The sequence below is a fragment of the Schistocerca serialis genome, chromosome 4 (assembly GCF_023864345.2).
Source record: "Schistocerca serialis cubense isolate TAMUIC-IGC-003099 chromosome 4, iqSchSeri2.2, whole genome shotgun sequence".
Classification (NCBI taxonomy): Eukaryota; Metazoa; Arthropoda; class Insecta; order Orthoptera; family Acrididae; genus Schistocerca; species Schistocerca serialis.
Window position 1 is genome coordinate 955109015 of NC_064641.1, and position 1153433 is coordinate 956262447.

At 43.8% G+C, this 1153433-nt stretch overlaps 2 protein-coding genes and 2 non-coding genes across 4 annotated transcripts; 2 read left to right on the forward strand and 2 right to left on the reverse strand.

Annotated features, from left to right (window-relative positions):
• Positions 1–135884: 135884 nt before the first annotated feature.
• LOC126474854 (collagen alpha-1(XVIII) chain-like) lies at positions 135885–649038 on the reverse strand. The gene is made up of 20 exons (XM_050102334.1): positions 648951–649038; positions 609998–610047; positions 603888–603998; positions 520982–521050; positions 465146–465230; positions 441585–441673; positions 427786–427935; positions 420043–420160; positions 416188–416274; positions 379250–379380; positions 363633–363878; positions 357630–357716; positions 327638–327781; positions 323387–323492; positions 318292–318455; positions 248647–248739; positions 211115–211228; positions 149513–149707; positions 141515–141630; positions 135885–139361 (listed from the first exon to the last, which is right to left on the reverse strand). Exons 1-20 carry the CDS (start codon positions 649036–649038, stop codon positions 139052–139054), a joined length of 2553 nt encoding a protein of 850 aa, XP_049958291.1. The 3' UTR covers positions 135885–139051.
• Positions 648031–648105, reverse strand: Trnat-ugu (transfer RNA threonine (anticodon UGU)). The gene has a single exon. It is a non-coding gene; the product is annotated as a tRNA-Thr (tRNA).
• Positions 649039–680670: 31632 nt separating the features above from the next.
• Positions 680671–776738, forward strand: LOC126474855 (translation initiation factor IF-2-like). The gene is made up of 3 exons (XM_050102335.1): positions 680671–680851; positions 772369–772744; positions 776519–776738. The coding sequence occupies exons 1-3, from the start codon at positions 680671–680673 to the stop codon at positions 776736–776738; spliced, it is 777 nt and encodes a 258-aa protein (XP_049958292.1).
• A 258513-nt stretch (positions 776739–1035251) lies between these two features.
• Trnas-cga (transfer RNA serine (anticodon CGA)) lies at positions 1035252–1035326 on the forward strand. Its single transcript has one exon. It is a non-coding gene; the product is annotated as a tRNA-Ser (tRNA).
• The last annotated feature ends 118107 nt before the right edge of the window (positions 1035327–1153433 follow it).

The following is a 1153433-nucleotide window of genomic DNA, read 5'->3' on the forward strand; positions in this document are numbered from 1 at the left end:
GACGGGACGTTAAACACTAACTTCCTCCTCCTCCTCAAACGCCCCCATAAATGAAAGTCAAGAGGGTTGAGGTCAGGAGAGCGTGGAGGCCATGGAATTGGTCCGCCTCTACCAATTCATCGGTCACCGAATCTGTTGTTGAGAAGCGTACGAACACTTCGACTGAAATGTGCAGGAGCTCCATCGTGCATGAACCACATGTTGTGTCGTACTTGTAAAGGCACATGTTCTAGCAGCACAGGTAGAGTATCTTATATGAAATCATGATAACGTGCTCCATTGAGCGTAGGTGGAAGAACATGAGGCTCAATCAAGACATCACCAACAATGCCTGCCCAAACGTTCACAGAAAATCTGTGTTGACGTGATTGCACAATTGCGTGCGGATTCTCGACAGCCCACACATGTAGATTGTGAAAATTTAGAATTTGATTACGTTGGAATGAAGCATCATCCGTAAAGAGAACATTTGCACTGAAATGAGGATTGACACATTGTTGGATGAACCATTCGCAGAAGTGTACCCGTGGAGGCCAATCAGCTGCTGATAGTGCCTGCACACGCTGTACATGGTACGGAAACAACAGGTTCTCCCGTAGCACTCTCCATACAGTGACGTGGTCAACGTTACCTTGTACAGAAGCAACTTCTATGACGCGGACATTAGGGTTATCGTCAACTGCACGAAGAATTGCCTCGTCCATTGCAGGTGTCCTCGTCGTTCTAGGTCTTCCCCAGTCGCGAGTCATAGGCTGGAATGTTCTGTGCTCCCTAAGACGCCGATCAATTGCTTCGAACGTCTTCCTGTCGGGACACCTTCGTTCTGGAAATCTGTCTCGATACAAACGTACCGCGCCACGGCTATTGCTCCTGCTAATCCATACATCAAATGGGTATCTGCCAACTCCGCATTTGTAAACATTGCACTCACTGCAAAACCACGTTCGTGATGAACACTAACCTGTTGATGCTACGTACTGATGTGCTTGATACTAGTACTGTAGAGCAATGAGTCGCATGTCAACACAAGCACCGAAGTCAACATTACCTTCCTTCAATTGAGCCAACTGGCGGTGAATCGAGGAAGTACAGTACATACTGACGAAACTAAAATGTTCTCTAACATGGAAATTAAGCGTTTCCGGACACATGTCCACATAACGTCTTTTCTTTATTTGTGTGTGAGGAATGTTTCCTGAAAGTTTAGCCGTACCTTTTTCTAACACCCTGTATAGGCATGATGACATCATCAGCAGCCAATCAGATCGATCCAATGTGGCGCGCGCGCGAAAGTCGTCCCGGTCAGCTAGCGGAGCTATTGGCCGTGGCAACTTGCTTCTACGACACGTTGATGACACCTTCCTGATATGGCCTCATGGCGAAGATACACTACAGCAGTTCGGCGATCATATGAATGGTGTCCATCCCAACATTAAATTTACTGTCGAGATGGAGAAGCACGGTAAGCTACCATTCTTGGATGTTTTTGTTGAGCGGAAGGCAGGAGGCCACCAGCTTGGTCATCCAGTGTACCGGAAACCAACACATACTGATCGGTACTTGAACGCCAATATTTTCCACCACCCTGTACACAAGAAAGCTGTCATGAACACGTTGGTTCATAGAGCCAAGATTATCTCTGACGACGACCACCTACAGTCTGAATTGCAGAACTTAAAAATTGTTTTCGGTGAAAATGGATACAGCAAAAGAGACATCGCAAACGCTTTCAAGGGCCGCCGACGAAAGACACCTGGTGAATCAGAAGGAGGCCAAACGGACTGTATTCCTGCTATACTGTGGAGCAAGTAGCAGTAAGTTAGGACGTCTGCTGCAGAAACGTGGGCCGGAACGGCCCGCCCCCAAGATACGAGATACGTTGCGCCCTGTTAAGGACGACATTGCTCTTCGAGTGTCCCGTGTGTATGGTGTACCCTGTGAATGTGGTAGTATGTACATTGGACAGACGGTTGCGGAGCGTTGTACTGAGCACAAGCGCCATATAAAACAAAGGGAGCTTGACAAGTCGGCCATAGAGGAGCATTGCCTAGAAAACGGACATAAAATACAGTTCGAAAATACAAAAGTGTCGGCTCATCCGTCCACATATTGGGACTCCGTTATAAAGGAAGCGGCTGAGATTCACTTAAACAACAACAATGTCAACAGAGACCAGGGATACACACTCAACAGGGCATGGGGACAGGCGTTGGACATCGAAACAGATGCGCGACGCGGGAGCGGCAGTTTCAAAAGTGGCGCCTGCCTCTGGCGCCCCCTAACGTCACCGGTGTTGCCACGGGCAATAGCTCCGCTAGCTGCCCGTGTCGACTTATGCGCGCGCGCCACATTGGATCGATCTGATTGGCTGCTGATGATGTCATCATGCCTATATAACCGGGAGACCGTAGCAGCCCCGGTCCCCGACGATCCCCAGTCCGATTACTCCCTCTTCCCGGATGTCCGCGATCGAACTGACACCTCTGTCCCTCCTGGTTTCCAGTACTTGGACAACATTGCACACACGGAACTCAATGCCCCCATCACTACACAGGACCTCATTACTACACTCCGCACAAAACGCAACACCGCTCCTGGTCACGATCGTGTTTCCTACCGCCACCTTCGTGAAGCTCCTGTCTCTTTCCTCTCCACCCTGGCCAGGCTCTACAATGTAGTCCTGTCCACCGGCTACTACCCCGACCTGTGGAAAACCTCCCGTATCCTGAAGTTCCTTAAACCCGGTAAACCGGCGACCGCCGTCTCCTCCTATCGTCCCATCAGTCTTACCTCGGTCTTCAGCAAGGTCCTGGAATCCATCCTCACCCAACGCATCCACCAGCATCTCCATCAGCACCGCCTCCTTCCCATTACCCAGTGTGGCTTTCGACCGTCCTTCTCTTTGGATGACCTTCACCTCCACCTCACTCATCTCCTTTCCGAATAGCTAAATTCCCGTCACTCCGCAATCTTCCTCTCCCTGGACCTCGAACGTGCTTATGACCGCATATGGCATTCCGGTCTCCTCTTCAAGCTCCAAACCTTCGCCCTTCCCATTAACTACGTCCGTCTGATGGGCTCCTTTCTCTCCCACCGTCCTTCCTACGTCACCATCCATAACACGGATTCCTACACCTTATTTCCCTCCGCCAGTGTGCCCCAAGGCTCCGTCCTCTCCCCCCTTCTGTACCTTTTGTGTACGGCGGACATGCCGCCGCCGTCACCCCCCATCTCCAGTTTGGCGATGACACCGCCTTCCTTGCCCTCGTTCCCACCATGCAGCGTTCCCAACGCCTTCTCCAATCCCATCTTGACCGGTTCACCACTTGGTGCAACAAGTGGTTGCTCAAGGTCAATCCCTCCAAAACCCAGGGGATCATTGTAGGGAAAACCACCCCTTCCTTCCACCTCCTCGATTTCTATCTCACCATCTATGGCCATCCTATCGCCCTCACCCCCACCCTTAAGTACCTTGGCGTCGCTCTCGACCATCGCCTCTCCTGGACCCCCCATCTTCAGACAATCCAAGCCAAGGCACGCTCCCGACTCCGTCTCCTCAAGCTCCTTTCCGGCCGTACGTGGGGTCTGGACCCCTCCACCATACTCCACACCTATAAATCCCTCATCCGCCCTATCCTCTGTTACGCCCATCCTGCCTGGATCTCCGCCTCCCTACCTTTTACATATCACTTCAGATCCTTGAACGCCATGCTCTCCATCTCGCCTATCGCATCCGTCTCCCCTCCCCCACGCGGATCCTGTACGACCTCATTCCGTCCCCCCACCTCCTCCTTTTCCTTGTACGGATCCTGTACACCCCCCAAAACCTCGATCCTCCTCACCCACTTGTCTCCCCCATCCTCTCCCACCCCCACCCACTGCCGCGCCTGTATTCCCACGTCCCACCTGGTCTCCATGTCTTCACCCTCCTTACCCTCTCCCAAGGTGGCTTCCGCCAGCTCCCTTTCCCTGATGATGCCCTCCTCCCCTTCATCTACCCCGCCTAACAACTTTGATCCTCTCTCCCTCTTCCTGTGTTTGCTCCTTTGGGCACCCTCCCTCCCTTCTCTCCCTCTTCCCTCCCCACTCCTCCCCCGGGCTTCCCCTTCCCTGTCCCTCTACTCCTCCCCCCATCTCCATAGCCATTGGCATCTTTGTTCTCCCCTCTCCCCCCCTAACCCTTCTTCCCCTCTTGGCAGGTCCCCGGATTCGTACACGCTACATGGACACTCGTGCATCACAGATCATCGCCATCAGTGTCTCGTGTGTGCCGTCGTGTTTAGTGTTCAGTGTTCACCGTCGCACTCCATCGTTCACCTGTGCATCGCCATCTTCAGTGTTTGTGCGTCGTGTCAACAGTTTGTAGTGTGGATTATTGTCGAGTGTGAACGGCTCCTTGTTTGTCTATATGTGTCTACTGTTTTATTACCCACTGTTATGTCACTTATGTGTCTTCTTTCTGTTGTTTATTTATGTATTCTATGGCTGAAGAGCGGCGTAACATGCTGCTGACAGCCTGCCTGTTTGTACGGGTTTAAGAATAACAATAAAGAAAAAGAAAAAAAAAGCAGTCCCGGCACTCAGTGAACTCCTAACGACGATGGTGGAGATGGCCATCGAAAGCTCGAGCATTTTTTTCAAACTGATGCGGCTGGAAAACCGAGAACATATTACGTATCACAGCTATGTTTTGTAGGCTGCATGCCATCATGCGAAATCCCACACCAGACCGTCATACTTTAGCATCAGACTCTATTGTTCTAATCATCTTTACTTGCTCACTGTGCTCTCAGAGCGGAAAAGAGCGACGTGCCGCGATCAACGGGCATACTAGAGACACTGCCCAACACATCTGTACAAAGCTTCATCGTATTTTCACTGTGGTTTCCATTTCGCACCCCATCGGATCTTACTTTCCGAATAGCCCTCGTATTTATTGTTGTAATAAATCGCTAGTGAAAACTGTTTGTTAAATATTGTAACACAGAAGCAGGAAGAACTGTAGCAAGTTCCAATTCACAAACCGTTGTACCTGCCGCCGCTATATTCTCCATTAATGTGGCACACACTAAAGAGACGATACACAGCGAGGCGACAGCTGGCGACTTGGCAGACGGTGCTGCCTCGGCGAGGGGCGCAAGTCCCCGAACAGCGCGCAGGCCGCGGGCGCAATCAGCGGGCGGGACGCTCGCGCGCTCACCACGATGACGTCGACGCGTCCCGCGGGGGTGCGAGGGCGGCCGAGCGGCGCCGACGCGCTCCGGGATGAGCCCTTTTTAAGTAATTGAATTACAGATGGCGGCCGCTATCTCGGTGGCTAGACCGGCGTCCGCCTTCCTATCGCCAGCCTCTTTCTTCCTCCTCCGCTTCGCGCCACTTTTCTGCCGTCAGTCGCCACTTACCCTCCCCCCCCCCCTTTCTCTCTCTCTCTCTCGTTCCACCCCGTATTTCACGTGGAGGGGGTGGCGGGTGGTTCTCAGCGGCGACGCGCGCGCTATCTACCGGAACGCGCAAACAGGCGGGCGCAGCTAATCGCGTAATTTACGCCCCCCACTCGGTAAATGTCGCGGATTAACGCCGTAAAAAACGATTGCGTCTGGAGAGGAGAGGGGTGGGGTGGTTGGGACAGCGGGAGGGCGGGGGTACAGAAATGTGTGGAGGGAGAGGGGGATGAAGAACAGTCCTCACCTGAAGGGGTTTAGGGGAACTCAGTCCGTACGCTACCCCAGGATCCGCCACCACACCGGTGTGACTGCTAATCCGGCGTATTCTTGCCGTCATATTCTGCACAGTATTCGTCGCTTATGAGTCGGTCAAACTCTGCCTACCTGGTTTTGTTATAAAAAAAGGAGAAGGAAAAATACGAGTGTGGAAGAGCTGCGGCGGAAACCGGAGAACAGGAAATTAAGCGGAGCGTGCTGCATAAAAATTAGCTGTCCCGCTGCGAATGTCCCCAAGTCGACGCGACGCGCGAATGAACACTGGCTGGGCGTGTGTACACAGCGCACTTGGTATCGTCTGCAGTTTACGCTCTGCTGAACGTGAAGCTACCACAAAAATGCGTTAATGCTTTCTGTCTGCTCTATTTTCCTGCGCCAGGGCTGAGTACTTTTTGTTTTGCGTTCTCTATCCGTGCTGCAGTACCCTCAGTGTCCACGGTGCACCACAGTATAATAACGTTGTTCTGTGGATAGCAAAAGAGGGTGCATAGGAAACATAATGGACAATGACGTACCGATATCCACCAAAATTTCCTCCTAATCCAAGGCCGGCCGCGGTGGTCTCGCGGTTCTAGGCGCTCAGTCGGGAACCGCGCGACTGCTACGGTCGCAGGTTCGAATCCTGCCTCGGGCATGGATGTGTGTGATATTCTTAGGTTAGTTAGGTTTAAGTAGTTCTAAGTTCTAGGGGACTGATGACCTCAGCAGTTAAGTCCCATAGTGCTCAGAGCCATTTGAACCATTTCCTAATCCAAAACCCAAAAATAGGCAGTATACTGAAGTCGAACATTTTAGAAGAAACATGACGCGGCCTAATAACCCAGAAGATTTTAACTTCAGTGACAACGGCCACAAAAGCCTGCAGACTTACATAGGCAGTATACATCACCACATAGTGCACAAACTAGTATCTATATGCCATCGACAATGAAGCGCTAATTGATGCCATATTTCTAGATTTACAGAAGGCGTTTGACGCCGCTCTGTACAAGCGACAACTAATCAGATTATGCGCCTATGGTGTACCCCCTCAGCTGTATGACTGGGATTGTGGTTTCCTGTCAGAAATGTCACAGTACGTAGTAATCGATGGAACGTCATGGAGTAAGACAGAAACAATATACGGCGTAAGTCAAGATAGTGTTATAGTCTCTCTGTTCTTCTCAATTTTTATAAACGAATGGAGAGAAAATCTGAACAACCCTCTTAGATTCTTTGAGGAAATGCTATCATTTACCATCTACTGAAGTCATCAGAAGACCTAAAGCAGTTGCAAAATAGTTCACACACTGAATTTGTTTGGTGAGAAAAGTGGCGATTGACTCTAAATAAAGAAGAGACTAAGATCAACCACATGATTACTAAAAGAAATTAGTAACATTCCACTTACACGATACACACCACATATTTAAAGGCAGTCAATTCAACTAAATTTCCGGGCATTACAATCATGAAAAACTTAAACTGAATGGATCACATAATTAAGTTGTGGGGAAGGTTCAGGGAGACTTCTGGACCGAGAGTTGCTGGCATCAGCACCAGCATTCCTGGAATTGAGAACATTTGCTGACACTGGCATCCAGCTATCGGGCAGGAGCAGTTTTCCCAAACACCCCCTCCCCTTCCCCTTGTGGCCAACGGCGTTACGCCGACGGGCCCAGGGGCGCCAATGGACTGCAAGCTTGGTGACCCAACACATCGGGCGATTGCAATTTTTATAATTCAGTTGCGAACACATCGTCTTTTCTTTTCTACCTCTATGTGTCTTGTGATGCGTTTAACCGAGGAGACGCTTATATTGAACGAAGAATACTTTAACTAGTGTTTTAGTTGTAAACATATATCAGATAATGTGCTCACATCTTTCTTCATCAACAATGGAAAGGAATGGTAACAGAGGAGTCTGTGACTGTAGACAAGAGTAATATTGTCCAACAAATAATGGCAAAGTAACAGAATCATAAGAAGGTCTACCAAAACGACATGATGTTTTTGCTGTAATTACATACTCTTTTTAAAATATATATCCAGGTCCAACCATGGAAGAAGCGAAGAAGCGGCTGTGAACTTTGTGTCCATCTCTAAATTATTATTATCAATACTATTGTGTGTGTGTGTGTGTGTGTGTGTGTGTGTGTGTGTGTGTGTGTGTAGCCTTGTATACTTAGGATTTTGTTATTACTATTATTATTATTATTATTGTTATTATTACAGTTTTAGCTTAACTAGTATTACCTGAACAGTGACAATTGACCACAGAGCGAAGGGTAATATCAGAGTGTTCCTGGTATTGGCCCTCTACATTTTGTTCATTTGAATTGTCAAGCATGACAAAGATTGGCTATTACTGTAATTGCTAGTTCTGGAAGAATGTATTACACAAAAAGTGTTTTATTTTAAAATATGTGTGGTATATTATGAAGTGGAATTTTGTCAGCAGCAGCAGTCCCTCTCCACAACGTGCGTTCCTGGCTTACCAGAACTGTTGTCTTTCCCCTATGCTACAGACCACAGCCCCAGCAGCAACTGCCTGCAGCTGAAAAAGGACTTAATATAATGTTGGCAGAATTACTGTACCAGAACACAGAGGTGTTCCCTGAGGCACATCACCTATCTTCTACTTCGAGCCGGCCGAAGTGGCCGTGAGGTTAAAGGCGCTACGGTCGCAGGTTCGAAACCTGCCTCGGGCATGGATGTTTGTGATGTCCTTAGGTTAGTTAGGTTTAACAAGTTGTAAGTTGTAGGAGGCTAATGACCTCAGCAGTTGAGTCCCATAGTGCTCAGAGCCATTTGAACCATAGCCATTCTACTTCGAGTTTATTTCGACTGCCAAGTAATCATGTAGAATATTGCAGGATAATGAGTGGCTATTACTGAAATTGTCTGTTATAAACTGATGATATACAGGGTGTCCGACCTAACTCTGTGTACTCATATTTTTCTGAATCTAAATAAAGTGTGAAAGCTGCAGTTGTCCAGAGATGCACTTGTCTGAGGAACTCACGCATTGGACAGGAACGTACAGTTCATAAAAGTAAACCAACGTCACTTGCAATATGAACTTAGTTTTTTTTATGCCATTTGTACCAAAACGAAAACCAGAGTCACAGTTAGTGATGTCGTCCGATGCTGTCCCATATGTGCTCTATTGGAGCCAGATCTGGTGAGTGACAAGGCCAAGGCAACATGTCGACGCTCTGTAGAGCTAGTTGCGTTACTACAGCACTATGTCGAACAGTACTGCCTGATGGGAAACACACCTAGAATGTTGTTCATGGGTGGCAGGACAAGAAGTTGAATTAGCAGAATGACGTACAAATTTGTAGTCAGGGTGAGTGAAATAACCATGAGAGTCAGTCCTCTAACTGTCATACAAAATCGCGTCACAGACCGTAGCTCTAGGTATACGTCCTGTGTGTCTACCACACAGACAGTCTGGTTGCAGGCCCTCAACTGGCATCATAACCAACACATGACTGGCAAAGAGGCACAACCACCTTTCATCAGAAAACACAACAGTTCTCCACTCTGCCCTCCAGTGGGCTCTTGCTTGACAACAATGAAGTCGCAAATGGCGGTGTTTTGGGGTCAGTGGAATGCTCATTACACCTCATCTGTTCAGAGCTGTCCTTAAAGAAATAGATTTGTTACAATTCATTGTGTCACTGTAGTGCCAAATTCTACTCAAATTGCTGCTACAGACGCAGTTCATTGCACCAGAGCCATACACCGAACGTGGTGATCTTCCCTCTCCATAATTCCATGAGTGGCCCTGAACCTCATCTTCTTCTGAGCGTACATTCTCGTGACCACTGCTGTTAGCAGTCATGACAAATGTTACATTCCTGCCAAGTCATTCTGTGGTATCACAGAAGGTACATCCAGCTTCTAGTAGCTCTGTTACATGACTTCTTTAAAACTCAGAGAGGTCTTGTTAACAGCGTCTTTGTCGCCTTAAAGGCATTCTTGACTAACATAAACTCACCACGTCCAGCCTCAAGGGTAACCAACGCTCAAGAGCGCTATGGCATGTATTGAAAGGAAACCTAATTTGCAGCCGGCCGGGGTGGCCGAGCGGTTCTAAGGGCTACAGTCTGGAACCGCGCGACCGCTACGGCCGCTGGTTCGAATCCTACCTCGGTCATGGATGTGTGTGATGTCCTTAGGTTAGTTAGGTTTAAGTAGTTCTAAGTTCTGGGGGACTGATGACCTCAGAAGTTAAGTCCCATAGTGCTCAGAGCCATTTGAACCATTTAGAACCTAATTTGCATCTTCGTGCTGGAGCTACTAACGCCACTCAAATGCGACTGGCGCGAAATGGTTAGACATCATCTTCCAGATGTAGAAACACGCCTATCAACTTTCCTTTATGTCGCACAATTTCTTCTTGGTGTTAATACCAGTATTTTTTCCAGTCAGTGTATGTAAATAATATATGTCCTATATTTCTTTTTCATTTTTCAACTTTATCATTACATAACAGCATACAGTCACACACACTTGATGCATGTTGGATTTACACTAGCATAATATTTTGCACTGCTTTGTCGACACCATATACACAATACACTACACATACGCTGAAGCGCCAATGAAACTGGCATAGGCATGCATGTTCAAGTACAGAGATATGAAAACACCAGAATATGGTGCTGTGATCGGCACGCCTATATAAGACAAGTATCTGGCACAGATGTTGGTCGGTTACTGCTGCTACAACGGCGGGTTATCAAGATTTAACTGAGTTTGAACGTGGTGTTGTAGTCAGCCCACGAACGTTGGGATACAGCATCTCCGAGGTAGTGATAACGTGGGGATTTTCCTGTACGACCCTTTTACGAGGGTACAGTGAATATCCGGAATCCTGTAAAACATATCTCCGACATCGCTGCGGCCGGAAAAAGATCCTGCAAGAACGAGGCCAACGGCGACAGAAGAGGATCGTTCAACGTGACAGAAGTGCAACCCTTCCTGCAGAATTCAATGCTGGGCCATCAACAAGTGTCAGCCTGCGAACCATTCAACGAAACATCATCGATGAGGGCTGAACACTCTTCTGATTTTAAACAGGTCCGATATCCTACAAACTCCTCATTATTGAGCTTAGCTTTGACGCCCTGCAACGTGCTGTTGAGATGACATCTCCACCCCCTCGTACTCTTACGGATTTATGGACAGTCGTGCAGTGTTCATGGTGTCAGTTCCCTCCAGCACTACTTCTGACATTAGTCGAGTCCATGCCACGTCATGTTGCGGCACTTTTGCATGCTCACAGGGTCCCTACAAGATGTTGGGCAGCTGTACCAGTTTCTTTGGTCCTTCAGTATAATAAAAGCCATAAATAACGTAGTTTACAGAAAAAGTACATTTTTGTATTGGAGAAAAGACCTTTTCTGTACATATGAACTAACTGCCTGGAGAAAGAAATATATGATTGAGATGTAGATTTAAGTAATAAGTTAAAATTATCTTGAATGTTATTAAAATTACATCATTCATAGGTATATTATGGTTTGGTCTCTCTGTATAATTACAAATGGCAAAATTCAATCAATATTATATACCAAAATGTTTTCTTCCCTTTTTTCGCTACCACACCACATATCCTAGAATTTTACAACACGAATATCTGTAGTGTTTGTGCTGATCGGTGATTAGCAACCGCACATTGATTCTTCTGTATTATTACCACCAAGTAAAGTATCTCTTGAGGTATAGTTATTCTTGCAGTCCTCTACCGGATTATGTCGTTATTCTTAATGCTAGCAGAGAAAAACCCGCTTGGAAGGTGGTATTTTGTCAGCCACAGAAACACAAATAATAAACCTGTTCCTCCAGCTATATGGCATAAGAATTGGTAGCAGTCCACAGCAGCCTGCTGTCATATTCCAATGGGGAGCCTCTGTACATGCAGTAAAACGAAAGGCTACGTATGGGTGTTGTTATGTAGTTTGTCTACAGGAGTAATAAGCATGAGTAATGTGTTATGTATAAGAAAAGAAAGCTAAAAGTGTTGACTAGTTACTTTTACAAGCCCCAGTTTGTCAACACGAACATTTGATCTGTTGTTCAAATCGGATGTCATGTGTGAATCAGTGCCTATGTCACAGCACAAGTATTATATTAAAGTAGCAGGAGAAATATTTTTTTCACCACACCACTACCAAGCAATGTTATTTTGTAGATCTTAAGAAAACAGAAACAGTGTATCATATACAAATTATTATTTACCTGTCTATAGTTTTAATGATATTACTATGAAAAGTATAGACTGCCACTCACAATATAGCGCAGATTTTGAGTCACACAGATGCACAATAAAATGACTGCTAGATAAATAAGCTTTCTCCCAGATGGCCTTGTTCTGAAATAGACAACTTACACGCATACATTCACACAAACGCAGCTCACACAAACTTGACTGCTGTCTCTCGCTGTCGGGGCCACACAACTAGCAAATGTGCGTAATAGTAGAAGCAGTCTGAGTGGTATGGAGAAAGTGGTGGTGGGGATGTGATGACCTCAACCCACAGGAAAAATAATTATCAAAATCTGAACTGTGAAGTCATCCAAAATTCTAGTTGGAAAACCACACTCTCTGTTATACATCTCAATTGGTCACGATCCCACTTTCTTTATGAACCGAAAACTCTAATATTCACGAGAAACTGCTCTGAAATTAACCTGAACCGACAAAATTGTGTCTATACTCTCTGAAACTTCAAAGACATCTATGACAATATCTGAAAGGAATTAGAAAAAGTGACAAAATTTCGTGAATCACACACAATACTGTAAATAACTGCATGAACACTGAGGGGGGGGGGGGGGGAGGGGGTTCACCATCTACCCACTTTTGAGTATAACAAGTGTCTCTTAATACTACGACTCGTAGCAATACAATATCAAAAACTTTTACAACTGGGTAAAGAGTCCCTACGTGATTTGACAGCTGACATTTATAATTCACGCTCACGTCAGGAAATGCACCAATACGGGAATAGCACCTTTCACGTTATTGATCAGAACGCAAGCAATTATGGCGGTCGCCGTAATTTTCGAGCGACGCCATATTTCGCGACAAAATACTCTTATTAGTCACTGCCATATATATAGTCTCATAACAATACATAAAACTACATAAAATGACTACAATAATTTTGACATGCAAGGAGAATTAGTTCTAATGAGAGGAAGAAGTTTATATTTACTGGTGTTTCAACATAGACTACCAGACAACTTTTAATTCACTGATTGTAATTTTATTTTCGTTAGCAGAAAGCAATCATAAACTAAACAAAGAATTTATTTGAATAGTCTCTAATTCTTATACTTTTAATAGAGAAAGAAAGTTTCTAGGTCAGGGTATAGCGTTCGGCGAAATCTCTTAACTTTTTGTTGCATATGAAGCGTTGCGTTGGGCAGCACGATGTCGGCGGGTTACGATGATAAGAGCAGGATACAGGCAGTTCCGCCGGTTAATCTTCTCCGGCGAAATGCAAATAAAGTTCCGGCACAGCTGTATCATTAAACCCGTGGTGATTAACAAACCACAAGACGCCAGTATACGACCGTTGTTGACATGTCCTCTCTTTCAAAGTACATTACGTAGACATCCTTCGTTTTTACACTTTATGCACTGTCCGTGACGCTATCGTCCATAATTACACAGTTCGTCACATTCATGCAGTCTTAGCCACAAATACACAGTTCATAGAATTGTGCTTGTGTGTGAAGCACACCGTAAACAATGTCCACTCTGTTCTCGGATTTCAAACTTCGACAACGTCACTGAAGGTCATTTATATTGCACAGTAATTAAAGTCTTCTCTCCCACGGCTTGACAGAATGTGATAGACAACAGTTCCACCACCCTAAACCAATACCAGTGAAGTTCATTCGCATAAAAGCACTGTTCGTGTCGGCCACAACAAAGTATTGTTAGCGGCACTTTCACAGTCCGGTTTATTTGCTCTTAAAGTTCGCTGGCGATGGCATTACATACTGCAGTGGTAAAGAGAATTAACAATCTGATAGTTCGGTATCACTGTCCATACAATTACGTATGTTTTTCATAAAACACAGAACTCTTTTTCCGCGCACGCTTCACAGACACACTATACACCATCCCCTCTACTACACATCCTATCGACTATCGATACCACTATCGCTGTCCCCTGTCTATAGAAGTTACACCGTTATCGTAAATTACATAGATCTTTATAAATGTTATTGACTGCATTTCTCACAATAAACAGTATTCCAAAACAGAACTTTACAAACTTTACCACAGGTACAAAGCAAGAAACATATTTATCCATTGGCAAACGAAATAATAACAATTACATCCTTACATTTAACAACCACAGTAGAATGTTACATAATCACAATTAGAAATGGTCATATGAACAATAGAAAAAGAATAGAAATCTAAAGAAAACCACGAAAAAAAATTTTATATGCGCAATCAGCAATGCCTTCACAGGGAGTGGTTGGGAGAGTAGAGTACGGTGGGGCCCAGTATGGTGCTGTTTGTGGGAGTATACAGGGATGAGGTGGAGAGAGTGTAGGGTAGCTAGGAGTAGTCAGGTGGTTAAATAGCGGGTGTTAGGGGAGGAGGCAGAAATGGAGGTAAGTAATAGGCCGGTGAGAGCGTTTGTGAATAGAAGGCTGTGGAGCTGGAAGAGGGAAGGGGATAGGTGGGTAAAAGGCAATGGCTAATGAAGGTAGAAGCCAGGAAGGCCACGGAACATAGCCTATATTGTAAGGAGAGTTCTCACTTGTGCAGTTCAGGAAAGGTGATATTGGTAGGAAGGATGCACTGCCGCAGGTTGTGAAGCAGTCATTAAAATGAAGAACGTTGTTTTGGGCAGCATCCTTATCAACTGAGTGGTCCAGCTCTTTCTTGGCCATGGCAATTTTGCAAGAATATGTATTAGATGAGCTAATAGCGTACACCCAGGAGTATGTGGAGTGTTAACAGCGGCCTTATGCAGTAGATGCTCTGCATGGTGTGTTTAGTATGGACGCTGAGGAGTGACTGGGCCGCAGCCACTTGAGAGCACACTGTGAGAACTCAGTTCTGAGTGCTGTGTCACGATCGAGTTATCGAACTTGCGCATATGCATGTAGCTAGCAATACTGAATACTCCGCACTTTTAATGATACGAGCCGGCCGGTGTGGCCGTGCGGTTCTAGGCGCTTCAGTTTGGAACTGCGTGACCGCTACGGTCGCAGGTTCTTATCTTGCCTCGGGCATGGATGTGTGTGATGTCCTTAGGTTAGTTAGGTATAAGTAGTTCTAAGTTCTAGGGGACTGATGACCACAGATGTTAAGTCCCATAGTGCTCAGAGCCATTTGAACCAATCTTAATGATACGAAAGTGGCGTGATTTGAGTTCCTAAAGTTTTGTGTATGTGTGCTGACTACTGCTGATGCCAGATATAAATAAGTTTGTCTGAGAAGGGTTTCTTCAGTCAATTATCGTTGTTGATTATTGTAGCGCAAATATGAAGTCTGGGAGCGAGGATGACAATGGTGTGGATAAATATCATCTTTTATTAAGTGATGACAACGTATGATCACTGCTCTTAAATGAACGAAGTATGGCTTTCCTGTATATACACTGTAAGTTTATATACTCATGAATTTTTTTAAATGCTTTAAGCAATATATCCAAGATGCTTTTTCTCTCGGTTTTCTGAACTCTGTCATACAAATGTGTGAGTAGGACAGTAACATGTCATCTCTATTGCTTTCCTAATGCATAATTTGCAGGAGGGCACATACAAATATTCTCTTACCTATTCTATATACACTCCTGGAAATGGAAAAAAGAACACATTGACACCTGTGTGTCAGACCCACCATACTTGCTCCGGACACTGCGAGAGGGCTGTACAAGCAATGATCACACGCACGGCACAGCGGACACACCAGGAACCGCGGTGTTGGCCGCCGAATGGCGCTAGCTGCGCAGCATTTGTGCACCACCGCCGTCAGTGTCAGCCAGTTTGCCGTGGCATACGGAGCTCCATCGCAGTCTTTAACACTGGTAGCATGCCGCGACAGCGTGGACGTGAACCGTATGTGCAGTTGACGGACTTTGAGCGAGGGCGTATAGTGGGCATGCGGGAGGCCGGGTGGACGTACCGCCGAATTGCTCAACACGTGGGGCGTGAGGTCTCCACAGTACATCGATGTTGTCGCCAGTGGTCGGCGGAAGGTGCACGTGCCCGTCGACCTGGGACCGGACCGCAGCGACGCGCGGATGCACGCCAAGACCGTAGGATCCTACGCAGTGCCGTAGGGGACCGCACCGCCACTTCCCAGCAAATTAGGGACACTGTTGCTCCTGGGGTATCGGCGAGGACCATTCGCAACCGTCTCCATGAAGCTGGGCTACGGTCCCGCACACCGTTAGGCCGTCTTCCGCTCACGCCCCAACATCGTGCAGCCCGCCTCCAGTGGTGTCGCGACAGGCGTGAATGGAGGGACGAATGGAGACGTGTCGTCTTCAGCGATGAGAGTCGCTTCTGCCTTGGTGCCAATGATGGTCGTATGCGTGTTTGGCGCCGTGCAGGTGAGCGCCACAATCAGGACTGCATACGACCGAGGCACACAGGGCCAACACCCGGCATCATGGTGTGGGGAGCGATCTCCTACACTGGCCGTACACCACTGGTGATCGTCGAGGGGACACTGAATAGTGCACGGTACATCCAAACCGTCATCGAACCCATCGTTCTACCATTCCTAGACCGGCAAGGGAACTTGCTGTTCCAACAGGACAATGCACGTCCGCATGTATCCCGTGCCACCCAACGTACTCTAGAAGGTGTAAGTCAACTGCCCTGGCCAGCAAGATTTCCGGATCTGTCCCCCATTGAGCATGTTTGGGACTGGATGAAGCGTCGTCTCACGCGGTCTGCACGTCCAGCACGAACGCTGGTCCAACTGAGGCGCCAGGTGGAAATGGCATGGCAAGCCGTTCCACAGGACTACATCCAGCACCTCTACGATCGTCTCCATGGGAGAATAGCAGCCTGCATTGCTGCGAAAGGTGGATATACACTGTACTAGTGCCGACATTGTGCTTGCTCTGTTGCCTGTGTCTATGTGCCTGTGGTTCTGTCAGTGTGATCATGTGATGCCTCTGACCCCAGGAATGTGTCAATAAAGTTTCCCCTTCCTGGGACAATGAATTCACGGTGTTCTTATTTCAATTTCCAGGAGTGTGTTTGTTTCTTACTTGTTTCTCATGAGCTCCTATTTTCTTCTGTAGCTGCTATCGACATGAACTGCCACAGGCCAAGATGACTTTTTGTATCTTTGTATCGTGGGAAATGTTATCGACCACTTATGTCCAGATATATGAGTATTACTACTTATTCTGCCAATAATAATAGTAATAATAATAATAATAACAATAATTATTCACATTTGAATGAAGGGATTGTGTGCTTATTTTTCTTTTAGACACCCTTGGCAGTAACATAGCCACCAAGGTGGGTGTTTTACTGAATGAATGAACAATCTGTTTATATGCCCACTATCCCAAATGCCGGAAATAGAAAATGGTTAAATTCACTTACTAACAATGGAGAAGCACAGCAAATTTATAATGTATTATCATTTATGGATGTCTATTTCTTTTGAATGTCCGCATGCATAATACTTATCAGTCACAGCCGCGAGGGGTAGCCGCATGGTCTAAGGCATGTTGCCACAGTCCGCGCGGCTCCCCCCCCCCGTCGGAGGTTCGAGTCCTCCCTCGAGCATGGGTGTGTGTGTTGTCCTTAGCGTAGCTACTTCTTCTGTTGTTCCTTAGTGAGATATGGTGATAGTCTAACTAGGAGATCTTGTAGTGGTAGCGCTAATTTCTTGCACAGACTCGGCATGGGAGGTTTTTATGACACTCAGCTGTTCGACAATTAACGGCTGAGCGTTGCTACGCACTTACGTCTTGGAAGGATCTGCGGTTCTCGGCGACAGTTAACTATCCACAGTTCACCGAATCCATTCTTAAGTGAGAGGACGGAGGCTGGGATTCAGTGGTATGCTTCTCTTACATTCCCCTACAAGATCCATGGATTGACGCATGGCATGACATGTGACAGTTACCTTTCTCCACACACTCGGATGTGCATCTTCCTGTCCACAATACCTCATCTCGTCTAGCAGAATCTTCGAGCGACCACAATTTATAATTGCCTGAGAATCTTTCAGAAAGTCCCATCCGAGAATGAGGTCTTGTAAGACGCTGAAGTCCAAGGGCTTTGTATGGCCACTTATACCCACACGAGAGGTACATCTTCCTATAGGTTTTACATATTTCTCATTAGCCACCTTCAGCAGACATGTTTTGAGCGGTGCGCGACTCGTGTTCGCGCCGTTTATTACTTGACATCTTGTCTTTGCGGTACTGCCGTCCCGTTCCTTATTCGATTTACTGTCATCACTAAGTTGCTGGTCTGCCTGCCCGTGAGTGGCAGCAGCAGCGCTATCGATAGAGCACTGTCGTACTACCTTTGGAGCGACCGCTAGTATTTCCGGGTCGTGGACGGGTCGGGGACGGAGAGCCAGTGAGGCGCGGACAGTCAGAACTTGCCGACCGCTGGCGACACGCATGAACTGTCCGACGGAAGAAGACTGGAGCTTGAGCGACCGCCAGTTGGCCGTTCGTTCGGTCGTCTCATCGGGCGACGTGTATTTGGTCTTTTGACCGTTCCTGGGCCTCGTCAGTTGGTCATCTTGCCGGACATGGGTGGGTTCCTTCCTCGTGCAGAGATGTCGTCACCGATGGGCAAGAGTTACCTCTGACAGTGTGCCCGGGTCGCCGTGTCTCCGAGTTCCGAACTGACATCGAGTTGAGTCGGGTTGGAGCTGCAGTGAGCTCCGGACAGCCATGACTCGCCCGACTGTTACCGACACACATAATTTGAGTGGGAACGACCTTGATTGGTCTTTCAGTCGGTCGTCACATAGGACGACGTGTATTTGGTCGCCGACCGCTTATGTTAACTCTGTGTGTGTCGACTGGTCATTTCTCCCTGTTGTTACACGGTGATTGGTTTTAGGATTGTCGGAGTTTTTGGTGCAAGTGTTTTTATGGAACTGTGTGTAGCTTCTTTTCGGTTGTCGTGCCGTTGGTCGGGTGGAAGGGAATTGATTAGGTTGTTGTTTGGTTCGTCAGCCGTCCCTAGGTCGTGCTGCTACCCTTATTATTTAGTGTTACGCTTGGCTGCCTGTCTCACCTAAACTGTTGTTAGAGTTTCCTTCCCAGGACGACTCTTGGAACACTTCTGAGCACCAATGTTCTGTTGTTTGTGATTGTGATTTTCTTTTGTCGCAAGTACTGTGCCAGGCCTTCAGCCGTGTATTAATTTTGTCTGTTCTATGTTCAATATATGTCCTTCAGCCGAATCTTACGTGAGTTATTTTAAGATTAGGCCTTCAGCTGTGTTTTATTTAAAATTCTTGTTTGCTCAGTATTTAGCCTTCAGCGTCGTTTGTTTTAAAATTTGTGGCTTTCAGCCGTAATGTATAAATTCCTGTCTGCAAGGCTTCTCTTTAATTATCTTGGATTCTTAAAGTGGCCTTCATCTCTACTGTGTAAATGCTTATCTTAGGGTTTCTATTTGAATAATTGTTTGGGCCTTCAGCCGTCAAGATATTTCTAGTTTTCTTAAGATGGTTTTCTGTTGTACTGTGTAATTGCTTGTATATTATTGCGCTTTCAGCCGAGGAATTAATTTAAATTTTGCCAGCCGGAGTGGCCGAGAGGTGCTACGCGCAAAAGTCTGGAACCGCGCGACCGCTACGGGCATGGATGTGTGCGATGTCCTTAGTTAGGTTTAAGTAGTTCTAATTTCTAGGGGACTCATGATCTCAGAAATTAAGTCCCATAGTGTTTAGAGCCATTTTTTTTTAATTTAAATTTTCCTTAATATGGCTTTAAGCCGAAATTGGTAAATGCTTCCCTTTTAAGGAATTTCCTTTGCTGATATGAAATATTATTTGGGCCTTTAACCGAGAAGATATTTTAATTTTACTTAAGTAAGTCCTTCAGCCGTTTGTCTAAATTCTTGTGCCTTTAATGGAATTATTTAAGGATATTTTAATTTTACTTAAGTTAGGCCTTCAGCCGTTTCTCTAAATCTTTGTGTTTTAAAAGGAATTATTTAAACTTTATTATTGAGAAGTTACTTGGGCCCTCAGCCGTGAGTTGAAGTTGTTTCAAAGGGAAGACTATGCATTGGTTTTCGAGGAATAAAGTTGTGTGTTCCTATGTAACTAGCAGTAACTGATCTTGGCCCCTTTCCACAACCTTATCCGCTCTGTCACGCGCTACCAGATTTCTGTTTTGTTGTCCCCAAATACGGTTTTCTGCAACTGGCGACGGTACTTCTCCGAAATGACTCAATATGATGCTCCAGAGTCTGCAAGAGCTTGGGCTGGTCGGCCATCCATAAGGATATCGACGTGGTTTCCTATCATTTTTGTAGTTATCGACGGTGGAGGATTTTTCTCTTCGGCGACCTCATCTCCAAGGAAGGTCGAACCCTTTAGTTTTCCAGGTTGCGGGGGCTAGGTGATCGGCTGGAGCTTCTAAACGGCGATGGAGAACTTGATCGGCGTGTTGGGGAGCGTCCTCTCCAGCGGCTAGCCTGCGGCGATGGTGACCTACATCCTGCACCCACATCTTCTTGTTCACCTTCGTCGTCGCGGAGTTGGCGTCGGCTAAGATCGGTCTGCTGTTTTCTGGCGCGGGCGTCATCAAGTATCCGCCGCCTTTCTCGTCAATAGCGCACCAAATGTCCCGGTCGTCCACAGTTGAAACATACTGGTTGGGTATCCTGGGTCCTCCAGACGTCAGTCTTCCTTGGTGCCCAAACAGGTTCTTCATGCGCCATTATAGGAACGTAACTCCGATTGGGTCACGACTTTTTCACCGTTTTAAAGGGAAATGAAGGACGAGAGATTGGTTTTAATGTCTGTTCCACTTCCTCAATTATGACCTCTTGAAGCGTCTCGGTTTTTTGCTCGCCGTGCAATCCAAGTGCCTTCTCTCACTATCTGACGAAGTGAAATCAGTTGCTACCTCCATCACAGACATCGATACGACGTTTGGAAGCCGTAAAAACTTCTTGCGTGTAATTCTTTTTGTGCATTGTCTCGATATACTTGAACCATTTTATGAAGTCGTTCTGCTGTCTAAACCTCCTTCAGGAGTAGGGCTTGATACATGTCCTCAACAACGCCGTGAGATGTGCAACCTTATCTTCCTCCTTCTTCCTAGGATCCACTATTTTACACACCTCCAAGACGTTTTGAATGTAGGATGCTGTAGTTTCTCCTTGACGCTGTGCCCTGCACTTTAATTTATCTTCAGCCTTCCACTTCTGTCGTTGTGTGTCACCGAAATACACTCCTGGAAATTGAAATAAGAACACCGTGAATTCATTGTCCCAGGAAGGGGAAACTTTATTGACACATTCCTGGGGTCAGATACATCACATGATCACACTGACAGAACCACAGGCACATAGACACAGGCAACAGAGCATGCACAATGTCGGCACTAGTACAGTGTATATCCACCTTTCGCAGCAATGCAGGCTGCTATTCTCCCATGGAGACGATCGTAGAGATGCTGGATGTAGTCCTGTGGAACGGCTTGCCATGCCATTTCCACCTGGCGCCTCAGTTGGACCAGCGTTCGTGCTGGACGTGCAGACCGCGTGAGACGACGCTTCATCCAGTCCCAAACATGCTCAATGGGGGACAGATCCGGAGATCTTGCTGGCCAGGGTAGTAGACTTACACCTTCTAGAGCACGTTGGGTGGCACGGGATACATGCGGACGTGCATTGTCCTGTTGGAACAGCAAGTTCCCTTGCCGGTCTAGGAATGGTAGAACGATGGGTTCGATGACGGTTTGGATGTACCGTGCACTATTCAGTGTCCCCTCGACGATCACCAGTGGTGTACGGCCAGTGTAGGAGATCGCTCCCCACACCATGATGCCGGGTGTTGGCCCTGTGTGCCTCGGTCGTATGCAGTCCTGATTGTGGCGCTCACCTGCACGGCGCCAAACACGCATACGACCATCATTGGCACCAAGGCAGAAGCGGCTCTCATCGCTGAAGACGACACGTCTCCATTCGTCCCTCCATTCACGGCTGTCGCGACACCACTGGAGGCGGGCTGCACGATGTTGGGGCGTGAGCGGAAGACGGCCTAACGGTGTGCGGGACCGTAGCCCAGCTTCATGGAGACGGTTGCGAATGGTCCTCGCCGATACCCCAGGAGCAACAGTGTCCCTAATTTGCTGGGAAGTGGCGGTGCGGTCCCCTACGGCACTGCGTAGGATCCTACGGTCTTGGCGTGCATCCGTGCGTCGCTGCGGTCCGGTCCCAGGTCGACGTGCACGTGCACCTTCCGCCGACCACTGGCGACAACATCGATGTACTGTGGAGACCTCACGCCCCACGTGTTGAGCAATTCGGCGGTACGTCCACCCGGCCTCCCGCATGCCTACTATACGCCCTCGCTCAAAGTCCGTCAACTGCACATACGGTTCACGTCCACGCTGTCGCGGCATGCTACCAGTGTTAAAGACTGCGATGGAGCTCCGTATGCCACGGCAAACTGGCTGACACTGACGGCGGCGGTGCACAAATGCTGCGCAGCTAGCGCCATTCGACGGCCAACACCGCGGTTCCTGGTGTGTCCGCTGTGCCGTGCGTGTGGTCATTGCTTGTACAGCTCTCTCGCAGTGTCCGGAGCAAGTATGGTGGGTCTGACACACCGGTGTCAATGTGTTCTTTTTTCCATTTCCAGGAGTGTACTTGCGCAATTCCGCCTGGGAAACTTCCCAGCTTGTGAACTTCTCCTCGTTGTTCTCATACCATTGCTTGGCAGTGCCCTCCAAATAGAAAAATACGTTAGCCAAACACACGGTGTCATCCCATTTGTTAAATTTGGCTATACGCTCATACACCTTCAGCCATTTGTTTGTATCTTGGCCATCGTTACCAGAGAACCCGGAAGGATGTCTCATGTTGAGGCACACAGTTGCTGTCATCGTAACGTCCTGTTCTTCTTCTGTCACGTATAGATTGCGATCTGCTGAATATGGCTAGAACTCGGATTTCTCTGCACGTAAACGGCGGCTCTGCTGTGGCCGTCGATAACGTGCAGCACGATCACAAGTTCCAATACCCTTCGCCTCCACCAGAATAATGTATTATAGAAGAAGGTGTAATTAGGTGAATAACGAACACTAACTTCACTTAACGAAGGTTTATTCAGCACTTGCACACGCAAGAGCGCGGAGCTAACTGCCTTCGTCCAGAACACATACAGTATATATACAGCTACAGAACATTCTAATACAATGATTCTTGACATTTATGGTTATTCCTAGAATGTACTCGAACCGAATATAGAAATTGAAAGTGTACAGTCTAGGTGAGTTTTGAGCTCACAACTCTCCATGCAACAGTTTAGTATCATAACCACTACACCACAGTGCTACTCAGCTTCAAATGGCTCTGAGCACTATGGGACTTAACATCTGAGGTCATCATTCCCCTAGAACTTAGAACTACCTAAACCTAACTAACCTAAGGACATCACACACATCCATGCCCGAGGCAGGATTCGAACCTGCGACCGTAGTGATCGCGCGGTTCCAGACTGAAGCGCCTAGAACCGCTCGGCCACGCCGCGCCGGCTACTCAGCTTCTTCTGCGACAATATCATACCTGTGTAATGACACTTGCTGTAGTTTCCATGTCTTTGTTTTTGTTTTTATTGCAGTTGTTTTCCTTCACAGTTCGTCGTCTACGACACCATATAGAACTTAATGTAGAGCAGTTATTTACTTCGAAATTTCACGACTGGGAATGTTGTGGTTATGCCTCAGTAGTTAATTCTATGTGGACGAATATGTAAGTGTTTATGTGTATGTGTGTGTGTTTCAATATGTTTCAGTTTGTTTTCCTAGTTGGAAATCAGCTTTACACGAATTGTCAACTCAGAAATACATTTTGATTACACTCTTTTATGAACATGCTACAGAATCTCAGAAAGTAGTAGCAACCACAGATATTTTGCAACTGACGCAGTTACCGCCTGAAACAAGTTGAACAAACCTTACGAGACCAAGATCAGATTTCAGAGTGGTGCTGAGATTTACAACATGCGTTGCATATATATGATTACTCTGCAATTCACATTTAAGTGCTTGCTGGAGGGTTCAGAAGTGTAAAATCGTAGATTTTACAAAACGTGTTATCCTATGTTTAAGTGCTTGCTGGAGGGTTCAGAAGTGTAAAATCGTAGATTTTACAAAACGTGTTATCCTATGTTTACAGTAACAATGAGCCAGAAGTAAAATGCGTCAGTTTATAGAAATATAATAGTATGACAATCTGTAGAGAGATATAATGGAATAATAAGTCGTAAACAAAGTAGGAAACATATTTCGCTTCATTAGTAAAATACTACAAAACTGCAATGATTTCGAAAAGGAAATTGCTTACAAGCCACTCGTGCGACAAATTCTGGATTACTGCTAAAGTGTGCTGGACCTGTACCAGACAGGACTATCGATGGATACTGAACGTAAACAAAGTAAAGAAGAATTTTACGGGCGCAGATATGTTTTCCCCGTAAAAGATTTTAACGGAGACGCTGAGAAATGTCAACTGGTATAAATTTAATGTTAGATGCCAACAACTTCTACATCGATACCCCGCAATTCACTTTTGACGCATGGCGGAGGGTACCCCGTACCATTACTTTTCATTTGCTTTCCGGTTCGAGCGAAAATATACCGTAGAACTCTTGCATATGGGCCCTGATCCCTCTAATCTTCGTGGTCCTTAACGCTCTATGTATGTTTAAAGCAACAGAATCGTTCTGCAGTCAGCTTCAAATGCCAATTCTTTAAATTTTGCCAATGGTGTTCCTAGAAAAGAATGCCGCGTTCCCTCCGGGGATTCCAGTTTGAGTTCCCGAAGTGTATACGTAGCACTTACGGGTTGTTCGAAGCTACCAGTAACGAATGTAGCACCCACCTCTGAATTGCTTCGATACCGTCCTTTAGTCCAATCTGGTACGGACTACAAACACTCGAGCTGTACTCAAGAATAGGTCGAACTAGCGTCTTACAGATGAACCACACTTCCTTACAATTCTCCCAATAAACCCAAGTCTACCATTCGGCTTTCCTACTACACTCTTCACATACTCGTTCCATTTCATATCGCTTTGCAACGTTACGCCCAGGTATTTAAACAACGTGATTATTTCAAGCGGTTCACTACTAATGCTGTATGCGAATATTAAATATGTTTTTATTTTCTGTTCATGCGAATTATCTTAAATTTTTCTACATGTAGTGCTAGCTGCCATTGATCATACTAATAATAAATTCTGTATAAGTCATCTAGTACACGTCTACAGTCGCTCAACTTCGACACCTCATCGAAAGCACAAAATCATCAGCAAACAAACTCAGATTGCTGCTCACCGTGACCACCAAATCATTTACGAATGTAGAGAATCACAGCGGTCCTGTCACACTTCGATGGGGCACTCCTGATGATTGCCTTGTCTCTGATAAACACTCGCCGTCGAGAACAACATACTGAGTTCTATAACCCAAAGAGTCTCTGAGCCACCTATTCCATAAGCTTGTAGCTTGTTTAACAACCTGCTGTGGAGTTCTACGGAAATCTAGAAATATGGAATCTGCTCGCTGCGCTTGATCCATAGTTCACCGTATATAATGAGAGAAAAGGGCAAGCTGATTTTAGCAAGAACGATGTTTTTGGAAACCACGCTGATTCCTGGCCATAAGTTTCTCGATCTCAAGAAAATTTATTACATTTTAAGAAAGAATGTGATAGAGGATTCTGCAGGAAAACGACGTTAGGGATATTGGTCTCTAGTTTTGGTAGTCTGTTCTTTTACCCTTTTTGGGACTTCGTGCTGGGCATGAGGTTCGTTATGAGTGGAAGCTGAGGAAGGGGCCAGTGCTGTAGAGTACACTTTGAAAGACCAAATTGGGATTCCATTCGGACAGGGTGACTTATCGGTTTTCAACTCCTTTAGTTGTTCTCTACGCCAAGGATGCTTATTGCTTTTTCGTCCATATGGTAGAAAAACTCCACAACAAATTACAGACAAAAACCGCAGATCCACTTCACAGCAGTCACTTCAAGCCAAATCAGTGAGCCACAGAAGCCAAACCTAAATATGCTACTCTCCCATACATAGGCCCACTTTCATACCAAACAGCAAACTTATTTAAAAACAAAAACATCATAATCAGCTTCTCCACAAATAATAAATTAGAACAAAAAGTAATCCATGATGTAAATGCCTCCAAGAGCCCCTATCGTAAATCAGGAATATACAAACTCAAATGCGATACATGCCCAAAATTCTACACTGGACAGACCGGCAGACGTTTTGAAAGTAGATGTAAAGAACACATTGATGCGTTAAGGCTTGATAAATGGAACAAATCCGCATTTGCAGCCCATACTGCTGAAGAAAACCATTCAGTGGGAGACATTGAGGACAACTTAAAAATTTTACATCTAGCAAAAAAAGAAGCCACTATGAATATATTAGAAGAAATAGAAATACACACATACAAAACATCACCCCAGACTATATCCTTAATGAACAAACGGAGTTAGCTAAACCCCTTTCCTGAAAAGTTTCCAAAAATCGTTTTCCAACCTCTTTATATGTTACTATATTTCTCATGATGCTATATATATATATATATATATATATAAGAACTTTATAATTAATGAGTGGCCGAGCGGTTCAAGGCACTACAGTCTAGAACAGCGCGACCGCTACGGTCGCAGGTTCGAATCCTGCCTCGGGCATGGATGTGTGTGATGTCCTTAGCTTAGTTAGGTTTAGGTAGTTCTAAGTTCTAGGGGACTGATGACCTCAGAAGTTAAGTCCCATACTGCTGAGAGCCATATAATTATTGTAACAATATCAATTCAAACAATCAATGTCTCTGTACTAGTGTAACAGGCTTTACGGTTGCGTAAATGAATATATGATCCTTTCCAAACATAGTACATCATCGTCAAATGTTACGATATATCATAGCATCTTTGATATATGTTTGTAAGCTCTTTGTATGTATCATAACGTGTGGTGCGTGATAGAAATCTCCCCAGTAACATATCGAAAGTGTTCAGTGAGAAAAATTTACGTGTGCAACAATAAGAATGCAGTGGGAATGTTTTCACATTTGTTGGACGAATGTCATGAAAGTAAACACTCCAAACCGACATTTCACATAAGTAACATGCAACGAAAATCTGTAACGCAACCATCTGTGTGTGACATGTTTATAATTATGTATTATTTATATTTTAGGACAATTAATCTGTAAAAAAACACACCACATGTCATAAAGAAAGCGTGTAGTCCGTCTGAGGATGAATCACAAACCGGTAACGGTAACCTTTGAACAAAGGAACAGAAAGTAAATTTGTGGCTGGTTGCTGTCCCAACACCATCAACATTTGTCTTCAGACAACAGCCACGGTCTCCATCATGTCATCATATGACAAAATTGCATACGGTAGTCTGTTCGAAGTCGATGTCTGTACGGTTCTCCTGCGTGAACGATTTCTTGTAGTGAAATTTGAATCTTCGACCTTCGTTCTGCTATCTCAACTGCCGCACCAGACTGGTCAACAAGCGATTGCGAAGCCTTAGACCCACTTCGCGATTTCACACAGGACCAAAGTGAAAATGTGCAAAAATGTGCCAAGAAGTAGGAAAAAGTGATGAATCCGGGAGTACTGTACATCTTGACATGTGTCGCTCCCCTAGGGACGGCGAAGTCAAGATTAGAGTAATCGCAGCAAGGACAGAGACATCTAAGCTATCATTCTGTCTACGCTCGATACGGGAACGGAGCGCTGAAGAAACCCTAGTACACGGTACAGCGGTAAGATCCCTGTGCACCGAGAGTCAGTACCGCGGGTGGGGCCTGAGTGAGCCCGGCAGTGCGGCAGACGCTATTGGATTGTGGCTGCGGCGCAGCGAGCACTCTGCTCGCCCTTTCATCTTCGCGAGAACTCCTCTGCAGGGAGGCCGGACTGTCGCCGGCTCCGCCTCCTGGCGGTTACTCTGCCACGCCCGCAAACCGCGTCCGACAGCGGATACTTCACCTCGAAATCATTTGTAGAAGACACTACCAGAAACCTAGTAGAGCGGGCTACAAATTAGAAAAGACTCCGGCCAGATTCCGGTGTGGTGGAGGAGCATTCGTCGAGACACTAGATTCGTATTCTAAGGAAGCGAGTTGACGTAGAGGGATGAGGCAAAACATTGTGAGCACTTGTCACGTGTTGATGACTTACTGAGGGCAATCCGAGACGGGAAACCAGAGACACAAAGCAGGTAGCGTTTAGCTTCCAAGAGGTAAACAGTAACGGCAGAGGCCTACGAACTGCAGACGCTGTGCGTAGCTGTTTCACAAGGGTAGAAGGGTCACTTCAGACAAATATCTGGTAGCTCCAAATACCGCTTCGAGGTTGTTGTAAGCTGCGTAGTAGATGACGGATGCAAGTAGCCACGCCTTCCTATTTCCAGCAAGACTTGTCAGTACAGTCACACAGGTTAGAGTAAGATGGGAAATGAGTAAAACTGCTAGAACAGCTGTTCCCACTACCGAGAGAGAGAAGTCTCCACATGTGCTGCGTGTAAAGTGACATAAGACACTGTTGTTGCTGGTCGTGTAGGGAAGGGCGCCGGCCGGGGTGGCCGAGCGGTTCTAGGCATTACAGTCTGGCACCGCGCGACCGCTACGGCGCAGGTTCGAATCCTGCCTCAGGCGTCGATGTGTGTGATGTCCTTGGTTATTTAGGTTTAAGTAGTTCCATGTTCTAGGGGACTGATGACCTCAGACGTTAAGTCCCATACTGCTCAGTGCCATTTGAACCATTATGGAAGGGCTGGCCAGAGGCTCTAGGGAGATACGCCCCGTCAGACTGGCCTATGCCTGTAATTTTTTAGATATTTCTTCTAATTCGTTATGTGATTAATCCCAATAATGTGATGTGTGGCTGTAATCTGGTGGAAAAGCTGATATTAATTTTTGTCTGTAGTAACCGCTACTTTTTGCTGGAATAATATTCGTGGCATATGCGTACGTTTAACAATAATTTTTCAAGATGTAGTTTTTTATTAAATCGGAATTTATTGATGGAATGACTGCGGAAAAGCTTCTTGTCGAACTGCAGTAAACATTTTCCATCTGACACAATGACATGACTCAAGTTTCAAAAATTGCACAGGTCTTCGACCTGGACACGAGAGCCATATCGTTTGCATACTGCGAAACGGTGTTTGTTGTGTACACGCCCGCAAATGCTTTCAAAGTGCTCATGTAAATAACATGTACTGTATTTATCTACTTCCCTGACCGGGATTACATGTTAATTAACCAAGTAAATTTTCCTCAGTATGTATCAACTGTCATGGTTTCATGCCAACTAGAAACTACAGCATTTCCTGCCCACGTATGAACACAAAGTGAACTCATTGTCAGTGCCGTGGATGGTCCCAGGTTCGCAAGTGTCTGTTCGGCCGTCGTTACATGTGTTAGCGATTTTATTTATCACATCTTTGATTGAAAGAGTGTTGGTTACATGGCACAAAGTGACTGAAGCTTGACCGCAAGTGCTTCTTCATCTACATCTCCATAACGGTTCTGTAATTCACAGTTCAGTGTTTGGCAGAGGGTTCATCGAACTAGCTTCAAATTATTTCTTTAACGAAATCCCGAGCAGCTCGCGTTTCATCACTGTCTTCTCATTTCATTATCTGGTTCTCATTAACACGGAAAACATGACTGGCAGCATAATTCTATTTGGTTTTCGTAAACAAAACTATACTTAACAGCTAATAACTCGAAGTACCTGTTTGACAGACCAACGAATATCAAGTTCGGTATGATCCTTGTCTCTACTTTAACTGAAAAATTTCAGTTGGTGAAACCCGCAGTAGAGTCTGTTACCAGTGTGCCGTAGCTTCGTTGCAGCGTAAGATGCAGGTACTTTTTGGAAGATAATCCAACATGGAAATTCGTAAGTAGCAAGGTAATTGTTTTTTTTTTCTTTTTCTTGCGTCGCTCCATGAGATTGAACAAACCGCTCTTCTATAAGCTGCCATTATATTCTCACTTTTTTTATTTCGATAGAAACTTGGGGTGTCTAATGGACGATTTGGCGTGTTTTTCCGGCTGTTTCACAGTTTCTGTTATAGGCTTCCATAGGCTGTACAGAGGAGTTAGTAGAAAAGGTTTTGATGCGAAATCCATGTCCGAAAAAGTGCTGTGTGGATATAAAATTAGTTTGAAGACCGGATCACACTAAAATTTCCCACTGTACGATATGCCCATAAACTGAGAAGCGGGCACCGTCGTCAGTCTGTGACGTCACACGGGTGGCAACCCTTGTTCACTCAGGTACGAGCAACCCTTAGCGGCTCTCCATCTTATCTTATTTACAACTTTTCATGACGTCGCCTTTCCGGCTTAGATTTTTTTTTAGAATGTGACTTGTAAGTACTGCATCTCTCTGCAGTCAGTACAAACTTTAGTTTATTAATGTCTTATATACCTATTATGTTTTAGAACAGTTAGTTTAATTCTGAAGACAAGGCTCATAGTAGTGTCGAAACCTGGTCAATTTTGACTTAATATTTGTGGTTCAAATGGCTCTGAGCACTATGGGACACAACAGCTATTGTCATCAGTCCCCTAGAACGTACAACTACTTAAACCTAACTAACCTAAGGACATCACACAACAGCCAGTCATCACGAGGTAGAGAAAATCCCTGACCTCGCCGGGAATCGAACTCGGGAACCCGGGCGTGGGAAGCGAGAACGCTACCGCACCATCACGAGTTGCGGACTAATATTTGTGACCGACGGCTTATTTGTTCCAATATAATTCTGACACGATCACTGAACCTTAGCAGCTACGTTTAAAGTTTTATTTCTGAATTGCTGAAGTCTTTGCCACATATATCGTAAACTAAATTCTTTACGCTACTCTGTTTTAGGTTGAACAATGTGTTCGTTCTCTTGTTTCAATGGCTGTAATTAACAGCCTTTTCTCCTCATGCTGCTGTTTTAATTTAATCAGCGCTGCGAATTTCTGTGACAAAATAATAACAACTCTCTCTGTTATTCTTTTCGCTCAGCAACTCTTATCTGGTTGCATCATGGTCGATCACGCATTCACCTGTTCCAATAGAGAAAGAGAATAGAGGCACGCCTCCCTACCCCCCCCCCCCCCCCTCCCATGCCGATCACTTCGTCTACTAAGTAATTGTCAAGACTGCATTTCTTAAGCAACAGTAGCATTTAAGAACATTATTTGTTGGACAGTTAAACTTGCTCCATGTAAATGGTAACTGTAATACATCCAAAGATTTAAAGCGAGTGCTTTGCTTTGAGTATTCCAGGTCATATTCAGAGTTTTATACATATATGATAGAGCTAGACAGTGGTTTTGTCTCCCAGACCGTGCTGCATGTTTCCGAGTAAAGAGATTGTTTTACTTCTTTCCAGAGGAATTCCTCCTACTTTACTTAACTACAGTGTGACTATTGCACCTATGGGGTACGACAATAGGGATTAGCAGTTAAACACACTACTCGCCTTTAAAATTGCTACACCAAGAAGAAATGCAGATGATTAACGGGTATTCATTGGACAGACATATCGTAGTAGAACTGACATGTAATTACATTTTCACGTAATTTGGGTGCATGAATCCGGAGAAATCAGTACCCAGAAAACCACCTCTGATACGCCGGGGCATTGAGTCAAACAGAGCTTGGATGGCGTGTACAGATACAGCTGCCCATGCAGCTTCAACACGATACCGCAGCTCGTCAAGAGTAGTGACTGGCGTATTGTGACGAGCCAGTTGCTCGGTCGCCATTAACCAGTCGCTTTATATTGGTGAGAGATCTGGAGAATGTGCTGCCCAGGGCAGCAGTGGAACATTTTCTGTATCCAGAAAGGCCGTACAGGACCTGCAACATGCGGTCGTGCATTATCCTGCTGAAATGTAGGGTTTCGCAGGGATCGAATGAAGGGTAGAGCCACTGGTCGTAACACATCTGAAATGTAACGTCCACTGTTCAAAGTGCCGCGAATGCGAACAAGAGGTAACCGAGACGTGTAACCAATGGCATCCCATACCATTACACCGGGTGATACGCCAGTATGGCGATGACGAATACACGCTTCCAGTGTGCGTTCACCGCGATGTCGCCAAACACGGATGCGACCACCATGATGCTGTAAACAGAATCTGGATTCATCCGAAACAATGATGTTTTGCCATTTGTGCAACCAGATTCGTCGTTGAGTACACCATCGCAGGCGCTCCTGTCTGTGATGCAGCGTCAAGGATAACCGTAGTCATGGTCTCCGAGCTGATAGTCCATGCTGCTTCAAACGTCGTCGAACTGTTGTTGCAGATGGTTTTTGTCTTGTAAACGTCCCCATCTGTTTACTCAGGGATCGAGACGTGGCTGTACGATCCGTTACAGCAATGCGGATAAGATGCCTTTCATCTCGACTGCAAGTGATACAAGGCCATTGGGCTCCAGCACGGCGTTCCGTATTACCCTCCTGAACCCACTGATTCCATATTCTGCAAACAGTCATTGGATCTCGACCAACGTGAGCAGCAATGTCGCGATACGATAAACCGCAATCGCGATAGGTTACAATCCTTTATGCAAGTCCTAAACATGATGGTACTCATTTCTCCTCCTTACAAGAGGCATCAGAAAAACGTTTCACCAGGCAACACCGGTCAGCTGCTGTTTGTGTATGAGAAATCGGTTGGAAACTTTCCTCATGTCAGCACGTTGTAGGTGTCACCACCGAAGCCAATATTGTGTGAATGCTCTGACAAGCTAATCATTTGCATATCACAGCATCTTCTTCCTGTTGGATACATTTCGCGTTTGTAGCACGTCATCTTCGTGGTGTAGCAATTTTAATGGCCAGTAGTGTATATTCAAGTCCCATTTTTGCCTATTTTTGACTAGAAACGCAGATGATCACTATTTTACCAAGAGGTCACTCCATACTACCACACATAAAAACACAGCCGGCATCTTGTACTATGAGTCGTACAATGATATATTTGTGGAGGTACATTCAGCGACAAATATGGATATTCTGTGCGGAAAGTGTTGCGATTACATTTAGTGACAACCAAATTATAAGTTTAAACGTCTTCTGTGATGCGGTACTATATCACGCATTCACGGTTAATGGCGTTGTATCTCCTGAACTAAGTGTTGCACAATGTAATTGTTGAGGTACATTCAATGTTATATGTGAACACCTTCTGTAAAGTGTGTAAAAAAAAAAAATTCAGATGTGTGTGAATATCTAAGGGACCAAACTGCTGAGGTCATCAGTGCCTAGAGTTACACACTACGTAAACTAAATTAACCTAACTTACGCTAAGAACAACACATACACAAACACACACACCCATGCCCGAGGGAGGACTCGAACCTCTGGCAGGTGCGGCCGCTCCGTCCGTAACGGAACCTCAAACCGCACGGACACTCCGCGCGGGTAAGTGTGTCAGGAACACCGTTAGTACTAAGTAAGTAATAAGTAAAAATGTCACGCGTCACGTGGCAGTTTTACTGGATGAACAGCAAAAATATACTAAGAGACAATTGTTTTCCTTTCATTATTTTCTGGGGGTGATAAGTGAGAAAAAATTTCGTGGAGGTTTGAGAAAAAGGAGGGGGGAAAACAGGAAAGAAAAGGGAAGGGACTCGATATCAGCTGCATCAGAACTTTGTGCCACATCCTCTCCTTTGTCTACCCTCCTCCTTCAAATTACATAATATGTATCTCAGCTGTAGATTCCACGTGGTGTCTGTTCTTTTGGGCATGCCGAAGGAACAGACACGACACATTCGTGTAACTGATTCGCCTCGATGGGCAATGAATCCATCACATTGAGTAGGGATGCACAATTACGTCCGACCTCCTGAGGGAATCTCAAAGTAGCGAGCACGGAGCACATGGACAGGGACTGTGCACAGGTGGTGCCTGCCGAGACGGCCCGCGCAGCTACCACACACACCGTGCCTGGCTGGTATCCTGCTTTCGGCAGTGATGAGGCGCGCGCATTGTTTGCGTCTCACCAGTCCTGCTTGCGAGCGAGCTCCAGTTTGTTTACTTCCGCGTTGTGGCTTGTTCCGAAGTCCGAGTTCATCGACCTACAGAGCTTCTCCTTACCGGCAAAGCACAATTGAATTAACTTTTTCTTTAGATCACGAATGACTCATGGCGTATGCAGGAGAACGTTTTATACGGGAGGAAATGCGTCTCCCGCCACAAGATGTTCTCGGCATTCATTGGTTCAAATGGCTCTGAGCACTATAGGACTTAACTTCTGAGGTCATCAGTCCCCTAGGACTCAGAACTACTTAAACCCAATTGGCCTAAGGACATCACACACATCGATGCCCGAGGCAGGATACGAACCTGCGACCGTAGCAGTGGCGCAATTCCAGACTGTAGCGCCTAGAACCGCTCGGCCACCAGCATTCATTTTTCGATCCTTAGTACTACTGTGTGTATGAAGCTGGCGAATGACTAGCTGTGCGCCGACGTTGTGCGGTGCCACCGTAACGTCCTCAAGTTCTCGTACTCTGACGGACGTAAAGGGACTGTCGTGGACGATCACGCAGGTTTTGGCCTCCAAACGTTGCTAGCTTTCGAACTCCCATTTAAGGCAACGTCGTCAGTCACGTAACTGAAACGTGGAAGACTTTCGAAACACACCGTTTCCTCAATGGTGTCCGTCAGACAAAGACTGAACTACGGAACCACGTGCCTTTCTACCTGGTTATTGCCGACCAGAGGGATGGCGTCACCTACGAGTGCCAGCTGCGCACCTGCTCGGATTTTGGCCGGGAAGGATATGTCCGTTCTGATGAACGTTTCGCCCGTCTCTCCTACACCCCTGCCGGAGGCAATACAAATGAACGATGATCATCAGCAGGCAAAAGCTGTTACGACCCCACGGTTGTCGATCACGGTGCTGTACCGACCGGTGCTGTAGTGCTGTACCGACCTCCGCATTTCTGCCATCTGCCCACATGTCGGATGATAGCCGCCCGTCATACGACACAGAACAGCATATTGGAAGCAGCGGTCACTGAGGAAACGGAAGAGACAAAGCCGCACCCCTTTTGATGCGTCCATCGTCTGTGTACAAAGGATGACGAACCTGTTACTGCCGGCCGAAGTGGCCGAGCGGTTCTAGGTGCTACAGTCTGGAATCACGCGGCGCTACGGTTGCAGGTTCGAATCCTGCCTTGGGCATGGATGTGTGTGATGTCCTTAGGTTAGTTAGGTTTAAGTAGTTCTAAGTTCTAAGGGACTGATGACCTCAGAAGTTAAGTCCCATAGTGCTCAGAGCGATTTGAACCATTTTTTTGAACCTGTTACTGATGGTGTGCTGTCCTCTGACATCCTGGAGGTGAGGAGAGTGATGGACCCCTTGGTGGAGCCGACTCCATCCCCGCCACAGTGATGTGCTCTTCAACAGAGGCCTAACAGGGATTTCCCTGTGGTCACCGTACCTGAATCGCCCACCCTCATTGTGATTGCAGCTTTCCAGACTTATCGCATAGCCACGGTCAGTGTCAATACCATTCGCGTACGCCACAAACTGGCCTTGCTCCATGATATGCTCCATGCTGCCGACGTTGACATTGCTCTTCTTTAGGAGGTACACGTTGCAACTGCATGTGCTCTTCATGAATTTACAGCACATGTCTCGCATGCCTAATCTACTGGTAGTGGGGTGGCGATCCTCTTACGTGACGGTATACTCGCGGATGCTGTTGCCTGTCCCCCTGATGCCAGAGATACGGCTCTCACGTTTGGTAACATCAGGATCGACAGACGTTCGGATCTCAGCCGTGAGGGTTCCACCTTCTTCACAGAGACCATCAGGCCTCTTTTGCAGTCACCTCAATCGTATTTGCATTTCCCGCAATATTGTCAGTGAGTTGCTGCTGAAGTCTCGCTCGTTGAGTTCTCTGACCATGACGCATATGTCTGTGCCATCCATCTCTGCCGGCAGATGGTGTGAAGGGGCTGTGAACCACAGAAACTGAACACCATCCAACTTACTTGGCTCGACTGCAGGCAACTCATCGAGAACACCATTATGCTTATCGGTCTACCCTGTCTTGGTGGGTGATCTGTGCAAAGCCTGCCCTCCGCAAGGCCTTGACTGGTTACGGAAGCGAGTTTGCGGCGTGTCGGCGAGGGACTCAGGAATTCTATTTTGCCATTCTCTGGGAATGTATTTGCCAGAGCGCCAGGCGGTAGTGAATCGTGGCAAGGCACAGCTCACGTCCCTACCTCACCATCGCCTTGGAGGAACTACGGTCACGTCACACACACCATGGGTTAGTTCAGGAGCGTCCATCTATGTATCGTGTCATAGCGGGACGACGCCACCGTCTTTGATTGGTGTTCTTACGACCGATGATGCGTTGCGTTGTGATACACAACGGGATGTAAGGTCTGCTGTCCATGCACATTATATTAGGCTGTACTCTGAACAACGTCACAGCCCGGCTAACATTACGGCGGTTACCAGACTCTCCTTCGGCTCGGTTCCTGTGGACGCAGCGATGGATCTGCATGCCAGCGCCACAGAGGACGAAGTAGATGATGCTAACATGGTGGGTTCTACGAACAGGTCGCCTGGCCCTAACGGCCTCCCACTGGAGTTTTACCGGACGTTTCGTCCCCTTCTGTCACCTGTGTGGACGGAAATTTGCCAGGACCTTATATCACCATTCGTGCCTATTCCTCGATGGTTTCCTCATTCCCATCCACAAGACTCTTGACGCCTCACTGATATGTGGTTACCGCCCCTTGATTTTACTCATCAGCGACACAGCGGCTGTTGGCTGCGTGGCTTGGACTGCTCGGTACATGGTTTCCCTCAATCAAACTTCTTTCTGAGATGCCAATAACATTTCTACTGCCCTCTGTCGCTATCGGAACATAATCGCTCTTTCTCACGCCCTTCATATGCCTGGAATATTGGCAGCCCTTGAACTCAGCCAGGCGTTCCGTCAGGTCGATCACGACTGCCTGGAAGGGGTACTCCGGAATATGGGGTACCTGGTATTACTGTCGACGTCGTAATTCGTCTCCTTCTTGGAGCTACGTTTCGTGTACTCTACAATAGCGTCTCACTCCTCCCATCTCGATCCGTCGGTCAGTGCGTCAATGCTGCCCGCTGTCTGCGCTGATGTATGCTTTCGCCGTGGAACCGTTGCTATGCGGCCTCCAACAATGTCTCCCTGGGATGTCTCTCGGTGACGACGTATTCAGCTGCACTGCCTAATGCAGTCCATCTCGTTATTGTTCTCCCAAGCGGTGCTGCGGTCAGGAAGTCACTGGAATGGGCCACCACCGATGGCGAAGTTTCTGGTAGCTTCCTTTACGTCCGCAAATCTACCGTCACGGCTGTAGGTGTGGGGTTTCTTGCGGACAGCGCTGCTCCTTTGCTTGTAGCTGATACTATCAGATGTTTAGGACTCGATTTCGCAAGTGATCTGCGGCACGCGGTTGCCCTCAACTGCCGGTGCCTACTTTGCCAACTATTAGATCACCGTTTACGGGCACTCTGTCCTCTGCAGTGGACACAATATGTAAATGTATATTTGGCGTCACGTATCCGTCACTTCCTATTCCGCCATCCACGGCCCGCCGCGCCCTGCTAGCGGCATTGGCTCCATTTGTTTGCTGTGGATTGCTGTTGAAGGTAAGGTACGAGACCCTCACCCTCCCGCAGTACAGGGACGGATTAGATCTCTGTCATGTGCCTGACAGAGCGATAGCCATTTTCTTTAGCCCTCACAAGGCGCTGTAGCGCCGTTGTCTTACGCGCCTTACCAGCCTATTGCTGGAGGCCCTTCCACCACACTTTCTCTCAGCACCTGTCCCTCTTTCAGACGTCCCACCGCCTTTCTGTTACTTCCGTTACTTTTTCCTCGAACTGAGCTACGTCCTTACTGAGATAATGCCAGTGCACATGACATGAAGACAATTTATGACTTTCTTCAGCAGCACAGGTTACCAATTTGATTGAGGGTAAGGATCTCCACGTCGACCGGAGTGCCGTTTTGCGACCGGTGTGCGCTCCTTATCTTGCCACTGACGTCCGGTCTACATTGTACTTTACTGTCGATGGGAAGCAAGTAATCCGGTCACGCTTTCACGGGATTCACCTTGCAGTCACCCGATTGTGTGCCACCTGTGTTGTTTTGGACGCTGACGAGCATTGCCTGGTGTGCAGAACGTCAAGAGATGTCTAGTTATTCGTGCGACAGATTTTTTCCCTAATTACCCGTACGACGTCTACTCAACTGCTCCTCTTTTGGGACGTTTGATACTTCCTGCAGGCGAAGACGATCTCTGTGAAGTGGATTTGTGGACACGCAGTTCACTACTTGTTTTCTGATGGTGAGAAAATTATCCTTGATTTTTGGCAGTTCCTTAATGAATACCATCGTGCAGTTGTTCGCAATTTTTCTCCAATTTCCTTTGCACTGTCTTCCTTAACCCACCCCAGAGTTGGCGTATTACTGTCATGAAACGTTGATCCCTACCTCTTCCCCACTTACAAACAACACATTCTCTGGTCATCGGAATGTTCTTCTCGGAAAAACTATACGTCGATAGTCTCAAGGAGTCTGACGTCTTGCTGCGCCCTCCCCCTCGCGACGCCAGTTTCCTGCTACTCTCTACAGTATTAATGTAACAAAAAATGGGATAAAAATGCATAAACCATTTATGTCCATTGTATCTCTACTCCACGTTCCCTATGCTTTCCTTGGTTCTCCAAGGTGGGAACCGGTTTGCGAACCCTGCCCACTTTGCCCCTACCCCTCCCTATGGGTGTAAGGAAGTTTCCCATAAAACAAAAAAAAAATAGGTTGGTAAAGCATTTGCCCTGGAAACTCCCTAGTTCCAATTTCGGTCGGGCACACAGTCTAAGAAAAAGAAAGTGGCACAGTGGTTAAAGCTACGGCTTACTAAGCAAGAAATTCCGGGTTCGATACGCAGTCTGACACCCATCTTCGGTCGTCGCCGATGATGCCGCGCGTCGTCCTGCTGCAGCCGACAGCAATAGTCCTGTCCCTTTTCGTTTTTCCCCCCCATCCTCCTTTAGTTTACGTAATATGTATCACAGCTGCGGATTCCGCGTGGGTGGCTCTTCTTTGGGACATGATCAAAACAATATACATCAAGCATTCATACAAAGTATGGGTTTCCTCGCATCGTGGGCTGCAGTGCTTTTGCAGCACCAGTCGTATTCCTTTGATAGGTGGGTGGTTCTTACCCACATAGTAATTCTTTCCAGGCAGTAATGATACATGTACGAAGTCGAGTTGAAATCATTCCAGTGATTTCGGATGAGATGTGCAATATACATACATAATTTTTTGTAACTTGCATGGGCTCCTCTCTACAATAAACAAATTTTATTATTTTCACATTAAAGCATTAGGATTTGGCTAGGTAGGAGAGACTTTTGTGTGTTTCCCGAATTTCGGAGTCATATATTCTCGCGATCGTTTCTCTCACATGTCCGCCACTAGCTGTAGGATACTAGGTTTGCTCAGCGCCACTTCCAACTTACTTGTATGTGACTCGAGATTTTTAATCCCTCTTCACAGACGAATAGAGTTCAACCAGATGAATGGGTTTACACGCCAGAACGCAACTTAACACGTTAGTACCACTCTGATGTTTGAAACTTAGGGGAAAACTGCAAAAAATTCAGTGTCACACCATTTGCACATCAAATAGAAGAAAGGTAATGTGTGACTGGAACCGGCCCACGGAATACGTGACATTTGTCAGACGAGGTGTAAGATATCGACGGAACCCGACAGTCAGTAAGAGTATTACGCAGGCGCTGTATTGCGCTTATATGTTGCCTCTTGGACACGCAGTGACTTTCCTCCTAGTCGTCGTTTTACCGTCCTGCAATCGCTTTCCAGAGATGCCCACGTCAGTGGCAGGCGTACAGCCACTCAGCTTTGCCATTGTCGAGATTCTCGTTCGCATGCGTCGGGCTATAACTGTTGTATTCTCCAACAGTTTATCTACAATACAATAGCTGGCTGCACAACATTTGTAGACATCCGTCGATCTAGCCGGAGATGTGGTTCCTCTCGGTCGGCTGGTACTTCGACCGGCGGTGCAGTACAGCGGCTTCGGTGATATCTTCTGGGAGATTCTGCTATAGCGGTTGCCATTAGCAGCGGACGAAGACTGGTCTGCCTCCGACCGGACGGGCCTATACAGGGTATTACAAAAAGGTACGGCCAAACTTTCAGGAAACATTTCTCACACACAAAGAAAGAAAATATGTGATGTGGACATGGGTCCGGAAACGCTTACTTTCCATGTTAGAGCTCATTTTATTAATTCTCTTCAAATCACATTAATCATGGAATGGAAACACACAGCAACAGAACGTACCAGCGTGACAAACACTTTGTTACAGGAAATGTTCAAAATGTCCTTCGTTAGCGAGGATACATGCGTCCACCCTCCGTCGCATGGAATCCCTGATGCGCTGATGCAGCCCTGGAGAATGGCGTATTGCATCACAGCCGTCCACAATACGAGCACGAAAAGTCTCTACATTTGGTACCGGGGTTGCGTAGACAAGACCTTTCAAATGCCCCCATAAATGAAAGTCAAGAGGGTTGAGGTCAGGAGCGTGTGGAGGCCATGGAATTGGTCCGCCTCTACCAATCCATCGGTCACCGAATCTGTTGTTGAGAAGCGTACGAACACTTCGACTGAAATGTGTAGGAGCTCCATTGCGCATGAACCACACGTTGTGTCGTACTTGTAAAGACACATGTTCTAGCAGCACAGGTAGAGTATCCCGTTTGAAATCATGATTACGTGGCTCCATTGAGCGTAGGTGGACGAAACTAAAATGAGCTCTAACATGGAGATTAAGCGTTTTCGGACGCATGTCCACATAATATCTTTTCTTTATTTGTGTGTGAGGAATGTTTCCTGAAAGTTTGGCCGTACCTTTTTGTAACACCCTGTATAGTGAGCTGGAGCCAATAGAAATCCGGCGTAGGAATGCTTGGCCGAATAAGTTGCGGCGACCTCTGCAAGGAAAGGTTCCTATTAATCGACTGGAATCTTCGGCGTGTTTACCTGATGTCTTCGCCTGTTTGGCTGTTGGTTTGTTTGCCTCATAGCGTGGCTGTTATGCGGTGCTGCCTGCCATTTAGGGGAACCCGACGGCAGACAGTACAATAACCACCTGCTCTTTGTCAATTATGACCCTGGATCTCCGCATTTATCGTCCGTATAGTCGACAGAATGATCGCCGTCCACTTACACCGCCTCATGTGCCTGAAACCCATCACACGGCATATGCTCTGTGGTGGTGGACATTGGTCCTAATGTCTTGGCTCACCTTTGCGGGTGTGCTTCATCAGCGGCAAGAGTAAGTCGAATACGAATCCGTTCACTTTTCTTAAAGTTTGGTGATCATGTATTTTCAATAGCCAGCAAATTTCTAGCACGTGTACATACAAATAAATGAAACGTGTATATACTGATGAACCGAAACATTATGAAAACCTGCTTAAGAAGTTATTTTTCTATCTTTGGAACGAAACTCATACTCTATGTATCAGAGATTATGTAATTCGCTTAAACAAAGGGCCGATGATTTACTTACGTGATGATGACGCCCGATAATGGTTCAAATGGCTCTGAGCACTATGGGACTTAACTTCTGAGGTGATCAGTCCCCTAGAACAGAACTACTTAAACCTAACTAACCTAAGGACATCACACACATCCACGACCGAGGCAGGATTCGAACCTGCGACCGTAGCGATCGCGCGGATCCAGACTGTAGCGCCCGATAACTACCCAGATGCGTTTCATAGGATTTGTATCAGGCGAATTCGATCGCCGAGACATCAACGTGAGTTCACTAGAATGCTCCTTAAACCACTGTAGCCCGGTTCTGGCTATTAGACACGGACAGTTATACTGCTGAAACTGAAAGATGACTTCGCCATAGTGGAAGACATCAAGCATAAAGGAATACAGGTGGTTCCCAGCTGTCAGCGTATCTTCGGTTACTACGCCAGGTCTCATGAAACCGCAGAAGAATGTCTCCCATAGCATAATACTGCTCTCACCAGCTTGTGTCCTTCGCGCTGCACGCTTCGAGCCGCCTTTCACCTCGATTATGGCGTTTGTGGAGACGACCATTGACCTAGTATAGCAAAAATATGGTTTATCCTAAGACCCGACACTTCCCATTAATCGACGGTCGATTCCGATAGTCCCGTGCCCACTGCAATTGTAATTGACGATGTCTTTGGGTCAACACGTAAACACGTAGGGGTGATCTGCTGCGGAGCTCCGTGTTCAGCAATGGACGATAATTGGTGTGCTCTGAAACATTTACGCATGAACCAGCATTATTCTATTTTGGCAGAGATGCCACATGTCACCGTCTATCCTTCTTTAGAAAGCAGTCAAGTGTCCCCACGTTCTGTGAAGAGTTGTTGACGTCCGACCATCCAGCGCCTAGTGGTAGTTTGACTGTCCTTGTAGCTCTTCCCGTAGATGCTCACGCCGGTTTCGGAAATGCTTCCAACCTTTGCCCTAACGCCAATGATCATGCCAGTTTGGCCGTCAGATATATCCCTTCACTTCCGCATTACAACAACGACTGGACTGCTGGCTGCGTGCTCCTGGAGCGTGTATATATATGCACAAATGTCGCGTCCCGGCACAGGTCCCGGATACCAATATAGAGTTGGTGGAGCCTGCGTGGCGCAATCGGGGCGTTGACGAAAATTATGGGTTTGTGGTTCCCTTTAACTGGCCTTTATTACGGAGGTGAGAGGGAGTAGAATCTCCTGGACTGTCTAAGGGCGTGCAGGTGTAGATTCATTAGGCAATACTTTCAATAGGTAGCGGGTACAAGGGGGGAATTGGCAGCACTGAACTGTCAAAACAGTAAGGTGAGATTTCTCTTTTGACGCAATTAATTGAACTAATACCACAAAGGACATATGAGATGTCAGACCCTACCCCTTACGCTGTACACTTCTATAGATTCAGCCAGAATCTCCACTTCTCACTCTATGTCGGAAACGACTATTCACGAGAACTACCACCTTTGAATTCACTCTTCGTTTAAATAATGGACCCTTGTCCTATCTCACAGGAGACAAGCACCAGCCAGTGGCTTGTACCTTCTGTTGCCGAAACTAACTTTAGAGGCTACTTGAGACAGAGACAAACTGTCCCTGTTCAAAACTATTCCAATGCAAAACTACTACTTAACTGACAGTTGTAGTTGCGTCCACCAGAGCATCACCGTCTTCTCTTAGTTGCGGTTCCTACAGACTCATCAGTAGCGGCTGCTACCTTCTCGATGCTGCCGGGCCTCGTCTGCTTGTGTCCTCTTTAACTTCTGCGGCGATTCTGCTTCTTGCTGCTCGTGGATGCCCTTAAATACCCATTTTGAAGGTGTGCCCTGCTCGGATGCAGCCCTCGCATCCGCTTTCTCTAACTTATTTTTCGGTCTTCCCGGACATTTCGTCGCTGTGGACCTGTATTGGTTTCGATATGTCCGGCAGAGTCCCGGGGCAGTAAGTTCCTTCTCGCCCTTCAAGATCCGAGAGACGCACTGTCCGTATCCTCGACGTGCTTACTAGCTCAGGCTATTTGCACTGTGTGACACTTTCCCCTCCGAGTCTGCGGTACTGCGTGGCGTCCGCGTAAGAAATACTGGATGAACCTTTACATTATGAATAGCTATGTCATTTTGTTGATTAATCTGTAACCGATATAAGCTAAATCTTAGGAAGATCTGAGTTCAGTAACAGGAAAATTAACTAGCGGCTAATAATACATTATTTCACTTATCAAATATAACGTCTGTTGCACTGTTTCAGTGTGTGTGCCTGAGGGTGATAGCTGCGAACAGAGAGGCTGCGTTGTATAATAGGAACCTTACACATTTTTGTAGCATGGACAACCTTTTTGTTGGAGTTAATGATCACCGAGTGTTGCGCTTTCAAATCAAGGAGAAATTTTCAAATTTTCAGTATACAGGCACTATACAAGGTTAAAAGTTCTTGTATTGTATGTGCTCTAAACAAAATAAAATTATTTTCGCCCAGGAAAGTTTTCTAGTTGTTAGGGAAAAGAAAGAGCCTCGTTTGTGTAGGGTGGAGCAGTTTATTGTGGAAGTTCCTCTAATATCCGCACGCCGCCCGTTATAGCCGGCGGGTCACGGCGGACGGTCGCGTTGTTTTGTGCTCCCCTGAAAGGCCGCCCCTATCACAGACCTAGCTATTGTGTGGCGGCGGCCCGCGATAACGAACGAGAAACGGCGTTACGGCGTTTCGCATTCACCGGCGTCCGCCTACTGTCCCCGTATTCTCCTTCCTCTTCGAACAACTACAATATCCTCTCATACAGGATCCCCGACAAACCAACCCCTATCCCATCCTCGCTCTGCAGTCAGTTATATGCCTGGACGTGCGCCCGTACATGCGTCCGCGTAAGTGTGTGTCTGTGTCTGTGCCTGGATGAGAAAGAGAGAGTGTGTGTGTGTGAGAGAGAGAGAGAGAGTGAGAGAGAGAGAAAGAGAGACTCACCCGTGTCCAAGGCGAAGCACATCTGCTTCCAACAAGACCGGGCCTACTTCTCACCAGCTATTTCGTCCAAATTTATGGTATATTGGTGGCCTGACCAGAAGTGAAAGTGACAGATGTGGGACTTCAAATAGCCAGGCACTCAAATGTAATAAAAATAAAATAAAACAGGATGTTTGGCACGGGTCAGTGAGGTACGTTAGCGAGATTTCCAGGCTCGGTTGACGCAGAGGAAGTACACATACCAAAAAAAGGTTTGCATGACCCTGGTTCCCAGAACTCCTGAAGATAAATCTTGACTGAGGATACTGTATCACAGACACAGCCCTTGGATTGTTCGGAGATGTCACTAAACCCGCCCAAAGATGTAAACAACCATGCATGAGCAGCGCCTATTAGACGGTGGAGGTCCGACAGCCGATCAGTTCCAGTCATTCCACCAGGAAGGAGGTACACGACTCGTGTTGTCTGTAGTTTAACCATGCCATACGGTCAATGAGAACAGCGAGAAACTTAACATCAGGATTGATGGTCACGAAGTCAATGAAGTTAAGGAATTCTGCTACCTAGGCAGTAAGATAACCAATGACGGATGGAGCAAGGAGGACATCAAAAGCAGACTCGCTATGGCAAAAAAGGCATTTATGGCCAAGAGAAGTCTACTAATATCAAATACCGGCCTTAATTTGAGGAAGAAATTTCTGAGGATGTACGTCTGGAGTACAGCATTGTATGGCAGTGAAACATGGACTGTGGGAAAACCGGAACCGAAGAGTATCGAAACATTTGAGATGTGGTGCTATAGACGAATGTTGAAAATTATGTGGACTGATAAGGTAAGGAATGAGGAGGTTCTACGCAGAATTGGAGAGGAAAGGAATATGTGGAAAACACGAATAAGGAGAAGGGACAGGATGATAGGACATCTGCTGAGACATGAGAGAATGACTTCCATGGTACTAGAGGGAGCTGTAGAGGGCAAAAACTGTAGAGGAAGACAGAGATTGGAATATGTCAAGCAAATAATTGAGGACGTAGGTTGCAAGTGCTACTCTGAGATGAAGAGGTTAGCACAGGAAAGGAATTCGTGGCGGGCCGCATCAAACCAGTCAGTAGACTGATGATCAAAAAAATAACGGTCAATACCGCGGTGCTATCGCGTCCGCATTGTTAGTTTGTGCCAGGAAGGGCTCTCAACGAGGGAAGTGTCCAGGCTTCTTGGAGTGAACCAAAGCGATGCTGTTAGGACATGGAGGAGATACAGAGAGAGAGAGAGGAACCGTCGATGCCATGTCTCGCTCATGGCGCCAAAGAATTACAACTGCAGTGGATGGCCGCTACCTACGGATTATGACTCGGAAGAACCCTCACAGCAACGCCACCATGTTGAATGATACTTTTCGTGCAGTCACGGGACGTCGTGTTACGACTCAAACTGTGCGCAATAAGCTGCATGAAGCGCAACTTCACTCCTGACGTCCGTGGCGAGGTGTATCTTTGCAATCACGACACCATGCAGCGCGGTACAGATGGGCCCAACAACATGCCGAATGGACCGCTCAGGATTAGCATCACGTTCTCTTCACTGATGAGTGTCGCATATGCCTTCAACCAGACAATCGTCAGAGACGTGTTTGGAGGCAGTCCGGTCAGGCTGAACGCCTTAGACACACTGTCCAGCGAGTGCAGCAAGGTGGAGGTTCCGTACTGTTTTGAGGTGGCATTATGTGGGGCCGACGTATACCACTGGTGGTCATGGAAGGCGCCGTAACGGCTGTACCATAGGTGAGTGCCATCGTCCGACCGATAGTGCAATCATAGCGGTAGCATATTGGCGAGGCATTCGTCTTCATGGACGACAATTTGCGCCGCCATATTGCACATCTTGTGAATTATTTCCTTCGGGATAACGAGATGACTCGGCTAGAGTGGCCAGCATGTTCTCCTGACGTGAACCCTATCGACATGAATGGGATCGACTGAAAAGGGCTGTTTATGGACGACGTGACACACCAACCACTCTGAAGGATCTACGCCGAATCGCTATTGAGGAGTGGGACAACCTGCACCAACAGTGCCTTGATGAACTTGTGGATAGTATGCCACGACGATTAGATGCATGCATCAGTGCAAGAGGACGTGCTACTGGGTGTTAGAGGCACCGGTTTGTACAGCAATCTGGACTACGATCTCTGAAGTTCTCGCTGTATAGTGGTACAATGTGCAATTTGTGTTTTTCATAAGCAATAAAAAGGGCGGAAATGATGTTTATGTTGATCTCTATTCCAGTTTTTTTGTACAGGTTCCGGAATTCTCGGAAACGAGGTGATGCAAAACTTTTTTTGATGTGTGTAGTACAGAATAGTAATCTGAGGGTTGTAAAGTCGAATTCGTATTCAGAAACTTTTTTATTCTCAATTTTCGACAACAGTCGCTCTGTGAATAAGCCAAAATAATTCTCAATACATCGTTTTTGTTGTGTACGACTTCATACACAACGGGAAGAAGAGTTGTCTACAGAGCGTGTTAACGTTTTAAAAGTAAAACGAATTGCTCATTTGACTTAGTGTTAAGAAAACAGTCTCAATCGTGATTTGTTTTTATCTAGTGCCGACCAGTTTGAGCCCATCGCAGAGGCCATCTTCAGGGCGAGCATATGGTCCACTGTTGGTGGTGTCACGTCTACCGTGGTGTGGCAGGAAACTGGCAGGAGACTGAGTTAATTTATAGCAATCGCTGTTCCTCCACAACAATGTTGTCCAAATTGCTCATTTGCTTAAAGTAAATTCAGTTCAATCTTTCATTAATCAAAAGTAATTTTTTTGCCATTTCCTAAATTTTGCATTACGTTACACTGACGGTACTGATAGTACATAGACACAACAGAGTTTAAGTTAAGCCAGTCTTTCATTTAACGCTACCTGCAAAATTTAGTATTTCAGAATAAGTAACTGCAAACTCAGTGGTTTCTGATTCATTTATTTTCCCGTGAACTGTTGTGCTGTGGAAAAGCGTGTAAATCTTCTGTTGTTACGATCTTCTCATATTTTTTAAATGAGACCTTGCTTCTGTTTTTGTTTCTGGTGTTGAGAATTTATAAGTTTCAATTTTTTCCAGAGTTTTTACAACTTTATGAAAGTTGCTTTAATTTCTTTGCCATTATCTTTGCCAAGATTGTGGATAGTCATTGCCCTAGCGAGCTGGTGACCGTATAATTATCCTTTTTTTGCCTAATCAATGTTTTCTTTGTGTTATCAGTGATTTTTGTAGTAAATATTGCTTGGTACCATACCCCCCCCCCCCCCTCGCCCCCCCTCCCCCCTGTGCGGTTCTTGAGCGATTGTACAAAATTCCACCCATTTCAAAATTATCATCTGAATTTAGCTTAAGTGTAGAATACTTGGAAAGGCAGGGGAACCAGTTCTGTCACTGACTATATAATAACAGATCAGGAATTCAGGAAGGCTGTGAGGGACATAAGTGTATTCAGGAGATTCTTTGATGACACTGGTCACTATTTAATCTGCAGTGAAATTGGTATTGTGAGGCCGAAAGTGCAGGAGGTCAGGTCCATATGTAGGAGCATAAGAGTGGAGAAACTTCAGGATAAGGAAATCAGGCACAAGTACATAACAGCGATCTCAGAAAGGTACCAGTTAGTTGAATGTAGTCAATTACAGTCATTGGAAAAGGAATGGACAAGGTACAGGGACACAGTACTAGAAGTGGCTAAAGAATGTCTTGGAACAGTAGTGTGTAAAAGTAGGATGAAGCAAACAGCTTGGTGGAATGACACAGTCAAGGCAGCCTGTAAAAGGAAAAAGAAGGCGTATCAAAAATGGCTACATACTAGAAGTCAGGTAGACAGAGAAATTTATGTTGAAGAAAGAAACAAAGCCAAATAGATAATTGCAGCATCCAAGAAGAAATCTTGGGAAGACTTTGGAAACAGGTTGGAGACTTTGGGTCAAGCTGCTGGAAAACCATTTTGGAGTGTAATTAGCAGTCTTCGCAAGAGAGGTGAGAAGGAAATGACAAGTATTTTGGACAGGTCAGGAAAACAGCTGGTGAATCCTGTTGATGCCTTGGGCAGATAGAGGGAATATTTTGAAGAGTTGCTCAATGTAGGTGAAAATACGATCAGTAATGTTTGCAATAAAGCGACTGGGGTGGATGAAATTAAGTCAGAACTCATCAAATACAGTGCAATGTCAGGTCTTAAATGGCTACACAGGATAACTGAATTGGCGTGGGAGTCGGGATAGGTTCCATCAGACCGGACGAAAGCAGTAATCACACCAATCTTTAAACATGGAAACAGAAAAGATTGTAACAACTACCGAGGTATCTGTTTAATCAGCGTTGTGGGTAAAATCTTCTCAGTTATTGTTCAAAGGAAAGTGTGAGTATTAGTTGAGGACAAATTGGATGAAGATCAGTGTGGGTTTAGGCCTCTTAGAGGTTGTCAGGGTCAGATCTTTAGCTTACGGCAAATAATGGAGAAGTGTTACGAGTGGAACAGGGAATTGTATCTATGCTTTATAGATCTAGAGAAGGCATATGAACGGGTTCCTAGGAGGAAGTTACTATCTGCTCTACGAGATTATGGGATAGGAGGCAAACTTTTGCCACCAATTAAAGGTCTTTACACAGATAGTCAGGCAGCAGTTACAGTTGACGGTAAATTGACTTCATGGTTCAGAATAGTTTCAGGGGTAAGACAAGGCTGCAACCTGTCTCCACTGTTGTTCATATTATTTGTGGATCATATGTTGAAAACAATAGACAGGCTGGGTGAGATTAAGATATGTGAACACAAAATAAGCAGTCTCGCATATGCGGATGACTTAGTTGTGATGGCAGATTCGATTGAAAGTTTGCAAAGTAATATTTCAGAGCTAGATCAGAAATTAAAGGAATGTGGTATGAAGATTAGCATCTCCAAAACAGAGGTGATGTCAGATGGAAAGAGATATAAATGGATTGAGTGCCAAATAGGAGGAACAAAGTTAGAACATATGGACGGTTTCAAGTACTTAGGATAAGTATTCTCACAGGATGGCAACATAGTGAAAGAACTGAAAGCGAGGTGTAGCAAAGCTAATGCAGTGATCGCTCAGCTACGATCTACTCTCTTCTGCAAGAAGGAAGTCAGTACCAAGACTAAGTTATCTGTGCACCGTTCAATCTTTCGACCAACTTTGTTGTACGGGAGCGAAAGCTATGTGGATCCAGGCTACCTTATCAATAGGGTTGAGGTTACGGATACGAAAGCAGCTAGGATGATTGCAGGTACTAGTAGATGGCAGGAGGGTGTCCACAATGAGGAAATCAAAGAAAAACTGGGAATGAACTCTATAGATGTAGCAGTCAGGGCGAACAGGCTTAGATGGTGGGGTCATGTTACACGCATGGGAGAAGCAAGGTTACCCAAGAGACTCATGGGTTTAGCAGTAGAGGGTAGGAGGAGTCGGGATAGACCAAGGAAAAGGTACTTGGATTCGGTTAAGAATGATTTTGAAGTAATAGGCTTAACATCAGAAGAGGCACCAATGATAGCACTGAATAGGGGATCATGGAGGAATTTTATAAGGAGGACTATGCTCCAGACTGAACGCTGAAAGGCATAATCGGTAACGATAGCCTTACAAACTGTAAAATTTCAGCCGGCCGCGGTGGTCTAGCGGTTCTGGTGCACACATGTTAATGCAGTAAGGAGAAGGTTTATTTAAATTCTATTTCTCCAAGCATACGAAGACTCATTACAATTAACGTCGCAAAAATTGGAGTAGAGGTGATAGAATAGCAACTAGGATGAGGCTCGCTGTACTGAGCACGTGTTATGGTATTGTAATGATGCCCCAGGTGCCGACCGTCCTATGCTGCGCCAACAGATGGCGCTCGTGGTACCGAGCTGCTGCGAGCGTGTTTCCCCAGGTGTGCACCATTGGGTCTGCCACATACCGCGTGACTGTTGTCAGTGTCAGAAGGAAACTTGTTGCTATGAGACGTATGGGGTGGGATCGGTAAATGATACCACGTCCCTCTCTCCCCTATCTCCTCACCATTGTCGTGCAGTGTAGTTGAGGGAACGACGGTGAAGGCAGAGCTGAATTCGTGTGGCAGTGAGGAGATGGAAGCTGAGACCGCTGCCGAGTCCCCAGCCGCGCCACGACATACTCTCTGAGCCCCCCCTGAGCACCAGCAAAAATCCAGGAAGAGGCGCAGCAGAAAACGAAGACGGAGGCATCTCGATGACTTCAGAATGACCCGAAACAGCATGTAGGATAGCCGCCGTTAAGAGAGGCCCACCTCCAGACGACCTATGATGTCGAGGGGGCGATGAATGTGAAAGGGCGCCGACTTCCATAGGCTCTAGGACTCGCGTCGACGGCACGGGGCCCACGGCAACATATGCAGAGGGGGGAGCCGAGTCCAGGTAGGCACGGAATCTGAAAGCACAGAGTCTATGGCAACTAACAAAGACGAATCTAATTCTGATGGTGCCGCAGGAATCCTCTCAGTCCCATAGTGTGACGTGAAGCACGTCATAGAGTGCTGCCTCACTCCCAGCGTCTCCATCCACCATACAATCTGTAAAAGGACCAGATCGTTAGTTTGATACTTTGCCTGTATGGGCAGAGTGGTCGCGGCCCACCGTGGCGGGTACAGCAACTGAGCAAGATATGGTGACGCCGTCCGTTTAACAATTCCACTGGCGATGGTCCGTCAAGTGGCTAGGAGCGGTCGGAAAACAAGGATACCAACAGAGCTTGACACCGTGTGTTTGAACCACGAAGTTCGTCCATACAAAGAGCTCAGCTTCGCCATTGGATTGCGTATGATGCGAACTCGGCGGCAACAAATTGATGCCCATTGCCACTCATTATCACTTCAAATCTCTGAGGCAAAGTATCGACGACAAGGCATGAGTTGTGGAACGAGCTATAGTAGAGTGCGTAGGCATCAGAAGGGGAAATTTGCTGAAAGCTTACAACGACGATGTACAGTAAGGACCTAAGAAACCAAATGCAAATACTGCCAAGGTACCTGCTTTTTGGACCATGCAAAGAACTCCTGAGGTGGGGCTGACTGACGTTCAGGAGAGGCCTGGCACTGGGAAGACAACTGTTTTTTTTTTTTTATTGTGGTAAGGTCTTATGGGACCAAAATGGTCATCGGTCCCTAAGCCTACACACTACGTGGTGCATTCAAGTTCTAAGGCCTCCGATTTTTTTTCTCCAGACTGGAAAGAGATAGAAACATGAGCATTGTTTTAAAATGAGGCCGTGTTCATTGTCAAAACGTCCCAGAGGTGACAGCACCGTACGGCAGATGGAATTTTACCGCCAGCAGCGAGAATGAGAACTGTTTTAAATACTTAAAATGGCGGCGTTTTCCTTACTCGAACAGCGTGCAATCATTCGTTTTCTGAATTTGCGTGGTGTGAAACCAATTGAAATCGACAGTTGAAGGAGACATGTGGTGATGGAGTTATGGATGTGTCGAAAGTGCGTTCGTGGGTGCGACAGTTTAATGAAGGCAGAACATCGTGTGACAACAAACCGAAACAACCTCGGGCTCACACAAGCCGGTCTGACGACATGATCGAGAAAGTGGAGAGAATTGTTTTGGGGAATCACCGAATGACTGTCGAACAGATCGCCTCCAGAATTGGCATTTCTGTGGGTTCTGTGCACACAATCCTGCATGACGACCTGAAAATGCGAAAAGTGTCATCCAGGTGGGTGACACGAGTGCTGACGGACGACCACATGGCTGCCCGTGTGGCATGTTGCCAAGAAATGTCGACGTGCAACGACAGCACGAATGGGACTTTCTTGTCGTCGATTGTGACAATGGATGAGACGTGGATGCCATTTTTCAATCTAGAAACAAAGCACCAGTCAGCTCAATGGAAGCACACAGATTCACCGCCACCAAAAAAATTTCGGGTAACCGCCAGTGCTCAAAAAACGATGGTGTCCATGTTCTGGGACAGCGAGGGCGTAATCCTTACCCATTGCGTTCCAAAGGGCACTACGGTAACAGGGGCATCCTACGAAAATGTTTTGAAGAACAAATTCCTTCCTGCACTGCAACAAAAACGTCCGGGAAGGGCTGCGCGTGTGCTGTTTCACCAAGACAACGCATCCGCACATCGAGCTAACGTTACGCAACAGTTTCTTCGTGATAACAACTTTGAAGTGATTCCTCATGCTCCCTACTCACCTGACCTGGCTCCTAGTGACTTTTGGCTTTTTCCAACAATGAAAGACACTCTCCGTGGCCGCACATTCACCAGCCGTGCTGCTATTGCCTCAGCGATTTCCAGTGGTCAAAACAGACTCCTAAAGAAGCCTTCGCCGCTGCCATGGAATCATGGCGTCAGCGTTGTGAAAAATGTGTACGTCTGCAGGGTGATTACGTCGAAAAGTAACGCCAGTTTCATCGATTTCGGGTGAGTAGTTAATTAGAAAAAAAATCGGAGGCCTTAGAACTTGAATGCACCTCGTACTTATCGTAACTTCAACTAACTTACACTATGGGTAACACACACACACCCACGCACGAGGGAGGACTCGAACCTCCGACGGGGGGGAGCCGCAAGACAACGGTTCAGTTGGAACATCCAGGCTGTGGCAACCGCAATGACTATACACCAACTGCTAGTGCGAACGACGCCCCAGTGGCCTTGGTGTAGAAAATGAAACATGTCATGCTGGAGATCCTGTAGAACGACAACAGTTGACAGGTCATTATCGGTGTGAATCAAAATGGTCACTTGGTGAAAAGTAAGGGCATGCCGATAGGCAGTATACCAGCGAACCATAGAGCTACGAATGTGTCTGGCCGAATACAAACAACCAGTGGGCAAGTAGCGCAACAAAATCTGCGAATCGGAATCCGCTGCTGTAGCCAAGGAAAGTTTTCGCTGATTAAATGAAAAGTCATTGAGCCGTGGTAAAAAACTGCTGATCGAAGAGCGAGCAGCAGCGCGTTGTGTGAAGTAGTCGCCCTCCGTTTCTGGCGGTGGCGTCGCTGTGGTAATCGCAGCTTTGGTGTTTCCCTCTGGTGGGAAAGCAGAAAGGTTGCCTGTTTACGTGCATTTAAGGGGCGTTATCAGGTCATCCGGGGGGTCAGTCGGAGTGAGGCTAGGTCATTCTCGCGTCACCAGTTGCTGGCCTGTCTCTCGTTTGCACTTGTGCAGCAGTTAGTGTCTGTCTGTCGTTGGAGTGCTAGTATGTCTGTCGTTTGGATCAAACCTTAAAGCCAGAGAATGAGAGTCTTGCCACTCCACCAGTAACAGAACTCAGCTAGTGGCCGCCCGGTCGGGGCCGAGTTCCTGCGTCTGTCTGCGCGTTAGGCCACCAGTCTGCTCGAGTTGCTCGGGCAACGGTCATTGGCGGTTGGATTGATCGGTTGGTTGGTCGCGCACTGGGACACGAGATGTGAGGTCCAGTGGGCAGCGCCGTATAGAAAGGGGTAGTGGCTTCGCGGTCGACATGAGAGCAACAGGAGTGAAACCACGACATCGGGCTGGCCGGTGCGAGCTGCGATGCCGTAAGACGGGAGATCGGCGCGACATCCTGCGTCCGTTGAAGCGGCTGGCAGCGGACGGTTCAGGAGAGCATTGGGGGTGCTGCGCCAGGTCTTCGCCAGAAATGGCAGTTCATTAGAAGTTAAGTGATTGGAGTTTGTTTCGTTTACTTGTTACTTGTTTACTTGTTTACTTGTTAAATTCTACTTGTTTTCTTGGTTAGGTCACCGGCCGCTTTGTTGTGGGGTCGTCCCACCAGTCTTCTTCGTTTTCCCACCCACGGGAACGTGGTTATTGTGAATTGTGTGGTCCGTTTTTCCGTTGCCGAATTGGGGAGGTTCAAAGCAATCTGCGGTTCGGGTTGTTTAGTAAACCCCCCCACCGTCAATCTGCCGTACGTTAATAGCTGCCTCTGTCATGGTTGTCGTATTCTGTGTTGACTAAGTTATTGCTTAAAGGCCGAATTCTTGAAATATGTTTCTATGTTGCTTATCATTTTGGTTCAAATGGTGCAAATGGCTCTGAGCACTGTGGGACTTAACATCTATGGACATCAGTCCCCTAGAAGTTAGAACTACTTAAACCTAACTAACCTAAGGACAGCACACAACACCCAGCCATCACGAGGCAGAGAAAATCCCTGACCCCGCCGGGAATCGAACCCGGGAACCCGGGCGTGGCTTATAATTTTGCGAGGTGGTATATGTGTAATTTAGAACATGTTGTACATTTTATGTAAGTCTGCATTTTATGGTTTTTATTTAAATAGTTATCTAAGGTTATAAGCTAGACACCCTTCTACCGCAAGAGTCCTTAAAAAATGCGCTTTCGGTGGCAAATAATTTGAGGGTTGTAGCATTTCCATTCCTCTTACGGGGTGCATAGTTTACACGTTTGTGTGAGTTGTTGAAAATTTTTTGTTTAAAGTAATCTGGTGAGCTGCAGATTTGCAATAGTGTACTCTTTCAGAGGTTGTTGTGAGCGGTCATGACTACGGCCGTGTTGAAAGGGACCAGGCAAGCTTCTCAGCCCGAAGGCTCCTACTGTTAATATTGTTTTTTGCCTCTAAATAAAACTGTAACTTGATATTTCGAGGATGCTTTCTGCTTATAATTTTTAATCTTTTTTGAAAAGGCTTTTAGGAACAAAATTTACAATTGTGACTTGATATTTCGAGTGTGCTTCACATAAAATCATAAGCAAGTTGATAAATCATTAGCCAAAATCTCCCAAAAACATTGAGAAACGCCACTCTCTCATTGCATAAAATCATTAATAAACTAATAAACCATTAGCAACGATCTCATATAATAATTAACAGAAGCCACTAAGGCTGAATCTGACCATTACTTTAACAAAATAACTCTACTTAAGACACGTAGTTTAAGACCGTTTCAATTCCAATATTTTTACATTACATATAAAATAACAGTGGACGCACAGCCTCAATTTTAACACGAATACTTGGAACATATTTATTAAAATGTAACTTGACCAATCTTCCTAATTACTGAACCACGAAATTATTCAAATGCCCATTGGCTTGCAGGATGGGCCTTTAGGGCACAGAAAGTTAGACTTTGTACAATCACAAACGAGTAACAACAGAAGTAAGGCCCAAGCTTGTAAGGCCGAAGTTTAACTATGAACGGTGGAACCGACTGAGGGAAGCAATGCGTAACTTCGAAGCAAGACGTGGCTCAGTTTGCAACCCCACATCGAGTAGGCCACCGGAATGTGAACTCAGCAAACGCTACCGAAGAGGAACACACGAGCTCAGGCGAAGTCCATAGCCCGTAATCCAAACTTGTAATCTAAACGGAAGCTCTGCAATTCGGTTGCCCGCACCTTAGCTCACTGAAACATACCCGTCAACAGGAGGCCAAAAAACTTTCTTAACTTAAACATTCAAAACTGACCTGTAAATTACCATTATAAAATCAAGGCTAAACAACAACTAATTTTACTTGCAATTATTTCTTTATGTGAAACAGTACGTGATAAACAAACGCTAGTAGTGGGAAATGAACTCGCTCACGAGAACCGACACTCACTAGAACTTAATGACACACATGTTGGCCACCTTAAGTGGGCCTGCAAAGCTCAACACGGTAGCCTTTAAAAATAAAAAGTCAGACCGCCCGCAGAGGACATATTGACATGGATAAACAGATGTCGTAAGCAAATTAAACACTTGCAAATAATAGCTAATGAACTAACATTCTGCAAATACATCAATATTACGTGGAAGCAGAGCACACGCTCAGCAAGAGGCATCAAATGAAATCGAACACACATAACATCACGAGTCCAGCAACGTGTTACTGTCCCAAGAGCGATCACAATCACAGTTACTAAGCACTCTTATTAATTAGAGTACTTAAATGGGTGTCCTGATGCTGGGCGTTTTCACCAAGATGTTAGACCATCACTTCGCAAGACCTTAATAAAGTATCCCTCCAAGAAAGCGGGCACATCCACAGCTCATGGGGTGGCCGGAGAATACACAGCGCTGGGCAACTCCCGCCGCCTCCAGTATAACCACGTGATAACCGCCGCCCGGCCTCAGGCACGCCGTCAGTATTGTGGCAGTAGGGGTTCTGAGCCACTCTGCATTGTTGCAAGATGTATCCAAGATGGCCACAATGAAGTAATCATAGATGGCGGATTTTAGCAGGAAGATAGGTCAATTGAGCTACCCGCACTAACCTAACCCCCTCCCCCAGAAAATGGCGGGATGTTCAAATTCCAACTGGATAATGCATCGCACCACTGTTACCTCTACTAACCTAAGAAAATCATGGGAAGATAGGGAAATTGAGCTACCTCCACTAACCTAACCCCCCTCCCCTTCCCTACCCCAGAGAAATGGCCGGAAGTTCAAATTCCAACATTATAATGCATCACACCTCCACTAACCTAAGAAAACTGCAGGAAAAAAGATAACCTGGCCTACCTCCACTAACGCAAGTCACCCGAAAACCACCTTTTCCTAGGAACTCGTGTCAAATTTGATTTTTTTCGGGAAAGAAAGGCTACTAAGCTAAGAACATTGCGGGAAACAAAGCTCACCTCCACTAACCTAAGTCACCTGGCAGCCACCTCTTCCTAGGGATTGGTGGGAAAAGGACTTACACTTCACTGGGCTGGTGGAGAGGAAGGATTGTACTTTATCTAATTTGGAACAATTTAGTTAGGGATGGGGTTTATTTATCACAGTGATACGGAACACATGCTCTGACATGTCACATAGCATACAGACCTGCAAACTACTCCTAAATAACTCATGTGTAATGCTCTACACACGTTCCTGCTAACTTTAAACTGTCAAAATAATGCATTACACAGTCTACAGGCTTCAAACCACTCGTAAATAATGCAACACATTTACTTCCAGAGAGCCAAACAACTCGTAAATGGTCAAAATAATAATCCATCTAAAAGACTCTCCAACCATGCTTGCTAATTGTCAATTTAATTTAAACAATTAGAGACAGCACCACCATCCAGTGTGTTCTCCAGGAGGTCTGCACTCTAACTGACCTAGCACACAGTACCACCACCAGAGGGCGCTGTCATCCATTCTGTGACATAACCCAAGAAGGCAGCCATGACGTCAGCTGATAACGTAAGTACCGTTATCCAAGATGGCGGCAAACAGTGTGTTCACCGCGAGGTCTTGACCTAGTACACACTACCACCACCAGAGGGTGCTGTTGTACGTTTCGTGATGTAATCCAAGACGGTGGGGGGAAATGGTGGGAAAACGACTCTGCGTGTGCTGGACGTAAGTTTTTTATTTTGCAGACAATGTCTCCGCCACGAGATCTAGACTCCAACTTACCTTGTATACAATTCTGCCACCAAAGGGTGCTGTCTTCCCTCCTGTGATGTAATCCAAGATGGTGGTCCGGAGGGGGAAAATGGTGCAAAATGACTCAGCCTGCACTGTAATGCTTTATAGAGTAGGGAAGGATTGTACTTTATTTATTTTGGAACAATTTATTTAGGGTTGGAGTATATTTATCACACAGATACAAAACATATGCTTGGGGTCACGACACACAGCCAACAGACCTGTAAACTACTCCTAAATACTTTGCAAACAACTCATAATTTACCAAAATAATTTCAGTGCAGACATGCAGACTCTGTAGCATTACATGAGTATGTCCAATATAGTTGTATCTACTTTGCATCACATGAGAGTAGGGGAGTCGAAACAAGTAGTGGCTTATGACATCATTTGAACTTCAGATATTTTTTTTTTTTTTACATGTAATTCATTTCTAAATTTTATTGATTATTTGTAGAGTAAAGAAATTAATTATGTACAACATTTAATAGGTAATGAGTTTTAATGAGATAGATATAAATAAGTTTTGACATAGCAAATCACCTTGTTGCATTATGCATGATATGTTTTCTCTTTGTAAGGAAAAAAAAAAAAAAAAAAACACCTTCCGTGTTGCTTGAGTGCGCGTTCACGTAATCGTCAAGTGCGGATCTCCTGTAACTTTCATGAATGGGAATAGAATTGTTAATTTACAACCCGGAGTTGATTTAAAGATTATTCTAGGGAACCACGGCTCAACTTTGGTGCAAACAAATAGAGCGCGAATTCTCAAATATCGGCGCGGAATTTAAAATAGGCGGTTGGATAGCGGGCGTTATCGTCGTGTGTAGGATTCAGTAACATCAACCGCAATTTACGTACATTAGCTTGATAATAACAATCAAAGACTTATATGAGCGGCACAGTAATCGACTTGATGCTTAAAACAAGCGAGAAGCGATTTACTGTCGGGATACGACAAATATTAATCATTGCATAGTCGGCTTGTTGATACGTTGCTTAACAACTCATAAACGGACAGTGATAGAATTACTGAAACGATATTTTAAGTATCACTAACCACTACACACACATCAGAAATTAATTACTCTAGCTGTGATCGACTTCTGGATTGGATGAGTTTTTCTTTTATTTCAGCTAATTGGTATTATTAAACTTCTTTCGAGGTTGAACTTTATAAATGCTGTCGCGCTCATTCAGTTTAGTAGAACGATAGATAAGACTTCCTGCGCTACTATTTATAGTGTTAAAAGAGAAGAGAGCAAATACCTGTTTTTCTTTTGAGAAATGTTCGTACTTCAGTCCTCAGTCTTCTCAAACCAGAGGCATTAATGACGTTCCCTCACGGCACTACAATATCGTGAACAGCCACAAAAATGTTCCCCCTTCTCACTACATTCCTCCATTGAAAACCCTGAGATATAGCCGCGGTACGAAGAAGGAAGAAAGAAGAGGAAAGATCAGTGAAAGAAACGGAGCAAAGAGAGAAGGGGAGGTCACATTTGGAGCCCAACAACTCGGCCTGAGTACAACGCATCGCAGGAGACACCTGGCCGCAGCGCGTAACTTCGCACGGACCGACTGAATAAGTACTCGCTATTGAAATGCGAGACACGCAGGTATGAGTAGAGCAGCGAATTAAAACTTGTTGTTGTTTCCTTTTGTGTGTGTCGTAACGACGTCAGTAGCAGTAGTGTGTTGGGCGATTTAATACTCGAGGAAAAAGAGATTTTAATAAGAGTACGAAAAATATGGACGCAGGGAGTAGTGATAAGGAAAAAGAACCTGAGCCTCAGGGAGGGGCGTTTCAGGAATTAAATGTGGCACATACATTGAATAGGCTAAGGGAGGAGAGCCATGAAATGTCACATGTGAGAGAGATAGAATCACAAACACCAGGTTTGGGTGAAAGTGATGTACACGTTACTGAAACAGATAGGGAGATATGTGCCACAGCCCGTGGGCCAAGAGAGGTAGAGATGTCCACTAGCGTGATAACGAACAGAGACACCAAGATATTGGATTTGTTGGTGGCGTTGAAAACAGACATACATTCACTGAACACAGACATGGGTTCAATGGAAACGGAAATGAGTCCCCTAAATGAGAAATTACAACTTACTGGGAGGAACAATTAAATGCTAACAAGGGAACCTCCCCATCGCACCCCCCTCAGATTTAGTTATACGTTGGCACAGTGGGTAGGCCTTGATAAACTGAGCATAGATCAATCGAGAAAACAGGAAGAAGTTGTGTGGAACCGTGAAAAAAATTAGTAAAATATACAAACTGAGTAGTCCATGTCCAAGATAGGTAACATCAAGAACAATGTGACCTCAGGAGCGCCGTGGTCCCGTGGTTAGCGTGAGTAACTACACAACGAGAGGTCCTTGGTTCAAGTCTTCCGTCGACTGAAAACTTTACTTTCTTTATTTTCGCAAAGTTATGATCTGTCCGTTCGTTCATTGACGTCTCTGTTCACTGCAATAAGTTTAGTGCGTGTTTTGCGACCGCACCGCAAAACCGTGCGATTAGTAGACGAAAGGGGAACCGAAAACATTTGATCGCAAGGTCATAGGTCAACCGATTCCTCCACAGGAAAACACGTCTGATATATTCTATACGACACTGGTGACGGCATGTGCGTCACATGACAGGTATATGTTGTCGACCCACCCTTAGCGAATGGGTAAAAAAGTTCTTCTACCTTGCCCGATTTAGGTTTTCTTGTGGATGTGATAATCACTCCAAAAAAGTGATGAAAACATATGAGTTTGTGATATAAACTGAAAATAAAAAATTAAACCTTTCACTCAAGCGAAGACTTGAACCTAGGACCTCTCGTTCCGTAGCTGCTCTCGCAAACCACGGGACCACGGCGCGCCTTGACTCCCAGTGTCCTTGTGTTGCCTATCTTGGCATGGACTACTCAGTTTGTGTATTTTACTAATTTTTTTCATAGTTCCACACAACTTCTTCCTGTTTCCTCGATTGATCTGTGTTCAGTTTTTCAAGGCCTATCCACTGTGCCAACTTATAACTAAATCGGAGGGGAGTGCGATGGGGAGGTTCCCTTGTAAGTTCGAAGAATTTGAAACAAAAGTATATAAGGATATTAACATTTTACATTCTGAACTTACACGAAAAATAAATGAAGCATACAGTAAACGTGATATTATTTCACAAGGGCATACCGATTTATCAAACAGACTCAGTAGTTGCGAAAGTAGTTGTCTGAAAACCGGTGTGCAGATCTAGGATCTGTCCGCAAAACTGAAGGATTTCTAAAACACTTATATGACACCCAGGAGGAGTTCCATTCGGTTACCATAGCCACGTTTGTCGCTTGGAGTGAAACCAGCATGGAGCTTGTAGGATTCAATCACGTCGCAATTTCTATGTGTTATACCCACTGTGAGGGTGTTAGTTCTACAGTAAACAGGCAGTGGTGTGGATACGTGTAAGGGTACTGAGAAGTATTTAAAGGAACAAACTTCAAAATTGGAGGAAGATCTTAACGAATTGTTTAAGGTTAAGAAGAAGGAGGTTGAGGAGAAATTTAATAACGCTCTCGAAGTGAAACGATCCGAAAATATCGGAAGAAAACTGTCGGAACTCGACGAACTTGTCAAATTGTTTACTGACGAATTTCAGGCAATTAAAGAAACGATATTTGAAGAACTGTCGAAGGGGCAAAGCGACACGAATTTTAAAATGTCTGATTTAGGTCGGAGGTCATTGCAAAATGTTTTGACTGACGATAATCATTCAATGGACAAATCGGAAAACAGTAGACAATTTCCTAATGGTTCAAATGGCTCAAAGCACTATGGGACTTAACATCTGAGGTCATCAATCTCCTAGACTTAGAACTACTTAAACCTAAGTAACCTAAGGACATCACACACATCCATGCACGAGGCAGGATTCGAACCTGCGACCGTAGCAGCAGAACGGTTACGGACTGTAGCGCCTCGAGCCGCTCGGCCACCGTGGCCGGCGTAAACACTGTAGTGAGAGTAAATGTAACTACGGTACCACGTTACCTGATAAATCTTATGATCGTTCGGAGAATAAACATGATCCGTTTCTACTGAGAGGGTATCTATAGTCTCTAAAAGTTGAAACGAGCATATTTAAAAGAAGGCAACTTCCGACATTTTCGTCAGAGAAGTACAACATCCATCCCAAAATTTTCATAATAACTTCAAGCATATTTTTCCACATAGTTGGTCAGAACAAGGTAAGCTTCAGTTCATCGTATCCAAAATTACAGGTGAAGCAGCAGTGTGGGATGTAGAAGCAAGTGGGAATTGTAGTACTTCTGGAGAATTTGAGCAGCTTTCTCTGTCAAGATACTGGTCTAAGAGCAAACAGGAACAGTTGCGTAAGGAACTGTACCACCCCGAATAATATAACAGTAAGCGAAGTTTACTGCGACAGTATTTCGAAAAATTCATTAACGAAACGAGATACTGGAGCGAGCCCATTTCTCATCGGGAAGTAATGCGCATTCTAAAGGGAAGATTGCCAATTCATATTCGCGAAAAACTTATATATGTACCTGATTGTGATGTGGAACAGTTCTTGTCTGTAGTTGATTCTATTGATCTGATTATGTAAGACGCCAGAATTTGGAATAACAATCAATGGTCTATCACACAGCGTAATGATGCGGATATTAAAAATCGTGGTGGTGGTTCTAATGACGACAACAGAGATAGAAATATTAAGCCTACACTAACAGAAGGAAAGGAAACGACGTACTATGACTATCATAAAACTAACAATGAAAGAGATCAATATAAACAAGATGCTTATTATACTGAGAAAACCTAAGGGAATAATACTAATCGCGTAAATTATGTCAACACGGGAAAGCCTAATCGTGAACGCAGATATGATAGATATCCGGAAGAAGACCGTGATAGGATACAACCGTGGGTAGATTATCCCCAAGGTAGAGCCCCAGCATTACAGCTGCAAGGACGGATACCACTGAGTGACAAACCAATACCGAACTCTGAACACAATATTCGTATAGTGGAAGTTCATGAACCAACGATGAAGACATCCAACGAAAGGTTAAACTAAAAACCGTCTCCAACAGCGTTCCTAGGATGACCGGGGATGGAAAGGAGGGCAGGCGTCATTTTTCTGTAGATGTATTGAGACATAATAATGATTTGGACAAGGGAAGAGTTGAGTGAAGAAGTGCCGAATATTTCCGATAATGTGGACGAATTTTACAAGCTGTCGTGCAAGCAGTAGTAAATGGTATCGATACTGAGATCTAGATCGTCACAGGCACAAACATTAGCGTAATAACGCAAGATTGTTATAAACAGATCACGAACGGTGCACTGTATCCAACGCATTTGGTGTGAAAGTACAGAGGATCTCAAAACATGCACGAGTCGACATTACAATGCGAGGGACTACTATAGATAGTACCTTCCTGATTGTTTCGAAAATGGCCGTATCCTGTGTTTGGGGTCTTGATTTTTTGTGTAGAGCCGGAGCAGTAATTAATTTGAAAGAAGGGACGTGTACTTTCAACTCCGGAAGCGAGGTTGTGACAAATTCCTACGATGAAGGGCCAAGTAGCCCCAGAGCAATGTTGTGTAAAGCTAATGGTTAGCTATATTGGTGTTAAGTGCAGTTCAGGAAATGAAATTTATTTTATCGAATCTTCTGAAGAAGAGATAGATCAAGACACAATACGAGACAAAGTCTTTGAATCCGAATATATGACGTCACATCAAAGGGAAGACTTACTATGTTTGTTAACTAATTATGCACCAGTATTTAGTAAACGTCCAGGAATCATCAAAGAGTTCGAGTTTCATATTCAGACCTATACTCGTGAACCCTTTTGTAGCACTTCATACTCTAATCAGTGGTCTACGAGATAGGCAGTGAAAAAAGAAATCACTAAGATGTTAGAGTGGGGAATAATAGAACCCTATCTTGGCTGTCATAAAATCGAACGGTGATGTAAGACTAGTTTTTGACGCTAGGGAAATTAACAAAATTATTAATCCAGTACAAGCGAGACCCGAGAATTCAGAAGAACTTATTCAGAAGTTTAATGGTGCCCGCTTTTTGACATCCCTGGATATGAGAAGCACCTATTGGCCGACGAGGATCTCACCTGAATCACAGAAGTACGCTGCTTTCATCTTTCTTGGGAGAAGCTATCAATTCACGGTTATGCCACTCGGCTTCAACATCAGCGGAGGAGTGTTTACTTCCGCATTACATATCGTACTAGGACGAGATCTCCTTGACAAAGTCACTTTGTGTGTAGACGACCTTTTGATCGCGACTACGACGTGGGAGGAGCATCTCGATTTCTTAGAGAGAGTATTAATGAAATTCTCAGACCAGGGATTGACAGTGAATCTGACGAAGTCAGAATCCGACAAGAATCAAAGTTTCTTGGACACATAATTACGCCGAACGGAATTATGCCCAAGAAGATGAATGTCATCAAAACGTGCTCGTACCCTCGGAGTAAAAAAGAATTAAAGTCTTTATTGGGGCTTGCTTCATTCTTCCGTCGATTTCTACCTGACCAATTAATTAGCCAAGAGTGTTTACTCCAATTATTGCGAAAGAACATTACTTGTAATGGACCCAGGAATGCAGCCAAGCATTTGATAAAATCCGGCATTCTTTGATTAATGCACAACTTCTGCAGCATCCGAATCTTGAACAAGACTTTTGTATTGCAATGGATGCTTCAGAAACTGGTTTAGGTGTCACATTGGTTCAAATAGATGATCCGCGTGACCTGAATACCATCAAAATTATAGGGTTTGCAAGCAGAACATTGTCTAAATGCGAGAGAGCATATTGTACCACTGAATTAGAGCTTTTATCTGTTATTTGAGGACTCAAGAAGTTCAGATATTTTGTTTATAGCAAGAGAATTACGATATACTGTGATCCTAAGGTTTTATCATATATCTTCACAGGTCGAATGTTTCATTCACGGTTAGCCCAATGGGCCCTGCTGTTACAAGAATACAACGTTTCGATTCAATACATAAGGAGAAAAGACAACGTAATTCCTGATGAAGAGGATGAACACCTATCTTTAAATTTTAAAGTAAGACATATCAGTAAATTATTATGAAGAACAAGTTTCAGAGCTGTGTCAAAAGGTGCCACAGTTGCAAGAAGAAGCCCTACATTGGAAGCCTATGAGGGACGAGATTAAGCACAAAAATCCTACTAATACTAAATATCAATATACTGTACAATATGGTACATGGTTATATAGAGCTATTACTTTGGTATACTCATTTGAAATGGGGACATTTTGGGCCTTCTAAATGTAAAGCCAAGTTGGGTGAATATTGCTACCATCCGAACCTAGAACGACTAGCGAATAATATTCTGAAGAAATGCAAAATATGCCAACAGACTAAATCCATAAATTATGTTCGAAGAATCGAACTACATCCTAAAATTCCTCACCAACCTTTAACACTAACAGCTTGCGATGTGTGTGGTCCGTGTCCTACGGCATGAGGAAGATTGAGTATATGCTGCCTGTTACGACATTTTTTCAAAATATGTCAAATTATATCCATTACGGAGTTTACATGTCCGACCAATGTTAGAGAGATTTATCAAAAGTCACATTACTGATTATAGGAAACCGAAAATGATTCTGACAGACAATCCAGCATATTTTACTAGTGAATTGTGGAAAAGAACTATGATGGAACATAACATCAAACATATATACATACCCCGGTTTTATCCTTGTGGGAATCCGGTAGAGGGGCTATTTCGGGAATTAAAACGCTTCCTAAGGGCACATACGCCACAGCGACGATACCAAGGGCTTGACTGGTTGCCAGAATTCGAGAAGATCTACAATAACTTACCACATGGTTGTACTGGGTATTCACCGAATTAGATAATGCGTGGGAGAAACCAATTTCAAAACTGATTAGGGAATTGGCCCAGAATTCAAGAAGGTGATCGTACACAAGGGGATATTCCGTAAAAAGTTAACGAGAACGTACAACATCAGGCTAAACTACGGAAAGCAAAGTTTGCAAAAGTGTAAAGAAAGTCATCACATATACAGTTGGTGAGAAAATACTATTAAGAAATCATATAAACTATCTATCAAGAAGAAACTTAGCAAAAAGTGGCAGTGTTTGTATACTGGGCCTTACAACATAATTCAAATACCACATGAAGGAAGTTACATATTAGGTGATTGTGACTCACATATCATAAAGGTATTGTTTTGCCATACAGAAATTAAGAAATACTTTCAGTAAGAGGAGAAGGAGAATAATATGGAAATAAACTGCAAGAAAGGAAAACAAAGAAGAAATTTGATATTGAGACACCATTAATGGAATGAAGCCTTATGAATGATACAAAGGCATATCGTGAATGCTGTTGTGTGTTGGTAATATGCAGTTAAGAACAGTATTTTGTTTTGTTTTTGTTATGAAAACAGTAATATGCATAGTAGAAAGTATTGTGTGTGTGTGTGTGTGTGTGTGTGTGTGTGTGTGTGTGTGTGTGTGTGTGTGTGTTGAGAGGAGATGGATTGAAGAAAATCATAAGAAGCAAAAAGAGGTATTCGAATTGGAAAAATAATTGGATAACAGATTTTCTGTTAGAGAGGGAATGCTAACGGTTTCCAGAAGTGTTATTCAGGGAAATGAAGAATTCATTTAAGATTTGTAAATATTTTTCTTACATTTTTATATGTTATGAAGAATATATTATTAATAATAGTATTAAGATAAAAAATAATTTCATGTGTGCGTGTGTAGTGGGTATGAGAAAGGAAAGGACAGGACTTGATAAGAAGGAACATGTATATGGAAAAGGAAAAGGAGATCATCATCGCCGAGAAGATGGCCTGCAACAGATCACATCGGAGAATTCTTGTCAATTAGAGTGAATCTGAACACGAGATATATTAAAATAATTTTATGACTATTATAGCAAAATAATCATCAGTAAGGTACGAAATGACAGAACGAATATCGCGTGAACACGAAAATGATCGAAACACTGGAATGGTTCACCGAAGTAGTTGAGAAACAACGGCAGATAGGAAAGGATTTTAATATAAAATGGGAGAGTATTATGACACAAAGTAAAAACACAATAAATATACTCACTGTATATATGAAGGATAAACCAATTAAACATTGAAGAGAACTCACAACAGATTCGTAGAATGCATCTCACGACAGTGAAGTCTGTATTCAACAATAAACAAATGGAGTATAGTAAATACTCACAAGTGCTAAGATGTATTATTAATCTTCATACCTCTTATTAAAGTAAAGTTTGAAATCATTCGCCGTATAATTGTAGCTGAAAGCTGGAACAGATTACGTTACCACATGCAACGACGCGTTGATAAACATGAAATGTCAAGGATACGATGCTGACACCAAAGAAAATCGATAGACGCACTGTTGGGAAACAGAGATAACCCTATCAGCTGAACTATTAAATAATCCGGCAGTATGAGCGATCTGTTTAAAAGCTGCAATCGACAAGCAGCAGTACCGGGATCGTCGCACGACAAAGAGCCGAAGAAGATGACCGAGCTGTCTTTAGCAGCCTAAACAGTCGGTGGCAGCCAATGCCTGGTCATTTTTCCGTCGGATCTGGCTGCAATCCCTGCTTTGTGCAGTCAGTTAAAGAAGGGTGTCTCAGCTAATAGTGTTGTGAAAAAGTGCTTAAAATGTTTGGACAAATATTGTGGTCTATTTAATTAGCAGATCCTGTTAGGCCCCACATTTAATAAATGCTGTAAACATCGATGTACGATGTTCATTTTTTTTCGTTTTTCGGCCACGTCTTCGAGGCCTGTGTCAGGTTCTAAACTGACATTAAGAAGTGCTGATCCACGGCCTTTCGCAGGAAACCAGACACTGCACAGTGTAAATCATGTTCTTACGGCGGGTGCCATAACACATCGGCTGATTTTAAATAAAAGACAGATACAAAATAAGGCAACCGGAAGAGTTTGCTCGCATTGTGTAGAGTCTCCAAACTACAGTCCAAAGGTGATTCGCTAGCTCTACATTTAGACTCGTCTCTCACACTGACGGAATAGCTGATAGCTCTACGTTCCGTTTCGACGGATTCGTCATATTGCAGTCATGTTCGCCATCACTGTTTTGGTGCTATCCACCCCACCCCACCCCAGCTGCCAAAACTCTCTCTCCAACTCAAACAAGCGAAGTCAGTCAATCATTGTGTGGTAACCAATAGCGTATCAGTGGACGGATGGAATGGAAAAGACAACATAGATGTACTCTAATAATAAACATCACAGTTGATAGTGCGAACAATATTAGCAATTTTACACTAATTTCAACACCAACCTGTGATGTAACAGCATGTTTCCCAATTTCAGTATCGTAGCTAAAGCACCCTTTTTCCACTTTCCGAGTACCATTGCGAATGTAGATAAATGACTCCACAGTATGTCCATTTAATATTAATTCTTGAGCACAGACATTATCAAAGTATATCAGACAACGCTCTACATATTTCTAACACCCCGAGCATAGTGCATAATTTATGCTGATGAGAGTCACAGAGCATTCTCACTGTCTTAGGGTAAAATTAGATGGTGAAAGACCCTCTCGCACTGTCATTGACCAGCCCACCCTGCAGCACCGCTACCGATTTAATCAGCATCCAACCAGAAATAGGTCACTACATTCCACGTCTCGTGAATGAATGGAGCTGACCGAGTCCTCACCGATCCATGTGCACAAGACTTCTCGAGATGCGCCCATGTCGAGGAGCTTAGCACTCCTTATCGATGTATAGTAACAGATTTCAAAGTGTCGTGATGTTATGTCAGACGGTTAAGGAGAACAAGAAACGAATGACTTTTATGCGCGATGGAGCTCCAGATGGGTGGAGTTCGACTCATTTTTACGTTAATCAACCAAGCTATCAACTCTAAGGTATTGCTCTAGTGTGTAGGATCGGTACCTGGAAGGTATTGGCAAGAGAGAACATAAACACACACACTCCTGAGACTACAACGTTCTGCACTTAAAACGGGCTTTAATGTTAGATCGCCTGCGCTTCTAACCTGTGAGTCGTATGTAATGTAGCACTGTTAACATTCCAATGTGAGAAATATCTTTCAAGCGCATGACATACATCCTTCTTCCCAGTTTCTCTACGATAAACTACGGTATATACACGTAAAACGAGAAAACTACTTCCTTAAAACACTGGCTGTGCGTGGTACGTCCACAATATAACTTTCCAGAGATGTATAGCATCCAGTGTTCACATCCGATCACGGTGCAGAAATTATACGATGCCTGCATCAGGTCCATATAAAATGATCACTGGTAGCAGGGCATACATCCTACAAGGAAACAGATAAACGCATAGCAGCAGCGTCCGACATGTGAAAATTACAAGTCATGCCTCTGTAAACGGCACTTCTGCCAGGAAGATGTGTACACGGGGATTGCAGCGCCTCACAAGCACCTATCGCTAACTTTGTTATGACGCTGAAATCTCGATCTTACACCCAAGATGCGACAGGGAGGATGGAGTACATGGCGTAATTCAATGTTCGTTCACAGGAATGTGTCAAGTTTCATCACACATGAGATGGAAGTCCTCTGACGACCGACAAATTTACCGTTACCGATCGCAAGTAGACAGTGCCTTAAACCACATACAGAACACGTGGCTGTATACGAGTAAAACGTATGTCACGCGACTAATGCATCCGGACAGAACAGTGGAAAAATTGACCTGCAGCAACTTCTCCATCTCCAGTCAACCATTAAATCGTACCTCGTTACAGCTCCATCTCAATCGATCACTCCGTCCACTCTCTGTTACCCTTTAACGCAGATGCAAGTAAGTTTAGAGGTGAATTGTCCTCTGTCTTCCTGAAAAGCATCAAAACCAGTAATCAACTCGCGTGTATCACTCGTACCTCAATAGACGGACAGTATAATGCTGCCTCGTCGGAAAAAAATTGACTGCCTCCCTGATTCCCTTCGTTTCGATGTCGACGTTTTCTCGTATTCCTCTTGATGCTGCATACTTATTCCCATGTACAAATAGTTCGGCGCGAACCAGAAGGTACGCAAGTACTTCCTCAATTTCCCCCCATTTCGGTGTACATTCTGTCAATTTATACCTATTCCCACGTAATTTTTCGCAGTTTTATCGATTTTATGTCAGATCCATCCATGTTATCATGAGACAACCTCTCGTTCAGTGTTCTAAAATTGCTTGTAAATGTAGCACAGCTGCCAACACCTAGCCCAAATGCACTGATCGGGAGGCTTAATATAGCACTGTACTCGACTGTGTCCAGTCACATCCACATTTGGAGAGCTTTTTCTCCGTTTTCTTTATGTCTGTGTATATGCATGCCTCACAGACAGCCCCCAGGACCTAGTGCACTGCCCCCCCCCCCCCCCCACAGCTGATGGACCAAACTTCGAACACAAAATACATGTCCAGATGTAACGAACGGTTGGTCCACCCGCGAACCCTATCGCAGATGTGACGTGTGGTGGATCCGCTTCCGAACATAGGTCCAGGTATATAGTATATGGCAGATCCACACCCGAACGCTACATCAGATGTCGTATATTGTGGATCTGCACTCCAACACCGCTTTGAAAATTGCGAGTGGCGGATCCACCTTCAAACCCTGTCCCGTGCGTGGCATATTGTGGATCTTCATCTCAACATCGAACCGGATATAATGCGCAGTGGATCCACATTCGGATGCTAACTTGGGTCTACTGAGGCTTGCATCGTCAATGCGCAGTGGATCCACATTCGGATGCTAACTTGGGTCTACTGAGGCTTGCATCGTCAATGTGAGGTTGCGAGGGTTACATTAAACTGGCAGTGGTGCACGGGAAACAAGCTACTCGACTATGAGGAGAAGTTGCATATGCTGACCGTAGCTGCGTTAGTTGCCTGGAGAGAAATCCACATGGAGCCTGCAGCATTCAGTCAGGACGCAATGTCTGTATTGCATAGTCTTTGTAACGTTCCGAGGGTTACAGTAAACTCCCAGTGGTGCATCGGAAACAAGCAATTTGACCTCCTGGAGATATTAAATACGCTTACGGCAACCCCGTTTGTCAGTTGGTGAGCAGTCTGCATTCAGCCAGTAGTAGACAATCACGACGCAACTTCTATGTTGCATCTTAAATGTGAGAAAGCGAGCGTTCCAGTAAATTGGCAGTGGTTAGTCGGAAAACACCTACTTGACTACCAGGAGAAGTTCAATTCGGTGACCGCAGCCGCGTTAGTTGCCTGGAGTGAAGTGACATGGAGTCTACAGTATACAATCGCGATGCAACTTCTGTATTGCATCGTCAAATGTAAAGGTGCGAGGGTTACAAAGAACCAGAAGTGATGCATTGAAAACAAGCTATTTGACTCCAAGGAGAAGTTCGATACGGTGATCCTATCTGCGGTTGTCTCTTGGAGAGAAGTCGACATGGGAAGCATCCAATCGCGACGCAATTCTGTTATGCATTGTCAGTGTAAAGGTGCAAGAGTTACAAAAAACTGGAAGTTGTGCATCGGAATCAAGATATTTGACCCCGAGGAGAAGTTGCATAGAGTTACCGTATATTCGAAATGTTTCTAGGAGAGAAAAAAATGGTTCAAATGGCTCTGAACACTATGGGACTTAACTGCTGTGGTCATCAGTCGCCTAGAACTTACAACTACTTAAACTTAACTAACCTAAGGACATCACACACATCCATGCCCGAGGCAGGATTCGAACCTGCGACCTTAGCGGTCACGCGGTTCCAGACTGTAGCGCCTTTTCTAGGAGAGAAGTCGGCTTGGATCCAGTGATATTCAATAGCATAACAACTTGTGAGTCACATCGTCAATGTGACGGTGCGAGGGTTACAGTAAACTAGCAGTGGTGCTCGGAAACAAGCTACTTGACTCCGAGGCAAAGTTACTTACCTTGACTGTTGCCACGTTAGTCGCTTGGAGAGAAGTCGGCATGGAGCCTGTAGTATTCAATCGAAGGCAGTTTCGGAGATGCATCGTCAATGTGAGGGTACGAGGGTTACAGTAAACTAATAGTGCTAGTAGTGATGCATCGGAAACAAGCTACTTGACTCCGAGGAGAAGTTGCATAAGGTGACCGTAGCCATGTTTGTCGCTTAGAGAGAAGTCCACGTGGAGCCTGCAATATTCAATCGGGACGCAATGCCTGAGTTGTATAGTCAGTGTGAGGTTGCGAGGGTTACAGTTAAGTGCCAGTGGTGCATCGAAAACAAGCTATTTGACTTTTTGGAGATGTTCCATACGGTTATAGTAACCCCGTTGGTCGCAAGGAGAGAAACCAGCATGGAGCTTGTAGTTTTCAATCGTGTCAGAATTTCTGTGTGTTTTACCCAATGTGAGGGTGTGAGTTCTTCAATAAACTGGCAGTGGTGCATCGGAAAGAGGCTACTTGTCTCCGACGAGTAGTTCCACACAGTGTCCTTACCCGCGTTAATCGCTTCGAAATAATGCGGCATGGAGCCTGTAGTATTCAATTGCGACACAATTTTTGTGTTACATCGTCACTGTGAATGTGCGATGGTTGCAGTAAACTAGTAGTGGTGTACCGGAAACCAGCTACTCGACTCCTAGGAGATGTTCTTTTTGGTGACCATGACCTTGTTAGTCGCTTGGCGAGAGGTCTGCATTCAGCCTGTAGTATAACATCGTAACGCAATTTCTGTGTTTCGTCATCAATGTCAGGGTGTGGAGGTAACAGTAAACTAGCAGTGGTGCATCTGAAAGAAGCTATTGGACTCCGAGAAGAAGTTGCACACAGTGACCGTAGGCGTGTTTGTCTCTTCAAGAGAAGCCAGTTTGGAGCCGGTCGTAATCAATCGCGTAGCAATTTGTGTATCGCATTGTCAATTTGACGGTGCGAGGGTTACAGTAAGCTACCAATGGTGCTCCGAAAGAAGCTACTTTATTTTTTTATTTTTTTTATTTTTTTAAATAAAAGAAATCTTTATTAATCACATCTATAATATTTATACAAAATCAACCCACCACCTTAGTGATTAGTGGGTCGTAGTATTACTACAGAGTTATATATTTCAGCAGCTATTATTATTGTTATTACAATGATACAATGTTTATTATTATGAGCTACAAACAGCGTAACAGTACAGGTTAATAGGCAGAGTACAGTTATTAATCTACACTACTAGCTAATTGTTAGTTTTCCTACCTACTTGTTAAATGCTAACTGCCTGCAGCGTTACAGGTGTGTCAGCCTAGATATAAACCTACTACTTCAAGGCCTTGCTCATCAAGCTAATCCCGATGAGCGTGCCCCTGACACAGGGCAGGACAAAATTGCTTGTCGCTGCAGGTTCCTAACATTATATCTAATGCTACAACTACTGTACTAACCTACGTCAATTTCGGTGCTATTTTGGTCTGTAATGAGTGTAACCCGGTCCCCCCAAGTCCCGCACGTGGCGGATTGCAACTAAAAGTCGACCTGTCCACGCACAGGCGGTACCGGATCAGGGTAAAAGGACGCGTTCAGTGTTTGTCTCTAGTCATGAAAGTCCCTCAAGTATGCTGTCAGTACTTTCCGTGATACCTCGTTTGCCAAACTGTTTAGGGTTTCAAGTCTCTTCGTGTCTTAGTAGGTCATATGTATTGTTATGTGGAAGCTGTTGTCTTAATGTCACTGCTACATCATCGAAAAGGGGGCACTCATCAACCACATGGTCGGGAGTGCCCTCCAAAGCGCCACAGTCACACTCAGGTGTAGCCTTTTTCCCTAACCGACACAGGTATGTCGGGTAGGGCCCATGACCAATGAGAAAGTGTATTAGACCCCGTGTTGGCTCGAAATACCTCATGCCTAACCTTTCTTTAACATTTGGCAGAAACCCAAATGTTCTTCTGCCAGATTCATCTGTTTCCCAAGATTCCTGCCATAAGTCCGCACCCCTTCTTCGTATTTCTCCCTTGTCCCTTACCAGAGCTCCCAGGATATTCTCTATTTTCATGTTGTTCCCCTTCTTAACCCAATACCATGCTGCTTGTTCTCGTATTTTTATATCTAGAGGACAGAGCCCCATTATTATTAATAGGGCTCCTCCTGGGGATGTTCTGTACGCCCCTATAGATCTTAACAGCATGTTTCTTTGTACTCTTCTCACTGCCATGGCAGGCACCACCCTTGTAAGCCCGTGTGCCCAGACTCCCGATCTGTAACCCACTATTGAAGTTAGTATACTATTGTGATACAGCTTGATTAGGTATGGTGAAAGATGAAATCGTTTGTGCCCTATGTAAATAAGGTTGTTGAGTACTTGTAGTGTTCTTTGGGTTACAGACTCAATGTGCCTTCCGAAGTTCCACGTTTCATCGATGATGACGCCCAAGTAGTGAGTCTCTTGTCGTCTTATAACTGGTGAGCCTCAAATTCTAACTGTAGGGTTCCTTACTAGCTGTCCCTTCAGCAATAAGTACGTTGATTTTGTTGGTGAAATCGACATCTTAGTATTTGTACACCACAGTTGCAATTTGGTCATAGCTCTGTCTATTTTTGGCTCGATGTCTTCGCGGCTCCGGCCGCCGATCAGCAGAAGGAGGTCATCTGCGTAGGCTATCACCTCTAACACTTCTTCACTCTGCTGGAAACTATCTAAAAGTGGTTCCATATGGATGTCCCAGGACCGGGGAACTAAGACGGAACCCTGGGGACATCCCTTAGTTATAGTTTTTCCAACTCTGCCGCTATTATGACCAGTTTTCGTCCCCGCAACGCCGTGGCTACTCTTGTCAGGTGATCTAAGTGTTGTCTCCATATTGGAAGTACATATTTATGAAGGTTATAATTCCAACGGGAGACTGTATCTCCACGACGTTGCAGTGACTGGTGGAAAATTGTGTGAGTGTTGTTACTCGTAGAGACTGGTTCGTGATGACTATTGCCGCTTTGGGGGCATCCCAACTACTAGCTATTTGCCATGTAGCGGCTGCAAATGAAAGTTTCCCAGCTTGAGAGTACGGCTCCTGTAGGCAGAGTACGTCAAGCCTCCTCTCCTCCACCTCCCTTCGAAGCTCCTGCATCACAAGTCTGCTGATATGCGTCTTTAGCTGTCCGACAGTTAGTTTAGTCATTATGGGAAGTAAGTATGCATTCTATCGTCAGGCCAGGTCTTACTCCAATCAAAGGCGATTCGACCGTGAGCTAGGACTGACTGGGTGCAGATGTCGTCTAGGTCAAATTTCTCCCCACATCTTTCAAATACTGTCTTGAGTAAGTCTCGCAGGGCTCCGAAGTCAGTGGGAAGGTTCACTGACTTTAGTTGTATTCTCTCTACAGCCTCCATTACCGAGAAGGTGACCTTTCTTCCATTCTCATGTCCTACCCGGACCAAATGTCGTAAGGCAGTGGTCAGGATAGTCGACTGCTCCAGTCTTGCCAGTTGCATCGTATATTCAACGTTAGGATACACCCTAACCGGGCCTACAGGCGGTAGCCTGACTACTGGGCTATTTGCCACAGTTGGATGTGCACTGGTGCTAGTCACTATGCTTTCTTGGAGTGGCTGTCGTTCAGTTTGTTTAGGTTCTTGGGTCGGGGCCCGGGAGGCCGCCACCACCACAGGATGCTTTTGCCGCGGTTGATCTTTATTCGGCCTCATTCCCCGGTGTTGGGAGGGGGGAGCTGTGATCTTTCCCGGGAAATCAGTTTGTATGCATCTGTCCACCATAGGGGGATATGTTTGAATTTCTTTCTCTACTGTTGTAACTTTTACGGTGCCGAAAGCGACCTTAAAAATTCTTTGAATCTGTTGGCCCCCACAGCATCCCTCCTCCTTTTACTCGGGGACTTGCGTTTAAGCATCCTGTTAACTGAGCCCTGCTCAGCCATAGTCGATTCTAGAAATGATGCATTGTTCTAGCATCCGGTAAGAAACTACTTGCCTCCGATCAGATGTTCCATACGGGGACCGCACCCACGGCAGTCACCTGGAGAGAAGTCCTCATTGAGCCTGTAGTGTTCAATCGCGATTCCTGTGTGGCATCGTCAACGCGAGTGTGCGAGGGTTAAAGTAAAGCCGTGGATCGGAAACAAGCTACTTAACTCGTAGGAGAATTTACAAATGGTGGCTGCAGCCGCAACAGTCGTTTGGAGAGAAATCAGCATGGAGCTTGTAGTATTCAATCGCGACGAAATTTCTGTATGGTATGCAGAATGAGAGGGTAGGAGTTTTACGGTAAACTGGCAGCGGTGCATCGGAAAGCAGCTGCTTGACTCCCAGGAGAAGTTCCATTCGGTGACCATAGCCGCGTTACTCCCTTGGAGAGAAGTGGGCATGGAGCCTGTAGTATTCAATCGCGACACAATTTCTGTGTGTCATCCCCAGCGTGAGGGTGCGAGTTTTACAGTAAACTGACAGTGGTGCGTCGGAAACAAGTTATTTGAGATGCCCTATAGTGTGACCATAGCTGCCTTAGTCACTTGGTGAGAAGTCTGCCTTCAGCCTGTAGTATTCAATCGCGACGCAATTTCTATGTTGCATCGTAAATGTTAGGATGCGAGTGTTAAAGGAAACTGGCAGTGGTGCATTCGAAAATACCTAGTCCCTTTGGGGAAAATTCAGCAAGGAGCTTACAGTATTCAATCGCGGTGCTGTGTGGCATCTCCAGTCTGAGGGTGCGACTTTTACAGTAAACTGGCAGTGGTGCATCGGAAGCAAGCTACATGACTCCCAGGAGAAGTTCCATACTGTGAACAATAAAGATGGCAGAATAAATTAAGGTCAAATTCGCACCTTTATACATCGCAACGGGATAGTGAATACGACTCCTAACTTAATTCGACGGTAATGAGCAAATTTTTGTAGCAGTATCTAATGCAAAAAGGAATGACACTCAATCGACGGCAATTAACACACCATTCGTATAATGCGTGTATGAGTGGAAGGAAAAACAACCAGCGAGATTCATCTTAGATTGTACTTGACCAGGATGAGGGCGGAGGCAAGGCTGCGCTACAGGGGGTACCACGGACACTTCTTAAAGGGTTGTCCCAGGTGGAAAGTCGACAACCGACAAGGTGACTCAGACGTGGAGAGTGAGTATAAAGGCCCATCTGAAAGAGGACAGGACAGAAAGCTTTTAAAAAACTGCATTTCGTAATTCCAGTTGGATACGAAACAAGACCAAGGACACATTTTCATCACGTTTCCAGCGAGTGGTACACACGTGTGAGAGCCAATGTACGTATTTAGGCGTCTGGAACGGGCAGAAAACTTCCGGTTGGTGGAAAAGCGCTCGGAAGGAGAAAAGAGCCAAACTTTCGACGCAATTTAATGGTAGGGCCTAGCGATTGGTAATGAGAGTTTCCAGAAAATAAGAGGAACGCTCCTATTGGTCGAAAAAAGCCGTGTCATGAAGAACGAAAGAACTGAGGTGGGGTTCGACTATGAGGAATACAAGACAGAAAGTTGGTGGACTCTTCTCTGAAGTGGTGTATAGTGCAGAACAGTGCGCATAATGCTTTGTATGACTCAGAGGAGTAATTTGTGTGAACACTGCGTTCACAACGGCTGATATCCAGCTAAAAATAAGCTGTAGCATCGTTTAGCTCAAACTGTGGGGAAACGAACCAGCCAATTAGTCAACTGTTCTTGCGTGAACTGACAGGGCGTTGTAATATGCACGCTGCTCCAACAATGCACGTGTATATAGCCACATTCTAAAACTAGGGATGAGTACATGTTCTGTCTCCTAACGAGAAACATTGGGAAAGTTTCTGCTCTAAAATTCAGTAAAGGTGTAATTAGGTTGATAAGAAATTCAGTGGAAGAAAGTTACCTATCAGATGACAGCTCATCTCAGCTTAAGGTTAATACCGCGTGCAGAGGCGTAAACTTTTTTCTTCACCAGCTTCCATCCACTGTAAACTCGAGCAGCCTTAGGTAATCTTTTGCTCAATTTGTCACGTAACTAACCATCCACTGTACACTTCATTTTCACCTTAAAACTAGTACCGAACTTTGAACCATTATCGGACGATTTTCGTAGTGCTGACCCACATCTTAATTTAAGTGTAGGAACAATACTGTAAAGAATCTTCTAGTTAAACTTTAATATTGTTGTGTTTAGGAGAATTTAAACTTCTGACAGTTAATATTTAATATTGTTGTGTTTAGGATTATTTCAGTTTTCGATTTTGACGAGACACGTTATCCTGATAACAGTTTTTTTTTTTTTTTTTTTTTACATTTGAAACTGTGTGAAAACGTGTATTTTTGTGTTATTTCAACTTACACAGTTGTCTTCAGTCCTAGAATAAGTAAACAAAAAATATTGCACATTACAAATGGCGACCCTGCCAGGATGGCAGTTGGTGAAGTTAGTAAGAAAAAAATTTTGAATCTTGGAAAAAAAATTTTGTTGTTGCTTTGTGACGAGGTTAGCCAATGTATGTAAATGTATAGTGGGCAGAATGCAGGAAATGTGTGATCCAAAGTGTAGGAAAGTTGTATTAGCAAGTAAAAAAACATTTGTCATTGTGTAGAAATATCTTGTGCATGACCTCGCTGGCGTGCGCGAAGTTATTCACGGCGTTGTTGGGTTGGGTTTCAAAATACACATACAGCGAACTGTGCTGCTAATGATGTGTACATTATCTAACAAACTCTCTATGATATTTTGGAAACTTGTAAGATCATATAATTTGATGCTGACGAGAGTGCAAGCTCGCGCAGTTCGAGAAAGACAAAGGTTAGCGAGACGATTAGAGATGGCGGAAGAACGGAGAATGTCGCAGATAGGTCATACTGAAGATCTTGGCAAGACAGTGATAGACTTAGAACAAAGAGTATCGAGTGCGTGTCGCGGAAGGGAACGTAGTGATAGTGCAGATTGAATGGTGGAAGCTTAACGATTGGTATCACAGTATGAGAATGCAATAAAACAAACAAATGACGGATCTAGTGGGTCAGAAATAGAATCAGAGGACGAGCAACTTCGGTATGTTAAACCAAATACAGTAATTTTGAACCAAACGGTACAGTTTCCAACGGAAGGAATGTGTGTAAGTGCGTCCGCACTGTGCACAGAAGTCGGTGAAACGCCACGTGAAAGACGCGAACGGCAAAATTTACATCAAATAGTGACAGCTGACGACGGCGAAGAGTCAGATAGTGTGTTTGCATTATTGAAGCAACTCACTATGGTCGTAAAGCAAACGAGTGAAACAACAAATGCAAAGTTAGAAGACTTAAAAATGGAAATGAAAATGTGAAAACAGCAACACATGCAGGGTTATCTTCAACCAATGGTACCTTAAGTATTCTCCAATTTGAATCTTACGCGGGGTTCGAAAAAGATCGCGAAGATCAGCAAAAACTAGGAACGGAGTTTAATAAACAGTTTATTGAAATCTGGGGAGATGCGAGAGACTCGCGCTAGCTTATACAATCGTTAATGGCTGACCAGAAAGAGATGCGTTCTGACATTGACCAGGTGAAGGATGCAGTGTCTAACGTTAATCAAAGAATGGATAAGTTAGCACGTGAGACATGTGGTAAGGAGCAACAAATCGTGGAAGAACTCAATCTCAGATGACGTGTAACGTGAGCGGCATTAAAGCGATTCGACACACAGGCTGAAAACATAGTCTCGAAAATTCAGAAACAGTATGAAGACCTTCGTACAGATTTGATACAGTGTATCGAGAATCGTACGGAAAACAGTGGCGAGGTGATGGGATCGGTAGTATCATGCGACATAGTGATGGACAGAAATCCAGAAGTAAACAAGTCAGTTGTGCAATCTTCCGTACCAGTAGCGGAAACACAAAAACGTCATGAAAGTCCAGTCGTATATCCACAAGAGGTTGCGTCCATAATTACGGAAGCAAAAGAAAAGCAAATAGGAAAAGAATAGTTCACACAGGTGAGCGAAGCAGTTAATGTGCGGTCACAGCAGACAAGGTAGAGCGAGAAACGGCAAACGCGCGCATTCCAACAGAGCGGCAGCCGACCCTCCGAATGTACGCGAGTGACGCGAGAACAGAGCAAGTTGCGGCGACACATGTACCAATTGCGCAGTTTCCAAGTTACAGTACAACAGGTTATAGACCCAAGACAAAATGAATATAATGCAAAGGCAAAACACTGAACCATTAAAGGGAAATGTAAACGTATCTTTCTGTCCGATACACGAGGAATAGCACGGTGTGGATAACTGGACACCAATGCATATGTAAGATGCTAGATGGGACATAAATACGTCATATCAAGACCCAAATGTGGTAGAACTAGTACAAGCAAACATGACACAGTCGAAGGGGACGAGTAATGTTGTGAAAACACAAACGCCGTATGCTGAAGATAAAAATTTGACAATGATCACATTTCGACAGTCAGAAATTTCAAACATTACAAAGAAAGCGGGAACGGCTTACATCGACACACATTTATAAATCAGTTTAGATCGGTTCACCAGAGCATTGGCCACTTATCCATAAACTTGACATCATTTGTGGGAACATGGACAGCGCAATAGCGGAATCCATGCAAAGAGTAGCTGTAAACTGTCAATCGTATGAGCAATTTAAATCCTTATTCTTGGAGTGATACTGGTCCACAGTAACACAAAATAGAATAAAGTATAGCAATTACAGAAAGATTTGTTCGAAAATTCAAGTGAAAAAAACCTGTTAGATTTTTCGAGGAAATGACAAAAAAGGATCAGTGTTTAGGTAATCCATACAAAGATGGGGAACTGATACGGACGTGCACAATGAAGTTACCATTACGTTATCAGCAGTCACTGGTTGGTAGGGCAGGAGATAATATACAAGCATTTAAAGGAATGTAAAGAGAACTTGGATTCATTTTCAGTGAAGATTACGCAAAGAAACAACGTGCAATCAGAGAAAACAGTAATAGGGGGCATAACAGCAACCTGTCAGGTTTAAATAATAATTCCAATGGCAATAATAACGTAGAAAAAGGTTAATGGTTTTGGAAGGAGTGGTTGTCACCCATGGGATAACAATAATAATTATGGTTTTGAAACCGCATGGATTGCAAATAACAATTATGGTTTTGGTGGGCCGCGGAATTACGATGGTGGATTTGATCCTAGAAACTACGGTGGTAACTATGATCCGAGATACAGTCCCCGTGCAAGCGAAGATGGAAGGTTTAGAGGTTTTCAGCAGCAAAATCCAGGTTATTCAGGTGGTAATGGAATGGCCAGAACGGAGAAAGGCTGGGAAAATCAAGGTTAAGCGGGACAAAACACGTGAAATGAAACGGTAGAGGAGGTCGAGTTGAGGCCACCAAACCCAGGTAAAAGGCAGAATTGAAGAAATGAACAGTACAGACATCAATAGTAATACCCAAATTAGAAGTTAAGAACCTCCAGTCCCTAAAGTAAAACATCGACATTTTGTAAAATTAGCACCAAGCAATAGGACGGTTACAGCGTTGAAAAGAAATTCTTTTCTATTTACAAAGGCCCCGTGGAAGTAAATAAAGTAGTACATGATAATGCAGTCGAAATTATTAATCCAAAAACAGGGAAATCATTAGATTTGCACCATGAGTCATTTAAGAGTATATAAAGGTTAAGCAAAAGAAAAACGAGTAGCTCCAAACTATAATTTAGTTGTGTTAAATGTCCAGAAATCAAAGAGTATGAAAGATACCAAAATGCTCACAGATAAAATTTTTTACTTGTGCTTTTTTCAGTTAAATAAATAAAATAATTGTTGTTAGGAAGGTAAATGGAGAGTGATGAAGAAATGACAGGAAAATAGAACTAAAGTAACTCGGCTACAAATGAAATGATTCTGGGAAAGAGTTGAACGTTAGGAGAAAAATAGAGATCAGCATGTGGACAGTTTGACGAAATAGTAGTAGATTCTCTCTTAAAGACGTAGAAGGAGGAGGAAACTGATTTTTGTAGACGAAAGGAAGTGAAGAAGTAGGAAGGAAATAGATAATTATGTGGGAAGGAGATAGGCGTTTTTAATTTGTTCCATCGAGGACGCTCAACAAATAAATGAGGATATATTTGGGATGAATATGTGAAGCATGTATGATTTGTGGAAAGTACCACAATCTCATACTAAAGGAGAGATATGAGGGAATAAATATAAGAAGTCGTTAGGAGGTAATAATTAGGAAAGAGAATTGAAGCATTCAGTTAAGCAAGAAACATGTTACTTCATGGAAGGAGGTAAACAGTAGGAAGGAAAACTAACCCAGAAAAGATTTTAATAAGTAAGAGTATGATGAGGGAAGAAAGGAATATAAAAGTTTACTATCGAGGAGAAAGGAGAAAGAGATAAGTACAAATGAGAAAGATAAATTTTAAGCTTTAAAAAACAACGCAGTTGAACAATAGAGAAAATTTTTCAAAGGGAAAATATCAAAACACAGAGGTAAAGTGCACTTTGAAGTTCTGTTACAGCTACGGAAAAAAAGAAGAGATTGCTCAGAAAAGGACGCTGGAGTCGGAGTCATGGTGCGAAGTTTTCAAAATAACATGATATACATCTAGCTAGAAAACTAAAAAAGAACTAAAATTTGAAAGTCGCTAACTTACTAACAGTCATCACCATCAATTTCACCCTTACTAAACATCGTGATGAAGATGAGAAAACCATGACCTCTATGTCAAGGAAAGAAAATGGGGAAATAATTGAAAAAAGTATAGGGATAAGAAAAACTGTTTTTGGATAGAGTAATAATACTTTTTGTAAAGTCATGAAGAGAAGTTTAATGTTCGTAAAGTTTTGACGTAATTCAAGAGAGAAAGATTGTATTAGCTATGAAGTCAGCAGACAGTGTGCGGCATCATTGCGGCCAGATCGACGATAAGACTGAGGAGAGCGGTTAGGCGTGAGAGGACGGGACACTGATTGTGAGTGCCTGGGACGTCAGCTACTAGGCGACGAAAGAAGAGGTCTTCGTAGAAGCAACGTTCTCAGAGGATAACTCCTCTGTGGAAAAGTTTGGAGAGCTACAACGGTTCCTGGATACAATTAACATGTACCATGACATGAGCTTTATTCATATGCAAGCCACAAAAGCGTTATAACAATGGTTTTGCGAAAGTATTCGATAGGTGTCACTTTTATCGCAGACTATTCAAAGCAGCATATGAAGAGGAAATGGATGGCCACCGAACCGGAACGGAGGCGGTCATATTACGGTGAGGACGAGCGGAGGCTTAGATTCACCACAGGAAGAAGAAGAAACGCATTTCTGCAACTGAATAAGCACAATAGCGGAAACTGTTATCAGACCATACGAAATTCGACAACTGAGAAACACTCTGGGGAGGGGACAAGAAAACGATGGAAGGCTGTGCAACTTATCTAGATGAACAACCGATTACAATGAAGAATACACAACAATTGCAAAGAAGACGTCGTAAAAACGGATTAAACGAGAACGAGGTTAAACAGGCCTTCAATCCTAATTCCCGGTCCAGAGAAGAGCGAAGATACAAGTGAGAAGACAGCAAAATGCACCAAGAACCGAAGATGCAACGCAGCAGATTTGGAAGAAGAAAGAGCCTGGACCATAAGAGATCAGGAAACCTTTACAAACCCGTTCCCACACACGACCATTATTGCATTTAACTACCAAGAAGAATCCAATTTAACTGTTCTAGCGATATAAACGTCCGATACTCTTTATGGAAAATATCAACACCTTCAGCTGTCATGCCGATAAATGGGAGATAATAATTCGTATGGAAACCTAGAGACAAAGTGACCAATGATGAACCGGAAACGCGGCGAGACGCATACCAAGTGTCGTTCCATGCTCAACAGAGACACCAAGAGGCACACGACCGACAGTCATCCATGTTCGACGGAGATACGGAGAGATATCTAAGAAAAAGAAAAAGACAATTTTTAATAAACCATGTTAAAGATGCAGGAGAAAGAACTGTCTGTGACAGACTACTATCCGAAAAATGGGGGATTTTTCATTGTGTTTAAAAATACGTGAATCTGAAGATTTTAGGTGTTAGCAATAGATCTTTATTAACAATGTTATTTTTATTTTATCTTGACTGTCAATAATATTTTCCTATATTGCATGTTTTTTTCAACATGTTTAAGTTAAGAAAACGTAATATTAACATTTTTGAAGGGTTAAGATTCTAGTGTAATGTGTTCATTAAAAATATAGCATAGATAAATATGAAGGGGTTTAGCTATTCCATGATGCCAGTTTAAATTTTGTCAAGTAATTAGTAGTATTAAAAATTCTGTATGTTTGTAAAAGTCAAATCCGAAAATTTTTGTAAAGTCATAATGCATAGAATTAAGACTTTTGGGGAATATAACAATGTTAATGTATACAAGTATGCCTGTAAAGTCATTGATGTGGTTGAGTTATAGATCATAAAGCTTAACTGTAAGAAATCAATAGGTCTTCAGTTAGGATTAGTATGAAAGCTAGAGAACAGTAACACATATTATAAAAGGGGACGATAATATTAAATGAAGGTTTCCTCAACTTCAATACATGTCCATCATCATTTAACATAAGTAACATGAACAAAAAAAAACCATATCAGTCTCCGAAAGTGAAAAATTTTGAGATGATAGAAACTTTTAAATTTTACAAAATATTAAAATAGGAAGTTTTTCAGTAAATACAATTGCCATAGTGAGCAGTTGCAAGCAATTTTGTACTGGCTTCAATCAATTTCTCAACCACTGATTGATCCAACACAAAATTCAACACAGAAGGAGGTTGATATGTAAAGTGGCTGAATAAATGCTCAGATTCGCACCTTACATGACAGCTTTATACATCACAATGGGAAGGTAAATATGACATCTAACATAATTTGGCAGTAATGACGGATTTGCCTAGCAGTATGTAATGCAGAAAGGGATGATACTCAATCAACAGTAAATGACAAACCGTTCCTATATTGCATGTTTGAGCAGAAAGTGAAACAACCAGCGAGAGGTGTCTTAGTTTGAAACTCAGAGGGATGAGGGCAGAGGTAAGGCCGCACTACAGGGGATACCAGATGACTCAGACGAGGAGAGCGAGTATAATGGCCCATCTGAGGGAGGAAAGAAAGCTCTTAGAAAACTACTTTTAGGAGCTCCGAATCAATACGAAACAAGACCAAGGACGCATTTTCGATCACGTGTCCAGCGAGTGAAACACACTTGAGGCCCGAATGTCCGATTGGAGGAAAAGCGCTAGGAAGGAGGAAAGAGCCAAACTTATGACGTAGTTTAAAGGTAGTGACCTGGCGATTGGTAGAGAGACTTAACAGAAAAGAAGAGGAACGCCACTATTGGCGGAAAAAAGCCGTGACGGCAAGAACAAACCAACCCAAGTCGGGAGAGTGTTCGACTATGAGTAAGACAAGACGAAAATTTGGTGATAGAAGACATAAATTGCATCGCGATCAATACATTAGTCTCCTGCCGACTTCCCACTAAGGGACTAACCCATCCGTGGCCAATGGTTGGACGTGCTCCAGAGCGTCAAGTATCTTACTTCCGACGAAATTGTAACCATCGCACTCTCGTACTGACGATGAAACACACATATTGCGTCGAAGTCGAAATTCAATACATCAGTCTGCACCCGACTTCCTCCCAAGGATCTCATGCAGCCATTGTCACAGGACGGACGTTCTCCTGGGAGTCAAGTTTCTTCATTCCGACGCAGATTTGACAGATACTTGTAAGCCTCGCAGCGACGTAATGAGGATTAAACACACAAATTGCGTCGTTATAAATACGTCAGTCTCCAGCCCACTTCTCACCAAGGGTTTACGGAGCGCGGTCAATGGTAAGAAGTTCTGCAGAGAGTCAAGTATGTTATATCCGACGCAAAACTGACACCTAATTGTAACCCCCGCAATCTCGTATTGTTGATGAAACGCACAAATTACGTCGCGATTAAATACATCAGTCTCCAGCCGAATTCTCTCCAAGGGTCTAACGCAGCCATTGTCACCAGAATGACGTTTTCCTCGGAGTCAAGTTTCTTGATTCCGACGTAAAACTGACACTTAATTGTCTCTTTCGCACTGTCGTATTGGCGGTGAAACACACATACTGCGTCGCGATTCAATACATCAATCTGCACCCGACTTAACTCCAAGGATCTGAAGCAGCCATTGTCACAGCATGGACGTTCTCCTGGGAGTCAAGTTTCTTCATTCTGACGCAAAATTTACAGATATTTCTAAGCCCCCCAGCGTCGTAATGACAATGGAACACACAAATTGCGTCACGATCAATACATCAGTCTCCAGCCGACTTCTCACCAAATGTCTAAAACAGCCGCGGTCAACGGTTGGACGTTCTATAGGGATTCAATATCTTATTTACGACGCAAAACTGAAATTCGATTCTAAGCGTCGCAGTCTCGTATTGACGATGAAACCCACTAATTGCGTCGGGATTCAATACATCATTCTGCACCCGACTTCCCTCCAAGGATCTAATGCAGCCATTGTCACATGATGGACGGCGTCCTGGGAGCCAAGTTTCTTCATTCCGACGCAAAATTGACAGACGTTTGTAAGCCTCGCAGTGTCGTAATGAGGATGAAACACACAAATTGCGTCGCGATCAATGCATCAGCCTCCAGCCGACTTCTCACGAAAGGTTGACGATACCGCGGTCAATGGTTGCACGTTCTGCAGAGAGTCAAGATTGTTATATCCGACGCAAAGCCGGCCGCGGGTGTCTAGCGGTTCTAGGCGCTCAGTCCGGAGCCGCGCGACTGCTACGGTCGCAGGTTCTAATCCTGCCTCGGGCATGGATGTGTGTGATGTCCTTAGGTTAGTTAGGTTTAAGTAGTTCTAAGTTCTAGGTGACTGATGACCATAGATGTTAAGTCCCATAGTGCTCAGAGCCATTTGAACCATTTATCCGACGCAAAACTGACACCTAATTGTAATACGCGCACTCTCCTATTGACGATGAAACACACAAATTGCGTGACGATTAAATACATCAGTCTCCAGCAGACTTTTCTCCAAGGATCTAACGCAGCCATTGTCACCAGATTGACGATTTCCTGGGAGGCAAGTTTCTTGATTCCGACCCGAAACTTACAATTGTATCTCTCGCACTCTCGTATTGGCGATGAAACACACATATTGCAATTCTATAGATCAGTCGGCACACGACTTCCCTCCAAGGACCTCATGGAGCCATTGTCACAGTATGGACGTTCTCCTGGAAGTCAACTTTCTTCATTCCGACGCAAAATTGACAGATGGCTGTAAGCCTCTCAGAATCGTAATGAGGTTGTAACACACATATTGCGTCGCGATAAATTCATGTCTCCAGCCTACTTCTCACCTAGGGTCTAACACAGCCGCGGTCAACGGTTGGACGTTCTTTCGGGAGTCAATATCTTATTTCTGACGCAAATCTGATATTTAATTGTAACCGTCACAGTGTCGTATTGACCATGCAACCCACAAATTGCTACGGGATTCAATACATCAGTCTCCAGCCGACTTCTCTCCAAGGCTCTAACGCAGCCATGGTCACCGGATGGATGTTCTCCTGGGAGTTAAGTTTCTCATTCCGACGCAAAATTGAAAGATATTTGTAAGCCTTGAAGCGTCGTAATGAGGATGAAACATACAATTTGCGCCGCGATTAATACATTAGTCTCCAGCCAGCTTCTCACTAAGGGTCTGACGCAGCCACGGTCAACGTTTGGAAGTTCTATAGGGAGTCAGTATCTTATTTCCGACGCAAAACTGAAATTTAATTGTAAACGTCGCAGTGTCGTATTGACGATGTAACCCACAAATTGCGTCGGGATTCAATACATTAGTCTCCAGCCGACATCTCTCCAAGGGTCTAAAGCAGCCATTGTCACCGGATGGACGTTCTCCTGGGACTCACGTTTCTTCATTCCGACGAAAAAATGACACATATTATAATCCTCGCAGTGTCGTTATGAGGATGAAACACACAAATTGCGTCGCAATCAATACATCAGTCTCCAGCCGACTTCTCACTAAGGGTCTATCACAGCCGCGGTCAACTGTTGGACGTTCTATAGGAATTCAATAACTTATTTTCGACGCAAAACTGTCATTTAATTGTAACCGTCGCAGTCTCGTATTGACGACAAAACTAACTAATTGCGTCGGGATTCAATACATCAGTCTCCACCCGAATTCCCTCCTAGGACCTAATGCAGCCATAGTCGCATGAAAGATGTTGTACTTGGAAGTCAAGTTTCTTCATTCCGACCCAAAATAGACAGATTTGTAAGCCTCGCAGCGTCGTAATAAGGATGAAACACACAAGTTTCGATGCGATCAATACATCACGCTCCAGCCGACTTCTCACCAAGGGTTAACGGAGCCGCGGTCAATGGTTGGACGTTATGTAGAGAGACAAGTATGTTATATCCGGCGCAAAACTGACACCTAATTGTAATCCTCCTATTGACAATGAAACACAAAAATTGCGTCGCGGTTCAATACATCAGTCTCCAGCAGAATTTTCTCCAAGTGTCTAACGCAGCGATTGTCACCAGATGGACGTTTTCCTGGGAGGCAAGTTTCTTGATTCCGACCCAAAACTAACACTTAATTGTATCTTTCGCACTCTCGTATTGGCGATGAAACACACATATTGTGTCGCGATTCAATTCATCAGTCTGCACACGACTTCCATCGAAGGATCTCATGCAGCCATTGTCACAGGATGGACGTTCTCCTATTAGTTCGGTTTCTTCATACCGACGCAAAATTGACAGATACTTGTAAGCCTCGCAGAGTCGTAATGAGGATGTTAGACACAAATTGCGTCGTGATGAATACATCAGTCTCCAGCCGACTTCTCACCAAGAGTCTAACACAGACGCGGTCAACGGTTGGACGTTCTTTAGCGAGTCATCATCTCATTTCCGACGCAAAACTGAAATTTAATTGTAACCGTGGCAGTATCGTATTTACGATGAGACCCACAAATTGCGTAGGGATTCAATACATCAGTCTCCAGCCGACTTCTCTTCAAGGGTCCAACGCAGCCATGGTCTCCTCTCTTCTTCATTCCTACGGAAAATTGACATATATTTGTAAGCCTCGCGGCATCGTAATGAGGATGAAACACACAAATTGCATCGTGATTAATATATCAGTCTGCACCCGACTTCCCTCCAAGGATCAAATGCAGCCATTGTAACATGAGGGACGTTGTCCTGGGAGTCAAGTTTCTTCATTCCGATACAAAATTGACAGATATTCGTATGCCTCGCAGAGTCGTAATGAGGATGTAACACACAAATTGCGTTGCGATAAATACTGCAGCCTCCAGCCGACTTCTCACCAAGGGTCAAAAATAGCCGCGGTCAACGGTTAGAACTTCTATAGGGACAGTCCAGTGAAACTGTCAGAAAAAAAGCCTGTACCTTGCAAAAGGTGGGGTAGAAGATTTTATTTTTTTAACTCGTTCATATTATTGGAAACGTTAAAGAACCAAGTTTTGCCAAAAAATTTCTCTTGAGAAAACTTTCTGCAGTCAAAAAACTTCGAAAATTTCGGCCTTTTTTCAGTTTTTTCAAAATACCTCAGTTTCATTTGCTTCTATCGCTTTGACGTCTATTTTCTTTTTTAAAGAGCACAAAATTCTCTACAAATTTGAATGTTACCATTTCTTTCTACTCCCAGTATCTAAGGCGCTACAGCGCGTCAAAAAATGCCAATTTTTCAAATTTCGAACAAAGTGGCAAATTACCTAATTTTTGAACACTGTTATTTCAGTTTCTATTTGTTTAGTGTAAACATATTACTTATCATGTTATTCATTGGAATATACCATCTCACTCTACTGCAGGGCCAGGACAAACAGCGTCATATTCAGTAACTACGAACCCATTCACGTCGGATTGCGTGAAGTTTATTTATGTCACAATATGTAATACGATTGCATGCTGGTGCCGTACATTTTCTACAGTTGATTGACGTTAATGATCAGTTATAAGAAAAAGTACGTAGGAATTGTTCTCTAGCGGACAAAAGTGTATTTATTCTTTGGCTGGCGGAAGGCGATTATCTCTGGTGATGGTTCACAGCGCGCTGAGAGCTATTAGCACACAACAATAAGGGTCCTACAGTTTGGAGTCGCTTCCATTCAGTATATGTTGTGGTGCTGAAAATGAGTATGTCTGACATGAATTTGTGTTTCATTTGCAAAAAAACTGTGGTGAGTGGTGGACGCAATGTGAAAAAGAAAGTCCGCAGCTCGTGGTTGAGCGGTAGCGTTCTCGCTCCCCAAGCTCGGGTTTTCGGGTTCGATTCCCGGCGGGGGCAGGGATTTTCTCTGCCTCGTGATGACTGGGTGTTCTGTGATGTCCTTAGGTTAGTTAGGTTTAAATAGTTCTAAGTTCTAGGGGACTGATGACCATAGATTTTAAGTCCCATAGTGCTCAGAGCCATTTGATTTTTGAAAAAGAAAGGACTGAGCACACTTATCGATTGTAGTGCTAAACGCAGGGAGTCTTCTCACACCCGTTTTTTGAAAACGCTCAGTGAAGTGATGGTGCATGAAGCATGCTACAAGAAGTACATTAATCAGAGAATGATAGCAGCTAGCCTTCGACATCCTCAGGAACCAACAGGCGTGCTACGTCGGTCGCAGGAAAAAGGTCAGTTCAATTTCAAAGAGAAATTCTTCTTTTGTGCAAAAGGGAACTCTGATGGCTTTTTAACCAAGCAGTTAAGATATGCCAAACGAAATTTTGTTTACAAAATAATGAAATTGGAAGTGCAATCGACAGTATTAGAACAGGCTAAACGACGTGGTGATGAATTTGGTCAACAAGTGATAGAGCGGATTCAAAATGTAAATGATTTGGTTGCTGCAGATGAGTGGTACCACAGATTTTGCTACAGAAAGTTCTTACACCGTGTTTCAGCTACTGGACAGAAACGAGGTTACCGACCTGCAACACAAGTAGGTGAAGGCATGGGGGCTATATTTTTATTTATTTACATTTTATGTACGCTAAAAGTGGCCACCTCTACTTACAGGATATGTTGAGAGTCGAGGAAAAAATGGATTTGTCAGTATATGAGAAGTTCACAACGAATGGACATTTTACAATCCTGCGATCAGAAAAGTATTGGTCAGGGGTTCCTTCTGACGTGACTATAGAACAAACATTGATGAGAACCATGAAGAGCTCTGGAGGACTTACTTCTGGCCGAGGAATTACGGATAGTGTATTAACCAGATGGACATTGGGTATGATTCGCATGTAGAACATTTGTGAAGAAATTGAGTCGTATTGCGAAGTGAGCGCAGTAACATCAGAACAGCATGTAGATGCAAGAAGTTGTCGCATCGAACGAGACGGCATAGACTTGCGTAAGCTGCGTGATTGGATTTGAGTGCACCCTCCCTTCCCTGAAAGTGATTTTATAATGTCTATCAGCATTGGTGTTGTCGAAACGGAGGGTGTTAATTGTCATATGTGTCACGAAGAGGGGTAACAAGCCATGAAAAGAATAGTTGGTGACAATTTCCACGATGTAAAGTTCCGTAGAAAAGATAAAGTTGTGACTCTCCTTCCTGCGTTCAATTTTGTAAATGCTGGGAGCACTAAAATTACTCCTGTTGATCCTTTGATTCATTTCCAAAGGATTTGTTTAATGAAACAAAGTGAAGAAGAGTTAAAAGCCTTTCTGAAATATGAACTTGCTCCTTACCCTATGTCTCTATTCTCAGAAAAACGCATGCGAAAAGGAACAAAATGATCATTCTACAATGCCTTCGTTCCAGTGGAAAATGTGAAGTCAGGTGGGCCGAGTAAATTTTTTGTCATTGATAGGGGGTACCTTGTCCACAAGTTGACTTGGACTCGAAATGTTTGCTTCAAGTCAATAGCCCATTGGATCTCAATTTGCTATTGTATTTGATGGGTATCCATGTGAGGGAGACAAATGTAGCACAAAGAGTGCTGAGAGGATTCGTAGGTCCAAAAAATATTCTTCGGTTGACGTTGTGGTTGAATCAGAGACGGTGAACCAAGTCCCACAGGACAAGTTCTTGTACAATGAACGAAACAGATGCGTTTGATCACACTTCTTAAAAAGGAATTTCTGGAGTGTAGCATTGAAGTGCACCAGGCACAAGAAGATGCTGACGTTATGATTGTAACATCTGCCATTTCAAGAACCAAAGATTTTGGAAGTGTTGTCATTGTTGGAGAAGATGTCGACCTGCTTGTGCTCGTGACCGGTTTGGGGCAAGGCATTGAAAACTTATTTTTCTTAAAGCCAGGAAGAGGAAACGCAGAAGACAAGTGGTTTTCCACTGCATCTTACAAGTTTGACAGTAAATATATTCTGTCCACTCACGCCTTTAGCGGATGTAATGCAACATCAGCTTTTGTTGGTCAAGGAAAAATTAAGTGCTGCAGTATTGTTGCGAAAAATGAACGCCCAACCTCAGCGCTTTGCACGTTCAATAAACCACATGCTACCCGTGAAGAAATAATAACAGCAGGAGAACAGGTTACTATCGCATTGTATAGTGGAGGTGTCAGCAGTTTCCACACACTAGACCATTTGCGGTACCAGCTATTCGCCAAGTCTGCCACAAAAAGCAAATTGAATCTTGCACGGTTGCCACCTACACAAGATGCTGCACAACATCATTCGTTGCGGACTTACCAACAAGTCCAAAGTTGGATGGGAAACTGGAAACCTCCTGAGAAATGGGGCTGGAATCACAGTGACCACGGTCCAATACCCGTTATAATGAGCCAAGATCCAGCACCTGAAGCACTTCTTCACACTGTTTCATGCTCATGCAAGCTGAACTGTGGCGGAGCGTGCTCCTGCAGAAAAGCGGGTTTGAAATGTTCTTCAATTTGACAGAAATGTATTGGGGTCAACTGTGAAAACGTGCCAAAATTATTTATATGAAGACAGTGAAGAAGATGTTATGGAGGATGTTGAGGAAACCGCTGACGAAATCAACGAACTTGCTGAGGCTGACTCGCTGTTTAAAGAAGAGGTCAATCTGGGATCATGTACAGACCCTTAATCCGTAACTCAAGGTATTTCTGGTGACACTGAGGAACCTGGCACATCAAAACGTTGGAAGTGATGCTCATATCTGTCTCAAGTGCGCTAAAGTGCGATATTACAAGTATTACACAGCCAGAACTGTCAACATTTTTAGTAACTGACAATGCATTGTAATAATGCTACTTATTTTTAATGTCAACTGTGTGGCATTTATAAACAAGAATAATTACCTACCTAATTAGGTTGCCTATTGCAGCTAATAATAGTTCAGTTTCCTGAGACAATTTATTTTGTGTGTGTGTGCGCGAGCGCGCGCGTTTGTGTGTGTGTGTGTGTGTGTGTGTGTGTGTGTGTGTGTGTGTGTGTGTGTGTGTGTGCGTGCGTGTGTGTATGTCTCTTAATGAAGTTTTTTGATATTTATACTTTTACAAATACCAGGGCTGAGGTGGCCCATAGTGAACGTCAGGTAGTGATGTTAAAATCACAATAGTTGGGTGCCCAGCGATCCTCATGTTGCATAAAGAGAGACTGAATACCTGAAAGTGAGGTGGTAAATTCCAACATATAACATGATGTATAATGTATTTATACTACACAAACAGAAACTGAAAGAATAGTGTTCAAAAATAAGGTATCATGCCACTGTGCTCAAAATTAGAAAAATTGGTATTTTTTGAGGAGCTGTAGCGCCTTAGATATTGGGAGTAGAAAAAAATGGCAAGAATCAAATTTGTAGAGAATTTTGTGCTCTTTAAAAAAGAAAATAGATGTTAAAGCGATAGGAGCAAAAAAAGAACTGAGATATTTTGAAAAATTTGAAAAAAGGCCGAAATTTTCCACGTTTTTCGATTGCAGCAAGTTTTCCCAAGCGAAATTTTGTTGGCAAAACTCGGTTTTCTAATCTTTCCAAGCATTTGAACGAATTGAAAAAAATAAACTCTTCTACCCCACCTTTCGCAAGGTATATCTACTATTTGACTGGACTAGGAGTCAGTATCTTATTTCCGACGAATAACTGAAATTTAATTGTAACCGTCGCAGTGTCGTAATGAGGATGAAACACACAAATTGCGTCGCGATTCAATACATTAGTCTCCAGACGACTTCTATTCCAAGGGTCTAAGGCAGCCACAGTCATAGGATGGACGTTTTCCTGGGAGTCAAGTTTCTTTTCAAAATGGTTCAAATGGCTCTGAGCACTATGGGACTTAACATCTACGGTCATCAGTCCCCTAGAACTTAGAACTAATTAAACCTAACTAACCTAAGGACAGCACACAACACCCAGTCATCACGAGGCAGAGAAAATCCCTGACCCCGCCGGGAATCGAACCCGGGAACCCGGGCGTGGGAAGCGAGAACGCTACCGCACGACCACGAGCTGCGGACAAAGTTTCTTTTATTTATGATAATACTGACAGTTAACTGTAACACTCGCACCCTCGTAATGAGGATGAAACACACGAATTGCAAAGCGATTCAATACATCAGCCTCCAGCCGACTTCTCTCGAAGGGACTGACGACGACTCCGTCACCTAATGGACGTTCTCCCTTGAGTCCAGGTTTTTGTTTCCGTTGCAAAACTGACTGTTAGCTGTAACTCACCCACTCTCCTAATGAAATTCCAACACACAAATTGCGTCGCGATTCAATACATCAGCCTCCAGCCGACTCCTCTCCAAACGACTAACGCAACCACGGTCACCGGATGGACGAACTTCTGTGAATCAAGTCACTTGATTCCAACCCAAAACTGATAGTTAATTGTAACCCTACCAACCTCCTAATGACGAAGGAACATGCAAATTGTGTCGCGATTTAACACATCAGTCTCCAGCCGACTTCTCTCAAAGGGTCTAACGCAACTATGGTCGACGGATGGACGAACTCCTGAAATTCAATATTATTTGTTTTCGGTGCAAAACTGACAGTTAACTCTCACCCTGTAATGACAATGAAACACACAAATTGCGTCACCCATTCTGTGGCTATGAGCACTATGGGACTCAACTTCTGAGGTCATTAGTCCTCTACAACTTAGAACTAGTTAAACCTAACTAACCTAAGGACATCATCATACACATCCATCCCCGGTGCAGGATTCGAACCTGCGACCGTAGCTCCAGACTGCAGCGCCTAGAACCACAGAGCCACTTAGCCCGGCTACTGTGATTCAAGTCTCTTGTTTCCGACGCAAAACTGACAGTTAATTGAAACCCTCCCAGCATCCTAATGACGAGGGAACACTCAAATTGCGACGCGATTCAATAAATTAGTTCCAGCAGACTTCTCTCCAAGGGTGTAATACTGCCTCGGTCACCGGGTAGACGTTCACTTGGGAGCTAATATTTTTGTATAAAACACAAAACTGACAGATAATTGTTACCCTGCCATCCTCGTAAAGAGGACGAAACACACAAATTGCGTCGCGATTCAATAAATCAGTCTCCAGCCGACTATTCTCCAAGAGGCTAACGCTGCCACGGTCAGTGGACGCACGTTCTCCGTGGAGTCTAGTTACTTGTTTCCAGCGCAAAGTTGACAGTTAATTCTAATCGTCCCACCCTCGTAGTAACGATGGAACACACAAATTGCGTCGCAATTCTACACATCAACCTCCAGCCGACTTTTCTCCAAGAGACCAACACAGTAACTGTTACCGGCTGGTCGTTTTCCTGGGAGTAAAGTTTCTTGTTCCCGACGTAAAACTGATTTTTAATGGTAACCCTCCCACGCTCGTGTTAACGATAGATCGCACAAATTGCGTCGCTATTCAATACATCAGACCTCATCCCACTTCTCTCCATGCGACCAACGAAGTCACGGTCACCGGATGGACGAACTCGTGGGATTCAAGTTTCTTGCTTCCGACGCAAAACTGACAGTTAATTGTAGCCCTCCCTCCCTCCCAATGACAAGGGAACATATAAATTGCGTCACGATTCAATACATCAGTCTCCAACGTATTTTCTCCAAGGGTCTAACGCCGCCAAGGCCACCTAATGGACGTTCTCCTGGAAGTCAAGTTTATTTTATGCGATGCAATTCTGACAGATAATTGTAGCCCTCCCACCCTCGTAATGTGATTGGAGCACACACATTGCGTCGCGAATCAAGATATAACTCTCCAGCCGACTTTTCTCCAAGTGTCAAACGGGTGGACATTCCCCGGGAGTCAAGTTTCTGGTTTTCCACGCTAAACTGACAGTTATTTCTAACCGTGCCACCCTCGTATTGACGATGGAACACACAAATTGCGTCGAGAATCAATACATCAGTCTCCAGACGACTTCTCTCCAAGCGACTAACGTAGAAACGGGTACCTTATGGACGGACACCTGGGATTCTAGTTTATTGTATCCGACGCAAAACTGACAGTTAATTGTAACCCTCCCACCCTCCTAATGACGACGGAGCACACAAACTGTGCACCGACTTTTGTGGCCGAGCAGTTCTAGGCACTTCAGTCTGGAATCGCGCGACCGCTGCATTCGCAGGTTCGAATCCTGCCTCGGGCATGGATGTGTGTGATGTCCTTAGGTTAGTTAGGTTTAATTAGTTTTAAGTTCTAGGGGACCGATGACCTCAGATGTTAAGTCCAATAGTGCACAGAACCATTTGAACCACACGAATTGTGTCGCGATTCAATACATCAGTCTCCAGCCGAATTCTCTCCATGGAACTAACGCAGCCATTTTCACCTGATGGGCGTCCTGCTGGGAGTCAGGTTTCTGATTCCCGACGCAAAACTGACAGTTAGTTGTATCCCTCGCAGCTTAGTAATGAGGTTAGAACACACGAATTGCGTCGCGATCAATACATCAGTCTCCAGCCGACTTCCTTATAAGCGGCTAAAGCAGCATCGGTCTCCGGATGAACGTTCTCCTGTTGGTCAAGTTTCTTGTTTCCGACGCAAAACGAACAGTTAATTGTAACCCTCGCACCCTCGTAGTAGCAATGGGAAACACATCAGTTCCCAGCAGATTTCTCTCCAAGCGACTAACGCAGCAACGGTCACCGCATGGACGTGCTGCTGGGATCTAATTTCTTGTTTTCGATACAAAACTGACAGTTAATTGTAAACCTCATACCCTCGGAATGAGGACAGAAGACACAAACTGCGGAGCAATTCAATACATTAGTCTCTTACTGACTTGTCTACAAACGACTAACGCAGCGGCGGTTACCTTATAGAAGTGCTCCTGAGAGTCATGTTTCATGTTTCCAACAAAAAACCCAGATGTAATTGTTGCTCTCGCACCCAAGTATTGACGATTTAACACAGAAATAGCGTCGCGAATTAATACAACAGTCTCTAGCCGACTTCTTCCCACGAGACGGACGCGGCGACCGTCAACGTATGGATGTACTCGTGGAAGTTAATTTTCTTGTTTCCGACGCAAAACAGATATTTAATTGTAACCCTCGTAACTTCGTAATGAGGATGGAACACACAAATTACGTCGTGATTCTATACATCTGTCTCCAGCCGACTTTTCTCCAAGCGACTAACGCAGTCACTGTCACGGGATAGACTTCTGGGCGTCATGTTTCGAATGGCTCAGAGCGCTATGCGACTTAACTTCTGAGGTCATCAGTCCCCTAGAACTTAGAACTACTTAACCCTAACTAAACTAAGGACATGACACACATCCATGCCCGAGACAGGATACGAACCTGTGACTGTAGCGGTCGCACCGTTCCGGGCTGCAGCGCCTAGAACCGCTCGGCCACTCCGGCCGGCTCAAGTTTCTTTATTCCGACGCAGAACTGACAGCTATTTGTAACACTAACAGCGTCGTAATGAGGATTGAACACACAAATTGTGTCGCGATCAAGACATCAGTCTCCAGCCGACTTCTCTCCAAGCGACTAATGCAGCAACGGTCACCGGATGGAGTTTCTCCTGGGAGTCAAGTGTCTTGATTCCGACCAAAACTGACAGATATTTGTAACCCTCGTAATGGGGATGGAACACACAAATTACGTCGCATCAATCTCCAGCCGAACTCTCTGCGAGCGACTAATGCAGTCACGGACACCGTTTGGACGTTTTCCTGGGAGTCAAGTTTCTTGGTTCCAACGCAAACCTGACATTTAATTCTAACCCACGCACCCTCTTAATGACGATGGAACATACAAATTGCGTCGAGATCTATACATAAGTCTCAAGCCGACTTCTCACCATGGGTCTACCACAGCCGCGGTAATCGGTTTGACGTTTTCGAGGTAGTCAAGTATCTTATTTCCGACGCAAAACTGTAACCTTCGTACTCTTGTGTTGACGATGAATCACACAAACTGCATCGTGATTCTATACATCAGTCTCCAGCCGACTTTTATATGAGCAACTATAGCAGCCACGGTCACCGGATGGACGTTCTCCTGGGAGTGAAGTTTCTTGATTCCGACGCAAAACTGACAGTTTATTGTAAACCTCGTACCCTCGTAATGAGGATGGAAGACACAAATTGCGAAGTAGTTCAATACATAAGTCTCTAACAGACTTGTCTACAAACGACTAATGCAGCGGCGGTCACCGGATGGTCGTGCTCCTGAGAGTCATGTTTCTTGTTTCCAACAAAAAACCAGATGTAATGTATTGTCGATTTAACACAGAAATTGCGTCGCTAATTAATACAACAGTCTCCAGCCGACTTCTTTCCGAGAGGCGAACGCAGCCACCGTCAACGGATGGATGTATTCCTGGGAGTTAAGTTTCGTGTTGCCGACGCAAAACTGTTGATTATCTCCCTCCCACCCTCGTAATGACGAAGAAACACAAACTGCATCGCGACTCAATGAATAAGACTCCAGCCGACTTCTCTTCAAGCGACTAACGCAGCCACGGTAACCGTATGTACGTTCTTCTGAGAGTCAAGTTTCTTGATTCCGACGCAAAACTGACATTTAATTGTAACCCTCGTAACTTCTTAATGATGATGGAACACACACATTATGTCGTGATTCTATACATCTGTCTCCAGCCGAATTTTCTCCAAGCAAGTAATGCAGTCATGGTCACCGGATGGATGTTCTCCTGGGCGTCAAGTTTCTTTATTCCGACGAAAAATGGCAGTTATTTATAACACTCGCAGCGTCGTAATGAGGATTGAACACACAAATTTTGTCGAGATCAATACATCAGTCTCCAGCCGGCTGCTCTCCAAGGGTCTAACGCTGCCACGGTTATCTGATGTTCTCCTGGTTGTCAGTTGTCAAGTTATTACGACGAGGACGAAGCCCTCGCACTCTCGTAATAACGACGGAACACAAACTGCCTCGCGATTCAGTACACATACCTCCAGTCGAATTCTCTACAAACGACTAACGCAGCCACGCTGACCATATGGATGATTCAACAGGAGCCATGTTTCTTGATTCCGACACTAAACTGACATTTAATTGTATTCTGCGTACCCTCGTAATCAGGATGGAACACACAAATTACGTCGCGGTTCTATACATTAGTCCCCAGCCGACTTCTCTCCAAGAGAGTAACACAGCCACTGTCACGGAATGAACGTTCTTCTTGGACTCGTGTTTCTTGTTCCCGGCGCAAAACTGACATATAGTTGTCACCCTCACACCCTCGTAATGTGTATGAGACAAATTTCGTCACTATTCAATACATCAGTCTCCAGGAGACTTGTCTCCAAGCGTCTAACGCAGCCACAGTCACCGGATTGACGTTCTCTTGGAACTCAAGTTTCTTGTTTGCGATTTCTTGTTTCCGACGCAATACTGACAGTTAATTGTAACCCTCTATATTTTGGTCATCGGCCTACTGACTGGTTTGATGCGACCCGCCACGAATTCCTTTCCTGTACTAACCTCTTAATCTCAGAGTAGCACTTGCAACCTACGTCCTCAATTATTTGCTTGACGTATTCCAATCTCTGTCTTCCTCTACAGTTTTTGCCCTCTACAGCTCCCTCTAGTGCCATGGAAGTCATTCCCTCATGTCTTACCAGATGTCCTATCATCCTGTCCCTTCTCCTTATCAGTGTTTTCCACATATTCCTTTCCTCTCCGATTCTGCGTAGAACCTCCTCATTCCTTACCTCATCAGTCCACCTAATTTTCAACATTCGTCTATAGCACCACATCTCAAATGCTTCGATTCTCTTCTGTTCCGGTTTTCCCACAGTCCATGTTTCACTACCATACAATGCTGTACTCCAGACGAACATCCTCAGAAATTTCTTCCTCAAATTAAGGCCGGTATTTGATATTAGTAGACTTCTCTTGGTCAGAAATGCCTTTTTTGCCATAGCGAGTCTGCTTTTGATGTCCTCCTTGCTCCGTCCGTCATTGGTTATTTTACTGCCTAGGTAGTAGAATTCCTTAACTTCATTCACATCGTGACCATCAATCCTAATGTTAAGTTTCTCGCTGTTCTCATTTCTACTACTTCTCATTACCTTCGTCTTTCTCCGATTTACTCTCAAACAATACTGTGTACTCATTAGACTGTTCATTCCGTTCAGCAGTTCATTTAATTCTTCTTCACTTTCACTCAGGATAGCAATGTCATCAGCGAATCGTATCATTGATATCCTTTCACCTTGTATTTTAATTCCACTCCTGAACCTTTCTTTTATTTCCATCATTACTTCCACGATGTACAGAGTAGGGGCGAAAGGCTACAGCCTTGTCTTACACCCTTCTTAATACGAGCACTTCGTTCTTGATCGTCCACTCTTATTATTCCCTCTTGGTTGTTGTACATATTGTATATGACCCGTCTCTCCCTATAGCTTACCCCTACTTTTTTCAGAATCTCGAACAGCTTGCACCATTTTATATTGTCGAACGCTTTTTCCAGGTCGACAAATCCTATGAAAGTGTCTTGATTTTTCTTTAGCCTTGCTTCCATTATTAGCCGTAACGTCAGAATTGCCTCTCTCGTCCCTTTACTTTTCCTAAAGCCAAACTGATCGTTACCTAGCGCATTCTCAATTTTCTTTTCCATTCTTCTGTATATTATTCTTGTAAGCAGCTTCAATGCATGATCTGTTAAGCTGATTGTGCGATAGTTCTCGCACTTGTCAGCTCTTGCCGTCTTCGGAATTGTGTGGATGACGCTGTTCCGAAAGTCAGATGGTATGTCGCCAGACTCATATATTTTACACACCAACGTTAATAGTCGTTTTGTTGCCACTTCCGCCAATGATTTTAGAAATTCTGATGGAATGTTATCTATCCCTTCTGCCTTATTTGACCGTAAGTCCTCCAAAGCTCTTTTAAATTCCGATTCTAATACTGGATCCCCTATCTCTTCTAAATCGACTCCTGTTTCTTCTTCTATCACATCAGACAAATCTTCACCCTCATAGAGGCTTTCAATGTATTCTTTCCACCTATCTGCTCTCTCCTCTGCATTTAACAATGGAATTCCCGTTGCACTCTTAATGTTACCACCGTTGCTTTTAATGTCACCAAAGGTTGTTTTGACTTTCCTGTATGCTGGGTCTGTCCTTCCGACAAACATATCTTTTTCGATGTCTTCACATTTTTCCTGCAGCCATATCGTCTTAGCTTCCCTGCACTTCCTATTTATTTCATTCCTCAGCGACTTGTATTTCTGCATTCCTGATTTTCCCGGAACATGTTTGTACTTCCTCCTCTCATCAATCAACTGAAGTATTTCTTCTGTTACCCATGGTTTCTTCGCAGCTACCTTCTTTGCACCTATGTTTTCCTTCCCAACTTCTGTGATGGCCCTTTTTAGAGATGTCTATTCCTCTTCAACTGTACTGCCTACTGCGCTATTCCTTATTGCTGTATCTATAGCGTTAGAGAACTTCAAACGTATCTCGTCATTCCTTAGTACTTCCGTATCCCACTTCTTTGCGTATTGATTCTTCCTGACTAATGTCTTGAACTTCAGCCTACTCTTCATCACTACTATATTGTGATCTGAGTCTATATCTGTTCCTGGGTACGCTTTACAATGCAGAATCTGATTTCGGAATCTCTGTCTGACCATGATGTAATCTAATTGAAATCTTCCCGTATCTCCCGGCCTTTTCCAAGTATACCTCCTCCTCTTGTGATTCTTGATCAGGGTATTCGGTATTACTAGCTGAAACTTGTTACAGAACTCAATTACTCTTTCTCTTCTTTCATTCCTTGTCCCAAGCCCATATTCTCCTGTAACCTTTTCCTCTACTTCTTCCCCTACAACTGCATTCCAGTCGCCCATGACTATTAGATTTTCTTCCTCCTTCACATACTGCATTACTCTTTCAATATCCTCATACACTTCCTCTATCTGTTTATCTTCAGCTTGTGACGTCGGCATGTATACCTGAACTATCATTGTCGGTGTTGGTCTGCTGTCGATTCTGATTAGAACAACCCGGTCACTGAACTGTTCACAGTAACACACCCTCTGCCCTACCTTCCTATTCATAACGAATCCTACACCTGTTGTACCATTTTCTGCTGCTGTTGATGTTATCCGATACTCATCTGACCAGAAATCCTTGTCTTCGTTGCACTTCACTTCACTGACCCCTACTATATATAGATTGAGCCTTTGCATTTCCCTTTTCAGATTTTCTAGTTTCCCTATCACGTTCAAGCTTCTGACATTCCACGCCCCGACTCGTAGAACGTTATCCTTTCGTTGATTATTCAATCTTTTTCTCATGGTAACCTCCCCCTTGGCAGTCCTCTCCCGGAGATCCGAATGGGGGACTATTCCGGAATCTTTTGCCAATGGAGAGATCATCATGACACTTCTTCAATTACGGGCCACATGTCCTGTGGATACACGTTACGTGTCTTTAATGCAGTGGTTTCCATTGCCTTCTGCATCCTCATGTCGTTGATCATTGCTGATTCTTCCGCCCTTAGGGGCAATTTCCCACCCCTAGGTCAAGAGAGTGCACTGAACCTCTATCCGCTCCTCCGCCCTCTTTGACAAGGCCGTTGGCAGAATGAGGCTGACTTCTTATGCCGGAAGTCTTCGGCCGCCAATGCTGATTATTTATCAAAATTTAGGCATTGGCGGGGATCGAACCCGGGACCGAAGACGTTATGAATCAAAGACGCTACCTCTAGACCACGGGTACTTGTAACCCTCACACCCTCGTAATGCGGATGGCATACACAAATTGCGTCGCGATTCAGTAAATCAGTCTTCAGCCGACTTTTCTCCAAGCGACTAACGCAATCTCGGTCACCGTTTCGTCGTGCTCTTGGAAGTTAAGTTAACTTCATCCGACGCAAACCTGACATTTAATTGTAACCCTCGCACCATCGTAATGCGGTTGGAACACACAAATTGCGTCGCGATTCAATACATCTGTCTCGAGCTGCCGTGTCACCAAGGTTCTAACGCAGCCAAGGTCACCGGATTGTCGTGCTCCTGGGAGTTAAGTTTCTTAATTCCGTCGCAAGACTAATAGATAACTGTACCCCTCGCACCGTTGTATTGACGTTAGTTCACAAAATTTGCGACGCGATTCAATGCATCAGCCTCTAGCCGACTTTTCTAGAAGCTACTAAAGCAGCCACGGTCACCGACATCTCTCCATGTGTCTAACGCAGCCACCGTCACCTGATGGCCGTTCTCCTGGGAGTCAAGGTTGTAGTTTCCGGCGCAAAATTGATATTTAATTGTAACATTCGCACCCTCGTAATGAGGATGGAACACACAAATTAACTCGTGATTCAACCATCAATCTCCATCCGACTTCTTTCCAAAACTCTAACGCAGAAATGGTCACCGGATGGACGTCTCCCTGGGAGTCAAGTTTCTTGTTTCAGACGCAAAACTGACAGTTAATTGTACCCTAGCACCCTCGTCTTGACAATGGAATACACTAATTGCATTGTCATTCAATACATCACTCTCTAGCCGACTTCAATCCGAGCGATGAAAACAGCCGCGGTCACCGAATGGACGTTCTCCTGTAAGTGAAGTTACTTGTTTCCGACGCAAAACTGACAGTTATTTGTAACCTTCGCACCCTCATAATGATTATGGAACACACAAACTGTGTCGCAATTGAATACATCACTCTCCAGTAACATCTCTCCAAGCGACTAACGCAGCCACTCTCACCAGATGGACGTTCTCCTGGGAGTCAAGTTGTTCCGACGTAAAACTGACTGTTAATTGTAACTCTCGCAGCGACGTAATGAGAATGGAACACAGATATTGCGTCATGATTCAATGCATCGGGATCTACCCGACTTCTCTCCAGGCGACTGAAGAAGTCACGGTCACCGGATGGACGTTCTCCTTGAAGTCATGTTTCTTGGTTCCGACGCAAAAATGACATTTATTTGTAACCCTCGCACATGCGTAATGACGATGGAACACACAAATTGCATCGTGTTTCATTACATAAGATTCCAGACGACTTCTCTCCGACAGTGTAACGCAGCCACAGTCATCTGATGCGCGTCCTCCTGGTACAGAAGTGCCTTGTTTCCGGCACAGAACTGACATTTAATTGTTAACCTCGCACCTTCATAATTAGGATGAAACATACATATTGCGCCGCGACTCAATACATCATTCTCCAGCCAACTTCCTTCCTAGCTAATAACGCAGCCACTGTCACCGGATTGAAGTGCTCCTGGGAGTCAATTTTCTTGTTTCCGACCCCAAAACTGACAGATAATTGTAACGCTCGCACCCTCGTAATGCGGACGGAATACACAAATTGCGTCGCGATTCAATACATCGGTCTCCTGCCGACTTCTCTCTAAGCGACTAACACAGCCACGGTCACTACACAGAGTACGCGAAAGAACTTGCCCCCCTTCCTTCTAACAGCCGTGTACCGCAAGTCTCTAGAGGAACGGAGGGTTCCAAATGATTGGAAAAGAGCACAGGTAGTCCCAGTCTTCAAAAAGGGTCGTCGAGCAGTTGCGCAAAGCTATAGACCTATATCTCTGACGTCGATCTGTTGTAGAATTTTAGAACATGTTTTTTGCTCGAGTATCATGTCGTTTTTGGAAACCCAGAATCTACTATGTTGGAATCAACATGGATTCCGGAAACAGCGATCGTGTGAGACCCAACTCGCTTTATTTCTTCATGAGGCCCAGAAAATATTAGTTACAGGCTCCCAGGTAGATGCTATTTTTCTTGACTTCCGGAAGGCATTCGATACAGTTCCGCAATGTCGCCTGATAAACAAAGTAAGAGCCTACGGAATATCAGACCAGCTGTGTGGCTGGATTGAAGAGTTTTTAGCAAACAGAACACAGCATGTTGTTATCAATGGAGAGACGTCTACAGACGTTAAAGTAACCTCTGGCGTGCCACAGGGGAGTGTTATGGGACCATTGCTTTTCACAATATATATAAATGACCTAGTAGATAGTGTCGGAAGTTCCATGCGGCTTTTCGCGGATGATGCTGTAATATACAGAGAAGTTGCAGCATTAGAAAATTGTAGCGAAATGCAGGAAGATCTGCAGCGGATAGGCACTTGGTGCAGGGAGTGGCAACTGTCCCTTAACATAGACAAATGTAATGTATTGCGAATACATAGAAAGAAGGATCCTTTATTGTATGATTATATGATAGCGGAACAAACACTGGTAGCAGTTACTTCTGTAAAATATCTGGGAGTATGAGTGCGGAACGATTTGAAGTGGAATGATCATATAAAATTAATTGTTGGTAAGGCGGGTACCGGGTTGAGATTCATTGGGAGAGTGCTTAGAAAATGTAGTCCATCAACAAAGGAGGTGGCTTACAAAACTCTCGTTCGACCTATACTTGAGTATTGCTCATCAGTGTATGATCCGTACCAGATCGGTTTGACGGAGGAGATAGAGAAGATCCAAAGAAGAGCGGCGCGTTTCGTTACAGGGTTATTTGGTAACCGTGATAGCGTTACGGAGATGTTTAATAAACTCAAGTGGCAGACTCTGCAAGAGAGGCGCTCTGCATCGCGGTGTAGATTGCTCGCCAGGTTTCGAGAGGGTGCGTTTCTGGATGAGGTATCGAATATATTGCTTCCCCCTACTTATACCTCCTGAGGAGATCACGAATGTAAAATTAGAGAGATTAGAGCGCGCACGGAGGCTTTCAGACAGTCGTTCTTCCCGCGAACCATGCGCGACTGGAACAGGAAAGGGAGGTAATGACAGTGGCACGTAAAATGCCCTCCGCCACACACCTTTGGGTGGCTTGCGGAGTATAAATGTAGATGTAGATGTAGACGTTCTCCTGGGAGCCAAGTTTCTTGTTTCCGGCGCAAAACTGTGAGTTAATTGTAACCCTCGCAGCCTCGTATTGACTTTAGTTCACACAAAATGCGTCGTGATTCAGTACATCAGCCTCCAACAGAGTACTCTATAAGCGACTGAAGCAACTAAGGCCATAAAATGGACGTTCTCCTGGGGGTCAAGTTTCGTGTTTGCGACGCAAAACTATCAGTTAACTGTAACCCTCTTACCCTCGTAATGAGGTTGGTTTGAGGGTACGAGGTTTATAGTAAACAGGCAGGGATGCATCAGAAACAAGCCACTTGACTCCCAGGAGAACTTATAAACCTTGACGAGAGACGGGTTAGCCACATGCAGAGAATTCAGCCTGGAGTCTGTAATATTCAGTGTGTGTTGGATTGTCAGTGTGAAGGGTTACAGTAAACTGGCAGTGGTACATTAAAAACAAGCTACTTGACTTCCACGAGCAGTTCCATACAGCGATAATTAACTCTTTAGACGCTTCGAGAAAAGTCGTCATGGAGCCTGTACCATTCAGTCGCCACATTACCTCTGTGTTTTATCGTCAATGTGAGGGTACGACGTTTATAGTAAGCAGCAGAGGTGCATCGGAAACAAACTACTTCACTCCCACGTCGCATACACTGACCGTAGGCGCGATAGTCACTTGCAGAGAAGTCAGCCTGGAGACTTTAATAATCAATGATGACGAAATATGTGTGTTGGATTGTGAATATGATGCTGCTAGGGTTACATCAAACTGGCAGTGGAGCATCGGAATCAAGCTACCTGACTCCCAGCTGAAGTTCCATACGGTGACAGTAAACTCTTTAGACGCCTGAAAAAATTTGCCAAGCAGCTTGTGTCATTCAGTTACAACGGAACTTCTGTCATTCATCGTCAATGTGAGGGTACTAGGTATATAGTGAACTTTCAGGGGTGCATCGGAAACTAGCTACCTCACTCCCAGGAGAAGTTCTATATGGTGGCCGTTGCCGCGTTAGTCACTTGGAGAGAAATAACCCTGGTGTCTGTAATTTTCAATGACGACGCAATATATGTGTTGGATCGTCAATGTGAAGCTGCGAGGGTTACAGAGAACTGCTAGAGGTGCATTGAGATCAAGCTACTTGACTCCCAGGAGAATTTCTATATGGCGACAGTAAACTCTTTAGACCGTTGGAAAAAAATTCGGCATGGAGCCTGTAGCATGCAGTCGCGACCCAACTTCCGTATTTCATCGTCAGTGTGAGGGCACAAATTTTATAGTAAAGTGGCAGGGGTGCATGGGTTAGAACGTACTTGACATCCCCGGAGATGCTCCATTCTCTGACCGTAGATGCGTTAGACACTTGCAGAGAACTCATCCTGAAATCTGTAATATTCAGTGACGAAGGAATATATGTGTTGGAACATCATTGGGAAGCTGCGGGGGTTCCGCAAACTGGCAGTGGTGCATCACAAGCTTGCTACTTGACTCCAAGGACAAGTTCAATACGGTGAGAGTAAACTACGTAGTTCCTTGGTAGAAAGTAGGCATGGAGCCTATGTGTGTTTCATCGTAAATGTGAGTTTCTGAGATTTCTACTTAACTATCAGGGTCTCATCGGAAACAAGCTACTTGACTTCAAGGAGAAGATGCATACGGTGACCGTAGCCGCGTAAGTCACTTGCAGAGAAGTGAGAGTGGCGTCTGTAATATTCAGTGACGACGCAATATGTGTGATTGTGAAATGTGAAGCTGCGAGGTTACAGTTAACTGGCAGTGGTGCATCGGAAACAAGTTATTTTTCTCCTAAAAGAATTTCCGTGCGGTGACAGGAAAACTCTTTAGATGTTTGGAAAGAAAAGTCGGCATGGAGTCTGTAGCATTCAGTCGTGACGCTAATTCTGTGTGTCATTGTCGATGTGATTGTACGAGGTTTATAGTAAACTGGGAGTTGTGCATCGGAAACAAGCCACTTGACTCCAACGAGAAGTTCCATACGGTGACAGTTAACTCTTTAGACCCTTGGAAAGAAGACGGCATAGATCCTGCAGCATTCAGTCACGACGCAACTTCTGTGTTCCATCGTCAGTGTAATAGTACGAGGCTTATAGTAAACAATCAGACGTGCATCGGAGACAAGCTACTTGACTCATAGGAGAAGTTTCATTCGGTGACTGTAGACGCGTTAGTCGCTTTCAGGGAAGTCAGCCTGGAGCCTGTAATGTTCAATGACTACGGAATATATGTGCTGCATCGTCAATGAGAAGCTGTGAGGGTTACAGTAAACTGGCAGTGGTGCATCGAAAAGAAGCTACTTTACTCCCAAGAGAAGTTCCATACGGTGACAGTAAACTCTTTGGACGCTTGGAAGGATGTCGACATGGAGTCTGTATCATTCAGTCGCTACGCTAATTCTGTGTTTCGTCGTCAATGTACTGGTACGAAGTTAATAATAATATGGCAGTGGTGCATGGTATACAAGCTACTTGACTCCCAGGAGAAGTTCTTTTCGATGACCGTGGACCCGTTAGTCTCTTGGTGACAAGTCAGCCGGGAGTCATTAATATTCAATAACGAGGGAATGTATGTGTTGGATCGTTAATGACAAGTTGCGAGTGATACAGTAAACTGGCAGTGGTGCACCGCAAACAAGCTAATAGGCTAACAGGAGAAGTTCCATACGGTGACAGTAATCTCTTTAGACGCTGGGAAAAAGGGTCGACATGGAGCCTGCAGCATTTAGTGACGACGCAGCGTCTGTGTTTCATCGTCAATGTGATGGTACAATGTTTATAGTAATCTGTCAGGGATGCAGCGCAAGCAATATATTTGACTTCCAGGAGAAGTTCCATACGGCGACCGTAACTGCGTTAGTCATTTGCAGAGAAGTGACCCTGGAGTCTGTAATAATCAATGATGACGCAATACGTATTTTGGATTGACAATGTGGTGTGTCGAGGGTTACAGTCAACATGCTGCGGTGCATCGGAAGCAAGCTACATGACTCCCAGGAGATATTCTGTGCAGTGTCAGTAAACTCTTAAAGCCCTTGCAAAAAAAGGTCAGTGTGGATCCTGTAGTATTCAGTCGCGATGCAACTTCAATGTTTCATCGTCAGCGTGAGAGTACTTGGCTTACAGTAAACTTGGAGGGGAGCATCGGAAACAAGCCACCTGACTCGTAAGAAAAACTACATTCGTTGACCATAGACACGTTATTCAATTACAGAATTTTTGACATGGAGAGTGTAGTAATCAAACGTGACGCAATATCTGTGTCGGATCATCAATGTGAGGGTATTAAAGACACAGTAAACTGCCAGTAGTGTCTCATAAACAAGTCGGTTGACTCCCAGGAGAAGTTCAATACGTTGACCATAGCGACGTCAGTCGCTTGCAGAGACGTCCGTCTGGAGTCTGTAATGTTAAATTGTGACGCAGGATGTGTGTTTAATCGCGAATGTGGAGCTATGAGGTTTACAGTAAACAGACTGTTGAACATTGGAAACAAGTTACTTGACTCCCAGGAGGAGTTCCATACGGTGACAATTAACTATTTAGTCCTTGAAAAGAAGTCAGCGTGGATTCTGTAGGATTCAGACGCGACGCAAGTTCTGTGTTTCATTGTCAATGTTAGAGTACCAGGCTTATAGTAAACAATCAGGGTGCATCGGAAACAAGCCCCTCGACTCCCAGGAGAAGGTCCATTCGGTGACCGTAGACGCTTTAGTCCCTTGTAGTGAAGTCAGCCTGGAGTCTGTAATGTTCAATGACGATGGAATATATGTGTTGGATCGTCAATGAGAAGGTTACAGTAAACTGGCAGTGTTGCATCGGAAACAAGCTACTTGACTCCCAGGAGCCGTTCCATGCGGTGTTAGTAAACTCTTTAGAAGCTTTAAAAGAGTCGACATGGAGCCCGTAGCATTCAGCAGTGACGCAACGTCTGTGTTTTTATCGTTCGTGACAGGGTACGAGGTTTGAAGTAAAATGTCATGGGTGCATCGGAAACAAGCTACTTGACTCCCAGGGAAGTTCCAAACAGTTATTGTTTACGAGTTAGACGCGTGCAGAGAAGTCAGCCTTGAGTCTATGATATTCAATGACGACGCAATATGTGTGTTGAATCGCCAATGTGAAGCTTCACGTGTTACAGTAAACTGGCAGTGGTGCATCGGAAACATGCTACGTGACTCCCACCGAGGTTTCATACAGTGGCAGTAAGCTCTTTAGACGCTTGCAGAAAGGATGGAATGTAGCGTGTAGCATTCAGTCGCGACGCAACTTCTGTGTTTCATCATCAATGTGACGTTATGGTGATTGCAGGGGTGCACTGGAAACAAGTTACTTGAGTCCCAGGAAGGGTTGCATACACACACGGTAGCCGCGTTGGTCGTTTGAAGAGAGGTTTGCATGGGGTCTGAGCAGGCTCTTGAGCCGCTTGGAAAATGGTCGGCATGGACCCTTTATAATTCAGTCTCATCAAAGCTTTCTGTGATTCATTGTAAATGTGAGTGCGCGTGGTTTATAGTAAACTGTCATCTACTTGACTCCCCAAGGGAGGTCCCATAAGGTGACCGTAGCCGCGATAGTTCAAATATTCAGACTACGCAATACATGCATTAGGTCGTCAATGTGAAGCTGCGAGAGTTACAATAAACTGGCAGTAGTGAATCGGAAACAAGCTACTTGACTCCCAGGAGTAGTGTCATACGGTGGGAGTAAACTCTTTACATGCTTGGAAATGCGTATAGCATTCATTCACGAAGTAACTTCTGTGTTTCATCGTCAATGTGAGGGTACTACGTTTATAGTAAACTGGCAGGGATGCATCTGAAGCTAGCTACTTGACTCCCAGGAGAAGCTCCATACGGTGACAGTAAACTCTTTAGGCGCTGGAAAAGAAATCGACATGGAGCCTGTAGCATTCAGTGGCGACGCAGCTTCTGTGTTTCATCGCCAATGTGAGAGTCCGATGTTTATAGTAAACTGGCAGGGATGCATCGGAAACAGTGTACTTGACTCTCAGGAGAAGTTCCATACGTCGACCGCAGCCGCGTTAGTCATTTTCAGAGAAGTGATCCTGGAGTCTGTAATATTCAATGATGTCGCAATATGTGTGTGTGATCGTCAATGTGAAGTTGCGAGGGTTACAGTAAACGTGCAGTGGTGCATCAGAATCAAGCTACTTACCTCCAAGGAGATATTCTGTACAGTGTCAGTAAAGTCTTAAAACCTTTGGAAATAATTCGACATGGAGCCGGTAGCATTCAGTCGCGATGCAACTTCAGTGTTTCATCGTCTATGCTAGAGTACGAGGCTTATAGTAATCTTGCAGAGGTGCATTGGAAACAATCTACTTCACTCTCAGGAAAAATTACATTCAGTGACCTTAGCCCCATTATTCAGTTAGAGAGTATTTGACATCAAGAGTGTAGTATTCAAACGCGAAACAATGGCTGTGTTGGATCATCAGGAAACTGGCAGTGGTGCTTCATAACCAAGTTAATAGACACCCAGGACAAGTTCAATACGGGGACCATAGTCGCGTTACTCGCTTGCAGAGAAGTCCATCTGGAGTCTGTAATTTTCAATGACAACGCAATATGTGTGTTTAACTGCGAAAGAGAAGCTGTGAGTTTTACAGTAAACACGTAGTGGTGCATCGGAAGCAAGCTACTTGACTCCCAGGAGATATTCTGCGCAGTGTCAGTAAACTCTTAAAACCCTTGGAAAGAAGTCGGCAAGGAGCCTGTAGCATTCAGTCGCGACGCAACTTCTGTGCTTCATCGTCAATATGAGGGTACAATGTTTACAGTAAACTGGCAGTGATGCATTGGAAACAGGCTACTTGACTCGGAGGAGAAGTTCCATATGGTGACCGCAGCCGTGTTAGTTGCTTGCTGAGAAGTTAGCCTGGGCTCTGTAATATCCGAAGGCTACGCAGTGTAGGTGGTGGGTGGGCAACGTAAAGATGCCAGAGTCGCAGTAAACTGCCAGGAGTGCGTCGGAAGCATGGCACTTGATTCCCAGGAGTAATGCCATACGGTAAGAGTAAACTCATTACATGCTTGGAAATAATTCAGCATGGAGCCTCTAGCATTCTTTCACGACGCAACTTCTGTGTTTCATCGTCAATCTGGGAGTACGAGGCTTATAGCAAGCAAACAGGTGTGCATCACAAACAAGCTACTTGACTCCCAGGACAAGTTCAGTTCGGTGACCATAGACACGTTAGTCTCTTGCAGAAAAGTCAGCCTGGAGTCTGTAATATTCAACAAAGAAGCAATATATGTCTCGGATCGTCAGAGTGAAGCTGCGAGTGCTACAGTAAAGTGGTAGAGGTGCATCGGAAACAAACTACTTGAATCCCCGGATACATTCCTTTCGGTGACCATAGCCATATTTTTTAATTACAGAGAATTAATCATGGAGACTGTAGTATACAAACGCGATCCAATGGCTGTGTCGGATGTTCATGTGAGGCTGCGTGGGTTACAATAAAACTGGCAGTGGTACACTTGAAACAAGTTACTTGATTCCCAGGGTAAGTTCCATACCGTGACAGTAAACTCTTTGGGCGCTTGGAAAAACGTCGGCTCATGTAGTGAGACGCAAAATTGAAGCGTCACCCATCCACCAGTGTCAGCCCAGTTTGCAGTTAATTTAGTGTTTTCTGTTTATGTATTTTTGTAATATTTGTAATGGTTGAGAATTGTCTAAAGTTTTGTATTTATATTTTATGTTTCATGTACGGAGAGGGCGGCGCAACGAACGGAGACAGCATCTTCATTGCCGGGACCAGAGAGAAATTTGCTGGCCTCTACACGTGTCGGGTCGACAGCCAAAGAGCAACAGAAGATCCTGAAACCGATTTGTTGCGTCGTGCTTCTAAAAATTGAAAATTAAGAATTTGTAATGTTTCTACAACAATGACGTCATAGAAAGTTTGGATCATGTTGTAAATGTTCAGTTCTGTCTTGTCAAGGCTCAGGTTCACGTCTGTATGTAGAAAGATAATAAACTAGTGGATGCTACTAAAGTATAAATATGTGTTCCGAGAATTTATTTATGAAGAATTATGTTACGTAATTTATTTGACAAGATTATTAATTTTTGACAACGTTCATCGCGAGTGTGATTCTTGAAAGTTTATTCAATGTGGTTCTAATATTTATTAAAGCAGATCACTTGCATTAATATAATTTCTGAGGAGAAACAAACGACATCTAAATTGAAAAAGTTTGCGCAAACCAATTGGACTGAGTGACGTAATTCTGCGCACACGACTCAAATGATGTTTTACAGTTTCGTTCAAGAACCATTCAGAGACAATTTAAAAAAGAATTTAAACGATTTTGAAGTGTGTCGTAACTGACGTAGGTGACGAAGTCTGCACATGGTCATATGTCCAAAGAAGATCATTTATACAAAACTTACGTCGTTACACAACACCGTGGCGTCTGTGACAGGACTTGTGTGCAACTAAGACACATAGGTACGAAACAAAACATCAAGAGTCCTTCGGAAGTCAACGCGAGTTTCGTGGAGCCTTCACCAGCCACCGGCGACTTCGCGGGTGTGGGCATCTAACGGAGCGCAGCCAAGCAGTACGGTCACGCAGTTATTCCACGAGAAGGCGCATCTGTTGGGCAGCAGCTGAACGCTGCAAACCCCGACAACCTTTTTTCTCCCTAAACTAACAGGCCCAGTACGTCAGCTGGGGGACGTTCCTCCGGCTGGTATTAGAGGTGTTGCTGACGGCTTCGCCTGTCTACGGTAGGGCCGGGCGTGGTTGCAACCAGTGACGTCTCCGGTATTCGACTCAGCGTCCTGCCGGTTGCGGAAGCGGGGTCGCAGCATCTCAGCGGCTGCATCGACGGCTGTTACATCTGCAGCCCATAGCAGCACACTGATCACCGAGAACTACAAAGTAAAATATTAGTGTCCGGCGAGTCTGTTTTAAGTTGGAAGTGGAGTGTTGTACATAGGGAGTGTGCTTTAATAGGATTGTTGATTACAAGTCTGCGTGTGTCACTAGTTAATATCTTACAATAATGTCGGGAAGTGAAATGTCAGACGAAGAGCAATCTGTGTCCGATGGGAGCACGAGATCCCTTTTTAGAGCGATCGCCAAATTAAAAGAGTCTAACGAAGAATCCACTGCTAGATTAAAAGAGGAACTAAAACAGGAATTAAAACGGTCTAACGGAGAATCTACTGCTAGATTAAAACAGTCTAACGAAGAATCTACTGCTAGATTAAAACAGGAATTAAAACAATCTAACGAAGAATCTACTGTTAGATTAAAAGAGGAACTAAAACAGGAATTAAAACAGTCTAACGAAGAATCTACTGCTAGATTAAAACAGGAATTAAAACAGTCTAACGAAGAATCTACTGCTAGATTAAAACAGGAATTAAAACAGTCTAACGAAGAATCTACTGCTAGATTAAAACAGGAATTAAAACAGTCTAACGAGGAATCTACTGCTAGATTAAAAGGGAAGCTAACAAAATCTACAGACAGGTTACAGGAACATCTTAATGAAACCAGTCGAGAATTAAGTGATAAAATAGAGGCTTCTAAAGTTGAAATGCAGGAAAAACTAGTAGGACTTAGTAATAAGATTGCTGATAATTGTAAAAGGTTAGAAGAACATATCCAGGAATCGCGTGAGGAAAAAGCTCGCATGCGAAATGAAATTACTGACTTAACCGAGAGACTAGATAATGTCAATATCTTAGTTGTAAATGAAATAGAGAAAAATAACGATAAGTTACGAGATGAATTTTCTATGCAAACAGAAACTGTTCGTAGAGAATTATTAGAATCTATTAAAGAGGATTCTACCAAACCTGTAGAGATTCCTTCAATAGATAATGTAGAATTAGAGACATTAACTCATCGAGTAGAAAAAGATCATACCGAAATAAAAAACATGAAATTTTTAATTACTGAAATATGCAGTAACCTTGAGACTGCCAAAGATAATAACATTGACGAAGGTACAGAGCGTTCACATCGTGAACACAGTGAAGAATCGATGTTAGCTAATCGCTTATCCAATACAGAAATGCGAATACAGGAAATTACTAAACGGTTATCGGAATTAGATAATAATGAAAACATTTCAAGTAGTAGAAGTAATAACGTAATCAGAGACAACAGTCGCATCATGTTTGCTAGCTCGGACGACTACAATACGAATAAAGAAATCACGGCAAACCAATCCGATGTTACTCCGTCTCTGCAATCTAAACAAAATCCAACTATGTCTCTCGCAGAATGTTGGGATGATATAACGGCAAATTCAAATGTAGCAAGTCGATTTCCTGTATTCAAACCAGGAGGCGAACTTTATCTTATAATCTTTATAAAAGCTTTTGAAACTTCATTATCTCCTAAATGGAGTAATGAAAAACGGATTCAATTTGTAATAGGACATTTAAAAGCAGAAGCTGCGGAATGGGCAGTACTGCATAGAACTGAATTTAGGGACTGGGATGATTTCGTTAAGCAGTTTAAACAAAATTATTGGTTAAGAGGAAAACAACGACACTTAACTTTAGAGTTGTTAGACCCTCCTCCTTATTCTAAACGGTAGAGAGGTTATAGGAATTATTTCAAATGGCATTTAAACCGTGCTAAATTAGTTGAAGAACCAATTATTGAAAGTCAGCTAATACGAGTCCTAATTAGTAGGTTACCGTATTATGTAAAGGAAAGAGAAATGTTAGTCTACGAATTGTCCATCCGAACAGGAAAAGGAAGACATTGTACTAGTACGATCTCATCCTAAGAATTCGAAGATCAATAAGGAATGAAGAAAATTCTTCTTTATCTTTGAAGGTCCGTATGTTGTTCATAAGATTGTACATCCCAAAGCGTTACTTCTTATGGAACCTTCATCAGGTGTAATTAAAGGATTATATAGTGTTGATCAAATGAGACCCTTCATTCCTAAATAAGTTAATATTTAGTATATGTTACATACGGAAGAGCGTTCATAGTTTATTCATGCGAAGTTTTTCGTGATAGTTACTTGTTATTTTAAAGAAATAACAGAAAGTTTAAATAAGTGTTCTACAATAATCTACCGGTACTTCAAAAGGAGAAAGATAACTAAAAGGGGATTTATATGGAAGAAATTTTGTTATTAGGTCAGAAGGAATTCTGTATATTTTACATTTACTCGGATAGTAGGAACCAAAGGGGATGATTAATAATTTTAAGGGCCATGGGCGTCCAGAGCTGAATGGCTCACAAGAACATAGCAGAGTCCCTTTAATAGAGATTTGTAATAGTGTTAATATAGAACACACCAAACGCGGCTCTCTCGCTTGTTTCTCCTAAATAAATTGCCATTACCCAACAAAGTGTCCGAAGGTAAAGAAAGCCGTGCCGAGATTCTAAAGAAAGCTCTGCTTGATTTCTTCTTGACCTCAGGCATAAATAAAGCATTAGGGAAAGAAACGACGTAAAGTAAATAGTACTATTAGTTATTGTGAGAAACTTATTAGTAATATATATTTTGGAAAGAATGACTCTAGTAAATGAATAAAACGGAAACTAACCTATCACAATTTGAACGCTCTGTCCTAATGCAACAACGTTAATGAACGTACTAAATTATTATTTACTAGCAACTATTAAATGAAAAGGAGTAATCTCCATATATTCGGTTATGAATTACCGTAATAGCACAATTAAAAGTAAATGACAAATAGTCACAACAATATCGTCATAAAAGGATTGAATCTATCTAAGAGCAAGGACTTTAGATTACGGAAAATGTGAGAAACATGTATAATATTAACAGTTAAATATTGTATAAAGAAGAAGTTTTATTTTCGGTTAAAACCTGACAAACTGAGCTTGTGAGTGGGGTATGTAGTGGAACGCAAAATTGAAGCGTCACCCATCCACCAGTGTCAGCCCAGTTTGCAGGTGAATGTAAGTTCATTTAGTGTTTTATGTTTATGTATTTTTTGTAATATTTGTAATGGTTGGGAATTGTCTAAAGTTTTGTATTTATTTTGTATGTTTCATGTACGGAGAGGGCGGCGCAACGAACGGAGACAGCATCTTCACTGCCGGGACCAGAGAGAAATTTGCTGGCCTCTACACGTCGCGGGTCGACAGCCAAAGAGCAACAGAAGATCCTGAAACCGATTTGTTGCGTCGTGCTTCTAAAAATTGAAAATTAAGAATTTGTAATGTTTCTACAACAATGACGTCATAGAAAGTTTGGATCATGTTGTAAATGTTCAGTTCTGTCTTGTCAAGGCTCAGGTTCACGTCTGTATGTAGGAAGATAATAAACTAGCGGATGCTACTAAAGTTTAAATATGTGTTCCGAGAATTTATTTATGAAGAATTATGATACGTAATTTATTTGACAAGATTATTAATTTTTGACAACGTTTATCGCGAGTGTGAGTCTTGAAAGTTTATTCAATGTGGTTCTAATATTTTTTAAAGCAGATCACTTGCATTAATATAATTTCTGAGGAGAAACAAACGACATCTAAATTGAAAAAGTTTGCACAAAGCAATTGGACTGAGTGACGTAATTCTGCGCATACGACTCTGTAGTGGCGTAGCAAGACAGCCACGCCACTCGGAAGTAGCCGAAAGGCACGCGTTAAGCTCACGCAGATTGGCGTGAGGTCTGGAACAGGACAATGTCTTGAGAATTGCAATAAAGTACGAAAATCTTGTAATACTTAACTTTAATCCACATTTGTAGAACATCGCTCTAGATGATACATGCTTCACAATATTAATTATCAAAGCTATGGCGCCTTGCTGGGTCGTAGGCAATGACTTAGCTGAAGGCTATGCTAACTATCGTCTCAGCAAATGAGAGCGTATTGTCAGTGAACTGTAGCTAGCTACGTCGGCTGTACAATTGGGCACACCTCCGTTGCGTGCCGCAAATGTTAAGTTAAATAGTTATTCCGGTCAGAATATCCCTGTGTTAGGACAGTGCAGCCTTCTTGCCACATACAAGGGACAAAAACAAATCTTGTGTCATTTTACGTCCTTCGTTCTTCTTCTGCAGTGAACTTGTTTGGTTTAGATTTATTTCAGTTGTTTAACTTGTCTATAGTAAATCAGGTCCTATCAGTGAACCAGACTGTGCCTTCAGCCAGTGTTTCTCGTCTATGTGAAGAGTTTGCAGACATTTTTGCACCGGGCCTTGGTTGCGCTAAGAACTATAAAGCACATTTGGAACTGAAAGTAAACGCGCAACCGAAATTTTTCAGAGCGCGCAATGTTCCCCACGCATTGCGTGATGAGGTCGCAAGAACGTTACACGATTTGGAATCACAAGGTGTGATTGAACGTGTGCAGGCTTCTCTCTGATCATCGCCCTTAGCAATTTTGCCAAAACCTTCCGGAAAATTGAGACTTTGTGTGGACTTCAAGGCAACAGTGAATCCACAACTAGTGACTGCTGATGTGTTGGTAAATGTGCCAACACCTTGTAGATAGAGGAGGCCGAAATGGAAGCTATCTAACACAGACGGGCGTGAATTCTGGAACAGGATAAGTATTGAATTCTCATAAGAAATGTATGCAGCTCCTCGAATACTTAACTTGTATTTATCCTTGTGGTTTACAACATTCTGGATGAGACATTTCATACGATAACTATCAAACTATGTAAGGCTAATGGCGCCTTGCTAGGTCGTAGCCATGGACTTAGCTGAAGGCTATTCTAACTGTCTCTCGGCAAAATGAGAGGAAGGCTTCGTCAGTGTAGTCGCTAGCAAAGTCGTCGTACAACTGGGTCGAGTGCTCTTCCGTATCTCGAGACCTGCCTTGTGGTGGCGCTCGGTCTGCGATCTCACAGTGGCGACACGCGGGTCCGACATGTACTAAATGGACCGCGGCCGATTTAAGCTACCACCTAGCAAGTGTGGTGTCTGGCGGTGACACCACAACTGCAACTTTTCCTTTACCCCGCCCGGAAGATCTTTTTGACAAACTGTGCCCGAGTAAATATTTTTCGAAGTTGGACCTAGCAGATGCGTACTTGCAAATACCGGTGGACGAAGAATCCCAGCGAGATTTGGTGGTTAACACGCATCTTGGTTTGTATCGATTCAAAAGACTGCCATTCGGGTGTGCATCCGCCCCTGCACTGTTTCAGCAATATCTGCAAACTGTTTGTGCCTCGGTCCCTATTGCAGCAAACTATCTGGACGATATTGTGATCTCCGGAAAGACGGAAGAAGAACATTTAGCCAACCTCCGAACATTATTTCAGGTCTTGCGACAAAATGGTCTTCGCTTGCGGAAGGACAAATGTGTGTTTTTTGCTCGTGACTTACCATATTTAGGACATATAATCAATGCCCAAGGCATACATCCCAGTCCCGAGCACCTCCGTGCCATTCAAGACTTGCCTTCGCCGCAGAATTTGAAGCAGCTACAGAGTGTGCTGGGTAAAATTAATTATTACAACCGATATATTCCCCACGCCTCTTCCATTTCAGCTCCGCTTCATCGCTTACGCCGTAAAGGTGTTCCGTTCGTCTGGACGACGGAATGCGAACGCGCCTTTCGCCAGTTGAAATCGGCGTTGCTTTCAAATACTTGCCTTACGCCATTCGCTCCCCAGAAACCCCTTTTGTTGATGGTAGATGCATCGGATTTCGGGATCGGTGCTGTGCTTGCGCACAAAGCTGGATCGCATGATCGCCCTATTGCCTTTGCGTCAAAATTACTCTCGTCTGCGCAAAGAAATTATTCACAGATCGAGACAGAAGCTTTGGCTCTCGTGTTTGGTGTTACTAAGTTTCATGATTTCTTGCATGGTCGTCGCTTTACCATCATCACAGACCACAAACCTTTGACATCGCTTTTTCATCCGAACAAGCCTGTACCTCCACGTACAGCGCAGAAATTCATTCGCTGGTCTATTTTCCTCTCGCAGTACCGCTACGATATCTTGTATCGGTCCACTGCTAAGCACGGAAACGCCGATGCGTTGTCCCGTTTGCCTGTTGCTGAGGATAGAGAATTCGATTCCTCCGAACTTGCTTGCATGTCATTGATGGGGAAACCGATGACGTGGTCGAATCGTTTCCGATTGATTTTCGTCGTGTACCTACAGCCACAGCTGCTGACCCTGTCCTTGCTACCGTTTTGCATTTTGTTGCTACGCAACGGCCCTTGTCGAGAACACGGATCGAGGATCCGTTGGATCGCCGATTTTTTGCTCACAAGGAGAGACTTTTTGTTCAACGTGGTGTTTTGCTGTTGCGTTCTTATAATGATCAGTCCCGGGTCGTTAAAGTCCACTGTCTTACAGCTTCTTCACCAAGGACATTGGGGTATAATGCGAACGAAACAACTTGCTCGTCAGCACTGTACTTGGTTCGAATTCGATGCTGCTATTACGAATATGTGCTCTTCTTGCATGGCGTGTGCCGAACACCACTCCGCACCACCGCGGAAATTCTTTGCATGGCCAAAAGCCACTTCCCCTTGGCAACGCTTACACATCGATTTTGCTGGTCCATTCTGGAATGCTCGATGGTTGGTTGTTGTCGATTCCTTCAGTACTTTTCCTTTTTTTGTCTGGATGTCTTCCACGACGTCATCTGCCACCATCCAAGCGTTAACCGCTCTCATTTGTATTGAAGGTCTTCCACAGACTATTGTTTCAGACAATGGCCCACAATTCATGTCCGCTGAATTTCAGTCATTCTGCAAGGCCAATGGTATTCAACATCTAACATCCGCGCCGTTTTCGCCTCAGTCAAACGGTGCCGCTGAACGATTGGTCCGGACTTTCAAGTCACAGATGTTGAAGTTGAAAGAGTTGTATTCTCGGGAGGACGCGTTGTTGCTCTTCTTGTCTTCGTATCGCTCTCAGCCCCGAGATGGTCGCTCGCCGGCTGAGTTGCTCCACGGTCGTCCTCATCGAACCTTGATGTCTTTGCTGCATCCGCCGCATCAGATTCCTGTGCAGCGGCAGACACCTGCTTTTGTTCCAGGCGACGTTGTATACTATCGCAGCTATCGAGGTTCACGACATTGGCTGGCAGGGTGCATTCTTCGCTGCCTCGGCCGCGCTATGTATTTGGTTTTGGGGCCCACTGGCGAGGTGCGTCGGCATCTCAATCAGCTGCGCCTCTGTAGTCGCCCGGGTTCTGCCGCTCCCCGTCTGCTTTCAGCAAAGGTGCCTTCCGGTCAGCGCCCTGGGGACCCACCTACTGGCTCGCCTCATCCCCAGGTGTTACCGACGCTGCCTTCCATTTTGCCACATGGCGACGCGCCGCCGCCGCCGCCGCCGCTGCCTGTTCTCCCGCCAGCGACGCCCGCAGTGGACGCTTCGCTGCAGCCGCCGGGCGCCTTCCTGGGTCACGCCCCGCCGATCGCTTCCCGTGACCAGCTGTCCTCAGACATGGAACTCTTGCCCGCTCCGGACCAGATGTCGTCTTCGCCCGTCGGGCGCCCCGTTCTGATGGAGGTCGACCCTTCGGCCCCTCCTGTCTCTTTACGGACGCATACACAGCATGTTGGCGTGCACTCTGGACTAGGTTTTCAGGCGTTTCCTAGCTCCCCTCGGACCGAATGGCCGGGTGCGTGTGGCACAGCCTCGCCTGTTGTTAGGCTCCCCACCTCGTCGCATACGTCAACATGGGGTCCTCCCCACGGCAGGCGGAAGCCTTATAACACCACCGTTCGCCGATTTGCGGGGGAGGAATGTGGTGTCACCGCCAGACACCACACTTGCTAGGTGGTAGCCTTTAAATCGGCCGCGGTCCATTAGTATACGCCGGACCCTGGTATCGCCACTGTCAGTGATAGCAGACCGAGCGCCACCACACGGCAGGTCTAGAGAGACGTACTAGCACTCGCCCCAGTTGTACAGCCGACGTTCATAGCAATGGTTCACTGACAAATACGCTCTCATTTGCCGAGACGATAGTTAGCATAGCCTTCAGCTACATTTGCTACGACCTAGCAAGGCGCCGTATTCAATTGATAATTAACATTATGAAACATGTACCGTAACGAGAGATGTTCTACAATTGTGGATTAAAGTTAAGAATTACAAGAATTTCGTACTTTGTTGCAATTCTCAAGACATTGTCCAGTTCCAGACCTCACGCCGGTCTGCGTGTATTTAGACGCGTGCATTTCGGCCTCCTGTAGCGACATGGTGTTGGCTCTTGAGCCAACACTACAGACTCAAATGATGTTTTACAGTTTCGTTCGAGAACCATTCAGAGACAATTTAAAAAAGAATTTAAATAATTTTGAAGTGTGTTGTAACTGACGTAGGTGACGAAGTCTGCACATGGTCATATGTCCAAAGAAAATCATTTATACAAAACTTACGTCGTTACACAACACTTAGAGCCTGTAGCATTCAGTCGCGACGCAACTTCTGTGTTTCATCGTCAGTGTGACTTTACGAGGTTTATAGTAAACTGGCAAGAGTGCATTGGAAAAAATCAGGAGTGCATCGAAATCAAGCTGCTTGAGTATAACCAGAAGTTCCATTTATTGACCGTAGACGCGTTAGTCGCTTGCTGAGAAGTTTGCCTGCAGTCTGTAATATTCAATGACGATCAAATATTTGTGTTGGATCGTCATACCGAAGCTGCGAGGGTTACAGTAATGGGCAGTGGTACATCGGCAACAAGCTACTTGACACCCAGGAGAAGTTCCATACGGTGACAGTAATCTCTATAGACGCTTGGAACAAAGTCGTCATGGGGCCTGTTGCATTCAGTCGCGACCCAGCTTCTGTGTTTCATCTTCAATGTGAGGTTATGCTGTTTATAGTAAACTGGCAGGGGTGCATTGGAAACAAGTTACTTGACTCCCGGAAGAAGTTCCATACGGTGACCGCAGCCGTGTTAGTTGCTTGCTGAAATGTTAGTCGTCAGTGTGACGGTACGATTTTTATAGTAAGCTGGCAGGGGTGCATTGGATACAAGCTACTTGAGTCCCAGGGGAAGTTCCATACGGTGACCGTAGGTGCGTTAGTCACTTGCAGGGAAGTGAGCCCAAATGTGTAATATTCAATGACGAGGCAATATGTGTGTTGGATCGTCTATGTGAAGCTGTGGGGTTTCCGTAAACTGGAAGTGGGGCTTCGGAAGCAAGGTACTTGACTCATAGGAGAAGTTCTATACGGTGACAGTAAACCCTTTAGACGCTTCGAGAAACGTCGCCATGGAGCCTGTAGCATTCAGTCGCGGCGCAAAGTAAATGTTACGTCGTCAATGTGAGGGTACAAGGTTTATAGTAACGTTTCAGGATGCAGCAGAATCATGCTACTTGACTCCCAGGAGCAGTTGCATGCAGCTATGTTACACGCTTGGAGAGAAGACCGCCTGGAGTCTGTAATATTCAATGACGACGCAATATGTGTATTCCATCGTCAATGTGAAGCTGCGAAGTTCACAGTAATCTGGCATTGGTGCACCGGAAACAAGCTACCTTACTCATAAGAGAAGTTCCATACGGTAGCAATCAAAGAAACTCATATATCAGAAATGTATTAAGTTATTTAAGGAATAAAGCATTCAATTAGCAATGAACTATTTTCTGTTTCAACTACAAGTTTCAAACATAAGTGTATATCTCACGTTAAGCTAAAATACGTGTATTGCATGTATGAAGTGCTCAATTAGCACTTAATCTGTATAATACGTGTAAACATACATTAGCGCAAACCATTTGAGACGAGACCTTCTCATCTGAAATGGATAGAAAAACGCCATTACTAACCAACATGCTACTTAGACTGCATTACGCATCCTAATAAAGCACATCACTTCCCTTTATATATTACAAATTATCCTTAACCACAGTCATTGTGTAACATCGACTTTTTTCGTTGTTCATTGAATTATAAAATATAAATTAAATTATATTCTCATCAACTAGGTTGTAACAAATTATATGCAATCATTTTAACAATTGTTAAGCATTCAATTCGCTGTAACCTCAGAGAAATCTTTGTATATTACGTTCTTCATATTATTTTAAAAAATCATTAAGAACTGTATACCAGTAAGACAGTAACAATGAGAAGTCTTTGCTATTAGATTCTGAAGCGTCGACCCACCTCACATTTCAATGCAGTGAGTTACTCTGTACTGTTAATGACTTAATAAATAAATAAAATAAATAAATAAACTCATAGGAGAAGTTACATTCGGGAATGTAGACGCGTTAGTCGATTGTCGAGAGGTCAGAATGGAGACTGTATTATTCAGTGACAACGTAATAAGTGTGTTGAATCGTCAATGTGAAGCTGCGCGTGTTACAGTAAACCGGCAGCGGTGCATCGGAAGAAAAGGTACTTCACTCCCAAGAGAATTTCCATACAGTGTCAGTAAACTCTTTAGACGGCTGGAAGAAAGTCGTCATGGAGCCTGTACCATTCAGTCGCGACGAAACTTCTATGTTTCATCGTAAATGTGAGGGTCGAGATTGATAGTAAACTGGCAGAGGTGCATCGGAAACAAGCTACTTGAATACCAGTAGAAGTTCCATTCCGTGAGCGTAGACGGGTTAGTTACCTACAGAGAAGTCAGCCTGAAGTCTGTAATATTCAAATACGACGCAATATATGTGTTGCAACATCAGTATCGAGCGGCGAGGGTTACATTAAACCGGCAGTGGTGCATCAGAAACAAGGTACTTGTCTAACAGTAAAAAGTTCATTTGGTGACCATAGCCGCGTTACTCAATTACAGAGAATCGGAAACGGAGACTGTGGTATTCAAACGGTATGCAATGTCTGTGTCGGATCATCAATATGAGGGTGCGAGTGTTACAGTAAACTGGCCGTAGTACATCGGAATTAAGCTACTTGGCTCCCAGAAAAATTTCCATAAGGTGACTGATGTCGCATTGGACACTTGGAGATAGGTCGGCGTGGAGCCTGTAGTATACAATCGCGACCCAATTTCAGTGCTGCATCCCAAACGCTAAGGTGCAAGGATTACAGTAAACTTGGTTTGGTACATCGGAATCAAGCTACTTTAGTCCTAGGAAAAGATCCATATAGTTACAGTAGTCACTTTAGTCGTTCGGAGAGAAGTCGACATGGATCCTGTAGTATTCAAATGCGATTCAATGTCTGTGTTTCACCCACAATGCGAGGGTTACAGTAAACTGGCAGTGGTACATCGGAAACAAGCTACTTGACTCCCAGGAGAAGTTCCAAATGGCGACCGTTCGCATTAGTCGCATGGGTAGAAGTTGGCATGGAGCGTGTGGTATTCAACCACGATGCAATTTCTGCGTTGCATCTTCAATGTGAGGGTAAAAGGGTTACAGTAAAATGGTAATGTTAAATCGGAAACAAGCTACTTGACTCCCAGGAGAAGTTCCATTCAGTGACCGTAGACGCGATAGTCGCTTGCAGATAAGTCAGCCTGGAGTATGTAATGTTCAATGACGACACAATATGTGTGTTAAATCATCAATGTGAATCTGTGCGGCTCATAGTAAACTGCCAGTAATGCATCGGAAACAAGCTACTTGACTTATAGGAAAAATTCCCTTCAATTACCACAGCCGCATAATTCAAATACAGAGAATTTGGCATGGAGCCTATGGTACTCAAACGCAACGCAATGTCTGTAAGATCATCAATGTGAGGGTGCGAGGGTTGCAGTTAACTGAGATTGGTGCACTGGCATCAAGCTACTTGAGTACCAGCAGAAGTTCCATATGGTGACCAGAGCCGCGTTAGTCACTTGGGGTGAAGTTGGTATGCGGCCTATAGTGATTAATCGCAATGCAATATCTGTGTTGCATCGACAATGTGAGGGTGTGAAGGTTACAGTTAATTGGCAGTGGTGCATCGAAATAAAGCTTCTTGATACTCAGGAGAAGTTTCATATAGTCACAGTATCTGTCACTACGAGAGAACTCGGCGTGGATCCTATAGTGTTCAATCGCGACACAATTTGTTGTCGCATAGTTAATGTCAGAGAGCGATTCTTACAGTCTGAGGAGATATTCCATTCGGTGACCGTAGCAGTATGAGATGCCTGAAGAGAAGTTGGGATAGCCCCTGTAACATCCAATCGCCCCGCAGTTTAAGTGTTTTATCGTCAATGTGATAGTGTGAAGGTTACAGTAAACAGGCAGTGGTGCATCGGAAACAAGCTACTTGAATACCAGTAGAAGTTCCATACAATGACCGTAGCAGCCTTAGTCACTTGGTGATAAGACAGTACGTTAATTGTTGTATAGTTGTACTAAATCGCGGCGCAATTTCGGTGTTGCGTCATGGATGTGAGGGTGCGTGGATTACAGTGAACAGGCGGCGGTACAACGGAAACAAGTTACTGGTCTCCCAGGAGATATTCCATATGGTGACCATTGCGACGTTAGTAGCTTCTTAGAGAAATCCGCATGGAGCCTGTAATATTCAATCATGAAGCTATTTGTGATCCATTATCCATGTAAGGGTGCGTTGGTAACACGAAACGAGCAGTGGTGCATTGCAAACAAGCTATTTGACTTTCAGGAGAAAATCCATACTTTGACCATACCCGCAATATACGCTTGGACATCAGTCAGCATGGAGACTCTAGCCTTTAATAGAGACGCGATTTCTGTGTTGCATCGTCAATGTGAGGGTGCGAGAGTTACAATAAACTGTCAGGGACACTTCGGTAACAAGGTACTCGACTACAAGTATAAGTTCCATCCAATGACCGTAGCCGCGTTAGTCGCTTGCAGAGAAGTCAGCATGGAGTCTGTAGTATTGAATGGAGATGCAATTTGTGTGTTGGATCGTGAATGTGAAGGTGCGAGGGTTACAGTAAACTGGCAGTGGTGCATCAGAAACAAGCATCTTGACTCCCAGGAGATGTTCCATACTCTGACAGTAGCCGCGTTAGTCACTTTCATAGAAGTAAGTATGGACTCTGTAGCATTCAATGGCGACGCAATTTCAGCCTTGCATCGCCAATGTGAGGGCGCAAGTATTATAGTGGACAGGCTGTGGTGCATCGAAAACAAGCTACTTGTCTCGCAGGAGAAGTTCCATTCGGCGACCGTTGCCACATTAGTCGTTTGCAGATAAGTCAGCATGAAGTCTGTAGTGTTCAATGGTAACGCAATTTGATGGTGGATGGTCAATGTGAAGGTGCGAGGGTTACAGTAAACTGGCAGTATTGCATCGGTAACAAGATACTTGAATCTGAGGAGATATTCCATTCGGTGACAGTAGCGGTATTAGACGCTTGAAGAGAAGTTGGGACAGACCGTGTAACATTCAATCGCCACCCATTTTAAGTGTGGCATCGACAATGTGATAAAGTGATGGTTATGGTAAACTTGTAGTGTTGCATCAGAAACAAGTTACGTGACTACCAGTAGAAGTTCCATGCGATCACAGTAGCCGCATTAGTCACTTAGGTATAAGTCATTACCGTGATTTTTGCATTGAATCGCGACGCCACTTCTGTGTTGCATCGTCGATGTGAGGGTGCGACTGTTGCAGTGAACAGGAAGTAGAACATCGGACACAAGCTACTTCTCTCCCAGGAGAAGTTCCATATGATGACCGTACACACTTTAGACACTTGCAGACAAGTCATCATGGAGTCTGTAGCAGAAAATGGCAACGCAATTTAATGGTGGACCATCAATGTGGATGTGTGAGCGTTACAGAAGACTGGCCGTGATGCATTGGAAACAGGCTACAAGTCTCCCAGGAGAAGTTCCATACGGTGACAGTAGCTAAGTTAGTCACTTGGAGATAAGTCAGCATGGAGTCTGCAGCATTCAATGGCAACGCTATTTGATGGTGGATCGTCAATGTGAAGGTGTGAGGGTGACAGTAAACTGGAAGCGGTGCATCGGAAACAACCTACTTCACTCCCAGGAGAAATTCCATATGGTGACCGTATCTGCACTTGCTTTGAGAGAAGGCGGTATGCAGCCTGCAGTGTTTAATCGTGACGCATTTTCTGTGTTGCATTTTCAAAGTGAGGGTGTGAGCGTTATACACTCCTGGAAATTGAAATAAGAACACCGTGAATTCATTGTCCCAGGAAGGGGAAACTTTATTGACACATTCCTGGGGTCAGATACATCACATGATCACACTGACAGAACCACAGGCACATAGACACAGGCAACAGAGCATGCACAATGTCGGCACTAGTACAGTGTATATCCACCTTTCGCAGCAATGCAGGCTGCTATTCTCCCATGGAGACGATCGTAGAGATGCTGGATGTAGTCCTGTGGAACGGCTTGCCATGCCATTTCCACCTGGCGCCTCAGTTGGACCAGCGTTCGTGGTGGACGTGCAGACCGCGTGAGACGACGCTTCATCCAGTCCCAAACATGCTAAATGGGGGACAGATTCGGAGATCTTGCTGGCCAGGGTAGTTGACTTACACCTTCTAGAGCACGTTGGGTGGCACGGGATACATGCGGACGTGCATTGTCCTGTTGGAACAGCAAGTTCCCTTGCCGGTCTAGGAACGGTAGAACGATGGGTTCGATGACGGTTTGCATGTACCGTGCACTATTCAGTGTCCCCTCGACGATCACCAGTGGTGTACGGCCAGTGTAGGAGATCGCTCCCCACACCATGATGCCGGGTGTTGGCCCTGTGTGCCTCGGTCGTATGCAGTCCTGATTGTGGCGCCCACCTGCACGGCGCCAAACACGCATACGACCATCATTGGCACCAAGGCAGAAGCGATTCTCATCGCTGAAGACGACACGTCTCCATTCGTCCCTCCATTCACGCCTGTCGCGACACCACTGGAGGCGGGCTACACGATGTTGGGGCGTGAGCGGAAGACGGCCTAACGGTGTGCGGGACCGTAGCCCAGCTTCATGGAGACGGTTGCGAATGTTCCTCGCCGATACCCCAGGAGCAACAGTGTCCCAAATTTGCTGGGAAGTGGCGGTGCGGTCCCCTACGGCACTGCGTAGGATCCTACGGTCTTGGCGTGCATCCGTGCGTCGCTGTGGTCCGGTCCCAGGTCGACGGGCACGTGCACCTTCCGCCGACCACTGGCGACAACATCGATGTACTGTGGAGACCTCACGCCCCACGTGTTGAGCAATTCGGCGGTACGTCCACCCGGCCTCCCGCATGCCCACTATACGCCCTCGCTCAGTCCGTCAACTGCACATACGGTTCACGTCCACGCTGTCGCGGCATGCTACCAGTGTTAAAGACTGCGATGGAGCTCCGTATGCCACGGCAAACTGGCTGACACTGACGGCGGCGGTGCACAAATGCTGCGCAGCTAGCGCCATTCGACGGCCAACACCGCGGTTCCTGGTGTGTCCGCCGTGCCGTGTGTGTGATCATTGCTTGTACAGCCCTCTCGCAGTGTCCGGAGCAAGTATGGTGGGTCTGACACACCGGTGTCAATGTGTTCTTTTTTCCATTTCCAGGAGTGTAGTTAAATGTCTGTGGTGCATGAGAAACAAGATACTTGAGTCCGAGGAGAAGTTCCATATGGTGACCGTAGTCTCGTTATTCGATTACAGAGAAGTTTGGATGCAGCCTTTGATATTCAATTGCGACGCAATGTCTGTGTTGGATTGTTAACGTGAGGGTCCGATTGTGACACTAAACTGGCAGTGGTGCATCGGAAACAAGCTTCTTGATTGCCAGGAGTGGTTCCATACAGTGTCCGTAGTCAAGTTAGGCGCTTGGAGAGAAGTCAGTATCGAGCCTGTGGTATTCAAATGCGACACAATTTCAGCATTGCATCCCCAATGTTAGGATGCGAAGGTAAGATTAAACTGACAGTGGATCATCGGAAACAAGCTGCTTGTGACCAAGAGAAATTCCATACAGTAACTATATCTGCCCTTGTCGCTGCGAGGGAAGCCGACATGAAGCCTGTATTGTTTAGTCGTGACGCAATTAGAGTGTTGCATCGACAATGTGAGGGTCCGAGGGTTACGGTAAACTGGCAGCGGTGCGTCGGAACAAGCTACTTTACTATTTGGAGAAGTTCCATACAGTGACCATAGCTGCGTTCGTCGGAGTGAAGTCGGCAAGAAGCATGTAGCATTGAATCGCGATGCAATTTTAGTGTTGCATCGTCAATGTGAGGGTGTGAGGGTTACAGTAAATCTGCAGTGGAGCATCGGAAACAACTACTTGACACACCGTAGAAGTTCCATACGGTGACCGTATCTGTGCTTGCTTCGAGAGAAGTCGACATGGAGCCTATGGTATTCAATCGAGAAAAAATTCCTGTGTTGAATCGTAATTGTGAGGGTGCGAGGATTACAGCAACTGGGAATGGAGCGTCGGAAACAGGCTGCTTGCTCCGACGAGAAGTTCCATTCGATGACCAGTGACCCGTTAGTCGCTTGGAGAGAAGTCGTCATGGAGGCTGTAGTATTCAACTGCGACTCAATTTTTGCGTTGCATTATCAATGGGAGGGTGCGAAGGTTCCAGTAAACTGGCAGTGGTGCATTGGAAATAAGCTACTTGACTCCCAGCAGAAGTTCCAGGTGGACACCGTTGCCATATTAGACGCCTAGAGAGAAGATGGCGTGGAGCCTATTCCATTCAATCACGAAGCAATTTCTGTGTTGCATCGCCAAGCTGTTGGTGCAAGGATTGCAGTGAACCTGCAGTGGTGCATCTGAAATAAGGTACTTCTAGTGGATGTTCTATATGGTGACTGTAGTCGATTTAGTCGCTTGGAGAGAAGTCAGCGTGGATCCTGTAGTGTTCAATCGCGACGCAAATTGTGTGTTGCATCTTCAATGTGAGGGTGCGAGGGTTACAGAAAACTGGCCGTAGTACATCGGAAACAAACTACTTGGTTCCCCTAGAACTTAGAACTACTTAAACCTAACTAATCTAAGGACATCACACACATCCATGCCCGAGGCAGGATTCGAACCTGCGACCGTAGCGGTCGCGCGGTTCCAGACTGTAGCGCCTAGAACCGCTCGCCCCCCCCCCCCCCCCCACCCCACCCGACCGGCCTGTGTGTCAATAGTCAGTTTTCTTCGAGGTAATTCATAATGTTTGAACACAATATATGTTCCAAAATCCTGTTGCATATCGGCGTTAACGATGCGGGCCTGCAATTTAGTGGATTACTCCTACTACCTTTCTTTAATATTGGTATGACCAGTGCAACTTTCCAGTCGAGCGAACGGTTGTATACGACTGTTAAAAATGGAGATGATGCATCAGCATACTCCGAATGGAACCTAATTGGTACACATTCTGGACCAGAAGACTTGCTTTTATTAAGTGATTTAAGTTGGTTCACTACTCCGAGGATATTTACTTCTACGTTAAGCACGTTGGCAGCTGTTCTCGATTCGAATTATGGAATATTTATTTCGTCTTCTTTTGTGAAGGCATTTCGGATGGCTGTGTTTAGTAACTCTGCTTTGGCAGAACTGTCTTAGATAGTATCTCCATTGCTATCGTGCAAGGAAGACACTGATTGTTTCGACACAAAGATTCGTTGTGGAAACTGTTATAAGCATCTCGCATTGAAGTCCGTGCTAAATTTCGAGCTTCTGTAAAGGATAGCCAATCTTGGGGATTTTGCGTCTGTTTAAATTTGGCATATTCGTTCCTGCAACAGTGTTCTAACCCGTTTTATGTACCAAGGAGGATCAGCTCCGTCGTTTGTTAATTTATTTGGTAAAAGTCTCTTAATTGCTGGCGATACTATTTCTTTGAATTCAATCTGGTCTACACTCATATTATTAATTTGGAATGAGTGCAGATTGTCTCTCAGGAAGGCGTCAAGTCTGCTTTTTTGAATAGGTATATTTTTCGCTTATTTTTGGAGAATTTCGGGATTACAATATTCAGTCTCTATCCATGCGTCGGTTTTGATGCTTGTTATTAACTCAGGATTATTTGTTGCTTGGAAGTCAGGTGTGTTTTCACAACCGTTTACTATTCGCGTGGGCTCATGAACTAGTTGCTCGAAATAATTTTTAGAGAATGCTATTAGTACAATTTCGGATGATATTTTATGCATACCTCCGGAATTAAACATTTATTTTCGCCAACATATCTAGGGTAAATTAAAGTCACCACCAACTATTATCGTATGTGTTTGAAATCAAACTCAATCTTTCTTTGAACCTTTCAGCAACTGTATCACCTGAATTGGGAGGTCGGTAAAAGGATCGTTTTATTATTTTATTCCGGCTGCCATGAAGCACTCTATGAAGTACCGGGTGGTTATAATCAAAATTTCCCTACTTAACACTTTCTAATACGGAAACTAATCACTCTACGAGGACCAGGCTTGGTGGGAAGAGAAATAATGCAGGATCAATCCAACTGAATCACTTTTAATGTGCTGCTACGGTATATCATATCATTACATACTGGTACCATTTGTGCTACAAAAGTGGTTCAATATCGTGCCCCTCAGTGTCCAGAAGAGTCTGAAAGCTCAGGATTGCAACGAAGCATGTCCGTAAATATGCTGGCTACCTCTCTTGATATGCTGCGCTCTTGATATGTTTCGCTGGTAAACCCAATCCTTCAGGTAGCCCCACAACCAGAAATTACAGGCAGCGAGATCATATGATCGTGCCGGCCAAGCAATTGGAAACGATCGGTTGATAATTCGATTGTTTCCATATGTATTTCGGAGAAGCAGATGAACTTCACGAGCGATGTGCGGTGGGGTCCCATCTTGCATATGAACTGTTGAATTCAACGCGTCTCTTTCCTGTAGGGCGGGTATGACATGCAAGCGAAGCATTCCACTATGACTGGCAAGTCATCACTGCTCATCTTTGATCCTTCAGCACCAACCGGGGCCACACCATACGGTGACACCTTCACCATACAGACTAACTTCATGCATAGTGACGGGAGTTGAAGATCCCCACACTCAGCAGTTCTTTGTGTTCACCTCAACCGTGCCCGCAGCTCGTGGTCTAGTGGCTAGCATTGCTCCCTCTGGGTCATAAGCTCCAAAGTTCGATCCCCGACCATCATCATCATTCGTGACGGTGGTTAGACAGGACAGTGCACAAAAATTGGGTTGTGTAAAAATTGGTACTTCGTGCAGGCGCTGGTGACCCCGCAGTTGACCGTGCCACGAACCTAACATCATCATCACCTCAACCATCAGGGAAAATGAGCTTCGTTTGTCCATAGGATGGTCTAGGGCCGGCGTTTGGTAACTTCAATCCTTGCGAGAAAGTGGAGAGCGAAGTCAACACGTCGTTGTGCCTCCTGTGGTGCAAGCTGCTGTACGATATGGATCTTGTATGGACACCATTTGAGAATGGTTCAAAGCATCTTCTGCACAGAGGACCACGAGATGTTCAACTGTCGTGACGCAGCACGATCACTGCGTGGCCATCGGGAACTGCACACAGGCCTGTCAGCCATAGCAACAGCGATTGCACCTGTGGTGCAGCCTGTCATCGGATTCTTCCCGGAGCAACGCCCAGTTCTCCAGATGATCCGAATTTCTTTCATAACTGCACGCAGCAGGTGGAGAAAGAAAACCCTTCTGTAATCATTTCAGCCGGCGATATTTTCGAATTGCAGCTGCAGCATTTCAGTAGTTTTGGTAATAGAGCTTTGCCAACAATGCCCTGCTCCTCTCGCTGACACGTCAACAAGTGCACTACGACTGGTCAGGTGTGTGAGACTATGAATCACGCTGACTGATCACAGCAGCTGGAGGCCACTATTGGAACTGGACGGTGGCGCTGTGTCGCATGGAAACCATGCACCTCATACTCTGGACATTGATGTTACCAAGTATGGTACTTGTACGGTAGTTAGTTTCTGTATTACAACGTGTTAAATAGGGAAAATTTAATTATAACCCCGGTACAAAGCAGAGGTTATTTTCCGTTGTACCGAGTATTGGCATGTTCCTCATCGCATTGTGTACGGAATGTGGGAAGGTTGACGGCAGAAATGCCTTTTAATTAGGCTTAGCTTGCGTTCACAGCGCATATGTGAACGATAATTTGGGTTTTCCAGTATATTCTTATGTTACCATTTTAATACTGACGCCCTAGATTTTGAAAATAAACTCCTACTGAATTTTTGGTACCTATATTCAAGTACATGACATTAGCAAGGGTCAAGCCTAACTTTCTCCATACGTGTAGCCTTCTTTGTATACACGCCTTCAGTGTTTTCTGTTAATCCTGTTTAGGTCCCACACATTACAGCAATATTCTAGTATGAGCCCCACCAGTGTTTCGTAAATAACGTCCCTTCAGGGACATCGTTTTTTCGGAATATTGTACCAATAATCCCTAGTCTACATCCAGCTGATTCTTTGTGAGCATACCACTTCTTGTCACCACAAACTGCTACACCTAGGTGTTATCAAAAATCGACTGATTCTAATTATAACTCAGTGATACTGTAGCCTCATACGATACTACTTTTTAGATTATGTGAAGTGCACAGTTTTAAGTTTCTCAACATTATTAGGAATTTTTCAATCCCTGCACCAGTTTGACAACTTATCAAAATTTGATTGTGTAATGTGTGCTCTTTCTTTCAGACAGCACTTCTTTCTACATAAATGCATCATCTCCAAAATTGTCTTAGGTTACTGATAATATTGACTGGCAGGCAAGTGAAAGCAGACAAGAGATGGCGGAGTGAATAATCATAGGCATTTGGACAAGAGTAATGACTAAATAATCACTCTTAAAACCATTCTATATATCTCACTTTTAGAGTGGAAACTGCGCGTTTTCTTTGGTCTCTTGAGCATCGACACCGGAAACGTCTTGGAGATTGAAGTACACTCCTACAGGTGTTGGAAGAATTATTATTCCCGCTCTCCACTGTTGACTGGAACGAGAATAACCGTAATAAATCCAGTTTTTTAAATATTTCGATGGGAACGTTAAACACTTCACATTCGGTATGATCCCAGCGAGAAAAAAATTCCAGAGTATTGCGATCGGGTTGTCTTGGAGGCTCATTTCGACCTGTTCACCTTGAACCACATTCGTGAGTTGAATATCGTTCAAAATATGGTGCAGTGAATTTTACAGCCTTGTTCAGCGTTACGAGGTGTCTTGGGGCCGTTAAGCATATGTAACTCACCGCAGAGTTAGTGTTGTATCCAAGTGAGAGGACGACATGTGAAAAACCTCCTCCAGCGGGCAAGAGGGTGCAGCAAATTGTAACACCTAACGTGCTGAAGGTGTATTTCATCCCTTGTTAATGTTTGCCATAGGTGTAATTTGAGCCGCCAGATGGAACTTAATAGAAAATTTTACATTTTAAACGGTTTGTGCTAAGTGAGGCACTAATTCATAATGGATTCAGCGGCGTATCATGACCACACTTTAGCAGTTACCTCACAAGCAGCTAGTTCGCGGACCTGTGGTAACAGGGTGCTTATCCTGCTGTGTCGTGTATTTAGTTTCTGTGTTAACTGTGATACAGTCTGTATAGATGGCATGCTCACAGTCTAGAAAACTCACCTTATTTCTCAGAAAACATCTGGAAACACTGTATCTCGAAGAAAATTCACCACTCCATGAGTTACATCACTGCTGAATAATGAGTATCACACACTTTGGAAAATGGAATGACTTATGATGGGAAGTAACGGGACTACTTGTAGAAACAATAACACACGTAAACACTCGACATAGATTTATTTCTCATACCAGTGTAACTGAAATCATAATTGATCTACACAGCTTCTAAACATCAACAATGTTATTCTTAACTAGACAAAAATGTATACGTTACAGAAGGAAGGATGTTGTTTAACAGTTAGACAACATTTAAGAACTTCCATTCTTACATGAAGTTTCAGACATTTTAAGTTTCCTAGGTTTTATCCGTGGTTTTAACGCCCCTTTTGCAAAAATGAGAAAGTAAGGTAGGCAGCCGAATGACTGCACACGCCAGAACGTATAACGATTTCAGTTGCATGAAAATGTGAAGTAACACTTTAGCTTCATTGTTCATTGAACAGATACGCATCACATTTCCACGTATTTGAAACAATAATAAAATCTTTTTCAAGTCTTTGAAGTACGAAGAAGAAATGTTAAATAGTCGTGGATATGTAAAATTAATTAGAGAAAAAATGTTTAACAGTTCGACTGTAAGTACATCTTATACTACGGCAAATATCAAATAATACATGGCAGTGGAATTGTTCGCCTTGTCAAGGGATATTTTATATCTATTCTATAAGTAGAAAGAGATCCCTGAATAGAAACATTACTTGTCGACGCGAATAGTGTAAGAGAAGGAGCGGAATTAAACAGTATCAGTGAAGCCATGGTCAGACATTTCTTCATTCACAACTTTACAAATATTCATGTTATGCAGACGGTAGATAGTATATCTGCAGTTATGGTACGTTTATAAGTAAGGAACGCTCTCAAGTTTGTACAAAAATTAAAGCGGCCGGATTCTGAACAGGGCTCAGTATTGCATCGCCACGTATAAGCTGGCTGCCGCGCACAACGCAGTCGATCTTCTACCTTAAAAGTCACTCAACTCTTCCATTCCTACAGCTCTACATCTCTTACAGCGACTTTAAAATAGGTGTCTGGTGAAAGCACTAAACAACATTCTGTACACACATATCTTATGAACTTGCCAGTCTTTGGGAATATTTGTGCCAATATTGCCTCGTGTAGCACACTAAAGCGTTGAAAAATAAAGTCACTCTTATTATTCTCTGTAAATGTAACACGTTTGTTATATACACTCCCAACTAATGTACAATCTATCTTCAGTGTCACAAGTTAAAATTACACCTTTTTCTTCTTGAATCATTAAGTATTATAAACTCTTTTCAAGCTTAAGGTAGCTTTAATAGAGTCTGTCATAACAAATAGTAGGTTTAAATATACTCCAGGAAACTCAGAACCTGGTATTGTCCAATTAAGTAACATGTAGATGAGCATTCAGTGTAAGCTTATAAAATTAAGGACGGTAATTCGTGTTGTTGATAAATGCACTACATGTCTCAGAGTTGAAAAATGTGTTGTCTCTGTCAGTACATTTAAGTATGTTTCGAAAATTAAATCATTTCATCATCATCCCTGAAATAGTAATCAAATGCAGAATGAAAATATTATTTTGACATTGTTTGATTAAAACGCTATATAAGTATAAACAGTTAATATTTAAGTAAAAAAGAATTTTTATGGGAAGTTATGTTGAAATAAATTTACTGTACATGTTATTTCTATTCAAAGGATAAATCGAACCTACATATTATTTTTGTTATGATGGGAAGCCTACCAAAATTATCCCAAGTAACGTTTACTGTATTCTAAAACATTTAGGATGCGTTCCCATGGTGAGGAAGTATAGTTCAAGAAATTTATGTTCTAAACATCACGTAACATTTTGTCATCTGGGAAAGTGCATTATGTATCACTGCAGCATTCATACCATTGACAGTCATAGAAGAAAGTATAGGAAGTACCAGTTCTAAAAATTCAAATCGTATGTATATCAAACTCAATGGAAAGATATAGGTAAACATATAGAGAGCAATTCTTGTTTTCACCACATTGACATAAAGTAGTATATATTAATACTCTGCAAATTTTGTTGCAAGGAATGTCTATCAAAAACTGAATTCATTAGATAAAGAGATATTCATTAATATACAGTAGAATAGTAATAATAGAAAGATGAATCAAATATAATTCCTCTATCTGTGCAGACTTACAGCTGCTTGAGAAAAGGGGTAAGATATTTATGGTAGCAGATAGAGCCATACCTGTAGTATTTCTACAGGTTAACAGTTCCTCAATCTAACAGTTTCATATGAACTTAATTGATAAGGCCTTGGATGACTAGTGATCACATACATTGTCAAGAGATACATCTTATGACAGGTGAATTAGAAAAGTATCACACATACATCAACAAAGATAAAAAAATGTATTGAGTATCCATATGATACTTGAAGTACTGTTGTCCATATTATGCGTCATTAATTATCACTAGATATTACAAGGGTCATTAAGATGTATGGGCACAATTATTTGTCACTCTGTGAAGTGAGGGAATATTACACACCATTTTGCCACAATCATAGTGCATGGATCCTTGTGGGATACATAGATAGGTAGATAACAATGTATATTAACTGCCTAGATTATAAAATTAAAACTGCAGTAATCATATTTACTGGAAAGAGGCAAGTGGAGAACAACGTTGTTAGGAAGTTTTTCAGTGTTAAGAGGTGTCATGTTAACATTTTTACCTCGCTCAGGGCCCTTATGATAAAAATAGAAACCACAACAAATTAGACGGAAGAGGGGATCTATCTTTCAAAAAGGGGAAGTCGGAAACGGAAAAGTGAAGAACAGTTTTCAGTTTTTTTATGTAAGTTGTTAGTAGGTGTAATGTTCATAGTAATTTTTACCTCAGTCAGGGTACTTGTGAAAAAAATTGAAACATCAACTGATTAGATCGAAGGAGGGAATTACATGTAAGAAAGAAAATGAAGATTTCATACTTTTTTTTCTATTTGTAGAGCGGTATCATGTGAACCAGTAACAGAAACGATCTGTAACAGTTTGTAAGTGCAATGGGCGTTTTATGCAAGAGTGTACGAAAGATGTTAAAATTTACTATTTCCGTGATGAACACATACTATCTGATTTTCACGGGTGGAAGCCTACGCAAGTACACAAGAGTCAGACGATTATGGGGGGTTGAGTTTCATCCGCAGTTGTCCAAAACTCGCAGCACACACTCTTGTCTGCTCTGTATTGACCGTTCATCTGCAGGTGAGACTCGGTGGACCAGCTCGCCACCCGCTCTCACTGGTGCTCGTCGTCCAGCGGCCGGTACTCTCCCGCTTCGTCGCCGTCGTCGTCGTCGTCGTCGTCGCCGCCGCCGGCGCCGCCCCCGGCGCCGCGGCGCCGCCTCCTGGCCGGCAGCTGGCTGCTGGCCTCGATGCAGAGCACGGCGAGCCGCGCGCCGCACGCGAACCGCTCCTGCGCCAGCAGCCGTCCCGACGCTAAGGGCGACGCCAGGCCCTCGCCGCTCGTCGACTGCCACGCGTCGCAGTAGGCGTCCATCTTGCGCTCCCCCTCCGGTGTCGAGCCGTGCCACACCAGCTTCTTCGACCTGCAACAGCCGTCTCTGCTTCGGCTCGCTTCCTCGGTTCGTACCGCTCTCACAGTCACAGGATGTACGCTAATTGCAAATATTGTCACGCATTTTGATGAGGATGGAGTGTCTATGCAACATACCGGGACGTAATGAATCTACCCTTTGTAATGTCCCTCTCAATGTGAACGGACGGTTCTTTGGTCTATATTAATATTCTACATCTACATCTACATCTACATGACTACTCTGCAATTCACATTTAAGTGCTTGCCAGAGGGTTCATCGAACCACAATCATACTATCTCTCTACCATTCTACTCCCGAACAGTGCGCGGGAAAAACGACCACCTAAACCTTTCTGTTCAAGCTCTAATTTCTCTTATTTTATTTTGAAGATCATTCCTACCTATGTAGGTTCGGCTCAACAAAATATTTTCGCATTCGGAAGATAAGGTTGGTGACTGAAATTTCGTAAATAGATCTCGCCGTGACGAAAAACGTATTTGCTTTAATGACTTCCATCCCAACTCGCGTATCATATCTGCCACACTCTCTCCCCTATTATGTGATAATACAAAACGAGCTGCCCTTTTTTGCACCTTTTCGATGTCCTCCGTCAGTCCCACCAAGTAAGGATCCCACACCGCGCAGCAATATTCTAACAGAGGACGAACGAGTGTAGTGTAAGCTGTCTCTTTAGTGGACTTGATGCATCTTCTAAGTGTCCTGCCAATGAAACGCAACCTTTGGCTCGCCTTCCCCACAATTTTATCTATGTGGTCTTTCCAACTGAAGTTGTTCGTAATTTTAACAACCAGGTATTTAGTTGAATTGACAGCCTTGAGAATTGTACTATTTGTCGAGTAATCGAATTCCAACGGATTTCTTTTGGAACTCGTGTGGATCACCTCACACTTTTCGTTACTTAGCGTCAACTGCCACCAGCCACACCATACAGCAATCTTTTCTAAATCGCTTTGCAACTGATACTGGTCTTCGGGTGACCTTACTAGACGGTAAATTACAGCATCATCATTGCACCATGAGAGAGGTCATCAAACAGAATAACCCCTCCTGAGTCCCAGAAGACGGTCGCCACACCTTTACCGTCTGAGGGTGCAACTTCGAACTTTTTCTTCAGACGAGAGGTGGTGCGGCGCCACACCATGGTTCGCTGGTTTGCTTACGATCCGAAGTGATGGATCAACGTTCGACATAAAACTGTCACCATCAGTCTCGTAACGCGCAAGCAATTCCGCACAGATGGTCCTCCGTTGCATTTTATGTTCTTCTGCGAGGAACACAGCGGGCACTTTTGAGTATCCCAAGTAATGGACGAGAGTGCCTAGCGACAGAGACGTCCAGTTGTGCAGCGAGGTGTTTGATGGTGATAATCAGTAACCTCCAGTGAGAGTGTCCTCACGTTCCAACATCGCAGGTGTCACAGATGTGTGCGGTCGGCCGGCAGGCGCGAGATCGGATAGGTTTACGCGAACTTGTTGCGATGGTGACACCCTCGTCCAACGACTCACCGTGCTTTTGTTCACCGTCACGTCTCCGTAGTCACTCTGCAAGCGCCTGCAATGCTCTTCTTTTCAACTAAAAGACAGCTCTCTGCTTGGGACGCACCTCCGTCAAGATGCCATTTTAAAGTCTATGTATAGCGCCGCCACTTATACGAAATTCGTGAAACTATAGGGGTTGAAGCAGGAATGCTGCACGACGTCCCACAACAAATTCTTCGTTTATCAAACGAAATTAGTCAAGAAGAAACATTTGTTGCGTTACTTATCGAGCGCCCATCATATGTGCAGAAGGCAAATGCTGCTATATAAGAAAAGAAAGAAACAAAAAAAAACTTTCAAATGTGTGTGAAATCTTAAGGGACTTAACCGCTAAGGTCATCAGTCCCTAAGCTTACACACTACTTAGCCTAAATTATCCTAAGGACAAACACACACACACCCATGCCCGAGGGAGGACACGAACCTCCGCCGGGACCAGCCGCACAGTCCATGACTGCAGCGCCTTCTATCGCTTGGCTAATCCCGCTCGGCCAAAGAAAGAAACAGCTCATCTAGTTGCCCACAGGCACTTAACGTCTGTCGCTTTCATAAAGCACAGCGACAGAGCTGTGTTACTGATTAGACCTCAACAAATGGACTTACCAGCCGTAGTCGGTCATGATGTTCTTGCCGTTGAAGCTGAAAATTCTCGCTGCTCTCGGGAAGGGTGCTTCGTCGCCGTTGAACATATCTCTCCACGAAGTGAACAAGATTTCGCCCTGCAAACAGAGAAGCATATTGTAAGTACAATGAGATACACAGCACAGATCGCTCGTCTGGGGAAGATTTATGACCGCTTCATTAAGCTCTTTATAGTATTTTCTTGGAGTAGAGTAAATCGTAACTTACCGAGTGAAAAACATAAATTACAGTCAGCTTAGAGGACACAATTGTCGTCCTTCGTCGAGGTCGCTAACGCATTGTGTTGTGGTGGCGCTCGGAGGTAGTTGCTTCGAATCCCACCCCCGCATCTAGAGGTGACGGCCTACACTACTGGCCATTAAAGTTGCTACACCACGAAGATGACGCGTCAGGCGCGAAATTTAATCGACAGCAAGAAGATGCTGTGTTATGCAAATTATTAGCTTTTCACAGCATTCACACAAGGTTGGAGCAGGTGGCGACACCTACAACGTGCTGAAATGAGGAAAGTTTCCAACTGATGTCTCATACACAAACAGCAATTGACCGGCGTTGCCTGGTGAAACGATGTTGTGATGCCTCGTGTAACGAGGAGAAATGCGTACCATCAGGTTTCCGACTTTGTTAAAGCTCGGATTGTAGCCTATCGCGATTGCGGTTTATTGTATCGCGACACTGCTGCTAGAGTTGGTCGAAATCCAATGACTGTTAGCAGAATATGAAATCGGTGGGTTCAGGAGGGTAATACGGAACGCCATGCTGGATCCCAACGGCCTCGTATCACTAGCAGTCTAGATGACAGGCATCTTATCCACATGGCTGTAGCGGATCGTGCAGCCATGTCTCGATCCCTGAGTCAGCAGGTGGGGACGTTTGCAAGAAAACAACCATCTGCACGAACAGTACGACGACGTTCGCACCAGCATGGACTATCAGCTCGGAGACCATGTCTGCGATTACCCTTGACGCTGCATCACAGACAGGAGCGCCTACGATGGTGTACTCAACAACAAACCTGGGTGCACGAATGGCAAATCGTCATTTCTTCGGATGAATCCAGGTTCTGTTTACAGCATCATGATGGTCGCATCCGTGTTGGGCGACATCGCGGTGAACGCACATTGGAAGCGTGTATTCGTCATCGCCATACTGGCGCATCACCCGGCGTGGTGGTATGGGGTGCCATTGCTTACACGTCTCGGTCACCTCTTGTTCGCATTGACGGCACTTTGAACACGGAATTTACATTTCAGATGTGTTACGACCTGTGGCTCTACCCTTCATTCGATCCCTGCGAAACCCTACACTTCAGCAGGATAATGTACGACCGCATGTTGCAGGTCCTGTACGGGCCTTTCTAGATACAGAAAATGTTCGACTGCTGCCCTGGCCAGCACATTCTCCACATCTCTCACCAATTGGAAACGTCTGGTCAATTGTGGCCTAGCAACTGGCTCGTCACATTACGCCAGTCACTACTCGTGATGAACTGTGGTATCGTGTTGAAGCTGCATGGGCAGCTGTACCTGTACTCGCCATCCAAGCTCTGTTTGAGTCAATGCCCAGGCGTATCTAAGCCGTTACTACGGCCAGAGGTGGTTGTTCTGGGTACTGAATTATCGGGATCTATGCACGCAAATTGCGTGAAAATGTAATCATATCTCAGTTGTGGTATAGTATATTTGTCCAATGAATACCGTTGATCATCTGCATTTCTTCTTGGTGTAGCAATTTTAATGGCCAGCAGTGTAATTATCCGGCGGTGTGCCAGCGTCCTGGGTGAAATTCCAGGCGTCTAGACCCCCCCCCCCTCCCGTTTGTATTAGAGAGGAGTAGGCTCTGTGCCGGCACACCGAGTTACAACCCCTCTCTCCCCTCTCTTTCTGTCTGATCGCAATAAATAGGACAAACACAATGCAAAAGTTACTATTCACGCACAAATCACGCATCGCGAAGTAAAGATTTCATTATGCGCGAAGAGCAAAAACATTTCGAACTGCGTGGCCGAACCAACCGGTCGGGGCTTCTTAGTCAAGAATGCCATCCAACGCTCCCTTTAGGCGAGTTTTTCCTTCAGATGTTCGTTTGTCCGTTGTGCAGAAATCTTTCCCGGAAAACTGCGTTTATATGTTGACGGGATGGGCATCAGCTCTCAAACGTGAACACTGCTCTTTGATGGGTGCTATTTCCTCGTGAATTTGAGTTCACGCGGATCTAGTCGAGGGCTATGCGTAATTAAAGCAAAATTTTTCCTGCACCGGTAATTTTTCGCGCGAATATTGTAGGTGTATTTTCTCATGTTATAGTTACCGTTTTCTACTGAAAGAACCTTTCATATGTTCAGCATGGACAATCTGCATCCACGTTTTTCATCATCACGGACTGATCCAAAAAAACCTATGATTGCTTTTTTTATTGAGCCTGCAAAGCATCGTAGGCTGTCTAAAGATATAGCACCTTAAAAAGTACTAAAGTGACTGGTGCAGCTTTTAATTCATCCATTAAATAAGCGGAATGTGTCCAATGAACAGTGGGAGGGCCATATAATTAGCATCGCAATGAAGGTAGAAGCTGGACTCAGAGTTACTGGAAGAGTACTCAGGAATCCTCCGCATAAGGGAAAAATCTAATTCGAGCGATTCCTGTCTCAACCTGTGTCCGCTACTGGGTACTGTTTACGGTAAACACAGAAGACTCAAAGAAGAGCAGCATATTTCGTCACGGATTCATTTAGTAAGAACGAGAAACGAGTCAAGGATAGCAGCCCAAGTCAAGTGGCAAACGCTGCAAGATAGGTGCTCTATAACGCGATGTGGTCCACTGTCGACATTGCGAGAAGAACTACCTAACATATTTTTTCTCGTATATCTCACAAAGGACCGCGAAAGAAAATCATTTCGCGATTGGAACAAGGAAAGGAAGCGGGGTGGTTGAGGAGCCTGGTACAGGAAATGGGGGAGGTGAAGCGAAGACAGTACACAAAGTGGAAGCGAAGACAGTACACAAAGTTCCCTCCGCCACACAACTTAAAATGGATAGCGGAGATAAATCTAGATTTTGGCGTTTGCTACTACACAGTTATCGCAATGTTTAGCCCCTAATAGAGAATAAATAAAATAAGGCAATAACACGCGTCGCTCGTGTTAACCGGTTGTCCTAATATCACACAGTGCTACCAATTTTGGTTACATACTATAAGTGTTTTCGTACTGAGGACGGGCCACACTCCTCACGTACTCGAGGAACAACCTTTTACCCGTTTAGCAACGTCACAGAGGTCTGAATCTGCCGTTTACGCTCGATGCACGTGGTTTCGTTAAAGTCCGGCAGACGTCAAATTTTCGGTCGACTTGCATCACGCTCATTCAAGCGTTCCCTGCTCGAACGGTCCGGCTGTCCACTCTGGGAAAGGAGGAAAGCCGGCCGCGGTGGTCTCGCGGTTCTAGGCGCTCAGTCCGGAGCCGCGCGACTGCTACGGTCGCAGGTTCGAATCCTGCCTCGGGCATGGATGTGTGTGATGTCCTTAGGTTACTTAGGTTTAAGTAGTTCTAAGTTCTAGGGGACTGATGACCACAGATGTTAAGTCCCATCGTGCTCAGAGCCATTTGAACCATTTTTTTAAAGGAGGAAAACCCACTTTTCCGACTTTGACGCTGTGAAACTTGTCATAGCGTAAATACTCATTCCTAGATCGATATAAAAGTCGCACACTAATGCACGATGAGAAATAGTTCATCTGTATTGCAAGCATTGTTTTACCACTTCTGTCAAAAGCTCACGATACATTATCTATGTTTACTTAACGTAATAGTTCATGAAAACGTGTAAACTTTCAGTGCTATAATAAATTCACGACTACTCAGTGGGGTATGAATGGTTGAAATTACTACTAGGGCTAGAAGAGTACACAAAACGATAAAGAAACAGTATGAAGTGGGAGAGGGAATTAGGCTGGGAATGAAAAGAAAAGGAGAAGGGAGAGGCATGTAGTCATGCGAACGATTGTTATATCTACATCTACATCCATACTCCGCAAGCCACCTGACGGTGTGTGGCGGAGGGTACCCTGAGTACCTCTATCGGTTCTCCGTTCTATTCCAGTCTCGTATTGTTCGTGGAAAGAAGGATTATCGGTATGCCTCTGTGTGGGCTCTAATCTCTCTGATTTTATGCTCATGGTTCTCTTCGCGAGATATACGTAGGAGGGAGCAATATACTGCTTGACTCTACGGTGAAGGTATGTTTTCGAAACTTCAGCAAAAACCCGTACCGAGCTACTGAGCGTCTCTCCCGCAGTCTTCCACTGGAGTTTATCTATCATCTCCGTAACGCTTTCGCGATAACTAAATGATCCTGTAATGAAGCGCGCTGCTCTCCGTTGGATGTTCTCAATCTTTTCTATCAACCCTATCTGGTACGGATCCCACACTGCTGAGCAGTATTCAAGCAGTGGGCGAACAAGCTTACTGTAACCTATTTCCTTTGTTTTCGGATGGCATTTCCTTAGGATTCTTCCAATGAATCTCAGCCTGGCATCTGCTTTACCGACGATCAACTTTATATGATCATTCCATTTTAAATCACTCCTAATGCGTACTCCCAGATAATTTATTTAATTAACTGCTTCCAGTTGCTGACCTGATATATTGTAGCTAAATGATAAGGGATCTTTCTTTCTATGTATTCGCAGCACATTACACTTGTCTACATTGCGATTCAATTGTCATTCCCTGCTCTATGTGTCAATTCGCTGCGGGTCCTCCTGCATATCTGTACAATTTTCCATTGTTACAACCTCTCGATATACCACAGCATCATCCGCAAAAAGCCTCAGTGAACTTCCGATGTCATCCACAAGGTCATTTATGTATATTTTGAATAGCAACGGTCCTACGACACTCCCCTGCGGCACACCTGAAATCACTCTTACTTCGGAGGACTTCTCTCCATTGAGAATGACATGCTGCGTTCTGTTATCTAGGAACTCTTCAATCCAAACTCACAATTGGTCTGATAGTCCATATGCTCTTACTTTGTTCATCAAACGACTGTGGGGAACTGTATCGAACGCCTTGCGGAAGTCAAGAAACACGGCATCTACCTGGGAGTCCGTGTCTATGGCCCTCTGAGTCTCGTGGACGAATAGCGCGAGCTGGGTTTCACACGATCTTCTTTTTCGAAACCCATGCTGATTCCTACAGAGTAGATTTCTAGTCTCCAGAAAAGTCATTATACTCTAACATAATACGTGTTCCAAAATTCTACAACAGATCGACGTTACAGATATAGGTTTATAGTTCTGCACATCTGTTCGACGTCCCTTCTTGAAAACGGGAATGACCTGTGCCCTTTTCCAATCCTTTGGAACGCTACGCTCTTCTAGAGACCTACGGTACACCGCTGCAAGAAAGGGGGGCAAGTTCCTTCGCGTACTCTGTGTAAAATCGAACTGGTATCCCATCAGGTCCAGCGGCCTTTCCTCTTTTGAGCGATTTTAATTGTTTCTCTATCCCTCTGTCATCTATTTCGATATCTATCATTTTGTCATCTGTGCGACAATCTAGAGAAGGAACTACAATGCAGTCTTCCTCTGTGAAACAGCTTTGGAAAAATAGGAAAAATACATTTAGTATATCGGCCTTTAGTCTGTCATCCTCTGTTTCAGTATCATTTTGGTCACAGAGTGTCTGGACATTTTGTTTTGATCCACCTACCGCTTTGACATAAGACCAAAATTTCTTAGGATTTTCTGCCGAGTCAGTACATACAACTTTACCTTCGAATTCATTGAACGCCTCTCGCATAGCCCTCCTCACACTACATTTTGTAAGTAGGCTGTTTAGGTTTTTATGTTGGTAATGCCACGTAGCCCTCTTATGAAAATCACTGATTGTGGTGTGCGCAGTCTATGGCTGATTTGCATTGTTGGAACATTGTTATTGTAGTGTTGGGCAGTTAGATTTGAACAGCGTGTAGCGTTGCGCAGTTGGAGGTGAGCCGCCAGCAGTGGTGGATGTGGGGAGAGAGATGGCAGAATTTTGAGAGCGGACGATTTGGACGTGTGTCCATCAGAAAGAGTAAATTTGTAAGACTGGATGTCATGAACTGATATATATATTATGACTTTTGAACACTATTAAGGTAAATAAATTGTCCGTTCTCCATCAAAATCTTTCATTTGTTAACTATGCCTATGACTAGTTAGTGCCTTCAGCAGTTAGAATCTTTTATTCAGCTGGCAGTATTGGCGCACGCTGTATTGCATTAGTTTGAGTAACGAAGATTTTTGTGAGGTAAGTGATTCACGAAAGGTATAGGTTATTGTAAGCCAGGGCCATTCTTTTGTAGGGATTTTTGAAAGTCAGACAGCGTTGCGCTAAAAATATTGTGTGTCAGTTTAAGCACAGTCATTTATAATTTTTCTAAGGGGATGTTTCAATTTCGCTTCGCGTAATTTTTGTTTGTCTGCAAGGCTTTGGCTATGTTTATGTTTGCTGTGAATTTCCCTGTGATTCCGCAGCAGTTTTCTAACTCGGTTGTTGTACCACGGTGGCTCTTTTCCATCTCTTACGATCTTGCTTCATTGTTAGAAAAGAATAATGATAATTTTCATTTCGCTCGATTTGTGATTTATATAAAGTTTCTCGGTTGATTTTGATCTAAATACACAGTTCAAAAATCATGTTTTTTTAACACTGTAGTAGTGTGAAATCCTAGCTTCTCAATAAACCATTTACCTTCGCGTTTAAGTCGTAAAAGTCATAGTGAATAGACACTATTTGTCAGCAATGGACGGGGCAGGATTATTTCTCCGATTTTGTCGCTACAGTCATTTCGCGAAACGTGTGTGAACTGGTAGAATGTTGCTCCACAGTTCTTAGAGTATACGCTCCCACAAACTCAGTAGCAAACATTTCCCTAATGCACAACGCCTCTCTTTTAACGTCTGGCAGAAGAGTTTGTGAAGCATCTCTGTAACGAACTCGCGCTTACGATCAGGTGACGAACATGCCGCTCTTCTTTGGTTCTTGCCTATGTCCTTTATTAATACAAGCAAGAATCTTTTAAAGTAACACTTATTAAGCCGCTATTTTTTGCGCATGAGTTACATTACTTCGTTATTTTACCGATGAATCTGAACCTGGCGTCTGCACTTCGTACAATACGTTTTATGTGGCCATTCTAATTTATGGCTCTCTGAAGTATTATTCCCAGATCCTTTACGGTTGCTACTGTTTCCAGTGATTTATTGCGTACAGTAGACTCGAATGGTAATTGATCTCGTACATTGTTCATACGCAATATCTTGCGTTCTCTACGTTCGGTGTCAACTGCCTACCGCCGGTCCTCTACAAGACTTCCCAGACTTCGCTGTAGTTTTGTGGCATCTACCATTTTAGAAAAAACAGCATCGTTTGCTAACAGTCACACTGAGCTTCAGCTGTTACTCACTGGAACACGTCTACATATACTGTGAACAGAAACGGCCCCATGACACTCCGCTGGACTACCCCCAGGAGATATACATACTACACTTTAGTAATGCGGTCACACATTACGATTGTTTGTATTATTTTCACCAATCTCAGTTCTGAGCTTTCCATCGCCAGCACTCTGCTACAGACGCAATTAAGATAGTTAAATTAAACGTAAAAGGCTTTCCATTCTTGTTCACAGCGCTTATCTGATGTTTGGTATGTTTATCAGTCCATCCCTTGTGTTACAATGACTAACAACAATTCGAAGCTAAAAATAAAATATTTTCCATGCTCTGTAACAATAGTGACAATGGGTTAATCAGATGCTTGTTAAATGTTAACTGCCAGTTGCATGAAGTCGACAATTTGTTTATAGCCGCTATAGGAAACACAGCTTCCAACAGCAATGTCATTTGATGAATATTATTAGATATGCACGGCACGTTAGACCTGCTGTAACAGAGAGAGCAGAGCGCGGTACCTTGGTGTTGACGACGGGCAGCGAGCGGTCTGCGGGCCGCACTATGGAGTCTGCGTTCTGGACGCGCGACGCCAGCAGCGCCCGGAAGGTGCCCCGGAAGCCGGCCCTGCGCGCCTGCCGGTAGCACGCGTTGTCCGCGCCCCGGATGCCGTGCATGTCACCCGACAGCGGCTCGTTCAGCGCCGCCAGCCGGAGCTGCGGGCACAGGAGATCTCCGTTTTGGTGTCCCACAAGGTTCCATCTTAGGTCCATTATTTTTATCTATTTTTTCCATACGGTGTAAACTTCCAAACAAACGCTACTTTTCATTTTGGTATCCCACAAGGTTCAATCTTTGGTCCCTTGCTTTTATCTATTCTATCCGTACTGTGTCAACTACTACACAAACGTTACTCGGACCATAGAAACACATTTACTGATTCAGATAACAGCCAACTGTGTTAGGTCCTGTCAGAGCGGAACCTCTTTTTGCATTATAATCATCATTAGCGAAACCTGCTGTGCTATAAGTTAAAATAACGGATGAACCCCACAAATGCTTAAGAGTCCACAGGAAAGTATGGCGTACTAACTTCATCAGAATATTATAGCACTGATCAATTAAATAAAAAAGCTTTTTGTTCTCTGAAAAGGTAGATATTCTGTGCCTATTTCAACTCCACAAAACCACAGGTGATAGAGACATTAAATATGAAGGTTTTTACTCTAGCATCTTACTAATGTATAACTAATCTGGGAAAAGGAGGAATCGTTGTATTTATTAAGACCGAACACAATTTCAAAACATGGAGACAAACAGCCGGCCGGTGTGGCAGTGCGGTTCTAGGCGCTTCAGTCTCGAACCGCGTGACCGCTACGGCCGCAGGTTCGAATCCTGCCTCAGGCAAAATATGTTAAAGATGTCAATAACTTCTTGCCTCTCCTCAACAGACTGCGTTTTATGCGATTGATGATATAGCCAACCACTATATAATGTCATATCGAACAAAAGAATACAGAAGCTGTATTAAGTAGCTCAAGCAACATAATCAGCAGAGATTCTATTGACTGGGGAGAAATCAGTTATGGTATTCCCACGGCTCAATTTTAGTTATACTACTGTTCCTCATACATGTAAACAATCTTCCATCTAACATACAAGCGTATACAGCAACAGAAGGTATGGTAAGCAATGTTCTTAAAAGTGCTGCTAACTGATTTATTGTGAATGACCTCACTGTCAGTTTTAAAAATCATAAAATATTCAGTTATCCACATAGAGACGCACTACACAAATGATAAATGTAGCACATTATGAGAAAATAATGAATACTTAGGTGCCCTTATTGATGAGAATTTGAAATGGAAAAACCACATTTTGAAATTCCTGAAACTATTTAGTTCAGCCACATTTGCACTTAGGATCATTGAAAATCTTGGAAAGAGACACACAGTAAGTTGACATATTTTGCATCTATTCATTCAGTTATGTGGGGTAACTCAGCTTAAAGAAAGAAAGTCTTCATTGTTCAAACACGTGCTATGACAATAATATGTGGTGTTCACACACAATCACCTTCTAGACTTGTTTAAGTAGTTAAGCATTTTGAACATTGCTTCGCAGCGCATTTATCCCCCCCCCCCCCCCCCAATGAAGTATGTTGCAAATAATCCACTGCTGTTCAAGAGGAACAATGATGTACATAAATACAATACCACAAGAGAAGTGACGATCATTACTCCACAATGGGATTTGTCGTTAGCGCGAAACAGGGTGCACAAAGTTGCAACCAAAAATTTTGATCGCTTATGCGGTGCTTTAAAATGTTTGATACACAGCAAAGCAAAATTAGTCAAACTGAAAAGTTTCTTCATCACATTCCATTCTGTAGAGGAGTTTCTATTATTGGAACATGTAAAAGGTGGTGGGTTGCATTTATTATCTCACATCATCATATTAAAAAAATAAAATAAAAAAATTAAAATTTTGAATCATCAGCTTAGTCACATTTACAAATAAATTTGCGATGTGACTGTAAAATGACTCGCTCCACATCATTACCATTTATCGTGCAAATGAGCCATAGGACATTGAATTGATTACTTAATCAAACAATCCCGTCTCCGGCCATCCTGATTTAGGTTTTCCGTGATTTCCCTAAATCGCTTCAGACAAATGCCGGGATGGTTCCTTTGACAGGTCACGGCCGATTTCCTTCCCCATCCTTCCCTCACACGAGCTTGCGCGCTCCGTCTCTAATGACCTCGTTGTCGACGGGACGTTAAACACTAATCTCCTCCTCCTCCTTAATCAAAGGTTAGTTGTAACTTCAGCTTAAACCATACTGAAATTATGAGTGTGGAAAGACTTGAAAATGGGGCAGTGCTTCTGATGGGAGCGAAACAAAGTTGTATCCTATACTCAGTTTATAGGTTGAGTAAGCAGTAAAGGAAACCAAAGATAATTTTCTAAGCGTTATTGACGTTCAGGAAGAAGAAATAAAAACTTTAAGGTTTGTTGATGACATTGTAGTTCTGTCAAGGGAGAGAGAGCATGTGGAGTACCATTTGGGAGGAATGGACTGTATCTTAAAGACAGCATATAAGACGAACATCGACAAAAATAAAAGTAATAGAATGAAGTTGAATAAAACTATCGTTAAAAACCACTCAAAGCCAAGGTCGCACAAAAGGCAACCAGTTTCAAAGTCTTTACTGCCGTCTTCAGGTGTTAAATATTTTTTGTAGTAAAAAAGTTCATTTTACGCTGAACCTGATGCACAAGTTGTCAAGTGGAGAAAACTCAGCACATTATAAACTTCTGTCATCGCTGAAATGTTTAAAAACGCACAGCACCTAGTCCAAAAGGCCATGTACCGTATTTGTTTCACGTAACAAGCATCTGTGAACAATATGTAAATGGACAGTGCCTTTTGGACAAGATGAGAAACGTCTGTAAGTGCTGAGTTCTAGCCAGTCGACATCTTGTGCACGATGTTCAGCGTAAAACCAATATGTCACACAACAAAAAACATTTATGGCCTAAAAATGACAGCTAAGACTGAGAAAAAACGGTTGTCTCCAATAAAATATTTTTGTGCGATCTTGGCTTTTGAATGGTTTTTAACAATTAGAACAGATCGCCCTTCAGTACTCTCGTAATAAAAAAAATAGGTCGAATAAAAGGACATGATAAAGAAATGGAACATTGAACGCAGCAACTAATTTTGCTATTTGGGGATTTGAATAACATATGATAGCAGAAATGAAGAACATACAAAATGCAGAGTTGAAACAAGAAGAAAAAAACGTTTGCTGGAAAAGATATATATACACTGAACACAAATTTATATTGTAGGAAGATTTTCTGAAACTATTTGTGCGGAGCCTAGCCCTGTACCGAAACGAAACATGGAGGATAAACAGTACAATAGGAAGGGAACAGCATCTTTTTACAATTTATGCTACAGAAAACTGTTGAAAATAGGAGTGTAGATCTAAAGACATCCTCCTGAAACAAAGTGGAAATAAAAGAATTTTATGGAAGAAACTGGTTTAAAAAATCTATTATTAGGACACATCCCAAGACATGAAAATATAATTAATGTCGTCATGAATATAAGAATGAAGGCTCCACTACAATAAGCAGATTAAGTGTATGTAGGAAGCTACAGTTATGCAGAGATGGATAGATATGCACAGGCGGGACTAACGTGGAAAGCTGTATGTAACATGTCTGTGGACTAAAGACACCAGCAGCAAGATCTTTATTGTTATGTTTAAGTTATAAAGCTGCTCTAAAGGACGTAATTTTACAATTGTAGCCAGTACAACTATAGCAAAAGCAGAGCTGTGTCGAAGCATTCTACAAATCATAGAGGACACCTGTCACGCCAAATTTTCAGTGTACGTAACTTGTGGAATGGTCCAGAGAGTAACAGAAGCAATTCGTCAGTCAGAATGATGACGTAGTAATTCTCTATGTCTGACGGAGGGTTTCAGTTACTTAATGGTCGATACCACAACTAACGACGTGTTCGTAAGCATTGTCCGTGGAACCCAACATTCGACAACTTGGGTGCATGAAGGGTATTTGTGTTACAATGAACTCTATTACTGAAAATTTATGACTGAGTAAAATATTGTCAGTTGGAATACATAGATACATCGTTGCTCCATCTACATTATCTGATCAAAAGTATACGGCCATTATTACCTGGGCAGACTACACTGTTTCAGGAATGTTACTGTATTCAAAGCACTGCCTCACAGGCGCTGCTTTATGACAGGGTAAATTGTTATTCTGATACATCCATCGTCTCCGAATTGTTCAAATGGCTGGTTCAAATGGCTCTGAGCACTATGGGACTTAACATCTATGGTCATCAGTCCCCTAGAACTTAGAACTACTTAAACCTAACTAACCTAAGGACATCACACAACACCCAGCCATCACGAGGCAGAGAAAATCCCTGACCCCGCCGGGAATCGAACCCGGGAACCCGGGCGTGGGAAGCGAGAACGCTACCGCACGACCACGAGATGCGGGCTAATTGTTCCTCTTCTCTACATATTGTATAACGCTGTGAAATGTGAACATGTCCTTCCTTATTTAGCATTTTCTTAAGCACTCTGTGGGGACCGGATTCTAACTACGAACACCACCAACACACCATAACATCACCTCTTCCCAATTTCCCTGTCGACACAGTCGATTTGGGTAGCCTTAGAACTGCTGAAATGTCCGCGGTACATTTGTTACTCAGGGGACATCCAGTGCTTTGTTGACGTTCGAAGTCTCGAATCTCTCCTGACCGATACGCTGTGATTTGCTGCTACCCGTCGGACTGCCACAGGATACAGCGTGACTACCACTGCACTCACATCACTCTTTGCGCCATTTCAAGAGACTCATATCATTCACTGCAGGAATGTACGGTTTATGAGAACCTACTCGACCACTGCACGCCAGTCTTTTTAACTCCCTATGCACACTCATTGTGCTAGCTGTACTACTTACGGCACTGTGGAACTCATGAGTGATTCCTTCTGTTGATTTTTAGTGTTTTGTACTTCAATCCGTTAGAAGGGAATCATTGCATGTACCACTTTTTCTGAGTAACAGGTAGAGGAATCAAGTTGAAATTTATGTCACATACTAAGGTGTACATTTCCTTAGCAGTGTGAAATATTTAAACTCCTATGCCAATGCAATCAAAAGATACTACCCTTTATGTCCATATTTCGGTACCCGCAAATTCACTCATCAAAAACTGTTGATCGCATTGACAAGAAGCAAGGTTTCACGGTACAAATAAAGGAAAAAAATCTGAAGATTGTTAATTTGTAACTATATCTCATGAAAAAACATTTTCTTGCCATTTGTTGCCCAACTATCTGCCTGTCAGTCTGTTAATACCGCTTTCTCTCACGAACGAGTGTAGGCATCGAGTTGAAACTGATGTGAGATGCTAGGGTCAACGGTCCCCTGGCGGTGTAAGAAATTTTAAGCGTATTTTGATATGCGTTATCTACCTTCATAATGGGCCTGGCAGTCAGTTCTGCTTGGAGCGCCGAATGGGCCGGACATGTTTACTCTTCCACAGCGATTCGATTTGCACCAGTTCGTTATTTACGTGACGTGTTGTGACATTTGTGAGTGGTTATCCGTCATTGTATCATCTACTGTCTTAATTGTGTTTCTGGCAGCGATTCAGACCGCTTTGTTGATGTCATGTCGTCCACTTTGATCCTATGTAAAAGTACTGTTAGTTTTGCTTTTGACGAGTCTACTCGTAATGCGTAGCCAAGTTCCCTCCAAATTCATGATTGGTTAGTGGAAACGTTTGATGTTACTTCAGATCAGTACTGCGTATTTTGACACTAAGCTTTATGTTCTCTTTGTAAAATTCGTGAACTCTCTCCAAGTACAACGTCTGTAGTTGAAAACGGCAATCAGGTCTCTTTCCGTCATAGAGATGGGTGAGCTGGTGTTGTACTCCTTGCCGATGCTGCTGTTGAGTATACCAATGTGCCGGTTTTCAGCTTGCCGTCTAAAGTTGATGATCAGCATCTTAAAAACGTGATGCTTAAATCTGGCGATGAAAGGGCATTTGCTGGGTTCAAATGGCTCTGAGCACTGTGGGACTTAACATGTGATGTCATCAGTCCCTTAAAACTTAGAACTACTTAAACCGGTCTAACCTAAGTACATCACCCACATCCATGCCCTAGGCAGGATTCTAACCCGCGACCGTAGGGGTCGCGCGGTTCCAGACTGAAGCGCCTATAACCGCTTGGCCACACCGGCCGGCCATTTGCTGGGAGAGCTTGTCGAGTAAACATTGCCTTCAATGGTATAGCGGTACAAATGGTTCAAATGGCTCTGAGCACTATGGGACTCAACTGCTGAGGTCATTAGTCCCCTAGAACTTAGAACTAGTTAAACCTAACTAACCTAAGGACATCACAAACATCCATGCCCGAGGCAGGATTCGAACCTGCGACCGTAGCGGTCTTGCTGTTCCAGACTGCAGCGCCTTTAACCGCACAGCCACTTCGGCCGGCTATAGCGGTACATGTTGCGTCGACATACAAGGTGAAAAGTATTTAACCCCACAAACTCTGGGAGGTCGTAGGGGACATCAAAACAAATATTTTTCCCTAATGTCATTTTTTCCTATGAGGAGTATTTAAACTGGTAGAGGAACTGTGCTCTGGGTGGACAATCAACTGGTTCCAGATTGTGGACACACTGTAAGTGAAATGGACGTAACAATTGCTCTCGTAGGCCTGTTCTTACATTCGTCTGATTCGTCCGCATGTTACGTGCAATTGCACGAGTGCTGATTGAAGGATCCCGCTCCACATGCTGCAAGACAGCTTCCTCAAATTGCAGCGTTATTACCGTGCGACGGTGTCCCTGTCCAGGTAATCTGCTAAATGACCCAGTCTCAAGCAGACGTTAGTACACAGCAGCAAAGGTCGTATGAACCGGGATACGGCAATTAGGATATTGTTGTTGATAAACCCCCTATGCAGCTCGTCCGTTGTGGTGCGCTACGTAGTACGCACTAACCATATCAGTGTATTCACTCCAGGTGTATCGCTCCATTAGTAAAATACAATGCACTACTACATTGGTGGACAACAGTTGCCTACAGCTGAAGAGCGTAATACGCCCTCTAACAACTGAAGATCGTAATACGGCCTCTAAAAACTGAAGAGCGTAATACGCCCTCCACCGGTTTAAATAATCCTCATGGGAAAAAATGACATTAGGGAAAAATATTTGTTTTGATGTCCCGTGCAACCTCCCAGAGTATGTCGGTTTAAATACTTTTCACCCTGTATACATTAAACAGAACATCCCACCACATCTCGAGATTTGAGGTTATCAGATCCATGTTACATGATCAGGTGCGAGCAAGCTTCTTATGTAATGAGAGTGGTCACCAACGTCTCAATTCTCCGAAGCGAGCTTTTGTTCTCAAAAATTCTATTCAACCGTGACATGAATTGACGGTAGTAGATTTCTCTCCGCCTCGTGCTCTGATGCCGATTCTAGAGCAATCCATTGCCCGATTTGACTTTAGCCGCTGGCAGTTTTCCCCTGTTAAAATCTATGACGGAGTTTGCGCCCTCTGCTCCCAGTGCCGAAGCTCAGTTGCCGCAAGTGTTGCCCTGCTGCGTCGAGTGTCTGTCTCGGTGGTAGCAGTCTACCGTCCTGCTCTGGAGGGTGTGGGGGTCGGCGGATTTGGGCGTTCGTTCGGCCAGTGGCGTGGATCTTCCTCCTCACCGCCTGTCCAGATGTTGCAGTCTGATGAACACGGGAGCCTCCCCGTCCCGTGTCGACCGCCATCGACGCCGCTTCGGTTACGCAACGTTCGGAGCTCCGCCGTTGAGTCTTCCACTGCAAGAGTCACCCCAGGTTGTTTCAGTCCTGCCGCCTGCTGCGCCTGTTGTTCAGTCCCTGTCTGTCATGCCAGACAGTTTCTCTGCGAAGTGGGTTACTTTTCCTGGTCCGCCACGGGCAGATTCAGACCCAATGCTTCATCTCCATACTCCTCAGGCGATTTTGCCTCACTATCGGCGTGCACAGCGTGTCCAACGTTAGCGCGCTGTCTCGCGTCATAAGGGATCTGCCCGGCGTGTGACTAGTCGCCTTCCCTCGGAGTCGTCTATGCACTCGGCAGTGGACTGATGGTCGGAATCTGGCATAGACGGATTTTGCTTTTGTCCGTCTTTCGTAGATGACTCAGGCATACACCTTTGATACTTTGAATGTCAATCGTATTGAATCTCAGTTACGTCTCGCTGTTCGCAGTCAGTTTATTTACGATTGTAGTGCAGACAGCCGGCCGCCGTGGCCGAGCGGTTCCCTTAGTTAGGTTTAAGTAGTTCTAAGTTCTAGGGACTGATGACCTCAGATGTTGTCCCATAGTGCTCAAAGCCATTTGAAGCATTTGTAGTGCAGACATTACGTCATTGCAGGAACTATTGTTCACTGTCATTTCTCTTCCCGGGTTTCAGATCTTTCTTAATACAGCACCTAAAGATTCGACAAGTAGTGCTCTGTTTTATCGGAAAGGTATTTCCATCAATTCTCGGGTCTGGCCGCGGGACTAGTTCTCATCTCTTTGTTCTTATCCCGATTGTGCTTCATTCACCACCTGACACGTGTCAAACAGTGGCACGGTTGAAATTTTACAGAGAGGAGCTTCATTATGTTTTCCACAGGAATTCCCTAAAGCATTTGCTTGTTCGTCATTTCAGCTGCGTGTTGCATCCCGTTGATCAGTCCTCATATTTTTAGTCATGATCTCCATCAAGCGGTTCGTGCTAAGGGTTTCAGATGTAAATTTCCACCGTTGGTGGAATGTAAGTTTCTTACTGCACCGTCTAGCAGAATTCACAGTTTTTATTGCTTCGAAGTTCATCCCCGGTAGCTGAGTGGTCAGCGCGACAGAATGTCAATTCTAAGGTCCCGGGTTCGATTCCCGGCTGGGTCGGAGATTTTCTCTGCTGAGGGCTGGGTTTTGTGTTGTCCTAATCATCATCATTTCATCCCCATCGACGCGCAAGTCGCCGAAGTGGCGTCAAATCGAAAGTCTTGCACCAGGCGAACGGTCTACCCAACAGGAGGCCCTAGCCACACAACATTTTTTTTTATTGCTTTGATATTTTGCGTCATCATATTCTTGCAGTCGACATAATTCCTGAACGTTTCACTGATTACCACGCTGTTGCAGGGGCTATCAACCTCGCCCGACAACCCATGAAATACCGTCATGCTCAATGGGTTATTCGCATGGCGGTCTGAGTAGGCGAAGCCGCGAATTCGAAAAACGCTGATAAGCTATTGTGCTGCAAGGCTGCGAGACATTCGGAGCACGTATGACTCTTATTATTGCGTTCTTCGTGAATTACGTGCACGACCAGGTGACGCCTCTATCAGGATCGCTGAAGTTCGGTGGGTCAAGGCCAAGAGTAAGAAGCAACAGGTGGAAGGGTCGACGGTGAAGTCGAAGCCACGGCCTCTCGTTAACAAGAAGCAGACATCCTCGTATCACATGTTTCACCACTACACTCATCGCTGCCGTATTACCTGCCTCACCGCACATGATGGCCGTCAGCTGGCTGCTCAGGGCGAGGTACCTGAAGCTTTACATCAATGTTACGCACAGTTGTAAGCAGCACATGATGCTAGGTTTGCTACCGTCTGTGAGATGACTACGCCCGATCAGATTGTTGAGTTTCTTGCGGATTTTCAGCAGAATGATGTGTGTGGTTTTATTGCTGATTGCCCCTCTCATAAATCCCCTGTTCAGATCGGATTTCCGAAACAATTTTATTTACATTTTTGGCATCTCTTGGGTCCTACTTTAACTTACATTTTAAACAGGACGAATTTCCGATAGAATTTTATTTACATTTTTATCATCTCTTGCGTTCTACTTTTACTTCGATTTTAGACTATATTTTGGGCCGCACTGTTGTGCCTACGTGCTTCAAGGTGGGGAAAATTGCTCTCATTCCGAATTAATTGTGGCCGTTTAACAGTGGCTGATTACCGTTCCTGCATGCTACGCAGTTCTGAGTACAAAACTGTTGCAGGGGCTCTGAACAGCTAATTGTCCATATTGATTGAATGTGTGATTGGTTGCCTCCTTGGCCGTACAATTTTGACTCCGGGAGCCGAATATAGGGATGTGGTTTCGGTTGCGGGTGTTTCATCTATTCACTGAGCTTTTGCCTTCTTTTTCTAAGGTATCTCATCGCGTTAGTCAAGCTATCTCGATCGCATACTGGAGAATGTTTGCCTCACAGCTTTTGCAGGCGTCATTCTTTCTAACTTGTATGAAGAACATTGCAACGTCACTGCAGATCAATGGACAGCTAACGCCGCCGGTTGTTCTCTGTACGGGAGTGCCTCAGGGCAGTCCCCTCTCTAAGTATTTGATTGCCCTGTATCTTGAATCGTTGTTGTGACAAGTTCGTGATCGGCGTGATCGGCCGACAGGTCTAAAACCGCGAGGGGAATACCTCACAGTTAAGGCGTACGCCGATGACGTGTTGGTCCTCCTCCGTCGAAGAAAGCCAGTCCCTTTGTTAAAAGTAATAATTGATGGTTGTTGTCGTACTTCAGGTGCGCGCGTAAATGCAGATGAACGCCTACGCGGCATCGAGGATGCTGTCCCTTGCGCACGTTTTGTGAATCGCGACACGTATTTGGTGGTTGTCGGTGATCGACATTATCCACCGTTCGAATTTTTCCTTTCTTATACATAATCCGTTTTTCTTTTCTCAGCATGGTTGTGTTGTTTCGTGTGTATGGTACCTGTGGTGTAGTGAAGGGAAAAAAACTTAATAAGGCATCTGGGTAGAGACTTGAAGAACCGAATTCCGGCTGGGTCTCTTTTTCTTTTTTCGCACTCTGCCTCCAACCTAGCCAAAAAATGGTGATAAGTCGCGTGCCTGGAAACCGAGAGGATGGTGCATAGACTTTCAGTCGGCCAACGGATTTCTCAGTATTGATTTTAACCCAGCCTTCATCTCTGTGAGGAGTCAACGTTATACCGCAGGTCCCCTTTCCTCCATCGCGTAACTGAGGTTGGCGACAAAATGGCGTCCAATAGAAAGATCAACACCAGGTCATTCATCCACAGGAAATAATTTTCTGTATACCCAACTATGTTTGTACAGAACACTGAGAGTGTGAGTGCTACTCACACTTGGCCGATTCTTTTTTTTATATCCACGCCGTACAGTGCTCGATGGTCCCTTTTAGCGAACGTGTGGTAGCCGCTTGTAGTGAAATCTACGTAACAGTCGATTGGTAGTTCAAGTTGTATACAAGCTAATTCGGAAATTATTAGTCTCCTTTCTCCTTTATCATGCTATTTTGATTTTCGTTTTATTTTTGTTTCTTCTCATTTATTTACAAATTTTGAATGAATCATCCGTTTTAAGTGCTGTTGAGTAGCATTTGGGTACATGTCGGATTGAGAGCTTTATCGATTCACCGTTAGTGCACTGGACACTCACTGTACTTGCTGCTGTTTCTCAATAAACTGTTTCAAGCATGGTTCTCAGTGACTGATTAGTACAATGCAAGTACAACTGTTAACACTTCCCCGCAGACCATGAAGTCAAAATTATAGCCTGTGGAGCAGATTGTGTATGACCTACATTGAAAAACACATAAATGTGTTTCAGCTGTTAAGGTAGGTGCTGTCTGAAGACAGATCCACGAGTAGTAGAACTCGTGCACAGAGGCGTTCCGTTGCGCAGAACGGTATCGTTGGCAGATTAGTAGAGTCACCCATTTCAGGGAGAATTTTCATTAACATAGGTTGCCAAGACACTCTTCTTATGGGGTTCATCCGCTGGTAAAGGTTAGCACCTACTTTCAGTAACATGTGGTATGTTATCTAGGAAGTTTCTGCATGTATTTTGAACGCAAATAAGTATACGTACTTAAAGGTGCAGTCTCTCCCATGCAGCTGTGTGACTTCGATTCTAAAATTATGTCCAGTAAAACATCAGCACAAATAAAACTTAATACAATATTATGATGATACTTCACATGGCCAGCAGGGAGTTTAGTTTTTCTTTTGTGGAACACTGTGGCGGTGTGATATTATTGTTACGTGTCGCTGTGTGCCATGTACTCATATCACGCACAGTTTTCCGCCATAACGTTTGTGGACACTAGGACGATGTATCAGAAGAGTAAGGTGTGCATCCTGCTGGCGTTTTCAGATTGGGTTGGGTGTCCTTTCCTTGGTCTAGAGTCTGTAGGTAAATCTCACTGTGTCCACCACGCCTCCGAGCGGGCAGGCTAACTAGGGCACAAGTCACGTTGGCAAGCGGGCTGTGGCAGTATGGGTGGTGGACATAGTGCCTGAGTCGCCGATCACTTCAGTACCAACAGTGTGAGTACACAAAGAGGGGGAAGTTCTTCGTCTTTTCCTCGATTTTTCGAAAATTTTATGTCAGTTCTCAGCTGTCACATTGACAATGGTGCAGAGCCTGCTGTCCCCCCTCCCCCCCCCCCTTCCCCCCACACCACTTGGTATTTTTTAGAAGTAAGTTGTGCAGGAAGAAGGAACTTTTGAGGGATTCGAGGACAGCTTCGAGGGAAGTGGTCGGTGATCGAGGGAGGTGACAGCTGACGACCAGCTGGGGGGGGGGGGGGGGGGGCTGTTTCGCTGATCTGGAGCAGAGGTAAGTTTTGTAGTTCACAGAAGCGCGACCCCTTCTCTGAGCAGTTCGCTCCTCGTATGTTTTGGATGTGCAACCTGAGGTGCTGACCTAATTTCGAGTCTGATCTTGGGTTCATTAATGTTGCATGACTAGGCTGCACAGATAAGATAATCTTGGTGCTGCAGCCCCCATACGGTTCCTCACACAGATTACGTTTGATCAATCTTTGTTTTATTCAAAACAGAAGAGAAATTCTGTTAAAGGCAAATAACTTTTGATCTATATTTGTTCACATTTAGAATAAATAAAAAATTATGTTAAAATCAGACTTTACTTCCACTACAAGACCATTAACTTGTCCTATAGCTTTACTGGTTAGCGAGTATTAAGACAACCTGGTACACTATCAAGCTGTGCGTTGTTGAGTTCCTGTTGTCCTTCGAATACAGTGATCAGATTAGATGATACGACAGTATCATATCACACGCCGTGAAAGAAGCAGCTTGAGCTCTCACGCTCTATCACAGATACAGAACCAAATTTAAGACTACCCCCCTGCCCTTCATGTGGAGTTGTAGAAAGTATTTTAGCCCATTCTGAGTGAGAACTATGCTGCAGCAGCAAAGTATGCTTACATTCTGCATGTGAATGTTGTGTTTTGCAACAAATTATTGTATTCTCGGTTTTGTATAAAAAATTAATGTGTGAGTGAAGATTTCACTTTGTGTATTTCATGTGACGATTCATTGTATTGCGGCTGACGTTACTTTTCGTGTCTAGGGTCATTAATTTGAGCTGAATTTTGTGGGGTAGTTCTTTTAATTTCAGCTGTTGTATACATAGAGAGGCCCAGTCGGTCACAATCGAGACAAGTGAGAAAGGTTTTAGGGCTAGAGGATTCTATGGAAACAGAACAGTCCGCTTCGGAATTTTCAGTAGGAAAGCGCCACCAACAACTTCCTTGCCTGAAACCAAGGATATCGAAGAGAGCTGAATTCGCGAGAGAGAATCGACTGTGGCACATGACAGTACAAACTTTGAAAACGTGGGAGGCATTCTCTAGGGGAAAACAAATGCTAGATATATAGCGCAAGCAGACAGAAGAAAGGCAGAAGAAGACAGGAAAAGGGCAGAAGAGAGAGGGAGGATAACAGACGAAGGCAGGAGAAAGGCGGCAGCAGATACAAGAAAGGCGCAGGTGAGAGAGACAAAGGCCGAAGATGATGGGAGGTAAGCAGAAGCAGACAAAATACTGTTAGAGAAGAGATGCCAGCGCTGCACGGAGAAACTGATAAGAGAAGCAAGTCCTTTGACGAAAAGGTGGCAATAAGTAAGCAATGTGAGCAGTCTGGTCCAGGCTGAGACAGGTCTCAAGAAAGTGAAGGAGGCAAATGCTTGCTTATACAGATAATACAGATTCTACAAGAGGCTTGCACCACATTTTCTGCGAGAATGCAAGTTCTGGAGGAACGAACTGATTCTCAAGGTAGAGAACCAGTGTGATTCTCCAAAACTGAGAAGTCTGTGTCACTAAAACTAACTTTGGAGAATATATGAATAGAAATAGTGGTGCCACGAGCCATGGGCCATTAATGTTTCTAGCAGAGAGTAGTATATAGATTGTTAATGAACGGCATAGTTGTACGAATTCAGAATCTAGTGGTGTGCAGTCAGCGACCAGCCTGGGGTGATCACGAGAGAAGCGTTTCGGTCATAGAGAACCGTGTTCGTCAACAGACACGACTTTGATGAAAATCATTATTTCATTTATGCATAGGCAGAGACTTCCACGTGGAAATCTGGTTAGGCCAATTTAGAGGTAGTCTGTTGAATTCTTGGCCAATACACAGATAATTAGAGGACATGATTAATAATATCAGTGAAGAGGTTATAGCGAAAGGTAAATGTACCACACTCGCATGACTCGGATAAGAAATTTTTGAAAATGTATTGGTCGGCCACAAAGTATAATAAGTATAATAAAAGCAGCACGGTGCCAATCTTATTCTCAATACCTTGACGAAACCTGGAAGAGGAATCAGTATGTCGACCATCTATACCATACAGTCGTGGAGAAATGATCCCACATTTCGTTAGTCAGCTTTGCACTGAGAAGAGTGACCTGGAGGTGTTTAAGGTGGTCGTAAACGATTTAGATGATTTCGTACAAGAAGAAGTGAAAATCAGCTCTACTTCCAACAGGAATCAGTATGGAAAATCGCAGAAGAAGCACTGCACACTTGGGAACATTAGGGAGATCAAATACGGCAGCTGGCCCCAAGAACGGAATACTAATGGAATAATCAGAGACCACAGCAGTACAAGGAGAGTCTCCATCAGGGAGGTGACGAGGAAAGACCATCGGACCAGAGAAACAAGATGGTGGTACAAATTACTGAAATAAGGATGCATGTCACGGATCATTATCAATTAGTTTAATACTGTAACGAGCAGAAATGGGGTGCAGGTAAAAGCTATTCCTTCAGTCGAAGTTTAATTAAGTACTATTAGCAATTATCATTAAGCTTACTTTGTTTCTCTTTCTTGTTTATTAACCTGTCTTCTCGTAGTTACTATTTCTTATGCAGATGTGTGTAGCTTTCTTCGTGGCAAGTCATGAGTAGCTAGTTGCGTGGGGCATCGGAGACAGATGCACCTGCCTCAATTACCTCTCCTTATAAATTAAATGTAAAGATTGAAGGCTGCCCATCAAAACGGCATAGCACCACAATATACTGCGTAAGGATAACACCAGTTTTTTATGTGATCTAGAGGTGTAGTGTTGTCATCATCAGCGAGAATTATGAGCGGATCCTCACGAAATACAAAGTTTTTTTCTTTTTTTTAAGATGTTTATGCAATGTAACAACGTACTGTATCGTTCCTGCAAGGGTGTTTCTTTTTCGGGATGCTTCGACTCATTGTCTTGACATCTGGCCAACGTCTTGTGCTATTCTAACTTAAATGGCGAGATAGTACATTTTCTACAGGGAAAAACATCAGCTTCTGCCCTTGTCTTTGGGTTTAGGTGAGTGTAACGATCTGTTATGCGACATTGGAGGATTCTGAAGTGGGCAGGAGCAGCAAATGTAGTTTTCTTGTATTCGCGCATGGACAGTATGCACTGCACGTGTGATTAAGAGTTATTCGACTTACGAGAGCCCTGCAGTATTGCATGGGATGCCAATTTTCCAGTTCCAGCGCTGAGCGGTCCTAAGTGTGTTTCTGTTAGATGTTGTGTTCCCCTCAGCGTATCTTTTTTATGTGTTTGCTTGCCTAAGAGACATCATAAAAGTGATAATCTGAGGCGGGAAACCCACTCTACTCCAAACAAATGGATAGCGCAAATCTCTCGTTCAGCCAGCGTATGGACAGATGTATAGTAGTGCACCAATGTAATTGTTTGGGTTAAGACCTTTAGTGGGTAACTAGACCGTTTAGTATGGGGACTTGAAATTAATTTTTGCTGTGAGAAACATGTTTGTTTGAGATCATTCAAAACTAAAGAACTTAAGGAAAGCATACCATGGTCGTACAGTTCACTTCATGGGGCTATCTTGCTCCGTGTTGAGCACGTTACACGGACGCAAAACTCACCGAAGCTTTCACCTGTTATAGAAAGACGACTAAGGAGAAAATTACTTAATAATTTACAATGAACAGTTTTTCATCACAACTACGATTTCCCTCAATAATACGTCCATTCTAGTAATGATAATCTCAGAGTAGCTTCCCACAGCGTTCATTCTGAGTTTTACATTGAAGAGGACACGGGCTGGCGTCATTCTGCACATGGATCAGTGCGTCTCATAAGCAGGCAGTCTGTGATCGACGTGTTGGCAGGAAACGCTGGCACGCTTTTCGCGTGAGACTGGAGGGAGCAGCTGTTGTATGCATTGCTTCACCCTGGCGAAGCCTTACTATAGTTCTGACACCACTGCCAGTGACTGCCACAACTACACTCGTGAGCTTCCTTCCAACAGATTACAGAGCAACGTCTTGCAAATGAGATGTATTCTCTGCCTCTGATGGTCACACAGATTACTTGCTAACAGCTTTTGTAGCTTCATAGCAAAGAAACATACACTTTCCTAAAATGATCGATGTAAGAATATTTACGAGTAATGCTTCGCTTGTTCCCAGAATGTAGAAAACTCCATGTCCAAAAGCCCATAAAGTTTATAGCATCTAGTAAGTGATATGGTCCATCAAGTGAACTGCCGGGAACCTTACGTACCATGAGATATCAACATGCTGTTATTTCTCACTATTTCCAGTTATGAAATTATCAATTCTTTTGGCATCATACTTCGACACAACCCTCACAGGCGATTCAAAGTTGGCAACGGAAACGCATGTTTCCGCCAGCTGCGGGAGCAGTCGCGCAGGACCCGGCGGATCCAATGGCGAGTACCTGCTGAGCCACACCTCTAGTGAGACCGATTACGAACGCCCTCTGCCGCCGCAATATGCAGTAGGACGGCCGACGGCAGCTACACATCCAGACTCAGCCGCCATTGGATAGTCTGCTGTCAGTAACCTTCAACAATTCGCTCATGCATTATTAGCAGCAGCCTCACACTGCACAATACCCTTTTGCTTCTTGTAACAGCTGGACTTTATTGCTCTTTGTTCTTTTGTAACGTTTTTTGCAGCGCTTGGAGATACCTACAAGCTACGTAAAACTTCCGTTTATTATATTTACGTGTTCGCTGATCATTTCTGCTTCGGTGCAGCTTCCAAACGACAACAGCTGCTACACCACTCTATAGTCCAGCTCTCCTTACCATTACGTATGAAGGTGTACCCAACAATTCTTATCATTTCTGGAGCGATATGCAACGCACGCGCAGCTTTGTTCACCTTAGGTAACACGTGCTTTCCAACAGTTGGTCCTACGCTTAGTCTCGATTTCACCCAGGTAATCTTTAAAGCAAGATACTCTCCCCATTTTCGGATGAGAACTAATGTTCGAATTGCACACGCTCATCAACGTGTTGTCTCGGTTGTCTAGGGCCTGGTGTGTTGTTTCTATGCCTCTCTCCCCCTCCCCATGTATCAAAGCTTCTTTCCTGATTGTATTTGTCTGTCTGCAAAAATAAACGCTTGAACTGAAATTTTTTAGCAGCCCTAGTCTCTTTCATTTGCATCTTTCCATCCTCGTTGTGGAGTGCAATGAACATTGGCACGCACTGGTGGTTCATCAGAGTGTTCGGGTCGTGGAATGCATTACCATTACCCGTTGCGCACATCAGACAGTCCGCTTGTTTACTGAGCAAGAATAGGATTATTTCTGAATGGCAGTCAAAATTATACATTCGTGTTGTAACAGGACACACTTCTCTAGCATTACGTTTCCTCAACTGTACTCATCGATACCAGTATTTTTTTCCGAGTGTTTGACAGGTCAATATTGCCTTAGTTGCTTTTTGGGAAACTTTCATATAATTTTATACACAGTATGTTATTTTTCAAGCTAAAATTTATGAAGTACAAGTTCTGAATGTACAAAAAACTTTTTTTTAGAAACATTTGATATTACGAATTACTTGCGCACTTAAAACTTCTTTTATTAATTTACGCAATCCTATACCGTTTACTATATTTATTTCTGGATTCATTTATGAAATAATAATCGAAATTAATAACGCAACGAAAGCTAGTAGGAATTCGTTTGTTAAGAAAAATTGTAAACCCTTGGGAATATTGTTATTTCCGCAGGGTCATAAGCTTGCCTCCGATGTGATCGAACGTAGTTTTGTATAGTAAGTGCGAACAATGTCATTTGGTCTTTGTTAATGCAAAAAATCAAAATGTTATATGAGATTTTAAAATGTGGAAAAATCAGTAGAAAATAAATTTATGTAAAAAATTCTGCAACAACAATATTTCAGTTTATTTAGTTCAAACCAACCGTGAGGACCAGACGTTAGATTTTCATCTTCAAGAATCAGACCCCTAGACAAGCTAAGTAAACTCAAAGGAATATTGTAATATTCACGCTTCACTAATCTTCATGAAAGATTTTCTTTATTAATTACTTGGACTGGGCATTGTTTAATGTGGACAATAGATGGAAAAATTAAGGGAGAGGGAGATTACAGTGCGCAAAACGTAAGGACGGAAGCGACTTTTGCATGATGTGTCATTCCCAAGCAACATAGCTCGAAGAAACTTGGACCTTACATAGAAAGAACTGGCACAGTGTACTACACAAAATGGTACTCAGTGTGTTATGTGAGCACCAATGGCGGCAATGGATGCTCTGCAACCCGGTTCCACGCTCCCACGTGGGGAGTTATTCGGGTACGGTGTTCCACTCCTCCGCCAGCCAATTTGACAATCGATGAGAGGTTGTTCATGCATGTGGAACTCCTACAATACGTCTGTATTGGAACTACACCGCTACTATTCCAAAGTGCCGTTATCCAAGATGGTGGCGATGACGTCATCCAAGATGGCGGCTATGACGGCATTCAAGATGGTGGATTTTGGTGGGAAGTTTGAATTTCGGCCAGGAAAGTGCCACGCCATCCTAGCCCAGAAAAGTGGCGGCAAATTCAAATTCCAGTAGATAATGGCGGAAAAAAGGACTTTATTATTTAAGCAATTTGAAGCACATGTGTCCACCACTAGCTACAGAGCCCAACTAGCTTAGTTAATATCATCGTCACAAGGGAGCGTCACCGTGACGTCAGATCATGACGCAAGATGGCTGCACCCAGCATCCTACACAAGCTCCAGAGCCCAACTGGCTGAGTTCATATCGGTGCCACCAGAGGACGCCACTGCGACGTCGGGTGATGACACAAGTACCGGTATTGTAGATGTCTATATACAGTGTGTTCACCGTGAGCTCCAGAGACATACTGGCTTAGTTCGTATCGTGGCCACCAGACATTGCTACCGTGACGTCAGCTGATGACACAAGATCATCTGCACTCTCTCACGCCGTGGAACCGGCCTGCGGGAGCCCGACCACTTACATCAAACACCCACGGCCGCCACATCCATACACGCACCATACATAGCGTTCTGTAAATATGGTAACTAAAGTAACACCCACATCGCCCATCTAATCTATCAATTACCTAAGTACTTAATTCCATTTCAATTTTAATCATATTCAATAAATGAATTTAAAATTTCAATATATATTATTAAATGAGAAGTTCGACATTTTACCACTATCAGCGCGGTTTTCATTCATTACTTAGCACCCCCATCCCAACCCCTAGAATGCTGCAATCCTATTGGCTGCTGCATTAGTCACGTGATTCAACTTCATAGAACCTAGGACTTGTAATCAATTTTCACCAATGCCACACCCACCTGGACTTGGAATCAAATAGTTAAACTCTCCACCACGATCCTCAACCCAGTACCACACCCCCTTACCGACCCATGTTGGCGGGCTAACGTGTACTAACGTGTTCTAATGTGCACAGCGCATGACGTCATCCAAGATGGTGGGGCGAAATGCCCAGAAAACAGATCTTAACACAAGTCTTTATTCTGCAGGCCGTGTCTCCACAACGAGATTTACTGCCCAACTGACATAGTGCACATTACTGCCATCAAATCACACTGTTATCCCTCCTAATCCCAGATGGTGGTCTGTAGGGGCGAGAATTATGCCAAAATTACTCAGGCTGCGCTACGTTGCTGGGGAGAGTAAGGAAGGAGTCCACTCTATTTACTTTCGAACATTTTATTTACAGATCTAATACATTTATCACACTTCGGCAAAACACTCTCCATCTTATGCTTTCACCCATAATACACACTCTACAGACACGCAAACAACTCCTAATTTACGCAAATAATTTAGTTACAGACCTCAATACTCCTCGTAAATAATTCAGCACACTTATGTCTAGACACGCTCAGTACTCATAGACTGTCCTAATAACTCATAGCACAGCCTACACACCTGCTCGCAAAATAATTCAATCAACGCCTGCAAGCACCCTCAACCAACCCTGTCCACAGTCCCAACGAGGTAGCGCAGCTGTCAGCTGTCAAACCACGAACAGAACACTGCCTGGGTCCCGCAAGCGGCGACATCTCATTCGTACTGCATTTCTGAGAAATTCCTATCCAAATACGTGTTCACCCAGACACACACGCTGACGAGATCTGGCGGGAGCGCAACCGCGAGCTGCAGCCGAACGCAGGCGAAAGTTGTACGTAGGCGCCGTTGAGGGCTGGGGGCTTATTTACATAGTGTGCAGTCGAAGCAAGACCACGCTCGTGGAGCGTTCCTCGCTACCCTCACTCTAACTATCGTCCGGCGATAACGCTGCAGAATTCCATTCCACAATATCAGAACCTGCTTTCCCCTTAGCGATTCTAACAGACAGTAAGTGACGTTTGACTGACGCATCACCGCGCATAGCTACATACCACCCCAAATACGTCTAGCAATGTTATCAATCTTATAGTGAGTTCACATTGCTATCTAAAATAATAACCTAGTCTAACTCAAGTAAATTCCATAGCCCCCCAGAAATACTTAACTTGCGCTTTAATACTAGTTTTCGTCTTCTCTCAAGTTTTATGCTTGGAAATCATGCATTAACAGAAGCTCGTTATGAAAATAACGCAGAATAACGTCGAATGCAGTCTTCCTCACGGGCTAACCCCATCACGTTATACCACTGCTGCTCTCAACATACGCAAATGTTCGGACAACTACGTAGAGGCTCCCATATCCCAGCACAAAGCATGTTAATGAGTCCAACATTATCATTTGCTCTAATCCAATTTACTCGCCGAATGACTGATGCCGCCGGTATTGAAGCACCATCCACCGACTCTTTCTTGGACTTCCAGCGGTTATTTTACACAGATTGCTAAATAGCATTGACACTTAAACCCGCAAAATTCTCTCGACATTGTCAAATACATACCACACTCACAAGAATATTGGAAACCAGGAACATATTTACCAGTCTAACTACAATTATGTATTACGATTGCTGCTACACTCTGACACCAATCAATGCACAGGTAATCTCTCCTCTTGACAACTGCGCTTCAGTATCTATAGCGCATATAATTGTCCACTCTATCTCATGCCCTTTTCATTATCGATCTGCTCAGTCTGTACGTCCCTCATGATAGAACACGCAGTCATACTCTCTAGTCATCCCACAACATAAACCATACTATCTTTACAATGCAATAAATACACAGTTTACACACTGAAAGCCACATGAACTTTACAATACAATACATACACATACCAGACACGCAAGAATATTTGAGTGTCAAGCCGATCACCATCCCATCAACATATCACCGAGTACTGTGTCGATCTAGTAAACATACAGTTCACATCCCCCACCATACAAAATCACCCCTTTACATCAACGATCCGAATTCACTCTCGGAACTGTTCTACAAATTCGCGATCGTTTCCCCGTGACACAAACGCATTACTGTCTCTCCTTCCTTGCCTGCTTGCTTTTCTATGCACATCTCCAGACTCGGGGATTACAAGAACACACGTATTTTTGCCATAATATTATATCATTTCACTATACTTCGCAATAAGTACGCAGCAGTAGCCTCCCGATCGGTAACGCAACATAATTCCCGACATACAGACTCAAAATCATTTCTCTACAAACACGAAAGTTTAGCTACATGGAGCGTCCTCTAGACCACTGTCTAACTAGAAACAAACTCATGAAAAATGCTATTTCCGCCCGCGAATACCGATCTCGCTGATCTAATATACCCCAAATCATCCATATAATTTACAAGCCAACTAAGGTCTTTCCCATGTCTAGAGAACAGGCAAACGCATCTTGCACACACCACATGCGATCTTCTCTGAACTAAATAAAGACCCAAAACGTGCACAAACAGTCACCCGAACAATTTACATGGGACCGAATAACACTCCATCACAATCAGACCATCTTCTCAAAGTTCCACTTGATCACGAAAGCCGCCCAACACATACTAAGTATTAGTTCGCTACCTGGCCGTCTACACAAGGGCAAAGTTAACTCACATGCATTCCTACAATCCAACAGGCCTCTGCATTCGCACGTATGCTGCTGTTAACAGGATACGTCAGTTACTACCACCATGGACTTTGCAAACACGGAATCATACCGGAAAACCGGTCGTATGTGCGTTTATCATTATACTTACAATTAAACGTTATGATCGCGCTCTCAATTGAACAGCATTCGAGAATGAGCGAAGAATCGGAAATACACCCTCTTGTCGGCAGTGGCTCTGGAAATAGCTGCACCGTCCTTACAGCTGTACATACTCCCCTCCCCCCCCCCCCCCCCCCTCCCCATTGCTATCACAGTACTCCAAGTCAAATCCTTACCTCCCCTACAACAGGGCAACTCATCTCCTTCCCACAAGCACACATACTTTATAAACCTGATGCTCAATTGCGAAAATATCACGAACCCACTAAGTATATTACTTCGTCAATAACTGATTGCCTACCATACACATAATACTGATCGAAAATCAGCGATGGGCATGCATGTCTTAAGTTCTTCTTTCGAGTCCTTCCACTGTGTCCTACAAAGAGACACGTAATCGGTGAGATGTTAAAGAAAAAACCGATCCCAACAACTAGTGCATTTTACTTTCACAATCAGTCTTGGTTCTACAGGTGCACACAAGTATCAATGTTAAAAGCTATACTCTCATGACGAATCGATGTACGACATTACCTCTGAATGAGGTGGTTTCTTCTGGACAAACACCGTGATGGTGATCGTAAGAATACGTATTATCAGCCAACGGTGCAGCCTAGGGATAAAATCACTGACTTTGAAAGTGATTCGGCTAAGGAACGTGGTATGTAAGCGCTATTTGCGACTCCATCACACCGCACCCAACTAGTTAACTCATTAGTTTTTGCAACGTATCCTGTCTCGAGACCATATCAGAGGGTCCGCGCTTTATCTGCTGAGCTATAAGCAATGACAGACAACAGTAGTAGTAGATGATGTGGATTGATGTCGTAAGAAGAAAGGAAATATACACTAACTTCTCAGATCTCTAACGTTACGCTATATGTTAGAAATTAACTCCATTTAAGCACATACTTGCATAGGCTCACACCCACAAGTCAATCATATTTCACGCACTCTCGTACGTCTAAACGAGTCACCTTCCTCGAACCTGTCTGCTACAGTAAAATTACAACCTGGTTTCAATCACACCCTACACATCTTCCAGTCGAATGCATTTCTACAGCTTTCCACTAGTGGTTGTTCCAATTTAAGTCCGACCTGAGCAGAAGTCTGAGAAAGAAATATCCAACACCTTCTGCAACTTGTGTAGAACCAGATCGAGCTGAGTTGCTGCAACAGGACCGTGTTTTGAGCAGTCGGTTGAAATGGGCGCAATGTGGTACGTCCACATACTAGATACAAGTACTACAGATCCCAAACATGCTATCTTCGTTATTCTGTACCCACCCCAACATAGAAAAATTACGAACTATAAAAGCTCATTCTATTTACAAGTCACCTAGGCGTCGACGCGGGCGTAATGACGTATAGCTATAGTGGGCCTCAAGTGAGAAGAAAGAGATTTCACAATACTTCCCCAGAATAGAGTAGCGTGCAGCCATCCACACATTCCTAACGATTCACCAAGTCCGACACCTCAAACTGCAGCTGCCTATGTGGACACGATCATAATATACATACACCGCAGAGACCACTTTAAACTTTCATCACCTATACTCTAAGCGAATTATTGTATGAGACGCTCCCTCTGGTCCTGATTCAAAGACTGTTTTCTAAGAAGCTTTTGCACATTGCCAAACATTTCATTTTCTGCCACGATTTCGCGATCTGTGTCAGATTCTAAACTGATATTTGGACGCTCTGATCCACGACCTCTCACAGAAAACCAGACATCGCAGAGTGTAAATAATATTCTTACCGTTCATAGCATAACAATGGATTATTTTAAAATAAAACACACTTACAACATAAGGAAACTAGAAGAGTTTGGCAGCGTTGTGGAGAGTTTCCAAACTACCGTCCGAAAGTGATTGACGACCTCTACAACTCATACGTCACAGTGACGGAACAGATTATGGCTCCGCGTTCCATTTCGACTCATTCCTCATATTGCACTCATGTACGCGATCAGTGTTTCGCTGCTAGCAACCCCCGGAATTTGCCGTCCATCCACAAAAACTTTTTCCCATACTCAAACAAACCATATAAGTCAATCATTATCTGCTAACCAATTCGCGGATGGTACGGAAAAGACACCATCCATGTACTCTAATAATAAACAGTTCTACACTAACTTCAACACTGGCCAATCATGTGACAGCATGTTTTCTCAATTTTAGTATCATAGCTAAACCATCCGTTCTCTAGTCGGCGAGTATCATTGCGAATAACGGTACTTGCGTTATGATCTGACGTCACGGTGACGCTCTTTGGTGGCAATGATATGAACTAAGCCAGTTGGACTCTGGAGCTAGTGGTGGACACATGTGCTGCAAATTGGTTAAATAATAAAGTCCTTTATTCCCGCTATTATCATATTGGAATTTGAACTTGCCGCCACTTTTCTAGGCGAGGGGATCATGGCACTTTCCCACCAAAATTCAAACTGCCCGCCAAAATCCGCCATCTTGAATGACGTCATAGCCGCAATCTTGGATGACGTCAATGGCGCCATCTTGGATAACGGCACTTTGGAATGGTAGCGGTGTTGTTCAAATACTTACATCTCACAAACGATTCCCACAAGTGCTCGATGACATTTAAGCCAGGGGAACAGAGAGGCCATTCTGTTCGTCGAATAGCCAAGAGCTTCTCGATCTGCGCTGTTTGATGTGGTCGCTCATTATCATTAATAAAAATGAAGTAATAGCCGAATTCCACACTGAAAAGACGCAGTTGTTGAAGGAGTGCAGTGTTAAAATAACGTCCACCAATGTTCAAAGACTTGGAGGCCAGTGTGCCTATGCAACATTATGCCTCCCCACATCATAACAACTGGTCCCTCATATGGCGAGACGCAAATACGTAATGCACCCAGGAACACTACCGAACACAATCGTTTAGGTGGCGCAGGTGTTACGTTGTAGGAATATATAATGTGGCATGGGCGATCTGACTCACAAATCCTTGTAAACGATTTTGTGATACTGTATTCCCTGGTACTCGAGCTCTTGAACGAATGAACTGGCTTGCCGGTTCCCCCAGCTGAAACATGGTCGAAAACGTGTGGGATAAGTTGGAGATTCATACTGCAGACACGTCTGCATGCACCAACGGCCATCCACCAGTGGTGAACGACGCTGGTGGAGGAAGAACTCCATACCAGGCTTGTGGGCGGCGTGGGAGCGCGCTGCTGAGCATCCACTGCCGTCCCTGGTGATCACACGCCCTATTAAGGACCATGCCCCGCCTTCTGTACTGTGAAACGGGCCATAAGGAATAGCGGCGACTTCAGTATAGTTACCATCTTTGAACAGAAGTAAAATTTCTGTTCGTCTCACTGCGCATTTCTTTCAGTTATCTCTTGCACTATACTGTGGCAGCTCTTTCTATAGATGATCCAAGTTTCATCGACCTACGTTATTTGGGAGTGACATCTCATGCGAAAGTTACTTTCCCACTGAAGTTTTGCATAGCAGTGTATTTAACTCCCCAATCAATGGATTGCTCAGTGAGCAGGAGCAAGTTTAACAACGAACAGTAATACAGAAAGTAGTCACTGACTATCGTTATAATTAACTCAAACTGAAAGCAGGTTGTTGTAACTATACTGTTTGAAATTATACGAAATTCTTGGAGTTAGTGTGCCTTACACAGGACCTTACGGAAAGTCCAAAATAGACCAGGCTTAGTTTCCTTTCTCCTTATTATTTTTCATGAGTTTTTAATAAACACTTCTTTTCACTACAATAAAGGCCACATACGGTCTGCTTCTCCACTGACGCGCCACAGAAACTGGTATACGCATGCGTATTCAGATACAGGCTGAATATGCCGCTGCGGTCGGCAACGTCTATATAAGACTGCAAGTGTCTGGCGCAGTTTTTAGATCGGTTACTGCTGCGACAATGGAAGGTTATCACGATTTAAATGAGTTAGAACATCGTGTTATAGACAGCGCACTAGCGATGGGACACCGTATGTCCGAGGTAGCGATGAAGTGGGGATTTTCCCGTACGACCATTTCATGAGTGTGCCGTGAATATAAGGAATCCGGTAAAACATCAAATCTTGACATCACTGCCCCAGAAAAATTTCCTGCAAGAACGGGACAAACGACGACTGAAGAGAATTGTTCAACGTGACAGAAGTGCAACCCTTCCGCAAATTGCTGCAGATTTCAATTCTGAGCCATCAACAAGTGTCAGCGTGCGACCCATTCAACAAAACAGCGTCGATATGGGCTTTCAGAGCCGAAGGCCCACTCGTTTAGCCTTGATGACTGCCTTGGCTGGGCCCGTCAATACCGACATTGGACTGTAGATGACTGGAAACATGTTCCTTGGTCGGACGAGTCTCGTTTCGAATTGTATCGAGCGGATGGACATGTACGGCTTTGGGGACAACCTCATGGACCCTGCATGACAGCAGAGGACTGTTCAAACTGTTGGAGGGTCTGTAATTGTGTGGGGCGTGTGCAGTTGGAGTAATATGGGACCTCTAATACGTCTAGATACGAGTCTGATAGGTGACAGGTACGTAAGCATTGTGCATTCCGACGGACTTGGGCAGTCCCAGCAGAACAATGCAACATTACATACGCCCAGAATTGCTACAGAGTGGTTCCAGGAACACTTCTCAGTTTAAACTCGTCCGTTGTCCACCAAACACCCGAGACGTGATCATTGTTGAGCATATCTGGATCGCCTTGCGTTGGCCGCGGTGGCCGTGCGGTTCTAGGCGCGTCAGTCCGGAACCACGCGACTGCTACGGCCGCAGGTTCGAATCCTGCCTCGGGCATGGATGTGTGTGATGTCCGTAGGTTAGTTAGGTTTAAGTAGTTTTAAGTTCTAGGGGACTGATGACCATAGATGTTAAGTCCCATAGTGCTCAAGGCCATTTGAACCATTTGATTGCCTTGCCACGTGCTGTTCAGAAGCGATCTCCACCCCCTCTTAGTCTTATAGATTTATGGACAGCCCTACGGAATTCATGGTGTCAATTTTCTCCAGCCCTACTTCAGATATTAGTCGAGTCCATGCAAAGTCGTGTTGCGGCAGTTCTGCGTGCTCGCGGGGGTGCTACACGATATTACGTAGGTGCACCAGCTTCTTTGGCTCTTCAGTGCAGTTACTGTTAAAGGTGGCTTATTTAATAAGGTTTTCGTGGACGCATCGTTACTTCGAACCATCACAAATGATTTTTTTCGCCAGCAAGGAAACCAGCGGAATGTTAAACTGGGCCGGCCACGGTGGCCGAGCGGTTGTAGGCGCTTCAGTCCGGAACTGCGCGACTGCTACGGTCGTAGGTCCGAATCCTGCCTCGGGCATGGATGTATGTGATGTTCTTAGGTTAGTTTGGTTTAAGTAGTTCTAAGTTCTAGGGGTCTGATGACCTCTGCTGTTAAGTCCCATAGTGATCAGAGCCATTTGAACCATTTTGTTAAACTGTGACGTAACCTCCGGCACTAGTAGTCAATGCGGCCATTCTCAGAACTGACACAAAATGTCGTAAAGTGCCAGCCGTCTCATACCAGAGAGATATTCTACGTCTGTGGCACATGCATAATCGAATTTCGCTGTGAGCGGCTGTAGCATTCAATTGCTGTGGTAGGGCACTTGTTTTCTGTATTACCGACCACTAAAGATTACGATTACCTGTCAGCTGTGACCTAGCAGGATGATAAGTTCATTTCCTGACAGTTGACACAGTTTTGTGATAAATGGCAAATTAACAACGATTTCCCCAAGGCAATTAAATTTCCAATACGTTTGGGGGCTGCAGCTGGTCGTTGTTTACTTGGCGGCGCAGTGTTTGAACTGGACGTCTGTCACTCCGCGCCGTACATCAGTGATGGACATCGTTTACTGGAGTGCTCTGCGCGTTTTTCGTGCATGTGTAAAGAAGTAGAGTGACGCTTAAAACTTAAGGACCAAAGAAACTTTCGCATTCCATAAGTATTCGACGAGATTTAAGTCAGAGGGGACGGGCAGAGAGGTACATTCGCGGAACATCGAAAATCCTCTTATTGCAAGAGCTCTGATGGAAGACCTGCGCTGTTCAATGCGGTCGCACGTTATCATCCATTAAAATGAAGTCAGTAGCGAATGCGCCATTAGAAACAGTGGAAGGAGTACAGTTTCACAACAGTGTTGACGGTGATGATGATGATGATGATGTTTGGTTTGTGGGGCGCTCAACTGCGCGGTTATCAGCGCCTGTACAAATTCCCAACCTCTGCTCAGTCCAATTTCGCCACTTTCCTGGATGATGATGAAATGATGAGGACAACACAAACACCGAGTCATCTCGCGACAGGTGAAAATTCCTGACCCCGCCGGGAATCGTTGACGGTGAGTATATTCTTCAGGTTTGAAGGTCCGTACCGCAAACGGTCACGTTCGACATTGCTGGACGTACCGTCATAGGGCCAGAGGCTTGACGCGTAATACACTCTGTCAGACATGATTGGCCCGCTGAAGGAGGTGCTATGGTGTGGGGATCCATAATGTTGCTTAGGCGTACTGAGTGCCAAATCTTGAAACCCGCTACACTCAACGGCTAATTTTACTGTTGCTCCTTCCCCATGTACGGTTTCTCAGGAGTGCATTAGCCCCCGATTTCATTTTTATGGATGGCAGTGCGCGGCCGAATCGTACAACGTTGGCGAAGATGATTTGGGAATGAGAAACGAAAGAATATTCGACGACTATACCGGTTGCCCGTTCCCGCGATTTAAACCCCATAGAGAACGTGTCGGAAGAGCTGGGCAGACGTACTGGAGTCCGTCCACATGCACCTACAACCATCCAGCAGCTGTCAGCCACACTGGGGGAGGACTGGAGAACCCCGCCACAGGAAGTCCTCAGCAGAATTGTGGCCGGGATCGGAGCACGCAGGTATTGCCGTCTATTGTAATAACACTCCTATCGAAACTTCAAACGCCGACCGGGCATTTTCGTCCCACAGAAAAAGGTTTAAACACCCCCATGTTTCTAATTGTTTTAGAAGGTGGACGAGGGTTCATATTTTTAAATATTTATTAGTTTAGTTCATTATGAAATAGAAGTTCACGTTGTCAGTCCTATAATTTTCGAGAAAATGTAATAAATAATTAAAACCGTTCGATACAACACTTTTTTCCCAGTGAATAAACTAAGTGCTGTTGATTGTTATACACTGTTGGTTGCCTTTATTGTGTCTGCTGCTGCACTACAGATGTGAGACTGTAAGTGAGGTGTCTTTGAAAAACAAAAATTTATATGAGCAGAATAAACAATCACTGTGATGTAGTGGAGCATGCTTCGTCGTTGTGGTCTCACAATGGAGAACTTGAACCAGAGGGAGAATATGCAGATGGTATTTCAACTGATTCTGATTATGATGCAGAAACTGCCGCGAAATTCAGGTACAGAGATCCTGATAGGACGGAATGGAAAGTAGTTCCTGCCAGTAGTGGAACACGTGGTATGTTTCCACAGAATAATGCTCTGCGGGAGAACTATTATCCTCCTCCATACGTGAAAACTTGGGTGATGAGCGACTTTTCGTCCAGTTTTTGACGTTCCCTTATTGATGAATATATTCTCAATTACATTAAAAAATGCATTGAAGCACAGAGCTTGATACATTTCTCCCTACTCTCTGTGATGTCGCATGGCTGCTTCAGGAAAATCACGAGGTTCCTCGAATTTGATCAGAGGTCGATACGATCGGAGTGACCAAACAATGACAAGTTTGCTATTATGTCAAACTTATGGGAGAGAAAAACAGCAAAGTGTGAATCGTGTACATTCCACGTCCACACATTTGTGTTGATGAGCAGTTGTTCCAGTTGGTGCACACACTTGAAGGCCTCAGAACTGGACAGCTATAGACAGAAGTACTGGACGGTTGTCGATTATGTTTCCCGTAACTTGGCGACAATGTAGTGAAGCAACTTGTAGATGCATACCTAAATAATGGAAGAAATGTATGGAATATTCCGTCGGTTCTTGGAGGAACGTAGACATATTAATGAATACAACCTATTGATGTTCCACAATAATATTTATTAGTTGGTTACGAACCAGCTTTCGGCTTCTTAGGCAATCGTCGCATAACTTAATGATGAACAAATAGTCCAGACAACTTCAGCGAGAATTATAGCTGTACAAAGATATGTGTCATTTTATGACGATGTCGAATCAAAATACAAGCATGATGTAGTACCTAAACAGAGAAAGAAAAAAACAGGCTTATATTAGAGTATATTCAAGTATCGAAACTATGTGAGTGTATAAAACAGAAAAAATGAAATGAGCTTTTGGCGTCGTTGGCCGAGAGGGCCCTTACGGAACAGATGCGGCCGCCTTGGTGCAGATCTTATTACATTCGACGTCACACTGGGCGACCTGCGTGCCGGATGGGGATGAAGACAACACAACACCCAGTTCCTGAGAGGAGAAAATCCCCGACCCAGCCGGGAATCGAACCCGGGCCCGTAAGACGGCAATCCGTCACGCTGACCACATTTTTTTCTTTTCTTCACTTTGTTCGTTTCTGATCGTTGTCTTTGATCGTTTCGAACGTCACATGACAACCGTTAAGGTTCGTTTGTTGATCCTTCCACTCAGTTTTTTATTACAGATGCCAAACAGCTCTCTGACCGAACACGCTGAGCTACCGTGCCGGCGATCACTCAGCTATCGCGGCGTACTATAAAACGGAAACATTGTACAAGTGAGTAATGGGAGAGACTACTGCGTCATATGGACAAACTGGTGAATGTGATGAACAGACCGAATAAGGGGAGCGGAAGGAAGACGTCTATGGAAGGTGGGTAACGGTGAGACGAACAACGACTGGCTGCTGCTTTAATAAGGGTGAGTAGTGGAACTGTGGTTGGTCATTAAGGACCAGATCACCATTCTTTGATTGGTGTTCATTAGTCGAAAGAATTTCAAGTAACGTTAGTTTTCTCGCTTTACTTCGTTTGTGAAGAACATCACATTCACATCATTTGAATGACATTCATTCAGAGCATGTTCAGCTGAGGTCTAATCTTTGTCAGTCTGCAGCTCCTTTCACTCTCAATCAGTCTAGAAGTTATAGCCCTACCTGATTGACCTACATATAATTAGCCACATAAATTGCAAGAAATTCTGTAAATTCCACTCTGTTCTGAAGGTAGAATCTTATCTTAGCAGTAGGTGGGCAACAGTATTCCTAGTGTAAAACGTTGGGGTATATTTCTTGGATTTTAATTTACTGGCAAGTACCTGTGAAGTCCTACCCAGATATAGCTTGGGGGCCCACTTGCTATCGCTGTCTGAGGTGGATAACGTAGAGCTGTTATCCTCTGTCTCTTCCTTTTGCTATGTATAGTACTATAACGATTACTCTATGCTATTTGTTAAGTTATTTTCAATTCATTTTCAAAATCTAGTTTGATTTGCGGCACAGATAGTAGGCGGTGCACCATCGAGTGGAAGGCTGCTCGTTTACGTGTTATTGGGTGCAGGGTACAGGCTGTCGAGGCTAATTTTCTGTATATCTTAAATAAATGCTCTTAATTACAGTTGTCAATGGAGTGAGGCAAATTACACGTAGATCAATCAGGTAGGGCTGTAACTACTAGACTCACCAATTGACTAGACTGACTGAGAGTCTACCTGACCTATGAGGCATCAGTGGTTGGATTATTTACAAAGGAGTAACAAAACCAGCTTTCCTTCTCAAGCTCCCGGAGAAACTTGCCGACGACTATTCAGAAGGCAGGGTCAGAGCCCTAGGCATTCACAATGAATCATCAGACGTAGGTGGAAGTCATAGCCTCTACTGCGTGTGAAAATCTTGCAGGGAAGGGAAAGGTTCACATAAATGTGCATCGCGTGACAAGCCAGTTTGCAGAATGTGCTTTTCTAGCGTCTGTGAAGATTGCAAAACGTGTCTACAGACAACGACGATGTGAAGGTATCGAAAAATTTAGCTCTATAACAGACATATGTAATATATTTACTGTGCATTATCGGTTCTTGCTTATTTGTAGAAAATGTCACTGTGTACTAAAACTTGTTGGATTGAATTTTTTTTAAATACAAGGTGTCTTCATGAGATTACGAAGAGCTTTCAAGTATTTGCATATTTAAGTTGTTCTGGAAGAAAGATGAGGTGATATTCAATTTTTACTTCGTTACATGAAAATATTTTGTAAAAACTATGAATTTCTGGTATGACGGTACTTAATATTTAGAATTAAAGCAAAACAACGGATAATTAGTGTGATTATTTGTTACAGAAGAACTCAACCCATAAAATAAACAGATTTAGAACAAGCTATTAGCGCACTGACTAGAGATGGTACATTTCTCTTTCGACGTCCGCCTCCGTATCGTAGCGGTAGCGTTGCCGCCTACCACGCAGGGGGCCCGGGCTCGATTCCAGGCAGGGGACTGTGTGTTTTGTGTCCTTCATCATCGTTCACTCGCAAGTCGCTGAAGTGGTGTCAACTAAAAATACTTGCAATACGGCGGCCGAACTCCCCCGAATGGGGCCTCCCGGCCAACAACGCAATACGATCATTTCCATTTTTTCTGTTTCGACGGCGATTTTAGAGGGTTCGCAAGCCACAGCGGTTGTAGTGTCTACAACCACGTCCCATCTTCTCCGGTGTCCAAGGGACCATCATAAATCTTGTGATTAGAGCGTAATTATTGTTTTGCGTATTTGTTTAACATGGCTTCTGCACTATAGTGTAGCAGTAATTTCTACGTGTGGTCCAAGTTTCATGGAGCTATATTATTTGGCATTGACAGATCAGCCGTAAGTTAGTTTCGTCCTTAAGTTCCCGACACTGGTGTATTAGCAAGACTGTACGCACTACCGTGTAAAACGGACAGCGCCACTGATGATGAGAGTTCAGTGTGAGATGGAGACGCCTAGTGGCTTGCCGCTTGCGTTGCAGTAGGCGTACTCCGCTGTCTTCGCTGACAGTGGGAACAGCTATTCGAAACGACGTGACCCGTCCGCGCATTATCCATTGATACCTACTAGTACGTCCTCAGTTGCTGGGAGCATTACGTCAATCTTCGACACTTCACCTAGACGCTATCTCGTCGAAAACAGGCACTGTGAGCACCGCGAAGGTAGCGTAAATTTTAAATTCGTAGTTTGAAACAACAATAAATCAAAAATATGGTTCCAAAAAATTTATTTAAATCAAACCATTACTGGTTTCGGATTTCTTAATAATCTATCTTTATAAGCCATAATAGCAGGCCTAATTACGGTACAGAATTTAACTTATTGTTCAGTATCAATACACAATTTTTTACAAACAAAACGAATACAATATTGTGCTCAGGTATTGCACACAGTTTAGGACCGTATACAATTTAACTTTTTTAAAAAAACTTTCAATAAATTTCATAATTTTAGGGAACTCATATTTAACCGCGTCCGTGTATTCTACACAGCGTTTGCAATAACATATTTATTACTTTAGCACCACTGAAACTAACGCTTTTGTTACTTATGTGAAACACGGCCACGTTATGTAAACTTGGAGCGTGTTTACTGCCATAAAGAGTAGGATATTGTGCATTCAACCAGGTTTCCGATAGTATAACAGCACTCACGTTGTGCACGTGCCAAAATGTGCAATTTTCAAAATGTGTAACAGAAACACACGAAGAATGTGTCACACAAAAATGTACGGCACGATAGTTGTCCCCCCATCTCACATTTTATTAACCTTAGGAGCTTTTCGCATATATTTTTCTGCATAGCACAAAAAGAACCTAATGCCTGGTACATTTACCGATTTTTGAACGAAGAACTTTTTTTAATCTCTGTGTACAGAACCATAACGCCTAACCAGCAAAAGTTCAGTAGGAAAACAGAAAAAACTGAACCAAATCTGAAACCCAAAATGATTTCATTCACATGCACTTCTCCAAACCGTACTTCTGGGTGATATGAACATTATAGTTCCTTTAAAGGCGGCCAGCAGGTGTCCAGTAGAGACCCAATTCTGCGAAGTCAAGGACGGCCAGCTGTTCAATGAAATTTCCATTTAAATCAATACATGAGTAGTCGCCGATTGTTTGTTCTTAAATGTTGAAGAGATTCGTTACAGTCAGCCTATGGCAGCGAGATCGAACCATATTGAGGATAAAGGTACGAACAACGTATGACGGCTCGCTTATACACGGTGCGGAGCATAAATCCGGACAAATGAACCTTTTTTTTAAAGCAAATTTATTAAAACAAAATGAAAATAAAAACGAAAGTCAGCTGTTCAAATGTGTGTGAAGTCCTAAGGGACCAAACTGCTTAGGTCATCGGTCCCTAGACTTACACACTACTTTAACTTATGCTAAGAACAGCACACACACCCATGCCCGAAGGAGGACTCGAATCCCCGGCGGGAGCGGCCGCGCAATCCGTGACACTGCACCTCAAACCACGTGGCCACTCCGCGCGGCAAATTGAAAATCCTTTTACATATAACTAGTGGTTCCTTTCAAGAGTAACGTTACTCGATGTAACCCCCCGCCCCTCCCCTTCAGCCACAATGACCGCTTCCAATCTTGTCCTGAAGCGATCGCACGCACTCTTTAAAACGACGCTGTCCATAGCCGCCAATACTGCTTCGATAGCGGTGCGTAGATATGAGACATTACGGTGCCTCGTCTTACTGGTAACTCTTTCGACTACGCTCCAAACATAGTAGATAGTAGTCCTGTGGCCGAGCGGTTCTAGGCACCTCAGTCTGGAGCCACGCTGCTGCTGCGGTCGCAGGTTTGAATCCTGCCTCGGGCATGGATGTGTGTGATGTCCTTAGGTTAGTTAGGTTTAGGTAGAAGTCTAGGGCACTGATGACCTCAGCTGTTAAGTCTCATAGTGCTTAGAGCTATTTTAACTATTTGAGATAGTAGTCGAGCGGTTTGATATACGGGCTGTTCGTGGGGCAGAATTCCTTTGACCCGAACATGTCAATGATATCCGAGAGCCATAATCGTATGAGGTCCTAATCTGTCGTCCGAAGCATTGTTCGCTCTCCGGCATTCAATATTGACGCCAGTTTCCTCAGCGGTTCCCTGGGTCCTCCGAAAGCAACGACTGAGCCTTTTAGATTGCCGCGGTTCGTGACACGCGTTTCCTCGAATGAGGTTTCCTCGCCGGGTTAGCGGAACCTGCCCCAGACTTCTCCTACGCATTGTGCTTGGCCACAGTATCGTAAACAGTTTCTCGGGTACCCGAAGAATCAAACTATTTCAGTGGGAAAACGCCCAGCGCGAAGACTTTCGATAACCGCGGCTCTTCGGTTGTCTTGCACTATCTTGTCAAGAGAGATGTCCTGTATTCTTTTGTCAAGAGAGGTATCTTCTATTGCCTGTACGTGTCAGGTTAGGTTAACTGTCATTAAATTTGAACCGCAGTCGGGAAATAACGGCGCGACATATGTATAAGAATAAGACATACTGATTTAATGAGAGTCTTGACTTGGTGTTTAGCGTAAGAAGGAAAAATCGTTGCTGTGTGAAAATATTTACGTCGAGATAAGAGATTGTTTATTCCTTTAAACAGCAGTAGATTCCGCGGAAGTGGAAATTTTTAGCAGTCGTGACAGTTCTGATTTCCCCTCACATTCCATAAGATGTCAGAGAAGTGGAAAGGATATCCAAGGCTGGTTAGCTGGAATATTTAACAAATTACCGGGGGATGTCCCGTACTTATAGACCCCTTTGTTTAGCGTCCACATGGATCGATAAGTCTGACTAGGCGGATCCAAGTTCGTACGGGCCACGGAGGTACAGCAAGGGGATGTGGAGCTACACACTTAACGCTCTGCTTTGCTTTGAGCCCATGTTCGTAGGCTCTAAACATTAATGGACTACGGTTTACAGTTGCTTCTTGTTCTTAACTTCTGTCGCGTCCGCGCAACAGTTGTTTTAAATAGTAAATGCTACAGTGAATTCGTGAATAACAATGTCTCAGGAAGGCGTTTTTCAGACGCTTTTAAGATCGTAAAGGTATATTTGAACCGGCAATATGACGCTTTTGCCCTCTTTAAAATAAATTCCCTGTTGTTACACGCTTCGTACAATCTGGAAGCGAAGTATGTGATGTGAAAAGGCTGATTTCGTAATCCAACGATCTTCTTAATACGGAATGAGGAAAGTGTTGTTCTGTCTGTGTTCTCTTCCCGAAAATGCTGAGAACATATTTCACTATGTCTGGATGGTTTGTAACAGTTCCTCCTCGCAGCGTTCAACCAGAGCGCTCTTAGAATTGCGTTGATACGAAATCTAAAGTTAAATTACAGAAATCAAACTACTACAGCAAAAATAGGCAGGGCAACTACAATTCATGTATATACTGTGAAAGAAAATGTCGCTCGATCGAGTCCACTTTCGAATGAAATGCGATACCTCTTCGTTTTGCACAATAATCAAAACGACTAGCACGCCGGTTAATCATGCGAGCTGGCAAGTTTTTATCAAAAAACTTCCATCAAAAGCTAATGTTTGGGGTTACTAAGGTGGTGAACGTCAGGTTAAAGTATGTGGCGCCATTATAACTGCGCGTATTATACCTCCATTGCGCGGGGAGTTAGAAAGTTAAGGTTCAAATGGCCCTAAGCACTATGAGACTTATCATCTGTGGTCATCAGTCCCCTAGAACTTAGAACTACTTAAATCTAACTAACCTAAGGACATCACACACATCCATGCCCGAGGCAGGATTCGAACCTGCGACCGTAGCAGTCGCGCGGTTCCGGACTGAGCGCCTAGAACCGCTAGACCACCGCGGCCGGCTAGAAAGTTAAGTTCGAAGCGCTAAGTATAGCTCCCAGCCTAACGATAGCTGGTACGGCACTAACCGTAAGCTGCACTGAAGTAACTCTCGAGAGCTTCGAGGCGCGTGAGTTCGTTGAAATGGCTCTACGTGTCTTCTGTCCACCTTCGTCATAAGATGACAATAGTGACCGGAACATCGTTCCATTTCGACTAACTGACCCGCTTGGAAACGTGAGAAGCTTATATTAGTTCAACTCGCAGAGAAAGACAACCATCTCATATAAACCGTGCGGTTTCTGGTACGAACTTGTTTGTTTTCAAATTACTTGATCATGATTCTCGCTTGTTTTTTTCTTCCACAATTTCACAAGACCCGCAAGATAAACGTGTACATAAAAGCTGTAATTGCAAGCTATGCCAGGCGTTCTGTTTCCTCCGCATTTTTGATAGCACACCTTGAGAAAGTAAGAATGGAATGTCCTGGAATACATCGTTGGCTCTACATTTCCGTGCATAGCGGCGAGTTTCGATTGCACTCTGCCGTAATCAGGGAAATTTTATTCGTTTCATGTAGCATCACCTGACGGCTTGATGTCCGAGCACCCTCCCGCAAGTTGCATCAGACGGTGCTTGTATTAAACTTTTAATCTAAAGTTACAAACCGATAAGTACATTTTTATACAATTGAGAATTATTGTTTACGGTGAAAGAAAATCGTTTTGATTCTACTGTGCCGTCCGTGCCAGGGAAAATCTCTTTCCCAGAACTCTGGAACTGCTGAAACAACGCAGCTTGTTTCCATTAAGTTTTTTACACCAGCTGCTCTCTATTTGTTCTGCGCTGTCGCTCGCTTTTTGTGTCGTATGGGAAAGAAACAATGGTATTTATTGGGTATTCCCCATATTTTTGTTTTCTTCAAATAGAAAACATTTTGTTTTTCTCTTCTAACACGTGATCTGCCAGTAGCAGGAATGAAGTAATTGTAAGTATGTTTTCAAGTTCCTTACCAATTTCAATCTCTCTCATTCGAGGATAAAATTCTTGTCCTGTATGCAGTCACCTTTCTTGTCCTTTCCTCCTCTCATCTTCATCTTTCCCCAAAGCTGACATTTTGTTAAATTTAATAATATCGTAATCGGGTGGAACACTGCCTTATTTACTCTCACAGACTGAAAGTTGTAGACTGCGGCAATGGGTTTCTCCAAACGAAGAACATCCTGCAAAAATTTTGAAATATTAAGACAAGAATCTCTCATTCGAGGATAAAATTCTTGTCCTGTATACAGTCACCTTTCTTGTCCTTTGCTCCTCCCATCCTCATCTTTCCCCAAAGCTGACATATTCTGTTACGAAAAGTAGATTTCCATCATTTTAATCCTGTTGGAACGAAAGAGATAGCTGCGACTTTAGCCACTCCCTGTAACTTCTGCGTCATCAGAAAGCTTCTCTGCTTAACCACGTAACACACACACACACACACAAACACACACTCACATAAAAACGCAAACACACACACACACACACACACACACACACACACACACACACACACACGGGGGAAGACAAGGAGCGCGCGAGAATTAGGTGAACAATCTGTGCGTATGTAAACACGTTTAGGACCTGTAAAATTATCTTCCAAAACAGTTTTAAGTGTTGTCCACGATGCCGACAATATACGACAGAAACAGAGAAATTTTATTTAAATTAATGATACCTAATTAACACTAATCCAGTTTTTCAAAAAAAATTTCGAGGGCAACATTTTTTACTGAACTGGCGTGTTAACGAGGGTGAAGGCGTGAAGACCTTTCATAAGCCCAGTTAATGTGCGGTCCATTGCTGGCTGGCGTCTGGCGTGCAGACAGATACGCGGCCGAAATGCGGATCAGTGGCATCCCCCTCCCCCACCCAAAAAAGTAAAAAAAGTACTGGAAAAAGATGGAAATAATAAAAAAAAGCGACGAGCAAAATGGGCTCTGTCTGTTTCGCAGCCGCGACTGACAATGGAAATGGAACTGAATAGTCAATTTCTTTGTTATTTGTGCCATTATCTGAGCATCGGCGGCCTAGAAAGCGCTAATTAAAATTAACGGTTCATAAATATGCTAAAATCATAGCTAATTGTCGTTTTGTATGCGTCTCGCCCAACATATCTGCTGCGTGCAGTTTCATATTCATCGGACTCGACCACTGCTCCACCGTCGCTATAAAAGATCGCTTGCCCGCTGCAATTACTGCGCAGTTTTTGATCGCGCTGCCATTCACCACTTCGTCCAAATCACGTCAACATAGACTCCGAAATGTCTGTGTGAATAAACCCGAAACAACCGCCTGTTTTAACTCCGCTGCTCAGTGCAAACGTGCTGAATGACAATCAAGCAACGCGTAGATCAGTCCTCGAAATTTGCATCCACATCGCCCGAACGCCAGAAACATTCACAGATTGCTGAGCAAGATATTATCACTTTACTTAGATGTTTTAATCGAATAAGTGCGGTCCATAAACATTTTTACACCATGCTACAAAAGGAAAACATTGGAAAAACAATGGGAGAGAGTCTCTTACATCCAACATTTAAGGTTAGATGTTATATGGGCTGTTAAAAACACATCTACATGATTAATCTTCAGTACACATTCAAGTGTTTGGCATAGCGTTCACAAAACGACTTTCAGACTATTTCTCGGGAGTTCAACTCTCGAACCGCAAGTGGGAGAAATAGACACCTAAATGTGTGGGCTCTGATTTTTCTTATTTTATTCCTGTGACAATTTCTCCCCGTGTAAGAGGGAGTCAATAAAATATTTTTGTGTCCAGAGGAAAATGTTGGCGTGGAAATTTCGTGAAAAAATCGCACCACAAAAAAAAACCCTTTCTTCTAGGCAATACCCTTTCTTGGCCTTCATACAAAACAAGCTGCCCTTCTTTTGAATTTTTCGAATGTTCTCCATCAATCCTTTTGCCATGCAGTAAGAGGACGGACATGCATAGTGTAGGCAGTCTCTTTAAAGATTTGTTGCATCGTCTCAGTATGCTCCCAACAAAACGCAGTCTGTGGCTCGCTTGCTGCACATCCTCTTCTGTCTCATGGTGCCAATTTCAGTTCTTAGTAATTGCAATCCCTAGCTATTTAGTTAAATCGACAACCTTTAAATTTGTGTTACATATCGTGTAACCTAGTACTCATGTGAAGGCCTTCACACCTCTTACTGTATTCTTGAAGGACAACAGCTACTGTTATTTAAGGGCAACAGCTACATTTCTCACCATGCAAATATTTTGTCTAAATAACTCTGCAATTCGTTTTGATTTTTTGATGACAGATTCTCTCCTACATCTTTCATATAGAGTCTGAACAACATAGCGCCTATTACACTCCCATTCGGAACCGTGGACATCGATTTATGACTTCCCGTCAGCTATTATGAGCTCTCGACACTCTGGTAGAAAATAACAAATCGAGACTCGCACCTGACACAGTATTCCATAGCCAGCCGATATCATTGGACGCTACAATGTCAAGAACCTTCTGGAAATCTAGAAATATCAGATTAATATGAGACCCCTTGTCGGTAGCAATCGATACTTCGTGTGAATAAAGAACCATTTGTGTTTCATAAGGACCCTGTTTTCGAAATCCCTGCTGACAATGAGTCAACAAGTTGTTTCCGTCGAGTTATGTCATAATGTTTAACGCAGTATACATTCTAAAATCCTCCTGTAGATCAATGTTAAGGATTTCATTTTGTAATCCTGCGGTGGTAATTACATATCCTATCTCGCCTATAGGTTTCACACGTGAATATTTCCAGTCTCGAGGTGCTGAGGAACTGATTTTTCACCGAGCGAGTGATTGTATATGAGTGAGGATATAGAAACTGTTTCATCTGCATTTTCTGAAAGCAAACTAGTAAGTATAAAATGTGGCCCGGAAGATTTCCCTTTATTAAATGACTTTATTATGTAAACTGAATTTGGATAGTTGCGAGGGGGAAGGAAAGGAAAGGGAAGGAACTGGGGATATCATCTGCACCGCCGGGACTTTATGCGAAATCAGCCGCAACGACCGACACTGTGTGCCCGACCAATAGTAGAACCCGGGTTCTCCTGACCACTGTTTTTTTCCGCCACTGGAAAGAAAAGGGAACTACAAAACAGAGATCTACTTGCCGCCGCCACTTGTGTGATTAGAAAAGAAGAACTGCATCTCTTCACGCGTTGGTGCCTATCTACGCCTATCCCTAAACAACTGACCTGTTACTAAAAGGGGGGAGGGGTAGGAAAGGAACAAAGTAAGGGGAGAGAACACACAGGGCGCCGAGGAAAATAAAAGTAGTTGCGTAGGGACTTTCATGTCATTTATTTTATTTTTTACAATGATTTATTTTTTATTTATTTTATTATGTACGAAGGTTCCGGTAGTCCTCGCGCCTTCAGATGGTGGAGCATTCACACGTCTTCTCGAAATTGTAATGGATATTCCGTTCCCAGTTCGTGCAGGGCATCAGGTCGGCAAAATAAGCATCAGCATTTATTTCACGGCTAGGACGTTTTAGCTGGAACGCGGGTCGTGAAACGCGCTCGATAGAAAATTTGAAAAAATTGCTTGTATCTGAGGTTGCGAACAAGTGCACAGTGTCGGTCATTAAGGTACGTCCAATAACCCAGATCCGATTCCTGATCGGGGCCAATACGGTAGTGGACCACAGGATAATGAATCACGTCCAGGAATAAAAGGGTCTGGAAAGTGACCTGATCGGTTGTCTGTCGGATAAGGAAATCTGCGCGAGTTTCGAGATTTCAGACTACGGATCTCATGAGAATTATTGAGCGTCTGTGCTGACCACACCACAGTGAACACATATGGGTGCGTCAGCGAGGAGGATGCAGTGCAAACGAAACTGGTTGCTCAGTTTGCCATTGATGGTGATACACGAGGCGGATTGGACTCTGGAGTCGAGAAAGCCCGCATGCACCGCTTTCCATACACGACTCCATGTAATCTGGGGAAACTTGTGTTCGCTGGGATTGGGGGGCCGGTGCACTTGTAATGCGTTACGTACAGCCTTTGTCCGGAGTATTTGCGGAAGTGGTAAGGTGTTCGTCAGGATAGAGGTCAGGAGCGGTGGGCGTTGTAAAATGAAAAGTAATGAATTTGGTTGGAATGGACCCAATTTATTCCTGTAACGATGGTACATGGGTGCATACGTGGGGCTGAGAAGCCCCAAGAGGGGTTGCCGTCTGCTCATCAGGAGGTTTGAGGAGAGAGGCAGACGCTAGAGGAGCGACTACTCGGGGCCGAGGTCTGAAGCTAAGACGGCGCGGAGCTGTTTCCAAGCCACCCTCGCCGCTCCCGGCCGCGTCCCCACGTGATCACACGACTAGTCTCTGATTGGAGGGTCGATTCCGCCAACGCGCCTTGCTAGTAGCGTACCCTCGTCAGCGCAACCAACCCGTGGGACTAGAGTCTGACCGAGGAGCACGTGGCGGGAATGTGGCGAGCACGGTCTTCCGGCGAGCACCTTCCATCACAGTATACCCAAGCTGGCTACGGCCGTACATTATGAATGGAAAAATTATTTAATAAAATTTTATCGGCAATGATCCCTCTTGGGGGGGGGGGGGGGTCTCCTCCCTGCACAAAGGCTTGGAGGACGCAACTTAGTTCTGCAAAGAAATGCCGGAAGTGATAAACGTGGGTGGCATGTGTAATAACATGACTGGGGCTGACATGGAGTTCAGTGCACATTCATGTAAAGGCAGACCAGTGAGGCTCGTCGGACAACGGCGCAAGAGTTTCAGTTGTGAGCTAACGAAACTGTAATAACTCTGGCCGGCAGGTGGACAAAGCCAACCCAACCATGCCGCCGTGGGAGGATGAGGGAGGCACATTGAACTTTCAATAACATCCTGGTACAGACAAAGATCCCATCACCATAAACATACGACGGATTAGGGTAATCGGGACCAGGAACACTTCTGCTACTTGAGGGATGCGAGTGGCATAGTACAATATCGAGGGGTCTAAGCCAGCTATCGACAAAGCCAACCCTGACCGTTTGGAGGAGGCATCTGCTGTTTGTTGCCACAGAACTTTTTCTTCTTCTTCTTCTTTATCGTCGCCTTGTCCCACGTCACGTAGGGTCAGCGTTGCTCTTCGGGATCCTTCTCCTCCATAGTACTCTATCCGTTGCCTCTTCATTCTTCCATCCTTTCTCCCTTAGTCCCCGGATATCTTATCCTTCCACCTCATCTTCGGTCTTCCTCTCCTTCTCGCTCCTTCAGTCTTTATATCTTCAACTCTGTTTCCGATATACTCTTCCCCTTTTCTTTGTAAGTGTTCATACCACCTTAATCTGTTCTCTTGTATCTTTTTCCCCATGGGTCCCACTTTCACAGCTCCTCTAACAAATTCATTTCTAATCCTGTCCTTCCTTGTTACCCCACACATCCACCTCAGCATCCTCATTTCCGCCACTTCCATCTTCCTTTCCTGGGCTACCGTGATTGGCCATGTCTCTGCCCCGTATATCATAGCAGGCCTTACCACCGACTTGTACAATTTCCCTTTCAACCCAGTGCTCACCTTCTTGTCAAACAACACTCCACTCATTTTCCTCCAGTTGTTCCAACGGTAATTTATTCGGTGTTGTATCTCGCTTTCCAGTCCTCCGTCCATCTGTATGTACGACCCCAGGTATTTAAATTTGCAGACCGATTTCAGCTCGTCATCCTGGATCTTGCAAGACCTCATCTGTACATCCTTCAGTGCTAAATATTCTGACTTTGTCCTGCTAATTTTCATCCCTCTTTCTTCTAGTGCCTTCATCCAATCTTCCAGCTTTTCCTCAAGTCTGTCGATGCTCTGGTCACAAAGAACCACATCATCCGAAAACATCATATTCCACGGCGCTTCCTTCTTCACATCTTTCACCAGAACATCCATAATCAGGTCAAAGAGGTAGGGACTAAGCGTAGACCCTTGATGTAACCCTACTTTTACTGGGAACTCCTTTGTCATGCCCACACTACTTCTCACCTGTGTCATTGCTCCTCTTTACATTTCCTTTACTACCCTCACATACTTATTGGCCACGCACTGCTCTCTCATGCATCTCCATATTTCGTTCCTTGGGACTCTGTCATATGCTTTCTCCAAATCAATTAAAGCCACAGAACGACAGAGATAATTCATAAAAACAATGTCCAAGCAGAGGAAGGTGGCGATCACACTTACAGGAGCGGTACATCTCTCAGGTAGACCCTCACCAATAAGCAGAACCTGCACTTTGGAAACTTTACGAAAACTGCCCGGTGCCTCCCCCGTATGTGGCCACCCATGTCCTCTGAAGTTCGTAAGCCACGTCCTCCGGTATGGTGTTTACAGTCCCTCCTCTGTTAAAGTCACGTGATGAGGAACAGCAGCGAACATCCGCGCGAAATGGGAATGGAACGCTTTAGTAATGGCACATTGCGTACCACATCATCGTCCTTACGCATCAGTGAGGTTATGTATATGAGCTGGACGATGACGCCGGCGTCTTTGTGGAGATGGTACGTCAAAAGCGTTTCGAGAGGCATATGGTCATGGGTGCAGGACCTGACACATATCCCTTCCAAGTGTCGTCGTTTGAGTGAAGCAATCCACGCTTTAGCATGATACACTATCACTGATGGAAGGGAGACAATGCCATCGAATTGCAGTTATGTAGTGTAACAGAAGTCCATGGTGCTCACATGCAAACATTGGCGTGTCTGCCATACCCATCAACGTCCTTCCATAGAGCTGGTTTCATCCAGGATAGACACCAGAATGGTGGAATCTCTAGGTGGGGTGATGTCGACGACAGAGGACCCATTCAGCCTCAACAATCCATAGGCAGTAACAGACAGTCAGGTGGCCAACATTTAATTTCCACAGGCCACGACTGTGTCACACCTGTCGGCGAGCGAGGGCGACATTGCATATGTAGGCCTCATGGATGGAGAAAGTCAATAAGGTGAACTCGGTCAGTGATGACAGCCGCACTTTGGGAAAATTAGGGGAGTTGATCAATGGGTCCTTGTGACTTGAAGTCCCCACTGAGGACCAGATCATTCAGGGAACATCTAAAAATTGCGTTAACCCATCAGCAAAGGAGGTGTGTCGTTCGCGATGTTGACTGCAACTCGATGGTGCATTTACATTTAGGAAGTGGACGCCAAAGAGCATGGTGGCCATACCGCCAGCAAGGTACACAATTCCAGCGAGGAGCCCCACACAGAGATGAATGGCCACTGGGCTACCATTTCAGACGCATGAGAGATGTGGCCCATGTAGCTGGTTGAAGTATAGAAATCACTGATGATCACTACTTGGAGAAGGGCAGTGTCTGCATCAGCAGCATAAATGATATATCTGACGATTGGTAGCTCATATAGAGTCCGAATGGTAGCCAGATTCATTGTCACAAATGCCATAGTATTGTGGATGAGCTGCCCCTATTGGCATGGAGGGTCCTGTGGAGATGTCCGACTGGTATGAAACACCTCGTGCAAGCACTGTGGTTGCAATCACTGGGTGAAAGATGGGTTGAGCCAGCAACCTGATCTGTTCCATTGGCAGCCCTTGAGGCTGAAACAGGGTCAGGTGACTGTTGCACACATTGAGGGCTAGGGGCGGTGATCTACAGAAACTACTTCTACGCGATCCCTCATTGTTAGACAGGATCACAGCCAGAGGAAAGGCCAAGTCTGTCATCAGGGCGCTCGAACAGAGATCACTGTTCAGTACTCGATCCACTAACCGTGATGCTATTTGAACGCATGTCTCATTGGAGGACGTTCTTCCGTTTTCAGGGCGACCACAAATTCGGAGATGCTGTTCATGTCAGAATGTGGCAGTTCGGCGTCCAAAGTCATGCCCATCTGAAGAAAATCTGAGGTAGGCACCAGACTCGATATCTATCGCGGTAGGCGGGTCATTCATTAAGCTCTGTAGGGTTGTTTGTCTCGTCGCCATCACAGGGGATGGTGCCAGTGAGGTCTCGACCGCAACATAGTTCCTGAGGGGAGTATCAGCAGGAGAACAGGCGCTTCCTGAAGTGATGTGTCCAGGTTGCGAATGGTCGGGACATAGGTGTCTGGTAAAGAATCAACTTTCTCTTTGACAGCTGTGTCACCAATAGGAATCTGGAACAAACAGCGGCAGAGACAACCGACCCTAACATGACCCTCTTGTCCACAAGCTGCACATGTGCTTGCTTGTCCACCATGCATGATGATGGCTCTATCAGAAGATAGAATGGTACATTTCTGGACTGTTCGATTCTGATCTGCCAGATACCATTTAACACGTGGTGCATCGTGAATGTCTGCCATTTTTCAGCTATGTGTCCCACAACGTTGCCATAGAGTTGGAAGGGTTCAGAGCCACCTCTTGTAGCACCTGGAAAGGGAGCACAAACAGCCGAATTGTTCAAAGATCGAAACCAACGTGGTATACCGTTACCTCCCCAATAGGCACGTCAGAATGTTTAATCTTTAGTCCAACTAAGTCAGCACACGATTCCTCCAATACTGCCGGTGACAGAGAAGTAAAAACCTATCATTTGGTGTCCAGCCGTAGCTCTTTGCGAATGAGGTTTTCAATTTCATCAGCTCGTCTGCATGTCTGGCTTGGATTCTAACTTTAAGTGTTGTTCGGCGGTAAGACCGCGCCATGGGATTCAATACTGATAGACGCGATGCAACACAAATATCGCGACGCAGAAGTAAACATCTCCGTTAGCGGAGCGCTGCTCAGTGACTGGAGCTCGTACGCACGTGACCACGGCCGAAAGCCGATTGATCTCCAGGCAGCTGGGTTAACCACTGCGCCACTCTGACGCGATGTTAGTCGTGAACGCGCGGACCGTCTCGGCACACCCCTCTGCCGACCCATTACCTGCAGTCGCTGTCCGTGTCCTCCATGCTCGCTGAGTTTAGATTCCGGCATCTGACATGTCCAAAAGAACAGACAGGACGCATTCAAATAAATGACTTAAACTGCATCAGTACACCACGGTATCTAAGAGTCCTCGTGTTGGTGGTTCTCCTTTATTCGAATTCTGGAATATTTACGGCATCTTCTTTGGTGACGTGAAAGAAGTTCATAAAACCATTATAGAAACTCCCCTTAAGTGGCCGTGTTGTCGGTAACATTACCATTGCCATTCAGAGGACGAAATGGTTGATTGTGCCATGCCTCCAGGGTACTTTACACTCTACCAGAATCTGTTCAGATTGTGTGCCAAAGGATGAGACAGAGTTTCGATGTAGTAGCTATTAAAAGCATACCGCACTGAAGCTCACAATTAGCTTCGAGCATTCTTTTAAGCCACCATGCTCTTTTTCGGGGCTTCTGCAACAGCAGTTGTTTTGTTTATCATGGCGGCCAGTGCCGTCTCTTATCAATTCACTAGGTATGAAAGTCTCTATCGCTTTTTCTTCCAATTCAAGCTACATGTGGTCGACGCTTGCATAGTTAATAGTTATCTTAATGCTAATTATATTTATCAAGATATTCGAATAATTAACGACACTGAGAAGTATAGCCGAGTAATTTATATTAATATATGCCACAACTTTCGGCAGAATAATTTTGACACCCTGAGCCACTAACTAAATGGTTTATCCAATCAGTTTTTTTGTAGTTTCACAAGTAGAATGAAAATTTGTATCAGATGTTCTCGGTACACTTGTCACGTTAATTCTAAATGAAAATACGTGTTTTCGACAGTACCTTTCACTGTCTAGTCACCAAAGCAACAGATTGTCGAAAAATTAACAGCATCACAGAGATGTAAAATTATTTTGTTTGGTCTTCGCTATTACTGCAGTGTACAAGCAAAGTATATACAGTAGTGGTGTGTAGGACCCCGAGTAGACCCTCCACGGATTGCACTGTCCTTTTCTGTTTCTAGTTCCTTTTGATGCCTTCTCTTCTTCTCTCCCGCTCTGCTTCCGATATCTTCGGTAACCGTTTCTCTTGTCTGCGCGACTATGATTGCGTATCCTTTGTTACATCTTCCTCTGTCGTTGATCTCTGGCATATTAGTGGGTGTATACTTCCTTCCCTTGCTTCGCATGCATCTCTTTTAGGGCAAAGTATTTTCTCTCTTCTACCTCTTGTTGTTCTGCACCCTTCTTCCCAATGTAATCGTCTCAACCGCATACACAGGGCGAACTAGAACTATACCGACAAAATTGTTCGTGGATATTTTCTAATTTGGAATAAGGGTCGCGCTGTCAGCCAGAACATTATGACCAACGACCTACTATCCATCCAGACGATAGCAGCGTCAACTGGAGGGGAGTGAGTGCTAGTCAGACGCATGCACGGTGCATGTGGTATAAACGAGCGTGTTATCTATGTGTAGAATAGGAAAGGCGTGGGATCTATCTGAGTTTGACTGAGGGCAGGTTACGATGATTTGGGAAATTGCACGACTTGCCAGGTTCGAGAGCTAATGTGGTGAACATCCTCAACAAAGGGCGAAACTAAGATGAACCCACGACCAGACGTCGTGGGGATGGGCGGTCACACCTCATTACAGACGTCGAAGGTCGTAGGCTACGCAGACTGGTAAAAAAGAACAAGCAACGAACTTTGGCGGAACTAACATCAGACTTTAATGCTGGGCAGAATACAAGTGCGTCTGAACACAGTGCACCGAACGCCTCTAACGATAAGCTCCCGCAGCTTATGACCCATGCACGTATCAATGTTAACACCACGACAGCAGCAACTACGGCTGAAATGGGCACGTGACCACCGTCACTGGACATTGGCGCAGTGGCAGAGTGTTGTATAGTCTGATGAATCCCGATAAATTCTTCACAGTGCCGATGGAAGATCGCGAATCCGTAGTCTTCCAAGGGAACATCTCCTTGACACCTGTACTGCAGGAGGGAGACTAGTTGGTGGCGGCTCCATCATACTTTGGGGAACATTCACATGGGCATCCGTGAGCCCAGCGGACTCGTTTAGGGCACAATGACGGCCAAGGAGTACCGTGCACCAGTTGCAGACCGCATTCACTCCTTTATGATGATCACGTTACCCAACAGTAGCGGCATTTTTCAGCAAGATAATGCCGTATGTCGCAAGGCCAGGAGTGTGATGCAGTGCTTCGAGAAAAATAGTGTCGAGTTCCAATTTACCAGATATGAACCCCATCGAGTGTGATTGAACATGGTATCAGAGTTCATCGCCCTCTCCCCGGAATTTGTCGGAATTAGGTGAGTTGTGTAAGCAGATACGGTGCTAACACCCTCCGGCGACCTACCAAGCGCCGGCCGCGGTGGCCGAGCGGTTCTAGGCGCTCAGTCCGGGGCCGCGCGACTGCTACGGTCGCAGGTTCGAATCCTGCCTCGGGCATGGATGTGTGTGATGTCCTTAGGTTAGTTAGGTTTAAGTAGTTCTAAGTTCTAGGGGACTGATGACCATAGATGTTAAGTCCCATAGTGCTCAGAGCCATTTGAACCATTTCACCTACCAAGGCCTCAAAGCTTCCACGCCACGGCACCTCGCCTGTGCCAAAGGTGGGCATACCGGTTAGTAGTTAGGTGGTCGTAATGTTCTGGCTGATCAGTGTAACAAGGTACTGTTTGACTGAGAGCAGTCTGCACCGGCACAAGCACAAAACGACACACAGAGTCAGGAATGAACCAGAGATGAACAATCGTAACTGCGAAAACACCTGAGAGAGACTGCTGAAACGACACACAGATTCAGGAATGAACCAGAGATGAACAATCGTAACTGCGAAAACACCTGAGAGAGACTGCTGAATTATGAGAACCATGCTTTGCGTGAGCTGTCCTTCCACAAAGCTGTGACTGCTGGTAGCCATACGCTGCAAGTCGGTACCCGTCTTCTCTTCAAATGGCTCTAAGCACTACGGGACTTATCATCTGATGTCATCAGCCCCCTAGAACTTAGAACTACTTAAACCCACATCCATGCCCAAGGCAGGATTCTAACCGTAGCAGCAGCGCGGTTCCGGACTGAAGAGCCTAGAACCGCTCGGCCACAACGGCCTGCCACGTCTTCTCTATTCACGTCGTCGGGTCGCTTGGTTATTTCTATAGCCTCTCTAATATTCCGCCTCAAACTAAACGGCTGTTTCGTCAGTACGCCGGCCTCTGGAAATTCGATCTTCATCCTGCACTATTCCTGGTGTTCTGCCACCGCTGATTTGTTGTATTGTTTGAGACGGATATATCTCTCGTGTTGCTTATTGGACGTCTTGTGCTTATTGGACGCCCAGTCTCAGCTACATACACCAATCCACATTCGCACCCGATTTCATAAACTACAGCGGCATGAAACTTGTCAATTTTATCTTTCGTCTAGCCCAGAACGTCTTTTATTTTGTTGTTGCTTAATACCTACCCGGCAGAGAATTTCGCCCAGACATTCAGTAACCCCTTGTACCGTGTTCCGTGCTTCGTTCTGTATCTCCCTATTGGCTGAGGTTCTGTAGTTCATCTTTCAGATTGGGTTCGTCGCTGATCCTGTAGGCTCTCTTACTGAAAGTTTGCAGGGCCGATTTCTTTGCATAGTATGGTGGTGGGAGGATACATGCAGGTTCCTGTCCGTGTTGGTGACTTCCTGTAAACTCTGTGTCCATGCTTACCGTCAGGCTTTAAAAAAATACTGTGGTGGGTCCGGGCCAGGAGGGGCCGCAAACTTGTATTAACCTCACCGCACGGCTGGTGCTGTAGCTGTGTCGTGGTACAGCGAAATACTCGCGATCGGCAGAAGACCGAAACGGCGAATGTATTCGAGCAACATTGCTAAACTCTGTCCAAAGTAATGAAGAGTTAATGCCCATTACAGCATCGCGGTGAGTACCGAGCGGGGATAGCCACGCGGTCTGAGGCGTGTAGTCACGGTCCGCGCGGCTCCCCCAGGCGGAGGTTCGAGTCCTCCCTCGGGCATGGGTGTGTGTGTTGTCCGCAGAGTAAGTTAGTTTATGCTAGATTAAGTAGTGCGTAAGCTTATGGACCGATGACCTCAGCAGTTTGGTCACATAGGAACTTACCACAAGTTTCGAATTTCCAATTACTTATTACGAAGACGTGGTTGCAAGCGAGATGGCAACTGCTGGTCCTCCCAATGAATGAGCTGGAGCTGTAAGTAGTTCTCAGCTGTTGTTGTTTTGGGAGGTAATAATTCGTTCCAGACGACGGCGACCGCTATAAAGATTCAGGTTTGAACAGATGTGGTAGTGGGAGGCGCAGGGATACAGAAAACCCCTCCGTTCTGGAGGTTGTGTCGGTGCCATGGCAGGCAACCCCTGTGGAAGAAAGGAAGCCGCCAGTTCTACGGCCCAGCACGTGAGAACCAGCCGTCGGCGCTCCCTACAGGTTGCCACCAATCCCATTTTTTGAAGGTGCAGGCGTATACCATCCACCCAGCTGGTGAAAGCTCCGACCGCCGCCATAGCGGCAAATTCCTGCAGCTGCCAAAACCAGTCATCTTACTTTTATTGCTCGCAACTGCTACACTTATGGATATTGACTATAATTAAAAAAAATTATTCACATACATTGGCTTCTAAAGCTAGGTAACGCAATAAATCCACCATTACATAAGTATCTCCTTCAAGAGCAGTTAAAAAAATCAGTACCTACGACTCACACTTTGTCGAAAACCATCGCATTCTGTATGGCATCACAAGACTCGTACTCATGTCACGAAGTGAGTAAGCCGGCCGGAGTGGCCGTGCGGTTCTAGGCGCTACAGTCTGGAGCCGAGCGACCGCTACGGTCGCAGGTTCGAATCCTGCCTCCGCCATGGATGTGTGTAATGTCCTTAGGTTAGTTAGGTTTAATTAGTTCTAAGTTCTAGGCGACTGATGACCTCAGGAGTTAAGTCGCATAGTGCTCAGAGCCATTTGAACCATTTGAAGTGAGTAACTATTTTCTGTAAACAACATATGTTCTGCGGCGTTTGTAATCATGTGCATCCAACTCTTTAGCTGTCCCCATAGGAAATAGATGAAGGGCCCTATATCAGAGGAACGTGGCTGTACCACAAAAGGCCCTGTCCTACAGGTCATATCCAATTCCCCTTAAAGTGTAAAACTGCCTGTGATCACAAATCAACAATATGTCGGAGGTCTTGCCCGTATTGCTCTAGGCGGTGCTCAGCAGTTCCACGAGTGTAGTGTCGGGAAACGGGTGTTTAACTGCACCGCACGAGCCATATGACAACATCCTAGCTTGATGTTTGTATTGTGGGGCGCTCAACTGCGCGGACATCAGCGCCCGTACACATTCCCTATCTGTTCACAGACAAATCCAGTCACTTTTCATGAATGATGATGGAATGATAAGGGCAACACAAAAACCCAGTCACCAGACAGAGAAAAATCCCCAACTTGGCCGGGAATCGAAACCGGAACCTTGTGATCCAGAACTAGCAACACTAGAACCTAGAGGACTCCTAGCTTCGACATTATCGCTATGTTATTAAGTTGCATAAAATTATGACGCTGTCGTCTAAATATTGGCAGTCAGATGAAAACTGTTCCTTTCGTATTCTGCTACATAACATCAGTATCCTCGATTCTTTAAAAGCATCGGAATCTTGAGATCAAAACAGCTTCAAACGTCTTATTTCTTTAAAAATGTGTTACTGTGTTGAATGTAGGCGATAGGGATATAATACCTTTATGACTGAAGGCGGAAAACCCCATTTGTCTTGGATTTATTAGTTTCGGGTCATCCAATGGACGAATATGGTCTGGGTAATTTGTGCTCCGTTTTAAGAAAAGCTGGTTTTCCACGCATATCAATGTTTATGACATATCTCCTGATCTGTGTGCTGCACAATGATATAGTTTTTCAAGTACATTCGGTGCTGTATGTGGATACTGTCTGCAAAATGTGTTACGAATAGAGTTAGTGGTAACAAAGTAATAAATTAAAATGCCATGCCTGATGTTGAAGTTTTAGTAAATGACCAGAGAGAGTGTAGCAAGGGCGTTCATTGTTTTGTGCGGCGCAGGGGTGGTGACAGCGAGAAAAAGTTTTGAAACTATGTGTAAAGTTCTCTCATCGTCAAGTGCTGGTTACGTAACTTGCGTGCGGCGAGGTACGCTGCCTCAGAACATGGTTCCTAACTTTAATACTGGGTTTATTGTTTCAAACCTGCAACGTAAGATTATATTTCTTAATCATAAGACCATGGCAGATTTTAAAGTTTTATATTCTATAAGTATTATAAATAAAGAAAAACTAATAATCAAACTTTTGTGGGCCCCGGCAGCCGTTAGAAGGGCAACCTGCAAGCAAGATTGGATGATTGTTTAGCTGATTAGTAATATACGAGGGTTGCCCAGAATGTAATGTACCGCATTTTTTCCTCAGCCGAAAACAATGCTACGACTGCGAAACGTTACGTATGTTTCATTTGAAGTATTCTTACTGGACGCGCCAAGTTCCCGTCGGCTCCGACAGTTGGCGTAGCTGTAGGACAGTTTCAAATTGGCGTCTGTAGGTGATGTACGTTACAAGCAACGTGCCGTCGTTGAATTTCTCACTGCAGAGAAGAAAACTGTGGGGGATTTTCACATACACTTGTGTACGGTCTACGGAACATTTTCTGTCGACAGAAGTACAGTTAGTCGCTGGGCACGGAGGGTGATAGCATCATAAGGCGGTTAGGTGGAGTTCCACAATTTGCAGCGGTCGTGGAGACCATACACGGCTGTCACATCTGACATGTTGCTGCGAGCTGATATCACCCGCGAGGACACACGCATTACGACTCGGCTGTTTGTGCTGCATCTGTCAGTCAGCGAAGGAAGCGTGGATGCAAATATCCGCACTCTTGGATATTCAAAAGTGTTTGCAACATCGGTCCTGGAGTGTCTACCGGTCGATCACAAATCTCACAGAAAAAACATTTGTCTCGATTTGTTGCAACGTTATGAAACTGTGGGGGGAGGCCTTCTTGTCCTGGATTGTGACATGTGATGAAACATGGGTTCACCATTTTGAGCCCGAAACAAAACGACAGTCGATGGAATGGCGCTTTTCCCACTCCTCACAGAAGAAAAAATTCAGAGCAACTGCTTCCGCCGGTAAGGTCGAGATAACCGTGTTCTGGGACTGTGAAGGTGTGATTCTCATTGATGGGATGCCAAAAGACGGTATCATTAATTCAGAAGCATATGTCAACACATTAAGAAACTCTAGACGCGCTTCCGGCGACGTCGGCGTCACAGCAACCCAGAAGATGTTTTACTGCAACAAGATAATGCTCGGTCCCACGCAAGTGTGAGGTTGCTGAACACATCGAAAAACAGGGCGGGACGGTGTCATCCCATCCACCCTACAGCCCTGACCTAGCCCCTTCGGACTTCCTCTTGTTTGGGCGATTACAGGATGCCATTCGTGGAAAACGTTTTGAGGAGAATGAGGAGGTGATTCACACAGTGAAACACCAGCTCCGCCACCAGGAAAAGAATTGGTACCGACAGGTCACACACGCCGTTGTTTTGTGCACACCGTTCTTGTGTGCGTTATTTGCGGTGCGTTACTTTCTGGGGAACCCTCGTAGCCAAGTGGCATGTAGTAACCAGAGCTCAAGAATGAACTTCTTAGCCTGGTATCTCTTTTCAGACATCTTCTTCAATAATAATTAAATCATGAGCTTAAGCTGTCGACAGGCGTTGATATACATCAACGGGGCAGTTGAAAATGTGTGCCTCGACCGGAACTCGAACCCGGGATCTCCTGCTTACATGACGGACGCTCTATGCATCTCAGCCACCGAGGGCACGACATATCAGAAAGAACAGATACCATCTTCATATATGAGCCGTGGTAGAACTTGCTGTTTTGAAGAGCGCGCCGCCGTTTCTGGCGGTGGCGCCGCCGTGACAATCGGAGCTTTGGTGTCTCCCTAAGGTGGGAAAGGGGAAAAGTTGCCTGTTCTCTTGCATTTAAGGGGCGCTATAAGCTCGGCAAGTCAGCAGTCTTGAGTTTCGGCGAGTCTGGTCAGTTGGTCAGCCGCGTCAGTGTGGGCCAGTTAGTGTCTGTCTGTCGTCCGGAATGCTAGTGTGTGTCAGGCCGCCAATCTGCTCGAGTCTGTTCAGGCAGTGGCGATTGGCGGCTGGATCGATCGGTTGGTCGGTCGCGCACTGAGACACAAGATGACTTGTCCGCCTGGAGCGTCGGCGCATGTGAGGTCACCACGCGAGTCCAGTGGCCGCGCCGTATAGCGAGGCGTAGTGGCTTCGCGGCCGACACGAGAGCAACAGGAGTCAAACCACGACATCGGGCTGGCCGGTGCGAGCTGCGACGCCGTGAGACGGGAGAAGCGGCTGGCAGCGGACGGTTCGGAGAGCGTTTTGGGGATGCTGCGCCAGATCTTCGCCAGACATCGCAGTTTGTTAGAAGTTAAGTGATTCGAGATATGTTGTTTCATTTCACTTGTTACATTCCACTTGTTTTCTTGGTCAGTCTCTCGTCCCCAACTTGCTCGTCTGTCTCTCGTCAGCATGTGTTAGGTAGTTAGTGTCTGTCTGTCTGTCGGTCTGCCGTACGTTAATAGCTGCCTCTGTCATGTTTGTCGGATTCGGTGTTAACGAATTTACAGCGTAAAATGTAAAGGCCGAATCCCTGAAATATGTTTTTACCTTGCCTATCATCTTGAGAGGCGGTATACGTGTAATGTAGAGCATGTTTGTACATTTTATGTAAGTCTGCATTTCATGGGTTTTTATTTAAAAGGGTCATTTTAGTATATAAAGTTGCCACCCTTCCATCGTAAGAGTTTTCTTTTAAAAACAAGTTGCACTTTCGATGGCAAGTACCTTTTAATGTGAGTGTTTTGTAACATTTCCATCCCTCCTACCGGGTGCATAGTTTATGTGTTTTGTGAGTTGTTAAAAATTTTAGTTTAAAGTAGTCTGGTGTGTTGCAGATTTGCACCAGTGTAGTCTTTCAGAGATTGTTGTGAGCGGTCGTGACTACGGCCGTGTCAAAAGGGAGCGGCAAGCTTCCCAGCCCGAAGGCTCCTACTGTCATAATAAAAAAATTGTTATTTCTGCCTCTGAGTAATTGTAACTATTGTAACTTGATATTTAGAGGATGCATTCTGATTGTAATTTTAAACCTGTTTCATTTATTGTTTCAAAAAAAAGAAAAAAGGGGTTTTAGGAATAACATTTCAATTTTTTGTAAGAAATGTAATTTTTTCCATCAGTTACTCCCTGGCAACTACTTCCACGCTCACATAGTGTGATTAAATGTGTTAATGTTCTACATGAATCGCTAGTAAATAAAGTAAATTCTTAAGAAAATGTTTTGAAAGTAAGTTTACGTTTCAATATAGTTAAGGATAACCGACCATTGACCTTCTTCTTCTGTGTGGAGGCACACGCATTGCCCGAACCCTTACGGGAACCGGTAAGATTTTCTGCCACGAGTAATGAGTGTGATGGGCAGGGGAACTACGAATGTAGTGTGTGGACATTAAGATGGGAATGTGGGTCTCACGGGGAGCGTGTAAGGGATAAGTCCCTGCAGTCGCTCTGTGCCATCATTGGCTCAGATGCATAGAACATCTGCTATTTAAGCAGGAGATGCCGGGTTCGAGTCCCGGTCAGACCACACATTTTTAGCTGTTCCCGTTGATGTATATAAACGCCTATCGACAGCTTAAGGTCTTGATTTAATTATCATTTCATTTTAGAGAGCTGCACGGTCACCCATGGCATCTGTTCTTTCGGATATGAAAATGGTATCTGTCCTTTCGGACATGTCCGAAAGAACAGATACCATTTTCATATCTTTTAACAATGTCTAGATCCGTTTTCTGTTGACCTGACGCTAGTTCAGTGGCCTCTGGGGAGTAAAATCAAATTTCCGTTATGGCTTGCAAAATATTTGATTTTTTTTAAAAAAATTACCTGCAAGTAGCATGAACATAAAAAGGATATTAAAATTTCGAAAGAAAGCCCACAGCATACTGCACAAGAGCACTAAAAAATGGCTCTGAGCACTATGGGACTTAACATCTGTGGTCATCAGTCCCCTAGAACCTAGAACTACTTAAACCTACCTAACCTAAGGACATCACACACATCCATGCCCGAGGCAGGATTCGAACCTGCGACCGTAGCGGTCACGAGGTTCCAGACTGAAGCGCCTTTAACCGCACGGCCACACCGGCCGGCACAAGAGCACTAAAATTCTGGAAAACCATAACCATACATTTATCTTAAGACAACCACGAGTTCGTCGAGCTGAAAACTAGAAGTTACGTATTTTAAGCAGTCTCGTACCGATGAACACGACACTCCAGCTCTGCAGAAGGACCAAAAAAATTCTCACGAAAATTCAGTATTAGTCTGATAATTTCAGTGGTTCAAAAAAACAAGACTGCACAAAGTCAGCCCTCAAAAATCATACTACACTGGTAATTCTGGAAAAGTGCAAAACATCCCCAACAACGCGTGAGGTTTTCTGGGTCTCCTACCATGCCGGGCATAGTTCTGGCACGGACACCTGTCTCCGAACTGACAGTGCGCTCCATTGATTCGGGCTGAGACACGCTTCCTTGCTCTAGGACAGCTGGAAGACCCGCCATGGGCTGTACAGCGGCGAGGGTATACAGGCGGACGCCCACGCACGGAACAGTTTCTGTCATCCTGCAGGCTATAGAGCCCGTCATCATGCAGAATATTTCCAATCGACGTCTGGTGCTGGAAAATATTTGAAAACTCCTATATACCGGGTGATCAAAAAGGCAGTATAAATTTGAAAACTGAATAAATCACGGAATAATGTAGATATAGAGGTACAAATTGACACACATGCTAAGAATGACATGGGGTTTTATTAGAACCAAAAAGTACAAAAGTTCAAAAAATATCCTACAGATGGCGCTTCATCTGATCAGAATAGCAATAATTAGCATAACAAAATAAGGCAAAGCAAACATGACGTTCTCTACAGAAAATGCTCAATATGTCCACCATCATTCCTCAACAACAGCTATAGTCGAGGAATAATGTCGTTAACAGCACTGTAAGGCATGTCCGGAGGTATGGTGAGGCACTTGCGTCGGATGTTGTGTTTCAGCATCCCTAGAGATGTCGGTCGATCACGATACACTTGCGACTTCAGGTAACCCCAAAGCGAATAATCGCGGGCGGCCAAGCATGACGAAAGTGGCGGCTGAGCACACGATCATCACCAAACGACGCGCGCAAGAGATCTTTCATGCGTCTAGCAATACTATTTTTTTTGTTCTAATAAAACCCCATGTCATTCCAAGCATGTGTGTCAATTTTTACCTCTCTATCTACATTATTCTGTGGTTTATTAGGTTTTCAAGTTTACACTGACTTTTTGATCACCCTATATATTCAAAGCTATGGTCGAGAACATTTCTCATATTTCTTTCAGTTTTCTCTGTAAGCCAATGGAAATGTTAACAAACCTTCAGAAGTAACTTTCACACTAAACTGAATTGAATTCTGTGTGTTTTAAGAAAAGTGAGTTGGCACTATTTAGACCAGGCCTAGCCAAATAGCGTTCCGGCCGCGCTCCTGTCCAGCGCTCTGAGCGCTTTTTCCGCCGAGTGGTGCTGAGGGACGAGGAGGGACAGGAGAAGAAAAGCAAGGCTCCAGCCGGAACGCCGCTGGAGCGAGGCAGTCGGATGTTCACAGTTTGCTGACAATAACAACTGTGGTATATTAGAGTTCTGTTCTGAATTAGGAACACTGCTGTGTCACGCAATTGTTCAAAAACAAGAAAAAGGTGGAGAAAACACATCACTTAATGCTGAATGGGAATTGCTTTTCGAATACAATGCAAAGTGCTTAATACATCATCGCTTTATTACGACCTCTAGAAACATTCTCTGGAACATTGTCACAACATCAAGCACTGAGACGGCGTGATTAGGGAAGGAACTGAGCTGAGGGAAAACAGAGAAGTGACTTGAGCCGATAGACATGCAGTGTAACACCCGGCTCTATGACCTATTAGTCGATCCAAGAATTTACAAAAATCTTATAGAATGTTGCCCCAAAAAGCGTATCCACGACTGAACGGACAAGTTGGTAAAGTTAGTTCAGTGTTTGTTTCAACGTATGCGTGTGAACTTTTTTCTGTTATGAAACTGAAAAAGTCATCCCAACATTCGGGCTTAACAGATTTTAGCCTGCGTATTACTAACTATTTGTATCACGAACCGTAGTTCGACATATATTACATACTAGATTAGAACTGCTGTTTTGCTTGCTTAGTCTGTACGCTCTGGAATTTTTTTTTCTTTCATAACATTTTTACGTTGTTCAAAAATTGCAAGGCTTTATGAGGCAACAGAGACGTGGTCTTTCGGAATGTACTCCTCACCAAAAAGCAATGCTGGTAGCTGGAATCCAAGGTTTTTGTGATTCATACCTTTTGCGATTTTGTGGTGATACTTCCGTAGGAACATTCATGCCCTAAGACATATTTCTTTATATCTAACTAAGAAGTCAAATATCAGTTTTCGTAGATTTAGCTCTAAAAATGTTTTCACAATCAACTATTTTCATAAAACATTTCACCTCCTACGTTACCCCACTAGGACTGAATTTCAATAAACAGTGACATGTGGAATATTTTTTGTTTTTACCAAAGAAGCCAAATACAACTTTTCACGGACGTAGCGTCAGAAACGCTTGCATGACAAAAGATTTACAGAAAGTATTTCATTCCATATTTTACCCTCATAGTGGATGAATTCCGAAAAACAGTATTTCGCATTCTAACCGAGAGGCCAAATGCAAATGTTCGTAGATTTAGCTTTGAAAAAGGGGCTCGTAATATAATTCTTCATAAAACATTTCGTCTCCTATTTCATATCACTAGGAGCTTAATATCCAAGCACACTAAAACGTATTTTTTATTTGTAACTGATGAATTAAGTATAGCAGCTCGGGATTAGCCGAGTGGTCTTGGGCGCTGCAGTCATGGACTGTGCGGGTGGTTCCGGTGGAGGTTCGAGTCCTCCCTCGGGCATGGGTGTGTGTGTGTTTGTCCTTAGGATAATTTAGGTTAAGTAATGTATAACCTTAGGGACTGATGACCTTAGCAGTTTAGTCCCATAGGATTTCACACGCACACACACACACACACACACACACACACAAACAGTTCAGTGTAATTATCAGAGGTGTAGCTTCAAAAAAATTTAATAGCTCTTTAATAACGATTTATTTTCAAAAAAGTCTCACTATTTCACCCCCATAGGGGTTAAATTTCCAAACATGCTGAAACACGTATTTCTTTATTTTTGACCGAGATAACAAATACCAATTTCCGTAGCTCACTCTTAAAAATTGCCTTAATTGCGAAATATTTTCAAAAGATATTTCATCCCCTATTTCACCTCGTTAATGGTGGAATTGCGAAACCTCAAAAGACTTCCTAAAAGACACCTACAATATAAAATTAACATCCTACCCAAATTTCATGTTTCTGTCTTTAGCTGTTCAGCTTGGGCGATGATGAGTCATTGAGTTGCCTTTTGTATGCAGAATTGGTGAAAATCAAAATCACTGGGACCGTGTGAGGGGTTTTCGCGTTTACTAGTGTGGGGACACCTGGGTGGTCCAGACAGTTTCGGGTTGCGTGCTGGCATTTCAGTCACAAAATATGTTTAGTATCCTCTACTATGTTCTCTATCCTCCGAACACGATACTAAACACGTTATCGAGTTGTCTGTAGTGACGTAAATCTTTGTACAGGCTAAATTAACATAAACGATTACGGCGAGAATTTTTACTCACCATTCCGGGAAACCACTGTGGCAGCGTGAGGGGACAGAAAGGATTAATGCTGGTTAGTACGAGCAAGTAGGGCACGACACAGCAGAGGCAGTGCAGCAGGAGTGTGGTCGGAGTGTACTTACACTGGGCTCGTTGACGACGTTGAAGGCCTCGATGGGCAGGGCGCGTGTCGACGGGCGCTCCGTCGTCGTCGTGGTGGGCGGCGGCTGCGTCGACACCGCCATCAGCGACCCCAGCTGTGGGCACAGCAGCGCGGTGAGTGCGCGGCCGACACGGTTCTGAGACTAAAAGAACTTGCAACTCGCGATTCAACACAACACCAAACCCGATCGTGATCTACAGGGTGGTCAAAATAAAACCGGGAAGGAAAATATTTCATGCACCCTAAGGTAGGCAACCCAAGTTACATCGTCCATGCCTGGGGCAAATGGTGCAAAATGGGTTGCCGATTATGAGATGCGTGAAATATTTTTCTGGGCAGTTTTATGTTGCCCACGCTCTACGCCTAGATCTATATCCACACTCCTCAAACAACTGTGAAGTATATGGCAGAAGCTATTTCTCACTTATCTGTCATTAAGGCCTTTTCTGAGCCTGTTCACGAATGGAGCACGGGAATAATGATTGCTTAAATGCTTCTCTGCGAGTTGTGATTTGTCTAATCTTGTCCCCGCTGCCCCTACAGCAGCGATGAGCAAAAGAGTTGTAATATATTCCTAGATGAATCACTTAAAAGTTGGATCTTGAAACTGAATAATGGGGCTTTTCTCGGGAAAGTCGGCGATTGTCTTGAAGCGTCTTTCAATTCGCTTCTTTCAGTATCTTTATGACATACTCCTATTACTCAAACAAACCTCTGATCATTCGCCCTATATTTAGCTGTATATATTGAATGTCTTCTGTTAAGTCCTCACTGGTACAAGTCGCGCACACGTCAGTAATGTCCTAGGATGGTTACGCTAATGTTTTGTAACCAAATTCCTTTATAGAATTAATGCATTTCCCTTGTATACCATCAACCTCAATCTGGCACCTGCTTTATCTACTACCGAGCCGATGTGATGGTTCCATTTTATGCCCCTATGAATGCTTACACCCAGACATTTGCGTGACTTGAACAATTCTGGCTGTAACTCATTGATACTGTAGTCACAATATACTAGGTCTTATTTTCATTTTTTGCAATGCATAAATTTTTATTACTGAACATTTAAAGCAAGATTAATAGTTTGCACCCCTCTGAAATCTTCATTATCAAGACCGAATTGTGTGCCGTTTCAATTCCAATCCTGAACATTTGTGCAGTTTTTTTTCACATAGCATTTCATCATACGTAACTTTGGCATTCTCAAAGAGTCTAATGTTACTATTAATATTCTCTGCAAGGTCATTGACACGCAACATGAAAAACAAGAATCCCAACACCTCTTCTGAGCGACACCTCAAGCTATATCTACCTCTTTCGATGACTCGACATCTGAAATAACGTGCTGCGTCCTTCCTTGACAAGATATCTCCTATCAACTCACAAATTTCCCCTGCCGCTCATGTTTATAATAAGCGTACGTGTGGCTCTGAGTCAAATGCTTTACGGTAATTAAAAAAAAAAAATGTAGACGTAGGCTTCCGCAGGCCGATGTCACAGTTAGTAAAATTCTTCTGGGTTTCAGGCCGCATTGTCAACTATAAAATTTCGACGTTTCAGCGACTGTTGCAAGACGCCTTCATCGGGGCGTATGGATAGTGAGTAGTATTAACTCACCGACCTACAAACTAGCGAAAGAATTGATTCCGAGGCTTAGACGTGCAGAAAGCCACCCAGATTCAAACTTCAAGGGCTCCGTCGGCTTTGTAGCACTTTTGTAAGTCTCGGGTACGGATCTGATGGTCAGTTTTGACGTGAAGTCTTTATTTACGCATGTACCTGTGACGGACACCACGAACATCTTAGAGGAACTCCTGGCACTTGGTATATGCGAGCCAGTCCGCCCCTGTTTGACGACCATCTCTTTCAAGTGGAAAGGGGATTTCTATGAGCAGACGGATAGTGTAGTTATGGGTTCCTTTCTATCGCCTGTCGCAGCAGACATTTTTATGCAAGCGTTCGACGAAACACCACTCCAGTCCGCACCATTGCCAGAATGCTGGCTACGATACGCTGACGACACGTTTGTCATCTGGCCACACGGAGAAGAAGAGCTTCAGAACTTCCACAAACATCTCAATCAGCAGCACAGCAAAGTTCACTTTACCATGGAGATAGAAAAGATCGGGGTATTGCTTTTTCTCGACGTGGAAGTTTACTGTAGGCCTGACGGGAAGCTTAGAGTTTACAGGAATCCACCAACACGGACAGGAACCTGCATGCATCCTCCCACCACCATCCTATGCAAAAGAAATCGGCCCCGCAAACTTTCACTAAGAGAGCCTACAGGATCAGCGACGAACCCAATCTGAAAGTTGAACTACAGAACCTCAGCCTCATTTTTGGAGCTAAAGGCTACGACATGAAGATGATACATAAAACTATGGCGCGAAAGGAGGAGGGCAATAGGGAGATACAGAACGAAGCACGGAACACCGTCCTGTTATCGTACGTACAAGGAGTTACTGAATCTCTGGGCGAAATACTCTGTACAGTAAATCCGCGGTGCCAGAACACCAGGAACAGAGCAGGTTGAAGATCGAATTTCGAGAGGCCCGTGTACTGACGAAACAGCCGTTTAGTTTGAGGTGGAATATTGGAGAGGCTAAAGAAATAATCAAGCCACCCGACAACGTGAATAGAGAAGACGGGTCCGGCCGTTGATGCCGAGCGGTTCTAGGCACTTCAGTCCGGAACTGCGCTGCTGCTACGGTTCGAATCCTGCCTCGGGCATGGATGTGGGTGATGTCCCTAGGTTTAAGTAGTTCTAACTTCTAGGGGACTGGTGACCTCAGATGTTAAGTCCCTTAGTGCTTAGAGCCATTTGAACCATTTGAAGAGAAGACGAGCACCGACTTGCAGCGTATGGCTACCAGCAGCCACAGCTTTGTGGAAGGACAGCTCGCGCAAAGCAAGAGGCGCGCGGTAGGCCACAGCGGGAGAGTGTCTACACACACAGTGCTGACGTGCCCCAGGTGGTACTAGGCAGTTAGTATACCACGCTACGCGTCAGTCGCCGCCTAGTTTCCCATTCGCCGGTTTCTACCAATGGCAAGCAATAAAGGAAACTCCAATGGAAAATGCCTATTTCTGCCAATGATATCACGTAATGCAAAGACCAATAAATGAACACCTAATAGCCTTCCTCCTCACCCTCATATCCGATGACAGTACTCCTCCATAGTGTATAAGTAACCAAACAAGTGCTCATTCAGCAGTTAGCAGTATACCCTGAGAAAGGCGTCTTGCAATGGTCGCCGAAACGTCGGAATTTAATAGTTCACAATGCGGCCTTAAACCCAAAAGAATTTATCGAATAAAAAAGTGCTGCATGAAAAACGATTTCCTTGATCCACGACTTACAGGATGCCATGTGAGAACAATGAGTGTAGAGTTTCAAATGATTCAGGTTTCCCTCATCCGTGATGATTGCTATGGAGGAAATGACTCTCGTTCGAGACACCTTATTGGTACAATTTCGCTCAAAATATGTTCCTACCTTCTCCAACAATTGTTTTTAGGGGAATTGTGAACTGGTGTAACATACATTTTCATGCAACCACTGGGTGCGGTATTTTATTGAAGTAACGTACCGTATATTATGGTTATTAAGGAAGGGTCTAGTACAACAGCAAACTAGGAACAGAATCCGGTAGGGATACGACCGGACGTTGGAGCTTTGTTCAGTTTTAACGATATCAACACGACTGGCCCTGAAATGTGTTTCACTCATCTTTCGAGTAATATATGAACTGAACTGGGACAATATACAGAAACTTCCATTCAATGATTTCTGTGCCTTTCGGGGGAAGTCATTTTGTCTCATCCAGAAGTCGTTCGTCCCCATATCATCCATACACTGACACACATTCGGCATACACTGATAAGCCAAAATATTATGACCACTGCCGACCGCGACGGCGGATGCCGCCAGCTGGCGTTTCGGGCGCGGGACGCGCTATGAAAAGTATGTAAGCGCAACAGAGGTGGATGGGGATCACCTTAACGAAGATATGGGCTCCAGGTAGGGAAGTCCTCTGGGATAAGACTTTTTGTCAAAGGACGGATTATTACCAGAAACAGATTTTCACTATGAAGCGAAGTATGCGCTGATATGAAACTTCGTGGCAGATTAAAACTGTGTGCCGGACCGAGACTCGAACTCGGGACCTTTACCTTCCACGGGCAAGTGCTCTACCAACTGAGCTACCCAAGCACGACTCACACCCCGTCATCGCAGCTTTATTTCTGCCAGTGCCTCGTCTCCAACTTTCCAAATTTTACAGAAGCTCTGGCAAAGGTCACGAGTTCGAGTCTCGGTCCGGCACACAGTTTTAATGCACCAGGAAGTTTGATTGACAGATTATTAATACGATAATCTTCTGAACGAGTATCTAGAAAACGGCGAAGCTGGTCGAATGTTCACGTGCTACTGTCGTGTGCACCTATGCAAGAAGATAGGGCAGCGAAACTACCACTACGCGCTAAATGGTTCGACGTCCAAGTTCTTCAGAGGACGTGGTGTGCAGAGGCTTGTCTGCTCTGTAAAGTAGGATAGATGGCGACCTGTGGCATCTCTGCCGAAAGAGCGCAACGCTGGCGCGTGCACCAGTGTTTCGGAAAAAGCGTTAATCGGACCTCCGCAGCAGACATGTACACATGTTGACCCAACGAAATCGTGAGTAACGACTGAAGTGGGCACGGAACCCTCGGGATTCGGCCGTCGAGCAATGGGAACTTGGCTCTTTTGATGAATCACATGGTTGTTTCACTAGGTCGCTGATCGTCACCACAAACGCCGTCATAGGGTGAACGGTGGCTTGAAACGTGCAGCGTGCCACGGTTGCAGGCTGCTGGGAGCAGTATTGCGCTGTGGCAGACATTCTTCTGCGTTTGCATTGGACCTGTGGTAGTAATGAAAGACACATTGGCAGCTGTGAACCTCCTGCATCCCTTCTTGGGTGAAGTCTTCCCCGATGGCGACGTCATCTTTCATCAGTATAACTCTCCGTGTCGCGGAGCCGGAATCGAGCTGCAGCCGTTTTAGGTGCATTGTAGTGAACTCACGTCGATGTCTCTAAGACAAAATTTGCTTAATGCAAATGATAGGGGAGCCGTCTGGGTCACAATCTGTCGCAATATGCAAATCAACGGCGCTTTATTTACGGAAATTACGAGAGCTTTCCATAGACGTGTGACGCCCAGCACCTTCACAAACCTAACAACGATCTTTCGGATCCTTGATACACAGAATCAGTGGTGTACGTCTTTCCAAGGAAAGGCGAACAATTTGTTAAGCAGGTGGTCATAATGATTTGGTTCATCAGTGCATACTAGAAAGAGTTCGATAAAACTAGAGGTAAAGTGTAGCTTTATGTCGAATGCACCATTAATCGCAGGGATCGCGGAAACCAGGCATACTAACTGAAGCCGTCACTGTTTTGAAACGTCGCTTTCACTGCTTCACAGCGGTTACAGGATTTTCTCTACACCCGGACTCAGTCACACTACGTACATAAGGTGATCAGAACGTGTAGGCAGTCTCAAATATTTCAAAGTGAACGTTTTTTTTTTTTAAACTATAATGTTATAGAAGAATTACATAAGGAAATCGTAATGTATTCGTATATTTGATGTTATATGTTTCCGAACTGAGTTATTCTTGTCAGATCATACAGTGCTATGAAACAATTAAGTCTACGGCTCCTGTACGTTTTCCATAGCAAGCAGAGCTCTAAGAGTTCGAATACATAACTGGAGGCCGTAGCTGAGAACGAAGTGGAACTAGATTGTAGCCTGTGCCCCTGTTATTCAATATGAACATCGAGTGAGCACCAAGGAAAGCAAGGATACATTTTGCAGAAGGAGTAAAGTGAGCTATTGTGGAGGACATCTCCTCTACTCCTCCCAGAAAGAGACGAAACGTTGGCTTTCACCAATAAATTATTGTAATACTTTAATACGTGTGACTTCGCAGACGTTTACGTCTTACAACTTTCTGTTTCCGTCTGCGTGTCTAGATGAGTGTCTGTTTGGAGCTGTTTGGAACTGAAGGACAAGACGGCGTGGGTAACAAAGACAGATGACAGACTGAGAGCCGTAAGCAAATTAACTTCACCCAGGAAGGAGGCAGCTTACAAAACAGCGATTCGTCCTGTTAGTGAATGATATTCGCTATTCTGGGAGGCTTTCGAGGTGGAATTAACAGAGGATCCTAGCAAAATGAGCGCGCCGCGACGCTGTTTATTTTATTCTGAGGAAAGCAGAAAGAACCTCTCTCGAGCCCCTTCTGCTGCAGTTTCTGACTGAGTGTATATACCGAGAGTCACCACGCTGCAGTTACCGCCCTTTTTGTTGCAAGTCACTTTGAGAGGAACCTGGTGTTTACCGAGCTGCGATCTGTTCGCCACGGTTTGCTTTAGGAGGCGCGCCGCAGCTGCTGTGGATAGGACTGTGCTGCCACGAGGTATCGGCATTGCACGTCCACATGTCGCGACGCGGTAATCTTTACAGTCCACCACCTGTATTATGTGATAGTATCCGTTACCATTGGCTGCCTTCTTTCCTTACCGTGTTTCAGTTGGATTTACGTTTCGTATTTTCTTTCTAAGGACTTGGCTTTGTTCTGCTACTGTAAGTACTTACGGAACTACCTGTAACCCCTAACTTGTCCTACAGCAAGTCAGTTTCTCTCCGCGTGGCTATTACCTGCTTGAGTTAGCTTTTGACTGGGCTACCTCGTATTTGTGTTTCTTAATTTCTGAAAATATGATTCCATTACGAGAATCTACAAACTTGCAGTAGTCTGTAGCTTTCCTGCTGTCCCTCCTGTCTTTAATTAAGTCATTACTAGGTGATGGAACAATGTAGTAGGAGCGAACCATGCACGGTTCGGGACAGAACATTACCAAGTGGATGATCTGTTAGTCACCAATGACATTTAGTACATCTCTGAAAGCCATTTATTCCATATTTCCATAGTCTACGTAACAACAGACAGCTAGAAAACTTTGAAAGGCCGAGTGGAGATATAGACATGACTAAAACTTTTTACACTTTACAGAGCGTTTGGACCATGTGTCAGAATCCTAGAGATTTGCGACGGTTGTCTTCGGCCTTGGAATGATGTGTGCGACTTACCGTCGAGGCAGTATAATATTACGACAATACTACACTTGCAAATTAAGAAAATGAAAGAAAGGAGGGAGCGAATCATGGTACTGGCACCTAAGTCAGCATCAAGGAGGCTGTCGGACATCACATTCGTGGAAGAGGTCTCAGTATTGCGAAGTGTGGAAAGCAGCTGTGAAGGAGGGTAATCGATCAGCATTTAGGGGCATTTTCCATCAAACTCTACTGTCCGACCATGAGTCTCCGTCTTAACCTGCTAGGGCGACTCACAATATCAAAATTCCTGTTGCAGAATGAATGGTTAATTCCAGAATCAACACTTAGACTGTGGAAGTTTGTCCCCGATATCCATTTTCCTATCCCCCACTTCACTTTCTGGTGTTTAAGGTCCAACGTTGCAATGTTGTCATGACAAATACTGTATATAGGCAAGCGTAAAATCACCTTGAAGTCCATGCTTTCTACAAAAATCAAGTGAAAAATCTGAAATTTACGTATGGATCTATAGGATCTGTAAACATGTCGAAAATCTGTTCTCAACTAAAGGATTTGCATCAGAATGAAAGCGTCGTAAAAAAAACTGCGTCAAACGATTGATGTGGTTTGCTTAGGAGAACGATACGCAACAGTTTCATCAACAACAGACTGCTTTCCATTCGTGTCACGCGTTTTCGGTTCTGATAAAATTAAGAATGTGTATAAGTAGAGGACAGACAGATACCGCATACAGGAAAATTAAAGAAACGTTTGGAAGAAAGAAAAGCAGCTGTGTGATATTACGAGCTCAGATGAAAAACCAGTACTAAGCAAGGTTGAAGAAGTGTATATGTGGGCTATAGAAGGGAAATGGTATGTCATGGAAAGGGAAGAGGACGTAGTTGAAGTTGAGACAGGGGAATTTGTCAGACCACTGAAAGACCTAAGTCAAAACAAATTCCCTGGAGTAGACGACATCCCCTAAAAGCTATCCACATTTTTGGGACACCATGTCATGACGAAGCTATTCCGTCTGGTTTGCAAGATTTATGAGACAGGCAAAATACCCTGAGACTTCAAGAATAATGTAATAACTTCAACCCCAAGGAAAGCAGATGCTGACAGGTGCGAATGTTACCGAATAATCAGTTTGATAACTCGTAGTCGCAAAATGTTAATACGAATTATTTGCAGAAGAACGGAAACACTGGTAGAAGCCGATCTCGAGAAGAATCAATTTGGATTCCGAAGAAATCTAGGAGCACTCGAGGCAATACTGACCACGGGCTTGTTTCAGAAGACAGGTTAAGAGAAGGCAAATCTACGTTTGTAGCATTTGTAGACGTAGGAAAAAATATTTTGACTGGAAAACTCTCTTAAGTTAGCATGAGTAAAAAACAGGGATCGAAAGGTTATTTACAACTTGTACAGAAAACAAGACGGAAGTTATAAGACTCGAGGACCACGAAAGGGAACCAGGGGCTGAGAAGGGAGTGAGAGAGGATTGTAGCCTATCGTCGATGTTATCCAATCGGGACACTCAGCAAGTAGTACAAGAAATCAAACAAAATTATGACGCATGAATTAAAGTTCAGGTAGAAGAAATAAAAAGTTTAAAGTCTGCCGATGGCATTGTAATTATGTCAGAGACAGAAAACGACCCGACTGGATAGTTGAATGTAACGGTTAGCGTCTCGAAAGGAGGACATGAGGTGAACATCAACAGAAGCATAACAACTCTAATCAAATATAGTAGAATTAAATCAGGCGATGAGGAGGAAATTACATTACGAAACGAGTGGTGGATGAGTTTTTCTATTTCAGCGGTAAAACAGTTTGTGATGGCCGAAGTAGAGAGCATATAAAATGTGGACTGGCTATAGCAAGAATAGTGCTTCAGAAGAAGAGGAATTTATTAATATCGAATACGTTAAGCGTTAGGAAGTCGTTTCTGAATGTGTTTTCCGGAGCCTAGCCTTATGTGAATACTAACGTGGACGATAAACAATTCAAGCAAGAAGATATTAGAGGCTTTTGAAATGTGTTGCTGCAGAAAAATGCTGAAGATTGGATGCGTAGATCGCGTAACTAATGATAACATATTGGACAGAATTTGAGAGAAAAGAAATCTGTTATACAGTTTGACTAAAAGAAGGAATCGGCTGATAGGGCACATTGTGAGACATAAAGGTGCCATCAATGCAGTATTAGAGGAGAGTGCTGGTGGTAAAAATCGTAGAGGGAAATTGAGAGATGAATACGTAAATAGATTTACAAGAATGTAGGTTGCAGCAGTTATTCGGAGATGAAGTGGTTTGTACAGTATTGAATAGCATTGAAAGCTGCATCAAACCACTCTTTGGACTGTAGGCCACAACATCAACAACAAAAATAACACAATTAAAAGAATTATGGATCTACTGATGGGGAAGAAGTAACTCCTAGCTACGATGGTGCAAACAGCAATCGTATTCCTGTTCAAAAAAGCGGCACGTTTTGAAACGTGTGACGAGGTAGAATGTGCAAATAGACGACGAAAGGTTAAAAGCAAGGCGTACAAAACCGTAAGTGAAAAAGATGAACTGTGAATAGTTATTGTTTGCGCACGTTTAAGCAACAATGTTTCAGGTATGTGTGACTAATAGTGTTTCAGTAACATTACTGCTCATAAAACGTGCGCCTAATACATTCTTTAAATGAAGTGTGCGAAGAGAAGAATGAGTAATTTCAACGCAGGTCTTCCCGCATAGTATATTTTTTTGTGTCGTTGTAAAGAAGGACAAGTTTGGAAGACGTTTTTGAAAAATGTTGTTGAGCGCCTTGAGGTGCTGGTATGTTAGGCGAAACATAAAATTGTCAGATGATAAAATTATGAATACTCCACTGCCATCGTATCATAAAAACTGTGGTGTGGAGTGTACACATTCACGTTAAAACTATCATCGGCATTAACGATGTGAAAGATAAAGCGTTAACGTGAATGTGTACAGTCCATTACACAGTTTTTATAGACTGACGAGGTAAGTTGTATGAACACAGTTGAAAGAATTATGAATCCACTGATGGGGAAGAAATAACTGCTAGCTTAATGGTGCTAACAGCAATCGCATTTCTGTTCGAAAAAAGCGGCAAATGTATTTTTCGTGGTTTTATCATCTGACGATAACGATCTTGCATTGACACTGTAAATACTTTGATGAACCTGACGTTGATCAGACGACTGAAACTGGTCATAGGAATAAAGTATTTTGCCAGCAGCTCAGGGCGCTAATATGACGTTTTTAATGTATATAACTGTGGCGCACACCCCTTCCGAAAATATATTTAAAAAAGTAATTTGAATTAGTTTTTGGTATAAAATATTGTTACTAGATTATTTTATTTTATGAATTCTGTTCTATAAAAGTGGGCAGAAAAGCTGTTAAGGAGGAGAAAGACGTTCTGTCAAGAATGAGACTTGTGCCATAAAATCTGGAAGATACATCTTTGGGTAAAATTACTGAGCCTAATTTCTAACAACCATTACTGGAATCATTGGTATTTTTTTCATATAAATTAGAGTTCTGGCTCATAAAAGAAGTTGTTACCATTTTCTTCGCCACTGGAGCACCGTCTGCCGATACGGAACCTCATTCATTAATTGAGTATCGGATGCGAATATTAGTTCCACCAAGAATCTGGTTGAACTGGTACAGCACTGCCTAGCCTCACCAACCTCATATGTTATTAGCTTTTCCGTCCTGAATCTTCTACCTGATTCAATGCAGCCCATCACGATTTCCTATCCTGTGTGAACACCCACATCTCTGAGTAGCAACGAATTTTCTTAGTTACATTCTGGGTATATGTCTTTTTTTCACTTCTGAGGTTCCTTCCCGTAACATGGAATTTATTCCCTGATGGCTTAATACAGATAGGGGTCATTGTATCCATTCTTCTTTTCCATACATTCTTTCCCCTGGCGGTTCTCCAGACGATTCAATCGATTCTGATCGGACCAGCCCACTTCATTTTCAGATTTTCGGCGACCATCTCGGGCATTTGGTTTGTCTTCTTTTCCTGTTTTCAAAATGGTTCAAATGGCTCTGAGCACTATGGGACTTAACTTCTGAGGCCATCAGTCCCCTAGAACTTAGAACTACTTAATCCTAACTAACCTAAGGACATCACACACAGCCATGTCCGAGGCAGGATTCGAACCTGCGACTGTAGCGGTCGCGCGGTTCCAGACTGTAGCGCCTAGAACAGCTCGGCCACTCCAGCCGGCTTCCGGTTTTCTCTGAGTCCATTGTACATTTGGTCCCTAAGTTTTATGTTGAGTTTACGACTAATATCGTTTATAGAATGAAATTTTCACTCTGGAACCGAGTTTGTGATGATATGAAATTTCGTGGTGGATTAAAATTGTGTGCCGTCCTCACAGCTTCACTTCTGCCAGGCAAATGTCCTGAGCTCGAGTCTCGGTCAAGCACTCAGTTTCAATCCTCCAGGAAGTTTAATATTGTTTTTGATCTGATTACTTTCGCCTGTCTTTGGTCTACCGTCAATACACGTTCTGTGCACGTTAGTCTGTCCAATCTATTCAAAAGGTGATGTATTTCTTCCTCACTCTCTTAGAGGATAGCTGAGTCAACAACGAAACCTATCGCTCATCTACCTTACCCCTGAATTTTAGTCCCACTGCTGAACGTTTATTTTCTTCGTTGATCGATCGGTGCAGAGGTTGAACAGTAAGAGTGAACACTCGTCCGTGTTTTAAGTCCTTTGAATCGGATCATCCTTTCTTCTCTCTCGGTTTCTACGTATTCATCCCATTCACCCCGACTCATGAAGTGAGTTAAGGCGTAGTTGTGTACCAGTACACAGCGGATATTAGTACGTATGCAGTATTCGAAGGTTACGATAAGCATGATGACTTCCGACTACCGCTGCACTCTTTTGATTCCAGTAACAAACAGGAACAAAAGTACAGACGCGATATCAGATGTAAAAGGTGTAAATGGGAGGCATTTACTTTTATCTGAACATGTTATTTAAATCTGTAATTCATCGTACCATTGCATGGACCTGCTTTCTAAATGTAACACATTCACACATATGACCGCGTTATTGTGCAACGGCAGACTGAAGAAAATATGCGCTAAAAGAGAACAGGTGTGGACGCCCGTCAAGAAGATGCAAGAAGCGGCAATGAAGCATGAACTGAGGCTTGAGAAGCAACAGACTGACCTGAAAACAGAACGGGAAGACTAAACGTGGGTGCTTTACTTGAGCAACTAAGAAACGAGAAACGGGGAACCAGCAGGAAGGAAGAAACGCCAAAGTCATTGGAGGTATCGGATGTTTCCAGTGTTTGTGATGATGACAATGTCTACGATAACCGGTTTACTAAGACACTGAAATCACTGCCTACACGTACGTGTGATGCACCTGTGGAGAACTGACTGAAGACAAAGAACTGTGGAGTTGGGTGCTTTGTTAGGAATAATATTGCATGTACCAGAGAAAACTTCCGGAGGGAATTTCTGGGAGAATTTTTTAACCACGAAATGAACATTCTAAAACTATTTTCACTGCTGAATATTCAATATACGAGCACCCTCCCAATCGCAAGATTGCCCAACTGCAACGGGTAATTAGCGTATAGGGGGAGGAATCGCGTGCAGTGGCACCCTTGTGACTTTCCCAGTTTAGCTTCATTGAACCATTTCTTTACGTTTAAGCTCACTCAGTACAGTAAATGTAGAGAACCTACAGAAATCTTAAATACAGTTCATCTCAGGTTACTTATTACGGATGTGTTAAAAAAACGATTTTAGCCTCATCACTACCATTAGGATGAGCGTGTATCCGACGATAGGTTATCAAAGGAACAGTGAGAATGTGCTGCATATTGTCGTTATTGAAGAGAGCATTATAACGGTCTCTTGAATTCTCGTAATTACATCTGGCACTGTAGGCTGTGCTGCTTCAGGTCTCACTGTTGACCCTCTGCTGCTGACTTCTCAGTTTCGCATTGAATTCAAAATGGTTCAAATGGCTCTGAGCACTATGGGACTTAACATCTATGGTCACCAGTCCCCTAGAACTTAGAACTACTTAAACCTAACTAACATAAGGACGCCACTGAACACCCAGTCATCACGAGGCAGGGAAAATCCCTCGCATCGAATTACGCGCCTGCAGGTGGGCAACCAAATGAGCAGATTCCCAAAGCGAACCGCCGGCGCGCACTTCCGGGACAAAGCGTGTCGACCAACTGCACGCACATGCTGACGTTTGCCGAGCCGCAAATGGCGCGCTATTGAGCGCCTGTAGTGTGAGTCAAAAACCAGGAGAAAGACTCTGTCCACAGATGTGTATCTGTTTTCTGTGCGTTTTGTAGTTTCTGCAGAGTGCTCTTCCCAAACCGCGATGGTCCTTACAAATATCCTTTTATGTCCCACGTTGGAAAACGAAACTGTGTGAAACATTTTTTTCATATTGTTACTTCCGAGTAAGTCGTTTATTAAAATAGTAATACATTAACGTGTTTCACTCCAAAACTGTGTAAACTGCGCACTATTTCTGTACTTCGCTTTACACGTGGTCGAGTCACATTAGTGCGACAAGGGTCGATGTTCGACGTAAACGTGCATCAACCCCCCACAGATAGCATGGGGCAGCACTAGTAGTGGATGTGGGGGACAGGGAAAATAGTGCAGTCATTTATACAATGTAGGCTCTCACGGCCGGTGTTGTCTTCAGTTAAAACTTTCGGGCTGAGAGGCCGTGTTCGATGTATAAAATTTCCACCTAACGTTTCGTCTCCATCTGCGGGAGACACCTACTGAGGTCGTAGCCGGACGACCTCAGAAGATGTCTCCCGCAGATGGAGACGAAATGTTAGGTGGAAATTTTATACATCGAATACGGCCTCTGAGCACGAAAGTTTTAACTTAAGGAAAGCAGTCATTGCCGTTATACGGAAACGGATGTCTAAGAGGAAATGATCATTGGCTTTTGCGGCAAGGATTGAAACATTTCCGAAAGATGAAGTTCGTAAACTGCTCGCTTCCGAGCATGGTTGAAATATACTGTGTGTGGCAGAATGATGATATCGAAACCCAGCGCCGAGACAACTGAGGGGCACGATGGGCCGCTGATGACATGGACGAATGACGGCAACGGAGGTGTGTGCTGTCGAGCAACTTGCGACCTAGGTAAACCGAGGGACTACCAACAGTGCCGCGACAACAATCGTTCAACGAATGTTGCTGCGTACGGGCCTCCGCAGTAGGCTGTAATTTGCGCACCAGTACCCCAACTGGACGTCTGCTGAGTGCAAGCAGGTGACTTTCGCAGATGTATCACGTTTTATTCGGAATCAGACACATGTCCGTTGGCGTGTAAGGCGAGAAACGTCTGAAACCAATCACCCTGCAATTAGAAGGGTACGTTAAGCACCGAGGAATGTTTTCGTCGCGTTCCGTGGGTGATCTCGTCATTCTGGAAGGCACAATGGACCAACAAAAGTATGCATCTATCCCTGGGGACGATGTCCACCCTATACATGCAGTTTGTTTTTCCTCCGCGCAGTGGCGTCTACCAGCAGGACAATGAACCTTCCACACAGCTTGTAGTGTAGATGTGTAGTTTCAAGATCACCAGGATGAGTTCCTGTAATATCTTGGCGAGTAAGCCACCCGGATTTAAGCCCAAGGAAGAACCTGGTGGGACCACCTCCACCGAGCTGCTCGCATCATGGATTCACAAATGAGAAACGTAGTTCACCTGGCCAGAGCACTAGAGTCAGTACGGCTCCACATCCCTGTGGGTACGTTCCATAACCTCAAGGAATCTCTTTGCTTCATGTGTCTCGCACTGCAAAATGTGATAGGTTGCCATATAAATGTGACTGGACAGTTTGTCTGTACCGACACAAAAATTGAGATTTGCTGGATTCACTGACGATACATTAGACACTCATAGAGAAAGCGTTATAAGCGTCATTTAATACCATGTAATTCCGACCCTGGATTGGCTACCGGCCTGAATTCGACTAGGAACTCAGTCCACAGGGCTGCGGAGTTGATAGGGCAGTTCCACAAAACGGTGGGGCTGCTGATTACCCGCTGATTCAACGTGTCACACAGATTGTCTATGGGATTCAGGTCAGTTGACATTGCAGACCATTCGAGATATAATTAGATAACGATGATCAAGTTCCATACTCCTTGATAGAGCGTAGGGGACGATTCGGGACACCCGCACCACTGTACTAGGCAAGGTCCTGGTGGAGGTGGTTTGCCATTGCCTTCCTCCGACCGTAATGGTGATGAATGATGATGATGAAGACGACACAACAACACCCAGTCATCTTGACGCAGTAGAAATCTCTGACCCTGCCGGGAATCGAACACGAGACCCCGTGCGCGGGAAGCGAGAACGCTACCAAAGACCACGAGCTGCGGACTAATTAGACGAGGGAGTGTTCACAAAACCAGCGCACATATTGTTCCAGCCCGATCAATTTTGCTGTCGCGGTCTTTATGTGACTGCGTGATTAATGTCCACTTGGAGGTGACCGACCCCAAATGTTCATTTTTCGCCGTTCCCGTCGCAATGATCTGTCACTAACAGGAGGGACAGAGCTACATTCACTGCCTGCAGCTGCTGCTATCGTGTTTGGAAGCGATTTTGATTCACAAGGCGTGAAACGGGTCTCCGGTCCCTCTCAGTCAAGCTCTTTTTCCAAACACAATGTTGACGGAGTGGTTTGCGGTCAAGCTCTTCCAGACGTTTCGAACAGTCTGCCGTGGAATACCGACAAATCGATCAACTACACAACTCGTGTGGGTATGGGCACGGCCAAATACCATTGCCCCTATTCGCCATTCTGCCATGTAATTACGTTTCCCATGTTTACGTAGTTTGGCCGCTAAAGACCCAAAGAAACTGGTAACCTGCCTAATATACGATATGGCCCCCGCGAGCAGGCAGAAATGCCGCAACACGAAGTGGAATGGACTCTACTAATGTCTGAAGTCGTGCTGGAGGCAACTGACACTGTGAATCCTGCTGGGCTCTGCGTAAATCGATAAGGCGTCTCAGGTATGCTACATAATGTTCATGTCTGGGGAGTTTGGTGGCCATCAGAAGAGTGTTCCTGGAGCCGGTCCGTTGCAATTGCGTACGTGTGGGGTGTCGCACTGTTCTGCTGCAATTGCCCAAGTTTGTCGGAATATACAATGGACATGAATGGATGCAAGTAATCAGACAGGACGTTTACGTACGTGCCACCTGTCAGACTCGAATCTAGACGTATCAGAAGATCAATATCACTCCAACTGCACACGCCCCACTCCATTTCAGAGCCTCCACCAGCTTGAACAGTTCCCGGCTGACTTGCAGGGTCAATGGATTCATGAGGTTGTCTCCATACTCGTGCACGTCCATCCGCTCGATACAATTTGGAACGAGATTCGTCCGACCAGGAAGCGTGTTTACAGTCGTAAACAGCACAATGTTGATGCTGACGAGCCTAGAAGAGGATTGGTTGGTTGGTTGGTTGTTTCGGGGAAGGAGACCAGACAGCGAGGTCATCGGTCTCATCGGATTAGGGAAGGAAGGGGAAGGAAGTCGGCCGTGCCCTTTGAAAGGAACCATCCCGGCATTTGCCTGGAGCGATTTAGGGAAATCACGCAAAACCTAAATCAGGATGGCCGGACGCGGGATTGAACCATCGTCCTCCCGAATGCGAGTCCCGGCCTAGGCGAGGAGTAAGGTTTTGTGTCGTGCAATTATCAAAGATGTTTCGTTCAATGGTTCGCACGCTGACACTTGTTGATGGCCCAGCATTGAAATCTGCAGTTATTGGCGGAAGTGTTGCACTCCTGTTACGTTGACGATACTCTTCAGTCGATGTTAATCCCGTTCCTTTTCCGGCCACAGCGATGTGGGAGTTTCGATATTTTACCAGATTCCTGATATTCACTGAACACTTGTGAAATGGTCGTACGGGAAAATCCCCACTTCTGGCTGCCTCCCACATGCTGTGTCCTATCGCTCGTGCGCCGACTATAAACCACGTTCAAATTCAGTTAAATCTTGAAACCAGCTATTGTAGCAGCAGTAGCCGATCTAAAAACTGAACCAGACACTCGTTGTCTTACACAGGCGTCACCGATTGCTGTGGCGTATTGTGCCTGTTTCGATATCTCTGTATTTGAATACGCATGCCTACACCAGTTTCTTTGGCGCTTCAGTGTACATGTAGTGCGCGGGAGGCCGTTCGCTGGTCCATCTGTAACGACTTATCGATTCATCTGTCTGGGCGGACTGCGATGACAATTTTTTTGTCGCGTCAGCTTATTTATGAAGATGGCCTGTGAACATGACGTCGGGCTAGTTTATCGGAGGCAGCGATTTTTCCTGTCGAAAGCAAAGAGCAATAAACGTAAAACGCCAATCCTACCAACTGGGTCGCAGTGATACAGCTTGTGTTATACTCACATGCCGGCCCCGGGTCGCGTATTTCGCGACGTAACACTCGTAAAGAGTTATCGCGGGATCCGGTGCGTTCTGGAAGCCCCCGCGGCAGAGCGGCGGCGCCCCACTTGCCGCGGCGTAGCACAGTGGCCGGAGCGCCGGCACTCCATAACGCGGCGGTCGTAAAGCGGCCTGGAACGGGCCCGCGTCTGTCTGCGAGGGCCCGGCGGCGTTTATTCGCTCGCTGAGCGCTTTATTCCGGCCGGCAAGAGGTTGCCGCCTACTCGGCGGTCCGCCGGCGCTGGCAGCTGGACCGGGCCGGGCGAGGGCCGCTCGGCGGCAATCACAGTTTACGGCGGGCGGCCTGCGACCCGGGCCGGGGCCGCGACTGCGCCTCCAGTCCCGTCCAGCGGCGGCGCGGCGCGGCTCCACCAGGTGGCGCGCAAAGCCTTGTTTACGACTCGCCGCCGCGCTAAATCTCGCGAGATGGCACCGTGAACGTTATCCCCTCAGAACGCTCTTCACACAGCCTCCGCCGCGACCGCGACACTGTATCACTTTGCTGCGGCTACGACTCGCCCTCCGTTGTCCCGTGGTGGGATCTTCTCCAGGAGCAGGTCTTCCTGAGTGGTTGAACGATCTACGGTCCGATGTGTGAGGTTCCAGTGCTCCCATTCCGGCAATGATACGTTTCCATGAGTGCGTAATGTACAATGTAGAGATGGGCAAACTGAAACACGTAGCTGTTTCGAAACAAATGAAACAGTACAATGTAATGTTTCGATACGCTGTTTCGAAACAGTGAAACAGTTTGTGTTTTGTAATCTAATATCCCTACACATTTTATCATCTTGAATGTCTACTGTATAAGTATGTCCATATAAACACAAATGAGGTGCGAGAGCGCTAATCATATCGCAGAAAGTATGAAACTATCACTTAGGTGTCCTGGCAGTTTCGTATTTCCTGCAGCAAATGCGTTGCTTTCGTGTCGTGAGACATTCATACTTTTCAATTGGTTGAGGACAGCCATAGCTGAAGACAGAAGAATCACCACGAACGGGAGGTGGGAGCAAACTGCAGAAACAACGGATATGCAACTGGGATTCCCACATTCCGTTAGAATGGGTAATATACCCATCCCGCTAATTTCCATGCACACAAAGGTGTTTCGAACCGTTACTATAAATTCACCATGCTTCCCAGCCTTTCCCGTTCACCATTACACCATCAGTTATATATCAAACAGATTCCTTGCAATTATACGTACATCAAATTTATCTATATGTCTAATAACTGTCACTCTACGCCTTTTTTTATTCAAAATGTTGTAGGCTTACTTTCGTTTCTTAAGATGATTACTGCACATGAACAGAGAAGTGTATGTTATTAAAAAAGTGTAATTTAAGTAAATGGTTTTCACATACTTATTATTTTGAATGTGAATAGTATACGTTGTTTTATTGTTTGGTTAGTGTTTATTAAGCAGATGTTACGCCATTTCTGTATGGGACAGTCAGCTAGAAACGAAGCTTTATTTTCGGATATCTTAAGCCTCATGCTATTGCTTGTCAAAAAGATTTCGACACTCTTGAAAGTGTTTCATGAAGTGGTATGTTGTGCTTCAGTACCTGTGCCGAGCCCGAATCTCGTCCGACACAGAGCGGAATGAAACATCGCTGTTTCGATACAATTAGTCCGTTCCAAGCACAGGTGGACTGAAACAGCCTAATTTTGAAACAACGATACAGCTTCTGTGTCTGGCTCGAGATCGAATCTGGTCCAATTATCCGAGACAGGGGCGGAATGAAACACCACTGTTTCGAAACAGTGAACCATAGCCGTTCCGAAACACTTTAACAGTTCCGCGTATCGATACACTGTATCGAAACATAGAAACAATGGCCAAGTCTAGTACAATGTGTATGACAACGAGGAGCGAAAAACAAGAACGGAAGACCGAGAACGAATTGCTCAGATTGGAAAGAACATAACACAGGACTGCAGTCTCCCATTCCTCACTGTTCAATATACGGGGTGATTCAAAACTGACGTCTGCCTACATGCTCTCAAATGCAACCTTAAGATCTATGATTTCTTACTGAGTAGGAGAGTCTGTTTCTCCGTAGTGAAGATAAAGAAAGGTTCATAGCTTATGACGTATGCAATTTACAGTTTACAAATGAAAAAGATCGGTTTAGTAGTGGGATTAAAATACAGGTTGAAAAGATATCAAAGATTCATTGACGACATTGCTATTGTCACGGCGTAAAGTCAACCATCTTCCAGGATGACAACGTGACAGCGGCGGCCGCTATGTGAAAAGGACATAAGCGCCGTGCCCGACTGGTGGCGGTCCACTTCAATAGCGGCTTTAAGATGATCGACTTCGATAGCAGCATCAACGTTAGCGACTTCGTTAGGAATCTCTATGTAGCACAGACTTCAATTTGTCTATTCTGAAGAAGACGTTGTTTCCTATGTCGCCCTTTGCCTGTGACACTTCTTTCAAGGATAGGTACTGTAGTTTTCTTATTGTATGTAATAAAACTCATTAATACGAGTAATTTGATTGTTTGTCTAGAGAACCGAGTAGGCAGGATTCCAAGACACAACAGCTATCATCGGTGAAACTGAGCAAGATGATGAATGAAATGAACAGTCTAATCAGCACAGTAGTATCAGAGATCGTCTTTTATCTGTGGAAGAAATTTCAGGGAACGTATGTTTCGAGGGCAGATTTGTATGCACGTGAATCATGGACAGTCGATGCTGCTTCAGACGGATGTTTAAAATTTTATGCACTGATAACATAAGGAATGTGAAGGTTCTCCGCTGAAACGACGAGGGTGCAACATGGCGAAAACCCTGACAAAAAACAGCGGCAGGACCCTGGGACATGTGTCCCTGCATCAAGGAATAGTGACTGTGGCACTAGAGGGAGCTGTAGGTCACAAAAACTGCAGCCGGGGGTCGGAATGTGCGCGAAAGCAATTGATGACGTGCAAGTGCTACTCCGAGAAGAAAGGGTGGCAGAGGAGAGGAACTCGTGGCGAGCCGAAAATGGTTCAAATGGCTCTGAGCACTATGGGATTTAACTTCTGAGGTCATCAGTCCCCTAGAACTTAGAACTACTTAAACCTAACTAACCTAAGGACATCGCACACATCCATGCCCGAGGCAGGATTCGAACCTGCGACCGTAGCGGTCGCTCGGTTCCAGACTGTAGCGCCTAGAACCGCACGGCCACTACGGGCGCCGAGCCGAAAAAGAGGAGACAAAAGATTGATGATACGGACAGATCTACGCATAGTGTTAAACAATTGTAAATGAAGTTAAACGCATCGTTATAATCGTCGTCATAATAATGTAACCGAAAACCACAGCGCGTGTGCGATAGTCAGTTTGGCTTGGAGGGTCTAATTGTGAAGCGCATTCTCGCATTATGCACTACATGACCATACAAAGAGAAATATCGAAAAAGGTAAGATCAATGTACAGTTATGTCATATGAGTTTAGCTATATGAATGACTCGCGCGTCCCCCGTGTTTACCATGTTTTTGACAAATCGTCGTACTCATTGCTGACCTTCGTGGCGGTACGAACCAAGCGTCTCCATTCCCGACGGTTACCACCAGCTTCTCTCAAGCCCTGATGAGCAGGAAGAAGGGAAGTCTTCGTGCGCTCACCCCTCCACCTGCTAGGCTCTCTCCCCCTCGCTGTCTTCCGCTGGATCTACTCACCCGTGATTATATTTTCTAGATTTTCTCCATCTCTTCTCACGATGTGGCCAAGGAACTGAAGAGTTATTTGCTTGTCAAGAGAAGAAACGTAGCTGGTGACGATGAATTTCTCAAAGATACACTTACTACTTCTTCTTTCGACCTATTTTAGGTGCAGAATCCTGCGCAAGCACCAAAGCGCAAATATGCCAACAAACTCTGGCTTTCAGGATCCACGTTTCGCAACCGTAAAAGATGACAGGAAAGACCAGTGTTTCAACAAGACTGATCCCTGCACTGTTCGTTGTCGCTCTGTTCCGCCAGATGTCGTTGATCTTCTTCACGGCCTCCCGCCCTGGCGTGACTCGTCTTCGATCTTATCTTCACACTTCACGTGTTCAGATGGCTGACTCAAGGTAGATGAAAGAGTGCACGATTTCCCGTTCTTTTAATAGACCTGTGAGTTGGACCTGTGCTCCCGATCATTTGTCGTAAGTTTGGACTTGCCGAGACCCATGTTAACCTGTGCTTTACTCAACAACTACACAAGTTCATCTTCGCTACTGACTAAGAGCGCGATGTCATCTGTAATTCAGAGATTGTTAATAGTTCTTTCAGCATTTCTGACGCCTTTACTCCAGCCACTAAGAAATATGTTACATTCGAAACCAAGTAAACGGTATATACATGGACCGGTGATCCCAAAGTTAGTCACATTGCACCAGCCAACGAGGACTACCTTGGTTACATGGCGCGCAGTACCTGTAATTCTGTTTGTTTACGCAACCGACTAGGTGGAAATGTGCCTCATGCAACATCAGCGCCTTGTTTCGCACCTAGGGTAGGTTACTAAAATTTCCAGAAAGTGCAAGGCGAAGGTTTGTCGGGCAATTTTGTGTTGTTCGTTTGATTGCTGTTCGACCCGCAATTTGTAGTGGTGAAAGTGCAACTTATCACTGATGATGTGCCGCAGGGAACGATCTGAAACTGTTGGCGCCAGGACACGTCAGACAGCGGAATGGCGGGGCTTCCGACACAGCTTGACGCGCCTCCTGCGCTGGCTCCGCTGTCCACTGTGTTCTTCATCGCTCTGGACTTCTCTTTCGCACAAAATGCAGTAGTCCTAAATCATCACACCCACCGTACAACCGTTAGTTGTCAAACCGGGACTGTCACATACTTTCAGCTCGAAATGGTAACGAGAGAGTCGCTAAAGTGTGGTTGGGAGACCTTATTTCAGAAGTACGCTTCGACAGCGAATGTTCGATACGATGAACTCCACTATGCTGCAATTACAAATGGCAGTCCTGCCTCAATGCATCACGCGCATACTTATTTCGCGCAGTTAGAACAGCGGCGCTTCATTCTGCCGGACCCTGCACAGCGCTCCCGGTTTTCCGACATTCTCGTTGTATATACGTTTGATGCATTTATCGTGATGTTGACTGTTAGATGGTAAATTCAGCTCTTCACAATCAACACTCCCTCTAGAGTATCCATTATTATGCTGTCTCCTCTCATCCAGTCTTATAGCCCATTTCTTGTCCGCCATAACAGTTTCCAGTATTTGTCTTTTCTCGTTAATACAACCTCACTCATTACTTTATCTGTGCATTACACAACATCCGGTTTCTCTAGATTCACATATCAGAAGTCCCTTAGGATTTATCCTCTCTCAATGCTTCGGAACCATACGGGCCGACACTCCGTAGAAAACACTTCGCAAATCTTTCACTTAATTTTTAAGCTGACAGACCAGAGAAAATACTCCTCCTTTTGTAATAGACACCCCTTTTTTTCTTTCTTGATTACATGTTACTGGCAATTTTGCAACCTAGGTGTCTGGATTTATTAACCTGTTACATTAACTTATCTGTAAGTGAGTAACCGAGAAATACGTAAGGGGATAGCAGAAACTTTCGAGACTAGCTCTATTAACCCTCCAGCAGATCACAGTACAAGTCTGCCAGCAAAGGCACACGGAGCACCGACCTTGACAAGATGGTCACCTGACACGAGGCATCCAGTTGCAGCTGGTGCTATTTTGACAACGTTTGTTAACACTCCTGTGATCTCAGAGTCGGCGGCAAGTTGTAACAAGGAGCGAACGTGATATTCTGTACTAAACTGGGGAAATCCGCTACAGAGGTGCATGTCACGATTCGGCAAGTACACATCGATTTCGTAACGTGTAGTACGAGGTGTCTTGAGCGGCACGCCCTCTTCTCGAGCGGAAGAACATCTTCGGAAGATAACGAGACCTTGCACAAGCGAGATGCGAGGAAATGTCGAAAGTAGTCAGCATCTTGTTCACGAGGACCGTCGGTGAACGATCCGTAACATTGCCGCCCATGTGGGCGTCTCGTATGGAACAGTGCACGCAGTACATAAGCGGAATCTCAAGATGCGGCGTATTGCCACCAAGTACGTCGCCACGACTAGGGTGATGAGGCCCTGAGCGAAAGCAACAAACTGTACGGAGAAGGAGCCCATCTTCTTCACTACCGAAAGAGGCGAGGCATCTCTGCTGCGCGGCCAAAAATATGCTCATGATCTTTCTCGACAATGGGAGCCCTTCGCGTCACGAAATCATATCCGGAGGCCAGACTGTGAGTAGAGAGTTCTACCGGCAGGGTTTAAGACGTCCGAGGCCGGAGTTATGCCTCGCGAAAGAGTGGCTCCTCCACGACTACTACACGCCCTGTCACCGCGCACCCTTCACAGGCGAGGTTCTCGTCAGAAACAAGATTATCGCACTTCCGTTCCCACACTACTCGCCAGATTTGGCCCCTGCGGACTTCGCCACATTCGCGAAGCAAAGATACAGCACAAAGGTCGCCGTTTTGCTACCACTGTGGAAGTCCAGCTCGGCTTCCGGAGGGCGATTGGTATAATATTTTGGGGTAAATCTTCAAGTCAAACAAAAGTTTTCAGAGTCCAAAAGCGTGCAATATTATTTGTGGAGTAAATTCACGGACGTCCTGTGGAAACCTCTTCAAAGAACTGGGTATACTAACTACTGCCTCTCAGTATATTTACTCCTTAACGAAATTTGACCTAAATAATATATCTCTGTTTCCAACAAACAGCTCAGTTCATACATACAATACCAGGAACAAAAATGATCTGCACAAGGACTTAAAAGCACTTACTTTAGTTCAAAAAGGGGTCCACTACTCAGGAACACTGATCTTCAATCATTTGCCAGCAAACATAAAAAATTTAGTTACAAGTAAAGATCAGTTTAAAAGGGGCCTGAAAGACTTACTACTGGCCAAATCCTTCTACTCCATTGACGAATTTTTTAATAGAAACAAATTATATATTGTATATATTCATACTATTAGTATTGTTATTTCAGCTTTAAAAAAATTGACATGTTCCATATCCACGAGGATCTCCTCAGCATGGATCTATGGAACGAAAAAGTAATCTAATCTAATCTAATCTAAACGCTTCGCAAAGGAGATTTCGAGGACAAGTTTCAGCTGAGAACTCTGTATTGCAGCACAAGGTGACCATTTGGAAGGTGAGAGCGTGTTAACGTAGATATGTAATTAAGTACTTTGTTATAAACGGAGACAGCCTAGAAACTCCGTACGTACCACTCTCTTAACTGCCGCGAAAACGAGATTTAACTAAAGACAAATCGCACAGAAGCATCTGGGCAGTCAATTTTGACCGTGAAGAAACCCTAATATCCTGTACAGAGGCAAGTATATCCTGCTACGCACATCACAGCTGTTTGTGGCCGTAGTTGTTGAGAAACTATCTGTAGTCTGAAGGAGACGGGAGTTTAAATAATATGTGTAATTATGATACAGAAGTACGTACGCCGCTGGACAGAGCGGAAGTGACAGTAGTATGTGGGAAATCTCACAGCTGGTAACACGAAGTAAAAAGCGAGAGCGACTGCAACAGTGTGTACAGTGGCGGCATGCGCTGCAGCGGGTTAGGCTGCGAGAAACGGCGCCGACGGAATTTTTCCGCCGTCTCCCACCAGCTCAGTTATTAGTCGCAATTACGAGAGTATTAATTTCCCTCGCCGCCGAAAGCGGGCGAAATTCATTAGCGGCCGTTGGCACCCGGCTGAGCGCCTGCTAGCCCGAGTCGGCCGACAGTGGAACTCCGCGGGTAAACTGTAATGGTGAATTATGGCCCTCAAAAGGCAAAAATTCAGTCGTTAATTTAATGGCCGGCCCGGTCCCCAAGGAGGCGCCGCAGACGGAGCGATACATTTTTTAAAAAGCCGCGTGCGATCTTGTATAATTATGCGTACGTACGCAATGCACTTGTCCCCTCTTCCTGTCTCGCCTCCAGGCCGCTTCTTTCGCCATTTGTCTTCCTCATATTCTCTCTCTCTCTCTCTCTCTCTCTCTCTCTCTCTCCCTTAGCGTTGGTACTTTCGAGAGCATTCGACGTCATTTGCGCGACGGCCACATTAAGCAGATACGCTCTCCACTGAGGACAGTAATTATGAGACGAGGTCGTTGGCGTAACTTCGCACCTCGGTCAAAATTTTCTTTCCCTCTGTCGGCAATAATTTTGAGTGCTCAGCCACAGACCTACCTCGCAGAAAGAGTAAACCTTGTTCGTCGTCGATACACTTACAAACACTAACACACAGACACCCACATGCAGAAGACACGCATGTATACACACACACAACACACACTCCCACACACTCACACACACACACACACACGTATGTACTCTTGGAAATGGATGATCCGTCATCAGGTAACAGTCCTCATTTGCTGAAAGTGCTGGAGGATTTTTTTTTTTTTTTTCGTCTACGGTGGTATTCCTCGGAGACCAAGATTCGCCGACGAGGAACTAGGTCACTAGTGGTGTGGCTGACACATTACCGGCACGCGCAGTTTCTGACGTGCTGCACCGCTGGGACATCGACTCCCACGCGCGCCAGAACAGAAGTAACAGAACGTCTGCGCCCCGGCAGTGACTCTCTATTATGTAAGCCCAATCCTCAATGGAGATAATCTCGAAAAAATAATCCGGTACGTATTGAGATTGAGCAAAAATGAGTTTTTAGTGTAATTAAGGAGCTGCAGTGTAGCGCTGCTTCACAACTTCAGTGACCGACGAGATGGCACGCTTCCAACTGCTGCCCAGCGGTTAAAAGTGAGTACTTTGAACGTAGTCGGGAGGGAGTGCAGAAAGAGGTTCCTGCCAATTTCGGTACTGCTATGTTCCTGTTAGCAACGTGAGTGCAGCTTTGGATGAGTGTCTCAGCAGGGCACAAAACATCGTCGCTACTTGTGCTCGTCCCCATGCTCTCTTCATGCTTCCAAACATATTTACAGAAGATGTCAAGTCCAAATTTGTACAGTCGTTATCTCAGAATAATCTCTGCTCCTGCAATCGAACCCAACACGGAACGGGTAGTGAAAATTCTGGTCGGGTGGAACTGACTGTAAACGCTCGTGTGCGTTACACCTTTTGTTTGATATTCAGCGTACGTGACTGTCACACGGAACGCCTACTTCACCTCAGCGCGCGTGTGCCGCAGTACTTGTGACAGACAGCGCGTACCGTTCCACTGAGCGCACCATAATCGCAACACAAGATAACGCTCGCTGCTACCTTTCTTAAAACAAAAACTTACCGACTACCTGCTACTGCTGCTCGCTCTCGAACAAGGTAATCCTGTACGCAGAATTACATCTACATCTACATCATACTCCGCAAGCCACTTATTTGTGTGTGGAGGAGGGTACTTTCGGTACCACTGTCTGACCCCTCCAACCCTGTTCCACTCGCGAATAGTGCGTGGGAAGAATGATTGTCGGTAAGCCTCTGTATTGGCTCTAATTCTCGAGTTTTCTCCACATGATCAACACGCGAGATTGTCCGACGCCTCCTGAAAAGTGCTGTCCCGAAATTTCAGTAGTAATCTCTCCCCAATGCACAACGCCTCTCTTGTAACGTCTGCCAGTGCAGTTTGTTTAGCGTCTCCGTAACACTCTCTCGCCAGCTAAACGATCCCGTGACGAAACGCGCCGCTCTTCGTTGGATCTACTCTGTCTCCTAGATGAACAATACTCAATAATCTGGCGAACAAGCGCCTTATAAGCCACTTCTTTCGTGGATGAGTTCCTTAAGGTTCTTCGGATCTGCTTTTCCCACTATCTGTTTTATGTAGTCAATCCACTTAAGGTCGCTCTGGATAGTTACGCCTAGATATTTTGCGCCAGACGCCGTCTCTATTTCTACATCAACATCCATACTCCGCAAGCCACCTGACGGTGTGTGGCGGAGGGTACCCTGAGTACCTCTATCGGTTCTCCCTTCTGTTCCAGTCTCGTATTGTTCGTGGAAATAAGGATTGTCGGTATGCCTCTGTGTGGGCTCTAATATCACCGATTTTATCCTCACGGTCTGTTAGCGAGATATACGTAGGAGGGAGCAATATACTGCTTGACTCCTCGGTGAAGGTATGTTCTCGAAACTTCAACAAAAGCCCGTACCGAGCTACTGAGCGTCTCTCTTGCAGAGTCTTCCACTGGAGTTTCTCTATCATCTCCGTAACGCTTTCGCGATTACTAAATGATCCTGTAACGAAGCTGGCAGCTCTCCGTTGGATCTTCTCTTTCTATCAACCCTATCTGGTACGGATCCCACACCGGTGAGCAGTATTCAAGAAGTCTCCATTTGTTTAACATCAATACTGTAGCTGTACAGTAATGGATTTCTTTTCCTATGTATGCGCAATGCGTTACATTTATTTACGTTCAGGCTCAACTACCAGACCCTGCACCACTCATCGATTCTCTGCAGGTCGTTCTGTAAATTCTTACTAGCTTCTGGCGTTGCTGCTTTGGTATAGACAACTGCATCATCTACAACTAGCCTTATAGAGCGTCCTACGCATTCTACTAGAACCTTTTATTCATATATCGTAAACAGCAACGGTCCTATCACTTTTCCCTGTGGTACTCCAGGTATTACCTTTACATCGGTCGATGTTTGTTTCCGTAAAGAGCGGCGTGTCGAGTTCTGTCTGCAAGAAAGTCTTGAATCCAATCGCAAGTCTGCTCCGATACTCCGTAAGCTCGTATTTTTTTCCCATTAAACGGCAATGTGGGACAGTGTCAAATGCCTTACTGAAATCAAGGAACACAGCATCAACATCAGAGCAGTTGTTTATTGTGCTCTGGGTCTCAGGGAGGAACAGAGCGAGCTGTGTTTCGCAGGATCTCTGTTTGTGGAATCCATGTTGATTTTTATAGTGGAGATGTTCATTTTCCAAGAATTTCATAATTCTTCCGCATAAAACATGTTCCATAATTCTGCAACAGATTGACTTCAACGATAGAAGCTATAATTGTGTGGATATGTCTTACGGCCTTTCTTAAAAACGAGAATGACCTGCGCTTTTTTCCTATCGTTAGGTACCTTCTGTTGCTCAAGCGATCTACGATAAATTACTGCTAGAAGGGCTGCAACTTATTTCGTATTATCTTTATAGAATTTTATAGGCATCTCATCTGGTCTTGACTACTTTCCACTACTAAGCGATTGTAGTTGCTTTTCCTTTCCGCCATCGTTTATCTCAGTATCTACCATTTCGACGTTCGTACGACGGTTGAGTAGGGGCAGTGTTGCGATGTTCCGCGGTGAAACAACTTCGGAGGACCGAATTCAGTATTTCGGCCTTCTCTCTGTTTCTTTGCTGGTGTGGTCGCTGAGAGAATGAATAGCTGATTTTGACCCACTTACTGATTGTATGTACGAACAAAATCTCTTTAGGTTTTTATTCAGGTCGGTTGACAACGTCTTACTTTCAAAATCATTGAACGCTTCTCTCGCCGCTCTCCTTACGCTCATTTTCGCTTCGTTCAGCTTTAGTTTGGCAGCTAGGTTTTTACTTCTCTTGAATCTGAGATGAAGTGCTCTTTATTTACGTAGCGCTTTTCTAACACGGCTATTAAACCATGGTGGATATTTCCTATCCCTTAAAACCTTACCCGGAACATACTTGTCTAGGGCATATTGAACGATGTCTTTGTATTTTTTCCATTTGATCTCCACATCTTTGTCCACATCACCGAATATTTTATGCTGACTGGTGAGATATTCAGAAGTTGTATCCTATTATCCTTGCTTAGCAAATATATCTTTCCTGTCTTTCTTAACATTCCCTGTAATACCTGTCGTCATAGATACTGTCACAGCCTTACGATCACTGATACCTTCCTCTACGTCGACTGCTTCGTTAAGTTCAGGTGTGTTTGTTACCAGGATGTCTAAGACGTTACCGTCACGATTTGGTTGTCTAACTTACTGTTCAAGTCAATTTTCGAACAAGACATCCAGAACAATGCAATACGAATCGCTGTCTCTGTCACCAGTTTTGGTGGCATAACACTCCCAGTCTGTACCTGGCAAGTTGAAGTAATCCCCTATTACAACGGTATGATCTGGAAAATTACTAATGATATTCTGCAAGTTCGCTCTACAACTACAGGTCCTGACCCAGGTAGTCTATAAAAGCATCCGATCACCATTTATGACCGTTCTTTGATACTCAGTTTCACCCAGATTAATTCACATTCGAAGTCCGTGATAACGTCGCTAGATTTTATCGAATTTTTTACTGCAATAAATTAGGTGTTATGTTGATTAACACAAAGATGAAGTACTTTTGTCACCCTCGTAACTGTTTCCTTAAAACTTCTGTGAAAGAGTTAAGCATATTCCACCTTCTCCTAGGTGCAGTGATTTTTCTTTCCGTTTCTCGGTCACGGCCCTCTCTCTCCCCAACTCGTTATCATTACTGTTCTGCCACATAGCTCTTCTCCCACCCCCCTTTCCTATTATATGTACAGTGTAGTCAGAAAGAGTGTTGCAGGGTAGCTTCGGATGAGAAATAACTGTTAAGAAAAAATTCGAATCATTGCGCCATTTCCGAGTTAATTAGCATCCAGGTTGGCCGATCTGCCCGTTGCGCGCGCATATTCCAGCGGCCCGCCGGAAGTGGTGTTCGCCAAACGTGTTATTCCGTGGGTTCCCTACGACCAAACAATAGAGCGATACGAAAATTGGAATTGGGACGATAGTAAGGAACGAACCCGAGGCAAATACTGGGCAGTCTCGTGCACTATCACCTACGCTACGAGAACAACTGGCACTAATTGTATCTGGGAGGCGGTTTGAATTTGTGCGTGCATCGATCTGATTGGGTAACTTCGACGCTAACTAACTCGAGAACGGCTCAAAGTAACGAATTTTTTTCTTAACAATTTTTTCTCAGTACCCCCTACCCTGCAACGCACTTACCACAAGCTTTACATTCTGTTCACTCTGTTTCTGATCCCTTAATGGAAGGCTGTGGTAACGCTGCGCTGAAAAAGGACAGTTGCAAACCCCAGGGGGAAAAAGAAGCTGGAAGACGGTGAGAGTAAGAGGAAAGTAAGAAATGAAGAGAAACAACATTCTGAGCTGGAGAACAAGAACGGGGAAGCAGTACCGAGTGGCCGCAAAAGAAGATAAAGATGATCGGGAGAAAGGGAGAAACAGCAGAGTGATAGGAGATATTGGATGTTTCCCGAATTTGAGGAGGCGACGGCGACGGTAATTAAAATAATCAGTTTACTGGTACATTGAAATCAGTACAGACACGTGGTAAAGAAATTGATAAGTTATGCTTCATCCGCGAAGGAGCAGATGTACCAATGAACTGTGGTACAGGTTTGTTGGTTCTTGTGCTTGCAATCGTGCTGTGCTGCAAGTGCTGGTGAAAAAACCCCGAGATTATGTCTGGGATGACCGCTTTCCGGGGAACTAACGTTCTAAAAATTGTTCGGATGTGGCAATGAAATGTTTTGTACATTCCAAACTTCGATGAATGCGTCAAAATAAAATTTTTGCGTATGTGCGAAGTATTCCCCGACTTTCCTCCATGGAAAATTTTTCTGACTGTTTGGTATAAATTACCTGTTGTCTTCGGCAGCTCGTTAAAGAGTCATTATGTTTCGTTTTATTTCTTACACTCATTTATCTCTGTGTCTGTATTGCACTGGAAACATCTGTGCGGCAGTGAAAATGTTTGCCGCCTGCACTTCGAGTCAGTTCTGGAAACAAACCTGTTCCACTGACGCACGTCACTCGCGTTCGACTACACTAGTGCGCACTTCACCCTTCGACCTCGAACTTTCCCCCAGTACAGCTGGCTACATGGCTCAGAAGAATTACAAAATGAAGATGAGCGACAAACGGTAGCTAATTGTGCACGAGGAAACATCACTAATCGTTATCAACGCAATAGATCGTATGAAAATGTTTCTAATGTAGGAGTAATGTCGCACTGTTATATTTCAACATTATTCCTCCATTCAGGAACAGTTATCTTGTAACAGAATATTATAGAGCGTATGGTTGTAAGACGTGCGTTATTATTTGAGAATATTTTGTCTTATTTTGTACATAAAATGCTATATACGATGAGTTTGCTGTGAGTTCTATACTGTCCTGCACGCTAGGCCCCCTCATTCCGCACGATTATTGAGAACTGCATCCATTTGATCCTGCTTATTGTATTCGAGCCTTGGGCTCCCTCTACAATTCCTACCCTGTACATTTCCCTCCATTCACTGACGTCGCAGGAGGTGTCCTATCAACTGATCATTTCTCTTAGATAAGCTGTGTCACAAATTCCTCAACTCTTTTTTCCCCAGTTCAAACTAGTACCGCCTCCTCATTCTTCTGTAGCACAACTAACAAAAATTTATATTCTCTTCTTGTCTGAGCTGCCTATCGTCCACGTTTCTGTTCCAGTCAGGACTACACTCCATACAAGTACCTTCAGTAAAGATAACCTGACTTTTAAATTTATATTCATTGTTAAGAAATTTCTCTTTTTGCCGCCTCCAGTATGCATTTTACTCCTCACGTACTTCGGCTATTTTTAGCTATTTTGCTGTCCTAGTAGCAAAAGTTATCGACTGATTTTACTGTCTCACTTCATCTGATTTAAGCCGACTGTATTTCATTAGGTTTGTTTAACTTTTGTTGGTGTTAATCTCATAATCTCTTTTTCAAGCCGCTATAAGCTCCGTTCAACTGTTCTTGTAAGTCCTTCTCCGGCTCTGACAGAATGACAATGCCATCAGCAGACCTCCAAATTTTTATACCGTATCCGTGAACAGCAATTCTCCTTCCAAATTTCTCCGTAGTTTCCATGCTGCTTGCACAATGTGCAGACTCAACAACATTAGAGAGAAGCTATAGCCCAGTCTCAATCGTTTCTCAACTACTACTTCCCTTTCACGTTCTTCGATTCTTGTAACTGCAGTCTTTTCTGTTCAAGTTGTAGGTAACTTCTCGCTCCTTGTATTCTTCCTCTGCTACTTTCATAAATTTAAAAATTAAATTTTGGAAAAATACTCAAAGTTCCATGAAATGAATTTTTTGAAAGTAATAAATAAAAAGGATCATTGAAACATTTGACATACCTTTGAAATAGCTCGAGGTCATGGAACAATTGCCATATGCACCCTTCAAAATTTTGCGGTTCTAGGTTAAACATTGACTTTCATACTCTCAGCTGGCATCTCATTTGTTGTACATGTGCGCATGATTTCGAGCATCATTCAAAGGCGTGTCAGACATTTCTCAAATGTATTTCATTATTTACTTGCAGATAAATCGTTTCATTATTATTAAGAGTATACAGATCAAGAGAAAGCGGAGAAGTGTCAGTTTGTGCTGTAATTTGATATTCATTTCATTTTTTTTTCAATACGAAAGAAAGAATTCCGCGATTTCTACACCAATACAACTTTTTATGTGTAGTAAAGTTCTAGAAGAGATGAACTTCTTTAATATTTGATTTAAATAGCTAGTAGAATCTGTTAATGAGCTACTTCAATTTTCCCTTATACGCTGCTCAGTTTAGTTCTCCATTTGTCCATTTGCGACTCTTCGTTCGTCTATGAAAATTCCTGTGGTAATTTTCCTTCATATCACTAATTAAATTCTCCTCAGTTCCCTGACTGCTTCCAAGCAATTAAACGCACTTTGCGAAACTGGACCTCACGCTGGTCAATGTGGTACCAAATTTATCGATTGCTGGCTATGAGAATTCCAAAAAAGTCCATTGTGTAATTTGTAGTCTTCTTCTCGCTCCGTTCAAACATTCAAAGAGAAAAGACATTATAGTACTAAGTCGTGATATATTATTTTGAAAACACTGTCTTATTTTATTACTTAAGAAACTATATGCTGCAATTAAAATTTATTAAGGCAATGCACTTTTCATTTATTGAAAATTCATATGTTTGCCACATGTACAGGATGTGGAAAAACCACTTATACACAACTTATTGTTTAGGAGAGATAAAAGGGAACACTTTACAACGTGATGAAAATGGCTCCCCGCTAGCGGCCGAGGAAGATCTTGACAGTGACATTTACATTCGGTGTTCAAACTTCCGTGTGATGAACGTTACTTTGAAGGTGTTGTTACTCTTTTGTCGTTTTCCATTAATGGTCAAGTGGAATCTGCGTGGTAATGATTGTCTAACACGGTCAAAACACCTACATCTCTGTGAATACTCTTCACTTCACACTTAAGTGCCAGGCAGCGGGTTCATAGAATCGCTTTCGCGTGATTTGTTTCTGTTCCATTATCGAACACCACGCGGGGAAAACTATCACTCATATCTTTCTGAGCGAACTCTGATTTCTATGATCATTTCTCGCTATGTAGTTGGGCATTAACAAAATATTTTCGCATTCTGGGAAAAAGTTGGAGATTGAAATTTTGTGAAAAGATCTTTAGTGATTGCCGCCCCAACTCGCGTATCACATTCCTCAGATTCTCTCCCCTATTCCGCGATAATACAAACCGAGATTTACTTCTTTGAAGTTATTCGATGTACCGTGTTAATCCTAGCTGGCACGAAACCCATTCCGCACAGCAATACTATCGTAGAAAACGGATAAACGTAGAGTAGGCAGCGTCTTTAGCGGATTTGTTGCATTTTCTAAGTATTCTGCTAATGAAATGTAGTCTTCGTTTTCCCTTGTTCACAACGTTATCTATGTGATAGTTACAATCTAAGTCACTCGTAATTGCTGAATTGATAGTCTTTAGATTCGTGTGATTTATCATGCAACCGAAATTTAAGAGGTTCCTCTTAGCACTGATGCGAATGACCTGCTCTCTTCGTTATTTAGGGATAATTGTTAATTTATGTGAGCTATAACTTTTGTTTTGCTCTATTATTTTCCGTCAGTTACTATGAAGTGTAACATTTCTGCAGGAAAGCACGAATCTAGTTGCACGCAGTGACTTGTGACTTGTGACGAACGATATCAACAGACGTCTGAAAATCTAGAGAAATGTAATGAGTTTGAGATGCCCTGGCGATAGCACTCATTACTTCGTTGTGTTTCACAAGAGCGATATTTTACGAATCCGTGCTATGTGTCAATAGATTGTTACTTTCGAGCTAATTCACAATGTTTGACCACAGTGTATGTTCCAAAATCCTGCTGCAGGTCAAAGTGGATGATAATGATCTATAATTCAGCAACTCACTCATGTTTCATTTCTCGAGTATTGGTGTGACTTATGCCACTTTCCAGCCTTTAGGCACGGGTCTTCCGTCGAGCGAAGAATTGTCTATGATTCCTAAACAGGAGTCAAACATATGTTTCACGAATAACGGCTTCAGCTTCAGCCAAACGTGCGGGAATCTCTTCTGGAGCATATGTCAGTGACTAGTACACCAAGTGCTTCAGCTCACACAACACGAAGAAATCCTTACGATGTGAGCAACACATCTGAAACAATAATCATCGTCAGCCTTTGATGGCGACACACTGCACGTGTAACTACAGTGTTACAAACCGGAAATCTTCCTTGTTGTCTTCTCTAAAAACTTTCAACTTCCGTTGTTGTTATTGCTGTGGTCTTCAGTCCTGAGACTGGTTTGATGCAGCTCTCCATGCTACTCTATCCTGTGCAAGCTTCTTCATCTCCCAGTACCTACTGCAGCCTACATCCTTCTGAATGTGCTTAGTGTATTCTCTTGGTCTCCCTCTACGATTTTTACCCTCCACGCTGCCATCCAGTGCTAAATTGGTGATCCCTTGATGCCTCAGAACATGTCCTACCAACCGGTCCCTTCTTCTAGTCAAGTTGTGCCACAAAGTTCTCCCTAATCCTATTCAATACCTCCTCATTAGTTATATGATCTACCCATCTAATCTTCAGCATTCTCCTACAGTCCCACATTTCGAAAGCTTCTATTCTCTTCTTGTCCAAACTAGTTTTCGTCCATTTTTCCTTCCATACATGGCTACACTCCATACAAATACTTTCAGAAACGACTTCCTGACACTTAAATCTATACTCGATGTTGACAAATTTCTCTGCTTCAGAAACGCTTCCCTTGCCATTGCCAGTCTACATTTTATATCCTCTCTACTTCGACCATCATCAGTTAATTTGTGCCGGCCGGAGTGGCCGTGCAGATCTAGGCGCTACAGTCTGGAGCCGCGAGACCGCTACGGTCGCAGGTTCGAATCCTGCCTCGGGCATGGATGTGTGTGTTGTCCTTAGGTTAGTTAGGTTTAAGCAGTTCTAAGTTCTAGGGGACTGATGACCTCAGAAGTTGAGTCCCATAGTGCTCAGAGCCATTTGAACCATTTGTCAGTTAATTTGCTCCCCAAATAGCAAAACTCCTTTACTACTTTAAGTATCTCATTTCCTAATCTAATTCCCTCAGCATCACCCAACTTAATTCGATTACATTCCATTATCCTCGTTTTGCTTTTGTTGATGTTCATCTTATATCCTCCTTTCAAGACACCATCCATTCCGTTCAACTGCTCTTCTACGTCCTTTGCTGTCTCTGACAGAAATACAATGTCATCGGCGAACTTTAAAGTTTTTATTTCTTCTCCATGGATTTCAATACCTACTCCGAATTTTTCTTTTGTTTTTGTTGTGTCTAGACAAGACAGCCTAGACACAATGAGAGGAAGCCGAAAGGCACGCGCTAAGCTAAAGCAGGGTGCGTGAGGTCTGAAACAGGATATGTTATGAATGCTATAAAGAAAAGTACGTAGCTTCTGGAATACTTAACTTTAATCCATCCTTTTGGTACATCTGGAGATTGTGGCGATACAAGTGAGACTCTTTAGATACATGCAGTGTTACTAATGGCGCCTTGCTAGGTCGTAGCCATTGACTTAGCTGAAGGCTATTCTAACTATCTGCTCGGCAAAGGAGCGAGGCTTCGTCAGTGTAGTCGCTAGCTACGTCGTCCGTACAACTGGGGCGAGTGCTAGTCCGTATCTCGAGACCTGCCTTGTGGTGGCGCTCGGTCTGCGATCCCTGACAGTGGCGACACGCGGGTCCGACATGTACTAATGGACCGCGGCCGATTTAAAACTACCACCTAGCAAGTGTGGTGTCTGGCGGTGACACCACAGTTTTCTTTACTGTCCGCTCAATATACAGATTGAATAACATCGGGGAGAGGCTACAACCCTGTGTCACTCCATTCCCAATCACTGCTACCCTTTCATGCCCCTCGACTCTTATAACAGCCATCCGGTTTCTGTAAAATTGTAAATAGCCTTTCGCTCCGTGTATTTTATCCATGCCATCTTTAGAATTTGAAAGAGAGCATTCCAGTCAACATTGTCAAATGCTTTACCTAAGTCTACAAATGGTAGAAACGTAGGATTGCCTTTCCTTAATCCAGCTTCTAAGGCAAGTCGTAGGGTCAGTATTGCCTCATGTGTTCCAATATTTCTACGGAATCCAAACTGATCAACTTTTGTATAAGTAGCTTTTTTCCGCACTCTATATATGTGGTAGTAAAACATATAGTGCTGATGGTAATAGGGAAGCTACTGTGTGTGTGTGGGGGGGGGGGGGGGGGGGAGGCGGCTGAACTTGGCTTAAACTGCTCTAGTAGTTCCAGAGCTGTGCTGGAGCGTATACGCACACACTCATACTTACACACACACACACACACACACACACGCACACACACACACACAAATCGTTTTTTTGTGCATGGTATTGTAAACAAACATGAGGCAGAGTGAAGTGAAGTGTGTAGAGGGTAAGTGGTTGCGGGATGTAGGAGAGATTGGAGACAATTGGTAGGGCGCGCGGCAGCAGATGGACAGCCGCGCAGTGCGGCGGCGCGCCAGCTGGGTACCGACCGCGACGTACTGCCAGCCTGCGGCGACGCGCACCAGCAGCGCCTGCTCGTCCATGACGTACGCCAGCGTGCCCACGGGGCTGGCCGCCGTCATCTGCAACACGGACACGGACACGCGGTCACCACACTCTGCCCTTCTTTCGCGCCGCCACGATGTAAACACTGCACACTGCAGTCCGCCGACTGCGTGTACACACAGAGTACAGAGCTGCTCTGCTATACCCCAACGTCCCTACACTGTATTACAGCTCATCGTCCACTTTCCACGATTGCTACGGAAAGGAAGCTCTGCAATAAGGAAAGGCATAAAATCCCCGAATTTTTTAAAAAGTGACAACAACGGAAAAACGCTAAATGTGAACATTTATTGTTAGCCTTTACCCAGAATTATCGAATGAAACAACAAGCTTAGTACGATAATGATGCAAAATAAGGAAATGAATTAAAATTTGTATCACAGTCGAGACTCGAACCCCCATCCCCTCGTTTACCGAGCCAGAAATACTGACCACTACTCCACCACATTACTACAGTTAGCATCGCCACACGAACTATCCAAGTCTAGTGCCGTCCCCAACACAAACTTCAATTCATATCTTCAGTTTATTTTCTTCCTGAATCGTCACTATTACCAGGGCTCTCCGGTATTGCAATCGCAATCCAACGTTGGACTTAATGGCGTAATGGGGAAGTCCTGTACCTTGGGTGATATAATAGATATACAGCGTGAGTCGCGTAACACGTAACACCCTCTTTATTCCGGGGGCGATTGCACGTATCGGCATTCGGTTTTCGGCGAATCATAACGGACTATGGGGCACATACGTTGGCACATGCACAATAATCACAACGTTCATATTGACCGAGATAATGAGGCAAGTACATGTTTTTTTAATGGGACGCTATACTTTTTTACCGTCATTCGAACGCTCTGGAAAAGGCGCGTGTATTGATGTAATGCATGTTGCTATTGTGATTCAAACTTTCCTTAAAAGAGGGCGGATGAGGATGTACCTACGCAGCGTAGGCCGTGTGTGCTGCACAGAGCACGGAAACTCGGCCTGCGGGTCGCCCGAGGCGTGTTTACAGTCTGCAGCCGCTTTCGACCGCCTCGACCTTCAATCGTACAATATTTCCCAGCGTCTTTTAAGCGAAGTTTGAATCACAATTGCAAGATGGGTTACATCGCTATATGCGCCTTTTTTCCAGAGCGTTCGAATGATGGTAAAAAATGTATAGCGTCCCATTTAAAAAACATGTACTTGCCTCATTATCTCGGTCGATATAAACGTTGTGATTATTGTGCATGTACTAACGTATGTGCCCCATAGTCCGCTATGATTCGCCGAACACCGCTTGTCGATACGTGCAATCGCCCCCGGAATAATGGGGGGTGTTACGTCTTCCGCGAGTCACCCTGTATATAGATATATAGCGTCCTGTGCTGGGGTGCCATTCAAATGCCGGAGAGCCCTCGAAATAGTGACGATTTACGGGGAAAGTAAGCTGAAGATATGAAGCGAACTCTGAGTCAGAGTGGGAACCCCATAAGCAGGACTGTTACGCCTAGCGCTATGGTAGTGTAATGGCCAGCATTTCTGTCAAATAAGCAAAAGGACCCGGTTTTGAGTCCCGTCAGTCGCACAAATTTTAGTATATTTTTTCAGTTTCCATCAGTATCCTAGATAAAGATGAGACTTAAATGTTTCGGGAAAAATTAATTCTAACAAGTTTACTGCTGCCTCTCACTTATTTCTATGACACGTTTCAGGGATTTAAGCTTCCATCATTAGGAGGATTAATGTGGCTTGTATTTGTCGGTTTGTATCTTTCGCGTTATCTCCGACAATGGTCTCCGAAAAGTGTGATGGTACACGCGGTGTAGCACGACAGATAAATAATTCTGTGAGCACTGGAAACAGTGCCACATGTTACCTCAGGGTCATTTTATAACACAGACAAGGCACATTAATCCACAAGATGATGGAGGTTTAAACTTTCGAAATACATGACTAGTAACAGTAAATCTGTTTTATCATTCGATAAAATGTAATAACTAAATGTTTTGTCATATTATTGTATTGGCTAATACTAACTACAAAATAAAGTTGAAGCATTAATTTGAAGAGTTTCTGCACAGACACTCTTCAGTGGTATGGAGTAGAAGGTGGTGCATGAAAGAAGGTTCTTCATTTCCTTCTTGAACTGTAGTACATTACCTTCTAAATATTAATATATATATATATATATATATATATATATATATATATACAATTACTGAGCACATAATAAACACTTTAAATAATAGAATACCGTCAGTCAGGATCTTCAGTGGCCAAGCGAAGGCATTTGACTTCATCTGTTGTAATTTTGTTTTAGAAAATTTAAGCTTTTTGTCGATTACATACTTCAGCACACGCCACATATAGTTCTTATTTGAGAAACAGAAAGCAGAAATCTGCTGCAGACCCTACTAACATGCAGAATAACATGTAGCACAATTAGTTGCACCCTAATTGTTGGGAGTACCATACAAGCAACAGCCAGCATCAGCACGTGTACTGGGAGGAGGGCTCGGTCACGCAAGGTGGTGTGATTGTGTGCGTAATGCTGTCGATGCACGTTTAATGACGGCCACACACTATCGTGGGCAATACAAGTGTCACAGTTAAAATTTAAAAAACAATTTCCAAAAGTGCGTCTAATATTAAGAAAGAGTGATGACCCAAAAACAGACAAATGTTATAAAAAATATTGTGCTATATTAAGGAAAGTTATTAAAGGTCCAGAAGTATGTGTATTATGTCTGAGATTAGCTACTGTGATGATAAAATTAAAACAAACTGGAATATTATTGAAAGAGAAACAAGCCAATGAAGAACACAGAAAGACTGTATGAAAACTTTATCAGAGGTTGAAAATAGTTTAACAATCATTTTTTAAATGTTGTGTAGAGAATAGGATTATGACGGTTATTAGAAAAGGCAAAGCTACATATGCAAGAGGCAATACCCATGGAATTTGATAAAACTGAAATTCTATCCACCTTCTGAAGTTAGGAAAATAATAAACTAAGTCAAAATTAAAACTTGCATAGAATTATTGGCATCTCTGACAAAGTACTAAAAGCTTGTTCCCTACGGATAAGTAGGACTCCCAGCCACATGTGTAACAGTCCACTGAAGTACGTCATTTTTCCTGATAGATTGGAATATCCTATAGTTAAACCATTTTAGAAAACGTACGACAGGTCTGATGCCAACAGCTACTGCCCAATCTCACTTCTGACAGCTTTGTCCAAAACTCTAGAATAAGTGATGTATTCAGGAGTAGCTTGACATACCTGTAAAATATAGTATTAACAAAAAGCTAATTTGGTTTTCAGAAAGGCTTTTCAACAGAAAATGCTATATACGCCTTCACTGATCAAATACTAAATGCTCTGAATACTCGAACATCACCAGTCCGGATTTTCTGTGATCTTTCAAAGGGTATTGGTTGGGTACGTCATGGAACCGATATCGACAAGCTTAGGTGTTGCGGTATGACTGGGACAGTGGACAAATGGTTCAATTCAAATTTAAGTAGAAGGGTACAGAAGTTTGAAATAGACAACTCATATAATGCGCAAAATCAGCAGATTTCTGAAATTAGGGATATACCGAGAATCGGGCCCCATAAGCTTTAATCTTGGGTCTTAATATGTACACTATGAGATCAAAAGTGTCCGGACACAAGGCTGAAAGTGACTTACAATTTCGTGGCGCCCTCCATCGGTAATGCTGGAATTCAGTATGATGTTGGCCCACCCTTAGCCTTGATGACAGCTTCCACTCTCGTAGGCTTGCGTTTAATCAGGTGCTGGAAGGTTTCTTGGGGAATGGCAGCCCATTCTTCACGGACTGCTGCACTGGGTGGAGGTATCGATGTCGGTCGGTGAGGCCTGGCACGAAGTCGGCGTTCCAAAACATCCCAAAGGTGTTCTATAGGATGCAGGTCAGAACTCTGTGCAGGCCAGCCATTACACGGGTTCTATCGTCGTGCAACCACTCCGCCACAGGCCGTGCATTATGAAAAGGTGGTCGGTCGTGTTAGAAGATGCAATCGCCATCCCCGAACTTCTCTTCAACAATGGGAAGCAAGAACGTGCTTGAAACATCAATGTATGCCTGTGCCACTGTCATGCAAAGCAACAAGGGGTACAAAACACGACCACACCATAACACCAACGTCTCCGAACTTTACTGTTGACACTACATGCGCTGGCAGATGACGTTCACCTGGCATTCGCCATACCCACACACTACCATAAGATCGCCACGTCGTGTAACGCGAAACGTCACTCCACACAGCGTTTTCCACTGTTCAGTCGTCCAATAATTATGCTTCTTACACCAGGCGAGGCGTCGTTTGGCATTTACCGTCGTGATGAGTGGCTTATGAGCGGCCGCTCGACCATAAAATGCGTTTCCTCACATGTCGCCTAACTGTCATAGTACTTGCAATGGATCCTGATGGAGTTTGGAATTCCTGTGTCATGGTCTGGATGTACGTCTGCCTACTACACGTTAGGACCCTCTACAACTGTGGGCGGTCTCTCTCAGTCAACAGACGGGGTCGGCCTGTACGCTTTTGCGCTGTACGTGTCCCTTCACGTTTCCACATCGGAAACAGTGGACCTAGGAAGCTTTAGGAGTGTGGAAATCTCGCGTACAGGCGTATGACACAAGTGACACCCTATCACCTGACCACGTTCGAAGCTCGTGAGTTCCGCGGAGCGTTCCATTCTGCTCTCTCACGGTGTCTAATAAGTACCGAGGTCGCTGATGTGGAGTACTTACAGTACTCTTTTTTTACTAGTCCTGTAATCTGACACCTTATAATTTTACCTGTTGACTTTTATTCTTGCACATTTTCTAAGTAGTTTTGAAAATAACATGCGAGTGTATGTTGGCAAGATGTGCATTTCCCCCTTCCATTTTGCTATGCGTTTTTAATGTACAATTTTCACGTGTCACATGTCACATAGAGGGCGTTCCAAGCCCCAGTCACACCGAGGTCTGCTGTATAGGTGAATGTAAACAGCGGCTTCAGTTATTGTGATCGTTTCATAGCTTCTGTTACTGCTAATAACTAGACACCAGTGCCTACGAGCTTTAATTTGTTCGCTACAGGTGTGTTCTTACCAACAGTTGGTTTATACAAAGGTGTATTTGTGGTCTTTAGTTTCTTATTCACTGATCGCTGTGTGCAAATTTTTAACTTCCAGCACTGAAGATGATCATTATGTGATCGAAAATCGATTTTTCTGTTAGTAAATCATCAAAATTACGGCCAACACTGACTTTCCTTCTAATTTTATCTAACAAATATAGAGTTTGAACAGAAATTTGTAGCTAGGGCAGAATATTCCAAATTTTTGAGTGTGTGCTTTGATGAGAGACTGAATTGGAAGAAACACAGTGATGATCTACTGAAGCCTACATTATTACTGTTATCGCAAATTTTGTCAATAAATATGAAAGAAAATTAGCTTACTATGCCTATTTTCATTCACTTCTTTTGTATGTCATCATATTCTGGGGTAATTCATCATTAATTAAAAAGTATTCATTGCACAGAAGTGTGTAATAAGAACAATAGCTGGTGCCCAGCCAAGATCATCTTGCAGATACTTATTTCAGGATCTAGGGATATCAGTAGTAGCTTTGCAACATATATATTCGTTTATGAAATTTGTTATTAGTAACCCATCACAACTCAAATGCGATAGCAGTGTACATAGCTTCAAAACTAGGATAGAGGCTGATATTCACTAATCTCTCTAACTTTGGCACAGAAAATCTTTGTTCACTCAGCAAATAGCATAAAAAAATCTGACAGATAGCTAATCGATATTTAAACACAAATTACAAGAACTTCTTAATGACAATAAGTTCTACTCAACAGATGGATTCTTTGATATAAATGATTAATATTAGAACTAAAAAACCTTGAATTATGCCATGTAAAGAAACCGTTCGTTAAACTGAGATATTCAAAACGATTATGAAGCTCTGAGGATCCCTCCGAGCACATATGGTGGTGCTGGTCATTGCTTCTATGATACTTCAACAGTTAGGGGCTATCAGTGCTAATGATATTACCTGCTATTTCACATGTTAGTAATGACAGTATATTATATCTACATCAAAGTTTCATTTATTTCTATCTAAATTGGTATGTATTTGCGTCTAGATAACCATTTTGTTCTTGAATATTGGTGGTATAGAACCGACTTTTATAAGAAATTTGTGTTTCTATAAAACTTGCAATAAAATATTTGTTATCTTTGTGTGTTTGTAACAGGTCATCAGATGATGTATTAGACCCAAAGCATATTATGACACTTAATAAACAAGTTAAGAGAAAACTGTTTTTAAGCAACCACGCAGCCTTAGTGGTTATATGCCTCTAATAGGAATTTCAGTCTCATTTAGAATTTAAACTGCATTACCCTACAATGAAGAATACTTTGCCACAGAAAGGGGTGACATATCTATGGAAGCAAATAAAATATATGAAAAAACACAGAAACGTTTCCAAATACAGATTAAAGATGTTTGTCCTTAACAGCTACTATACCATAGAGGAATTCTTGAACAGAAATAATTAGTCATTTATACAAAAAGGAAAAACCTGTGAAACCTGTAAAACGCCAGCATGTAGCACATAAATTTTGTGGAAAATTTAGTACATCTACCAGAGACAGCAAAAACAAGAAGACATGATGTGTTGCTGATTCGAATAGTGTGTTGCAATTTCCATGTTATAAAATGGAATAAGATAAAACTCGTCAACATCTCACCTCTACTGTTCAACATTGTTTACGTTTTCCTTTTTCACCATGGTTTACACAGTCAGAAGTTTCAGTCAAGTCACATTTTATTTTCGCTAGCACTAATTCCTGATTTATTGACTACCATTTCCAGAGGTATCTATAGCACTTTTATCTGATACTTGTTTATCAAGGAAAATTGCCAAACACCAGTATCTTTTGAGAAGTTATTTTATTTAGATTATCAGCATCTCATTAACGCCTCTGCATGTTAAAAACGAGTGTATGCGCAGTGATTATCAAGGTATAGCACAGTTGACATTACAGAAAATGAAGCATAATAATAAAAGCCCTTAAAACCTACAAAACACCATTAGCTGCTTTAAGAAAAGTACCTGTACACACAGAGCACAACAAAGCACAATATGTGCACATACTGGTTAGCATCGAATCAATTTGGAATCACAAAGATAGAAAAGAGCATGCCAAACATTACAAAAACCCAAAAATACTTAATATACAAAATCAGAAGAAGAAACAAATAAAGCTTGCCTTGTTTCTTTTGTTTTTATTATTAGTTTTTACACTTTCTATTGTTTTATTTTTATTTTTTGCATACTTTTTTAATGTAAGAAACCTATGTTCTACCCTTAAATGATAAACACACTAGTTCTTAGGAAAACCTATACTTATTTATTTGACAGTTGCACTTAAAATTCAAGCTGATAATCACGAGGTTTTGAGGTATTACTTCCTTGTAAATTCTATTATCAATGAATTTATCGATGGTTTTTTAAATACTAGAAATAATGAGATGTTAAAGTAATTACTAATAACTTCTTACCTCTCTTTTTGTTAAGTAGTTGTCAATATCATATTATCAGGAAATACATCTATGAATTACATAAGCACCGGTACATTAAAATGTTCACCTGAACAACATTTATTTCTTTCATGAATGATTTTCTTGTAACTAATTCAATACTCATCTTAAGAGAGCTGATAACTTTGAAAGCTTTCGAAGATGTAGGATGTAGGTGGGTTTAATAAAACTTCTTTTGAAACATTTGTTAGATTCTATAGGCACTCTACTAAGGAAGTGTTCATATTAAATTATATGCTACTGGCAGAAAGACATCATTGAAAGTGTCAACGTTACTAAATTATATTTGACTAATAAAATTACATAAAAGGACCTATGACTGCATGATAAAATGCTGAAAATGGTAACTGGCATCACGGAAGGCGTGAAGTGCATAGTGACGTGGTGAGAAGACGTTTATGTTTTCCATCAGCCTGTAAACAGGAATATAATGGTTTAAGTCACTTATAAGGCTGTCTGGTTGCTTATCGTACCCGTAATGTCACATATGAAGCAAACTTACCAGCAGTGTAGATGTTCAAGTTCGAAACCCAGTCTAACACTAGAGCCAAACTATCCACAGTGTATTTGTTCCTTTTCAGTTTCTAAAAAGATATCACTCATGTCACTTCGTTCATTTAATTCACATGAATTCCCTTTATTTCAAAGAACTGAATTCAAATGTTTCCTATACATAATTCATTAGGCAGAGCAAGCAGAATTTTTCCACCGAATCCGTTTCCCCAGCGGCACTGTTCCAATGCGTTCTGTGACTCAGGAAACGACGAGACGAAACGTCAGTGACAAGATTTTAGTTGTACGCAGAGACGAGCCCAGCAAATCGCCGTTTCATTACCTCCTGGACACAAAGTTAACGCAGGGCTTTACAGTTTATAAAGGTTCATGCTCGTCAATAAAAGACGATTGTTATGTTACTGAACCCCGAGGAAATCGGTACGAACTAAAAGAGAAGAATTATGTAATTCCACCTGCATATCCAGAAGAAATCATTTGTTTTATTTTCCTCTCGTGGAATGAGTTCATACAATGAAGATGTGACAGGCAAGGCTAAATACGAAGAAGTGTCATGCAAACTCAAGGAATTTCAATTATATATTCCTAAATTTGTGATAACAGTATGCGATTTATAGTGGAAATTACTTTATTTACAATTTTACTAATTAAAAGTTAAAAAGTAATTTAATTTGTAGCTCCACTTTCAAGACACGAATCAGTAAACCGTAGCTGAACTCGTTCTTCACCAAGCAAACGTGCTATGTTGCGGGTTGAATACATCAGTCCAGACCCCACTCCACAGTACGTAACAGGCCGCTCATGTGACTCGTTGGTCCTGATTGAAACGCTGTTATTAAACATAATAGCATAAACTTACGGATTTAAAAATTACTTCACTTTTGTTCATTGCGATTACAGTTTCTAGAAAAACCCAGAAATTTCACACACAAATACGACTCTGGCACGGCCGATAGTCCAAACATCAAGCAAGTACGAAATGTCCAAGACATAGACTTCGCAGATAGACACAAAAACGGGGAAAGCCAATGACAGTAACATATTTCTTACGTTCGTATGGCTCCGTTTGGATAACATCTGCTCTTCGCTAACACTATAATTAGTAATGATGTTTTACTCACACACGGGGTGGATCAGGTACCATCTTTTTCATCTGATATTAAGGGGAAAAAAGATGATAGGGAGGTAATTTCATCGAAAAGAGAAGATGAATCAGAGACATGATGTGAAAGGAAACGGTTAAATATTAGTCAAGCATGGAAGGCTTACATGAAAATGATCCAGAGCGAAAGCCAAGTGAGAAGAAGAAAGTTTTTTCCTCCTTTCTTTTTTAGTTGAGAGGTGGAGGAATCAAGGAGGAAGAGAAAATCAAAGTGGACCTCGGACACTGTTGCAACTCTGGTGGAGCGAGGATACCGAGAGCGGGCGACAGCGAACGAAATATTCTCCATGAATCACAGACACCACGACCCGCTCGTGTGTCGTAAAGCGCATGCGGCTTGTTTGCAAGACTGCAAGTCTCAACCGGACCCGATCCGCGTGGCGGATTAACGACTCCCGACCGCAACTGATGCATAGGCCGGTCTGTGAGCAATATCTAGACGGTTTCGCGCGCTCTTTTAAAGAAATTCTGCACTGGTTGCCAATACCCACATCAGAAAGTGCAATACATGGACAGTTAAAACACGATCGCAGGCAGAACAGAGTTCGTACAATACAATGACAGGTCGTGCGCACGACTTCCCTGCCTTCGGAAACTGACAACTGCGGCTACAGGAAGGGCATTCGAAAAAAAACAGTTAAAGAAATCATTTTGCCAAATGTTGAATACTAGAAGGATTTGACGCTAAGAAGAAGCAGAATCACACACTCGAAACACTTCATTTATGACAGCTACAATTAAAATACTTTGCACAGAATAAACATGTCAGTTCTTTTAATCTGTTGTGTTTACTTGGAGCAGCAACCTCCAAGCTCCTTCCATTGCAACGCAGCAGATGGGTCTCCGGAGGTGAACATTCACATCGAGCCCATTATGGCATGGCGTCTGTGACACGACACTGATTACAGCTGCGCCGTGACAAGGCGCATCTGATACTGGATTTTTACACTGCTTCCCCGTCTCACAACCCTGCTGAGCATGAAATGAGATTCTGGAACAGCGGCGGAGAGATGACGAGAAGAGACAGTGAGGGAGATGCAGTTGTCTCAGGGGTGATGAACGAGGCGGTACGAAGTGACGGTAGAGAGAACTAACGGCTTGACGAAACCATAATATCTACTGGGATGTGACGTCTTGCAACACCTGACAAATGTTTGCACATTATTATTTTATTACGCGGCATCTGGTGGCATAACATTTCCACCCACACAGGTACTCTGCAGGCCACCGTACGGTGAGTAGCGGGCGGTAACCTGTACCACTACTTGTCATTTCCCCTCTCGTTGCACTCGCAAATAGAGCGAGGGGAAAACCACTGTCTACATGCCTCCGTATGAGACCTAATTTCTTGTATCGTGGTTTCTTTATGCGTAATGTATGTTGGCGACGGCAGAATCGTTCGCCAGTCAGCTTCAAATGCCGGTTCTCAGGTAATAGTGTACCTCGAAAATAACGTCGCCTTCCCTCCAGGGATTCCTATTTTAGTTCTCGAATCATCACTGTAACACTTACATGTTGTTCGAGCCTACCGGTAACAAATCTAGCAGCCCGCGTCTCAACTGCTTCTACATCCTGCTTCAATCCGACCCCATATGGGTCCTAAACACTCGAGCAGTACTCAAGAATAGGTCGCACTAGAGTCCTATATGTGACCTCTTTCACGAATGAACCAATCTTTCCTAAAATTCTCTCAATGAACAGAAGTCGATCATTTGCCTAACCTATCACAGTTTTCACGTGGTCGTTCCGTCTCGTATCGCTCTGGAACTTACGCCCATATATTTAAACAACTTGGCTATGTCAAGTAAGACACTAGTAATACTGTATTGGAACAGCAGTGGATGACGAAGGGCTGAACCTGAGGATGACGGGCGATCTGAACTTACCTACCGTTAAAACTGAATGAAAACGCGATCTGCATGGGAAACTGACAGATTTTGTGACAGATTTGGACTTGAAGAGTTGCAAAGGATACGTCAATAAATTATTCTGCCATTGAGGACTCAGTTCAAAAAGGTATAAAAATAGGCGCGGAGTGCCAAACACAAGAGGCAGAACGTAATCTTTAAACAATATTTTTAAGGTATATCTATTTCATTTATTTATTCATTCATTTATCAGGTTTCGTGAGACTGTGCAAACCTAAGTAACTTCGTGACGGAATGTATCGGTATATAGTACATAACAGTGATTTAAAAATATATAAACAAAGAAGTAGCTAATAAATAAATCTCGAAAATACAGCGACTATGGCAATATATAAAACATTACAGAAGAACTTTCTCAGGTACTGCAAGAAAATCTCCTACAGAAATGATGGGGTGTGCCACAAGACAACCCTTCAACTTGGATCTCAATAATTGGGATTTGTTGTGTACATAGTTCCGCGTAGTCAGCGCGTACACATCTTTCCCACAAGAGCGCGCCCCACTAAGCACAACAGCGCAGGCGCAGCGCTTGTCTGTCTTCGCACTACGAGATGGCGCTGCCTCAGAGACGGACCAAATTCTGCTTCCGCCGATCCGCATATTAATATGTAACGCAGCCAATGGGATCGCTGCTAACGTAGAACCTTTTCTGCTCGCGGATCACACTCGTGCAGTGATACCTGAATGCACGCGGTATTATAACGAGTGTACACACCTCCGATTAGCCAGTCTGCATCAGTCTGCATTTGTCTGCACCAGTCTGCATTAGTCTGTACCACTCTATAGTCATGTTTCAGTCTGCGCCTAGGTAGATTATCATATTCCTGTACATAGCCATGAAGATACATGTATAGACAGTTTTGTCAAGTATCAGAGATATATGTGAGAATAAGACTAACATGCCAATACCAAAGGAACTTCAGATTGTCAATTGTAAATAGCATCCTGAATCAAGTTAAGTAATGTTTATGCTTGTTATTATTTTAATAAATGTGTGTGAAAATTAATCAAGCTCTGTTTAAAGTTGGTCACCGTCAATCTGCTACTCTAAGTGTGCAAGTGGCATTTCTATCGTCTGACATAACGGCAGAAGATAAACATGCCACAATAAAACCACGAGACATATTGCTGACACTCACCCTACTTCGTTAGAGTGACAAGTCAAATAATGTGTGTGTACCGAAGGTCTTACAGTACGCACACCACAGGATTTATTCCTAATATTTTTCAGTTCTGCTAGAAACCTGCAGTTCTTTTGAAACCTGTTTAAAACAAAACCTGCTGAATAGTTCAGACCTTTCAGTACAATGCTCAACGAAGTGTTAGCCACGTCTATATCGATTCACCGTCCAGTGCTCCCTGAATAAGTGTCGAAGTTTCCTCTGAATGGACCAGTATCGTCAGTAACAAATCCGGCCTTGGGATGTATGTACAGGGACGTCAGGGTCAGAATTCCAAGACACCGAAACAGCGAAACAGTCTACACGAAATTCGCGAGCTAACGCCACAGTTCTGTGTCACCACACTTTTCTGAGACAAGAACATTCCTCGTGTGCGCACTCAATTTCCCCAATATACAACAGCATACGAGATAAAAGGATGCAGCAGAGTTAAAACTCCATTTAAAGGAGGCGCAAATTTACACACTGTGTGGTGGCATAAACCTACTAACACACTACGCCCAAGACAATAGTGGAATCGCTACGTGAGCAGCACGTTGTTTTACGACTCGCCAGTCCTTTTGATCACGTGACATACGTTGGTACAGCGGTCGGATGAAACATAGAAACAACGCGAGAAATATATGCTAGCAAAGTCTGCTGGTTGCGCTGTCGTATGTGACCACCTGTCCCATGTCCTGATTGGTGCTGGTATGGTGGTTGCTTGCGAAGTCTTTGGTGTTTCATAAGGCACCGTATCGAAAATTTTTGCAGCATACAGGGAGAGCAGAAAACATCAACCACTAAGTCACAACGAGAACGAAACAGTATGCTGAGTGATCGTGAAGGGCGGCCATTGAAGAGGATTGTGACGAAAGTTTAGAGGAAGTCGGTGCAAAAGTCTCTGAAGAACTGAATCTCGCATTGGCGAACTCTGTCAGCGCCAAAACTGCGGGAGTTCCATGAGCAGGGTATTGTAGTAAAAGCTAGAATTCCAAAACCACTCATCACTGATGCAAATGCCCATAACAGGAAAGTGTGGTGTCGAAACCGTAAAACACGCTCTATGGAGCAATGCAAGGAAGCCATTTAGTCGGATGTGTTTTCCTTCATATTGTTAACTTCCCAAGACTTCACCACGGCAGGGTTTTGATGAAGATCTGGGCAACTACATCGTGGTATACCAGGGGCGCCACGGTTACTCTGCAAGATCGCATTAATGCCAAGGTTTATGTGGCCATTTAGGCTGGTCAGGCCGATCCCGTGGTGTGACGTTTGCACCCCAGTGGTGATGCTGCGTTCCAAGACGACAAGGCCATTCCTCACACGACGCACACAGTCGATGACTGGTTTAGTTAGTTTTTATCGCAACTCCCCAGGCCACCACAGTCAATATTTTTAAACCTTTGTTGTCTGCTTTGGAGAGAAGGCTGTGAGATTCTGCCCCCCCATCCCATCCCTGTTACCTAAAAGTATAACTATTTTGCAAGAAGAATGGTATGAGATTCCCTTTAAAACCATACAGGATCTTTATTTATACATTTCGAGACGACTGGAAGATATTTTGGAAGGTCAAGGGTTGTTTCTACGACTTATAGCAATGCGTTTTAATTGTGGTGTTTCCATACTTTGGCCACCCTTTGTAGGTTTTACAGCTCGTTACATGAAAGTGCTGAGCATTCTATGTACACGTTCTGAGTTATTCGTGTAAAGCATGGTCAATGAAATGGTTTGTGTAGTTAAAGCTCGCATCTTCTTTCATTTGCGAAATTTTCCATGAGAAATTGCCAAAGTCCAGTGTTATAGCATAAAAGTAGTTCGGAATCTATTGCAAATATTTTGCACAAAACTGCTGCTACTCCGAAAAAAAATTTGTGTCTGACTTTCGTGACAGGCGGGTGTTCAATATTTGTCAATCTGAACTTAACTCTATAACTGAATCAACGTATTACTGACGATGGATGTCTAATCTTGGACATACTGAGTAAGAGCGTATTGTTATTGGACAGTAGAAGTGTCACTCAATGATTAGAACGAACACAGAAGAACTTACTTTGAACTTCGCAGTTTGCTATCGTGTCAATATTCTTACTATTGTATCAGAATTAGAATAACTGCGTATCTCAATTTCTTTTTTCATTACGTAAATACCTGTAGATTATGTTAGACAAGCGAGAGATTAATTCCATAGGGCATTAGCTGTAACGAGGAATGAAACAAATTATAGTAAAATCAATAGGCAGGTTGTGAAGCGAGGTCGTTATCATTCGGGAGTGGATCGCTCACGAAATTTGCTGCTCCGGTACTGCCAGCCAGGTACTAAGAGTAGAAGCAGGAAAGTGACACTCTAGTATAAACGTGGCAGTTACTTTAGCAACTGTTTTATTAGAGTAGCGTGTGACGAACCCCTGCTCATTACGATTTGGCTATGGAGAACCTATGTAGTCGTTTCTTATATTTTATTATATAATATTTTGTTGGTTACGCATTTGTTGTTATAATATTCATATGTGTCTTTAGGACCATGGAATTTCCATGTATGGGTAGCTAATATTTATTATGAGAGCTTGTGTGTAAGTGGAGAATCGCGAGTTCTCGACCCTATCGAGCGGAAGCTGGAGGCTATTTGTGTGCCACGGAATTGCTAAACAGTCGAAAATGCCATGTGGACTGTGTTAATAGGGAGAGGGAGAGGTCAGTAAGTGACACTAAATAACCAGTGCGGTGTTCAGCTGAATCCATCAACACAGTTACTCTAAAACCTGCGACTAACTTCATGTGTGGGGCGTGGGTGTGTATTGAGACTCTTTCTGTTCATGCTGTAAGTTAATTATCTTGCAGACACTATCAACAGGCACGTCAGACATTTCGTAAATAATGCGGTAATGTATAATGAAGTCTTACCTGAAAAATATTCTGCCGTATCTTGATAACATTTCAAAGTGTTGCAAAGATAAGCAATACGCTTAAAATGTCCATAAGACTAAAAGATAAATAGTCACAACAAACATTGTTCAAGTCACACAAGTACCCAGGTGTAACACTTTCTGGAATCTGAAATGGAACAATCACACAGATTCAAACGTAGGTAAAGCAGGTGACAGAGCTGTTCGTGGGTATGAAATTGGAAAAACGGAGTTGGTCTACAAAGAAGGCTTACAAAATTCTTGTTCGATCACAAATGGTGCTCAACGTACCGTACATGATTAATAAGGGATACTGCACGGATACAAACAAGAGCAGCAGCAATGCTCGCACGTTTGTTTGACCCATGGATTCGCGTAATGGAAATACTGAAGGCAATTGAAGTGGCAGACACCTGAAGATCCCATGAAGACGTCTTTAGTAATTTCAGGAACCATATTTTAAGTACTGAATTTAGGAGTATACTAGAATCCCCTGTGTGTTGATCCTGTATGGATCGTGAAGAGCAGTTTTAGGCTGATTACAGCGCACACACATGCGTTTCGGGAATCACTGTTACCGCCCTATATGCATGAATGGTACTGGAGGGAGTCCTAACAACTGGTACATTGGGAAGTACTCTCTTCTATATATATATATATATATATATATATATATATATATATATATATATATATATATATATATATATATATGTGTGTGTGTGTGTGTGCAAGCGCGCTCATCGACGTATGGTTGCAGTCGAAACTGTCTGACTGGCATTGATATCAAGAGTAGGAGAACGGTGAGAAAGTTTTCCCTCACACGCGAGAGTACGCAAAGGTTTAAGTTCCGTATCTGAGGATAAATTCTCATCTGTCTTACGTAAATGTACAGGCAAATTCGATTTAGTGAATAGTATGGAATAGGACAGTGTACGTGTAATTACACTTCATAATTCATTACTTGGTGCGTGCTCACGAGGAACACGTCTGATGGTTACAACGCTACGATGTTTCAGCTTCGACGGTAAAACCCGGAGGAAAGCAAGTGGAAAATTGTTCAAAACGTACTGAGCCATTACCCTCGAATACAAGATCTCCAAATGCCAGTACCGGCAACCATTGTCGTTCTGGAAGAATGGAATCCAGCCATGAAATCGTGTGAGACACAAACGCTGAGACTTATGTGACAGAATGTTATGGTAATTAGGTTCTCATATGCGCAAATTATGCATTAGCTGTTCTCTATTTGAAATTTAAAAAAGTGTATTTTTTAGCAGATCGAAAGTAATGTATGCAGACGTTGATGGGTTCGTAACATTCCTTTTATGTTCCCTTTTCTGTACTAAGTATTTGTTGCCACTGAAACTTACGTAATTTACCACTCAGCTATGTAGATAAATTTGGCTATAAAATTACTTTCTTTTTGTATAGTCAAACCGGCCAATATTAATTATGCGAATACGTCAACGTATTCCCATCAATAGTGAAAACAAATAAATGTTCAGAATTAACATGAGATTGTATCAAAACATTATTTAAAAATGATTCCATACCGCAAACACATGCCAAACATCAATTGATAAATTGCGGTCGCTGTCATTAAAGTGCATATTATTGCGCACTTCATCAACAGAGCCCAACACAAAGTTCACATTTTCGTCTCATTCGCATATTACAGTTATATCTGTAAATGATTATAGTACTGCACACACACACACACACACACACACACACACACACACACACACACACACACAGACACACACACACACACAAAATCATTTCATGTATGTTACAAAACCGTTGGGCTATAATTCACAACATAATTTCTTTTTTTTTCCAATTTCCAAGTGGCTATGGAAAATAAAACTGATTATATTATCAACAAGTAAAAAGGTATTAAACTTCATGTTGTTACTGTCTTCAGTCCGAAGACAGGTTTGATGCATCTCTCCATGATACTCTCCCCTTTGTAAGCCTCTTGATCTACGAAAAACATCTGCAAGCTACATCTTTTTGAATCTGCCTGCGGTGTTCATCTCTTGATCTCCCTCTGCGATTTTTACAACCCTTCCCCCCGCCCTCACGTACACACACTTCTGCTACATCTACATTTACGTCCATACCGCGCAAACCACCGTGAAGTGCGCGGCAGAGAGTACGTCACATTGTACCAGTTACTGGGGTGTCTTCGCGTTCTCTTCACGATCCCTGTGTGAGCGAGAGGTAGGGAGGTTGTAGTAAATTTCTAGAGTCATCATTTAAAGGCGGTTCTTAGAACGTTCTTAACAGACTTTCTCGGCATAATGTACGCCTATCTAAAAGTGTCTTCCTGTACAGTCCCTCCAGTATATCTGTGACACTCTCCCATGGATGAAACAAACCTGTGACCATTCGAGCTCCCCTCCTCAATATCCCCTGTTAGTCCTATGTGGTACGGGTACTACACACTTAAGAAATATTCTAGAACAGGTCCCACGAAAGATTTGCAAGCACTCTCCTTTGTAGAGTGATTGCGCTTCCCCAGTATTCAAGAAATAAATCAAAGTCTACCACCCGCCTTATCCACGACTCACGATCACTTCCATTTCTTATTCTCACAAAATGTGACACCCAGGTATTTGTATGCTTTAGCCGATTCCAACAGTGACTAACTGATATTATAGTCGAAGCATACTACATGTTTTCATTTTGCTAAGTGCACAATTTAACATTTCTGAGCATTTAAAACAGGTTTCCAGTATTTGCACCACTTCTAAATCTTATCAAGATCTGAAGGAATATTTATGCAGCAGATAGTACTTCGTTGTAGATAACTGCATCACCTGTAAAAAGACTGAGGTTGCTATTAATATTGTCTGAAAATCATTAACATACATCATGAATAACAAGGGTCCCAACGCACTTCCCTGGGCACACCCGAAGATACTTCTACATCTGACAATGACTCTCCATCGAAGATAACATGCTGCGCGCTCCCTACCAAAAAGTCGTCAATCCATTCACAAGTTTCACTTGAGAGCCCATGTGTTGGTACTTCTGGCAATAAGCGTAGGTGTGGCACTGAGACAAATACTTATCGGAAATCAAAAAAATATTGCGTCTACCTGATTACCTTGATCTAAAGCTTTCAGTATGTCATGTGAGAAAATTACAAGTTGACATGATCGATGTTTCCGGAATCCATACCGGTTGGCACTGAGCATATCATTCTGTTCGAGAGACATTATGTTTGAGCTCAGAATATGTTCCAAGATTCTACGTAACAAATCGGTGACAAGTATATTGGATGGTAGCATTGTGGATCAGTTCTACTACCCTCCATGTAGACGGGTGGGACTTGCGCTTTTTTCCGAGAACTGAGCACATTTTTTGGATCGAGAGATCCACGATTGATTTTAGAGGAGGGGCTAGCTCAGCTACAAATTCAGTACAGAATCCAACAGGATTCCATCGGGACCTGAAGCTTTGTTCAGTTTTAATTATTTCAGCTGTTTCTAAACATAACTGACGCTAATACTGATTTCTTTCATCTTTTCAGTGGTACGGGGATTAAATTGGGGCAATTCTCCTGGATTTTCCTCTGTACAGGAAAATTTTAAAACGTTCACCATTTCAACTTTTGCTTCGCTATCCTCAATATCAGTTCCTTTCTCATTCGCTAGGTGCTGAGCACTAACCTTGTTGCCACTAACAGCCTTTACATATGCCCATAATTTCTTCGGATTTTGTGTAATATCTTTTGACAGTATTCTGTTACGGTGGTTATTGAAGGTTTCAAGCATTGGTCCTTCGACAGCCAAACGTGTTTCACTCAGTATGTATCTACCTCTAGCCCTACGCTCTGTTTTACGTCTATTATGCAGTAATACCGGTTTCTTTACGCGTTTCTTTACAGTGACCGAATACCATGGAAGTTCCGTCCCCTTAGGAACTGTTCTACAGGGTACATATCTATTCACTGGATGATCAACAATTCTGTTAACCTTGACATAGTAAACTATTCTTTCAAACTTCAGCCGTAGTTCATCCACATGCTCCTCCCCTGTGCTAAAAGTTTCAAGTTCCTTGTGTCTCTTCGTCTAGTCTACTGAACATATGTATCTTTCTGCTTGGTTTAGTTGTCCTTTGTATTTTAGTTATAATCACCGTTGCCACAACCGTGTCATCGTCACTAAACAAGTATCGATATAGACGTCTTCCAAAATATCAGGTCTATTTTTTGTCATTGCATTCAATATATTTCCATCATGAGTGGGGTTGACAACTATCTCTTCTAGGTAGCTTACAGAGAAGGCGTTTACTCATGTTTTGCAGGATGTCTTAGCCACCACTAATAAAATTGTAATTCTCCCGATTAATTGTTGGATGTCTAAAGTCTCCAACGATGATTACAGTATGATTCTGGAATTTACATGCAAGTAAGCTAAGGATTTCACTTAAGTTTACGGTTTCATCAGGAGATGAGTTCCGTGGGTGATAGGATCCGGTTACTTTATAGTGGGGCGTGCACAGACAACTGTACATGCAGCTTCAATTTCTGCCTTGATGGATCTGAGTCCCTTGTCTAATGCGAGAAATGTACCATCTCCGTTTCTCATTTGCCTATCTTTTTGATATACACTTACATATTCCCCAAAAATCTCACTGCTATCAATTTCAACCAGCTCTGTGCACCAGGTGTTATGTGAGCTTCACTGCTTTTCAGAAGCTCTTTAAACTCGGGAACTTTCTTGCGAATGTTTCGGCAGTTAACCATTATAATTTTAATATTCTCCACTTTGGGAGGTCTTTGAATCATATACAGATACTTTTGGGTTTCCTACAACTATAGTTATCTGGATTCGATGGAGATTCACCCTATCTATAAAACCTTTGTGTGCACCCCGCACTCACGCCGCTACCTGATTAGCAGCCTCTGATATGTAGTGCACACCTGACCCATTTAGGGGCACTCTACAGTTCTCAAACCAGTGGCATACGCCCAGGAAGTCGCAGCCTCGTTTTTCACAGTACATTTGAAATCTCTTGTTCAGACCTCCCACTAGACTCAGAGCCAAAGGTCCAGGCTCAATTCTGGGGACAATGCTGCAAACTGTCAGCTTCGTTGAATCTCCGTGCACAAGGCTGGTCTTCTCAACCCTGTCTACCAGTCGCTGGAATGACCCAAGTGTGAACTCGGAGCCCAGACGACAGGCATCATTTGGTCCAATGTGCGCCCCAATCTGCAAATGGTTTCACCCTCAATGGCCGTTGGAATAGCCTCTTCAACATGTTGAATGCGGCCCACACGCATACACACTGAGTGCACCTGGTGTCCATTCCTGTCCCTTGCTGCCATTTCTCTAAAATCTACCATCATTCGCCATACGTTTCAACTACTGACGATTAACGGGTCACCAGTGTTTTGCGTTTGGCTTGACACCAGACCAAACAGGATTCCCAAAAACAGGTGAGGTGAGTCACACTGGCTGAGTTTCAGTTTCAGTGAAGGACAGCACCCCAAACTTTTTGTGTTGGGGGATGAGTACAACGCCCTGAGTCCTCTCTGGTCCCCACCCAGCCTGTACGGGACGCCTAGATCCACCATTGACAGGCCACTTGCAGTCAGTTGCACGAGTAATGACAGATGCTGTGCCTTTTGCAGAGGAGACCAGATCCACAGCAGAGCACAGTACTTGTGGTATCCCTGGTATCAGTATCACAGGTACTCTCGGGAGCTGCTCCAACACACCGACTCTTAGCAGCTGCCAACAGTTTGACAGTAGTCAGGTCGATTTCCAGTTGCTTACGAACATCAAAAACTTATCCCGTGTTCCAACACAGAATTCACAATGTATTACGAGTGAACAAATAACTTTAAATTAAACCTGCTGATTATCTTTTAACCTGTTGAGCTCATAATTCATTATAGGAATCGAAGCAAATATACAAAACGAGTTTTCTATTAAGGCAATACAAAAGACTGTGGCAAAAATTACTAGTTTCCTAAAACGTTTTGAGATTAATCAAGTTGTTAGAAATTTGAAAACAGTTATTTTACAATAAATTTAGATAATATATGGAACCAATCGCATTTAAGGGACACTGGATGTAACACAATACGTTAGTTAGAATATCTGCTACAATAAGATAATGACAAAACGCCGAACTACTCGTAGATTCTGCAAAGGACAATGGTTGTCTCCGTAAATTCTCATTATCGGAAGTTTACTTGCGTTTATATACAACGAAATTCAGGAGTAATGTATTCTTTGAGAGTAATTGTGAACCACAAACTCTGATTTGCTACGAAATCCGTTACGTATCTAAAACACTCGTACTGGGGTAATGTACGCACGCTACGGTCGCAGGTTCGAATCCTGCCTCGGGCATGGATGTGTGTGATGTCCTTAGGTTAGTTAGGTTTAACTAGTTCTAAGTTCTAGGGGCCTAATGACCTCAGAAGTTGAGTCCCATAGTGCTCAGAGCCATTTGAACCATTTAATCTACGCAAATATAGTTTTGTAAGCGTCCGAAAATTCTCAAAAATGACCTATTTCTCACATAATTTTACAGTGAAAGAAAGGACGATTCTTTCGAACGACGAAAGGCCTAATGTTCTCAAAACTTTTAAAGAGCACAATTAAATTTAAGCCTACAACTGAAGATAAAGTGCGAGTTTAACGCGGCACACGCGAATGCACTAAATTTCACGATATATCACAAAAGAAACGCGCATTGATACAATCAGTGAAATATTACGCAGTAGCGACGATAACAGTAAAATATGCGAATCTAGAACTTCATATCAGTATACTACTCTTGTATCCATGGTCTCACACAAAGGAAAATTCCGAGGTCGGCTTTTATATGTGAATAAACGTGCGTACTACACGGATTTTTCACTTAGCTGTTTCTGTGCACACTTCTACACTGGCGTGCCAAAGAAGAAGTCTGAAGTACTAAATTGGTGATCCCTTGATGTCACAGAATGTGTCCTACCAACCGATCCCTTCTTTTTTTCTATGTGGCTGTCTTTTAATGTAGTTTCGTCTGCTCCTCCAGCTTTAATGGAAGTAGAGAGGGAGAAAGATCTAGCTTGGTCATCAGAGTTCGTACAACAGCACACAAAAGGTTTAGGTTGGCAGGTAACACGTCTTTATCTTTAATGGATTCCCACCAGGGGGATAGCGGAAGATGCAGCCTGGGGGCTGGAGGGACTGTTCTGTTGGAGCATGGTGAGTACGGACTGATATGTGGGCAGCCCAAGAATGGAAGTGTTTGAATTAGGTAGTGCGTGAAATTCAATCACTTTTACTTCTGTTCCTTTGGTACTCATGAGATTTTCAGTAAGAATACCTTGGGTATAAGTGAGCAAGCCTCGTTATGTAAGACAGAATAAAAATGACTTTGGCTTCCCAGGCGGGAAGTGTAGCAGATTCGTTCTCAGTTTATAAAGTAAGTTCATTAATTGGAATTACGAGAGATGCGGGATTGCATTTTAGAATTTTTTTATTTATTTATTTGAAGGTCGGTGGTTTTGTACAAGCACACTGCCTTAGGATCCATGGCAGAGTCTAAGCCCATTCTTTGTTATCCTACAGTAAATGTGTGCACTTTCAGTGCGTGAGTATTGTATGAAATTCATTCCCAATTTCTACCGAATTTTTCTGTTGCAAATCTGTGCTTTGCAATGTGGTAATTTGAATTTATCAACCACGCATGAGCAACAGTTAAGCGATTACATGCTGTTGTGTGGAATATGTATTTGCTTAACCAAGTCTCTTTGTAATTCAAGTATTGAGCACTTCAGAGCACTTCCGCTGTTTGTGGAACTTGATCGCATTTGATTCGTCCTTTTATTATTTGTCTAACAACTGCTCACGGCTTCAGCATTCGTGTGTCGTTTGTACGATTTACTATATTTCTGTACATTTTTTCGAAGCTATAACCGGGGCTTTTCTATGTATTGTGCCACGTTCTACCTCACGACTCTAGTCAAGATACCCTCTGCTGAGTAGTCATTGTGTTTTGTGGTAGTTTTGGTAGTAATAATACGGTGTTTATTTCGATGTGTTGTTGCGTTGTGGTGTGAGTGAGTGCACGAGCGCATTATTCCTAATTCCTGTTCTGTTTGGTTTCCTAACCAATCTACATTATTGTTCGGTTTGGGGGCTGGTGTACTTCATTGAATCTTCACGTAAAGTAAGGAACTACACCAGCCCTTTCCTCTAAAGTACTTGTAGAAGAATGAATTGAGAACCTAATTATTTAATCAGAAGTTCTGCTCTGTCTCTTTGGATAACAGGTTAGATATAAAAGACATTTTTCCATTGTGCTTTCTTTGTAAATGATTATGAGAAGAAGGCTGTGAGTGGGCCTACAGTTAGATCTTAAAGGTAAAGAGATCTCTCGAAACTGAAATAACTATTTTTATCTATCCTCGACTTGCACGTTTTAATAGTACCAGATAAGTTTCAACTTGTAAAATGTCACAAAATTGGTTACTTCCCGACACAAAGGAAAACGCGAGAACTGTGTCTAGTAAGTATTGTATTACGAAGGAAAATTCAAAAACTAAACTATCAAAGCACACAGTAGCAGCGCTCGTGGTTTGAAACCGGCAAAATGTTAAAAAATCCGTTTTCTTACCTGTTGCCGCTGTTCTTGGCCGGCGGCTGCTGCCAGATTGGAATCAGGGGACATGTGCGAAAGTCAAATGCTAACCAGTTTAATTGAGGGCGACTGAACGACGATGGCACATAGCAGAGGGATGTCGCAGACTGCGTTAGCAGCGGCATTGAGGTGTCGGTCGGTGCTCCGGAAGTTAATGTAACTACGAGTCGCGATTGTACTTCCGAATCATCTTACTGTCATAGCCAGCGAGCAACAAGATTATTAACTGCATGAAATTTTTCACTCTGCAGCTGAGTGTGCGCTGATATGAAACTTCCTGACACACTAAAACTGGGTGCCGGACCGAGTCTCGAAGAGAGAGTTTCTGTGAAATTTGGAATGTAGGAGACGAGGTACTGCCAGAATTGAAGCTGTTAGGGCAAGTCGTGAGTCCTGCTTGGGTAACTCAGACGGTGGAGCACTTGCCCGCGAAAGGAAAAGATCCCGAGGTCGAATCTCGGCCCGGCACACAGTTTGCCAGGAAGCTTCAAGATTATTAAGCAGTTAGTCGGAGAAACAACTAACGGTCTTGTTGCCCGCTGGCTATGACAGCTAGCGAGGCAGAGCTCTTGCTGTGAGGGCTGTTCAATATCCTCGATTTCAGTGAGAAAGGGACACTGCGCAACCGGCTCTGTTTCTGATGTCAGACCTAACTGGACCAGCGTGCGGGATTCTTAGTTATGTTATGTCGGTCGAAAGTGACTTCTGGCAGCTAGCTCCTCTATACTCATTCGCCACCATAGAGCACAGAAGTAAACAGAGGTGCTTCCGTGCGACGAGAGGTATGTCAAACTCCCCCCCCCCCCCCCCCCCCCCCCCCCCCAGCTCACTCCAAGCAGGATGCACGAGGAGTTACTCCGATTTGCCTAGAAAACTTGTTTTATGCAGATGAAGCAAAATTCATAGGCGTACGTCTCTGTAGTTAGTTTCACAGTAAATCTTTCAATTTTTGTAAAAAAAAATAAAAATCATTATTTTGGGATTCGCGTCAGTTCTCCACTATGCAGTCGCTTTCATTCTATTTTGAGCAAACTCCTCGGTAAGAAAATACTATTTTTCGTCATTTTATAGCCACAAATTGCATCTTGGTAATAATTCTTTCCGTTATGGCCCATAGTTATTGTGATACAAAACCGCGTACATTTTCAAAAGTTTGGAGTAAAAAATGTAGTCGCTAACCTGTTTACGTCTGCTGTGTCTTAGGTCATAGGCTGCTGTATACGAAATGTAGTGTAGAAAAATATCGAAATTGTTTTTAATCGTGGGGGGAAAGTTACATCTCTTTTCGTTATCGAGAAAATACTTGAGATATATTAGAGATTATTCCCGATGAGGTTGGCAGTTGCCGCTTGCTATGACCTACTATACGAAGCGCGGAGCTGCCTTCTTCATGTACTATAGATACAAAACGATGCTGGAAAATGAAATAAAAACTTGGTTAAATAAAAAGACACAAGGGAATTATCAGCTCATGGCGATGGCTGTATGTTTTTTCAGTCCATGCTGCCTGATTTCAGGAAAAAACCTGTATTTCTTTTTCACGTTACCTATATCATTTTGTTCACAACGATACCTACATTATCGAATTTGTTCGTTCATTTATTTGTACAGGTTGTTCATATTACAACTGCCGTTTCAGGTAATCCCGCTGCGAACTGTTGACATTTAATGTATTGGTTGTTGCGGTTGACGCACGAGGGATATAACTGCGCTCACTCATAATGTAACACGGTTCCTGAATTGCACTTGCTAAACTGCAGAAAATAGATCAGTCATTCTGCTAACACAAGTTCACAGAAATATAATCGAAATTAACAATAGGAAAATAAAAAATTTTCGCAGTGGAAAATGCACCTGTGCGTGTAGGAGACAACTGTATTTTCGCTTTTAATATATTTCACAGGAAAGCGGGGAAATGAAAAAAAGAAAAAAACAAATAACATTAAGCTGGCGTTACAGTGTAATAAGTGAAGCGAATGTGGCATGCAACTGCTATCAATACGTTCTTCTAGAAACAAATGTACGAAACTAAAATAAAACTGTTGTTTTACGATCTAATAACTACAGTTGTCAAAAAAATGGCTCTGAGCACTATGGGACTTAACATCTACACAACACCCAGCCATCACGAGGCAGAGAAAATCCCTGACCCGGCCGGGAATCGAACCCGGGAACCCGGGCGTGAGAAGCGAGAACGCTACCGCACGACCACGAGATGCGGGCAACTACAGTTGTCGCTCAGCTCATAGTTTTAAGTTTCTTCGAACCTTTCTCGTTTTCTCTCATTGTTCTAAGAACGTGTGTAGGTCATGCTACAACGTCCTCCCTTTCAACCAGAAATATCCTACATTCACTTTTTTTTTATGCGAAGAAAACCTTTCGGTTTTTCTTCTCGATAGAATTGAGCAACGTTACTTATCAACACTTTTCCATCTGGGCATATTATTCGAAAACGTATATTTACGCTATAACTATCCATTTCAGCAGACGCTTACACAGATGTAGTAATGCACTGTGACTATAACAATAATATAACAGTAAGTACGACTGTACAATGCCGAGGCGCGTGCGTCAGCCTTGCACTGCCGAGTACTGCCGGACGACTTTGCTCCCGCCTATACGTAAGCAACGACTAGTTCCGCGTTCTGCCATCGGGCCGGCTAGAATGGCCGAGCGGTTCTAGGCGCTACAGTCTGGAACCGCGCAACCGCTACGGTCGCAGGTTCGAATCCTGCCTCAGGCATGGATGTGTGTGATGGCTTTAGGTTAGTTAGGTCTAAGTAGTCCGCAGTTGTAAAATGAATAAGCTATAGTTAACTTGAAAAACTAACAAATCAAAAGCAAATCCAACACGATTGCGACAGAGTAAACAGCAGTGCACTGTAGGTACCCAAGGGGTGGGGGCATTGGGCGCACGCCCTCAGATCCTTCGTCTCGGGGAAGACCCCTCTACTTACTTCTATCCCCCGTTTAGATTAGATTAGATTAGATTAATACTAGTTCCATGGATCATGAATACGATATTTCGTAATGATGTGGAACGAGTCAAATTTTCCAATACATGACATAAGTAAGTTAATTTAACAACATAATTAAGTTAATATAACAATTTTTTTATTTTTTGTTTTTTTAATTCTTTTATAATTTTTTTGTTTGGTTTTTTTCTTTTTTTCTTAATTTATATCTAAAAATTCCTCTATGGAGTAGAAGGAGTTGTCATTCAGAAATTATTTTAATTTCTTCTTAAATACTTGTTGTTATCTGTCAGACTTTTGATACTATTTGGTAAGTGACCAAAGACTTTAGTGGCAGTATAATTCACCCCTTTCTGTGCCAAAGTTAGATGTAATCTTGAATAGTGAAGATCATCCTTTCTCCTAGTATTGTAGTTATGCACACTGCTATTACTTTTGAATTGGGTTTGGTTGTTAATAACAAATTTCATAAGAGAGTATATATACTGAGAAGCTACTGTGAATATCCCTAGATCCTTAAAGAAATGTCTGCAGGATGATCTTGGGTGGACTCCAGCTATTATTCTGATTACACGCTTTTGTGCAATAAATACTTTATTCCTCAGTGATGAATTACCCCAAAATATGATGCCATATGCAAGCAATGAGTGAAAATAGGCGTAGTAAGCTAATTTACTAAGATGTTTATCACCAAAATTTGCAATGACCCTTATTGCATAAATAGCTGAACTCAAACGTTTCAGCAGATCAACAATGTGTTTCTTCCAATTTAATCTCTCATCAATGGACACACCTAACAATTTTGAATATTCCACCTTAGCTATATTCTTCTGATTAAGGTCTATATTTATTAATGGCGTCATACCATTTACTGTACGGAACTGTATGTACTGTGTCTTATCAAAATTCAGTGAGAGTCCGTTTACAAGGAACCACTTAGTAATTTTCTGAAAGACATTATGCGCGACTGCCGTATTGCTGTTCTTTGCCTAGAGTACGGATGTCCAAACCTCGGTCCGCGTGTCGCATGCTGCTCAAAGAAAGTATGAATGCTGCCCAAGAAGTGAGCATCAATCACACGATCATTAAAATCCATAATATACGTTTGTATAAAGTTATGTTAAACTGAATACTATCATTTAGAAAGTACCGGCACACGATGCCATTAGTCCGTCTCATTCCACCCCCTTCTCTCTCTCTCTCTCGTTTTTTTTCTCTCATTAGTTATTGTTAAGTATATTATGTGCGGCCAAAGACTGCTCGTCGTCTTCCAAGCTAAAAGCTTGGACACCCCTGGTCTAGAGAAAATTGGCCATGTTGATGTGACACAATTAATCATTCCCCTCCAAAATAATGAATAGGGTAGTCTTTAGCTAAGAAATTAGGCAGGAATCACAGTTAATCGAGTTTACTATATTGAAAGCGAGCGATAAAGAACAGCTGCAATGAGTGACAAATTAAACCTAATACCTTGGCAAGATTAACTAGAGCTGAGTCTAACAAACGCGCACCGGTACAAAACAATAATACTCGCGATGTTGTACCATGGTTGCGGAGATGTCTGTATTAAAATGGAGATATCCCGGAACATCCTAACTACACGTTCGCGGGGCAGTTAAGATCTGTCATAAAGGGTCTACAAATTCTGTTTCTTCAGCATCTCTGTGACAGTCTGCCATGAATCAAAACAGACATAAACATTTGCGCCGTCCATGTTTGTCAACATTCAGTACCTTTCGTTAGTCCTACATGGTATCGCTCCGACACAACGGAGCAATATTCTATGATGTGATGTGTCGGACGAGCGTTTTGAAATAAATCTCCCTTGTAGACTGATTGCATATTCTTAGTAACCTACCAGTGATCGCTCCATTTCCCACCTCTAAACGTCAATACATCTAGACCTCTGCACGAGTTGAAAGATTCGATTTGGGACTAATAGGTAGTGTAGGTAGCAACAGAATACTAGAATTATCGTTCTGCGAATTGCAGTGTGATACATTACTGAACATTTAAAGCAGAATCGCCGTCATTGCATCAATTAGAAATTTTATCAGTATCTGACTAAAAATTTGTCCTCCTTCCTCTTCACTTGATGTAGCAGGGGAACTGCATGTTACGAGAACTCACCTTTTTACGTCCTTTCTTCCACTACGTTTGTAACTGCGAACCCTTACCGGGGGTCTTTCCCAATCCATAAGGTTTACATGTTCCAACCACTTCCTCCTATTTTCCTTGATTTTTCAGCTCAGGCTGTATATTCCTAACGCTTTCCTTCTATCCTGGTACCTTTTACAATCTTCTCGTGCACATCCTTACAGTCTTTGTTCCGGCATAAAGTGAAGCGCCGGCACGCTAGTCAGGAAAGACAGAGCAGGGTGAGCTGTGAGAAGACGCCAGCCAATCGCACGCTGACCGACCCCTCTCCAGGACGACAACGCAACAGCAGCGGCCTCTAAGCGAAGAGACATAAGCGCACCTCCCGACTGGTCGCGGGGAGTTCTACAGAAGCGCCAAGACCAGCGACCTGGATAGAAGCATCCACTGTGTGACTTCATTTGTATTGGAAACGTTATACTGAAGGACATTGATTATATTGCATGTCACCCTTGCTTGCGACACATCTATGTATTTATCAAAGCTAAGAATTGTAATTGATTCATTTCGTAATAAAACTCTTCAAGACTATTTGCCTGAATTGTTGTCTAGCGGTCAGAGTAGCAGGATTCCTAGACACCCCATTTTTGACAGCTAGGCAGGGTACAACACTCTCCTTGGAAAAACCATTCCTTGAGCCTAATTCTACTGTCATGGATGTCTTCTTGTCACCCATGCCTAATTTACAAGTTAGGATTAGTACCGCTTTGGTTCTTGGTAACTTTCCTATCCTTAACCTGCAAATTTGATGCCATCGTTCCACATATCGAAGTTAATTTTTTAATTTTTTATGCTAGTCATGAGTAAATTGATATGTCTTATCCTAGTTATTCAAAATACTTAGCTCCCTCTAATCTTTTAGCATTGAAGATTTGATCTTACTGGTTGTATGCCCGGAAAGGCTGTAACCTTCGTTTTATCTACACACAATTTACGGTTGCAGCCTGAGGCTAGCAGCTGTAATTTGTGGGTCATCTTCGTTATCTGCAAACAGAGTTAAGTCATCCGCATATACACTACTGACCATTAAAATTGCTACACCACGAAGATGATGTGCTACAGACGCGAAATTTAACCGACAAGAAGAAGATGCTGTGATATGCAAATGATTCGCTTTTCAGAGCATTCACACAAGGTTGGCATCGGTGGCGACACCTACAACATGCTGACATGAGGAAAGTTGCCAACCGATTTCTCATACAGAAACAGCAGTTGACCGGCGTTGCCTGGTGGAACGCTGTTGTGATGCCTCGTGTAAGAGGGAGAAATGCGTACCATCACATTTCCGACTTTGATAAAGGTCGGATTGTTGCCTATCGCGATTGCGGTTTATCGCATCGCGACATTGCTGCTCGCGTTTTTCGAGGTCCAATGACTGTTAGCAGCTGCCCTTGCCAGCACATTCTCCAGATCTAGCACCAACTAAAAACGTGTGGTTAATGGTGGCCGAGGAACTGGCTCGTCACAATACGCCAGTCACTACTCGTGATGAACTATGGTATCGTGTTAAAGCTGCAAGAGCAGCTGTACCTGTACACACCATCCAAGCTCTTTTTGACTCAATGGCCAGGCGTATCAAGGCCGTTATTACGGCCAGAGGTGGTTGTTCTGGGTACTGATTTCTCAGGATCTATGGACCCAAATTGCGTGAAAAGGTAATCACATATCAGTTCTAGTATAATATATTTGTCCAATGAATACTTGTGTATCATCTGCATTTATTCTTGGTGTAGCAATTTTAATGGCCAGTAGTGTAAAATTGCATTAAGTCTAGTGACACGGTCGAAAAGTGCTCCTTTTTTATTCAACATTTTGCATTTACTGACCACTTCATCAACGGGTATACTGAAGAGCGTCGCAAAATACGGCATCTTTGTCTTCCCCTTTGTTTGCGTTGAATGGCTTTGTGATTGTATTTCCCTTATCTATAAAAAGTTTGGTGTTTGTGTAAAGCCTGTTAATAGCATAAATGAAACGACATAGATAACCTTGTTCAGCCATTATATTCCATAGCATTTCTCTGTCCAAATTGTCATATGCCTATTCAAAATCAATGAAGGCAAGATGGATTCCCCTATTGAATTCTCGTCTCTTTTGTACACTGACGGAAGAAAATCGCTACGACAAGCAGGATTTGTGTGACATATAGGAAAGTTTGTAGGTGTGTTTCTACATCTGCAAGATGATGTCTATTGAAATTTCCCGCCAGTCGCATGAGAGTCGCGCTAGTACAGAGACTATGAGGATGCAAATCATGTTCGCGGTCGTGGGCGTTAGTTACCTCGGTGACTGGACGTGGTAAGCTCATGTTAGTTACGAACGCCTTTAAGGCGACAAAGGCGCCATAATCATCCTCACCGATTTTGAACGAGGTCGTGTAATAGGGCTACGAGAGGCTGGATGTTCCTCCTGCGATATTGTAGAAACACTTGCAAAGAATGTAGCCACTGTACACGATTCTTGGCAGCGGAGACACGGAAATGTAAAGTAGCTGTGCTCTGGATGGCCACGTGGCTCCGCCGAGAGGGAGGGACGGTGCGTTCGGCGTACGGCTCTGGTCCATCGTACTGCATCTCCAGCAGCTATGTGAGTAGCGGTTAGCACCGCAGTGACACATCGAACTGTTACAAATCGGGTATTTCGAGGACAGCTCCGATCTACACTGCCTGTCTCAATGACTCCATCCACCGCCATTTGTGACTTGTGTCAAGCGTGAGAAAATTCGAGGGCCGGGTAGAGGTCTTTTGGGTTTTCTGATGAAATCTGTTTCTTCCTCGGTGACAGTGAAGGCCATGTGTCGGTTAGAAGAGGGCCAATTGAAGGCCTGCGAACAACCTGTCTACGTGCTACACACACTGCAGCTAAACCTGGAGTTACGGTCTGGGATGCGAGTTCCTACGACAGCAAAAACACTCTCGCGGCTATACGACGCACTGCAGCTGCCAATCTGTACGTCGGTCTGATAATTTGACTTGTTGCAATTCACGGATCGCGTTCCCGTTTTCCATCAGGATAACACTCGCCAAAGTACCGTTGTAATCCAACACGTTCTACCGATGCCTACCAGAAAGACAGGCCGCGGCGCGTACGTCAGGAAAGTAGGCCTGAGCCAATGCCTTCTAGATACAAGGCCTACGCACAGCGGCCATATTGGCACGTGACGTCACAAACTGTTAGCCATCTTATCTTCAGTCGTCAGTCCTGTTGGCGTGTATGTTGTGTTGAAAGTGTGTGACGCGTGAAAGTGATATATATTTCATACAGTATTCGCCTACAGTCCTGCGAAGTATGGGATACAAGTGCAGCGTTTCCTTTTGCCAGGGAAATTATAAATTCCAAAAAGGCATGAAAGTGCACATATTTCGATTTCCCAAATGTGTGAAGTTGAGAAATCACTGGATTGCAGCTATTCCCAGACAGGAATTTGTGTCTACGCATCATTCAAGGGTACGTAAATAACAAAAAAATTGTAGCGTGTTATTTGTTTCCATTGCACCACATTTGCCAATTGCTTTTAAAAGCAGTTATTTATCATGTATCGGTATCATTTGTTTCTTAATTCTGGACCATTGCTGCGAGGTTAATACGAAGCTGGCTGTGAAATGTCTCTCATATTTGCAACTATTGTCACACAGAATAGTTATATTAATTAATGTGACTCGAAAATGTTTAGTATTCCTATCATTCCTACCAGATCATTGAGTTTCCAGTGCTTTTATTTGGAAGAGCTACAGAATGATTTTGTTCAGTTTTACATATACAACTTCGGAAATAATTTCAATTTGAGTAAACTACCTTAGAAATTGCTTTAATGAATTCAGTGTTCGACAGATTAAGCAGTATAGAAAGCAGAATTTCGAGGTAAGTGCATTATGATTAAACTAACAGCACTCTGTGACACGAATTTCAATCAAGGATATAGGAGAAACAATCTTTTCATGTTTAAGGTTCTAAAGTCCTGGAGAAACAGGGAAATAAAATATTTTTTCGGTTTTTTTTTTATTTATTAAACATTATGTCAGGAGGAGCCCCATTTCGTCGAATGATTTGAGTTTCGTGTGAGGTCAGCAAATTTTGAAGTGGAGAGGAAAATTTACGAAAAAACCAAGGAAACAAATTCTGAAATTCTGTAGGAGCTCCAGCTGCTTTATTTAAAACCGAAAACGTCTGCTTGTTGTTGCATATTTCCGATTTTTTACTGCAAGAAAGCGTAGCTCCTGAGGTAAACGACAAAATTTAAAAGTACAGTTTGTATTCAAGCCTAGAAACACGTATTTAAGACAAATCGTCAAAATAATTTTACATCTTGAAATAACATAGTGCAGTGTTGTTCAGTTACTTTCATTACAAGGACATGTAGAAGAGGAAAGCACGAGGATCGCTATGCGGTCTCAGCTCTGAAACTTGTAAAGTTCGTATAACTGCAGATTGCTTATCAGGAGCGTTCCGATACAGACCCGGCCATCAGCATGTGACGTCACAAGTGTGCGCGCAGGCCTGCAGTCTAGGTGGTGTTGCCTGAGCTTGCTCGCTCGCTCAACTCAGCAGACAAAACGAGTTTTTACGCCTGTTAACTCGTAACTAAATGTTTACGTACAAACGAGAATTGCATCTACTACTGGAATCAGCCATTATGGAGTCTTACTCCTACAATGGAGTCTCAGGCCTACAATGATCGGAAGTCGATAGGCCTACTTATAATTTGTTACGGCTGTACTTCGGTTCAGAAAAATTAAAATCATGTCAAAATAATTCTCATTTGCATAAGCCACCACTTCTTGTATGAAATGAGGACTGCTAAGCAGAAGAGACGAAATGCTATAAACAAGCCTTTATACCATTTAGATCGAGTATTGATCTTAGATTAAATTTTGTTGTAGCACTATTAATCAGTAAGACCTCATAATAGCAGATTACCGTAGAAGATTCAACTCTCGTTAGAACGCACACGCCCAGCTGTGAGTTAACTGGTTAAAAACGAATTTTGTATGCCGAGCTGCGCGAGCGAGCAAGTCCATGCCTACCTTGGTGACGTACGCGCCTCGGCCTCTCGTTCTCGTAGGCTTCGTTCAAATGGTTCAGATGCCTCTGAGTACTATGGGACTTAACATCTGAGGTCATCAGTCCGCTAGACAGAACCACTTAAAACTAACTAACCTAAGGATATCACACACATCCATGCCCGAGGCAGGATTGGGACCTGCTACTGTAGCAGGCGCGCGGTTTCGGACTGAAGTGCCTAGAGCCGCTCGGCCACAGCGGCGGGCTGTAGGCTTCGTGCTCTACGGGGTGACGTCACGTCGCCTTGGCTTGACCGATCAAGAAATGGCTCTGAGCACTATGGGACTTAACATCGAAGGTCATCAGTCCCCTAGAACTTAGAATTACTTAAAGCTAACTAACCTAAAGACATCACACACATCCATGCCCGAGGCAGGATTCGAACCTGCGACCCTAGCGATCGCGCGGTTCCGGACTGAAGCGTCTAGGACCGCTCGGCCACACCGGCCGGCTCGACATCTCAGCATGCCTCCAATGTCCTCCTTCATTTACCAGCAGGATGGGGCACCGCGAGACTGGCATCTGCAAGTTTGCGAATTCCTAAATCCAGGGAGTACTGAACGATGGATCGGTCTCACTGTTCCAAATGATTCAGCCTTACATTACTGGCCTCCAAGCTCACCGAACTAGACTGCATGTGACTATTACTTGTGGGGGTCGATAAAAGACTACGTTTATTTGCGTCCGTTACAAACAACAGTGAATGAACTGAGACATCGCATAACAGCAGCTGTGGAAGCTGTCACTCAAGACATGCTCGCTGCAGTGTGGCAACAATCTGAATACCGCGTTTGCATATGCCGTGCATCTCAAGGGGGCGTATAGCACACCTAGGAAAAGGTATGAAAAAAAAAAACTTTTTGAGTTCCCCGCTCATCAGAAAACAAATTTCATTGCGTATATTTATTAGTTTCAGAAATACACGGTGTTACAAAAAGGTACGGCCAAAGTTTCAGGAAACATTCCTCACACACAATGAAAGAAAATATGTTATGTGGACACGTGTCCGGAAACGCTTGCTTTCCATGTTAGAGCTCATTTTATTACTTCTCTTCAAATCACATGAATCATGGAATGGGAACTCACAGCAACAGAACGTACCAACTTGACTTCAAACACTTTGTTACAGGAAATGTTCAAAATGTCCTCCGTTAGCGAGGATACATGCATCCACCCTCCGTCGCGTGGAATCCCTGATGCGCTGATGCAGCCCTGGAGATTGGCGTATTGTATCACAGCAGTCCACAATACGAGCACGAAGAGTCTCTACATTTGGTACCGTGGTTGCGTAGACAAGAGCTTACAAATGCCCCCATAAATGAAAGTCAAGAGTGTTGAGGTCAGGAGAGCGTGGAGGCCAAGGAATTGGTCCGCCTCTACCAATCCATCGGTCACCGAATCTGTTGTTGAGAAGCGTACGAACACTTCGACTGAAATGTGCAGGATCTCCAACGTGCATGAACCACATGTTGTGTCGTACTTGTAAAGGCACATGTTCTAGCAGCACAGGTAGAGTATCCCGTACGAAATCATGATAACGTGCTCCATTGAACGTAGGTGGAAGAACATGGGGCCCAATCGAGACATCACCAACAATGCCTGCCCAAACGTTCACAGAAAATCCGTGTTGATGACGTGATTGCACAATTGCGTGCGGATTCTTGTCAGCCCACACATGATGATTGTGAAAATTTACAATTTGATCACGTTGGAATGAAGCCTCATCCGTAAAGAGAAAATTTGCACTGAAATTAGGATTGACACATTGTTGGATGAACCATTCGCAGAAGTGTACCCGTAGAGGCCAATCAGCTGCTGATAGTGCCTGCACACGCTGTACATGGTACGGAAACAACTGGTTCTCCCGTAGCACACTCCATACAGTGACGTGGTCAACGTTACCTTGTACAGCAGCAACTTCTCTGACGCTGACATTAGGGTTATCGTCAACTGCCTCGTCCATTACAGGTGTCCTCGTCGTTCTAGGTCTTCCCCGGTCGCGAGTCATAGGCTGGAATGTTCCATGCTCCCTAAGACGCCGATCAATTGCTTCGATCGTCTTCCTGTCGGGACACCTTCGTTCTGGAAATCTCGATACAAAGGTACAGCGCCACGGCTATTGCCCCGTGCTAATCCATACATCAAATGGGCATCTGCCAACTCAGCATTTGTAAACATTTCACTGACTGAAAAACCACGTTCGTGATGAACACTCACCTGTTGATGCTGCGTACTGATGTGCTTGCTGCTAGTACTGTAGAGCAATGAGTCGCATGTCAACACAAGCACCGAAGTCAACATTACCTTCCTTCAATTGGGCCAACTGGCGGTGAATCGAGGAAGTACAGTACAAACTAACGAAACTAAAATGAGCTCTAACATGGAAAGTAAGCGTTTCCGGACACATGTCCACATAACATCTTTTCTTTATTTGTGTGTGAGGAATATTTCCTGAAAGTTTGGCGGTACCTTTTTGTAACACCCTGTATAGGTGTGCAAAATGGGATGATTCTTTTTGATGCGCCCTGAAAGTGACGAGTAACACCGGTGATGGCGACGCCTGCCTGCCACGGTCGCAGCGACGAGCGCGGCGCCTCCCCCGCCCCCGCCTCCCCCACCCGCACCGCTACTGCCGGGCCACTTTGCGCCGCGGGCCGTGTCGCAGCTCTTGGGAACGGCGCGGCGCCCGCATCGGCCGGAAGCTCGTAGCGGGGCCGGATTGGCTGTTAACAGCGCCAGCGCCGCTCTCCCGCGTCCACTGTGCCGCCGGCAGCCACTCGGCCGGCCGATCACCGCGCAAAAGCTGGCCGGCCCGTATCGCCGCGCGCGGGTCGAGTGCGGCGTGTTTTCAGACCCTCTGCTCTATCGCGCTCATAACACTGCTCTGTGCGCCCTTATCGTAGCAACGGCGCCCGTCTGACAGCTTGCGTCCTTACCGGCACCGACGCGATGGTAACGTCTGGGGGGGGGATGACGGGCTGCTCTAGCACCGCAGTCCCTGTAAACGGGAAAACGCGCCGCGGATACGGCGCCAGCAGATACCTGGCAACATGTTGGTCGCCCATTGGCGTTGTTGTTGTTGAGGTCTTCAGTCCTGAGACTGGTTTGATGCAGCTCTCCATGCTACTCTATCCTGTGTAAGCCTCTTCATCTCCCAGTACCTACTGCAGCCTACATCCGTCTGAATCTGCACAGTGTATTCATCTCTTCGTCTCTCTCTACGATTTTTACCCTCCACGCTGCCCTCCAATAATAAATTGGTGATCCGTCAATGGCTCAGAACATGTCCTACCAACCGATCCCTTCTTCTTGTCAAGTTGTGCCATAAACTTCTCTTCTCCCCAATTCTATTCAATACCTCCTCATTAGTTACGTGATCTACCCACCTTATCTTCAGCATTCTTCTGTAGCACCACATTTCGAAAGCTTCTATTCTCTTCTTGTCCAAACTAGTTATCGTCCATGTTTCACTTCCATACATGGCTACACTCCATACAAATACTTTCAGAAACGACTTCCTGGCACTAAAATCTATACTCGATGTTAACAAATTTCTCTTCTTCAGAAACGCTTTCCTTCTTATTGCCAGTCTACATTTTATATCCTCTCTACTTCGACCATCATCAGTTATTTTACTCCCTAAATAGCAAAACTCCTTTACTACTTTAAGTGTCTCATTTCCTAATCTAATTCCCTCAGCATCACCCGATTTAATTTGACTACATTACATTATCCTCGTTTTGCTTTTGTTGATGTTCATCTTATACCCTCCTTTCAAGATACTATCCTTTCCGTTCAACAGCTCTTCCAAGTCGTTTGCTGTCTCTGACAGAATTACAATGACATCGGCGAACCTCAAAGTTTTTTTTTTATATATATATCTTCTCCATGTATTGTAATCCATACTCCGAACTTTTCTCTTGTTTCCTTTACTGCTTGTTCAATATACAGATTGAATAACATCGGAGAGAGACTACAACCCTGTCTCGCTCCGTTCCCAACCACTGCTTCCCTTTCATACCCCTCGACACTTATAAATGCCATCTGGTTTCTGTACAAATTGTAAATAGCCTTTCGCTCCCTGTATTTTATTCCTGCCACCTGCAGAATTTGAAAGAGAGTATTCCAATCAATATTGTCAAAAGCTTTCTCTAAGTCTACAAATGCTAGAAACGTAGGTTTGCCTTTCCTGAATCTTTCTTCTAAGATAAGTCGTAGGGTCAGTATTGCCTCACGTGCTCCAACATTTCTACGGAATCCAAACTGATCTTCCCTGAGGTCGGCTTCTATCAGTTTTTCCATTCGTCTGTAAAGAATTCGTGTTAGTATTTTGCAGCTCTGACTTATTAAACTGATAGTTCGGTAATTTTCACATCGGTCAACACCTGCTTTCTTTGGGATTGGAATTATTATATTCTTCTTGAAGTCTGAGAGTGTTTCGCCTGTCTCATACATCTTGCTCACCAGACGGTAGAGTTTTGTCAGGACTGGCTCTCCCAAAGCTGTCAGTAGTTCTAATGGAATGTTGTCTACTCCCGGAGCCTTGTTTCGACTCAGGTCTTTCAGTTCCCTTTCAAACTCTTCACGCAGTATCATATCTCCCATCGGCGTAGGGTTCGCAATATATTGCACTAGAATAGTTTCCAACAGTTTAAGAGGGTTTCCCACAAAGTAATGCACCGCATTTTTTGTTTCTCTGCCAAAAGAAAAAAAAAAAAGCTACGAATGAGAAACGTAACGTACGTGTTATTTGAAATGTTTTGTGTGAACGCGGCAAGTTTCCGTCAGTATCGACAGATAGCGTACCTGCAGGACAGTTTCAAAATGGTGATGTATGTTACAAGCAACATGCCGTCACCGAATTTCTCACTGCAGCGGAAGAAATTGTGGGGAATATTCACAAACGCCCACTGCAGAGGAAGAAATTGTGGGTAATATTCACAAACGCTTGTGCAAAGTCCATGGAGCATCTGCTGTCGACAGTTAGTCGTTGGGCAAGGAGGGTGAGGTCATCAGAAGGCGGTTCGGTGGAGCTCCACGATTTGCAGCGGTCGGGCAGACCATCCGCGGCTGTCACACCTGACATATTGCAGCGAGCTGCTGTTGTCACTCGCGAGGAGAGACGCGTTACGACTCGGCAGTTGGCGCGGCCTCCGTCAGTCAACAAATGGAGTGTGGCTGCAACTATCCACAGTCTTGGATATTCGAAAGTGTGTGCAAGATGGGTCCCACGGTGTCTAACGGTCGCTCACAAAACGCGCAGAAGAAACATTTGTCTTGATTGGTTGCAACGTTTGGAACCTAATGGAGAGACCATCTTGAACCGGGCTGTTGACAGGTGATGAAAGCTGGGTTCACCACTTTGAACCTGAAACACGGCTGTCGATGGAATGGCGTCATTGTGATCACCGTGTTCTGGGACTCTGAAAGTGTGATTCTCATTCGTGTGATGTCGACAGACGGTACAAATAATTCAGAAGCATATGTCAACACATTAACAAGACGCGCTTCCGGCGACTTCTGCGCCACGACAACCCAGGAGACGTGTTGCTGCAACATAATAACCCTTGGCCCTACACAAGTCTGAGGACTGCTGAACACATCGAAAAACAGGGAAGAAGAGTGTCACACCATCCAGACCGATATGTCTGCGTAAGCAGAAGAAACTAACGATCAATGTCCGAAAACAATTTATTGGACTTTTCAATTATCCAAAACAAATTCTCCACGTATAACACCAACACAAAATAGTGATCCGTCTTCGAATCACAACTACCTACAAGAATAATATAGAAAACAACTGAAATAATTTCCTACTAGACTTCTCCGATATACTAAGCCTAATCCAGAGATCAGCGAGATGATCCAAGCCGGACTGCCGGGGCGGCAGCTATCCACGTCTGCTGGCGGTCGATGAACTGCCGATGTGCAGCCGAGCACCGGCCATTATAGCGCTTCGGCGGATGAATACCTCGGAACTATTCTTTATCACATGTTTTCACTTGTGACAATAGTTCCGGCATCTGCAGCGACTTCTTCCTTATGTTTATGTGGGCCGGTAGTGGCCGCTGGTGTCTTTGCTGTGTTGTTTTTGTTGTTGTTGTTGCTGTGGCCGTTCATCAATATTGCCTGTCGGTTGTGTAGTGCTTCGGTGTGCCTGCGAAGCGGCAACCCGCGGCTGCAGGCTGTCAGTTTGGTTGCTGATACTCTAGGCGCCGTGATGTCTGGTGGAGAAGGCCACAGCACAGACCACAGCCTTGACCTAGCCCCTTGGACATCTGCTGGTTCGGGCCATTAAATAATGACCTTCGTGGAACACATTTTGAGGAGGTGATTCACACAGTGAATCACTGGCTCCACCACCAGGACAAGGACTGGTACCGACAGGGCACACAAGCCGTTGTTTCGCGCTGGAGGAAGGCCGTAGAACGGGATGCAGATTACGTGGAAAAGTAGGGTGTGTAGATAAAACACCATTCTTTTGTGTGTATAATTCTCATTATGATCAATAAAGAATTGGAGAAAAAAAATGCGGTGCATTACATTCTGAGCAACACTCGTACATTAAACTGTAAAACGTGTGGCACTACAGGGACATAAGAAGCTTTCATTTAAGGCCTCAACTTGTAGCTCCTCACAGGGAGTGGACAAAAATACTAAAAACAAAATACCTTACCGTGCTTAAAAGTGTCTAGGAAAACCATTGGCATCCAAATCAGCTGCTAGTCGTTTCAGAATGGATAAGTATAGGTGCTGTATCGTTTAAACGGAATACTCTACCATTTTCCCTACAGAGACCTGACGAGAGAAAATGGTCATACAGTAATTGGAAGTAATGCTGTCTTGCTGAGTTCCAATGGGACCCATGGAAAAGCACGAGATCGCTGCCCAAATCATCACCGATGACCGCTACGTTTCACTCATGCGACGAAAAGTCGGCAAGAAATTGGAAAGAGTGCGAAACAAGACGCATTCGACTGAATGAAGTTCTTCCATTGCTCCCTGATCTAGGGTTTGTGACCTTGGCGTCCTCCTGTGACAGTCATTTACCTCACTGATGAGTCGTTTAGGAATTGTAGTTTGCGCTACATTTCCAACTCATTAAGGCAAATGTTTTGGTGCTGACGGGATTCGCGAGTGCCACACTGAGCTCTGCAGTGGCTTCTGCAGCTGATTTCCTCGTAATTTTCATCACAATCTTCTTCAATGACCATCCTTCACAATGACTCAACATACAGTTTCGCAGTCGTTGTGACTTGGCAGATGATGTTTCCACCTTTCCTTGTATGCAAAATCAAATGGCTCTGAGCACTATGCGATTAACAACTGAGGTCATCAGTCCCCTAGAACGTAGAACTACTTAAACTAACCTAAGGACGTCACACACATCCCTGCCCGAGGCCTTTTCAGACACGAAACACTTCTGGTCCCTTACTAACGGAAGCAACCACTATTTGAGTACCAACAGTTTGCCTGTTAGCTCCGACGTAACGGACGCGCAGTCACACAGCATACTGTTCTGACCACGGGAGACACTTCTAACTTAGTGAGGACCATGCGCACAGGATGTTCGTGGTCAACAACGGCTCCACTTGCCACTGGCCAGCATCTGCATTCATGTCCAAGCACGCGTTTTCCAGAAAAATCGCATTCCAGTGAAGAGTGTTGCAGCCCACGCTCTCGTCGATGGACCATGTGTGTTTCTTGGATGTACTCTTAATTTTAGTTTTAGTTTGGACATTAACGACACCTTCTCTCAAGGTGAATGGATGGTTGACAGTTACCATAGTAAGAGGTGGTAGCGGAGTTGCAATTGTACCTGGACTCGAACCTTTTAATGATAGAGACGTAATTTCTTTTCGCACTTATCATATATTGGTAAATCTGCTTATGACTCTACGTCTCCACTTGTATTGTATACACATCCTGAAGTAACCTACGCATATTGTCCCACGGTAAGACAACAGAACAACACGAGTAGCACATTGTCAGAAGAGAAGAAATATTCAGGCTCTCCTGCAGACACAGTTGTGCCGCAGTGCTGATATCAGGTGCAGGACACCGTGCGCGGCACTGCAAATATACTCGACACTTGAAGTTCGCAGGACAGTAAGATTTGTGAGCGAAACGTCTGAATTGTACACAGATCCGCCACAAAATTGTGGCGGTATATGGACCCAATGCAGTGTCTCGTCCAGCCGTAACGAAACGGCGCCATCAACTGGATCGCGGACGCACAGTCGTGGGCGATGCTAGTCGCGATAGAGGACATCGACATCGACCACAGGCGACAATGGGGGATGTGTTTCGCAGCACCCTATACGTCGTACACAGTACAAGCTTTGCTCCAATGTATTCGATGGAAGGTATGGAAGCATGCGTCATACATTCCAGATCTCGCACCACCACGCAATTTCCATCTTTTTGGCAAGCTGAATGGCTCTGTGAGCGAAGAGTGGATTCCTGTTGTTCAGGAACTGAACGACTGGCAGAACCTTCCGACAGCTGTGTACAGACGCTTGCTGGCTTTGTTGAGAAACGCACAGTCCGACGTGTCTGCGTCGCCTTGAAGCGTACCGCAGCATTCGGTGCAGTTTACTTGGCCTACAACACTGCGTAAGCATGGGCTGAAGCCGAGCGTGCAGCAGCGGTTGTCCATCACGCAGCATCCACGCAGATACCTGTCACTAGCACGCTTTCACACGGACGAGCCCTCGCAGAGTGCCAACGTAAGAGGCGCGTGGGCCTTTCCACACTGCTGTCAGTCAAAAACTGGCAGTTAGCTACGTCACAACGCAGCTCGCGAGGCCCGCTTGAAAGACAGGTCGTCGCGCGTGCGTCACAGCACGCCGTACTGCAGGTCTTACGGAGGGCAAGCAGCCGTCATCGGCGGGGAGCGAGTAACTGTTTCAGGAAAGTTTCATTATTCTCGGCTGCGTGTTTGGCTTCAGATGGTTCAAATGGCTCTGAGCACTATGGGACTCAACTGGTGAGGTCATTAGTCCCCTAGAACTTAGAACTAGTTAAACCTAACTAACCTAAGGACATCACACACATCCATGCCCGAGGCAGGATTCGAACCTGCGACCGTAGCGGTCTCGCGGTTCCAGACTGCAGCGCCAGAACCGCGCGGCCACTTCGGCCGGTGGCTGCGTGTTTAAATGCATGCAAGTTTTCAATAGCACACGAAAAAATTCAATTAATTACTTATTTGCCGCGGGCCGTGCACGGAGCCGAACGTGCGCTAAGTGTGGCGGACAATCCGATTAGTGTAGCCGGCGGGGTCTGTATACCTCTTTCGCCCCAGCAGCATGGGTCCTAGGGGATGGTTATACCCTGCACCCACTGCAATTCGCGGCCTACGTGCACGCTCGTGATCTCCGTGTGCATATGCGAACCGCGCAAGAGGGGGTATCATCACGTGAACTAGGGTCGGACGTCCGTGGCAACTTCCGCCGAACGATACTAAATTTACTATCCCTCTCTGTAGCAGACGGTAGCTGAGCGAATTCCTCGCGGATCGGTGCGTTATCCAACAGCGCCCGTCCTCCTCCACTCGTGACGGCAGCTTTGGAAAAACGACTGTCGATAAACCTCCGACCAACATCCGTTAGTCTGAGTAACGCATAACGGTAATTTCCTGAGGTCTATTACGGAGGAAGCAATACTTACCTCGATTCTTCTTAAAATGCACGCTTTCAAAATTTCAACAGCCAACGTTTCTGCGGTGCACAATGCCTCTGTATCTCTGTAACACCCTACTCCTACTAAACGATTGCATCCCGAAACGCTGCGTTCTTAATAAGATCCCCTCTACGTGTTCTACAGACTAGGGCTAATAAGAGTGGCCTGGAGAACGGAGTTACTGGGTACAAAGAAACACAGTAAACGAAATAAATAAGTACTATCCTGACCATAGAAGTTGTTGAAACTGAGCACCATTCGTCTCTTGGCACGTTTGGGCCCTGGTTTGGAACGTTTTTCGACACGTTCAAAACTCATCTTGTGTGACGCCGTTTTCCGACTAAGCGTTGCATGAGACTCTTTGCTGGCACTTTGACAGTTAAAGTTCTCAGCAAACAACTGGCATCACGTGTCCACGACTTTCTTGTCACGTAACTTTCCACAACGAACACCAGCTACTCCACCGTCTCCTCTGTACTGCTCCACTCACACGGACGCAGCCCGCACTACGGTCTGAACTAGTGTCGATCACGTGGCAGGCGCACACGTAGTGTGCGCGTCACGGTGTGTGGTTGTGTACAAACATTCACGTCCAATCGTATCTACTCGTCCGCGCCACTTTTATTTGCCCCATCCTGTATTAATATCACGTGCTAATACTCCCATAGTGATGAATAATATTCAGGATCTTAGAAGAGTTTTGCAAATAGCAGCAGAGAAATGACAGCACGTGAAAATCGACTGTTGTCACTTTAAAGTGGCTGCTCTAGTGGCGTATCACAGTACTATGGAGCGGCAGCTCCAGAGTGTACCACAAATAAGGACAAGTACCCGCAAAAACAGAGAAACAATTACTTCTTTTATTGCGAAAGTTACAACTTTATGCCTGCCCAGTGAACCTCTTCTCTGCTCACCGTAGCGTATACCACCTCCGTTTGAGTCTCAGTCTAACTACACTACGTGATCAAAAATATCCGGACACCTGGCTGAAAATGACTTACAAATTCGTAGCGCTCTCCATCGGTAATGCTGGAATTCAGTACGGCATTAGCGCACCCTTAGCCTTGATGACAGCTTCCACTATCGCATTCATACATTGAATAAGGTGCTGCAAGATATCTTTTGGGAATGCCGGCCTATTCCTAACGGAGTGCTCCACTGAGGAGAGGAATCGATGTCGTTCGGTGGGGCCCGTCACGAACTCGGCATTCCAAAACATCTCAAAGATGTTCTATAGGATTCAGGTCAGCACTCTGTGCAGACCATTTCATTACAGGGATGTTATTGTCGTGTAACCGCTCCGCCACAAGCCGTGCATTACCAACAGGTGATCGATCGTGTTGAAAGATGCAGTCGCCATCCCCGTATTCTCTTCAACAGTGGGAAGCAAGAAGGTGCTTAAAACATTAATGTAGGCCTGTGCTGTGATAGTGCCACACAAAACAACAAGCCCCCTCCATGAAAAACACAGGCACATTATAACACCATCGCCTCCGAATTTTACTGGCAGATGAAGTTCACCGGGCATTCGCCATACCCACATGCTGCCATCCGATCGCCACCTTGTGTGCCGTGATTCGTTACTCCACACAATGTTTTTCCACTGTTGAATCGTCCAATGTTTACGCTCTTTACACCAAGCGAGGTGTCGTTTGGCATTTACCGACGTGTTGTGTGGCTTATGAGCAGCCGATCAACCATGAAATCCAAGTTTTCTCACCTCCCACGTAACTGTCATAGTACTTGCAGCGGATCCTGATACAGTTTGGCATTCGTGCGTGATGGTCTGGACAGATGTCTGCCTACTACACATTACGACCCTCTTCAACTGTCGGCGGTCTCTCAGTCAACAGACGGGGTCGGCCTGTACGCTTTTGTGCTGTACGTGTCCCTTCACGTTTCCACTTCGCTATCACATGGGAAACAGTGGACCTAGGGATGTTTAGGAGTGTGGAAATCTCGCGTACAGACGTATGGCACAAGTGACGCCCAATCACCTGACCACGTTCGAATTCCTTGAGTTCCGCGGAGCGGCCCATTCTGCTATCTCGCGACGTCTAATAACTACTGAAGTCGCTGATATGAGGTACCTGGCAGTATGTTGTAGCACAATGCACATAATATGAAAAACGTATGTTTTTGGGGGTGTCCGGATACTTTTGATCACATAACATATGGGAGTGGGAGATGATTCCAGTACAAAGGGCGGGGGAGGGAACGGTTAATTTAGACTATAATAAGCGCTTGAGAACGAGGTGCAAACCCAGAATCGGGAGCGATTAAATAAAAAAAACATAAAATTAAAAACTGTAGGTGCTGAAATATTATTCCCAGGAAACTACCTTATGAGGTACAGACACACAGATAAAAATTCTTCTTGTAAATTATTGCAGAGGATTCACTGTGTTTTACTAAATCTGTGTGGCAAATGCTAGGATGCTACCTTTCAGTCAGGCAGCACCAGCCGGTCGAGACACAGGCAGCAACAAGGAAGTAACCGATTTTGTGATATTTTACAAACTCCTAACCAGGAGCGAATTGTATAGTTTCACCTGTGCGATTTTGTAGTTTAGTTTCTTCAGTTTCTGAGTGTTACTTTAATATTTAATAGACACAGTTCTCACGTTTTCGATTGCGTCGGAAAGTAAACCGATTTTGTGACTTATTACAAATTTCTAATCAGGAGCGAATTATTTAGTCTCTCCAGTGTGCTTTGGTAGTTCAGTTTCTGAATCTCTGCGTGTTATTGGACACAGATATAGCGTTTTCTTCAGTGTCCACAAAAGAGTTCCATAGTGCGTGTCGATGTTTGTCTGTATCATGAATATTTCCATTGGATAGGGACTGTGACGGTTGTGTGTCGGTGCGAGCCGAGTTGGTGAAGCTTTGTTCTCAGCTCCAGGCTGTGGTGGCTTCGGTTACCCAACTTGAAACTGCAGTGGATTAGCATCACTGTTGTAGCCAGCTGTGAGGATCCAACGGACGTTCAGGACGTCCGAGTACTCTGATCGGTCCCCACCGGTGGCCAGCCCAGTTACTGCTCGCACTGAGGTTGACCACTCACCTGTGGTCGACTATGAGGTCGCCTCAGGATGTGGCAGGTGGTGAAGGCTTCCTAGGGGACCCCACGTAAAGCCTCCACCTTTGGTCTGATAAACAACTTCCATGTGCTATCTGTGGCTGACACTGTCCCTCAGCCAGATATAGTCACTTGTCCTATGTCAGTCTGCAAGATCCGGGCAATCACAGAGGGTGGAATTATTGATTGTTCGGAGCTCCAACACTAGGTGCGTTATGCGGCCCCTTGGGGTCATGGCTGCCAAAAAGGGGAGAAAGACAATGTGCACTCTGTGTGCATACTGGGTGGAGTCGTCCCAGACGTGGAGCAGGTCCTTCGAGATATCATGTATAGCACTGGGTGCAGCCAGTTGCAGGTGGTGGCTCACGTTGGTATCAATGATGTGTGTCACTTTCGATCGGAAGCGACTCTCTCAGGTTTCAAGCGGCTAAGAGAAGTAGTGAAGGCTGCCAGTTTTGCTTGCGAGATGAAAGCTGGGCTCACCATTTGCAGCATAGTCGTCAGGACCGATTGAGCTGTGGAGGGTCTGAATTAGAGGCTCAGACGGTTCTGTGACCGTGCAGGCTGCAGATTCCTCCACTTGCGCAATAGAGTAGTTGGGTTTCGGGCCCCACTGAATAGGTCAGGAGTCCACTACACGCAGGACGTGGCTACACGGGTAGCAGTTGCTGTGCGGCTTGGACTGGGCGATTTTTCGGGTTATAAGGTCTCGGGAAAATACAAAAAGAGCTTCAGTCTCAAAGAGAACTGGTCGAACAGAAGAATAACGTAGACACAGGAACCATCGGTATAACAGTTGTAAATTGTCCTAGCTGTGTTGAGAAAGTACCAGAGATCACAGCACTAAGAGAAAGCACTGATGATCAAACTGTTATAGGCCTAAGGGCGGAGATAAGATCAGTAGAAATTTTTGCGAAGAACCTAACGGTGTTCCGAGAGGATGAATAAAACACAGATGGCTGTGGCGTGTATGTTGCTGTTAGCAGTAGTTCATCTTCCAGCGAAATTGAAGTAGTTAGTTCCTATAAGTTCGTATGGACAGAGGTCATTCTTGGCCATCGGAATATCATAATAATTTTGGGACCTCCCAACTCGGATGATACAATTGCTGAAAGTTTTAAAGATAATTTGGATTTAATTTGAAACACATACCCGACTCAAATAATTATAGTTGGTGGTGACTTTAATTTACCCTCGATATTTTGGCGAAAATACATGTTTAAACCCGGAGGTACGCATAAAACATAATCCTAAATTGGGCTAAATGCAATTTCGGAAAATTATTTCAAGCAGTTAGTTCATGAGCCCAAGCGAATAGTAGACGGTTCTGAAAACACACTTGAACTCGTAGCAAAAAAAGATCCAGAGCTAATAACGAGCATCAAAATGGACACAGGGATTAGTGAATACAGGATTGTCGTAGCGAGACTGAATATTGTAACCAACAAATCCTGCAAAAATAAAGAAGAAATATACCTACTAAAAAAGCAGAAAAAAATCAATTGACACCTTCCTGAGAGACACTTTCACTCCTTCCAAATTAACTGCGTAAGTGCACTATTCAAAGAAATAGCGTGGACAGCAGTTGAGAGATTTACACCAAAAAAATTACAAATGACGTAGCTGTTCCTCCATGATACACAAAATGGGTTGGAACACTGTTGCAGAAACAACGAAATCAGCATGTCAAATTCAAACGATCTCAAAATCCCCAAGATTGGCGATCTTTTACAGAAGCTCGAAATTTAGCGCTGACTTGAATGCGAGATACTTATAATAGTTTCCACAAATGAAACTTTGTCTCGAAACTTGGCAGAAAATCCAAAGAGATTGTGTCCTTATGTGAAGTAAGCTAGCGGCAACACACAATCAATGCCTTCTCTGCACGATAGGAATGGAAGTGCCATCGACAATAGTGCTTCCAAAGCGGAGTTAGTAAACACAGCCTTCCAAAATTCCTTCACCGGAGAAGACGAAGTAAATATTCAGAAACAGAATCAAGAACAGCTGGCACACGAGTAACATAGAAGTAGATATCCTCGGAGTGGTGATGCAACTTAAATCACTTAATAAAAGCAAGTCTTCCGGTCAAGACTGTATACCAATTAGGTTCCTTTCAGAGTATGCTCACGCAATAGCTCCATTACTTAACAATCATATACAACCGGTCGCGCAACGAAAGATCCGCACCCAAAGATTGGAAAGTTGTACAAGTCAAACGAATATTTTTGGAAGGTAGGAGAAGTATGTCTAAATTACGAGCTCATATCATTATCGTCGATATGCAGTAGGATTTGGAGCAGATATTGTATTCTAACAATATGAATTACCCCGAAGAGAACAGTCTACTGGCACACAGTCAACACGGATTGAGGAATTATCGGTCTTATGAAACACAAGTAGCCCTTTACACATGAAGTGTTAAGTGGTATTGACAAGGGATTTCAAACTGAATCCGCATTTCTAGATTCCTAGAAGGCTTCTGACACTGTAGTACAAAAATAGCTTGTAGTGAAATAGCGTGCTTATGAAATATCGTCTCAATTATGTAGCTGTATTCGTAATTTCCTGTCAGAGAGATCACAGTTCGCAGTAATTGACGGAAAGTCATCGTTAAAACAAAGTGAATCTAGCGTTCCTTAAGGTACTATTATAGCCACTCTGCTTTTCGTTATATATATAAATGATTTGGGAGACAATCTGGGCAGCCGTCTTACAACGTTTTGCAGATGATACTGTCATTTACCGTCTAGTAAAGTCATGAGAAGATCAAAACAAATTGCATAATGCGCTACAAAAGATATCTGTATAGTGAGAAAATTGGCGATTGACCCTATATAATGAAAAGTATGAAGTCATCCAGATCATTGTCTAAGAAATCCGCGAAACTTCGGTTACACGATAAATCAGTCACATCTTGGGGCGATGAATTCAGCTAAATACATAGGAAATACAATTACGGACAACTTAAATTGTCGTGGGGAAGGCTAACCAAGGACTGCGCTTTATTGGCAGAACACTTAGAAAATGTAACAGGTCTACTAAAGAGACAGCCTACACCACGCTTGTCCGTCCTCTTCTCGAGCACGGCTTCGCAGAGTGGGATCTTCACCAGATGGGATTAACGGAGTACATCGAGAAAGTTCAAAGAAGAGCAGCACGTTTTGAACTATCGCGAAATAGGGGAGACATATTTCAGGATTTGAGATGGACTTCAGTAAAACAACGGCGTTTTTCGTTGCGGCGGAATCCTCTCACGAAATCACAATCACCAACTTTCTCCTTCGAATACGAAAACATTTTGTTGACGCCGACCTAAATAGGGAGATACAATCATAACAAAATAAGGCAAATCAGAGCTCGTACGGAAAGACGAAGGTGTTCGTTTTTTCCTCGAGCAATTCGTGATTGGAATAATAGATAATTTTGTGAAGGTGGATCGATGAGTCATCTACCAGGCACTTATATGTGATTTGCGGAGTATGCATGAAGATGTAGATGCAAAAAAATTCCGTGCTTAATACCACAGCAAGCTTTCTTCCTGTTCGAATTCGTAATCGACAGGACATTAAATCCTAAAAATTCTTCCTTCCATAGCCTTGAAAAACATTAAACGGTGAAGCGATATAGACTGGATCATTTCCCACTATGTGTGTTTCCTTTGAATGTAACGTGTTTACTCTATGTCTAACTCACTGTGGAATGTTCTCATAAACGAAGAGTTGTGATCATGGGGTGAGACACTTAGTGTCAATCCGGTTGCACTGCACAGCCTACTCGATTTGATTATTACCAAAGCAGCGGTGCTCAGTTTCTGGATATCGTCGTACTGACGGCGTCTTGTTGTCAAGTCTTCGAAGGACTTGTTTTCTATCTGCATAAATGATCTTTTGGATAGGGTGGATAGCAATGAGCAGCTGTTCGCTGATGATGCTGTGGTGTACGAGAAGGTGTCGTCGTTGAGTGACTGTAGGAGGATACAAGATGACATGGACAGGATTTGTGACTGGTGTAAAGAATGGCAGCTAACTATAAATATAGATAAATTAATGTAGGAAAAAGAATCCTGTAATGTTTGAATACTCGATTAGTAGTATAGCGCTTGACACTGTCACGTCAAATTAATATTTGGGCGTAAATTGCAGAGCGATATGAAGTGGGACAAGCATGTAATGGCAGTTGTGGGGAAGGCGGATAGTCGTCTTTGGTTCATTGGTACAATTTTGGGAAGATGTGGTTCATCTGTAAAGGAGACCGCGTATAGAACGCTGGTGCGACCTATTCTTGAGTATTGCTCGAGCTTTTGAGATCCCTATAAGGTCGGATTGAGGGAGAACATAGAAGCAAGAGGCGGTCTGCTGGATTTGTTACTGGTAGGTTTTATCATCACGCGAGAATTACGGAAATGCTTCAGGAACTCGGGTGGGTCTCTCTAGAGGAAAGGAGGCGTTCGTTCCGTGAATCGCTTCTGAGGAAATTTAGAGAACCAGCATTTTAGGTTGACTGCAGTACAATTTTACTGAGGCCAACATACATTTCGCGGAAAGACCACAAATATAAGATAACAGAGATTAGGGCTCGTACATAGGCATGTAGGCAGTCATTTTTCCCTCGTTCTGTTTGGGAGTGGAACAGGGAGAGAAGATTCTAGTTGTGGTACGAGGTACCCTCCGCGACCCACCGTATGGTGGATTGCGGAGTATGTATGTAGATGTAGAAGAAGCACTCGAATAACGAGTTCACGGTATCCAGACACTGTGGCTCCAGTATGACAATATCGATACATCTGAATGCCTATACATGAAGTGCATATAGGGTCTGAAATGGCGTACTGAAATACCGAAAACGGTTGTCAAAATAAAATAAACTAACTTCTCAAAACGTACGTTGAATTTCCTTTGGGGAAAAAATATTGATCTCCTGTTGAAGTATTCGTCACCAGCAGCTACAATTTTCCGTTTGTTCGGGCTCGATGTCTTCAGAGGTATCTAAGATTTTTGAACGTTTGGGTCGAGCATTATTATTTGACTATCTGAGGACGCTTGCATTGTGTGCGGCAGGGCGCCGTTCGATTTCCCGTCACCCTCTGGGCCTTGTGAGATAGGGAAGTGCGTAGTGGGGCCACTTAGCCTCGTAACGCCAGCTGAGGAGCTGGTTGATTAAAGGAGGAGTCTCAGGGTTCAGCTACCGTCAATAGCAGCTGTAGGGCCCAGCCACACTCTGATCACATGTCCCAGGATTAAAGATCGCTCCTCGTACTGCCTTGTAGCCAGCAGTTGGCTTAATGGGTGAATGCAAGCATTAAGCATTCTTCATTGAGTATTGAGCTTAGAAAATTAGCTACAAACACTGTATCTCTTAGATAAGAAGTACTGAGGTTCGAAAAGCACCCCCTGTCTTTACTAACAACACAGCACAGTAGTAAATACGTTATGCCGACGCGATGTGCGCATTGGTAAAGCGAACTGGCCGTTCCTGCAGCCGCGTATTATCAAATGCACAGCAGAACCTATTTCGTACAGCTTCGTTGCTCTTTGCTGCAAGAGCATTGATTTTCCCTGGGCCCAAATTATGCCGACGAAAGCATTAATCCGGTTATTCGAAACCAGCGGAAATTGTGGCGGTGGGAACGGAGCGGCGAGACACGGCAGCGGCCGGTGCTGACAGCGAGGCAGTGGAGACTGGCGTAACGCGGGCGATATTTCGCTAATCGGATACGCGCGGCGGTCGGCCGCTCCCAAACAGCCGGATTAACGCTGAACGAGGACTTTCCCCCGCCAGAGGGAAATGGAAAGCGCGCCAGCGCCCGGCTTCCGCGGGGGATCAAACGGCAGGTCCCGTGATGGCGCGTGCGCACTAAGAGGCTGGCGGAAAGTGATACGAGCCCAGTGCAGGATCGGGTCCTTCAGGTCGCCACATGCAACTTCTACCGACCACTCAGAATCTGCGCTGATGAGCCAAAATATTATCACCACCTGCTTAATAGCTTCTTTGTCCGTCTTTATACCCAGATACATCACTGAGTCTGTGTATCAGGGATGCGACAGTTTGTTGGGAGGTATGTGGCGTTACATGTATACGCACAGGTCATGTGATTACAGTAGATAACAGGCCACTGACTTGCGTATGCGGTGGTGGTGTCCGATAGCGGCCCACGTGGGTTTCACAGGATTTACATCACAGTATTTGGTCGCCGAGCCATCAAACAACTGTATCCATTGAACTACAGACCTATATCATTGACGTCGGTTTGCAGTAGGGTTTTGGAGCACATACTGCATTCAAACATTATGAATCACCTCGAAGGGAACGATCTACTGATACGTAATCAACACGGTTTCAGAAAACATCGTTCTTGTGCAACGCAGCTAGCTCTTTACTCGCACGATGTAATGTCGCTATCGACAGGGGATCTCAAGTTGATTCCGTATTTCTAGATTTCTAGATTTCCGGAAAGCTTTTGACATCATTCATCACAAGCGACTTCTAATTAGGCTGCGGGCCTATGGGGTATCGTCTCAGTTGTGCGACTGGATTCGTGATTTCCTGTCAGGAAGGTCGCAGTTCGTAGTAATAGACGGCAAATCATCGAGTAAAACTGAATTGATATCAGGTGTTCCCCAGGGAAGCGTCTTGGGACCTCTGCTGTTCCTGATGTATATAAATGACCTGGGTGACAATCTGAGCAGTTCTCTTAGGTTGTTCGCAGATGATGCTGTAATTTACCGTCTAGTAAGGTCATCCGAAGACCGGTATCAGTTGCAAAGCGATTTAGAAAAGATTGCTGTATGGTGTGGCAGGTAGCAGTTGACTGTAAATAACGAAAAGTGTGAGGTGAACCACATGAGTTCCAAAAGAAATCCGTTGGAATTCGATTACTCGATAAATAGTACAATTCTCAAGGCTGCCAACTCAACTAAGGGTGTAAAAATTACGAACATCTTCAGTTGGAAAGACCACATAGATAATATTGTGGGGAAGGCGAGCCAAAGGTTGCGTTTCATTGGCAGGACACTTAGAAGATGCAACAAGTCCACTAAAGAGACAGCTTACACTACACTCGTTCGTCCTCTGTTAGAATATTGCTGCGCGGTGTGGGATCCTTACCAGGTGGGATTGACGGAGGACATCGAAAGGGTGCAAAAAAGGGCAGCTCGTTTTGTATTATCACGTAATAGGGGAGAGAGTGTGGCAGATATGATACGTGAGTTGGGATGGAAGTCATTAAAGCAAAGACGTTTTCCGTCGCGGCGAGATCTATTTACGAAATTTCAGTCGCCAACTTTCTCTTCCGAATGCGAAAATATTTTGTTGAGCACAACCCACATAGGTATGAATGATTTTCAAAATAAAATAAAGGAAATCAGAGCTCGAACAAAAAGGTTTAGGTGTTCGTTTTTCCCGCGCGCTGTTCGGGAGTGGAATGATAGAGAGATAGTATGATTGTGGTTCTATGAACCCTCTGCCAAGCACTTAAATGTGAATTGCAGAGTAATCATGTAGATGTAGATGTAGATGTATCACGGTTCTGGCTCAGAGAGACAGACAGATATACTACTGAAAGATGACATCAGGCATGAAGGATGTAGGCGGTGCACAGCTGTCAGCGTGTATTCGATCATTACCACAGTCCCATGGAATCGAAGGAGAATGTCTTCCACAGAATAATACCGCTCCCACCAGCCTGCGTCCGAGGCGCGCTGCACGTTTCGAGCCACCGTTCACCTCGGTGACGGAGTTTGTGAAGATGACCAGCAGCCTGGTGTAACAGACGTGATTCCCCCGAAGAGGTGACACGTTTCCACTGATAGATGGTCGAATGCCAATGGTCCTGTACCCACTGCTGTCGCAACTGACAGTGCTGCGTCAACTTGTGAACACGTAGGGGTGGTCTGCAGCGAAGCTCCGTGTTCAACAAAGTGCAGTGATCGGTGTGCTACCAAAAACTAGTGGGTGCACCAGCGTTGTGCACTTTGGCAAGGGTGCCACAGATCACCATCTATCCTACGTTACAGAGCAGACTAGCCTCCAACTCCACAATCTGCAAAGAGTCGTTGACGTCCAGCCATTTAGCGCCGAGTTGTAGTTTTGTAAGTAGGCTGTTTAGGTTTTTCATTGGTAACGCCACGTAGCGCTCTGTATGAAAATCACTGGCTGTGCTGTGTGCAGTCTGTGGCTAGTTTGCATTGTTGTCTGCCATTATAGTGTTGGGCAGCTCGATGTTAACAGCGCGTATCGTTGCACAGTTGGAGGTGAGCCGCCAGCAGTGGTGGATGTGGGGAGAGAGATGGCGGAGTTTTCACATTTGTAAGAACGGATGTCATGGACTGCTATATATATTATGACTATTAAGGTAAATGCATTGTTTTTTCTCTATTAAAATCTTTCATTTGCTAACTATGCCTGTCAGTAGTTAGTGCCTTCAGTAGTTTGAATCTTTTATTTAGCTGGCAGTAGTGGCGCTCGCTGTATTGCAGTAGTTCGAGTAACGAAGATTTTTGGTCAGGTAACTCATTTGTGAAAGGTATAGGTTAACGTTAGTCAGGGCCATTCTTTTGTAGGGCTTATTGAAAGTCAGATTGCGTTGCGCTAAAAAAATATTGTGTGTCAGTTTAAGCACAGTCATGTATAATTTTTCTAAGGGGACGTTTCATATGTCGACCCTTAGCCGAGGATACCTCACTGGAATCTTCTGATTTCTTCTTGTAGTTTGTGCAATTAGTGCAACCTTTGTTTATTGCTAGCGTGTAATTTTAGAGAGAATCTCCTTTGTAGTTGCAGTCTTTCATTGTTGTACAGTAAAACAGTTGTGGCATGCATGTAGATTTGCACCAAGTATTTCGCAGCTGCTCTTGCAATTAACTACATATTATTTTCAGTGCTATGTTAATGTGTTCTCTTATTTTTGCTCTTCAAATTGTGCTTTTCTGTGTTATCGAGTGAAATATTGTGACAACAATGGCGTGTGAGAAACATAACACTAGGCTCCAAACTAAACTGAGAAATAATAGAGACGACGAGCGTAGCTTATCAGCACCGCCGAGTAATGAATTAACTAATGTTCAAAGTAGTAATTTGGTAATTGTGCATAGGGAAATGGAGCGGGCTGCAAATAATGGTGTAGGCAGTGAAACAATTAGTGAACAGGGAAGCATTATAGATCGATCGGTCGGCAACAGCTCGCCTCAGGAATCCGAAATGACAGGACACAATCTTGCAAATACTGTAGATTCAGGTTTTGCGTCCTCACTGTTTTCTCAAATAACTCAAGACACACTTTCTGCCTGTCAAAATGTGAATGTAGCCGGTGAAAATGCACTGCCAAAAAGCATAGAGAAACAGATTCCAGACACTAATACATTATTATTGCAATTAATGCAACAAATGGAACAAAACAGAGACAAACAGAGAAAAAGCTTCAAAAGTTAGACACAATGGAACAAAATCCTCAAAAGTTAGACACAATGGAACAAAATCTTCAAAAATTAGACACAATGGAACAAAATCTTCAAAAGTTAGCCACAATGGAACAACACCAGAGACAAACACAGCAACAGTTGGACGCAATGGAACAAAATCTTCAAAAGTTAAACACCACACTTGAACAAACACGTGAAGATTTAACTACTGAGTTGCATAAAATCGAATCTAAATGTCAAAAAGTCTGTAATGACGTAAAAACACAAATTTGTGAGCATTTCCAACCTATTTTTTCGCGTCATGAAAATGCATTACAGAATCACGAAGCAGCCATAAAGGAACTGCAAACTATAGTTCATGAAAATCACGACACCTTGCAAGCTAAAACTGACTCAGTTGCATCTACCGATTCGGTTGCGCAACTTGCAAAAACTCAGGAAAACTTAAAGGACACAGTAGATACTCTGAAAATTGGTTCAGAAAGACACATGGAGGAAATTACTTCATTATCAGAGAAAGTAGTTGAACTTTCGGATCAGCTAAATAATTTATCTACGGAGGTAGATGATAATCTGAACGACACAAAATCGGTAGTATTCAATGATACAGAAGAGTGCGAGCAAACTAGGAAATTCAAACAAAATCAGAATCAAATTAATACGCAACACCAAAGAGAAATCCGGGAAGTACAAGATCAGTTGACACAGGTAATACAGGAATTACATCTTTTAGAGGACACTCGCGCTCCAATACGGGAAGAGGGACATAGAAATACGGAACAGCCACTAAATAATAACACAGGGCACTTCGGAAATTATGAAAGAAATTGGCAAGGTACACCGAATTTTGAGATGCCACCGCCGAAACGACGTAACAATGACCGACATATGAAACGTCCCCTTAGAAAAATTATACATGACTGTGCTTAAACTGACACACAATATTTTTTTAGCGTAACGCAATCTGACTTTCAATAAGCCCTACAAAAGAATGGCCCTGACTAACATTAACCTATACCTTTCACAAATGACTTACCTGACCAAAAATCTTCGTTACTCGAACTACTGCAATACAGCGAGCGCCACTACTGCCAGCTAAATAAAAGATTCAAACTACTTAAGGCACTAACTACTGACAGGCATAGTTAGCAAATGAAAGATTTTAATAGAGAACAAACAATGTATTTACCTTAATAGTCATAATATATATAGCAGTTCATGACATCCATTCTTACAAATTTCAAAACTCCGCCATTTCTCTCCCCACATCTATCAATGCTGGCGGCTCACCTCCAACTGTGCAACGCTACGCGCTGTTCACATCCAGCTGCCCAACACTACAATGGCAGACAACAATGCAACTAGCCACAGACTGCACACAGCACAGCCAGTGATTTTCTTACAGAGCGCTACGTGGCGTTACCAATAAAAAACCTAAACAGCCTACTTACAGTTTCACTGTCATTCTACTTCTTTCCGTAAACGCTCACGACAGTAGCACGTGAACATTCGATCAGCTCCGCCATTTTCGAGACATTCGTTCACAGGCTATGTGTAGTAATAACCTTCCCGCTGTCAAAGTCCCTTACCTCAATGGATTCCCCATTTGCAGCCCAAGTCTGCACTAGAGTGATACCTCGCCCGTGTCCGTCCCGCTTGCATGCCGTGTAGTTATAATTAAACCTTCTGTATTTAACATGTTATAACATGGACAGTAATTACGGTTCGAGGACCAAATCTGGTGGCATTAATTTCAAGGACATGAAGAAGAGAAATAATGCAGAATCAGTTCAGTAGAAGCACTTTTAATGTTCAGCTACGGTATATCGTACCATTACATATCTGTACCATTACTGCTACAAAAGGGGCTCAATACTGCGCTCACCAGTGTCCAGAACAGTCTGAAAGCGCAGGACTGCATGATGCACAGCAGAACTAAGCATGTTCGTAGGTATATTGGCTAGCTAATTTGATATGCTCGCTTCAGATCAGCACATGTGTGATTGTTCACCTAATAAACCCTGCCCTTCAGGTAGCCCCACAACCAGAAATCACAGGCAGTGAGATCAGATGATCGTGCTGGTCAAGCATTTGGAAGTGATCAGCTGATATTTCGATCGTTTTCAAGTGTGTTTCGGAGAAGCGGGTCAACTTAACTAGCGATGTGCTTAGGGACCCAACTTGCATGAAAACGTTTCGAGTTCAATACGTCTCTCTCCTGCAGGAAGGGAATGATAATCTGGTGAAGCATATCGCAGTAACGCTGGCCAGTCACACTGCACGTCTTTTCGTCCTTGAGCGCCAAATTGTTCAAAAAAGAATGGGCCAACGACGAACGTAGCCGTGACGTGTTCACCATACAAAGAAACTCATGCAGAGAGACTGAAAATGAAGATCCCCACACTCAGCAATTCTGTGTGTTCACGTTACCCGTCAGAAAACCATGAGCTTCATCTGTCCATAGGATGGTCCAGTCAACTTCAATCCTTGTGAGAAAATGGAGAGCGAAATCAACACGTCGTTGTGCGTCCTGTGGTGCAAGTGTCTTGTACGGGTACCATTTGAGATGGTTCTAAGTACCTTCTGTACCGTGGACCACTGGGTGTTTAACTGTCGTGACACAGAGCGCGCACTGCCTAACGATAGGGAATTGCGCGCAGCGTTGTCTGCCGTAGCAACAGCAATTTCATCAACCACCTGTGGTGCAACCTGTCGTCGTCCTGATCCCAGAGCGATGATTCTAAGTTCTTCATCATTTTCCGCACAGCAGGTGGAGAAAGAGGACCTATCAACAATTAATCCTTTCTGCCGGAGATATTCTCGAAGTGCAGCTGTTGTTTCGATAATAGAGGTTCACCAATAATGCTCTACACCTTTTTTCAAAGCTCGTGATGACATCTCAACAAGTGCACTACGACTGGTCAGGTGTGAGACTATGAATCACGATGACTGAACACAGCACCTGGAGGCCATTATTGGAACTGGACGGTGGCGCTGTGACGCATGGAAATGATGCATCCCACACTCTGGACGGTAATGTTACCACGTTTGGCACTCGTACGGTAATTAGTTTCCGTGTTATAACGTGTTAGATAGCTAAATTTTAATTAAAACCATCCAGTACTTCTGTTACAGCGTCACGTGGCCGCAACGCCACCAGGCGGCATCCAACTTCGCGGTGGCCAGTGATAATAACGTTTTAGCTGTTGAGTTTACAAATAAATAGTGTGTGTAGTGTACATGCGAATAGAAACAAGCATGATTTTCCAGACAAAAGGCATCGAAAAAGCCGTCTAAATATTTCTGGGATGGTAGACGAATTCTCTACGCGTAAAATAGCATTAAATGCCCTCAGGACAATATTAATCAGGCCTAGTGAATCTATCCATCCGGCTCCAGTAACTCGTGTATATGTGTCTGCCTTCAGGTTTCTAAGCGAAGTAATGTCGCTCATCTTCGGCAACTACTCCGAAGCTTCAGCAGACATAATCTCCCTCTCCGTAGCTATGTTTGTTTTCAGTTATTATTAACTAAAAATATCTCCACTGCCCATCCACATCTAACCCTAGAGGAAAATATTATCAACAGTCTCCCCAATCAGTCTACCGATCCCGTAAACTACGCATTCGATGCTAAAATTCGTCTGTTCCGATTATTTTTACAATTATACGTCGCTAGCACCTCGTCTCCACTGTAGGAAAGTCTCAAAACGACCGGATTTTGCTCCCTGTAACAAAGGCGGCTTCGAAGTTCAGCTCGTTGGGTGGACGAGGGGGTGGGGGGGGTGGGGGGTGGGCTCAGGAGTCATAGCTCGTCAAAGTCTGCCCCTTCCCACCCCTCAGTTCTGAAATATACTTTGCTGTCAGTCTCGCAGACGTATACAATAATAATTACAACCTTTTCAGGAAACATTTCAGTCATCAGTTGCAAATAAATTTTGCTGTGCTTTACAACTTTCGACAAATTGATTTGTCATGTTCAGAAGCTTAAGAAATTAGGGTTATTATAAATATTTAGGCTTTGGCTATACATTTATGTGAAGTACGAAAAGTATATCACAGAAACCTACCACAACTGATATGGTGATTCATGCCTCTTCTTGCACCTCTTTAAGCACAAACTGGCATTCTTTCACTCCATGATCGAACATACCACTGAGATGCCGCTAACCCCTTCTGCTATTGGCACAGAACTTAATAACCTAAAGCACACAGCGGTCAAAAACGGCAATGAAGCAAACCTTGTACAAAAACTTAACAATAATAAAAGAAAGAAGAATATAAATTCCTCTACACTTAAAAAGAATGGCCTTACTATTAGACATACACTACAATTCCATTTCTAGGTAACATTTGATATCATATACCCACTTCATTAAAAAAAGTGACATCATCAATGCCACTAACTTGCTCTTTTACATTATGAGAAACCTCCAACTGACAAATTTTTCAAATCTGGAATATATAAAATATAGTGTTATATATATCCGAGTTTTATATGGGACAGACAAGGGGGCATTTAAGACCCGCTTTCGTGAGCACTTGCTCGACAAAGATGCCGAGAATTCATGTAAGTCAACGTTTGCAGAACACCTCAAAACAGAGAAACAAGCACTTCCTCCCCGTCCTTGCTTAACATAGAAATTTTATGTCATTGACAAGGCTTGCGAACCTTTGAGAAGAATTTGAAATATACAAACATTATCACCCAAATTCAAAACACTTGTTGAATAACCAACTTGCATTAAAAAATAGACTCTATTTTGATTGCATATCATCTCTTATAAAATGTTGAAATTGGCCCTTCTCTTCCCTGTATTACAATTATGCGTTATGCTTTTTAGGCGTAATATATATAATTTCTTTATGTGCCTTAGTTATATTTTTTATATATGCTTTTATACATGTTCCTCTCTGTTAGCATAACACATACATAGATGTGATTCAGTTATTGTAAACTGTCAAACTATGTTTAAAATAATCACATACAGTATGTAAATTTCTGTGCATACCATGCCATTATCCTTCTAAGAAGAAGATACTGACCATCTGCTAAACTAATTGAGCTTCTGTAGTATACTTTTTATACTTCATATAAATATATAGCCCAGGTCTAAAGATATATATCCCTAGATTTGTAGGCTTCTGAAGATAGCTAGATAGATACATAGATTAATTTCTCGAAACTGACAAAAGATAATAAAATTTATTTGCAACTGATGACTGAAATTTATCCTGAAAAAGTAATACTACAGTTACTGGAAATTACAACCATGAATATAATAACAATAATACTCATAAAATCTACGCGAAATAGTGTAACTGAAAGATCTCGGCAATAAGCGAACATTTCAATGGCAAGAGAAATGGTAGCGGATTTTCAATTAACAAAAAACTTGTACAACAAAAATTCCTTATCCGTAATTGCAAAACTCTGGTACCACTACACTGTCATGAGACCACAATACCTTTACGCTGCAGAATGGCTTTCGTTAAAGGCAGCCAAACAATTCGGTGCAACAGAAAAGAAAAGAAGGAAAAGAGTCCAGAAGATACTGGGACCACAATCTGACAATAAGAAATGGAGGTTAAGAAATAATAAAGAACTTTACGAAGAAAGAGAATGAACAGAGCAACACACTGTGGAAGAGAATAATTGTATAAACATGTAAAATGGCTGCATGAGAAAACTGGAATAAAGGAATTTTTAACTTCTTGATGGAAACCCAGAGATACTAATGACGTGGATCAAATGAGTTAGAGCAGTCCCGAACCAAATGGAAATGACGGAAGAAGTAAAAGGAAAAAGACAAAAGTTCGCAGCAAAAGTGTGAAGAGAAAAAGATAAGCGGCATGTAGGATGAACAAAGAAAAGAACAGTAGTGTGAAAAAATGAAAAACTAATTACAGAAAGAAAGGAACATTGACAACGCATAAGCTCCTTCGCGTGGTTCTCAGTAGCACAAACCAATAAAAACTGTTGTAATGCCATAATAATAATCTGTTGAGACAGGTACATCGCATTAGTATAACATCCCAACAAATTGAAATATCGAGAAACGCACCATTTGAAATGCATTTGTCCGAAAATTTGAAGAGTGCCTAAATATGTGTCATTCACTTGATTTAAGAACTATAACTGCAACAAACTCTCACATTTGTAGTAAAATTTAAATTCAAACAGTGCACAAGGACTGTGCACTGACGACAATCGGTATTTCAGTTGACCCGCTCCGATTTTCAACACAGGCCTCCATGCTACAGGTACGCGATCCTCTAAATATGAGCATTGTTATTTCTCACAGTCGCTTAACCCTGCGTTCCGTAAGTCAGTGTTGCTGTTTCTTTTCTTTCACTCGGTGTACTGTGCTGTCCTTTCTGCCCTGGCTTACTCCTTGCCGTTAAGTGGTCCTGCATGAGGACTCTGAACAGTGATGGATTTGTCGTAGACAGCACGTACGTCAGGACACAAGTCCGTCCACCTGGGCTGTAAGCTAACAAGTGTCTCGTGTCAAAGATGATTTGCGCTTTACTCCAGTTCCTCAGCATTTTCGATATTCATAGCTTTCATACTACTTTGCCCACCCAAAATTATCTGAGAAAATTGGAAATTGACGTAAGTAAACATGAAAACACTTATACTAAAATGTTTTCTATTACGGGTGGCGGCCGGTCATGACCCCCTTCACCCTTCTCCATTGGATCCACTGTTGCCAAGTAGGAAATCACATGTGTGCTGAAAACCGTGCCATGGACTCCCAAACACCCCTTCTTACAGGTGTGTTAAGTGTCTCACACCAAAAATACTTTTCTAATTAGTAAGTCATTATGTTCCAAATTGAGGTAAAACTGCTGCAATCGCTCCGTAGCAGTATATGGGAGCAAGTGCCGATGACAATGCAGAGTATATGAAAATAATTATTATGTCTATTATGTACTTCATATTGCGAAGCTTCTGCCACGGACTTAATGTGTCTCGTTTGAGACTAGGTCAGCCAAAATACACATACCGTCATTCCTACAGAGGAAAATAAATGTGTTGAATTAAATTTATATTATAGTGAATTTAAAGTTTCCATTCTTCAATCTTCCGTCTGTTCTTATAGTTCTAACACTCGCTAATACAACTATTCTGAATTTATACAGTGGGTACTGTACAACAGAACACTGTGAAGTATAATCAACCTAAGAACACCGGGCATTCAGTTAGTGTCAGCAGTACGGTGTAAAGGCACGGCCCGTTTGTGCAACCAGCGACATTGCCTACTCTAGCAAACACCACGATCTGACAGAAGGGGGCGTGGTCGCCAGGCGCAGGCTCGGTCTGCAGCAGTCTGCTCCACCTGCAGTCGACACAACTCGTCACGCGTCACTCCAAACAGGTTTGCCGGTAGGGGTGTTTCAAATGGTTCAAATGGCTCTGAGCACTATGGGACTTAACAGCTGTGGTCATCAGTCCCCTAGAACTTAGAACTACTTAAACCTAACTAACCTAGGGACATCACACACATCCATGCCCGAGGCGGGATTCGAACCTGCGACCGTAGCAGTCGCGCGGTTCTGGACTGCGCGCCTAGAACTGCGAGACCACCGCGGCCGGCGTAGGGGTGTTTGCTGGCGAAGAAGGGTAGGAGGTGGCTGACCAAAAACAAGCGGTGCGTGGTCCCTTTTGGGTCCACTGTGAAAGCATGCGGCCGTCTAACGGATAATTTGAAACCACAGTCACAACAGAAAGTGCACTAAGCCACATAGCTATGTAAGCATACCGGATTGAAGGTCTCGGCGACACGAAACAGAACCCACGCAGAATCTTGTAATGCAATTTGCTTTAGGAGCTGCAGAGCCATAAAGTAATACAAATTATTCGAATATGTTATCTTTTGTTGTATTAACTGTACGTAACGATGGTTCAAAATATAGTCACAGTTTCGGTTTCACAAGGAATCACTTATCTATTCCGTTTCGCGATGATTTTTGAGTACACCTACTCGGCATTGACATTGAGTTTGGTCCTGAGCTTGATGAATGAATGCAGACGCTTGGGATCACGAAACAACCCGATCCTTAGATGGTTTGCAGATCTCTTCCACACAACAGCTTCCTCCAATCCTAGCGACTGGGAAGCTGCTGTACCAAAAGAGGGAAAATTGTATTTTTTTATTAGAACTTTCCCACATTTTGAACATAATTTTAGTACAAATATTGTTAATGTTGATTTACAAATAAGAAAACCAGTGCTACCTGACGAAGCAGAGCAAAAGGTGAGTCGACTGACATGTTGCGTCGTAAGGTGCACTCAATCTGACCCGAGAAACCGTCATTAAGCCGCGACTGCTATCGTCCAAAACAGCACCAAAAAGTAAAACTCCCCAAAAAAATGTTGTTCAAATGTGTGTGGAATCCTATGGGACTTAACTGCTAAGGTCACACTCCCTAAGCTTACGCACTACTTAAGCTAAATTATCCTAAGGACAAACACACACACCCATGCCCGAGGGAGGACTCGAACCTCCGTCCGAACCAGCCGCACAGTCCATGACTGCAGCGCCTAAGACCGCTCTGCTAGTCCCGCGCGGCAGTAGAACCCCGTTCCAAAAACAGCCACCACATGAAAGCTGGTGATTTACTGGTCCTCAGTATATCACACTGCAAAAATCACCTGTCTTTGTGTAACTTTTAAATTACGTAGCATTTTTTCGGTACTGTACAGATCGTATAGCAGAGATATTATTCACAGAGAATTTGTGAACATCACACTATATGCACGCCTTAAAGATGTGAAACCGGACGGGTATAAACGCTTTTGCAACTTGAGGAATTTCTATTTAGCGAAGTAACTTGTAATTTCAATGGCTACGATGAACGCTCCCTTCCATTGTAAATAGTCCAACACGGGCGCTTTTGCAGGCAGTCTACTGTTCGCCAACGTTGAAAACGGCCATGATAGCGAGCGACGGGGTGGAGGTGGGAGATGAAACGGCAACATTTGGCACTGGCTGATGTCCTGCAGATTTCCGGCTAGTATTAGACTTTTTCGCTGGACGAAGAAGTTCTGCTAACTGCTAGGTTGGACGACTTACTAAAATATTTCTACTGGACTTTGAATATTGTCGACTATCGTCGGAATTTGAAATATTTTCTGCAGTCATCGAACTTCGAGCCACTGAAAGTGGTGGGTATTTTCATTTTATCGAGGCATCTTTGGGTTCAGGAATATTTCGGACGACGTTCAGGCTTCAAATATTTCATGTGATGCGGGAACATGGCAGGAATCTAAACATTCAGGCAGTGATCAGAACCCATTCATATTACATATGACCCGCATTGTGTTCTCAACGACTACGCCGAGTGACGGAAATAAAGACGGAGTTGAGGATAAGGATTACAACTAAGGGTGAATACGTCTTTATTATAAGACTTGCTAATGACGTTGCTACACTCTGTGAAAGTGAGGAAGAATTACAGGACCCACAAAAATACTCTTGCCTTTCAAGAAAAATAACACATGACGGGCGACGTAAGGACGATATAGGGAGCATACTCACGTCCACATAGTGGTCCTATGAACTAATGTGTCTAATGCGTACAGCTGCCAAGACCTGATCGTGATTCAGCGCACTGAAATATCTAGTTAATCCAGTCATGATGACCTGATTGTGATCCAGTGAATTGATACATGTAATATGTCCAGCAACCATGACCAAATCATGATCCAGTAAGCAGATATGTCTAATACATTGAGCCAGATTGAGCAAATTGTGAACCAGTGCACTGACATATCTGATAACATAATTATGATCCAGGCCACTGATATGTCACGACCAGATCTTCATCCGGGACATTGGTATGGCTAACATATAGGACCGCCACGACTTGGATCTGATGCAGTGCACTGATATATGTAATGTCTCCCTCCACCACGACTTTATCTTGATCCGATACACTAAAACATCTAACATGTAGAGCCACAATGACCTGATAGTAATCCATTGCACTAATATGTACCTTCCACCTATGTGATCGTGACACAGTGTGCTGATAAATGTGATGCATTCAGCCACCATGACTTGATCATGATCCACTGCACTGATTTGTCTAATACGTCCAATCACACTCACACGATGGTGATCCAGTACGTTGACATATCTGATGCATATGGCCATCAGGACCTGAATGTAGTTTAATGTGATGATACGCCTAATGCATCTGGGCACCATGACTTGATTGTGATCCATTCTGCTGATATGTCTAATGCATCCAGCCACCACAAACTGTTCGTGTCCAACAAGCTGATATGTCAAATGCATCCAGCCAACACAACCAGGTGATGATCTGGTGCACTGATATGTCTAATGAATAGGCCCACAGCGACCAGATGGTGATCTGGTGCGCTACGTCTAATGCATCCAGCGACCATGACATTACTGTCGAGTACACTGATAGCATGGCTCGCACAACATGATCGTAACCCAATGTGCCGATATCTCTGATGTGTCTGGCGGCCAAGACCTGATAATGATTTGATGGTCTGATCCGTCAAATGTATCCAGCCACCATAACCTGATCGTGACCGAATGCAGTGACATGACTGATGCGTCTGGGTGCCAGCTTCTGGTCATCATGTAACGCATTGATTGACCTAACGCATTTACGCACTTGGCCAGCATGACATGATCATCTTGCAGTGCAGTTATATGTTTAACATGTCCACCGACCACAAGCTATCCATAATTGCGAAAGTGTTGCCAGTGCAGCATTTTGTGCACGAGTTGACCTCTAGAATATGTCCCATAATTGTTTCACGGGATTCAAGTCGGGGGACTGTGTGGCCAAATCATTCGCTCGAACTGTCCTAAACGTTCTTCAAACCAGTCGTGTACAGTTGTGGTACAGTGACATGGGCACTGTCATTCGTTCCACTGTCCATTACCGCCTACACTATTATCTGATAGTGAGACAATGTGCTTATGCTGTTGTCCTGTCAGTCCTGCTCTATATTGTCATGCTAGCGACTGACACCAAGTCTGCCGACAAGTGACACCCTGTCATTAGAGGTTTTGCTCAAACATATCTGCGCCGGCCGGTGTGGTCGAGCGGTTCTAGGCGCTTCAGTCTGGAACCGTGCGACCGCTACGGTCGCAGGTTCGAATCCTGCCTCGGGCATAGATGTGTGTGATGTCCTTAGGTTAGTTAGGATTAATTAGTTCTACGTTCTACGGGACTGATGACCTCAGATGTTAAGTCCCATAGTGTTCAGAGCCACTTGAATCATTTTTCAAAGATACCTGCTGTCTCTAATGTACAATGAGGTGACGAAACTCATGGAATATCTCAAAATATCGTGCCAGACCTCCTTTTTTCCGACGTAGTGCAGCAACTCGATGTGACTTGGACTCAACAAGTCGCTGGAAGCGCCCTACAGAAATATTAATCCATACTGAATCTATAGCTATCCATAATTCCGAAAGTGTTGCTAGTGCAGCATTTTGTGGACGAGTTGACCTCTCGACTATGTCCCATAATTGTTTCACGGGATTCACGTCGGGGACTGTGTGGCCAAATCATTCGCTCGAACTGTCCTGATTGTTTTTCAAACTAGTCGTGAACAGTTGTGGTACAATGACTTGGGCACTGTCATTCGTTCCATCTGTGAATGGCTGCAAATGGTCTCCAAGTAGCCCAACGTAACCATATCCAGCCAATAATAGGTTCAGTTGGACAGGGGACGCAGTCCATTAATGCCTACACTATTGTGGAGCCACCACCAAGTTGCACAGTGCCTTGTTGACAAGTACGGTCCATGGCTTCGTGGGGTCTGCGCCACACTCGAACACTACCATCTGCTCTTGCCAACTGCAATCGGGGCTCATCTGACAAAGCCAGGTTTTTCTAGTCGCGTATTGTCCAACCGATACGGTCGCGAGTCCAGTAAAGGAGCTGAAGGCGATGTCGTGCTGTTAGTAAAGGCACTCGCGTTGGTAGTCTGCTTTCGTAGCCCATTAGCGTCAGATTTCGCCGCACATCCGTCGTACGACCCACACTGATTTTTGAGTTTATTTCACGCAATGTTTCTTGACTGTTATCACTGACAACTTTACGCAAACGCCACTCCCCTAGGTCGTTATGTGAGGGTCGCTGGACACTGCGTTGTCCGTGGTGAAAAGCAATGCCTCAAATTTGTTCTCGGCACAATCTCGACACTATGGATCTCGGAATATCGATTTCTCTAACGATTTGCGAAATGGAATGTCCTTGATGCCTCGCCATATAGAATTGTTGGGTACAATTAAGTTCACAGAAAAACACGTTTAAACCCTCATGGGTTGGAAAATGAGGTGTGTACATAGTGATAATGAATCCCCCGTCAAGATGGCGAACAAATTTAAAGTGAGACCTTGGTGTTCAGAAGCTTGATGCAACACTCAAGACTGAAGATTCTTGCTATTCAAAACTTACGCGTATTTTTTAAATATCAAGTACATATCATACCTCTCTCTAGCTGTGGACATGCCTTGCATGTAATTGTTTGTTGAGGGTCTCTGAAACCTCATTAGCATTATGCTTTATTCGCATAAAAGTACAAATGGTAATTTCATCTAAAAATATATCTTCAGTTAAGTCCTCCACTAATCATATGGATTTTCCTTACCCAACTCGTTGAACAAAAGTACCTAAGATTCATCAACGGCAGTATGTAGCAAATGTATATATGATAATTTTCGATTCTTACTGTTTATTCGTAAATGGGCTACGCGTCCTGCTTCATTTTCAGTGCTGTAGGGAGACTATTCACACAAACGAGATCTGGGAGAGCCACCGTTGTCTGTTGTTCGTCGCCACTGCAGTTCCGTTTGGAATTAATTACATGCCCAGAGGCTTACCATACGTCATAGGTCTTCTTATACGAGAACACACCAACGAAATAAGCCATCTACTTGTCTGGGTGACGTTTGGCTGATCCAAGCCATTCAAACATACTTATACACACACACACACACACACACACAGACACACACACACACACACACACACACACACACACACACACACACTAGACAATATGAACAAGTAGTTCTCCCATTATACGTCTCGCAAAACACTGCCGCAACACACGAAACGTTACTTCGAAATGTAACGTAAATGAAAGTTTGTCCTGTGACCTTATGTTTAAAGTGTCAGCATGTAGTTGTGATGGTATGTATTATTATCATCCAGAATTTGCGTCAGTGAGCGGCTACTGACCCTCGTCATGGCGTCTGTGGTGTCGAAGGTGACGGCGCCCGGGACGATCTTCACGTTCCGGTCCTCCTCCTCCTCCTCGTACCCGGCCTTCTCACCCCTGAAGCGCTCTTCGAACGCCGTCCGGAGGGTGTGGCCGCTCCCATTGTACTCCTGGACTGCCGGACCTGCGAAAGTGCGATTATGTGTTACCCGCTGCAATCACCGACACGAACGCGAAGCTATGGCTAACTATGGACAACGAAACGAACTTATCGACTGATGCACCTCTCATTAAGCGAAAGGATACAGTAATATATTTCATTATGTTCAAATGTTTCTTTCCAGATTACTACTCTACATCCGCATGTATATATATATTCCGCAGACCACCGCGTGGTACGTGGCGGTGGGTACACTGTACAACTTTCCTGTTCCACTCGCAAACAGAGCCGAAATTTCAACAGTAAGAAATGGAGTGAAAATTGTTCGTAACATAAATAGAAAAAGGAAAGGAGAAATAGTGTGTATTGTTAACACACCTGCAGTAATTTTTTCAGTAACGCAATTTTTCTGAACTCGTGACTGTGCACTTTTTCCTTCATAAAAGTCTTACAGCGAGAAACAAATACCTCTCTGCACGCTTCCTGAAACGTGAACCACATGTCAAGTGCCAACAGTCAGAATACTGCTGCACCTTTTGTAACGACATTATTATGAAAGGTAAAGATACTGTGAGACGGAGGTAACACAAAGCGGCGCGGTTCTAATGTGTAGTGATTTTGTTTGTGAAAAAATTACGCAGTATTTGAGTTTCAGGTAGAAACTGTTTTTTCATTACAGTAAAATAAACATCAAATCGTAAATACCTTTTAACAAGAACTGAAACACGTCTCATCAAAAAATTCGGAACACAATACGTTAAGACCAGTAGACCAGTTTTTTAGTAGGCCACTGGTTTCCAAGGTAGGACGTACAAATACAAAATTATCTCAATGCTGATCAAAAACAGAAGTATTAGATTCAGGAAGCTACTCTCTCAGTACCAGATTTTGATCGACCACGGCCGTTATCGTCCTCGATTAACCGAGGAGTCTACAAAAAGCCTACATATAGAAACTGAGCTATAATTTTACAATATCGACAGTTGTCATCTTCCAAAAACTTCTTCCTGCTCTTATGCTTCTTCTACGTCTATATCATCCGCTGTTCATCCACTCACTTGCTTCCAGCGTAAAAAAAAGAAACCTTCCACGTTGTGGGATATGTCTATTTCAGAAACACTGGTCTGGGACTGTCACCTCAATGCATACATACACTCATAGAAAGAGATCCGTTTTTTCCTTGTTTCACAATTTTATTTTTAATGTTACTGCACAACCTAGGTTTCGGGTTATAAGGCCATTTTCGAGAACATTACTGATCCCCAAAGACTATAATGCACAGATAAACATGATGACAAGGCAACGATAATCATCTCAACTTCTTGACGTATCGAACCATAGCTTAATGTAAAATTACGGCAAAGACCATTTTTAACAAATTACTTGACCATTGACGTAATTTTACATTAAGCTATGGATCGATACCTTGTGATGATTATCTTTGCCTTATCATCATGTTTATCTGTGCATTATAATCTTTAGGAATCAGTAATGTTCTTAAAAATGGGCTTATAACACGAGAAACCTAGGATGTACAGTAACATTAATAATTAAATTGTGAAATAAGGCGAAAAATAGTCTTTTTTAGTTCATTTACAGTGTTTCACCAAAAACCCACAGTTGGTTCAATTAAAATGAGATCCATTTTTTACTTTATAAACTGCAAGACAATTCTGAAATGAAAACATTTTGCTTATACTGCGTTAACAATGTAATGACATTAAAAATGTTGCAAAGTTACTAACACTACTTTGATTTCGTTACAACTGAAAACAACCTTTTTCAGGATTAAAGAAAGTCACGTACCCGTATCCTCAAGAGAATGCCTGAGTTCCTCCAGGTATGCTAACTCTTCAAGTGCCCTAATCTCTTCCAAACGCCGTCGTCGTCCTTATGAGAATCCACAAGTGAGCAGCGTGTAACAAAACAAATTTTCTTTTTTTTTTACCATAAACATCTGTGTAGAGTAGTTTTTCAGTTACGGACTTCCACATCAGGCTGTACGATGATACATTGGCTTTCATTAACTACATATAATTGAGACAAATCACCGAATATTTTACTACATTAGTAGTGGGGCAAAATGTTAACACTTACTGGCTTCGCTTGGGTCATATTTGTATAAGAACAGTTGTGATTAAGAGGTGATGCAACTATCGCAGAAAGCTTTGTTGAAATAGTATCTCCGAAATTGTCTGAGGAAGATGGTAATCGTCGCATTAACCTCAAAATTACACTTATGGGTATAAGTAACGACAAGATAAGAAATCAGGTCAAATCAATCAAAGGGGGAAAGGCCATTGGACTTCATGGTATATCAACACGATTCTACATAGAGTACGCGAAAGAACAGGCGTCTTTTCTAGCGCCAGTCTACCGTAGATCGTTGGAGGTGGCAATCTTTCTTAGCGGCTGTAATAACGTGCAGGCAATTACCGTTTACAAGAACGGTAGTCGAACAGACGAACAAAACTATGGGTTTACATCGCTAACGTCGGAGAAAGAAAAATCTCCTCCGTAGGAATCAAGACGGGTTCCGCAAACAACAGTCGTGCGGTACACAGCTTCCTCTGTCTGTCCACGAGACCCAGCAGGAAGCCTTATGTATTTTAACTTCCAGAAAGCATTCGAAAGAGTTCCGCAGTGCTGCGTAATGAACAAAATAGTAATGTGCAGAATACCAGACCAAATGTGGGATTGGGCTGAGCAGTTCCTAACAAACACAACGCAGCGTGTCGCTCTTAACATCCTAATACATTAATGTAATTCCAGGCTACTGGACGACTATTGGATGGCTAGATCGCTTTATATTCCAGTTCGCTATATAATACTGGAATTTGATTCCTATTGCCCTGTTTTCAAACTACTGTGAGACATGGCAGATTTTCTATTTACAAATTGTTCCACTGCAAAATAGGTACGCATAAATAGAGGCATACATGTCAAGATAGAAAAGAATTGCCCGAGGTGTAATTGATGGTAAGACAAAAAAAGGCTTAAAACTGAGGAGCAACAAGAGGCATCGACACTGAACGTGATGCTTCGCCATTTGCGAAATATGAAATAATGGTACTCCGCACAGAGTGGAAGTTTCTCTTGTGTCATTGGACAGCAAACTTTTGTTTCAATTGCTATTGCTATATTGCTACAGGTCTACGATTTTCATTCAACTCAAAGTGCAAACAACTTTCTGTGGAGGGCAACCACAGCTCAGGGACATTATGAATAACAATAACAACACTCAGCCTCCAAAAACAATTTAAATATCACAAAAATTACAACAACTACAAAGTCAAGAATGAGGAGGTGTTTCCAAAAGCCGCATAGCTGTATGAAGGTGTCTTATTCGCAGTTGCCGTTTTCTCGTTATTGTAGACGCATCTCCATGTTTATAATGGAAATATAACCATTATAAAACCGAAATTGCGTCTATAATGGCGTGAAAGTGGTAGTTGCAAATAAAGCACTTTCATGCAGCTGTGCGGTTTCTGGAAACACCTAACCGTTCTTGACTTTTCAGTTGTGAAAACTTGAATGTTTATTGAGTGTCGTTATTGTTGTTCATAAATTCGAAGTTTCTGTACTGATGCAAACTTTTTCGCTGTAACGGACAGCCGCGAAATGGTTGCAAAAGTAGCTTATAAATTATTAGACAGACTTTATTCAAGAAGAAAAGGGTGTGGGCAGCGAGAGAGGCAATCATCAATTTTAAAAACGTCTTTCCTCACAGGGGAACCTGCCCATCGCACCCCCCTCAGATTTAGTTATAAGTTGTCACAGTGGATAGGCCTTGAAAAACTAAACACAGATCAATCGAGAAAACAGGAAGAAGTTGTGTGGAACAATGAGAAAAAAGCAAAATATACAAACTGAGTAGTCCATGCGAAAGATAGGCAACATCAAGGATACTGTGAGCTCAGGAGCGCCGTGGCCCCGTGGTTAGCGTGAGCAGCTGCGGAATGAAAGGTCCTTGGTTCAAGTCTTCCCTTGAACGAAAAGTTTTAATTTCGCTCTCCAAAATTCCAGGACATGTTCAGATTTGCTTGGACATAAGCAGGATTTGACGGTCTACAGACGTAAAAATTTGAAAACGTTGAAAACATATGTTTTAACAGAGCACAGGGAAAACTGTGCGGCTGTGAAACTGTTGCATTCATTTGTTGCAGTTTATGTGACAAACTCTTATGTTTTCATCACTTTTTTGGGAGTGATTATCACATCCACAAGGAAGCTTAAATCGGGCAAGGTAGAAGAATCTTTTTACCCATTCGCCAAGCGTACATGCTAGGTGGGTCGACAACATATTCCTGTCATGTGACGCAGATGCCGTCACCAGTGTTTTCCTGTGGAGGAATCGGTTGACCTATGACCTTGCGATCAAATGTTTTCGGTGCCCATTGGAGAGACACGTCCTTTCGTCTACTAATCGCACGGTTTTGCAGTGCGGTCGCAAAACACAGACACTAAACTTATTACAGTGAACAGAGACGTCAATGAACGAACGGACGGATCATAACTTTGCGAAAATAAACTTTTCACTCGAGGAAATACTTGAACCAAGGACCTCTCATTACGGAGCTGCTCACGCTAACCACAGGACCACGGTGCTCCTGACTCACCATATCCTTAATGTTGCTTATCTTGCGCATGGACTACTCAGTTCGTTTTTTTTGCTTTTTTTTTTCATAGCTCCACACAACGTCTTCCTGTTTTCTCGATTGATCTGTGTTCAGTTTCTCAAGGCCTATCCACTGTGCCAACATATAACTAAATCTGAGGGGGGTTGCGATGGGGAGGTTCCCTTGTCAGACGTAACTATGACGCTAGAAATTATAAACAGCTGAGTCATTACAAATTACGAAGGCAGCTTGTATAGACTATCATCGAAGACGTAAAGTAATAGAAGTTAACTGGCGACATGTTGGCACAGGTAGGTGCTTCTGCAGGTGACGTACCAGTCCTGCCGGCGTTCGGGTCGTCGTGCTGCAGGAAGCGGAAGCTGGGCGCCCCCGGCTCTCCGGGCTCGCCCTTCTGACCCATCACGGACACACCCGGAGGACCCTGGAAAAGCCACGGTGGATGACAGCTGGTTAGCAAAGGCGCCGCTCATGTCAGTTCTGTGTGAGGCACATCTTGTCGCCCATCAATACTTCACATTAAAATTAATCAATAGTAGCAAGCTATTTATACTGTTCACGTCATATTACCAATATTTTGCTAACAGCGCAAATAACGGAAGTGCTTTCCACAACAATTTGCTCCTTCTGTAGCTTTCTCTTGGACAGTAGCAAGCAAAACGTCTTGCTTCAGACACGACTACGAGACTAATAGGTTCACATGAATTCTTCAAAAATTTTTTCTACAAAATAAATTATGATTAGACTAATCTACTTGAAGGTCTACAGTTTTCCACAGTTTACAATTGACGTATATCTTTTACTCAACCCTTTACAATTGACGTATATGTTTCACTCAACTCTTTAACATCGTAGTTCCTTTAACCCAAGTGGCACGCGGCACATTTTCGCCTACAGTACACCATGGATGCCAGGTGCAAATAGCTCTTTAGAGGGAATTTTCATCAGCGGTGAGTGTTCTAGTTCCTGGCTTTTGGCAGCTGTTGTATGCGAGGAATCACTGGGAAAATTCCAATAGCTGTGTTCTCGTGGATTTGTGCTGGCCTAAGCTGTGATGCTAGACGACCCAAAAATAGGTCAAGATACGATACTGTAGTCCTGTGTTGGTGACGAGAACAATGGAGTGTTCCTTCGAATGTCAGAAGGAACAGGCACTGTGGCGACTACAACCGTTACGAATTACACGAGGTACATTTGCAGTTGCGAATACGAAGAAGGAATGAGGGAATGACGACAATGAAAATTTACGCTGTATGTGTTTCATGACGGCTGTAGTCGTCGTAGTGCCTGTTCCTACGGACATGCATGCGTGCTGCAAGGTTCAAATGGTTCAAATGGCTCTGAGCACTATGGGACTTAACATCTATGGTCATCAGTCCCCTAGAACTTTGAACTACTTAAACCTAACTAACCTAAGGACAGCACACAACACGGGCCGCAAGGAACATTGCACTGTTCTTCTCAAGAATACAGGCACTGAAATATCGTATTTATACAGCGATACCAGGCACCGACTCTCAATTAAAATATCCTCTCCTGTATGAGAATTACGTACATAATATGTGTAGGGAGTACAGGTTGTGACTCTGGAACGACGACGTACGGGAGTTTGGTTCTGGGCGTGCGTCGCGCAGGGACACCCAAAGCGGTTAACGCGATCGCTCGCTTTGAGCGGGAAATACACGTTCGAGTCCCAGCCAGGCACAAATTTTCACTGTCGTCATTTCCTCATACAGCGGATGGTTGATCGCATTCGCAACTGCGATTATATTTCATGTGTAGCTCAAAGTGTAGTATGGTTTATGATTGTTATCAATATAATCCATGCAGATTGTGTATTACGGAAAGGGACGACTGGGAGATTTGCGAAATAACTTGCAACTCAAATCTTAGTAATAATAACTACATAGGAAAGTGCTCTTAGGCATCTTTTTCGTAATCTGCTCACTGAAGGTATATAGAGGTCCCCAGATTTATAATCAGTAACACAAAATCCATGTTATTAACGAGCAGATAACATTCTCAGCAGGTTCTGTTCTATGGACTGTTTTTATACAAAAACAAAAAAGTTCCTATGTAATGACTGGAGAGGGACTCGCAGGCACTATCTGCAAATGTGCAGAGAATTCTCGGTCAATTAACAGCACTACTGACGTTCTTGGATGGTACTTGGAGTGGCCTGAACCATACCTAGCGCGGCTGAGCGGCTCAGTGATCGGTCATCCCCAGAGAGATTCAGCGATGGATTCGTTGTTAGCCACAAGCTGGGAAACTATTTTATATGACGACGGATTTATGATACTGTCCAGCATTATATTGACGGAATTTATAAACCATAGAAACTTCACCTGAGTGCAACATTCACAATATGTAATCAAATAGGGAGGTATGCCACGTGCCGTAATGTGCTTTACGTATACTATAATTGCTTTTGTTTCCAGAATGTCTATCGTATTCCGTATAAGAGCTAAAATGATTGCGGTTAACCACAGTCAGCAATGCTTTATCGCACTCTGTGATTAAAATCCAAACGCTAATGTGCCTATCGTATTGACGGAAATCTGAGGGTAGTTTGAGGCGAACTGCGGGAGCGCGTGGCTGATGTGTTGACGTGGTAAGACTCTTGTACACGCGAGGCAGCTACACATCCTGGCGCCGGACGATGCGGCAGTGGCCGACCTGGACTGTGCGAGGAGTCTACTGACAGTGACTCGACCAGTTGCTCGCACTGCTCACTCTCTGAGCCAAAGCCTTCAGCGACATCTCCAACTACGCCACTGAGAGTACTGGGTTCTTACGACTTGTCTAAGCAATTTCACAGTTATCTTCACACATTCTGTAAAAGAAAAATACTGCACTGAGAAATAAAGTGCAGAGAGTGGGCAAATATACTGGCCCAGAAAATGTTTCATGCACATTATGACAGACAAACCAATCACAAAGTCTACACGGATTGTGGAACATTGAAATTGGGTTGAATGTCTTAAGGTGCCAGTTCTGTTTTGTCTGCGGTGTACGATAACAAATCAACTGTTGTATTACAGATCGAAACTGTCGTCGGCAGGTGACTGGTGACCGACACAGAGCATAGAAGGATATGGAGCGGGATGTGCCAGGTCAGGTAACCCCGCCTCCCTGGGCACCTACCGTGCTGGGGCCCTACGCTGCCGTTCCCGCCTGGGTTCCGTTAATTCCTTCCTTTATGAGAACAGGTATGCAGTCTAGAGCTTTTCGTTGTTCAGTCCAGTGGTGGTTCTGTGTAGAGTCGGAGACGAGTTGTTATTCTGTGAGATTTTGCTGTTGTGCGCGAAAATTTTCCTGCTTTTGAATGGGTATGTGTGTGGCGAACGGTTGTAATAACCGTAGGAAAAAAAGGAATATATATATATATATATATATATATATATATATATATATATATATATATATATATATATCGAGAGGAGAATTTCTTTCACCGCTTTCCTAACAATCCAGAACTGAAGGAGAAATGGATTCGAGCGATCAGATGACACGAGTGGAAACCTTCAACTCACAGCCGTATCTGCAGCTGTCATTTCAGCGAGAAAGACTTCGAGAATTCTTCTCCTTTTCGAAGATATTTGAAAAAAGATGCACTTCCATCGATATTTAGTTCACATCCACCACATATACAGCCATCAACATCAGCTTCAAAGGTAAGAAGAGTTCTCAAACGTGTTGCTTCGCCTATTCCATCGTCAATGCCCGAAAAAGTACCAAAAACTGATTTAACGATAACTAAAGAAAAACTAGAAAAGACCCAACAAAAAGTAAATGAATCTAGAAAAAAACTGCGGAATATGACACTGAAACAAAAGAGACTGCAATTAAAAGTGACTAGTGTAATAAGACATTAATGCTGAATTATGCTAGGATTAAAAAAACAGCTTTTCCACCGTAACGATTTCTAGGAAGAGAATGGTGCAGAGAGACAATGAAACAGAATTGTGCACAACCTATTTGCTTTTTCCGTTATTTCTTTTGTGAATATATTAAACATAACAATAATCTACACGTAATTTTGGAAACTTATTGCCGTGCGAAAGTAATAAAATTAGCAAGCAATTATAGTATGTCTTAAAAAAAGTAAGTTTTTCAGTGAAAGTAATGCCATGCAATTTGATTTTTTTTTTAAAGTTTTTTAATCTCGCCACGTATATTATTTAGTTTATTTGTTCATCTCCATGAATACGTTAATAATCAACAACTAGAGACCAGAAAATCAGGTGAGATAAGGTAGTAAGCAAAACATTAGGAAGGAGACAGGGGCGTGGCGCGGGCTGTGCCCAGCCGGACAGGTAGGTGCCCAGAGGGGCGAGGCGGGCGAGCACATCCCAGCCGGGCCTCCGCCGTGGGGAAGGCCGCTCTGCATCCTTCTATGCTCTATGGTGACCAGCATCTGAGACAGCAGAGCGATTAGCAGGTATGACTCAGAGCGTGGTTTCGCTGGTTGTTGCTGTGACAGCCGTCCTGGCGGTTACTCTGTTATTCTGACCCAGGTACAGTGCGAGGGTTGAGTGGTGCTCTACTGTACTTTGGTGTACTCACCGGCGGCCCAGGTAGACCCGGAGGTCCCGGGACGGGTATGTAGCCGACGCGGCCCTGCGACGTGGGACCGGAGGGTCCCGGGGGGCCAGGGGCGCCGGGGGGGCCGGGGGGACCCACGCCAGGCTCGCCCTTCTCGCCCTTCAGCTGAAACACCAACATATACACACAACAGTCTTAAGAGTACACATGAACACAGTATATAAGTGAGTCAAGTACTAAATGTACAGCCATCAGTTGCAAATAATGTTAGCTGAATATCAAGATTTCTGTCACTGTGGGCGCATCTTCTACGCAGAGCCACTAAAATAAATCTTTTAATTTACATTTATTGCTCCGGAGATGGTCATACAGTGACTGAACTCTGGATGTGCAATAAACATTAACTGCGACTGATAGCTGTACGCTTCGCTGTCTGAAATAAATACAGCCGCTGGGCACAACTGCTTCCCAAATGAATCAAACCCGATAGTACATGCGTCTTTTCGACCTACACCAGTATCGTTATTCCGGTACCGCGCGCCGCGGAATATGAATTCCCGCCAGACGTCAGAGACGTCGAAGACCCATGGAGGTCTCTGCACCATCGCGCCGTAAGCTGTGGCGGCGCGCGCCTCCTGGCCCGCATTTAGAGTGAGGGCGCCACAATGGAACACGTGGTTGCAGCGGCCAATAGCGGCGTCCCCGATCGAGTACCTAAGCGCCTGCCTGTTGCTCAGCCTGCCAGTCTAGCCTCGCGTGTGTCTCAGGACATATCGCCTCAGACAGCGTATTGACTTTCGTGTTTCTACACGAGTGGACGTGGTGGTCTAGTTAGGTTTTCTCGACTCTGTTGTCTGTTCTCGCTGTGTCGTGAGGTCCTCCTCTGGTCGTGTCCCTCCTCTCCCGCTGTGTTGTTGTTCGCTGGCCGCTCCACGGGTCCAGCCGCGCTTTCCGTCACCTCAACCCCGCGACCGTTCCGGTCGCCGTCACAACAATTACCATTATTATGACTTTGAAAGCCACAGCTAGATAGGCTCCCCATGTCAATTTGCCACAAACAGGAATTTTCAGATACACACATCCATTTGCAGTGGTTCTCACATGTTTCGCTACAACTTCAATGCGTTATGGCACCCAAAATAATTAAGACATTCATACACATTTAGCTTATGTGACACACAAACTGACAACATTTTTTTGTGTGTGTTCCAGATTATCGAGAGTGGAGCATAATGACAACGATTCAAGAACAGGCTCCGTGTGTGGAATGGTTTGATCAGGCCGAGCAGGACATGTAGGTTCAAAGGAACTCCCAAAGATGGTATGGGAAGCATACGCGATCGAGGACGTCGATACGCCATTGGTAAAAAAATTTCATGCAGACAGGAAGCGTGGATGTGAAACCGACACATAAAGATTTCATGAAATCTACGAGTATTTGAACTTGCGAGTCTGGACAACCATTACCTGTATAAAGGAATGACGACAATGAAAATTAGTGTCGAACTGGGAATCGAACTCGGATTTTCGGCATGTCTGGAGAAGTCGCCTTACAATTTGGCAATCCGAGCAGGATTCACGGCCATACCCAAACTTCCACATTTCGTCAACGATGTTGTCTCCAACCTGTACTCGTCCATTATGTATACTTCCATATAGGGGAACAGATTTTCGCCGGCCGCTGTGGCCGAGCGGCTCTAGGCGCTTCAGTCCGGAACCGCGCTGCTGGTACAGTCGCAGGTTCGAATCCTGCCTAGGGCATGGATGTATTTGATGTCCTTAGGTTAGTTACGTTTCAGTAGTTCTAAGTCTAGGGGACTGATGACCTCAGATGCTAAGTCCCATAGTGCTCAGAGCCATTTGAACCATTTTCATCCATCTAGGGTACTGATGACCACAGATGTTAAGTCCCATAGTGCTTCGAGCCATTTGAACAATTTTGAATCGTTTTTCAAGTAAGGCACAGACGAGGGCTTCGGTTGGCACAAGATAGAGGAGAGCTAGGAGTGTGCTTTTGTGGCCTGTAGCCTTTTCTTGCCAACTGATCAAGGACAGATAAACCTGATGTAAACATTGCACTGTGTATTCTTCTGCGTTTGTTGGAGCCCCGTTACATTTCCGTTCCACTTGGGACTGCAGCCATGCTGTCTCGAGTACTGTCTCTGTCGACTTAGCGATAGTACGGGACAACAGCCGTACCGGCGCATTTAACTTGGACAGCAGTGGCCCGTCAGCTGGTACAGGTAGCCTGCAGTGACGTGGCTACCTGCAATTAACACGTAAAAGGAGAGCAGCAGAGGAGCAGTACAGCTTCGAATGTCATTTAATTTTTAAGCAGAATGAAATAATGCACTGCAAAAAAATGGCTCTGAGCACTATGCGACTCAACTTCTGAGGTCATCAGTCGCCTAGAACTTACAACTAATTAAACCTAACTAACCTAAGGACATCACACACATCCATGCCCGAGGCAGGATTCGAACCTGCGACCGTTGCGGTCACGCGGTTCCAGACTGAAGCGCCTTTAACCGCACGGCCACACCGGCCGGCAATGCACTGCAAATCTCCCACAATACGCTCCTTAGACGACTACACGAAAACCGAAACTCGTTATCGTTTTTAACTAACGTACTACTGTCATTAAAAACAAGAACCATGAAAATTCCTGACTTAACCATAGGGTAATTTTTCAGCATACGCTGTGTGTAACGTAAGAGAGATTGAAGGATTTCACGGTGTACTTAAATACTGAAGCCACTGAAGGTATTACTTACAATCAGTCGTCTGGTAATCTCTCAGTTCCTTCCTTATCCGAATCCGAGAAATACATTTCAGTTCTGGAAGTGTCACCTGCTAAGTTGATAACGAGCCTAACAACAACAGAATCCACGAAGCAACCAGACGCAGTAATTTCTCTTCTTCTTTTATGACGAGCCGTTCTATATCCCGCCAGCGTTCGGCAGTGACGTGTGAAAAAGCTGCATGCGTTAGTTCCAGTACGTCTGGCAGCGTTAACAGTCTTGTTACTCCACGCGCCAAATCCCACAGCTTGGCTTCAGATGAGTTCTGTTGGGTTTATATTGTAATGGTACTGTAGCAAATGTAAAAATGCAGCATTCGTATGATGTACTCGATGCTGTGAAATGATTGTTTTTCATATTTCTAAGATACTTACCTACCTCTGTGGTATAAATCGAGAGACACAGTCCAAATAAAGAGGATCTGGTTCCTCATTTTCGCCTTAAAAACTAAATTGTTGTGTTTTCTTAATTTAAACAACTTTTATGAAGTCTTTCATAAAACATCTATAATTAAGAATTTGTTTTTGAAATGAAAACAGGAAATTCGCCGACAAATATGTAATTAGAAACAAGAAGACATGCATTACTGATAGAAATTATGATGCGTTTCATAATTACGAGATGTAGGTATTTCATACTGACCGAGAAAAAAATGACAATGTAGAGATTTGAACAAGCGCACGAAAAACCTCCGTTTTGTTTACGTTCCATTAGGCTACCAACTGCGCTACTCGTTCAATCAAGTTCTGATAATCGTCTGCAGTATACAAAGGATGGGAAAACTTCATATAAACTTATCTGCGAATTTATGAAAAACATTAAGGACAGCCTATTTCTCGACACTTTTTACCGTGTTCCACGCGCGAGTTACACCACGGAACAGCAAGCAGCCTCAGCCATTTTCATAATGCTCATTAACAGCGCTACAATCAGAGCATATCGCTGAAAATGCTGTGACTGTACACGAGTTTTGAAATAAAAACTACGTAGCTAAAGCGTGATCAAGAAACACTTTGATGGCTTTACACGTCTTAAAGTTTCATTTATCGTAACTTAATAATGATATATCTAATACATAAGTAGGACCTACTTCTAAGAGTGTAACACCAGTGTACGTGTGCTGCAGATTCTGACCAATCATCGCGTTTGTGTTTGTTTACATGAGGTTTATTCTTAGGATGAACGGATTATAGTGATTGCACCTTGTAAGGGACGGTTCATGGCAGGGACAAGTCGGACAGCGTGGCTGTGAGTTCAGTATTGTGATTTTAACTATTACTCTTCTTACAAACTGTAAATGTGTGATTGAGCACCTCGACACGAGAGGTCTGTGAAACTTCGCATTGTGATTATTACGCTGTGAGCGTGGTTAAGATTGCACAAATATTTGCAAAGAGATTAGTGTGCTTTAATGTCGAGTCGGTACAATACTAGGATTTTGAGAATATTGTTTTTGCTGTGAGTTAAGTCTTATGTATGGTTGAAACTGCACCGTACATTACACAGTCTGCTTCACAGCACCTAGTTGAAGAAGTGCTATTGTTATTGCCAGTGAATTGGTTTTTCTCCAGTCAGTACGTACGTCGTAACTCGTACGTCGTAACTGTACCAAGTTGATATTCAGCGAGTAATAAAATGAAGCAGACCAGGTTCTAACAATTATAAAGGCCTCCCTGAGGAACAAATGGAGGACAGGTGCTATTGCCGGCCGGGGTGGTCGAACGGTTCTAGGCGCTACAGTCTGGAACCGCACGACTGCTACGGTCGCAGGTTCGAATCCCGCCTCGGGCATGGATGTGTGTGATGTCCTTAGGTTGGTTAGGTGTAAGTAGTTCTACATTCTAGGGGATTGATGACCGCAGATGTTAAGTCCCATAGTGCTCAGAGCCATTTGAAGCATTTTTTGAGAATGAGGAGGGGGAAGAGGGGAAAACGGCCAATGTGCAACATGTAAATGGCATTGAAGTCACACTACGTACGACACGGGTTTATATTTCACATTTCTCAACATCATAGGTCACAAGCAAAACAAAATTCGGTATTATCTGGTACAAACTTCCGGCATACGGAGAGAGGCAGAAAATTTCTCAGAGTTTCGCACTCCAATTGCCATGTAATCGTGACTTACCTAGTTTCATAATAGAAAAAATTTTTCACACAAATATGTAGCTCAAAGTTGTGTAACAGTTTTGCAACCTCATCATGGAACTTGGAAACTACTTGAGGAAAGCAATGTAGACGTCCTGGCCTGTTTTAACATATAAGGATTTGTCATTAAAACTTTAATTATCTTATAAGTCAGTCAGCTTCATCTGCACGTTCTCAGACGAACTTTCAACTGAAACGGCAAAAGATCTTAAAAATATCTTCGCAAAAGGTGTATAATTGACAGTGTCTTCAAAATATTTAGGGAACTGCCCTTGCAATTCTTTCAAGGCCAGTGAATTCCTTGTAAGTAGGCTGTTTATGTTTTCTTATTGGCAACGTTACGTAGCGCTCTGTATGAAAATCACTGGCTGTGCTGTGTGCAGCTGGATGTGAACAGCGCGTACCGTTGCGCAGTTGGAGGTGAGCCACCAGCAGTGGTGGATGTGGGGAGAGAAATGGCGGAGTTTTGAAATTTGTGAGACTGGATGTCATGAACTGCTATGTATATTATGATTTTTAAACACTATTAAGGTAAATACATTCTTTGTTTTCTATCAAAATCTTTCATTTGCTAACTATGCCTATTAGTAGTTAGTGTCTTCAGTAGTTTGAACCTTTTATTTAGCTGGCAGTAGTGGCGCACGCTGTATTGCAGTAGCTCGAGTAACGAAGATTTTGGTGAGGTAAGTGATTTGTGAAAGGTATAGGTTAATGGTAGTCAGGGCCATTCTTTTGTAGGGATTTTTGAAAGTCAGATTGCGTTGCGCTAAAAATATTGTGTGTCAGTTTAAGCACAGTCTTGTATAATATTTCAAAGGGGACGTTTCATCCTGAAACTTTGCATTTCCTTTAATGGCGGTGGACGTAGGGAACTGGGCTTTGTCAAATTGTGTCCCTTCTACAACGCGATTTACTTTTTAAATGCATGCCCATCAAACCAGAAAGAAGTTATCTAGGAATGTCTTACTGTAGGTAGTGTGCAGCCAACTCCAATTAAAATGTTAAGTCTCCACTCCATTTCGGATGTTTTAATTTTTGTTTGTGATCTCCTTTTTCGTTCAGGGATTCAACAGTAGCGAGTTTTAAATAGTAAAATCATTCCAGGCATGCCCTTTGAGTTAACCTACGGATTTTACAGTAACATATGAAATCTCCACGCTCGTCATTCAGCTCCACTACCAATGGAATAACGCGTTCGACTCCACAATTCTAGATCTACATCTACATCCATACTCCGCAAGCCACCTGACGGTATGTGGCGGAGGGTACCTTGAGTACCTCTATCGGTTCTCCCTTCTATTCCAGTCTCGTATTGTTCGTGGAAAGGATTGTCGGTATGCCTCTGTGTGGGCTCTAATCTCTCTGATTTTATCCTCATGGTCTCTTCGCGAGATATACGTAGGAGGGAGAAATACACTGCTTGACTCTTCGGTGAAGGTATGTTCTCGACACTTCAAGAAAAGCCCGTACCGAGCGTCTCTCCTGCAGAGTCTTCCAATGGAGTTTATCTGTCAACTCCGTAATGCTTTCATGATTACTAAATGATCCTGTAACGAAGCGCGCTGCTCTCCGTTGGATCTTCTCTATCTCATCTATCAACCCTATCTGGTACGGATCCCACACTGCTGAGCAGTATTCAAGCAGTGGGCGAACAAGCGTACTGTAACCTACTACCTTTGTTTTCTGATTGCATTTCCTTAGGATTCTGCCAATGAATCTCAGTCTGGCATCTGCCTTACCGACGATCAACTTTATATGATCATTCCATTTTAAATCACTCCTAATGCGTTCTCCCATATAATTTATGGCATTAACTGCTTCCAGTTGCTGACCTGCTATATTGTAGCTAAATGATAAGGGATCTTTCTTTCTATATATTCGCAGCACATTAAACTTGTCTACATTGAGATTCAATTGCCATTCCTTGCACCATGCGACAATTCGCTGCAGATCATCCTGCATTTCAGTACAATTTTCCATTGTTACAACCTCTCGATATATCACACCATCATCCGCAGAAAGCCTCAGTGAACTTCCGATGTCATCCACAAGGTCATTTATGTATATTGTGAATAGCAACGGTCCTACGACACTCCCCTGCGGCACACCTGAAATCACTCTTACTTCGGAAGGCTTCTCTCCATTGAGAATGACATGCTGCGTTCTGTTATCTAGGAACTCTTCAATCCAATCTCACAATTGGTCTGATAGTCCACATGCTCTTACTTTGTTCATTAAACGACTGTTGGGAACTGCATCGAACGCCTTGCGGAAGTCAAGAAACACGGCATCTACTTGTGAACACGTGTCTATGGCCCTCTGAGTATCGTGGACGAATAGCGCGAGCTGGGTTTTACACGACCGTGTTTTTCGAAACCCATGCTGATTCCTACAGAGTAGATTTCTAGTCTCCAGAAAAGTCATTATACTCGAACATAATACGTGTTCCAAAATTCTACAACTGATCGACGTTCGAGATGTAGGTCTATAGTTCTGCACATCTGTTCGACGTCCCTTCTTGAAAACGGGGATGACCTGTGCCCCTTTCCAATCCTTTGGAACGCTACGCTCTTCTAGAGACCTACGGTGCACCGCTGCAAGAAGGGGGGCTATTTGTCATATCAATTTCTTCACGTGCCCAGGCCTGCAAATTACGCACAAAAGGCACTTGTTCTTTCATTGTCAACTAAATCTTTAAATTCTTTCTGCACAGTATTGTAATATCGTTTCATAGGAACTACATAGATCGGCCAGAACATTATGACCACCGACTACCATCGATATAAACGAAGCTGTAGCAGCGCACATTGTGAGGAATGGCTGCTAGTCAGACACAGGCACAGTGAATGCAGTATCAAAAACTGGAAATGGTGTGCGGCTAGGGCCTCCTGTCGGGTAGACCGGTCGCCTCGTGCAAGTCTTTTGAGCTGACGCGACTTCGGCGACTTGCCCGTCGTTGTGGATGAGATGATGATGATGAAGACAACATAACACCCATTCCTTGAGCGGAGAAAATCTCCGACACCGCCAGGTATCGAAACCGGGCCCATTGGCATGACAATCTGTCACACTGATCATTCAGCTACCGGGACGGACATGCAGTATCAATAAGCGTGCTGTCCGTGTGTAGAATGGGAAAGGCGCGCCATCTATCTGAGTTTGAGCGAGGTCAGATCCTGATGGCCCGGACGCTCGACAAGAGCATTTAGGAAACTACACGATTTCTCAAGTGTTGGAGGAGTGCTGTGGTGAGTGTCTTGATCACGTGGAGAAACCGAGGTGAAACTACGTCCAAATATCGTGGTCTTGGGCGGCCACCCCTCATTACAAATGTCGGACGTCGTGGAGTGGGCACACTGGTAAAACAGGCTCAAGAGTGTGGTGTCACCGCCAGACACCACACTTGCTAGGTGGTAGCTTTAAATCGGCCGCGGTCCATTAGTACATGTCGGACCCGCGTTTCGCCACTGTGTGATCGCAGACCGAGCGCCACCACAAGGCAGGTCTCGAGATACGGACTAGCACTCGCCCCAGTTGTACGGACGACTTTACTTGCTACTACATGGACTATGCATTGCTCATTAGCCGAGCCGATAGTTAGAATAGCCTTCAGCTAAGTCAATGGCTACGACCTAGCAAGGCACCATTAGTAACATTGCATGTATCTAAAGAGTCTCACTTGTATCGCCACATTCTCCAGATGTACCAAAAGGATGGATTAAAGTTAAGTATTCCAGAAGCTACGTACTTTTCTTTATAGCAATTATTACGTATCCTGTTTCAGACCTCACGCACCCTGCTTTGGCTTAGCGCGTGCCTTTCGGCTTCCTCTCATTGTGTCTAGGCTGTCTTGTCTAGACACAACAATTTTTGGCGACGAGGATGGGATAAGGGTCTTGTTCTTTCTAATTGCTTACATTTACTTGCGTCATGGCTTCGCCAGATGTACTGTCCGAATTTTATCGCTTGCAGAGTCAGCAGACGCAGGCGTTATTGGATGCCCTTGGACAGCTCGTCCAGGGTCAACGTGCACTGCAAAACGATGCGGCCGCCGCCACTTTATCGCTACCGCAGCCACAACATGCAGTTGCACCCACGTTCAGGCAGTTTGACCCAGCTAAGGAAACATGGACGGGGTGGTCACGCCAGTTTTGATTTCATCTCGCCGCCTACAGAATTCAAGGTAACGAGCGGCAGCCTCATTTATTGGCGTGTGTAGGGGTGCAAACGTACCGTGTGATAGTGAAGTTGTTTCCCCAACGCGACGTCGCAACTCTGTCCTACGAAGAAATTTTGTCTGCTTTAGATGCCTATTTCAAGGAAACAGTTAATGTAGTTGCAAAAAGGTATACTTCCTTCCGTACAAAACGTACGGCCGGTCAAACTAATAGGGAGTGGGTTGCAACATTGCAAGGCCTAACTCGGGATTGTGCTTTTGAGTGTGAATGTGGACTCCCTTATTCAGATACAATGGTACGTGATGCAATAGCACAGAACGTTTCTGATGTTCGCATACGGGAACAGATTTTGAAACTAGTTAATCCCTCCCGTCAACAAGTGATAGACATATTAGATAGACAAGACATACTTGACTTTGCACAGGAATCATTTGCAACTTCGCCAGGCGTGTGTAACATTAACCGGCCCGCTGGGCGCGCTGCACGTCCCGGTAAACTGCCCTCGCACACGTCCGCGCAGCTGCCGCCACGCTCCAAACCAGGTGTGCCGCGACAGCATACAACTGCAGTGAAATCATGCCCGCGGTTTGCTACTAGACATTGGCGTGAAAATTGCCCGTCACGCCAAGCTCTTTGCTTTTTCTGTAATAAGAAAGGACATGTTCAAAGTGTTTGCCAGAAAAAGCTTAGATCCGACAATCACAACCATTCCAGGCCCTTTGCTTCGCGCCGCAATCGAACCAAGAATACTCAGGCTCGCGGACCTTCACCCATGGACATTCATGTAGTTAATTCCACTTCGTCCAGTGCCTCTTTCTCACACAGTGACAGTGTTCGTCCCACACAAAGTGTGCGTCGACGTCGCCGGAAATACCGTCAACTCGCAAGTGCTTCTGTACCAGTGTCCGTTCAAATTGCACGCGAAAGTCGCTCTTGTCGTCGGCAGGACAATAAACTTTTTGTAGATTTGGACTTTAATGGCAAGGTCATACCATTCCAGCTCGATACCGGAGCTGCAGTTTCATTGCTCAATCACGACACGTACAAACAACTGGGCAAACCCGACACGTACAAACAACTGGGCAAACCTCCGTTGCGTGCCGCAAATCTTAAGTTAAATAGTTATTCAGGTCAGAATATCCCTGTGTTAGGACAGTGGACTCTTCTTGCAACATACAAGGGACAAACAAAACTTGTGTCATTTTACGTTCTTCATTCTTCTTCTGCAGTGAACTTGTTTGGTTTAGATTTATTTCAATTGTTTAACATGTCTATTGTAAATCAGGTCCTATCAGTGAATCAGACTGTGTCTTCCGCCAGTGTTTCTCGGCTATGTGAAGAATTTGCAGACATTTTTTGCACCAGGCCTTGGTTGCGCTAAGAACTATGATGCACATTTGGAACTGAAAGGAAACGCGCAACCGAAATTTTTCCGAGCGCGCAATGTTCCTCACGCCTTGCGTGATCAGGTCGCAAGAACATTAAACGATTTAGAATCACGAGGTGTGAGTGAATGTGCGCAATGCCTCTTCCATTTCAGCTCTGCTTCATCGCTTACGCCATAAAGGTGTTCCGTTCGTCTGGACGACGGAATGCGAACGCGCCTTTCGCCAGTTGAAATCGGCGTTGCTTTCAAATACATGCCTTACGCCATTCGATCCCCAGAAACCCCTTTTGTTGATGGTAGATGCATCGGATTTTGGGACCGGTGCTGTGCTTGCGCACAAAGATGGATCGCATGATCGCCCCATTGCTTTTGCGTCAAAATTGCTCTCGTCTGCGCAAAGAAATTACTCTCAGATAGAGAAAGAAGCTTTGGCTCTCGTCTTTGGTGTTACATAGTTTCATGATTTCTTGTATGGTCATCACTTTACCGTCATCACAGACCACAAACCTTTGACATCGCTTTTTCATCCGAACAAGCCTGTACCTCCGCGTACATCCCAGAAATTCATTCGCTGGTCTATTTTCCTCTCGCAGTACCGCTACGATATCTTGTATCGGTCCACTGCTAAGCACGGAAACGCCGATGCGTTGTCCCGTTTGCCTGTTGCTGAGGGTAAAGCATTCGATTCTTCCGAACTTGCTTGCATGTTCATTGGTTCGGAAACCGATGAAGTGGTCGAATCGTTTCTGATTGATTTTCGTCGTGTAGCTACAGCCACAGCTGCTGACCCGGTCCTTGCTACCGTTTTGCGTTTTGTTGCTACGCAATGGCCCTTGTCAAAGTCCCGGATCGAGGATCCGTTGGTTCGCCGATTTTTTGCTCACAAGGAGAGACTTTTTGTTCGACGTGGTGTTTTGTTGTTGCGTTCTGATAATGATCAGTCCAGAGTCGTGGTCCCACGTTCGTTACAGTCCTCTGTTTTACGGCTTCTTCACCACGGACATTGGGGTATAGTGCGAACGAAACAACTTGCTCGTCAGCACTGTACTTGGTTCGAAATCGATGCTGCGATTACGAATATGTGTTCTTCTTGCATGGCATGTGCCGAACAACAATCCGCACCGCCGCGGAAAGTCTTTGCATGGCCAAAAGCCACTTCCCCTTGGCAACGCTTGCAGCTCGATTTTGCTGATCCATTCTGGAATGCTCGATGTTTGGTTCTGGTAGATGCCTTCAGTAATTTTCCTTTTGTTGTCCAGATGTCTTCCACGACGTCAACTGCCACCATCCAAGCGTTGTCTGCTATCTTTTGCATTGAAGGTCTTCCACACACTATTGTTTCCGACAATGGCCCACAATTCATGTCTGCAGAATTTCAGTCTTTCTGCAAGGCCAATGGTATTCAACAACTGACGTCCGCGCCGTTTTCGACTCAGTCAAACGGTGCCGCTGAACGATTGGTCCGGACTTTCAAGTCACAGATGTTGAAGTTGAAAGAGTCGCATTCTCGGGAGGACGCGTTGTTGCTCTTTTTGTCATCGTGTCGCTCTCAGCCCCGAGATGGTCGCTCGCCGGCTGAGTTGCTCCACGGTCGTCCTCATCGAACCTTGATGTCTTTGCTGCACCCACCGCATCAGGTTCCTGTGCAGCGGCAGACTTCTGCTTCTGCTTTTGCTCCAGGCGACGTTGTATTCTATCGCACCTATCGAGGTTCACGGCGTTGGCTCGCAGGGCGCATTCTTCGCTGCCTCGGCCGCGCGATGTATTTGATTTTGGAGGCCTCTGGTGAGGTGCGTCGGCATCTCAATCAGCTGCGCCTCTGTCGTCGCACGGGTTCTGCCGCTCCCCATCTGCTTTCAGCGACGGTGCCGTCCGGTCTGCGCTCTAGGGATCCATCTACTGGCTCGCCTCATCCCCAGGTGTTACCGACGATGCCTTCCATTTTGCCCCATGGCGACGCGCCGCTGCCGCCTCCGCCGCCGCCGCCTGTCCTCCAGCTGGCGCCGCCCGCAGTGGACGCTTCGCTGCAGCCGCCAAGCGCCTCCCTGGGTCACGCGCCGCCGATCGCTTCCCGTGACCAGCTGTCCTCCGCCATGGAACTTTTGCCCGCTCCGGACCACATGACGTCATCGCGCGTCGGGTACCCCGGCGCAATGGAGGTCGACCCTTCGGCCCCTCCTGTCCCTTTACGTGCGCATACACCGCATGTTGACGTGCACCCTGGACTAGGTTTTCAGGCGTTTCATAGATCCGCTCGGACCGAATGACCGGGTGCGGGTGGCACAGCCTTGCCTGCTGTTAGGCTTCCCACTCATCGCATACGTCAACATGGGGTCCTCCCCACGGCGGGCGGAAGCCTTATAACACGACCGTTCGCCGATTTGCGGGGCAGGAATGTGGTGTCACCGCCAGACACCACACTTGCTAGGTGGTAGCTTTAAATCGGCCGCGGTCCATTAGTACATGTCGGACCCGCGTGTCGCCACTGTGTGATCGCAGACCGAGCGCCACCACAAGGCAGGTCTCGAGATACGGACTAGCACTCGCCCCAGTTGTACGGACGACTTTGCTAGCGACTACATGGACTAAGCACTGCTCATTAGCCGAGCCGATAGTTAGAATAGCCTTCAGCTAAGTCAATGGCTACGACCTAGCAAGGCGCCATTAGTAACATTGCATGTATCTAAAGAGTCTCACTTGTATCGCCACCATCTCCAGATGTACCAAAAGGATGGATTAAAGTTAAGTATTCCAGAAGCTACGTACTTTTCTTTATAGCATTCATTACATATCCTGTTTCAGACCTCACGCACCCTGCTTTGGCTTAGCGCGTGCCTTTCGGCTTCCTCTCATTGTGTCTAGGCTGTCTTGTCTAGACACAACAAAGAGTCTGTGTCACCTGGCCACCAAGAACTGTTGCAGGACGATTTGATTCACGGATCCAGTTATATGGCTCCTTTATAGCGATTTTACGACTACGACGAGTGGGGCCTGAAGATGGCATCAATGTAATGCCGAAACTGGTAGCACATAGAAGTTCATAAAATAAAATAAATTTCTACAATACATACGGCTGTTGGTAAATTATTGCATCAAGAATTTCGTATGGTGGTCTTCAGTACAAAGGCTGGTTTGGTGCAGTTCTTACCACTTGTCTAACGTATCCAGGACTCTCGATGTCTGCGCAGTCTTTATTCATTAGAACCAGCTTAATGTAGTGAAGCCTTGAGCTCCTTCTGCAGGTTTCAATTCATACCCATCATACAGCCTTGCAGCGCCAAACTAACAATTTCTTGGTGCCCCAGGATGTGTCCCATCAAGCGACCCCTTCGTTTAGCGAGGTTCAAGCATAAAGTTCCTTTCGCCAATTACATTCAGTGACTCTTCATTAGTTCCTCTGTCTACCAATCTCATCTTCAGCATTACTCTGTAACACCACATTTCAAAAGTTTCTGTTCTTACCCACTCTGAACTGCTTATCCTTCACGTTTGACTTCCATACAAGAGTACACTATAGCCGGCCGGAGTGGCTGCGCGGTTCTAGGCGCTACAGTCTGAAAACGAGCGACCGCTACGGTCGCAGGTTCGAATCTTGCCTCAGGCATGGATATGTGTGATGTCCTTAGGTTAGTTAGGTTTAATTAGTTCTAAGTTCTAGGCGACTGGTGACCTCAGAAGTTAAGTCGCATAGTGCTCAGACCCATTTGAAATTTTGAACTACACTATAGACAAATAAGTTAAGAAAAGATTTCCTAACATTTAAATTTATATTAGATGTTAACAAATTCCTCCTTTCCATGAACGATTTTGATGCTGTTGCTAGTCTGCATTTTACATTCTCCATACATCTGACATCATTAGTTAGTTCGCTCTCCAAAAAGCAAAATTGATCGACTACTTTCAGACTCTCTTTCTAACAGGACTTAATTCGACTAGACTGCATAACCTTTGCTTTACTTTTATTGATATCAGTCTTATAGACCGTTTTCAAGCCGGTATCAATTCTATTCCACTTATGTTCCACATCATCGACGCCCCTGACAGAAAATCAAGTCATTAGGAAAGCTTAAAAATTTTATATTCTTCTCCCTGATCTTAACTTATATTTCCTTATTTCTCCTTGGTTCGCATTAGTGTTTGCTGAATGTACAAATTGAATAACGTAGCTTACCTCTCGTTTATATTTTCGCATTAATGTCCTGAGTATACGGAAAGCTCCCTTGATGGGGGGTGTTATTTCTCGAAACTTGTCGCGAAGTAAATAAGTAACGTTGAATCGCAACTGGTAGCAGCAATTGCTAGTGTACAACAAACGAAAACATTATGAACAAACTTGCACTTCAGAACAGAACAAGAAAGAAATTGTCACTTAATTCGTTTGGAGCGTTTTACGCTGTGACTGCGATTCGTGGACTTGGTAAACAGGGATGGAGAGAATCAGAAGTAGTAGTGATATGGGTGTGGAGAAGAGCAAAAAACTTTGAAGTGCCGAAAAAGAGTGCTTGGTCGGTGGCTATTCACGTCGGAAACGAGGGTTTTTTTTGTGTCTGTGTGTGTGTGTCGCTTACTGATTGCAGCTGCTTATACGTATTTCGTGAACGTTCATAGCCAGATAGGTTTCCTCCACCTGAACTAAATTTCCAACTCTAAACAATCCTCTTTCGATGGACAGTGGGCACTTATACAAAAATCATAATCGGAGTATAGAATACAAGTAGCAGCTGCGAGCTGTAATGATCCCTAATTCTGATTCATATATTTCAACCAATATGAAGGAGTGACTGGCCATAGATAGTTTTTCGAGTAGCAAGGTAATCAACAATGCTGAAATTGAAGAAAAAAACTGGATGAACGTCGTTTATGTAGCGCAACAATCTGCCGAAGTGAAAGACATCGAACAGTTCGTAAAAGCCAGTGTTTCGGGCGGCAATTAAGGTCCATTAAGAGTCGCGGCGGTTTCGCAAGAGTCCAGCGGGAGGCAACGGCAAGCGTACGGCTGCTCTGCCGGTTATTACGAGCGATCAGCAGCCGCGGCTCGATACGCCCTGGCCAGGTGCTTCCGGGCAGGAATTACGCCGGTGCCGGCGGCGCCAGCGCGGCGAGCGAGCGAGCGCTAATCTGCACGGCTGCAGGCGCCATAAAACCCGGCGGCCGCACCTGCAGGCGACGCGGACAAGGACGCCCTCCGCGCCGTCCCGCCGCCGCACACGACGCCTGGCGTCACGGCGCCGCCTTCTCCGCTACAGAGAGGCGCCTCTGCCTACAGCCACGTCGGCCTTAGGCCCCAGCACAGATGAAACTCGTTATCGACGCGAGCTGACGATTGATCTCTCACGTCGTAGTTCCTGTGTAGCTCGACAAGACTCCGCAGTCGGCGCGACTGCATAGCAACTCACCACTAAACAGTCCACAGTGTCGTACCGACCATCTGCAGCCCTATTCTGTATCTTGGTGTGAGGACATTTGCCACGCCGGACATTTGCCACGATTTTACCTGCTCCGAAGGGTTGCGTCCCTTGTCTCTCCCTCCTCCTCCTCCTCCTCCTCACCGCTTACTGAGCCTTTCCGCTGGCTTACTTAACATAGAACCAAAATCTCTTTGGACTTTCCGCCACATGTCTAGAGAGAGTTTTGTTGAGGAAACTATTGAATGCATCTCGCATTGAAATCCGCACCAAATTTCGAGCCTCAGTAAAACTTCGCCAATCTTGGAGATTTTGCGTTCGTCTAAATTATACTTGCCTTTTTCGGCTCTCCTGCAGCAGCTTTCTGTCGTGTTTTGTGTATATGGGGCATCAGTTCCGCCTCTTATTAATTTCTTTAGTTTGAATCTCTCGAGTGCTGTTGATACTATTTCTTTGAACTTAAGCCACATATTCTCTTCACTTACGTAGTTTGGAAGGATTGGAGACTGTCTCTTAGAAAGACGTCAACCCAATTTTTAGTTGCTTTTATAAATAGATAATATTTCGCGTTGAGTTTTGGTTAATTTCTTTGTTACGGAATTGAGCCTCGCTACGACTGTATGTTCACTGATCCCTGCATCCGTCGTGATGCTCAGGATTATTTGTGGCTAAGAGGTCAAGTATGTTTTCGTAACCATTTACAATTTGAATGGCCTCGTGAACTAATTCCTCAAAATAATTTTAAAAAAAGCATTTGGAACAATTACGGAAGTTGTTTTCTATCTACAATAGGGTCTGAAAATGCATTTTTGTCAACATACGGAGGGTAGACTCAAGTCACTGCCAGCTATAATTGTATGACTAGGGGTACCTATCTGTGATGAGAGTCAAGTTTTCTTTCAACTGTTCAGCAACTGTTTCATCTGAGACTGGCGGTCGGTAAAAGCAGCCAGTTATTAATTTATTCCGGTTGTCGAATATAACCTCTGCCCATACTAAGTCACAGGAACTATCTGCTTCAATGTGGCTTGTGAGCTGGAACACACATTACATTCTTTTTCATTAAGTTGTGCTTCTTATTTCTGTTGTAGTGCAGATCATTACAATTACGGCTTTTCTCTATGAAACCTAGGATGCTTTCTCTGTGACCCTGTAAATACCAGAGCTAAACAATGTAGAACAACAACGTACGTTACAAGCATAGCATTCTGTATTACTTCATTTCCTTATTTCTAACATTTTAAAATTGCACGTCGACTTTAGATGACATGTCAGTCAGAGATGTTCTTATCTCTATTTAGAGAACGTATTTTCAGACATGTTTTGAACATTGTCCCGCTATGCTTTATTAACTAATGTTTCGCCGCAAGGGATATCGCATGTTAGAGAGTAAATTAATATGGAGTATGTCGTTCTTCTTTTCAAACATTCATATACCCATTTCATCTTTCCTTGTTGTCTTTTGGGTATGCAGGTGTAGTAATTAAAGTAGACACAAATGTAGTGATCAAAAAGAAATGCTTAGCGTACATTCGCATTCTCATTACATCATTCCTTTCTTGTTGCTCCCATGGCGATGGACTGTTTCTATCGCAATCAGTAAACGTGAAAGGAAGCTACCGTACAGACAGAGGAATCCATATTTATACTTGGCGGAACTAATTACATACTGACAGAATCGTCGGTACTGCGTTCGTTTCCCAAAAGTTATAATTATTTCGATTTCGGAAAAGAAGCTCTGTTTTTGGCGAAGACGTCGAAGAAGAAGGTCCTTACGTACTGGTTGTATCGAGTAAGATGTGGAGACGGCGGTTTGAAAGCGGACAGAGGTAGTGCGGGGAAGGGCGACCCTTACCCGAGGAATGGCTACCTGACGAAGGGGCAAGTGTGGCAAATGTCCAGCGTGGCAGATGTCCGGCGTGGCAAATGTCCGGCATTCGTATCTCTGAGTTGCTTTGCCGATCGGTTCGGTATTTGAGCGCACCGAGCGGTACAGTTACCGTGACAGAGCCTCCGTGTAATTCCCTAAGAAGTTCGGTAGCGAGTCCGTACGGAACCTGTGGCACTGAGGTGGGCCTGTGCCGTGTTGCCATCTCTCGTCGTGCCAGCCGATCAAAAACGAGTGAACACAGCTGCAGGCATGTTCATCTGACGACTGTACACAGTGAATAGTGGTGGTCATGTAAGATACCAGTGGGAAGAGTCAAAGAAAATGAAAAGGTTAGCACATTCAGGTGCGACGGGGTGGCTGTATCTCTATGATGGGCTTTCAAGTATGAACTTATTTCCTCAACCAAATAATGGGCCGCCTTCCTACTCACTCGGTACACAAGGATGCTCTCGTGCATTTCAAAAGAGTTCGTCTCGGCGGCGGTTCGAGAAAGGTAGTCTCTCTTCTCTCATCATCATCATCATCACCGCGCAACACAAAAAGAACACCACACTACACACGCATCCAGTACACTCACGGTTTTTTTTTCTTTGTCATCAGTCTACTGATTGGTTTGATGCGGCCCGCCACGAATTCCTTTCCTGTGCTAACCTCTTCATCTCAGAGTAGCACTTGCAACCTACGTCCTCAATTATTTGCTTGACGTATTCCAGTCTCTGTCTTCCTCTACAGTTTTTGCCCTCTACAGCTCCCTCTAGTACCATGGAAGTCATTCCCTCATGTCTTAGCAGATGTCCTATCATCCTGTCCCTTCTCCTTATCAGTGTTTTCCACATATTCAATTCCTCTCCGATTCTGCATATAACCTCCTCATTCCTTACCTTATCAGTCCACCTAATTTTCAAAATTCGTCTATAGCACCACATCTCAAATGCTTCTATTCTCTTCTGTTCCGCTTTTCCCACAGTCCATGTTTCACTACCATACAATGCTGTACTCCAGACGCACATTCTCAGAAATTTCTTCCTCAAATTAAGGCCGGTATTTGATATTAGTAGACTTCTCTTGGCCAGAAATGCCTTTTTTTGCCATAGCGAGTCTGCTTTTGATGTCCTCCTTACTCCGTCCGTCATTGTTTATTTCACTGCCTAGGGAGCAGAATTCCTTAACTTCATTGACTTCGTGACCATCAATCCTGATGTTAAGTTTCTCGCTGTTCTCATTTCTACTACTTCTCATTACCTTCGTCTTTCTCCGATTTACTCTCAAACCATACTGTGTACTAATTAGATTGTTCATTCCGTTCAGCAGATCATTTAATTCTTCTTCACTTTTACTCAGGATAGCAATGTCATCAGCGAATCGTATCATTGATATCCTTTCACCTTGTATTTTAATTCCACTCCTGAACCTTTCTTTTATTTCCAGCATTGCTTCCTCGATGTACAGATTGAAGAGTAGGAGCGAAAGGCTACAGCCTTGTCTTACACCCTTCTTAATACGAGCACTTCGTTTTTGATCGTCCACTCTTATTATTCCCTCTTGGTTGTTGTACATATTGTATATGACCCGTCTCTCCCTATAGCTTACCCCTACTTTTTTCAGAATCTCGAACAGCTTGCACCATTTTATATTGTTGTACAGTCCACAAATACAGAGATGGCACAGCTCTCGAATGGCAGAACAGGAAGATTCTTCCCGATTCTCGTGGGATATCCCAGCCAACTATGCCATAGGACTTTACTTCTGTTCTGGCAGAAAACTAGCTGCTTCACTCTCGTGGAATCTATGGTCTGCAAATATTTTTCTTTTGTTTTCTTGTTTTCTGCAATCGAATTTTGACGTTGTTACAAACTGCAACATCTTCTTCACTTTTAAAGCTATTTAAGGCCATAGAAGTATGGTCTTCCCCGAATGTACTTCTCACCAAAAAGCGATTCTGGTAGCTGGAGTCCATCATTTATGTTAATCATGCCTTTTGCGTTCTTGTGGTGGTATTTTCACAGAAACTTTCACCCCGTAACACGTATTTTTAATAACTAACCGAGAAGCGAAACACACTTTTCACAGATGCAGCTTTAATTTTTTTAATACATGGAAATATTTTCTTAAAAATTTTATTCCAGTCTTTTACCACCTTACGGGTTGACTTTCTAAAAACATTGAAATATGTATTTCTTTATTTGTGATAGAGAAGTTACAAATTTTCATAGATTTAACCTTTCATCCACTATTTCATACCCTTTATAGTTGAACTTCCAGAAACACCGATAAGACAAATACCAAATTTCATAGATGTAGTTTTAAAAAAACTTGTAGTTCATTAATAATTAATTATTTCCTATAAAGCTTTCACCCACAATTTCACCGCCACAGTAGTTAAATGCTCCAACACGTATTTCTTTATTTCTGACAGAGAAAACCAAATACCAGTTTTCGTAGGTTTAGCTTCAAAAATAACTTAATAGCGACATATTTTCAAAAAACCTCTTACCCACTATTTAAGCCTCTTACAAGTGTAATCCCGAAAAATCCTTTCTTAAACGGTATCTACAGCATAAGATCAACACCCTCTCCAAATTTCAAATTTCTGTCCTTATCTATATCTTCAAATGGCTCTGAGCACTATGGGACTTAACATCTGAGGTCATCAGTCCCCTATATCTTAGAACTACTTAAACCTAACTAACCTAAGACATCACACACATCCATGCCCGTGGCAGGATTCGAACCTGCGACCGTAACTGTCTCGCGGTTCCAGACTGAAGCTCCTAGAACCGCTCGGCCACATCGGCCGGCTAGCGATATGTACTGGCCGAAGATGAGTCAAATACTCACGACACTGCCTCATATATACGAACACTGTTTCTTTACTATTTTGTTAGATATCACCAGTGATCTCGTTTCACAATGCATCGGATTCCACATGGTTTCAACAGTCTGATTACTTTACATAAGAGTTAATTTGTTCAATATGAACAAAAGTGTATAACCCTGTTTGTATGGGTCTTATTAGATTCGCATCATCCACTGTATGAGTCTAGTTTTCACGCATATCAATGTTTTTGATGTATCTCTGTAACTGTATGTAATGCAGTGACATAATTTTTCACGTACATATCAGTGGTATATGTGGATGCTGTCTGCAAGATGTGTTCCGAATAGAGTTAGTACACTAAAGCGCCAAAGAAACTGGTATAGGCATGCGTATTGCATACAGTGATTTGTAAACAGGCAGAATATGGTGCTGCGGTCGGCAACGCCTATATAAGGCAACAAGTGTCTGGCGCAGTTGAAAGATCGGCTACAGCTGCTACAAAGGCAGTTTGTCAGGATTCAAGAGAGTTTGAACGTGATGTTAGAGTCGGTGCAGGACCGATGGGACACAACATTTCCGGGGTAGTGATGCAGTGGGGATTTCCCCGCACGACCATTTCACGAGTGTACCGTGAATATCAGGAATCCGGTAAAACAACATCAAATCTTGGACATCGTGGCAGCCGGAAAAAGATCCTGCAAGAACGGGACCAACAACGACAGAAGAGTATCGTTCAACGTGACAGATGTGCAACCCTTCCGCAGATTGATGCAGATTTCAATGTTGGGCCATCAGCAAGTGTCAGCGTGTGAACCTTTCAACGAAACACCACCGATATGGGTTTTCGGAGAGGAAGACCAATTCATGTACCCTTGATGACTTCACGACACAAATCTTTACGCCCCGTCTGGGCCCGTCAGTACTGACATTGTACTGTTGATGACCGGAAACATGTTGGCTTGTCGGACGAGTCTCGTTTCAAATTGTATCGAGCGGATGGATGTGAAGGGGTATGGAGACAAGTACATCAATCCACGAACCCCGCAAGTCACCTGAGGATTGTTGAAGCTGGTGGAGGCTCTGTAATGGTATGGGGCGCGTGCAGTTTGAGTGATATGAGACCCCTCATACGTCTAGATGCGACTCTGACGGGTGACACGTACGTAAGCGCCCTATCTGACCACCTGCATCCATTCATGTCCGTTATGCATTCCGAAGGACTTGGGCAATTTCAGCATGACAGTGCGACACCCCGCTCGTCCACAATTTCCGCAGATTGGCTCCAGGAACACTGTTCTGAGTTTAAACACCTCCGCTAGCCACCAAACTCCGCAGACATGAACACAGCATATCTGGGATGCCTTGCAACATGCTGTTCAGAAGAGAACTCTACCCCCTCGGATTTATGGACAGCCCTACAGGAGTCATGGTTTGTGTCCCCTCCAGTACCACTTGAGTCAATGCCACGTCGTGTTGCGGCACTTCTGAGTGCTAGCGGAGGCCCTACACTATTAGGCAGGTGTACCAGCTTCTTTGGCTCTTCAGTATAGTAGCAAAGTAATAAATTAAAACGTCATGCCTGATGTTGAAGTTATACTAAATGATCAGTGCAAATGTAGTAAGGGATTTCATTATTTTGTAGGGGGTGACAGGGAGAAAAATGTTTTGAAATTATTTGAAACTTTGTGTAAAGTTCTCTCATTGTTTGGGTAATTTGCACGCGGTGAGGTATGCTACCTCACGACATGTACATCGTTTCTAACTATAATACTTCGCTTATTGAGTTCAGTCTGTAATGTAACATTATACCTCTTAATCTTTAGACTACGGTAGCATTTGCAGTTAAAAGGGATAATTGCTCGTTTTAGCCGCTTAGAGTGGCTCGTAGTTGCTAGAACACGAGACTTCACATCTTAGTACTTATTGGACATCTTGCCTCAATATCTCGATCCGTTTTCTGTTTCTTTAAGATTATTCCAGTGGTCTTTGAGAATTAATCTCGAAACTGGCTCTAAGATATTTGACATTTTAAAAAATGATTTGCAAATAGCGTAAATACAAGAAGCATATTAACATTCACAAAATAGAGCCCACGCATGTTACCTAAGAGCACTTAAATTCTGGAAAGCCATAATCATAGATTTATGCTAAGAAAAACCTTCATCAATAGTTTACGCCGGGAAAGCCTACAGTCACATAAACGAGTTTTTAGTTTATCGAGCAATAACATAAAAAGTTATGCACTTAGTGCATTCCGGTACTGATGAAAATGAAAACGTCAGATGTGTAGAAGGACCAAAAAATTCTCACGAAAATTCAGTATTAGTCTGATAATTTCAATGGTTCAAAATAACAAGGCTGCACACAGTCACCCCTCAAAAACCATATTAGACTGGTAATTGTCGCAACAGCGGAAAACTTTAATTTCCGTTCTCTGGAAAAGTACAAGACATCCCCAGCAACGCCTGAGGTTTGCTGGTCTTCCAACCACGCAGTTCGTCAGCGCCGGAACGGACACCTGTCTCTCAATTAACAGGGCTCCCCATTGATTCGGGGTAAGCCCTGCCTCCTTGCTCTAGGACAGCTGCAAGATCCACCCGAGGCAGCCGACGAGTCTTACGGAGGTGAAGACGCGGATATTTTATAAAATAGGAGAGCCTCCACTGGCGGAACAGTTTTGTCAACCTGCACACTATAGCGCTCCTCAAGATGCAAGATACATCCAGTCAGCGTATATATTTTTTTTTTTTGTTATCATAAGGAAAGTCTATTTGCATACCGCCACTTTCACCTTTAAGAAAGAAAAAAAAATAGCTGCACCATTTCAGACGTTTCCCCCTAACTACGCCTGTCCCAATAGTTCTACTTATACTAAGAAAGGTTGAAATAAATGGGGCAGAGTATCACATTTATCACATGTATGTAACAGAGAAGAAATTACTTATGGTGTTTCTGCGAAGCCGCTCTAAGCAGTCGAGAAATCCATGCGTGTCTTCTCGAAAATATAGAGGAATACCATTGCGGATCATAGCACGAAAATCCAAAAACAGTGCATCAGATCAAATCAACTGCTTATTGCAGGGACATTCCAACTACATGGCGGATCGTAGAAAGCACTCCAAAGTAAGTTGGAGATCTATTACCCGTATTTGGGATTACAGACAACATCAGGTATGGTGTAATTCTATCAGAAGTCGCACGAGTGAAGAAGGCCAGAATTCCTTGGACCAACTGCCCGACATCTACTGCTGGGCCAAAGAAGAAGCGATAATCATCTGTGTCCGGCAGGTTGCATGCGAGGCAGAGTGGAGAATTAGCAACATAAAAAAACGGCGTGTGACTAGGGTCTCCCGTTGGGTAGACCGTTCACCGGGTACAAGTCTTTCGATTTGACGTCACTTCGGTGACTTCCACGTCGATGGGGATGAAATGATGATGATTAAGACAGCACAACTCCCTGAGCAGAGAAAATCTCCGACTCAGCAGGGAATCGAACCCCGGCCCTGAGGATTGACGTTCTGTCGCTCTGACCATTCAGCTACCGGGGGCGGATATTTGCAAGGTGAACTTGGTGGAGGCATACCACATGGAGCGTGCAGTAGTGCGAAGAAAAGGAGCACTCATCGCCCGCCATATATTGTGCCCCTGCAGTGCAGCTACTTGCGTCACATTTTGGGTGAGAGACACTTGCATCTCCGTCGACAAAGAGCATACAGGCGGCAAAGCGGCAGAAATACAGCTGTGCTCCAGGAAAAAAAAGAGTTCAATCTGATAAGAGCTCTGGGTTGTCCAACAACATCACCTGAGGAGCCAAAAGTGATTCTGATGTTGGTTTGTGGGGCGCTCAACATCGTGGTTCAAATGGCTCTGAGCACTATGGGACTCAACTGCTGAGGTCATTAGTCCCCTAGAACTTAGAACTAGTTAAACCTAACTAACCTAAGGACATCACAAACATCCATGCCCGAGGCAGGATTCGAACCTGCGACCGTAGCGGTCTTGCGGTTCCAGACTGCAGCGCCTTTAACCGCACAGCCACTTCGGCCGGCTCAACATCGTGGGTATCAGCGCTCGTACAACTTCCAAATCTTTCCATTTCCGGTCTCGGCACTTCCCGAATGATGATGAGATGATGAGGACAACACAAATACCCAGTCCATCGGTGAAAATGCCCGACCCGATTGGGAATCGAACCCGGGACCGCGTGATCCTGAGGCAGCAATGCTAGCGACTAGACCACGAGCTGCGGCCAGGGCCAACGAGGCTGGGGCATATAACTAAAATAAGCTGGTGAAGCACATCAGGCAGCACCACCACATCACCGATACGGTGGCCTGATAAAAAGGGGCCCGTGCTCGATCCAGAATATGGTATAGACCCACACCCCCTGGAACCTGGGGAATAGTGAGGTTCTGACTAACATCATAGCTAACATGTGGCGAGCCAGGGTGTGCACGACTGGAAGGGTTTGCGCCATGTGAGTGATCAACGATGCCATGTGAATGCTGACATAGCATTTACATTGCAGCACTCATCCGCAGTTGAGGGCCGCAGTGCGCTGCAGGTCAGCCATACCAAGACAACATAAAGTATCTATCAAGTTGAGTGCATCAACATTCCCCTCAGACAGGCCTGTACCGATAGACATTGCCTGTGATTTACCTACATTACGCGAGCTGTGTGAAACTTCGCCGGAGGTCGCCACCCACGGAAACGCTGCCTACGTTGGCACTTCGAAGGTAGAGGACCAAAACGTCCACATATTCGGTGCAGCAAAATCGACGTCCACCAGCGACCTCCTGTCAGTCATTGTTGTACGCCCCAAAACAACGATTCTAGAGTGAAGGTTGTAAGGTGAGTTGCATCTTGGAAAGTGTACAGCAGCACCGACAGGGGTACTGCTGTCTCACCAAGCACCTGATCAGGATCGGTTGTGTGAGCCTGTCACTACACAACACACTGTATTTCGCTCCATACAGGAGACGTATGACCGCCTAAACAATAGTTTCTGGGTATCCCTTACACCGGAGGACAGCTGTAAGTAAAGAATGATTGAGCCTATCAAATGTCTGGAATAGTCTAAAGACGTCAAAGCGTTGGGAAAATGTTGAGGTCGAGCAAGGGCAATCAGATCCCTATACCGGCAGAGCACTGTCTGAATGTCGTACGGTCCGACTAGCGATACCTGATCAGAGCTCATGAGGTGATGGGCAGGCCCCATAAGTCGCACCATCAAAAGACGAGTAAAGACTTCCATGTCTCTATTTAGCAGGGTCAAGGGGCGATAATCACTGATATGCAGACCTCGTGTTTAGAGCTGAAAAATCTTTGAAACTTCGTATATACAGCCCATGTTCAAAATTATGTTTGAAAACATTCATAGTTTTTTCATTATTCTTTGTAAAACAAAGAAAATATTTACACCACTTTACGAAGTCATTTTTGCACTAAATTGAAGAAAAATGTTGACTGAATTCTGTATGTCCTAAGAGATGTGAGTAGGTTGGCGGCACTAAGACCAGGCGAGCGCTCCGAATGCCACGGCGAGTGTTGCTGATGGTGGGGGGGGGGGGGGGGGGGGGGGAATAGGAGAGGAAAAGCGAGGCCGCAGGGTGAGCAAGTCTGCCTGTCGCAGCTTGCCAGCAGTACCAGCTATGCTAAATCAGATCTACGTTCTGAACTAGGAACACGACTGTGAAGCAGCACCTGTTCAAAAAAAGAGAAAGTAGGCAAGTCACATCATTCAATGCCGAATTGGAATTGCTATTTGAACACCAGGCAAAGCGATTAACACACCATCGCCCTATTACGAGTCAGAAAAGCATTCACTGAAACATCGTTACAATACCAGGCACAAAGTCGATGCCATTAAGAAAAAACAAAAAGCTGAATTAAGTGAAAATAGACTAGAGAAAAATCATTTATGGTGGTCCTCACCAATTATTTGATTTCATCAAGTCTTTTACCGCAAGGGGAGAATGATTTGCTAACAGATATGGCGGTCAAGAGTGATGCTACAGAACAAACGTTAATCCTATGGAAAAATCGGTTTCAAGTTCATGATACAGACCATTTCCGATAACTCAAGTCAGTCACTTCTCGGCCAGACATGACTATAGTCAGTTGGTAAACTAAAGAGCGAGCGAGTCCCCACTCTGCCAACCCAGCTACGTCACGAAGTACCTCTACAGGCTGTTTCACAACGTAGTACCGGCCATGCCGCGGCGACCGCTTCAAATCTGTGGCGAAGCCGTGTGCAGATACGTCTCGGCTGTGATATTTTTAGACAAATGCATTAAGACCATAAGGAATACAAAAAAAAAGATAGCTTCGTCCGAAACACAACATTATAGAGTAAATAATGTTAACATAAGAACGGATGTCAGGATTCTACTACAAACATAGAACCAAATGCCTGTTCATGTGTGTGTATGTTCCTCTATTGCTATTCGTAAAACGAACCCTATATAATGCAATCAGTCTGTAGAATTTAAGGCTTGTTCTTATTTTGTGTCTCTACTAAAAGGTAAAAGTTTTCTTTGAAGGACTGCATTGAAACTTAAATTCCTGCAACACGAAGAGCGTTTAAAAAGTAAGCAGAAATTTATAGTTTTGTGTGTTGTATTAGTCCGATTTGCACTACTTCTCATCACTGTCTTCGTAAACATGCCTCAAAAGTATGTGTTCACTGTTATTAATGTTGGGTATTTACTCTGTTGTCAGCTGTTAGAAAGGTTACATGTGTTTTGGTAGCATCAACGATTATTTGTTTTGTATAAAAATAAATTAGAGAATCTGTATTAAATTTTGTTATAAGAATTTAACAAAGTGTATGAAATTTTTAGAAATGGTAAATATTGCTTTTCGTGATCCTGCTATGAGTAAACCAAGGCCCGACAAGTGGTATAAACATTTTAAAGCAGGCCTTAAAGGACAGCGGTTTTACAAGCAGGGCTGAGATTAAAAATGCACAGTTAAAGAGACCTATAAACTATCCCGAAGAAAGAGTTCTTAAAGTGTTTCGGGGAGGCATAAGCGTATAGCATATAATGGGGAATATTCTGAAGAGGATAACATTGCTGTAGATTAACAAATGAAGTTCTTGCCAAAAAATAAAAATTAATATGTGAACGCACCTCGTATGTCAAGCTTTTTGCTTAGAAGTCTAGAATCGGTGTAAATGTTCCGAAGGAAATTTGAGCAGTGTTTAGAATAGCTATTGCGCATATGTTTTAAGCAATATATCTTAGAATCAGGTGAACAGTGACCGAGTTAGAGATTTAGTTTTCCATAAGCTTCAAAGGTTTTACGTGATTTTGAAACTGTCTGTAACGATGGGTTTACTCCCAAAGTTATTAGTTTTCCTTCGTGGCGATTCCAGTAAACCATGCGACTTATTTTTCCATTCCTTACTTATGCGTCCAATTAGGTGAGGCTGATGTTTACATAAATTGCAGCCCTTTGATAGGGACTGGTAATATTAGCCAACAGTTCTTTTTGGGTCGCCTCTTTAATACTCGCTGTAATAACATTAGAGACGATCGAACGCTCGTTACTCCCCAAATACCTCCTCTTCCTCGTATTCTGCACATTTTCTTGCAATGCTAGACGATTATCCATCACTTCCGGATATCGAAGTACATCAGTAAGTAGACAAAGTTAACTCACTGATACAGGCAAATAAGATCCCACAAACAGAAACGACGTATATCAGTTCACCCCGATCTACACCGCTAGACAGATAACGGGCAACAGATTTTGGATGCCCCTGTAGGCCGGTGGCAGCGTTCTTCCGGGAAAGGCCACATCCCCCACCAAAAGGGCTGCTCGCTCTTGAGTTTACAGACTATACCTTCGATTCAGTAATTGAAAAATTCCGTCATGAGTTCTCAAGAAGATTTCAATACTTCTCACGTTGAAGACCGATTTTGTTTTATTTATAAGCCGTTCTCGCTTGTGGCTCATGATGTACCTCCTCATCACGTACGAGTCGAACACATAGAAATACGTGTAGCACCCAGCTCAAACTACAAATTTACACGAACCTTATAAAAAGTTGACGTGAGAGCCATATCCTCGACTGCACAGACAAATCGGTAAAAATAGTTCAATGTTTGGTTCAATGTATGTGTGCGAATGGTTTTCTTTCCTGTATTGAATCTGAGAAAGTCCCACAAACGTTCAGGTTTAAGATTTCAATTTGCGTAACACCATATGTTTGTATCACAAACCATAGTTCAAGAGAGTTTAGTACCTGCTTCTTCACTTGCGTAATCCGTATTTTTCTATTTCTTTTGCTTTTTACTTTTTTCTTTACCTTTATTCAAAATTTTTGTGTTGTTCGCAAACTGCCACAACTTTTAAATTTTCACTCCAATTGAGACCATAGAAGCAAGGTATTTTCTGAATGTGTTTCTGATCAAAATGAAATTCTGGTAGGTTGAGTCTAAGATTTTTGTTAATCGCGCCTTTTGTGTTCTTATGGTGATATTTTCAAAGGATTATCATCTCTTAAAATATGTCTCTTTTAAACCGAGAAGTGAAATATCGGTTTTCATAGATTTGGGTTTTAAAATATTTTAATACAATTAAATACTGTCTCAATAATTTTCACGTCTTATTTCACACCCTAAAGAGCTGAATTTTCAAAAACAGTGACAAACGTATCTTTTAATTTTTAATTGAGAAGCTAAATACAAACGCTCGTACATTTAGCTTTAAAATGTTTTTATGATGAAATAATTTCGTAAAACTTTTCATCCCCAATTCCACTCTCTTAGGGGGCTGAAGTTCCAAAAACATAGAATGATGTACTTTTCTTATGTCTAACTGAGAGGTCAACTACCAACTTTTATACACGTAGTTTTAAAACACTTTGGTAGTTCTTTAATAATGAATAATTTACAAAACAACTTTCACCCACTGTTTTACCCCCTTAAAGATTGAATTTCCAAAAATACTGAAACATATATTTTTTTTATTTGTGACTGAGAGGCTAAATATCAATTTTCGCAGATCTACCTTCGAAACTGCCTTAATAACGACAGATTTTTAAAAAGCCTTTCATCCTCTGTTTAGCCCCCTTAGGGTGGTAAATTCCAAAAATCCCTCTCCAGTATTCAAGTTCCTATCCTTAGCGGTTTGAGCTGGGCGTGAGGAGTCCGTGACTGAATCAGTCAGTCAGGACATTCCCTTTTATATATGAAGATTATGGTATTCCACTGCAGAATGAGGGTTATTTCCGATTGCCATCTTTGCATCACGCCAAAACCGAGATACCCTGCATATCTGAATGTTGTTATACATGTATCGTCTTTGCAAGCACATACCATGAGATCGTTGTGTATAAGGCCCTTGTGTACAGAAGAGTCATACGTAGACGTACCTTGGTGGCGTCACAGCAGTCTCCTTTCTCTCCTTTGAGCCCAGGTTTCCCAGGAGGCCCAGGTTCTCCAGGGAGACCAGGCAGACCCTGTAACAACAGCGCTTGGAATTACATTAATGCCCACAATGTGTTTTGTTGACATTAAAATTTTCGGTTCTGTGGAAGAGTCATTTATATAACCGTAGGCTGAACCTTTCTCAACGAACTTTGTAATCGCTTTGAGATAACTCAAAATAATCTTTTGCAGTATTTATCAGTTAACTATGTTTTTAAGAACCTGCTTACACTGTACCATTAAGGATAATTAATTAACTGAAAGTTCTAAGAATCCTTCGAGCAAAATAGAACTACATCATATTTCATCATCAACTGCTGACAGCAATTAGAGGTGTTGTATATATGCAGACTGAAGCAATGAATGAAAATTTGTATCAAACCCAGGATTCGAACCCTGTTCTTCTGCTCCCGAGGCAAATAGGCCAAACTACACCACCCTGGCATAACGTCTTTGCACAATTTCACGGACTGTCCTAGCACACATCCCTCCCCATCCAGATTCTCATTCATGCCTCAGCCCACATCGTATTTCTCTAGTCTGCACATCTATATCATAGATATGTGGGGCTTGAAAACTTACCTGGAACCATACAGTTTGAATTGGATGTGTACCATATGACAAGAACAATATAAAAGGTATTCTGGTCAAGAAAAGTTTAATTTTTTAAAGTAACAATTTATTTTATTTACTTTTCTTTGCCCCTCTTGTTTGAAGTCTGTCATCTTCAAAATCAATAATCCGGAATAAAATATGGCTTAAATTAGTGTGACAGCAACTCAAGTACTTGTAAACTACGGCAAAGATCCTGTTACAATATCTGTACAGTTACATGCTTCTGTTTTTACCTATGGTATATCGTGATAAGACATATGGCCTTGTAGGTTCCTCAGTTTACTCAGGTTTCCTCAGTTTACTCAGGACTGAGTGTCGTTTGACAGCGCAAAACTCACAATTTTACCTTAGTATACCAACAAGATCAAAAGACTTCATTGGGTGGCAATGCAAGTCGTCGATGAAAACCGCGCGGGGTAGCCGCGCGGTTTGGGCGTCCTGTCACGGTTCGCGCCACTCACCGCGTCGGAGGTTCGAGTCCTCCCTCGGTCATGGATGTGTGTGTTGTCCTTAGCGAAGTTTTGTTTAAGTTAGATTAATTAGAGTGTAAGTCTAGGGACCGTTGACCTCAGCAGTTTGGTATCATAGAAGCTTACCACAAATTTCTAAATTTCATCGATTAATTCCGTTAATCAAGGAGCTAATGTTATGCTGATTCTGACAATACCCTGTACATGTTGTGTAACGAACAGTTTTAACGATCAAACTCTTAGCAATGCCCCTGCCCTCGTTTGTAAGACTTTTGGCAAGGAGCACTCAACATTTCTTCACAAGATTCAGCTTGAGCTCAGTTCGCTGCTGGGCTACACAGTCATATGATGCCTTTTAGTGCCAGTCTGTGCCGCTACTAGCTACATTCAGGAGGTTCACATGGACTACAGCAGAACTGTCAGACATACCACAACAATTGCGATTCGAGACTGCACCTTCTTGAAACTCTACAGGGACAGATTTGTACTTCATTGGAACACTGTCTGTTCCGTGTTCTCTCTCACAATGTGTGTCCAGGTCCACTGGAAGCCATAATTTGGTACTAGAATGTCACTGACCCTTCTATATGCAGTCTGTCGCTTGTGGGCATCGACAAAGTGGCTGCTCAAAAATCGACTTCTCACAAATGAACTTCTGCATATACCTTGCTGGGAATTCTGCATCATTGTTGCTAAACATCTAAACCGACATCACCTGATGGAATGTTAATTCTTCTGTTGTTATGCTACTATCTCTGGAGATCATTTTAGCACCCACAGGGCATAATATCCCAGTTCACCCTTCACACGTGTGGTTAACATAAATTTGGTATGAGACATATTTTCTGACAGGGGCCGTGCACTCCTCACACCTGCAGGATCTCACAGGCTGAAACCATGACAAGTATACTTTTCTGTTATCACTGACAGTCTTGGCTGAAGCCTCAGTTGTTGCTCTATAACGGCTTTGTCTGAGATTTGCACCCTTCGTGCTATCTCTTCATTCTATGTTCATTCAGTCTCCACGAACGTCTGCGCTGGTGCAAAATTCCACACTACTAATGATATCAAATATCATCATTCTTCATCACTAACATCATACTTTGAGGTTATTGGCTCCCATATGCACTCTCAGCGTAACCAGTAGTTTTAAACCACAGCTTGCAGATCCCCAACTTATCATTTCTTTAAAACACTTATCTACTCATTCTCTCCACATGGCTTCTACTCTCACATGACACACTTTCGCAACGGCGTTCTCTGGTTCATAGCCTAGATGTGAGCATTGCTCAACACTTCAAAGAAAAAGTGAGACACTGATATTTCCTACTTAGCTGCAACCTGCTATTGACAAGCCAGATCAGTACACATCACCATATGAGCTCACAGACTTTCTCGTGACGATTTTCATCTTTTAAACCATCACCCATTAATCAGACAAGGACCATGCCATGCTGCTTCATCTCAACAACGACACATTATTGTTTGCCACCTGCAATCATACACCCACGTTCATCCCCTGACAACAACTGTGTGTTCTTGGACTCAGTTCTCTTTCATCCATCTCCAGCAACACCAGCACTATCACCAACTTTCACTTTGATTTTTATTCGGAGTCTTCGCACGCCCAGTACCCAGACATTAAATGAACTTTCCTAAACGCAATCGTTTTTGTCTTTGTCCTGCACCCCAGGACCATGGTCATGGTGCTGATGGAGATGACAGTCTACACATCATTTAGCATCAGACTTCCGGCATCCACGTCTCCACATGAGTGACAAGTGCCTGTGACTACTCTGGTTTCCAAGACAGCTGTTGTGTGTATAGATGCTTCCAAATTTGATAGGCCAGGAGCTCCCACAACAGGGAATCTCTGTGCAACTCCATGCTCCCAGGAGTTATCATGAGGTAAGCGATTTCTGTCATCACCACACAATCTGTTTTCCCTAGAGACTTCCTGCCTCTGGTGAGGGCCAGCTTGTCTGAAATCAACTCGTGACTTTACATTCGCCAGAGGCTGTACTTTGTACATACTATGTAGCTGGTCACAGCCAAGGCACCAAGTGGCAGATGTTCCCCAAGAAAACTCCAGCCCATCGTATTTACTGTGAGGCTAGATTATCCAGCACCACCGAACAATCACAGCCTCCATGTCCCCCATATTTACTATGAAACCTGCTGCCACAACATTACCACATGGCACTAGTATCCCTAGATGTTCTGGTACTTCCTATGACACCACCTGGCCCACGTCACCAAGTGGTCAATATTCCTATGATGTGCATTGGCTTTAGTCCAGTGCATCAGCGCCATGTGCTACTTGATTTACTCTAGGCCGCCTCTGTACATACCCTGAGGCCAATTGGTCCAACATCACCAGAGGACCTCGTCTTCCTCAGAAGCCTCCCTATGAAAGGCATTCTCCACGAGTCCAACTGTCTTCACATAACAATGTGGGCCCATAAAGCTCCTAGAGGCTTCCAACACCTCATATTACCAAGTTTGCTGGGTGTCCTCTAAACACTCCCAGCCAATGAAACTTATTAGTATAAGGTTGAACATTTTTTTGTCATCACAGGTTTCTCACCTTCATGGAGAATCCCAGCCTCCAGTTCTTACAGAAATGCTGAGTGTTGTGAAGGCATTGCTAATTATGCATATAAAATTTTTTTCGTGGTTTTGTTTAGATTTCTATTCTTTTTCTTTTGTTCATATGGGCATTTCTAATTGTGATTATGTAACATTCTACTGTGGGTCCTAAATGTAAACATATAATTGTGATTATTTCCTTTGCCAATGGATAAATATGTTTCTTGCTTTGTACCTGTGGTAAAGTTTATAAAGTTCTCTTTTGGAATATTATTAATTGTGAAAAATGCAATCAATGACATTTATAAAGATTTATGTAATTTACGATAACGGTATAACATCTATAGACAGGGGACAGCGATAGTGATATCGATAGTCGAAAGGTTGTTGTGTAGGAGAGGGGATGGTGGATGGTGTGTCTGTGAAGCGAGCGCGGAAAAATAGTACTGTGTTTTATGAAAAGCATACGTAATAGTATGGACAGTGATATCGAACTATCAGATTGTTAATTCTCTTTACCACTGCGGTATGTAATGCCATCGCCAGCGAACTTTAAGAGCAAATAAACCGGACTGTGAAAGTGCCGCTAACAATACTTTGTTGTGGCCGACAAGAACAGTGCTTTTATGCGAATGAACTTTGGTGGTATTGATTTTGGGTGGTGGAATTGTTATCTCATTCTGTCAAGCCGTGAAAGTTAAGACTTTAATTAACTGTGCAATGTAAATGACTTTCAGTGACGTTGTCGTAGTTTGAAATGCGAGAACAGAGAGGACATTGTTTACGGTGTGCTTCACACACAAGAACAATTCTATGAACTGTGTATTTGTGGCTAAGACTATATGAATGTGGCAAACTGTGTAATTATGGTCGATAGCGTCACGGACAGTGCATAAAGTGTAAAAACGAGCGATGTCTACGTAATGTACTTTGAAAGAGAGGACATGTCAACAATGGTCGTATATTGGCGTCTTGTGGTTTGTTAATCACCACGGGTTTAATGATACAGCTGTGCCGGAACTTTATTTGCGTTTCGCCGGAGAAGGTTAACCAGCGGAACTGCCTGTATCCTGCTCTCATCATCGTAACCCGCCGACATCGTGCTGCACAACGCAACGCTTCGTTTGCAACAAAAAGTTAAGAGACTTCGCCGAACTCTATTCCCTGACCTAGAAACTTTATTTCTCTATTAAAAGTATAAGAATTACAGTCTCTATTCAAAAAATTCTTTGTTTAGCTTGTGTTTGCTTTCTGTTAACGAAAATAAAATCACAATCAGTAAAAATTGCCCGGTAGTCATTGTTGTCACACTAGTAAATATAAACTTCTTCCTCTCATTAGAACTAATTCTCCTTGCATGTCAAAATTACTGTAGTTATTTAATGTAGTTTTATGTATTGTTATCAGACTAGATATATGACAGTGACTAATAAGAGTATTTTGTCGCGAAATATGGCGTCGCGCGAAAATTACGGCGACCGCCATAATTGCTTGCGTTGTGACCAATAACGTAAAAGCTGCTATTCCCGTATTGGCGCATTTCCTAACGTGAGCGTGAATTATAAATGTCAGCCTTCAAATCACGTAGAGACTGTTTACCCAGTAATAAAAGTTTTTGATTTTGTATTGCTACGAGTCGTAGTATTAAGAGACACTGGATATACTCAAAAGTGGGTAGATGTATGGTGAACCCCCCCCCCCCCCCCCAGTGTTCATGCAATTATTAACAGTATCGTGTGTGATTCACGAAATTTTGTCACTTTTTCTAATTCCTTTCAGATATTGTCTTAGATGTCTTTGAAGTTTCAGAGAATATATACACAATTTTGTCGATTCAGGTTAATTTCAGAGCAGTTTCTCGTGAATGTTAGAGTTTTCGGTTCATAAACAAAGTGGGATCGTGACCAATTGAGAAAACAAAGAATGAGGTATTCCAAATAGAATTTTGGATGACTTCATAGTTCAGACTTTGATAATTATTTTTCCTGTGGGTTGAGGTCATCACAGTGTCCTCATGTTGCCAAATATTCTCATCTTCATTTCAGGCCATCTGCACCTAGCACATACCACAGATCTGGCTGGTGAGTTCCGTAGTGGCCTAATCCGTGGGTACTTACTATGAGGCCAGCTGACCCGCACGGCCACAGGATACTTTCACTGGAGACTCCCTGGATTTTCCTTGAGGCCAGCGTACGACACTGTCCCCTGTAGACCCCTTCCCCGCTGCCGTGATGCTGTCCCCCCCCCCCCCCCCCCCCACAGCCCGTTGCTCACCGTGAGGCCGGCCGCCCCCAGGTCGCCCCGCGGCCCCGGCTTGCCCGGTGGCCCCACGGGCCCCCGCGGCCCACGCCGCCCTCGCCGCCCCGGGTCGCCCTTGTCGCCCTTCTGCAGCACCAGCGGCGTGCCGGCGCCCACCTCCACGCGGGGTCCTGGAGGACCACGCTCTCCTTTCGGTCCCGGCGCTCCAGTAGCTCCAGGAAGGCCGCGCTCGCCGCGGTCGCCCTGTGGACCTCGTGGGCCCTGAAGCAACAAGAAGGAATTAAGGCTGGAGTCATTTGAGCACCAAATCAAAGTAAGACACAGATGGCAAAGGAAACTGACGGAAGTACAATAACAACTGTCGAAATGACTGATATCAGAACACTAAAGCAAGCATAAAGGTGGATGATTTGATTTAGATTTCAATGGCATCCCGAGTTCTAGTCCAGTGATTTTATACAGGGTGAAATTATTTAAACAGAGAAACGCTGGGAGGTTGTAGGGGACATCAAAACAAATATTTTTCCATAGTGTCATTTTTTCCTATGAGGAGTATTTAAACCGGTAGAGGAAGATTTCTCTGGCGGCAAATTAATTAAACCATTTTCCATTTTTTATGACCAAGAGACAACACATTAACACAACCCAATTTCAATTACAGTAGATTTTCAAAAATGCCTCCATTGACACGTAAAGAAATGTTACACCGTCGAATCATGTTCTGTCTGACACGGGCAAAAACCCTAGAAGTATCCTGAATTGTTCCTGCTGCTACTATCCGGGCAACCAGATCCTCCTCTTCTGATGCAACAGACGTTGCGTTAACAAGGTTGCGCATCTCTCCCCACACAAAAACGTCCAGAGGGGACATATCTGGGGATCGAGCAGGTCATGGTAGAGGACCACCTCTGCCAATCCACGTTTCTTGAAACCGTCAGTCCAGGAATCGACGCACAATACGACTTAAATATGCCGGCGCCCCGTCATGTTGGAACCACGTGCGTTGTCTTGTAGGGAGCGGGACGTCTTCCAGCAACTCTGGCAATGCTCTGGCGAGAAAATTGTAATAGTGGCTGCCATTTAATGGCCTAGGTAGCAGATACGGCGCAGTTAAACAGTCTCCAACAACAACGACCCACACATTAACGAAGAACCGCACTTGATGAGCGCTAGTAACTGTGGCATGTGGGTTATCCTCACTCCAAACATGCGAATTGTGCATGTTGAAGACTCCATCACGCCCGAAAGTTGCTTCATCGGTAAACAATACAGAGGATGGAAATGTAGGACGCATTTCACACAGTCCCAGGTACCACTGCGAAAACTGTGCTCTGGGTGGATAATTAACTGGTTCCAGGTTGTGCACACGCTGTAAGTGAAATGGACGTAACAATTGCTCTCGAAGGACTGTTCTTACATTCGTCTGATTCGTCTCCATGTGCTGATTGAAGGTTCCCGCTCCACATACTGCAAGACAGTTTTCTCAAATTGCAGGTCGTATGATGCGGGATATGGCGACTAGGATATTGTTGTTGATAAACCCGCTGTGCAGCTTGTCCGTTGTGCTGCAGTACGTCGTACGCGCCAACCATCTCAGTGTACTCACTCCAGGTGTATCGGTCGATTAGTAAACAGAGACAATGCACTACTACACCGGTGCACAGCAGTTGCCTACGGCTGAAGAGCGTAACACGGCCTCTAACAGCTGAAGAGCGTAATACGGCCTCCACCGGTTTAAATAAGCCTCATAGGAAAAAATGACATTAGAGAAAAATATTTGTTTTGATTTCCCCTACAACCTCCCAGAGTTTGTCGTTTTAAATACTTTTCACCCTGTAAATATGTAACCTCTCTTGGTCTCACAAGAAAGCTGTGCTTCATAATCCTGATCCACATAGTATCCTCTGGTAACGTTCTATGTAGAAATGACTGCAGATACACTTCACTTATCGTTATCATCGCCGTGCTAGCGCCCTGAAATTAAAAGTTGCAGCCACACAGAACATTCCACAAACATAATTGTCTTTGGAAAGCCCATAGCGTGAACACCTTTTGGATTGTATTTGACGCCATTTAACAAGGAGGAGTGTTGGTAAATCCTTTTACAGGGATGGAAACACTGACGTTACATTAAACGCTTTCTTCTTTATTCCGCAACTATGAGTTCCTTCTGTAAGCTGATATTAAGCTAAAAATTTCTGCTGCAACTCCTGTTCCAGCCTTATTTGAAATTTATCATGTCTCCTTTCCTTGAAGTAGTATGATCACCCGAAGGGATTAAAGATATAGTTTCTAAAGACGTCGGAAGTAGCAGTTTTTGAAGTTTTAGTACTATATCGAGTATTACAGGGTGGCACACGAAATGTGTTACCAATTGTTTCTTTCACAGTTTACGACACACATTAGATATCCCGCTGGGATCTCTGCAGCAGTACCAGGAGACCTTGGAAAAACAAATGAGTTACGAAATGACGTGTAATTCACGATACTACCGGTAGGAGACTAGTAAGTAGCAATGGCTGACAATGGAAGACTGACGACACAGCAACGATCGGCAATTGTGCTACTTTTTCACGGAACGAAAAGCCTTGTTGTGACTCAGAGGCGTTTCCGACAACAGTTTAACACACAATGGGTCCCTTGCAAGAAGGTCATCCACAGGTTGTACGATAAATTTGTACAGGAAGGAACAGTACTGGAAGCAAAGCGACCTCGGATTAAGCCTGTTTGTTCGCCGGAGAATAATGAAGTGGTATGAGTTTGCCCGCATCTCGTGGTCGTGCGGTAGCGTTCTCGCTTCCCACGCCCGGGTTCCCGGGTTCGATTCCCGGCGGGGTCAGGGATTTTCTCTGCCTCGTGATGGCTGGGTGTTGTGTGATGTCCTTAGGTTAGTTAGGTTTAAGTAGTTCTAAGTTATAGGGGACTGATGACCATAGATGTTAAGTCCCATAGTGCTCAGAGCCATTTGAACCATTTGGTACGAGTTGCTGTACAGAGAAGTTCCGGGAAATCGTGTAGAAAGGCAGCAGTGCAACTGGGAATGTCCAGACGCTCCATTCAACGCATTCTTAAATGTGACCTCCATACGTACCCATACAAGATGACCTGTGCACAGAAGCTCACTGAAGAACACAAGCAGCAGAGGCTACTGTTCGCTGAGTGGGCGGAGGATGGGGAAGAAACTCTTAACAACGTTTGGATTTCAGACGAGGAGCATTTTCATTTAGACGGTGTGCTTAACAAACAAAATGTACCCTTTTGGGCCACTGAAAACCCACAAATGCTTCATGAACGACAACATTATGCTCCGAGGATTACGGCGTGGGCAGAAATTTCCAGTTACGGACTTACTGGACCCTTTTTCTTTGAAGAAACTGTGAACAGCGAGCGTTATTTGAGCATGCTTCGCAATAGCTTCATTCCACAGCTTCTTGCTACTGCCTTGCCCTTCAACACGCAGTGGTTCATGCAAGATGGAGCAAGGCCACATACTGAAAAAACTGTGTTGGAGTTTTCACACGAGCATTTCGACATGCGTATCATTTCACTCAGGTTTCCAGGTCGCTTCAATGACGGACAAAATTGGCCCCCCAATAGTCCAGACCTCAATCCATGTGACTTTTTTCTTTGGGGGTACCTAAAGGAAAAAATTTTCTCGAAACGTCCACGTGATTTAATGGAGCTCATAGGACTTATTCTTCAAGCTTGCAGTGAAATTACGGCAGACATGTGCCGTGGGGTAATCACTAACTTCAGTGTTCGTTTGAAGGAAGTCAGGAAACGAAATGGTGGACGTATTGAGCATGTGCTGAGTTAGAACAAATCTCCATGACCGCGGGACTGCTACGGTCGCAGGTTCGAATCCTGCCTCGGGCATGGATGTGTGTGATGTCCTTAGGTTAGTTAGGTTTAAGTAGTTCTAAGTTCTAGGGGACTGATGACCACAGATGTTAAGTCCCATAGTGCTCAGAGCCATTTGAACCATTTTTTGAAATCTCCATGGACGGCTCTTCATTGTAGTATATGTTCCTTTCACATTGTATTGACAATAAATTTTATATTCAAAAACAAAATGGTAACACATTTCGTTCGCCACCCTGTATATAACCCTTCCCGCGTGCTTTCAACACAATATTTGAACTTCTTAACTGTTCAGGTCAGTCAGCGACGGAATTAAAATCACTTGAAGCAGACATTGCGGAATAAAATGCGCCATAATTAAGACAGTCACCAGAACAGAGCCAGTCTGAGATACAACTAATATTTCTATGAGTAAAATATAACAAAGTAAATTCAGGTGCTTGCAAATTCTGTGGATAATTGCCAAAATGCGTGCCAGTTGTTGGAATGCCAGGTGGCGAAACGTTAGAACAACAATGCCTCTGGGCTCACAGGCGTGAAATGATTGGTTTCCATTAATTATAAAGCTGGAAATTCTCGTATTGTTTAAGTAGGTCGTCTGCTATTCGCATTTCCACAGTTTCCTCGACCGCTGAATCCCAGAAGAATGAGGCTTCACGCAATCCATTGAACGGCCAGTGAAAGTACAGTGTTCAGCCACTGCACTTCCGTTAGGCTGAGTTCGATGCAGCGGTCTTGTGGAGTAGTGTTGTTTTTTCCATACAATTTTTGACGCACTAACTGGCTGTGTTGTGATAAATGTCTATGACAAATGCGCACTGTACTATACAGTGTAAGTTGGTTCTAACTCAGCCACCGACTCATCTTGAAGATTGTTGTAGGCTTCAAAGACGATATATAGGAAGGTAACATATTGCTGTTCGTCTCTGTTATCAACAGAAGACATTAAGCAAAATAGCTACACTTATCGGTTTTAGTTCAACAGCGCAATCGATATGCTCCACATTTCCTTAGTCATTTTTGAGAACATTTCTCTTGGAGAACAGCGATTTTTTTAATACTTAAAAATGCACATGAACAGTCACAACAGCAAGAAACTTCTTATATCTGTGAGGTTACCGGTTTCGGTCTGTTTTAGACCACCTTCAGACGTATCACCATGATGGTAAACGGTGACGGTAAACGGAGCAGGCGCTACGACTCCACGAACGCTAATTGCTTATGCAACGGATTACTGACCTAGAAGCGTATTAACGTGTACGCCGCGTGGGTAATACCACAGTCAATGTGACTGACTCTTTCTGTCATTGTTGTTGTTGTTGTGGTCTTCAGTCCTGAGACTGGTTTGACGCAGCTCTCCATGCTACTCTATCCTGTGCAAGCTTCTTCCTCTCCCAGTACTTACTGCAACCTACATCCTTCTGAATCTGCTTAGTGTACTCATCTCTTGGTCTCCCTCTACGACTTATACCCTCCATGGTGTCCTCCAATGCTAAATTTGTGATCTCTTTATGCCTCAGAACATGTCCTACCAACCGGAAACTTCTTCTTGTCAAGTTGTGCCACAAACTCCTCTTCTCCGCAATTATATTCAATGCCTCCTCATTAGTTATGTGATAGATCCACCATGAACCATGGACCTTGCCGTTGGTGGGGAGGCTTGCGTGCTACAGCGATACACATAGCCGTACCGTAGGTGCAACCACAACGGAGGGGTATCTGTTGAGAGGCCAGACAAACGTGTAGTTCCTGAAAAGGGGCAGCAGCCTTTACAGTAGTTGCAGGGGCAACAGTCTGGATGATTGACTGATCTGGCCTTGTAACATTAACCAAAACGGCCTTGCTGTGCTGGTACTGCAAACGGCTGAAAGCAAGGGGAAACTACAGCCGTAATTTTTCCCGAGGACATGCAGCTTTACTGTATGGTTAACGATGATGACGTCCGCTTGGATAAAATATTCCGGAGGTAAAATAGTCCCCCATTCGGATCTCCGGCCAGGGACTATTCAGGAGGACGTTTTTATCAGGAGAAAGAAAACTGGCGTTCTACGGATCGGAGCGTGGAATGTCAGATCTCTTAATCGGGCAGGTAGGTTAGAAAATTTAAAGAGGGAAATGGATAGGTTAAAGTTAGATATAGTGGGAATTAGTGAAGTTCAGTGGCAGGAGGAAAAAGACTTCTGGTCAGGCGAATACAGGGTTATACATACAAAGTCAAATAGGGGTAATGCAGGAGTAAGTTTTAATAATGAATAAAAAAATAGGAGTGCGAGGTAAGCTACTACAAACAGCATAGTGAACGCATTATTGTGGCCAAGATAGACACGAAGTCCACGCCTATTACAGTAGTACGGGTTTATATGCCAACTAGATCTGCAGACGACGAAGAAATTAAAGAAATGTATGATGAAATAAAAGAAATTATTCAGATTGTGAAGGGAGACGAAAAATTGAGTAGTCATGGGTGACTGGAATTCGGTAGTAGGAAAAGGGAGGGAAGGAAACGTAGTAGGTGAATATGGATAGAGGATAAGAAATGAAAGAGGAAGCCGCCAGTTAGAATTTTGCACAGAGCTAACACTTGGTTCAAGAATCATAAAAGAAGGTTGTATACATGGAGGAAGCCTGGAGATACTGACAGGTTTCAGATAGATTATATAATGGTAAAACATAGATTTAGGAACCAGGTTTCAAATTGTAAGACACTTCCAGGGGCAGATGTGGACTCTGACTACAATCTATTGGTTATGAACTGTAGATTAAAACTGAAGAAACTGCAAAAAGGTGGGAATTTAAGGAGATGGGACCTGGATAAACTGACTAAACCAGAGGTTGTACAGAGTTTCAGGGAAATCATAAGGGACCAATTGACCGGAATGGGGGAAGAAACGCAGTAGAAGAAGAATGGGTAGGTTTGAGGGATGAAGTAGTGAAGGCAGCAGAGGATCAAGTAGGTAAAAAGACGAGGGCTAGTACAAATCCTTGGGTAACAGAAGAAATATTGAATTTAATTGATGAAAGGAGAAAATATAAAAATGCAGTAAATGTAGCTGACAAAAAGGAACACAAACGTCTCAAAAATAAATCGACAGGAAGTGAAACGGCTAAGCAGGAATACTAGAGGACAAATGTAAGGATGTAGAGGCTTATCTCACTAGGGCTAAGATAGATACTGCCTACAGGAAAATTAAAGATACTTTTGGAGAGCAGAGAACCACTTATAAGAATATGAAGAGCTCAGATGGAAACCCAGTTCTAATCAATGAAGGGAAAGCAGAAAGGTGGTAGGAGTATATAGAGGGTCTATACAAGGGAGATGTACTTCAGGACAATATTATGGAAATGAAAGAGGATGTAGATGAAGATGAAATGGGAGATATGATACTGCTTGAAGAGTTGGACAGAGCACTGAAAGACCTGAGTCGAAATAAGGCCCCGGGAGTAGATAGCATTCCATTAGAACTACTGACAGCCTTGGGAGAGCCAGTAATGACAAAACTCTATCATCTGGTGAGCAAGATGTATGAGACAGGCGAAATTCCCTCAGACTTCAAGAAGAATATAATAATTCCAATCCCAAAGAAAGCAGGTGTCGACAGATGTGAAAATTACCGAACTATCAGTTTAATAAGTCACGGCTGCAAAATACTAACACGAATTCTTTGCAGACGAATGGAAAAACTAGTAGAAGCCGACCTCGGGGAAGATCAGTTTGGATTCCGTAGAAATATTGGAACACGTGAGGCAATACTGACCCTACAACGTAACTTGGAAGCTAAATTAAGGAAAGGCAAACCTACGTTTCTATCATTTGTAGAGTTGGAGAAAGCTTTCAGATTCTGAAGGTGGCAGGGGCAAAATACACGGAGCGAAAGGCTATTCACAATTTGTACAGAAACCAAATGGCAGTTATAAGAGTTGAGGGGGACGAAAGGGAAGCAGTGGTTGGGAAGGGAGTGAGACAGGGTTGTAGCCTCTTCCCGATGTTATTCAATCTGTATATTGAGCAAGCAGTGAAGGAAACAAAAGAAAAATTCTGAGTAGGTATCAGAATCCATGGAGAAGAAATAAAACCTTGAGGTTCGCCAATGACATTGTAATTCTGTCAGAGACAGCAAAGAACTTAGAAGAGCAGTTGAACGGAATGGATAGCGTCTTGAAAGGAGGATATAAGATGAAATTCAACAAAAGCAAAACGAGGGTAATGGAATGTAGTCGAATTAAGTCGGGAGATGCTGAGGGTTTTAGATTAGGAAATGAGACACTTAAAGTAGTAAAGGAATTTTGCTATTTGGAGAGCAAAATAAGTGAAGATGGTCGACATAGAGAGGATATAAAACGTAGACTGGCAATGGCAAGGAAAGCGTTTCTGAAGAAGAGAAATATGTTAACATCGAGTATAGATTTAAGTGTTAGGAAGTCGTTCCTGAAAGTATTAGTATGCAGTATAGCCATGCATGGAAGTGAAACATGGACAGCAAATAGCTTAGACAAGAAGAGAATAGAAGCTTTCGAAATGTGGTGCTACAGAAGAATGTTGAAGATTAGATGCGTAGATCACATAACTAATGAGGATGTATTGAATAGGACTGCGGAGCAGGGAAGTTTGTGGCACAACTTGACTGTAAGAAGGGATCGATTGGTAGGACATGTTCTGAGGCATCAAAGGATCACCAATTTAGCATTTAAGGGTAGCGTAGAGGGTAAAAATCGTAGAGGGAGACCAAGAGATGAATACACCAAGCAGATTCAGAAGGATGTAGGTTGCAGTAGGTACTGGGAGATGAAGAAGCTTGCACAGGATAGAGTAGCATGGAGAGCTGTATCAAATCAGTCTCAGGACTGAAAACCACAACAACAACAGTTATGTGATCTACCCATCTAATCTTCAGCATTCTTCTGCAGCAACACATTTCGAAAGCTTCTATTCTCTTCTTGTCCAAACAAGTTATCGTCCATGTTTCACTTCCATACATGGCTACACTCCATACAAATACTTTCAGAAACGACTTCCTGACACTTAAATCTATTCTCGATGTTAACAAATTTCTATTCTTCAGAAACGCTTTCCTTGCTATTGCCAGTATACATTTTATATCCTCTCTACTTCGACCATAATCAGTTATTTTGCTCCCAAAATAGCAAAACTCCTTTACTACTTAAAGTGTCCTATTTCCTAATCTAATTCCCTCAGCTTCACCCGACTTAATTCGACTACATTACATTATCCTCGTTTTGCTTTTGTTGATGTTCATCTTATATCCTCCTTTCAAAACACTATCCATTCCGTTCAACTGCTCTTCCAAGTCCTTTGCTGTCTCTGACAGAATTACATTGTCATCAGCGAAATTCAATGTTTTTATTTCTTCTCCATGGATTTTAATACCTACTCCGTATATTTCTTTTGTTTCCTTTACTGCTTGCTCAATATACAGATTGAATAACATCGGGGAGAGGCTACAACCCTGTCGCACTCCCTTCCCAACCGCTGCTTCTCTTTCAAGTCCCTCGACTCTTATAACTGCCATCTCGTTTCTGTACAAATTGTAAATGGCCTTTCGCTTCCTGTATTTTACATATGCCACCTTTAGAATTTGAAAGAGAGTATTCCAGTCAACATTGTCAAAAGCTTTCTCTAAGTCTACAAATGCTACAAATGTAGGTTTGCCTTTTCTTAATCTTTCTTCTAAGATAAGTCGTAGGGTCAGTATTGCCTCACGTGTTCCAAGATTTCTACGGAATCCAAACTGATCCTACCCGAGGTCGGCTTCTACTGGTTTTTCCATTCGTCTGTAAAGATTCGTGTTAGTATTTTGCAGCTGTGACTTATAAAACTGATAGTTCTGTAATTTTCACATCTGTCAACACCTGCTTTCTTTGGGATTGGAATTATTATACTCTTGAAATCTGAGGGAATTTCGCCTGTCTCATACATCTTGCTCACCAGATGATAGAGTTTTGTCATTACTGGCTCTCCCAAGGCTATCAGTAGTTCTAATGGAATGTTGTCTACTCCCGGGTCGTTGCTTCGACTCAGGTCTTTCAGTGCTGTGTCCAACCCTTCACGCAGTATCGTATCTCCCATTTCGACTTCATCTACATTCTATTCCATTTCCAGAATATTATCCTAAAGTACATCGCCCTTGTATAGACCCTCTGTATACTCCTCCCACCTTTCTGCTTTCCCTTCTATGCTTAGAACTGGGTTTCCATCTGAGCTCTTGATATTCATACAAGTGGTTCTCTTTTCTCCAAAGGTCTCTTTAATGTTGCTGTAGGCAGTATCTATCTTACCCCTAGTGAGATAAGCCTCTACATCCTTACATTTGACCTCTAGCCATCCCTGCTTAGGCTTTTTGCACTTCCTGTCGATCTCATTTTTGAGACGTTTGTATTCCTTTTTGCCTGCTTCGTTTACTACATTTTTATGTTTTCTCATTCCATCAATTAAATTCAATATTTCTTCTGTTACCCATTTTTTTCACATGAATACTTAAACCTAGGCTATCACGTACACCGATAACCCGAAACATTATGAACACTGCTCACCGCGACTCTGGACGCCGCCTGGTTGAGTTTCGGTCACGTGACACATTAACAAAAGATTGACATAAGCGGGTTTGGCAAAGGGCAGATTATTATTACGCAGAGGCTGTGAGCAAGTATCTCGAAAACGGCGAAGTTAGTCGAATGTTCACGTGCTACTGTCGTAAGCACCTACGAGAAGAGGTAGAAGGGCGGCGAAACGTTTACTAGGCGCTAAACGGTTGGACGTCGACGACTCTTCACAAAACTTGGGGTTCGGAGGCTTCCTTTCTCTGTAAAGTGGGATAGATGGTGATCTGTGACATCTCTGCAGAAAGAGCACAACGCTGGTGCACACACAAGCGTTTCGGAGCACAGCGTTCGTCGCACATTATTGCACATGGAGCTCCACAGCAGACTACTCCTACGTCTTCACATGTTGACGCAACAACATCGTCAGTTACGACTGCAGTGGACACTGAACTATCGGAATTCGACCGTCGATGGATGGAAACCTGTCGGCTCTTCCGGTGAATCATATTTTTGCTACACTAGGTCGATGATCGTCTTCACACACGCCGTCATCGACGTGACAGGCAGTGCGCCAAGCACACAAGTTGGTGTGAGCAGTATTATGCTTTGGAAGAGATTCTTCTACGCCTGCATGGGGCCTGTGGTAGTAACAGAAGACACGCTGGCAGCTGCGAACCACCTGCATCCCTTCATGGTTGTTGTCTTCCCCGACGGTGATGTCGTCTTTCAGCTCCATAATTGTCCGTGTCTCGGAACGAGAACGGTGCTACAGTGATTTAAAGTGTATTATAGTGAACCCGCTTTGATGTCTCGGCTACCAAATTAGCCTGATGTAAAGCCCATTGAATCCATCTGGATCGCTATCGGGCGCCATCACCCCGTACGCACATCAGCGGCCCGTTCTTTGCGCGAGTTACATGACCTGTGCGTAGACATCTAATGCCACATACCTCCACAAACCTACCAACAAATTATCGTGTCCCTGACGTGTAAAATCAGTAATGAAATTCGTTCCAGAGACTGACAAATAAGTTATTAAGCAAGTGGTCGTTATGTTTTCGTGTCATCAGTGAATTTATGTGATGGCAGTGATCTGGCGGCTTAATGATAAGAAATCTGTTCCGGAGCCTACCTTGATGTAGTCAGCTCACGACGTTACAGTTTACACCTATGCTACTTCCCTGCACGGAATACATTTAGCGCTACGTGGATTTTGTATTTTCATCTTGTTAATTGTTGACAAACAGATGTGCTTACGCTGTACGAGTATTATGAGTGCAGTGTGTCTGCACTTTAAATTTCCGAAAAACAGATGATCACAGCATGCTTCTGTCGAAACCGGTCACAGTGAAATAAGCAATATACAGCGATCTTGGCGTCAGAAAAAATTGCGTTCCATTAATTCCTACCCCAATCAAAAAGAAACTGGTATATTGTTAGCCGTGAACGCATGCACGGTTTTAAATAAAGCGGAATGTTTATTCGGCACTGAAGGGGGCTCTTCGTCTCTGTTTTCCAGCAAAACTTCGCTACGATCAACGTAAGTTATGCAGAGTGCTTGCAGTGAACTGTTTTTTGTATCTTTCCTTTTAATTTTCGTTGTATCCCTGAAGAGTGTCGCGAACCTTAAAACGTTCCCGTGCGACGGCGCGGGAGAATGAGATTCAACTAAGAAACTTTGTGTTGATAAGAAACCCAGCAAAAACAGGTAACGCGCGCAACGAGATTTCCTCAAGGGAAATGTGGGCGCCTCTACCAGTATACGATTATTAAATCTAAGAGTCGCTTTCGAAAGTTTGGCTTATCTTTTTCGCAGAATATTATGGCAATATATCTGGTAGTTAATTTGTTCTTTTCTTCTGCTATCACTGTGCGATTTATTCATTATTCTCTACTGTTCTGCTACGCTCAATTTCTTACAAAGCCTTATTTGTTGCAGTGACTTCCATTATAGACTAGTAAAAATTATGTCATTTGAGCATTTTAGCGTTCTTTCTTAAAATATGAGCGTGTTGTGGGTATTGAAGCTATATACCTATTTCCTAGTGTGTAACTTGCTTGTGTCTGTACCTTACTATTTGTAATCCATACCCTCTCTATTTCACATATCCATAGTGGAGAGTTTCACTGTAAACGTGTTTATTTTCTTCTTAATTCGCAAATGATAACAAAGTTACATCTTTACTTTCTTTCCCCGTGTAGTGGCAAGTAATATTTTATCTCCATAAGTGCCAATATCTCGTACAATACGCATCGGTTCCGTTCTCTCGTATGGAGAAGCAGCATTTGAAAGCGAACAAAGGAAACAGGGTAAAGTTCAATTTTATGTTTCTAACGAAGACATTTCATCATTTTCCATACGTTTATTTTTGAAATCGTCACAAAGTCGCGCTTCTGACATCAGGGTTTTGTTAGTGATATAATACAGGTTCGAATGACCTGTCAAAAGCGAAGCAACTTTGTCTTTACGACACAAATAATTTACGATATGTAAATGAATCATTTAACTGAACACATCGACAGTGTTGAAAGGCAGCCATTCCTGTGTAAATGGTATATGATTACATGTATGAGGGAAACAGTCACTTCTTTATGACGAACATAACAGCGTTATCTTTGAAATAAAACGTTAACGGCAGGGTATCTCTGCACAGTTAACTCATTACTGAAATGTAAGATATTCTTACTCCTTTTATGATGCAGGACATATCAAAAAGTCTGGACTCCTCAAAACGTGAAGCTTATATTGCAAGAATTTTTTAACCAGAAGAAAACGATATGTAATGTTTTCCGAAAACTGATCGATACAAAAGAGATGTAGACGCTAAATCACAATTTCAGCACCTTTTAAAACACAAAATCTTCATCTGACTTACTACATCAACATGTCAGGGGTCATATCATGATACACCGATCAACCAGAACATAATAAGCACCGACTTGACAACGTTATAAGCCCTTCCAGGCGATAGCAGCGACCCCAGGCGAGGAATGCCTGCTACAGCCAGACACACGCACCGCTCATGTTGTAACAGTGAATGTGCTGTCCGTGTATAGAATGGGGGAAGGCGCACGATGTACCAGAGTTTGATAGAGGGCAGATTGCGATGGCCCGGAGTCTCGAGCATTTCGGAAACAGCACGAATTGTGGGGTGTTCGATGAGTGCTGTGGTGCTCTTCAACACATAGCGAAACCAAGGTGAAACCACGTTCAGACATTGTGGGGTCGCGCGGTCACCCCTCAGTAGAGACGTCGGACGCCGAAGTCTGGTGTTAGTAGCACGACATTGGCTACTACTACTGAAATGGGCTGGTCACCATCGGCACTGGACGTTGGCGCAGTGGCAGAATGTTGCGTGGTCTGACGAATCCCGGTGCCATGGGAGGGTTCGGATCGGCCGTCTTCCTGGGGCACACCTGTACTGCAGGACAGAGACATGTTGGTGGCGGGTCCATTACGCTGTGGGGAACGTTCACGTTGGTATCCACGGGTCCAGAGCAACTCGTGTAAGGCGCCTTGACGGCCAAGGTGTATCGCACACTGGTTGCAGGCCATGTGCACCCCTTCATGACGATCATGTTTCCTGATGGCAGTGGCATTCTTCAGCAAGATAATGCGCCATGACACAAGGAAAGGTGTTTGATGGAGTGGTTCGAGGAACACAGTGGCGAGTTGCAGTTGATGTGGCGGCCACCAACTAGCCAGATGTGAACCCGACCGGACACATCTGGGATGTGACTCAACGTGGCGCCACAGCTCATCACACCCCCCTACCCGGAATTTACGAGAATTAGGTGGCTTGCCTGTGCAGATGTGTTGCAAACTCCCTCCAGCGATCTACGCGTCGTCGGTGTTATCTGTGCCAAAGGATCGCTGTAGGTTTCTTTTATCTGCGTCTCAGCTTTGCGTATAGTTTACATTTTAGAAGCGGTTTCTTTATTGGCATTGCCGTTTTTCCCTTTCTCTGACTTGTAGGCTACTAACATCTAAAACGAAAGTGCGAAATATTTTAATCTGACCAGTAAAAAATCTGGTTATATACAGCTGTTGCAAGTTCCAATGAAAATTTCATATGAAGTCCAATCAGTTTACTTCGGCATACGTTAATAACACAACAAAAACCACAGAAGAAATCAGATTGATTGCACATGTCAGTCAATTGTTAGGTGTTAGGTTTACAATCAAGGTGTAAATCATTAAAGTTCTATTGTCATCTCGTCATTATCAGCGATGTGAGGCATTAGCTTCCATGCTATAGCAAGGTGAGGAGTCGGAAGAGGCGTGCTGAAAGTGACCACAGCAGTATGGGAAAATTGTGCAAACATTACGAAGGAGTATCTAGGTAGTGAGTTTAGTGCCTCCCGCTCAAAACACCTTGTTTCACGTGACCATACATAACACCGGACTAGATACACAGAACTGCTGCCACGAAGAAAGCTCGGAAAGAAATACGATGAGACTTTAGTGTGATTGGAAATGAGGTGACTATCGACTGCCACAATTTAGTAATTGAGTTCCCAAGATATCGGAGACATTTCAGATACTACGTTCAGCACGTGTGTAACGGTTTAAATGCAGAGTCCCAAAGTGTCATGAGCTACAAAACCATAGTCATCGACTTTCGAAATCTGTTGCCTTCCGTGTGTGGTAAACTGACAAAAAGTGGGAAGACAGTGAAACCACCAGCAGATGTAAATGTGGCGGATGTCACAGAACGCGAAGGTGGAAGGCTTGGCCGCTCTGTAAAGCGGTATAGACTGTGCTGTGTGGCAAATCAGATGACAGGGTACAGTGCTGATGCAGGACAAGGTGTTTCGGAACTCACCGTTCAGGACACGTTGTAGAACACGGGGATCAGCAGCGGAAGAACCTAACCCGCCAAGGATTAGCGGAATCAATCCATGACACGCAGAATCGCTCCTGTATCGCATTCCAAAGGTGGACCAACACGCTACTAAACAGGTAGTCATAGTTTTTTGGCCCATCACTCTAAGTAACACAAAACGATGCCCCAAGTGCACAAGTTCTACAACTCTGAGGATGGGTCGCGTCCTGTTGACGCAATAGCTACTTCCATTAAGTAGTTTCCCATTTCTGGAAGCTCAGTCACGTCTGGATCATGTTGCTGACAAAAATGTCTATGCGCAGAGTCAAGAAGCCACAGTATTTTAACTGGTTGTTAGCTTGCAGGATGAGTTTGCTCTGAACTTACCTGCGGTCCTGGACCGCCGTCCTTCCCTGGAACTCCAGGTCGCCCAGGATCTCCCCTGTCGCCTTTGGGACCGGGCTCTCCAGGCGCGCCCTTTGGTCCAGGCTCTCCTCGATCGCCCTTCTGTCCTGAAACTGGAACACCGCCAACGCTCTTAGTTGTGCACGAGTGAGTGTCGTCGACGTTCTTACAACAAAATATACAGCAATGACCTTGTTCTATATCTTGGTTTACAGAACCACACTTCCAACAGCTTGTTACAGATAAAGGATGGGCAAAATAAAACTGACTTACAAAATATTTCACGCAGCTTTAAGTAGGCAGCACAGCTTACATACTTCGGTCTTGTTGCGCCTGATATAAGTTTGGTTGACTATCTTAAGCTGCGTGAAATATATTTTAGTTTTGTCACCCTGTAGAAAATGATGCGTGGAGGAAATCGCAACGTAAATTATTTCAGATTTTCGTACAATATTCTCGTAAGTACAATACTTACAGCAGTGGAATTTCGACATGTTTATTGTAGAAAAAAATTCGAATGTAACAAGACTTCGTCAATTATTGGCAAGCATAGGCTTGGAAATTAGTGTTAACGCAATCACAGATAGTAACGAAATGTCATAAACACACGTTACTGTCTCCTGTAAAGTGAAAGAGTGACTTTCATATTTGAGTATCTTCGAGACACAATGAAACTGAAAACAGATAATAACTAAATTTGATATACACACGTTACTCTCTCGTATAAAATAAAAGAAGGATTTTTACGTTTGACTATCTTCGTACACAATAAGAATGAAGCACTAATTGGAGAGGCACCTTTAATTTCACAAGATATGACTGTAAGCGGTCCTGCTGTGGTTCGAAAAAACTGCAGGAAAACAGCAAGTGGTTTAGATATGTATCTTAAATGGTGAAGACAAAAAATTCGCACTCTTTACTTCTCTTTCAGTTTCCATGTCTTCTCTCCATCTCCGACATTCTGATCCGACTATCATGAAATACAAAGGGTACTAGGAAGATTTTGCAATAGAGCTTTATTTATTGTATTGTTTCCAAGTAATTTCCGCCATATTGAATACACCTCTCCATGCTCTGAAATCATACGTTAAACCCGTTCTCCCAAGTTTCTGTAGGGAGTAAGGCACACTCGTTGTCCCAGGCACTCAGAAGATTCTCATCACTTCCTTCAGCTTCATTTGGAGGCGCCGGAACAGCGCAGAGTGACAAGGAGAAAGGACTGGACCGTAAGGAGTGTGCTCAAGAAGTTTCAGTCCTCTACCCCGCTAATATTTGGCACACGTTTGGGCCCGGTGAGTTGGAGCGTTGTCGTGATGGAGGTAACAACTGTCCGTTCTTGACTACGGTCACAGGGTCCTCAAAGGTTGGATGACTTTGGGAAGGCACTGCTCGGTCTACCATTTAGCTGTGACTGTCTTCTGTGTGTCTAAAATTACAAGCTCCATGCTTCCACTCGATTTTAAAAAAAAAAATTGTCTTTTGTTCTTTACTGATCGGGATTCTCTGACAGCTACGGGTGTGTCGTCACCCTCAAAGACCCAAAATTTATTTCGAGCCATGGTCGGCACGTCATGATGTACAGCCAAGTTTCGTCACCTGTCACTATGGTATTGACATACTGAGATTGTCCATTAGAAAACTTCTTTAACATCTCCCTGCAAAAAGCCCCACGTCTCATCATCTGCTCTTCCGTCAGTCTATGCAGCACCCAGAGACGACAAAGTTTCTTTACTTGCAGAGGACCCTACAGAATCGAATTAATTGCTGGTTCTTTTAGCCCTAAGGTATCCCTTATCTGCTTATAGGTCACTCGCCTGTCTTTGTCTAGCATTTTCCTCCCAGTATCAATGTTTTCCTCCGTAACTCATGATCGTAGCTTTCTCGTCCTCTCAGCGTGTTGTACGATGTGGACATACATCACTGAGCGCAAGAGTCATTTCTTCAAAGCACTGGTCTATGTTTAAACCACGCGCGAAGTTGTATCGCAAAACTGCCAGAATCTCACTTCGTAACCACTATGCCACAGGAAGCACTTCAAACTAATGCTGCCTGTGAACGACTGCGCCCACAGACTTTGCACAACGGCTACAGTGCAAGTATACAGTATTCTCAGAAAGCAGTAACTTTATTGTTGCGTCGTATTGCAAAAGTTTCCTGTACACAATTGGAAGCCGATACTGATGCAGTGACAGAAAGGTACCTACCGTCGCTGCTGCGAATGGAGAAGGTCTGCATGTCGTGACCTGGATGCCTTTCCGACATAGGCGTGAAAGGCGAACACAAAATTAGCAACACGTTCCATATCAATGCTTCTGATGTTTTTCATATCACAATCTTATCACAGCCAACCCATCTACTAGAGTAAGCGGCCCTGCAGAAATATCGACACTCGTGCGACACACCAACGCAAGAACCTGTTCAATCCTGATCTGCATTAGAGTGTGGTCTACAATCTAAGCCTGCCCGGCTAGTCGCGCGGTCTAACGCGCTGCTTCCCCAGCAAGAAAGCGTGCCGGTCCCCGGCACGAATCCACCCGGCGGATTAGTGTCGAGGTCCGGTGGGCCGGCCAGCCTGTGGATGGTTTTTCAGGCGGTTTTCCATCTACCTCGTCGAATGCGGGCTGCTTCCCCTTATTCCGACTCAGTTACACTGTGTCAGCGACTGCTGCGCAAACACCGTTTTCAAGCACGCGTACACCATAATTATTCTACCACGCAAACATTTGGGGCTATACTCGTCTAGTATGATAAGTTCCCAGTGGATCCACTGGGGGCCGAACCCCACAATAAACCTGGGTTCGATGTGGGGCGGCGGTGGGTGGGTGGACTGCTGTGGCCTGTTGTGGGGTTGTGAACCACTGAGGGCTGCGGCGGGTCGAAGCTTCTAGGTCTTTTCTAGGTCTCCGGTCCAATACATATATACATACATGGTCTACTCTCTACAGCTCCAACAACAAGGGCAACAATCGTCACGCTCGGATCTGCCTATGTACAACAACAACGTAAACGCGAATGCAGGCATACCACGCTATGCAGCGAATGCTTCAGTCCTCCCCACTGTCTGGGAGCTGTGCTGAAGCCCACACCATTTACTGCTCCACTCTGCTGCACACCTGTAGCCACATCTAACATGTTATCTCGTACACTCAAAAAAAAATTTTCTGCTCTGGCATCGTTCTACCCTTCAGTAAGCACGTCGCGATATACCAGGAAGCCCAACGAAATTAATCGTACAGTCTCACTTGATTGGAAGTTTTTGTGTGACGATGACGTTACATCAATCACTGCTGAAAGTGTGCCGCATGGCACTCTTAACATGTAATTTTAACCTGACATTACCTCCAACCGTTAAGCTATATTTTATTTTATTCAGTGATATTCTTCACAATAGCTAATACTAGTAGTCAATATACATCTATAATCACAGTTTCAGATTCAGGGCTACTGCTGATTACTGAAGAAATTTCATGGCAGAAAGCCATATTAGTGAGATGTCACGGTGAATCTTGACTCAGTAAATGCATAAGAAGCGCCGTTGGCAACAGCTCGTGTTCTAAAGGTTAGCGTCGCGAGGCGCAGGGTTCGATTTCTGGCCGCATCGGAGATTATCATCACTCTGCAACTGGGTGTTCGTGTTCTCTCCGTTTCATTTCATCTTCACGATGTAGCGTCAACTGCACGAGACAGCCGAACAGTTGTAGACGGAATCTCCCGGTCACTAATACCATACAGTGATGGGGTGGCGAGGCGAGGCGAGGCGAGCGCACCGAGAATTTCTCGAGCCTCTAGTTCTCAAGCAATTCTCGAGAAGCTCACGAGAAATGGCTCGGCGGCGTGTGCCGCTGCGCGCCAGTTGGCTGCGACAACATACTCCGCTCCGCTGTTGTTTTATGAAATGAATGCCACTGCTAGACAAACACGCTCGCTGTGCTCGTAACTAGTATGTCTCAGGTTTCATTCTAGTAAAGTTGTTATTCAAATCAATATGCACACTCGAAAACGAACGTCATGGTGCTGGCAATACTTTATGGAGGATGGAGATAACGTTACTTGCAACATTTGTCGCAAAAATCTCCGTAATGTATCAAAAAATACAACGGGCTTGATTCGACATCTTAAACTGCACAATTTATTGAGCAATCAAAAAGCGACTTTCGTCGATACAGAGGCTCATTCTCCCAATAGTGCGAGACAGACAAAATATCCAGGTACTTGTGGTACAAAAGGTGAATTCCATGCAAAAGTTCGGATAGTGTCCGAAGTGGTCCGCCACGCATAAAAAAATTGATTTTTTAATCGTACTTCGATAATCCACAACATAACCCAAAAGCAAACCTATACTACCCTAGCTTTTGCACGATGCGATATATAATTTTATTGGACTAGTTGTCGCGCATAACGTATCCCCTCGCAGGTGCAATGATCAAAATCTTACGTTTCTCTTCATAGAGGGAAGTAAACGGCAACAACAGCTAGATGAAGCTCTAGTGGCCATGATGACAGACGATTTTCAACCGCTTTCGCCGGCCGATGTGGCCAAGCGCTTCTAGGCGCTTCAGTCTGGAACCGTGCGACCGCTACGGTCGCAGGTTCGAATCCTGACTCGGGCATGGATGTGTGTGGTGTCCTTAGGTTAGTTAGCTTTAAGTAGTTCTAAGTTCGAGGGGACTGATGACCTATGATCCCATAGTGCTCAGAACCATTTTTCAACCGCTTTCAATCGTCGAGGACACTGGTTTTCGACGTTTTGTTTCACTGTTGGACCCACAGTACTCGATACCAAATCGAAAAAAGTTGCGCTTCATGATAGAGGACTATTACCATAAACAGAAAGAGGCTGTAAACTTGGCCGTGGAAGACTCTACTTGCGTTTCTTTAACGACCGATATTTGGACCTCACTCAACAGTGAGGCATATATTGCTGTAACTGGTCATTTCATTAACACTAATTGGTGCCTGAAAGCTTTAGCTCTCGTGACATTCCGTTTCTCGGAAAAGCATACAGCTCTAAATATTAGTGAGGCGTTAGATAACGTGATTTCAAAATGGAACAGTGAAAACAAAGTTGTAAGCATCACAACTGACAACGCCAGTAACATGACGCAGGCCGTACAACTTATTCACAGTGGCAACATAGATATGCAACATGTGCCTTGTTTAGCACACACTATCAATTTAGTTGTGAAAAGTTCTTTGAACAGCAACAGTGAGCTCTGCATAATGCGGGAAAAGGTAAAAAAAAATGTTAGCTATTTTAAAACAAGTTGCAATGCTAATGAAAAACTCCATGAGATCCAGTATCTAATGAAAAATCCTGTTCATAAATTGATTCAGGAAACCGAAACCCGATGGAACAGTACGTTTTATATGCCACAACGCCTAGTGGAGCAAAAGGAATGCATTGTAGCCTGTTTATCAACTTTGTATTCAGGTGTAGAGAACCTCACAGCTGACGAGTGGCGAATTTTGAGCGAATGTTTATGTGTACTAGAGCCATTTGAAGTGGCAACAAGTGAAATCTCAACTGAAAACTACACCTCTCTTTCGAAAGCTATTCCAATAATCAGACAGCTAATCATAACCGTATGCAATGGGAAGTGGGCTACCACGACGGCGCAAGAGCTACAGCAACATCTGCACAACTCGCTAATAGCCCGGCTAGGATTAATAGAAACAAACAAAGTACATGCCGTTGCCACAGTTCTCGACCCAAGATTCAAAACGTTACCATTTACGAATCCCATTCATTCAAAACATGCCGTTGCAAGCCTAATTGCAGAGTGCACAAACGTGATAGAGACCGTACGATCTACTCATTCGGCTGCTAACGACAATAGCCACGACTACCATGTCGTACAAAACGCCAGTAGTTCCTTATGGGCTTCTTTCGATGAGGAGGTTTCCAATAAAAACCTAATGAAAAGCGGTTGTGATAGCATAGACCTGCAGGTACAACGGTATTTGGAAGAACCGTACCTACAACGCACGGATAATCCTTTACACTACTGAAAAAAAAATGAAAACAGTTACCCAGGTCTAGCTGTCGCGGCAAAAAAAAATATCTTGCAATACCTGCAACTTCTGTTCCCAGTGAAAGAATATTTTAGAAAACATGACTACTTGTAAACAAACAAAGAAGCAGACTAAATGGCCAACTGGTTAATAAAATCATATTTCTAAATAAAAATCGACGGCAGTGTAGCAATGCAATGTAAAAATGCCTTGTGCTGAACAAATTTTGTTTCCTTTCTTTCTTCAGTATGTAAACGCATGTACGCAGTTTCTGTATATAAAAGGCTATAGCACTTCTCTTTCGCGTTTAAGCATGCATGCATACATGCAGAATGTACAAGGTAATTTATTTTGTAAGAATAAAGCTTCTGTTTTATGCGAATTCTGTGCTTTGTTTTAAACAAGGATTTTATGATTTTTGACTTATGAGACATACACTAATACTTCAGTAAACATTTATAACGGTAGTACAGTTGATATCAATCATAGAATTTGAAAGTTTTCCGAGCACGTACGTACCACGAGTACGACCGCTGCGGCTCAGTGCTTCGTGTACCGAAGGTTTGCGCAATTTCTCAGAGAGCGCAGCACTGTCAACTTCTCGAGCGTACCCGAGAAATTCTCGAGAAATTGCCTTCGCGTCGCGCGTTTCTCGAGCGCGAACACAGCCCATCCCTAATACCATACTCTGTCCGCCTCGATGGCTGAGTGGTCAGCATGATGAATTGCCGTCCACCAGGCCCGGGTTCGATTCCCGGATGGGTCGGGGATTTTCTCCGCTCAGGGACTGGGTGTTGTGTTGTCTTCATCATCATTTCATCCCCATCCGGTGCGCAGGTCTCCCAATGTGGCGTCGAATGTAATAAGACCTACACCAAGGGGGCCGGACCTGCCTCGTAATGGGCCTCCCGGCCAACGACGCCAAACGCTCATTTCCATTTTTCAGTGCCATACTATCACCATTCGACATACAGAAAATGTTAAAACGCATTAAGTACGCCACCAGATTTCTCTCTCATTTCGTTATCATCCTCTCTCACACGTATCCTCTCCCAATAATCCTGTTCGTTACACATGTTCCTATATGGGATGAATCACTTGCACTGTAAATGTTGTGGAAACTGAAAATGCTATTGATGTGCGGTTTTCACAAAATGGATTGTTAGTTAGGGTCTCGTATCGTTAGCCAATTAACAGACTGTAATAATACTTAGAAATTGTATCTTTTGTGCAAACATACACTTTTTTAAATGGAACAATGACTATTGGCACTAACAAATTAAAAACATGGTAAATTGGAAGGCCAGTGAGTTTGTTGCAGGATTCTAGTGCGAATCGTTTACCAGACCGCATTTTGAAAAGTTCGATCATTGACGCTTGTATAATAACTTTGGTAGCACACACTAAGGAACAGCACAAGTGTGTACGCGAGCTATGTGGATTCTGACCAGTAACGAGACAACTGGCTATCACAGGTTGTGTTCAAATTGACCGCCGGCTCAGCTACCGCCGTGCCAGTGTATGTGGACGAGGGTTTGTAAACAATAGAATCCAGACAGGTGTGAAAACGAGTAATATGGGACGTTGAAACAGTACCAGCGATGGCGAGGCATGACAGAATCTCTGACCAGAGAGTTATTTATCGTGTCTAGTCTGCGCTTGACTGCGCGAGAGTTCAGTTGCGAGTAGGATGATGTGTGTAGCGAGTCGCGAGGGGAAGTAGTCAACCGACGGTAGTACTGAGCGGGCGTCGGCATGGGTCGGCGGCTTGCGCCCTTCACATCTCTGGTCAAGGTTCGGGACGAGGTATATTGTTAAATAAGGTAATGAAGCAGCATTGCGCACATCTGATAATGTAATGTATGTTAATTGTAATTAATTTGTTCAAGAAATGCCCCAATAATAATTTTGTTTTCAAAGCAATCGTTTTTAAGAAAAGAATCATTCCAATTGAAACAATATTTCCTATGCTTTTCCTCCCAGAATCAATTTATCAGATTAATTATTGCACAGGGCCTAAGGTCAGCGCAGCTGTCCTTATAAAATTTATCAGGTTCACCATAACGTTAATTTTGTGGGGACTTAACATTTTTGCACATTTTTATTATCATTGAGTTTTATTACTGTGGGAAGCTAACATTTGGCACTATTTGCAATTATATTCAGTTCTCTTGACTTTCATATTTTCACGGGGAGGTTACACTTGGCGACATCCGGTCCAGGATCGTATTTCTTTGTGAATCTTCTAAGAAACAGTCAGATATCTGCTCTTATATACTTAAATATAATTAGGATTTGGCGCAACGCTTTTACTAATTTTGTGACTTTCTTTCCTCAGATCATCGGCAATTCGTTGCTCTTTGTTGTATTTGTATTTGTTGGATTTTGCATTGTGCTTATTTCATTTGTGAATAATTGTGACTATTGTAAAAATGCCGCGAAAGACTGTGAATAGTGCATCGCGAAGTATAATAAGTGAAATAACCGAATTAAACAACTTGACCGATAGTAATTGTGACACGCAATGTAATGATGACAATCCTCTGTTCACTGACAATCAGTGCGTTCCAACCACTAATGATGATTTTTTATCTTAATGATGAACAAACGAACTCAATTGTCTCCTCCGTTAATTTGACGACAATTGATGACGCGGGGCGTTCTGTTGCAATGAGCACTGCCCAGCTTAACACAACCGGTTTGGAAAATTCACGTGACGAACAGACAAATTTTTCTAATGAAAATGAACAGTGTACTGAAAGTACGACGGATTCATTTAATTCGGAGGTAGTGACTAAAAGTGCGCATCCGATGGGCAAACTTTTTGGTGAATCACAGAATGACCAAATGGTCACACAAAACGTGACAATTGCAGGTACGTCATCAAGCAGCACAGAGAATAGAGCCGGTAATATTGACTTTGAACAAATTATGGCAAGGTTGCCACAACAACAATTTAGTGAAAATTTCAAGCAATTTAAAGAAGATAACAAACAAGATAACGAAAAACTCAAACAATACTTTAATGAAAAATTAGACAACAATTCCAGACAGTTAAATGAAAAATTAGACAACAATTCCAGACGGTTTAGTGAACAAATTAGAGACGTTGCCGCGCAGTGTCATGATACCAAGAAACAGTTACGCGAGGAAATTGAGGCTTGTTCAAGAAAAAGTAGCGAAGAAATTAGATCTGTTGCTCAAGAATTAAGGGATATGCAAACAGCTACAACAGAAACACTTAGAGAGGAAATTAGCGCAGTCGGTAAACAATGCTCTGAAAAGGCAACACAATTACGCGACGAGTTTAAATTAATGACAGCAGAACTCTCGCGCACAATGAATGCAAAAATAGATGCGAAATTCGACCAACAGAACACTCAAATTGACGAACGTTTTAATCTTCACCTACAAAACAGTGATACGCGTTTCCGCAAATTTATACAGGATCAAAATAAAGTAAAACGTCAAGTCATGGAAACAATCACTGCACAGAGACAAGAAGATAAACGTAAAATGTTTGCGAAGGCAAAAACATACGTAGACAACAATATTGCTACAGTATCGGACAAAGTTAACACCATCGAAAAGTTGAACACCGAATTACGTGATGAAATTTCTTATCTTAAATCAAAAACAGATACACACACAGTAGATATTCAAACAGTGACCGACAGACTCGAACAATTAGAACTAACACAGGATTCCAATATCATTAAAGCAGACGTTAAAAAATTGAACGAAACCACACGTAAAATTCAAAAACAAATTAATGCTTGTGACACTAAAACCGATGATCAGGTAAAAATACTGACTGAAAAATATGATGAATTGGCCAGTCGTATTGACGTTATTGAAAGTAATAATGACAGCAAATCAGACGATACCTCACCGGTTTCATTTAATCAAACTTCTGAATTTCAAAATCTACAACAGACAATCAATGAGATCGATTCATCTAATAACACCTTACGTAGAAAATTGTCAAGTTTACAGCAAGAGGCAACAGAGATAAAAAATATTTCAGGGTTTAACACATCACAGCAGACGCCGCTTTGCGAACATTTGTCAGACTCACGCAGCGCGTATAATTTGAGCAATTTACAGAGACTACGCGACTTAAAATCCGAAAAGCTACGCGACTTAAAATCTGAAAAGTTACGCAACTTGAAATCCGAAATGACACAGACAAACAGATTCTCACACAAACCTGAACGTGTTCACAAATTCAGAGACGATAACGTAGATTACGAGCAATTTTTATCTGTAAGAAAATCTAAGGAACTTAATAATGATAGAGCACAGATACACGATTTGAACTGTATACGACAATTTATTTTTGCATTTTCACCGCTATTACCTGTAATGCAGAAACTAACTTTAAACTGGATACGACAATTTGCTATTGTATTTTCATCAGCATTGCCTATAATGCAGAAATTGGAATTAGCAAGAATACAGCAATTTTTGTTTTGATTTTTACCGTCATTGCCTACAACGCAAAAGCTAAAATTTATTTGCAGCGCGTAATAGACCTCAGGGAATTCATTACGCTTTAATGAATATGTGCCGTAGCGTGCATAGGGCCCCGAGCTGTAGTAGTGCTGTTTCATCTTTAGTTTTCTGCACTACTGCCTTTTCTTCTACTATCCTTTATATCTATCAAAACAGCTCTTTAACTATTGCTCTATCTAGGATTAAGAAAATGTAATAAAAAACCCGATAAGACAAATTTTTACCGTAAGTGACAATTTTCATTAGGCACTCCAGATTTACCGCCGTAATTTTAATAACAGATAAAATTGTAATCATCAGTATGTACAAAATTTTCAGCAGTCGCAACCACATTTTAGTAACAATAGAGGTTTTTCACCACAACAGCATGAAAGCCAGCCGGTTAGCATAGCTAACCAACAATGTAATGCACAAGGTCAACCAAGCTTTAATGTTTCACCGCGTGCACGTATAGTCCAGGGTACAACAAATAGTAACGCACGGCAGCAAAGAAACAACTACGTACAGAAAACACAGTATTTCAATTCCTATCGCAATGCACCGTATACAAATGACTATCACGACAGACGTAAAAATGATGAGCATAATTACCAACATACATTTAATAACAGTCGGTCTTACCAGCAGCAAAATGATCAACAACATATTCTCATGAATGAAGCAGACAGTAGATATCATCCAGAGCGTAATACGTCTGGAAGAAATAATAGAACAGTTCAAATAGTCGAAATGCTACAGAATCGTCTTGACAATAATAATACGTCAGATAGAATTTGACTAGATACTGTACAGGTCGCATCTTCCAGTAACACAAGCACTACTTTAGACACGCAGAATGTTGTTGGCGAAAATGTTATTACTTTTGACGACATCCGAGACACTCTTTTACAGGAAAGACCAGTTGTTCAAAAAACCATTTCACACCCTGTCATCGAAATTAAAATAGGATCATCGAAATTTTCAGTAGCAATCGATTCCGCATCACCTATGTCTGTAATAAATGAAGAAACTTTCAACGAGTGTAATAAAGAGAATACCTATCCTACATTACCATTAGGCAAAACGAAAGTAACAGGAGCAGTATCGAGTAAAGGAGTAGACGTTAAATTACAGACACATTTATCATTTTGTATTGCAGGTCACACATTTCACTCAAATTTTTGGATTGTTCCTTTATTGACAACAAACGTTATTTTAGGTACTAATTTTCTGGTACAACACGACGCAGTTATTGATTTTCAAAATTCCTATTTAATGCTAAAGGATGAAAATGTACAACTGGCTTTAGAATTTCAGCACTCTTTATCTGCGGAAGAACAAACAATTAATCGTACAGAGGTCATTTCCGTATCATGTGGCATAGACTGTAATTCCACATTGTTCACGGATACGTACGTACATAACTATAACACTCCAGACGAAGCTGACCACGACGTAATGCAGATGATTTCTGATAAAATTAAACAAAGCAGTGCAAATACAGACGACGAACGCACGCAACTACACAAAATTCTTTTACAGCAAGCTCCATTTCGACAACATTCCTGGTACTATGTCCGGTTTTATGTATGAATTTCAAGTCAAACAGCACGACACATTTAAAGCAAAGCATTATCCCATTCCATATATCCACAGAGAACAAGTTAAAAAAGAGTTGCAAGATATGCTCGACCAAGGAATTATAGAACCGGCAGTTAGTCCGTACATAAACCCGCTACATATTGTTAAGAAAAAAGATGGCTCACTTCGCCTCGTACTTGATTCACGTCACATCAATGACATAATTATTAATGAAACAGATCGACCACAGACATTAGAGGAACTTCTACAGAAATTTCATCGTACGGCTATTTATTCCACATTAGATTTGAAATCGGAATTTTGGCAAATTCAGCTCCATCCGAACTGTAGAAAGTACACAGCATTTCTCTGTTTTGGCGACTGTTATCAATTTTGCTAATTACCATTCGGTTTAACTATTCTTCAGCAGCCTTTATTCGCGGTTTGAACACAATACTTCCGACAGAACTTAAAGACAGAACCACGACGTACGTAGACGACATTCTTATTGCAGAAGCTAACTGCTCTGAACACAATCTGATTCTAGAACAACTGTTGCAAACTTTTCATGCTCAAGGACTCACAGTTAATCTCAGTAAATCGCATTTTGGCAAAACTTCTATAAAATTTCTTGGACATGTAATTTCAGCAGAAGGCATTGCGCCTGACCCAGAAAAACTTCAAGCTTTACGTGACATTACCGTTCCTACGACGAAAAAACAACTACGCAGTTTTTTGGGTTTAATTAACTTTTTTCGTAAATTTATTCATGACTCTGCTTTAGACACACCTAGATTATGCCAATTGACAGGTAAAAACACTATTTGGTCCTGGGATAAGCAAGCACATTCTGAATTTATGAAACTGAAAGATGCTTTGTTAAATGCACCACTTTTATCGCACCCAAATCTTACCAAAAATTTTTCCATTGCCACCGACAGTTCCAACACCGCTTTAGGCGTACATATTTTTCAGGAAATTGAAGAAGATGGCTCAACAGTAATTAAAAACATCGCATTTGCAAGTCGCATTCTGTCACCTGCTGAACGAAATTATTCTGTTACAGAACTGGAAACATTATGTGTTGTTTGGGCTTTTACGAGATTTCGGCACTTTCTTTATGGCAGACATACCACTGTATACACAGACCACAGAGCGAAACAATTTTTACTTTCAGCTAAATTCGCTCACGACAGATTAAGCAGATGGAAACTTTACTTGCAGGAATTTAATTTTACAATAGTTCACATTCCCGGCACACAAAATGTTGTAGCAGACGCACTATCTCGTTCTCTCAGCAACAATCAGCAAGACATCGCAACCAACTTCTGTAAAGCAAATTTCAGCGTGATGTCCATTCAACAAGTTGCATTCGAAAATTTTATTTCGTCATCATTACAGGACATAGCACAAGAGCAGAGTAAAGACAACGTATGGAAAGAGATTAAACACCTCTGGCAAGATAGGAATAATGTTACGATTAGAAACCATTACACTGTACGCAATGACATTCTGTTTCGCCGCTCTGATCCTGACAGCAACAATTGGTTATTATGCATTCCTGACGAACTGGTTAACAAATTAATCTGGTATACTCATTTAAGTTACGCACATTACGGAGCTAGAAAATGTTTTCTTATACTGAGACAGAACTGTTATTTTACCAACATGGAGAAAAGTATACGACGAGTTTTACCGTCATGCAAAATCTGCCAGAAAGCTAAGTCAGACACAACTTCACATACGAGGTGTGGCTAGAAAAAAACCGGACTAGTACTGGTGAAACAATAAAACGAATGCAATAAGGCTGAAAGTCGCGTGGCCTGTCACGTGACTCTCGCTCCGCCTACTGCTCGAGTTTCATCTGCCTCCTGCACTCAGTCTGCCCGTGGCGTCTGTTTTAAGTAGTTGACGTTTTGTCTGTGCGTCGGAAAATGTTGAGTGTACAGAAAGAACAGCGTGTTAACATCAAATTTTGTTTCAAACTAGGAAAATCTGCAAGTGAAACGTTTGTAATGTTACAACAAGTGTACGGCGATGATTGTTTATCGCGAACACAAGTGTTTGAGTGGTTTAAACGATTTAAAGATGGCCGCGAAGACACCAGTGATGACACTCGCACTGGCAGACCATTGTCAGCAAAAACTGATGCAAACATTGAAAAAATCGGTAAACTTGTTCGACAAGATCGCCGTTTAACAATCACAGCAGTGTCTGAGTTAACAGGAGTTGACAAGGAAAGTGTTAGGCAGATTCTTCATGAAAGTTTCAACATGAACAAAGTGTGTTCAAAAATGGTTCCAAAGTGTCTCACAATTGAACAGAAGGAACGCCGAAGAATGATTTGTTCTGACATCCTGGAAAACATTGAAAGTGATTCCACCTTCTTACAAAATGTTATTACTTGCGATGAATCGTGGTTTTTTACTTACGATCCCGAAACTAAACGCCAATCGATACATTGGAAAACTCCTGGTTCTCCACGACAAAAAAAAAAAGCACGAATGTCAAAATCGAAACTCAAGACAATGATGATTGTTTTTTTTGACATCAAAGGGATTGTCCACATTGATTGGGTACCAGAGGGACAAACAGTGAATCAGCGTTACTACATCAGCGTCCTGGCTACCCTACGTGAGCGAGTACGGAGAAAACGGAACGATTTGTGGAGAAAAAAGTCATGGATGCTTCACCAAGACAATGCCCCAGCTCACAGTGCTTTGTCAGTGAAGACGTTTTTGGCAAAACACAACATTCCCATCTTAGATCATCCACCCTACTCACCTGATTTGGCCCCCTGTGACTTTTTTCTTTTCCCTAAAGTCAAGTCAGCTTTGAAAGGAACTAAATTTGAGACTGTTTGAAGCAGTAAAAGAAAAAGCGACGGAAGTAATGTATGGACTTACCGAAAATGATCTGCAGCATTGCTATGAACAGTGGAAAATTCGTATGGAGCGGTGTAGAGACCGAGGAGGAGAGTACATTGAAGGAGATAACATGAAATTGTAAATAATTGTAAATAAATGTTTTTTCCAGCATCAGTGCGGTTTTTTTCTAGCCGCACCTCGTATTCCTCCATTACATCCCATTGAACCTGTTAAATTGAGACATATGGCCGCTGTAGACATTTTTGGTCCGATTCCCAGAACTAATAGAGGTTTTTGCTACATCTTTGTCACTGTTGAACTCACTTCAAAATTTGTTACCTTCACTCCGTTACGCAAAGCTACTGCTAAAACTGTTTCGAAAGCATTTGTAAAACATTTTCTATTTCATGCAGGGCATGTGTTGAAAGTAATTTCCGACAATGGATCACAATTTCGATCTGCTATATGGACACGTATGTTACGAGCTAGAAACATTTCTCCGATCTATATATCCAGGTACCATGCTTCTTCGAACCCTTGTGAACAATTAATGAAAGAAATTGGTAAACTGTGTAGAATATACTGCCACAAAAGACATAATGATTGGGACACACACTTATTCTCATTCCAAGATGTAATTAATTCCATTCCAAATGATTCCACTATGCTATCTCCGTCTGTTATACTGAAAAATGTTGAACCACCTAACAAAATTACAGAATTAGTAAATTTTCCTACATCTCGTCGGTTACGACACCACGAAATAATCGACATTGCGCTGAACAACATCAAACGTGCCGCAGAGCGCCGGAGAAGACAGCAAAAACAGGTTTGTACACGCCGTGACTTTCACATTGGACAGAAAATATTAGTAAGTACACACTATTTATCGAACAAAGGAAAAGGTAGGTGCAGTAAATTTGAGCTTCTATACGCAGGTCCATATCGAATTCGCAGCATTCCTCACCCTAATGTTCTACACGTCGAAACTTTGAGAACCAGAAAATCGAAAGGAAACCACCACTGGTCAAACGTAAAACCTTTTATTGAATGAAGACACTTTATGATTTAACATGCTATAATGCCATTTTGCTAATTTTATGACCACTTATGCAATTATATTCACATGACTAATTACCAATGATTATCGTATTTTTTCTTGGCAAGTGCCCGGCAAGGTAAGGTTAGCAGGTCGCTTTTCTTGTCGTTACACATTAGACAGTGCACATTTTCCAGATAAAATTACGAATGTTACGAATAATTATGCAATTCTATCTAGTGATATATTAATTTTATCAAATTTTTTCTCTATTAAAGTCTTCAATTCTCGCCTCTATTACTACACAACATACAAGCTGAACACAAAGACGGTCACATTTCTTGTCATCATTTTTTTATGTTTGTACGATTGTTTTCATATTTTGTTTGTATGCACTGTGAAATAGTTAAAATATAGCAAACACCAGTTGACTTTGACATTTTGCCTTATGATATCTCAACATCGTGACTACTTTACTGCTACATTGTGATACACTGGGTACATTTTTGCCTCTGAACACTATCTATGTTTTTTCACATATTACGTTTTTTGTCATGTTATGCAGTATGCTAAGTTATGTTACCATAAACCAGTCATTATTTAGTGAGTATATGATGTAAATGCAAGATATTAATCTTTGTTCATCACTTTAAGAAAGAAATGATGCGTGAAAGAAATAAATTAAACAGAAATGGGAATTTCACCTTCGGAATGATCGAAAGAAGATGCAAACCTCGTGAGGAAGAGTAAATGGATCAGGATTAACAAGCATTAACAAGAATATACTATACACATCGTAGAACAGCAGTCTTAACTAATTTTTTCTTTCAGAATACAAGGCGATTGATGCAGGCTGTCAGACAGAACTACACATCTTAGTTTTAGTGGTGAAATATGATAGAAATAAGGAATAGTTGTATAATGAGTAATGAAGTGATTTTTTGCAGATGATAATGAATGCTGATGAATAATGATGAAGAATATGCTACTATGGATAATGAAGTTTTTCTTTACAGGTGATGATAATAATGGAGTTATGATAATATAGATAATGAAGTGATGGATAATGAAGTTTTTCTTTACAGATGAGGATAATGTGAAAGTTATGTATTCATGCTATGTAGTTATTTAAGTATTTGTTGCAGTTCGCTTTGACAGCAGGTGTTATATTGCATAGTATAATGACTGAAGGTTTTGGAAAGGACAGCTATGGAGCACAATTTTATGCACATTTCACTACCTGTTAATTCGAAGTTCACTACTTTTCAGCATAAAATGCGTTTCTTCTTTCAGCTTAATAATCCATTTTTTTTAAGGAGAAATTATTTATGAAATTAATGTGCTATAAGCAGTTGTTCATTAAATCTATGTCATTTATGAAAGTGATTACATATACTCTACTTGTTTCATAACCTTGCTACAGCTGACTCATGACGAATGACGTTACACATTTTCATTTACAGGAACAACCCAGAAGCAATTTTTTTTCTTTTTCTCTTATTGCTTTCCCCTATAAATACCCAAAGCAATGCATTGCTAACAAAAAAATGTATTACCAGTCCCAAATAATGATACCAGTTTAAGAGAGTTCTGAGTAATTCTGATTAGCTCTGAATAGTATGTCACTTGAATAATCAATGCTACTAATTACTGTATTGAGATGACCAATGATTAATTAATAATGCTTTGTAACTGGGAAATGAATGCTACTAATTACTGTATTGGGATGACCAATGATTAATTCATAATGCTTTGTAACTGGGAAATGAATGCTACTAATTACTCTATTGAGATGACCAATGATTAATTAATAATGCTTTGTAACTGGGAAATGAATGCTACTGATTACTGTATTGGGATGACCAATGATTAATTCATAATGCTTTGTAACTGGGAAATAAATGCTACTGATTACTGTATTGGGATGACCAATGATTAATTCATAATGCTTTGTAACTGGAAAATGAATGCTTCTGCTTACTGTATTGGGATGACCAATGATTAATTCATAATGCTTTGTAACTGGGAAATGAATGCTACTGATTACTGTATTGAGATGACCATTGATTAATTAATAATGCTTTGTAACTGGGAAATGAATGCTACTAATTACTCTATTGAGATGACCAATGATTAATTAATAATGCTTTGTAACTGGGAAATGAATGCTACTGATTACTGTATTGGGATGACCAATGATTAATTCATAATGCTTTGTAACTGGGAAATAAATGCTACTGATTACTGTATTGGGATGACCAATAATTAATTATCAACATTATTCTGTAATACTATGTTATTGACTACCTCCTGTTTTAAGTAATGACTTCTGATAATTTGTAATTAGGCAATGAATGCCAATGTTCTCTGTAAAACAATTAATGAACATTTTTCTGTAACACTACATACATGGTACAGAAATGTTCAATAACTGGGCAGTGAATGCCAGCAACTACTAATGTAATTCCCAATGAAGACTAGTATGTGACTTGATGTCCTTCACCTTCTGACCTAACTACCCTGAATTACTGCAATATCTATTTGTACTGTATATCCTCTTGATCATGGAGCACTATATTTGGCTTTTGCACTAATTCTACGTTGGTGTGCCTTGTAAGAGCGTGGCATACATGGTACAGAAATGTTCAATAACTGGGCAGTGAATGCCAGCAACTACTAATGTAATTCCCAATGAAGACTAGTATGTGACTTAATGTCCTTCATCTTCTGACCTAACTACCCTGAATTACTGCAATATCCATTTGTACTGTATATCCTCTTGATCATGGAGCACTATATTTGGTTTTTGCACTAATTCTACGTTGGTGTGCCTTGTAAGAGCGTGGTGTTGACACGACATGCTGTCCACCACCTTGAGCGATGGAGATGTTATTATGGTCCCACTGTTTGGTGTACCTAATGTACTGTTAAAATGATAACATGAAATATTACTACGACATTTCAGTGTCTTGGTTACGCTGATAAATACACCTGGGAAAAGAACTTCAGATTGTTCCACTTGGTGTTGTGCTACAGTAGAAAGATATGGACTTTCAGTGCAGCTGCGTGCAACCTAAAGTGCTACAACCATGATTCAATCCTTCCCTTTCCTATCCTAATTCTTGTAACATAGTGAAAATCATTTTTTGCTAATATGATTTGTATTCATGACCAATACATTTTTTTTTTATTTGCTGATATATTCTGAATTATAGTGCGCGTGCACTTTTGTTATTTTTCTAACATGATTTCTACTCATTGTATGTACATTTTTTTTTCATTTGCTGATATGTTCTGAACTACAGTGCATGTGCACTTATGTCATTTGTCAATGAGATTTGTACTCATTATGTCTATTCGTTGTGCAAACTTTGAAGAATTTTTCAGTGCATGTGCACTTATGTGATTTGTTAATACACTCCTGGAAATTGAAATAAGAACACCGTGAATTCATTGTCCCAGGAAGGGGAAACTTTATTGACACATTCCTGGGGTCAGATACATCACATGATCACACTGACAGAACCACAGGCACATAGACACAGGCAACAGAGCATGCACAATGTCGGCACTAGTACAGTGTATATCCACCTTTCGCAGCAATGCAGGCTGCTATTCTCCCATGGAGACGATCGTAGAGATGCTGGATGTAGTCCTGTGGAACGGCTTGCCATGCCATTTCCACCTGGCGCCTCAGTTGGACCAGCTTTCATGCTGGACGTGCAGACCGCGTGAGACGACGCTTCATCCAGTCCCAAACATGCTCAATGGGGGACAGATCCGGAGATCTTGCTGGCCAGGGTAGTTGACTTACACCTTCTAGAGCACGTTGGGTGGCACGGGATACATGCGGACGTGCATTGTCCTGTTGGAACAGCAAGTTCCCTTGCCGGTCTAGGAATGGTAGAACGATGGGTTCGATGACGGTTTGGATGTACCGTGCACTATTCAGTGTCCCCTTGACGATCACCAGTGGTGTACGGCCAGTGTAGGAGATCGCTCCCCACACCATGATGCCGTGTGTTGGCCCTGTGTGCCTCGGTCGTATGCAGTCCTGATTGTGGCGCTCACCTGCACGGCGCCAAACACGCATACGACCACCATTGGCACCAAGGCAGAAGCGACTCTCATCGCTGAAGACGACACGTCTCCATTCGTTCCTCCATTCACGCCTGTCGCGACACCACTGGAGGCGGGCTGCACGATGTTGGGGCGTGAGCGGAAGACGGCCTAACGGTGTGCGGGACCGTAGCCCAGCTTCATGGAGACGGTTGCGAATGGTCCTCGCCGATACCCCAGGAGCAACAGTGTCCCTAATTTGCTGGGAAGTGGCGGTGCGGTCCCCTACGGCACTGCGTAGGATCCTACGGTCTTGGCGTGCATCCGTGCGTCGCTGCAGTCCGGTCCCAGGTCGACGGGCACGTGCACCTTCCGCCGACCACTGGCGACAACATCGATGTACTGTGGAGACCTCACGCCCCACGTGTTGAGCAATTCGGCGGTACGTCCACCCGGCCTCCCGCATGCCCACTATACGCCCTCGCTCAAAGTCCGTCAACTGCACATACGGTTCACGTCCACGCTGTCGCGGCATGCTACCAGTGTTAAAGACTGCGATGGAGCTCCGTATGCCACGGCAAACTGGCTGACACTGACGGCGGCGGTGCACAAATGCTGCGCAGCTAGCGCCATTCGACGGCCAACACCGCGGTTCCTGGTGTGTCCGCTGTGCCGTGCGTGTGATCATTGCTTGTACAGCCCTCTCGCAGTGTCCGGAGCAAGTATGGTGGGTCTGACACACCGGTGTCAATGTGTTCTTTTTTCCATTTCCAGGAGTGTATGTTTTGTACTCACATTTTGTTATTGCCTAATATGTTTTGTACTCGGTGCAGGTGCACCATATTTACTTCATGTTCTATATCTATATATTCTCTGTTTGTAAAGTTTATTAGTTAAGAAAAAAGTTGTTGCTCATGGCAAGTCCAAATGACTCACCATCGCTGCCAAATTTTTGCTTCCCCCAGTGGAGGGTTATGAAACAGTACCAGCGATGGCGAGGCATGACAGAATCTCTGACCAGAGAGTTATTTATCGTGTCTAGTCTGCGCTTGACTGCGCGAGAGTTCAGTTGCGAGTAGGATGTTGTGTGTAGCGAGTCGCGAGGGGAAGTAGTCAACCGACGGTAGTACTGAGCGGGCGTCGGCATGGGTCGGCGGCTTGCGCCCTTCACATCTCTGGTCAAGATTCGGGACGAGGTATATTGTTAAATAAGGTAATGAAGCAGCATTGCGCACATCTGATAATGTAATGTATGTTAATTGTAATTAATTTGTTCAAGAAATGCCCCAATAATAATTTTGTTTTCAAAGCAATCGTTTTTAAGAAAAGAATCATTCCAATTGAAACAATATTTCCTATGCTTTTCCTCCCAGAATCAATTTATCAGATTAATTATTGCACAGGGCCTAAGGTCAGCGCAGCTGTCCTTATAAAATTTATCAGGTTCACCATAACGTTAATTTTGTGGGGACTTAACATTTTTGCACATTTTTATTATCATTGAGTTTTATTACTGTGGGAAGCTAACATTTGGCACTATTTGCAATTATATTCAGTTCTCTTGACTTTCATATTTTCACGGGGAGGTTACAATGTGTAAAGAGTTATTTGTGCATGGCGATGTATGCAGTCAATGTAGTGCTTTTCCATGTTGGTTTTGCGGGTACTTCACAATGACAAGCAGTCGAAATTAGCTAATCGCACCGTTAAATAAAAATCACATGACAGACAGGCATAATAATACGTGTCTGGAGTACAAACGCTTCGAGAATAGTGTAAAAAAGGGATTTAGGCATCATTCCTTCGAAAAAGGAATAAATATTCAGTTCCCAGACTCACCAGTACACAGCGAAGTTTGTGCAGTGAACCAGTCGCTCTCGTCTCGTACGTTTATTAAACATCTGGAGGCCGTGGATCCACAAAAATACAACATTTCAAACACACAAAAAAATTAGACTGACTCTACACTCTACAAAGGGCTTTGTGCGCGCAGTGTTCGTGTTTATCCGAGCTTGGAAGTTCGTTTCTAGCAGCAGTTGTGGGAGAACGTTGAGATCTGTACGCATGCAGAATTCCTCCTGCAGTTTTATGGACACTTTATGATTCAGCACGAGATGTATACATTTGCGATCTACGGCCGAAGCAGTATATGCGAGTTGGGAAGTTTATTCAAATGTGATGGCAGATTGGGAGGTGATGTTTTCTCGGTTGTAAAGAATATAAATAAATAATATCAACAGTGAATTTGGCTCTTCGTCAAGAATTCTGATCCTGTTAACGAACTGTAACTTTACGATATGCGAATCTTCAAGAACAAGGAATTTCCAGTCTTGAAGGGACATGGAGTTTGAGAGTAAGCAAGAAGAGCTAGGAGGCTTAGGGGGTCAAATTTGGTGAGATAGAACGAAACAACAATGAAAACATACAACAGTGAAACTTCTTGGTGACAGAACTCTTTTGAAACACTAAATATTTTATGAGCCCTAAAATATGTATAACCTGGTTTTTGCCTTCATTCTTTACTTATAATCGTGCAACGAAATCATACAAAAGCAGGCGAGGACAACGGTTCAAACCTGCGTCCGGCCATCCTGATTTAGGTTTTCCTTGATATCCCTAAATCGCTTTAGGTAAATACCGGGACGCTTCCTTTGGAAAGGGCACGGCCGAATACCTTCCCCATCCTTCCCTAATCCGACGGAACCGATGACCTGTCTGTTTAGCTCCCTCTCGCAAATCAACCAACCGTACAAAAGCAGGTACGTTATACATAACTGACTTCTACCACAATATGCAAAACAAGACATAATAATACGTGACTGATGTATAGGCGCTTCGAGAATAGGATAAAAAAGGGATTTGTGAGTCATTTCTCTGAAAAGGAAATAAGGAATCAGTTCCCAGACTCACCACTATACAGCGTAGTTGGTGCAACGAACCAGTCGCTCTCGTCTCGTACTCATCTTGAGAATTCGTGTTCAGCTACATCTGCTCCAACGAATGAATGATGCGCACCCCGTCTTTTCAATGGAATTTGTCATGCCATACCATTTGCGCTTCCATTATCTGGTGTTTGCAGGTCTGCATGTGTGTATGTGAGAGCGTTAGTTCGTTTCTTTGCTCGTTCTGTGAGCTTCTCAAAGAGTCCTCCGGCGTGGACTTTCTAGTTTACATTTTGTATCCAGAAGTCGTCGAAACTGATCTAACTCCGAGAAAGGTGTAGAGCACAGCACATTTCGCTATAAGGGACAAGTCGTTTCATATTTCTATAGCCCGCGAGACCAGATATTGCATGCATTCTCTCTTTTATCACCAATTTATATGCGGCACTGTTTGCTGTTCGACTGCTTCGTGCGCCATCACTACTGTCACTGCGTGTGTATGTGTATGTGTGTGTGTGCGTGCCAGCTACCTCTCGTGATGAAATACTCCTTCACTGCCAAAGACAAGACAACCTGAGGTTGCGTTCAGTAAAACCTGATTTTATCCTTCAAGGTATTTTTGAATGCTAATGATATTCGTTAAATTTTGTTGTTGTTCGCATGCTGCTGACAATGTTTCGTAAACATTATTTAAATATATTCGACGAACGTAGCGTTATAGATCTGACGCAATAATGTGCCAAGATAGAGTTTGTATCAAAAATCATTTAGATCTACGATCCCTGGAATTACGGATATGCTCCAGAAACTAAGTAATTGTTTTCCATTTGTTTCATGACCACAATCAAGAAAACAATCTTGGTTCTAGTAAACCCGAAAAATTATATTGATCTGTAATTATTTTAATGGATGTTACAGTCCAGTATGAACTTCGTCTCAAGTGTACCACAGTCACCCACGGCTACTGTATGCATGAACTGGAAAAGCACCCCGGAGAACGGCGATCGCTGCCAAACAGCGCCGAGAAGCTTACACTTTTGAGCCAAAATCACTATTACACAGTTTTCAGATACGATGTTCACCAGATCTGGGCCTCCATGATTTTTCGAAACGAGAGCTCTCAGAATGTGGACGACACGCGACAAAAATTGATGAACACGTGAAATAGTATTTACCATAACAGGTACTCCGACGAAATTGGCAGTTCCACATGGGTGTGTATCACTAACTCAATCAGACCAATGCGCAGCAGAAACAGACTCCTAGCAGACAACTCCGCCGTTACAGCTCCTCTCCTTGCGAGAAATATGAGGTTTTTTTTTCTTCGTTTAAAAAGCTGCAGAATAAGTAAAACGATGTAGAGAACGTTACCGGTGTCTGCACCGTTCTGATTGAATGGGAACAGATTACAAGTGTCCTCTTCGTTATCTTTGTCATCCTGTTTAAAAAATGAAGACTTGAAATTTCTCTAAGTTGTAATAATAAGACACAAATCCGCTGTACTGCCTTTGATTTACAGATTTCGCTATCACTCGGTGGCGTTATACAATTTACAGCGTCCTGACGCAGAAAGCTAGCACACTATACACATAACCAAGACTATCTCACACACTTCATTAGTCATAGACCGTGTGAATTAAGCACGTAAAGCGCGATTTTCTATAGCTGTCAGAGTGGAACAATATCAACTACGCCTGATATGACGGGGGAACTTAGATTCTGATTTACACTGGTGCGTTTCCTCATAACGGTTTCAATCTTCGTTAATCCGTCAGTAAAGTACGTAGCTGCAGTCAGGAAAGTCGTTCGTAGGTACACTTGATTTGGGAACCCTAGGGAGATAGACTTAGCATCAGTGAACACAAAACATGGCTCAAATCACTCCACCATGGGACTTAACTTCTAAGGTCATCAGTCCTCTAGAACTTAGAACTACTTAAACATAACTACCCTAAGGACATCGCACACATCCATGCCCCAGGCAGGATTCCAACTTGCGACCGTAGCGGTCGCGCGGTTCCAGACTGTAGCGCCTAGAACCGCTGGGCCACACCGACAGGCCACAAAACATGTCTAAGATGTAATTATCAACCAGATCTATATGACTACGTACCTAATGAGGAGGTATTGAATAGAATTGGGGAGAAGAGGAGTTTGTGGCACAACTTGACTAGAAGAAGGGATCGGTTGGTAGGACATGTTCTGAGGTATCAAGGGATCACCAATTTAGTACTGGAGGGCAGCGTGGAGGGTAAAAATCGTAGATGGAGACCAAGAGATGAATACACTAAGGAGACTCAGTAGATACTGGGAGATGAAGAAGCTTGCACAGGATAGAGTAGCGTGGAGAGCTGCATCAAACCAGTCTCAGGAGTGAAGACCACAACAACAACAACGTACCTAACAGACGGTATGTCCACCTTTGCCACGAATAACAGCGGCGACGCGTCATGGTACGGAAGCAATGAGGCCCTGCTAGATCGCTGGGGGGAGGTGGCACATCTGCAACATCTGCACCTAATTCCCACAAATGCCGCGCAGCGAAAGGGGCGGGGGTGTCGACGAGGTCTGAAGTCACGTTCAATCACATCCCAGATGTTCGATCGGCCTCAGATCTGGGAAATTGTGCATCCAGCAGACCAATCCGGAATCTCCACTGTATTCCTCGAACCACTTCATCACACTCATGGACTTGTGACATGGAGCATTATCTCGTCGAAAATTGCCACTGTTGTGGGGAAAGATGTTCCCCAGAGCATAATTGAGCTGCCGCCATATTGCCTCTGTTCCGCTTTACAGGTGTCAAGGAGCTGTTCCTCTGAAAGACGACGCATTCGCGCCCTCCAATCGGCATTAGACCATGCAACGCTCTACCACTGCGTCAACGTCTCTTGCCAACGGACACCCGTCCATTTCAGTCGTAGCTGCCGATGTCGCGGTGTTAACATTGGGACATGCGTTCGTCGTCGGCTGCAGAGGCCCATCGTCAGGAGTGTTGGGTGCACTGTGTGTGTGCGGACACACTTGTACTCTGCCCAGCGTTAAAATTCGATGTTACTAGCACCACAGTTCGCTGCCTGTCCTGTTTTGCCAGTCTGTGCAGCCTACAACATCCGACATCTGTAACGAGGGGTGGCCGCCCAGAAGACTCCCACCACGGCACTTCTCCATCATCCGACAAGTCTTGCAGCTTCCGAAATGTTCGCGCCGAGCCTCCGGGTCGTCACAGTCTGCCCTTTGCAGATCGCGCATCTTCCCCATTCTACACACGGACAGCACGCTCACCGATACTACACACACATCGTCCGTGTCTGAGTAGGAGTAATTCCTCGCCAGATGGCGCTGCTATCGCCTGGACGGGTTTATACACACAGCAGTTGGTCAGTGGTCATAATGTTCTACCTGATCAGTGTACGTCACGCCTCATGATCAAGAGTGTACTTCTTTGTATAACAGTGTAAACTGAAACTAAATTTTTAAAGGTCACAAGGAAATCGAGATGAAAGTGATACGGTGATCGGCGAATAAAACTGATTCCATTTATGTGAAAGATTGTTCTAAGTAAAATATATTCTAATTATACCATATTACAGGGGATTTTGAACCTATTCGACCCACAAACAAGAAAGTTCACTCTTCATTGCATCCATACTCAAAAACATTATGAACCAGTCTTACGATTATCACACACCGACGTGTCAGAAACATCTTTCAGCACAGATGTTAACATTGCAGATTAAAAGTGATTCAACTTCTACTTGCTGCAACTTATTGTGGTGTACCTTATTGCCATAAGTAGGCAAAAGAAATTATGAGGCTCATTGTCTTACCAAAGTTACCGAAGGTCTCTCAGCTACTCACCTGGAAACGCATTATGTTTTTAAAGACTCCTCGAAAATAGTGGAAGCCACATACAGATACTGAACTTCCTCTATATCTATGGTCTCGTATGGTTTAGACAACAGTTGAAGCTAAGACGACATGGATCAAAGTTAAATACATTCACACATTCTCTCTCTGTTTCCCACACAACGATCCAGGCCGTCAATTTACAAAGTTTTGATAGTACACTAACATTGTAAGGTGTCAGGCAAATCCAACACCTTCCATGAAAACCCTGACATGATAAGCAAATCCAGTAGTATGTCACATAGCTCCGAATAAATCGTGACATTAAATTAACCAAAGTAATACGAGTAACGAATGAGCAAATGGAATACCACAGACTAACACAAGAATTCCTAAATGCATGTCATACCTTCCCACCGTGAGACAGACGCAGTTCCGAGGGGAGAAACGAGAACAGAAGCCGAGAGCAGAACCGTGTTAAGCTGGAAGGGCCTACGATAAGGGACGGACGGACACCCACGTCGCCAGCCAACCGCTAGGACCACACCACCCGCAAGTTTTAGCGTGAGACTTTTTCGCGTCTCTGTTACGTTAGGACCACCCCCAGCCCATGTTAAAAGCTAGAGCCCTCCAGAAGAACAGTATAGATCTTACGATAACACAAAAAGGACCACACCAGCTGCAAGTTTTAGCGTGAGACTCTTTCGCGTCTCTGTTACGTTGCAAACTTTAAAAACATTGACCCACCACGAAAAGTATAGCGTTTCTCATTGGACAGACAGAATTTTTGTAGGTGGAGCTTAAGGTTAACATTGAGACCCTGATTGGTCAGATGAAAACACAGCCAGATAGTTTTTTTAAACCAACTTCGGTAAATTGTAGCAAGGAGAAGTTAGGGGAGAGTTGCTTCGGAGAGGGCGAGCTGGACGGAGCTGCGCCGGCCGCCGCCCCCTGACGAACACTGACAAGGTAATGAACGCACGCGATGCCGCATTTTTGAGTGCATGTGGCTTCACTCAGAACTGCAGAAGTCTCATCTGTTACATGCCCTTCACGTAGTACTAGTGTCGATTGTCAATTAAAGCTCATGGTGTTCACATTTGCTACTTGAAGTAAAAATCTGAAACTCGATGATTTTTCTGTTATATAGTTATTGAGAAGCCACATCAGCCACTGTAATTTACGACAAGTTAGATAAGTAATTAAAGATAATTGAGGGTCACTGTAGACCATTTTGATAGATTTCTCTTTTGTGAAACTTAATTTAAACCTAGATTATAGATGTGATATGGCATAGGTCATCCTTCGATCCATTGTAGAACTTGGAAACCCATTCAGGGAATATTCGTTCACATTTTTGTTGAACGTAGTTGGTTTTTATCATCCTGTATTAAAACATTTCCTTTTATCAATAGTGAAATTTATAAACGATGTTTTTTGAGTAGAATAAAATTTCCAATGGTAAACTTAACTGCTTTTTCGACGTTATTTTACCAGATAACTAAAAATAGGAAAGCCTTGAAGCCCTTCCACTAAATTTAGTTAGTATTAAGATTCCTTTACAGGGAGTGCAGTGGAGCTGACGCTGAAATCATTAAGTATTTGGTTATATCATCGCTAGTCTCACTGAACTCTTCTGAATTCTACCTGTCATGTGTGGTCTGACGTCTCCTTACCAGCAACAGGTCCCAGGTTCAAACTATCAATTCCCTAAAAAACACGCTCAGAGCGTCGTTGCGCGAAAGTGGTAGGGAGACACGATACAGAACAAACAGACACCATGCAGAATGTTTAGAACATAATATTGAGAAAAATTAATATGGTGGATTTAATGATTCAGATGTTCTGCATAGTCGACTTTACTTGGGAATTACGCACAGAATGTTCAAGCAACTATGTGAAACAACCAAAAAAGCCCTTGATTGAATGTTGTTTAATTCGCGCCTCACCTAAACTAGAGCTCCGTTGAGCGTTGGGTCTTGATGTGAGTCAATGCACTTCGTCGTTTTGTGGTAGTTTCATACTGATGACACCAAATCTCGTTAATCGTCACTCTTTTTTCAGGAAAAATGTCCTTTTTTTACATTTCAATCAAATTGGGGCATGTCCACGCGCCGTTACTTTTGTTCGGGCGTAGAGATTTGCAGGAAAAACTTTGCACACACTTTTCTCTTCTTCAAAACATTCTGAGGAGTATTTTGCACAGTTGATTGAGAGATGTTGCTCCGATGTGATTTACGACGCAATAACGTTGACACACGACGGCAGCAAGTTCACTGCCTGCTCAAATGCTCATCTGTTGTTTACAGCTGTTTATTAAAGTTACTACACTGACGTCTGTCTTACGCCAACAATCAGTCTTAGAACTTTCTGGACGGACCGTATACAAGGGGAAATCAAATGAAAACTAGTGAGACGGAAAAATGTACGTAAATCGTCTGTTATTTCAGAAGTAATCGCCATAACTCTTAATACATTTAGCCCACTGTGAGACGCGATGGTCGAAGTCTTGAATGAAAAATATTTGCTGTTAACTACGGAACTATGATTGTACCGATGCGTGCACCTCTTCGTCCGAAGCAAACTGACGGCCACGAACGTCTTTCTTCGGGGCTCTAACAATTTGTCAATTGCATAAGTAGAGAACGGAAATGTGTGGAGGATGTGAAAGGCTTCCGAGAGAAATTTATGTAGTAAGCTAGGCAAAATATTTTTGGAGGCTTGAAGAAAGATATTCGTGGCCGTCTATTTGCTTTGGATGGCGAGATGCACGCCAGGGTATAATCGTGGTACCGTAGGCCATCGCAAACATTTTCCCACCAAGGCACTGACCGTCTTGTCTTACGCTGGAAGAAGTGTATAACTGCTGCGACGACCACAGTTGGAATAATTGACAGTTTTGACTCTACAAGCTTTCCCGGCTGATTTGTTGTAAATAGTCTTCACGGGTTTCCCGCCGGATGAGGTTGTGCAGTTTCCACAATATTTAGTCGGAGCAACTGTCCGACATCTTCAGCTGGTTCAACTTTGCTGGTGGCCGTCCGGTGTGGCGGAGCGGTTCTAGGCCCTTCAGTCTGGAACCGCGCAACTGCTATTGTCGAAGGTTTGAATCTTGCGTTGGGCATGGATGTGTGTGATGTCCCTAGGTTAGTTAGGTTTAAGTAGTTCTAAGTTCTAGGGGAATGATGACCTCAGATGTTAAGTCCCATAGTGCTCAGAGACATTTGAACAATTTGAAGCCTTTGCTGGTGGCTAGGTACGACTAGGTCAACCGTGCCTAGCCACCAGAAAGGTTGAACCAGCAGAAGATGTCTGATAGTTGCTTCAGGGAAATATAGTGGAATTTCCACAAAGTCATCCGGCAGCAAACCCGTGAAGACTACTTACAATAAACACTTCACTTATTTCTTTCCGCCTCGTTTTCTTTTGACTACTGCTTATATATCAATTACATACATGTCTTTAGAAGTATACAGAATTCACGTAACGCACAATTTACTCTTACAGGCAAATTGTTGTAATGTGCAGCGTGACCTGACTAGCTCATTACCGTCTCCACTGCACAAAACTATTTCTTCTGCCTATTTGGAAGTATTGGTTTCTGTCATTTGATGAAATACATTAAGCATCCATTTTTATATAGTTTTAGCTATTTCAAGGGGCAGGTCTGGTCCTCACCCATCTTCAGTTACCATAATACAGATACGTTTTCATTAATTGTCCACTTTGTCGGCTACATTTTGATCTGTGGAGCTGCCTTTCATTCAGTAACATGTAGCTCTTTTTCTACACTTACGTTTACAACACAAACACTTTAGCTTCACTGAAGCACTGATATTGCAGACCACTCTATCGTTTTCTTTACATTGGAAACTACACTAAAATCAAATTACAATTTTCTTCTACACTACGCAACATAATTAAGGGGTCTCTTTTTTGAAACCCTGTAACTGTTTATAATTGCCGTGCAGGAGTTTGAAATCCAGGAAATCCACAGCAATTGGCAACAAGAAGATAACATAAAAATCCAATGATGATGCTGTAACTTCAGCGAAACATGTCTGTAATGGTGCAAACGCGTGCCGTCCTGTGACGTCACCAATCAGTCGCCGACGCTTCAAACAGCAAAGTGTTGACGCTTGCAGAAGTAAAGACCAGAGCTCAGAAGTTCATGTGAGGCATAACGTACGTTAATGACGTCACAGAGGCACCTAATGTCACCAAATGGCAGGCAAAGGAATGCAATAAGTAGCTTCTCATGTCACTAACAACCTCGTTTGTAAACAGTTCAAATGGTTCAAATGGCTTTGAGCACTATGGGACTTAACTGCTATGGTCATCAGTCCCCTAGAACTTAGAACTACTTAAACCTAACTAACCTAAGGACATCACACACGTCCATGCCCGAGGCAGGATTCGAACCTGCGACCGTAGCGGTCGCGCGGCTCCGGACTGTAGCGCCTAGAACCGCTAGACCACTCCGGCCGGCTGTAAACAGTGATAAGAAAAATTTACTTGGTGCAGACCCCCACAGTGAAGAAAATGGGAAACCGGAAAACATGACAAACTGTGAGACAAAGCAACTACATTGAATTACATAAAATCCAGGAAATCTACAGCAATTGGTAACAAGAAGATAACATAAAAATCCACTGATGATGCTGTAACTTCAGGGAAACATGTCCAGGGAATAAAAAGGAAAATAAGAAACAAAAAAAGTACGAAATTATGTTTTGCTGAAGGCGAAACCTCTCCAAAAACAAACTTGCGTGACGACATTGGAACGTAAACCAAAACAGCAAAGAGTGTTTACGCCCTCCTGTCGTTTGATCGTAATGGGGTAAAACTTTGACCTGTGATTGAATAAAATAGCAGAGGGCCCCTCTAAGAGCCCCTCAATTCGGAAGCACCCTCAGTGACACCATGGCACATTTTTTGACCACTTACAAAATACATCGGTACAGAGACACTAACACACATTCAGTTGAGAGGGGCTCTCTTACTGTTGTAGCGCCTCAGGGCAGGCAACCATTTCGACAACCGTCAGATTCTGCATGCACACGAGAGAGCAGATGCGAAGCAGCGCGCAGTTGACTGGGTGTCAGAGGCTCTGTGCAGGTACAAGGCCTGCGAGTGGCACCGAGAGGGCGGCTGAACTGGGGTTCTGCAGAGGGACCATTCGACACACGAGTATTATTCACTAAAGTGCCAATGATGAATATGCCTGTGACCGCACCACAGGAGGGCACGAAGAACAGGGCTGAAAGTGAATAAACACTCTTTTTGCTGCATTGAATTACTTTCAGGTTTCGTTGAATGGTTTTGAACGGTACTGAGTGATTCCTTCCTGTATTCCACAGTAAAACTTGCGGTCGCACGATGCATAAAGCGGTCATATAAGGACTAATGTGTTTGTGGCACCGCAATGTGCTTAGGCAAGGGATGGATCGTCTGGAGCGATGTCAGCGGTGTCGAGCGTTGTCGTAAACTCATTCTGGCTGCTCATCACATTGCGAACTGTCGGTTTAGAACGTGAGACAGGTGTAAATCGACGCTCTAAGGGAATGAGTGGTTTCAGTGATGCCCTTTACGCCATCTCTTGAAGCCTTTTAGTGTCAGTTCTGAGCGGGAGTGTGTCTGAAATATTTTCGTCGGTCACCTGTAAAATTTCAATGCTGGACATCGTGGTACTGATTTCCGTTGCAGAGGTGTCAAAACATGAAGTGAAATGTGGACAAGAGGCGGGTTCAGGCAGCTTCCCATCGTCTCAGTCATCCACGGCGATGTTGCGCAAAACTGAAGTTGAATTCTAGCGCCATTAACCCACCTTACACTTCGTATGAACTTCTGAGCTCTGGCCTTTTTCTCGCATGTGTCGACAGCCGCTGTCTGAGGCGTATCCGAGCCCAAGGGTGACGTCGCAGGGTGCAACGCTTTTGCTTCATTACGCAGGACGGTGCCTTCCTTTGAGACAATTTTGAAACATCTCTATGGGAGTCACTTTCGAGGGCTTAAAAACGTGACCTTTTACTTGTACTGCACAGTGTGTATTCTAAAACTACTTCTGAGGTCAGCTGCGCTTATAGACTAAATATTGTCCATTTTAAAATGTGATAAATGGCTGTGTAGCCAGCCTGTGTGGCCGAGCGGTTCTAGGCGCTTCAGTCTGGACCCGCGCGACCGCTACGGTCGCAGGTTCGAATCCTGCTTCGGGGCATGGATGTGTGAGACGTCCTTAGGCTAGTTAGGTTTAAGTAGTTTTAAGTTCTAGGGGACTGATGACCTCAGCTGTTAAGTCCCATAGTGCTCAGAGCCATTTGAAACATTTGAAACTCTGTTGGACTGAAAAAATGATGAGTCTTATTCTTACTTAAGATACAACGTAGTTGTTATAGATTTTTTCGTAGATAGGTGCTTCTGTTTTTGCAGATGAATGATGTATAATGACTAAATTAGCAATTAATATAAATGGTTATAGGTAAAGGGCTTTATACTATCATGGAAAATCAATGTTGTTACTGCGTTCAAAGACTGACACATTATCTGATTCGGGAAATTTTGCAACAACAAAAAATTAGTGTCTCACTACAATCTCTGCTGGTTGTTGCTGCGAAATCAGACTTAATATATGTCAGCTAGTATGATTGCTTTATATATGAGATAGCATAATTTTTGGGTGGAGCTCTTAAATGTAGAGAAAACCACACTTTTTACACTGCAAACCCTTTTATTGTCTCAGTTGGGGTTATGTGCATCGGGAAATGAGCTCACGTTCTTGCCGGCTCAGTCGCCCACTGCGCTGCTGTTAGTGTGCAAGCCTTGCCCTGAAATCGTCGTGCAAGGGTTTTTCTTCGTTCCACTGACCTTCTGACACACAGCGAAGAATCTGAAGATACACATATCGGTAAGATAAAAAAATATATTTCTATAGCCCCTATTGTGCCTCGTACGATTGGAAAGACCGTCTACTCCACACTTTTCCTTCTGATATCCAAGGGCACTTTGAATTACTTCTTCTGGTTCTTCGAAATATGAATCGCTGAAAGACGAATCACTTATGCTTTAGCAACCTCATGCGTTTACTGCACGTCATTGTATGAAAATGGAAGCAGTAATGCGGTATAACACCGAGATGTACGTTTCAGCATATGAAAGGAAAGTCATTGTTATTGTTATTCCTTCCTTAGTAATACAAAAAGCAATTATGAGGAAGAAGGTGAAATAATGTTAGTGAGATGTGGATACGGAGGAAGATGGCGAAGACACGCTGAAAGGAAAGAGTCAATTACAAGTAAGTATTACCAAGTGTTGGCCGGAAAAAGACAAATATTACAGGATATTTTAAAATGAAAGAAGAAATCGTTAGGACAACATCAGAAGAGACTTCTTGATTGACAATGCTTCAGAAGATTGTGAAAGGAATTAGAGTAAGAGAATTACAGTAAGATACGATTATGATATGATATTCATTGGAAAAACCGGCAAGAATTACTACATTCTACTGAAAGAACACGTTACAGCTAATAGACGAGCAGTCGCGATGCATCTCATACAGAAGACGCTGATGTCCCTAAACATTTTCTATAAATCCTCCATAATTCAAAGGAAGAGAAATAAATTCTGAAAGAAATGGAAAACTTTAGTCATTTTAAAGACGAATCAGGTACATTTATCAACCTACATAACTGAAATACAAAACAGAATCCCACAATTTTATTGGTTCTCTGATTACGGCTAATCAAAACCAAATTAGCAATTCTATTTGCAGTTTCCACACTGACATGTAGGATTAGATGTATCGTCTAGATACCAATGGAAACTTTAAAATACTGGAATTTTCTTTCTTGATGCATATTTTAATAATTTTATTTTCACTAGTTCTCTTTCTTCGGTATAGGCACACGAACGAACCCTCTCCCCGCCACCGCCCGCGCCCCCGCCCCCACCAATACACACACACACACACACAGAGAGAGAGAGAGAGAGAGAGAGAGAGAGAGAGTGGGTGGCAGGGAGGGAGTGAGGGAGGGGGGCGGGGTAGAGAGATATTTGAAACTCTTACAGCACCCTCACTTCTGGTTTTCGGTCAGAGCACGTTGACGCTTTAGGTGCACCAGCTAACTGTCAAAACATAACAACAGTTAAATTTATAATCTCTAACGATTGTAATCTCTTATCCGGAAAAAGACAAATATTACAGAATATTTTAGAAAGAAAGAAGAAATCGTTAGGACACCATCAGAAGAGTTGGGTTGGGTTTTTATCGGAGGAAGAGACCAAACTGCGAGGTCATCGGTCTCATCACATTAGGGAAGGATGGGGAAGGAAGTCGGCCGTGCCCTTTCAAAGGAACCAACCTGGCATTTGCCTGGAGCGATTTAGGGAAATCACGGAAAACCTAAATCAGGATGGCCGCACGCGGGATTGAACCGTCGTCCTGCCGAATGCGAGTCCAGTGTGCTAACCATCAGAAGAGACTTCTTGATTGACACATGCTTCAGAAGATGCCATTTTTATGCGTATGGTATGCAAGTGGCACCGAGGGTGCAGCAGAACTGGGTTATATTACAGGGACCCTTCCACATTTTATTCACTAAAGTTTTAATGATGAACATGCTCGTGACCACATCACAGGATGGCACGAATTTCCTTTGAGACCATTCTGTTCCTGGCCCTTAGCGATCGTGTAGTGTGCTTATCTACACACCTGAACACCGGTTAATGGTTTCGAAAAACACAAATTTGTTGTGAAACAAAGAAAAAGTGTAAATACATAATAACGTAAGTGGAAAATGCCGCAATGGTTTTGATATGCATAACCCTTTCGTGAGCCGTGGGAAACATGCTTCCCACTACAATGAACTCGCTCCTAGTCCCGTGGGATTCACAGTTCCCACCTCTGTACGATGCTACCACCTAGTGAACAGAATAGGGTACTACTTCCAATGGGAAGTTCCCGCCGTTTTTCCTGTACCTTCGCGCAGAGGCATTGTATAGCTGAGTGTTGCTCTGTAGAGGGGCCTTTCAGTGCTGATTGCGTGACACTTTGTGATTTTTTTACCTCAAAGCTATAGTATAAGGTAAATACTTCTGATTTACCCAAATTTATGAACGAAAACGTAAAATGTGAACGAGGAGAATTCCAGTTTGAAACAAAAGGAGCCATTTCGGCAGTAAAATGAATGGGTAACCGTCCAGTCACTTTCCTGCCCTCAATTCATGACCCATGAGAAACAGCCACAGTGAAAAGGAAAAACAAGGATGGTGCTAGTACAGAGATTTCTTGTCCTGAAGTTGTGGCATAATACAACAAAATAATGGGTGGTGTCGATAAATTTGATCAATTACGAGAAAGGTATGCTATTGGCAGACGTTGTGTAAAATGGTGGCACAGAATATTTTATTTCCTGGTGGACGTTGCTGCAGTGAACAGTTTTATCCTGTGGAAAATAAGTAAAAGAGAAAGTGGACAGCATGATCAGCTCACATACAGTACCCATCTAGCCAGAAAATTGATTGCTAGCTTCTCATCCCAAAAAAGGCGTGGACAGATACCTGTCTTTCTGGCAAAAAAGGGTAAAGTACCTGAAGATTTTCGTCATGTGACTATAGGGGAGCATCAACCCATTTTAGAAGAAACCTACTGGACGTGCCGTCATTGTAGTACCAAAGCTGCGGATAAGAGCACTCGCTGTGTTTGTACATATTGTCAAATACCACTTTGCATAGACCCATGTTTCAGAAAATTTCATGGCAAGTAGTTGTGAACAATCACTGTAACAAGAGAAGTAAACTTATCAAATAAATATGGCATATATTGAAAAAGTTGTTTTTGTCATTTAACACCAAGGAAGGGCAGTGGGAAGAATACTTCCCACCTTGTTGTGTGACCTCACTTTCACAGTTGGAGCAAATTTGATATTCTGTATCATAAATATACCTATCTGTTAACTACTATCTACTCTCCATTCATTAAAAAAAACTGCTCAATAATTTTGCCCACGAAAGGGTTAAGTAAAGCAGCCATTCAAACGGCTGTACCCGATCCGTCCATGCCTGAAAGCAACAATGATCTTGGACTGGATAAGTGCACAGAAGCAGGTTTGCAGGGGCGATAAATGAAGTGAACACACTTACCTGGAGCAACCTCGTTGAGGATGGGCAGCTCCGGCGTCGGTCCTGGAGGACCGGGTGGTCCTTCTCTCCCTGGAATCCCTGGATCACCTGCGACGTGACAGAGAGCACACTCACTCAACTGGGCAGAGCTGCAGCAGGAAAACCCACTGAGTAGCACTGGCAGTGTAGCAAAACAACGGAATCACTTTGTCTGCCTAGGAAGCTGCATTATAAAAGATTGGCCTAAGCAAAGAAAATATCAGAGGTATATCGATGTAAGGAAATGCTGTCACTCAGCGAAACAGCTCTGCCACAACCAAACATACTCTTTAAACGGGGAAAAGTTTCCAGATCGTTTACGTCTGGAGCACGGAACTGTACGGTGATACAATATTAATCAGAGGTAAAAGGAAGAAAAGGAACTGGAGGTATTTAAAACGTGATGTTATAGAAGATATTAATTGTAACACCCCACCCATCACTTAGCTGGTTTTGGCGTGTGTTCACCCCAACTAATTGACTAACAGATCAACACGGAGTGCAAAACTGCCGCAATATCGGGTAACGCAAAAACGTAATATGGCCCTGTGACTCCTGAATGAACTGCGGTGGCAGTGTTGACATTAATTTATTCAGAATCGATCACTTTTAATTAAAAAGGGGTGCACATTGATGTTATATTCAGCTATTGAACACCAGATGCAAATGTTAAACATAATTAAGAAAGTGACTTGGGATTTCAACTACTTGATTGAAAACAGATGCAGTCGATTAGCACAAATTTATTTTAACTCCCGACCTTCAATCATCACATTACAAGACTCTTCTATCAGGCAGTGGTAATAAATTGCGTTTGCGTGGAGTAAAGCGCGATAACTCAAAAGTAATTCCTATCGACTGACCCAGGCGTAATGCGAAGTGCGAGAAGAATTCTACAATACACGGCCCATGAAACCCTCGTGGAAACTTTGCCGACGTGATCCAACAAATTAATCAGTGGCCGGAGCGGGCGCAATATCACCGAATACAGCGTGGCGGAGCGGCGTCGTTGTGTGGACGTTGGCCGACCTCGTGGTGCTGCAAGGCTGCGCTCGTCTATTCACTCCTAGCCATCTTGCTCAGTACATAGCTGAACCAAAACTTCCTATCTACAAGCTCAATCGTTCCATTTGCTAAGTCCTAAACTGCAGAGATGTTCACTCTTTCTCAGGCAAGCTGAGTAAAGAACGCCACGTCCGCACTCTAGGCAATCTGGGAACGGAAGACCTCTACGGAGACTTCTCACAGTCCGCTCTTCGCCTCGGTTTCCTCTCCAGCAAAATCACTCACGCCAACTGCAGCGCAAGTCGCATTAATTATGTGTAGCTTCCCAGCGCCGACCAAAGCCTGCTCTGGGAAGTGAACAAATTCCCACAAAATTTCCCTTCCTCTCAACTTCTATTTTGCTCCTCCCAGGCCACCCACCAAGGTTAGCGTCTGCACAAAGACCAAGTTTCCCGTAATTCTGACTCCCTGGAGAGTACTTAAAATTCCTTGGTTCTGCGTTCCCATCGGAGCCCGGCGTATTTCATTCTGTCGCTCTTCACCTGATTTGTTTCAGACTATGCGGACCGTGAATTCAGCGTGAAGTTGCTATAGTCACGAACATGCATATTTTGACCTCTGTTGACCGCTCCACCGTAGCTTTACACGGCTTTCTCGCATGTTTCACAGAAAATGGGATGACGGACATTTATCAACAGGCGTACAAGTTCTCCGTCTGTTTTCCGGTACACCAGCATGGAGTCGGGGTCAACCACCCACTCACTGTCACTCATTTTAATGCGGCTGGAGGCAACGCACCGTTACCGCTTTCTCAGAGCTTGAGCCACCCTAAGCTGCCTATTGTCGCTTCCCTTAGCCACTCCCCTGGCGGCCATGGTCAATTCTGAATACTTCCCTGGGGTAAACTAGCCTCCAGTAAACCGAGCCAAAATTGATCACACAGACAGGTTTGTCTACAGTCAGAGTGGACACAGTGTTCCTTGTTATCTCCAGAAAGGTTGTGGAAACTTCTGTTACAATATAATCATATGTTATAATGAGGGTTATTCAGCAATATCTCTGGGGCTACAGAAGATGACTGTGCGAAAGACACAAGGCATACAGAACAATGAAACACACCAGTGGATAGTGTCTTTCCAAGTTTCGACACACAGTACTCACTGTGGCATAGCTGCACAGCGCATCATTATGGGGCTAGTTTGTCAAAACATAGTGAAAATAACCCGTTTGACATAGTAAACAAGGTGAACAGAGTAGGGAGAGGTGTAATAGACACATGGGTGCTAAATAAAATAGTAACAAGAGACATCCTTCATCCACAGTGTGTGGGAGTAAAGTTATAGAAATTTAATAACACGCAATATGACCTACACTTGACAGTGGTACACTAGGCAACACCACAAGTCCTGATATCTTCCAAATATACAGATTTTTTGTTTGCATTCAAGTGTTATCATTACCAAGCTATGCGATTCAGCTTAAGTACATGTCTTTCTGTAGTCACACGAGCCTTACATAATGTTCTTGAACCTTAGACGACGTTTTAACTAATATGTTGACTTGGTCTGGAACACTGTAAAACATTGAATAAATTTTTAAAGCTGATGAAGCAGGAACGATGACATTAAAACGGCGAAAATGGTGTTTCTCAAAAAGGAAAAAATAAATTTAGCATATATCTTAACTACTCGTGGTACTGGTAAGGATCCTGAAAAATTAAAAGTTATTAACAGTTGTCCAGCACCTGAGAAACGGAAAAAGTGCAAAATAGTTTAAGGATTGTGTGGTTTTACGGGAAGTTTGTAAATGGGAAGCCTTCCAGTAATCCTAACTTGAATAGTTTTGCAAGGAAAAACTGTGCTTTCATATAGACGGATGATTGCCTCCAAACACATGTTGACAGAGAATACCATGTTGTACTATTCCGAATTATCTTAAGCCTTTCATATGAGCGCTGAGATCAGCTTTTACAGTATGGGAGCAGAGATCGTCCAACGAATAAATAATTCCAAAGAAAAAATGTATAAAATAACTGCGTTTGTGGATAGGGCCTTGAACAAGTGATATAAAATTTTGGATAAAGAAACTTTGCAGTAGTACTTGGTTTTAAGAAACTTGGAAATTATTTGTGGAGACACAACGTAGTCATAATATGTATCACAAACTTCTAACATTTGCAAAAGATTGCTGCCTTTTGCTTTGGAGATTGTCTCATTGCAGACTCATTGAACTTTTCTCATGTAGTAGCTTGATTATGACATTTATTAAATAAGAGGTATTGACACTTATGAGGCTAATGTGTTGTCTAGATTATGGCAAAATTTAATGGAATTATGTACAGAAAATGATGTTAACCGAAGCTTCCAGGAGAATTACTCAAAAGATATAAATGAGAAGAAAAATATGCACAAACATCAGCAATAGAAAGCAGAGATGAGTTTCTGAAATTAGTTAAAACCAATTTTGATGGTAAATATAATTTTATACTTTCTTAAAAGCATGGTGTGTAGAAGTATGGATCTTAACAGGGAAAATTAGTATGTTTGATATAGACCCCAATTTGAAAATGAAATTATATTTTTATCTCTCAGTGTGGACCCCAAAAATGATCTGAGGAAATCTCAAGTTGACCAGTATTTGATAATGTGCTGAAAAAGTTTACCAATCGGTTGAAATGCTGTGACATATGCGAGGGGACTAAAATGATAATCACCATGAATAAAATATTCATGTAAACACTAAAAGTGAAATCGGTTTCAGTCATTTCCCCTGCCTTCAACCTGCAGACGTCAGACAGATTACCGGTGTATTAAGGAGGAGTAACAAATTTACCTTTGAGGCCCTTGTCGCCGTCCCTGCCATCGGTTCCGGGCACGCCGGGCGCGCCGTCCAGTCCCGGAGGCCCTTGGCTGCCCTTCGGTCCAGGGACTCCAGGTAGACCCGGAGAACCCTGCCAGACAAACCACACGGATGTCATGGAAGTGTGCGTGGCCGCTGCCAAACCTCTCCAGGTAGCTGCCAGTGTGTGTATCTGTTGCACTTAAGGGAATTGTGTCTATCAGATGTAATTAAAGTAAATTAGTACCACAAACTGGAAGTATAATAAATCTGTCATTAGGTAAACGGTTTACCTAAAGTGTGCTTAACAAAGTACATCCCACGACCCCACAAAATGTCATATTACCTCGGGGCTTACAAATCGTACATAAAGTATGTTGAAAACATAACGAGAAATTATATTCGGCTTCCTTTCTTCGAAATAATAATTTTTATTAGTCTATATCAATGTTCCGCTCATCAAGAGAGTCACCATTACACATTACACACGTATGCCAGAGATTTTCCAATCCACGAAAAATTCTGCAAATTGATCTTTAGGATAGCTTCTTGCTCTCTCAGCGATGCGTCTTTATCTGTTGTACGCTTGCAAAACGACAGCCATTCAAGGTTTTCTTTATTTTTTTAGAACTGAAAAGAGTCACGTGATGCTGTGTCTGACGAATACGTAGGGCGGAATAATCAGTACATTCTGTGTTTTGGTCAGCATTCACGAACTAGCGACGGAATGTGAGCAGCTCCATTGTCGTGGTGCAAATGTTGTAACATACATCGCCACAGACGAACGGATTGTTTCACGTTAACTCCGTTGAGTTTGTAGGTAGTGCACCTTATCGATCGTTTGACCTTATAGCGAGAACTCATTGTGATCAGTGCCGTTAAAATCATAGAACGCAGAGAGCATGACCTTCACATTCGGCCGCATTTGTTGAGCTCTTTTCGGTCGTGGCGATCCAAAATGTTTGCACAGTGGAGCTTCCGTCGTATCATATTTGTACGCCTATTACGGAACAGATTTTACTGCCATAGGTTCCATGCCCTAACTACCCAAAAACCTCATGACTACAGTTACCTGGCCTGCCAATACCATCAGCGATTTTTCTGATGGTGATAGCTCACAATCATTTCTTTCGCGTAATCCGCGATTTCATTCCTAATAACACGCTGTGGCATAGTTGCGCCGCGGTGCAGGAGTGTCAGAACGTGGAAACATTCACCGGCTCGCTACGTCAACCGCGCCCGCAGATAGGCAACACACAAAACAGGTTTCGGAAGCAGGCTGGGTCGCGGTCGCTCGTTCCCAGTCACATGGTGTCGGTGACTTCACACACATATTGGCGTTTGCCACGCTACAGACGGTGCCAATATTGAGCACCTATAATGTGAGTTAAGAACCTCCAGAGGTGCTCAGTAAACTGATATGTGTCTACCCTCTGTATTCTTTACAGTCATGAATAATTCGGTACACATTCTCCAATTAATTTTCCTACAAAATAAATGACTGCCAAGTCTACCAAAACACATGCAACCTTTTACACGGGTAACAATAAACTAAACATTCGATGAGGCTAATTTTGCACAGATATGAAATAGTTTTAACTGCATCAGTAACTCTATAGTAACAGCTATTAGTTCAAGACTTCTCGGCAGCATACTGCCATCAGACACACATGTTACTTGTAGTTTCTACATTCCATTAATGTAAAAAATAAATAATTAATGTAAAGAATAAATAATTATTATTATTTGTGGGGGTGTCAGTAAGGTTAACCCTGCACAGAAAGGTACGTTTACTTTACTGTGTACCATAACTGAGTCGTATGTTTTTATCATTTTGTTAGCGTATTTACTTATATTTTTGCTGGAAATTTATTTCACTGCAACTCAGAGCACAGAAATGAACACACTCTACTCCTTAAATACTTTGACATCTAGATGTTTACACCATTCCAGAGTCTCTTAAATGCTAAGATAAACGTAATGCAATCGTAAAGATAGTAGAGACTATGAAGACTAAATCTTTTTTATACAAGCACTTTTATGTCACAGTAAGAACTCATTGATATGATTATTTGATAATTGTACGTTATACAGTAATGTCAAGACATCTCTTTTTATTATTACTGAAACAGGTATTCCACTTTGGAGAAATGTTTGAAGAAATTTACATAGGTCCTTTATAACTTATCACTTATCAACCTTGTTCCCACGTATTGTGTCGTGAATGATAATTTCTACTTCTTGATAGAAGTCCCTATGGTGTCCTTTACCCATTCTTATGTAACATATAAAGATCATTTGCCATGCCATGAACTGTGTTGCTAGTGTCCTTTACGTGGGCTGCTGCTGTCCATTCAATAGGATTATTAGTGTGGTAAGGTCTTATGTGTTCATCGTATCTATTTCGTAAGTCTCTTGCAGTCTGGCTAACAGAGACGGTTTTGTCTGCAGTACACACTGTTTTGATAGTATAGGTTGTGTGTGATATCTGTCCATGTGTTTATGTTCCGTTAGTGTGTGTCTTGTAGTTTGTTATCTGTAGTGAAAGTGAATAAAAAGAAAGGCTTCACGTTTCTGTGCAGCTAAAAATACCAACTAACGGTAGAATTTAGTTTGTACTATATCGTAAATATGCTTGTATAAAAACGATTCGATCTTCATTGTTTCTACTATATTTTCAACTGAAATTCGTTTATATACGCAGTTAAGAGTGTATGGAGCGTTTTAAAAGTCTAAATGTGAACTTGATACGGAAACATGATGTCTTTATTGCTGTGCTCTGTATGTGAGACATATACAATCCACTAAAAACTGTAAGTAATTACACTCAAGATAAGATTTAGACATATAGCTCACTTGTTGTTGTTGTTGTGGTCTTCAGTCCTGAGACTGCTTTGATGCAGCTCTCCATGCTACTCTATCCTGTGCAAGCTCTTTCACCTTCCAGTACTTACTGCAACCTACATCCTTCTGAAAGTGCTTAGTGTATTCATCTCTTGGTCTCCCTCTACGATTTTTACCCTACACGCTGCCCTCCAATGTTAAATTTGTGATCCCTTGATGCCTCAGAACATCCCCTACCAACCAGTCCCTTCTTCTTGTCAAGCTGTGCCACAGACTAATCTTCTCCCCAATTCTATTCAATATCTCCTCATTAGTTATGTGATCTACCCATCTAATCTTCAGCACTCTTGTGTAGCACCACATTTCGAAAGCTTCTATTCTCTTCTTGACCAAACTATTTATCGTCTATGTTTCACTTCCATACATGGCTACACGGCATACAAATACTTTCAGAAACGACTTCCTGACACTTAAATCTATACTCGATGTTAACAAATTCCTCTTCTTTAGAAACGCTTTCCTTGCCATTGCCAGTCTACATTTTATATCCTCTCTAATTCAACCATGATCAGTTATTTTGCTCCCCAAATAGCAAAACTCCTTTACTACTTTAAGTGTCTCATTTCCTAATCTAATTCCCTCAGAATCACCCGACTTAATTCGATTACATTCCATGATCCTCGTTTTGCTTTTTGCTTGAGGTACACATTACAGTTGTTTGTTATGATTCTACAAAAGCTCATACTTTGTAAAAGTAGACACTAAATATCCTTTATTTTCAGAACAGGTTTTGGGTCTGGCCCTTCCTCAGATGACCTGCTAAATTAAAAACACCTTATTATATTACAAATGTGAACACATGCAGAAACGTATTCATAGAGGCATAAAGGTTTGAAAAAAAATCATAAAATTGCTTTTAAAGAAATAACGGCCACAGTGCAATATGATTGGTTCGGGTTGTTTGGGGGAGAAGACCAGACAGCGAGGTCATTGCTGTCATCGCATTAGGGAAGGACGTGGAAGGAAGTCGGCCGTGCCCCTTCAGAGGAACCATCCTGGAATTTGCCTGGAGCGATTTAGAGAGATCACGGAAAACCTGAATCAGGATGGCCGAACGTGGGATTGAACCGTCGTCCTCCCAAATGCGAGTCCAGTGTGCTAGCCACTGCGCCACCTCGCTCGGTAGTGCAATATGAGTGTAATGCTGTGACAAAGAACTCTTTCGTCTTATGAGGCATGAAGTTACTGTATTCACATAGGAAGAAAAATACTGATATTACATATAGACAGCTAATAGAACAGATGAGTACAGTGGCTCCCCACATGGCGTAAGTGAATTGGCTCGCACCGGATGGCGTGTGAGTTTTAGTGCTGCAGCCCGCTAGTACAGGATAGCAAACTATTACTTTTTAATAAGATTAATTTTACAATAATATCAGATATTTATACAAATTTACAGTGGTTTGTATTTCGTCCCAAAATATAGGCAACGTAAATCATATTTAAGACATATGGTAAAAGGTAAAAATTAAAGTAAAAAGATTAAATCTACGCCTAAACTCTTAGTTACAAAACTAACACTATGTGTATGTCACAAATAAAACGGAAATAGTACATCTACACTAGCAAAAAATGTAAAAAAGAATTAATTAAGCTAGTAATCAAACACGCTGAGGAATAGTTACCTATTATATGTTACTTGGTCATTGGTTACATTATCTTGATTAGTACGGCGATGGGCACGACTTTCAAGGTCCTCTAAACTACACAAAACCCTACCTCTGGGTTCCAAATGTGGAATGTTTAACCTACTCCGAATAGGACTAACTCGTGGTCATCTCCCTTCAATTGACTTCTTAGACCACTGCCATTACTGGAATAATTGTGTTCACTAAATTTTGTTTTAAAATCCCGTCCAGTCTGGCCTATTTAAATAGTGTCACAAGACCCGGATCTAATTCTATAATTGCTTGTATGACTGAATTTATCTAATTTCTCATCCGAAATATGGCTAGAAAGAAATCCTAATTTTTTGTTTTTACAGAACCGAACCTTCACTTTAAGACTTCCTAGAAGCATTTGCAATTTGTGCCACCAGGGGTTAAAAAATGACATGGACGTGTGACAGACCCTGTATTCAAGTGAAACTGTCTGCTTCTTTACACTATTAAAAGTCTTTTTACCCAAATATGTAATCGTTTTTTTCTACAAATCCGTTAGCTAAAGCAACCTGTATTATCATACTAATATCTTCGTGAACTACGACACTGTGGAGTCCTAACATTGCATCCGATAAAACAGTGAAGAAAAATACGCACGTTTATGTGCAGCTGTGTGGCAGGACTCAACTGCAAGCCGGCCGTGTGGCACAGCGGTTCTAGGCGCTTCTGTGTGGATCTGCGCGACCGCTCCGGTCGCAGGTTCGAATCCTGCCATGGGTATGGATGTGTGTGATGTCCTTAGGTTAGTTAGGTTTAAGTAGTTCTGTTCTAGGGGCTGATGACCTCAGATGTTAAGTCCCATAGTACTCAGAGCCATTTGAACCATTTTTGACTCAACTGCAATTATTAGAACTATTGTAACTGGCTTAAAATAAATGTCAGTTTTGAGACAACCCTTGAAGTTTGTAAATCTAGAAAATTTAACGGAACCTCATTTGGATATTCTACGGAAAACTAATTTTTTTTCATCCATGCAATTAAAAGCTTGTACAGCTGCCGCAACGTCGTCAAAATTACCTAGATTAATAATGAAGATCTCAGCTGTTGTAAAGGAGAATTGTTTACAAAGGTATTTAAGGACACAAAACATTTGTTCTCTACTTGTTACAACCCCTTCCCCCCTGTTCAGGGGCTGTAATATATCAGAATGGCCGATAGGTATGATTTGGGAGAGAGGGGTGACTCACGCCGAAGCATGCAGAGAATCACAGGCGAGTGCGACACTGACTTGATGACATCGACTGTACACGGGCGATGGCGCGAGCCCAGCCGGAATCTGCAGTCGGCGTCTGGTCGCCCAGCCTTGTGGACGTAGCTCTCCAATCCGTGGCAAAGCGGCCGCTGCCTGCGTTGGCTACGAATGTATCCACGAACACGGCTGACTGCTCCCTCAAGAGTGACCTCTGGTATACAAGTAGAGCGCCGAAGGGAAAAAACCGGCAGCCGCCGTTGTAGCGAGCCATAGCAGCTCCGACCATTCACTCAGAGCAGCTCAGTCAGTGACCGCAGACAGCTCTGCAGAATAGCAACAAGACTGCCTGATTTGAACCTCCGGTCTCACTTATTTACGTCTTTTCTATGCCTCTGACGTAGTTCCTCTGGAGGGGTGCAAGTGGAGTGCTCTTTAGTAATTACAACGTCAGCTTTCTTCAGCTCGTTTCAGCACCTACACACAGGACAGTAGGCGCTTTTGTAACTACAGTGTATGTGTTCCTCACAGCACATCAGTGCCCTGTGCTGCAGTGAGCTATGTATTAAACCTGCCTCGCAAAATCATTTGCTAAATATCGACATCGCCCGTGTCCGCGCCCCGCAGCTGGGAGGTCAGCGCGATAGAATGTCAATCCTAAGGGCCCGGGTTCGATTTCGGGCTGGGTGGGAGATTTTCTCCGCTCAGGGCCTGGGTGCTGTGTTGACCTAATCATCGTCATTTCATCCCCATTGACGCGCAGGTCGCCGAAGTGGCGTCAAATCGAAAGACTTGCACCTGGCGAACGGTGTACCCGACGGGAGACCCTGGTCCCACGACATTTACATTCTAACATCGCCCGAGCCTGCCGTCCCATATGCCAACCGGTCCCTTGACTACTACTTTACAGCCATAGCTGCTCGAAACTTACGGGAATTTTCCAAATACTCACCTTTACCCATTCGTGGTGCACCATAGCGCACGCCATTTTACTTACGTGGTGTCGAGAGCCGCTATATTTATTCGTCTGCTAACTGTCTGTATGTCATATCGGTAATTCTGTCCTTACGTGAACACCGTAACTTCATGTCTTGTAAGTTCAAACACTTGTTTGTCATAGGGTTGTTCAAAAATGGCTCTGAGCACTATGGGACTCAACTGCTGAGGTCATTAGTCCCCTAGAACTTAGAACTAGTTAAACCCAACTAACCTAAGGACATCACAAACATCCATGCCCGAGGCAGGATTCGAACCTGCGACCGTAGCGGTCTTGCGGTTCCACACTGCAGCGCCTTTAACCGCACGGCCACTTCGGCCGGCCATAGGGTTGTACTCGTATTGCAGTGTGGTACGTATTTCTCTAAAAAATTATGAAATTTGGTTTGATAATATAGCGCTCTAAAAATACGTTTCTGCATATGCTCACATTTGTAATGTAACAATGTGTTATTAATGTAGCAAGTGATCTGATGAGCCACACCCGAAACATGCCATGAAAATTATGGTACTCCCTCAAAGTCTAATGATTACTCTCGTGACCTATCAGTCTTTTTAGAATAATAATAATAATAGTCATTAATATGCTGGCTCGTCTCACTCACGTCCTTCAGTCGTACTTGGAAAACTGCAGTTTATTAATGAGTCCCTAATGAGTTAAAATGCGATACATAACCTCACTGGCACTGCCAGGAAATAATACTCATCATACAGTAGATTAATATAATGTACATTAACTGTAGTCTACCTGATGTTGACAGTATGCCACCGAAACGCTTTGTGCGGATAAATATTAGGAAAAAGTACCTGACGCAATTGAAATTATTTCGTAAATTCGGAATTCAGTTGCTTGGACAGAACAGTTCCGTAAATGTGGAGAAAATGAATCATCCTCAGTATTTTCAGGTACGTTTACCTACAGAAAAAGGCCGCACATGTCGCGACCCGGACAAGGTCAGCACGCGATTCGAGCGCAGCGGCGCCTACCTGGTGTCCGGCGGGGCCGGGCGCGCCTGCGGGGCCCGGGTCGCCCTTGGGACCTGCGGGGCCGGGCTCGCCCTGGCCTCCAGCCGCTCCAGGCAGTCCAGGCTCGCCCTTCTCGCCCACGGCTCCCGGGGGACCGGCCGTCGCCAGCGCCTGGACAGAAGCACGTCGTTACCCGCCGGCAAACGCCTCCGGCGCCGCCCGCAGCACTTACCTGGAGTCGTGCCCAACTGGTGCGTGGCCGCAGCCTGCGCTGGAACGCCGTGCCAATTGTCACGCGTCTGCAGAACGAGACCCACCTTTTATTGACCAATTATGTCCCACCGTCCTCATTTTCTTGATGGGAAGGAAAACTACAGGTTATAGTAATTGCTACGTCAAGAAGAAATACAGATGATAAACGGGTATTGGACAAATAGATTATACTAGAACTGACATGTGATTACATTTTCACGCAATTTGGATGCATAGATCCTGAGAAATCAGTACCCAGAACAACCACCTCTGGCCGTAGTAACGGCCTTGATACGCCTGGCCATTGAGTCAAACAGAGCTTAGATAGCGTGTACAGGTACAGCTGACCATGCAGCTTCAACACGATACCACAGTTCATCAACGGTAGTGACTGGCGTATTGTGACGAGCCAGTTGCCCCGCCACCACTGACCAGACGTTTTCAATTGGTGAGAGATATGAAGAATGTGCTGGCCAGGGCAGCAGTCGAACATTTTCAGTATCCAGAAAGGCCCGTACAGGACCTGCAACGTGCGGTCGTACATTATCCTGCTCAAATGTAGCGTTTCGCAGGCATCGAATGAAGGGTAGAGCCACGGGTCGTAACACATTTCACATGTAACGTCCACTGTTCAAAGTGCCGTCAATGCGAACAAGAGGTGACCGAGACGTGTAACCAATGGCACTCCATACCAACACGCCGGGTGATACCCCAGTATGACCATGACGAATTGCCGGCCGCGGTGGTCTCGCGGTTCTAGGCGCGCAGTTCGGAACCGTGCGACTGCTACGGTCGCAGGTTCGAATCCTGCCTAGGGCATGGATGTTTGTGATGTCCTTAGGTTAGTTAGGTTTAAGTAGTTCTAAGTTCTAGGGGACTAATGACCACAGCAGTTGAGTCCCATAGTGCTCAGAGCCATTTGAACCATGACGAATACACGCTTCCAATGTGCGTTCACAGCGATGTCGCCAAACACGGATGCGACCATCATGATACTGGAAACAGAACCTGGATCCATCAGAAAAATGACGTTTTGCCATTCGTGCACCCAGGTTCGTCTTTGAGTATACGATCGCAGGTGCTGCTGTCTATGATGCAGCGTCAAGGGTAACCGCAGCCATGGTGTCCGACCTGATAGTCCATGTTGCTGCAAACGTCGTCGAACTGTTCGTGCAGATGGTTGTCCTGTAGCAAACGTCCCCATTTGTTGACTCAGGGATCGAGACGTGGCTGCAAGATCCGTTACAGCCATGCGGACAAGATGCCTGTCATCTCGACTGCTAGTGATACGAGGCCGTTACGATCCACAATGGCGTTCCGTATTACCCTCCTCAACATACCGATTCCATATTCTGCTAACAGTCATTGGATCTCGACCAACGCGAGCAGCAATGTCGCGATACGATAAACCGCAATCGCGATAGGCAATAATCCGACCTTTATCAAAGTCGGAAACGTGATGGTACGCCTTTCTCATCCTTACACGAGGCATCACAACAACGTTTCACCACGCAACGCCAGTCAACTGCTGTTTGTGTATGAGAATTCGGTTGGAAATTTTCCTCATATCAGCACGCTGTAGGTGTCGCCGCCGTCGCCAACCTTGTGTGAATGCTCTGAAAAGCTAATCATTTGCACATCACAGCATCTTCTTCCTGTCGGTTACATTTCACGTCTGTAGCACGTCATCTTCGTGGTGTAGCAATTTTAATGGCCAGTAGTGTATAATGGAAGGAAAAAAAAAGTCCGCCTTCCACGAACATAGATTTTCTTTTATTTAAACGCCAAACACGTTCCAGCAGAGTTATGGCATCCTCCGTGGTCACTGCACTACCATCTTGTGCGTATTTGCACAGGCGTGAAGTGTGCATTGTACAGACAACGCTTTGTAAAGTTTTACTGTCAGAGAACAAACAGGTTGGCGGCCTCAGCACCCTTGCGAAGTCTCCAGAACCCTTGGACCCGTCACTTGCAACCACGTTTACACCTCATAGCGGGTATTACGTGCATATTTTAAGTGCTAGGTTAGAAAATTTAAAAAGGGAAATGGATAGGTTGAAGTGAGATATAGTGGGAATTAGTGAAGTTCGGTGGCAGGAGGAACAAGACTTCTGGTCAGGTGACTACAGGGTTATAAACACAAAATCAAATAGGGGTAATGCAGGAGTAGGTTTAATAATGAATAGGAAAATAGGAATCCGGGTAAGCTACTACAAACAACAAAGTGAACGCATTATTGTGGCCAAGATTGATACGAAGCCCACACCTACTACAGTAGTACAAGTTAATATGCCAACTAGCTCTGCTGATGACGAAGAAAATGAAGAAATGTATGATGAAATAAAAGAAATTATTCAGATTGTGAAGGGAGACGAAAATTTAATAGTCATGGGTGACTGGAATTCGAGTGTAGGAAAAGGGAGAGAAGGAAACATAGTAGGTGAATATGGATTGGGGCTAAGAAATGAAAGAGGAAGCCGCCAGGTAGAATTTTGCACAGAGCACAACATAATCATAACTAACACTTGGTTTAAGAATCATGAAAGAAGGTTGTATACATGGAAGAACGCTGGAGATACTAAAAGGTATCAGATAGATTATATAATGGTAAGACAGAGATTTAGGAACCAGGTTTTAAATTGTAAGAGATTTCCAGGGGCAGATGTGTGACCACAATCTATTGGTTATGACCTGTAGATTAAAACTGAAGATAACAATTTGTCCATTATATTTGGACTGTTGAGCTCCGTGGCCGTGGATAATGATATTTCATTGTAAAAATACAGCAACCAGCCACTTTTTAATGCGTTTTATTTATGCCAATATGCATTTCGGGTTTGCACCCATCTTCAGCTGGCAAATTACATGGATCTTCAGTTACTACAGTAGTACAATCTCGACAGCAGTTTGGATGCTGCAGCAGGCCTGTGCAAAAGCAACGATTCTAATCATTTTCTTCAATTTCGCGAGTTTAAAGTTACGCACTATCAGTTGTTCATTTTACTTACATTCTCCTCTCCTTGTTTTTTCTTGGCTTTTCTTCTTTCTTGCAACAACACAAACACTTTTTACCACGTATTTTACACAGGCGCACTGCGTTATCCGCCATGTTGTCGACTGACAGTTTTTGTTTACATACAAACGGTTTATCTATGGACAGAGTTACATTTTTCGAAAGTGTTGAGGTTATAAGATATGCTACTGTTTTCCAAACATTGACTTGGGTGACAGAAGTATTCTAAGTACAATGTATACAATTTTTTTTTTTTTGTGGTATTGAAGATAATAAACTAACATAACACATTTATACAACGCAGTAATTCATACATTTACTATATAACAAAGATAGAATTAAGATTTTTATGTTTTATACTATTACATGCATTTGGTTTGGTTTATATTACATTATGTTATTTCTTGATTGTGCTTAGTGAGTGGTTTGATAAGTAGAGTGTGGAAGTTTTTAAGAAATATTCGGTTTGGTAGCTCTGTTTGGTCGTTAAGTATGTCAGAAGGGGATGCATGTTTATGTGAATAAATTTCGATTTCTTCTAGGAGGTTCATTCTCTTTCCTTTGTTGGCTAGGTGGAGAACTTGTAGGTTATGGGATATGTCTGTTACTTGATGTTCTTCTTCTGCTACATGTTGGGCGAATGTGGATTTATTTAAGTTTTTTAAACGAAGAGCATCCATGTGTTCTCGAAACCGTATGCTGAAGTTTCTCCCTGTTTGGCCTATGTATGTTTTTGGACATGAGTTGCAGTTAAGTTTGTATATTCCTGATTGATTGTACAGTTTGGTATTATTTTTAATGTTATGGATAGCTTTGTCCTTTATTTTGTTATCTGTATAGTAGCTGATTTTGATATCTGTTCCTCGGAACAGCTTTGCTATTTTATATGACAGCTTTCCTACAAATGGCAAGCTTACATATTTTTCTTTTGGCTGTGTTGTGGCATTCTTTAATGTTGTTTTGTTATTGTATTTGTTTATGTGGGGATTTATCTTAGAGTTTAGTTCATCTATTAATTTTGGATTGTAACCATTATTGCAAGCAATTGCTTTGATGGTGTTTAGTTCCAAAATTAATAGATGAACTAAACTCTAAGATAAATCCCCACATAAACAAATACAATAACAAAACAACATTAAAGAATGCCACAACACAGCCAAAAGAAAAATATGTAAGCTTGCCATTTGTAGGAAAGCTGTCATATAAAATAGCAAAGCTGTTCCGAGGAACAGATATCAAAATCAGCTACTATACAAATAACAAAATAAAGGACAAAGCTATCCATAACATTAAAAATAATACCAAACTGTACAATCAATCAGGAATATACAAACTTAACCGCAACTCATGTCCAAAAACATACATAGGCCAAACAGGGAGAAACTTCAGCATACGGTTTCGAGAAAACATGGATGCTCTTCGTTTAAAAAACTTAAATAAATCCACATTCGCCCAACATGTAGCAGAAGAAGAACATCAAGTAACAGACATATCCCATAACCTACAAGTTCTCCACCTAGCCAACAAAGGAAAGAGAATGAACCTCCTAGAAGAAATCGAAATTTATTCACATAAACATGCATCCCCTTCTGACATACTTAACGACCAAACAGAGCTACCAAACCGAATATTTCTTAAAAACTTCCACACTCTACTTATCAAACCACTCACTAAGCACAATCAAGAAATAACATAATGTAATATAAACCTAACCAAATGCATGTAATAGTATAAAACATAAAAATCTTAATTCTATCTTTGTTATATAGTAAATGTATGAATTACTGCGTTGTATAAATGTGTTATGTTAGTTTATTATCTTCAATACCACAAAAAAAAAAAATTGTATACATTGTACTTAGAATACTTCTGTCACCCAAGTCAATGTTTGGAAAACAGTAGCATATCTTATAACCTCAACACTTTCGAAAAATGTAACTCTGTCCATAGATAAACCGTTTGTATGTAAACAAAAACTGTCAGTCGACAACATGGCGGATAACGCAGTGCGCCTGTGTAAAATACGTGGTAAAAAGTGTTTGTGTTGTTGCAAGAAAGAAGAAAAGCCAAGAAAAAACAAGGAGAGGAGAATGTAAGTAAAATGAACAACTGATAGTGCGTAACTTTAAACTCGCGAAATTGAAGAAAATGATTAGAATCGTTGCTTTTGCACAGGCCTGCTGCAGCATCCGAACTGCTGTCGAGATTGTACTACTGTAGTAACTGAAGATCCATGTAATTTGCCAGCTGAAGATGGGTGCAAACCCGAAATGCATATTGGCATAAATAAAACGCATTAAAAAGTGGCTGGTTGCTGTATTTTTACAATGAAACAAAACTGAAGAAACTGCAAAAAGGTAGGAATTCAAGGAGATGGGACCTGGATAAACTGAAAGAACCAGAGGTTGTACAGAGTTTCAGGGAGAGCATAAGGGAACAATTGACAGGAATGGGGGAAAGAAATACAGTAGAAGAAGAATGGGTAGCTTTGAGGGACGACGTATCGAAGGCAGCAGAGGATCAAGTAGGTAAAAAGACGATGGCTAGTAGAAATCCTTGGGTAACAGAAGAAATATTGAATTTAATTGATGAAAGGAGAAAATATAAAAATGCAGTAAATGAAGCAGGCAAAAAGGAATACAAACGTCTCAAAAATGAGATCGACAGGAAGTGCAAAATGGCTAAGCAGGGATGGCTAGAGGACAAATGTAAGGATGTAGAGGCCTATCTCACTAGGGGTGAGATAGATGCTGCCTACAGGAAAATTAAAGAGACCTTTGGAGATAAGAGAACGACTTGTATGAATATAAAGAGCTCAGATGGAAACCCAGTTCTAAGCAAAGAAGGGAAAGCAGAAAGGTGGAAGGAGTATATAGAGGGTCTATACAAGGGCGATGTACTTGAGGACAATATTATGGAAATGGAAGAGGATGTAGATGAAGATGAAACGGAGATTTGATACTGGGTGAAGAGTTAGACAGAGCACTGAAAGACCAGAGTCGAAACAAGGCCCCCGGAGTAGGCAACATTCCATTGGAACTACTGACGGCCTTGGGAGACCCAGTCCTGACAAAACTCTACCATCTGGTGAGCAAGATGTATCAAACAGGCGAAATACCCTCAGACTTCAAGAAGAATATAATAATTCCAATCCTAAAGAAAGCAGGTGTTGACAGATGTGAAAATTACCGAACTATCAGTTTAATAAGTCACAGCTGCAAAATACTAACACGAATTCTTTACAGACGAATGGAAAAACTAGTAGAATCCAACCTCGGGGAAGATCAGTTTGGATTCCGTAGAAACACTGGAACACGTGAGGCAATACTGACCTTACGACTTATCTTAGAAGAAAGATTAAGGAAAGGCAAACCTACGTTTCTAGTATTTGTAGACTTAGAGAAAGCTTTTGACAATGTTGAGTGGAATACTCTCTTTCAAATTCTAAAGGTGGCAGGGGTAAAATACAGGGAGCGAAAGGCTATTTACAATTTGTACAGAAACCAGATGGCAGTTATAAGAGTCGAGGGACATGAAAGGGAAGCAGTGGTTGGGAACGGAGTAAGACAGGGTTGTAGCCTCTCCCCGATGTTGTTCAATCTGTATATTGAGCAAGCAGTAAAGGAAACAAAAGAAAAATTCGGAGTAGGTATTAAAATTCGTCGAGAAGAAATAAAAACTTTGAGGTTCGCCGATGACATTGTAATTCTGTCAGAGACAGCAAAGGACTTGGAAGAGCAGTTGAATGGAATGGACAGTGTCTTGAAAGGAGGATATAAGATGAACATCAACAAAAGCAAAACAAGGATAATGGAATGTAGTCTAATTAAGTCGGGTGATGCTGAGGGAATTAGATTAGGAAATGAGGCACTTAAAGTAGTAAAGGAGTTTTGCTATTTGGGGAGCAAAATAACTGATGATGGTCGAAGTAGAGAGGATATAAAATGTAGGCTGGCAATGGCAAGGAAAGCGTTTCTGAAGAAGAGAAATTTGTTAACATCGAGTATAGATTTAAGTGTCAGGAAGTCATTTCTGAAAGTATTCGTATGGAGTGTAGCCATGTATGGAAGTGAAACATGGACGATAAATAGTTTGGACAAGAAGAGAATAGAAGCTTTCGAAATGTGGTGCTACAGAAGAATGCTGAAGATTAGATGGGTAGATCACATAACTAATGAGGAAGTATTGAATAGGATTGGGGAGAAGAGAAGTTTGTGGCACAACTTGACCAGAAGAAGGGATCAGTTGGTAGGACATGTTCTGAGACATCAAGGCATCACCAATTTAGTATTGGAGGGCAACGTGGAGGGTAAAAATCGTAGAGGCAGACCAAGAGATGAATACACTAAGCAGATTCAAAAGGATGTAGGTTGCAGTAGGTACTGGGAGATGAAAAAGCTAGCACAGGATAGAGTAGCATGGAGAGTTGCATCAAACCAGTCTCAGGACTGAAGACCACAACAACAACAAACATTTTAAGTGCAGAAGTACGCTAACTTTGAGTCTCTGGGTCTCGGAAAAGACATAATGATATGAGAAAAGTGTCGATGGTTCTTGAGAATATCATATGTAGAATATATTATAAAAATTTCGACGCTATGCCATGAATAGTAATTATAGAATTGCCTATCCCTACAACCTGTACATTTTGTACCAAAAGTCATGGTTTTTCGGCGTTTTCCTTAGGAACAGCCATGAACAAATTATGATTTAATAAGCCGCGTGAGGTCCACCCTACAACACAGCCAGTGCAAAAGAACAAACCGATTCGTTTAATTATCCTGAGCTGGAGGAAGTATGTAATGTTCAGCTTTTGACCCTGTGTTGCAGGATGGCTACAGTAATGCCCGTTCGTCTGATAGATATAAGAATGGTCACCAGGCCAAGGACTATGCAGATCAGTTGACCCCTTATCCATGTGATTAACATAACCCGAGATATGACACCCTGAAAAATCGTATTTTCGCACTCGGCTTTTTAGGAAATAATGGTATCGTGTGTTGTCGTGCACGGAGCGATTCCGATATCTTACAAGTATTCGATCCCGCGACCTTACAGCCTTCATATCGTACTTTACCAGTAGACAACCATCCCGTCCATCTACTCTCAAAGTTTACACCCCATCACGGGAACACTTGATACAGCACAGTCCGATGACATCGCTAATTCCACCTACTTTATTGACTATAACTTGCAACGTGTGACGGTGATTCATCATTGCAAATAATTTGAAAATATTTTTTTCCACACATTATATTTATACCCTGATGATATTTCGCTTCCACACTCCATTTGGGATTAGGAGTAATACGAACATTTCGCAAACATAATACCACAAAGGTGAATTTTTCTGGGGTCCCCTAAGACGAATTACCTTTGGAACAATTAAAAGTGAGGTAACAGTCCTTGACGTATACTCATGGAAATAAAATATGTGACAGGTAAGTGCAGAATAAAGAAATCTTGTTTAATACGTTTTTCAGCGGTGATGAGTTCTTAAATAGAAGTAAAAGTTTATTTTATGCCTGCAAATGTTCAGTCTTCTGCTTCATTTAGTTCGTCGCGAGTTTGACTCAGACGTTTCAGTTCAATTCGTCCGTTCTCAGTGTCGTGTGCCGAAAGCCTGACAAGAGTCGCTTTTCGAACAAAATGAACTGCAGACAGTTTTGTGCCGCACTCATTCACGCGTACACGTACTTATCACTTCCGAAAATCCTAACCAAACAGATTTTCTTTATTCTTTGTATATAGCATAGCTTCTCAGAGTGCGTACTGCGAAACATAGGATGTTCGAAATTTTAAGGACAGTAGCAATTAAGTGAAGAGATAAAACTGTAATCTAAAGTAACTTTTAAAAAAGCAACAGTGATAAATTCCGAGCATCAAGAGAAAAAGCAGTATACGAAACTGTGGACACGAATAGAGGGAAAAGAGAGACAGCCTTTCAAACACATTTCTTCTTTGCAGTGAACACATAGTGCGTAGTGGGGCGATCACTCAGTTGTAGAAATAATTCAGAAGCCAAGATCGCTTAAATACTGTCTACTGGATAACCGGTTTCAACACACTAAAGGTGCCATCATCGAATCTGAATGTAGATTAACATTTATATCCAAATGGTTTATACATGTTAATCTACATTCCAAATGGTTTATAAGGAAGAATTAAACGTAATGATATGAAAACGCCATAGAATACACTCGTAATCCATTTTCTATCGTAAGAACAATCAATCAGGAAGTAACAAAAGTGAATGTGGAAGTAATATATATTTACAGGACGTGTAACCACTTTTAGATGGCTGGAAAACTTCGTCACTTCTACCTACCACAACATTTATTTGTGCTACTATCACAGCAATAAAAATTATAACAGCAATAATAAAAGATACATCACAGCAGTGAAACGAGAAAGGCTCTACGCAAGCGGGTGTCTAGCATTCAAAAATAAATTAAACAAATTAGAGTAAACAGTACAGTTACAAAGGAAAGTTTAAATCCAATAGGAACGACAAAAGGCTTTGAATTAAGAGTCATAATACAACACATCAGAACACAAAAAAGACAAACGATATTGAAAGGAAGACATAAGATTTTGACATATGACGAGAGTGAACGGCAAAGGGCTAACGAAAGAACAGTTTACGTGTCTCTGGCACAGAAATTCATAGCGAAATGGACCTCAGAAGTTCAAACTGATATAATACTGCAGAGTATGAAAGTAACGGGAAAAGGAATAAACGGTTTCAGAATTAATGTATTAAAATTAGAAGTATTCCAAAGTACAAGCATTAAGGAAACAGGTGTAAATTGTTCTGAAGGAATAAAAAAGAGACGCAGCGAAGAGAGAATGCAAGAACTTTGGAACAAAAGGGCTATAAGGGACGAGAAGGGATGCAGATTTTCGCTTTGTCCCTAGTTGGCCACAATGAAAAAAAAAAAAAAAACATTTCCATATACAAAAGAGCACACAAGAGGGGGAGAAGCAGAGAAAACAAATTTTCTCTTCGCTCAGTAACTACATGAAAAGCCGAAGTAGCTGAGTTGAAATACATTACCTCAACGTATGACCTGCTGTTCCACTCCCCCTTGAAAGCATGAAACATTCAACATAACATAGTTAAGGAATATTAGCATACCAAAAGTAGCGTGAGAAGCTATGAATGTTTGAAATAATTTGCAGCAACACATAAGTAAATTGTCAGGAAACGTCTACAATTGTGCGAATAGAAATTGTAATTTAATCCAGAAAATGGTGGTGCAGATAATATGTTTAACACGCAGTTATGCAGTAATTCATATACATTTTTCATTTCAACTAACACACTTCGTCCTGCAACAAAGAACAAGATGGTAATCATTCCGAAGCCGCATTTCGTCAAATGACGAAACGAACCCTGGTTTCAAGTACTAAACGTACAAGTAAATTACTGCGTACTTGAAACAAGAGCTAATGAAGATTATGTGATGTTTCTTGAACTGTTCTTGCACATATTCCCAAATTACTGTCGAAACTAGACGTCTGCTTTTCTTCGCGTGAGCCCGTTGTTTGTAAGACAATAACTTTTTTTTATTGTGAAATGCGGTTGAGAAAACCATAACACACTGGTGCTCAAAATTAAAGAAACAAGCCGCTATTTCTCTGCCCTGTGTTTAATTCACGATATAATCATACAAACTTACAACAGACGTCCGTAAGATAGTGTTCTGCTCGGAAAATGGACAACCACGCCAACTATGACATCAGGAGATACCTATCACACGGAGTAGTGTTTGCCGGGTAGTCCCACCTCCACAATTTCTGTGTGGACACAGTCACAGACAGTGCAGTATGGCGCAGAGACGACGCCTACCACTCTCTCTGCGCTGGAATTCAATAGGAAGAATTGAAGCAGGACAATCGCAAACTCATGTGGCACGATGGCTTAGCGTAAGTCGTTCAGTAAAAACGGAGAGACGTGTCAGGTGTGGCGACAGTTTTCAGAGACCGAAACTGTATCACGAAGACCAGAGCAGGGCCGACCACGTGTGACATCAGAGAGAGAGGGCCGTCATTTGGCTGTAAGTGGCTGACATTACCACCTTAGTACAGCGCAGCAACCGGCAACTGTCCTCGCAGCATCCACTGGACATTGTGTTGTATCGAGGCAGATGATGCACGGAAGGCTTCAACAGAGTGGTCTTCACTGTCGGAGACCTGTTGTGTGTGTGTTCGCAAAAGGGAATCTGTAGAGTGAGTTGTCAACATGCCACCTGGACAGTCGAAGAGTGGGTCAATGTTTTTTTTTTTCCACAGATGAGTCCCGATTTGTTCTAGACAGTGGTTCTCGACGCATTCGCATCTGAAGGGTATGTGGAACACGATTTCGAGAACCGAACATTGTAGAAAGAGATCGATATTGAGGAGCACCGCTAATGGTGTGGGTAGTGATTATGTTGATCACTCGAACGTCTCTTCATAAGATTGTACGGGTGAATCGGAAAGGTTTAACTGCTGACATGTATCGTGATTAGGTACCTCATGTACGGTTGTTGCGATGTGCTGTGTGCCCAGGCTTCGTACTGGTGGACGATAATGCTTGACCTCGTGGAGCACGAATGGTTGATGTTTTCTGGGAGACGGAAGATAATGCTCGCTCCCCCGATTTGAATCCCGTAGAGCAAGTTTGGTAAGCATTAGGGAGACGGGTTGCATCACACCAGCACCCACCAACCACTCTACAAGACTTACGTGCAACTGCGCAGGAACAATGGGCGTTTATTGCCTCGATATTGATGACTGTATTCACAGCATATTCCGTCGTTGTCAGGCCTATACTGTTGCCATTGATGGTCACATCTCACAGTCAGCACATGAACCAGTTGTCAGAATATGTGTACAAATCTGTTAAGTTTGGAAAAACGAAGAAAATTTTCGTCTACTATTATGCATGTTGTAATTGTTCACGTTCTGTATTCTTTACATTGCTTCTACTTTGCTTTGACCTGCAAAACAAACGCAACCTTGCAAAATTTCCTTTTGTTGCTTTAACTTTGAACACCAGTGCAGTTCAGAGACCAAGTAGTTTCACCTCTTTACCTCAGACAATACGAGGAATACAAAATCAGTTTTAAAAGCTATTACATCACAAATTCTTGAAAAAAAGTATAATACAGAAGCAGTTTTTTCTTAATATAGCTTCTAATCCAGTGGAATTTCCATGTACATATCTTAATAAGCAGACGTCCCAATCGAAGGACAGTTAGTGTGTTTTCTATGTCACGTGTTTCAAACATGTGTGTTACACTCATATGTTTTATTTCAAGCATTTCATCTCTCATTTCATACTGAAATTCCATTAGACAGCTTGAATCACGTAATTAAATACCGTAAATTGTTAAATGAATGCTAACTTCTTACACGAAAGGTAGAATTTTATTAAGCAGCTTTTCTACAGGTAAGTCTTCGAGAAACACAACAGAGCGTACACACACGCCACTACGAGACGTAGACACGATGATACCAGAAACCCGCGTACTATGTGCGGCAGTCCACAGACTATTACAGTGACACTAGTCGTAGATGAAAATTTAAAAAAAAAAAGTTGTTCGGTCCTAAGCGAAAATTTACGAAACGCAAAAATTTATGGAAGCCAGGGATGAGTACCAACATGTGTGTTTCATTTATTAACGAAATACCTCTCTACTACATTTTTTTCACATGTTAAGCAAGAAAAATGTTGCTTAAATATCTCCTGAAAATCATTTATGCGATTATAAACGAAAAGTGTGCATTACACAACGTTCTATTCTACCTAAAGCTTCCACTCAGTGGCTAAAATTCTGGCAAGGGAAAGCATTCTAAATGTATTAAGAAACACACATTGTACACCAAGATTAACCATCTCCTATGACTACAAGCGGAAAGTTAACTGAGTTAATCTGCCACTTTTATTGTATTACCATGTGTTTCAGTTTAAACCGTCAGCGCATGAACGCTTCAAAGTATCTTTAGAATAAAATACGATGCATTCTTCAAGCTTTTATTTTTGTTTGTATTATGAGCATGTTACCCAGCCAAAGATTGGGAAAAAATACTCAACATTATCTTCTTTAAGATGAGCTTCTACGCTCTGATAAAAGTCATTATTACATACACCAAAAAGGAGCTGAGGGACTCAATTTTGTTGATATAGTTCGACTATTTCGTCATCACCTAGCAGACGTTAAAGCTTAAAATGATGTATTGTGGAATAACACGCATGTGGTTTATACCATTATAAGCTTAGAAGTTCACCAGACAATAAATGACTTTAGAGACGGTTTTTGGAGGTACGTATAAATATTCTATAAACTCTTCATAACTTTCAGTCAGTTCATCTGAAGAAGATTTAGAAACCAGAACACTAAATAAAACTGTTTTATCAAATCTTTTCTATGTGAACTGAAATTCTGTAGCAAAGAAACGGTTTGGCATGCATTTTGAGAAAACATACGTAGATTTGGGGGCGACAGTGACAGCCGCAGAGTGATTGGTGGATATAACATGAGCAGCAGCAGCAGCAGCAAGCGCTTACCTTGAGTGTGTCTGGGTCCACTGTTCCAGGCGGACCGGGACTTCCAGGCGGTCCAGGACTTCCAGGTGATCCATCTCTTCCAGGCTCGCCTGTAACAGCATAGCGCGTACTGTAATGGGGCTCGTATCAGTCCTGCTTGTGCAGTCAACGTACAGAAAATTGTAACACAAGGGGCTACCAAAAGCTTCAGTGCGAAGATATGCCAACTATGCGAATCCGCAGTGAGCACTGAAGCAATCATTCCACCAACACACTAGATTACCCGTTTGGTAACACACCACGTCCGGCTGCGTGAAGTAGTCTGTAGCTGCCCGCAACACATCCTCGTCCGACAGGAACTGTCGCACCTTCAGGGTCTTCTTAAACGACGGAACGCGAGAGATAATTGCAGGGTGAGGACTGTTGCTCGAATGTCTACCACTAGAGTCTTCGTAAATTCGTCTTTACGGCATTTGCGACATGCGATCTTGCTCACCATGAAGCAGCACAACCCCTTGGCGCAGATGGTTTTTGACAGACATGCTGCCCCATAGACAGTCTTCATTCTGCGGTGGTTGTCTACCTGTCTTTGACTCTCGGCAGCCAAGAAAACAATAACAATTAGCTGGTCCTGTTTGGATGCATTTGGTAATAACACCGCCATGGTTCACATCTCCGCATTTACAGCACGCACGTGTTGAAGATACGAGCGCCACACTAATGCCTTACCTGCATGTGGGTACTTGTAGACCCGCAGCTGAGTCGCAGCGGTACCCTCTTAGACGGAAACTTTTTGATCGTCCCTTACACGGTCTGCAGTTCAGTGTAGCGTGAACTTAATATATCTAGTATTTTAATATGCTATAAGTCGTAATACATTCAATTTTTATTTTCATAAGATCCGATTGTTTATGTGGAGCGAACATGTGCCACCACTGGCGTGTTGTGTCGTGACCTGACCGCTATTACTTCAGGGCGCAAGCTGCAAGATGCTGAAAGGGTACAGTACCACCCGACATTGAAAACAAGTACAACATACTTCATTATTTTTGTCAGAAGAACACTTTTTTTTGTAAAATAACTCAATTTCAATTAATACAGCGAAGCCGGATACCAGTGTGGGAAAGAATGACAATTTATTTATTTAATTGATCACATGTGCACTCCCACAAAGTAAATCCCTACATCCAGTTTGGTGAGATCTGTGAAATGAATGAATGTATGGTCGTCTGCTAACCGCAGATAGTGAATGTGAATATATGATCATCTTTGAGTCGATCCTTTGGCCACCTTTGGTGGGACCAAAGAGATGAAAATTACCAGAGCTTTGAGCGCCTGAAATGTGGCTGACCAATACGATAGCAAGGTGCTTCCCCCACCTCGACAGAGATGGGAGAGAACCTCAGGAACGGCCATGTTTCAGCACTCTGCCGCTGGATCTTGTGCCGTTAAGACCTGTTTTAGTTGTGCTTCGTAATGATGAATGAGTGGAGACATGGTATGCATGTGGAATATTTAAGAGTAGTTTGAAATAATAATTTCTCTATTTCAGGAAGTTTTGTGGGGAGAATTAAATGTCAGGCAGATAATATTAATGGGATTGTAGGATTCTTCGGAAGTGACCAACGGTCACAATGAAACCACGTGTAGCATTAAGTTGAAATACTTCCGTGTGCTTAAGTTAAGCTGAATTACTAGCGTGTGTACAATAAGTTGAAATATTTAAGAAATAGCGTGTGTACCATAAGTTGAAATATTTATGAAATGGCGTGTGCAGGACTTGAAATTAGAGACGAGTACTTCCACGTGGTGAGTACTGTGTGAGTCTCAATCTGTGTATGAGACAAAGGATAAAGAGAAGTACTCGTCCATGGTATCAGTTGAGGACTCGCGTGTGTGATGTTCTTAATGTTAAATTGTGTAATATGATTCCGTGTGACGCTAGATTCAATCTCTGAGAGAGAAGCAAGGTGAGTCGGCCGTCTATCCAGCAACGCCACTTGGCTTGCATTGCACAGGAAGACGTGCAAATATCTCCAGAGTTCATAGTAGGAAAGTAGAATTACAAAGTGGGGCAGTGTCGTGTGAAACTGGGATAAATATTAATTGAAGTGGGAAAGCCGAAAGTGATAGTGTTGTGACTATTTAGGGTAGTATTTCATGTTGTAGTGTGATTTATGTCATGTAATTTAGGTATGTGTGGTTTGCATGGGAGAGTAGCAAGGTAGTTTCAAAAGATTAGTGGGTTATGCTTGTTCCTTCTGTATCGCTCGATCTGGAGGAAAGTTTCGTGATGATGATTGTGAGAGTCGAAGTGTGAGGTATAATAAAAGATCCACCATCCTATCCGGAAAGTGCACTGTAGCGTTAAAAGTAATTACGAGACCATAATATAGAGATTCACCATTGTAAAGCCATGCCCACTGGGCGGAATTTCTTATGTGTTATTGTTGTAGGTTGTAGAATTTGTGTGTTTAGGTTAGAGAATTTATCGGAATAAATAAGATAGTGAAAAGAAAAAGATTGGTGGACTTTTACTTCGAATTGTATGTTGTCATAATGTCCCGAATTTATAATGCGTGCGGTGGCCACGTGTTGACAAAAGCCATTAAATAAAAGACAAAAAAAGAAAATGTGGTATTGCCAGTGCGTAGTGTACAGTCAGAGTTCTGTAAATTATTGATAGTCAGATGCGTGTTTCCGTTGCGTATTAATCATATAGGAGGATAACTTGTAACTTAAATTGTGAGTACGAGAGTTCATGTTACTCGATAAATTAAGAATGAATCCACTCGCTTGGCAGACCACTCATCTTGCAGGCCTGACTGCTTGATGCCACAGTATGAGCAAGGCATGTGGGTGCCTCTCAATGCAACCTCTGCTTTTTGATTGTTAACAGTAATTTTGTTAATGATGGAAGCTGAAGAAAGGAATTAAAATCTGTGACACCGCCGGGACTCGAACCCAAGTCCTCTAACTCGGCAGAAATGGTGGCAATTACACCACTGCAGCACGACGGTCAACATACAGGCGGCCGTGGCACAAATTTTAATAGCTGTCTTCTGCTTCCATCATTATCGCAGATAAAGATGAGACCTAAATGTCTCAGGGAAAACTTTCGTTATCTTCTGCTTCGTTGTAAAATGAGTGAAGGAAGTGACTTTCAGTAGTCCCTGTTAGTAACGTAACACAGTTGAAAATATAGGCTACTACTATATCAACAAGATACACACATCTAAAACAGTTCCCTGAACGTTGACTGTGGATAATGTATCACAGACACAGTCCCTTTGTTCAGAGATGTCACTAACCCCGCCCGAAGATGTAAACAACCACGCATGAGCAGCGACTATTAGACGGACGGGGTCCGACAGCCGATCAGTTCCAGTCATTTCACCAGGAAGGAGGCAAACGGCTCGTGTTCTCTGTAGTTCAACCATGCCTATACGGTCAATACCACAGTTAGATCGCGTCCGCACCGTTACCTTGTACCAGGAAGGGCTCTCAACAAGGGAAGTGTCCAGGCGTCTCGGAGTAAACCAATGCGACGTTCTTCGGACATAGAGGAGATACAGAGAGACAGGAACTGTCGATGACATGCCTCGCTCAGGCCGCCCAAGGGCTACTTCTGCAGTGGGTGACCGCTACCTACGGATTACGGCTCGGAGGAACCCTGACAGCAACGCCACCATGTTGAGTAATGCTTTTTGTGCAGCCACAGGACGTCATGTTACGACTCAAACTGTGCGCAATAGGCAGCAAGCTACGGAACTTCACTTCTGACGTCCAAGGCGAGGTCCATCTTCGCAACCACGACACCGTGCAGTGCGGTGCAGATGGGGCCAACAACATGCCGAATGGACCGCTCAGGATTAGCATCACGTTCTCTTCACTGATGAATGTCGCATATGCTTTCCATCAGACAATCGTCGGAGACGTGTTTGGAGGCAACCGGGTCAGGATGAACGCCGTAGACACACGGTCCAGTGAGTGTAGCAAGGTGGGGGTTCCCTGCTGTTTTGGGGTGGCATTATGTGGGGCCGACGTACGCCTCTGGTGGTTACGGAAGGCGCCGTAACGGCTGTACGATACGTGAATGCCATCCTCCGACCGACAGTGCAACCATGTCATCATCATATTGGCGAGGTATTCGTCTTCATGGACGACAATTCGCGTCCCCATCGTGAACATTTTGTGAATGACTTATTTCACGTTAACGATACCGCTCGACTAGAGTGGCGCCGGCCGGAGTGGCCGAGCGGTTCTAGGCGCTACAGTCTGGAACCGCGCGGCCGCTCTTAAAAATGCTTTCAGGCACCATTAAAGTAAATAAAATTACCATTTGTTAAAAGGAATTTTGTTATGATTTCATCAGTTACTCCCTGGCAACTACTTCCATCCTTATATAGTGTGATTAAATGTGTGAATGTTCTTGATGAATCGCTAGTAAATAAAATAAATTCTTAAGAATATTCTTTGAAAATAAATCATGGTTCACTGGGTATTAGAGGTACCGGTGTGTACAGCAATCTGAACAACCACCTTTGAAGGTGTCGCCGTATAGTGGTACAGCATTTCATGAGCAATAAAAAGGGCGGAAATTATGTTTATTTTGATCTCTACTCCAATTTTCTGTACAGGATCTGGAATTCTCGGGACCGAGGTAATGCAAATCTTTTTTTGGTGTGTGTATTTAACGTTGGCTGTATATGACGTCGGAGGGACAGGGAAAAGACCAATTTAGCATTTTCTGAATTTCCTGCATTTTTGAAAACTTTCACTGAAACTGAGCCGTGTGCGGCTCGCTTTTATGACGTTCATAGCGATAGTGGCGTCACATTTCCTTTGTGTGTTCACTGTCGCCACTACGTCGCCTTGTCTCTCCGTGAGTGGCAGCACCAGCACTTATCGACAGCGCGTACTGTGGTACCATCTGTGGAGCGGCCTCTAGTATTTCCTGGTCGTTATGTGTGGAGCGAGTTGAGTTGGGAAGGAGCAGTAGTTAAGTCCGGACAGCCAGTATTCGCCCGACCGCTGGCGACACACATGCATTGTTCGACGGAATGATGTGGTGGCGAGAGTGTACGACCATGCCAAGGACCAGATTCAGCGAGTCTTAGTTGAATGGACCGTGATATTCGAGTGGTGCAACTTTCACCTATGTGTGTGTGTGTGTGTGTGTGTGTGTGTTTGTGTGTGTGTGTGTGTTTCCGCCCGTCGAAGTGACCTCATGGCAATAAGTTGTCGGTCGACGTTGTATACTGGGATCTTTCCCGTGCCTGACTTAAGTGGGGACTACCGTTGGTTGGTTGTTCGGTCGGTCGTCGCAGCGGACAACGTGCATTTGGTCTCCAGACCGCTTCTGGCTTCTCTGTGTTTGTTTCACAGTGACTGGTTTTTGTATTGTGAGTTGTTGGTGGAATTGTTTTCCCGAGTCCGTGTGTATCTTGTGGTTTTGAATTGGCAGTTATTTTAATGCTGTCCGCGTACTGGATTTGGAGCGGAGTTGCGAACGGACATCAGTTCGGTTGGGGCGCAGCAGCGAGCAGATCTGTGCAGTGCGAGGCCAAGCCGGGGCCGCTGGCGGCATGCTGCCACTGCCGGATCAAGAAGCGGTAGCTGCGAGAGGGACGACTTTGTTGTACACCGAACCCTGGACGTTCAAGCTGAGTGAAGAGTTAACTGCTAATGCAGCCCCGACTATTCTGAGATCTCGCCTTTGGTAGGCGGGTTGTTGCTCCCAGGGCCGCTGAGCCTGGCAGCAATGAGTGAAGTGTTTCGAGGCGGTGAAATATTGCAGCTGTCTTTCTCTATTTGTTATTCATCATTGAATTAAGTATTATTCTTATTAGTGAAGTGCAATCAGCGGTATTTTCTGCCTTGTGGCCGCTAACGCCCCAGTTACCTGCCCTGGAGGTGACCATACTTTTCCGGCAGTGTACGTTTCCTCGTCGTGTTGATGCTATCCTACACGGCGTGTAGTTCGACAGTCTCTTGCATTGTACTGTGCACATTTTTTGGGAGGTCTACCTTGGTTCTAGTGTTTACTTCGGCCTTGGGTGTTTTCTGAAGATGTAGTGCTGTCTGTCTCTTCGCCCTTGCGTAAAAATATTCCATCGTTGTACCAGTGATCGGATGTTAGGCGGATTGGTTAGTCGGTCGGTCGGCGCTTAAGCTGCCCCTAGTCTGAGTTGCCATCCTTATCTTATGTTTGAATTACCTTGCCATGCCGACCCTTGGAACACTTGCTGAGAACCGCTTGGGCTGATTCCTTAGATTGTGATGTTAGTTTCAAGGATATTTGTAATTTTCTAATTATTGTTGGTGTGGCCTTCATCCAAGCAATAATACCACTTCTTTAAAAATAAGGCCTTCAGCCGTGTTGCAGTTTGTTATAAAACGAAGTATTTATCTTAATATGTGCTATTTGGAATAGTTCTTCAACCGTTTTTGATTTGAAGTTGCGGGTGGCCTTCAGCCGAGCAATAATTTCACTTCTTTTGTGATAAGGCATTCAACCGTGTTACAGTTTGTTTTAAAACGAAGTATTTATCTTAATATGTGCTCTTTGGAATTGTTCTTCTGACTGCTAATTCTGGCCTTCAGCCGTTCGTTCAAAAATGGCTCTGTGCACTATGGGACTTAACTTCTGAGGTCAACAGTCTCCTAGAACTTAAAACTACTTAAACCTAACTAACCTAAGGACATCACACACATCCATGCCCGAGGCAGGATTCGAACCTGTGACCGTAGCGGTGGCGCGGTTCCAGACTGAAGCGCCTAGATCCGCTCGGCCACCACGGCCGTCAGCCGTCTGTTGTTTGAGGTTATTCCTGGTGGTCTTCGGCCCTAAAATTGCGGAATTTTTTTCTCTGATATAAGGCCTTCAGCCGTAATGCAGTAAATTATGATTTTTGTTTTTTTAGAGATTGTTTTAAAGCTTAAAAATTTAATGAAGTAACGTATTTGTTGTGCAACCAAGAGTAATTGATTACGGCCCCGTCCACAACCGTAACCTTATCCTGCCCCATCTTGAGAAACGAGCTCCGAGACACTGCAGATAAAATGTCGAGAGACAAATACTACAGTATTAATTTCTAACAACTCATATCTACTAGCAACTTTTGCACTACTAAAAGAGCTAAGATAAACGCAGAGCAAGAATGAATGGGGCTTACGTTTCAGAACACTTTGTCTCCAGTGGCTTGCCGTAACATCTAAGCCCGCTATGGCACTCGAGGGAAATCCATGGAACGGGTCTGTTTAATAAAATTCGGGACACAGTGACACTGTTGATGGAGCCTGCAGCGTCATTTCGGTATTCGGCGGCGCTTTCTGGTCGTCCTTCTGGTTCGCTTTGCTAATCCTCGTTTTAAGTCTGACATGTTTGCATCTCTCGCGGGATCACACAACCAGTCAGACGCGACAAGTAACCCACCGCCGCGTACCTCTACTTGTGAGGCGGGCGCTGACGCAACACCAGACGTCTGCGCGGTCGCCGTCACCGAGTTTCATTTCGTTGGTTCAGAGGACACCTGAGCCGTAGCGCCATATTTTACTTCGCTTGGTTCTTTGGCGTCACTGGCTCGCGTTCGCTATCGATTTACTGTTTGTTCAGTAAGCGTCTTTGGTCGAAGTCGGACTTGGAGGAAGTGCTGGCGGTACGGTGTGTCTCTGGGTGGTAATACATTTGGTCCGAGACAGGAGAGTTGCACGTTAGAGCCATGTAGTGTCATCGGGTTCCTACGTGAGATCAGTTGGGCTGTTTGAGCCAAGTTGGTCTGCGAAAGCCGCCTCCGCCCGACACAGGAAATTGGCTGTTGGACGAGTGGTGTGTAAGGCGTGCCGGTCGACTGGTGGTCTCTGCCCCCCTCGCTTCCGCCAGCTACTGCGGGCCCCCGGCTGTGGAAAGGGGCAACTTTGTGGCCGTCCGATCGTTGATTAGTGACACCGCAATTCATCGGCTCGTATGGACTGCCGCTTCTCGTTGCTCGCAACCTCGCTCGTCTGCATCACCGTGGACCGATCTGCCGGATACGCCACCCGACTGTTTCTTATTACCATCTCAATTCACCTCTTGCATCCATGCAGCGCCGACACCTTACAGCTTCGTTTGACTGCAATATCTACGAATGTATGTATTCGCAACCCCACAACACCCCACTGCCGCCCCACACCGAACCCAGTGTTATTGTGCGGTTCAGCCGGCAGTGGACACCCCCCCACCCACGTCAACCCCCCTCCCCCCCCCTCCTCCGCGGGAACGTCTCATACCAGACAAGTGTAATCCCAAATGTTTGTGTGGTAGAATAATTATGGTGTACGCGTACCTGAAACGGTGTTTGCGCAGCAATCGCCGACGAAGTGTAACTGAGGCGGAATAAGGGGAACCAGCCCGCATTCGCCGAGGCAGATGAAAAATCGTCTTAAAAACATCCACAGGCCTGCTGGCACACCGGACCTCGACACTAACCCGCCGGGAGCCGGCACGCCTACCTGCCTGGGAAACAGCGCGTTAGCCGGGCAGACTTGACTACAGTGGTCTGAAAGGAGTGACCTTGTAGTCATATTTCTTCAGACTGTGGCCATAACATTTAAACTGCAAATCTAGGCTGAATTTTTATTTAGATGGTTCCTTTTCCTGCTATTATTGTTATTAAATGCATGTTATACTTCTCCAAAATGTGGCCGTACATTGTAGTACACTATTGGCCATTAAAATAGCTACACCAAGAAGATGACGTGCTACAGACGCGAAATTCAACCGACAAGAAGACGATGCTGTGATATGCAAATGATTAGCTTTTCAGAGCATTCACACAACGTTGGCGCCGGTGGCGACATCTAAAACGTGCTGACACGAGGAAAGTTTCCAACCGATTTCTCATAGCAGTTGACCGGCGTTGCCTGGTGAAACGTTGTTGTCATGCCTCGTGTAAGGAGGAGAAATGCGTACCATTGCGTTTCCGACTTTGATGAGGGTCGAATTATAGCCTATCGCGATTGCGGTTTATCGTATCGCGACATTGCTGCTCGCGTTGGTCGAGATCCAATGACTGTTAGCAGAATATGGAATCGGTGGGTTGAGGAGGGTAATACGGAGCGCCGTGCTGAATCCCAACGGCCTCGTGTCACTAGCACTCAACATGACAGGCATGCGGATGGTTGTAACGGATCGTGCAGCCACGTCTCGATGCCTGAGTCAATAGATGGGGACGTTTGCAAGAGGACAACCATCTGCACGTACATTTGAATAGCCAGTAGTGTATGTTTTTGATCTTAATTTAAATTTTAACATATCAATAAATTGTTATTTGCATGAAATAATAACCAGTTGATTTGTATACCTGGTCCTTCCCGTTTTCCTTAACTCCATATTGTCTAAGCAGCTGAGGTTATCCAAGCGTCCGGACTCATATACAGAATTATGGTTTCAGACATCCGGATGCGTGTATCGTTGCAGAAAGAACTTATTAACAATGACATTAAGTTTCATTGTAGGGTGTCGTCATTCTGTTGTTCAGAAAGGCTGTATGATTTAACCTAATTCATCACGCAAGAGCAGAAATATTTAGTGTAGTGTACACAATTTCAGAGATTGCAGCATTGCTGGCCGTCTTCTTAAGCCATGATGCAGGAGAAACTTCAATTGCGTGCACCTTTGAACATCAAAAAATACTGGCAGTAAAAGTAAATTATACATAGTGACGTGTCGGCCACACAACAAGAAACTACATACAGTTTAACGACTTCCTTTCTTTATTAGCAAAACCTAGTTACTTTATTAGGAGCGAACTTCCATCTGAAATTAACTGGACAACTGAGATATGTGTTTGAATGTGAAAATAGGAACAATGTAAATAACTTCTCTCTGTAATCTTCATTTTTAGTAATATGTTAATACATAAAAATTTCGCCGGCCGCGGTGGTCTAGCGGTTCTGGCGCTGCAGTCCGGAACCGCGGAACTGCTACGGTCGCAGGTTCGAATCCTGCCTCGGGCATGGGTGTGTGTGATGTCCTTAGGTTAGTTAGGTTTAAGTAGTTCTAAGTTCTAGGGGACTTACGACCTAAGATGTTGAGTCCCATAGTGCTCAGAGCCATTTGAACCATTTGAACCATAAAAATTTCGGAACTCACAATAAAAAAGTTAATGGCATACAGTGTTATAACTTTATCAAATACAAAGTGTCTAGTTTTGTAAAATCTTCACTGGTGTGAAAGCAATTTTGTCACTGAAATAAAAATAAGCATTGGAGCACAGTAAGTACACAATGTAAAAACAATACGGTCTACAGTTCCGCAATGCCCTTCACCCATTCGGTGAAGTCGGGTACATATTTCCAAAACTTGTTTCGATAGTTTCAATAATTCCGGAAAGATTGGCAATGACGGATCGTAAGTACCGTACAATATATCCCATTACTGACACTTCAGAAACACGGACGCAGATTCAGTCTTGGCTAATGGCAACTGCCGGACCCACGTTATATTTTATATTATACTATATTATATTATATTATATTTTAATTTCCAGAATAGAGGCTCCATGCGACCGGCGTCAATAGATATTTCAGTCGCTTAAATCCTTTCTGATCCTATGGTTACAGTACGTAAAACAAAGCTTCGGTTCTCAGTGTAGCTTCGATCTAAACTGACAGGACTTGTTCGATACGGCTGGCGATGAAAGCTGGAAAAGCTGGGTATTACGTCAATGTTGTTCCATTCTGAGCTGAGTGGGTGGCGATCCACGTGCAGCGGTTTCCGGGAAGCAGCGTGCAATTAACACCGATGGCAGCGCCTGACCTTTCTGGGTAGTCCGCCATTGTAGCCAGTTCGCCAGCCGTAATATAGCTGTTAATGGTTCCTAATGCTTGATGTGCAGCATCGTTAACTCGAGCAACCTATAGTATTCGCAACGGAGCCGCACAAATTCCGGGACCATTTCAGTTTGCCAACATTTCAGGGCTACAATCGGATAGAAAATCAATACCCCACATGTATCACAGTAGTCAAGACAGACAAACTTGTTTGTTGTATCTTACGTTAGAATTAGTACCGTATTTTACGAACTAAAAGACGCTTCGAACTATGAGACGCACCTTAAGTTTTAAATAATTTTTTAAAGTGACGTTTTTACCACTTTTATTACTAGAATTCAAAGCCAGGCAAATAAAATATAGATATATATAAAACCAATCTTACTTTTAAAATCCCTGAAAATCTTCATCCGATTCTTCTTCTTCTGCCTCTTCGTTGTCATCGTTGTCCCCTTCATATATAAGATGCTCTTCACTGCTATCGAGAGCGATACTTTTGCCGCACGTCTTGAAAGATTTAACAATAATGCCTTCTCTCACTCTACAAGTGTTTTATCCACTGACAAAATTGTTTGATTGTAGGTCGTCTTAAAGCGTTGATGGGTTTCATCTATCATCCATTTGTTCCATTCCTCTCTCATATACACTTTAAATGGTTTACTTATCGAGACATCAATAGGTTGCAATTGTGAAGTGAGTCCACCCGGAATAACAGCAATCTGTATTTCCCTGTCTCATTTCCTTTTTCACAGAACTTTTAAAATGACTACTACATTGATTTAGCACAAGAAGAGAACTCTTCTCCAATGAAGCATCTTTTCTTCTCTCCCACACTCTGGTAATCCATAATTTCATACCAGTCTCGTCTACGTACGTGAGCAACGCCACCTGGCGGTATTTTGGAAGGTTTTGGCATTCTTTGTTTTCAAAATAATTATTGAATTAAATTTAATACCGTCAGCTTAGTGTATTTCTTCATTTCCACTTGTCTTTAAAGTTACAGTTTTAGCATCTCGGCACATCAAATGTCAGTGGAGTTTCGTCCATATTTGCTGTTTGGCTTAGCTCCACAATGGTTTTCGTTCGATGTTGATTTCCTCTTCATATTGTTGTGGCATTTTCTGTGATATTTTGGTTTTGGTTCGCATGATAAGTCCATGACGCTTAATATACATTTAAAGTCTGAAGTTCTATTGTAGCCCTAGCTTAGCAGCATGTATTTGTGTCATTTTCGTGTTAATTCCGATGCCATTTTCACGGTGTCTTTGAATCTATTTTAGAACGTCACTTCTCGTTTAGACCATTTTGCATCAGTCTCCTATTTGCACATTTACTCTTCCTCATTTCTTTCCGTTCTTCTTTACTCTCCCGTCAATAGAGAATAGTTTTTTTTTTTCCTTGGTGGAGCGTCAAAATGCTGCTCAGCTGCTATTTCCATTTTCTTCTGCATATGTTATTACTTTCAATCTATAGCCAGCATGATATTAACACCTTACATTTTTCTCCATTGCGAAACTACCTACTAACGAAAATATTGTACTGTTACTGATAACACAAATCACTGGCATCGTAGGTTTTAATGACGAACCGTAGGCTAGACAGTTTCCTGGATTTCTGATGGTGGGATAGGAGAGAAAGAGCGTTAGTTGTCGTTGTTGTTGTCGTCTTCAGTCCAGAGACTGGTTTGATGCAGGTCTCCATGCTACTCTATCCTGTGCAAGCTTTTTCACCTCCCAGTACCTACTGCAACCTACATCCTTCTCAACCTGTTTAGTCTGTTCATCTCTCGGTCTCTCTCCACAATTATAACCTCCGCGCTGCCCTCCAATACTAAACTGGTGATACCTTGATGCCTCAGAATATGTCCTACCAAACGATCCTTTCCTTCTAATCAAGTTGTGCCACAAATTTCTCTTCTCTCCAATTCTATTCAATTCCTCCTGATTAGTTATGTGATCTACCCATCTAACCGTCAGCATTCTTCTGTAGCACCACATTTCGAAAGCTTCTATTCTCTTCTTGTCTAACCTATTTATCGTCCACGTTTCCCTTCCGTACATGGCTACACTCCATACAAATACTTTCAGAACTGACTTCCTGACGCTTAAATCAATACTCGATGTTAACAAATTTCTCTTCTTCAGAAACGCTTTCCTCGCCATTGCCAGTCTACATTTTATATCCTCTCTACTTCGACCATTATCAGTTATTTTGCTCCCCAAATAGCATTACCTAATCTAATTCCCGCAGCATCACCCGATTTAAGTCGCCTACATTCCTTTATTCTCGTTTTGCTTTTGATGATGTTCATCTTATACTCCCATTTCAAGACCATGTCCATTCCGTTCAGCTGCTCTTCCAGGTCATTTCCTGTCTGTTACAGAATTACAATGTCATCGGCGAACATCAAAGTTTTTATTTCTTCTCTGTGGATTTTAATTCCTACCCCAAATTTTTCATTCGTTTCCTTTACTGCTTGGTCAATATACAGATTGAATAACATTGGAGAGAGGCTACAACCCTGTCTCACTCCCTTCCCAACCACTGCTTCCCCTTCATGTCCCTCGACTCTTGTAACTGCCATCTGGTTTCTGTAAAAATTGTAAATAGCCCCTGCCACCTCCAGAGTTTTAAAAAGAGGATTCCAGTCAACCATGTCATAGGCTTTCTCTAAGTCTACAAATGCTAGAAACGTAGGTTTGCATTTCCGTAATCCACTTTCTAAGATAAGTCGCAGGGTCAGTATTACCTCACGTGTTCCAACATTTCTACGGAATCCAAACTGATCTTCCCCGAGGTCGGCTTCTACCAGTTTTTCCATTCGTTTGTAAAGAATTCGCGTTAGTATTTTGCAGCTGTACTTATTAAACTGATAGTTCTATAATTTTCACATCTGTCAACACCTGCTTTCTTTGGGATTGGAATTACTATATTCTTCTTGAAGTCTGAAGGTATTTCGCCTGTCTCATACATCTTCCTCACCAGATGGTAGAGTTTTGTTAGACCTGGCTCTCCCAAGGCTGTCAGTAGTTCTAATGGAATGTTGTCTACTCCCGGGGCCTCGTTTCGACTTAGTTCTTTCAGTGCTCTGTCAAACTCTTCAAGCAGTATCATATCTCCTATTTCATTTTCATCTACATTCTCTTCCATTTCTATAATACTGTCCTTAAGAACATCGCCTTTGTATAGAGCCTCTATATACTCCTTCCAGCTTTCTGCTTTCCCTTCTTTGCTTAGAACTGGGTTTCCATCTGAGCTCTTGATAATCATGCAGGTGGTTCTCATTTCTCCAAAGGATTCTCTAATTTTCCTGTAAGCAGTATCTATCTTACCCCTAGTGAGATAAGCCTCTACATCCGTACATTTGTCCTCTAGCCATCCCTGCTTAGACATTTTTCACTTCTTGTCCATCTCATTTCTGAGACGTTTGTATTCACTTTTGCCTGCTTCATTTACTATATTTTTATATTTTCTCCTTTCATCAATTAAATTCAATATGTCTTCTGTTACCCAAGGATTTCAATTATCCCTCATCTTTTTACCTACTTGATCCTCTGCTATCTTCACTATTTCGTCTCTCAAAGCTACCCATTCTACTTCTAGTGTATTTCTTTCCCTCATTCTCGTCAATCATTCCCTAATGCTCTCCCTGTAGCTCTCTACAACATCTGGTTTTTTTCAGTTTATCCAGGTCCCATCTCCTCAAATACCCACCTTTTTGAAGTTTCTTCAGTTTTAATCTACAGTTCATAACCAATAGAATGTGGTCGGAGTCCACATCTGCCCCTGGAAAAGTCTTTCAATTTAAAATCTGGTTCCTCAATCTCTGTCTTACCATTATATAATCCATCTGAAACCTGTCAGTATGTCCGGCCGCGGAGGTCTCGCTGTTCTAGGCGCGCAGTCCGGAACCGCACGACTGCTACGGTCGCAGGTTCGAATCCTGCCTCGGGCATGGATGTGTGTGATGTCCTTAGGTTAGTTAGGTTCCAGTAGTTCTAAGTTCTAGGGGACTGATGACCACAGCTGTTAAGACCCATAGTGCTCAGAGCCATTTGAACCATTTGAACCTGTCAGTATCTACAGGTTTCTTCCATGTATACAACCTTCATTTATCATTCCTGAACCAAGTGTTAGCTATGATTAAGTTATGCTCTGTGCAAAATTATACCAGGCGGCTTCGTCTTTCGTTTCTTCCCCCCAATCCATACTCACCTACGACGTTTCCTTCTCTCCCTTTCCCTACTGCGGAATTCCATTCACCCATGACTATTAAATTTTCGTCTCCCTTCACTATCTGAATAATTTCTTTTATCTCATCATAGATTTTCAATCTCTTCGTCATCTGCGGAGCTAGTTGGCATATAAACTTCTACAACTGTGGTAGGCGTGGGCTTCGTATCTATCTTGGCCACAATAATGCATTCACTAGGCTGTTTGTAGTAGCTTACCCGCATTCCTATTTTCCTATTCATTATTAAACCTACTCCTGCATTACCCCTATTTGATTTTGTATTTATAATCCTGTATTCACCTGACCAGAAGTCTTGTTCCTCCTGCTACCGAACTTCACTAATTCCCACTATATCTAACTTAAACGTATCCATTTCCATTTTTAAATTTTGTTACCTACCTGCCCGATTAAGGGATCTGACATTCCACGCTCCGATCCGTAGAATGCCAGTCTGCTTTCTCCTGATAATAACGTCCTCCTGAGTAGTCCCCGCCCGGAGGTCCGAATGGGGGACTATTTTACATTCGGAATATTTTACCCAAGAGGACGCCATCATCATTTAACCATACAGTAAAGCTGCATGGCCTCGGGAAAAATAACGGCTGCAGTTTTCCCTTGCTTTCAGCCGTTCTCAGTACCAGCACAGCAAGGCCGTTTTGGTTAGTGTTACAAGGCCAGATCAGTCAGTCATCCAGACTGTTGCCCCTGCAACTTCTGGAAAGGCTGCTGCCCCTCTTCAGCAACCACACGTTTGTCTGGCCTCTCAACAGATACCCCTCCGTTGTGGTTGCACCTACGGTACGGCCATCTGTATCGCTGAGGCACGCAAGCCTCCCCACCAACGGCAAGGTCCATGGTTCATTGGGGGGGGGGGGGGGGCGTTAGTAAGCTTGCGAATCTTTGCAACTCATGTTCGTCGTATCGATGCACTGATGCTGTCAGTTTAATGCGTTGTTGGCAGATATAAATTTCCCGCAGCATCGAATATATGGCCATTTTTAAGACTGGCGGGAATATTATATCAAACACTGGACATTTTTACATTATTTTCGAGTAAAGGCACACGTGACTTTTGGAGACAACTTTTCGAAAAAAAAAGTGCGTCTTATATTCCGTAAAATACAGTACATGGCACTGCTCTTTGAACACTTGACCGTCTATTGTTCTACCTTGACTAAACCCCACGCAATCTGTCCGTTGTGCACTGCACTCATTGATTTCCCGCCTGCCTGCTTCTTGTACAGGGTGACAATTATCGAACTATATAAAAAAAGTAAATTAGTTACAAATTATGGCGTGCACACACTTTATTCAACATGTAAACGTCACTACAGACATTTTTGATTTTTGTTATGACATGTTCGATATGCCTGCCGTCATAGCGATGATGTGGTGCAGACGATTAGCGAAGTTCTGCATGACCCGCAGAAGTAGCGGAACATCGATGGTGTTGATGACCTCCTGAACGGCTGTTTTCAGCTCAGCAATGGCGTTCGAGTTATTGCTGTACATCTTGTAGCATCACAAAAAGAAGTCGCTTGTGTTCAGAACCGGAGAATATGGCGGCCAATCGAGGCCCATTCCTGTGGCCTCTGGGTAACCTGGAGCCAGAATGTGGTCCCCAACGTGCTCCTCCAGGACATCAAATGGGGTCGAGCTCCTTGTATAGACCACATCTTGTCGATATCAGGGTCACTTTGCACAATGAGGATGAAGTCATCTTCCAAAACGTTCACGTACCCTTCGGTAGTCACCGTGCCATCAAGCAATATGATTATTCCGTGGCTGGACATTGCTCACCACGCAGTCGCCCGTTGAGGATGAAGAGACTTCTCTATCGCGAAAGGCGAATTCTCAGTTCCCCAAATGCCCCAAGTTTGCTTACTAACGAAGCCATACAATTGAAAGTGGGCTTCGTTGCTAAAGCAAATCATATATGTGCATAGAATTTCCCAACATTCCCCCTCCGCGAACCGCGCAGTTTGAACGTCCTACCGCAAACTGTTCAGAAGTTACGACGATTTTATTTCATACAGTTCAATAATTCTCACAATGTATGTTCCGTAGCGGACTTTCACTTTTCCCTTGCCTCCATATGCTTTTATTTTAGAATTTATCGACACTCTGTCCCTGAACATTCCCAAACAACCTTGTTGCGTAAATTGCATAAAGAACTTGTTTATCCATTGATCCTTTAAAAAAATATACAGTCTGAGAGACTTCAGTGCATGCTGCGACGAATTTTGTCGGTTCTTCCATAAATTTAGAGAGATCTTTTCTAATCTCTTTATCATCCAGGGCCTTAAGGCTTAAACAATTCGCGAGTTCGTGCACGGACTGATAGCGGAATGTAGATAATTTCATGGGAATTTCTCGTGTGTTTTGATGCCATGACCGTGTAAGCACCTTTGTACCTTTGAAATGACAAGCACGCAATGTCGTCAGAGAAGCTGTGTCGCCTGTGGGCTTGCTCCGACCATCTCTACCAGGATATGAAGTCAACCGCGAGATGAGGATACACAGTAGTCGACTGTGATGTGTCATGGGCCGAGCGGTATATCTGTGGAAGTGGAATATGTCGATTTACTGATTAATTATTTGAGATGAGATTTTGGTGAGACGATTTAATTTAAGGTAATTGATTTCAGTTTTGTACTTCATTGCGGCAGCTTTTAGTTATGCATTCTTTGTTCAGACATCCAGAGACCTGAGTATAAAGAAAGATAAACAGCCATGCAAATTTTCCATTTGAATTTCAAGGTATTTAATGTCATTTTTACGAGTAGCATTTGTGAAAATATCTCATTTGATGTTAAAGACTAGTTACGTTTGTTCAGTCAAGAACTGTATTTTTAATTTTTAAAATTTTTTTGCATATTAATGTTTGTGAAACAAAAAAAGAGATAATTTTTCGAAATAGAACTTTCCAGAAAACTAATTACATTTGATGTTATGATTTATCCCTAGTCTCTGTCAGCATCCAGAGTTCATGCCAGAATATCAGTTATCATTTTTTTCTTCTTCAGATTTGTCAGGAACCAAGTTTGCTTTACTCTTCAACTTTTCTAGTCCTGTCTTCCTCAGTTGCGTGTAATATTACGGTATATTGATAATTTTTACTTGTGGACTGTCTGTCAGACGGTCCACAAGCAAAAATTATCAATATACCGTAATGCTTTACTCTGTTTTAAAAAGAGTGCGCATTGCGCCAGACGCATCTCAGTAGTTCGTTGCAGCATAGTAAATCCGACGGGCTTTCAATAGAAGAACAGTGAGCCGGTGGGTCTCTGGCGCCAGGCGATATCTACTTACGTCTTTGATCGTTGTCCCTGTACGTTGTTCTCTTAGCGTCTTTGAGGCAGGCTATTTATGGTGGCGCGCGTGCGCAAGTCGAGGAGAGTGGGTCGGCGCATGAGTCGAGTCTGTCTGTGGCGTGACGTACTTGTGATGTTGTCGTTGTGGGGAGTTGGCGACACCGTGTCACGTGGCACGGCCGTATGCCGTGAGGTCCAGTTGAGCTGGAGCAACGAAGAAGCATGGGCCGCTGCCAGAAAGTATTAAAGTTGTATTGACACGAAAGGCCAGTGGCGACCAGGATTTGCTATTACGGCGAGAGCTATGTGGCTGGATGGCGTGTGAATTTCACATGAAGAAGAAAAATTTAATCGCCAAGCTTTCGTGGTGGGTTCCTCCTTCTATGTATAGTGAATATTATTGTGTACTTAAGGACTGTTGACTGTTGCAGTTGCTCGTGCTAGTGGCCAGCAAAACATTCACTGCAGTGGTGGCGAGGCGAGTTATGTTCTGGGACGGCCACGAAATAGCACCTCGCATTTGTAAGTTTGGATTTGGTGCTTAGTGGCACGCTGAAGGTAGCTCGTTCACTTGAATGTCATTTCTTAATATAGTTATAGATTTCGATTTTATGGTTTTACGAATCAGTGGTAGTTGTTGTTTCTTAATAATTTCTTGTGTGTATGGAAGGCAAGTGGCCATGATAAATACAGGTCACATTGTGTTTAATGGTCGGATGGAGGCCGTGTGTATTTTGGTCAGTGGCCACAGAGGCCGTGCTTATTGCATTAGCGACGTATTTGAAGTGACATTAGTTTTCTATTGCAATTTCAAGTACCTATCTCAAGGTTGATTGTCACATGAGGTACTGCCCGTTTGATTTATAAGGTGTCAGCTATTTAGCAAAGACATTATCTTGTAAGGTGGACCTTAAGTCATTGGTTGTGAACTGACACGGGTTATCTCGATTTTTTTATTTTATTCATAAAAAGAAATTATGCTCCTTAATTCTGTTCATGAGTGAACTTGTAATATGTTTATATTTAGGTATTGCTTTTCTCTCTCTCTCCCTCTCTCTCTCTCTCTCTCTCTCTCTCTCTCTCCCCCCCCCCTCTCTCTCTCTGTCTCTCTCTCTCCTCTCTCTCTCTCTCTCTCTCTCTCTCTCTCTCTCTCTCTCTATATATATATATATATATATATATATATATATATATATATATATATATATATATATGTGTGTAACTTGTATATAATACAGTGTGTCTGCCGCTCATGTTTTCCTATTTTCAGAAAGGTGTATAGTGGTCGACGCGAGCAAACCTCGCCCCGCGAGCTTGCAGTGTGACGGAAATCTCAGGATTTGAACTCAGGGCCGTCCGGACCCCGTTAATGCGCGATTCCCCTATTCTATTCAACGAGAGGCTTGTTTTAGGCACAAGATTTCCTACTGCCCAATGTTAAGTTCACCCTTTGCATCGTGTGTTTGCGAAATCGTAACAGATTAACGTTTGCTCGCGTCCATCACATGTTCATCAAATTTGACGTTTTGCCTTAAGCTTGCATAAAGTCTAGAATCTTCCGGACGTTGAGTGTAGTAGAATGCTAAGTGTAAACAGAACAATTAATAGTACCCTTCAGGTCAGATAGCATCAAATTAATTTTACCTTTTAAGTAAGTGTAAAACTGAGTGAGAAAGGCGATAGCCTACATTGTAAACATTTGGTTACCTATTTCATCTATTATTTTCGTTTTTGCTACCGGCACGTAAAGGGGCCGTTGTCACAAGTGTGACGGTTAATGTTGTAGATACTAATTGTGGATAGGGCCTTAATATGCATATGTTGGTAATTGATTATTACTGCTGATGAATTCATGTGTATGAGTAATCAATAAAGAAGTGTTTCAACTACAAACTGGTTGTGTTACTGGTATAGAAGGTTAGAGTGTGCAATCGCAACACCAAACAGTGTCACGGTGTTTGCACTGTGTGACAGTTAAGCGAAAATTAAATAATAAGGGAAGGGAACAACGAGGTTTTCGATGGTCAGTTCATCGGTTTTAAAGTTTAGTGATTCACAGTGTTGAAGTCACAGATAGTTTGCACTGCCAGCAAGCAAAACTTTTAATAAATGTCAATAGTCGTATCACTTTAATTGTGATAAATTTCAAGGAATGGGCCGAAACATTACAACCACTGCCCAGTCACACCATCACACATCACCACCATCTGGTGGGGCTGCAGGAATGTGGTGCGCAGCTCGGACGCTATCGGAAGACAGCTCCGAGCTCGCAAACAGTGGCTCATAGTTAACGCGAATTGCCTGGCCTGTGCCTAGACACATCGGCCGGGGTGGCCGAGCGGTTCTAGGCGCTACAGTCTGGAACCACGCGACCGCTACGGTCGCAGGTTCGAATCCTGCCTCGGGCGTGGGTGTGTGTGATGTCCTTAGGTAAGTTAGTTTTAAGTAGTTCTAAGTTCTAGGGGACTGATGACCTCAGTTTTTAAGTTCCATAGCACTCAGAGCCATTTGAATATATCTACACAAAACTACCAAAGTCTCTTCGAAACCGTGTCACGAAGAAAGTACTGTATTGCCTTCAGAAGGTGAGCGAACACGATACTGAGCAGTTGGTCATGATGTTTTTAGCTCACGTATGTGCCAGTTGTAAATGATGATGAAACAAAAGTGGCTAAAAAGACGGCGACAGTATTAAGGTATTGATATAATGACAAAAATCTTATGAGGGCGAGCTGAAAAGTAATGCCTACGAATGCTTTTTCTGTGAAAACACTTAAAGGCATTTAAATGAATAAGCGTTATTAACATTCAACCTCCTTATTCTTCATATCTACATATTTACACTACTGGCCATTAAAATTGCTACAACAAGAAGAAATGCAGATGATAAACGGGTATTCATTAGACAAATATATTATACTAGAACTGACATGTGATTACATTTTCACGCAATTTGGCTGCATAGATCCTGAGACATCAGTACCCACAACAACCACCTCTGGCCGTAATAACGGCCTCGATACGCCTGGGCATTGAGTCAAACAGAGCTTGGATGGCGTGTACAGGTACAGCTGCACATGCAGCTTCAACACAATACCACAGTTCATCAAGAGCAGTGACTGGCGTATTGTGACGAGCCAGTCGCTCAGCCACCATTGACCAAACGTTTTCAATTGGTGAGAGATCTGGAGAATGTGGTAGCCAAGTATTCTGTATCCAGAAAGGCCTGCACAGGAACTGCAACATGCGGTCGTGCATTATCCTGCTGAAATGTAGGGTTTCGCAGGGATCGAATGAAGGGTAGAGCCACGGATCATAGCACATCTGAAATGTAACGTCCACTGTTCAAAGTGCCGTCAATGCAAACAAGAGGTGACCAAGACGTGTAACCAATGCCACCCCATGGTATAACACCGGGTGATACGCCAGTATGGCGATGACCAAAACACGCTTCCAATGTGTGTTCACCGCGATGTCGCCAAACACGGATGCGACCATCATGATGCTGTGAACAGAACCTGGATTGATCCGAAAAAATGACGTTTTGCCATTCGTGCACCCAGGTTCCGAGCTAATAGTCCATGCTGCTGCAAACGTCGTGGAACTGTTCTTGCAGATGGTTGTTGTCTTGCAAACGGATAAGATGCCTGTCATCTCGACTGCTAGTGATATGAGGCCGTTGGGATCCAGCACGGCGTTCCGTATTACCCTCCTGAACCCACCGATTCCATATTCTGCTAACAGTCATTGGATCTCGACCAACGCGAGCAGCAATGTCGCGATACGATAAACCGCAATCGCGTTAGGCTACGATGCGACCTTTATCAAAGTCGGAAATGTGATGGTAGTAATTTCTGCTCCTTACAGGAGGCATCACAACAACGTTTCACCAGGCAACGCCGATCAACTGCTGTTTGTGTATGAGAAATCGGTTGGAAACTTTCCTGATGTCAGCACGTTGTAGGTGTCGCCACCGGCGCCAACCTTGTGTGAATGCTCTGAAAAGCTAATCATTTGCATATCACAGCATCTTCTTCCTGTAGGTTAAATTTCCCGTCTGTAGCACGTCATCTTCGTGGTGTAGCAATTTCAATGGCCACTAATGTATTTCCCAACAGTCACGCTGGCTACGGACACATTTCTCCCAAAGAGTGTTCGCACTGTTAATGCCGACGCTGTTGAGAGTCTGACTGTTGAAAAAGTCACAACCTCACCTCTGTTTGCACCGCTTCATCGCTATTGAGACGTAGTATTCGAAGGTGTCCTCTAAGATCTGAAACAGATGAAAAATATACGGTGCCAAGTGGGTACTCTAGGCGGACGATCGACGGCAGTGGACCCAAAGTGTCGCATTGTTACATATGTCGCAGGGCTCGTGTGTGGTCTGCCATCTTCGATGTCGGAACGCGATTACATTTTCAAGGAAAACTGCAGCAAGTAAGTGCTGTGCATGCGAATTTTAAACCTCGGAAATCCACAGAAACTCGGTAAAGACAACGATCGAACACATACACACACACTCACACTAACACACACACACTGTACGGCACTAGTGTCTACAGTGTATATATATATATATATATATATATATATATATATATATATATATATATATGTGTGTGTGTGTGTGTGTGTGTGTGTGTGTGTGTGTGTGTGTGTTTTATCTTTACTAAGTTTCTGCGAAAACCGGGGTTCAAAATTCGCTTGCACAACACTTACTTTGTGCAGTTTAGGCTTGAAAATGTTGGGGACTTCTGCTGTCGAAATATCAGCAGTTTTCGATAAAGTAACTCGGTTCCAGTCCAATAAGTTATTTGAACATGGCTTTCCCTTTATTATTACTTCTGGACTTCTGAGTCTATGTATTCTAATTATTTTTGATTGGTAATCAAATTATATTTCTACTGTGGTAGTCGTAACCACGTTCCTAAGCATTCTGTCAATTGCGGCCGACAAAGAGAATGACGTAACGTGCTAGACTATGTGTCCCATCCAGACCTGTATCTGGTAACTGCCCCAAAACTGTCGCCACTGCCCGTACCAGCAACCATCTCTAAGTAGATATCAGCAGCAGGAAGCCGACTCTGGAATGATGTGCCTCAATACAGTAAATAAATGAATGCCTTCAGCAGACAGTAAATAACACGTCGGCAACGTCCTAGGTATGCGACTCGCAGACTGCAGTGCCTATTCGCTACGCGCTACTCGCTACTCACCTTTGAGTCCCGGCGGTCCCTGTGCTCCTGGAGCTCCAGCGTCCCCTTTGTCACCTTTTGGTCCCTGAGGGCCGGCTATGGCATCCTGTAACACACAGTAGAAGAGATACCTTATGTAGCAATAGGAGCGAACGAAGAAACTAAGTGAAAAGGTAGAGCAAGTGAGGACAAGACGCATAAAGAAAAGAACAACTTCCAATCGCAATTGCAAGATCCACAGGTACGTTGAGAGATAACTATCTATGATGAATCGAGGGTGGTCATTATAAACCGTTAAATCAGATGTTTCTGCGACATTATGGTTGTAAGAGGTCGTTCTGAAAGTAAAGATATAAACACAGTAAACAAAAAGCTTAGATTCGAAATAGAAAAACAACAACCAAGAAAACTTCTTCGGTAAAACCATTAAGAAAGGAAAAATTCATCATAGCTCTGAAATTTGCTGTAAGTCAACAACAACTGATCCAACCGTACATCAGACTTTAAATCATCCACACTCACAGGAGAAACCAGCACTCAGGTACATGCTTCGTAATCTCAACACAGTACCACTTAGCACAGAAACTACAAGAAAGAACTGTATATCATTACGAAAATAGCAACAAAGAATGGCTACAATAGCAATATAGTCACAAAATTAAACAACAAATAAAGTTAATATACACTCAAGCACCAAAGGAACTGGTACAGGCATGCGTATTCAAATACAAAGATACGTAAACAGGCAGAATGTGATGCTGCAGGCTGCAAAGCCTACCCATATAAGACAAGTGTCTGACTCAGTTGTTAGATCTGTTACTGCTGTTATAATGGCAGGTTGTCAAGATTTAAGTGAATTTGAACGTGGTGTTACAGTCGGCGCACAAGCAATGGGACACAGCATCTCTGAGGTAGCGATGAAGTGTGGATTTTCCCGCAAGACCATTTCACCAGTGTACCGTGAATATCAGGAATTCAGTGAAACATCAAATCTCCGACATCGCTGCGGCCTGAAAAAGATCTTGCAAGAACGAGACTAATAACGGAGAGAATCGTTCACAGTGACAAAAGTGCAGATTTCAATGCTGGGCCATCAAAAAGTGTCAGCGTGCGAACCATTCAACGAAACATCATCGATTTGGATTTTCGGAGCCGATGGCCTTATGTGCCTTGATGACTGCACGACACAAAGCCTTACACCTCGCCTGGGCCCGTCATCACCGACATTTTTTGGACTGTTGATGTCTGGAAACATGTTGTCTGGTCGGACAAGTTTCTTTTCAAGTTGTATAGAGCTGACGGACGTGTACGGGTATGGAGACAACCTCATGAATCCATGCTCCCTGCATGTCAGCAAAGGATTGTTCAAGCTGATGAAGGGTCTGTAATGGTGTGGGATGTGTGCAGTTTGTGTGATGTGGGGCCCCTGGTATGTGTAGATACGACTCTGACAGGTGACACGTACGTAAGCTTCCTTTTTGATCACCTGCATCAGTTAATGTCCATTGTGCATTCCGACGAACATGGGTAATTCCAACTGGACATTGCGACACCCCCCACGTGAAGAATTGTTATAGAGTGGCTCCAGTCTCCTGAGTTTAAAGACATTCGCTGGCCAGCAAACTCCTCAGATATCAGTATTACCTACCATATCTGTGATGCCTTGAAACGTGCTGTTCAGAAGAGATCACCACCCACTCGTACTCCTACGGATTTACGGACAGCCCCGCAACATTCATGGCGTCAGTTCCCTCCAGAACTACTTGAGACATTAGTCTAGTCCATGCCACGTCGTGTTGCGACACTTCTGCGTGCTCACGGGGCCCTACACCATATTGGGCAGGTGTACCAGTCTCTTTGGCTCTTCAGTGTATTATACACATACACATACAAAAACAACAGCACAACTAAACATCACACACACACAACCACACAAAACAATAGAACAACGACACAAAGAATACATGAGAACAAGAAAGATGATTCAAGATGGTACCTAATGACGTACAAGCCCAAACTTACGAGTGAAATAAGTAACAGTTTCAAAAGAAAAGGCATAAAAATAGCATTCAAAACAGAGAGTTGAATCCAAAAGTACTTTACAAAAATAACAAAAGCCAAAGACAGCTACCAGGAAGCATGAATATGCCAACTACAACGTAGCACATCTGATGGAAGATATGTAGAAAACCAGCAGAACATTTGACACCCGGTACAAGGAACATATCAGAGCACGTAATTTTGTGACAAGGAAAAGTTAGCCAACATGAAAAGACATAAAATAAATAATGAAAGACACCTTATGTGTTCACAAGCGAATTATCACGTATACAAAGCAAAGACTGAAAAGAAATTGCTACTGAATGATCTAGTGAATATGATTAACCACTCACTGTTTATACTGACTGATTATTTAACAGACATTATTCCCAGTAGATGTTAACAAATCCCATTTATCTCCCAAGTATATAAATGAAAAATGAATAAGGAAAAGAAATGATAATAAACAGTCAAAAGAAAAAAAAAGTTTGAAAATAAATAAGTAATACAATAGAAAATAGAAAAGGGACACACACACACACACACACACACACACACACACACACACACACACACATACAGAGAGAGAGAGAGAGAGAGAGAGAGAGAGAACATACATCAGTACACATGTAGGCGAAGGAAAAAAGTTGAAAGCAGAATCTGAGGAAGTTAGCAATACTTAACGGAAATGAATGACACTGTAGAGACAGAAAATAGCAGTTACAATGTTATATTTCGAAAACAGTGACCACAAGGAAAAACAGCTAACTTTCAACCAGATTGCCACATGAGAGAGAGCTATCTGAATTGCAAATGATGAATTAAGACGCCGATCTGTACATATTTTTTTTATTTTATCATAAAAATTTCAGTGAACTCTTTTAACGCTGTACACCACATGTGCAAACGGTAACTTACAAGTGCAAACAAAATATTCGTGTAAGATTTCGAAAGATTCACTGAAGAAGCCGTGCAACTAAGGTGAAACGCTTCCAGTTGCACAACTTAAATAAAAAAAAAAACTTAATATGCAGCATGAAAACCCCCTTTTTTTTCTTTTGGACTGTTTTCCCAAACATTTCTATTCAAGGAAATGGGAAAGAACATATATTTTTAATAGATTTTTTTGGTGTCGTAACTATTTTCTATATGGACACCGCTCACATTTAAACGTTTGTCGTTGCTCTCGGCAAATTTACCACTGTCTTCTGCATACTCAGTTGCACTAAGTTCTTGGACCAGTCACCGTTTTGTTCCGGTTCTTTGTATTATCGTGAAACAGGCAACAGAGGGCCACGTACATGAGTGCGAATTCCGATGCTAATCATTATAACAAGTTATTAACTGCGGCACTAGCTTCTTATGAAACTTCAATCACCAACTCTCTCCTACATTTTGTTGGTGGCCATCTGCGTAAAGAAATATCATCACCGTAATAAAATAAGGAAAATCAGAGCTCGCATGAAAGGATTTAAGTACTGGTTTCTCCGCGCGCTTTTAGTGAGTGAAACGGTTAGAGATATAACTTAAAGATTGTTCGATAAAGCCTCTGAGAGGTATTTAAACTATAAATTGTAGATTTGTAGATTATTAGATTAGTAGATGCAAATTTTTCCCCCAAAAGAACTTAAAGTTCGGAAAAGACATGGTATCCACTCGAGACAAACCCGGGCTGTGAGGCGAAGTTTGAGAAACTTCCCGCTTAGTCTGCGGAGCCAAATCTTTTGTCAAAGCAGCAGAATGCGGGCGAGCGTCATGGTGAAGAAGCACGAAACCGCTGGTGATCAGACCACGCAACGCGGCGCAGTCGGCGAGGCAACCCACACAGGGCCACTGCCCCTATGGTCTCTCCTGTAGGCAAAAAGTCGACAAGTAGGTCGCACTTCTGATCCCAAAACATTGCAGCCAAAACATTTTTGGTTCTCAAAATGTGTTCGACTTTTTTTGTTTTTGTTTTTGTTGGAATTCCTGAAAGATGCATAGCATTGATCGGCGTTTTGTCTTTGCACTTCGGCGTGAAACCCTGGTTCCGTCACCAGTAGCATCGAGTCAAAAACGTTAGTGCAGCTACCATTTGTTGCTTTTTTGTGTCCATGTGTCAAAAGCCGCGGAACTGATGAGGCATGCAAATTTCTATCTCCCAAATCACCGCCAGCATCTTGATAAAATCACTGTTAAGTTTCAACAAAACACCTCAATAGTGAAACTTCCGTCTTGTTAAATTTTTTCCTCGATTCTTGATTGGAGTTCGTCAGTCACAACATAAAACCCGTCGAAACGGTCTTATTCTTGTTCACCACTGAGCATGATGCACCACTTTCGAACTAAAGCTTCATTCGTCATATTTCTGTAGACATCGGATATCTGTCTGTAAACATCGACAGGGCGGTTAGTTGTTAGCGTCATACTGGTGCTAGAGGTTAAGAAGGCCTATGACACGGTTACGGGGTGCGGGGGACAACTACGTATCTCGTCATGTCAAAACGTTCGTCACTTCTAACATGATTGTCGCAAGACTTCGTGACTCTGAGAATCCACAGAGGAGGGGAATGAAAGAATCAGCCCCGTCTCTAACAATGAAAACACGTGAATACGAATGGAATGCCTACATTATCGATGAATTGCAATAAGAATTCATTAATTCGTACCTGGGTGAAGACACCGAGGAGTCGAAATGGAATGATCACAGAACATCAATCGTGGCTTTCAGTTCAGTGGTTGGGGACCGGGAAAGTGATAACAGCCGATAAAACTGACTGCTTACAATAAAAACACATGCAATGTCATCGTAGATCACAGTGTTATCCATACCAAATGCGTCTGACAGGAGATACTGCACAGATACAAAGAAGAGCAGCATGAATATTCACAGTTTTAACTGGCTCATGGGATTCCGTCACGGCAGTACCGGAAATCCTCAGATGCGCTGCTTACAGGGCTTCTAGAAGACAGCGGACACGTGGGCACCGCCCCCGCGTGGTCTGTGAAGTCAAGTTGGGACTCACCACAGGATGAGCGCGTTGCTATTCTGCCCGCGCAGCGTACGTGATCGAAACTGGAACACACATCGACATCTGACACATTGACAATGGTGTATACCTCCTGCGATGCACAGTACAGTGATTTTCACCTATATGTGTATGTGAAGATATACACAGCCCCTGATATAGTTATTTCGGAAAAGATTATGGGTGGGTCCTGTTGCTGGTGGTAGTTATCACCTGACAAAGCGAAATATTATGACAACATTTTGAACTGGCGGAACTTCCGACAGAAGGAAAAGAAGTAGTCGAAGACCCCAGACAGGCGTCTACTTCTAACTGGTGAACAGGAGTGAAGACCACTTCTCGAGAAGAATTCAGCACCCTTGCTGAAAACAAAAGCTAGTTACTCCCATCTCACAACATTGCTTCTTCCAACTGTCAGAGCTTCTGATGCAATGGCACTGCTTGGCGTCTGCTTTCTGGACGTTCTGTGGCGCGGTCTGGGACATGGGTGGATACTCCGACGTCAGCACCTTCCCTTTTCGCTCACTCTTGGTCTTCGCATTACCAACCGAGCGAGGCGGCTACAGCATGCAACGTTTCTCTGGCTGGAAAAGAGTTCAGTTTCCAGTGCAGGCATACAACTTGGGGTTTCGTCTAATCCCCCAAATGTATTAAGGCGAATGTGTAATGGCTACTTTGAAAAAAACTTTCTGTTTCCTTGTTCATCGTTGTTCTCTCCGAGTAAGTTGTCCACATTAACACCCCATCATGGACAGCGTGTAGCGAACTCTGTTGCTTTCTACTGACGCCAAAGCTATCTACCACCTATCCACAGTAAAAGTGAAGGACTACATGAGCTAGTGAAGGGAGTGGACAGTCCCATGAGCATACAGTGTGGAATGAGAGTAAACCAAAGAACGACGAATTTAACGAGGAGTTGCTGATATGAGGTTAGTTGTGAACTTAACATCGGAAATGGGGACCACGAAGTAGAGGTGAGAAGGAAATCCGTTACTGTGTAAGCAAAATAACTCGCGACAGTTGGAGCAAGCAGGAAGGTAGAAAACAAGCTAGCACAGGCACAGAGGGAATTTCTGGCCAAAGGGAGTTCAACCATCGGCCTTAGTTTGAGGAAGAAATTTGTGAGACTTTATCTCTGGATCACAGCGTTGTACGCAAATGAATCATGGATTCCTGGGAAACCGGAATCGAAGAGAGTAAGATGTGGTGCTACAGACATACGCTGAAAATCAGGGGGACCGATTACATGTGAAATTAAATTCCCGCAGAAATTAACGGCGGAGTAACATGTGGAAAACGTGGACAAGAAGAAGAAGAGACAAGATGATGGCTCATCTGTCAAGACATCAAGGAATAATTTGGATGGTAGTTGAAAGATTTGTACAACGTAAAAACTGTGGGGGAAGATTTGAGGTTGAAATATATGAAATAAACAATGAAGGACGTTGGGTGGAAGTGCTCCTCTCAGAGGCAGAGGCTGGCACAGGTGAGGAATTCGTGAAGGGCCACATCAAAGTAATCACAAGATCGATGAATGAAGCACAGGTCTGCGGATAATCGTGCCTGCCAGTAGGAATTGAGGGCCAAAGCCTAGGTCAAGGTCATGACAGCAACTTACCAGGCATATCCCAGCTCAGCAGGAACTGACTGCACTCCAGAGTGATTCCTGCCCTTTAGCGACCGTAGCGGGGTCCAAGTTTGTAAGCCAGATGACCGACCGTGTGTAAATATTTAGTACAGGGTGGGCAAAGTAAAACTGGCCCAGAAAATACAGAGACGAGCCAAAACATTATGATAACTGCACACCACGAGATTGAATGCTTCCTGGTGGTGTTGCGGGCACGTGACGTAGTAACGAAAGAATGTAAGAGAAAAAGAGATTAATGGGTAGTCTTTATAGCGAAGATACGGGCCGCAAATGCGGACATCCGCTGATATAAGCGGTTTCGACGAAGGACACATTGTAGTGGCGTTGCGGCTGATCCACGGAAATTGAAGGATGCTGAAATAACGAGGAGGCCGTATGTTATTGGACGACGACGAGTCATCACAAAGCGTAAGAGTCCGGTGGAAGCCTCACTGTGTAATCCAGGACGGGAAACGATCTGTGGCACGTTAGCCGACAGGGTACGACGCTGGTGCAGGCACAAGTGTTTCGGAGCACACCGTTCAAAGACCATTGGAGCTGTGATAAAAAACTGCTGTTTTGAAGAGCGCGCCGCAGCGCGCAGTGTGAAGCAGTCGCCCTCTGTTTCTGGTGGTGGCGCCGCTGTGGCAATCGCAGCTTCGTTGTCTCCCTCTGGCGAAAAAGGGGAAAGGTTGCCTGTTCACGTGCATTTAAGGGGCGCTATAAGCTCGCCAGGGGCAGATGGTCAGTCGGGCGAGTCTGGTCAGTTGGTCATCCGGGCCAGTGTGGGGCAGTAGTGTCTGTCTGTCGTCCGGAGTGCTAGTATGTGTTAGGCCGCCAGTCTGCTCGAGTTTGTTCAGGCAGTGGTCGTTGGCGGTTGGATCGATCGGTTGGTCGGTCACGCACTGAGACACAAGATGACTTGTCCGCCTCGAGCGTCGGCCTATGTGAGGTCTCCACGTGAGTCCAGTGGGCCGCGCCGTATAGCGAGTGGTAGTGGCTTCGCGGCCGAGACGAGAGCAACAGGAGTCAAACCACGACATCGGTCTGGCCGGTGCGAGCTGCGACACCGTGAGACGGGAGATCGGCGCGCCTTCCTGCGTCCGTTGAAGCGACTGGCAGCGGACGGTTCGGGAGAGCGATTTGAGGGTGCTGCGCCAGGTCTTCGCCAGACATCGCAGTTTATTAGAAGTTAAGTGATTCGTGATATGTTGTTTCATTTACTTGTTAAATTCTACTTGTTTCCTTGGCCAGTCTCTCGTCCCCATCTTGCTCGTCTGACTCCCGTCCGCATTTGTTAGACAGTTAGTGTCTGTCTGTCTGCCTGTCGGTCTGCTGTACGTTAATAGCTGCCTCTGTCATGTTTGTCTGACTCGGTGTTAACGAATTTATTGCTTGAAGTTTAACAGTCGAATTCCTGAAATATGTTTTTATCCCGCCTATCATTTTGAGAGGCGGTATATGTGTAAGGTTGAGCATGTTTGGCTAACCTTGTATATTTTATGTAACACTGCATTTCATGGGTTTTTATTTAAATGTCATTTTAGTATATTAAGTTGCCACCCTTCCACCGTAAGAGGTTTTTTTTTTTATCAAGTTGCATCTTCGGTGGCAAGTTCATCTATTAATGTTAGTGTTTTGTACCATTTCCATCCCTCCTATAGGGGTGCATAGTTTATGTGCTTGTGTGAGTTGGCCGGCCAGTGTGGCCGAGCGGTTCTAGGCTATTCAGTCTGGAACCGCGTGACCACTACGGTCGCAGGTTCGAATCCTGCGTCGGGCACGGATGTGTGTGATATCCTTAGGTTAGTTAGATTTAAGTAGTTCTAAGTTTTAGTGGACTGATGACCTCAGAAGTTAAGTCCTATAGTGCTCAGAGCCATTTGTGTGGGTTGTTAAAAATTTTAGTTTAAAGCAATCTGGTGTGTTGCAGATTTAACCAGTGTAGTTGTTCAGAGGGTGTTGTGAGCGGTCGTGACTACGGTCGTGTCAAAAGGAAGAGGCAAGGTTCTCAGCCCGAAAGCTCATAAAATCAAAATTTGTTCTTTCTGCCTCTGAATTAATTGTAACGTGGTATTTAGCGGGTGCTTCCTCATTATAATTTTAAATGTGTTTCAAAAAAACAAAAGGCTTTTAGGAATAAAATTTCCATTAATTGAAAGAAATTTGATTTGTTTTCATCAGTTACCCACTGGCAACTACTTCCACGCTCACATAGTGTGATTAAATGTGTTAATGTTCTTGATGAATCGCTAGTAAACAAAGTAAATTCTTAAGGAAAAGTTTTGAAAGTAAATTCACAGTTCACCATTTTTGAACATAGTAATTCACATCACACTGCTCTTAGTTTTCCTGCACAGACCCAACGACATCGTCCTTATAATTGTAGTGGGCACAGCATACTGAGTTTTCGCCGTGGATCAATATAAACGTGTCGCCTCTCGAATGACTGGCATTTCTTGTCACACCAGGTCAATAGTTGGGTCCTTACACGCCGCCATCCAGGCTGCACAAAACACGCGCCGCGCCACATATGCAGACCGGCGAGGGATGGGGTACATCGGGTTGGGCTCCCACGATATCTGTGGTGGTAATCGAAGGCATCATTACAGCTGTGAGCCACGTGAACATTATTGCGGACCACCTGCATGTTGGAAGTCTCCCCTTACGGCGATGACATCTTCCAGCAGGCTAAATGACCGTTTTGCAGGGTCAAAATCATGCTGCAGTGGTTTGAGAAGCATTGTAGCGAACTCACATTTACATCTTGGACAGCAAATGATCTGTACCTATTGGAACAGACATCGGCCACGAGTTGCGTGCTCGTAAACCACCATCGTGTAATTTGCGGGAATTGCTCGACCTGTGCGTAGACATTCTGGTGCCACACACTTCTGGAATCCTGTCAAGGACTTATAGAATCCATTGCAAGTAGAAACGCAGGTGGATTGGGATTGCACAGTTGATCAAGACGCTATTAGCAGGTGGTCCCTACATCTTTCTGTAGGAGCTCTGATTTCCCTTAGTTTACCATGGTGATCATTTCTCTCAATAGACCGTTTTCTTCGAGTAATTCATAATGCTGGAACACAATATACGTTCCAAAATCCTGTTGCATGTCGACCTTAATGATATGGGCCTGTAAGTTAGTGGATTACTCCTGCTGGTTCTCTTGTCCGTCCCAGGTAGCTGAGTTGTGAGCGCGATGGAAAGTCATACCTAACGGCCCGGGTTCGATCTCCGGCTGGTTCGGAGATTTTGTTTGCTCAGGGACTGGGTGTTGTGTTGTCGTTATCATCATCATTTCATCCCCATCGACACGCAAGTCGCCGAAGCGGCGTCAACTCGAAAGACTTGCACCAGGCGAACGGTCTACCAGACGGGAGCCCCTAACCACACGGCATTTATTAGCAGGTGGTCGTAATGTTCTGGCTCGTCGGCGTACATCATGCAACCTACGACAGGCAACCCACCTTACATTGTCCGCTACTGGAGCGGCTTGTCGCTTGCCTATCTCGAGATGGATGGCGCACTTACCGGGCCAGTTTTATTTTGTCCACCGCGTACAAGGTACCCTGAGACGCAATCGAGACCACGCTCGGAGTAAGCCTCCCTATCGGTAGCTATTCGTAGCTGAGAGCAGGCGCGTTAGCCGGGCTCGGGAGGCGGCCGCAGGTGTGTGGCGAGCGGCAGCAGGACTTTTTAATTAAGCGGTGGCAGGTGCGGCCGAGCGGGGCAGGAGGGCCCAGTAGGCGGCTAAGGAGAGCGCCTTCAGCACGCGCCTTTGCGCGCGCGCGGCAGGAAATTAAAGCGGAAACGCTAAAGAATGCCACCTTAATAACGCGGCCGGCGCGGGCTGCGCACCCGGCCTCCGAGCCCTCTGCAGTCGGCGTAATTACTCCGTTGTTCTCTTGTTCGAGTGTGCAGCGAAATCTTATTTCCAGGGTCCCGGTAACTCACCTGAATTGCCGTTCCGTGCCACCTGCGCAGTGTCGGCTTACTTTCAGTGGACAATAATATCGGATAGGATTACGGAATTTCCTACAGCGTGAAAGGATCCTTTCCGCTTAACAGATATTATAGTGACACAAGGAATATCGTGAGGACGAAACTTAACATTGACCTGAAGTACAGTTAATCTGGACGTTTGCTCTAAGTCTGAAGTTCTGGAATCAAACCCTCCTCCACTCTATTTGGCGCTGATGTAGGCAGATGAGACGATGCAGTATGACGGGAACGTGAAGCGCAGGTCTTCCACCTGTTCCATTTCTTACTCGACCAAACTCTTAACATTCGTAACTGGTCTTGCTCTGTCATCTTCCACTGGATACATTCGTCTACTCATGTAATAATTATACAAGGGCTATTCGGAAAAGTAGAGTGTGATGGCGTGCGAAATGGAAACCTCAGTGAAAATCCGATGAAGCTTCGCACAGATAGGTTGGGCAGTGCCTCTAATATGCCCGTCGATCGCGTCACATTGCTCTTTCCAGTTCTGAGTACACAGTGAGCACATAAAGACGCTTAGAGCAATAGTGTCTCCCGCCAAGTATGAGGCCCTGGTGTGAGATTTCGCCTGATGTCATGCAACCCACATAACACAGCTGTCATGCGCTTACTTCCGCATGACAATTCTCGACCGCAGTCTGTAGGCTCAATGAGGATGCTCCTGCTGCGTTTTCGATGGCAAGTGTTTGATCACCCGCAGTAGAACCGATAACTGGCTCTCCCTGAGTTTCATCTCTGTTCACATTAACCTCTGGCTATGAATACAACGTTCTCGCACAGACAACGTGCTGTAAACCAGCGTAGAGAATTGGCAGGAAGCTCAGGCTGACGAGAGTATTGATAAGTCGGTACAACGTTACGACAAATGTTTGAATCGGAGTGGCGACTATATAAAGAAGTAGCGGGAGTGTGTAGCTAACTGTTGCAAATAAAACACTTTTTTATTTCCACAGTGGTTTCCATTTTGCGACCGATCGGATCTTACTTTCGGTAGTAATCAAACAGAAATTTCACCTTCATTCAAGAACGTGGAGAAGATAAAATGTCGTTTCAGGTTACAAAATATTATGCAAGTAAGGCTCATATTATGGAGGAAAACACCCATATGGGCACAATAATAAATATCTTGTATGTTTTAAAACATGTGAACAGGACACAACTGTGTAACAGATTGTATTACTTGTCTGTCTCCATCATCGTATTACAAAATAGAGACAGGAAAATTAGATTTCTCACACACGTACAGATATTCACTTGCAATATTGTTTTGAGATTAAGTGATTATATATAATAGGTGTATTTCGATATACACCTTCCAATAGATGTACTTTCAGTGTATACCCCACAGACTGGGAACCTTTCTCACAGTAAAGGTGTACCAAAGGCATAGCATCAAAGGCGTTGCATCAGCAGACGATAGAGATTCAACCACGCTCACTGTCCTTTTCAACAATGGTTAATCGAGAGGATGAGGTAGGCCATTTTCCACTGAGTACGGCGCAACTGAATGTAAAATTGCAGCAGAACATACGGCGAATACGTCAGACGAACTGGGTATTTTGCGGATACGATTTATATTATTGCAAATTAAGGTCATTGCAGTGTTTTTGTAGAGACGACTGGTGGTTCTTTCTATCATTTCGATAGGAGCTTCACTTTCGCCTGTACACGATTGAATTAACATAATGTAGAAATATTTCAAAGCTTCCCTCCTTTCTGCGATAGCAGTGGTACACTCTTCATCCGACCAAACCGATGCAAGTTTGCTGCCCGGACGGAGCGGGCTACAGCGCGGGATCTGTATCGGTTCCGTGTTCCATAATTTGAAGTAAACCATCACAGTCTTCGCGGGTGTTTTTGGGTTTGGCGTAGTTGGTCATTTCCTCCACAATCTTCGCTTGATATGCTTTCTAGTCAGCATTTCTAGTGTTCCATTTGTAAAGGGGAGAGTGCTTTTTATCGGAACTAGTGCAGTATGGTACTGTTTCAAAACAGGTAGGTGGTACGAACCGCTGGGTTCCTGCAGTACCTCCAACGTATCGGCTTTAACAATGGTAGGCGATGAGAAAGAAGTGCCTACTGCACAGAGGCGTTATCCTGGCCTGCTTAGCCGAGTAGGTGTACCACCGTTCAGTATTGTAAGATCGTCTTATTGTATTACCTTTGATTTCAGCCTTCCTGTTCTGTCGGTATGTGCCAGATCCCAAGGCGAATTATGCACACTGAGATCACGTGTGATTCTCATTAGGTGCTCAATACCAGCGATAAATTCACGCAGTTGTTTACAAGTTTTATTCCTGTCTGGTGCTCGGTATATTTGTAAGAGGTTTACAGCCAATTACGTCCAGAAGCTTTTAAACTCTCTCCCGCGTCATCGACAATCTCAGCACTGAGATCCAGTACAGGAATATGCAGTCGATTCCATGTTTAATCACGATAGCAGCACTCCATAGACACCATAGCTATCTTTTCGCAGGAGCTGATAGCCCGGAAATGAAATATGCTGAGTTGGTTGTAACCGAGTCTTTACAAGAGCGCAGATTGGTATGTCTCGTGTTCTGAGAAAATCAGGCAAATTCTTTGCATCTGATCTCAGCGAGCGCGCATTCCACCGTAATATTCGAGGGGGTACATGCAAATTTTCAAGGTATTCATGTACTGAAAAAACTATTGAAGACAGAACCTTGAAACTTGGATAGGCGATTTCCGGTAATCACTGCTTTAATCCAGTGCAGATTGAGGAGCATCGAATTTTTACAGTTCTGTAGACATTTCCTTAAAAAATTGGGTTACAATTTAAAAAAAAATTTTTTTTTTGAGCCTGAGTCAAACGAACTTACAAAGCCAAATGTGCATCTGTTTATTGTTTATTTGGAACGACTGCAGAAAATTTCAAGTTTCTGTGAGACATAGTTCTGAAAATAATGGTATCTACAGGACAAAGATTTGTATATTACTTCTCCTCTTTCGTTCTTGCTCCTCTCTGTTTCCTCACTTGTTTTGTACAATTTAATGCAGATATGCCTACTTCACGAACTCTTGAAAAATCAATATTTTGTAACGCTAGTCTTGTGTTTGCACCTGAATTGACTCCTAGTCTCTCCAGTGCTTCAATTTTTCCTGATTCGCCATGACTAAAATATAAAACGGAATCTAATGCGCCAAATTTTAAAGTTTCGCAGTGTACGAACACCGTTTTTGGCAGATAATTCCAAATTACAGAGTTTCATTGAGATTTCGAGTTTTATCATGCAAGCGCTTCTTAAGTAGATCATTATTTGCAAATGTCTCTTAAGTATAGGTTTTATTGTGCTGATACCTGCAGGTGGTAAAAAGTGTTTATGTTCGTAATTTTCGCCAGAACTTGATGTCTGTTTATATTTGGACGAACTGTCAGCACCACTTGAGCAAAGGTTGTGTTGTGGAACCTCGTCACTTGATATCTTATGGAAACCAAAATGCCTATGCACCTCTTCTCATACTTCCTATATCATTACAGTTCCTTCATATGGCTAACCTACAATAACTATGCAGCTTGTCTATTTCATAATTTGTGTGTTGTTCTTTCCTTCAAATTTTTTCTCTTTCTAATTTATTTCTTGCATTTTCCATTTGAAGGGTCTCAGCCTATGCCTTATGCATATGCCTTTGTATCTGAATGTCAAAGGTACATGGCTTCTCTTCACAAATTGTTGCAGGGGCCTTCGTGTAGCCATCACCGAGATATTTCGTGTACATGACACCTCTAACAATGACAGAATGCTGACAAATTTTTCGTATTCCATCCACCTCCATACCTCCATTGGTCCATTATAATTATTTTTACAGATGTGTCTTACTCCTGGATCACTGAGACAAATAAAGCAAACCTTACTCATCGCTTTTACACAAAAATCTTTTCCAGCGTCAAAACGTGAGACACGATGCGACTGAGAGATGTGCGCCCATGTGTGAACTCAGTGCTATTCAGGAACTTTCATGAAGTGTTACAATGATTAACTTTTCTCCAGCCGCGGAGTATCCTGGTCTATGTACTTTTGGATCAAAGTGTTCTACGTTGTTTTCCTGGGTTGTGCTCTCATTGCGCCTTAACTGCCACAAGACTTAGCATAAGTGTCTGAGCAACTATGAGCACAAAGAAAATGTTCTGTCATCGTCAAAAACAGTGTCGGTATACGCAGGTAACAGTAATAATCATGGGAGTTTCGCCGGAAAGTATTAATTCTCAGTCTATTAAGTACGTACATACTATCATGTTTGCTCAAGTCTTTTGTAAGTTCTTATGTAAAACAGAAAAGATATCAGTCACTCTTTTAGAACAAAGTCACAAAAATACGGGCAGCATCATGGAGATCAAGTTTATCTCCTACCTTTTACACATTTTCGGTTTTTGGTTGCATAAACTGTGTCTGTTTCTTCTGTCACTGCAATAGCATAACACAAAAATTTTATAAAAAACTTCCACATATGTGAACTTCCGCACGGAAGTGATATTTATTCTCAAATGCTACATCAAGAGGGTGTATTAAGGTCAAATCGAAGGGTTTAACAAGAACAGACAGGCTGAGAAATGAGACCATCCGGAAGAATATACGGATTCATAACTCAACTGCAATAATTACGGGCACTGAAAACAATGTTCTTTGCATGGCGTCTAATGCTTTCCAAAACAAATGCCCTCGCCGAAGAATAGGCGTTAGCAAACCGAGGAGAAAGTGGAAAGATAAAGATTTCGCAACGGATTAACTTGTCTAATGCTTGATGGGGAAAAGGAAGACGAAAAAAGGGAAGAAGAAGAAGAAGGAGAAGAAGACGATGATGATGAAAGATATGGAAGGAAGGAAGCGATCAGCGGAATAAAGTCACTGACAGAAAGGACGAACGCTAGTTTCGAACTTATCCTCCATATTGGATGGACCGAACATCGAATGTATGAAAATGTGGATTTGAAGGACCCAAGAGCTACCAGTTGGCAAAAAACTGTGTGAAGAAGTTTAATGTCGTGTGATTAAAACTGCTGAGCTTCTGCCAACGAATTTTGAGGGTAGAGGCGCTACTGTACGAGCTATGAACACTGGATGGAAATGGCTGTGTAGCGGTGCCTCTTGCTGAATAGCGGTGGGAGTGTTTAATTACTGCGTGATATTTTTTCTGTTTAAAAACTTTTTTTCTCTATTGTAATTTCAGCCCCTCGTTTCAGACGGGCGTGAATGGGCTGGCAACAGTGTAATATTCGGCTGTTCATGCGATAGAAATTAAGAGATACACAGGTGGGATAAAAATTTTAAAAGGATGAACTATAGGCAGATGTGTAAATAGTTGTACATAAAAGGATGCTTTATACATATGACGTGTAAGTAACACGTAGGGAAACGTTCGATGAGCCTTTAAAACAACATTATATGACATTTAAAAGCAATGAATTCTGACAAACTTAAAATAAACACCGCACTGTATTACATTTCACTACAACTTCGTTTGGAGGAGTAACGGGAAAAGGGGCAGTGGGTAGGTTCTTTGCGTCAGTTAATTTGTTTATGGAGCTGCTGGGTTCAGGTGAGCTGGGGAACGGGGATAGGTGTAATGTGGGAGCACGGTTAGTGGTAAAACGTGTGACTCGGAATAGAGGCAGGCAAGATGGAGGCAACAAAATGGTCATGTGACGAAAGAAAACGGACCAGGAGAAGGCAGGGCAGCCCTTCAATCGGAAAGGGCTAGGGAGGAGCAAAGTAGAACTGATAGGGTGGTACCGCAGTGAAGGAGTTAGAGTCTGTTAAAAGCGCGCTGGTGCATTATACGGAGAGCGTGCGAGTATGGACTAACAGCGGGGTGCAGCCGCACACCAGGTGTGTCAAGGGGACATAGGTGAGATGATAGGGTTGTCTGAAGGGATTTTACGTGTAGGTTAGGATATACCAAGGTGAGAGTGTAGGTAGGGAAAAAGAGACGAGGTCGTAAGGCATACCTGGAGGGCCGATAAGTGTATATGGGAACCTAGGCGAAGAGTGTGGCCTTCAGGATTTGCAAGGATTGATAGATTCTCAGTGGAGCAAACTTTCCAAGAAAATTTGCGTATGAGAAGATGGCCCAGATCAAGGCTTTACAGTGTGAAGATGGTAGAGGTGAGAAGCTTTAGTCTCTTGTTGGATAGTTACCAGGTAGGGTTTTCATCTTAGTTTGCGATCAGGGGGGCACTTTCGCCTTATAGTTCCTAATTACAGGTAAATTCATCATCTGCAACAAGGCTGTGAATAAAATTAATATTTTTTGCCATCGCATTACCCCTTTCACTACGCATTAAGTACACTCTGCATGCAGATAACAAAAGAACGCTGTTCTGGCATATCAGTAGATAAAGTACTTGTATAACACTTAGCAACGTAGCATTCTAGTAAAGTAAGAGCAATGTTTCCAAGTATTGCAACATTTCCACCAAAATCAGTTTCTCTTTTTACGTCTGTTGCTGCACTCACATAAAAAATAAAGTCAAGAATAAATCTAGTTTCACAATCATATAGCACAAAAAAGTTTACGCGAGATCTGTGGCGGTCGAATGGACTGTATTGTTCTAATAAGTCATCACTTTTCTAACTAAACTTTTGTCAGCGTACAAATTTTTAAGAGGATGGAAAGCGTCTGGTAATGCTTTTCTTACATGAATCATAATTCGTATTATTTTCCATATTTTGTCATCTCTACGATCTGCTCTGTTGCCAACAAAGTGTGACATTCTTAATTACAGAACGTACCTACTTCATTGCATGATTTCGCAAACATTGGAGTAGACTGTAACGGACCGTTGGACGAAAAACTATTTATTTTACTTTATTTTCATTTGAGCCATCAGAAAATTTACGGCAAGGAAACGGTCAATTTCGCCACTGTTTGTGTTTCTCCAACGTGACAATCTTTATTTTTCACTGACGTCGTTGCAAAGGTACTCGTAAGGTAAATCACGTTGTTCAGCTAAGTAGTCCACTATTTCACGTCTAAAAAAAGAAAAAAACACTTTGAAGCACTCATATAAGGGAGACGAATTAGCTAAACTGGCGATTTTGCAACCGGAATGAGTGTTATCTAAGTTATACACTATGAGGTCCAAATCAGAGTCCTTCCATCTAAAATCGCCTGTTTTCCGTCAGGCATGTGCTCAGGTTCTTCTTCGGAATCGGAGGTAGAATCGATGCTAACATCAAAATCCGGATCTGCATTCACTTGTTGAGCGTTTGCTGGTTCACCAGTATTTTGAATATTTGTGGTGACGGGTTCACCTAACAGGCTCATCGGCATCACTGTGTGTCCAGTCACAAGCAGCTGCATGGTGAAGTCCTCGACGTCGCTTCGGTTTGGAAGATTCAGCAGTTCATCTTCGCGAAACGGACGGCAACGTCATTTTAATCGATAGCACGGAAAACGCAGGAGACAAACTAAGTAAAGTAACGATACGAACGACTTCTAAAGAGAATTCAGTAGTCAGCAAGTCTTCGGATAAATCCCAGTATATTTATAGTCAGACCACAGACTTGTGCACAAATCTTCTCCGACTTGCTGCCCGGGTACTGCAAAGAGTGGAATCTTTCTGCAGCGGGAAACAGCTGTAAATATTTTTCATAGCATTTACTACTCAGGATAAAACACCTAAAACTTGAACCGCAGATATTGTGCAAATGGAAAGTGTTATTAATTTCCAAAAGGGATGAGTAATTAGGGACTCTTATTGTTAGTCAATAAACAGCTTGAACAATATTTAAAAACTGTATTTTTTGTTGAAACATACATTATTTTTTTGACAATGGGACAGTGTGTATTGACAGTAACACATTACAAGTAGGGTCCATTAGAATGTCAGTGGTGTTTGTTACATAACTAGTGCCAGGCATTTACGAGATATAGTATTTTGAGGAGTTTCCACACAGATTAGGTAGTGAGTGGACGATGGGGTTTACCAATGCAGAAATAGCCGACATGCTCATTGTGTATGGGCGACATGCTCATAGTGTATGGAGAGTGGAGGAAGAAAGCAGTTCGTTCTTGCATGGTGTATGCGGCAAGATATCTCAATAGACGACAACCATCCCATCAGTTATTAATCAGCCTCTTCAACCATTTACTTGGAAGTGGTAGAGTAACACCTAGACACCGTAACAGAAGGTAGCAAGTCACGACAGGAGAGGGGGAAATCAATGTTATTGCAGTTGTTGCAGTTATTACGCATCACATCTCTCTCCACCAACAACGGCATGGACACAATAATGGGAATCGTGTTAACTTCTGCACATGAGCATTAAGACGATGCTCCGGTTGTATCGTGTATCTTGTTTAGTGATCAAGACACAGTTACCAATAATAGCGAGGTAAACCGAGGAAACAGGCACTATTGGTCTGTTGACAATCCCCATTGGAACGTCTGCGTCCGTGGAGCATAACCGTGTGGTGTGGAATAGTGAACTATCGACTCACAGGCCTGTGATTCATAGACAGAACACTGAGCACGCACAAGTATCACAGCCTCCTAACACACAATCTTCCATGGATGCTAGAAAGCGTTCCTCTGCAGACTAGGAGGAAGCTGTCGTACCAACATGACTTGTCCAGCCCATAGTGGACGTAGTTTGTCTCCACAACTTTTTTTCCAAATCGCTGGATTGGACACAGCGAACCTAACGTGTACCTTGTGTGGCCCTTTCCCCGGATTTGACGAGTGTAGACCTTTTTCGGTGGGGATAGCTGGAAGACGTAAGGACAGACCAACTATGACGATATGAAACGACAGATTACTACAGCCTGTTCGGACACCTCGGCTGAAATGCTAGCACGTGTGCAGCAGTCGTTCCATACCAGAATGGAAGCGTGTATTTCCGCTGCCGGTGGTCGTATTGAACACCACCTGTCATGGTCAGTGGTCTCGTTACTGGTCAGAATTAAGTATGCACTTGTATTGCTCCTTAGTGTGTTCTAGCACAGATATTGCACAAATGACACTATAGAAACTTTTCAGAATAGGAGATCTCGTAACCGAGTCACAGTAGAATCCTGCAAGAAAAACTACTGACATTCAAATTTACCCTATTTTAATCTGTTAATGTCAATAGGCATTGTTTCACTTTGTATGCTTATACAAAAGATACACCTTCTTGGTATCATTCCAATCCGTTGATGGGCTAACAATATGAACCCCTGCCAGCCAATCCATTCTGAGAAAACATGTCAATAGTACTTTCCATTTCCGCAATATTTATTGCGCAAGTATTAGGTGGTTCACCCTGTATATACGCCTGGAGCATTGAAGCGGCTAGCGTATAAATACACTACTGGCCATTAAAAATGTTACACCAAGATGAAATGCAGATGATAAACGGGTATTCATTGGACAAATATATTGTACTAGAACTGACAGGCGATTACATTTTCACGCAATTTGGGTGCATAAATCCTGAGAAATCAGTACCCAGGACAACCACCTATGGCCGTAATAACGACCTTGATACGCCTGGGCATTGAGTCAAACAGAGCTTGGATGGCGTGTACAGGTACAGCTGCAATGCAGCTTCAACACAATACCACAGTTCATCAAGACTACTGACTAGCGTTTTGTGACGAGCCAGTTGCTCGGCCACCATTGACCACACGTTTTCAATTGGTGAGAGATCCGGAGAATGTGCTGGCCAGGGCAGCAGTCGAACATTTTCTGTGTCCAGAAAGGCCCGTATAGGACCTATAACATGCGGTCGTTCATTACCCTGCTGAAATGTAGGGTTTCGCAGGGATTGAATAAAGGGTAGAGCCACGGGTCGTAAAACATCTGAACTGTAACGTCCACTGCTCAAAGTGCCGTCAGTGCCAACAACAGGTGACCGAGACGTGTAACCAATGGCACCCCATACCATCACGCCAGGTGATACGCCAGTATGGCGATGACGAATACACGCTTCCAATGTGCGTTCACCGTGATGTCGCCAGGCACGGATGCGACCATCATGATGCTGTCAACAGAACCTGGATTCATCCGAAAAAATGACGTTTTTGCCATTCGTGAATCCAGGTTCGTCGTTGAGTACACCATCGCACCCGCTCCTGTCTGTGATGCAGCGTCAAGGGTAACCGCAGCCATGGTCTCCGAGCTGATGGTCCATGCTGCTCCAAACGTCGTCGAACTGTTCCTGCAGATGGTTGCTGTCTTGCAAACGTCCCTATCTCTTGACTCAGGGATCGAGACGTGGCTGCACGATCCGTTACAGCCATCCAGATAAGATGCCTGTCTTCTCGACTGCTAGTGATACAAGGCCGTTGGGATCCAGCACGGCGTTCCGTATTACCCTCCTGAACCCCCCGATTCCATATTCTGCTAACAGTCACTGGATCTCGACCAACGCGAGCAGTAATGTCGCGATACGATAAACCGCAATCGCGATAGGATACAATCCGACCTTTATCAAAGTCGGAAACGTGATGGTACGGATTTCTCCTCCTCACACGAGGCATCACAACAACGTTTCACCAGGCAACGCCGGTCACCTGCTGTTTGTGTATGAGAAATCGGTTGGAAACTTTCCTCATGTCAGCACGTTGTAGGAGTCGCCACCGGCTCCAACCTTGTGTGAATGCTCTGAAAAGCTAATCATTTGCATGTAACAGCATCTTCTTCCTGTCGGTTAAATTTCGCGTATGTAGCACGTCATCTTCGTGATGTAGCAATCTTAATGGCCAGTAGTGTAATTTACCCTACTTTTAGTTTGTTAATGTCAATAGGCATTGTTCCACTTAAAAAGTGTATGCTTATACAAAAAATACATCTTCTAGGTATTATTACAATCTGTTGATTGGCTAACAATACGAAAACCTGCCAGCCAATCCATTATGTGAAAACCTCACATCGGTAACACTTTCCATTTCCGCAATATTTATTGTGCAAGTGTTCGGTGATTCGCTCTTATATACGCCTGGAGCATTGAAGGGGCTGGCGTATATATACGTGTGGAGCAGTGAAAGGGTTAACGTACAGTATGAAGAGTAAGTGTCACTATAAATTTCTCGAGGTCACATAGAATTTGATCACAGATCTTTCGACAGCTTTCCATCAAAAATTAACATGCTGTGTCCTCCCTACCAAGAAATACACAATCAAGACACAAATTTCACTTCATACCGTTTACGATCGTACTTTGGTGCACTACTTTGATATTGAACTCAATAAAATTCATTCAGGGAGAAGTGGAATACTGCATCCACTTTGTTGATTACCTTCATCCACGGCATTCAGTACATCATGTCATAAAAGCGGAAGCTGGGTTTCGCATACCAATGTTTTCGATACCCATACAAGCCGGCATGAAGGAGCTCATCCTCATAGAAATACCACCCTTATGTTTGAGCCAAGAATATGGTCTAAGATCCTAAAACGATCTGTTGCCGGTAATACTGGATGTTACGGCGGGAGCTCGCGGAGTGAGAACATGAAGAAAGCGGCAATCCATGGAACTATGCGGAGACCCGAAACCGGCTTTGTTTCTGGCGACATCCGTCGGGCAGCTACAAATATTACTTAAGCTTATCTCTGGCATTGGCGCACTCTGACGCACTCGACCAATAGGTATAGCGACATGTGTGCCATAAATGGAGCTTCCACATGTTATGTCTCTCCTGTGTCAGGAGAGACATAACATGTGGAAGCTCCATTTATGGCACACATGTCGCTATACCTATTGGTCGAGTGCGTCAGAGTGCGCCAATGCCAGAGATAAGCCTAGCATAATCTCCAAACAGACAGCAGACACGCACACGACACATACGCGCTCACGTTCTCCGGAGCATCAAATCCCGTCTTCTGAGCTGCTGCAAATCGAACATGCGTCGCATCGGCTCGGAAGTCAAGTCAAACGCAGCACCACTCCACTGGACCTCGAGAGTTGCAACGGCTACGACCCACGGAACACCACGTCTAATCAACTCGCTTATCCCAATGGGACTACATACATACAATACCGCTCTCATCCATTGAGTGCCTGATCGGGTGAATGAATTTACGTTGCGGAAAATTCCAACTCCGCAGCTACCAACTGTTCACAATTTGGCTGACCTAAATGAGCATCTACGGGCCAATTATCGGTTCTCTATGGAAATACAATACGGGTTGTTGAGCAGCAAAAGTTACTTAAATGTAATTCATCCTCATTGCACAGTTCACTAGATGAAACAGTATTTAAAAATTCCTTCACCTCTGCTGCTAGCTTCTAAAAACATCCATTATCCTCTACACGTGATACGTTACTTATTGAGAACATATTCAAAATTCTGCGAAGGTAGTACCTAAACACGGTTGACGTATTACCTAACCGATTGGAATACGTGATTACCATTGCGTGGGTTGCACTTGCTTTTGTACTTATCTTCGAGCAGAAAGGGCATCAGCCTCCCCTCAGAACATTTCTGTGTTCGCAGCAGAGGTAGGCCGGCCGTTGTGGCCGAGCGATTCTAGGCGCTTCAGTCCGGAACCGCGCTGCTGCTCCGGTTGCAGGATCGAATCCTGCCTCGGGTATGGATGTGTGTGATGTCCTTAGCTTAGTTCGATTTAACTGGTTCTAAGTCTAGGGGACTGATGACATCGGATGTTAAGTCCCATAGAGCTCGGAGTCATTTGACTTTTTGAGCAGAGATAATGATATACGTAATAACATCCATCTAATTCGTTATGTCAATTTCAATGGTTATAGTAGAAATATCTGTCGCAACACGTTTCGAAGTGAGTGTTGTAAAGCAACGTTTCGGAAAATTGCTATGGCTGGAAGTAAACGTACGAAGCAATACAAACTACGGGTGTGTGTAGAACATTCTGCCAGCAATAAGTCACTAAAATTACAGAGAGATAAGAGACAACCAGGTCCAACACTCCGTTTCCTTTGTGACGGAAAAGGGGTCAGCGCTACATTAAGCTCAGTCACTGAAGTGCTATGAAACGAACAGGAAGAGTGGAGGTAAGCGCCGCTGTAGTCGTCGACAGCAAAGGGCACAATGTCACTGGATGAGTCAGTGTCAGTTTCGCAGGTTTTGTGGTCCCACGAAAAGGCCTTCTGCTTTATATTTGGACTCAAAGGTGATTTTCTGTTTCATAGTTCAGGGGCAGCATTGATTCGTAAGTCAGACAGACTGGGTGTAAGCAATGTCCGTAAGGCAATCCGAGGCAGAGCCTGATGCACTGATATCATTCGTTAGTCAAAAGATCACTCAGTAAACAAAGATGCCACTAGGAATCAGACGCGATATGCATGTGGCTTTTCTCTTCTCTCTCTCTCTCTCTCTCTCTCTCTCTCTCTCTCTCTCCCTCCCTCCCTCCCTCTCCATCTCCATATCTGTCTACCTCTCCGTGTTTGAAAGATGCTGATCTGACTGGAGTAGTGTCTGGATGCTGATTTTTGGGTTCGCTTTGATGATGTACTTTGGAACCACAACATGTGGAATTTTCTGTTACTTTCCACCATTCAACGGCGACATTTTAGTCCCTGGGATTATTTACAGTTTTCCCTGTGACGAAAAGTTGCCAACTGCCGCCATCATTTCTAAATTCTGCTCACCTGCCAGTATGGTGGTACAGTGCAGTCTTGGGCTGCTGTTCCGACGATTTCAGACTGCTTATGATATCTCGTAGTAACTTCATTTTTCAGTGCTATTGCTGACATGGTGGTGGTGATAAGTTCCTATGGGATCAAACTGCTGAGGTCATTGGTCCCTAGCCTTACCCACCACTTAATCTAACTTAAACTAACTTACACTAAGGACAAACGCACCCCATGCCCGAGGGAGGACTCGAACCTCCGACGGGGGGAGGCGCGCGAACTACGGCAAGGCGCCTCAGAACGCACTGCTACCCCGCGCGGTTGTGCAATTTTGAGTTGGCCCCTAGACTGCGGTTAAGTTCTTCATTTAATGTAATCCTAATTAGTAGGATACTCGTGTAGTACAGCGTGGGGATCCATTCTGTATCCCTTGCAATACATGCCTCCCCGTTTTGCTAGTCGTCGTCCATGTGGTGCAACCATATGTAAGTGATTCTAGGATCTCCTGTATGTGAGGTCGCTGTTTTGTCTCCGTTTCTAAATGTTAACTGAGGAAGAACGGATATAGCGCTAGGGGCAGTTGTTTCTAGCCGGCCGGTAGATCGCTAGCCGATAGATCTGTACCTACAGATTGGAAAATTGCGCTGGTCGCACCAGTGTTTAAGGAGGGTAGTAGGAGTAATCCATCGAACTACAGACCTATATCACTGACGTCGGTTTGGAGTAGGGTCTTGGAGCATATACTGTATTCAAACATTATGAACCACCTCGAAGGGAACGATCTATTGATACGTAATCAGCATGGTTTCAGAAAACATCGTTCTTGTGCAACGCAGCTAGCTCTTTATTCGCACGAAGTAATGGCCGCTATCGACAAGGGATCTCAGGTTGATTCCGTATTTCTGGATTTCCGGAAAGCTTTTGACACCGTTCCTCACAAGCGACTTCTAATCAAGCTGCGGGTCTATGGGGTATCGTCTCAGTTGTGCGACTGGATTCGTGATTTCCTGTCAGGAAGGTCGCAGTTCGTAGTAATAGCCGGCAAATCATCGAGTAAAACTGAAGTGATATCAGGTGTTCCCCAGGGAAGCGTCCTGGGACCTCTGTTGTTCCTGATCTATATAAACGACCTGGGTGACAATCTGAGCAGTTCTCTTAGGTAGTTCGCAAATGTTGCTGTAATTTACCGTCTAGTAAGGTCATCCGAAGACCAGCATCAGTTGCAAAGCGATTTAGAAAAGATTGTTGTATGGTGTGGCAGGTGGCAGTTGACGCTAAATAACGAAAAGTGTGAGGTGGTCCAGATGAGTTCCAAAAGAAACACGTTGGAATTCGATTACTCGATAAATAGTACAATTCTCAAGGCTGTCAATTCAACTCAGTACCTGGATGTTAAAATTATGAACAACTTCAGTTGGAAAGACCACATAGATAATATTGTGGGGAAGGCGAGCCAAAGGTTGCGTTTCATTGGCAGGACACTTAGAAGATGCAACAAGTCCACTCAAGAGACAGCTTACACTACACTCGTTCGTCCTCTGTTAGAACATTGCTGTGCGGTGTGGGATCCTTACCAGGTGGGATTGACGGAGGACATCGAAAAGGTGCAAAAAAGAGCAGCTCGTTTTGTATTATCACGTAATAGGGGAGAGAGTGTGGCAGATATGATACGCGAGTTGGGATGGAAGTCATTAAAGCAAAGACGTTTTTCGTCGCGGCGAGATCTATTTACGAAATTTCAGTCGCCAACTTTCTCTTCCGAATGCGAAAATATTTTGTTGGGCCCAACCTACATAGGTAGGAATGATCATCAAAATAAAATAAGAGAAATCAGAGCTCGAACAGAAAGGTTTAGGTGTTCATTTTTCCCGCGCGCTGTTCGGGAGTGGAATGGTAGAGAGATAGTATGATTGTGGTTCGATGAACCCTCTGCCAAGCAATTAAATGTGAATTGCAGAGTAGTCATGTAGATGTAGATGTAGCCCTGGACGGGCGGAACAGCGCAGGCCACGTGACACCGACTGCGTGGCTTTGAGGTCACGTGCAGACAGCCTGCGTCCTCTCCGCTCACAGGAACCGACGTCACAATGAAGCCGTCCTCCGTATTGTCGCCGGAAACTTCCGCAATCAGCTCCATGTATACGTCTAATGACTACACCCCTGCGTCAGAGGTGCCCTCTTTGTTATCGTGGTCTGTCTCCGGAAGTAGCTCCGTATTTACGTTTTATGTTGCAGGCCGAGACACAACGGGTAGCCTGTCCTTCTTCTGCTGTGATGTGTATATGGAATCAGCGTGTAGAAGACGGCCGCATGCAGATAGGCACCTTACTATCACGAAGTGTCCACGGAAACGGTTTATTGCCACCTTAACGGCCCGAGTTTCGTTCGCTGAGTTGCTTTGGCACTGGGATACAGCTACGATTGTGAACCTGTCTGCGTCGACTGTCACACACAGCCTGCTACGTGGTCAATGCACGTCGCTGCCTCGGATTTCATTGCATAAAAATTACAACACGCGAAACCGCAAAAGTCAATAACATTGGCGGTATTTTGAGTGCCAAAGTGTAGAGATTTCAGACAAGTCGTGCTTGAACCTGAACCCCAGTAAGAGTCAAATACACTTCTGGTTCAAATGCGGCGCCTAGACCCGGCGGAGGTTCGAGTCCTCCCTCGAGCATGTGTGTGTGTGTTTGTCCTTAGGATAATTTAGGTTAAGTAGTGTGTAAGCTTAATGACTGATGACCTTAGCAGTTAAGTCCAATAAGATTTCACACGCATTTGAACTTTTTTTTGTAGCGACTGGAAATCTAATAGAACGTATTATGTATTGATACAATGGATAAGCCACTCTCCCTGTCCACTCAACTTCATATACTCCACTACAGCAGTAAAACAAGCAGACGCATATGTCGAACAATGTGCAAGCCTTCTTTGTATAGCGACAGGTGTCAAACCACACGGGCAGCGTACGTGTCGATCAATAAACATGTCTGGCGTACGGTTGGTCAGCAACTTGTCCCTATGGATTTTCCAACAAGCACTACTGGTGCTTTGTGTTCCATCCTGAAATCTGTTCTCCTTACCGAAAACACAATGACAACTAGGCTTTCTAAATTTTCAGCTGGACTTCCGAAAAAAGACAACAATATTGCATTATGGTTTGAAAGTAGATATTTACCAATGCCATGATGGGGAATATACCTACACAATGGAGACAACTACTAGTACATCAATATCGGTGAACATCCCATACATGCGAAAGAAATATGCTGTCTATGAAGCATCTTAGTTGAAGCATTGCAGTCAAGAAGAGCATAAGTATTCTGTGGCGAACACTCTGTTAAGACAAATATTCAAACAGAAGTGCAGTAGTCCCTGTCGTTGTAGGACACAGTAATGTTGGGTTGGGTTGTTTGGGGTAGGGGACCAGACAGCGAGGTCATCGGTCTCATCGGATTAGGGAAGGAAGTCGGCAGTGCCCTTTCAGAGGAACCATCCCAGCATTTGCCTGGAGTGATTTAGGGAAATCACGGCAAACCTAAATCAGGATGGCCGGACGCGGGACACAGTAATGTACTGTAGAAATAAACAGATTAGGAGTTCCGAAAATTGCTAAACATTCTCGCACAGAAAGAAATTAAGTACATATTGACACATTAAGTACAAATGCTCTAAATGTACACAAATATAAGCTAACACAAATGGGCAGGAAATAATCCTGTAATGTTCGAATCAGTGGTGTCCTGCTTGACACATTAAGTATGTATTCGTAACGTTTCAATGCGATACGAAATAAAACGACCACCGCAGGTCGTTTGTAGCGAATGCGAACGGTCGAAATTAGTTGATTAGGAGAATTTTAGGACATTTTACCTAATCTGTAAAGGAAGCCGAGGAAAGAGCACTTGTGCGACTTTCTCTTGAGTACCGCCCAACTCTTTGCTATCCCCACCAGGTCGAATTAAAGGAAGACTTCGAAATAATTCGGAGGCGAGCTGTTACCGGTCGGTACGATCGACACTTGACTATTGTGAGGTTTGCTCAGCGAACTCAAATAGGAATCCCTGGAGGGAGGAAGAAGTTCTTTTGGAGAAACACTTTAGACAACATGCATTTGCGGGTGGCTGCAGAAGGATTCTACAGCCAGTAACGTGCACCTCGCGTAAGGATTACGAAGACAAAACAAGAGAAAACAAGGCTCGTATAGAGCCATCTAGACAGTCGTTTTCCCTCGTTTTATTTCCACGTGGAACAGGAAATGGAATAACTCGCACCGTTACAAGGTAACATCCGCCATAGCCGGTGTTGGTGGCATGCGGAGTGCTTATTAGATGTATATGAGATGTATTAGAGAAAGACAAACAATGTGTCGTGAGAAACTATGGCAGTAGAGTGATCTCCATGATAGTTTAAGTACTAAATGAGAAGTTGTTAACAAGACAGATAAGAGATGGTAACAGCATCTAGAAATTTTCATTGTGTTGGAAGAACAGTATGCTACTGATCTTTTTTCCAGATTCATTTTAATCCTCGCTTACACCCTTACCCTCTTTCTTCCCTCATTTTTCTCCTCTTCCTCCTGCTTTATCTCATATTCTCCTCTTTCCACTTGTCTTTCTTTTCGTTATTTTCCCCTTGCCTTTCTACTCCTTCTCTTTGATCTCTCTATCCCTCTTTCACAATTTTCCTTTTCTTCTGCTACTCATCCTATGCCTACGCCGTCTCGTCTTACCTGCTATTCGCAAATGATTTCCGTACTCAAACGTTTCACGTGCAGGAAAATGGATTTACCAATTTTAATAATGTAACTGAAACAACTACACTCATGCTCATTAATTAAGGATAACGCTGATACATGGTGAAACAACGCTCTGGTGGGCGGTTTTCGGGTTTAAATCACCTCGGGGTATGACCACGCGGTGCATTTGACCTGCGGTAGTTGCACGGAGGCGCTGGCAGCAATCCACATACGCAGAGGAGTGTTGGCGCATGTCAGAGTAAGGTGCAGCGAGTAAGTGTGCAGACGTTTTCAGACGTGCTAGTGGTGTCTGTGTGTTGAAAATGGCTCAAAGAACACATATTGATGACGTTATGAGAGGTAGAATACTAGGGCGACTGGAGGCATGTCAAATACAGCACGTCGTAGCACGGGCCCTCCGTGTGCGACTAAGTGTGATCTCAAGATTATGGCAACGATTCCAGCAGACAGGAAACGTGTCCAGGCGCTACAGTACGGGACGTCCACAGTGTACAACACCACAAGAAGACCGATATCTCACCATCAGTGCCCGCAGACGGCCACGGAGTACTGCAGGTAGCCTTGCTCGGGACCTTACCGCAGCCACTGGAACATTTGTCTCCAGACACGCAGCCTACAATGGACTGAACAGACATGGTTTATTCGCCCGGAGACCTTCAAGGTGCATTCCACTGACCTCTGATCACAATAGAGCCCGTAAAGCCTGGTGTCAAGAACACAGTACATGCTCATCGAACAGTGATCCCAGGTTAAGTTCACGGACGAGTCCAGCTATAGTCTGAACAGTGATTCTCGCCGTGTTTTCATCTGGCGTGAACCAGGAACCAGATACCTACCCCTTAATGTTCTTGAAAGGGACGTGTAAGGAGGTCGTGGTTTGATGGTTTGGGGTGGGATTATGATTGGTACACGTACACTCCTGCATGTCTTTGACAGAGGAACTATAACAGGGCAGGTGTATCGGGACGTCATTGTCCACTAGTATATTCGCTTTTTCAGGGGTGCAGTGGGTCCCATCTTCCTCCTGATGGATGATAACGCACGGCCCCATCGAGCTGACATCGTGGAGGAGTACATTGAAACAGAAGATATCAGGCGAATGGAGTGGCCTGCCTGTTCTCCAGACCTAAACCCCATCGAGCACTTCTGGGATGCTCTCGGTCGACGTATCGCTGCACGTCATCAGACCCCTAGGACACTTCAGGAGATCCGACCGGCACTGGTGCAAGAATGGGAGGCTATACCCCAGCAGCTGCTCGACCACCTGATCCACAGTATGCTAACTTGTTGTGCGGCGTAGGTATGTGTGCATGGTGATCGTATCCTGCCGGCCGGAGTGGCTACAGTCTGGAACCGAGCCACGGCTACGGTCGCAGGTTCGAATCCTGCCTCGGGCATGGATGTGTGTGATGTCCTTAGGTTAGTTAGGTTGAAGTAGTTCTAAGTTCTAGGGGACTGATGACCTCAGAAGTTAAGTCGCATAGTGCTCAGAGCCATTTGAACCATTTTTTGATCGTATCCCATATTGATGTCGGGGTACATGCGCAGGAAACAGTGGCGTTTGGAGCACATGTTTTTCGGGACGGTTTTCTCAACTTATCATCGATACGGTGGACTTATAGATCTGTGTCGTGTGTGTTCCCTATGTGCCTATGCTATTAGCGCCAGTTTTGTGTAGTGCAACGTTGTGTGGTACCATATTCTGCAATTACATTTAATTTATGAGCATGAGTGTATTATAATTATAATGAGCGTAATTATCCATTACTAGTGTTTTAATTATCTGAAACCTTTCGTAACTTCATGTAGAAAACAGTTAAATTCGATTTGATTAATTATATACATATTTTTACAGCACTAAGGAAACAAGAAAAGATGCCCCGGTAAAATAATGAAATATGCCTTGATAGACTCAAGTAGACTCAAGAGAATTTTGTTTACCTACTCATTTGTTTTTAATATGAGAATCAATGGCTCTTTCATTCTATCACACAAACGCAGTGGATCTTTCTTGTCGTATGTAAATTTGGAAATTTGTGGTAATGTCTATGGGACCAAACTCCTGAGGTCATCGGCCAATAAGCTTACACACTACTTAATCTAACTTAGGCTAAGGACAACACACACATTCATGCCCGAGGGAGGACTCGAACCTCTTACGGGGGCAGCCGTGCGAACCGTGACACGGCGCCCAAGACCGCACGGCTACCCTGCGTGGCCTTATCGTATGTCAATGACGACATCCGTTATGATCCGTTATGGCGTTCGAATTTTAGTTCGCTTCTTGTGGTGGTGAGTCCAAAACTGGTCTGATGCAGCTCTCGACACTAGTCTTTCTCTTACAAGCCTCTTCATCTTTGTGCAGCAACTGTGTGAACCTGCTTACCGTAGTCTGGAGCTGATGTGCCTCTACACTGACAAACTGATGAGACACTGATGATCCAGCATGTGTCTTATCTGACGATCCCTTCTCGTAGTCAGTTTATACCATAATGTTTCTTTTCTTCCAAATTCAGTTTTTCACTTCTTCATCTGGTATTCGTTCTACTCATCTGATCTCAAGCGATCTTCTGTAGAACTAAATAAAAACTAAAATGGTTCCCCGTTATATTAACAATATCGAACCCTTGCATATCTATAAGGTGAAAGCTGGACGTTCAGATTTGTTGTGTCCAACTGCCCCTCCCTTCCTTAAGACAAACGCCTGATTTGATGAACCAGGACTTGTAGTCCCTCTCCGACGACGTCGTTATTAATGGGTCATCAATGCCATAGGAGCGAAGGCAGCAGAGTTAGCACAAGACACGCTTTACAATGTCTCTATACAATATCGTCGAACATCAACTGAAGGAAAATGGTTTTTATGTTTCATAGACGGAAACAGTTCTCCATGTTCAGGAATGTCACCAAACTTTGATGAAAACCTTCTGAACTCATTAATCTATGATGGTCCGCATCATAAACCACACAAGTGACAGAGTTGGTGCTAGTCAGTTATAAAACAGTCGCGCATTGCCTCTTCAATTCCCGATGCCTAGTGAAAGTATTAACCGTCGTTGCTCCTAGTAATGATAACCTGTCATTTTAACTTATATTCTCTGCAACTTCCACCCCAGCTAACAGATCCTGTTTAATAACATAGATTTTCTTTTCTATTTCAAAATAACTCATAACATGAAGGATATAGAACACATGAAAACAAATTTATATTTTGCTGCCTTATAAAAATCGATCTGTTCAGATATTCACGTTATGAAACATAAATAATTTACGCCTAAACTTTCCAATAAGATTCATTATCATGTATACCAAGCAGCTTTTTGGATCTTGAGTATCCGGTTATGGTTGGCAAGAAAAAACTGGAAACAATACAGCCAGCTACAGTATTAGTAAAGGCACTTAAAGCTAAAGTAACAGTTATTTTAAACATGAATAAATTTAGGAATAATAGTATTTGATACATTCGATAGTTACGACCGTTTCTTGTTGGTAAGTGGCTCTTATAGTAGTATTTAGAGATTTTTCTGATTCGTTAACGTCCCAATGCTTGTTAGCACGTGAATCCGCACATTCATGAGGCTAGCCCATAATTTTATTTAGCTGGGAGCGTGCTCAGTGTATCACAATACGATTTAGTTGAGATATCCGTCGTCTTCCACATGCCCAGTGTTTGTAAGAGAGTCTATCTGTCAACTGCCGTAGAAGTACGCAGTGAAACATGTTCGCTGCACCCTCGTTCGAATAATGTGATGTCACACATCCCCTCTGGCTCATAGCTTGCTGATACGCTTCGCTGAAGTGTACGGAAGGCCACGTTCCCACCGCTGATACACCCCTTTTCTTGAATACTGCAGAAAATACGAAAATGGTGGCTGTATCAGCAGCGGTTTCTTTCATTGACGATACATTCTGGACAGTCCATATGACACGTTATCAACATTCGAAGCTCCATCTGCCACCACTAGGACCAAGTAATTCGAGGGTGAATAAAAAAGCCTTTTACCTTATTTCCTTAGCCAAATTGCGACAGTAAAAGCGAGAGCAACGTATCCGATCCCCGTAGTGGATCTTTCTTGGACCGCATCGGTCTTATTTTTCGGTAGCTCCGTGTCAAGGTGTAGCTGTCACTTGGCTGTTGTGCTTCATACGTCCACGGCGTACGAGAAATAAGGAGTGATTTGATTCCTAAGAAGCGGGAGACGAACGCCCATCGAAATCCACAGGGGAAAGGAGTCATCTATTCGGAAAAGTCTCGCTTTGAGAAGTGTGACTTGCTGGAGTTGTGAGTTCGCAAAAGGCCGTGAAGGTCGGGGAGGTTGCGTTCGTCGCTGACAGACGACAAAATTTCGTGCGGGGATGGAACAGTGAAAGTAGATCGGCGTGTGCACCTCAAGGGCCTTTCCGGCGAGTTTGGCATTTTGTATGTGAGTGATTGCGACATCGTTCATGGATCCTTGTCGTGCCGGAAGGCTTCGTATCGATGGGTTAGATGACATGATGAACGACAAGTAAATGATTGCTTCACTGAGTCATCTGCAACGGTATGTCCGGAAGGATGACTTTCCTGGACCGCACTGTCATAGACGATGAGACATGGATACTGCATTTCACGCAGGAATCGAAGCAGTAGAGCAAGGTGTGGGAACACCTCAGTGCCATCTGTTGGGAAGGTGACGCTAACGCTCTTCTGCGATCACTGTGGACCGCTTCTGCTCGAAACCATGCCACTAGATGCCACCATTAATGGCGACAGTTATTGTTGCACACTGTCAAGTCTGCGGGCTGCCATCACGAAGAAGCGTCAAAGGATACTTGATGTGGAGTTCGTTGTTATCCACGACGGCAGTACGAGGTCACATGTGTACGAGGCCACATGTGGCGAACAGGACCGCCGCGACGCTCTGGTCTTCTCACTGGGAGAGTCCGGATGCCCAGCGTATACTGCAGTCTCGACCTCACCCCTTGTGATTTCCACATTTTCCGCATCGCTGAAGAAGTTCCTGGCAGGACATCGATTCATGTGCAATGATAAAGCAGCAGTTCGACGGTAATTACACAGTCAGCCTGACGAATTCTACCATAGGGACATCTCAAATTTAATGCTGCGATGGGGAAAATGTCTGAACTGGTCAGACAACTTTTTTTATTTTGGTCATCAGTCTACTGACTGGTTTGATGCGGCCCGCCACGAATTCCTTTCCTGTGCTAACCTCTTCATCTCAGAGTAGCACTTGCAACCTACGTCCTCAATTATTTGCTTGACGTATTCCAACCTCTACCTTCCTCTACAGTTTTTGCCCTCTACAGCTCCCTCTAGCACCATGGAAGTCATTCCCTCATGTCCTAGCAGATGACTTGTCATCCTGTCCCTTCTCCTTATCAGTGTTTTCCACATACTCCTTTCTTCTCCGATTCTGCGTAGAACCTCCTCATTCCTTACCTTATCAGTCCACCTAATTTTCAACATTCGTCTATAGCACCACATCTCAAATGCTTCGATTCTCTTCTGTTCCGGTTTTCCCACAGTCCATGTTTCACTACCATACAATGCTGTACTCCAGACGTACATCCTCAGAAATTTCTTCCTCAAATTAAGGCCGGTATTTGATATTAGTAGACTTCTCTTGGCCAGAAATGCCTTTTTTGCCATAGCGAGTCTGCTTTTGATGTCCTCCTTGCTCCGTCCGTCATTGGTTATTTTACTGCCTAGGTAGCAGAATTCCTTAACTTCATTGACTTCGTGACCATCAATCCTGATGTTAAGTTTTTCGCCGTTCTCATTTCTACTACTTCTTATTACCGTCGTCTTTCTCCGATTTACTCTCAAACCATACTGTGTACTCATTAGACTGTTCATTCCGTTCAGCAGATCATTTAATTCTTCTTCACTTTCACTCAGGATAGCAATGTCATCAGCGATCAGGCGACTAAGCAAAAAATATATAAGGTACGTAGATAATACGCATATTTGTAATTTCTTATATGTAGCTTATTTCAGTTAATAAAAAATAGGATCAAATACTTTCTGATTTACCCTCGTAGTAAATGTCGAATATCATGTACGAGGATGGTTCGATGTGATAAATTTTCATGAAAGAATGGAATATCTTTGTTGCTTCTTCATGGTTCGCAAGCCTGATTATTCCAAGGAACGTACAAAGGATTACACCGGTGTACAGCTTACAGTTCATTGTTGACAGCCGTCTTAACTGGTCAGTGGGTCGAATGAAATGGAAAATGGGGAAAATGAGTTTCGTCCTTTTATTAAACATTCTTCATTATAAGGGCTGGACTGCAACAAAAATCAAAACAGAATTGGATGAAGTTCATGCGATCTCTACGCCATCATTGAAGGCCATTTAATTTTGTATTAATGAATTTAAACGTGCTCAGGTAAACACGGAAGACGAAGGGAATTCTGGTCGTTGAATTGAGGTCACTACAAAGGAAACCACCGACAAAATTCATGACGTGGTAATGCAAGGCGGCCGAATAAAAATTATTGAGACTGTAGGCATCTCAACTGAGTGAACGTATAATATTTTCCATATAGAATTGGCAATGAAGCAGCTCTGTACGAGATGGGTAGCGCGGTTGTTCACAGTGCACCAACTGCTCATCCTGCACATTTCCATACAATATCTGGCGATGTTTAATCGCAATCCTCAAGACTTCTTGCACCGATTTGTGACTTTTCAGGAAATCTGGATCCATCATTACAAACCAGAATCAAAATTTTAGTCAAAACGATGGACAAACGCTGGTGCAAACGCATCGAAAGAGGCTAAGATAATTTTGTCAGGTAGTAACGTCATGACTACTGTTTTCTTGGGATTCCCAAGGAATAATGCTCATATAGCAATTCGAAAATAGCAAAACCATACCTGGAGTCTGCTATGCTTCATTTTTGGATTGTCTGAAGCCTGTATTGGCTGTAAAAAGACCAGGGATGGCACGAAAAAGACTGCTCTTTCTCCATGATAACGCGACATCCTACACATCAGCGAAAGCAGTGACAAAACGCATTAACTGGTTCCTCGTCCACCCTATTCCCCAGACGTAGCCCCGAGAGACTTATTTTCTAACCTGAAACTTTGGATTTAGGGGTAGAAATTTACATCGAATGAAGAAGTGATAGTTAACTCAACGAGTATTTTGCAGACTGTGACCGAACCTATTTTTCCGATAGGATGAAAAAGCTGGAGGATTGATGGACCAAGTGTGTATCACTCAAAGGAGACTAAGTCGAGAACTAAGGTTAGTTGCTTATGCATTTTTTCTTACTTTTCTACCAGGCTTATGAAACCACCCTCATATATGAAAGAGTTTTCTTTTACATCAACTGTTCCATGGACTGGTGCTTACTACTTACAAACATATCTCTACAAATAAACTCCTACACCGCTCCTTTTTGACATACACCTACCGCGGTGATTTCTCTTTAAAGTATTTCCGTGACAGACACGCTGCTGTTCTACGTTCGAAGCTATGAAAACGTTGCCATTAATGCTCACAAAATAATGTCCCTGTAAACGAGTTTCGTCGAGACACATAAATGAATTTCAAATCTGAATAAATAAATGTTAAATTTAAAATATTCCTGATTTGCATTTCGTGATTAATATTTCGATTAATTATGCATAGAACGTAATTATTATAATTACTGATGAGATAGTGATGTTTGTTCATGGAAAGAAGCTATGCAGAATATCGAAGTTGTGTCCATCATGGGAGAGCAAATTTTTGAGAGTGATGGAGGAGCAAAACAGGGATCCTTGGTCAGCGAACGCCCTAGTCATAACTTATAGCCGGAGGCTGCTGCTTTCTGCAGCTAACAGCTAACACACTGAAGTCACTCGTGGCTCTCCCTGCGAAAGGCTGATGCGTCATCAACCGTGATACGGCATACCTGTACACATCATAGCGTATATGATTGTGTACAGCAAGCTGCAAGGAACACTGACAGATTCCTGTTTTATATATGCTGCCTGACTTAAAAATTTAAGCTACCAGAAGGGGATGAGGAAATGAAAAGAAACTTTACGGCGTATTATTTTAGAGGTTACAAAATGGAGACAAATCTGCAAAAAACTTGGTGGTATGGACTCACTTATCAGTGTGACGTTGCAGCACAATGGCCTGCCTGCTTGCACTCATTCGGTTGGGAAGGGTGTCGTGAATCAGTTGTATCCTGAGGTAATCTGGAACACCACCGTAGTAGCTGATCTCCATATAGTGGATGCTGGCACTGGGGTGGAATTGACCTCCGAAGTGGCGCAGCACGTCCTACCGGCGGCTGATCTGGGTATTTTGCTGGCCACGGGACAACGTCAGTATCACAGTCACGTGACACTAGTTTACAAGTTGTGACCTGTTAGGAAAGTGGTACAACGATACAGTCGCATGAGGCGCAGCGTGAGGAAGCAGGAAGGCCATGATCCGCCACTGTGGCGTCTGGGTTCCTTCTAACGCAATCAGCCGTGATCTGAATTCACGTTTCCATGCAGTTCAGTATCTATGCACCGTCAGATGCGAGTACACGAGGAATCTAGATATCGCACGTTTCGACCAGTCAGCCAAATGGACCCAAGGTGCGGCACCTTTCAAAACGAGTCACGTGCTGAAAACGCTCTCTCACATAAGTACGCAACATCTCCGTGCCCTTAAGAGTGACGACTCAAAATCGGCCGCTCTTCATGCCCTACCAAACTTGGTAACAACATCATGCATGAATGACACCAATTCACTGAAGTGGCCGCGCTAGTTTTTAAAGAGGATTGTCCCTGTAATCGTTAACATACACGCAAATGGTACGTACGTATACAATGTTACATTCAAGTCTTATTAGTACTCCACGTTTTTTGTCAGACATTATAAATAAGGATATACGTCTTCCTTAAAACGTAAGATACGATTAGAAACACAGAGTTTTCTCCGATGTTATTGTCTGCAGAAGGATATGATCGGCGGTCGATTTTAAATAAATGTGGGGAGACAGTATTTCCTCCCGATGTCCTGAAGTGACTTTAATTGTGAACAGGTGTAAAGAAACTGACATAGCCAAGAGGATGTACCTGACAGAAGAAGAATAACAGGAGTAATGCTGAATTTCTGAAGTTTGTTATACTGTTTAAATACGTCGCAATAATATTATCAAGTGGAGCGAAATAGGCCAAAATGTGAAAGTACTGTCAGGGAATGCGAACATAAGATCTATATTTGCTGAAAAAGTGCTGGGAAAGATGTGGCTCAACAACTAGTTCGACAGTATTGCTGCAACGTCCGCAGTTTTTATTAAGCAGGAATGGCAGTAGCCAGCAAATACAGAGACGCACTGCTTGGTTTGTAACAAGTCGATGTGGCCTACACATACGTGCAACAGAGCTCCTTAGCGAGTGGATTTCTTGTGAAAGCCTGAAGGATAAATTAAGATAAGCGATATTCGGAGAACGTTACGAATTAAGTGGACAGATTAAATGCGAAATCAAGAAGTACAAAAGTGAACAAGTTAGGATGCCTGGGACCAGAGTTATAGGCGGAGCAAGTAAATGTATACGCTGCATGTTTATAATCCTCCTGTCAAAATGTTTCGGAAGAGAAACTTTCACCCTAATGATCAAGAGTATGGATTTACGATTTGGCAGATTTACGAGATCTGTTAGAAAAGTATTTGACTTTTTTCCGGACACCTGATGGATTTGTACCTAGCGTGCTTGCATAAGCCAGCCTTGCACCTTCGGCGTGCGTATGCAGTTGGGTGAGCTGCTATGTAGTGCTCGCGTCGGTTTTTCATTTCAGTGGAAATGATGGACAGACTGGAGCAACACTGTTCAATCAAAACCTGCCAGGAACTGGGCGAGAGCCACGTGGAAACCATTAGGGAGATTCAGACGGGTTTGGGAGATAATGCTGTGGGCATCCGATAGGTTGAGGTGTGGTATAACGAGTTTAAAGATGGCTGCACATCGGTGCAGAGTGAACCACGCTCGAGTCAGCAACCGACATTCTGAAATGACCCGTCATTGCCCAAGCGAAAGCTGTGGTGATGCGGGATCGTCATGTGACTATCAGAGAAATTGCGGAAAAGCTGGGCATCAGCACTTTTTCGGTACGCTCCATTGTGACCGAAGATATCCCATCGTCAAGTCTAAGCATTACTCGTCACCAAGACCGAAGAAAGCCCGCAAAGTGTGCAGTGATCTCAAAGTGATGCTGACTGTTTTCTTCTTCCCGTAATGTGCTGCACCACGAGTACTCACCATAGGGTCAAACAATCACCAAAGAGTACGAGGAGGATGTCCTCTGCCGCCTACGTGATGTGTGTTAGCAGGTACAAAATTATCTGGATCTCCTAGGAGGTAAGGATTAATCAAGCACAGTATAATTAATAATGATGTTATTAATACAAATGTAATAGAATCCTTGAAAGTGAGATCGGACTTGCGGTCAAGAGGAAATCGGCACCTTCATCACGACAATACTCCAACACATTGCTCGCACTTGATTTTTTTTTTTTTTTTTTTTTTTTTTTTTTTTTTTTTTTTTTTTTTTTTTTTTTTTTTTGGCGGAAAAGCAGGTTCCTTTGCTTCAACAGGCTCCTTACTTTCCTGATTTGGTCCCCTGCGACTTCTGGCTGTTCCTCAAACTCAAGAGACTATTCAAAGGAACGCATTTCCGGACAAGAGAGAACATTCTGGCAGCAACGACAGACTCGCTGACCTCCAGTCCGAAACAAGCTTCTGCGGCACTGCTGGAAGAAGTATGTGAAGCCCCATGGGAACTGCTTCAGTAGCTGGACAGAGACGATACAAGCACAGTTTGCATTGTTACCAAATTACCTCCTCCTGCCCCAGCCCGTTAAAGGCATATAGAAAAATCACAATTGAAGCATGTGAATTAATCAATTTAATTACGCGAATTAGCCATACGCATTCCCCCACCTGCCCTATTGGCGTGAATTGCGAGATTTGGAGGAAATTTCGAATTTTGGTGGGAAATTCGAAAACTGGTGGGAATTCCATAAACGGCAGGAATTTCTTTATCCAAAGGCTGTATCGATTTCCCACCCCAATTTCCATCGGGGAATTTGCGGGAGATTCACTATGGCGGGTGCCCTTTGCTGGGACTCGAACCCCAGTCCTTCTGTGTGAAAGCCCCAAGTGCACTCCCTACACATCATGACGGCCAGTCTCTGTCGAGCTGCAGGACAGGAAGGTTAGATTAATGCACTTTATTCATTTTGGTTAGGGAAACTGAAGTAAAGATTGCGTCTAATTACATAGTTAATCATAAAGATTGGTCTTAATTATACATCTATAAATAGTGGCAACTGTTTATTCACAAACGATACAAAAGTGTTACAAGTCTACACCTGTTACTGTCCTTCAAAGAAGTCACCAGCGATGTGTAGAAACCGTCGCCAGCGATATGTAAGGCGTGGTATACTGTTAGCAGAGCCTGTTCTGTTGACGGTGCGAATGGAGCGATCTACTGCCTGTCGAATCTCAGTTCTGAAGCGAATGCCACTAAGTCGTTCCTTCATCTTCGGAATCAAATCAAAGTCACAATGACTTAAGCCCGGGGAGTATGGTGGACGGTACAGTACTTACCAGTCCCATCGACCGAACAGGGCAGCCACAGCTTGCTCTGTATGCGCTCGCGCATTGTCGTGCAAAATGATGGGTAGGTTGCGCAGAAAGTGTCACCGCTTCTTTCGCGAAGCTGGTTGCAGGTGATGCTCCAAAAACGAACAGTAATACTGTGCACTGACGGTCTGTCGTGGAGGAACGTAATGCGTTGGGATAACACCATCACAGTCGTACACGAGAATCGCCATAGCTTTCACCAAACTGGGGCTCTGACGCACTTTCGACATTCGAGGCGACCCATAATGACACTATTCGTTGGATAGGCGTTTCAGTTTTGGCTCGCACGATGTGGCTCATTTCTCATCCAGTGTTACGATCCGGCGTAAGAAAGCCTCTCCTTCGCGCTCATAGCGCTCCAAGTGCTTCTGAGCAGCGTCGTAACGCATCCATTTCTGCATTTCCATCATGATGCAGTTTAGCATGCCCAGGCGTTCCTTCAGGATGCGAAGCACAGTCGTATGCGATAATCCGGTTTCGTGGGCAAGCTCACGAATCGTATGGCGTCCATCACTAACGCGGCAACAGCATGCACTTCTTCTTCAGAGACGCTAGGACGACCTGCCCGATGTATGTCTGCCACAGTTTGCCGACCTTCGTTGAAGGGTTTTACCCAACGTGCCACTGTTCTGTACGGCAATGCCGATTCCCCGCACGCCTCTTGAAGACCTTGATGACACTGTCGTGCTGTACGACCTTTGGCACATTCAATCTTGATACAACTCCGTTGTTACTGTTTCGAAAACGTAGTGACACCGTTACGTTAGACCGCTCGCTCACAAGTGACTGTGTCTCCCTTGATTGTGCGCAACCCGGTGACGTGGGACGGACGAGAGTCCATTAGCTGGGAGGTAAGGTATTTATGTCAACAACGTGTGCTATCAGAGACAATAGTAGATTCGACTGCATAGTGTATATATAGCAGTGTTGCCACTATTTAAGTTCCAACCGACGTATATGCATAGTGCTACACAGGAGAACCAATTCAGCTCAAAAATTGACGATTCATACCATTGATGTTATCCTACTCGATAAAAATTTCACAATACTCGTAGTAGGTGTATTCATAATAAATAGTAACTTTACCTTCAAGTCGAGAAAATCTCTCTGCTCCACTTGTGAATTGGTGCGAAAAAAAGTTGGAGTGGAAGGTACTATCTTTATTTTTTGCGTGGAATGTGTTCGACTGACGAGACGTTCGTATTGGACAGACAGGAGTTTAATAAGAGCATTACGTTCAAGCATACAGCTGAGGTCTGTTTCTATAGCCTTCTACATTAGAAATGGGAGGAGGTGATAACGGACGAGCACAGGGGAAACACTTTTCATCAAAAAACAGTGATACTGAAGACGCATTTCACAACTGAAGCCCTTTTTGTGTTTTCCCGAGACCCTCTAACCTCAAGAAAGCGCCCAGTCCACGCCAGACAGTCCCCGCTGCTTGTGTAGCCGTCTCCTGCGTGTAGTGGACTCCTCACCTATTGAGCAGTACCCGAAACCGAAACACCCTATGGTGCAAGTCGAGAAATATGAAACCTATACGTCCACAGAACCACCTGAGTCTCTGGTTCCAATCCTCCACTTGGCTCTGTAGCAGAGGTCCGCAATCGGTCCACTCGACTATGCTGCACATGGTGAGCTCTGCTTTCATCTCACAGGAATGACTGGCAGCCTTTAACTGTTCCGTTAGCCAGTCGAAACTAGAGAAAATCTCTTCTGACCCAAAGTAACACACATTTGTACCAAGGTGTGCCACCATCTGCAGCTGACAGCAGCCTGTGCTCTTCATGGCATCCAGAAGGACCTGTTCCACATCTGGAGTGACTCCACCTGGTACACACATAGAGCGCACATTGGCTTTCTTCCCTTTCTTGGCAGCCATGTCCCTAAAGGCTCCCATAACGCGCCTAACGTTGGAACTGCCAACTATCAATAATCCTATGCCCTGTGTTTGCCCAGATTTAGCAGAGAGCTTTCCTCTGAAACAGGATAGGCGATGACATCTGGCTGAGCGACAGAGTTAGCCACTGACAGCACCTAGAACCCATCGCGTTAACTATGGAGGCCTTACGTGCGGTCCCCTGAGAAGTCTTTCGTCCCTTGCTACGCCCCAGGGCGACTTCCCACTCGACCACAGGTGAGGGGTCAGCCTCAGTGCGAGCAGTAACTGGGCTGGCCAGCGGTAAGGACCGATCGGAGGACTGTGACGTGCTGGACGACCGTTGGATCCCCACAGCTGGCCCATAACAGTGGTTCCCATCCATTGCAGCTTCAAGTTGTGTAACTGAAGCCAACACAGCCTGGAGCTGAGAGCGAAGTGTCACCAACTCGGCTCGTAGCAGCACACAACAATCACAGTACCTAACCATACTAAAGACTGTGGAAAACTGAACTACCCAAATAAACGGACTATCGGCATGTGCTGCGGAACTCTATTGTAGACACTGACGAAAAAATGGTTCAAATGGCTCTGAGCAGTATGGGACTTAGCTGCTGAGGCCATCAGAACTACTTAAACCTAACTAACATAAGGACATCAGATATTCATGCCCAAGGCAGGATTCGAGTCTGCGACCATAGCAGTCGCGCAGCTCCAACTGTAGCGTCTAGAACCGCTCGGCCAACCCGGTCGGCGCTAACGAAAACATAGAAACTAATAAATTAGATTAACACGCAGAGATTCAAAAACCTAACTACAGAAGCACCTAGATGAAACTAAATAAATCGACTCTGATTAGGAATTTGTAATATGTCAGAAAATCGGTCTACTTTCCGAACGGAAATGCGAGAACTGTGGCTATTAGATATTACATTAACACGCAGAAACTCAAGAAACTAAGGTATGAAAGCACAGAGATGAAATTATACAATTCGCTCCTGGTTAGGAAATCGTAAAAGTCACAAAAGCGGTTACTTCCCTGTTGCTGTGTCTGTGTCGACGGCTGCTGCTGTGTGTCTGACATGGAGAAAACTGCCTTTGCTGCAGCAGTTTGTGTTTCTGAAATGGTCGGTCAGTCCACAATGCAGGAGACGGCTTCACACGCCCACCACCATCCCTTTTTACCAGCTATGTGTCTGTATCACTGTTTGACATCAGGCTTTGCTACAGACTACTAATGCTGCATTGCTGCATGCACTACATGACAAACACTCTAATATTTGAAACTTAAATAAACGGTGCTCTCTTTATTTGTCCGCAACTTCGTCCTACTCCACTACGCCCGAGAGGTCACCTTGGTATAGCTACTGAGTAACTTCTATACAGACACGTACTAAGAAGGGATAGGGCAGCAAAGCATCACTGAAATGTAGGTATCCAATACACGGTGCCACAACTGATGGAAAATCTTTAGTGCTCTAATTACACACTGAATTTGTCATTAAAAAAATAAATACCAGTACTCATAAACAACGGACAGTAATGCGACACACGTAATGAGAATTGAGCAAATTTCCTGTAATTACTCGGCTACCACAAAAACCGACTCCAAACGATCGCACCAGGAGAGAGGGGCAGCAGCTGCACGTGTGTCTTCCTCGATGTGCGGTCACGGACTAACCATCTGAGAGCCAGTCTTGCCTCCCGGCCTGTTCTATCCTGTCGCTAATGTCACAGAAACAGATCCATGTCGTAGCAGCAATGTCTGTCTCCGGACCGTGTAAATCAGTCACAGATGGACAAACGACTCAAGAACAGGACGCTTCCTGGAAAGACTGACTTTCGCTGGAACACCAATGAAATCCCAGAGAACTCTCCTGAACGATTTTTCTGACGACCACTGCCGCCCGACACCGCCGTCCACCATCTGCCATCGACTGCCGTAGCTGAGAGCACACAGGGCATCGCCTCAGGCTGAGCACGCAGCTGGTATGCCCAGCGCTGTCAATGCAGACAAAAGCGACACATACACAACAGGCTGCAACTTCAGCAGGCCACAGGACAAAGCGAGATAAATAACCACTATACCGACAACGGTGTGTTGTTTGAAACTTCTGGTGTGTTGTTTGGCTAAAAGGAAGCTGCGGCTGCCTGCGAGACACGTTCTACGCCTGTAGCAGTGGCCTCCGGAAGTGCTCGCCTTTCTGAGAGACAAAGCAAATCATTGTAAGTGATATGTCTGCGTAAGCAGAAGAAACTAACGATCAAAGACCGAAAACAATTTATTGGACTGTTCAGTTAACCAAAACAAATTCTCCATGTATTACACCAACACAAAACAGTGATCCGTCTTCGAATCACAAGTACATACACGAATATTGTAGAAAACAACTGAAATAATTTCCTACTAGTCTCCGCCAGAGACTTCTCTGATATACCAAGCCTAATCCAGGGATCAGCGAGAAGATCCTAGCCGGGCTGCCAGAGCGGCAACTGTCCATGTCTGCTGGCGGTCGATGAACTACCGATGTGCGGTTTTTTTTTTACTTTATTATTATTTTAACACCTGAACAATCAGGTAGGCTGGCAGCGGCATGCTACGTCGCTCTTCAACCATAGAGTTGACAATAACAGGACAATAACGGAGAATTAAAATGACATAGGGACGGGCAAAAAATAGTGGTCACAGACACACAAAAAACACGGAGCCGTTCACACTCGACGAGAAAGACACTGAAAACACGTTGACACGGCGCACATAACACTGATGAATCCGATGGCACAAGTGAACGGAGAAGCGTGACTGCGGACACTAAAAACACAAAACGATGTCACGCACACGAGACACAGATGGTGATGATCTCCGGCGCGCGAAAGTCCACGTAGCGTGTGCGAGTCCGGGGACCTGCCAAGAGAGGAGAGGGGAGGAGGAGTAGAAGGACAGGGGAGGGGAGGCCTGGGGGAGGAGTGGGGAGAAGGGGGGGAGGGATTGAGGGTGCCCAAATGAACAGATACAGGAAGAGGGAGGGAGGGAGGAGGACATCATCAGGGAGGGGGAGCTGGCGGAAGCCACCTTGGGAGAGGGTAAGGAGGGTGGAGAGATGGAGACCGGGTGGGATGTGCGAATACTGGCGCGGCAGCGGGCGGGGGTGGGAGAGGATGGGGGAGACGAGCGGGTGAGGAGGATCAAGTTTACGGGAGGTCTACAGGATCCGTATCCTTTCAAGGAAAAGGAGGAGGTGGGGGAAGGGGATGAGATCGTACAGGATCCGCGTAGGGGAGGGGAGACGGATGGGATAGGCGAGGCGGAGAGCATGGCGTTCAAGGATTTGGCGATGTGCGGCCGAGCGCCGGCCTTTATAGGGCATCGGCTGATGAGTACCTCAGAACTGTTTTCCATCACGTCGTTTGACGTGTGAAAATAGTTCCGGGATCTGCAGCGACCTCTTCCTTATGTTTATGTGGGCCGGTAGTGGCCCCTAGTGTCCTCTGGTGTCTTTGCTGTGTTGTTGTTGTTGTGGCCGTTCATCAATATTGCCTGTCGGTTGTGAAGTGCTTCGGTGGGCCCGTGAAGCGGGCAACCCGCAGGTGCAGGCTGTCAGTTTGGTTGCTGATACTCTAGGCGTCGTGATGTCTGGTGGAGAAGGCCACAGCAGTAACAGTTGTATCTAACATCAATACACCTCTTACAAGGGAGCAATTACTAAAAAAACAGAATCGTGCCGATAATAAAAGCGTTGTTTCCACGAAAATAGGCGTGGTCCATTTACTTTTAGTTTTATAAGCAAAATTGGTATACTTTTTATGTTCAGCTCACATATCTCTCTCGCTCTCTCTCCCCTCTCTCTCTATCTCTCCCTCCCTCTCTCTCTCTCGCCCCGCTTGTCCCACATTAGTTTCTTACATCCAATGACATGAACAAACTACAGCACTGACGCTAATTACAGATGAGCGAATTGCAGAGGTCGGAGCTCTGCAGTGATACATCTGATAGATGGATTAACTTTTCCCATATCTCCTATACATGCTCTATACATGCTCACCCTGCATAAACTCGGATAAGCTACCACTGGTTTGCTGTGAAAACTACTGATCACTGAAGGCTTTCCTTGTTATTCCGAACCTTTCAGAAACATCAATGTTAAGTGATTTCTTTCAGTCCGGTGTGCAAAATTACATGGTTGGAGAGGGTTACTGGCATTGAAATCAGTATTCGTAAATAAAGAATCATGCACATGTGTATTGCAAATATTTCAGACACGCGAAATACCGTTACAAAATTTAGCTTTTCGTTCTTTCTGGAAAAAACACAATCATTTTACGTCTGGCAACACCAAGTTATAGCTCAAGAGGAGGCTGTTCTTTTGTACACTATGGCAGGTCCTGTTTTGCCAGTGCAATGGTGTGTCACACATGTATTTACAAAACATAAAGAACATGTGTGGGAGCATGCCTTCTAACAGAACCTCCCATGTCCACCCGATAAGATGTCACCAGTACTTCGAAAATAAATACTGCCTGACATCTGACATATTTGCTCCATAACTTGCCTCTACTGACTTGTGAGTAAAGTTTGTGTCAACCGTACTTGATGAAGAAGACCACAATCAGCCGACCATCATTCGCAATAGCAGCAGATTTTTGTGTTGTAGTTTCATAGGCAATTTGGTCATCACAGAACTGCCTATTTCATCCAAACTGCTCACGCTTTGGGAAAATCACCATCATTTCTAGATTCCCCAGTGAGTTTCAATTCAAGTGGTGGCTACTTTATAATTAAAGTTTATGAAGTATGAAATAACACAGGACTTGAAGAATACGTAGTTTTAAACACACAATCGTGATGACAGTAACATAAGGGCTCATAATCCTATGACTACAGATACAGGCGATTTCTATTAGTTAAGAGCAAAATCAATACATTTGAGAGCATTGAGAGCATTCTGCATGTTCAAATTACAAAATCTCAAACACAAAGGGATTACATTCATTTTATATGTATAAATACCTATACAGATCAGCATCAATATAGTCATTTACTACATTTGAGAGCATTTCTCTTCGCAATTTTCTAGCATCTGGAGGAGGTAAAAAGAAAACAATGAACTATCCTCATCCAAACATTAACCGGCCATACCTCTTCTTGTAATAGCATCTCCTAACATCACCCTACAACATTTTACAAATACTGTCAAGATGTTGACATCAACCATAATTGGTCAATAACTCGCTTTCATGGACCCATGTGCATGTATAAAGTGTTTTCAACTGTGCAGCAAAGAAGACGTATCCAGCAGGCTGTCACTGGCGATAGATAATTCTTTTGTTTCAGTAACAAGTATAGATATCAAAGGTGTTTTGTCTCAAAGAGGCCAAAAGAACTACATCCTCAGATCAGACTTGTACATGGTCACTGTTCAGGCCTTTGCCATTCTTGGAAGGTGCTGCTCACGACACACATCAGGTATCAGAAATAAAATTAGATACTGTTTCGTTACTGGTTAAAACAATGTATTGCAGCATATGGAAACAGGAGAATTCTGCAGTGTTGAGGCATGTCCCCAAATAGCTTTCTGAACGTGATGACCTCTACTTTTATGCTGGCCAGGGTGGCCGAGCAGTTCTAGGCGCTACAGTCTGGAACCGTGCCAGCGCTACGGTCGCAGGTTCGAATCCTGCCTCGGGTATGGATGTTTGTGATATCCTTAGGTTAGTTAGGTTCAAGTAGCTCTAAGTTCTAGGGGACTGATGATCTCAGAAGTCCCATAGCGCTAAGAGCCATTTGAACCATCTACATTTAATCTCATAATCCACAGTGACAAGTAGCAGATGTCCAGTGTTCCGCGAAGGTCAGTCAATCATTATACGGTAATCAGTAGCATACACATGGCCTGATTGGATGGAAATGACACCATGAATATGGGGCGACCTACTGGAATAACCACCGCAGTTGATAGCATGAACAATTTTATGAATTTTACCACTTTTTCTGTAGTTTCAACGCCAGCCAGTGTCATAGCAGAATGCTACCGAATTTCTGTATCAACGCTAAACCGCCCCTCAACCACTTTGCGACTACTACATACTGGACTATGAATGTAGATAGGCAGATAGATGACTTTGCAGTACATCCATTCGGTCATATACACCAAAGTATACCAGACAGCATCCTATGCCGATGCAGTTTCGTTATCTACATACTTCTAGCACATCGCCCATAGTGCGAAGTTTACGACTGGCCATCTTCCCATTTGTGGATGGGAGTCACAGAATGTTCTCGCATTCTTAGGATAAAGTTGGAGATTGAAAGATCCCCCGCACTTTCCGCGACCATCCCTCCGTGTAACAAGGCCTCCGATTTAACTTGCAACTGAGCATAAGTAGGAGGGTACTTATACCTGCTACATTCCGTATCTCCATAAATGCTGTCCAGCTAACTGGTCATCTATAAATTACGCTACCGAGGAGACCCACGCTGTAGATAGGGAGAAGAGAAACTCTTTCGGACCAGGATGCGAAGTACAGTCGACACACTGTCAGCTAATGAATAAGTTGCTACTAGAGTAAAACGAAATAGCCGAAATCTACAGCATTTAGATGTCGTGACTGGGTTGTGTAGATGTGTCAGAGTTGTAAGGTATATGAGGAGGTAGTGCTCTTGGCCTCTTCGAGACAGACGTGGATATTTGTTACCTGTCGCTGTAACACAAGAATGTGTGTGATTGTGAGTGATTTCCTGCACAGGTGACGAAACTTTACGCACGCACTTATGTCCATGAAAGGGAGTTATGGAGCAATTATGGTTGATGTGAGCAAGTTGACAGTATTTGTTCTTTAATATATCTGAAGAGAGATGTTACAGGGCGATAATAGGAGATGATATTACAGGGAGAGGTATGGCTGGTTAAAGTTCGCATATAGAAGTAATATCGTCTCAGTTATGTGAATGGATTCGTGATATCTTGTCAGAGAGGTCAAACTTCGTAGTAACTGACGGAAAGTCATTGAGTACATCAGAAGTGATTTCAGGCGTTCTTCAAGGAAGTGTCATAGGGCCTTTGCTATTCCTCATCTATTCAAACGATTTGGGACATAATTTGAGCAGCCGTGTTAGGTTGTTTGCAGATGACGCTGTCGTTTATCGACTAGTAAAGTCATCAGAACATCAACACAAATTCCAAAACTATTTAGAGAAGATACCTGTATGGTGCGAAAATCAGCAGTTGACTATAAATAACGAGAAGTGTGAGGTCATCCACATGAGTGCTAAAAGGAATGTGTTAAGCTTCGATTACACGATAAATTAGTCAAATCTGAAGGCCGTAAATTCAACTAAATACCTAAGAATTACAATTACGAACAACTTAAATTGGAAAGAACACAGAAAATGTTGTGGGAAGGCTAACCAAAGACTACGTTTCATTGCCAGGACACTTAGAAAATGTAACAGGTGTACCAAGGAGAATGCCTACACTACGTTTGTCCATCCTCTTATAGAAAACTCCTGCGAGATGTGGGATCCTTACCAGATAGGATTGACGGAGTACATTGAAAAAGTTCAAAGAAGGACAGCACGTTTTGTATTGTCGCGAAATAGATGAGAGAGTGTCACTGAAATGATACAAGATTTGGGATGGACAGCATTAGAATAAAGGCTTTTGCAGAGGAATCTTCTCACATAATTCCAATCACCAAATTTCTCCTCGTCAACTTTTGACGCCGATGTACATAGTGAGAAACTGTCATCCTGAGGGAAATCAGAGCTCACACAGAAAGATATAGGTGTTCGTCGTTTCCGCGCGCTATACTAGATTGGAATAACAGAGAATTTAGAAGGCACTTAAATGTAATTTGCAGAGTATCCATGTACATGTAGATGTAGATGAATAGAGCTGGTGACAGTGCGCGACGACGGCGCGCTCGAGCGCTGAAGTGCTGCAAAATGGTTCAAGTCACACCTCGCTAACAGGAAACAAAGGGTGTCAGTGCAAGGCACTAGTGAAGAAATCACATGTGGTGTCCCATAAGGATCCATCTTAGGGCCATTGCTTTTTCTTGTGTACATTAATGATCTCTCATCAGTTACACCACCAGAAGCAGAGTTCGTTTTGTTTGCAGATGACATAAGTACTGCAATAAATAGTATGTCGAGTGTAGTTCTAGAAAGATCTGCTAATGATATTTTCATGGATATTAATAAATGGTTTAAAGCCAACTCACTGACATTAAACTTCGAAAAGACTTACTATATGCAATTCAGAACCTGTAAGAGGTTTCCAACCAGCATATGCATAAAGTATGAAGAAGAGCAGATAGAAGCGGTTGACAGTCTTAAAGTCCTGGGATTACAACTTGATAATAAATTCAGTTGGGAGGAGCACACCACAGAACTGCAGAAACGACTTAACAAATTTGTATTTGCAATTCGAGTGTTAGCAGACATAGGCGACATAAAAATGAAAAAGCTTGCATACTTTGTCTACTTTCATTCCATAATGTCATATGGTGTAATATTTTGGGGTAAGTCTTCAAGTCAAACAAAAGTTTTCAGAGTCCAAAAGCGTGTAATACGTATTATTTGTGAAGTAAATTCACGGACGTCCTGTAGAAACCTCTTCAAGGAACTGGGTATAGTAATTACTGCCTCTCAATATATTTACTCCTTAATGAAATTTGACCTAAGTAATATATCTCTTTTTCCAACAAATAGCTCAGTTCATACATACAATACCAGTAAAAAAAACCATGTGACAAGGGCTTAAAAGCACTTACTTTAGTTCAAAAAGGGGTCCACTACTCAGGAACACTCATCTTCAATAATTTGCCAGCAAACATAAAAAATTTAGTTACAAATAAAGATCAGTTTAAAAGGATCCTGACAGACTTAGTAGCGGCCAACTCCTTCTACTCCATTGACGAAATTTTTAATACAAACAAATGATTTATTGTATGTATTCATACTATTAGTATTGTTATTTCAGCTTTAAAAAAATTGATATGTTCCACATCCACGAGGATCTCCTCAGCACAGATCTATGGAACGAAAAACTAATCTAATCTAATCTAGGCGGAGGTTGCAGCCGGGACTCGAACCCACGGCTGCTGCTGGGGACGCTCCATCATCCCGCGTCCCGGCGCCGACCCGGCGTCGTGGTGCTGCTGCAGGATCCGGTGGCTATGTCGAGCAGACTACTGGATGAAGAGTCAGAGACGAATTTCACGTTCCTCAAGTTACAGAACTCCTTGTATCTCTCACCAGCGGTTTTGTTTCCATAAAACTCGCGGCTAGTGACGTCGTTCTTATAGGGACCATCCCAGGTGTAGTGACATCCCTTGCCCTTTTGCGGTGGCTAATGATGAGCTGTGCTGTGTTCTGTTGCTTTGATCGAGCAACCCGCTTGCCTTTCTGTTTCTACTGTCCCACATGTTTCCACATAGCCGGCTTCAAGCCCGTGGCGGCTAATGCAAGCCGTGTGGTGGCTAGCTACCTACTTCTTACTACTTTTTCGCTAAAACGTAGCCATCACAGCAAGTGTTCTGTTGACGGTCCAACGGATTAGCGGAATCAAATATTTACATCACGTCTATCGCTTGTTCGTGCCTGATGCTGCCATTTGTATTTATTTATCAAGCTGCGTACTGCCGCAGTCAAATTCACAATCAGACTAGAGTAGTGACTTGCGTATTGTGACGAGCCAGTTGCTCGGCAACCATCGACCACACGTTTTCAATTGGTGAGAGATCTGGAGAATGTGCTGGCCAGGGCAGCAGTCGAACATTTATTGTGTCCAGAAAGGCTCGTATAGGACCTATAACATGCGGTCGTTCATTACTCTGCTGAAATGTAGGGTTTCGCAGGGATCGAATTAAGGGTAGAGCCACGGGTCGTAAAACATCTGAACTGTAACGTCCACTGCTCAAAGTGCCGTCAGTGCCAACAACAGGTGACCGAGACGTGTAACCAATGGCACCCTATACCATTACGCCGGGTGATACGCCAGTATGGCGATGACGAATACACGCTTCCAATGTGCGTTCACCGTGATGTCGCCAGGCACGGATGCGACCATCATGATGCTGTAAACAGAACCTGGATTCATCCGAAATAATGACGTTTTTGCCATTGGTGAATCCAGGTTCGTCTTTGAGTACACCATCGCACCCGCTCCTGTCTGTGATGCAGCGTCACGGGCAACCGCAGCCATGGTCTCCGAGCTGATAGTCCATGCTGCTGCAAACGTCGTAGAGCTGTTCCTGCAGATGGTTATTGTCTTGCAAACGTCCCCATCTGTTGACTCAGGGATCGAGACGTGGCTGCACGATCCCTTACAGCCATGCGAATAAGATGCCTGTCATCTGGACTGCTAGTGATACGAGGCCGTTGGGATCCAGCACGGCGTTCCGTATTACTCTCCTGAACCCACCGATTCCATATTCTGGTAACAGTCTTTGGATCTCGACCAACGGGAGCAGCAGTGTCGCGATACGATAAACCGCAATCGCGATAGGCTACAATTCGACCTTTATCAAAGTCGGAAACGTGATGGTGCGCATTTCTCCTCCTTACACGAGGCATGACAACAACGTTTCACCAAGCAACGCCGGTCAACTGCTGCTTGTGTATGAGAAATGGGTAGGAAACTTTCCTCATGTCAGAACGTTGTAGGTGTCGCCACCGGCGCCAACCTTGTGTGAATGCTCTGAAAAGCTAATCATCTGCATATCACAGCATCTTCTTCCTATCGGTTAAATTTCGCGTCTGTAGCACGTCATCTTCGTGGTGTAGCAATTTTAATGGCCAGTAGGGTAATATTACACGCATTTTGAACGTAATTCATCACTTAGAAGAAGCAGTATCTGACTGGTGCTTCATGGTGTGACACTTTCTTTTTCCGTCAGGGTGTAAGGAAGGTACTAAGATCGTAGCACTAAATATTGGGGGACTACTACGATATCAGTGGGACTGCTACAGTGTAACGTCCCTGTGTGACTATTAACAGAAATCTCGTGGAAGTGCTAGTTTATAACGTGAATCTCCACAAGTCAAAACCAAAACTTGAATTCAAATTGTGCCTTCGTTAATGGTCCGGAATGACTGAGCCTACTGGAGCCATACAGTGCTTCTATTCGTCATTGCCAGTCATGAGATGTAAAACTAAACACTGTGGCTATCAAACCGCTTCCAAAAATACAATAAAATATAAAAAGCAAAGTCAGCATTTCTACAAACACATCATTTAATAGCCCTGAAAAACAATCTAACACAAAAACCAACGATGTACCACGAAGGAATTATCCGAATGCAATGGAAATTTGTAGATTTTATGTACAAATGCAAACAGCATTACATTTTAGAAAAATTGGGTTATGTATTGAAGACGAAGAGCTTCACAAATTGAGCAAGTCAATAACGCGTTGGTCCACCTATGGCCCTCATACGAGCATTCTTTCGGCTTGTCAATGACCGACAGAGTTGCTGGATGTCGTCCTGAGGGATATCGTGCGAAATTCTCTCTAACTGGTACGTTAGATCGTACCTTGCTGGCCAGGATAGGGTTTGGTAAGCACAAAGACAAGCAATAGAAACCCTCGCCGTGTGCTGAAATGTAAGTCCATGATGGCTTGCCATGGACGGTAACAAAACGGGCCGTAGGATACCGCTAGCGTATCACTGTGCTGTGATTGGGCTGCCGATAACAGCCAAAGGGGTCGCGGTATGAGAAGAAACGCCGCTGCCGGTTGTCGGGCTGTATGAAGGGAGGCAGTCACGTTGGCGTCCTACCCCTGTGTCTAGAGACGGGCAGCAGTGGGTTACCAATGTGACTGTCGTCTGAAATTGTAATCATTTGGTTGTCCGTATATGTACATCACATCCACCGACTTCCGTCCCATTCGGATAATTCCTTCGTGGCACTTTTTTTCACTTTTTATTTTTTTCTTAGAGTCTATAAAGTCAGCTGATCATAATAAGTTGGCAGTTGCTTTAATTTTAGTATAAATAACTATCGCGCTAAGCAGGACGCATGAATGGGATCATTGTCGCCAGCGAAGTATGTCCTGTTTTGGCAAGATTTACAGAACTTGCCCGCATGGAGATCACGGTGAAACTAAAACTCTTCCTCAGTCATCCTTGCGCAGCAACCAACTTCTGCGTACATTAAGCTTACCCTTACAGGTTTAAGCATGTGTAATACACGTGTTCGTGCGGTGTGTAATTATTAACCTTTCGTAACTAAATTCATGAGAGGCTGCAGCACAGGACTGCGCAGTGAGACATAGAAAATGATCGAGGCTGGCGACTGAATCGGGCATCACTGTCTTACCTCATTGAGCTAGAAGGACAATTTTTGCCCCAAAGAAAACACGTTCAGCGGTGGAGAAAGTCGAACATGAGAAAATAAAAACTATTAACACTAATTTGGAGCAAACTAACGTAACTTTTGACTGTGGTGACTATGGAAGAACGGCGCTTTAAGCATTTTATTACAATGTGTAAAAATAAGAAATTATCAGATTATTTGTGCACTGAAGGTGGTCTCATGGTAATACAATGATCCACATGATGTATAACGGAGCGACCAAGCCACGTGGACAGGAGTTACATCAACCTCGAGTAAATACAGAAGTTAAATGTGTATGCTATAAAGTATTGTTTGTATTTCCCTAGCATTAGGTCTCTACTTTGAAAGAGTTAGTATGAGCTTGATAGTCATGTTAAATTTCGAGAATGTCTTTGATTTCACCACCTATGCAGACGTTAGAGACATTCGTGAAGGAAACAAGTGTGTACCCTAGACGGGATCGGAATAGAACACTACGTTATTTTACTTTAGGGCCACTAAAAGCATGAACCCAAGTGCGATAAACATAGGAAGCGTGTTACGATCTCATAATTGTAACCTGCGGCCGCGACTCCGAAGATGACCGGCTCTCTCCGAGCTCAGACGAACGGTGGAAAGTCTGAATGGGAACACATATTTCTTCGCGTATCTCGAAAGAAGGCACGAAGACACAGTACAGCGCCCGCGAAACATGCTACAGGCGCAGCGTGCAGAAAGTGAGTCGCAGCTCACGTATCTTTGTCAGATAACATGCGCAGTGCACGTTTTATGAAACGAGGCAAAGTAGTCGACCGTTTTAACGTTATTATATCCATGAAGGAATTTCTACGTTAACGGTCCAAATCATCGATATTTCCGATACATCGATGTGTCGTTGGCAACTTTAAGCACGCAGACGGGCGCGCTTGAGGCGGCACTAGAACAGCAGGGCGTAGCCAGGCAGGTAGTGTGTGTGAGTGAGTGTGTGTGTGTGTGTGTGTGTGTGTGTGTGTGTACTCACCTCGGCTTTAGGCTGCGGCCGGTCTTCACACGAGCACACCCCAGGCGGTCCCGGCGGACCTCTCCAAAGCTGCAACACAACACGCAAGTGGTCTTATAACAAGGAACCGACTCGTAGGATTTATATGTTCAAATGCTCAAATGTGTGTGAAATCATATGGTACTTAACTGCTAAGGTCATCAGTCCCTAAGCTTACACACTACTTAATCTAAGTTATCCTACGGACAAACACACATACACCCATGCCCGAGGGAGGACTCGAACCTCGGCCGTGACCAGCCGCACAGTCCACGACAGCAGCACCATAGACCGTTCGGCTAATCCCGCGCGGCAACATATGAGGTGCATGAAGTAATACGAACTTGTAACACCATCTTGTTTCACATATACACTTTACAAGTAGATCAAAATCTGCTGCCTTTGCAATTAAATTTTGTGAATAAATATTTACTTGGAAATTTGGTAATTAATACGAGGCTGTGTGTAGATCTGTTGTAAATAAAGGAAGAATGATTTCTTATGCACACATAGTTTTGGCAGGAACGATGACGCTGTTTCGAAATAGAAACGATGAGAGAACGAGTACCCCTGCAGCAGAAAAATCTGTGGATGAGAAAGGAAAAGATGGCAATGTGTGTTCAAACACAGGGGACAGCCAAACGAGAACGTGTGGCAAAAACATTTGGTGGTACGCCAGTGTCCACGAACAAATTAGTCAGACCGATAAAAGTAGCTGAATGAAATTGCTGTGTCTTCTGAACAAGACACAGCAAGGCCAAAAACACCACAGGCGCAAGGATGGGAGCTGGTGCCACTACCATAGAGACTCGCCCCTTGCGACATTTCCGCCAGCGACACTGGGGTAAAGATATTGACTTTGCCTCGGTCAGTTGAAGGCCAAGTACAGTCCGCCAATGACCGGACGAAAACGGACAGAAACCTACTCGGAAGATAGAAGAAGAGCAACTCTCGCCCACTTGGTTGACTTACACAGGGAAAGTCATTTAATGAACTTTTAGAAATAAACAGACAGTTGTGAATTTCATTTGCTACACTCTGTGAAGTTTACCTCAGATTAATTGCACTTAGCCATTGAGGGCCTTTTTTGTGTTATATTAAAAGCAGCGTTGCAGACTTCATTGTTCAACTAGTCACAAAGATAAGTAAACCTTTTGACTCATTTGTGTAAATTCTTTACTAATTTGTTGAAGTGTTCTAGAACCTTCGTTCTCCTATCGTGTTACCTGAGCCTGGAGCACAGTTGTGTAATAGTGGCAGAAATTGTCTTAGCTGTGAACTGCAACAGGAGCCGTTTCACGAACACATAAACTCGGTCGACCACAACTTTGGGACCTCGGCCTGCCAGCAGTAGCGAAACTGGCGACGGGGGTTTACGAAAGTAATAGTTTAAGAGCGTGGAGAATTTCAAAATATGAAATCTGGCTCTAGGCAACGTTTTGTATGCCTGCCCAGCCCGGATATCGAAGTGGGGGAAAGGTCAAGCTTGAGCTCGCTCCCAGCACGCCATGGGGGCTCGCCCTGTAACGCGAGAGCGTCCGTGAGCACAGGTGCTTCGCACTCTGTCCGGCACTGTTCACTACTCCACGTAGCATTCCATATGTGGCATTGATAGCAAAGTGATTCACGTTGCCTGTGTTTGTGTTTTCCTGTTCGCATCCCTCCCTGGACTGTTTGTACACCCTTACGATAACTTCTGATATTCTGTGGACTTCGCTTCTGGCTACATGTTCACTGTGTGAGCTCTACCGTCATGGACCACAGCAATAACCTTCTTATTCCACCGGTTCCTGCTTCAATGCCAGTGAGAGTGATCATTAACTGTGCCCTACCTACCTCCAGTAGGATACAAAAATTTTCACATGCTGTTTCGACAGATTTCTGTTAATTGATTATTAGCTACTGAAATGTCATGATTCTGAATCAGATGTTAACTAAACACTTAACTACATGATCTGTGCAAATAGATCAGAGACTGATTTTATTCCCGGCATATAACCGACAGAGCCGGCCGGTGTGGCCGAGCGGTTCTAGGCACTTCAGTCTGGAACCGCGCGACCGCTACGGTCGCAAGTTCGAATCCTGCCTTGGGTATGGATGTGTGCGATGTCCTTAGGTTAGTAGTTCTAAGTTCTAGGGAACTGATGACCTCAGATGTTAAGTCTCATAGACTTAGAGCTATTTGAACCATAGCTCAGAGCTATTTGAACCATATAACCGACAGCAGTGCAATAACTACAGTAATAGCTTAAACTAACAAATGTAAATAACAGATATGCATTCATCTAGGGCTGGCAGTGTCAAGTAGTCGACGTGCAGACATAGTGTATCGAAGTTGCTGTGTCGTGCATCACAGAGGCAAACTTGTTGTGTCACATAATCCAGTGAAGCAACATTTATAAACTTTTTTGTAAATTTGTGGTAAGGTACTATGGGACCAAACTGCTGAGGTCATCAGTCCCTAGTCTGACGCACTACATAGTCTAACTTAAAGTGACTTACGCGAAGGACAACACACACACACACACACCCATGCCCGAGGGAGGACTCGAACCTCCGACGGGATGAGCCGCGCGACCCGTGACAAGGCGGCTCAGACCGCACGGCTACCACGCGCGACCAACATTCATAAATTACGTATTCAAGACATTCTGCCGAATGGTTTGAAAACGACGTAACCGAGTGCAGAGTCTGCCCTCCACACCTGGACTCCAGCGTGTGGACGAATGCCGCGATTTGACTGAAGTGCAAAACACCAGAAGTTCTTTTCTGGCAAAATCATCATGGGTGACAAGATTTTGCGTTAACAGAATGAAACAACAATGGAATGACCTCGTTGTCGACGAGACGTTAAACATTAATCTCCTCCTCTTGTCAGTGGATCCCAGTTGCAGGTTGCCTACTCAGTGGCTCCCAGCAGCGGCAAAAATTTTATTTTCTGTGCTTCATATAATTAGTGACCGTATTCAAAAATTTAAAATGCTGCTCATAATCTACTAATAGGACATATAATCTTTCGTTAAAGTTTTAATGGAGTAACGCAAGTATTTAAGTTAGAAAGAGTGTACGTGCCTCGAGGTTGTGTAGGTCGCTGTGCACAAGCGATCTAGATTGGTTTCAACCAGGATTTAAGAATGATTACTTAGTGACCTGCAACAATTTTTCACGCATTACTTCAATTCTTGCATAACCTTACATCGGTGACGCCTTCCAGAAAATTGTGAGAGAAGAAAATTTCATCGCTTACTACCTTTTGACTGTTCATGCACTTATACTTCAGCATCAGCGGTGGCGTTCTCGTTTATTACTTCTTGATTACTTAACCTATTCTCAGCACATGTTGCAGACATTAGCCACAAATGCCACTGAACTTACTTGCAGTACTACATAACTGTATAACACACAGTACAATAGATATGTCATCATAAACATTTAGACGCATAGAAACTAGTATTTTCCGTAAAATAGAGCGTTCTCTTTATTGTTGTCCCGATAACCGAGAGGCAATGTTATACAGGATGGGGCAAGTAAAAGTGGCCCGCAGAACAGAGTTCCAGGATGCAAAGTAACAAAGCAGAGGAAAGGAATCCGGACTATACTAAATGTTGAAATTGGGCCCTGGTCAGCAATTTGCTGAGGGCGGATCGAAGCTGGACTCCTGGAATTGCTGCAGTCCCATCAAATATGTTCTACTGAAGTTCTTGAAGACTAATAGGGTTGTTGTGGTACACGTCAGACCTGAGAGTTCCCCACACGAAGTAATCTCACACTGGCAGGTCAGGTGACCTGGGTGGCCAGCTGGGGCCGCGACAAATCGGACCTCTGCTAACAGCTCTGCTGGGTGTGAAGATTGTGTAAATGTTGTCCAAGGTTTGGCCGGCAGTATTGGCAATTGCCCCATCCTGTTTTGAATAACTGTAACTATTTTCCTCCACCGTAAATGCTGCCACAAATGGTCTCCATTAGTCCGAGCCACTTTTAACTGGTCCACTCTGTACAAGGTAGTTCGTTCTTTTAAAGAGTCTGAACTGCGGGTTACTGTATGGATAGAGTGCAAAATGATGTAATGGAAAGGCAGATAACGAGAGAAGTTTAGGAACGTGGGGGGTGACTCAGGGATCAGTATTGGGGCCGCTCCTGTTCCTTATTTATATAAATGTTATGCCCTCTAGTATTATGGGTAACTCTAAAATATTTCTGTTTGCTGATGACACTAGTTTGGTAGTAAAGGATGTTGTGTGCAACATTGACTCGGTTTCAAATGGTGCAGTACATGGCCTCAATTCATGGCTTGTAGAAAATAAACTAACGTTAAATCACAGTAAGACTCAGTTTTTACAGTTTCTAACACACAATTCAACAAAACCCGACGTTTTAATCCCACAGAACGGGGATATGATTAGTGAAACTGAACGGTTCAAATTTCTAGGTGTTCAGATAGATAGTAAGCTGTCGTGGAAAGCCCATGTTCAGGATCTTGTTCAAAGACTTAATACTGCCATTTTTACAATTCGAACGGTATCAAAAGTGAGTGATACTTCGACAAGTAAATTAGTCCACTTTGTTTATTTTCATTCACTTATGTCGTATGGTATTATGTTTTTGGGTAACTCTTCTCATTCTAGAAGGATAATTTTGGCTCAGAAACGGGCGGTTCGGGCAATAAGTGGTGTGAGTTCACGAACCTCTTGTCGACCTCTGTTCACGAGTTTGGGTATTTTGACATTGGCCTCTCAATATGTATATTCCTTATTGTCGTTCCTTGTTACCAATATTAGTTTATTCCCAAGAATAAGGAGCTTTTACTCGGTTAATACTCGGCAGAAAACAAACTTCCATTTGGATCGGACTTGTGCAAAAAGGTGTGCAGTATACTGCTGCATCCATTTTCAATAAGCTGCCACTCGAATTCAAAAATCTTAGCAGTAATCCACGCGCTTTCAAATAGAAACTGAAGAGTTTCCTCATGGGTCACTTCTTCTGTCGAGGAGTTCCTTGAAAAATTAAGCTGATTCTTATTGTATTGCTGATAGCGTTTACTAAAACTAATGGACAGACTTTTTTTCAGATTCAAGAACATTTATTTTTGTGTGTTATTACTTTTATGTTGTAAGTTCATGTACTGACACGTTCCATGACCTTGGAGATTTGCTCGTCGATTTGGTCCTACGGAACTTGACGAGTAAACAAATAAATAAATAAAATAAAAACAGCCCTTACAGAACCGGAATTGGTTGACAGGACATGCCACAAGGCTTTGAAGCGTATCTAATCAATGTACACGAGAATAATTTAAAGAAAATGGTCGGTATGTAGCAATGGTGATATCATGTACTAGAATGACAGAGAAAATAATAAAACAATAACGAGGTAATGCAAGACTGATCATTGTATGAAAATAAAACGAAAGGTGGCATTTCTTGTAGCTGGCAGTGTTGTTCTTGTTGTTGTGGTCTTCAGTCCTGAGACTGGTTTGATGCAGCTCTCCATGCTACTCTATCATGTGCAAGCTTCTTCATCTCCCAGTACCTACTGCTACCTACATCCTTCTGAATCTGCTTGGTGTATTCATCTCTTGGTCTCCCTCTACGATTTTTACGCTCCACGCTGCCCTCCAATGCTAAACTGGAGATCCCTTGATGCCTCAGAACATGTCCTACCATCGATCCCTTCTTCTAGTCAAGTTGTGCCACAAAGTTCTCTTCTCCCCAATCCTATTCAATACCTCCTCATTAGTTATGTGATCTACCCATCTAAACTTCAGCATTCTTCTGTAGCACCACATTTCCAAAGCTTCTATTCTCTTCTTGTCCAAACTATTTATCGTCATTGTTTCACTTCCATACATGGCCACACTCCATACAAATACTTTCAGAAATGACTTCCTGACAGTTAAATCTATACTCGATGTTAACAAATTTCTCTTCTTCAGAAACGCTTTCCTTGCCATTGCCAGTCTTCATTTTATATCCTCTCAACTTCGACCATCATCAGTTATTTTGCTCCCCAAATAGCAAAACTCCTTTACTACTTTAAGTGTCTCATTTCCTAATCTAATACGCTCAGCATCTCCCGACTTAATTCGGCTACATTCCATTATCCTCGTTTTACTATTGTTGATGTACATCTTATATCCGCCTTTCAAGACGCTATCCATTCCGTTCAACTGCTCTTCCAAGTCCTTTGCTGTCTCTGACAGAATTACAATGTCATCGCCGAACCTCAAGGTTTTTATTTCTTCTCCATGGATTTTAATACCTACTCCGAATTTTTCTTTTGTTTCCTTCACTGCTTGCTCAATATACAGATTGAATAACATCGGGGAGAGGCTACAACCCTGTCTCACTCCATTTCAAACCACTGCTTCCCTTTCATGCCCCTCAACTCTTATAACTGCTATCTGGTTTCTGTATAAATTGTAAATAGCCTTTCGCTCCCTGTATTTTACCCCTGCCACCTTCAGAATCTGAAGATAGTATTCCAGTCAGTGTATTGTATCTGTTGTCCCCGGTGAGTTATCTGGACGTCTCCGGGCTGGAGCCACGTGTACGTGCAGCCGCCGCAGTCATCAACTCCCGCCGCCTTACAAAGAGGAATAAAAATTCAGCGCAGCCCGAATATCAGCACGGGTAACGAGGCGTGACACGGCTCCTAATGTCAAGCGATTTGATCACGAGCGCCAGGCGTGCCATTGTGTGTTAAAACGTAGGCCGTCGCCACACGTCACGTTACGGCGACTCAGGCTGTATTACGGGCGCTCCGCCGAATAATAACACCCAATCTGTCCCTACGGCGACAACTTGTTGGACCTTCCCCTGGTTACGAAGTGCCGCTCTGCTGTAGTGATCTCCAGCGCGCTACGAAATTTCCATCCCATTGTGGGTACTCAGTCGTGAATAGCGGGGCGGAGGACAAACCCATTACGTGAGAAGGACAAGTGCTCGCCGTCGATCCTCAAGACAGTAACTACGTGACTCACAAGCTTGAATAACTGTACAAGAATATTTCGTGACTTATTAAAATTTGTGCCAGACTGCGACTCGAACTGGCATTACCTTCTTTCCCGTGGTTAAGTTCTACGTGCGTCTGTCTTAGACAATCCTTAAGCTATCATCAGTTTGTCTTTAGGAAAGGTAAGGGCACCACACAGACCGTTCTGACTGTGCGACTGGTGAGGGAAGCAAAACTCTAGAAAAAAATCAACATTCGTTCAAATGATTTGTCGGTACGGATAAATGTTCGAAAAAAAATGGTGCAAGTCTTTGGAAATTCTGAGGAAAGAAGGAGTAAGTTATAGGAAAAGCCATAAAGTATAACATGTGCAAGAAACAAGAGGGAGAAACAAGAAAAGGTGATTAAGAACGAAACCTTTGGATTAAAAAGGATGCAAGACACGAATTTAGTTTTTCATTACTGCTGTTCATTCCACATGACGAAGGAGCAATGACGCGAATAAAAGAGTGGGATTAAATTCACCCTGACTGCAGTGCCGTCAACGAATCTTATCATTGCCACAATGTAGCAGTGATATGATTAGCTGATTGCACTGCTATCCTTAGTGAAAGTTAGGAAAAATCACAGGAACGAAATAAGCGGTCTAATCAGCACAGTGAATGGACTGACAGTGAACCAAGGAATGACGAAAGTGATAAGGAGCAGCAGACATGAGGTTACTGATAAAATTAACACTAAACCTGGGGACGACAAACTAAACGGATTAAAGGGATTCTGCTACCTCTAAAGCAAAGTAACACATGACTGATGAAGCGAGGGGGACAAATACAAGCATAGTAGCACAGGCAGAAGGCATCCCTGGCCCAAATAAATGTGCTAGTGTGGCCGGCACAGAAGTAGAGTCCTCAAGGTCACGACCGCTGCCTGCCTCCAGCAGGGGCTGTGGGGTGTTTTTCGCCCGCCTCTCAGCTTTTTTGCCATGTAGTTAACGTTGGCGGTGCGGTGGGTCATTGATACCGTGCTATACCGAGTGTGCATGTCTGATCTCAGTGTCTTACTGTCTTTATAAATGTGCTCTGACGTGTGTTCAGTGGTGAACAACAATGCAGGAGCAACGGCCTAGTTGTAGTAATCCTCGAGTCGGCGTGCGTAAAGGACGGAAAGACATTTGTAAGCAATCGAAAATTATCATACCGAATGTACTCAAGTTTTCTACTGATCTGGCCGACAATGGAAAAAGCGAGAAATAACTTAAATTTTGCGCAGATTCATGAACTTACTCCTAAAGCGTGTGATGTCTCTAAGTCAACTGTAGGCCGTATTAACAAATCTGTGTCATTGGTAGAATCTTCAGACATGATTGAGTGTTTCGATTCTCTAAGAAAGGGATACGAACGAGAACGGAAATCAACCGACTTTGACGACTTTAACAAAGAGCTCATGTGTAGATCTTTACTAGGAGTGGGTCCAACGGCTAAAAAAACACAGGCAGAACTCTGTGAAAAAATTAATTACTCGGGCTCAGAGACCTCCGTTCTTCTTCTTCTCCGCTCCCTTGGTTTCCGATTCAAGAAGTGTAATGACAGACGGAAATTCTTAATGGAACGCAGAGACATTGCAGCAGCAAGAGAGAAGTTTTTGCGTACAATGGAGTTCTTGCTTGCTGAAGACACCAGGACTATAGTGTACTTGGATGAAATTTGGGTTTCACAGAACCACACCAATAAGTGTATATGGCACGACCCTAAAGGAAACGGCGGTTTGAAGGTGCCTACTGGTAGAGATGGTCGATTAATCATCGCCCATGCTGGTTCATTAACCACATGCTTCACACCAGAGGCCAAACTTGTTTTTCGTGGTGGGAAAAGTTCTTGCCAATCCGATTAACATTCAGAAATGTATGTAGAACTTTTTAAGAATCAGTTTAATCGACTGTTGTCTGCGCTGGAAGAAGGGTCAATTAACGCCAGGTACCACTCCATTCAGATAGAAAAGCTGCCACGATGAAATTAGCGCAAGGCAGATACTATGGAGTGGTTAAAGAGAAAGAATGTTTCATTTTCAGTCGATAAAACGAAGGCTGAAGTCTAAGGAAGAAATCGTAGGTGCCAAAAGAACTTAGCAATTAGATCAATTAGCAAACGCAATGGGACACCAAGTGGTATGTCTACCAACGTATCATCGCCAATATAATCCCACTGGACTGATATGGGCACAAGTAAAGCGAGAGGTGGAGAAAAGAAATACTATTTTTAAACTTGCTGATGTCGAGGAGCTAACACACGAAGCTCTGTTGACAATATTACTCAGCAGGACTGGGAGAGGTGCGTAAAACACGCTGAAGCATTGCAAGAAACTGATTTCTTGAACCAGGGTTTAAGAGACACCACATTGGAATCTGTGATTATACACCTGCCTGAAACAATCGACAGTGAATCTGAAGACACGGAGCTAGAAGATCCTCCAGTTTAGGTAAATGCTGTCTACGTAAAACGCTGACTTGATTTAAATGTTTGTCTATTCATTTCAGTTATAGAGGACATACTGCGAATGTTTCTCCCTCACAGTAGACGTCTGATAAATTTATCACAGGTGGTGGCGATTAGTTTACTAGACAGTAACTGTCAGTTAAAATAAGATTGTCAATTCTGCATTAATTAATAACAAACATTCGAAATCTAACTCCTTTTTTTCATAGAAGGATTTACTGGCTGTTTTGTAGTAAGGGTAATGCAGTGCGTAAAATAGCACATCGTTGTGGTGCTTCTGTATCGACTGTATATATAAACAGTGCAGTAACATCAGAGCAGTCCCAGCACCTATTCTGATTCTCCGAGAAGAGCATAGAAATCTATGATAATTGGCGACTTTTACAAAAAGCTAGAACGAAGAATTTAGAACTTCAGTATGACACAGGATAGTATCCGATGGCTAGAGAAATACGGGGTAACGTCCGTGATAAAATTGATTATTATAGCCAATCACTTCAGTGCACTGTCTCATCCGCCCACTTGGTTTTTAAGTCAGAAACTGTAATGATGGACGAGATTTGTAACACAAGACAGGGGCATGGCAGTAGTAAGAACGAGGTTTCTGTGTATCAAGCACGTATTGCGTGCTGAGAATAATGGGCTTACAGCAAATTTAGATAAATCGTGGGTTTCACAAAACCTTTCGAACAAATATTTTGCTCGAATTTAGTGAAAATATTGGCTTCAAAATAACCACAATTACTTTTGCGCAGCGTATATTTGCGTTTTGAGTGATGGAAGCAATGAGGAAAGATATGTATCAGCAGCCACTAAAATATTTTCGGGAGGTAGGGAATTTTCTCGGTCATATTCAAGCGAGCCGTCTGAACAAAACGCTTGGCGACGGCCTACAACGACTCGCGAGCGGCTGCGCACAGAATATAACGGAAGTAACTTCCCTCTGTAAGTGATACAATAAAATAATGATGTCTGAAATCTTACCAAAAATTATTTTGTAGTTTTCTTAAAACCTTTCTCGTGGGGAGTTTCTTCACAGACCTACGGAACAAAAATTCATCAGCGACTACATTTTTCGCTACGCAGTCGGCACAGTTTTATTTTTACTCAGAATATTTTTATGTATCCGAAATAAAAGACGTAGCACGCATCTGTAAACTTTGAGGATGTTCATAGTTTTTTCATAAGTTTCCTTTAATTTAGGTCTATGGTCACAACTTTTTTCTGTTTAACAGATTTCCGGTTTCGATCTTTAATGACCATCATCAGATCTGTCTCATAACAACAAAGTACCCGGTAATCTGTTAAACAGAAAAGATTGTGACCATAGACGTAAATTAAAGGAAACTTATTACATATACGGGTCACTGTGTTTTTTCGCGACGATGTCGCAGCTTGTGAAAATAGTTTTTTCAGTCCAATTACATTAGTGATTCTGTTACTACCACAGATTAAGGTAAAAAAAATTATTTTCCTCCAAAATTTCTAGTAATTTAGTTTTCATTTTTTTTCCTAGCAGCTAGTGAGAATTTTCTTTTGGAAAGTACTCCATCATATTCTGGACTAAAAAACAGAGTTGCCCAATATATATTATTTTTTAATTTTTACGAACATTTGAAATTATCACTATAAAAAACTGGCAATGCTGTAATATTGCGAGATGACCTTGACTCCCTATTTTCGTACCGGTCACTATACTATCAAACTGAAAGGTGTCAGTCAATCCAGCTTTCATATAATTTTGTGGCTTTACCAATTTCTACAGAGTCATTTCCCTGCCTTTGCGTTCTCATATTCTTTGCGCACCATGGATAAAGAACACAGTGGGAATCAAAACTGGAGTGTTTTATTTTCATTCTGATTACATTTGATATTCAGCACACCAGGTACCTGTGGCCACATTTCCCAAGCATAGTTGATAGCTGGATCGAATAAATATAAGTGTAATTCCAAATATATGCAGCTTGGAGAATTTACATGTATTTTCTTGATTCAGTTTTGCAGCAGAGGCCTGAGAATGGCAGTTGCGTTCAACTTTAGCTGAACTGAGGCGCCACATAGGCCGAGCGTTATGTGAGAAAGTTTCACAGTGAGTGCCCTCATGATTGGCTGCTTCTAACTCTAGTGCGAGGGGTGCGTTTCTTCATATTTTAGATTCTGAATTTTGAGGACCTGTAAGCAGGCGCCTCTTCTGTTGACAGGAGGTGTCTGACATTACTGACAAATTCGAATTGTTCATTGGTCAGTTCGCCCCCTCCATGCTTGTTCGGTCTATACCCACGGAAGGTTGGAATTTGTAGAGAGATGTATTACAGGGGGTGATTGTTAGAAGTACCGCTGAGCTGGTCTGTGGCAAGTGTGATGTGCCGCACCTGTGCACACTTTTGCCCGGAGTTTGGATGGAAGTTGGTTCAGAAGTTTCCGTACCTGTAAAATCATTACTTAGAAATGTTATGGGATTCCTATGAGTGATAATTCAGATGGGGCAGTACGTCCTCCTTACTCGGCCAAGTGCATGCCATGAATGGTGTTTCTGTTCTTGAGTTCCGTATTTCTTTCCGTTGCGAGAAACAATCCAATTTTGAACAACTTGTGCTAGAGAATGGTGAATACTGTATTCGGTTATTCTGTGAATGTCTTAGTCTTGACGTGTGAGCATAAGTGCATTCATGTTGCGCCCCAGCCCCTGTCCAATCCCTGGTGAGTAATGACAATTAATGCAGTTTGCTCGAATGAAACCATAGTGTAAGACTTTATACACGTTAAATGTACAGGAATACATTCCACTTTGTTAATAAAAGTGCTTTATCAGATTAGTTTGTCAAACTTTCCTCGAATGCGCATGCCTGCCCTTCTCCTGTCTTCACTAGCCTCACGTGCCCTGTAAGAGAAAGTTCCTAGAAGTATGCACTGAAGTTCAAATCCTGATTCGTCGACATAAAGTCCTGGAGTAAGAATTCAGTTGCCCGTTTCCTTTGTGATTGATCCTTCAGGTAAAATGTAATTACGATTTCTGGGTCCTCAGACAACTTGGCACACAGGGGAAGGTAGCCATCATTAAGCACTATTTATTAAATATGAAACTCGCTACTACGAAAATTCCTTGGTATTGGGAGAAAGATCTTCCGCGCCGTTATTTAGACGTGTTTGAGACTAGAAAAACACAGGGCGTTTTTAAAACGTCGGCTTTAATCCGAGAAATAAGTTTATATGTACATTTCGAGTACAACACTGCGTGGTACTGATTCATCGATTATAGAAAAACCAGAGAGAAAGTGAATCGAAGATTTTAAGTTATAGTGCTATAGAAATGTTGAAAATTACGTGGACTTATAAACAATAATGAGATTCTTTGTAGAATCGGCGAAAAGAGAAACACATATAAAATGCTAAAAACATGAAGCGCTCAGGATAATATGACGTGAGTTAAAACATCATGGTAAAAAGTGTAGGGGGAAGGCAGATTCGTTTAAATTCAGCTTCAATTGAGGACGTAGTGTTCCGCTCCTAAGGTGAAAAAGATGGGACTTGAGCGGAAATGAAGCCTTTGACGGCGTTGTCTTTTGCCGCCTTTGATTTTCGTGTCTCTAAATCCAAAAGTGTAGTAGGGCTTCTTCTTTCAACAAAGCGCTCTTGAGAAATTAAATTTCAAGAACAAAGGCGAAACTGAAATATCTGTCCTCGTCATGAACGCACCTGAAAAGTAAATGAACAAGTATCTCTTTACTCAATTATTAAACAAATTTTACTTCACTTTTTCGTGTCAAGAGATGAATGTAACTCAGCCCGAAACTGAACTTCGTCGAATGCTTCCTTGCCTCTCTGCCACGATTAATCGACAGTACCTTAACTGGGATAGGTCAGGGGATGTTGCATATCCTGACACTAGAAGCAATCATCTCTGTAGTCGTCATATTCATCTATTATGTCCCACTTTATCAGGTTTGTCTTCAATCGTGTTATACCCGTCCTGCTGCGGTAGGGTCTCTTCCAAATCTTCCGTCCCCAGTTCCCCCAGCAGGTGTCCCCTGTAGTGTAGGGTAGTCGTTTGGAGTATCATCAAGTCCTTTCTTCACGTGCCACTTGCGTGGTATAATTCTTACAGGATGGCAGGAAGCTGCAGATAAGGAGTGACGCTCATCGACGATGTCTCGCTCTTCGGACGTCGCGGTCGGTAATGCCATCCGCCTTCCACAGTTTAACCAGCGGCGTTGATATCACGCAGCATGTTACGTTTAAGCTTTAGTTGACCATTTAGACGTGTACACGTCTGCATGAGACTGAGGAGACAATGGAGCACCCTCCACGGGCGTACCCTACAAACGGAGAATGTCGCCGTCCTCTCGAAACGTTGGGATGGAAAGCTACACGAACCCTTCCACAAACGGAAATCAAAGTTAATTAAATTAAAAATTTAGCCTTCTGGAGCGAGATCTATAAATTTTTAAAAGTTCCTGATTTAATGGTCACCTCACTTATATCAGCACTGAACTTCACTTGGAGTCCTAGAAGTGTTTACCGAACATTTACTGACTGCTTGCCGCGCAGGGTAGCCGCGTGGTCTAGGGCGCCTTGTATTGTTTCGAGCGGCTTCCCCCGTCGCTGGTTGGAGTCCTCCCTCGCGCATGTGTGTGTGTGTGTGTGTGTGTGTGTGTGTGTGTGTTTTGTCCTCAGCGTAAGTTGGTTTAAGTTATATTAAGTACTGTGTAAGCTAAGGGATCGATGACCTCAGCAGTTTGGTCCCGTAGGAACTTACCACACATTTCCAAATTTTTCAACTCCTTGTCTTCCCGTTAGCAGCGAGTTGCTGCAGTATATTACCATTCCGGCTCTCATGTACGCCCAGGAGTTCAAAACGGTGGCAAGTCAGACGAATACGCTATGACAAGGGACGTTGTGTTAGGTGTGTGTGCTACCGTTTCTCCATTCGCCGAACTTCATGAAGCAATTCAAACATTTTTAGACGTGATTCTACACGCTTTTCGTTACTTGGAGAGCGAGTTCAGGTATGTCGTGTTTTATCTTCCTCCTCCTGGTGGTTTTTGACAGTGGTAATTAAAACATTTCTTCGACCTATGGTTGTACGAAACTTATTCGTGAGAAATGTTGTCCACTACTATGCGCGACACTGGCAGTTTGTCTGCATCCTTTTGATAACAAGTGCATGGAGTGTTGCAAACCTCTTAAATAAGTTTCTGTTGCTTACAACTTGGGGTTATCGAGTTCAGTAAACAGTACAATGGAATATCTGAGATCAATCTCTACAAATAGCTTCAGTAAAAAGGAAAGGAGACTCACTTCTCCCAAAAAAGTAGCATCCATCATAAAACGTTTAAAATCAGAGTACTCTAGTGGTTATGAAAACATATCAACGAAGTTAATCAGAGAGTGTTCATCTCAGTTGAGTTCTGTCTTACGTTATTGTGTAACAATCTCTTTTCAGCGAGGCATTTTTAGAATGGCTAAAATATGCCGAAGATGAGCTTCTTTACAAGAAGGAGGATGAAGGGATACGGTCAAACTATCGACAAATTTCACTTTTGCCGGTTTTTCTAAAATATTTGAAAAGATTGTGTTTAAGAGTCTTCTTAAGCATCTGACTCCAAGCAATATATTGTCCAATTCACAGTTAGGGATCCTTAAGGGTTCCGATATAGAGAAGGCTATTTACACGTACGGTAAGAATGTACTTAATTCATTAGATAACAAATTAGAGGCCACTAGCATTTTCTGTGACCTGTCAGAATCCTTTGATTGTGTGAATTTTATGGCGTACTGACAGTGTTGCAAAATGGTTCGAGTCTGAACGAACTGACAGGAAACCAAGGGCGTCATTGCGAAATACCTGTGGAATAAGCAATCAGAATTTATCTGATTGGGAATTAATTACATGTGGTGTTTCTCAAGGTTGCATCATAAATCCCTTGCTTTTTTTATGTACATTAATCACCTCTGGTCTGCTACTTTGACAGATGCTGAGACTGTTTTGGTTGCAGATGATACATTCATTGCAATAAACGCAAGTCAAATACAGATTTAGAAATGGCTGCAAACAAAATTTTCACTGACATTAATAAATGGTTCAGGGTTAATTCACTGTCATTAAACTTTGAAAAGACCCACTATAGGCAGTTCACAGCCTGTAAGAGATTTCCTCCCAACATGTGTGTAACATATGAAGATATGCAGATAAAAGAGGTTAACAGTGTTAAACTTCTAGGATCACAAATCGATAATAAATTCATTTAGGAAGGGCATGCCACAGAATTGCTGAAGCATCTAAACAAGTCTGCATTACGAATGATCTCATATGTAGGAGATATAAATATGAAATTTTAAAAACCTTGCATACTTTGCTTACTTTCATTCTACTATGAGTATAGATCCACGTTTTGGATTAGCTCATTAAACCGACCAAAATTTTTAGAATCTAAAAATGTGTAATAAGACTCATTCGTGGTGTACATTAAAGGACATCATGAAGAAACCTGTTCAAGGAACTGGTTAATCTAATCACAACTTCTCAGTACATTTGTACCTTAATGAAATTTGTTGCAAATAATATGTCTCCATCTGTCACCAATAACTCAATAAGTAGAGTCAGTACTAGGAATGAGAACAATCTACATATGGGCCTAAAATCATTTATCTTGGTCCAAAAAGGGGTGAAATATAAAGGAAAAAACATTTCCAGTAAATTAAAAGTGCCAGTAACATTGGAAAGATAGCGCAGTTTAAAGGGTGTTTGAACGACGTTTTGGTAGGCAACTAATTCTACTCTTAGATGAATGTCTTAATGGGGACTGTTCGACCAGCTTGATTAAAAATGTCTATTTCATTTCAGTTTTGACATCACTTGGTCACAACAGTCTATATTAGGTATTTTGTGTATGATAAAACTATTAAAATGCATGGTCATGTTTCATTCTGGCAGTGAATTAATTCAGTATACATTAGTAGTTCCAGTTTACTGTAATGTGTTTATATATTTTGACAATCTCCTAAAAAATGATCAGGGAAGTGGGTATTATATTCTAGTGTCCTGTATTTTATGTTATAGTTTCTGACATGCTCCACACCCACGAGAATCACCTTATTTGTTGGACTAAGGAACTAGAACTTAATCTATCTCACCTAATCAAGCAGCAATCGGTATTGTAGTTGTAAACTGTCGAAGTTGGGTTGGTAAAGTACCGGAACTTCAAGCGCTGATAGAAAGCACCGAAGCTGAAATCGTTGTAGGTACGGAAAGCTGGCTGAAGCCAGAGATAAATTCTGCCGAAATTTGTACAAAGGCACAGACGGTGTTTAGAAAGGATAGATTGCATGCAACCGGTGGTGGCGTGTTTGTCGCTGTTAGTAGTAGTTTATCCTGTAGTGAAATAGAAGTGGATAGTTCCTGTGAATTATTATGGGTGGAAGTTATACTCAACAACCGAGCTATGTTAATAATCGGCTCTTTTTACCGACCTCCCGACTCAGCAGCATTACTGGTAGAACAACTGAGAGAAAATCTGGAATAAATTTCACATAGATGTCTTCAGCATGTTATAGTCTTAGGTGGAGATTTCAGTTTACCAGATATAGACTGGGACACTCAGATGTTTAGGACGGGTGGTAGGGACAGAGCATCGAGTGACATTATACTGAGTACACTATCCGAAAATTACCTCGAGCAATTAAACAGAGAACCGACTCGTGGAGATTACATCTTGGACCTACTGATAACTAAGAGACCCGAACTTTTCGACTCTGTAAGCGCAGAACAGGGAATCAGTGATCATAAGGCCGTCGCAGCACCCCTGAATATGGAAGTAAAAAGAATATAAAAAAGGGAGGTAGGTTTATCTGTTTAGCAAGAGTAATAAGAGGCAGATTTCAGACTACCTAACAGATCAAAACGAAAATTTCTGTTCCAACACTGACAATGTTGAGTGTTTGTGGAAAAAGTTCAAGGCAATCGTAAAATGCGTTTTAGACAGATACGTGTCGAATAAAACTGTGAGGGACGGGAAAAACCCACCGTGGTACAACAACAAAGTTAGGAAACTACTGCGAAAGCAAAGAGAGCTCCACTGCAAGTTTAAACGCAGCCAAAACCTCTCAGACAAACAGAAGCTAAACGATGTAAAAGTTAGCGTAAGGAGGGCTATGCGTGAAGCGTTCCGTGAATTCGAAAGTAAATTTCTATGTACCGACTTGACAGAAAGCCTACGAAGTTCTGGTCTTACGTTAAATCAATAAGTGGATCGAAACAGCATATCCAGACACTCTGGGATGATGATGGCATTGAAACAGAGGATGACAAGCGAAAAGCTGAAATACTAAACACTTTTTTCCAAAGCTGTTTCACAGAGGAAGACCCCACTGCACTTCATTTTCTAAATCCTCGCACGAACGAAAAAATGGCTGACATCGAAATAAGTGTCCAAGGAATAGAAAAGCAACTGAAATCACTCAGCAGAGGAAAGTCCACTGGACCTGATGGGATACCAATTCGATTCTACACAGAGTACGCGAAAGAACTTGAACCCCTTTTAACAGCCCTGTACCGCAAGTCTCTAGAGGAACGGAGGGTTCCAAATAATTGGAAAAGAGCACAGGTAGTTCCAGTTTTCAAGAAGTGTCGTCGAGCAGATGCGCAAAACTATAGGCCTATATCTCTGACATCGATCTGTTGCAGAATTTTAGAACATGTTTTTTCCTCGCGTACCGTGTCATTTCTGGAAACCCAGAATCTATTCTGTAGGAATTAACATGGATTCCTGAAACAGCGATCGTGTGAGACCCAACTCGCTTTATTTGTTCATGAGACTCAGAAAATATTACATACAGGTTCCCAGGTAGATGCCATTTTCCTTGACTTCCGGAGGGCGTTCGATACAGTGCCGCACTGTCGCCTGATAAACAAAGTAAGAGCCTACGGAATATCAGACCAGCTGTGTGGCTGGATTGAGGAGTTTTTAGTAAACAGATCACAGCATGTTGTTCTCAATGGAGAGACGTCTACACACGTTTAAGTAACCTCTGGCGTGCCACAGGGAAGTGTTATGGGACCATTGCTTTTCACAATATATATACACTCCTGGAAATTGAAATAAGAACACCGTGAATTCATTGTCCCAGGAAGGGGAAACTTTATTGACACATTCCTGGGGTCAGATACATCACATGATCACACTGACAGAACCACAGGCACATAGACACAGGCAACAGAGCATGCACAATGTCGGCACTAGTACAGTGTATATCCACCTTTCGCAGCAATGCAGGCTGCTATTCTCCCATGGAGACGATCGTAGAGATGCTGGATGTAGTCCTGTGGAACGGCTTGCCATGCCATTTCCACCTGGCGCCTCAGTTGGACCAGCGTTCGTGCTGGACGTGCAGACCGCGTGAGACGACGCTTCATCCAGTCCCAAACATGCTCAATGGGGGACAGATCCGGAGATCTTGCTGGCCAGGGTAGTTGACTTACACCTTCTAGAGCACGTTGGGTGGCACGGGATACATGCGGACGTGCATTGTCCTGTTGGAACAGCAAGTTCCCTTGCCGGTCTAGGAATGGTAGAACGATGGGTTCGATGACGGTTTGGATGTACCGTGCACTATTCAGTGTCCCCTCGACGATCACCAGTGGTGTACGGCCAGTGTAGGAGATCGCTCCCCACACCATGATGCCGGGTGTTGGCCCTGTGTGCCTCGGTCGTATGCAGTCCTGATTGTGGCGCTCACCTGCACGGCGCCAAACAGGCATACGACCATCATTGACACCAAGGCAGAAGCGACTCTCATCGCTGAAGACGACACGTCTCCATTCGTCCCTCCATTCACGCCTGTCGCGACACCACTGTAGGCGGGCTGCACGATGTTGGGGCGTGAGCGGAAGACGGCCTAACAGTGTGCGGGACCGTAGCCCAGCTTCATGGAGACGGTTGCGAATGGTCCTCGCCGATACCCCAGGAGCAACAGTGTCCCTAATTTGCTGGGAAGTGGCGGTGCGGTCCCCTACGGCACTGCGTAGGATCCTACGGTCTTGGCGTGCATCCGTGCGTCGCTGCGGTCCGGTCCCAGGTCGACGGGCACGTGCACCTTCCGCCGACCACTGGCGACAACATCGATGTACTGTGGAGACCTCACGTCCCACGTGTTGAGCAATTCGGCGGTACGTCCACCCGGCCTCCCGCATGCCCACTATACGCCCTCGCTCAAAGTCCGTCAACTGCACATACGGTTCACGTCCACGCTGTCGCGGCATGCTACCAGTGTTAAAGACTTCGATGGAGCTCCGTATGCCACGGCAAACTGGCTGACACTGACGGCGGCGGTGCACAAATGCTGCGCAGCTAGCGCCATTCGACGGCCAACACCGCGGTTCCTGGTGTGTCCGCTGCGCCGTGCGTGTGATCATTGCTTGTACAGCCCTCTCGCAGTGTCCGGAGCAAGTATGGTGGGTCTGACACACCGGTGTCAATGTGTTCTTTTTTCCATTTCCAGGAGTGTATAAATCACCCAGTAGATAGTGTCGGAAGTTCCATGCGGCTTTTAGCGGATGAAGCTGTAGTAAACAGAGAAGTTGCAGCATTAGAAAATTGCAGCGAAATGCAGGAAGATCTGCAGCGGATAGGCACTTGATACAGGGAGTTGCAACTGACCCTTAACATAGACAAATGTAATTTATTGCGAATACATAGAAAGAAGGATCCTTAAATGAATGATTATATGATAGCGTAACAAACACTGGTAGCAGTTACTTCAGTAAAATATCTGGGAGTATGTGTACGAAACGATTTGAAGTGGAATGATCATATAAAATTAGTTGTTGGTAAGGCGAGTGCAAGGTTGAGATTCATTGGGAGAGAAAATGTAGTCCATCAACAAAGAAGGTGGCTTACAAAACCCTCGTTCGACTTATACTTGAGTATTGCTCATCAGTGTGGGATCCGTACCAGGTCGGGTTGACAGAGGAGATAGAGAAGATCCAAAGAAGAGCGGCGCGTTTCGTCACAGAGTTATTTGGTAAGCGTGATAGCGTTACGGAGATGTTTAGCAAATTCAAGTGGCAGACTCTGCAAGAGAGGCGCTATGTATCGCGGAGTAACTTGCTGTCTAGGTTTCGAGAGAGTGCGTTTCTGGATGGGGTATCGAAGATATTGCTTCCCCCTAGTTATACCTCCCGAGGAGATCACGAATGTAAAATTAGAGAGATTCGAGCGCGCACGAAGGCTTTCCGGCAGTCGTTCTTCCCGCGAACCATACGCGAGTGGAACAGGAAAGGGAGGTAATGACAGTGGCACGTAAAGTGCCCTCCGCCACACACCGTTGCGTGGCTTGCGGAGTATAAATGTAGATGTAGAATCTAATCAATTCTTGGTATCGCCTAAACGAAGCTTTGGCTTCTAAAACTGATCCCTGAGAAATTATCTTATGAGTAGTTCATGGTTCAAGAAGTAAATAATTGTGTTTAATACTCAGCAAAGATATTATTAAATCTACAACCAGTATATATACAAGAAGTTTCAGTAGGAATATTAGTATTTAAGGAGATGTCAAATAATCTGAAAGGCAAGCACCTGGTACTCTCTGTTAATTTAGTAATCCATGCGAGGATAAAGAGTCAGCAGGTGAGTGTGTCTTTATTGACCACGATTTCATACATACTGAAATCATGTCTGTTTCCAACAAGTCTGTTTTACATCCGTTTTACACGTATATCTGAAGATCCGTTAAGTATCTGTGTTTCCCCTACCTCCCCCACCACTGGTTACGATGTCTTAATGTTGTATTCCTATGTTCCTTTCCCAGCCCTACCCTCTTTGAATGACAGAGTCAATGAAGGTGTCTGTGTACTGTGTTTTCACAGTGTTTTATTGCGGATAAAATTCCCGTCTGTTGCTGCGACAGTTTAGCCAACTCATTTATAGGCTTACAGTAAGACCAAGAGGTTTGGATTCTTCTGATCGAAACACTATTGTGCCTAAGTTGGTAGGATGTGGAAAGGGTTTTCTCTGGCCTTTTCCGCTACCTCTGAGGACTCCGTTTTCGCCAGAGTGCTCTTCACTCGCTCCTGGGATATTACAGTCAATGCTCCTGGGATCTCACCCGCAGTAGTTGAGTGAAGTAACTGAGATGGTGTAAGTTTCAGCCTAGCTGAAGAATTAATCCATTTCTTTTACAGCTTCAAAGCTTAGTGACCATTTGGTACAGTTTGTTCGTGTGTCTTCGGATTTTGTTTGCAACCAATAGATTTTTATAGCTGTAGTGTGCCTTGCATCAGGAGCAGACGAGCAGCCTAGCTGTGACTGGTCGACTCTCGGAATCTAATGGCGGACAACATAACTTACTCGAGTATCCACATATCACAATAAAATGTGTAAATTCACTTGGTGAAACCGCATATCTAAAGGCACAACCTCTCAGACGATACGTTAAAACCCTTGGAATAAAAGTTACAATAAAATCCGGAGGAAGATGGAAGTATCAAATAGTAAACACTATTGTTTATGGTGGAATCAATAATGTCAATGCTGACTGCGAATACACTTTACAGAAACCACATTTATTTAACAAAGCAAATGTTAAGAAAACGAAATTTCTTAGGAAACCATACAAAATGCTTTGAGTCCTTACAGGGGGAGGGAGTGTGACGTTGCAGCTTATCATTTTGTAGATGGTGCGTTCTGACTTCAGCAGCAGCTCGTTGGTGCTGGAGGCATAATTAAAGTTGCTCCATCAATTGTGAAACTGCAGCGAATATCCTCTCTTGTTTAGAGTATAATTCTTCTGGCGATAATATTGTCCTTCATCGCATTCCTCTTATCACCTATTGGTCGGACGTAATCGTTACTGTGTAAATCCGGCTTCGTAGGAGCACAACAAAAACGTCTCTTACACACGCGATTCCGTTATAAACGTCCCATTCACAGTTTCAAAACAGTAAAGAATTCACTTTGACTCTCAGATCGCGAAATTACAATCCATCCGCAGCCTCGGTGTGTACTATAAACAACGTTGTATGTACGACTGGATAGTGATTTTCAGTGTTAGAACTGAACGGTGTCAGATCGAACGGAGTCGCACGAACTAATTTACTTTAAAATACTTATCTCAGGTGAAACATAATGAGTTGCTGCGCGCGTGGTAAAGTTAACTGCCGCCGTGGACAGCTTTAAACGGTTTGTTGCGTGTTGTACGGTTTTCGGCAGAGCAGTGAATTCGCAATCGTGGTAAAAGCGGTTAACATTTTGTTTCAATACGTCCACGTCGAAACTTAGTTTGTAGCCTGGGCGAAAAACAAGAACGCAGCCATCAGATTTCGTGTTTGTGTATAGCACAATTATACAACATCACGCATACACGCCACCACATGCAACTGTCACTGTTCGACTGCAACTAGAATCGATATCGCTCTCGCATCACAGTTGATACAACAGTTCTGCATACTTACTACATTTACTTTTACACAGTGCATTTATTAGAAGCATTATAAAGAAAATAAAATATATCTTGACATTTAGCTAACGTAATTTAAAAAAAAATTATGATAAATAAAGCACAAAACAGCTAAATTTCATACTCTACAACAACACAAAAAATTTAGAACCTCAGAGACATTTGTAGATAGTAAAAGAAGCTAAAGAAAAGACAGAAGGAAACATTTCAACCATTGTAATTAGCAATCTCTTCACAAACCGAAACTTAGGAATGTGGGAACATGGTGCGCGAGCTACGTTAGATTTCACCTAGAATTCTCATTACTCAGTATGAATGTGGTCCGGAGCACAGAGTTCCAGGGTACGAAGAACACAGCAGAGGAAAGGAAATACGTTACTAACCTGACTGTAGCAGGTGTTGAAAGTGACCACTATTAATCTCTTGGTACTTTGTGGCCCTGGTTCGCAACTTGCTGAAGGCGTATCGAAGCTGGACTGCTGGAATTGTTGCAATCTTATCCGAAGTGTTCTGCTGCGGTTATGAAGACTACAAGGGTTGTGGCGATACACCTTAGAATTGAAGGCTCCGCACAGAAAGTAGTCGTACACTTACAAATCAGGTGACTTGGGTGGCCTCTTGCGACACGCATCGGGCTGATTTGGAAGGACTCTGAAGCATTTTCTGGTGAACACAGCCACATGTCCTGGTGTGCGGTCACGTTTCGGAATGTTGTTTCACGTAATCAAAACAGCTCCTGTCTAATGCGATTTTCGGAGTCAGCGTTGCACGGCACAATTTTCCAGCAGTTTGATGCCATTAGACTTCTCAGCAAACCATTGAGCACGCCGTTTCCACGACTTTGTTGCCACGTAAATTTCCACAAAGGACACCCGCTGCTCCACTGTCAGTACCATCGTCCACTTTGCACCGCCCCACTCACACTGACACAGCCCGTAAATTCGCTCTGAACCGGAATAGATGAATAGCGGGCGTACACGTGGTGTGCACGTCATAGGGTGTGGTTGTATGCATACATTCATGTCCAGTCGTATCCACTCGTCCGGGTCACTTTTATTTGCTCCACCCTGTATATGGTTTAGATAGCCTCCAGTTCTCCGAATCTTCTTACAATCATTTTGCGTAACTTTCTTATGTGACTAATTCTTCCACCGCAGAAAACTATTTTCAGAATTTTCTTTTTTTTCCTTCACCTGCTTGGACCGCATGCTCGGAAAAAAGTAAGAAAATAATGAGTGAGCCTTCAGCTCGTCGTTCCCAAGTTTCTCTCTTTATCAGTAGGCTTCAGATACTTCCATTCAGGTGATTGTTATTCGTTACATGTACTTCTGTATATCTCGCAATTTTTCGTGATTCGTTTTCTCTTTGTGAGTGCTTTGGGCGATTGCACCAAATGGCTACAATGTGATTGAATTTGCGATTCTCTTAGCATCGCAGTTTATTTTAAATTTGCAGTCTCCTGCTTGTTTCCTCTGTAAGATAACTGGTTCGGCCACGTAGTTCTTTTCTGGTCCGTGTTATGTATATCTACATTTTTGTGCGTAATTGAGCCTCTATCTCCGATCTGAACACCGTTTCGTAACCTCATTTCCACGCAACTCTACGGTTGAATTTTCCGTGTTTATCATTGATGCGTTAGGCAGGTGCAGCAAACCCTTGCGGATCGTATATGCTCGTGGTCCATGCTCTGTTTAATCTAGTTTCTTATCCTTCTTCTGCGTGGTGTTTGTGCGGATGCGTAGGGCGCGTGTCCTTCCCTTAGCGTAAAATTATTCTTTGTTTATGATGATGAGTTACAATCCCGTGAGGCAAGGTGTCTGTTTAATTTTTTTACTAAGTGGGTTATCTAAAACAAGCACCAGCAACTATTGTATTTTTACTAATTTTCTGCGTAGAATAACTACTCAGCCCAGTTCACTCTTAGTGCTAGTGATTTAGCCCGCATATGGAGATCTCTCTTTCATGGGATGCGTCCTCCAGCGTTTTCTCTTATGCAAATTTATGCACACCCATTCATTTTTATTCTTATTATGTAATGATCCATCTTATAAAGTGCGCATCCTAGCAACAGATTGATTGTGTGAGTAATTATGTCTAAACTGTTAGTCGTCCACTGCACTTTCAGCCTGCCCTACGGCCAAAAGAACCATTATTTTGAATATGCACTATCCTTTGATGATACAAGATTCCTCTGCTTGTTAAATTCAAGTCACTTATTGCTGAGTGAGAAAATTACGACGTACTGAAGACACTCATAACTGATCCTAAGACTTATCCAGCCATTGCACCACTGGCTCATTTAATCTATTACTTTTAAATAAAGTTAAAACCATATACCAACAACTATCTTGTAGCGATGACCTTGAATTTTATCTTCTTTAAGAATTAAATCTTTATTGAATACATCTTTAGACGAACAAGTAACCGATTACACAAGAAAAGAAAATACATATATGGACACATACCGTATACAGCCACACAAACTGTACAAATCGATTCCGCGTACTACGTGTCTTGTTGATTACATAGACACAGATAGCTATATAGAACACTTTTCGTTTAGCATTTGGCTCTCCAGACGCAATGAATAGTTGAAGTTGTGGGAGAGTTTACAACTGGAATTGTGACTGATTAGAAAATTCGACTCTATCGTTTACACATGTACCACGTATTTACAAATGATGAGTATGCCGGTGTGGTATTTGTGTATGGGTTTTGTAGAAGAAACATCAAAAAATGTTCAAATGGCTCTGAGGACTATGGGACTTAACTGTTGAGGTCATCAGTCCCCTAGAACTTAGACCTACTTAAACCTAACTAACCTAAGGACATCACACACATCCATGCCCGAGGCAGGATTCGAACCTGCGACCGTAGCGGTCGCGCGGTTCCAGATTGTAGCGCCTAGAACAGCTCGGCCACACCGGCCGGCAGTAGAAACATCGCTGGTGCTTCTAGAGAATATAGTAGACTGTTTCCTAGCCCCAAACATCTACCCAACCACGATATTTTTGGCCTTGGGCATCCGTGATCGTTAGCAGAAAGTAAAGACGTACAATAGTGACCAAGGAAAACGCATCGCACTATCAGTTCTTTCAGGTAAACTGCGGGTATACCGTTAAAGGGTTTAGTGAGCTTCATGAATAGCCCTGAGAGTTGAAACCGGGTGAAGATATCAGGAAAGGCGACACATTCATGTGAAAAGAGATTATATTCAAAGTTGTATATCTTGTCAAAAAGAAAACAAGCAAACTCAGGTAATTACACTCCTACAGAAAGCAATTTTGCGGGTGGCGGAAATGGTAGAGTAGTCGGAAAGAACAGCAAAAGACTTTAAGAAGGGGGAAGAAACCGTGGAAAAGTCAAAACTCCCAGAGAACAAGAGTGTTCTAGAAAATTACTTTCTGTAAACGACTTCGATAAAGCACTAATTCGAAGAAAATTTTTGGAGTATTCCAACTTCGATAAAACTGCTTTCATTTTCAAGAACTAAGACAAATTTTCAGAAGAGAACGGAAATAGTTCGAAAAATTTCGAAAGATTTAGAATTTTGTTTCAAAAAATGTACGATCTGCAGCTAGAACTGACGTCCTTGACGGAGAGTTATACAAACATGGAATATTCCAAAATGATGATCTTTATACATACTGTAATGACTGGAGTTTTTATGACGCTGCTACAGTGTAGTCACGTCAGTGGTGACTGAGATTGTGGCGAGTGAACCACGGCCTGAAACTCTCTTTCTATCAGAAGACGATAAAGGTCCGACCGAAAGTCGATGACGCAACCTTTCGGTTTCCAGGCATGCGCTTTACCTCTACATCACCAGGCTCCACATGTTTATATGTTGTTCTTATATAGGTTTTGATGACTTTCATCAAAATGTGTCGTATACGACCGTTTTCGTTAACTGAATTGATTTAGTGTTAAATTATTTACACCACCAAGGGACCGTAGCCCTTAGTACCTGACAAATGGACAACAAATGGCAAAAAATACTTTTATGTGATACAATTGCAAATTAATAATTTTCGGATTTGTTCCTTTACTTGTCAAATTTCATGACCTTGCGTCAGCGGAACTAACCTACAGGTTTCAATGAGCGAGTATTCGGCTTTCAAAATGTGTGTCGTAAATGTCCATATCTTTTGAGTTCATTGACTTAGAAGCTTAAAATTTTCACATTGTCAGACCGTTGACCCTAGTATGTGGTATAAACCTCATCTTCATTCGCCAACTCGTTCTTGAGACAAAGGGGCCTTGACAGTCTGATAGACAGGCAGACGGACCACAAAATGACCCTATAAGCGTTCCGTTTTTACCTACTAAGGTATAGAACCATAAAAAATGGCAGGAGAATGCAACTATAAGTAAAAGGTTTTCAGTGAAGTTAAATACGAAAACATATTGTAAACCAAAAGGATTATAAACTGAGGTAGACATGTCACGCAATTACACTTGCTCACTCATAATTACCATCACGTATACATGACAGACACATCAAGAAGTTAAACAAAGAGAATGATATCGAGAGTTAGAGAGAGATGGAGTCAACGGAGTACATAGAGAAAGTTCAAAGATGGGCAACACGTTTTGTATAGTCGAGCGAGTGCCACCGACATGACTCAGAATTTGGTGTGGACATCATTAATCTGCTCACGAAATTTCAGTCACCTGCTTCCTCCTCCAAATTCGAAAATACATTGCTGACACTGACCTTCATAGAGAGAAACGATCATCATTCATTGTAAAGCCAACAAACTGGTATAGACAACAAAAAAGTAAGTAAACAATCTGAATACGGCGCTGCTGTAGGCGACGTATATATAAGACAACAAGCGTCTGGCGCAGTTGTTAGATCGATCACTACTGCTACTATGGCAGCTTATCAAGATTTAAGTGAGTTTAAACGTGGTGTTATAGTCGGCACAAGAGCGATGGAACACAGAATTCCGAGGTAGCGACGAAGTGGGGATTTTCCCGTACGACCACTTCACGAATGTACCGTGAATATCAGGAATCCGATAAAACATAAAATCTCCGACATCACTGCAGCCGGAAAAAGATCAAGCAAGACCAACGACGACTGAAGAGAATCGTTCAACGTGACAGAAGTTCAACGCTCCAGCAAATTACTGCAGATTTCAATGCTGGGCCATCAACAAGTGTCAGCATACCAACTATTCAGCGAAACATCACCGGTATGGGCTTTTGAAGGCCCACTCGTGTACCTTGATGACTGCACGACAAAAAGCTTTACGCCTAGCCTGGGCCCGTCAACTCCGACATTGGACTGTTGATGACTGGAAACGTGTTGCCTGGTCGGACGAGTCTTGTTTCAAATTGCATCGCGCGGGTAGACGTGTACAGGTATGGAGGCAACCGCTTGAATCCATGGAACCTGTGCGTCAGCTGGGGACTGTTCAAGCTGGTGCAGGCACTGTAATGGGACCCCTGATACGTCTACACGCCTCTGACAAGTGACACGTGCGTAAGCATCCTGTCTGATCGCCTGTATCCATTCACGTCCGTCGTGCATTCCGAAGGACTTAGGCAATGACAACAGGACAATGCGACACCCCACACGTCTGGAATTGCAACGGAGTTGCTCCAGGAGCATTCTTCTGCGTTTAAACACTTCTGCTGGTCCCCAAACTCCCCAGACATGAACATTATTGAGAGCATCTGGGATGCCTTGCAACGTACTGTTCAGGAGAGATCCCCACCAATTCGTGGACTTATGGACGGCCCTGCAAGACTCGTGGTGTCAATTCCCTCTAGCACTACTTCAGACATTTGTCGAGTCAATGTCACGTCGTGCTGCGGCAGTTCTGCGTGTTCGCGGGGGCCCTACACGATTTTAGGTAGGTGTATCAGTTTCTTTGGCTTTTCAGTGTAATAAAATAAGCCAGAACTTGCACGGATAGATATGGGTGTTCGTTTTCTCGGCGCCCTGTTGGAGAGTGGAATGGAAGAAAATTATTGTGAAGGTGGTTTGACGAACCCTCTGCGTGGCATTAAAGTGAGATTTTCAGTGTATCCATGTAGATGTAGATGTAGAAAACGAAAAATACGAGCCACAGGAATCGAAATACATTAGCAGTAACAGATGTGACACCTTTTCGCTAAATAGGTTTTATGATATCCATGACTGCTGCTGGGGTGGAATGTTTATGGCTATTTGTGGCTAGCTGGGCATTGCGGTAATTGCACCATGAATCAGGTCCAGGATGGCAAAGGTGGTGTACTGGCTTTTCATCAGTTGACAGTCTGTGGAAGAAGGTATCCCATTCTGCCTGCTTCATTTTGAACATATCCTTATTGTTATTTCTAATGACCATCCCATAATAGTGCTGTAATTCATCAATCATTTTGTCTTTCAGCCTGCCCCTTATTGTTTTCCCATCAGAAAGTTTCTTGTCTCTCAAAGTTTGTTTCAAATTCCTCAAACTGGTGCCCATCTTCTTCTGGGCATGACCAACACTGTTAACTTTTTTAACACAGCAATCCACAGCCTGCTAATTAAAAAATTACCGATTTTATTAGATCTTGAAGTAATGCACGTAAAAATTTTTACGCTATCACCGGTGTAGATTATACTTAAAAAATAGAATAAAATACTTACTATGTGAGTTTATAAGTGATATATATATCATTTGGAAAATTGCAAATTTTATAATGAGACAACAATCCGAAAATGCGAAAAAAAAATTTCCGTTCTAACTCCCCTTAATCGTACTTGGTTATAGAGAAGGCGGTCTAATACGCGCTGTACCATGCAGCCACAGCTACAGTATGCACAGTTTCCTCCTGATGATTCGATGTCAATATAACAGGGGTGTTCTGCATACTAACCGACTCGTACTGTTGAATGCGAGCGAAGCATTCGGTCTGACTGCACCCTAGCAGCTACTGAAGCTCCTGCAACCTCTCAACTGCATCTCGTATTACTAGACGGCTATTTAGTGCGAACACGTTGCTGCTTCCAATATGACGGAGAGGCATCCGCTTTCTAAGGTGGCGCAATCACGTTGCGACGGGTCCAACATATTCAAGTGACTCCTTTCAGCTGAGAAATGGAGACTGGGTCTGCATGCTTTTGTTACGTCGGATAATAGACTTCAGCATGCTTCCCCGGGAGGTGAGGAGAGGAGCCCGATGCAATACAGTGAGCAAGGGTGAAGGTACTAATAGCACCTGTGGTCTCGGAGCTGCGTTTCAGCTCGCCCGTTTGTAATTTGGGTTACGGGTCCTGTGTAGGTACCAGTTTCTTCGGACGAGTGGACAATTGGAGTGTAGGTAGCCCTGCACAAGGCCGCACGTACGGAGACAGAGCTCTCGTGAAAGATAAGTGATTAAGGTTGTAATTAATTGTAGACGAACACTTCTAACAAATTAAATACGTTCTTTAGTTTACTCTACTAGCTCACCATTAAAAGTTTTCTTTTATTTGCGTAGTGTTCTAGTAATTGCGAAAAGTTCGTTTGTTTACTTACTGCTGCTTAGGCCTAATTTTTCGAGTGTGCATATTTAGCGTTATACCGAAATTGTGAGTTCATTTGCTGCAGTTTAACTGATTATATACGTTCATTAGGGTGCTTTACAAATTCACCATTAAAGGTTTTCCATTTATTTGCGTATTGTTGCAGTAATCGCGAGAAGTTCGTTTTGCTTATATCTCGCGGCTTTGCCTTACTTTCCGAGTGTGCATACTTAGCGTTATACCGCAATCTTAAGTGCATTTGGTATAGATTAACTAATTAAATACATTCATTAGTGTGCTCTTCAAGCTTGTCATTAAAGGTTTTTCTTTTATTTGCGTAATCTCCCAGTAATCTAAAAAAGTTCGTTTTGGTTACATTCGGATATATAAGCCTAATTTTTGATCGTGCATATTTAGCGATAAGCCACAAATTTATGTGCATTTGGTAATAGTTTACTTACATATTAGTGTCCAAAACATATTTAGTGCCCTTTGGCATCTGTATTTAATATGATATCGTTTCCACTTAGTAAATCTCTTAACTACCATGGGTACTAAGTGTGTGAGTTGCAGTAGGAAAGTTAGTTCAGGGGTTTTGTGCAGCTGTTGTGACAGGTGGTTTCATTGGGGAAATTGTAGCGGCGTGGGAATTGAGGAAACCAACGAGACTCTTCCATTCTTTAGCAGGGTTTGCTCAAGAGATAGAATTATAGCTGAACACGAGGAGAAAATTAGGGCCCTTCAGGCTGATTTGGACAGAGCGAGGGACAAATTGAAGAGGTTAATGGGGGAGGAAGGTAAACAGCGGTGGGAAGTGGTAGCTGGGAACAGGGGCCACAGAAAGAGGACAGTATCTGACAGTTTCCCAATTGGCACAACCAAAAGATTTGCCTTGCTACCACAGTGAAGTAAGGAAGAGGCTCCAGTAGAAGTAGATGTAGTTAAGAAGCAACAGAATCTCAATAGGAAACCAACTGTTTCAAAAAAAGTAGAAAGTAAGAGGAAAGTTCTGTTGCTAGGTAGCAGCCACGGAAGGGGTGTGGGCCAGATTTTGCAGGAAAAATTAGGTGACAGGTACCAGGTCACAAATTTTTCAAGCCAAGTGCATGTCTTAACTAGGTGGTAGAGGATATAGGTTCCTTGTGCAAGGGCTTCACAAAGCAGGATCATGTGATGATAGTGGGTGGTGTGGGAAACAGTATTGATAGGGATCAGGGCTACAGTACTGAGTGTGACCTGGCGAAAGTAGCCTCTTCAACGACCCATACCAATGTTGGGGTGGTGCTTGCTTTCGTGCGGCATGATCAGCCCCAGTTGAACCGCTCTGTCATGAGGGTAAACCTGGAGTTGGATCAGTTGCATAGGGCAGCCACTCTGTCAGACATTGGATTGGTTCCTGTCGAGGCTATTGATAGGGAGGATTTCACAAGGCATGACCTACGCCTCAGTAGGAAAGGGAAGGGTAAACTGGCAGGGTTGTTAGCGAAATCCGTAAGGGGGGACACTAGTACTCATGGATGTACCTCTTTTTTAGACTAATATCAGTGTCCAATGAGAAATTCAGGCAGGCAGGTGCTAAAGAAGTCCAAAACTCACAAAATTCTCACAACAGGAAAGTAAATAATAACGTTACCATATTTAACCAAAATATTGGTGGATTAAAGAAAAAATTAGATTCTCACAAAGGTATAGTAAAAAATAGTTACCATTTTTCACCAAAATATTCCGGGATTGAAGAATAAAGTAGATGAGCTCCTGGTTTGTTTGGATGACACTAAATCTGATAATGTAATAGATGAACTATGCCTGTCTGAGCATCACATTGGTCTGATATGGAAAAGGTAAATATCTGTGGTTATAAACTAGCTGCACATATGAGTAGAGAGAATGAGGTGACAGGAGGAGTTGCCATATATGTCAAAAGTTATCACTGTGTAGGAAGCTTAGATACAAAAAAGTTTTGTCTAGAGCAACATATAGAGGCATGTGCCTGTCAACTTAAACTGAAGGAGGGCTCTTTTATAATTGTAACAGTATATAGGTCCACTTCAGGAAACTTTCATTTATTCCTGGAAAACTTGTATGCCTTGTTGTGCTATCTATCAGATAGGGGAAAGCAAATTATTATTTGTGTGGACTTCAGTGTTCGTTGAGTGAAAGAGTGTAATAGGAAGAATGACCTGGAAGTCTTGCTCGGTTCTTTCAATTTGACATCTGTCATAAATTCTCCTACTCGGGTAGTAACGGACAGCAGCACATTGACAGATAAAACTTTTACAGACCAAGATAAGTTTAAAAACATAAATTCTTTTCCTGTTGAGAATGGCCTTTCTGATCATGGTGCTCAGTTAGTTGCAGTATATGACATAGCTTCATACAGTAATTGAAAACTACCCTCCAAAGTTGTGCATTAAATTAATGACTGAGCAATTAGAAATTTCAGAGAAAATCTTCAGCAGTTAGACTGGGATGAGGTGTACAAGCAACCTGATACTAATTTAAAATATAACTTATTTCATGATACACTTGTAAGAGAATTGGAAGACTGTTTCCCCAAGAAAGTAGTTAAATATAATTATAAGTAACCATGGAAAAACCTTGGCTACATTAAGAAAGGTTATTAAAAAGTCCATAAGCATATGCATCATGTCTGAGATTAATACCTGTGATAACAAAATCCAAACAATTTGGAATATTATTACAAGGGAGACAGGGCTACCAAGAGTACAGGATAACGACATTACCATCAAAGCAAATGGAAACTTGACAAACAACAAGCCGGAAGTCGAAAACATTTTGAATAATAATTTTTTATATGTTGTGGGGAAAATAGGATCTAAATGTTCATTAGAAGAAGGAAGGCAGTTAATGGAAGAGGCCTTCCCCACAACATTTGATACAATTGAAATTCCACCCACCTCTCCTTCTGAAATTAGGAAGATAATAAACTCTCTCAAGAATAAAACCTCACATCGAATTGATGGCATTTCCAGTAGGATAATAAAAGCTTGTTCCCAAGAGCCACGTATGCAATAGCTCTCTGAAGCAGGCTATTTTCCCAGATAGACTAAAGTATGCCATTGTAAACCATTGCATAAAAAAGGGGATACGTCTGATGTCAACAACTACTGCCCACTCTCTCTTCTGACTGCTTTATCCAAAATTCTTGAAAAAGTAATGTATTGTAGAGTAGCTTCACACCTTTGTAAAAATAAAGTTTTAACAAAATGTCAGTTTGGTTTCCAGAAAGGTTTTTCAACGGAAAATGCTATATACACTTTCACTAATGAAAGATTAAGTGCTCTGAGTAACTGGAAAACCCCCGTTGGGACTTTTTGTGATCTCTCAAAGGCTTTTGATTGTGTAAATCATGGAATACTTGTAGATAAGCTCAAGTAGTGTGATATGAATGGGACAGCGCTCAAATGGTTTAAATCATACCAAACTGGAAGAGTGCAGAAAGTTGAAATAAGCAGTTCACCTAATATGCAAGAAACTGGTGATTTCTCAAATTGAGGAACAATCAAGAATGGGGTGCTGCAAGGTTCGGTCTTGGGTCCTTTGCTGTTCTTAATACATATTAATGACTTGCCATGCTATATTCCCGAAGATGCAAAGCTGGTACTTTTTGCCAATGATACAAGTATAGTTATCACACCCAACAGACAAGAATTAACTGGTGAAATTGTAAACGATGTTTTTCAGAAAATCATTAAGTGGTTCTCTGCAAATGGGCTCTCGTTAAACTTTGACAAAACACAGTACTTACAGTTCCACACAGTAAATGGAATGACACTATTAATAAATATAGACTTCGATCAGAAATCGGTAGCTAAGGTAGAATATTCAAAATTTCTAGGTGTATGCACTGATGAGGGGTTCAACTGGAAAAAACACACCGAGGATCTGCTGAAACGTTTGAGTTCAGCTACTTATGGTATTAGGGTCATTGAAAATTTTAGCAATATGCATCTCAGTAAATTAGCTTACCACGCCTATTTTCATTCTCTTCTTTCGTATGGCATCATATTCTGGGGTAACTCATCATTGAGTATAGGAGAGTTCATTGCACAAAAGCGTGTAATCAGAATAATTGCTGGAGCTCATCCAAGATCATCCTGCAGACACTTATTTAAAGAGCTAGGGATCTTCACTGTAACCTCACAATATATATATATATATATATTTACTTATGAATTTTGTTATTAACAATCCGAACGAATTCAAAAGTAATAGCAGTGTACATGGCTACCACACTAGGAGAAAGGATGATCTTCACTACTCTAGATTAAATCTAACTTTGGCTCAGAAGGGGGTAAATTATGCTGCCACAAAAGTCTTTGGTCACTTACCTAATTGCATCAAAAGCCTGAAAGTTAGCCATATAGCATTTAAAAGGAAATTAAAAGAATCTCTTAAGGGCATCTCCTTCTACTCATTAGATGAATTTTTGGATATAGTAAGTGGGTAATTTCCGCAACCCTCACAAAAAAACCACAAAAAAATTATTTTTAACTTTTTTTTAAGTGTCATGTAATATTTCGTGTAATGTAATACCTTGTATAGACACCTTTTATTAACCTGACACGTTCCACATCATTACGAAGTGTCGCATTCATGATCTATGGAACAAATACTACTCTACTCTAACTGCGCACCTGCGTGCTCTCTGGAAACGTTTGAAAGGACGCATCCAAGTTTCAGAAAACTTGCTGTCTCTAGCGACGTTATTAATAACTGAATCTTCTTCATTACGTAGTTAATAGGTACGTACTCAATACCAACCAATTCGTCATCTCATCAGCAACATCAATCTGTAATCAGATTTCTTGGATTAACTTTTCTGTTTGTTTTCTGGTACGGGAAAGGGCAGTCTTGGCGGCTTCGCCACTTGCTGTGTCAGTGGTTCAAATGGCTCTGAGCACTATGGGACTTAACAGCTATGGTCATCAGTCCCCTAGAACTTAGAACTACTTAAACCTAACTAACCTAAGGACACCACATAACACCCAGTCATCAGGAGGCAGAGAGAATCCCTGACCCCGCCGGGAATCGAACTCGGGAACCCGGGCGCGGGAAGCGAGAACGCTACCGCACGACCAGCTGTGTCAGTGCACGAAAAGTATGTGGATTAGAAAATATCGACTATTCCAGAATGTAAGAGTACTTCAAGAACCTTCCAAAAACGATAAATACCAAATAACAAATAAACTTGGGGATCGGGTTTGAACTGGGGACCCACAGCATGCAAGCCTGCACGCAGCACAGCTCGCAGCAGTATCCAATGTTTTATCCGAATTAGTCTGCAGTACCCTCCGCTAAAATATTTACTATAGCTCCCGAAATACCTAGTATAACAACAAACATTATCACTGGACCATATAAGAAAGGAAACGACGAGACTCCTTGAACTACCCACTCGGATGAATAAAAATGGTCTAACAATATCACTACACATATGATAAATGAGCCGTACTATATATGTAGAAACGACAGGTTGGCAGCAGAAACTGAAATGGCTGAGAATATGGATAGATAATGTGGTGTCACCGCTAGACACCACACTTGCTAGGTGGTAGCCTTTAAATCGGCCGCGGTCCGTTGGTATACGTCGGACCCGCGTGTCGCCACTGTCAGTGATTGCAGACCGAGCGCCGCCACACGGCAGGTCTAGAGAGACTTCCTAGCACTCGCCCAGTTGTACAGCCGACTTTGCTAGCGATGGTTCACTGACAAATTACGCTCTCATTTGCCGAGATGATAGTTAGCATAGCCTTCAGCTACGTCATTTGCTACGACCTAGCAAGGCGCCATTATCAATTGCTATTTATCTTGTGATGCATGTACCGTCAGACCAGTGTTCACCAATTATGGATTAAAGTTAAGTATTCCAACAGCTACGTACTTTATTTGCTAGTCTCAAATCCTTTAACTGTTACAGACCTCACGCCAGCCTGTGTGAGCTTAAACGCGTGCCTTTCGGCTTCACCTCCTAGTGGCTTGGATGTCTTGCCAAGTAACAACAAATAATATACTGAAACGGACTGCAGGTATAAAAATAAATGCTGAAAAAAAAATCAAAAGTGTAGCTACATTCATCTTGCCACGTACATTATGCTACGATCATGATGATGTATAGAACAGTCACTTAATTCGAATGCAGTCGACGTGTACTTGTTATGTACATACTTAAAACTTCCGTTTGTCGCACTCTAAATAAGTATGTATGAAGTACCTCGATTAAGAACGTGAAGGATCTATCGCATTTTAATAATAACATTCAGAAAATCGTTTGGAAACAAAGATTATTGCAGTCTTGTATCAGAAAATGGGGCAGAAATGTTGAAAGCCGAAAAGTCAGTACAAATATATATGTTTCTAAGGATAGCTATGTGCGCTGCATGTAACTGCTTACATTACCGAAAGTTCTTTCCGAGAATAGTCAAGTCTTACGTAAAAACTGTAAGTTTGTGGAAGAGGCTATTCAGTAACTCGTCAATCAGTCTTTTCAGGGTATAGAAAGCAAAAGAAACGTCGACGTATTAAACTTCGCATTTAAAAATCATTCACTCAGTGGAATTGTTCAGAGTTACTTTCCCTGGACTGCCGCACAAACTCTCAAATGGATGACTTAAATCGAATCAGACCCCGGTCCTTGATTGAATTCCAATTCGATTTCACAGAGAGCATTCTGCGGCATTTGCGCCTTCCTTAGTTCGCATTTCCGTGAATCTCCCGCACAGCGGCCAGACCCAAGAGATTGGGAGAAAAAAGCACAGGTTACTTCGATATACTCGTATAAGAAGCGCACGGTAGCGGACGTGAAAAATTACAGACCAATATCGTTATCATCGATTCACTCCAGTAATCCTTAGCGTATTCTAAGTTCGAATACAATGAGTTTCCTAGAACGATAATAGCCATGTTTAATTCAGCATGGATTTAGAAATCATCTTTCCCGTTAAACAGTTCAACATTTCACACCCGTTACCCTTCGCACAATCGATGCAGCACAAGAGGTACATCCGGTATTACTAGATTTCCAGACAGCGTTCGATAATTTACACTCTATATAGCGTTAAGAATGGTCGGAGGACACGGAATGCAGTTTCAAATATCTGACCACACATAATATGTAGGTGTAGCTTCAGACGTTAACACGTTTGGGCTATAGAAGTGAATTTTAACTGTCTACATAAAAAACTCTACTTGCGCAATTTAATAAAATAGAATACAAAGGGCTAAACCGAGCGAGGTGGCGCAGTGGTTAGCACACTGGACTCGCATTCGGGAGGACGACGGTTCAATCCCGCGTCCGGCCATCCTGATTTAGGTTTTCCGTGATTTCCCTAAATCGCTCCAGGCAAATGCTGGGATGGTTCCTTTGAAAGGGCGCGGCCGACTTTCTTCCCCACCCTTCTCTAATCCGATGAGACCGATGACCTCGCTGTTTGGTCTCTTCCCCCAAGCAACCCAACCCAACCCAAAGCGTTACGAGTACTTACTGGAGCGATTAATTCGACTTCCAGGCGTTAAAACCGACGTTATATTATCGTCGCCGATACAGGTCTGGTAAATATGCGATGACGCATTAAAGAATATCTTGCACCTGCGTAAAGAAAGAACTTCTAGTGACAATACATGAACAGACACTGCCTGACAAAACGAGAAGTGCAGCACCTAGAAGAAGAAGCGCAAACTGAATGAAACTTAAGAAGTTGAGACGATATGTTTTGCGATTTCAGTGATCACAAAATCGAGTCCAATCCACAAAGAGTTCGGTCTATGAGCACATTTAACCAGCACGACGTCGCACCTCGCCTAACCTGCATTCGGTGGACGCAGCTCACTGGGACACGTGTCCTGTGAGCATCAGAGTTAACTGGAGCGCCATCAGTCGTGGCGTGAAGTCACACCCGATGGTTGCTTGGCTGGCTGATTTGGAGAAGGGAACCAAACTGCGAGGTTATGGGTCGCATCGGATTAGGGGATGATGGGGAAGGAAATCGGCCGTACCCTCTCAAAGGAACCAGCCCGGCATTTGCCTGAAGCATGTAACGACACAAGTATACGTCAGTGTAGGAATTGTTCCATTTCATTTCGTAGAAGTTATTTCGTTATTCTCTGTCATAACCAAAAAAATAAGAGCAGTAGCAGCGCAGTTGTAAAGACCTGTTATTATTTAGCGTATGGCTAATACAGACATATCATGAAATCAAATTACATATACATATGTACATATTGACACACAAGAAGCTTAAGTTTGTCTTTTTTCTGGACGAAGTGTCAGGTAGATCAGATAGATATAGGTTGAACATTAAGGGTGAGGGAACTGATCCTTGAGGCAATCCGTTGCTCAGCTTCCTCTCCATATTTATGTTGCTTCCAGTGATTACCTGGAACTTCTGATCATTTAGCATGCTGTTAATCAGTCGAGCCATTGTTCTGCAGGGCATGATGCGGAAGAATTTGTAGATGAGGCCTTCCTTCCACACAGTGTCGAAGGTGGCAGTTAGATCAACAAATGCCACAGATGTTTTCTGCTTCATTTGGTATCCTGACTATATGAAGGATGTGAGAGACAATACTTGGTCGCAGCAGCTACGCCCTGGTCTGAAGCCTGTCTGATCAACTGGAACGTTCTCTAGCATAGCGCTACTTATTCTGTTATATATTAGCCTTTCAAAAAGTTTGTAGTAGCAGCTAAGTAGGGCAATGGGGAGATAGCTTTCTACCTTGTTGCTGGGTTTGCCAGGTTTCAGGACAGATATTATCTTCGCCTTTTTAAGCTCCAATGGAAGTTGACCAGTCAGCAGGATGTCAGTGAGGAATTCTGCCAGCCATTTCTTAGCTTTTCCTCCCAAATGGATCAGGAATTCTGGATGGATACCATCGAATCCAGGCGCCTTAAGAGGTTTGAGGTTCTTCAGTCCAATGTCTGAAACTGTGAAGGGATGGGTATACTCAGATGAGGAAGATGCCTTCTTTTTAAGGTCACGAAGCTGTCGTCTGATATGTCTTGTATGTTTCTTGTCAGGAGGTACTCTTGAGGTGGTAATGATGTGGGAAGCAATTTGGTCTGGGGTTACTTCGGAATTTTTTTTGCCTGCTGGTGCACTTCCTCCCAGTTTCCTCAGAAGACTCCATGCTTTCCTGCTCGAGTGGATAAAGTCCATATTTTCGACTGCTTCTGCCCATTTCTGCCTCCGAGACATGTCCAAGCTGGACAATAGTTCCGTAGCTATCTCTGGGTCACCACTTTGCTGGAAGTGTTGGTACAGTGTTTCATTTTCATCAGTCCATCCTGGAACACATTCTTTTCGGTATCCTCATGGCATACACTTGTTAGCAAAAGACCTGTATAAAGTAAGCAGTGAGATGAGGGCGCATATGGTATCTAACAGCAGCAGGATAAAGTAACGCAGCTCGCCGCTAAGTTGCTGCCAGCAGTCTGCGAAGTACGCAACCAATAATCGGTAACTGTGTTTTAATCATATAGCAGTCAATTATGTTTCTTTGCATTAATCTCTATGTACTGTTAAGTAAACCTCAGTTTTAAAAGTATTATGAACCTTTGTAATTAAAGCTGTAATGAGTCACGGCTTTAGGCTTAAGTTAAAATCTAATGGGAATTCCCCGTGAAAGGGTAAGGCGGGAGAAACGTTGCGACAAAAAGTTCCACAACGGTTGTGAAGTGGCGTGTGGTGCGATGCCCAAGTACTGTGTTGCACGGTGATCGAAAGGAGCACAGCCATTGTTAAACGGCCTCGGATGGACGGAAAATTATTGCTACACATAACTGGCAATGTTATTACGAGGGCCAGTGGGAAGTCGTCGTTCGCTGTGAAGGAGGCAGACATTATGTTGCAAGCATTACCCAGTGCACAGGCCAAATATGACGATGGGAATCACGACATTGAAGCCACTGTGTATAAGCTGCTAAACCATCCAGTGGTAGCAAAAATCTCGTCAGAGGCTGTAATACGTTGCTCGGTACCAGAAAAAGGACTGGTCCCGGCGGAGGTTCGAGTCCTCCCTCGGGCATGGGTGTGTGTTTTTGTCCTTAGGATAATTTAGGTTAAGTAGTGTGTAAGCTTAGGGACTGATGATCTTAGCAGTTAAGTCCCATAAGGTTTCACACACATATGAGCATTTGAACCAGAAAAAGACTGAAGCATTTATTTCTATGGTGAAGTTTAGTACAGCGACGAACACAATTGTAAAAGTCATCATTCGTCGTTCTCTTGTACAAATAATACAAGTTAAGTGCTTAAAAGCTAATAGCTTTATCACAGTGTTGTTACATCAGTAGATTTTTAGTGCGTCGTTTTCAAATACTATGATATTTAATCAGCAACATTTTCAGATTATAAGCTGGATATACGTAGGCCCATATAAAGTGCTTAAAATTATTATTGTCATATTACGCAAAGCAGCAGATTGTGTACAAAGTATCAGCTGTTTTACTACACAGACAAGCATAATAACAGCAGTCGCAGAAGTAGACAACGAAAGGTACTGTGCACATTTTTATTACTACACAAAAAAATTATTACTGTAGTGTTCAGAACATACAATTTTACTGATTCATGGCGTTTGACAAACTAAATTTATGTTTCAACAAATGTGCAGGAAAGGGTTTTTGTCATGTTGCACTGAAGTACTATCAATCCAAAAATTCTTCACGTTCAAAATTATCAGGAAACATCAGTGTAAAAATACATTTTCAATCAGTGATCAGCTCTGTGTAAAGATAACGTTAAAGAAAGATGTTTATTAGTTCTAAAAATTACAAATAACACGACCACAGTAGGTACGCATCTTCAGTGCTTAGCAGGATATTTTCACTCAACATTTCAGTTTTACTTTACGTAAAAGTGTCTCGAGTTTAAAATAGATTTATTCCGTACCTACGAAAGTGTCCTTTGCTGCGATAACGAAAGTAACACTTGTGTAGGATCCGTATTGTCCATATGCAGTGTCTGTCACTATTTCAGAGTAGTTATCAGTTATATTGTGTGCTCTCCTCCCCCTTGTTTGCTTGTCGAGTTACTATATCAGTTCCAGTTATTCAAAATTAAGGACTATGTGGTCAGAGCTGAGCTCTGCAATGCAACCGTCACTGAGGCCTTACTGTACGCGAGTGTCCGCCCACTATGATGACGACTCCGATCGCCAATGACGGTCATTTATAGGCGAAAACTGAGCCACATGAGAACAGAAGCGGGTGTGACGTCGCAAGCGGTTCAGGGAAACCACGGAAAACCTGAATCAGGAGGCCGGACTCGTGTTCGAACGTTCGTCTTCCAGAACGCGAAACCAGTGTGTTAGCCACTGCGACACCAGAAAGTAGTGGAGACTTCAGTATTAATTTTGTATGTGATTGTGCAAGAAAAAGGATGTTGGCTGATCTCCTAAATTCATATGATCTTACGCAAACTATGTTTTTTCCAACTAGGGTGCAGGGGAACAGTAGCACCGTCATAGACAATATTTTTATTCATTCTTCATTACTAGATGGGCATTCTGTTAGTAAATGGGTGATTTGCCTTTCAGATCGTGATGCACAAATTTTAACACTAAACGGTTTTTGTACTCAAACCAATGTCATATTTAATTACAAACTATGTAGGAAAGTTAATGCAAGAGCAATAGAGCGTTTTTTTAAAACTTGCCAAGGAACAAGAGTGGCAAGATGTTTACAGTGACGAATTATAGATGATAGATAAAATGCTTTCCATAACACATTACTCATGCTCTTTGAGAGTTGCTTTCCATTAGAACATTCTAAACGGGGCACTAGCAGTAATGGACAGCCCAGTTGGCTGACTAGTGGGATAAGGATATCATGTAGAACAAAGCGGCAATTATATCAAAATGTTAGAAGTAGTAACAATCAAGCTACAGTAGCCCATTACAAACAGTATTGTAAGGTGCTTAAAAATGTTATTAGCAAGGCAAAGAGTATTTGGTATGCAAATAGAATAGCTAATTCACAGGATAAAATTAAAGCCATATGGTCAGTTGTGAAGGAAGTGTCTGGTCAGCAGCACAAGGTCGATGATATAAAGTCAGTTGGCAGTAATAATACTTCTGTTACTGATAAATCAGACATATGTACAGTATGTAACAATCATTTTCTGAGCATTGCTGGTGAATTAAATACAAATTTAGTTTCTACACGAAATCATATAAATTTCTTAGCAAATGCCTTTCCGAGATTGATGTCTGAAATACCCCTCTGTGATACAGACAAGAGGGAGATTGAGTTAATAATTAAATCACTGAAGACTAAGGACTCTCATGGTTATGATGGAGTGTCTAGCAGAATACTAAAGTACTGTGCTGCACATGTTAGCCCTGTATTTAGCCATATTTGTAATTTTTCCTTTAGGAATGGTCAGTTTCCTGAGCGATTAAAGTACTCAGTAGTAAAGCAGCTTTATAAAAAGGGAGAAAGGGATAATGTAGATAAAAGTTATCGAAAAGGCTGTGTATGTAAGGTTAATTGATCATTTTATATCACACAATTTGCTATCAAATGTACAGTTCGGCTTCAGAAGTCGTTTGACAACTGAAAATGCTATATTCTCTTTTCTGTGTGAGGTACTGGATGGGCTGAACAAAAAGTTTCGAACGCTTGGCGAATTGTTTCATTTAACTAAGGCATTTGACTGTGTTGATCTCACAATATTGCTCCAGAAGTTGGACCATTACGGAATAAGGGGAGTAGCTCACAATTGGTTCACCTCTTACTTTAGCAACAGGCAGCAAAACCTCATTATTCACAATGTTGATAAGGGCTGTGATGTGGGATCTGAGTGGGGTACTGTCAAGTGGGGGGTGCCCCAGGGATCAGTGTTGGGGCCACTTCTGTTCCTTATTTATACAAATGATGTGCCCTCTAGTATTACGAGTAACTCTAAAATATTTCTGTTTGCTGATGACACTAGCTTGGTAGTAAAGGATGTTGTGTGCAACATTGGCTCGGTTTCAAGTAGCGCAGTACATGACCTCAGTTCATGGCTTGTAGAAAATAAACTAACGTTAAATAACAGTAAGACTCAGTTTCTAACACACAATTCAACAAAACCTGACGTTTTAATCTTACAGAACGGGCACATGATTAGTGAAACTGAACAGTTCAGATTTCTAGGTGTTCAGATAGATAGTAACCTGTCGTGGAAAGCCCACATTCAGGATATTGTTCAAAGACTTAATACTGCCATTTTTACTATTCGAACGGTATCAAAAGTGAGTGATACTTCGACATATAAATCAGTCTACTTTGCTTATTTTCATTCAGTTATGTCGTATGGTATTATGTTTTGGGGTAACTCTTCCCATCCTAGAAGGATATTTTTGGCTCAGAAACAGGCGGTTCGGGCAATAAGTGGTGTGAGTTCACGAACCTCTTGTCGACCCCTGTTCACGAGTCTGGGTATTTTGACATTGGCCTCTCAATATGTATATTCCTTATTGTTGTTTGTTGTTAGCAATATTAGTTTATTCCCAAGAATAAGCAGCTTTCACTCGATTAATACTCGGCAGAAGTCAAACCTCCATTTGGATCGGACTTCCTTATCTCTTGTGCAAAAAGGTGTGCAGTATACTGCTGCATCCATTTTCAATCAGCTGCCACTCGAATTCAAAAATCTTTGCGGTAATCCACTCGCTTTCAAATCGAAACTGAAGAGTTTCCTCATGGGTCACTCCTCCTATTCGGTCGAGGAGTTCAAAAAATGGCTCTGAGCACTATGGGAGTCAACATCTTATGTCATAAGTCCCCTAGAACTACTTAAACCTAACTAACCTAAGGACATCACACACACCCATGCCCGAGGCAGGATTCGAACCTGCGACCGTAGCAGTCCCGCGGTTCCGGACTGCCGCGCCAGAACCGCATGGGCACCGCGGCCGGCGTCGAGGAGTTCCTTGAAAAATTAAGCTGATTCTTAATTAAGCTGATTCTTATTGTATTGCTGATAGTGTTTACTTAAACTTACGGACTGACATTTTTTCAGGTCCATGAACATTTATTGTTAACTGTTATTACTTTTATGCTGTAAGTTTCATGTATTGGCACGTTCCATGACCTTGGAGATTTTCTCCTCAATTTGGTCCTACGGAACTTGACGTGTAAATAAAAATAAAAAACCTCGCTCGGTACCCGATGGCTCCCATCACCGTGCCGCTATGGGCGTCACCGTTGTGGCTCCCCGAATCAATGCAAGAGCGGAACCTCTCCCCAGGCCGCCGCCGTTCACGCAGAGGACTGTGCCCGGGCCGGTGCAGACCGCGACTCATCGCCGAACACCATGCGACGCCAGTCACTCGCAACCCGCACTTCTCAGGCACATCTCTGCTCGCAACGCAGCTGTTCGTGTTGCGGTATTAACAGAAGGTTACGCATGGGATGGTAATTCAGTAATCCAGCTGCTGCTAGTATGCCACCGACGGTTCGAGATTCCACAGAATGTTGCAGGAAGTCCGTTACTTGTTCGCTGATAGCAGGCGATGCTAATACGTGGTTTCGGTGTGTTTCGTGTACACACGGCGATTCTCTCTTGTGGTGGTCACACGTGATCTACTGGGGCACTGACGATGAGTATGCCATCCTTCACCTTCCCATGGAGTCCAACAACAGACCACTGTCATATCTGAATGACCCACAATGAGACATCTTCCGACTCTGTAAGGTATTGATAAAACTGTCTCGCTTGAGTACGAACCATGTCCGCATACTTCATAAGGATTCATCAGCTGTTCAGGACAGTACTATAGTAATGACAGTTCACAAAATTATGAATGACGTCATCGATGATTCATGGGTTTACCCCAGTCCATCCCACTCCCCGTCTAAAAAAGACCATTTGATCTATGCATAAAATGGCGACAAGCTCACATTTGCCCGGGAAGTTAAAAAATAGCACAGTTGATCTAGTGTGTTTCCTATGGAAGGAGGATTGCTGTGTTAAGTACAAATTTACAGCAGGAAATCCAAGATAACGCATTGTAATGGTAGCCGACTTGGAATACTTGGATAAGCTCTTTGATGTCACAATCCATTATGGCTTAACTGGACGGCGAAACGGCGATCGAACATGTCGGCTGAGGGGAGGGGGAATGGTTTAGGGGGCTGGTGTACTGACGCAGCTCTGTGACGTCACAACCACCCTTGAACTTGTCAGGCCACTTACTGCGGACCGTTATTCTGGGATACTGGCCTAGACTTGAAACACTGGGACAGCTTCTATGTCGTCATTAGAATCCAGGTTCTGGAATACTGGCACCACGGCATCTAGACAGTAGATGGTTGTGACAGTCCCAGCCTGTCTGCTGACCTACTTGACACGTTATCCCCACACCCTATTAACTCAGATATGTATCGTCACTGCTTCTCCTAACTCTCTGAATCTGGATCTCCCCTTGCGTCTTTATTTTTAAGGTGTACTAGAAACTGAAATATTCTAGAAACTGATAGAGGTGTACCATGTATAGTGTTACGGCAATATGCATAGCTCCTGAGGCTCGTAAAATAGGAATAGTAACAAGAAATCTGAAATCAATACACTGGATGCAGCGTCAGCGGGATGCAGAACTTGTTCGTGGCAAGTTCTGTGATACACTGGAACAGGATTGTTTCCAGATTTCACTTTGATGAAACATTTTACTTCCAGCCTACCTTCCTCCGTATCAATACAGCACTCCTCTATATCATTATTTTACATGTAGTGACCTTCATGACCATGTCCAATCCAGAAGCACTATCCATCTGACATCGGATAGACCATCAGAAAGAGAGAACCTCGTGTTCCTGCTGCTAATAAGGCGAGTACACCGTTCATTTGTTATACATTTTTACGAGCTTCCAACAGGAGCGACTTATTTGCAGATACCTGTGTACTTACTAGATTATTTTTGTAATTTCCTGCATGTTGAGTACTTACTAGGCACGACCTTTTATTTTAATAACAGCGTAGCACAAAGTACCGTTGTTGTTATCGACCCTCATATCGTATAGGCTTTTATTTTTTCTGGTCAGTGTAGCTCAGTGTCAGTTAGACCATCAGTGAGAGAGTACTTCGAATTCCTGCTGCTAATATACCAAGTACACCATTCATTTGTTAGATATTTTTACGGTCTACAAACAGGAGCGACTGCAGAAGTGAATAGGAACAGATACAAGATGAGTTGGCGACCCATCACTCACAGCTCAAGGCTGCGTTGGCTTCCGTTACACAGCTTGAGGCTGCGGCCAAAGGGCATCAGTGTAGGGGGTCAGAAGCGAGGATGCGAGGGACGTCGAACATGTCCCACGTGTCCCCCGATTGGTCCACTACTGTGGGCGCCCCAGGTACGGCCGGCACTGAGATTGACCCCTTACCCGTGGTCGAGTGAAATATCAAAAAAATGGTTCAAATGGCTCGGAGCACTATAGGACTGAACATCTGGAATCATCAGCCCATAGACTTAGAACTACTTAAACCTAACTAACCTAAGGACATCACACACGCCCATGCCCGAGGCAGGATTCGAACCTGCGAACGTAGCAGCAGCGCGGTTCCGGACTGATGCGCCTAGAACCGCTCGGTCACAATGGCTGGCTAGTGGCAGATCATTCCAAAGTCTGGCACTCAGAGAAAAACTTCCCGAGTGGCCGATCATAGGGCCTCCCCAGTTCGTTTGACGAAGTGGATTCGGGCGTTATCTGTGTCTGACGATGTCTCTTAGCCGGATGCATTCGCCCACCCTGTTACAGAGGAAGATTCTCGGCCCACAAGGTCTGGGCATTCACGGAGGGTGGGTTTGCTGGTAGTTTTGAGCTCGACTGTTAGGCACGTAATGGGGCCCCTTAGGAACATGGCTGCCAAGGAGGGGAAAGAAGCCAGTGTGCACTCCATATCAGGGGGGGGGTCATTCTGGATGTGCGAAGGGTGCTTCCGGATGTCATGAAGAGTACAGGGTGCACCCAACTTCAGGTGGTGACTCATGTCGATACCAATGACTTGCGTCGCTTTGTATCGGAGCAGATTCTCTCTGGCTTCGGGAGACTAGCGGAAATGGTAAAGACTGCCAGTCTTGCTTGCGAGATTACGGCGGAGCTCAACATCTGCAGCATCATAGACAGAACTGACTGTGGTCCTTTGGTCCAGTGCCGGGTAGAGGGTCTGAATCAGAGGCTCAGGCGGTTCTGTGACCGTGTAGACAGCAGATTTCTTGACTTGTGCCATCGGGTGGTGGGTTTCCGTGTTCCGCTTAATAGGTCAGGAGTCCACTACACACAGGAAGCGGTTACACGGGTATCGGGGGCTGTGTGGAAGGCACTGGGCGGTTTTTTAGGCTAGAGGGTCTCAAGGAACCACAGGAAGTCCGTCCGTCTCAAAGGGGGCAGGAAAAACAGAGTAAGGTGGTTGCAGAAACGATCCTTATTGCGGCAGTAAAGTCTCGTAGCTGTATTGGGAATGAACCAGAGCTCCAAACCCTAATAGAAAGCGCTGAGTTATATGTACGGAAAACTGGCTAAACGATCTAACAGTGTTCGAAAAGGATAGATTAAATACAGTTCGTGGTGGAGTATTTATTGCTGTCAGAAATTGTTTGCCTTGTAGTGAAATTGAAGTATATGGTTTCTGCGAAATTGTACGGGTAGAGGTTATACCTGGCAATCGGACTAAACTGTTAATTGTAACGTTCTACCGACTCTACCGACTCAGAAGATACAGTTGCTGAACAGTTCAAAGAAAACTTGAGTCTCATATCACATAGGTAGCCCACACATACTTCAATCTACCCTCGATATGCTGGAAAAATTATACGTTTAAAGCCGACGGCAGGCATAAAGTTCATCAGAAATTGTACTATATACTTCCTTAGAAAATTATTTTGAACAAATAGTTCATGAGCCCACTCGAAACGTAAATGGTTGCGAAACCATACTTGACTTAATAGCAACAAATAACCCTGGACAAATAGTGAGTATCGTGACGAATACAGGGCTTAGCGTCAACAGGGCAGTTGCTGCTAGGCTGAATACCGTAACACCTACAACCATCAAAGATTATCTTTTAAAGAAAGCTGATAAAAATGCTATTAAATCCTTAAATTCTTTTTAAGAAACTGTTCACTCCTTCCGATCTGATCATGAAAGAGTAGAAGAGTTGTGCAATGATTTCAGAGAGATAGTATCTACGGAAATTGAGACATATATACCACATAAATTAATAAGTGATGGTACTGATCCCCTATTGTACACAAAACGGGCCAGATCGCTGTTGCAGAAGTAGCGAAAAAAGCAGGCCAAATCTACAAGAACACAAAATGCCGAAGACTGGCAAAGTTTTGCAGAAGTTCGAAATATAGCGCGTACTTCAATGAGAGATGCTTTTAATAATTGCCACAACGAAATTCTGTCTCGAAATCTGGCAGAATACCCAAAGAGATTCTGGTCATACATAAAGTACACCAGTGGCAAGACGCAATCGATACCTTCACTCCGCGATATCAACGGTGAAGTCCCTGATGGTAGTGGGACTAAAGCAGAGTTTAATAACACAGTTTTCCGAAACTCCTTCACCAAAGAAGACGAAGTAAATATTCCTGAATTCCAATCAAGAACAACTGTCAGGATGAGAAACATAGAAGTAGATGTCCTCGGTCTAACAAAGCAGCTTAAATCACTTAATAAAGCCAAGGCCTCCGGTCCAGATTGTGTACCGGTCAGGTATCTCTCCGAGTATACTGATACATTAGCTCCATATTTAGCAATTATATACGACCGCTCGCTCACAGAAAAATTCGTACCTAAGGACTGGAAAATTGCTCAAGTCACACCAATACCCAAAAAGGGAAGTAGGACTAATCCGCTGAATTACAGGCCCATATCACTAACGTCAAATTGCAGTAGGGTTTTGGAACATATACTGTATCCGAACGTTATGAAGTACCTCGAAAAAAAAAACGATTTATTGGCACATAGCACGGATTCAGAAAGTATTGTTCTTGTGAAACACAACCATCTCTTTATAATCATTAATGATTGCTATCAACAAGAGATGTCTGATTCGATATTTTTAGATTTCCAGAAGGCTTTAGACACCGTTCTTCACAAACGTCTTCTAACCAAACTGCGTGCCTATGGAATATCGCCTCAGCTTGCGGCTGGATTAGTGATTTCCTGTCAGAAAGGTCACAATTCGAAGTGATAGATGGAAAATCATCGAGTAGAACAGCAGAAATATCTGGCGTTCCGCAAGGAAGTGTTATAGGCCCTTTATTGTTCCTGATCTACATTAACGACTAGGAGAAAATCTGAGTTGCCATCTTAAATTGCTTGCAGATGATTCTGTCATTTACCGTCTTGTAAAGCCATCAAATGACCAAAACGAACTGTAAAATTATTTAAATATGATATCTGTATGGTGCGAAAAGTGGCAATTGACCCTGAATAAAGAAAAGTGTGAAGTTTTTCACATGAGTACTGAAAGAAATCCGCTAAATTTCGATTACGCGATAAGTCACACAAATCTGAAGGCTATAAATTCAACTATATACTTAGGGATTATAATTACAAATCACCTAAATTGGAACGATCACATACATAATGTTGTGGGTAGAGCAAACCAAAGCCTGCGATTCATTGGCAGAAAACTTAGAAGGTGCAACAGGTCTACTAAAGAGACTGCTTACACTACGCCTGTCCGCCCTATTATGAAGTATTGCTGTGCGGCGTGGGATCCGCGTCAGGTGGGGCTGACGAATGACATCGTAAAAGTGCAAAGAAGGGCAGCTCGTTTTGTATTATCGCGAAATGGGGGAGATAGTGCCACAGACATGATACGTGAATTGGAGTGGCAGTCATTAAAACAAAGGCGTTTTGCTTTGTGACGGGATCTTCTCATGAAATTTCAATTTCCAGTTTTCTCCTCAGACTGCGAAAACATTCTGTTGACACCCACGTACGTAGGGAGAAATGATAATCACGATGAGATAAAAGAAAGCAGGGCTCGCACAGAAAAGTTTTTCCGCCCGCCGTTCGAGAGAGGAACGATAGGGAGACAGATTGGAGGTGGTTCATTGAACCCTCTGCCAGGCACTTTTTTTTTAATAGCAGAGTAATCACGTAGATGTAGATGTAGATGTGTACAGCTGCCGTGCTCCCCTACAATACAGTTTCATGTCTACAAACGCGTTTTTTACTCACCTGGAATGTAGCACAGTATCCCACGTAGTGGAGTAATGGTATTTAAATGACGTTACGATACAGGTACTAACCTGTTTCCTCATAGTCCATACTGTAAGTACAACATAAATCAGTTAGCGAAAAGTACACTATATGCCGAAAGATCAGTAGTAGTCTAACGTGTGCGTATTGTAGATAGAAAGAAGGATCCTTTATTGTATGATTATATGATAGCGGAACAAACACTGGTAGCAGTTACTTCTGTAAAATATCTGGGAGTATGCGTGCGGAACGATTTGAAGTGGAATGATCATATAAAATTAATTGTTGGTAAGGCGGGTACCAGGTTGAGATTCATTGGGAGAGTCCTTAGAAAATGTAGTCCATCAACAAAGGAGGTGGCTTACAAAACACTCGTTCGACCTAAACTTGAGTATTGCTCATCAGTGTGGGATCCGTACCAGATCAGGTTGACGGAGGAGATAGAGAAGATCCAAAGAAGAGCGGCGCGTTTCGTCACAGGGTTATTTGGTAAGCGTGATAGCGTTACGGAGATGTTTAATAAACTCAAGTGGCAGACTCTGCAAGAGAGGCGCTCTGCATCGCGGTGTAGCTTGCTCGCCAGGTTTCGAGAGGGTGCGTTTCTGGATGAGGTATCGCATATATTGCTTCCCCCTACTTATACCTCCCGAGGAGATCACGAATGTAAAATTAGAGAGATTAGAGCGCGCACGGAGGCTTTCAGACAGTCGTTCTTCCCGCGAACCATACGCGACTGGAACAGGAAAGGGAGGTAATGACAGTGGCACGTAAAGTGCCCTCCGCCACACGCCGTTGGGTGGCTTGCGGAGTGTCAATGTAGATGTAGATGTAGATGTAGATTGTAACACTGTAGAAACAAATCTTTACATATTTCCAGAAGCCGTCTCGGTATATGTGCTGCCACGACGTGAAAAGTCTAAGAGTTATATATTCAGTTGCAGCTTCCCGCTATGCGGTCCCAACCCCGGTGCATCATCGTGCAAGTGATGAGGAAGGAGGAGGTGGAGGAGAAAAAGAACCAGATCTCACGTGGCTCAGGTGATAGCATCCAGTGAGGGCTCAGTGCTAGGATTACGGTGAAAACTTTAGCGGTAGTGAAGGGGAAAAGAATGGATATTCGATAGGTGAAACTAGAGGAAGAAGCAGTACAAGAAAGAAGAGCTAACGTGGGTCTCACTTGCAACAAGCAGCCCAGTGGTCAGCGTCTTTTCGCCAGATATGAGGTTGGAAACATAGTCCTCAGAGCTAATAATACTGAGTAGTATCTTAAGGGGTCTCCTTCCTCTTACTCAACAGGCAATGAACAATGCAGACGCATTTTGTGAGGGATTTTACCCCAGGAAACACCAATCTCCCATTTGGATTCTGGGTCCTACAACACCGTTGAAAGGTTTAGTTGGGGCGTTCTGAATCCTGCTTTAAACAACACAGCTATAAAATCAAACACAGAAACATAAATTATCGCCAATTTTAACGTGAACTCACATTTCAAAATAGATAAACTTAAAACCTTTAAAAATTCTCTAAAGAAAAAGAAATATATAACGATAACAGTACAGCAAGAAACAAAATTTGCTTATGAACGTCATTTCGATATTTGAGGGAAACCAAGAGAGTCGTGAAAAATGTACCCCAATTTGGAACACGTTTTGCTAAACAAAAACAAATTATATTCAATAATAGAATTTGCTTCAATTACTGAATGATTTTCCACACTAACATTTGAATCATCAAACAAAGTTTGATTTTACATACACACAGAGATACAAATGAGTAAGAGAGATACAGAATGGGCAAACAGAAAATTTTTGGCAAAATGTGTCAAGCACTCTAGATCACATTCAGTCTAACAAAATGTTATTACTGCCTAAGACTTTAATGCACAAATTGGCAGAAAATGTGAGTACAGATCAACAGTAGGAAAATTCCCTGCATATAAAAGAGTCAAAGCAAACACAAAAAAACCCTTAAGCCTGTGCAGGCAGCATAACATAGTAATGAAATCCACATTCATCAAAAAACTTCCTAGAGAACAAACTACGTGGGTGTCACCAAATCCGATCTGTGATAAAAATCAACTTGATCACGTTGCTATAAGCATATGCTCCGCCATGGAGGTACACAATGTAAAATCCGCCAAGAGAGCCGGCTTAGATAAATTAAATTCAAGGTTAGATCAACATTTAGAAAGAAGAACCAATGCCAGCGCAGAACGTTTGACATACGTAAGGTACCGTATCTAGAGAAAATTATTACAAAATGCAGTTGGAAAAAAGAATTCCTAAATGTTGGGAATAACTTCAAAACACTTTATTGAGACTGCAGAAGATATTACCCCCCAAAAAGAAATGCAAACATGCTTAGTAGAATGATCATTCTGATGAGTTAGATATAAAGAGACAAAGAGCTTGGTATGTCTGGAACGCAAATAAAAATGATAAGAACAGGAAAAATTTTATGGAAGCAAGGAAACATGCATCAAAAGATCTCCAAAGGATCAGAGCACAACATATGAAAGATCAGCTAACGTTAACTGAGTCATATTTTAAGCAGAACCGCACAAGGAACTTTCACAAAACATTTAAAAGTAATTTAAAGAAATGCAACCACCAAGTTTGCAATTTGTAGATCCACTTGCGGACTACTTCAAAATACTATACTACTGCAATCTACCAAAATAAGAATTTGATTGTGATAATTTAATCCAAATGTAATCAGACTCAAAGCCACCAACAATAGACTAATTCAGAGTAATCATAAAACAACTTAAAGGTAAAGCATCAGGACAAGACAACATCGTTGCCTAGTTGTGAATACACTCTAGTGATAACATAATTCCAAGTCTAACAGAAATCATTAATGAAATTTGGACAAAAACCACAATACTATCAGAACAGACTTTGTCATTAACACATTACCTTCATGAAAAGGAACGAAAACTGATCCTAACAATTGTAAGATGTATTCCATGCACTTTCAAAGGGAGCTGAAGGAATACTCGACCCACAACTAGGAGAGTATCAAGCAGGATTTAGAAAAGGCAGGTACTGCACGGAGCAAACATCAAATCTAAAGAACAAAACAGGAATGAAGGGAATCGAAAACGTTAAATACGTGATACGTTTGGTGGGATTTAAAAGGGCACACGACTCAATTGACAAAATTGCACCAATCAAAATTTTAAAGGAATTCTGAATCGACAATAAAGAACAGAAATGATTAAAGGCACTTTAACAAACACAACATCAAAAGTAGTATTATTGGGAAACTGCCAAAACGTTTCGAAATTAAATCGGGAGTAAGACAAGAAGATGGTTTATCATCCCTACTTTTTAACTGCGCATTAGAGAAGATAGCGAGTGAGTAGAGTAGTGTGGACTAGAAACAGAATGCTTCGGCAAAGCGAAGACTGGATACAGTTCTGCACGTCGTGCTCCAGTTTATTATAGAGCTTGCCACATACGAGTTCAGCGTCCCGCTGACGCTGCATCCTCTGTGTTGATTTCAGATTTGTGGTTATTCTTCCTATATTACGAGCCTCAGGAACTATGTGTGTTGCCGGAAGACTATACATGGAACCTCTTTTAGCTTCTAGCAGATTTGTGATGCTCCCATTTTACCTTCATTCAAGTACGTTAGTTGTGATATTACGCATTAGTAACGACAACAAAAGAACTGACAGTTGCAAGATGAAGTATGTCCCTAACTATTGACGTGAAATTACACTCCAGAGAAGAGGTTGACGATAGTCAGCTGTTATAATACACTGTGTTCGGTTAGTTAAATGTTTCTCAAGTAATGACGTAGAGTGTTTCGAATAGGATCGTTCAGAATGCCTCAAATTACTTCCATGCGCTCCACAAAAGGACTTAGGTGTTGTATACCACACCCAAAGATTTGTGTCAGCCTTATGTAAGATTTATCCGGTTCATATACAATTCTGCTGGCGTGTATAACAATCATTCTCAAGTCTACGATGTGGGTACGTCTTCTAGAGACAGAAGCCTCCATCAGCGACGTTCACTAGGATAGGATGACTCTGCCTTCTGGCATCATACTGCTCGCTCTAGTATTTTCATGAGAAATACACATCTCGAGAGATACGTATGTGCCATCTGCATGTCTTCCCGCATCGCAGACCTATGGCACTTATCTATGTTCATCTAGTATGCAGCAAGGCAAGAGTTTCATCACCAAAAAAGGTTGCTCTGTCACGTCTAGACCTATTTGCAACATATAAATATAGACCTTCCGCCCTCTTCTGCTAAGCTACAAACGCAGCCTTCAGAAAATTGAGTATACTTACTGAAATTGCATCTCACCTAAAGAAAACGGCAGACATTTTTTCCATGCTAAATTCCCTGATATTCAACACAAAATTCAAACATTTAATTGCGATCCCGATTGAAGTTTAAGGCTGCCAACGAGGAAACGAGTGGGAGTTTGTGAACTCTACCGTTTCTCTATCACATCCGGTATACTTGCGCAGTGAATTTCTCCGAGTCCACAAGCATGATCGTTTCACTTTAAATCTCCTGATGCGCATATCACTGCAGTTACAGTGGGAACACAATAAAATTTCGTAAAATATACTTCCCTCTACAAAACAGCATTTTCACAGAACCATCCTTTAGTGCTATTGATCCAGTCTGCTAAATCATTTACACATGTCAATACGAGTGACATTCGCAATTCAGTATAGCGCACGATATTCCATTAGTTAAGTATCCCTGGACTAAGGACGTATAAAATGTTTAAAATTGGATGGTACTAGGGCGCCTAAAGCTCGTTCCATTCACTACAAATCAAATGCAAAATTTACCCAGCAAGGTTGTGTTGTACTGACACGTATGACAATTACTCTTAGTATTAATAGCCGCTAGTGGGTAGCATTCGAGACGTGAAAGTGGGTCAGACGGTCATGGCAGTGGAGAGTTTGTGCACTAAAAATAGCCTTAGTCAAGGGTGCAACGTGTTTCTCCTAGCACGAGCAGAACTAGGCAGCGTGCAGTTCTTCGTCTGCGTTATTAGCTTACTTCAGCCGGCGGCCTCGGTTTATAGACGAATTTATAATATACCATCCATAAAACAGAATGTTATTAAGCTGCTGTTTACAATTCCATGGTCCTCCTACGATAATTCACGCTAAGGTATGGTATTTGTATTGTATGCTAAGTCATATGGCGCATCAGTGCATTTCTTAGTGCAGGTTGCCTACATCAGGGGCAGGTATTCACTCAGGGACAAACCTATTGCTCTCCTTCAATTGACAGGTACCAATCCTATTGTTCTCCTTTGATTGACAGGTACTTAACATATTGATCTCCTTTGATTGACAGGTACGTAACCTGTTGTTCTGCTAAAAGGATCCTTCGTCTTGATTGACAAGTACTTTACCTATTGCTCTGCTAAAAGGATTCTTCCTTTTGATTGATGGGTCCTTAACCTATTGTTCCCCCACCCCCTCCATACTCGCTGCTACAGGTAAACATTCAGGTCTGAGTTATTGGAACAGCACCTCTTACCAATTTGACTGACTACTTCATTAAATTGATCAATTAATTAACCTCTGCCCCTCTGGTAAACCCCCCTCCCCTCCCACTATCCCTTATCGGAAATTGGCTGGAAAAAGACACAGTTGATAGGTCATTTAGAAGGAAATCGATTTCTGTGTATGGAATATTGTTTAAACAATTTAGACAATATGTGGGATATTGTTTATTTCAACAATTGAGAGGATACAAGGTATTGTATGGAATATATTGAAATTGGTGAACAGGAAGGATCTCATAACATGAAACATAAGGGTATACTGTTTCTTTATTAAAAAAAATTCAGTTTCTGGAGGATTGGATTTCTCTTGCTCATCATTCTCTGCTGTTTGGAAACATGTAGGTCTTGTAAGAAGCAATTACATGGTCAAACACGTTGCATAACCTAATGTTCGGCGCTGTACTATGGGTGTCTTAACCTAATGTTTATTCTTTTGTCAGCACTTAACCTATTGAACTGTTAAGTGGTTTTCCATGTCACCCCCATTTACTTAAACTATTGTACCGTCTTTTATACCAAATTAAGTAATCAGTTATGTCCTCTTACTATTTTTTGGTACACTTATAGAATTACAAATGGTTTTGAACGCAATTTCTGGCGCATTCTTCTTTGTCACCCACCCCCTAAAATTATTGCACTGCGTTTTACACAAAAATTGCGCAGATTAACGTAGTGTTCTGCACTTAACCTGCTGTTCTGCTCCCACTCATGCATACCCTCCCCTCAACTGTTGTGCCACTAACACCACATTGATATAAAAATTTTATGAAACGTCCCCTTAGAAAAATTATACATGACTGTGCTTAAACTGACACACAATACTTTTTTAGCGCAACGCAATCTGACTTTCAGTAATCCCTACAAGAGAATGGCCCTGACTAAATTAACCTATACGCTTTACAAATCACTTACCTCACAAAAATCTTCGTTACTCGAACTACTGCAATACAGCGAGCGCCACTACTGCCAGCTAAATAAAAGATTCAAACTACGGAAGGCACTAACTACTGATAGGCATAGTTAGCAAATGAAAGATTTTAATAGAGAACAAACAATGTATTTACCTTAATAGTCATAATATATATAGCAGTTCATGATAGCCATTCTTACAAATGTATTGTCTCTGATGGACACACGTCCAGATCATCGGCTCTGAAATTTCCGCCATGTCTCTCCTCACATCCACCACTGCTGGCGGCTCACCTCCAACTGCGCAACACTACGCGCTGTTAACATCCAGCTGCCCAACACTACAATGGCAGACAACAATGCAAACTAGCCACAGACTGCACACAGCACAGCCAGTGATTTTCATACAGAGCGCTACGTGGCGTTACCAATAAGAAAACCTAAACAGCCTACTTACAATTTATGCAATTTAATTAAATCGATATTCTTCACATGTATGGGTTGTATTTTTTTTAATTCACGGCATCCTATTGGTCGGTCAAATCGATGGAATATAGTTTAAACAAAGGATCGCTAGTGAACGACACATTCCACCACTTGGCGCCCGACGCCGATGGCGCCGACTCCGCACACATCTCCAGGAGTCGGGATGCACTGGTGGTCCCCACGAAATGACAATAGGGTCACCAGCGGCCATGCGACACGTTGGTGTCAGTTCGGGTACCACACGGATGAAGCAGCAGCATCTCTTTCATACTTGACACCTGAGAAATTCCTGTCGAAGTGTGTCCACCTAGGCACCGCTGCTGGCGCGATGACACATAACTGCGGTGCTGGTCCAGAGCCAACAGAGATGTCCCAATGCTTCCCAGAATGGCACAGGGTGCGTTGTTCCTAGCAATCCTTATGGGACAGCCCATTCGTAACTGAATTTACGCATCAAACTCCTGCTGCTGCCGGTGTGGGAGCACCGCCCATCATTGTTTTCTGCAGACGCGACTTTCAGCAGCAAAATAATTTTGACCAAATCGTTACATTGCACTGACAGTTAAACCCCGGAAAAGTTGCCTACAGTTCATCAAACACATACAAGTCACACAAGAACATTGGGAGCCAGGAACATATTTACCAGTGTAACTAGAATTAAATATTACGATTGCTGCTGGAGTTTGACACCGATTAATGTACAGATAATGTCTCCTCCTGACAGCTGTGGTTCTGGAACGATTCTCAGTATCTATAGCACACACAATTTTCCACATAAAAATCTCTCCCATACCCACGTGGTAATCGATGTTCTGAATCTATACGTCCCTCACGATAGGACACACAGTCATCTTCTCTGGTCATACCACAACATCAGCCACAGCAGTTTTACACTGCAATGTACACATACTTTAAACAAACAGTGAAGTTATCTTTTACAACTGTACAGCACCTGGAAAAATTATGGTATGCCTACACTCAAACTGGGTATATGTCACGATTCTCCTCAGTCTCAGGAAATCATCTGACAAAGTCTTCGAATTAGTGCTTCTGGAAGGTGCTGCATCCTGCCAAGATTCTCTGAAACAAGTGTTATGAAGGACAGGTTTCCGGTACTATGCGTGATAACGAATACCGCGCTGCGGACGTAATACTTGGAAAGACATCACCGACGTGAGTTGGTGTACTGTAGTCATCACTTTCGATAGAACAACAAGGAAAATGCGAAGGTACACTTAGGGGTGCCGATGAGCGGACGTATTGTTATTGCCCGTCCTGTTTGTACACTATAGGAGGTCCAGTTGACCACTTGCATTGCTATAATGTGCAGCTGTTTACGAAATGAATCTGGCACCACTTACGTTTCGATATACATCTCACTGGACTGAAATCACAATTCCCCTTGTCCAATCTATCCTTCCATTACGAGTAGACATACACAATTTTTACTGTTTTTACGTGATTAGTAATTTGATTAATTCCCACAAACATATGTCAGAGCATAAGCCACGGTACCTTGACGTTCAAGTAGCAGCATAACAATTATGACTATCAATTATAGTTGTATAAAAAAATTATTATACGTCCACACTTGCACCAGCTGGATGTCGTTTTTCACACTGCAAAAAAGCTTCACTACATATCGTCAAATACCGAAAGACTATTACTCAATTACACAGCTCTCCTACAGAGCACAGGAGCTTGAATATTAGACCGTGAAACCGATTTCCAACCCAGCAGTAGATCACCACCTACCGTGTCGATGTAGTAAACATACAATTCGTATCTTGTGCCATACAAAATCACATCTCTTACAAAATTCGTACATAAACCCCGAAGACATACAGCATAAGCACATGCACCATAAGTATAATCGCGGCACTAGATATTTGCTGCGAGGTCAGGTGGTCATCCACTCCCAATGCGTCACCAGAGCGACCTCAGTGGATGGAAGTCACTCTCAGAATTGTTCTGCAAAGACAGGCTCGTTTTCCCCTTGGCTCAAATGTGTTACTGTTCTTGGTAGGGACCTGCTTTGCTTGCTTGCTTTTCTACACACATCTCCAGAGTCTGGGATTACAAGAACATATGAAATTTTGCATGCTTTGCTACAACATCATACAATTGTCGCAGTACTTCTCTAAATCAAGCACATAGCAATATTGCTTGCACAGCAGTATCTCTCGTGCGACATAATTCCAAAGATATAGGCTGGAAATTATTTCTCTAGAAACTTTAAACTTTAGCTAGGTGGAGCATGCTGTAAACCATAGAGTAACTAGAAACTTACCCCGTCTACAAAGACCTTTACGTGAAAACTCGGAAAAAGAAAACAGAGCAATCCGATACTTCCACTCGCAAATAATGATGTCGGTGATGTAACAGATTCCGAATCATCCCTATAATTTACAAAGTCAAATATGGTGTTCCTCATATCTAGAGATCTGGCAAACATGTCTTCCACCAGCTAGATCCACATAGCACAATCGATTTCCTCTCAACTAAATAAAGAAGTCAAATGCGAAGAAGCAGTCAAAGGAACAATTTACATGGGAGGGAATAATGGTCATGCGCAAACACACGTCCATATTCAATCTTGTGAAATTTCCACTTGATCACGGAAGTTGTCCAAGATATAATAAGTACAGCTTCGCTATTCCGCCGTCTACAGGACTACACGGTTAACTCAACTACATTCCCGCATTGCAATAGCCCTTTCCATTCGGATAGTCCATGCTATTAGTGGCAAATGTGAATCATTCCCGCCACACATAGACAAAATCATTCTACAAAATCGGTCACATATGCAGGGTGGTCCATTGAGCGGTACCGGGCCAAATATCTCACGAAATAAGCGTCAAACGAAAAATCAGCAAAGAACGAAACTTGTCTAGCTGGAAGGGGAAAACCAGATGGTGCTATGGTTAGCCTGATAGATGGCGCTGACATAGGTCCAACGGATATGAACTGCGTTTTTTCAAATAGGAACCCCCAATTTTTATTTCATATTCGTGTAGTACATAAATAAATATAAATGTTTTAGTTGGACCACTTTTTTCGTTTTGTGATAGATGGCGCTGTAATAGTCACAAACATATGGCTCACAATTTTAGATGAACAGTTGGTAACAGATAGGTTTTTTAAATTAAAATGCAGAACGTAGGTACGTTTGAACATTTTACTTCGGTTGTTTCAATATGATATATGTACCATTGTGAACTTATCATTTCTGAGAACGCATGCTGTTAGAGCGTGATTACCTGTAAATACCACATTAATGCAATAAATGCTCAAATTTATGTCCGTGAACCTCAATGCACTTGGCAATACGTGTAACGACATTCCTCTCAACAGAGAGTAGTTCACCTTCCGTAATGTTCGCACATGCACTGACAATGCGCTGACGCATGTTGCCAGCAGCTGCCTGCACTGCTGTGACCTGGGGTTGCAGATAGCACTGTATGTGTGCGATCAGCACGTCAGCGCCGCTGGTGTGTCGTGATGTGGTCAAGGTCTACTTGCAGGGAATACCCCACTGTGAAAGGCTTTGTCAAACAACTATATACGAGGGATGTCTGAAGCTCGGTGTGTCCTGTAGACCAATGCAGTACTGTTCTATTGATTTTACTTCAAGATATGGATCTAATGGGTGTTGGGTGGCGTTAAATCACCATCGACACACTGAGAAAACAGAACCACAAGAAATCTGCTGCATATTTTGGAATTCCTACGTATAACGCAAAAAATTATCGTTTTGTTGAGATTCTACCTGCTCTATGCATACGTTTCTTACGCTATTTACTTGACAATTATTGTGCGTGTGTGAGATATTGCGGTGATGTGGTGTTCTGTTCTTGTTCTTGACGTTACTACAGCACACTGTTAAGTTCAGATGTCAAACTCTTCTGTCCTGCACACGACCGTTTCTGTCAAAGAGATCGCCTATAGCTTTCGCAGAATGATAGCCACTTTTTTTAAAATGCGGCTACGGCACGTGGTTTATTCTTCGGATGGTGCGGAAATATCTGAGCATGCCTCTGTCTCGTGCACTAGAGGAGAGGGCCTAGCCAGCGGCCTATAGCGTCCTGCTAACCGATCAGGATGGCAGCTGACGCTATCTCCAGTTGTGAAGCGGCTCGTCCACCTCATACAGCTGATGCCTGAGAATATAAGTTGCAACATTGTCAAGTAAGGGAAGTCCGTGGGAAAATGACGAGGAACTCTAAATAGTAACTGTGACCGAAAAACGAAGTAGGGCTGGAAATTAATGTCGAATCCTACAGCGCACATTGACTACTCAGTGCAATCCTGAATGAACCCTGTGCAGCCAAGTGACACGAGGAACTAAGTATAGTCCCGAGGGAAGAGTAGCGCAGGTCCAGCGTCTGATGCAGAGGGAGATCGGAGTCAGAACCTTCCAGCAGCACCAGCGGCGCCGCTTATACAGGCTCGCATGACGCGCCTCCCACGCGATTACGCGCTGTCCTCGCCTCCTTCCAGAAGCTTCAACGCTGCTGGTCACGTAGCCCACGCTACGATTACCACAAAAACGCTGTCCTCCTCCTCCCTGGTGTCTCTGCTGACGTCATGTTGCTCCTTTACTGGCACACCTTGCGCAACATTATACCCTCCGCTATGCAAACACATTAGTTCACTCAAACTGTCACACACATGTGATGACGCAGTTTTGATTACGATGCTTGGTTTTGCGGTCGTCGGCGTGCATGATCCATATGGACTACACCAGTGGGCTATTCAGTTTTAAAGTCAGGGTGTGTGCTCTGTAGTTTGACAGCCAGCAGACTTCCCCTCATTTTAAACTTGGGGCAAGTGGATTTTCTCACCATTTCAACTTAAGGTAGCTGTTGTGGAGGGGCAAACCGTTTAAACTCTAATATCGCAGGGAGTGTATAAGGCTGCTGGAGCACAGCACAAGTGAGCTTGCAGTGGGGGAAGCGAGCGGGCACTGGGCGAGAGATCAAAAGAAGCAGTATACAGGAACAGTACATCTCTGAGGGGCGAGTATTTCGGGATTTTACACTGTTACAAATAACCTGGCAGGTCGGAACTGGATTGCGACGTCATAGAGCCAGTGTCAGTATTCCAAGTCCAGGAGTCTGACGTCAGAGAATTTCGGCACTATGCCGCGGTCGCCGTGTTCGGTAGCCATGTCGTATTCTGATGTCATAGACCCTGTCGCAGTATCCCATCTGCTGTCGCAGAGCCAGTATTCCAGAAGAGACCTCTTGCATCGCCATCTTCGAGTATGACGTCATAGAGCCTGTCTCAATATTCTAAGTCAAGAAGCGTTAGATGAGCACGCTAGTAAGAAGTCATTTCCACTTTTGAAGAACTGTCATCTAATTGAAACACATAATGAACAAATATACAGCTACCTCAAATTGGCTGTCCAGTTTGGAACACGTCTTGTGCTCTAACTGGGGACAGAATAACATGATAGACACTGATTGTGTACACAACTCAGCTCACTCCGTTTGTCAGTGAGACACAGAATAGTGAGATGGGCCTCCTAGATGTGAAATTCAATTACGTGGTTGCTGTCACGTGTCATTTTCTGGGAGGATAATTTAATTTGATTTTCCGGCGTATATTTCCAACCATAGCGGAGAGGTAGATCTGACGCGGAAATTCTGAGATTTATGTGAAATATTCATTATTTTGTAGTACATCGCTGCTTTAGACATGTTAAATACAGTTCCGATGTGTTACAATACGAGCAGAAATCCGTTAGGCTACATCTTCTTTAGGTGGAAATTTCATGGTTTTCGATACGTTATGCGTTGATTTTATCATACAATTGACCTCAAAATTAAATGATTTGCTGTACGTAAGTCACCTAACGTCATTTAGAAATCCTATGAAGAGGTTTGATGTTATGTATGCACTGTAAAACGCGGGTTGATTCAACTGACAGATTTTCCAAGACATGACAGAAAGTCTTATATGTTTTCTGACTTCCGTAGAAGTGATCCCGGCTTGCTCTCGTTACTTCAACGTCCGACGTGGAAATCCAGTGGAAACGTCTGATGTCATTGTATTCTGCAAGTCTTTATGCAGCGCGTATGGACTGTATCGTATACTGCCGTTATTGTTAGAGGCGAGCTGACTGCGCTACAGACAGAACCTCACCACGCAGGATTAATCGTATAACACTCCTGTGTATTTATGGCAGCGCACGGTATTGTTCATGCTCAGAGAGCGTGCAGGAGGGCAGCCATTTCGAGAGCCCTGTTTTTGGCACGGCTCATGGATGATATAGGGTGAAAATGCTGGCGTGCATTTCTCACTGTAGGATGTGGCGTCCAAGTCCCTAAGAGTGCACAGCGTGACAGCGCTATGACTCGCGGCACCCCTTTGCTGAACTTCTGTTTAAATAGAGACGCAAGTGGAGAGATCCAATCTCAGAGTTAGGACAAGCAGCAATGGTGCTCCTCTGAGAGAAGAGCTTTTGGGTAGAACGTGTCAGGTAGGTCAGCAGATAGGACTGGACCTTGTCCCAGTCATCGTAGTGGCAGGCTTCCGTTACTTGGATTCTGACGTCATAGAAGTCATAGAACCTGTCCCAGTATCACACGTCTGGTCCAGTACGACAGAATTCTACGGGTCTGAAGTGGACTGTGACACAGTAGAGCTGCACCAGTATGCCCCCCGTCATCTTAGATCGCCATCTTGTATTCCTGGTCAGCCATCGTGGATTTCGACGTCACGGAGCCATTTCCAGTGCTCCAAGTTTTGGATTCTGACGACATAGAGCCTATCCCAGTAGTCCAAGTCAGTCAGCATTACAATGCGTCATTTTGGATTTCCTGCCAGTTTACACTTAGGACAACAATCCTTGCTGCGTTGGTAGCACACTAGCCCAGTTGGGCTATTTCTTGAATATCCAACAAAAACTTTGAATTTCTCGCTTTTTCATAATGGGCAATTGGCCATCGTTGGGCAAGGAAGCGGGTGGGGGTGGGAGAAACACCTGACACCGATGTCGTCACCCATGACGCCCCACCAGGCCTGGTAACAACACTGAACGCGAACGTCTCTAACGCTTTGTGGTGGCCACCCGACCCGTCACAGAGAACTACAGCTACGATCATTTACACACCTACGGATGGTAGGTGTCAGCACGAAGTTACACTGGCATGTGACCATGCCTTGTACATGCTTCTCTTTTTTCTTTTTTTTTATAAGGAGGTGTATTAATATGAAACACGCTTCCCACGATGGTCTCTACTGGATGTAGGGGCACTGCAGAGCAGCTCACGGGAAGGTGCTCAACCCTGAGCTTATTACAGGCTGGTGGTTCATAATCTTGTCAAGCTACCACTAGCGTCCACACGAATGCAGTAAGCGCAAAAGAAACTTGAAACTACTGCTGACATAAAGTACTGATATTAAATGCACAGTATGAAGAAGCTCTAACAAGAATAGGTGCGGTAACGTGTCGCTGGAGGGAGAAGGCGAAACACTATAGCAGCAGACAAAGACGAGATTAGAGGATACTGACTACAGTAGTTCCATTGAGATTAAAAACGCAAGATAGAAAAAGATGAACAGAATCTGTTACGGCCTAAAGTCAAGAGCTAGTACGCCAGCCGGGAACGACGGAGAAGAAAAAGGCTGTTGAGAAGTCAGCCAACCGCACGCTGACCAGACCTCCCTCCAGGACGACAACACCACAGCAGCGGGTCCTGTGTGAAAAGGACATAAGCGCCGCGAGCGACTGGCCACGCCCAGTTCGATAGCAATGAAACTCTAGTTACTTCGCTTGTACTCCCTATTGTCTATACTGAAGAGGATTGCTTATTTAGCGTGTCGCCTTTAGCTTGCGAAACATCTGTGTAACTGTCAAAGTTAAGTATTGTTACCTCATTTTGTAATGAAACTCATTAATACGACTTGTTTGAATGTTTGTCTGGCGAATCGAGTAATCAGGCTTCCTAGACACCACATATATGACGACGAGCATGGAAACATAAGAGAAGCAAGGCAGTCGGTCGAAAGATCGACCGGTATTTCCAGTGCTAGAAAGAAAATAAAACACGAAACTTCAAACAGACTCATTTTCTTAACTGTTTTGTGAATTTAAAGAAGACTGCATTGAAGTGAAGGAGGAGGCTCATAGAAACACTGGAATTAGCGGTAAGGCGTACCTAAATTGTTGTAGGCATGGAGAATAGAATCACAAAGCCAGCGAAGACAAACAAAGAGGTAAGACAAAAATACCGTATTTCTCCGACACTCTTCAGTATATGTATATAGCTGAAGCGCTTAGAAAATGCAAAATGGTCAATAAAATATGAGTATTTTTTATAGTGACATCAGAAAAAATGCAGTTGTCAATGAGGATGACCTAACATGTAATACCGAGAATGAAGGTGATCTCCAAATGTGAGTTCATAAGCTGCATCAGACGGACTCAGAAAATCAATCTAAAAGTGTCTGTAGATAAAATGAAAGTGATGACATTTACGGATATACAACCAGTAAGATCAAACGTAGTTTTGAACAATAAACTCCTGGAGCAAGTAAAACATTTTCAGCGTCTACAATTTGTCATCACATATGAAAACAAACATGACGTGGACCAAAAACTGAGTAACTTCTCTTCCCTAGCTGACAAAAATGTAAAAATTACGCAGAATAGAGCCAGAAAAGAAACCCAGCTGAGCCGGCCATTGTGGTCGAACGGTTCTAGGCGCTACAGTCTGGAACCGAACGACCGCTATGGCCGCAGGTTCGAATCCTGCCTCGGGCATTGATGTGTGTGTCGTCCTTAGGTTAGTTAGGCTTAAGTAGTTCTAAGATCTAGGGGACTGATGACCTCAGATGTTAAGTCCCATAGTGCTCAGAGCCATTTGAACCATTTTTTGAAACTCAGCTGAAGTTTTATAAACCATTGCAGTAACAACCGTTTCGTATGGAAATGAAGCATGTGTGACAAGAAGACAAAAAGAAAGTAGAATAATGGTCCACGAAATCAAGCTTCTAAGTAGATTGGACCATTGTACGAGAAGAGTTCGTTGTAGAAATCAAGATGCAAGGAAATATGTAGGTTTGTATAACTTATGTGACTGTTTGGGTAGAGAAAGATTCCCAATGAACGCCCTCTGTGATAAATACAGTGGTAGAAGAAATGTAGGGAGCCCATAAAAGAGATGTAGTACTGCAAAAAGCAGTAATATTACTGCATGAAGTGTAGAAGAATAACACAGAGTACCATGTAACTATACGTTTACTGAGCATTAGTTTATCATATATGTAACACGTTGATTAACATACGTTGGAAAATTCTGTACTATATGTTCTATAAAATAACATAACAATGTAATGTAGCAGAAAACTGCAGCAAAATATTATAATATTCTTTTTGATGTAAAATACAATTGAACATCAGCAGGCTTTTGTATTTATCTGTAAAGCTTTTAGAATTCGTAATAGTAACAGCTGTGAACAATCTGAGTGATTGTATCTACTTGGTTTCTGATGCCACATCCATTTAAAAGAACTTTCGCATCTACAAGTAGAAATCCAACATTATAAATTGCCAGAGCAGTAGTAAATAAGCTTATAAACCTCTAGTAAGGTTAGTTAAAATGAATGCAGATCTAGTGGACTCATCATTTACTTCGTAACACAATGATGTAAGATACAACCAATGCAATATTATGTGCAACAGTGATGGGTTATTTACATGTTCATGATTCACTTACTTCTTCCTCAGTTACTTACTCTCCCAACGAAAACAACTGTGAAAAACGTCTAAAGGTTAGAATATCGCAGAGAATTAACGCAAGACTTGAATCACCAGTATTTAATAATCACTTTTTTATCCATATTTTGCTGCTGTGAACATAACTGTATTGTGTTCGTGTGTGTCTTTTTTTAATGATCTATCAAAGTATATGTTCCTCAACAACGTTTTGGTTGGCAAACAATACCTAATGGCACGTGTGTATGTTTCTGGTGGAAGGACGGAAGATTGAGATGATTATTGACGGAATAGCATGGTAAAGTAAACCGGCCGCTACTGGGTTAGAACTGATGGCAGTGTGTATTAGGTGCAATAGATTTACCGTTTCGTGTGACTAAATTCAAGGCATAACTAACAGTTTTTATACGTCGTTTAGAAACTGATATTGCCACACGTTAAAGAATGTAGACTATGGATGATTTGATTGCCCTCCGAACGTCATACGGGTATTATAACTGACGATACCATTATCTGTGTGTATATGATGGTGGCTAGGCTAACACACCTACAGGATCTTGTTAGTATTTTTCCAGGGAACTTATTCTCCTGAGTAGCCTGTTTTATTTTGAAATAATCACTTTATCGCTGAGCCATTTCTTTTGGCATTATCAAGCTACTATATCAGACGTGAAATCCATATGTAAAAAGGATTCAATTCGACACATATGCGAATTTCGTCCCTGTGCCATCATTCAGTGCAGAAATATACATAAATGTGACTGTTTTGAATGGAAATATTCATGACATGGTCAATGTCTTAAAATAAACGATCTTACCAGTATTTCTTCGTTTTGACACACGTGTTTCATATCTGAGATAGGTAGTATGATAATGCCGATAGAAGCTTGACAATGTCCAGAGTGGCGAAAGATGGGTCATCACTAAATTATGGAGTAAAATTATAGATAGGAAGCAGTTTTGAAACGTTTGATAAAAATGCAATTTTATCCGAATGTTTCAAGAATGACTGAGATGCATGTCTAGCAAGTGTCGACTACAAAAATCTATAATACGCCACTGAAAAGGAGAAATTTCAGACTATTATGGAAAAGCGCCGACACCTACCACATCTAATAAACAATTGTAGTAGCAACAAGATACGATGGAATTACGACATGTAGCTGTTAATGGGCATTGATTTATATCAATGTGGAAAGTTGAAAAATAGTTCCAGACTAGGATTCGAACATGTCTGAAAGAACAGACACCACATACAAAATTAAGACGAGATCAACCATTCATCCCTTCAGTGCATGTGCACACTACGCTTCAACACTTACGGGAGTTGACAGTAGAAAGGCAAGCTTTGTCATGAGCCACTTTGTTAGCGTGGATTGCCTACATCAGGGGTAACCATACATTCAGGGGCAAACTTTATTGTTGTAGACCCCCTACTCTCTTTAAACTATTGTTCTGTTAATTGATTTATGGATCTCAGGGGGTTGATTTATGACCCCCTGGAAATAATCTGTCCTTCTGAGAAACCCCACAACCCTCTCCCTCCTCCTCCCCCTCCCCCTGCATGTCCCCCACCTCACTGGAAGCTTCCAACCTTCCCCCTCCAACTTGCTGATACAAGCACAGCTTTAATATATTAATTGACTAATTAATTACTACGATAAATTAATGAACCCCTTTCCCTCCTGGGAACCCCCACCCTCCCCCTACCCTCCCCATCTGTAAACTGGTGAGGAAAGGAGTCAGTCTGTACTGGAGAGGAAGGATCTCATGGCAGGAAATTCAAAGACATAGCAAAGGATGAACTGTTTATCTATAAAATTCAATTCACAGGGATAGCATCTCTATTGCTGACCAATCTTTGCTGTATAGGAAGACGCAGGACCTGTAAAATACAGTTAAAAGAAGTAATTAAATCGATCGCTTTTTTCTGATTTCTCACGGAATACTGAAAAGAGACTCACATCAATAGAACTCACTGCACGGAATCACACCATTAAAAACTTTCGCACTGACTGCACTAATGCCCCAACTGCTTTACATGGCTGCAACGCACACCAGTGTCCAACAGACCTCACTACAACTGCTTGGGCTCTGCAAATGCTGTCGGCTGCCCCAGTGCCAACCGACTCATAAGGCGTGACAACCAGAAGTCACTCTAATCCCCAAACAGAGCTTTAGGTGGTGACTACCATATGATACTAATACCTGAGAAATTCCTGTCGAACATAATGCTCTCCCTTTCTGTAAGTCTCAACTGCTCATGTCCTCTTGCATGACACTGCTTGGGATAATTTCGACCAACTTGTCCAAATCATCAGACCACAGTGTCTGACGATACTGCGATCATTTTCTCTGCCAGGTCACCCCCACAAGCACAGTACCCTTTGTTCACAGTTGTTCCATTGCCACCTCATGTGACTACTTCTGGCTGTAGCACCTGCACAATCTGCTCTCAAATACACACCTTCCATACCAGGTCAGTGGAAGCAGCTGCTCTATGTGCTCGCCCTGCTGTGCAGATACTGACTGAATTAGTTCACAATAACACAGATAGAGGATGCTGGAAGAAGCAATCCCCCACCTTTCCTCCCACCAGTTCGCTCCTCTCCTCCTCCAGCGAAAATCAGCATTAAATATACGCTCTCCCTCCCCCCCCCCCCCCTCTCTCTCTCTCTCTCTCTCTAAAATGTGGCAACTTACTGCCCAGCGAGTGTCTGTCGTGTACCACACTAACCACTTCTTTTGTCCTGAACAAAGTAGTAGATACCTTGCAAATTCGCAGCTGTAGAGTCTTCGGAAATATTTCCTCATTCTGATTGACTAATTAATTAAGTAAATCAATACCCTTTGTGTCCAGGCAGTTTTTGCTTGCATTCTAGGACTGAATTATGTGGCAGGATTCGATCCCGCAACTTCCTAGCTACCAAACCCTTCTGGATTTGTTTTTTTTCTCTTGACTTCTGTTGATGGATAATGGCACAGTTAGGTCATTTGGTAAGAGCTCCACTACTTTGGAGGTAGAAGAGAATTTCAAATTTTCGCTCAGTTGCATGCTCCTTAAGCAATTTCAGATGGGGTTGGATTGATGTGTGTGTGTGCTCTGAGTACCATTACTGGAAGCAATAAACTGATCAGTCGGGGATTTGATGTCTCGATTGGTGGCGGTGCTGTATAAAACAACAGTTCAAAATTTTGGGATGAATTTATACTGTCATAGTTATGGAATTCGCGACCACTACACGTCTGCTAAGTGTATTTTATAAGTCACTCAATTTAAAGTTTGTTCTCCCAGCTAAACCAGGCCAGAGAACAAATACCACTCCAAGACAGAGTGCACTGCCATGTATTGAGAAGCACAAAACATGACATAATTAATCCACGATCCAAATGGAAGTATCAGTAGTAGTAGTAGTAGTAGTTGTAGTAGTACTTGTCATGGTTAGATGTCAGAGATCATTGAAACAGTCGCACATCCCGAGTGGTCATGCACTGATGTCCATCTGCCGAATGACCACCCCATCATCCACTGCTAGCACCAATGCTCAGAGGTCGGAGAAAACTACCACCGTGATTGCATCCACAGTGGTGAATGTGTGTCTATGCCAGTGTGTACCACTCTAGCCATGGAGGGCATACGGGGATGATTGGAGTGGTAGGAACTTAGATGTTATCTTATGTACAGTGCCAACACTTGACAGTGATAGATATTGTATCGATCACTTCCGTGCAACATATGCAATGTTTCAGACAGCCCAACGCATACTGAGTATCAGGTCACTATTCCACTATCCAAAGAGCATTGAGACGGCTGCCGATGGGACTTGTCCCCGCTATTGGAGCCAATCGACTAACCAGCTGGCAGAAACTTCTCTTTGTACGGTCTGCTCACGGGAGCCCTAAGCCAGAAACGTCAATACGTTCCAGTCACCGGCTACTTCTGTGATGTGCCCAGCACGTCAAGCAGTGTCATCCTTGGAAACCACTCAAATATCTATCACCGTAATTACAATTATATATAATGTTTGTGGGCCCAATCTGATAGTATTCGACAATGATGAAAGATATTTGAAGTACTACCTCCAACGACTGTGGCTCCGGGACGAATCTCACGTTGAAACATCAATATCTGTAACATCATTATTACTGGACATCATTTTCCACATAAAATCTTTCATTCCCATTATGGTATGCATAGAAATCGCAAATTTACAATCAAATCCATACCTTCCTCACTTCTGGACATAGTAATTTTCTTTGCACATATCAGGACATTGACAAAAGAAATTTTAGATTGTCTTATGAGCGAAAACCTATTATAAGCACAATTGCAATGACCATGTCACTGTCGCTCTGCATAATAAGTGATCTTGGTTACACAGCCACAAATAACTGTCGCTTATGATATCCATGTTAAAGACTATACATACTTTATAATTCAAGGTATTGCTTTCGAATGAAGTAGTCTTTCACACAAATAACGTGACAATGAATACAGACAGTTTCTACACGGTGTGTATTAATAGACGGAAAGTGCAGGTACACGTCGCCAGCAATGTAAGCTCATAATAAAATCAATCTTGTCGCTGAATTTAGAAAATGATTCGGCTAAGAAACGTGGTACTAAGCCAATATTCGCAACTGCCGCCTCTGGATATTTCCCATGGTAACGTGCAGTGTTTGTAAAACATTCTGTATCGATACCATGTAGACAGAGTAACAGAGGTCCTTCAGTATATCCACGGGGTTATAAGCGAGGGAGGATGATGGTTGAACCTATCAAATATAAAGCTACCAGCCCATTGGAGCATATGGCCAGTGATCGAATTTGCTTGTACAGATCGCTGAAAATTTCTTCACTTATACTGTAGGAAGACTATCAGTCACAAGAGAGGGTCATTGTGTTGTTCTTTCATAAGCAGTTTTTACACTGTTTTTCTGCTGTAACACATCCAAGCAGTGTATGATTACAGTCTTGTGCCCCAACATAGATTTTGTTTTCCCACCATGACTTCGAGCTCTGTGTCGGATGCTAAACTGACATCAATACATTTCAATGCAGTAACTCTCACAGAAAGCACGACTTCACATGGCTTCAATTATGCTGCACTCAGAACATAAATTATGGTTGAAATAAAAGACAGGCAGTGTTCCTTATTGACAAAAATATGGAGAACATCGCAATATATGCAAATTGTACGGTTTTGTGGCACTGAAGACATTCCAGACAGCTGCCCAAAGATGCTGACCTCTACATTTAATCCCATCTGTCACTGTGACATGGTAGCCAGTTTACAAGTGTTCTATTCTGAAGAGAACAACAGCAATGATTCCTCGTATTGCAGGTATGTACATGACTACTGTTCTGGTGCTGGCTGCCTTAGAAGGTACTGCTCCGACTAACACTCTCCATCTCAAACAAGTGCTGTCAGCCAGCGATTATGTGGTAATCAAAGGCATACCTATGGATGGGTGGGATGGGAAAGACACCATCGCTATGGGACATGTAGTGTAATAAGCATGACAGTTGACAGTGTCATCATTTTTAGCAATTTTAACAGTTTCTCTGTAATTTCAATGCCAACTGGTAACACAACAGCATGCTTTCCAATATCTGTATCATTGCTAAGCCATTCCCCCACTACTTTGCATGTACCATATACTAGATTGTGAATGTAGATAGATCACTCTGCAATACATCCATTCGTGGTTAACTCTTCAACATATACATCAAAGTATACTAAACAGCATCCTATACTGGTGCAGCTATGTTGTCAACAATTCCTTGCACTTCAATCATAGTCCATAATTTACGATTAGAACAGCCAATCTTTCCTTATGCAGATGGCAGTCACAGGGTATTCCACATTCATTTGATAAAGTTGGAAACTGAAATATCTCATCGCAATCCCTTTGACCAACCCTCCCTGCACCACAGTCGCCAATTTAATTTGCATCTGACCAAAAGTAGAAGGGTACTATACCCACCACATTCCATGTCTGTTATAGGAAAGGAACAAGCTGAGTTTATAACTGCTATTTAGTGAAGAGTGTTCCTCACCTATCTGAATAATGACACCCACACCCATCTAAGTGTACAAGATCTCTCCAGAGACACGTGTGTCGAGGAAGTTAGCACCCCTTACCAGTGTGTAGTATACAGGGTGTTACAAAAAGGTACGGCCAAACTTTCAGGAAACATTCCTCACACACAAACAAAGAAAAGATGTTATATGGGCATGTGTCCGGAAACGCTTAATTTCCATGTTAGAGCTCATTTTAGTTTCGTCAGTATGTACTGTACTTCCTCGATTCACCGCCAGTTGGCCCAATTGAAGGAAGGTAATGTTGACTTCGGTGCTTCTGTTGACATGCGACTCATTGCTCTAAAGTACTAGCATCAAGCACATCAGTACGTAGCATCAACAGGTTAGTGTTCATCACGAACGTGGTTTTGCAGTCAGTGCAATGTTTACAAATGCGGAGTTGGCAGATGCCCATTTGATGTATGGATTAGCACGGGGCAATAGCCATGGCGCGGTACGTTTGTATCGAGACAGATTTCCAGAACGAAGGTGTCCCGACAGGAAGACGTTCGAAGCAATTGATCGGCGTCTTAGAGAGCACGGAACATTCCAGCCTATGACTCGCGGCTGGGGAAGACCTAGAACGACGAGGACACCTGCAATGGACGAGGCAATTCTTCGTGCAGTTGATGAGAACCCTAATGTCAGCGTCAGGGAAGTTGCTGCTGTACAAGGTACCGTTGATCACGTCACTGGATGGAGAGTGCTACGGGAGAACCAGTTGTTTCTGTACCATGTACAGCGTGTGCAGGCACTACCAGCAGCTGATTGACCTCCACGGGTACACTTCTGCGAATGGTTCATCCAACAATGTGTCAATCCTCATTTCAGTGCAATTGTTCTCTTTACGGATGAGGCTTCATTCCAACGTGATCAAATGGTAAATTTTCACAATCAACATGTGTGGGCTGACGAGAATCCGCGCGCAATTGTGCAATCACGTCATCAACACAGATTTTCTGTGAACGTTTGGGCAGGCATTGTTGGTCATGTCTTGATTGGCCCCCATGTTCTTCCACCTACGCTCAATGGAGCACGTTATCATGATTTCATACGGGATACTCTACTTGTGCTGCTACAACATGTGCCTTTACAAGTACGACACAACATGTGGTTCATGCACGATGGAGCTCCTGCACATTTCAGTCGAAGTGTTCGTACGATTCTCAACAACAGATTCGGTGACCGATGGATTGGTAGAGGCGGACCAATTCCATGGCCTCCACGCTCTCCTGACCTCAACCCTCTTGACTTTCATTTATGGGGGCATTTGAAAGCTCTTGTCTACGCAATCCCGGTACCAAATGTAGAGATTCTTCGTGCTTGTATTGTGGACGGCTGTGATACAATACGCCATTCTCCAGGGCTGCATCAGTGCATCAGGGATTCCATGCGACGGAGGGTGGATGCATGTATCCTCGCTAACGGAGGACATTTTGAACATTTCCTGCAACAAAGTGTTTGAAGTCACGCTGGTACGTTCTGTTGCTGTGTGATTTCATTCCATGATTAATGTGATTTGAAGAGAAGTAATAAAATAAGCTGTAACATGGAAAGTAAGCGTTTCCGAACCCATGTCCACATAAAATATTTTCTTTCTTTGTGTGTGAGGAATGTTTCCTGAAAGTTTGGCCGTATCTTTTTGTAACACCCTGTATATGAGAGTGTTGTAATGATACAAATGGAAGGTTAAGAAGAAAACTGTGGTTTATGCATAATGAGGCTCCAGACAGACGAAGTTTGGAGCTTTTTTACGTAACTTAACTATGTTATAATTTCTAAAATATTGTTCTAGTGTATGGAGGCAGTACCAATAAGGTACTGACAGGAGATAAACGATCGTGGAACATAAACACATGCAGCCCTAGGGCTACACGGTTCTGCACTTCAACATAGTGTTAAAGCCATGTGATTTCCAAAATATTCTAATGCAGGACATATATGTGCAACATATAACATTAATCCACATTGCAAGTCTTCTCTCCCACTCCCTACGATAACAAACTTTAAGACAATACAACTACTTCCTTCTACATTAAAGAAAAACGTACATTCTTTCTGATCCATGCACAATATAGCTTTCTGGAGATGTATAGAGCCCAATGTTCACATCCGATTATGGTTAATAAATTATACTATTCTCGCATCACTCTCATAATTAAATAATGAATTAAGAAGGGGCACAGAAAGAGCAAAAGAGAAATGGCTGACAGAAAAGTGTGACAACATAGAGAAATTCGAAAAAGAAGGAAAATATGAATTGATGTACCAAGAAGCAGTAGATTTGACATTCAGGGAAAAGAGAAACAACAATGGACAGGCAGCAGATGGTAAAATGGTGAGTGAACCCCAAGAAATAATGAGAAGATGGGAAGAATATATAGAATGGCTATATGCTGCAGACAGCCAACCAAGTGAAAAAGATCTTGGGATAGAAGAAGAAGATAAAGTTGGAGATGATGACAAAGGTAATGCAGTAATAAGTACTGATATTGCAGCATCTATGAAGGAGATGAAAAATGGAAAGTCAATTGGAATTGATGAGATTCCTGCGGAACTGTTAGAGTCAAAGGAGAAAGAAGGGAAAAGGAGGTTGATTGAATTTCGTAATCAAATATACATGACAGGAAAATGGCCAAAGGACTTTACAGAAAGCATCTTGATACCTATAGAAAAGATAAAGAACAACAAACAGTGTGAGGAACGTAGAACAGTGAGCCTGATATCGCATGCAGCCAAAGTCTTACAGAGGACGCTGAACAGAAGGCTATACAGAAAGCGGAATCTCGTAATAGGAGTTGAACAATTTCGTTTCAGGCGAGGAGTGGGAACTAGAGATGCCATTGGGCTACTGAGAGTGATAGGGGAGAGGTACATGGAGCAGAAAAGGAAGGTTTATGTTGTGTTCATTGATCTTGTGAAGGCTTTTGACTGTGTCAGTTGGGACAAACTGATGGAAAAACCTTAGGAAACACGGAGTTGACTGGAGGGATAGACAGCTAATTAGAAATTTATATTTGAACCAGAGAGCAAGAGTAAGAACAGGAGGTCTGATGAGTGAAGAAACTGAACTGGGAAGATGTGTAAGACTAGGTTGTTGCTTATCACCAACACTGTTCAATATCTTGAGGAAATTATTAATGAAAGTTTTGATGGAAGAAGAGGAGTTTATATAGGGGGTCAGAGAGTGGAGTGTATAATATTTGCAGACAACATGGCTGTTATGGCAGAGAATGCAAGAGAGATGGAACAAATGTTAGGTGATCTAAACACAAAAGCTGGCCAGAGTGGCCGTGCGGATCTAGGCGCTACAGTCTGGAACAGCGAGACCGCTACGGTCGCCGGTTCGAATCCTCCCGCGGGCATGGATGTGTGTGATGTCCTTAGGTTAGTTAGGTTTAAGTAGCTCTAAGTTCTAGGGGACTGATGACCTCAGTAGATAAGTCCCATAGTGCTCAGAGCCATTTGAAGCATTTAAACACAAAATTAGAGGAACATGGAATGAAGTTCAACAAGAAGAAAATGAAAAGCATGGTAATTGGAGGAAAGGGGAGAAAATGCCATATGAAAATATGAGGGGAAGAAATAGAGCAAGTGAATAACTTAAATTACGTGGTAAGTGTAATAATGGATTATATGTATTGCTCAACAGAAATTAGGAAAAGAATTGCAATGGCAAAAGAAGGATTCAAGAGGAAACAGAAATTACTTTGCGGAACACAAACAAAGATCCCAGGAAAAGATTTGCCAAATATTACATCTGGAGAATGGTGTGGAGACCTGGACGTTGAGGAAGGAAGATAAAAGAAGATTGGAGGCACTAGAGATGTGGATATGGTGAACGACGGAAAAGTGAAATTGGAAGACCGAGTAAGGAATGAAAAAGTATTAAGAAGAGTTTAAGAAGAAAGAAACATGCTGAAAGTCATGAGAATGAGAAAATGGAAATGGACTGGACTTCGTTTGAGGAGGGACTGTTTATGGAAGGAAGGAATAGAAGGAATTGTGGAGGGAGAAAGGGGAAGAGGAAAGAGAAGACATCAAATGCTGGGCAATATCAAAGGAGACGCATATTCAGAGATGAAAAGACAGGGTACGGACAGACAAAAGTGGAAGAGGCCCAACCCATGACAAGACCTGCCTTAAAGCAGAATACCATACTACTACTCGCATCACTCCTATAAAATGATCGTCAGCAAAGGAAAATATCTCTTGCAAGGAAAAAGACAAATGCATAGTAGCGGCGTTTAACATGTGAAATTACACGTCATGCTGCACTGACTCCGTTAACAGGACAACTGTCAAACAAGTGTATACATAGAGATTGCACTGCCTCACAAACACCTGTTTATAACTTAGAATCACTGCAGTTATGAACCTGTAGACTCGATTTATGTCCAAGATGGGACAGAGAAATGGAGTACATCATATACATCTTCGTTCGTCTAGAAGAGGGTGTTAAAATAACAAAGTTTAGTCAGTACTTACACTTATTATGTAAAAACGATTTTTCCTATAAATTTCTAACTATGTTATAGGCCATTTTAATTGTTTTAATTCTGATGACGCCACTCTTAGAAGTGTTGAAAACTGGTCAATAAGACTAAAAATAATAGTGTCCGAGACCTCATTTGTTGAGATTTTAATTTTGTGTTAAAGTAAGTTTTCCATCGAAGGACGTGATTCATCACACATGTGTTCGAAGTCCTCTGCTGTCAGTGGTGTGGAGACATTCGCTGTTAAAGGTTATAGGTAGAGAGTGCTCTAAGTCACACACAGGACATGGAAATATATACGAGTCGATTGCATGCTATACCACATAATTGATGCACCCTGAGAAAAAATGGTTAAATGCGTGATAAATGCCCTGCAGCAACATCTGTCTCCTCCTAGAATGCAACATCAGTCTACCATTAAATCATACCTCGTTACAACACCTCACAACTGTGCACCCCATTTCCTTTCTGTCATCGTTTAAGGTAGATCCACGTCAGTTTAGAGGCAGATCGTTCCCTTGTCCAGGAAAGCATCAAAGACAGGACTCTGCTTGTATGTACCACTATTATGTCAACAGGCATACAGTAGAATTCTGTTACAAAACAATGAAGTGACTGTTCTACAAGGTGTCTGGTAGCTGACACCACAAGGTTGTCATTGGTGTAGAGTAATGAGCAGTATATTGTAAATACTCTTGTTTAAGGTTTAAAAGGCTTAAACAGTCTTGAATTCTGTAGTTGTATAATACAGACTCCCAGCTGGTAATACATTGCTCTTTAGCTAAGGACGCTTTTGAAAACCTTTATGGTTTTGTGGTCAGACCTGGGCTTGCGATCTGACATATATAAAATTGTTACCCTACATTTAAACATTCAGTCCAAGCCATTTTATCGCTGGCGATGAAAATTGACTGTTTGCCTGGTTCCCAATGCTTCCACGTCAACTTTAAGACTTTTCCTGCACCATGCAGAAGACATACAAGTACTCCCTCATTCGCCCTAAATTTTCCTGCATTTTGTCGTATCTTATCTCAATTAATACGTATTTTCCGCCAATTTTCGTAATTTATCGATTTATATCACTTCTGCCCATGCGATCAGGACATCACTTCTTGGCACGTACTCTAAAATTGCTTGTAGATTTAGTACAGTTGTCAACTCCTGCACAAATGCACTATTTTTTCTGGTCAGATGGTATTATGGTATAGCATAGCACTCTCCTCAAATGCATCCAGTCACTTCTAGCCTCATATTCTACTGCTGCAAGGTATTTCCTCTGTTTTCTGTCTGTCTGTGTCTGTGTGTGTGTCGTGAATGGCTCCCATGACCCAGACTGAATCTAAGTTAGTGTTCGAGTGTGGATCCAAAATGCGTTATATCCGGAGCAATGTCTGGATGCAGATCCATAATACGCCACGTCAGGGATAAGGTTTCAAGGTGGACACTTTTTAGGATAGCGATGCCACCTGCGTTTGGGCAGAAGTGACGTACAATCGATAAAATTACGAAAATTGACGGAAAACAAGTATAAATTAAGGGAAAATACGCCAAACTTCGGGGAAACTGAGCGCAAATGAGGGAGTACCTGAATGTCTTCAGCTTGGTGCGGAAAAATTCTTGTACATGTGGACGAGTATATCACTGCAAGAGGAACACGAGAAAAAGTTGTCATGGAGACATAGGCCACTATCGAAGTAACCATTTTTCGTCGACAGCTATAAGACGGCTGGAACAGAATGTTTTAAGTGCAAGATCATCAAATGGTAGAGTAACAAATTTATATATGTCTGATCATAAGTCCAGGTGTGACCCAATAGTGATCAGCAACCAACTTCTAGGTTTTTATAAAGTGTACTTAGCTAAAGAACGTTGTATTACAAACTGGAGCCGGTCGCTGTGGCCGAGCGATTCTAGGCGCTTCAGTCTGGAACCGCGCGACCACTACGGTCGCAGGTTCAAATCCTGCCTTAGGCATGGATGTGTGTGATGTCCTTAGGTTAGTTTGGTTTAAGTAGTTCTAAGTTATAGGGGTCTGGTGACCTCAGATGTTAAGTCCCATAGCCATTTGAACGAACTGGAGGACTACGGTATGTAATTACAGAGTGGATCGCGTGTTTGACCCTGTGGAAGACTGTACAGGTGTTTTAAGCCCTAACAGACAGTATATCCAATGTGCTGCTCTGAACTCTCTACTAACCCACAGCCATGCATTGTCAGCTGCCAAATACTATACAGAACATTTGCAACATAGTTTCTCAACAAAATTCAACTGCCTGTCTATTGAGGTAATAGTGATACATTCAAGCAGTTTGCTGTCTTCGAAGCTTTCTTGGAAAATAAAACCATCTGCCTCTACATTGACGTGGATCTGCGTTAAAGAAAGCTAGAAAGCAGTTGGAGTGATCGGTTGAGAGGCGTTTAACGAGGTATGAGTTAATGATAGACTGATGACACATTCTAGAGAGAGGGAGATGTAGCTGCAGATCATTTATCACGCATTTAACCATTTTTTATCAGTTGTGTCGCATAAACTGCGGTCGACTAACATACATTTCTCTTTTCTGTGTGTGACTCAGAGTGCCAGCTACCTTCAGTCATTAAAGGCAAACGTCTCCATACCACAGTCAGCCAGAACTTCCAGCGCATGTTTGATGAATCATGTCTATCAAACCGATGGGAAACCTATTTCGGCATCCTCCTCTAGACAAACTAAAATGTATGCGAAGTACTCCATTTCTCTGCCCGATCTTGGACACAAACAGAGTCTTCAGGTTCATAACTGCAGTGATTCTAAGTTACTGACAAATGTTTGAGAGGTACTCCAAACCCTATGCATCCATTGCCTTGACTGTTGTCCTCTTTATTTGGCTAGTGCAGCAAGGCCTGTAATTTCACAAGTCAAACAACGCTGCTATGCAGATTCCGCGAAGGAGGCATTTTCTATTGACGATAATTTTACAGGACTGATGCGAGCATAGTTTCATTTGTGAAATGTAGTTCGTTGTGAGCAGTTTTCAGTTTACACCTCCAGAATGCAATATTGTGTATGTACCACAAAGAATATATGTTTTCCTTTGGTGTAGAAGGAAGCAGTTTTCACATGTTAAAGTCTGTCACCTAAGTGACTGGTATAGAAAATTTGCAGGTTGGATGTATGTCAGATGCTGGGGATATATGTTTTGCATTAAAGTATTAAGACCATTGCACTCTGCATGACTAATATTTCGGAAACAACATTGGTGTAGCATTATAGCTTATTTAAGTGCAGAGCCCCTAAGCGACGTCACAGAGCGCCACGTTTTTACACCGTTACAGAAGACGGTTGTAGGTACCTATGAGCCAAATTTAAAACCTATGCGTCGCATTTGAGACAGTTACGGGGATTCGCAAAAGTGATCCACAAATTTTATTGCGCAGAACACTAAGGAGAGTTGAAACTCTGGGGATGAAGCCTGTCGGCAGCAGGCGTGAGTCTGTTCGCCTGGATGCCGCCAGCGATGCTGATGTGGCAGGTGTGGCTGCGTTCTTCAGACCAGGGCCATGAGTTCCGCCTCGGTTACGTCAGCAGACAAATTCAACTACATTGCTTGGGAAGAGGCATAGCTGCAAGTGCTTGCCTTCGTAACGTCAACGCTTTGCTTCATTGCATATCGGGCACGAGTTCCTACCCTCCATTTATTCTTCAAGACAACCTATACAATCCCCCTAGGTTGTTTACATTAGGTTGTTACAGCCTATATATTCAGTACAAAACATAAATACTTATCAATCAAACATAAAAACAAAGTAACATGGAACTTTATAAAATGATAATTATATGGAAGCGAATTACCCGTTTCAAGCGAAAGACAATGTATCCACCTTGGTGCTTCAGGTATGATGTTTCAAAGCCAAACAGAGCAAAACCGATGATCAGACAAGCTCGGGAACGGTGATGGGTTTAACATTCGTTGCTGAAGGAAAATTTTGTAATCGGTAGAACGAATAGCAGTAGACGTCCGCGTTCCCGGGTTCGATTCCCGGCGGGGTCAGGGATTTTCTCTGCCTCGTGATGACTGGGTGTTGTGTGATGTCCTTAGGTTAGTTAGGTTTAAGTAGCTCTAGGGGACTGATGACCATAGATGTTAAGTCCCATAGTGCTCAGAGCCATTTGAACCATTTTTGAAGCAGTAGACGCTGTATGAAAATACGGAAATGTCTGAGAGTAACAAATAAGTGAGAAGCGCCACAACTACCACAGACCTACAAACTCAGGTGATGGTGAGTTGATGACGAGCATGATTATGATGGTGCGTTGACAATACTGGAAATATCCATTTTAAACTACATCAGTGCCAGGAGTGAGGTATTCTTTGAAATTAAACACATATACTTAGATGTTCTGTATGTCCATCCCTTTTTGCTGGAGAACTTTGGGACCACGGCCATTCAGTGTTGTAAGAAAATGGAATTCCTACAGCCGTTCTCACGATCTTATTTATTGTGTAGCTACCAGTTTCGGCACTTCAGCGGGCCGCCTTCAAGCCTTAGGTAATGCTGAACGGGTTATCACGAACCATATATACGCTGCATCAGTAGCCAACTTAACTGGTTTATACCGACTCTCTGTAGCCCTGATGGTAACACACCAACCATCAACTGCTAATTAATTGAGGTTACAGACAGTCTGCGTAAACCAGTTACGTTGTTGATTAATGCAGCATATATATGGTTCGTGATAACCCTTTCAGCATCAATCAAGGCCTGAAGATGGGGCACTGGAGCGCCGAAACTGCTAGCTACACAGCAAATAAGGGCGGCTGTAGGCGTTTCATTTTTTTACATGTACATATCGTTGGACCACTGGACACTGTGAGAAACCTCCATCCATTAATGAACCGTCACTGAGAAACTGGTTTCACATGTGGAGAGTCTTCTGAGACTGTGCCCATGAATATTCCCTGTCGATTCCACCTTACCGTTTCTTCCGTCTTGTTGTCTTGCACTAAGCACTTGTAGCATGTGTGAGGTGTACGTCGGGAACACTCACCTGGTACTTGGGGTCGTCTGGATGGATGGCCAGAGGCTCCCCAGGAGGTCCAGGTGGTCCCTGAGGACCCGGGAGGCCTGGCGGACCCTCTACACTGTCTCCAGGAGGACCCTGGAACAAGCCAAACGGAACATTACAGCTCCTCCTCTAGCGGCACAAATGAAACTACACTAACAGTGCACACGCAAAAGTCATCCACCGTTAGTAATTTTACAATATCTTTTAGTTTCATGCAGAGTATAGTTTCAAAAAGCACTGGACAATACGCATAAAACAGAAGTACGGCATTTCTGCACGAGAAACACTCTCTTTTGCTTCTCATGAGTCGTATAGCCGGTCTGGTCGGACGCAACATGATCCCTTCTACTATGACAACCTCTTCACCTCAGAGTATCAGTTACACCCAACGTCTTCAGTTATTTTTACTTATTTTATTTACACGTCAAGTTCCGTAGGACCATTTTGAGGAGCAAATCTCCAAGGTCATGGAACTTGTCAGTACATGAAATTACAACATAAAAGAAATAACAGATAAAGATAAAAGTTTATGAACCCGAAAAAAGTCAGACCGAAAGTTTAAGTAAACGAAATCAACAATCCAACAAGAAACCAGCTTAATTATTCTAGGAACTCCTCGACAGAACAGAAGGAATGACCAATGAGGAAACTGTTCAGTTTCTATTTGAAGGCGCGTGGATCACTCTACGATTTTTCAATTCGAGTGGTAGCTTCTTGAAAATGGATGCAGCAGTATACTGCACACCTTTCTGCACAATAGTTAAAGAAGTCCGATCCAAATGCAGATTTGATTTCTGTCGAGTATTAACCGAGTGAAAGCTGCTTATTCTTGGGAATAAGCTAATATTTGCTATTTGGGAATTAGCAAATATTTGTTGAATATACGCCAATCTCTGTCCACTTCCACAATTTTTGGCCTGCACGACTCCCTCTAGTTCCACGGACACTATTATCCATTGCCTTAACACTCTGTTCTATCGGCAAGTCCCTTCTTATTAGTATTCCCCAAATACCAGTTTCGTATCCAGTTCTGCCGACAAAGATACTTTTAAATCTACACGGACTGCTTTAGAACAAAATAAATACTACAGAACGAGCAAACCTAAGTCATCTATACAACCTTTTTTTTGGGGGGGGGGGGGTGTCTTCTGAGTGGTTTGACGCGGCCCGCCACGAATGTCTCTCCTGTACCAAACACTTCATCCCAGAGTAGCACTTGCAACCTACGTCCTCAATTATTTGTTGGATGTATTCCAATCTCTGTCTTCCGCTACAGTTTTTGCTCTCTACAGCTCCCTCTAGTACCATGGAAGTCATTCGCTCATGTCTTAATAGATGTCCTATCATCCTTCCCCCGTCCCCTTAACAGTGTCTTCCACATATTACTTTCGTCTCCGATTCTGCGCAGAATCTCCTCATTCCTTACCTTACCAGTCCAACTAATTTTCAACATTCGTCTGCAGCACCACATCTCAAATGCTTCCATTCTCTTCTGTTACCGTTTTCCCACAGTCCATGTTTCACTACCATACAAAGTTATACTCCAGACGTACATTCTCAGAAATTTTTCTTCAAATGAAGGTCTATGTTTGATACTGGTAGACTTCTCTTAGCCAGGAACGCCCTTTTTGCCTTTGCTAGTCTGCTTTTGATGTCCTCCTTACTCCATCCGCCATTACTTATATTACTGCCTAGGTATCAGAATTCCTTGACTTCATCTACGTCGTAACAATAAATCCTGATGTTATGTTTCTCACTGTTCTCATTTCTGCTACTTTTCATTACTTTCGTCTTTCTTCGATTTACTCTTAATCCATATTCTGTACTCATGAGATTGTTCATTCCATTCAACAGATCGCGTAATTCTTCTTCACTTTTACTCTGGACACAATGCCATCAGCGAATCGTATCACTGATAGATATCCCATCACCTTGAATTTTATTTTCACTCCTGAACCTTTCTTTTATTTCCAACATTGCTTCTTCGATGTACAAATTGATAGTAAGAGCGAAAGATTACATCCTTGTCTTACACCCTTTTTAATCCGAGTACTTCATTCTTGGTCGCTAATCTTAATATTCGGTCTTGGCTCTTGTACATATTGTATATTACCGGTCTCTCCCTATAGCTTAGCCCTATTTTTCCAAGAATTTCGAACATATTGCACCATTTTACTACCCTATAAAGACAAAGCGTTGTTTCCAAAAATCTCCAATCATTCTTGTCTGATTTACGTCAAATTTTTACACGATACTCTGGTAAACATTCAGGTCATAGGTTTTATATATAGGAGAAACATCGTTGGTAAAAATTACGACGAGTTCTTGATCGATTTACTTCAGATTTTTGCACTGTAATTTAGTAAACGAAACTTGGTTAGCGAATATCACTAAAAATTCTCGACTGACTTACTTCATATTTGTACATGATACTCTAACGCACATTTGGAGTGAGATAAGCTATACACTTTTTGAAACAACAATGTAATGATTTACTATAATAGCTGACTGTGGGGAAGTCACCTTCAGAATTTGAAAGAGAGTATTCCAGTCAACAATGTCAAAAGCTTTTTCTAAGTCTACAAATACTTGAAACGTAGGTTTGCCTTTCCTTATTCTACCATCTAAGTCGTAGAGTCAGTATTGCCTCCTGTGTTCAAACATTTCTACAGAATTCAGACTGGCCTTCTCCAAAGTTAAGGCGTGACTTATTAAGCTGATAGTTCGGTAATTTTCACACTTGTCAACACCTGCCTTCATTGGGATTGGCATTATTATATTCTTCTTGAAGCCTAAATCTATTTCACCTGTCTCATACACCTTGCTCACCAGATGGAAGAGTTTTGTCATGCCTGGCTCTCCCAAGGCCGTCAGTAGCTCTAACACAATGTTGTCTACTCCCGGGGTCTTGTTTCGACTTCGGTCTTACAGTGCTTTGTCAAACTCTTCACACAATATCATAGCTCCCATTCCATCCTCATCTACGTCCTCTTCCATTTACATAATATTGCCCTCAAATACATTGCAATTGTATAAACCGTCTATATACTCCTTTCACCTTTCTGCTTTCCCTTCTTTGTTTAGATATAGATTTCCATCTGAGCTCATGATATTCATACAGGTGGTTCTCTTGTTCTCTAGCCATCCCTGCTTAGCAATATTGAACTTCCTGTCGATCTCATTTTTGAGACGTTGGTGCTCCTTTTCGCCTGTTTTATTTACTGAATTTTAATATTTTCTCCTTTCATCAATTAAATTCAATATCTCTTCTGTTACCCAAGGATTTCCATCAGTCTTCAGCTTTTTAGCTGCTTTCATGTCATAAATTGCAGTAAAATCAACGAAATGAAGCAGGATCTCACACATCGACATCACATAGGAATAACATAACAAACATAAAAAATTCGATTGAAAATGGGAATAATTTCCCGAAAGGTGTCGTACGAAAAATAAAATATAAAAATATTGTGACTGGTGGCAGATGAGTTATTTATAAACAAACCTATAACCTTCCATGATTCTTAAGCCAAATTTTAGCTATGATTATGTTATGCTCTGTGCAAAATTCTACCAGGCGGCCTTATCTTTCATTCCTTACCCCCATTCCATATTCACCCCCTACGTTGCTTCTCTTCCTTTTTCTACTATCGAATTCCAGTCCCCCATAATTCTCCCTTCAGTAATTTCTCTCAGCTCATCATATATTTCTTCAATCTCATCGTCATCTGCGGAGCCAGTTGGCCTATAAACTTGTGCTACTGTGGTAGGCATGAGCTTCGTCTCTATCTTGGCCACAATAATGCTTTCACTATGCTGTTTGTAGCAGCTTACCCGCACTCCTATATTTTTATTCATTATTAAACCTCCCTCTACATTACCCCTATTTGATTTTGTATTTATAATCCTGTATTCACCTGACCAGAAGTCTTGTTCCTCCTGCCACCTAATTTCCATAATTCGCATTATATCTAACTTTAACCTATCCATTTCCGTTTTTTAATTTTCGAACGTACCTAGCCAATTAAGGAATCTGACATTCTACACTCCGATCTGCAGAACGGCAGTTTTCTTCTCCTGATAACGACTTCCTCCTGAGTAGTCCCCGCCCGGAGATCCGAATGGGGGACTATTTTCCTTCGGAATATTTTACCCAAGAGGACGCCATCATTATTTAACCATACAGTAAAGCTGCATGCCCTCGGGAAGAATTACGGCTGTAGTTTCCCCTTGCTTTCAGCCGTTCGCAGTACCATCACAGCAAGGCCGTTTTGGTTAATGTTACAAGGCCAGATCAGTCAATCATCCAGACTGTTGCCCCTGCAACTACTGAAAAGACTGCTGCCGTCTTCGGGAACCACACGCTTGTCTGGCCTCTCAACGGATACCCTTCCGTTGTAGTTGCACTTGCGGTACGGCTATCTGTATCGCTGAGGCACGCAAGCCTCCCCACTAACGGCAAGGTCCGTGGTTCATGTGACTGAAAGATATTAAATCAGTTCCCTATATAACAATAATTCTATGTCTACTCCCACACTGCACAAACCACTGTGAATCGCGTACCAGAGGGTACTTCTGATTGTACCAGTTATTATAGTTTCTTAACATTCCATTGACGTATGGAGCGAGGGAAGAACTATTGCTTAATCGCTTCACTGTGCGCTATAATCAACTTAAACTGTCCTCGCCATCCCTATGTTACCGGTAAACGGGGGCTGTACTACATTCCCAGATTCATCCTTTAAGGCTGGTTCTCGAAATTAACTAACCAGTCTTCCTCGGAAATAGTTTGCCTTGACCTCAAACCGACTACCAGTTCTGCTTCATCAGAATCTTCGTGACACTATACCACTGCTCAAACTAGCCTGTGAGCACTGGGGCTGATCTTGTCTGTATACGTTCAGTATTCCCTGTTAGTCCTACTAGGGACTGATCCCACACACTTGAACAGTGTTGTAGGATAGATCGCACGAGTCTTTTGTAAGCAGTCTCTTCTGTAAACTGACAGAATTTCCCTAGTAATTAGTGAACCGAAGTTTGCCACCTGATTTTTTTACGGCTGAGCCTATGTGATCATCCATTTCATACTGCTTCGCCCAGGTATTTATATAAGTTGACCGATTCCACTTGTGACTCGTTGCTGTAGTAGTCGCAGGAAACATCGCTGTTTTAGTTTCGTGATGTGCATAAGTTACACATTTTTAAACATGTGAAGCAAGTTGCCAATCTTGGCATTACTTTGGATTCTTATTAAGATATAAATGAACATTTATCTGTTTTTTCCCACATAGTACTTCATAACTATATCATCTCCATAAAGTCTGAGGTTACTAAAATATTGTCTGCAAGATCATTTCGGTACAATATTAACAGCAGGGGTCCTAACACACTTCCCTCGGGCACATTAGAAGTTCATGTCAACTCTCAGCACTATAATTGTCCATGTGTAGATGCCAGAACCCCGCTACACTGGTTTCAGGAGCACAATAGTGAACTCACGTTGCTATCTCGGGGACCAAATCCTATGGCACGTAATCGGGCGCCATCACCTAGTACGCAGATCAGCGGGCCCTTATTCACGCGTGTTACAAGACTGATGCGTAGACATCTCATGCAAAATACCTCCACAAACCTACCAACAAAGTACCGGATCCTTGATACGTAGAATCAGTGACGTATTTCGACCAGAGACGGAGAAACGAGCTACTGTGGAGGTGGTCAGTATATTCTTGCTCATCAGTGTATAATATAATGAATACTCACACGCTACGTGTTCAGCTGCCACATTTCTCACCCTATGAACTACCTCTACTGGCCAGCGGCCGATGCGTTGCCAGCTGACTGCCATAACGACCAGCAGTAAAGACCACCGGTTAGCGCGGGAGAAAAGAATTAGGTGCTTGTTCACATGCTCTGTATCGTCACTGGATTAATTTTCCTTATGTGCGTTCTTATTCTCCAAGTATTTATCCAGGCGTTTTCTAAAGTAACTCGTTTTGGAGTTTAGACTTTGAAATCCTATGTAGAGGCGAATTAGCTATACTACCGTTGCTGTTGAACAGCTGTATAAAACCTATAAAAATCGTTTTACTTACCGGAGAGCCAGGGTCCCCCTTCTCGCCCTTTGGTCCCGGTAACGGGAAGCCTGAAACACAGAGAAGGTTGTTTGGTGCAGTGCCACTTCAGACATCTATGCAGAGTACAAGAATAATAAAAAGTAGCTGGTGGGTTACATGCACTGTGTAAATTGATATAGAGACGCTCCCTGTCCGAAACACATTTTTATACTAGGTGGTTGTAATGAAAATGCAGTTACAGAGATCCAGTGTGGGCTGCAATTATGGTATGGCAGCGAAACTTGGTAGATATGCTAAGGCATTAATGCGGAATCTATTTAAGCTAGAAAAAGTTAGTTCTAATTTTAGTCACCAGGTGCAAATCTGACGCTGCGAATGCAAGAAAACCGAACAGAAATGTTTCCATACGTAATGGATTTCTAAAGGGGAGAACATGCCAAATAAGCGGGAATCACGTAGTATTGATTTTGCATAAGACGTCGCTAACACGATTTGTTCAACGTGAGCACAGGAGACATCTACAAGATGCTGCATCCATAAAACGATATAATCCAGTTGCTCGCAGGAGTTCTGCTGGAACCTGATCAACGTGTTCCTGTATGTCAGGTAGGGAGCGAACGCGACCCTGGTAAAGTCGTTTGTTAAGTGGTCTCAGAGCCAAAAGTGGCGTGTATTCAGATAAAGTGATCTTGCAGGCTGTGCATCTAGAAAACTTGTGGAGGTAACACATTCGTGGAAGGTTGCATTAAGGAGATGTCCCACTGGGCGAGTGACGCGAGGTGTTGCCCAATCTTGAATGAAAACAGTGGTTACCACACAGCTGCGCTCTTCCAAAGCAGGCATCAAATGGTATACAGGGAGATCCTGATAACATTGTAAGACGTTGTGGTCCCCTGGCCTTCATTGCTCACATATTCCGCCCTCCCAATCATATTCCGCACATCAAGACGCTTCATTCGAAACCAAACTCGATAAGATAAAGTCAATGTTGTATGAATTCATGTAAACGATATGCAAATAACTAACAAATCGCAAGTGCGCACCGTGGTTGAAATACTCGAGGCTGGCGTACACACACACATTCCAGACACGGCAGTCACAGGAGCTTCTAGTTTGGGAGAGCAACCGCACGCCAGGAGGCCAGTCCCCCACCCATCTACGTCGGCCGGTGACCGCCCGTAGAGCAGACAGCGTTTGCCCGAGTGAAAGGACGACCCCGCGTTCGGTTTAAAAGCAAATTCCGCTACATTCTGTGGGAGCGCCCAAGCTACGCATTCTTTACAAATATAGCACGTAGTTTCACAGATTTTCACAGGGAGACAGCAAACACCAAACGCCGATTCTACAGATTTCCGGTCTGGTCGCCTTAAACGAAACGTCATTCTCCCGTTTTAGAAGAGCAATGCTGATTGGCAGACGATATTTCTGTCTCCTTGAGCTGAAGGAGTAATGGAACAGACCGAAAGATATACCTCTTCACGTGTGGCGTGGAGAGGGGCGGTTTCGTTGTCGCTCTTGGAGCGATAACACGTAACGAGAGTGTGCGCGCTCGTATGTGTACCCAAAAAGTGAGGAACAAGTCTCTCCTCAGTACTTCACTGGGAGAGCATCTCTGTCGAAAGCAAATCGGAGTGCTAGTCTATACTGAGTCCTTGCAATCCTCGTTCACTGTTTTGGACACCACACTTATTGTGCGGTGTGAATGGACAGAGTTATAGTTAAACGACTGCGAGCGAATTTTTTAGTGGCATCGCGGTGGACTGGTTATCTGACCAGTGTACCACGCCAATAGTTAGACTAGGGCCGAATAGGAGTCTTTGACATCATCAAGGCGTAGGGAGAGTTTGATTGGCGAATGTCAATCCAGATAGAACGAGAGTTATCTTATTTGTCAGCAGCGAGTGGCACAGACAGCAGTCATCACAGCTTACAGTATTGTGCGCTACAGCTCTTGCGAGCCCCATATTTCCTCCACAACAGTACACTTCACTGCATTTCGCACGTGACAGCCTCGACCGTACCTAGCAACATTCTAAAGGATAATTATTCAAGTTGAGTAGGCACGCCTCTCAGCCATTCTGCCAAGTCAATAACAATCTTAAGGTTTGTATAGAAATTTCATTAGCGAATCCTATCCTTAAGAGGTAACTTCACATTCCGAAAAGAACCAGGATATAACGTGTTCGTTTCATAATTAAAAGTGCCATTGTGATTTTCTCAGAATTTTTGCAAAATAAATAATAATTTTCGTTAGTTTCATGTTTTTCTTACACTAACTGGCACTACTCCAGTACCCAAGTATCCCACTAGTTAAGTAAGAAATTTTGTGAATTTTTGTGTCATTTCCTTACAGCGGATGACTCCAGAAGATATTTATTGCTGAAAGTTTTTCAGGCATTTCTCTGTAGAACGTTAGGAGCGTCTGTCTGACTTCTGTAGTAGTTGGAGGGTGGAAATTGCATCTTGCAGGAGCCACAGGGAAAAGGGTACATCTCAGATTAATCCGTTGTGCAGAATGACAGAATATCAATCCCACGCCGCTCACAACACGCAGACTTCACCGTGCACCTGACGGGTCGCCTGGGCATATTCTCTGCAAAGAAGACCGGACTGAGAATGCACACGACACAGGTAGTTTAACAGTACCCTAAACTCTGCAGTCCTGTGTATTCACTGCACCCTGTAGTGTAAAATGTGCCTTGCAATCCACAGAATATCGCCGGACCACAAGTCGTCAACCTCTATCGGTGCCAGAAACTTAAGAGCAAATTCAGAACGTTGCTGCTGATCGTGAGGTATCAGTTGCTGAGCCCTCTGGATGAAGTACAGATGGCAAAACTTCCCGTACTGTTGGCAATGGGACTGATAATTGCCGTGACACAGCACGTGCTCTAGCACTACCCGGGCCACCGAGTACAGGGTCAGCTGCGCAACAGCGAACTCGTCAATAGCTTTTACCGGCAGAGGGCGGTCTCCTCTTGCACGTTGTACACCAAGTTCACCCGTGTTTTCGAATGTCATTACCATCTTCTTAGAACATTTAATGAGTCAGATGTCTCCTCAGACTCTGAGTCGGCGATACTCTCACAATGAAGCACATAATTGCTGCCGTTCACACACAACAGTTTCACTAACAGCGCACGGTCTCACTTGTAGGCAACCATATTGTTCGCCCACGTTATGGCTTCTCAAACGACAGCGTGGATGTCATACTATGATATTAACGGGCATAGTGCTAGATTTGCACTAAGTAGCCAAAATTGGATTTTTTGTTAACAGCGTAAATCCGTTCCGCATTAGCTCATCACCAAATCCACTACATTTCCCTTTCATACGATGATTACAGCAGACGCTGGAACTCCATGAATAGCTACATTTAAATTATAACCACCCAGTATGTATGGTCATATTATGCGAACAGGCAGAAATTTTCCGAACTGAAAAGCGCCACAAAGTGCAAAGAACAACATAAATCTAGTGCATTACGGTTCTAGGCGCTTCAGTCAGGAATCGCACGACCGCTACGGTCGCAGGTTCGAATCCTGCCTTGAGCATGGATGTGTGTGATGTCCTTAGGTTAGTTAGGTTTAAGTAGTTCTACGTTCTAGGGGACTGATTACCTCCGCTGTTAAGTCCCATAGTGCTCACAGCCATTTTTCTAATGCATTTAACACTGAAAGAGACACTAGTCAGTAATAATAACATCATACAATAATGATACACTGAGATTTGCACAATGAAAAATCGTCGTGGAATCATGGTGCTTGGCCTAGTACACTAAACTTTCTACTTGATTCAACAGTTTTTCCTTTCAGTTTTATAGTTTATAGTAACCAATTTAATAATTTCTCCTTCTCTTTCCTCGTTCCTTACTCTGTGTTAGGCATTTGCAAGCTACAACCTCTTCTTCAGTGCTCCTATTGTCTGTCGTTAGTTTCTCTTTGATCTCTTCGCCAGTTTCTTTGCCTGCTTATTGTTCTTTTCCCTGTCGTTCGATAGTTAATTATTGTTTTAGGCGTTCCATTTTGATCCTTTTCGTCAAATTATTTCACCATTTATTTCCACAGTCTTTGATCTGTTCATGCATGCTTTTAAGACCTAATTTCTGTCTAATTCTTTTACACCTTCTCATACCAGACAGTTCTTAGTTTCTCTTCTCAAAATCCTCATTCACGCAGCATGTGTAGTTCATTAAATTTACATCAACAACATACACTCCTGGAAATTGAAACAAGAACACCGTGAATTCATTGTCCCAGGAAGGGGAAACTTTATTGACACATTCCTGGGGTCAGATACATCACATGATCACACTGACAGAACCACAGGCACATAGACACAGGCAACAGAGCATGCACAATGTCGGCACTAGTACAGTGTATATCCACCTTTCGCAGCAATGCAGGCTGCTATTCTCCCATCGAGACGATCATAGAGATGCTGGATGTAGTCCTGTGGAACGGCTTGCCATGCCATTTTCACCTGGCGCCTCAGTTGGACCAGCGTTCGTGCTGGACGTGCAGACCGCGTGAGACGACGCTTCATCCAGTCCCAAACATGCTCAATGGGGGACAGATCCGGAGATCTTGGTGGCCAGGGTAGTTGACTTACACCTTCTAGAGCACGTTGGGTGGCACGGGATACATGCGGACGTGCATTGTCCTGTTGGAACAGCAAGTTCCCTTGCCGGTCTAGGAATGGTAGAACGATGGGTTCGATGACGGTTTGGATGTACCGTGCACTATTCAGTGTCCCCTCGACGATCACCAGTGGTGTAAGGCCAGTGTAGGAGATCGCTCCCCACACCATGATGCCGGGTGTTGGCCCTGTGTGCCTCGGTCGTATGCAGTCCTGATTGTGGCGCTCACCCGCACGGCGCCAAACACGCATACGACCATCATTGGCACCAAGGCAGAAGCGACTCTCATCGCTGAAGACGACACGTCTCCATTCGTCCCTCCATTCACGCCTGTCGCGACACCACTGGAGGCGGGCTGCACGATGTTGGGGCGTGAGCGGAAGACGGCCTAACGGTGTGCGGGACCGTAGCCCAGCTTCATGGAGACGGTTGCGAATGGTCCTCGCCGATACCCCAGGAGCAACAGTGTCCCTAATTTGCTGGGAAGTGGCGGTGCGGTCCCCTACGGCACTGCGTAGGATCCTACGGTCTTGGCGTGCATCCGTGCGTCGCTGCGGTCCGGTCCCAGGCCGACGGGCACGTGCACCTTCCGCCGACCACTGGCGACAACATCGATGTACTGTGGAGACCTCACGCCCCACGTGTTGAGCAATTCGGCGGTACGTCCACCCGGCCTCCCGCATGCCCACTATACGCCCTCGCTCAAAGTCCGTCAACTGCACATACGGTTCACGTCCACGCTGTCGCGGCATGCTACCAGTGTTAAAGACTGCGATGGAGCTCCGTATGCCACGGCAAACTGGCTGACACTGACGGCGGCGGTGCACAAATGCTGCGCAGCTAGCGCCATTCGACGGCCAACACCGCGGTTCCTGGTGTGTCCGCTGTGCCGTGCGTGTGATCATTGCTTGTACAGCCCTCTCGCAGTGTCCGGAGCAAGTATGGTGGGTCTGACACACCGGTGTCAATGTGTTCTTTTTTCCATTTCCAGGAGTGTAGATATTGAAACATATCGAAGATAACCTCCAATTTCACCATAAGCCTGTATTTATTATTATATTAACATTCTCTTTTACTCATGAACAGCTTCTCGTTGCTGACAATGATGACACCAGTCAAAAATCCGTCTATAAATTAAATATTTTGCTTAAGAACTACAGCTTGACAATCTAGCCCCAAAAAATTAAACTAACAGTTTATAAATGCCCAAATAGGTCTATAGGAAAATTGTAATAAATGACCAAAGAAAAGAGAGAGTGATTGAATTCGAGTTCTCCGATAACAAGGAAAGGACAAACCAAAGAAACTGCAAGATTAAATTGCATTAATGCGATTGTGTAGAGAATACGGAATAAATAAGTGAGGAAAGAAAACCCAGGAAAGAAGTTCTAAGTTCTAGGGGACTGATGACCTCAGATGTTAAGTCCCATAGTGCTCAGAGCCATTTCAATCAGAAAAATCAACGGTTTCGGATCGGGACTGCATATCTCCATAAAACAGAACATTTAATTACGATTATGCAGCAACAATTTTGAATTGTGAAAGGCCACTAAGTAGGCGCAAGAACTAGAATATAAATTTTTTTTAATCATTATTCACCAAACATCAAGTATTTTCCTGTTGCGTAGCTGCAGGGACCGTGCAGGCACAGCCATAGAACGAGAGGCGCCCATAAAAGTGGAGTTCGGAAGTTTTCCCGGAGAGACACTTCCGCGAAATTAGTTTAATACCTGAGGAGCCTGAGTCTCTTGCTCGGACAGGCGGCTTATCTCTGGTAGCACACAGGCACAGTAACAAATTGTGCAACGTAACACACCTGTTACTTGGAGTTGGTTTTAATATCTGTTGAACGGTTGGAAAAACTGCGATAAGTCACTTTATAAGTCAGTTCATTTTGCATTTACTAATTTGAAGCTGTTATGCTCACAATCAGACGAGCTCTAGGATATGTTGACATGTGGCAGTTTGGTTATGATTTAGCGAATCCAACGAATGTGAATGCAAAACAACCTGCTTGTGGCCACAGACTGATCTGTAGTTTAGGATGAGGTCTAGGTTAGATTGGAAGGTGACAGAGAGTCTGGTTAAGAGTTCGCGAAGCCACGAATGTGACTGTCCATCCGTACAGCTGTCACTAACACCACGTGAGAAAGGTAACAGCAGGAACTCCATCTCTGTCTCCAACGAAACTGACACGGCAAATGATTCGTGAGATAAAAATTGGAAAGTCATTGGAGATAAGGCGATTGGATAAGACATGCTCCAATGGTAATAGCTACTACTACTGATAATAATTTGATTAACTGGCTTGTGTGTGCACAGTCCAATATCAAAAAATGAAATTTACTGAAGCGCCAAAGAAACTGATATAGGCATGCGTACTCAGATACAGAGATATGTAAGCAGGCAGAATACGGCGCTGCGGTCTACAACTCCTATATAAGACAACAAGATTTTGGTACAGTTGTTAGATCGGATACTGCTGCTACAATGGCAGGTTATCAAGATTTGAGTGAATTTGAACGTGGTGTTATAGTCGGCGCACGAGCGATAAGAGACAGCATCTCCGAGGTAGCGATGGTGGGGATTTTTCCGTACGAGCATTTCACGAGTGTACCGTGAATACAAGAAATAGGGTGGAAGATCAGATCTCCGACATCGCTGCGGTGGAAAAAAGATGCTGCAAGAACGGAACCAATGACGTCCGAAGAGAATCCTTCAGCGAGACAGAAGCGTAACCCTTCCGCAAATTGCTGCAGTTTTCAATGCCGGCCATCAACAAGTGTCAGGGTGCGAAACATTCATCGAAACATCATCGATATGGGCTTCCGGAGCCGAAGGCCCATTCGTGTACTCTTTATAACTGCACGACACAAAGCTATACGCCTCTCCAGGACCCGTAAACATCGACACTGGAGTGTCAATGACTGGAAACATGTTGCGTGGTCGGAAAAGTCCCGTTTCAAATCTTATCGACTGGATGGACGTGTTAGGGTATGGAGACAATCAAACTATGGACCCTGCTTGTCAGCAGGGTACTGTTCAAGGTGGTGGAGAGTCTGCAGTGGTGTGGTACGGGTACAGTTGGAGTGATAAGGGACGTCTAGATACGACTCTGATCGGTGACACGTTTGTAAGCAGCCTGTCTGATCACCTGCATCCATTCATGTCCATTGTGCATTCCGACGGACTTGGGCAATTCCACCAGGACAATGCGACACCCCACGCGCCCGAACTTGCTACAGTGTCGCTCCAGGTACACTCATCTGAGTTTAAACACTTCAGCTGACCAGCAGACAACCCAGACATGAACATTATTTAGCATGTTTCCGATGCCTTGCAACGTGCTGTTCAGAAGACACCTCCAACCCCTCGTACTCTTACGGATTTATGGACAGCCCTGCAGGATTCATGGTGACAGTTCCCCCCAGCATTACTTCAGACATTAGTCGAGTCCATGCCACGTCGTGTTGCGGCAGTTCTGCGTGCTATGCAATATTAGGCAGGTGTACCTGATTCTTTGACTGGTCAGTGTATATGAAATGATGAAGCCACATTATATTAATAGCACAATATGCCGTGGACTACTGTGTGGTGATAGTAGGCTTTTAAGGCATGCGAGGTGCTGGGGCAAGCAGTGTATTTAACACTAAATTCTAGAATCTACATATGTAAATGATGCTCTAAGCCCCCCCCCCCCCCCTATTCTAACTCCGACTTTTGCTGTTGCACATGGATTAAAAAATATACGCAAACTGACTGTAATCAACCCTGCAAGTGGAGTAGAAAAGGGTTTGGCACCTGCAATAATTTAATTTGATAAATAAGTTAAATAAAGGAAGGTTTCATTAACGTAGTGAGAAATGATGGGTTGCTCTACCGATTAACAGAATGAAAGTTCTGTCCAAAATAACAATATGATTTATTAAGACTAAACACAAAATAATAAACAAAAACACATGAAACACTTATAATACATCAAATTGGCTCAAATTGGATACTCAAACAAACGCTGCGAAGGTGAAGTTGTCCCTAAACTAGATTGTGAGGTTTATGACGAAGTGGTATGTGGAGCCAATTCCTTGCCACTCAAATCTTAAGAGAGACACACAGCTAACCCAACATTAATTGCTGCTACTCAAGACAGAACAATGTTAGAAAAAGACGAACAGGCGCGCTCTGCTGAGCTCTGATTATCACCTAGGAAACTCCCTATCTGCCGGTGCTGCGGACATACATTACCAAACTGTCTTCTTAACTGCCAGAACACGATCTGGCGCACCTGAGGCGATGGCTGGTTGCTTCGACGTCCTCGACCGAAAGGCGAGAGCCGACTCTACACAAGAGCACCCGTACAGGCCGAACACACAACATTCCCGCCCCCACGACAGTGGCCGTGGTAAAACGTTCCAATCAGCAACACGAAAACCGGCGGAAAATTCCACTCTATTGCCGGAGCACTACCATTCCACCAATGGAGATTCTTGGCGCCAATTTCTACGCTGATTTTGCTACGTCACGGAGCTATGCCCTGAGCAAGCCAATCGCAGTTACTATTTTGCAGAAAGCGCGGGAATTTTCCCGCCACAACTGCCTGGGTACACAAGTCATTCCCACGCCTCGCTGGTAGCCCGCCAGAAAGTGTTTTCGCTAAGTTTCTGCGAAGTAACGGAACCTCTAGCCCAGCCGCTACTTCAGGCCCTGGCGGGCGTGTCTCTTGACAGTGTCGGCGTCTGGAAAGCATCCACTCGACTGCCTCACACCCGTCGGCTTAACCCTCTCGAGATCAGATGAGCCCGCCTGTCACCGGACCACCTGGGTGACGAGAGACGCTGCGTGGGAAGTCCGCGTGTGAAGGAATAGCAACTTTTCACCGCATGCAATTAGAGACGAAAATCGTAAGATAGAAATATGAGAGGGGGCTCATGCCACCTCTCAGGCAATCCTTTTTTCTATTATGTGACGTGCGTGACTTAACAGAGGTGCACAAATTCACAATGGAATCTTACATAGCAAACAGCAACAGAGAACACGCCTCCATTACTATCGGGTAGTAAGCACCTCTTTCCCTGTAGCTCAACCAGAGGATTAGACGCCTGAATAGGCTTTCTCGAATTGGTCAACATCCGCCGGACCTCAGACCCAAGGACTACTCTAGTATCCAGGCCAGAAGAGGGTGTAAAATTGTAAACAGGTAAATCGGTAACAGGCATATGATAAGCAAGTATTGCGGGGTAACTAAGTGAAAAAAAAAGAGAGAGAGTGCTTGGAGTCAAAACAATGGGCACACACTACGGAAGCACCCACCACAGGAGCACAAACAATTGTGCCACGTTCGAATGCACTCACTATTAGACACAAAACTGATCCGACCACGACCGACACTTGCAACGTCAATACGGACATTGCACGGGTGCCGTTCGTAGTCGAATACAACATCACAACCTGCAGGCTTGGCTACAATTTGTATTCATGTTGAAGCATGCATTTCTCGCCACGTTTCCGTATTTTTGTCCACCCCCAGTGTCCTTTTCTGCCAGTCCGATAAATTTTCTCCTAGACGTGATAACTGTTGTAAAATTTCGCTTATGAAATCCCCTGACTTCTACAACCATCCCCACTACAACTCACTTACTTCTCTCCGTTGATTAACTCGAAACAGGAAACGGGTCTATGGCAGGTCTTCCCGAAATTAAAGCTTTTGGGAGTCACTCAAAAATAAGGAAGAAAAAACTATTTCCACAACTGTGCTCACGTTTTAACTGGTGGGGTGTTGGGACCTCCCATCAGGCTGCAAGAATTGGGCCTACCGACTAGCTGTTTTGAGATTGTGCAGAAACTGTTAGTAACAGCTGGTGATAAGCATTGTTCGGTGATCTAGCAAGCTGCTCAGCCAGTCACGGCATGAATCTGCTAAGAAGTTTGGCGCACAATGATAACACAATCCTGTGTTTCTACCACGATTCGGAGTGCAGAGTGAGAAACTATCGAGTGAATGGTGTCGAAGTGTCGGCTCGAATTGTTTCGATCCGAAAATAATCAACAGTAGATATCTTAGTAACAAATACGAGGTTAAATCTCTCGAAGCAAAGACAGTAGAGAGCGCTGTAGCCACAGTTCGGTGCAGTACCGGGACCGTCGATGTATAGGACGTGTGTGCAGATAGATAAAACTCCAACATTGGGGCTTCTCACCAAAAAAGACAAAATATAACGCAACGTTCCTGCAACATGGGTTTGTTTCTATTTCCATAAATACTAATGTCAGACCTACATGCCTGCTTTCTAATGCATGTGTTTACAAGTTAAAGCCTGAAACCTAGTATATTAAAAGATATCCCTATGAATTTCCTTGAACGGTTTCCTGTCCCACTAAACCTGTAAACTTGTTTAAACGGCTTTCGGAATCTCGCAACATTTAAAGAATGTCTATACAATTTCTGCAAACAGGTATAAAAGAAGCCCTTAGAAACATTCTGAGAAATCTCTCACTTAAATACAAAACCTAAGAAACGATGTACTAAAGGCGAAGACCTTGAGTTAGCAGTGTCTTTTCTTCTATGCCAGGATATACCAGACGTATTAAGAAAGATTCTAAACACAAGTGATACATGCCCCTCGAAAATTAGTAGTGACTAGTTCGAGGGATGGTAATAAAGTTTTCATACTCGTCTCCAAACCACATCCACTTCTACAGTTGCAGTTGATCACATAGCTTCTCTCAAGCTTTAACTGACCTAAGCAACCGATGACTCACTCACTCACTCACACACACACACACACACACATACACACACACTTGTTGTTGTTGTTGTGGTCTTCAGTCCTGAGACTGGTTTGATGCAGCTCTCCATGCTACTCTATACAGTGCAAGCTGCTTCATCTCCCAGTACGTACGGCAGCCTACATCCTTCTGAATCTGCTTAGTGTATTCATCTCTTGGTCTCCCTCTACGATTTTTACCCTCCACGCTGCCCTCCAATACTAAATTGGTGATCCATCGATGTCTCAGAACATGTCCTACCAACCGATCCCTTCTTTCAGTCAAGTTGTGCCACAAACTCCTCTTCTCCCCAATTCTATTCAATACCTCCTAATTAGTTATGTGATCTACACATCTAATATTCAGCATTCTTGTGTAGCACCACATTTCGAAATCTTCTACTCTCTTCTTGTCCAAACTATTTATCGTCCATGTTTCACTTCCATACATGGCTACACTCCATACAAATACTTTCAGAAACGACTTCCTGACACTTAAATCTATACTCGATGTTAACAAATTCCTCTTCTTCAGAAACGCTTTCCTTGCCATTGCCAGTCTACATTTTATATCCTCTCTACTTCGACCATCATCAGTTATTTTTCTCCCCAAATAGCAAAACTCCTTTACTACTTTAAGTGTCTCATTTCCTAATCTAATCCCCTCAGCATCACCCGACTTAATTCGACTACATTCCATTATCCTCGTTTTGCTTTTGTTGATGTTCATCTTATATCCTCCTTTCAAGACACTGTCCATTCCGTTCAACTGCTCTTCCAAGTCCTTTGCTGTCTCTGACAGAATTACAATGTCTTCGGCGAACCTTAAAGTTTTTATTTTTTCTCCATGAATTTTAATACCTACTCCGAATTTTTCTTTTGTTTCCTTTACTGCCACACATACACTTAAGCCATCTCAAATGATGCATATTCGTCTTCACAGAGCACAAACTTGTACTATAATTTTGCGGTCATTTACGCTTTGTATTGATGTAAGTGTAGTCCCTTTTCGTACATTTTATATCTTCTCCCCTTCACTCAAATTCCACATTTTCTCTGTACTACAATCTCTCAACCTGATTTACTTAACCCTCGCAATATCAAGGGTGAGGGGCATGGTAAGTAAGTCACATACACAGTTTGAAAATATTGTAATCTAGTCATGTATTTTCCATTTTAAAATTATGAGAAAATATTTATGTTTCTAGTGTCAGCTGCATTGGGACATTATATAGAATCAGCAGTGACGAGTGAAAACATGTACCGGATAAAGATTCAAAGCCGGGATCTCCTATTTATTCAGCATGTGCGTTAACCACTGCACAATCTGGGACACAGTGTTAGCGCAGCTGTGCGGACTGTCTGGGCACGCCTGACGGCCGACCCGCATTCCCACGCAGCGCCACCTGTCCGCTGTCCGCGTCCATTTCTCAAATACTAGCTACTCTGGGACTCCGACAGCAAATCTAACGTACTTGTGCATCCACATTTAAAAAGTTGGGTCCATTGCCCATCTAGGCGAATCAGTTATCTGAAGGTGTGGTATCTGTTCTTTTGGACGTGTCCGAAAGGACAGACACAAGACATTCACTTGTTTTAATTTTTTGTTGTTGGGCATGAAGTGTCCCCTATCCCCCATCCCGTCTCCCACCCCCAGCCCCACCTCCCTTGGTAGGACACATTAATGCACAACGTTTTCGTATTGGTAGGGTAAATACAGAAGATATTCACTTTCAACTGGTTTATTATTACTCATTGTGTAAACTCTAGGCCAATGCTGTTGTGTCTTCAAACAGTGGTCTCCCTCACCCCCTTTTCATAATGTAAGAAGACAAACAACAATAACCTTCTGACGACACGATCTTTGTATCAGAATTTAGAGACCCTGTAGTATTTGTACTGAAACAACTCCCTCAACATCAAAAGGTAATATTTTTCTCAATGCAGATGTATAACCAAATAGTAATTAGAAGCCACTAATTTATACTATCATGTTTGGAACATAGCATGAATTACGAGCTTTCGATGTGGGAGTTCCTACCTTGCATCATGTCCAAATATTATGCACAGCTGGTAACAGTATACTTTTCAGTCTTAAATCTTGTGCATTGCTGTCTTTATCGACGGAATTGTTACCTAACAATGGTCTAATAGGCCAACAACCAAGGCAACCAATCAGACTGATTAAACATTACTGCAAAAAACTCAATTTTTTACACTTTACTGTCAAAAACTGTTATGCAACGTAGGCAGTTGATGTACAGAAAATAATAATTAGATAATTTTTCACGATAAAGGATGACAGCCAAAAACAGTTGCAGGATAAAAATTTATTAAAATTTCTTGACCAAGGTTTCGGTACATATAAATATACCTTCATCAGAAGTAAAAAATCTGAAATTACATCAAGTAATGGAGATTAATAAAACAATTGTGCCAAAGGCGTCGTCAATAATTGAGACATCATTCTCCATTAGTACATTCATCGTGAAGAATTTCAACAGTTGCTGTTGCAGCCATGTTTAAAATCTTGATAATTAGATAAATTAGACCAGCATGTATGTTATTTACCTTCACCATGGAACCATGACGCCATAGAGACTGAGTTCAGTTTTGTATTTTGTGACTTTAAGCCTCGTAAAATCGTAAAATACAGGAAATACTCTCTCTCTCTCTCTCTCTCTCTCTCTCTCTCTCTTTTTTCTCTCCAGGCTTAACTTTGTACATTGTGAGGCACCTAATCTACAACTGACTCATCCATTTTGAATATCATTGACACCACATTGTTCTAATCTGTCAGTCAGTTTAGATTCATGGCCAAAGAACCATTAGGTCATTAGAACCAGTTTTGTTGTCCGGACTGAACAATGGAGAAGTAAATCTAAAGTGTCCTATTCAAACAGCCAACCACAGCAAGGATTTTAAACCCTCCTCCCCTCCTATGCAAATCCAGTGTGCCAATCTCAGAGGAACCTCTAGAAGTATAAGAAGGAGAGGTAGAGGAGCAGTTTGGGATTAACACAGCCTCCTGACTATAGAAAGCCGCAACCCTCCCTCCACTGCACTTGTTCCTACTCCATCTCCTGCCCTCTACCACAGTTACCCATGACTGGAAACTGCGCCTGCTTCTACTCCAGCACCTGACCTGTGCTGAAGTTACCACATATTGGGAGGACCCCCACCCCTCCAACATGCCTGCCCCTCCTCCAGTATCTGCCCCATAGTGCAGTCACCGCAGACAGGAATGCCCCTACCCATCCAGTGCGCCTGTTCCTACTCCAGCCCCTGCCCTGTACCACAGTCACCACGCACTGGGGTGGCCCCACAGTTCACCCAGCTAAACAGCAGCCAGCACTAGATGCAGGAAGCATCCAAAAACTCACAAATTAGAATCAGCAGACACTGTGAGTCGCTCTGAACCCCCAGAGCCCTCCACGTATCCCTACATCCCAGACAGTACAGATTGCATGATAACCGGATTTGTCATTTGTTAGTGCAGACCTTATTGACAATTTATGCGGAATTTGTATGTCCATGGCTCATTCAGATACAGTCTGAAAAGAGTTGAGAAAAACGTATTGACAGAGCGTTTGATGCACAGTCCGTTAATCTTACACAAAGTAGCCATCCTCTGGAAAGTTACTTTTTCTGTTTTGAAACATCAGGTGGCCTTTTCTTACTGAGAAAATTTCTGTTATTTCTTGAAGGATCAGAAAATTCATTTTGAGGACTTTGAAGAAACTTGGTCATGGAATGAGGAGTTCAATGTGCCAAGATATAACATCCCCCATGAAGACAGAGATGGCGGATTTGGAGGAGCTGCTGTTCTAATAAAAAAAAAAAGTGGCGGAACTTAACCAGCTGTCTATGGATAATTAGTTCTACTAATATGCTGAGCTCCATGAAAAGGTGTCACGTCTTCCATCATTTGTTGGGTAAGGTCACCTACACGACAGTTATCATGGGAGATTTCAGTGACTATGGCATAGCATGGTTAAGCTTCAGAACGGGCTAGGTGGGTGCACTTGTGTTTGGTGCAGTGCACGATACTAACTTGGTGATTCTGAATGGCGGGTCCATCACTAGAATACTAAGAGCAGGCGAATTCCAGTCGGCGGTAGATGTAATTCCAGCGTTCCCTCAGTTGACATCTTCTGACATATAGGAGGCTCTGAAAGGCACTGGGTGGTTTGGCTCACTTTCTGATACATATGCGGTATGACAATGGTGGTAATTACTGTCAATGACAGTCCATATGTTTGATATATAGAGAAAGGCAACTGGGGAATATAGTAGGATACAAAAATAGGAGCTTTCTTCTCACACATCATCTCCGAAGACGATTACAAAGGATTCAGCGGCATTAACGAAAGAAAGGCAGTCCAATGCAGGGATGAGAAATGCCAAGCGGAGGTTTCATAAACTATATGAGCGCTACAACCTCACAAGAAGGCGAGAATTGAGGAACACTTCATTTCGCTTAAAGCATGTCACGCACAAGGGAAAAGAAAACTTAAACTACAGAACTTGCAACTGGGCAGTAACGAGTCAGATTATCACAGCCCAACAGCGGTAATCCAGAAGCAAATTCGACAGTCCCATAAAGTTTTCGATGTGCGACTGAACTCACTGACGACCTACCTAGTGATGGAACACATACTGACTGAGCTAACTCCGTCAATGACAAGGAGTGTGACTGACACCAACCAAGCCGAAAACGATGACCGTCAACGTATGCAAACTTTCATATTAACTGAGCTGTAAATAGCGGTCGTATCATCCAAAAGTACAGCCCACAGACTGGATAGTATCTGCTATCCCATCATTAAGTTCTTGTCCTCGCGGAGCATACAGACGTTATTACGCATTTCAACCAAAGTATGCAGAGGTTTAATTAAGATCGCTGACACAGATTTTAAAGAAAGGGAAAGACATAACACGATAGATTCACATCATTGTTACCTTGTGTGCATACAATTTTGGAATTTCAGTCAGTTTAAACAGTAAAGAGAACTTACATACAGTTTTGAAATAGATTTTCGACTTGAACAGGGGACGACACACATGTTACCGCACCTGATAATGGACATCCATGAATAAATATTTAATGGCATTCTATACGGATTTAAGTCTTGTTTACAACAAAGTCCTGTTATCTATCCTGGCTCAAAAACTCAGACACTTGCAGCTACCACAGTTTCGTTTACAGCCTTCTGTAACTGTTTCAGGAAAAGAGGGTTAGTAATGTTTTCGGATCAGGACACTGTAGGACCGAGGACGACCTGTACGGAGCTGCCACAAGGGTCAGTTTCTCTCCCTTATTGTTTAGCATTTCAACCAGTGAGCATCGATACATTCTGGCAGACAGAATTAACATACTTCATTAACCAAAGGTTCTGTGCGTGTATGTTACTGGTGATTCATTGGAGGCCGTTACAGTTAACTTTAACGAAACAATACACCACTTCGGATACTGGTTACAGAAGAACGGATTTAACATTATACTTACTAAGTCGAAAGTCAACGTTTACTCACGAAGCAAACTCAAACTGAATGCAGCTCCGGTGGTCCAAGCACACAGCCTACCTCAGAGCTAAGTGTGAAACCAATCGGGACATACTTTGTGGCAAGGTGGAAAAGACATGGGGTATGGATAAGGTAATAAGGTTACATAGGTACCGCACTCTGCTGCGACCTCACCTCGACTGCGCCTGCGTGTTGTATGGCACAGCCTGCAGGCACCTGCTGGAAACACTCGAGAGCTATTAATGCAAAGATCTAAGACCGTGCACAGTGGCTCTCGGATTTACCCTGACAAGCACGCTGTTAGCCGCAACAATGGAAACCAATGGAGACCCCCTTCTCATTACGTAGAAAACATCTCAAACAACACAAAATTTATTCTGAAACAACAACAACGCTTTGGGGTTGAGATGACAAACAAAAATTGAGACCTTACAGCGAGATGCTGCGCCAACTGTTACTGAACCCATAAAGCAACATCGGTACTTGTGGATGCATTTTCAAAGCTAAGCAAGTACCGGAATCTCCTTCGACGAACGCGGCACCTACTCCACCTTAAGCAAGAGCACAAACATAACAACCACGTACTAAAAGAAGTCAGAACTCTGGACTACATTGAGAACCCAGTAAACGATAACAGCAATTTAGAAAGCTTTCTCAACCAATGGGCACGTCTTATTTGTATGTATAGCGATGGGTCAAAACACAAGGATTTCGTCGGTTGTCTGTAGATAGACATTAAAAATAGCAACAATGAACTATTTCCCCTACCGAAAGAGGTGTCGTTTCACATGGCTGAACTTCTAGCGATTCAGTGGTCGGTAAGGTACGGCAAGATCATACCAGTTAACCATATCGTTAACACTCATGGACCCGCGATCCACAGTTCAGAGACTGACATCAGTTGGTAACGACAAAGGGAGTAGCTACCTAACGGATCTGACTTATCGAATAGCTGAAGCCGTATGAGAGCTGCACAGAATCGCTATGGAGCCATGCTGGGATTGTGGGGAAAGGGAAAGCTGACCAACTAGCTAAGGACGAAATGATGACTGGCAGAAAAATGCATTTCAGTAAACAGTCCCGGTGTTGGAGTTACAGATATGGCCAAAAGGGAATGGAACAAGGCGCGAGAGTCCGAGGATCTGCGCAGTGGAACCTGGTACAGGCAATCCATCAGCATTTATCTAGGACTGCTACTGACACCTCTATAAACTCCACATCATACTATCGCCATATCGACTGTTGGAGGATTCAGGACGTCAAAATATCAACGTTGGCTACCCACGATACAGAAGAGAATCAGACTGGCTGCTTATAGAGCTGGACCACATGTGCCAAGAACTTCCTTCTAATATGTTAACACTCTTCACTGCAATATATATAGTGTAGTGAAGAGTGTTAACATATTAGAAGGAAGTTCTTGGCGCATGTGGACCAGCTCCGTAAGCAGCCAATCTGATTCTCTTCTGTATCGTGGGTATATATATATATATATATATATATATATATATATATATGTGTGTGTGTGTGTGTGTGTGTGTGTGTGTGTGTGTGTTCTGTTTGTTAACATAAGAGGCAAATCTACAAATATATATGTTATTCACCACGTCATTGAACTTTTTTTAAATTTCTCAGCAGTTGCAGCACCATAGATTAATGCCTTCAAATGATAGCCACCATGGAAAGTTTGGACTGGTGCAGAAAATGGGTAGAAAATAAGTTTGTGAAATCCCTGTGAACAACTAGCATAAAGAAAATGCCTCTGTGGTACACAGATTATAATCTTGGTGTAATGATAGTTGCGATAAGATGGAAGTAAAGCATCAAACTCCGTTGTCAATCCTCGATAACACTTAAAGTATACCTCATTCACCAGCTCAACTATTCGTAAATGCGTGACATTTTATGACGCTTTACTTTTCACAATAACACTGTCCATAATTAACACTTTTGACTAATGTACTTGACTCGAAACTAATAACATTGTCTCGGGTTTCCAACCCTGTCAGTGGTAAATTACCACGGGCTTTCCGCCATGCTCTCGTCGACCACTGTCCAGTGCTAACTGACTGCCTCACTCTCCCAGAACTCTTCTGCCAACTTTGGCGTCACTCGTGCTCAGTCCAACTCCAAATATGCTGCTGGCCACTAAATCGCCTGCAAATTAACCAAGCAATCTGCTACTATCCCTGACTACTCACGAAAAATAAAATTTCGCTATTTTCTACTCATCTTGGTGTTCAAATCTTAATGGCCGAGGATAAACGTACATATATACTCGAAGTCTATTCGTAAATTAAAAATGTAGTCAGTAAATTAAAAACGTAACTAATCAAATTAAAAACGTCATTCGCAAATTAGAAATGCTTGTATCTTCTTGGTAGTTGGGAAGAAGACACTGCAGATCACGTTACCCCAGTCAGCTGTCTGTTTCAGTCGTCAGTATATATGTAGAATGCTACTCAAATAGATGGTGTTACTGTGTCACCCACCAGTTGGACTACGTTCCTTCTTCCACTCCCTGTAAGCACGAGGACTCTACGCAGCCGATTTTGTTCAGTGCGTTTGTGCTTCTGTGTGTGTGTGTGTGTGTGTGTGTGGGCGGGGAGTTAAGAGCGATGGTGCAGTGAGGCAGTGGTGCAGCAAATTCAAGGCTGGCCGCAAAGATGTGCATGATGAAAGTGGTTGAGGAACACATTGAGATGTGACTGATGAGATATGTTGACAGAATTGTGCGTGGGAGTCGTCGGTTCACAATTTCCGAACTTAATGAATATATGTCTCAGATTTATTTTGGCTTATTGAGAAAAAGTGTGTGCATTCATTGTTTGGACTATTTCTTAGCTACAGGGCCATGCTCTACACCCATGTCTCGTTCCCAGCCACCATTCTGTTGATAAACTCATCCCTCTCTTCATAGCACCACTGAAGGAATGTCAAGGCCGAACTCACTTTCTTTAACATTGTTAGAGAGTGCGCTGTGGGTAGCGAAGTGTGTGACCGATGTCCATAAAATTGAAAGAATGAGTTCGGCGTTGGCATTCCTTCAGTGGTGCCATGAAGAGAGGGAGGAATTTATGAATAGAACCTTGACAGGGAGTGAGACATAGGTGCAGAGCGTGAGCCGTCAAGCTGAGCAACAGTCCACACAGTGAATGCTTTACCTCAAAAATCTCAAAAAAGTAAAGGATGCTGTCAAACCGTAAAATGATGATAATGCATTTCATTTTAATATCGCAAAGGATTTTGGCAACAGCTTTCATGAGAGTGGCGCCTAAGATTACTGTGACATGACAGGTTTATTGCGAGACTGTTGTGAAACTCCAATGACCAGTCCAAAAGGAACGCCGTGACTGATTGTGGAAGGAATGATTCTCCTTGACGATAGTGTGCGACCCCATACTGCGATAGAAGGAAAAAGGCAGACTTTTTCGCTGGTACACGTTTCGACATCGTACCTGTAGTCCGGACTTTTAAACAAACGAGTTTCGTTTCTTCCCCAAGAGGAAAGCATTGCTGGCTACTTAGCACTTCACGGCCCACCATAACCTCAATGATGCCGTCAACATCTGGCTAAAGCACCAGGTGACCCGTTCTTTGATGAAGGGTCAAACAACCTGGTGTCAAGATACGAGGAATGTTGGATTTTTGGTGGTTACTTTGAGGAGCAGTAATGTTAACACTATATTACAGATTTTATATAAAAATATGTAAATCTTTATGTTCTTCTTCTTTGTAACCAATCGGAGGTTAATTTATGAATGCGTCTCCTATATTCTTTAATTGGTGTCCTTACTGTCCATCATTTCATGTACAGTGGTGGGCGAAGCTCAAGGACGAAAGTAACTTTTCCATGGTGTGTCACCGCCAACAAACTTAGCTCCATGAAACTTTGAGAAAACACAGACAGAAGTGCAACAGGGAAGTGCAGAAGGCAAATGAAAGAAATACGCAATGAGACGAACATAAATGACGCTTCCATTCAAAGAGTATACGTAATGATACTAAAGTCACCGCGATTTATCAAGGTGGCCAGAACATTACAAAAGGCGGGACACTTTCCTTAATAGGGTGTGTGAATACTCGCGGACAGCAATCCATGCGTTCCAGTACACTACCACACTGACCAAAAGCTCGGGAATTCAATAGGAATTAAGTCGGTTGAACGGACAAGCCATTCCATTCGCCGAATGTACTCTCGTTCTGAGAGCTCCAACATATGCGCAGTTCGATGCGGTCGAATATTATCATCCATAAAAATGAAGTGAGGGACGACTGCACCACTGAAAAGACGACTTGGGAGAAGTTGTAGAGCCTCACAGTAACGTTGACAAGTGAGCGAACCGTGTTCAAAGATAATGGAGGTCACTGCGCCCATCCAGCGTTATGTCTCACCGCCGACCTGTGGGTGATACCGGAACACAACGTACAAGTCGTCGGGCAAAAAGACGACCTCCAGGCATTCACTGTGGCACTTCAAAGGGTGAGGTAGCGTGCCTAGCGGTTAGTTAGCTATTTAGTTAGTTTCATGTTCAATAGATAACTTTTCACGAAAAAAGTAATGATATGGAACGAGTCATTTTACATTCCATTGCAAATTAATTTGTAAATGATTTTATGTGTTGAAAATTTATAGGTTTTTATTTTATTGTTTGCAGTTTTGTTATTTATTTATTTATTTATTTATTTTTGTATGCAGACTGAGTTAGTCATTCCTACCCACCGTCTTCCAAACATAAAAATAATAGAAATTCTTGTACAGAATAGAAAGAGTTCTCAAGTAGACACATTCCCCGTTGGTTTTTAAATTTTTCTTTGCTGCCTGTCAGACATTTCATATCCGTTGGTAAGCGATCAAACATCTTTATTGCGGCATTTTGTACCCGTTTTGGTGCTAAAGACAACCCTAATGTGCAGTAATAAATCTCATTTTTCCTTCAGATATTGTATTTATGTACATCATCGTATTATTTACAACAAATTTCATGGAGGAATAAATATACTATAAAGCAGTAGTCACAACGCCCAACACCTTAAACAGATAACTACAAGATGATCGTGGTTGAGCACCACATATTATTCCTACAGCTTGTTCTTAAGCAACGAAGCTTTCCTTCTGTAAAGATGAATTGCCCCAGAAAGTAAATATGCAAGGTATGTCAAATCACTGATTTGCCTCTTCTCAAGAGTTGCAATGATTCGAAGTACAATTGTGGCTGAACTATGTTGCTTTATCAGTTCCAAAACTTGCTTTTCCAGTTTAAATTCTCATCAATATGGACACTTAAGAATTCTGAAGTTTCCGCCCAATTTATTATTTCTTCACCGAGTCTTACGCTGATCATTGTTGTAGTAGCCCTAGATGTGCAGAACTGAGCATGTTGTGTCACTTTAAAACTGAGTGACACCATTCGCAGAAAACCAGTCAATGATTCTTTTAAGAACACGGGTTACATTTTCTGCTGTTTCTGTATGTGTTCTTAGACTAATTACAATAATAGCGTCATCTGCAAAAAGAACAAGTTGGGCCTAGGGGAACCCCATATGTGATTCCTCCCCAGTCAGAACTACGTTTCCGGATTGCGGTGGTTGATTTACTAAGTACAAATTACTGCAATGTTTCGGTTAGATATGACATTATCCTTTCGTTTGCTGTATCACCAGTCCCATAAGACATCAATTTATCCGCGATAATACTACGATTCACACAGTCAAATGACTTAGATAGGTCGCACAAAATATCAACCGGCGCTATTTTATTATTGAACACGAAAAATTTGGCGAGTGAGCACGTAAATGTCATTCTTGGTAGAGCAACTCTTCTGAAAACCAAACTGTGGTTTGCTGAGGATATTATTGTTGCTAAGGTGAGATACTGTTCCAGAATACATCATCTCAAAACTTTTGGAAAATTATGACGGCACTGAAGCAGGTTGGTACTTACTGACATCTCTCTTATCACCTTTCTTAAAAGGCATATTTGAGTCTCTCTGGAAAACTTCCTTGAGTTGGTGATGCGTTACGTATTTCAGATAAGACTGGCGTTACTATATGGGAACTAATCTTTAGTGTTCTGGTTTAAACACCATCAAAACCAGTGAGCTTTTACTTTTCAGAGACTGTGTAAGTTTATTAATTTCAGAAGGATAAGTTAGAGATACATTATTCATGGGCTTGAATATAGTGAGAGTTACTTTTTCAGCATGCTGCTGTGATTTTTCTTTCGAAATATTTGTCCTTACACCTTTTACTATATCTCAAAAATGATTTTTAAACAGAGTTGCTACCTGTGATTCACCATTTATAGCTCTTCCATCCAGTTCAGTAGTGATGTTATCTCGTTATGTGGCTGGCTATCATCTCTCTTGTTTCACTACATCCCATATAGCCATAAGTCTGTTATCATAGTTAACGATTTCTGACATTATGTGCATGTTCCTTGATATTTAATAACGTTTCTTAGTAATTTTGAGTAGTTTTTTTAATTTCCAACGATGCAGGATCTCTACTCGTTTTTTCCAACAGATACATATCCCTCTTCCTATCATGAGGTACCTTAATCCCTCCAGTGATTTACATCTAACTAGCTCCTGTATAAAACTATTCTCATATAATGCTATGAATTATCATGGGGTACATTAAATTTTATTTTAGCCTTTGGTTCAAAATAAATTTCATTGCAGGTCATCTCTTACAAACTCTTCTTAAAACTGAAAAGTTTCGTATCAGCACTCACTCCACCGGAGACTGAAAATTTCATTCTGTTCTTAAAAACATCTGCGCTGAAGTCATTAATCATTCTAACTGATCCACTGAGGAGTATCCACATTGTAAGGCACTGTTTTATTTATTCTAACTAAAAGTGCATCGTGATCAGAGAGTGTATGTTACTGCGTAAACAGTTATTATTTTTACTTTGTGCCTCAGCAAGAAAACGTTACCTGTTAGCTTCTTATTGTCTTCACCTACTTGTGGAGTAAAGTTAATTACTGAGATCAAATTACAGAATTTAAATAAGGTTTCCAGATAATTTTACCTACTAGATTCCTTTAGAAAATCTACATTGAATTCTTGCTGTAGTCCGACAAATAGCACAGTAAGGAACACAGATTCCTCATGAACACTTCACAATTCCCCAGTCAGGAGCTGTATAGAGTTACAATTAAAAGTGAACGATTTTTCGTTTTTAAATCACAAGTGCACACTTCTATGTGCCTAGCACTGCAAAATCTGCTTGTCTCATTGTTAGTTTTAACATATTAGTTCTGCATGAATAAGCTGAAAAGATGTAATCTTTTATATGTAACATATGTAAACTTGTAGTCATGTGGTGCTCGGATAGGCACAAACAAGACACTTAGCCCTCTAATACCTGTATTTTGATGAAATAAGCTAACATTACATTTCTGTGCATTCTTAAGCATTTTTGGTGCTGTTCTGTTATACTGGCTTCTTTCAGAACAGGATGCGTCAATCCTGATTCTAATCCAAAAAAAGTGCCTCTTTGATACCAGTAACCACGCAAGACTTCACTGGCCTTCCGGTATGACTTCAAAGGCTATAAGTGACTAAGAGTTTACGCCCTGACAGCAGTCACTTTAACAAGCAAGCCTCCCACTTACTTACCTTTACCATGCATCTGCCAAACTGACTTTGCTCGTTGACTGTAGCTGTTGCTATTGGCCTTTATTAGAGCTTATCACTTTTATCAGAATCTAAATAATCTTTAATGCTGAAATAATTTATTGAAATGGTGGCACTATCATTATTGTGGTCATTTGTTGATGAGTGATTAATATATCAACATGGGAGTCACCTTTTATTATGGCACAGCTTTATTGATCATAAAATAGGACAAACAACACAATTTACGTGTGATGACACATAAGTCACAATCTATTTGCAACACAAACAGATCAACAAATATTTACTACTCCACAGGAAGTAGTCACATAGTCCAGGTAGCCAGTATTTCCACCTCTTCCGTCAAAGGCATTGTCTGCGCACTGATGCGAGAAATTCTTGGGACCAACGTTCTGTCCCTGATATAGCTTCTAAGTCCCAGCCGTCCACTGCAAGACTTACTGTTAAATGACCAGAATGCCTTCATGTTCTCAACGCCAGAAAATGCTATTCGAAGTAGACACCATGAAGATCCTGCACGCATTAACAATGCACATTTTCCTATCAGAGTCGGCTCATGTTGATAACTTCCTGTCATTTCACAAAAATGATGTCTTGGGTGTAAAATCAACTTTAAAGACTAACCCTAAATATATCGAAATAGTGAGACAGTGGCTCAGCCAACCAATGTTTCCCTCTCCTATTCAGTTGTAGACCACATCTAGTATACACCCTTCTCCCAAATGTAGCAACAGCCCTTCCATGGCTACTATCTAGCAGCAACACTCTCCTACTCTCTTGTGTTACCGACCCACACTGAGTTCCTTTGCTTTGCTAGAAGTTTGCTTTACCCCACTGTGACCTACAGCTGAATGAGTGTTTTCTCCTCCTGCTTCAGGTGACAAGTCAAATTTACCCGGTACTGTAAGCTCAGTGCAGCTAAACGTGTTTGCAATAGCACCCGTTGTTTGACGTGATGTCTTTCTTGCCTGTTGCACAATGTAGGGATTATATGCTACTCTAGTTGACTGTGTTCGGCCACCTCCTCTCTTTTGTGGAGCAGTGCCGGTGGTTCAGAATCATCTCGAAGCATGTGTAGCAATGCTGTTGGCGATACCAATTTATTGGGCTACATTTCTCACATTTCGTTCTTCTTCCAGTTTCCCGATGACTCTTCCCCATGTGAAATCATCCACATGTTGTCTGTGGGTCATTTCGTTATAAAGAAGACCACCATTGTGTACCCTAAATGATTAATGATTGACACAAACTACCATCTCCAGTTTTTTCAACTGCCTCGTGTTCTGGGACCATCCCCACTTGGCGTCATGATCACCCTGACCTCATGAATGTAACGTCTAGACTCCTGTGCACGACGGGGAGACTTCTGGCAACATGCTACTGCAGGTTAGTTCACTTCCACTGGGTAGTTAATTTATTATGTTACTCTATCTATCTCCCTTCAGTTTTGCTCACCAGTGCATTAGTGTAACTAATGTACACGGCAGTGCTATAGCGCCCACTAAACCTCATCACAATAGTCAACTGAAAGTACAAGTTTATTGTTACCAGCAACAATTTAGTTCATAGAAGTGAAAATAAGATAAATTGTGAGTGGTAACAGTCGACTAGTAGTTGGAATTGATATCAGTAAAAGCCTCTTCAAAGTCTAACAACAAAGGCGACAATGAAAGTACCCACATTAGAGATAAATTCAGTATCGAAACAGGTATCAGATAAGGCGACTCCATAATCCAAAAATTATTGGCCACAGTCACAGAGGAAGTTTTCAGGATCCTTAACAGGGATAACATACTGGGAATGCCAGGAATGTGTCAATGGAACATATCTTGTTCGCCTATACACAGAAAAAGCTGAGCAATGCATGGGACAATGTAGTGGACGGTTTGAAAGCTGGATTTAAAATCTATCACAAGAAGACTAAATTATGGGAAACCCACACGTCAAAGAGATATTGATATAAACTAACAATAATGTCCTCGAATAAGTGCACGTATTTTTACACTTGGGGAAGTTGAAGTGAACTACTGGGCAGACAGGAAAAGAAGTAAAGAGAATAGTAAAAATGGTATTAGCTCTTTTTGGTAAACGAAATGGGGTTTTCAGACTATGCTCATGATGTGTTTGGAATGGAAAACTATGAAACACCGTGAGTCACCAAAGTTACTAAACATGGATTTCTTTAGAAGAACTGAGAACTACTATGCGAACATCTAAAGGAGGTAAGGAAGATAGCATTTTACCTCCTGTCGACAACGAGGTCGTTAGAGACAAAGCACAAGGCTCGGATCAGGGAAGGGTGGGAGAGGAAATCGACAGTGTCCTTTGAAAGGAGCCATCCCGACATTCGCCTTAAGACATTTCCAGAAATCAGTGGAAGCCAAATTGAAACTGGCCAGATGGGTATTTGACTACAGTCCTCCTGAATACAAGTCCGGTGCCAAATAACTACACCACGCCGCTCATTGTCAGGCTGGAAAGGTTATTTCTGAGAATCAGCAAGAGAGGCATGGAAACAACCAAATGGATCTGGGTATAGCCAGGGCCGGAAGACGCAGCTACCATCGTAGCGAAAATAAAATATTTGTTAGAAGAGTAAATGGTAGATAGAGCGAGAAAGTTATTTGATCCTTTGAAAGAGATAAGGAACTATCGAGACGATGACTTAATAGCAGGTAGATTTATGAAAGTAGAATACTTGCATATAACTCAAGACAGCAGTGCAAAAGTTTAGAGGAAGTTTGTATCCAAAAGCATATGTGAAATGGCTGACGATGTTGATGATGTAGACTGAACAATTTTCAACAGAATAGAGTAGTACACTGATAAAGATTAATGTTTGTTGTGACACGTCCTGCACTAAATAGACAAAATGTTTTGAAAGTGTAGTGAAAAGTTGTCAAGGAAGCATAACGTCCTTTTTATAGGTCATCGATCCCTGACGGGTCTCAGATCAATGCACTCGACACATTTTTCTAAAATTCTATCATTATTGTGAAAGGTAGGACTAAAACGCAAATGTGCGTTATCTTTGTAGGGGTTCTGGGTTCTCTTTTTTGAGTATGCGTCAGCAAATCCAGTCAGGTTCAGATAGGTTTTTCTTTTGTGTGTGTGAGTGTTTGTCGTTATTCTTCTGACTGGTTTGATGCGGTCCGCCTTCTCTTCCGTGCCAACAATTTCGTCTCAAAGTAGCACCTGAAGCCTACGTTCTCAGCTATTCGCTGGATGTATTTCAATCTCTGCCCTCCTCTACAGTTTTCACCCTTTAGTACTCCCTCTAGTACCATAGAAGTTTTCCCTGATGTCTTAACAAATCACCTATCATCCTGTCCCTTCTTTCACACATGCCTTTCCTCGACAATTCTGAAGAGAACCGCCTCATTCCTTACCTTATTAGTCCACCTAATTTTTCATACTACATCTCACATCTCAAATGCTTCTATTCTCTTGTATTCCAGTTTCCGGACAGTCAGTGTCCGACTGCCACACAATGCTATGCTCCAAACGACCTACTCGGAAATTTCTTCGTCGAATGATTGTTTGATACCAGTAGACATCTATTGGTCTGTAATTCCCTTTTGGCCGGTGCTAGACTGTTTTTTTGTCTTCTCGCTCCGACCTTCATGCGTTATTTTGCTGCCTAGGTAGCAGAACTCCAACTCCCTCCATTGCATTCAACAATGAATTTCCCATTGCACTCTTACTGTTGCCGCTCTTTCCTTTGATTTCAACAAACGTTGTTTTGACTTTTGTATACACTGAGTCAAAAATGGTTCAAATGGCTCTGAGCACTATGGGACTTAACTTCTGAGGTCATCAGCCCCTAGAACTTAGAACTACTTAAACCTATCTAACCTAAGGACATCAAATACATCCATGCCCGAGGCACGATTCGAACCTGCGACCGTAGCAGTCGCGCGGTTCCGGACTGAGCGCCTAGAACCGCGAGACCACCGCGGCCGGCATATACTGAGTCAGTCCATCCAGTAATCATTTCTTTTTCAAGTTCTTCACATCTTTCATGTAGCCATTTCGTTTTAGCATCCTTGCAAATTCCTTCCGCTGCGGACGTGATGAACAATTACGATATTAAGTTTCTCGCTGTTCTCGTTTCTGCTACTTCTGATTACTTTCACCTTTCTACTGTTTATTGTCAATCCATATTGTGTACTCATTTGACTGTTCGTTCCGTCAACACATCGTGACTTATTCACCTTCAGCTTTTGACACCGTTCCTCACAAGCGACTTCTAATCAAACTGCGGGCCTATGGTGTATCGTCTCAGTTGTGCGACTGGGTTCGTGATTTCCTGTCAGGAAGGTCGCAGTTCGTAGTAATAGAGGGCAAATCATCGAGTAAAACTGAAGTGATATCAGGTGTTCCCCAGGGTAGCGTCCTGGGACCTCTGCTGTTCCTGATCTACATAAATGACCTGGGTGACAATCTGAGCCGTTCTCGTAGGTTGTCCGCAAATGATGCTGTAATTTACCGGCTAGTAAGGTCATCCGAAGACCAGTATCAGTTGCAAAGCAATTTAGAAAAGATTGCTGTATGGTGTGGCATGTGGCAGTTGACGCTACATAACGAAAAGTGTGAGGTGATCCACATGAGTTCCAAAAGAAATCCGTTGGAATTCGATTACTCGATAAACAGTACAATTCTCAAGGCTATCAATTCAACTAAGTACCTGGGTGTTAAAATTACGAACAGCTTTAGTTGGAAAGACCACATAGATAATATTGTGGGGAAGGCGAGCCAAAGGTTGCGTTTCATTGGCAGGACACTTAGAAGATGCAACAAGTCCGCTAAAGAGACAGCTTACACTACACTCGTTCGTCCTCTGTTAGAATATTGCTGCGCTGTGTGGGATCCTTACCAGGTGGGATTGACGGAGGACATCGAAAGGGTGCAAAAAAGAGCAGCTCGTTTTGTATTATCACGTAATAGGGCAGACAGTGGGGCAGATATGATACGCGAGTTGATATGGAAGTCATTAAAGCAAAGACGTTTTTCGTCGCAGCGAGATCTACTTACGAAATTTCAGTCACCAACTTTCTCTTCCGAATGCGAAAATATATTGTTGAACAAACCTACATAGGTAGGAATGATCATCAAAATAAAATAAGAGAAATCAGAGCTCGAACAGAAAGGTTTAGGTGTTGGTTTTTCCCGCGCGCTGCTCGGGAGTGGAATGGTAGAGAGATAGTATGATTGTGGTTCGATGAACCCTCTGCCAAGCACTTAAATGTGAATTGCAGATGAAATGTAGATGTAGATAGATGTAGATCATCAGTGACTTTTATCATTGATTTCCTTTCACGCTCAGTTTTAATCTCACTCTTGTTCCTTTCTTTTATTTCCGTCATTGCTTCTTCGACGTATAGATTGAACAGCAGGGGCGAAAGACTACAGCCCTATTTTATTCACTTTTTAATCCGTGCACTTCGTTCTTGTACATAACGTATATAAGCAGTCTTTCCCCATATAGTGTACTCCTATTTTTCTAGGGATTCCGAACACTTTGTACCATTTTACATTGTCGAACGATTTTTTCAGTTCGACAAATTTTATGAATGTGTCACGACTTTTCTTCAGTCTTGCTTCCATTATCAGCTGCAGAGTGAGAGCTGCACCTTTACCTTTCCTTTCTGGTCGTCATCTAAGACATCCTCAATTTTCTTTTCCATTCTTCTGCACATTGTTCATGTCTGCAATATGAATTCATGTGCTGTTAAGGTGACTGTGCGATAATTCTCGCACGTGTAGGCTCTTGCAATCTTGGGCATTGTGTGGATAACGTCTTTCATAAAGTCTAACGGTATACTGCGAGTCTCATACATTCTCCACACAAACGTGAATAATTATCTTGTTGTCACTTTCTCGAAAGATTTTCTAATGATATCCATCCCTTCTTTCAAATTTCTTCTGATACTAATACTGGATCCCCTATCTCTCTTATATCGATTGCTGTTCCTTCATCCACCACGTCAGCAGGTAGGTCCTCCCCTTCATAGAAGCCCTCAGTGTACCCTTTTCTCCTATCCGTTCCCTCCTTTGCACTCAACAGAAGAATTCCCATTGCACTTTTAATGTTACCGGCCTTGCTTTTTTGTTCGTTTTGACTTTTCTGTATGCTGAGCCTGTCCATCCAGCAATCATTTCTTATTCTTGCTCTTCGCATGTTTCATGTAGCCATTTGCCTTAGCTTCCTTGCATTTCTTATTTATTCCATTTTTAAGTGACATGTTTTTCTGTATTCCTGAATTTCCCTCAACATTTTTGTACTTTATTCTTCCGTCGATCAGCTATTTTTTCTGTTACTCATGGTTTCTTCGTAGTTACCTTCCTTGTGCCTATGTTTTCTCTACAAGTTCTGTGATTGCCTTTTTAGAGATGTCCATTCCGCTTCTACTGAACTGCCTATTAAGCTATTCACTATCGCAAGTATCAGCCTATAGCCCCAAAATACTTCAAACATATCTCTTCATTCTTTAGTACTTCCGTATCCCACTTTTTTGGGCAAAGGTTTTTCCTGACTAGTCTCTTAAACTTCAGCCTTCTCTTCATGATTACCATGTTGTCATCTGATGAGCTCGACATCAGTTGATTTATTTATCAAGCTCATCAAATCACACTTGATATCAGTTTATGTCCAGATTACAACTGAGGATTTGTGCTCATGTCAGTATGAGTGGGGTAGCCGTCAAACCCACTGTCCTTGGTGGCAGAGCGTAGTCGTGAAGATCCCTGCAACCGCCACTCGCGGTGTGCCTTGTGAGTGGAAAAGCCTCGTGTGGTGGGCAGCGCATGCCGGCAGTTAATTTGTGTCAGGCGACGGCGCTGCGGTGGCACAGTCGAGCCGTGGGGAGTGGCGGACCTGTAATGTCCAAGGTGCAAACCGGCAGCCTCCACATACGGGTGGCAGTGCGTGGTGACGGCAGACGTCCAATGAGAGGGTCCCAGTTCGTTCCTCTGTCCACTGACGTGGAGGATCGATCCCCAAGCCTGCAGAGACCAGGAACGGAATGAGTACAAGTCTAATGTTGAGTGATGCATACCTTACAAATCAAGGCACCACTGTTACGTCACTGCGTTCCTCACGTCCCTCTAGAGTTCTCAAGTATGCAGAGTCTGAGAACGGTGGCGCTGCAGCCGAAACTGAGTAATGCCGTGTTTACAATTGCGAACGACTCCATTAGAGGAAAAGTGACATCGCAAAAAGTTCACTATTGTAGTCCACCCTCAGACGAAGAATGTACAAAATTTGTCTAATGCAAACAAAGTGGTTTTATTCTTGTTTATTCTACCTCGACCATGAGAAACGAATCGAATTACATCAAATGAAAACATCATTGTTACGTCCTGATACCAAAAAGCGTGCTATTTTGCGTCCTTTTGGTAAAGGTAACATGCGTTTCTTGGCTAACAGTGAGTTGCGTACGCTGTCATTTATTTCTGTAACTTTGGCCTTGACTCCTGTAAATTTATTTTAATAATTAATCACCATTTAGGGAATAAATTTCATCCTAGTGTTTTGTTTTCTTGTACTGTCCCCACAGACTCGCTAATGTGTCGAAGGCCGGTGTGTGTCAATGTACTGCGAGTTATTCTCTGACTATTAAAATAAATTTACAACAGTCTTCGAAGAATTTTCGCACGTACAGAGACATTCAAACACATCTACATACAAACATATGTGCAGTCAGTTCCACAAGAAAGTGTATGCCGTTATATGAAATCAAAGACGCTACTTATAGCTTTTTACCTTAACCCTCTCTCCGGTAAATCATCCACGATTTCAACCTCTAAATATCGCTTGATCCACTTCGAAATGAATGTGTTTGACTTTGGATGATTTCCAAGGAATACTGCCTCGTGACGCTTCAGATATTTTGCACTCATTTTAAACTCCAACCGACAAAACAAAACATTTAACTCTCACACTATCTATACTCTGTGCAAAAGCGCACTGATTACAGATTCGAGATTACTACCAGAGATGTCGCTGCGGACCTCACATTTAAATTTATGGTGTACCTTCTTGTGGTACTGACTGTATATGATATGTCAGAAGGAATCGGATGAAAATGAGCCAGGTAGAATAATTTAAGTTAACTGTTCAGTATTTAAAAAGTAATCGCCATAACTGTTAATACATTTGTGAGCCAAGACCGTCAATGCCTTCAAAGAAAATATTTACTGTTTCCTACGGAACCATGATTGTACCTCTTCGTCTGAAGAAAATTAACGGCCACCAGTGTCTTTCTACAGGCTCGAAAAATATAGAAATCGCCCGGGGAGGGATCGGAACAGTGGAGATGATATGTAAGGGTCCCAACGAAACTTCTGTAGAGTAATCGAAACAACCTTGGCAACACACAGCATCGATCTCTTCCCACGCGCTTTCCATTTTTGGGAACCCTCTACAAAGACATTCGTGGCCACCGATTTGTTTCGGACAAGCAGGTGGGCGCCTGAGTACATTCATAGCTCGGTAGCCAGTGGCAAACATTTTCTCGGATGGCCTTTACCGTCTTGTCTTACTGTGAGATAAATGTATTAATAGTTAAAGCGATTACTTTCGAAATCGCAACTGTCTCGTTTTCATTTGACTGCCCCTTATATATTATTAACATTTACATAGATACATATATTCGCAAGCATAAACAAATACAAGATGTGGCTATAAAATGGCGGATGCCACCAGAGAGTAAGTACGCTTGCACCAAATATCGATCAATAGATTTGAGCGTGAAGATTTCTCAGTCGAATGCGGCGTCTCCAGTGACTAGAAAAATCTGTGTGGCTGTGGCCTTCGTTTCTAACAGCTGTTATTTTATTTTGCCGAAAAAGTATAGGTATAATAACAAAGCAACGAACTGTCTTGAAGTTACAGATGAAATTTGGAAAAAACTGCTGCTGAGATGTCTTTTAATAGAAGAAGTGTGTGGCGAAGACTGTTTATCACGCAAAGACAGATAAAAATCTAGAAAAAAGAAGGTAATATGATTCAATATGACCATCGATTGAATATTCGATCGATTGCTGAAACTATAAGAATCGATAAAAAATGCCTAAGGCAAATTTTACATAACGAGTTTAACATGGGGAAAGTGAGTGCGAACAAAAAGAAGTTCGTGAGAATGTTTTTACGCTTTGAATACCATTGAAAATTATCCTAGGTTCTTGGAAACAGTGATGACATGTGATGAATCTTGATTTTTCACTTATGATCCACAAACTAAGCGCCACTTCATACAATAGAAGGGCCCAACTTCACCGAGTGTGAAAAAGGCTCATGAACACACACACACACACACTTACATACTGTAGATATTTATATATGTGGTACCTTAACATGTACACACATCAGTGTGTCTGTTGTTTCTTTTTATTTTTTTCTGCATCGAACAGTCTTCCCAGAAACACGTCACATTAATTTACTACCTGATGTTTTCTGCATGGTTGTAGTTGCTGCACTAAGTGGACAATGCATGTCAGTATTGACTACAGGTTTTGCGTCCGCGTGTCAACGTTTTTAAAACTGACTTGTAGCCCAGAGGAAAGTAACGTCTAGCTGCTTGCTCTTGTCACATATATTTGGAGATACTATCGAATCTAAAAATATACTACTCCTAATAGCTATAATTATTAGCCTGCACATGATATAAATGCTGAAGTAATGTAGTTCGAGACACTGTCCTCAGTCATATACCTGCACTTATACCCATGACACCCTATATTAAATCATATCCTGCATCCATCATGTTATCACCACATCACGGACAAAATGAACTAAAGAAAGAAAAAGAATCCATAGCGGAAAGAGTGAGAGATGCTTGGAAATTCTGAAGACTGAATTAGTCACTGTGTTGGCATGTAATAATCGTCATGCCCAGCGTTTTACTAACGTAGCAGCAATCGTGCAAGTCCTCAATTATACATGTGAATTCATAGAGCTGTTCCCCTTACTATGCTGGTAGAGTCCACCTGTACCTGACAAGACTCTAGTGATGAGTTCATGGTTAAAAGTGTAGTGGCAGAGACTTGCGAGTTGTGTCTCCAAGCGTATGGAGACAGTGAGTTTGCAAATAACGTAAGAGTACCATCTGACAAAATTAAGGTGAGCTTACATAGGTCACTTTTGCACCCCTTTACAGCCCCTGCATTTCCATCCACGACCGAACTGAAGATTGCTTGATGAATCAGGGTGTGTCCAATCCACCAGTCTCTTCTTTCAGAAAACCTGTGTCATAAATTTAAGTTTTCCTCCAATTCCATTTAATACCCCTCATTAGCTATCCGACCTACCCATATAATGTTCATCATTCCTCTGTAGCACCACAATTCAAAAGCTTCTATTCTGTTCCTTCCTTAACTATTCATTGTCCCTGTTTCACTCTTGCACAAGCCTGCAGTCTACACCAGTAGCTTCAGAAAATCTCCGTAACATTATAATGTGTAGTGGATTAGTTAAATTTCGCGTTTTCAGACGTGCTTTTCCATTTACTCCCAGTCTCAGTTTGATGGTATCTTTCCTTTGGCGATCGTCACTTATTTTAAAGACTGGCATGTTTCGAAAAGCTTAGATCAATATCTTTAACTGTGTATAATTTACCATTATTGCGCAACAATACACTAACAAGCCACTCACTTCAGTACTCCAAATTTTTACACGATTTAATTTTAATGTAGTTTTCTTTATGGCTATGCAGTATTTATGATACACGCTGAAGCGCCGAAGAAACTGGCATAGGCATGTGTGTAGGCCCCGTCAACAGCGGCATTGGACTGTTGATGACTAGAAACACGTTGCCTGGTCGGATGGGTCTCGTTTCTAATTGTATCGAGCGAATGGACGTGGCATGGAGACAACCTCATTATCCGTGGACTCTGACAGGTGACAGGTGCGTAAGCATCCTGTTTGATCACCCGCATCCATTCATCTCTAGTGTGCATAGCGACGGACTTGGGCAATGCCAGCGGGACAATGTGACACATCACACTTCCAGAATTGTCGCAGAGTGGCTCCAAGAGCACTCTTCTCAGTTTAAACACCCAGACATGGACACTATTGAGCATATCTGGGATTCCATGCAACGTGCTCCGTCCTACTCTTACGGATTTATGGACAGCCCTGTAGGATTCATGGTGTCAGTTCCCTCCAGAACTACTTCAGAGTTCATGTCTCGTCGTGCTGCACGATATTAGGCAGGTGAGAGCAGTTTATTTTTCATTTCAGTGTGTATTCTACCAGTTATTTCACATACTTATTACATCAGAAACTATTTTAGTATTCTTACTGCTGAAAGCACTTCCAATTGCTTAATGCTGCCGTTATCAATGTCACCTACGCTTACAAGTCCTCAACGTATCCTCAGTATTAACAGTTATATGAGTTCCATTGTATTCTTCTACGTTGTTGTTGTAGTCTTCAGTACAGAGACTGGTTTGATGCAGCATCTGTAACATTATGATTATGCTATCATGGCGGATACTGCATGGCAGGATCGTCGATGAGAAGAACATGTGAAGACATTGGCTAGAGGAGAGCACATGGTGAAGTGACGCTTGGTAATACATGAGGGGAAAACTTCGTAGCACGAGAAGGAGTGAAGAAACCCTGTACCAGAAGGGAAACATTGAATAAATACGGAAGGTGAGGATTTGGTCGTAAATGCCAGTCTGAGATTAAGAGTTTCGCCACTCTGAGATTAAGAGTTTCGCTCAGTAGAGGAAATGGTGGCGAAACGCACTAAATCAAGAAGAAAGCTGAGGCAAAATGAAGGCACGGGGACGTTTCTACAAAGGTGCAAAGGCAGAGAGGGCTTTCGAAGCAACAGTTCAGATCTGTTTCCGTTGCACATAAGAAGTTAAGCAAATTTTGTAACAATAAGAGAAACGTATTGCAGCAGTTGTACAAAGGGTTTCTAGGGTTGTAATATGTGCTGACTGGCTCACATAAACTGAATCTACGTTTCGGGTTAACGCCCGCACGATCACGGTAGACGGAGCACACGTTAGCAACGGACGTGGGCGCGTCGGAGAGCAGGGTCTACCCTTCTGTAGGACGCGATTCTCGCACTCGACTTGAGCGAGTTATGGAAGCACAAGAAACGGAAAAGATATCGGTCCATATCTACATCTAGATGCGTATTCAAGCAACGACGTTAAACTGCATGATACTTATTAATGTTTCATTTTGATCAACTCGCGTCCACGCACGGGAAGAATGACTTTTTAAATGTTTCCGTAAATGCTGAAACCGGGTGAAGTTTGTCTACACGATCACTACGTATTCTTCACTAACACTTGAAATTTGCTAATCGGGCATTGACAGCATAGCTAGGCGCCACAGGGTAGCTGGCTTTCTCAGACGGTCTCCTCTTTCACTCTTTTCTCAGTCCATCTTCTCCTACTACCTTTCGTTGACATCCTCCTCCCATAAACGAATTTCAGCCCCGAATTACAATTAAATCTTCGTCCTCCTTAACTACGTGATTAATTTATTTCATGTGATGATATGTTCTAATTTCTTCACCGTAGGCGTAGGTAGCTGGCATTTAACCTTGCAGTGCTGTAGTTGGTATTGGCTTTATATTTATCTTCGCTGTTCGGATACTTCTTTCTTATTCATACTCAGATCTCCTCCTCATTACCCCTATTTGATTTTGTGTTCATAACCATATCCTGACGTGAGCAAAACTCTCGTTCTTCCGAACACTGCGCTTTACTACTTCACTCTACATCTAACTTCAACCCACCCGCCTCAGTTTCTAAGTTCTCTAAACTAACTACGCAGTTGATGTATCTAACATTACGCTCTACGACTTGTTTTGTTTCTCCTCATGACAAAAAGCTCGTGAGTGGTCAGGAGATCGGAACCGGGAACTATTATACTACTGGAATATTCTGTACAAAAGAGTGACTCCATCATTACGCAGCACAGTTGATTTGCAAGTCTTCGGGAAATTAGCCGACATAAATGAAGGAACGTTTTAGCTTGTTTGTGCAGCCGCCTACTCCATTCTATCTTGCGCAGCCTTTCTGATCTCCACGTTACTGCTACAACCTCTCATTCTCTTGTTAACCTAATTACTATGAACTCTCATCACAACTATACCCCCAACTGCAACCCTGACTTCCCTACTTCAATCAATTGACTGTTCGTTGATGCCAATTCTTTTTTTAGTGAAATTGTGCCACAAATTACTACTCTCCCCATTCAGTACCTCAGTGTTATTTACCCAATCTATCAATCCAAGTTTTTACCCTTCTTCTGCACCACCAGCTTTCAAAAGCTAAAAATTTCTTCTTACGTGTACTGTTCATTCTCAAGGTTTCACTTCCACATAAGGCTACAAATCAAACCAATAATTTTAGAAAAAAATATTCTAAGAGTTGATGAAATGATAATTAAATAGACACCCTAGCTGCAAGCAGGCGTTGATACACTTCATTGGGGACATGTTGAAAATGTGTGCCCCGACCGGGACTCGAACCCGGGATCTCCTGCTTACATGGCAAACGCTCTATCCATCTGAGCCACCGCGGGCACAGAAGATAGTGCGTCTGCAGGGACTTATCCCTTGCACGCTCCCCGTGAGATCCACATTCCCAACATGTCCACAACACTACATTCGTAGTGCGCCTAATAGATGTTTGCCCATCATACTCATTACTCGTGGCAGATTAATCTACCAAGGCTCAGATGGATAGAGCGTCTGCCATGTAAGCAGGAGATCCCGGGTTCGAGTCCCGGTCGGGGCACACATTTTCAACATGTCCCCAATGAAGTGTATCAACGCCTGCTTGCAGCTAGGGTGTCTATTTAATTATCATTTCATTTCTAGCAAAAGCTGCATGGTCATCCTCGGTAACTGTTCTTTCGGGAACAGATACTACCGTCATATATAGTCTAAGAGTTAAATTAATATTGGCTATTGGAATATTTATCGTTTACGGAAACACTTCTCTTGCCGGTCTGCGTACCATGTCATGTCTACTTCGACCGTCGACAATTATCTTTATGCCCAAATATCAAAACTAATGTACTGTCGTTAGTGTTTCATCCCTGAATGTAATGGTATGCGATAACGCCTGATTAATTCGACTACTGTGCACTACCCATGTTTTAACTTTTACTGAAATTCGTCTTGTAAACTATTTTCAGGATGCTATTCAGCTCAAATGTTATCATTTGTACGAAAAAGCTTGCCAATAAAGGACAAGCCCACTCATTACAGAAAGCTGGAAGACCAGACACTTTTCCTCCATAAACAAATGTGCACGTCTGTAAGTCAACCGAGTGTACACAGCTGGTATGCTGGCTTTTCTTTCCAGTACGAGCTATTTGTTAGTGAGCACTAATTCAGTGTGAGTGATTAAGGCAGCAGCTTACCGTGTGGGTTGGGAGGCGGCGGAGGGGGCAGTGGTGGACCACCGCGGCCGCTGCCGTCGATGTCATCGTCTTCCCGGTCCTGCAACATACAGCACTCTCTTTAGTGTCCTGCGTTTCGTCTACTTCGCAATTTTTTGATGTAACCTGTGATGACGAAACAAGTAGCCTGTAACAACTTTACAATTTTTATCAGTACATGTCGTAAATGTAATTTTTTTTTACTTTCTTGTTAGTGCTAAGTGACAAATAGAATAAAAATCTCTGTTTCTGTGAGTTCATGGTTGTCATAAGCTTCACCTGACGATGAGGGTCTTTCGTGTAACAAATTAAACTGATTACAGCGCACAACAAGTCCGTCTATAGACAACCATTAACCATTTTAAGCTAACTGATATATCGTGTGCACTGATATTCAGAATCTATAACATCTAATTTCTACTAAGTAACAAGAAAAAATCATTAAGAACACGCATTTCCAGTTTCATCTGCACAGTGCATGTTTCAATGCCACTAAGGTTACAATGATGCATACATCAATTTATTATTCATACTTTATGTCATACCATACAGGCCGGTGTGGCTGCGACGTTCTAGGCGCTTCAGTCTGGAACCGCGTGACCGCTACGGTCGCAGGTTCGAATCCTACCTCGGGCATGGATGTGTGTGATGTCCTTAGGTTACTTAGGTTTAAATAGTTCTAAGTTCTAGGGGACTGATGACCACAGATGTTAAGTCCCATAGTGCTCAGAGTCATTTGAAGCAAACAGGTGATATTAATCTATATCAACTCGCAAATAAGTTTAACTTGCTCTGTTGCTCACTGCTTTATATTTTTGTTTTTCTCCAACAACATGTTGATATTACTGTCATCTCTCAACTTGTTGATCCTTTGGTGCCTTCTTTGCGGAAGTACGATTTTCATTTCATGGAAGAATCTGACTGACTAGAATGTTAATATCACACAAACAAAAGTCTTTTATCAGCCTACAAGTCTTAACAGCAATTCGAACCGCTATCTGACGTAAAGTAAGCAATGTATACTTGATATCTAGCGCTTCTGCATTTCATCCGTGTTTGTGAAAAAAGGTGACATTATCTCCGATCAGATTGAACAAGTACAAGTGTTAGTGGTGGCACATTCTTTGGAAATATTCCTGACTGCGCCGGGAAAAATGGGCACCACGCTACAGCAACGCAAAAATCGGCATTCGTTGAAAGTTTTTGACGTTTGTGATGTATAGTTTCTCTCTCTCTCTCTCTCTCTCTCTCTCTCTCTCTCTCCCTCCCTCTCTCTCTCTCTCTTTGTGTGTGTGTGTGTGTGTGTGTGTGTGTGTGTGCGTGCGTGCGTGTGTGTGTGTGTGTGTGTGTGTGTGTGTGTGTGTGTGTGGGTCCAAGACAGAGAGGGAAAGAGAGGGAGAGAGGTGGGCCAGATATGCTTATGGGAGAGACGCTTCTGGCATTCCAGTTTTCCGTACATTTAGTACGCTTGTTGATAGGCAGGCAGACCTAATGGTGTGGAGATGGGGAGCGGAGAATTTAAATTTAGAGGGTAGCCATAAGAAGTTTTGGAACAGGACTCGTTTATATTGTTCTTCTCTTGTGGCAAAGAGGGTTTTATTGCACATTGATGTGTATTCCTGTAGTACTTTCTTTCCTTGAGTTACTGGTTCTTTTGGATGTGATGGTTTTTTTCTATTGTCAATTTTTGGTATAGGATGTTACTAGTATTTAGAATCTTTAAAACAATTTCTATATTCGCTGAGTGGCGATTCTGTGCTATTAGGTGATTTGCAATTCTTGTGTGTGAGCTATTACTTTTCAGTGCTGTGAGATGTTCTGTGTACCTGATTCTAAAATTCCTACATGTTATTCCCACAGATGCAGACTGGCAGCAGTTCCAAATTTGCTGATATACACCGGACTGGCCATTTTTGTCAATTTTGGTGGCACTTCTTCCAGGTCTGTTCTGTACTGTGTTGTTGGTTCTGTATGCTGTACTGAGTCCTTGTCTTGCCAGTACAACTCACACCCTTTGTGTGACTTCGTTGTTGTAAGTCATTATCTGCCATTTGTTGCTTACTGTGTGCAGATTCGTTGTGAGCTGTGTCTGAGTGTGTTTCTTGACTATGTGTTGCCTGTTTTTGTTTTTGTTTTTTTGTTTATTTTATCTATTGTCTTTGCATCATAATCACTCTCCTGTGCAATTTGTTTTATTATGTTTAGTTCTTCTGTATAGTCATGTTTGTTCATAAGAGTTTTGTACAATCTATGTAGTAAATATCTGAAACTGGGTTTTTTTGTGAGTCGTGGAGTGATTGGATTGATTATATGAATGATGGAACTGCAACATTCACAAGATGACGTCTAATCGGACTGCGTGCCTACAGGTTACCGTATCAATTGTGCGACTGGAGTCGTGATTTCTTGTTAGAAAGGGCACAGTTCGTAGTAACCGACGTAAAGTCATCGAGTAAGAGAGAATTAAGATCTGAAGTTCCCCAAGGAAGTGCTGTATACCCTCTGCTGTTCCTGACCTATCCTTTATATATAAACAACTTAGGAGACAATCTGAGCAGCCTATTAGACTTCTTGCACATGATGCTGTCATTTACCGTCTTGTTAAGTCATCCGATGCTCAGAATCAATTGAAAAATGATTTAGACACGATGTCTGTACGGTGCGAAAAGTTGTAATTGACTCTACGTAATGAAAAGTGTCAAGTCATGAGTACTAAAAGGAGACCGCTAAAGGACACAAATCTCCAAGCTGTAGATTCAACTAAATACTCAGAGAATACAGTCACGAATAGCTTAATTTGCAACGATTATATAGGTAATGGTGCGGGGAAAGAGAACAAAAGACTGCGATTTGTTGGTAGAACGTTCACAAAATGCAACAGGTCTACTAAAGAGAGTCCTTACACTTCTCTTGTTTGCCGTGCGCGGAGTGCAATCCGCATCAGGGAGAATTGACGGAGGACATCGATAAAGTTCACAGAATATCTGCTTGTTCTGTACTGTCGCGAAATAGGGGAGAGCGTCCCACGGACATTATACACGAATGAGGGTTGTGCTCATTAAACAAAGGCGTTTGTCGTTGCAGCAGGATGTTTCAGCCACCAACGTTCACCTGCGAATATCAAAATACTGTATCGGCTCTCACTCACAGAGAGAAAACTGATCATCATAATAAAATAAGTTCAGAGATCGCATGGAAATATTTTTCTCACGCGCTCATCGAGGTTGTAACGGTACAGAAACAGCTCGAAGGTGGTCCGATGTACCCTCTGTCAGGCACGTAACTGTGAGTTGCAGAGTCATCATGTAGATGTAGATGTACTCGTAGATGTAGTGAATGCAAAGTGAAAAGTCAGTGACAAGCTAGTAATTCACAATGACCGCAGCTGCCTTCTGTAGCGAGGGAACTACACATGTGGCTGATTTACATGCGTTCTTGCCGCAGTCAAGAGTAACATGCACCCCACAAGATTATTACTACTGATGTAAATGCATGCGCTCAGCATGCAACACGCCACTTGTTTAAAAGCAACCAATATGTAAATTCGCCATTCAGCTACTACAGTTAGGTGACAGTCAACTTTTAAATGGTTATTAAGGTTGCCCTCCGTCATAATATCACGACGTTTAACCTAAACATTGCGTCTCTTTTGAACTTCTGTTAGTGATGGAGTATTCTATGCTGTCACTGAGGAACAGTCCACTTTTTTGTGGATTCTTAGGACTAACGGCATCGTTGCAAGCATTGTAATTGCACACTTATCAGTGGGTATGTACTGTGTGGTGTTTTCATTTATAAAATTTTTAAATTCAACCGCCCCCTTTCCCAGGCACCAAAAATTGTTATTCTGTAACTTTTATTCTTCTGTTTACTTCGAGAGCTGACAGGAAACATTCAGTTGCCATATATATTTAAACTACAGAGACCCTGTTCATTTACTGATCACAATTTTTCAAAAACCGAAAAACCGTTGATGAACTGCAAGAATAAATAACGCTCCCAAGTGCGTGGTAACCGTCTTTTTCCGGTCCGACACACAATGATTAAATGCAATTGATGGGAGAGGAAGGGGGGGGGGGGGGGAGAATTTGCTCTCATATCGCTGTTGCGTGCGCCTTCGGCAGGCCCATAAATATTGTGGTGTGAGCAGACCTCTGGAATGCCGTGGCGTTAAGGTGAACTAATAAATAAGAGAACTATTATCTTTCAATGAGTAGGGCGTCTAATAAGGAGGCTGCCGGGGGGAATAAAAATAAATCTCCGTGAACTATTGTGCAGGTACGAGAGCGAGCACGCTGAGCGGACACGGCGGTTAGGCAGGCCTCGTAATAGGGGCGGCAGCGACTGCTAATAATTGCCGGTATCGCTCCCACGAGGCGTGGCTGCAAGTGTCCTGGGGGGGGGGGGGGGGGGGGCGAAGGGCGAGGGGCAGACTTGTTCCCCACGAGCGGCTGCAGCGCCTCACCTCAGCAGGCCGAAGAACGGCGCTGGGTGCGGAGTGACGGTCGAAAAACGCTGCACTACTCACCATCTTGAGGCCAAGCGCTGTTCTGCATGGCCACTCAAGCACGACCGGAATTTACGAGCAATAACTTGCTGCATGACGTTGCTGAAAACACCGGACTCTTAATGGAACGAGCAGAATCAAATTCCGCAGCCGCCACAATGAAGCATGCTGTAGCTTAAAAAAACCACTTGCACATCTGCAGCTTCACCTACATACTGCAGCGTGTCAGGAATACGCTAAATTTCTGATATGAAGACGCCGGTACCGACTGCAAGTTGTACCATATAGCCGGCCGGTGTGGCCGAACGGTTCTAGGCGCTACAGTCTGGATCCGCGCGACCGCTGCCTCGGGCATGGATGTGTGTGATGTTAGGTTTTAGTTCTAGGTGACTGATGACCTCAGATGTTAAGACCCGTAGTGCTCAGAGCCTTTTGAACCATTTTGTACCATATGATGCAGTCATCTATTAGTAGCTCTAGGCACATGTTTGCAGATAAACTATAGGATACATTTTGGCTAATGCACAATGAACCTCTATTTTATCTTATCAGTAATTAACGTGACCATTCCTTTCAGTTATGATTTTTCAGAATATCCAAACATAGTATTTCTAAAGTAACGTCACTCACTCATTTTCATTTAAAACAGAAAGATCATTAGTAGCAATGACAGTGATATATTTAACTATTTAACGCCGTACTTTTGTTTCACACTATCTCTTAAATATGCAACAAGTAATGTGCAAATTTCGAAGTCTTAGACATTTAATTGAAACAGTATTCCAGATTGTGGTGTGCGTACTGGAAGACCTTCGGTACACACACCATCAGATTATTTGACTTGTCGCTCTAACGAAGTAGGCGAGTTTCAGCAATATGTCTCGTGGTCTTATTGTGGCGTGTTTATCGTCTGCCGTTAGGTCAGACGATAGAAATGCCACTTGAACGCTTAGCGCAACAGATTGACGGTGACCAACTTTAAACAGAACTTGGTTAATTTTCACACACATTTATTAAAATAATAAAAAACATAGAAATTACTTAACTTGATTCTGGATGCTGTTTACAATTGACAATCCGAAGTTCCTTTGGTCTTGGTACGTTAATCTTATTCTCACATATATCTCTGATACTTGACAAAGTGTCTATACATTTCTTCATGGCTATGTACAGGGATATGGTAATCTTATTAGGCGCAGACTGAAACTTGACTATAGACTGGTACAGACTAATTCAGACTAGTACAGACTGGTGCAGACAAATGCAGACTAATGCAGACTGACTAATCGGAGGTCTGTACACTCGTTATAATACCTCGAGCGTTCAGGTATCACTGCGCAAGTGTGATCCGCGAGGAGAAAAGGTTCTACGTTAGCACCAATCTCATTGGCTGCGTTATATATTAATACGCGGATCGGTAGAAGCAGAATTTGGTCCGTCTTTATGGCAGCGCCATCTCGTAGAGCGGAGACGAACGAGCGCTGCGCCTGCGCTGTTGTGCTTAGTGGGGCGCGCTCTAGTGGGAAAGTTGTGTACGCGCTGACACGAGTAACTATGTACACAACACAGATACAACTGAATCATCGACAAAGTAGATATTCATTAGTTTCTATGAAAAATATGTTATTAAAAGGAAACTCAGAAAGTTGTAACGTCAAGGAGCATAAGGCCTAGAATTTTCAACCAGTAATATGAAATACACTTAAACAATAACAACTTCTGTCTTGCAGCATTAAAACTGACATTACCAAAAATTTATTGTTTCTTATAACAGAAGTCCTAACCAAAAGTGATTGTAATTAGAAACGAGCGTTCTACCAGAACTTTCTTGCGGAAGTACAGCTGTAAATAGTTAGAATGTGCGTCACCCGGAAGTCTTTTGTGGCTTATGACATGCGCAGAAAGTAGGTTATTTAGCCTGAAGGCGCACAAAGTATGTCATTATTTCTTTGCATTTGGTTTGTGACAAGTTCTACGGTAGTTCTTACATAAATAATTTCTGTAGAGTGTTTTACAAAAAGATACCAGAGGAAAAACTTAATTGTAATGTCTGGAAAGTAGTGTTTTAACTAACAGTTTAATAAGCCTGCAAAATCTGGACTTCAAGAATATAATAGTATGTGCAAATGTGGCTCGAACTGCAAACATTGACCGTAAGAACTAAAATTGAATAGGATTTATAGCTTACACTTCCCACAACAACTAATTATGTGCTCGGATAACAGTCATTAACGCTAAAACAGCGGTAAAAAAAAATATCCCAAGAGGTGTATACCGAAGCAGTATTAAAGTTCATGCAACTACACTGAAGCGCCAAAGAAACTAGTAAAGGAACGCGTATCCAAATACAGAGATATCTAAACAAGCAGAATACGGTGCTGCGGTCGGCAACGCCTATATAAGACAAGTGTCTGGCGCAGTTGTTGAGCCAAAATGAGGCCTTTTCCCGCATAACGTAAGTTCTTCGCAGATCAGCTGTGATCGTCAATGTTAACAGTTCTGTCTGTCTTGGAAATGGAAATCTGTGTCGGTTCCCAACAGATTAAATTTCAGAATGTATATAACTTGTAAATGGGTTCTGTTAATACTTTTACCCAATCTCATTTCACTTACTGATTATTGCTGTGTGGTTGAGTAATAATCTAACAGACATGTGATTAAATACAGTACTGACAAAATTTCCTCGATTGCAATGGTACATTACCATTTGGTATCCAGGACCATTGTTTCACATTTGGAGAAACCTCAATTTTCCGAAGTAATTTCGGAAAAGGACTAAAGCGGAAAAAAGTGACTGTCATCATTTAAAAATGAAGAAAAAGATAAGTTGAATTTCTATTACAGGGCTGGAGGTGAAAGTGTGAAATGGTGACACAGTACAACAGTCTCCCCTGTATGCCAGGAATGTTCCCGTCCGAATGCTTCGTAAAACAGCAGCCAGAATGAGAGGTAGGAGCAAAATGATGTAATATCTTATTTCAGGGGATAGTTTTTATTTTGTTTTGTGTTTTTGTTTAGATTCGGCCTTGTAACTACAGCTTTCTTTCGTCCTTACTTTCTATGATCCTACTGTTTGGGTTGTGGATTACCATTAGCATTTTAGACCAAGAGCATTTCTTACTGACGTTCAATTTATCACCTAATGAGAATTACGCGTTTTTTGCGTGGTTTTATGCTTCTGATTAGGGAATGAAACGCTCAGTTGGCAGCCGCCTCAAAGGGTAGTATAACGTTCGAGTTACGTAAGATTTTTCCCTTGGTGTTTTGGAACACTATCCCATCTCTGACATGAGGCGGACACATTGCATGTAAACGTAGTTTGAGCGGTGGGGTAATCCAAGACTTCAGGCCCTCTATCCTCTTCACACACTTATTAAGGCCCATTAAAACCATCGTTTCTTGCATTTCTATAATCTGAATTTGGGTACATGCAAATTAATATTATTTCGCAACCGTATACACTGGCATGTAAAGTAGGTTATAGGATCCTTTTTACCAGAATGTAATTGATTGTTAGTAAGATGTATGTCAGAATTCTATTCATTTCACAATAGCAGAGAACGATGATAAGGGGTTGGGGGGAGTGGGGGAAATTCAGTCTTTGGGAATCCCAGAGGTGTCTGATCCCATGGCTGCCGGCTTTCTCTTTCGACGTCGGATTTCAGGAGGCAGGCCGATAAACGCTCGCTATTTTTACAATGGATGAGGACAGTTTTCTCGTGGAAGGCTCATGTTTCGACCAGGAAAGCGCCAGCTCGGCGCCAAGGCTCTGCTGTTGTTTAGGACGTTTCAGAGAAACGGTCTCCGCGCTCCACGGGAGACCCGACAGTGTGGCGTCACACGTAGGATTCCAGTTGTCATATTCCGTTGGTGCCGGTCGCTGGAAAACTTCTCGCGTAAAGTACTGGTGGGGGCTGTGATAGGCAGTTCGACTGTCGCATCACCACACATTTGCAGTCGCCGTCGGGGACTGGTGGCAAGGAATGGTATTGGCGCATAGGTTGACGAGGTATGATACTGGGAGTATAGGCGGATTTGTTGTAGGGGCACAATTGGTGAAAGATTTGGTAATCAATCACGATTGTCCGAGTTTTGGAGCAGCCGAGCAATCGCTCTGTTGCTGCACGGTAGAAAGTTATTTGAGGTGTTGTTCGTTCCCGAAACTTCTGGTACTTTGCTGCCCTTGCTGCGAAGTAATTTAATTCACAGTTTCACTTGACTGGTCACCAAAACAAACACTGACAGTTTCGTAGTGCAAAATCTTCGATCGGCCTCCAAAGTGAAACCCACCTCCGTACAGTGGACCTGACCACGAGTAGCAATCGTCATCAGCTCGCCGCTTCGCGACGTGAGTCGGTCATGCACATAGCTCCAGCCTGTAGCGTTTCAGCTAATTTTTCAGCAGCCCAGAATTCGAACTGAGGTTCTTCAATGGTTGCGTCCGTAGAAGTACTTTGCTTCCTTAAATGATACCAAGGGCCGGCCGCTGTGGCCAAGCGGTTCTGGGTGTTTCAGTCCGGAACCGCGCTGCTGCTACGGTCGCAGGTTCGAATCCTGCCTTGGGCATGGATGTGTGTGATGTCCTTAGGTTAGTTAGGAACTTCTAGGGGACTGATGACCTCAGATGTTAAGTCCCGTAGTGCTTAGAGCCATTTTAACCATTCGACACCAAGGTACTGCATCCAATTACCCATTGTTTATCGATATTATTTATACATTTCAGTTGCTCTATTTGCTCCACATCTTGTAGTAGAGAAGCGCACTAGATTCCACGCACTGTCGTTTGCACTGGTCCTTGCCAACACCTTTATCAGATGAGGACTATTTACATGTCTGGTTTACATTCATACACATGATTGTTTCTTGTAAAAAGTCATGGATCAATTTTGTGTTCCATCTAAAAAAGTAAATGCACTTGAATTTTTTAGGACGGCATTTATCTGTTAAACAGTCACACTCACCTAATTTCTTTCTCATTATCATTTTTAGAAAGGATCTTTGATCATATAATTCGTACACACTCAAATTACTGCCAAGGGTGTCCCATATTGTTTCTCTTGTCCGTACGGGGCGGATGTCAGAGTGCAAATCGCTCGTGTCTGTTCGGATTGTCCGGACCACTTCTTAAACCGGAACCCGTCTGTAATGTTGGAATTGACGGTTTCCCACATACCCATACATGCTCCTGCACATCTTACCTTTCTGTGCCTCTTCTGAACGCTTGCTCAAGGTGAGCCACTCGACCTTCTATTTTTTAAACTTCATCCAAGAAGAGCTCGATCACGACCTCGCCTTCTCCTACTAGTCCACTGGTGAGAGTCTTCCGATTCGCTGTTTGATTCGCGTGCTCAGTCCCCCCCCCAGTTGCAGTAACAGCTATCATCTTGGCCATCTTGGCTCCTGACGTTTCTAATTTAGCCAAACGCACACCACTTTTCGCGCGCGCCAATTGCAGTTTGTTTCGCTTGTGCACATATTTCCTACAGGGTGACAGTTATTGAACTCTATAAAAACACCTAAATTACGAACTTCGGGAGGACGACGGTTGAATCCCGTGTCCGGCCATCCTGATTTAGGTTTCCCATGATTTCCCTAAATCGCTCCAGGCTAATTTCGCGACGGTTCCTTCGAAAGGGCACCGCCGACTTCCTTTCCTAATCCGGTGAGACCGATGACCTCGCTGCCTGGTCTTCGGCGTGCACCCATTTTGTCCAACATGTAAACGTCACTACAGATATTCCGATTTATGACAGTTCTATGTTCATGCCGTCATTGGCGATGATATGGCGCACACGAATAGCGAAATTTCGGAATGACCCGCTGAAGTGTCGGAAAGTCAATGTTGTCGATGACCACCTGGATAGATGTTTTCAGCTCAGCTGTGGTTTTGGGGCTAATGCTGTGCACCTAGTTTTTAATATACCCCACAAAAACAAGTCGCATGTGTTCAGCCTAGCTGATATTTAAAAAAATGTGTGTGAAATCTTATGGGACTTAACTGCTAAGGCCTTCAGTCCCTAAGTTTACACACCACTTAACCTAAATCATCCTAAGTACGAACACACGCACCCATGCCCGAGGGAGGACTCGAACCTCCGCCCGCACCAGCCGCACAGTCCATGACTGCAGCGCCTTACACCGCTCGGATAATCCCGCGCGGCTAGTTGATATAAATTACTTACAGTGAGACTTGTGAATTTATATCAGAATACGATTGTCGTGTCACAGCAGGACACATTGTAAGAATCCTTGGCAATTTCTACCATGGTGTAATTTTATCTATTCTATATTAGGACATGGAATCAATGGTTGGGCAAGCATGGGCATAACTTGAGTGACTTGGTTGTACCTCCATTGCCTCAGTTGTCTGGTCTCATAATTTTTGGTAACTGTTGTCGGATGTTTGGTCACAATTCCCATTATATGTTCTCCAACTTATGTTTTACATTAGAAAATGACGACGCAATTCGTTGAAACCGGTAATGTAAGCCCTATTCAAAGCAAAAATTTTATGTACTGTGACTATGGCATCACTATTGTAGTATCAAGTAAAGATTTAACTTATATTTTAGACACAATTGTGTCGGAATGTAGAAGTCAGAAGTAACTGAAGTTTAATAGTTTTCCCCTATATAGATAAAATCCAGAAAGCTCGATATTTTCTTACGAGCTTGCGGATACTCTCACCCAGCTGAAGTCACGCGACCTCTGCTTGCTAGGTTCTAGTTGGTGTTTCTTCAACGCTACTTTTCATCAGCCGAATTGATATTCATTCTCACTGAGTGAAGAACATGTGGGTCAAGAGGCCTATCGAGATGGGTGGACAATTTTCTGCACTGAAATTAAAACTTGAACTTGTTTGGGCGAAGTAGTAGTAGGAGAGTGGGAGAAATGAACACGCCCCGGCACAGCCAGAACCCTGCCTAACTCTCTTCTAAATTACTGTTTTCCTTTAATATCCTTCGGCTATTATACCTGCAATCCGGTTTTTGTATAAACCAGCGACAGCCTTTCGCTAGCTGTGTTTTATCCACGCTACCTTCAGAATTTCGGGCGGAGTATTACGAGGCATAACGGGGCAGAGACACACACACACACACACACAGAGAGAAAGAGAGAGAGAGAGAGAGAGAGAGAGAGAGAGAGTGGGAGAGAGGGCAGAAAAAAGTGGCGGAGGGAGAAACAGAGAGAAAGAGAGAGTGAGAGAAGGTCAGAGAGCAGGTGAGAGAAAGAAAGAAAGAGAGAGAGAGAGAAGGAGAGACGAGAGAGAGGGGGGGGAGGGAGGCAGAGAGAGAAGACTATACAATACCCAACGCATCAGAACATTCTCCGGTGCAAGATGAAGACGTTTGTGGAAACCGTATCGAAAGACGTTCGTGTCGAATGATCGTTCCACTGTGAGCGGGAAGAAGAGGCTGTGCTGTGGGAACAGATGATGTGTGGAAAATCGCAGGGCACAGTGTAGAGTGTTCACCAGTCCGAAACGAAATAGTCGCGGCCATTGAAATTCCGGCGATCGCGCCGGTCGGTGCGGTAATTGCGGTGTGCGGCGTGACGTAAAAGGCAGCCGCGCTGCATCCCGAGCGCTGAAGCCGTCCTCTCACGGGACGTGAAAACTCACGTGGTCGGGGCGATGGTGGCGCCTCAGCGTGGAACTCCGCGTTCCACTTCACGGCGAAGAGTGAAACAAAGAATGTGGCACGTCAGGTATTTACCTGCTTGAGAGGACCGCTGAGATGCAACACCGTTTCTAGGTCACGAGCACAACTTAGGAGCCTCATTGTATTGAGTTAAACTTGAGTTTTCCCGACCACAGGGTACGCGGTGTGAATATAAGCTCTTTCAAAGCATCAGCAAATTGAGGATCCCACAAAAACGTGCCGTTTTGTTGTGATAAAATGACAGGAGACTACACATAGGTAAATAAAGGCTTTCTATTTTTGTTGTTTTCAATGTAATAACTTGCGTACAGTGAAAGTATACAGGTTATATGGTAAATCAGAATGACTGTCTATCGTCTTGATACAATTAGTCGTAGGTAAACATAAAACAATGACATTTCTAGGTACATTCAAATGGCTCAAATGCCTGCAGTGGTGCAGTGGAAAGTGATCACAGACATTTCTTGCTATAATCTACCGTATTTGATAATTCCTGCACATCTTCAACCTGGTAAGTTTCAAATGGTTCAAATGGCTCTGACCACTATGGGACTTCACTTCTGAGGTCATCAGTCCCCTAGAATTTAGAACTACTTAAACCTAACTAACCTAAGGCCATCACACACATCCATGCCCCAGGAAGGATTGGAACCTGCGACCGTAGCGGTCGCGCGGTTCCAGACTGTAGCGCCTAGAACCGCTCGGCCACTACTGCCGGCACTTACAGTCTTTAGACAAAGTATACCTCGCTGCAGTGTTGACAATGACGTGAGCCGTGAAGAGAATGGCAGTAGCTTCATATCCATTTCCTTCCAAATTTTTTCACCTTTTATTTTCTAAGAGATTCTGAGCCCTTCTCATTTTTAATTGATCAACAGTAGTGGTCGATATTATTTCTTATAAATAATCTATTTGCTGCAATTCTTGTTACAAAGGCCAACGACTGGAATGTTTCCTCAGTGGCCAGAAAACTTACCTGTCAGACTACTTCAAAAAGTGTACACAAGTAACACATTAGAAGTCTATGAAATTATGGAACTTTCTGTGAAATATATGGGGTGAACACTAATGAAACCGACAACTGACTGGAAGCGGAGGAAAAACGCGCCACGAACATTTTTCCGGAAATGCATCGTTACCACGGAAGATGCCGCTGAGAATGACAGTCGCTTTGACTTGGTGCCGTGTGTTCGTTGTGTGTTGCAGGCTGTGTGACTGTAAGCAGCAGAATGGCCCGGTATTCATGTTGGGAACAAGCCGCGATGGTGTTTGTTTACGGCCAAGCAGACGGAAACGGCCGAGAGACGGCACGGCTATACCAAAACAAGTATCCTCGCAGAACGATACAGATCACACAACAAATCACGCCTTTTCTGGGCGTTTCTACGGTCATAGGTCCTTTCAGACAGACAACGTGCAGGGGAGCTGCGGACTGTCAGCACACCTCACTTGGAGGATCGGGTTCTGCGTCTCGACTGTTTCCATCTGCGTGGCCTTACACATACACATTATCGGTTCGTTGCTGACGTGAATAGCGCACCATTCTGCTGCTTACAGTACGCTGCGTAAATCACACAGCCTCGGCGCGCTCAACGTCGACGTCGGAAAGCACGGTCCGCGTGTCGACGCCTTACGTGTGGCAGGTCGTTCCAGAACGCGCGGCAACCGCGACGCGCAGCACGCCCGGCACGCTTCGCGATGACAAACACGTCCCGTCCACTGCGAGGACGTCTGGACGGCTGGAAGACGGGCTGGCGACTCGCTGGCGCCGGACTGCGCGCTGCGCATGCGCAGGCATCCCGCCCCGTCCACTTTGCCGCGCTCCACGGCGCGGCGTGCCAGCCACTTTGCGCCGTGGAGAATCGCTAGGCACGAGGAGGGCGGCCAGCGGGCAGACGCCGTACCCCGGCTCTCTACGAAGTGAACAGAGCGCCGCGCCGGCTGCGCAGTCAAACCGTGCGGCACGGCAGGGGACCGGTGTGTCAGTACTACGCCTGTAAAACTAGCGGCTTCAACTGGAGCAGTCCAGCCGTTACGGCCCCCGTAAATGAGCAAACTTGTTTGTCGAGCGCGCGGATTTGTCAAACAAGCCCGTACACGTTCAAACGAAGTTTGTCAGTTTAACCTCACTTTGAAACAGACGCTGTTCTTAAAAGACATCATAGTCGCCGTTGACTGTATGAAATATTTATTATTACGATTGCAATTTCGGCCTTATGGTCATTTTCAAGTAACACTGCAGAAGTTACATTCTGTCAGAATATAAGACCGTCTGACATGAGTACTGTAACATTTCTGGGTTAGTCAGCCATCATATTAGGCTCCAGGCAGCTGTTCCCAGAGCAGTGGAGATGCAAGAAGTAAACAGATCACGAAATGTGCTGTGAGGTACCTGTGACATATTCGGCACCATTCCCGTGAGAAAGACCGCCTGCATAATACTACTACTCTGTGATTGGCTGCTGTGTTCGGAGCAAGGGCGCCAAAACGTTAAAGTATACTTATTATTGTTAGTTAAACTACACAATGGAATGACTTCACTTTTTAATATAAATATCTCTCAACAGCTGACTATCAATCAGTCACTTTAGAATTATTAAAAACAATTTAAATAAAAAACAAAAGACTGACGAAATTGCAGACGAAGCACTACGGAAGCGTTCGGGTCACGCCTTTTCTGGTATGGCGCGCGAAGTGTTTCGGGCTGTTCGTCACTCTGGATTAGGCAGTCGAGAAGAACAGACATGTTGACTGTCGTAGGAAGTGTTTCCAATTTTTATTTAAGTTCCTGTTCGTCGCTCTGGATTAGGCAGTAGGATGTGTTTCCAATTTTTATTTAAGTTCGTCACTCTGGATTAGGCAGTCGAGATGTACAGTCATGTTGTCTGTGGCTGTATGTGTTTGCCAGCATTCAGTATTAAAAGATTCACTCCGGTAGTCATGATGCACAGACACGTGTTACAAATAGTGTAAAGATACATTTTCGTAAACATTGTGTTTGATCATGTACTTTGGTGTAACAGAAGGTGTTAAAATCATGTAGTCTTCTCGTGTGTGTATATTAAAATATGCGAGTGGAATCCCAAAGAAGTGATACATTATTTCAGAACAGAACCTCGCTAAAAGTCAGTTTCAGCCTCAAGATACAGAACCTACGACCTGCGTGCTGTTTTCTGCGCTGGAAACATCAACTTGAAGACAGCAGGTTAGTGAACTATAACAGAACCTTCGTATTCCACACAGTGCAGTGGAAACAACTAGGCGCCTAACGTGTACTGCTTGTACAGAATAAAGGTGCTCAGTGACACGTCATCTGCAGTAATGCAGAGAAGGTAAAGTAGGATGATCGTTATTATCACCAACAATCAATTAATTCTTCCTTTCTTGCCGTAGTACGAGTCTTGGTCAAAATTCAGCCTTTTGAACGCCGAAGTCCCACAAGATCCGATGAATAAGACACTTATTACATCATAAAATGTTGTTAAATATGTGCTCAATTGTCAATGTTACCATCGTTCTAATAATCTATCACAAAGCTCAGGCAGTATTTTTAGTAAATGTGTTTTCGCGCCAACAGACTTAGCTCCACATGTTGTCACTGCATTTCGTATCGCTTTGCAACGTTATGCTCAGATATATAAATGATGTAACTGTGTCAAGAAAGACACTTCCGTTTAGCACTCCTGACGATACCCTTGTCTCTGATGAACATTCGCTGTCCAGGATAAGATACTGGGTTCTATAAAGTTTTCGAGCCATTCAAATATCTGTGAACTTATTCCATATGCTCGTACCTTCTTTAACAACCTGCAATGGAGCACCGTGTCAAACGTTCTCTGGAAGTCCAGAAATATGGACTCTGGCTGTTGCCCTTCATCCATAGTTCACAGTGTGTGATGAGAGAAAAGGGCAAGCTGGGTTTTGCACGAGCGATGCTTTCTTAACTATGCTGATTCGTGTACCTAAGCTTCTCGGTCACCTCTCTCAGAAAAGGTGTGCTGGGCGCCTTCTGTTGCAAGCAAGTCCATCGGAAGGGACCATTATGGGTATCAGCGAGCAGTGGCGCGGTGCTGTAGTGATGGGATCACCACTCGCCACGCACAGACCTCGGCAGCTGCTGAAGCTCAGATCGCTCCTTCCCCTCCCCACCACTGCTCCGCGACAGTCAGCGACCCGTGTGGAGAGGGGGTGGGGTGGTGGGGGTGAGGTGATGCGCTGCTCGATGGAGCGAGTCCAGCGCTGTTCCCGCCGCCAGTTCTGGCCCGGAGGCCCTCGCCCCGCCGGCCGCAAAGTGGCTAACCACGTCCGAACCTCGCTCTCCCTCTACCCCGAGACCCCGGCGCCGGAACAAACCGCGTTAATACCGCACGGACGGAGGTCTTTTGTCTTCAGCCACAGGGCTTACCAGAGGCTACAAATCTCGCTAGCAGCGTGTGATTCGTAGCCTCCCATGATTCAGTCAGGCAATAAAATGTTCTCACCCCATAGATATCTGTGTGCGTCGAATTTAAATTGACAGCAATGTTATGAACAAAGCACAGTCTAGATCAGGGCTTCCCAACCTGTGGTCCGCGGACCCCTTAGGGGTTCGCCGGCTCTTTCTAGGGGGTCCGAGGCCACCTTTCACCAAATCGTGTAAAATAATGAGTAAAATTATGGAATAAAAATGTGAAAATCAAATTCATCACTATTTTTTTTTTCGGGTGAAAAACACGTGTACTTTTACTTCAGGTCGTATCCCCAAGCAGCCTTTGCGGTTCCTAAGTGAGGACGTATACACAGTTTAGTGCCGGAGAATGCGGCTTCTCTGATCGACTGTTTAGCAACAATACGGGGGTCGTTTATGCGACTGCTCACGGCGCTAGATGCGCTGAAACCTTTTACGCATGCGCGGAGCGAGCTCTGTCGACCAATCACAGCACTCGCTGGCACGTATGCGGCCCCAGGCATCATTAAATGTTAAACTTGCTTTGTCAGTGCACTACCTATTTCATAAGTCGATTTTTTACCAGTTCATTACTTCTAAGATGGGTCGGCGGCTGAAGTCAGGATCATTGAAGAAGGCTGCAGTTTCTCCATCGCCTTCACAACAAGGGAAGTTTCCAGTAGAAATGTATGAGGAGGGAGGACGACCAAAGGAAGACTTTACATACATTTGAACATTTTTCTTCGGATTTCACGAAAAAACCACACACACACACACACACACACACATACACACACACACACGACTGTTACGAAATATGCATGCTCCTTACACAGTAGTAGCCAAATACTGGAAGCGAACAGCGAACAGTTTGGACGAGACGTTGATTGCTCTTGGTGGATGACAGTTCCATCGTGTGAAATTTCAATTACCAAATAATTTTAATCAGGCTATAGTGTTTTGAACAAAGTGGGAAAATCCACTAGTAAGTGTCTGGATACAGTGCGAATTCAAATTGGATCGTTAATTTCAAGTTGTTTTCATTCATCTCTAAACCAAAGACTATTGATACTTCGGCGGGGGAGGGGGAGGGGAAGGGGGTCATTGGGAACATGGGACCGCCATTAAGAAGCTTTCAGTTCCCATGGGTTTCGCTCTGAAATATAAAGTTACTGTGCTCTTGACTGACTAGAGGCCCGCCATGGATTTTCGACTGAAGAAGGGGTCCGCCAGCTGAAAAGGTTGGGAAGCCCTGGTCTAGATCATACGTTTATTGCTTTTGTATTCACCAAATGGCCATGTGAAACGTATGAATACGTTGTGAACGGAATCTCCAACCACGGAAAGCAGTTGCTACTATGATGTGGTTCGCTTGTGAGTGTTATGTTCTTTAGTGAATACAGGAAAGAGAAACAGATGCTGTTCATGAACAGAGAATTCAGGTATATTACTTATTCTACTTCTAATATCAAATAGTAATAATAGTACATAACTTTTTTGCTGTGTTTGCAGCGTCCGTTGCTAACACTAGATCTGAATGTGGGAATACATAAAGATACAAGAGACTTATAGTGAATGTTATCCATAGTGGATGCTGTTGAACTCCGTGACTGTTTCTTTATATGGTATAGAAAAATTTCTGCGACCAGTCACAATAAAAGATTATTTATTTGTCACACGACCGGTTTCGGTCTTGTGCCCATTCTCAGGTGTTTATACATTCATGTACATGTTTATACTGCTGGAGTCACTGTATAAACACACAAAAATATTTTCTAGTGACTAAACAGATACAAAAGCAACGACTGTAAGTGGCAGGGAGGATCTTGTTGAAAATATATCTGTACTTACATGAAGATGAAGCATCATTACGCTGTTCTGACAGTTTTCCACTTAGTTGCACACTTTCTACCATTTCCACGCCCATATTTCAGTTTCATACACTTTAGCTACAGATTTCACTACTAAGACGTGCACTCATGAAGTACACTGTGTTTATGTACAAACATGTAGGCTATGGTCAAAGAACGTAGGCGCAACAGGTGTAAAGATGTTGCTCACACAGAAACATGTAGCTTATGGTCAAAGAACTTAGCCATCGGAAGTGCACATATAAAAACTTAAAAAGCTATTATAAACTGATCCACATTATGAATTTTTTTTTAATCCACATTTTGTCATAGAACTTAGATCTAGGAAGTACAGTGATGTTATATAAATGAAATTACTAAAACCTATTACAAATTAAAATATGACAGAACCGTTCTCTGGCAACAGTGTGGCTCAGAACACAAACATGCAGCTAAACTTTACAAAACTGAAATATGGACGTGAAAATGGTAAAAAGTGTGGAACAAAGTGGTGTTATCACAGCGTAATTAAAATAATGATGCCTCATCTTCTTTAAGTACGACAAGGTGAAAGAAGAGGTTTATAACTTTCTAAACAGCATGGCGGCGAGCTGGTATGACATGGGCATACAAAAACTGACACAGTTGAAACGTCCCCTTAGAAAAATTATACATGACTGTGTTTAAACTGACACACAATATTTTTTGAGCGTAACGCAATCTGACTTTCAATAATCCCTACAAAACAATGGCCCTGACTAACATTAACCTATACCTTTCACAAATCACTTACCTCACAAAAATCTTCGTTACTCCAACTACTGCAATACAGCGAGCACCACTACTGCCAGCTAAATAAAAGATTCAAACTACGGAAGGCACTAACTACTGATAAGCATAGTTAGCAAATGAAAGATTTTAATAGAGAACAAACGATGTATTTACATTAATAGTGTTGAAAAATCATAATATACATAGCAGTTCATGACATCCAGTCTTACAAATTTCTAAACTCCGCCATTTCTCTCCCCACATCCACCACTGCTGGCGGCTCACCTCCAACTGCACAACGCTACGCGCTGTTAACAGCCGACAGCCCAACACTACAATAGCGAATATTACAACAATGCCACCCAGCCACAGACTGCACACAGCACAGAAAGTGATTTTCATACAGAGGGCTACGTGGCTTTACCAATATAAAAACCTTAACAGCGTGCTTACACAGTGTCTACTAAAATGCATCGACAGAAATGGTGATTACGTCAAAAAATAGCTAAATGTTCAAGATGTACACTGATGTAAGCCATTGTAGAAATAAACAGGTCTATGTACTTATAAAAATATAGGAGACCTTACTTTTGGGATTACCCTCGTATTTTCGACAAATGGCGGCTTGCCACTTACAATTGTTCCACTTGTACCTGGTTTAGTCACCAGCAAATAATTTCTTTGGCATTTATACACTGATCTCCAGCAACATAAACATGTACATGAAGGTATAAGGACCTGAGAATGGGCGCAAGCCCGAAACCGGTCGTGTGACAAATAAATAATCTTTTATTGTGACTGGTAGCGGAAATTGTTCTACACCGTATAAGAGATTTATAAATGTGTAACTATTTAGTACAATGTCTATTCAGGAAATGTCGAGCCCTGGCCAGTATGAATATTTGTAAATATTATTCAACTGACAAACCCACAAAATGGCGCTCACTGTGTGAATGTTCGAACACCTGCCGCTGGAGCTCGCGACAGGCAGGACTTCCATGTCATTGAGAGCGGCGTAATGGTTCGTGGCAGAGTTCTCGTACCGCGGTGGCTGAATAGCTCGCTGCCCATATTTGAAAGTTCGTTCGACTGGATCGCCACCCACACCGCAGTGCGCAGTAGCTGTACAGCTTTGTCTCGGGGCAAAATAGGATTATGCGTCAGTTATGGCAACGTACACTCACTGTCACAAAGAGGCCTGCACCCAGGGGGATAAGGCGGACTGCGATGTTGGCAGGCAGGCAGATGGCGCCACACGTGCAAAAGTATTACTAACTGTTGAATACCAACATTTAAGCTTCCAAACGCCGTAGTTGTACAGATCTGGGATGGAGGCCTGCGATACTGTCTCGTGTGGCTTGTACCTGAGCCCGTAGATCCCACAGACCAGTGGGTGGAGCTGGAGTCCTGATGACATACACCGTGACACACTTTCGATCTGGGAGGGATCGGCGACGCCGCTAGCCATGGCAGAGTATCCTCTGCTGCAAGGACCGGTCGGGTGGCAGCCGTACGAGGTCGAAAGTTGTCCTGTTCAAATGGGGCACGGGCGTGGACATTCACGAACAACAGACGTGCTAGTCGCAGCTCGCCATATGAGTATCTTGCGGCTGTCACGGGGCCCGTTAGGAACACTACCCCGGCGCATGAGCACAGTGAGATATTCATCCCAACCCACCCACACCAAGTCGCCGGGACCTGTGACAGGATACCTGTAGCCGATCCTCGTGCCGCTCTCCGACACCTCTCCAGCCACGGACCCGGTGGTCGTCGCCTCCGACGGATAAGCGCGACTCGTCCGAATAAAGAGCCACAGGGAGTCTGCAGGGCGCCACCTCCGCTGTTGCCGACACTGGGCGAGTCTGGCGCGACGCCGAGCCGCGGGTAGGTGAGTGGCAGCCGCCGAAACGATCGGCAAGTGGCGGGCGGGGCGTCGTGCGACCGCCTGGAAACAATCCATCTGTGCTCAGACATGCAGATGCTAAACGTTGCTCGTGTATGCCTTTCCCTATTCATGGCCGCCAATAACAGGTAACGGTGGTGTCCGTTTTCTGCCTGACTACATACCTCTGCATTTGAATACGCATGCCTATACAACATTTTTGGCGCTTCAGTGTATGTACCTGATGATGGAGATTGAAACGTGTATCGGAAATAAAATAAATATGGAGTGGTTAGAGTAAACCTACAGTTTCGACTTCAGTCCTTTTACCTACGACAGCACATTGATGTGTGTGACGTACATTCAATCGTACGTGGCCATCGTACAGTTATAGAACTTGACTCTGTAGAACGTGATCGTAATAGCTTGTCACGAACGCATTCGTTTCGCTGTGTAAGATGGGCGGCTTTTATGTGGTGTTGGAGCAGCTGCTCGCCTTTTCCTTTGCTGTTTTATTTTTCCTGTTCCTTGACGCCGACATGTCCTTGTCAGTGGAGATCAGATGCTGGAGATCTCATTGTTTCTCGCCGCATCCTTGGAATACCGCGGGCCGTTCGCAGCTCGCATCGAGCCCGCCGCGGCCTGCACGATCCATGAAATCTGATAGCGGCGCGGCCGGCCGCCACAATGGGCAGGGCAGCCTCCATAATGCATGCGGGCGCGGCGGCGAGGCCCCACCAGCATGTGACGAGTCTGTACCGCCTTCGACACGACCCGCATCTGCGACACGCGCTATCAGCTCCGCCGACGCTCCCTCCGATACCGCACCACTGCTGTACGTCGCAGCCGCCGCGCTGCGTACCGGCAAGTGGAAGTGCCACAGCTCTGTCACTATAGCACACGTACAGGGAATAGACAAAATAATGCGAACACTGGTAGTAATGGGATGGCTATGTTTGACGGTCAACAACGCAGGTAATGCACGTGTCGCGCTGGGCATCAGTGGACGTTGTTTACGAGTGGTGCACACTTCGTATTTGCATTCAGAGGACGAGGTCGACGTGCAGTGAAAGACGTGACAGGGCTCCAGAGAGGAGACTGTAGGTTCCCGATTAGCAGGAGCATCAGTAACCAAGACAGCCAACTTATTGAATGGTTCAAGAGTAACTGTTTCAACAGTCATGACAACCTACACAAAACGTGGGAAGACATCATTGTGTAAACGTAATAGTGGGCGCAAACCAAAACTAAATGACGGAGATCTTCGTACGGTAACACTAATTGCGTCAAAACAACACAAAACTGCGGCGCTAAAAAGATTGTAGAGATCAATTGCCACCTTCGAGACCCCGTATCTATCGACACTGTCCGTCGAGAGCTCCACAAAGCGAATATTCGTGGACCGAAACCATTAGTGGGACAACCAACGCAAAGAAGAGTAATATGCGTTGTCAGGAGCATAAATCCTGGACCGCTGATCAGAGGAAACACGTCGTATGGTCGAAGAGTCAACGTTTTTTACATTTCCAACATCGGGCCGGGTTTCCATCTGGAGAACGCCAAAAGAAGCCTACAATCCTGATTGCTCGATTCCAACGGCTAAGCATGGAGGTGGAAGTGTGATGGTGTGGACAGCTATATTTGCTGGTCCATCATTACTCTCAAAGGCCGTTTACAGCCAACGATTATGTGAACATTTTAGGTGATCAGTTGTACCCCACGATTCAAATGTTGTTCCCCAACAATAAAGCAATATTTCAGGACGATAATGCACCCATTAATACTGCCAGGACAGTAAATTTGTGGCATGAGGAGCACGCAACTAGACTGCAGCCTTTTCCCTGGCCATCACCTGTTGGGTGGTATTGGAGCGAAGACTCTAGATTTCCGCCTCCCTCGTCACTACAGGAGCTAGAAGATGTTTGATCGAAGAGCGGCATAAAATTCCACTGGAGATTACAAAATCATTATATGCCAGAATTCCAAGAAGAATTGCAGCTGTATTATGCGCAAATCGGCGTCCAAGCTCCTATTAATAAAAGAATTTCCAAGTAAGTGCAGGTATTCACATTATTTTGGCTACCCCTGTATATTTCTCTTAATGCAGAAGGCGAGGGCTTATTGTTACTGGCTAATCTTTTGATTGGACAGACAGCACCTTCCCTTTCTTTTCTCTCTCACTAGTTTCATCTTGGTAGGTAGTTATATTATTAAAAGGAAAGCTGGGTTCTCAGCAGTATTTCTCTGAACTCACTGCCTCACTCTCTACCCTGACTCTGCCTAGGACATCGGATTCATCTTCTGCTACGGGTATGATTGGACCGTTTCTCGACACGCACAGTGGAGCTGGCATGATAAGGGGTTAAATAGGGATCGGGACAGCGCAACTCTATTTCAGGAAGCTTCATTCACAGACAATTACATATTTATGTCTTGGTAAAAGACTCAGAAATACTTTAAGAACGAAACTCGCACGATTGAACAAGATGAAAAGGCAGTGCAACTGTTGGCCAAAGTTCCTGGATACGAGACCGTTATTACTGGAGCTGCAGAAAACGCTCTACAAGTCGAGAAAATCACAAACATGCGTTATGAGAGGGCGTGAGGAAAATAAAGAAATAAGATACGTAATTGAGCGCAAGCGATAGAGGGGTAGTGTCTAATGGTGGCACACGACAGTAGAAAGTGTAAGATTGCCTTAGCAGCGTCGCCCAGATTCGTTCGCAGTTACGAGTTAGCACCGTAATTCCAGGCCATTTTGTCGGCGAGCAACAAGGTCGTTAACTGTTTCTCTGACTAACCGGCAATCTTATATCGACCTTACGATACCTCTAGTCGTTCACCTGTCTCAAAATGGCGCCTGAACAGCAGGATGACGTGGTATGTAGATTGACTGCACCAGACACGGAGACGTGTCATGACGGCGGAGGAACTGGATCCCAGGAGGGCAGAAGCAACACATCCCAACAGAATGGCCGAGTGCGCGCAGGGCTCAACTGTTCACGGCTAACCTAACAGTGCAGACCTGCTGTGATGTCAGGCTGTTCCGACGCTGGATTCTTCGGATAGCCAGAATCCCATCTCTGACGCTTCTCTGGTCTATTCGTGTGTCAAGAAGCGTTCAAGCTCACTACAACGGAATACCCCGTACTGGTTAAAATCACTAACGTAATTCCAATTATCACTAGAAAAAAATTATAGACAAGAAGATAATAGAAACTTTCCAAATGTGGTGCTGCAGAAGAATGCTGAAGATTAGATTGGTAGATCACATAACTAATGAGGAGGTATTGAATAGAATTGGGGAGAAGAGGAGATTGTTGCACAACTTAACAAGAAGAAGGAACTGGTAGGACATGTTCTGAGGCATCAAGAGATCACAAATTTAGTATTGGAGGGCAGCGTGGAGGATAAAAATCGTAGAGGGAGACCAAGAGATGAATAGACTAAGCAGATTCAGAAGGATTTAGGTTGCAGTAAGTACTGGGAGATGAAGAAGCTTGCACAGGATAGAGTAGCATGGAGAGCTGCATGAAACCAGCCTCAGGACTAAAGACCACAACAACTAGATCACCGTTACTGTCTATTTGGCATCTGTCGTCCGCTTTGACAACACCCGTAATATCACGAATCAAAGTAAAGTCAACATTAATCATTTCATGTAGGTCTATCATTGCTACGCTCTGAAAATTGTTAATCTCTGATGAGGACCCAATATAGGGGCGAGCGAGCCGGGCATTTGTCCGGGGCTCCAAAATTTAGGGCCGCCACTTCGGCTGTAGGTGTGCGAAAAATATTGGTGTGTTATATATTCAGCAATAGAAAAATATTACTACAGGCAAATATAAAATCCATGTTGCAGTCAAACGACTGCTTTCCTTTGCGTCGGTTACCTAAGTTTTCGTTATTACGGTGCCGTCTCTGACTGCCCGGCCTGTTGCTGCGCGATGGAGCCCGTCTGATTTCCGTCCCCTCTGCGGGACACCATTTTCTCTGTTGTGTGACTTGGTGTTGTGTGGCTCGCGGTAAGTCGAACAGCAGCCGTGCACCATTCGAATATGGCAATAAAAGGGAACTTCTCATACGAACCATCAAAGGTCCAAAAGAACAATATAAAATACTTTTCTTTTTATTAATTTTTCCAATCGAACAATCACTAAATGCCCTAGATGACACCGGTATATTTCAATCAAGTTAGTAACCATAGTAAATATTTTCAAATCATACGCAATATACATGACTTGAACACAATGTCCAAAGAAATGCTACTAAAATCTATCGTATTTCAACTGATGGTGGTTCTTTTCGCATAAATAGGGTAGATTTAGCAGTGGAAATTTCAGCAGTACGTGCGGTTTTGGACAGAAAAGAAAGCATAAGCAATGTACTGAGTTTAATTACAAACATAAATTTTATCCGAAATTTTGCTAGTCTTTTAAGAAAACTGCTAACGAAACCACTATGTACCAACCAAGTGACGAAAGGAGTTACTCTAAATCAAAATTAATTAACGACTTTTTCAGTTCAACTACAGACAATTGTCTCATTTATTTCAGAATTCTGGCAACTGAGCATGAAATTGCTGATTAACGAAGTTTAAAAGATATATTAAGAATGTTTGCGGAACTTAATGTAAGAAAAAAACACGATTTTGTGATTTCAGCGTACTTGATGTTACCTTGTTTTATATTCAAAATAATGGTATTTAAAACTGTAAAATGTATATGATTAACAATTCGTTGCTAGTTATTGATATTGTTTTATATTGTTTATATATAAGTGGTAGCTTATATGTTTCTCTCTAAAAATACGTTTTTGTTAAAATTTAATATATATATATATATATATATATATATATATATATATATATATATATATATATATATATATATTTTGTGTCACGAAATTTTAATGCTGGATAACTGATGTCAGTAGGAACTAAAATTATTAATGTTGTGTAGGTCCACAGCGCACTACTTTTAAACTACGGCAACTTGGCGCCACGCGCTCCTACTGGGCGTGCGATTGCCCTGTTGCCGTTCGTCGGTTGAGGTGCAGTGCTGTGGCATATATAGGGGGCGACAACTTCTCTTTTGTCTGGAGCGACGTAACCGCCAGATCGGTCTCTATGCGTAATTAACGTAATAGTAATGTGGCGGCAGCAGTTTGCCACACCCGGAGACTGTGAAACCATACTATCTCCTCCTGATGAATATTTAATGTGCACTGTGCTGCACCTAACTCTTTCACCGTCAAGTGCCTCCTTGCAGTGTGTAAACTGCTAGTAATCTGAGATCACCAAAAACAAACAGGGTGCACAAACAATTCGCCAGCGTGGTATTCCGCGCCTCTTCATCAGTAAAAAGAAACCTTGATACTTCTTTTGTTTCGTTCTCCTTTTATTTCATGTAAACGCACGTCACTTTATCGCAGCAGTTACTGTGATACAATTACCCAGAAAGTTTGCCTAGAAAAATGCACGGATGGAAATTTATTTATCTGCAACCTTTGTGCCCAGTTGAATCGCACATAACACGGAAACTCGAGCACCTTTAAACAAAAAAAAAAAAAAAAAACAAAAAACAAAAAAAAATGGCTCTGAGCACTATGGGACTTAACATCTATGGTCACCAGTCCCCTAGAACTTAGAACTACTTAAAGCTAACTAACCTAAGGACATCACACAACACCCAGTCATCACGAGGCAGAGAAAATCCCTGACCCGCCGTGAATCGAACCCGGGCGCGGGAAGCAAGAACGCTACCGCACGACCACGAGCTGCGGACGTTACCTTATACAGTTCTGATAACGTCAGCCATAAACATAGTACACTAGTACTATCTGGACAGAAACTAGGCCAGACTATTCGCACTTCTAAAGCACTAAACGCTGCGGCATTGTGTGCATATTTGTTGATATTGACTCTGTTTGCAGCGGACGATCAGGTTCCCATTAAAGCGTTTCTTAAACGCAGACCGAAGAAGCGAATTATGTGTAGCTTCTAATGGAACATTTGACTAACCCCTGAGTCAATAATTCGAAAAAAATATTGTTTTATCGTATTGTATCGAAGCGGCGAGAGACCCTATAAATGCTTACATTTTCGAATAGAGGGTGTGAAGTCAATGTCTGACACTTGTCTCACTCTCATTCAGGTTGCTATATATCATAATTTTTTTTGTATTCGCTTTTCCCTGTGTTTCCTACTCTATGACGAAAAATTGGCAGCAAAAGAAATTTGATGCCAGTTGATTACTTATCCTCCCAGTAGAATCGATTTAAATTTAGCGTTTTGTTGTCTATATTTCCGTTATTTGCCGTCGATGATCAAGTGAGCCGTTTCAGTGAAATGATTAATGCGCCGCAGGATCGAACACGTCTAAGCAAAGATCTGTGGAAGGGCGTCACTGTAGATTTTGATGTTAGTCCATTATTTAGAACCCCCACATGTTTCCCTCGCCACGTGTGCGTACACTTCCATTCCGCTGTGCCTTAATCACTTGAATGCAACTCCGCAACGTCCTACGGTACACCTGTCTACATCTGCATCTACAAATGGAAACACCAAGAAGGAGTTGTGTGACATACACGAAAGTTGTAGGGGTGTTTTTATATCTGAAAGACGATGTCTTATCAAATGTCGCGCCAGCCGCATATGAATGTCGCTAGAAGCGCCATTATGAGGATGCAAACGAGGTTTGCTTTAAAAACACGCTGTAACGGTGTTGAGCGTTAATTAATTTTGAGATTGGACATGGTGAGCTTATGTTAGTCAAGAATGCCTTTAATGCGACAAAGATGCCGTTATCAAAACTTCACTGAGTTTCAACGAGGTCGTCTAACATGCCTACGAGAAGATGGATCTTCCTTCTGCGATATTGCAGAGAAGTTTGGGAGTAATGTACCCACTATACACGACTGTTGGCGGCGCTGATGTCGAGAACGTACGGTGACAAGAAGACCGGACTTTGGAGCTCCACGTGGCACCACCGAGAGGGAAGAACACTGTGTCAGCCACACGGCTGGAGCACCAATTGGATCAACAACTGGCACCACAGTGGCCCAGCCAACTGTTGCAGATCGGCTACTTCGACGACAGCTCCGAGCCAGATGCCCTTTAACGTGTATTCTGCCGACCCAAACCACCGTCGTTTGCGACTGCCGTGTTGTCAAGGGACAGCTCATTGGACGGCAGGGTGGAGGTCTTTTGTCTTCTCTGATGCAAGATGGTTCTGCATCGGTGCCAGTGATGGCCATGATTTGTTTAGAAAGGGACCAGCTGAGGACATGCACCCAGCTGTCTGCGTGCAAACCAGACTGGACCCACACCTGAAGTCATGGTCTGGGATATGACTTCGTATGACAGCAGGAGCAGACTTGTGGTTATCCCTGACGGCAAATTTGTACGTCAGTTTGTTGTCTGGACCCGTTGTACTGTGCCATTCATGAACAGAATTCCAGGGGGTGTTACCCAACAGGATAACGCTCGACCACATACACTTGTTGTATCCCAAGACACTCTACAGAGTGTCGACACGTTGCGCTGGTCTACTCGGTCACAAGGTCTGTCTGCAATCGAGCAGGTACAGACAGAACATCATCGGACGGCGAGTCCGGTGTCTTCCACAGCCATCACTAAGCGTCCGTGCATTGAAGGACCAGTAGCAACTCCAGCCCACAAGTTGACATCAAGTATTACAACGGAATGGACAGTGTCTTGAAAGGAGGATATAAGATGAACATCAACAAAAGCAAAATGAGGTTAGTGGAATGTAGTAGAATTAAATCAGGTGATGCTGCGAGAATTAGATTAGGAAATGAGACGCTTAAAGTAGTAAATGAGTTTTGCTATTTCGGGAGCAAAATAACTGATGATGGTCGAAGTAGAGAGGATATAAAATGTAGACTGGCAATGGCAGGAAAGCGTTTCTGAAGAAGAGGAATTTGTTAACATCGAGTATAGATTTAACTGTCAGGAAGTCGTTTCTGAAAGCATTTGTATGGAGTGTAGCCGTGTATGGAAGTGAAACGTGGACGATAAATAGTTTGGACAAGAAGAGAATATAAGTTTTCGAAATGTGGTGCTATAGAAGAATGCTGAAAATTAGATGCGTAGATCACATAGCTAATGAGGAGGTATTGAATAGAATTGGGGAGAAGAGGAGTTTGTGGCACAACTTGACTAGAAGAAGGGATCGGTTGGTAGGACATGTTCTGAGGCATCAAGGGATAACCAATTTAGTATTGGAGGGAAGCGTGGAGGGTAAAAATCGTAGAGGGAGACCAAGAGATGAATACACTAAGCAGATTCAGAAGGATGTAGGCCGCAGTAGGTACTGGGAGATGAAGCTTGCACAGGATAGAGTAGCATGGAGAGCTGCATCAAACCAGTCTCTGGACTGGAGACCACAACAACAACATCTGTACAACATGTTAGTTTGCATGCTTGCATTCATCATTGTGCCTATTACATCGTTTACTAATGTACCGGCATTTCACATTTGCAGTGGCTTATCCCGTGCTTACGTATTCCTATGATATTGCAATGTTAATCACTTAAAGATGTTACCGAGAGAAATGTATTCACGAAATTTCATTGCTCTACATTAATTATTTTTGGTATTGCATTTTTTTCCCGTCAGTGTATATACCGAAAGTCACCTAACGGTGCTTGGCTGAGGGTACCTCCGGCATCACAACTTTACCGATTCCCAGTTCCAGTCAATAATGACGCACGGGGAGGAGGACTGTGAACATGAGAATTAGCTCTGATTTCTCACAATTTCCCGGAGTGGTCATTTCATGAAACGTATAAGGCAGTAAGGACTGAAGTGTTGCCCCGCTCTTCCTGCGACGTACTCCAGCCGAATATGAACGGTAATCTTATCAGTGACGCTGAACACCTGTCTTCTAATGGCTCCCACTGGAGTTCTTTGAAGATCTCCACAACGTTCTCGCGACGACTAAACGGTCGCAGGACGAAAGGCGTTGCTCTTAGCTGGATCTTGTCTGTCTCTCTTATTATCCAACCTGATTGACGAGAAATGGCCAAGGATCTACCGAACGAGTGTTTTGTAGGCCACATCTTTCGTGTATGAATTGTATTTCGTTAAGACTCAAGGAGAGTCACAACTTCCAATTGGTTTTGTGTGATCATTCCTCTTTATGTCGGTCTGAATGGATACTTGTAGGTGTTTTACAGTAGTTGCTATTTGTAGTTTTTTTTACAAACAATGCAGTCGTACATCAGTGAGTTTCTTCGCTCATTTACGCCCAGTGTGTCACACTTAGGGTCCAGGCCAGTCCCTGGATCTGTCCATTGTGCCCTGCAGGTCTTCCTGTGATTGGGTTCAATCTTCTGGCATTGCCACTTTGTTATAAACAACTGAATCGTCTACGAATATTGTGATGGCGCTTCAGACGTCTTCCAGTATGTTTATGTACATATTTTAAAGAGTAATTGGCTTGTCTCTCTTCCTTGAGGTGCTGCTGAAATTAGCTTTACAGCTGACAATTTCGTTGCGTTAAGAGCGATGTGTTGAGTTCTAAGTGGAAGTAAGTCCTGCTTCGATACCCAGTAACTTCGACTTTCGTTTGCTAAACGACAGTGGCAAACTATATGAAATGCCTCGAAAATAATTTTTCAGTGGCCTGGCGCAAGTCTTTTAATTGGACAACACTTCAGCGAGGTGCACGTACGTAGCGTACCAACTGGGGCCACGAGGCCTAAAGCTTAAACTGGAATCCTAACTGTGTCTGTCGTCTCTGGCGAATCTCCACATAGCTGAGAAATGAAAGCTAGGTTTAATCTTAAATTGAAAACTCCACAATCCGGCTGAGATTCGATCAGTTGAACTCTCGTTTTCCAGTCACACGGTTTGCCACAGAACAACCATGAACGACGGAGGCTCTCCTGCATTACATTAACCTTGCAGACATAGTTTATCTTTGGATGTAGGACTGCATAATTACTGCACACTCTAACTCATTTTGTTTCGGGAAATGTACAGCATCTTACCAAATAATGCCTCAGTTATGATTCTTGTCAGTCCGCTGATCTTAGTTGTCTGTTAGACGCTACTGTATCCTTAGCAGTTTCTGCTTTTGTAGTCCTTAAGATTCCTTTTTAATCTTTAAAAAATGTATTGCACACAGAAGCAAAGTTTTACACATAAATGCCGGCCGGAGTGGCCGAGCGGTTCTAGGCGCTACAGTCTGAAACCGCACGACCGATACGGTCGCAGGTTCGAATTCTGCCTCGGGCATGGATGTGTGTGATGTCCTTAGGTTAGTTAGGTTTAAGTAGTTCTAAGTTCTAGGGGACTGATGACCTCAGACGTTGAGTGCCACAGTGCTCAGAGCCATTTGAACCCTTTTTTTGAACACGTAAATAATCCCGATGTGTGGTACAACGGGCTCATCTCCATATCTGTAAATGACTTGTGTTCGGTGTTAGGCGCTCCAGCCGTGGTACCTGGCTGCAGAGTGGTTGACGTGCGGTCTCCCCCGGCCCTCTAGAAGAGTGATTCTATGATGCGAGCGTTAACCTGTTGCTGGCCGGCCGACTGGCATTTACATAATGGGAGTGGACGGGTCGCGAGATGGATGGCGCCGGAGGCTAATAACGGGTCAATAAGGAGCCCGCCTAATTGGCACCGCCTGCTGGCGCTGAAGGGCGCAGATTTACGGCCTCCAGGGGTTACCGGGGGCGCGGGAACCCAGCCTGCGGCCCAGCACGGCAAGAGGGCTGGCTGGCACCGAACCCCCCTGTGTACGCACTCAGCAAGTCAGTCTCGTTAAGCCTTCCAGCAGCTAGCAGTGGTGTTAAGCGATGAACGTGGCATTCTGTCTAGTCACTGATACCGAACTATTTAAAAAAGCGGAAGGCGCACACGTAGCAGCAGTGGCATACACTAGTGAGACAAAGCATGATCACCACCTGCTTAATAGCTTGTTTGTATGTCTTTGGAACGAAATGCGTCACAGATTCTGCGTATCAGGAATCCGATAGTTAGCTGGTAGCCTTGTGGAGGTTTGTGGCATTAGATGTCTATGTACAGGTAATGGCGTAAAGAACGGGCCGCTAATTTGCGCACGCGGTGATGGCGCCCGATAGCGACCGAAATGGGTTGGGTTGGGTTGTTTCTGGGAGAAGACCAGACAGTGAGGTCATCGGTCTCATCGGATTATGGAAGGACGGGGAAGGAAGTCGGCCGTGCCCTTTCAAAGGAACCATCCCGGCATTTGCTTTGAGCGATTGAGGGAAATCACGGAAAACCTAAATCAAGATGGCCGGACGCGGGACTGAACCGTCGTCCTCCCGAAGGCGAGTCCACTGTGACCGATATGGTTCCGTACGATCTACAGAAGGCGAATTTGGTCGCCGGGACATCAACGCAAGTTCATTGTAATGCTTTTCAAACCACTGCAGCACGGTTATGGCAACAAAACGGCCTATGACATCACCGTCAGGCTAGACATCAAACATGAAGGGATGCAGGTGATTCGCAGCTGTAAGTGTGTCATCGATGACCGCCATAGGTCACGTGCAAGAGCAGGAGACTGTCTCCCGCAGCCTAACACTGCTCCCACCAGCCTGCGTCCGTGGCGCGCTGCGCGTTTCGAGCCGCCGTTCAGCACGATGACGGCGTTTGTCGAGACGATTGTCGACCTAGCGTATCAAAAATGTGATTCACCACAAGAATCGACCTGTTTCCATTGACCGACGGTCGAATCCCGGTAGTCTCGTGTCCACTGCGATCGTAACTGACAATCGCCGGTAAAGCAGATGCCAGACTGAGATTCACTGGATGAATCATAAGGTAATGCAGTCCGAAAACAAAGGAAGTAGGTTACAGTACACTTCTTCCCCCACTGCTTGAATACTGCTCACCGGTGTGGGATCCGTACCAGATAGGGTTCATCGAAGAGACGGAGAAGAGCCAACAGAGCGCAGGGCGCTTCGTTACAGGATCATCTAGTAATCGCGAAAGCGTTACGGAGATGATAGATAAACTCCAGTGGAAGATTCTGCAGGAGAGACGCTCAGTAGCTCGGTACGGGCTTTTGTTGAAGTTTCGAGAACATACCTTCAACGAGGAGTCGAGCAGTATATTGCTCGCTCCTACGTATATCTCGCGAAGAGACCGTGAGGATAAAATCAGAGCCCACAGAGAGGCATACCGAAATCTTTCTTTCCACGAACGAGACTGGAATAGAAGGGAGAACTGACAGAGGTACTCAAGGTACCCTCCGCCACACACCGTCATGTGGCTTGCGGAGTATGGATGTACATGTAGATGTAGATGCAGATCACCATACACACATCAAAAAAAGTTTTGAATCACCTCGGTTCCGAGAGTTCCGGAACCTCTACAGAAAATTGGAATAGAGATCAATATAAAAATAATTTCCGTCCTTTTTATTGCTCATGAAAACCACACATTGCATGTTGTACCACCATACTGCCAGGGCTTGAGAGGTGATAGTCCAGACTGCTGTACACACCGGTACCTCTAATACCCAGTAACACGTCGTCTTGGACTGACACATGCCTGTATTCGTCGTGACATACTATCCACAAGTTCAGCGAGGCGCTGTTGGTTCATATTGTGCCACTCCTAAACGGCTATTCGAAATAGGTCCCTCGCAGTGGTTGATGGGTCACGTAGTCCATAAACAGCCATTTTCAACCTATAGCAGGCACGTTCAATAGGGTTCATGTCTAGAGAACATGTTGGCCTTTCTAGTCGATTGATCACGTTACCCTGAAAGAAGACATTCACAAAATTTGCACGATGGGGGCGCGAATTGCCATCCATGAAGACGAATGTCTCGCCAATATCCTGCCGGTATTGTTGCACTATCGGTCAGACGGTGGCATTCACATACCGTACAACCGTTACGGCGTCTTCCATAACCACAATCGGCCTACGACAGCCCCGCATAATGCCACCCCAAAACAGCAGGGAAACTCCACCTTGCTGCACTCGCTGGACAGTGCGCCCACCCTGACCGGATTGCCTCCAAACACGCCTCCGACAATTGTCTGGTAGAAGACTTATGCGTCACTCATCGGAGAAGAAGACGTGATGCCAATCTTGAACGGTCCATTCGGCATGTTGTGAGGCCCATATGCGTGGTGTCGTGGTTGCAAAGATGGACCTCGTCATGAACGACGGGAGTGAAGGTGCGCATTATGCAGCCTATTGCGCGCAGTTTGAACCGTAACCGACGTCCTGTGGCTGCACGAAGCATTATTCAACATGGTGGTGTTGCTGTCAGGGTTCCTCCGAGCCATAATCCGTAGGTAGCGGTCATACAATGCAGTAGTAGCCGTTGAGCGGCCTGAGCGAGGCATGTCATCTACAGTTCCTGTCTCTCTGTGTCTCCTCGATGTCCGAACAACATCGCTTTGGCTCACTATGAGACGCCTGGAAACTTCCCTTGTATGAGCCCTTCTTGGCACAAAGTAACGGTGCGGACGAGATCGAACAGCGGTATTGACCGTCTAGGCATGGTTAACTACAGACAACACGAGCCGTGTACCTCCTTCCTGGTGGAATGACTGGAACTGATCAGCTGTCGGACCCCCTCCGTCTAACAGGCGCTGCTCATGCATGGTTGTTTACATCTTTGGGCAGGTTTAGTGACGTCTCTAAACAGACGAAGGGACTGTGTCTGTGGTACAATATCCACAGTCCACGTCTGTCTTCAGACATTGGAACCAGCGTGAAGTAAAACTTGTTTATGTGTGTGTCTGAACAGGTGAGGGTGGTCTGCTGGGAGCTCTATGTTCAACATTGTACGATGAACGGTGTACTCCGAAACACTTGTGCATGCACCAGCATTGTGCTCTTTCGGCAGAGATGCCACAGGTCCCCATCTATCGTACTCTACAGAACAGATAAGCCTCCAGACCCCACGTTCTGTGAAGAGTCGTGGACGTACAAACATTTAGCAACTTGTTTTAGTTTGTCTTCCTTCTACCCCTTTCTATAGATGATCACCAAAGCAGCACGTTAAAATTCGACCAGCTTCGACGTTTTCTAGATACTACGCAGATCAACAATCTGCCCTTTGTCAACGTCGCTTATCTAAATGAATTTCCGCATTTTCAGACCATGCCTTCGCATACATAGTACTGCGTCCGCAACGTCATCAGCTGGCATCCAGCGTCGCAGTGGCCTGTGGTCATAATGTTTTGGCTTATCAGTGTAATTTCAAGGCGTGAATGGTTATGCCTCTAACCAAACTTCGGCGTTGAGTGCTTCTCTTCATCGTCACACTGCATGGATGATCAATCGGTTCGGAGAAACGAAGATTAGACACTTACGGTCCCCACGCAACGAGATTGTTAGACACAGAGCACAAATTCTAACTTTATTTTTGTTTCTGTCTCCAGTTCGCAGACCGGTTTAATGGAACTCTCCACGCTGGTCTACCCTGTGTGTCTCCATCTCAGTACAACTTCGGCAATCTGCATGTTTTGGAACCTGCTTACTTTCTCCACGCATTGGCAATCATCTACAATTTTTATCCTCCACACTTCCCATAGTTGCCAAAATGAATATTTCTTGATGCATCAGGATATGTCTTGTCAACCAATTCCTTCCTTTACCACGAATTTCTTTTTTTTTCCCTAATCGATTCAGTGCCTCCTAATTACGTGTTCAGTCTAAGCATCTGATCTTCAGTATTTTTCTGTGACGTCATACTCCAAAGACTTCTATCTGCTTCTCATCTTAACCGTTTATTGTCCAGGTTTTCACATCCATACAAGGCTACACTCCATAGTTCCCAACAGCTAAATTTAATTTTCCCGAGGTCGGCTGGCCCTCCCAAGGATTTCACTAATTTTGACGGAACGCTATAACTGCCAAGAAACAGCAGAAAACAACGAAAAAGAGGGAATGGGTCCGACTGTGGCTGAAATTGAGAACGGACGTTTCGCATGTTAATTTACTGACTAAAATAAGAACGACGGACCCGAAAAATTTCTAATTTTGTTTTCGGATGAATATTGTATCGTAAGATAGATTATTAATGTATGGCACGAAATATAGCAGCAAAATACGTTAATTAGCGAGACAGAGTTTGTCGACTAGAGACTGGCTGTGACCCTCAGTTACTGGCGACAGGCTGGTCAGTGCACTGCGCCAAGTGTACTGCTGTGATGTCAGCCAACAGAATTATGAAAACTTTCGTGGAAGCCTCTAATAATAATAATGGCGCGGTGCAAGTCTATTCCACAGCAGTTACTAACGCGGGTGGCCGGTAACTAGTGTTTAACGTGGAATCAGAATTGTGTTCCCGGTGCGTCCTCACATTATTGAAAGGTTAAGGTTAAATTAAAGACAGGCTGGCCGGCCGCGGTGGTCTTGCGGTTCTAGGCACTGCAGTCCGGAACGGCGGGACTGCTACGGTCGCAGGTTCGAATCCTGCTCCGGGCATGGATGTGTGTGAGGTCTTTAGGTTAGTTAGGTTTAAGTAGTTCTAAGTTCTAGGGGACTGATGACCTAAGATGTTAAGTCCCATAGTGCTCAGAGCCATTTGAACTTTGGAAGACAGACTGAAAATTATCGTGGTCCAACCTGGATTCGAACACGCGACCTCCAGTTACGGAAGCCTTTTAAGCAATAAGTTTCCTTTAATTTACGTCTATTGTCACAATCTTTTCTGTTTAAGATTGTGACCATAGACGTAAATTAAAGGAAAATTATTACGTACACGGGTCACTGTGTTTTATCGTGACGATGTCGCAGCTTGTGAAGCCTTTTAAGCAATTTTATCTTCTCTGCAAGGATAATTCATGCAACTAACGTAAAATATTATTTTTTATGTTTTATTATAAGCTTATGAGAGTAGCACACGTTTCACAGACACCTGATTATTCGTTACACATCTTTCGAAGTAGAAACGTTTTTCCTCATTGGTGTGTAATTCAATAATCTAAGAGTATATTTTGAAAGTAATAAAGAAACCAGTACCTCAGTGAATCCTCTAGTGACCATTCCAAAATCACAAACATCACGTCTGTACCTATATAGGCCTGTAAAAGTGTTTTGTGTGTGTGTGTTCATTAATTCTTCATAGGTGGCACTTTTTTCTTTTTTTGGCCGTACATTCCCTTGAAAACTGATTTCACACTAATCATTTTTATCTGCATCATTCTATTAACCGTGACAGTATTTCTTTGTTTATTTTGGGAAGTAAAGAAGGGAACTGTGGGCATCTACTAATAGGAAGAAGACGAACTGTAGACATAAACACTGCACGCTAACGCCCCGTGGCTTGTTCATGAAGCTCTGTCAACAACCGAATGGTGGATACTGTCTAACACTCAATACTCGTCCTCACATGACATCAATACTGCTCGTCAATATTTCTGGTAAAGGCAATACGTGAATATGTGCCTTCATACGATCAACATGTTGACAGTTTTAAGTAGTTCTAAGTTCTAGGGGACTGTTGTCCTCAGATGTTAAGTCCCACAGTGCTCAGAGCCATTTGAACCATTTTTGAAATAATTTCTTTTTTGTGTTATAGACGACTGACGTTACCAGTATGAATAGGCCAAACGCATTTGGTTCGAAACGAAACAACAGCCATTTGCGAGAGACAGAACTACTCTTATCTACATGGTAAACATAACTGAAATAGCAACTGAGGAAGAATCGTTATAAATATTAATAGTACTAAACGTTGTAGTTCAACACACCGGACTGGTAGCTCAAGGGCTGGTGCGGAAATTGCGACAGGCATATTTTAGTGTTTATTGTGATTTATGACAGATTAAGTTACGTAAAATGTCTGAATGTTTTCTGCCTTATTTATATCTGCTGTAAATCTCCAATGTTTTTTGGAGAGAATGAAAATCAGTCGTAACAAGTAAAGACCCATAGTGATACAGGCGGTGAAAAAAAAAAAAAATCTGTTACAAATTGTACCGCGAATCCCAAAACATTATCTTAGGATTTATTTACAAAAAGATACTTCAGCAGTTCTACTAAAGTGTCTAATTGGATGCATAAGGAAGGTTATCGCTTTTTAGTGCAGCTTATCGCATTAGTATGTCGGGGAAAAAGCTCTCGCTTCTGAGAGCAAGTGGAGGAATGTAGTCACAGACACAAGTTGAACGAAAAGCTTTCCCCCGAGGAAGCTGAGGGTGGGCGACTCGCGCCGAAACTTCCCAGAGGGGCCTAACGACACTTGTGCAACAAACTTCGCGACCCGACCACAGGATTAGCGCGCGCTTGCCGCCGTTTTCGCAGATTTCATCACACAAAAAGGCCGCGGATCTTTCTCGATACTTTCTCTCAAAGGCTGATAACAAATTGCTCCTCCCGACTTATGCCTTACTTCTGTAAGCCAGTGGCAATATCGCGAGGGACTCGGAGACTCCTCCCTGTTCGTTATCCGCGCTCTGAGAGCGTACTTAAAGTCAGGTCTCGACCTCTGCCGTCGCGCCTGTAGGAGGTCTCGCTAGGTCACGGTGAGGTACAGCTGGTCGATTACAAAACTGGCGTTATGCCCAGAGGCAGCGAGGAATATCGTCTGTGGAGTGGCGTGAGGTGTACTCTACCGCTAATTCCTTCTTATCAGTCACTCTCGTGACACTGTCACTGAATTCCAGCCCTCGTTGCAGTAACGACCGAGACACTGGGGCCTCAGGCGTAACGCGCGTCGCACCAGTGCCTCTGGACACGCGTTTGGCGCAGCGGACGCTAAAAGAGATTCGCTTCGTAAGCGAGGCATAGATGAGGATGTGTGGGCCACGTTGTGGACTGTTAACGGAGGTCCGAGCGCACAGACTAGATTTTGAGAAACATTAGTGCCTCGAAGACTTCTCGAGTAACGGAACACAATACAGTGACTAGGATGAGGAATGTCGATAACTGGCAAAAGGTATCGCGAGGAGAGCCCCATGGAAGTGTGGAGACAGCGCTCCTGTTGTCTGTATACACAAACGATGTGACGCACAGGGCGAGCAGCGAACTGCGACTGTTTGCTGATGAAGCTCTAGTGTACGGGAAAGTGTCGTCTTCGAGCGGCTGTACGAGAATGTAGGATTACGTCAATAGAATTTATATTTCGGGCGAGGAATGGGCGCTTGCTATGAACGAGGGCAAGAGTAAGGTAAGATATGTGACTAGGGAAGTAATCATGTAATGTGTGAATACAGTGTTACCGGCGCGCTGCTTGACTCAGACACTTAGGTTAAACATATGGCCGGAACGCTGCAAAGCAACGAGAAAGTGATGACGGTAGTAGGGAGGCCTAATGGTCGACTACTTTTTGTTGTGAGAAATGTAGGGAAGCATCTATAAAGGATGGTTCAAATGGCTCTGAGCACTATGGGACTTATCATCTGAGGTCATCACTCCCCTAGAACTTAGAACTACTTAAACCTAACTAACCTACGGACATCACACACATCCATGCCCGAGGCAGGATTCGAACCTGCGACCGTAGCGGTCGCTCGGTTCCAAACTGTAGCGCCTAGAACCGCACGGTCACTCCGGCCGGCATCTATAAAGGAGACCACATCTGGTCCTTGACAATTGATCGACTGTTCGTGATTCCACAAAAAAGGATCGAAGGGTAACATAGAAACAATTTAGAGGCGATCTTCTACATTTGTTACCGGAAGGTTCGATAAAACACGCGTGTATTACAGAAATACTATATCACTTCAAGTGGAAATCTTCAGAGTGAGGATGACTTGCTTTTCGCGAAACGCTATCGGGAAAGTTTAGACAACAGGCATTTCCGACGGACTAAAGGCAGATCCTACTGGCACCGGCATACCCTGAAGAGCCAAAGAAACTTGTATAGCCATGCGTATCCAAATACAGAAATATGTAAACAGTCAGAAGACGGCGCTGCGATGCGTTTCTTGTATAAGACTAAAAGTGTCTGGCGCAGTTGTTAAATCGGTACTGCTGCTACAATGGCTGCTTATCAAGATCTAACAAGGGGAGGCCGCCAATTGTGAAATTCAGATTCGATTCATACTGCGCATAATAAAAGCTCATGGCTAGAGGTGTAATGTGGCAAAGCACCAAGATGCACTTCTCAGCCGTTGTCGAGAAAATCGACAGTTAAAAGAAACCGTTGCGGTGAAATACTCTCAATGATTAGTAACTTTCTACAACGTCGTGGCGCAGCGGTAAGCGCTCGGGTTCCTGATCCGAAGGTCCCCGGATCGAATCTCGCGCCATGCAATTTTTTTTATTATTAGTTTTTTGTAATTCAAATATATATATATATATATATATATATATATATATATATATATATATATATATATATAAGGTATTAATGAACTGCTTATGCATGTTGGTGAAGGCGGATCGCTCTCCAATTGTACCGCCTCCATTTTTCCGTTTGTTTAACAGGGTGTACCAAAGCTGTCCCGTCCGGTCCGCACTGATTTTCGACGATGTTATAAGTTGCGCTAGGGACCGCATCTACCTTCTTTCGAAGTTAGCAGGCAACTACGCTGTTATGGGGCGGCTCGTTTCTGCCCATTCAACATCTGTCCTTCAAGTGTAACGAGCGAGTAACGGAGTTTATATTTCATATCTGCCACAGCAAGTTTGTGTTCGTGGAGTCTCTATTCTAATTCGAACGTTTGACTTACGCTATACGTATTCGTTTCTATGTCTTCCGTTAACTATACGTGGTTAACATTAGGAAGACAATTAATAACATTTGTGAAATACAACTTTGTTATATATATATATATATATATATATATATATATATATATATATATATATATATATATGAATTACAAAAAACAAATACTAAAAAAAAAAAAAAGTTGCATGGAGCGAGATTCGATCCGGCGACCTCGACCTCCGGATTACGAAGCCGAGCGCTTACCGCTGCACCACCACGCTGTTGAAAACTACTAATCGTAGAGAGTATTTCACCACAACGGTTTCTTTTAACTGTCGATTTTCTCGACAACGGCTGAGAAGTGCATCTTGGTGCTTTGCCACATTACACCTCTGGCCATGAGCTTTTATTATGCGCAGTATGAATCGAATCTGAATTTCACAATTGGCGGCCTCCCCTTGTAAGTGAGTTTGAACGTTGTGTTACGGTCGGCGCACGAGCGATAGGACACAGCACCTTCGAGGAAGCGATGAAGTGGGGATTTTCACGTAGAACCATTTCATGAGTGTACCGTGAATATTAGGAATCCGGTAAAACATCAGACGTCCGATATGGCTGCGTCCGGAGAAAGATCCTGCAAGAAGGAGACCAACGACGATCGTATCGTTCAACGTGGCAGAAGTGCAACTGTTCCGCAACATTCTGCAGATCCCAATGCCAGGCCATCAACAGGTGTCAGCGTGCGAACCTTTCAACTAAATATCGTCGGTATGAGCGCGATACAAAGCGTTATTCCTCGCCTGGGCCCGTCAACACTGACTGACAATGGAGTGTTGACTACTGGAAACATGTTGCCAGGTCGGAAGAATCTCGTTTCAATCCGTACCCAGCGATGGATGTGTACGGGTATAGAGTCAACCTCATGAATCTATGGACCCTGCATGACAGCAGGGGACTGTTCAAGCTGGCCGGCTGGTGTGGCCGTGCGGTTCTAGGCGCTACAGTCTGGAACCGAGCGACCGCTACGGTCGCAGGTCGAATCCTGCCTCGGGCATGGATGTGTGTGATGTCCTTAGGTTAGTTAGCTTTAATTTGTTCTAAGTTCTAGGCGACTGATGACCTCAGAAGTTAAGTCACATAGTGCTCAGAGCCATTTGAACCATTTGTTGAAGCTGGTGGAGGCTCTGTAATTCGGTGGGGCGTGTGCAGCTGGAGTGATTGGGACCCCTGAAATGTCTACCTACGACTGCAACCTCCGACAGGTGGCACGTGCGTAAGCATCCTGTCTGATTAACTGCATCCATCCATGTCCGTTGTACATTCTGACGGACTTGGGCTTTTGCAGCAGGACAATGCGACACCCCACACTTCTAGAACTGCTTCAGAGTGGCTTCAGGAATACTCTTCTGAGCTGAAACACGTCCGCTGCCCACCAAACTCCCCAGACATGAACAGTATTGTGCATATCTGGGGTGCCTTGCAAAGTGCTCTTCAGAAGAGGCCTCCAGCCCGTCGTACTTTTGCGGATTAATGGACAGCTCTGCAGAACTAATGGTGTCAGTTCCCTCCAGCTGTACTCAGACATTAGTCGAGTCCACGCCACGTCGTCTTCCGGCACTTCTGCGTGCTCGCGGTGATCCTACATGATATTAGGCGGGTGTAGCAGTTTCTTTGGCTCTTCAGTGGACCTCTCGCATAAGGACCCCGATGGCAAGGAAACGAAAGTCAAAGCTCGACCGTAAGCGTATAGACAGTTATGTTTCTCTCGTTCCGAGAAACGACATTTACTGGTATTTGGTATGTATGTAGATGTAGATGCAGATGTGCAATAAACTTGTTGTTTCCTGCGATGCGCAATAAACTTGCTGTTTCCTGTGAGGCGCATTAAACTTGTTGTTTCCTGTGATGCGCAATGCAGGGTTACACGAGACGTTAACAGGTCTATAAGCCTAGGACAGCATTCAACACACAAATGCCACTGTACACACTTTGGTTCAGAAATAATAGTACCTGCTTATAAAACATACTAGTATAAATGCTCTAGACGATCGAGATATCGTAGGTCGAGTTGAGGACCTATGTGGTCAGGAAAATAGCGCGGTACAATGAGGTAGCACATGAGGTTGAAGCCCACTTATGTACTGCAATATCAATAAGCGACAAGACCTACTTCCCAAGGTTTTAATTGAAACCAATAAATAAATTTAATTCATTTCTATGGAAATTTGAGTGTCGTGTATTTTGTGACTTTTCCTGTATTGACTGTATTGTAAGGCAGCTCTTTTTTTATTTTATTGCGGAAGTTGTTACCGGTACCTGCCAAGAGTTAGCTGAAGTGTTAGCGGTGAAAATATTCCAGTGGCGTGACCGGATCTCAGAGTTTTCTTGAGAGTAACTAAAGAACTGCAGATCCTTCATCTACCGACTGTGGAACAGTGGGTTAAAGGCTGTCTCGCGGGTCAAAGCGACACAGACCTCCCTCCTTTGGACTGATTTTACAAGTTTAACGATGCAGGCAGTTAGTCCGCGTCCGTCAAATCAGCTCTCCCCCTCAGATCTAATAATATGAAAGTACGAAATTTAATTTTCACAGTAACATTTCTTCATGTAATTAACCAATACGTAAATGTTAGTAAGCATGTGTTGGATGACGGTACTGCAGAACCTGTTCCAAAGTTAGTTGTTGCGTAGCTTAGAAGACAGTGAGAATGCTGGCCCGGAATATTCGGTGAAATTCGTGGCTCAGCTCGTAGTCCAGTGCATTTTAGAAGATACTTCGTGATAAAACCCGTATTTTTTTACGTTTCCGAAAAGATATTAATTTGTTCAAAATAAATTACGACAGTAGATTTTTGCAGATTTAATACCCACCACATTATAAACGTACAACAGACTGGATATAAAAGATCACTTTCAAATAGACGCTGATGAATTTGTATTTCTCCACAAAAATGATAACTGATAAAAGTTGACATTTACGTTACATGCTGTACTGATGACAATCAATACACAAGAAAAAATTTCGCTTCGTCTTATGTAAAGCCATGTAGACTCTTACTACCAAAATGAAACAAAGATATCACAACCCTTTGACCCAAAGGGTCAGCAATGGTTTTTACAGTAAGTGAAAGAGAAGGTTTATCACGAAATCGATGTTCGGAATAGAAACAATTTATAGAACGTCGAATTTCTTAAACGTAATTTTATAATGAGGATTTGATTATTTAAAAATCTAAATGGATAACCTTGGAGCTACTGACAAAAGAAACAATTGGAATATCATAGGACAATTAACGTTCTTAAAAATCAAAAAATGAAAGAAATGTATTTCAAAGTATGGTAGAACAAATGTAGAAAGAGGAAAGTAATTTCAAATAAACGTCTCCAAACAACAAATATATCCCGAACGCTCCCTTCATGAACTTAAGATCCGGAAATTTCGCAAAAAACATAGTTAAAAAGATTGAGATCGGAAAATTCGTTAAACAGAATATGTATCGTAATCTGCTACTGAACACAAGTCGCTGTCTACGGACTGGCATAATTTGTCTTGCGCGCCGCTCAACGCCAGGAATACGCGACCTCTGAACGCCGCCGTCAGTAGGACGTCGCCTTTCGCTGTGGAACCTCCGAGTAACCGGCCAAAGTGACGTCACACCCAGGGCGTAAGGCGCCACAGGTGCGAGACTTGTGTACGGCGCGTGGACCAGGGGCGGCCGCTTGGTGCGGGGCGACAAGGGTGTCCAAATCCGTGGTTTACGTACAGCGCCTACCACAATTAACAGAGAAAACGCACTGGTAAGCATGTACGAGGTAAAATGGTTGCTGGCGGGGGGAGGGGGGGGGGAGGATGGGTGCCAAAAGACAATTCGCTTGCTTGGAAAAATGTTCCCGAACCGGCCCGGTTTGCACCACTTCTCAGAGGGACATGTGGTTTGGTAAGCTGTATTACAGCGCCGTCCAAGTCTTGTCCCTCTACGTTAATGGCTTGACACACACACACACACACACACACACACCACAAGATAGCGTTACATATCCTAACAGATCCTTTTTTTGCATTAATAATTACTATACTCGCAACGTTAATTAGATCGCACCAGATTGAACTGTTGGGATCGGGCGTTCGTATTGTTTTCCACTGTTGTTGTGGTCAGAACCCCCATGATTCGACTCCACTCTAGTCCATCCTGTGGCGTACCTACTGCAACATACACCCAGTTCAAGCTGCTTTCTGTGCTGAGTCCTTACTCCCCATCTACATTTCTACCTGCCCACATTTCCCTCCATTAACATACTGAATATTCCTTAATGTCTTAGGACGTGTTCCATCTGCCGATGTCTTCTTGTAGTCAACTTGTGCCATAAATTTCTTTTCTACAGCTCCACATTTCACAAGTTTCTATTTCTCTATTGTCTGAGCTGAATGTTAGGTATGTTTCTCTCGCGTACAGGGATACACTCCTACTTTCAGTGAAGATCCCCTGACAGTTAAATTTACGTTAGACGTTAATAACTTCCACTTTTTCGGAACTACTTTTTGTGGTGTCACCGCTAGGCACCACACTTGCTGGGTTGTAGGCTTCAAATCGGCCGCAGTCCTTCAGTACACACGGGACCCGCGAGTCGACACTGTCGACGCTAGCAGACCGAGCGCCGCCACTCGGCTGGTTTTGACGGGACAAGCTAGCGCACTGGCCAGTTCTACGGCCGACTTTAATAGGAATGCGTCACTTGTTATAGCTTCAGAGATCTCATTTGTAGAGACACTAGTTAGTTAGCATAGCCTTCAGCTAAGTCAGTAGCTATGACCTAGCCAGGCGCCACATGCGGTTTATGCATTGACAATTGATCTACAAGGGTGAAGCAATCAGAATTGTAAGGAAGTATTCGCAGTTCAGTCTACAACTGCACTTGAAAACATTATTGTACAAAGTCAAATTCGACGTTCACCGCTGATGCTGAATTAAAGCTAAGTATTTAATCGTATTCCTGTCTACTAACTTCTAATCACCTAAGATGTTCCAGATACATCCCGTCAAGTATAGTTCATTGATCCTCAGTTCAGCCTACGTGATCAACGCGTGCAGCAATGGCGACCCCTTGTGATCAGACTAAGAGTCAAATTGCGTGACACAGCCGCGTCACAGTTTCTCCGCGAGGCCCAAAGTTCCGCTTCATACATAACACTTTTCTTGTTGTTTGCACTTTGCTTCTTTTCCTTTGCTTTGGCTATAGTCAGTAATTTTTCTGCCCAGCACGAAAATCTATCGACTACCGTTAGAATCTTTCTGTAACATCGTCATTTCATTTACTAGTCTACATTCATTTACCGTTGTTTCCCCTTTGTGTACGTCTTTTAACCTCTTTGTGAAACGCGATCCAACGGCTCTTCCAAGTCAAGTCCCTTGCTGGCTCTGACAGATTTAAAATGTCATCGGGACACCTCAAAGTTTATATTTCTCCTGCTTTAACTTTAATTCTCTTCCTAAATTTCTGCTCGGTTTCCTTCGCTAGTTGTTCGACGTACATACAGAATTGCATCGGGGATTGACTATAACACTGTCTCACTGCCTTCTCAACAACTACATCTATTTCACGACCTTCGACTCTTGTAGGTACAGTCATGAATGAGATTTTCACTCTGCAGCGGAGTGTGCGCTGATGTGAAACTTGGTGGCAGATTAAAACTGTGTGCCCGACCGAGACTCGAACTCGGGACCTTTGTCTTTCGCGGGCAAGTGCTCTACCAACTGAGCTACCGAAGCACGACTCACGTCCGGTACTCACAGCTTTACTTCTGCCAGTAGCTCGTCTCCAACCTTCCAAACTTTAAAGAAGCTCTCCTGCGAACCTTGCAGGTACAGTACCTTTTAGGTACAGTCATGTTTCCGTACAAGTTGCACATAAACTTCACCATCCTGTAGTTTATCCCTGCTGCTTTCAAAATTTCAAAATTTGTCATTAGTTACTCTTAAAATAACTGGAGCTCACAAACTGGCCGAATATTTTGTTTACAGGAATGGAGTGTTTCGTTCGATGATTTTCTGCGTTCGGGGACAGTCTGTATTGTCCAGATCAATGAACTCCTCCTCACGAGTTTGCAAAGTGGGATACAGCACAGAGACTTGCAGCGCGCAGCCCACAATGAAGTACGCTAATTTCCATGTTTTATGATTTTCGGAAAACCCCTATCACTACAACAGTGCCGCAAGTATTTTCAGTCTACTTTTGGTAATCAATCACACCCGGAAGACACTGTTTACCATTGGTTTGCAAACATTTTATTGATGTCAGCGTCATTGAAGAGGGTCAGCGCGTCACTTACTATCATGATATGAAGACAACCTGAAGCATATAGAAGACTGCAGTACAGTTCATATTGCGTGGATACCTAGCTGTGAGGAAGATTTGGTACCAGTGCATTCCCCACAATGGAACCGAAGCGCAAAAACAAAACACTGTCAACCGTTGTAAGGAAATGATCAAAGCATTCCACTTAAAAAGCGCAAAACATGTGTACGTTACAAAAGCACTAAACTTTGATGAATATTCTTACGAGCCGCAGGCGAAGTAGCAGGCCATTGTTTCGCTGTTCCAATACCAACCAGCATAAACAAAAAATTTTTCCTTCGCGAAGCACTTGCGAGACACGAATCGCTTGTTTCTTTGCTTACATTCGAGATATCACAACCATTACTTCAGATGATCAAAAATTTTATTTTCGTCAAGTCGTCGATGAAATCAGGAAAAACAGCTGACAGCGTCGCGTCATCTCTCACCATGACCATGACAGCTGTGGCACAAAGCGTCTAGCAGTTCATTACTTGACGGAGAAAAATATATGATTAATGTCGCTTTGCCGCTATTTATCCGAGCTATGGCCTATGAACTTCTTGTGCCATTAAATGATGCCATAAAACGTATAAACAGACGCATTAAAAAAGCGTAATTGGGAGAAAAGTGGATAATTAACGAACTGATTGACTTTTGCAGACGATTTTGCCATATTATCTGACTCTATAGAGCGTCCTACGACGCAGATAAATATTATACGAGAGACAGCTTCAAAAGCAGGCCTACGTAAACTGTACGTTTTGAAGATATTCTTATACCTTTTGAAGAACACAGTGAATGACAGATGGGAAGGAGGCAGATGGAAACTCACTATGAGTGTATCACAAATGTTACAAAATTTAAATATCTAGCTGAAATAGGCTGCCAAATGGTTCGGACGAGTACCTGTATCAGTAAAAATGTATTTGTAAACGCAGGGTTGCGGTAATACAACACTGTAACTACCCCAGACTCTCTTTACGCACCTGAATGGCTTTCGTTACATACAGCCAAACAATTAGGGGAAATGGGAAATAAAGAAACCGAAATAGTCTGCAAAAGTTTGGGATCAGAATACGAAAATGGGAAATGAAATGAAGTAGTAACGCAGAAATTTATAAAAGAATAGATCTAATATCAGATACAATGAGGATGACAAGAGATGTATTCTGTGGACACCTAAAAATGGTAGATGAGGAAACAACAAAAAAAATTAACTTCTTGGCATAAATAAAAAAAAATCAATGACGTGGATCAAAGAATTTAAAACAGAGCTGAAAGAAACGGAAATAACGGAGCAAGAAATAGGAAAAAGGGAAAATTTAAGTGCAACAGTAAAAAGCTTCTGGTGTTTCCGCGAGGAAACAAAGAAAAAGAAGGGCGCTATGCAGACAGAAGACAGAAGAGAACAAAGAAAGCAAGGAGAAAAGAAATGAATCATAACTCGCTTCATGTGGTCCTCTCTAGGCCAAATCAGTAATAAAAAGTACCATTTGTACCCGAAAAATGTTTTTGTAAATATTTTTTTCATCTCTGGGTTCAGTCAGTATATCGATGGTTATTCATGTACAATGTGGATCGCTTTATAGGGGTCTAAATAATTCAGATGAAACGTCACATCAAAGCAACAGTTCAACATGAGCGTCAGCTACAACACGGATGAGTGCATCATCTATCTATTTAATGGCTTTTCGACTTGATCTCTCTTAGAGAACACCTGACCGCTTGTTTTACAGTAGCTATCTGCAACACATCAACATTTATGTTATTACTGATAGCATTTATGTGTCCCAACGGGGAGGAATGCTACGGATGAAAACAGAAAAGTACAGACACGTCTTCAATTCATTTGAGCCCTGAGGGTACCTTAAAGCAGAGAGCTCTTCAAGTGTTCCTCCGATGAGAACCACAACCATTTTTCAGTGCACCGGAAAATTAATTTCACGTCAGTCAATGTGTATAATAGCAGCTCGAATATCATTACCAGTCCATCTTTTTTTGGAAGCGATCTAACGACCTGTACGGGAAGAAAAAGAATGAGGAAGATGAAGGGAGAGGAAATAAGGGACCAGGGGTCTCACAACAAGAGCTGGCCGTTGCGTCGGCGGCTGCCACTTCTGCTCGCGTGCCGTCGTTTGAACACGGGCTCCTGCGGGCGCACTGCGACGACAGTACGTTGAGAATTCGGCGGTGTCGACAGCGAATTATTTCGCAGGAGGTAAATTAGAAAAATGGCAAACAGGACGGCACTGGGCAAGAAGCAACAAATTTTTACCCTCGATATCAGATTGCTTTGTATACAGCGTGCTACGAGTTACCAGACATTTGCAATTAATTCCAGTGCTGACGGGTGTCAGTAGTTACGGACTGCGTGCTGCCTTGTTAGGTGAACAATGAACGCGTTGATGACCAGTGGGATGAGGTAGGCTACGGGAAGCGTCACCCACTGCTTGCGTTTTCCACACTGGGACGGCTGCGAGTGAGGTGAAGTACTCGAATTCCGAGGAGTCCTACAAAAATTTTTGTCCCCTTCAATTATGTCGGAAAATACAGATTTTCATCAGTTCCACCTAAAACACGCGTGTTGAGAAAACCGCCAAGTTTCACATAAAGCAGCGGCAGAAAAAATGGCTCGAACAGCTCACTTTATCAAGCAAACTCCATTAGCAAGGAATAAACTTGTTATCAATTGAAACTAAAGACACGTGGTCGGGTTCTGTAGGTACAAAATTCCAATTGCTCAGGAGTTAGCTGCATATTTCCCGAGTAAACTAGGTTCAAATGGTTCACATGGCTCTGAGCACTATGCGACTTAACTTCTGAGGTCATCAGTCGCCTAGAACTTAGAACTGAGTAAACCTAACTAACCTAAGGACATCACACACATCCATGCCCGAGGCAGGGTTCGAACCTGCGACCGTAGTGGTCGCTCGGCTCCAGACTGTAGCGCCTAGAACCGCACGGCCACTCCGGCCGGCAGTAAACTAGGTGACGGCAATAACTTATAAATATTAACTTTGTATCACACTGTTTAAATTTATCGTTAAAAGTCTTTAACTACTTCAAAATTAAACATGTGAAAATGATTCTCTTAAAAATGATTTCGGAGGGGGTCTGAGTTTAAATAACAATTGACAACCTGCTCAAAAAAACTTAATTGTTATTAATTGTCAAGGGATATTAAGGAAAAGGAAAACTGAAAAACTGAAAATGAAAATTCCGACAGTGACTTTATTTTGGTGTTGGCGTGGTTTCATCAAATTGTTCGTCACTGTTTCCATGACCAAACTTATAAACTAATAATGCTGGCAAAGCGTTATAAAATTAAAAGGTTTCGCTCATTCTGTTCTCTTCTTCCGTGACGAGTTTTCGGTCAGAGGGAGCTGCTTGGAACACATGCGGAGCAAAGCTCACTGACAGGCGCCCAGTCCTGCCTCCATAAGCGCGATCTTCCCTCAGATCAAAGTGCTGGAATTCAGCCATGTCATTCAGCGTTTATTTGCATATAAAAAACACGTGTTCCTTGCTTTTTATCTGAGTTTGTGTGACGCTTTTCCACCCGTTTCTCTCATTACCAGCAATTTCTTCTTATTTTTTTCTTTTGTGACACTGTTGAGGGTCTTTGTTTGAGAATCTGACCTTTGCATCTCATAAAATACAAACCCACTGGCTAGCAAGCAGTGGTAGCAGACTTGACTCCCCTGAGGGTTTCTCGATTGCCAGGCCGCTCCAGGTTTGTTCAATGTGAGCGAACTACTGAATTATAGTGCCTTTCATACGTTTTGGGACAAACAGAAAAGTTGTTTATTTACTTTGAGAAATAACAGATAAACAAGTACACGTATTATTTTTGTTATTCCAACAGACAGAATGATACTCACAGAGCAATAAACTGAACATTTTACTTCATTTAATGACTCACAAAATACAAATAATTTCATATTTATCTGAAATAACATAGATGTGCCTTTGCAGAGGTTTTGGGACAAAGTGCAGAAATAAATCAAAAACTAGGAAATAATGAGGAATTAGTACTTTGTACTTCTATCGCACCGTTTTAACACTTGTGTCAACCCCTTTGGCATACAAGCTTTTGTGAGTACGAAATTCTTAGATTTTCCCATTGTTCTCCTGACGTCTTGTTTGGACTGTACGGGGACTTTTCGAGTATTTCTTTCTAACGGATCCCATAAATTCTCTGTGAGGTTCCTGTCCGGAATTTATGGAGGGGCATTGACAACTTCTGGACAGTTCTACAGGAGCCTTAACCGTACAATGTAGGCGGTATGTTTGGTGTCGTTGTCCTGATAAAATTTGAAACACTCCCCAATCCCCATAATTTCTGTGCTCTTCTTCAAATTGTTCTTTAGAATCTACAGGTTTACATTTTTACCCATAGTTTCGTCAATGAAGATCAGCACACCCACTACTTGGGCCGACATACAACCCCAAACCATAACCCGACCCCTGCCATGTTTCACTGTAGCTTAAATATTTCTTTTCTTCCAGCTCTTTGTTTGGCTGCCGCCAGTCCATAATTCGTCCATTAGGTCCTGATATGTTAAATTTTGTTTCATGCGAAAAAAATATTGATTCTGTAACTCCATGTTCTTGCTTATGTGTTCCCTCGCAAATAGCAGCCTCTTCTTCCTATTGGCTGGACTGGTGTAAGGCTTCCTTCTTGCAGTTCGCCCAGGGTAGCTTTCTCTGTACAGTACTCGTCTCATTGTGCTAGGACTGGGCCTTCTTCCCAAACTCTTCCTCAGCATCAATGGCAATTCCTGTAGCTGTGATTCGTGGATGTTTCTTGACCTTTTGTACTATTGCCGTCTCTTCTCTCCTCACAAATACCCTTGGACGGCCTGTCTGTGGCTGATTTTCTATCCTGTCTTCATATTTACATCGACCGACGATGTTCCCTACAGTATTTTTGTTCATATTCAGTAACATTGCTATTTCTCGGCTTGTTCTTCCCTTTTCGTGGTGGAATATTGCTAACTGCCTCTGTTCGGAAGTGCTGTTTTTACTTCTACGTACCACTGTGCGCAAACACACTTGCGTTTCCGTTGAGTTCTCGACAGGTAATGACTGACATCGCAGGAAGTAACGAATAACAGGAATAAGGACACTGGCACTGTTGGCAATATTTCTTTCAAAACTTTTGAAGTGCAGAGTTTCATATCTCGCAATAAGAAATGGGTTCTGTTCTGCTGCAAACAAGCAAACATACGTTCATCGCCCATAATTACATGTACAACTTGCAGATGTATATCTTTATTTCTGTATTAACCAACATAAATTGCCCGCATCTAGTGGTCGTGCTGTAGCGTTCTCGCTTCCCACGCCCGGGTTCCCGGATTCGATTCCCGGCGGGGTCAGGGATTTTCTCTGCCTCGTGATGGCTGGGTGTTGTGTGCTGTCCTTAGGTTAGTTAGGTTTAAGTAGTTGTAAGTTCTAGGGGACTGATGACCATAGATGTTAAGTCCCATAGTGCTCAGAGCCATTTGAACCATTTGAGCCAACATAAATTCTTTGATACCGAGACATAATGTGGGCAATGTTTGTCGCAGAACTTGGGAGAGGAACTGTACAATCCAAGTGACTTCTCACATACAAAGATCTGCCTGCTGTAACATTATAGATTAAGGGTCGACCTGCGACAGCAATCGCACAACTTGCGTACGGGCCTCTAGACGCCGCCGCGAGCGCTAAGAGTGCATTGCGGTCGCAGGCGCACGTGTTGCGTACGGGCCACGAGGTGTCGCCACGGGCGCAACCGTATGTAAGTGACGACGGAGTTCGGCCAGCTCTCATTTTGTTGCCATCTCATTTTTGCCTATTCTCTTATTTGCTTAGTTGCTTAGCTCTTATTCGTTTATGGCTCATGTTATTGAGCTCTCTTTCGGCCATTCTGATTGTTTTGATTTACTCCCAATTGAGAAGCGTTCATTTTGGCATTTCACTTTTGCATATTTCTCATTTTGCTAATAATATGCTCCTTAGCTTTTTACAGTTGAGTCGATTAACATAGTCTCATGTACTGTTTGTTCATTTCAGCCTGTTCATATTTTGATGTTCCTTAAATACTGTAATAATTATCGGAAGCATTTCTTACCTTAAACTAGTGTAAAGTATTCTCGATGTAGGATTTGTTCTGTGACACAGGTGGAAGGTTTTGAATATAAATTATATACGAAACTGTGATTTGAAAGGAATTTATTTCTTCAGTTTGTACTACATCAGACGACAATTTTGTGATATGAGGGAGAAATTTGAGGCGCGAACCCATGGAAATAGTCTTAAGTGATCCCCTTTAAAAATAAAAACTTGTGTGGCACTGAAAGACGTGACACTGTGGCTACCGGAAATTTATATACATCAAATTATATACGTCAGACTGCCTAGTGAGGATAAGTGGTATCAGGCCATTTTTCAGTTAAAATCCTTAAAATTAAACAATTAGCAACAGTATAATATCAAAATACAAGAAGAGGGAATTGTGTGTTACCTTACCGCCACTGCTCTGATTCTCCTTCACTGTAAGCAGAAGAAGATGAATATCATGTCGATATTCGTACGACTCCTTGGGGCTCAGCTTCCCGAGCATTACAGAACTGGATGCCCATATGGGCGCTACTCCATAGAAGCCACGCCCCAAACCTCTGCCTCTTTCAACACAAAGCCTGAAGACTACCTGCTACCCAACTTAAAAACTGCGGTATCGTCCAAAGATCCCAGTGCCACGGCAAAGTCAGCAACGTTAATCGATACCACAGACATTACTAGAGCTCACTCTGAGTCGCAACAACCAATGAGTGACAGCACAGAAGACACCCGCTCTCAGTACAGCAGCGCACTCATGCTGACGTCAATTCAGTGTCGAGAATGCAAGAAATCTGCCCCAGTTCGCGACCTCGTCTGAAGGAGTCAATATCATAGTGTAGGACCAACTCAGCTGAAGTTGTGCCGTTGTAAATGACGAACGTTTTACCTCAAGATAATAGTTTGTTAATTAGTGCACCAAGTGATTCTGTCACAGTCAATGACGGTTGCAAATTATGCAGTACTCCCGTGGTAAATAAATCTGTCAAATTTAAGTACCTCTTTTATTCGATTACGTACTAAAGTGAAATAATATTTCATGTCTTCCAATTTGATGAGCCTTCTCCCAGGCAATCAAAAACCCACAGTTACGACAGGACGGAAGTAGTTACTTCTTCTCACAACAAAAACATGACTCGATATCGACAATTATAAAAAGGCGGACGCTCATTATGTAAATACAAGTCGGATTTTTCTACAGATCTGCTGATTTACGAAAATTTATATTTTTACCTATCGCTAGGCGCGGCGCCGTCTCAGAGCTTGAGCAGATGTTGGCAAACGCTGTTATTCCGAAGTCCTCACAGAGAATTGTATTCCCCACCGAAACGTCACTTTTCGTAGATATGGCGTACGCTGTGGTATCGTTTCTGGAGTCTGCTGCTCTAGTCCGTCGTAGGTAACGCATAACTCTTTGTGTAGCCTCCAAACGGCACTAAAATGCGCAGCAGTCCCCTCAGCTATGAACTCAGACCGCAAATGGTGCAGAGAAAAAGCCAGAGGTCTGTCGTAACATAGGCGCTCGTTAAGAGGCACGGCGGCGCAAAAAAGCCGTGTGGCTGGCTCACTGAGCGCCGCTCTGCTAGCGCTGGCTCAGGCCCAACGTCTGCGCTGTTGTGCCATCACGAACGGCCGTGTCCAGCGAGGTGAGCGGCTGGCGGGTGCTTCCCACGAAGGTGTCGCGTAGCCGCTCGGTGCGGACGCTGTCCCCTGCCATCCCAGGAGTCCTGTACAACAAGTAGTCGCCCGTGTTCGTTGCCGAAGTCACGCCGCTCCTCAGCCCGAAGCGTTACGTATCACTGCTGATGTCCGGTAAAGGGTCAGCTGGTACCTGACAGCTAGCCAGTCATTTCATTTTGAGTCAGTCTTCTGCTATTCTGTAAATTCCTACTTTCTCGGGGCACGAAGAACACGATAACATACAAACATAATTTTTACTATCCCATTTAGATTTTGCCTTCTACTGATTCGACGTTGTGGACAAGGCAGGTAAGCGACGTTGGATGCCGTCTGGTGGCACTGCGGGCACGAGACATGGTAGCCAATGTTTGTAAGCGGAGCAGACACGGACGGGGGATCGCCTTAACGAAGATATGGGCTGCAACTGGCGAAATCCATTGAGGAAAGCGACTTTTACAAAGATCAGTTTATTACCACGCAGAGCCTGTGTATTAATGTCTCGAAAATGGCGAAGCTGATCGAATGGTCACGTGTTACTGTCGTGAACATTCTACGGAACGAGTTAGGAAGGAGAGGGAAACTACTACCAGGCGCTAAATGGTTGGGCGTCCACGGCTCTTCACAGAACGTGGGGTTCGGAGAGTTGTCTGTTCTGTAATACAGGCTAGATGGTGATCTGTGGCATCTCTGCTGAAAGAGCACAATGCTGGTACACACGCAAGTATTGCAGAGCTCGCCGTGCAACACACATTGCTGAACATGGAGTTCCATAGCCGACCACGCTTACCGTTCAGATAACGACACTGTACATTACGATTGTAGTGGCCGCGGTACCATCGGGATTAGACTGTCGATGAACAGAAGCGTCGGGTCATCTCCACAAACACTGTCGTCCAGGTGAACGGCGGTCCGAAACGTGCAGGGCGCCGCGGACGCACGCTGGTGACATTTTATCGCGGCAGACATTCTCCTCCGCTTGCACGGGACGTGCGGTAGCATTCGAAGACCCGCTGACAGCTGCGAGCCACGTGCGTTTATTCATGCGGTGTCTCCTCCGACGACTATGTCGTCTCTCAGCAGCACAATTGTCCGTCTCTCGGAGCCTCAACCGTGCAATATTTCGCCGAGGAGCAGTATAGTGAACTTACGTTAATGTCTCGGTCACCAGATTCGAATGATATAAAACCTATGAAACACAGCTGGGTCGCCGGCCGGTGTGGCCGAGTGGTTCTAGGCGCTTCAGTCTGCAACTGCGCGACCGCTACGGTCGCAGGTTCGAATCCTGCATCGGGCATGGATGTGTGTGATGTCCTTAGGTTAGTTAGGTTTAAGTAGTTCTATGTTCTATGGGACTGATGACCTCAGATGTTGAGTCCCATAGTGATCAGAGGCATTTGAACAGCTGGGTCGCTATCGGGTACGATCCCTGCGTACGCATATTAGGGGCCCGTTATTTAGGCAAATTACATCTAATGCCACATACCTCCACAAACCTGCCAACAAATTTTCGGATGCCTTATATGCAGAATAAGTGATGTATTTTGTTTTAAAGAAGGACAAACAAACTATTGACCAGGTGTTCACAATGTTTGGTCATCAATGCATATAACATAATTTGTATTTATTTAAGACTTTACTTTTCAAATATTAAACTAATTACCAACAATTATTTCTAAGATTATCTCTATGAAAACTCTTATTCCTTGCTCACAATAAAGTTACGTATCTTGTGATTTAACGCTTTCGGAATATTCTTGACTCCCTGACACTACAGTCTTGATACTCAGCTTAATATAAATAAATGATAGTCTTACGGTATTGCTCACTGAGATAGACACTAGGGGTTCAGCCACGTAGGCCACAAAGACTTTCTACGCCCGCTCTGGCTGGATTTTGTTCATTTGCTAGGCGCTAGCGTTACGTCTTTAAATGTGTTTCTTCGGGCTGCTTGCGACGTGTCATGCTGACGGTGACAAATTAAAAAGGTGAGGAGTAAACTCAGTCCTGGCCCACAGACTGATCAGCCAGAACCTTGTGCCCTCCGACACACATTGGATACAAACACCGTCCAGGCGACAGCAGCGTTACCTGGCGAGGAACAACTGCTAGTCCGACGTACCCACGGTGCAGGTAGTGTCAGTGGGGGTGCTGTCTGTGTGTGGGGCGGGGAAGGCGTGCGAGCTATCTGACTCTGAGGGCAGACTTCCGTAGCCCAGGGTCACGGCACGAGTATTTCGAAAAGTGTGTGACTTGTCTGGTGTTAGGGGAGTGCTGTGGTGAGTGCAACACGTGGCGAAACCAAAGCGACACCAACGTCCAGACGTCGTGTAGTTGGCCGGCCACCACTCTATACAAGTTGTCGTCCTACGCTCGGCAGACTCATAAAACCGCACGTGTGGCGAACTGTTGTGGAACTGACATCAGACTTTAGTGCTGGTCAGAGTACAAATGTGTCTGAACACACAGTGAACCGAACACTCCTAACGATGTCCCCCGCAGCCGACGACTCATGCATGTGCCAGTGTGAACACGATGACACCGGCAAATACAACTGAAATGGGCAGGCGACCACCGACAACGGACATTGGCGCAGTGGAAGAGCCTTGCATTGTCTGATGAATCCCAATACCTTCTACATCACGCTGATGGGAGGGCGCCGGCCAGTGTTGCCGAGCGGTTCTAGGCGCTTCAGTCTGGAACTGCGCGACCGCTACGGTCGCAGGTTCGAATCCTGCCTCGGGCATGGGTGTGTGTCATGTCCTTAGCTTAGTTAGGTTTAAGTAGTTCTAAGTTCTAGGGGACTGATGACCTCAGATGTTAAGTCCCATAGTGCTCAGATCATTTTTGATGGGAGGGCGCGAAATTGTCGTCTTCAGGTCAACAGCTACTGGACACCTGTACTGCAGGACTGAGAAAATCTGACAGCGCTGCAATATGCTCTGGGGAACGTTCATGTGGGCATCCATGGGTTCAATGGAGCTCGTGCAAGGCACCGAGACAGCCAAGGAGTATCGTACACTGGTTGCAGACCACGCACACCCTTTCATGACGATCATGTTTCCCGATGGCAGTGGCATTTTTCGGCAGGAGTGTGACGGGCTGGTTCGAGGAACAAAATGGCGAGTTCCAATCAATGTGATGCCCCCCTCCCCCAACTCAGCAGATCCTAAACCGACCGAACTCCTCTTGGATGTGATTGAACGTGGCATCACAGCTCTTTGGCACCCTCCGCGGAATTTACGGGAAGTAGGTGACTTGGGTGTGCAGGTGTAACGCCAAGTCCCTCCAGCGACCTGCCAAGGCCTCGTGGGTGCCACACCACGGCCCGTCGCCGCCGTCGTCCGTGCCAAGGGCGCACACACCGCCTGTTAGGTAGGTGGACACGTTCTCGCTGATCAGAGCACAGCACCAAGGGGCCGCCGAGCTTAACATCCCAATCCAACTCAAGAACCGACATCACACGCCCTCGGTCCATCAGACACCGCAGAGGGTCTCTGTACGCTGCGCTGGTCACTAGAGTTAAATGTGAAACCCTGCTCCACCACATCTCCTTTGCTAGCGCATGCTTCATCCACCACCATCAGGATCGAATCCGTTATCCTGTAGCGGGCGTCACTTCAGAAGCGAAGTATGTTCCAAAATAAACGGTGGAAACCCTCAGGTAGGTTGTAGAAACGAAAAGATGTAAGCTTTCACTTTAATGTCGGTCGAAGTTAGCGTCATTAGAGATGATGCCTTAGCTAGATTACACATTAAGGGCGACGAAAATCGTTGTTGTTTCAGGTAGCATGCGGCTGCTTTCACGATAGATGCCATGTTGAAGGTACTATCAGTGCCTCAATTTGGAAACTGCTGTCAGTCATGAAACTGATGAAATACTGTCACCAGTCTACAGTTTCTTTCACTCTCGTTACTGTCACGGTCTTCAACCCTGTGTTGATGCAGCTCTACGCTAGTCTCACCTAAGCAAATATATTCACTCCTGCTTATATTTGAACCTCCTTACACTGTTGAAATCTTGATCAGCCTGTACAATTTTTACTAGTCACAATTCCGTCAACTGCCAGTTTGTTACCTCAGGACGGATCCGGTCTATCTACCCTTTCCTTTAGACGGGTTGTACCACGAAGCTCTTCTCTTCCCCGTTCGATTTAGAGGCTACTTGACCTACCCATCCAATCTTAGGCACACTTCTCTAATCCACATTCCAAAAACTTCTATCTCTTCTCGTCTGAACTGTTATTTACCCATTTTTCGCTCTCATGGAAGATACTTTCAGCACTTTCAGTACTTACTTTCAGTAAGTACTTTCAGAAAGGACTCGCTAACACTTACATTTACGTTCGATCTTAAACATTTTGTATTTATTTAGGTAGGATTTTGTTGTTGTTGCCACCCTACATCTTACACTGTCTTTCTCCGTCTGATATTAGTTCCACCACAGTTTGGCGCATGTCCTGTTTTACCAGTCTGCCCAGCCTACGACGTCCGATATATGTAATGAGGGGTGGCAAGCCAGTCCTGTGACGTTTGAACGTGGTTTCCCTTTGGTTTGGCCACGTGCTCAATAGACTCACCACAGCACTCCTCTAACACCCGACAAATGTAACGTATTGCGAATACATAGAAAGAAGGATCCTTTATTGTATGATTATATGATAGCGGAACAAACACTGGTAGCAGTTACTTCTGTAAAATATCTGGGAATATGCGTGCGGAACGATTTGAAGTGGAATGATCATATAAAATTAATTGTTGGTAAGGCGGGTACCAGGTTGAGATTCATTGGGAGAGTCCTTAGAAAATGTAGTCCATCAAGAAAGGAGGTGGCTTTCAAAACACTCGTTCGACCTATGCTTGAGTATTGCTCATCAGTGTGGGATTCGTACGAGGTCGGGTTGACGGAGGAGATAGAGAAGATCCAAAGGTGAGCGGCGCGTTTCGTCACAGGGTTATTTGGAAAGCGTGATAGCGTCACGGAGATGTTTAGCAAACTCAAGTGGCAGACTCTGCAAGAGAGGCGCTCTGCATCGCGGTGTAGCTTGCTGTCCAGGTTTCGAGAGGGTGCGTTTCTGGATGAGATATCGAATATATTGCTTCCCCCTACTTATACCTCCAGAGGAGATCACGAGTGTAAAATTAGAGAGATTCGAGCGCGCACGGAGGTTTTCCGGCAGTCGTTCTTCCCGCGAACCATGCGCGACTGGAACAGGAAAGGGAGGTAATGACAGTGGCAGGTAAAGTGCCCTCCGCCACACACCGTTGGGTGGCTTGCGGAGTATAAATGTAAATGTAGATGTAGATGAAGCCGTACAATTTCCGAAATACTCGTGCCGAGCCTCCGGGCCATCATAATCAGCCCTCGGTCAAGCTCAGGTAAATCGCGCTGCTTCCCATTTCACATACAGACAGCACGCTCAGTTATCGAATTTACGTCGATATTAGGTCGGTGGTCAAAATGTTCTGGCTGATCAGTGTGATTTGGAGCTCACTCACAAATTATTTAAAAAGGAATAGTCTACTGTGTGCTTTACCGGTATATTTTGGAGATCTCTGACAATTTATTTAAAAAGAAATAATCTACTGATTGCTTCACAAGGGAGGATCTGGAGACCACCTGCGCTGACGACCGGAATGCGACTCGTTTGTGCGGAGGTAACTGCTGCCGGCATTGTCTGCCTGCTCGCGGCCCAGTTGACTCACACTCTGCTTCCCCTCGCCACAGAGGTCGGCCGGCGTGTTTACTGTGTGCGCTCGTCTGCGCCGGAATCGGGCGTCCCCCTAGTGCCAGCGGCCTGTGTGGTCCCCGCAGCACAGCCACGCCGCCCCTGACCCCGCTCACGCGATGGCCCCTCCTTCCCCCCCCCCCCCCCCCACAACAACACAGGCGGCCGCTTTAATTACATCTCCAGACGGAGTGCCTTAGGGGATCTCCGAGACTATACACAGGCACTCGGCTGCGCTGCGCCCAGCCGCAGACGTCTTCATCCGCCGTCGCCACTTCTCGCCGCGTCTTCACCCCGCTCTGAGTCGGCTCGGCCCACCCACGCCCTCTCCGACCCATTCCAGGAGACCAGCGTTGTCACTCCCTGAAACGAATTAGGGTGATACGCGGCGCACGCGGTCCTTTACCACGGAGGAACCGGGCTGGCAGGTTTCAACACAGGGTACCGGCCCGCCCGTTACTTGCGTCCTTTATCTCGCTCGTATGTTACGACGAGGCACGTCCACCGGTGTATCTCGGGCCCGACAAAGCTTGGCTTTCGAAAAGCGTCGTAGGCTTTATGGAATATGAGTAGATAAGGGGCTTCGCCATGGTGGAGGAGAATAAACTTGTTACAAGCAAATTATTTTCCATGAAAGTGGATATCTTGTTTCCAGACGAGGCAGTAAGGATCTGGCGTTTTAACAACGACAACAGCGGACACTACCGTATGGTCGTTGTAGTGTAATAAATACGTAATGTACTACTAAATCGACTGTGAGAAAGCCAAGTGGTAAATTCGTTATCTCAGAGACTCTATGATAATTATATCGTTGACTCGGAATATTACTCTCTCTGTGGTTTACTCGTAACTAAGGGTAACTAGAGTTTTATGTTCGCTTCTTTTGATGTTATGTGGAGAATTGTACAAGATACACAATAAACCGTTATTATTTCATGAGAACAAAGGTGAGCGTCACGACCGTTATTAGTATTTTTGGAAGTACTGAAATAGCATAATTGTTTCAGATTGAATGCGACGTGTACGGGAAGAGACATGGACAACAGCACTCGAACCTGCAATCTCATGCATTAATAGTTGCTAAAAATATCCAGCCGTCTCTCCCAAGACTCTTCATACGCGCAACAAACAGTAATTCTTTTAACAGCACTATCAGAGACAATTTTATCACGTTGTTACGACCTTTTACTGCGAGCATAATACATCGACAACAGACAAACAAAAAAATAGACAAACACATAAAAGAATCTACCACAACGTAGAAGCTTTACACTCACGCTACGACATACAATCGTTTCGGCGATGGGACATGTGTATCTGTTCGTACCGGTGTACCGTTTAACACTCGTAGGTGAAGAACGTACGTTTATTCAGTATCGAAAATCCTACTGAAATTGTGGTCTCGAATGGAACACTCCCCAAGGAAACGGGTAGACCAGAAGGCCATACCGATGCAACACTGAAGCTACAAAAATTGCTTAGAACATGATTAAAAAATAAAACATACTTTAACTGCAGCTGTAGATTTAAGGTAAGCTTTACACGCTGTTGACTAGGAAAGATTTATTCAAAATTATGAAGGTAGCAGGGAGAAAATACAAGGAGTGAAAGGTTTTCTTCAACTGAGTTTACGAGAATCAAAGGGCATGAAAAGCTGGTTGTGGTTAAGAAGGGATTCATGCAGGGTTGTTGTCTTCCCACGTGTTAGCCATTCTGTACACTGAACAGACGGCAAAGGAAAGCAAGGACAAATTTGGAAAAGGAATTAGTGATCAATGAGATTAATAGAAAATTTGGGGTTTCCCGACGGCCTGTAACTCTGCCAGAGACGACTTCAAGGCTCAGTACCGGCTAATAAGAGACAAAAAATTAACATCTAACGTAGAGTGTTAGACTCTCTTTTATGAAAGCACTTGTCAGAATTTTAGCGTTACACAGAAGTGGGAGATGGACGATCGAATTCTCTGAAATTTGGTGCTTCAGAAGAATGTTCTTAGTGGTTAGATGACGAAGTCGAATAAGAAACGAAGAAATACTGACCCTGATCGGGGGGGGGGGGGGGGGGGGGGGGATGAAATTTATGGCACAAATGGACTGAAAGAAGCGATTCAGTTTCTCAGTGGAGGGATGTGGGCGAAACAAGAACCGTTGAGGGAGACGAACGACTGACTCGACTGAGCAGTTTCCAGTAATCAGGCAGAAAATATGAGACTTACATAGGATGGACTATCTAGGGCTATCCTCCAGTAATTTCAGCAAAACACGAGAAACCAGAATCACGTTATCCAGGTGAGGATTCGAACACTTCTGCTCCTCACAACCAGCAAAATATTCTTTGTCTTTTCTATGGCATGATGTTACGTGGTATCTGTAAACCGGCGCCTATTATTTTCTCTTAATTTGCGCCTGACTTCCCTTCTGCGCAGGCTGTCCAACAGGAGTAAAATTTCTGAGGGATTGAAATTGTGTGGAGGTCGCCTAGAACTTAGAACTGATTAAACGTAACTAACCTAAGGACATCACACACATCCATGCCCGAGGCAGGGTTCGAACCTGCGACCGTAGAGGTTAATGAACCGTTATGGAATCAGCCAGAAAGAGAAACATGAAGAAGGGGAAAACGTTATATCGAGACGTTGAGAGAGACGTATCCCCGTTTTTGATAAAAGTGGGTTAAGAATACCCCGAAATCTAATTCCTTCGTTAATTCGCGTCACACGCTATACTGGGGCACACCGCGGACGCGTACGTACAGCGGCCCGTCCCGTCCCGTCCCTTGTGACGACACAGCGCTTCTCGGATTTCCACGGGAGACCGGACGGGTGAGTCAGCAGGTCGCCGACTAATGGACAGAGACATCAAAGCCCGCCAGCTGATCACGGTTCCGAAGCGCAAAGAAACCTACAAAGTCGTCACGGCCAAAGCGAATCGTTTGCCCTTCACGGAATGGAAATCTCCAACTTGTAGGCAACCGTACGAAATCGCTCAGTAGGCAGCTGCCCAGACTTAATGACTCAGTCAGCGCCACGACGTAAATCAGATGATTAGTTTTTTGTTTCAATCATTGAGACGATACAGTAGCAAAGGAGAAACACCGCATTAAAAAGGAAAGCACGAAGGTCAACGTTTGACCTCCAGACGACAAAGATAAAGGGCCACGGTAGGTGGTGGTGTTGTTAAGGGAACCGTTAGCACATAACACACACGTAACACATCCACCGAAACTCCACATCTCGGTAGATGTACTCCGTTAAGTCGATTTAGTAGCTTAACATTCCGTCTACTTGTAGTTCATTAAATGGCGGAGCACAGGTACAACTTGGCAAGATGACGAAAGGAATCGGCCGCTTTTTCGCAACCCAGCATTCGCATGAAATTACCTAGGGAAAATGACCCCAGGTAAACGCTAGATCGGCGTTTTAGGAGGGAGATATGACTTCCAGTTTGTAATGGTTCTTTATTTACGTGACCATTACGGCACTCCAACCCCAGTTCTCGATACCAGTAATATCGAACTACTTTTCTGCCAAGTAACAGACATATTTTTGGGACAATATTCTCATTTGGTTTTATTAATGTATAGGTACTCCGATGTATCGATATATTACAGTTATTTGGTTCTTGTGTGTATGCATTTCTGTGAGACTGTCATAATCTTTGACTTACTTGTAATCGTTTTCGCGTGAATGCGCACACAGCAGTCTTTGTTTCACTTTGGAGGAAGTTATGTTGTTATTTCGCTTAGTAAAAGAACAATCAAGTCTTGTGTTTGGTCAAAGTTGAAGTTAAATATGTGAAGATTGATACAAACTGTTTTCTTGATGATGTGAATTTACAAGAAGTTTATTAAAAATGTGGATCGTGAACACCAAGTCAAAAATTATTTCTACCATGCCATTGTTCCGATCTAGGATTGTTGGATCATTAAGATTTCCTGAAAAACGCATTTGTTAGGTCTTCAAATATTGCTAAAATACAGATCCGGACCTTCTAGCAGTGAAAGTGGAATCACCCTAGAATCAACAAGATGAGCCATAGCAACTTCGACGAAATCTACGTGGGAATGCATTCAAGATAAGTGCCAAATTAATGACTTTTTTACAGCGACTTCATTATTTCCATTCTGACGACACCATCAACAGTCAATAACTTAATTGTTGCCCGATAATGCGAACATATGCTGGGTGAGCAACATTATCAATCTGATTTCTAATCTACCGTGAATGTGGTGGTATTGTTAGAAGTTGTCCTGAAATCGAGTGAGCGCAGCGCGATCATCGTGAATTACTTTCTGTTTCGTGATACATATCTAAAATAGCTTATAATGTTTAACAAGATCTCGATTCATTCGTATATTTTTATCCTATAAAATGTCTTATCAGTGTTTGGATGATAATATATATTTCGCAAAAATAATCAAGAAAGATTTTCATTTAATTCTGAAATTAAATATACTGTCTTGTAATAGAGAGGTCAAATTTATATAAGAAACTAATGTTAACAAATGTAGACGATAATTTTAAATAATCCGTCACTAGAGGTTCGTTATGTTATTATTTGAACACGATAAACTAATTGTGGTGATAATTTTTATGAAAGTCTGAAATGAAATTGTTGAAGGCCTATAAATATGTTCACGCCTGTGATCGCATGGCTCAGCGGCTTTTTGCATTAGTCAGGCGGAGTATAATGTATCGCTCAGCTGCCAGTGCTCTGGTGATCTGGTGAGAAACGTTTGAAGTCATGTGAAGCAGTAATGACGAACAGATAACGGTACCTACATTACAAGAAGACATGCCATGAAAATGGTGCATCGGCATCCGTGTATATCGACTAAGTGTAGCTTTGTGTTTATATAGTTGTAGAGCACTTGCCCGCGAAAGACAAAGGTCCCGAGTTCGAGTCTCGTTCCGGCACACAGTTTTAATTTGCCATGAAGTTTCTCTAATGTTTTTATTTGTTTCTTACTCACGCAGCAAGATTCCAGGGCCGAAAATCATCCCCTGAACGAGCTAAATTACCTACATAGTTTTCGTTTTTATTTTACAACGTGCTGCTTTACAAATAATTTTCATGCACTAGATAAGCAGTTACATGTCCCTCGGTAAAATTGCAGTGGTTTCAGAGTTATTGAAATAAGAAAGACGCGTTTACGGCAGAAGTTGACAACTTATAATGGCTTCTCTAAATCTTTCAGGGTGGATAGACGGAGAATTCATGGAAGTACACCATGACCCATTTCATTCATTTTCTTGAACAGAAAGAAAAAAAAAAAACAGAATTGTGTTCCATCTCTACTAACACTACCGGCAACACACACTGAACGCTAACTTTCTTTTTGCTATAAAACAAATTGTGCATCATACTTGCAAACGCTGTACCCTTTACTATGCGCTCAAAACAATAGCACTTCAGAAGATGTGGCTGTCGTGGAATGTACTAGCAATGCATTCGTTTCGACACTTCTAACATAAGTACAGACCGTACAGTTAATAGATCGAACCACCTCACCAGAACCACTACGTCTGTCGTTGTCATATTGTGCAGCTCATAGAATTATCAAACTTTGTGAATATCAGGAAAAATTTGTTCGACAAATGACAGCCGGAAAGACACAGGAAAGAGCAGGCGAGAGGGCTGAAAGACTTCAGGGTCATAGTCATTCCTCGGAGAAAACATTCTGTGACAACTGAGAATCTGTGTACCAGGAACTGCACGCATAACTATAAATGGTGGAGTAACGTGCGATGTTCCGACGAGAAAATCAAAAATTTTCTCATGTCCCAAAATTTTTTTAGACATTTATAAGCTCTAATTCATCTTATAAAACTCCAATTTGCTGTTGTGGGATTAAGGATGCTCTTAACAAAACTTTTTTCTAGGTGAACAAGGCGTTCTTTATGTGGGAGACACAGTCTGTATCGAACAGTACAGGAATATAGAAGGTAGAATCAAAAATGACATTTGTGCAAATGTAGGCAGGGAAATTCGTTACCGTGGCTGATTTTTTAAATGATGTACACTCATTGTTTTTATACGTCGCTGCTGTAACTGTCCATCTGAAGAGATCCTTTCCTTTAATACACAGAAACTGGGGCAGAAAAAAGGGCGAGGTAATGGGTGGATGATTTTATGTAACAAGGAGAGCGATATTTTAGCAAATGGTCCTGCGGCTGAGAAGTATTAAAATACATTGCCACGTATCTTCAAAATTGTGCAACATTTTTTTTCACATTTAATCGCACAAAAAGCTACAGCAAATATGGGATAAGGGATAAACTCATGTTAATCTGCAGAAGAGTGAAAAATATTTCGCCAGTCCAGAGAGCGAACCGAGTCGTGATAAAATTAAAAGCTCTCGTTTGGACAGAATGCGAAATTCTGGAATTATCACCGCAATTAGCAACAGTTAATTAAAAGAACGCAATCGGAAACAGCAGTTAATTCCGGCTACAGCGCGCGCTGCGGCCACGCTCCAGTCTTGCCTCTTCATAAGGTTTTCCGTGAATCTGGTTTGTGACTGAAAAGTAAACCCCAACTCACACAATTCCGTTCCTATCTGCATCCCATAAGTGTAGAAATGTTTTCCGTGCACACGTACACAGTCTTTGAAAATGCCAATGCATTGCTTTATTACCTTTCCCCACGTTCTTTACGACTTCGTCACTTTCATTATCGAGCGTTTCAGGAGTGCTGCAACAGTATACCTGTTTTGTTGATGATTTTTTCCGACATTTCACCAGGACGAGTAACTGGCGTTGTTAAAGCTTCACCCTCCATAACTGGTAGTGGACTGGAGTCGAGCTCGTGGCCAAACAATACACATACTTGGCGCTCCCAACGTCCGAGAGGTTATCTATGGTCGCCTCCTCTGCGATTCTCCCCTTGCTTCCAGCAACAGTAGTTGCCTGCGAGTTTGTGATTTGCGTGGAGTGACACTTGTACGAAGAGGGAATGCGCTGTGATTTGCACGGAGCTCGGGACAATGTAGGCAGCAGACAAGGTGTTCCAGAAGTAGAACACGCCGACCTGTCCGCCGATACCTGCGAAGGACGTATTCTGGAGAAGGCCGAAGCCCATTTCGTGCACAGAGTTCTCTGTCCCCGCACCAGTTCGTAGTGTGCGTGGCTTTCTCCCAGTGTTCAGTGCTGCAGTTGACCTCTGACTGGCAAGTAGTGTTCCGCGTTTTAATGCTAAGATAACTGAGTTCACCGAGACCACCAGAGAGAAGTCTTTACTGATTTACAATATGCGTCAGTATGTAGTGGACTAGACAAAGAAACATGAAGTGAGTTCATGGCGTTGTGTAAACGTTAAAAAATGCCAAGAACGAGTATCCACAATAAATAATAAATTTTAGGGTAGCCGCGTTTGTATTCGAGATGAAGTGCACAAACATTTTGTCAGCGCAAAGAGCAAGGCATATGAAACAGACGTTGCAGTTTCATCGGTTTATAATTAAGAACTAGGCCAGCTCTTCAATCGAGGCTACGACTCGTAACATCGTTACCATCACGCAGAAGTACGAAACAACCGTCACATTGCGTTAGGCGAAAATACATGGGAACTACACAAGATCCCACCGATTCTGGAGGAAACTTCTTCCAAGAAAATAGCTTGTTGATGAATGTTTTTTTACTTGCTGATAACAACAGGGGACCGAATGACAAAACTGGCGTTTGCCAGTGAAAAGGGAAAAGCGTGTTTATCAATCTGCGAATCATTCTTTCTGAACGGAATGTACGTTCAAGGGTTCGAACAAGCAGTTTTGACAGTTGTTTATATTCCTCGCCGACCTTTCTAGTTTTCTGGGGGGGGGGGGGCAGTCAAACACGTTCCAGTTGTTTACGCTTTGCTTCCAAATAAAAAGAGAGGAACATATAAACGTTTTTAAAGCTATTATAACTATCGTGCCTTGATGGAACCCTGCAGATGTGATGATGGACTTCGAAATTGCTTTCGTCCAAGCAGCTAACAGTTTTTTTCCTGGAACAGAGACCACAGGTTGCAAATATCGTTTTAATCAGTGTTTGCGGAAACAAGATCATTGTGGCGACCTTATTGCAGCTTATAAGGAAAACGAGGAAATATGCTGTGTTCAGCTCTAGCACGTTTTCATTGGAAACTTTGGACGATGGTTGCCGGTGTGTTCAGGAGAGCACGTTCTGGAAACCAAAATATTCAGGACTTTTATTGTATGACTACTTTTTTGGACCGGTGGCTTGATAAGCAACACACGCAAGAGAGGTGTGAAACTGCAGCAGAAGGAGCCATTGTACTAATAATGTCTCAGAAGAATGGAACAGAAGAATTATTACAGCCGGTCGGTGTGGCCGAGCGGTTCTAGGCGCTATAGTCTGGAACCGTGCGACCGCTACTGTCGCAGAGTCGAATCCTGCCTCGGGCATGGATGTGTGTCATGTCCTTAGGTTAGTTAGGTTTAAGCAGTTCTAAGTTCTTGAGGACTGATGACTTCAGAAGTTAAGTCCCATAGTGCTCAGAGCCATTTGAACCATTTTGAATAATTACATTAATATCAAAAGTTCATCCGAATGTTTAGTCATTACTGAAAAATTTTCGAGAAGATGCAGAGTACCTCGGCCACTAGATTGACCGACTAATTTTAAACTTTGATGGAAAAAGAAAAAAGAAAAAAAAGGAGTCATTAATGAAGACTGACTAAATGGTAGCGAAGGTTTTAAAGAAACTCCCAAAAGATGGTAAATTAAAATCTTGTCTGACGAAGAAAACGTCAGATACACTGAGAAATTTGTAAATTCTGAAGAGTAGTTGAATGTAACCATCGTCAATCTTGTAAATACTGCAAATAAATTTAACAGGGAACTGAAGGAGCTGTTCCCTGCTAACGGCACAATGTCGGCTAAATGTCTCTTGAAATTTGTTACATATTCGCTAATGAAGACTACCAAGACTATCTCAAAGGCCAGTTCGCAGCATTTGTCTTTGAAGGTTCTTAGAATCAAAATGTTTATGGGCGGATACCCAATACAAAATTTTTACAGCGGAAACGCAGGCAAATTACATGAAATTAAGTCCATGTGTTCTTCTCCGTTAGAAGATGAGCAAACCAGCATGAAATTGCCAAACGCAAAATAAATTATCATAAAAAAGTGACTGTTCACAGTTTCGAAATCTTTCAGCATCTGTTAAAACTAATTGCTAGTAACACATGTCGCAGACTACTGTGGGTCTGTTGAGGATGCAGCTAGGCGGGCAAGAGCACCAACACTCGCTCGCCGCCTGTGTTGTGGGCGCTCGCAGTCAAATGGGGCGGTCAACGGTCAGGCGTCGTTACGTAGCGCAGCACGGAAGCGTAACAGAAGTGAAAACAGTGTGCTGTCTTCAGAGGAGTGACGATAAACATGTTTGGCGTTGTCTTGGATGCGAATATATAGTACATACGGCGATTGGCCAAGAGAAAAGACCACTAAAAATTTAATTGTTCTTCTACTTTGTCGCTAGCAATCAAATTTTAAAATCGTGTCCATTATGTAAACGTGTAGCAACACCCTAATTTTGAATTCCATAACTTCAATGCTTTTCGAATTCTGAATTTTTAGTAATGATTTTAACGGTATTCTTGAAAACCAACTTTTGGTACTTACGCCATAGTTTCATATGCCAGATTTTATACGTACATCCACACGACATATTTCAACGGTTCTCTGTATTCATTTCATGAGATATATTAATAAATTGAAACTTCCTGGCAGATTAAAACTGTGTGCCCGACCGAGACTCGAACTCGGGACCTTTGCCTCTCGCGGGCAAGTGCTCTACCATCTGAGCTACCGAAGCACGACTCACGCCCGGTCCCCACAGCTTCACTTCTGCCAGTATCTCGTCTCCTGCCTTCCAAACTTTACAGAAGCTCTCCTGCGAACCTTGCAGAGCTAGCACTCCTGAAAGAAAGGATACTGCGGAGACATGGCTTAGCCACAGCCTGGGGGATGTTTCCAGAATGAGATTTTCACTCTGCAGCTGAGTGTGCACTGATATGAAACTTCCTGGCAGATTAATACTGTGTGCCCGACCGAGACTTGAACTCGGGACCTTTGCCTTTCGCGGGAAAGTGCTCTACCATTTGAGCTACCGAAGCACGATTCATGCCCGGTTCCCGCAGCTTTACTTCCGCCAGTATCTCGTCTCCTACCCTTCCAAACTTTACAGAAGCTCTCCTGCGAACCTTGCAGAACTGTTGTTGTTGTTGTTGTGGTCTTCAGTCCTGAGACTGGTTTGATGCAGCTCTGCATGCTACTCTATCCTGTGCAAGCTTCTTCATCTCCCAGTACTTACTGCAACCTACATCCTTCTGAATCTGCTTAGTGTATTCACCTCTTGGTCTCCCTCTACGATTTTTACCCTCCACGCTGCCGTCCAATGCTAAATTTGTGATCCCTTGATGCCTCAGAACATGTCCTACCAACCGATCCCTTCTTCTAGTCAAGTTGTGCCACAAACTTCTCTTCTCCCCAATCCTATTCAATACCTCCTCATTAGTTATGTGATCTACCCACCTTATCTTCAGCATTCATCTGTAGCACCACATTTCAAAAGCTTCTATTCTCTTCTTGTCCAAACTAGTTATCGTCCATGTTTCACTTCCAAACATGGCTACACTCCATACAAATACTTTCAGAAACGACTTCTTGACACTTTCCTAATCTAATTCCCTCAGGATCACCCGATTTAATTTGACTACATTCCATTATCCTCGTTTTTCTTTCAAGACACTGTCCATTCCGTTCAACTGCTCTTCCAAGTCCATTGCTGTCTCTGACAGAATTACAATGCAGAACTAGCAGAGTGAAAATCTCATTCTGGAAACATCCCCCAGGCTGTGGCTAAGCCATGTCTCCGCAGTATCCATTCTTTCAGGAGTACTAGTTCTGCAAGGTTCGCAGGAGAGCTTCTGTAAAGTTTGGAAGGTTGGAGACGAGATACTGGCAGAAGTAAAGCTGTGGGGACCGGGCGTGAGTCGTGCTTCGGTAGCTGAGATGGTAGAGCACTTGCCCGCGAAAGGCAAAGGTCCCGAGTTCGAGTCTCGGTCGGGCACACAGTTTTAATCTGCCAGGAAGTTTCATATCAGCGCACACTCCACTGCAGAGTGAAAATCTCATTCTGGAATATTAATAAATTGTTTTCAGTGTTTATTTAAAACTTCAGCCCTAAATTTTCTTCACAAATCGGTACATAAATGTGATGATAAAATAAACAAATTACATTTTCGATAATATTAATGCGCAGAAGTGTGCAAACACATCAAGACTAACTCCTGCAAAAATTTCGTTCAACCTGATTAATATTTACGATAAGAAAGCAATGAGATTTGAAAAACATGGTAAAATGGGTTTTAACACTTTATCAAAAAATGAATGTTACTACAAGACACTTACCCATTAAAATTCACTGGCACCATAACATTTTCCCTTCGTGCTTATATGAGGCTTCTTCTTGTAGCTTCAAGATCAGGGTACCCTCTTTCTTGAATTTTCTAAATAAAAATCTACTCTCACTTCTGATGACGAGATACAGTGGTAGGAATATATTATTGTAGGCCACTTCCTGTTTCCTTGGAGCGTCAAGACTGTACTCACCAGCACTTCAGTGTATTCCCTGAATATGTATTTACACGGTCAACAGGCAAAGCAATTGACTTCCAACTACTGGTGTAAAGATGGTTCTGTATAATGGTGGTACAAATAAAAAATTATCTTTGGCATATTTCGGTGTGCTACAGTCCCTTATACAATCTGTGTTTCAAACATTTCTTAAATGTACTTGTTAATTCGAAAACGGCCAAATTGTTTTCGGATTTAAGAGGAAACGTCGGCCGAAGGATCTGAGACAGAAGCCAACAGACAGTTTGTCAACAAGTGGCAAAGAAAGAATTATCAGTTTTGTTCTATAACTATCGTGGCACTTCTCGATAGATTATTCTTCGTACACCATCTAAGAAATCTTCTTTGTTAATCATGAAAATACAACATTTTCCAAGTAGTTAAAAATGTCTAAGCAACTGTTAAAAAATATTTAAAGCAAGCTTTCGCCGTATTGGATCTAACATGCCCTTGTCTTGATTTCCACTTAACGAGTCAGTTGTTGGGTATTCACAGTTGAACGACAACGCTGAGTCACCGTGGAGCTTCATCTTCTTCACTTACAGACAGCGATTCAAGAGGTGAAGCAAGCGAATGCGTCACTACACTCACCGCTGAGTCACAGACCACAGAGCGTACATTCACCCTTCTGTGGAATGTTCTTTGGCTTGTTTAACAGAGAAATAACTTCTTTGTAACGATTATTCGATAACTAGGCCGCTTAGAATTATCGTATTATGCAAAGACCGCATTTCACATTTTCTGTAAAATATTTGTTTCCTATTCTGTATCACCGTGTCTTATTTCGGTGTGGACTCTGCCAATTAACTTGTCTGTTCTCTAGTTTTACACATTCGTGGTACAGCGGTACACGAACGTGTGTGGATAATTGGTTGATGTTACTGATTGGCAGAAGAAAGTTAAAGTAATATCGTAATCGAAGACTCTATTAGCAGGCAGAATTTTAAAGTAAAGTCTGGGATGCAGCTGAGTATTATGTTGAAGCGACGACCTTACATTAATTTCAAAATAATACAATCGCCTGCTGAATGACTTGAATAAAGTATGTTACGAATGTAACCTGAATATTTCAACGCATATAAACCAGAAGCGTAGCGTTCATTAGTAAATGCTCAATTCGACCTATCTTTCGATTAACAATAAACACATCAAATACCTTAGATATGAAATGTATTAAGATACGGACGTATAAGGTAAAGTGAATAAATTTAACAAAATTTGCTGGACAATCAGCAGATATCTGGAAAACAAAGCTATCTGTCGTACGCAATTTAAGGCTAATAAGAATGCTCTTCTACCATCATTATTATATGGAACTGAATAATGCATATTTCACAAGCAGCAAGAAATTCATATCCAGCGCACATCAAGACGCTTCATTCAAATCCGAACTCGATAAGATAAAGTTAATTTTGTATGAATTCATTTAAACAATATGCAAATAACAAGTGCGCACCGGGGTTGAAATACTCGAGGTTGCGTACACACATACATTCCAGACACGACGGCCGGCCGGAGTGGCCGTGCTGCGGTTCTAGGCGCTTCAGTCTGGAACCGCGTGACTGCTACGGTCGCAGGTTCGAATCCTGCCTCGGGCATGGATGTGTGTGATGTCCTTATGTTAGTTAGGTTTAAGTAGTTCTAAGCTCTAGGGGACTGATGACCTCAGTAGATAAGTCCCATAGTGCTCAGAGCCATTTGAACCATTTGAACCAGACACGACATCACAGCAGCCCGTGTTTGGCTTAAAAGCAAATTCCGCTACATTGTGTGGGAGCGGCCAGCCTTCACATTCTTTACACATAATATGCAGTTTCAGAAATTTTGACAGGGAGACAGCAAACGCCAAACGGCGATACTACAGATTTCCGAATTGGTCACCTTAAACGAAACGTCATTCTCCCGTTTTAGAAGAGCAATGCTGATTGGCAGACGATATTTCTGATGCCTTGAGCTGAAGGAGTAATGGAAGAGAGCGAAAGATATACCCCTTCACGTCTGGCGTGGAAAGTCGCCGTTCCGTTGTCGCTCTTGGAGTGAGGAACAAGTCTCTCCTCAGTACTTCACTGGGAGAGCACCTGTGTCGAGAGCGAATCGAAGTGCGACTCTCTATATTGAGTCCTTGCGATTAAGCATTGACAGAGTTATAGTTAAACGCCTGCGAGCGAATTTTTGAGTGGTATCGCGGTGGACTGGTTATCTGACCGGTGTACCACGCCAGTAGTTAGACTAGGGGCGAATAGGAGTCCTTGACTTCATCAAGGCGTAGGGAGAGTTTGATTGGCGAAGGTCAATCCAGATAGAACGAGAGTCATCATATTTGTCAGCAGAACTAGGGGCGAATAGGAGTCCTTGACTTCATCAAGGCGTAGGGAGAGTTTGATTGGCGAAGGTCAATCCAGATAGAACGAGAGTCATCTTATTTGTCAGCAGCGAGCGGCGCAGACAGCAGTCATCGCAGCTTACGGTATTGTGGGCTACAGCTATTGCGAGCCCCATATTTCCTGGACAACAGTACACTTCACTGCATTTCGCACGCGATAATCTCGACTGTACCTAGCAACATTCTAAAGGATAATTATTCAAGTTGAGTAGGCGCGCCTCTCAGCGATTCTGCCAAGTCAACCACCATCTTAAACTTTGTATAGAAATTTCATTAGCGAGTCCTATCCTTGAGAGGTAACTTCACATTCCAAAAAGAACCAGGATATAACTTGTTCAATTCATAACTAAAAGTGCCATTGTGATTTCTCAGAATTTTTGCAAAATAAATAATAATTTTCGTTAGTTTCATGTTTTTCTTACACTAACTAGCACTACTCCAGTACCCAAGTATCCCACTAGTTACGTTAGAAATTTTGTGAATTTTTGTGTCATTTCCTTACAGCAGACGACTCCAGAAGATATTTATTGCTGAAAGTTTTTCAGGCATTTCTCTTCGGAACGTTAGGGGCGTCTGTCTGACTTCTGTAGTAGTGTGGGGGTGGAAATTGCATCTTGCAGGAGCCACAGGATGAAGGGTACGTCTCAGATTTATCCGTTGCACAGAATGACAGAATAGCAGATCAACCCCACGCTCACAAGCTAAACACATACAGTGTAAGAAAAAGGAGAAACTGGAAAGAAGATAATGGACAGTGGAAAGAACTAGTACAAATAATGGAGTCTGAAAGATTACCGGTAGAAGTAAGGAAATATAATCCGAAAGGAAACTGACGTCACAGAAGAGTGAGAAAAGCAAGGGAAAGAGGCAGCAGCGTGGTTCAGTGCCGTTTCACGCAAGCGTGACGTCGTGGTGGGCACAACGCTCTCGCCGTGCGTCCCCATCAGCCAGCAAGGAAGTCCCAAGGTCACGTCGGGCCTCAGGCGGCGCCCGGGCTTGTCCAGCTGGAGACCGCCTTCTCACAGCTGAGCACAGACCTGTTCTGCGGCCGCGCTCTGCGTCCTTTCGTCCAGCTGGAACCACTCTCCCTTACTGGATTTACCGCCTGTACGTGTACTCTGCCGAATGCCCTTGTAGTGTTGAGCTTTGCTGACCACACGCATCGTTCCTGAGCCATCAGGCGTCTAAATGATTGCTGGACAACATTTCTCTGAGTGTGAACCAGCAACAGAAAAATGTATACGCGGCTCGGAACACATTAACCCCGGGTACTCGTACATTAAAAGAAGAAAATTGCTTTTAGGTAGAATTTTCAAATAAATAAGGAAAACGTGGGACAGTAGATACTGACTACAGGAAAACTGAAGACGCCCTTGGAGAAAAGAGCTGCAACTGTATGAGTATCGAGAGCTCAGATGGAAAACCAGTCCTCAGCAAAGAATGGAAAGCTGAAAAGTGCGAGGAGTTTATGAAGGGTCCATAGAAGGGAAATGTACTTGAAGGCTCTGTTACAGGAAGGGAAGAGGACGCCGATGGAGATGAGATAGGAGATATGACATTGCGACGACGATTTGAAAGAGCACTGAAAGGCCTTAGTCGAAACAAGGCCCCGGGAGTAGACGCCATTTCGTAGCAGTGGTTGAGAGTGGAATGAGACAGGGCTGTAACCTATCGCCGATCTTATTCAGTCTGTGCACTGAGCAAATAGTAAAGGAAACCAAAGAACAATTTGTGGTAAGAATTAAATTTCATAGTGAAGGAAACAAGAAAAACTGAGGTTTACCGATGACGCTGTAATTCTGTCAGAGATAGCAGAGGACTTGAAAGTGCAATGAGAAGGAATGGACAGGGTTTTGAAGAAGGAAAACGGACATCAACAAAATCAAAACAAGGATAATGAAATGTAGTCAGATTAAATCAGATGATGCTGAGGGAAGTAGATTAGGAAATGAGGCACTTAAAGTAGTAGATGAGTTTTGTTATTTCGGCAGCAAATTAACTGATAATAACCGAAGTAGTGAGGGTATAAAATATGAACTGGCAATGGCAACGTTTCTGAAGAAGAGAAATTTGTTAACAACGAATATAGAGTTAAGTGTTAGGAAGTCTTTGCTGAAAATATTTGTTTGGAGTGCACGCATGTGGGGAAGTGAATCATGGATTATAAGTAATTGGGACAAGAAGAAAATAGAAGCTTTTGAAATGTGGTGCCACAGAAGAATACTGAAGGCTGGCTCTGAGCACTATGCGACTTAACTTCTGAGGTCATCAGTCGCCTAGAACTTAGAACTAATTACACCTAACTAACCTAAGGACATCACACACATCCATGCCCGAGGCAGGATTCGAACCTGCGACCGTAGCGGTCACGCAGTTCCAGACTGAAGCGCCTTTAACCGCACGGCCACACCGGCCGGCAAGAATACTGAAGATTGGACGGGTAGATCACGTAACTAATGAGAAGCTACTGAACAGAATTGGGGTGAAAAGAAATTGGCAGTGCAGTCCGAACAGAAGAAGGGGTCGGTTGATAGGACACATTTTGAGACATGAAGGGAGCACCAACTTACTATTTATTGTGTGGCGGGTAAAAATTTTAGAGGGAGGCCAAGAGAGGAATGCATTAAGCAGATTCAGAAGGATGTAGGTTGCAGTAGTTATTCTGAGGTGAAGAGCCTTGCGCAGGACAGAGTAGCACTGAGAGACCAGTTTTCAGAGTAATGACAGCAATCACAACAGTAGTGTCTGTTATCAGTTTCACTATGCTGTGATGATATCCAGGAATCCACGTTCACGAATAATGCGTTTAATGGCGTGATTTTACACCTTTGATGTAGTCTTGGTGAGATTCCATTTCAAATGCAACCTCGTCCAATGTGTCTCTGCCACCTTATCCAATGGAATTTTTCGTAGTAGGTTGAATAAGTGAAGCAGTCTTTCCGATTGTTTATGTTGTCTCACATCATGGAACACGCTTAAGTCGACATAGGCAAATTGTTATTAGACTTATAAAGAGTAGTATATGAGATTCTTTTATTACGTATAGTGTCATGTAATTAGATGATGTTCAAAATAGTGCTCACCCAATACCGTTTCGGCCTTAATTAAAACGTTATTTTACCAGATTTGGTCGATTTCTTACTCAAAAAAAGTTTCAACTTAATTAACCGCGTTTGATGATAGAAGCAGCGTTGTTTCTTTAATGTGAACTAACTCTTCTCTTTAAAGAGGACAAGGTCAAGAGAGAGCAACGCTATTAGTATAAAACTGTGCTCCTAGTATCGACTGCCATAATCGATATGTGTAAATGATAGGATGGGCTGTCGGGGATATAACAGACACCTCAACAACACAGTGCTGTACTGCAGCATTTGAGCACCGTGGAAGAGACGGAGCACCTGTCCACCACACTGGCTCTGCCTACCACAAGTCAGGCGGAAGAGAGGAATTATGGGAAGTTACTGCCAACGTATGAACGGGCCTAAATTGGTGGAAGAGACGCCGAACTCCATATTTTCCGCCATCCATCAGTCCCTGCGCTCGACTAAGAACATCCGATCTGGTCAGGGCAAAGAGGGAGTGAACAGCAACAGTATTCCTGGATACTGGAAAAGCTTTTCATCACCTATTGCACAATGAGCTTATCTACAAACTCGATAAATTAGACTGTCCACAACAAGTAATCTTGATCATTCATTCATTTCTTGCGCGACCTCAGTTTTTCATAAGAAACGGAACGCTATCCAGCCAGGCGCATTCGACTGCTCGAGGAGTTGCGAGGGGTTCAGACTCAGGCCCAAGTAAGTCGGTGGTGTAATAATCATTGTGCTGCTACTACTACATTAAATCTATGAGAATAGCCAAGAAATATATGCTGGAACCTATGGTACATAAATGCAGCCTTATTGAAAAATTCGAAAGTGAAAGAGGGTGTTACAAAAATTTACGAAATCGAAAAGGATTTAATTCTGAGCTGAACTGCTGGACTACGGAAGCCAACCTACGAAACACTGTCAGCATTTAGTACAAAATAAAATTGTGAGGCACTAAAAATACAGTGTAATTTCATTATTCCATTTTAAAGGACTTGCAAAGTCAAGACAATAGAGTGCACACATCCTTGCAAGAAATAGAAAAGATCAAAGCAGAAATGCAATAATCAGACGGCAATTAGAAGGACTGAAGATGAAAGAAAAATTTGGAACTATTGTCACAGAAGATACGACATCATTCTGTCACATAAAAATTGCAGAAAAAGTAGAAAAAGAATTCATGTAGGGAAGCGCAAGTATATTAACAAAACAATTGGTGATCATGCAGGAAACATATAAGTACATTGAAAGGCCCTATTCACAGTTATAAACACACAAAACTGCGATTGGGGAAGAACTAACTGGAGTAGCTGCATAGCTAATTGCAGAAGAGAATATTCGTCTTCTCTCTATTTTAGTAATAAGGAGGTATACTATCTAGTCACCAGATTGGGATCAAACGTATCACTAGGGCCCACTGACTTACCAACAGAATTTTATAGTACCTACTGGGAAATTATCGGGACTACTACAACACAGTGAGTGAAGTACAGAGGAGAATGAAACTACTTAAGGGGTTCAAGGAGGGTAAAAGATGCACATTCCAAAAGAAAAGATAATATACAGCTAAGAAGCCTAGGACCTAGAACGAAGCAAGAGTATAAAAGAAAGAAGAAGAAAAGGTCTCTGATTCGTGAACATCAAACACAAACGCTCACGGTCGTCCCTGTACACTACGTGAATTAATGACGCTTTAGAGGACAATGAACGGAGCACCACTGAATAGTGCTTCGTGCTACTGCTCCGAAGATTGATGGCCCCTGCAGATGTGGGAGGAATCCATTAAATGCTAGGCATGTCAGAGTTCATTATACAGAAATAAGTTATCTCCGACTCAATGCAACAACTAAGGAGAGAATTAAGGATATGCAGAACAACGAAATAAAGAATTTGACTGAAGAGGAAACTGCATGGATAAAACGTAAGATTGTTGGATGTGAGGTCCGCCAGTTATGCAAAACACCGTTTTTTCTCAGTACTCACAGATGTTTCGGCACCACTGTGACATCAACCAAACGATGTTGGTGAGAAAGTTTTTTTGTTTTCGCGGCTATATTCGTTTTTACTTACGTTTTCATGTGGTAAGCACTTTCATTCTCCACATCGTGGTGACGTGTTGGGTTTGGTTGCAGATGAAAAGCTACCTGTAGTAACTAACACACAAGTGGTCCGGAAAATTCATGCACACCAAATGTAAAAGTATTTACAAAAGGAAACGATCTATTGTGTGAAGTAAACATCCACATAATTATGTAATGTTCACATTACAGAACAAATGAAAACGAAAACCTACTGATGATGGCACAGTGGTGCCGAAACATGTTTGGGTACTGAGAAAGAACGGTGTTTTGCATAACTGGTGGACCTTACATCCGACAATTTTAACTACGAGCACGGCCAACATTAGGAGCTGCAAATCAAAATCATGAATAAAACGTAAGTCTCAACATACACAGCCGGCCGGTGTGGCCGAGCGGTTCTAGGCGCTACAGTCTGGAAATGCGCGACCACTACGGGGCAGTTTAGAATCCTGCCTCGGGCATGGATGTGTGTGATGTCCTTAGGTTAGTTGGGTTTAAGTAGTTCTAAGGGACTGATAACCAAGCTGTTAAGTCCCATAGTGCTCAGAGCCATTTGAACCATCAAACATACACAAAAGTAAAACTAAAACGGCGTGGTATAAGGCCTCAGTAACACTATCAGCACAAACGAAAGGTTACTTCTGATCTGACTACTCGTTTTTCATCTGTGTCAAAAATGTAACTTAACCGACAACATGCTTCAAAGACTAACTGACGCTAACCATATGACAAGTGGGAAGTGACCCAGGACTAATATCACTGTTTCAACGGGACTACATGAGGCACAGAAACAACTGCCTAATGTTCCTCATCACAAAAATGTAAACGAACCTCTTCATGATAACGCATGGCTTCACACAAGTCTGCGTACCCGAGAGGAGCTCAGAAGAGTTCACTCGACTGTTCTTCCTGATTCACTCTAGAGCCTGGATCTGGCACTTTCCGACTTCCTTCTGTTTCTCCCAATGAAGGATGAGCTCAGCTGGAAATAGAACGTGCATAATGGGGAGATAACTGATGCAGCATTACGTTGGCTCGACGTCGGCCACTAGAGTAGTACAATAGTGGTATGTAGGACTCCTAGTAAGTTGGCGTAAGGTCGTCGCACTGAACGATGAATATGACGAAAAATTGGGTTTTGTAACCAAAGACGTGGGGAATAAGCTCATGGCCATTTGAACCATTTGAACGTGGGGAATAATACGGTTTATTCGAATCCTATATAAAACCAACCTACTTTCAGAAAAAAGTGTTCCGTTACTTACTGAACGTCCCTCGCACTAAGTAAATTAAAAATTAAGTCGTTTCTCGAATTTCCTAGGGGTAGCAAAACACACTTCGGCGATGATCGTTGCACAAAGAAGGTCGTCTGTTAGGCAGCGCGGGACCCAGAGGGCACAAATCTTTGAATACCCCAGCAGGTGGACGAGTGTGTCAAAAATGGCTCTGAGCACTATGGGACTTAACATCTGTGGTCATCAGTCCCCTAGAACTTAGAACTACTTAAACCTAACGAACCTAAGGACATCACACACATCCATGCTCGAGGCAGGATTCGAACCTGCGACCGTAGCAGTCGCGCGGTTCCGGACTGAGCGACTAGAACCGCTAGACCACCGCGGCCGGCGGACGAGTGTGTCACCACCACCAACGAAGACGTCCAGTTGAGCAGCGAGGTCTTTGACTGTGTTCCATCGATCACCTAGAATGCTAGAATGAGAGTGTCCGCACGTTCCAGCGTTGCAGGAGTCACAACCGTGTGCAGCAGGCTGGCATGCCCAACGACCCGCCGTGCTTTTGTCCACTGCCAGGTCGTCGTGGACATTCTGCAAGAGCCTATGACTATCTGCAATGCTCTGATTTCCCGCCAAAGGCAACTCAGTGACAGCTCTGTGCTTGGAACGCATCTCCGTAACAGACGCCGTTTTGAAGGCTACGTCTGGCGCCGCCGTCTATCGGTACTTCATTAAATTGTGGATATTCCACGATGTACCACAAGAAATTCCGAATTTTTTCAAACTGAATTAGCCGAGAAAAAAATGTGTTGCATTGGTTATTCTGCGCCCCTCGTATTTGTCACTATTGGTCCTTCGTGGCTGCTATGAGACACTTAGTCTGCGTATATTCTCACTAAAGTATAATGTAATAATATCAGTACGAAGCAATATGATAAAGTAGCTGTTAAAATGACGAGATACTTTTCCATCCAACTGAGCAAGATGGATCGGTGGTTAGATGGTGTTTCTTGCATTCAAAGGTCGCCACTACAGACACCTGTCAGCCGTCTTCGTAACAGAATAAAACAGTTTTATTCCGCCACGAAGATTAAATCAGTGCATACTCCGCTGCAGTCAAAATTTGTTTTGGAAACTGTCCCCTAACTTTGCCTTTCTCAACCAACGTATCCTGACACACCGACGTGTCGCGAATAGATGCCATGGACGTCCCGAGATTTTTAATCTGTTTTAATCTTCAGCACATAAAATATGTAGAAGATAATGAATTTTTCGCCATATATTTTCCCGGAGTGGCCCAATTTTCAAGAAATCGTCAACCACGGTACGTTATTATACGCATAACAAAAAAATCTACTGAATGTGTTTTGTGTCTTTGGCGTTTTTGCATCTACGACAAAAATTATACACGGATCGTCGAGAATTTTTGAAATGTGTTCCAAAAGGAAAAAGTGGTGAGAAACGGGGCTCTAGCTTGTGGCTAAGCCTCATCTCCACAATCTACTGCAAAGTATGCTGGAGAAATTCTATGAAGATCGCAGTGTCGGACATGAGGTATCAGCAGAAGTAGCAGGTCAACAGGGGCGCAGGTGCATTTTGTCTGTGCAGGTTGTGTACGTTTAGAAGCAAGCAAACATTCAGGGGCAAGCCTATTGTTATGCTAGTTGATTTATTACCCTGTGGGGGTAATGCATCCCTCTGAGAAACACCCTATCCCTCCCCCCTCTCCACTTTCCTCCCCATCCCCACTGGGAAATCCCCAAACCTCCATCCTCCTCCTCACTGATACAAGAACGCTTTTGACATCAAATTGATTCACAATTAAACTGATCAATTAATTAACCCCTCCCCCTCACGGGAAATCCACTAACCTCCCTTCTCATCCTCAACTCTATCCTCCACCACCTGGAAACTGATGTGAAGACTCAGTCTCTGCTGAGCTACTGGAGAGGAAGAACATAGGCTGGTTTTTTGCTTTTGTTTTGGGTTCTACCCTGTTGGTAATTGGAGGGATGAGCTCAGACTCTGCCTTCCAATCCCGTCTCTCGTTATCCCCATCCCCCTTCTCACTCCCTCTGTCACCATGCTCATATGAGTGCACTTTTTTTAATTTCGAACGCTTTTCAATCAGGTTTCTGGTTTACTTTATTTGTCATTCCCCCTGAACCTACTGTTCTATTCCATGTCACCACTTTTGTTATCAAATTTATTGATTAATCAATTAAATTGAGCGAAAATAATAGCTCAGTTCTAGTACCCACCCTCCAATTAACCTATTGTGCCACTTTTCGTATTCCGTCTTTAGACACGACCTGCTTCAGGTCAGGCCTTGTTAGTTGAATAGCCTCACTCCCACTTTATGAATCTGATTGATTACTAAATTTAATTGATATCTTTTTTGTGTGAGACTGTTATTCTTGGTGGATACAGCCCCCTTCTGGAAATATTGACTGATTGGTGGGAAATCGGTTGCAGTGCGTGGAATATTGTTTATTTAAACAACTTATGCGATACAGTGTGTGTGGAATATTTAAACAAATGCAGCGCTTATTTTTCCCGATCATGTTAGAAATACCTTCATGAAGCACTCACCACATGTAATTACACTGTCACAGATCGGACTAAGTATGTTCATCGACTGCAAAGCTGCACCATGCGCAGGCGTCTGAGCCCCAGCAACGAGGCTGCACTATGCCCTCGCCAATGTAAGCTGCGGCCTGCCCGGGCCCAAATCACCAAACACACCATGAGCGTTGCTGGCTATCTGCCGTTAATCACACATCTCCTGGTATTAACACGTTGACCATACAGAACATGTTGATCAATATTGAAATTACATGATGTATACTCACCAACCAAAGACAGCTCATGACAGTAGATGTAAGTTTTTTTTTTTTTCCGGTCTGGGAGCCAGGTCACCTCATGGCCACAGTACCCTTTGTCACGATGGCGTCCTTTGCTGTGGAATTCCCACCCCAAAAAGCCACTTCCGGTTGCATCAGCTGCACAATCTGCTTGCACCATATCAGTGCAAATAGCTGCTGTATGTGTTCCCTATGCTGTGCAGATACTTAGTTCACAACACCATTTGCAAGAGATGCTGGGAGAAGCAACCTCCCACCACTAATCCCTCTAATCACACATATCCTCCCCCTCACTCCTGTGTCTGCTTCCTTTCGAACAAAGCATCAGGTGGTGGCAAATCTTTGATATTGGTACCTGAGAAATTACTGTCAAAACACATGTTCTCTCTCTCTCACTCTGTCCCTCCCGGTCTCTCTCGTGCTCTCTCTCTATTTCTCCCCCCCTCTCTCTCTCTGTCTCTCTGCGAGTGGTCGGAGGTTGCTTCTTCTAGCATCCTCTGTCTGTGTTATTGTGAACTAACTCAGTCAGTATCTGCACAGCAGGGTGAGCACAGAGAGCAGCTGCTTACACTGATCTGGTGTGGAAGGTGTGTGTTTGGGAGCAGACTGTGTAGCTGCTGCAACCAGAAGTAGTCACTTGAGGTGTGAATTCCCCACCATCAACAAATGGGATTGTGGCTGTGGGGTGACCTGGCTGTCAGTTGGTCGCCAAAAAATGTCATCGACAGTGGATCTCTTTTTGTGCTGAGTATGCAAAGTGTAATTTCATTTTTTATTGAGAATCTCTGTATGGTCAACGTGCTAATACCAGGAGATGTGAGCTGAACAGTAGACTGCCAGCATCCCTTGCAATGTAGTGCATTTTCTCAGGCCTGAGCATACTGCAGCATCCAGTGGCTGGTGCGCAGTGCATCCTCTTGGCCGGCTCAGAAAATGGCGTGTGGTGCAGCCTGGCAATGGCCAGACATATTTAGCGCGATCGGTAACAGTGTAATGGCACGTGGTGAGTGCTTCATGACAATATTTTTTAACCGATCAGAATAAGAAAAACACCGCAATTTTTTAAATATTCCACACAGTGCATCCTGTAAGTTATTTAAATAAGCGATATTCCACACACCACAATCGATTTCCCATCAGTCAGTCAATGTATCTAGAAGGGACCGAATCAACCAAGGACAACTAATCCAGTTAAAAATATCGATTTAATTAGTCAACCAAATAGATACAGTGAGAGTGGAACTGCTCGAATAAGTCACTCCTGCCTTGAAGAAGTTTGTGTTCAACGAAAAAATACTAAAAGTGGCACAGTAGGTAAGGGGAGGGGAGCGTCTAATTAAGCTATTTACCATCAATTCTTTTGCTTAATTTAATTAAGTAGTTCATTAATTTGATATTAAATGTGGTGATATGGAAAAGAACAATAGTTTAAGGTGATGGAGATAGAAAGTACAGCAGAAACCCATTACAAAAGCGTGTAAAATTCAGAAACTGCCCTCGTATCGGTGGGGAGTGAGGAGAAGGGGTGAGTCAGGGATGGAGGGGAGGGGTGAGTTTCTCCTGTCAATAAAGCACCCTATGTCCCTTCTCTGCAGCAGCTCAGCACATGCCATGTCTCTTTCCCACCTATTTCTAAATGTGGGACAGATGAGTGGGGGAGCGTAAGGGAGGACTCTGGGATTTCCCAGGAGGGGAGGGGTAATTAATCGATCAATTTAATTCGTTAGTCAGTCAATTTGACATCAAAAGTGTGCTTGTATTGGCAATGGTTAGCCGAAAGGGTTGGGGATTTCCGAGAGGGGTGTGTGGAGGGAGAGGGGAAGGGGCAGGGGGTTTCTCAGAACGATGGATTGTCCCTTAGAAGTCATATATTTCAACTCCCTGAGGGTCATAAATTTATTACCGAAACAGTAGATTTACCCCATAATGTATGCTTGCCCCTGAATGTCTGCAACCAGCGCTAAGAAACTGTTTGAGAACCCACGTTACCCTATTACTGCCGTCCTCACGACAGTTTTCGTACTGTCGGACGGGAATTCCGATCTGCAACTCCAACATGCAGCCACATATACACTGATGAGACAAAATGTTATGACCACTGCCCACTGTAAAATTTATCGCCACCCGGTGGCGTCGTGGTACCTGACGTGGTATCAAAAGTATCTAAGCGGAGCAGACACGGACGGCGGATCACCCTTGATGCAAACAGGGAAATCCACTGAGACGGGCGATTTTTTCAGACTACTATTACGCACAGCCTGTGAATGACTATCTCGTAAAAAGCCACGCTGGTCGAATGTTCATCTCCTACTGTTGTGAGGATCCACAGAATGAGGTAGTAGGACAGTGTGACTACCACTAGGGGCTAGATGGTTAGACGTCCACGGCTCTTCACAATACGTGGTGTTTGGAGGCTTATCGACTCTGTAAAGTAGGATAGATGGTGGTCTGTGGCATCCATCCGAAGGAGCGCAATGTCGGTGCACGTTCTGGCTCTTCATGTTTCGTTTTATTACGTCGATTGTCGTCTCAACAGAGGCTGTCATCGAGGTGAACGGCGGCTCGAAACGTTCAGCGCGTCACGGACGTAGGCTGCTGTGCGCAGTGTTATGCTTTGGGAGACGTTCTCCTGCGCTTGAGTGGGACCTCTGGTACTAATCGAAGACACGGTGGCAGCTGCGAAACACCTGCACCCCTTACAGCTTGATGTCTTCGCCTATGCCGACTTCATCTTTCAGCAGCATAACTGCCCATGTCTCGGAGCCAGAACCGTGCCGCTGTTGTTTGAGGAGCATTGTAGTGAACTCGTGTTGGTTTTTCGATGGCCAAATTTGATGTTAATCCTATTGAAAACACTTGGGTCGCTATCGGACGCCATCACCGCGTACGCAAATCAGCGGCCTGTTATTTATGCGAATTAAATGACCTCTGTGTAGACATCTAATGCCACATACCTCCCAAACTTACCAACAGTATGTGGAATCCGTGATAGGCTCAATCAGTAATCCATTTCGTTCCAAAGACGGACAGTTAAGCTATTAGGCAGATGATCATATTTTGCCTCGTCAGTGTATGTGGCCAAGTAAATGGATATATCCCGCTGTAAGCAACACAACCGTGAGCACCGGCGGCAATGAAACTCTGTCTCTCGACGACAGGTCGTAAGAATAGTGTCACTGTATTATTTGTTAATCTTCTTAAATAAGTGCAATACATAAAAACTTCCTGGCAGATTAAAACTGTGTGCTGGACCGAGACTCGAACTCGGGACCTTTGCCTTTCGCGGGCAAGTGTTCTACGAACTGAGCTACCCAAGCACGACTCACGCCCCGTCCTCACAGCTTTACTTCTGCCAGCCGGTGTTTGGGTCTCGGTCGGGAACACAGTTTTAATCTGCCAGGAAGTTTCATATCAGCAGCTCCGCTGCAGAGTGAAGATCTCATTCTGAAGTACAATACATGGTTTGCTGAGGCGCCCAGATCTAATTGTCTATCCTGTAAGTGACGTTTTTGAACATTACGCTATATTTCTACCAAATTCTGCGTTTGTCTTTTCAATGCATTAAAGGGTTTCCTTTGCTTGACGCATACACACGTAGTTTTATATATTTGCATCTTTTCTGGGTTTCCTCAGGAGACGTGTTTCTATGAACTGTTCTTATTCAGTGAGAAATGCACCTGCCTAACCTCGTTAAACACTCGTCTGCTGTCTTTCGTAAAACTTAACAGATATCAGCTACATCGACGTGCTGCAATTTGCTGATCTTGGCACGTCGGAGCAGCGAGGTCATAACAACGGTCTCATTACATTGATTTCTCCATTATTCATCATCACCTTCAGATCGTACAAATAGCAAATACATTTGCCTTGCACGAGTTCCGTTTACAGCGTGATGTCGATTACACGGCTATTCATTAATGCACCAGCATTAATCGTTCAGAAACTTGTACGAAAAGTGGCTGCGATCAAGGTAAAACTTGTTTCGAAATTTTATTTAGTCATTTAAGTCAATTTCTAAGACGACGGAAGACCTTCAACGTCGTATAATTCCTTTAGAAGTTCATCTAGCGTGTCAACTGGGTTCCAGACGGAATTAGAGGAACAGGTGTTTTATTATTGGAATCACAACTGCCACTCGGTCTGGCCGTTACCTGATCCTCAGCCAATGGCTGCCGACCACCTGCCACCCCCCCAGACTCGACGCCAGCAGCCGTTTGTTGCAGGCGAGCCTGCCTGCCGTGCAGCCTTTCACAGTGATCCCTCCCGAGCAGCGGGTTCCATTCAGCAGGCGGCTTCTCGGAAAATGGCTTTCTGATACACGGCCGCACCGTGTGAGGGACGCCCACGTCCGACGATGCGTGGAAAATTAATTCCCGGTTACGACGGAGCGCTGCAGCCCGCACGACAGAAAGCCTGCGAGGACAGAAAGCCAGCGAGGCGGCGACGGATCGGGACCTGTCGCTCCGCTGCCCCGCTTTGGAACTGGAAAGGAGAAGGGACGCCGGCATCTCATCTCGCGGCTGGCTGCCGATCCCACGCAATTCTTCCCGCCATTGGCGGGCGCTCCGCCACACCTGGCAGCCGCATTGATACCGTGGGTCCGCCTTGTACACTGAAGCGCCAAAGAAACTGGTACGGGCATGCGTATTCAAATACAGAGATATGTAAACAGGCAGAAGACGGCACTGCGGTCGGCAACACCTGCATAAGACAACAAGCATCTGGTGCAGTTGTTGGATCGGTTACTACTGCTACAATGGCAGGTTATCAAGATTTGAGTGAGTTTAACCATGGTGTTATAGTCGACGCACGAGCAATGGGACACAGCATCTCCGAGGTAGCGATGAAGTGGGGATTCTCCTGTGCGATCATTCCACGAGTGTACTGCGAAATCAGGAATCCGGTAAAACATTAAATCGCCCTTATCGCTACGGCCAGAAAAAGATCTTGCAAGAATGTGAGCAACGACGACTGTAGAGAATCGTTCAACGTGACAGGAGTGCAACCCTTCCGAAAACTGCTGCAGATTTCAATGCTGGCCCATCAACAAGTGTCAGCGTGCGAACTATCCGACGAAGCATCATCGATATGGACTTTCCGAGCCGAAGGCCCACTCGTGAACCCTTGATGACTGCACGACACAAAGCTTTACAGCTCGCCTGGGCCCGTCAACGCCGACATTGGACTGTTGATGACGGTAAGCATGTTGCCTGATCGGACGAATCTCGTTTCAAATTGAATCGAGCGATTAGACGTGTGCCGACCGGGGGTTGCCGAGCGGTTCTAGGCGCTACAGTCTGGAACCGCGCGACCGCTACGGCCGCAGGTTCGAATCCTGCCTCGGGAATGGATGTGTGTGATGTCCTTAGGTGAGTTGGGTTTAAGTTGTTCTTAGTTCTAGGGGACTGATGACCTCAGAAGTCCCATAGTGCTTAGAGCCATTTGATTAGACGTGTGCGCTTATGGAGACAACCTCATGAATCCGCAGGAGACTGTTCAAGCTGGTGGAGACTTTGTAATGGTGTGGCGCGTGTGGTGTTGGACGAACATGGAACCCCTGATACGTAAAGATACGACTCTGACAGATGACACATACGTAAGCATCCTGTCTGATCACATGCAGCCATTCGTGACCATTGTGCATTCTGACGGACTTGGGAAATTCCAACACGACAAGGCGATACAGCGCACGTTCAGAATTGCTGCACAGTGTCTGCATGAACACTCTGCTGGGTTTAAACGCTTTCGTTGGCCACCAAACTCCCCAGACATGAATGTTATTGAGCATTTCTGGGATGTCTTGTAATGTGCTGTTGAGAAGAGATCTCCACCCCTTGTACACTTGCGGATTTATGGACAGCCCTGCAGGATTCATGGTGTCAGTTCCCTCCAGCACTACTTCAGAAATTAGTCGAGTCCATGGGACGTTGTGCTGCGGCACTTCTGCGTGCTCGTGGGGGCCCTACACGATATTAGGCAGGTACACCAGGCACCAGTTTATTTAGCTCTTCTTTGTAGTTGCATTCTCACGTATGATACTGCAAAGACAGTTGTGTCGCAATGCTCTGTGACGACTAAAATAACAGCACCTTGTTCTAAATGTTATAGATCTATATCTCTTCAATGTAGACAAGCTGACAGTGTGTGGTCGTGGATCTTGTGATATCACTGCAACTCCTCCTTCAATGTTTGATTTCTGGAGGCGCATGGGAAGAACTTAAGTCCATAAACCTCCGTTTGAGTTCTAAGTTATTTGACTTCCTCGTCTTGGCCATATACATATGGTATCTCATCCTCGTCGCCACTGTAGAGTCTAGTACCGTAAGGAAACAAGGGAGAGCATGCTGTTTGGGTGGTCACTACCCTCTTTCGACAACACAAATGCACATATGGATTAATACGTTTCTTTAGCTCATCAGCAATACTCCTCTTGCAGACACTATCGGAAATCTCGCTATTACAAACTAATCTGGTCGCCGTGTACTGTCATACCCTGACGTGAACTGAGCCCGCTCTGCAATGAACTGACAGGCGCCAACTGAAGGGTGGGTCAGTGAGGCCCTCCGATCAGCGGCGGCATAAACACTTGCTGTCGAGAGGGCGTTGGCGGCCTGTTGCTTACCCGTGTGTCTCAGGTCTCTGACTTGATTCAGGGGCCTACTAATCGACCTTCGCTTTATCTCTGCTGACCAGTGTGCTGGGGACAGCTTACACCGACACAATGGGGGAGAAATCAGACTGCAGTTATACATAGTGTTTCATAATTCACATTACACACTTCTAGATGTTGTAGAGAAGACTTCGTAGATCAAGTTTTACATAGGAACCCATGAACGGAATCGTCACCCAATTACGTTACAGAACGTCAAAGTTATAGGCACCAGCGGCTGTAAATGCGCCGTGATACCGTGATGATGCTACTTTTTAGAAAGTTGGAGAAGGATGGATGCATCAGTTTGAGCTAAGGCTTCCTCTACAGGAAACGAACTGGTCGACAGTACGATCGAAAACTGTTATGATGTTTCTGACAGTGTAATACAGTTACTAGTACTATTGTTGCTAAGACTGTAGGGTAGACAACTTTCAGATCTGATAGTATGGACCAGAACAAGAAAAAAAGGTATGATAAACATAGGCTTGAAGATGCATACCTTAAGGACCTTGAGCACTTTTTCAATAGAGGAGATGTGCTTTATAGTAGTGAAGATGAACAAGTGCTCATAGCTCCGAATGTATGCATTTAGGGGCTCATGTTTACTGGACATTTCTTCATTGTTTCGGCTCATACTATCACCTCTGAAAGTTACCTACACTACAATATTAGCAACGAGATTACCAGTTCATGAATTCCACTGTCAGATAATCAGAACGGTTTTTGCTTATAACTTACAACTCGTACGTTTCCGATACAAGAACTCTTACCTCGAATTGATAAGTTTATCCTTTTGCATCACTGTAGAAAGTTTGTAACATTATCACAGAATCAGCCTGTATGTAGATACAGCGTCTGTAACTTAGATGGCACGTGGCTTCATTGGTTGACGTTTGCGGCCGTGGGTTCCTACGTAAGTTCCCCTCTTCAACCTCTAAACATGAATTATGAAACACCCTCCAATAGCGAAAGCGCATTAAAGGCAAACCACAGTTAAGAAGGGGCCGAGAAAGGGTTGTGGCCTGTCCTCTACGTATTTCAGTTTTTACAATGAGCTATCTGTGAACGAAACCAACGACAAATTTGCAAAGGGAATTCAAGTTCAGAGAGAAGAAACAAAAACTTTAAGGTTACCTGATAACATGGTTATCCTGCCAGAGATGGTAAATCGTTTGGAAGTCCACTTGAGTAGAATGGATAGGTCTTGCAAAGAAGTTACATGATCAACATTAATAAAAGCAAAACAGGGGTAGTAGAATGTACTCAAGTTAAATTAGACTGTACTGAGGCAATCAGATTGATAAATGAGGCACTAACATTGCTGAGTAGACCCAGAAGAAGGCCGCTGCAACCGTGGCCGAAACGTTGGTTTTTTCTCCAGTAGCAGTAATTTTCTACATTAGGACACCCAGAAAAATTTTATGTCGACTGACTCTGGCGTCGGAAGCCTACGCAATTATATTTCTCAATACGTTTTGCTATTTGGACAACAAGAAATCTGACGATGGCCGAATTAGAGAGGATATAAAGCGCAGACTGGCAATAGCAAGAAAAGAATTCGTGAAGAAGTTGAATTTGCTAACTTCTAACTTAAATTTGAATGTTGAGAAGCATTTTAGTACGGAATTTCAAATGTCGCCTTGTACGGTGGTGAATATTTGACGATAAGGCAGTTCGAACAAAACGACGACACACTCGAATGATAGGACACTGCCTGAAGCATTGAGGAATTCTGAAGGTAGTAGTGAAACGGGAGTGTGCGGGATAAAAATTGCAGACGGTGTCCTGTGCTTGAATACAGTTAGCAAGTCCCAATGCATGCAGGTCAGAATAATTATGCAGAGTTGAAGCGGCATGCACAGCACAGACTACGTTGGTGAGCCGCATCAGTCCACTCTTCATATTGAAGACCACACAACAATAACAACAACGGCAGCACCAACAATGTGAGAGGAAGTGAAATGTTCCCAACTCTTGTAAAAACATAGGCCTATGCTCTCGGAATCTCTGCCCGCCTTGCAGAGTACGTTACTGGTGGTTGCAGGCCACCTCACGCGCTTCCTTAGCGCTATCGAGACGACACGAAGCGCGCTTCGTGCAATCTACTCTGTCTCTTGTACGAGTCCAGTGTCGTAGGAGTTCTTGACTGCTGAGCGATAGTAAGGAATCGTCTGCGCTTCCGGTATCATCTACTAGATCGGTGGTACTGAACGGGGCCCCTACTACACACTAGAGTGCCTTGCACCTTTCGTGGTGGGCGGCAGGCAGCAGATGTTGCAAAAACATTTTCAATAGGTCTTTATAAAACTTTTATATAAAGTTCTTGGTAAGTCATTGTTATTATATGCTTTGTCATGTCGTAATTCTGCTTCATAAATGTTATAGAGTAAAATTACTTCTCTATATCATCAATCATCATCACCGGTGGATCAGAAAATGTTCAAAAAAAAAAAAAAAGTTCAAAAGTGTGTGAAATCTTACGGGACTTAACGCTAAGGTCATCAGCCCCTAAACTTACACACTACTTCACCTAAATTATAGTAAGGACAAACACACACACCCATGCCCGAGGGAGGACTCGAACCTCCGCCGGGACCAGCCGCACAGTCCAAGACTGCAGCGCCTGAGACCGCTCGGCTAATCCCGCGCGGCTCAGAAAATATAACTGCTAGCGGATATAAAAAAGTGATCGCTATGTGAAAAAGTTTGACGGTCACTGCAGTAGACCATCTACACAAGGGCGTGATGAAATGTAATGTCTCCGAATTTTTAATATCAGAACTTTTCAGGCTTTTACAATTAAACAAACGTTATTACCATTGTACATTTTTATTCCTAACATCTCCAGATACATTTCTTAGCAGAATGGCACTGGCGACGAATGCATCTACGTCCACACGATTACTTTGTAATTCACAATTAAGCGTCTGGCAGAGCTATTTTTCTACCGTTGCACTCTCGAACGGCGCGCGGGAATACCGAGCACTTAAATTTTTCCGTGCGAGCTCTGATTTATCTTATTTTATCATACTCATCATTTCTCGCTGCGTAGTTAGGCGCCAACAAAACATTTTCCCAATCGAAGGAAGATCCTGCCGCAACGAAAAACGCTTTTGTTTTAGTGTCTGCCACCCCAGTTCACTTATCATATCCGTGATCCTCTCCTATTTTGCGATAGCACAAAACGAGATGCCCTTCTTTGAACATTTTCGATGTCCTCCGTCAATCCCATCTGATACGTTTCCCACTGTTGTTGTTGTTGTTGTGGTCTTCAGTCCTGAGACTGGTTTGATGCAGCTCTCCATGCTACTATATCCTGCGCAAGCTTCTTCATCTCCCAGTACCTACTGCAACCTACATCCTTCTGAATCTGCTTGGTTGATCTGTGGATGCCTCAGAACATGTCCTACCAACCGGTCCCTTCTTCTAGTCAAGTTGTGCCACAAACTTCTCTTCTCCCAAATCCTATTCAACACCTCCTCATTAGTTACGTGATCTACCCATCTAATCTTCAGTATTCTTCTGTAGCACCACATTTCGAAAGCTTCTATTCTCTTCTTGTCTCGCATAGTAATACTCCAGAGGCGACGACGCAAGCGTAGCGTAGGCAGCCTCTTTAGAATTACTGTTCCTTTTTCTCAGTATTCGGCCAGTAAATCGTGGTCTTTGGTTTGCTTTACCACGACAATACCTATGTGATCGTTCCAACTTAAGTTATTCGTAATTGTGATTCCTAGTGTTTTGTTGAATTTACTGCCTTTGGATTTGTATGATTTATCGTGTAACCCGAATCTGGCGGAGTTCTTTTAATACCGATTTGGATGATTTCACACTTTGGATTAATTAGAATCAACTGCCACTTTGTACACCAAACAAATATCGTGTCTGAATCATTTTACAGTTAGTTTTGATCGTATGATGGCCTTAGAAGACGGTAAATGACAGCATCACCTTCAAACAATCTAAGTGGGCTGCTCAGATTGCCTCCTACATTGTTTATGTAGACCTGGAACAGCAGAGGGCCTACAACACTTCCTTGGGGAACGCCAGATTTTACTTCTTTTTTCATCAATTACTTCTCATCACTTACTCTCTGACAGGAAGTTACGAATCCAATCACACAAATGAGGTGACACTCCATAGTCAAGCAATTTGATTAGAAGTGGCTTGTGAGGAACGCTGTCAAGACTAAAAATATAAAACCAGTCTGACATCCCCGTCAATAGTACTCATTGCCCCGTGAGAATAAAAAGCTGACTGTGTTTCACAAGAACGACATTTTCTGATTCCATGCTATTTCTCAATAATTCGTTTTCTTCGATGTAATTCAGAATGTTCGAACACAGTATTCGTTCCAAAATACTATTGCAAAATTCCTCCCAACGAGAGACCAGTTTGTTGATACCGTCACTATAGAATGTTTGTCTCTTTCGACGGGGTCACAGCCTCACCTGTTTATATTGCATCATCAGAATCAAACTGAAGTCCCCAAAGGTGTTCTTTAAGGTTCGGAAACAGACGGAAAACGGTTGGGACCAAATCGGGATGGCACGGATGGAGGTCGATGACAGCCAGGGTGTCGCATTGTTGCAGGTGTTGCAGCAGTCTTGTGCGTCCTGGCAGAGGTCTGCTCCACGTGTGGACGAACTCTTCCATTTCGAAACTCGATCACAGCACGCTGTTTCTCACGCACCAATATAGTTACGTTACACACTGCCATGTTACACGACACATGTCAGAGTCCACTGGCAGGAGGCTGAAGATATGTACACATGAAGAGTGAAGATGTAGAATGTTAATTACGTTTGTTTTATTTATAAAGCTTTAAGAGTCTTCACGTAAAAAATTCGGAGGCATTACTTTTCAGTATACACATCGTATATATAGTGAAGAGTTGCGGCGCTGTGACATATCCTCGGTGTACTGCCGAAATAATGCGTACATCTGTTGAATTCGGCCCTTCAACAACGCCTCGTTGAGTTCTGTCTGCTAGAAAGTGCAGAAACCGGTCACAGATTTGGTTCCATTTTTATTAAGTTCGAATTTCGTTAACTTTAATATTTCAATAGTTATACATTTGCTACTATTTGCACAATGATAAGTAATTGGTATCAGGCCAAGTCAGTACAATTTACTCGGTGAATAGTACTCAACAGAAACAAAACTAACGTCCAGTATACGTGAAGAAACTGTGAAAAGGCAGCATGATTTGTAAGGGGGAGTTAAATGAAAACGAGGCAGCAGGAAAAAGAAATGTGTAACCTGTTTATCACTTGTGAACTAATCACCATAATATAACCTGCTGTTCAGAAAATTGTCAATGCCTTCACGAAAAAGTATTTGCGGTTGCCTAGGAAACCATGATTCTTCGTCCGAAGTGAACTGACAGATCTAATGTCTTTCGTCAGGGCTCCAGGAATAAGGAAATCGCACGGGGAGAGATAGAGACTGCGTGGAGGACATTTAATGGCTTCTCAACAAAAAACAGTCTTGGCAACATGTGAATGGGCTCATACCCACGGCGATTACTTTTTGAATATTAAAAAGTCTACTTATTTTTATTTCCATTTGTCTCATTTTCATTTGAGTGCCCCTTTAACATAAACGATTCATCAGGTACGGTGAGGTGTACAGTAAAACCGTTCAGGTAGAAAGCAGTTATCAGCTGGGAAGTATCGTCACTGGGAAGACGAAAATGACAATTTAACTTATCCGTCCGCTCTGATGGAGATGTTTCGCTGTTGCCTTCTTCCGTCTTCTTATGAAGCACACGATTTGTCGTGTGGATGACAATGGTGAGTGCTTGTACAGTAGAGTGCTGTGTTTCGTATCATGTGAATGAATGGAAGGGAGAGAGAAAGAGAAATATAGAGCCAGCAAACAGAGTGTGCCGCCAGTTTTAACGCCTCCATCTGACAGGCAGTCGGTACAGTGTAGCATTCCTTCGCTCCACGAGGCACTGCGGGAAGATATGGAACTTAATGCAGAACGCTGGAGCAGGGGTGATCTTCAGAAACTTAACGCCTTTCCCTCCCCCTCCCCCCTTCCCGGTCAAATGCTGGCCGTGAAATTTCTTCCACAACCGAGATTCGAACCAAGTATCTAGAAGTCGAGTGCCACCACACAGGCGCGCGTTCGTGGCGTCGACTACAGGGAGGGGAACAGAATGTGAGTTTCCAGTAAATGTGACGTAAATGGAATAGAAAGTCCACACCTAAGAGAAATTTTTGGTGGGAAACGTCTGGCAATGGTCGCACTGCACAAATGCAATAGTTGACAAAAAATGTGACGCACCAGGAGACGTGATCGGCTGCTGATGTGACTTCATATACGTACACACCATCGGCAGCTACGTATTTGATCAGTGTGACAGATGAATAACCACCGGAGTGTCTTCTAATCATACAATGAAGGCTTTCAAGACCGGATGGTAATGTTGTTCATAGTTCTTGCGGGTTATATGGCCGTGGTCCATGGAATACTTCTATTCCTAACGTTTCGTCCAATGCTACGTTGGATATTCTCAGAGGTACGGCTGGTCCTGTTGAGTCCTGCCGACTGGTCAGTGCACAGCTTCACATTACGACTGATAGTGACTGAGGGAACTCGGATGGGTCAACGGTGAGCTACGTCCTCCTGTGCTGCCTCATGGGACAGTATGGTGTCGCCTTTTTCTACAGGACACTCATGAAACGTGTGACTATGAACAGTCTGCGTGATGTTGAGGTAATCCTGTGGCTGTGAGTTCTGCAGATCGTATGCCAATACAAGATGCGTGGGATGTGCTCAACGTAACTTCATCCCATTCAGGGAGTAGTTGCAACAACTGTGGATCAGCTTCCCTCAGGACAACTGCTTTATGACACTCTTCCCAATCGGATCAGTGCACGGTTCCGGGGGTCCTATGGCCAAGTTGTCGGTAAATTTTGACCGATTTCGTAATCACCAAAATGAAATTATATATCCTGAATGAAATTTGACTCTACAGTGGGGAGTGCGTTGCTCTGAAACTTCCTGTCAGATTAAAAATGCGTGCTGGACCGGGTCACCATCCCGGGACCTTTGCCTTCTGCGGGAATGTGCCCTACCGACTGTGTAAAGAAAGCAACTATTGCTGACTTCCTTTCAGCACTCGATGAAGTGATAGCTTCATCTCTGTCGATGCAGTACTGGCGTGAGTAAGCACACGTGCTTCAGAGCGCGCTATTTTGCTAATGGCACGCCCATGTTTGAGCAACAGCGATGGCTAATGTTATTAGTAGTTTATGCATTGAACATTACTTGAGCTAATAAAGGACGTGGAAGGTGGATGTGAACGCTAAGGACACCAGTGCAGGAATGTGAAATAGCTAAAGTAGCGGGGCGCACATATTTACCAAACACACAACATACAACGTGCAAATAGAAAATACCGAGTATAGACTACTTCTGCCAGTCATACGGACACACCACTGCAGGCTCTTCAAATCAGCACTCAGCTTCGCAAGTAGGACTTGGGCACACCGACTGAACCTGGTCGCCAACAAAGCATCAATCAGACGAGGGCAGTGAAGTGTCCTACTTAGGCTCTCAGGAGCCTTCGGCACCACCTCCGTGGTTGCACTGTGTGTGGTCCTCGGAATATTCCCCATAGATACCACGATCAAAAACAGAGCTGTAAGGTACTGGATAAAGATGGGGACACCAAATAAAGCACACACAGTAAACTGGTGTACCGATAAGGATGACAAGTCACTTTAAGAGTTGGTATTTAGATATATGGCAAGGTGAGTGGGATGTAAGTAATAAGGGAGTACACTGCACGACTTATTTCCTGACATAAGGAACGGTTGAGAATGAAATACATCGATCCCAGCTGCGGTAAATTTCTTAACTGGACATGGACCTTATTCCACGCAGTTAAACCGTGTGAATGTGAGACAGACACCTACATGCACAAGCGGGGAAGAAGATTCCCCATACAGACTGTATTCTTCTGCGGGCAATACGCAAACAACAGACATGCACTTAGACTACACAGAAGCAGACATACATATGTACACAGCAATAAGAGACGAAGAACAATGGGCGCAGTTAAATGCATTGACAAACAATATTTCAAAAACAACACATGAAGAGTGCCTGCAAAAACGACAACAGACAAATGCACCGTAACAAGAACCTAAAGAGGGTGGATGGTGACACTCACCAGGACAGCGGAAACCGTGACAATGAGGAGGAACAGGAGCTGGAAGAAGATGAGATGTAACAGTAAATAAGTGTAAAGTACTGGTGATCCAGCCAAGAAAGCACCGAATGTTGCACGTGGATGAGCACCTAATGTTAATGCATAGGATTAGTGTTGTGTTGTCTGAAGAGCCAACACCGTGTTACAACTGAAGGCCAAAATGCACGCGTTTCAGCTCACGCAGGCTGGCGTGAGGAGGGAAGAACTATACTGACGTGAGGTCTGGAACATGACAAGGAATGAGAATTCAAAAAGCGGACGTAATTAGTTTCATACTTAACTTTAATCCATTAATGATGAACGTCGCTCTTGACGGTACATGATTCACAATATTGTCTGTTCAGAATACATTCTTCAAGAATATGGCGCCTTGCTAGGTCGTAGCAAATGACGTAGCTGAAGGCTATGTTAAAATGTCGTCTCGGCAAATGAGAGCGTATGTAGTCAGTAAACCATCGCTAGCGAAGTCGGCTGTACAACTGGGGCGAGTGCTAGGAAGTCTCTCTAGACCTGCCGTGTGGCGGCGCTCGGTCTACAAGCACTGATAGTGGCGACACGCGGGTGCGACGTATACTAACTGACAGCGGCCGATTTAAAGGCTGCCACCTAGCAAGTGTGGTGTCTGGCGGTGACACCACAATTAGCAATACTTTTTTTGTTCCACTAATCAAACTTTTTTGTTGTGACAGGTGGTCAACAGCTCGAAGAAACCATTCCAACCACAATCGGTGATGGGACTATAAATTTCGCTCTGACCTACGTCTTTGTATATTCTCCTTAAAACAACCAAATTTTATTGATATTTCAACCATAAATTATTCTTATTTTGAAAAATTATTATTCTGTGTCAAATTTTTCAGATAAGAACAGAACAAATATAGTACAAAAAAGATGACACACGAAAACTGTAAGCTGTACGACCTGTTTTAAAAATGTTCAAATGGGTGTGAAATCTTATGGGACTTAACTGCTAAGGTCATCAGTCCCTAAGCTTACGCACTACTTAACCTAAACTATCCCAAGGACAAACACACACATCTATGCCCGAGGGAGGACTCGAACCTACGCCGGAACCAGCCGCACAGTCCACGAGTGCAGCGCCTGAGACCGCTCGGCTAATCCCGCGCGGCGACCTGTTTTAAGACATCGGGTGAAAGGTCCTTAATTTTGCAATAAATGAAAAAAATGGAATGGAATAATCAGGTGCTGCTGTTCTCGGAGGGTGCAGGAAGGCAAAAACAGTCAAAGGCGACGGAACGCGATGTGAATCGAGGGTCTGAATCTTCCGGGTTGCGATTCTAAGTCGCAATCGTCTTTGGCAAGCAGAGGAGTGAAGTGCTCTTGTAGGAAGCAGCTGTCTTCCGCCCCGCCGGGAATAAAGGCGTGATTGTCCCGGGAGGCTGCCGGGATTAGCACGGGCCCCGCCCCGCCTCAGCTCAGCTCAGCTCAGCTCGCCTCACCTCGCCGGCAGCCATTATCCGCCGAGAACTGGAACCAGGTGCTGGCTCTTCATTTGCCGCCGGGGTCGCTCGTCTTCATCGACCTGCCGGCGATCAAAAGGGTACCTCCGCCTCCTCCTAAACCAACAATTCTCCTCCGTGGCGAGTGTTTGCGCGGCATCTCAACGACGAGTGTCACAGTTACTACTCGCGGCATATGTTCCCGGAAAACGGCAGTCGGCGCTTTCGTGGAATAGCTGCAGTTCTTTCTCTGGTGCTCGACTGACGTCTGCTAAAAACGGGAATCCGTACCACAGCGTGGAGCTGTAAAACTGCCACAAAGATATTGCTGTCAGTGCTACATTTGGCGACCGTGACAGGATACGAATCTGCAATCTTCGGCATGACAATAACAATAATTCACAATGCATTGTCAGCTGGCAAATATTATTTTTTACTGTTAGATACGGCCTAACCGGCTGTTGCTGCATAATTATCAGCAATTAATATGTAGATAATCTAAACGATAAGCTTATAAAGTGATAAGAATAGTAAATAATACAATTTCCAATGATTTCGGATCCTTACACAGCCATCGCCATGACCTAAGCATCAAATGTCATTCTACTGGCAGATTGAAACTGAGCTCGGGCAAAAGTGACGTGATTGATGCCGTAGGACAGAGTGAGTGCTTGAAACACTTGTTAGAAGACAGCTGTTCACAAACTCTAATAAAAATATTTGCAGTTATTTTTAAAGGAGATACAAAAGAAAGCACGTCAGTTGAACAGCTAGGTTGCTGTGCAATGGCTGGCAATGGGTGCCTACATCGAAGAACTTGAAAACAGGAATATATTCAACCACTACTGCACAGATAAATGGGTAATGGAAATCACAGGTAAATACAAGCCTCCGATAATGACACGACTGAGAGAAAGATATTGTCAAGCAGTATACAACTTTTTTGTGAGATGGGCGCTAGCAGTGATGGTCTCTTGACTCGGTCGTAAATTCGTGCTGCCATTGCTAAATTAGCCAGCGAGCTACCACGTCTCAGCAAGTAACTATACAACACAAATAACTGCTCGCTGAGACTGTGGCCTTCCCTAATCTTGTGATGCTTCAACACTCGGGTGAACTGTTACCAACTTGACGTCTAAACTGTTGATCCATATGGTCTGCTGGCTCACAACGGTGACTGTGGACACACGTGCTGCTGCTTCTAAGTCCAGCTAAAAGGTGAGGACGGTTGTTCCTTCTACCTTCTGTTTCAAAGCCAGTTGAAGGAGAAAAACAGTTAGGTGATCAGACTGGCACCACTTTCTATGAGACAGGTAAGTGGATATTTGCAGCAAATTTTGAGAGAACCACTCTTGCAACCTAACATGTGGGTAGTTTCACAGGATAATAGTCTCTTGCCCACGAAGAAAATATCTTACCGAAAACTGCCACCTTGGTGATAATTTGCAGACTGTTACTCAATTAGTTAATATGTCGTAAAATTCCCATCTGGCGACCCGATCGTCAGCGTAGCTGCCTCTTGATCCTAGGGTCCCGGGTTCGATTTCCGGGCGCGTCGAGGATTTTCCCCTCTCAGGATCTGTTTGTGTTATGTTCATCATTCCATCTCATCATCAGCGACGCACAAGTTACCTAAGAAACCTCAAACAGAAATCCTGGCATGAGGCAGCCCAACATCCCTGCCAATAACGCCATAAGATCATCCTACTTAATGGCGTAAAAATTGGGGGAGAAATATCTGTGCACTTAAGGAACATCACTACGTTCTCGTCGTATGTCACAGATTTCCAGAGTAGACGTAGATCTAATATTAAATTGCTACTGCTTAACAGTCAATAAAGTTTATTATTGGCCCTAGTCAATTCTATGTAGACCTTAATTTCCAACACAACATCGTCACCCTTGAAGCTGTGACACCACTTTACTACTGGCGCAGTACCTTGTAACGTGTTTACACGTGTGATTAGAGGCCCAGCTGCACAACAACTGCCATTTGTTACACTGGTAAGAGTCACCATTTCGTATACACTGATCAGCAAGAACATGACGACCATCGACCTACTGTCGACATACACCCTTCCAAGCAGTAGCAGCGTCATCTGCCGAGGAATGACTGCCAGTCAAACACACGCAAGATGCATGCAGTATCAGTGAGCTTGCCATCCGTGTGTACAATGGGAAAAGCGCGCCATCTATCTGAGTCTGAGAGAGGGCAGACTGTGATGACCCGGAGGCGCGGCACGAACATTTCGGAAACCGCACGACTTGTCGCATATTCTAGGAATGCCGTGATGAGTGTCTTCAACACGTGGCGAAACAAAGGTGAAACAATGTCGAGAAGTCTTGGAGTTGGCCGGCTACCCCTCATTACAGATGTCGAAGGTCGTAGGCTGGTCAGACTGGTAAAACAGTCAAGGCCACGAATTGTGGTGTAACTAACACAAGACTTTAATACTGGGCAGAGTATCAAGTATGACTGAATACACGGTGCACCGAACGCTCGTAACGATCGCCTCCTGCAGCCGATGATCCACGCACGTGCCAATGTTAACACCTCGGCATCGGCAATTACGACTGGAATGGGCACGTGACAATCGGCACTGGACGTTGATGGTGTGGCAGAGCGTTACATTGTCTGACGAAGCCCGACACCTTCTTCCCTGCTTTGATGGCAGGGTGCGAATCCGTCGCACTCCAGGGTAACACCCGTACTGCGGGACGGACTCAAGCTGGCGGCTGCTCCACTAGCCTTTGGGGAACGTTCGCGTGGGCATCGACGGGTGCTGCGGAGTTAGTGCAAGACGTCACGACGGCCAAGGAGGGCCAGGACGGCGCGCAGTCGCTGCTGGAGAGCTGGTTGTTCTTCATGTTTAAACGTCCCTCTCATTACAGGTACATACAACGAATATTGCACTAGACTACTTTTAGACTGCTCTATCGAATTGGCACGTAAAAATTGCGCTTTTTTTGTCCGTAACGGGAAACAAAACAACGGATTACGTGGACGCTGGTCGTCGTATAAAAGACGTCACGAGCAGTATTTGTTTGGAGTGACTCCAGTAACAGATTGAGGAGATGGACAATGTGAGGCGGAGGGGGACATGGGAAACGACAGGGGGACCAGGAGTTAAATAAATACGCCTAACTGCCATACATATTTAGAAATTGGGAAGCACTACCAGGTTCTCTTGTTCTTAAGTAAATGCTTCACTGCCATCCTGTCGTGTCAGATGTGTCTCGAGTTTTAACGATCCCTTCCATCATCATCGTCAGGAGACATTTCATGAGGCAGTCAAGTACTTTAGTGGACCGAATTGTGTCATGGAGACGTCACGAAGTCACGGAACTTCCATACGCTACCGGAGATTATGTCGGTGTCCGTGACTGAAGCACATGCTGATTTCGTCAGATGATGGATGACTCAGCTAATTTCTCTGTTGCCTTTCAGCAACAAACCCCCGTTTCTATGCACGACTAAGGCTGTTGCTACTTCTCTGTGGAGCATAGAGAGTGCTTTCGTGATGGTGTAACAAACTTTCAGGGACGATGCGGAAGGGCGAAATCCATCAACTTGAGCTAACTGACCATCGTCCGGAAACGGTGGAGTAAAAAGATATAAGCGAAAAGTTTTGCCTTAGCCTTACGCAGCAATCAAACTAAAGACCCGAACATCCGAGCAATGATCATGCCGTACAGAATTCTCGTTGTAATCCAGACAAAACGCAGTTAGCTCTTTATTCGCACGGAGTAATGGCCGCTATCGACAGGGGATCTCAAGTTGATTCCGTATTTCTACATTTCCGGAAAGCTTTTGACACCGTTCTTCACAAGCGACTTCTAATCAAGCTGCGGGCCTATGGGGTATCAGTTGTGCGACTGGATTCGTGATTTCCTGTCAGGAAGATCGCAGTTCGTAGTAATAGACGGCAAATCATCGAGTAAAACTGAAGTGATATCAGGTGTTCCCCAGGGAAGCGTCCTGGCACCTCTGCTGTTCCTGATGTATATAAATGACCTGGGTGACAATCTGAGCAGTTATCTAAGGTTGTTCGCAGATGATGCTGTAATTTACCGTCTAGTAAGGTCCGAAGACCAATATCAGTTGCAAACCGATTTAGAAAAGATCGCTGTAAGGTGTGGCAAGTGGCAGTTGACGCTAAATAACGAAAAGTGTGAGGTGATCCACATGAGTTCCAAAAGAAACACGTTGGAATTCCATTAGTCGATAAATAGTACAATTCTCAAGGCTGTCAATTCAACTAAGTACCTGGGTGTTAAAATTACGAACAACTTCAGCTGGAAAGACCACATAGATAATATTGTGGGGAAGGCGAGCCAAAGGTTGCGTTTCATTGGCAGGACACTTAGAAGATGCAACAAGTCCACTAAAGAGACAGCTTACACTACACTCGTTCGTCCTCTGTTAGAATATTGCTGCGCGGTGTGGGATCCTTGCCAGGTGGGATTGACGTACCGTAGTAATGAGTACGTTTACACGCACAAGTTTCACAAGGTGCCCGCCACCCAGTGTCAGTGCAGGCACGGCATCGTCTTACCAGTTTCCACACGGCCGCACGAGAAGAAATTACGTGGAGTGAGATCAGGTGAACCTGCTGGCCACCTCTTCTGGCTATCCATTTTCAGGAAGAGTCTGATCAATGTGCTCATGAACCCTAGTGCAAAGTTAGGTGGAGCTCCATCATGTTACAACATCCGTTGATGATTAACCAGTGGGATTGCCTACCCTAAAGTCTTAGCAACAACAGTCCCGCTACATGTACTGCACTGTCAGAACGATATTCGCTTGTAACTTTCGACTCGGTCGGTCGTTTGCGAACCAGCGTACCTTATTCCGAATTGATACATTTATCATTCTCCGTCATCTGTGAAAGTCTGTAACATCATCATGGAATCACCCTGTTTGTGTACATGTGGATAAGGTAAAATATGGACAACAGTTTACTTCCGTCAGATCCTTAGAAAAATTTTCCAGTAACTACATGATGAAGTTGAGTAATTTTCTTGCACAACATTTAAAAATATTCTACAATATCCACTTTGTTGTTATTAGTGCATACTTAACACGTTTTTAGTATTGTCATCGTTGTGTCATGGTTTAAGTTTATGGGCAGCTTCTATCGATTTATTTGGTTGTTTGAATCCTGAAGTTACAACATGTTCATTAGACCTCGGGATGAAATTCCTCCCACACTGAACAGAGAGTAACGGCTGCAGGCTTCACAGCGTGTCTGTTTTACCAGATGACTGAAACGTTGACATAGGCACCAGGCCCTAGGTGACGGTTTCCGCCATCTTGTAAACAGATCCGCTGTGAAGCCTGCAGCCATTACTGTCTGCTCAATGTGGGAGGAATTTTATCCCGAGGTGTGGTACTGAGTGGTGTCAGTCACGCTGTCTGGAGTTATTATAGCTGATAAGCCAAATGGCCTATTTAATGAGTCTCCAGGGGTCATCAGTCAGTACGAGCAATTACGTTTTATCTTCATTACTGACGAACAGACAGGCTGATGGAGTTCGTAAAATATGTAGAGACAACAGACATGTGAAATAACTAACAATGCTGAGATCTGGGAAACGGCAGATGAAAATGTCAGTTAATGCACGACACAGTCTGAATTAGTCGTTTCCCTATCCCTCTGCGAAGTCACACAAATGTCGGACGTTTACATTCGGAAGCAGTACTGATAGAGGGTAACACAGCGCAGACGTATGTAGACAACGGCAGTGTGTTGTGGCTCGCCGGCGTCTGGTAATGCAGGAAGAAAAAAACCACCGTTGCCTGTTACTGGCAGCATTGGTGTACCACGAAACGCAACGAGATTCTGCCGCTGACGCTTTCTGTGTTGGCGACTCAATAACAGTAGCTGTAGTTTTCTTCGAGCATTTGGTGAACGGACAGGAAGAGCATGTATTCCAGTGGCGACTTTTAGCGAATACTAGCGGGGGTGCTGCTTAAAAAAATTATTAGTCTTGATTTAAAATTGTGTTAAAGGAAAAAAGAATGAAAATTTGTTCATCTACTTGACAAAATACTAACAGAGCAACATAAAATATTTGTTACTTAATTTAGCATAAACTGTTAGAGTTCATTTACAAATGAAATCGATTCCTTTAATTTGTGCAGAAAGATGAACAATTTTATCCTCGACCTCTGGATGACGACTGAGGATGTTTATCTCCAGTGAAATTAACGCAAGCGCCTCCACCCTGTCCGAGTTCAATGTGCTTCTTAGAAAAGGTTTTAATCCTTTCCTTATTGTTGAAAAGCGCCATCCCGCTTCTGATGTAGGCATTGGAATCGTGGAGAGAATTTTTATCAGTACCATAATTTCACTAACAAGGGAACCTCCCCATCGCACCCCCCTCAGATTTAGTTATAAGTTGGCACAGTGGATAGGCCTTGAAAAACTGAACACAGATCAATCGAGAAAACAGGAAGAAGTTGAGTGGAACTATGAAAAAAATTACTAAAATATGCAAACTGAGTACTCCATGCGCAAGATAGGCAACATCAAGGAAACTACGTGCTCAGGAGCGCCGTGGTCCCGTGGTTAGCGTGAGTAGCTGCGGAACGAAAGGTCCTATGTTCAAGTCTTCCCACGAGTCAGAATTTTACTTTCTTTATTTTCGCAAAGTTATGATCTGTCCGTTCGTTCATTGACGTCTCTGTTCACTGTAATAAATTTAGTGTCTGTGTTTTGCGACCGCACCGCAAAACCGTGCGATTAGTAGACGAAAGGACGTGCCTCTCCAGTGGGAACCGAAAACATTTGATCGCAAAGTCATAGGTCAACCGATTCCTCCACAAGAAAACACGTCTGCTATATTCTGTACGACACTGGTAACGGCATGTGCGTCACATGAGAGGAATATGTTGTCGACCCACCTAACTCGTACACTTAGCGAATGGGTAAAAAGATTCTTCTACCTTGCCCGATTTAGGTTTTCTTGTGGATGTGATAATCACTCCCAAAAAAGTGATGAAAACATAAGAGTTTGTCACATAAACTGAAAATAAAAAATTAAACTTTTCAGTCGAGTGAAGACTTGAACCTAGAGCCTCTTGCTCCGGAGCTGCCCTGGCTAACCACGGGACCACGGCGCTCCTGCACTAACTGTGTCCTTAATGTTGCCTATCTTTGCATGGGCTACTCAGTTTGTATAATTACCTAATTTTTTTCATAGTTCCACACAACTTCTTCCTGTTTTCTCGATTGATCTGTGTTCAGTTTTTCAAGGCCTATCCACTGTGCCACCTTATAACTAAATCTGAGGGGGGTGCGATGGGGAGGTTCCCTTGTAAGAACATTTTAGCGTTGATGTCACAACCCCGCCCACGTTTCGTGGAGTAATTGTTTAGTAGTCTCGAAAAATATATTTATCCGTAACTTTTATTATGAATATTAACAGGTAAAACAAAGCGAGTAAGTCAAAAAATGGTTCAAATGGCTCTGAATACTATAGAATTTAACATCGGAGGTCATCAGTCCCCTAGAACTTAGAACTACTTAAACGTAACCAACCTAAGGACATCACACACATCCATGCCCGAGGTAGGACTCGAACCTGCGACCGTAGCGGTCGCGCGGTTCCAGACTGAAGCGCCTAGAACCGCTCGGTCACAACGGCCGATATATTAAATGATTTGAAGAGTGGACCAGAAAAATTTGGAAGAGATATAAGAGTTAATAAATGGGAAGAGCATAATGTTTGACAAAAAATATTTGGAAGAAATGCATACCATCTGGAAAAAGAAAACTAAAATTGTATAGCATAGTAGGAAGAGCAGAATGTTTCTATTTATGTGAACGCTTACCGATGAAGCTGGACAGAGAAGAGGTACTTGAAAGATGGAGTATTACAAAAATAACATGTGCAAGACAAACTACAGATGATTACAAAATGAGAAGTAATGGAATCTATGAAAATTTGCAAAAAAACTTAGAAGTAGTAGCAAAGCGAAGACTGACCTTCTCTGGATAACTCTAAGTGACTGAGGACGGACTAACGAAAAAATAATATTGCTGCGTTTCTAGAAAACAACAGAGACAATAGCGTTGCTCGTAAAAAGAAGAAAAAAACTAGTAAGAAACTGGAGCTAACAAACGGAAATAACGAGAGTCGTTTTTTAAGAAAGAATGGAAAGCTTTCAAGCCACAAGGAATACGAAATCGGAGGAGAGGGAAAGACCGCATGGATACATGATGGAGGGGTCATAGAAAAGTGGGAAACAACAAAGAGAGAAGAAGAACTTGTTACGTGATCGCAGATGGTCAGTGTGAAGATACGAACATGTCAGTATATGTGACTGTCTTTGAAAACAGACGTTTGCTATTCGTCTCTTTGGTCCTACGCTTGTGTGTGTGTGTGTGTGTGTGTGTGTGTGTGCGAAGATAAAAGAGAGCGGAAAGTAAAAAAGACAATCGAGGGACGCAAGAGGAGTAGGATAGCCATCCTACGCCACTGAATGCGGCAGTTCTCAGTCCGGTCGGGCCCGTGCAGTGGATCTCTGAATACTAAAACGCAGGCGAGCCGAACCGCTCCGCACTGCGCCACACCCCTGCGGTGTCGTTAGAGCTGTTTGTTGCTTAGGCAAAGTCCCGCGCCGCCCTCTTATTGGCAATAAGGCTGGCAGCACTGCAGCTTCGCCGTGCGGCCCAGTTTTTAAGAGAGGCTAATCCACGGGAGTCTCCGGAAAGAAAATGGGATTGCATCATTAGAGGCGCGCCGGCGCTGCCGCGCGGCAGAGTAACGGGTCCCGTCTTCCGTAAGAGGGCGGTGGCGAGCTGCTCATCACCGAGGGACGGGCTGCGGCCGCGGGCCGTGGCTGGGCCTGCCGTATCGTCTACACCGTTCGGTTGCGTAGGACAGCCTCGGTAGTGACGTCATTTTCGGTTCGGTAGCCGAATTTGCTATTCTGTACGCTACTGAGACCTATTAACGATCGGTCCACCTGCTGTACTGAGAGTAGAGGTTGAAAAGAGTAGGTGATAGCATCCTTGTCTTACTCCTTTTCCCAGTCCGATCCAGTTTGTACTTTCTCCTCTCACTTTAATTGAAACTTTTTGATTAAGATATAGTGAGTTTACAAGTCTTCTGATTTTCCTGTCCACTCTCTTTTCCCTCATTATAGTCGCCAGCTTGTCCCAAACTACATTGTCAAATGCCTTTTCAATCTCTACTTGGAAAATACGATTGACCAACGCTCATTACATGACAAAGGCGTAGAAATTGGAGGAAGAAGAGTAGGGTGTTTGAGGTTTGCTGATGACATGGTCCTTAGCCACAGGGGAAAAAGAACTACAGGATTTGGTGGTCACTATCAAAACTAACGGAAAAAATATGGAATGAAAATTAACACAAATAAAACAAAAGTATTGGCACTAGGAGGAAATTATGCTGAATGGAGAAATACTAGAACAGGTGCAAAATTTTAAGTATCTTGGAAGCAGGATAGACACCGACTGGAAGTGCACAACAGAAATTAAAACAAGGATAGCAAAGGCAAAATAGGCGTTTTATGAGAAAAGGAGAATTTTCTGCAGCGGTCTGGACAGAGAACTCAGGACGAGACTGATAAAATGTCTTGTATGGAGTGTTCTTCTATATGGCGCTGAAAGTTGGACTATGAGGAAGAAAGAGAAAGGCTGAAGGCTTTTGAGATCTGGACATGGCGGAGGATGGGAAGAATAAGTTGGACGGACAGAACAAAAAATGAAGAGGTACTGAGAAGAGTTGGAGAGAAAAGACAGTTACTAAATGTAATAAAGAGAAGAAAAAGAAATTGGATTGGGCATATATTAAGAAAGAATGACGGACAGATAAAAACAGTTTTAGGAGGTTATGTACAAGGGAAAAGGAAGCGAAGAAGGAAGAGATTCCAGATATTGGATGACATGATGGACGGTACAACATACAGCAGCCTTAAGATGGAAGCAATGGATCGCAGAAAATGGAGAGGCAAAGGACCTGATAATATAGCAGATAACTGGTGATGATGTACTGAGAGATGGTGAGACGACGGTAACGCCGTTCGTTTAGTGTGCTTCGATTGTGGAGACAGTTTGTTATTTTAGAAATATTGAGTGATTATTAATTTTGGAAGGAGTGATTACGTTTTATTGAAGAACCAACAGCATGCATCCACGTGGGAAGTGAGTTCATAAATGTTATAATGCATGCATTACAGCTGGGAATCATGTGGACATGGTGTGGGTGGTACTGTTATGAAGACAAGAGTAACGAAGGTAGGAAGGCAGCTCAAGAAAATGTGTTCAAAAAAATGGTTCAAATGGCTCTGAGCACTATGAGACTTAACATCTGTGGTCATCAGTCCCCTAGAACTTAGAACTACTTAAACCTAACTAACCTAAGGACTTCACACACATCCATGCCTGAGGCAGGATTCGAAACTGCAACCGTAGCGGTCACGCGGTTCCAGACTGAAGCATCCAGAACCCCACGGCCACTCCGCCCGGCAAACCGCTCCTAAAGTTCACGATGAACAATCGACTCAAAATTAACAAGATCGACAGATAATTTAAAATATCATACATGGGGACTGCGAACGCGTACTTTCCTAGAACTCGAGGAAGAAAACTTTTCTGAATGCCACTTGTTTATCCACAATGTGAACGCTAGGGAACGAAAGTTCCACTCGCGCAGCTGCTACGTCATGTAAGTGTGGAGCGGATATCCCACGTTTGATTCCCAAACAAAGTTCCCATCCGATTTATCAACATAATCTGCGGGACAAGCCGAACCCTTCTGAAATGCTCGACAGCATCTTTGTGGAGGGAGGGGGTGGGAGGGGGGGGAGGGGGAGTGTACCAACTGAGAAGGAAGGAGGCCCATAATTTGCCAGAGGAACAGCAGCTGTATATGAAGCCCATCAAAAAACTACGGCACCTGAATGTACTTACTTACAATTTCATTTTCTCCCACCATTCCCACTTATACGACCAACACTATTCACTGTACACACATTTTTCGAAATCAATAATGGGAATAGCGTGTCTGGAAGTTGCGCCAGCTGGCCGCTTTGGATATGTGGGGCTGCCCACACTGCAGTGCGCCGTGTCAGATGCGCAGTTGTCGAGTGAACGTGCCTGCAGCTGTGGTCAATTGTCTTTGATTGCCTGGCAAGTGGAGAGATGGCAACACGGCTCGAGCCCACCTCGGGAACTCTGATGCCTCACTGACTCGAGCCGAATGCCTTACGGAATTGCGCGGAGGCGCAGTTGCAGTAACCACACCACTGCGTGTGGTCATCGACCGCCAAAGTGACTGAACGATACAGAAAAGGGCTGCTGCCCACATACTGGAGTTGAGTCCAGTCTAGTGCGGCACAGCCCAGCCTAGGCTGCTTCCGCAACTGCAAGGGGCCAGTTCAGTGAAAGGGGCGGATGCTGAAGACTGCGGATTGAGTCGCTATGGCCGCCCCGCCAGTGGCAGCCAGCACTGACATCTCGCACTCGGTCTCTGCTTGCGCAACGACCAGTCTGCATCCCTGATTTGATTTGGTTTTATCTCATTTTACTTTTCCTGCTGTTCATACTGCAAGCGAACACGTGAAGTGTTTTGCCTAGGGATACGTAAAGTGGCCCTGTTGATTTGCCCTAATTAACTATTGTCCCCCAAAATAAAGAGTAAGGAAATCGTTAGCTGCGAAATTAAGCAAGAATCACAATTAATTCTCTTCATTAACTTCAAGTACGTATTAAATCACCTGACAAACATTGACAAATCAGAACTAATACCTCGGCAGTGCTGGCTAAATGAACAGGTGTCCGATTCTAACAAAAACGTAGCACTACAAGACAATTATATTCGTGAAGGGATATCGTGATTGCAGGGATGTTAGTACTAAAAGGCAGATAGCAGAACAGAATGGTATACATTTGTATCTCTGGCTGAAGTTGAAAGCAAATACTTCATAAAAAGTGTTCCGAATGAAGCTTAAAGTTAATAAAACTCAGTAAAAATGATTTGACTGTACCTATGTCTCATCTCACTGCTGCAGCTATGTCTCATCATCTTAGTCTGCAGGTGGAAGCTGAAGTAGATGCGAAATCAGCCGTTGGTCGCGTCTGCTACTAAGTTCAAATCGGCTGAAAATCTTTCAAAGTCCCTGGGTCATATGCTCTGAGAGGCACTCATCTACTCGGCTGATGAAGTGTGGAGCAGAAGTCTGGCACAGAAGGACGCTGGTGTTAAAAAAGCCTCGCTGCGAACTCATTTTGTACCAACTGCTTCTTAAACGGGAGACTCGTATTTTCGCGTTTTCATTCGTCACGTCAGTGCTATTGACTAACCTACAGATATTACAAGCGGCGACCATTGACAATATGCCTTGAAAGGAACTTGTCCTCTTCTCTGACACTTTTTTCTGGTTGATAACCTTTAGTACACCCCATAACACGTGGTGCTAAAGAACTGTGTCCTGTTCTCTTTCTGTCTTTGTCTACAGTCAGTGAGGTTGGACCTCGCCAGCACAGTCGAGTTGCTCTCATAACTCTTATGTTATCTATGTTACTCAGTCTTGGCTGATCTTACACTGCGTGAACCATTTGGTTTTTCTAGTGTCTGAGTACGGTGGCTTCTCACATCATCAGAGGTGGCCTAAATCTTGGGTTCCACCTCCACTTTTTTTGTCTTATCTGCAGAGGGCAGTGTATTTCAACCAAGTTCTAAACAGCCTCTGCTGGTGACTATGCACTACGGGCTGTCGTACCTGTATTGTTGCTCCAATGTCTGCGTCCAGCGGCGGCTCCACAAATAAAAGCCCATTGACTGAGTGACATTGACCCGTGCATCTGCGAGGTATTGGCTTCTGAGAATTCTCCTGGGGTGGGTTCCCAGTCCAGGAAACATAATCCACTTTGCACCGATTTACTTGCAGCTCAACTTAATGCGCTTCCAGACTGGTCACTTATTTAAGTGACTTAAGTGAACCACACAGTTAAGTATATAAATGCGAACTACATTAGTTGAGTACTGGCACTCACTGGTACTGATACACATCTCATTTATTGGTGTGGATTAATCATTTCAAATTGACAGATCTTTTAAACTCTTGTTTATATCAAGTATGAGTTGGAAAAAAATGGTCGCGTAACATTATAAGCAACAAACAGGACAGTTTCTGCACCTTCACTTAAAACGTCCGCTGTACCTCCGAGGATGTCTCCCGCAGTCGGAGACGAAACGTCAGGGGAGAGTTTTATACTTCGACCACAGCCTATCATCCCGGAAGTCTTAAGTGAAGACAATACCGGCCGTGGAAGCTTACATTGTATGAGTTTCTACACCGTTTCACCACAAAAGCGGCGTACAATTTGGTTCTCCCTCCGCTCTCTCCCTTCAGACATCAACTGCTTCTCCTTGGGCTTTATGGTTAAATAATGCCCACTTATTGACATTATCCGCAGGTAAAATACTTGATACCATTGTTTTTAGATATATATTAAACAGCCAGCATGAAAAATCTTTGCCGGCTGGAGTGGCCGAGCGGTTCTAGGCGCTACAGTCTGGAACCGCGTGACCGCTACGGTCGCAGGTTCGAATCCTGCCTCGGGCATGGATGTATGTGATGTCCTTAGATTAGTCAGGTTTAAGTAGTTCTAAGTTCTAGGGGACTGATGACCTCATATGTTATGTCCCATAGTGCTCAGAGCCATTTGAATCATTTTTTGAAAGAACTTTTAAATCAAGATACTATTTGACAAGTACAGTCCAGCAGAAAAAGGAACGCCAACGAAAGTAAAGGCATAGAAAAAAACGAGGAGACATCAGAATACATCAGAAAATACTTCAAAAACAGCTATATTTTGGAAAACACTTCGTTCATTTATCAATTGATGAATTTTTTTTTAATTGGTGTAAATTTCAAGCTCTTCAATAGTATTCAAATGTATTTTTGTTGTTAAAGGCCATAAATCTTTTAGCCCATCGTCTGAGTTTGGCGTGTTAGTGATACGCCAGGGCACACTGAACGAGGGGTAAGAGGGCAGGCATGTGAGGGGGAACTGGTCCTCTTACCTTCTGTTGCCCTTACCAAAAAGCTATGATGTTCCTCAACTGAACTCACTCCCTACACCGCAATACACACGTCAAAAAAGTCAGAACATGTGCTGCACACTGAAGAACAGCAAGAGCTACCCCAATTACATATACTTAAACACCTAAGCCATTCCCCTCCATTCTCCTAGCAACTGCATATGCCAACATGTTCAAGGTTTTAGAACCTTCCAGTAGCGCACTTTAAAAAAAATTGAAGCATTAAGTAAATGCGGAACATCCTACTCACGAGGGGAAAACATGCGACTGCTGTGAGTGAGTTCCTCGATTGCCTGGGCGTGGTTGCCTTAGGTCAGAGTCAACAGCTTCCCTGCATTATCAGCATCAGTCAAGCTGTGCAGCTTTGACGAAATTGCTGGGGTCAAGGACGCTATGCCACGGTACGCGCGGCTCCCCCCGTCGGAGGTTCGAGGCCTCTCTGGGGCATGGGTGTGTGTGTTGTCCTTAGCGTAAGCTTAGGGACCGAAGAGCTCAGCAGTTTGGTCCCAAAGAATCTTACCACAAATTTCCAGAATTTCCAAATTGTTGGACTATTTCACTGCAGCTGCATGCGACACTGGATTTGGTTCACACAGGTATGCCACCAGCATTTCACGGTTAATCTCTGCCGCACTTACACCTTCGCCGGCAAGAACCGGACTGTTAGCTTTCGAGTACGTTTCCAGTTGTGGCGCCGTTTCATTCCCACACTGTGACGCACCTGTTATCCGAAACGCAGCGGACCTGCGTCTGCAGGTAGCCCGTAACATGTGCTCTCGGATGTATTTGACATATGTTAAGGAATATAATTTAATTTTCAGTAAAATTTAATCTTTTGCTAACTCTAAAGCAGGTTATATTCGCTAATCCTCTCCTCGTATTTATTGTACTTATACTGACAATGTGGCACCTTCGCAATTAATTGGGTAAAAAAAAATGGTTCAAATGGCTCTGAGCACTATGGGACTCAACTGCTGAGGTCATTAGTCCCCTAGAACTTAGAACTAGTTAAACCTAACTAACCTAAGGACATCACACACATCCATGCCCGAGGCAGGATTCGAACCTGCGACCGTAGCGGTCTCGCGGTTCCAGACTGCAGCGCCAGAACCGCGCGGCCACTTCGGCCGGCCCGTAATTAATTATCGGCAGGAAAGTGCACCTGTCGACAGCTTATCTAAGCAACGAAAGCCTGTAATTACCCCCCCCCCCCCTCCTTCTTCTCCCCCCCCCCCCCGTCTTCCCCTCCCCCCCATGTTACCACTGATGTTTCATGTTGAGTTGCTATCCGAAAAGGTGCCACCACAGAAAATAAATGGCAAAGTTCGAATAATATCCTGCGTTTATTTAGACATATATGTCACATTTCACAAATAAACATATCCAACGGGACAGGCGATAAATAATAGTCCTCTGTGAGGAAGGTAAATACAACGCAAATGTCAGTTTTTCCACTTCAGTCGTCTCGTTTCGTGACTTCAGGACGCTAAGAGCAGAAAACATACGTTTGAAAATGAGGTTACGACATGTTTGAAGTAGAAGATATCCTCCGATTAATATGTGTTTTACAAACTGGCAGTGTGTTCCTTTCTGCTGATGACGGTGCACGGGACACTGGAAGAAGTTGTTTATTGGTCGTTGTGCGTTTTGTTGTGTAAACCGAAGCACGTTGCGCTCCTGGCGACTTCACATCACAGAGAGGTGAAGGTTTCAGCAGAAGGAGACCGAACGTTTCCGTGCTCCGTCTCAGATCTGGGGTCCAACCTCACCGCTGTCAGTCACTCGCTCCAGAGACTGCCAGGACTGACTTTTTATGACATGACTAGTTTCCATTAAAGCTGATCATTGATGATCTACAGGTCTAAAAATAAAACGGCAGCAGAAAAATGAATTAAATGTAAATGACATGTTCCGTCCCCTGTTATTAGCGTTACTGTCATTACATTATATTCGGCTGTCAACTCTTGTTATTTTGTTCTGTAACCTTCGTTTGTTAGATTTAAGTAACAGTTATCGGAAATATGTGTGTGTGTGTGTGTGTGTGTGTGTTATGTGGGTTAATGTTCTGGTAGTGCTTTTAGAACTGAGAACAGGGCTCCATTCCAGAGTGCAGCGCATTCTTATTTTTTTTTTTTCAGCTGTAAGGGGCAATAAAAAAATTCCCGTTTGAGGACGCTGCTGCAGCGTATAGTGAACACGCTGCGACTCCAGTGGGGATATGTAAACACCAACATCTAGGCGAAGAATTAGTGTGGCATTTGTGTCTTTCCTACCGGATGCCGTAAATGAGGAAACGTGAACCATGGCGACGTCATTACCAAGTGTATGCAAATAGATGACCAATGGGCTGTTATTCTTTTCTTGGCCGCCGAAGGACGAACACCGGTGGACACTGAAGTGTGTGGGGAAGCACGTCTGTCGAAGACCGCCGTCACGGAGTGGTGTGCCCAAAACCCGCGCTGGTCGCGGTTTGACGCGAGGCCCGCTCGATGTCGTAATGAGAAACTTGCGCCAACTCCAGACGGAAACACTGGATCACCCTCCTTGTAGTCCTCATCTCGTCCCACGCGATTTTCACGCCTTCGGTCCTTAAAAAATGGCCCTTGAAGGATCGACGATTCCTACCGGACGAGCATGTGCACCACGCAGTTACTGACTACTTCACGGTGGTTTACCGAACAGGTATCGTCAGCCATGTGTGTCGGTGAGATTATTGCCTCCGTGGTCACGGCGATCTTTCCTGATTGGTATACCGCCTTCGAACGGGAACTTCATGATCGCTTCTTATACTACATCTTTTCGTACATAGTAATCTTCTTCATTTGATATTTTTTATTATGTATAGTATATAATAATTTTCTACTACTCTGAGATTCTATGGAGTGTTATTGTTACATTTAAGGATTTTTACGTGTGTATTCATGTCTGTTGCTCTGTGGGTCATGTCCATCAGATTCTCTGCAAATGATGGATGACTTCTGTTACTTTTAGTTTCTTAGTTTTTTAAGTATTGTTTCATGTTGAGATCTCAAGATGATCATTTTCGAAACTAATTATGTCCTACAAATATAATGCGGTTAGAACAGCAAAAAAAAAAAGGAAAAACACAAATTGCAAACACTGAACAGTATTCGAAACTTGGAGTCTTGATACCAAACCCGTAAGTCTACATCTACAGCTACATTTATACTCCGCAAGCCACCCAACGGTGTGTGGCGGATGGCACTTTACGTGCCACCGTCATTACCTCCCTTTCCTGTTCCAGTCGCGTATGGTTCGCGGGAAGAACGACTGCCGAAAAGCCTCCGTGCGAGCTCGAATCTCTCTAATTTAACATTCGTGATCTCCTCGGGAGGTATAAGTAGTGGGAAGCAATATATTCGATACCTCATGCAGAAACGCACCCTCTCGAAACCTGGCGAGCAAGCTACACCGCGATGCAGAGCGCCTCTCTTGCAGAGTCTGCCACTTGAGTTTGCTAAACATCCCCGTAACGCTATCACGGTTACCAAATAACCCTGTGACGAAACGCGCCGCTCTTCTTTGGATCTTCTCTATCTCCTCCATCAACCCGATCTGGTACGGATCCCACACTGATGAGCAATACTCAAGTATAGGTCGAACGAGTGTTTTGTAAGCCACATCCTTTAATGATGGACTACATTTTCTAAGGACTCTCCCAATGAATCTCAACCTGGTACCCGCCTTACCAACAATTAATTTTATGTGATCATTCCACTTCAAATCGTTCCGTACGCATACTCCCAGACATTTTATAGAAGTAACTGCTACCAGTGTTTATTCCGCTATTATATAATCATACAATAAAGGATCCTCATTTCTAAGAATTCGCAATACATTACATTTGTCTATGTTAAGGGTCAGTTGCGACTAACTGCACCACGTGCCTATGCGCTGCAGATCTTCCTGCATTTCGCTGCAATTTTCTAATGCTGCAACTTCTCTGTATACTACAGCATCATCCACCAAAAGCCGCATGGAACTTCCGACACAATCTACTAGGTCATTTATATGGTCCCATAACACTCCCCTGTGGCACGCCAGAGGTTACTCTAACGTCTGTAGACGTCTCTCCATTGAGAACAACATGCTGTGTTCTGTTTGCTAAAAACTCTTGAATCCAGGTCTTACTTTGTTTATCAGGTGACAGTGCGGAACTGTATCGAACGCTTTCCGGAAGTCAAGTAAAATGGCATCTACCTGGGAGCCTGTATCTAATATTTTCTGTGTCTCATTAACAAATAAAGCGAGTTGGGTCTGACACGATCGCTGTTTCCGGAATCCATGCTGACTCCTACAGAGAAATGACATGATACGCGAGCAAAGAACATGTTCTAAAATCAAAGTCTGTAATTGTTATATCCTAGCCAGTAATGCCACCCGAGCCCGCTGCCAAAAAGGTTGGCAGCATCAAAGTCCGGACGCCGTCCGCATAAGCAGCGCCAGCGAGACAGGAAATCGCCGCAAGTCTGCGCGCGCCACCGCTGGCTTCTGGGTTCTTAAGCGCTGGAGTCGCGAGCGCTAGGACAGTTCTGTATTCGCCGCTCAGTTGTATACTCGCCACCGAATTGTGCACTTGCTAGTCAGTTGTGTGTTCATCGCAGCAGAGTTGTTGTTTGTCGTCAGCCGACGCTGACCTAGCCGCTCCGACTCGAACTAGACAGATTTCTGTAGACACGGAGTTCACTACTCTGTTTCTGTATCTTCGTTAATAAAGATAAGTACCGACTTTTATTTAATCAGAGTGTTTGGGTTTTCATCTTTTTGTTCACTGTTCCAGCGGACCGGTCGGCCCGCTATTAAAAGTGTGGCGGTGACTTCGTAAGCCGTTTCTACAGCGAATTGCTTGTCGCTACGAACGCCGCCACAAAACTGGCGACGAGGACTTCCGAACTCGTGTGCAGGACTGGTTCAACTTGTTTCTGGTTATACTAATTATAGCGATAAAATTTTGGGGGCTGGTTTAATTTGTGTTCACTATGTCTGCCGAATTACAACAGTTGATCTTGTTACAGAGTCAGCAAATACAAAGTCTGGTGGACGCAATCGCCAAACAAGCGGCTAATCCTCCAACACAAAAGGAACAAGCACAGGCAGCACCACCTTTCCGTGCTTTTGATGCATCACGAGAAGAATGGCGAGAATATTTCCCGCAGTTGCAGGCGCACATGACAGTCTACAAAATCACAGGTACTGAGCGGCAGCTTTATTTAATTTCCACTGCAGGCGTGGAAGTCTATCGACTACTTTGTAAGTTGTTCCCGGAATCCCAGCCAGAAGCTTTAGACTATGACGTTGTTGTTAACAAGCTTGCTGAGTATTTCGAGTCGCGAGTTCATGTGGCAGCAGCCAGATTCAAGTTCTTCAGATTAAAGAAACTGCCACATCAATCTAATAAACAGTGGTTAACAGATTTACGGGGCCTCACCCGTCAGTGCCGATTTAATTGTGTGTGTGGAGCTTCCTACAGTGATGTCATGTTACGCGACGCTATTACTCAAAACATTGCAGATTCTCGTATTCGTGCTGCTATCTTAAAGTTGCCTGACCCGTCATTAGAGACTGTGATGAACATCATTGAAGCCCAAGATACTTTTGACTATGCTGAGTGTGAGTTAGATCAGCCGTGTATTTCTCAAATTGCCTGTGCTAAGCAAGTTATGTCACGCCCGCGGCCCCACCGGCAGAGTCAAACTGTAAACACTAGCCGGCCGCGTCATGTTAAACACATTCGTCAGCCGCGTGTGCAAAATGATAGAGTTAAGTCTTGCCCTAAGTGTGTTCTTACTCATCCTCGTGAACGTTGCCCGTTGAGAAACGCGGTTTGTCACTTTTGTCAAAGGAAAGGACACATCCAGACTGTTTGTTTGCGTAAACGCAAGAACAATTCTAGTGCTGCCCAGCCCATGGATATTCATGTTCTTCAAAGCCAGCCCGCCCAGAAGGTCGCGTTAAAGACTCTTCCACGGTTCGTGTGGGTAATAAATTTGTTCGCAATAAGCCACCCACCCAGCCCTCTGCTATGCGACCCAAGCGTAATTCACACGCTGTAAAAAGTAATGTACAGACTGCAAGTGAAGCGGGAGTTGTTGTTCCACCCGCCCAACCCACGAGTTGTCGTAAGCAGCGAACACGCGCTAAACGCGCTGATTTTGTGTCTTCCGCCTCCACTGCACCGATCCAGAGACAGTGTAATAAACTATTTGTGAAGCTACGCATCCAGGATAAGACCTTCAATTTTCAATTAGACACTGGTGCGTCTGTGACTCTCATAAATAGTGCTACGTACGCGGCTATCGGCCGCCCTAAACTTTCAGCGGCAAAACATTCTTTGGCTACTTGTAGTGGAGAACAAATTCCTGTGTTAGGTGTATGTAGCGTGCCAGCCACATTCCGTGGCAATACAAAAACAGTTTCATTCACAGTGCTCCGCGCTACAGACAGTGTAAACATTTTCGGATTAGACTGTTTTGACTTGTTTGGCCTGTCTATCCAAGACAATGTGTTGCAAATTAATTCTGTTTTTGTTCCTCAAGACAGCATAACCGATTTGTGTAAACGATACAGTGACATATTTAAAGACGAACTAGGTTGTGCTGCGAACTTTGCCGCTCATATTACGTTAAAAGATAATGCTCAGCCTCGATTTTGTCGTGCTCGTCCAGTGCCTCACGCCCTCCGGGCACCTGTAGAAGATGAACTTCGTCGTTGGCAAAACAACGGTGTTATTCAACCCGTTTCAGCGAGCCAGTGGGCTTCTCCCTTAGTTATTGTAAAGAAACCGTCTGGCAAGTTACGTTTGTGTGCTGATTTTAAGTCGACAGTTAATCCTCAGACTGTCATTGATTCTTTTCCTTTGCCTAGACCGGACGAGCTGATGGATAAGTTAGGGGAAGCTCGTTTCTTTTCCAAAATTGATCTCCGTGAAGCATATTTGCAATTGCCCCTCGACGAGCAATCACAACAGTATTTTGTCATAAACACGTCGTTGGGGTTGTTCCGTTTTCCGCGTTTGCCTTTTGGTTGTGCGTCAGCTCCAGCTGTTTTTCAGCGTTTTTTGTCACAACTTCTGGCTAATGTGCCATCGTGTTGCAACTATTTAGACGATATTGTTGTGTCCGGTCGGACGCCTGCTGAACATTTCCGTAATTTGGAGTATTTGTTTACAGTGTTGTCTCAGGCAGGCCTACATTGCAACATCGATAAATGTTCATTTTTCCTTACGGAGATGGAGTATCTGGGACATGTTATTAATGCTCAAGGCATTCATCCCTCCCAGTCACATTTAGCAGCTATTCGTGATTTGCCCGCCCTCGCAATCTGCATGAATTGCAAGCAGTTCTTGGCAAATTGACATATTATATTAGGTTTATACCTAATGCATCACAGATTGCTGCACCGTTGCATCGTCTCCGCCGTAAGAATGTTCCGTTTGTGTGGTCAGCTGATTGCCAATCAGCCTTTCGGCAGCTTAAAGAGGCTTTATTGAATGATCGTTGTCTGGTCCATTACGACCTTAACAAGCCTCTGGTGTTAGCTTGTGATGCCACTTCTTTCGGCCTCGGTGCTGTGTTGTCTCACCGAGTCGGTAACACCGAACGTCCTATTGCGTTCGCATCTAAATTGCCAAACAAAGCTCAGTGTAATTATAGCCAATTGGACAAGGAAGCGTTGGCTGTTGTGTTCGGTGTCACAAAATTCCATCACTACCTCTATGGTAGACCATTCTATTTAGTAACAGATCACAAGCCCCAGACGTCACTGTTTCATCCGTCTAAACCAGTTCCTCAGCGGACAGCTCAGAGACTACAACGTTGGGCTCTTTTGTTATCACAATACCAGTATGAGATACTGTATCGCCCTACAGCTCAGCATGCAAACGCTGACGCGCTTTCTAGATTGCCGGTTGCTGCGGATGATGTCTCCGATTCCTCTGACGACTCTTGCCATCAGATTGACGCCGATGAGCATCAATCCCTCCGGGATTTTCCGATTGATTATCGTCAGGTGGCACGTGAGACAGCTACGGATCCTCATCTGAGTTTACTATTACGTTTTGTTCAACGTGGTTGGCCGTCCAAGGCAAAGGACATATCGGATCCTGTGGTTCGTCGCTATTATCCGCAACGTCATCTGTTGTCTGTTTCGCACGGAGTTTTGCTGTTACGCACCGAGAATGACCAGCTTCGTGTAGTGGTTCCCCAAGTGCTCCAATCCAAGGTCCTCGACTTGTTGCGTCAAGGTCATTGGGGAGTGGTCCGCACCAAGCAGCTTGCCCGCCGTCATTGTACATGGATCGGCATTGATAAGCAGATTACGCAGATGTCTACAGATTGTTCGACGTGTGCCGAACACCAAGCTGCTCCGCCTCAACGCTATTTTGAGTGGGCACGCCCTGCCGGTCCCTGGCAGCGAGTACATATTGATTTCGCTGGTCCATATTGGAATTCTCGTTGGCTCATCGTGATAGATGCATTTAGTAATTTTCCGTTTGTTGTGCCCATGCAGTCTACAACGTCTGCACAAACTATACAGGCGTTGACTTCAATTTTTTGTATTGAGGGTCTTCCAGAAGTTTTAGTGTCTGACAATGGTCCACAATTTACCTCTGCTGAATTTGAAAGTTTTTGTTCTGGCAATGGCATTCGCCATGTTCTTACTCCGCCGTTCCACCCTCAATCGAATGGTGCAGCGGAACGTTTTGTACGCACATTCAAGGATCATATGGAGCGCCTTCGTGCTACGCACTCTCGTCAGCAGGCCCTCATCACGTTCCTGTCGTCGTACCGGACCACGCCACGCGACGGCCCTTCGCCTGCGGAGCTTCTCCACGGCCGTCGTCATCGCACCCTACTACGGTTGTTGCACCCCCCGGATCGACCCGCCGCTTCTGAGCATCGCACGCGTTTTCAGCGCAACGACGCCGTGTTTTTCAGAGTTTATCACGGTCGCCGTCGTTGGGAACGTGGTACCGTGATAAGTGTCCAGGGTCGCGGTTTTTATACTGTTCAAGGAGCTACTGGGGTGCACAGGAGGCATCAGAACCAGTTGCGCCGCGCTGGCCGCCCGGATTCTGCCGCTCGTTCTTTGTCCACAGATTTGGTCCGCGGCGGGTTCCAGCCGCGCCTTCCGACTTCGCTGCCGCCCCCAGGGCAGCAGCAGCAGCCGTCGCCGCTACCACGCCGACAGCCCGTCCCGTTGATGCCTCCCGCGCAGCTTCATCCGGGAGCGCACCAGGTGGTCACTCCGGCGCCTGCGGTCCCTCTTCAGTCGCCACCGCCTTCGGAGCTGATGGACGTCGACCCCTCAGCCGGGCCGCCTTCCCAAGCGGTGGCTGTGCAGCCTGTCCTGCAGCCGCTTTCCTTGGGCACCCCCAAGGAGTCTGACACCGCAGCGCCTTGTCCGGCGCCCACTCAGCAGCCGTCGACGAAGCGTCAGGAGACGCTGCCTCTCTTCGTAGATCCCGACGCCCCGTCGCGTCCAGTACCAGAAGCTGCGCCCGTGGTCACAGGCGTGCACCCTGACCTCGGTTTTCAGTCGGTGTTTCCCGAGGCCCCGCGCAGCCAATGCTGGGGTGCGGACCGGGGACTGCCACCGACAACAGTCTCCGCCCCGGTCTCTTCTGCTACGCCTGCGGCCAGACCCCTCCCCCGCCGTCGACGCTCGCCACGTCATTATTCAACGACGGTGCGGCGATTTGGGGGGGACGAGTGTTATATCCTAGCCAGTAATGCCACCCGAGCCCGCTGCCAAAAGGTTGGCAGCATCAAAGTCCGGACGCCGTCCGCATAAGCAGCGCCAGCGAGACAGGAAATCGCCGCAAGTCTGCGCGCGCCACCGCTGGCTTCTGGGTTCTTAAGCGCTGGAGTCGCGAGCGCTAGGACAGTTCTGTATTCACCGCTCAGTTGTATACTCGCCACCGAATTGTGTACTTGCTAGTCAGTTGTGTGTTCATCGCAGCAGAGTTGTTGTTTGTAGTCAGCCGACGCTGACCTAGCCGCTCCGACTCGAACTAGACAGATTTCTGTAGACACGGAGTTCACTACTCTGTTTCTGTATCTTCGTTAATAAAGATAAGTACCGACTTTTATTTAATCAGAGTGTTTGGGTTTTCATCTTTTTGTTCACTGTTCCAGCGGACCGGTCGGCCCGCTATTAAAAGTGTGGCGGTGACTTCGTAAGCCGTTTCTACAGCGAATTGCTTGTCGCTACGAACGCCGCCACAAAAGTAATAATTTCTTGTCCATTTCTTCTTGTGTGTTTGACACGCATTTGTGAAAAATGTAACTACAGATAGCAGATGTGCCGCAGAGAGAGTTGCCTGCAGGTTCTGCCGTGATTTCGCCGGCCGGGGTGGCCGGGCGGTTCCAGGCGCTACTGGCTGTAACCGCGACCGCTACGGTCGCAGGTTCGAATCCTGCCTCGGGCATGGATATGTGTGATGTCCTTAGGTTGGTTAGGTTTAAGTAGCTCTAAGTTCTAGGGGACTGATGACCTCAGAAGTTAAGTCCTTTAGTGCTCAGAGCCATGTGAACTATTTCTTTGCGGTGTTTGCAGTCAGCATTCCACGTGGCTGGAATGTCGTCGTAAACTGGAGTGCTCTCCTAGGCGATAGTCGAACTAACCGTGTGCATGACACGTGTGTCACTGCATTTGATCGGGGCCAGATCGTAGGAGCTCGAGGCACTGGATGCTCCACCTCTGAAGAATAACACGATATCTTCTTTTAAACCACTTACTACTCATATCACTCACCGGGCTAACCAGCAAATTCGCAATTGGAGTTAACTATAGTCTCTTGCTAAGATTTCTCTCTTCTTTCAGTTTGCCTCCTCTCGAGGATCAGGGGGATGGAGGGCGAAGAGAGGTGCCGAGTCCGCAACAGCTCCTAGGGAAGAAATGGAAAGAAGGAAAGAAGCACCTCTTGGCAACTGGAATGTGTCATGCCTGGTGGCACGACTGGGTCTGGCCGCTCAAAGAGCAGCCCCGGGTTACAGAACTTGCCTGGCAGACTGTCGACGTCGGGCTGTCTTAGAAGGGCAGAGAGGCCGGCTTGGGAGCAGCAACAGCGCCACGGGGCTCCCGGATTGTAAAAGAAGGCCGCCTGGCCTAATGTTCCACACTTGGGGGACACACGAAACTACCGCGCGGCCACCAGCTTCTGCGCACCTACAGCAATCCACTGTCAAACTCCATTTTCAGGGCTGCAGTTTTGCTTCGAGTGGTTCCCGAAGGAGGGAGTGGTAGACTAGGATTTAGTGTCTCATCCGTGACGACGTCATTAGAAACGAAGCATTCTCTCGAATGAGGGAAGAATGAGGGAGGCATTTATCGCAAATCTCTTGCCCAATGTAAAGTCTCGAGCGACCGGAAAAAAGCGCAGGTGACGCCTGTATATAAGAAGGGTAGAAGGACGGATCCTCAAAATTACAGACCAATATCCTTAACATCGGTTTGTTGCAGGATTCTCAAACATATTCTCAGTTCGAATATAATGAATTTACTTGAGACAGAGAAGTTGCTGTCCATGCATCAGCACGGCTTTAGAAAGCATCGCTCCTGCGAAACGCAACTCGCCCTTTTTTCACATGATATCTTACGAACCATGGATGAAGGGTATCAGACGGATGCCATATTCCTTCCGGAAAGCGTTTGACTCGGTGCCCCACTGCAGACTTCTAACTAAGGTACGAGCATATGGGATTAATTCCCAAATACGTGAGTGGCTCGAAGGCTTCTTAAGTAATAGAACCCAGTACGTTGTCCCCGATGGTGAGTGTTCATCGGAGGTGAGGGTATCATCTGGAGTACCCCAAGGAAGTGTGCTAGGTCCGCTGTTGTTTTCTATCTACATAAATGATCTTTTGGATAGGGTCGATAGCAATGTGCGGCTATTTGCTGATGATGCTGTGGTGTATGGGAAGGTGTCGTCGTTGAGTGACTGTAGGAGGATGCAAAATGACTTGGACAGGATTTGTGATTGGTGTAAAGAATGGCAGCTAACTCTAAATATAGATAAATGTAAATTAATGCAGATGAATAGGAAAAAGAATCTTGTACTCTATTAGTAGTGAAGCGCTTGACACAGTCACGTCGATTAAATATTTGGGCGTAACATTGCAGAGCGATATGAAGTGGGACAAGCATGTAATGGCAGTTGTGGGGAAGGCGGATAGTCGTCTTCGGTTCATTTGTAGAATTTTGGGAAAATGTGGTTCATCTGTAAAGGAGACCGCTTATAAAACACTAATACGACCTATTCTTGAGTACTGCTCAAGCGTTTGGAGGCCCTATGAGGTCGGATTGAGGGAGGACATAGAGGCAATTCAGAGGCGGTGGGCTGCCGGAGTGGCCGTGCTATTCTAGGCGCTACAGTCTGGAACCGAGCAGCCGCTACGGTCACAGGTTCGAATCCTGCCTCGGGCATGGATGTGTGTGATGTCCTTAGGTTAGTCAGGTTTAATTAGTTTTAGATTCTAGGGGACTGATGACCTCAGAAGTTAAGTCGCATAGTGCTCAGAGCCAATCAGAGGCGGGCTGCTAGATTTGTTACTGGTAGGTTTGATCATCGCGCGAGTGTTGCAGAAATGCTAAAAGAACTGGGGTGGGAATCTCTAGAGTAAAGGAGCCGTTCTTTTCGTGAATCGCTACGGAGGAAATTTAGAGAACCAGCATTTGAGGCTGACTGCAGTACAATTTTACTGCCGCCAACTTACATTTCGCGGAAAGACCACAAAGATAAGATAAGAGAGATTAGGGGTCGTACAGAGGCATTTAGGCAGTCATTTTTCCCTCTTTCTGTTTGGGAGTGGAACTGGGAGAGAAGATGCTAGTTGTGGTACGAGGTACCCTCCGCCACGCACAGTTCAAAAATGGTTCAAATGGCTCTGAGTACTATGGGACTTAACATCTATGATCATCAGTCCCCTAGAACTTAGAACTACTTAAACCTAACTAACCTAAGGACATCACACAACATCCAGTCATCACGAGGCAGAGAAAATCCGTGACCCGCCGGGAATCGAACCCGGGAACACGGGCGTGGGAAGCGAGAACGCAACCGCACGACCACGAGCTGCGGACGCCACGCACCGTATGGTGGATTGCGGACTACGTATGTAGATAGATGTAGATGAATCGGATTGGCCTTCTGAAAGGAATCTTACCGGAATTCGCCTTAAGGATTTAAAAAAGATGGAGTAACACGTCGCTCGGTTATAGCATCTCGAGTGTTTTTCTTTTTCCAGGTTTCCCTTCCACTGTATTCGAGTCCCTGTGGCGCTGCAGGTTACGCGGCCAGTACCCAGCCTGTCTGTGGCACGAGTCCGCCCCCAGCGGCCGCCTCTATTAGGGGCGCTGTTCTCCTACAGGGCTGTAGGCGGCGGGGCGGGCGGGGGTGGGCAATACGGCGATTACGCGCCGCCGCCCCCGGGGCTTTGTACTGGCCGCCGCCGGGCTCTGCGCTAATTGCTATTAACGGCCTCCGCATCGGTTGCGCCGCCTCGGCAAGTGTCCGGCGCTCCTCTCCCTGTCGCTATTACGTAAGCATTCAACGTTACGGCGCGCTTACAACACGGCTAGCGCGCCGCCGAGCTCGCACGGGCGTAATAACGTTCCGTTCCTCAATACGGGACAGGCTACGCGTGAAATTCTCGTAGCTCGTCTCAGCGATCACAGTGATTTCCGATACGGTAGCCTAATCGATTTATGTGGTTTTCCGCGACCTGTAGTTACCTAAGAAAAACATCGTAGTTACAGAGACCACATATCGGCAGTAGTGAGTAAGGCATCCATAATACTGAACATACTAACAAGTACAGGAGGTACTAAATTCAGTCACTAGAGCGCACCGAAGTGTCGTATTCACAGCAATTTCTACTTCTGGAGTCAGCACTTTCACGTCGCGCAGCGCAGAACAGCTGTGCCTCGAGAGCGCTAGTGAGAATACCTGCGTCGTTTCCACCCACTTCAGTCGAGTCGTTACACAAGATGCCCCAAGAGGAATGATCAATATTGACGAATACCACAGGAACGATTACTCAAAGCTAAAGAGTCTAATAAACATGAACTCTAAAATGCACACTGTAAGAACTGTGACCACTTCTTCATCTTCAATGCTGTGCGACAAATTTCTTCTATTGGAAGCTCTTCGCTTTCTATGTTTTCAGAGGAGCTGGTACGGACCGAAAGAAGAACAATTTGTCTAGCACAGACGGGCTCTAAAATGTATACTTTAAGAGTTACAAGCGCTTGTTCAGTACACGAGATGTGTTCCACATAAGCGAAGATGCTAATAGCTCTTAAGGTATCAGGTAAACGGCGCATACCAACTGAAAGACGACTTTCAGTAGGCGTCTAGCATGTCTCAAAATACGGAAAGCAAAGAGCCTCCAACACAAGACATTTGTTTCACAGTAACTTATAAGTGCTCATACCTTCAAGGCATGCATTTTAGAGTGTACGTTTCTGCTTTGAATGATCGTTCCTTTCATATCCCTCAATACCTCCATCCCACTACTACACCCTGTAGCTGGTTCTCGGAATGTGCCCGGTAGACATCGCTGTAAGCTGCAATGCTGCTTCATGCTGGCTAAAAGACGGAAGTATTGAGAGTGCCCACCACATAACTAGTGTTATGATCATCAATAAACTCCACTTAAAAATCTGTAGGATAAGTACCTGGCAGAGTCTCACGGCACTACTCACAAGAGCCGACGCCTTGACTCTCTGTTCTTCGATCCCACTAGGGAGACGGTACATCTTTTGTCATACCACAGACTATATCCCTCTCACCTCGAACTACTGAAACACAGGCCGGGCAGTGAGGCGGCTGCGAGTGCAGAGACAGAGGAATTCAGCATCATGCTACCTTCCACTGCACGTTAACAACGTAATAGATTTGTAAGCGGCTGTAAGAGACCCTGAAAACTGCATATAACTAATCATATTCAAAAACTTAATCTCATACTCATATCAGAATTTAAGATAAGGTTTCACCGCGCACTTCCCAGGTTGCCGCGTGCGTAAACAAGGAAGTACGACCGTACAGAGAGTGTGAATGAACTGGAAGTCATCAGTCACACTGTTACGGTTGTGGAGCTCGCACGTTAAACGCGAGGTGTCCAAATCATCGGCAAAACCTAACATATAAACAAAAAAGTGGAAAATTGGCGTAGGTGATACACTTACAGTTTGGTACCCTGTGAGATAGGCGTACTTGTGCTACAGTAGGAGACGTTCATTATGTCGGACAATGGTACAAACCTTTTGGGTTTGCTAGAATTTACCATTAAACTCTTGACTTCATCGGGTTTCTCCATAGCAGGGACTTAGGATATCACGCACGGGTAAGAGTATCCTGCAACACTAGCTATTGTGAAGTCTAGTTATCTCTCAAACATGTTTCGCCTTCGTGTGGCTTGATGGTAATTGCGACTGTCAGACAAGTTTGTCCATTTGATGAGTTGAACTATGCAGTCTCTTGAAATTGGTTGCACAGCAGAAACTGTGCAGTCTTCAGTGCAAAGTAAAGGGATGTTTTGAAACAGTTAATGACAGCCAGTGTGCCAGAACGCTATGAACCTGAAAATTGTTGATGGCTATGCACCTTTTTGCAACCAAAATATTCGAGTGTTTTAGACAGAAGCATTACGGTATCTGCTCATCGTTTTGGAGACTTCTTCTGTAGCCAGCTTGTCTGTTAAACTTTCTAATTTTAGTATAATAATTATAGAACGTTCTGTGTCTGCAAAGGTGGTTCCCTTGCTAAATGATCTACCACTGAAAGTGGTAGATTTCGGTATATTCACTAATTCTGTTTCAGTGACCAGTCAAACAACTGCCTTTATTATTTAGTACACTGGCCGTTACATGAAGAACGAAATGTAGGCAAAATTTCTGTACCAACAACATGTATAGGTCGGTACAAAGTTCGCAAACATGGCCGAACCATCTACTGCGGTGAGAGTATGGCTGCCCAGGGGTTTCCTTCCCTACTGCCGGCTGTTAACACGGCCTGCCCAACACGCAGCGGCCTAACCCAATCAGCAGGAAGACAAGACCGCGGTTGGAAACTCGCCAACGAGCTGGCGCCAGGAACGTGGCGCGCGCCAGTCGGAGCTAAAATGTAGCAAGCACTGCGTTGCTAGTCTGTAGATTACAAAACACGGAAAGAAAACGACGATGAATATGCAGATGGCACATTTTAAATAACGACGATTTAAAATTCTTTTACTAAACGTCTATGGTCACAAATTTTTGTGTCATCAGACTACCGGTTTCGGTCTACAACGACCATCTTCAGATCTGTTTTGTAAAACAATGTTTTTATAAAACATATCTGAAGACGGTCATTATAGGCCGAAACCGGTACTCTAACGCCAAAAATTTATTCTATATTCGGGTCACTGTTCCAAACGCGACCATGTCGCAGCCTGTGTAACGACGATTTGACAAATACTTCAAATAATTCTACCCTTACCCGAAAGAATACTAATTAACGAACAATGTATGTGTTTTAGAGTATAAATAAGACAAGTGCGACTCAGCGAAATTGATATCTCACTGCACATACCCATCATTCACAGGAAGCAGCAAAATTGCCGTATCACTTTCATTTTACACCCTGAAGTTCAGCTTCTATTATTAGTGAAAACGTACTGAGGTACGAGAAGTTACAGGAAGTGTTCAGTGGAATGAACAGTCTAATGCGCACAGAACGTAGACCAGAAATACACCGAAGAAAGACGGAAGTAAAGAGGAGTACCAGAAACGAGAGTACAGTTAAACTTAGCAGCAAATGTGGGCACCACGAAGTAGACGAAGTTGTGGAATGCTGATATTTTGGAAGTAAATAACACATGACGGACCGAGTAAAGAGGACATAAAAACAATCACAGGCGAAGAGGGCATTCATGCCCAAAAGAGTCAGACATCGGCCTTAATCTGAGCCGGCCAGTGTGGCCGTGCGGTTCTAGGCACTTCAGCCTGGATCCGCGTGACCGCTACGGTCGCAGGTTCGAATCCTGCCTCAGGAATGGGTGTGTGTGACGTCCTTAGGTTAGTTAGGTTTAAGTAGTTCTAAGTTAGACCACAGATGTTAAGTCCCATAGTGCTCAGAACCATTTGAACCATTTTGAACCTTAATCTGAGGAAGAAATTTCCAAGAGTGTAGGTATGGAGTACAAAATTGTGTCTTACTGAATCATTGTTTATGGGAAAACAGGAAGAGAACATCACACAAGTGTTTGAGACGTCTTGCTATGACAGGGTTTTGAAAATTATGTAGGCCGAAGTTCAGGAAAGGAGAGGAGAAACGCAAGGAAAATACAGACAAGATAACAATCCTGGCAAGATGATAGGACATATCCTAAGACACCAGGGTGTTACTGCACTGGTAGTAGAGGGAATTGTAGGGTGTAAAATCTATAGTGCAAGACGGACACTGGAACACACCCAACAAATAATTGAGGGCGTAGGGTGCAAGTGTTTTTGGCAGATGAGGTGCTTGGCACAAGAGAAGAATTTGGGACTGGTCTTTAGAAGACAGCTGAAGAAAAAATAGCAGAAGCTCCCTTTCGATTCTCAGCAAAGCAGACAGAATGCAAAAACACTAGTTTTGAATGAAGAATCACGCCGTAAATGACGTGAAGTAGAAGCACCGTTTTCGCATTGGGGTACTGAAAGAAAACAGTACAAAAAATGATTAAAAGTGTCGCTCAGGAGGTGGTCGATGAAGGACGGAAGACGACCACTTTGGCTGTCTCAGACTTGAAATGCAATCTTTCGTGACCGGTACCCATATCCTTGGTCGATGCTTTTCTGAGTACATTTTTCTGCCTAACCTTTCGTCTCCACTGCTGGAGCCATTCTCGGATATTGTGGAGACGTAGTTAATCAATATCATTTGATTTTTCGTTCTTCGTGGCAATGCAAACAACGAAATCTTCCAGCCCAGTTATGTTTCGCCAGATGCATTCTACCATCAGCTTGTCATATTTCACTGAATTCTCAATAATACAACTTGTTTAACAGAACAAATAATGAGCGAAAAACTAGATTTAGAAACATTTTATAATTTACGGTATTCTTTATCTTAGTCTCCAAAAGGTTCTTCTTTGTAGCACATTCATTAAGTGGCCAGTTGCAGCATCATTATGTTGAATTTAATTTTGGTAAACAGCTCCAGCAAGTGTGCGTGGTCCGATTTGACGTTCGAGTGTTTTCCTGTTGGTTGTAGCGTCTCATCTGGGCCGTGTTCCTTACTTTCCTTTTCGCAAGTGCTTCCTGCCTTCCTCCCTGTGAAACGGCGAGACAACGACGGAAATAAAAGTTAAGTTGAGGAGTGGCATTTAAAATTGAGGATGGAAGGATATCAACGATGATATTCGCTGACGACAGTGCTCCCCTCACACAGGGAGGCTCCATACAAGGCCTACGAATTAGGATCATATTTGGCAGGTAGCTCGCGTACAACTTAAAATTAGGATGTTTCAGCTCAACAGCCCTCCCCCCTCCCCCTTTCTGAGAAAACCGCTCCTAAAGTTTACGATGTGCAATCGACTCAAAATTGACAAGATCGACAGATAATTGGAAATATCATACATGGGGGCCGCAAACGCGTACTTTCCTTGAACTCGAGGAAGAAATATTTTCTGAACGCCGCTTGTTCATCCACAAGGTGAACGCTGGGGGACGAAAGCTCCGCTGGCGCAGCTGCTACGACATGGAAGTGTGGAGCGGATAACCCATGTTAGATTCCTAATCAAAGTTTTTTTTTTTTGTTTGTACTTTTTCCATTTAGAAATTGATAGCAATGGGAGGTATAATAAAGTAAGTAAATCAATAAGAAATGAAAACGATGTGGACGAACAAATTTCTCAGATGAATTGCATTAGTAAAGAATTAAAATTTTGTTCTCAGACACACGAAAATAGCTGCGAGTAGAGTGCTGAGAAGACGAGCATTCGAGGGAGAAAAGTGAACCTTTGTTGCAGTTGGTAGCATGATGACGCATTCGTACGCGAAACGTTATTGTGTCTGGATAATTGTTGCCTAAAAGTTTCCTTTGCTTGTAAGAAACTAACGATTAATCTGGTCCACGCGGTATAGAAGAGATGAATCGTTTAATCGCCTCGTTAAGAAATGTTTGCCGGCCGAAGTGACTGTGCGGTTCTAGGCGCTGCAGTCTGGAACCGCGAGACCGCTACGGTCGCACGTTCGAATCCTGCCTCGGGCATGGATGTGTGTGATGTCCATAGGTTAGTTGGGTTTAACTAGTTCTAAGTTCTAGGGGACTAATGACCTCACAAGTTGAGTTCCATAGTGCTCAGAGACATTTGACCCATTTGAACCAAGAAATATTTACGTCATTTGCTCCAAACCCTGTGAATTGACAAACAAAATTTACAAAACATATTTTGGGAATACTTTAAAACCTTCCGTTGCTGATAAGAAGTTTTGTCTCATAGTAGATTCCTGCGGTGGACGAACCAATAACGCTATGTGTAGTAGTATGTTTATAGACAACGAGGGTCAAACCATTTGCACGGTAGAAGTAATACCGTCAAATGGCGCATCTGTGTGCCAGCCGTGCGATGTCTGTTCTTACCACCAAGTTAAAAGTTTTATTTCATGGCTTCTTCAAAATTGCAATCAGCTTCTGGAAAACCAGCGTGCGATGTTTGTTCTTCATCTACATCTACATCTACATCTACATTGATACTCCGCAAGCCACCCAACGGTGTGTGGCGGAGGGCACTTTACGTGCCACTGTCATTACCTCCCTTTCCTGTTCCAGTCGCGTATGGTTCGCGGGAAGAACGACTGTCTGAAAGCCTCCGTGCGCGCTCTAATCTCTCTAATTTTACATTCGTGATCTCCTCGGGAAGTATAAGTAGGGGGAAGCAATATATTCGATACCTCATCCAGAAACGCACCCTCTCGAAACCTGGCGAGCAAGCTACACCGCGATGCAGAGCGCCTCTCTTGCAGAGTCTGCCACTTGAGTTTATTAAACATCTCCGTAACGATATCACGGTTACCGAATAACCCTGTGACGAAACGCGCCGCTCTTCTTTGGATCTTCTCTATCTCCTCCGTCAACCCGACCTGGTACGGATCCCACACTGATGAGCAATACTCAAGTATAGGTCGAACGAGTGTTTTGCAAGCCACCTCCTTTGTTGATGGACTACATATTCTAAGCACTCTCCCAGTGAATCTCAACCTGGTACCCGCCTTACCAACAATTAGTTTTATATGATCATTCCACTTCAAATCGTTCCGTACGCATACTCCCAGATATTTTACAGAAGTAACTGCTACCAGTGTTTGTTCCGCTATCATATTATCATACAATAAAGGATCCTTCTTTCTATGTATTCGCAATACATTACATTTGTCTATGTTAAGGGTCAGTTGCCACTCCCTGCACCAAGTGCCTATCCGCTGCAGATCTTCCTGTATTTCGCTACAATTTTCTAATGCAGCAACTTCTCTGTATACTACAGCATCATCCGCGAAAAGCCGCATGGAACTTCCGACACTATCTACTAAGTCATTTATATATATTGTGAAAAGCAATGGTCCCATAACACTCCCCTGTGGCACGCCAGAGGTTACTTTAACGTCTGTAGACGTCTCTCCATTGATAACAACATGCTGTGTTCTGTTTGCTAAAAACTCTTCAATCCAGCCACACAGCTGGTCTGATATTCCGTAGGCTCTTACTTTGTTTATCAGGCGACAGTGCGGAACTGTATCGAACGCCTTCCGGAAGTCAAGAAAAATAGCATCTACCTGGGAGCCTGTATCTAATATTTTCTGGGTCTCATGAACGAATAAGGCGAGTTGGGTCTCACACGATCGCTGTTTCCGGAATCCATGTTGATTCCTACATAGTAGATTCTGGGTTTCCAGAAATGACATGATACGCGAGCAAAAAACATGTTCTAAAATTCTAGAAGAGATCGACGTAAGAGATATAGGTCTATAGTTTTGCGCATCTGCTCGACGACCCTTCTTGAAGACTGGGACTATCTGTGCTCTTTTCCAATCATGTGGAACCCTCCGTTCCTCTAGAGACTTGCGGTACACGGCTGTTAGAAGGGGGGCAAGTTCTTTCGCGTACTCTGTGTAGAATCGAATTGGTATCCCGTCAGGTCCAGTGGACTTTCCTCTATTGAGTGATTCCAGTTGCTTTTCTATTCCTTGGACACTTATTTCGATGTCAGCCATTTTTTCGTTTGTGCGAGGATTTAGAGAAGGAACTGCAGTGCGGTCTTCCTCTGTGAAACCGCTTTGGAAAAAGGTGTTTAGTATTTCAGCTTTACGCGTGTCATCCTCTGTTTCAATGCCATCATCATCCCGTAGTGTCTGGATATGCTGTTTCGAGCCACTTACTGATTTAACGTAAGACCAGAACTTCCTAGGATTTTCTGTCAAGTCGGTACATAGAATTTTACTTTCGAATTCAATGAACGCTTCACGCATAGCCCTCCTTACGCTAACTTTGACATCGTTTAGCTTCAGTTTGTCTGAGAGGTTTTGGCTGCGTTTAAACTTGGAGTGGAGCTCTCTTTGCTTTCGCAGTAGTTTCCTAACTTTGTTGTTGTACCACGGTGGGTTTTTCCCGTCCCTCACAGTTTTACTCGGCACGTACCTGTCTAAAACGCATTTTACGATTGCCTTGAACTTTTTCCATAAACACTCAACATTGTCAGTGTCGGAACAGAAATTTTCGTTTTGATCTGTTAGGTAGTCTGAAATCTGCCTTCTATTACTCTTGCTAAACAGATAAACCTTCCTCCCTTTTTTTATATTCCTATTAACTTCCATATTCAGGGATGCTGCAACGGCCTTATGATCACTGATTCCCTGTTCTGTACATACAGATTCGAAAAGTTCGGGTCTGTTTGTTATCAGTAGGTCCAATATGTTATCTCCACGAGTCGGTTCTCTGTTTAATTGCTCGAGGTAATTTTCGGATAGTGCACTCAGTATAATGTCACTCGATGCTCTGTCCCTACCACCCGTCCTAAACATCTGAGTGTCCCAGTCTATATCTGGTAAATTGAAATCTCCACCTAAGACTATAACATGCTGAGAAAATTTATGTGAAATGTATTTCAAATTTTCTCTCAGTTGTTCTGCCACTAATGCTGCTGAGTCGGGAGGTCGGTAAAAGGAGCCAATTATTAACCTAGTTCGGTTGTTTAGTGTAACCTGCACCCATAATAATTTACAGGAACTTACCACCAAGTTAAAAGTTTTATTTCATGGCTTCTTCAAAATTGCAATCAGCTTCTGGAAAACCAGCGTGCGATGTTTGTTCTTACCACCAAGTTAAAAGTTTTATTTCATGGCTTCTTCAAAATTGCAATCAGCTTCTGGAAAACCAGCGTGCGATGTTTGTTCTTACCACCAAGTTAAAAGTTTTATTTCATGGCTTCTTCAAAATTGCAATCAGCTTCTGGAAAACCAGCGTGCGATGTTTGTTCTTACGACCAAGTTAAAAGTTTTATTTCGTGGTTTCAAAATTGCAATCAGCTTCTGGAAAACCAGCCTCAATTGCACAACGCCGCGGATGAAATAATGATTCAGTGATCCATTTTCAGCACCGATTACTCAGTAAATGTCATTGTATGCGTGATTGGCATCAAAATAAATTCCCGAAAAAGAAATATTTCAAAACGTAAACCAAGTCTTTTACGCACTGAACCTTCGAGGGGAACTACACAATTGCGCGAAGATTGGATTACTTAGACTTTCTTGGCGCGGCGAGTTGACTTTCTTCGAATGTTTATATGAAAGTACCATCAATCTAGTTGTTCGAAACAGATCGAGGACATGAAACAGTATGAATGTGAGAAGCTTTGTAAAGCGACCAGGGTTACAATTTAATTCCCTAGCAATCCATGTCGTTTAGAGGGCATGCAACAGAGTGACTGAAAGAGCCGTTCGAAAGGGACGAGGATTACATTTCTAATTCTATATTAATACATGTCGTTTGAGAAATTTGTTTGCCTACCTTTTGAGTACTTCTTACTGATTTACTTACCTTATTAACTTCTCTATTTCTAACAATTTCGAAACGGAACAAATACAAATCGAAAATGAATGTTCTTGGGAGTCGAAAACATGTTCCCTCCTCCCAGCCAGATGCCTTGTTCACGACGCCAGCGTTTACACGCATGCACTAGAGGCAAACAAAAAAAGTTTCCTTCATCGATATGTAGGGAAACAAATTCGTTCCTGAATACAATATGTGTGGTATCGATAGCTACGATGCCACGGCGTAGGTGCAAGTTCGTAGGTTGGCACTACGACACCGACACCGAGGACAGCGCCCTCTAGCTGGCGCTGTGCAGCTCCACGAGCGCCGCTCCAGATTCTGTCCATTTGATGCCGAGCAGACGACCAGTCAACATTGTTTCTATTTCATAGTGGGCGAGCCACTACTTGTAACTTTGTAGCTTGATGTATAGCTTCGTACCTACGTGCTCATCTGTCAGCCAAGGTTAAGTACAATTGATGTATTCAAGTTATTGTTTGGCGATATAGTAAAACCACTTTTAATAGCCGTACCAAGTGTTCTACTTCAATTCAAATGGTTCAAATGGCTCTGAGCACTGTGGGACTTAACATCTATGGTCATCAGTCCCCTAGAACTTAGAACTACTTAAACCCAACCAACCCAAGGACATCACACAACACCCAGTCATCACGAGGCAGAGAAAATCCCTGACCCCGCCGGGAATCGAACCCGGGAACCCGGGCGTGGGAAGGGAGAACGCTACCGCACGACCACGAGCTGCGGACGTTCTACTTCACCTGCTCCTCCTAGCTTCCTAAATTCGGCCTACCCTTCAGTTTTCAGGAACAGACCCACGCGCCCCCTATCCAGGCGGGATACGAAAATATGTGATGAAGAAATATGCTTCATTTTCAATTATCTATCGATGCCGTCAACGACTGCGCCTCATGAATTTTAGAGGCGGTTTTCTGACAAAACTGTGGCTAGGGGAGGGGGGGAGAGGGGGGGGGGGGGGTGTTGTGTCATGTATGAGGCCCACATCATCCTATCCGTGACGTAAACTGGTCGTTCAACTAGTGTCAAACAGGAGTCCAACAGGAGCACTATCCTATTGCACAACATACGCTGTTCGGCAGGCCAGAATTGTCGAGTTCGCTAGCAGCCAGTGAGATCACCTCTGCGGGTACGAGGCACCTGTCATAGACCCATGGGAGAAACATGGCTCACTGGTAAGGCTACTGGTAACACCAGACACCGGGCCGCAGCGTAATGCGAGGAGGGTGTTGATTAATTTCATTACAATGAGGGTTGTCTTTCGACAAGATATAAACATTTCGAGACCTAGAGCTAAGATACACAGCACATTCGTCTGTCATCATAACCTTACGACGAGCCACTAATGTTATAAAATCTGCAAGTAACTGTCAACACGAATCAATTATTATGATCACTTAATTCACTGGCACTGCCGGGTCAAAATGAGCGGTAACCTTGTTTCTTTATTCAACGACGCATGTAGGTTCTGAGAATGTTGACTTCCGCCTACCGTTTCCTTGTCGATTTTGCTGTTGAACAAAGTAATGATGCATTTAAGCGTTCAGTGACTCCATTATAGTTGTTATATTTATTGGGTCTTCACCTGCGTGGTGCATCTGTTACAGACTCAAGTGCAAAGACTTTTCTTTTCAGTTTTCGAAGATTAGCCTCCGTTGGGGCTTCTTTGTTGAGGCGATTAAAAAAATTTTCCTTAGTTTCATCACGTCTCAGCCGTCCGTTCCTTTTGATGCACCCATACTTTGAGAAAAAAGGGTTGTGAATCTAGTTGTACCCCCATTATAGCACAAATTCTTACAACAGTGTCACCTTGCTAGGGAAACAGAGAGCGATTACATGCCGTGGCATTTGCCTGCATCTTTGTAATATGAGTGAATTCTACGAGAGCACAGAGACGTACTACGGGCAGGGAACACTATTTTCAGCCTAGAATACATTTCTAAGGCCATTTAACCGAGAAACTATACGTTAAGTTACTTGAAGAATTTCCGATCTTGACTTGTGGTAAGCCCTCCACATTACTGTTCTGAAGGACACGTACCGTTTAGCAACACACAACACAATCAGCCCCGTATCAATCCAGGATTTCAGACGTGGGAAGGCAAGTGAAGTCATAAGGTGTATTCTAGAGTACAACAACAATAAGAAATACCCGACTAGAGCAGACCATGCTACAGTGGCTTCGTAGTTCAGTGGCTTAATTTGTATACTACTAGCCACCTGCGGGGGGGTTAGGATTCGTATCAAATTACACTATCGGACGGTGTTTTTCCTGTTTTTGTTTTATTGTACTAAATAAGATTCTTCGGCTTTCAAACGACCACAGCATGTGTTTACTTTCCACTTGATATCCTGTCCAAAGGACGTTTCAGTGGTCATCTGAGGTCGAGAGTCAGGGTGGTGGGAAATAAACCTCTCATTTTCTGCCACCTGCTTCCATGAAACTAGGGCGACGTTCCGAAAGACATCCGAGATATCTCGACGATGATTCAGGACAGGTTCTCGCACGATCCGTTCCATCACCGCCCACGTGTTTGCGACGGGGAGGTGGTCTGCTGCAGGAGAAGGTCAGTCGAGAACAGAAGTGTCATTCCGTTCTGCAAACCACTCCTGCACGGTGGCTCACATATGTATCCTAGACTGACCCTGCGGGAAACAGATTCATCCCTCAGGATGTTGTTCTCGCACTGACTGGGTTACAACATTAGCTACAACATGAGCGTACCAGGCAGCGTCAAGTCGGCCATGTATCCTGCGAAGAATCTCAGCTCCATACAACCCACATCTGGCCCAACGCTTGCACAGATACAAGGCCAATGTGATATTACACGGTACATGTTGAATCCAAACGGACACCACGTGACGTATACACCGATCAGCCAGAACATTATTGTGGTGTCACCGCCAGACAACACACTTGCTAGGTGGTAGCCTTTAAATCGGTCGCGGTCCGTTAGTATACGTCGGACCCGCGTGTCGCCACTATCAGTGATTGCAGACCGAGCGCCGCCGCACGGTAGGTCTAGAGAGACTTCCTAGCACTCGCCCCAGTTGTACAACCGACTTTGCTAGCGATGGTTCACTGACAAAATACGTTCTCAATTGCCGAGACGATAGTTTAGCATAGCCTTCAGCTACGTCATTTGCTTCGACCTAGCAAGGCGCCATTATCAGCTACTATTGATATTGAATCGTGTACCGTCAAGACCGACGTTCTTCATTAACAGATTAAAGTATTCCACCAGCTACGTCCGTTTTTCTAAATTCTAATTTCCTTGTCCTGTTCCAGACCTCACGCCAGCCTGCGTGAGCTAAGACGCGTGCCTTTCGGCCTCCTCTAGTAAAACGGTGTTGGCTCTCCTGCCAACCAAAACAATTTTGACCACAAACGTACTATCAATATAAAACTGTCCAGGCGACAGCAGCGTCACCTGGAGAAGAATTGCTGCTAGTCAGACACACGAACGGTAAATGATGTACCAGTTAGTGTTCTGTCCGGTGGGGAAGGAGCACGATCCATCTATCTGAGTTGGACCGATGGCAGATTGTGATGGCCCAGAGGCTCGGCACGAGCATTTCGGAAAGTGCACCACTTGCCGGATGTTCCAGAAGTGCTGTGGTGAGTGTCTTCAACACGTGGCGAAAGCAAGGTGACGTGGTGCGGTTGGGCGGCCACCCCTCGTTACTGATGTCAGACGTTGTAGGCTGGGCAGACTGGTAAAACGGGGCAGCTGGCGAACTGTGGTGGAACTAACATCGTACTTTAATACTAGGCAGAGTACAAGTGTGGCTGAACACACAGTGCACCGAACACTCCTAAGGATGGCCCACCGCAACCAACAGCCCACGCATGTGCCCATGTTAACACCACGACATCGGGAACTACGACTGAAATGGGTACGCGATCGGCGGAACTGGACGTTGGCGCAGTGGTGGATCGTTGCAAGGCCTGGCGAGTCCCGATTCCTTTTTCATTATGCCGGCGGGAGGGCACGAAACCGTCGTCTTCCAGGAACATTGCTCCTTGACACATGTTTTGTGGAACGGAGTCAAGCTAGCGGCGGCTGCGTTATGCTCTGGGGAACAAACATGTGGGCAATCATGGGTCTACTGCAACTAGTGCAAGGCACCATGACGGCCAAGGAGTGTCGTACACTTGTTGCAGACGATGTGCGCCACGTCATGACAATCATGTTTCCCGACGACAGTGGCAATTTTCACCAGATAATGCGCCTTGTCACGAGGCCGGAAGTGTGATGGAATGGTCGAGGAACACAATGGTGAGTCCCAATTCATTTGTTTGTCCCCCATCTCGCCAGATCTGAACCCGATCGAACACAACTGGGTTGCGACTGAAGGTAGCTTCAGAGCTCATCACCCCCCTCACCGCTATTAACGGGAATTTGGTGACTTGTGTGTGCGTCTGTGGTTCCAATTCCCTCCAGCGACCTATCAAGGTCCCATACGTTGCATGCTGCGACGTGTCGCCACTATTACTAGTGTCAAACGCGGGCATTCCGGCTATTAGGTATGTGATCATAGTGTACTAGTTGATCAGTGTATACTCGTACCGGGCCATCATTCACCAGTATTGGTTTTCGTTCTTCACGGTAAAGTTTTGCTATGGTGTTGCTATGTCCATTACCTTGCAAGAGCGTTGATACCAGTCAGTGTCCAGCTCCACACACCATCTAGATTTTAGGTATGGCATCTTCCATCTGGAGTTTGGGTTGCTGTGTAATATTTTTTATTATTTCCCAATGACACGTTCCAGATGTATTTATGGATCTTTGGATTGGCCTACGGAAATAGTACAAAATTTCATAAGAGTGGCCTGACTCCATTTAGTGAAGTTCAAATGGCTCTGAGCACTATGGGACTTAACATCTATGGTCATCAGTCCCCTAGAACTTAGAACTACTTAAACCTAACTAACCTAAGGACATCACAAACATCCATGCCCGAGGCAGGATTCGAATCTGCGACCGTAGCGGTCTTGCGGTTCCAGACTGCAGCGCCTTTAACCGCACGGCTACTTCGGCCGGCTTGACCCCGCCGTGAATCGAACCCGGGAACCCGGACGTGGGAAGCGAGAACGCTACCGCACGACCACGAGCTGCGGACCCATTTAGTGAAGGTGAATTACCAAGGAAGTATTCAACAACACACTGATATTTGGTAGCGATGGTTGCAAAGGAAACTGCACGGTGTCCTACAAAACAGAATAAAACAGAGGACGAGAGGAAAGTATTTTTGTTTTAAATGTACGTAACCTGCTTTGTTTCTAAGTTCACAGTCTACGCTGGAAATAAGAAAGAAGCAGTCGATTACATTATTACGGCATGTGGCGCAATCCAATGCAAACCAAACGGAATCAGTCCTACAGTGAAACCTTACACCATACACACGCCGGAAGTTTACTGCATATTCTGGTTGCACACACCACACTACGAAAACAATTCAAGTCCCTAAGACTGGTGCACGCAGGACTCGGCAGGTGGCGCCTGCTGGCTTTGAGGTACGAAAGTGTACAGCTGTTAAATCCTATCAGAACAAAAAAAAAAAAAAAAAAAAAAAAAAAAAAAAAAAAAAAAAAAAAAAAAACATGACAGGTATTACAGAAGTATACATAAATACATTGCTATAGGGGGAAGCATAAAAGTACATAGGGGAGCTACGAATACCATTTTTGAATGTCGCAGGTAGTATTATAGCTAATAACAACATTGTACATGCGAAGATCTGTCCTCCTCCACCCAAAGCACGAGACCTGTCACTACTGACTGACTGTCAACATTGTGTTCGGAAGCCGAGAAAGTGCGGAATCTCAATCATAAAACACACTTAAGCAGGACACTATAAAAGTAAAGTACTTGTATATTATATAGACACAGCAAGAAAAAGTAAGAAAAAGACGCGGGCAAATGCATGCACCCGCCTTGGGGAATTCCAGCAATCAGCTGCACAAACTTCGGAAGGACTGGTTGGAATCGCGGATCAAGATGGAAGGAAAGGAAGATTGGAGGAACAAATATACACCGACAAATATGCCGGAGATCAATGACAGAGAAGAATACAGGAAAAGATTAGAATGTCACCAGTGGAGCCGACAGGAGAAACGGAAACTGAAGATCTCGGAAGAAGAGCGGGAGAGAAGAAGAGAAAGAATGAAGAGGTTCTGGGAGAAGAGGAAAATACAGTCAACGAAGGGGCTACCCGTGGTCCTACAGAGGCCGTAACGCAAGAAGAAGAAGAAGAAGAAAAAGAAGAAGAAGAAGAAATAGCAACGTTAAATACTGCCAGTGTTAACTATATGGCACACAAGCAAAACACTGAGATCCTTCACTGCAGAAGCCAATAGCAAGAATCAAAATTAAAAATCATACTTTCTGATAATAATGAACCTTTTTGGTAAAAACATAGAATTTCATCTGCGCATAAGCGCCAGTGGCAGCTATATGTTACAGGATGCGTTGTAAGAATCCATAAACTTAAAAAAAATTTATTCCCCTAGCCATAAGGGGCCTTCTTGCTAAAAATTTGAGCATATATGTACTAAGATATATATACTTAGTATATATATAGTTAAGGCTCACCGGCCACTTGACCATCTTCTTCTTCTGTGCGAATGCACAAACAGTGCCCGAACTCTTACTGGAATCGGCAACGAGTAATGAGTATAATGGGCGGGGGCACTACGAATATAGTGCGGGACAATACGTTGAGAATGTGGGTTTCGCGGGAGGCGTGCCAGAGATAAATCCCTGCAGTCGCGCTATCCTCTGTGTCAGATGGATAGAACGTCTGCCATGTAAGCAGGAGATCCCGGGTTCGAGTCCTGGTCGGGGCACACATTTTCATCTGCCCCCGTTGACGTATGTCAACGCTTGTAAGCAGTTAATGGTGTTCATTTCATTGTAACAATTTGAACTTACGTCAGCAAAAGAGCGCCAGTGGCAGTTACGTGTCACAGCGTCCTCAGTACTGAGCACCCACTGAGTGTAAAAACTAAAAAAATACGAATCAGTAAACTTTAAAAATAGAAATTTAAAGAGACAGCCTTTTGTATAATGTAGTAGGCGGCACGATTCAGTTACCGGCGGAGAATTCCTCATTTGTGGTCCTGCCGCTCAGATGCCTGCCTGTAACTGGCTACAGTTCTTTGCCACTTTACGTCCGTCCCGTGCCAGCGGAGCGTCGCCAACCACGTAGCCAGCAGCTGCCTCTGCCCCTCTGTTAAGGCTGGGTCAAAACGATGTGCGGCTGGGCAGCGGCGGCAGAATGCGCCGTAGCCCGCCGGCCACAGTCGGCGATGTGCAAACAGACCGCGGGCCGCGACCCGGCGCTCCAGCTGTTGAGCGATGCTCGCTTGTTGCGGACTGCTGGCAGCGGCTGCCGCTTTGTTGTTCCGTATAGGCAGAGGCATGCGTCACCTCGCAACCGCATACTGGAGCAACGCAGCTCCGAGGCGTGAACCATTAACCGACGATTGCTTTTAATCCGACTGTATCCCGAACATCCGCTCGCAGTGCACTGTGGCGGTAGCAAAGCGGCAGATGAACAAAGCGCGAGGACCATTTTCTTCTCCACCGCGGGCTGCTTCCAACCGTGGACGGTTGACGACGGACTGATGGCAACTGTCACAAGGTCGCACAGCTATTTTTCAAGAGCTCTAACTGTATTTAAAATACTATGTAATTTAATTTATTTTATGTACCAAAATAAACACCACTGCGCTTTGCACTGGCTTATGCAGACAATTAATGGGCACCTACAGTTCACCGTGGACCGTCAAGCACGATGAACGGTTCCCAGTAGTGTAAGAAGCTCGAGTGACAGAAACAACGGAACGAATCTTGAAACGAAATAAGCACGAGTTAAAGTAGAACAGGGTCTAAATGGCTCGAAGCACTACGCGACTCAACATCCGACATGATCACTCCCCTAGACTTACAACTACTTAAACCTAACTAACCTAAGGACATCACACACATCCATGCCCGAGGCAGGATTCGAATCTACGATCATAGCAGCAGCGCGGTTCCGGACTGAAGCGCCTAGAACCGCTCGGCCACAGCAGCCGGCAGAACAGGGTTTCCGCTCCTGACAATTTACTACTGTGAAACGCAGTCCTGAAATCCTTTTGATAAATAAAACCCACATCCTCTTGAAAACAAGTATGTTCCTGTGCTAATTCGGTTAAAAACTAACTTTTGAAACGAAAATTTCCCTTAAAACTACAGAACTGGAGGCGTAACGAAATTCTCTTAGTATGCTACCGGCCTTAAACCGATAAAAAAAGTACTTGCCATAGACGTTACTGAAAAAGTAGACCGGCACATATTTCCTCGTAAGCAACGTTCTCATCCTAAGTTTCTCCTCGATTTAAGACTATGCCCAAGGGTGGAAAAATTTTCAGCTGAAACCTCCCACTTGCGACCAACACAAAAGAGCCCGTGTGTTCAGCTACAATCCTGCAAATCACATACATCGTTTCAAAAAAATTATCAGGCACAGATGTTTATCCCATTATTACTTAGAATTACGTAAACTAGCACATATGCTTTAAATTAACAACTCCAATGTAACTGATTTCAATAGGCTATATATTCCTTTCAAGACACTGTCCATTGCGTTATTTAGAATCTGAACGGAAACGAGGCTGTCGAACGGCATGGAACTAATTCAGAAGGAAGAGAGACGATGTTATTCAATCTGCACATTGAGTAAGTAATAAAGGAAACCGAAGAAAAACTTGCAAAAGATATTAAAGCTCAGGAAGAAGAAATAGAAAATTTAAGTTTGGCGATGACATTGTAATTCTGTCATAGATAGCAAAGGGCTTGGAGAAAAAATTCAACGTAATGATGAGTGCGTTCAGTGTTTCGTTTTCTAAGATAATTTGACTACATTCCATTACCATTATTTTGCTTTTGTTGAGGTTCATGTTAAAACTTTTCACGTGTTTTGTAAGCCACCTCCTTTGTTGATGGGCTACATTTTCTAAGGACTCTCCCAATGAATCTCAACCTGGTAGCCGCCTTACCAACAATTAATTTTATATGATCATTCCACTTCAAATCGTTCCGCACGCATACTCCCAGATATTTTACAGAAGTAACTGCTACCAGTGTTTGTTCCGCTATCATATAATCATATAATAAGGGATCCTTCTTTCTATGTATTCGCAATACATTACATTTGTCTATGTGAAGGGTCCCTGCACCAAGTGCCTATCCGCTGCAGATCTACCTGCATTTCGCTACAATTTTCTAAATCTGCAACTTCTCTGTATACTACAGCATCATCGGCGAAAAGCCGCATGGAACTTCCGACACTATGGTTCAAATGGCTCTGAGCACTATGGGACTTAACATCTATGGTCATCAGTCCCCTAGAACTTAGAACTACTTAAACCTAACTAACCTAAGGACAGCACACAACACCCAGCCATCACGAGGCAGAGAAAATCCCTGACCCCGCCGGGAATCGAACCCGGGAACCCGGGCGTGGGAAGCGAGAATGCTACCGCACGACCACGAGATGCGGGCTTTCCGACACTATCTACTAGGTCATTTATATATATATTGTGAAAAGCAATGGTCCCGCAACACTCCCCTGTGGCACGCCAGAGGTTACTTTAACGTCTGTAGACGTCTCTCCATTGATAACAACATGCTGTGTTCTGTTTGTTAAAAACTCCTCAATCCAGCCACACAGCTGGTCTGATATTCCGTAGGCTCTTACTTTGTTTATCAGGCGACAGTGCGGAACTGTATCGAACGCCTTCCGGAAGTCAAGGAAAATAGCATCTACCTGGGAGCCTGTATCTAATATTTTCTGGGTCTCATGAACAAATAAAGCGAGTTGGGTCTCACACGATCGGTGTTTCCGGAATCCATGTTGATTCATACAGAGTAGATTCTGGGATTCCAAAAACGACATGATACGCGAGCAAAAAATATGTTCTAAAATTCTACAACAGATCGACGTCAGAGATATAGGTCTATAGTTTTGCGCATTGCTCGACGACCCTTCTTGAAGACTGGGACTACCTGTGCTCTTTTCCAATCATTTGGAACCCTCCGTTCCTCTAGAGACTTGCGGTACACGGCTGTTAGAAGGGGGGCAAGTTCTTTCGCGTACTCTGTGTAGAATCGAATTGGTATCCCGTCAGGTCCAGTGGACTTTCCTCTGTTGAGTGATTCCAGTTGCTTTTCTATTCCTTGGACACTTATTTCGATGTCAGCCATTTTTTCGTTTGTGCGAGGCTTTATAGAAGGAACTGCAGTGCAGTCTTCCTCTGTGAAACAGCTTTGGAAAAAGGTGTTTAGTATTTCAGCTTTACGCGTGTCATCCTCTGTTTCAATGCCATCATCATCCCGGAGTGTCTGGATATGCTGTTTCGAGCCACTTACTGATTTAACGTAAGACCAGAACTTCCTAGGATTTTCTGTCAGGTCGGTACATAGATTTTACTTTCGAATTCACTGAACGCTTCACGCATAGCCCTCCTTACGCTAACTTTGACATCGTTTAGCTTCTGTTTGTCTGAGAGGTTTTGGCTCCGTTTACACTTAGAGTGAAGCTCTCTTTGCTTTCGCAGTAGTTTCCTAACTTTGTTGTTGGACCACGGTGGGTTTTTCCCGTCTCTCACAGTTTTACTCGGCACGTACCTGCCTAAAACGCATTTTACGATTGCCTTGAACTTTTTCCATAAACACTCAACATTGTCAGTGTCGGAACAGAAAGTTTCGTTTTGATCTGTTAGGTAGTCTGAAATCTGCCTTCTATTTATCTTGCTGAACAGATAAACCTTCCTCCCTTTTTTTATATTCCTATTAACTTCATATTCAGGGGTGCTGCAACGGCCTTATGATCACTGATTCCCTGTTCTGCACTCACAGAGTCGAAAAGTTCGGGTCTGTTTGTTATTAGTAGGTCCAAGATGTTATCTCCACGAGTCAGTTCTCTGTTTAATTGCTCGAGGTAATTTTCGGATAGTGACTGAGGTGGCCAAAAAATGTTCAAATGTGTGTGAAATCTTATGGGACAACTTCTAAGGTCATCAGTCCCTAAGCTTAGACACTACTTAACCTAAACTATCCTGCCCGAGGGAGGACTCGAACCTCCGCCTGGACCAACCGCACCGTCCATGACTGCAGCGCCCAAGACCGCTCGGCTAATCCCACGCGGCTGTGGTGGCCAGGGGGGCCGTGAAAGTTCACCCTCGTGCTCACAATCCTCGGCGACGTGAAGTGTGTGAATAGGGGTGTTGTCGTCTTGGAACAAAGCATCACTTTTGCAGAATAAACACTGTTGCATGAGATAGCTCTTACCAGTCAATATGATCACATAATTCTTGACAGTAATGTGACCTTGCAGAGTACCCATGGGGCCCATAGAATGCCACGATATGACTACCGCAGTCATCACCGTATCCTCGCCTTTTTGGGAACAGTCTGCAGCAAGACTCATTCCACTAAAGGATTTTCTTCCATTGCTCCATATTCCAGGTATAACGGCTTCAGCACCACGTTTTCCGTTAAGGGCATTTGCATCACTGATGTGTTGCTTTGGGATCCCAGGTTGACTTGCTGTTCCCTCCTGAAGGTGCTCCTGTCGTGTTGTTTTGGTGCTGACAGGGTTCAAGACTGCGACTTTTGCTTCTGTAGTGACTTTTGCACCTGCCGCCCTCTTGTTTTTCTTCAGTGCCCGTCTGTCTGTATCATTCAACGAATACTTTAGCCCGCTTACTGGCATAGCAATGCCCGCTTCCCCTTCAGGCGCTATGAATCTTCGATATGGTGCAACTTGAAAGACCAAACACTTCAGCTAACTCGGTTGGGAATTCACTCACCATACGAGCACCAACTATCGGCCCACGTTTGAAGTCCGACGCAAAGCACTCACAACTACACAGAGCACTTTTCTGACCATGACTGACACATGAAACGTACTTGGGACATTCCACAGGTGCTGTTGGTGATGAAATACAACAGCGCCACCTGCAGGCTTAGCCAGCATCTCTATTTGTGTTCAAGCATGTATTCCTCGCGGTGTTTCCAAATCTCTGTCCAACTCCCGTATCACTGCCACGATATCCAAAATGTTTCACTCGTTCTATTATTTGATTTTAAAGACAATTTTTGTTCGAGTTTGGTGTTTACTTGTAAAAGCCACTGTTTTAATTTTATGCACCACAATTGCTATGTTTTGTTCGTAATTTTTCTTTCATTCAGTTAACGAAAAACCATCTGCAGATCATAAACTAGACTGACGACGAAGTCGCAACATTACTTCTCAGCAGCTGTTGCTTCGTGGAAGAGGAGAAAGGAAAACCCGGTAATAATGGTGCTGAAATGATATGTCATTTTCGTTCTTCTTTAATGGTTGCTTCAAAAAGTTGCGGCCGGTAATTTTCTCTTACACAGGTCCTGTGTAGCCGCGTGACCACGTCTACTCACGTCGACGTAAACAACCGGGACGTTTGGAGTACAATCTTTCTTCTGTCTGCCTGGTTTGCCGTTCTACACAACTTTCTACATACTGTGTATACATGGAAATACCCTGCCTTCAAAATGCAACAAAGAAAACCACGATACATAGATGCTTGCCGCATCATTTGAAATACCTTAAAATGTTATGTACAAGAAATTAATATACCTCTACGTGGGCTCGTTCTATAATCTGTAAAATATTTTGACCGTCATGGAGGATACTGCATCCACAATCGTTCTGCATAGATCGCCAAGGTCATTGACAGCTGAAGCGAACAATCGCCGGAAAGATATCGAGAGAAGCCATGTCCGGAAACTGTGTTGGCCACTTGCTTGATGGATCGCGTCCTATCACTGTGGAAATGCCCGGTCCATGAAGTCGCGAATATGTGAACTATAGCGCGATGGTGCACCATCATGCTCGAAGATCAGAAGAATCTGATGGACCCAAATTGCTCAGTCATGTCCAGACCGACGGTTCCCTTTATTGTCTACTCCATGAGGAAAAATCATCCTCGTACGCTGTCTTTCATGAACACACTGCTCACATTCACATTTTCGCAATCTCGGACGCTTTCCCGAAAAATGTGAACCATTTCTGAACCCCAAATGCAAATGTTGCGCCGACTACCTTTCCCGTATGTGTGGAATATGCTTCGTCAGAGAAAACCACATATCCTACATAATTGGTATTCTGTGATATCTGGTCCAACACGTTAATACAAAATTCGTAGCCAGCCTGTGAGTCGTTTTCTTTCAAAGCTCGTGCAGTTTGAACTTTGTATGCGTACCAGCTAAATTGTTTATGCAACACCTTGTGAACCGTTGGTTTCATTGGGATTATTTGAAAGGTCTCTCTGATATCCCCTATAATTTCATTAGAACTAGACCCACTTTCGGGAGGACGATGGTTCATACCCACGTCCAGCAATCCTAATTTAGGTTTTCCGTGATTTCCCTAAATCGCTTCAGCCAAATGTCCAGATGGTTCTTTTGAAAGGGCACGACCGATTTCCGTCTGGTCCTTCCCTAATCCGAGCTTGTGCTCCGTCTCTAATGGTGACGGCACGTTGAACACTAATCTCCTCCCCGTCATTTCATCGGATGTACGTTTTCCGCCAGAATCAGGGTGTTCAAAAATGGTTCAAATGGCTCTGAGCACTATGGGACTCAACTGCTGAGGTCATTAGTCCCCTATAACTTAGAACTAGTTAAACCTAACTAACCTAAGGACATCACAAACATCCATGCCCGAGGCAGGATTCGAACCTGCGACCGTAGCGGTCTTGCGGTTCCAGACTGCAGCGCCTTTAACCGCACGGCCACTTCGGCCGGCAATCAGGGTGTGTGTTTACACTTCCCGTGGCTGGGAACTTGTCATTCGAAGCCTTAACGTCTGGTGCATTCCTCTGGAAGTCACGTTGCAAATCTTTTAAACAGTCATGTCTGATTTCGTTTCCGTATACCACTCCACGCATTGAGCTCTGTGGGATGTATAGTCGCTTGTGGTAATTATGTAACTCCTGAAACAACAGGAAAAAATAGCCTAGAAAAACGATGTAAAAAGAATTTTTTGAATTGCTTTACATGGTGCCATAAGTACGAGTGACTCAGAGTTCCTTTATTAACTGCATATATACTGAAGAGCCAAACAAACTGGTACACCTACCTAATATTGTGTAGGTCCCCCCGCGAGCGCGCAGAAGTGCCGCAACCGGACGTGGCATGGACTCAGATAATGTCTGAAGTAATGCTGGAGGGAACTGACACCTTGAATCCTGCAGAGCTGTCCATAAATCTGTAAGAGTACATGGGGGTGGAGATCTCTCCTGAACAGCACGTTGCAAAGAATCCCAGATATGCTAAATAATATTCATGTCTGGGGAGTTTACTGGCCAGTGGAAGTATTTAAACTCAAAAGAGGATTCCGGGAGCCACTCTGTAGCACTTCTGGACATGTGGGGTGTCGTATTGTTCTGCTTAATCCGTCGGAATGCACAATGGACATGAATGGATGCAGGTGCTCAGACAGAATGCTTACGTACGTGTCACCTGTCAGAGTCGTACGAGTATGTAGATGTATCAGGGGTCTCAAATCACTCCAACTACACACACTCTACTTCATTACAGAGGCTCCACCAACTTGAACACCCCCGGCTGACATGCAGGGTCCATAAGCTCATGAGGTCTCCCTAGCCGTACACGTCCATCTGCTCGAAACAATATTAGAAAGCAAGACTCGACCGACCAGACAGCATGTTTCCCGTCATCAATAGCCCAATTTCGGTGTTTATGGGCCCAGGCAAGACGTAAAGCTTTGTGTCGTGCATACATAAAGGGTACACGAATGGACCTTCGTCTCCAAAAGCCCATGATGATATGCCCTTGAACGGTTCGCACGTTGACACCTGCTGATTTTCCCTACGTTGAAATCTGCAGCCATTTCTGGAAGGGTTGCACCTCTGTCACGTCGAACGATTCTCTTCAGTCGTCGTTGGTCCCGTTCTTGCAGGATCTTTTTCGGCCACACCGGTGACGGAGATCTGATGTTTTACCGAATCTCTAATATTCATGATACACTCGTGAAGTGGTCGTACGGGAAAATCCCTGTTTCATAGCTACCTCCGGCTTATTGTGTTTCTTCCCTCGTGTGCCGACTGTAACACCACGTTCAAACCACTTAAATCTTGATAACTGGAATCGTAGCAGGAGTATCCGATCTAGCAACTGCGTCAGTCATTTGCTGCCTTATACAGGCGTTGCCTACGGTAGGGTCGTATTCTGGCTGTTTACGTATCTCTGTGTCTGAATAACCGCGAGGTGTGAGACACATTGCCACGGTTCCCACGGCTCCCCCCGTCGGAGGTTCGAGACCTCCCTCGGGCAAGGATGTGTATGTTGTCCTTAGCATAACTTAATTTAGGTTAGATTAAGTAGTGTCTAAGCCTTGGGACCGATGACCTCAGCAGTTCGTCCAATAGGTACTTACCACAAATTTGCATTCCTTTTGTATTTGCCTATACCAGTATTTAGGGCGCTTCAGTATAGAAATCAGAGAAGCTTCTTGTGGACACCCTGTAGGAGCGCATGGAACGGCCAGGCGGCTGGCGGTCACGATTTGAGACGGCCGTTGTTCCCAGCGCCTGACGGCCCAACTCCCAAGTGGTTCAGCGATAGGCAAGGTGTCACCAGCTTCTTGCGAACGCCATTGACAGATCTGCCCGGCCTCTGCGCGCCACGCCATCACAGCCTGAAGAGCGCGCGCGATCACACACACACACAAAGGCCGGCTCGCCCCCTTCACGCCCTCTCTTCCCGGAAGTGCTGCCTTTTCCCTTGCGGCACATTTGTGCACACGCATTGCTTTCCCTAACTTCCACAGTACGCCGTAGCCTTTCACAATTACGACCACCTGCAGCTCGTGGCTCACAAGGTATTCCTCGAAATGTTCACTTTTCGTATACCGGCGGCGTATGCCGGCACTCATCCAAATATTCAAAAAGATTGTATCCGCCTCGGTCCTAATGGAAGGACGAGGAGGCGCCTCACATTTTAACATCAGGGCCATGGAAAACAGGGGTTCGTAACTCGCTGTCGGATACAAAATAAAGATGAGAGGAAGTGATTCCTTCTAATCACCAAAGTGGGAAGTCTGAAGATTAGAAAGGAAAACCGCTTGTTACGAATTCTGCGATGAGTTTAGTGTGCAATAATTGTCTATGTATATACAGTAGCTAATATTTACTTAATACAAAATCATACAAAGCTGAGAAGGCGTCTACCATTCACCATCTGTTCCAAAGACAAATGCGGGGCGTTGCTCTTCGTTCCTTTTTCATTATGGGATAGTAAGCGATTCACTATTTACAGTATCGAACCCTGGAGCGCGTAGGACAGGAACACGGCCTGTACTGAGCCAGCATACGGCAACGTATCGCCACTTCTAACGCCCGTCCGTGGACGAAAATTTCCCGTAACTGTGCGACTGCGTACAGAATGCACTGCGTTTCGTACATGCTCCGTAGGCTATAGTCTTGTCTTAGCTGAAAGCGAGGTGGCGCAGTGGTTAGCACCCTGGACTCGCATTCGGCAGGACGAGGTTTCAAACCTGCCTCCGGCTTTTCTGATTTAGGTTTTCCGTGATTTCCTTAAGTCGCTTTAAGCAAATTCCGGTATGGTTCCTTGGCATGACTGACTTCCTTCCCCATCCTTCCCTAATGAGATAGGACCGATGACCTCGCTGTTGTCCGCAGCTCGTGGTCTTGCGGTAGCGTTCCCGCTTCCCGCGCACGGGGTCCCGGGTTCGATTCCCGGCGGGGTCAGGGATTTTTCTCTGGCTCGTGATGACTGGGTGTTGTGTGTTCTTCATCATAATTTCATCGTCACCGACTCGCAAGTCACCGAACTGGCGCCAACTAACTTCCCCACATGGGGCCTCCCGGCCAACAATGCCATACGATCATTTCATTTCATTTCACCTCCCTGTATGGTTCCCTCCCACAAATCAACCGACCAACCAGCTGGAAGTCAGCTAAACTGTCCGAGATCATATTACTCAGCAGTAACAGTTTAAGCCAGCGTAATCGATAGTGGAACCACTCGACTCCTTTTGATTCGGGGCTGGCCCATTTCTATCACATGAATATCATAGTGCTAACACCTGTAAGTGTGACGCGATCATCCTTATGACTTGATAAGGTCTGGAACATTATCTCCTTGTGAATTTTGTAAGCATTTCTCTGAGACCGGTTACTATACGACTTCTGCCTCGTTGCAGAACCTGGTACATATGAATTACATGTTAGCTCGGATTCAACAACACGTTCCTGTCTGCCGTCAGTAAAATCTACTCATAGCTGCCTTATGCCAGCTTCGTTCAAGAAATTAGTGTGCGTTGATACTGTACATGACACACATGAATACAAGGCTGCAGGCATAATCAGCTTAATTGTATATGATACACTGGAATAGTCGGTAGTGGTAAAGCAACGATTAAAGGTTTTTGAGGGGGGGGGGGGGGGGGTTGTAATTTCGTAACTTCTTGGCACATACCACAGCAGCAGACGACATATCAATGAAATCTTCTAGTACGTAACACACTTTGGAGTACGCAAATTATGATAATAAGGATTTCGAAACCATTCATCATTCATCTGACATATCATTTCGAAATTATCTTGCAGGGAACGAAGGCGAGTCTCAAGGCACGAACGCGACTGTCAGGCTGTCCTGGTCTCGTCATGCTTTTCCCAGAACGGCCCTGGAATTAGACTTAAGCGATTTTCAGAAACCACAGGGAAACGAAATCTAGACTGCCGGACGGGGAGCTGAAACCCATGCTCCATTCCCGTGAGCATGTGAGACCAACGTCTTTACTGTAGCTCATGCACGTAAGGAACCTTGACTGACCTGCCTAGTTCTTCAGGCGCAGACCTCGCCTGGGATATGAGGGGGAGACGCATACTTTCGTATCAGCCTCGGGGCCGCAGTCTTTGTGAAGCGGAACAACATGTGCATCAGAGACGGCAAGAAATTCCCCGAGATGAAGCTAAAACGAAACCAAGATTGTTTTCGTAACCTTCGCAATCGCACCTCATAATGATGTTGATAATGGGCGTCAGTTACAAATAGCACGAAACTAAATTTTAACACGCACAACGTGATATACATCGCCACACAATTTGAGAAATTTGGGGCACGTTCTTCATCGTGTGACACTCTCCTTTTCATAGATGTATGACTGTATATCGTGATAAGACTGTCGTTGCTTTGTTTCTGTTGTGGTGGTTTTCATTTCGAGAGATGCAGCTGCTGAACACACGCATCTACTGAATTCAAGCCTTAGTCTTCCTCAAACACATTTCCCTCTCCCCACCCCCCTTCCCCACACACACATACATTTCCGTCACTAACAAATCAACAATTCCCTTATGCCAAATGATATGTTCCAACATACAGTCCCTTCTTTTGTCAAGTTCCGCCATAAATACGTTTTTGCCCTAGTTCGATTCAGCACCTCCTCATCTGTCATGGAGTTACTCATACAGCTCTCAACGTACCTCTGTAACTCGACATTTAAGAAGCATCTATTCACTTTTTTTCTGAGCTGCTTATCGTCCACGAATCTCTTCCGTACAAGGCTACACTCCACACAAACACCTTCATAAAAGACTTTCTAACACTTAAATTGATATTACATTCCTGTTTTTCAGAACGCTTTTCTTGATGTTGCCAGTTATATCCTCTCTACTTTAGGCGACATCAGCAAACAGCAAAACTCTTGTACTACTTTCAGTGTCTCATTTCCTGATCACATTCCCTCACCATTGTCTCATTTAATTCGATTACATTGTCTTGTCCTTGTTTTTATGCTGCCGTTTATCTCTGAATGTTTTTCAGAACGCTATTCATTCCGTTCAACTCCTCTTCTAAGTCCTTAGTCGTCTCTGACAGAATTATAGTCTCATCGCCAAACGTCGAAAGTTTTATTTCTCCTCCTTGAGCTTTAATTCCATTCCGAAAGTTCTCCTTGGTTTCCTGCGCAGCTTACTCATAGTTCTGACTGAATAACATCAGGCAGACGGTACAACTCTCTCTCACTCCATTCTTGACCATTGTTTCAACTCATGACTGCAGTCTCATTTCCGTACAAACTGTTAACAATTTTTCGCTTCCTGTATTTTATCCCTGTTATCTTCAAAATTTCAAGGAGTTTCTCCCACTCAGTACTGTCAAAAGCCTTCTCTAAATCTACAAATGCTACACACATAAATTACCCATTCTCCAATCCATCTTATAAGTCGTACGATCATTACTGCATCCCATGTTTCTACACTTCTGCGCAACGCAACCTAGTCTTCCCCGATGTCGGCTTCAAACAGTTTTCCCATTTTTATGCAAATAATTAAATCGTTTCTATTGCAGCTATGACTTATTAAAATGGTGCTTCACAGCTGTGTGTGGGTATTTCGCCTGTCTCATATATCTTCTATAAAGGGTGGAGTAGTTTTGCTACGGATCACTCTCCCAGTAATCTCAATAATTCCAAGGCAAACTCGTCTACTCTAGACGCCTGATTTCGACTTAAGTCTTCCACTGTTGTATTAAATCCTCCTCATCTTTATTTACTTGGTCTTCTGTTTCTATAATAGTGTGGTTACGTTTGTATCCTTTGTGTACACTCTCCATATATTCTAGGCCTTTTAATTTTCCTGTATGTGGCATCTAAGTTTCCCATAGCCGTGCCCGACTCTACGTCCTTGCATTTCCCGTCTAACGGTTTCTGCTTTGCCACTGTACACTTCCTCTCAATGTCATTATTTAGAAATTTATGTTACCTTTCAGCTGTTTCACTTACTAATCTTCTGTACTTCTCCCTTTCGTCAGTTAAATCCAATATCTGTTGTTTTATTCTCGGATTTCCGTTGGGCCTTGTCTTTTCGAACATTTAATCCACTGCTACCTTTACTATTTCATCTCTCAAAGCTGTCAATTTGTTGAGTTGCATACTTTCCCCTGGCTGAGTGTAATATTGCCTACTGCTCCCGCTGAAAGTCTCAGCACGCTCTAGTTACTTCTTTTTATACAGGTACCAAGTCCTAAACCGCCTATCTTTTAGCAATTTCTTCAGCACATCCCGTCAGTGTCAACATCTGCCTCTGGAAACATCTGATGGGTCTCTTCCAAGTATGATTGTTAAACGAAGTGTTAGTGATGATTATATTATGCCGTGTGAAAAATTGTGCCAGTTGGCTTCGTCCTTAATTTCTTTCCCCAGCTTCAGGTTCTCTTACCGTTTTCCCTTCTCTTCCTTTTCCTACTACCGAATTCGAGCCACTCATCAGAATTTTCGTCTCCCTCAACTATCTGAATCATTTTTTTGCCCCATCATACATTCTTTCCGTTTCTTCATCTGATGAGCTAGTTAGCATATAAATTTTCGTGTGGATGGACTTTGTGTCTGCCTTGGGTACAATAATGTGTTCACTATGCTGTTCGTAGTAGCTTAACTGTATTCCAATATTCTTATTCGTGTTGGCTCCACTCCTGCAGTGTCCCTGTTTGGTTTTGCGTTTATGTGCCTGTACTCACATGACAAGAAGTTCTATTTCTCCTGCAAAAGTACTTCACTAATTTGCAGAATATCAACTTCAAACTTTTTATTTTCCTTTTTAAATTCTCTAATATACCTAGCCGATTAAGAGATCTATACCACGCCCTACGCCAAAGAATGCCAGTTTTCATTTTCCTAACTATGAGATACTCTGACGTGCACTTGGAGATCCGAATGGGGGGCTATTTCAGCTCCAGAATATTTTACCCGAACGTTAGCCATGATTATCAGACCATAAGGTAGAGATGCATGTTGCGTCCTCGTTTCCACTGTAGAATCTTGTACCACAGAAGCAAGGGAGAGGATGTTGTTTCTTAGCCAGTATCCTCTTTGTACAACACGACTGCACGCATGTATTAACAGGGTTCTTTAGACATATACACAGGAAGCTAGTTATCTTCAGTATAATCCATGTGTTGTGGTACAAGCTCTTCTGTAATAGTCCATGTTGGCCTCGCTGCTGGTGAAGTGCAAGTCCTGCTATGTGGTGAATGACAGACGCTAGGTGGAGTGCTGGTTGGTGAATCAGTGACTGAGCTAGAGACTGAGACCAGTGACTGATAATGTGACTGAGGCCCTCCAGTCAGCGGTTTAAATACTTGTGGTCAAGAGGACGTTGGCGGCTTATCCCTGCCAGTCTGTCTTTGGTCTCTCTCCTGACAGATGCGCCTGATCCACCGCGACATATCGATCTTCTTGCAACATCTTTGCCGACCGGTGTGCTGGTGACAGCTTACGCCAGCACAATGCATACCCTTGGGAAGATAATTACAGTGGCAGTTTACCATTGTTTTCACCCATTGGCAGTGCTAGCAGGGCAAGGCCTTGTTGGCTAATGCTATAAGGCCTATCATCGAGATGTATGGCAACTACTGAAAAGGGCTTGTGCGTCTCTTCAGGATCCTCAGGTTAGTCTGGCGTTCTGTTGTGGTTTCACATACGATGCGGCACTCCGTATCGCTGAGGCATACGAGCCACACCACCTCGGGAACCTTCGTGGTGGGCGCAAAGACTATGAAGGCAGAACTACAAATATTCGAGCTTTAATTTCGTGTGGCTCAATGGCCAGGAGCAATTCTTTCAATTGCACGGCTCTTAGCGAATTGCGCGTCCCTGATCTTCCCGAATTATCAAACGGGGGACAGCTCAACGTGGAATCTGAACCGCGTGTCGTTCCTTGCGACTCTCCTCACAGGTTGGAGAAGTGGAGGTTAGACTGAATGTCCCCGCGGTGCCGCTGACCCAGCGACCGCCGTACTGAGTAAGCAGACGCGACCGCCGCCCCTCCCTTCACTCCTCCACGGCCCACCCCACCCACCACCCCAACCGCGACCTCCGCCCACCCCTACCCCTTTACAGAGGGATGTTTCCGCGAGACGGGTGAGGTCGCCCCGGGCCGCACGCCAAAACGGCCTCCGCTCCACATAAATTTGAATTTTTAGCTTGCTGCTTGTTAAATATTTATGGATCATAAAAACACTTTACGCGGCGCAATAAAAGTAATAGGAAACCATTAGCAGTGTTTTTGTTACGCCGTGAAAAACTGCCGCGAACTGTCGTCGAACTCCCATGTTCCTCCGAGACTGTTACACGAATTTCAGCGCTTCCGCTGCCACCTCAACTGGCGTGAACGGGGAAACAGCTGCCGCTCTAGAAAAGCTCTCTTTCGGCATTGCGGCGTTACTGAAGAGACGTTTCATTCATAAGAGTCGTGACTGATTATGCAGGAAAATCAAAATTAGTTCGTTGTCTGCTGTAATTTTCACGACGGCCGGAGTGGCCGTGCGGTTCTAGGTGCTACAGTCTGGAACCGAGCAACCGCTACGGTCGTAGGTTCGAATCCTGCCTCGGGCGTGGATGTGTGTGATGTCCTTAGGTTAGTTAGGATTAATTAATTCTAAGTTCTAGGCGACTGATGACCTCAGAAGTTAAGTCGCATAGTACTCAGAGCCATTTGAACCGTTTGTAATTTTCACCACAGTATAAGGGGGACACAAATGGAAAAGTAAGCAAGCTATTTATTATTTCAAAAGCAATCGAGATAACTATTAATACATTATACCACTGTGAGACGATGTGTTTGTGGAACAGGATAGGAAAATCTGTCCCCTTCAGGAACAGCTGGAGGAAGCAAGAAAGGAACTGATAAGGATGGATGGAGATAGGGGGGAGGACGGTGGTTGGGAATTGGCAGCTGGTACGAGGATAGGAAGAAACAGAACGCGACCTGACAATTTTATCATTGGTGTCTACTACTGCAAGATTTAAGTGGAGAAGAGCCTCAGGTAGAACGAGCAGCAGGAAATGTACAGCACACTTCAACCGAGGCCAAAAAGCCTAGGAATGTACAAAGTGTTAGGAAGAAGAAAGTGCTGCTGCTAAGTAGTAGCCATGGGCGAGGTGTAGGCCCGCAGTTACAGGAAAGTTTAGGGGCAGTGTACCAATACATCAGTATCTTCAAGCCAAATACAGGGCTAAGTCATGTGATAGAGAACTTAGGGATTTTATGTAAGGACTTTACAAAAGAGGACCATGTAGTGATAGTGGGTGGGATGGGAAACAGTTTGGACAGGGATGGGGCATATGACATAGGTGGTGACGTGCACAAGATAACTTTCATGGCTCATGGTACCAACATACACTTTGCAGGGCTTTTCCGGCGCCATGATCGACCACACCTGAGGCAAATCAATGTGGGGTTACGGGTGGCTCTGAGGGCAGCCGACTTTGCTCATGTTTCTCTGGTGCCCATCGGGACCGTCAACAGATGGGGTTTCACTAGGCATGGCCTACACCTAAACAGGACTACGAAGGGAAGATTTGTACAGGTCATTCATGAAAGTATAGGGGGTAGATCTCGGGTCACACATAATAAAATACCTGTTGTCATGGGTACGAAAAATAAGTCTTATTTGGGATAAATCCATACAATAGGTTCCCCTGCCTAAACAGTATCTCCAGCAGTTCAAAAAATACTGAAACAATCACTCACAAGACAGACTTTAACACTCCAAATATTACACATACTAGATGTCAAAAAGAGAAACAAACCATTGGAAAGAGTAACATGGGGCATTTCACAGACTTTACGATCCTCCATCAAAACATGATATCAATAAAAAATAAAATACAACTATTAGAAGTTGAGCTCCAATCTTTGAACTGCGTAGTAGTTTGTTACTTAGTACTTACTGGTGTAGAGACACAGAAATCCAACATGTAGTATTATCATTGTATGAAAGGGCAAACTGTTACTGCAGAACTGCTTCAAGGAGTTGAGGATCATAAATTTATATCAGAGAAGGAACAAAGTTCAAATCAAAACATGACCTCAGTACAGTAAGTGAAGACAAACACATTGAAATATCAGCTATTGAATTAAGAGGGCTTGATATCACCAAGAAATTAATCATTTTGTGTGTGTATAGCCGGCCGATGTGGCCGATCGGTTCTAAGCGCAACATGTAGTATTATCATTGTATGAAAGGGAAAACTGTTACTGCAGAACTGCTTCAAGGAGTTGAGGATCATAAATTTATATCAGAGAAGGAACAAAGTTCAAATCAAAACATGACCTCAGTACAGTAAGTGAAGACAAACACATTGAAATATCAGCTATTGAATTAAGAGGGCTTGATATCACCATGATGGAACCGCACGACCACTTCTGTCTCTGGTTCGAATCCTGCCTCGGCCAAGGATGTGTGTGATGTCCTTAGGTTAGTTAGGTTTAAGTAGTTCTGAATTCTAGGGGACTGATGACCTCAGAAGTTAAGTCCCATAGTGCTCAGAGCCATTTCAACCTTTTTTTGTGTGTGTATAGACCTCCCAGTGGTAGTGTGGAGACTTTCCTCAATAAATTAACAGAAGTTCTAGATAAAGTCTCCAGTTCAAAGGTCAATATAATTCTATGTGGGGATATTAACATGAACACTAATATCACAAATGAATCCAACAGCACCCTCAGAAATATCCTTCAGGATATTGTTTTGGTATATCCCTGTTGGTCAACAGGGCAACAAGGGTTACTACAACGACTGCATCAGTTATTGACCATATGGGCACAAATATGGACAGGGAAAAATGTGATGTAGCTGTAAAAGATCTCTGACTATCAGATCATCCCTGTCAAATAACAACAGTAAAATCAGGCATCGTATCATTCTCTAAACGAAAAGCGTACAAAGGACATCTATCAGAAATCCAAATAAAAGATTTTTTCAAAAGAACTAACAAAATAAACCTGAGATGAAGTGTATAAGGAAACCAATGCGAACATGAAATTCACTAAATTCTCCACATTATTTAAATTGAACTTTCAGCAGGCATTTCCAAAAGTATGCATGTCTGTATCAACATCTCACGAAAACAGATGGATAACAGCAGGTATTAAGAAGTCCTCACAAACAGTTAAGTACTTCAGTTCCATGAAAAAGAGTCGCAATGATTTAGAATTCTTAAATTTCTATCATAGGTACAAAAATATGTATAGGAATGTGCTGACTGCTACAAAAAATTCATTTAATGACAATATAATGTATAATGCAGAGAATAAAAGCAGTGTGGGATGTTATAAACAAGAAAACGGGGAGAGGCAAACAAATGTTGAATAACATACTGCTAAGAGAGGGGATAAGGTAATAAATGATCCACAACTCTTAGCAAACTATGTAAATGAGCATTTTTCAAGTATTGTAAAGATGTTACAGCAAAAATTCCCCAAAACCATTACAACATCTATAAACAGTTTTACACTAAATACAATGATGTTACTTCCAACCACAGAGAACGTAGTCAGTAAAACTGGTCAAAAACTAAAAAATAAAAAGTGAGTAGGCTTACATGAAGTACCAAAGTGGGTACAGAAACAATGCATAAAGATTATACAAGGCCCGTTAACAAATATAATAAATGAATCCTTCACATCAGGGACATTTCCGGAGCAGTTAAAACAGGCAACAGTCCTACCTTTGTTTAAGAAAGGTAATGCACAAGACATAGAAAACTACCGGCTCATTTCCCTGTTGGCACCATTCTCAAAAATAATAGAAACAATTATGAAAGACAGATTAGTGAATACCTGAATAAATACAATATTTTAAGCGTATCACAGTTTGGTTTCCGAAGTGGCAAAAATAGGGAGTCAGCCATTGTAGAATTCACAAAAATTGTACTTGATGCTCTTGACAAAGATCAGTGTGTCACAGGTATATTTTTGGAGCTTTCTAAGGCCTTTGATATAGCCGACCACAAAATTCTATTAAATAAATTAGAAGTATTGGGAATAAGAGGGGTAGCTAATGACTGGTTTCGATCATACCTAGCAGGTAGCGTACAAAGAGCAGAGATAACACATATTTCAAATACATCTACACATTTAGTAAACCACTTATCAGAACCAAAATACGTTAATATAGGTGTACCGCAAGGTAGCATATTAGGACCAATAATATTCCTGGTATACATCAATGACTTTCCCAGGGGTACTACTCATAGTGAAAAAATTCTCTTTGCTGATGACACAAATGTTATAGTCACTGAGAAAACGAGAGAACTCCTTGCAGAGAAATCATATGAAACACTCAAGGAAGTTTACGATTGATCAACAAGCAACAAAGTGACATTGAACATAACAAAACTAATACCACGACTTTCAGTTTGAAGAGGGAAATTGCCGATGTTTAATGAAATGTAGATGGCACGTCTATAGTCTGTGTAACAAATACAAAATTTCTTTGAATGCATATTGATTCTCAGTTGAAGTGGTGTGAACACACAAAGGTACTTGCAAACAGAACGTCATCAGCATGTTATGCCCTTAAAATCCAATCATCAGCGTGTGACATACATTGTCTCTTAGTTACATACTATTTATACGTTCACTCAAATCTTAGTTATGACATTCTTTTTTGGGGATCACATGCACAAAATATGAACACAATTTTCAAACTCCAGAAAAGAGCCATAAGAATAATAACCAAAAACAGTAGTCGAACTCATTGTAAAGATCTGTTCGAAACACTGGAGCAGCTAAAATTTCCAGTCAGTTGTACACATCAAAAATAACATTAGTAATTAGTGCACAAACAGCTCTGTCCATGAGCATGGAAGAAGAGCTCGATTCAACTTACATTTACCAAGGAAAAATAAACATAAAACTCAAAACAGCGTTATTTACCAAGGAATACAAACTGTACAATAAATTACCAAAAGAGATTAAAGAAACTGCAAAAATACACTTATTTAAAAAGGCAGAAAAAAGTACCTGTTATGCATCACATTTTATACATTGAAGGCTTACTTAGATAAAACAGAGTAGGGGTTTGGTACAAAAAATGTTATGCAAATAAATAATAATAATGATTATAAAACATCCAACATTCCACATAATACCTTCACACTATGTCTATTTTCTTCTTTTTCCCTTTTCTAGAAAAACGTATCGCCAAGCTATGCGTAGCACAATACTAACACCTCTTCTACTTCCTGAGCTCAACATCTCACTCATTATAGAGGGATGCTGAATCAGTTTTTCAGGATAGCAAATCTGAAGTTGCCGTACAGAAAATGGCCCAGAGATCACCAGTGTGTCTGTGTTTGTGTGTGTAGTCAGTGAAATGTTGTGAAACAATGTGTGTATAATGTGTGCAGTGACTGATAGTGAAATACGAGTGAACAGTGTGGCATTACATTGTTTAATAAGGTATTTGTAAATAAAAGTATTGTACACGTGGAGCAAATCTAACGATTGTCTCTAACTAGAAGGCTACAAATGTATGTGTATGCGAATTAGCTTACTTTAAATTCCTCTAAACTTGTAAATAGTTTGACATGTCCTATATCCGTGCAAAAAGAGATCCACGGACGAATAATTCTACTACTACTGCTACTAAAATGTTTGCGGTTGCCCACAGAAACACGATTGAACCCAGAAGTGCACTTCTTCATCCGAAGCACTCATGCTGCCCAGGTTGTTTCGAGTACACTGCAAAAGTTTCCCTGGGAAGCCCTTACACCCCGCCGACCATGGTGGCCGAGAGATTCTAGGCGCTACAGTCTGGAACCGCGCGACCGCTACTTTCGCAGGTTCGAATCCTGCCTCGAGCCAGGATGTGTGTGATGTCCTTAGGTTAGTTAGGTTTAAGTAGTTCTAAGTTCTAGGGGACTGATGACCTCAGAAGTTAAGTCCCTTAGTGCACAGAGCCATTTTTGAACCTTATACCCCTCACATCCTGCAGTCTCGACTTCCGCCCAGACGATATGCAAATTTCTGGTACTTAGGAAGAAGAGGTTGTTGTTGTTGTGGTCTTCAGTCCAGAGACTGGTTCGATGCAGCTCTCCATGCTACTGTATCCTGTGCAAGCTCCTTCATCTCCCACTACCTACTACAACCTACGTCCTTCTGAATCTGCTTAGTGTATTCATCTCTTGGTCTCCCTCTACGATTTCTACCCTCCACGCTGCCCTCCAATACTAAATTGGTGATCCCTCAATGTCTCAGAGCATGTCCTACCAACCGATCCCTTCTTCTAGTCACGTTGTGCCACAAGCTCCTCTTCTCCCCAATCCTATTCAATACCTCCTCATTAGTTATGTGATCTACCCATCTAATCTTCAGCATTCTTCTGTAGCACCACATTTCGAAAGCTTCTATTATTTTCTTGTCTAAACTGTTTATAGTCCACGTTGCACGTACACGTCTAATTACAATCACGGTTCTGTAAGGAACAGCAAACAGTTTTCCACGAAGACATTAACGGTCTTGTCTCTCAGTGGGATAAAACTGTTAACAGTTACAGACATTAGCTGTGAAATAATAACAGTTTACTTACTGTTTTCCATCAGTCCCGTTTATTTTGATAGTCCCTTATAATTTCACTAGTACAATGGGAAACCATGCCGCAACGGAACAGTAGCGAAATGCCATACATTTCCCCCGTACACAGCCGTGTACAAAAGATATTCTCTTAAAGTGTGAACAGCGTAGTCCGTTTTTCACTGCTGCTATCATCTCGCACATCCTCGCATAAAGCATGTACTGGGCCTTGACTGATTTCCAACTCGTTCATGTGTACGGCAAAAAATTATATCGTTCGTCGCCCAAGTGCACTAACTTCATTGCTGTGTGAGTAGCGCTAGGGATCAGTAGTGTTGGAAGACGTTTTCCTGCAAGCGGTCGAAGGAGTCCGGACTCAGTCTTTGTTCTACACTGATACGCCAAAACATTATGACCACCGCTCACCGCGACATCGGATGCCACGTGGAAGCGTTGCGGGTACGTGACGCGGTAACAAAGGTATGTAGGCGGAGCAGACATGGGCGAGGGATCACTCTAGCGAAGATATGGGCTGCAAAAGGGAAATCCATGGAGATAAGCGACTTTGACATATGGCAGATTATTATTACGCTACGGCTGTGAACGAGTATCTCGAAAACATCAAGCTGGTCGAATGTTCACGTGCTACAGTCGTGAGCATCCACGGAAAGACGTAGGACAATGAAACTACTAATAGGCGCTGAATGGTCGGACGTCCACGACTTTATACAGAACGTGAGGTTCGGAGGGTTGTTTGCTTAGTGGCATCTCTGTCGAAAGAGCACAGTCCCGGTGCACGGACAAGTGTTTCAGAGCACATCGTTCATCGTAGATTGTGGAACAGCTCCGCAGCAGACCACCCCTGAGTTTTCACATGTTTCACTTAACAACATCGTCAGTTACGGTTGCAGTGGGAACGGGACCACCCAGATTATGCCGTCGATCAATGGGAACGCGTCAGCTCTTCGGGTGAATCACACTTTTGCTGCACTAGATTCAGGGTCTTCGCAAACGCCGTCATCGAGGTGAACGGAGGCCCGAAACGTGCCGCGCGCCACGGACGCAGGCTGGTGGCAGCAGTACTACCCTATGGGAGACATTCACCTGGGCTTGCGTGGGACCTGCGGTAGTAACCGAAGACACGCTGACAGCTGTGGATCACCTCCATCCCTTCATGCTTGATATCTTCCCCGACGGCGGTGACATGTTTCAGCAGTATAATTGTCCGTGTCTCGGAGCCAGAACCGTTTTGAGGAGAACTATACTAAACTCACGTTGACGTCTCGGCGACCAGATTCACATCACGTAAATCCCATGGAGCCCATGTTGATCGCTAAAGGGTGCCATCACCACGTGCTCAAATCTGCTGCCCGTTATTTACGCGCATTACATCAGCCGTGCGTAGACATCTACTGCTACATACCTCCACAGACCCACCGAACAACCGTTGGATCCCTGTTACGCAGAATCAATGATGTATTTAGTTCCAAAGAAGGGCAAACAAGCTATTAAGCAGGTGAACATAATGTTTCTGCTCACCAGGGTAGATCGCATGTATGAAGATTGGTATGGCAACGAAATCATAGCCAAACTTCAGAAAGCAAGGGAAACCACTTTACAGTGTTCGTTTTGCTATTTTACAGCTGTAAACTGCTCTGAGCGGAATCACCATTTTATGTGATGACTGCGAGCTGGCTCTAAATGTGAAAAAATATACATTAATGCAGATGAGTAGGAAAAACAATCCTCTAATGTTTCAATACAGTATTACTGGTGTGCTGCTTGACAAAGTCACATCGATAGAATAACGTTGCACAGAATCTAATATGTCGTCCTCGGTGGTGAGTGTTCATCACAGACGAAAGTATCGTCAGGAGTGTCCCAGGGAATTGTGGTGGAACCGCTGTTATTTTCTATATACATAAATCATCTGGCGAAGCGGATAAACAGCCATCTGCGGCTGTTTGCTGATGATGCCCTGGTGTGTGGAAAGGTGTCGTTGAGCGACTGTAGGAGGATATAAGATGACTTAGACAAAACTTCTGTGTATATTATGAATGGCAATTAGTTCCAGAAGTAGACAAATGTAAGTTGATGCAGATTAGTAGGAAATACGAACCCATAATGTTGGAGTAGAGTATTAGTAGTGTAGTGCTTGACACAGTCACGTCCATTAGATATCTACGAGTAATCCTGCAAGACAAAATGAAATAGAATGAGCATGTAAGGATTATATTAGGGAAGACGAATGGTCCAAATCGGTTTATTGGGAGAATTTTCGAAAGTGTGGTTCATCTCTAAAAGAGACCGCTTATAGGACACTTGTGTGATCCATTGTTGAGTACTGTTCGAGTATTTGGGATCTGGACTAAGTAGGATTAAAGTAAGTTATCGAAGCAATGCAGGGGCGGGCTGCTAGATTTGCTACCGGTAGGTTCGAAGAACACGCAAGTATTACGGAGATGCTTCGGGAACTTAAGTGGGAATTATTGGAGGGCAGGCGAAATTCTTTTCGAGTAGCACTATTGAGAAAATTTAGAGAACCGGCAGGCATTTGAGACTCATTGCTGAACGATTCTACAGCCGCCAACATACATTTGGCGTAAGGACTCCGAAGATAAAATTAGAGAAATTAGGGCTCGTAACGAGGCATATGGACAGGCTTTTACCCTCTCTCTATTAGCGAGTGGAACGGGAAAAGAAATGACTAGCAGTGGTGCAGGGTAACCTCCGCCAAACACCATAAGGTGACTTGCGGAGTACGTATGTAAATGCAGATGTAGATGTAGACGCAGTATGGAATATGCACCTAAGGATAGTAGCAGGAAAGACGAATGGTGGACTTCAATTTATTGTGAGTATTGTAGAAAAGTGTAGGGCACCTATAAAGCAGATCGCATTCGTAACACATTTGCGAAAGATCCGTGAATCGTGATCAAGTCGGAACAAAGGGAGACATCGAAGCAATTGAGAGGGGCGGATCTGGATTTGTTACCGCACATCCGCTCAAGATGTGAATACTATGGAAATGCTTCGTGAACTCGAATGGAAATCCCTGAAGGGGAGAAGACGTTCTTTTCGCGAAACACTATCGAGTAAGCTGAGAGACCTGGCATTTGCGGCTGACTGCGCAACGATTCTACCACCAGAAACGTACACCTAGCGAAGGACCGCAGAGACAAGGTAAGAAAATTTATGGCTCGTACGGAAGCATATATACAGTCTATTTTCCACGCTTCAATAGCGAGCGGAACATGAAAGAGAATGACTAGCTGTAATGAAAGATACCCTCTGCCATGCACCGTACGGTGGCTTAAGGATTATGTTTGTAGATGATGATGAGTCAAGTATCAGTTTGACTACTCACACACATTTTTGCAAAAACTTCTTTAAACAAATAACAGGTCATAGCTTATAACTTTAGCTTGGAAATGGCAGCGCGAAGGGAGAGGTCTATGGCAATTATGCCTTGCTGGGCTCAAAAGCTTTCTCTATTCCGGGTCTAAACTTGTGGCTCCCAGCCTCGGCATAATGACTCCCTGAGGGTAAAATGGAATTATATGGGACGTAGAAACAGTAAGGTTTCGATTAGGGTTGAATGGAAGAATTGTGTAGTAGGAGCGGTCATAGTTATGAAGGTACACACTTCAAAGCCCATGTTTACGAGATATTTTTGCTTCGTATAGTCTTTCCTGTCATATCACTGAATACTTAGCATTTCTCCTGGTACTTATGTACATAAAAGCGGCATTCCTCGTAGGCCCACAGTAATACTGACGCACTTACAGACCAGCCGGAAAAATACGGAAACGCATTTTCAGCGACAGGGCCGGATGGAGAACATTTTTCCACACAAGCGACATATCATTTGGTGCCCCCGTGTCCTTCTTTCGTTCCCTCACACATTACTTACCTTTCCTGGGGGTTTTGGTAATACATTTAAAAATAAAACCAAGAATGAATCTGAAAACAGGCTGTTTTCACTACTAATTATAATACAACCGCCGTACAAATTTTGCGCTTGAGCGCCTCTGGTACCGCTGTAAGCTTGGCACCTCGAGGGGACGCTTCTGTCACTTGAGCCTTACACCGGCCCCACTCAGAGAATGGGTGGGGAAGCATGAGCACCACATAGGTAACTCCGCTCCCTTTGTACATCAGCTATGTCAGCTGCGTCGTCAGATACAGTGTATGGTTAACTGCGACGCAGTTTCCCTCTTTATGAGAGACTCAAAATCTCTAAAACGTTGGAATTAATATCTGAAAAGTTATACGACTGCTTTATTAAACGTTTTAGGCACGTTTCGATGTTAGCTTAAGCCCGTTTCCTGTTCGACGGAAAGTATTATTAACAAACTGGTGTTGTGGCGATGTGTAGTCCGCATTCGCCTGTCATGCCGAACCTATGCATGAAACACTTCGAAGCAAAGCTTCTAGAACACGCTAAGTTCATCATCACCATCCGTCACAAAGACGTTCAGTGGTAAAAATACTCTTGTCCAATCACGAAAGCTTTCAGACAGGACTACTCTCGCCGAAGAGCTACCATACCTATGGACAGTGTTCCGAAGAAATCGGTACTAAAGTCGTCTAACTGAGCAGGTGTAGCAGTCAGAGTGAAGAACACCTAAGAAAGAGTCTGAGACTGAGACTCAGAAAAAGAAGCCGAGAATCGCCTACCTGCCTCACGATTGCCCAATATGTGTCAAGATCCGTAGACTCCTTGGGAAACACAACGTCCAGTGTATTTGCTCCCTTCAACAAATGGTGACGCAAAAAACGATCAAGGGCTCCGCAAGCTGTACGTCACCGTAATACTCGTGAATGTGGCATCTGTGACGAGGGGCGTTCCCTCGTAGGACAGTCGCGGAGGTGTGTAAACAACGTCGACCACACACGTGACTACAGCAACGGAGCGAGTCGGCTGCCGAATAGCACTGTATCTCGGATATAATTACCAAATGAAATACCAGAACCCCAGTATTGTAGTGTAGAGGACAAGTTTCTCTAACAGAACAATAAAGAATTATTTCGAAATAAAGATGTCAGAAACCCTAATTCACGGGGAGTCAAGTTTCAATTTAAAGAGGCCTAGTAGTCTGCCACTCAAGGAAGATATCGCCGACCACAACATGCATCAGAACTGGGGACACTGAGACACTATGAGTTTCACGGAATATCATAGGAGGCTCTAAAACAGAAGGGCATCGACGGAGTAGTGGGCGCCAGTAGTCGAACTCACAATTAGCTATAAATAGCGGCGCGAGGCTGACAGTACTTGGCGGGCTGGTTGGTGTCCAGGTAGCAAAAGTCTCGTCACCTGAAGAAGATGCCTGGGTCCGACGACGAAACATCAGGCAGAAAAATGCGTACTACGTCTCAGCGAAAGTTCACCGCCGATAAATCAGGAAAAGAAAACTTGAGAGACAAATGCTTGTTGTCGGAAATCACTGGACACTAGAATCAAGCCTTCGCAGCGAACGCTTTGTTTCTGGAAAGGGAATGGACGGAAAAGGGGAAAGACTTAGGCGCCATTTATTTCCAAAGTAGCCTATCTTGCGGATTTCTTTGCAGAGCCAAATATGCCTCACTACGGCTTGCAGAGAAATGAGGTGAATATTTTTACAGCGCAAGATACGCGCTGCCAGTTCTCTTCGGAGACTGGAACTTCAGCATCGCAGGGCTGAAGTTCAAGATATTTCCATGTTGCACGAACTGATTGTGATGCTCGACGCCGACAGTGAAAAATGCTCGTTCGCACATGAAATAAATCAGCACTTATCATCAGTAATAAATTCAATCAGTAACTACTTTCCTGAGATGGAGACTACAGAAGTAATACCTAGCTTTTAAGATCGGTTTCAGTGAATGAAGGAATATTTTTAGATTGTAAAGTTCAAGCCAAAGCAGTTTTTCTTGGTCTACTTGGAGCCAACCCAAAGAAAATATATTTCCCTAAAACAGAAGTAGCAACATTTCGGAGTAAGGTTGGCGACCACAATCTATTATCATCAAACCAAACATTCATCACAACTTGTAGGTGCCACAATTGGCAATTGACCCTAAATAATGAAAAATGTGAGGTCATCCACAGGAGTGCTAAACGGAATCCCTTAAACTTCGGTTACACGATAAATCAGTCAAATCTAAAGCCGTAAATTCAGCCAAATAACTAGGAATTACTATTACGAACAACTTAAATTGGAAAGAACACATAGAAAATGTTGTAGGGAAGGCTAACCAAAGACTGACTTTTACTGGCAGGACACTTAGAAAAAGAGACTGCCTACACTACGCTTGTCCGTCCTCTTTTTAGAATACTGCTGCGCGGTGTGGGATCCTTACCAGGTTGAACTGACGGAGTACATCGAAAAAGTTCAAAGAAGGGCAGCACGTTTTGTATTATCGCGAAATATGGGAGAGAGTGTCACAGAAATGATACAGGATTTGGGCTGAATATCACTAAAAGAAAGGAGTTTTTCGTTGCGACGGAAGCTTCTCACGAAATTCCAATCGCCAACTTTCTCCTCCGAATTCGAAAATATTTTGTTGACGCCGACCTACATAGGGAGAAACGATCACCATAATAAAATAAGGGAAATCAGAGATCGCACGGAAAGATATAGGTGTTCGTTTCTTCAGAGTGCTAAAGAAGATTGGAATAATACAGAATTGGTTCGATGAACCCTCTGCCAGGCACTTAAATGTGATTTGGAGAGTATCCATGTAGATGTAGATGTAGAGTGGATTTGCGATTGTGATGTCAGTGAAATCATAATCAAGGAACTGATTGTAATTGGAACATGATTTACGATTTGCATTGCCCAAGACTAAACCAATTTGATATAAAAAATAAGATTGTTAAAAATAGGCAAAATCAAACATCTCACTGATTTTCATTATATGTTGATTTAAAATAATACTTAAAAATACGTGAATATTATTGGTTTAATGAAATATTATGAATTTTCCTATAATTTTAAAAATAGGAATTTTCAAACTATTTTTTCCCATCCACACTTCAGTTAGATACCACACTCTGTTGCGGGTACTGGTCTCCATATGATATCATTCAGGGTAATGCTCTCAGAATGGTTGGCAGCCATTGGTCTAAACAAGTGTGGCTGCGTTCTTCAACTTTTGTACACGTTACCACGTGTTTTCTTTCTGCTATGTGACGAATTATTTCTTCAGACCGAGGAACTGTCTGTCGTTACTGCAGAGTTATTTGCCTGAGCTTATGCCAGCTGTTTTCCGAAATAAATTAAGATCACATGCCTTTAATATTACAACACAGCCTTCTCAGTTTGACAGTTGCTTTACTTAGCTATGTGCTCACAATGAAAAACTGTGAGACAACGCGGTAAAGATGTGTTCACTGATTTTATTAAATTTGCTTTTTCTTTTGCGTCGCCGTCTGGGAGAATGACTTGGTAAACCTCAATATGAGCTCAGAATCTCTTATTTTTACGTTTCACGAGTCATGTGTAATGAAACGTAATATATTCCAAAGCTGATCGCCAAAGATACGCTGTAGGTATTTCACAGAAAATACTCTGTGACACGCAACGCCTTCTGCTGTTGCGTTTGCTACCGGAGGTTCTTGAGTACCTCCATAACGTTCTTGTGGTTACTAAAACGGTCACGTGGCGTCGACCACTCTTGGTTGAATCTTCTGTGTCTCATCTACATCTGTACGACGAGTTGTTCATAATCTCAGAATGTATATTGTAACGTGGCCTATTTCTATGTAACTGTCCACTAAAATGTGTCAGAGGATGTTATGTAAACTCCGTTAGTTAAGTGGAGTTGCACTGTTCTGTAATTGCGGATCTGGGTTAGCATTGCCAGTGACTCTTTCCGCTTTGTTGTCTGTTTCCTACCTTTCTCGTACGTATCGAAGGCCCGAAAGTCCAAAAGTTGGATGCAGTAGTTAAAGGTCCTATTAAGAGGAATTGGCCTCTGTACATCTGCTGTACCGTCGGCAGGCGCCCGTCGCAGGTAGCGGGGTTTGGCTTCACTTTCCCACAGCTCACTATCCAGGAGCGTTACAGAAAACGCATTTCTGTGTCAAAGTAAACGTGGAATTGTTCGCAAAAGTCTTTCAGCCAGGTAAGGAGCCTCTCTGCAGGTATGGCTTGCCTCAGGGTAAGTGAATGTCCACTACGATGCTCCGGAGTAATGCTGGGTTTACACTTTCAGTTTTACATGAAATGTATTCGCAGTTGTGCATAAGAGTAACGAACGACCAATGAATATTTGTATCAGGCAGGGACTCGAACCAGGATATCGTGCTTTACACGGGCGGTCGCCTTAACCGCTTTGGCTATCAGCGCTCGACGAACGGCGAAAGTCGAACTTCCGCATGTCGTCATCCTCGTGTCACAACCACGTGTGCACGTCCGGAGAAACATTGCATTGTTCTCTTTGAGAATATAGGCACTGCATTATCGTGTTCAACTTTTACAGTACAGTCTTCTGATTGGGTCATGTTGTTGTTTTGGGGAGATCTCGTGCTTTCGCGCCGTACCTACGTACAGAATTTTTCATCCTTCGATTTCCGAATCATGTCGTGGAGTGATAGAAGTCTCCTGGTTCCATCTACCTGCCTCTGAGCGACTGGTTGAATTACAATGACACAGAAAAGAGTACGAGGTCGTTTGACGCCGTACGTATTTCTTATTTGGCGGAGCTCGGAACCTCTGAGTTTACTGGGTGGCGACTTCCAGCTCCGGCAACACGTTTCAGACAGCTCTTAGAGAACTCACTCCGTGTTAGGCTTCCGTACAGTAATTATTGGGTTTTAGGGTTTTGAAAAGTAGACACGTCTTTTCAGGATTTCATAAAGGCTTCAGGTTCAGACAGGCGAGTTGACTGATGAGACAAGTCTAGCTGCCGCTGGAACAGTTTCTGTACTTGAGCACTAAGTACAAAGGGACTGCGAAAGTGGCATTCTCCAGTCGCTGCTGCCGCCAGCTAGCCTCGGTCACCCTGCGTGCGCGCTGGTAATCGTCGCTCCCGCCATCACCGTTCACACGCCTCCTTCAGGAGATGGGCGCACGACCTGTTAAAGCATGCATCCAGCCTGTTGCTCTCAGTGCGCATTTTTGTAGATACTACAGCGTTCGCTCTTATCTTTCTGTGCACTTACTACTTTTAACTAACAACTTTGGCAGTCACTGGCCGTGTTCGCGAATTATTAACGTAGCCTGCGTTTCATCCCCAGCACACACCAGTGTCATAGTTATACGTTGAGTTGTATTCCATTTTCCAATTGTTAATAAATCTTTTTAAGATGTCAGTGACTAACTTTCATTTCAGTTTAACTGTTATGGTGTCCGTTTCTTTCCATTTCTAGCTACAAAGTCCCTTTTCCAATTAATGTATCTGTGTCAGTGACACACCCATTTGTTTCATGCTTAGTAGAGCCACTCCTATTAATATTCATGTAATCATTTGCAAATCCTGAGGAGAGACAAATCAGTAAGTACACATCAAATCAGTAAGCTTTAAGAATAATGTGTGGTGCACCACCATCATCTTGTAGATATCTGTCTAAGGAGTTTGGCATTTCACAACTGCTTCACGTATGTGTATTCCCTCATGAAGTTAGTTTGTTAGTTTGTCATAAATAATCCACTGCATTACCTAATTACAATGCCAGAAGGAGAAATGACATTCATTACACCACATTAAGGCTGTTTTTAGCGCAAAATGGGGTGCACAATGCTGTAACAAAAATTTTTGATCACTTACCCAATTATATAAAATGACTCACAAAAAGCAAAGTAAAATTTGGTAATAAACTGAGAAATTTTCTGCTTGACAACTCTCTCTATTCCGTAGATGAACTTCTATTACTGCAATCTGTAAATGATGGTGAGTAGGAATTACTAACCCTCATCTGCATACCTTTTCTCTTTATGTAAAAAGGCAAATAAAATAAAAAAATGTTAGAAATGTTCAGAATGTTACCGTATGTACAAATTAACCTGCGATGTGAATGTAAAATGAGTCGTCCCACATCACTACGATCCATTGTGCAAAATGATCCATGAAACATGTAACTAACCAACAAAGACGTTTTCCTTTCCCCAACTGTATAGGTGATGTGTGTCCTTCATCATCATTTTCATAGTGATTGACCAGCAAGTCGCTGAAGTGGCGGCAACTAAAAGAAGGACTTGCAATACGGCGGCCGAACTTCCCCGCGTGGAGTCTCCCGGCCAACAATGCCATACGATCATTTCAGTTCATCCTTGTTTTTAATTGATTTAGATGATCATTTCCTGTGGTTACCCATTCTGTTGGGCACCAGAATTAAGTATTGTGCATCTTATGCCACGAGCACAACCGACACCACACAACATATACCAGTAATACCACTTTCTGCACAGCTTAAAGAATTTTTTAAGACAAGGTAATTTTTCGACCATCTCAATACACTACTGGCCATTAAAATTGCTACACCAACAAGAAATGATGATGGTAACCGGGTATTCATTGGACAAATACACTCCTGGAAATGGAAAAAAGAACACATTGACACCGGTGTGTCAGACCCACCATACTTGCTCCGGACACTGCGAGAGGGCTGTACAAGCAATGATCACACGCACGGCACAGCGGACACACCAGGAACCGCGGTGTTGGCCGTCGAATGGCGCTAGCTGCGCAGCATTTGTGCACCGCCGCCGTCAGTGTCAGCCAGTTTGCCGTGACATACGGAGCTCCATCGCAGTCTTTAACACTGGTAGCATGCCGCGACAGCGTGGACGTGAACCGTATGTGCAGTTGACGGACTTTGAGCGAGGGCGTATAGTGGGCATGCGGGAGGCCGGGTGGACGTACCGCCGAATTGCTGAACACGTGGGGCGTGAGGTCTCCACAGTACATCGATGTTGTCGCCAGTGGTCGGCGGAAGGTGCACGTGCCCGTCGACCTGGGACCGGACCGCAGCGACGCACGGATGCACGCCAAGACCGTAGGATCCTACGCAGTGCCGTAGGGGACCGCACCGCCACTTCCCAGCAAATTAGGGACACTGTTGCTCCTGGGGTATCGGCGAGGACCATTCGCAACCGTCTCCATGAAGCTGGGCTACGGTCCCGCACACCGTTAGGCCGTCTTCCGCTCACGCCCCAACATCGTGCAGCCCGCCTCCAGTGGTGTCGCGACAGGCGTGAATGGAGGGACGAATGGAGACGTGTCGTCTTCAGCGATGAGAATCGCTTCTGCCTTGGTGCCAATGATGGTCGTATGCGTGTTTGGCGCCGTGCAGGTGAGCGCCACAATCAGGACTGCATACGACCGAGGCACACAGGGCCAACACCCGGCATCATGGTGTGGGGAGCGATCTCCTATTCTGGCCGTACACCACTGGTGATCGTCGAGGGGACACTGAATAGTGCACGGTACATCCAAACCGTCATCGAACCCATCGTTCTACCATTCCTAGACCGGCAAGGGAACTTGCTGTTCCAACAGGACAATGCACGTCCGCATGTATCCCGTGCCACCCAACGTGCTGTAGAAGGTGTAAGTCAACTACCCTGGCCAGCAAGATCTCCGGATCTGTCCCCCATTGAGCATGTTTGGGACTGGATGAAGCGTCGTCTCACGCGGTCTGCACGTCCAGCACGAACGCTGGTGCAACTGAGGCGCCAGGTGGAAATGGCATGGCAAGCCGTTGCACAGGACTACATCCAGCATCTCTACGATCGTCTCCATGGGAGAATAGCAGCCTGCATTGCTGCGAAAGGTGGATATACACTGTACTAGTGCCGACATTGTGCATGCTCTGTTGCCTGTGTCTATGTGCCTGTGGTTCTGTCAGTGTGATCATGTGATGTATCTGACCCCAGGAATGTGTCAATAAAGTTTCCCCTTCCTGGGACAATGTATTCACGGTGTTCTTATTTCAATTTCCAGGAGTGTATATTATACTAGAACTGACATGTGATTATATTTTCACCCAATTTGGGTGCATAGATCCTGAGAAATCAGTATAACGAACAACAACCTCTGACCGTCATAATGGCCTTGATACGCCTGGCATTGAGTCAAACAGAGGTTGGATGGCGTGTACAGGTACAGCTGCCCATGCAGCTTTAACACGATACCACATTGACCAGACGTTTTCAGTTGGTCAGAGATATGGAGAATGTGCTGTCCAGGGCAGCAGTCGAACATTTTCTGTATCCAGAAAGGCCCGTACAGGACCTGCAACATGCGGTCGTCCATTATCCAGCTGAAATGTAGGGTTTCGCTGGGATCGAATGAAGGGTAGAGCCATTGGTCGTAACACATCTGAAATGTAACGTTCACTGTTCAAAGTGCCGTCAATGCGAACGAGAGGTGACCGAGACGTGTTACCAATGGCACCCCACACCATCACGCCGGGTGATACGCCAGTATGGCGATGAATACACGCTTCCTATGTGCAATCACCGCGATGTCGCCAAACGCGGATGCGACCATCATGATGCTGTACACAGAACCTGGATTCGTCCGAAAAAATGACATTTTGCCATCCGTGGACCCAGGTTCGTCGTCGAGTACACCATCGCAGGCGCTCCTGTCTGTGATGCAGCGTCAAGGGTAACAGCAGCCATGGTGTCCGAGCTGATAGTCCATGCTGCTGCAAACGTCGTCGAACTGTTCGTGCAGATGGTTGTTGTCTTGCAGACGTCCCCATCTGTTGACTCAGAGATCGAGATGTGGCTGCACGATCCGTTACAGCCATGCGGATAAGAGGCCTGTCATCTCGACTGCTAGTGATACGAGGCCGTTGGGATCCAGCACGGCGTTCCGTATGACCCTCCTGAAGCCACCGATTCCATATATTGCTAAAAGTCATTGGATCTCGACCAACGCGAGCAGAAATGTCGCGATACGAAAAACCGCAATCGCGATAGGCTACAATCAGACCTGTATCAAAGTCGGAAACGTGATGTTACGTATATCTCTGCCTTACACGAGGCATCACAACAGCGTTTCACCAGGCAACGCCGGTCAACTTGATGTTTATGTATGAGAAATCGGCTGGAAACTTTCCTCATGTCAGCACGTTGTAGGTATCGCCACCGGCGCCAACCTTGTGTGAATGCTCTTAAAAGCTAATCATTTGCATATCACAGCATCTTCTTCCCGTCGGTTACATTTCTTGTCTGTAGCACGTCATCTTCGTGGTGTAGGAATTTTAATGGCCAGTAGTGTATTTATAATGTCATATCTCCTGAACGATTTGTTTTACAGTGACATAAGTTTTCAAGTACATGTAGTGGTACACGAGGATACTGTCTGAAAACTGTGCTGCGGATAGTGTTGATTGTAAATAAGTAACAAACTAAAACATCGTGCCTGCTGCTCGAGGTTTACTGCATAAACAGCGAGTTTATAGTGGGCGATAATCGAATTTCTTCTCGTTTATTGTGAGTAGGTGTCAGCGAGAAAAAGGATGGAAGAGGTTTGAAATAATGTCATAAAATCATTAGAAATCGTTAAGTGCCATCATTGTCAGGTACTGGATTAATACACATTGAATAACATTGTCTCAATCATATACACAGTTTTTAATACTTCACTTACTGCGTTAAATTTTTCCTGTGTTAATGAGTAGATTGTGACATTTTAAATTTTAATCTCGGTCAATAATTTTACCAAATACTGAAAATTAAATTTTCGTTGCCGATGTAAGTCGTTAGACAACCTGCAATGTGGATTGGACGAGCGGTTGCGCTGATGTAACGTCCAGTGCGGCGGAGTATGGATGCTCCAGTCCCTGACAATCAGTATCGAGATGTTGACAAAGAGAAAAAGACAACAAATTACGTAGGACAGCTATATGATCCACAGCTCCCCAGTCTCACATCTGTATTCTTTTCCAAGACAGTTTACTGTTGTTTGTTTCGCATAATGTGGATGACATGCAATAGAATTTGAAATACACGAAAAAACCTACACAGCATTATACTCAAACACATACTTCCGATTCGCCGGAAGAGTACGTACGACCTGGTCACGGAACCAGTCCTATTTGATAAAAATGTTATGACTTAATAACTAAGACTAAATCTTATTCGTGTAAATAAAAAGTTTTCTCCTCGGTCAGTTTTTCATCTCATTACATAGCTCCAAAGTTATCAAAACGATTTCCTGTGTGTATCTGGTTTCAGAAGCAAGTAAGTACAGGGCAGTGCAGTGCTCGTCATTTCGTGGATGACGGGAAGAGAAAGCGTGCCAGCAGATCGGCGACTCCTCTCGAGGTTAAAGTCCCTATCCTACGGACGAATCATCATCAACAGTGTCACTCATCATCAGCTGTGTCACAGGCCCTCAATAAATGAGACACTGAGGAAAGGTTCGTAATTCAACCCAGGGAACTGGCGAAAAGAGTTGTCATCAAGAACTTTACGTCATCACCTCTTGCCCCTTCCCGACGCCATACTGCCAATGAAAACATTCGACCACGAGGATTCGAACAGGCTGTCGATGCGAGTCTACCGCCAAAGCACAGACATACATTAACGATCTTGACTCCGAAGTCTCCTTGGCTTGGTATGATGAGTAGTGAATAAACACAAAGGAATTCTATACACACTGATCAGCAAACCTGTCCACGAAATAGCAGCGTCACCTGGCGAGGAATGACTGCTAGTCAGACACTCGCACGGTCCAGGTAGTATCAGTGAGCGAGCTGCCCGTGTGTAGAACGGGGAAGGCCCGCGATCCGTCCGAGTATGACCGAAGGCAGATTGTGATGGCCAGGAAGCTCGGCACGAGCACTTCAGAAGCTGCACGACTTTTCGGGTCTTGGAAGAGTGCTGTGTTGACGTCTTCAACACGTGGCGAAAGCAAGATGAAACCACGTCCACACTTCGTGGGGTTGGGCGGCCATTCTTCATTACAGATATCAGACACCGAAGGCTGTGCAGACTGGTAAAACAGGACAGGTGGTGAACTGTCTCGGAACTAACATCAGACTTTAATGCTGGGCAGAGTACACGTGCGTCTGAACACACATTGCATGGAACACCCATAACGATGGGTCTCCGTAACCAACTAATCATGCATGTGTCAATGTTAACACCAGGACATCGAGAACTACGGCTTAAATGGGCACGGGCCGGCCGCTGTGGCCGAGCTGTTCTAGGCGCTTCAACCCGGAACCGCGCTGCTGCTACGGTCGCAGGTTCTAATCCTGCCTCGGGCATGGATGTGTGTGATGTCCTTAGGTTAGTTAGGTTTAAGTAGTTCTAAGTCTAGGGGACTGATGCCCTCAGATGTTAAGTCCCATAGTGCTTAGAGACACTTGAACCATTATGAAATGGGCACGGGACAATCGGCAGTGGACACTGGCAAAGCGTTGCATTGTCTGATGAATCCCGATACCTTCTTTATCGTGCCGATGGGAGGGCGCGAATCCGTCGTCTTCCAGGGGAACAGCTGTTTGACACCTGTACTGCGGGACGGAGGCAAGCTGGGGGCGACTCCATTATGCTCTGGGGAACATTCACGTGTGTATCTATATGTCGAGTGGAGCTCGTGCAAGGCACCGTAACGGGCGAGGGTTATCGTGTGCTAGTTACAGACCACTTACACCCCTTCATGACGATCATGTTCCCCGACGGCAGAGGCATTTTTCAACAAGACAATGTGCCATGCCAAAAGGCCAAGACTGTGATTGAGTAGTTCGTGGAACACAGTGGCGACTTTCAGGTGATGTCCTGGGCCTCCAACTCACCAGGTTTGAACCCGATCGGACAAATGTGTTATGTGACTGAACGTGGCGTCAGCGCTCATCGCCCCCTCCCCGGAATTTGAGGGAATTAGATGACTTGTGTGTGCAAATGTTGTGCCAATTCGCTCCAACGCCGTACCATGGTCTCTTTGCTTCCATACCACGACGCGTCGGCGCTGTTATTGTTACCAAAGGTGGACGTACCGACTATTAGGTGGGTGCTGTAACGTCTCGTGGCAAAACACACATTCTATGTGGTAAAAAAGGAGAAAAGAATAATTGAACTGGATGATTGTAATTACGTGGACAATGATTGTGTGAACTTTATGTAATAGAGAGAAACCATTATGTGTCATGTTTTATACCTGTATAGAATTATGTACCGATTTTTTTTAAAGATAATATCTGCGTCGGTGAGTACTGAAACCGCCACAGACGATAATTATTAAATATCAAACAAAGATGAGAATATGTGACAATGAGTATAGATAGTAGTGACCGAACATTAATTTCTCTGTCGTCTTCTGGGAGTTACGTGAGTAGGAAGAGCCTGTGACGTTATATTGTACGCTTGTGTAGCATTCTTTTGTCAAGATTGAGAGACGTACGCCATTAGGTACTGATTTGTAAAGGTGTGTAATAATTTAATCTGTTTAAATGTTTTGAATAGAGTTACTTAGTGAAAACTTGCATTATGATTTGTAATAAGGCTGCCTGGTATTTTATCCCATCCTTTTAAGAAGTTTTCAGCTATTTAAATATTGTTCGTGGTGCAGAGCTGCGCTAACAGCGAACGAGCCGCTGCCGCGGCACATGAAACCTATCATACCGCAAAGAAGCGGACAGGTAATAGTGACCTAAAATCATTTCTTTCAGCTTTCGGAATTGCAGGGCCGAGCAGCAGATTTTATGATGTGTTTTACAGGTGGACGCGGGCTGCGGATGATATATTGTTAACAGTGCAAAAAGATAATTTACCTTCATAACATAAAAGAAATGTTGCTGTGCGTAGTTCTGGTCTGGCAAACATTATAATAAAAACATCTTTTTCTCTGATAATAGTCTCATGTTCTCGTGTTAGTCGTGGTACTTATTGGTGTTTTACAATAACGAAACAATGTTCCTTTAATAGAAAGCCAGATCCAGAATAATATGAACATAAAATATTTTGTTTTGTTGAAAATTAATGATCCAAAGAAAGTCACAGCACGGCATCCCTAAAAAGTATTTCAGGGCTCTTTTCGTAGTAACATATTTTATCACATATATTAGTTGTTACGCGAGTAGTAAAACAAAGCAGAGAGACAGCGACGATGTTATTGTTACCAAAGGTGGACGTACCAACTATTAGGTGAGCGCTCATAATGTTCTGGATGATGGGGGTGCACTGGTCAGAAATTTTAGGAAAAAAGTAAATTTCGCATGATGTGTCACTGCCAACTAACATTGCTCCATGAGACTTGAACTACACAGGGAAGGAACTGCTACAGTCTAGAAGGACTGAATGAAGTACGGTATGAGGAAGAGAAATGAGACTATTGTTCAACGACAATAAGTGCACCGTAGTTATCGATATTTCTGATGGTTCTCTGGACATTACAAAAGGCGGGACATGGTTCTTAACGAAGTGTTTGATTACCGTAATACATGTCTTGCAACATGCTCTCGCACTGGCCACAAAGCTAGTATGGAGTTCTAGTGGTCGGGCATTTTACTCATCCACAGGCGTGGTGGAAAACTGCTGGGTGGTCGCTGGAGCGTGTAGCCGTGCTCCAGTACGCCACTCCAAAGCATGTCACCTTTTAGTTCTAAGAGTTCCTTCACCTGCGTTGTTCACGGTGGTCACCCATTGTCACAAGTGAAAACGGACGAAAGGAAGGAGTATAGTGTTACGGTAGCAGTGACCAATCTCAATTGCACTGGTGTAGGAATGGAATGCCCTGCCACAAGAAAACCTTACCGACCTTACGGGCAGCATAGGAGCACGGTGGCGAGTACGCACTGGCCGTGACGGACACGGGGAACCTGGGGAGCGACGTAAATCGCCGCGCCTTCGGTGTAATTATTGTCTTCGAGTAAAAGTGTCATTTCTTTTGGTCTCACCGCGTGCTTCTTTCAGTTACTTTCCGTCGTGTACTGCAGCGTTTCTTTCTATGGAAAGTCCGAGTTTCAAGAAGGTACGTTTCCGGCAGTCACGCACGGTATCATATGAAATTTAGTTTCGTCAAATGGTTCTGAGCACTATGGGACTTAACATCTGAGGTCATCAGTCCCCTAGAACTTAGAACTACTTATACCTACCTAACCTAAGGACAACACACACATCCATGCCCGAGGCAGGATTCGAACCTGCTACCGTAGCGGTGGCGCGGTTCCAGACTGAAGCACCTAGAACCACTCGGTCACACCGGCAGGCTTAGTTTCGTGCTCAAGCTTTACGCACCAGTGTAATACTGCTGAACGTATCTAGGTACACCGCCTGCTTAGTCTGTAACGATATAATCGTCTACGGTGCATTCGACCTAAGTGTACTGACCGGTTAGGTGCAAGAACGTTCGCCTCCTTCCTGAACGACTGCCGTGCGGAGTCCACCTAATGAGGCGCGCGGACGTCTGTGGCCATCAGACAGCGTGGCGTAACTTCCGTCAGGTGCGGAGAGCCTCACTTGGTGCGTGGACAAATTTACATTTTATGATAATGGCACGCGGCGTCCCTGGAGCAACTTTGTTTACTCGCCCATAGACACGCGAGCGGCCCGACTTTTAAGATGCCATGTATATGCGGGAGAGCACCGGCCCCGTCGTATAAACGTTAAAAAGGAAAAGGAAAGTAAAGTTTCTAAAAGTTCGCTACCGTGGCCGACGTTACTTGGGCAGTTTAGTGCCACGTCGCCTGCACCAAGCGAGACCAAAAGCTAATGTTAGGGATGTTTTGGGAGATGTTTATCTTCTCACTTTCTCGATCTTCCTCCGCCACTGATTCTCGCTCTAATTAATGTTAACGCATTAACGATTTGAATGAGTGTGGTGTGTGTGTGTGAGTGTGCGTGTGTGTGTGTGTGTGTGTGTGTGTGTATGTGTGTGAGAGAGAGAGAGAAAGAGAGAGAGAGGGAGAGAGAGAGAGAGAGAGAGAGTGAGGAGAGGGGGAAGCAGACTAAAAGTATAGGCAAGAGGTGAGGTGCATGCCTTTACATTTTCGACGTATATGAATATTAATGACATACATTGTCAATGAGTAATATGGTGGCGCAAAACATCAGCAAATATTATACAAAACTCTTTAATTATTCACTTTGCGCTCTCATATCGACTGTCAGGAAAATACTTTACACGCGTCAGTTGACAGCAGATCAAATACTATAAATTAGTCCGTACACCAGCACGCCGCGTCACTGGAAATATCGACGTCGTGGTCACGGTTAAATGTGGCAGAACGTTCTGAAAGCTCGGTAAACACGGTTAAAAATTGAAGGGCGAATGATGTAATGGAATCGAGACCCAACGAATATTTGTTGCTTGTGTTTTCCAACACGGAGTAGTTTTAGTGGGGCTTTCTTGGGGACTCCCAGTTGAATAAGACAGTATAGTTGTCCATATTAAAGACATACTCTCGTTCATTTTGAGGTGACTCTATTTTAGCTGCCGATGTTAATATTTCGAGTATATCAAGCTCTAGAGGTAATACAAGTCTGAAAAACGTCTACAATCTTACTCAAGTTCAATTTAAAGTGTCTGTACATCTCGTATTTTTTGGGTACTAGTTGTAAATTCCCAGTAAAGTGTCTGATCTAGAATCGGCGTAGCTACCCTGCTTTTGAAGACGAACGTATTTATGCAAATTACTGAAACGCATCTGACTGTCTGCAAACGAAACTGAAAATAAAAAATTCTTATCAATAACATCCTCCCTCCATGAACCATGGACCTTGCCGTTGGTGGGGAGGCTTGCGTGCCTCAACGATACAGACGGCCGTACCACAACGGAGGGGTATCTGTTGAGAGGCCAGACAAACGTGTGGTTCCTGAAGAGGGGCAGCAGCCTTTTCAGTAGTTGCAGGGGCAATAAATAGCCTGGATGATTGACTGATCTGGCCCTGTAACACTAACCAAAACGGCCTTGCTGTTTTGGAAGTGCGAACGGCTGAAAGCAAGGGGAAACTACAGCCGTAATTTTTCCCGAGGGCATGCAGCTTTACTGTATGGTTAAATGATGATGGAGTCCTCTTGAGTAAAATATTCCGGAGGTAAAATAGTCCCCCATTCGGATCTCCAGGCGGGGACTAGGAAAGAAACTCTAACTAATTTGAACAATTATACTTTCTCAGTATTATCTCTCTCAGCAGTGTGATAAACGATAAATTTTGTTTCAACGCAAAATTTAGATTACGTCATATTTTCTATCTTACATTCCTAATGAAATATCTTTAACTTAAATCTGATGGGGCAAATTAATTAGAATAGTGAATACATTAATGATAATTCAGCCTAGATACCAACATGTAGGTACTGGTAAACATGATAAAATCTTTACATTACAATAATTATGGAACTAGTCTTGAAGTAAATAAAGGTGATGCTGGTTACCTTTCTCGAAATGAGCAACCTCTTAATAAAATCATCTCAAATCATCCTTTATCCCCAAATTACACGTGGAACATCTCAAATAACGCTTCATTCTTAATGCGGCATGAAGTCATGCAGTCACTCGGACTGCACACTGTGTCCTGACACAACTCTCTCTCTCTCTCTCTCTCTCTCTCTCTTTGTCAGACACAGACACACACAGACACACACACACACACACACACACACACACACACACACATACACACTGCCCGACAATACTTCTCTTGACATTCACTTTCAAACGTACACCCAGCGGTAATCATACCAGAAAAAACTGTGATTTATCGCGACATTTAAATGTTTTATAGCCATTACTGCTAATATACGCTGATAAGCCAAAATATTATGACCACCGCCCACAGCGACATTGGATGCCGCCTGTCGGCGATGTGGGCACGTGACATGGTAACAAAAGTACGTAAGCCGAACAGACGTGGACGGGGATCACCCTAGCGAAGATAAGTGCCGCAAATGGGGAGTTCCATTGACATAAGCAACGATGAGAAAAGGCAGAGCCTGTGAACAAGTATCTCAAAACCGGGGAAGGTGGTCAAACGTTCAGATAGTAATGTTGCGAGCATCTACGGAATGACGTAGAAGGACCGTGAAACTGCTACTGTGCGCTAAATGGTTGGAAGTACAAGACTCCCCACGGAAAGTGGCGTGCGTAGGCTTGTCTGCAGCCGGCCGCGGTGGTCGAGCGGTTCTAGGCGCTCCAGTTCGGAACCGCGCTGCTGCTACGTTCGCAGGTTCGAATCCTGCCTCGGGCATGGATGTCTGTGATGTCCTTAGGTTTAAGTAGTTCTAAGTCTAGAGGACTGATGACCTCAGATGTTGAGTCCCATAGTGCTCAGAGCCATTTGCTTGTCTGCTCTGTAAAGTAGATAGATGGTGATTTGCGGCATGTCAGCCGGAAGAGCACAATGCTGGAGTACGCACAAGTGTTTCGGAGCACACCGTTCACTATAGTTTGTTGAACGCGGAGCTCGGCAGCAGACCACCCCTATGTGTTCGCATGCTGACCCAACGACATCGTCAGTTACCATTGCAGCTGGCACGGGTCCTCCGGTATTTGACCGTCGATCAATGGAAACGTGTCGGCTCACCACGTGAATGACACTTTTGCTATATTAGGCCGATGGTCCTCTCCACAAAAGCCGTGATCGAGGTGTACGGCGGAGCTCACCTGCTTCTGTTAATGCTTCATGCCTTCCCCGAAGGCGATGTCATCTATCAGCAGTGTAATTGTGGATGTCACGGAGCCAGAAATGTGCTACAGCAGTTTGAGGAGCATAGTAATGAACTCACGTTTATGTCTCGGCGACCAAATTCGTTTTCTGCAAATCCTATTCAACCCACCTGAGTTGTTATTGAGAGACAATACCAACTACGCAAATCAGCAACTCGTTATTTACGCGAATTACATCATCTGTGCATAGACGTTCTAACAACCCTACCACAACAAAGGTCAAAATTTAATAATGATTGTGGTGTTGCTCACGCTGCTAAATACTGAATTTTCGGGCAACAACAAAGTTATTATGTGGCAGGTGTCATTAGAGCACAGTTAATAAAGTCATTTCATGTAATAATGAATAAATTAGGCACTCATCTTTTCGTGTTTCCCACGGTGGTCTAGTTGTAAAATCATGGCTCAATCGTCGAAAATCTAGGTGGTGATGATTCCAGGCTCGGGTGCAAAGAGGCCTAGGTTTTATACTGCTATGTTCAAAAGTTTTGTAGATGCGCTTCACAAATCATTCTTGAAGATTAAACCTTTCAAAGTTAGCACAATGGTGATGTAAAAAAAATAATCAGCACTCCGAATTTAAGTTACACCTCTATTTTATTACTTTTGCTACAATATCACGTAACACACAAAACATAAATTCACAATACAAAACATACTTTAAAACATGTTCCTTACTGTTAAAGTTGGCATTTTATATGCTTACTATAATATGCGTCTTTCCAACATGACGTCCAAGACTTGACTTTTTAAAGGTCCGACTCTCTAACTAACTAATAATCGCTTATGCGCCCAAAAATCAGAGTTACAAGTACGTAAAAGATCATAGTGACAAAAGAAAGAATATACATAAGAATAATATCACTCCAATATAAACATATCGATGTATCAAAGTACCTCTGCATTAATGAAATCAAATCTGAATGTTGTCTCAGAAATATGTAAACTACTTTACAGTAACACAGTAGAATATTGCTGGTATCGAGAGGTTAAGTTGAGGTGCCGTAATGGTTACGTAATTCAAGTACCATTACAACGTCTAATGCACATTCTTCCTCAAACCTACCAACAAACTGTCTGATCCATGATACGAAACATCAGTGGCTGGCTCTGAACACTACGGGACTTAACTTCTGAGGTCATCAGTCCCCTAGAACTTAGAACTAGTTAAACCTAACTAACCTAAGGACACCACACGCATCCATGCCGGAGGCACGATTCGAACCTGCGACCGCAGCGGTCGCTCGGTTCCAGACTGTAGTGCTTGGAACCGCACGGCCACTCCGGCCTGCGCAAAGTCAGTGAAGTGTTTCTTTTCAAAGACGGAAAACAAAGCCACTTGGCAGGTAATCATAACGTTTTGGCTCATCAGTTCACCATCGGCGACTCATTTCAAAGAGCATATTAGCCGTGTATATGTGCTGCACTCTGTGCCCCCATTCAATGTGTGCGTCCTAAAAAAAAACGCGCCATTGCAAAAAAATGAATGGAACCATCACAGAAACTACCAAACTGTCCCAACCGAGTCGGCAGCATTTGTAAAGTGTTTGTGGTTTGTGCCACATATATTTTGTCGTTATTTCCAAAAGGCAATTCGCGTTTTTAATTGATCCTGTTTTTAAAACATCGCTTGACCGCTGGAAATAATTTAGCGCTCGGTTTCAGTTCTCGCGCGGCGAGCAGCGCAGCCGCACAGAATTTGCGGAGCGACCGCCGTAGCCGCGGAGCAATTTCTAATTAACGGAGTTCAGAAGTCGTTCATTAAAAACATGGCGCCGCGCTGGCGATCGCGCCAGCCCCGCCTCCGACCCCGAGGGTGGCGCTCCTGCTGGCCGTCTGTCTCTCTGTAACTGTGGACAAAGCGTGGGCGATGCGAAGTTCGGTTTCTGTGTCACACGAACAGAAGCTATACACGGTATTGCATTTGATTAAATTGACCCATAATATTCAATGTAGTTATGCTGATACTTTTAAGCCTGTTATTTACTTCGTAAGTGATTCGTCGACTCCGAATACCTTGACGTCAGCTATATTAGATGCACAGCTGCTACTCAATAGCGAACACGAAAACTTCTGTCGGAGCGGGACTCGAACCTGTATTTCACGGTTATCGCGACTGGTCGCCTTGTCGACATCTTGTTACACGAAAATGCCACTGTTACCTCTCCTCTTGCGACACAAATATCTTTTATTTCCATTTATTTAGTATTTTAAATCAGAAATACAAAAATTCTGCAACAATAACGAAGTGAAAAATGTGCTGAGCATTTTGAACAAGAAAATGTCACTGTAATTTTTCCACTTGTGGCATGAACATATGTTTTTAGTATTTTAATGTACTTACATGTTCCTAATAATAGTCATCAAAATAAAATTAAAATACAAAATGAAACCTGAAACTTCTTGGCGGATGAAAACTGTGTGCCGGACCGAGACTCGAATTCGGAACCTTTGCCTTTCGCAGGCAAATGCTCTACCAACTGAGATACCCAAGCACGACTCACGCCCCGTTCTCACAGCTTTAATTCCGCCAGTACCTCGTCTCCTACGGGGCGTGAGTCGCGCTTGGGTATCTCAGTTGGTAGAGCACTTGCCCGCGAAAGGCAAAGGTCCCGAATTCGAGTCTCGGTCCGGCACACAGTTTTAATCTGCCAGGAAGTTTCATATCAGCGCATACTACGCTGTAGAGTGAAAATTTCATTCTTAAAATGAAACCTGTCTGACAGTGTTATATTTTAATAGTAAACAACGTAAAGCAGTACAACCAAACTGAGGGAATCCTCCCGTGAGCACAACATAATAATGGCGACCACTCGAAAATATCAGAAAATAAATGGTGTTCAAACGGTTCAAATGGCTCTGAGCGCTATGGGACTTAACTTCTGAGGTCATCAGTCCCCTAGAGCTTAGAACTACTTTAACCTAACTAACCTAAGCACATCACACATATCCAAGCCCGAGGCAGGATTCAAACCTGCGACCGTAGCGGTCGCGCGGTTCCAGACTGAAGCGCCTAGAACCGCTCAGCCAACCCGGCTGGCAATAAATGGTGTCCGGTCCCAACTCTCCAGAGCAGAGACCTGCGTACGCCTTCTGGAAGTAAAGTTTCATTCAATGCTCCACTGTGAGAATGAAATCTGCGTCCACCACAATCAACTTCTCTTCCGCAGTAATGCCCAGCAGCGGGAGTGGGGATTATCGGGGAGGGGGCAGAGGCGGAAATCATTGAATACACTCTTTCAGTAATTAGCAAAAGTCTGACGTAAAGTCAGACGATATCTGGATTAGAAGGCAATTGATCGTGTCGTTTCTGCAAGGAAGTCCAGAAGTGAAGCACAGCTTCGAAGGCGTCCTGAGAAAGGTAGTACGCAAGAAGTCCTTTGATACAGTTCATCACATGTCCCTTTGGTTGGGGAAGTAGGTCTTAACCGGGTGAAGGAACATTTTGGGCTCGATCATGTGGAGCAACACTCGAAGATAGAAGGCAAGTATCCTCTGAATTAGAAACCGCTCATCTGCGGAAGGTCCACATCCAGACAATGGTCATCCTTAGTGGTCCCACGACACCGCATGCACGTCGGGGAGTCAGTTACAGCAAAGTCGTGCAGTGTACGTCTTGTAGCCAACTTTTCGTTGACCACAGAGCACCAGGTGGCGCGGAACTTTAGGGTGAAACATTTTTAGTTAATCATTATCCTTACCGCAGGCCACGCCACACCTGGGTAGAGTCGTTCAACCACATTCTCAGGGTGATTCGTCACAGGGGAAATTCATGTGCACATAGATGAGGAAGATGAGATCGAGGAAGAAGGTTCTGATGTGGGAGAGTGCAGGCGCAATATGAGCGAGCACAACAGGGCGACGCCACGTCGGTGTTAGTGAGGACCGCCATTTTGTCCCTGAAGTGCATCCATTGTCCACAGTGACGCCTCCCGGAACCCTCTGCCGATTTCCGTGGTATGTGACTTGTCCATGGTTATGTTGCTTCCTGGCGCGTTCCCATACCGCTCAGTCCATCCTAGTTTTATTAGATTTTTTCGGTGATTTAATTTCCTGACTCAGACGAAGAAAACTTGTGTGATAACGGCAAAGTGTACAGCAACTGTACAGCGTGACTGTGACGCTGTCAGTTCTGAGACTTGAATTTCCAATTAGCTTCTGCTGCAACTTCGTTACCTATATGATTACTGCTCTTACGTAGATACACTACGCTCAGTTAAAAGAATGTTCCTTTTTTAGTTACATTGACGTGTTCTCACTCAGGGAGAGAAAAGAGGGATGACGATGGGTTCATGTTAGAAGGGGTAAAAGTTGGGATTAGGAAATAACAGGGAAGGAAACCGCTCATGTCTTTTCCAAAGTGATCGCGCGAAGCTCTCACTGGCTTGGGACTATTCCCCAGACAATAAGTTCTGATTCTAAAGTTATTTCGACTCCTTTATCACTTGCTTCATTCTGTCCGCAGCCTTTTTGAATCGCCCTGTATATCCGAACATGCAGTACGTTCAGTGACATATTTCGCAAAACAGATGCTGCTGTGTTGTTCCTCATTCGCCATGAAATGCAGATGTTGTGTTTTAATGAAGTAAGCCGCGCGAAGTGGCCGCTCGGCTTGACGCGCTATGTCACGGATTGCGCGGCCCCTTCCGGCGCAGGTTCGAGTCCTTCCTTGGGCATGGGTGTGTGTGTTGCTCTTAGCATAAGTTAGTTTAAGTAGCGTGTAAGTCTAGGGACCGATGATCTCAGGAGTTTGGTCTCTCAGGAATTCACACACATTTGAAGAATGAAGTAATTAAAACACAGCAAAATGAAACAGTTCGCCCAAGGATCTGGATAATGTGATCACCGAGTCATTCAGTACTGGACTATTTTAGTACAAATACATCCAAATAAACAGTAACATCAGACCTCTCACTGATGCTGCAGTAATCTATAATGAAGTATCCTCTGAAAAATGCTTAACAACGTTTCAGTCAGATCTCAGAAAAATTTGAGCCTGGTGCTAGATTAGAAGGTTGCTTTAAACGTACAGAAACATAAAACTTTTCACGTCATGGAAAAAAAGTAGTCCGCTATAACTGAAGTATCAGCGAGTCACAGATGGAATCAGTCAACACATGCAAGTATCTAGGTTTAACACTTTGTAGAGGTATGAAATGGAACGATCGCATGAGCTTAATGGTAGGTGAAGCAGATAGAAATTCTAGGGGAATGCTGTTTGCCCACAAAGGACGTTATTTACAGATCACTTGCGCGACGCATTCTAAAAAAATAAATAAAAAAAAACAAAAAAACAACAACAGGAAGACGCCTAAAGATAGACACAATCCATCCCGCGCAAGCAAGCCTTCTTAATAATATTCAAGAAGAAGCATTAAGTGATGAATGTAGGGATATACTATTACTCCCTTCATATCACTCCCGCAGGGACATTCAAGCAATCATTCTCCCCGCGATACATACGTGACTGCAACAACAGTAAGCCCTCATAACTTATACAATGGGACGTAACCTCTGCGATGCACTTCAAAGTGGTTTCTAGAGTCATGGATGTAAAGGTTGATGCATATGTAGATTGACGTAGCATGACCGCAAGTGCGCCTGTTACACCATTGCGTTGTGTTTGAATCACTTCACTGAAACTCGACGTTTGCTCTTTGATGACGAATGAACACTATCACTGTTATGTCTAGGAATCCTGTATACTTTATTCGCTAGACAAACAGTCAACTTGTATTAATGACTGTTGTTACAATAAGAAAAATACAAATACTTAACTTTGAGCCGGCCGGGGTGGCCGAGCGGTTCTAGGCGCTACAGTCTAGAACCGCGCGACCGCTACGGTAGCAGGTTCCAATCCTGCCTCAGGCATGGATGTGTGTGATGTACTTAGGTTCTTTAGGTTCAAGTAGTTCTAAGTTCTAGGGGACTGATAACCTCAGAAGTCAAGTCCCATAGAGCTCAGAGCCATTTTTTTTGAACTTAAATTTGATAGACGGGTCACAAGCAAAGGGCGACACACAAAATAACCAGTCTTCTTCAGAATAGACAAGCACAAGTGTGTCATACGTAGTGTTTGCTAATGACAGAGGCTATGATACGTCGGCTAACGAAGTGGCTATCGTTGAAGCTGCTATCGAAGTGAGGTCCGCCAGTCGGCCACGGCGCTTATGTCGTCTTCACCTAGCGGCCACTGTTGTCGCGTTGTAGTCCTGAAGGGAGGTCGGTCAGCGTGCGACTGGCTGACCTCCCTCACAGCCTTCTCTTCTCTGTCGTCTCCCACTGGCTTGCCGGCGCTGACTCTGCAGGGTAACAATCAGAAATTCCAATTTAAAAACTATGACTGTAAGTACGGCATTTTCAACTTCGGCAGATTTTTAACTAACAGTGTCTCGTTCAGGACCTTGTGAAACTGACGGTCACCACATCAGTTAGATTCTTAGCCCTGAAGAATACGGGAATCATCCAGAAATTAAATTTCCCTATTTCTTTTAGGAAACGTATTTAGCCGTAAATACAGCGCGAGCGCATAACAAGGGTATGACGCCTGGAGTAGTCTCAGCAGTTCACAGTCACTGAGAACGTCAGCTCTTACTGTTTCTCCCACCAGCTGGGCTGAAATTTCTTAATAGACACAACACTGTGCCGATCTAAAATCATCGTCGAATGTGTCTTGTATACGGCCTGAATGTCATGAGCGAACAGATGACGAGTCGCTGGTGTAGACAGTTTTCCGCAGGTTGGGACAGGACCGTGGGTGGTAGTCCGTCGCCAGTGACGCTGTCGTGGAGCTGTTGCGCAGTGAAGAACCTTCGGTCTACGAATAGGGAGCTATCTCTGTAGCCAGCTTCGGCGGATACCGCGGTACCTGTTGTGAATGTTGCAGTGCTTCTTGTTTCTGTGCCGTATAAGGAAATTGGAGAGGAATTCCACCTTATGCAAGACACCTTTGTAGTTTTGTTCTCGCCCAGACATGTTCAGCACTTTTTTGTGCTATCTTTACTGCCTTTGTTTATTTTTCTTCTGCAAAATTGTTACATGTTAACCTTTGAAGAAACTTTGGTACAATACACATCCATCCGTAAAATGAGCGATTACTGTCAAATGTTCTTACATCTTTTGCGTGTAGTGCAGAGATAGACATATATCACTGAGTTTGACATTATATATTGTTTATGTACGATATCTCCAAAATTTCTAGTTTTATAGTACATTTGGAAATGAAGTGGATGTATGCATTTGTTTACATGCTTATGAAACTACTGGATATTTATGGTACTAGGTTCAAGTCTACTATGCAGTCTAGAGCTTGTCATCTGCACAGAGCAGAACATTATTTTATTTTTATGTTTATCATGCTTTTGCGAGCGAGATTCATTATGCATCATTTTGTTTGGCGCTGCGATGTTTCTATTCTTTGTGTCGAGATAACACGCATGTTTCTTAAGTTTTTCACGTTACACATTCATCTGACACGTTACACATTCATCTGACACGATTTCCTGCCAAGCACAGAGCTTTCGCCGCCTTTACGTGTTGTTGTCGCTGTGTGGCATCTTTGTTCGTGATGTGGCGCGCGTATTTGAAGTGATGTTGACGACTGTGGCGCTTAGTTAGTGTGTGTGTGTGTGTGTGTGTGTGTTTCCTAGATCAAGAGAGAGACAGAGAGATACTGGCATCTACTGTGATTGTGTGCAATGTGGGGAGACAAAAAAAAATGGTTCAAATGGCTCTGAGCACAATGGGACTTAACTTCTGACGTCATCAGTCCCCTAGAACATAGAACTACTTAAACCTAACTGACCTAAGGACATCACACACATCTATGCCCGAGACAGGATTCAAACCTGCAACCGTAGTAGTCGCGCGGTTCCAGACTGTAGCGCCTAGAACCGCTCGGCCATGTAGGGAGACAGGAATTTGATTTTAGAAGTTGATCGTATGTAGTTCTGGGGTAGTTGATATTCATAAAGGTCATATATTGTGGAAAAGAGGTTTTATTGCACAGTAATGTGTATTCGTTCAGTACTTCCTTTCCATGGGCTATTGATTTTTGCCTGTGATGGTTTCCTTCTGTTGTTAATTTCTGGTGCTGACCGTTATTAATTTTAAGGATTTTGAAGTATGTTTCTGTGTTGGTTGTGTGGTGATACTGTGCTGTTAGGTGATCTGGAAATGTTGAGCGTGAGCTATTGCTTTTCAGTGCTCTTGGAGGTTCTGTGTACCTCAAGGTAGCACAAAAAGTACTGACATGCGTCTGGATGAAAACAAAAGTAGGAAGATGTCTTGCATGAATACCTCTCCAATACAGTGATCCTTCTTGCAAGAAATTATTGCTAAGCAACCGCTGTTGAGGAAAGTGTGCCCCAGATGGGGACCGAGAAACCTCACTTGCCGACATAAAATATGTCCTTCAGTATGAGTAGCGGCATACCTGCATCTCTAACATGATAACAGTGACAAGTATCTCAACAGAATGGTCAAGGGCCATGATGAGACGTGTGTTTCTCACTGGAAGGAGCAGGAGTCCATTCAGTGGCGTCAGAGCGCATGTCCGGTCGAGACGAAGTTCAAAGAGGTTGTGTCGGTGCAGAAAGCGACGTGGCAAGGTGGCCTGGAACAGGAGCGGCACTCTGCTCGCGGACTTACAGGCCGGGCAGGAAACAATGAACGCTGACCGTTCGCTCTGATACTCTGCGGAAATTGCGAAGCGCCATTCAAAACCGGAGGCGAGGAATGCGCTGCCGAGGCACGGCTCGGGGCGTAACAACTGCTCTGAAGGAGATTAGCGCGGGGCTGCTTGATCACACAGTCCAGACATTCGTCACAGCTACTCACATATTTTCTTGCACCTCAAGATACTGCAGTATCCCGGTCATCATTTTCACAATGAAAGAGAGCTGAAGAAACTGTCACACACTCTTTCCTTTCCCAAGCGGCAGACTGATAAAGCGGCAGTCTAGGATAAGCAAGGGATTCAGGCAAAGTCGCTCTGAGCGCTGAGGCAATCATTGCTCCAACACGTCTGGTTGAAGATACCCGTTTGGTAAAAAGGCGTGGCCTGCTGCATAAGAAGTCCGTAACTGCCTGCTGCACGTTCGACATTGGTCATCGACTCTTCAACCCTTTTCAAAGCGTGGTAGTCGCGTGGGGAGAGGCAGGTTCCAGAGTGTGTCTACTTGAGTTGGGGTCATGTGTCGCACCACTACCGGCACGGGACTTGGCGCACAGTTCCACAACGATGGTTTTCAACAGACTTGGCTGCCTCAGAATCACTCTTCACTCTTCGATGGATATCTACTGGTGCTCGTACTTACGCAGCCAAGAAAAGAATAACGCACATGGTAATAACTTCGCCACGGTTCATGATTCTCCATTTACCGCACGCGCCTCAGAATGACATAAATGCCACACTACTCTCTTAACTAACCGCGCAGAAGTCGTGCTACGTTGGAGATAGGCGCCAGGAAAGCCGCTTGCTCAATACAGGAACATAAAAGTTGAGTCTCCGATATGAGATGAGACACGATACGATTCTGCCTCCTGTGCTTGTCTCCTCATTTCAGATCAGCACATATTCCTACATCCTGAATGTTGCTTATGTTCGAATCTCTCTTTTCCACTACAATTTTTACCCTCTATCATGTACCAAGGAAATTGTTCCTTGACGTGCCAACACATATTCTATTATCCTGCTCTTCTACTTGTCGACGGCGTCCGTGTGTTACGTTCCTGACCAATACTGCGGGGAACCTTTTTATTGGTATACGTCAGTCTGTTTTTTACGTCATCCATCCTCCATCTTCCATGCATTACGTTGCTTCCAAGATAGGGCAGCTCCTTCACTTCATTTTCTTCTTGGTCGCCAGTTTTGATGCTAAGTTTATCGCTATCGTCATTTCCGTTTCTCTTCATTACTTCCTCCTTTGTTCATTTGATCCTTTACGTAGTTTTTGTACTCATTAGACTTTATTCCATTTAACATGTCCTGTAACTTTTCCTGACATTCACTGATGAGGCTAATATCATCAGCGAATCTGACCCCTGATATCCTTTCACACTGAATTTTAATCCCACACATGATTCTCCATTTGTTTCCCCCATTGCTTGTTCGATATGTAGACTGAACAGTGTTTCACCCTTTTCAATCATTCATTCCGTGCACGAAACGGAAGCAGTGGTTGAGAAGGAAGTACGACATGGTGTAGCCCATCTCCGTTTCATTCAATCTATATATCGACCAAGCAGTAATAGAAACAAAAGAAAAATTAAGAGTAGGAATTAAAATCCATGGACGAGAAATAAACAATTTCAGGCTTGCCATTGACATTGTAATTCTGTCAGATACAGCAAAGGACCTGGAAGAGCAGTTGAACGCAATGGACAGTGTCTTGAAAGGAGGATATAAGATGAACATCAACAAGAGCAAAACGAGGGTAATGGAATGTAGTCGAATTAAATCAGGTGATGCTGAGGGAATTAGATTAGCAAATGAGACACTTAAAGTAGTAGATGAGTTTTGTTATTTGGGGAGCAAAATAACCGATGATGGTTCAAATAGAGAGGATATAAAATGTAGACTGGCAATGGCAAGGAAAGCGTTTCTGAAGGAGAGAAGTTTGTTAACACCGAGTATAGACTTAAGTGTCTGGAAGTGTTTTCTGAAAGTATTTGTATGGAGTGTAGTCATGTATGGAAGTGAAACATGGGCGATAAATAGTTTGAACAAGAAGAGAATAGAAGCTTTCGAAATATGGTGCTACAGAAGAATGCTGAAGATTAGATGGGTAGATCACGTAACTAATGAGGAGGTTCTGAATAGAAGTGGGGAGAAGAGGAATTTGTGGAAAAACTTGACTAGAAAAAGGGATCGGTTGGTAGGACACGTTTTGAGGCATCGAGTGATCATCAATTTAGAATTAGAGGGAAGCGCGGAAGGTAAAGATCGCAGAGGGAGACCATCGCATGGATACAATGAACAGATTCAGAAGGATGTAGGTTGCAGTAGTTACTAGAAGATGAAGAAGCTTGCACACGATAGAATAGCATGGAGAGCTGCATCAAACCAGTCTTTGCACTGTAGGCCACAACAACAACAGTATCTTCCTGGTTCTCGTACAAATTGTGTTATCCGCCTTTCCTTATAGCGTTCACCGATTTTTCCAAGAAAATGTAGCACCATTTTACCTAGTCGACCCTTTTTTTGCTTAACATTTCCTGTGAGGAAGTCTTGATTCCACTATGAAGTGCAAGGTCAGAACTGTCTCTCTGGTGCCTTTACCTTTGCTAAAGCGAAAGTGATCCGCATCTAAAAGCCCCTCACCTTCCTTCTCCACTCTTCTGCATATTATTCTACTTAGGAATCTGATACATGAGCAGTGAGATACTTCTCCGGCTTATGTCCCCGTGTTAAGATTGAAATTATGTTGACAATATTTTTGCGCAAATCTGGTAGGCTGTGCACACTAACTTGAAGAACTGGATAACATTTCCTCAATTATTTCAGAAATTCTCCTTCACTTCATCGCAAGTCTTCCAAAACTCTAGTGCTGCATACCCTATATCTTCCGTATCAACTCTCTTGTCGTCGGACAGTTCCTCCACCAAGTAGAAGTCTTGAGTGTAATCTTTCCACGTGTTATTTCGGTTCTCTGCCGAAAGCTGTGATATTGGTGGTGATTATGTCGATAATTAGCTACAACATTTTGGCGACAAAGTTTTGGTCTATGTTTTGTTTTATTTTTTTAATGGGGGATATTAATTTCTGATGTATCTCGCACATCATTCACAAATTCAGAGTCTCATCGGTAAAAGGAATTGGTGGGTCGCTGTGCAGTGTACCGGGGAAGAAGCGTGCACTAATAAACACCTGTCGAGCCTATCAAACTGCATCAGCAGGCACCAGAGCTACTTTCCCACCGAAGGAGCAAGTGAACAACCTAAAATTAGCAGATGGCTCGTCTACTAAGGGGGCGGTTGTCCATCGATACATTTACGCCCTTATGTGGATGTAGCAGTTTCATCAAGTGGACAATGAATCTCTGTCCATTAATTATGAAAAACACATTACAATTTTTGAAAACACTTGATTTAATGACATTAGTTCACATACGGTATTATTCTAAGTAGAAACTGAATTGTTCACGTGTCTGCCAGTGCATGGAAAGCAGTTTGCAAGCAAATAACGCATATGCGAAATCCAAAAAAGGGCATTACGTAGTGCTGAAAAGGCAACCGGCTACTGAAATATATATTTCTATTCTAAAGTGAAAACAGACTTCCAAAATCCCGTAATCAGCTCACATACCCAAGTGGCACTTCGCCGCCCACCGACAAAGGACCTGGGAAGCATCCCTGTACGCTCTGAGCTCCACGAGTCAAGGGCCAACTACCCCAGGCAAATCCCTAACTGCGGCCAAACTGAACTGGTTGCAACCGGTCATATATATTTGACATTTAAGTCATACTAGTTAAAACTGTCGCAAAATTATAATAATTGTTATAAAATAAATAATTGCTATAAAACTCATCTTATTTGTTTTTAGATCATCACATCGCCGGAATCCATACACGCTGGTCAAGATTCTTACCATATTTACAGCTCCCGTTTCGACACAGCTGCTTTTGTTTTTTGCACTAATTTCCATCTTCACATTCAAACCTTATGTGGGTTCAGTCAAGTTGGACCGTTTCGTTGTGGATGACTTGTCTTGGCACTTGTTTTTTCTAAATCAAATTTCTCTCCTGTCGGGACTTTCTTGGCGAAATTTCCGACAGTACACATGTTGCAGCAGACGGTGCTACAGCTCCGACGTGTAAACGACACTGCCGCCTGTTATCTAACAGCAGTATAGACACATTTCCGTCTTTTTAAATAATTTTTACTCTATTTTACCCACTGGAGCTGTTGTAGGCTACTTGCCTTGTGAGTGTTGACTGGAGGGAAAGAAATAAAGTTTACGGACACAGGTGGTGGGCCAGCAGCCGCGTGGTTGATGCTGAGGCGCGCCGGTGCGTGGGATGGAGCCTCGGGCGTGAATGGGCCGCAGGCTCGCCCAGCCCCAGGGCGACGGGCTGTAAACCGGCTGAGACGCGGAGGTGGCCCGTGGCGCCGCCGTAGCTAATCTCAGCTAACGAGCCGTGGCAGGGGGCGGGAAACACACAGCCGGGGGCCGAGGCGGGGGTGGGACCTGGTGACGGAGGCAGCATTCCTCCCTCGCTAACGCCGGACCTCCAGCACCACCACAACGGGCCGAGACCAAGTAGTAGCACATCCCGAGTGACGCTGCGGGTTTAACATCAAGGCGGTTTTATAGTCAGTAAGTTGTGACGGTCAGATGGGCTATCGAATCGTAAGGAATACCTAGGAACAAGACTCAGACCACAGTTTAATAATGAGTAAGAGAAGGCTTAAGTTAAAGAGAAACTGAAATTTATTCACACGCAACTAAGATGATTAACTAACATCAGGCAATTCGGATTCCTTTTGCTACTTTCAGAAGAGAAACATGTCATATAATTTTACAGGTAGTGACTATGGCTTCCAAGGGATAAGATAAATCCTCCCTATAGACACAACACAACACAATAATAAATCTATTTTTCAGTGAAATACGGGAGAGTGTAGTAACTCAAGAACAGTGTACCTAGGAAAGTATGATGCTTCCTGCTCGCTTTTTCAATGTAATGGCCACTTTTAGGAAGACGTGAAGGAACACAATAAGTACTTTCTGGAATTTTCTACTGTTTTTGTTGTTGTGAGACACGACATTGTGTTTTGTACGGCATTTGCAAATAAAATATACAACAACAAGGGCCAATTTTTTGAAACCCTTTAATTGCCTCCCATTATGATGCATAAGTTGTGCAAAATCATGGCGCTTTGCAACATGCCGCTTGAGCTCGCTGACGCTTCAACCAGCATCGCAGGTGTGTCAAAGAGTTGCCTGCATGTAGGCGCTAGGGCTACTTCGCAGTTTTTCTCTGTAAAAGTCATACTTTTAAAACTCTCAGTAACTCTGAGGCATGTGCAATCGAGGGTATTTCTGAACCAGGGGGATTTATAGAGACTCTTTTGCCGTTGTACTCACGCATACATCAATGTTGCACCCCTCCATGATCACACTACAGAAGGGTGTGAAGCAGGAGCACTGAAAAGGCGTAAGCACCGTTGGCTGCTTGGGATAATGTTCAAATTTTCTAGAAGAATTCTGAATGGTCCACAGTGGTTCTAAATTGTATACGAGAGCAGAAATTGCTTTCGAGCTCCACTCCAAAGAGATGCTGCCATGTTCAGTGAGGACACAGCTCTACAGTGTCCTTAGAGAGGGTTCGACAGGTCCAGGGATGTCAGCAGCATCAAAGATTGTCGAAACGTTCTCCGGTGCTCATTTCACTAAGAATTGTAATTTTCGACCTCGAAATGTGCAGAAATAAATGGCCCACTGAAAAGGGATGATTTCATTAACCTGTGACCTTGTCATGTCGATTCTTAGCTGCGGTGTGATTGAAATCTTTTCCTTGGCCACCCTTCGAAGAAATGGTCCTTTAATTATGTTATCAAGAGTATTACGAGTTCTATATAGAATATACTATTTTGGGGATATTGTTGATTCTGCTGTTAGAGACTTATGATGAGTAAAATTCCGCATATTTTCAAAACTAACTGCATAATGTGACGATGGTTGACCTAGCGTCGTTAGGTGTGCACTGTCTTGTACCTTGAAGCAGAATGTCCCCTTGCCATAGAATACATGATACTTGCAAATGAACTGCGTTTCTTTAAAAGCTTTAACATTTTCCCTGTCTCAAAAATGGAATTTTGTTTTAGCTGGCAATAAGTTCTGTTCCATAACCTTTTCAACTTGTAACTGATTTTCATCTTAATTTGATTTCATTTACTCACTATAAGTGTGTAGTAGAGTAATAATGTAACACATAGACTACTGAATGCATTACGGACAAGGCTTTCTCCATTGCAATATTTTAAAATTGAACAGAATATTTGTTCCTAGGTAGATAATCATGCTCTACCTTGCAATAGATTTTGACATTTGGAAAACACTTACTTCGCCAGTGTAATTTTTGTAGTTTCAGGAAAAGATTGCAACACACAGAAAGTGAAAGCTATCGTTTCGATGTGGAATGAGAAAATATACTAACGTTAATGATACGATAAAAGTATGGAATGTGTTCCATGGTACAAGACTTCCGTAACACAAGTTTGTTACAGAGTTCAGCAAAGTGTACGGACAATCAGAACGATGTTCAATATTTTCACGATAGCACCTAGCTGTGGGGAATGGGCACCCTGAATGTGAATGAAACAATACAAAGGAACGGAAACACAAACACACACAAACACACACACACACACACACACACACACACACAAACATACACTCACACACAAACACACACTCACATATTGTACAAGAAAAGATAGATAGATGCAGCAAATTATCCATCTGCAGCAAGTCACCCTATGATTGAATGTCTTTAAGAAAGGCCTAACCGAGGGGAAATGCTGGAGTAGGCCTCGAGGGAGAGTAATGGCGGAATGGCTCACCTCATGGCCACTTGTCGACGAACTCGTGAGTACAGAGACGAGCCGCGGGCGGCCACGTACCTCAGCTGAAAACTCCGAAAACCTGAGAGAGGACAATGGGAGTTGTAGACTCGCTGTCGAACTTTTCTGTTGAACAAAGCCCCCACCACGTGGTTCTAGATAAAAGCACAACCTCGGGCGATCTGAATGAACGACTTGCAACAGAGTCATACCTAAGCCATCGTCAAGCAACACCTGCAGTTGGAAACAGGTGCTCAAGTAGTTCCGAAGGGAGCGGAGGAGTATTGCGCTAGGACTGTACGGCGTTCTTCCTCCTAACGGCCGAAACTGCACCCATTTCATCGGCCTGCTGCTTTCGGTGGTGATGTTTGGTTTGTGAGGCGCTCCACTGCGCGGTCATCAGCGCCCCTACAAAGTCCCAATTTTCACACAGTCCTATATTTTTCACATTCCATTCGAATCACTGTCACAAATGATGATGGTGGTGATGATGATGAAATGAGCAGGACAACACAAGCAGCCAGTCCCCGGGCAGAGAAAATGCCCAGTCCGGCTGGGACCCCGTTATCCAGAGGCAGCAACGCCAGCCACTGGACCACGAGCTGCGGACTGCTGCTTTCGAGGCAACCTTCCCCTCTCCTTACTTGCAACACTACAGTTTACTCAATTCAATTAGCTGTTCGTATCGTACTTTGTGCTGTTATCGTAGAAGTGTTGGACAGTGTGGTAGGGTCACAGGCAGCTCTCACAGTTTACATTTTATATATTTAATTGGTCTTTTGCTTCAGATCTTCTAGAAACAACTTTTCAAAGAGAAGAGGACATCCACTCTTTCACACGCGTTTTAGAAACAAACTGCTACAAACTAAAGAACGATGATGTGCGTTTGAAGTGATTTGAGGATGTAGATACAACGGTAATGGATACCACAGTAGGCAGTCCAGTTGAACAGCAACGGACATCTCTCAAAAGGACAATCACAGAAATTGGACCTATAAGTATTGAAACGAGGAAGGGAAGAGCGGATGTAGTATCGATAACAGAAGAAATACACTACCAGAAAAAGAAGTAGACCTGGAAAAGCGACGTCGAATTTGATCCTATGACGGCATACGCCAACTGTTGGGAGGGGGGGGGGGGGAGGCAGCTGATGTACTGACAATGGTTACAGCATCGTCTGCCAACAGGTAGTTTAGTGGCATAGCCACCAGAGTGCCATCTGTGTTTACCCTTTAATACGGAATGCTCACAGCCAGAGGGCTCATTATGTTGCAAACGTGTGAAGCAACCATGCCACAGAGACCCACTTGTGCTTCATATAGCCAAATGAGCGAATTGTGAAGGGGACAAATTGTGACCTTCCGAGTGCGGGATGGTCTTTCGGAGAACTGCCTCACAAATACGACGTGCTGCGTCAGCTGTGCAACGACGCTAGTATCAGTGGTCAAGTGATCACTCTCACACACGAATGCCGGCCACGATCGTCGTATTGTAAGGGCCGCAGTGGCAGATCGTACAGTTACCACAGCACGGATAACAGGGCTTGTGCGCCCAGACGTTTCAACACGAACTGTTGCGAACCGTTTAGACGCTGAGGGAATACGGGCACACACACCTCTAGTCCGTCTTCCACTCACGCCACAGCATCGACGTGCACGGCCCGACTGATACCGTCGAAGAATCGCTTGGAAGACGGAATGGCGCGTCGTGATCTTCAGCAGTGAAAGCAAGCTTTCCCTTCACGAAAATGATGTTCGTTTGCACGTAGGACGTAGATATGGTGAGCGCTGTCTCGTAGAGTGCATTCGTCCAATACCCACTGGCCCCATCCAAGGCGTTATGGTCTGGTGTGGGATATAAGCTACATCTCTCGTTCACGTTTGGTATTTCTGGAGTGGACGCTAACCAGGGCTCAATACGAGCAGAATGTTGTTGGACCCGTTCTTTTGCCGTTCATGCAGCGAAAAGTGATGTGCTCTTCCAACAGCATTATGCTCGGCCACACAGTGCAAGTGAAACTCAACGTGTCCTGGAAGACGTGCATCAACTTCCACGGTCAGCACGCTCTGTGGACTTGTCTGCGGTCGGCTACGTGTGGGACATGACGGGACGAGAAGTGACTCGTGCAACCGGTCAGCCTACAACTCTTGCAGGAGTACGTGAACATTTCGAGCAGGCGTGGCGTAACGTTTTCCAGGACAGTATTCGCCATCTGTACGATCGACTGGATTTCACAGTCAGCCCCTGCGTTTCCGCCCGTGGAGGCTGCTCCACACACTAATGCGTGTGTTTCAGCTACCTCAGACCCTCTTGTTGTGTCGATCTGTAAAAGTAATCATTCCGTGCATTCCACCTGCACTGTTTCAACAATAGATCTTGAATGAATTTTATCCGGCAGCGTACTTCAATTGATCTACGAAAGAAGGAAGTACAAAAATGCTACGGAAAAGGAGTGAAAGTGACAATGAAAGTCGCTTAGGAATCAAATCAATACGAAATGCAGGGAATCCAAGATGAATCGCCTACAAAAAAAATATGAAGAAATTGAAACTGAAATCGTCATTGGAAGGAAACATTTAGCATAGATAAAAGTCAAAACAACCTTCAGTGAAACTGAAAGAAACGGTTGCAGCATTAAGAGTGCAGGAGAAATTCCGGTTGAACGTTGAGCAGAGAGCAGATGACTGGAAAGAACACAATGAAGATCTCCACGAGACAGAGTATATGGTCTGCAGCTTTGTTTCGTATTCAGTGAAGGTTGTGTGAGTTCTCGTTTTATTCGATGTCTTATGCTTCATATATGTACTTAGGATATTTTTAAAACAAGTTTTCGCAGTCCATATGTTACGCCACAGAGGTCCTGAGTGCAAACAATGTGATCTTTAGTCGTTAGTAGCACTGTCGTTGCCACTGCAGCATTCAGTGAGAAGTAAGTGAGAAAGTCGAGTGTTTGTCATGCTGCTGAGAGGTCCGGAAATATCTACCAGAACGCAGGACTGCAAACGCTGCGGGTGTTGCTTTTTGGAATTATGATTTTGCAAAGACTGATTTCACAACTGTGAAGATATTCAATTAATGTTGAGGCTGCACTGTATGTTCGTGCGTAATTTATCATGAGTTTGAAAAAGGTAAGTACTTAGCACGGATTTTTCTTACTGGTTCAGGTCAGTTAGTTTGATTGTCGAGACGTGAGTAAACAAAGTTATCTGTTCAAGTAACTTGGACTCAGAGTATTAGATTCACTACTCTTTCATCAATCCATTAACTAATTTCATGGCATAATCATGATTTGTATAACATGTGAGTTTTGTAAAGATGGTTGTAATTGTTAGGGAATGAGGTTCATAATAAAGTTTTGAATGCTGGTCTCTCTTCAGTCATTTAGCACGTCGACTTCCTACCACCATCTCCTCTGTAGAGTTTAATTTTGTAATTATGTGTCGCCACATTGCACTTAGTGGAACTCACATGTTCAGAGGCATTATGTGGATATCTGAATTGTTTTCCCTTGCATCGCAGATGGCAGGGTTTATCTTTAGCTGCTGCGCTGCATTTCAATTTTCACCCGTTTCGAGAAGTAGCGAGTTTCCGTTGCCACAAAGTAAGTTCAAAATGGTTCAAATGGCTCTGAGCACTATGAGACTTAACCTCTGAGGTCATCAGTCCCCTAGAACTTAGAACTACTTAAACCCAACTAACCTAAGGACATCTTAATACACCTATGCCCGAGGCACGATTCGAACCTGCGACCGTAGCGGTCACGCGGTTCCAGACTGTAGCGCCTAGAAACGCTCGGTCATCCCAGCCGCCTCGAGGTAAGTCATGAAACCTTTTTAAGGCCAGTTTAACATCAATCAGGACACAGTAAAATACTTTACAGTCAAACTTTGCATTCCAAATTTATTATCACGTTCCTTTCGATAAAGTTTAGTTCAGATCCCATTTACTTTGTCAGACAGTCTTATTCGTGTTACGTATGCGTATATGTGTTCAGGATTGTACTTAGTATTACAGGGCGTTTTAGTAAAAGCACTTTGGACATTTATTCTTACAAAATTAGATTTTTAATTTTATGTAGAATTTTTAATCTGTTAGTTGTGTTTGTTGGGACTGTAAGAGAAGTACTCAGACGTCATGCACTTTAGCACTGTCCACTCCGTTGCACAATACGAAATTTCACAGTACAGCACACTTAGTACAAACTTTTATGATTTTTACTTATTTTTGGTGAAAGTTAATCGTAATACCTGAACAGATTTTCTGACGAAGTTGCTGACCCATTTTACGAGATAGCATTTACATGAGTACACCACCCACATTGTTCACGTTCACGTTACAACACATGACACTGAAGTATAAGAAATCAGTTTACATACATAATAACAACAGAAAATGTCTGATGATTTCGTAGAAGAAGAAATGGAAGTTGATACGGAGTACATAGGGGATCCAATACCAATGTCAACATAGAGCTCTGGAAGACTTGCGACCAAATAAAGCAGTAGGCGTAGATAAAGGTCCTTCGGAGTTTCTAAAGCTGTTGTGGGCTGGTGTGTAAATTGTATGAGACTGGTGACATACTGTCAGACTTTCGAAAAGATATCGTCCACGCAATCGCGCAGGTAAGTACGAGAAATATCAACAATAACAACTCACGCATCCAAAATGCTTGTGAGAATAACATACAGACGATTGGAAAAGAGAATTATTAGTGAGATGACGACCAGTATCGGTTTACGTAAAAGCAAAGGCACAAGCCCGACGTTGCGTTTGATAAAGTAGGCAAGACTTTAGAAAAATCGCGTTAGACAACGTAAAATGGTACAAGATGTTCGAAATTTTTCTAAAAGTAGGTGTAAGCTATAGGGAAAGTCTTTTGCCTCTGTTCTCCAAAGTATACATTTAAGAATCAATGGCCGATCGTTGTGGCCGAGCGGTTCTAGGCGCTTCAGTCCGGAACCGCTCTGCTGCCACGGTTACAGGTTCGAATTCTGCCTCGGGCATGGATGTGTGTGATGTCCTTAGGTTAGTTAGGTTTAAGTGGTCCTAAGTCTAGGGGACTAATAACCTCAGATGCTAAGTTCCATAGTGCTCAGAGCCATTTGAAGAATCAATGACGCCAACAAAAGAAAGTCTCAAGAGTGGGTCTAAAATTCAGAGTGGAAATATATCAGTGATAAGATTCGCTGAAGACATTGGTATCGTCAGTGATAGTCAAGATAAGACTACGAACTGAAAGTAAACCGAAAAAACACGAAAGTAATGACGAGCAGCAGAAATACGATTAGCGACCAACTTGACATCGTAAGTGGGGACCCTGAAGTAGACCAAATGTAGGAATTCCGCTACCTTGTAAGAAAATCGTGCTTTGCGGACTGGGAAAGATGAGATGCCAAACGTTTCAGATGAGCTGCTATAGTAGGGTGTTGAAAATTGGGCAAACTGATGAGGTAAGAAATGAGCAGGTTCTCCGAATATTCGGTGAGAAGATGAACATGTGGAAAACGTTGACAAGACGAAGGGATGGGATGATAGAGAATGTGCAAAGATACCAAGGAATAACTTCCGCGGTAGTTGAGGGAACTAGAATGGTAAATAGTGTAGGAGAAGAGAAAGACCAGAATAAATCGTACAGATACTGAAGGATGGTAATGGTAAACCTACTTTAGGTGCCACCTGGGGTAGCTGCGCGGTCTAGAGCACCTTGCCACGGTCCTCGCGAATCCCCCCGTCGTAGGTTCGAGTCCTCCATCGGGCATGGGTGTGTGCATTGTCCCTAGCGTAAGTTAGTTTACGTTAGATTACTTATTGTGTAAGTTTAGGGACCAATGACCTATCAGTTTGGTCCTATAGGAACTTACCACGTATACTTTATTTCCTACTTTGTGATGAAGAGGATGGCACAGGAGAGGATTTTGTTGCGGGCCGCATCAAACAAGTGAGAAACCAGATGAAAAAAAAAAAAACTTAAGTTGAGGAGGGCAATGTTTCTAATGATTGGAGAAAAGCACAGGTCCTTCCCCTTTCCAAGAAGTTCGCCGAACAGATGGATAAAGCTGTAGGCCCATATCTCTGTCAACAGTCAGGTGCAGTTTTTCGGAATATGTCTGATGCTCGTATATCAGACATTCTTGGAAACATAAAATCCCCTCTGTGGTGATGAACATGGTTTCCGTAAACAACGACTGTGTGAAACACAGCTCGGTCTGTTGGCCTGCGAGACTCAGAAGGGGCAGATACAGGCGCTCACGTCGATGTGGTGCTCCATGACTTCCGTTGCGGCCTTTGATTGATTTCCGCACTTCTCTGTCATGACCAAAATGCGAACGTATGCAATATCAGACCAAATGTGTGATTAAGTTGAAGAGGTTCTACCAAACAGAACACAGCGTTTTGTTCTAAATGGGGAGAAGTCATCAAACGTAAATGTGATTTCGGGTGTACCCCTGGGGAGTGTTATAGAATCATTGCTTTTCACAGTATACACAAAGAACACAGTGCACAACACCGGAAGTTCCGTGAGGCTTTTCGCGTATGATGCTGTTCTGTACAGAAAAATCGCAAGGCCAGAAAATTGTAGTGAAATTCTGGAAGACCTGCAGAAGATCGACGATCGGTGCGGACAGTGGCAATTGACCCTCGACATTAGCAAATGTGACGTACTGGGCATGCATCGACAGAAATCCCGTTATTCTACGATTACACGATTACAGAAAAATCTCTGGATTTCGTTACTTCCACAAAATATCTAGGAATATACGTAGGGAGCTATTTAAAGTGGGACGACCACATAAAATTAATCACGGGAAAGACAGGTGACATACTGAAATTCATTGGAATAATCTTCACCAAATGCAGACCGTGAACAAAACACGTCCTCCATCATTACTTGAATATTGCTCGTCAGTATGGGATCCGTACCAAATAAAGTTGATAGATAGAATAGAGAATGTTCAATGAACAGCAATGCATTTCGTTAAAGGTTCATTTAGTAAGAGTGAAAGCGCCACAGAAATTCTCAGCCAACTCCAGTAGCACAGTGCGCAATAGGCGCTCCACATCACGCTATGGTCTACAGTTAACGGTTCGAGAGATCACTTTCCTAGAAGAGTCAACAAATATATTGCTTCCTCCTACGCACATCTCGGGGAAAGGCCACGAAGATAAAATCAGAGACGGTAGAGCGCACACTGAGACTTACCGGCATTGCTTCTGCCCGCGAGCCATTCCGGCCGCTACAGAAAATGGGAGTTGTGGTTGTGTTACAGAAAGTGTCCTCCGCCACATACCGCAAGGTGACTTGCAGAGTATACATGCAAATACAGACTACATTCGTGTATTTACCTTAAAAGAGGAATGTGATCTAGGCCTCATACAGCTGAAAAATGCCAGAGCCCTGGATATAGCGAAAGAGCTTGCCCCCCCCCCCCCCCCTTCTAACAGCCGTGCACCGCAAGTCTCTAGAGGAACGGAAGGTTCCAAATGATTGGAAAAGAGCACAGGTAGTCCCAGTCTTCAAGAAGGGTCGTCGAGCAGATGCGCAAAACTATAGACCTATATCTCTGACGTCGATCTGTTGTAGAATTTTAGAACATGTTTTTTGCTCGAGTATCATGTCGTTTTTGGAAACCCAGAATCTACTATGTAGGAATCAACATGGATTCCGGAAACAGCGATCGTGTGAGACCCAACTCGCTTTACTTGTTCATGAGACCCAGAAAATATTAGATACAGGCTCCCAGGTAGATGCTATTTTTCTTGACTTCCGAAAGGCGTTCGATACAGTTTCGCACTGTCGCCTGATAAACAAAGTAAGAGCCTACGGAATATCAGACCAGCTGTGTGGCTGGATTGAAGAGTTTTTAGCAAACAGAACACAGCATGTTGTTATCAATGGAGAGATGTCTACAGACGATAAAGTAACCTCTGGCGTGCCACAGGGGAGTGCTACGGGACCATTGCTTTTCACAATATATATAAATGACCTAGTAGATAGTGTCGGAAGTTCCATGCGGCTTTCCGCGGACGATGCTGTAGTATACAGAGAAGTTGCAGCATTAGAAAATTGTAGCGAAATGCAGGAAGATCTGCAGCGGATAGGCACTTGGTGCAGGAAGTGGCAACTGACCCTTAACATAGACAAATGTAATGTATTGCGAATACATAGAAAGAAGGATCCTTTATTGTATGATTATATGCTAGCGGAACAAATACTGGTAGCAGTTACTTCTGTAAAATATCTGGGAGTATGCGTGCGGAACGATTTGAAGTGGAATGATCATATAAAATTAATTGTTGGTAAGGCGGGTACCAGGTTGAGATTCATTGGGAGAGTGCTTAGAAAATGTAGTCCATCAACAAAGGAGGTGGCTTACAAAACACTCGTTCGACCTATACTTGAGTATTGCTCATCAGTGTGGGATCCGTACCAGATCAGGTTGACGGAGGAGATAGAGAAGATCCAAAGAAGAGCGGCGCGTTTCGTCACAGGGTTATTTGGTAACCGTGATAGCGTTACGGGGATGTTTAGCAAACTCAAGTGGCAGACTCTGCAAGATAGGCGCTCTGCATCGCGGTGTAGCTTGCTCGCCAGTTTTCGAGAGGGTGCGTTTCTGGATGAGGTATCGAATATATTGCTTCCCCCTACTAATACCTCCCGAGGAGATCACGAATGTAAAATTAGAGAGATTAGAGCGCGCACGGAGGCTTTCAGACAGTCGTTCTTCCCGCGAACCATGCGCGACTGGAACAGGAAAGGGAGGCAATGACAGTGGCACGTAAAGTGCCCTCCGCCACACACCGTTGGGTGGCTTGCGGAGTATAAATGTAGATGTAGATGTAGATAGACAACATTCCTGCTTAACTTTTCAAAATGAGAGGAGCGTGTGTGGCTGTTAGATATAAACTAGCACGTCCAACGCGAGCTCACCGCACAAAATGTTAGCCATCTCCTGAAAAGAGCGCACCGTCCGATTTGTAGCGCTGCAGATGATGCGAGGCTGGTTGTGACCCGCCGGTTAGGTCACCCTCCGTCTCTGACGTAGTACCTGACAGTGCAGGGTAGTGTGTTTGTCAGTCGGTTGCAGTGGATTCTAAACAGACAGCAGTGATACTGTTTCGATGTTGATCCACTTGTCGGTGTGTTGAAACGTGGCTGTCCAATTGTCTTCCAGCTTCGTAACATCGTATGAGAATAGAGAGCGTAAGGTGACTTCGCAGACCTCCCCAGTGTGGACGCGAACACACACGTAGTTATAGGCCGGAGCCAGTATTTCATCTTGTGGTAACTGAAAAACGTAGTCATTATACCATTCATCCGAAGAAATTTGAGTCTGCCGGCCGATGTGGCCGAGAGGTTCTAGGCGCTTCAGTCCGGAACCTCACTGCTGCTACGGTCTCAGGTTCGAATCCTGCCCCAGTTATGGATATGTGACCTTAGGTTATTTAGGTTTAAGTAGTTCTAAGTCTAGGGGACTGGTAACCTCAGATGTTAAGTCCCATAATGCTTAGAGCCATTTGAACCATTTGAAATTTGAGTCTACTTACAAGCATGTCTGAAAGAACAGACACTGTTGACCATCCACAGCAGTACGACGCAATTTACTTACTTACTAATGTCTGAAATTTACTATTTTATTTTTATTTTATTTACACGTCAAGTTCCGTAGGACCAAATCGAGGAGCAAATCTCCAAGGTCATGGAACGTGTCGGTACATGACAGTACAACATAATAGTAATAACATGTAAAAATAAATGTTTATGAACCCGAAAAAAGTCAGACCATAAGTTTAAGATAAACGCAATCAACAATACAACAAGAATCAGCTTAATTTTTCAAGGGACTCCTCGGCAGAATAGAAGGAATGACCAATGAGGAAACTCTTCAGTTTCGATTTGAAAGCGCGTGGATTACTGCTAAGATTTTTTAATTCGAGTGGTACCTTATTGAAAATGGATGCACACCTTTCTGCACAAGAGTTATAGAAGTCCGTTCCAGATGCAGGTTTGATTTCTGCCGAGTATTGAGTGAAAGGCGTTTATTCTTTGGAATAAGCCAATATTGTTAACAAGAAATGGCAGTAAGGAATATATATATATATATTGAGAGGCCAGTCTCATAACTCGTGAACAGGGGTCGACAAGAGGTTCGTGAACTTACACCGCCTGTTGGCCGAACCGCCCGTTTCTCAGCCAAATGTGTCCTTTTAGAAGAGTTACCCCAAAATCGTATAATACCATACGACATAGGCGAATGAAAATAAGCGAAGTAGACTAATTTTCGTATCGACGGTCACTCACTTCAGATACCCTTCGAATAGTAAAAATGGCAGCATTAAGTCTTTGAACAAGATCCTGAACGTGGGCTTGCCACGACAGCTTACTATCTATCTGAACACCTAGAAATTTGAACCGTTCAGTTTCACTAATCATATGCCCATTCTGTGAAATTAAAACATCAGGTTTTGTTGAACTCCGTGTTATAAACTGTAAAAACGGAGTATTACTGTGATCTAGTGTTAGTTTACTGTCTACAAGCCATGAACTTAGGTCATGAACTGCACTATTTGAAACTGAGCCAATGTTGCACACAACATCCTTTACTACAAAGCTAGTGTCATCAGCAAACATAAATATTTTAGAGTTACCCGTAATACTAGACGGCATATCATTTTTATAAATAAGGAACAGGAGTGGCCCCAACACAAAATCCATGGGGCACACCCCACTTGACTGTACCCCACTCATACCGCACATCACAGCCATTCTCAACATTGTGAATAATGACCTTTTCCTGTCTGTTGGTAAAGTAAGAGGTGAACTACTCTCCGTATTCCGTAATGGTCCAACTTCTGGAGCAAAATTTTATGATAATCAAATGCCATAGTTAAATAAAAAATATGCCTCGCATTCGACACTTTTGTTTAACCTATCCAGTACCTCACAGAGAAAAGAGAATAATGCATTTTCAGTTGTTAAACGACTTCTAAAGCCGAACTGTACATTTGGCAGCAAATCGAGTGATATAAAATGATCAATTATCCTTACATACATAGCCTTTTCAATAACTTTGGCAAACATTGATGGCACAGAAATAGGTATAAAATTATCTACATTATCCCTTTCTCCCTTTTTATAAAGCGGCTTTATTACTGAGTACTTTAATTGCCCAGGAAACTGACAGAGAATTTCTGTCAGACATGCTCCCTTGTAAGTATTATAAGCCTAGGCGGACACACAACCATATCAATATTGGTTGTGATTCCTCGTTGTCTCATTGTGCTAGTTGCTGTGATCCAAGTAGTGTTGCTAGCATTAGGTAATGAAGTTATGTAGACACACGACACAGCCAATCGAAGGTACTGCATGTACATTGGAAGACTACTTGCGAAAATCTCTCTGGCCTATGTATAGAGCTGGGCGTCCGCAGCTTCGTCAACGATCTTTTACCCACCGCCGAGAGACGGCACAGCATCCACCCATACTGTCAGTACTGCCGCATGACCGACACCGCCGTACACAGAATCACTGGCTGTTCGAGTAGCACATACTCTTGGAACTAGAGAAAACAGCGTTGTTCAAATCTGCTACATGAACAGGAACTTGATTTACTTAAGACAATTGAGCCTCTCTGTGCGCGAAAGTGAGAACTTAGCTATTTTCTAGTTACATAAAGTATGTAGTAAGGCACAGCGAAACAATGCGTAATAGCGTCCAAGACCACCCAAGGAAAGAATCATAGAAATTATTAACAAATCGGACACTGCGATCGAAATGAAAGCCTTACGTAGACGCTGGTGTATAGGACCATGGGCAAAGACAACTTTCAGTGACCAAGGTCGAAAAATCGTGACTGAAATATTAACTTCCTGTTCACTGGCAACCCGATAACCGACGGATTTCTTCGGGGCGTTTGTGATACAGTATTCGACACTTGCGTGGTCTCGACTCCCAGACATTCGCACTAACTGCAGCTGTTGACTAATCCACTGCAGTGCCACAGCTTGCACGACCATGAAGCGTCAACGGCCCTTGTCATCGGCGTCAGCAGTCTGAAGGTTCAGTTGCACATCGAAGGCAATAAAACGTTCTGTCTAACGCAACTCGCGTCAAGGATTTCGTATCAGCGAATTAATTCCGAAATAATTTGATTGATAGTTACCCTGTTAATAAGCAGTCAGCTACCGAGTGAGGAGGAGATTGCCCGTTCTCCTTATCAACACTACTGAAACGTCATTTGAAGACGATCTCTATGAGTAAACATACGTTGACCTTCGTCATCAGTGCTTTCCTTAAGAAATTCATCTATGATTCTGTTTAACTTTCTTTCCACGCTTTTGGTTCTTCAACCGAAGCAAGATTGAGGAACAGACGCGATTCCCGGAGAGAGAAATGAGATGTTAATTAATTCTACGTCCAATATCAAATAGTAAAAGTAGTACATAACTTTGCTGTAGCGACAGCTCCGTGGCTAACAGTGACTTTGAATGTTGAAATACATTGATTAAGCAGAACATAATGACCACCTACATAACAGCCTGTTATTTTCACCTCTGGCACGAGTAACACCGGAGACGCCTTGTGGCATGGAAGCAGTGAGGCCCGGGCAGGTCGTTGGAGGGAGTTGGCACCACATCTGCACACAGTCACCCAATTCCCGTAAATTCAGCGGAGGGGGGCGCTGAGCTCCGACGCTACGTTCAATCACATCCCAGATGTATTCGATCGAGTTCAGATCCGCCTATCTCGGGGAGCATAACATCAATTGGAGCTCGGCACTGTGTTCCTCTAACCATTCCATCACACTCATGGACTTGGGACTTCGCATTATCGTGTTCAAAAATGCCACTGCCATCCGGAATCACGATCGTCGTGAAGGGATGTACTTGGTCTGCAACCAGCGTACAATGCTTCTTGGCTGACACGGTGCCGTGCTCAAGCTCCACTGGATGGCCACATAAATGTTCTCCAGAGGATAGTGGCGCTGCCTCCAGGTTGTCACCGTCCTGCTGTATAGGTGTCAAGGAGCTGTGACCCTGGAAGACGACAGTATTGGTTTCTTCCTGTCAGTAGATGCAGACAGTATCGAGATTCATGACATGACACAATGCTCTGGCACTGTGCCAGTGTCCGGTGTCGATGGTCAGTCGCAGCTGCCAATGTCGCGGTGCTGACAGTGGCACATGCATGGGTCGTCGGCTGCAGAGGCCAATCGTTAGGATCAGACAGTGCACTGTGTATTCAGACAAACCTGTACACTGCCCAGGTTTAAAGTATGATGATAGTTTCGCCACAGCTGGCTGCCTGTCCTGTTTTACCAGTCTGCCCAGCCTAAGACATCGGAAACCTGTAATGAGGGGTGGCCGTTCAACGCCACAATGCCTGGACATTGTTTCACCTTGGTTTCGGAACGTGTTGAAGACACTCACCACAGCATTCCTCGAATACGCGAAAATCCGTGCAGCTCCCGAATTTCTCGTGCTGAGCCTCTGGACCACCACAATCTTCCCTCAGTGAAAATCCGATAGATCGAGTGCCTTCCCCATTCTAGACATGGACAGTATTCTCACCGATACTACATACACAGTGCATGTGTCTGACTGGCAGTCATTTTTCTCCAGGTGACACTGCCATTTTCTGGATAATGACGTTTTATAATGATAGTAGGTTTGTGGTGATAATGGTCTGCCTGACAGTGTATATACCGATACAAAGGTTTAAAATTTGCACAGTCTTCAGTACAATGACTATTCCGTAGATGACGAACCCTGACCGCTATGAGAGTCCTCAAGCCATAAAATGGGCTCTGCATGGATGATCGAACCTATTAAGTGCACCTGTTACTGGGGCTCCAGAGAGGGGATACTTGTATGTCATTCGCAGTGGTGTAACCTTTTGTGGCAACACCCTCAGTTTGTAGTAAATGTTATGCAATGGCTGGCAGCGTGCCGGCCGTTGTGGCCGACCGGTTCTAGGCGCTTCAGTCCGGAAACGCGCTGCTGCTGCGGTCGCAGGTTCGAATCCTACCTCGGGCATGGCTGTGTCTGATGTCCTTAGGTTAGTTAGGTTTAAGTAGTTCTGTTCTAGGGGACTGATGACCTCAGATCTTAAGTCCCATAGTACTCAGAACCATTTGAACAATTTTTTTGCTGGCAGCGTGCGTGCTTTGGAGTGTAGCCCCGCTGGATGGCAACCGATGTGGCAAATTCTTGGCAGTCGTTTCCACTGTTGCAGAAGGAAAGTGAAGGCAGTGCTAAGTGGTGCCTGCTTCTCCAATGGGTGATGATGTTACAACGTGTCTAAATACTTGTTTCTGTCGGTAAGCCTCCAGTACGCTCTGTGTCCCAGAGATTCTGAAAAAAAAACTTTTGGGACAATAGCTGTTACAAAGGCATCAGAAAAGACAACATTCTGGATCTAAAATAAACAGTAGTTAACTTGAAGTCAGAGAAACGCAGTGAAGGCTCATGTTAGCAGTGAGTAATGTCGTATCTACATCTAGGAGACTACATGTAAATGGATAACAATGGCTACGAAAGCCTGAAGACTTATATTGTAAGGTGTCATACAAATACCACACCTTACTTTGAATTCCTGAAACAATTCTGGTTAAACAGATACGTCACATGACACATACACGTGAAAATGAACTAATTTTATTGACATGCAGCTCTAATAAATAAGCCAGCATTTCTTGAATGTAAACCACTAACACTCACACTAGTAATTGCACACAAGTAATTTTCCCGAGCAGAGCTATCAGACGCAGTTCTGAGGGAATGAAAATTTTACAATGGCACAGAAATCCTGCGTTAGGCTGAAAACGTTCACAGCAAGACCTAGCAGATACGAGGGTAAGTCAATTATACATCATTTTTCAACGTAGTCTCCTTGCGTTTCAACGCACTTGGTCCATCGTTGTACAAGCTTCCTGATGCCTTCTTAAAGGAAGTTCTCGGTTGAGCTACGAGCCACGAATGCACCGCTTCTATCGCTGCTTCGTCCCAGGCAAATCTACGGCCCCTTAATGCCTGTTTTAGTGGGCCAAACAAGTGATAGTCAGAAGGGGAAAGATCGGGACTATATGGCGCATGATTCAGTACTTCCAAATGGTGCTAATGGCTCTAAGCACTATCGGACTTGAGATCTGAGGTCATCAGTCCCCTAGAATTAGAACTACTTAAGCCTAACTAACATTCGAATGGCAGTCTTTAGCCTTGTAGTAAGCATCTCGCTGTAACGTACACTGTATATTGTTCTGCCCCTTTCCCCACAATGTTCCAGTAGTGGGCTCTGCGCGCGAAAAAAAAAAAAAAAAAAAAAAAAAAAAAAAAAAAAAAAAAAAAAAAAAAAAAAAAGTTGGCGTCTGTTTTCCTGTGATCGGTTGGGTTTTGAACTTTTGCTTGCACGGTAAATTTGGATGTTTCCATTCCATACTCTGTCGTTTTTCCTCTGGCTCACAATGATGGATCCATGTTGGGTTTCGTCGCTAGTAATAATCCTGTCTAAGAACTTGTCCCCTTCGTTACCATAGCGATCCAAATGTTTTTTTGCAGATGTCCAAGCGCGTTTGTTTATGCAGCTGTGTGAGTTGTTTTGGGAACCATCTTGCACAAAATTTACAAGACCTAAGTCTGTTGTGGATGATTTCGTAGACAGAATAGTGACTAATTTGCAAACAATGAGCTACTTTGTCAACAGTTAATATTCTCTCCAAGAGAATCATTTCACGTGAATGCTCAATGGTTTCTTCATTTGTGGCAGTAAACGGTCGTCCGGCTTCATCATACGTAACACTTTGCGACCACTTCGGAATATTTCAATCCATTCGTTGACATTCCGTTGTGGCAAAACACTGTACACATACTGTACCGAAAGTCTTCGATGACTTTCGGCCCCTGATGCGCCTTCCAACCACAAAAAACGAATCACTGAACGTTGCTCTTCTTTGATGCAAACAGACAGCGGAGCAGCCATGATTGACAGCACGACAGCGATAGCGAAACTAATCTATCAGCTTGAAAGTTGCAAAGATATAACTAGAAATAAACAAAGCATGCGTCTTCAAAGTAAAACGACAGTACTACCAGATACCAGAATATAACTAAATTGCGGATAATAACTGACTTACCCTTGCCATTAGCAAAAGCTGCCCCTTGTCCTTGCTTTTAACGACGACCCTTTGGAAAGTCTTTGTACAGGAACATGGCCGGTGATGGAAAATAAACGTTCGGAGAAACCCAACTCAAAACATTGGTGACTCACTGTAGCCTACTTGCATGAAAGAAAAAGTTGTTTATCTCTGCATTACGTAGTAAAAGTTAAACTCTGCCCTATGAAAGAAACGACGCCTGTGATAGGCTGCAAAAACTCTAGTGGATGGAGTTATAGCAAATACGAACGCTCTGATTGTCCAGAAGGAAAACGTGTGGACACCAGCTTTGATGTAGGCAAATTGCAGACAGAGTAATTTGCCTCTTCTCTTGCAGAAAACTGTCAAGTGTTTGAGCAAGGCGACTCGCGCCACGCTGAGATAATTGCGAGAGTCATTACGGGAACACTTTTGCACAGACTCATCTTAACTCATAAGGAGTTAAACTGCAAAGTCTCCTAGTACAGAGAATCGCACCAAGCACTGGTGTTAACGCTTGTGACTGATTTCAGGGCAACGATGTATCTGCTATTCCAGCCAAATAGTGTGTAACATGCCAATTAACTTAGCTAGGGAATAACTGGGAGTCTCGGCTTCACTGAAGATGTACGAAATGTTTCGAACTGTTGTTTAACAGTCGAGAGAGACTTTAGCATAGATTCTCAGGCGCACAGATCACGCCGACAGCAGCCACTGCTGCTGCCGATCGAAGGTAAACACGAGCGCTCGCTCTACGCCAGCAAGCGATGTGCAATTGACAACCAGAACTGTGGTCGTCTCTGTTGTGGACTGGCAAGAGCGCCAATCCACTATGAGAGGAAGCCGAAAGGCACGCGTTTAAGGTCACGCAGGCTGGCGTGAGGTCTGGAACAGGACACGGAAATGAACTAGCAAAAACAGGACGTAGCTGTGGAATACTTAACTTTAATCCATAATTGGTGAACATCGGTCTGACGGTATATGCATCACAAGATAAATAGCAAATGATAATGGCGCCTTGCTAGGTCGTAGCAAATGACGTAGCTGAAGGCTATGCTAACTATCGTCTCGGCAAATGAGGGGGTATTTTGTCAGTGAATCATCGCTAGCAAAGTCGGCTGTACAACTGGGGCGAGTGCTAGGAAGTCTCTCTAGACCTGCCGTGTGGCGGCGCTCGGTCTGCAATCACTGACAGTGGCGACACGCGGGTCCGACGTATACTACCGGACCGCGGCCGATTTAAAGGCTACCACCTAGCAAGTGTGGTGTCTGGCGGTGACACCACAGTCTCCATCCCACCTATCTTTATCCTACGTTCGACCATGAGCTGTAGTTAAACATATTCACGACTGTGGGGCTTAATTGAAGCAGAAATGCGAGATTTCCGGTCTAACAAAAAGGAGTGATCAGCCACTGTAGAGTGCTTTATACTCTGAAATTATTGAACAGTTTTGATTGTGCAATTATCTTTGCAGTGATATTTACGTACCCTATATATAGACCCCATTCTATTTTGGGTATTTTAATTGTGCATTTTAGCGTAATTGATATCACTGGCCCCAATTGTATTTAATTTGTTTGCATTTTTATCGACCCCCGGACATGGTCATCAACCAACTTACCATTAAAAACCTTATAATAGTTGCTCACTTCCGCAGGCGAATCTTAGGGTACCCTACACGTGCCTCCTGGGTGGTGCTAATCGAGCAACAGTGATTGCAGCCAGCCAGACTACCCATAGGATCTCCTGGCAATGACATATCAACTAAATAGCAGAAACTGTTTTTTTTTTTCAATTTAATTTTATGATATGTCTCTATTAGCCATACGCTAAGTAAATAAAATAAATAAAAAATAGTTAGGAATTTATCTTCACCAATGTGAATACCCAGTATCAATATTTTACCATCCTGTACATAATTTCGCTAATATTGGTACGTCATGAAGCAATACTTAGAGGAAAAATAAATCTTAAAAACGAAAACCTAAGATTTTCGTTTTTGCTAACACGTAGTTAAGCCTGAACCCGTACATTAATTTCTGTTAGTGATAGTGTTTCCTTTACAGGGAGCGTAGTGGAACTGACATTGAGATAATTGTCTGATTACATCACTGTCTGTACTGCTGCACTCTTCTGAACTCTGCATGCATCAGATGGTATCTTCCTACCTTGCAGGCCACAGGTTCAACAACAAATTCCTAAAACACTAACAGAGCGTCCTTGCGCAACTGTGGTAGGAAGATAGATCAGAACCAGTCTCACACATGTTAGAATATATCGAGAATCTATCCGAGAATACTCTAATGAGCTCAGTACTGCAAAATTGTGATTCTAGCTATCACGAAGGTGAATGACTGAACCACTGTTTGATGCTATAGTACAGTGTAAACTGCGCATGCACCAGTATTGTGTTCTTTCAGCAGAGATTCTTCTGTACAGAGCAAACAAATCGCTGAATCCCACATTCTGTGGAGAGTCGTAGACGTCTAACCATTTAGTGCCTAGGAGTAGTTTCACTGTGCTTCTACCTCTTTAGTAGATGCTCACAACAGCAGCTTGTGAACATTCGACCAGCTTCCCCGTTTTCGGGATACTCGTTCACAGGCTCTGAGTAATAACAGTCTGGCCTTTGTGAAAGTTGCTTATCTCAGTGAACTGCCTCATTTGAAGCCCATATTTTCACAAGGGTGACAACCCATCCGTGTCTTCTCTGCTTACATATTTTTGCTACCGTGTCACGTGGCCGCAACGCCACCAGGCTGCGTACAATGTCGCGGTGATCATAGTATTTTGGCTTTCATACATTTTTTCAAGTATCAGTTACGAAAGAGCACGTAACGTATTACTATCTTTACGACGCTATCTCGCATTTCTGGCTGCTTCTCTCACACAAATAATGATAAAAGTTCAGACATTCAGGGTCACAACCAGCCCAAGCCCTCCATAACCATTTAGAAAAAAACGGAGCTGGAATATTATTAGTTTAATTACATTAATAATTTAATTACAAGTATGCAAATTTCTGTAAGTATCCAGATAAATAGCAGTCCATGTAGTGCATGAAGGAACTTGATTAATTCAGGATTGGAAATCGGAGTAAGAGGGTAAGATCAACACCACAGAATTTATCTTTCACGTAGATTATTTATTGAATCTAAGTATTTGCTTGCAAATCCTAACTACACATAACTGGTGCCTGACTATAAACATTTAAGTAAAAATTGCGTGAGAATGAAACAGAGCACAATTTAACTACAGCAACAAGAAACACAGAAAACGGGGGTGGGAGACAATGATAGTATCATCTCCTTTGCATTCATACCATAAAAATATCTCAGTGAGATCCGCATTACGATTCTACGCTTGCACTATTCTGGACAGAGGTTTAACCATTGCACGAGGTTGTGCGATAATTATTCAACATACTAACTGCGTCTGCTGCTTGCAGGCGGCCGAACTAGAGCACGTGGTGCATTCCGAATCAAACTGCTCTGCTGCTTTGTAGAAAGCGCACGAAAGAACATATATTCTTGCTCATTAAACAAGCAAAGTGTTAAAATAAAGCCTATTGCGGTGCCGTGGTGGATTACCAAAAATGTGGCACAAAATCGACACACAAAGAGAAAAGGAACTTCCACAAAATGTAAAATTAAATATCATTAAAAATCATACTCGCTTCGACACAGTATTACACTCACGTACGGTTGAAGTGGTCCTAACCAGAATTTCCTAAACAGACCTATCGTTTGAAATTCTACTTCATTGTTCTTCAAAATGAACAAAGTAACTTCCACACTTTTAACTGAAACACCCAAAAATTGACTATTTAAACAATATAATTGTGGCAAATTCGAAAAACTAACTCGCTTCACACGCTTCAGTTAAGCTCAAGTTATTAAGTGTTTCAACAGTTAAACATAACGAAGTCCTAACTCAACCTACTTCCCATCACCTGAAACCCCCCTTAAGAGCTAGAATCCGTAATCACCAAGCGTTCACCGAAGAGTGCCGCTTTTTCTTTCGAGATTACCTAGCTCCCCGTGCAGCGGTAGCTACCAGAGGGGTAGCCCTCCGTCACCAACCTCATACACAAAAACAGCCTTCGACTAAGATGGGTAAACCTCTCTGTTCAGGTACTGGAAACCGAAGTTGGTCATCCTGTGCCCTCCTTCGAACGAGAAGCAACATCGTCTGTTCCCAGCAGACGATGACCAACTCAGCGTTTCCCACAAAACAAAACCGAAACCCCGCATTAAAAGACACATATAATATTCAATAGGCCTTATTTGAGTGCTCAGTCTATCTGGAAGAGTTCATGAATTGAGCCAAAACCAGGTAGTAAAGTGAATAAGTTGTACCGAATTCGACAAGCGTCTTATGAAACGAGTTCACAGAGTCGTTTCAAGAAACTAATGTTCTCCAGAATGCACGAGTAAGACAATCAAAAAGGAAGAAGAAAGCTTTTTGAAAGAAATGGTGTAATAGTGTTTTTGTATCTGAGACTCAAAGTGCTTTGGTGGACACCTTACGTATTTATCGGTGCTTTTCCATGTATTGGTTCTAAACTGCTCCGACTTTTTCCATTTACTGAACATTGTCTGGATCAGATTTGAGTTCCTCCTGGCGTATACAATTTTCGACCAACTTACGCGAATTCAGCCAGGCTGAAAATATTATCTGGCTGAATTCCCGTAAGTTGGTCGAAAATTATCTGGGTGAGTACGCCACACGCTGAAGCCGTAGTCCACGTCGTAATGTTGTCCGATAGTAATACTCCCCGCTGAGCAGTTTCCGCCGTATTCGAGGGGGAAAAAAAAGAGAAGGCACGGAAGAAACCTCTCGAAGCGGCGACCCCAAGGAAATCAAGCGGGGGTCGGCGTCTGGCGGCACGTGGTCGAGGAGGAACGGACGTCAGCGGGCGACGCATAAAACTGGATGGCCGGCGCGAGGCGCCACGCCGGTGGCTGCGGGATGCGCACGCCCCGGGCTCTGCAGCCACGCTCTGGCGAGAAACACCACCTCTTTTGGAATACATTTCCACACGGCAATCGTGTCAGGTCCTAACGCATGCTGACAGTTTCTTTAACAGCGGTAATATAAGAGATTCGTCAATATTATGCTCGAGTATAATGACTTTTCTGGAGACTAGAAATCTACTCTGTAGGAATCAGCATGGGTTTCGAAAAAGACGATCGTGTGAAACCCAGCTCGCGCTATTCGTCCACGAGACTCAGAGGGCCATAGACACGGGTTTCCAGATAGACGCCGTGTTTCTTGACTTACGCAAGACGTTTGATACAGTTCCCCACAGTCGTTTAATGAACAAAGTAAGAGCATATGGATTATCAGACCAACTGTGTGATTGGATTGAAGAGTTCCTAGATAACAGAACGGAGCATGCCATTCTCAATGGAGAGAAGTCTTCCGAAGTAAGAGTCATTTCAGGTGTACCGCAGGGGAGTGTCGTAGGACCGTTGCTATTCACAATATACATAAATGACCTTGTTGATAACATCGGAAGTTCACTGAGGCTTTTTGCGGATGATGCTGTGGTATATCGAGAGGTTGTAACAATGAAAAATTGTACTGAAATGCAGGAGGATCTGCAGCGAATTGACGCATGGTGCAGGGAACGGCAATTGAATCTCAATGTAGACATGTGTAATGTGCTGCGAATGCATAGAAAGAAAGATCCCTTATCATTTAGCTACAATATAGCAGGTCAGCAACTGGAAGCAGTTAATTCCATAAATTATCTGGGAATAGCCATTAGGAGTGATTTAAAATGGAATGATCATATGAAGTTGATCGTCGGTAAGGCAGATGCCAAACTGAGATTCATTGGAAGAATCCTAAGTAAACGCAATCCGAAAACAAAGGTAGTAGGTTACAGTACGCTTGTTCGCCCACTGCTTGAATACTGCTCATCAGTGTGGGATCCGTACCAGATGGGGTTGATAGAAGAGATTGAGAAGATCCAACTGAGAGCAGCGCGCTTCGTTACAGGATCATTTAGTAATCGCGAAAGCGTTACGGAGATGATAGATAAACTCCAGTGGAAGACTCTGCAGGAGAGACCCTCTATAGGTCGTTACGGGCTTTTGTTGAAGTTTCGAGAACATACCTTCCTCGAAGAATCAGGCAGTATATTGCTCCCTCCTACGTATATCTCGCGAAGAGACCATGAGGATAAAATCAGAGAGGCATACCGACAATCCTTTCCACGAACAATACGATACCGAAATAGAAGGGAGAACCGATATAGGTTATCAAGGTACCCTCCGCCACACACCGTCAGGTGGCTTGCGGAGTATGGATGTTGATATAGATGTAGATGATGTCGATTCTCGTAATGTCCAATCAATAATGTGTTTAGTGTGTAACAAATAAATCAAAATTCAATAAGAAGGTATTACAGGATGACGCGGCAATACGACGTCACCACCTTATTTTAAAAAAGCTTACGATTATATCGACAGATCAATCTTATTACCTACACTAGAATTTGCAGTGGACAGAAAACACTTAATTTCATAAAGCTCTCCCTGACGAACAAAACATTTAAATTTAAATTCCGAGGCAAAAATTACTGAACTTTTAAAATCGGAACAGAAATTTCGCAAGAGGATAAACTCTTCGCTGTTCTGTCCGCCCCCGTTAGCTGAGTGGTCAGCGCGGCGGAATGCCACCGCAAGGGGCCCGGGTTCGATTCGCAGCTGGGGCAGGAGATTATCTCCGCTCAGGGATTGAGTGTTGTGTGGTCCTCATCATAAGTTCATCCTCATCTCCGACGCGCAAGTCGCCCAGTGTGGCGTCGAATGCAATTAGTACTTGCCCTCGGCGGCCAAACTTTACCGAATGGGGGAGTCCCGGCCGGCTGTGCCGTACACTCATTTCCATTTTTTCCCTGTTCTCCTTCACTGCGTATTGAAAAAAAATCATTACTAAATGTGAAAAGTTCACTATGCAAAAGAACCTGGAAAAAATCAACAAATAAAATTACGAGCGGAACACGTAGGAATTAAAATCAATGACTGAACTTTCGGGATTTCTTTACATTCATTTCCAAAAATATAGGGTCAGTTATCACGCAAACTGACCTTCCCGGTGGATTATCAGAGAAAACGTACTTACAAATACCCATATCTTGAGCAGAAAGCATGACGACTATCGAAGGTGTCGACAAATTGTCGAAACCAGATTCTGGAAAGTTTTACGATGTCCTGACTTTTATATACGTCGAAGTAATCATTAAAACGCATGGACTCACCAAAGAAGCAAACAGAACAAAGAGACGGCGTAACATCTCTCCAAGAATAACTATAATAAAAAATTAATCAGTATGTATGCGAAAATTAGAACCTACGAAAGTTACAAAGCCAGATGTGGTCTATACAGTGGACTGTATCCCCAGAATCAAGGCAAGAGAAAAAATGGACACGAAAAAGTGTCGAGAATCCTTCGAAAAATTTTAGGTCTTAACATACTCGAAAATATCGTTGTTCTCATCATAAACGAAGAATTTCTTCTTCTGATCTTCAGACCCAAGATTGATTTGATGTAGTTCTCCACTCTACTTCGTGCATTCATCTCTGAATAACAACTGCAACCGACATCTATTGCAGTCCGCTTGCTCTACTCGTGACTAGCTCTGCTTCTATAACTTTTGACTACCACTACGCTTCCAGCCATTAACCAAATACACTATTTGCTGCTTCCCTCGATGAGTCCTCTCAATTTATCCCTTTCTTTAGTCAAATGTAAAAAAAGTTTCTTTTCGAAGAAAATGAAAGACCTACAGCCGTCGTTAAGATATCATTTACTGTATAGCTACCAGTTTCCTTGCTTGTATGCACCATCTTCAGGCCTTAGTTGATGGTTAAGTGGTTGTTACGGTCCATACATACGATGCATCAGTGGCCAACACAACCGGTTTACGCAGACTAGCTGTAACTGTGATATCATCTCTCCAACAATTAGCTGCGTTAACAGTTGATGGTTGGAGAGGCAACTTCACACTTAGAGGTAGTCTGCGTAAACCGGTTATATTGACCACTGATGAAGCGTATATATGGATCGTGATAACCACTTCAGCATCAACTAACGCCTGAAGATGGTGCACTGGAGCACCGAAACTGGTAGCTACACAATAAGTTAGATCACAAGGACGGATGTGGGTTCATTTTCTTACATTAGTAAACGGCTGTGGTCCCCCTGACCTCCAGCCACAAGGTTGAACATACAAAAATTCCTTTCTTCTTCCATAGGATTTCGTTCCTCACCATCAGTTATTCGATCTAGCCATCTAATCTCCAGCATTCTTCTACATAATTACCTTCCCAAAGCTTCTATTCTCCTCTTGTCTGAACATATTACCGTCCAAGTTTCACTTCCGTACAAGCCTATACTCCAAACAAATCCCTTCAAAAAGTAAGACTTAAATTCATATTATATGTTGTATTACACTTCTTTCAAAACTGCTTTTCTTGCTATAGCCAGTTGGTGTTTCATATCCTCTCTACTTCTACCATATTAATTTTTTTTTTCTACTCAAATAGCAAAACCTATCTGCTACTCTTCATTCGTAATCTAATTCTCTCAGCATCGCCAGATTTAATTCGACTACACTGTACAAATTATTTTATGATGTTTGTCTTATAATCTCTTGTCAAGACACTGTCCATTCTGTTTAACTGTTCTTCCAAGACTTTTGACGTCTTGTTACCGATAAATCTCAAAGTCCATGATTCAAATAGCTCTGAACACTATGGGACTTAAATCTGAGGTCACTACTACGGTTCCGGACTGAAGCGCCTAGAGCCGCTCGGCCACAACGGGCGACCCCATGATTTCTAGGGGTGTTTTCCCAGTTCCGTATGCCTTGCACCGCACGTGCAAAAGATCTGTCACACTGGCTCCCCCTAGAGTCTCAATAATTCTGTGGGAATTTCGTCAACTCCATGGCGCTTAGTTTCTACTTAAGCCTTTCAGTGCTCTGTCAAATTTTTCAGTTTCGTAGTTCCCATTTCGTCTTCACCTCCGTCCTCTTCTTTTTCTATAATGTTGTTCTCAAGTTTACTTCCGTTATATACGTAGACACTCTATATACTGCTTCTACCTTCCAGCTTTGCATTCTTTGTTTAGAACTGGCTTGTCTTCTGAACTGTTTATATTCTTGCAGCTGCTTCTCTTTCCTGCAAAGGTCTCTTTAATTTCCTCGTACGTAACGTCTACTTTTCCATAGTAATGCATCTTCCTAAAGTCTTACACTTTCCCCTCTGCCCCTCCTCTTTAGTTATTTTTCATTTTCTGCCTCATTTTTTAACGTGTATTATCTCTCTCGACTTCGTCATTTGCTGCAATTTTGTGTTTTATTCTGTTGTCAATCAAATTCACTGTCTAGGTTATCAAGGATTTCTACCAGGTTTTTTCTTTTTACCTACGTCATCTTCTGCCTTCCTATTTCTTCTCTCAAAATTGTTAGGGCTTTCATGGCCACTTGTTGACAAACACGGCGTAAAGACGATTTTCAAACCGACAAGGAGGATCAAAGAATGTCTTAGATCGAAAGGAGAAAAGGGACCCACTTGCAATGTCGGGAACGTACCGTATACCATGCACATGCAGAAAAGTTTATGTCGGAATGACTGGACGATCGGTCAACACCAGGATCAAAGAACATATGCGACATTGCAGGTTGGGGCAGGTGGAGAAATCGGCTGTGGCAGAGCACGCACTAAGTGAGACCGACCACGTAATAAAATTCGCCGACACAGAAGTTCTCGCTGTAGAGAAGCAATATCACACCTATCACACCTGCTTGTTCAGAGAAGCTGTAGAAATACAAACGAACGCGAACAGCTTCAACAAGAAAGAGGAAAGCCTTAAGGGGAACAGGACGTCAAAATGGCCGACTTGGAGCAGGAGAAGCACCACAGGACATTTTAATTTCTACTGTCTATACTTTTACAAATAAATTCATAAAACTTTGTCAGCATAATCAGGAAGGATTGAGGACTCACACTCATAGCAGTGGAAGTTCAAAAACATAGCAAAATACCTTTTTTTACATGTGAAATTTCATAATTTTTTCACTTACTACTTGCTGCATTTGTTTCTGTAGGTACACTTTTATTCCTAACTAAGAAAGATTCTTCGATGAATTTTGCACAGTATACAAGCAGTACTTACAGGCGTATGAAACTCTAGAATTTTCCAAATCTGCTAGAAACTGTGGTAAAAATTGAGATAATTAAGTATAAAATTTGAGTTTTTCTGAACAAGAAGTTTAAAATGTAACAGTTCATTCATTTTTTCATAAATTAAATAAACTCAAGAGTTTCATACATATGTAACTGTAATTTGTATGCTGTGCAAAATTCATCGAAGAATCTCTCTTACTTAGGAAGAAAAGTGTACCTATAGCAACAATGCAGCCAGTAGTAAGTGAAAAAATGATGAAATTTCACATGTAAAAAAATATATTTTGAGCTTCCACTACTATGAGTATGAATCCTGAATCCTTCCTGATCATGCTTTCAAAGATTTATGAATTTATTTGTAAAAGTATAGACAGTGGAAATTAAAATGTCCTGTGGTGCCTCTCCTGCTCCAAGTCGGCCCGTTTGACGTGCTACCCCCCTTAAGGTAAACGGATCCTGGCTTCCCGTACTGTAGCGAACGACCGTCGCAGGTAATAAGAGGAGAACCGCACCGTAAATGACAGCAGAGAAGCCCTCGAATGTTGGCGCGCCAGGTACATACAGTCTGCGGCCGCGAGCTCGGCTCCAGTTCACCAACGGCAATGGAGGGTGGAACTTTGACAATGACAGCTACTCGTGCTGGCGAAACGTCAGTAAAATCATCAGATGAACCTTCGGCCGAAGAACCCGAGATAGAAGCCAATAGGCAGTTTCTTCTCTCAAATCTACCCATTCGCCTTGTATTGCGTTACCTCCCACTGTTTCGTTCCAACGTTGCCTAATGTTCCCTCTGAAACTCTCAATAATCTCAGCTTCCTTATTTTTCATCTAGGTCCCATCTCCTTAGAATCCTACCTTTTCGCAATTTCGTGAGTTTTAATCAGCATTTAATGCCTAATAAATTATGGTCAGAGTCCACATCTGCCTTATGGATATATCTTACAGTTTAATATCTTGTTTCAAAGTTTCTGTTTGATCATCATATAACCAACATGAACCCTTCCAGTGTCCCCAGATATCTTCCACATATACTACAGCGTTCTTTCATGACTCTTAAACAGAATGTTAGCAATGGTTAATTATGCTGTTTACAAAATTCAACTGGATGAATTTACTTTTTATACCTTTTCGTAAGCCCATGTCTTTCTACTGTTTGTCCTTTTGTTGCTTTTTGTACAGGTCAATTCCTGCGAACCACCATTAATAAATATTCGTCTCCCCTCCCTTTCCCAACTACCGGAATAATTTCATTTATCTCATTATTTACTTCACTCTTATCATCATCTGCGGAATTAGTTGGCTTATAATCTCGTACTGTTGTGGTGGGTGTTTGTTTCGTATCTGCCTTGCTGTTCGAAGTAGTTTGTTCACTACCATATTTTCCTATTCATTACTCTTTCATTATCGCTACTTTATATTGTGCTGATAAAAAAAATGGTTCAAATGGCTCTGAGGTCATCAGTCCCCTAGAACTTAGAACTACTAACTAACTATCTAACTACTAACTAACCTAAGGACATCACACACATCCATGCCCGAGGCGGGATTCGAACCTGCGACTGTAGCGGTCACGCGGTTCCAGACTGAAGCGCCTAGAACCACGCGGCCACACTGGCCTACTGTGCTGATAATCCTGTACTGACCTGATCAGAAGTTTTGCTCTTCCTGCCACTGCACTTCAACGATTATCACTATGTCTAGATTCAGCCTGTCCGCTTCGCTTACTAATTTCTGTAACCTGCCTAATCGGTTATAGGATATAACATTCACCCTCCGATCTGTAAAACGACACATTTGATTTTCCTGGTCATGACATACTCCTGAGTAGTTTCCCCCCCGAGATCAAAATGGAGTACTAATTTACGTCCAGAATATTTCGATTGCATTCAGCCATTCGCAACAGCAGGGCAGCGAGGCTACGTTGGCTGGTGTTAAAAGCGGGATCAGTCAAACACGCAGGTTGTCGCTTCTGCCCCCTCGTCACTAACCATGGGTTAGTCTGGTCTCTTTTCATATCTTTCCATTGTGAGCCGGCCGAAGTGGCCATGCGGTTAAAGGCGCTGCAGTCTGGAACCGCAAGACCGCTACGGTCGCAGGTTCGAATCCTGCCTCGGGCATGGATGTTTGTGATGTCCTTAGGTTAGTTAGGTTTAACTAGTTCTAAGTTCTAGGGGACTAATGACCTCAGCAGTTGAGTCCCATAGTGCTCAGAGCCATTTGAGCCATTTCTTTCCATTGTGGTTGCACCTACAGGGCGCTCAAGCCACCCGACCTCGGCAAGACCCGTCCATGGGTTATGATCAGATGGAGGTGGGCTGAGGTAAACGAATATGGGAACTTCGAATTAAAATGGCAAGAAATAACTGTGTCAAAAAATTGCTTAACTCCAGGCACAGCCCGGGGAAATTTCTTTGGAGATAGATTTAGGTTAACGAAAAGAACGTTCCAGTATTTTCATAATAAAGGGCAGAAAATCAGTTGATCAAAGGTAGTAAAAAAGAGTTAGAAGAGATGAACATAACTGAAGAAGACACTCAAAACAGAGAATAATTTACACGAAAACCAAGAAAAATTTCAAGTGTGCTCAAGAAAAAGAAGGGAAATAAGGAAGAATTTTCACCGAGGAACAAAAACTGAAAAAGTGCTGGGAAAGTAAGAAGATGCATTTCATTCCAAAGAACATCTACTCTGAGTAACAGTCGTACGTCTTTCAGAGTTGGCCGTATTCGATGTAAGAAAACGAATGTAGGAAACAGGAGCGTTTGTCACCGAGCTTTGACGGTTGAGCTGGAAAATAGTACTTTCCAAGGTAATGACAAGGCAGAGATAGCCTCGCAGCTTCATTTTAAAGCGACTTTTTACGAATGACGAACAACGGTAATTGCTCAGTCGTTGCCAAGGTGATATATGTCAAGTATTCTTTCGAATAGCGGCAGCACTTATTTTTCTTGGTCATGTGGAGAAGAATACGGTTTCAAAATGCACTGTTATGTCACTGACTAGATACAGGCACGACGTACCACAACACACGGACAGCTTCGGCAGTCCTAACACTGAAGCTTGAGCGATCGATGGCGAGTCGGTTCGGGGCGATTGCCTTGGCGAGTCTTCGCCACGGCTTCAGTTCGCCCACTTTGTGCGTGCGTGCTGAGTACAAACAGAAACGCCCCTGACGTTACGGTGGCTCGTTGAATATAATGCAATAATTCTTAGAAATACTTATTTATACAGAGATTCGTACTGATATATAGTTGTTAAGCAATTCTGATCTCATTCTTAACTGACTTAAGTAAAAGTAATTTTCATCACTGATGTTGCTTTCAACTGCGACGTAGTGTCATATCAACTATTACCTGATTAAACTGATGTACGCTTTCAGTGTTAGCAGCAAGAAAATAATAAGAAAGCAGACATACAACGCCTCTCACTCCTACGCCCTCTTCCATCCCTTTTCTTGCCGCTGCTTCCTGTGAGAGGCACCCGCATGCCTTGCTCATACTGTGGCATCAAACAGTCAGGCCTGCAAGATGAGTGGTCTCCCAGGCGAGTGGATTCATTCTTATTTATCGAGTAACATGAACTCTCGTACTCACAACTAAGTTACAAATTATCCTCCTATATGAATAATACGCAACGGAAACTCACATCTGACTAACAGTAATTTACAAGACTCTGACTGTACACTACTCACTGGCAATACCACATTTTCTTTCCTTTTTATTTAACGGCTTTTATCAACACGTGGCCATCGCACTGAATATGAGTGGTGCACACATTATAAATTCTGGATATCATGACAACATACAATTCGAAGGAAAAGGCTACCAATCTTTTTCTTTTCACTATCTTATTTATTCCGATAAATTCTATAACCTAAACACACAAATTCTATAACCTACAACAATAACACACGAGAAATTCCGCCCAGTGGGCATGGCTTAACATTGGTGATTCTCTACCTTATGGTCTCGTAATTATTTAACGCTACAGTGCACTTTCTGGATAGGATGGTGGATCTTTTATTATACCTCACACTTCGACTCTCACAATCATCATCACGAAACTTTCCTCCAGACCGAGCGGTACCGAAGGAACAAGCATAACCCACTAATCATTTGAAACTACCTCACTACTCTCCCATGCAAACCACACATACCCTAATTACATGACATACACCACACTACAATATGAAATACTACACAGGGAATAGTCACAACATTATCACTTTCAGCTTTCCCACTTCAATTAATATTTATCCCAGTTTCACACGACACTGCCCCACTCCGTAATTCTACTTTCCTACTATGAACTCTGGAGATAGATGCACGTCTTCCTGTGCAATGCAAGCCAAGTGGCGTTGCTGGATAGACGGCCGACTCAACCTGCTTCTCTCTCAGAGTTTGAATCTAGCGTCACACGGAATCATATCACGCAAAGTAATATTAAGAACGTATTCATCACACACGCGAGGCCTCAAATGATACCATGGACGAGTACTTCTCTTTATCTTTTGTCTCATACACAGTTTGAGACTCACACAGTACTCACCACGTGGAAGTACTCGTCTCTAATTTCAAGTCCTGCACACGCCATTTCTTAAATATTTCAACTTATGGTACACACGCTATTTCTTAAATATTTCAACTTATTGTACACACGCTAGTAATTCACCTTAACTTAAGCACACGGAAGTATTTCAACTTATTGCTACACGTGGTTTCATTGTGATCATTGGTCACTTCCGAAGATTACTACGATCCCATTAATATTACCTGCCTGACATTTAATTCTCCCCACAAAAGTTCCTGAAATAGAGAAATTATTATTTCAAACTACTCTTAAATATCCCACATGCATACCATGTCTCCACTCTTTTGTCTTTACGGAGCACAACTAAGACAGGTCTTAACAGGACAAGATCCAGCGGCAGAGTGTTGAAAAATGGCCGTTCTTCAGGGCATCTCGCACCTCTGTCGAGGTGGGGGAAAACCATGCTACTGTATTGGTCAGCCACATTTCAGGCGCTCAAAGCTCCGGTAAGTTTCATCTCTTTGGTTCCACCAAAGGTGGCCAAAGGATCGTCTCAAAGATGATCATATATTCGCATTCACTATCTGCGGTTATCAGACGACCATACATTCATTCATTTTACAGATCTCACCAAACTGGATGTGGGGATTTATTTTGTGGGAGTGCACATGCGATAAATTAAATGAATAAATTGTCATTCTTTCCCACACTGGTATCCGGCTTCGCCGTATTAATTGAAATTGAGTTATTATTAGAAAAAATACGTTGTACTGACAAGAATAATGAAGTATGTTGTACCTATTTTCAATGTCGGGCGGTACTGTACCCTTTCACCTGAAGGAACTGGAAATGGCCACAAGAGATAAATAAAACCAAATTTGACACTATTCTGAATGATGGCACGTTATACACAATCTGTTCAAAAGTGTTTTGCCACCAATTAGAGGACCGAACGAGGTGGCGCAGTGGTTAGCACACTGGACTCGCATTGGGGAGGACGACGGTTCAAACACGCGTCCGGCCATCGTGACTTAGATTTTCCGTGATTTCCTTAAATCACTTCAGCCAAATGCCGGGATGGTTCCTTTGAAAGGGCAATGCGACTTCCTTCCCCGACCTTCCCTAATCCGATGGGATCGATGACCTCGCTGTTTATTTGTCTCCCCCAAATCAACCAACCTAACGATTAGAGGACATTAATATTTGTTGTGCGCAACCTTAGCTTGCATGAACTCTTGTGTGAACAGTATCAGTGAGGTGGACAAGTGATAGTTCATTCGCCATCGAGGACACAAACAGAATAAGTTACAGACGTTAGTGGTAGGGGTCTGGAGGGAAGTCGACGTCCTCAAATCCCAGAGGTGTCACCTTGGGTTCAGGCCGGCAGTTTGGTGGGGCCAGTCTCCTTCAGCAGTGTTATTTGCTGCCCACAGACCGCTGCCTCACAGACGCTGTTTTAAAACAGATTCTGTTGTCACGCCCACACAACCGCAACGCTCCTCTACTGAGCGCAGTACACAGTGATGTAAAATGTGCTGATATCCATTCGCACTCAGCATTTCCCTCAGCGCAATAAGAGGACCGCACCCAAACTACGGAAAACCTCACTATATGAGGTAATCGCTGCTTCACAGTTGGCTGCAGGTAACGCCAAAACGGAAAAGAGCGCAGAGGCCTGGCCACCTCTGGGGGACAGGCAGCGCCGAGCCACCGAAGAGTGTCCCCCACCCCAGTTGGGTAGCCACTACCGTAAGCCAGAACGCTGCTGAGAAAAGTAAGAAGAGACCCCTTACCAAATGAAGGAGCCTCTATCGGACGTGAGGCGCCGATGTGAAATGGACGAATCGCAGTTTGCTAAAGGAAAGAACGCTTGCTGTGACTGCTGCGTGTGTCTTTCTGCTGAAAGATATATAGTAAAAATCACGCTGAAGTTGGAGGAGGTTTTAGCAGAAGAGGAGGGGTTGACAAATGGACGGGACACAATAAACGTTGTAAGGTGGCAACGGCCTTGCACCTTACATGAGTGCATTTAACGTGACACTTTAGGTTTTGTTGGAGTAATACTCTAAATTACGGTGTAGGAAATCTATGTGGAAACGCATCGGCACGCGATAATTCCACGATTTTGTAATTATAAGATTTTGCGGAAAGGCAGTTCGCGAGACAGAGCTCGGCTACGTCCCCGCCTAACCGCCGAAGGCCACAGCCTGATGGTATGAATGGTGAACTGGGGGATTTCTGTAATCCGTTTAGAGAGGCCACAGCGGCCGCCAACCTCGGAGGGACGCGCGGCTGCAGGTGTCCAAGTGTTTACCAAAACAGAGCAGTGGATAGCTGGACGGGCTTTCCTGTGCGTGCTCTCGCCTATGTCCCACTAATTTTACGCCATCGAGTAACTCAAGTGGGGCAGGCCAGAAGTTCCGAATAACAAACTTTCAATGCAAGGATCAGTGTTCGCTACGACGTGGAATCTCGAGTGGTCTCTTGGGAGAAAACTTCCAGTAAACGTGTTATTGCCCACAGCTGTGGTTCTTCCCAGCCTTCGAGGGCGGAGTTAGCTTGTGAAATTTTGTAGAAATAAAAGAATTGTGGAAAAGAATTCTATTCCCAGTCCGTACATTGGTGGGCACCGGCAAATTGGGTAGTTTGAGAGCTTCTAGTGATGTGATGCGCTCGGTAAAAGTTGAGGTGAGAAAACAAAGGTGAAGAGCGATCTTGCTGGACTCTCGGTCGAGGTCTTTCGTTCTGGGCTCTCGTACTGAGAGGACGTTAGCCAAGTCGTCTCCCGTCTTGGTCTTTCGTTCTGAATCGACGTTAGCCGCGCCAGCTCTTTGCTGCTGGGAAGATCGTTGGAAATAGAGAAGTTTATGGACAGCGGTCTGTTGTCCGAGTAGTGTAGGAGTGTACTTTCCGAGACGCCACACGCCAGCCGCACAGCCGCGCCGTCGCCCTCAGAGACCGCCGCTGCAACAGGAAGACTACGGTGAGATCGGTCCCGCTTCGGCCTGTGTTAGGAGTAACGTTAAATACACTCCTGGAAATGGAAAAAAGAACACATTGACACCGGTGTGTCAGACCCACCATACTTGCTCCGGACACTGCGAGAGGGCTGTACAAGCAATGATCACACGCACGGCACAGCGGACACACCAGGAACCGCGGTGTTGGCCGTCGAATGGCGCTAGCTGCGCAGCATTTGTGCACCGCCGCCGTCAGTGTCAGCCAGTTTGCCGTGGCATACGGAGATCCATCGCAGTCTTTAACACTGGTAGCATGCCGCGACAGCGTGGACGTGAACCGTATGTGCAGTTGACGGACTTTGAGCGAGGGCGTATAGTGGGCATGCGGGAGGCCGGGTGGACGTACCGCCGAATTGCTCAACACGTGAGGCGTGAGGTCTCCACAGTACATCGATGTTGTCGCCAGTGGTCGGCGGAAGGTGCACGTGCCCGTCGACCTGGGACCGGACCGCAGCGACGCACGGATGCACGCCAAGACCGTAGGATCCTACGCAGTGCCGTAGGGGACCGCACCGCCACTTCCCAGCAAATTAGGGACACTGTTGCTCCTGGGGTATCGGCGAGGACCATTCGCAACCGTCTCCATGAAGCTGGGCTACGGTCCCGCACACCGTTAGGCCGTCTTCCGCTCACGCCCCAACATCGTGCAGCCCGCCTCCAGTGGTGTCGCGACAGGCGTGAATGGAGGGACGAATGGAGACGTGTCGTCTTCAGCGATGAGAGTCGCTTCTGCCTTGGTGCCAATGATGGTCGTATGCGTGTTTGGCGCCGTGCAGGTGAGCGCCACAATCAGGACTGCATACGACCGAGGCACACATGGGCAAACACCCGGCATCATGGTGTGGGGAGCGATCTCCTACACTGGCCGTACACCACTGGTGATCGTCGAGGGGACACTGAATAGTGCACGGTACATCCAAACCGTCATCGAACCCATCGTTCTACCATTCTTAGACCGGCAAGGGAACTTGCTGTTCCAACAGGACAATGCACGTCCGCATGTATCCCGTGCCACCCAACGTGCTCTAGAAGGTGTAAGTCAACTACGCTGGCCAGCAAGATCTCCGGATCTGTCCCCCATTGAGCATGTTTGGGACTGGATGAAGCGTCGTCTCACGCGGTCTGCACGTCCAGCACGAACGCTGGTCCAACTGAGGCGCCAGGTGGAAATGGCATGGCAAGCCGTTCCACAGGACTACATCCAGCATCTCTACGATCGTCTCCATGGGAGAATAGCAGCCTGCATTGCTGCGAAAGGTGGATATACACTGTACTAGTGCCGACATTGTGCATGCTCTGTTGCCTGTCTCTATGTGCCTGTGGTTCTGTCAGTGTGATCATGTGATGTATCTGACCCCAGGAATGTGTCAATAAAGTTTCCCCTTCCTGGGACAATGAATTCACGGTGTTCTTATTTCAATTTCCAGGAGTGTAGTTGGATCACGTGCAGTTGCTGTTTCCACAGAGGTTTCACGGTACTTTGGTGTGTAGTGGTTCTTCGTATTTTACGTTTTGTGTCGATGTCAGTCGGTCAGCCAAGTTATAAGAGATCGCGTTTTGGACCAATTTTAACACAGTTCACTGCCAATGCCAGTCAGGAGGATAATTTGTAAATTGTTCATTGTGTTTTATTCAGCATTGATCTGAAGGTTATAATAAAATTATTGTGATTAAGTAGAGCCTTTACTTTCAGTAGTTGATCCTGAATTCAGCCTTTTGCTTTATTTTATTTTTATGTATGTGTTTGATGTCACTGAACACCCAAAGTGTTCGTGATCGTTCATGTTTGGAAGTAAAAACAGGTGTGATTTATCGTCAACGCTACCACCGCAGATTAATTAGGGGTGACAGGGCCACATTTAAATCTAGCGTTATCCATTTTTGCGCACAGTTCCACTCGCAATTTCTTTGTAAATTGTTTGTCAGGGGCGAACACTCGCAAAAAGCGGACAAGCCACGGGTGGGGTGCCACAAAGTATATCAGTTCCCAACTGGTGACATGGAATTTGTCCAGCGAGGGAATTCCACCTACATTGTAGTCTGCGTGTGCTTGTGGGCGGCACACAACATTTTTACGAGGATGTGAACCATAAGCAGCAATAATAAACTAAACAATGATTTGATTGGCTGGAGGAGAATATGAAGCAGACAGTAGAGTGTATGGTCACGCCCAGGGACGTAGCTCTGGAGGACGCAGAGAGATCGCCTTGGGGGGGGGGGGGGGGGAGGAGGTGCGGGGGCAGCTGTTGGCGACACAGTGGTGTGATGGAGGCGGCGCCATCCGCCTTAACGCGGCAGACACGGCCGGCCATGACGCTGGCGCGAGAGGTCGCCAGCTGACCCGCAGCGCGTCTCTCTCCACGGCGCCAGCAGTCCGATCACCGGCCGCTAAGAGGCACTGCAGCTCTCATCTACATCCGTGTGCCGGCTCCGTTTGCCTTATAGCAACCACGATTCAAATACCACGGTGACGAAGCAGAGAACCTTGTATTTGATAATTAGCAAATTATTAATGACAATTATTATTTTCTACTTCCTGAGTAAAGCTAACTTGTAAATTGTATTTTCAAAGCCGCGGTCCAAAGGCATTTTGCTTTTGAAAATAAATATTCATGACTAACGTATTTTCATTTTTGCGGTTGGCATTCCTAATCCTTCCATATAATTGTTGTATGTAAGGTCCACCAGTTATGTGAAACACCGTTTAATCAAAAGTTTCCAAACATGTTTCAACACCTCTGTGCCATCATCAGTTTCCGGCCGGTGCGGCCGAGCGGTTCTAGGCGCTTCAGTCTGGAACCGCGCGACCACTACGGTCGCAGGTTCGAATCCTGCCTCGGGCATGGATGTGTGTGATGTCCTTAGGTTAGTTAGGTTTAAGTAGTTCTAAGTTCTAGGGGACTGATGACCTCAGATGTTGAGTCCCATAGTGCTCAGAGCCATTTGAACCATCATCAGTAGACTTTCGTTTTATTGCATCTTTGCATCCGGTTTCCATGGTTATTTCCTACTGGTAACTTGGCATAATATTCTCTTCTTTAATGAAATTCTGTTCAAACGGTTGCACTTAAGGTTCAGTTCATATCTTCTTCCTTCACATGGTCACGAACGTATTTGAGAAGGTAGTTGCCATAGATTACCAAATCACTTTCCTCACAATAACTTTTTAACAGCTGCTTAGCTAGACTCTGGAAAGTTATTGTGAGAAAAGTTATTTGGTCGTCTATGGTAACTAGCTTCTCAAATGAGTTTGGGTACATGTTTATCTGCAAACACGAAAAAGACAAGAGTTGCACCCCAAATGATGAATATCCTTCCATGTAATTTGCAATTGCCCCACTCAAGCTCCATAAGAGTGGAGTGACCGTTAGTTACCTTTACGAATGGGCGAAATGAGTTGATGTTAGTCAAGAATGCCTTTAGAGTGACACAGATGCCAATACCAACACGTCACCGAGTTTGAACGAGGCTGCGAGAAGCTCGATATTCCTTGTGAAATACTGGAGAAAGACTTGGCAGGAATGTGGCCACTGTACATGACTGCTGGCGGCAGTGGCCGCGGAAAGTACGGTCTCAAGAAGATGGATGGCCACGTGGCACTGCCGAAAGGGAAGACCAGCCATCGTCCTCGGCATAAGGCTCTGGTGCATTGTCCTACGTCTGCAGCGGCAACTGGAGCAGCAGCTGGCACCACAGTTAGTTCGAGGACACTTCCGACCTAGACGCCCTATAGCGTGCATTCCAGGGACCCATACCATAGTCATTTGTGACTTCAGTGGTGTCAAAAGTGAGCTCACTGGAGGGAAGCTGGACGAAACATGGTTCTGCCTCAGTGACAATGATGGCCGTGTATTGGTTAGAAGGAGGGCAGCTGATGGCCTTCAACCAATCTGTCTGCGAGCTACACACTCTGGACCTCCATCTGGAGTTTTGACCTCGGGGGTGTGATTTCGTATGACTGCAGGAGCACTAACGTGATTATCCCATGCGCTCTGACTGCAAATTTGTACGTCAATCTGATGATTCGATCTGTTGTACTGCCATTCATGAACAGCATTCCAAGTTATCTTTTCCAACAGGATGACGCTCACCTACAAACCAGTGTTGTGCCCAAGAAGCTCTACAGACTGCTCACCTGTTGGCCTGGCCTGTTAGATCACCAGAGTTGTCTCCAGTCGAGCACATACGGGCCGTCACCGGACGACAACTCCAGCACTAACCACAAACAGCATCAACCGTTCCTCTACTGACCGGCCAAGTGCAATGGGCATGCAACTCCATCCCACAAACTGACGTCAGGCAACTGTAAAACACAATGCGTGCACGTTTGCATTCAACACTCTGCAGGTTACATCGGTCATCACTGCATCAGTGTTTCACAATTGGAACGGCTTATTTCGCCTTACATTAACTTGTAGTCTTGCATAGTTAATCACTTACATATGTTACCTAGACAAGTGTATTCCCGGAATTTCATTACTCTACATTACATCATAAAAGAAGGTTGTATACATGGAAGAATCCTGGAGATACTAGAAGGTATCAGATAGATTATATAATGGTAAGACAGAGATTTGGGAACAAGGTTTTAAATTGTAAGACATTTCCAGAGGCAGATGTGGACTCTGACCACAATCTATTGGTTATGAACTGCACATTAAAACTGAGGAAACTGCAAAAAGGTGGGAATTTAAGGAGATGGGACCTGGATAATCTGACTAAACCAGAGGTTGTACAGAGTTTCACGGAGAGCATAAGGGAAAAATTGACAGGAATGGGGGAAAGAAATACAGTAGAAGAAGAATTGGTAGCTCAGAGGGATGAAGTAGTGAAGGCAGTGATCAAGTAGGTAAAAAGACGAGGGCTAGTAGAAATCCTTGGGTAACAGAAGAAATATTGAATTTAATTGATGAAAGGAGAAAATATAAAAAGGCGTAAATGAAGCAGGCAAAAGGGAGTACAAACGTCTCAAAAATGAGATCGACAGGAAGTGCAAAATGGCTAAGCATGGATGGCTAGAGGGCAAATGTAAGGATGAAGAGGCTTATCTCACTAAGGGTAAGATGGATACTGCCTACAGGAAAATTAAAGAGACCTTTGGAGAAAAGAGAGGCACTTGTATGAATATCAAGAGCTCAGATGGAAACCCAGTTCTAAGCAAAGAAGGGAAAGCAGAAATGTGGAAGGAGTATATAGAGGGTCTATACAAGGGCGATGTACTTGAGGACAATATTACGGAAATGTAAGACGATGTAGATGAAGATGAAATGGGAGATACGATACTGCGTGAAGAGTTTGACAGAGCACTGAAAGACCTGAGTCGAAACAAGGCTCCGGGAGTAGACAACATTCCATTGGAACTACTGACGGCCTTGGGAGAGCCAGTCCTGACAAAACCCTACCATCTGGTGAGCAAGATGTATGAGACAGGCAAATACCCTCAGACTTCAAGAAGAATATAATAATTCCAATTCCAAAGAAAGCAGGTGTAGACAGATGTGAAAATTACCGAACTATCAGTTTAATAGGTCACAGCTGCAAAATACTAACGCGAATTCTTTACAGGCGAATGGAAAAACTGGTAGAAGCCGACCTCGTCGAAGATCAGTTTGAATGCCGCAGAAATGTTGGAACACGTGAGGCAATACTGACCCTACGACGTATCTTAGAAAATAGATTAAGGAAAGGCAAACCTACATTTCTAGCATTTGTGGACTTAGAGAAAGCTTTTGACAATGTTGACTGGAATACTCTCTTTCAAATTCTAAAGGTGGCAGGGGTAAAATACAGGGAGCGAAAGGCTATTTACAATTTGTACAGAAACCAGATGGCAGTTATTAGAGTCGAGGGGCATGAAAGGGAAGCAGTGGTTGGGAAGGGAGTGAGACAGGGTTGTAGCCTGTCCCCAATGTTATTCAATCTGTATACTGAGCAAGCACTAAAGGAAACTTCGGAGTAGGTATTAAAGTCCACGGAAAAGAAATAAAAACGTTGAGGTTCGCCGATGACATTGTAATTCTGTCAGAGACAACAAAGGACTTGGAAGAGCAGTTGAACGGAATGGACAGTGTCTTGAAAGGAGGATATAAGATGAACATCAACAAAAGCAAAACGAGGATAATGGAATGTAGTCGAATTAAGTCGGGTGAAGCTGAGGAAATTAGATTAGGAAATGAGACACTTTGGGGAGCAAAATAACTGATCATGGTCGAAGTAGAGAAGACATAAAATGTAGACTGGCAATGGCAAGGAAAGCGTTTCTGAAGAAGAGATATTTGTTAACATCGAGTATAGATTTAAGTGTCAGGAAGTCGTTTCTGAAAGTATTTGTATGGAGTGTAGCCATGTATGGAAGTGAAACATGGACGATAAATAGTTTGGACAAGAAGTGAATAGAAGCTTTCGAAATGTGGTGCTACAGAAGAATGCTGAAGGTTAGATGGGTAGATCACATAACTAATGAGGAGGTATTGAATAGAATTGGGGAGAAGAGGAGGTTGTGGCACAACTTGACTAGAAGAAGGGATCGGTTGGTAGGACATGTTCTGAGGCATCAAGGGATCACCAATTTAGTATTGGAGGGCAGCGTGAAGGGTAAAAATCTTAGAGGGAGACCAAGAGATGAATACACTAAGCAGATTCAGTGGGATGTAGGGTGCAGTACGTACTGGGAGATGAAGAAGCTTGCACAGGATAGAGTAGCGTAGAGAGCTGCATCAAACCAGTCTCAGGACTGAAGACCAAAACAACAACAACAAGCCAAAACATTTTGACCAGTTGTTTGACCAGTGGCCACAGCGCCGTTGGATGGCGCATCGTGGCGTTAGGGGAACGTGGCGCGATAACAAAAGTATGTAAGTGGAGCAGGCACAGACAGGAGATCGTCCTAGCGAAGGTATCGGTTGCAACTGGGGCAGTCCACTGAGATTAGCGACTCTGACAAAGGGTAGATTATTATTACACAGAGCCTGTGAATGGGTATCTCCAAAGCGGCGAATGTTCACATGTTACTCTAGTAAGCATCTACGCAAAGAGGCAGAAGGTCTGTGAAGCTACTACTAGGCACTAAATGTTTGGACGCCCATGACTCTTGACAGGACGTGGGGTTCTGAGGCTTGTCCATTCTGCAAACGATAATAGATGGTGACCTGTGGCGTCTGTTGTGAATGAGCACAATGCTGGTGCACGCACAAGAGTTTCGGAGCACACCATTCATCGTATATTATTGAATACGGAGCTCCGCAGCAGACCACCCCTACGTGTTCACATGTTGACCGAACGACATCGTCAGTTACGACTGAAGTGGGCAGGAGACGATCGGGATTCGGCCGTCGATCAATGGAAACGTGTGTCGGCCCTTCAGACAATCACGTTGGAAACATTCTCCTTGCGCTTGCGTGGAACCTGTGGTCGTAATCGAACACACGTTGACAGCGCCGAACCACGTGCACCCCATCACGCTTGATTTCTTCTGCTCGGGCGATGTCATCTTTCAGCAGAATAATTGACCGGGCATCGGAATGAGAGCCGCGCTACAGTGGTTTCAGGGGCATTATCGTGAACTGACGTTGATGTCTCGGCGACCGAATTTGCCTGATGTAAATCCTATGGAACCCATCTGGGACGCTATCGGGTGCCATCATAGCGTACCCAAATCAGCGGCCCGTTATTTACGCGAGTTACGTGACCTGACGTACAAATCTAATGCCACATACCTCCAAAAATCTGCTAACAAACCACTGCATTCTTGATACGCAGCATCAGTGATATATTTCCTTCTAAAGATGGATGAACAAGCTATCAAGCAGGTGGTCGTAATGTTTTGGCTAATCAGTGCCTTAGGAAACATTTCTTCGACTGATTCATGTTTGTTGCTCCTGTTCGTGACACTTGCCTGGTTAACACAAGGGATCCAACGAAGAATGGTGCGTTTCAACGTCTTCTCGCGAGAGGGTTACGCAGAGACTCGACAAACTGCACTGAAATGTTTAATAAGTCAGGCGCTGTGCGGGATGGAGTAGTTTGCTCTTGAAATTCCTAGTGCGTACACTGCGGAAAGCGTAGGGCATCTTATGATTTCCTTATATCTTCACTAACTGACGAACGTTATGTAATGCGGTATTTGACGACTGGGTGTGACGAGGTGAACACCCGAAGGTACAAAAGTTGCCATCAGACAAGCTGTAACAGCTGGTCAGGAGAGTTCGGCGATTTCGAACTGGGGCTCATCGTTGTACATCACCTGACTAACAAACCCATCACCTCTAAGAGTGACCAAGTGAACTGCTGGTGATGTGACGGCGTAAAACAGCATGAAATCGGTGGAAGAATCACTCTTGAATTTAAAATAGCTACCAGCAGGTCAGCTAGCTCACTAATTGTGCGTAGGGACATAAGAAGAATGTGGTAGAGTAATCGAGCTGCTCATGACGAGCCACGTATTTATGTAGTCACCTGAGCGACACGTGAGTCGGTGTAAAGAGGGACGTCATTGGGCACTAACTGGAAACGAGTGATGTTTAGTGATGATTCACGCTGTACACTGCGGCAACACAACGCAAAGTTTACGGTCGGGCTAATGCCTGTAGACCGTTAGCTCCCATCATGTAAAGCGAACAGTGAAGTAGGGACGAGGTGGGTGACGGCATGTGTTTTCGTTGTTGTGACACGCTCTCCTTACTGCAGTAAAGAAAACTCTTAACGGGAAAGCATATGAATACAACTTACAGCATTGTGTACAGCGTATACAAGTATTAGAGGAACAGTTCGGAGACGAACATTGTTTATGTTAGCAAGACAATCCACCTGTCATAAAGGAGCATGTGTGACGTGTATGGGCAAAAACATTCCTGAAATGGACTGGTGTGCCCAGAGTTCCGACCTGAAGCCAGTGGCAGACATTTGGGATGAGTCAGAAGTTGCACTTCATTCGAGACCCGAGCGTCCAACATCACTGCCCGGTTTCGCCTCTTGTCGAATAACGGGCTGCCATTCCTCCACAGACACTTCACTGAAACTGTCCACAACAAAGTTCATTCCGTCAGGAAGGCGAAGGGAGGACACAACCCACATTATGATCCACTGGTAGGTGTCCGGATATTTTTGATCAGATGGTGTACATCTCGCAAGCGTAGGAGAGTGCCAGCATTGTTTCCGACATTTTTTAAATTTTTCTGTGACCGACGTTGCACAGTCTCTCGGTAGAGTGGTGAGGTGGCTGCTGTTGTTGCTTTCTTGGCGAGATAATCAACATGTTTATAGTAGAAGGCTCCTGAATGAGATGCCAGTCAGTGATCATAGCGTAGTTGAGTATTCTGGCCACTTGGAATACACCGTTGTAAGAAACTGATTCTCCGACCAACGACTGAGCGCTCCTACATCTACATCTACATCTACATCTACATCTACATCTACATCTACATGATTACTCTGGAATCCACATTTAAGTGCTTGGCAGATAGTTCATCGAACCACAATCATACTATTTCCCTACCATTCCACTCCCGAACACCGCGCGGAAAAAACGAACACCTAAACCTTTCTGTTCGAGCTCTGATTTCTCTTATTTTATTTTGATGATCATTCCTACCTATGTAGGATATTTTCGCATTCGGAAGAGAAAGTTGGTGACTGAAATTTCGTAAATAGATCTCGCCGCGACGAAAAACGTCTTTTGTTTAATGACGTCCATCCCAACTCGCGTATCATATCTGCCACACTCTCTCCCCTGTTACGTGATAATACAAAACGAGCTGCCCTTTTTTGCACCCTTTCGATGTCCTCCGTCAATCCCACCTGGTAAGGATCCCACACCGCGCAGCAATATTCTAATAGAGGACGAACGAGTGTTGTGTAAGCTGTCTCTTTAGTGGACTTGTTGTATCTTCTAAGTGTCCTGCCAATGAAACGCAACCTTTGGGTCGCCTTCTCCACAATATTATCTATGTGGTCTTTCCAACTCAAGTTGTTCGTAATTTTTACACCCAGGTACTTAGTTCAATTCAACAGCCTTGAGAATTGTACTATTTATCGAGTAATCGAATTCCAACGGATTTCTTTTGGAACTCATGTGGATCACCTCACACTTTTCGTTATTTAGCGTCAACTGCCACCTGCCACACCTTACAGCAATCTTTTCCAAATCGCTTTGCAACTGATACTGTTCTTCGGATGACCTTACTAGACGGTAAATTAACAGCATCATCTGCGAACAACCTAAGAGAACTGCTCAGATTGTCACCCAGGTCATTTATGTAGATCAGGAACAGCAGAGGTCCCAGGACGCTTCCCTGAGGAACACCTGATATCACTTCAGTTTTACTCGACAATTTGCCGTCTATTACTACGAACTGCGACCTTCCTGACAGGAAATCACGAATCCAGTCGCACAACTGAGACGATACCCCATAGGCCCGCAGCTTGATTAGAAGTCGCTTGTGAGGAACGGTGTTGTGGACTCGGTCACGCTGGCCGAGAGAGAGGCGAGGCGCGACTCGCGCCCTCCGCGGCGACCGACGGCTGCCCACTTGTTCGGCGCCGGACGCGCTGCCTCGCCGCACGGACGTGGCTGGTGCGTAATTTACGCGTCGGGTCGACCGCGGCTGCGGCAATCGATAGTCGCTCCGGCGATGCGGGCCGCGGGCCGGCGCGGCGGCCAGCCGGTGGCACACCTGCAGGTGCGCCGCTGCCGCTGCCGCCGCCGGCGCGCCGTAAAAGCGGCCACCACTGTAGGGGGGAGGACGGGCCGCCTGCCTATCTGCGGAGATACTCACGCCTGGCCGCTCCACCGCAGCAGTAAATCACGCGTCTGCGTTGCCCGTAAAAGATCCCGCGGCGTCAGCGCTGCGGTGACTGCCGTTCTGCTCGGAAGCACGACCCCCTGCGGCCCCCTTGCCAAAACTGTTGCTATTAAACTGAAGTTTGTTCACCTTCTTCACAGTCTTTGCCCCGGCCATAAATGCTTTGAAAGGTGTCGTCTTTCTCCCTTTTGCACAGAGAATGGTCGCCTTACGCCATTGCCAGAGGTCACCCGATAACATCGGTGTGCGGACATTTGCAACGCCGGACATTTGCCACGATTTTACCCGCTCCGAAGGGTTGGGTCCCTTGTCTCCCCCCCCTCCTCCTCCTCCTCCTCCTCCTCCTCATCGCTTACTGAATCTTTCCGCTGGCTTACTTAACATAGAACCAGAATCGCTTTGTATTTTCCGTCACATTTCTAGAAAGAGTTTCGTTGTGGAAACTGTTAAATGCATCTCTCATTCAAATCCGCACCAAATTTCGAGCCTCAGTAATACTTTGCCAATCTTGGAGATTTTGCGTTCGTCTAAATTATACTTGCCTTATTCGGTGCTCCTGCAGGTGCTTTCTGTAGTGTTTTGTGTACCACGGGGGGTTAGTTCCGTCTCTTATTAATTCATTTTGTGTGAATCTCTAGAGTGCTGTTGATACTATTTCTTTGAACTTAAGCCACATATGGTCTTCACTTTCATAGTTTGGGAGGATTGGAGACTGCCGGCCGCGGTGGCCGTGCGGCTCTAGGCGCTCCAGTCCGGAGCCGCGCAGCTGCTACGGTCGCAGGTTCGAATCCTGCCTTGGGCATGGGTGTTGTGTGATGTCCTTAGGTTAGTTAGGTTCAAGTAGTTCTAAGTTCTAGGGGACTGATGACGTCAGCAGTTAAGTCCCATAGTGCTCCGAGCCATTTGAACCGGCGATGTCACCTTTCAGCAGAATACCCGCGTCTCGGAGCCGGAACAGTGCTACAGTGCTTCGAGGAGTATTATAGTGAGCTCACGGTCACGTCGCCTGATGTAAATTCTATGGAACCCATTCGTGTCGCTATCAGCGGCCACCACCGCGAACGCAAATCAGCGGCCCGTTACTTACGCGAATTACATGACCTGTCCGTAGACATATAATGCCACATACCTCCACAAACATACCAATAAACTACTGGATCCTCCCAAAAATGGCTATGAGCATTATGGGACTTAACATCTGAGGTCATCAGTCCCCTAGAACTTAGAACTACTTAAACCTAACTAACATAAGGACATCAGACATATCCATGCCCGACGCAGGAGTCGAACCTGCGACCGCCGAAGTCGCACGGTTCCGGACTGAAGCGCCTAGAACCGCTTGGCCACCGCCGCCGGCTATTGGATCATCAGTGATGTATTTCGTTCCAAACACAGATAAACAAGCTGTTAAGCAGGTGGCCGCAGTGTTCTTGCTCGTCAGTATATAACCTCTTGCTCAGATGCTCCACAGCGTCGTGTTACGCAAGAAAGTGCAAAGGCAAGGGGAATGGACAGTAACTGAAACAACACAGTGGGGACAAGCTTCGCGGACACCTCTAGATAATGATGGCAACGACCACGTCTCAGGCCGCGATGGCATTGTGTACGGCTTTAAATACGACCATGTCGCAAGTATCAGTCTCACCGTCTGGCCATCCTGTCTGTGTTCCGACGGAATGACAATAAAGCCAGTTACAGAATAACCTAAGTGACTAATCGTGATGTGTTGCCAGCAGCTGAAAGAAGACTTCGCCTCAGAGACCACAGCCAGGCAGCAGTGGTGGGACGTGGCCGCTGCGAGCCGCCTTGCTGTCTGGCCGCTACCGTGACTGAAGTACATTGAGCGAGTCTGGGCTTTGCCAACTTCCGCCTGTAAGCTGTTGTGCGTGACACCGGAGTACCGCCTCCCTGTATCCATTCTGTGTCGCCGATGTGGGCGCTTCACGACAGCCGCCGTCTGTGGCCTGCTGCCCGCACGAATGCCGGACATTTGCCACACTTGCCACTTCGCCAGGTTGCTTGAGTAGCGATCCCTCAGGCAATGGACGCCCTTCCTCGTACTACTTCTGCCCCCTTCCAAACCGCCGTCTCCACATCTGACTAGATAGAACTAGTACGTAAGGGACCTTCTTCTTCGACATCTTTGCCAAATGCACAGTTTATTTTCGGAAATCGAAATATTTATAACTTTTGGGAAACGAAAGCAATACCTACGATTATGTCAGTATGTAATTAGTTCTGCCAAGTATAAATATAGATCCCTCTGTCTGTACGGTAGCTTCCTTTCGCACTTACTGATTGCGATAGAAACGGTCAATCGCCATGGGAACAACAAGAAAGGAACGATGTAAAGAGAATGCGAATGTACGCTAATCATTTCTTTTTGATCACTGCATTTGTGCCTACTTTAATTACTACAACTGCATGCCCAAAAGACAACAAGGAAAGAAGAAATGGGTATGTGAATGTTTGAAAAGAAGAACGACATACTCCATATTAATTTACTCTCTGAAATGCGATATCCCTTGCGGCGAAACATTAGTTAATAAAGTGTAGCGGGACAACGTTCAAAACATGACTCAAAATACTTTCACTAAATAGTGATAAGAACATCTATGATTGACATGTTATCCAAAGTCGACGTACAATTTCAAAATGTTAGAAATAACAAATGAAGTAATACAGAATGCTATGCTTGTAACGTACGTTGTTGTTCTACATTGTTTAGCTCTGGTATTTACAGGCTCACAGAGAAAGCAAACTAGGTTTTGGAGGGAAAATCTGTAATTGTAATGATCTGCTCTACAATAGAAACAAGAAGCACAACTTAAGAAAAAAGTAATGTAATGGGTGTTCCAGCTCACAAGCGACATTGAAGCAGATAGTTCCTGTGACTTAGTATGTGTAGAGGTTATATTCGACAACCGGAATAAATTAATAACTGTCTCCTTTTACCGACCCCCGGTCTCAGATGAAACAGTTGCTGAACAGTTCAAAGAAAACTTGAGGCTCAACACAAATAGGTACCATACTCATACAATTATAGTTGGCAGTGACTTCAATCTACCTTCCGTATGTTGACAGAAATACATTTTCAGATCCTATTGTAGATAGAAAACAACTCCGTAATTGTTCTAAATTTTTTTTAAATTGTTTTGAAGAATTAGTTTACGATGCCATTCAAATTGTAAATGGTTACGAAAACACACTTGACCTCTTAGCCACAGATAATCCTGAGCATCACGGCGGATACAGGGATTAGTGTACACACAGTCGTAGTGTGGCTCAATTCCGTAACAAATAAAGTCACCAAAACTAAACGCGAAGTATATCTATTTATAAAATAACAAAGAAATTCACCAAAACTAAACGCGAAGTATATCTATTTATAAAAGCAACTAAAAATTCAGTTGACGTCTTTCTAAGAGACAGTCTCCCAATCCTTCAAAACTATGTAAGTGAAGACCATATGTGCCTTACGTTCAAAGAAATAACATCAACAGCACTTCAGAGACTCGTACCAAATAAATCAATAAGAGACGGAACTGTTCCCCCATGGTACACAAAACACGACAGAAAGCTGCTGCAGGAGCACCGAAAAAGGCACGTATAATTTAGACGAGCGCAAAATCTCCAAGATTGGCGAAGTATTACTGAGGCTCGAAATTTGGTGCGGATTTCAGTGCGAGATGTATTTAGTAGTTTCCACAACGAAACTCTCTCTAGAAATGTGGCGGAAAATCCAAAGAGATTCAGGTTCTATGTTAGGTAAACCAGCAGAAAGGTTCAGTAAGCGATGTGGAGGAGGAGGAGGAGGGGGAGACAAGGGACCCAACCCCTCGAAGCAGGTAAGATCGCGGCAAGTGTCCGCACACCGGCCGCACCCGCCCAGGCGCACGTGCTTCTGTGACAACGCTGAGCAGAAAGGCGCGGAACGTGTGGGAGGGCGGCGCCTCCCTCGCCGCCCACGCTTCCCGCTTTCGCGGAACGTCTGAGCCGGCACAGCCACCGTCGCTGCCTATGCACCACGTGACTGCGGAACATATGGGCGGGCACCGCCCACGCCACCAGCCCAGAGGGCACCGCCTACGCCACCGGCCCAGCACGCAGCTGCGGTAGCGGTGTCACGACTTTCTGACGTGCCATCGCTACTTCTACGCGACGCTTGTGCTTCCGCACCGGGACAGCTCGGCACACTTTTCGCAGTAAACAAATTATATTCCAGATACTGAGATTTCACCGACGCCACAGGGCGAATGACAGCACAGAAGCAGCGTTACCACATCAGCTGCTCAACTTTCGCGCCCGTTGGCAATTATTACATCTTAAGTAATAGGACCCAGTACGTTGTCCTCGATGGTGAGTGTTCATCGGGGGTGAGGGTATCATCTGGAGTGCCCCAGCGAAGTGTGGTAGGTCCGCTGTTGTTTTCTATCAACATAAATGATCTTTTGGATAGGTTGGATAGCAATGTGCGGCTGTTTGCTGTGGTGTACGGGAAGGTGTCGTCGTTGAGTGACTGTAGGAGGATACAAGATGACTTGGACAGGATTTGTGATTGGTGTAAAGAATGGCAGCTATCTCTAAACACAGATAAATGTAAATTAATGCAAATGAATAGGAAAAAGAATCCCGTAATGTTTGAATACTCCATTAGTAGTGTAGCGCTTGACACAGTCACGTCGATTAAATATTTCGGCGTAACATTGCAGAGCGATATGAAGTGGGACAAGCATGTAATGGCAGTTGTAGGGAAGGCGAATAGTCGTCTTCGGTTTATTGGTAGAATTTTGGGAAGATGTGGTTCATCTGTAAAGGAGACCGCTTGTAAAACACTAATACGACCTATTCTTGAGTACTGCTCGAGCGTCTGGGATCCCTATCAGGTCGGATTGAGGGAGGACATAAAAGCAATTCAGAAGCTGGCTGCTAGATTTGTTACTGGTATGTTTGATCATCACGCGAGTGTTACGGAAATGCTTCAGGAACTCGGGTGGGAGTCTCTGGAGGAAAGGAGGCGTTCTTTTCGTGAATCGCTACTGAGGGAGTGGGTGTGGAAGTGGAACAGGGAGAGAAGATGCTAGTTGTGGTACGAGGTACCCTCCACCACGCACCGTATTGTGGATTGCGGAGTATGTATGTAGATGTAGATGTAGATGTATTAGCAGAAGGGTAATCTATACACATTTAGACTGATCAGCCAGAACATAATGACTGGTATGTTCACCATTGGCAATAATACAAAACGTTCTACCCTTCTTTGAACTTTTTCGATGTGCTCTGTCAGTCCTATCTGGTAACAATCCCACACAGCGCAGCCGTATTCTAAAAGAGAATGGACAAACGTAGTGTAGGCAGTGTCCATCATAGATCTGTTACATTTTCTAAATGTCCTGTAAATAAAACGCAGTCTTTGGTTAGAATTCCCCACAACATTTTCTATGGGTTCCTTCCAACTTAAGTTTTTCGTAATTGTAATACCTAGGTAATTAGTTGAATTTACGGCTTTTAGATTAGACTGATTTATCGTGTAACCGAAGTTTAGCGGGTTCCCTTTAGCACTCATGTGGATGACCTCATACTTCTTTTCGTTATTTAGGGTCAACTGCCACTTTTTGCACCAATCACATATCTTTTCTAAATCGTTTTGCAATTTGTTTTGAACTTCTGATGACTTTATTTGTCGATAAACGACAGAAGTATCTGCAAACAGTCGAAGACGGCTGCTCAGATTGTCTCCAAATTCGTTTATATACAATACTGGCCATTAAAATTGCTACACCACGACGATGACGTGCTACAGACACGAAATTTAACCGACAGAAAGAAGATGCTGTGATATGCAAATGATTAGCTTTTCAGAGCATTCACAGAAGGCTGGCGCCGGTGGCGAGACCTACAACGTGCTGACATGAGGAAAGTTTCCAACAGATTTCTCATACACAAACAGCTTGACTGGCGTTGCCTGGTGAAACGTTCTGTGATGCCTTTGGTATCAACTTTTAAATGAAAACGTTTCTTAAGTTTTCTACTAATTTCACATCCTTGAGGGCCATTTCATTTAGAATCTGTAAGCGGAGGTTCTACGGAGAATCTTCGAGGAAATTAGTGTATGGAAACACTGACAAGAAGAAGGGACATCGTGTTAGGACAACTGTTAAGACATCTCAGAATAACTGTCATGAAACTAGAGGCAGCTGTAGAGGGTTTAAATTGTAGAGGAGATAGAGATTGTAATACATCCAGAAAAAAACGATAACTCTTCTCTTGTAAATGCGGACTATGTATTTTTTCCGACGACGTGTTCAACGTCCTTGTATCCGCACTGCGTGTCTGTCGAAAGAAAATAATTCTCACTGTAAAAGTTTAATTTACGTTACTAGTAACGGAAGTGCACAAAAATATATGAATGGCTTTAATGTCTGTTATGAAACTATCATTCGTTTAGTGAATCCTGAAAGTACCAAATTACTTTTCATTTTTGTTTTTTCTTTCCTTTTACACAGGAGATTTTAACTGCCGGCCGCCTCTGTGATATTCAGATGAAGCGCTCAGGGGCACTGCACATAATATACAGTTAAAGCAGCAGCTGGTTTAGAGCTGTACACGAAGAGCAAATTGCCAGCAGCGAGCGTTTTTGCACAGTTTGAGCCATGGACACGTATTAGCCGAACACCAACACAGTGTAGTTATTTAACGTCCTCTTCGCTGCCTGTAATTAGTAGTGGCCGGAATACGAGCGGTATAACTGCTGTTATTGTTCGTTGATGAAACTGCTTCCTGCAGCCGCGGGCGACGTCGCTGTAATCCTGACGAGAATATCGCGGACGTAAAGGGCTCGGCGCGTAATGAAACCCACCTAGAGCCGAATACGCGCGCTCCAACGTACAGGGCAATGGACGCTGTATTGCGGACACACTGGGGTAATAGCGTCATTCCGGAGCATTTTTCTCTGACTTGCCTATCACAGACCAGCAGTCTCTATTGTCTTCCTCTAGTGCTGCAAAATCTCTGAGCCGGCGACACGACCGCGATAATTGTGTTGTCGATTCCAGACCTTGCAGACTTCCAATGATGGCGAAATGTCAACGCCCGATTGCTTGCACTCCCGTGATAAAAGCTACAAATCTACGAGTTCCATTCAGTAAGTAGACAACCGTACATAATGACGCAACGCCAGAGGCAGGCAATCGAAACACTTTCAAGTACTGGTACGATTTACAATGTCTATGTTATACGATCTATAGTGAATTGTTCGATTAATATTCACGTAAACATAAAGTCTACCGTGCTGCTTGCGATGCTTGTTCGCTGGAAGAAGTTACTCTTGGGAAACAGCGCTCTGAAAGTTTTTTGTTTTCGAAAAATGTGCAGCCATCGGAAATATTCTCTCGGATGAACAAACAAATCGGTACGGTGCGTGTTTTTACGCGCGAGTGGAAAATTTTAAAAGTGGCAGCAGAAGCATAACCCAAGAGCAACGCTTCGGAGGTCCGATAACAGTATCATCCTCGGCGTTGGCAGATCGTGTCGATTCAGTTATCCAAGAAGACCGACGGGTTTCAGTTGAACAAATTAGTGAAAAATGTCGATTAACTCTTGCTATATCTCATTCCTTCAATCAAAATCAAAGAACGAACTGTAAGACTTATGGAATGTAGGTTACCAGAAAGCATATTATTCATTACAAAAACAAATGGCTCTAAGTGCTATGGGACTTAACATCTGAGGTCATCAGTCCCCTAGAATTAGAACTACGTAAACCTGACTAACCTAAGGAAATCACACACATCCATGCCATCCCATTCGAATCTGCTACCGTAGCAGCCGCGTGGTTCCGGACTGCAGAGCCTAGAACCGCTCGGCCACAGCGCACTGCATTTATTACAAAGACCAGAGGTTTGCCACTTGCACCGAGTTCAAGATGAAGATGAAACTTGCAAGTGTCAATTTCAGCCAGAGTCCAAATGTCAAAGCCTGCAGCTTATAAACCCTGAATCGGCAAGCCGTGAGATACTCAGAACGCAACCATCTGTTAACTATTTTTTTGGAGTACCCATTGTCAGATTTTCCGTAATTTTTTGGTGAAGCAACACGCTGTCAACAGCCGATACTACTCATGTATGACAGAGAATGGAGTCAAGCCGGCACTAAAGAGCACACTTGTTGAACTGCAGAGCAAATGCGAGTTTATTATTTTGAACAGATGCTCGGCCATATACGTACAACTGATCCTGGGAAGTATTAGAAAAGTAGGTTGGGAGCTCCTACGTCATCATCCTTAGAGCCCTGAGATGGTCTCTTAGAATATTTGTGTGTTCGGTCCAATGAAAGTAGCTTTGCGTGACATCAAGTTGAACCACAACGAAGAGGTAAAGAAAAAGGCAAAAAACTAACTTCAGGATCAACTTAAAGAATTATTTGCTTTGGGTGGTAATAAGCGTCATACGAAGATCAAACAACTAAACTAATGTTGTTGGCGATTCCGTGAAAAACAGAAAAGAAGTTCTATTTATTTACGAATAATAAATAATTTTCATTGTACAGCTATTCGTCCGTTTAGTTATAGAATAACACTCCTAACTGTCTAACACGTGTCTGAAAGATTAGGTCCTACGTAAAATTGGGAGAAAGCCACGTGTTTTAATGCTGCCTGATAAAAATAGCACCCAAACAGAAAATGTAAAATTTGAGATTAAATAACCCGGAAAAAACCACAACGCAGTTTCTGTACTCGATCGGGACACAGATGTGAAGATGACTGATAGTAAGAAAACTCTGACGTTATTTTAGCGATTTCGGTTGGAGAACACAGCTTCTGTTTTCGTAAATTACAGTGTAGGGAATACTGCTACAAGTTTTCTTGGAATGTTTTTATTACACCGTTACTCGTTTCAGGACTGAGGCCATCGTCAGATGAAAGCGTGACTCTTTGTAGGTGTTATATTTGTATCTTCCTGAATAGCCCTCCTTTACATATTATAGGGCAGAGGTTTTATTTTCTTTTGCAGTTCATACTGATCAGTACAGACCGCAAAAGAAATTCATACCTCTACCCTATAATATGTAAACCAGGGCTTTTCAGGAAGATACAAATGTAAAACTTGTAAAGGAGTCACGTTACCATCTGGTAAAGGGCTCAGACCCCAAAATAACTTCAAGAAAACTCTGATATAGTGATAGAGAGAAGGCCACCAAACTGTGTTCGTGTGCACAACAGATTCTGCACTAGACATGTGGAGGAAGTGAGCGCCGCAGCTACGGCGGGCTCCAGTAGGTCACTCGAACAAAGCAGCATGACACTTGATTGGTAATGATCAATGTCGATCCAAACGTATTCGCCCATGACGCACCAGTCCGAAAAAAATAATAGCTCTGAGCACTACGGGACTAATCGTCTGAGGTCATCAGTGCCCTAAACACACATCCATGCCCGAGGCAGGATTCGAACCTGCGAGAGTACCGGTCGCGCGGTTCCAGACTGAAGCGCCTAGAACCGCTCGGCCACACGGCAGGCCGCATCAGTCCGATCTATGTCAAAATTTGTGGAGACTTGCACCACAAAACTTTCATAGTTTTCGGTACTAATGTCCATGATCAGAATCAGGAGCCCTATGAGCTCGGATACATTACTGAATTCGTTGTAGCACGGAGGAAATAGTGTCTAAAACTCGTCTTGACTGATTTTTCGTAACGCCTGACACACATGTTGTTTCAGTGCATGAAGCTTGCTGGCTGGAGGATGTCCTCTCATCGGATCCCAGACACGTTCACTCAAGGAACCGTACATTCCTCACGGCGTTTGTGGTGTGAGTTGCAGTGGGGAGTCTTGCTCGACTACGCCACCTGGCAGCTTGGTTGCGAAAGGTACGATGACAGGTTTTGGCATTGTTGACACTGGCGAACATTCAGCCCCCCTTCAACAATTATCAAACCGGACCTGTTGTCACATCCAACAGCACCGTACAGCACGGAGCCAGGAGTTGCAGAGGAATGCGTCTCCAGAACCTCTGCTTCTCTGTGTCCTTCCACCAGGTCGTCTGCGGCCGCCTTTTCATTAGTCTTTGCGCCACAGACCCAAATCGAATTCGCAGCTGAATACGACAGAACGTCAGCCAGCGACCCGGGTGTCTCTTGCAATGCAACGTGGGAGTCTCTGTTGTCCACGAAATGGCGTCAGCTGTAAGCGGCGCAGGGCAACTTGAGATCTCGAGCACGCTTCCGATCAGGTCCCGATGGTTGGTGGTACTACTCTGCCCCTACCCCCCGTCCGATCCCAGCTGTTGTCATCCATCTGTTCACCAGAGCCACTCGAACAACGCTGCGGTCTTTTCGTGGTGGGGTCCTCCTTCAGGACACTACCGGTGACCTGCAGAGGTATCGACGCCGAAAGATTGAGGAAGGCCAACACAATTATTCACCAACACAGGATGGTAAGTCAGGCGTCTTCCGTTCGCTCAAAACTGCCGCACAAGACTACGGCACACACTGGAACAGAGCTTCAACAAACAACACCTGGAAACACACGAAAATGGAGAAGTGTAACTCCTAACAAAGTCACGGTAAAATAAATTAAAACTGAAAACCTTGAAATAATCTGCACTATTTCCGAATCTCCACCTTTATTTACATTCATGGACAAAGTTTATCTGAATATGAGTAACGTCCGCACCAGCTTACTGCCCTTCCTCAAAACTAATCGCGGTGGCAGAACATGTTCCGTCCAGCGTTTTACCGACATTGCTCTCGCCTCCCAACATTAAATTAACTACAGTGACTTGCATCTGCCACTGTGCATTGCGCGGCAGAGATCTCCGCTTTTCCGGCTCCCCTGGGAGCACTGCTGAGCTCTTCCTTCAGGCCGCTAACGCTCTCAACCTCCCACACACTGCCGGGGTCAGCACTCGCCACCCACACACTGACTGCCCACACCGGTCAACGCCTCCTGCTGGCGCTCCATATGTGCTGCCCTCCTACCTTCACGCACTCTGTGTACTTTCTCTGCTGCATTTGTTTGCCTCATAAACATCAATAAAACTGAGCTCGCACTGGTCACTCCCCGCGCTCTACTCGACCGCCCTGCTAGGTCCTCCCAGGAGAATTTCCTCTCACAAATGTCGTTCGCAAAATCACGAATATTACTTTTCCAGAAATACACTGATCAGCCAGAACATTACGAACACATACCTCATAGCCAGTATGTCTACCTCTGGCACGGATAACAGTGGCGACGCATAGTGGCGTGGAGGCAAGGAGGCCTTGTTAGTTCGCTGGAGGGAGTTGGCACCACATCTGCACTCACTACACTTTTCCACTAAATTCCGTACAGTTGGACGAAGAGCTGTGACACCACGCTCAATCACGTCCCACATGTGTTCGCTGGGGTTCAGATCTGGCGACCTGGCAGGCAAGCACATCAACTGGACCACGCCATCAGACTCCGGGCCTTGCGACACGGCGCATTATCTTGTTGAAAATGCCACTACCGTCGGGAACCATGACCGTCATGAAATGGTTTATGTGGACTGCAAGCTGTGTACGATACTCGCTGACCGTCATTATGCCTTACACGAGCTCCACTGGACCCATGGACGAGCACGTGAGTGTTCCAGAGGGATAACGGAGCCGCCGCCCTCTCCCTTAGTACAGCTGTTAAGGAGCTGTTCAAATGGCTCTAAGCACTATGGGACTTAACGTCTGAGGTCATCAGTGCCCTAGAACTTAGAACTACTTAAACCTAACTAACCTAAGGACATCACACACATCCATGCCCGAGGCAGGATTCGAATCTGCGACTGTAGCGGTCGCGCAGTTCCAGACTGAAGCGCCTAGAACCGCTCGGCCACACCGGCCGGCTGCCCTTCTCAGTCCTAGTTAGCGATGTCGTAGCGTTAACATTGGCAAGTGCACGGATCTTTGGCTGCGGAGGACAATCATTGAAAGTGATCGGCGCACTGTGTGTTTAGTCACGCTTGTACTCTGCGCAGCATTAGAGTCTGATGTTACTTCCGCCACAGTTCACCGCCTGTCCTCTCTTACCAGTCTGCCCAGTCTACGACATCCGACATCTGTAATGATGCATGCCGTCCAACTCCACGACGTCTGGATGTGGCTTCATCTTGGTGTCGCCACGTGTTGAAGACACTCACCACGGCACTACTCGAACACCCGACAAGTAGCGCAGTTTACGAAATGCTTGTGCCGATCCTATGGGACATCGCAGTCTGTCCTCGGTCGAACTCAGGGCAGTACGCTCAGTGGTACGGCGTGCACCGTGCGTGTGTCTGATTAGCAGTAATTCGTCGCCAGGAAAGGCTGCTACCGTATGGACGGGCTTATATCGGCAGCAGGTCGGTGGTCATAACGTCCTGGCTGGTTAGTGCACATCCGGTTGACGTTCACGAATTGTCTCAAATCTCCCAGAGCTGCTGTGGTTTCGTAACTAGTGCAGATACGCTACAGGTCTCGTGGCAATATAAAGAGTGGGCGGGCTAAGTTTGCAAAGTTCGGCTTTCCCTAGGCACTTGTACTATAACGCTTACAGGAGCCTGTCTTTCGGCTTCACAATATCGCTGTTCAGTAAAACAGGTCACTCTCCATCATAGCCACCAAAAGTCGCTGAAATACTATTCCCCGTGCAGAGCAGGTGCTGGCGCCGAGGAGGTTTCACTCATTCGCCCTTAACTAAAGAATCGTAGGTTGTGAGACCAAACATTCCAACCGGTTAAGGCAACACCGACTCAAAGGAAGGCCTCGGCGCTTGTTCGTGACGTCACGGCGAACGCCAGTTCTGTTGCAGGCATACTCATAATGGTGGCGTCTCCCTCTCTCGCACAGGAAAATGTGAAACTATTGGCGGTAGTTGACCAACACACATTGTTCTGAGAGATTTCTGCAATCAATTAATTGTGCAATTCATTACACTTCTTAACAAATAGTGTACTTCTGAACTTAAATTTCCACCTGTTTTAAGGATTGACATACAAAAACAACTTCATGGTCCAGCAGCAACAGAATTCGTGCTTCTTTACCTTATTTGTAAATCCGAGGAAGTTGCGTTTGTACTGGTTTTCTTTTACAAGAAACTGTGAACATATTGGTGCTATTCTTTAGGTATCTTGGTTGACTATGGGGTGAGGAGCACTGAATGTTAATGAAATATCTTGTACGCGTTGGGGGACGGGGTGGAGAACAGAAGAAGAGGCAAAAGAGAGATACTTGTTTTATCAAATAAAATTTTTTTAACTTATAAAGTTTCTCCTTTCAGTTGCAAGAGGGGAATATTTATCTTTTCTAATGTGCATGTTTAAAAGAGTTTAAGCTCAGCAGTATTTTCGATGTATGAAGCTATTTTGTTTCCTGTTTAGAAATCCTTTCGTTGAAAACGACTGTAATCTAATGACTGGCAACAGTTGGACATTTACACATGTAAATTAGTTCACATTTCCAGTGACGGTGTCAAACCAAAATAAATAAATAAATAAAAGAAACGAGTTAATTATAATGGGGTTGGGCTAAGTTTCGATAGCAAAATGGATCAAGTAAATATAATTACTTGAGCGTGGAATTTCCGAAGCTTGCAATGGGGCAAAGCATCTCCTCATATTGATCTACATTTGTTTCGACAGGATTCAGTAATACAGAACTATGATCTTCATTAGTAGCTTTACGATAGTAAGAAATTCTTTCATCTAAATAAAGCTGCAGAATGCAAAACAACACCAAACATTTTGTCCAAAAATAAGAGATTTATAGTGATAATCACGCCCAGGCGTTTCTGCCTGCAACAGACCTGGCGTTCGCCGTGCCTAGCTGACGTGACGTCACCAACAAGCGCCGAGGCCTTCCTTTGAGTCGGAGTTGGTTAAGGCCCAAATGAATTAACGACGGCATGTGGAGGTAGACATACGTCAGTGTATTAGTAGTTGTAATGTGGATGGTGACGTAGTAACAGTCGTGTTACTAGCGCTACTCATATTAGCAGTAATAGTAATATTTTCCTTTAATTTTGCCAGCAGTGTCACTTTTAGTTAACCGAAACTGAATGTAGAAACATAATTGTACGCAGGAGATACTAAGGAGTAGGCTTTAATGCAGAATAAGAAAATAAATGAATAAATAAATTAGTTGATTTGAGACATGTCTGTGATTTCAGTAACAGCGTCAACAACTACAAATGTGCGTACCCTTTCGCCAAAGGAATGGTAACCGAGAGTGCGTGGAGAGGTGCAAGTGCAGAGCTTCTAGCTCAGAGTAGCAGGTCTGGTCCTCCTCATTGCCAGACACGTCAACTCTTTCGTTGCCTGCAGGGGAATTTAGTTATTTGGCGAGACTGAGTTGCGTGTAACAAATAACCGCACTGAAGGTCAGGACGTACCCTACACTCTTATACTGTAAATTATCAGGGTTGTATAATGGAATTCACCAGTAAAATTATTTGTATTTAGAGGTTTGTTTGGATCCAGTTATAACAGCCTTACCTGACTCAACTAACCTGAAGCGTTCTTTAATCTTTTTATAAATTACAATGTATTTCCTGATGCATCACAGTGTACATGCGAAGAAGTAACGATGTGGAACATGAGTAAATACAGAAAATTAAATCCATGAAGTGATCAGTTTTCTATAGTCTAAGAAACAGTTAGTACTACAACTGAAAATGTCAGGTGTTCAGAATATAATTAACAGAAAATGGAAATGTATCTCAGTTCACTGACTTTAGTCATTTAGTAAAAGTTAATAGCGTTCGTTGTTACATTTATGGTTCAGTAGAAAGGCAGACTATCTCGAAATAGATAATGATGCAAGAGTAAGTATTTTACGAGAATGTTTGGTTGGAGGGCAAGGAATTCCCGACGATTTCTATACAGGGAAACATAAAATTCAGAGGTAAATATTTTTTTGCAGAGTTACACAGTTTTATACACTCCTGGAAATTGAAATAAGAACACCGTGAATTCATTGTCCCAGGAAGGGGAAACTTTATTGACACATTCCTGGGGTCAGATACATCACATGATCACACTGACAGAACCACAGGCACATAGACACAGGCAACAGAGCATGCACAATGTCGGCACTAGTACAGTGTATATCCACCTTTCGCAGCAATGCAGGCTGCTATTCTCCCATGGAGACGATCGTAGAGATGCTGGATGTAGTCCTGTGGAACGGCTTGCCATGCCATTTCCACCTGGCGCCTCAGTTGGACCAGCGTTCGTGCTGGACGTGCAGACCGCGTGAGACGACGCTTCATCCAGTCCCAAACATGCTCAATGGGGGACAGATCCGGAGATCTTGCTGGCCAGGGTAGTTGACTTACACCTTCTAGAGCACGTTGGGTGGCACGGGATACATGCGGACGTGCATTGTCCTGTTGGAACAGCAAGTTCCCTTGCCGGTCTAGGAATGGTAGAACGATGGGTTCGATGACGGTTTGGATGTACCGTGCACTATTCAGTGTCCCCTCGACGATCACCAGTGGTGTACGGCCAGTGTAGGAGATCGTTCCCCACACCATGATGCCGGGTGTTGGCCCTGTGTGCCTCGGTCGTATGCAGTCCTGATTGTGGCGCTCACCTGCACGGCGCCAAACACGCATACGACCATCATTGGCACCAAGGCAGAAGCGACTCTCATCGCTGAAGACGACACGTCTCCATTCGTCCCTCCATTCACGCCTGTCGCGACACCACTGGAGGCGGGCTGCACGATGTTGGGGCGTGAGCGGAAGACGGCCTAACGGTGTGCGGGACCGTAGCCCAGCTTCATGGAGACGGTTGCGAATGGTCCTCGCCGATACCCCAGGAGCAACAGTGTCCCTGATTTGCTGGGAAGTGGCGGTGCGGTCCCCTACGGCACTGCGTAGGATCCTACGGTCTTGGCGTGCATCCGTGCGTCGCTGCGGTCCGGTCCCAGGTCGACGGGCACGTGCACCTTCCGCCGACCACTGGCGACAACATCGATGTACTGTGGAGACCTCACGCCCCACGTGTTGAGCAATTCGGCGGTACGTCCACCCGGCCTCCCGCATGCCCACTATACGCCCTCGCTCAAAGTCCGTCAACTGCACATACGGTTCACGTCCACGCTGTCGCGGCATGCTACCAGTGTTAAAGACTGCGATGGAGCTCCGTATGCCACGGCAAACTGGCTGACACTGACGGCGGCGGTGCACAAATGCTGCGCAGCTAGCGCCATTCGACGGCCAACACCGCGGTTCCTGGTGTGTCCGCTGTGCCGTGCGTGTGATCATTGCTTGTACAGCCCTCTCGCAGTGTCCGGAGCAAGTATGGTGGGTCTGACACACCGGTGTCAATGTGTTCTTTTTTCCATTCCCAGGGGTGTAGTATCTGTGCTGTTACGCCCGGGAGATAAGGCTGCTTAAGGACCCAGAGCGTTCGTAGAGATGCATTGGAGTTGCGTACGATCGTTTGCCGTCTGATGTATTTACTATCAGACCTTGATCTTTGAGAACAGAGGCGGGTTTGCGTCATGATTCCGTGCCGTGAATTCTGCGCACACACATCAGTTGCGACGCAAGACATAGGCACATCGCATTGACTTCAAACAATCGGTTTTAAGAGTTAAAGATCTAGCAGATATCTCAGTGGAGGAGAATGGAAATTTTTTCTGCCCCGTATCTAACAGCGCTCAATCACTATATCTCTCTTGCGAGGCCTCTAGATATTTTTTCTGTAGTTTCAATAAAAGTATGGGCGGTTACACTTGTTTACGTTTCGTTCAATAGAAGTAACGGAGAGTCAGTGGGCGAATTACTGCAACGAATACTCAAAGGGTCCTGTAGTCCCATTTCGTTATCATTTTATTTGATTGCAGCGCACTTTGCATCTCACAGATCAATTAGGGTGTTGCTAAATTACGTAACAGAGAAATCTCAGCTATGATTCAATCTGGCCGTAGCTTATTTCTTTCTACGATTTGCAAGCATCATGTGGTTGTTATTTGTATGTAACCCAACTAACGACTATGATTCCACAAAATATTTATCCCTTGTTCTCCTATTCCAAAACTCTCTGGCATGCGTGAGTGAATGAATGTGGGCGTGTTTCATTTTGCTGTACGGTGGTTTATTCTGCTGCAGAGAATCAGGGGTAATCTTACAGAATGGCCAACCCTTGTAATTTTCAGGTAGGCTAAGAGGCTTGTCTCTTTATGGGAAAGTTACCGGTGTTAGGGTGGTGGCGGAAGTTTCGTCGCCTGCCGGTGTGGCCGAGTGGTTCTAGGCGCTTCCGACTGGAACCGCGCGTCCGCTACGGTCGCAGGTTCGAATCCTGCCTCGGGCATGGATGTGTGCGATTTCCTTAGGTTAGTTAGGTTTAAGTAGTTCTAAGTTCTAGTGGACTGATCACCTTAGATGTTAAGTCCCATGGTGCTCAGAGCCATTTGAACCATTTGAAGCCTTATCTTTGGGTTTTCCTGCCCATGGGGTTGCATGGGAGAAGTTTTAGTGTGAGATAGGCAGTCTGCTTCCAGATCTCCAAGGATCTGTAGCCGAGGTCGCTTCGAAGAAGGGTGAGTTGATTTAACGGCGTGGCGCTTTGTTTCAAAGCGAGATGGGAGGTTTTTGTAATTCAGTCTCACTGAACTTGCACCTTGTCGCAGGAAGGAATGCAAGGCTTTTGCATACTTTCAGTTTGATTCTTAATGCAGACATTGGTCCGTAAGAAGAACGTAGCACAAAAGTGTTGCATATGTTGAAGCGATCTCACGTAGGAAGTGCGCAATCGGCTCAGTGTGAATGTTTATGTGCCTGCGACAGCACGTGTATACTTTCTAATCTTTTCCGAATCTTAATAATTTTTGCCTCTTTGTGAATTTTAATTGTTTAATTACTATATGTCTGTTGGAAACCATCCACCACTCTGCCATTATCCTTTGTCTATCTTTGTCTCTTCAAATGTGTCCTCTGTAAAATGTTAATTGTTTGCGGCTGCGTGGTTTAATGTTGGCCACGGTACGTAGAAATTGTGTCTCTGCGAACCACATGGGCACACGAGTTAACTGTGAACCTATCTTTCCTATGGCCCCCTGCCTCTGTCCTCGAGATTACTTATTGGTCTGATTTTGGAACACTACAAATATCCTGTCCGGATTATACAACAGCATTTGGGGTTTGTGATTTCACGTTAAGCGCGTAAGGGCGTATGTGTGGCCCTCGTCGCGGCTGTTCCTCCAACCGTGGTTCAATTTTAAATGCAAACGTGATGTTCAGATTTACTCTTTTATTTAATCATTTCTCAACACAGCGGAACAAACCTCCTTGCTTCGTTGCATGTCGGGGGCGTCCTTTCTGTTCTTTGAGCTAACGTGTGTCTGAATGCGAGTGATAAACCTTTCCCGTCCCCTCTAATTACTACCGCTTTCCTTGCTAGCCCATCCATAGCGTTTCCACGCACATAGGTCCAATAACTACTGTTCCCTTTTTATTTGAAACAAATTCTTTAGAATTGAAGTTGTTTTCAGGAATGTTGCTGCAAGCTGCTCTTCTGTACGGTGTTCACGCACATTTTACTTTATTTTAATATCTGATTCATGTAAACCATCCCTGAATCATATTAATAATTACATCCCATTCCTTATGAGTGACTTTACAATGAATGTTCTTTTATGAGACTTTTCTTATGACTAAAGTAATTAATTCTCCAACTCAGTCGAACCTCTTATTTGTCGTGTGGCTAGAGTTCGTGCAGACGCAATCTTTTACTTTGATTTTAATGTCAGATAGCATTTCCATTTGCGTGTGGCTCTTTTAGACACTTGGATATAGCTCAGGGCTCCACTCATTTCATAAACACCACGTAAGCGCAAGTCACCCACACATAGCGACCCTTTACCTACGCCACTTACAATACCATACCGAGAAACACACGTCCCGGTTTAATCACAGCTCTTTATACAGCCGTTTCTATGTTGTTGTTGTGGGAATGTGAATCCAGAACTACCCCTGTACAGCTTCCGCTGGACGGGTTAGCTACTCAATCTAGATTAATGGCTCTACATACTGATTACGACTTTTTTGTTCTGACATTGAGTTTAAATATTATGAGAAAGCTTGTAAATTTAAAACTAAACTCTGAAACTTGTCATATAAAAACCTTGTAATTAAAAACTGTACGACTTTTAAATTTCCATTAGATAGTCGGCCGTGTCCCCCTATTCTGATCTAGAATTGCCTTTACTGGCTCTGAGCACTATGGGACTTAACATCTGAGGTCATCAGTCCCCTAGAACTTAGAACTACTTAAACCTAACTAACCTAAGGACATCACACACATCCATGCCCGAGGCAGGATTCGAACCTGCGACAGTAGCGGTCGAGCGGATCCAGACCGAAGCGCCTAGAACCGCTCGACCACAACGGCCCGCTCGCCTTTACTAATCTACTTTTGAACACGAACACTAAGTGCTTAAATTACTGTCAATGTATTTGGTACTAATTACTCTAAATTGATTCTGATTATCTGTGCAGTACACAGAATGGCTACGTCATCGAACGATCACACACAGTGGCTAACTACTGCGTACTGGAACTGTACTACGTTAGAAAATGCAGCCGCTCAATCATACGAAAATTTTGCAAACGAATACTGTTCCTAGTTTCATCTCATACTGTACGTTTAGGCTCTACAATTTATTCTTTCTTTTACAGCAGATAATGTTGTAATATGAAATGCTGAATTGCAGGACCCTGAAGCAGAGTCACTGCACGGATAATTGCTGTATCATTTGCTTTAGACTGCTTTGACAAATGAGAATTTTGCTATCTTTCCAAAAACGAAACTCGCTGTTGACACAGTGTTGCAAAAGGTCACAGTGAAATAATATTACAATTTTCATTCGAGCTGTGAGGGTAAGTTTAATTGAAGTACATGGTGGGGCAAATAAAACTGGCCCGGACGGGCGGATACCATTAGACGTGAAAGTGTGGATGTAACCACATTCCGTGACGCGGACACCACGTGCTCGTCCGCCACGTGATCCACGGCCGTAGTGTGGGCTGCGTCGGTGTCAGTGGAGCGGTGCGAAGGGCACGAGGCTACTGGCAGTGGGTACTGCTCGTTGTGGAAAGCTACGTGACAACAAAGTCGTGGAAACTGTGTGCTCAGTTATTTGCTGAGAATTTTAATAGTGTCAAAGTGCCAGCGAAGAGTGCAAAGCAATTCTTAGTCCGAAAATGGCGTCAGATACGTTCTGTTGTCAACAAGTCAAAAAATGTTCTGAAATGTGACCACACACCAGAAAATGTGCTGCAGTTCACCAAAAAATGCTTTAGAGTCCTACCAAATCAACCAGCCGTCTGTCGCAAGAGACCGGCATATCACGTCGATCTCGCAGACGAATACTCTACCCGGACCTCCACATGCATTACTAGCGAGCGCTTGTTGTTGATACATTAAACCAGCAGTATCTCCTAGGCGCCTCCAGTTTTGTGAGTGGATGTTCACTGATGTAACAATGAATTGCTCGGGCATGGATCTGTTATTTATATCTGAAGAAATCTGGTTTCACCTGAATGGTTATGGAAACTCACAGAATCACACGTTCTGGGCAGCCAGTAATCAGCGTAACTTCCACGAAACAGAACTGCATGATCAGAAGGTTGGAGTTTGGTGTTCAGTGTTGTGGTGATACATCCCTTTTCCTTGAATGAGATGTACCACGTCTTTAAACACATGTATCAGAGAAAAGATGTCTTTGACTAAGAGTAGACAACAAGTGGCGAGCACCCCACTGTTGGGACGTGTTTTATATCGTAGGTGCTGATACCAGAGCTAACGACCAAGTGACTTTCGGAAGTGGGTAGCATTCAGACAACCCTGCCTGATTTGAAGGAGACAGGAGTTCCATGGAGTGGGCGGTGCAGAAGAAACAGCTACATGAAATCTAAAAACGACAAACGCTGAAGATAATAAATATATTGTAATTATTAATTATCGAGTTGAATATCAGATATATTATGTACGTAGTACAGAGAGGCAGTATACCAATTGGTAGGTGACCTCGTTTATCATGTATTGAGCTGTAATTTGAAGATAATGTAAGAAAGTGAATTGAATCTCATTTCTTATTTATGTGGTGTAGTGAATGAGAACGAGAGGTTAATTTTCTGCAGATTTATCCGCAGTCTGTACGGAGGCGAAGTCCGTGCCAAGTTGGAGGAAGAAGGCACACATATTCAGGGCACAGACTAGCAGAACGGCCGAATATTCCGTAAGCAGTGCTCATTATACACAAAAAGAGTGTTCAGGTGGCACAATATTTAAGTGTTTGGTGCCTGACGCGAAGTATAACAAACCACCACGCTTCCCATCGCAACCTCAACACGGCAGTGTTTGCACGCCACATTATTGGTCTCATCTTCTTTTATCAGACGCTGACTTCGGCGTGTTACATTACCAGCGCATTGAAACCATTTGAGGGAGCATTCACGGAGCACGAAAAGTCCTACGGTGATTCCAACAGGATGGAGCAACTGCACATACAGCCGATCGAACCTTGGAGCACATTTATACAATTTTCACGCTTGACAGAGTTGTTGGCAGAGGTCAGTCTGATCGCGGCCCTAGCTGGCCACCAGGGTCACCTGATCTGTCAGTGTGCGATTACTTTGTGTGAAGAGCTCTCAAGTCCCGCATGTATCGCAAGAACCCTGCAGCGGAACATTTCGGACGAGACTGCAGGAATTCCACCAATCCAGCCTCGACGCTCTTTCAGCAATTCGTTGACCAAGGCCCAAAGTGCCATGAGATGAATGGATGTCACTTTTCACATTTGATAAAGTCAGATTAGTACTGTTTCTCCTTTCCTCTGCAGTCTTTCTTTATACCGGGGAACTCCGTCCTATGGAACACTTTTATTTTCTCCACCCTGTATTTGTAAATGAATAGAAGGTTATTTTGAAATAAAAATGATATTCGGATCCTTTTAATGACATGACGTGAAACTGTGATCTTTCCATAGCATCGGTGTACACCAAGAAAAATAATTCCGACAAACAATATTTATGATACGTAAAATTAACCCTTCACTTTTCAAATGAAAGTGGAGAGTGAGAAATAATAATAAAGCTTTTGAAGATGTGGCTGATAATTAGCTCTGGATACCAAAATATAGATCCTGTTAAACACACTGTAATCATTATCCTACAATACTTCGCGGTTAGCGCTTGCAACAAACTACACTCACGCCATATTACCTTTTCTCAAATGAGCTGCCTCTCTCTATAAACTCATCTCAAAAATCATTCTGTATACTCAGTCACACCAAGGAGCAGTACAAATAAAAGTTCACTCTGTACCGAGCGCGTCCGCCATCAAAGCTCCCCACTCAGTGTCGACTCGATACCCCGAGGCCACCTCACTCATTCGCCCATTCTCTACCAAAATAATACAACCTCTGGAAGCCAAAGAGTGCGTATCAGGTATCCAAATACGCTCATAGTGACATACATTCCAAGGAAACTGCCGTTTCTCATGATATATACACCTTACAATATGATGTCGTAGCACATTCGGCATCTAACACGTATTCTGTCTTCCTTTAGTGTGACTAGAAGGGACCCATAATAGTTGTTGTTTTTATTTTTATTTAATAATTTGTCTACTTTACGATGGGGAAACGGTTCTTGTGTGCTCTTGTACTTTTCAAGTTCCGTATCCATCGCACTGTACACTAGCGACTTTCACCAATCAAAATGGCGGTGTAGAACTTGCTTTGTCTCTGCTACATTTGGCATAATGTCACCACAGAGCAGTTCTCGTACCTGACACAATAACACAAAATTAAGGGCGACACTAAATTGGTAAATGTTGTTGTAAGACGGGCTTTAGCTGTAAGACTAGGCTAGACCGAAACCTTAGCCGGCCGCGGTGGTCTAGCGGTTAAGGCGCTCAGTCCGGAACCGCGCGACTGCTACGGTCGCAGGTTCGAATCCTGCCTCGGGCATGGATGTGTATGATGTCCTTAGGTTAGTTAGGTTTAAGTAGTTCTAAGTTCTAGGGGACTGATGACCACAGATGTTAAGTCCCATAGTGCTCAGAGCCATTTGAACCATTTGAACCGAAACCTTAAACGAAATACCGGGTGGTCAAAAAGTCAGTATAAATTTGAAAACTTAATAAACCACGGAATAATGTAGATGGAGAGGTAAAAATTGACACACATGCTTGGAATGACATGGGGTTTTGTTAGAACCAGGCGCTCCACCCCATACTGCTAGACGCGTGAAAGATCTCTTGCGCGCGTCGTTTGGTGATGATCGTGTGCTCAGCCGCCACTTTCGTCATGCTTGGCCTCCCAGGTCCCCAGACCTCAGTCCGTGCGATTATTGGCTTTGGGGTCACCTGAAGTCGCAAGTGTATCGTGATCGACCGACATCTCTAGGGATGCTGATAGACAATATCCGACGCCAATGTCTCACCATAACTCCGAACATGCTTTACAGTGCTGTTCACAGCATAATGTGAAAATTATGGTGAAAATATTGAGCATTTCCTGTACAGAACATCATCTTTGCTTTGTCTTATCTTGTTATGCTAATTATTGCTATTCTGATCAGATGAAACGCCATCTATCGGACATTATATGAACTTTTGTATTTTTTTGGTTCTAATAAAACCCCATGTCATTCCAAGCATGTGTGTCAATTTGTACCTCTCTATCTACATTATTCCGTGATTTATTCAGTTTTCAAATTTATACTGACTGTTTGATCCCTCGGTACATTGCAGAAGAGGTTCCAGTCCGGAAAATCACCCATTCGCAGGCTGAAGGTAACTGCTGCTGCCAGCAACAAACCCGACAATTTTTGTGGTGCACGGGTAAGAGCTGCCAATTACATGAAAGGAGAGATAGACATGTTCACAATCACAGTGCAACGTGAAGTACTGCTAAAGGTGACATCTCACTGCGATCTTGTATCATACACACATCAAAAAAATGTTTTGCATCACCCCGGATCCCAGAACTCTTGAAGATAGACGTTGACTGTGGATGTTGTATCATAGACACAGACCCTTTGACTGTCCTGAGATGTCACAAAACCCTCCCAGCGATGTAAACAACCATGCATAAGCAGCGCCTATTACACGATGGGGGTCCAACAGTTCCATTCATTCTACATCCACATATACACGCGTACTCTGCAAACCACATTCAAGTGCCTGGCAGAGGTTTCATCGAACCACCTTCACAATTCTCTATTATTTCAGTCTCTTATAGCGCGCGGAAACAACGAACACCTGTATCTTTCCGTACGAGCTCTGATTTCCCTTATTTTATCGTGGTGATCTTTTCTCCCTACGTAGGTCGGTGTCAACAAAATATTTTCGCATTCGGAGGAGAAAGTTGGTGATAGGAATTTCGTGAGAAGTCTCCGTTGCAACGAAAAACGCCTTTCTTTTAAAGACGTCCAGCCCAAATGCTGTATCATTTCTGTGACACTCTCTCCCATATTGCGCGATAATACAAAACGTGCTGCCCTTCTTTGAACTTTTTCGATGTACTCCGTCAGTCGTATCTGGTAAGGATCCCACACTGCGCCGCATTACTGAGGATGAATAGGAAAAAGAATCCCGTAATATTTGAATACTCCATTAGTAGTGTAGCGCTTGACAGTCACGTCGATTAAATATTTGGGCGTAACATTGCAGAGCGATATGAAGTGGGACAAGCATGTAATGGCAGTTGTGGGGAAGGCGGATAGTCGTCTTCGGTTCATTGCTAGAATTTTGGGAAGATGTGGTTCATCTGTAAAGGAGACCTCTTATAAACCACTAATACGACCTATTCTTGAGTACTGCTCGAGCGTCTGGGATCCCTATCAGGTCGGATTGAGGGAGGACATAGAAGCAATTCAGAGGCGGGCTGATAGATTTGTTACTGGTAAGTTTGATCATCACGCGAGTGTTACGGAAATGCTTCAGGAACTCGGGTGGGAGTCTCTGGAGGAAAGGAGGCGTTCTTTTCGTGAATTGCTACTAAGGAAATTTAGAGAACCAGCATTTGAAGCTGACTGCAGTACAATTTTACTGCCCCCAAACGTACATTTCGCGGAAAGACCACAAGAGAGATTAGGGCTCGTACAGAGGCATAAAGGCAGTCATTTTTCCCTCGTTCTATTTGGGAGTGGAACAGGGAGAGAAGATGCTAGTTGTGGTACGAGGTACCCTCCCCCACGCACCGTATGGTGGATTGCGGAGTATGTATGTAGATGTAGATTATTCGAAAAGAGGACAGACAAGCGTAGTTTAGGCAATCTCCTTAGTAGACCTGTTACATTTTCTAAGTGTCCTGCCAATAAAACACAGTCTTTGGTTAGCCTTCCCCACATTTTCTATGTGTTCCTTCCAATTTAACTTGTTCGTAATAAATAGGTATTTAGTTGAATTTACGGCTTTTAGATTAGACTGATTTATCTGTAACCGAAGTTTAACGAATTCCTTTTAGCTCTCATATGGGTGACCTCACACTTTCCATTATTCAGGGTCAACTGCCAATTTTCGCACCATTCAGATATCTTTTCTAAATCTTTTCGCAATTTGTTTTGATCTTCTTATGACTTTATTAGTCGATAAACGAAAGCGTCATCTGCAAACAACCTAAGACGACTGCTCAGATTGTCTCCCTAGTTTATATAGATAAGGAACAGCAAAGGGCCCATAACACTATCTTGGAGAACGCCAGAAATCACTTCTGTTTTACTCTATGACTTTCCGCCACTACGAACTGTGACCTCTCTGACAGGAACTGACAAATCCAGTCACATAACTGAGACGATATTCCATAAGCACGCAATTTCACTACAAGCCGCTTGTGTGGTACAGTGTCAAAAGCTTTTGGATATCCAGAAATATGGAATCGATCTGAAATCCATTGTCAATAGCACTCAACACTTCATGTGAATAAGGAGTTAGTTATATTTCACAGAAATGATGTTTTCAAAACCTGACAGCAAAGCCTTCATGTTAAATAAGGGTTTTCGCGCAGCTACAGGACTTCGTGTTAAGACTCAAACTGTGCGCAATAGGCTGCATGACGCGCCGCTGGTGTTCATGTAAGGCGCCGTAACGGCTATACATCACTCCCGACGTCCATGGCGAGGTCCATCTTTGCAACCACGACACCATGTAGCGCGGTACAGATGGGCCCAATAACATGCCGAATGGACAGCTCAAGATTAGCATCACGTTCTCTTCACCAATGAGTGTAGCATATGCCTTCGACCAGGCAATCGTCGGAGACGTGTCTGGGGCAAAACGGTCAGGCTGAACGCCTTAGACACACGGTCCAGTGAGTGCAGCAAGGAGGAGTTTCCCTGCTGTTTTGGGGTGGCATTGTGTGGGGTCGACGTACGTCGCTGATGGTCATGGAAGGCGTCGTAACGGCTGTACGATACGTGAATGCCATCCTCGGGCCGATAGTGCAACCATATCGGCATCGCATTGGCGAGGCATTCGTCTTCATGGACGACAAGTTACGCCTCCATCGTGCATATCTTATGAATGACTTCCTTCAGGATAACGACATTGCCAGATTAGAATGGCCAGCATGTTCTCCAGAGATGAAAACCCTATCGACCATGCCTGGGATAGATTGAAAAGGACTGTTCGTGGACGACGTGTCCCACCAACCAGTCTGAGGGATATACGCCGAATCACTGTTGAGGAGTGGGACAATCTGGACCATCAGTGCCTTGATGAACCTGAGGATAGTATTCCACGACGTATACAGGCCTGCATCAATGCTAGAAGACGTACTACTGTGTATTATTATTGGATACTGCCTTTGTAGCTCTCTGCGTGTGCAATAAATAAAATTCACGAATTCGTCCATCACCTTCTTTGAAGCAACAGTGGTCACAGTCACTTGCTATACAGAGCATGAATGTTACATCCAAATCTTACAGAGACTTTAGGAATCTTTGAGGTGACGTCACAGGTTCAGGACCGCTACTCAAAGCGCTGTCCAGTTTTTGCATGGTTTGAAGTTTATAATCCTTTTTCTGGCGGTTGTTTGCGACAACGTTTCCTCTAAACGTAATTTGTTAGTGGATTTTTATTGATCTCAGCCTTTTTTGTGCTATTAGTGCCTCGAAGGGACTATTATCCATGAGCGTGGTTCAAAATGTCTCTGAGCACTTCTGAGGTCATCAATTCCCTAAAACTTAGAACTGCTTAAACCTAAGTAACCTAAAGACATTACACACATCCATACCCGAGGCAGGATTCGAACCTGCGACAGACTGTAGTGCCTAGAACGGCTCGGCCAACCCGGCCGGACCGTGAGCGTGTTTAAGTTGTCCTTTGAAGTATCTCAGCTGCGTGTCTGAATTTCGTGGCGAGAAGTTGCAGTTGGAGCAATCATGAAAGACAGGTACCGATACAGGTATTGTGTATAGCAGTCAGTTATTAAATTTATTTGTTTACAGCCGGTGTTTTTACTGTAGATGGTGAAATAACTGTAGAGAAACTCTCGGAACCGTTCGTTTACTGTGTTTAGTTTCGCTCAATGTATCAGTGGACGCGAGAATTTTTTGTTTTGGATAAGCAGTTGTGTTAAGTATTTGTGGTAGTAGTATCGGCGGTGGATTAGTTGTGTTGTAGTCATTTGCCACCTCCTTTTCTCTCGTACACTTTTACCCGTGTCAGGTTTTGCTGCTAATTGTGAGACACACTGCATACAGATTTGCACTTGGGAGCCCAAAGCGGTTGCTGCTAATTGTTTTACGTTCTGTATGGAAATCATAGAGTTGTAGCGACTTGTGTGGCTTGGCCCTTAACCCCGCCCTGGTTACAGTAGTACTTATTTTCTTTGTAGACAGTAAAACTTGAGTTCATTGTCGTTAGTTCTTAACATCGTTCTACTGCAATAACGCAACTTAGGTAACTTAGACGTTTAGTTTTTTTCAAGAACAGTAAGATTTTTACCTTGGGGGAGAAGTGTGCCCTCTGTCGTAGATTTGTAAGTAGAAGGCTGAGGTTTGAGGGTTTTCATGGGTGGGATGCTGTGGGGAATCCAGTGGCAGTTCTAGTGAGATTCTCTCCTGGAACTGCATGATACGTAGCAAAAATAGGTTAACAGAGGAGCAGGAGAATGAAATCAGTGTTCCTCATGTCTCATTAGGAAAAGGCAAAAGAGGATGTAGAGAGCATAAGGAGTGAGAAGAGGGCTGGGGAATGGGAACTGGCGGTTGGTAAGAAGGCTGCTAGGAGAAGACAGCTGCACTTGGCTTATCACCAATAGACTTGACCAAGAGTCACAGTTTAGTGGACAGCTGTAGGTGTAGGAAACACGGAGCTGATCTTAACAGCTGAAGAGTCTAAACTAGTTTGGTGTTTCACATGGCCGGCAGGTGTGTTAGTGTAGGTCGACTGTCGCGGAAGTGTTGTGGCTGAGTACTAGGTCACCAGCAGTGTGAATACCAGTTCAGGGTTGGCTCAGGTGACTGTTAACACAAGGGGCCTACGTAGGATTCTTACAAAAGAGGATGCAAATGGAAATGAGCGTTTGGCTTCAGTGGCCGGGAGGCCCCTTGGAGGAAAGGTCGCCTTGGTGCAGGTATTATTACATTCGACGCCACATTGGACGACCTGCGCGCAGGATGGGGATGAAATGATGATGAAGACAACACAACACCCAGTCCCTCAGCGGAGAAAATCCCCGAGCCAGCCGGGAATCGAACCCGGGCCCGTAGGGCGTCAATCCGTCACGCTGACCACTCTGCTAACGGGGCGGACACAAAAGAGGGTTATTTATTGGTAGTGGGTGGTGTTGGGAATACTCTTGGTAGGGACGGGAGACATGGCGCAGGTGGTGACCTGGAAAAGATAGCTACTGAAAGTTCTGGCACGAACGTGCAAGTAGTGCAGCTGTTTCAGCGTCATGATCGACCTCACCTTAATAATAGGCGTGTTAACATGAGACTACAGAAGGCGCTGATGGTTGAGGGTCTAGCTCACATTGCAGTGGTCCCAGCTGGGTCCGTCGATAGAGTGGGTTTCACTGGCCATGGACTGCATCTCAAAAGGTAGGGGACAGTGTAATGGGAGAAGATGGAATCACTCATGGGAAAATTTCTGTAGTAGCTGCCGTTGGTTTTTTATACTAAAGTCAGCTGATAAGTATCTCTACTTAAAGGAACTCCCTCTAACAAGGGCTAGGTAGCTAAGTAATGACGAAATCAGTATATTTCATCAAAATGAATGAGGTATTGGAGAAAAAGTTATTGAAGTCATTATAGCTGTTGACTCTGGCAGTACTGCAGTTTCAGAGCACCACTCAAACACAGTCACAATTGAGAGGCTTCCTGTACGGGAATCCGCATTTTGTCGCGTCCCAAGTGTGGGTTTTGCCTGTGATTGAGCGACACGGTTGGTAACTTAGCTGTTTGGCCTTAGTAAGAGGGAGACTTTGGCCTGACTAAGAAGTGATGATAAATGATATGAAGGCAACAAAATGCTCGGAGATAATTACACAACTCTCCAGAACGTTCAACAGTCTGAAGTTTATTAGAAAATGTACAGATTGAACCCTACAGCTCTGGTGGAGACGTGTCCTATGAGCGGCCAAGTCTGATAGAGAGACGGCGTAATGACGCTGCCGTTCCGTCTACTCTGAGAATTCGATCCACACTAAAATCAGAGTCCCACAGCTGCACGCCTATCGACGCCTGCAGACTATCTACTGACGGCCCCGCACATCGACTGCCTCTTCCGACTAACTCCCTGTCTCTCTAACTCTGTCTACTTTTTTCTCGGAGCGACTTGCTGTCGATTTTTATATCATTTTCCCTTCGTCCCTACCGGCTATTGCCATGACGTAATGTCGAGGGCTACTTGCCTCCTTGTTGGCGGTTATTGTGCACTATTCTTCAGTAGTTGTTCACTGGCTGTTTGGAGGGGTTGAGATGCTTGTCTTAATATGGTCATACACTGTGTCCGAAGCGCCGTATTGGCTTATCATGACGTAGTGCTGTCCTCACCAGAAGGCAATCTCTCTTTCTCCCTCTTGTCCCACGCTCCAACTATTAGTGCTGTTTGCATATTAACTTTAATTCCACTCCCCCTCAACGTCCCGTTAGAGACCCCTCCTTGTGCCATTATGGCTTATAGCGTTGAGCATGCTGTCAACACGGCTGCCATCTCCCTGGCGCCAGCTAGGCAGCCCGCTTCCGGGTCTGTGGCTCCTCTCGCCACGCCTAAATACATTACTGTTGCTTCTTTACAGTTAATCAATTCTGTTATTAACAACGCCTTAACAGGTCCCCGTTTTGTTGTTACTAGTGCAATTCAGACTTAGTTTCACTCATGGATATAACAATTTGCTGGCTATATTTTGTAGGAGCTCTTCGGTTAGTAGGTTGGTGGGCACGTATGAGAAAAACTGTATTCCTTTTGAGTCAGTTGACGTATCAAGGCACTGTACTGAACAGGTCCTTGAATGCCGTGCAGTAGTAACTGTATTTAATGAAATTCTGATTTTAGGACATTTCTGTTCAAGGTGGAGTGTTCTTGGTTCACTTTACAGAAAGTACGAAAAATTAATTGTATGTTGTAACTTTAATATTATCTTAAAAAGTGACTGTGCAAGAGAAAGTCATCTGGAAGATCTAAATTCGTATCATCTGATAGAGACTGTACTCTATCCAAACAGAGTGCGGGGGAACTGTAGCACAACCATAGACAATGTCCCTTTTTCATTCCTGGAGGGGCATTCCTTTAGTAAAAAGTTCAATTGCCTTTTAGACTATGATGTACACATTTTAACAATAATAGGATTTTTCGCACACTCACATGTTCAGTGTAATAATAAACTGTTTAGAAACGTTAAACTAGTGGCAATAGAGACTTTTTTAAACCACTTTAAACAACAAGAGTGGGCAGTTGTTTATAGGGCTAATCGAAATTTACTTCCCTTTAGGTACTAGCAGTAACATGTAACTTGGATGGCTGGCTAATGTGATAAGCATATTTTCTAGATTGAAGTGGGAATTGTATGAAAACGTTAGAAACAGCCACATTCGAACTGCAGTAGCACACGACAAACACTGCTGGAAGGTGCAGAAAAATTTTATTAGGAACGCAGAGAGAATATGCTATGCAAATAGAGCAGATAATTCTCAGGATGAAATTAAAACCGTACGGTTACTCGTGAAAGATATGTGTGCTCAGTACGTAATACGAAGCAACTGTACCTGTTACTGACTGACTGTCGACCTGTGTTCAGGAGTCTGAGAATTCCGACTTTGGCCTGTCAACATATATTTCCTTTAATGCCGTTTTTTGTTAATAACTCGAGCCTATTCATACGAAGTAGCAGCTAGCATTTTGCTAATACTATGCTGTAATCAAATTTGCATTTGTATTGCACCCCGTTGACTCTTGTGCAAAAAGGTGTGCAATATTTTATGGCATCCATTTTCAGTAAGCTGCCACAAGCATTAAAAGGTCTTAGCGATAATCCACTCACTTTCAAGTAAAAACTGAAGAGTTTTCTCGTGGCATTTTATGTTAATTTAATATGGTGACTTGTTCCATGACCATGAGAGTTTGCTCCACAGTTGGGCCCTACAGAACTAAACATCTCAAATAATTTTATATACACGACGACTGAAGGGAATCGCTTAACGTGACAGAAATGCAATACTTCCGCAAATTGCTGCAGATTTCAGTGCTGGGCCATCAGTAAGTGTCAGCATGTAAACTATTCAACGAAACATCATCGGTATGGGCTTTTGGAGCCGAAGGTCTACTCGTATACTCTTGATGACTCCACGACACAAAGCTTTACGGACGCTCTATAATGGTGTGAGGCGTGCGCAGCTGGGGTGATATGGGACCTCTGATACGAGTATGTACGAATGTGACAGGTGACATGTACTCACGTATCCAGTCTGGTCACCTGCATCCATTCATATCCATTGTTCATTCCGACAGATTTGGGCAATTACACCAGGGAAACGCAACACCACACAGAATTGCAACAGAGTGGCTCCAGGAACACTCTTCTGAGCTTAAACACTTCCACTGACCACCAAACTCCCCAGACATGAACATTATTGAGGATATCTGGGATGCCTTGTGACGTGCTGTTCAGAAGAGATCTCCACCCCCTCTTACTCTAACCGATTTACGGACAGCCCTGCAGGATTCATGACGTCAGTTCCCTCCAGCGCTACTTCGTACATTTGTCGAGCCCATGCCACGTCGTGTTGCGGCACTTCTGCGTGCTCGCGGGGGCCTTACACGATTTTAGGCAGGTGTACCAGTTTCTTATTTATACTATCGGGCAGAAGAATTAGTACACTTGATAAACGACGTCGACTTTAATCAGATGCCACCTTAGAGAGACAGTAGATGTATTGACAATGGTTTCAACGTCGTCCGCCAACAGATAGCGTAGTGCCATAACTACCAGAGCACAATACGTGCCTACCCTTTAACAGGGAATTCTCGCAGTCAGAAGGGTCAGTGTACAAAAAGCGGGAAGGAAGTAGGAACAATGGCACTAAGACGCACTCGCGATTCCTACAAGAAGGTGAGCGAGTCTGAAAAAGGGTCAAATTGTGGCTTCCGAGAGGCGGTATGGTCCTTTCATAGATTTGCCACAGAAGTTGGAAGTGCTCCGTCAGTTGTCCAACGATGCTGGTAACATTGGTTATGTGAACATTCCTACAACCGGATAGAATAGCGCGGCGTGGTCTTGAGCAATGAAAGCAGATCCCAACAAATTAATGCTTGCCTACACACTGCCCGAGAAACTCAACGTGCTCTGCAAGACGTGTGGCAAAATCCGTGGCAGAACGATCTCCAACTGATCACGTGTGGGACATGATGGGTCCAGAAGTGACTCGTGTGCCTTGTCAACCAACAACTCTTACAGAACTGTGTCAACAGTTTGAGCACGCGTGGTGTAACGAATCCCAGGACTGTTTTCGCCACCTGTGCTATCCACCTCGTACCTCAGAACAGCTTGTGCTAGTGATCTGTAAATGTAATCATTTCATGTACTCTATGCGTTCTGTTGCAACAATAAAGGGTGTACTAACCACAGAACAAATTATTCTAGGATCTAAAATATGAATGTCAGAAAGTCCAGTACAGAAGAAGCAATAGAAGTAATCGGTTTTGTTCTAAAGTTTAAGCTACAGTACCAAAAACGATTGTTGCAAATTAGTCTGGCAGGTCAACGGCCCCACGGTCGTGAGGAATAAATTTATGTTCGTGTGAAAGGCATCTGTCAGGAGGTTGCATGCACTTTGTGATATCGAGAGGTCATCGGTATATCAACTAGCCATAACAATCAGAATTCGTCTTTATCTGAAAGAAATAAATAGGCGCTGCACGCGATCGCGTGCCTTATGGGTTAATCAAGAGCCAGATTTAATATTTGCGCAAATATTTCTTCCGCAGTCCGATAGAGAAATTTCTGCTTTCGCTCATTATCTCAGAGCTGGTATCTAAAAAGGCCGTGTATACCTGTGCTGAATGTGCCAGGTACTAATACTGCCGTGTAAATAGAGTCGTAGTTTCTTTTTATGTGAAAGCAAAGTTTCAGCAATAGCATTTCTTCAGTCCAATCTTCCGAGTTACATAACATGCGACTGCCTCATTAGGATGACCATCAGCCTACACAGTCTGATAATTACGCAGCTATATTCTGCAGGCACGGAGCTAGGAAATGTGTCCTAAATTTAGAACTAACATTATTACACATATACCTTACAGTTCAATTCTTAGCATGAAATGTATACCCAGTTTTGATGATTTGTGAGCTGCCATCTGCTGCGCAAACGGAATTCTGCCGGACAGTTATCAACTGGTTTAAAAAACGCATTTATTGATACCACGCTTTTCCTCTTCTGAAAGGGCATCCTCCTCTAGCACTACTTTTCCTCAACAGTAGTAGTCGATATCAGTAATATTTGTTCGAATTTTGGACAGGTCAAAATTATCTCAGCTGTTTTTCTGAAAAGTTTCGTATAATTTTATACACAATACATTATATTTCAAGCTAACATTTGTGAAAAGAAATTACTTTATTTTCGTCATTAGAATCGATATGTACTAGCTCTGAATGTACAGTTAAAATTGTTTTTGTAGAAACATTTGCAGTTACGAAATATTTTGCACACTTAAAATTTCTATTATTAAGTACGCAAGCTAGTACTGTTTATTATGTATATTTCTGGATTAATTTATAAAATAATACTCTAAACAAATAGATATTTACTTGTCAAGAAAAACTGTAAACGTTTGGAATACTGTTGTTACTGCAGAATGAGGCATACCTCTGATGTGGTCGGACGTATTTTTGTGTTTTGGACGAATAATGCAATATTGGCTTTGTTAACGTGAAAATCCAAAAGACAGAGAGATGTGGTAAAAAGTGAGACAATAAATTATCGAGAAAAGAAATATTGTGCAACGACAAACTTCAAAATCATTTAGATCAATTGAATCATGAGAACCTAAAAGGTGAGAATTTCATTTTCAAGATTCAGACCCCTAGACATGAAGAACTGGAGCCAACTGTGCCAGAAAAGATAAGTTAAATGTTTATTATAAATCTTATTTCTCTAGAATCCGCTGAAAACACTTTACCACAGTGGATAGTAGCAACAATAAGGAAGGGAGGGGTACATTACACTTTCCAATAAGGGGTGTATAAGACAATGGTTACCTTTAAGCGATATAGCAGACATTGAATAACCAAGCAGTAATTGTTTTTATACCACTATGCTTACTTTTAACGGATATTTCTGTGATGTGGGATATGAATAACACAGAATTTTTACTGCCCACTCGTTTGAATTTAGTAATCTGTAACAATGACATTCCAGTATCCCTTCATTGTACGCTAATTCTTTAGTGACATAGAAATGTCAGAAAGTGATCATGAAATGTTGAAAGGGCACAGTACTGCCCGACATTGAAAATAGGTACAACATTCTTCGCTATTCTTGTCAGAACAACAAATTTTTTCTAATAATAACTCAATTTCAATTAATACAGCGAAGCCGGATACCAGTGTGGGAAAGAATGACAATTTATTTATTTAATTGATCACATGTGCACTCCCACAAAATAAATCCCTACATCCAGTTTGGTGAGATCTGTGAAATGAATGAATGTATGGTCGTCTTCTAACCGCAGATAGTGAATGTGAATATATGATCACCTTTGAGACGGTACTTGGGTCACCTTTGGTGGGACCAAAGAGATGAAATTTACCTGAGCTTTGAGCGCCTGAAATGTGGCTGACCAATACGGTAGCAAGGTGCTCCCCCACTTCGGCAGAGGTGCGAGAGAACCTGAAGAACGGCCATGTTTCAGCACTCTGCCGCTGGATCTAGTGTTGGTAAGACCTGTCTTAGGGGTGCTCCGTAAGGACAAAAAAGTGGAGACATGGTATACATGTGAAATACTTAAGAGTAGTTTAGAATAATAATTTCTCAATTTCAGGAACTTTTGTGGGGAGAATTAATTGTCAGGCAGGTAATATTAATGGGATCGTAGTAATCTTCGGAAGTGACCAACGGTCACAATGGAACCACGTGTAGCAATAAGTTGAAATACTTCTGAGTGCTTAAGTTAAGCTGAATTACTAGTGTGTGTACTATAAGTTGGAAATATTTAAGAAATGGCGTGTGCAGGACTTGAAATTAGAGACGAGTACTTCCACGTGGTGAGTACTGTGTGAGTCTCAATCTGTGTATGAGGCAAAGGATAAGGAGAAGTACTCGTCCATGGTATCAGTTGAGGACTCACGTGTGTGATGAATACGTTCTTAATATTACTTTGCGTGTTATGTTTCCGTGTGACGCTTGATTCAAACTATAATACTCTGAGAGAGAAGCAAGGTGAGTCAGCCGTCTATCCAGCAACGCCACTTGGCTTGCATTGCACAGGAAGACGTGCATATAACGTCCAGAGTTCGTAGTAGGAAAGAAAAGTTACGAAGTGGGGCAGTGTCGTGTGGAACTGGGATGAATACTAATTGAAGTGGAAAAGCTGAAAGTGATGTGATTATAAAGTTGCGACTATTCCTTATGTTGTACTCCATGTCGCAGTGTGGTGTATGTCATGTAATTTAAGTATGTGTGGTTTGCATGGGAGAGTAGCAAGGTATTTTCAGAGGTAGTGGGTTATGCATGTTCTTTTTGTACCGCTCGGTCTGGAGGAAAGTTTCGTGATGATGGTTGTGAGAGTCAAAGCGTGAGATATAGCAAAAGATCCACCATCCTATACAGAAAGTGCACTGTAGCGTTAAAGAATTACGAGACCATAAGATAGAGAATCACCAATGTAAAGCCATGCCCTCTGGGCGGAATTTCTCATGTGTTATTGTTGTAGGTTATAGAATTTGTGTGTTTAGGTTATAGAATTTATCGGAATAAATAAGATAGTGAAAAGAAAAAGATTGGTGGCCGTTTCCTTCGAATTGTATGTTGCCATGATATCCAGAATTTATAATGTGTGCGCCATTCATATTCAGCGCGATGGCCACGTGTTGATCAAAGCCGTTAAATAAAAAAGAAAATGTGGTATTGCCAGTGCATAGTGAACAGTCAGAGTTGTGTAAATTACTAATAGTCAGATGTGCGTTTCCGTTGCGTAATATTCATACAGAAGAATAATTTGTAACTTAAATGTGAGTACTAGAGTTCATGTTACTCGACAAATAAGAATGAATCCATTCGCTTGGCAGACCACTCATCTTGCAGGCCTGACTGCTTGATGCCACAGTATGAGCAAGGCATGTGGGTGCCTCTCAATGTATATGTCGTTATTAGACGTATTACAGTCGACTGGAATCGTTTTGACACAAAACAATACAGTATTTAAGTAAAAAGTAAAAGAATGACTGCTTGTAACCAATTTCTTCTTCCCTTTATCAGACAGTCACTGCGAATCATTTACTGTTAAATGCCATGAAGTTATTATTTTGTAATACCGCCGCATTAGCTGAGTACAACACAAATATGAAGTTTGCATTTAAGTATCAGATAGCACATAAACACTTCAGTTGCAATAAAGTACCAAGCTGGTGGAATGACTGTCTATATTTAAGCTTCTACTGGCTAATGGGGTGACCTCTATAACAGAAGCAAGAGTTATCTCAAGGGTGTGGAAGTTTGTTCGCGTAACGTTAATATCTTATCGTGTGAAATACTTCTCATCGGACGAATTACCCTGTGAAAGGAGCTCCTGTCGGAAAACAGTGCTATTATAAAATTGGACTCAAGTTACAGTTCTCGTGTTAGCTGCTAAGGGCTATAAGATACGAGTTCACGTGATTACACATAAGGTAGTCGAAGATATGTCAGGCAAGTAGTTTTGTTCCTAACACAGGGCTTGTTACCCCTTTTACGAGGGAAATGGACGCAGATGAAATAAGTAACCTCCCCTAAGTAGCTAAAAAAGGAAACGATTGTAATTAAAAAGCAATTACCGATACCGCATTATCTGATGTAGCGTTATGACTGGGCATTATGTAATTTAAGACAAGTGAAATCGAACGAAAATCTTTAGGGAAGTGAAGGCGCATTTAATCGATGCCTGATGACTGCTCGAAAACTCTTGCGAGGAAAAATGTTGCTATGTACGGGATATGCAATCGTTATTGTGACACTGTGGCTATCAAATACAATGGTCAAAGCTTCAGACCTCGATAGATCCTGTAATTTTCTCCGTAACTTATCGATCCTTATATCAGAGGTAATTATTTGAAGAGTGGTACTGTCGAACGTTCCGTCAATGGAACATTCCCAGGTGTAAATAAACGATCATGATGAAACATGGCATATATGTGGAGGGATCAAACTAATGCAATTCGTATTCTTTCGTTTCTGCCCAGTTTCACTTCCAAGGTATAAAACACACACCGAGAGGTAATGTGGCATATTAGAATTAGAGGGGATATCTGCGAAGCTATGAAATATAAAAGAAGTGTTTAATATAAAAGTTGAAATGTAATTAACGCCCATAACAACTCTGTAATCAACTTTTGCAATAATTTGAAATTTGGCAGATTACCCCACCACCATTAACTAATTTTGAAAAGTGAAAACATTTGCTATAACTCCAATTGAAGAAGCATTCACACCATATCCTTGCATGTGTAATGAATCTGGATCCTGAAATACGACCTTTAGAAAATAACCTGTTCACAGTATGCTGTCAGAGTTTTTCAACATATGTAATTAAAATACCTAAACGCTCAATACTATTCTAATTCTTTATTTTACTTGTTTTTGATTTATGTTTGAGAGATTTTCTTACGTTTCAAACTGTTTCTTTTTTCTATTTTTTTTAGTTTACCGTTTTACGTAGGCGTATTTTGTCAGCAGAAAATAAGAAGTAACTTATTATTACGACGCAGAATGATCACAGTAATGATAAAGTATAAAGAAATGCTTATAACATGGCGTTCTTTTTCACACCAAGCACACTGAATGAACGAAATTTGTTCACATAATACACGCGGCGGACAACAAAATATAAAATAAAAGTCGGCAGGGTTTCAATCTGAGGCGGGTGATACTATAAATATCTTGATTTGAACCACTCGTATTCAGGACATTGGAAAACGTAGGTGAAGAGACTGGATTATTAATTGTTCTTCAAATATCCAAAACCACATGCGTCCAAAGGCCATACCTGTCCTCTGGAGCCTTTCGGGATCACCATATGGACAAGTCCTCAGATACGACGCTCAAAACGGTTCTTTCACACTGACCACCCCAAGAATCTAACAATAGTACAGAGTTTTCTTTTACACTGGGAAAGTAAACTTCTGTAAAATATCTTTTGATGTGGTCAGGCGTTCGTATGCCAGATTTCGGTGCCGTCACAAGACCTTTTGGAGATTCAAAGAGATGTTCTCGGACACTCGTTCCAAACTCTCCATTGATTTCTTCTAAAAGTATGCAAAGGGGGTGGTCAGTGTAAAAGAACCGTTTTCAGGGTTGTACGTGAGGACAAGGAACTTGTTTATCTGGTGATCCCAAAAGGTTCGACAGGAAAGATACAACCACTGCGTGTATACGGCATTCAATGTTGGAGCAAATATGTGAGTAGATTCTAAGAACTAGCTCTGTTGAATGATTATGATGTCAGTCTTGAGTCGAGAAACAATAATATCAAGCGGCATAATCATATCTCTTTCCTAGTGTTTTCCAACGTACTAAAATACGTGCAGTACAATACAGGATGTTTAGAGAATCAACTGCCACGATTTGAAATCCTGCCGAATTTGTTTTAAATTTTGTTGTTCATGGCATGTGTTTTGTGAAGAAATCTCGTTCATTCATAGTGCTTGCTGTGAAAAAGAAAGTCATGTTATAAGCATTTCTTTATATATTACGATTACTGTAATGATTCTCACTCACCATAATAAGATAATTATTATTTTCGATTAAGAAAATACAACTACATAAAAGAGTAAATTTAAAAAAAAAGAATTTGAAGTGTAAAAATCCCTCTGAAACATAAAACATAAACAAGAAAAATAAATAATTAGAACAATATTGAACATTTAGATATTTTAACTACATATATTCAAAATAGTCTGACAGCACATTGTGTGCAGGTTATTTTACAAATACGGTGTTTGAGGAACCAGCCTTGTCACACAAGTACGGATGTGGCATGAAAGCGTCTTTTATTCTGAGATAACAAAAGTTGAATGTTCTTCAAAATCAAATCTCGGTGGTGGAGTATTTTTCAAAGTTTTATTATTACAAAGAATGGTTATACAATTTACAAGAACGTTAATTACATTTCAATTTTTGTGCAAAATACATTATAAAAAAAGAACGTATCTCTTTTTGTACATAAGTTAATTTTATTCAAAAAACTAAGAAGGTACTCTGACTCCACAGAAGTATGGAGCTCATCTCAACAAGATTTTATTTCAGTTGTGTATCTTTTGTGATAGTACAGGTACTAAGATAAATAAGTGTAATTTTATTTACTACAAATGTAGGCAACACCTTAAATCTTTTAAATTTCTTACAAGAAAATAACAAAATTATATTTGGGAAAAAGTCTTTCAGTATTTGTTGTGACCAGACGAAAGCACTTCTTCTGGCCATAACTGTGGGTTCTTTGATTGGTTTTTGGACCGGTTGTGCTAAGAATACCTTGACAAGGGAACCTCCCCATCGTACCCCCCTCAGATTTAGTTATAACTTGGCACAGTGGATAGGCCTTGATAAACTGAACACAGATCAATTGAGAAAACAGGAAGAAGTTGTGTGGAACTGTGAAAAAATAAGCAAAATATACAAACTGAGTAGTCCATGCGCCACATAGGCAACGTCAAGGAGAACGTGTGCTCAGGAGCGCCGTGGTCCCGTGGTAGCATGAGCAGCTGCCGAAGGAGAGGTCCTTGGTTCAAGTCTTCCCACGAGTGAAGATTTTACTTCTTTATTTTTGCATAGTTATTATCTGTCCGTTCGTTCATTGACGTCTCTGTTCACTGTAATAAGTTTAGTGTCTGTGTTTTGCGACCGCATCGCAAAACCTTGCGAATAGTAGACGAAAGGACGTGCCTCTCCAATCGGAACCGAAAACATTTGATCGCAAGGTCATAGGTCAACCGATTCCTCCACAGGAAAACACATCTGATATATTCTATACGACACTGGTGACGGCATGTGCGTCACATGACAGGAATATGTTGTCGACCCACCTAACTTGTACACTTGGCGAATGGGTAAAAAGATTCTTCTACCTTGCCCGATTTACGTTTTCTTGTGGATGTGATAATCACTCCCAAAAAAAGTGATGAAAACATACGAGTTTGTCACATAAACCGAAAATTAAAACTTAAAGTTTTCCCTCGGTGGAAGATTTGAACCAAGGACCTTTCGTTCCGAAGCTGCTCACGTTACCACTAGACCACGGCGCTCCTGCGGTTTCGGTGTCCATGATGTTACCTATCTTTCCATGGACTACTCTGTTTGTATATTTTGCTTATTTTTTCACAGTTCCACACAACTTCTTCCTGTTTTCTCAATTGATCTGTGTTCAGTTTTTTAAGGCCTATCCACTGTGCCAACTTATAACTAAATCTGAGGGGGGTGCGATGGGGAGGTTCCCTTGTGAGTAAAAGAAGGGACGTGATTATAGGACCACAGGAAATAACTTACATGGTACAAAGATACCGACTAAAAGAAGAGACAGGATAATGCGATTGGTACGACGTGTGTTATGTCTGCAGCGAATAGGTGGAGGGAGACACAGCAACTGCAAACTATTTGGGCAGAGAGAGACTGGAATATATCCAATAAGTAACAGTGTCACGTGAGACGAAGAAGTTGGCACAGGTGAGGAGGTCGTATCAAACCAGTCAGCAGACTGAGGATCCAAGCAGTACTACGCACACGACAGGCGTGGCTCTTGACGTGAGACATGGCTGCGACAGCAGCCTGGACAGAGAAGTCTCTGTCTTATTATAGCGGGTATTGTCCGGAACCCACAACTGAACGCTTGTTCGCTGCAGCCAACGTTCACTGCCCTCTTGTGTAGCTTGCAGGATAAAAAGTTAAGCCTCGGGTTGTAAGTGTGTAAGGACAGTAAAGGAGAAATGCAACCGCGCTACTGCATTTGTGAGACACTTCCTGCGCCATTTCCTCTGAGAAGGCCTGGAATCTTTTCGACAAGTCTGCCGCTGTTCGTTCTCCGCTATCACAAGCAACCCATTTAATGCGGGGTATCAAAGGGCCAATCATGTTTACGACATTCGACGCCCCACCTACTGTCCACCATGCAGGCACAAAATTGTCTGTTAATGCAACAGAGAGATGGAGCTGGATGTATCCAGTGGTGAACACAGCATGAGGCTACGAAGCGTAGTTGACCTGCTTAGTCGACGAGTAACTCACAACACTATTACAGTGCTAGTGGTTTTGATACAAAGTAAATCAATGGCAACAATGAACAAAGCAAACATTGCATTATATCTGAAACAACAGTTACAGACGTTCATATTTCATCAGAAAGAAACAAAAAGAATTTCGCAGAGTGAGCAAGAAGTGGCAGACGAAATATTAGCGTTTCTGCAAGATGAGCCAGTGGAATGTGTGGTGCCGGCCGATGTGGCCGAGCGGTTCTAGGCACTTCAATCTGGAACTGCGCGACCACTACAGTCACAAGTTCGAATCCTGCCTCGGGCATGGATGTGTGTGGCGTCCTTCGGTTAGTTAGGTTTAAGTAGTTCTAAGTTGTAGGGGACTGATGACCTCAGATGTTAAGTCCCATAGTGTTCAGAGCCATTTGAACTATTTTGAATGTGTGGTGTCGTATACGCTCGACTGTGCGAACAATGTACATGATTAGTGCAATGATGACAATATGTGCTTAACAAGTCAAAGTGATAGTGAAGCAGGTGTCGAGCACGTAGTTCAACATGGTTGTTGGACGGAGAGCAACGAATCCCGCCTCCAGCAGTGAAACGTAGTAAAGGACAATCGCTGTCCAAGGGCCGGATACTAAACATAATTAAGTACATCATGGAAGCATGGACGATCATCCGCTGGAAAAAAAAAAAAAAAAAAAAAAAAAAAAAAAAAAAAAAAAAAAAAAAAAAAGGATTTGGAATAAGTCACATGCAGACATGCAGTATGAGCGTGTAGTGCATAAGAAACACTATGAATATTCAAGGGAGGGCGACGGGAATTTGATACAAAAGCTGATGTTTGCGCTTTTCAGGGATGCACGATATAATTTACAGTATGTGCATGAGAGTGACCTACTAAGTTATGCACATAAAATTATGCACGACATATAGTACAGTGATTTCGAGGGAAGCAGTGGATGGTTGGATAGTTTCAAACAGTGTTACGGAACTGGAAGACGTAAGATAACGGAATGTCAAACAAAGCGTCAACTTGATGACGCACAGCCAACTGCGGAACAGGCCCGACAATTTGTAGATGAGATAAACAAACTTACCGCACCGTTCAGTAAGGAACTTGTTTTCAACTCTGAACAATCGGGATGAGAAGAGGAAATAGCTAGAAAGGAAGCCTGGAAATTAGAGGTACGAGGAAAATTTTACCAAGATAACTAACACCAACACCTTAACGCCTTTGTATAGAATTACGCGAACTGTCAGTCTGGACGGTACATTGGCTGGAAGGTTATTTGTTGAGCTGCGAGAAGTTGGGAGGTGCTCAGACCCCTACGATTCTTTCTATTGTATGTGATCTTCCAAGGGCAGTAGGGGACATTTAGGCCAAAGCAGTCAAGAGTGAGAAAATGGCCTTAAGAGAACTATAACAATGGTATGAGCGATGCTTTTGGCCTACAACTGGTCAATATAACTTGCTTTTGCTTGGCTCTTGGTCTGAGTATGAAAATCATATTCTTATAGAGCAAACTGTTCTTCGTGTGACATTTCAGTTCATACCACCTGCAACCACTGAACAAATCCAAACTCTGAATGTTTTTTTTTCCGTGCCTATAAAATATGTTATCGCACTATGCGTAAATACGCCATAGAGGATAGACAGTTTCACGGTAAGCTCCATGGCAGACAATTTCGCATTCGGTTGCGTGCCATCACATTCCATCAGCTTTCATCATCCCGTTACACCAATATGATTCGATATGCATTCTTTAAGAGTGGATATGTAACTGAACGTGCCGCAAGGTTTGTAATTCCCAAGGCGTTCTCCTTCAATCTGGATGTTGCGAATCTTTGTGATCACTGTGGCGCGCCATTTTTAATACAGTGTTAATGGTGTCAATTAATACACTCCTGGAAATTGAAATAAGAACACCGTGAATTCATTGTCCCAGGAAAGGGAAACTTTATTGACACATTCCTGGGGTCAGATACATCACATGATCACACTGACAGAACCACAGGCACATAGACACAGGCAACAGAGCATGCACAATGTCGGCACTAGTACAGTGTATATCCACCTTTCGCAGCAATGCAGGCTGCTATTCTCCCATGGAGACGATCGTAGAGATGCTGGATGTAGTCCTGTGGAACGGCTTGCCATGCCATTTCCACCTGGCGCCTCAGTTGGACCAGCGTTCGTGCTGGACGTGCAGACCGCGTGAGACGACGCTTCATCCAGTCCCAAACATGCTCAATGGGGGACAGATCCGGAGATCTTGCTGGCCAGAGTAGTTGACTTACACCTTCTAGAGCACGTTGGGTGGCACGGGATACACGCGGACGTGCATTGTCCTGTTGGAACAGCAAGTTCCCTTGCCGGTCTAGGAATGGTAGAACGATGGGTTCGATGACGGTTTGGATGTACCGTGCACTATTCAGTGTCCCCTCGACGATCACCAGTGGTGTAGGGCCAGTGTAGGAGATCGCTCCCCACACCATGATGCCGGGTGTTGGCCCTGTGTGCCTCGGTCGTATGCAGTCCTGATTGTGGCGCTCACCTGCACGGCGCCAAACACGCATACGACCATCATTGGCACCAAGGCAGAAGCGACTCTCATCGCTGAAGACGACACGTCTCCATTCGTCCCTCCATTCACGCCTGTCGCGACACCACTGGAGGCGGGCTGCACGATGTTGGGGCGTGAGCGGAAGACGGCCTAACGGTGTGCGGGACCGTAGCCCAGCTTCATGGAGACGGTTGCAAATGGTCCTCGCCGATACCCCAGGAGCAACAGTGTCCCTAATTTGCTGGGAAGTGGCGGTGCGGTCCCCTACGGCACTGCGTAGGATCCTACGGTCTTGGCGTGCATCCGTGCGTCGCTGCGGTCCGGTCCCAGGTCGACGGACACGTGCACCTTCCGCCGACCACTGGCGACAACATCGATGTACTGTGGAGACCTCACGCCCCACGTGTTGAGCAATTCGGCGGTACGTCCACCCGGCCTCCCGCATGCCCACTATACGCCCTCGCTCAAAGTCCGTCAACTGCACATACGGTTCACGTCCACGCTGTCGCGGCATGCTACCAGTGTTAAAGACTGCGATGGAGCTCCGTATGCCACGGCAAACTGGCTGACACTGACGGCGGCGGTGCACAAATGCTGCGCAGCTAGCGCCATTCGACGGCCAACACCGCGGTTCCTGGTGTGTCCGCTTTGTCGTGCGTGTGATCATTGCTTGTACAGCCCTCTCGCAGTGTCCGGAGCAAGTATGGTGGGTCTGACACACCGGTGTCAATGTGTTCTTTTTTCCATTTCCAGGAGTGTAGTTTGTTTTTAACATATCTGGAACGTCGAGGATGTCAATCTTGTGAAACTTAATACATATATCCCATGGCAGAATGATTTCTGCACCTCCTGGTCACTCATTTTCTGTCACCCGCCTGATGCACATGGCGATTCGTCAGCAGCTAATGTTTTTCCTCTCATAATTGTTGACACAACACTTTCAAATGAGCCTTGTTAAAGATTGGACTTGTGACCCCGCACTCAAGGCGTTCCTTTTCGGATATTCATGTCCCCTGTACCAGCTTTGCACCAAGACTCGTACCCCGTTCTGAAGGGGATCACTGACCATTTCGCTTACGACACACGTCATCGTGTGTATATGATCAAGTACTCACGCTTCGAACAGACGATACTTCAAAATAATTGGAAATCGTTTACCAGTATTTCAAGTATATTCTAAACATTTAAAGTTTGAGCTAGAAGAAAAATATGATGCTAAGACAGAGTTATGAACTCGATGAGATATTATTCAGAGTACTTCTTCACCAATAGATTACATATAAAATATGCTAGCCTAGGTATGGCCAGTGACCAGCTAAGGCTACTTGCAGACGCTTGTCTACTAGATTCACAGAATACATTTTGTTATAATAATTCAGATTTAAACACGACTTCTTGAGAAAGACAATGTTGTACTCATTATATTTCACTTGGGTGATCTAGTGTCTGTCAGCGCTGGCTGCTGATCCGGAAATCCTGAGATGGATTACGGAACCGCTTGAAACCAAACATGAAGTTGCATAAGTGAAAGAAAAGTCTTATCCAATTGGTATCATATCGAAAGGCTTGGGCCAGACTAGCAGCTACAAGTGATACAGGGTGACAATTATTGAACTACATGATATAAAACCGTCATACCTTCTGAACGATCTGCGTTAGGACGTTCAAACTACACGGTTGGCCACGGGCCGTGATGGGAACGCGCCTTCTTGTTGTCGGCCATTTGCACGTGAAATGTCACGGTACAGCGTGCCTGGCCACATAGTCCTCGTGGAGACCTACTGTGCGAACAAAAACAGCCCAAATGCAGCTCAAGGAAGTTCGCGACCGAATTCAAGCTGAAGACAACCGGTCCGCGAGTGCTGCCAACCAAACTTTGACACGCAAGTTTGAGAGAACGGGTAGGATTCGCGATGTCAGTGTTGGCAATGTCGGTCGTTCGAAAAGGGTGAAAACGCCTGAAAATATCGAGAAAACGCGCGCTGTGTTTCAGACGCGCTGCACAACAGGTGACGGTCGACCGGGAGACACTGAGACAAATTGTCGTTGAAGACGTGCGTCTCTTCCCATACAAAATTCAAACGCTTCAGCCATTAAGCCCCAATGCCACGGAACAGCGGTTGTGTTTCGCCAACACGTTTGACCACAGAATTAACGAACAGGACTTTGATGTGAATATGGTTTAGCCGAGCGATCTAAGGCGCTGCAGTCATGGACTGTGCGGCTGGTCGCGGCGGAGGTTCGAGTCATCCCTCGGGCATGGGTGTGTGTGTTTGCCCTTAGGATAATTTAGGTTAAGTAGCGTGTAAGCTTAGGGACTGATGACCTTAGCAGTTAAGTCCGATAAGATTTCACATATGGTGTCACCGCCAGACACCACACTTGCTAGGTGGTAGCCTTTAAATCGGCCGCGGTCCGGTAGTATACGTCGGACCCACGTGTCGCCACTTTCAGTGATTGCAGACCGAGCGCCGCCACACGGCAGGTCTGGAGACACTTCCTAGCACTCGTCCCAGTTGTACAGCCGACTTTGCTAGCGACGGTTCACTAACAAATTACGCTCTCATTTGCCGAGACGATAGTTAGCATAGCTTTCAGCTACGTCATTTGCTACGACCTAGCAAGGCGCCATTATCAATTGCTATTTATCTTGTGATGCATGTACCGTCAGACCGATGTTCACCAATTATGGATTAAAGTTAAGTATTCCAGAAGCTACGTACCTTTTTTGCTAGTCTCTATTCCTTTAACTGTTCCAGACCTCACGCCAGCCTGCGTGAGCTTAAACGCGTGCCTTTCGGCTTCCTCTCATAGTGGCTTGGCTGTCTTGCCAAGTCACAACATCACACACATTCGAACATTGAATATGGTTTGCTTTAGTGATGAAGCCCATTTTCATTTGTAAGGGTTCGCCAATAAGCAAAATTGGCGCATCTGGGTGCCTGAGAGTCCGCATTTCGCGATCGAGAAGTCTCTTCACCATCAGTGGGTGACTGTGTGGCGTGCAGTGTCCAGTCACGGAATGATCCTTCATGGCACGTTGACTACCGAACGGTGCGTGAAGGTTTCGGAAGGTGATTCCATCCCTTTTATACAAAGCGACCCTGATTTCGACAAGATGCGGTTCATGCGAGACGGAGCTCGACCCCATCGAAGCAGGGGAGTATTTCATGTTCTGGAGGAGCACTTCGGGGACAGCATTCTGGCTCTGCGGTACACAGAGGCCACGGGCATGGGCTTCGATTGGCCGTCATATTCTCCCGATCTGAACATATGCGACTCCTTTTTCTAGGGCTATATTAAAGGCAAGGTGTACAGCAATAACCCCAAAACCATTTCTGAGCTGAATACAGCCGCTCAGGAGGCCATCGACTGCACCGATGTTCCGACACTTCAGCGGGTCATGCAGAATTTCGCTATTCGTCTGCGCCACATCATCGCCAATGATGGCAGGCATATCGAACATGTCATAACCTAAATCCGAATAGCTGTACTGATGTTTACACGCTGAATAAAGTGTGCGCGCGTCGTAGTTTGAAACCAGTTTACGTTTTTTTTTTCATATAGTTCTATAATTGTCAACCTGTATAATTTAGCGAGAACAGAGGCGCAGAACCCTCTTCTTCTTCGTTGCTAATAGCAGTTTTTCTGAAATCCATTGTGTTCTCAAAGTAAAATTACAAAAAGATCGTAAAAGGTTGTCAATAGATACACTACCGACTGCAAAGATTGAAACTGAATAACCCAACACAATTCCCTTATAGGTCACAACCAAAAAATTCTTAACTACAGTCCAAAGCTGTTTCACAGGGGAAGACTGCACTGTAGTTCCTTCTCTAGATTTTCGCACAGATGACAAAATGGTAGATATCGAAATAGACAACAGAGAAACAATTAAAATCGCTCAAAAGAGGAAAGGCCGCTGGACCTGATGCGATACCAGTTCGATTTTACACAGAGTACGTGAAGGAACTTGCCCCCCTTCTTGCAGCGGTGTACCATAGGTCTCTAGAAGAGCGTAGCGTTCCAAAGGATTGGAAAAGGGCACAGGTCATCCCCGTTTTCAAGAAGGGACGTCGAACAGATGTGCAGAACTATAGATCTCTATCTCTAACGTCGATCAGTTGTACAATTTTGGAACACGTATTATGTTCGAGTATAATGGCTTTTCTGGAGACTAGAAATCTACTCTGTAGGAATCAGCATGGGTTTCGAAAAAGGCGATCATGTGAAACCCAGCAAGCGCTATTCGTCCACGAGACTCAGAGGGCCATAGACACGGGTTCACAGGTGGATGCCGTGATTCTTGACTTCCGCAAGGCGTTTGATATAGTTCCCCACAGTCGTTTAATGAACAAAGTAAGAGGATATGGACTATCAGACCACTTCTGTGATTGGATTGAAGAGTTCCTAGATAACAGAACGCATCATGTTATTCTCAATGGAGAGAAGTCTTCCGAAGTAAGAGTGATTTCAGGGGTGCAGCAGGGTTGTGTCGTAGGACCGTTGTTACTCACAATATACATAAATGACCTTGTGGATGACATCGGAAGTTCACTGAGGTTTTTTGCGGATGATGCTGTAGTATATCGAGAGGTTGTAACAATGGAAAATTATACTGAATTGCAGGAGGATCTGCAGCGAATTGACGCATGGTGCAGAGAATGGCAATTTAATCTCAATGTAGACAAGTGTAATGTGCTGCGAATAGATAGAAAAAAAAGATCCCTTATCATTTAACTACAATATAGCAGGTCAGCAACTGGAAGCAGTTAATTCCATAAATTATCTGGAGTGATTTAAAATGGAATGATCATATAAAGTTGATCGCCGGTAAAACAGATGCCAGACTGAGATTCGTTGAAAGAATCCTAAGGAAATGCGATCCGAAAACAAAGGAAGTATGTTACAGTATTCTTGTTCGCCCACTGCTTGAATACTGCTCAGCAGTGTGGGATCCATACCAGAAGGGTTGATAGAAGAGATGAGAGAATTTCCAACGGAGAGCAGCGCGCCTCGTTATAGGATCACTTAAAAATCGCGAAAGCGTTACGGAGATGATAGATAAATTCCAGTGGAAGACTTTGCAGGAGAGACACTCAGTAGCTCGGTACGGGCTTTTGTTGAAGTTTAGAGAACATACCTTCACCGAGGAGTCAAGCAGTATATTGCTTCCTCCTACGTATATCTCGTGAAGAGACCATGCGGATAAAATCACAGAGATTAGAGCCCACACAGAGGCATACCGACAATCCTTCTTTCCACGAACAATACGAGACTGGAATAGAAGGGAGAACCGATAGAGGTACTCAAGGTACCCTCCGCCACACACCGTCAGGTGGTTTGCGGAGTAGGGATGTAGATGTACCATACAAACTGCTACAGATTAACTAATTGTCCAGCTAATAAGTATGCCAAGAATTTAAAAGCCTGTTAAAGTTCGTTGCGAACATGCAATACACACACACTTGAAGAGACCACAAATAACATCGTCAGAAACCTCCTTCAGAACAGAAATGAAAAGAGAATTTGAAGCAAGGATGGGTTTCAGAGTTTGTAGAAACATAGTGTTGGCCTAAAGTCTTTGTACCAATACCAATATTTATTTTACAAGTACTACAGACCTTACAAACTTGCGGTTTGTGACAGATGAAATAATGAATCATCAAGTTCGTTTGCGCATGTTTGTTGTAGAGAGCACTACAGTCGTCGGTGAACAAAGTGTCGGTTCAGTGTAACAGGCGTCCTCGGAAATCTACTAGAAGCGTGTCCCGTGCATTGGGAATTTCTAAGTCCAGAGCGCGAAGAATTCTCCACAATAGAGTGCACCTACATGCATACGAGGTCCAGATAAAACGCACGATACAACAAGGCGATGGAACTTGTCGAGCAGATTTTGCTACTGAGACATCAGTAGATATTCGAATCGACACCAAAAAAGAGTATTTTTAACGAATATATTTTTTCAGATTTTGCTACTTTCCACATTTCAAGTTAAGTGTCTGTGGGGTTCGGACAGTCCGCAAGTTGCGTTGCACCACGTTAGGAGTTCCCGTAAAATGAATGCATGGTGCGGCTTGGTCCTTCCTTTTTTGTAGAGAAATCTGTAACAACTGACATCAACCTGGATGTGCTAGAACAGTCTGCAGAATCCCAGGTGAGAAACTTGTAGCCTGATGTAATTTTCCAACAAGATGGCGAACCACCGCACATGTCAGAAACTTCGTTCATGAAACATTTCTTGCCTGGCCTGCAAGATGACCAGATGTCCGCCCTTAGATTTCTTTTCGTGAGGCTACGTAAAGAACAGAGTTTATGCTACACAAGTATCTGACATGGATAGATTAAGAAGAAAAATAACAGATGCTGTTGCTGGTGTTACAAGAGGAATACTGCCAAACGTATGGTGTGGAATCGAATATCAATTAGACGTTCTTCCAGGAACAAACGGCGCGTACGTTGAAGCTGATTGACATCATAACGAGAACTTCGTGATCTATTCATTCATATGTCAGAAAACACAAATTTATAAGCTGTATGTTATTTGTAAAGTAGATATTGATAATAGGGTATTTCAATGCTTTCTGGAAACAGTCTTAAGACTGAAATGGGTAATCATGTCATTTTATGCTCATAAAAGGTTTTTTTCTCATGAATTTCGGTGTATAGCGATTTGAAATCCAAACAAAGTAATTGGAAAAACATTCTATTTCAGTCATGTAGTCCCTGTGGCGTCCTAGTGTAGTAAAGCTGATTCACAGTGAAACCTTGTTTTGGAATTTACGTTTCGGAAAAGGCATTGCACATGGAGTGTAGCAACACATTGTAAAAATTCAGTTATAAAATTTGCCAAAAAGTTGTTTTTGAGTGTTCCAAGGAATGTGAAAATGTGGTTGTAACTCGCTCCAAGTGAGACAGTGGCCACAGCGTGTGTTTACTTCTGTAAGGATCCGGAACACTTTGTCGCTTGTAGCGTGATAGCTAGCGTACTGAACTGCCCAATTTCTAATCCAATGTACGCAAAATCGTTCCTCAATCGCAGCAACGTTTTTTTTTCCTTTTGTCTTGTTCACTTTGTTTAAAAAAAATGGTTCACATGGCTCTGAGCACTATGGGTCTTAACATCTATGGTCATCAGTCCCCTAGAACTTAGAACTACTTAAACCTAACTAACCTAAGACAGCACACAACACCCAGCCATCACGAGGCAGAGAAAATCCCTGGCCCCGCCGGGAATCGAACCCAGGAACCCGGACGTGGGAAGCGAGAACGCTACCGCACGACCACGAGATGCGGGCTCACTTTGTTTAATACTACTGTCTCTACTGTCTTCTTAATTTTACTTTATTCGTAATATAATTATGTAAAAGCTTCCCATTCTATACCATGATGTATTTTAATATCTATTTCCATTTATTAGCTTCATGTTACGTCCGATCAATTTGAGATGAAGCACAACGTGGAAGATAAGAAACTATATTTCATGCCTGATGTCATTCTTATTCTGAACAATCTGAGAAACCATTTAACAATTTTCGACCACATTATTCTTCTCGAACATGTCGTTGAAGACAATTTGCCACTTCCAGCGTCTCCAGTGAGCCTGATGTAAAGTTGTATGTCTTCGACAAAGAGAGAAATTGAACACGGAACCTATGAGCAAATATATAAGTAGTAAGACCAGGGCATTACCACAAACTGAAAGATGGTCCTGCTTAAACACTTTTAAATGACGGTGTGCCAGTAGTAGTTGAGTGTGCAGCACAACAACAGACACATTAACGTTTGGATGATTCAGCTGCATTTCTGTAGACATAATTTTACGGTGGTTTAACTTCAGGACCTCGTGGGACAGAAAAACTGCAGCGTGTAAGACTGTTGAAGGCAAACAGGGTGATGCGCAGCAGTTTCTCCACGAGTGTTATTACGCTATCTGAAACTTCTAAAACTGAGAAAAGCGCTATTTCTAAAACAGTAATAGTCCCTGCAACAAACACAGCAATTAACAATCAGAATTATTTTCTGAATGACAAAGTCTCCCGTACGCTTTATTGTGCAGGCTGTCACAAGTTGCCCTGGAAATCCTTTACAGCATGGACCGAGCAAATAGACCGGTTCCGGATTACCTCGGTTTTCAGACTATACTGCGACTTACTGCAGAGTCACATTGCTTCCGTCCCAGTCGCCATACAGTGCAGATTTCACGTTCCTTATTTCCCGAACCAAAAAAAATCTGGTTCATTTGTATAAAGAAGAGAAGCATTAACATTCGGAACGTTTCTACTATCAGCCTTCACAAAACTCTCTTCTGTTGTTAATTAAAAGTTGTAAATGCTTTTCACATCCGTTTGGAAGAAAAGTACGGGAAAATACTACTTATTTCGGCTAACACTCCTATAACACACGTATAGCTTAGTCATAATCCCAGCCTGTGACGTCACCAGAAAGTCAGACACTAACAGAGCGTTTTCGATCACGTGATCAGATATTGGCATTTAGCAGTTTTTAACCGTCAGTTGCATAAAAATGACAGGTATTTTGTAAGAATATTGACCGAATATGCTATTTGTTATTGTCATTCAAAATAACTACAATAATGAAACCATAGGCAAATAGCCTATTATACAAATGCTTTAGGTGTACCCTCTATTATGACTTCCAGTTTCACACAATGTTCAAGTTAACAGCGAAGTATACAAACAAACAAAAACTTGGACACCATTTTTGTGGAAATTTTTATAATTTGTTATGTGATGACGTTTAAGTAAGAACAGCTATTTCAACAACACTGTCACATAGCACAAGACGTACACGGATATTTATTGGAATATTCTTCAACTTCCTTTTAGTTTGAATTTTTTTCTCGAATTTTAATCGTGCTATGGCATGTATTTGACTCTTTGGTTTTATTACACACCATCTCGTTGTTTTCGTATTATTTAGTCAATCTATGAATATTAGTGCTGTTTAACACAGAAAATACTTAGGCTACTGTAGCAGTTAAAATGAAAGAGATCATACTTCAACAATTCGAATATGAGAATTTAAAAAAAAAAAATTAATGTCAAAATCCACGCACATCGCCCATTACGAAGGGGATTTGACTTACCTGGAGGGTTAAAGATTGGTCAGGTCCTGACTCATCTTCGTCCAGCCCAAACTGCTAAGGACAGACACTTGAAATTCGGAGAAGGTGTGGTGCTTTAAATAGGGATTGTCTGAAATTCCACTCCTAAGGGGATGAAATACAGGATGAAGGGGTTCTTTTTAAATATCGCTATTGAGGAAACTTTGAAGCTAGACCTACGAAAATTGGTGTTTGGTTTCTCGGTCCGAAATAAAGAAATACGTGTTTCAGTATTTATAGAAAGTTAGCCCTACGCCGGCGAAATAGTGGGTGAAAGCTTTTCTTGAAAATATATGTTTATTAAAGATCTACTACAGTATTTTTAAAGCTACGTCTCTGAACATTAGTATTTGACTTCTCGGTTGCAAATAAAAGATACGTGTGTCGGTGTTTTTGGAATCTCGACCCCTAAGGGCGTGAAATAGAGGATATGATTTGTCTTCTCAGAAATAAAAGAAAAACGTGTTTTACTGTTTTTGGAAATTCAGCCACTGTGGAGATGAAATGGAAGATGAAAGTTGGAAGTTTTTATGAAAATAATGTTTCATTGTGCAAGCATTTTTGAGCTAACTCTATGAACATTTGTATTTCACTTCGCTGTCAGAAATAAAACATACGCATGCCATTGCTCTTGGAAATTCAACCCCTAAGGCTGTCAAATAGGGGGTGAAACGTTTTAAGAAAATATTTCATTGTGAAAGTATTTTTAAATCTAAATCTTTGAAAATTGGTGTTTGGCTTCTCGGCTGGAGATGAAAAATACGTGTTTGACTGTGTTTGGAAATTAAACCCCTAAGGGGTGACTGATTCACTGGCTCATCACTGCCCAGCCCAAACCGCTCCGGATAGAAACTTAAGAGTTTGGAAAGGCTTTGGGTCTTATACTGTAGGTATCGTTTAAGAAAGGATTGCCCGAAATTCCATTCCTAAGTGAGTGAACGAGGGATGAAGAGCTTTTTGTATGTATATCGCTATTAAGGGAATTGTGAAGCTAGAACTACGATAACTGGTATTTGGTTTGTCAATCAGGAAATAAAAAAATACGTATTTCACTATTTTTCGAAATTCAACCACTAAGGAGATAAAATAGTAGATGAAAGGTTTTTTGAAAATAAGTAATTACCAAAGAACTTCTAATCGATTTTTAAGGCTATATTTATGATAGTTGGTATTTGACTTCTCGGTTGAGAATTTAAAAAAAGGTACGTGTTTCAGTGTTTCTGGAAATTCGACCAATAAGGGAGTGCAATAGGAGATGAAAATTGTTAAGAAAATATTTCGTTGCATTAAAATTTTATACCTACATGTGTGTAAATCTGTATTTCACTTCTCGCTTAGATATAAAGGAATATTTGTTAAAGGATGAGGGTTGATATGGAAACATCTCCATAAGATCGCAAAAGAGATGATTAACAAAAATTATGGGCTCCAGCTACCAGAATCGCTTTTTGGTCAGAAGTGTATTTGCAAAAGTCGATGCTTATATGGCCTTAATTAGCGTGGAAAGCTTAAAGGGCGTTGCTGTTTGTGAACAAGATAAAAACTGGGTTAAATAAAAGCAAAAGACCTTTGCAGGCCATATAGTCTGAGCGAGAGAAACAGCGGCCGATAAGCTAGTAGAATAGTAAACAGATTGTGGTCTGCAGTAAACTGCAGTTTGCTATACGGATGTGGCCCCTGAACCCAGCATGCTCGAGAAACATCAAGTGATTGAGCCAGCAAACCTACTTGCTGCGTACTAATATGTGTGCGCTTGTTCGGGATTTTACTCGCTGTCTAGTTGTGACAAGGACCAGGAGGTTGTTCATTCGACCATATATCTCGGGGGTTAAAGACACTGTGCATAAAGAAAGGAGTAGAGATTGGAGCGATGGTATTGAAACACAAGCATGTGTCTCATGGCAGTCAAATGTGGAAATGCGTAACTGACGGAAACCGCATATCCTGACCTCTCTGTGGCTTTATACGGGATGTTTCAGTGGCGATGATTCAAATTTGCAAGAGCAGTGGAAATTTGGGTAATGTGTTAGTTCGATGTTCAGAAACGACCGAGTCGAAAGCCACAAAAAAAAAGACGAGTACATGAGGACATACCAAATTCGTCGTTGGTCCAATGACAATTATAAAAGCCAAAATTTAAACATTTTCGTAAAAAGTTCCCTCTTATTAAGTCGCCTGACCGAAATGTTCTCATTCCCAGCCTAGGTAATGAGGAAACCTGTAGTTTTTTTAAAGATAATACTTAGTGTTTTAATATTAACTGAATTTTCTGTCGGTGCTTGGCAGATGGTTCAAATGGCTCTGAGCACTATGGGACTTAACATCTATGGTCATCAGTCCCCTAGAACTTAGAACTACTTAAACCTAACTAACCTAAGGACATCACACACATCCATGCCCGAAGCAGGATTCGAACCTGCGACCGTAGCAGTCGCGCGGCTCCGGACTGAGCGCCTAGAACCGCTAGACCACCGCGGCCGGCTGCTTGGCAGATCACGATTGTAATGTTAAATGGGAAACACTGCCCAATATTCCAGAAAATTATGTTTATTTGCCCCGAACCGGCTTCCGGCCTTTTAGGTCAAATTCAAGTCATAAATTAACATCTCTTGGCCGGGGTTCACAGTCATGTGGAATTCCTTAAAAGACATCATATTCGTCGTTGACTGTAGGAATTATTTATTTCACAATTCCAATTTCGGCTTTGGGGCCAATTTCAAGTTCCACTGCAAACCGTTTGCTTCAGCACATGCCAGATCTTAAAATCATCCAATATGCATATATGTCATCGCCAAAAACAGGCCTTTTCACAGTAGAAACACAGCAACATCAGACGAGTGTGAAGCTCTGTACATCGTGAAATAATGTAAATTACTTTCAATGTTACCATTATTCAAGTAAATCGCTGCAAATCATTGGTAAAATGTTACGTAATTTACATAATTTCACGATGTACGAAGATTCGCAGTATTACATGTATACACATCGGAGTATTTTAAAATATGACATGTACTGAAACATGACATTTTGCGGTACCCAACGGCCGAAATTGAGATTGGGAAATAAATAATTCGTGCAATCGACGCTGAATACGATGTCCTTTAAAAATGTAAAAAAAACTTTCAGCAAGTTTTGGAATGTGTGTCTGAGGCATCGAGTGTATTACGGCGCGCTTAACGGGCGAGAAAGCAGGGTACCAACATATTTATAAGTCACTATCAACCCCCACCCACAAACACTTCTACGAAAACCCGTAGTTGGTTAAAACAAAATATCAACATATAGGGTATCAAAGGAATCTCGTGACTAGATTCAAGATTTCTTGGTAACGAGGCAACAGCTTTTTATCTTGGGCGGAGAATCACTTACAGGTTTAGAAGTTATTTCAGAAATGTCACAGGAAATGCGCTGGAACCTTTTATATTTGTGTTTTATGTTAACGACCTGAGGAAAATATTTACAGCAACATCAAACTTTTTCTGATATGCAGCAGTTAACTACCATAAAGTATTATTTCAAAAAGCACCACAAGTATTAACTGTCGATAGCATTATAAAGTGGTTCATTTACTGGCACGCTGCTTTCAATGTTCATTACTGTAAAACTGTGATCCTCACAAACCGAAAACGTTGTATCTTATGACGAGAATACCAATGAGCCACCAGTGGAATCAGTCGGCTCACACAAATACGCAGGTGCAGCAATTTTTGAGGACATGAAATGGAACGATCAGGTAGGCTCAATCCTAATTCAGGCAGCTGCGGATTTCCGTTCATTGATAACACATTGGGAGAGTGCAATCAGGCTACAAACAAGACTGCTTACGAGAACTCTAACAATATACTTTAGCTCCCTACGTACCCCCTGTCCCCAGGCTCGAAGAGACAAATTTAAACTGATCATTCAGGCAGTCATTCTTCCTACACATTACACGGTAACAGAAAAAAAAGAAACCCTAATTCGTGATACAATGAGAATTACCTCTGCCACGCACTTTACAGTGATCTACAGGGCACCGGCACGGATACATAAGCAGTCAATAAGACGTGGACAGTAAAGTGTCCTCAGTCGGAGACCGAGACATCGGTACCACCATCCTACGTATGTATCTGACAATGAAAGGGCTAAATGGATACGAAGGACGTAATAGAGTTCCATGGGGCGAGGAGAGGGTGAATATAACACCTAACTTGCAGCTATTGTGGCGCTGTTAGCTGCTGCGGTTCGCATCCCCCGAATGAAAGTCTCTCCTCGCCGGCTCTCATCTGTATTTGGAAAATTTCTCCCCCGAGAAAATCTGCTAGTCGTCTCGCCTAAGAGCTCCTTACGTCGGAAGGAAGAGCACTTGCGAGGCGGAGGGCGCGGGCTTCAGCTGACGGAGTAATTAGACGCTGTGGAGCAGGAACCGGTCCGCAACGGCCAGGCAACTGCTCAGCGACCGCAGCGCCGCCAAGCGGCCACCGAGCGACGCCGCGGGCGGCTGCAGGCTGCTAAGTGTTACGACCCGCTCTCGCCGTTACGATTTCATTGTGCGCCCGAGTAAAAGGCGAGGCAGGCGGGCGCGAAATTATTTCCCTCCCTCTCTTTTTTCTCCTCTCCCTTGCTCTTTTTCTTTCCTTTATGTCTTCGTACCTGCAACCGGAGCCGCAGTCATAACAATAAAAGCAGCCGCGGCGAGTCCGCGCCCACTCGGAAGTCTCCCCCCCCCCCCCCCCAAATTCAACCCCTCTGGCACAGACGGGGCCTCAGACAAAGCAAAACAGAACCACCCGGCAGACGAGCCGCGTCGCTTAACGCGACAAACTGGCCCTCTAGCAGCAACAACACCGCCCACTTCTTCCCCCCCCCCCCCCCCCTCCGCCAACCACATAACTTTAACTTCCGTCATTACTCTCAAAGTCTGTGAAATGCAACATCGTGAGGGATGCGACTGACACATGATTAAGTAACAATATCCAAGGCTGTACAATGAATTAGAGGGAATCTTTCTGAAACATTTCGTGAACAATAAAAGAAAAAATTTACTGATGATGCTACAGTTGTGGTGAAACGTGCTTGGCGATTAAACATGAAACGTCCCCTTTGAACAATTCTACATAACTGTACTTAACCTGACACACAATATTTTGTTAGCGCAACGCAATCTGACTTTCAAAATTCCCTACAAAAGAATGGCCCTGACTAACATTAAACTATACCTTTCACAAATCACTTACCTCACAAAAATCTTCGCTGCTCAAGCTACTGCAATACAGCGAGCGCCACTACTGCCAGCTAAATAAAAGATTCAAACTATGGAAAGCACTAACTACTGATAGGGATAGTTAGCAAATGAAAGATATTAATAGAGAACAAACAATGTATTTACCTTGATATCATCATATATAAATATAGCAGTTCATGACAAATTTCAAAACTCCGCCATTTCTCTCCCCACATCCACCACTGCTGGCGGCTCACCTCCAACTGCGCAACGCTACGCGCTGTTCACAGCCAGCTGCCTCTGCCCAACACTACAATGGCAGACAACAATGCAAACTACCCACAGACTGCACACAGCACAGCCAGTGATTTTCATACAGAGGTGGCGTTACCAATAAAAAACCTAAACAGCATACTTACAAACAAAACAAGAAAGTTGCGTTCTTGCAAGAATTCGGCCCCTCATTTAGACGTTATTTCTTTCTACCATCACGGAAACAGAGTTTAAAATCCCATAGTGATACATCGAGGGCAGTATGTAGGATCTGCAGACCATTAGGCTGAACCTGTGATGCAGGCTCTAGCATGGGAAGTTTTGTGATAACTGACCACCGAAAACAGCGCTTAAGAGCAACTTTCAATCCAGAAACATGTAACTAAACATTACGGTTCATTGTCAGTTCTTAATATTTTCCAATGTCTTAATCACTGTGACAACTAGACGACTCGGCATAACTGGATGAATATCAATCATATTATGTCCGTCAAGAGATTGAATGACAGTCTCATGAACAACCACAGAACACATTTGACCCTGAAATGAACATACTGAGTGTAGAGGAAATGTACACCTATCGCATTGTGCTACGTAATGTCAAAAAAGTATCGTTTTGCAGTGGGTACATACTATTTCTATCGATAATTTCGCATTTGCTTGGTACAATAACTTCATATTTGCGTGTGTGATGTCTGTTATGTCACACACACACACACACACACACACACACACACACACACACTGAAGCGCCAAAGAAACTGGCGAGGCATGCGTATTCAAATACACATACAAACAGGCAGAACACGGCGCTGAGGTCGGCAACGCCCATGTAAGACAAGTGTTAGCGCAGTTGTTGGGTCGGTTACTGCTGCTACAATGGCAGGTTATCGAGATGTAAGTGCGTTTGAGCGTGGTGCTATAGTCGGCACTCGAGTGATGGGACACAGCATCTCCTAGGTACCGGTGAAGTGAGGATCTTCCTGTACGGCCATTTTACTAGTGTGCCGTGATTATCGGGAATCCGCAAAAACATCCGACATCGCTGCGGACGGAAAAAGATCCTGCAAGAACGGGACCAACGACGACTGAAGAGACTCGTTCAACGTGACAGAAACGCAAACCTTCGACAAAATGCCGCAGATTTCAATGCTAGGCCATCTACTAGTGTTAGTCTGCGAACCATTCAACGAAACATCATGCATATGGGCTTTCGGAGCCGAAGGCCCACTCGTGTATGCTTCGTGACTGCACTACTCAATACTTCACGCCTCGCCTGGGCCGGTCAACACAGACATTGGACTTATGTTGACTGGAAGGAAAGATGTTGCCTGGTCGGACGGGTCTCGTTTCAAATTGTATTGAGCAGATGAACGTGGACGGGTATGGAGACAACCTCATGAACCCATGGACCCTGCATGTCAGCAGAGGACTGTTCAAGCTGGTGGAGACTCTGTAATGGTGTGGGGCGTGTGCGGCTGGAGTGATATGGGACCCCTGATACCTCTAGGTACGACTCTGACTGGTGACACGTACTAAGCATCCTGTCCGATCACCTGCATCGATTCATGTCAATTTTGCGTTCCGACGGACTCTGACAGTTCCAGCAGGACGAATGCGCGCCTCACACGACCAGATTTTCTACAGAGTGGCTCCAGGATCACTCTTCTGAGTTCAAACACTTCCGCTGGCCACAAGACGCCCCAGACACGAACAGTATTGAGCGTATCTGGGATGCCTTACAACATGCTGTTCAGAAGAGATCTCCACCGCGTCGTATTCTTACGGATTTATGGACATCCCTGCACGGTTCATTCTGTCAATTCCCTCCAGCACTACTACAGACATTAGTGTAGTTCATTCCACGTCGTGCTGCGGCTCTTCTGCGTCTCGTGGGGCACCTACACGATATTAGGCAGGTGTACCAGTTTCTTTGCCTCTTCAGTGTATAGCTCTGACTGTCATGATAACTTCAGTGCGGATCCACAACAGGCTCCGAGCCTCTTCAGGAATAAAGGACCCACTGCGAGCAAGTAGGTGAACGGACAGCGGACGATACTAACGTGTGACAAGTTGAGAATAACGACCGGAAAGGAAACGCGTAGTTAGAAGGCCCGTAATTAAAAGGCCGAAACCGCTCAGAAATTAACAGCGACTGCAATAAAGACTTTTTAAATAATTTTATCACAACAAAGATCGCTGTTCTGCAAAATGTGATACAAAAACATCTCATTTAGTGATGACACTTAGTTCTAGATCTTTGTTTTGCTATCATTTAAAGGGCTAGCACGGCATCCACGTGTCGGTTTGGGTTTTGAGTCTTCGTGATTCAGGAAAAATTTATTTTCCAATCCAACGACGAAAATTTCGGTTGATGCACATGCCAACCTATTGCCAATTGCTAAAGCATCTGCCAGATAATATATTTTGTTGTTGAATTCAATGTAACTGTAAGTTTATGATTTTTCTAACAGTTTTACCAGCTCAGCTATTTCACCTATAATGAGGTTTTTGAATGAAATTAGGGTTTCTTTGATAATTTCTGTACAATACGGAACGGGAACATTCGTATACACACTTTTTTCTATCGAATGAAGCTTGGCTGGAATCGCTAATACAGTGAGAAACTGTCTAAAATTATAGCCATTTTACAATTCGTTGGAATTTTAAAGGTGTAGCTTCTTTTAACTTCTTATTCAGTAACTTGTTTAATTTGGAGAAGTGCTGTTGTCAACAATAGGATTTACTGATATACTGGGTCTATGTGTCTAGGTTTGGGACAGTTAATGTGGAAGAGAAAAGTTCATGACCTTGAAAGCTTTTTCTCCCTATAAGTAAAAACAGAACTGGAACTGTCTTCCTCCGACTGTTGACATGGACCTGTTACCTAATATGATACTGGCTAAATGTACTTACTATCAATGACTTGTAATATTTGATGTACATTTTTTCTCTAATTGGCATGCAACGTTACGTAATATTACCTGTAGTGTGAGGGACATCAGTTTCAAATATATCTTATAATAAACTTCCTGGCAGGTTAAAACTGCGCGTCCGACCGAGACTCGAACTCGAACCTTTGCCTTTCGCGGGCAAGTGCTCTACCATCTGAGCTACCGAAGCACGACTCACGCCCGGTCCTCACAGGTAGGAGACGGGATACTGCCAGAAGTAAAGCTGTGAGGACGGGGCGTGAGTCGTGCTTAGGTAGCTCAGATGGTAGAGCACTTGCCCGCGAAAGGCAAAGGTCCCAAGTTCGAGTCTCGGTCGGGCACACAGTTTTAATCTGCCAGGAAGTTTCATATCAGCGCACACTCCGCTGCAGGTGAAAATCTCATTCTGGATAACTTATAATATTTTGTTACGTCTATTTTTATATTATGACTAATTTTATCTTAGAGTAACATTGTCATCATTTACGACAAAGCGTCTACCTGCAATGCTCGTTACACACGCTACTGCTTGTACTAATGTTGTATGTGTTGTGACGTAACAAGACTGTTACGCCACACTGAAGTAGCCGAAAGAAAGGCACGCGTACACACACGCCGACTGGCGTCAAGTCTGGAACAAGATACGTTATGACTGCTATCAAGAAAATACGTAGCTTTGGAATATACTTAACTTTATTTATTCCTTGTGATACATCTCTCTTGGCTATACAAATGAGACTCGTAATATACATGCACTGTTACAATTGGCGCCTTGCCAGGTCGTAGCCATGGACTTAGCAGAAGGCTATTCTAACTGTCTCTCGGCAAATGAGAGGAAGGCTTCGTCCGTATTGTCGCTAGCAATGTCGTCGTACAACTGGGGCGAGTGCTCTATCGTATATCGAGACCTGCCTTGTGGTGGCGCTAGGTCTGCGATCACACAGTGGCGACACGCGGGTCCGACATGTACTAAATGGACCGCGGCCGATTTAAGCTACCACCTAGCAAGTGTGGTGTCTGGCGGTGACACCACAGTATGTAATTGTTTTACTTGTTACTGTGTTAAAACATATATTAGATATTGATGTCGAATATTCACCTGTAGCCGGCCGCGGTGACCGTGCGGTTCTATGCACTTCAGTCCAGAACCGCGGGACTGCTACGGTCGCAGGTTCGAATCCTGCCTCGGGCATGGATGTGTGCGATGTATTAGGTTAGTTAGGTTTAAGTAGTTCTAAGTTCTAGGGGACTGATGACCTAAGATGTTAAGTCCCATAGTGCTCAGAGCCATTTGAACCATTTTATTCACCTGTAACTTATTTCTAGTGCATTTTCAAATTTGATAACGGGATTTCAGATTTGCCAAAACTAGTCATGCGACTTTGGCAAATGAAGTGTTCGTATAAGAAGACTTCAACATTTACAATAACAGATCGACTCCTATATGACTGATTACGTCAATTAATCGAAATTTAAATTTATATTTGATATTAACAAGGTTATTTTTTTCAGAAACGCTTTTCTTGTTCAAAATGGTTCAAATGGCTCTGAGCACTATGGGAGTTAACATCATAGGTCATCAATCCCCTAGAACTTAGAACTACATAAACCTAACTAACCTAAAGACATCACACACATCCAAGCCCGAGGCAGGATTCGAACCTGCGACAGTAGCGGATTTTCTTGTTATTGTCAATCTGCATTTCATATCTTCTTCGCTTCTGTCGTCAGTACTTGTTATCCTGTCAAAACCGGTCAAGTACTTTCAGTGTCTCATTTCCTAATTTTATTCGTTTCAGCTTCGTCTGATTTAATTTGTCTTCATTCTGTTAGCTTCGTTTTGCATTTCTTGGTATTAATCTTGTAACCTCTTCTCAAAACACAAGCCTTCGGGTTCAATTGTTCTATGAAGTCCTTCGATATCTCTTGCAGAATTACAACGTTATTAGCAAACATGAACGTTTTACTTCTTCTCCTTGAATTTCAATGAACTACGGAAATTTCTCTCAGTTTCCTGTTTGCTCAGTACATATACAGAATAACATCGGGAATATGCTGTAACTCCATCTCAACTACTGCTTCCTTGACACGTACTTCGGCTCCTGCCTTATGGTTTCTGTAGAAGCTAGTGATAACATTTTCCTCCCTGTATTTCATCCCTCATCTTTCGCAATTTCAAAGAGCGTATTCTAGAAATCCACAAATGTTATAGACGTAAGTTTACCTTTCTTCAGTCTATATTCTTAGACAAATTGTTGGGTCAGTAACATCACGCGTGGTCCTACATTTCTCCGGAAGCCAGGCTTTACATTCCCGGGATCTGCTGTTGCCAGTTTTTCGGTTCTTGGTTAAGCAAAATGCGGCATTATTTTGGAACCGTGCTTATGAAACTGGTTGTCATCTAATATTGTCACCTACCAGTAGGCCCCTTATTTGGAGCTGGATACAGGAAGTACACAAGTCGTACAATTTTTTTCAGTGCTATTATACTACAGCTTTAGTACGAGATAGGTAATGTAACATAACATACCCACTGCCTGTGGCAATGAATTAAACTGCGAGAGCCTGTTGCCAGGGTGCGCAGAAAATTGGACGTCAGACGACGTGAGGTCAGCACGACTGTAGCGCCAAGTGTGGCTGCCCCCGCAACAGAGGGCAGGTCATAGAAACAGGAAAAGACGGCGTGACTAAATCAGAGAGAGGAAACGGTGCCCTGTCGCGGTGCTCTTCGCTAAAAAAATATCCCGGAAACAACACTTGTACGACTTCACACAGGGATGAACAATCGAAAACGCAGGAAGACAAAGCGAGACGAGTGTAGCACAAGGTATTGCTTACAGCGTTGTTTCACGTACGTGGGGAGCGTTCCGAACTATAGGCACTGTTGCCCGAAGGAGGCGAACTGGTCTATCACGGTCAACCACAGCAGCAAATGAACGGTAGGCCTACATCGTGCAACAGGCAATAAGGGACTCACATGGTATAGCGGGTGAAATTGCAACCACATGTAATCCGACTGCAAGGTGCGCGGTCTCACGTTACACAGTCGCACGCCGACTGCACGGGCGAGTGTGTTTGCACGACGACCAGTGAGCTGTGTTCCGTTAACACCCGCACATTCGCGGTACTGTTTGCTGTCAGAAGCACAGGGGCTAGCTGGACCAACAAGAAGTGGGGCCCCGTGATCTTCTCCGATGACAGATTCAGTCCGACCTTTATATGGCGGGAGGTGGTAACACGCAATGCACCCAAGAACGTAGCAGAACATGATGGTTCTGGTGGTCCAGTTGTCACAATGTGGGAAGGCCAAATGTTGCATGGTTGTACTGAGCTCCAGGTCTTCGAACTCGCCACACTCACTGGTCACATTACTATGACACTGTATTCCTTCCTGAAGTGCGCCTTTTCATGGGTGAGCTCGCCCCTCGCTTCATTTATAGGGAGCAGCACAGTTGGAGGAGCTCTCGGAACGAGAGGATGTTCGGCGAATGTACTGCCCTGCCCGTTTAAATGCTATGGAGCACGTGTGGGACAAGTTGAGGAGGCGTACTGCGGCATGTCCACGTGCACCACTGACCATCCAGCAGCTGTAGGCCGCTCTGTGCCAGAAGTTAACGCCGTACCACGAGAATCCCTCATCAAACTTGTGACTAGCATGGGAGTACATTGCAGAGCGTGCGTTCCTGACACCCAGTTAAGAACCACTTGCCGCCTTTTACACTTAGGTGCCAAAGAAACTGGTATACCTGCCCAATATCGTGTAGAGCGCTCGCTAGCACGCAGAATTGTCGCAACACGACGTGACATGGACTCGATTAATGTCTGAAGTACTGCTGGAGGAAGTTGACATCAAGAATCTTGCATGGCTGTCCACAAATCCGTAAAAGTACGAGGGAGTGGCGACCTCCTCTTTACAGCAAGTTGCAAGGCGTCCCAGATATGCTCAATAATCTTCATGTCTGGGGAGTTTTACGGCCAGCGGAAGTGTTTAAACTCTGAAGTGTGTTCCTGGAGACACTCTGTAGCGATTCTGGACGTACGGGGTGTCGCATTGCCCTGCTGGAAGTGCCCAAGACCGTCGGAATGCAAAATGGACACGAATGGATGCTTAGTACGTGTCACCTGTCAGAGCCGTATGTAGACGAATCAGAGGTCCCATATCACTCCAGCTGCACACGCCCCACACAATTACAGAGTCTTCACCTGCTATAACATTCCCTCGCTGAGATGCGGGTCGAGCGGTTCTAGGCGCTTCAGTCCGGAACCGCGCGACGACTACGGTCGCAGGTTCGAATCCTTGCCTCGGGTATGGATGTGTGTGATGTCCTTAGGTTAGTTGGGTTTAAGTAGTTCTAAGTTCTAGGGGACTGATGATCTCAGATGTTAAGTCGCATAGTGCTCAGAGCCATTTGAATAATTTTTTTTTTTTTTTTTTTTTTTTTTTTTTGGGATGCTGGGTTCATGGGTTCATGAGGTTGTCTCCATACACGTACACGTGCATCCGCTCGATATAAATTGAAACGAGACTCGTCCGACCTGGCAACATGTTTCCATTCATAAATAGTCGAATATAGGTGTTGACGGACCCAGGCGAGGCGTAAAGCTTTGTGTCATGCAGTCAGCAGCGGTTCATGAGTGGACCTTCGTCCCGGAAAGCCCATATCGATGATGTTTCGTTGAATGGTTCGCATGCTGACATTTGATGAAGCCCCCGGATTGAAATTTGCAGCAATTTGCTGAAGGACTGCACTTCTGTAACGTTGAACAATTCTCTTCAGCCGTCGTTGGTCCCGTTCCTGCAGGATCTTTTTCCGGCCTCCAGTGATGCCGCAGATTTGATGTTTTACCGGGTTGCTGATGTTCACGGTACTCTCGTGTAGTTGTTGTGCGGGAAAACCCCATTTCATCGATACGTCGGAGATGCTGTCTCCCATTGCTCGTGCGCCGACTATAACACCACGCTAAAACTCATTTAAATCCTGATAACCTAGCATTGTAGCAACAGTAACCGATCTAACAACTGCGCCTTGTTGTCTTATATACACACCTGTTGTCCACCAAGTGCCGTATTCCACCTGTTTACATACTTCTGCATTTGAATATGCATGCCTCTACTAATTTCTTTGGTGGTTCAGTGTATGATATCAAGAAGACTATCGTCAGTCGCTGTGGTTTCAGTGTAGTTATCACCTGTGTACAAAAGTGTCTTTTCTTTTGGCCTCATTGCGAATTTCTTTTAATTACCTTCGGTTTTATACTGCGGCAGTTCTTTCTACGTATGGTCCAAGAGTCATCAAGCTACGTTACTTCGCAGTGGCTTATTATGCAAAAGTTACTTTCGTCCTTTACTTTTGCACATCACTGTACATATTTAACTGTACTGCTATAACGTGACAATATAATCCGACATAAATTACCAGAATAATTTCCAACGAAAGTGCCACTGGCGGAGGGTTTCTGCACCAGCTATTTGATAAATTAATCGTGAAACAAAATCTGAAAACAATTTTACTTGTGTTCTTAAGAGCCAGTGCCAACAACAACTGGGGCGTGGTAATCTGTGTGGCGGAATTAACCTACCTTCCATCACCGTTACCCGAACTTGACGAAGTCGAGAGCGAAAGCGTGCCGCGAGGCAGCGGCGTTTTACCTTTTTTTTTGTTACGGTGGAAACAGAGAGACGGCTACATGACGCCGTCAGTCAGTCCGGCCAGCCTGCGAGCCGTGCAGCCGCCCGCCTGCGCACCTTCCCACACACGGCCCTTGCGATGGCATTGAGAGCACCTGGCTCTTCCTAAACGCGAATTTAACGACTAACCTACTTTGCAGTCGCGGCCAGTAGCTTCTACCTAAAGCTCTGAACACTTTTAAGACAGCTGTGATAATTTTCTCACACTGTAGCACCTCAATTTGCCGTGAAATTTACTTCAGAGTATCGTTATAAACTACAATTACTGGAGCTTATCCGTTGAAGAAAAGATTACCCTCTCACTTGCTTAAAACCTGATGCAGAACTCAAGATACACTCCTGATATTGTGGAACGGCGAGATTGAAATATAGGGTCAGCTATCCAATGTGAGGGTTTGGTGGCTCACGTAAACTAAGTGGGGTAAGTGGTAAAACTGTGTCGCAGTCTAACACATCCTCACCCCTTCCCACCATCGATATCCAACTCAGTTAAGGGGGATAGGACGTCAAACGGGCCGACTTGGAGCAGGAGAGACACCACAGGACATTTTAATTTACACTGTCTATACTTTTACAAATAAATTCATAAAACTTTGTCAGCATGATCAGGAAGGATTGAGGACTCACACTCATAGCAGTGGAAGTTCAAAAACATAGCACAATACCTTTTTTTACATGTGAAATTTCATCATTTTTTCACTTACTACTGGCTGCATTTGTTTCTGTAGGTACACTTTTATTCCTAACTAAGAAAGATTCTTCGATGAATTTTGCACAGTATACAAGCAGGACTTACAGGCGTATGAAACTCTAGAATTTTCCAAATCTATTAAAAACTGTGGTAGAAATTGAGATAATTAACTATAAAATTTGAGATTTTTCTAAACAGGAAGTTTAAAATGTAACAGTTCATTCATTTTTTCAGAAATTAAATAAACTCTATAGTTTCATACACATGTAACTATAGTTTGTATGCTGTGCAAAATTGATTGAAGAATCTCTCTTACTTAGGAAGAAAAGTGTACCTATAGCAACAAATGCAGCCAGTAGCAAGTGGAACAATGATGAAATTTCACTTGTAACAAAATGTGTTTCGTTACGTTTTTGAGCTTCCGCTGCTATGAGTATGAATCCTGAATCCTTCCTGAGCATGCTTTCAAAGTTTTACGAATTTATTTGTAAAAGTATAGACAGTGGAAATTAAAATTTCCTGTGGTGCCTGTCCTGCTCCAAGTCGGCCCGTTTGACGACCTATCCCCCTTAACACACTAACTCTAACAGAACTTCTTGTAAACCACATCAAAACCGTTAGTCCAATTCTCTGCCGCGTGAAATAACTTAACATTGAGGGAGGTATCATCTACTGTTGTTGTTTTTATGGTTTCTGAAATGTAGCTCTCATTTTGCACTTCGATACACGTGAAACAAGCTGTTAAAACAGAATGTAGAGTGTATAATAATTGTGTATAATAATTATGTGTTATTTATGATTGTTCAAACCAGAAAAGTACATAAAGACTTATTAAGGGTTAGTGAACATTTTAGAGACTTTGACACGAAAAGCCTATTCGGAAGCGGAAGCAGTCGAACAAGGAAGGCCGGCTCGTGTGTGACATTGGTCAAGTTTCTGCCCGACGTGAGAAGCACAGATCAACGACCGAAGAGTCAGTCGTCGCCCTAGAAACTTAGCGACATTGGCAAGAACACCGAATAAATACATCCGACAAACGGGCGTGAGACGGTCCCTCGAGGTGGTCCTTTGGACGGTCCTTCGGAGGGAGAAAGAACACACGAAGAAACGTCACCTGGACGGCGGACTTAGCCGGAATGCCGCTCGACAGAAGCAGATGTCGGTACCGCGCCAATAGGTCAATGCAGAAGACGCCATTCCAGATGTTACCAGGAAGAAGTTCGTGTAGTACTTACGTAGGTGGCTGGTGAGACCGAAGGATCGTCTGTGAACCCGGGGGTTGATGAACTCCTCCAGAAGACGCCTAACCTAAGGGTCGCTTCTTCGATTCCGGGACGGAGCACTACGCGTCACGCCGTAGCCGCTTGTTAATAACGCAACGAGCGAATTGACAAGGAGAAGGCCGGGCCGGCGCCGCAGTGGGTTACTGCAGAGAAGAACACGCCGTCGGCATGCCGCTGCAACACGAATCGTCGCCGCAACAGCTCTCACCGGAATATCTGCACGCTACTTTGTCGCTCCTCAGCCGCCAGGAATTGAGCGAGCTAAAACACAATGCATTAGTCTGTTTGTTTAAAGGGCCTTGTGTCTCAATAAATGACTGTTAGTGGAGCCACCAATGTTTCATTCACACCTCGCCCACTGAGCCAAGGAAAGAGCCCACTCCACCGCCCACAAAACGTCGCTTCCTTCCCGCCATCCCTGACAAAATAATGACTTTTGCTCTCCTCTGGCACTGAAGCTCAATGTCTCGAGTCACTAAACTCCGACCCGCTACAAGATTGTAAGTGGGCTGTTCAGGTTTTTCTGTTGGTAACGCCACAAAGCGCTCTGTATGAAAATCACTGGCTGCACTGTGTGCAGTCTGTGGCTGGTTGGTATTGTTGGAATATTCACTATTGTAGTGTTGGGCAGTTGGATGTGAACAGCGCATAGCGTTGCACAGTTGGAGGTGAGCCGCCAGCTGTGGTGGATGTGGGGAGAGAGATAGCAGAGTTTTCAGAGCGGACGTTCTGGACGTGTGTCCGTCAGAAAGGAAATCTGTAAGACTGGATGTCATGAATATATATGTATATATATATATATATATTATGACTCTTGAACACTATTAAGGTAAGTACATTGTTTGTTCTCTATCAAAATCTTTCATTTGCTAACTATGCCTATCAGTAGTGAGTGCCTTCAGTAGTTAGAATCTATCATTTAGCTGCCAGTTTTGGCGCTCGCTGTATTGCAGTAGGTCGAGTAACGAAGATTTTTGTGAGGTAAGTGATTCATGAAAGGTATAGATTATTGTTAGTCAGGGCCATTCTTTTGTAGGGATTTTTCAAAGTCAGATTGCGTTGCGCTAAAAAAAGTATTGTGTGTCAGTTTAGTGATGATCAGAATAAGTAAAGAGAGAAATGTCTGAGTACGTTCAAGTTTCGCTCAGCTGTTTGTAAATCATTTAACGTAAGAGGTTTATCAGCACAGTCATTTATAATTTTTGTAAGGAGACGTTACAGGATAAAGCATCTCTTGTACAGACGTTTGCACTGCGTATAAAGGAAGAAAAACACTGCGAAGCAGCTGGCTCTGCGGGCTGCTTACAGTAGAAACAGGAAAACATCCGTGAAAAGCTGTTACGAGGCTTGTGATGTCACGCCGATCATCGTAGCAGTTTTGGAGAGGAAGTTCACTGAGTACCACCTGCACCTACAGTGTCCGTTCAACCCACTGCAGTATCACCACTTCAGTGACCTCAGTGACACTAGGCTCTCTCCGAATGTTGTGTCGCGAATTCATAGGTGAAACCCATGCAACAGGAGAAAATAACACAAATTATCATGTTTTCAAACTACTATGAAAGCTACTTGGTTCGGATTTTATGTACCTTTGTCATCAGCTATCTGGTACCCAACGCTCGATTAAGGCCTGTTCAAGACTCGTCCGCCGGCCGGTGTGGCCGAGCGGTTCTAGGCGCTTCAGTCTGGAACCGCGCGAGCGCTACTGTCGCAGGCTCGAATCCTGCCTCGGGCATGGATGTGTGTGATGTCCTTAGGTTAGTTAGGTTTAAGTAGTTCTAAGTTCTAGGGCACTGATGACCTCAGATGTTAAGTGCCATAGTGCTCAGAGTCATTTGAACCCACTGAAGACTCGTCCATGCGTTACCGTCTCAAGCGACGTGCATCCATATTGAAAATTATCCTCTAAAGGAACCAGAAAAATGTTATACTGTGTACAGAGCATAGAACTTTCTTGGGTCATCTCACATTCATCTGCCAACCTTCATCAACTCCAATTCATTTCCACTACAAGTCAGTATTACTTCCTTCTCTCCATTAAGTGCCTTAACTGACTCGCTTATTTTCCCGCCTCTCGTTATTGTTCGCAACCCTCATACGTGTATCCGTAGTTCGCTTATCAGCACTAAACTTTCGAGACTTGTTCGTGTCAAATGATTTATCACTGCCGGAAGTCAAAATATGAACATTCTATTTCAGGCATTCTGAAAGTTCGGTTTCGAAAACTTTCTCTAGTTAAACACAAGCACGACATACCTATATCCAGTCGTTAGCTCCAACTGCCCAAACTATATATTCTAATCAACTGGGCTTATGACTTCATACTTAATTAGTAGTATTCTCTTTTTCATTTACTCATTTAAAATTTTTTTAGTGTAACTATAATTGCTTTTAAGTTCCACTCCCAAAATCACTCAATTGAGTTCTACAATGCGCTGTTCACCTTTATTTACTCTCGTTGCGAACAGTACAATATCATCAGCAAATTATAAGTGGTTCATATACTGTATTAAGGTGTACTCCTGTTTGGTTTTTCTGAAAACATCATCAGAGCCGCTGAGAAAAATTCTCCTATTAAAGTGTCTCCTTGAGAAAATCCTCATTCTGTTATAAATTGCTCATAGTACTATGGAGTCTAATCGACATGCGTATCTTCAGTATAAAAACATAGGTTGACTCATGACCTTGTTGCTGAAGGGTTATTAGTACGGAAAAATGCCTTATCAACACAAAGAATCTCACAGAAAGTGATAATTAATAACGCGTTTCATACCTTCTTTCACGTCTTCGGATAGAGGGGGAATATGAAAGGCGCTGTTGACTTACAAGGCAAAACACAGAAGAAATGGCTGTATAATCGAAGGAAAGGTGGTTAGACCAAAACTTAAAATGAGTAAAGTGCGTTTGATGGTGAGGCTGCTGTTAATAATGATAATAGGCATATTTTGACATAATGTTTGAGTGATATTAGTTAATGGCACTGTATTAATCACTGAAATGCGTCGTTCATATTCTCAGTGTTGAGAAACTTGGATAAGTTAGAACTAACCGTAGTCGATAGGGGACGCCGGCGCCGTACAGCTGGTCAGCGCCACAATTTCTTACGTCTCGGGGTTTTAATGCTTGTAGGACAAGGGAATCAAATTTTCCGGCAGCCTTTATCATACGGAGGCGGCTTTGCGCCGAACCCACAGTTTCTGCTCCGCCAGACATTCCAGCTGAGCCATAGCTGACGTTATTGATTTAACGCTCCAGAACTCGGCCTTTGCTGTCACCTTCCTGACGAAATTCCAACACTCGGGGCACGCGAGGAAACAGTAACTGAGGAAATTAGCTGTTCAACGAAACCGTTTGCTCGAGTCAAAGGAAGATCTAGTTTCCGTATCTTGGTTGTGTTATAAGTTCCGTTCTTCTGAAAATCTTCAGTCAGTAATAACAGCATATTGATTTTTGAGGAACACATATTACAGGGGTAACAGCTGCAAAACACGCCTGTGTTTTGTAACGCTTATGCGTGGGATGCTCAAAAAGTGACGGACATTTTTGTAGTTGTGCATGTTATAGTAGTCCAATACACGCTATTTTTCTTTGTTGTGTTGCTAAACATGTGTGAAAACCACCCGTCAAGTGTCAGGATATTTTACCTGTTATTAGCTGTTGCATATAATTTGGTAGTGTCGCCGAGTGTCTACTTTGTATCAAAAAGCGTATGAGATTTTGTAATTAATTTTGCTGCATGCATGGAAAATATTGCAGGAAAATTTTAGAAATGTTAAATGTTGTTTTTGATGAGTCTACTAAAAGCAAAGTACACGTTTACCAGTTGTATAAGAGTTTAGAAGGAGGCCATAAAGTCAGACTTCCAGTGCTCAGGACGCCCCAGCACGTCATCACCGACATACCTGTGGAAAAAGGAAAGAAATTATTACGAACGATCGCCGAATCACAATCAGAGAAGTCGATTAAAATGCTAAAATATCAACTGGCTCATACCATGAAGCTTTTTCAAATGTCTTTCGTGGGACAGGAAAACTGAAAATTCCGTCTGATGCAAATTGCTAAAGAGTCGCTATGTGAAGTGAACAACGATGTAGAACAACTGAAACGCGTCATAAGAGCTGGAGAAGAATGGATTTACGAATACGACGTCATAACTAAGGCCTAACCGTCCCAGTGGAAAAACACTGGACAACCGAAGCGAGAAAAATATCAACAAGTGGAGTCGAGTGTGACTGTTATGTAAGGTGTAGTTTTTTTTTTATTTCAGCGGCATACTGCAGCGTGAATTGTTGCCACAGGGTCAATGGTCAGTAAGGAATGCCACTTGGAAGTTCAACGCCGCTTTCGTGAATCACTTTGAAGAAAAATACCCGGATTTGTGGCGAAACACTTCACGGCTTTTGCCCCACGAAATGCACAGCTTGTTCGTGAACTTTTTGTCAAAAATAACACTGCTGTGATGCCCCTGCTCCCATATTCCCTAGATACTGTGACTTCCTTTGTTCTCAAACGTAAATAAAACCATAAGCGACTGTCATTTTACAACCACAGATGATATAAAAAAACGCATGCTCAAAGACCTAAAAACTAAGCGCAGTCCGAGTTGCAGAACTGTCACGGGGAATGGTAAAAATGCAGGCACCAGAGCATACTTTGTAATTACTTCTGTGCCTTCTTGTAGCAAACAGAACAACCATTACAATTACTTAGGTTTGTGAGTTCAGTTAATTTTGAGTATACATCAGCTTTATACACAAACAAAACTACAAAATTACAAATACAGTGTTTTGTATGTTAGTGCTTTATCTCCGTCTCTTGTTGGTAACATACTATTAAAATACTAATTTTGCGGTTGTTCTCACACACTAATATTTTAATCGGCTTGGTGAGGAAATCTTCATTTTTGTATGGTTCTACAACACTTTATTTTGGTATGGAGCATCCCAAAATGATATGGTCAAGATCTCCGTAGTCTTCCGGATGTTCACTGCGTCTGGGAGAGTCTGTCACTCCATTCCTATAGAGGTGTGACGAAACTTGCATGTCCCAACCTTATTCTACTAACTGATGTAGCATATATCCTAGGGAGATTTTCCTGACTGTCCATGGTTTTGTTTGGTATATTGCACTGGACTAAAGCGAACGAAAAGGCCCTTCTCTGCTGCGACGTTTGCCATTGATTGTATGCCTCGCTTAGCTTTAGCTATGACGGATGATTAATTACTGTGGATAGCTGAAGCAGAAACTTAAAGCAAGTAGTTCTCAACGGATGTCAAGTGACATTTGTTTGGCTTCCGTTAGAAGGGCATTAGTTGGTGACGACTTCATTGTTCCTGGGGACAGAAGTACACGATGTAGTTTTTCTAATACATTTTGTGAGGTTTCTTCAAACAGAAAACTTCCGTAATCCCGTACAGAACGTATTAATTCGTAGTACAGGGTGAGTAGAGTAGTAAGTCTGTTTGGGCTCCGCACGGCGCACTACTTACAGCACGAAAGACATTCAAACCTTTGTCTCTTTTCGTTCCCTCCAGCTTAGTCTGCTGTTCAGAAGAAACCCCATTAACTTTGCTGATGTTCATACATTAAATCTAAAAGGTCTCAGGCTTATAGTATTCACTGGGGATGTTCGATGTTTTCTTGTAAAGAAAAGTACAGAAGATTTTGTTGTGACAAACTGAGACCGCTCTTCAGAAGCCATTTGGACGTTAAATCAGCGACATTATTCGTCCATGAGCAACAAAACTGCAGGCTGGTAGCTGACGTGTACATGCAGACATCATCCGCGCATTGTAGCACGTGAGTAGTGGGGTCAAATACGTTTTTTTCAAATCTGCTATAAACAAGGCATATGAGAGAGGACTATGAGGCATTGCTTCCCACACTGATGAGGGAGACCTTTGACCCCGAACGCTAGGAAACGTACGAAACCATGCTTATACTAACACTTGAGCATATGAACAACAGTGGCCTGTGTCATTTCCGTGCAAAACTCAGCACTTGTCAGCTAACACCATCAAATGGTGGCATGTTGTTGCTGGACTAACAAGTGCTCGATTTGCGCGAATGGTACAGCTGAACTAGCAATGTGGCTCTTGGACTGTTCGCACGAGGGTTACTGGCAAATGGCTCTGAGCACTATGTGACTTAACATCTGAGGTCATCAGTCCCCTAGAAATTAGAACTACTTCAACCTAACTAACCTAAGGACATCACACACATCCATGCCCGACGCAGGATTCAAACCTGCGACCGTAACAGTCGCGCGGTTCCGGACTGAAGCGGGTTATTGTATAAACTGTGTACAATGATATCGTGAAGATAATTAATACCACGAATTTGGTCCAAACAATAGGGACAAATTTTCGAGGTGCTGAATATGGAAATGAAACCGGGGATGAGGATAGGGAGTTCACAGACATATTATGTACATAATATCTCAGAAACATAACGGGGATGACGCAGAAACACACGTTGTTACGCTGGATCGATACACAGATTTTGAAGAACATGAAGAGCCTGAAGCTGAAGGTGGCTGGTCAAGCAGTACGAGATGTTCGTCTCCAGAGCAACAGGAACAGTCCAGTCAAAGTGAGTACGAACTGCCTCCAGCGAAACTCTCGAGGTCCAGTGTACTAGAAGACACTGATGACAGCGTACTGGAGAACATTCATGAAGACTATTACAATCGTGGCTTCAGTTCTTACAGCAAACTATTGAGACACTATAAGTGTATTCAAAGTAAATGAAATTGGAGATTAATTCTACATTCTGTTTCTAGCGAGCACTAGCTCGTTTGAAAGGAAACAGACTGTCGCAGTTACGAACTATGAAAGAGCATGTAATATCGCAATTTGAAAGAGCAAGGTCGTATAGATCTACAATCCTAGAGTGTTTAGAGGCGAGCTCCCGCTTCTAGATCCTACGACTTTGTCACAAGGAGACTGCAAATTTCCGTGTTATTTTGCTGCGTATGAAGCTCTTACACATGGTGACTTCAGACCCTAACAGACAACTAACCGATGAGAGGTGCATATTTAATTATAAATTCGTTAGTTGAAGGAGGTAAGTAGAATGTTCTTTCAGTATGGTGGTGCTGAATTTGCGTTTTTTTTTCATAGGAAACCACATTGCATATTTCTGTATAGTTCAAATCGTACATCTTCTTCCTTTTCCACAAATTCTTTGTATTATTTTCTATTACTGCATCTGTCACCGACGTTTCACTTACAATCATTTCTCGCTCTTTATGTTCTGCATTCCAGTAGCTCTACTGAGCACAGCTGTGGTAAGTAGATACTTAACATGACCAACAGAATGAATATTGCACTTAGGATTATTTTTTAATGTCCTGGGTACAGAGACAAACGCAAAACATACCGAGAAAGTGTCGTAAATTGTCATTATGTAGCACAGACGTGTAGAGTGCTAAACTGCAGCACGCGACGTTCAGCCACATGCACATACATGGATACTCTGGATATCATACGTAAGTGCCTGGCAGAGGGTTCATAGTACCACCTTTACAATAATTCTCTCCTATTTCACTTTCGAACAGATCGCGGATAAAACGAACATCTATATTTTTCCGTGTGAGCTTTGATTTCCCTGATATCATTGTTTTGATCGTTTCTCCCTACGTAGGGAGGTGTCAACAAAATATTTCCCTTTCGGGGAAAAAAGTTAGAGATTGAAATTTCGTGAGATCTCGCCGCAACGAGAAACGCCGTTGTGTCAATGATGTCCACCCCCAAATCCTGTTTCTTCTCCGTGACACTCTGTACCCTACCTCACGATAACACAAAACATGCTGCCCTTCTCTGAACTTTCTCGATGTACTCTGTTAATCCTATCTGGTATGGATCCTGCACCGTGCAGTTGTTCCCTAAAAAAGAACGGACAAGCATGGTGTAGGCAGTCTCTTTAGTACATCTGTTACATTTTCTACGTGTTCTGCCAATAAACCGCAGTGTTTGGTTTGCCTTTTGACTTCCTCACAATATTTTCTACGTGTTCTTTCCTATTTCAATTGTTTGTAATTGTAATTCGTAGGTATTTAGTCGAATTTACCGTCTTTAGATGAGGCTGACTTATCGTGTAACCGAAGTTTAATTGATTCGTATTAGCACTCATGTGGATGACTTCACACTTTTCATTACTTGTGGTGAATTGTGAATATTCACACGATAGACGTATCTCTTATAAATCATTTTGCAATTTGTTTTGATCTTCTGAAGATTTTACTAGGCGATAACCGACAACATCATCTGCAAACAGTCTAAGACGGCTGTCTCCTAAATCGTTTATACACACAAGGAAGAACAGTGGGCCTCTAACATTACCTTGTGGAACGCCAGAAATCAATTCAGTTTTACTCGATGACTTTCCGTCAGTTATTACGAACTGTGACCTCTGTGATAGAAAATCACGAATCCAGTCGCATAACTTAGACGATACTCCATAACCACGCAATTTAGTTACACGCCACTTGTAAGTTACGGTGTTGAAAGCCTTCTGGAAATCTAAAAATACGGAATCTATTTGAAATCCCTTGTCGATAGCACTCATCACTACATGTGAGTTGTGTTTCACAACGACGATGTTTTCTAAATCCGTGTTGACTATTTGTCAATAGAACGTTCTCTTCGAACTAATTAATAATTTTCCAGCACAATATTATGTTCCAAAATCATACTGCATATTGACATTAATGATACGGGTTTGAAATGTAACGGACTGCTCCTGTTGCCATTCTTGAATACTGATCGGGCCTGTGCAGCTTTCCTGTACTTGGGCTCCGATCTTTAGTCGAGCGACGGGTATAATGGAAGCAATGTGGATTGCCAGCAGACGCGGTTACGTCACGCCAGTGTTTTATGCGCTGCCCCATTAGACTGCGCGTGTGTCTCGCCTGCTTTTTCCAGGTGTGCGCAGGTCGCTTGCTGCACCTGCATGACAGTTGCCTTCTCAAACCGCCTCGCGTACAAGGCGTGCCACTGCGGCTGCTGTTGCGAGCGGCGAGGTGGCCCCCTTCACTCGGCTCAGTCCCAGCAAAATGAAGTGCGAACAGATGCTCCCATGAGTTTTAACTTGCGTCGTTTCAAAAGAAGGAGAATACAGTGGGTTCACACATTTACGGTCTGTGTTGTGTTGCATAACTTTATGCTACGCAACTATGTACACATTATCGATAACTAGGCTTGGACAAGCGCAAACCGCTGGTTAGGTACGTCGAGAAATTTCGACAAATAAACTGAAGAACATAATGATGGATCACTTTCCGACTTCAGCTGGGTCCGTTGTCAAAATTATAACTGTATTACGGACTATACAGGGGAGATATTTCGTACTCTTTTTAATAACTATGAAGATGACGCCATCCGAAAATGGATAGAAAGAGCCCCAGCAGGGATTCATGCAAACAAGAATAAATACGTTAATATACTATTACAAGCTGGTGACACTGTATTAATGGTCTGCAAAAATCTTCTCATCTTTGTAACTTTATTGGAAAGCACTGTAATTTTAAGATAGCACTACGTAATATTAAGGCAACGGCAATCCATGGGAAATACCCATCACGAAACAAAATTGTAACTGAAGATAACATTTTGGGACAAATTCAACACTTCAGTTGTGCTATATCAGTTTTAACAAAGAAAAGATGCTGATGTTAAATTACAGAGATATCACTGTGGGTGTAAAAAAAAAATTAAAAAACAAAAAAAAAAACACGAAGAATCACAAAAATGAAATTTTATAAGTTTGTGCCGTAGCTGTTCTACTGTATAGCAATGAAACCTGGACTATAAAGGGAAAAGATTCTAGTCACGTTCAGGCGGCTGAAATGAAATTTTTATGAGCAGTCAAAGGTTGCAATAAATTGGACAGCATTCCTAATGAAAATGTAAGAGAAGAACTGAGTACTCTTGCGATAAATGACAAAACAGATGAACAGAAGCAAAACTGGTAGGAACATCTTGAAACGAATGACAGAAAAGGAGGTGCCAAAGAAGTCTTTACAATACAAACCCAAATAAAAGAAGGACATGGGGTGGCTACTTGAAGGTTGGGAATGGGGTCAGAACAAGTCGATAGGCCTAATCTGTGAATGGAAGACGAAGGCAATAACATAATTTCAATGTAAAAATCTTTTCAAGTGCTAAGCTATAACGCAGTGGTACTAACAGCCTCGCATAAAGAATTAGAACTTCGCTTTACCTGTGGAGTTACCACGGTTTATACCGAGAAGCAGTATGCCCTATCCCTGAGATTCCACAACTATTTTCACAACAGCTGACTATGATTATGCATAACCAAAATTAAAGTGGTAAACGAATGTTGAGTATTATTGACGGACATTGATTTGGCTGTAGACCTGAAATTTGGTGTGAATGACGAGATTACGAGATGCGGTAGTGCTCGCATTCGCTCTGCAGAGAAAATCGCGCTGACAACGAAGCTAATTCCGTTTTCGCTGCTAGTTCCAGAGGTATGTCAGCAGAGCATAATATTGAATGGGTACACGAGCAAGCTGATGCCTGTTATCCACCCTCAGGTTCCTGCATTGCCCAGTTGCGAGACATGGTGGAAGATTTCCTTAAGTGGCCTTGGTTTGTTTGATGCAGTCTTCCTCAACACGCGAATATCTCCAAACAGCCTCGTTGTAAGCGCCCTGTTGGCCTGTGTGAGACTTCCCCGGACTGATTTTGCATGTATAGGGTGCTCGAAATAAAACTGGACCTTGCAGCTACTTCATGCATCTTAAAATACACATCCCAGCTTCATCATCTGCGCTAGACACGGATGATGTAAGTCTGGCTGCCTATATTAAGATGCGTGAAATATTTTCTGCCCTGGATGCAGATGACGTAAGTTGGGCTGACTGTCTTAAAGTGGATAATATATTTTACAGACAACGTTAATTTCGCCCACTCTTTACTTGTGCCCTGGTACTGATGTGAACTGAAGACGACAGGTTGGTCCAGGTGACCATCTCTCCCGTGCATCAAGAGTCCAGCGAACGTACACGTGTTCACGTGCTGACCTCTGCAGCCTGTGCCGTGCGATGAGCTGAGGTACACTTTTCCCTCACTGGCGTCTGTACGCCTTGGCAACGAAGCGCCTCTGGATGGTACGACTGCTCACCAGTAGGGGATGTACCGTACTGAATTTCAGAGTAATCGCTAGCCACAATTACGATTCTAAAAAATCGACAGCGACCTCTGCCTTGAACATGACGGTACACACTCGAGACAGCGACATTGAGTCACATTGCCCGCACGAGCTCGGTGATGAGGTGTCACAGGCAACGGACACCCTCCGTCTTGTCGCAGCAAATGCCCTGATAGCAGGGTATGTTGTTTCCGATACAATGAAGTCCTTCTTATGGGTGCCATACCTAATTTGCCTGTTCATCGTGTCCTTGTAGTAGGTGTCATACCATAAGTTCCTGGTTTCTAGTAAGGTTACAAACTGCCTCTATTATTGCTTAAGCCATTGTCCGTCAGTGATACTAAATAATCTGTTCTCTCTGGCCGATAGGTGGAACAATAGAGCAATCTGTAGTGGTGTACAATGCACGCACCATTAAAAGTGTTTTCCGGAAACTGCGATGTTGCACTGTTCAACCGAATTAACTCTGTGGCGTCACATTCATAGTTCAACATTATATTTTTCTTGTCAGATCAACATTCTGTTTTTGCTCACAAATGACGCACAAGAATGGCGTTGTTTGATACCTTCATAAGAGGCTTCCCAGCACTTTAATTTATATACACGTGGTGTGTGTTTTTCTGGACATGTCCAAAAGAAGAGACACCATTTTGATCCGAAAAGGAATGAATGACATCAGCTGCGAGTTGGCACTGATTTAAATCAGAGTGTAAAGTTGAAAATTTGTGTTACACCGGGATTCGAACACGGGTCTCCTGATTCCTACCCAGATGCACCGAAAACAGCACCATCTGGACACAGTGGTCATGATCTTCCATAGCACGCCTCCTGCTGGATAAAATTCTTGCCTTATCCAAACACTGCTGATGTACTGCTCCTTGCTCTTATCCTCATTGCTCGCAGCATTTAGCCGATTCCCATAATAGTTCGAGCATATTGTGGATCCACCCTGATGTGATTATTTACGGTCCTCACCTTAACTATATGTATTTCGGACACATCCTCACCTGAATTACATATCGCCGTTCCAGAAGAACAATGACATCGTTACTACACTCACCAAACTGAAACACGGAACTGACAATTACGACAATGTTCTTCCCAACCCAAGTCGCAACAGTTGATATTTCCACAAACACGCAACTACCCTTTAGTGGCGCTATGTATAACTATAGTTCTGACGATCTTTCACTGCATGCGCTACCTTTTTCTGAGATGGCTGGTGCAATAACCTTGATCTGCTGATATTTGCAGTTGTGTCATTGTTCTTCCGGAACGCGATATGTTGTGTCTGTTCTTCCAGACTAGTCCGGAGGAACAGACACGACATATACAGGGTGGTCCATTGATCGTGACCGGGCAAAATATCTCACGAAATAAGCATCAAACGAAAAAACTAAAAAGAATGAAACTTGTCTAGCTTGAAGGGGGAAACCAGATGGCGCTATGGTTGGCCCGCTAGATGCCGCTGCCATAGGTCAAGCGGATATCAACTGCATTTTTTTTAAAAATAGGAACCGCCATTTTTGTTACATATTAGTGTAGTAAGTAAAGAATTATGAATGTTTTAGTTGGACCACTTTTTTCGCTTTGTGATAGATGGCGCTGTAATAGTCACAAACATATGACTCACAATTTTAGACGAACAGTTGGTAACAGGTAGGTTTTTTAAATTAAAATACAGAATGTAGGTACGTTTGAACATTTTATTTCGGTTATTCCAATGTGATACATGTACCTTTGTGAACTTATTATTTCTGAGAACGCATGCTGTTACAGCGTGATTACCTGTAAATACCGCATTAATGCAATAAATGCTCAAAATGATGTCCGTCAACCTAAATGCATTTGGCAATACGTGTAACGACATTCTTCTCAACAGCGAGAAGTTCGCATTTCGTAACGTTCGCACATGCATTGACAATGCGCTGACGCATGTTGTCAGGCGTTGTCGGTGGATCACGATAGCAAAAATCCTTCAACTTTCTCCACAGAAAGAAATCCGGGGACGTCAGATCCGGTGAACGTGCGGGCCATAGCATGGTGTTCCGACGACCAATCCACCTATTGTGAAATATGTTATTCAATACCGCTTCAACCGCACGCGAGCTATGTGCGGACATCCAGCATGTTGGAAGTCCAGCGCAGTGAAACAATGTCGACCTTTTCCGCAATTGGTAAACGGTCCATTTTAACACGGGTAATGTATCACGAAGCAAATACCGTGTGCACAGGCGGAATGTTACGTAAGACCACGTACTTATACGTTTGTGACTGTTACAGCGCCATCTATCACAAAGCGAAAAAAATGGTTCAACTAAAACACTCATATTTCTTTACGTACTACACGAACATGTAATAAAAAATGGGGGTTCCTATTTAAAAAAAAAGCATTTGATATCCATTTGACCTATAGCAGCGCCATCTAACGGGCCAACGATAGCGCCATCTGGTTGCCCCCTTCAAGCTAGACGAGTTTCGTTGTTTTTAGTTTTTACGTTTGATACTTATTTCGTGAGATATTTGACCCTGTCACTATCAGTGGACGACCCTGTGTAAGTAAGGCGAGAACGGTCCGTGGTCACGTCAGTGAGGGTGCACACGACGCCCGAACACTTACGGGAAAGACAAATGCTCTGAGTAATGAGGATAAAGGGCAAGGAGCGCTACATCAGTAGTGTGTGGTACAAGTTGAGAATGTGGTGTGACGGGAGGCGTGCTAGGGCAGTCCTTGCAGTTGCGATGACCACTGTGTCTGGATCGCGCAGTGGTCAGCCCATCTGCCATCCAGACTTTCGCCCCCCCCAGTCCTTCCCCCCCCCTCTCCACCCGTTGTTTTGGAGGGAATGATTATCCGTGTGCCAAAACCAAACGGGGGGTGCAGACCGCAAAATTTCCGGCGTTCACATTAGTGAATTCCGATTACAAGCTCTTTGCCCCCACACTTCGTGCTCGCCTCCTCGCTACTGTAAAAGATTCCGTTTATGCTGATCGAACATGTCTGGGAGGTGGCAGTAATATACAAACGGCGTTGAACTCTAACAGAGATGTGGTGGCGCTCATGTAGGCACGTCGCTTAGGAGGCGGCCTCGTGGTAGTTGACCTAAATCACGCGTTTGACCGACTTCAGTACCATTTCTTGCAGGCTGTTTTAGAGAAGATGGAACTGTCGTAAATATCCGCAGGTGTGGTTCTCCGTCTCAGCCACGCAGCCCCTTCCACAGTCCTGGCCAATGGCTACCGCTCGCCACCGTTCACTACTGAGCGCTCAGCGCGAGGATGTCCTCCGTCAGCCTTTCACTTCGCCGTCGCCCTCCAGCCAGCACTTCATGCTCTACGGCAGCGTCTGGAGCGCATTCGCCTCAGCAATGTCCATTGTAAATGCTGTGCCTTCGCAGACGGTGTAATTTTCTTGGCGCGGTCGGCAGAGAATATATGTACGGCGATCGCCTGGCTTCACCGATACGTCGAGGTGGCCGGAAGTCGTATCAACCCGCGGAATTCGCCCTACGTGGATGTGGGCAGAGACTGAATGTGAGTACGCCAGTGTCCATTACCAAGGTGCCGGCAGTGAGGTGTCTGGGAGTGAGCTTCCGCGGGAACGTGCAGCGTACAGCAGCAGCTACGTACTGCAGAGTACTTAATGTCATCCTCACCCAAGTTCGTCTCCATACCTGCATTTTGTCAGTGCCTACCTCGCTCCCAAAATTTAATCACTACACACAAGTTCTCCCAAAGGCCGCTACCGTGGCTGACAAGTTCCAGGTGGCCTCAGGTCATTTCGCCAGCGCTGGTAGAGTGTTCAAGAACCGTTGCGAGACACTGATGTCGCCAACATGTGCAGGCGGCACTGGGATGATAAACGTGCACGATAGGGCGCGAGCTGTCTTCCTCCGAACGATGCCTCGTCTACGTACTTTGGACAAGGGGACCCTCCCTGATACGCTGGCTGAGGAGATGGCGTCTCAATCCCTCCGACCGCCGAATCCTGTTGGACAAATCGCGTCAGCACTGTGTCACACTCGCACCTATCTGGTCCACATGAGTTATCTGTCGGATGTCCCACCGACCACGCGGGTTCCTGGTACCAAAGGCTTCTACCGTTACTTTGAACGGACACTGCCTGCTAATGTGACTGAACGCCGACATACGGCGGTTGGTTGGAAGCGGGTGTGGAGTAACATACACTCGCCATTCCTTCCCATCGCGGTGAGGGCGCTGTGGTATGTGATAAGGACTGAAAAATTCCTCACCCGAGAACGTTTCTGTACTATAGATCTTACCAAGGACCCTCCCTCCCCCCATATTCGCCGCTGTCGACACCGGCAGGCTCCGTTTCCTTTGTGATACGGCTGCCTACCGCTGGTTCCTCACACGGTGCATGTTGGCATTGTTACTGCGACAGACGCCTCAGTCCGTACAGGCCACCGAACTGATCAGCCCCGAAGTCAGTTACTACCTCGGTACTCGTCACAACGCCACGGTGTGGATTAAGGATATGCCACTGTCATACTGTGTTAGTGAGGGACTTGCAGGTTGTTAGATTTTTGGCACTGTTTATCGAGCAATTACACGGTTTTACGGCACAACGTGTCGTATGGCTCGCTTTTAACGAATTACCATTGGGGTGTGTGAAGTGACTGACGATAAAGCACGTGGTGGACTGATGAGAGACATCAACGGTAACTGTATGGTGTTTCACCCTCGCTGAAAGCGAAGATGGCCTGGACATCCCACCGTATGGCTGATGTTGACACACTCGAAACAAGATTATATAAAAAGTATGAACCAAATAGGATATAATAAAAGTATTGTATCCTTTCCTTTTCCCTTTTCTTTTTTCAGTCAGAGGCATACTTAATTTTTGTTCGTGGTCGGAGCCTGAAGTGGTGCCACACAACCGTCCTAGTTAGCTTTTAGGGTGAAAGTAGCGGTGGCATAAGCTCTGTTTTACATTTTAGGTCAGATAGGTTTTTAGGGGCAGTATGGGTGATAGGGGCCAACGACTCAAGTGGAAGAGGTGCAGGGAAAAAACCACTGGGGCAGCGACTTTGATAAAAAATGTAAAAAAATAAAATAATAAACATAAAAATGTAAGTAGGAGAGTCGGGTTCAATTCCTGCTGTGTCACAGATTTCCAACTTCCCCGCTGATTTAAATCAGTGCCTACTGGCAGCGAATGTTGATCCCTCTTTGGGTTAAATTTTATTAGCAAATCCCTCTTTTTTAGAACGGCGATGATTGCCGTATTTAGCGTACTAAACACGAAATCATCATCAGCATCCTCTTAGTATGCAGCGTTACAGAGAAAAAACAACAAAGTACAGTATGTTGGCCGTGACGGCAAACTTGCTACTTTTCAAGGAGAAGAAAGTGCCCGGATGTACATTCCTTGTAGCCATGAGAACGGCGACGTCGAAGCTACTTCATCTTCTTTTTGTAATTCGAATTAGTTACGGAACCCATTAGCCATTAGCCTCTGCACTGATTACTCCTATCAGCCTACAAGTGTATGCACTGGGTCTTACCACAGCCCCTTGCTCTCGTCACATTAGGCAGCTGTGTTGTGTCCTGTGTGGTGACGCTGTCGACTGAACTAAGACTTGTACGAGTTCACAAGTAAGAAAGAGATGATTTGCTGTTTGCTTGGGGCCATCGAGCTGTCAGCAGCAGAGCCGTTACTCGATTACACGCAGAAAGCTTTCCCAATGGAAATACTCCGCCTCAATCGACGTTTGGAGCAGTTGACAGAGAACTAAAAGATTATAGGAAGTTGCAAGTTGGTTGCGTATGTTCCGCGTCGATTTTTTTTTAAACTGTAGCGCGTTTTCGCGCGCAATTTGTCCTCAGTTGTTTGCCACATTTTACTTTGCGCCCAGTAATAGGGGAGAGTGTTGGGTCTTCAGACACGTTATAGACTTCCGGCTTTAGCCAGTTCTGTAACAGAATATCTTATTTCATTTTTAAATGGTGGCATTCACTTTTTATGCGCTGTGCTCATTTTCTGAAATGACAAAAGGCTGCTACGCAGAAATACGGTTTCTCCAAATGTAAAATCGTGTTCCAACGTATAACATTGTAGTATGTCTAGGAAAAATATTTAAAGATATTCAGGAGTGTTGTAGTAGACAATATCTTATTAATACTGTGTTCCATTGTCAATCTGTCAATTATTACTCTACTACACACCAGTAATAAGAAAGTGAAGTGTTATTAAAAACCAGTTACGTTTTGAAATAGAAGCTATTGGCAACTAACACAAATGTTCACTTTCAAGACTGGTCTAATTGTTATCACATTAACAAAACTCAGATAATTTGAAAATATCACATGTACCATGATAAAATACAGTTATTTCCTTTTTTTCTTTTCAAGATGAAAGACTATGTCCAACTGAAGAAATATGGCTAAACCGTCCACATGCTATACAAGTAGTTTTAAAAATATACAGAACTTTACTTGCCACAGAATTCTGTAAATGAAGAATTTCTAGTATGTTCCACATAGTTTTAATACGTCATAGAAAACTTAAATGTATAAAACTAGAAAGGCTGCTCAAAACATTAACAACGACATGTCTAGAAACAACAAAAAGCGTACAAAATGGCAGAGACCGATGAAGGAGGTCTCTGTTGCGCATGCGCATTCCTTCATGTGATTCTACAGTCACTCACTACCTCTTCCTGTCTTCCTAGGTACACAACCATCTGGGTACAACATTCTCACCTACTGAGTGGTAATATTATATTTGCTGTGCATACTGTAGGCACTTTGAACACTGAATCAGCTGTGTTATATGTCTGTCTGCCGTTATGGTGCAGAAATTGGTGACCAGTTCGATCTGTTACTTTTGAGAGTGAACCGCCCACCAGCATTTAGCAAGTGGTGTCAGTGTTTTCATGCTATCTTGTGGAGTGTTGCCGTTCATGATATTAACATCCACCCGACCTCTAGAAAGTCCAGGGTACGATAGTAGAAGACTACCAACGACAAATACTGTCTGCAGGATGACATTAATAGAGACGCAAAACCCAGTCACAAGATTTGTTGTTATTCATCGGTAAAATCACGCTCACACTAGGCGGCTATGTGAGGCCGTACAGCATTTAAATTCCAACGGATGAAACAGGGACGTAGGCAGCTTTTCGAAGTAGCGTGCACTGTTTCAGCATTCGTGTATGGGATGGAGCAATTTCGGATGAGGTCGTTGAGCCGTCTCTGGAGCTGACCAGGAAGAGATCACTGCTCTGCTTGCGTGCTGTCAGTCTCAAAATAGCCGATGTACCTTCTCCAGGTGCGATGAATCTGCAAATTTTGAGGAGCTTTTGTAATTTTCTGCGCTTTGTCATGCTCTTTTTGCATTCCTTAACAAAATATCGAACGCTGAACGATCATCACATCCCAGTCGGTCTCAGACTTTGATTCCCCACAAGACACAAACTAAGAATTTGTGATCAAGGGGTCCCACCTGAATAACGACAATTTTACCAGCCGTATCACGAAACGGGCAGTTTCCGTGTTTTACTTCGCGTGTACACCCTCTCTATAAGTGCTTAACTTTTCACTGTTCGTAAAAGCTGGATCTAGGATGAAATACGGTGCAAACGGAGAACTAAAGGAAACTGGGGATATTATTCGTACATAGAGATGAATCCTGCGTAGCGATAATGGACGTCTAATCTAATGACAGAGAATATTGGAGAACCACAACAACGTGTACATAATTAGCCTTATGAATCGGTGTTAAGCGGACTTCCTCGATTGCTCCTAACCCTCAACTGTTCGAGTGGCGTTTATTTATCTACTCCACTTCGTAAACTCGTAAACTTCGCGTAAAAGCCAGTGGAAAACTCCCGTAATTATTCATGAATGCCAGGGCACTTTGTAAACCACGAGCGTAGGCAGTAAAAGGGCTTTAGTGAGACGTGCTTCTCCATTGAAGATATTTCTTTTGTACTCAAATGGAGGAACTTCCTGAAGTCGCTTCCCTAGGACGTTTCGAAAAATACCTGTCATTGTCAGAGGAGCTGGTCTCTTGCATTATACCAAGATGCGGAACGAGAAAATGTGAAAAGGTGTACGGATTTATTTAATGTTACATGTAAAAATCAACAGACGCAGAAGACTTGGATTATTTTGCAACTGCTAGATTACTCGTATAAATACACCGGCCAGTCAGTTTTTAAACTTTACCTGTGCACGGGCACGTTCCGAGCTTTCGTTCACCTCCCACTGGCGCACTGCAGTTACGTTTATATCACCGTTATGTTTTTGTCGACTGAATTTTGTATGACGCAACTAAATTTTGCAAATTAACACTCTCTTTGTAATTAAGTTTTCACGAGTCTTTTTTTTACGTCTAATTTACAATTATATGCATTTGTGCTTTCATTCTGTCAGTATGTCAGTACCTCCTGAGTTTCATAACGTACTTACTAATAGCGGATCACCCTTTAGCAAAAAGTTTTGTAACGAAATTAGTAGATTTGTATGTTCGTCATAAGGGAATGAATTTCAGCAGTATGTACCTATTGCTTCATGTACATCTCTATCTGGCGATGGCAGTCTGACCGTTAGACTGTTCTGTAAATGCAAAGGAAGCCCTCAGAAATTTTAACAAACATTTCAGCCTTCTACATACCTCGTCAGCTTGTGTTTCGAATTCATCAGTTCTTCAGTAACTGCGATTTAATTAGGGTAACAAGGAAACGACCAGTGTTCCAGACAGGGAGTCAAGAATGTACTGCTTGTATTGTCGTTATCAGAATGGATCAAACTCTCTAGAACCGTCATAATGACTGAAATCTGGGATTTCCCAAATGCCCTTAAATATCACCTGGTCGCAGAGTCTTACGTCGCTTCTAGTAGTCGCGCCAATGTTTAAGTGAGATGAGGGTAGCGTCCTGTTGGCCAGAGAGAACGGAGCAGGACAGTGTGTTGGACAATGGAATATTTTGCAGACATTCGCTTATAGTTTGCTGGCTCTGGAGTATACAGGATTGACTACAGCAATTGTAACAAATATTATATCTGTCAAACAGGCCGCTCTTTTAAATTAAGGCTGAAAGAACACCCACAGCCACAAAAACAAAAAGGTCGTTGGGATAGCATTTGTCTGATACTGGCCATTCCTTAGGGAACATTGAGAATTGTATGTGTATTCTTCACAGAGTGGAAAAAAGTCTGTGCTCTTAATTTATTAGAGGAGATTAAAATTTATAAAGTAAAAAATAGATAAGCAACTTAACTACTTAACTGGCAAAAGGACTCTGTGCCCAATGCCTACTTGGGTTTATTTAACAATGTTTTACTCCAATCACTGCACGCCTCTGTACTGATAAGTTCACCTAGTATTGAGTGCATCACATATTTACTTCGTTTTCATACGTTTTACGCATGACTCTAGTATGTCCTTGTTCCTTTTCTGTTCATTTCATTGACGGCATTAACTAGATACTGTGGATCATCCACGGTTGCGGAGTTTTACCATTCTTTTCTTGCAGCGGAGTGCCGCAGTGTAGGAGGGGCCCTCTGCCGGTCACGTTCCTCCAGCCACTTCCCGCCTGTGCGGAATTCTGGCGTTAGCGCTAACAGAGGACGCTGATTATGTGCAGAACTATGTTTTCTTTCATTTGTAGTTCCTTTAGCGGTTTGTTTTATGGTTGTTTAATATTACCAGGTGCACTATCAACGGTATTTAATATCTAAGTCATTATCTAGAATATTGTCAACCACTGTTTCTTAACTCTTCCTCTTTTTAACAATATTACTTTTGTCGTGTTCTTCTTTTTATTGCTTTTTATTACGGTAATGCCTTTTATACGTTATAAGCTTATTACAGACTTCAACTATTGTATTCCCCTTCATTATCGCTGTTTCAATTAATCATTGAAAACTAGTGCATGCCGACATTAGCGACATCTGGTGAACTTGCAACACAAACATCTTGTGGCTACTGAACGGCAGCTTGTTTTAAACAATAGTGCTACTGACAACATGACTCGTGCATGTGATGTTATTTATATGTATTTGACGATGCTGCTGCTGATTCTGCATTTAAAATTTGACGATGCCACTATGGCTGCAGTACATTAGGACTTTGTTTTTGTGAAACAGGTATGCCTCCTCATATTTAAAGCACACAAATGTAAATTTTGTCAGTACTACTTTTCATTATGGTCTATGTATTGTTCTTAAGCTGTATACAGTTTGCGAGTGTATTTATGTTTTTCCCATTTTTGCTGCAGATCTGATGATGGTCATTAAAGACCGAAACCGGCAATCTGTTAACAAAATGTTTGTGACCATAGACGTAAATTAAAGGAAGCTTATTACATATACGGGTCAGTGTTTTTTTTTTTTTTTTCGCGACGATGTCGCATCTTGTGATACAAAAATTTCTCCGCAAAAGTATTGTTTTCCAAATTTTAATAACTTTTCCATGGAACAATGTAGTCATGTACCTGCAACAATTATTCTACTCAAACTTAAAAGTACTGAAATCGAGAAAATCTTGTCAGTGCTGTATTTTACTTTACGGGTCCGTCTTGATCACATACACTTTTACTTATCACTACCACCGGTTTCGGCTACTGCCATCTTCGATCTGTTACAAACAAAAATAATATGTAACTAACTAAGTTAAGTTTGCTGAGGCTAAATCTAGAAAGCAAAACTGAACATAGTTATATAGTATTTTTTTTTTGTAACAGATCTGAAGATGGCAGTAGCCGTAACTGGTAATAGTGATAGGTAAATGTCTGTGTGATCAAGACGGACCTGTAAAATAAAGTGGCAAAATATGATCACTGACTCATTTTCAGTCTTTATGTCTTCTGTTGATAATGCTGTATTTAATAGTCTATGTGCTACATTATTAATCTACTGCCCACCGATAACTAGCAAGGGAAATCAAATTAAAAGGAATGTTGTTGTGATCTTCGCCGGCCGGTGTGGCCGAGCGGTTGTAGGCGCGTCAGTTTGGGACCGCGCGACCGCTACCGTCGCAGGTTCGAATCCTGCCTCGGGCATGGATGTGTGTGATGTTCTTAGGTTAGTTAGGTTTAAGTAGTTCTATGTCCTAGGGGACTGATGACCACAGATGTTAAGTCCCATACTGCTCAGAGCCATTTTTTGTTGTGGTCTTCAGTCCTGAGACTGGTTTGATGCAGCTCTCCATGCTACTCTATCCTGTGCAAGCTTCTTCATCTTCCAGTACCTACTGCAACCTACATCCATCTGAATCTGCTTAGTGTATTCATCTCTTGGTCGCCGTCTACGATTTTTACCCTCCACGCTGCCCTCAAATGCTAAATTTGTGATCCCCTGATGCCTCAGAACATGTCCTACCAACCGGTCCCTTCTTCTTGTAAAATTGTGCCACAGACTCTTCTTATCCCCAATTATATTCAATACTTCCTCATTAGTTATGGGATCTACCCATCTAATCTTCAGCATTCTTCTGTAGCACCACATTTCGAAAGCTTCTATTCTCTTCTTGTCCAAACTATTTATCGTCCATGCTTCACTTCCATACATGGTTACACTCCATACAAATACTTTCAGAAACGACTTCCTGACACTTAAATCTATACTCGATGTTCACAAATTTCTCTTCATCAGAAACGCTTTCCTTGCCATTGTCAGTCTACATTTTATATCCTCTCTACTTCGACCATCATCAGTTATTTTGCTCCCCAAATAGCAAAACTCCTTTACTACTTTAAGTGTCGCATTTCCTAATCTAATTCCCTCAGAATCACCCGCTTTATTCGACTACATTCCATTATCAAAAACCAATTACAAGTTAAAAACATTTTGTAACAAATGGTGTTGACAGGCATAACAAATTTCTCCTCTCAAGGCACAAGGCAGGTAAGATTTTATGATATGAATGAAACCCAGGTAATTTGCAAATGTCACGTTCTTCCATTTCAAGGTACAAGACGGTGCACGGCCTAAGATGTGCAGCATAATCGTCCACGCGCTATGTAACATGCTTTAAAAATATGCTGAATTTTACTCACCATAAAACTCTGTAACTGAAGTAATGGCAATATCCTCCAGATAGTTTTAATGTATTAGAGAGCACGTAAGTATGCAGAACTCGTAAAATTTACAAACGTTGCAAACAACGGAACATCACGTCTCACAACAACGTAAACAATAGAAAATGCGGGAGACTGCTTTCGGCGGCTCCTCCTGCGCATTCCAACGTGTGGTCGTAGAATCAGTCACTACACTGACACACTGATCAGTACACACCGTGTGTGTTCTCACATATACTATCCCCCACGTAATAAGTTCTCCCCTACTGCAACGTCATATCACTCTCAGATACTGTCGCTGCAATGCTTTTACCCCATTCGGTGCGGCTAGAAAGAAAAACTTGCCTGCGTTATTCATTAACCGTAACACTAGCGTTTTCTCGCAGAGAAGCCGATTTTATCGACTAAGTCGTTTGGGAAATGTCAGATATTGTGGCGTTGTCAACCGTGGAAGATAAGGTGCTAAGAGTTTTTCTTGTACTGCAACAATCTCTAAACTTTATCTGGCATCCTATTTAATTTCTCGCAGTTTCCATATTTCATATGTAGTGTCTCTGCCATTCTGTTTACTTCTCAACGATCTCTGTATTTATCTGAGATCATATTTAACTTCTCGTGCAGCTCAAATATTTTATTGATAGTGTCCTTGCTATTCTCTTTACTTATCTTGCGTCCTATTTAATATCGTGTACAACTGGCACTTCTTATCGATTGTGCTAAAGCCATACAGTTGGCCATATTCTTGCTGTAGCAGTATTGTAGGGCAAGCTTTCAAAAGAATATCATGAGCAGCCTCAAAGAACTCTAAAACTACTACACACCCACATCCTTAAAAAATGTAATGTACTTCATTTATTTAGATAGAGGCCTGTCCTCTTCGATCTACATTGTTTAACACGCAAGTGGTACTTTATTACGTTCCACTTTTGTTCAAATTACAGTCAAAAGATATTTGTAGCAAAACAAATGTTCAACATAAGTTGTAGTTATATAGTGAAGTAAAATATTAAAAGTCAACAGCTAAAGGTAACTAACCAAATACTACGTATGTACTACTGCTCCTTTTCTATTCTACGTTTGTAGAAGGTTTTATGAACGTTTGAGAAATATTTAGAGTCTTGCCAGTCCCTTGTGCATCCTGCCCTAAGTAACTATTTTGCTGTGTGTCCAATCTGCTTTCCAACCTCCGCCCGTTTTTTTTTTTTTTTTTTTTTTGGTGTTTACCAAAAACACTCGCCAACAAACCATTACTGTGACTACCGAGAAAAGTAATGCATGCCGGCAGTGAAGTGAGGAAGCGACACGCAGTTCATTACGACTCGAGATTGGAGGTCAGCAGAAAGTAAACACCGAACTGGACTGAGGTCTCGTACCCGTGAATCCCATATTGCCTTCGTACACAGTATTCTGCGCAACACATATTTCGCTTGAAAACCGCGTGCTGAAAGGAAGTTTCTCGCCCACGCGAGCATCTGATCTTCTTCCAGGTCGTAAGACCTTGCTTTTCTTCGTCCTCTTCTGTCATTCTGTTTGTGGGTACGAATGGCCTGTTTCACCCGTCCGTTGCAACACACCTCGAAACATGCTTCGAACATTTCCTGTGTCGATATCTGAGTCGATACGACCTATCAGCGTCCCTCCTTACGAAACCCATATCCGCTAATGTGTATGGTACTCCAATGAAGAGGCAAAGAAACTGGTACACTTGCCTAATATCGTGTAGAGCCCACGCGAGCACGCAGAAGTGCCGGAGCAAGACGTGGCATGCACTCGACCAATGTCTGAAGTAGCGCTGGAGGGAACTGGCACTGTGACTCTAGCAGGGCTGTCCATAAATCAGTCGGAGCTCGAGGGGGTGGAGATATCTTCTGGACAGCACTTTACTAGGCGTACCAGACATGCTCAATAATGTTCATGTCTGGGGAGTCTGGTGGCCAGCGGAAGTGTTTAAACTCAGATGACTATTCCTGGAGCCGCTCTGTAGCAATTCTGGACGTGTGGGGTGTCGCGTTGTTCTCCTGGAGTTTCCCAAGTCTGTCGGAATGCTGAATGGTTTTCATTATTGCCTGCAAAATCTAGGGACAACACTATTCACTGGTTGTCAGCTCTGGGACCATTTTTCCTCTCCTCGTATCTCAATGTCGTTTGTTCGATTCTATCCTCCTGTAACATCATCTTGCTGCCGAGGACCTTCAGTTTTACCTAAATGCCGGAGGTAAGGATATTAGTACTGCCTTCGTCCAGATAAATGATTATGTGTGATTTCAGTGGTAAGAAGCGTACAAAACTGTGAATTAAATGAAGTGGAAGAAATCTCAGGTAATTTTAGTATCCCATGAGCAATTAACACGTTCTGAGTTCCACGAACAAACTGATTCTCATTCTTATCGAAGGTATGAGAGTACCCTATCAGAAAAAAAGGGAAGAACATGGATGTAATTTTGGGTAAGGGTTTCATCTAAACGGGAAATGCAGTCACCACAGACAGGAAGACTTTCGTTGCTTGGAAGTATAGAAACATGAGAAGGATGCGAAATGCGAACTTGCGCATTTATTCTTTCGGCCAAACCTACTTTATTAATATTACAGCAAGCCACGAAAACTTGTTTGCGTTACACTTGCGAATTCTGTCTACTCGACCACGTCATCAGTTCGTCGGCTCCTTAGTGCGTGCCCCCCCCCCCCCCTCCCCAGTTTTGCCCCTCTGATATCAGTGGCTGTCAGCTCATAATCGTAACAAAAGGTCTCACTTATTCAGTACCCCAGCTGTTCCCATTCATAAAAGCAAGACAATTGCAAACCGCTTCTCTGTTACTGCTGTCCGCCTCGCACAGTAATCACAGCCCTGCTGCTTTTAATAGGAATCTGACGTAAGTCGTTCTGTTACCCTCATAACGTTTCCCCAGTAATTGAATCATGTGGCCAACTGTTCCCCACGTCCACCATTAAAGCAAATGCTCATATTTTCTCCCATTCAAGCTACTTTCCTTTCTCGTTTCTCAGTCAGTTGGATCCCTGCCTTCATTAATTATGTTTCATCACGTTCCTCTGTCTCCTGCCCTTTAACCTTTTCCCTCACGTGCAATGCTGCTACTGCTCATAGTTTAAATCTGCCATCCTGAAATTTGTCTTTTTTGTTGTACTTCTCATGATCGAAAATTAACTGCCTTTTTGTATTCTGTACTGGGTGTAACATACAACATGCTTATAGCAACCTACACGCTTGGCCACACTTATTGAGTACCTAAGTAACTTCGCGTATTGTGGAAAATAAGAGAATTAAATGAATAGAAACAATTTTTTCAAGGTTACAATTTTTATTAGTAACACAAAATCAGTATTTCGTGGGCCGACATTTTGCCCACATTACAGCATAAATTCTTTTTGGTAGAGAGTACACTAGCTTTTTACAATCTCTGGCACTTCTGGCGTTCCACTCAAGGCGCAGGCGGTCTTTCAATTCTTCTTTTCAGTTAACTGTGTGCCGCCTCACTTTTCGCTTGAATCAACCTCATAAATGCTCTACGGGGTTCAGGTCTGATGATTAGGCAGGCCACTTCAGAAGCTCGATGTTATTTTCCCGAAGCCAAGTCATTGTACCGAATGATTTGTGTCAGGCTGCATTTTCGTGCTGGAATTTAACGCCGTGCAGGGTTTTAAAAGAGGGCAGTAAAGGAGATTCTTGGACGTCTATGTACTTTGTGGAATTCATGCGTGCTTAACGTACGACCATTTGACCCACCTCTGCAGCGCTCATGTAGCACCAGATCACGACGGTCCCTCCGCCGTGTTTTATGGTTGGCACCACGCATTCTGACTTATATTCCTTGCTCATACGGCAACCGACATACGTCTCATGCGGTGTACCAAAGATCGAAAATATGAATACATACTGTCGAGTATTCCTTTATGGGTTTTTAAATTAATACACTTTGTTTTCTACCCAAACTGGAATATGTTGCAACGGCATCAAGTTGACAACCCTACCTGAATGTTTGCTTCATCAGGGCGCACGATATTTGACTAATCTTGTTCGGTGGACGTTCGGTGCCTCCTATTCTTTTCAGCGAGCCGTGGCCAATTCCTGGCTTTACAGCCATTTAGACAGGCTTCTTGAAGTCGTTTGCGAGTGGAGCGAGCTGATATCGTTTTGTTAAAACTTTCAGACAACTCAGTAGCGAGGTCTAAAGAGGTTTTCTTCCTACTTTTTAACGACTCTTCTACTGTAATTCGGTCCTCACGGTCTGTTGCGAAACGCTTGCGCCCGGTTCTGGACCTGTTAACATGCGACCCGGTCGTGACGAATTGCTCGGTAGCATATTGTACAGATCCGGGTGAACATTTCACAGTTTTCGAAATCTACACTTGCGATTTCCCTTGCTCATGTAAAAGATTTACTAAACCAAGTTCGTTTCTTTCAGGCATAATGCAGCGGTATCACCCATGTCACAGATCTAAACGGGAAAAGAGCACTAGATTATCGATATGTGTGAATAACGAGTGAATGTAACGAATTGATTAGTACACAGAGAAACATTCAAGTGACAAATTTTATTAAACTGATACTTTTATTGGTGACTTTAAAGTGGATCATCGTTTTTGGTCTTTCTCAGGGACGACAAACTAAGTTTTAAACCAAAGGGTTCAAATGGTTCAAATGGCTCTGAGCACTATGGGACTAAACTTCTGAGCTGGCCGAAGTGGCCGTGCGGTTAAAGGCGCTGCAGTCTGGAATCGCAAGACCGCTACGGTCGCAGGTTCGAATCCTGCCTCGGGCATGGATGTTTGTGATGTCCTTAGGTTAGTTAGGTTTAACTAGTTCTAAGTTCTAGGGGACTAATGACCTCAGCAGTTGAGTCCCATAGTGCTCAGAGCCATTTGAACCATTTTTGAACTTAACTTCTGAGGTCATCTGTCCCCTTGAACTTAGAACTACTTAAACCTAAGGACATCACACACATCCATGCCCGAGGCAGGATTCGAATCTGTGACGATAGCGGTGGCGCGGCTCCAGACTGTAGCGCCTAGAACCGCTCGGCCACTCCGGCCGGCAAACCAAAGGCTCTATTTATTGTTATGAATGTCGCATATATCCAAAATTTCTAGTGTGCTCAATATTTTTGGACAAGGGCATAAAATACAAGAAGTTAGACGTATAAATTGCGGATACTACTATTCATGACTCAGAACTGTGTACTGAACAATGTTGCGGCAGTATTTACTTCATTTGCAGACTAAAACTTATCGCTATGGGGAGAAGTACGTTTTTATGTTGCTCTGTCCATCTGTTTCTCCCCTTCTGTGCATCTCATCCTCCCCCTCCGTTTGTCTGTTTTCACCCCCCCTCGCTCTGTACTTCACCTTTACCCCTCTTTCTCTGCCCATCTACTCCTCCCCCTCTCCCTGTTAATTCCCACCTTCCATATTCCCTTGTCTGTCCATCTCATCCTCTCACATCTCTCTGCTCATATCTTTCTTTGTCTATTTCCTTCACCCCCTCTGTCTGCTCATCCCCTCCTACCCCCTTTCTCTGCCCATCCGCTACTCCCACCCCCCTCTTGCTGTCTGTTCATCCCCTCCATCCCCTTTTCTCTGCCCCCTTCTCTTACTCCTTTCCTCCTCCTGTCTCAGCCCATCTGCTCCTCCTACTGTTCTGTGTTTACCCTCTCCATCCCCTTTTCTCTGCCCCCATTTCTTCCTCCCTTTCTCCCCCTGTCACGGCCCATATGCTCCTCCTGCACTTCAATTTATCTGTTTATGCCCTTCATCCCCCTTTCTCTGCTCCCATCTCTTCCTTCCTTCCTCCCCTGTCTCGGCCCATCTGCTCCTCCTGCCCTTCTCTCTGTCTGTTTATCCCCTCCATCCCCCTTTTTCTGCCCCCATCTCTTCCTCCCTTCCTCAGATCATCTGCTCCTCCTGCCTTCTATCTGTCTGTTTATCCCCTCCATCCCCCTTTCTCTGCCCCCATCTCTTCCTCCCTTCCTCCCCCTGTCTCGGCCCATCTGCTCCTCCACCCTTACCTATACCCATACCCACCTTCCCTCCTTGCTGTCTGTCCCTCTCCCTTCCCCTCTCCACGTTATCACACTCATCCACATAAGAGGCTGGTGGTTCTTACCTCCACACTATTTCTTTCCAGGCTGCAACTAGGAAGTGTTCCAAAGTTGACTGATACCGTTCCAGGAGTTTAGGATGAGCTTTTTGCGTGTAGCTTTGCGCTCCTACACACATATCAGATGCATTTCACATATTGTGGCGGTTTTTGTGTATCATCAACATGGACAAATGCAATGAATATGGATGATACGATACTCTATGGTATTCTGCGGTTCGAATTCACTCTGTTTTTTTAGCAGTTGCATTGATTTGATTTTGTAAATGATACTGACAATATTATACACATGTATAATGCACTACTCATACTTCAACTTCTCCAAGATAATTATTTTGTTCAAATTGTACAAGAATTCCACCTGACGTAGTGTAATGATGTTGACTGTAAGTTGTGTTCATAGCAATAAAATTACAGACCGTACATCAGAGCTTTTATAATTTTTGTCTTCGATGGATTTAATTATTCTTAGCACATTGCTCATGAAAAGGAACCACAGAATACCACCCGCACGCAACACTGACGTATGCTACCAAAAATATTTTTCTCCATGATTCGTGCGTAGTTTAATATTGGCCTCATGCATCAGGAATGAAATCTTGTTCAACAATAAATACCATCAGCACTGTTCTTAGAAAATGCAGTCTGATTCGATTAATTTTTTCTTGCATAAATAGAGTTCAGTACCACCGGTGCACATTTATTTCTTACAGATCGGAATATTGTTTGCAGTTTCCAGTAATTTAAATTTGCCGCTGTGATAAAAGTTAAGATAGCGGCCAACAAAAGATGGAGGATTTCTTTTTTAATTAAGATTTTCATTTGCTCAGTAAATAATTAATCATTTAAATTGATGCCACCAATAAAAAATTATTAAATTGTTTTGCGAATTTCCGTAACACAAACCCATGCTATCTTCAACTAGATGACAGACGAAGTTGCTATATAATCGCAACTAACAATGGCTGCACTTCTTGCAGTTATGATAAAACAATTAATACAAAATTATAATTAAAAGAGGAAGTCAATTTTCAATAATTAATCATAAATGGTTTTAACGCAATTGGTTCTATTTATTTTTTACCAGCAAATGAACATAAAAGTATCATACTTTTGCATTAAATGTTTTTCATTCAACATACCTCAAATCGATTCGCGTCTTGTGTCGGCGACGTGCATCAGAAGAAGACAACAAAAGGATACAAGAAAATAATGACACAGATTAGCAAAGAATGTGAGGCAAATATTGTCTCCGTTTTACATAATTATCATCTTTCTAAGAAATAATTGCATAATTGAATGAATATTATTGAGTTACGTAATTTTCCACACGTTCATATTCCTCTCGTAATAAAAAAATATATATGTCGTGGATGTTATAATATGTGTAACATACCTCATACGTATTTGTACATATGTTTCACCTGTGTCACTAACGAATTTCGTCCTGCAGATTCGTTTTCACACAGCTCACTTTTTATGATGTACCTCCTGAACTATGTTCCGTATAATAATATATTTTTCCGGTCAGGTTCAGCAGTGTATTTGGATACCTAAGCAAACAGAGTCAGCAGCAAATACGTAATAAGTTAAATTATCTGTCATGCACGATGTGCCAGCTTTTCAAGCATGTCAATTTTTATGACGTCATATCTCCTGAAGCATGAGTCGTATGACGATATATTTTTCTAGGTACATTTAGCACCATCCATGGTAATGTCTGTGAAATGTGTTGTGAAGAGAGTCAACAGTAAAGAAGCACTAAATTAACACGCTATACATGATGCCGTAGGTTTTCACACATCTCAGTGGCATCATATCGCCTGAACCGCGCGTCACAAAATTATATAACATTTCCGATACATTCAGCGGTATATGTAAATACTGTCTGCAAAATGTGTCGCAAATACGAGTAGTAGTAAAGAAGTAGTGAATTAAAAGTACATGCCTCGTGTTGCAGTTTTACCGCACGAACAGCAAAAATGTGGGAAGAGATAAACTTGTTTTCGTTTATCAACTACGAACAGTTTCATAAGGGTCTAAAAGTATGTGTAAAGTTCATTACAGATCAATAACTGCTATCATTCTCAGACAGTGTGTAACTGAAATGTGGGTATTCGCATGTCACGAGCTACACTGCTTCTTGATCGCCCCCCCCCCCTCAGCCCCCAGCCCCCACCCCGTTTTGGTAGATAGCTGGTTCTTACCCCCATAGAAATAATTTCCATACAGAAAGTGTTATATCGGTCCACTGACATACCTATACACACACATACTTACATACGACGGTTGGAACTTTAATAGTGGCAACTATTTATTTACAGTTCGTACAAAATAGATACGTGCTTCAAAGTTTTACTGACCTTCAGAGTAGTCACCACTATTGTGTATAATCCAGCAATGTGGAAGTCGTAGAAAACTCTTAGGAGAGCCGCTTGTGTTGACAGTTCGAGCGGCGCGGTCTATTGTCTGACGAATTTGTAGCAGTTCCGAAGCGATTGCCGTGAAGTGTTCCTTCCGTTTAGAAATCGAGTTGAACTCACGGTGGCTTAAGTCAGGGGAGTGCGGCAGGTGGTATAGCAGCTCCATCAGTCAAACAAATCAAAAAAATGGTTCAAATGGCTCTGAGCACTATGGGACTTAACATCTGAGGTCATCAGTCCCCTAGAACTTAGAACTACTTAAACCTAACTAACCTCAGGACATCACACACATCGATGCCCGAGGCAGGATTCGAACCTGCGACCGTAGCAGTCGCGCGGTTCCGGACTGAGCGCCTAGAACCGCTAGACCACCGCGGCCGGCCCAAATAAACCAGTAACAGCTTGCATTGTGCGTGCTTAAGGCGGCCAGTGTGGCCGAGCGGTTCAAGGCGCTTCAGTCTGGAATCGCGCGACCGCTACGGTCACAGGTTCGAATCCTGCCTTGGGCAAGGATGTGTGTGATGTCCTTAGGTTAGTTAGGTTTAAGTAGTTCTAAGTTCTAGGGGACTGATGACCTCAGATCTTAAGTCCCATAGTGCTCAGAGCCATTTGAACCATTTGTACGTGCTTAAGCATTTTCCAGCAAAATGATGGTCAGGTCCTGCAGATAGTGTTATCACTTCTTTCTGTATGCTGTTTAGTTTTGGAACACAACCTAACACCATCTTAGAGACGTCTGCTGGTGACCACTTTGAAGGTCAGTAAAACTTTGAAACACGCATCTATTTTGTACCAGCTGTAAATGAATAGTTGCCACTATCAAAGTTACAACCCTTGTAAATAAAGCCATTTTCATAATGTGTATGTACATAGGTATCTATTGATTACAGTAATAATAAGTCTGTGCGGCTCAATGGCCTGGTGCAGGCCTTTCTGCAGGATGCCGTTTCGGCGAGTTGCTTGTCCCTAACCTACCCCAGTTATCCAACTGGGCAAAGGAGACATACAGTTTAACCCGGGAACCGAACCATTAATATCGATGAGACATTAACGTTAAAATAAAAGATAAAAAGAAAATTTCTGTTCTACAGCTGAGGTTCGATGTCGCGACCACTTGTTTTCAGGACATATGTTTAATCGCCAGACTACCGGGTCCTGCACGGATTCTGCACTAGCTTCGCTGCTGTCTGAGCTGAGCTCTTTGTTTTACTGCTTTTCCCGCCTAGGTATCGCCTCCTCTTTAGCTGACCAGCTAGTAGTCGCCATCACTCCCGAAAACTGCCATTCCAAACGGCATCACTTGTTGATGTTGTGGTCTTCAGTCCTGAGACTGGTTTGATGCAGCTCTCCATGCTACCCTATCCTGCGCAAGTTTCTTCATCTCCCAGTACCTACTGCAACCTACATCCTTCTGAATCAGCTTAGTATATTCATCTCTTGGTCTCCCTCTACGATTTTTACCCTGCACGCTGCCCTCCAATGCTAAATTTGTTATCCCCTGATGCCTCAGAACTTGTCCTACCAACCGGTCCCTTCTTTTTGTCAAGTTGTGCCACAAACTCCTCTTCTCCCCAATTCTATACAATACCTCCTCATTAGTTATATGATCTACCCATCTAATCTTCAGCATTCTTCTGTAGCACCACATTTCGAAAGCTTCTGTTCTCTTCTTGTATAAACTATTTATTGTCCATGTTTCACTTCCATACATGCTACACTCCATACAAAAACTTTCAGAAACGACTTCCTGACACTTAAATCTATACTCGATGTTAACAAATTTCTGTTCTTCAGAAACGCTTTCCTTGCCATTGTCAGTTTACAATTTATCTCTTCTCTACTTCGACCATCATCAGTTATTTTGCTCCCCAAATAGCAAAACTCCTTTACTACTTTAAGTGTCTCATTTCCTGATCTAATTCCCTCAACATCACCCGACTTAATTCGACTATATTCCATTATCCTCGTTTTGCTTTTGTTGATGTTCATCTTATACCCCACTTTCAAGACTTGGCCATTCCGTTCAACTGCTCTTACAAGTCCTTTGATGTCTCTGACAGAACTACAATGTCATCGGTGAACCTCAAAGTTTTTATTTCTTCTCCATGGATTTTAATACCTACTCCGAACTTTTCTTTTGTTTCCTTTACTGCTTGCTCAATAAACAGATTGAATAACATCGGAGAGAGGCTACAACCCTGTCTCACTCCCTTCCCTTTCATGTCCCTCTACTCTTATAACTGCCATCTGGTTTCTGTACAAATTGTAAATAGACTTTCGCTCCCTGTATTTTACCCCTGCCACCTTCAGAATTTGAAAGAGAGTATTCCAGTCAACATTGTCAAAAGCTCTCTCTAAGTCTACAAATGCTAGAAACGTAGGTTTGCCTTTCCTTAACATTTCTTCTAAGATAAGTCGTAAGGTCAGTATTGCCTCACGTGTTCCAATACTTCTACGGAATCCAAACTGATCTTCCCCGAGGTCGGCTTTTACCAGTTTTTCCATTCGTCTGTAAAGAATTCGCGTTAGTATTTTGCAGCTGTGAGTTATTAAACTGATAGTTCGGTACTCTTCACATCTGTCAACACCTGCTTTCTTTGGGATTGGAATTATCATACTCTTCTTGAAGTCTGAGGGTATTTCGCCTGTCTCATACATCTTGCTCATCAGATGGTAGAGTTTTGTCAGGACTGGCTCTCCCAAGGCCGTCAATAGTTCTAATGGAATGTTGTCTACTCCCAGGGCCTTGTTTCGGCTCAGGTCTTTCAGTGCTCTGTCAAACTCTTCACGCAGTATCGTATCTCCCATTTCATCTTCATCTACATTCTCCTCCATTTCTATAATATCGTCCTCAAGTACATCGCGCTTGTATAGGCCCTCTATATACTCCTTCCACCTTTCTGCTTTCCCTTCTTTTGTTAGGACTGGGTTTCCATCTGAGCTCTTGATATTCATACAAGTGTCTCTCTTTTCTCCAAAGGTCTCTTTAATTTTCCTGTAGGCAGTATCTATTTTACCGCTAGTGAGATAACCGAGCGAGGTGGCGCAGTGGTTAGACACTGGACTCGCATTCGGGACGACGGCGGTTCAATTCCGCGTCCGGCCATCTTGATTTAGTTTTTCCGTGATTTCCCTAAATCACTCCAGGCAAATGCCGGGATGGTTCCTCTGAAAGGGCACGGACGACTTCCTTCCCCATCCTTCCCTAATCCGATGAGACCGATGACCACGCTGTCTGGTCTCCTTCCCTAAAACAACCAACAAACCTCTAGTGAGATAAGCCTCTACATCCTTACATTTGTGCTCTAGCCATTCCTGCTTAGCCATTTTGCACTACCTGTCGATCTCATTTTTGAGATGTTTGTATTCCTTTTTGCCTGCTTCATTTACTGCGTTTTTATGTTTCCTCCTTTCATCAATTAAATTCAATATTTCTTCTGTTACCCAAGAATTTCTACTAGCCCTCGTCTTTTTACCTACTTGATCCTTTGCTGCCTTCACTACTTCATCCCTCAGAGCTACCCATTCTTCTTCTACTGTACTTCTTTCCCCCACTGCTGTCAATTGTTCCCTTATGCTCTCCCTGAAACTCTGCACAACCTCTGGGTTAGTCAGTTTATCCAGGTCCCATCTCCTTAAATTCCTACCTTTTTGCAGTTTCTTCAATTTTAGTCTGCAGTTCATAACCAACAGATTGTGGTCAGAGTCCACAATCTCCCCTGGAAATGTCTTACAATTTAAAACCTGGTTCCTAAATCTCTCTCTTACCATTATATAGTCTATCATATACCTTTTAGTATCCCCGGGATTCTTCCATGTATACAACCTTCTTTTATGATTCTTGAACCAAGTGTTAGCTATGATTAAGTTATGCTCTGTGCAAAATTGCAACAGACGGCTTCCTCTTTCATTTCTTACCCCCAATCCATATTCACCTACAATGTTTCCTTCTCTCCCTTTTCCTACAGTCGAATTCCAGTCACCCATGACTATTAAATTTTCGTCTCCCTTCACTATCCGAATAATTTCTTTTATCTCATCATACATTTCATCTATTTCTTCATCATCTGCAGAGCTAGTTGGCATAATGGCCCTGAGCACTATGGGACTTAACATCTCAGGTCATCAGTCCCTTAGAACTTAGAACTACTTAAACCTAACTAACCTCTGGACATCACACACACTATGCCCGAGGCAGGATTCGAACCTGCGACCGTAGGGGTGGCATGGTTCCAGACTGAAGCGCCTAGAACCGCTCGGCCACCAGCAGGCGGCTAACAGTCATAAATTATGTGCACAAACACTACTCGAGAATGAGTCTGTGTATTACTGAAAACCGTATTAAAATCTCTCAGATCAAATACAATAGTAATCTATAAACCCGGGCATGGGACTTCGATTTACAGTATGTATATGCAGATGCTTGGTTAGTCGTAAGAGAAACACCTAGCCATTACTGCCCATCTGTGTGGCTTCCGTCCCAATTTCTCCTCCGAAGATCCACTCCTGTACCACCTCCAATCCCACCAAATCAACAATGCAAATCTGCCATTTTATACTCCCTTGATATAGAAAGAGCGTACGACCATGTATAGCATTCCAGCCTACTAATTAAGCTCCATACCTATGTGATTCGCATTAAATATGTCCGCCTCATCGTTTCCTTTCTCTCTAACCACGCGTCTTATGTCATCACGAACAAATCCCGTATCTCCCATCCACCTATAGATGTGCCCTCTGTTCGCTACACTGCCGATGTGCCAAAGCCCCCTCCTATTCATCCCCTTCAGCATGCGGATGACACGGACTTCCTCGCCCCCTAACCTACCCTTCAGCAATTCAAACCATCCCTCCAGCCTCATTTCCATCACTTCGTCCACTGATGCTCTTAAAAACTGACCCTTCCAAAATCCAGGCAAGAATTACACGCCCCCAAAACTTCTGCATTACTATTTACGATCACGCTATTCAGTTAACTAACACGCTAAATACTTGATCGACGACTAACATGGAAGCTTACAACAGACTAAAATTACTGAAACTCCTAACCAACGGAACATGGGGATTGCACACTTCCACAATCCTCCACACATATAAAACCCTGATCCGACCCATCTTCTGCTATGTAAATTTGTCGTGAACGTCCACTACTCCCTCCTTTGATGACGCCCCCAAGTCCTCGAACGCCATGCACTCCGCCTACCCTTTCGGATTCACTTACCCTCCCCCACCTACATTCTTTACCAACTTATAAAATTCCACATCCTACTCTCCCACCTAGAACACCTGCAAGTATCCTGCGTTACCCATGAAACGACACTAACCACGCACTAGCTCCCCCCCCCCCCCCCCCCTGTTCACTGATCCAGGTACTCTGACACACCACTACCACCACATTCCGACAACACTACATTTCCACACCCTCCACGTCCTTTGCCAACAAACTGTAAATTCCTTCTCTTAGCCGACCATGAAATCCACCGTAATGAACACTCGTCCCACGAAATCTAAAAAATGCTACTTGTCCCCTGTCCCCTTGTCTGGGCTCCCTTCCTCTCCCAGCCGCGCGGTCATAGGCACCTTGCACGAAGCGCGCGGCTCACCCCGTCGGAGGTTCGAGACCTCCCTCCGGCATGGGTGTGTGTGTTATCCCTATCGTATCTTAGTTATAGATAGATTAAGTAGTGTGTATGCCTTAGGGACCGATGACCTCAGCAGTTTTGTCCCACAGGAACTTGCCACAAGTTTCGAAAAAATTTCCTTCCTCTTCACTGCTCTCCACCCACTTCGTAAGTCTTGGTTCGAAGCCGCTGTCCTCTTCACTCTCCTCCAAACATCTGCCCCCGGACACCCTCCGACACACTGTCCCGAATGCGACCCCTGTGCCCGGCAGTCTACAGCCACTGATCACTTTACTCATCTGTGTATGTATTCATGTGAAACAAGCGTTTTTCATTCCCCAATGTCTATATTTTAATTGATCAACTAATCAGACTCTACCGTTTTTTCTTACACAACCAATAATCTGTCTTTTTATTGTGTAACCATTCATTGTTGTCAACCGCCATGTCCAGTTTTTACACTATAGTTTAAAGGTTTTACTCTCAGCTGGCTGGGGAGCGGCGTATTGTATCCGCTGATATTTCACCTCCCTCCCGTATGCGGCGAGCGAGATGAAATAACAAATAAAAAAAAAAAGAAAAAGAAAGTTGGAGGTGAGGGTATCATGGCCATAACGTCGCCATGTTGAATAACTTAACAAATAAACATCTTCTCAAATAATGCCTTTCCTGTCAAACACTACCTCATTTTAACCTTATGATTCCTTTCTAGCTTTCTCGCAACTTGTACGTAAAATATCTGCCCCTACAATTTAGTCCTGCTACTCTTAGTATTTAAACCACTGACTTACTAAAATTTTTACCCACATTCGATCCCATGTTTGCTATTTAATTTTACGAAAATCAGTATAGCTTGACTTACACAGTTTTCTGAAAATGATATAATTTGGCCGAGCGGTTCTAGGCGCTACAGTCTGGAACCGCACGACCGCTACGGTCGCAGGCTCAAATCCTGCCTCGAGCGTGGTTGTGTGTGATGTCCTTAGGTCAGTTAGGTTTAAGTAGTTCTAAATTCCAGGGGACTGATGAGCTACACTGGACTCGCATTCGGGAGGACGACGGTTCAACCCCGCGTCCGGCCATTCTGATTTAGGTTTCCCGTGATTTCCCTAAATGGCTTCAGGCGAATGCCGGGATGGTTCCTTTGAAAGGGCACGGCCGACTTCCTTCCCCGTCCTTCCCTAATCTGATGAGACCGATGACCTCGCTGTCTGGTTTCCTCCCCCAAACAACCCAACCCAACTAATGACCTCAAATGTTAAGTCCCATAGTGCTCAGAGCCATTTGAACCATTTTTTGATATAATTTATTGATATGAATCCCTTATAAATGCATTCTTACTATTCATTGTAGTGATAAGGGATGATTATACAACTGTTTTATAAGTTTTTGTTGGTGCGGTATATCCGGAAAAATATAGACATCTGCTACGCCACTAGATATTTCTCACACACACATTGTGTATCACTTTTCTTCTTCCTTGCTTTGGGGACTAGACAATTTCTGAAGAGTGTCTTTTTGATGGGGTTGGTGGGAGAGGAGGATAATCATAATAAAACCTGAAAACGAATGCTTATAATCCGCGAAATATTAAAGATAATAGAGTCTGTTATACACGACTAAGCAGATCGCTTTCTCAGCTTTCCAATGATATATGACAAGCATTGGCGGCCGAAGACTTCCGGCATAAGAAGTCAGCCTCATTCTGCCAACGGCCTTGTCAAAGAGGGCGGAGGAGCGGATAGAGGTTCAGGGCACTCTCTTGTCCTAGGGGTGGGAAATTGCCCCTAAAGGCGGAAGAATAAGCAATGATCAACGACATGAGGATGCAGAAGGCAACGGAAACCACTGCATTAAAGACACGTAAGGTGTATCCACAGGACATGTGGCCTGTAATTGAAGAAGTGTCATGATGATCTCTCCATTGGCAAAAGATTCCGGAATAGTCCCCCATTCGGATCTCCGGGAGGGGACTGCCAAGGGGGAGGTTACCATGAGAAAAAGACTGAATGATCAACGAAAGGATAACGTTCTACGAGTCGGGGCGTGGAATGTCAGAAGCTTTAACGTGGTAGGGAAACTAGAAAATCAGAAAAGGGAAATGCAAAGGCTCAATCTAGATATAGTAGGGGTCAGTGAAGTGGAAGGAAGACAAGGATTTCTGGTCAGATGAGTATCGAGTAATATTAACAGCAGCAGAAAATGGTATAACAGGTGTAGGATTCGTTATGAATAGAAAGGTAGGGCAGACGGTGTGTTACTGTGAACAGTTCAGTGACCAGTTTGTTCTAATCAGAATCGACAGCAGACCAACACCGACAACGATAGTTCAGGTATACATGCCGACGTCGCAAGCTGAAGATGAACAGATAGAGAAAGTGTATGAGGATATTGAAAGGGTAATGCAGTATGTAAAGGGGGACGAAAATCTAATAGTCATGGGCGACTGGAATGCAGTTGTGGGGGAAGGAGTAGAAGAAAAGGTTACAGGAGAATGTGGGCTTGGGACTAGGAATGAAAGACTAATTGAGTTCTGTAACACGTTTCAGCTAGTAATAGCGAATACCCTGTTCAAGAATCACAAGAGGAGGAGGTATACTTGGAAAAGGCCGGGAGATACGGGAAGATTTCAATTAGATTACATCATGGTCAGACAGAGATTCCGAAATCAGATACTGGATTGTAAGGCTTACCCAGGAGCAGATATAGACTCAGATCACAATATAGTAATGATGAAGAGTAGGCCGCAGTTCAAGACATTAGTCAGGAAGAATCAATACGCAAAGAAGTGGGATACGGAAGTACTAAGGAATGACGAGATACGTTTGAAGTTCTCTAACGCTATAGATACAGCAATAAGGAATAGCGCAGTAGGCAGTACAGTTGAAGAGGAATGGACATCTCTAAAAAGGACCATCACAGAAGTTGGGAAGGAAAACATAGGTACAAAGAAGGTAGCTGCGAAGAAACCATGGGTAACAGAAGAAATACTTCAGTTGATTGATGAAAGGAGGAAGTACAAACATGTTCCGGGAAAATCAGGAATACAGAAATACAACTCGCTTAGGAATGAAATAAATCGGAAGTGCAGGGAAGCTAAGACGAAATGGCTGCAGGAAAAATGTGAAGACATCGAAAAAGATATGATTGTCGGAAGGACAGACTCAGCATACAGGAAAGTCGAAACAACCTTTGGTGGGGCCGCCCGGTGTGGCCATGCGGTTCTACGCGCTACAGTCTGGAACCGCGCGGCCGCTACGGTCGCAGGTTCGAATCCTGCCTCGGGCATGGATGTGTGTGATGTCCTTAGGTTAGTTAGGTTTAAGTAGTTCTAAGTTCTCGGGGACTGATGACCTAAGATGTTGAGTCCCATAGTGCTCAGAGCCATTTGAAACCAACCTTTGGTGACATTAAAAACAACGGTGGTAACATTAAGAGTGCAACGGGAATTCCACTGTTAAATGGAGAGGAGAGAGCAGATTGGTGGAAAGAATACATTGAAAGCCTCTATGAGGGTGAATATTTGTCTGATGTGATAGAAGAAGAAACAGGAGTCGATTTAGAAGAGATAGGGAATCCAGTATTAGACTCGGAATTTAAAAGAGCTTTGGAGGACTTACGGTCAAATAAGGCAGAAGGGATAGATAACATTCCATCAGAATTTCTAAAATCATTGGAGGAAGTGGCAACAAAACGACTATTCACGCTGGTGTGTAGAATATATGAGTCTGGCGATATACCATCTGACTTTCGGAAAAGCATCATCCACACAATTCCGATGAAGGCAAAAGCTGACAAGTGCGAGATTTATCGCACAATCAGCTTAACAGCTCATGCATCGAAACTGCTTACAAGAATAATATACAGAAGAATGGAAAAGAAAATTGAGAATGCGCTAGGTGACGATCAGTTTGGCTTTAGGAAAAGTAAAGGGACGATAAAGGCAATTCTGACGTTACGGCTAATTATGGAAGCAAGGCTAAAGAAAAATCAAGACACTTTCACAGGATTTGTCGACCTGGAAAAAGCGTTCGACAATATAAAATGGTGCAAGCTGTTCGAGATTCTGAAAAAAGTAGGAGTAAGCTATAGGGAGAGACGGGTCATATACAATATGTACAACAACCAAGAGGGAATAATAAGAGTGGACGATCAAGAACGAGGTGCTCGTATTAAGAAGGGTGTAAGACAAGGCTGTAGCCTTTCGCCCCTACTCTTCAATCTGTACATCAAGGAAGCAATGATGGAGATAAAAGTAAGGTTCAGGGGTGGAATAAAAATACAAGGTGAAAGGATATCAATGATACGATTCGCTGATGACATTGCTATCCTGAATGAAAGTGAAGAAGAATTAAATGATCTGCTGAACGGAATGAACAGTCTAATGAGTACACAGTATGGTTTGAGAGTAAATAGGAGAAAGACGAAGGTAATGAGAAGTAGTAGAAATGAGAACAGCGAGAAACTTAACATCAGGATTGATGGTCACGAAGTCAATGAAGTTAAGGAATTCTGCTACCTAGGCAGTAAAATAACCAATGACGGACGGAGCAAGGAGGACATCAAAAGCAGACTCGCTACGGCAAAAAAGGCATTTCTGGCCAAGAGAAGTCTACTAATATCAAATACCGGCCTTAATTTGAGGAAGAGATTTCTGAGGATGTACGTCTGGAGTACAGCATTGTATGGTAGTGAAACATGGACTGTGGGAAAACCGGAACAGAAGAGAATCGAAGCATTTGAGATGTGGTGCTATAGACGAATGTAGAAAATTAGGTGGACTGATAAGGTAAGGAATAAGGACGTTCTACGCAGAATCGGAGAGGAAAGGAATACGTGGAAAATACTGATAAGGAGAAGGGACAGGATGATAGGACATCTGCTAAGACATGAGGGAATGACTTCCATGGTACTAGAGGGAGCTGTAGAGGGCAAACACTATAGAGGAAGACAGAGATTGGAATATGTCAAGCAAATAATTGAGGACGTAGGTTGCAAGTGCTACTCTGAGATGAAGAGGTTAGCACAGGAGAGGAATTCGTAGCCGGCCGCATCAAACCAGTCAGTAGACTGATGAAAAAAAAAAAAAAAAAAAAATGACAAGTCACATCATCTATTAACAGACCAGAAGAAGCTTCAGCTGTTCTACCTGTCTCGAAGCCGGCCATACTTTGCCCTGTAAGGTACTGTACAGTTTAGTTTGCAGCCTACAGGACTACAGGTAATTGTGTAGCTTTTAATGAACTCTGTCATAGCTCCCTTCCATCCTCACTGTCCGCAGGGCAGATCCACTTTTGTTCCCCAGCGGATATTCCCATTCCAGCCGCTCGCTGGTAGGCCACATTCCACAGCGGACGCCGCGTGGGTCAGCCAGGGCCGGCCGATTAATCCCGCGACGGACCGGAAGGCGGACGCAGCCTCGTTACCCGGGGAGGGCGACCTCTGCCCGCCACGCGTCGCCCCGCCCTTTCTCTCTCTGTCTGCCCTCTGATGGCCAGCAGAGTCCCTCAGTCGCCCCTGCTGGCAGCAGCTCTGCGTGGTTGGGGGACGGACCGCCTCTGTGGCACCGTAAGCCGATTTTCTACAGCAGCCTCCGACCTCCTGTGTCTGCATTCGCGGCCAGTGATCTCCGTGCAAATACCAATCTGAAACACTGGCCCCCTTTCTCGCGATAGTGGCGGTGAGGGCGAAGGGAGGGGATACTAGGCAGTAAAGACGTGTTGAGAGATTCGTACCAAGGTCTAGTGAAGAACTATGCCGGGGTATGACGACAAGATAAACGTTTGGCGGAGAGGTAGGCCGGATGAAAGTGGATAGGATGACGAAAAGAGTATGGGAAACAAGTCAGTTGCTGATCTCCGGAAGGAGTTGTAAGACAATGAAACGTCTACAGCCGCCCCTAGGATCTTATTTATTGTGCAGCCACCAGTTTCTGCGCTTCAATATGCCATCTTCAGGCATTAGTTGATACTGGAGGGGCTACCACGATCCATATATACACTGCATTAGTGGCCAACATAACTGGTTTACGCAGACTGTCTGTAACTGTGATGCCGGCTGCAGTGGACGAGCGGTTCTAGACGCTTCAGTGCGGAACCGCGAGACTGCTACGGTCGCAGGTTCGAATCTTGCCTCGGGCATGGAAGTGTGTGATGTCCTTAGGTTAGTTAGGTTTAAGTAGCTCTTAGTTCTAGGGGACTGATGACCTCAGATGTTGTCCCATAGTGCTCAGAGCCATTTGAACCTTTTTTTTGGGTGTCCGGATACTTTTGATCACATAGTGTACGTAGATGCCTTTCCCCCCTAACGGTCAAAACGTGGCGGTGGAATTTTCTTCCACCAGCAGCATTCGAACCGGCTGCTTACGAGTCGGCGCCATCTGCACGACTCTACGACTACTAACGGATAAGACTAGGAAATGATATTAAATGTAACGAGTAACCGTATCAGGAACTTCACGCCACCGTTTTTTTCCTCTTCGGCCAAACGCTGGCCGGAAAAATTTCTTTCACCGTCAGGATGCGAGCAGAGAACCACAGCACACACGAAGGGAGCGCCCTCGGCGTTGGAGGACCTACAAACATACAAACGTGGATTCTGGACCTAGTGGGCATCTTGAGACGTTTCACATTAAAAGTCATTGCTAGAAACGAAAGTTGCAATTAGTGACAGGAAAGTCTGAAGGTCCAAAATAGCGATCGAGCCCTTCAACCTTTGATTTTAGGGTAGCAGTAACCCACCGGGACACTGAACCACATTCTTCCGCATATGCCAATCAGGATATGACTCACTGTGTCAGAACAACTCTTTTCAAGCACGTGCATCACGTACTAGACAACAGTACGAGGTCAGGGTGAAGAACGTTTCGATGTGGGGGGCCGCACCTTTGTCCACGCACCCTCTCCGTCGTGTCACAAACCTTCCCCATCGTCGGCGCCTGCCGGCCGGAGTGGCCGAGCGGTTCTAGGCGCTACAGTCTGGAACCGCGCGACCACTACGGTCGCAGGTTCGAATCCTGCCTCGGGCATGGATGTGTGTGATGTCCTTAGGTTAGTTAGGTGTAAGTAAAAAAATGGTTCAAATGGCTCTGAGCACTATGGGACTCAACTGCTGTGGTTATAAGTCCCCTAGAACTTAGAACTACTTAAACCTAACTAACCTAAGGACAACACACAACACCCAGCCATCACGAGGCAGAGAAAATCCCTGACCGCGCCGGGAATCGAACCCGGGAACCCGGGCGTGGGAAGCGAGAACGCTACCGCACGACCACGGGATGCGGGCAGGTGTAAGTAGTTCTAAGTTCTAGGAGACTGATGACCTCAGATGTTAAGTCCCATAGCGCTCAGAGCCATTTGAACCATTTTTGCTGATATGCGTACGCGATGATGACGCCTGATAGCGACCAAGATTAGTTCCATACGAATTTGGTCGCCGAGACGTCAACGTGAGTTCACTGCAATGCTCCTCAAACCACTGTAGCACGGTTCTGGCTCCGAGACATGGATAATTCTCCTGCGGAAGGACGACATCGCTGTCGAGCAAGACTTCAAGCATGAAGGGTTGTAGGTGGTTGTCCTTAGGTTAGTTAGGTTTAAGTAGTTCTAAGTTCTAGGGGACTGATGACCTCAGCAGTTAAGCCCCATAGTGCTCAGAGCCGTCGGCACATGCGCGACACTAACAGCGACCCCTGCGAGGTGCGTCTCCTGTTTATCTGTGATATATTAAATGCGCCACAAATTTAACGATCCTGTCAGGTGTGGGTTTCGTACTGGAATACGGTTTCTGAATGCGCATTAAGTCCGTAAAATGGAAATTTGGAGGCAGATAATAAAAATTTATGTAAATATGCTGATCAAGCTTTAGTTTCAAAATGATGCGTCATCGCTGATGGCGGGCGTGCGAATATTCATGATGAATATTCGGTTTTACAGACAGCACTCTACTGCATTGGCTCTTTACTTAGCTTCCATTTATCGCGAATCTCTTGCCCAACGTAAAGTCCCGAGCGACTGGAAAAAAGCGCAAGTGACGCCTGTATATAAGAAGGGTAGAAGGACGGATCCTCAAAATTACAGACCAATATCCTTAACATCGGTTTGTTGCAGGATTCTTGAACATATTCTCAGTTCGAAAATAATGAATTTCCTTGAGACAGAGAAGTTGCTGTCCATGCATCAGCACGGCTTTACAAAGCATCCCTCTTGCGAAACGCAACTCGCCCTCTTTCCACATGATATCTTGCGAACCATGGACGAAGGGTATCAGACGGATCACTTCCGGAAAGCGTTTGATTCGGTGCCCCACTGCAGACTCCTAACTAAGGTACGAACATATGGTTTTGGTTCCCAAATATGTGAGTGGCTCGAAGTGGCTTAAGTAATAGAACCCAGTACGTTGTCCTCGATGGTGAGTGTTCATCGGAGGTGAGCGTATCATCTGGAGTGCCCCAGGGAAGTGTGGTAGGCCCGCTGTTGTTTTCTATCTACATAAATGATCTTTTGGATAGGGTGGATAGCAATGTGCGGCTGTTTGCTGATGATGCTGTGGTGTACGGTAAGGTGTCGTCGTTGAGTGACTTTAGGAGGATACAAGATGACTTGGACAGGATTTGTGATTGATGTAGGGAATGGCCGCTGGCTCTAAATATGGATAAATGTAAATTAATGCAGATGAATGTGAAAGAAATTCCCGTAATGTTTGAATACTCCATTAGTAATGTAGCTCTTGACACACTCATGTTGATTAAATATTTAGGCGTAACATTGTAGAGCGATATGAAGTGGGACAAGCATGCATTGGCAGTTGTGGGGAAGGCGGATAGTCGTCTTCGGTTCATTGGTAGAATTTTGGGAAGATGTGGTTAATTTGTAAAGGTGACCGCTTATAAAACACTAATACGACCTATTCTTGAATACTGCTCGAGCGTTTGGGATCGCTATGGGGTCGGATTGAGGGAGGACATACAAGCAATTCAGAGGCGGGCTGCTAGATTTGTTACTGGTAAGTTTGATCATCACGTGAGGTGTCGTACAGAGTTTGGGAGTGGAACAGGGAGAGAAGATGCTAGTTGTGGTACGAGGTGCCCTCCGCCATGCACCGTATGGTGGATTGCGGAGTATGTATGTAGATGTAGATGAAGAATGATGTTTGACATTCAGTTCTGACTGACACTCTTATATTTTTCTAAAAGCATTCAACAGGATACACGTTACACAACAGACGGACGGAGGTTGCATTTCCCCAAAATTACTGTACCAGCTCTTTATCAAACTGTTAGTGGTGATTAGGGCTATGTAACAGTACGTGCGATGTGTGTTTCTCAACATTTAATAGATGAACACAAGAAACAACCAACTGCAGCTGCACTGACTTCCATCTCTCGGTACGAGAAAGACGACGGCAACATTTTGAGCTACACTAGCGCTAGCAGCGAGGCCCGGGCCTCGCATAAAAGTCCAGAAACAAGGCGCCAGTCAAAAGAGTGTCATCGTTTATGATGCCCCCCCCCTCCCACCCCCGCTCCGAAGAAAAAGAAAGCCAATCTAATCCTGAGCTCCAAATAGGTCACATCCATAGTGATATTGGATCGAAATGGTGTCCTACACATCGACTAGGCCGTGCCGTTCCAAAGAAAGGGCATGGCTGGTTGTCCAGCGGCGTTGTGCTTCTCCACCACTATAGCACACAGCTGCTTTCTGCTTTGTTAGCGAAGGATTTGCTCCGACAATTTAAGTGGCAAGTCTTCCAGCATTCACATTAAGCCCCGACTTGTCCCCAAGTGATTAATATCTTTTGCCCGAATCGATAGATATTTTTGCGCGTAAAGCAGAGAGGAAATGACAAAGGACTGAAAGAGGACGTTAGCGTCTGGTTCAACAAGTTCGCGGCAACTAACATGGGATCTGCGTGACCTCAAATGTGCTCAAAATATAAATCGCTCATACCAAACAGGCCACGTTTGAAAACGTAATTGGTGTGGCGTTTGATATTAGACGGCTAGAATGGAGAAGTATTGCTGAATGTGAAAAAGTAGCTTTAGCCAGATGCTCATTTTGTTGCGTTCCACTTTGCTTCAAGGGGAGATTGTACCTTATATATTTACAATGTTAAATTTGTCTATTTTAGGTACAGTTATCTCATGAACGGTTCATGATAATGTTATAAATTTTAATGGCTGGTGGAGGAAGAGTCTCTTTCCATTGACCAATTTTTGTAGATAAGTCGCCTGTATAATCTATTTCTTAGAGATTTTTTTTTTTTTTTTGCAAATTGTAAATTTTTTCCACATATTTAAGATTTATTAATTAATAATTTCTACAGTATTTATCTGAAATTCTTTTAAAACAGCATCGTTGATGTTCAGCCCAGTTTCTATTACTTGTGTCTGTTTCACTGCTCTATGATGGTAAGTTCCTGAAAAAAAGTTCCCAATCAGTAAAAAAATAAATTCTCGTGAATCTGACTTTGAAGATGAACATAGTTTGTTACTGGCCTTATAACATCCCTGCACCATTTCCTGGGTCATCTGCATTTTCTTCATGCTCCCTGGCTCTCTTAGCATTCCTTAAGTGCATTCTTGCTATCCTAACTATCGTAATCACTTCATATTTTGCTCTCCTGACACGGACAGCACCTAATTCGGAACATGCCAACACCATATTTTTGCCAGGTTGTATGCCTAACTTTTGAAGCAGCTTAACTCTTCCCACATTGTCATAATTAAATGAAAGAACTTCATCATAAACACCCCAATTCAATGTATCCTTACCTAAACATACTGTTTTAGAAATTCTAGACCATATGACACTGTCAAATGATTCATTTGGATTGTGGAAGGACAAGGAACAAGTGAATGTAGCGCGAACGGGGCAGCCAACTGTGAAGACGAAATATTTTTACAAATCACCGAATTAGGGTTTTGAAGTCAAAGAAGTTGATAGAAGGCAAAAGGAGTGCCTGTCAATATTTGGTGCCCTTAAAATAAATTAATATTTAAAGTCATTAATAGCTAAAATGCCGTTAGAAAGCATAACTGTACAGTAAAATACACTCTAAGAAATGATTCTGAGCAAAAAAAAAATTATATTTTGCCGCTACGAAGGTATAATCTCCCCTTAAGGGTTTCATTAAAATTTCTTACTTAGGATTCCAAGAGTATTAGGCCAGGAGAAAATAAATTGTTCAGATTACGTGATTTTTTAAGTACAGGAAAATATAGCGTTATGTGACGGGATCGAAACGTGCGCTTTTGGTTCTGTTAGGCCAATACTGATACGTTATTTATTTCCGTTCCCACAATTCCTCTGTCAGACATTCAATACGTGATCATTCAGATATGTCTCATGTTAAGACGCGTAGCTTTGCATGAGAATAACCCATACCACAGTTTTCCGGATGACTGATTTACATTGCGAACACATATTCGAGTGGTTCTGAGCGTTCTAGGTCACCTGCTTCCCTCGCGAGTGTCCAGAAGGCGCATGAATTTCTGTGGATTGCTGTGACAAATATTTAAATTTGGACGGCGACTACGTAGAAAAATAGCTAAGATAACGAAATACGTCGTAGAACATGTTTTCTTTCGCTATCTAGTATAATAATGTCGGAACATGTCATTTTACTCTCGTAGAGGACGCCGCATGTCCGTCTACGTAGGGGGACCTAATCTAGGCGACGCGATGGAAGTGAAGATTCGTACACTGTAATCTACCAAATGCCAAAAAGCGGATAAATAAATAAGTAGATATTAGTCGGATACTGGTAATGGTTCAACAGGCTGTAACGGGAGTACTGACTGCATAGCAGATCTCCAGCACGTTCTCAATTACCTCGTCGCCTCCCAACACCTAACGGCGGGCAGCTGCATCGACACAAGTGAACTATCGGCGGAGGTGCTCCGATCGCTGCCACAGTCCGAGTTATCACGGGCGATGCGCAGACGTCGCGGAAGCTCCCACTGTTGCCCGCTCTGGCTGTGATGATGGCGCATGGCACCCACAACGACATTAACCTGTAATAGCGCCAGGAAGCGACCGCGCTGACGCGGCATCCAAGCAATTTAGCCGGATCTAATTACCGCTGTGGGGCGCACAATATTGCCCGATCGCGGCTATTGTTTTGCCGTTCTCCTCACACTCTGTGGTCATTCCCTCCATTTCTAGCCACCACCCGTCGTGACCAAAGGATTTCGTGCCAGAAACTTGACGACTTTAGGATGTAAAGTGCCATTTATGTACAACTCTATATTAAACAAAGAAAAGACAACAGCTACGAAGCGAAGTCCCAGTATAGTAGGTAAGACACAGCCTTTTATCTTGGATGGAGAGTCGTCGAAAACTGTAGTTTTAACTTCCGCTGTGCACCGGGGAAATGTGTTGGGACTTTTGGGTTCAGATCAGAAAGAACATCACGATCATCTAACTAATAGCCTTTGGCACGGATTGCAGCGGCGACGCGTCGTGGGATGGAGCAACGACGTCCTGGTAAGTCGCTGGAGAGAGCGGACACCACATCTGCACACGCAAGTGACCCAATTCTCGTAAATTCCGAGGAGGGGCCCGTGAGGTCTGACGCCACGTTCAGCTACATCCCTGACGTGCTCGATCGGGTTAGATCTGGCGAGTTGGGCTGCCAGCAGACCAAATGGAACTTGCCACTGTTCTCCATGAACCACTCCATCACACTCCTGGCCGTGTCACTTGGCGCATTATCTTGTTGAAAGAGGCCACTGCTCTCGGGAAACATGATGAGGTGTACGTGGTCTGCAACCTGTGTACGAGACTCCTTGGCGGTCATGGTGCCTAGCACGAGCTCCACTTGAACCATGTGGATGTTCCCCAAAGCACAATGGGACCGCCGCCGCCACCACAAAAAATGGTTCAAATGGCTCTGATCACTATGGGACTTAACATCTGAGGTCATCAGTCCCCTAGAACTTAGGACTACTTAAACCTAACTAACCTAAGGACATACACACATCCATGCCCGAAGCAGGATTCGAACCTGCGACGTAGCGGTCGCGCGGTTCCAGACTGAAGCGCCTAGAACCGCTCGGCCACACTGTCCGGTGCCGCCACCACATTTCTGCCCAGTAGTACAGGTGTCAAGAAGCTGTTCCACTGGAAGACGACGGATTCACGCCGTCCCGTCAGCATGATGAAGAAGGAATTGGGATTCATTAGACCGTGAAACACTGTGCCTCTGCGCCAACGTCCAGTGACGATGGTTACGTGCCCATTTCGGTCGAAGTGTCCACGTCGTAGAGTTAATATTGGCACATGCATGGTGTGATGGGTGCATCCCGTGTTCAGACAGATTTGTGTGCTCTTCCCAGCCGTAAGGTCTGATATTAGTTTCGTCAAAGTTCGCTGCCTGTCCTCTTTTACCAGTTTGTCCAGCCTACGACGTCCGACATCTGTATGGAGCAGTGGCCGCCCAAAGCTACGACGTCTGGTCGTCGTTTCACCGCTGTTTCACAGCCACGTGTTGAAGAATTGAAGGCGTTCATCGCAGCACTCCACACGTACCCGACAGGTCGTGCAGTTCCCGGAATGCTCTTACCGAGCCTCTGGGCCATCACAATCTGCCGTCGATAGATCGCCACAGGCCTTCCACATTTTTCAAGCCGACGGAACGCACACTGGTACTACATGCACCGTCTATGTGTCTGTAGCAGTCATTCCTCACCAGGTGACTTTCGTGTCGCCTAGATGGGTTCATATCGAAAGTAGGTCGGACTTCATTAATGTTCTGGCTGATCAGTGTACTCATGACCTTGCAGACAATATTAATGGTTAACCCGCCAGGGTAGCCGAGAGCGTGCCGGCACGGTAGCTCAGCGTATAGCCTGCAAGCACCGATTGATGTGCGAAGGATTAATGCCCGTCTGCGGTATGTGAGGAACTTTTTCCTCGAAGCAAGTTATCTTAGTGACGAAATCAGAAGCAACACACGTATCACAGCGCGTGACATCATACTTGAAAGGAAGTTAAATGAGGGTAGAAACAAAATTGAAACGAAATTCCCAAATTGTGACTGGAAAGCTGTATGGCGGAACATCAGCTATGCCGGGCTATCTACAGACGCTGTTTCCGCATGGTACAAAACAGTTAATAATGTCATCAGCACCAACGAGAGACTATATGGGATCGGTTTAAACCAGACACACCTTTGTGGAAAATGCAATCTGGTGGATACACTCAGCCACAGATTCACCTGTGGTGGCAATGTGCATAACTGGAATTGGATCAGGCAACAAATCGCTTTTCTCACCAGATCCTCTACGGAATATATAACGCCATTGCTCCTCCTGAGACCAGACATGACATACTTTCCGAAATTAAAAACCAAAGCCATTAGCTGGTTACTGGGAAAATATGTTAGTTATGTCATCCACACACTTGGGTCGGACAACGAGATAGAATTCCGCGTTTACATGAAGTGTGAATATGCAAAAATCAGCACGTATCGCAACCACAAGAAGCACTACGGCAACATGCTGAAGATCATTTTTGAAAGAATAGGTGTTGGTTAAATATGTGGAACCACTACAACACCTTGAACGAGAACGAACAGAAGAAAATTAAAAGTCACTTGGTATCTTATTATTATTTACTATTACCTTGCTTCCGGAACATTTTTTTTTATCAGTGTTCAGTTTCTACTCAGAGAAGAGGTTTCTTTGTCTTTCTTACATCGGAGAATGGAAATATTGTGTTAAGATTTCTGCACACTTAGTGCTATGACCCAACAGGGAACATGAAAAAGGTGTGGGAGGGGTTTGGGCCTCGACGCACTGGCAGTGCTGTGAATAGACCCCACTGCTAGTGCGGCGTGTACCACGCCCTGACCATCCTAAAAATACAAATAAATAAATAAATAAATTAATTAATTAATTAATAAATTAATAAAAAATAAAAAGAAAATAAAAGTGGTTAATAAAAATTGGATTGCTGGGGAAAAACGGATGGATAAAAAAGTGGATAGAGAAAAGAAACAAAAAAAATGGAAAAAGTGGTAAAGTGAAAAAAGTAGTAGCGTCAAAAAAAGGCGTGTTCGGTCAGAGGGTTAGCTGCCCTCTGTAATAAAAAAACTGAGTTAATCGATCAACAACGAACTTAAACGGATGTCTTACGACGTCCGCCCCGAGCAGATGCAACGAACGAAAGCGAGGAAAATGAGAATAAAAAAAAAAGAAAAAAAAGAGCGCTAACGCGCCGCTTCGTGGACTCGGGTAGGCGCGCCGGCCCCGGATCGAATCCGGCCGGCGGATTAACGACGACGGCCGATGTGCCGACCCGCCTGCATGTGGTTTTTAGGCGGTTTTCCACATCCCACTATGTGAATACCGGGCTGGTCCCCATGTTCCGCCTCAGTTGCACGGCTCGCAGACATCTGAACACATTCGCACTATTCCATGGATTACACTCGACACAGACAGTTGGGGTGCACTAATTCCGTCCCAGGGGGTATGGGGTGGCGGCAGGAAGGGCATCCGGCCACCTCCTAAACATTAACATGCCAAATCCGATTAACGATGGCTGACCCTGCGTAACTGCGGGACAAGGGTCAAGCGTTAGAATACACAATATTAATGGTTACTTGAGACTTTTTGTATCTAATGTGGTTATCCACTGGTGACATTTCTTTCATTTTGCTTGCGTATAACACGTCTCGATAGGCTCTCGAGTGCACTCAAGGATTTTTTTTTTGGAGAGGTGCCCTCACCGTCGTGAGTTACCTGATGCAGGGAGCAAGACGCAAGAAGCCGTGTGCGCCGGCAGTCTGTAAGCTCTGTTCTGTGTGTGTCATCATGTTCTGTTTGCTTATCGTGTTTTCTAGGGCAGTCAGTGCAGACCTGCCCAGCACTGCCTGAACGAGCTCGCCAGCAACGGCCGAAAGTCTGCCGCACAGATTCGATACTGGTGCGGCTTACCCCCACGTCGCACTAGCGAACAAGCTGCGCGTAACTGTCTACGGGCTGATCGGTTATCTATGAAGAAATACTATCCGAGGACAGCTGCGCGAATATTCAGTTTGGTCTCGATATGGTTTCAAAGTGATAAAAAGAATGACAGCTTGCGTTAAATGTCAAAAATTTAAAACTCTCTGTTCACGAAACGAAAATCTTAGTATCATATGTACAGAATGTACTGTAGAGGACAAGGGGTTATTTTTAGGAAATACGGTGCGAAATTGTGATTTAGTGTGTCTCAGTGTGCGATGCGCCAGCCTCACGGCAGACGGCAGACGAAGCCTGGCAGGCGCGTTATGATGGTGACACAGTTTTGCAACGAGAGTCAGTATGGGTGTACGTGCGCGGCAGCCATCAACAGCCAGAACGCAGCATTAGCAGAATTACGCAGGAGCGGGCCGCGTCTGCCGCGGTTGCGTTAGCGAACACATCGAGAACATTCTAATAAACACAGTGCTGCATAACCGGCGGTCTGCACTATTTAAGGGCATCAGAGGTGGGCGTCGGCATTCGGTTCGACCGATTGGGCGTTTGGTCGCTGTTACGTCGTTGTCATCGGTGACGCTGTCCCCAAAGATCGGCTGAAGGAGGGCGTTGCCCGCTGCTGCACCGGCGACTCCCAGCGTCGTCACGAGCCGCAGCGTCTGCAGGAGGCGAGCTAGGCTGGGCCTCATTCTGCTAACCTCTTACCGCCTGCACAGCTGCCGACCAAGTACGGCATCGCATTCCCCGGGCTGCGCGCATCAGCACGTCTCCACCACGATACGAGCGGTGGGGCTGAGCTACCGGAAAATATATTGAAAGAACCAACAATAAAGAGGAAGATTGCTAAAAACAGCCACCTTCTTCTACCGAGCCATGCCCTACAATCCCGACCACGTCATCCGCTCCAGTCATCCTATTACAGTAGACTGATCAGCCATAACGTTGTGACCACCCAGCTACTATCGATATAAACCGATCCAGGCGATAGCAGCGTCATCTGGTGAGGAGTGACTGCTAGTCAGACACACGCACGGCGCATGTAGCAGCAGTGAGCGTGCTGTGCGTGTGTGGAATGGGGAAGGCGAGTGATGTATCTGGCTCTGATCGAGGACACATCTTGATGGCCTGGAGGCTCGGCACGAGCATTTCGGAAACTGCACGACTTGTCGAGTGTTCGAAGAGTGCTGTGGTGAGTGTCTTCATCAAGTGGCGAAACCAAGGTGAAACCACGTCCAGACATTGTGGGGTTGTCGGATGTCGTAGACTGGGCAGACTGCTAAAAGAGAACAGGCTGTGAACTGTGGCGGAAGTAACATCAGACTCTAATGCTGGGGAGAGTAGAAGTGTGACTAAACACACAGTGCGCCGAACACTTTTAATGACTGTACTCCGTAGCCAACGACCCGCGCATTTGCCAACGTTAACGCTACGACATCAATAACTAGGACTGAAAAGGGCACTTGAGCATTGGCAGTGGACGTTGGCAGAGCGGCAGAGTGTTCCACTGTCTGATGGACTCCTATACGTTCTTCATTGTGCCAATGGGAGGGCGGAATCCGTCGTCTTCCAGACCAGCTTCACGACAGCTGTACTGTGGGACGGAGACAAGCTGGCGGTGGCTCCACAATGGTCTGCGGAACATTCACGTGGGTATACCTTCTTCCAGTGGAGATCGTGCTAGGCGCCGTGCCGGCCAAGGAGGACCGTACGCTGGTTGCACACCACGTGGACCTCTTCATGACGATCATGTTTCCAGACGGCAGTGGCATTTTTCAACAAGACAATGCGCCATGTCACAAGGCCTGTGATGTGATGGAATTGCTCGAGGAACGCAGTGGAGAGTTCCAGGTGATGTCCTGGCCCCCAAACTCGCCAGATTTGAGTCCGATCGAACACATCTGGGATGTGACTCAACGTAGTGTCAGAGCTCATCGTCCCCCTGGCCGAAATTTATGTGATTTACGTGAACTGTGTGCAGATGTGGTGCCAACTCCGTCCAGTGACGTAGCAAGGCTTCATAACTTCCCTGCCAGTACGCGTCGCCGCTGTTATCCGTGCCAAAGATGGACATACTGGCTATTAAGTAGGTGGTCATAATGTTCTGGGTGATCAGTGTACAGTGAAAGCTCTCGAGAAGGCCATCACCGTACACTGACTTCCTCTCTAAAAGACTATATTTTTATGGAACGGAAATAAACATCCAAGAGACCAATGCATCTGTATCCCGTTCAAGGGGACCTCCCCTTCTCCCGACCAACGACCACTCTTTAACAATGTCCTGCTTTTAAGATAGTCACAAACAATCATAGAAAAGGCAATTACGATTTTGTATCATTGTAAGGTTTTTCGTCGACAATGTGACGCAACACTCTCTCCAATTTCATTGTCATTCATACTTCTAATGCCAAACAGCTATCACTTTTCCTGTCTATGGAACAGCCAAATAAAAGAAAACTTTGTGTTCTTTCACTATAATAGTGAGTTTCTATTAGCAGAGAGAGTGAAAAAGGAAAATCTCAGCTTCGGTTAGCGAAGGAGTTTAACCATGGAAAAGGTCAAATACAGAATACAATAGCACATCGTGGCAGGTACGTTACGTAATAGAAAGAAAACGTCAACAAAAATTCAAAGAAAGGACGGTGGCAACCATTTGAAGACTTCAATAGTGCTGTTTTAGAGTGATTTAATAGAGCACGTGCCAAAGGACTGCCTGTTAGTGGACGGATGCTACAAGAAGAGGTTCTTAAATTTGTTTCTGATCTAGGAATTTCAATGCAAGCAACGGCTGGTTGGATCTACACAATATTGTTTTCCGAGCAGTCTGTTGAAAAAGTGCAGAAACCCTCATAATTTTTACAATTGAATGCACCTCACAGTGGTTTTCTGAGTACGAATGCAGCTGCAGACATCATTACACACTCAACATTTATGCAGATTAATTACCCCTATTCCACATTCTGTGAATTTTCCAAGATCAGAGGAAACAGTCGTATAATGTTTGATAATACCGTGGCGCCAACAGTATGTCAACATGACCAGTCTGTGTCTTAAAATTACGCCCACGACTTGAAGAACATGGGAGCTGACTCGGGGAAATGAGAAAAGCAATTATGAGTGATTATGTCACCCTTACAGTCGGGGACAACTACTGCTTTGTGTTGAATCTTCCTGTTTCTGATAGTGGAGAATATTACTCCACAAATTCTAGTCTACAAGTTTCTCTGACTATCGTTTCTGATCTATATCATAAACAGGACGACACAATGGTCTACGAAGCAAAATAGCGGCATGAAATCTATAAATAGAAGGTGTACGGAAATAAATAGCTGAAGGACGAGCAGATTATTTGCACAGTTTCGTAGAAATGAAAAGAATAATGTTATAACAAGAACAACAGTTCAATGTTCAAATGTGTGTGAAATCTTATGGGACTTAATTGCTAAGGTCATCAATCCCTAAGCTTACACACTACTTATCCTAAATTATCTTAACGACAAACACACACACCCATGCCCGAGGGAGGACTCGAACCTCCGGCGGGACCAGCCGCACAGTCCATGACTGCAGCACCTCAGACCGCTCGGCTAATCCCTCGCGGCGAACAACAGTTGCTTGTAAGCATAATGACCGTCACGAATAGATGGCCTTAAACACACAACAAGTCTTTACAAAGAGCAGCCGGCATCTGTTTGACAGTGTAATGTTAATGGAAAAGGAGATCAGTGGGGAAGGCTGGGAAAATTCCATTCTGCCATCTGAATATGTTAGATCAAGGAATAATCTACTGCGGCATAGATATTAGTTTTTATATGAAACATTATTATGTTAAAGACAGTTCCACGGATTATAAGCTAGTAACTCAGTTCCTATACACGTCTATGAAACTGAATCAGCCAACAGAAAAAATTAGATACTCGGAATGTCATACAGCACGATATATTTCTTACGCCACATCGAAAAATTATCTGTAGCGTAAAAAGTAGATGAAACAGTAAAGACAACTGAGGGGAAAAGACCAAAGTCCAGTACGAATCGTGGGATAACCCAATTCATATTAAATTTCGTTTATTAGAGAAGGAAATAAAGAAAAGGTTGAGCAAACGAAGGAAAGAAAATAAGACATTCGAAAAAATGAGAGTGACAGAAAGTGCAAACTAACAAAGCAGCAAGAAATTCAAAGTTGTTAAAGCATACGTGGCTACGGCGAAGATAGATGCCACACAAATGAAAATCAAAGCAACATTTGGAAGAAAGAGAAGTAGACGTATGAACCCGAAGAGTTTAGATGACGATCCAGTACTAAGTAATGTATGGAAACCAAAACTTGCGAATGGAAGGGCAATACAAAGGAGTTTGAGGACATTATTAAGAAGGAGGAGGAGGCTGAAGATGATAGAAGGATACAGTACTAAACTAAACTCCTAACGAACAGGCAATGGAGGTCCAACGGAACCGACCGGCCACTGGATGCGGATATGGAGGGGCATGTGGTCAGCACACCGCTCTCCCGGCCGTATGTCAGTTTACGAGACCGAAGCCGCTACTTTTCAATCGAGTAGCTCCTCAGTTTGCCTCACAAGGGCTGAGTGCACCCCGCCTGCCAACAGCGCCCGGCAGATCGGATGGTCACCCATCCAAGTGTTAGCCCAGCCCGAGAGCCCTTAACTTCGGAGATCTGACGGGAACCGGTGTTACCACTGAGACAAGGCCGTTGGCAAGAATTCAGTACTGCGAGAAGAATTTGACAGAGCACCGAGAGCCCTAATGGAAAGAAGGCCCCTGAGAATTTTTGACATCCTTAGCAGAACCAGCCATTGCAGCGGTATTACACCTGGTGTGCAAGGCAGGTGAGAGGCGAAACAGCCTCAGACCAGAGAAAAACCAGAAACCCAGTTCCAAAGAATACAAGTGCCGACAAGTGCGAATTTTACCGATTCTAAAGCAGGCAGATGAATATCACTGAACTATTAGTATAGTAAGTCATGATTGTATCGTACTGACACAAATTATTTACAAAATAATGGAGAAATTGTTAGATCCAAATTCGGGTAAGATTAGTTTGAGTTCTGGAAAGATGTAGGAACACACGAGGCAGTACTGACCCTTCTACGTTTCTTAGAAGTTAGACTGCAAGAAAGCATACCAATAGTTATAGATCTACTACATCTACATCTACATCCATACTCCGCTAGCCACCTGACGGTGTGTGGCGGAGGGTACCTTGAGTACCTCTATCGGTTCTCCCTTCTATTCCAGTCTCGTATTGTTCGTGGAAAGAAGGATTGTCGGTATGCCTCTGTGTGGGCTCTAATCTCTCTGATTTTATCCTCATGGTCTCTTCGCGAGATATACGTAGGAGGGAGCAATATGCCGCTTGACCCCTCGGTGAAGGTATGTTCTCGAAGCTTCAACAAAAGCCCGTACCGAGCTACTGAGCGTCTCTCCTGCAGAGTCTTCCACTGGAGTTTATCTATCATCTCCGTAACGCTTTCGCGATTACTAAATGATCCTGTAACGAAGCGCGCTGCTCTCCGTTGGACCTTCTCTATCTCTTCTATCAACCCAATCTGGTACGGATCCCACACTGCTGAGCAGTATTCAAGCAGTGGGCGAACAAGCGTACTGTAACCTACTTCCTTTGTTTTCGAATTGCATTTCCTTAGGATTCTTCCAATGAATCTATCTGCTTTACCGACGATCAACTTTATATGATCATTCCATTTTAAATCACTCCTAATGCGTACTCCCAGATAATTTATGGAATTAACTGCCTCCAGCTGCTGACCTGCTATATTGTAGCTAAATAATAAGGGATCTTTCTTTGTATGTATTCGCAGCACATTACACTTGTCTACATTGAGATTCAATTGCCATTCCCTGCACCATGCGTCAATTCGCTGCAGATCCTCCGGCATTTCAGTACAATTTTCCATTGTTACAAACTCTCGATGTACCACAGCATCATCCGCAAAAAGCCTCAGTGAACTTCCGATGTCATCGACAAGGTCATTTATGTATATTGTGAATTATGTATATTTAGAGAACACGAATGAAAATTTTGATATTGCGAAGTTAGGAAGAGAAACACGCTGAGCGCAAATGCGTATCTACAACTTACACACAACCCAGACTGCAGTTATCAGAGTCAACAGACCTAACAGGCAAGCAGTAGTCGGGAATGACAAGGCTGTGGTCTATACCTCAATTTATTCAGTCTACAAAGATTGGGAGAAGTATTTAAAACTAGGAGAGAGAAAATGAAAACTTTAAGGAAATTGTGTTAGAGTCAACAATGGACTTGGAAGGTCAGTCGAACGGAATGAAGAGTGTCTTGGAAGAGTTTATGTAACGAATCTCAACAAAACAAAATTAGTGTAAAATCAGTGCAGTTGACCTAAATCTGGAGAATTCGACTAGGATCTGAGAAACTAAAAGCAGTTGGTGAGTATTGCTACTTGGACAGTAAAATAATTGATGATGACCAAAAGTAAAGCTGCAAAATTCAGACAGGCCATAGCAAAAGAACTAAACTAAAAACTATACTTAGCCAGAACAGGCCATGAAGGCAAAAGGTAGCGACCTGCCTCAGACCACTGGCGTCACTGGATGCGGGTATGGAGCCGCATGTGGTCAGCGCACCACTCTCCCGGCCGTTGATCAGTTTACGAGACCGGAATAGCAAAAGAGAAAAGAGTAATTTGGTAGTACGGAATTAAAATATTTAATTGTTAGGAAGCCTCTTCTGCTAGTATTTTCTTTTAATTAAGGTCTGCATGGAAGCGGAACGTACACATTTAATGACAGTGATAGGAAGAGAATAGAAACTTTTCAAATATGGTGCTGCAGCAGAATGCTGAAGATTAGAAGGCCAGAACGATGAGGAACTGTAGCAAATCTGTTTGGGCCTATTTTAAAGAGTTAAGGAATAGCTGGCATGCTAATGGAGGTAAGTGTCGGTGTGAAAACTATACGGTTTGATTACTGTAAATAGGTTGAGATACACGTAGGTCACATCAGATATGCAGGATGACAACTTTGTAGAGCGAGATATACTGAATTACTTAAGAGCAAAATAGCGATATGGAGAAATAAACAGAGGAAACCGAGACTCGACAGAGTCCAAGTTCTCTTGAAGGAGGGTAACGGCAATTCTGGAGTGACTCTGAGATTAGGAATGATAAATGAAAGATCGTGATAGTAATATCTGGATTAACTGATGGAATTTATATATTCTGGATGTCTTTATGACACTTTTCGTGCTGCATATTGTAAGGTGTCAGGCAAATCAAACACCTTCCATGAAAACCCTAACATGATAAGCAAATCCAGTAGTATGTCACATAGCTCTGAATAAATCGTGACATTAAATTACCAAAGTAATACGAGTAACGAGTGAGCAAATGGAATACCACAGACTGACACAAGAATGCCTAAATGCATGACATACCTTCCCACCGTGAGACAGACGCAGTTCCGAGGGGAGAAACGAGAACAGAAGCCGAGAGCAGAACCGTGTTAAACTGAAGGCCCTACGATAAGGGATGGACACCCACGTCGCCAGCTAACCGCTAGAACCACCCCCATGTTAAAAGCTAGAGCCCTCCAGAAGAACAGTATAGATCTTACAATAACACAAAAAGGGCCACCCCAACCGCAAGCTTTAGCGTGAGACTTTTTCGCGTCTCTGTTACGTTGCAAACTTTAAAAACATTGCCCCACCACGAAAAGTATAGACGGAATTTTTGTAGGTGGAGCTTAAGGTTAACATTGAGACCCTGATTGGTCAGATGAAAACACAGCCAGATAATTTTTTTAAACCAATTTCGTTAAATTGTAGTAAGGAGAAGTTAGGTGAGAGTTGCTTCCGAGACGGCGAGGTGAGCGAAGCTGTGCTGTCCGCTACCCCCTGACGAACACCGACAAGGTAATGAACGCACGCGATGCCGCATTTTTGAGCGCATAAGGCTTCACTCAGAACTGCAGAAGTCTCATCTGTTACATCCCCTTTTTGCGTAATACTAGTGTCGATCGTCAATTAAAGCTCATGGTGTTCACATTTGCCACTTGAAGTAAAAATCTGAAACGCGATGATTTTCCTGTTATATAGTTACTGAGAAGCCACATCAGCCACTGTAATTTACGACAAGTTAGATAAGTAATTAAGGATAATTGAGGGTCACTGTAGACCATTTTGATAGTTTTCTCTTTCGTGAAACTTAATTTAAACCTAGATTATAGATGTGATATGGCGTAGGCCATCCTTCGATCCATTGTAGAACTTGGAAACCCATTTAGGGAATATTCGTTCACATTTTTGTTGAACGCAGTTGGTTTGTACCATCCTGTATTAAAACATTTCCTTTGATCAATATTGCAATTTATAAACAATGTTTTGTGAGTAGAATAAAATTTCCAATAGTAAACTTAACTGCTTTTTCGACGTTATTTTACCAGCTAACTAAAAATAGGAAAGCCTTGAACCCCTTCCACTAAATTTAGTTAGTATTAAGATTCTTTTACAGGGAGTGCAGTGGAGCTGACGCTGAAATCATTAAGTATTTGGTTATATCATCGCTAGTCTCACTGAATTCTTCTGAATTCTACATGTCATGTGTGGTCTGGCGTCTCCTTACCAGCAACAGGTCCCAGGTTCAAACTAGACAGTTCCCTAAAAAACACGCTCAGGGCGTCGTTGCGCGAAAGTGGTAGGGAGACACGATATAGGACAACAGACACCACGCAGAATGTTAGAATATGAGCTGGAAAATTATTGATAGAATCCATAAAAAAGTTAGAATAAAGAACAGAAGTTAAGACAGAAAATTAAAATTTGGTAGCCAACGGAGTCAGTGTGCTGTTGAAAAGCACGCAAGGATAACTGTGAATCGGTAACGGAGTTAACGTGGGAAGAGAAATGAGAATAACAAGACGAGATCGATATATATAAAAATACCCGTCCTGCTAGAAGTCGATTTTTACTGACACATTAAGTATCACAAAAAGTAAATAATAAAACACCTACCCTATACTGGCGCATACAATAAAGTAACACCTGTAAGGATTAGCAGTTTGCTCTTTCCAAGTGTCATTAATGGAATGTGGGAGAGAGGGAGTTGAAAGCCAGAAGAAATAGAATCTTGTCAGGCAATGAAACCTTGGTCTGGCTTAATAGTCAGCAGAGTTCCTGATAAAGGACTGGACAGTTGTTTGTCGTTGGCGAAGACAAGGGAGGAAATAGCAGGCACAAAGCTCACGCAGACCAGCGCTAAAAGCTTAAGCTGTGATGTTTATGACCTCCGTCCGCGACTGCGTGTGTGGACTTCGCGGAAAGACTAAAACGAAACGAATATTCACTGTAAGGCATTTGTAGAGCGGAATGGTTTGTGAAAAAGTATTAAGTGGAAAGAAGGACACCGCCTAACCCGAGACCATCGTAAGAAAAAGCTCGAATCGCCAGACAGACAACACAAGCAGTCCCACCAAATGGGAGACATCCTGTCCGACAAATATCTTACAGCTGCAAGAGGGAAAGAGATAACTCTGGCGCACTAGGGTTCGTGCTGACTATATCGAGTTCCTCTGCATTAGGCTGCGTGCCGACAGTGCCTGCCTCAGTACTTAAGAACTGGCCCTCAGCACTGACGACACTGCTATGACAAATCGCTGGTAGACCTTACGTAGCTTCCGTGTCTCATTTTTATATAAACTGACTGCACCGTGCACGTATGTATACAAGATGATTCAGCAAAGCTGTTCACCATTTGTTCACCACACAGCTGATTTGAATTATACTTAATAAACAGAATACAAAACATTGTGCTGAATAACTCAGAGTTGGAAAAGTAGAAAATTTTAGTGGAGAAATTACCACCTCTAATTAGAAATAAAACTTCAATTTAGCTATTAAATCAAATGTCCTTAAAATTTGAAGCTATGTAAACCACTGATTGAAAATTCCATCTTTGACAGCAACGTTGTATGAAGAACTGGGGCCAAACAATGGAATTTCTCTTTCACTTACCATAATTGATATGCATAAGAGACAGTAATATTTACCAATACTACCACTTTTTTTTTTAGATTCCTGAAAAGGCCTTTGTTTGGCTGTTCTTTATTTGAACTGCGAACAGAGATAATGCTTTCCCTTAGGAAAATATACATGATCGCTCGTTTTTCCCAATCTAACAATTACATTTTAATCACGCACGAAATGGCGCTTAAAGAGATCGCGATCGAAACGAAAAATCTCCGTATTTATATATTCCACTTTTACCCACGTAGATCTTTTTACTATACTTTACACTGAAAGGTCATTAAATAACGTAGTCTATTTTTTTCAATGTGAACCAACTTCTACGACACTTACATGATCTAATACAGCATAACGACAATCCCGTACAAGCAATGATAACAGAGACAATAGCATTAGCGGAATAGTAAGAATACAAGAGCGTAAGAGAACAAGACCGCAAAAGATCTTTCTGCATTAATACACAACTTTATATAGTCTTTTAAAATTCTTATCTTTGTGTATTTTTTTATTTCGGTAACAGTTACAAAGGTCATCCATCACAGTATTGCTGAGATGGTTATGTCGAAAAAAATATTATTTAACTCAAGTGAACTAGACGCCGTCATTTAATAAGTATTATGCTTGATTCGAGGAAATTCCTTAAGTCTGGCTGTGACACCTCAGCGAGTCCCACAGGGGTCACTTTGTGGCCATTCCTATTTGCTATATATGTGAATCATCTTCCTCTTAATATTTGACTTGCAGAACTGGTATGTTTTTCAGATGTCAACCAATGCGGCCTTGCTGCGCTGGTATGGTGAACAGCTGACTGCTAGGGGAAACTACAACCGTAATTCTTCCGAGGGGCATGCAGCTCTTCTGTACGGTTAAATGATGATGGCATCCACTTGGGTAAAATATCCCGGAGGTAAAATAATCCCCCTTTCGGATCTCTGGGCGGCTAGTACTCAGTAGGATGCCGCTAACAGAGAAAAAAAAAAAACAGTTGACCTACGTATCGGAGCGTGTAATATCACATACCTTCTATTGTATTGTATGTGAACCGGGGACCTAGAAACGACGGATAGACTCCGTCCCCGCCGCAGCCACAGTGGTCCACAATCCACCGACGACTACCGCACTCCACTTCACCCCTCCGCCGCCCCACACCGAACCCAGGGTTATTGTGCGGTTCGACCCCTGGTGGACCCCCCCAGGGAACGTCTCACATCGGACGAGTGTAACCCCTATGTTTGCGTGGTAGAGTAATGGTGGTGTACCCGTACGTGGAGAACTTATTTGCGCAGCAATCGCCGACATAGTGTAACTGAGGCGGAATAAGGGGAATCAGCCCGCATTCGCCGAGGCAGATGGAAAACCGCCTAAAAACCATCCACAGACTGGCCGGTTCACCGGACCTCGACACAAATCCGCCGGGCGGATTCGTGCCGGAGACCAGGCGCTCCTTCCCGCCCGGAAAGCCGTGCGTTAGACCGCACAGGTCACATACCTAGTCGGGCAGGTATGATAGAAAATTTAAAAAGCAAAATGGATAGGTTAAAGTTTGATATAGTGGGAGTTAGTGAAGTTCAGTGGCAAGAGGAATAGAACTTCTGGGCAGGTGATACAGGGTCATAAACACAAAATCAAATAGGGATAATGCAATAGTAGGCTTAATAATGAAATAAAAAACAGGAAAGAAGATAAGCTGCTACGCACGGCATAGTGAGCGTATTATTGTGGCCAAGATGGACACGAAGCCCACACGCACACAGTAGAAAAAGTTTATGTGCCAACTAGCTCCGCAATGATGAAGAGTTTGAAGAATCGTGTGATGAGAGAAAATAAATTATTCAGGTAGTGAAGGGAGAAGAAAATTTAATAGTCATGGGGGACTGAAATTCGATAGCAGGAAAAGGATGATAAGGAAAAATAGTAGGTGGATATGCACTGGTGGAAAGGAATAGGAGGGGAAGCCGCTTAGTAGAATTTTGCACAGAGCATAATTTAATCATCGCTAGCACTTGATTTGAGACTTAGAAAGAAGATCGTATGTGTGGAAAAGACCAGGAGACAGCGGAAGGTTTCAGACTGATTACATAACGTAAGACAGAGATTTCGGAACCAGATTTCAAATTGTAAAACATTTCCAGGGCAGATGTGAACTCTGATCACAATTTATTGATTATGAACCGCAGGTTACAACTAAAGAAATTGCAAAAAGGTAGTAAATATGGGATAAGGGACATAGATCAGTTGAAAGAACCAGAGGTTGTTGAGACTTTCAGAGCCAGCATGAAGCAACGGTTGACAAAAAAACAGGGAAAAAAATGGAGTTGAATACGAATGCGTAGTTTTGAAATATGAAGTAGCGAAGGCAGCAGAGGATCAAATAAGCAAAAGAGGCAAGGCCTAGTATAAATCCCTAGATAACACAGGAGATACTGAATTTAACTCATGAAAGGACAAAATATGAAAATGCACCAGGTGAAAGGGACTACAAACGTCTAAAGAATGAGACTGGAAAGAATTGCAAAATGGCTAAGCAGGAAAATATAGAGGAAGTGGGAGGTATGATATTGCGAGAAGAATTTGACAGAGCACTGACAGACTTGAGTCGAAACAAGGCCCTGGGAGGAGACGACATTCCGCCAGAACTACTGGTACCCTCTGAAGAGCCATCCTCGACAAAACTCTTCCATCTGGTGCGCAAGACGTATAAGACAGGCGAAATATCCTCAGACTTTAAGAAAAACGAAGTAATTCGAATTCCAAAGAAAGCAAGTGCTGAAATGTGTGGTATTACCGAATTATGAGTTTAATAAGTCATGGTTGCAAAATATTAACACGAATTCTGGAAGGAAGAATGGAAAAACTGGTCCACATCGAAGCAGGTCGTTTTGGATTCAAGAGAAATCTAGGAACACGTGAGGCAATACTGGCCCTAACACGTCTCTTAGAAAATAGGTTAGGAAAAGCAAACCTACGTTTAAAGCTTCTGTAGACTTAGAGAAATCTTTTGACAACGTTAACTGAAACACCCTTTTTCAAATTCTGAAGGGGTCAACGGAGTGAACGTAGGCTATTTACAACTTGTACAGAAACAAGACGGCAGTTATAAGAGACGAGGGGCATGAAAGGGAAGCAGTGGTTGAGAACAGAGTGAGACGCGGTTGTAGGCTATCACCGATGTTGTTCAGTTTGTAAACTGAGCAATCAGTAATGGAAACAAAAGAAAGATCTGGAGTAGGAGCTAATTGACGACACTGTAATTCTGTCAGTTTCAAGAATTGTATGTAAACTGAAGAGCGATCACTGCAGTTAGCTGCTGCGGGACATTAAGCGGAATCAGCGGCAGTGGACGAAAATGTGTGGCGGGCCGGGATTCGAACCCGGGATCTCCTGCTTATTAGGCAGGTGTGGTAACCTCTGCCCTATCTGGGACACGTCCGCAGCTCGTGGTATAGTGGCTAGCGTTGCTTCTTCTGGATCACGGGGTCCCGGGTTCGATTCCCGACGGGGCTAGGGTTTTTCTCTGCCCGGGACTGGATGTTTCTGTTGTCCTCATCATTTCATCATCATCATCATCATCATCATTCGTGACAGTCGCTAGATTAGTTTGTGTAAAAATTAGACTGTGTAAAAATTGGAACTTTGTATGGGTGTTGATGACCGCGCAGTTGAGGGCCCCACAAACTAAACATCATTGTCATACGGGTCACAGCATTATCGCAACAGCACTGACTACCTCGGCACACTTCGAGGCCGACCCACACCCCCACCGAGCGCCACCTACCCGCAGTCCCAGTCCACAGTCCCCAGTGGCTATGGCACCTGCTTGTTAACCATGGGGTCCCGCGTTCGAATCGTGGTCCGGTAGACATTTTCTCTCGTCGCCGCTGATTCCGCTTGATGTCGCGGTGCAGCTGACAGCAGTGATCGCCCTCCGATTTACATACACTACAGGCCATTAAAATTGCTACACCAAGAAAAAATGCAGATGATAAACGGGTATTCATTGGACAAATATATTATACTAGAACTGACATTTTGACGCAGTTTGGATGCATACATCCTGAGAAATAAGTACCCAGAACAACCACCTCTGGCTGTAGTAACAGCCTTGATACCCCTGGGCATTGAGTCAAACAGAGCTTGGATGGCGTATACAGGTATAGCAGCCCATGCAGCTTCAACACGATACCACAGTTCATCAAGAGTTGTGACTGGCGTATTGAGACGACCCAGTTGCTAGGCCACCATTGGCCAGACGTTTTCAGTTGGTGAGAGATCTGGAGAATGTGCTGGCCAGGGCAGCAGTCGAACATTTTCTGTAGCCAGAAAGGCCCGTACAGGACCTGCAACATGCGGTCGTGCATTATCCTGCTGAAATGTAGGGTTTCGCAGGGATCGAATGAAGGGTAGAGTACGGGTCGTAACACATCTGAAATGTAAAGCCCAATGTTCAAAGTGCCGTCAACGCGAGCAAGAGGTGACCGAGACGCGTAACCAATGGCACCCCATACCATCACGCCGGGTGATACGCCAGTATGACGATCTACATCTACATCTACATCTATACTCCGCGAGCCACCTTACGGTGTGTGGCGGAGGGTACTTATTGTACCACTATCTGATCCCCCCTTCCCTGTTCCATTCACGAATTGTGCGTGGGAAGAACGACTGCTTGTAAGTCTCCGTATTTGCTCTAATTTCTCGGATCTTTTCGTTGTGATCATTACGCGAGATATATGTGGGCGGTAGTAATATGTTGCCCATCTCTTCCCGGAATGTGCTCTCTCGTAATTTCGATAATAAACCTCTACGTATTGCGTAACGCCTTTCTTGAAGTGTCCGCCACTGGAGCTTGTTCAGCATCTCCGTAACGCTCTCGCGCTGACTAAATGTCCCCATGACGAATCGCGCTGCTTCTCGCTGGATCATGTCTATCTCTTCTATTAATCCAACCTGGGAAGGGTCCCATACTGATGAGCAATACTCAAGAATCGGACGAACAAGCGTTTTGTAAAACTTCCTGGCAGATTAAAACTGTGTGCCCGACCGAGACTCGAGCTCGGGACCTTTGCCTTTCGCGGGCAAGTGCTCTACCAACTGAGCTACCGAAGCACGACTCACGCCCGGTACTCACAGCTTTACTTCTGCCAGTACCTCGTCTCCTACCTTCCAAACTTTACAGAAGCTCTCCTGCGAACCTTGCAGAACTAGCACTCCTGAAAGAAAGGATATGGCGGAGACATGGCTTAGCCACAGCCTGGGGGATGTTTCCAGAATGAGATTTTCACTCTGCAGCGGAGTGTGCGCTGATACGAAACTTACTGGCAGATTAAAACTGTGTGCCCGACCGAGACTCGAACTCGGGACCTTTGCCTTTCGCGGGCAAGTGCACACTCCGCTGCAGAGTGAAAATCTCATTCTGGAAACATCCCCCAGGCTGTGGCTAAGCCATGTCTCCGCAATATCCTTTCTTTCAGGAGTGCTAGTTCTGCAAGGTTCGCAGGAGAGCTTCTGTAAAGTTTGGAAGGTAGGAGACGAGGTACTGGCAGAAGTAAAGCTGTGAGTACCGGGCGTGAGTCGTGCTTCGGTAGCTCAGTTGGTAGAGCACTTGCCCGCGAAAGGCAAAGGTCCCGAGTTCGAGTCTCGGTCGAGGACACAGTTTTAATCTGCCAGGAAGTTTCGTATCAGCGCACACTCCGCTGCAGAGTGAAAATCTCATTCTGGAAGCGTTTTGTAAGCTACTTCTTTCGTCGATGAGTCACATTTTCTTAGAATTCTTCCTATGAATCTCAACCTGGCGCCTGCTTTTCCCACTACTTGTTTTATGTGATCATTCCACTTCAGATCGCTCCGGATAGTAACTCCTAAGTATTTTACGGTCGTTACCGCTTCCAATGATTTACCACCTATGGCATAATCGTACTGGAATGGATTTCTGCCCCTATGTATGCGCATTATATTACATTTATCTACGTTTAGGGAAAGCTGCCGGCTGTCGCACCATGCATTAATCCTCTGCAGGTCCTCCTGGAGTACGTACGAGTCTTCTGATGTTGCTACTTTCTTGTAGACAACCGTGTCATCTGCAAATAGCCTCACGGAGCTACCGATGTTGTCAACTAAGTCATTTATGTATATTGTAAACAATAAAGGTCCTATCACGCTTCCCTGCGGTACTCCCGAAATTACCTCTACATCTGCAGATTTTGAACCGTTAAGAATGACATGTTGTGTTCTTTCTTCTAGGAAATCCTGAATCCAATCACAAACCTGGTCCGATATTCCGTAAGCTCGTATTTTTTTCACTAAACGTAAGTGCGGAACCGTATCAAATGCCTTCCTGAAGTCCAGGAATACGGCATCAATCTGCTCGCCAGTGTCTACGGCACTGTGAATTTCTTGGGCAAATAGGGCGAGCTGAGTTTCACATGATCTCTGTTTGCGGAATCCATGTTGGTTATGATGAAGGAGATTTGTATTATCTAAGAACGTCATAATACGAGAACACAAAACATGTTCCATTATTCTACAACAGATTGACGTAAGCGAAATAGGCCTATAATTATTCGCATCTGATTTATGACCCTTCTTGAAAATGGGAACGACCTGCGCTTTCTTCCAGTCGCTAGGTAATTTACGTTCTTCCAGCGATCTACGATAAATTGCTGATAGAAAGGGGGCAAGTTCTTTAGCATAATCACTGTAGAATCTTAAGGGTATCTCGTCTGGTCCGGATGCTTTTCCGCTACTAAGTGATAGCAGTTGTTTTTCAATTCCGATATCGTTTATTTCAATATTTTCCATTTTGGCGTCCGTGCGACGGCTGAAGTCAGGGACCGTGTTACGATTTTCCGCAGTGAAACAGTTTCGGAACACTGAATTCAGTATTTCTGCCTTTCTTCGGTCGTCCTCTGTTTCGGTGCCATCGTGGTCAACGATGACGAATACACGCTTCCAAAGTGCGTTCACCGCGATGTCGCCAAACACGGATGCGACCATCATGATGCTGCAAACAGAACCTGGATTGATCCGAAAAAATGACGTTTTGCTATTCATGCACCCAGGTTCGTCGTCGAGTGCACCATCGCAGGCGCTCCTGTCTATGATGCAGCGTCAAGGTAACCGCAGCCATGGTCTCCGAGCTGATAGTCCATGCTGCTGCAAACGTCGTCGAACTGTTCCTGCAGATGGTTGTTCTCTTGCAAACGTCCCCATCTGTTGACTCAGGGCCGGCCGTAGTGGCCAAGCGGTTCTAGGCGCTTCAGTCTGGAACCGCGCGACCGCTACGGTCGCAGGTTCGAATCCTGCCTCGGGCATGGATGTGTGTGAAGTCCGTCGGTTAGTTAGGTTTAAGTAGTTCTAAGTTCTAGGGGACTGATGACCTCAGATGTTAAGTCCCATAGTGCTCAGAGCCATTTGAACCATTTTGCTGGCTCAGGGATCGAGACGTGTCTGCAACATCCGTTACAGCCATGCGTATAAGATGCCTGTCATCTCGACTGCTAGTCATACGAGGCCGTTGCGATCCAGCACGGCGTTCCGTATTACCCTCCTGAACCCACCGATTGCATATTCTGCTAACAGTCATTGGATCTCGAACACTGCGAGCAGCAATGTCGCGATACGATAAACCACAATCGTGATAGGCTACAATCCGACCTTTATCAAAGTCGGCAACGTGATGGTACGCGTTTCTCCCCCTTACACGAGGCATCACAACAACGTTTCACCAGGCAACGCCGGTTAGCTGCTGTTTGTGTATGAGAAATCGGATGGAAACTTTCCTCATGTCAGCACGTTGTAGGTGTCGCCACCGGCGCCAACCTTGTGTGCGCCAGCGGCGCCAACCTTCTGTGAATGCTCTGAAAAGCTAATCATTTTTCATATCACAGCATCTTCTTCCTGTCGGTTAATTTTCGCGTCTGGAGCATGTCATCTTCGTGGTATAGCAATTTTAATGGCCAGTAGTGTATAATATTCCACAGCTGCAGGGTCTGCATGGTGTCTGTTCATTCGAAGGAACCGACACCACGCATATAAAAAAAATTCAAGAATGTTGTCCAGAAACCATTGCCTCAGATATGGTGCTTTGCTTCGTGGCGGGGTGCGTTGATTGTCTACACACTTCTCACGCATCGCTTAGCACTGACTGTACAGAAATGCGTGGCTGATGAGGAGCTGCCCGAACACTCCAGTCCGTTCTTTTAACTCTATACCCACAGCAATTTTTTTTAAATTCTTTATTCAGAATAATTACATTGATTTATATCAATCCACTACGTAACTACATTAGTGGGTCGTAAATTTACATTTGTGTTACAGTTACTGCAGCTTAATTTATTAATACTACAGGTATGTTAGTACTACTGTTATTTATCCACTATGGGCATTTCGAATTTACTTTTATTCTACGCTACATGTTTTTTGGTTACTGTTTAATTGTGGCTAATTCACTAGGGCTGTTTTTCTTCCTTGTAATTGTGCAGGCTGGGCTCGGAGTAGCACTTCCGGACTCACCAGTGCTCCCTTCCGCTGATTTCACGATATTCGTTAGAACGACCCTTCGCGATGCTCGACCAACCCTGCGCGTGAGGACATGAGCTCACCTGGTCTCGGTTTAGCTGTGGCTGCTCATTCGACTTCTTCACAAACACAACACCAACAGCAAGTCGGGCAACTTGAAAGTGGGTGAACTCTCTCTCTCCACTGACAACAAAGTATTCCTTGTCTTCTTTAAGGGGAGAAACCACATTAGGAGGTTCAAAAAATACGATGTTTTTATTGCATAAATCGTTAGCTTAACTATTCAAGAATACGCTGTCAAAATTTCGAAGTGAAATTTGCATTCGTTCAGACGTTGTGATCATCAAGTTTCAAAAAGCAAATGTGTAGGTGACGTCCAGAATGGAATGAGGACTTGACTCCGAAACATTCGAAAAACTAAAAAGCTTGGGGGAAAAGGCAAACTCACAGAGCCATTACTGAAAAAGCTCAACGTTTATTATAGACTAGCTATTAGAAGACGTATAGATAGTGTGCAAGACATGAAAATGGCAATTATGGCGTCATACTATCATATGATTTCTACGGATGAAACTCCACGACACGAGTATTGCCCAGAGGGAAAAGTCAGCTGGTGTGACTGGCAGAAACGTACAGCCCTTAGAATGGAACATGAACCGCACCATACTCCATTGCACCTCGACGTACAGAAGGAAATTCTTCCAATATATGAAGATTTATCAAGGGATGAATTACTGGAAAGATGTTTAGGTGGCCACATGCAAAATTCGAACGGAAGTTTAAACTCCACTGTTTGGTGATTAGCTCGTAAAGACTTGCACTCCGGACTAAAAGTCGTCGAACTGACATCGTATTTAGCAGCGGGCTTATTCAATGAAGGAAATTCATCCTTTCTGATGGGCATGAACGAAGCAGTAATTGTAGTAGGCACGCAAGGCTTCAATTATGCCGAACAAATGGATATCCAGAGCGTGAGCCGGCAGAATCGACGCAGTTCACTGGAATCGAAGGGAGGCCAGAAAGCTCGGAAAGCACTGCTACAAGCGCAAAGCGAAGCCAATTAGGAAGAAGGATTAAGGGTTACTATATGGTCGTGGAAACGCAGATTGATCGGTAAGCATTTTACATTATTGTTAACGTCCTTGAATTTCTAGTTTCCGAGAATTTATTTTTCAAACGCTTTTATCTCGAAACGACTTTTTTCACATTTGCGTGTAGTCTAACTTAGAAAGTGTAGAACCGATCAGTATGAAAATTGATAGTATGATTCTTTATAAAATTATGAATTTTATGAACCAACTTGTGAGATGATATCATGATTTTAAGGGTGTTTTCCTTGCATAATTAGAGAAAAAATCGTGAAGATCGAAGTAAATTGTTCCAACGCCTGCAAAATTCTTAATTTTCATTATTTTTACCTGCTTTGAGGTTCATATTTTAATGTAAAAGCAAAACCTGTTTGATTTCATATGAAATCCGGAATGGCTGCACTGCACGCAATTGGAGAACTGTACTCACAACCTTCGGCGGACATCACAGCGTAACTCTGTTATTTTTGACTGAAATTATTTTAAAAAAATGGTGCCGAAATTTGGTGAAATTCTAATTAATTCTTGTCACCCCCAAAAAAAATCCCAAAAACTCAGTGTCAAACAGCCTTTTAATGTGGTGTCCCCCCTTAATAGTAGTGAATCCACCTCACTTTACACCTAGTGGTCAGTTAGAAACTACATTGAAGTGTAAAGGTACTTCTGATGACGTATCGTTGTCGTCGCTACAACAAGTGTACTATGGAAACAGAAGTAGCTTAAGTGTCTGTTGAATTTTGGAAACGCGATCATTAAATCAATTAATTGTGAAATAGCTATTTAGCACAAACTATGCATAGTTAGTGAAGGAGCTACAGCACTAGTGTGAAACACAGAGAAATAGCTTATGAGTAACAGTTCAGTTGTAGCTCTTGTTCTCACTCATAATCTAGTACGAGTAATGTTCCGGTTTATGGGGATTAACTGCACTGATTACTCTCGGCAGGTGACGACTAGTAAGCTGACAACGTAGACTGTATGATTTCATGCATCTTGCTGATCAGGGATGAGCTTGCTGCACGCTGGACGACCGGCGACGGTTTATGATGTTACGTTACACCGCTGGGGAGCTGGCGGCGCCAAAATAGCCCAGCGGGAAACGGCGGGACGCTTCATGGTTTCCGAGACAGCGATCGTCACACTCCGACCGCTCCCTTGTGCGGGAGTCGCGTGTTTTGGAATAACAGAGAAACACGTTGGAACAAAACTTGGTGCTGAGCGGACAACTATGTTTATGTAAATAATGCGCTTTGTGAGCGACTTACAAATGAAATGAATCTACCTGAACCCGTCTCAGTGGATAGCGAACCGATTGCATGCGTACAGGAGGAAAACAGAATGTTAACTGAACAGTGCCTGATGAGAGCAGAGAGCCTGTCAGGTGGTTGGCCATTTTGGGAACTCGGATTGTCCGAACTTTAAGGCTGAGCTGTCACAGATCGAAGTGCTGGCAATACCAGTCTGCTTCCAAAGGTGCCTCCGCAGAGCCAGGGAGTGTCCCGCTTGCTTGGATTCTGGGTACTATAGCACTTGTACCAGTAGTGGGCAGCATTAGGAGATGATACGCCGTTTGGAGCCAAAATAAGAGTGACGCGATAATTAGTCTAAGTATTGCATTGTATTGTATGCTAACCGGGGACCTAGAAACGACGGAGAGGCTCCGTCCCCGCCGCAGCCGCAGAGGTCCCCAACGCCACGACGACTACAACAGTCCACTGCACCCCTCCGCCGCCCCACACCGAACCCAGCGTTATTGTGCGGTTCGGCCCCCGGTGGACAAACCCCCCTTCCCCCCCCCCCCCCCCCCCCCCCCCCCAGGGAACGTCTCACACCAGAAGATTGTAACCTCTATGTTTGCGTGGTAGAGTAATGCTGGTGTACGCGTACGTGGAGAACTTGTTTGCGCAGCAATCAAGAATGGTTCAAATGACTCTGAGCACTATGCGACTTAACTGCTGAGGTCATCAGTCCCCTAGAACTACTTAAACCTAACTAACCTAAGGACATCACACACACCCATGACCGAGGCAGGATTCGAACCTGCGAGCGCAGCGGTCGCGCGGTTCCAGACTGTAGCGCCTAGAGCCGCTCGGCCACATCGGCCGGATTTGCGCAGCAAACGCCGACATAGTGTAACTGAGGCGGAATAAGGGGAACCAGCCCGCATTCACCGAGGCAGATGGAAAACCGCCTAAAAACCATCCACAGACTGGCTGGTTCACCGGACCTCGGCACAAATCCGCCGGGCGGATTCTTGCCGGGTACCATTAGTCTAAGTAACTGTTAGTAGCTAATTATGACATGAAGTTCTTAGCGGCGACACACTTGTACAAAATCTTCTCCTTGTTTAGACCGTGTCAAATCGAAGTTATCAAAACTCGAGCTTTCCAAGGTTACCACCACCCTTTTCGTCAGGAGATAACTGGCCACCGGCAGCAAAATCTGCTTCCTTTATAGTGGTGTTCAGCCGTGACCGTGGTCTGTGCCATCACTTGTAATTCCACCTTTTAATGTAATGGCACATCACCTGCAGGGCGGAATTCGCACACGCTAACGCAGGAAACCGGCAATGTGGCGGTATTCCCCCCTCCTATCCCACCGGGACGCGACTGAGGAGTACAAGGGAAACGCACACCACAACCACCATCAGCTACGCCTTTAAGAAGTGCTATTTTTGTTCACATTTGTTCGAAGACGATCCGTCTCAAGTGCTCGCCTCACAGCATTACTCAGAGTGCAGCGTCAGTGTATATTTTAGAAGTTGGAATTCCAAGCGACGTCACCCAACCAGTGACAAACTTGAAGAAGGCCGGCGTGGCTCCTGGCCGATAGTCACCTCACGACGAAGATGGTTTATATTTAGCGTATGTGGTTTTCAAGTACAAATGGTTTCATGTTTAAATACATACAGACAGATAAAGATAAAATCAACATACTTTATAACACATAAAAAATGTCTCGTCTTATGGACATTCAATTAAGGATAAAGTAGGCATACACAGGTTACAATAAGGTAACTTGTCATAGATAAGATAAAATTATCATATAGAAATTGTTGCTATAAGGTCATTCAGCAATCACATATATGGAATCTATAGAGTCTCTTTAAAGTTCTATGTCTAGGTTTTCCATCCACTCGATGGCTGCGGGGGAGGCTGCATAAAGTTCTCGAATGGATCCTTTAAACGCACGTTTAGGGCATTCCTGAATGATGTGGTGGATCGTTTGCTCTGGATGTCCACAATCACACTGTGGTGAATCTCGTGTGCCCCATCAACAGAGCATCTCGCCACTTCTGCCATGACCAGTTCTGAGTCTATTGAGTATAGCCCAAGTTCTTCTTGGCAGGTCTGTACCAGGTAGGTTTCCACCAGGTGATATTTCATTGCAGTTCTTGGATATTCCAGTCTGAGAACATTCATTTTTCCATGAATCCATAGCATCGTAAGACGTAGCCATAAGGTTTTGAGCTGTTCTCCATGGTGGTCTTCTAGATCTTAGTCGGGAAAGATATGGGGCAATGTCCTGATGGATTGGAAGGTTGGTATTGGAGGAGATTTTACGCCATTCATTAACTAAGGCGGTTTGCCGCCTAAGATGTGGTGGAGCTATACTGCAAAGAACAGGAAGCCAAGGTAGTGGGGTGGATTTAATGGTTCCAGTTGTGGTTCTCATGGTATTGTTTAGTTGAGTATCCACTATAGACGTCTGCTGTTAAGCCAAACAGGGCTGCAATATTCCACAACAGAATATACCAGCGCGACAGAAGAAATTTTCCGAGTATGTACATCAGCTCCCCAGCTAGTATTGGCGAGTTTTTGAGTAATATTCTTTCTTGTACGTATCTTAGCAGCAGTATCTATTAGTTGTGGTTTGAATGTAAGAGATCTATCCAATTTAATACCAAGATATTTTGGGTTTGGGTTATGCTTTAAATTTTTACCAGCAAAGGTAACGTCAAGGGATCGGGTTGCCTGTTGGTTGTTTAAATGAAACACTGTAACTTCTGACTTTATTGGGTTAGGAATTAATCTCCAAGATCTGAAATATTTACCCGTTACTCCGAGGTCTTGGTTAAGGGAGTTTTCACACTGTTCAAAACTTTCGTGTTGCACAGCCAGGGCCATGTCATCTGCGTAACAGAACTTCCGCACATTTGTTGTTGGTATGTCACTTATGTACACATTGAAAAGTAATGGTGCCAATACAGAACCTTGTAGTAAGCCGTTGTTTGAAACAATGGTTCGACTCTTCTTTCCTTCTAGATGAACTTCAAGGGTTCTGTTGCTAGTGTTAATCTTGAACGAGTCTTAACTCCGATAAAACGAATTTTGAAAAGCGAAAAAGTTTCATATAAATATTTAATAATGCGTAACATATTTTATGATGGTTTACAGCAGATTCATTTGTGACTATGCGTGTTTATCATCAAAGTGATAGGTACTTTCAAACACGTACCAGTCTGTGTGCCATGGATTTAAAGCTGCTCGCAGGCAGGTGTTTAAACTAAATTACTGTTATTATTTAACTCACATCATGTGTTTCAATGTCTCCCTAGACATGAAAATACTTGCAGTTTTCTTCCAGCTTAATAACTACCGTTAAGTGATCTCATATTATGTGTTGAGCATTTCTGAGTGATAATGCTTAGTGATGACATTTTGGGTTCATGAATTAATGTTGCTATGGTTGGTTCCAGACTCATTTTTCGGCCTTGCAACAGGAGCATGGAAAAAAAGAATATAGTACAAAGATAAGCTTAACCATTATGACCACCAGCTCAATAGCTTCTTTGTTCGTCTTTGGAACGATATACTTCGCTGATTCCGCGTATCAGACATCAGGCAGTTTGTTGGTACGTTTGAGGAGGTGTATGGCGTTAGATGTCTACATACAAGTCAAGTAATACGCATAAATAACGGGCTGCTGATTTGCCTACACGGTGATGGCACCCAATAACGACCCCGGTGTGTTCCAGAGGGCTTACATCAGTCGCATTTGGTCCGCGAGACATCAACGTCACAGTTCACTATAATGCTTCTCAAACTACTGTAGCACGGTTCTGGCTCCGAGACACGGACAATTGTACTGCTGAGAAGTGACATAGCCGTCGGGGAAGACATCAACCATGAAGCGATACGGGTGGTTCGCCGCTGTCAGCGTGACTTCGATTACTACCACAACTCCCATGCAAGAGCAGGGGAATGTCTCCCACAGCATAATACTGCTCCCACCAAAGTGGTTCAAATGGCTCTGAGCACTATGGGACTTAGCAGCTGAGGTCATCAGTCCCCTAGACCTTAGAACTACTTAAACCTAACCAACCTAAGGACATCACACACATCCATGCCCGAGGCAGGATTCGGTCTCGCTGTTCCAGACTGAAGCGTCTAGAACCGCTCGGCCACTCTGGCCGGCTGCTCCCACCAGCCGGTATCCTTGACCTGCTGCACGTTTCGAGCCACCGTTCACGTCTATGACGCCGTTTGTGGGGACGAGCATGCACCTAGTGTAGCAAAAGTGTGATTCACCCGAAGAGCCGACACGTGGCCATTGATCGACAGTCGGATCCCGATGGTCCCGCGCCCACTGCAATCACAGCTGATGGTGTCGTTGGGTCAGCATGTGAACACGTAAGAGTGGTCTGCTGCGGAGCTCCATGTTCGACAATGTACCATGAACGGCGTACTGTGAAACACTTATGCGTGCACCAGCATTATGCTCTTTCGGCAGATATGCCACAGATCACAATCTATGCTACTTTACAGACCAGCAAGCCCCGAACACGACGTTCTGTGACGAGCCGAGGACGTCCAACCAATTAGTGTCTGTTGGAAGTTTTACTGTCCTTCTGCCTCTCTCCGTAGATACTCATGACAGTAGCACGTGAGCATTCCACAGGCTCTGCGTAATAATAACCTGCCCTTTGTCATAGTTGCTTATCTCAATGGATTTCCACATTTGCAGCTCATATCTTCGCTAGGGTTATCTCCAGTCCGTGTCTGCTCCGCTTGCATACTTTTGTTAGCGCGTCACGTGCCCGCAACTGCCAGAAGGCGGCATCCAACGGTGCTGTGGACAGTGGTCATAGTGTTTTGGGTGGTCAGTGTGTAGATAGACGTGGTACGAATAGGGGCCCAGCAGCAACGACTATACAGCGGGAAATGATCAGTACGGCCAGAACAAAATGGCTGGAGGAGTCTCGGCAGGCTTGGCCACGCTGGCCCGTGCTGGCGTGCCATCGCAGTGGACGCACAGTGGCGAACGGCGAAGGCGGCCCCAGGAATCGTTAGGCAGGCGCGCCGTCCCCCGCCCCCGTAATGAGTCCGCCATCCCGGGCGGCTCCGGCGAGACACGGGATCTGGCGGTCATTATTTCACGATAGCGCGAGCCGGAGAGCGCACTCGCGTTTGTCAAAGTCATCCGGAGGCAGCTGCATCGTCCGTCTGCACGAAAAGCCTTTCCGAGCACTTTTCTCTCCTTCTTTCTTTTTCCTTCGGTGTTCGACACCAGATTACACACGCTCGTATGCATACAATGCTACATTGAAAAGCACTGATGACTTCGCTTTCCCTCCGGAACCCGGCTATATTGCCAGAGACGAGAGTGCGACTGAAATAGTACGTAAGGCCTTCCTCCTTCCATCTTCCCGTTTTCTACCGTTACACATACCACATTTTTGTGTACCTTACTCACGTGCACTTGGGCGTAACTGTTGGGAGAGAACGTCATTACCATCATCATCATCTACATCAGGGGTTCTTGAGCGTTTGGCCAGTTCAGTCTCCTTCAAAACTGGTCAAGCCCTCTCTTCATTGGTCTTCCTATAATCATTTATCTCTTGGTTTAAACTGTTTTATTATTTTACTGATTTCCAACCTGGTATATGGTTTAGGTGTTTGCTTGATATTGTTTCATTGTGTCAGTTATGATTTGTCTATTGAGCTCAGTTCGAACAGCCGGCCCGTGGTGGCCGAGCGGTTCTAGGCGCTTCAGTCCGGAACCGCGCGACTGGTACGGTCGCAGGTTCGAATCCTGCCCTGGGTATGGATGTGTGTGCTGTCCTTAGGTTAGTTAGGTTTAAGTAGTTCTAAGTTCTAGGGGACAGGTGACCTCAGACGTTAAGTCCCATAATTCTCAGAGCCATTTGAATCATTTTTTCAGTTCGAATATCAAAATTTCTCCTTCCATCCATCACAGTGTATCCATCCACGTATCTAACGAAGTTGATCTCATATGCTTCTGCTCTCTTTTCATCTCCTTACTTAGAGATTTTTCGCATGTACAGAGCAGATCAGATATAGCCACTGCCGTATAGAACTTCACTAGAGATGACTTCCTTTCCCAATTTTCTGTATATAATTCCACAGAAATAGTTAAACAAACCTAACATATTTTGAATTCATTATTTGAAGTATTTGTAATATTGTACCCTAAAAATTTAAACGTGTGACAGTGCTTTACGATCTGCTTCCCAATTTTGACGTTAACTCGCATGGGCTGATTTCCTAAAAATGACACTGATTTCATCTTCTAGACAGAGATGTTCAGATTCTGTTCTTCAGCTTGTTGTAGGTAAATTTCGTTCTGACCAGCAATTACTTAGTACTCAGAAAAAGGTTGTGAACTAACATCCACATTATAAATTTTAAGATGTTTCATTTTATGCAAGCTGATTTTGGTTACCTCATACACATTAGTACATTAGATTCGTCCAGTCCACACTGTTTGTTGTAGTTTTGCCATGACGCACAGCTCTTAAGTTTGGAGCTTGCTTTTTTGGCTTGATGATGCTTTCCTCTCTAAATGGTCGTACATATCGTCATAAATCACACTTTCTTAACAATGTTCAACTGAAACTGAACTAAAAGCTAACTAAACAATACTGCTCGAACCACACATTGTTAACGCCAGGTCAAATACCAATAACTGTTGCGTAATAAAATACCTTGTCGCCAGTTTCGGCTACAGACCGTAGTTGTGTTATTGCAAAAGGATTTAATTTTTGTACAGCAAGGGTATGTAAAACGACAAGTTTTACCATTGAAAATTTGGAGAAAAACAGCGGCTTATTTTAGGGTCAATACGGTAACGGAAATTGACATACGGACGCCTTTACTCAAAATGAAAAGAAATTCACAAGAAATGTTACGTAAACAAAGTGTTTGGGGTAACTAATCGTCTCAATGAGAACAGTAAAAACTTAAAGTACTGCACACACGTGTGTACTACATAGCTGACTTACCGTTCAGTACTTCTTTAGAAATGATAACAATCACGGTTCCATGTTTCATGTCCTATAAAGGTTCAAATGGCTCTGAGCACTGTGGGACTTAACGTCGGATGTCGTTAGTCCCCTAGAACTTAGAACTACTTAAACCTAAGGACATCACACACATCCATGCCTATAAAGGTCAAAATAAAAGAAAAATAAGTATGCTCCTGTACATAGACTTCCCACTACTTAATTAATATGCGTATGTCGTAGCGAATGTGCAGACTGACCACCGTTTTCACGCTGGCGCGTTCTCTGAAATACACCAGGAGTACTCTGAGTCACTTCTGTTGCTGCCATAATGAGAGCCATCAAGTCCTGTTCATCCTCAACTGGTGTGGCACACGCGCTGTCTTTCGTGGTACCCCAGAGCAAAAAAATACAGTGATGTCAAGTCTGGCAAGCGTGGAAGCCACAGCGTTGGTCCACCACGTCTGATCCATCTGTTGGCAAATGTCCTGGTTACGTGATTTCGGACAACATGTGTGAAATTACGAGTGGCGCCGTCATTGGAAACAAAGGTTCTGCCTCACTCCAAGTGCTATCTCCTCCAGGAGCGCAAGCAATACGTGTCGCAAAATCACAAGGTATGAGTGAGCATTCGACATGTCAGGGCTAATGAGCTAGTCATTCACGTTTCCTGCTCACATGTATACACTGGAATCGTTCTTGATGACCAGGACGAACGTTGTATGAGGGTTCCCGAATTACAGACGCGCAGGGAAGTCGTCCGAAACCACAGGTTGTACCTTCGTCGCAGGAAAGGATGTAGAGCATTCTCATGAACGACCTTCCCTTCCAGATGTGACGCCAAAGCACGCCAAGTTCATGAACGGTTCGTCTGGTACTCATCCCTGTATCTTGTTCTGTAAGATGTAACACATCTTCATCAAACTCAACTGTACGAACAGTGCACCGAGCGAGGTGGCGCAGTGGTTAGCACACTGGACTCGCATTCGGGAGGACGACGGTTCAATCCCGTCTCCGGCCATCCTGATTTAGGTTTTCCGTGATTTCCCTACATCGCTTCAGGCAAATGCCGGGATGGTTCCTTTGAAAGGGCACGGCCGATTTCCTTCCCCATCCTTCCCTCATCCGAGCTTGCGCTCCGTCTCTAATGACCTCGTTGTCGACGGGACGTTAAACACTAATATCCTCCTCCTCCACGAACAGTGCGTCTCCAGCTTGTATTATGCTTACGGTTGGGCTCTATCAAAACTACGATTCGGTCGTTTTGGTATAATACGTAAACGACATGGTAAATGGTGGGATTACCATTAGTACTGGTAGCATTGGTAGAGAAAGAATGGTAAACGAATGTGTGAGAAAGAAACTGGGAATCACGACTTCTCTTTGTTTTGCACATAATCAAAACTGCACATCGTTCACTGTTAGTTCATGCGTATTCTGCATCCCTACAAAATATAAAATGCATTTTATAAGTAACAAAAATCAGTTGATAGCGTAACTTAAGTGTTTTCATCAAAGCAAAGCAATTACTTTTGATGGGAGTACCGTTTATATTGACAAACATAAAACAATCCATATTATTAATGTTTTTTGTACTCAACAGAGCATTCTTCGTCGTGACCAAAGGCAAGAGATTCGTGTTATTATTGAGAAGTGTGAAAGTTGTTTACGAATAACAGAAACATATTTTATATACAAAAATGGTCCAAATGGCTCTGAGCGCTATGGGACTTAACAGCTAAGGTCATCAGTCCCTGGAACTTAGAACTACATAAACGTAACTAACCTAAGGACATCACACACATCCACGCCCGATGCAGGATTCAAACCTGCGACCGCAGCGGTCGCGCGGTTCCAGACGGAAGCGCATAGAACCGCTCGGCCATCCCGGCCGGCATATTTTATATACGATCGACGTAGTATTGAGGACATGTTTGGTACGCTTTTGTTTGGCGATCTTTTCAATTTTGCCTTTTTTTTTAGGAAATTGTTTTTTCTAGCGCTGTATGATAAATCTGTATTGTTTTTTACTTGTACCACAACATCTCTCTGTTTCTCGTCGCAAATCAATAATTTTCGAATAAAATCTGAATTAAATTTTGACGGTTTAAATTTTGCTATAAATTCTGTTTATTTAAGTAACGGACAGGAGAATATCTATGTAGAACAAGTGTGTTCAGAAGCTTACGCGACACTTTTTATGTCTTGACTCAGTTCCTAGACGGTTCAACGCTTCCGACTTCTAGGGGAATCTTATAGTAAGAAACTGATCGAATACGCGAACAAAGTGTTCAAAATGTAGCGCCGGATCGGTACGCAACACACCTTACGATCAAAACAGACCAAAACTGTTAGCAGAACTGCTGTAGTCTACGCGTACTTCTGACAGTCTGCTGTAGCCTACGCTAGTTCTACAACTATCCTGTCTCCCTCGTACGTCGGTCAATTGACACCGCAGTATTTTTCTGAGACATTCCACGACCCGCCTTTGCATTGCCATGAACAACGTCGTAGGCCAAGTGTATGTCCCTCAGCTTATTCCATGTTAAACCGTATTCCATGTTGCTGCTTCTCAACACTCGCTCACTCTTTGGCACCTAGTCCAGTCGGACCACTGTATCTACTGAATACAATGAAAGGGTACTTAAAACCAACGTTGTGCACTGCACGTCAGTATCACCTACCGGGAGAGAGTAGACTGCGGTTTGTGCACATCTAGCAAACAAAGACAAGTTTCAGACTTGAAGACAGTCAGACATCCGCCGTGATGTTGGCGCATGTAGCGCGAGTAAACATACAGCTGCGACCTCTAGTTCCAATAATCAGGTTCCTCCGTTTGATGCCGTCTTTCTGAAATACACTTTGGTCAAATTGTTTTTCCGTGTCCTGTACATAAACCTTGTACAACTCTTACCAGATGAGACAGCAACCCCATGTTTCTTAAAATGTCTCATAGTACTTTTCCATTTACTTTATAAAACGCCTTTTCGTAGCCAATGAAGACAAGAAAAGTTGGTAAACGGAATTCACAATGATTTTATATGAGTTGTGTTACAGTGACGATACATTTGAGCATGGGCTTTCGAGTTGTGCGTCTAATAACATAGTTTCAGCGATATGCGATAGCTGTTTTGTCAAAAATTTCTACCATGTATTAAGAAGACTAATACCATCGTAATTCCGACAGTCGGGGTCAGGGATTTTCTCTGCCTCGTGATGGCTGGGTGTTGTGTGCTGTCCTTAGGTTAGTTAGGTTTAAGTAGTTCTAAGTTATAGGGGACTGATGACCATAGATGTTAAGACCCATAGTGCTCAGAGCCATTTGAACCAATTCCGACAGTCAGTCCATGTTTTTCTTACAGCTTCTGTATATCTGCGCCATATTCCATTCTTCAGGTATACAAGTACTTTGCCAGCATATGACAGAAAATTTGACAGAAAAATTGTGAAACATAGAAGAGGAAGAAAACATTATTTTAGAACTAGAAGAATCGATATTTGATGAGCAATATTCATAATACTGAAGATAAGAAATATCAAAATCATCAAACATTAAGAGGACAACACAAAATAGGGATCAGTGGCTGCAGCGAGAATGCATAGGTTTTAGGAGGAGGTGCTGCTTATGAAGGACCAGTTAGACATCTATGGAGGACATACCTCCGCCAGTTGTTGAATGGTTCGATCTTTCACCGACAGCACGAAGAGAAAGGAGGTTTGAGCGCATTTTCACAACCTACAAGAGCACTACGCCGTACTGGACAATGCATTCTCCTTCAAGTCATGAAGGAAACAACCAGAAACCTAAATCAAGATACCCGAACGGCGGCGTAATCCTCTTTCCATGTCCTGAGGATTTCTTCTCTGTAAAGTAGAGGTGGGTTTGCTCGGTGTATTAGCAAACAGGTACTGGCATCCAGTATCGAAGTGCTGGCAAGTTCCCTCTGAAAGTAAACGATAGCAATGTTCGGTTACTTAGGGCCACCTTCGTCGGCACTTATGGTCTCCAAATTATGGTTTCGGTACATATTCCTTACCGAGCATACACCTCTTACTGTCATTTACTTCTGTTTTGAAACAAATTTCTGTTCTACCTATTACCTGCACACAGTTAGAGAATGACAGTATTTTACCATGAGCACTTGCACAGCGACTTAATATTAAATTTAAATGTTACTTTTCTGGCCTACAATGATATTAATTTCCCTTGTGACCAGTACATGGCTCCTTCTTGTACTGGACTTAACTACTCGTATACAGAGGACCTTTCTGCTCTAAATACAAGCCTCCATGAGCTTGAAACGGAACAAGGTGTTCCTATGTCGCGCAGATGACTCTTGTTTTTGTCCCTGGTGGGCAGCACCGGACGAAGACGTGGAACGTTTGGCTGGTTGCTATCGAGAGGTCATAGGGACTGGACTATTGGAGACAGAGAGAGAGAGAGAGAGAGAGAGAGAGAGAGCAGAAAGTTATGGGCTAGAACGTAGGAGACGTGCCTGTGACGAATCAGAAGTGTAACTTGATGATTTTTATGTCATTATTTGGTTTTAGGTGTGATTAAGTTTTTCAAGAAAGTAATTTGGAACTAAATTAAACTTTTGAACATTAAACGGTGCCATCATATTTACGGACGCTCATCAGCTAATCAGCACGTGTATGAAAATCACTGTTGTTGTAACAGTGACAATTGGGCAGATTTTCCTTTCCGTGATAATTCCTATTGAAGAAAAAAATAGTGTTAAACATCAGAAGAGTGGTTCTACGTGTAACCGAAGAAATATTCTTAAGGTACGCATTTTAGAGCACATATTTACTAAACATGTTTTTCTTGTTTTGGTCCACACTACCGCTTCCCAAAATATGGAAAGTAAAGAGCTTGTAGTAGAAGAAATTTGTTTCACAGTATCGAAGATCAAGAATTGCTCACATCTCTTAAACAATGCATTTTAGAGCACATGTTTAATTGACCTTTTTGTTCCGAATGATCATTCTTGTCATATCTCTGAATATTGATCATCACTTCTGAAACACTGTGTAAACACGTGCTATGTGAAGTTATTTTGTCTACTCACGTAAGAGAACTGGGTGGTAAGCACTTCGGAGGTGTAGCCGGTGTGTAAGCTGGAAACTGAGCACCGCCCGTAGTGGACGAACTTTCCTTATCCGGGAGAAAACTACATTTGCCGTACAGGATGACCAAAAACCAAATTCCCCTTTAGCAGTGCAGAGCATAAGGAGCGACGACAAAGGATCCATTCCTACCGTGCGGATGCACAAGAAGTATGGTCTCTTGAAGGAGTCCGAAATGAGGAGTGAGGGGTTCACGGGCAGGTAACGTTACACTATACAGTAGTGTGTATCGGGTTGCGAATTTGGGTCGGCTGTGGAGCGTGCTCGGGTGGCCGAGGCGGCTGGGGCAACTGCTCGCGTTATGTGGCACATCAGTGTTCGAGTCTCAGTCTGACACAAATTTTCCCCAGGTACCACTGATTCATATCAATGCGCCAATGCAGCTAACAGCAATCAAAACCCTTGAATAGTGTGCAGATATTTACGTGGGATCTGTCCGTGTACGTTACTTCTGTTACTGTTATCAGTAACTTACGTTTGCATTCTAATTAGTGTTAACGCAACTTGTGGGAAATAAACAACCCTGGAAATGTCTGCGCACTGAGTCCTCAGCGCTTCATGAGGCGCGCTTTGAAGGACCTTTGTAATTCGGCAGTTCCTTCTTATGACGTAGTGGGTTAGATAGAGCGGATAATCACCTGCTCCATCTTAAGTTTGTAGGCTTATAAAGGAGGAAACTGCGCGAGCGCAATCCGGCAACTTACTTTCCCTCACACATTGGCCGAATACTAAGGAAGAAGGGGCGACAGTAATCTGACCACATCCTTCGAGTTGACATAGCCTTCCCAGCGGAATCCGCCATTCTCAACCTGCTGGAAATGCCCAAAGGGATGTCCATAAAGTGGGGCCGATCAGAGGCGGTAGATGAAGCCTGACACCGGCAAGGGTTGACTATCATCTGCAGCAGATGTCTTCTCTGTCGTGACTGACTGGCTTCCATTTCTACTGCGGTTTTTGTAAAGTGTTCTTTTATAATCTTTTATAGTTAGCTGTTTCTTTATATTTCTAGTGCGGACATTTCTTTTGTTTGCAATAAATACTGATGAATTTTGGTTCGTCGACTGAAATAACTTCTGATATTCTCCTGTCCTTTTGGAGACGAAAGATTAATAATTTCCTGATTAACACAGAAATACTGCAAATGGTTTCCTGTTGTATTATAGGTTTATAAAAGAATAAGAACTTTAATTCTGATGCTAGTTTGCGCTCATGCCACCCTCGCCGTCCTTTAAGACTCATTTCCAGAAACTGACAAGACGACGAGTATTTTGATTTTGATCCAGCACTCTTATGTATTAAAGTACAAACTAATTACAGGCATTCCTTTGTACCTTAATTCATAGTCCCTGCGCGATCAAAATGGTGTCTATTCTATCAGCCATGTCCGAAAGGAAAGACACTACATATATATAATTAAGGCGGAGATGGACAATGATATCTTCAGGGTGAATGCACTGTAGGCTCGAACTCTTACGGGAATCAAAGAAATGCCAGGAGTAATGAGGATAATCGGCAAGGGGCACTACATCACTAGTGTGTGGTGTAAGTCGAGAATATGCGTCTGGCGGGAGGCGTGCTAGGGTAGTCCGAGGATCTGCAGTGACCACTGTGTCCGGATGGCGCAGTGGTTGCCGGCACTGTAGCTCAGCGTGTTCGGTCAGAGAGCTGGATGCAGTCTGTAATAACAAAAAAACTGAGTGAGATATTCAACGATCAACTCCAACAGCTGTCGTATGACCTCCGCCCCGACGCGGCCGCCTGCACAAAAAATAAAATGATTATAGCATCTGCCTTACAAGCTGGAGATCCGGGTTCAATACCCGGTACAGCATAAATTTTCAGCTTTTCTCACTGACTTAAATCAGTAACCACGAGAGGGCAGCATCTGTAACTCCTTTTTATCTTGAGACCAAGAACGTTTTTGTGGAATAAAATCAATAGGAATTAATGAATGTATCGAACATGTGAAGTAGCATAGATATTAACTGAGAACCGCATTAAGAAATACGCGGTAACAATTGTTAAGGTTTAACTGATGCTATTCCTTTTTACGTGCAACACCTATGACAGCTCATACTACTGTTGAGTGGTACTTAAGATAGGTAAATAAATTAGTGAAATCAGTGCAAAGTGAAGTAGAAATTAGAAAATAAATGAAAAACTTAGTTTAGTTTAGAAGAGTTACACAATGGCAAACAGTGGGCAGAGCAGCAGAGGCAACGACCGGCGCTTGCAAGTCAGCACGTTCAGGAGAAGCCATCGCCCTCCCCACATAAGCGGAAGCTGTCGATTCAGCCGTCAGGGCATCGCCCGACCGGCTCACGTGTTTCTCAATTGTCACATGTGATCAAAGGCCGTCGCCTACATTCCGAGAGCCAATGACCGACGTTAAGAAGATTCTTCGAGAAGCTTTTCAACGTGACAGAACTGAAGTAAATAAATACGCGAGACGCAGTGGGCACGACAGTAGTTTCAGTTCAGTTCCGGTTCGAGTTCAGTTCCAGTACAGTTCAGTCGGTGCTGAAGACTGTCATGCAGCAAGAGACTACATCGTACACAGAAGCACCAAGTCTGCCGCTGTAATGGAATAGCAAGCAGCAGCTTTGCCGCCAGAAGACAGAAGTCAGAAGGTATTTGAAGACTGATTTTTACGTACCCGGGTGGCCGTGCGGTTAAAGGCGCTGCAGTCTGGAACCGCAAGACCGCTACGGTCGCAGGTTCGAATCCTGTCTCGGGCATGGATGTTTGTGATGTCCTTATGTTAGTTAGGTTTAACTAGTTCTAAGTTCTAGGGGACTAATGCATTTTTTTACGTACCCGGGTGACTCGTGAGGACGGGAAGGAGACGGCCTCACATAAGCAGTCACCTGTGAGCTGGTGATGAAGATCTGACAGCCGAAGACTGGCAAGCGGGAGTCCGTTGTTCGAGTCCGGTACATTGGCCTTCCCCCGCCGCGCCGCTCTGCTGGTCGACGCACAACACTGACACAAGCGGCCGCATAGAGAAGTGACACACGCGGACGCCACATCCAAGGTATCACCATCCGGTTCACGACTTCGTTCTGAATAATTAAACGGTCCACCTCACGCTGCGCGTCTCCAGTCAAGGGGGCGAAACAGCAATACGAGATATACACTGCCAGGTGTAATCAGACGCCGCCGCTCACACAGCAGAAGGCTTCGCAAACGACACAGCTGCCGCTCTCCCAGTCAGAACAATACAGTAAGGAAACATTTGTCCAAATCTTTCAATAAAAGTTATCTTATGTAAAAATGCTGTTTCATTCTACCTCATACCCGAGCCAAGGAAGAACCCACCCTGCCCACATGTTGTTAAGAGAGAAAAAGTAATTTATTTGGTTATTTTCACCCTCATATAATGCATTAGAATCAAATGCCCTTTGCAGTAATGCTCATCCTAACAATTGACTAGCATCAAAAGAGGTTACCCAGTTACACTACTGGTTGTTCAGTGCCGTCTGCATACCATTTCTTATACAGGGTGTTACAAAAAGGTATGGCCAAACTTTCAGGAAACATTCCTCACACACAAATAAAGAAAAGATGTTATGTGGACATGTGTCCAGAAACGCTTAATTTCCATGTTAGAGTTCATTTTACTTTCGTCAGTATGTACTGTACTTCCTCGATTCACCGCCAGTTGGCCCAATTGAAGGAAGGTAATGTTGACTTCGGTGCTTGTATTGACATGCGACTCATTGCTCTACAGTACTAGCATCAAGCACATCAGTACGTAGCATCAACAGGTTAGTGTTCATAACGAACGTGGTTTTGCAGTCAGTGCAATGTTTACAAATGCGGAGTTGGCAGATGCCCATTTGATGTATGGATTATCACGGGGCAATAGCCGTGGCGCGGTACGTTTGTATCCAGACAGATTTCCAGAACGAAGGCGTCCCGACAGGAAGACGTTCGAAGCAATTGATCGGCGTCTTAGGGAGCACGAAACATTCCAGCCTATGACTCGCGACTGGGGAAGATCTAGAACGACGAGGACACCTGCAATGGACGAGGCAATTCTTCGTGCAGTTGACGATAACCCTAATGTCAGCGTCAGAGAAGCTGCTGCTGTACGAGGTAACGTTGACCACGTCACTGTATGGAGAGTGCTACGGGAGAACCAGTTGTTTCCGTACTATGTCCAGCGTGTGCAGGCACCATCAGGAGCTGATTGGCCTCCACGGGTACACTTCTGCGAATGGTTCATCCAACAATGTTTGAACCCTCATTTGAGTGCAAATGTTCTCTTTACGGATGAGGCTTCATTCCAACGTGATCAAATTGTAAATGTTCACAATCAACATGTGTGGGCTGACGAGAATCCGCACGCAGCTGTGCAGTCACGTCATCAACACAGATTTTCTGTGAACGTTTCGGCACGCATTGTTGGTGATGTCTCGATTGGGCCCCATGTTCTTCCACCTACGCTAAATGGAGCACATTATCATGATTTCATACTGGATACTCTACCTGTGCTGCTAGAACATGTGCCTTTACGACACGATATGTGGTTCATGCACGATGCAGCTCCTGCACATTTCAGTCGAAGTGTTCGTACGCTTCTCAACAACAGATTCGGCGACCGATGGATTGGTAGAGGCGGATAAATTCCATGGCCTCCACGCTCTCCTGACCTCAACCCTCTTGACTTTCATTTATTGGAGCATTTGAAAGCTCTTGTCTACGCAACCCCGGTACCAAATGTAGAGACTCTTCGTGCTCGTATTGTAGACGGCTGTGATACAATACGCCATTCTCCAGGGCTGCATCAGCGCATCATGGATTCCATGCGACGGAGGGTGGATGCATGTATCCTCGCTAACGGCGGACATTTTGAACATGTCCTGTAACAAAGTGTTTGAAGTCACGCTGGTACGTTCTGTTGCTGTGTGTTTCCATTCCATGATTAATGTGATTTGAAGGGAAGTAATAAAATACTTTCTTTCTTTGTGTGTGGGGATTGTTTCCTGAAAGTTTGGCCGTACCTTTTTGAAACACCCTGTATAAGTAATTACTGCACATCGTTTTGTAACCCAAGGAATGGTAAAGTAGCGTTAACGGTGAAGAGCAGTAACGCTTCTGTACGCGAGGTGGCGCGATAGTCCACTTCCCTTTATGAGCTCACGGAGGCCCTCCGCTAGCTCACCAGGCACGCGCGCTGAATCACGCCGTGTTCAATGCACTTTAGGCTCTGACAGCAGCATGATGCATGGAACAGATTGCCTCAGCAGACGCGTCATCTGCGGCCGTAGTGAGCGCCAGCTGTCAGCCGGCGTGAGGTACGGCAGGGGTCGCGGTGTGCGGCAGAGCACGAAGCATAGCTCGCCCGCCCACTGCTCTCGCATCCCTCACCTTCCTCATCAGCGTCATCTGAATTGCCTTCTGCAGTTGAGTTTACGGTACATCTACATCTACATCCATACTCCGCAAACCACCTGACGGTGTGTAGTGGAGGGTACCTTGAGTACCTCTATCGGTTCTCCCTTCCATTCCAGTCTCGTATAGTACGTGGAAAGAAAGATTGTCGGTATGCTTCTGTGTGGGCTCTAATCTCTCTGATTTTATCCTCATGGTCTCTTCGCGAGATATACGTAGGAGGGAGCAAAATACTGCTTGACTCCTCGGTGAAGGTATGTTCTCGAAACTTCAACAAAAGCCCGTACCGACCTATAGAGCGTCTCTCCTGCAGAGTCTTCCACTGGAGTTTATCATCTCCGTAACGCTTTCGCGATTACTAAATGATCCTGTAACGAAGCGCGCTGCTCTCCGTTGGATCTTCTCTATCTCTTCTATCAACCCTATCTGGTACGGATCCCACACTACTGAGCAGTATTCAAGCGTACAAGCGTACTGTAACGTACTTCCTTCGTTTTCGGATTGCATTTCCTTAGGATTCTTCCAATGAATCTCAGTCTGGCATCTGCTTTACCGACGATCAACTTTATATGATCATTCCATTTCAAATCACTCCTAATGCCTACTCCCAGATAATTTATGGAACTAACTGCTTCCAGTTGCTGACCTGCTATTTTGTAGCTAAATTATATGGGATCTTTCTTTCTATGTATTCGCAGCACATTACACTTGTCTAGATTGAGATTCAATTGTCTTTCCTTGCACCATGCGTCAATTCGCTGCAGACCCTCCTGCATTTCAGTACAATTTTCCATTGTTACAACCTCTCGATATACCACAGCATCATCCGCAAAAAGCCTCAGCGAACTTCCGATGTCATCCACAAGGTCATTTATGTATATTGTGAAAAGCAACGGTCCTACGACACTCCCTTGCGGCACACCTGAAATCACTCTTACTTCGGAAGACTTCTCTCCATTGAGAATGACATGCTGCGTTCTGTTATCTAGGAACTCTTCAATCCAATCACAGAAGTGGTCTGATAGTCCATATGCTCTTCTTTGTTCATTAAACGACTGTGGGGAACTGTATGACAAAGTCTCACATCTCTATAAGATTCTATCTAACGACGTAAAACTTTTACCTTTGTTAAGAAAACACAGTAGTATAGATAGCCACGTGCGAGGATGCCTCATCACTACCTAAAAAGAAAATCGCACTTGGGTATTTACAAGATGCACGTGAAAAAAGTAAGACACGAGGGGTAACTGAGTGTAACAGAATTGAAGCAGGCAATACATTACGGAAAGGGCAACTGAAAATAGTACCCGGTGTTTTGTTATCCGGACAGAAAAATAAATGACGATGTGCTGGAGACTGGTGTATGGGATGTGGTGTACGGGAAGGTGTCGTCGTTGAGTGACTGTAGGAGGATACAAGATGACTTGGACAGGATTTGGTGTAAAGAATGGCAGCTAACTCTTAGATATAGATAAATGTAAATTAATGCAGATGAATAGGAAAAAGAATCCCGTACTGTTTGAATACTCCATTAGTAGCTTGACACAGTCACGTCGATTGAATATTTGGGCGTAACACTGCAGAGCGATATGAAGTGGGACAAGCACGTAATGGCAGTTGTGGGGAAGGCAGATAGTCGTCTTCGGTTCATTGATAGAATTTTGGAAAGATGTGGTTCATATGTAAAGGAGACCGCTTATAAAACAATAGTACGACCTATTCTTGAGTACTGCTCGAGCGTTTGGGATACCTATCAGGTCGGATTGAGGGAGGACATAGAAGCAATTCAGAGGCGGGCTGCTAGATTTGTTACTGTTAGGTTTGGTCATCACGCGAGTGTTACGGAAATGCTTCAGGAACTCGGGTGGGAGTCTCTGGAGGGAAGGAGGTGTTCTTTTTGTGAATCGCTACTGAGGAAATTTAGAGAACGAGCATTTGAGGCTGACTGCAGTACAACTTTACTGCCGCCAACTCATGTTTCGCGGAAATACCACAAAGATAAGATAAGAGAGATTAGAGCTCGTACAGAGGCATATAGGTAGTCATTTTTCCCTCGTTCTGTTTGGGAGTGGAACAGGGAGAGAAGATGCTAGTTGTGGTACGAGGTACCCTCCGCCACGCACCGTATGGTGGATTGCGGAGTATGTATGTAGATGTAGATGTAGACTGCATTAGACCAACAAAGAAACGTCTGGTAATGTAAGAGATATCAACAACTGATTGAAATTTAAATGTTGCCAAATTTTATTCTGCGAGTATTGTTTAGAATGTAGCCTTATTTGCTAGCGAAACATGAACCATTGCACAGTATGGACAGACAGACAACAGAAGCTTTCGAAATGCGATTCTACAGATGACTGTTGAGGGTTATTTGGCTAAATCGTATATCTCATGAATGGGTGCTGAGTCGAGTCAACGGAAAAAAAAGTGTGGTATAACTTGAGAATAAAGAGGAAGTAGGGTTGGTAGGACATGTGGTGTCGTGTAAAGAGTGAGGTGCCGGGCTCCAGATGGTAGGTCAAGACGGCACCACCGGCTGAAGACAGTCGCCAGCAGGCGAAGCGACGAATGAGACACGTTAGGGAGGACACGCCCTTAGCTGGATCCATTCGCCGGCTTTATTGTGTGACTACTTACGTCAGAGGGCAGCGCCGATTCAGAGACCAGCTTCAAACAAACGCTGATACGCGAAACATTATCGCCACTGCTGACCGCGATGTTGCATGTCGCTTGGTGGCGTTGCGGGCACGTGATGCGCCAAAAGTAAGCAAAGCAGATAGGGAAGATATGGGCTGCAAATGCGGAAACCCATGGAGATAAGCGACTTTGCCAAAAAAAAAAAAAAAAATGGTTCTGAGCACTATGGGACTTAACATCTGAGGTCATCAGTCTCCTAGAACTTGGAACTGCTTAAACCTAACTAACCTAAGGACATCACACACATCCATGCCCGAGGCAGGATTCGAACCTGCGACTGTAGCAGTGTCACGGTTCTGGACTGCAGCGCCTAGAACCTCTCGGCCACTCTGGCCGGCTCCCCATCTGTTGACTCAGTAATCGAGACGTGGCTGCACGATTCGTTACAGCCATGCGGATAAGATGCCTGTCGTCTCGATTGCTAGTGATACGAGGCCGCCGGCCGCAGTGGCCGTGCGGTTCTAGGCGCTACAGTCTGGAGCCGAGCGACCGCTCCGGTCGCAGGTTCGAATCCTGCCTCGGGCATGGCTGTGTGTGATGTCCATAGGTTAGTTAGGTTTAATTAGTTCTAAGTTCTAGGCGACTGATGACCTCAGCAGTTGAGTCGCATAGTACTCAGAGCCATTTGATACGAGGCCGTTGGGATCCAGCACGGCGTTCCGTATTACCCTCCTGAACCCACCGATTCCATATTCTGCTAACAGTCATTGGATCTCGACCAACGCGAGCAGCAATGTCGCGATACGATAAACAGCAATCGCGATAGGCTACAATCCGACCTTTATCAAAGTCGGAAACGTGATGGTACGTATTTCTCCTCCTAACACGAGGCATCACAACAACCTTTCACCAGGCAACGCCGGTCAACTGCTGTTTGTGTATGAGAAATCGGCTGGAAACTTTCCTCGTGTCAGCACGTTGTAGGTGTCGCCAAGGCGCCAACCTTGTGTGAATGTTCTGAAAAGCTAATCATTTGCATATTACAGCATCTTCTTCCTGTAGGTTAAATATCGCGTCTGTAGCACGTCATCTTCGTGGTGTAGCAATTTTAATGGCCAGTAGTGTATTATGCAGAGCCTGTAAAGGGATATCTCGAAAACTGGGAATCTGGTCGAATGTTCACGTGCTACAGTCTTCAAGCATCTCCGGAGAGACGGAGAAGGGCAGTGAAATCGTGGATGTACGTCCACCACTCTTCACATAACGTGGGTTTCGGAGGCTTGTCTGCCCTGCGAAATAGGACTGACAGTGATCTGTCACATCTCTGTCAAGCTGCAAGCAAAAGAGTTTCGGAGCACACCGTTCGTGGTACGTTGTTGAGCATTGAGCTCCGTAGCAGAACACCGCTACGTGTTCACATGTTGACCCAACATCGCCAGTTAGGATTGCAGTGGTCTCATGACCATCGGTATTCAACCATCGATCAGTGGAAACATGTATGCTTTCGGGTGAACACCTTTTTGCTCACTCGGTCGAGGGTCGTTCCAACAGACGCCGTCACCTAGCTGAACGGCGGCTCGAAACGTGTAGCGTGCCTCGGACGCAGGCTAGTGGGAGCAATATTATGCTCTGGGAGACATTCTCCCGCGCTTGCCCTGCACGTGGGGTAGTATTCGGAGACACGCTTACAGGTGCGAACCACCTCTAACTCTTCATGCTTGATGTCTTCAACGACGGCGATTTCATCTTTCAGCAGTACATTTGTCCGGGTATCGGAGCCAGAACTGTGTTACAGTGGTTTGAGGAGCATTATAGTGAAGTTGATGTTTTAGCAACCAAATTCGTCTTACGTAAATCCTATGGAACCATTTGGGTCGGTATCGGGTGCCATCACAGCGTACGCAAATCAGTGACACGTTATTTACGCGAATTACGTAACCTGTGCGTAGACATGTAATGCCACGTACCTCCACGAACCTACCAACAGACTGTCGGATCTCTGATACGCAGAATCAGTGATGTACTTCGTTCCAAAGACGGACAGACAAGCTATTAAGCAGGTGGTCATAATGTTTTGGCTCATCAGTGTAGATAAGTTCCGGCAGCGCTAGTGTTATTAGTGAAAACTGTGTATTATAGTTTACAGTTAAATGTACAGTAAGATGTGACTGTGCGTCAGTAATATTCAACGTCAAAAAGGCTTATTCTTGTACTGCGTTACAGTAATAAATATAGATCGTCGTTCAAGTGGACATGAATTGCATGCAAGTAAATTGTTCGATATTAAAGACTTTTTACTGAAGGTAGCTAATATTTTACGTGTATTGCACAATCACTCAACAACCTCCTGAAGTACATCTGGGCTTGTTACGACACGCAACTAATGCCGACGAGGATGTCTGAGGCGTGTTTCTTTGTGCTTCCAGAGACATCAGGGGACAGTCACTTTGGTAAAGGATGACTTGAACAGAATTCCTGTTTGGTATCATAAATGGCAGCTTGCTATAATTTTGTGCAGAAATATACTCGTACGTTAATGCAGAGTGATAGGAAAATCAGTCGGCAATGTTCGAATACTATTAGTGGTGTGCTGCTTGAGGCAGTCACGTCGATTAAATACCTCGGCGAATCGTTGCAAAGGGATATGCAATGGAAAGAGTAAGTAAGAGGAGTAGTATGTAAGGCGAGTTGCCGGGTTCGATTTATTAGGGGGAAGTACAGCTCATGTGTAAAGGAGACCGTTCAAAGAACACTTGTGCCATCCACTCTTGAGTAGTACTTGAATGTTTAGGAACCGAACCAGGTCGGTTTCAAAGGATATTTCGAAGCAGCTCAAAGGCATGCTGATAGTTTTTTTGCTGATAGGTTCGACCACCACCCGAGTGGCACGGAGGAGTTTCGTGAACTCAGATGGGAATGCCTAGAAGGAAGGTGACTTGTTAGTCTCGAGACACATTTAAACAACTTTAGAGAACCGGCATTTTCGACTCACTGCAGAACAGTTCTACTGCCCCAACGTAAATCTCGAAAAAGCAGCCGCGAAGACAAGAAAAGAGGAATCAAGGCTCATGTGCACGCACATAAAATTTCGAATTCCTGTTGCTCCATTTGCAAATGGAATAGGAATAAGGAATTACTAGCAGCGGCACAAAGTACCCTTTATCACGCACGGTAAGGTTTGTTGCGGGGTATGTATGTAGGCGTAGATGGATACCGGTAGGGTTTCTGCGACGCTCTCACTGCTGCTTTCATTCCTTGTCCAACTTGAACAAGACCCACAGAGGCCTCGCCGTTGCCAGTCTAACCTTTAACTTTCAACCGTGATTGGTTACCGATTGATGGCTTCATTGCGTGACCACTTATCGCCCGCAATGATTATCTCTGTGAAGCATCTTCATTTCCTTGTGAAGCTTTCTCCAAGACATCACGGGGTCCAAAACAGCAAGAAACCTTTTAAAGGGAGAAAGAGATTAGCCTTACGTCTCGCGGTCATCGCTTTCGGAGTCCGATCTATATCTGCATGTACAGCCACATCACAGCAAAAAAATGGTTCAAATGGCTCTGAGCACTATGGGACTCAACTGCTGTGGTCATAAGTCCCCTAGAACTTAGAACTACTTAAACCTAACTAACCTAAGGACAGCACACAACACCCAGCCATCACGAGGCAGAGAAAATCTCTGACCCCGCCGGGAATCGAACCCGGGAACCCGGGCGTGGGAAGCGAGAACGCTACCTCACGACCACGAGATGCGGGCCACCACATCACAGCATATCGTAAAGTATACGTCGTGTAACAATGTCACTTATTTATCATCTTATAACGCCATATGTTTCTTCATGCTCCATTCGCGAATGGTACGCAGAAAGAAAGACGTATGAACTCTGTTGTGTCACATTTTTTACAGTCGTGGTCACTTCGTATATGGTGTGTGCGAGGTACAAATAAGAAACGTACGATTTCGGAATTTGCTGTAAACCCGCTAGTTATGCACGACGCCTCCCTTTTGGTTTATGCCCCTGGAGTTTGACCCTCTGTAACCGGGCTAGTGAACCCACGACCAAACGTGCTCTCTACCGCACGCTGTTATTGGATGACGACCAGTATTCCAGAATGGATCCAGCGAGAGCTGTTACGTAAGCTGTTTCTTTCGTGGATCCCTTGCACATCGTCTGGATTCTCCATAAAGCTAGTGTCATGAAACCGTTCTTCTTGAAATCATTACGGACGTACTCACTTAGTCGATGGTTTTAACTACTTTGAGTAATTGATAAACACTGATGTAATCGAAGATGAATGAAACTTTTCCCTTAATTTCGAACAGAATGCTGTATATTTTCATTATGTGGTTCAACTGGCAGTCACCACACAATTCAGCGATCCACTGCACTTCATTTGAAATTTTTCGTGTCGTTACTTCCCCGTGTACAGCAAGCATCGTCCGCGAACAGGCTCATGGAACGTTTGAGGAGTTTCAGCCGGGGATTTGCACATACAGTCATAGGAAAAAAGGATTCATACACAGCTGTTCATCTGGAATATCTTTATTTATTACAACCAAATATCACGAGGAGACATCTTATTTGGTAAACTAACAGTATGGGGTTTCTATTATAATCTGTACATATGAATGGATTACCTAAATCAGCCTTCTGAAAAATCTAAAAATTATGTGCCAACTGGCATCACGCAGTGACAAGAAGGTAATCACACACATGAAGATACTTTCAATGTGCATGAATATAATGACAGTGTTAATACTTTGTAGGCATTCCATTTTATTATCATTTCTGTTAACATCTTTGACATGGAATGAACAGATTTTTTGGTAGTCTCTGAGGAAATATTTTGCCATTCTTGTAGTAGACGATTTTTAGAGAAGTCTTACTTCCTATTTCAACTTTTCTGGCCGTTTTTTTAAAGCGTACTCCAAATATGTTGAGTGCATTCATGTCTGCGCTTTGCAATGGAAACGGGAGAACATGGGGAGTATGGGACAATAGCAGCAGACGAACAATTTCCAATGTATACTTAGATTCCTTGTCTTGTTGAGACTAGTTATTTGTGCCTAAAACCAAGCTAACAACACTTTTTTGCAGATTTTGCTTTAGGATATTTGAATAGTGAAATGTATCCATATTACCTTCAACAAAAGTAAGCTACCCAACACCAGACGTAGCCACAAATCCCCATACAAAATTCCTCCCCCAATCGAGCCTTACTGTCGGTTGAATGTGTTTGGGATCTAGCTTAGTGTTTCGTCGTCTCGACGCCAAAATTCTGAGATCATTTACAAACATGTTAAACTTACTTGTGCCAGAAACTTGTGTTCTTGTTTATATGCTCTCAATCAAATTCATGTGTAAATTTCTTGTCCTTCATGCTCACGTACAATTTTCTTCTAGGTATTCAAGCAGCATAACCTGTCCTACCTAAAATGTAGCGAACAGGTCTTCGTGTGATTTTCTTCCGGAACTGATCCATTAACATACGCAGACGACGCAGAAGCTGTTAATTCAGGATCTTCTTTGACCATCCTTATTAACATGTTTTGTTGTCTTTGTGTTAGCTTCTTTGCTCGACCTCTTCTTTCACGATTAATGAGAAAACGTCTTTCTTAAATCGCGATGTTATGGACTACACACGTACCTGGCTTCTTCCAATAATTTCAGCTATTTCTGAAAATGATTTTCCATTTTCATACTGGGAGATAACTATTTGCCTTTCCTCTACAGTTACTTCCTTCCCTTCACAGCCCATTTGCTGTTGCACCGCATTCAGCTCGCTTCGGAACGCACATAAACGAGGTATAGCTCGTACAGAATTTTTATTCACTTCTTGCAGAAGGCTAATTTAGTTAATTCTTTTATACGTACATATTAGGAATGTTTACCAAATAACATCTCTGGCTGACATCTGTAGTTCTAATAAATAGAGGTACTCTACATGAACACTGGTGTATGAATAATTTTTTCCATGACTGTACAAACTTGACGTAACTGTCCTGTAGCACCTCCTTCAGCAACACTGGAAGTTGTTCTCGCGTTACACTAATTACCTGCGCTGAAGAAGACGTGTTGAATTTCATGTACAAGAAACGCCTCATTCCAGTTACAAACCTGGTTCGATGTTCCGCAGGACCGTACTTTATTCAGTCCGTCACAGCGCGGAACTCTATCGAACGCCTCCAGCCATCAAACTGTTTTCTGATGCAGACCTTTACACGATGTACGACCTCTGGTTCCTGAATACAATTCTGTAGAAGACAATTTTGCCGTCATAAGAGAGCACAAAGAAGACTTCCACACTCGTACAAGAAACTGACGAACACCCTACCTCCCTCCTCCCCCCCCCCCCCCCCCGCCCCCACATCCTATACCACAAGAAAGAATTTTTTGCACCATATCGGTGAAGATGGGTGGTCTTAGAGTCAAGGAGGTCAAGGAATAAAATAATAAACATTATGAAAGTAAAGAAAAGTCAAGGACTAAAAAATGCACTCCGTTATAAAATAAACACTTTTGCGCCTTTGAAATAGGAGCATGCGGCTGGAGTAGGTATGTAGCGGGCATTCTGAAGCAAATTTGGACTTGAATGATGTAGTGAAGTAGTCGACAGCACAACATGGGTGCCACTTGATGTTGAAAGCGCGAATTTCTTCCAGAATGCCTCTGCTGCACAGCTGGTAGCTGTGTAAAACTCGGTACGCAGTTGCACCATGAAATGCACTTACCATCCTTGTATGCACCAGTCAGTCGACAAAATATTGTTGAAGGATATCCCACCCTGCGAACACAGCCTCTACTGAGGCCATTCGCTCTGTGAGGAATCTTCCTATGACCGCGGAATGCACGTTTCAGATGGTCCAAAGTGCTCTCAGTCGGGTTCACGTCAGCAAAGGCGGCAAGCTGTTACATTCGAAGAACTTCTGCCTTCTGGAGAAGGTGTTCACTAGGCAGGCGCGGTGTGCCAGTGAATTATCGTACTGAAAGACGAATCCGTCTTCGAAATATTGGCTGCGGGGCTGTGCTACACTGACCAGCCAGAATATTTCGACCACCGACCGACTACTGATATAAACCCGTCCAAGCGGTAGCAGCGCCCCTGGCGAGGAATGACTGGTATTCAGACACACGCACGGTGCATGTAATGTCAGTGAGCGTGGTGTTTGTAAATGAAAAGGGAAGGCGCGCAATCTATGTGAGTTAGAACGACGGTAGACTGCGATGGCCAGGAGGCTCGGCATGAGCATTTCGTAAGCTGTGCGATTTTCTGGGTGGTCTAGGGGTGCTGTGGTGAGTGTCTTCAAGACATGGCGAAACCAAGGTGAAACGACGTCCAGACGTCGTGGGGTTGGGTGGCCACCCCTTGTTACAGAAGTCAGACATCGCAGGCAGGACAGACTGGTAAAACACGACAGGCGATGAACTATGGTGGATCTAACATCAGACTTTAATGCATGCATGTGTCAACAGCACGCCATCAGTAACGACGACTGAAATGGGTACGTGACCATTGGCACTGGACGTTGGCGCAGGGTCTGATGAATCCAGATATCTTCTTCATCATGCCGACGGGTGGGAGCGAATTCGTTGTCTTCCAGGGCAACAGCTTCTTGACACCTGTACTGCGTAGCAGAGGCAAAGTAGCAGCGGCTCCATTATGCTCTGGGGGACATTCATCTGGGCATCTACGGTTCCAGTGAAGCTTGTGCGAGGTACCATGGCGGCCAAGGAGTATCGTACACTGGTTGCAGACCACGTACACCCCTTCATGACGATCGTGTTTCCCGACGGCAGTGGCACTTTTCAGCAAGATAATGCACCATGTCACAAAGTCAGAAGTGTGATGGAGAGGTTTGAGGAACGCGGTGGCGAGTTCCAACTGATGCGATGGCCCGCCAGATCTGAACCTGATCTGAGATGTTATTGAACGTAGCACCAGAGGTCATAGCCCCCTACCAGTAATTTACGAGAATTAGGTGACCTGGGTGTGCAGATGTGGTGCCAACTCCCTTCAGCGACTTCCAAGGCGTCAATGCTTTTATGCCACAACGCGTCGCCATTGTTATCCATGCCAAAGCTGGACATATTGGCTATGAGGTAGGTGGTCATAATGATCAGGCTGATCAGTGTAAATTTTCCCGTCACGGGCAGAGCACCTATTACAGCGTACCACCGTAGTTTGATGTAGTTGAGCATTCCAGCTTTCGACAACTGTCACCGCCAGCGTCATCAGGAGAAAAAATCACTGACTGCCGCGACTGGTCTGGTGCGTCGTTTTAACAGGCGCGATGGCAGCGTCTGGAACCTTCCAGAGAGAGACGCAATGAAGTATGCGCAGGAAGGCGAGGTTACAGCAGCTCTGTCCCGCTGCGGAAATAATGACGCCAAGGGAAGCGAGTGGCCAATGTGTCACCACGTCTGAAACAGTCTTTCCCGCCCTCCACCCTCCCCCCCCCCCCCCCCTCCCGTCCTACCAGCGATCTGCGTTCGAATACCAGATAGATACTGCACTTTTTTTCCACATCTAAATTGGTGGGAATGCGGTGGTTAATAAACTAAGTAAATCAATAAGGTACGTTAACAAATTTCTCAAAATACTTGGACTAGTAAGGAATTAAAATTTTAAGTATCGTGTTTGAAAACAATTCCGAGTAAAACTGCCGAGAAAAGCAGCATGCGACGCACGTAGTTAATTTGGTCCGCGTGGTACAGAAGAGGTCAATCGTTTGTCCAGTTCGTTATAAAATGTTAACGTCACGTGTTTTAAACCAATGAAATAGACATATTCGATATCTTGAGAACATTTTAAAGTCATACGTTGCTGCATTACAAGTTATATCCAGTAATGGATTCCTGGATTGTACAAACTAGTTCCTACACGCATGAGATAACGATGGCCGACCGACTTGCACGGTAGGCGTAACACATATCGCCAGACTGCACAACTGTGTGCCAGCCATGTGATGTTTATTTTATCGCTAAGTTAAAAACTTTATTTCGAGGTCCTGAAGTTGCAATTTGTTTCGATGGTAACCCAGCTCGCATTAGACAACCAAGAAGATGCAACAGCGGTTCACAGTGAGTCATGATTAACTTGCAGCACCGATTTTTCAGGCAATGTTATCGAAAGCGAGGTATGTACGAAAATAAATTCCCGAAAAAGAAATATCTTTAAATGTAAACTAAGTCCATTTTTCTGGTGAATTTTAGGAAGGAACGATGTAGCTGCGCTATGACTACATTCATTAGATGTCCTTGGTGCTGCAAGTATATTTGCTTCGAATGTTTATATGACGAGTTCCATCAATCTAGATGCAGAATGAATGTGGGAATCGTTCACAGGTCCTCTGCTTCCCAATCAGATGCCTTGGTCGCTACGCCGGTGGCGCTCTTGTTGAACAGTGTTTAGCTTATCTCTATATATAAAAGGGAATGTACCGAGTCACTGGCTCATCATGGCTCAGCTCAAATCGCTAAGGATAGAGTCTTGAAATTTGGAGAGGATGTTGATCTGTCACTGTAGGCGTCGTTTAAGAAACGAGTTTTCCAAATTCCATCCTTAAGGAGTTAAATAGGGAATCAAATGTTTTTTGAAAACAGGTCGCCGTTAAGGCAGTTTTGACTCCAGGGTTACGAAAACTGGTATTTGGTTTCTTGGTCACAAATATTGAAACAAGTGTTAGAGAATTTATGGAAATTTCACAGTTATGGAGGTGAAATAGCCACTGAGAGTTTTCTTTGAAAATATATCATTATTAAGGCAGTTTTGAAGGCAGATGACCGAAAAATGTGATTTGGTTTCTTGGTCAGAAATAAAGTAATACGTGTTTGAGAATTTCTGGAAATTTAACAACTATGGGGGTAAAATAGTGGATGAAAGTTTTTGTTGAAAATAAATCATTATTAAAGAACTAGTAAATATTTTTAAAGTTAGATCTTTGAAAATTGGTATTTGACATCTCGGTTGAAAATAAAAAAAAAGAAAAAGAAAATACGTGTTTGAATGTTTTTGTAAATTCGACCCCCCTAAGAGAATGAAATATTATGAAAACAATTTTAAAGCTAAATCTATGGAAATTTGAATATAACTTCTCTTTTGGACATTAAAAACACGTATTTCAGTGCTTTCGGAAATTCAGCAGCTTAGGGGGTGAAATTTGGAACAATAATTATTTTAAAAAAATGTTTCGTTAAATTAACAAAAATTTAAAAGCTAAATCAATAAAATCTGGTATTTCGCTTCTCGGTTAGATATACTGGTGAAGAATTATGTTTTAAGTAATGGAAATAACACCACAAGTACGAAAAGGAAAAACCTTGAATTCCAGCTACCAGAATCACTTTTTGGTCAGAAGTATCTCCGGAAAAGACCATGCTGCAATGGCCTTAATTGGTGTGAGAAGTTTAGAAGGTGTTGCAATTTGTGAGAAACGTAAAATTTAGTTTAAAGAAAAACACAACAAAAACAAAAAATACTGTGCAGACATACTGATTAAGCGAGCGAAGCAGCGAGAGCCAAGCTATTGGGTACACGAGCAGCATTGGCAAATATTTCTTTCCTCGATTTCTAAGAAAATGTGCGTCGACGTCCACCAAATGTCAGATGATAAATGCTTAATTTCTAATTATATATCGACTCCGACAGTTTTGAATCGATTACACATCATGAAGTTTAGGGCTGGTTTCTCAAATACCGGGGAGTGTCGTCGTTAAAGGGGCGCAGCATATTCCGCACCTGGGAGGCGGGCTGGAACATTGGTCTAAGCCCATGTGTCTGCAGCATGCATCACACCTCGCTGCTCGTTGCGCCACAGTATGGTAGGAATACAGCCGGCTTGGGTTCTTCCGTTGGTTCACGAGGCGTTTGGAATGTCTCCCTTCCTGTAACCATTTTCCCTGAACACGCATCTCAGATGCTACAGTTGAGACTATAGGTGGTTACCGTCAGAAATAATCTTTGTTCAGTTTATGTGGGGTGCGTACTGTAAGACCTTCAGTACACACACCATCAGATTAATTGACTTGTCGCTCTAGTGAAGTAGGCGAGTGTCAGCAATATGTCTCGTGGTCTTATTGTGGCGTGTTTATCTTCTGCCGTTAGGTCAGACGATAGAAATGCCACTTGAACGCTTAGAGTAGCAGATTGACGGTGACCGACTTTAAACAGAAATTGATTAATTTTCACACACATTTATTAAAATAATAATAACCACAGAAATTACTTAACTTGATTCTGAATGCTGTTTACAATTGGCAATCTGAAGTTCCTTTGGTCTTGGTACGTCAATCTTATTCTCACATATCTCTGATCCTTGACAAAGTGTCTATTCATTTATCTTCATGGCTACGTACAGCAATATGGTAATCTTATTAGGCGCAGACTGAAACTTGACTGCAGACTGATGCAGACTAATGCAGACTGACTAATCGGAGGTCTGTACACTCGTTATAATACCTCGAGCGTTCATGTATCACTGCGCGAATGTGATCCGCGAGGAGAAAAGGTTCTACGTTAGCAGCGATCTCATTGGCTGCGTTACATATTAATACGCGGATCGGCGGAAGCAGAATTTGGTCCGTCTCTAAGGCAGCGCCACCTCGTAGTGCGGAGACGGACGAGCGCTGCGCCTGCGCTGTTGTGCTTAGCGGGGCGCGCTCTAGTGGGAAAGTAGTGTACGCACTGACTACGTGGAACTATGTACACAACAGTTTACTAACGTGTTCATGGTTTTTTTTTTTTGTGTACTGGACGGTGGGAACCATTGGCGTTCAAATACTGGTCAATGTACGTTGGTTTTCTGTACACTGAATGACCAAGACGGCATCTTGCGTTCCTCCCTGCAGTATCGGACGCTGACCAGTCGGCCGCACTTTCGAACAACGTGCGCCGCCATTTATGTCGCCATGTTTCCTACAGTCTCCACCGCGGAGCGAGGGCGCTGCCTGCCACGAACGATTACAAAAAAAAAAAAGGTTCAAATGGCTCTGAGCACTATGGGACTTAACATCTTAGGTCATCAGTCCCCTAGAACTACTTAAACCTAACTAACCTAAGGACATCACGCACATCCATGCCCGAAGCAGGATTCGAACCTGCGACCGTAGCAGTCACGCGGTTCCGGACTGAAGCGCCTAGAACCGCTCGGCCACCACGGCCGGCGATTAGACGAAAGACAGGGTGTTACTGAGGGGGGTAGGACGTCAAATGGGTCGACCTGGAGCAGGAGAGGCACCATAGAACATTTTAATTTCCACTGTCTATACTTTTACAGATAAATTCATAAAATTTTGTCATCAACATCAGGAGGAATTCACTATTCCCACTCATAGTAGTGTAAGTTCAAAAGCATAACAAAATAATTTTTTTACATGTGAAGTCTCATCATTTTTTCACTGCATTTGTTGCTTTAGGTACACTTTTCTTCATAATTAAGATAGATTATTCGACGAATTTTGCACTGTATACTTACTGTATACTTACATCCCCCATGAACCATGGACCTTGCCGTTTGCGGGGAGGCTTGCGTGCCTCAACGATACAGATAGCTGTACCGTAGGTGCAACCACAACAGAGGGGTATCTGTTGAGAGGTCAGACAAACGTGTGGTTCCTGAAGAGGGGCAGCAGCCTTTTCAGTAGTTGCAGGGGCAACAGTCTGGATGATTGACTGATCTGGCCTTCTAACACTAACCAAAATGGCCTTGCTGTTTTGGTACTGCGAACGGCTGAAAGCAAGGGGAACTACAGCCGTAATTACCGAGAGCTGCATCAAAGCAGCCTCAGGACTGAAGACGACAACCACAACAACAACAACTTACAGGTATATGAAACTCAAGAATTTTTATAATCTATTAAAAAGTGTGGCAAAAGATTGAGGTAATTAAATATAAAAGTTGAATTTTTTCTAAACATGAAGTTTAAAATGTAGCAGCTCATTCATTTTTCCATGAATTAAATAAATTCTAGAGTTTCATACACTTGTAAGTGTGGTTTGTAAGTTGTGCAATATTGATCGCAGAATCTCTCTTACTTATGAATATAAGCGTTCCTGTAGCAACAAACGCAGCCAATAGTAAGTGAAAAAATGATTAAATTTCACATCTAAATGAAAATTGCTTTGTGTGTTTTTGAACTTCCACTGCTATGAGTGTGAACAGTGAATCCTTCTTGGTCATGCTGAAAACGCTTCATGGATTTTTTTGTAAAAGTATAGACAGTGGAAATTAAAATGTCCTGTGGTGCCTTTCCTGCTCCAAGTAGGCCCCTTTGACGTGTTACCCCCCTTAAGTATGGCGACGACTCTACCGACCAGCTTCTGACGCTCGGAGTTCCCTCCCTGTGCATCGGGCAGAGAGCTTACTCAAAGTGCCAGATACAAGTATGAGAGTAATCACACCTACCTGGGAAGACGTGTACGCCGTCCAGGCTCCACAAGCGTGTAAGGAGCCCTCGGGGAGTAATACCTCGACGGTTTCCGATCTCTGCCTCCGAATAAGGCCGAAGAATCGAATGTATTAGCGGCTCAGACATCAATCTGGGCCGTGTTTGCTGCTGTCGGCAGCATTATCGTAATGCTCTGGCCAGGTTGAACAAGGCATGAATATGGATCCCGCCCCGCGGCAGCCAGCCAATCCAGCCAGCCAGCCAGCCAGCCACCGCCTCCGGGCGCCTCTCCAGTGAGCTGTGCGCTCACGACACAGTAGCCAATCACGGGGGACCTGCGGGGAGAGAGAGCACGACGAGGCGGCAGGGCCTCAAGGCGCGGAGCTGAACTTCTCTGAAGCTGAAAGTCGCTCGTTACAGCGCCAACTTCCAAGACTTCTGAATCGCAGGCGTACTCCAAAGACGCTCTCTACAAAGTGATCGGTTACTGGAAGTACCACCGTATTTGCCCAGCTGAGTGAAGATAGGGGATACGCTAATTCCGGCAGCTTTTCTTGCTTTAGGATAAAACTTGTGTGTTTTTCATTTTTTTTTTTTTTGACCTGGCGGCATATTCGTATAGAGAGCGATATGTACGATATATTATCGAGGCTCTGCCACTCATATTACACGATATACAATCTCTTTCCACGAGAAAACTCCGGAAGATCCTTCAGATCTCTTGGAGAGATAGAATACCCAACACCGAAGGACAACCAGCATCTTTGCGGTCCTGAGCCATCGACGTCTAAGATGGTTGGGACATGTCAGGCGCATGGATCCTGAACGGATACCGAAACAACTGCTGTACGGAGAACTTCCGTAGGGTCTGAGGCCAGTGGGACGACCGCATCTTCGTTTCAAGGATGTCTGCAAGAGAGACCTGACCAAGACCAGAATCAATCCAAGTCGCTGGGAAAGCATTCCAGATGACCGTGTCAAGTGGCGAGTAACTGTGCGCAACGGCGTCAAAAATGGTTCAAATGGCTCTGAGCACTATGGGACTTAACGGCTGTGGTCATCAGTCCCCTAGAACTTACAACTACTTAAACCTAACTAACCTAAGGACATCACACACATCCATGCCCGAGGCAGGATTCGAACCTGCGACCGTAGCACTCGCACGGTTCTGGACTGTGCGCCTAGAACCGCGAGACCACCGCGGCCGGCAACGGCGTCAAACTCTCAGAGGACGTACGCATACAGGAACAAATCAGGAAGAGGACAAAGCGAAGAGACAGAGCGGCTTCTGTTCGAAGTCCCTCAAATTTCACATGTCCAAACTGCAGTAGGGACTGCCACTCTCGAGTGGGACGTTTTAGCCGCAGCAGACGCTGCAGACTCTGAACCGAGCATGTTGCACCATCATGCCTCAAGGATGGACGGATGCCATTTATACGATAAAATGAAAATTTACATTAGCGATCCACATGGGTGGGATGGGCCAGTGTCCTGGGAGAGATGGACTGCAGAAAAATGGGTATACATGAGGAAAAGAGTCAATTTAAATTACATAACTTTATTTCGATATGTTGTAGTGAATTCAGTGCTGTCCTGTTAATATCGTAGTCCGAAGCAATTTTATCTATTTATTGTAAACGTTGATGGAAAATTGGCTTTTCTAATGTGGTTTTGTTCAGGAATTAAGCCACCTTTCTCGCACCGCAGCAGTTACACTTATTACCAAATACAGTAAACATTCCTGTCACCATCGTGTAGGGGAAAACATAGTGAAGCCAAACGTCATTTTTGTAATTTCGTAATAGATTGGAAAACTCCCAACACATCTATTTTCATCCTATTCATAAAAATTAATTTCGCAATTTTCTACAATGCATACGTGTGATGAACACGGTGAGCTATTTGCAGTATTCTTTTATTTTTCAGCTCTTTCAGTATGTTTCTCTTCTCTAGTATTTCCATTTGCTGATCTTATTGTACCATTTTCCGTTTCCTTTCTTTTCTTATCCCTCTTTATCTTTACAGTTTCAATTATTTCGGCAAAGTCTAGCCGTTTGGATACAATTGCTGTCTTTCTTTTAAAATTTATGGTTTTATCAGTAGAAGCAAAGCTAATATTTCTAGTAAAAGTATTTTATGTATTGGATTTTGAAGTGGTAATTCTGGAAGTTTTAGGTTTAGTAAGAGTGGAGTCATAAGTTAAGTCAGTGGAAGAATTTGACTCGGCGAGTTAACTCTGCTCTTCTGATGTACTAGGGATCAACAGCTCTTTTAATTAGCTTTGAAGCGGTTGTTGGGCCTGTGTACGAGATTCAGCCTTTCCATTTGTTGGCACAGACCTTCCGACTAAAAAGCGGAGTCTAGCACTGCGGTCATTTCACTGGGATTATTCCACATGCCTTGAAGGTAAATTTAATTGAGATTCATCTTTATCACATCAAGACAAGTGGTCCATCTATCACACCAAAATAAAAATGGTCTATCTCTACCGATTGTCTGCGAGGTCAAGCTCGCAGTGTAAAAAAAAGAAGGGTGCAAACTACGCCTTAACACTAAAACTGTGTAACAGTAACACTTTAGCTCCACGTCTGTTGACAGAAGAGCTTCTTCACAATTATTAAGCTTCCTCACAGGCAGTGTACTTGTGAAATTAGCCGCTGGCTGTCTCACCCAGTGGTCCAACTCTCCCGGACTTTGGAGGTTACATAGAGCCAATCATAGGGTACCGCCGCCGCCTGGTCTTGGGATGACAGGCTGAAGAACTCAAGAGCAGACACTTTTCCTGACTGTGTTCCGGTCTGGTTTTCCACTGGCTGTCCTGGCGTTATTCTTCGCTGAGATACCAGGCTCTTGCTAGTATAGTAACTTGCTATGAAGCTTCCCTCTAATGGACAGCCTCATGTAACGAATCACAAGAATATGGTGACGTAGCGGCTTGCATTTTTCAGTTTGGTGTACTGTTTTCTTTTTTTTTTGTCGTAACTTCAAATCTTTAATGTTCCTTCACTTGCATTCAAACTTAACGTCTGTTGTTCAGTGAAGTAGTCAGCTTTCGATGCAAGTAGTTATTGCCACCGTAGTTGCCAACACGAAATTGCCAAGAAATAAACAGCCGATTGTTTTACGGAGATGGTTTGGCTTCCACCTTTATTGACATCGTAAGCAACGAATGCAACACGAAAGTGACAAGCAGTAAACAGCCGATTGTTTTACGGAGATGGTTTGGCTTCCACCTTTATTGACATCGTAAGCAACGAATGCAACACGAAATTGACAAGAAGTAAACAGCCGATAGTTTTACGGAGATGGTTTGGCTTCCACCTTTATTGACATCGTAAGCAACGAATGCAACACGAAATTGACAAGAAGTAAACAGCCTATTGTTTTACGGAGATGGTTTGGCTTCCACCTTTATTGACATCGTAAGCAACGAATGCAACACGAAAGTGACAAGCAGTAAACAGCCGATTGTTTTACGGAGATGGTTTGGCTTCCACCTTTATTGACATCGTAAGCAACGAATGCAACACGAAATTGACAAGAAGTAAACAGCCGATAGTTGTACGGAGATGGTTTGGCTTCCACCTTTATTGACATCGTAAGCAACGAATGCAACACGAAATTGACAAGAAGTAAACAGCCGATTGTTTTACGGAGATGGTTTGGCTTCCACCTTTATTGACATCATAAGCAACGAATGCAACACGAAATTGACAAGAAGTAAACAGCCAATTGTTTTACGGAGATGGTTTGGCTTCCACCTTTATTGACATCGTAAGCAACGAATGCAACACGAAATTGACAAGAAGTAAACAGCCGATTGTTTTACGGAGATGGTTTGGCTTCCACCTTTATTGACATCGTAAGCAACGAATGCAACACGAAATTGACAAGAAATAAACAGCCGATTGTTTTACGGAGATGGTTTGGCTTCCACCTTTATTGACAACGTAAGCAACGAATGCAACACGAAATTGACAAGAAGTAAACAGCCGATTGTTTTACGGAGATGGTTTGGCTTCCACCTTTATTGACATCGTAAGCAACGAATGCAACATAAAATTGACAAGAAGTAAACAGCCGATTGTTTTACGGAGGGTGTTTGTCTTCGGAACCACTGGCATATGCAGTTACCAACAAAGTCGCACATTTCCTGGAGAAGCAAGTTCGGAAACACGTCCAAGAGACAGTCACAGCTTGCATAAACATTTGCTCCGATCTCTTCTGAAAAGTCATGAACACCTCCCAATTTTTTTCGATGTGAAGCATCTCATTCGCGAATTTATCATCTTTACCGTCATCAACACTGCCATAACTTCATTTTCAGTGATTAGTTTAGAACCTAATGAAAGGATTGAAATTTTTGATGGAAAAAAGTAATAGAAGCATCCTGAGGGTCACTGTCTGCCTCAGATATCTCTGTATGCCCATCAAACGAAGTTTCTTCTCACAAAAGACGGACGTTTGGATCATGGGTGACGTCTCGAAACTTCCACGAACACATAACGCTTAAAACAAGATATAGCCCAAACAACAAACAAAAAATTGGTGTAAAATTTAATAAATTTACATCCAATTACAAAACTGATTACAAAATTATGTGCAGCCCCAGTGGTTACTCTTGAAGCCACTCACAAAACTGTAGCACAAACTCAAGTTTGCGTTACAGTAACTTCAGAAATACCTGCTTTCACTGTCAGTGATCTGACTAGTATGATCAACATGCGGGAACCGCATTTTAAGTAAATTATATAACAAAAATATCCAGACAGAAATCTCCTACAGTCATGTAACAAACTATCCGCGCCGACTGTAACTTTGAATGCTGCAATCGAGTGCTGGATTCATGCAAGCACCTCCCTTTAGCGCTTGGTGTCTCTGTCTTGCAATAACATCGGTGGTTTCCCCTGAAAGGCACTAAAATTAATAAAATCGTTTGAGACAGAAACCATTGCGGCTAAAAGGGATAAATATTTTCAGAATTTTCTAAGATATTTGAAATTTTTCGTTCTTCAGTTCTTTCTAATGTGGTGGCCCTGAATGCCACGCCGTCCATGCAAGGACAGTTGGGATGTTTCCTGTGTCAATGATTATGGTTACAGTCGTAATAATTATAAACTGAGCTAAAGCTTCTGCAACATATTTTCGTTCCTGCGTCAGCTGACGGATTCATGGTGAAAGATACGACTGAACGTACATATCTGCTTCTAGATCTACATATATACTCCGCAAGACACGTAAGGTGCGTGGCGGAGGGTACCCTGTACCACTACGGGTCATTTCCACTCTTGCACCACGCGCAAATAGAGCGATGGCAAAACGACTGCCTGTACGCCTGCGTATGAGCCCTAATTTCTCGTATCTTATGTGAAATATGTATGAAAATTTAAGTAGCACGGCGACACTTGCAATTGGTCTTTTGGCACTGTCGCGAGAACTGGTCAAAGTCGCCAACGTGGAAATTTTGCGGCATTGTGCGTCGGTAAACGCGTGAACAGTTTTATACAGGGTGGTGTATAGTAAAACAAATCGCGTTACGTGGAATGTGGTACCTTTCTGCTAGTATTTTATTACAATGTGGTTGGAATATTGTGAAGAACCGGGCGAAAATGTTTCTATACATTTCCGCTAACAAATAGCGGGTGGTTATAAGTAACCTTTGCCTATTTAATACGTTAAACACGGAAACTAACGGCGGGGTCAGGGATTTTCTCTGCCTCGTGATGACTGGGTGTTGTGTGCTGTCCTTAGGTTAGTTAGGTTTAAGTAAAAAATGGCTCTGAGCACTATGCGACTTAACTTCTGTGGTCATCAGTCGCCTAGAACTTAGAACTAATTAAACCTAACTAACCTAAGGACATCACACACATTCATGCCCGAGGCAGGATTCGGACCTGCGACCGGAGCGGTCTCTCGGCTCCAGACTGTAGCGCCTAGAACGGCACGGCCACTCCGGCCGGCCAGGTTTAAGTAGTTCTAAGTCTAGGGGACTGATGACCATCGATGTTAAGTCCCATAGTGCTCAGAGCCATTTGAACCATTTGTAGGGAAACTAATTACCTTACGAGTGCCAAACTTGGTAGCATTAATGTCCAGAGTATGGGGTGGACGATTTCCATGCGTCACAGCGCCACCGTCCAGTTCCAGCTTTGGCCACTAGATGCTGTGATCAGCCATAGTGATTCGTAGTCTCACACACCTGACCAATCGCAAATGCACTTGTTGACGTGTCGGCTTGGACAAAAGGAGGAGGGCATTATTGACGAAGCTCTACGATCAAAACCACAGTACTGCTGCAGCTGCACTTTGAGAATGTGGTCGGCTCAAAGGATTACTGAAGGGTCCTATGCCTCCACCTGTTGTGCGGAGCATGAAGAAGAGGTTCCAATCAAATGGAGAACTGGGCGTCACTCCGGGAAGAGGCCGACGACCGGTTGCACCACAGATGGTTGATGAAACCGCTGTTGCTATGGCAGACAACGCTGCGCGCAATTCCCGATCGTCAGGCGATGTGCGTGCTGTGTCACGACAGTTGGACATCCAGTGGTCCACTCTACGGAAAGCGCTTCCAACCATCCGTACAAGATCCGTATCGTACAGCAGCTTGCACCACAGGACGCAGAACTACGTGTTGACTTCGCTCACCACTTTCTCGCAAGTACTGGAGTTGAGGAGGGCTGGCCCCGGACCATCCTACTGACAGACGAAGCTTATTTTTCTCTGACGGGTGAGGTGAAGACACAGAATTGCCGAATGTGGGGATCTCCACCTGCAGTCACTGTGCATGGAGTTCCTCTGTATGGTGATCGTGTCACCGTATGTCGTGGCTTCACGGCTACGTTCATCATTGGTCATTATTTTTCTACTGGTTGGCGCTCAAGGACCAAAGACGCGCAATGTGACTGGCCAGCGTTACTGTGATATGCTTCGCCAGCATGTCATACCCGACCTACAGGAGAGAGTCGCACTAAACAGTTTTCATGCAAGATGGGACCCCACCGCACATCGCTCATGAAGTTCACCTGCTACTTCAAAATGGCTCTGAGCACTATGCGACTTAAATTCTGAGGTCATCAGTCGCCTAGAACTTAGAACTAATTAAACCTAACTAACCTAAGGACATCACACACATCCATGCCCGAGGCAGGATTCGAACCTGCGACCGTAGCGGTCGTGCCGTTCCAAACTGTAGCCCCTAGAACAGCACGGCCGGCTCCTGCTACTTCGAAACACATTTGGAAACGATCGAATTATCAGCCGATCGTTTCCAAATGCTTGGCCGGGACGATCATCTGATGTCACTCCCTGTGATTTCTGGTCGTGGGGCTACCTGAAGGACAGGGTTTACCAGGGGAACATTCATACACGTGCTGATATGAAGCGCAGCGTATCAAGAGAGGTAGCCAGCATATCTACGGACCTGCTTCGTTCTGCTGTGCGGAATGCGATCCTGCGCTTTCAGACTCTTTTGGACACTGATGGGCTCCATTTTAAGACCCTTTTGTAGCAGTAATAGTACCGGCAGGTAATGGTATGATATACCGTAGCAGCACGTAAAATTGTTTCAAGTGAATTGATTCTGCATTATTATACCAAGTTTGAAACTCGTACTGTAATTAGTTTCTGTGTTACAACGTGTCAAATAGGGAAAGTTTTTTGTTCATAGTAGTAATTTACATGCGAACATGATATCTGTGACCATGTCACTACCAAACTTTGATAACACTACTCAGTTGAACTATTCTTCCTGTGTATAAACGTGTTTATCAACGGGACTAAGTCATTACTTACAAAGTAGTGCTTTGATGGAGATTTTCTCCATTGAAAATTAGTATACTGTCTTTTCGGTTAGGGATAAGCATGTTAATATTGACTTAGATATGACAAGTATTATATTTGTGGGACTCGGACTGCAGTCGCATTTGGTGTAGTTAGTATTTGGCGATTTAGCGAGGAATCGTTTATTTTTAACCAAATTTGTACAGGAACAAGTGTAGTGTAACCAAAAAGAGGTGAAGATCCATAGAAAAGATTCCACTAAAGCATTATTTGAAGGTCAGTAAGATAACAGTGAAGAATTTACTGGAGACTCATCGTTGCCTGATTGTTGGACGTGAAATTGCAAATTATAATATTAGTTTTATGAATACAAGCTATCAAAAATCAGGAATAGGTGGAAGAGGACAGAATATCAAGGAAGAATAAAGTACATGAAAATTTATCAAAAGTCGATGCAGATCATCAAGAACAAAAAAAAAAAAAAAAATCAGGGTAAGGGATGAATAAGAATGTGTGAGTGACTGCTAAGAAATCTTTTGTGCTATGAAAGAACTGGTTTGGTGCAGCCATTAACAAAGTCATTTATTGTGACCATCAAACTTGGCACACAAACAGCAAACTTCACAGAGTATCAGCACTCCAATAGGAGCAGAGACGAGAGCAGAGGCGTATTTTTCAGGCGCTGTCATACGGGCTGCCTTGCGTAACAGTTGCGTTGTGCGGGGGTAGTATCGTCCAGCCTTTTAACTCGCTTTGCAAGGCAGCCTACTCATCAGGGGCAATGAAGTATTCTCACATTTAGCAGACATACAGTATCAGAGAAGGAACGGTTCATTACACACAGATTGTTTTGTAAAGTTTCAACAGGTTCACAACAGAACAGACATTTTTTTATTTCACATTAGGAAAATTTGGTTTAGTGCCACTGTTACTCAGTGCCACCGTGTTAGTTCAAATGTAGTCCACATCATTGAACTGAATGCGAAACGTTACCATACTTCTCATGATTGTATCGTTATATTCAGTTGGTTCGGCTGGTTGGTTGTATGTGAGAACTTACGTTTACTTTTACTTACAAATGAAGGAATGACACACTGTCACAGATCAGTAGAGATAGGCATCGTGTTCATTTGTGATTTATTCCCATAAGACAGCAGCAAATGTGGAGACTTACATTCGAGTTCTAGTTTCGGAATTATGGTAAAATAGTTAAGATCAGTGACAGTAGGCCCCGTTCTTAATAACCGTTTAAGTATGCAAGAATATGAAGAAATTGGTTATATGATAATGAAATGTCAATCATTAGAACCGTGCATATATGGACGATTAATAGTTGTCAAATGCAAAGTGCAACATGTTATGTTCACTGAAGGATTTTCAGAATATATGCACTGAGCAAGGTGGTTCAGTGGTTAACACACTGACTTGCATTCGGGAGGATAACGGTTCAAACACGCAACCGGCCATCATGAATTAGGTTTCCTGTGATTTCCCTAAATCGTTTCAGCAAATGTTGGGATGGTCTTTTGAAAGGACATGGCCGACCTCCTTTCTCACCCTTCCCTAATATGTTGGGCCCCTCCCCTAAATCAACTAACCAACCAGAATATTCGAAGTGTATTTTCGAGTTCGTAATACTTCATTCTCAGATTGGCTTGCTATGTACGTATTTGACAGTTTCAGGTACGATACGTATATGCACAACGATAAGGCAAATCACTGTGACCACAGCTCGACGCTACGTTGGATACCGCCCGGTGGCGTTGCCGGCAGGTGACACGGTAAAAAAACATCTACATCTACATACATACTACGCACTCCACCATACGGAGCGTGGCGGAGGGTACCTCGTACCACAACTAGCACCTTCTCTCCCTGTTCCACTCCCAAATAGAACGAGGGAAAGATGACTGCCTATATGCCTCTGTATGAGCTCTGATCTCTCTTATCTTACCTTTGTGGTCTTTCCGCGAAATATAAGTTGGCGGCAGTAAAGTTGTACTGCAGTCAGCCTCAAATGCTCGTTCTCTAAATTTCCTCAGTAGCGATTCACGAAAAGAACGCCTCCTATCCTCCAGAGACTCCCACCCGAGTTCCTGAAGCATTTCCGTGACACTCGCGTGATGATCAAACGTACCAGTAACAAATCTAGCAGCCCGCCTCTGAATTGCTTCTATGTCCTCCCTCAATCCGACCCCATAGCGATCCCAAACGCTCGAGCAGTACTCAAGAATAGTTCGTATTAGTGTTTTATAAGTGGTCTCCTTTACAGATGAACCACATCTTCCCAGAATTCTACCAATGAACCGAAGACGACTATCCGCCTTCCCCACAACTGCCATTACCTGCTTGTCCCACTTCGTATCGCCCTGCAATGCTACGCCCAAATATTTAATCGACATGACTATCAAGCGCTACACTACTAATGTAGTATTCAAACATTACGGGATTCTTTTTCCTGTTCATCTGCATTAATTTACATTTATCTATATTTAGAGTGAGCTGTCATTCTTTACACGAATCACAATCCTGTCCAAGTCATCTTGTATCCTCCTACAGTCACTCAACGACGACACCTTCTCGTACACCACAGCATCATCAGCAAACAGCCGCACATTGCTATCCACCCTATCCAAAAGATCATTTATGTAGATAGAAAACAACAGCGGACCAACCACACTTCCCTGGGGCACTCCAGATGATACCCTCACCTCCGATGAACACTCACCATCGAGGACAACGTACTGGTTTCTATTACTCAAGAAGTCTTCGAGTCACTGACGTATTTGGGAACCAATCCCATATGCTCGTACCTTAGTTAGGAGTCTGTAGTGGGGCACCGAGTCAAACGCTTTCCGGATATCATGTGAAAAAAGGGCGAGTTGCGTTTCACAGGTGCGATGCTTTCTAAAGCCGTGCTGATGCATGGACAGCAACTTCTCTGTCTCAAGGAACTTCATTATATTCGAACTGAGAATATGTTCGAGAATCCTGCAACAAACGGATGTTAAGGATATTGGTCAGTAAGTTTGAGGATCCGTCTTCAACCCTTCTTATATACAGGCGTCACCTGCGCTTTTTTCCAGTCGCTTGGGACTTTACGTTGGGCAAGAGATTCGCGGTAAATGCAAGCTAAGTAAGAAGCCAATGCAGTAGAGTACTCTCTGTAAAACCGAATTGGAATCCCATCAGGACCTGGCGATTCATTTATTTTCAACCCATTCAGCTGCTTCACAACCCCAGGGATGTCTACCACTATGTCCTCCATACGGGAATCTGTACGAGACTCATACGGCGGTATGTTTGTACGATCCTCCTGCGTGAAAGTTCTCAAACGCTAAATTTAAAATTTCAGAGTAAGTGGAGCAGACACGGATGGGGGATCAGCCTAGTGAAGATATGGGCCGCAAATGGGGAAGTCCATTCAGCTAAGCGATTTCGATAAAGGGCGTAGTATCGATAACGGCGAAGCTCGTCGCATATTCACGTGCTAGAGCTGCGAGTATCTGCGGAAGGAGGCAGAGGAACTGCGAAAGTACAACAAGGTGCTGAATTGTTGCACGTCCACGACTCTTCACAGAAGGTGGGGTTCAGAGGCTTGTCTGGTCTGTTGAGTAGAATGGATAATGACCTGTGGCATCTCTGCCGAAAGAGCACAATGCTGCTGCACGCACAAGTGTTTCGGAGCACAACGTTCATCGTACACTGTTGAACATGGACCTCCGCAGAAGACCACCATTGCGTGTTCACATATTGACACAACAACATCGTCAGTTACGACTGCAGTGGGCACAGGACTATCTGGATTCGGGCATCGGTCACTGGAAAGATGTCAGCTTTTAACATTTTAATGTTCGGATAATAAGTTGCCGTCTCTTTAATCTAACAAGGGGAGGCCGCCAATTGTGAAATTCAGATTCGATTCATACTGCGCATAATAAAAGCTAATGGCCAGAGGTGTAATGTGGCAAAGCACCAAGATGCACTTCTCAGCCGTTGTCGAGAAAATCGACAGTTAAAAGAAACCGTTGCGGTGAAATACTCTCTACGATTAATAGCCTTCTACAGCGTCGTGGCGCAGCGGTAAGCGCACAGCATCGTAATCCGAAGGTCGCCGGATCGAAACTCGCGCCAAGCAACCTTTTTTTCTAGTATTTGTTTTTTTTGTAATTCAAATGTATACACACACACACACACACACACACACACACACACACACATATATATATATATATATATATATATATATATATATATATATATAATTCCCGGCATTCAGTTGCAACAATGATGCATATAATAAGTTGTTGAAAGTCGTTTGTCGTGGAAAAACTGGCGACTTCGAACATCATTATGTTTTCCGCAAACAAATTTGTATTTCACAAATGTTATTAATTGTCTTCACAATGTTAACCACGTATAGTTAACGGAAGACGTACAAACGATATTCCGAAACGAATACGTATAGCGTAAGTCAAACGTTCGAATTAGAATAGAGACCCCACGAACACAAATTTGCTGTGGCAGGTATGAAATATAAACTCCGCTACTCGCTCGTTACACTTGAAGGACAGATGTTGAATGGGTCGAAACGAGCCGCCGCATAACAGCGTAGTTGCCTGCTAATTTCGAAAGAAGGTAGATGCAGTTCCTAGCTCAACTTATAACATCGTCGAAAATCAGTGCGGACAGGAGAGCTTTGGTACACCCTGTTAAAAAAACGGAAAAATGGAGGCGGTACAATTGGAGAGCGATCCGCCTTCAACAACATGCATAAACAATTCATTAATAGTTTATACATATATATATATATATATATATATATATATATATATATATATATATATATATATATATATATTTGAATTACAAAAAACTAATAATAAAAAAAATTGCATGGCGCGAGATTCGATTCGGCGACCTTCACATTACGACCCCGAGCGCTTACCGCTGCGCCACGACGCTGTAGACAATTATTAATCGTGGAGAGTATTTCACCGCAACGGTCTCTTTTAACTGTCGGTTTTCTCGACAACGGCTGATTAGTGCATCTTGGTGCTTTGCCACATTACACCTCTGGCCAAGAGCTTTTATTATGCGCAGTATGAGTCGAATCTGAATTTCACAATTGGCGGCCTCCCCTTGTAAGAGTAGATGATCAATGCAGCTAGCCGCTATCTCTGCGTAATGTCTTGTCTGTATAGACGTGTATCTGTTGTCTTTAAGATCCCTTCACATTCACACATGTCTATACAGTAAAGTAAGGCCCTCTCAGTTCTTGGCTGATCCGTGATAAGACTGGCGAAAAATTAGAGTAATGGGGGATTGTTAGTATTATCTCTATTTACAATCGCTCTCTCTCTTTCTCTCCTTTATCTATGTATAGTTTTTAACATAAGATTTCATTACGTGATATAGTGATAAAAAGAATCAGCCAAATAGAATCTTTGGTGGAGTCCTTCGTCTTGGTAATCAGCGGTTGGTTTGCAGTAACAGATCTTTACATTTATTATTACTGTTAAACACTGCAGTCACTCGGGAGAATCAATCGTTTGGACAATTTGTTCCTTTTACGAAAGATTGCGAATTCCAGATGTGTACGAAGCCTTTTTGGACGATTTAACATTGACTCAGTGATTGCAGGTTCTCTTCGAGACAGCTGAAACTTCCCCACTAATTACAGGGCCAACGTGATCAACAAATGATTCAGAAAAAAACTCATTCGTTCATTCACTCCAGAACAAAAAAGTCACAAACGTTATTTATGGAGGAGATCGTGTATTAAATCCATCTCCATTACATGTCCAGATCTCCGGTGATTCCACGCCTTAATTATGTTCCTTTTAAATCTCTTTCTTTTCAAAACAAACCGCTAGCGGCACAAATGTTAATTGGCTCGCTTTAGCGAGAAGAAAAGCAGAATATGTATCTCTCAGAAACACGTCAATCCCTCAACATATACTCCAGAAGCTGTCCTAGTTACCCGTCTAACAACCATGGAGAACGCATACATGCATCTCTGTTATTTCAAAGAATAAATGCACTAGAAAATACTTAGGCGTCGACGAGCTGTCGCCGCATATATTATGAGAAAATCAGATCAGATAACTTTTCCAAAGCGAATGAATGTGGATGGTGTGATTCAAAATGATTAATTGGTGCGTGGTAGAGGGTATTTGCTGTGGGGACATTACAAGCTCTTCGGGTGAACCAAATTTTTGCTACGTTAGGTCGTCTTCTCAAACGCCGTGGTCGAACGTACAGTGCGCCACGGACGCAGGGTGGTGGGGGCAGTGTTGTGCCATGGAGGACATCTTTCTGCGCTTGCATGGCACTTGTGGCAGTAATCGAAGGCACGCTGACCGCTGCCAACCATCTACATCCCTCCATGCTTGATGTTTTCCCGACGACGATGTCATCTTTCAGCAGCACAATTGTCCGCGTCTCGGAGCCAGAACCATGCTACATTGGTTTCAGGTGCATTACAGTGAACTAACGTTGATGTCTCGGCTACCAAATTCGCCTGATGTAAGTCGTGTAGAACGTATCTGTATCGCAATCGGGTGCAATCACCGTGTACGCAAATCAGCGGCAAGTTATTTACGGGAATTACATGACCTGTGTGTAGACATGTAACACCACATACCTCCACAAATCTACCAACAAACTGTAAGATCCCTGATCTGTGGAATCAGTAATGCATTTCGTTCCAGAGATGATGGACAAACAAGCTATGTTTTGGCTCGTCAATATATCCCCCGCCTCGAAAAAGAGACTGAGCAATGGTCACAGAGCATCAAAAGTAAACTATTTCTTCACAGAAAGCCACAACGACTCACAGAAGTAATGGCGTTGACGTGTAGACAGCTCAGCAGTGAGGCCGGGCTGTGCGTCCACCGCGGACACGACAGCCGCTCGCGAATGACGCGTGAGGTGAGCGAGCAGCGCCCGGCTGCACCGTACCGCGCTGCGGCGTCTGCCCTGCATTTCTGCTGGCCTGTGCTGTACTCGCGAACAATGCGCCGCCCGCAGGCCTCGGTTTCACACTCTGTTGGGCGACTCATTCGGCGTCATTTAAAATCCGTGTAAACCCGTGGCCCACGCCGACAGAGAGTCCCGCCACTAACGCGCATCGCGCGCACCGCGAAACGCCGCAGAATTGTCCCTGGAAATGTGCCTTGGAGCACACCAGTTCACCCGTGAGCTCGCGCTCGTGCATCAGCAGTGAGCAACCGGCAGCTCGTGGCGAGCCATGGATGGGAAGGGGTGTCGACGGGAGAGGAGGGGAGGATGGATCGGAACGAGGCACCTCCGCAAGAGAAACTATTGCCATCGGTCTATTCTACAACAATAATGTCAGTTCTACAGGGGCTTATCGCTTCGCCTTGGCTGATGAATACCTTTCGTGACAAATCTACTTCCTAACGTTGTAGTCTACCTCTGTAACGAGATATATGACAAAGGAAAATGGCCTGAGGACTTCGCTGCAACAGTTATGATACCAATAGAGAAAAAGAGAAACACTAAAAAATGTGAAGAGCACATGACCATCAGTCTAACTTCTCATGCAGCTAAAGTCCTGCTGAGAGTGTTGAATAGAAGGTTATATGGCAAGCTGGATAGAGAGACTGCAGAGGAGCAGTTCGGATTTAGAAGAGGAAAAGGAACAAGAGATGCTATTGGCCTGCTAAGAACTATAGGGGAAAGATATATGGAAAAGGGTAGAGAAATCTTTGCTGTTTTTATAGATTTAGAAAGGCTTTGACAGAGTTCAGTGGAACAAGCTGATGGATACTTTGAAGAGGAAAGTAGTAGATTGTAAAGTGAGACGACTGATACAGAGTCTATATTTACACCAGAAAGTAAGGATAAGGATTGGAAATGAAATGTTAGAAGGAAGCAGAATTGGACGAGGTGTTAGACAAGGTTGTTGCCTTTCCCCACTGTTGTTTAACGTATACCTTGATGAGATTATTGCGAAAAGCTTAGATGGGAAAAGAGGAATATGTATTGGTGGAAAGAGAATAGAATGTTGAAAGGTGGCTACACTGAGCCACAGCGCCAGAGATTGCGCCAAAGAGTATTATTTCGCCGCCTCCACTGGCAGTGCTTATCGAGAAGTCGTGGTGGAGTGTGCTTTTGAGAAGTAGCAGTAGGCAGTGCTTGTTGAGATGTAGCAGTGGTGAGTCGTACTTGAGAAGCTGCGGTAGTGAGTGCTTGTTCAGAACTTGTAGTATTGTTTTGATGGGCTAGGCACCAGATGTTGTTGGATTGGGGATGCTGTAATGATCAGAGTATGCTTTTCGTCAATATATATGAAGGTAAAAATTTCCTTTTTTTTCATTATTTCAATGTCTTAAACAATAATGCCTCTTGGTCACAGGTTCAGTCAACAAAGCATCTGGCTCGTGTTCTTATATTAGACTGTATTTCTGGTTTCTATGTGCAATTATAGTATTTCTGTTTATTTTTTTTAATTATCTCAGTATAAATGGCATTTAAAATATCTTGTCGTATTGAGGAAGAACCGTGCCAGATGTGTACGTTGAATCACACTTCCACACACAGAACATCTACACTTGTGTTTTGTTGTTTCGTAGGTTTTATAGTTGCTGGGGACTTGATTAATTAATTGTGTTAACGGAAGTTTTCTTTCAGGGCCAAGCGGTTACGAGACTGCGTAAGCGGACAGTCAGGTGCTAAAAATTAAAAAATATTTGCATTCTAAAATAATTAAGCCCCCATGCACGTGGCGACCGCTGCTTCGGATCGTCCCTTGGAATTCTTCTGATAGTAAAAATAGCAGACAGTAGTATTGTTGTAGTAATTTGTAGGTTAGTAATGGTAGTCTATATTGCATGTGTAGATTTGGTAACTGTCATTCGTCTAATGGTATTTTTTGCAGAATTTAATTTTTGTTGTCTTGTATACGGGTTTGACAATTTTGTGCAATTATGAAGATTTCAATTGTTCGTTAATCGTGTTTGAGGGAAGCATTTCGTGTGAATGGTATTGTTGGTGATAAAGTGTCATTGTGTGTAATTTTCGTATAGTGACGAGTTTTGTATGTTTTGTAAATGATTACGCGATCGATGAAAAAGGTAAAAATGATGGATACTCAGAATAACGAAATTGTTGACATGGCGAACTCGCCAACACAGGAGAACAGGATGATGAATAATGAAGTGGAAAACAATTTAATAAGCAGGGAAAATAGTCCAGAACCAGTTCAAAACTTTTCACAATTAAAGAATTTTCAGAATACGAGATTAACGACAGAAGATTCTGGAATAGTATCGAACACAGATAGCTTTACAGCTATGACGAAGGAAGCTGGTTTTGCGGGAAATGTTAGGGGCGAAAAGAATTTCGAACCAGTTAATATGGAGCAGTTGATGGGTGCAATATTAAATTTAGGATCACGGTTAGACTCACAAATTGGAACAATTAAAACTAAGATGGAAGCAATGGCAACACGGTTAGGCTCACAAATAAGAACATGTTTCAAAAAGATGAATCAAAGAAAGAAATTAGAGAAGTACAACCGATTTTGAATGCTCACAATAATTGTTTAATTTCAATAGAAATCAGACAAGAGGAACAGGACAGAGAACAGGAAGAAAGAGATCGCGTGATAGTACAAAAATTTTCAGAGTTAAATTTACAACTTGCACACGATAAGGAAGAAATACTTGAAAGAATCGAGGAATCCGTACCAAATGACAGGATAAATAACTTAACCAACAGTATGAACAGTTAACTACTAAATGTGACAATACCGAAACCCGAGTCGCGACACTTACGGAAGACGTAAATAAACAGAAAAAAAATAGGTGACTCATCGGAAAGAGTTGAGGAGATTTCAGATAAACTGACAAGTCTTAGTTTAAATGGGGACAGAGATTCAGATGATACAGCTCCATTGCCATTTGCAGAAACCGAAGGGTACCAGAACATAAATAAGCATGTTGAAAAACAGGGAAAATTTAATGAACGCGTTAAAAGGGAATTTGAGGTATTACAAAAGCAAGTCAAACAAATTGAAGGCGAAATCGTAGGAAAAGACAGTAGAAGAAATTTAGAATCATAGATAGCAGAGGGCTTTGAAGACAATAATTTATTTCATTTACGGGATGCAACAAGAGAGCGCCAGGCGCGCGAACTTGACAATAATCGACATTTGGACTGGGACAGACGCGGTAGGTCTTTGTCGCCACGAGGAGAAAACTTTGACTATAAACACTTCTTAACTGTTCGGAAATTTAAGATCTTTCGCAATTCTAAGAATGAAATACATCCATGTGCATGGTTAGATCAATATGCGTACGCACTTCCGCCAAATTTGCCACTAAGTCACAAACTGGAATTCATGTGCAGCTATTTAAGTCCTCAGGGGATTCACTATGCTAAGTGAATATGTGCCGTAGCGTGCACAGGGCCCCGAGCAGTAGTGGTGCTATTTCCCTTTTAGTTTTCTGCACCGCTGCCTACTCTTTTACTATTCTTTGCATCTATTAAAACAACTCTTCAACTATCAATCTATCTAGAGAATCGGTAAGGGATAACCGGATATGACTATTTTACCCAAAAGAGATTTCGGAAATTTCCGTTTGGACTTACTATATTTCCTGCAGCATTCATTCATAGTTTAAACGAAATTTTACCTGTTTATCTTCGTGACAATATTACTTCATATGTTGACGATATTCTTATTGCTAAACGTTCTTGGAGTGAGCACAACAAAATTTTGGATTCATTATTATGTATTTTTGCAATAGTTGGCATTACAGTGAACTTGGAAAAATCTGAATTTGGTCGTTTTCAGGTGAAATTTCTTGGTCATATTATTTCTACAGAAGGTATTTTTCCTGATCCAGAGAAACTAGACGCTATTCGTAATTATGCTGTTCTTACTACAAAACGTGATGTTCGTAGTTTCCTTGGTGTCTGTAATTTTCTTAGACGCTTTGTTAGATTGGACGATTTGGCCACACCTCGTTTATGTGAACTATCTGGAAAGAATTCTAATTGGTGCTGGGATGAGGAAGCTCAGTCAGAATTTGAAAAACTTCATGATGCTTTAGTTGCTGCTCCTCTTCTTTCACATCCGGATTTATCTAAAGATTTTTGTTTGGCGATGGACTCATCATACAAAGGCCTAGGTGCACATTTATTTCAAGAGATAGAAGAAGACGGCATTGTGGTGCAGAAAACTATTGCCGATCTGTTCTTGCCAAATGCAAATTATGTCAAAAGGCGAAGCCTCCAACTATTTCTCACAGAGCACCGTTGTTTCCTATCAGTCCAGCGAAATTAGAGGACATGGCTGCAGTCGATTTGTTCGGTCCAGTGGTTCCTTCTACTAATGGTTTTGCGTACATTTTGGTAGCAGTGGAACTGTAATCAAAATATGTGTGTTTTACACCTTTGCGCAAAGCAACAGCTCGTTCAGTATCTAATGCTTTCATCAAACATTTTCTTAAAGAAGTGGGTCATGTTGATAAGGTTATATCAGATAATGGATCACAGTTTCGTTCTAAAATTTGGCATCGTACTCTACGGCGTCGTAAGATTAAACCAATTTTCATTTCACTTTTTCACCCTCAGTCTAACGCTTCAGAGAGATGGATGAAGGAAATCAATACATTGTGTCGTCTTTACTGTAATCAGAATCACAGAACGTGGGATCAGTATCTTCATACTTTTCAAAACATTCTGAATGAACTCCCTAATGATTCAACTTCTTTACCGCCGATATTGATATTAAAAAATAAAGCACCGACAAATCGCATTTCTGAAATCGTTTCTTTTCCGCCTACACGGAAACTGCGGCATTCTGAAGTTGTGAACCTGGCTCTGCAAAATATTGCATCTGCGGGTGCTAAAAGAGAAAAATCAGCTGAGCATCCTGGTCGTTTAAAAACCTTGTCAGTTGGTCAAAAGGTGTTAATTAAGTCTCATCGTTTGTCTCATAAAGGAAAAAGCTTGTGTCGCAAATTTTTTCTGCTTTATAACGGTCCATATAGAGTTTGCAAAATTATTCATGATAACACTGTCGAAGTAGAAACTCTTAAATCTCGGCGCTCTAAGGGAATACATCATATATCGAACGTTAAAATTTTTGTGGAATGACATACTTTTGAGAGACTAACAGTTACATGTAAACACGCGGAGAGTACAAGGATACCGCGCCATGTTCCGGCGGAGGCATATACTCAAAGCAACAGTCAAGTCTGCGCGCCGCACAAAGCAGTCGTTGACCGTAAACAATTACTTCCTACGTCACGCGTACCTACAGCTGATCGAGCGCTCAGTGCGAATGCACTGACAGCCGTAAACAAATACACAGTTTAATTTCTCTGATTAAATTCAGTATAAAGCTATAGTGACTTGATAAATTATGTTATTAACGTTCAGTATTTTTCAGGATACGGTTGTATAAAATATTTAAGAACTTCAGGAAAATTCTGTGTGTGTCCGACGTTAAGAGGACTTGCTATCGAGAAATTTTCAGGAAGAATGTAATTTCGAAGAAGAAACTAATAAACTAAAAAGGTAACTATTAATTGAGTTTATTTTTCGGTAACATATTTCCACTTAGGTACGTACTTTAGACGTAATTTGCTGCTCGCGATTACGTGATTTTACTTTGTGCTAAATTTTATGTTCTATGAATTTACTTGTGAAGCGACGTGCTTGTGTACATTTGCTGATTTGGACAATGATTGATTAATGAACAGGGTTGTTCCTTATGTATATTATGCATCGCTTGGCTGCTATGCTTTTTCACTGATGTCATATTTTTTTTTAATTATGTGCCTGCTGTGCTTATTTATTTAAATTATAATTGTCACCTGATTAATTGTGCTGATGTGGTTATGTATGTAGGTTATACTTTTTGATTTATCTGCTTGCGCCTTCATGTTTACTTATTAAGGTTACATATGAACATTTATTTGCTTATGCTGATATGATGCTAACGACCTGTTTATTATGTAAGATACGTATTTGCTGCTTTGTTTATGGATTGCATATTTACACATTACTGTTTTGTTGTCATAACTACTCTTTAATTTAGTATATAGAAATGCTGATATACTGTGTACGAACATGGAGTTTAGGTCACACTATGGTATTAATTATAGATTGTTCGCTTGGCAGAGCCTCGTTGTAGGAATTGTGCTACATCCATTTGTTGACATTGTGTTCTCTACTGGTACATTTACTCGCTATTGCATGTTTTGCTTACGCTCAGTGCCTTATATTTTTAAGATAAGAAAATGAAGTGCTATAATTCTACGAACGACATTGGTACAAGAAACTTCATTGAGGTAACATGAGCTGGAGGTTTTATGGAAGCTGTATAAATTAATGCTAATAGGAAGGAAGCTAACGACATGACATATCAACACTAGGTTTAGACCATTGACAGTTATTACACTGCATTCTTCGTGAGGAACTGAAATAGCAGGTGACACTTGACAAGAAATACTCCACATGTTTGCTTCTGTTTTGCCATGATTCTTGAAGTGGTGTACACACTGTGAAATATTACTATCATTCACACTCCGTACTCGTACTTACTTACTGAAAGTTATTCAAACTAAAGGCTGTTAGAGGTCATGTAGGCATTTCTTTTATTTAATGATGGACAAGGTAACCAAAATGTATTTTATGATTCATAATGAGTAGAAGATTTGGGTCAGATGGATTACACAGAGGTTGTGTAAGGACATTGTGTCTTCGGATTGCATGGGATGATAAACTGAAGTTTGCACTAGGATTTTGTCTGCACTTGTTCGAGGAGACTCACTAGAGGAAAGAGTTGTTATGGAAGTGAAATGATATTGGTAATAAGGTTTATATGTATCGACGTATTGAAGAGGTATTATTGAGGTATTGAGATTGTGTGAAGTTGATGATTATTGGAGTTTTGGTGGACAAGAGGTAAGGTAAATGATATTGATGATAAGGTTTATATGTATCGACGTAAGAGGTATTATTGAAGTATTAAGATTATGTGATGCTGATGATTATTGGAGTTTTGGTGGATAAGAGGTAAAGAAAGTGAGGAGCATATTTTTTTTTGTTGGTTTATATGGAACAAGGAGGATGAAGATGGCAGACTAGAACACACAAGAGGAAAGAAGATTGTCTACACACACTTTGTTAAATCAATAAGCAGTATATACTTTTTTTTGGGAGAGAGGAAGCATTTGCATATCTTGGCACACTGACAGTTGTTCAGCAACTGTACATTTTGATCTGGCTTGGCAAACATTGGTCTTGACATGATGACTACAACGTTGACTAACTATTATTGACTGTTATACATTGCTGCCACTACTACTTGATACACAAGTTGAATATAAAATTTTGGACAGAATTGCATTTACACAGTTAACACTATTCAATTACACAGTAGTACTTAATGTGGATGAAAGATGAGTGATTGTGTTTTGTGTGTTTTCCTTTCCTAATCCCAAATAATTGGTACCGACCTATCTCCTAAATATTATTTTACTTGTTTGTTGTGGCTTGCACTGACACCCATAATTATTATAGGTTTACTGGTATTTGTGTATTTGTAATAGTTAATATGACAATTATCTGATACCAATTGTGTGGTTATTATATTTTGTATGTTTAGTGTAAGAGCATTGATAATAATTTTGTAAAAGCAATTGTGTGTGCATTCAAACTGTTGTTCGTGCTTGTACCTATCATCATTCATGGGTGCCACCTGGAAATATTTAATTTCTGCTGATAAACTCTGATGAACTGTCTGATTAGTGATAGTGAATATTATGGACTGTTACCTGCACCTGTTCAACATTGCTGGGTGCCACTGATGGAACTGTTTCTACTGAAATAATGTCACTCGTTGGTGTCTGCACCTGTTGACCATAGCTGGGTGCTACTGCTGGAACTGTCAACTACTTGTTTATTGAACTATGGAAAGCATTTTATGTGAATATTTGTATAAACTGATTTTTTTGTATATTTACTGTTTGTGAAATGTTATGAGACTCTTACCTACACCTATTTGACATTTCTGGTGCCATTGATTGAATGGTACTTGTGTAAACTATTATGTAAAATCACATGTATGAAAGCATTTGTATTCCTTACTGTATTTTATATATTAGGTTATGGAACGGTCAGTGCAAAGCCAAAATTTATTTAGTGAAGTGATATTTACTTTTTAATATTATATTTTGTTTTTGTCTGTATTTTTTTGACGAATTTGGTGGTATTTTCACCACCAATGCTGGCAAAAATACCATCAAATTCTAGCCCGTGGAGGAGAGGCATATGAAAGGTGGCTACACTGAGCCACAGCGCCAGAGATTGCGCCAAAGAGTATTATTTCGCCACCTCCACTGGCAGTGCTTATCGAGAAGTCGTGGTGGAGAGTGCTTTTGAGAAGTAGCAGTAGGCAGTGCTTGTTGAGATGTAGCAGTGGTGAGTCGTAGCTGAGAAGTTGCGGTAGTGTGTGCTTGTTCAGAACTTGTAGTATTGTTTTGATGGGGTAGACACCAGATGTTGTTGGATTGGGGATGTTGTAATGATCAGAGTGTGCTTTTCGTCAATATATATGAAGGTAAAAATTTCCTTCTTTTTCATTATTTCAATGTCTTAAACAATAATTCCTCTTGGTCACAAGTTCAGTCAACAAAGCATCTGGCTCGTGTTCCTGTATTAGACTGTATTTCTGGTTTTTATGTGCAATTATAGTATTTCTGTTTATTTTTTTTAATTACCTCAGTATAAATGGCATTTAAAATATCTTGTCGTATTGAGGAAGAACCGTGCCAGATGTGTACGTTGAATCACACTTCCACACACAGAACAGCGACACTTGTGCCTTGTTGTTTTGCAGCTTTCATAGTTGCTGGGGACTTAATTAATTAATTGTGTGAACGGAAGTTTTCTTTCGTTCTTTGTTGTTATTCTAAGGATGTCAGATTGCGTACTATACTAGACAGGGCCAATCGGTTACGAGACTTCGTAATTGAACAGACAGCTACTAAATCAAAAAATTAAAAAATATTTGCATTCTAAAATAATTAAGCCCCCATGCAGTGTATAAGATTTGTTGATGACATGGTATTAGTGGCAGATAGTGAGCGGACAGTGAATAACATGCTCAAAGATCTGAATGAAGCTTGTGTGGAATACGGGATGCAAATAAACACAGCAAAAACAAAGAGTATGGTCATCAGAACAAGACGCAGACTGTCCAATATTAAAATAGGACAATCTACCATTAGCCAAGTAAGTGAATTTAAATATCTCGGAAGCACAATAAGTTAAGACTTGAGATGTCACCAGGAGGTGAGAACTCGAATTGCCATAGCGAAGGAGGCATTCAACAGAAAGAGGAGACTCTTATGTGGCAAATTAGATAAAGGACTAAGGAAGAGGCTTGGCAAATGTTTTGTCTGGAGTGTGGCACTATATGGGGCAGAAATATGGACAATGAGACGAGAGGATGAAAAAAGGTTAGAAGCATTTGAGATGTGGATGTGGATGAGTATGGAGAGAATAAGCTGGATGGAAAGAGTGAGTAATGAAAGAGTATTGGAAAGGGTTGGTGAGAGAAGATGTCTGCTGAAGGTTGTAAGAGAAAGGAAAAAGAACTTGTTGGGACATTCATTGAGAAAGCAGTGCTTGCTACTAGATGCTTTGGAAGGATTGGTTTGTGGGAGAAGACTGAGAGGAAGACGGAGATACAAGATGATAGACGACATAAAGGGGAGAGGAAATTACGCAGACCTGAAGAGGATGGCAGAAGACGGACAGCCTGGAGAACTAACAAGTGAAGACCTGCCTTTTGGCAGAACACTGATGGTGTTGATGATGAACGTTGTAGCATTGACAACAAATGACAGTGACAAGGAAACTTTCACTGATCAGCCACAACGTTACGACTACCGACTTACTATCGAACCCGTCCAGGTAATAGCAGGGTCACGTGGCGAGGACTGACTGCTAGGCACACAACGGTGCATGTGGCATCAGTGAGTGTGCTCTCCATGTGTAGAATGTGGAAGGCGCGCGATCTATCTGAGTTTGACCGATGGGAGATTGTGACGGTCTTGAGGCTCTGCACGAGCGTTTTGGGAACTCTACGACTTGGCACGTGTTGGAGGAGTGCTGCGGCGAGTGTCTCCAACACGTGGCGAAACCTAGGTGACACCACGTTCAGACGTCGTGGTTTTGGGCGGCCAGCACTCATTACAGATGTCTGACATCGTAGGCTCGGCAGACTAGTGAAACAGGAGAGACAGCGTAATATGGCGGGAATAACATCAGAATTTAATGCTGGTCGGAATAAAAGTGTATCTGAGCACATAGTGAAGCAATGGGCCCCTGAAGCTGAGGACCCACGCATGTGCCAGTGTTAACACCACGACAACGGCAGCTACGGCTGAAATGAGCACGTGACCATAGCCACAGTCAGTGGCAGAACGTTGCATGGTCTGATGACTCCGGATACTCTCTTCATCATACCGATGGGAGGGCGCGATCCGTCGTCTAGAGGGCAGCAGCTCCACATTCACGTGGGCTTCCATTGGAGCTCGTGCAAGCCACTATGACAGCCACGGAAATCGTGCCCTGCTTGCAGACCACGTACTCCCTTTTATGAGAGTCATGTTTTTCGACGGCAGTAAAATTTATCAACAAGATAATGCGCCGTGTCACAAGGCCAGGAGTGTGTTGGAGTTGAGGAAGACAGTGGAGAGTTCCAGTTTACGTGCTGGCGCGCTAACTAGCCTGAGCTGGACCTGATCGAACACATCTGGGATGTGACTGATCGATTTCTCCTCTGCTCTGATTCTATTAGTGCCTCACAATCATTTCAGAATCTGTACCCAAATGAGGAGATGGTCCAGCTGATATATGACCAACTGTACTTGCCCCAACGGCGGGGTAAGGAGGTGTCCTTCTGCTGGGTGCCTGGTCATGTAGGAATGTGGGGCAATGAACAGGCCGATCGGGCTGCCAAGGAAGCCTGCAGAGAGCAGGATGTGGTCCAGTGTTCTATTCCCTTGCTGTCTGTCATTTCTGCACTCCACAAGAAGTTCATGGAGTTGTGGGAGGAAGAATGGCTGTGGTGTGCACATCTCTGTCCGCTACATTTTAACAGAATGCATTTTATACCGTGATGAAAGGGCAGAACCACAAGTTGATGGGGATCTGCCCTATGTTTTAACTAATGGTGAGACTATGTGTCTAGGGTTTTAAAGTTTTGTGATGTGTCTGGACTCTGGGCTAAACTTTTAGGCTGGAGGTTTTAGTGTATTCGACAGTGGCTGGTTCCTCCCTTTTTCCTTGCGGTCAGCCAGCCACTTCCATCTGCTACATTGTTTTAACTCCGTCTACCACTATCTTCCTGTGTTATCCATGTTTTACTGCTGGCGGCATGCTTCGTCCCACGCTTCAGTGTGGGTAGGCCCATATTTTTCCAAGCTCGTTACCTGTGTTTTACGTTCTGTTTTCTCTTACTGTTTTGAGTCTTTTCTTGACACCCGTCTCAATCTGTTACTGAGCGGCTGCTGAAGACCTTCCCGTCGTGCGCCCATCCATCCATCCATCCATCCATCCATCCATCCACGCTGAACGTGGCGCCAGAGCTCACCGCCACGCTCCGCAAGGCCTCATTGCTTCCATGCCACAACTCGTCGTCGCTGTTATACGTGCCAACGGTTGACACACTGGCTGTTAGGTAGGTGGTCATAGTGTTCTGAATGGTCAGTGCACAGTTCTTTTTATTGTTAGGGCGAAGAACATGGGGCAGCATAGTACCAAACATAATTCTCCTAACCACTGTTGGATTCTTATGATGAATCTCGTTTACGGACCAAGTTGCAATGGACGTCAACTTTCATTTCGTTACTTTTTTTATTGAGATGTTAAACAGTGTTTCTCTATGACGATCACGTAATTGCTTTTTCACTAAAACATTAACGTCTGGTACTAATTGCTAATTGGAAGATTAGCTTTTAATTTTGAAAGTGTGGTTGAACTTCTGTGGGCAGATTTTGTTCTCTTCAATGCAGAAAATAGTTGCTCGCACAAATCTGTAGGTGCAAACATCGACATAATTGTAGCTGCAAACCTGTGAGATGCAAGGTAAGGAAAAGTTGGATACGAATTAGCAAGAATTATTTGATGAGAAACTTATCATGCAGCTGTCTTTCACGCCGTAGATCTGCCACAGTGTCGATCGCTGCAAGATGTAAGGTAGCTAAACGTTGTTCACTGGCATCTCGCCAACTGATGCTGCTGCGTCTGAGCTTCGCTTTGCAGTTTCTAACCCGGCCACCATGTTGCTTTTCATCGAAGTGAAAAGAGCTACTCCCCGTTTTAAGCACTGCGCCGCTGTGCATATACGCCCTCTTCTGAGACCGCGGCGAGCTTAACACGCGGCCATTATCCTGCAGACAGCGCACGGTTTGCACTTGCCCGGCTCTACACAATGACGCCCGACGGCGCCATTTCACGGCGTTCGTGAGTGAGAAGAGCGCACGCTCGCCATGTCGCGTCCTACAACAGGCGGCCTGCCGCGCGCCTCCCGCTGGTAATTCACAATACTGGCGTTTCCGGTAGGTGTTGTTCAGCGCACCATGTAGAATGTCAACAGTCTGCTGAATGCTCCTATACCCCAAGGCCAGCGAGGGTTGAAAACTTGTGAAACAGCACGTACATCGAGAAACCTTTGAAAGAAACTTGTTCAAATGGTAACGCTTTCGCCGTTTGACTATTACTTCGTTTCCTTCTGGATACACTATAGCTATTTCGGCTTTATGGTCGTAGTCAAACGATATACAGCTGGATTTGTTTTAAATTTTAGTGGTTCAGGTCCCTTTGTTGTGCAGGACTCCAAGACACGGCTGAGAGAGCATGTGCCTAAATAGGGCCCCGACCTGCCTCCCTCCGCCGGCCGGTGTGGCCGTGCGGTTCTAAGCGCGTCAGTTTGGAACCGCGTGACCGGTACGGTCGCAGGTTCGAATCCTGCCTCGGGCATGGATGTGTGTGATGTCCTTAGGTTAGTTAGGTTTAAGTAGTTCTAAGTTCTAGGGGACTGATGACCTCAGTAGTTAAGTCCCATAGTACTCAGAGCCATTTTGAGCCTGCCTCCCTCCATCCAAGATAGGATCACGTAAGAGCGTGCTTACAAGGGAACCTCCCCATCGCACCTCCCTCAGATTTAGTTATCAAGTGGCACAGTGGATAGGCCTTGAAAAACTGAACACAGATCAATCGAGAAAACAGGAAGAAATTGTGTGGAACTATGAATAAAATAAGCAAAATATAGAAACTGAATAGTCCATTGACAATATAGGTAACATCAAGGAAATTGTAAGCTCAGGAGCGCCGTGGTCCCGTGGTTAGCGTGAGCAGCTGCGGAACGAGAGGTCCTTGGTTCAAGTCTTCCCTCGAGTGAAAAGTTTAATTTTTTATGTAATCAACTTCGCTCTCCAAAATTCAAGGACATGTTCAGATTTGCTTGGACATATGCAGGATTTGACGGTCTACACACGGAAAAATTTGAAAACGTTAAAAACATATGTTTTGACAGAGTATAGGGAAAACTGGGCGACTGTGAAACTATTGCATTCATTTGTTGCAGTTTATGTGACAAACTCTTATGTTTTCATCACTTTTTTGGGAGTGATTATCACATCCACAAGAAAACCTAAATCGGGCATGGTAGAAGAATGTTTTTACCCATTCGCCAAGTGTACAAGTTAGGTGGGTCGGCAACATATTCCTGTCATGTGACGCACATGCCGTCACCAGTGTCGTATAGAATATATCAGACGTGTTTTCCTGTGGAGGAATCGGTTGACCTATGACCTTGCGATCAAATGTTTTCGGTTCCCATTAGAGAGGCACGTCCTTTCGTCTACTAATTGCACGGTTTTGCAGTGCGGCCGCAAAATACAGACACTAAACTTATTACAGTGAACAGGGACATCAATGAACGAACGGACAGATCATAACTCTGCGAAAATGTAGAAAATAAACTTTTCACTCGATGGAGACTTGAACCAAGTACCTCTCGTTCCGCAATTGCTCAGGCTAACCACGGGACCACGGTGCTCCTGAGCTCAGTTTGTCCTTGATATTGCCTATGTTGCGCATGGACTACTCAGTTTGTATATTTTCTTATTTTTTCATAGTTCCACACAACTTCTTCCTGTTTTCTAGATGGATCTGTGTTCAGTTTTTCATGGCCTATCCACTGTGCCAACTTATAACTAAATCTGAGGGGGGTGCGATGGGAGGTTCCCTTGTTAGTAACGACAGCTAGGAAAATGTTTCATGCCCCGTAAGGTAGGCAACCCAACTTACATCATCTACACCTAGGGCAGATGTTGTAGGCTGGATTGCCTGTCTTAAGGTACGTGAAATATTTTCCGGGCCAGTTTAATTTACTCGGTCTGTACTTATTGGTATATGAAGAGACAGACAGAGAGGGTGGGAGGCGGAGAGAGAGAGAGAGAGAGAGAGAGAGAGAGAGAGAGAGAGAGAGAAGGGGTGGGGATGACGTAACAGTGAGAGAGCGTCGTTTATAGCTGGCACGACTGTGTCCTCCTGTTTGCAGAGCCACAACACTGCCCGCAGATGGCGCGCCGGCAGGGCGGGTCCCCCGCCGCCCCCACCCCCTCGGTCCGGCTGCCGCTGGAGTGGCGTGACCGGCACTGACGAGGCCGGGGCGTCCCCAGGGAGGCGTGGGCGGCGGGCACGCCCCTCACGTTCCGCGGCCACTGCCCCACGCACACGGCAGACTCTACGGCCGGCTGGATGTTTCCTACACCTAACGAACGCCAGGTCGTCGTGGAAGCTTCTTTCTTCGGGTCTGCCACAGGGCTCATCACTGGGCCTACTGTTGTTTTCCTTGTATGCCAAGCATACCTCGACCATTGTGCCGTCATACTTTTTCTATGCTTTACCTTGTAACTAACCTGTTTCTACGGGTTATTACATTAAGATTAGGGTCGCCACCGACTCTAACCATACAACTAATCAAAGTTTGGCCGAGTCGGAAAATAAATTAATTTGGTCACAAACCAAAAACTCATAATAATGCATACGTCGCGATATCGCTCACAGGGGATGCGATGCAATTAACAGTATTGCCCGTGCACTGTTCACGGGAATCAAACATTTAAAATAAAATAGATAATGCATGAACACTGTGCATAAGATCAGCTCCCAGCAACACACCTGAAAATAAGACTCAATCTAAAGCATTTGTTTTAAAATAAAAGGGGAACTTAATCACTGGACCTGTGCGAAACGAAACGCGTTGGATGTGCTAACGGGAAAGCTACGAGGTGAGTGGCTTAGGTGCAAAAACGTAACCTCGGAACACAAGAGAAAATTTTAGATAAAATCATTTATTTCTAAGGTATGGATGTGAGGCATGTACACAATACCTGATAACATTAATTCCAAAAACATTATAGGAAAGCATTGATACATTCACCTTTATAATCTACACCTAAAATCATTGGTGTGAATCATTCATATAACTGCTGTTGCCTGACAACTGATCGCAATAACTCGTGAAACGGTACACGTTTCGCAGTACACCCGCGTGCCCACGTGGTTTGTGGAGACGCAATTTCTAGGTATCGTGGCCAAATTGCAACAATATCACATCACGCAATCATGAACAGCTAACATTCTTTAAAACCAAACAAGAGATGGGACAGTTAGTGTTGACGGTAGCCCAACAAACTCTAATGTTCAACCACGTGGTTGGTTCCCCACGGACGAAAGATACATAAAGTAAGGAAAATTTACGAGAAGGCAAAGCTATCAATATTTAGAAAAATGAAAGCTTATACAGGCACAGCTGAAGGCAAACAGACATTCATACAGAAGCGAGTGCTCACTTCTTATCGACACCTTTGTGTGGCGATCTTCCGGTGGATCCAAGTCTGCTATAGAAATTTACTAAAAGAAAAATCTCCCAAAGTTTTGCATTCCTTGCTGTGACAAGGCAAAGCAATCTTTCAGAGTTGAAAAGCGAGACTAAAAGCTAACAGCTCGCCCCTCGCCAAGTAACAACGCGCCACGCGGTCGGTCCAACTCACCCTTCTTCGACTGGAGCACAGCTGTGGACGCTTCCCGTACCGGCGGCAGACTGCCTTCCTTTTTCTTCTCCAGCCTCTTCCATGCTCCGCGTGGCCCGGAAAACCCAAAGATGCCATTTCCGCCACCAACCCAACGCAGGTGGATTTCTCACAAGTAGCGCAAACCTCTTTGCCTACTTGACCACTACGAGAGTTGGCTATTCTGTACAACAGCTGCTGAATCTGTATGACTATCGCAGACTTTCTGGAGCAGACTACGCCACCGTCTAGCAACGTGACACACAACCACATTCATTCAATCACACCACTATGAGAGAGTTATGAGGAAAGAGAAACAAGGAAAAGAAAGAGAAATGCAAGTGAAAATGGGCTACTGGACTAATGAAAGGTGGCTACAGGACCCTTTCAACCTAAACGCCACACCTGAATACATCAATAATCCGAACGTGCAGACGCATAATGTTCTGTGTTCTGTTGCACGTTAGGGAAAAAACTGGAAGTTAAACTTAATACCGAATGGTGCAGAAAGAGTTACGTTTGCCTGTACATCCACAAAAAGTTTCGGAAAATGTTTTTACAGAACGTGAAACGTCAAGTCGCGCAATCAATCGTTCTACTGATCCTCCACGATTTGCAGTGTAATCCAACACGCCGCGAGTACTCAGAACCCCAGACAGTTGAACAGCCTTGAATTCCTGTGTGTGTTGCACCAGCAACAAGTCACGCTCACCTACGTTGCTGGCGACCAGACAAGTTCAGTGGCCGTGACGCAACGCTCAGTCCATCGGCTGCTCTGCACACATATACCCCTGTACGTCGCATCGCAGATAATGTAATAGTCATATCGTCGTAGTCGACACTCGAGGCCTCACTTGTGCAGTATCCTAGCTGTGCCCGTACATAAAACAGTCTCAAACTCCTACTGTGCCGCTGCTGTCCGCCTCTGCAACAAGCTGCCCTACACTCTACACACAATTCAGTGCACTGTTGCATTTAAGAAGAATTCTCTCTGCCAAGGAGTTAAAGCTTCCTTCTCTTCCTCAACTTTTCATTTTTCCCCCTATCTTCATTGATTCTGTTTCATTACGGTACTCGTTCTATCCCTCTCTCAACCCTCCTCCCAAATCCATTGCTTCTGGTGCGCAGAATTTGAATCTGTCTTCTAGTAACACGTTTTAATTGTTCTATATCTCATAAACGAGTGTAAATTTTCTATAATTTCTCCGAACTATAGTAATTTGTAACCATTTTAATCATGTTATAATTTAGAAGTAATGTATGAAATGCTTATCATAATGAATACAATTAAAAATATTTACAACACCTCGTTAACCATAATTTTGCCAAGTAAAGGAAGTAAATAAAAATTGGAAGTCATTCTTTATGCCTCCAGATGTAATACCAATTTTTGATGTATAGGAGTCCATAAACGAAATGATGTCGAAAATATTGAGGAGTAGCAGAAATGTAATTGGCGGTAAAGGCGCTTCAAAACTGGGGAACATGTAGCAGGAGAGATAAGAGATTTCCGCTATGTTGGGAACAACGCGTCCCATGACGAACAGAGAAAGGAGAACGTGAATAGCGAACAGGGAAAGAGGGCGCTCTTCACCGAAGAACGTCTGCTGTCATCACACGTGGGTCTTTTATTAAGGAATCAATTTCTGAGTACCTGCTCCTGGAGGACAGCACTGCATAGGCGTAAATCGTGGAGAGAGGAACGGTCTGACGAGGAAACATCACCAACTCGACCTCGTATTTTAAGGAGAAGAAAACACGTCAGCAACATCTCAAGCCCAGCAGTAGACGCCGCACGATTATTTGGCCACGATTCCGACAGCACGGAGTTCCGAGCTTCTGAAAGTACACCTTTCAAACTCTCTGCTCGCAACGTTTGTTTATTACTCGCTCCACACCACTGCATCAGCCAATGCCCGAGCTTGAAGTACTGACCATGGGAGTTGAGAGGTTTGTGACATTCTGTTTTGATATCGCTAACTGACGCTATTCACTGTGTCACTGTGCGCCGTGTCTGACTTGTGGCTGCTGCCGGAGATACCTTCTCTCACAACTTTTTTTTAGTTGCGCCTCGTGATTGCAGCGCAAAGGAACGAAAAGAATGATCGTGTCATTATAGAAATAGCTATTAAATTACAAACGTCGCTGTTGTGCACTATTTCTTTGGATTTTATAGCTGCACTGTCTTTGGATTTTATAGCTGGCACTGTTAAAGAGAAGTACGAGAGCGTGCTGAAAAACAGCGCGTCAGAATTTTTTTGTGAAAACTCATACAGCTCTTTCAATAAAACAGACGTTATTAATATTTCACACCTTTATTCTTCGTGTGTACATATTTCCAGTCCTCTACCGCAAGACAGGTTAGAATTGTGAAGTTAACATGGCAGTCTGTAATGTACGTAGCCGACGCGTGGTAAGCAGCGTACCCTAATCGAGATTCGAAATCGAGGAGTTGCTCCCCAGATGGAGGACGGCCTCCTTCGTCGTGACTGCGCGAGAGCGCAGACGAGCGCTGCGGCACGTGCAGTAGTCCGACGCCCTCGACCCACTGTCACCGTTCGTCCTCCATGCAGCCCCATCTTGGCCCCCTTCAATTTTCACCTCTTTCCAAACCGTCAACGACACCTTCGAGGAAATCAGTTCCATAATGATGAAGCGGTGCAAGCAGAGCTGAGGTTCGGGTTCCCTCAAACATTCTACAGTGACGGAATAAACAAACTGGACTGTCGTTGGGAGAAAATCGTTCGACGCCAGGTTGACTATGTTGAGAATTAATTATGTTTACATAAAGAATGAAGTCGTAGAATGTTAATAACGTTAGTTTTGCGCTGAAGCTCCAAAGAAACAGGTATAGAAACGCGTATTCAAACACAGAATTACGTAAACAGGCAGAATACACCGCTGGCGTCGGCAACGCCTATGTAACACAAAAAGTGTCTGGTGCAGCTGTTGGATCGGTTACTGCTGCTACAGTTGCAGCTTATCAAGATTTAAGTGAGTTAGAACGTAGTGTTGTAGTCGGGGCACGAGTGATGGAACACAGCATCTCCGAGGTAGCGATGAAGTGTAACCCTTCCGCAAACTGATGCAGATTTCTTTGCTGTGCCATCAACAAGTGTCAGCGTGCGAATCATTCAACGAAACCTAATCGATATGGGCTTTCAGAGCCGAAGGCCCACTCGTGTAACCTTGGTGACTGCACGACACCATTCTTTACGCCTCGCCTGGGCCCGTCAACACCGACATTGAACTGTTGATTACTGGAAACATGTTCTCTGGTCGAACAAGTCTCGTTTCAACTTGTATCGAGGGGATGCACGTGTACGGGTAAGAAGACAACCTCATGAACCCATGGACCCTGCGTGTCAGCAGGAGACTGTTCACACTGATGGAGGCTCTGCAATGGGGGGAGGGGGGGTGCAGTTAGTGTGTATTGGACCCCTGATACGCCTAGATTCGATTCTGACAGGTGACACGTACGTAAGCATCCTGTCTGATCGCCTGCAACCATTCATGTCCATTGTGCATTTCCATGGACTTGGGCAATTCCAGCAGGACAATGCGACACCCCAAACGTCCAGAATTGTCATAGAGTGGCTCCAGGAAAACTCTTCTGGGTGTAAACACTTCCGCTGGCTACCAAATCCCCCGAACATGAAGATTGTTGAGCATATCTTGGATGCCTTGCAACGATGTGTTCAGAAGAAATCTCCACCCATTCGCACTCTTACGGATTTATGGACAGCCCTGCAGAATTCATGGTGTCTGTTCCCTCAGCACTACTTCAGACTTTAGTCGAGTCCCTGCCACGTCGTGTTGCGGCCCTTCTGCGTGCTCGTGGGGGCCCTACACGATATTACGCAAGTGTACCAGTTTCTTTGGCTCTTCAGTGTATTTTAAAAGGCTTTAAGAGTTTTCATACATAAAATTCGGGGATATCACTTTTCAGCACCCCCTCGTACTTTTTCAGGAGATGGGGTATTCTTCAGTGTGATTGACATGATAAAATTGTAAATCGTGTATTATTAACTTCATTTCACAATAATTCTTCAGTTGCTCGGTTTTATTCATTTTGATGTTGAGATATATAGGTAGCTGCAGAATGGCAATACGAGAATGTTGCGAATATAGTACTGTGTGTATATGCACCTAGGCTTCAAAGTCCCGCGAATAGGAGAGCTCTGGTTGTCACTCTACTTAACAGGACTTCGCTCTCGAGGGTTTCGCGGCTGCACGGGGGCGGAGACAAAGACGAACAAATGATGCGCTTGTAAGTTTAAAAGCTGTACTTGCCAAAGATCACAATTATGGCCCAAATTTTCGCTCGGAAACTATGCGGGGCCCGATACATTTCACGAGTCCTTTTTGTCCAATTGGTGACGTTTCCTTCGACCACATTCCCTCCGTTACACTTTTTATGATACCCACCTTATAACGTCTTTTCCGTTCCATTCCGTTCAATTCCTCTTCCAAGTGGTTCTCTTTCTCTGAGGTAATTAAGATGACGTCGGCAAACCTCGAATCTTTTATTCCTTCTCACTGAACTTAAATCCTGTTTCCTAATTTCAACATGGTTGGTTTTACTGCTTGTTCAGTGAATAGATTGAATAACATTGGTGATAGGATACAACTTACACCACTGTCTTCGGTAGCAGTGATTCCGTTTCATGTCTTCCGGCTCTTAAAACTACCTTCTAGTTTGCACGTACGTGGTTTGTAGTCTTTCGTTCCCTTTATTTTCACCTATCTTCAGAATTTCAAAGTGGGCAGTCCAGTCAACATTGTCAAAAGATTTCTCTACATATAGAAATCATGTCGACGCACGTTTTCTTCGTCTAACCTACCTTCCAAGATAAGTCGTAGAGTCAGTATTGCCTTCTTCTGTTGCTACATTTCTCCGAAACCTGAACGATCTTCCCGGAGATCAATTTCTACCTGCATTTTCACTCTCCTGGAAGAAATTCAGTCCAGTATTTTGCAGTCATGACATTAACCCGATCATTCGGAGCTCCTGAGTTATTTGAAAATGGATTTATTGCACCGGTCTTGAAATCTAATGGTATTTCACCTGTCTCATGTGCACACAGTTGTGACATGGTTGGTTCTCCCAAGGATCTCAGAAATTCTGAGGGGCCTTGTTTCGACGTGCGTCTTCCAGTGCTCTCTCAAAATTTTTCGTAGTATCTTATCTCCCATATCATCTTCATATTATTCCCATTCTTTTTATATAACACGGTGTTAAAAGTCAACTTCCTTTTAACAGCTGTTATGTGTATTGCTTCTACCTTCCAGGTTTCCCTTTTTGCTTAGTAATGGCTTGCCGCCGGAGCTCCTAGTATTCGTACGGGTGCATCCTTTTTCTCCAAATAGCTCTTCAATCTTCCTTCGCGTAGCATCTACTTATCTATTTCTTTCCCTTGTCATGCATGCCTGTGTAGCCTTACATTTGTCAGCTAGGCATTGCTGCGTAGCCATTTTGCACTTTCTGACAATTTAATTGTGTAGATGCCTTTCTTCCTTTCCTCATGCTTTATTTGCAGTACGATCATTCGTTTTCAAAGCTTTATATTTTCCAAAGTATTATATATACAAATGTAACAGATGCATGAATAGGACCTCAAACTCCCCAAGTTAGCATTTGCACTCCAAAAATATCTGAGTGCCCATCTGATCACACGACACAGGTCCCAGTGACAGTCAAGTTCATTCCACACCCCACGTAGCAACATCGTGTCAATGGTCATCACATCTCCGTTGATGCTTTCTCTGAGTTCTCGCAGTTTGGGTATGAAAACACGGTCTTTAATGTTCCCACAAAGAAAAAAGTTACAAGGTAGTTCGTCAAACGACCTCGGAAGCCAAGGGAACAGAGCGACATCATCTTCACCACTTCGCCGAATCCATCCATGCGGAAGTTTGTCTAAAAACATTCAACAGCCTATGTCGCACAGGTATTTCTTCACTTAAGACAACCGGTTGCGATAGACTTTTCTGTAATCTGCAGGTCTTAAAAAATCATTTTGTTATGAAATTTGTCCATTTTACGCTGGACGTCACGCCAATTTGTCATGTGGGTAAAAATCAGAACATTGTAAAAGGTTTGTCATAGTTAAAATATTTGAAAATATAAAGCACGATGTGCAAATGGCCATGGCCATATATAGATCGCTCACAGAGGCATTTTTCATCACAAAGGTACAGTACACATCTGTTTACATAATCTGGACTCAGCTACACGCCGTTTAAAGTGGATTTCACTGTTTAGAATATGTGTAGCCTTGTGTAAATAGATGTGACACACGTACTCTGTTTTTGTCATGTAATAAGCATCTGTGAGCGATATATACACTGATGAGAAAAAGGAACTGGTAGACTTGCCTAAAATCGTGTAGGGCCTCCGCGAGCACTAAGAAGTGCCGCAAATCTACGTAGCACGGACTCGATTAATGTCTGAAGTAGTACTGGAGGGAACTGACACCATCAATCCTGCTGAGCTGTCCATAAATCCGTAAGAGTGCGAGGGGGTGGAGATCTCTTCTGAACAACACGTTGCAAGGCATCCAAGATATGCTCAACAATGTTCATGTTCGAGGAGTTTGGTGACCAGCCGAAGTGTTTAAACTCGGAAGAATCTTCCTGGAGCTACGTTGTAGCAGTTCGGGTCGTGTGGGGTGCCGCATTGTACTGCTGTAATTGCCCAAGTCTGTCGGACAACAGAATGGACGTGAATGCATGCAGGTGATCAGACAACAATCTTACATAGATGTCACCTGTCGGAGTCGTATCTACACGTATCAGGGTTCACATATCACTCCAACTGCACACGACCCACACCGTTACGCAACCTCCACCAATTTGTAGAGTCCACTGCTGACATGCAGAGTCCATGGATCCATGAGGAGATCTGCATACCCGTACACCTTCATCCCCACAATACAATTTGGAACGAGACTCGTCCGACCAGGCAACATGTTTTCAGTCATCAACAGTCCAATCCCGATGTTGACAGGCTCAGGCGAGTCCTTAAGCTTCGTGTCGTGCTGTCATCAAGGGTACACCAGTGGGCCTTCGGTTCCGAGAGCCCATATCGATGACGTTTCGTTGAATGGTTCGCACGCTGACACTTGTTGATGGCCCAGCATTGAAATCTGCAACAGTTTGCGGAAGGGTTCCACTTCCGTCAAGTTGAACGATTCTCTTCAGTCGTCATTGGTCACGTTCTTGCAGGATCTTTTTCCGTCCGTAGCGATGTCGGAGATTTGATGTTTTACCAGATTCCCGAGTTTCACGGCAGACTCCTGAAATGGTCGTACGGGAAATTCCCACTTCATCGCTGCCTCGGAGATGCTGTCTCTCATCGTTCGTGCGGCGACTATGACACCACGTTCAAACTCGCTTAAATCTTCATAATCTTCCACTGTAGCAGCAGTAACCGATCTAACAACTGTACCAGACACTTTTTGTCTTATATGGGCTTTGCCGACCGCAGCGCCGTATTCTGCATGTTAACATGGCTCTGTATTTGAATACGCATGCCTATACCAGTTTCTTTGGCGCTTCAATGTATGTATATGGACATGGCCACGTTCACAACGTGCTTTATATTATCAAAATTTTTAGTTATGACAAACCATTTACAATGTGCCGATTTTTAAGAATGTGGCATCTTGGTGCCGGCCGCGGTGGTCTAGCGGTTTAGGCGCTCAGTCCGGAACCGCGCGACTGCTGCGGTCGCAGGTTCGAATCCTGCCTCGGGCATGGATGTGTGTGATGTCCTTAGGTTAGTCAGGTTTAAGTAGTTCTAAGTTCTAGGGGACTGATGACCACCGATGTTAAGTCCCATAGTGCTCAGAGCCATTTTTTTTGGCATCTTGGTCTAACGTAAACTGAACACGTTTAATAAGAAAATTATTTTTTAAGACCCGAGGATAATAGCAAAGTCCGCGGAAACAGGTAACCTTAAATAAAGAACCATTTATGCGATCTAGGTTCGTGAATGCTTTTAGCAAGTAAATAAATTGCTTCTCCTCTGTATGTCCATCTTCTCAGTGCAGATGATGTTTGGAGGGATCGCTACAGCATCTAGAAATCGAGTATTACTAGTATTCCTGGCTCCTGTTTCGACCAGCACCGAGATGAAATCTTCGTACATGTCGGTCAGGGGCCTGAAGATGGTATACTAAATCGCCGAAACTGGTAGCCAAATAAAGTATGGAAAATAGACGGCTTAAAGGTGTCCTAATTTGACGTCCTGATTGCTTCATCGGTCTTCTCAAAATGGGAAAATTCAATCGGAAGTTTGTCGTTTGAGTAAAGACGAACACCGATGCTCCCATGTCGGGGTCCGCGTCTTGTTGGAAGATGACATTCTTCGAACCAGCAGTTAGTTGTGGAAACAAGCACATCTGCAACGTAACAATGTAAGAGCTACCACCACAGTCTTCCCACCGTACAAAAACGGCCTATACAGCTTCGTTTATGACACTGCACGTAACATATTAATCTTCGCCGAATCTCATTCGTGCGCTACAATATAATATCACGGGGATTTTCAATGCCCCACACGTTCGCGCAGTGGCGATTAATGTTTCCCGATAAATGGACCCTAGCTTTGCGCTCAATATCAGCTAGGAAGCTAAATCTTCTTCCTCAAGAGCTTCCTGCGTTGTGATGCAAAATTGAAGGCGCCGGCCATGATGTTCCTGTTTTAATTGTTGCACGCGCTGCAGACGGTACGGTTTGAAATGTCGAAAAGTCTTCCACACCGTTTGCTGCTGGTATTCCAGGTTCGTGACTTGCACGGACCGCTGATTGTTTTTTAACTGCGTGCGTAACTTTCCTCATCCTCTCCACGGCTGCATCTGGCACCCTTGGTCAGACCTTTCTGGTTACGAAGACAACCGGTGTCCGTAAAATGTCGATACCAACGCACAGTGGTCTGATTAATGGCGGTTGTTTTCCGTTATTCCTTCTGATTCGCGCTGCACTGTTATAACTGATACACATTTCGCATATTTGAAGACGCAAAAACTCTTCGCTTGCTTTGTCACCATTTTGACAAGAAATGCCAGCTGCTGGGCAAAATGGAAAGTCGGTGACTACTGTTCTAACCATGCTTCTGTCGTGTTTGTACATTTAATACTTCGGAAAACATAGAACTTTGAAAACGAATGCATCATTTGTAGTAGTCCTGAATTTGCTCGTTTTGTAAGTAATATTCAACAAATGGCGTGTTATCCAAGAATATCCACGGGGCCTTGCCTTTATAAGTATTTCATGTTCTGCTGCCTTCACTACATTATTTCTAAACGTTACCCACTCGTCTATCATATGTGTTACAGCACTGAAATGTAAGTGCGTTATAATTACGCTAGCCGACCAGTTTACTGCTTCGAAGCACTTCAGAAATTCAGTAAATAATATAAACAGGATAATCTGATTTCTGCTACAAAAGTACTATAAAATTAAAACGGAAATGGAGGAATCGGATTACGCTCGGAGTATCCACTGCAAATGTTACGCCGTTATGTATGAGGATTAACTGAATAAAATAAGCAGACTCATGTGATTACGGACCCGCAAGCACCTAAATTGCGTAGCTGCTGACAGTGAAGAATGTGTGGGATTCAGCTTTAAATAGTAATAGGCTAATACAATTTCCGCTGCACGCTACGGGCAGAATGGGTAATAGAATAACTAACAGCAGACATAATGCAAGTGTTCCTGGATATTTCAGCGAAATTGTATCAGCCACCTACAGGTATGACCATCCTGACCACGATAAGGTTAAGAAAGCTGGTCTTAAGGCATTTTTTAGCTTATGATGAGGAACATAAAAGAGCACTTCCGTGTGACAAAATATAATATCAATGATTGAGCAAGGTAGCATAACACGTGCAGAAGCACTGAAACTGATAACGGGCGCTTCCGTTTTACACTTGGCCAGCCCCTTCCAGTGAGGGCGCGGTCAGTCCCCCATTATAGCATGGGCCGGACCCTCCGCTATCCCATGCCTGGTTGGGTTAAAGGCCCTGTCTCTAATCGCCTGGATATCGACAGGGCGTTTTAAACCCCGTAACTTTAAGTGAACGGAAACTAGGTGGTTATGTTTCCTCACGGGGGGACTTGCAGCGTCCGAATGAAACAGTGAAACACACTTAACCCTGTAACTGACAATGGCTGCTGAAAAGTCTAAATATAAGGTAGAAGTGCGCTAGAGTTCCTGCCAGACTTTCAGTTACGACAAACCGTGAAACGGCGAGGCGGTTTAACCCATGTTCCGGGTCTGGACAACAACTCGGAATCTTGCCTTTCTCTGGCAGTGTTCTTAACAGAAGAGGTATCCAGGCATGGAACGGGCTCCACCCTCTCAAAACAAGTCACGCTACGTATGAACTTTACCTGAGGCATGATGCACAGCCCATCTCGTCCTTGTTGTTGTGATCTTTTGATCGAAGATTTACCTGATGCGGCTTTGCAGATGCTATGCAAGTCCCCTCACACCTGCATAGGACCTAACCAGTGCACCCCACATACCCCTGATGCCGTTTAATAAAGTAATGTTTTCGTCTCTCTCTACATATTTTGTCCCCATATTTCCCTCCATAGAAAAACTGACAGTCCCTTTATTCCTCTGTGCTTGTTCTTTCAACTCACCCTTTTTGAAGTCGATTTGAGCCATAAATTTCTTTTCTCTCCACTTTTATTCAGTTCATCCTAATTTTCAAAATTCTTCTGTAACACCACATTTCAAAAGCATCTGCGATGGTTAACACTTCAATAGTGGCAAAACATCAGCTCCAACTTATGCAAAATAAACAGATGTTTCGAAGTTTTACAGTCCTTTCCGGTGACTGGTGACTGCTTGGTGACTAATTGAAAGTAAAGCTTTGGAGCATGTGTCCCTTTTGTATGAGTGGAGAGGTCTCTTGCGTGACGAATCTTTGTAGTAGTGCAGTTCTGCATCGAACCCCATGAAGTGCCTCCTTCAATTTAGGAATCACGTTGAGTGACAACGGCTTAATTCTGACAAGTGTGGTGAATGGTACATTATTAACGAGCTCCGTCGATGGAACAAATCTGTGGTGTCACCGCCAGACACCACACTTGCTAGATGGTAGCCTTCAAATCGGCAGCGGTCCGTTAGTATACGTCGGACCCGCGTGTCGCCACTATCAGTGATTGCAGACCGAGCGCCGCCACACGGCAGGTCTAGAGAGACTTCCTAGCACTCGCTCCAGTGGTACAACCGACTTTGCTAGCGATGGTTCACTGACAAATTACGCTCTCATTTGCCGAGACGATAGTTAGCATAGCCTTCAGCTACGTCATTTGCTACGACCTCGCAAGGCGCCATTAGCAGTTACTATTGATGCTGTAAAATATGTACTGTCAAGAGCGACGTTCACCATTTATGGATTAAAGTTAAGTATTCCAGCAGCTACGTACGTTTTTTACTAAAGTCTAATTTCCTTGTCCTGTTCCAGACCTCACGCCTGCGTGCGTGAGCTAAAACGCGTGCCTTTCGGCTTCCTCTAGTATACCAGGTTGGCTCTGCTGCCAATCCACAACATTTGGCAACGAGGATGGGATCACATGCACCGCGTTCGTAACTATACTGCCCTGATTTACTTGTGTAATGGCTTTCCCACAATCTCCAGATGTACTGTCCGAATTTTATCGCTTACAGAATCATCAGACGCAGGCCTTACTGGATGCCCTTGGACAGCTCGTCCAGGGTCAACGTGCAATGCAAAACGATGCGGCAGCCGCCGCTCCACCGCTAACGCAGCCACAACACGCAGTTGCACCAACTTTTCGTCCTTTTGATGAGGCACTGGAAAGCCGGACAGAGTGGTCACGCCAATTTGGATTCCATCTCGCTGCCTACAGAATTCAAGGTAACGAGCGGCAGCATTTTTTATTATCCTCCGTAGGGGTGACCACATACGGTGTGATAGTCAAATTATTTCCCCGACGCAATGTAGCAACTCTGTCCTACGACGAAATTTTGTCTGCATTATATGCCTATTTCAAAGAATCAGTCAATGTAGTTGCGAAAAGGTATACCTTCTTTCGTACAAAACGTATGGCAGGTCAGACTAATCGGGAGTGGGTTGCAACCTTGCAAGGCCTTACTAGGGATTATGCTTTTGAGTGTCAATGTGGACTCCCTTATTCAGATACTATGGTACGTGATGCAACTGCACAGAACGTTTCTAATGTTCGTATAAGGGAACAGATTTTGAAACTAGTCAGTCCCTCCCTTCAACAAGTGGTGGACATATTGGATCGGCAGGACACACTTGACTTTGCTCAGGCATCATTTGAAACTTCGCCAATCGTGTGTCAGGTTAACCGGCCCACCGAGCGAGCTGCACGGAACAGTAAACAGTCCTCGAGCCCGGCCGCGCCAAAGGCGCCTGGCTCTCAGCCACGTGTACCGCGCCGGCAAGCAAATGCAGTGCTAAAATCATGCCTGCGGTGTGCTACTAGACATTCGCGTGAGAATTGCCCGTCACGCCACGCTATTTGCTTTTTCTGTAATAAAAAAGTGTTTGCCAGAAAAAGCTCAAATCGGAAACTCAAAACCATTCCAGGCCCTTTGCTTCGCACCGGAATCGGAATCTAACCGAGGATACTCAGGCTCGCGACACTTCACCCGTGGAAATTTATGTAGTTCATTCCACTCCGCCCAGTGCCACTCTCTCCAACAGTGACCGTGTTCGTCCCACAAATAGTGTGCGTGGACATCGCCGGAACTCCCGTCAAGTCACAAATGATTTTATACCAGTGTCAGTTCACGTTGCACGAGACAGTCACTCTTGTCGTCAGCAGGACAATAAACTTTTTGTGGATTTGGACATTAACGGCAAAGTGATACCATTCCAGGTCGATACCGGAGCTGCAGTTTCACTGATCAATCAAGACACTTACAAACTGCTGGGCACACCTCCGTTGCGTGCCGCAAATGTTAAGTACCTATTTAGGTCACGAGCTCCCTGTGTTAGGACAGTGCAGCCTTCTTGCAACATACAAGGGACAAACAAAACTTGTGTCATTTTACGTTCTTCGTTCTTCTTCTGCAGTGAACTTGTTTGGCTTAGATTTATTTCAGTTGTTTAACTTGTCTATAGTAAATCAGGTCCTATCAGTGAACCAGACTGTGCCTTCAGACATTGTCTCTCGTCTATGTGAAGAATTTGCAGACATTTTTGCACCGGGCCTCGGTTGCGCTAAGAACTATAAAGCACATTTGGAACTGAAAGTAAACGCGTAACCGAAATTTTTCAGAGCGCGCAAAGTTCCCCACGCATTGCGTGATGAGGTCGCAAAAACATTACACGATTTGGAATCACAAGGTGTAATTGAACGTGTGCAGGCTTCTCTCTGGGCATCACCCTTAGTAATTTTGCAAAAACCTTCCGGAAAATTGAGACTTTGTGTGGACTTCAAAGCTACAGTGAATCCACAACTAGTGATTGCAACTTTTCCTTTACCCCGCCCGGAAGATCTTTTTGACATACTGTGCCCGGGTAAATATTTTTCGAAGTTGGACCTCGCAGATGCGTACTTGCAAATACCGGTGGACGAAGACGCGTTTTGATGGTTAACACGCATCTTGGTTTGTATCGATTCAAACGACTGCCATTCGGGTGTGCATCCGCCCCTGCATTGTTTCAGCAATATCTACAAACTGTTTGTGCGTCGGTCCCTACTGCAGCAAACTATCTGGACGATATTGTGATCTCCGGAAAGACGGAAGAAGAACATTTAGCCAATCTCAGAAGATTATTTCAGGTCTTGCGACAAAATGGTCTTCGCTTGCGAAAGGACAAATGTGTGTTTTTTGCTCGTGACTTACCCTATCTGGGACATGTACTCAATGCCCAAGGCATACATCCCAGTCCAGAGCACCTCCGTGCCATACAAGACTTGCCTTCGCCGCAGAATTTGAAGCAGCTACAGTGTGCTGGGAAAAATTAATTATTATAACCGTTATATCCCACACGCCTCTTCCATTTCAGCTCCGCTTGATTGCTTACGCCGTAAAGGTGTTCCGTTCGTCTGGACGACGGAATGCGAACGCGCCTTTCGCCAGTTGAAATCGGCGTTGCTTTCCAATACTTGCCTTACGCCATTCGATACCCGGAAGCCCCTTTTGTTGATGGTGGATGCATCGGATTTTGGGATCGGTGCTGTGCTTGCGCACAAAGATGTATCGCACGATCGCCCTATTGCGTTTGCGTCCAAATTGCTCTCGTCTGCACAAATAAATTATTCACAGCTCGAGGAAGAAGCATTGGCTCTCGTATTCGGTGTTACACAGTTTCATGATTTCTTGTATGGTCGTCACTTTACTATCATCACAGACCACAAACCTTTGACCTCGCTTTTTCATCCGACCAAGCCTGTGCCTCCACGTACAGCGCAGAAATTCATTCGCTGGTCTATTTTCCTCTCGCAGTACTGCTACGATATCTTGTATCGGTCCACTGCTAAGCGCGGAAACGCCGTTGCGTTGTCCCGTTTGCCTGTTGCTGAGGATAGAGCATTCGATTCCTCCGAACTTGCTTGCATGTTCATTGATTCGGAAACCGATGACGTGGTCGAATCGTTTCCGATTGATTTTCGTCGTGTAGCTACAGCCACAGCTGCCGACCCTGTCCTTGCTACCGTTCTGCGTTTTGTTGCTACGCAATGGCCCTTGTCAAAGTCACGGATCGGGGATCCGTTCGTTCGCCGATTTTTTGCTCACAAGGAGAGACTTTTTGTACGACGTAGTGTTTTGCTGTTGCGTTCTGATAATGATCAGCCAAGGGTCGTGGTACCACGTTCGTTACAGTCCTCTGTCTTACACCTTCTCCACCAAGGACATTAGGGTATAGTGAGAACGAAACAACTTGCTCGTCAGCACTGTACTTGGTTCGGAATCGATGCCGCGATTACGAATATGTGCTCTTCTTGCATGGTGTGTGCCAAAGAACAATCAGCACCACCGCAGAAATTCTTTGCATGGCCTAAAGCCACTTCCCCTTGGCAACGCTTACGCATCGATTTTGCTGGTCCATTCTGGAATGCTCGATGGTTGGTTGTGGTTGATTCATTCAGTGATTTTCCATTTGTTGTTCGGATGTCTTCCACGACGTCATCTGTCACCATCCAAGTGTTATTCGCTATCTTTTGCATTGAAGGTCTTCCACAGACTATTGTTTCCGACAATGGCCCACAATTCATATCCGCAGAATTTCAGTCATTCTGCAAGGCCAATGGTATTCAACATCTGACGTCCTCGCCGTTTTCGCCACAGTCAAACGGTGCCGCTGAACGTTTGGTCAGGACTTTCAAGTCACAGATGTTGAAGTTGAAAGAGTCTCATTCTCGGGAGGACGCGTTGGTGCTCTTTCTGTCCTCGTATCGCTCTCAGCCCCGAGATGGTCGCTCGCCGGCTGAGTTGCTCCACGGTCGTCCTCATCGAACCTTGATGTCTTTGCTGCATCCGCCGCATCAGATTCCTGTGCAGCGGCAGACACCTGCTTTTGCTCCAGGCGACGTTGTATACTATCGCAACTATCGAGGTTCACAGCGTTGGCTCGAAGGGCGCATTCTTCGCTGCCTCGGCCGCGCTATGTATCTGGTTTTGGGGGCCTCTGGTGAGGTGCGTCGGCATCTCAATCAGCTGCGCCTCTGTCGTCGCACGGGATCTGCAGCTCCCCGTCTGCTTTCAGTGACGGTGCCGTCTGGTCAGCGCCCTGGGGACCCATCTACTGGGTCGCCTCAGCCCCAGGTGTTACCGACGCTGCCTTCCATTTTGCCCCATGACGACGCGCCGCCGCCGCCGCAGCCACCTGTTCTTCCGCCGGCGACGCCCGAAGTGGACGCTTCGCTGCAACCGCCGGGCGCCTCCCTGGGTCACGCGCCGCCAATCGCTTCCCGTGACCCGTTGTCCTCCGCCATGGACCTCTTGCCCGCGCCGGACCATATGTCGTCTTCGAGCGTCGGGTCGACCCTTCGGCCGCTCCTGTCTCTCTGCGGGCGCATACACCGCATGTTGGCGTGCACCCTGGAGCAGGTTTTCAGGCGTTTCCTAGCTCCCCTCGGTCCGAATGGCGGGGTGCGGGTGGCACAGCCTCGCCTGTCGTTAGGCTCCCCACCTCGTCGCATACGTCAACATGGGGTCCTCCCCACGGCGGGCGGAAGCCTTATAACACAACCGTACGCCGATTTGCGGGGGAGGAATGTGGTGTCACCGCCAGACACCATACTTGCTAGGTGGTAGCCTTTAAATCGGCCGCGGTCCGTTAGTATACGTCGGACCCGCGTGTCGCCACTATCAGTGATTGCAGACCGAGCGCCGCCACACGGCAGGTCTAGAGATGAGAGACTTCCTAGCACTCGCCCCAGTGGTACAACCGACTTTGCTAGCGATGGTTCACTGACAAATTACGCTCTCTTTTGCCGAGACGATAGTGAGCATAGCCTTCAGCTACGTCCTTTGGTACGACCTCGCAAGGCGCCATTACCAGTTACTATTGATGCTGTAAAATATGTACCGTCAAGAGCGACGTTCACCATTTATGGATTAAAGTTAAGTATTCCAGCAGCTACGTACGTTTTTTGCTAAAGTCTAATTTCCTTGTCCTGTTCCAGACCTCACGCCTGCGTGCGTGAGCTAAAACGCGTGCCTTTCGGCTTCCTCTTGTATACCGGGTTGGCTCTCCTGCCAATCCACACAACTTGCAGCACAAGCGCCAAAGCTTTGCCCTGCAAAATTGTGGACGTGTCTTGCGTGAAGTGTCGCCGCTTCATTCACTAAAGTCTTCACTTTCGGAAGGCAGTCTGCGGCGAGCTAATAGAAAGAAGTGGCCACATTGTCATCAGGAGACGCCCATTATTTTGAGGTGCAATGTTGAGGCACACGTGGCGGAAGTTGTGGCCGGTTTGTCCCATCGACGAGGCTGGGACGTGCTATACCACCCACCGTGCTCGCTAGACTTAAGCCCTGATGGCTACAACTTGATTTATAAATTGAAGGAAGCACTTCACGGCATTCTCTTCAGAACTGCCCTGTTACAGATATTCGTCGGGCACTCGAACTATCAACACAATTGGGCGCTAGTAAGTGTCCTATGACTTTCCTGAAAGTTTGGCCGTACCTTTTTGTAACACCCTGTATATTGCTTATCTTGCAAGTTTCTCTTCCGTATACGGCTGTGCCCAAATTCAGAAAGAACGCGGGTCTAAATTTATAGTATTGTACTTAATTTTTAGAAGCGTTTCTCTTGCTATAGTCAGTCGGCATTATATATGCTCTTTAATTATTTAAAGATGAACTATTTTGCTTCGCAGACGGTAATGTCAGTTTATTGCTATTAATAGTACCTATAAGTAATGACATCATCAGTGCTTGAGTTAATTCGACTATAAAACATTATGCTCTCACCTCTGCTGAATTTTCTGAACGTGAGAGCACGTCCCGTGGTACTGTAGGCAGATACAAATGACAGACGAAGAGAGAAGTGTCTTTCAGGTAGTTACTGTACTTGCCATAATGAGAATGAAATGCTGTGGAAAGAATTAAATGAGGTAGTAGACAAACATTTGTCAAGGCAACGAGATAGTCCAAAATGTATTGCTCGCATAAGCGAGAGAGGAATCAGATAGTCAAAGCGTAGTTGTCACGAAAGCGGAAGGGGGACCAGATAGTCGAAAGGTGCTACTGAAGAAAATGGGAGGTGAACTGGATAGTCGAAAGGTGCTACTAGCGAAAACGGGAGGGGAGCCAGATAGCAGAAAAGTGCTACTCACGAAAGCAGGATGGAAACAGGATACTCGAAAGGTACTACTCACGAAAATGGGAAGGGAACTGGATAATAGAAAGATGCTGATGACCAGGAGCTGCCGGCAGAAGAGAAACTGGCGCAAGGCTGGCCTACAGGACAATCACCACCGACAGCAGATGCTCACACATTTAAGTGCTGTAAAGCATATCAGCAGAAAAAGGATGGAGGACAAAAAAAATAGGATAAGTTCTTCCTGAAAAGATTCTGGCAGAAAATTGGGCAACAAGCTGCCTCTATCCTCATCCTGCCTTCGTCACCAAAAGTTTTGCATGTCAACATAGTCGCGTTCTTTTAACGCAGAGCATTGTAAATTCTTTTACCTAGTCTTTCTATGTAGTTTAGTTTTCATACTTAATATGCACTTACCCTTCCTGCCACTGTCGATTTACGTCTCTCTCTCACTCTCGGTGTTGCTCTCATTGACATATAGTTTATCCCACTTACCCTCCCTGCCACTGTCCATTAATGTCTCTCTCCCACTCTCTACGTTTCTCTCATTGACATACAGTGCATCCCACGACCACTGATGTCCTCTCTCACTTACACTGCTTCCTTTTATCTTTCTTTCCCATTGCCAGTGTCTCCACCATACCTCTGCAGTTTAACTTATGTTTCTCCCTACACCCACATGTTTAAAATTTCGGTCCGAAATATGCCCTCCCCTCCACCTACATGTTACAGTAGGTTGGTCTCTGAAGGTCCACCGCGCGGAGTGGCCGCGCGGTTTGAGGCGCCATGTCACGGATTGCGCGGTCCCTCCCGTCGGAGATTCGAGTCATCCCTTGGGCATGGGTGTATGTGTTGTTCTTCGCATAAGTTACTTTAAGTTAGTGTAAGTAGTGTGTAAGTCTAGGGGCCGATGATCTCAGTAGTTTGGTCTCTTAGGAATTAACAAAATTTGAACATTTGGGAAGGTCTACAACCCCCAAGCTTATGTATCATATCCACACCTATCTCTTTTTCATTTCCACTTTCCTTTCTCTCTTTTGCTCCCACTGCTTTGATCTCCCTCTGTCCCTCTTTCTCATTTACCACCACTCTCTCACACGGACACTCCCCAATCTTTGCCTCTCGCTACTATCGTCTTCATCCATCCCCCTCTGTCTTTGAACTCAGCTTTCTCTCTCGCACCATAACTGCCTCCTCTCTCTTTCTCTCCCACAGGCACTGTTTTCTTTCTCCTGCACTGCTATTGTCTCTCTGTTACTCTCAGCATAAAACCATAGATACGTTCGCATACCATAGTTTTCGGTGACGAAGGCGGAGTGAGGGTTATGACTGCTGGTTCCCGACTTTCATGTCAGAGTCTTTAAACGAGCCTTTTTTCTGTTCCGACAGGAGCATTTTTCCGCTGGTTCCCTTCTTTTCCTTGCTAGAGCATGGTGTATCGCTTATAAAAAAAAGAATTCTAATGATCAGTAAAATTTAGACAGTTTATTTATATACTTCAACACATTTACATACGCTCTTAAACAACAAATACGCATGCATAATATAAGAGCAACACATAATCTATTGCCTTAGATTTTTCTAGATACTTGGCTCATCGATCACAATTCATCGAAAAAGTTCAGCTTAGATTTGTATTTAAAACGTTAAAAATGTTATTATAAAAATTTTACAGAATTTGCAGTCTTTCCAGTTTTAGATAATTTTTGGTTGTAATTTAAATTGTTTCTCAGCAATATTAAGACTCCTTTTAGCCCATTTCCTGTCACTGCAGTAGCACTTTGGGCATACTTCTACTGGCGCGAGGTGCCCATTGTACAGAGAGAGAGCATCATAAAGTTTTATTCTTGAAAACATACCAACAGAAAATATAGTTTGGTGACCGCAGAACCCTTTCGATGATCCAAGAACCCTTGCCAAGTGTTCAACAAATCACTTAAAACTGGATCTACGCCTCATTTTACGTGTGTAAGTACGATAACTTTGAACTGTTGGATGTCGGTAACGGATAACGATATGGAAGAAAGTCTCAAGGTTCCCCGGGAACATCATCCTAAGAATATACGGTAAAAATTTCCACTATTTGCCATAAGTATAAATTAAATAAGTGGCCTTCCGTATGATTGGTAGTTTTGGTGCCCAAAAGTCATAGCTTTTCCAGTGGATCTTGATAACGGATACAGATTTTCGAAAGCGGGAAAATGTTGACTCTAGATGAATGTCTATAAAAATCTACATTTTAAAATTGAGCCATTTGGTGTTTAGTGATTTAGATAATTGGGACCTGCACTCGGCTAAAAAATCAGCTTTTGCTACTTTCTGGTTAAGTACGGTAACTTTGAACTTCTGGATCACGGTAAGGGGGAATGATATCGAAAGAAGTGTAGAAGTTCTGGGAAAATACCATCTTAAGAACATATGGTAAAAATTTCGACAATGTGCCGTGAATATAAATTATAGAAGTAGCTATCCCCACAACTGGTACTTTTTGTATCTATAAAACGTGGTCTCTCGGAGTTTTCTCAGGAACCATCCATGAACAAATGGTGCTTTTATAAGCCGCCTAAGCTCCATCCTAGAACACACCTAACGCAAAAATACCAACCGAACTGCTCAGTTTGCCTGGGCTGGAGAGAGAGTGCAACATTTAAATGCCCGTTCTTCCGATAGGCATTCAAATTTTCGCTGGGCCAAGGGCTATCTAAAACAATGGACCCCTTATTTCTCTGATCAACAGAACCCGAGATATGACCCCCTGAAAAATCGCAGTCTCCGACGCTGGCTGTTTTGAATACAGTGGTATCGTGCACGCTCCAGTTAAGTGGAGTTGGAACGCCCTATCTCCAGAACGTTAAATTGAGTGACTTGGCTTCCCTGTATTTCAGGAACAACTGTAGCCACTGACATGAAACTTTTATAGGACATTAAACTGTATGTTCTGAATCCACTGAACTACAATAACTGCATTTCAGCCACTGCTTTTGGAAATATAATTTTGTAATTACACAGTTACAATTTTGTGTACTTTTTTGTACGTTATCCTAAATAATTTTAATTATACATAACATTATGTTCTTCCTTTAGCTAAGTAGACTTAGGATATGTATGTTATTACTCCCTGGAAATATGAATAGTCTACTCGAAGTGGTTCCTGAGGTTTAGGTAAAAACGCAACAGAAAATGTAAATTTTCAGAAACGGCTGCTAAAGTTTCAGAAGTCTGTAACTCACTTAATATATGCTTAATTTTTTTTATTTTTAGTCACTCAGAAGCACCCTGCACCATACTGTGTATCATCCTCTTGATCTTTTTCCAAGTTTCTTCTTCTTTTCTTCTTTCTGGTCTCCGTAGTGACCAACTGTGCTTCATACTCTGCTTTATCAATGCGAACCTCGTCCATCCGCTCAAGTTCTCTGACGCAGTTCGCTCCAGGACTAACTCCCATGAGCTGCAGCACTTCCACCGTACCAATGTTGCCATCATTAAAAGAAATAACAGCATCACTGACCCCTCACTTTGTCTTCATTCCAACAAAATCATTTCTTGGTGAATCTGTATAACATTATTGAACGACTCATTAGGATTTTCAGTCTGACCTTGCAGACACTTGTTCAGTAATTGAGTATTTGCCAGTTCTTTGTATATGGGTTTTATGACATCCATGACTGCTGCTCAGATGGAATGTTTATGGCTGTATGAACTGTTTTTGAGTACTGGGCATTGCGGTAATCGCACCATGAATCAGGTCCAAGAGGGCAAACGTGGTGCACTGGTTTTTGATCAGTTGACAGACTGTGGAAGAGGGTTGCCCATACTGCCTGCGTCATTTTCAACAAATCGTCCGTATTACCTCTAATGGTCATCCCGTAATACTGCTGTAGTTCATCAATCATTTTATCTGTCAGCCTGACTCTTATGGTTTTACCATAGGAAAGTTTCTTGTCTCTCAAAGTTTGTTTCAACTTCCTCACCCTGGTGCCCGTCCCCTTCTGGAAATGTCCAACACATTCCAGTTTTGTGATAATCTTCTCACCATAGGGCTGAGCGGCTACTAAACTGTTATATGATTTTGAGTGTCCGTCACCTTAGTGTTACTTAGTGCAACACACTCCTCTTTCGTTCACAGATCGACTAAAACTTTGAGTAATTGCAGAGGCCTCCATACCACCATTTGCTCCTTCATAATTTCTCTCACAGATATCCCCTTTTTCATTCCCTGATTTACACTTATAAAAAGGTTTGCTTAAAATCTGGAAATCTATTACCTTTCCCGTATCCACACTGGTCACCGTAGCAACAGAATTCTTAGAACTGTAACCGTGCTTCTGCCAAGTGCCATCAAAAGCTACTGGTATGTCAGTCATACCATCATTTATTTATACAGCTTTGTTTGCAGCACCAGTCATTGACTCACATGCAACAGATTCCACAGCAGCTCCAACAAATCCTGCATACTTGTCGATTGTACGAGGTGGGTGTGGCATATTCATTACGGAGACATTGTTTCTGCTGCAGCGTGTCCTTTGTCAGCAGCTCTCAACCCATAAAACCACGTAACATTTACTTCAAAATAATTTTTTTATACTTACCAGAATTCCAAAATGAATGAGTGTATTTACAACTGACACAATTAATGATAAGTTTCCTGGCTAATCCATTTGATACCTCACTGTCTTCATGTAAACTAACTGGTCCTCCACATATTTTACAACACACATATTCATCTAACACCCTTGTTAGGATGTGTAAATCTATCAGAATATAACCTAACCTACGATTTACATCACTTTCGGTTTGAGAAAACCGTGTATCACAACGTTTTATTTTAATCTTCGAAGCACTAATGGGTGTTTCTCTAGACACTGACGAGTCTGCCTGTGTTTCACCGTTTGTAACTTTACACGCTACATGTTGAAGAAATTTCCTCAACAGTGCATTGGATGTGGCGGACCCATTACTGGCCTACCAGGTCACCCAACATAACCTCGTCAGACTTCTGCTGGGATACACGAGAAGAGCTTGAGGCTCGCATCACCGGAGCTGTTGCCCACATTACAGCCCGTTGAGATGATGTTGGATGTGCAGCACAACACAACATCCAACGCGTTGGCAAACGCATTGAGATGGATGGGAAACATTTTGGACACCTCTTACAGGATGAATCAGTCGTGTGTCCCATTATTATTCTGTCCACCATAGACCCACACAGCATTTTGGTAAGTAATATTTACACTTATCTTCGTAATAATTCTTGGATATGTGTAGTCTTCAACCTGCTCCACTTCCATAACGATCAAAAATCTGATACATGTTCATAGGACTTTTTCAGTTTATTTTCGCATTTAGAATCACCTCACAAATTATGTGACATTCCTCCCGAAACATCGTGTATTATCAAATATTTCTTTTAGTAGAAAATCAGACAGCAACTCTATGGATCGCACCTGAAGATCTTCTGGCAATGTATTTCGATTTCACTTAGAACGCGTTTATTGTGCGAAACACTGTACTGATAAATAGGTTTCTACCTTGTAGACGCCTGTTTAACTCACCTAAATGAGCAGAAAAATCTACCAAACATTTTAAATCTGCCTACCAGTTGACATCGATAAGTTCTGGCACAAATTTTGCTTCTGATATCATGAACAATTTTACTTCATTAATTATAAAATGTTTTGTGCTGGCTTAAGCTGGCGCCAGCACCCCGATCAGCAAAGAGGCTGCGAGAAGATCGATAGTAAGCACAGGAGCAAGCGGGCCCATCAGGAGAGAGGCCAGAGACAAACTCGCAAGAAATGCGCCGCAGCGCCCTCTCGACCGCCAGTGTTTAGATCGCCGCCGCAGGCCGAGGGAGACAGTCAGTTCCAGTCAGTCATCCAGTGAGTCTATGAGTCGAGTCATCAGTCGCAGCCCAGTGGGAGTCGCAGCCGCAGCTAGCTCAGTCTCTAGCTCAGAGCCTAGCGACCAGTGTAGTGTACGTAGTGGGACTTGGACTTCGGCAGCAGTGAGGCTAACGTGGCCTGTTACGGAAGAGGTCGTATCACCGCAATTAGCTTAAGTAGCTTTCTTATTCTTATGAATAACATATGCGTGCACTTGTGGTATAGAAAGAGGGTACCGGCCACAAAACAACATGCTCTCCTTGCTTCCCGTGGTAGAAGGGTACAGTGACAACGAGGCGACACAAACAGTTTAACATCTGGCCTCGACTGAACCACCTCACTTGTGGAAAATATACGGTATCACCATGCTCAACATCCAGACTTCTGAGGAATTCTTGGAATTGGGGATGATTCATCCCAGAGCTGCATTTACGTAACATAGAATTTCTCTGTATTTCGGTCAGTTAATTTCATTACACGCCTCTAAATCTCTGGTTTCGAAGCTGTAACTGACATATCCGCAAGATAACAGAGGCGCGCGACTTACAGATTGACCTGTTATAAGAACGACAGTCTGGGGATTAAAGTAAAGTACGGGCAGCAATGTTAAGAACAGAATAGACCTACGAAAGAATCGCATCCTGTGGTAGGAGTTTAAAACTGAAAATATTCATCATTACTTTACATAACCGAGTATTTTTTCTGATGAAAAAGGACAGCCAGACCTGATTCAAGTGCTCCAATGTCTACTGAAACACGAGAGAAAGGAAAAAAGTGCAGCTACTAATAGGACTTGTGCACTGAGGGTTCTGTACAAACCTAACTACGTATATAGATAGTTATCCAATCCGGAAATAGATAACCTCGACCATTTTTGCCATTTATTAATACTGGCAAGATATCGGTTATTAATACGGGCAAGATATCGGTCCGAGGGATTCCGAGAATGTAACATGAAATGATGCAATAGGCAGGACACCATTCTTATAATAATAATTCGTACAATAATCATTAATTGTCCATTCAGGCTGGTCGGGTGGCAGTGGTAAAAGTCAAACATCAGGCAGGGAATGACTTTATTGTTCATACGGCGCGTTTCGGAATTTATCAATCGTCAGATATCTAGAAGCGATTAATGCACGTGGACATGACGCTTTAAGTTGCACGGAAAACAAAGATCCACAGACTAGCGTGTCCCATACCAGCAGTAAGGTCGCTGCTCGCCAACGTTTGACTTTTACCACTGCGGCCCGGTCAGCATGAATGCAGAACTACTGATTGTTTTAGTTTCGAGCTTGACGTCGCTTAACAGATGACAGAAAATACTTTTTTCTGGATATAATTACAAGTTTACGGTTTCAGACTTTTTCCCTTTGGCTGTACTGTGAAACCTTACTGCATCATTTTAGACAACGGGAAGCACCCAGTACGTTTTGATGAGTGAGACTGCGAGCGTCAAAAGACGTGACGTAAACGGCCGCACCTTTTGAATGCGTTTACTATAGCGCCAAGGGACCATAGACCTCAGTATGTGACATAATTTTCAAATTGATACGTCAACCTGTTCCTGAGAAAAAGAGCTTTTGACAGTCACAAGAGCGATTGCTGCACGTAGATGACTTACAACAAAAAGATCCTACAAGGGTTCCGTTTTTACCGACTGAGCACGGAACCCTGAAAAAAATGCTGTTTACACAGGGTACTTGGGAAGGCAGCCGCGCCCAACCCGCATTCTTCTCTGCCGTTGCTCGGTCGAAGAAAGGCGCCGCGCGTCCCACTGGCGGTGGTGCGAGATCTCAGAGCGAGAGCCTGTGTGTGTGTGTGTGTGTGTGTGTGTGTGTGTGTGTGTGTTGACACAGAGGGCGGCTGGCCGCGTTCCTCACAACGCAGCCCGCCGTCCAGCGGCGCTCTACGTGGCACTCTATGTTAATGCAACAAAGTTACATCGGCTCCCAGAGTTAGTTTTTCGATACAGATTCTCCTTTTACTTTAAAAAATTGAAAAGTATCTCTTCCGGTTTTGCGTGTTTTTTTCGCTGTATATTACTTCTCTATCGATTGTGAGGAAAGTAAAAGGCACAAAAAATTGATGTTTGCGTATCTTACAATTTCACATCACAGCTTAATAATGAGGTGTCTATTTTCCGATATTCGTCACAGTTATTCCGATACTTAATTTACAAGTAACCTACTGCATAAAATTTGAATTGTGTACAGTGAAAAATGTGGTCGCTGGCTACTTTGCGTATGGTTCACGTTAGGTCATACATCGTTGCCGATGAAAAGAAGCTAACATATCGAAATCATTTTTAAAGTTGAGATCAGAATGATATCGATCTCCGTTTCCGAGATTTGGGCTCATATATCCCCGGGAGCGTCGCGACTAGCCGCCAGTTCTGTCGACGCGCAACGAGAATCGTGTGGTCATCACACGATAGAGAATGCATTTGTTTTGCTTCGCTGACACATTTGGACCTAATGAAACCATTTTATGTCATGTCTCCGGTATGAGTTACTAATATTTCTCCACATGCTCTTGACAGTTTCATTTAAAATGCCATGAAATGTAGGTTTCTTAGGGCCAAGTATCCAGCAGAACCCATTTTCTTGGTTTTGCTGAGGCATCTGAACCTGCTCCAAGCTTTCTTTCTCGTTTATTTCTCCGATACGAGTCCCGAATATTCCTCCATCTGTTTTTGCACATTTCACCTAAAATTCCAATGAAAGATAAGTTTATTAACAATAACCGCACGCTATCGTCATTGCATTGTTTCAAGTTCTTGACAACAAGATAGGGTTACACCTTAAACATCTCTAGAATTTTCATTCTGAACGTCTACAGTATACACTGGCAGAAATGTGGAAGAAATAATGTCAGTTTCTCCCATGCAGAAACTTTTGGAACAAGCTAAAGCAACTTTCATAGCCGATTGACTCTTTATTCCCATCCAAATGAACTTCCATATTCTTATATTCTGACAGCATACATCGTTATGGATGACATGAACAATTAATCTTGCCAAGCTGCACTCGAAAGATGACTCCAGGATTTACAAAAGACGAATTTCAATTGTGAACTGTGTCAGACCAGAAGGGCCTTGTAAAACAGTTGTGCACTTTTGGCACAAGTTTTTTGAGCACCATCTTCTACCAATGAATTGAAGTGAATGTGACAAATTGCTTATTGCAGCATACTGTTTGTGCAATCTGTTGAGAAACGCCTTCCTCAAAAACGAACATCTATTGATTACAGAAAGCTGTACAACAATCTGGTGGTGGTTTTTCACAACTAGAAGGTATCATCAAGACACCAATCTACCGTTTACTTTCAAAGTGAAGGTATTGTGAAATGTAACTCTCTCGTTGTACTTTAGATTGTTCATTTTATAATGTACTTGCCGTTTTCAATTTTTAGCGTCACAAATAAGAGTAATGCGAAAATTGACCTGCAAGTTCATTTTCATCATTCTAATTCTACATCTGCATGGATTATACTGATTTTCATACCAGGCCTGAAAAATTTGCATTAATGGGAAAATGTTATATATTTCACTCACCAGCCAGTTTCAACTGTGCACCAATTTCTTCCCAAATTCTGTCTCTGAACATAGTGTCTCTATATTTAGGGTTCTTCAAATCGTAAAGGCAAGGATGATGCGAGACCAGCTCACAGAGCATCACATCCTGTGAGTGGCTCATTTCAGTTTTCCTTGACTGGCTCGACATCTTTCTGGCAGCCGTACGTCTTTGTGTCGTCCGACTTCCGTCGCAACACTACTCAAACCGCCGCGTCGCGTCGCGCCGCGCCGCGAATAACTCCACGCCAGAACGGCCGGCTGGTACTTTACACAACGCGCTTCTCATATACAGGGTGTTACAAAAGGGTACGGCCAAACTTTCAGGAAACATTCCTCGCACACAAAGAAAGAAAAGATGTTATGTGGACATGTGTCCGAAAACGCTTAATTTCCATGTTAGAGCTCATTATAGTTTCGTCAGTATGTACTGTACTTCCTCGATTCACCGCCAGTTGGCCCAATTGAAAGAAGGTAATGTTGACTTCGGTGCTTGGGTTGACATGCGACGCATTTCTCTACAGTACTAGCATCGAGCACATCAGTACGTAGCATGAACAGGTTAGTGTTCATCACGAACGTGGTTTTGCAGTCAGTGCAATGTTTACAAATGCGGAGTTGGCAGATGCCCATTTCATGTATGGATTAGCACGGGGCAATAGGCGTGACGCGGTACGTTTGTATCGAGACAGATTTCCAGAACGAAGGTGTCCCGACAGGAAGAACTTCGAAGCAATTGATCGGCGTCTTAGGCAGCACGGAACATTCCAGCCTATGACTCGCGACTGGGGAAGACCTAGAACGACGAGGACACCTGCAATGGACGAGGCAATTCTTCGAGCAGTTGACGATAACCCTAGTGTCAGCGTCAGAGAAGTTGCTTCTGTACAAGGTAACGTTGACCACGTCACTGTATGGAGAGTGCTACGGGAGAACCAGTTGTTTCCGTACCATGTACAGCGTGTGCAGGCACTATCAGCAGCTGATTGGCCTCCACGGGTACACTTCTGCGAATGGCTCATCCAACAATGTGTCAATCCTCATTTCAGTGCAAATGTTCTCTTACGGATGAGGCTTCATTCCAACGTGATCAAATTGTAAATTTTCAGAATCAACATGTGTGTGTGGGCTGACGAGAATCCGCACGCAATTGTGCAATCACGTCATCAACACAGATTTTCTGTGATCGTTTGGTCAGGCATTGTTGGTGATGTCTTGATTGGGCCCCATGTTCTTCCACCGACGCTCAATGGAGCACGTTATCATGATTTCGTACGGGATACTCTACTGTGCTGCTAGAACATGTGCCTTTACAAGTACGACACAACATGTGGTTCATGCACAATGGAGCTCCTGCACATTTCAGTCGAAGTGTTCGTACGCTTATCAACAACAGATTCGGTGACCGATGGATTGGTAGAGGCGGACCAATTCCATGGCCTCCACACGCTCCTGACCTCAACCCTCTTGACTTTCATTTATGGGGGCATTTGAAATCTCTGGTCTACGCAACCCAGGTACCAAATGTAGAGACTCTTCGTGCTCGTATTGTGGACGGCTGTGATACAATACGCCATTCTCCAGGGCTGCATCAGCGCATCAGGGGTTCCATGCGACGGAGGGTGGATGCACGTATCCTCGCTAACGGAGGACATTTTGAACATTTCCTGTAACAAAGTGCTTGAAGTCACGCTGGTACGTTCTGTTGCTGTGTGTTTCCATTCCATGATTGAAAGTAAGCGTTTCCGGAGACATGTCCACATAACATATTTTCTTTGTTTGTGTGTAAGGAATGTTTCCTGAAAGTTTGGCCGTACCTTTTTGTAACACCCTGTATAACGCACGCTAATTATTTTTACTTACACGTTTACTTCTTTTTTAATATCACTTTAGTGTCCTTCAATATAGCCTCCCTGCTTGTGTACTAGGGAACCCCGTAGTCTCGGAAGCTCTGTTATTCCACCCAACACAACACTTGTTCCGGCGTAACGACAAGCGCCGGCACGAAGGTGAAGAACGCAGGAGTAGAGAAGGCCGTGAGACGACGTCAACGAACAGTACGCTGTCTAGCACCGCACCGCGACAGGAGCGGTCCCTACCCGAAGAGAATATAAGCACCGACCCAGCCAGCCTCGGCCGGACACTATGAAGACGAGCCCTAGCAGACCGGCACTAGCATACGCGGAGTAGAAACCACGCACTAGGTGAACCGTTCATTACTTGTGATCCATATCAACTTGTGTGAATTACGCGTATCGACATTGCATATACCGAACGACATTGATTATTTACAAAGAGATAGAGGGGCTGGCCAGTACTTACCTCAGCTCAGTACAGCCGATAGATACACAAAACAGAACAGAAAATTTACGTATCCTAGCTTTCGGAACTTTGTTCCTTCGTCAGGGAGGAGAGAGGGGAAAAAGGGTAAGAAGGGAAAGTGGATTCAGTTACTCACAACCTAGGTTATGCCGGCCGGTGTGGCCGTGCGGTTCTAGGCGCTTCAGAATGGAACCGCGTGACCGCTCCGGTCGCAGGTTCGAATCCTGCCTCGGGCATGGATGTGTGTGATGTCCTTAAGTTAGTTAGGTTTAAGTAGTTCTAAGTTCCAGGGGACTGATGACCACAGATGTTAAGTCCCATAGTGCTAAGAGCCATTTGAACCATTTTGAACCCATGTTATGAAGCAACAGGGAAAACGTAAACAGGGAGGGTAGCAAAGATGGAGGCATGGCTGTCAGAGGGAAGCCAAAGACATTCTACTATAAGTACTGTGCCAGCTTCAAACCAAAGAGGATGCATACAGAAGTGAAGAGGTGTATAGTATAAAGATAAACACGACTATGTAGGATGAAAAGATCCGTGAATAGCTAAAGAGGAAAGGGAAAGAGGAGAAGACTGAAAAGTAAATGCGAGTGAGATTGGTTAACGTAGGTTCAGTCCAGGGGGATGGCGGGATGAAAGTAAGTGTTGGAGTGCAAGTTCCCATCTCCGCATTTCCGAGGGACTGGTGTAGGGTGGGAGAAGCCAAATGTCACGTACGGTGTAGCAGGTTCCTAGGTCCCTGGAACATGTCCCTGGACATCTCCTAGGCGGACAGTTCGTCTGTGCCCGTTCATGCGCTCAGCCAGTTTAGTTGTCGTCATACCCATATAAAAGGCTGTGCAGTGCAGGCATGTCAGCTGATAAATTACATGTGTAATGCCGCAAAACTCAATGCCGCAACTTATCCTGACTCCAAAGCCACCCCAAAGCTGCCTACAGTCAGGACCAAGGCAAAGTATGTTAACGGAGATCGTGCGTCGTTCTGATTCCGAATACGCTCATAAGGGAAAAAAAATTCAGAGTATCACGTAAGAGAAAATGAATGCATTTTCTTCACCCTGATCAAACCAAACAAGCCATTGTTGCTTCGACTACAGTAAAGACAATTAAGAAGTCTTTGAGAGGGACCACAACATGTATTACAATGGTTATTTTTTACACAAGTGTTCCCTGATGTGAGGAACTGTTATAGGAAAACATTAAACGTATTATAAATGGCGGATATGGACAACGATCAGCTGTAGAATGGAATGACGACAGTGAAAATTTGTGCCGGACCGGGACACGAGCCCCGATTTGCCGCTTACCGTGATCTGTCGCCCTACCATTAGGGTGCCCGAGCACGACCCACGGCCAGACCCAAACTTCCATACGTCGTCAACCATGTTGTCCACAGCCTGTACTCGTACATGTTACTTTCAAGTAAAATGTCTCCTGTCTCCTCTGTACGAGAGTATACATAATGGATGTACGAGTACAGGATGTAGACAACATGGTTGACGATGTGTGGAAGTTTGGTTCAGGCCGTGAGTTGTGCTCGGATAGCCTACTGGTAAGGTCGGCTGCTCGCGATCAACGGGAAATCCGGGTTCGTGTCCCGGTACGGCACAAATTTTCATTGTAGTTCCACTCTGCAGCTGACGGTTGATCATATTCGCAAATGGGACTACATTTAAAGTATTTCGTAACGGCAGCAGTCACCGCAGTGCCTGTTCCTTTGGTCATGCATGGACGTCCGAAAAAAACTTTGCACCGTAATTCGCAATAATACAAGCGCTGCAACACCGTATGTTTCAGGAAAAGGTTGCAGCATCGGAATTTGAAACAAAAGAATAAGGAAATTCCATAAGAAATGACAAGTTTTATCATTTCCACATTGCTTTGAAATGATTGACAACTGTAGGTATGTGCCGAAAAAGAACAAAAAATTCCATGGTGCTCAGTTTTGTGCACAACAATGCCATAGTACATGAAGGACGCAAAAAGAAACCAGATATACTTTTGTTCAATGACAAAACTAAATCAGAAGCTGATTGTCTCGAGCAAAAGTACACACGCATGAAAGAAAGAGTCAAGGCGTGGAGCTAAATTTAGCGGGCGTAGCATCCATAAATGCTGTGTGTTTACTTTCACAGCAACATGGCAACTACCAAGAAGGCAGATTTAATAAAAGGAGAGTTTTCTTCGGGCAACTGTGACAAGGAAATTACATAGCCCCGTATGGAGAAGAGAGTCAACAACCCAAACATTCGAAAGAATTTTTCACAAGCCATGAAACGCTGTTGAGCTTTTCGCCACGAGATTGTCAGAACTGGAATATCAGTGAAAAGATGTTAAGTGGGCTAGCGTAGATTAGGCGGAAAACCAAACAAATATGCAGAAAATGGAGGGAAAATACGTCGAACGACATAGTGCAATTATTTGTAAGGTGTTTTTCATGAGCAGAACTTCTGGTGTAAGCACAGAAAAATCAAATGTTTTCTCCCGATTTTGCAAAATACTGTCACTAGTTGGCTCAGGAACCGAAGTAACGCCATCTTCTAACGAAATATGTAAATGCAGCCTCAGTTAGTTCTCTTTATGATGACAAGATCGTCTCAAAGATGGCGGTGCATGTCGAGTATCTTGTACCGATGATGCAAACACCTTCTAGACCTAGCGCCAACATTAGGAAAAAAAATAGTAATCTGATGAGATAATTTTTTCTAGACGTGATACGAAGAACGAGTGAAAGTTACTAATGTCTGAATTGTTTACTACGAGTACATAGCGCGTGAAGTGTATAGCGATGTCTACTTCGATGACTAAAGTGTTTCTGTTGACTGTTTATCGCCTGATAAATTTATCATAGCTTACGAAAATGCCTAAGGATGGAAACAGAAAGTGTCAATTTTCGGATGATTACACTAAAGAGATGACTTTTGTCCAGAAAGTACGTTCGGATCAGGCGGCGTTGTGCGAGATGTGTAGCTGTTTCATCTCAGTAACTCAGAGAGGTCAGAAAGAGGAAGAAATGCTCATTGCTGCTGCACAACGAAACAACAGCTTGTAAAGTTGGCAAGTGTCATGAATCCTTCAATTCTCTTGACTATACCGTAAAACTGAATTCCGTAATGTATCCTGACTCCAAAGTCACCACAAAGCTGGCTACAGCCAGGACCAAATCTACAGCGATTGCTGAAAATATTCGCGGACCGCACACCGTCTCAGAATGCATAAAATAATTGCAAGAAGTTTCCTCTTACGGCATAGGCCAATGTGGAATGAGTATTTTCTCTGATGTTGGCTCAGTGGACTGATGGAAGAAATCGACTGCTGCCAGGAACTGTGAAATAACTCTTGCAGAGCCAGTTTGATTACAAGTTGACTTGCATGGAGATTTATAAATACATGAAACGGAGAAAGAGAATTGCTGGAAATGGTGAAATCTTCTGAAAAATATGATGTATCAACTACTTCTCACGCAACAAGTGCCATGTATGCGTGTTCTAAATAAAAAGTAATTTGCTAAATAAATTTTTACTTCATTTCGACACCCTCATCTCAAAATGCCCCAACAAGCTCTCAGCTAGATATGCCAACCCTTGGTGGGCACCAATTCCGCGGGCAACTTCCCAGCCCTTCTTGACGGACGGAAGGTGACGGTCTCAGCTTGGAATAAACCCTTTCAAGGCTGGAGAGTGTACACAATGGGCACTCTCTGTCCGTGACTGGAGAGGCAGTGCCCTATATTCAGCTGCCCTCAGAATCCATTTACTTTTCTCACTATTAACCAGGTATCTAAAAAATAGACAAACAAAGCGACGAGTCTGGCGTATGTAGCAACAAAGGAGGATAAAAATCAAATGTTGAACAATCAAAAATTTTGTAAAGCCGCCAAATGCGAACCTCCCAAAAAGAAAAACCCACTTGTTATCATGCACGATATCCCCGATACCATAGTCAACAATGAGCTATGCGATACCATAAGGTCCCAAAATTTTGACGACATGAGTACCGAAGAGTTCAAAAATGATTTCAAATTAAGTTTTAAAACCGGATCCAGGGAAAGAGACGTAGTTCATCATGTAGCCGAAGTATCCGGCAAAACGTGGAAAAAGCTCACGACTACGGCAAGGTCTACGTTGGTTTCCACGCCTTAAATGTGTGGCACTACTTGGTGGTACCTCGCTGTCACAACTGTGGAGACTTAGATCATATACGTAAGTACTGTGATCTGAAGCCGGCTTTCTCCAGGTGTGGAGCAGAAGATCACATAAAGAGCAACTGCACGAGACCAGGAATTTGCATTCCTTGAACTAAGAGAGGTAAGAAGACGTGCAATGCTATGGGAAGAAATTGTCCCGCATATAGGATGCTGGAGCAGAGATTGATATCAAGGACCGATAATGGCTGAGGCCACAACGGAATAGCGGATGCCAAAAAGAAAGTCCGCATGCAAGAGGGGAAGGGATGCGGAAAGGGCAGCAATGTTCTAACTTTAGTTGCTGAAGGGGAATCACGAAGGATGGAAATAGTGGACGCGTGCGTCCAAACGTACCCTTGGGAACAAGTGGCCGCTCCCTCTCCCTACTGCCGGGGACACAGATTGCCAGAAAATCGGCCAAAACAAGACAGGCGTCATGGTGTAGTGGGCCGATCGGTGTTTGTACAAGAAAACTCTGTACCAGAACAACCAGTACAGGTCAGCGCAGTTAGCAGTACAAATGCTAACACAATCCCAGGCCAACCACTAGTCTGACGATTGGAGGTTGATCCTGTGAGAATTTATCCAGATCTCGAACATTCCATGCAGTTGTCCCGCCTGGAGCAGCCGGCTGTACTGACCATAGCACTACGAGAGAAAATCCGGCGGCCCATGGTGGTCTCCACTGTCAGGGATGGAAACCGGATGACGGGATCCTGCCAAGAAACTGCTGAGGTCCTCCTCCGATCCCTGCACCCTGACGACAATGTAGAAGAGGATACAGAAGATCCGGCCAGTGTGGCCGAGCGGTTCTAGGCGCTTCAGTCTGGAACCGCGCGACCGCTACGGTCACAGGTTCGAATCCTGCCTCGGGCATGGATGTGTGTGATGTCCTTAGGTTAGGTAGGTTTAAGTAGTTCTAAGTTCTAGGGGACTGATGGCCTCAGATGTTAAGTACCATAGTGCTCAGAGCAATTTTTGATACAGAAGAGCAACGCCTAATTAGGCAGGCAGTTCAGGGAGAATATGTGAATAGCACTGTGGTGCGTCCGTTCACTGAGAAAGAAGTGGTGCCTCATATAAAAACGTTAAAGAGAGGCAAGCCCCCAGGACCAGACGGTATTGTGGCGGAAGTGGTGCAGTACCTCGCTCCTCAACTAGTAACACCTCTGGCAAGAATATACAACGAGGCATTGCGGCTCAGGATGTGTCCCTCCATCTGGAAACAGGCCAATGTAGTCAAGAAAGGGCAGGACAAAGACCCAAAAGAAGTAAAATCCGGGAGGTGAATTTGTCTGTTGGACCTGCTGGACAAATTGCTAGAGCGGTAACTGGCTGACAGACTGATAGCACACTGTGTGCTTTGTGGGATGACTGACGGGGAATTCGGATTTCGGTCGGAGCTATATGTGTCTGACGCAATTGCCCTGCGGCCGAAGTCTGTGGGTCATCCCCACTTAAGTACACAGTTGGCATCAAGGTTGTCATCAGTGGCGCCTTTGATAACCTGCCGTGGCCTTCGCTCCTCTCTTGTTTGCGGGAGAAAGAGCGTCTAGGGCCTCTATATGGCTGTCTTAGGAGCTATTGTAGGGAAGGGAGGTCTGGATGTCGTTCTCTAGAGGGAGAGTTGGCAAAAAGATTACGAAGGAGTGTCCATGGGGCTCGGTCCTGGGGCCACTCTTTTAAGACTTTAACATGGAGCCTCTGCTGGACAGCCTGGAGAGCAGTGAGAAGTGCTAGAGGCGATAGCCTACGTGGACGACCTCCTCCTGTTGGTGGGTGGCGGTAGCTGCGAAGATGTAGAGTCTGAGATTCAAAGGGCAATGACCACACTGACACAATGGTGCCAAACATCGAAAATGGAAAAAGCACCCAATAAGTCGGGACACTTATTATTAAAGGGCTAATTGGCCAGGAATCCAATGGTACGGATCGAGGACTCACCAGTTATTCGCTGTCGCGAGGCCCGATACTTGAGTATCATCATAGACGAAAAACTGAGTTTTGCCCAACACATCGAAGCGGTGGCGCAAAGGTCATCAGAAGTATTGAACAACCTCATTATGATCGGCGTAGGAGATTCTGCCTACCCGCAGAAATGATCAAACTATATCATAACACCATTCTCAGCTCCATCGTTGGTTACGGTCCAGAGTCCGGGCACACAGGCTCACGAGGGTCGCGCCTGCCATGGCCGTGAGGAGGGTGCAGCGCAACAGGCGTCTGCGTTCGATTGGAACATCTCCCAGGGGGCACTGCAGGTATTCATGGGGCTGTGTCCCTTACACATAAAAATCATGGAACAGCTTGGTATTGCGGCAGGAGAGGGGAAAATGGAAAGACTGAACATATTCTAGGGGTACAGGCAGGGGATTAATTTGCAATCAAAAGGAGGGGGGAAGAATTGTGGCAAGTATTTTGGGATAATGAAGACACGGGACGAAGGACTGGGGTTAGCTCGGTGGGGAAGTTTGTAATGCTGTAGGAGTTAGCTTGGTAGGACAGTTAGAATAGTATATCAGCTGCTACCTAAAATCAAGGAACGGCTCCAACTCACACACTTCCTTAAGGGGTTTGGACCGTATCCGGCATATCTTTGCGGGTTCGGGAAGAGGGCTACCCAATAGTGTGACTGTGGTGCTGAAGTAGGCACTTAGGACCACGTGATCTACGAGTGTCTCCTTTTCGACAACATAGCCACCGAACTCAGACGACAATTACCAAATATCTATCATCTAATCAGAGATCCAACCACATTCAGAATCATTGACAGTCTTGCCAATGAGATATTAGCAAAGGTCTTGCGAGAATACCGTAGGGAGAATTAGTGAATCGTAGGAAATAAAATGAGATTCCTAGCCCCCATTCCGATCTGCCGGGGCGTGGACTGGCCGATCGCGTGACGATCGGAATCCGCCGCGTCTTGGAACATGGGGAAGGTGCGAAACAAACCCGTAACTGACTCAAAGCACACAACTGATGACTAATAGTAGTCAGTTCGTTTTGAATAGGGTGTAGTCTTTTGCAAATCACAGAACTTGCAGCGACTTCCAGTTAAGGCTAGCCCAGTGCCAGGGGCACCCCACTCGGGTTAGCTCGGTGGGTACGGCCAAGAATAAGCAGGTTTATAGATCTACTGGCACGTTTGTAACGCTGCGGGAGTTAGCTTGGTAGGGTTGTTAGAATAGTATATCAGTAGACAGAATACACTTGCCCATAGAGTAACTTAACTCCTGTAGTAAGTAGAAAAGTAGGAAATCTAACACATAGCAATAGTATTAAATGCTGCTAAGAAAACGATTGTATTGTAGATAATTAAGACCCACTAATGTGTAAGGTGGTGGGTTATGATGTATTAATATTATTTGTTGAATAAAGAATTCTTTTTTAAAAAAAAGCAAAGAGACGAATGTGAGCAAAGTGTAAAAATTTTTTGTTTGTTTACAAGGTGCATCAAACTACTTCTACAATCCTTTGGAGTGGATTAATCACAGAGAACAAGAACAAAATTCTCTATAAATATGTATCACAGAACGCGTTTCTGAAATGTCACTGCATGACATTAAGCAAAATTCTCAACTTAGAAAAACGTATGAGATTTTGAAAATGTCCTCTGATTGCTTCTGGACTATCGGTGATGTAGTTGATGGAATTTTATAGCGCATTTACTCATGGAGTTAGTATGAAGATACTTCCTTATAACGTGTGAAACCAAGAAATAAAATGTTTGTTTGAGTGAGATTCACGCACATGTAAGACTTTTTTTGAAGAACGTCAGTGTCCCTTTTCACTGTTGACATAAGTTCAAAATGGTTCAAATGGCTCTGAGCACTATGGGACTCAACTGCTGAGGTCATTAGTCCCCTAGAACTTAGAACTAGTTAAACCTAACTAACCTAAGGACATCACAAACATCCATGCCCGAGGCAGGATTCGAACCTGCGACCGTAGCGGTCTTGCGGTTCCAGACTGCAGCGCCTTTAACCGCACGGCCACTTCGGCCGGCCGATATAAGTTCATTTTGAAATTCCATTATTACAATTCCTACTTTTCATTGTCTCCTAGCAGAGAATATGCAACATCACGCAATTATGTCACCCGAATGTCGCCAAAAACGAAAATTTCAGCTGTGGAGTTCGTAGGGAAAATAATTATTACGGTCTAACTACAAGACATTCAGAAAAATATTTGCTCAATATTTTGCTCAATGACAGTAAAAAGTGATCGTTTGAGCTATTATCTGTCAAAGTAAAGAGAATATTTAAAGTAAATATTGGAACGAGAAAGAAAATATCTTATTAATTTTAGAATGTGGAAATGGGAGAAAAAGTAATTCAAAATTCTGTGGTTTTTAGGGATATACTACTTCAAAGAAATCACAATTATTTTACAGCATCGTCCTATGCGAATTAGGATAGCTGCGAAATTCAGTAGTCAGTGTAAAAGTCGTAGATCTCATAGCCATATGATTGTGATTATTTCTCACTCAGCTGGATACCGTAAATATGTCGTACATCCCGTATGAAGATGACCCTCATCGTGAAATGTAACGTTCTTTACATAAACCGTTGTAAACGTATGATGTAGGCCTACCTACATGAGAAAGGCAAAAGTATAGCGATATTACGTCTATGTTATGAGTACAAGAGGAATGGATAGATCGGTAGTATAACAGCAGCGCAGCCACGTACCACTGCTGGGACATTTCTCCGCCACACACTTGACAATGGGCAGCGGAGCATTTCTGTCGATATGGGGACGTACCTCTTCTGCCTGCAAAAGAACAACACAGTTAGAGTCTGTTAAACACATGGACAATACTCTTTGCATAAAATTATTTTTGCAGATATAAATAGCCAATCTACAGGGTCTGAGGGGGGAAGAAAACTGAGGGTTCAGAAATCAACCCATAAGAATGCATAGTACTTCTTCTTTCTTTGACAGTGAATCAATATTCTCAAATTAGGTTTGAACAAACAATTTGCTAAAACATATACATGCAACATTTCGCAGGAGAGAACTTGACCTGGTGGTCTTTCTCGCGCTTAAATGCAAGACAGTAATTAAACATATAGTGCGATTAGGCTCTCCAGTAGCATTAAACGTAACAAAGAAACACAAATATGAAAACCTATGCTATAGTAAATTTCTTTCTATGTACTTATAACTGCGACCTAATACATGCTTATTTCTTACAATAATGTACGTTAGAACACAAAAGTAACAAATATTGATCATCATGAAGACCTCATTGCATTTAAAATGAATTAAAGAGGTCAGAAAGAAACATAGCAAGACGTACTAAAGGTAGATGTGAGGCGCAGTGACTGATACTTGTCGTCAATATAAAATGTAATGCACTGCGCACAAACCACTGTAAAACCGTAACTTTGTTACATTGAGAAAATTAAATTAGTTATAGGAAAGGCAGACGCCAGACTGAGATTTATTGGACGACTGGAGGTGTCGCAATCACACTCACAGACGCGGTAGCTTAAAAAGTCGCCAGTTCCACCGTTACTAGGCTACTGCTCTTCACTCTGGGACTATCATCAGCTAGGCGGATAGACAGAAGGAAAAGCGTTATTTTAGTAGGCGCGCTAGCGTTACGGAGACGCTTGTCAAACGTGCAGCAGCGCACGTTACAAGAACGGCGCTGGATCCCAACGTTGCGGGGTCGTACATTCCGGGAATAGTCGACAGCATATCGCTTCCTGCTACTATATGACCAAAGATACCCGGGCATCTGTTAGTGTACATTAATGCGGGCTGTGTCCATCCTCCACGTGTACGATGGCTTGAAATCTGCTGTGGGCACGTCGATCGGGTGTTTCATTGACTGCAGAGGAATGCCAGTAGACCATTCTTTCCCACGAGACGAAGCCCCAAAAAGTAATGATTATTTATTTATTTATTTCATTAACAGTACAGAGTAACCCACCGCCTTGAAATGTAATGTGGGTAGGATGCTTCTAAATCTAACACCAAAGACTTCTTATTGTTACAAATTTATACGTATATAGTCAATGCTTTTTTAAATAATTTAAAGAACATAGTACATAAAAATTTCTCTAAGGTCATAGCGAATTGAATGCTTAACAGTTGTTAAAATGATGCTATATAATTTTTTTGTGCTTAGTTGATGAAAATATAATTTATGTAATGGACATATCAAAGAAAATTGAAGAAAAATGTAATACAATGACTGTGGTGAAAATAAGTTTCAATATGTAGAGGGAAGTGATGTACTGTACTTGGATGTGTGAAACAGTATAAGTAGCATGCCGGTTGATAATGGACCATTTCTACCTATTTCAGGTGAGAAGGTCTCGGTAGAACGTCGAGCTATTCTCATCTGAAATGATTTGTGCTTATCTATGTTTATTGTGTTTGTGTGTGTATTGATATATTACCGGGGCTGTTACAAGTCAGGACAACACGTAATATTCGGCAGCAATTTGTTCGTCCTATTGTTGGTAGTTGTGGTATATTCCGTGTGATACCCTAGATACATTCACCTGGTACCATATAGCTTAAATACTGTCTGAGCATATGATACAAGGAATACATGAATTTTAGATTCACATGAGGAATATACTTATGTCTGCAAATTTATTAGTAGAAATAGAATGTAGTTCGTTGCTACTTGAATGCATTATTCCTTGTACAACTTAATACATTACATTTTTAGTTTTATGCATACTTTACACAGAAAATACATTCGATACATAAAATTATGTGACGTTCGACGCTAAAATCCGAAGTGACGTCGACGTTCCAACTCATCCCAGAGGTGTTCCATTTGGTTAAGGTCGGGGCTCTGGGTAGGTCAATCCATTTCTGGAACGTTATTGTCCGCGAGCCATCGCCTCACAGATGCTGTTTGATGACAAGAATAATCGTTTCTGAACTGTTCCTCAACTGTACGCAGTAAAAAAATGCTACAAAACGTGTTCATATTCTTTTGCATTTAGCGTTTTCTTCAGCGCAATAAGGGGACTACTAACTACACCCTAGTGACGAAAATCGCCCCGTACCGTAACAAGACCTCCCCCGTAGTTCAGTGCTGGCACTACATGTGGTGTGAGGTAAACTTCTCCAGGCATCTGCCAAACCCAAACACTTCAATGAGACTTCTACAGGGCAAAGAGTGATTCGTCACTCCAGATAGCGCGCTTCCCGCCACCCACTCTCCGGTGGCTTCGCTCTCTCTACCACCTCAAGTGCCGTTAAGCACTGACTGCAGAACTGTGTGGCTCGTGAGGAGCTGCCCTGTCGTGGTAGCCCATTCTTCTTAGGTCCCTACGAACAGTCATCGTGCTACCCGCCATGCCGCTAGGACTCTGGAACTCACTGTCATTCTTTTCGCTGATTTGGTGCAATATTTTACAACCACCATCCGCAGTACTCGAAGGTACCAATCCGACAGTACATGCTGTTTGCCTGGTCTTGGTTTGGCTGTGGTTTTTTGTTCTCCTTGCTACGTCACACTCAGACCACCAAAAGTCGACCTGGGACTCTAGAACGCTTACAATGTCCTTTATGTATCTGTTACTCCAGTGACCACTCCAAGTCCGAAGTCAGTCAGCTCTCCTGACGAATTTTGCTGTTACTGCTTCTCTGACATCTAGTGGTCAGTTCCGACTTACACACGGGTGTCCAGATATCAGGCAGCGTACGTCTCTGGAAGTGACCACGGCACTAGAAATTTCTGAAGTTCGATTTCACTCTGATACTTGCCGTCAGTTATTCCTCTAGCCTATCACTCGCGGAAGTAACATGAAAGAGGGAAATGACGACAGTGACTGATGTAGTCTCCGCCACAATCCGTTACGTGATTTGCTGAGATACAGGTGGACGCAGGTGTAACTAAAATGTCACTCGCTAATGAACCTCGCTTCGTCAGCACTTGTGACATAAAATTCATCCCTGCGGTCTAGGGCGTCTTGTCACGGTTCGCGCGGCTTCCCCCGTCGGAGGTTCGTGTCCTCCCTGGGACGTGGGTGTGTGTCGTCCTTAGCGTAAGATAGTTTAAGTTAGATTAAGTAGTGTGTAAGCTTAGGGACAGATGACGTCAGCAGTTTGGTCCCATAAGACCTTACCACAAATTTCCAATCAAATCCAGTCGAGGCATTCTTAACTATTTGGTGACGTATTTCATCACTGATTGTGTTTCTGCTGCAGCAAAAGCTTGAAAATTGTTCGGTCAGTGTTGACGCTCATTTCGCCATTCATCCACCCACCTTGAAGCTACGTCAAAGTAGTAGTGGAATTTAAGTAGCCGCCTTGAGTGTGGGTCTCTAAAGCATACAACAGCCGATTTCTTACCTCACAGCAACTCTGCTCAGATACTGCAAAAAAATGGCTCTGAGCACCATGGGACTTAACTCAGATACTGCAGCTTCTGATGAACCTCATATCAAAGTATTTCTCTCTCCCTTTTTACTGTAGGTGTTTCAAACCTGTGACACTGCAGACAAGCTGAATATCTGTGTATGTCGTAAACACAGTTCAAATTTTCGCGGCTTGTCGTCCTTGCAGTGGCGCGACCTCAAGATGGCGCTGGCAAGAAATTTAAAAATTAAACATGGTGATTAAAACTTAAAAATAGCGGGACATTTAAAAATGGAAGATGGTGCAGGCGGAAATTCAAAAATATAAAATGGTTTGAAATTTAAAAAAAAGTTTTTAATCCAACATTTTGTGCTTTGTGGCCTCTCCCAACCCCTTCTCTTCAGTCAGCCTCAGCTTAGTGTTAAACCTCAGCTTAGCGTTAAAATTAGCCATAAAAATGACGCCAAGTTGAAAGACACATTATTTCTGTGACCTTCACAAGAGTAGGCGTTAAAGATATTTGCATACAATGGCATAAGATAAATACTTCTGAAAAAAGAGATTACGCTTGATTCCCCTTGAAATGCCACATGATCAAACATAGTGACGTAAAATGGCATAAGATATTTCCCTCTTCATTGCATACATTGCATATACAGACACAAAAAATTTTATAGAGTGCTGAAAGCTACATAAAGTTCTTTTTTGCGTTATATTCATCCAAAGTACAACGTAAAGAGTGTAACTTGCAATATTGCAAAATACTTTAATGAGGGCTAAAAAGTAGACGAACACTTTTTTTGCACATTGTTTATCCAAAAATTACGTAAAAATTATAGTATTTCAAAGTGCTTTAAAGGGTACTCAAAGCCACCCCAGTGCTCCTTTTCCTCTCTGGTGAATACAAAAATTTACGTGAGCGGTGTAAGTTGCATTCATTAAAAGTACTATCGAGAGTGCTCAAAAGCGTCCGAATGCTCTTTTCCGCGTCATATTTTCCCAAAAACGAGTACTCTACACGGTGCTCAAACGTACCTGGGCGCTCATTTTGAGACATGGTCGAAAGTATTTAGCATAAAAGTGCTACTTCGTGGAGTGCTGAGAAGTATACGAATGATCCTCTGTGCCATTTTCAACCATAAGTAACGTAAAAGATGCTAACTTCAATAGTTCAGAGTTCTAACAGCGTGTTCATAAGTATCCACAATCTCATTTGAGGCATATATATACAAAACATTACATAAAGGGTATAAATTGCAGTATTTCAAATTATTTGACAGAGTGCTCAAAAGTATCGGAAAGCACTGATTTTTTCTGCCATGTTCGGAAGTATTTGCAAGAAGGGCGCTCAACAAGTGATGCAACACTTTTTTTTTCTCGGCCAATTTCGGTTGAAAAAATGTCGAATCTGTTGTCGAACATAGTGGAAAACTCACGCTTCGGCCGCTGTAGTTTCACGAAGTTCCAAAAGGTGTCGGAGCTATACATAGCCCTCAAAATGGCGCCTGTAGTGGAGGAGCGTTCCAAGCAGAGAGCTGTAGTTGAGTTGTGACGAAAAACCAGAGCATCGCAGATATTCATAAGCGCTTGCAGAACGTCTACGGAAACCTGGTAGTGAACAAAAGCATGGTGAGTCGTCGGGAGAGGCGTCTGTCATCACTACAGCAAGTTCGCGCACACCTGTCCGATCTCTCGGCCGCACACAGCTCAAACTCCTGCAATTTTCGAACGTGAGGACACTCTCACTCGAGGTGATGGACGTAGCACAGTCAAACACCTCCACGATAACGCACAGTCAGACATCTGCATTACGACGCAAGGCCTCACGTAATTCTGCACTCCCGAAAGATGCTACAAAACATCATTGGACTATTCTTCCACTTCCATCATACAGCCCAGATCTCGCAGCTTCTGAATTCCACCTGTTTGGCCCAACGAAGGATGCACTCCACGGGAAGCTATACATGGATGATTGGGAGGTTATTGATGTGGCAAGACAGTAGCTACAACTTTGATGCTCCCAGTAAGGCAGCATAAGGCATTTACATTGAACAGATTGTGTAGAACAATAAGGGTTCGTAGCTAAAAGAGGAGGGATAATATGGTGTATTGGAAACCTGATTAGAACTAACATGCTTTCAGAAAAATGTGTTGTATTACTTATTAAACGCCCCTCGTACAAAAAACTTACATATGGCAACATTTGTGTACCTGCAAAATTTAGAAAGGACTCCCAAATTAATTATTTTCCGCTACTAAATTGTTGTCAAGTGGCATAAGATATACAGGCAGTAATAGGGAAGACCTTTAACTCGACGACTGAGCATTTTACTTGTCCCATCAAGACTCGTCTCGCTGAAGTCCAGTCAGCGTAATATGTATGACACGCATGCCGTTCTGTAAAACTCACATGGGCAGTGCTGCCTAAAATCCACTTTTAGAAGAAAGTAATCAAATTGTTCTCACGGCAAAAACTCGAACCTCGCATCTCATTCCATACTCGTAATACAAAGCATATTTCGGATGTTGATCTTGCATGGAAAAGAACAGGGAAAATCTTTATTGACTGGAGTTTTCAGTCCTCTGTGAACGCGTCAGTTTTTGACGCAACAGCATTAAATTCTGACACTATGCTTGTGTTTTGACTGAAGAAAGGCCTGCTGTAGTCATCTGCAGACATTAGATATGTGAAAACATTTTGATAAAAATATGGGCTGTATTAACACAGGTGTGAAAGACTTAAAAGACTTAAAAAATTTCAAAATGTTTGGTGTTGAATCTATGTTGAACTAGAATACAGCACAGAACACGTGGATAATTTGCTGATACCTTACATTTGTTGCAGATACTTAGAGAGAATTGCATTGAATTTTCAGAATTAACTGAGATGTCTCTCTCAAAATTTCGTGTCCCAGGATTATCCATCAAGCGACGTAGATGGCGAAAGCCGCCAATTGCTTGGAAACGTATACTGTGTTCTGTGATGTGATACCACATGCATATTATACAATTTGTGATATTTGTATTCCTCTCACTTTTAGGGAAAGTTGTTATATTTTTGGAGCAAGCTGATACATTTTCTGTTGTTGAATGAGACGAGACCGTTCTCTCCAGACTGTCCATAACTGTGATTGTTGTTGAATTTCAGAGATAACAAATTCCTCGAGCATTATTTTTGGAGGACAACAATTTAATTACGTCATACAAACAAGGCCAATTTGCATACATCTAATTAACATAGCAAGCATTCGGTTTACAGGAACAATACAGGAACAATACTAACAGATGTTTACGTCCAGGGGCTGTAAAAGAGGAATGGATTCTCGTTTGTTTACCGCACTCTGTAGATCATTCCTTAATAACAAAGTGATTGCCATAGAAGAGATGTGCTTCATAGCAGCAAACACGGACAAGTGCTCATAGCTCATAACGTATGGTATTTTACAGCCGATGTTTATTGGAAATTTTTATGTTATTTTGGTCTCAAAATACGGAACATCTTTCTTTAATTCCATGTCTATAATCGGACTTTTTATTAAAATTTTGTGGCTTTTATTGTAATACTGCAGTCAGATTAATGTACATGGTAGGGAAATTGTCTCGCTCTATTATTTTTTACGAGGGTTATTTTTATTTTCTAGATCCGATCCTTTGCGAAATGGAAATGAGGGTGAAAACTGGAACTGTTTAATTTGCAGAACTTAGCCACTCCTTCCAGCTGCTTGTCTACACAGTCGCGCTCCGAATTAGTCACATGTCGCAGCGTTTTACCTCCCGTCCTATACCTTGACCATTGCAGCCAGCCATCTGTGCTCTACGCCAGTTGTCTACGCCGTCCTGAAGGTCGATGCCAACGTCAAAATGCTGTTCGCATAGCGAGCGGAACATGTGAGCAAAGAGACGAAAATCTGAGCGAGCAATGTCAGGGACGTATGGTGATTGGTCCAACACTTCGTATAGACAATGCTTCAGAAGCGTTTTTCGTCGAAGCTGCAGTGCGCGGCAGAGCATTGTCACGAGGAAGGACAGTGTCTGACGACAACGTTGCCAGTCGCTTATTCTGAACTGGCCCTTCGTAAACGATTTTTTCGAAACGCGCGGTCGACTCAGTGAAGAGGGTCATCGCTTGACACTCGCTCCATTTCCCCGGCAGCCTGCGTGCTGGGCCTCTGTTCGTCGTGTTTCAAAGTTCCTGCGCCAGTACCGCACTACGCTGCCACAGAGACAGTAACGTTATGTGGGCTGCACCAAACCAAATGCAAAACCTCGGCCTGAAGATGTCGAATGACAACGCGTACTCCACACTCGGTGGGAGACTGTTGTTCGAGGCATTGTTCACTGTCCGCTCAGAACTGGAAGGTGGGACTCGACGCGATCAATCTGCGTACTAGAGACACTGCGTCAAGCATCTGCGCGAACGCTTATTGGATTTTGACTGCGTTTCTAGTATCAAGACTGATCGGACATTTGGGAGAAAAGAAAAAAGCTTACATTTTGTAATAAACTCAAAGAAAAGTCCTGTTTGTATTACTACCTGAAATACACTGGTCAGCCAGAACATTTTGACCACCTATCCACTTTCGACACGGCGAGAGGGGACTGTTACTCAGACACACGTACCGTGAGGTACACGCAGTATCACTGAGTTCAAAAATGGCTCTGAGCACTATGGGGCTTAACACCCATGGTCATCAGTCCCCTAGAAGTTAGAACTACTTAAACCTAACTAACCTAAGGACAGCACACAACACCCAGTCATCACGAGGCAGAGAAAATCCCTGACCCCGCCGGGAATCGAACCCGGGAACACGGGCGTGGGAAGCGAGAACGCTACCGCACGACCTCGAGCTTCGGGCAGTATCACTGAGTGCGCTGTCGGTGTGTGGAGTGGAGAAGGCGCGACATCCATCTGAGTTTGGTCGAGGGCAGATTGTGACGGCCCAGAGACTCGGCTCGAGCATTTCGGAAATTGCAGGACTTTTCGGGTGTCCGAGGACTACTATGGTGAGTGTCTTCAACGCGTGGCGAAACGAAAGTTCGACGGCCACCCCTCATTACTGTTGCCGGACATCGTAAGCTGGCAGACTGTTAAAGCAAGACTAGTGGCGAACTGTGGCGGAATTAACCTCATACCTTAATGCTGGGCAGAGTAGGGTGTGTCTTACACAGTGCATCTAATACTTGTAACAATGTAAACACGACGACGTCGGCAAGTGCGACTGGAGTGGGCACACACCATCTTCTCTGGACGATGCCGCAGAGGCAGAGCGTTACACGGTCTGATGAATATCGAATTCTTTTACATCAAGTCGATGGAGGGCGCGGATCCCTCGTTTGCCAGCTGAACAGTTGTTTCACACTTGTTCTGCGGGAAGGAGACAATCTCGCGGTGGCTCCATTGTGTTCTGGGCAACGTGTGCGCCCCTGGCTGCAGTGGAGTTCGTGCACGGCACCAAGGCGGCCGAGGAGTGTGTACAGTGGTCGCAGACCACGTACACCCCTTCACGACGATCATGCATCCCGACGGCAGTGGCATTTTTCAGTAAGATAATGCGGCATGACACGAGGCCAGAAGCGTGATGCAGTGGTTCGAGGAACAGAGTGGCCAGTTACAATTTGTGTGCTGGCTCCCCAATTTGCCAGACCTGAAGCCGATCGAACACATGTGAGACTTGATTGAACTTCGCGTCAGAGCTGATCGCCCCTCTCTCGGGAATCTTTGGGGACTAGGTGACCTGTGTGTGCAGATGAGGCGCAACTCCCTCCAGTGACCTACCGAGGCCTCATTGGTTCCATACCATGACGCGTCGCCGCTGCTATTCATGTCAAAGGTAGACATACCAGCTATTCGGTAGCGTGTCACACTGTTCCGATTGCTAATAATGAGCTTTGCCTGAAAACGATAAAAGAAATGAAAAAAAAAATTCGGATCGATAAAAAATGATATAGACAGGAAGTGCAAAATGGCTAAGCAGGGATGGATAGAGGACAAATGTAAGGATGTAGAGGCTTATCTCACTAGGTGTAAGATAGATACTGCCCACAGGGAAATTGAAGAGACCTTTAGAGAAAGGAGAACCACTTGCATGAATATCAAGAGCTTTGATGGAAACCCAGTTCTAAGCAAAGAAGGGAAAGCAGAAAGGTGGATGGAGTATATAGAGGGTCTATACCAGGGCGATGTACTGAGGACAATATTATGCAAATGGAAGAGGATGTAGATGAAGATGAAAAGGGAGAGATATGATACTGCGTGAAGAGTTTGACAGAGCACTGAAAGACCTGAGTCGAAACAAGGCCGGCGGAGTAGACAACATTCCATTAGAACTACTGACAGCCTTGGGAGA

Coding starts and splice junctions, on each gene's coding strand:
- LOC126474854 (XM_050102334.1), bottom strand. CDS start 649,038: ATGTTGCAGGACCGGGAAGACGATGACATCGACGGCAGCGGCCGCGGT. Junction 427,936..441,584: donor TGGACCCAGACACACTCAAG/GTAAGCGCTTGC, acceptor GCTTCTGTCCAG/GCGCTGGCGACGGCCGGTCC. Junction 327,782..357,629: donor ACTGCTGTGACGCCACCAAG/GTACGTCTACGT, acceptor TTGGTGTTTCAG/CTGAAGGGCGAGAAGGGCGA.
- LOC126474855 (XM_050102335.1), top strand. CDS start 680,671: ATGGCGCCGGAGGCTAATAACGGGTCAATAAGGAGCCCGCCTAATTGG. Junction 680,852..772,368: donor CCTGTGTACGCACTCAGCAA/GTCAGTCTCGTT, acceptor CTTTGTCCACAG/ATTTGGTCCGCGGCGGGTTC. Junction 772,745..776,518: donor TTCGTAGATCCCGACGCCCC/GTCGCGTCCAGT, acceptor TTCTTTTTCCAG/GTTTCCCTTCCACTGTATTC.